At 42.1% G+C, this 1153433-nt stretch overlaps 4 protein-coding genes and 1 long non-coding RNA gene across 9 annotated transcripts; 2 read left to right on the top strand and 3 right to left on the bottom strand.

Annotated features, from left to right (window-relative positions):
• Window positions 1-75625: 75625 nt before the first annotated feature.
• On the top strand, window positions 75626-77154 carry LOC125426890 (G-protein coupled receptor 39-like). The gene is made up of 2 exons (XM_048485718.1): window positions 75626-75685; window positions 76223-77154. Exon 2 carries the CDS (start codon window positions 76242-76244, stop codon window positions 77127-77129), a length of 888 nt encoding a protein of 295 aa, XP_048341675.1. The 5' UTR covers window positions 75626-75685; window positions 76223-76241; the 3' UTR covers window positions 77130-77154.
• Window positions 77155-264866: 187712 nt separating this feature from the next.
• On the bottom strand, window positions 264867-299617 carry LYPD1 (LY6/PLAUR domain containing 1). Its single transcript, XM_048485719.1, has 3 exons — window positions 298999-299617; window positions 297227-297364; window positions 264867-267799 (listed from the first exon to the last, which is right to left on the bottom strand). The coding sequence occupies exons 1-3, from the start codon at window positions 299048-299050 to the stop codon at window positions 267561-267563; spliced, it is 429 nt and encodes a 142-aa protein (XP_048341676.1). The 5' UTR covers window positions 299051-299617; the 3' UTR covers window positions 264867-267560.
• On the top strand, window positions 266648-267178 carry LOC125426238 (G-protein coupled receptor 39-like; the record flags this gene model as incomplete). Its single annotated transcript, XM_048484499.1, has 1 exon — window positions 266648-267178. A coding segment is annotated over one exon (531 nt), but the record flags the coding sequence as incomplete, so codon positions are not given.
• A 4214-nt stretch (window positions 299618-303831) lies between the features above and the next one.
• NCKAP5 (NCK associated protein 5) lies at window positions 303832-1022756 on the bottom strand. 5 transcript variants are annotated; one of them, XM_048483947.1, is made up of 20 exons: window positions 1022580-1022749; window positions 943178-943308; window positions 805895-805968; window positions 713339-713402; window positions 669701-669834; window positions 574601-574691; window positions 554422-554571; window positions 497338-497406; window positions 483964-484002; window positions 471052-471171; window positions 429575-429679; window positions 424178-424369; window positions 416595-420358; window positions 413390-413567; window positions 406197-406275; window positions 382812-383129; window positions 376697-376839; window positions 373302-373434; window positions 365899-366086; window positions 303832-305216 (listed from the first exon to the last, which is right to left on the bottom strand). In XM_048483947.1, exons 2-20 carry the CDS (start codon window positions 943244-943246, stop codon window positions 304938-304940), a joined length of 6189 nt encoding a protein of 2062 aa, XP_048339904.1. In that variant the 5' UTR covers window positions 943247-943308; window positions 1022580-1022749; the 3' UTR covers window positions 303832-304937. The 5 variants fall into 5 exon arrangements, with proteins under 5 accessions (XP_048339904.1, XP_048339905.1, XP_048339908.1 ...); XM_048483949.1 differs by lacking the exon at window positions 365899-366086 and having other exon boundaries at window positions 305069-305216; XM_048483948.1 differs by lacking the exons at window positions 805895-805968; window positions 943178-943308; window positions 1022580-1022749 and adding an exon at window positions 781568-782067.
• A 40211-nt stretch (window positions 1022757-1062967) lies between these two features.
• LOC125427344 lies at window positions 1062968-1076370 on the bottom strand. The gene is made up of 3 exons (XR_007243673.1): window positions 1076288-1076370; window positions 1071492-1071493; window positions 1062968-1062984 (listed from the first exon to the last, which is right to left on the bottom strand). It is a non-coding gene; the product is annotated as an uncharacterized LOC125427344 (long non-coding RNA).
• Between the last annotated feature and the right edge of the window lie 77063 nt (window positions 1076371-1153433).

The following is a 1153433-nucleotide window of genomic DNA, read 5'->3' as shown; positions in this document are numbered from 1 at the left end:
TGAGATCATTGCTGTTTCTCTCTTCCTTAATTTTTACCCAGATGCTCTCAACGTGGCTTCCAAGATTTAAGTCATGGACCTGCTCACAGGTGTAATCATTCCTGACATATAATGCTATTTATCCTTGCCTAGTTTGTCTATTTCTCTGAAATATGTTATACCCCTCAATTATTTCATTTCAATCATGAGACTCATCCCACCAGATTTCAGTGATGCCTATTATATCATATTTGCTTTGTCATGTTAAAAGTTGGAGTTTGCCTTGTGCATTAGTGTAGAGCAGTGATGGGGAATCTTTTCAAGACTGAGTGCCCAAATTGCAACCCAAAACCCACTTATTTATCGTAAAGTGCAAACACAGCAATTTAATCTGAATACTGAGGTTTCAGTTTAGAAAAACGGTTGGCTGTTGAGGCATGCGTTACTTGGGAGTAAGCTTGGTGGTAGTTGGTGGCTTTGCTTTGAAGCAACCATGCAACTCTTCCAACGGGTGAATCATGACCCTAGGAGGGTTTACTCAGAAACAAACCCCATTGCCAGCAACCGAGCTTACTCCCAGGTAAAGGATCACACTTTAGTTCTTCGCATGAAAATCTGGGGTTCAACAGCGCTTAACAGGGTTACCTACACTGCTTCCACAAAACTAGGTCTTAGGTTTAATGCTAATAATCGAGCCCAGCGGCCCAGGCCAGCCTAGATGTGTGTGTGGGGGGGGGGTGACTCTGTTTGCGCGTGCCCACAGAGAGGGCTCTGAGTGCCACCTCTGGCACCCGTGCCATAGGTTCACCACCACTGGTGTAGAGATATTTAAGATGTAGAGACATTCCTCCTGGCTGTTCATTTAAGATTTTTCCCTCTCAGTGTTGGGTTCTTGAATTATTCCCTCAGTTCTCTCTATAACCTTCAGACTATTATCTCTAGCACATGATGAACTCTTGCCCACTTGAATACTGTCTCCCTCCCCCACATAACTTAGTGTAAAGCCCTTTTGATCAGGTTTGTGAGCCTCCTAGCAAAAACTTTCCTACCTACAGCCATGAAGTACAACCCATCTCTTGCCAGTAGTCTTATCTTCATGAAACCACAGACCATTGTCCAAGAAGCCAAAATGTTCCTGGCAGGACCACCTGCCAAGCCAGTTGTTCACCTCCACTACTTTGAAGGATGCCTTTGTTGTACAGCTGTACAGCAGCAGAAGTAATGTCTAATGTGTGTATAACTTTGAATTCCTTTTTCTTAGTGAAACTAGTTCTTTAATTATTACTCAGTGATGCAGAATACCACTGTTTATATAAATGCAAATGTATCAAAAGGTTGGCTTAACTATCTGCACAAGAAAAAAATACCCTATATTTCCTTCTGATTTCCATTAGGTAATGAAGACATGCATGCAGAGAGGAACATGCTCATCATTATGTCCTGCAAATCAAACAATTTTTTTTCAAAATAAGGAAACAGCAGGGTGGATTTAGTAATTCCAAAATAAATGTAATTGTCTCTTTGGGAAAAGTTCCACCTCCTTCCTCGTTGCCACCACCAACCCTTCTTTTGTGTCTCTGCTGTGTTCCTTTGATATATACTTGAAATAAGATTTAATCTTAAAATAGTATTGAATTTAAAATGAGACTGCTTGGTGTGACCTTTTATTAACTTTCATAGTGACTTGAGTTAAACAGGAAACATAGAACATATTTAGTCTGCAATAACAAAGATATAATGACTTTATTTTTACTGTGATCTATATATGCTATGTGTAATTGTCAAGTACCTTTTTTTGCTGTCAAGTCACATTTGTCTAGGTGTAGAGCTTTCAAGGCAAGAGATGATTTGCCATTGCCTGCTTCTGCATATTGATCCTCATATTCTTTGATAGTGTCTTGTCCAAATACTAACCAGAGTCTACCCTGCTTAGTTTCTGAGATCTTGCTAGTTTGGCAAAATACAATGCAGATGTGGTAAACAGCATACAAAGGAAGACTCACATTTGAATTAAAGTAATTTTAACTGGGAGGTATGATTTTGAACTATTAACTTTGGATGTCATGTAGGGGAGGCTCATCAGTATGTTAGCCTGAAGGATAAGTTAACCCAGTATAAGGCTCATTCCGCACATGCAGAATAATGCACTTTCAAACTGCTTTCAGTGCTCTTTGAAGCTGTGCGGAATAGCAAGATTCACTTGAAAACAGTTGTGAAAGTGGTTTGAAAACACATTATATTACGCATACTTGAGGAAGAGGGTCCTTAATTAATTCCCTCAAGAAGCAGGAGGAAGTTGTTAGGTGGAGTAAAAGTCGGTCAACCCCTATCTTCATTTCATTGGTTAAAATTGGCTATTCCCAAATTTCTTTTTTTCTCCTTGGTGTTGTAAGCAGCATGCAGGAGGGCAATTTTGACTGGAGAAGAGTGAACTCCCTCCATGCAAAATGCAAAACCTCTACCTATGTTTTTTTTAGTAGACTGAAATAAATAGATTCTCAACATAAGGCTCCCTGACAAAGTTTGACAAGTCCCTGATCATGATTCTTAAGAAACAAGTGAAGACCACTCTGTTTTCCTCAGCCTCTGGAAATTAATTTTTTTTCTTAAGAGAATCATGGTGGCAGATACTATGGTAATGTTCTTTGTGTTCTTTTCATGAGGTTTAATATTTTCTAAGCTTCCCAGCAGGCTTTTAAAAATTATGGGAAGGTTTTTTTTTACAAAACAAAAATAAGTAATGTATAACTCAATCTGAATCTGTTAGCTTTATACTTACTGTTAACATATGTTCGTGAACTGTTCTAGCTCTATGTTTACATGTACTCAGTTTTCTTTTTTACAATCCAGGGAAAGCTACCTGGTTAAATCAGATTTTAAACCTATTCCTTTTATTACCTATATTTTCTCACTTGGTTGTTTTGTCATCTATCTTTTCCTTCAGGAAGGTACAAAAATATTTCTAGCTAATTAGCTTGTGTCGAACTCCAAACCTTTCAGGCAGCGTTGAAAGTGTCAACAGTAAAAGCTAATGGGAAAGATATGGGCACAAGTGAGATACTCTATTCACACTATATGTGAAGCCTTCTTCCAATTAGGAAAGACTTTTAATCCCCTACGTCTTCCTTGTTGATAGTTTCCCTCGTAAAAACGTTACTCTCAATTGGACAGCAGAGGGAGCTGTGGTTGTATATATACATTTATTTGTGATTACCATTCACCCTTCTAAATCTTCACCCTTTCTGAATGGAACAGACATTAGCTATACAAAAATGGGTTCCTGACCTTACTTCTAGAGTTAATCAGCACAGAAGGCTGACCTTTTAAGCACAAGCCTGAATGTCCTGTGTGATTTTAAATAATTTGCCAAAAATCCTCTGCAGAATGCAGACTTGTACAGGACAGAACTGGAAACAGATACAACTGATTTTCAGAGGCATATACCGGCAGGCATATTAAGGTCCTATTAATTGTATTACTTCCCCAGGGAAATTTTCAAAAGCATCAATTTTTGCCATCAAAACAACTGACTTACAGCGACCCCTTGTGGGATATCCAAGGCAAGAAATATTCAGAGATGATTTGATATTGCCTGCCTTCATGTCATGATATTCCTTATAGGTTTTCCGTTCCAAATACTTCCTAGGGTTGACCCTGCTTAGTTTCTGATAGACAAAAATGAGCTGTTTCCAAGTAGTGTCTCATAGTGAAAAACTTAAAACTCATATAGGTGTCCTTCCAAGTAATACTAACTCTGCCTGGGTTTGTTTTCTATATAGTCTAAAACTAGCATATTGCAAGATGACCTTGTACAGCTTGAGAGGTATTGCACTTATAGGGTTGCCGAGTCTTGGCTGGGGAATTGCTGGAGGTTTGGGGATCAATCCTGGGGAAGATGGGATTTGGGGAGGTAGGATATAATGCTGTAGAGTCTACCTTCCAAAGTAGCCATTTCTTCCCAAGGAGCTGATCTCAGTTGTCTGGAGGTTAGCTGTAATTCTGGGAGGTCGCTAAGCCTCATCAAGAGGTGAGGCAACCCTACCCAGAGCAAGGTATGGGATTTGTTTCAACCTTTACTCCACTTATTCCCCCCTTTCTCTCCAACAGGGGATCTTAAGTGGCTTCCATCATACTCCTCTCTTCACTTTATCCTCACAATAATCTTGTAAGGTCAGGTAGGTTGAAGGGTGTGGCAGGGTCAAAGTTTCTCTATTAGAGTAGGTATTTGAACCTAGATCTCCTAGATCCTACTCCAGTACTTTAAGCACTGAACCGCATTAGCTCTCCTAAATGCTAAGGCAAATCTCCCCCACCCTGCTATTAAAGTCTAGTAGACCTCATTTAGACTTTTTATTTATTTTTCTTATGCTTGGAAAGCTGTGTGCCTCCATTCTGGTGCTGAGGAACACATCTTTAGGAACAGTGATTAGGAGTTCCACCTTGCAGCACCAGTGTTTGTATCCAGCATGTAGGAATGTCCAGTTTAATGAGGACCGAGTGTAACCTCTGCTTGTGGGTTCTGTGGGGCAGAACTTGGAAGGAGTTTGCAACAACTAATTTTAAAACAAAATGGTTCACCTTTCCTTAACACGTGGCGCTTATTAAATATTAACAGTTAATATAACACTTCAAGGTCCTGTTCAAGTTTCAATTCCAAGTCCTTATATTTACAGTCTATTGATAATGCCAAGTCCAATTCTTCCCGCTGGTGGTTGGCTTATGAAGACTTCAGAGGCTTGGTGAACAAGATGATGAAGGTCCCCAAAAGAAACTCCCATCAACTACATACACAGAAAGCCCTGAAACAATAAATTCTAACATTTACAATACAGCAAAAATAAACAATTCCCTTCCCACCATTGCAGTTACCTTAAACAAGGTGTTAAGAGCTTATAAAGAAATAAATCAAGGTTCCAGCCTGGTGGCCTTGCTTCCTCCAACTTTTAGAGTTTTTGCAGCCTCTTGCTGCTGCTCCACCCCTTTCTGGGTCAATCCATTCTGAACATAGGGGTTACATGAGAATACTGTGGCCTCTGGGAGATTTGGAATATCCAGCGCTAGTGAGACTCACTAAAGGAAAGAAACAGTCAAATGGGGAAATTAGTTCACAGAAATGGCTAAGAAGAACTTGTACCATCCTAGAGAGCCAGCATGGTGTAGTGGTTAAGATCAATGGACACTAATCTGGAGAACTGGGTTCAATTTTCCCACTCTTCCACGTGGAGCCTGCTGGTTGGGCCTCAGTCACAGTTCTCACAGAACTCTCTCAGCCTCACAAGTTGTCTGTTGTGAGGAGGAGGAGGGAAGGAGTTTGTAAGCCGCTTTGAGTCTCCTTGCAGTTAAGAAAAGCAGGGCATAAATCCAAACTTTTCTTCCTCTTCTGTTGTCTCCAAATGTCTATTATATAATTAGCAATTTAAATGGGAAGTTTTGTTTTTATTTTTCACCCCAGCTTGGAAAGAGAAAATCACACACATTATCCTGGTTAATTTTTGGTACAACTTGAACTACAGAAATATAGATCATCACATTTGAATTTATTTAATAATTGGGGTACCACAACTGAGAATTCTCAAGTTGTACAGTGAACTCAGTTATCAATATTTTTCCCTTGTAAGGAAAGAACGAACATTTAGATGCTTAATCAAGAGAATAATAACTGAAGGATGTTACTACAAAATTTCCTTCACCTTGCCAGTGTGCAACAATTTCCCAGTGACATGCAGATGACCCTTCTTCAGGCTGACCAGACGACCCGCTTTTGGCGGGACAGTCCCGCCTTCAAGCAATTTGTCCCGCGGGTTATCTCAATGCCCCCGATCTTTGGGAGGCTGCCGCACTGCCTTCTGGGGCGCAAGGCAGAGCAGCAGCCTCCTGCGCGCGCGGCCGCAGGAGCACAGTCTTCTGGGGCTTGCCGTTTCCCGCCCTGTCACAGGGCGGGAAACGGCAAGCCCCAGAAGGCAGTGAGCTCCTGCAGCCACACGCGCATGCGCGCGCGCGGCCACCTACCCCCTGTCTAGGTTCACCAAGGTGACCATCTGGTCACCTTACCCTTCTGTAAAGTATGATCAATTACTTCAATTGATGATAGAAGAGTTCTTTGTTGAAAGGCAATACTGTACTCGTCCTCTACTATTTGATATGGTAATGTAACCCATGCCATTTTAGTATTTTTGTTTTATTTTGTTTGGATCTTAGGGCCCAGGGGATAAAAGCTCACTGAGCATATGCAGTTGGTAAGCTTGCTTACTTATTACCAGCTGCAAGAGCCCCACCCTCCTCAGTTGATCTGGCCTGCAGTAGGAGAAGGAAGGTCTACAGCTCAATTGAGGGAATTACTTATTTTTTTACAGGTATGCGTTGGGCCAAATAAGAAAGAAAAATATATTAGAATTTCCCCAATGTAATGGAAATATTAGGTTGTTAACTATGTAACCCTCCCCAGTTGATCTGGCCTGCAGTAAGAGAAGGAAGGCCTACAGCTCAATTGAGGGAATTACTTATTTTTTTACAGGCCCAAATTGAGGGAAGACCTGCAGCAGCTACATCAGATGCAGAAGGCCAGATGAGAGCAAGAAGCCCTGCTTTATTAATAGTTTGGACTTTCTTGCTATTCTTTAATTATTGGGCACTGTTAGTGGTGGTAACTGTTCTGAGTGCTTTTTCTTAAAGCACTGAAGATTTTGTACAATTGAGTTGTGCTGTGTATATATATATACTCACTATATGTTCACTATTATTTATCCTTAAATGATAGAAAGTTGTGTTAAGATTAAAGGTTTGTTAATTTGTTCAAGCAATTTCATATTTGTTTGTTAGGCCCCAGGGTGCTGTCATATATTATTTCCGAGGTCTCCAATGGAGATTGATGTGGCCAAGGATAAGTAGGTTAGAGTTAGTTGGCTTAATTACTAGAATCAAAGTGAAGAGTGAAACCCCTTATTACACTATGCAAAGTATTTGTTTACATAATGAGAGGCAAGCATCAGTTATTTGATAAAATACAGTGAGTTCTCCCTTGGCATAAATACCACATTTTTTCAATGAAACTTTAGAAATACATTTTGAAAGCTAATATCAAATCTTTGTCAAATATTCCAGACACTGGAAAGGCAAGGCACAACTCATCCCAATGGGCACACAACATCATCCTTATAAGTCTGGAATAAATATCTATCCTTACAAGTGCTATTTTTCACTATGATTAATTTGTTTTAAAACTAGATTCCATAGTCACAACTCTGGATGCAAGAAGGATGAAAGCACATCATACATGAATGTGCATCTTTCCTGCTTTTCCCTCTCCAGCAGTCCACTTCCCTATCAAACAGCAGATGATGTAACATGCACAGATGCTACAGAATGCAGTGGGTCTTCATAAGAGAGAGAATGGAAAAAATTCCCTCTTTGGTCAATGATGCTTCCATTGGAATAGGAGCCTCTGGTGGGGAAAGGGTGAGGTGGAAGAGATTTCCTTGATTCTGCTTCACCACTCTTGGCTCCCTTGACAGTTCATCCATGAGACCCACCTACCCCCCCCCCCCAGTCAACTTCTTCATGTGCTACTGAGGGAAGAAAAGTCAGGAAATACTAGCATTTGTGTGTGCCTTCTGCTTGTGGTTCATAGGATACACCCTTCTGTTTCAAAAACAAATAAGATCAGGGGCAAGCAACCAATGCCATGATTGGTTCAGAATTTCTGAGCTGATCCTGATGGAGTATGCTAATGCTTTTTAAGAGCCAAGCCCAAGAATGGAAGAATTGATTTTCACAATAATATTTTGTACATTTGCATAATTATTATTTATTGTTCATATAGCACAGGATATATTAGATTCTGGTGATTCATGCTCATAAGAATGTCTGCTTCATATATCAACTGAGTTGGGGAACCAATAACTGAATATTTGTTAGAAAAAATGTGTAATAGAACAAAAATATGGGAAACATAAACATTTGAATATTTCATTTTGTTCATGCTTTTGTACAAAAGTATGAAGACCGAGTTTTCTCTTCAAAAAGATTAGCTCCCCATTGCTATAACTGGTGCTCTTTGATTTCTAAGAATGTTTCAAACTTCTCAATTACAAGTTTATTTATAAAATTTATACCCCATCTTTCTGTCCTCCCCAGCGCTTCCAAGATGACTAACAGATTAAAAAATGCATAATAAACACATCTTCAATAGCATTAAAACCAAGCAAAGCACAAGATTAAAAACCAAGCTAAACTACAGATATACAAATAACAATGAAAATAGGGCAGGAAGGAAGTAGCTCTGAGTTATCTTAATTTAGTATGTGGTGGAGCAGATTTGCTTTGCCTGGCAGGCCCTATTCCACTTTCTGCACTCTCCCAGGGGTTGCCAACTTTTCCTGGGGAGGGCTAGCATTCTCTCTGGGTAAATCGCTGCCAGTGCCACCACCTGATCATTTGAGGACTGCCCACTGGGGAAGATCAGGATTCCCCAGCTTCTTTTCCAACCATGAGGCCTATGCCTCAGTTTCCCCTTGGTTCCCCTCTCCTGGGTTCCACTGAGCAGATTGGGGGTCCTGGAGGAAAAGCTGCTCAGCCTTCCTCTCTCTCCTGTTTAGATAGCGCATCCAAGACAATGGGGCATTTGTGGCACAGAGAACTGTTCTCCACCTCTAAGGTTTAAAAGTATTTATTGAAAATGATAATAATTACCAGTATATTTTAGCATAGCACCAGATTGAGCAAGGGTTTCCAAAACAAAGGAGATGAAACTGCAAATCCCTGGCCCCTATCTCTTAACATACCCTAATGAGGAGTTGTTGAACATAGGGTAGGCATGTAAAGCTTAGAAGGTTGCAATTCGCAAAGCGTTCTCATTACCTGGCAGGCTAGGTGTGCTCCCTGGAAGAGCACATGGCTCAAAAATGGCTGCTCCCTTCGCGGCCCTGGCCAGAGGTCTTCTCTCCTGTGTTCCAGCAGGAAAAACCTGAGCAACAGAGGTCACCCCTCTCCCACCCAGAAATTTATCAGATCCCAGACTCCACCCTCCTTTGATCTGGTCAGGTTGGGTCAAGATCTCTTTTCCCCTTAGTTCAGGCAGCACTTCCAGATGTTTCTCTGGAATTTCTAAGTCCTCCAAGTCTATGATACCTAAGGGGAGGAGGGGGGGAGGGGGGGAAGAAAAGGCGGGGGGGAGAGCCATTTCACATAGGGCATTAATTCTCAGTGCAGAACCTTTGGGTGCCATGCCATGAAGCTTGCCAATATGTGTTCTGGATAATTGCCTGCTTCCAAACGTTCCTTTTTGGTATAGTTCAGTCAAAGCTCTCATATTCATTCCCGAGAATCAATAGGGCCCATGCTTTTAAATGAATGAAATAGTTACAAACTGAGTAGGATCACCAGATTAAGGACAGGATCTGTTATATTACCGCCCCTGTGCACTAGTACTGAAGGCTGTCTAGGAAGAAAGGAAAATCTTGGCAAGCATTCTTGCCATGAACGTGTTTGGGTGACAGAAGTTTCACCTGCAATATTTCTCCCTGTTAAGCAGTCAATGAAATGTTCAGAAGCCCTGTCCAATTACAAATATGACAACCATATGCTGCTGATAGATTTTTATCTAACCAACACACCTGAAGATCTTGTCATCTAAAGCAGAGTTTCCGAATGTATACAAACTAGCCAGGATGACAGCTGGGTTGGGTTTTTTTTTAAGGAAAGGGATCATTTTGAAGTCTATACATGACAAGGAGCAGCAGAAAGCTAATCTGTTGATTAATTGTTACTGGGAAGATATTAATGATGCTTGAAGATGGCTTTCTGGCCTCAACCAAGGCTGTTTCTGAGCCACCACCAAAATTGCTTCATATTCTGCTCTGCTGTTATTAATTCTTCTCTACTGCCCAGGCAAGTTGCCTGCCTTCCCAAAGTTTTTAATGAGTCCCTTTTGGTGATGCCAGGAGTAATGCATCTCTCTTGCTATGGCTGGGCCTTTTAATATTGATGTCTTTCTGGCGACAGCAATGGAGATGAACATCCATTTGTTAACCCTAAAAAAAGGGAAGTCTTTTAGCTATTTAGAACTGGGGCAGCTTTCAGCCAGTAATTCAAGATGCTCATGTGTGTGTGCATATGTGTGTGCACTAATACAACTAGGGTTGGTTCATTTTCATTGCTGTCATTACAGAGCCATGTTGGTATCAGAGGATATGGTCTGGCAGAAGCAGGAGCAAATGTATATTAGCGCAGCAGCCCCTGGCTGGGTCTCAAAACACATCAAAAAAACTGGCTGATTGCCTGAAACAAGCAGGTGGGAATGATCAAAATGAGGACTTGGAATTCATAAGCTGGACAGGCAACAGCAAAACAGAGTTAGAATGCTGTTTGGTGTGTGTGTGCCCATATATGTGTGAAATGCATAATTATTTAACGCAAGATATCTTCTCTTGATACATGAAAACCACATTTTCAGGTCAGAGACTCATACCAGTTAAACACCTTGTGCCTAATTTTCAATTTCCATACCTCATCATAATGCCAATTATTTGTAAGTTGAAGAATAACCTTTCTGAGATGAGCCATTCAGCTTTTATGCCATGTTGGTCCTCAAGTTTCATCCCTGTGTTAACTCCTGCCAGATGCTTGTTGACCCTAAAGATCATTTCAGTACCTGAATGTCTATCAGATTTAACAGTATAAAGTCCTCCTCTCTCTTCCTCCCACTAGCAGCCCCACTCCCAGTACCTTAAAGCAGCACAATGCCCACAAGACTACTCCTATGTGGGAAAATTCTGGAAGAGATGCCAACGTCTGCTGCTGCAGGGCAAGTCTAGAGCAGGGGAATCATTCAGAATTATATTAACCCTGTGAAGGTAGGGTTTGCAATACACTGACAGAATTGAGACCATTGTGAAAATGAAATAGTTGCCTTTTAAGGAAAAAAATGGGCTCAGTGCAGGTATCACATGCATCTGGGGAGGTTAATTAACTAAACAAGTATGCTTAGGGTGATGATCCAAAGGCAGGCCATTCTACTAATTGTGGTTGGCTACCATCCATTAAAACAGAAACAGAAGGTGGGATTTGAAGTTGGTCTGTTTATGAAAATGACTATTACCGGTAATTACACTTCTGTGTGATGTGATGTACAAATGTGGACATTCTTGTTTGCAGGAAGAGAGATTCCACATAAATATTAGGAAGAACTTACTGACTGTCAGGGCTGTTCGACAGTAGAATTCACTGCCTCGGAGAGTGGCGGAGTCTCCTTCTTTGGAGGTTTTGAAACAGAGGCTGGATGAACATATGTCAAGAGTGCTTTGATGGTGTGTTCCTGCATGGCAGGGGGGGTTGCACTTGATGGCCCTTGTGGTCTCTTCCAACTGCTATGATTCTATGATTCTTTTTGCACCCATGTATTCTGCCGTCTTAGGGTGCCCCTCAGCAGGCTGGCTGGGAGTGTGATGTGTTCACCTGCCAACAGGTCAGTGATCTGATGCTTGGATCCTCAGCCTTATGCTGTGCCCAAGGCTCATATAGTTGTAACCAATGGTGGCCATTTCATTCCAGAAATGTATTTGTGGCATACAGTCTATTCACCTTGCCCCTTCCTCCTCTTTTTGGCATCAGGTTTGCAACATTTACCCTGATCTGGATAGCCCAGGTTAGGCTGATCTTCTCAGAAGCTAAGCAGGGTCTGGAAAATGTCAAAATCAATGGATAATACTGGATTTCAAGGTTAATGTGAAGGCACAGTTTGAAGTATGAATTATATTGATTGCTCTTACATTGTTAGGAATCAGTTACCAATTGGCTCATACCAATGTCATTATTTGTATTGTTGCATGCTTTCGCAAGTAATGATGTAGCTACAGGGTTGAGTGTCACTAGAACACAGTATTATTAATTTGGTTGAGAACTTAAATGGAAACAAGTGAGCTCTCAGATATTAAGTTTCAGAGGCTGTTTTTGCACAGCACAATTATACTGAGTTACAATTGGTATCTGAGGCCCTTTCCCCACTTCAAAAGTGAAAGTGGAGGGGACCCCTGCTCCGCGTGGTTTCAAAAAGGTGTACTTCCGACCAGGATCTGAAATGACGCGCGCTGAGGGGTGGGAGGAGCAGCAGAATCGGGTTGACTGCATTGTCGCTGGGTTGTCACTGCTGGTGTAGTGGGGAGTGCTGCAGGACCCCAGGGTATTTGCCGTGAGGAGTGCGCAACTGATGGTGGGTGGGGAAGCGACCTTATTTATCTTACAATCCAGGTCTATTTTATCCTCATTTCTCCCTTCACATGGCTTGCCCATTTCTGTGAAGGAATCGAGTGACGACCAGGAGGAAATACTCCAGTTTGTTTCTCATAAGCCTGGGTCATTTGTATTTACACAGCAAGTGTATCCACGCATGTGCAAACATCCCCAATGTCCCACATTCTGATTGGTTGATGTTTTGGGGCAGCAGTAGGAGAAAACAAAGCCCTCCCTTTTCCAGTTCTGGCCTTGACATGGAAAGCAGCAGCAAATAACAATGGGGCACAGCATCATATCACATTCCCACTCATGTTCTCATATTTTTGTGGAAAACAAGAGACTCCCCCTCCCACGTGATATGCCCACTAACATTCAGCCCAAAGTGCACATCTCCCTAGATATGTGCTCCAAGCAACCAGTACATGTACAGAAGAGAAAATGGGGATATTTTGGGACTCCGTTCCTGATTAACTCAGGCAAAATGACACACGGTTGATACCATGAGCAGAGAAAGTGCTTGGGGGAATGTTTTGGGAAGGACGGGCTGCAATGGTTGGCGGCTCAGCAGAGTTGAAAACTGGTATACCATCAGGTGGAGAGATTGGGGCGGGCAGCAAGGCAGGGAGATCAGGTGGCTGGGCAGAACAAATAAACTGTTTTTGCTCCCATGGTGTTTGCACGGCAGCGAGTTCACTGTGGGATTTTTTTGAAAAGAATGCCAAATTGGCGATTTTTGAAAATCCTGGGATGAGGAAATATTGCGGGACAAACCTGCTTAAGGCCAGGAACCGGGCGAACTTCTTGGCCAAACCAGGATATTTTCCTTGCTCAACCAGGGGTGTTTGGGCTGTGCAGAAATGACCAGAATTCCAGAGAGAGTCCTGTACCCTAAACCGCTTTTCTTTCAGTCAATACACAATTCCAGATCTCTGTCTCATTTCTCATACATCCACATACCTTTTGGCTCCAAGTTCTTTCTCTGTCCCTTCTCGCTAGTCATAGAGTGTAACTTTTTAAAAGCAGGAGACAGGTTTCCAGCTATCAGGAAATTAGGTCCAATAGATGAAATATCAAACTATCAGTCCGGATAGTTAGTACGCCATTAGCCCAACAAAGGATGAATAGATACCATTTATGCAAGCATCAACACATGGCAATGGAAGGGACTGAGTTGCCCCCTTTCACGGTAGAGAAATTATGGCTTTTGAAATATAGATTGTTTGTTGTTGTTGCTGGTGAGTTGGAGGTAGATATGTTTTTCATCTGATGGAATCAAAACATAACAGTCTTCTAATCCATCAATTGCATTGTATACTGTTTCCACTTATTTTCTTGTAACATCTGATAATTGATCATATTGAATAACAGGAGCTTTTAATAATAGGGAAAGCTGCTGATGGAATGCGGTGTGTGTTGAAATTCCTAAGAAGCGTCAAGAGAAAACAGGAAAGGGAAGAGGATGATTTGCCTCAATGAGGCACAAAGTTTAGGCATGTTGCCTAAATAATTCTGCATGTGTAATTCCATTAACTGAAGTATTTTTTTGAGCTGACAGCTCTCTCTCTCTCGCTGTCTTGCTCTCTCTCTCCCAACCCCACATACGTGTGACCTGATGCAGCAAGCTGAAAAGGATATTTTATAGATTGCTATTTCCAGTACATCATGTACATTTTGCTCTAGGATCAATCTACCATGTACTGTGGTATATTTACTAAACTTCACATTTTCCTGTCTACTGCTGACAGGAAGTCAGTGGTTAAAAACCACAATTGTAGTAATTCAGCTTTTTTTTTTTAATGGAGCCCCTGGACAATAGGACCATGAGAATGTTTGAAGACCCTTTCAAGTATTGCAGTCAATATCAATATGCTGCAATTCATACTCATAAATATGCCTTGAAGATCAGAGGTGAAGAGGTATCCAAGAGTGGTATTTTGTTCCATATAGTATTGGAGTTTTAAAAAATTATATTGACATTTTGCAGAAATAAGCTTAACCACAAGAGAAAACATTTCATTGTTCACAAATGTTTTGCCCAACCTGTATCTTGTATCCCCCTGACAGGTTTTTTTTTAAGATCCAAATTAACTTTCACAAAGATCTCCAGAAAAAAGGGGGAGCATAAGGCTGTGTTCTGTATGTGGTTACTTGTCCTATTGAGTCACAAAGATTTCCCTGTCTTTACAGCCTAAACATTAATGCCATCAAAATCTTCTCTTCCAAGTTGCACACTCCTTTCTGGTCTACCCATATTCACTATACCCCAAAGCTTTCTTTATACCTTGTGTTCCTTGATAACTCCACAGTGAAGTTAAATTACATCCCAGCTCTGAGGATGGTTCAATAACTTCTGTGGAATATGATGTTGCAGCCTGAGCTGAATCAGCAATGTCATCATGCCTGATTACGCTCTCTAGTTTTATGTTGGACAGCTTTCCTGTGGCTAGTTACTGAAACCACCATCTATGGCTGCTACTCTATGATTGGTAAATAAGTCATGAATCTTCTAGATGTCTTCCATAGAAACCAGAGCAGGGTATTGCTACCATCAATAGAGCCTTTCTTAATAACTACTTGTGCAGTTGCAGGCCCACACAATGTTTTCTAACTGATTTATGCTCCTAAGGTGCACCTTGTTTTCTTCAAGAATGCTTTCCAGGCAGCTTCACTACATAGGGGAAGAAGATATTAGCTCATTGGTCAGTCAGTCACACTTGAAAATATGATCCAATACTTGATATTGAACAAATGGTCTTACGCTGCACTGGACTTTTTGCTGTAATAACTAGAAATGGTTATGGTGAACTCGGGCTCTGGTTCAGGTTAAGTTGAGCTCTGGGGCAAGTACTAGGACTAGGGCTATGGCCAGTTTCAGATTTCAGTTTAGCATTAGTGTCACAATTTATCATGGAATGATTTTCTAAAAAACAAAGTTAGGTTAGGGTTAAGTCTAGGGCAAGAGATCAGATTCAGATTAGGGTTACATTGCATTCTAGGACACGGACTGGAACTAGGGCTATGGTCCATGTCAGGTTTTGGATCAGAGTTAGGGTTTGGGTGACAATTTATGACTAAATAAATTCTTTTTAAAAACCAAGTTAAGAGTTCGAGATAAGGCTGGGGCAGGAGCTCAGATTTGGGTTAGGGCTACATTGAGTTTTAGAGCGCAGACTCGAACTAGGGCTACAGTCATTGTCAGGTTTGGGGTTAGCATTGGGTTTGGGTAACAATTTATGACTGAATATTTTTTTCCAAAAACATAAGTTAGGTGAGGGTTAAGGCTAGGGTAGGAACTCGGACTCTAGCTCAGGTTAGGTTGAGTTCTCGAGCGAGGACTAGGGTTGTGGTCAATTTGAGATTTCATTTTTGCATTATTGTCACAATTTATCATGGAAAGATTTTTTTAAAAAACAAAGTTAGGGTGAGGGTAGGGGATCGGATTCAGGTTAGGGTTTCATTGTGTTCTATGAGACTAGGACTAGAGCCACCGTCATTGAAATGTTTTGGGTCAGAGTTAGGATTTGGGTGAAAATTTATGACTGAATATTTTTTTCCAAAAACATATGTTAGGATTAAGTTTAAGGCTAGGACTGGAGCTCCGGCTCCGGCTCAGGTTACGTTGACCTGTGGGGCTAGGACTAGAGCTACGGTCAATTTCAGATTTCGGTTTAGGGTTAGTGTCACAATTTATCATGGAATGATTTCTTAAAAACTAAAGTTCGGGTTAGGGTTAAGTCTAGGGCAGGGGGTCATATTCAGGTTAGGGATAAGTTGCATTCTAGGGCATGGACTAGAGCTATGGTCAATTTCAGATTTCGGTTTAGGGTTAGTGTCACAATTTATCACGGAATGATTTCTTAAAAACTAAAGTTTGGGTTAGGGTTAAGGCTGGGGCAGAGACTCAGATTCGGGTTAGTGTTACATTGAGTTCTGCGGCACAGACTTGGACTAGGCTAGGGCCACTGTCATTGTCAGGTTTGGGGTTAGCGTTAGGGTTCGGGTAACAATTTATGACTGAATATTTTATTCCAAAAGCTTAAGTTAGGATTAGGGTTAAGTTTATGGCAGAGGGTCACATTCAGGTTAGGGTTAAGTTGCATTCTAGGGCATGGACTAGGACTAGGGCTATGGTCCGTGTCAGGTTTTGGGTCAGAGTTAGGGTTTGGGTGACAATTTATGACTGAATAAATTCTTTTTAAAAACTAAGTTAGAGTTAGGGTTAAGGCTGGGACAGGGGCTCAGATTCGGGTAAGAGTAACATTGCGTTCTAGGGTACGGAGTAGGACTAGGGCTATGGTCCGTGTCAGGTTTTGGGTCAGAGTTAGGATTCAGCTGACAATTTATGACTGAATAAATTCTTTTTAAAAACCAAGTTAGGGTTAGAATTAAGGCTGGGGCAGGGGCTCCTTTTCCCTCCTTCCCTCGTCTGGCACCTGCTGTCACTTGCTGCTACCTCCTGGAGAAGTAGCACCTCGTGCAGGGCGGCTTCTCGCTTTCCTGCCCTCCCACGCCCAGGTGGGCAGGCAGCCACTCTCTTCTTCCATGTCCCTTCTGTCACCCGTCCGGCTGGGGGCATCCTCCGTAAATGCGGCCACCCTTGCAACTTACTCTGTCCGTCAGCTTGCATGGCTGGCTTTCAGACTGAAGGTGGGGCTTGGGGAGGCTGGGGGTAGGGCTTGGGGAGGTGGGGCCAGGGGTGGGTGGGGGCATGGCCTCGCTCCCCAAATCCACCCCATAAAAAATCTATACCTACGTCCCTGTTTCACCTTCTGGAGAAAATGGATGTATATCCAACAGCTGCATTGTAGTTGCCTCAGGGCAAACAGGTAGCAATACTGGAAGATCTTTAATCAAATCATCTGCAGGTTTCTTTTTTTACTTCAAAGCAGGTATATGTATATATGTTGGTGGGTCCTATCACAAGGTTATTTTCTCTTCTCTTCTGGTCAGAATGGCTGTATTGGATCATGAGGAGGGCACCTATGAGTGCAATAGGTGAGAAATTATTTAGAAATAGTACTAGAACATTTGTTCCAGACATGAAGTTAAATAAAATAGTGCTGATTTGCGGAGGAGGGGGGAGCATCTGACTGGTACGCAGAAAGTCCAGCTTCAATCCTTGGCATCTCCAGTTAAAATAAGCAGGTAGCAGGTGATGTCTATGGTTGTTTTACTGCTTTATTGGTTTTACTATTGAAATTGGTTTTATTGCTGTATTGTTGTTTGCTGCCCTGAGCCCTGTTGGGGAATGTGGGATATAAATGGAAACATAAATGGAAACATAAATAGGAAAGGCCTGCACCTATGATCTTAGCAAGTCACTGGCAGTTGAAATGTACAATATTTATATATTTCAAAAAATTCTATGCCAACTTTCCAGAGAATCTGTTCAAGGAAGTTTACAAAGTGCAACCTAATAAAACATAAAGCTCCCAAGGACAAGAAACCTCAGAGACCTCAAAATCAAATCTGAAGATAGTCTCTGCAGCTGTCTTGATAAAAGAGGGGACAGAATGATGCAAACTGTTTTAGGTTCCCATTGAAGAAAAAGGCAGGGTATAAATGAAGTAAAAAGGTTCAATTATCTGATAGCAGCTTTAAGTGCAATATGAATGACTTTTTTTTTTTTACCAAGGGTTTACAAAAGTTTGTAATTTGTACTTCAAGGATATCTGTTTCAATAATTGTCATAACTCAATTGTTTTCATTTGATCCTTTATAGGAGAATTATAAATTATTGGAGGGGGGTGTTGATCAGATTAGGTCCTTCTTAATATATTTAACTAGACATATCTTTTTCATGTGCATGTTATTTTGGTATATACAATTTCAATCCTATCAGCACAGCAAATTACATCTTGCTCCTGTTAGTATCATATCTATTTTTTTGTAGCACCTCATTAAGTCATTAGTCAATTGGTCTGCATTTGCTATTTTTGACTTTGGAAGGAACACATTATGAAAGAAAGCTCTTGTTTTTAGAAGTTATTAGTCTTGGCAGTTTATTTAAAGGCATCATTAAACTACTTTTAAAAAATGCTGGTTTTGTAAACTTTCAGTTCTGATTGCTGTTTTAGCACAAAGCAACTCCATACCTTCATTTAAGGTTTGAAGATTTTTCTAGTCATATGGGATTTTCTGCTGCTAACAGGTTGGCCTAATAGTTAGAGTCTATCTTTATTCCATCAGCTCATTTGACTTAAATTCAGGAAAGATGATGGAGTAACCTTGTAAGATAGGGTGCAGCAAGAACAAGGATGCTGAAGCACTAGGAAATCAAATTACATTTCACCACAGTTCTTTGAAGATCCACAATTTAATGCTCCGATTTCATTTGAATGCTGTGCTGTCAAGCACACTTTCCTTCTGGCCTGATAACACTTTACAGGAAACTCATGCTATTCACAAATATTAACATGCTAATACAATGCCCTACAACAGCAAAGAAATGTGGAGTCTGCGGTTGATTTTGAAACCAGACTTCAGCGCTGCCATTCCTTCAGATAATAACACATGGGCAAAATGAGCCCCTGTATAGCCTTAGTGAGACTGATTTGGCATCATTTGTATTAGCAAATCAGCAAACCACAAATAACATGTATAATACTATGGAGGAATATAACCAATCGTAGCTACCTCTGGAGGGCAGCTGTCCACAAATACAGTCACCATTTTGCTTGATATGTGATGTGTGCTTACTGCATATAAGAAACACAATATATGAAACACAATATAGTATATTTTATGATATAGCTGGTCACAATCAACAACTTACCTGACATATAGATAAATGGAATGCCTGTGTAAGAAGCTTTGATTATAACCAGATTTTTGATATGTACTAAAGTAATGCAGATTTTATCAATTTGTTCACCTTATATTCAAAATATTCTATCCCTGCTGTTCTGTACTGATTAATCTCTCACTCCATTTCAAACCATTTTGCTCCTTACCTTTACTGAAGGACAAAAACAGGCTGTACAATACCCTCACAGGATCAACACCCTGTGGATTACATGACTAACAAAAATTAAACGTAAAAAAGAATAGCATGTACCTATTTGGAACTACGTTGAATAAACATATGTTTTGTCCTTTCTTAAAATTTCTCTCTACATTTTATATTAAAATCGATACGTTGTTGATTTTTTTAAAAAAAATCCTGGAGGAATATGACAGAATTGGATTCAGTGAGAAAATGTGCAAAAAGGGTTTGTGTAGCTAATCTGTACCTGGCTTTCCTATCTCCCAAGCAGCCAGCTGTTTATTTCAAAAATTCTCAAGGAGGGTTGGGAGAACCTTGCAAACCAAACACATCACACGGGGACCTCTGCAGTGCAAAGGAACGAGGTACAGTTGCCTTTTTCTCCCTCCTTTGTTGCTAGAAGTCACCACTGGAAGAGTGATAGAGATTGTTTTTGCTGGACCTTTGGGATGTGCTGTATGCAACATATATATATTTGTTTAGATTATTTTTGTCTAGCCGTGCATGAAGACTCATATGTCCTGCTCCCAAGTTGCAGGCAGGGTTGTTTGCTTGTCAAGCTGTTCAGATGTCTCTGAATGAATTTGGTTGTGTTCATTTTGTATGATTACACTGGTTTCTTGCACTATTAAAAGTGCTTTTTCTGTAGCAGCCACAACCTCTGCTGTTTGGCCACCTTCAATTCTAAAAGGTGCATAACCAAAAGAGGCCAAATCAGTTGAATCAAGAGGTACTATTTAGGTGTCACTATGTCTTCAGTGTCTGTACACTGACATCAAAGGAAGTATTCAAGAAGTGTGGAAGGTGACCTCTCTAGAACAAGGACCACCATTTTTAATTTTATTAAATTTGTGTCCCTTCCTTTTCCTACTGGAGTTGGGCTCAGGGTAGCTAACAACATAACAATATATAATACAAACTTATTATTATTTCATTTCATTGACATTATTATTTCATTTCATTGACATTACTCAGGATGACCAACCAAGGAGGGGAGGGACATAAATAATAGTAACAATAAGAAAGAACCAAAACCAAAACAGTTAAAGGAATTAAATAAAGGTAACTAAAAAGGGATAGTAGGGAGACCAGCAATGATGTAACTGCTGCTGCCTTAATCATAGGCCTGGCAGAATACCTCCATCTTACAGGCCCTGTGGAATTGAACCAGATCCCGAATTTCAGTTAACAGAGAGCGCCAACAAATCAGGGCCAGAGCCCAGAAAGCTCTAGCTCTGGGTGAGGACAGCCAGATGTTTCTAGGGCCTGGGACCTCCACATATTGTTTCCAGTACAATGTAATATTAGGCAAAGCAGCGTTGTGGGTATGATGATCCTAGAGACCATTAAGGGCTTTAAAAGTTGGCACAAGAATCTTTAATCTGATCTGGCGTGCAACTGAGAGTCAGTGGAGCTGGTGGAGTACAGGCTGAATGTGAGATCTTAATCCAAAGCAGCAGTGGCCTAGTTCTGTAGAATAAGTGGCTGCAGCAAAGCTTATCAACACAGAGTTCAACATTGGCCATCAAAATGACTAAATTCGGCTTTGTGTGTAACTAATGGAACTGAACAAAGCATCTTCACTTGGCAACTATGTTCATACAGGCATATAGAATAAACCTCACATGACAAAAAGGATTATTTGATATAGAGACTATAACATAATAATAATTAGTAGCTTGTTCAAAAAGAGGGAGGCAATGGCAAGCCACTTCTGCTTCTCATTTGCCTTAAAAGCCCCTTGCTGGGATCACCATACGTTGGCTGCTACTTGACAACCCTTTTTATCCATACCGCTAAAACACCAGCCATGTTTTGTATGTTCCATTTTGGCCACTTCACCCATAATATTTTTAATTGAACTGTCTTAGGCATTCTTCTAAACTTGGTAAAGAGAGCAGAGTGGATCCTATCAGTTGTAGCTTTTCTGGAAGTGAACTGGGGCCCTTCCTCCATCTCTTTCCAGGGGAAAAGCTAGTAGGATTCAACCCTCCAAGTATCAAAAGGGTATCATGCAGGTGTGTTTATCATGGAGCTGATATTGGCTGCATCTGCCTGTTGTGTGTAAAAACCAGAACTTATGTTTGCATAAGTTGTGAAATGGCCTCAGTAAAGGAATCTAACAGACCTCATACCCAATTTTATTTTGAAGAGGTGTCACGATTTTCAATAATCAGAAAATTGTAAAAAATAGGGAGCCAAAAGCCCCATGATAATGTCATTGCATCTTCTTCTAAGGTCCAGGAAACAGGCTACGCTAGAAAGCTACTGTTCAGCTGGTGACATTGCCTAGCCAATTTGTGTATTCAGGTAAGAACTTAACAGTATTAACATTGTTGGTCTGCACCCCATAATGTAAAATGATGGATGTTTTTATATTCACATTTCTTGTTCAAGAACCACATGACTGCATATGAGATTTTATAATACTCCTCTTCCACACATTGTGTAGCATGCGAAATGGGTCAGAAGTCTTCAGATTAACAAAAACTATTAATGTAGACATCCTTGCATGTGGAGCGAGAAAGAGAGTGTGTGTGTGTGTGCTGGGTAGAGACATTAGCCTCTGGTTTTGTTTATGCTAAGCAGCAGCAATTTAAAACAAGTTAGAAAACCTTCAAGCTCATGACAAAATCTCTTGCTGAACAAGCCAAGATTATCTTCAAATAATATGGGAAATGTAGATGTTTTATTTGCATGAGCACCGTGACATTGAACTAAAGGTAATTCAGCTGATGCCAACATTTTATTCTCAGTTCTGGAGGTTCACAAATTTTTCTGTTTTCTTTTCTTCATCTCTGTGTAGCAGTGTACACCTTTCAACTGGGATACTGTTGTGTGATGATGTAATCATGACCTCTACCTCAAAACCATCTTTGTTGTTTTGACCATAGCAAATAGATCTTCCCCAAAAGCCCATTCATTAAGACCTGGAAGTCATGATTTTGTTAATGCTGCATGATATTAACAGGAACTCACACTGAACTGTTTGTTATAGCATGCCTAGATTTTTTTTGCTTGCTTTCAACTTAACTCCAGGTGGAGTCTGTTCAATCAGGAATTCTCTTTAAAACCTGTGGAGAGTCTTGCCAATCAGTACTGGACAATATGCGTCACCAGATTATCAAGATGCACTTCAGCTGAATTTCATGGCCCCATCTGAAAGAAACTGAAAGAAGGAGGTGAGCAAAACTTGATGTCTTTGATATTGCTTGAATACCTCTATTAAGAGCATTACTTTATTATCTAATGCCCAATTACAATACCAGCAGAAATGCTCTCCCCAGGGAACATACCCTGGCGAAGGGCAAATTTGCTGGCAGATAGTCACAGCAACCCACTAAGATGCCTGGATGTGGTACAAAGTGCTGCATCAGCCCTCCCATGCCACTGCCAGTCCTGAAAGCATAGTGGGGGTGTTTCAGATCAGATGCCTGGCCAGGGGTGGAACTGACCATTGCTTTCATCCCAGTTTTGCTTCTGGATGTGAGGTGGCCCAAGCATGGGCTTACCCCACCTTTTGGATGTCATAAGCCCATTGAGCCCAATGGAAGACTTTTTTGTAGCAGGGAGTTGTGTGTGTGTGTGTATATTTTGCCTCCCCATGCCACCCAAAGGCTCAGATGATAGGGGCCTCTGAAAATGACTGTAATGGTCGAGTGGGTCCATGTGGGGAATGGTAGTCCTTTAGGAAGGTTGAGCCAAAACAGTATAGGGCTTTAAAGGTCAAAACCAGCATCTTGAATTAGGCCTGGAAGCAAACTGGAAGGCATTGTAAATGGAACAAGATGAGAGTGACAAGGTCCCTATGATAATGATTCCTCCCTGTCATGCCCCCACAGAAGCCTTTATTATTTTTATTGTTAAGTATAAGTTTCCCAGAGATAGCATGGGCTTAGTCCTCTGTATAGTCTCCAAAGGGAGGGAATTTTAGTTGGCCCCTGTCCCTTTAAGAAGTTTCTCAAGATGCAGTCTTTTTTAAAAATTACCCAGTAATCCCCCTGTTCAATCTGTTCAGTACAGGTGCCTAAGGAGTCAGGAGGCAGCAGTATTTTACCAGTCAAAGGTGTACAGAGAGCACAAAGTTGAGGTTTACAGAGAATAGTAGCCAGATAAAGACTCAAGGAACTTAAAGAAGTGGGCTTTCCTGGAAGCAGTCAAAGAAAGAACAAAAGCCTACAGCTTCTACTGTCCAGTCAAGCAAGTACTTTATTTTAAGCAGACCCTGGGAGGAGTTAGGGCCTCCATTCTTCTAAATATTAAATCTTTTATTTGAACTGTTAAACCTTGCTTGTGACTCTCCCACTCTGTTCTGGCCGGGCACAGGGCACCAGAAACAGTTTTGCTTGCGGAACAGAACACTCCTCCATAAGCATTCTTACTGTAGCATTCTATATCGGTTGTAGTTTCGGAACGCTATTAAATAGCAGCCCAATTTACAGCACACTGCCTTAAATCTAATCTAGATGGTACCACAATATTTACCACAATGCCAAGGTCCTTTTTTTCTTTTTCTTTTTTTTACTCAGGACAACTGTAGTTGTACTTGTTCCAGGTTTCTACAGCCTCCCTGTGATTCAGTGGAAGTACACAATAGGATGATAGTAGATTGCATATTGTTGTACTAGACTATGAAGGGCTTTGTAGGTCTAAGACAGCACCTTGAACTGAACTCAGAAACAAACTGGCCACCAATACCTACTTTATGATGGGCAAAGTATGTTCTTGTCTACTAGGTCCTGATAATAACCAGGCCACTGCATTCTGAACCAGCTGAAGTTTTCAGGCTGCCTTCAAGAGCTGCCCATAGCACATAGGTACATAAGCATTGAGTAGTGTGGCTAGATCAGTTGAGTCTGTGAAGGCTGGAGATTGGTGAAACAAATGAAGATGACAGAAGGTATTCCTCACCACTACCCAAACCTGTTTTTCAAACAGTGTGTTCAGGGCCATGAGTGCTCCCAAGCTCTTCACCTACTCTGCAATTGGCACTCAATCCCATCCACTACAAGGAGACCCAGCTGCTTTAAACTATCCTTCCTGACCAGCACTATCTTGATTGACTATAGATGACATGAGCCAGTACTATTGAGACACATTACGACAGTGCTTTTCCTTTGGTATGAACTTCACAAAAAGGGAATGCTGTGAGCCTTCTCTCTCATTTTAATCAGGCTTGTCAGATGCTAGCAAAAGCTTGATTTTTATTATTACCATTTCCATGGGGTCACACACACACACTGGTTGCTGAATTCATACTGTGGACAAAACTATACATGACAAGATATGCAATAGCTGTCATTTACTTTCTTTCCTCACTATTCCTGATAACATATATGTGATGCAGCATGTTCTGTGATGTCATCAAACTACCTATGATGCTGACAACCACTGCTTTGGAACTGAGCATGATGAAAACACATTGCATATTGTGTTTTACCAGACTTTACCAGGAAGAGAGTAGAGAGAGACTGGTGGTTACCAACTTCCACTACAGTTTGCGTGGTGAAAATGGTGACCTCAGAGAGTGGATTTCTCTGGCATCACATCCCCACTGAGCTTTTCTCCCCCTTTACACCTGTGCCCTCCCCAGGAACCTCCTCAAATATCCAGAAATTTCCCGAGCTAGAGTTAGAGCCACCATTTGGAGGTTAGCAACTGATTTCCAGGTGACAGAGATCAGTTCACCTGGAGAAAATGGCAGCTTTGGAAGGTGGACATTATAACCCATTGAAATCCCTTCCCTCAACCCTATTTTCCTCAGTTCTACCTCCAAAATATTCAGGTATTTTCCAACCTTGGCCCAGAAAACTCCTGGAATTATAACTGATCTCTAGATGACAGCTACCAGTTTCCCTGAAGAATATGGCTGCTTTGGAGGGTAGACTGTTGTATTATACCAAACAGTATAGAGCACTATAAGATTCCTTGCCTCCCCACATCCTCTCCTAGCCCCACAATCAAATCTTCAGACTTCCTCACCACTGAGCTGGCAATCCTAGCAACCCTAACAAATATGCAAGTTATTTTTTTCCTGATCATTGTGCCTGACAAAAAGTCCAAGCCAGACAAGTCATGTCATCAACTTCCAAAGATAACCCATTTGAGACAGCCTCTTCCCCTGCCCTCAAAAGGACAACTGAAAGCCCCATAAGCCACCGGGGACGCTAGAAGCCCAGCAAAGTGTATTCAGGCCAGCACCTCCTGAACTGTTAACCAAGGTTCTGAGATAAAAAGTCTCCCACTACTTTTAAATACCTCACCTGAATGCCCTGTGGGGAAGGCAAGAAAAGAAATTCCACGCCAAGAAGTTAATCCCATTAGCTCCATAAAAGATCGCCAATAACTTGATATGGTATCTGTTCACGTTTTCCATTTTCATATTTTAATTTGTAAACTGCCTTGACAGAAAAGCAATATAGGATTTCAGCAAACAAATAAATAATCTGGTCATTTGAAAGCTGGGATGAATGTATTGGGTTAGACGGGATGAGGCAATTGAAATCCTCACCAGAGAATACATAAACATATTTTCTCCTGGTTTCTTTTGAATCATGTCTCTACCCCTCAATGCATTGTTTCGTTTAAGACTGTGGAATGCAATCACCTAGTAAATTAAACTTGCCTTTTGGAAACTGTAAAGCATTTTTTAAGAAACACAAATTTAGCTGACCTTTAAAACCACATATTGTTCAGTATAAGTAAATCTTTTTTTACGCTGGTTAGCCAGGGCACAGAACAACAGATCTAACTGTGCCAACACGTCACGCAGGTTTCAGATAAAGTGACATTTATTGTCTTGCTGCATGAAAGTAGCATTGCTTGTTTGCAAGACCTTTGTTGAGAACAGCAATTATTTTCTTAATTGTTTAGTTCCACAGTATGAACTGTTTGGACAAAAGAACCTCCTAAGGAAGGGCTTGTAAGTACGATTTAAATACACTAAAGCTGTAAGACTCACACCAATTATTCCAGAGTAAAACTACTGACTGTTGTGACATTATGGCCATGTAAGAGGTTTGTAGATTTCAATCAAGATTTGAAAATGCCCTCTTATCTCGGTTCTTAGCTTTTTGACTGTAGTTATGGAAAAAAGAAATACCACCAAATCTGAAGTGTAAAGGAGCCCTATGGAAGAAGCTGGGAACTGATATTTCATTATGGTCACTGATTTTTGTAATGGACCTTTTAAATAGCTGTGGGAGAGGGGATCTTTTGTTTGCCCAAAATTGCACTCCAGGCTATAATGGTATTCAATTATTCACCAGGCTTCAAGGATTGATGTTTTCATCTGGACAAAATAGTTTGGGGTTTGAACTGGATGCCAAGATGGATCATACGTGGCATTATATGAAACAAACTTATTTGTCATTTTGCTATATTATTTTTTTCTGGATTGTTCTCATGATAACTCTGGTAAGTCACAGCTTCTGGGCAACACATAATTGTTGTTGCTTCTAATTCCAAAAGTTACCTGTAGAAATTGGCACTGGGGAGTGTTCAGTGGATGGGGCAGGGAGCAAAAAAACACTTCTGTTTTTAAGGGGCATTTAAAACCATCATGCACTGTTGTTGTTTTTTACCAATTTTGGATTTTTCTGCAAACTTTGAGATTCCCCCAAGTTTGAAGAAAAACCTGGGCTAATCTACAGATTTAGGTAGCCACAGATCAGCCTACACTCACAAAATAGCTATACAGATATTTCATTTTGTCTACTTGTTGCACCCCCTCACTCTTAGCCTCACAATTACCCTATGAAGCAGGTTAGACGAGACTGTGTGACTAGCCCAAGGTCACATAGAAAGCTTCATTGTGGGGTCTGGAACTCTAGTATTTGATCAGCACTCAAAATCAAATTGTTCCCATACTGGTTACTCAGTACGAATCTCCACATGAATCTCAGCATACATATTAAATACGGTCTCTCAGATATCCTGACCTAAAATCTGTATAATAGACAGTGACGTAGCTATAGATTTTTTATGGGGTGGGTTTGGGGATGTGGCCATGCCCCCACCCCCTGATGCATGGCCACACCTCCCCAAACTCCGCCCCTGCCTCAGTGCACCAAGGCTGGGGACAGCAGTCTCCTTTGCCCCTCCACCAGCTGGGAGCCCAGCCGGCAGTCCCTTCTTCCCTCCCTTCCTGGGAGAAGAGACTGCTGTCCCTGCCTCCCTAGCCCTGCCCCCGGCCTCAGTACTTATAAAAGCAGCTCTCCAAGGCTAGGGACAGCAGTCTCTCCTCCCCAGAGGGGAGGGAAGGGACTGCTGGCTGGGAGCACAGCCGGTGGGGGTGGGGTCAGAGCTTCAGACATGTAATGGGGGGGGGGTTGAACCCATGAACCCCCCTTACCTATGTCCTTGATGATAGAAATAGGGTCCAAGTAGAGATGCCAGTCTCCAGATGAAATCTGGTGATCCCCTGGAATTATAACTCATCTCCAGACTACAGAGATCAATTCGTCTAGAGCAGGGGTAGGGAACCTGCGGCTCTCCAGATGTTCAGGAACTACAATTCCCATCAGCCCCTACCAGCATGGCCAATTGGCCATGCTGACAGAGGCTGATGGGAATTGTAGTTCCTGAACATCTGGAGAGCTGCAGGTTCCCTACCCCTGATCTAGAGAAAATGGATGCTTTGGAAGGTGAACTCTTTGGCATTGTCCTCCACTGAAATCCCTATCCTCCCCAGATTCCACCCCCCTATTTCCAGGCATTTCCAACCTGGAGCAGGAAACCCTACCCCCATGCCCATCCCTTATCAGTGATGTGGAGGGACCTGGCAATCCTATGTCCAGGACACCAAAATCACCTCACTTTTCATATTGGGGAACCAGCTTTATCTTCCACCAGCACATATATACACATGCACACACACACAAATAGCTAAAGGTAGAAATATTTCCAATTATTTTTCTCTAAAGTTGCAAGTCCTGGGATACCAACATCAGCTTAATTTCTACTGCACTGGCCTCAGTTCTCTCTCACACAATTTCCAATATTGGGCAACAGTTTTTTGCATGTGTGCACACACAAACACATTATGCTAAATAGAAAATGGAAGTGGAAAGAGGGCCAAGGTAGTAGAATAATTTTGCCACTTTTGGAGAACCAGTTTCTCTCCTGTTACCTTATGTGTTTCATTTTATATATATATCCTTAGGCATGTGTGGACTCTGGGCCACACAGCATGGGTAACTGCAGTCAGGAGGGGAAGTGCATAAGAACATTCTCTCAGTCTCCACATTCTTAAAGAGAGTTATTGAAATGTATTTAGAATGTTCTTGGAAAAATGTGCACTCACTGTTTCCTCAGTTGTTGAAAACCAATTGTGCTGCAGGCAGGCAGGGCATGGAATGCTGTGAAGGTGTGGTCAGGTCCAGTCTTGCAGGACGGAATAGGCGGCAGACAAGAGCGTAGTCAGAAGACAGTCCAATGGGTCAAGGCAGGCAAAGGCGTAGTCACGGGTCAGTTCAACAGGTCACGCCACAGGCGATCAGATAAACAGTCTAGGAATCAGCAGTCGACCAAGCACACAGAGACAACAGAAAACATACTTGTTGCACCCAGGCAAAAGCAAGCTCACAGCAAGGCTTATATAGAGAGCCTTGTCCAAGGGGTTGGGATTCTGAAAGGAGTTAATCCTCATCAGATGCGGACACTTCTACCTTCCCATATCTTGCTGCAATATGAGCACTCCTTTGCTTCTGCAGCAGCTGCCTCTGCTTCTTTCTCCTGTACACAGCTGACTCATTACTTGGTTCCCCAGAGGATCTGCATGCTCCTCCACTTGCACATCATCAGGCAGGGAAGGGCTGAGAGTTGGCTCTGCTGCCTGGACTTCCTCAGGAGCAGCCAACTCTAGCTGCGCTGTGCTGTCAGGTTCTGCATCAGAGTCCTCTGTATCCTGGTAAGTACCCAGGGGCTGGCTCGTGACACCATTATACAAACAAGCCAAACTATACCCAGGCTACATAAATAACTAGTAAAGGCAAAGTGTAATGTCTTTTTAATGCAATCATTCATACTGTTTTACACGCTTTGACTCTTAGTCTGGTGTAGCCAGAGCATAGAAATTTGCTATTTATGAATTATATAAGGAAAGAGTTTCCTAAACGACACAGGCAAGATGGAAAATGCATCCTGAATGTCATGGACTGCATCTTAAAAGCTATTCTTCACTGACTGGGCAGAGTTCCACCCTTCCAAGTATGTTGAAGTTAATGGCCTTAAAAGGGTGGCATTGAGGGAACTGAGTCCAGCAGTAGCACCTTGGAGACCCTCAAGGTATAAGCCAGTGATGGGGAACCTATGACATGAGCCCACCGGGGATAGGGCGGGATATAAATATAACAAATAAATAAAATAAATAAATGTCAAAGGTGACATGCCAGAATGTTTTGGGTGACACAGCAACATTCTTAGGAGCACTGATTGCCATGGAGAAGAAGCTGATGCCAGGTTTTGTGGTGTTTTTTAAATTTTATTTGCCACTCACCTGCTCAGATTGTACTGCAGTAGGCAGCTGTCTATTTGAGGGGTGGGGGACAAGGGTAGCCCTGATCCCACCCATGGCTGTGGCCACATGGGTGTTTAGTTGTGAACTTCCTAAGTGGCTGTACTTCTCTCTTGTTTGGAGTTGTACATATGACATGCCAGTAAAGTCAACAGGCATTTTCTGAATTTTTGGCATTCTGAACCCAAAAAGTTCACCATCACTGGTATAAGCCATCAAGAGTCAAAGCTCCATTTGTCAAACAGGGTGTCACTGTTATGGATTATATTGTCACTTTTTGCCTGACATATAATCTTTTTCTGGGAATACTAAGATTCTTCCTAGACATTACTTGCAAAATACGGTACATATTTTTCAAAACGTTCAGTCTGAACATAACTATGAAAATGAGTGCAGTAGACACGTTTGGATAATTTCAAAAGTGTTGTGAGAAAAGATTCTATTTGCATATTAGCATTACTAAATGGAGTGGTAAATAGGATTGCCAGCACAGGGCTGGTAAATACCTAGAGATTTTGAGAGAGGAGCCTGAGAAGGGCAGGGTTCGGGAGGGGAGGGACTTTATTGGACCATAATGTCTACTTTCCAAAACAGCCATTTTTTTCCCAATGGAACTGATCTCTCTTGCTTGGAAATTGGTTGTAATCTGAGGAGATCTTCAGTCACCACTTGAAGGTTAGCAACCCTAAGAAACACCTTGAATTTTGTTAATGGAAAGATATGTGATTTATTTTCATAGGATAACTTAGTGTGCTCTAGTTTCCAGTCATGGAGGTTGGGGAGTGTTCCTTGTAATTCTCAGCAGCCCGGCATGGTGACTGAGCAGAATATAACTCAGCTTATTTTCTGGATACTAAACTCTGTGCATTTGTCCATGTTATAGGACAGCAAGGTGTTGCCATGAGGTGTCCCATGCCCTGGCACAAAATACCTCTTTTAAGAGCGTTCTCAATACTGGCTGAGAGGTACTGGAATGAGCTGCTGATAATGAAATTCTTCGTCATTATTGTCATTCAACAAATTTTGCAAGGCCCATCTGTTGACACAAGCTTTTGTCTGCCTCAGGAATAGTTTTAGAGCTTTCTTCCATGTGTGTGTGATTGGGGGGTGGAGGGAGGAAGGGTTGGATTTGTAATTGAGCTGCTATTTCCTTACTCGTGAATCATATTGAATCATATTGTTAGGGTTTTTGAACTATACTGTTGAATAGCCCCAGGTTTACAGCAAGATGGAATACAATTGTTTGAAATAAATAAGCTAAACAGGTATCTTGTACCATGGGATGTTTCAATCAGAGACCAGATCTGTACAAAAAAATACTGGCAGTTCATCTGGTACTGCTCATTAAAATTTTAGGTCTGAAAACAAGCAAACAAGGTCCCTGAGAGAAAGCAGACTAGTCAATCCAGATTTTTTTTTCCAGCTGAGACCACTATGGCATTATGGTAGCAATACAAAAAGTGATTTGTCTGTGCAGAACAGAAAAAAACAATAATACTGAAACAACAAAGAGCTTTGTGGCATCTTAATACATTTGTTGTGGCAAAAGACTGCTTCATTAGATAGGTTTTAGAAACCTGGTTCTGCTGTAGCATTTACCATTGCTGAGGCGAGCAGCAGTTGTTTCACTGAAGAAACAGCTTGCCTCTTTGGCAGAAGTTGGCAGGGGTTGATTCCATTTGGTGCTCGTGGATGCCACTGGTGGTGCCCACCAGTACATTTCCTGGAAACATTTCCATCCATCCCAAAGAGCCCATCCTGGCTTTCCTCTTTCTCATTGGAGTAAGAGGAGCTGCAGAAGAATTGAAATGAGAACTACAGAGAACACTCATTTTGACATTTGTGCCTCCTTCATAGGAAGGTATTTGGCTTGAAACATTCTAGTATTATGTGACTAGCCACCAATCCATGGTAACGGACCCTCTAAAAAGACCCAGGCTACCTCAAGTTTTAAAGTTCCTCATAATAAATTTTAAAAATGATAACACATGACATGCATAAAACACAAATTATGAGCCCTATCAAATGCTAGCAAAGTTAACAAGTATCTAAATGTAAGGTGCCCTGGATGACAGCCATTTTGTGGCTGGCTTTGCCCTCCAGTGGCATCCTTTTGCTCACTTGCTAATCTCAAAATACAAACTTGATCATAGGTACATAAGTTTGGAAATCCCTGCTTGACTTTTCGGATGTGCAAAGAATTGACTATCTTGCATTGTTATGTGGTGTAAATGAACTTTAATTTGAGCATAGTTCTCGTTTATAAAGGTCTGAAAGACAACATGATGCATTTCCAATGCACACTAATTTTTTCTATGGTGTAATACTTCTAGTACTAAAACAATAATGGGGCTAATAAAACAGATGCAAAAGGCTTGTTCAATTACTCACTTAAGAATAAGTTGCTAGACTATGATACATCTGCCTCTGTAATTTACATTGGAAATAATGATGAAGGCAAGAAGCGAGTGCCAGATATTTAGAGGAAGCATGGATTCTAGCAGCTGTTGCTGCTGCATTTGCAGTATATCACTACTTCCCTACTTTGCTTGGCAGGAACCATCCTTCAGAGAAAATGGCTGCAAAGCACGCCAAGAATTATTTTTTATCATTAGCACTGAAGTTACTGAAATGGTATAGAAGGATCAAAAATGCCAATATTTGTGTTCATGAGTGCATTCTATAAGTTGAAGAAAGAATCCTGGAGATACTGGTACTGGAATCCCATTCATAGTTTTAATCTTTTTCTCTTTCACCCACTTAAGTAAGTTAGCTTGGTTCACTCCAAGATTTTCCAGACAGAACTCACCTAAGCCTAGAATATATACAAGCTTAACAGCTAACTAGTTTTTATTTACTTGTTTATTTTGAATTATCCACTTAGTCTTACACTGAGTTAAAGTTTCAAAATGGCCATCAGCCAGTTTGCAATTGGCACTTAGATGTGACAAATCTGCCTAGTTTTTGCTAAAGGGACTGGAAGTAAGTATCTGGTAATAAAAGAAAGTATTAACAAATCATGCAACTGTCAGATACTTGGTTAGAAACTGATCCGTACAAGAGATTTCTTAGCTCTTACTGTCAGTTGTTCCATTGTATAACTACAATAACTGGTGGAGAGCAGACTTGAGGGTTTTCTGTATCCACTTAGCTTATTTACCCATGTGGAGCATAGAATGTGTGGAAAAACCTGCAGGCTTTCCACATTTTATGATGGAACTAGATGCTATTACAGCAAATCACTATTTCTCAAACATACTTTTGTTGAGAGAACAGGGATGTGAGGTCAGGACCAAGGAATGAAAAGGAAAGGTGCTCAGCTTCATGAACCCATCAGATCTCATGAAAAGCCCCTACAGACAAATTTCCCTATAGCTGAATTGTGTTTTTAAAGCCCAGTTGGGGGAAAAGTTAACTAGTTAACAAAAACATGTACAAACGGAGTCAGTGGGCAGGAGGGTCTGGTCCTGAAGTTCAAAGAAAACCTTATATTTAGATACTTGTCAATATTTTGACATTTGATCAATTTCACAACTTGAATTCCGCAAAAAAAATTCAGATTGGTAGCTAGAGCTTGTCTTTTGCAGTAGAATTATTACAGTAGAATTGTTACTCCGCTTAAGAACGAAATTGAAGCATTATTTCCCTCCCACCTTTTCAAGGTCAAAACAGCTATGTGGAAGATATTATGGCACTTGATAAGGCACATGGGGAGGGAAAAAGAGATCAGGATCACCCCCTCATTACATGACATTTTAAAATGAATTCAAGTCAGGGTTCCCAGGTGCCCGCTAATCACAGACAATCTTCCAGCATTTCCTGCCTCTGCCCACCAACACTTGGGGGGTGGGGGTGGAGGAGAGAGAGAGAACTGATCTGCACCCCTGTACAATGACATCACTTCTGGCATGATGTGGAAGCACTGGCATTGCTTAGGGAGACTATCGTGGAAACCATAGAGTTTTGGGGAGAATGATAGAGAGAACCATACAGTTTTGGGGCAAGTAATAGAGCACCCCACCATGTGAGCCAGAACTTCCACACCACGTTAAAAATGACATTGTGGTGTGGGGATGCAGATAGCTACCCCTGTATCTGCCTCCCCAAAGCTCCTGCCAGTTGATAGGATGGATCTGGCATGAGTAGGCGATCATGCCTAGTTTGGCTTCTGTTTTTCTAGCTCTATTAAAGGTAAAAATAGTTCCCCTGTGTAAACATTGGGTAATCATTGACCCATGGGGTGATATGACATCACAATGTTTACTAGGCAGACTATATTTACAAGGTGGTTTGCCATTGCCTTACCCAGTTATCTACACTTTACCCCCATTAAGCTGGATACTCATTTTACCAACCTCAGAAGGATGGAAGGCTATCACCTCTGAAATCTTGATAGCAGCTAGCACTGAGATACACTGCACTATTCCTTCCTTCTAATACAGTTTATGTCTGTTTTTGTTGTACTGCAATGAATTAACAGAGTAAATAATGGGGCATAGATGTGAGTGTATTTTGTAGAATTTTACTGGATAACAAATGAATTTATTCTAAATATAGAAACAACAAACTCTATGCAAACTCTATGCAAGTTTTCAGTCTGGGTATCTGTGCAGTCTACCTATTCCTGTCTGCCTCTCCTGTTTGTGCTGGAAGAAGAAAGGAGAGATCTTTCCAGAAGTGTATGTGATGCTAGTCACGTGACTTCAACAGTTAACTTTTGCTTGACAGAACAGAATAGCCATTGTAAAATCCTAACAGTTCTTCATGCCTTATTTTGTTTCATCTGATTTCATTTAAAAATTTTTTAATTGCTGCTAGGAGCCTTAAAAGCTGGAAATGTATTTTGCCTCTCTGGACTTCCAAGGGAGGTTGTTACATTCACCTTAACCCATTTTTACTTCTTTATATGTTTATTTCCCATGAATGTCATCACCATGTGTATCAAATCTACATGGGATGGCCATTCAAAACTAGGGTGAAAAATATATAAGCTTCAAAAAAAAATGGGGCTAACCTTTTTTAAAGTCCTAACAGTAAAGGACAATGTCTCTGTAGGAACAAGCATCATGAAAAAGGGGAACTGTTCAGGAGCATTTGGGGTGGATGTAGCAACTCAGAATTGTGTGTGTGCCATCAAGTTACAGTTTTGACTTACGGCAACCCAGTTGGGTTTTCAAGACAAGAGACATTTGGAAGTGTTTTACCATTGCCTGACTCTGTGTGGGCTAAAAGAGTTCTGAGAGAACTGTGACTGACCTAAAGTCAACCTGCAGGCTTCTTGTGGATAAGTGAGAAATCAAACCCGATTCTTCAGATGAGGGTCCACTGCTCTTAACCACTACAGCACACTGTTACCCAACATTAAAACAGGCATGCCACACAATAGCGCTGGGAGGGAAAAGGTAGATGTGGAACAGCAACAAGAGTAGCAAGTAAGAATTGGTTAATTAAGCAAATGGGAATAAAGGAAACAAACACAGGTATGACAAGGACAGGAGGGTAAGAGAGATAGGAGAGTTGCCAAGAGGTAAGCAGGAGATAGGCATGTAGACTATGGGAAAAGATGAAGAAAACTGAGACAGGAAGCTGAAAGGGATGAGGAAATGGAAACAGCAGAGAGAGTTGGCCCACTGGAGAAGCGAAATTAGTTCTAATGTAGAGAAAAAGGAAATCAAAAAGAGGTTTTCATACTTAAGGAATCATATACTTCCAGTATAGCACTGAAGGAAGGGGGAAATTCAGTGTATATAGACAAGTTGGTTGGAGAACACATTAAAGGAGCAAACAGAAAGACCCTTAGGGCATGATGCTCTTTAGGAAGGCGTTCCCATTGTATGATAGTGTTGGTGTAATTGTACCTTCATGTTTCAGGAATGAATAAACTTCTGCAGTCACCATAACTCTCCTCTTGAGATACAGCAAAGCATGGACAAACATTAATTACTACTGGCCAGTTAATCTACTTTCCCCAGAACTGTCAGCAAAGCATTTCAGCTTCTTTTAACATGCACTAAAATCCTATTTAGAGATAAAACATCATTGCTCTTTTTGTGACAGAAAGAATGTCTCCCTGGCAATTAGTAAGCCTCAACAGATTTGACCCAGACTGTGAGATTGTTTTCCAAAATGTTTTCATTTATAAATATTTTGCTGAATTCTTCACTTCAGAATAGCCTCCTGAGGGGAAGCAGGGAAAATCTTTTCCTAGTCCACATATTATTCAAGAAGTGGTCTTATTTACAATGGTGATAGAAACTGTGTACGAGATGTTCAATGGGCTCCCATCCTTTTGAGCTCCTTTTCTGAAAGAATTCATTCAGAGGTTGCCAGGTAACAAGAAGGCTATAAATAATTACTCCATATGAACACAAAAAAGCAAGGAACTTTTTAAATCCCTTGAGGACTTAAGGTGCTATCTGAAAAGATAAAGAGTTTTGTCAAATGCTGAAGAAGCTGACCATCAGGACAGTCAACATCTTTACTATAAATAAACAATTTGATGAATTATTCATTGTTTCTAGGAACTCAATTTAATATTTATTCAATAGGCATTTTCCTCTAATTTGAATCTGCATATTCAGGGTCACATGATAGCTCAGTGAATGAAATACCTTCATTTTTATTTGCTGTTTTTACCAAAGGATAGATCAAATCGACCTTCTTTCATTGTGCATAGCACCACAGAAGCCAGGGAAAATATTTTCCTGAAGGTACTTCAATAGGGGAAAATATTTTCCTGAAAGTACTGCTAAACTTTCCCCAATTAGTCCTCAGCTGCATGTGCTGTACTATCACTTTCAATTACCTTCAACAGTAGGCTCAACTCTACCTCCCCTGTTGCCCATCCCTGACTGCTCACTTGCTACCTATACTCCCAGTTGACCATGTCACCCAGTGTCTTGTTGAAGGGTGTGATGCAGAGCGGCAGCTGTCATGGTGGTTATGCCAGTGACATTCTCAGTCACAAGCACTGTCCAGTGCTGAAAATATAAGTGATTCTAAGTGTGGCTGGTGGGAGGGCTCATGATAAAGAGGAAGAGGGAGAGGAGTTTTCTGGATTTATACCCCACCTTTCTCAAGATGGCTTACAAATTCCTTTCCCTTACTCTCCGCACAATAGGAAGGTGGGACCGAGAGAGTTCAGAATGAACTGTGACTAGCCCAAGGTTACCCAAAACCTGATCCTGAGTAGTAGTTTTTTTATTTTTTATTGTATAAGTATATCTGTTGAATATGTTGGGCTGTTAACTGGGAAGTATAGGAAAATGGACATGGAAATGATCCAGGTACACCCAGGGATTCCCTTCATGATGCTGACAACAGGGATGGGTTTTATTTATTTATTTTAGTAATTTATGCCCTGAATGAAGTGATATCCAAAACTATATGCCACATAATAATAAAATAAAGTAATTAAAAGAATTATAAAACACCACAGTAAAATAATGAAGTTCTACAACAAATTCAGTCCCTCCAAATGCAACAGTACAACACATCACCACAGAAACAACTTTCAGCAGCATCACAGCACAAATAATGGTGAAACCTGTGGACCAAAAGCTCACTAAAACAAGGCTGTCCTAGGCAATTTCCAAGACTCAGCAAGAGAAGGCTTCCTACATACTACCTTTGATTAGTCATTCTAGAGGGAGGGTGCTGCTGCAGAGAAGGTTATTAACCTTAGAGTTGCCTGTTGTACCTCCAGGAAAGAAGCCACCTCTCCAAGGAGTTGCTGGGCAGATAAGGGCAAATAAGTCTATAGAAGGAGAGTGAGCTTCAAATATATGGGTCCCAGGCTTTCAAGTTCAAAATCAATATTTTGAATTGCATCCTGAAACAACCAGGCAGCAAGTGACACCCAGTCAGCCCTTCTACTCCACTGACATTCAGCACCTGGAGATGACACCATGGTGGTGCGTTGATCATTGTTTAGTTTTAGGACAGCCAAATGCCTCTCTCTATTCCTGTAATGGGCTTAAATCTTAGTTTTTACTTATAAAAGACTTTAAACACCCAATTACCTATGAAGGTAAGACACCAACAAAAAGATGAGGGAGCGGGGAATTACCCAATTGATTGTACTGCTTTACCCAATGCATTGTTATCTCCCTAGGGCTCAGAAGTGGTTGGTGGGTGGTTAATGCAATGGCTTCCCGCCTATGGCGGATTCCGCATGGGACAAAAACAGCAGTGAGAAAATGGTGTGAAAATGGTATAAACCCTTTTACACCATTTAAAACCATTTAGTACTGTTTTCACACCACTGTTTTTAGCCCATGCAGAATCCGCCAATGCACAAAATCTTTTCTGTAAAGTTGCTAACCCAGATAATTTTATTTTCATTGAGAGATTGATTTTTATTTATTTATCTATATTTTGCCTTTTTCACAGGGAAGGTGGATTACACAGAGGAAATCAGTATGATCAACAAAATGGGACATTCAATACCAATCCAATTGATCACGTCTGACTGATATGTCTGATTTATCTTTTTGTTTTCATCAGTATCTCCAGGATTAGCTGCACATTTAGAATTTAAATATTTGTTAAAACCAGTTATCAAAGGCATTAGAATTGTGTTAGAAAAAACTCAAGCAGGAAAGACTCTTGTTGTACTTCTGACACAATAATAGCATGGGTATTTTAAAGCAACCAAAGAATAACAGGTCCTTCTGGGCTTGATTAAAATTATTTAATAATTCAACAGACTCTAAATCCATGTAGTTTAATCCCAGGAGAGTTTTTAAATGTCGCTCGGCAGCTACTTCAGTATTCCAGGGTGGCATTTTACCTTTAAACCTGCATACAGTTTGGCAGACTTTGTGAGTTTGCAAAACAAGCTGATAGGGCTGTGCCAACACCCTTTTTGTTTTTAAAGCGGCAGCTTCTTGTTGTAAGCTAGTTGGAGAAAGCTCATTAGATTTAATCAAGCTGGGTCTCCTCACTGTTTTAGTAGAAACTAGTCCAATTATGAAATCCAATTTGGAGTACAATATTTTCAGCTCGTTACAAATAAAATCCACAGTGTTGGCTGTTAGTGAGAATAGGTCCAATGGTAGGTTGATTCCCTATCGTGGAAAATTAAGCTCTGAGCTATCAGCGCTAGTCTCCTCATTCTCCAGATCTGCTGCTCTCACATATTTTCCAGCACCAATACCCATATCCAAAGGGTAAATCTCCAGAAGTATCAGAAGAGTCTGCCAGGACAATAATTCGATTTTGGGTAGGAATTTGAGAGAAAAAATAGTATCCAATTTTTGATGGCTTCAAACCTGGTGGTGGAGAGCCCTCAGGTTCCCTTGCTCACTTGAAGAGCCCCATATCCATTGGCCAGGAAGATTAAGCTCCTTAATAACAGGGGATTCTACACACTCTTTCATGACACTGATTGCATTTGTCCTGTAAAAACATTTGTTCAAACTTAAATTGCAAACCTGAGGCAAAATTGAAGCACTCTCCCTTCAATTCATTTGCTGTTTGTCAAATAGGATGTTTCATGGGGAGGTGATGATATCTTTAGAGGTCAAAGACCTTTAAAACAAAGCAGTTACGTTTATGGCCACTTATAAAAATAAAATGAAAGATTAAAAGGTATTTTTTTAAAAAAAAAATCAACTTCCAGAGATGAAGTGGAGGAGCTACAGTAGTTGCTATCTCAGTGCCACCATGTTTTCTCCTCCTGACATTCAATAACCAATACATTAGGATTTAGAAGTCTGGAACCACCAATAAGAATTGAAGCATTGCATAAACATCAACATGACACATTAAGCAGCACAGAAATTACGTAATAGGATTCTACTTTACAACAAGCTATATGCTGCAGTATAGACCCCAGTCACAATAATTTATTCAAGTAAATTTGTGAATTCAGTTCATTCCTACTGTCTGTGCAGAAAAGCCCTCCTGAATAATTCACTTTTGCATAGTTTGTGGAAGGCAAGAACAGTGGGATAAGTTGAGAGAGATAAATTGGCCTTGTGGGAAACAGGATATTGCACTAGATGGAAGCAACAGGGCTCTTATGTTCTCACCCCATAAAACACCAAACTTTGTGTGTCCAAAAATATTCAGACATTGGTTGTGGTGGGTTTTCCGGGCTGTTTGGCCGTGGTCTGGTGGATCTTGTTCCTAACGTTTCACCTGCATCTGTGGCTGGCATCTTCAGAGGTGTATCACAGAGGGAAGTCTGTTACACACTGTGTCCAGTGAGAAGGGAAAGTTTTAGTGGGGTATATATTGTTATGTCCCCGGGAACCAATATTAGTGTTTGGGTGGAACTTTCTATGCAAAGGTGTGGCTGATAGTGTAGTATTGCAGGTGGGGTTTTTCAGTCCAGGGAGTGATTCACATTTGCATTCCCAGCAGCAGCAGCAGCATTGGTGAATGCAAATCCTGTGTTTGAATGGAGTCCATTGTCCATGAACTTAGCATGCCCTTGGCCTTTGCTTCTGGTGTTTTTAAGTACTGGTAGCCAAGCTTTGTTAATTCTCAGAGTCTCTTCTTGTTGAAGTTGTCTTGGTGTTTGTGAATTTCAATGGCCTCCCTGTGCAGTCTGACATGCTAAGCTTCTAAATTTTCGAGAATTTCAGTGTTTTCAAATAAAATGTTATGTCCAGTTTTGTTTAGGCCATGTTCTGCTATTGCAGATTTTCCAGGATGGTTAAGCCAACAGTGTCTTTCATTCTCCTTAATACGAGTCTGAATGCTGTGTTTTGTGGTTCCTGTGTAGACCTTTCCACAGCTGCAGGGTATGAGATAAACTCAGTCATCCCACAGCTGCAGGGTATGCGATAGACTTAGTCATTGTCTGAGAAAAGAATTCCATGTCACTGATATGATAGAAATGGCCAAAAACAGGGGAGGGTGGTGCTGGTCACTCCAAAAAACTTGGCTTTAGATGGCTGAACAATATATTATCATGGTCAGCCACATTAAATAGAGTGGACAAATCTAATAGAATTAATTAGGCCCTGCAGGACCTTGGGCAGTTATGCAAAACAGAGTTGTTCCACCTGGCCTTTGGGGGAGACAGCCGCTGATGTGCATGTTCCATCCCTTATACAGACCTAGGATGGGTCATCCAGGCAGTTGGGTTATGTCGCCATCTGGAGAAATTTGCTGTTGGGTTTTGTTTTATTTTAGTATGTTTTATGCTGCCCGAGTGGAGGGAGGTCGCAATGCCCTGATTACCCCTGCCGCACCGGCGGGGGTGAACCTGAGACCGGCCCTCTCCCAAACCAACGGGAGAGGGCCCAGGCCGCCTCGACTCCCGAGGCGGTCCACGGTTGTGGACAAACCCAGAGAGATTGGAGCGGACAAGCCCAGATAGACAGAGACCAGGACCTGACAGAGGCCAACACTGTGGACCTCGAGACTCGCCATCAGCATGTCCAGGAGCACTGCCGAGAATCCTGGAGGGACCAGCGGCCCCACCGTGACTGCCAGAGGGGAACCACCGGGCCCACAGGTGAGACCGCCTAAGTGCCGCCATCCGATGCTGCAGAGAGGCCTGCTCCCCCACCATGGACTGTGATCTTGCAGGCCTGAATCATATGTTCTCTCCTGCTATGAACTAGTTGCTTATGGCCCTTCAATGTGTGCCATCCCAATGTGGACTATCTGCCTATGGACCTTAAATGTAAACCCCAACGATCGCTGTCTATGGCCCTTCAATGTGTGCCATCCCAATGTGGACTATTTGCCTATGGACCTTAAATGTGCATCCCCGTGACCGGACTCCCAGTGTATGCTGATATATTATTGCTTTGTACTACCTACTCCTTGACCAATGGTTTGCATGCACCCACATTTCCGGGAACTGCCTGTATTTGCTCCGTATACATTTTCCTTACATATGTATCTTAAATATTCTCTGTTTTATGCTGTTTTATGTTTTTATTGATGTTTGTACATCGCCCAGAGCCCTTCGGGAGTGGGGCGGTATATTAAATGGGATTATAAATAAAATAAATAAAGATTCCTGTGGCACATAAACAGGCTGGAAGTTACACTGGGAAGGGTTGAGAGACCCTTCTCATTAAGGTGTGTCTGGAATAGTTCTACTACCAGTACTATTCCTCCCAACTTGCCTAAAAATGGCAGATTTGACATAGGACTATATTTTGCTAGATCATCATTACCACTTTTTCAATAAAAGCTGATCAATTGCCTCTTAATTAACCCACATGGCAGATAACCCTGGATAAAAGAGTTATTATTATCCTATTTATTCTAGTGCTGGATTCCTCCCCCCCCCCCCCCACCGTTCAATTACATCCTACCATTGTGTCAAGATATTCGACTGGTGAGAGCTTCACTTTATGTAGTCACAAGAAGTATGTATTAGGATCTCATTTCCCCCTGTCCCATACAATTCATGCAGAAAAATTGTATTTGATAGTAAGGACTTCTGGTAATGAACCACATTACTGAATCATCTATGAAAAGCTGACATTTGAAGAACTGCCTCCTTCCTGCACCTATGAGCTCCCAGATCCCTCCCCCACTATATGGTGCCATAAGTGGTGCAGGGAACAAGAACTGATATGAGAGCAAGACACTGCTGCACATAAAAATTGAATTTTCCCAGAGACTCTGGATATCCATCTTGTGTATCAAAAGGTGGAGGGTGGGGGAGGTTGGCAGATGTACTTTTTCAATGACTCAAGGTGTGCCTGGCTGAACAATGGAGTGCTACGTATACCACGTACAAAGAAAATGTGTCGCACCCCAGCTGAGGCACTAATAGTCAAAGACCTGTTAAATCAGGATGTAAACCCTCAAGGAATGTATTAAGAATGATAATAAATATTACTTAGATGAATTAAGAGACATATATATGATGTAAGTGGTTTGTTTCCTAATCACATTTTAAAAAAATATGTGAGGCTTTAAGAGCATAGTGGAAATTCTCTATTTAGAAATTATTGTCAGCCTTTAGGGATGGATTATCTCTACTAAGGAGTAAATGTAAATATTAATATTAGGATGATATACTTTCCCTTATGTATGAAATTTAGCTAAGATGTATTAATAGACACATATACACATGTGATATAAGTGGACTGTTTCCTATTTCTATCAAAAATAGTGTGAGGCTTCAAGTGTCTATTCATATTATATTCAATAGGTTTATGTATTAGTAAGTTTTGTCTGTATTAGTAAGTTTTGTCTGTATTAGGGAGAATACAGGACTAAGCATATAGACCATTTTCACTGTTGGTGCATTTCCTGTTTCTAATTTGTGCATTGTAGAAACCCGTTTATTGTAAGGCATAAGACAAATGCAAAAAAGATTCCATACTTCTGAGGAAGATTGTCGAAAACGTTGTTTACGTACGGAGCGTTCAATATATTATTATGCGACTGGAACAATACAGTGGATATCAGAGAATGGCTTACGTATAAGTCCCCTTCACTTTTGATTCTTTGGATTTGTTTGTAAGGAGGATAATTCCCACATTAATTTGGATTCATATGAAGAATGAGGTGTGAATCAACACGTCACCTAAAGGAAAGGAACCCATGAGACAACGGATATCAGAGCTATGTGTATATTGACTTTAATAGTTCATTGTTCATGTCAGCAGTTCTTTGTGCTTATTTAGTTGTTATATGGAATTATTATCATTAAATTTATTATCATTCTTAATACACGCTTGAGGGTTTACACCCTGATTTAACAGGTCTTTGACTATTATTGCCTCAGCTGGGGTGCGCCGTGTTTTCTTTGTACGGGTCTTTATAGATCTTCAGGAGGCTGGCCTGCTTGCCTGGGCTTTTGAAGGGGTTTGAGCAGCAGGCATCTTTTATGGGGGGAGAGGAGAGATTTGAGGTTTCTTATTTTATTTTTGGTTTTGCCTGAAAACATTTTATTGGACGTTGCCTTGAGCCATGAGGAAATGTTTCAATAAATAAGCAAAAAGGACCCATTTCAGGCATAGGTTATATTGTATACCTAATTGGTTTGTGTACCAGGGAAATCAGTTCAGAAGTTGCTACGAATAAAAGGTGCACCATGATGAATCTCAGTTTATCATAGTAGCGTGTTAGCCACAAGTAAAACTTGGTTTTGTTGACTATTCACAACAAATGACTATTAAATTAAACAGAACTGCTTTATTGGACAGCTATTACATACAAAGGCTAAATAATCTACATGCTTTCAAATAAGGGATTCATTGTCAGATACAAAACACCTTGAGTTCAATGAATTATTGAAAAGAAATTTTGGTTATTCACCTTAAGAAAAAGGGTCTACATCACCATATTTTTGTACCAAACCAACTCTAAATTTCAACATCACTTCCTATGCTATCTATACAACTAGGACTGCCACATGTTCAAGGCCTTGTAGAAAGAAATAGTCTTATTTACTACATTGAATGTTAATGTATTTAAAAATATGCCCATATATAAATTACCATTTCAGCTGTGTTTGAAAATGTGGATGGTTGGTATTAAATATACACATCCTTTAATATATAAAAGCAATCCTGTGAAACTCTCAAGTGCCTCAATAAGCCAGTGGTGAACTCCACCACTGAATGCAGAAATAATGCTAACAGAAAGGTCTACATAATAAAAAGATGGTTCCCAAATGACTACATTCACTTTTATAGGGTGGCTGTATTAGCCTAACACTCACATGGATTTTAAAACTCTTGTTCTGCCACAGAATGTTTAAAACCACTTGAAGCTAAGGTCTATTTCAGTTTTTCAAAACTGTCTTGTATTCCAACTGCAATTTGAAAGAAATGTAGAAAATGCCAAAGCAAGGAAAATGTCAACACAAGAATGGCAAGAGGAGATGCAGAACAAACTTGAAAAAAAGTTGCAGCACCAGTGAGAAATAAGCACACTAACAAAGTTGAAATGTTCAGCACAGCAGACCTGTCTCTCTGTGTGTAATTTGAGACAACTGAATAATAACATAATTGGAAGTTGCAACTTGTCCACTTCTGTGAGGCCAAAGGAATCTCTTTCTTTAAAAAAATCAATTTTAATTATAACTTTTAAAATTGACAAGTAATGGCTTGCTCCTGCAAGATCTGGCAGAAGAGCAGAGCTCTGCAGAGTGGGACTGCCCACCTGCTAATGCTGCTGCAACCCACTAAACCCTCTAAAATTTTGTTCCTGGAGTTCACAGCTCGCTTTGAACCCAACAGGGAAAACTCTAGAGTTCTGCAGTGGGCGAAGGAAACTGGCAGACATTACCACCCTTTCTAGTCACATCAATCTATTTCCATCCCTGGAAATAGCCTGTAAAATACAAACCAACATGCTAAACGTTTTATAATAAACATAATTATAGTTAGTCACTGAACTGCCAGTTGATAACCTGCTTTCAGTTGCTTACAACTGGAAAGGAGATGACCTTTTTGGCATCAAGTTTGACAACACAGAGTTTTTACCATTTTATTTATTTATTATTTGTTTTCTATCCCGCACTCCTGCCACCAAAGTGGGGTCCAGAGCAGTTTCCAACAAATTATGTTTGCAAAATACATGCAAAATAAAAACAATATATAATAGTTGAACACAGATTAATAATAAATTTAAAATCCCATTTCAGTCAAGGCACTGTAGTAGCAGCTGTACCAACAATCTGGTGATGCAGGCCAAAGTAGTCTTCAGACAGAGAACGTTCCTCTCCCAATTAGTTAAAAAACAAATATAGATAAAAGAGAAAAACCACAATAACCACAATAACCACTGTAGCATTGGTGGGCGTAGGGGGAAGCAAATGAAATATAAAATGCTAACAGCCCAATTTGGGGCGGGGGGCAAACCCCCCTCTAAAGCAGGTGCACCCCTGTGCCAGTGGAAATGCCCTTTCCTCCTGTGAAAGGGGAAGATTGCCAACAGGGAGGCAACTTACATGGGTGGCCGGAGAGGTGGAGTGGTGCTGGAGTGGAACTGTTCCTGCTCACCATCCCAGTTAGGATTGGGCTGCTCATACTAACAGGGAAAAGTCAATCAACCCAACAAGAGGAGAAATGTTCCCTCAGACATAAGCCTAGTGGAACATCTCTGTTTTACAGGTCCTGTTGAACTGGGAGAGCCCTGGTATCTTCAGGCAGAGAGTTCTGGCACTGGTCACAAATAGACCGATCTTGGGCCAAGGATCACCAAGAGATTTTGTGTACTAGAACATAATGCTCTTTGAAGGGCACATATTGGGTGAGGTGGTCTTGAAGATATGATGGTCCCAGGCTGTTTAGGTTTTTAAAGGTTAAAACCAGCACTCTGAGCTTGATCCAGAAGCCAATCTGGAGCCAGAACAGTCTTGGTTGAATATGTTCTCCAAGGAATTTTATTAGACATGCACAGCTACATTCTGCACCAACTTCAAGTCCAACCTTTATTAGGCATAGATATCAAAACAATTACCAGAACAATGTCACATTTGACAAAAGCATCTTAAAATTCTCTGGATGAGAGCACCTGCAATAAATAATGTGCTGTATTCCCTAAAATCTCAACATCATTACTATTTAGTAATTTTATTATACAATCTTTGGGAGAGAAGTTGCACATAAATTGTGATAACAGAGCTTCTCTCAAAAGGTTATAATTTGAACAAGAACATAAAATATGTTCCAATGTTTCAACCTGGGATGGACAATGTGGACATACCCTGTCTGAAAGGGACAAATTCCTGAATCGCCCTTAAATAAGCGCAGGGGAAAAGACATTACATCTGGCTCTTGTAAGAACCCAACGTTGCCTGGACTCATCAATCAGTAATAAATATGAGGCCATCTTTCTAAGATTGATGCCAAGGGATAAGGAATATACTGATCTTGCTTGACTAATTAAATGTTGTTGTTCTTGGTCAAGCAATCTGGTTTTAATTGTCCAAAATATTTCTTTTGGTGCCCTCATTACTAGGTCCTCTAGGGCCAAACCCAATGCAGCAATTTTTCCTATAATTATGTTCCACCATTCAGAACCGCATACATCCAGCAGAGCCCTAAACAACAAACTGTCATATTCTGCACCATCTGAACGTTCCAAAGCAGCTTCAAGGGCAACCCTGAGCAGAGCAAGTTACAATAATATTACCTGGATTACTTGCATGGATCACTGTGGTTATATCAGAGAGGGCCGGATAAGTGACTAACTGCCAAACTTGGTCCTGTTTGAATGGTATCTGTCAGAAGTTATTTGGTTTCATTTTTTTTAATCAACCTTATTTTTTACAGTGCTATGTGCATTTATGAATTACCCACTTCAGGCATATGCACTAGGTAAAAATAATGTTATTCTTATAGATACTTTAGCAGCCAGATTAAAATTATGGCTTTTGCACAAAATACTCTGGCAACTGACTTACCAACTAACAGCTGGATCATTTCTTTTCTCATTCATTAGCACTCCTACCTGTAAGAAGCAACTTTAGGGAAGAGGTGATAGTTCTTGATGACAGCCAGATCTTCCTCTAATTATACTTTTGCATGTATGCTTTGACAGGGTTTAAAAATTGTAAATCCGTCAAACCTGAACATAGTCATATCCTCTTGTTAAGCCAGGCTTGCACAAACCTGTCCCACCTCAGGTACTGGTGATCAATAATGTGCCATTAATCAGACAGGGTTTATCTTCAAATTATCTTCAATTATATTGGATGGGATTGTAAGGGAAAGTGAAAAATGTAAATAATATCATTGGCTGATATTTTGATATCATCTTTATGTGTTTAGACGCTATTGTTGGTTGGTTGAGTACGAGTCGGCTGAAGTTAAATCTTACAAAGACGGAGATCCTGTGGCTGGGTCGGGGAGAGTGTCCGGTGTCCTTTGGCCTGCCTATGCTTGCCTCATCTGTCAAAAGCCTAGGGGTGATTCTGGATCCAACTTTATCGCTGGAGGCCCAGGTCACCTGGATGGCCCAGATGGCTTTTTACCATCTGCGGCAGGCATGGCAACTGGCCCCGTACCTCTCTCATTCTGATCTAGCCACTGTGATCCACGCAATGTTCACCTCCAGGTTAGACTACTGTAACTCACTCTGTGCAGCCTTGCCTTTAGCCATGATACGGAAATTAAAACTCATCCAGAATGCGGCAGCCAGGCTGCTTACGGTAATTCGAGCAGGTAGCAGATTACGTCTATTCTACACTATCTGCACTGGCTGCCGATCAAGTTCCGGATTGTGTTTAAAGTGTTGGTTTTGACCTTTAAAGCTGTTCACAGCCTGGGACTTGCATACCTGAGGGACCACCTCTCCCCATATTGCCCTGTCAGGCCCCTCCACTCGGAGGAGGAGGACCTACTTGTGATCCCTGGCCCACAAAAGATCAGGCTGGCCTCTACGAGACCCAGGGCTTTTTCAGCTCTGGCCCCTTCTTGGTGGAACAGGCTCCCTAAGGAGATCAGGGCCCTGCGGGACTTGCAGTTTTTACAGGGTCTGTAAGTTGAGCCTATTCTGCCAGGCACTTGGCCAGCCTAGTTAAATACATCTACCTTTCCATCTGGCCTCCCATGGGCACGGGGGGTGGGAAGGGGACAGCAGTCAGGCACCATCTGCATTTTTAATGGGTTCTTATTATGCTGAATATTGATGTTTTAAATTATTTTTTTATGTATGTTTTAAAACTGTTGTTTACTGCCCTGAGCCCTTTGGGGGAGGGCAGTAAACAAAACTAATAAAATAAAAATAAATAAATAAAGACTGATGCTGACCAGTTTCATGGTTTCTTCAGAAACTTGAATGCAAGACAAAAATTAATCATTTTAAAGAGAATACACAAAGTCTAATTCACATAGCTAGAAGCATGTACTTTTTACAAGTTATTTTACAAGTTATTTCTTTTCACATATGAACACAGTGTGTGGAAATTACAATTGCTACGGGTATGTATTCAGATACTGTCAAGTGAAATAACTAACTAAAAAGCCAATTTGGTTCTTATTATTATAATTAATTCAGAGTAAAGAAAAATTAATTAATATTAGTTGACTTTTTATCTATGCATTCATGCTGTCAGGTTTAGAATTCTCTGAACTCAGAAAAAAGAGTTACAGGAGCCTGGCAGACAACAATCTCATGCATATGCTGAAGTCTCTGCTCACACAGAAGAAATGTGCATGCGGCTATTTCACATGGTCACAACTGCAGATGATTAGGTGATTCCACAGAGGCAGGGGAAAGAGCAAGTTCACTTGCATGTGCTCTTCCTCCCTGAATGTACGGTGAACATGTCGGGCTGTCACCTGTACAAGGTAAGAGAAGGAGAAATAAAGGCATAATTGATAAAGACTTTCCTTCTCACTTATTCTGTAAAATTAGCTGGTGTTGAGTTTGATGCCTGTGGACTTGCCAGCTGGGCGGCTAGTGTCAGCTAAGCCATGCTGTAAAAGCTGTTTGACAATGGAATATGCTGCCTTGGAGTGTGTTGGAGTCTCCTTCTTTGGAGGTTTTTTAACAGAGGCTAAATGGCCATCTGTATTCCTGCATGGCAGGGAGTTGGACTCAATGCCCTTGTGGTCTCTTCCAACTCTATGATTCTGTGATTCTAAGCCAAGAACTGGCAAGAATCTCTTTTCTCTTCCAGCAACTCAGGCACACCCTCAAAGATAAAGTCACATGGTGTAAGATCTTAATAAAGACAGTGTCTATAGAACTACATTTCTTTAGGTGCACCAGAAATCCCTCAGACCCATCAGAAAGAAGCTGGGTATGAGCAAGGGGAGATTCCTGGCTTTGGTTGAGCTTCATCTACCCATGCTTATCTGGGAAATGATGAGACTGACAGATGACAAGATAAAGTAATGAAAAATAGTTTTAATAATGAAAATATCAAAACAATTTAAAAAGTTTGTTCAACCTCTAACAATTATTGTAGGTAGGATAAAACAACAATTTAAGTTAAGCCCCTTACCAATTAACCATGTTCCAAAATGCATGGGAAAAATAGCAAAGGAAATTATGGAAACTTTCATTAACAGGGGGGAAAAATGTCCAGTCTCATATATTTTGATTCCTCGGCTTTATTAGAGGTTAGTCTCCATGTATCCACACTTTGTCTTTATATTTTTTCCCCCTGTATGTTGGGCTCAGAGGGTATGTCTAGGCTTCCCTTCCACGGTGGCATGGTGGGATCCAACTCAAATCTTAGCTGCACGGGGATGTTCCAGAAGTACTTCCACATGGGAGTACTTTTCATTATGGTATTCAGGGGGAAAAGAGAGCTTTAGACATCTTCCAACAGATGAGCCAAATTGGAAAGGGGAATTCAAGGAGAGTGTTTAGAATCCCCCCCTTTAGCTTTCCATTCCCTTTGAAAACTACTGAGGATGCTCAGTTGGAGCAGAGATGGGAAGGCCACTGGAATGAGTTCCTTGAGTAAAAGGATTGTATTCCATACAAAAAGCTATTTTGTGATGGCTTCACGCAATCAGAATACAAAGGAGTCTCCTTTTTAGAATTGTCCTTTATTGTACAAAACATTAATTGAATGGTGTCTTACAGTTTGGTGTGTTTTTTCTTTTCCTCTGACAGAGAGGTATATAACCAACAACATTCTTCTCATTCTGATCCTCCAGATTCAATGTTCAAAATTCACAGTATGCAGGAAGAGTTTTGCAGTAGCAGTGCAAAGATTGATCTTATTGTATTTTCGAAGGTTTTCCTGGCTGGAATTACACGGCTGGATCCTCTGAAGATGCCAGCCACAAATTCAGGCGAAACGTCAGGAGAAAATGCTACTAGAACATGGACATACAGCCCAGAAACCACACAACACCCTATTGGTCTTATTGTCACTTCAAAAAACAGCTACCCTGTTTTCTTTGGAAGGCTGGTGTTTTACCAGCTTTGCACTAGCAACTTCATTAGCATGAATATGAAAGCTATTCTTTGCTAGTCTTTGAATAATATCCAAGCCTAGTTTTAAGTGCTTGGAGACCAGATAGGAACAGAATATGCATTGTATATTGTAAACACTTAAAATAAAATTAGCATGTAATCCATTCTTTAAACAAAGATGATACCTTTCTTGTACAGAACAGCTTTTAAGCCTAATTTTTATATCAAAACCTCACTTGTTTGAAATATACGTAATTCCCAGCAATAAAAGGAAAGCAGAGAAAGCAGAGAAAGAGTCTGAGTACCAGCCCCTTTGCAAGATGTCACTACTGCGTTGCTGTCTACCTGTTATTCCTCAGATCTCAGTCACACATTATATGTATGTGCAGTTTGTTTTTTAAAAACAATGGTTACAGAAAAAAAACAGGACAGAGTTTATAGGAAAAGTACCTCATCAAGTACTTTAGTTAGCATGGTAGCCGCCATTTCTATAGAGATATACATTAATGGATATGTGCTACAGCATTTTAAAAAGTAGTGGCTATGACTGGAAAGAAAATAGAATGTACTATTATATTGAATGCAAATGTATTGTCCCAGAAAGTATTATGTTATGGTTTATCAGCACAATCCGAGGCGGAGCTACCAGGGGACCAGAGGGTGCGTGTTGCACTGGGTGCATGCCAGGGGGATGGAAAATCATCCCTGCTCGCCTCGCAGCACCCCACTCCCCCGCCCCCACACTTACCTTATTGAAACAGTGCAGGCTGGAGAAGTGGCCTGTTCTCTTCAGGCTGAAAATGGCCTGGTAGGAACTACATTTCCCAGGAGACCCTGTGAGCTCCAAGGTCTTATGAGAAGTGTAGTTCCCACCAGGCCATTTTCAGCCTGAAGGGAACAGTCCACTTTTCCAGACTGAAGTAAGATAAGTGTGGGGAGCAAGGTACTGTGGAGGGGGAAACACGAGTGTGCACTGGGCACACTCTGGCCCAGCTACGCCTCTGAGCACAATATCAGGGAAAGTATGTTGGACATGGACCAACATATAGCCAACTCTGAAGTGGGTTTTTGATGGGCAGGAATTATAAGAAGAAAAGTTGGATTTATATACCCCCTTTCTCTCCTATAGGAGACTCAAAGGGGTTTACAAACTCCTTTCCCTTCCACCCTCAAAACAAACACCCTGTGAGGTAGGTGGGGCTGAGAAAACTCAGAAGAACTGTGACTTTCCCAAGGCCACCCAGCTGGCATGTGTTGAAGTATACAGGCTAATCTGAATTCCCCAGATAAGCCTCCACAGCTCAAGCAGCAGAGCGGGGAATCAAACCCGGTTCCTCCAGATTAGAGTACACCTGCTCTTAACCACTAAGCCACTGCTGCTCTCAACAGGGGACTGTGATGGGGGAAAGCATACTTCCTGAATATGTAACAGACAGTGGTATATGTTTGTCTGAAATCTTACGGACACTTTGCTGGAAATAAGCTCTATTAAATCTAATAAGATTTATTTCTGAATAGATGTAAGCTTGGGGAGGGGCTGTAGGAAGATACTCTGCTTTCCATGAAGAAAGTCCCAGATTCTGCATCTCTAGTTAAAAGGGTCAGGCAGTAGTTGATGTGAAAAACCTCTATCTGAGACCCGAGAGCTACTCCCAGTCTGAGTAGACAGTACTAACATTGATGGACCAGTTGTCTGATTCAGTATAAGGCAGCTTCATGTGTCTCAATGTCTTAAAATATTAACGGTAAATGAAGACTTTAAAGTGTGTATGTGTGTAAATAATAGGCTATTTTGCTCATAGGGTTGATAGACCATCACCTGGCACAGATGAGAACTTTGGAGATGGGACATGAGCCAGAAATAACATTGTGCAATACATCAATATCACTTCCAGGTAAAACCCAAGAGATGATATCACCACATCAGATGACACTCTGGAATTTCCCAAAACTATGATATTACAATAGAGTTTGTGGGGCAGTGCAGAGTGTTGGCCTAGAGCTAATGTCACATTCAGGTTTCACCCAGAAGTGATGTCAACCCTTTGCATGACATCATTCTACTACTTTATTTCTCCTGCCTGCCTGGGAGATTTCCCTCCTGAAGTGGGCAGAGAAGAAGTATTTTTGCTCATCATTCTAATCAGATTAATTTTGTCATAATTGTCTCACAACCAAGTAATTGCTCTCTGCAAGAATCTAAAACAGTACATATGGTTACACGAAGATATGTGTACTGACTTTAATTTCTATGATAATGTATTTATTCGTGTTTAATTTGGTAAAAAAGAGGTTCACAAAAACCATTGGAATATATTCTAGTCAATTACATTCCTTTATTCAGGATTAAAGACCTGTTGATTAAAAAAAACCCTGTCTCTACGGTAGCCTGCAGGCACCTTTGGAATTGTGACACAGGGTGGTAGATTTTGCCACAAAATGACTGCCACATGACATGGAGCCAAACACAAATACAAGAAAGTGAGGTTATGCTTAACTCTAATGGTACCTTCAACATTTCATGCAGAAACTCTTTTTTTAACAGGATGCCTTTTAAAATGAGCATATTGTTTAAAATATTTTCTTACATATGAATAGCTTGCCTTCAGGACCAATTTAGATGTTCCCATCAACCCCATTTTAGGAAAGGATTTGGCCATATAGAAATGCTACAAGGATATTGTAGCAGGGCTGATCAGTCTTGTCCTATCTCTGGCGCCTTTTCAAATGCCAAAACAAGATCAGTATTAGGCCCGCACAGCATTTTTAAATGGTCAAATTCTAATCTAATGGCATCAGCAGCCACGGGCTGGACTTAGGGTTGCCGTAATTTGGCACTTAGTCACACAGTGATGAGGGTGCTACTGCTGAAGCAACATGTCTTAATGCTGCCCATCAGATCTCCAATGGCCAGTCAGAAGCTCTGCTGGCCAAAAGTTGCACCTGTCCCCACCCACTTTCTAAACACACTTGTTTGGCTCTAGGAAAGGTTTTGCTGAATGCCATGCTGCCCATAGATGCTACACTGGGAGCTCTGGTTCTATTGTACTCCTTGGTTACGATAGGGTTAATAGTGGATAGTACTTTGCTATGGTATCACAGAAGCTGTATTTACTTGGGAAGAGAAACAGGGCACATGTCACGGATGAACATGGCCTTAGATTCAATTAGCCAAGTTTCTTTAGAGTAGAAGATTGTAAAGTATCAGTCTGCTGAGCCAAGAAGTAGAATTGTTACACACTCTGTCCCAACCATATTATGGAGGAGAAGCATGCACTTTTAAAAATGTCCCTTGGGGAGTGACACAACTGAAACCTCCTGCTTTGAAGTAGGCCAAAGAGTGCTATCCTCCGCCACTCTGTTTCAAAGCAAATGTTATTAGCTGATTTTTGAAGTGAAGGTTGAATGGCTCTATAATAACTGAGACAGAAATGCAAGTTCAAGTACAGAAGATAGCAAAAGGCAAAATACAAGATACCCTTCAGCAATAATTTCTTTATTTCCTTTGGCTGATGTGCAGTGTGTCATTTAAGCAAACAATATTTGCACAAGACAGAACATTCAAAGAAATAGATCTTTTTCCAGAAGTTCTACACTTAATTTGCAAAAAAAATTTAATAAAACTTTACACCCTCCAACAGTAACAGTATGAAATTCAATTCTTTGCCATCAGTGATGAACAAATTTCACAGAGCCTTCTTCCGCAGAATTGAGAATGCCTAATCCTATAGGTTCATAATCAGAGTCTGCAGAGATCAAAGCACCTAAATTGATGGATTCTTTTAGAGCGAATCTATTATGTCCTGTGGAAATGATAATCTGGAACTGTTCAGCTTACATCCAAAGACATTAAAGACAAACTTTGTCCGGCCACTTATGAAATAGATAAAAGTTGGTTAATATGCTAACTGAGCAGCCAGGTTAAGATTATTAACATAGTGATTCTTGCAGAAAAAATACATGTTACAAATGTTTGGGAGCAATGAGTTTAATATATAGCAAGAGAAGAGATGTATCGTCTCAAGCAGGTGGACTATGAGGACCCTGCCACCACATCCAGCTGAGACACCTCTTTTTATTTTGGACTTAGTTGTTTAAATAGGCACCCTATTTAGAGCCTAAGCGCCAGAGTATCTGAAACTGGCATAAGTCCATCACGGCACATACAGGCTTCTCAGAGGTGGGGAGACTTTTGTGCTTTTTGAGCCTCCTCATACTGTCAGGATGCCTTTTTGGGTGTAGTGGGGCAGCGCTACATTGGTGCTGCTGCCCGTTGCCTCCAGTTTGGATGAAGATGACAGGCATCTGAAGAAGAAGAAGAAGAGTTGCATTTATATCCCCCCTTTCTCTCCTGTAAGGAGACTCAAAGGAGCTTACAATCTCCTTTCCTTTCCCATCCCCGACAATAAACATCCTGTGAGGCTGAGAGAGCTCCGAAGAACTGTGACTAGCCCAAGGTCATTCACCTGGCATGGGTCGGAGTGCACAAGCTAATCTGGTTCACCAGATAAGCCTCCACAGCTCAAGTGGCAGAGAGGGGAATCAAACCTGGTTCTCCAGATTAGAGTTCACCTGCTCTCATCTACTACACCAAACTGGCCTCTGGGTTCGGACATTAGTTTGGACAATCCCAGGAATACGAAAGGGTGTTGCTGGAATTAAAACTAATAAAATGCAAACTCACCCACCCCAGTTTCTCAGCATAAATTCCTCAAGAACAAAAGGCTTTTCAATGCTAAGCACATTATCCAATATCCACTCACACCCTGCAGGTGCCTGCCTAGCTCAAGGTCAATGACCTAATCAAGAAAGGCACTTTAAACATTATTGCATTTCACCCTAATGTTTTTATTGGAGTTGTTGTTGTTGTTGATGATGATAATATTCTCTTCCACTAAGGTAGGTTGGTATACAATATGAAGATAAAAAGTATATCATAACGACAATAGAAATAATAAAAACATTGTTCCAAAAATATACATTAAAACAATGGGACCTGAATCCACACAATTCCCCAGTACTAAAACAACATCTAGTTTAAACAGTCTAAGCTGTGTGGGGAGATAATCCAAGCATATGCAGCCTGGCTGAAACAAAAGGAAAGTGCTAGAAAAGGAGCTGGAGAAAAAGAAAGCAGGAGGGAGGTTCAGAAACCAGGCCAGTAGTTCAGAACCATCCCAGATGTTTGGGCTGTGGTGCGATGGTTAAAACAGAACCATCTGAAATTAAATCCATCAAAGTCAGAGGTCCTGTAGCTGGGCCAGGGTGGGATAGACCAGGCAAACCATCTACTGACCATTGATGGAGTGTACTTAGCACAATCAACTTCCATCAGGAGCCCGGAGGTAACCTTGGATGCCTCCCTGACCTGGCCACATTAATCCATGCAACTGTCACCTATTATTTTTCTACTCTCAATAGCTAGCACATATGTAACCTCTAACTGTGGGTTATGTGGGGCAGAACTTGGAAGGAGTTGAAACAACTAAATTTAAAGCAAAATGGTTTACTTTTCTTAACAAATAACACTTATTAAACATTAACATTTAACATTAACACTTCACAGTCCTGTTGAGTTGCATTTCAAGTCCTTCTATTTACAGTCTTGTAATGCCAAGTCCAATTCTTCCTGCTGGTGGTTGGCTTATGAAGACTTCAGAGGCTTGGTGAACTGGATTCAAGATGATGAAGGTCCTCAAAAGAACTCCCATCAACTATATACACAGAAAGCCCTGAAACAATGAATTCTAACATTTACAATACAGCAAAAATAAACAACTCCCTTCCCACTAGTTCCCAACAACTTGCAGTTACCTTAAACAAGGTGTTAAGAAATAAATAAAGAAATAAATCAAGGTCCCAGCCTGGTAGCCTAGCTTCCTCCAACTTCATGAGTTTTTGCAGTCTCCTGCTGCTTTGAGTCTCCACCCCTTTCTGGGTCAACCCATTCTGAACATAGGGGTTACACATACAATGGGATTTTTTTGATTCCTACAGGAGAACAGTTGATCCAAATATGTATATTAAGTGGAATTTCAATACGTATCAGACAGCACTAGATAGAATTGCCAAATATCAGAAGTCGACAAAATGTCCTGCTTCTTTAATAGAAGCTGAATGGGCTACTATTTACTAGGTGATGTTATTTAACTACATGTTTTAACATTTTTACTACATCTTCAATTTTACTGGAACTCCATACTCCAGGTCCACATCATGATCTTTTCTGGCGCCTCAAAATGGATTTATAAAATGGGTGGGTCTTTTGCCAGGCAGGGCTTCTGATTAGCCATTGGCTGTGCAGATTTTTAACAACATTGCTTTGGCAGTGCCTGCCACCACAATACAAGAATCTTGTGTGTCTGAAAATCAGCTGCATATACACAAGAAAGTATTCTTAAACAATCCATTCATTTTAAAAGATATCCTGTTAAAAAGATCTCCTGCCTGAAATGTTGAAGAGTTACTATTAGAGTTATGCATAACCTTACTTCCTGACATGGTGTGTGCCTCCTGGGACAGCCATTTTGTGGTTATACTCACCACTCTACAGCAAAATCCCAAAGATGCCTGCAGGCTCAAAAAGGTTACAGCCCTCTGCCCTACTGCATTTTAATACAATTCTCCATATTCCAGATATTTGGCAGAAATAACCATTACAGACAGCCCTGTCCAAAGGAGGGGGACAGTAGAGTGGTGACACCATGGTGAGGGCTCCAAAGAGGCAATTGGCGATGTGGGCACCAGGAGAGAAGGAGAAAAACCTCTTCTTTCCCAGGGAAGCACATTGCTGGGAATGGCTTATGCCATTCTTATTGGTGATATAGGTCTGCGCCACAAAAAGGGGGGTGTTCCCAGGCTGAACCTGCACTGGAAGCCAACAAAAGTCAGCTCTGCCCCCATGAATGTTCCCAAATTGCCCACACCCATGCCAGTGTGGGCTCCTGCAGTGGAAGGGTGTTCACATGTGGCAGCTTCCTGGCTCAGGCACCACATAGTTGCACAACCGATGGCATAATAGCTACTCCACCAGCATATTTGCCCCTTATGCCAGCAGAATGTGCACCCACATTGGTGCAATCCCACTCTGCTTCCAAGACTCCATTCACCCCCTTTGAATTGCACGCTAAGACCTGTCTGCATTTTAACAATTTTCTTCCATCTTCACAAAACAATACATTAACCATCCAGATAGATCTTCTAATACAGAGATAAAAGTAAAGAGTCAGTATGTCTTGACAACTGAAATATATTTTCTTCCCCCCATCTTCCCTTACTTTCAAGTCTTTCTTTAAAAAAAAAGCATAGCTTTATGCAAACTACAAAGGATATGTTTTAAAGAAATGAGAATTATGCTGAAATCTTAAGATGACCACTGCTTTTATCCTTGGTTTATGGAGCCAATGCTGAGGCATGTGCTGAGGTTTTTTTTTTTTTTTTTTGGTAACATGTAACACTATTGATGAAGGAGCCAGCAGAAGTTTACTGCTGGTCTATTGCAGTTTTTGAGAGTGACAGTATCTATCAAGGATCTTTGACAAGTAGGCCAGCTGCTTCAGAATCACCTGTGTATTCCCTAGAAGTTCAGGAGGAGATCATGAGAAAACCTGCTTTTAGCTCTTCCTTTCTTCAGCATGTATTTCTTATTAATTTGTCCATGCTGCACAGCTGATAGTTTCATATTGCATTCTCTTCCTAGTCTATGGTCTGTTTCTACAATGGAACAAAACTTGGTAACACACTGGAGGGAGGTCATTTTGGATATTATTCATTGCTCAGAAGCAGCATTCACTAAAGAAAAGATTAGTGACCCCTAATATAGATAAGCTAGACCCAAGTCTAGTAGTACCTTAGAGACCAACAAAATGTTCAGGTATTGCTTTCTAGACTCAAAGATTCTTTTGTGTCTGATAAAGAGAGCTTTGATTCAGGAAACTTATACCCTAAAACCCTTGTGGTCTTTAAGGTGCTAAAAGACTCAAATCTAGTTCTTCTGCTGCAGACTAGCACAGCTACCCTCCTGGAATTAGTACAGTTAATTCTTGAACCATTCAGTCTGAACTCTTCTTTGCAAAGAAGTATGGCATTTTAAAAAGGTCTTTCTATGTAATAACAGAAGGAAAGCAATGCTGAATCAGACCAAGTCCCATCAAGTTCAGTCATCTCATTACCGGTAATAGTGGCCAACAAGGTACTTCTAGGAAGCCCAGCAAGATGACTGCAGCAGCATTATCCTGCCTGTATTCCACAGCACCTATTATAATAAGAATGATGTTATGGTGTTTGAGATAAAAAGTATGTATCATGACTAGTATCCATTTTGCCTAGTAGTCATGGATAGCCCTATCCTCCATGAATATGTTCACTCCCACCTTAAAGCCTTCCAGGTTGGCAGCCATCACCACATCCTGAGGTACCAGGTTCCATAGTTCAACAGTGCACTGTGTGAAGAAAACTTCCTCTTGTCTGTTATATTCTTTAAAGACAAAGCTAACAACCTTCAAAGCTTGGTTTCTTCCTGTGCCTTTAGCAGCAGATAGATCTGCAAAAATCAGCAGGTGAACTCTGTAGTGCATGGTGATCAATGTTACCACCTTGTAATGTCTGCTGTTCAAAGTGCAGTTAAAGGTGTAGGAGCAGGAAGAAGTGAGCAATTTGTCAACTGTAGAACTGAAGTAATTCAGTACTTGCCAATTGGATCATGTGACTGGCCCAATACTGTGAGTGAGTGAATGTATCTCTGAGTGTTTGAGCAGAGTTTGTTTTTCTCAAGGGCAGAACCTTTTATACCTTCTCAGCTTCTGGAACTCTAAGGGAAGCTACCTTCCAGAAGGAGAGAAATAAGTAAGTGCCTGCTTTGGAAGAAACTGTCATCATCAAGGGCAGAGGGGGTTGTCACCTGCCTGCCTTATGAATTAATCTGTTAATGGCAAGTAATGTTTGTGAAATTTGATGGCTTTCTGAGTTTGGTTTTGCTTTGGACACTGTAAGTTGATTTGAGTCTGTATGCAACAGAGAAAGGTGGGCTAAAAATCACCTTTAATAATAACTATATCTGTAAATGCAGGCCATTACAGTAACTACGGTTACTTTGCCTCTCTCAGACCAGGATGTGAGTTGGTACATTATCCAGAATTAGATTCAAGTTTGATTTTGCTTGATGTCTGAATGCAGACATCCTGGTTTGTTTCCTGCTGTTATTTCACGCTCACCACAGCTACATGTGCCTGACAGGATTAGGGATACTATCATATTATGATATTCACTGCAAATATGTTCATCAGACAAACTTGCCGTATTTGACGGAGTGATTATGGTGAGCCAATCCTGGGATTAGTCTGCTGCTGTAGCAAATATTTAAAGTTACTTACAAACTGATTGGTGATTGTGCAGTAGTTTTTTGTTTGTTTTGTTAGTCCCATACTATTTGGTTGAACTGTGGGTATATAGTTGATATTAGACTGCTGTTAAAAGCACATGGGAAGGCCAGTAATAAAATTGCATCCATATTATGAGCTATCCCCATTTTCAGAAATACTGAATACATAACTCCTAAGACTGAGCCTAAGAATATCTGCTTAGAATTAATCTCAAGTATTGAGATGCCTCCCTGAATGGATGGAATCCAGGCTTTGTAATGGGGGAAAAAATTATGGCCCACAACTACTGTGGATGTTTCTTGTATGGAGAGTATTTGTTGGAAGGTGGACTGTTGAAGTAGTCAGATTTGTGGAGGTGATCTTGTAGCAGTGTATTTTTTCTCTCTACTCGATAATAACACAAGAATTGCAAAACATGCCAAAAAGTATAAAGTTGTTATCAGGTGTGCTCTGTCCCTTTAACTGAAGCTTAATGTATGGAAGTTGGTAATTGAAACTTTTCATAGCATGGAGATAAAAAAAATATCACCTGGTAAATAAAACTTTGTTAAAAGGACAGGATCCCCCTCCAGGCAGCTAGTAACCCTACTGAAAAGTCTGAAGTGCTCTCTTCACCAAAGGGAACTGACTGCAACATTTCTCTCTGCTCAGAAAAGTTGGAAGTGTGTTCTACTATTCTTAGAACTGAAATCCTGCACTCTGTCCTTAATTATCTAGATAGAAGTGTGGTGCACTGAAATTAATCTTATTTCCAAACTGTATATATCATGTAAGACAACAACAATCCATGTTGGACATAGTGCTGGATGTTTTGAATTAGAGATGACATTCTCTCAATTACATCTTTTTTACAGTCAACCTGTTTGTAAAATGCCACTTTTAGGATGGTAGAAACTTGTACAATTTAAGATGGTAGAAACTTGTACTATTTTAGCTAACTGGAACCTCTGTTGCACCATGGCAGCATATTTTTGCATGCTAGTTCCTAGGGAACAAACAATAGGACAGGGTTGCCACATTCATGCCCTACTTGTGAGTTTTCCGGAGGTACCTGGCTGCCACTGTTGGAAACAGGTGAGGGATCCAATTCACATCTCACGGCAACCCCTGGAGGGGTTTTCAACAGACATTCAGAAGTGGTTTACCATTGCCTGCCTTCATGTCACATCGCTGGTATTCTTTGGAGGTCTCCTATCCTAATATTTTCCAGGTGTCAATCCTACTTAGCTTCTGTGATCTGATAAGATCAGGCTAGTCTGGGCTATCCTGGTCAGGGGACGGGAGCTATAACTATCCCTTTAATTATCCTTAGGGCCCTTGTTACGTTCTTATACTTTTATCTTAGAGATGCAAAGGTTTAAGAGTTACCTCATCTGTTGGAGACAGCTCTGTGAGTTATGTAACTCGGTTTAGGAATGCACTGTCAAACTGATAAAGATAAACCACTGAGGTTATGATATTTTAACTCCATCCAGAAGAGAGGAATCAAATTGGATTTATTGCCATTGTCAATTAATTTAGGAACGTTAGACAAAAAAAAAGTCAGTCAGAACAAGGATATTCGAGAAGCCAATTAGGAACCATTTGCATATGCACAGTACAGCTATTGATAAATAAATATGAAGACAAAGGAAAATTAATAATCTCTGTGAACCATTCAGAGCCTAGAGAATCCCAAGTTGTATAGTAATTGAGAAACAAACATGCTGTTTTTATGCAGATTTATATATCAAGAACCAATCAACTAAGATGCAATAACACACCTGGGGAAAAATCTCCATATTAGAATTAGGCATGTCATTATATTCTAGAAAGGTGAGAGAACTAAATCGGTAAACAACATCCCTAAAATGGGGTAGCATCTGTCAAATTGTGTTGCGTCAGTCTAGTACCTACTGACAACTTTTAGAGGCTCTATCACATACTTTCTAAAGATGAACTATGGTGAGATAGATGGTTGGCTCAGGATATTAAGGAATCTCATGGGCAAACTACACATTATACATGTGTTTGTCGTAAAGCTCATAAAATTTCCTTTTAAAACTCTGAAAAGCAATCTTATGGGGATGAGTTCTTCACTGAAAAGTGGTGGAAGATACTTAACTTTTTGTCTTCTGGTTGTTTTTCCAATTACAGTTGCCCACTCACAAGATAACTCCTCATCACCTGCCCCCCCCCCTCGGGAATACACATATGTAATTAACCTGTAAACAAATATAAGTCTGAAGAAGGAGGAAATAGCTGGAGGAATTTGCAGCAGAAAATGGCCCAGTCACAGTCAAATACTTGTCTTTCTGTATAGATTATAGATTATGTAACACTTTGAATAGTGCTTCTAGTACTCTTTTGTCTATATATATACTATGGTAACGGTACCTTGAAACTGATGTACCTTGATCTTGTACTACTGGTCGCTGACTGTAAATAAAATGACTTGACCTGGCCTTCCTGTTTCCCCAATCAAAATTCAAATCTCCAAGGGATGTTTTTCATTAATAAACGACACAATATTGGAGTTTTATTATATGCATTTTGGTCCAGTATAAATTTGGAACTCAGGTGTTGTTTACATACATGTTCATGTCTTTGAATGATTATGTCATTGAATAGGTTGTAATAGCCATAGAATAAATTTTAATGCACAATTTCTGTTTATTAAAAAAATGGCTCAACTCTGGGCTAGATCCAAGGGAGAGCAACCACAAATGATAAAAGGTCTGGATTCCAATCCCTATAAGGATCAGCTTATTAGGTTCAGTCTGGAGAAGAGAAGATTAAGGAGTGACATAAAAACCATGTTTAAATATTTGAAGGGATGTCATGTTGAAGAGGGAGCAAGCTTGTTTTCTGCTGCTTCAGAGTCTAGGACAAGGCATAATGAGTTCAAGGTACAGGAAAAGTGGATAGCCATGTGTCAAAAGTGCTTTGATTGTGTATGTCCTGCATGGCAGGGGGGTTAAACCTGATGGCCCTTGTGGTCTCTTCCAATTCTATGATTCTAAATCACAAAAATCAGTGTGTAAATGAAGGTTTAGGTACTAGGAATATGCTGCAAGCTTGCTGTCTTCCTCCTCCTTGTTTCCTCCTATGTGCAGAGTTCCCCTTTCCTTTAATGGTTTTGCTATGGCATAGTTTGCCCTGTGTCAAACAAACTCCTTCGTCCAGGTGTCACCCTCAGTGCCCTTTGTCTGATGGTAGGAGGAGGCAGGTGCTACTCCTGGACACCCTGATATCTCTCGAAAAGGCCAAAAATTTTGCTCAAGCCCACAGCATGTTCCCGGTCTCTAAACTAGAGTTCTCTGATCTACACCTTCTCTTTTTATGTTGTGATAGTTACTGTGGAGGAATGCAGTGGTCAAAAGGACTCATAGGCCCATTACACATGGAAGGCTTACCTTGTGGCTGGCAGCTGCACAGTTGGCTCTCACATTTTTCCATTTACACACAAAGAGACAGCCTGTATCACACTTTGTCTGTTGGCTTCTCCTTCTCCTGGTTCTCTTGACTCTGCCCAATAACAGCCTTAAGCTAATCACCCTGGCAATTTCCTCCTCCCGTCTCTTCCCTGCCTCACACAAACACTCAAACACTCGGGGTTCATGTAGACAAGGGGAGGGCTGCACGGGGACCCTGTCTGTGGGGTGCCCTGTCAGGGCTTCTTGGCACAAACTCCTCCAGGTCATCGTCAATGGGCAGAAGTGCCACTCCAGCAGGCGAGCTGACAGTGTCTCCCACTGCCCACAGTATCCCCACGTGGCGGAGTTGGTTGTCCTGCTTTCCATTTTGGTTCCTCCAGGGGCTTCTGGTCTGTTGCCAAGCCCTTCTTGGAGGTGAAGGCTCTGGGGGGCCACGGGCAACAGATGGTGGGTGGCAGCAGTCAGGTGCTCCTGTCAGATCATTGAGCAGCAGACCAGCCATGGCCCATCGAGCCAGTTATTATATTATAATATAATACTGTTGATATATCAATAGCAGCATCTGGAGAAGCAAGAAGGAGCTGGCAACATGGAGGGGGCGCCAATGGGAGAAGGCACACAAGGGAAGGCAGAATGTGCAAAGCAGTGCAACCCAGGCCTCATCTTGATACACTCCCCCACCCAAACTCTCACTTTTCTGACCTCCTCACCCGAAGCCACTCCATTCCATGCTGCCCCAATCTGCCATCCTAAACCTCACCTTTCAACCTTCCTGCCACCACTCTTTTCCATCCTCCTCCACCCCGCTTTGCCATCCTCCCCCTATTCGCAACCACTCATCTCCACCCTCCCCTATCCTGACCTTCCCACCTATCCCAAGCCACACTTCTCCTACCTCTTCCTTCCCCAAGCCACAGACCCACAACCAAGTAAGTGAAAAGAGTTGTGCCAGGAGCAGTGGGCGGGGCCTGCTATAGCCTCAGTAAAGCCCATTACATTCCCACTCATGTTCTCATATTGTTGTGGAAAATGAGACACACACACACACACACACACACACATCCCATGGTCAATACCATGAGCAGAAAATGTGCATGGGAAAACATTTTAGGAAGGGCGGGCTGCAATGATCAGCAGCTCTGCAGACTTGAAAACTGACATGATGCCAGTTGGGGAGATCAAGGGGGCAAGTAGCAGGTGAGAATATCTGGTGGAAAATAAACTGTTCCTGTTCCTGTGGTGTTTGCACAGTAGTGGGTTCACCGTGGGATTTTTGTAAAGATTGGCAATTTTTGAAAATCCCGAGATGAGGGAAATAATGTGGGACAAACCCACTTTAGGACCAGGAACCAATTTCCAGATGGAATCTGGAGATCTCCGGAATTGCAACTGAACTCAATGTTGATTCAACCATCCAAGGTCAGGAAAATGAGCACCCAGATTGCTGGAGGTAAAGTGTAGATGACTAGGGAAGGCAATGGCAAACTGTCCGGTAAACAAAGTCTGCCTAGTAAAGGTTGGGATGTGATATCACCCATTGGCCATTAATGATCTGGTGCTTGCACTACCTTTACCTTTATCTTAGTTATAAACCTGGTTAATTCCAAATTCCATCAGCTTTGTATTCAAACTGATTCACTTATCTTGCAGTTATGTTTACATTATATTTGCAGAAGAAGAGTAACCAATCCCTTATATGTAACTGTGATAAGTAATGGATAGTTTGTGGGCTTGCCCTAAGATCACATTACTTAGTTTGTTCTGAAGGAACATTGAGAGACTGCTAAGGAGAAGCTTCAGTTGCTGAATATATTAAAGTACTTTTAGGCTATTAATCACTGAGTTAAGTCTTTCTCTGTGGACTGATATTACAGCATTCCATATCGGAGGCTGGCAGAGAGTAGACTGCTGTGACCACCTATGGCACGGAAGGGAAAAATATGAACTAGGTAGTTGCAGATTCATAGTTTCTTGGCAATTATACTTTTCACCTTGTCTGAGACATTCTGTGTGGTTGCTAGTTGCTCCAAGCAGTGGTACTCCATAAAATAAGGCATAAATTTTCTTATGCCAAAGCAGTCTATCCTTTTTTTGACTCCATAGGCAAACACATGGAACTTTCCTGTTCTATATTTTCAGATTTTGATTTAGAAATCCCACTGAAATCACTTAATGCTGATGCTAAAAAAAAGTTATAGGGCACAAAGAAAAGCCCACACATGCGTGACCACAAGCATGCTAAACCATTTTATTTCTTTGGAAAGTTTATGTGTACTTTGCAGCTCTAGTCTATTTTATAAGCCAAATGTATCATTAGAGGAGTTAATGTTGACTGGCCTGTATGCTGCAGGCAGAATGAGATGATGCAGCTAAATCTGCATTGTGTGCAAATAATCTCCATTTTTATGAGCTTTCTGCATTATCTTAATTCCCTGGTTTACATATCACTTTCCTTTGTGATTGATGGCAGCCGGCCAGAAAAGCCTGATGCTAAAGGGACAAAATCAATGTTTTGTATGCAGACCCTTCTAGATAACCAGTCCAGGTGCACAATTACATTCTGGACTGCCAAATCTTTTGCATGCATTTTCATATTCCTATAGTTTGCTGAGAGTGCAGTCTATTATACCTCCAGCCCTCTCTCTCCTCCCCAATAACAGAACAAGGAACGGTGCTGTGTTATTCAAGGTCTTCCTTGCTTTCCCAAAACATCAAAGAATGAGAACTCTCAGAGACTAATGGCCTATGAAACCAAACATTAAAATCACCTAGGTGTTTCTAAGTGCCACTTCCTATTATACTAATGCAATTGCTTATTACAGCATGCATTGAAATTTTTACTGAGAAAGCTATATGTAAAAAGCACAAAACCTAACCTATAGATCTCAGCTCCCTTAGATATTCATGCAACAAAGAGTTCAAAAGTATGCCAAGCTAAAACAAAATCCCCATAGGAATATGAATGGCTGTTAAATTAACAGGGCTTTAAAATCTACATACACACATTCATGTACCTTTGCCCTTTGTCCATTATTCTAAAGATACATCCTTGGGTTGCGCCTTTTAACAGCTATATGTGTGAGAAATTTACCAGATGTTCTATTTGTTATTATGGAGTTCCAATGAGAGGAGAAACAACACCTGTTCATTTTCTCCTAATTAGTGTTGAAAGATAAAGGAGCTTCTGTCTGAAATGGGAAACTGTGGCTCTTTTCTTCACAAGCCTCTGCAACTGTTTTGCAACTGTTGTGCAAAAATTTTAAAAACCCTCATCCTCACCCCCCTCGAAAATGCTTCCTGTCTGCAATTTTGTGGTCATTCCCCTTTTTTACAGCTATGTAGATCGTATGCCACATGATTATCTAGGAGTCATGTCTATGTAGCCACAGTTGTTATACAAGTTCTTTGAAGATGATAATTGCCTCACATTTCAGTTGCTTGGATCCTGTCTTAAATTTCAACAGCTGCAAAGAAGGGGAATAATTTTCACCAATTTTCTCCTTCTGTGGCAGTCCAAGGGCAAATCTCCACTGGGAAGATAAACTGGGTTCCCCCGGGTTCCATAAGACACAGCACCTTTTCATCCCAGTCTCTGCCTCCCCACTGCAGCGTGTGTCTGTGGAGGGGGCAAAGTTAATCTCAGGATGAAACACTGTAACTATTTCCATGAGCCCGCAATCTGCTCTGCAGCTCTTAAGTTCATCGTTCCGATTGGCTGTTGTGTTGGGGCGGGAACACGACCCTACAACCCCTCCCCTCTGCTTGAAGAAGTCTTTTTTAAAAAACTTTCCAGCTGCGTAGCTTTGTAGAAACATAGGATGTCTATTTTAAAACTTTTTGGCTGTGCACCTTCGTTGGTATACACACTCTGCACTAGCTCTCTTTCTCTTTGCAGGGTCATTCCTACGAAGCTGAAACCAGCACAAAACAAAACAAAAAACCCCCCTTGGTGTGCTCTGTGCCCAGCCCACTGTTCTCTGATTGGTGGGTGCCTCCTAGGGTGGGAAAAATAAACTAGATTGTTTTTCTGCTGCTTCCCCACCAATGCAGCCTCTGCCCAAGTTTTTCAAAAAGGTGTACCTTCCTGCCGGTTTTTGAAAAACCCAGGCTGAGAGGGAGAGCACACACCAGGGCCAGGACAGAGTCAAGTTAGCCACAGAAGCAGTGGGGAGTCCTTGCCCAAACCGGGATTTTTAGGATGAGTATCCTGGGATATTTTGACCATGGGGATTCGCCCCCAAACACCTCTTGAAATGCTGAACCTTTGGGATGGGCAGGAGCTTAGGAACAACTTGCAGAAGAAGTTGAGAGGCCTCCAGTGGGAGAGGAGAACTGGCAAAAGTTGCTCCTCCTCCTTGACATAATCAAATCACTGCATATTCATTAAGGTTCCGTGATTAATATTTTCCTCTTAAATCCATGCCTAACACTTTGATGAATGATGAAATTCTGCTCTTAAGCCAACTGCTTGAAGGACCACATCTCCCTCCATGTTCCCATGCGGCAGCTTCATGTTTTCCAAGAAGGTCTGGCTGTCAGTCAGCATCCCCCTCATCTAAGGCATTTCAGCAACAGTCCTGGCTTGATCCTTTTCAGTGGCTGCCCTATGCCTCTGTAACAGTTTTCGAGAAGACGACGGTGAGCTCCTGCCCTCTTAGCTTTCTGGTGAGACTGCAAAACACAGCTATTCTGGACAGTTTTTAATGCAGCCTGAATCTGGACAAAGGAGTAATATCCTGCTGGTGGAGGCATAAGGTGTTTTTAAACTGACTGTGGTGGGTTTTCCTAACTGAGTGGCTGTGGTCTGGTAGATTTTGCTGCTGTTTCACCTGTCTCTACACGCTGGCATCTTCAGAGGCATGTCATGTTAAGGTGTGTTCTCTCCATGACACAGAGTGGAATGATTGTGTGGTGGGGTTTATGTTTTGTCAGCGTCACAGGAGAGAGGGTGTTTGTGAGGCACATTTCCGTGTGTCCCAGTGGAATGAAATTGAGTTTGAATGTCTCTGATTTTTGGTTTTAGTGTTTTTAGTACAATTTTTTTTGTTTTTTAATTCTGATTTTCTGACTCTTCCTTTGTGTTGAAACTGTTCTGGTGTTTGTGGATTTCAGTGGCTTCCCAGTGTACTATGCCATAGTAGCTGTTGCAGTTGTCAATAATTTCTGTGTCTTCAGATAAGATCCTATGTCTGGCTTGGTGCACATGTGTGAGTTTTAACATTTTAGCTTTAAGTTATTGCTGAAGAAACCTGTGGGAGAACTCATTTGGGAATGTAATTTATTATGTTGAAGGTAACTAGATTTGGGGAGACAGTGAGCTGACATTTCAGAGGAGCTATAACTATTTATAGGATACTTCATACTGTGCTGTCACCATGCCTGTTCACCTGCACATTTGTAATTTAAAGATGGTTACTATCACATAGGTTTACTATAGCTCAGGGGTCAGCAACCTGCGGCTCTTTCAGCCTTATACTGTGGCTTCATGGCTTGGAGGTCGGAGGGTAGGTGGAACAGGTGGCTGCCTGCTCTGTCAGGCAGAGGGGGTTTCCCTGCTCCCGCAGTGCGAGACGTGGTGGCACCAGGCAGGCTGCTCCATAGGGCAGAGGAGCTGCCTGCTCCATAGGGCAGAGGAGGTTTCCTTGTTCAGCACCTCCGCCTCCCAGCGCTGGAAGGAAAGGTGAGTGGAGGGGCCAAACCAGAGGTGGCTCCATGTTGAGCTGCCTCTCCGGCTCAATAGATCTTCGGGGCTGTGGAAAATGGGTCCAAATGGCTCTTTGGGTGATAAAGGTTGCCTACCCCTGCTATAACGTATTGTTCAATCCCTTTTTTCTGTTGTACTTTTTATTAAGAATAAATCAATTACAATTATAAAATCTATAAATAAAATTAATTTTAGAAGCTTCAGTTCAATCCTAAGCAGAGCTACACTATTCTAAGCCCATTGCCTGTGTTGCACTGCTATTTACGTGTCCAAAATGCCCTTTAAATACTGCTTTGGGAGAGGGGTCATGAACAATTTAAGTGGAAATTGGAGGTCGAGAGAGAGTGGTGGGAGTTTGTGATAATGCTCCTCTTCAGTCAGTGGAAATCCCCTGTGGAATCCAGACCCAAATCTTTGGGAGGAAAGCCTACCTATTGTTTTAATAGGTAGGTATTCAAATAATACATATTATTTTAAATGTGTCAAGATGGGGGCGTTCTTCCATTAACCCCTTCACCATTCCCTGTTCTTCCCAGTGTTGCCCCATATCAAGCACAGAAGGGGGAAGTTACCGGAACAGTAATAAGCAAATCTACCTGATGTCTCTACAAGGTGGAAAACATGCTAATAATAAAAACTTATTGCGTACCTGACAGTGCTAACGTGGCAACACTCTGGCGCTTTTTAAATAATTGGTTTTGGAAAAGGAGAAGAAATCATCTTCTTGGCCCCCTATTTTCTCCCCTGTCTTCTTCCGCAGTCTCCACTAACCAGCATACTTTAATCTGCTTCATTTCCACAATCCACCCATGCATATGTAATCTTTGTTCACACTTTTATAAAGTAAAATTAAGTGAAAGAAATTGAGCAATAATAGAAAGCTTGTCAGAGCAGAACAAATTTGAATTATCAAACCCAACGGAGGATGATTGGGGCAGCAGGGCTTGAAGCTGGGGAAAGATTGGTGGGGATTTTTTTTTCCCCTGAAAAGGAACTGTGTAAATAATCAAGTGAAACAGGGTGCCGACAGTTTGGCTTCTTTTGTTTGTGACACATTTGGACTGCCTTTACAGGAAGATAAGCTGCAAGGAAATGCACGGCAACCATTTAATATCTTTCGTTGCTTCATTCTATAGACTGTAAAAAGCAAGCTGTGTTGACAACACGTTTTTACTTTTGTAAGCGGAACACTTGAGACTTTGTCGCAGACCAGTTCTACTCCATGTAAGTCCAAGCCTGGATAGAGCAGTGATTATTTTCTGGGATTTGCAAGAAGCAGTGTGCATTGACATTTGAAGGTATTTTAATCTATCGTAGTGCACTCCTCACTTTTCTGAACATCAAGAAGTTCCAGAGGCTGACGCTTACTGGCACATGAGGATTAACCGCCTTCAAATATATTTTTGATGTCATTCTGTAATATTTGGTTCACTTAAAAACATACCAGTAGAGTCCAGGTGGAGGCATCAACAAGGTGCTCCAACAAGGTTCCCCCACTGTTATCTCAGACTGTTATTCCACATCAGATTGCAGGGAGATTCTAAACCCTCCGTGGTGCTCAGCAACTCAAAGCAATGGCTCTCTGCTTTCCCTCAGTCTCTTTAAGTCTCTAAATTAAGCTTCCTTTTCAAACACATATACCGTATATACTCATGTATAAGTCGAATTTTTCAGCACATTTTTAATGCTGAAAAAGCTCCCCTCGACTTATATGTGGGTCATTAAAATTGTGTATGTGTTTTTACTTTGCCGGCCAGCAGGGGGCGCAGTTTTTATGCTAGCGGCACCAAAATTCCAGGGTACCCTCAGAAGACACTCCTGATGATACCAGCCAAGTTTGGTAAAGTTTGGTTCAGGGGGTCCAAAGTTATGGACCCCCAAATGAGGTGCCCCCATTCCCCATTGTTTTCAATGGGAGCTATTAGTAGATGGGGCTACCCTTTTGAGGGTCCATAACTTTGGGCCCTCTGAACCAAACTTTACCAAACCTGGCTGGTCTCATCAGGAGAGTCTCTTTATGATACCAGCCAGGTTAGGTGAAGTTTGGGTCAGGGGATCCAAAGTTATTGACCCCCAAAGGGGATTCCCCATCCCCCATTGTTTACAATGGAAGCTAATAGTAGATTTTCCATTTCTGATAATATCCCTCTTAAAATCTAAGTTGGGTTACATTTGGACATACAGATGATGATGAGGAATCCAGTTTTGAAGGATTTTAACTCTTGTGTTTTAGCTTGGTTGCTGGTTGAGCTAAGGTTTTTGTACTTTTAAAGTTATTGTTGATACCATATTGTTCTTGTTGACCCTCTTTTCCACTTACAGAGCCAGTTTACTGTTTTTCTTTGAAATAAATATTCAAAAACATTTAACCTACTGATGCCTCAATTGATGTAATTTTATTGGCATCTATTTCTATTTTTGAAATTTACCAGCAGCTGCTGCATTTCCCACCCTCGACTTATATGCGAGTCAATAAGTTTTCCCATTTTTTTGTGGTAAAATTAGGTGCCTCGACTTATATGCGGGTCGACTTATACGCGAGTATATACGGTATATCTGCCCTTCAGCCAGGCACTGATGGCTCCTTGAAGAACCCTGTTACATCCAACTGAAAGGAATCTCTGAAGCCCATAAGAAACTTTACTGTTTCTTTTGCTACAAAGGATAGGCTAAACTACAAGGATCAGAAGCCAATGCTGCCATGTAAAGCAGAGTTATGCCCTTCTAAGCATACTGAACTTCATAGGGTTGCCAGTTCTTGTGCTATGGCAAGCGGCCTCCTGCCAACTGCCACTGTTACCCACCACTGCTTGGACAAATACTGGGAGAAAAAAAAATGAAAATGGAATACTGTTCCTTTTTTGACGTCACTTCTGAGTACATCCAGAATATATTACCATTAATATATTGCTCTCCATGGATTTTAATTCCTTCTTAGAAAACTCAAATGAGAAATTCTCCTCTCTTCCCCTTCTGAGTTCGTAAAACAGCAGATGCTTCGTTGTAGTCTTGCTATTAGTGATTATTCACAAAAATAATATAGATATTAGTCCTAAAAATGTTTAAATACATTATCTGCTGGGAAAATGACAATCTAAAGAATACTATTCATTTGCTTGTGCACAGAGTCTCACAAACATTTGTTGTACTCTCCAAGCATGAAATATTTTTTTAATTATTAGCTGTGCGTATTTATTCATTCGTGTCAAATTTATTACTATCATGATCACCTTTAGAAAAAAAACAAAATAAAATAAAGTGTCAGACCTTTTCAGGCACTAGGTTTCTTATTGTGGATTTCAGCACTAATGCAATCCTGGACTAAAAATTGGAAGAAGAGGAAGAAACTTCCTGCTTCTACAGACATCAAAGAAGTCTGAAAAGTAGAGCCTCTGTCTGTACACTCAGAAGCTTCCCCAAACCCTGAGGAACTAGACAAATGTATAGATGTCTTAATTGTTGGAAAAAGCAATGAGGCATTTCCATGGATTTTACAAAATCAGTTCCCGCCCCTGAAGATTGTGCCGTTCAGTGACAGAGCTGGGAAAAAGGCAGCTCCTTTTCAGATTGCCAGAATGAGATAACCCCACCTGTAAAACGTCTGGCATTCTTAACATCTGTGTAATTAACATCTTTGTGATGGTCATGTTTTCTTCCGCCCCCTTTCTGCATAATAGAGTTATAATGGGGAAGTCTTTCAGACAGGAGAGTGTACCATTCAAAGATAAGGATTTTCCCCTTAAGACATCTTCAAAACAGGAAGAGCTGCACTGTAGATTTCAGCCTGCCATGCTGCTTGTCTGTTTAATGCAGACATGAGTCTCTGTCCATGAAAAGGTGACAACTCTCCCGCAGTGGCAGAATCAATAACACTTGCCCAACACTGTTTTCTTTTCTCCTCTAGGCCCTTGTTCCTATAGCAGTTTGAAGAACTAACTATATTTTCCCCCTCTCTGCTGCTGCAAAACTGCCTATCTCCCACCAATCTGATACTGTGAACTTCTCTGTAGGAGAGAAAAGAGGGCAGCTTGCCTAGGTGTTTCAGATTTAAAAGGTGTTGAGATAGAGGGAGTAAAGGCTTGTAAACAACTGTTGCTTCGTGGTCAACCACCACTAGATCCCATCTCTGTCTACCAGGGGAGAAATACTTCTGTTTCAGGAGCACAAGGTGAGAGGTTCCCACCAAGCAAGCAGTTTGTTAATTTAATACACTCATATTTTACCTTGCCAGTTGCTAGAGTTGCCTCACCTACGTGGTAGGGGGAGGATTGTGTTATCTTCTCTCTGTGGACACGGGGGCATAAGGCTGAAATGACATTTTTGTAACGCATAGTGAAGGGTGGTTCAGCACTACAGCTTTCCTGCATACTTTCTCTACAGTGCAACTGTTCATTAAAGAAGATTTTAGATAGCCTCATTGATTGACAGAAATGTTCAGTTGTGTAATACCTTTTTCTTAGGATCAACCAAGGTATCACAAAACTATGAAGATGCTTTTGAGTTCACTAATTCTTCCCTAAGCTGGAGATTTGGAACCATAAAAAAGGGGAGGGGGGTTAAGGAGAAAAGTCCCCAGTTCGTTTCCCATAGTTCAGACCATCTTACAGTTGCAGGTCTAATTAGATTTGATGGTATTGGATTCAAAGGAGATTTCAAGATGGACCAATGACTCGTACATAGGAAAGAAGGGGAGAAAGTCCAGCAGTAAGTTGCTGGCAAAAGGTTGACATTTCCCCCCCTGACCCTAGCCCTCTGCTTTAATAGCAGCCTAATGTGTGGAAATTAGGCAAGAACAGTTTTTCCTGACAAAGCGGAGGGAAATGCTTTTTTGTATATTGCACTAGTAAACAGGCAGCATCAGGGTAAGAAACAAAGCAAACAATGTCAGGGGGAGTGGCCTTCTTTTGTGTGGCTCTGTCCTGGAAATACATCCCACTGGGTTCAGCATGGGCCTTTCCCCACTTCAGAAATGGTAGCTCATGTAATCTGCGCCCTTTACACTCTGCTGCTTTCCAGCACGGAAAAATGCTCCCCACAGCACTGTTTGCATTGTAACGCTTACCTAAATACTGCGCGGCTCGGAAATGAAGCATTCCTCAAGACCGCGCGTTTGGTGGCGCGGGGGGGGGGGGTGTGTCTCTGTTGTGATTGGATGTTGTGCCGCTTTTGAGAATTTTCCCCCCTTCCTGAAATTGATGTGGATTCGTCGCCATGTAGACACGCCCTGCTGTTGCCTGATTGGTCAGGAGCACACACGTCACGGTGAGCGACGCAAAATTCAGTATTGCGCTAGCTGCCGAAGTTCCCCACAACCCCGCGCCCAGCGCGCAGTTTCCCAAAAGTTGCTGTTCAAAACAGCAGCAAAATTGATGGGCACTGAGGAGCAGGGAGAGCAGTAAATTTGGGGCGACTGCGCTGTTGCAGCTGGCGTGGTGGGGAGCGCTTGAAAACCCCGGGTCATTTGACTGGGTTACTGCACAACAAACAGTGAGTGGGGAAAGTCCGCATGTCTTTCTGCAGCAAGTATAGTTAGGGCTGCATATGAACCATATACAAATGTTAATTTCCAGCTGATGGGCACTTGCAGCCCAGCCCTATGCATTTCAGTTAGAAATTTTGTTTTTAAATAAACCCCTGGGCGTAGGGGCTATTAAGTATTGTTTTATGTGCTAGTGCCCCTGAATTGCAGGAGCCCACACCAGCATGGGTGGGGGAATTCCGTGGACATTCCTGGAGGTGGAGCCAACTTTAGTTGGTTACCAGTGCAGTTTCAGCATGGGAAGGACTCCCTTCACTGGCCCAGACAAAAAGGCGGGCATAAGTCATATTCTGCTATGGGCTTCCCCAGGAGAGGAATGTTGGTTTCCTTCTGCCCAGTGCCTGTGTTGCGAATTGCCTCTTTGGAGGCAGTGCTGTGCTGGTGTTCCTGGACATCACTCCACTGTCTCCACTTTGGATTGGCCTCTAAGATTTTTTATTTGGGGATGAGACACAGCCTGTTTCACAAAAGCTCATTCTGAGATGAAATCTGTTAGTATTCAAGATGCTAGTGGACTTGTTTATATTTATGTCACAGTAGCCACAGAAATTCTAATTACTTTTAGGAGGCTCATTCAGAATTACTTTACTGCAAGTGGTTTCTAAGGTGAATAACCCAGCAATAACTGAGAAGCTCTGTGCCCTACTCACCGGAAATGTTGTATATGGAGTCAGCTGAGCAAAGTAGGTAAACCAAATATGGTAGTAGACAAAAGTCGGCATATTTTAAAACACCGCCAACCCTTTGTTTGTTCGTGGTCAGGTTTCACTTCCTGCTCGTTGAAACTTAGGATCACAATTCGGGGTGGGAGGTTTGGGAGAAGCAGAAGTCAGGCTGCATAACATCTTGACCCAGGTTTGCTTCATTCCTGTTCCTCCTGCCTTATCTCTTCAATCAGTGATCACATCACTTATGCAGCTCAGCCTCAAGTTAATGTTTGACAGGCACTGTTGTCTGTCAGCCGCTCAGAAGCCTCCCCTGGCCAACACAGGAAAAGGAAAGCCTGGGAACGGAAGCTGAGGGTTTAAGTTTTCAGTCCAAGAGAGGTTTTATTTGAGGCAGAACTAAAATACAGAAAAGAAACAACACTGTGAAGAAATCATTGTATTAACTTCCTGATAAAAGTAGGTGAATCAGAGTTTATCTGCTCTTTTGATGACGCTGCTGTGATGGAGGTGGGGTAGGGAATCAGGAGTGGTAGAAAAGCAGCTGTACTTGCCTGTATATGAAATGGAAGTGTTTCTTTTACAGTTCATGCCGACTTTGCTTTAAGTCTTTTTGAATTCAGTAGTTTTCTTTTTGAGTAAGCTTATGTAATAGGATTAAACTATAAGAGTGAAATGCTATGCACTTTGGAGTAAGTTCCAGAACCATCAGGTAGTTCACTTGTGAGTAAGCCTGTATAGAACATAGCAAAACCCTTGTGAGGATTTCAGATATCAGCTTCTTGTAGCTTAGCCATGTCGAGCTATCGGAAGAAAAGCAAAAGAAGCAATCTGTGGTACCTTAAAGACTAATACATTTTATCAAAATATAACATTTTGTGGATTTAAATTAATTTGGTCAGACATTCTGCCACAGACCTCTTCCTTTGTTTTTAAAGATATCCCGGTGATGATATATGTCCTGATATTTTTTCTTCTCTAATTTCCCCTGTTCAGTTTGTAATTAGTTCTACTCATGGCCACACAAAATGGCCAGACAGATTGTTGGGATATCATTGATGACAGCCACGTCCCGGAGTTTGAGGTGGCCCTGTGGATCAAGATCACCCTTGCGCTGCTCTACGTCATCATCTTTGTGGCAGGCGTCTTGGGCAACAGCATCACCATCCATACTACCAGAGTGCTGCAGAAGAAAGGTTACCTGCAGAAAGAAGTTACAGACCACATGGTCAGTCTGGCCTGCTCAGATCTACTAGTCATCTTCCTGGGCATGCCTGTAGAGTTCTTCAGCATGATATGGAGCCCATTTTCTACTCCTAAAGGTGATCTCGCTTGTAAGCTGTACTGGTTCATTTTTGAGGCCTGCAGCTATGCTACAGTACTGCATGTGGCCACTCTAAGCTTTGAAAGATACATTGCCATTTGCCACCCTTTCAAGTTCAAAGCTACATCTGGACCCTGCAAAGTGAAGATACTTATTACCTTTGTCTGGATTACATCAGTCTTGGTGGCCCTACCTCTCCTCTTTTCCATGGGCACAGAATACCCCTTAGAAGCAATCCAGGGCCATCGTGGGTTGGTTGCCTGCAGTAAGCCCCAAGGGAGGCACCACATGCCTGACCTAAAGCTAAATGTGACTATCTGCACCAGTTTATCATCAAAATGGAAAGTCTTCCAGACTGGTATCTTCAGTGCCTTGATTGTGTATGTTGTGGTATTGGCATCTGTAGCCTTTATGTGTCGGAAAATGATGAAAACCCTGATGCTTCACAAACAAGGAACCTTAGCGGTAAAAGCAGAGAGGGACAAACAACACCAGTACCTAAGGAAAACTGAAAATCCAGACAGCAGAAGTTCCAGGAAACAGACCATCCTTTTTCTAGGTAAGATCCCATTAGGCTGAAGGAGGATTTTGTGGTAGAAAAGGCTGTGGGTAACTGCAAAATGAGAGGGAAATGGCATGGTTAGGATTGATGCAGGTGTGAATGATGAACAAGGTAGTAGGGCTCATACTCCTTTAGTGTTTCACCATTCTGTATTCATTATGGAAATAATTTCTGCTCAGCAGAAGGCAAGTGGCATGCATAAATTGTATGGAACCTGTGCATTGGTAATATTAAAGTAAGCATTAGTGCCTTCAGAATGTGCATTTGAGAGGAATGGTTTTCATTTCAGCTGCATTTTCCTTTTCTTTACGCACAGAGCCAAATGGCTGAGCTTTCTTTTGCCGGCTGCTGCACCCTCCCCATTTTCCTATCATCATATTAAAGAAAATGTTATTTTTATTTAAATGCTTCAATTTAAGTCTGAATTAGCTGTTTCTATAGCAGTGATGGCGAACCTTTTTGAGACCGAGTGCCCAAATTTCAACCCAAATCCCACTTATTTATCGCAAAGTGCCAACCCGGCAATTTAACCTGAATGCTGAGGTTTTAGTTAGAAAAAACCGATTGGCTCCCTCTTCCTCCGCCCCACCCGTTCAAGCAGGGGCCAATCTGCTCAAGCCTCCAGCAAGTCCCGCGTGCACCGCTTTATGCCTCCCTAGCATCTCTGCCTCCTCTGTGCCCCCCCTCAGGCAGCAGCCACCCGGAGCACAGGCACCAGGCCCACCAGCCAAGCCCTCCCTGCTCACCGTGGTGTGCGCACCTCGTGCTCAGTGGCTCAGGCCAGCCTAGGTGTGTGTGTGGGGGGGGTGTGGGTGTGTGTGTGATTTTCCACCCCCACATGATGAACTCTGTGTGCGCGTGCCCACAGAGAGGGCTCCGAGTGCCACCTCTGGCACGCGTGCCATAGGTTCGCCATCACTGTTCTATAGTGTTAGAGCTTTGTATCACTTAAATTAAGCATGGGATACTAAAATTCTCTTTTTTCTTCTTCTATGCTGCTTGGTAACATCTTATATAGTGTCTATTTTTGGACACATTAGACTTATTCAGGTGTTTTGTGGTCTACCCCATGATACGAAGGGGATGGATGGAATAGGGATCAGTGGGGATGGATTGACAAATATGTGAGACCTTTTATTTGACAAAGTCTAAAAGGAATCACTAGCTCTTTGATGATAGGTTCCTTAGTCAGATATTCCTGGAAGTAAGACCCACTGACGTCAATGGGCCTTATGTATGAGTAAGTGCATCAGTGATGAAAGTACCGTTTAAAAACCTCATTGACAAATAACCCTTTTTCAGAAAGGTATGTGCTTAACAGTAATGTCCTAAACAGAGTTACTTATTTAAGCTTGTTGACTTCAATTAATTTAGAAGGATGAAGCTCTAGTTAGGATGACACTATTCACATCCAAATTGTATCCTGAGTCAGGTTTGTCCTTTTGGAAAACCACTTCTGTGACTCCAGAGTTGCCAGCTTAGGGGATGGAGATGGCCATGATCCACACCAGTGCTTTGGAGCTTCTCCTGAGCTCCTGATGAGTGACCCATTCATCTGCTGGGGAAGCTGCCCATAAAACTGCCATGCAACCTTTCTGTGAGCCATCACAAGTAGGCAAGCAACTGCGTTTATCTTGGGCGGATAAGTGCTACCTGCTTATATAACTTCTAGTGGCATACCTGCAAAAAATGGTGCCTGGGGCAAATACTGACATTACACCCTCTTCCAAAAACTGTGCATCCAAAAAGCTATACCCCCCCCCCCATTGTACCCCTGGGAAAGGGTGGAAGGAAAGGATGCCCTCAACCTCTTGCCTACCTCTTGAAGGGCAGCAACTACAAACACGATAGGGTGGCAGAGCAGCTAGATGAAGCCAGCTGTAGCAGTGCTGGCTTGAGCAGAACCCACCCCATCAGCCAGGGAAGAAGTGGGGTGGCTGGGGAACAGAAGAAGCAAGTGGGTGGCAACAGCCAGAGGCTGTGGGTGGCAGGTGGGCAACAGACAGGCAGAGGCTGGTGGGTGGGGGTGAAGGAGGAGGCAGTAGTGGCAAACAATACAAAGCCAAATGCGCCCCCCAGATGACACTCACAAGTGATGTCTGGGGTGTAGGCTCCCTCTGCCCCACCCTAGGTAAGTCACTGATGCCTGGCAATGACGTTCCCACTATTAAATTAGCAGTTTGGGGCTGTGATCCTAAGCTTATTAACTAGAAAGTACCGTTGGACACAAAGTGACTTACTTCTGAGTATACATGTTTAGGATTGCACCGTTCATCTAATTACCATGCTGTTCAAGATATAGGAACAGGTCTCATAATAATAAAGCATGTCTCTTCTGCTTATATCAGGTGCAAACGTCTTCCAGATTCACTGTGCTTTGAGCTGGGCCTTGGAAAGTGAGAGGCACAGTTGATTTGATGTTATGGATGTGGTTGCTTTCCTTGGATTTTCCTCTTCTTAAAGTCTATTAAAAGACCAATAACTTTGAAATTATGTTTGATTCTGATCTCTCTTGCCACATTTTTCAAACTAAACCTAATCAAGTTGTCATCTCACCATCTTGAGAATCATTCCAAGCTGTGATCCATGTAGCCGCAGCATCTTGTGGAAGGCTTTTAGACGCGCTTTTCATCACGTTCTGCTTCAATTGCCACAATTCCTCGTTTTTGCTGGCTTGCTACATACAACTCTGGTGCTACAATAAATGAACTTGCTAGCATATGAATGTGCACTCGGCCAAGCCAGACTGGTTTTGATTTCTCTGAGCTATCCACATGGGAAGCTGGGGCTGGGGAAAGGATGTCAAGAGCATAGATTAACTACATTCCTGGACAGATTAATAATTGTGCTGTTCTGTCCCAGCAACATGCGCATTTGCTGTGATCTGTGGTCAATGAGATCCCAGTTAGTTGCTTGTCTGTAGAACACATTTCCCAGCCAGGAATTCCAGATAAAGTAAATAACAGTAGCAGCTGTATCAAATAGATGTTACTGGGGATGTCCAAATAATTTTTTTGTTCTGTAAGCAAGAGCCAATAATACACCATAATTTTGTACAGCTAATGCATGGTCACAGAAAAAATGAAAAGGGGGAAAGGGGGGGGGGTGGAAACCTTTTTGTGGTTTTTTGAAGTGTGCGAGAGAGGAAAAAACAAACTGGTCATATTCAGGATACTTTAAAATATTTTGTTGGGATCCAAAAAATGCTTTTCATTTTATAAGTCAACCTCTAGTAATTTCTATTTTTTGTTTTACAATAACAATTTTAAATGTTAACACTTTGAGATTTATATAACATATTTCAGTTATAAATGCAGTATTGCAGTAGTATACATGCAACAGCTCTTTAAGGTAGGCTGGTGGTATTGCCATATGTCTAATTATCAGAAAAAAACATTTTAAAAAGTTTGCCTAAAGCCATTGATAACAATTGACTTAGACTGGAGTAACTCTGAATAGGATCGCACTGTTAGTTCATGACAGGTATCATATTTGAAGAACAGATTTCCTGAAGCAGATTTTTATTTACCACAATACGCTATACTAGAACGACAGTTATGGATGCCAATTTCCAGGTGAGACCTGGGGATCACTCACAATTAAAGCTCACTCAAGACTATAGAGATCAATTCCACTGGAGAAAATGACTGTGTTGGAGGGCGGACTCTGTGGTATCACACCCCACAGAGGCTCCTGTCCTCAGTGACATAACACCAATGGGGCAGGAGGAGGCGCGATACCCTGGGTGTGCGCTGTGGCGAGGGCGTGGCAGGGGCGCCCCAGGGTGGGGGTGGGTGGTGCTGCAGCAGGGGCGCAGTGTCTGTGCGTCCCCCCAGGCACAGCTTTCTCTTGCTCTGCCCCTGCCTGTCCTTCTTAGGCTTCATCCCCAAATTTCCTGGAGTTTCCAAACTTGGATGTAGCAACCCTGCTCTCATCCCCACTGGAGGGCAGGGTGACCTGGTGATTCTTTGTACATGCACTGGGAAGCTAAAGTTGAAGTAGGAGGCTGAAGATTTGAATCAGGAATTGGAAAATCTACTTGCCCTCTATTCCCCAAAATGCACACTGGACCACCACACATCTTAAAGAACTGGAACAGTTGAGTGCCCTGGGTGTAAATAGCTGGACTCCTCTTCCTGCTAAGGAGTACCATAAGGCAAGAAGGCAAGACTGGTGTAAGAAAAAGACATTGGGCACCACTGTTTGGCTTCTTGGGCATCACTGTATGACAGTCTCAAGAGTATGGGGATGTGTAATATGAGGGATCCAAACATTTTTTAGGGTGCAGCTGGCTCCAAGTCATATGATCCATTTTAGCATTTGAGTGAGTCTTGGGTTCACCAGCTATGCTGTTTTCTCTCTTAAATCTGCTTTCAGTTCAGAGGAATTTAGCAACAGAATCTGTGTGATTTCATCCCAAAGCTATAAAGGTGGTCATGGGGCTTGTTATCCTCTAATGGGCTGGCCTTGCTCTCTTTCCTGCCTGTATTCATTCAGCTGTATGCAGTCAGAAAAATATGAACCCACATATTTTGTCAACTCAAATGAAGGTGCTGTTCTCTGTCTTGTCTCTCTCACCTTTATGATGTACAAAGCGTAGTCTTTATCTTCCTGCAAAGGCACAGTGTTCTAAACTCACACACTACTAGAAAATACGTCTTTCCCCCCCCCCTTTTAACAACGGAGCTGGAAAATGTCTGCTGTCTGCAAAGTGATGCTTCATGCTGGGGATTGCCCCTCTGTGGCAGGGACCTGTTCTTTAATGTAGTTTGCATAATGACTATATGAATCCTGGGCCATTCAGTATACCGGTAACTTTGTCCGTCACTGATTCAAAAACACTGGTCTGTGCTGGCGCAAGGATACGAAATGAAAGCCGTTCCCTGGAAGGAGCTTTGCTTTAATGCCTTTAAATAAGTGTGTGTGAGAGGGAGAGGGAGTAGGGATTACTTTTGTGTTTTTCTCAGTGACTTCTTTTCTGTATTTCAAATCACTGTTTAATATGAGTCTCGCTAATTAACTTGGGTTAGAAAAATAAATTAATGAACAGAAGAGAGAACTCATGGTCTGTGTCCACGAGAATAATACAATGCATTTGAAGCTGTGGCTTTCATAAAAATTACGCTTTAGGGTGCTGTTAACCCAGGCAGAATGAGCAGATACATTGTTTACAAATTGTTGAATTTAAATATAATAATGTAGCAGTTCCTTTTGTATTTCATTTAGCAGATGGGTCAAATTAAAACAAATATTTGCTCATTCCAAACGTATTTCACATTTAATGTGAAATGTAAATGACAAGATAGAGCAAGATGTCTTGAAGAGTCTAGCAGCAATAAAAACAATTTAGAGTCTCTCTCTTCTAGTTGTTAAAAGGGATAACTTCTATAAAGCAGAAATTAAATTCATAAATCTACTTCTCAAGAAGGGAGAATATAAGGAGAAAAACAAGTGGAAACATATGGGGGTTTTAGTGGAGTGTTTGGAAATAATGAAAACAAATTGGACACATTTTAGACCATAAGGGGGAAATACGATGCGGCTTTAAGAATCTGGTGTTGCATTTAAGGACAAGAACAGAAAAGTGGCAGAAAAGTGATATAATTCCAGTACGATAATTCAAAAGCGGGTATTGGCGGAGGGGCTAGTCAGGCTAAATTCTTCCATATTGGACAGTAGCACTTTCTCCTAATTTATATTCCCCTGTTTCATGAGTGTACAGTTTTTGCTATATCTTTTTTGTCACTTAAAGCACTTGCAGATCTCAGACTGCAAGACTTGAAGGGAAGGAGTAGGTTATGAAGTGCGGGGGTGGGGGGGTGGGGGGAAGTATCTTGCAGTGGAGATACTTTCCTCTAACAGCCAAAGTTTAACATGTCAGCACAATGTCTTTCCCCACTTGAATATAAACTGTATGACTGGAAAATAAAGAGTATTATTGCTCTTACCCCTGCCTCCACCTCCCTGACTATCCTTTGTTACCTTACCTGTGTTAAAATTTAGACTGCAGATTCCTTGGAGCAAATACATGTTATCACTTCAACAGAAGTTTAAAAGTATAATGTTTTCCTTTAAACTAATAACTTCTTGGTCACACAATTGGTACAGCTCTCCTGTCTCTGAAGTTCCTTAGATAGACCTAGCCACAAAGGTTTCTTTTACTCACTTGCCATTAAGGCTAATAACTTCCACACAAAGAGCAGAGATTTTTCCCACTTCCCACAGCACCTTACTGAATCTTATCCCCTAATCATTCCTCTTCTCTCTTCTCTCTTCTCTCTTACAAACTCTGTGAACAAACCCAGTCAACACCAAGTATACAGTTTCTTTCCAACCATAACATATTTTTCTTGTCAATCCACCTCCCCTTTCTTTACTGTGCAATCCTACACTTCCCCAGAAATAAATCCTATTGAATAGACCTGAGTAGGATTCTGAATAGATGCTGTCCAGATTGTGCTGTTAGAGGCCTGCATTTTAAATCACAGCAAAGAAACATACAAACCCCCACAATAAATCCCAGAAATGAAAGACATGGAAAATACTTATACAGCAAAACATTACAGTTTTCTTGCAGAGGCTCACAGATATCCAGGTTTTTTTTAAAAAAACAACATATATTAAGTTTCTTTCCACTGAGACAGTGCAGTTCAACAGTCTCTCCTAGAAGGGAAGTCAGATAGACATGAGATCCATATGTATGGAGGTTTGGCAAGCAGGTGATCAAAATAACCCAAGTGGAAGATGTCAAGGAAAGTGACCAAGGGAGAGGGAGAGAACCCCCTCAGAGTGATTGAAGGAGAAGGTGAGCTATAACAAGAGAAGGCAAAAGGAGTGGCTCAAAGGGGTGATAGCATGCAAGTCAATAGTGGCTTGGAGCACTCAGAACCTCAGCGGTGGCACTTTCAGTGCAGTGTGAGGTGTCCTCTGGGCACATGTAACCAGGTTGTGAAGACAGAAAGAGACTATCCCAGCTGCTACCACCCCTTTTCTGCCTGCTGCCTGGACAGCAGATCCCCGATCCAGCACTGTGTACTTCTGCAACAAGCTTGATGGTCCTGTACAAATAAGGGAGAGACTGGGGTGGGGGAGGAGTGTTTCCAGCCACAGTGACTTCTCCCTCTCCCACCACTGTCCCTGACAGCTAGTTTGGAAGAAAATCTGAGATGCCATGAGAGCCAGTGCTGCATAGTGGACTATAGTGTTGGACACTAAGAATCCTTCTAGTATGAAGCTCACACCAGTTACTCTCTTAGCCTAACCTACAAGTTTTTTGTTAGGATAAAATAGAGAAGGAATTAATTGCATGTCCTAGGACTGCTGGGCTGAGGCTGGGCTGAGTCTGGCCATCTGGTTGGCGGGTGGGTTGGGAGCAAGAACATGCTGCTTGTGTGAGCAACATCAGTAACACTACCAGTGTTGCTACAGCACTTCTGGGTAGGGTTTCCAGACTTGGCTTAGGAATTTTGTTGATGGAGCCTGGAAAGATAGGGTTTAGGGAGGAGAGCATAGCCCCCCACCCCTGCTGTGGGCTTGGGAACCAGTGGCAGAGCTGAAAAACAGAGTCCTCCTCCCCATCACAAAGCCAGCAATCAGCTTTGTGATCATGGGGCAGTGTGGTGAAGTTTGATTGCAAGGAGAATTGTTTGCAAAGAATGGCTTTTTCGGCACCAGGCTAATCCACCTCTGCTGAATAGAGGGAGGGGATAAAAAACCTTATTGGAGTTGTTGGGGTTGATTTGGATTTTTTGAATCACCACCAAGGATGTAGGTAAGGGTGGGTTCTCAGGTTCAACCTTCCCCCCATTACATGTCTGAAGCTCCACCACCACCCCGTTTGTGGGTTTTTTTAATTTTTCAGTTTTTTTTGTTTTTTGGCATGCAGGGGATGCAGTTTTTAAGCTAATAGCACCAAAATTTCAGGGATGTTTTGAGAGACTCTCCTGATGATTCTATCCAGGTTTGGTGAGGTTTGGTTAAGGTGGTCCCAAAGGGGGTGCCCCATGCCCCATTGCTTCCAATGGGAGCTAATAGGAGATGGGGGCTACACCTTTGAGGGTACATACCTTTGTACCCCCTGAACCAAACTTCACCAAACCTGGGTGGTATCATCAGGAGAGTCTCTTACTGATACCACCCAGGTTTTGTGAAGTTTGGTCCAGGGGGTCCAAATCTATGGACTCCCAAAGGAGGTGCCCCCATCCCCCATTGTTTCCAATGGGAGCTAATAGAAGATGGGGCTACACCCTTGAGGGTCCATAACTTTGGACCCCCTGCACCAAACTTCACCAAACCTGGGTGGTATCATTAGAAGAGTCTCCCAAAGATACCCGGAAAGTTTGGTGCTGCTAGCTTAACAATTGCACCCCTCACAGCAGGCACACCCCCAAATTTCCCCAGATTCTCCTTTTAAATCCCCCGGCATGGATTTGAAGGGAGAATCTGAGGTCCCCAGTTTAAACATTGAAAGTGATGCTGTTTCAGGGTGGGGGATAATCCACCCCAAAACAGCATCACTTTCAATGTTGTTTTAACTGGGGATCCCAGATTCTCCCTTTAAGGTGGATTTAAAAGGAGAATCTGGGCTCTCTAGTTTAAACACCATTGAAAGTTATGCTGTTTGGAGTGGATTCCAGCATCACAGCAGCTGCCCATGCCCCCTCCCGCAAAACTCAGATTTTGCACCAGGCTCCATTTTCCCTAGCTACACCTCTGCCCAGAGGGGAGGGCAGAAGGGGCTGCCAGCTGCCAGCTGGAAGCCCAGTGGGTGGGGGGGGGCAGGGGAGTCTGTCGTCCCTGGCCTCGGAGAGCTGCTTTTATAAGCACTGAGGCCAGGGGTGAGACTTGGGGAGGCGTGGCCATGCCCCCAGGGGTGGGTGGGAGTGTGGCCCCATTCCTGAACCCCCCCACAAAAATCTATACCTACATCCCTCATCACCACCATTAATTTCGAATATAGAAAATAGAGTCAACCTGGATGTCTGAAAAGTACTTGTTGCTATAAAATTCATCAAATAAGCATTCCAGCCAGAGACCTGAAGGCCAACATTTGGGCTAGACTATAGCATTCAAATGCCCAAGTTTGGTCTTTCTGCACTTTCTCAAAGCTAAGTGGACATGCATCAGTATGGACATGAAGAGAAGACCAAAAACCAGAACAGAATCCACATAATACTTTTGATTAGGACCAAGCTAATGATATTTGTGTGCAAGCTCTTGAGTGCTCTGGAACTCTTCTTCAGTTTTTTCTTCAAATTACCAAGTATGTAAGAAAACATGAAAGAACAACATTCCACTGAAAATAACATCTGATTGAGGAGAGAATGCTGCTAGAACACGGCCATACAGCCCGGAAACCACACAGCACCCAAACATCTGATTTCTTAAATGAATTTTGTTCCTGGTTGGAGGAAGAAAAGTAATCATTTTAGGGAATTTTTTTTGGTGTGTGGCAGACTGTTGTAGACAGATGTTTTAGCATAGTGGGATTCAAATCTGCATTTTTGTAGCACTTGCCATCTTATAATATTCTAACTAAATGAAAATTGCAAAGTATTTACATCTGAGATAGGCATGGCTGTTGGTTTGTTGCTGTTGTTCTTTAAAAGCACCAAATTAGAGAGAAATGAGCTTTTTAGGATTAATTTTTTTAAAAAAGTAGTACTATATTACTTTTAAATTGTTTGAATGCCAAGTAAATAGAGGTTCATTCTGTAATTCATTTTTATCTATACTGAACCCTCTCCCCCACTCTCACTGTCAGTTTCTCCACAGTTCACACCTGCCATTTTCTGCCCTCTTCATGCTGCCACCATTTACAGAATCCTCCCACAGAGTTATCTCTGCTTGCAGCTCATCTACATGTCCTTTCAGTGTAAAAAGTACATTAATAAAGTTAGTTTTTCCTGGCGGTCTCGTGCATGTGTTGTTTTCCCCTCTTCTCATATCATGACATCGTAGCCTTGAAAATATCTAATTTAATACAAAAAAGGGAAAATGTCATGTGTGTGGGATCACTAGGAAAAACTAACTTTATTAATGCTCTTCACACACTTAAAGGATGCACAGATGAACTTCAAGCAGAGGAAACTCCGTGGGAACATTCTGCAAATGGTGGCAATATGGAGCCTCCTGAAAAGGGCAGAAAATGGCAGGTCCAAGCTGTGGAGAAACCAAAAGTGAGACCTATTTAAATTCGGGTGGGAAAAATAAAATTCTTCTTCAGAAAACTTCTTGACCCTCTCTTGTCAAAAAAGAATAATCAATTTAGCATTTTCTGAAAAACCAGGGTTGAGTGGAAATAATACATCCTGAAGTCGTGTGGGGAAAAAAGCTGTGTAGAGTTATTCTGCCAAATGCCTTTCTCCCCATACTCAAAACATTTTATTTGTGTTGTGCAGACAGGACCGTTATTTGCTTAGGGTGTCAAAAACATTGGAGCACCCGTGAGCAAGCAGATTATTATGTGCTAAGTGGTGATTTCATACATGAGACTATATGCAAGGACTCTGTATATGTTTTTGGTTTATATGTTTTGTATATGTTCTGTATATGTTTTGTTCAATTAGGGAAGTTTGGAAAACATTGTAAACATAGCAAGTGGAAAACATAGAAAGTGGAAAAGTAAGTAAGTAAGGTCTACCTCCTTTTTTCCCTACACGGTATTGACTTGTATCATTGCTGAATTCTATTGACATCTAATAACCATGACAGACTGTTAGTAACTGATTGACATATTCCTGGTTGGGTTGCCAGCTCCTGATTGGGAAATACCTGGAGACTTTGGGGTTATAATGCCATACAATCCGTCTTCCAAAGCAGCCATTTTCTCTAGGTGGATTGATTTCTGTCACCTGGAGAGCAGCTGTAATTCTGGAAGATCTCCAGCCACCACCTAGAGGTTGACAACCCTATGCCAGACATATGTGCATAGCCTTGGACATAAATACACCAGTGATTTTGTATGGACTGTTCTAGAGAATGTCCAGAACTGCCCATGTTGTACGTCAAGATCTTCAGTTCAAAGCTCACTGCAGTGACTATTTGGATAAATTCTTGGTCAGCCCCTTTGTTTTTGCCCTTCCTTGCCTATCTTTATCAGGGCTTTTCTCTTGCTATGTTTAAAGCCTGGTCTTAATATCCATCCACATAGTCACAATCTTTAACGGCATTTTTTTTTTGCTCTTCCAGCCTTTTATGTACCTGCTTGCCTTGCAGACTCACAAGCTTTTTACGAATGACATCACCTTTTAAAAACACTGGCAACCCTGCAAAGTTGGTTGTTTCTTATCAAAGGGTTTCAGTGTACAAACATCTCAAAGCATGAACCCAAGGAGAAAACATTCTAGGAGAAAAAAAGATTGATACATTGGTGTGTTTTTCTTGATACAAATTTACATTGAAGTCCTTCCAATAAAGAGATTTGTAAGTACACCAATAAAGCTTTTTGTCCTCAGTGGCTCCTTTCAGAAAATCCTTAAATGTTTCATTTACTGGTGATGTGGCAAGGGTAGAACTGCTCAAACAAATAACTTTGAATGCAACAGTCTCTAGTTTATCATACTGGCATGTATAACTCTTCCAAACAATTCCTTGCTAAAGAGCCCACAGGGGGGAAATTAGCATAGTATGGTTCAAAATGGAAGTGAGGAATTATGGGTGAATGCAGGTATTCAACTGAGAGGCATGATGAAACAATATTGATACTTTCAATATTGAGAAAATAGTTCGGTGTGTTTTAATCTACAGTGTACAACAGACATTTTCGGCTACTACTATGCAGAAAATATTACGAGGTTTCATAGAATATAAATGGAAATGGTGTGTCTACTGTAGTACTCTGGACATAAAGATATTTGCATAAAGTATGGCCCACTGATGTTTTATAGAAATAGTTCATATTGAACAGTGGGAACAGATATACCAGAAACTTTCAGGAATCTCTAATGTTACATTTTGCACTTGCAATCCATTGTTAAGGAACGTTTCCATCCCTTCTCTAGACTACTTTTGCTCCACTGTTCCACATTATTTCAGGGCTGTTGTTTTTTCAGATTTGGGAAATCAAAGGTAAAGTTCCAATCTTTCCATAAAACTGTGGCTGTGGCAGCACAGGCATTAATTACATATTCATTTTCCCCTCTACAGTGGTTGCACAAAGCCTCCCACTCTGTTATGGATTTCTACCACAAGACCCTAGACAAAAAGGCAGCAATGTCACTTGATGTTGAAGTTTTCTGTCTAAATGTAGTTTGGGTAGAGCCAGTGTGGTGATTAGAATGTTGGACCAGGTTTGAATCTTCACCCTGCCATGGAACCTTGCTGAGTGACTCAACCCTTGCACATATTTCAGTTGGAGATCTCTGAGGAATACCAGGGGTGTGATACAGTGGCCATTTCTGCACGGCGGCAGAAGCGGCTGTCCACCAGCATAATTAATGCTGGTGGAGGCATGAGACGTTCGCATGGTCGAAGCTGCTGCCGAAGCTCTGTGCACCACAGAGTGCTCTGCATGGAGCTGCCTCTGGTCTGCGTGTGTTGTTTACCGTGTCTTCCTTCTGAGGCTCCAGAGGGAGGAAGTGGTATGCCCACAGGGTCGGAGGGCAGTGTGGGCATGTTCCTTTTCCCTACGGAGCTTTGGAGGGAAGACAAGGTAAACAACACACAAACAGGATCGCCTAAAAGCGGCGCTCTCATGCAGTGTCCTTTGCACCGCACTGGCGGAAAGACACCGCTTTTCAAAAAACATGCTCATACAGCGTGTTTTGAAAACAGCGTTTTGCGCCATTGGGGGTGTGTGAGCATGGCGCTGCTGTGCTACAGCAGCGGCAGTTGTACGAACAGCACCCCAGGGACATTGTTTCTACCATCCCTTGGGCGCTGTTTTGGGGCTGTGCAGAAGTGGCCAGTGACAGGCAATGGCAAATCACCTCTGAATGTCTCATGCCTTGATAACCCTATGAGGTGGTCATCAGTCAGCTGTGACTTGTCAGGCAAAAAAAGAACAATAATGTAGGTGAATTGGTAAGAATGTTGGATTAGCATGAATCCTGGGTTCACTATGTTGTGGTTCCCTGGTTGATCTAGGGCTATTCGCTATGTCTCCGCATAACTTATCTCGCAGTCTTGTTATGAAGTTAACAGATTGGCAGGAAGAAGGAAGAAAATAATATTTATTGCCTAGAGCTCCTTCAGGCTAAGACTACTGGCACTCTAAATGACAATTGTTTTTAAGATTGAAAAAGAAGGGGAAAGTGGAAGGCACTTAAGTTAGCCCAGTCAGAAAGGAGATGAAGTTGTCCTACTGCAATATTGTATTTTATTGATTTTTATTACTTTAATTTGTTTGCTTATTTATGTAGTAATTTGGACTTTAACTGGATGCTTATTGTATGTTGATTTCCTTTTACTGATTTTATGGCAATCTAGGCCCAGACTGGTATAATGACTAAGAGTGGATGAATTTAAATCTGGTGAAGCAGGTTCAATTTTGCTCTCCTTCACATGAAGTCTGCTGGGAGACCTTGCAGCAGTCACAGTTCTCTCAGAACTCTCTTAGTTTATGTAGAAGCAGGCAATGGCAAAAACCTTGGCAAATTCTTGCCTCGAAAACCCCACTGGGGTTGCCATAAATCAGCTGTGATTTGACAGCACGTATACAAGCACACATAGTCTCTTTTATAAAAATGCTTTGTGAATTTTTAGGCCCATTCTGCACAACTAAAACATCCTGAGGACAGAACAAAAGTGTTTTGGGGAGGAAGTCCACAGATCTTTTCCCCCAAGATGTCTTCAAGATGTTTTATTTCTGCACAACCCGGGTTTTTGTGAAAATGCTAGTTTAGCAATTATTATTTGCCAAGTTAGCTTAAAGTCATCTCCTGCTTGCTGTGCAGGGCTCAGACAACTTATTTATCCTGTCCAATCAAAAAAGCTCTCAGTTACATTTTCTCCCACTGGCCATTTTCTGCTGCTTGAATCCTTGACTTTCATATTGTCTGCATGTCTCTGAAGACAGCTCTTTGAATTTTTTTTAAACGGGAAAACTATATATTGCCAGAATTGTCAGGAAGAATTGAACCATGTGCTTTTTGAGCTAAAAAGAAGCATGGCCATGATGCATGCAGAAAAAACATCCTGGGCAAATTTAGAAAATAGCTGGCACAACAGAGGTTTCAAGCAGCAGAAAATGGCTGGTGGGAGAAAATTAAAGTGAAAGTTTTTTTGATTGGGTGGGAGAAATAAGCTGCTTTCTCCTCAGATGCTTTTTTGGGGCCTTGTTTGGACAAAAAAATGAGGAGACAGGTTTTTTTAAAAGACATCCCTAGGACATCTTATTTGGGTTGTGCGAAAAGAGCCTTACTTGAAAGGTGATACATAAATACGCTAACCCGCTAACCTCTCTGAGGTCTTACATGTTTTTTCTTGCATCTTCCCAAAATATGTGGGGTTGCCATAGGCTGTTTCCTTACAGCACAATTACACTGGGGTAGATCTGGGATCATACATACCAGGGCTATTTTATCTCAGTTTCTGCCTCCACATGGCTCCCCGCTTCTTTCCAGGAGCTGAGGCAGGACTGGAGTATTACAAACTGGAGTATTACCTACAGCAGTGGTGGTGAACCTTTGGCACTCCAGATGTTATGGACTACAATTCCCATCAGCCCCTGCCAGCATGGCCAATTAAGCCCTGGCAGGAGCTGATGGAAATTAGATCCATATCATCTGAAACCAGATTGGTGGTTCTTTTAAAAAGAGCCCATTGCTATGCAAACACCACAGGAGCAGACCCAGTATATTTTCCCATCTTGCCACTTTCCCGCTGGGTGGGGGGAAGCAGTTCCCTCTGTCTTTAGGGGGGAAATGGTGAGGGGAGAGCCATTCCCAACACATTGATTATGTAGGAAGGGGACAGCTGGGGGAGAGAACGGTTTCCTCTGTCTATAGAGCTGGCAAGGCATGGATCGTGTAGGAAGGGGAAAGCTGGGGAGGAGAGCTGTTCCCTCTGTCTTAGAACTTTAGAACTCTTTAGAACTCTGTCGTTAGAAAAGATTCTTTAAAAAAACCGGTAATACTCCAGTTTGTTCTGCACATTCCGGGTCTTTTATATATGTTGACAAAAGACAGAGGGAACAGCCCCCCCCCCAGCTTTCCCCTTCCTACACAATCCACACCTTGCCAGTTCTAAAGACAGAGGGAACAGCTCTCCTCCATAGCTTTCCCTTCTTACAGTAGATGCCCATGTTTCCTGAAGTAGGATCAAATCAAATTTTCTCAAATAGGAAATAAAACCAGGATTAATACTCCTCTTGCTCCAACCAGCAACATTCCAGGAGAAAAATTCAATACCTAGGGAATTTCTCAGGCTCATTCCGCACACGCAGAATAATGCACTTTCAAGCTGCTTTCAGGGCTCTTTGAAGCTGTGCGGAATGGCAAAAACAGTTGTGAAAGCAGCTTGAAAGTGCATTATTTTGCGTGTGCGGAATGAGCCTCAGTCAATTACCATCACTTAGGTCCGTGGTGGCGAATCTTTGGCACTCCAGATGTTATGGACTACAATTCCCATCAGCCCCTGCCAGCATGGCCAATTGGCCATGCTGGCGAGAGCTGATAAAGATTGTAATCCAACCTAGAGTGCTCGTCTCCCTGGAAATACCTAATATCAGTTACATTTTGTTGAATACAACCATTTTTAAAATTAACTAAATTAGCTGAAGATGGAGACAAAATTGTGTCAGACTTAGCATTACTCGTACAATGGACAACAGCCTTTGTTGGTAGCTTAAATACAGTATCTGGAGGGTAAACAGGAGGATTTGATGAGCTTGGAGACCAGTTCGTATTCAAACAAGACACTTCCTTGTATCTAAGTTCAGCCCATCAGGAGCCTTCATGATATTGATGAATTGTAGTCTAGTTCCTTCCAGTCTGTCAACCACATTTTTCTGTTCCTCTGATTATAGTAATCTGAAGTCAGCAAGGGCCTCTTGTTCTAAATTAGTTGGCATCAGTGAAGGAGACAAGGTCACCAGAGGGTCCTGAAGATCTTTATTGCAGTTATCCACTGAGGGGCAGTTGTTATCCATTGGAGTTGAAAGTTCAACCAGCTCCTGTGCCCAAGTTTTCTCTTTGGGCTTTGCGGTTGAGTCAGTTTCAAGCACTTTAGTAGATCTGAAATCAATTTCAAACTCAATTGGGTCCATCTTATCAGTCAGCCTTTTTTTTTCACTTTAATTATGGGCACATAACTTGCTTCATTGGGAGAGTTATCTGAAGAGCAGTAACTTTGAATTACAGGATTATAAGCAAGTAAGGTTGGGCAAGATGAGGAATTTCCAGAGCACAATACATTCCCCATGGATTCTGGAACAGAGTTGGGAGTAGAATTGAGGCACAAAACATCCCCCACCTCCTCAAGGATATGTTGGTGAGAAGAGTGGATTTCATTCAGAGACATCTCAAGTTCCTTCCACTCATCCACTAGCTCTTTGATTCCTTTAGTAAAAGCTTCTGAAAAGTGTCCAGTTTCGTTAGGGTTTCCAACAGCAGTCAATTTGTTTAACTCCTTTGAATTTGCATTCCTCTTATCAGGTATAGCATGAGTGTCCTCAATGAGACTGTGGATATTCAGCTCATTAATTACCTTTTTCCTCTATTCATCATGTATATATTTTAAATTATTGTTAACTATGATGCTTGAATTATATAGTATGTGAAGTAAAAGTAAAAACAAGATCCATTAACATTTCTTAAATATTTATTAATATTGCTTCAAAGGCCTGATTCCTTCAGTACTGCTATACAATATAATTAGTAGCCCATGGTGAATCCTTTCCCCTCTATAACACACACAAAAAGCAAATCCCAGCATTCTAAAGCCGAACATCTAATTTTTTCACAATCAATCTAGTGTTGGCAGATTAATGTGTAGCTCAAAATAAGGGTGTTGTGCGAAGAAAGAAATAGCCTTTCAAAAGATCACTGAAGAAATATATTTTCAGAGGTACCTGGCAAATGGATTTGCAGGAGAACAGATTACTTCAAGTACTCTGCTAAAAATATGTGCTTGACATCTACAGATGACTTGAGCATGGTAAAACTTGACAACAATAGGACTCCTGTTACAGGAAAATTAGATGTTTCTTTGTAGACTGGAAATTGTCTGTGTTTGAGTGGTGGTTGTGTTTTCTTCTCTTACAGAAAAAGATGCCACTTGGGGACAGAATAAAATTGAAACAACAGCCTGATTGATTGGTTTTCAGGGGAAAATACAGCTTCAGTTTATATTCTTGGCTGAGTCCCTGGGAGTTCCTTGTTGCCCTCAATTGCCTTTCTTCTTAAGTTTCACTGGCAATACTGAAGATGCAGATGCTAGCATTTTGGAATTATTTTCTTCTGAATGTCCCATGCAATAGAAATCATGTGAGGAATTCACAGATATGATGCTGGATAAGGGACACATGTTCCTCATGCGTAATGATTCAGTCTAGTTGGAATGCATTGCCACTGAGGGGGAAAATGGGAGATGTCACTACGAATAGTAGAAACCAGAATGGTGCACTGGGCTGACTTGATTAAAGAACAGCTGTGTGGGATCACACAATTGTACTGAAATTATTATTAGGTATAGGGTTTAATATTGTGGAAAGCACTGTTGTTGTTTTTTAAAAAATACTACTTACAAAGTTTTCTGTACTGCAAGGCAGTGGAGTACGTAGATTTAGAAAAGTATGTTAATTTCAAGTGCTTTTGTGGTAGCAAAGTGTGGGGAGGAAACATGTGAAAGACGTGTGCCTGAAATGACAGTGCTCCTGCATAGCACCCATATTCACAACTAGCGGAATTTAGTAAGTTTTGCAAAATATGCAAATATATGCAAATCTAGTTAATTTGAATAACATATAGCAATTGCAGAATTTGACTTTACTTGGTGCAGAATTCTTTTTTTTTAACACCGCTGGGATTATAAGGTTTCTTTTCAGAGTCAAAAGGAGAACACAAAGGCCATTTATGCACCTGTTGTCTGCTTCACATTGAGCACACATTCCCTATGGATTGGATTCTTGGTCACACACACTTTTTTCCCTCTTCAGAACTCACTGCATTTTCAGATTATAGAATCTCCACAGTGTCCAAAATCTAGTGAAGTGTGACCCCCACCCCACCCCAATTTTGCAGGGAAAGCAAAGGGAATCAGCATGTGTTTTACTTTCTTTGAGTGAGATTTATTTATTTATTTATTATATTTACGGTATATACCGCCCTCCCCAAAGGCTCTTGCTCCTCCCCTTTTACCCTGCCCACTCAACAGCAGTTTCTCCCACTCTCTAGGCCAGCATTTCAGAGCAACCCAAAAGGCTTCCTTTTTAAAAAATTATCTATCGCTTGAGCATAGATCCTTGAAATTGGTATGAGTGTTATAGTTTAGCAAAGTAATGTTAGTCCACAGATTCCCCCTACCACCACCCCCCCCCCCAAATGTGGCAGGTAACCTCCCAAGAAAGACCAAGGAAAGAGTGAGCGGGCAAAATGGCAGCTTGGCTGGAGGATCCCTGTTTAAACAAAAAAAAAAAAGTGGGAAAACCTCACTGCAAAGGAAACAGTCCTGTTATCTCTGAATTGTGTTCCATAATCTTCTGACTGAGCCAGTTTCTCATCAGCTTGTAAATTAATATTCTTAAATGCAAGGAAGCATCCTCAAGGTGACCTGACTTTGGGGGTATGCTAATTTTACATCTGATATAACAAAATTAGGGAAAAACAATGCTGACTTTTCTGTTGGCAACTATGGAGATCAAATTCAGATCTTGTAAATACTCTTACCCCAGGGAAGTTCTAGAAGAATGTGTTGCTGCTGCTTAGTTTTGCCCAGAACAAGCTTTATGCAAGTTGCATAAAAAGTAAAAGCTTGGCTTCTGTGGAAGATGATAGTGTCTTTAAAACCTTTATCCAGCCCAGGTCATGAAAGAGTAGTTACTACTGATTAAGACCTTCAGCTGCAAAATGCAGTGGGGGAAAGGTGGTAACAAAACAGTTTGTTCTGACTTTCTTTCATGCACTTTGCCTCTGGGTAACCAAGGCATTGGAGAGAAGCAGAGCTGAAGCTCCAAATTGCTAGCAATTCATAGGCGCTGTATCTTCTTTCTATTAAAACTTGGAGAGCAGCAATTATTGTTTTCTAGCTGGCATCAAAACCATTATCTTCACACAAAAGCTTTAATTTTGTGAGAAGTGGTATAATTGGAATTGGAAACAATGGAGTTATAGATAATGGATTTAATATTCATAGGTAAAAGCTTTAATACATCATTTGTGAAGCTGCCATAAATGGGTCCTATCTATTGGGAGTTTGGGAAAGATAAGCAAGAAATGATTTGGAGAACAATAGTATAAAGTATTTCAGCTTTTCAGGCTTACCTGTTGTATTATAAGAGAAAAAGAGTTTATAGTCAAAACAAAATCAGCAAAAAGGTTTATAGTCAAAATAGAATCTTCTAGAACCAAGACGATGGTATTGCTGCATCTATATGACTCAGCCACTGATGCAAAAACTGAAAACAACTTCATTGTTGTAGACCTCACATTAATAATACATAAAATGCAGCTGCTTGGGCCATTTGATCCACGTACCTGATTTTCACACTGGCATTAACAGCCTCAATAGTGAAATCAGTAACTGTCTGCATAATCTCATAGAATTGGGGGGCTTATGTTGTCTTAACACTCAGCCATGACCATACAGATGAAATTTTCCAACAGTGATCATACCACCTCTTAGGGTTGCCAATTCTGGGTTGGGAAATACCTGGAGATTTGGGGTTTTATCCTGGGGAAGACAGGAGGAAATGTAGCACAGTAACATGCCATACAGTTCACCCTCCGAAGCAGCCATTTTCTTCAGGGGATCTAATCTCTGTAGCTAGGACAGTGGTGGCGAACCTTTGGCACTCCAGATGTTATGGACTACAATTCCCATCAGCCCCTTCCAGCATGGCCAATTAGCCATGCTGGAAGGGAGGCTGATAAGGAAACCAACAATCCCTGCTGGAGTGCCAAAAGAACCACTCGAGATCAATTGCAATTTGGAGAGATCTCTGGGCCAAACCAGGAAAATGGCAAATCTACCACAGCTATGTGTAAACTGGGTCTTACTCTGTTCTGAACACTAGTTGGGATACTCTGGGTACTGAGTGATGCAGTTAATCTGTGTGTTCCTATTTTGTACCGTTGAATCTATTAGATGGCTAGAGAAAAATTACCTATTCTTTGTATGGTCTTATTACCTTTATTCTGTTTTAATATCTGCTGGTCTCCTGCTTATTTTTTTGTGAAGGTTAATTTATTGACTATTTATTTATTTATGGCATTTATAGCAGTCATTCAGTGTGATGATTCTGAAGATGGAGGTTAGCAATAAAAACATTATTGGTAAAATCAATAAGCAAGGAAACAATTCTAACCACCTGTTACTAAAATCTACTAAGAGCAAAAAACCAAGCACATCAACTTTCTGCTGGTAAAAAAGGAAGGGTCCCCTTTTATCACCCAGGAAGGTTATGTTTAGGATCATGGACAAAAGCCATCTGAGACATGATCTGTAGGTAAGGAAGGGAGTTGGGTGAGACTCAATGGAACTGATCTCAGCTTTCTGGGGATCAACTGTAATAGCAGGAAATCCCCAGGTGCCACCTAGAGATTGGTGATCCTATAAAGGATTGGTTGAGGAACAAACAATGTTCCAAGCCACTTTGTGGTATATTTATTGTTTACATGACAATGGAACAGTCTGTTCCCCCTCTAATACTTGTGTGTGTTGGTTTAACCTCATGGGATGGAGTAGAAAGGACAGAAAATAATTCTGCAGCAGTGGCGTAGTGGCTAAGAGCAGGTGCACTCTGATCTGGAAGAACAGGGCTTGATTCCCAGCTCTGCTTGAGTTGTGGAGACTTATCTGGGGAATTCAGATTAGCCTGGGCACTCCCACACACACCAGCTGGGTGACCTTGAGCTAGTCACAGCTTTTCGGAGCTCTCTCAGCCCCACCCACCTCACAGGGTGTTTGTTGTGAGGGGGAAGGGCATGAAGATTGTAAAAGCCCCTTTGAGTCTCCTATAGGAGAGAAAGGGGGGATATAAATCCAAACTCTTCTTCCTCTTCCTCTTCCTCTTCCTCTTCCTCTTCCTCGTCTTCTTCAAACTGAAATACATGTGTTTTAAAAAGATGAATGAACAGATTGCTAGTAAAAAAGTAACAGAGGAAGGATAGCTTGTGCTGTTTTTTTAACAGGATGACAGATTAGTCTTGCACAGGTGGCCGCAACATACACTGCTCTGGCTTAGTTGTGGACTTGATAGCTGTGTGAGTTATAAAATCAGACATAGGTGAAATGGGAAGGAAGGAGGGAGAGAGATAATATATGCTGTTTGTTCTTTTCGTATAAGTCTACAGTCTGTTGTTGCAGGAAATAGTGAAGAATTGTCATAGGTTCTTCACATGATGTAATCACTTTATTTGGATAGTATAAATAAGTGCAGAGTTGAACCTCCTTGCAACAGCACATATGCCTAATAACTGTGTTTTGCCTTGAAAGCTTTCTTGAGCATTTGTAATTTGTAATTATTTTCTGCATGTTTTAATGCAAAAGTAATAACCTCTTAAACACTTCAATGGTTTTGGGCCTCCTTTAGAGTTTAACCTGCTATTTTCCTACCCAAGATACCACTTTGCTATCCCCAACTGAGGCAGAACAGTCTAATTATACTGTGAAGAAAAAAAACTCTTCCATCCTCTAAGCGGCTAATTAAAGTGACACTATCTTCAACAGTTTATAAACATTTTGTTGTGTAGTAGTAGGAAAAATCACACTAGATAACTTTCCTCTTCAATTTCAAATCATTTTTGTAGTGCTATGGGGGTATCTGAAAGCCCTGAATCTTTGTAAGCGAACACCTTTAACGAGAACCAGGAGCCATCCAATCCACACATTGCTGTAGTAATGCGATATGGTGATTTGCATGTATCCAGTGTTGTCAGTTCCCATTTCTTGCAGCTTCTTTGAGGAGTGGAAGGACAAAAATAAAAACAAGGCCATTGATGTTATGATGTTACTTCTGGGGAAATATTACACTTTTAAGAATCAACAGAATACCACAGAGTTTCTGGTGACTGCTAGAGACAACTGGTGTCACTTCTGTGAGAAACCTGAAGTGATAACATGCCACCTCCAGTGATCTCCTGCCATACATCACGACACCCAGCCTTCTGCTGGTTGCCAGTCTCCTACTGATTGACTGGCATGTATTGTGAAGTTGCCAGGCACTGTTTTCCCTCCAGGAGCAAAATTTGAGAGCAGGAAGCAATGGCACATGATGTCAGTTTCGGTTGTACCCATAAGTGATGTCACAATGCTCTAGAAATTCCCAGATCTCTATGGCAAAAACCATAGTGATTTGAGTCTTGTGATGATGCTCGCCACTCTCCAGTAGAGCTTGGAACCCTGGGGCAAGAGTTTGCTACTACTCCTGGGAAGATTAAATGATCTGGAAGTAGGGGTGGGTAGCGTGGTGGTCAAGTTTGCAGATGATACCAAATTATGTAGGGTGGTGAGAACCACAAAGGATTGCGTAGAGCTCCAAGCGGACCTTGATAAATTAGGAGAGTGCGCTAAGAAATGGCAAATGCAGTTCAATGTAGCAAAATGCAAAGTGATGCATCCAGGGGCAAAAAATCCAAACTTCACATACAAGCTACAAGGGTCAGTGCTATCAGTCACAGACCAGGAAAGGGATTTGGGCGTCTTAGTTGATAGCTCCATGGGAATGTCAACTCAATGCATGGCAGCTGTGAAAAAGGCAAACTCTATGCTGGGGATCATTAGGAAAGGAATTGATAATAAAACTGCAAAGATTGTCATGCCCTTATATAAAGCAGTGGTCGCGACCCGCGCGGAGTACTGTGTCCAGTTCTGGTCACGCATCTCAAAAAGGATATTGAGGAGATAGAAAAGTGCAGAGAAGGGCAACAAGGATGATTGAGGGACTGGAGCACCTTCCCTATGAGGAGAGGCTGCAGCTTTGGGACTCTTTAGTTTGGAGAGGAGACGTCTGAGGGGAATATGATTGAAGTCTATAAAATTATGCATGGGGTAGAAAATGTTGACAGAGAGAATTTTTTTTCTCTTTCTCCCAATGCTTACTAGAACCAGGGGGCATTCATTGAAAATGCTGGGGGGAAGAATTAGGACTAATAAAAGGAAACACTTCTTCACGCAACATGTGATTAGTGTTTGGAATATGCTGCCACAGGAGGTGGTGATGGCCACTAACCTGGATAGCTTTAAAAGGGGCTTGGATAGATTTATGGAGGAGAAGTCGATTTATGGCTACCAATCTTGATCCTCTTTGATCTGAGATTGCAAATGCCTTGACAGACCAGGTGCTCGGGAGCAACGGCCGCAGAAGGCCATTGCTTTTACATCCTGCATGTGAGATCCCAAAGGCACCTGGTGGGCCACTGCGAATAGCAGAGAGCTGGACTAGATGGACTCCGGTCTGATCCAGCTGGCTTGTTCTTATGTTCTTATGTTCTTATCTTTTTGGCCCTCCCATGGTATATGATCAGAATGTGCTCCTTTACTACATAACTCCGCTATACTTACCGTTTTCCTCAGGGCAAAGTAGCTGGTGTTAAGTTAGGGGGTAGATATCCCTGTCTTTCTTGTTAACATGTTTTCCTGTTGTTATTCGTTTTCTTCTAGTTCTATGTTCTTACAGCTTTGTTAGTTCAAAATACTGACTCAAAATGGAGGGCGATGACCAGACAGGAAGTTCAAATTATTAGTTCCTGCCTCCCAGAGACTGGGGTGCAAAATCACCCAATCCCTTGCCCCCACATTGAATAGTTTCAACTTTCATTGCCCCTATCTGAACGGTGTGCCTCTGTCTATTCTCCTTTATGCCGATGATGCAGTTTTATTATCAAGAACAAGATCTGGTCTCAGAAACATGCTGACTAAGTGTGGTGAATACTGTTCAAACAACAGGTTGGTCATTAACCCAATCAAGTCTAAAATTGTGGTCTTTTCCAATGTTTTTAGACCTTCAAGATGGTCTCTCCAAGGTGCTGACATTGAGCAAGTTAAATTGTTCAAATACCTTGGGATAATATTCCATCATAAGTCAACCTGGACCACACACAGAGATAACACCCTTAAAGCCTGCAAAAATTTATCCGCTGCAGTACTGAAGTTTTTTAACATCAATGGTGGTAGATTCATACCAGCAGCGTTGAAGGTGTTTAACGCTAAGGTGGCCCAGCACCTTTTGTATGGTATCCCCATCTGGATCCAAGCATGGCACCAGAAATTGGAAAGCATCCAATCCAATTTCCTTTATAAGATCTTTGGCACCCCACATTGTGTCCCCTATGGTGTTCTTTGTTTGGAATCAGGGCAACATTTATTAGAAACAAGGGCATGGGTTGTAACTTTTAAGTTTTGGCGCAAAGTCTTTTTGTTTTGCACTGACCCTAACGGTTTGTCCCGGTTAGAAATGAGAGGGCTTCAGCTTTCGAAATGGTGGCTACATATTGAGAAAAAGATCTTTTCCTTGGGCTTCTTTTGAGGGGGCCTACAAATGCTCACCGCTCCGGAGATTTACCATCGCTTAAAGTCTAGATTATTTGATCAAGAGTACCAATTTCTCCTGAGCAAAGCACAAAGCTCTTGCTCTCCAATAGTCTTTGGGATTATCCCTCAGAAAACTAGCCCTGCTATATATCTGCAACAACTTATTAATTACAATAGCAGATGGGTCATGACCAGAGCAAGGTGTAACTCTTTTCCGTCAGCACATCTTCAAGGTCGATTCTCTGGTATTCCACAAGATGAGCGTTGCTGTCAATTCTGTCCTGATACAACTGTAACACTTTCTCATATTCTGCTCCATTGTTCAAAGTACAACAACATCAGAACCAATTTGAGAACTGTGTTACCAACAGGATTTATGCTCCTCTCTGATAAAACAAAAACGGCTAAGCTTCTAAATAGCTCTAGTGTGGAAATATCTGAAGCTGTTGCTATGTTTTTGCTCGGTGTACTGCAAGTTGAGCAATAATGATCTTTTTATTGTATTTGAAATTCTTGGCACTGGTTTTATGCCTAATAAAGGTTTTTGGATTTGAATCACCCAATCCAAGATGGCCCAGTATCCCCCAGGAGAAGGACCCTTCCCAGTAAGTGTCCAATGGTCTGTTTTTTAAAAAGGAGGGAGAAACCTTCGGCAGAAAAGCGGCGTGGCAGCCCTACCAAACAAGGGAATTCCCCCTCCCCTCATGTGCGAGGAATTTGCGGGGGGGGGGATGGCGATTCTCTTGCACACGCTAGGAGTTTGCAGGGGAGAAGCAAGGATTTTAGATGGGGGTAGCGAGGGAGTTGATTCTCAGCACCTGCTGACATTCTGTTTTAAAAATACAAAAAAGATACTGAAAGTGAGTGGGGGGTGGGGCGAGATTCAGCCAATCTGAATGCAGGAAACAAAGGCTGCCTAAGCATGCGTGCAAACAACTGCAGAAGAGCTCGCCGTGATTAAGCGTTGTTTATGGGAAAGCCCCAGGCTTGTGAGGAACCATATGGGGCTTCCCGCACTGGCCCTGACTTGAGCGGAGGAAAGAGCCGGGCAGCAGTAGAGAGCTACAAGCAGGGTGAGAATTCCTGCAGTAGGTGCATTCCCAGATATGCCTCGGGACATTTGTAAAGTGCAAAATCAGCCATAGAATATGTAGCCCAACTTAGAATTTAAGAGGGATATTATCATTGATGGAAAAGGAGTTCAAGTCTCTGACACTGTGATCCCACCTTGTGACCCTTGCCATTCACCAGACTTAAAACAAAAGAAACTTTTAAATCTGTTCTCTGTTTCATAAACAATAATGTGCAGCACAACAATGAAATATGGCAAACCAATGCAGAAACAATAATCAACATGTAATAGTTCTGGCCTGTTGTACAAAACAGGCTAGCAGGGTCTCAGTCCTTTGCAATTTTCTCTAGCTGTGTCCTGTGGCACTGTTGATGGACTTGCAGCTTTGCTGTTCTTTGCTGAGCCCTCTCTCCTGATTGTCAAGCCTTCAAGGGTAGCCTGAAATGTGCAAACAGAACTCTGTGAAGTAGGGTGGCTCCAGTTACAGGCCTCTAACAGGTCTGAGGGAATGGAGCTCTTTCTTCCTTATCTGGAAAAATCTGAGCTCTTTACCCCCCCCCTCCCATTGGACCCTGGGTTACAAATACATTGTAGCAGTTCAGCCTGAAGGGCACCAATCAAAGGCAGGATAAAAGTATAGTGGCCTTTATTACCTATTACATTAATAGTTTCAGATAATGTTGACCCATTTATGTTATGCTAATATGAATGACTTTCTTCATATTGATTCTTTATTATAACAATAATAAAGTTATTTTATATAGCTGTTCTTCTGAGTAAAAGTAAATTTTAAAAGTATGTATGTTGTGGATGTTGAAAGTATTCAGATCAGCCATATTGTCATTCATAATAAAAGCACCAAACCAGTATATTTCAATAATTCTAGACTGGAAGGGAAAATCAATTTAACCTTATCAAACTGCTGTGAAGTTTTAAAAGGAAGTATATTTGTTTACTGATGGGGAAATGATTATGCCTTCCAGATAGGTTGTCAAAGTTTCAGATTAAACTATTTTATTATGAAGACTTTAAAGAGAGAGAGAATGAAAACATAAAAAATACAAACAGCAACTATAAAATTAATTCTTAATTTGTATTACTAATACATTTCATACATTTCTGTATTATATCTATTTTCTTGTTCTTCAATCCCTCAAATCCACAAATCATCACTTCATTTTTTTTCTGATTTATACAAAAAGTCTATCGGGTTTCCAATTAACCAAAAATTATTTTCTCTAATCAAAGAAGTAAGTTTAGCTATCTTTGCCAATTCCAACAGCTTCACAAGCCATTCTTCTGTTGTTGGTATAAATGAAGTTTTCCATTTTTACACATATAACATTCTTGCTGCTGATGTCATGCATAAAAACAAAGTTCCATACGTCCCAAAAGAAAAGTGTCTGTTTTCATTTTTATATTAGTTTTTTTAAATCTTCTAAATTGTTGAACACATTTATAGTCAAATTTTTAAGCTATATTATTTTAAATGACAACATATTCCTTCATGATGGTCAAATTACATACATTCAAAACATTTTTGTACGTCTCTGCCTACAGGTACCAATTATACATTATTTTATAGGAATTTTCCTTAAAACTGGAACTTAATGTAAATTTCAGCCCCTTTACCCACATATTCTTCCATTGTTCAATTTGCATATTATGGCCAAGCTGATAGCCCATTTCATCATACACTCTTTTATTCATTCTTCTGTGTCCGATCTCAATGAGCTTATACATTTTAGCAATAACATGATTGTTATTCATACACATCAAATCCCATCTTAGTGCTTATTTTAAATCTCTCCAATAGTTGTTCAGAAAAACCTCAATTACAAGTACTTCTACTAATAATTAATTTCTTGATTTCATTTTACATTCTCCTTGAGAAAAGTCAAAAATGTCACAATATGTTATCCATTTGTTTTCAAATATCCTTCCATGTCTAAATGGTGCTTCTGGTAGTGAAAGCTATCTCGACTTTTTTTTTTTTTTACACAGTCTAGGTTTAAACTTTTTCCATGTTCTCAGAATGACACACCTAATATAATCATCAATAAAATATTTACCTTTATCAAATGATAAATGCAATCTATATTTAAAATAATTTTCTTTTAGATCAAGCAGCCTTCTCAACATAATCCATTCTCTAAGCAAACCAAACGAGAAGTCACACAATTTAATTTCAAATCATGTAAAGCTAGACCTCCTCTTCTTTTTGCATCTTGCAATATTTTATATTTAATCTGACATTTTTCCCTTGCCAGAGACAAAGTACGATCTATTCTTCTGCCATTCTTTAAATGGAATATAATTTGCCTACACTAGTACTGTTTAAAATAAAAATAATATTCTTGGCATTATATTAATCATAGAAATTATGCCCAGCAATGATAACTGGAGTTTATTCCACCTTGACACTCCTCTGCCTTCCCCCACACCTCACAGGTATTTCCAGGAGATCAGTGGGTGGTTTTTCCCAGAAAACAAAAATTGATGATAACGAGCCTGTGCAAAAGTGATATAAGGTACATTGATATGAAATTAAAGGTCCCAAGAGAAAAAAGCTGGCAATCTTGCAGTCTTATGAAGAATACCAATATAGCCTCGTTGGGACACTCCCACCCCTTCTTCCCTCCCCCTTTTCCCATCCTCCAGGCTCCCATTGCTTTCTCACAGAGGGAGGAGCAGGGGTTGCCCAGCCATGGCATCCTCTTCTATTGCCCATGATCTATTCCCTCTGGCCCAACTCCCTCATAAGCTTTCCAGCACTGCAGCAGAGGGAGGGAGCAAGGCTGCACAGTAACAGGATATCAATATAAAATTTAAAGGGCTTTTTTAAAAAAGCAGGGGCTCATCTTGGATTTTTTGGAATGCCTATTTATGGATGTGCTAATTAGATTATATACTCCATGGGAATGCTTCTTTGCACATGAATTTCAGATTTTCATTCCATGTAACTCAGGACTTATATATGTACATTAAACTTTTTGCAGGTGATTGCAATTTTTTTAATCTTCAGAAGTATGTCACAGTCAGGTGTTATTTTTGTTTTGGCTGTTGCGGGTTTTCTAGACCACTCTATACAGAGTGATTACTCAGCTCGTGATTTACACTCACCAGCCAGTATTCTAGCTGCGAAGTTCCCCTGAAGTTCACAGAGGTAGCAATTCGTCATCAATCCTCCCACTGGGAGCCTGATAGGTTGTCAGAGTTGCAGAACAGTAAAACTGAATCACTCTTGTTAGACTTCCATAAGACTATATGATGACTAAGCATGAGATGCCATCTCAGCAAGCTTATCTTCATGAATAGGATTCCTATTTTGAAACATGGTTCAATGGAAGACCTGTTTGGTGTCTACTTAACTCAAACAAACACATCTAATGATGTCACAGGTCTTTGTTTCATTACCTTTTGGGTATGGTTGTTTCCACTCATCCGCTATAGACAGCAAATTCATTTTTCTGTGTATTCTTATAGACTAAGTTGTTTCTTTAATCAAGCAAAAGCAAAAATCCTTCTCAAGGAATTCTGAAATTGATTTCTCTTTCTGATAAAGAAACGTTTCTTGGAGGGGAAGTCCTATCTCCACAGTTGTGAATTGGATGGTTCAAACTCATCTTACCGCTTACAGATTAACTGTATTGCTATATGCTGTAATAACTTGAAAATCTTCAAAGATGATCTACCTAGTCTGCTACTAAGATACTTAGTCCATAACTGAAGAACAATATAATCTGAATGTGATAGAACTGCTACTGTCATATCCCTGTGCTAGAATATATTAGATGTCTCAGTCTGACTGCTCCTCTACTGTGAATGCTAGTTAATAAAAACATAAGAAAAAGCCTGCTGGGTCAGACCAGAGTCCATCTAGTCCAGCACTCTGCTACTCGCAGTGGCCCACCAGATCCCTTTGGGAGCTCACGTGCAGGATGTGAAAGCAATGGCCTTCTGCTGCTGCTGCTCCCAAGCACCTGGTCTGCTAAGGCATTTACAATCTCAGATCAAGGAGGATCAAGATTAGCAGTCATACATCAACTTCTCTATAAATCTGTCCAAGCCCCTTTTAAAGCTATCCAGGTTAGTGGCCATCACCATCTCCTGTGGCAGCATATTCCAAACACCAATCACACGTTGTGTGAAGAAATATTTCCTTTTATTAGTCCTAATTCTTCCCCCCAGCATTTTCAATGTATGCCCCTGATTTTAGTATTGTGAGAAAGAACGAAAAATTTCTCTATCAATATTTTCTCCCTCATGCATAATTTTATAGACTTCAATATTCCCCCTCAGACGTCTCCTGTCCAAACTAAAGAGTCTCAAATGCTGCAGCCTTTCCTCATAGGTGCTCCAATCCCTCAATCATCCTCGTTGCCCTTCTCTGCACTTTTCCTATCTCTTCGATATCCTTTTTGAGATGTGGCGACCAGAATTGAACCCAGTACTCCAAGCGCGGTCGCACAGACTTGCACCACTGCTTTATATGAGGGCATGACAATCTGCAGTTTTATTATCAATTCCTTTCCTAATTATCCCTTTTAAGATGGTAAATTATATGCTGAGTTGGGTTTTCTAGCAAAACATGGATTAAGAGACTGGCTGATTGGTTTCTTAGGTGCTCCAGGTAGAAAGTGAGTTCACTAGGTGGGCCTTTGCAAAACAACAACAACCACCAACCAACCAACCCATCCCCAAATTTAAGAAACCGGGTAGTCCAGTGTCTACTTGAAATTCATTAAACAATTGAGTAAAACCTATGTTTCAGTTATTCTTAAAGGACCCTCTTACTCACAAAGAAGTAAGCATTTGCAAAGTAATGTTGTTAGACTCTTCTCATCTTAGAGCAGTGGTTAGAGTATTGAAATAGGATCTTTGAGACCCAGTTCAAATACTCACTGTGCCATGAAGCTTCCTGGGTGATCTTGAGTCTGTCACAGATTTTTAGTCTAACCTCCCTAATAGGGTTGTTACGATGATTAAAAAAGAAGAGAACACTATAAGCTGCTTTGTGTCTCCACTGGGATAAAGGTGTGTGTGTGTGTGTGTGTGTGTGTGCGTGCGTGCGTGCGTGCGTGCGTGCGTGCGTGCGTGCGTGTGTGTGTAAATGATTTTTTTAAGCCAGAGAAGAGTTGCCATTATAATAGCACTGTTGTGACTTGTCTAGTGTGAACTATGAATGGGTGTGTGGAGATGAATATTATGTGTGTCATTTAGCTATTAGTACTTGTCAAAAATGATACCCTCAATATGATTTTATGCAGTGCAGGGGATTTCAGTATTAAATGTGGCTTTCATCAGGATGTGTTAGAAACACCTTGTAATGCCTTCATGTTCTGTGCATTCATTGTTGACAGACCATATGTGGTTTAAACACAGGCTAGGGAAAAATAAAAAGAGAGAAGTATCTCTTTGAGGCATTTCTTTGGAGGCAAACTTAATTTTCCTGATTCCAAGGAAAAGTTCTGTGTCCTGCAAACTTTATGATGGAATTATTTTCCCTCAAAGCAGTTGTAAAGATTTTTTGTGCTCCCCCAACCTTTTTTTAAAAAAGCTTCTTTTCTCAAAACAGAAGCACTTCATGACTTGAAACTTAATACTGAGCTAACGTTGCTTGTTTTAGCCTGACAACCGCAAGATAACCTCTTGGTGCACAGGTGCATTTTATAATTCATTAGCATAAGGCATCTTTGATTTCTATGCTCTGTTAAGACTCTCGTTACCAGTTTAGTTTACTGAAAGACCATACAGAAGAAGATGTGGGCAGCACACTGGGGATATGAACAGAAATTGTATTTGAGTTGCTTTAAGTTTATTCTGTTCTTCAGCCATTTTTATTTTCTGTACTACAGTAATTTTACCACCTTGGTTTGTTTTTATTTTTCCATGCAACTGGGATTAAATGTTTAGGAACTATAATATGCATCAAGGCATACAGGTTATCAGATTACAGATATATAGGACAAAGCATTTCTATTAGGTAATTATTACATTTTTAAATACTGGGTCTAATTGACCCCCCCCCCCCCCCCCCACACACACACAGACACACACAGACACACACACACCGTTCTATACTTCTTCAGGCAGAGAAACCTAGCTTGTCAGATTTTCCCACTATAGTTTTTTTTTCAAGGACTGAGGTGCTTAAAAAATGGTAGCATTTTTCACCAGAAGGTGAAGGATGCCCATTGACTTAAACCTTTGCTAGGCAAACCATTTTATAAGGCACACAAAATAAATATTAAGGCATATTTTAAACTTAAAATAGAATTAAAGGTTTATTAGAGAGGAGATGGGAAAGGGAGATGAAATAACTTGGAGAGATGAAATGGATGAGGCAAATAAAACAGGAGAAGTAAATATATACAAAAGATCTTTGGCAGATAAATAGTATTTGTTTTCAGGTATGGGCTTTAATAAGTTTGTTCAGTTTCTGTAAGCTTAGATGGTAATATGTTGTTTCCTAAGATGGTACAGTTCCTTATACTTCAGATGATCTGGCTAATGGATTACACAAACTCACATACTGGGTTCTATTTGGCTTGGTACATTTATTTCAGTACTCTCACTCAGCCTTCACTGATGGAAACCCCCCCAAAATAAATGTAAAACACTCCCTTTAGAGGAAAATAAGGCAAAACTCCATACAGCAGACCAACTGGTCGTTGGGATTCTTCTTCCCCTTCCTGGAAAATATCCCTCCTTGTTCAGGTCATTCTTCTCCACACATCTCCTCTGTATTATTTAATTTGCTAGCTTTCTTGGTATGAGGATGAGAGGACCCTAAGTTATATATGCTCTACTTCTGCCTGCCTGCCTTCCAGACTGCACAAGTAAACTGTTTGCTTCTGTTCCCTGCTGACACACTTCTCTTAAAGAGATGTTATGTGGCTTAGCCTCTGTTTCTGCCCTTCCTCTATGTGTAGCCAGTGTGGTGCAGTGATTAGAATGGGGAAGTAGGATCTGGGAGACCCAGGTTCAAATCCTCACTCTGCCTTGAAAGCTGGCTGAAGGACCTTGGGCTTGTCATTCATTCTCAGACTGGCCTACTTCACTGTGTTGTTGTGAGGATAAGATGAAAGAGAGGAGGATGCCATAAAGGAAAAACTTTGTCTTTCTCCCTGCAGGCTTACTGTTTAATAGGAAAAGGAAATGAAGTATGATTAGCCTGCACCTCTAAGTATATGGTACCTGAACAGAGAATGGGATAGTCAGCAAATAGCACCCTGCTGTTATAATCAAAAAGCCCTTTCGCAAAGCTGTGGGTATAGTGCAAGGACTGATGGAAAGTAGAAACACTGTGCAACAAATGCCTGTGGAGATAATCCCCTTCAGCAGTAATGTGTATTTGTACTTTCTGATCCAGTCTCTCCTGTGCTGTTACTCTCACCTGCTTTCCCTCATCTTGGGAAGATGAGCCAAAACCAGCAGCCATTCCGAAGTCTGGACAGTGCTAAATATCATCTTTTTAGCATTCATACTAACTAACCAAAACCTTAGGTCACCCGTTGAGCTAAATGGCTGTTTGTGGACTGGAACTAGGACCTTTGATGAGCATATCACATCGGCTTTCAAAATATCTAAATCCATCTCTCTAAGGCAGACCCAAGCAGCCTTTCCAGACCTCAGGATCTTTCTACCAAATCCCACTGATGTTATCTTCATGGTCTCATATCAGTCAGTCAGATTCTATTGCTTATGGCTGTAGGCTATTGCAATTTCTTACAACAGAATAAAATTGGATATAAAGCTCTAGTATGATCTTTCTTTATCATACTAAACCATGGTGAAAATTTTGATTGGGAGATGATTGATCTGTATCTTGCAGCATCACGGTAGTATAAGCACTCAAGGATTGTAAATTCAGGTATAAGTGGATCTAAATAACTGCCCATTATGGTATACCATTTGAGAGTACTATTAAAGTGAACAGTCTAGGTCACATTATCTGATATCAACACTTTAAAACTTTGATTGGACAACAAGTTGGCAATAGTATTACTTTGTTTTTTCCAAATATTTCAACAGAGCAACATTGGTGTGATATCTTATAGAAGGCATTCCTAATTCAGCCTGCATCATTACCACTGGAGCCCCCTTCAGAAAAGTAGAATCCTTCAGAAAAGATAATTTTGGATAGATTCCAGATTTACCACTAGGTTATAATGTCATCCCTAGACTTCTACTTCAAATAGAGGTTTAGGAACTGCCTTACTCAGGTGTAATTTCAATGCTGACTCTATTAAAAGGCCTCCTCTGGTAAAACAGAGTTTTAGGATAGCTCTCATTAATTTTAATGTTGATTGTCATGATTGTTATGTGCAATTTCTAATTTAACATTTCATTGGAAGTTATCCCCAGGTATTTAAATTTATTCCACTGTTCAATGGGGTTTCCATACATACTCCAGGAGTACTTACAGGGACTTTTCTTGAAAACCACCACCTTTGTCTTATGTAGTTGATATAAAGAGCCACTTTGTTACAATATTGTCCCAATCTGAGTAATGATTTTTTTCAGACCAACATGCATAATGGAAACTTAGGACTGTGTTGTCCACATAAAGAAGAACCAGTATTTTCTGAGAAAATAGGGTGGGCACAACAAACTCAAGACCAGATAACTTCAATATTTTATTATTTAGATATAGACTGAAGAGCAATAGGGCCAATATACACCCCTGTTTTTCACCCCTATGTATGGGGATTTCATCTGTTAATGATCCAGATACTGCAGCCCTAATTCTAGCGTAAGTTTTCAGATGCAGTGTATGTAATAGAAGCAATAACCGTTTATCTATGTTTCTGCATGCAAATTTAACTCACATTTGGTTTCTATCAAAAGCATCAAAGGCACCTGCCAAGTCAACAAATGCTGCATATAGGGTCTTGATTGAACCTTTACATTTCTGGGCTGCAAGATGATTTAGAGTATGGCAATGGTGTATTGTGCTTTGACTTTTCCTGAAACTAGCCTGCTGCGCATGCATGATATTTTTTCAATATCCCAATTTTTTAGCTTGTGTACAATATATTTACTGTAAAGGTTCTCAGCAGTATCCAATAGACTGATTGGATGATAGTTATGTGGATCTTCTTATACCCTTCTGAATGTTTTTTTCAGCTGGAGAATCAAACAAGACTCCTCAACATCTAGCTGTGATTTGGGAGATGCTCTTGGTGACCCTTAATTTAACGGCTGTTCCTGACGGGGTGGTTGTGAATTGATTTTGCAACCGCAGAGAAGTCAAGCACTAGAGGAGTATTTTCATACCAGAGCAAAATGGGCACAGTTTGTATATTTCCACTGACTACAGAGTAAGCAGAATAGATCTAGGATGCTCTTCCACTTTATTTATCTTAAAAAAATTTCCTCTTTTTGTCAGAATGAGAGAAATAGGGTGCTTGCTGTCATGCATAGATTTGTCGGTTTCCTTATTCTAAAGTAAGCAGTTCAAAGATTTTCACTGTTTACAGCAAGGCAGGAGGGGGAGGGGAAAGAATAAAGGAACCTTATTTCTGCCTCATAAAATCCTGCTCAGTTCTCTGTGAAAAGCAGCCACCGTTTCTTTTCTCAGGCCAATTTTTCTTAGGGTGATATTAACTGCATGCCATAACCTTTTCAATAGGCTGGCTTGTGCAAATGGCAGCTGTTGCTGAGACATAACTTTTTGGGAATTAAGAGAGTGGCTATAAAATGGCAAGTGGAAGTTCATGAAAGTGCTGGGTGGTCACAATCTGAAGACTCTAGCAGCTGGAACCAGGTTTCTGCCATCACAACAGTGGCCTTTCAGAAGAGTCAGAGCAGGATTTATGAAAACTACAGTTAGAGGCCTCTAAATTAAAAAAAATTACCATTTGGGGGAATCAGAGGTGGAGCTTCCATGGGGAAATATGGGGACAAATGCCCCAGGCAGCGGCCATTTGGTCACATGGGGGGGTTGAAAAAATGCCCCCACACTTCTTGCCTGGGCTGCCTGGCTTGTGCTGGCAGCTGGGCCTGATGGGGCAGTGACACAAGCTGGCTGGGCAGACGTTCTGATCAGTGCCCCTGCTGCTGCTGCCAGAGGTAGAAGGGGCATGGCACAGCGTACTGCACAGGTGCCATCTGGAGGCCAGAAACTGAGCAGCCTACTCGGAGCAGGCAGCAGCCACAAGGGCGCTGATCAGAAAGTCTGCTCATCGAGCATGGCCATGAGCAGGTCAGTAGGTGTTGGGGGGCAGACCCCCCCTCCCGCACATGCACACACCATCCCAAAAGGCCTGCTTGGACTGCAGGGGTCCTGGCAGAGGCCTTCCCGCAACCCCCCACCACCCCAAAAGGCCAGCTGGGCCTGTGGGGGCCCAGCAGAAGCATTCTCGTCACCACCTGCTCCCAAATTTCCACTCTCCCCCACCACTAGCCCTCCCTTGGCACCCTCTCCCCACCTCTACCTACCCCTAGCCACCTTTGCCACCCTCCCCACTCCTAGCCATCCCTTCCCACCCGCCCCCACCCTAATACTCACCTTCCACCCCTCTCCAGTCCCTAGCAACACCTGCCAACCCTCCCATCACCTCAAATTTGACCTTGCCACCCTCCCTCACCCCAAGTCACACCTTGCCACCCTCCCTACCTTAATAATCACTTCCCAATCCTCCCCCGCCTCCAGCCACATCTTCTAACCCTTCGCCACTCCAAGCCTCACCTTGCCATCCTTTCTCCATTCCCAATACTCATCTTGCTACCCTTCCCCACTTGAATATTCACCTTCCAATCCTCCCCCACCCCTAGCCACACCTTCCAACACTCCCCCATCCCAATCCTTACCTTACAACCCTGCCCCCAAGCTTTAGCTTGCTACTGTGCCCCACCAGACCCCTCACCTTTCCATCCTCCCCTGCCCCCCGAGCCTCCCTTTCAACCATCCTGCCATCCCAAGTCACTCGATTCCATCCTCTTCCACCCCAAGCCATTTCTCTACAGCCTCCCTAATTAATAAAGATATTTTTTATTCGCAGCTATTGTCTAAAAGGCTGGGCTTGAACATATCTGAGTTGGCAATCTGCAGGTAAAGGACAGAAAAATAATCAGAGTGTGACTATTCACCCAATACAAATGAGGGGACTGAATCACAGTTCGGAAGAGGCATGGGCTCATGCCAACATCTTTGCCCCACCTGCCAGCATATGCGGCAACCCTGCTGATGGAGAGGGCAAGAACGCTGGCGTCCAGCTGCACCTCAGCTCCATAACTGTGAAACACAGAAATGGTCACCACCGTAGAGCTATGCTGGCATTCAATTGGATAGCACTGGAGGGGATGACTGGGGTGTTCTCAAAGGTGGAAACAGGCTTTAGGGCCAAAAACATGGGCTTTAGGGCTATTAACATGGAGTCTGGGGCCTTGGATGTACACCACCCAAATGAGTGGCATAACTGTATTTCTATAGAGGGCTTTCAGGAGGCCAGAGTCTGTTTGTTTGTTTTAGCTGCTTCCCTCTGCCTCCTGAAATCCCTCTGGAGGCAGCACCATGGCACCATCTGCAGCCACCTCAAACTTTGGCCTGGGATGTAAATCTTCTCACATGGAGAAATTGTTCCAATTAAGGAGAAAGGCCTCAATCTCAAGCTTAAATGACTACATAACTGTTCACTTCATTGAACCACCAGGTAACACTCTCTGGCTGATACATTTGTGGTATTAAGAGTTGACTACTGAAAATTAATTCCAGGTCTAGATAAAGACACACTGAAGTCCTACACTATGTCAAATTTAAGAGACCACATTTTTTTGTGCTGTCAAATCACAACTGACTTATGGCTACTCCGTAGGATTTTCAAGGCAAAAGACGTTCAGAGGTGGTTTGCCATTGCCTGCTTCTGCATCACACTCCTGGTATCCCTATCCAAATACTAGCCATGGCTGACCCAGCTTAGCTTCTGAGATCTGATGAGGCGAGGCTAGGCTAGTCTGGGCTGTCCAGGTCCAAGCAAGAATCCCTATAGAATTCCCCCCCCCCCCACAGAGGTGTAGCTAGGGAAAATGGAGCCTGGGCCAAAAGCTGAGTTTTGCACCCCCTCCCCAATGGGCAGCTCTGGAGCTGCCCTCTCCTGCTCCTTCCAGTTTTCATCTTGATGAAAATAAGGGCTGGGTGAACAGGAGCATGGGCCACCATGATCCAGTATTTGGTCCTATCTGACTGATCAGTATCAGAAGTCAGTGCTATCACAACCCCTCAACCTTTTCTCGCTCCCAGGATGCTCTGAGCAGCAGAGAGGCTGGAATGTCATTTATATATGTCAGAGCGCTTGAAAGCTCTTTTCTCTCCTTTTTTTTGGATCCCTTGGATAGTCATTGCTACAATCAGTCTGTATTGCTTCCTTCACCTTTCTGGTGGGTGGTCTGACTCCTAAAAAGTTGGGTTTGCATGTGTCTTATCTTATGGAATAATTGTGTTCTCTCCAGCAGCCCTAGCTAGTTCTTTATGGCTTGACCATGGATTTGCTATCCGTGTAGATGAACAGCCCGGTATGTAGGTAAGAGTTTAATAGAAGTCTCAGGTCTTTAAAGAGAAAATATCTTTATTAATTAGGAAGTAACCTATGCAGACTAAAACTGCAGAAGTCTAGAAATGTTAAAAAGAAGAGGGATGAAAGAATTTTAACCCAGAAAAACCTGGTAACCAAGAAGGTTGACAAAAAGCATAATACAGGCTGAATACTAATGGGCTGCAAAATGTTAAAGCACTGAAATTTGTTCCAGTAATGAAGTAGGATTTATCCAGTTTTATTTTATTAAATTTATACCCTGCCCAAGTCCCAGTCACGGTGTGGCTCAGGGTGGCTTACAACCAAGATTAAAATAACGGTATCAATATAATAAGACACATAAATTAATTATAAAATCAACTTCTCTACAAAATGTTAAATTTTGTGCAGTTAAACCTGTACAAAATGTTACATAGCAACCAGTTAGTAAATCTAGATGTAAGTACAGCTCAGCTTCTCTTGTGTATTTATTTATTGTTTATTTATCAGTTTTTCTGTTTATTTTATCAGCTCCTCTATTTACTGAAAAGTTAATGAACTGGTTCGGCTTCTCGTGTGTGTGTGTAATACAAATTAATTATTTTGGAAATCTTTCTTTTAAATTTTATAAATGACTCATACAATAATTAATCCAAATGATCCTTTTCTCTCTCCCCCCTTCCTTCCCCCCCCATTCCTTTTTCAGTTTTAAAGGTTAGGTCAGAAATGCTGTATTTTGTATTTTAAATAATTTTACATTGTGGTGTGTATTTTAATAATTTGTATTACTGAGGAAGAACTTGTGACCAAAATGCATTTATTATTATTTTACTATTTGAAATGCATTAAAATGGCACCAAGGGTAAGCTGCAGTCCTGCAGTCAAAACTCTGCTCACAACTTGAGTTAGTACCTGACAGAAGTTGGTTCCAGCAGCTGACTCAAGATTGACTCAACCTTTCATCCTTCTGAGGTCAGTAAAGAATACTCCACTTACTGGAGCTAAAGTGTACATGACTAGGGAAGGCGATGGCAAACCACACCATAAACCCAGTCTGCCTATCAGACATTGTGATGTGATGTCACCACATGGATCAGTAATGAGCTGGTACCTGCACAGGGAACTACTACTTTTACGTAAAGTTTTATTTATCATTTTGTATCTATTGGCATTTGTCCTTAGGCTTATTATTTATTATTAGCCTAATTATTAGCCTTATTATTAGGCTTTTTGTCAACCTTCTTTAATACCTAGAAATATATCATAACAAGTGTTACAGAAAACTAGAAACAGAATATAAAAGGATCACTGGCTAAGTTATGCTGGCCACTAGCTGACTTTGGCATGAGAAATGACCGCAAGACAGTAGGAACTTTAAACAATGGATAGTCTGTTGGCACAGATTTCAACTCCCTCCTCATTCCCCTGTTCATGGCATGTGTTTGCTGAGTGAGCTGACTATTTAACCCTTTCCTTCTCAGCTGGGAGGAATTCTGTGAGAGCAATCCTTTCAACCAATTACATCCTTCTGTACAGTAGTGATTTTTAGGACTGCAGGCCTGAATATTAAAAGTAATCTATCACCCCTTTGTGTCAAGGTAGTCAGATGGTCTCATTTCTTCTTCCCATTATTACCAAACATGTGTGTTTTTCCTTCACTGAACTTAACATGAAGGTTTATGGAAGGGTTCACAGATGGCTGTGAGTTTTCCCTGGAGCAAATGGCTATTGATTCAGTACAAGTGGAAGAGGTGATAACTGCTTGGTCCCAGGCATTCCTACTATGAGTTCCTGCAGGATTTCACTTTATCTGTCCTGCTGTTCAACATCTGCATGAAAATGCTGGCAGAAATTGGAGATTTGGAACAGGACGTTCTCAGTACACAAATACAAATCAGTACTTTTCAGCTGAGACAGTCAATGTCTTCAGTCAGTACCTGGAGCCAGTAATGATTTGCATGAGGGCAAATAAACTGAAGCTCTTTCTAGGCAAGCTCAATAATTCTGCTTCTAGTGATTGATGAGTCAGCTGGTGCTGTATGTTGCATTTTACCCTGACAGAATTTGGAGGTACTGTGAACTAAACAAGACCTGATGTAAAGGAACTATGGACAGGGCTTTCTTGTCTTGTTATTTGAAAAATCTGTTTGGCAGTCACAAGTGGCTGGTCTGAGGGCTTTGAAAGAATTGCTAGGAAAAAGTGAGTTTCACCTTTTCTTCCTGGGTCTCTTCCATGATTCAAAACACCTGTGTAAAGCTGCAATTGGCTTTTGTGGGAGAATAAACTAATTCAGCTACCGAAATTCATATTTTTGTCCATCCAAAATCAATTGCTAATTGGTAGTGAGGAATTATGAGGAATGGGAGGACACCATGTATCTTTGCCTTAGAGATTCACTTCCATATACAAGGTGAAATTGAAAAAGAGCACACAATCAGACTGGCTTATGTTATTTTGCCTTAATGTCAGTCAACTAATGCAAAGTGTGTGTGTGAGTATGTGTATGTGTGTGTGTGGGGGGGTATTTTTTAAAAATTGAGAGGGGGCAGCCGGGAATGGATGACAGTGAGGAGCCACAGCAGATTGGGGAGAAAAGGGAAGGGAAAGGGAAGTATAAATTTTAAAGCATATGCTGCAGAGTAAAATCCTGCAGATCAATTGAAGGCAAAACTCTCTGTGAGTTGTAAGTGTGTAAACAGCCTTACAATCATCTCCTGCTGTAGTGCAGGAAGGCAGAAAGGAAGAGGTACAAATCCCAGCACCCTTTTCAGGATGCCAGTGTATCTCTGAAGACTCTCCAGCTTCCCTCTATGCAGTAATGTTGACAAAGGTCTTTTGAAGTCCATTGAAATATGAATGTGTTATTGCTTTGTGGTTTTGCCAACTTCATCTGTCAGCAGTAAACAGGGCATTCCTAAGTGCAGGGTCGACCCAGGTCCTCATTATGATATTAAAATTCTCTTTGAGAGCAGTAGTGGCATAGTGGTTAAGAGCAGATGCCCTCTAATCCGGAGAATCAGGTTTGATTCCCCACTCCGCCACTTGAGCTGTGGAGACTTATCTGGGGAACTAGATTAGCATGTGCCCTCCAGCACATGCAGTGACATACCTAGGCAAACTGGAGCCCTGGGCAAAACCTGAATTTGATGCCCCCCCCCCGCATGGGCGGCCACCCTCCCCCACCGTGATCAAACAATGATTTTTTCCACCAGGTCATTTCAAAGTCACCATCACATTATAGAACATGCCCCAACTCACAAATCTGAACACAGCAATGGGCCATGCCCGCAGCAGAAATATTTTTTGAAAACATTTTCAAAATGCTTTCAAAATGTTTTATTACTGCTGTGAAAACATTTTATGGTGTTGTATCCAGTCCCTCCAGTTGGGGGAAACACCATCACTTTCAATGTTATTTAAACCCGGGACCCCAGTCCATAGTTTTGGACCCTCTTGACCAAACTTCACAAAACCTTGATGGTATCAGTAAGAGACTCTCATGATGATACCTCCCAGGTTTGGTGAAATTTTGTTCAGGGGGTCCAAAGTTATGGACCCTCAAATGTGTAGCCCCCATCTCCTATTAGCTCCTATTGGAAACAATGGGGATGGGGCACCCCCTTTGGGAGTCCATAACTTTGGACTCCCTGAACCAAACCTCACCAAACCTGGGTGATAGCATCAGGAGAGTCTCCAGAAACATCCCTGAAATTCTGGTGCTGCTAGCCTAAAAACTGCGCCCCCTGCAGGCCAAAAACAGGAAAAACACTGAAAATACAAAAAAATCCCACAAATGAACCTGCATTTTTGTCGCCCACCACAAGGTGGCGCCCTGGACAACTGCCCACTTTGCCCAATGGGAGGAAAGCCTCTGAGCACATGCCAGCTGGGTGACCTTGGGCTAGTCACAATTCTTCCGAGCTCTCTCAGCCCCACCTACCTCACAGGGTGTTTGTTGTGGAGGGGAAGTGAAAGGAGATTGTAAGCCCTCTGAGGCCCTTTCTGCACCGCAACGGTGCAGGGGTGCATCGGCATAAACAATGCCGACGCACCCCCCTGGGACCGTTCGCATGGACGATCCCAAGAGGGCGGCAGGCAGCGGCACAGCCTTCGCACAGGCTGCGCCTTCACCGAACGCCTATCTTGTCTCCCGGCTTCCAGCTCATCTCAGAAGCCAGGGGACACACCCCCACAGCCTGGAGTCGCAGTAGTAGTTTGGATTTATATCCCCATTTCTCTCCTGTAAGGAGACTCAGGCTGTTTCCGCACGGGCGGAATACAGCGACCCAGGGACGCTAAAAACAGTGTCCCTGGGGAGGGGTTCGCACGGCGTGTCCCCTGGCCTCTGTGACAAGCCGGTGTCCCCTGGCCTCTATGACAAGCCGGAAGCCAGGAGACAAGGTAGGCGTTCGGGAAAGGGGGGGGGGATGCCGCCTTCCAGCCGCTGCCATTCGCACGGAAGCGGTTGGAAGCTGCTGTTTCTGAAATACTGTTCGGAAACAGCGGCTTCACACCACTCGGGGGTTGCAAGGCTGCCACTGCCGCCGTGCGAACCCCTCCCCAGGGACACTGTTTTTAGCGTCCCTGGGTCACTGTATTCCGCCCATGCAGAAACAGCCAGAGTTTCCTTACAGGAGAGAAATGGGGATATAAATCCAAACTACTACTACTACTCCTACTACTACTACTCTTCTTCTTCTTCTTCTTCAAGTTCAACCCCTTTTAGTGCATGGGTTGCATGAAAGGGGCTTCACATTTTCAATATATAATGGGCAGATCAATTTCTGAGGTCATCAATGATGTCTTAAAGGAGTTTTAATTTCTAATTAGAAAACTATATAAGCTATAACCCTGTGGAATTAATTGCTTCGGCCTCTTGTAGTGTTTTCAGTGTTTTGGCTGCAGCTAAAATAAAATCCTTCTATTTCTTCACCTTTATGTTTAGCCTCTAAAGTTTTATTGGCATGGAACTTTGGGATTCGATAACTTTTACAAAAGTGGCATAACACTGCTAAATCCCTCCTTAAAATGTGCTATTATTTTAATAAGCAGTAAAATTTTGGTTCATCTCTGAGAGAGACAACATAGAAACATGGTTCTTTTGAGCTTGTGTGTTCTTGGAACTTGGAAGGATGTTTCCTTACAAGATTTCTTTTGATTCTTAGGTGCTGAAACCTGCTGTCTCAATTATTGAAACCCCAGGATTCCTTTTTAAAAGTTTTTGAGTACCACTGTAATGGAGAGTGTATCATCAGAAAAGGCAAATAAAAATGACTTGTACTTGTTATATGTCTTTAAAGGCTGACCCATGATTTTGAATATTTCGGCTTTGCAAAGCCAGGCTTTCTCAGTTCAAAGATACTACAGTATTGCAAACCCTGGGCTTCATGCTGGTTGTGATCTTTTCAGTGGTGAACCTGAGTGGTGATCTTAATTTCTACATGAAAAATCACAATCTAAGAATTGCTGCACATGGAATCTTGAAGAACATTGTTGAAGAGGAAGAGAACAACTTCCCTTCTTAATTCAGATTTTTATTTAACTATATACCTGACCTAGCTTTGGCTTTTGCTTACAATATAAAGGCCTTTTGTAGCAAGCAAACAGAAAAGGAGAAGTCTATGACTATGGAAGAAGAATGGAGCCATGTGAAGTACAGTAGATGGTTTGGTTCAATACATTAATGTTTGCTCATTACATTTAGGATGGCAAGATTCCAGCAATACTCTCACTGCTAGTTTAATTTCTTATAAAGCTGTGATTTCATGGGCAGAGGTTTTACATGAAGTGCCAGTACAGAGCAGTTGTACAGCTTGATTCTAACTCAGCTCACTCTGCAAGAGTAATAATCTGTCTGAATGGTGCAACTATCACCTTTAATTCTTCTATCAAAAACCAACAAGCAAACATTTAGGACACTTTTGATGCTGATAATAGGGTGCAATTTTGTCGTGCTTTCTCAGTCTCTCATATCAAGATGAATTTTTCATTGCTTGTGCTGGGAAATAGATTGTATGACTGAGAGAGTTTTAAAGTTGTACCACTTTTAAGAATAAATTGCATAAACCTTTCTGCCTGGGTGGGTAAACCAGCGTCCTTGAGTTTTGCTTTGGGAAGGGAGCATTTTTTAAAATGCAAGATCAATACAAACTTTTACATCAAGGAATGATTCATATTTTGTGACCACTACAGTTGAAATTTGAGGTCATTACTATTCCCCTACCACCTGGTTATAATATATGTCCTCTACTGTAATGATATAATACATCACTGTACTGTGGTGCCATATCTTTTAGTTTGGTTTTTGTGTGAAATGGGAATTAATTTTGAATACTTATTTGACATGAAGCGTCTTTGAGAAGTCACTGACCAGAAACTAAACGGCTGCATGGCAGTCTTTCATACACACAGTTGGGTTTCTTGGCTCATAAACTCAAGAGCCACACACACACAAAAATGGGAGACTATCTAGCATGGCACAATGTGGCACAAGCAACCGCATTTAGGGAAGAATGCTAAAGATGTGCTCAGTATTTATAAAGAAGTATTTGAACACACATAGGACTTTTTTGGATCCTGGACAGCACTAATGAATTTAATCTTCATTACAGGGGGGTTGTGAAGGGACACGAAATATAGAAAGTGAACTAATCTGGTTTATAAAATGATTATTAATAAACACAATTGTATAGATCTTTTTGGAACTTCTAGTAGAATTTGATGTCATTGAGGTTTATGTCACATTTGTAGACCTTTACAGGTGTCCAGTAGATATATTTCAGTTCATGCATCTTATTTAATGTTAGGAGGTAGTTTTATGTACACCTGAGACTTCTCTTCATAGCTGTATTGCATATATCTAGGAAAGATGCTAGCATTTACACAAACAAAATCTTGCTGTACTCCTCTGCACTGGACCTATATCTGCAGTAGAGGAGTGGCCAAATAATTTAGTGTCTTGATGGGTAATGTTTATTTCATACAAGATTGTCAGTCATGATGGCAAAGTATTTAATTGTGAGAAAAAAGATGGTTGCATTCATGTTACAAATATAGATGCTCACTGTATGTTTTGGTTTTCAATGCCCCTGGGTAAAAAATACATAATGGTAATTATATTAATGTTGTCCTGAGCAGGATGTCCCAGACTACCTGATCTCATCATGTCTGAGAAGCTAAGCCATGCCAGCCTTTGTTGGCAGTTGGATGGTACATCACAAAGGAATGCCAGAGTTGTTGTATAGAGGAAGACAATGGCAAACCATAGATGTTAATCTCTGCCTTAAAAATCCTGCAGCGTTGCCATAAGAAGAAAAGAAGAGTTTGGATTTATATAGGAGATTCAAAGGGGTTTACAATCTCCTTTCCCTCCCCCCCCCCCCACAACAAACAATTTGTAAGGTGGGTGGGACTGAGAGAGCTCAGAAGAGCTGTGACTAGCCCAAGGTCACCCAGCTGGCATGTGTGGGAGTGCACAGGCTAATCTGAATTCCCCAAGTAAGCCTCCACAGCTCAAGCAGCAGAGCAGGGAATCAAACTTGGTTCCTCCAGATTAGAATGCACCTGCTCTTAACCACTACGCCACTAGCTTGATGGTACTTTACTATAATAACATTATTGCTAGATGTTTATAAGATACTTTCCATGATGCCATTTTTTTATTATCATTGGAAGAATCAGCTGATCAGAACCTAGTATTCTATCTTTTTATACAGGTAGACAGAGGCATAGCTGGGCCATACTGCACCCAGTGCTCACTCTGAATCCCCCCCCCACACACACACACACACACTTACCTTAGTTCAGCCTGACAATGCAGGCTGGAAAAAGCAGCCTGTTCAATTGAGGCTGAAAAACGGCCTGGTGGGAACTACACTTCCCAGGAGACCTTGGGGCTCACACTTAACATGGAACACAGCAGCTCTGGGAACTATAAAAAATAGTGCAGGGGTGAAAGGTAACAGCCACCTTACACCAGTGCCTTGCTTCTAAATTGAGTCCCTGCAGCTGCTCTTAACTCTAAATAAAACATGTATTTAGTTACTAGAGCTGTTTCACACATTATGGAGCACTAGAACCAGTTTTATCACTGAATGTACACTTGATGGAGATGTAAAGCCACTATACATGTATTCCATTTGTGAATGCTACTACATTCATACTTATGTAGGTTTACATATAAAAGAATATACATGTAAAATTAAAAGTTATAATAGGTAAATCACCCCCCAACATGATTTTATGGAAACTAATACACATGAAACCAGTAACAAAAAAAAATCCCTTAGGTTGGTGTGTTCACTAATTGTTGTGGGTTGATCTGGTTATGAATTATGCATTGTGTTGGCCATTTGCCCATTTATTGATGTTGAAATAGCTTTCTTTGAACTCTTTCACTGGGAAGAATGGGGAACTTCAGAAGTTGGGGTTATAGTTCAGCTTTGCATCTTCTTTTAAACATCTGCCATCATTTGCAATTGTGAAAATACTCTGCTTGCTGTATTTTTAAGCCTTTCATATTCTGTTTCCTAGAGGAACTTCAGCTTGGAAGAAGGAAAAAAGCAGGGAGGGGGGAAAGCCTCCTCCTGAGGATGTCTGGCTTTTGGATTTCATATTAATAAAATCCAATTATCCCAGCCTAGGCTGTGCAGTCCTATTTTGTCCAAGGAATACATCAATCCAACATAAGTTGAAACCATCTCTAGCCTATTGCATAACATGATGAAGTTGCCAAGGGAAAGCTTCTACCTCAGTTCTGTTTTACTGTTTGAAGTGAGTAATTTGCTAAGAGTGAGAGATGAGTGACTTTGGGGAAGCAGGGACACAGAAGTATTCTCTTAAGGGAATAGGTTTTATAACAAGTATGCCATCTGGTACATTCAGTATATAAAAAGGTTTTTCTCTTCAGAAGTTTGTGCCAAGGATGATAATCCTTCCTTTACCAGGGTTTTCTTAGTGGTATCCAGAGAATAAGGTTGAATGTCACAGGCAGGGGGAAAAAATCTTTCTTCCCTTAACCTCCTATTCAAGCATCAAATACTGATCAAACTGCAGTTGGTAGCTGCTTATTTATAAAAATATCTGGCATAGTCAGCATTTTGCTGCAAACATTTTCATTTACCGTACTTTCCTTCTAGAAACCATCTTTCTGAACTAGCCAAAAAGTACGGGAAAGAGTATGTGTGTGTCTGCAGAAGTCCAACATAGTTTTGTAAAAAAATTACTCTCCACAAGGTCTCTGAACATACATTTTTTAGAAACTGCAGATACTATAAAGGGAAGAAACCATACAAATGCAAATGGGAAAAACTCAGCTTCTAGTGGGTTACACTTTCAAGGAGAAATAATATGTTCTAGAAGGCTGGAATAGAGTTTCTATCCTCTTCTTCTTCTTCCTCTTTCCTCTTCCCTTCTTTGATATACTACTGCTAAACCATGCAGAACTTGTGTATGGAAGCGTAGGGACTGAGAGATGCAAGGATAATATGCTGCATCCAGGTGGGCCAAATAGTTTGCAGTCATTTAAAACTAATTGGGGTTAGACATTCAGGCCCAATAGTAGGCTGAAATATGTGGAGAGAAGGTTTGGTGGTACAAAGTGTGGCTCTTCTTAATGGCAAATTGTTTGGAAAAGGGTAGGGTATTCGTATTTTTCAGTAGCACTCGATTGACCTATATGTGTCACCTGACATTGTTGGAAGATTATAGAATATGACCTGAATACAGTTTGTAATTGCCTCTTGGGAAGATAGTGTCAATATTTTGCCACAGGGCTCCAAATCTAATAGTGCATGACAAGTGGCGCATGCAAGCTGTAGAGGCTAGCCCAGTGGTGGGATTCAGCAAGTTCACAGAACCGGTTGTTAAAATGGTTCTTGTAAACAACCAGTTGTTACATTATTTGAATCCCACCACTGGGCTAGCCCATCTTTCCTAACTCAACAGCAAAAGGGAGATACTGAAGTACTTCCTTAGTGGAAAGAGTCCAAGGCTTCCGCGTAAGGTTAATTGAACTGTTTAACTGCGGTCATAGGAAAGAAGACGGATTTACTTATTTGTTTAGTTTATATTCAGTTTTTCTTCCAGATTCTCAGGGCAAAACAGGTATATGCATTGGGTTAGTTAGTGTACAAATAAACTGATGTAGAAAATGCTAAGATTGTACTTGTTTGTAGACATATTAATTGGAACTAAGGCATCAGGAATTGCACATAGGCTATGGACATGGATTTGTATTCTCCATTCTTCTATTGTTGTATTCAGAGGCTGGGTACATGGACAGTTCACTTTCACCATGATCATTTTTGCCCCAATTGACCATTTACACAGAACTAAGATGTCGGCCATATAGGAAATACTTGACTTCACACTCAAAAGGATGTTTAATGATGGCTTTGAAAGGTGAAAGAAACTATAATGTTATGGAATTCATTCCAAAATAACAAATCTTAAGTCATTTGTCTGAGAGAGATCCATCTTCTTGCCAGTGATGCATGTTGCATTTTAGCTCAGTTTTTTTATACGATTTTTAAAAAATGACTATATGTTATCTAAATCCCCTTCAGTCCTTTATCGGGCAAACCTCTCTGTATTTCTCTTTTTCAGTACGCCTATTTTCAGAAAACTCTTAATTAGTTCTTTGATGTTTAATTCTCTGCAATTTACACCTCTGCTTGACGCACTACAGTTCTGATGTTGATGGAGATATCCAGTAAAGACCTGGTTGGGGGGAGTCTGGGTTTGTGATGAGGGAAGAACACATATATCACTTTGTTAGAATAAAAAGTGGGTAGTGTAGAGTATTGGTTTTCTAGAGGATAGTTTTAAACTATATAAGAATTTGTTGTGGTGGGTTTTCCAGGCTGTGTGACCATGGTCTGGTAGATCTTGTTCCTAACGTTTCGCCTGTATCTGTGGCTGGCAGCTGCAGAGGTGTATCACAGAGAAAAGTCTGTTTCACACTGTGTCTAGTGAGAAGGGAAAGTTTAGTGGGGTATATTGTCCATGTCCCAGAGTGGGGAACCAATCAGTAAGTCTTCTTTCAACAAGAAAGAAGAGACACTGAAAATTAACAAAGCTTGGCTATCAGTACTTAAAAAATGAGCTGATAACCCTATCCGCAATACAATGCATTCAACCACACCTTTGCATAGCAAGTTCCATCCAACCACTTACTGATTGGATCCCCACCCTGGGACAATTCTAGGGTTTAAAAAGGGCCTTCTGATTGTTCTGAAAGTGTGGTCCAAAAAGAAGGCTGGGAGGACTGAGAAAACCTGAAGAAAGCCTAACACATATGGCTTTCCCTGTGAAGGAAGAGAAAAAGGCTAAAAACCCAAATCACTTAAAATATTTTTTTAAAACCATAAATGGGCGGGGGGGGGACTTTGGACATGTAATGGGGGTTGAACCTGAGAAACCCCCCCCCCTTACCTACGTCCTTGGGACTAAGGGATATCTCTGATCTGAGGACAAGGTGACTGTTGAAGAGGGCAACAAGTGTTCATAACTGAGAATCAAACTCAAAGGTAATATATGCTTAATGTGAAGGAGACCTCATATGTGTAAAAGCCATTATCACTTTTATTTCGTCTCACCATAGGGTTGCTAGCCAGCTGGCTTTGGGAGGGGGGGGTTGGAAATCAGTATCATGCAATGTTACATTACTTCCATGTTTGTACTAAAGGTAATGGTGTAACATGATGACCTAGGAGTTACCCAAATCTCTGTGGTAAAAATCATAGAGATTTGTGGAAATCATAGCATGTCACATGGTGCCAGAAGTGATGCAGCTATGTTGCATGATGTCAGTCTTTCCTTTTTCCCCCAGCATGGATAGACAGAGGCTGGGGTGGTGGTGGCAGAGGTGGTGGTGGCAGAGATTGTCCCCAAAGTTGGCAACCTAGGAAGCCTATCCCAACACAATTAAAAATTATCACAAATTTGTTTTCTTAGCTTCTAGATCCTACTGCTACTCAAACTAACCAAGTAAGTGTTGCATGATTAATGGAGTTTGAAGGTCTTAAATGTTGTTGTTTTTTAAAAATGATTCCATAGCTGTTCTTTCATTCAGAAAGTATATGTGGGCTATTGTTAACAATTCTATATAAAAGTCAGGTTTGGTATGCACCCTTCCTACAATTCTGTTATATGCTGACAACTTAAAATTGTTATACTGTGAAGAGTTGTGCAAAATTAATGAAAAAAATTCTAATAAATAATTTTTGTACGAGCCAGGATTGGTTCTGTAGAGAGATGCCCTGAAGCAGTTGCCTCAGACAGCTGGCTTTTTTGAGGCTGTATCTTCTTGTTCTGTCTACTTGTCCATGAGTGTCAATATATAGAAACAAGCTTCTATTATTCACAGAGACATAAGAACGTAAGAAAAGCCTTACTGGATCAGTCCAGTGGTCCATCTAGTAAGCATCCTGTCTCACATAGTGATCAACCAATTAGTATGGATGACTGACAACAGGGCATAGAGGCCAAGCCCCTTCAGCTGATGTTGCCTCCTAGCATTAGGATTCAGAGGTTGACTGCCTCCAAATATGAAGGTTCCCTTTAATCACCATGGCTAGTAGCCACTGATAGACCTCTCCTCCATGAATATATCTAGTCTCCTTTATATCATCTAATGGTGAATTCCACATTTTAATCATGTTATGTAAAGTATTTCTTTTTGTCTGACCTGACTCCACCGCCCATCAACTTAGTTGGATCCCTCAAGCTCTAGTATTTGGGGGGGGGGGGGTGAGAAAAAAATCTTTTCCTCCCCCATGCATAATGTTCTCTGTTCCATACATAATTTTATAAACAACCACACTTTTGTCTCTTTTCTAAACTGAAAAGTCCTCGGTTCTTCAGCCTTTCCTTTTAGGAAAGATGCTCCAACCCCTTAATCATCTCGGTTGCTCTCTTCTGTACTTTCCCCCACTCTGCAATGTCCTTTTTGAGATATGGCAACCAGAACTGCACACAGCATTGTGAATGAGGCTTCATCGTAGATCTGTACAGGAGCATTATAATAATGGTCATTTTGTTTTCAATTTCTTTTCTATTAATCCCCAGCACAGAGTTTGCCTTTTTCACTGCTGCAACACACTGGGCAAACACATTAAATGAGTTATGCCCTATGACCCCAGGGTCTTTTCCTCGGTCTCAGCAAGTTTATATCTCATTAATACATATTTGAAGTTGGAATCATTTGTTCCACTGTGCATCATTTAATACTTACCTACATTAATTTGTCACTTTGTTGTCCATTCATCCCGTTTCTGGAGATCCTGCTGGAGCGCTTCACAATCATCCTTGTTTTTCACTACCCTGAGTAATTTTACGTCAACTGCATACTTGCCCACTGCACTGTTCATCTCCAATTCAAGATCATTTATGAACACATTAAATTCCATAGGCCCTAATACTGATTGTTGTGGAATCCTACTGCTTACTTCCCTCCATAGTGACAACTATCCATTTATTCCTACTCTTTTCCAGTAACATACATTAAACTAACTGACCTATCATTTCCTGCTTCCCCATGGACTCATTTTTAAAAATAGATATAACATTTGTTACTCTCCAGCCGTCCAGAACAATAGGATCTCACTGCTGATTTTCTGCTGTTGTGACAAGGAGGCAGGCAAGTCACCATGCAGTCAAAACTCATGTCACAGATACCACCCTCTATATTCTTAATAATCTAATCACTTGCTACCAGCAGCTTACCTCCCACAATACCAGAGGAGTATCCTATATGTATAGGCAGCTGCTAAGAACAAGGACAAATTTGTGAGTGGAGCTATCCAGTATAATAAGCCACTGGGCTAAAGTTCAGTGTTTTTAGGCTATAGGGTATTGCTACCCACTCTAGGAAGCAACTGGCTATGCTGCCAAAGAGTGACTATAAAGACTTAGATCTTAAAGTGGTACTTTGCATGTCAACATAGTCTCCATTTTAGTTTCACAAGACAGCAAAAGAAAGAGGATGAAGTTTGACTGAACTGGAACTTGTTGCTCAACTTGAAGAGTTTTCGGTGGTCCCACCGATGATTGATATGCCTGTCTGCAGCATTTCCACTTTCCACTAATCACTGCACCATTTTAGGCTTTGGGAGCACTTTCTATATAAGCTCAGCTCTAAGTCATGCAGCCTTTATGTGTATTTGTCCCTTTCCTTAGGGCAATCCTCAGAGCCACATGCTGTATTGACACTCAGCAGGAGATTTTTGCAGGGAATTGAGAAAGGGAAGACAGATAGATCTCTTGATTAGTCCAGATCCAGCCACAGGTCCTAACTTATGAATGTTCTGAACCGTATAACATCTCCTATAATGTCCCAATAACCTTACATTTTGTTCAGTTCATATCATCCTGCTTCTGGTTATGCCTCACTCCTATGACTTGAGACTTGATTTGTTGCAGTTAGGAATTTACCTAGAAAAGCAAGTGTCTTCAGATACAGTAATTGTTCTATTGTGGCAGAGACGATTGCCAAAGTGACCATATGTACATATACAGACTGTCCTCTTAGTGCATTTAATTCTTTATTTAGTACCATTTATACACACGATATGTAAAAGGATGTTTTAAAAAGCCTTTACAACTTCAGAGTTGACTAACTTTGCACGATACTTCTAAAGTATGCACGGTAAATGTTGTTACAATCCAGAGGCGTAGCAAGGGGGAAAAGAGCCCGGTGCGCTGGTGTGTCCTGCCCCCGTCCCACCCCGGAATGCCCCTGTCCTGCCCCTGTCCTGCCCCTAGAATGCCCTTGCCATGCCCCCACAGGGGCCCCTGCCCAGTGCAGTGCACACACCCCGACCCCCTTGGAGCTATGCCTCTGTTACAATCTATCCACTAGTTTTTTTTCCTCTGGCTTTAGAATTTGTGTTACCTGTTGAAGAAAAAAGATGCAAGTCTATAGGAATGCAAGAATGTTGAAAATACATAGAACTGATATACTTGAGCAAGTGTTATGCACTCTGTTTCTCTTAAGTGTTTGTTGCCATAGCATGCATTAATTTCTGGTAGGGAGATTGGCCATTGGAATGTTTGCCACCAAACTGCAGATGTCTGAGGTAGAGATGACACCAACCTTTCCAGGAATGAGTTTGCCAAGTGAATTTACCATAATTGAAGGTAGCAAATCTGGTGAGCTGATCTCAGGATAAATGTGAAAATAAAAATGTGAAAAAAAATCATTAATATGGCAAATCTCATTTCCTAGTTCTTTATAAACTTGCCATTGGCCAGTACCACTTATTTTGTTTTCCCTGTCAAGTCACATTTGATTTATGGTGACCCCTGGGGGTTTTCAAGACAAGCAAGATTTAGAGGTGGTTTGCCATTGCCTGACTCCTTGATGGTCTCTCATCCAAATACTTGCTTGGTTTGACCCTGCTTAGCTTCTAAGATCTGAGAAGATTAGGTGAATCTGAGTGATCCACATCACAGCAAGAATCACTGGTAGTTGAAGACAGTTGACCTGCAACCTCCATTGCAAAATAAGCAGCAGATTACAAAACCAAAGGAATGGCTCAAACACAGCGCCTGGAAGTAGAATAAGATGCAGTCCTCTTTCTTAGGAGTAAGCCTCACTGGATAAAATTGGACTTATTTCTGAATAACCCAGTCACTTGCAGTTTGGAGGACTGCACTCTCAGTCTACTAGATCTAGAAAACAGACCTCCAAACTAGAATGGTGGTCTCTGGAAACAGAATTAGTAGTGGAGTTCAACTGACCCTTACTTACTCAGTTAAGAGCCTTGGGATTATACTGAACCCAACTTTATTACTGGAGAAGCAAGTTAATGCAGTTGCAAAAAAATGCCTTTCTTCCAATACAGCCTCTCACTTTGATATGGCTGATCTGCCCACTGGGATCTACACGACAGTAACATTTAGACTAGACTATTGCAATGCACTGTACAAAATCAATTCAAAAATTCCAGCTGATGCAGAATGAGACAGCTTGGCTATTATGAGGAGCTAAATGGAGCCTGCATATTATTCCCACCCTACAGGCACTTCACTGGCTGCCAATCAGGTACTGGGCTCAGTTTGTTTGTTTGTTTGTTTGTTTGTTTGTTTGTTTGTGTATGAAGGCATTAGCTATCATATGCAAAGCCCTTCATGGCCTCAGATCTTCATATCTATAAGACCACTTTTCCTTACATATTTCAGCACAACAGCTTTGCTCACCAGACCATAGTCTTCCACAGGTGCCATCCTGCCAATGGGCAAAATCAACCACTGACCCATACATGTGCCTTCTCCATTTTGGCTCCCCCCTTCTGGAATGAACTGCCTGAGGAGGTCAGGAAGACTTCCACTCTCCTGACTTTCTACAAACTATGCAGAACTGAATTATTCAAGGGGGCTTTTTTGCACAGGCAATAGAGTTGCACTATACTAAATGATTCACAAAGTTACTTTGAAAAATTATTAGGGACTATAGTCTATACCAGTGGTGGCAAACCTTTGGCATTCCAGATGTTATGGACTACAGTTCCCATCATCCCCTGCCATGCTGCCAATTGGCCATGCTGGCAGGGGCTGATGGGAATTGTAGTCCATAACATCTGGAGTGCCAAAGGTTTGCCACCACAGGTCTATACTGTAGCTTGCTGAAAATAGGATCCTACTATGGAATTTTGCATCATTTAATGGGGCGTGTTAATAGTTATGCTTTGCTTCAGTTCTGTTTTTAGACTTCTAGTTGGTTCTACCACCCTAATTTTATGCATTGTTTGTTGAATCTCCCATCCCTCTATTGCAGTGACTCACTCTGTAATCTGCCCTGAGACCCAGTGAGAAAGGCTGATTATAAATAACATTAAAAAAAATTTCCAGGGCTGTTTTGGCCTTCTGGAAACTGGATTATTGAGAATCAAGTCCCCTTTCAAGTGAGCACACATAGAATTACAGTCTGCAGCTTTTATTATCTAAATTATTAGTATGTGTAGAAAAGTATAAAAAATGTGGCTGCAGAGGTGGGCATTTTGGCTTCCCAGCCCTTCTTCAATCAGGTCTACTCAGATGAAGAACCCATCCCCATTTTATTTGCAAAGACCTCGTTCTAAACCTGTTCCTGGCTCTAGGAGTAGTTGTAATACTTATGCTAAATTCCTTCGCAAAACAACAAGTTGTAAACAATAAAACCATGCTGGCCAGCTATAGTCAGAATTTATTAATGACAACAGTTTAAGACAGTTTAAAACTAACTCACTTTGGAAGACAGATGTGAACATGGTTGCAGAGAGAATAATTACAGCTGTGTAGTAGTGACTTGGGGACAGAGGCATAGGGGGAAATGGTGCTCAGGGCAAAATGGTGGCCAGGCTCCGAGCCCCCCTGCAGTACCTACCCCCTGCGCAGTGCCTCGCCCCTGCCCACTTACCTTAGTTCAGCCGACTGCAAAGTGCAGCCAGCTGAAAAACCTCTGCTGGTCCTTGTGGGACGAGGGGCGAGGGGGTTGCCTGGGGCACGGTGCCCCCCTGCCCAATGGCACCTATGTGACTGCTTGGGGATACAGTAGACAACATCCATCTGTAATAGCTGAGCGTGTATAAGTGCTGTTGTGCAGCCACCTCTCCAACCAGTAAGTCCAGCAAATGGCTGGCTGATCAGTTAATGGATCACTCTGTCAGTCAGTGGCATACTCACACCTGGTGATTATGTGGCAAACAGAACGCACAGGAATTTGAGCATAGCTAGTCTGAAGATTTTCAAGGTTCATTCCTGTAATTGCAAACAGTGTTTTGCCATTACCTAAGAATTTTGTGTATTAAGGATCCCATCTAGTTTCTAGAAATTTCCAGTTTGGCTAGATCACATGCTTTATTTGAAGTAAATTGTTGAAAGTGCAATACCAGACAACTTTAGTATGCCCATTGGACCAACTCACCCAGTATTTTCTTTTTAAAGTTCTGGTACTCAATCTGCTCTGCCCAGTCTTATTCCAAGCCAAGTTAATATGAGCTCTTTTTCTTCTTGCATAGGCCTGTGGAATGTCTGCATGATTGTCCCTGGGTTGCTGGCACTCTAATGCTGCCTTTGTAGCAACTGATGAATGCACCATGAACTGTTCCCCTTTGGGGTATGATACAATTTGGGTAGTGGCAAAAAATAAATAAATTTTAAAATGACTTTGACATTCGTAATAATCCTAAGAAAGCTTGTCATTCAAGAGCAATGGTAAAGTTAAAAATGTCTTTGCTTTGCTTTTCAGCTGAACCAAAAAGCATATGCTGAGATAAAGTTGTTTTTCCGAAAGGAAACAACAAAGTGCCATTAAATTATGCAAACCCCTCATCAAAACACAACAATTTTTAAAGCATTTAGCTGTAAACTGCTGCAGCAAGAGTGAAAGTTTGGGGTATTTATCATCTATGCCAGAAATGCTGCAGTCTTTTTTTTTTTTAAACAGCTCTGTGGATAAACCGTTGTGAAGGTGAACTCTGTTGGGTTATGTTGGCTGTCAGCATGTGGGATCTTTTCGCTGAACTCCATGCTGCTCTCTTGCATGGCTAAAATTGTCTCCATCTATCAACCTTAATACAAGGCCAGATGGGCATGGTTTTGCGAGTTGTGCTTTCGCTAAGCATGTCATGACAGTAACGGACAGCAGTAGGCAGTGGCTCCAAAAGCATTTGGAACAGATGCCCAAGCCTCACTGCCATCTTGCCATGTGTTGACTGAGTGATTATGGGATATGCAAGGCATAAAGCCATCCCCAGGGCAGCTTATGCTGGGCCGATGCAGAGCAGATTTTGATGGAGTAAAAGTGCCTATGGTTTACCTGTTTATTGAAGGGTGCAAAAGATTTGTTCCACAGTAACTAGAATTCACACTGTCTAAATTTACTGGCATCCTGAGCATGGTATTAGGCTGTGTGCCATTAATGTTATAAGGGTCATTTCTCCCTTCTAGGCATACTAAGCATCCTGTTAGAAGCCATTGACCTGCTAGCAATGAGCGGGAAGTGACTGACACATAGAGCTTTAGTAGTGAATTCCAAGGCTCCGAGCCTGCTGAGTTTTTCTTTCTGTCTTGTAATGTTTGGAGACAGCTTGGATGCTTCAAGCGGGCTATAATTTGGAGGCATTAAGCTTTTACTTGGCTCTGTTGTGGAAAGTCTGCAGTCCAAGCATGATAGTTTGGCTGCAGTTATATATGGTTCAATTTTATGGCTCCACACACGTCAACTCTGGAGCTTATTCAGCCATGAGTAAATCCTAAAATGTACAGATCATTAGCAGAAGTATTGAACCATTTACTTGCAGAATGGGCATAGATTAAGGAGGAATGGATCAGTGCTTTTTTACCGCATGCCATCAATTAAAATGCTTATCTGTTTCTACCTTTTGGGTGGGGAAGTGCCTACTCAGGCCACTGAAATTATTTCTGTGTATTTCATATATGTTATGACTGTGCTATTAAATGCTAACATGACAGTATTTATGCGCAGCAGCAAACATGTTAGCATTTATCTGACATTTTAAATGTCCAAAGTGCTTCAGATGCCTTATATCAGTAATCTTTGCCATGGCCTGCAAGGTAGGGCAGGATTGTCATTTATTTTATTTATTTTATTAAACTTCTATACCGCCCTTCATCTTTGTGCTGCAGATGGAGAGCTGCGACTGAAATAATACTGGATGCTTAAGGACAATGACCAGAGTCATAGTGGAGACAAGTTATCATTTAGAGGCTCCCCCATTCTCAGCTCAGCTTTTTAACTCCCATGCTGAGATTGCTGTAGTATGACTGTGTTAAAATATGTACCACATAATTATTTAGAAAATGATTGTTGTGAGTTTTCTGGACTGTGTGGTCATGGTCCGGTACACAGGTGTCAAACTCGCAGCCCTCCAGATGTTATGGACTACAGTTGTGTTATGGACTACAGATGTTATGGACTACAGAAATGTAGTCCATAACTTCTGGAGGGCCATGAGTTTGACACTTATGGGTCAGGTAGATCTAGTTCCTAAGGTTTCGCCTGCATCTGTGGCTGGCTTGCATCTGTGGCTGGCATCTTCAGAGGTGTATCACCTCTGTGTCCAGTGAAAAGCCCAGGAAACCCACAACAACCAACCGAATCTGACCATGAAAGCCTTCGACAATACATTTAGATAATGCTTTACATTAATTTGTCTACTTTGTTTATGCCCACCTTTCTCATTAATGGGCCCCCCAAATAGCTTACATCCTTCTCTTCTTCTCTGCTTTATCCACACAACAATCCTGTGAAGTAAGTTGGACTGAGACTGTATGACTGGTCCAAAGTCACTCAGAAAATTTCCAAGACACAATTAGGATTCAAACATGCGTCTCCAAGATCCTAATCTGACATTACTACTACACTAATTTTAATTAGTATGGTTATATGGACAAGAACTTTTATTGCTGTAGGGGATTAATGTGATGTATGCTATGTACAGTTGATAGCTTGGATTCCCTGCAATTTCATGAATGGGATTCATGAACCACAGAGAGTCTACAAAATCCCCTGAGACCTTTTCCCCATTCTTGTGCACAAATGGACAACCATGACATCTCTTGAAGATGCAACATAAACCTTGAACTGAGGACTGGTATCACTTACTTGAAAACTTGTTAAATTTATTAATTTCATGCACAGGTGCATATAAATACACTTTTCAGACACTCGTTTTTAGTATTTGAGCCGCACATAACAGGAGTCACTAGAGGAACAAGCGTTTTCCAAGCACGTATAGCATACAAATGCACACTCAAAAATTCACTGTTTGCATGCACTGAAGCTAGAATACATGAATGTCGCTGGCCCTATTCTTACAAGATGGCAACTGTGTATATTGCGAGAGTTGGGGGTAGTGCATGTTCCTGTTACATGCAGGTAGAGTTCTAAGAATCAGTGGGTGAAAAGGTCTATAGTTGTGGACCATCCAAGGAGGTTGCCTTTTCAGCAGACATTTTATTGCCAAATACAACATTAACCCCTTCCCATTGATTTTTTTTGCCAGTTTTCATTGTGGCAGGAAAGAGAGGCTGAAGGGTTGATACTAGGAACTGTTTCAAGACCAGAATTAATTGGAAATTTATATTCCATGAGTGAGAAACAGTCCATTTTTCTAATAGTCTCAGACTTGGACATTATTACTGAAATACTGGCAAATTCACACATCAGTGTAAATTGTCTAGCTGCATCTGTCAACAGGCACCTAAAGCAATAATAAACGGAGAACAGCTCCTCATAAATATCCAATATCCTAATTATCAGAGCTTGACGTAACCAATGGCAAGGTAATAAAAAATGAAGTTTTCTTTGCCGTGAAAAATGCACACTTTACTCCTGGAAAACTGACTGCAGTGTCGCTCCTTTTATTTTTGTGTGTGTTGCAAGCAGAGCATGAAGCATATTGTCAAAAATATGGCTAGGGAATATGAAGCCACTAAATATTTTATCACACTGGCAATGCAGGCAGAGAGCGCACAAGTCTTAAATCTATCAGGTTCTCACATTCCACCTCCCAAACTCTTTTAATAATATAAAAATTCAAGTTGTAGTGAGGTGTACCATCCACTTCTCAGCTTACAATGATATAAGGCATACCATGAATTATGTAATGGGTTTTGAAGTAGTGTCTTAAAATGTTGCTGTTGTATATCTCTGGGAAATGTTGAGTAACTCAGGGTTCTAGACCTTGGGTTGGTTTAAGGCAGTTAAATCTGGTAACTGAGAGTACCGTCAGTCATTAACACAACAGACATATAAGTCTTAAGCATCCCTATAACTGCAATCCAGATGGGGGGGCAACGTGGGGGCAGCCTGGGATGGTACTGCAAAGGGGGCACAGCACTGCATCCATAGGGGTGTAGGGCAGTGCAGAAAGGAGGGGAAGTTTAAATCCCTCAAATTGCTTTATGAACAAGCAGGCTTACACTGTGCTTTTGTGCTGCGTATATCTGCAGGCCTAAGGGATGGTGTTCCCAGGCTGGAACACCAGTGGAACCTGACTAAAGTCGGCTTCATTGCTGGGAATTCCACACCCCACTTCCCCCAGTGCTAGCATCCACTCAGACACCAACATAGCTCCACAGTGGCCCAAACCAGCATTGTTGCTTTCTCCATCAGCATAGGTTCCCCTTACACCAATGGAGGAGGAAAACATGTTAGCATGCCCCACTGCACAGTCCCCCTCCATCTGGATTGGGCTGCCCATCTGCTTCTTGATAACATTTGAAGATCATCCTTCAGATGTGTAAACTGTTTCCAGTACATTGGCTTATGTATAAAAGATGCTGAGGGGCACCAAAAGGAGGCTATATATTCTCTGATATCTTGATTGTGTCTACATGTGAATGTGGTTTGTAACTTTTGTGATCTTGTGACACACAAACCTCAATAGTTTAGCATAATGTCATCCAAACTGAACCACTAAACAGGACCTACTTGTGACTCCTTGCATTAAATAACTTGTAATAAACACCCCATTTTATTTAACAGTGAGAACTGTATGGAACATGGCTGCAACAGAAAAACTGTGCACATATCATTAATATATCTCATTTTCAATATGGCCCATCTATGACTATTTAAATACCAAAGCCATGTAGAGAGAAAGGAGATCTTTCCATAAACCTGGGGTAACTTCAGGTTTGCAGGAAAATCCAAAGAAATCAAAGGGGGGGGCATTTAAATCCCCCCAAACAAAGGTGGGGGATCTGCTCTTGCACAAGCCACATATCTCCATTGGCCTAGCATCCCTGTGGGAGTAGTAGATGGAGAGTCATACCTGGTAGTTGCTATGGTTGGGGGAAGAAGCCAGGACCACTGCCAACTGTATGAGCAGCAGTGCTACAAGCATAGGGATAGCGGGTGAGGCAGGTGAAAAGCAGGAACTGTGATTGTACCTGCCATCATATAGGCTGCAGAGGGGCAGCAATGCAAGCAGTGGGGTGGTGGAAGAAATCACCACCACCATCCCTGCATGAACCATAAACAAGCTATAGGACTTCCACTTCTATGTATCTAATCAATGTACATATTAAAGAGCCACATCTGCAGGGCCTGTCCTCTGCCCAGTGTGTACAGTATGATATCGGCAAGATCCTATACAATCTGTAATGTATATCACAGTTGTTTGAAGTATGTGGGGCTGCAGTGCGAATGGGCTTTATGCTGCTGCTGTTTTACCAATGTGTGTTGACTGTGCAGTTATGGAATGTGTGCCACTCCTACCCTAAAGGTTTACAATCTGCCACAGCCTCGGGGGATGAGTAGCAGTGAAGATGATGGAAAGAATTGCACTGGGACAGTGCCAAAAAGACTGCAAAAATGGTACATATGCACATAAGCGTGATTCCCAGCAATCAATACCATGCTCCGAGCCTCATGCTTACATAAAATTTACTAGTCATCAGTTCGAACAAAGCACAGTTTGTGTTGTGTCTAGAAAACATACTCATGAGTGGCCAGCTACACCAACCAAAGGTATTATAACAAAGCTGACTATAATCCAAGGAAGTATTTTTCTTTTTGAATGCACCTGGCTGAGTTGTAAATAATCATCTGTTGCTTTCTTCTGTAAAGGATTCAATGGTGTTGATGTACGGGCCAGCCGCCCGACCTTGACTACATTCCACAGCGCGGGCGACGGGCCAGCTTCTTCGACGGAGACCTTATCTCTCCGAGGGAGATGAGTCCTCCGTTCCCATGGGAATCCTGGAGGGGGAATGGGATGCAGTGCGGAGTTATAACCTGTGTTTTTTGGCCGGAGGTCTCATTCCTGCCACTGCGTGTACGTGAGCTTTCTAAGATGTCTTAATAAACGGTCTTTTACACCCAAAAGCCTTTTATTTCTGCTTATCTGGAATTTCTTACATTGTGGCAGGACTCCTAGTTCATTTATATCCCTAGTGCAGTGGACCCCTGGTGTCTCGGCATGGAGAGGTTGAATATTCTCACAGTGGAAGGTAGCGGTAGCCCCAAAGAGGAGCTCCGAAGCTTTCCCTTCTGGATTTGGAGGAACCGGGCCGGAGAACGGTCTCGGCTGGTATCTTCTTTCCGCCCTCGTGACGACATGGAGTTTTCCCTTATCTCCCGGCCAGCCACGAGGGACGGCAGGAGGCGACTATAACCGGACTTTACATGAGCTCGCTTTGGGGCGCTGTCTATGGATCAGAGTGCCTGTGGATCGGATATCTGCCCGCTTCCAAGTGGATTACAAACCTCAGGTGCAGCCTGTCACGGAGGAGACGGGTCTGACTCACCTTTCATGCGCAACGCGGGAGTCCATTGAACGATTCACTGACTCAGATTTTGGTGATGTTCCCAAGAATCCACCGCGGGCCCCCCCCAGATCCCGGATTAGCAGCTGGGATCTGAGACGCCCTGTGGAGCCACCCGGTGGGCAGCGACGCCCTGCCCGGTCAGATAAGGAAGAGAGTCCGGAGGAGAGCCTTCAGCTGCACTCTTCGATCTATTCCTCTCCCATCGAAGAGAGCTGATGAGGAAGTGGGCCGACGTCAAAAGATGCCTAAGAAGCATGGGTCTTGAACGGCAGCTATGGGAAGAGGAACGAAGAACAGCTGCAGCAAGAGCTGAAAACTCGCAAAGAGACCGATGCATTGACTGCATAAGGAGAGAGAGAGCTGGCTGCCTTGAGAGGGAACTGAAGCAGCAGCAGAACAGGACAACCCAAGTTGGAAGATCTCCGCTGTCACTGAAGCTACAGTCGTAGCCAGGAGGCTTTAATGCTGGGTCCTGCCACCTTTCCAAGGACCGCTCCCGCCAGGCAACGCCAGCCGCACCGGGCGCTGGTGTAATTCTCCACCTCCACCGATTCCAGCCCCCCCCTATAAGTAACTACCGCCTTTGCGGCTCAAGGGAGCCGTCGGAGAGGGGATACTACAGGCCTCCAATACCTGCCCGCTTCGATGGGACCGCCTTCCAAACTTCCTACTCTATCTTGCACGGCTCGGATGCCCACATGGAGGACTATGATGATTTATACTTTCACGGCCTATTGAGCCAAAATACGGGACATCGGCTCAGTCCTGATAGGGCGGCAGCCGACCTGGTTTGTGACTCTTTGAACCTGCAAGATGAGGATACTCGGCGACGGGTGCCCGGGTGATTCCCTCTCCAAGCTTCCAAGGGCTCGCTTCTAAGATCCGGGTGCTGAAAACGAAGCCATCGCGCGACTATCAAATCCTATCCAGCAAGGTAACCGGCCCGCTTGCAGAATTTGATTCGGCGAATTTCCTTGCGGCAGCGCTGCTCGACTCCCTCCCTGAGTGGCCTGAATGTTTACGAAATCACGTAATACTTCCTCGGATGCTGTCGACGGCAGAGTTGGCGTTGAAACGGTGCTTTTAATCTCGGATCCCCTCGCGACTATTGCTGGATTGGATCGAATTGGGATCCCCAAGGGCGCCTACGCTTGGAATCACAGCTGTTGCGCGCCGGGCCGCTTCTACCAAAACTCCCGCCACTGACCACTGCACTGGCGGTAATTACCAGAAGCCAAGCCTCCAGCCGCTTCCTTACCGAGACTTCACCTCGGCGAGCCGTGCGCCGGGCTGGGATTGTGTCTCTTACTCTCGCGATGACCAGGTCATTCCAGTCACTAACTGTCCGAAAAAAAACAGAAGTAACTTCCAACCGCCCGTTGCGCCGCGACCCCATCTGCCGCTTCACCACGAAATCCGGGGACGCCCTAACGAAGCGCTGCCTGCTGCAGATTATTGAAAGGCTTACCCAGAGGTGGAAACAGCTGCGCCTTACTTCAGCCCCATGGACATGTGGGTTCGACTCCAGATGCGTGAGTGAAGGCAGCTCTATCCATAATCCAAGCGCTTCTGGCCAACTTCGCTTAAGCATACTGCGTGATATAGCCTCTTTAGCCCTTGTAGATTCTGGGTTGCCCTTACTGCTTTTTTCATCGCGCCCCATTGGAATGGCGGAGGAACTGTCTGGTGACTAAGTCCCCTGGCTAAAGCCTTACATACCATTCACCCAAAATGGACGGCCAGTTCTTCAGAGCGTAAGGACCGCCCAGTTCAAAACGCGAACCGTCCTCTCTCTCACATGCGCCCGACCAATTGGGAGAAAATTAGTTTTATTCTGGCGCCAGTGGCCAAACACTCCATAGTTCTGGGCATGCCATGGTTGTTGTTGCATGAACCAAAATTCATTTGGAAAGAAAGGATCTTAGAATTCACTGACCCTCGCGTGAACACATGAATTGGGGAAATCCCTCGATTTCTTCCTGGGACACCCACCCCTGGCTTCATCTGGCGATGCCTCGCTCTAACTGCTCCCCGATTCTACCAGACATTTCCACCGGGTTTACCAAGATTTGGCCAGAGTATTTCAGGAGTTAAGAATGCATCAGCTGCCACTCCCACAGGAGACACTGATCGCAAAATCGCGTAATACAGCTAGCATGAGCTGCGCTAAAGGTAGAATCTACCGCGAGATGAGTCCTAATGAGGAGAAGGAACTTCGTGCAGCTGCTTAGGATAAGAACTACCGCTGGTTCATACGGGCGGGCTACTAAACACACACACGCTGCTCCTGTATTGTTTTGTAAAGAAAGATGGTTTCACGGCTCTGCTACCGGATACCGAGGATCTCAATGCAGTCTCTCTGTCCCAATAAATACCCTTTGTCAGTTAATCAAGGACCTTCCTAGGACGATTAAGCAAGGGACGGGATCTTCACTAAGTTGGACTTGAGAGAAGCTTTACTATAGAGTCAGAATTGCTGAGGGGCTATGAACACCTGACTGCATTTAACACCTAAGTTTGGACAGTTTGAATACTTAATAATGCCATTGGGTTCGGTTATGGGGCCCTCGGATTTACGGCCCTTATCAACGAAGTTCTCACTTGATTTATTTGGTACAAGGGAGAAGGTGTATTTTAGGATGACGCTTAATCTAATTCTCCAAGATATGCCATGGAGGAACAGCATGAGCGCTGGTTCGAGAAGCATTGAAAGAATGTTTGCCTCAACAACTTCCTCTTTGCGCAAACTTCGAAATGCTGTTTCCACTAAACTCTATTGACTATTTGGGTTACCGGATCCTCGCCTCGGTGGGCCTCAAAGATGGATCACTGCTAAGATTGATGCAGTCCTCTCCAGCGGCCTGCCCCTACCAACCGAAGGAGCCCAATCTTTCTGGTTTTTGCTAATAATTCATCGCGGGACTTTATACCCCAATTCATGCTGAACTGACTTCTCCCACTCACAGACCTCTCCTTACGCATCTAAGGGTAAAGATCCATTGACCTGCCGCCAAACCCGGGGCCCCTTTCCTGGTCTTAAAGAATGTCAGACAGCCTTTCAGCTTTTAAAATCTGCTTTTACTACCGAATCCTATCCTGAAGCACCCTGATCCTCGATCTCCCATTTGTGGTTCAATACGCGGGATGCCCCGGATGTGCTTCTAGACAGCCCCTGTTGCAGAAAAAAAATAAAGATGGTAGGTGGCTGGTTCCGCGGTGCTTATTTATCCAAGAATTCTGCGATTACTGGGAGCTCAACTGGACTGGTAGGGATAAAGAGACTGCGGCCCATCAAGAGTAGCACTTCCACTCTGGCGCCACTGGCTGGAAGGCTAAAGCTAAACACCCCTCAAGTTTGAATTCGGATCACAAGAATCCTGGCCGCCCCTTCCACCTCAAGATGTCCTCGCTAAGCAACCCGTTGGGCAAATACTTTCTCGCTTCTCTTTCCACGGTCCACTTTTCCCGAAAAACTAATAAACTGGCTGCGATGCGCCTCGCTACCACCTCGAGGGTGGAGCTGCCTTTACGGGACATTCCACGACTGTTTCTCTTCCTCCCAACCAGGGCTGGCTGTCACCCGATCTCAGACATCCGCTTCCTCCTTCTCACGCCCCATTCTGAAGCCTGGTCTCTCTCTTTCCCTACGAGTTCAACCGAATTTGGCGTGGCTGGCGCCTGAAATTTCTCCGACGGAGGAAGGTGAAGCTCTCTAATCGCGCTTTGAGAATGGGCGCTTAAGCGTTTTGGCGGGGAAGTTGTTTGGTAATGCGTCTCCTCCGTAAGCAGGTTCCCCGAGGCTCGCTATGACGCTTCCGGCCGAAGTTGGACATTTTGGCTTTCTCTAAAAACTCTGCATTTGGCCGCGCCACAGTTCTCGTGGCGCTAGCGATCGCATAAAGCGACATTGGAGACGAGTATTAAAAGGTTTGCTCTGTTTGTGCTGAAGCCAAGAACGCTCCGGAGAAAACCCCATGGTCTGTTGAAACTCTCCCGTGGCACTCCCGCCTCTACGGGAAGTCATCTCCATGGATTTTATTACAGATTTTGCCAGAAAGTCATGGCGAACACGGTCTTAGGGTGGTGGTGGTGAGCTTATTTTCTAAACAAGCCCATTTTATTCCCTCTTCTGTGCTCTATCCTAAAACCGCCCTGTTACGGCACGCCTGTTCATTCCAGCATGTTTACCGGCCTACACTCCGTCAAGTATAGTGGTCTCCGATCGGCTCCCTGGAATCATTTCTCAAAGTTTCTGAAGCTTTCTACCGTGAGGGTTGTTGAGGGGCCGCTTCGGGCGTCAACCTTACCACGCTCAAAGTGACGGGTGAGTCGGAGAGAACGAATATGAACCTCTAGAGCAGTATTTACTTTTGTTACACCAACTATCACCAAGACAATTGAAGTACGAGCTGATTCCGCTTGCAAGAGTACCATAACAATGCGTCGGGTATAGCGCTTGGTACAAAAGACCCCTTTGAAATTGTGCTGTCCGTCGCCCTTCCCGCTCTTTGCTATTACAACCACCTATGGAAGCTTGTTGGACGGATCCTCCGGAGTTTTAACAATGGATTTCTTCCTGGCCGAGGGTGGAAATGCCGTCCAGTTGCCTTACAACAGGCTAAAGACTTCTAAAACTTCAAGCGGATAAGCACCACTGGATTTCCTCTACGTGTGCATACGCTTCGGGTGTATTTGTTCACCAAAAAACCTCAGAGATCGCATAGAAAAAAAGCTTTCAAAATTAGGCAAAAGATTCGCGGGACCTTTTCTAGATTACTAAAGTAATTAATGATGTCACTGCCCGATTGGACTTGCCTAAATTCTCTTAGTAACTTTATCCATCCTGTCTTCCATTCCAGTTTTACTCAAGGAGGCTCCTATTTCCGGATGCTCCGAGACGACCTCGGGCCAGAGAGACTCCCCACCGGCCTGCCAGCTGAGCGGCCATGTTATTACGTAACTGACGCCATCCCTGGACTCGCTTTAATATAGCGCAAGCCAATATTTGGTCTCCTTGGGTGGGGGGCCATTCCTCTGGGTATAATCAATGAAGGTCTACTCCTCGGCAATATTGATTTCGGCTTCCTCATTTTCCTGCTTTCCATCGGCGCTTTCCAAGCATCAAAACCTGGGAGAGGTCTTTTAAAGCGGAGGCAGAGTGTAAAGCATCTGTTGGTGTTGATGTCACGGGCCAGCCGCCTCGACCTTGACTTACATCTCCACAGAGCTGGCGAAGGCGGGGTTAGCTTCTCGACGGAGACCTTTATCTCTCCGGGAGGGATGAGGGCCTCCGGCTCCTATGGGAATCTGGAGGGGAATGGGATGCAGTGAGTTATAACCGCCTGTGCCTTGTTTTACGGAGGTCTCATTCCTGCTACTCTGCGATTATCATGTGAGCTTTCTAAGATGTCTTAATAAACGGTCTTTTACACCCAAAAAGCCTTTTATTTCTGCTTCTATGGAATTCCTTACAGTTGTCTTGGGAGGGGGGGACCTTACTCACTTAAGCTATTCTTTTTTCTCTTTGTCTAAGTGTAGCTTTACTTCGACCGTTTTGGCGCACTTAACTTGGAAGACTTATATTTTAGCTTTATATAGCTTTGAAGATAAAAGAACTTGAATTTAATACTGAGATCTAGCAGCAGACGGTTTCCAGCGCTACATTTATGGTAAGAGAAAGGAGATAATGTGAATTCTATGTATTATGATTTTGTATTCTTTAGGCAAGAATCCTTAAAATACCACTAAATTTTTTCATTAGTCACTTATCATGGCAATGGAACAACATGAGAACTGAGTGGATTGTTATCTTTGTTGGTTTGATGGTGCCATTTGGGCTCTTTAAAGAGTTGGAAGGGAAGGTGAGAAATAGTAAAATAGAATATATTGCGTGCTGTTTCCATTACATCAAAGGAAAAAAAAGAGATAGCATGAATCCACAGAAGCAAGCATTTGGAGAATTCCAGTTAGCTAACTAACTGAGATTTTTCTCTCATCCTGCAGACTGGATTCTAATTATTTTGCCATTGCAGAAACAAATTATTTCAGGGAAAGAAATCGATCCTTGCTTCTCTAGCAGGTATCTTCAGATTTAAAGGCCACATTTTTCTCTTCAATTTCCTTGAAAGTGCCAGATGAAATTTCAAAGACTTATTTATTTCTTAGTTATGGATAAATTAGCTGCATTTATCAAATAAAGCCCAAGCAGATGCAATTGATCAGTTGACCTAATTCTATAAAGGCACACATTTTTTTTCAGGTTACAGTATGAATGCAAAGCGTAGCACTTACTTCCTGCTTCAGAGTTGTATTTATACATCATTGAAGGACAGCTAACTGACAAAGATTATACCTGCCCCTCCCCATATGGCTCTGATACAAACCAACTATCATAACAAAACAAATCACTTTGATTGCTGTTATCATGAATCTATAGTAATAAAAGTATCGGACTATCTGTCCATCTGCCCAATTAGGGCAGGCATAACTAATCAGAGATTAAAGCTAGGGGACTCAAAGTTGGGCACAAGCTTTAGGGTGATTTTGGTTATTCCAGGGCCAAAATTGAAAGGTATGGGAATACCCTGGCCCTGGTGAGCCACGCTCTGGGCTTTTTGCAATGAAAACTAAAGGTCAGTTTTTGTGGCAAGCATAGCATCAGAAAATAATGCTTCATGTCTGAAAACTGGCCACCAACCCCAGAACGATGATGGAAGTTGCAGTACCAAAAATGAAGGAAATTGGAGCATTTTGAATGAGGTTATCTTCAGATTTGACGATGTGCTCAGTCCTGTCCTCTGTGCTGTTCAGCATCTACATGAAGCCACTGGGTGAGGCCATCAGGAGATTTGGAGTCAAGTGTCATCAATATGCAGATGACATCCAATGATATCTCTTAATTTCATCAGAGTTAGGAGAGGCACACCATGTGCTGGTGGATTTGCCCTCCAGAGGGCACTAACCTGGATGGAGGGCAACATGCCAGTGGGTGTCCTCAGCAGCCCTCCAGGTCGCTCAGTCACAGCGTTGGGCTGATCCCTGTTGGGCAGTCTCTAATCTGCCATAGAAGGTTGCTAGGTCTCAGCCAGACTTGCTTCACAAGACTGTTGGGAGAATAAATTAGAAAGCAGGAGAACAGTGGAACTTTGGATTTGTTATAACTCTAGGAGGTTGTGGGTTTTTTAGGTTGTATGGTGGTGTTCCAGAGCTCTGGAGATGCTAGCCGCAGATGCAGGCAAAATGTCATTTCATTTCATTTATTGGACTTGTACCCCGCTCTCCCCCAAAGGGCTCAGAGCAGCTAACAACCAACAAAACAGAATAACAGAATCAAATATTAACAATAAATAAATATGAACAGGAGAAAATACTACTGGAACTCAGCCATACAATCTGGAAAACCCACAACATCCTAATGATTCTGGATGTGACAATTTTCAACAATAAGCTATAACTCTAATTTTTAAAGGCATAAAAAACTTTACAACATTTGTCATATAGCAAAGTAACCTCTACAAAGGGTTATTACATCTTCCATCAATATAGAACTAATGATAACAACCCAGTGCCCGAACAGGGAACTCTAACTTCGCATTTCTGTTCCACTTGTATAACCACTAAAGTTGAAACCAAGATTTGAAAATAAATCTTGGGGTGGGGAGGGGTGGAGGACATGGAAAAAATAGGTGAGGGGAGAGAAAAATTGATAGGAAACGTGTGGGAAAATAGAGAGAGGAATTAAAAAAACAAGAGTGAAAGATTGTTTTATCTTGCTGCAACACACTTACTATCGCTTTCAAAGATCTGGCTGAACTGAGTGCAAGGAAAAGAGAGGGGAAAAATAGTCCTTGCTAGTAGACCAGCTATCAACGTAGCAGCCATCAGGTTGCTCTCTTGTTGCTCCAGTGCTGGATTGGTTGATGGAGTTAGCATGATCTGTTAGGCATGTTTAGTCAGTCTTGCAGAAAGGCAAATTGAGTTTTTTAGAGTGCCTTTTACTATGCTGAGACTTCTCTGCACCCCTAGTGGCTGCAGCCAGAACTGTGTCGGAAGGAAAATCATTGGCTGGAGGAGGAATGATTCTCCAACTGATTTGGGCCTCTGAATTTTGTCCCCACTCTCTCCTGGATCAGTTACTCTCAAAACTAGCATTCTTATAACTACCGGAACTATAAAGGCCAAAGTATTTTGGTTACTTAAGAGAAAGCATCTGAAAATATACATGGTGGATATTTTTTTCAACTAGGTGAAAATACTAGGAAGAACCCCCTCAGTTACACATTTTCAGTCTAATTTGTGCAGTAAGCACTATGCACCTGCATTGTTATATTACTGTCTGGTGTGCTCTAAAACATTACTTGCATTTTCCTATTTCTCTCAAGGTGGTAATAGGGCAGATAGCTGTTGCTAAAGATTGCCACATCATATCTAGTACAGTTCTTTCATGGGAATGCTTTTCAACAAAAGTATACTGTAATGCAATAGTTCTGTAATGTGATAATTCTTCTGAGCTTGTACAGCTTAAAATGTATCCTGCTATAGAACAAAACTAATGGATAAATTGGGATAAGAGACATTTTTATGAGTTACAGTAAGCTAGATGACCTAGGATTTTCTAGCAGTAGGTTATTTTAGCAATTTAATGTTTGCTGTCAATTTTAGTTCCTCTATTAAATAACTTTTGTGTATTACCAATACTTCAACCCCTCTCCCGTTACTTGGAGTTGCCTCTGATTGCCTGGATGAGAAATTTCTTGGTTATTAAGAGATGTAGAAAACTAGGTTGCTACACAGGTGGCCAAATAGTTGGCAATGATTATAGTGCAGTGTACTTAAAAAATCACCTGCCTCCTTTGTTTTACCTGGCTGTCTGCTTCTGTTTATGACGATGGTTGAAGGAACGGTAATTGAACTGGTCTGGAACATTTCAGTTCCATGTGGTATGTTTGAGATAGTCAATAAAGTATAAACAAACTAACAATCCCATATACCCTTAAAACTCACTTAGGGATATATTTTTCTCTGTTAGAGTAAGTTCTGCTATTTTGTTTCTGGAATCAGCACCAAAGGTAAATCAGCAAACATATTAGAGTCATATAGTGTGTGTTGGACTAGGATCTGGGAGACCTGGTTTCAAATCCCAGTTCTGCCATAGAAGTTCACTAGTGACCCTGAGCCAGTCACTCTCAAGCTAGCCTACTTCACAGAATTGTGTGATGATGACATGGAGGAGGGGAGAAAGACAGGTGTCTCCACTGAGGAGAAAGTTGGAGTATAAAGAGAATCAATAAATAACTCAATAAATATGGAAAACTTCTCCTGACTGTTTGGCTGTCCTCCAGAAATATCACACACCACAGCACCAGCTACAAGCATGTGAGGAGGGGATATAAAACACACAGGATTAGCAACTTTGCAGCTGAATTGGTTGGAAAAATTCACCTCCTCCAAATTCTCTCTTTTGTACTATCTTACATGACTTCCTAAATGTTTAAAGCAAAGGTCCCCTCCTTAACTGCTTTGGTAGCTGATTCCAGAAGACTGGACCCATAACTGAAAAAAGCCCACGATCTTGCTGTGGCTGTGCAGTAGGGTTGCCAACCTTTGAGAGGTACCTGGAGTCCTCCCAGAATTCCACCTGCTCTGCAGACATCGGTTCCCCTGAAAGCTTCTGAGGGTGGACTCTATGGCATCGCAACCCCTACTGACCTCCCTTCCTTCCCCAAATGCCATCCTTCCCAGTCACTGCCCCCAAACGTCCACAAACTTTTTGTCCCAGAACTGACATTCTGACTGTAAGGATAGCCCAAAGGATGGGCACCTTTAAAAAGACTGTATGAAGAATGTAACTGGCACAGGTTGTTAAAGCAGCGGTTACTCAGGAGTAGGCCACTTTGTAGAATGCAATGCACAAACAACTGACAGACACACAGTCATCGGTGCAGAAGTTCTATTTATTGCTACAACTATCAAAGTGCTTTACCAGACAACAGGTGTTTGCAGGCACACTCCTCTGAGTTCTCTGTGCCAACTATATACAAAACAGGTACCAATCAGGTGTACGGTTCTTATCAGTGATTCACACGTTACTAACATTGCACACGACACTGATTTTGCACTCGGCACTTGCCTAAGGGTGGACACATCTGTCATACAAGGGAGAATGTGATATAACTGTGAGAGCTTTAAGCAGCACTTTCTATCAAAGTGACATGCATACTTTGCTCGGCCTTAGCAAAGTATCCACATGTGAAGTTTTGGTTTAGAATGTCATAATGATCCTGGTTAGCAGTACAAAAATTCCCCAGAAGTATCTCTCTTTCTATAGTATCAAACAAAAGTTTCAGTCCATTAATGTCGCAACACTCTGATATTTTGGTACTATTGAATATGTTCATCCTTTAAACAAAATAAGGACACCTACTCTTGAATACCTTTCAGTAAACTTGCAGTTCTATTAATATAATCAAAGATTTTAGGGGGAGAAAATCACGGCTCACCATTCTAAGTAGAACTTGAGCACCTTTGTCCAGGAGGGCGTTTTTTCTCAATGCCTTGTTAATAGATTGGCATCCAATTAATTAGAATATTTCTGAAATCACCACTGGAGGTCATAAATCTCAACTGCATAATCAAATCTAATAAAATCTGGATTGGCATGAGTTCTATTAAAAATTGAAGAGAAATGTACTGTTCCTGTATAGCATTAGAAACATAGTCTCAAGCTGAAAGGAGGCACCTCATAACCTTTCTTAACTAATCTTCCAAAATTAAAACAATGTTTGATTTTTAATTTCTGTATGTAATTTTAAATATATTTTAATCACTGGAAAGTAAACTTTTTTTTAATCTGAGAGGTCCAATAGGACCTCTTCTTGAAACAAAGTGCTTTGACAATTTTTGTGCTTCATAAATCTAACAAAATTATTAACCTTTTATTATTTTTAAACTGTGGCTTGTTTTTGACCAAATGAGTGTGTTTAAAATCATAAACTGCAGTAATTAAAGTGAATCTTATCATTAATATGAATAAATGAAACCATATGACTAGAGGGCCATGGTTCAAATGGCAAAACGCCATTGCTTCATTGAAGCAAAGGTCAAAGGAAAGATATTGTCCAATGGAACTAGGCATGTTTCCTTTCCAGTGCAATCACATTGCGTCAATAAATTTAGAATTTAAGGAATTATGTGGCTCATTAGAATTATTGTGATAATCATATAAAGTTCTAAAGCATATCATAATTTGTTGGTGATTACCATAAGGTGAAACTGAGAATCAGTGAAATAATCAAAACAAATACATACCGCACAAGGTAAAATCTTGCCCCATTTACATTGGGTGGCTGACATCCATAGCATTAAGTTGCTGGAGATATGTGGATAGATCCAGACTAAATTTTTGCTGATGAGAAGATGAGGCAATTGTATCAATTCTTTCTTCTTTGGGAAGTAACATTAGGAAGAATTTCCTAGCAAAATAGTTCCTTGGTGGAACAGGCTTCCTCGGGATCTGCTGGGCTCTTCTTTGAACGCTTCTAAGCAGACGCTGGGTAACCATCTGACAGGAATGTTGATTCTGTGAACTCAGGTAGATAATGAGAAGGAGGGCAGGAAGTGCTTGGCTCTCATGCTCCTTTCTTTCATATTCAAGGTAATGCAAATTACTACTTTGGAGGCAAGGAAGCAATTTTCCTCCAGGCCAAATTTGCAGAAGATCCTGAATGGTTTTTTGCCATCTTCTGGGCATGGAGCAAGGGTCTCTGGATGTGTGTTTGGGGAATAGTTGTGAATTTCCTGCGTTGGCCAGGGGGGTCGGACTAGTTTACCAAGGAGATCCTTTCCAACTCTATGGCCTATTATGCATAAAACGCTTCCCTTGGGGCTCTTCACTATGCAGTAGGGTTGCAGTGGGGGGTCCTCACGTTTCTCTGTTTACACATCAGGAGGCACCTCACTGCCTGCTGTATGGCTTGCCTCTGAACTCTCTCAAGTTTGCTTTTCCTGGTTCTCTTAACTCAATTCATCAACTCACTCTTAAAGGCACACAGTTGCATGATTGTTGGCTTTGTTAAGGCCCTTGAAATTATTTATATATCAATATTGCTGTTACTGCAGTTATATTGATATTGTGGCCCCTTTGCAAAAATAACCCCCCCCCCCCCCCCATGAAAGAGCCAAAGCAATTCTCTGGACCAAACTCAGCTGAAAAAGGGGACCATGTCCTAGAACTAATATTCTCTACCCAGCTCCACTCTCACACACAAACACACACACACAAACACTCTGCTGCTGCTGTCATGGGAGGAAAAAGAGGCTTGTTATTTTGATATTCCTTGGTATTTCAATATTCGTGTATTAGATCTATCATTATTGCAATGGATCTAACATGGTACCCATGCTTGAATTTGAAATAAAGTTTTTTAAAGTCCTCCCGATCATTGTGAAGGGTCGAAGTAAAGTGGCGGAGGTGGGATGGAGCAAAAAACCCCAAAGCCAAGAATAACACAGGGCCACTTATTTCATCTTCCCATCTTGCCCACTCTCACAAACAGAGGAGATGATGAGATCTGCTGCGCAGTGCATGGGGTGGGGGGTGGGGGTGGGGTAAAAGGTGCATATAACAGAAGCTTTGCCTCAAAAAGAATTTCCCTTCAGTGTGGGGCAGAACACCAGCGTATAATCAGCCTATGATTCTTGCTACAGACCTTGATTTGCATCTCATGCTACTCATGGGGTCTCATGTTCCTCAGGAGCAGCATTTCAGGGAGATCAGTGGGTTGTGGTGGAGGAGGCAATAAAATTCTGTTCCCTGACAGAACTGCCTAGTGTGAGCATAAAGTTTAGTCTGAATCTAATCTAAGATGCTGGACACATTGCCAGTTCAAGAGAGGTAGCTGGGCTGAGACTGTTTCAAGAACAACGGTTTTGTGTGTTAAGTAATTACAATAGACTGTAATTAAGTATAGGCTTTGTGCAACAAACAATTTAAGTTTCTGTTTGAAAAGACCTAAACAAGAAGTGACTTCTTAACAGTTGTTTTAAATAAAAGCACAGCAGCTGAGTCCAGCCTGCAGCTCTTCTAGATGAAACACTAGCCTCGTACACAATCCGAATTTGCTGACCATGACATTCTTGGTAGGAATGAACAGGCGTTCCCATTGGGATTTGTTTTGCCTTTACTCATAAGACATTGTTCCAATGGTCTTCCATTAAATATTGTAAACATTCATGAAGTGAAATCCAAGAAATAAACTACAGAAACTGGGCTAAAAAAAGTTAACTGTTTTTAGCGCACGCAAGCCAATTTGAAACAGACTCACCCCAGCTGCCTTTCTTCAAAGGGTTTCTTATTCAACATTATGGGTTGGATCCAGACTAAATTTTCCACTCATGCAGGGTACTTTTGTCAGTGGAACAGAACATTCCCACCTCTCCTCCTCCCATTGATTCTCCCACTACTGTGGAACAACAGAAATATTTAAAGTTTTGCTCTTTTGCTATGATTCTTAAAATATATTCACAGTTCATATCCAAAAGCAGGAATAGTAGTTGGGAACAGAGGTGTAGGGGAGAAAATGGCGCCTGGGCACTGTCCCTCTCCCGTGGCCCCACCAGCTTTTTTTCTGCCAGCTGCTGGTAAACAGCCTGGCCAAGTGGTGGTGTAGGGCATAGTTGTCAAACTTGCAGCCCTCCAGATGTTATGGACTACAGTTCCCATCATCCCCTGTCAGCATGCTGTAGTCCATAACATCTGGAGGCTGTGAGTTCGGCACCTGTGGTGTAGGGCAGTGGTGGCGAACCTTTGGCACTCCAGATATTATTGACTACAATTACCATCAGCCCCTGCCAATCGGTCATGCTGGCAGGGGCTGATGGGAATTGTAGTCCATAACATCTGGAGTGCCAAAGGTTCGCCACCATGGGTGTAGGGGGTAGGGGGAGAGGTCACCCCAGCCCCCCACTGCCCCTCCTCCTCGCACTTACCAGCAGCTGGCTGAAAAACAGCTTTTTTCAGCCAGCTGCTGGTAAGCAGCCTGGCTGGGCTGCAGGAAAGGGGGAGGGACGGGCCATCGGCTCTAGCCTGTGCTGCGCCTGCATGGGTTCTGCTGATGGACAGCCCAGGTTCCAGCCCACGGCCCAGCCAGGGTGGGGTGGGCTGTGGTGGGTCACAAGTGTGTGTGGGGGGGCGATTTTCCATTCCCCATGTGACTCACCAGGGGTGCCCAGGGTGTTTGGCCCCGAAGGACCCCATTGCAGCTATGCCACTGGTTGGGAAGCAGCAGAGAGTTTGGGTTCAGCAATGCTATTCTGAACATTATGTGGTCCTCACAGTCATATTACAAAATCTGTTCAAACGAATGGCAAGTTGGATGCTAAAGTTGTTGATAATCTATATGATGTCATACTATAACTGGTAGGTCACATGGTTATGGAATTTATAGAGTTAGGACTGCATTTGTGTTTCTTGCTTTCCCAAATGTAAGATTTCCTGCACTTGCAGATAGATTAAACACACATCTAGTTCAGATGGTGCAGCCAAACTGACTTGGTCAAGTTCAACAGGCTGTGGGCCTCTTTTGATTTCATCCCTCACTTCCTGGTTCACAATAACTCCATTTTACTGTCATGTCTGAACTGGGCAAACTATGATTACTACAGATCATAGAAATGTCTCGAAACAAAAATTAGAAACCTATATCCTCTGAAGATGCCATCTTCAGATCCTCTGAAGATGCCAGCCACAGATGCAGGCGAAACGTCAGGAGAGAATGCTGCTAGAACACGGCCATACAGCCCGGAAACCACACAGCACCCAAACCTACATCTGACTGGGATTTTGACCCTGGCTTGGTAGATACTGTGTGATCCACAAGGAAACAGATTGGGAAATGAGGGAGAAAACTGGACCACTTAGAGAGTGTGGAAGGGGGGATCTAATAAACTTGAATCCTGTGCACGATGGACAGAGACATATCTAGGCAAACTGGAGCCTGGGGACAAAACCTGAGTTTGGCGCCCCCCCCCCCCCCGGTGGGTGGCCACTCTCCCCACCACGACCAAACAATGATTTTTTGTACCATCTCACAAAATACCTCCCACCCCAGCAAAACATACATGGCTCTCTCCTCATCAGTTCTCTTTCCTAATTTTGTCCTCACACCAACCCTATGAGGTAGGTTGTTAGCCTGAGAAACAGCTCCAAGCCAGTGCAAGTGGGTATTAATATGTAAATCTCTCACAAATCACTCCCAGCAAAAGATTTACCAAATGTCAGTATCATCTCTCACAAAACACCTCTAGTGGAATCCACCCCCAAACAGTATCACTTTCAACGGCGTTTAAACTAGGGAGCCCAGATTCTTCTTTTCAATCCACCTTAAAGGGAGAATCTGGAGTCCCCAGTTAAAACAACATTGAAAGTGATGCTGTTTTGGGGTGGATTATCCCCCACCCTGAAACACAGTGTCACTTTCAATGTTTAAACTGGGTACCTCAGATTCTCCCTTTAAATCCCTTTAAATCCATGGATTTAAAAGGAGAATCTGGGAAATGGGGGGGGGGGGTGCCTGCTGTCAGGGGTGCAATTGTTAAGCTAGCAGCACCAACATTTCAGTGTATCTTTAGGAGACTCTCCTGATGATACCACCCAGGTTTGGTGAAGTTTGGTTCAAGGGGTCCAAAGTTATGGACCCTCAAATGTGTAGCCCCCATCTTCTATTAGCTCCCATTGGAAACAATGGGGGATGGGGCATCCCCTTTGGGAGCCCATAACCTTGGACTCCCTGAACCAAACCCCACCAAACCTGGGTGGCATTATCAGGAGAGTCTCCCAAAAAATCCCTGAAATTGTGGTGCTGCTAGCCTAAAAACTGCATCCCCTGCAGGCCAAAAACCAAAAAAAACACTAAAAATACAAAAAAACACTAACGAACCCAAATTTTTGCACACACCCCACGTGGCCAAATGGGGGGCACCCGGGGACATTTGACTCCCCATGTCCCCATGGCAGATACACCCCTGACGATGGACAAGCCACAGTTGAGCGATTAGATCTGAATTTGATATTGATTTTACCTCGTATTCTTTGTTCCTAGAAACTGCTTTTTAACACTCCACTGCCAGCATTGCTGTTTTAACTGCACGGATTTTGTCTAAATGGACTTTCTACAAATGTATTAGCTAGTCTTTTGCTGACCACAGATCTGGTTAATTCACAACTAATGATTCATGATAAACTAAGGTATGGGATAGTGAAATTTGTTACTATGATCTTTGAAGTTTCATTGTAGACAGAAGGGGGCAGCAGTGTACAAACTTAGTAGCTCTTCTGACAGAAGGAACAAACTTTTTTGTTCTAATGAAAGGCAGTATCAAACTTTGCAGAGTTTCTACTTCACCTGTGACTTCTCAAAAGACATTTTGCCAAAGCTGTCACAACCAGCTACCCACACACATATCAGCATCCCTGCACTAAATGACAAAAACATCAAACACACTTAGTACTTGCATTTGTTGAGCAATTTAGGATAAATATTTATCTTCTGCTTTGTATAACTTGTAAAATGTACACCCCTGTTGAAAATGATTTGCAAAGTCTTTTATTAAGGATTTTTAAAAATTAGTAGCAAATTTAAGTTTATTGCAAATTATTGCTTCATGACACTTGAAACATGTTCCTTTCTGGAAATTGAACAGACACTTGTAAAACAAAAGTATATTCAAGGAAGTTTTGGTAGATGATCAGGCTGAGATTGGTCGGAGGAACTTCTCTTGCTATGTTTCTTCAGGCTGTTGTTAAAGATGTAGGAACTGTGGTGTTAAGGGCCATCAAGTCACTTCTGACAACTCATGGTGACCCTGTGAATTAAGGCCTCAAAATACGACAACAATATTTCAAACAAATGAAAGACTAATTCCTTCCTCCATCTCAAAAGTCCTGCTATATATAATCTAGCAGAGACCTGCTAGAGAGTTGGGGAGGAGGTATTCAAAATCAATAAAATAATAGCACCCTTGTGGCTTGATAAGCTAATGCGATATTGCTTCAAACAGGAATAACAATAATTTCGGTAACAAACATTTAATAGAAACACAACAACTTTGCAGCTAGAATTAAAACTAAATCGCAATGGCTATGAAAGCACATAACTGAAGTCGACAGGATCTTCAGTGCCCTTCAGAAACAATGGCAAATAACAAACAGTGCCCAGTAACTTAAAGTCCAAAATGTTAACTAGAAGTGCAGGGCTGCTTCTTCCCCATCTTCTCTTCTGTGGCTCCTGCTGCTGCTGCTGCTGCTGCTGCCTTTCTCTAGTTCCCTCAGTTAAGTTCTGGACCTTTCTTCTCCTGCAGCTGTGGTGGAGCTCTTGTTTTTAGTAACATATAAACAAACGTACCAACTACCCATGCCTAGAGAGCTCTTGCTCCCACGGCCCTAAAAGTCCAAACCTTCCAATGGATATGAAATCCAAACATGAAAATGGCATTTATTTATTTTATTTATTCATTTATTATCGTATTTATATACCGCCCCATCCCCTGAGGGCTCTGGGCGGTGGGTTACATGGGTTACATGTAGATATTCTAGTGTGATCCAAAGACCTTTCTTCCCAGTGCAGGTGTGGTACTGATCTGGGAAGGAGAGTGTTTTCTTCCTTTCAGAAAGTGTGTATGCACGCTTTAGCTAAGTGAAAAGACTGGTGGGGAGAGTAGTCCAAGTGTGAACTGCAAAATCCACGTTTGCTTTGTGAGCTGCCTCTTTCAACTTGTTTGCGTTATGTTTCCAGACAGCCTACCAGTGGGAACATACACCAGCATCTTCTCAAAATAAGATGGAACTGGCCTTGAGCTGAAAAGACACAAAGATTTTAGGTTCTGTTTATAAACCTTAGAGAGGTAGATTAGCTTCTTTTACCCAGTGCAATACAGTGAATAAGAATTCTCAGGACTTGTTGGGACAGTAGTTTTATCTAATCTGGATTTTATCCAATTGAATTAGAGTATTCAATTGCAGACTCAAATTTCAGTCACTACACTAATGTAAGCTGCAAATTTTGGACAGTGTTTTGAGTATGTTATAACGGACTAGTCAAGTGAGCGTCCAGGCTAGCATGATCTCAATAGACCTTGGAAGCTAAGTAAGGTCAGCTCTGGTCAGTATTTGGATGGGAGACTGCCAAGGAATGCCAGATGCAGAGTCAGGCAATAGCAAACCACTCACGATGCAGAGTCAGGCAATGGCAAACCACTTTTGAATATCTTTTACCTTGAAAACTCCACAGGGTTGCCATGAATCAGTTGGGACTTGATGTCCCCCGGCCCCAAAAGAGTCAAGTCTGCATTTTTTCATAAATACTCCCACTGACATCAATCTGAATAAAAATTTCAGAAAGTATGAATTGAGTTTTAGACAGGTAAAAGGTGACACTGCCTTGCTGTGTGTGAGGAGCCCCCAAACCTGTCAGCTTTAAGAATTTTAGCAAAGATAAGTTTATGATGCAGCAAAATTGATATCATGGGAGACATGACTCTATCCCAAAGTGATTACCATAAGAAGAAGAGTTTGGATTTATATCCACCCTTTCTCTCCTACAGGAGACTCAAAGGGGTTTACAATCTCCTTTCCCTTCTCCCCTCACAACAAACACCCTGCGAGGTGGGTGGGGCTGAGAGAGCTCCGAAGAGCTGTGACTAGCCCAAGGTCACCCAGCTGGCATGTGTGGGAGTGCACAGGCTAATCTGAATTCCCCAGATCAGCCTCCACAGCTCAGGCGGCAGAGCGGGAAATCAAACCCAGTTCCTCCAGATTAGAATGCACCTGCTCTTAACCACTATGCCACTGCTGCTCTTAACCACTACACCACTGGGAAGTTACAAACAGTTGGGAGGTCCCAAACCAAGCTTGTCCTATGCTGGGGGAGTGATCTTAATGAGTGCCAGCAGCAGACATTCTGAAAGACATTCTTTTGCGGTTTTTTGAAGCATCTCCTGCTCTAATGAGAAGCAGGAAATCCAGGATTGCTGCATTGCTTTGAGAAAAAGGCGCTTTCTGGAAGAAGCAAGTGGGCATTAGGAAGCAGGTACGTGGCACCCACCATGGCACCCACAAGCACCACAAGGGGATCACTGTTCTATTTTTTTTAATCTATGGGTCTTGTCTTGCTACTTATGGCTGCTGTTAAGTATACAGTGGGTTCAGTGCAGCCATCCCCATCAAACTAACCTGAAATGAAAAGTTCCATGAAGTCATCGCTGTTAAAAGAGATTTGGTAATAGCAAAAGGTAACGAAAATTAGAGAGTGAAAAAGAAAAAAAATGCATGTGCATTTCTAATATGGAGGGAAAAAATATAGAGGAAGCAGCAGGAAGTTAGAGGTTAAAAGGGGGTGCTGATCAAGAAAACATTGAACATTTTTGTCTTGAAACCTGATTGAACATTGCTGAAACAACGCATTGCCTTCTGAGAGTTTTCAATCAGCAAGGTTTGTTTCTGTTTAGACTGATTAGCAGTAACTAATTATTCACTGATAAGGGTGAAATATTGATTCTTCATGTTTTGTAGGTTGAAGCTTATAATTCTTTGTCGCACAAGTTTAATCGAAAGGATGTTATGAGAGAGGGGTTTTTTAATCTAACTTATTCAGCTCTTTTTGATTTATGTATGCGTAGGGAAAACATTCTTTCCCCACATCTTTAGAGTAAAAAATTTGCACACTCATAAGTCAGAGCTGGCAGAAGCAGGTAATGTCAAATTAGCTTATTTATAGGTCCCACTGGGGAGTTCCAAGATGGGAGAGAGAATCAGTTCACTGCTTTTTGTTTTTGTTTTTTAATTCTGTTTATAAAGTCAGCATTTTCATACACACTGGGGGCTTTTTTGTAAGTGCTTTTAATTGAGGTCCATTCTGCATAGCACAAATCAGATGTTCTGAAGACTCAAAAAAAGGCATCCGGGGACGGGGGGTGGGGGACGGGGACTCTTTTCCCCCAAGTACTCAGAATGCCCTATTTCTGCTCAAGCTGTCCTATTTTGAGAATGCATTAAAGTGCACCTTTTCCCCCTAATCCGCCTCCAGGACGTCCCCTTCCTGGCTGTGTGAGTGCAGAGCTCAGGAGGCATCTTATTTTTCCCACCTGACAGTTCAGCTCTCTGGACAGTTTCACCCTGAACTTGCTCCTGACATTTTGTGTGCTGCTGAGGGGATTCTCCCTGCCTCCATTTGCTGAAGGTTGCCCCAGGACATTTGCTTTGCAGCCTCCAATCCTAGGTTCCTTTGCAGCCCAAAAAGTAGATAGTTGTACTCAGCTCTTCTTGCCAATTCCAGCAGTCTATAGTTTTGTTTTTGGGGTGGGGAGGACCTGTATTTGGAGTTACGCAGACATGCGTATGAGAATCTTAGCTACACTTGCTTTTTAATGGGAGTCCTCCAAGCAGCTATGATTCCTATGTGTGTCTGCGTATCTTCAAATACAGCTCATCCCAAATAAAATACATGTGCACGCATGCACACACAAAATGTCCAGCACAATCCCCATGCAGCCCATTTATTTTCCCCACGCAAATTTAAAGTTTCCACTTTCATTTTCTCTGCAGCTCATGCAGGGGCATAACGAGGCAGCCCTGGGCAAACTGTAGCCCTGGGCAAAACCTGAGTTGGATGCCCCCCCCCCATGGGTGGCCACTCCACCACGACCAATTTTTTTTTGCACCAGGACATTTTTTTTGCACCAGGACATTTTTTTTGCACCAGGGGGGTGCATTTTTAGACATATCAGCACCAGAATTTCAGCATATCATCAGGAGACTGTTCTTATGCTACTCCCCTCGTTTGATGAGGTTTGGTTCAGGGGGTCCAAAGTTATGGACTCTCAAAGGGAGTGCCCCATCCCCCATTGTTTTCAATGGGAGCTAATAGGAGATGGGGGCTACAGTTTTGAGGGTCCATAACTTTGGGCCCCCCTGAACCAAACTGCACCAAACCTGGGGGGTATCATCAGGGCAGTGTCCTGATGAGACCCTGAACGAGACTGGTGCCTTCAGAAATGTGCCCTCGCTCTTCGTTACCGTAACCATGCAGAACAAAGACTTGCTAAAATTTCTCGATGTAACTCCTTCATTGAGCAAGTATAGGTCGCAGAACAAGACTTGGGCAATTTCTCAGGATGTCTCTGGTTGGGCGCATTTTTTTGATATCTGCATTCAACTAGGGTATCATCTGGAAACTATCCTATCGGGACTTCTCACTTAGTGCAGTTAGGTTCAGTGGACTGAAAGTTATGGACCTCAAATGGGGCACCCCTATCCTTACACATTCTTTGCTAAGGAGATGGGGTTGACCCCTTTGGGTGGTCCATAACTTCGGACCCCTGAACCAAACTGCACCAAACCTTGGGGTTGCCATCATGACAGTCTCCGCATGATACCCTGAAATTTTGGTGCTGATATCGGTCCAAGAATGCCCCTCCTGCAAGAACATCCCAAAATTCTGCCCGCTAAAAATCTTTGTTCCGCATTGAGTTTCCCGGTACTGCTGTCAATGGGGCGGCTGCAGGCTGGGGGGGGCACATTTTTGAAGGCACAGTCTCAAAGCTTTCAGGAATCTCATCAGGGAGATCAGTTCTATCGATACCCCCCCAGGTTTATGCAGCTTGGTTCAGGGGCCAAAGTTATGGACCTTCAAAAACCTGTAGCCCCCATCTTCCTATTAGCCCCCATTGGAAACAATGGGGATAGGGCATCCCTTTGGGGAGTCCATAACCTTGGACTCCCCTGGAACCAAAACCTCATCAAACTTGGGGGCTAGCATAAGCACAATCTCCCCTGATGATACACACTGAACATTTGAGCCATTAGCTCAGGGTCTGACCCGAGGCTCAGGAGAAACACGACTCATACATTGAAGTCTCGCCGGCATGGCCACTGGCCATGCTGGCAGGGCCACATGGGACTGGTAGTCCGTGAACATCTTGGAAAGCCGCGAGGTTACAATCCCCGCGCGAAGCCTATGAAACCCGCTCTGCAGGCCAAAAAAAAATGGAAAACCACTAAAATACCCAAAAACGAACCCAGCATTTTGATGCCCCCCCAGAAGGTGATGCCCTGGGCAGCTGCCCACCTTGCCCAATGGGCATTATGCCAGTGAGCTCATGACCAGCAGCCATATGACTAGGACCCACCAACCCTAGTGGAGGGAAAGGGAGGGGGGAATGCAAGGGAGGGGAGGGAGAAGGCCTGGCATCTGGACCTGGCCCACCCACCCTAGCAGAGGAAGGGGGAGGGGAGGGGTGGCATGCAAGGGAGAAAAGGGAGGGAGGGGTGGCATGCAAGGGAGGGGAGGGAATGGGAGGGGGCCCTGCATCTGGACATGGCCCACCCACCCTAACAGGGGGAGGGGGAGGGGGAGGGGAGGGAGGGGTAGCATGCAAGGGAGAGAAGGGAGTGATGGTGGCATGCAAGGGAGGGGAGGGAAAGGGAGGGGGTTTACCAGACAGTTTACCCGGCAGGTGGGAAAACACTTCTTCCTTCCTCTGATGTCTGTTCTATCTGGAAAAAAAATGAAGGGCAGGTTTTTTTCTTAAGACGTCCCCAGGACATCTTATTTTGGGTGCATGGAGGGCAATTAAGAAGTTGCCTCTTTTTTAAGATGTCCCCCAGACATCTTGTTTGTGCTGTGTAGAATGGACCCTAGTTCAGCTTAGAAGATTTAAGGAGGTCTTGGTTAAGAATTTAATTGGTTCAGACTTTGGGTTTTAAAACACATTCAAAACAGCACTGAACAAACTGTAATCGGTCAGGCGGTCAGCAGCATCGCCAGCCAGATTCGTTTGGTATTCAGAGGATCTGATGCTGGAAAAGCAAGCGGATAATTAAACCAGGCGTGGGGAGCGTCCAGGGTGGGTGGGAGTCTGTTCATGTAGGTGTCAGCACCAGGTGGTTATCTGAATAGAAAGGCGACTATAGTTCGGGAGTAACCTCAGATAAAGGCCGGCGGGAAAGACCAGCCGAGAGTTCACCAGCTCTTTGTTCATCTCTGTGTTTAGCTGGTTTGACGACAAATCTGACCCCAGTATTTATAGCCGTTTCACCATTGTTTCCGGGTTAAATTGTCCATATGGATAATCGCAGCCCGATCTAGTGGTTAGATATCTCGAATTGCCTTTTTCAGTCAATATCGTCCGAAGATAAGATGTGTTTCAAAGACAAACATTTTCTACTGAAATAGATTTCGCAGTGTTCGCAGCCTTTTTGATAGCGCTTGCGAAATTTCATAGATGAACTGGTTGTAGTTGCAGGCGGTGGCGCGATAGACTTCGCAGTTGGTGATCCTCTTTGCGCCGAACGGCATCGCCGAATTTTAGCAGTTCGTAGATTGCTTCATTGTGCTTCATCAGCAAGTTTACGCATCAGTGGTTCCTGATGTATGGTGTTAAACGAAGCCTTCCAGAGTGACTTTATCTTTAAATCATGTGGTTACCTTTCTCGATTTCGTATTATAACGGCGATCACCACTTCGTAGGGAGGTTCAGTGGTGCCGATGTACCGTTAGTTTATGGTGTCGTTCGATATTGTTCGTGAGTATCGTGCCTTCAATTGCCGGTGTTTGTTTGACAAAACATCTGGTGTAGTTTTCCTTCATTTCTCCATAATTGGATGTTTGCGATCTGGCTGATATGGTCCAGAACTAAGTTCTTCCGCGGTTCCAGTCGGTATCGCACCAATACAACGAAATCTATGGGTTTTGGCCAGGTTTTCGGCTTTCGTTAAAAATGTTCATTATATAAAAAATATTAATAGTAGTTGTTACCAGGTTCCCTTTATCTTTCTTACCATAGTAGTTGTTGTTCACTGGAAAGGCTGGTAGGTGAGATCAGTTGGTTAGGCGAATTTCGGTTATCGAGCAGTCACGCATTCGCTGGCGGGACCTGGCGAACAGTATCATCATTATCAAAACCGATCGTTAATGCTGTTGAGTTTGCTTTTGATTTTTCACGAAGTGAAGTTGAGCCTATCGTAATGTAGTTCAATAGGATTTCAGCGGTCAGAAACTTCTGCCAGTCATAGCGTAGAGTATCTAATTGTGCACTGGTCATTGGTTAGTAATTGAAAGTGCGGATTGTGGATTTTGGGAGTCCATAGATTGGGAGTCCATAGATCAGATTTTAAGACGCTATTCTCAAAATCTGAAGTCAATCTCTCCCAGACTCTATGGACTCCCCAAAATCCACAAGGAATCCACTCCACTCAGACCCATAGAGTGCAATTGACTTCCTATATATGACGGCAAAGTTTCTGGCCACACAACTGCAAAATCCATATTGACTTACTACACATTACATTAAGTGACTCAACTCACTTCATTGAAAAAAAATCAGCAAACTCAAACTCAACCCCAATGACAAACTGATCATGCTCTTTGATGTGGTGTCCCTATTCACCATGTCCCCGGCAGCAGACACCGCGAAGCTACCGACAAACCAGAAATTCCCAAAAAAGACATCACAGCTAAGTCCCCAGTTTCAACATTGTCTCACTACCAGCCACTTCCAGTGGAGCAACAATACTACGAACAGAAAGATGGGGTAGCCGCCAAGCCCCTGAAATCTGTAATAGCCATTCGCGTTCATCGCCCGTTCACCGCGGTCCCGCATTACACCACTCGGTTTCACTTTGAGCAAAGAAATTAAACAAGTTCCTGGACCATCGGGTCAAGATCCACCCAAACATCCAATTTACTATGGAGAGCGAAACAATGGAAAACCACCAATTTTTAGTCATCCGCAAACCAAACCGGCAATTGGGGACACACAGTATACAGAAAACCTACTCACACACACAGACAGATATCTTACTACCAAAAAAACTCCAATCACCATCCAGGGCAAAAAAGGAGCAATAATTCATAAAAACCTTTGGTACATCGTATGCTAAACAGAACCTGCTGTGAACCCCACCTCCGGCTAAGATGAATTGAATCACCTAAACAGGGCTCTACAGGCTAATGGTTACTCTAATACAGAAATCAGAAGGGCTGCAAGACCATGATTTTTCTGGCTGAACATAGTCTGACAGCGCCTTTCGTGTTCTTTGACACGGGTCTCAGCGCCATGCCTTTGCGGTTCCTATGTAGACTTGTCCACAGCTCGCATGGTATGCGAAAAACTTTGGATGAAGAAGCACAAATCACAAAACAACCTTTGCTGACCCACTCGCTAAGAAAATTCAACAGATGCTACGTTCAGCAAAAGGATAAGAGGGGATCCTCTAGCTACCGCAGGAGCTCCATCAGATACCATGCAGCTGTGGGACAAGTCTACATAGGTGGAACCACTCAAACGCATGCCATTGCAGACACGCATCAAAAGAACACTCTAAAGGCACTCGCAGACTATTTCAGCCAGAAAAACCGTCAGCAATAGCAGAACACATGATAAAACCCAAACCTGGACATAGAATATTATTTGAAAAACAGAAATTCTGGACCACTCTTGAAAAAAGCCACTTCACTGCCAGACTACACAGAGAAGCAATTGAAATACCATAAGCACATGGACAATTTTAACAGGAAGGAAGAAACTCTTGAAAAAATGAACAGAACTTTGGCTGCCAGTGTTGAAAAATACTAGGGTCAAGACTGTGTCAAACCAGCTCCACACACAAACACAGGGATGCAACCATAGACAAAAGAAACAGGCCAGGATACTCTCTTATTCAGATGCTCCCCACCAGTGACCTTACTATTCACAGGGTTACTCCCAGGCTATAGTCTTCATTGTTACTCATGCGCTTCTATTCAGATGCTCTCTCAACTATTGACCTTGGCTGTCACTTTTGTTACCTGGCTATAGACAGCAGGTTTCCCCACCCACCCTGGACACTCCCCACACACCCTGGACAGATATATACTCCACTTGCTTTTCCAACATCAGATCCTCTGAAGATGCCAGCCACAGATGCAGGCGAAACGTCAGGAGAGAATGCTGCTAGAACACGGCCATACAGCCCGGAAACCACACAGCACCCAAGTGATTCCGGCCGTGAAAGCCTTCGACAATACATTGTTCTAGAAATCTTTAATAAACTCAGTGTGCAGCTCCATGACTTAGGTTATTTTTCCATACAGTAACTAAGTAAAATGCTTATTGCTTTAAGAAGCACCTACGGAGGGAAGTGGACCCCAGGCTGCAGTTGTACAAATAAATAAAAGATGTTGTTTCCTAGAAAACTGTTTGTAAAATATTAGTACCTAGTTAACATGGGAAGAGGAATGGGGCCTGAGGAGACATCTGAAGACTAAAGAGAATGGCAAGTTGTGCTGTGACCCAGCACACAGAACAGCGGATTGAACAGTGCATTGAAAAATGTGTCATATACCAAATGATCAAAAAAGGAACACCTACTACCCCATGAACCCCTTCCGTGTCATAAAATAGTTGCTGACTTTTTCACCTGGGGCAGGAACCTGCTTTCACCGAAGAGCTTCTAAAATCTCCTGCTGGAGTCCTTGGAGTCCAACAAGATATTGGGTGTATAAGCTTTCAAGAATCAGCACTCCCTTTGTGAGATAAAATGTCCTGAAGTTTCACGCTTACTATGTAGCATCTAATCCCTAGCATCAAGAAGCAAGTCCAGTTTTCCCCTCATTTAGCTGGCTACTACAGACTGGGAAAGCTTTGTACAAAATCAAGAGCACTGAGAATGACACTGACAGCTAGCTGGGCCCTGATGTAGTCAAAATTGCGCTGAAAAGATTTGATGCAGGATTCTGAGATAAGCTGCTGTGTCACTAAACGTGGCCAGAAGCCTGTATTCAATCTTGCTCACAGGATTGTGACTGCATCAAGGCCAAGCTAACTTCCGCATCATCTCTATAGGATCCTGCCACTTCTCATTTGAACAAGGCATTATTTTGTTGTCAAAAAAGCACAGTGATGCTCTTGACCGCAGTGTACCTCGCTTTGTGCAGTATGGGAGGACATTGCCAAATGAAGTTCAGTCACTGGGTGGCATTTCTAGGTAGCAGCGTGTAATAAATTATATTCTGGATGAAATTGGGTGTTTAATAGTTTGCCATTTTATTGCTGTTTTCTTTAAGCTTCATGTTCAGCATATTGAATAATGTTCCTCGCTGTTATTATGGCCAGTGTGACGTAGTGATTAAGAACAGTGGACTCTAATTTGGAGAACTGGATTTGATTCCCCACCCCACATTCAAGATGAAATGTCTTACTACCTGCAGGCCATGGGTCAACTGTTATCTTTAGAAAGTAATATTCTGTTTATAGGCAGACTACTCATCCTTGTGTTAATTATATCTACAGAAGCCTCCAATAGAAAGTTACCATGTAAAACAGACATGGGGGGGGGAGTGCTGGGGCGGCCAGGGACAGTTTGCAACAGGTGGCACCAAATCATTTCCAAAGGGGTTCGGGTGGAGTAGGCAAAAGGGAAAGTCAAAATCCCTCCAACCTCCCAAAGAGCCCCATTGAAGACACACATCACTGTTTTTGTGGTGTTAGTGTGATGACTGCATTGGGGGCATTTCCAGTGCAAAAGTCCGGTGGAAGCTAAACTAATATCAGCTCCATCCCCTGGAACACTCCCCCCACCAGAACACACATGCCGACACAGCTCTAGGAGCCAGACTCTCTTCCAGGCCTGGTGACACAGATCTCCTTGGCTCCCAGGTACCTCCCTGGGAGGCAGTGCCACTTATGCCAACAAGATGGGCAAAGCCATGTATGCAGTGGTGGGATTCTAAAACTTCAACCACTGGTCGTCCCCCACAGCCACCCACTTACCTAGCTGCTTCATCCCCACTTTCCAATATTGGGCCGGGAGGGAGGTGAAGGAAGGTGGTGGCTACAGGCCGGGCATCTTTCACCTTAGGCCAGGAGGCTTAGGTGGGCTCCAGCTGGGCTGTGGCCACTGGAGGTCAGTGGGGCCAGCAGCTCAGCCTGCCAGGATGGCTTGCGGGTGCTCCAGCAGGCCTCCACCAAAAGCTGTGTCACTGGCCCAGAAGCACACGGCCCGATCGGCAGCTGGCTGGCCCCCTTCAGGGAGTTCTGGTCAGCTGCAGATCAGGCCATGCGCCAGCGGCCACAGATCAAGCCTCTGAGCCAGAGGCCACAGATTGGACCACACACTGGCAGCCACAGATCGGGCCTCTGAGCCAGCGGTCACAAATTGGGCTGCACATTGGCAGCCGCAGATTGGGCCTCTGAACCAGCAGCCACAGATCGGACCATGTGCCTCTGGGCCAGAGGTGTGGCCTTCAGGGGAGGCCTGCTGGAGCACCCGCAGACTACCCCGGCAGGCTGCACCACACAACCCAATCTTTGGCCATCCTGGGGTGGTGGGATTCTAGCTAGTTAGCTACCGGTTCTGCTGAACTGCTGCGAACCGGCTGAATCCCACCTCTGCACATATGGCTCTGCACCGGCTCCAAAAGCCAATCCCCACCCCCTGCTAGAGAATTTTTCCTACATCACTTTGATATTCCACTTTGACCATAAGACCACTTTGATAAATCTTACAGTCAAAGTGAGATAAATGTGAAATGCAAGTCAGCAGGTACTGGTAACTTAAACCCATACATAAAGTTTTCTAACATTTATCAACAAGATCCACCCAACATCCAATTTACTATGGAAAAAAAATGAAGGAAAACTGCCATTTTTAGATGTTTTAGTCATCTGCAAACCAAACCAGCAATTGGGACACACAGTATACAGAAAACCTACACACACGGACAGATATCTACACAAAAACTCCAATCACCATCCAGGGCAAAAAAGGAGCACCATAAAAACTTTGGTACACCGCGCAAACAGAATCTGTGAACCTCACCTCCTACAAGATGAATTGAATCACCTAAACAGGGCTCTACAGGCTAATGGTTACTCTAATACAGAAATCAGAAGGGCTGCAAGACCACGAACAAGCCACATGAACAAAGATAAAGAGCCATCTAGAGGGAAGTGTTCTTTACCATACATCAAGGGAACCACTGATCGTGATAGGGAAAACTGATGAAGAAGCACACAACCTACAAACAATCTACAGATCCACTAAGAAAATCTCAACAGATGCTACTGCTCAGCAAAGGATAAGAGGGATCCTTTAGCTACTGCAGGAGAGTCTATCGTGATACCATGCAGCTGTGGACAAGCTCTACACAGGGAACTTCACTAAAACGAAGCGCTACAGATCGCCAGATCAAAGAACACCTAAAGGGCAACTCTGCAGACTTATTTCAGCCAGAAAAAAATCAGCAATAGCAGAACACATGATAAACCAACCTTCACATAGAATATTATTTGAAACAACAGAAATTCTGGACCACTCTGAAAGCCACTATGTCAGACTGGCTACACAGAGAAGCAATTCAAATCCATAAGCACATGGACAATTTTAACAGGAAGGAAGAAACTATGAAAATGAACAGAACTTGGCTGCCAGTATTGAAAAATACTAGAGTCAAGGATGAGCAGTGTCTTAAACCAGCTCCACACATGCAAACACATTGTGGGATGACCACAGTATGGTACGTAAAAGAAAACAGCGGTCAGGATACTCCTATTCAGATGCTCCCACCAGTGAACTTGCTATCTCCAGTGTTACACCCATGCTCGAGTCTTCTTTGTTAATTATACTTCTATTCAGATGCCCCTCAACTATTGGACCTGGTTGCCTTCAGTTTGTTACTACCTTCACAGACTATGCTTCTCCACCCACCCTGGACACTCCAACAGATATATATACTCCACTTGCTTTCCCAACATCAGATCCTCTGAAGATGCCAGCCACAGATGCAGGCGAAACGTCAGGAGAGAATGCTGCTAGAACACGGCCATACAGCCCGGAAACCACACAGCACCCATTTTCTAACATGCTTTTCTGTAGACCACAATGACACAATTATCACAAATTTATGAAAGTCTGGAATAATGTTTCCACTGTGGAAAACAAAACTAGTTTGATTTTGGGAAGAAGCTATCATAAACAAGTCCCTTTTTGTTCACACTTTGAAATCCCAGCAATCTAAAAACTAAAACAGACCCTAGATTGGATTCTAGTATGACAGGTTAATGAGTACTTTCCATGAAATGGCAGAAGTACCCCTAAGGGCCACCTTGCACCTATTTTCCTTTTCAAGATAGTTCCTACCAACTTGACTAGATTAAATATCTTGCTTAATATAATATCATTTAGGAACAACCCAATCAAAATATAGTTTCCTTTCCTGTACAATTTGTTCTAATGGAGTATTTCCATAGCTAGTTCCCCCATTTCTGATCCCAAGTCTGCAAGTGCCATTAAACCATGCCCCCCCCCCAGTCTCGTCAGCAAAGAGTCCAAAGCAAATTTCCATCCTTTTGACCTGGGAGGGGGAGGGTTTCTTTCCTTACTGGAATGAGAAAGAACCAACGAGGAAAATACTGTTTGGTTTATTTTAAATTGAGATGTGTGTTAATTTTCTAGCCTAGTAACTTTCCATGCTTTAGCTCTGGGTCAGCAAACATATTGCAGTTCAGAGCCAGGGTAGCCAGGGAAAAGCATTCATTTCTTTCAGGTTTTCTTTCCAAACTTTGCTTTTCTTTTCCTAAGAAAGTATCTTCCTTGATTTAAATTTATAACTTGGGGCAGATCCCCACTGGCAATTAATCCTGGGATAGTCACCTGAAATATCCAGGTTCCCTCGAGATCACCTCACAGCCAAACCGCAGAACACTGATCAGTCCCATCTCTGGCACTCGTCCCTCACCCTTATCACGGGATTTTCCTAGACTTGCTTGTATAATCACCTTTTTGAAACACTCAATGGGAGCTAATAGGAGATGGGGGCTACACATTTGAGGGTCCATAACTTTGCCCCCCATGAACCAAACTTCACCAAACCTAGGTGGTATCCTAAAGGGTCTCCTAAAGATTCTCCGAAACTTTGGTGCTGCTAGCTTAACAATTGCACCCCTGAGAGCAGGCACAGCCCCAAGGGGCAGGCCTAGATGTCTTCACTAGAAGCATGCTGCAGTGAGGATGTTGGAACCAGGATGAAAAGGTGCTGATTCTTTTGAAACTTGGTTGTATCTAGATTAAATTTTCAGTGGAAAATTTTCAGTGTTACATGTTTAGTTTGGTACCCCACAAGTTTGAATAAAGTTACTGAACTGAAAAAGAGAAGGCAATGGGTTATGATTAGGGTTGCCAGAGTTCAACTAGTTTATTTAAACCAGATTTTGACATCAACTAACTATGATAATGTTTAACTGAGGGCAGGTTGTGCTGGGCAGCCTAGCTGTAGTTGCCTTTTGTTTTAGCAAGTCCACCCTGGCTCCAAACTCTTCCAATAGCTACAGCCAGCCTTGTTTGTCATTGTTTGTGCATAGTGTGTAACAAGGTGTCCAGCCCCATTCCTTGATGCTCCGTGAAGCCACTACCAGCTTAAGAAATATGTTGGGGATTACCAAAGGCACCCATCACATGCCCCATCCTGCCATCAAGCAAGTGATGGTCTGTTCAGAACATAGGCAACATGAAGTGATGGCTCAAAGGGGACACAATTTGGTGAGTCACATGGGGGATGCATCCCACCAGCAACCCCCCTCCCTCCCCAACTCAGGTTCTGGAATATGTTCCCTGCCTCCTCCTGTGTCCCCTCCCCAACCTCGACTGCCACTGCTACTCACCCGCCTTCTGCTTGGGCTTCTGCTGCCTGCAGCTGTCTCCCTGGGTTGGCATCCCCAGATTAAGATATATTTAAAAGATAAAGTAATATAACTAAAATATATACATTTAGATAGATAGTTCCTTACAAATTATATGAATATTTATGGTTATATTAAATGTCTGCTTGTTTTGTGTACTGAAATAAACCCTGTAAAAACAAAAAAAGGACCGAGTATTTAAACTTCAAATGGTTTGAAAACTTTAAAATGGCGCCCCCACATTAAACTGAATACAACCAACTGTGTCTGCAAAGTGACTGAAATCTGATCACAGCATGTATAAATGAAACATATCATGCTTCTTAAGAAGGGGGCTCTGGAGCATGAAAACATATGATACAATAGATGTATTAGTCTTTGAAAGTGTCACAAGATACTCTTTTGTTTTGACAGCATGAATGAGTTCACTCAATTTCCAAGCTGAAACTTAGTTTTCAAAAATAAAACCTACCCACAATGCATAGCCTACTTTTAGATCCCCCCCCCCCACATTTACAAGGAAGTAAAAGCGCTTCTGGAGATTGCCTGTTTCTATGCAAATGAATTTATGGCCCCAGTTTGTTCTTGCATTAATCATCGTTAACTAAATTACTTTCATTTAATCATCTTAACCTTGATGTTAGCCTAGACAACAAGACACAGGAGATCTTTGCAAAGAAAACAGATCATTTGAAGATAACATGGAAGGGAAAAAAATAGGTTAACGTCATGGCAGTTTACCAGCTTGTATCTATAATACCAGTTCTGTAGTTTGATAGAAATAATAATTTTATACCCTTCTTATCCAGTCTGCACTGAAACCCAGGGCATTTTTTAATGAACAAGATGAACAACGGCAACAGTCTACAGAATCCTATACTGGTGTATTAAATACAAAATGGTTCATTACTGGTGAATCGTAATAAAACAAGAACTTCAGTGGATATTTATAGCCATGTGACTATCTTGTCCCTTTTTCCTTTAAAAGTAATGTAAGAGCGTAATGCTCTGCACAGCCTCCCCGAGCCAGCTATCATTCACCTTGTGAAGGTGTTTAGCTGTGATTATTACATAATCAATTTGGGTAAATGAATTATATGGCGAGAGACTTTTTAGAATGCCAGATGTCTACTCACCTTACATCTCAAAAAGCCCTATTATTTTTTATGTACTGCTTTCTAAAGGATGAAGCATAAGCTCTTCTGCTCAGATGGAATATCTATTCAGTTTGTATAATCTTAGAATCAAGAAAAAGTGGAGATAAATGTTCTCAGCACCTTTTCCTGCTTTGTAAATCACTGTAGGGAGCTCAAAGAAGGGCAAACAGTTTATGTTCTGTGTACCACTTAAATGATATGTGTGAACTGTTGTTCACGACATGTTCACACACATTTGGCCACATGCATGCACTTACTGATAAAAGTGTCTGAATTAATAATTGTACGCGGGTGAGTGCACACTCTCCTTTTGAGGTGGAATATTTATTCAAATTAGACATGCAGACTGATGGTTGGATGCATTTTTGCTGCTGCCACCACATATCTGATATTGCATCTGTTATTTCCCCATGAAAACTGACTCTGTGACTCCTTAAAAAATGTGAATGCTTTTAACATTTAAACTACCTTGGGACCAGGGCAAATCATAGACTTGGGTCCTTTCTTCTATAATCTCCCATGTTTCTAGTAAATGACACACCATATTTAAGTACATAGAATGTACACATAATATACTGTGTGTGTATGTGCCATCAAGTCACAGCTGACTCATGTGTGCTATCAAGTCACAACTGACTCATGGTGACCCTGTAGACTTTTCATGACAAGAAACATTCAGAAGTAATTTGGCTCTGCATGCTTTACTTTCCAGTATTTAATAGTAATACATTCTTTAAAGCCATTAGTGCTTATTCACTAGACAGGAAATTAGCCTGTTTGCTGCTGTAAACCGCTGTCCTAAAGGTCAAGGAAAAAGGTTCGTAGAGAACAACTTGTCTCCCAGTGGTAGATGGCATGAAAACTCAAAACCATTTGCCAGACAAGGGTTCGTTCTGCACAGCACAAAAAAGATGTGCGCGGGGTCATCCCTTTGCAAGAGCTCCAGGGATGCCGCGCGCTGAGGGGGCGCAACAGCAGCAGCGTCAGGGCGGCTGCGCTGTCGCCACCCCTCTCGTGGGGAGTGCCGGGGGACCCCGCACTACTTGCGCAGTGCCTAAGGTAAGTGGGGAAAGGCCCCATGTTTGCTCTGCAGGCTCCAATCCTAGGTGCCTTTTCAGCCCAAAAAGTATGGCAGTAGTCCTGTCATCTGCAGTCCCAATGTTTTTCAATGGGAGTCCTCCAAGCTGCTAAGATTCTCATATGCGTGCCAATGCATCTTCAAATATAGCTCCTCCAACATTAAAAACAAAATTATATACTGCCAGAATCGGCAGGAAGAGCTGATTACAACTGTGTGCTTTTGAGGCTGAAAAGGCACCCAGGATTGCTACATGCAGAGCAAACATCCTGGGGCAACCTTGAGCACATGGAGGCAGGGAGAATCCCTTTTGCAGTGCACAAAATGTTGGGTGCAAGCAGAGGGTGAAACTGACCAGAGAGTGAAACGGTTGGGTGGGAAAAATAAGATGCCTCCTGAGTTCTGCAACCCACACAGCCAGGCAGGGGACATCTTGCAGGTGGCTTAGAGGGGAAAGGTGCACTTAGAAGCATTTTTTTAAAAAAAGGTGCCTTGAGCTGAAATAAGGCATCCTGAGGACATCTTGGGAAAAAAGCTGAGCAAAAAATTTTTAGGTCCTCAGAACATCTCATTCATGCTTTGTGGAGTGGACCATTGTAAGCAGCATTTTGGACCTTTTTCTTTTGTGATAACGAAAAACAGACATGCTGTAACCTACATGGTCATTCCCTTCCCCAAGATATTCAGGAGTTGTAGCTGTTCATTGGTTAGCAAGATACACACATGGTGTGTGTTGTCAGAAGAACTTGCTGCATTTTTTGTCTTCCAAGTGATCAGTGTCTTTCTGGAACAACCACCACACTCTTCACTTCTCCTGTCTTCCATGACCACAGATATCTTTTTAAATCTCTGTTTGGAAAATCTCCCCTTTTGGAATCATGTTTAGATAGTCAATAATGCTGGACTTCGGAATATCCTGGTTGTGGTACATTAAAAAAATAAAAGCATGGTAGATTTTTTTTCTTTTCAGACCTGTGGGTGATAACACAGTTCATAAGGTTAGTCTCTTACAATGAATTCAGCTTCATAGATTACATCTTGTTTTTCAGATATTGTGCTGCTTCTTATGAAGTAAACCTTCTTAAAACACAGATAGAAGGACTCTGTTGTTTCGAGCTGACTATATTTTTCTCCTTTCATCTACTGAAAATAATGAGTTTGTTTGCTTCTGTGTGGGGAGAGAACTTTTTCTCCTTCACTGAAGAGTAGAGGTGGGCAATTGGATAAACATAAAGCCTAATGCTTCCCTTCTAGGAAAAGAGATGATTGACAGAAACTTGCTAGTTGCCAGTAAGGTGCCAACTGACAGCAATTAATTCTCTTTGAATAAAAAGGCTAGTAAATGTACCGTACTTCAGAAGTAGTTTAAAGAATGTGAAATGGGCTAAGACTGAATTAGTGTTGCGGGAGAGGGCAACAACTCAAACCAGATCAAGAGCCAGTGGTACAATTGTCTGTATTTGTTTTTGCTTTGTTGTATCAGAGCCTCAGAGAAGTACACAGATTTAGATGTTCTTTTAATGAGTATGGTACTGGGAGCAAGGAGCTGACTGTTTTATTTGAAAGATAGGCATAGATTATCCTCATGATAATGTGATATGTGTTGCAATAATGGCTATACAGGTCCTGCACCTGTAGGACTACCCTTTCATGTTCTCGGGAGAAGCAGTGGCATATCTAGAGGGAAGTGGAGTCAGATGACCCAGGTGCAATTTGCCTGGGTCATGTGGCAGTCGCATTTTAGCCAACTGCCCCCTGCCTCTTCCCCCTCCCTCCCAGCCCCCAGCCAAACTCGCCCCCCTCACCCAGCCTGTCTCGCTCGCCCGGCCTGCTCACCGGCTGCTCATCTAGTCCGACCTGTGCCAAAGATGCCCGACCTGCCAGCCCTACCATGCCACTCACCCAGCTTTTGGCCACTTCGCCCCAGCCTGTAAATTTTGCCTGGCCCAGCCTGTGCTGCTTGGCCACTGCTTGGCCAGTCTGTGACACTTGCCCAGCCCTCACCACTTGCCTACTGCTTGCCTGGCCTGTGCTGCCTCCCCCACCACTCACCAGCTGCCTAGCCTGTTATGTATAAGGTGTTAGAGATTCATAGAACTCAGAGTAAGCACATTTCAACAGGATTGCAGGAAAAACAGTCCAGTTAGAGGTCACAGAGGGAACTCAGAAGAAGCGTAAATGGACCAGACTTTCTTAGAAGTCGCTAAGGAAGAATTGGTGCCTGCAAATTCTTCAAATAATCTCCAATTGTTTCCTGCATCACAAGTGTTTTTTATCAGAGGCGTTCCTCTCATTGGGCAAAGTGAGCAGTTGCCCAGGGTGCCCCCTTGTGGTGGGCGCCAAAAATGCAGGTTCGTTTGTGGGATTTTTTGTATTTTCAGTGTTTTTCTGTTTTTGGCCTGCAAGGGGCGCAGTTCTTAGTATAGCAGCACCAAAATTTCAGGGATTTTTCAGGAGACTCTCCTCATGGTATCACCCAGGTTTGGTGAGGTTTGGTGTAGGAAGTCCAAAGTTATGGACTCCCAAAGGGAGTACCCCATCCCCCATTGTTTCCAATGGGTGCTAATAGGAGATGGGGGCAACACCTTTGAGTGTCCATAACTTTGGACCCCCTGAACCAAACTTCACCAAACCTGGGTGGTATCATCAATAGGGGCTCTGAAATTTTGGTGCTGCTATCTTAATAATTGCACCCCTGACAGCAGGCACCCCCTAAATTTCCCCAGATTCTCCTTTTAAATCCATTCCCTTCCTGCCAATGCTTATTTTCTTTCTTTCTTTTATTCTCTCAATGCCTAATAAAGGTTGTTATTATTATTATTAAATCCACCCCCTTCGGCATGGATTTAAAGGGAGAATCTGAGGTCCCCAGTTTAAACATTGAAAGTGATGCTGTTTCAGGGTGTGGGAGAATCCACCCCAAAATAGCATCACTTTCAATGTTGTTTAAACTGGGGACCCCAGATTTTCCTTTTAAGGTGGATTTAAAATGAGAATCTGGGCTCCCTAGTTTAAACACCATTGAAAATGATGCTGTTTGGGGGTGGAGTCCATCATCACTTGTTTAAACTAGGGAGCCCAGATTCTCCTTTTAAATCCACCTTAAAGGGAGAATCTGGGGTCCCCAGTTTAAATAACATTGAAAGTGATGCTGTTTCCTCCAATTGGGGGGACTGGATACAACACCATAAAATGTTTTCATAGCAGTAATAAAACATTTTGAAAGCATTTTGAAAATGTTTTTTAAAAATTCTGCTGTGTGGCATGGCCCATTGCTGTGTTCAGATTTGTGAGTTGGGGGATGTTCTATAATGTGATGGTGACTTTGAAACGACCTGGTGGAAAAAATCATTGTTTGGTCATAGTGGGAGAGGGGGGGGGCATCAAACGTAGGTTTTGCCCAGGGCTCCAGTTTGCCTAGGTACGCTACTGTTCTTTTTTAGTTAGACTTCATGGGACGAGTCCTAAACTTTCAGTGCTATTAAGCCATTTTTGAACTGTTACTCATTCGACTGTGGGTCCTACATTCTGTTCTGGCCGAGTGCAAGGCACCTGATATTAATTTGCTTGGGGAACAGAATAGGAACTTTTTTGAAAATTAATGATGATGTCACAACAAATCTAGAAAGCTTTAGTTAATCACACACAATTCTTTATAATGTGGATCTTCTGAATGGCTGGTTTCATATGACACTTTACTGACCATTCTTTCTGATGCTCGTTGTACAGAGCAATGTGGATTCTTAATGTCCTTTTTTTTTTGCCAAGATGGAGATATGGGTTTGGATCCAATGGAGTATTTCTATGGGCAGAAAAATTTCTACTCATTGAGTGCAAATGTCTTGCATTGCCCAAATGCCCTGCTGTTGGGATGGAACAGCATTTGAGGGGCCTTGCAAGCTTGTCCCAGGAGGCGAGCAAGTTGTACTCCATCCATTGGATCCAAGCCATACACGGATAAATTATTTATCCCCCAGTGAGGATGTCATTCAGGAATCCTTCTGAATCTGAGTTTTCAGGCTGCTGCCTTGGAGGATGAACCCTAAGAAGATTTGGTTGGGAGTTTCTAGCTTTAACTGAAGGATGGCCAACATCCAATCTCTGATCATCTTTATCAGAATGATGCCTGATTATTGTTCCATCATCCATACTGCATATTCTCTTGCAACAAACATGATTAAAAACAAATGTAACACTAGCTTCTCTTCTTACAATTCACAGTAGTTCATGAAAGGGTATAAAAATAATATCAGCATTTACTAATAGCTATGGGTGATGAAGTTCATTATTATGTTCAACTTTCAGATGAAGCAAGGGGACAAATTTGTCTAAGGCACTGACCTGTGTGTTGGTGATAATTGAGTCCATTAGCCTTAATTTTATAATTTCTAAATTAACTTTGCTCACAACAAATAACTTTAATTGCTTGATGAGGGAGGGATGGAAAAAGGAAGAGGGCCATGTGCTGCATCCTATTTTTATCAATGTTGGTGGGTTCATTTGAGTATAATGTGCCTGAAGTTGGATCTGGAAGTATTTGCCATGAAATACTGATCCATGAACAAAGCTCCTCTTTCATCATGGATGTTAGATGTAATTAGGCTCATTAATATTTTTTTTTCTGTGTATGATAAAGACTTGTTAACTCCATACACACACCCCTCCGATTTTCCCTGATTTTAAACCTCTGTTCAAACCAGGGTAAGGAGAAGAACTTCCTGATTTGCGTTTTTCAGCCTTGAAGTTGAAGATCGGGTACTAAACTGTGGAGAGTGGGAGAACGGTAGATCTTTGTGTGACCACTGGCCTCCCTTCAGTGCTCTTTATGTTGCTTTGTAGCAATGGCTGTAAAGACCAGAAAACCCGAAGTGGCAAGGGTAGCACTCTACAAAGATGTTAATATGTTGAGAGTCAGGGTGGTTTAGAGTGGTGGATTCTAATCTTGAGAACCAGGTTTGATTCCCGACTCTTCCACATCATGGCGGACTGTTTTCTGGTGAACTGGATTTGTTTCCCTGCTCCTATTCATGAAGCTTGCTGGGTGACCTTGGGCTAGTCACAGTTCTCTAAGAACTCTCTTAGCCCCGCCTATCTAACAAAGTATATATTATGAGGAGAGGAAGGGAAGGAGTTTGTAAGCTACTTTGAGACTCCTTACAAATGGCTGAGTATAAATCCAAACTCTTCTTCTCTTCATAATTGTCTCATATTCAGCTATTATTATAATTCCTGACTCTGTCATGGGACATTGTTTCTTAAAAGAGGTTACAGTGGCAAAAGACACCAGGTTAGTAACACTATCAATAAATAACACTTGGTTATATTACCAATTTGAACCAGAAGGGCCAAGATCATTTCAAGCAGGGTATACCAACAATAAATCTAATTGAAATGCAGCATCTGCATCAAACTTTGCTAGAAAATTGAGAAGGTTCTCTTAGTCTAACATTTATGGAACGTTACAGTGGGTTTAACAAATTAATAAGGGTGCAGACCTGATCTTTGTGAGGCCAGTGGCAAAGCTTCATTTGATTAAATAAGCAGGACTGCAGCATGAATGTTTGCAAGGAAGTTACCTTGAAATTAATCTTATTGAAGCAGTCTTGAAGAACATCCAGTAACTGTGCAAGATGCCTTTAGAAGCTTTCTTGTTCAGTTGTCTTTGCATTCAGCAATTGCTTCTGCGTTCCCGCAGGCATTTCATTTATTTTGCATTCCACAATATTTTAGTTTGTTTAATTAGCTAGACATTCTTCTTATGAAGACACAAATGGCTATGGTTTTAATCCTTGAGGGTACATTGAAAGTTGAACATTAAAAAACCCTGTGTACACTTATATGGCAGCCCGTCCTATTAGACCTGATACTTTTGAGTATACATACATAGGGTCAGCCTATAAATTGAACTCTTTGACATATTGAGGAGGAAAGATTGCAAACATCAGACTGACCAAAAGAAGCAATAGATTTAATCCCTGTAACACTACTAAATTGTTTGTTTGTTTCTCCCCTTGTGGATTCGGAGCGGCTTCCAACAATAATAATCAATAAAAATTTAATCAATTTAAAATTAAAAAATGAAACAATCTAATCTCAGATGTTGTGGCATAAGAATCATTGAGTGAGACTTGGGTTAAGTCTCACTCCAGAATCCTGTCTCAAACAGTCTAGTCCAGAATCCTGTCTCAAACAGTTACCAAACACAGGGCGTAGAGGCTGAGGCCTTTCTCTGATACTGCCCCCTGAAACTGGTATTCAGATGTTTACTGCCTCTAAATGTAGATATACTCTTTAGTCACCATGGCTAATAGCCATGATAGACATTTACTCCATCAGTTTGTCTAATTCCCTTTTAAAGTTGTCTAGACCTGTGACCATCACTACATCCTCCAGCAGTGAAGGAAATCATGGAGTCATTTACACTAGAATATTCCATACCTTATCTAGGACAAGCCATCCGGGTACCTTTTTGTTGTCTTGGCACCTGGGAGCTGGGTAATGCTGTGAAAGTCAACCCAGATGCAGTTCAACTGGTACATCCCAGCATGCACAGCTGACTTCTTGAACTGTAAAATATCAGTTAGTGTGCAGTACTGCTGCTTTCATTGGAGTTTCTTGTGCTGAGAACCAGTGTTTGGATTTTTTCCCCACTGTAGTAGCTAAGCTGGTAGTTTCTGAAGGAGGACAAGACCAAAACTAAATAGCGTATTATCCTGTTCAGTATCTCTGCCTCAGACCTTGCTTGGCTGTTTCAAGAACATAAAGGCTGAAGGGTTAGAAAAAAGGTAAACGGACAAGTTGCCTGTGGGTTTCATTAAAGATCTTTGCTGTGCAGAAGGGCAAATGTCTTCCTGTTTTATCTCTGCTGTGAAGCAAATGGGCAATAAAGGGGGAAAGAACTCAGTTCCTCATAGTTGTGTTATTACCATCTTAAGCCAGTGGTATAAGGCTAACATTTGTACAAGAAGAAGGAAACCTTTTTCATAGTGTGACTTTTTCTTCCTTAAGAAGAGTCTTTTCATGAAGTGTGTTTCCCTCTGATCATTTGGTACATTAACTGTTTCAGGAAGCCTTTGTAGACTTCAGTCGCTCGGTTCTATTGCTGGTTAACTATTTCACTGAACCCTATATAGAAAATCACTGTTCCTTGATAATAGTTTTTATAAATCATGTGGTCACAATCACCATTGTGACTATTTTGTCACAATGTGTGTGTTTATAAAGCTGAATCGTTGACATCTACTTTGGATTCCTTTGTGGGTAGTAAAGCAGATAGTATCAAGGTAAGTTTGGTTGTAGGCTACTTCTCATTTAGAAATTGTTCTTCACTAGACCAAGTAAGTCAAAAGAAGATAGAGTTCTAATGTATTGTCGAAGGCTTTCACGGCTGGATTCAGCTGGTTCTGGTGGGTTTTCCAGGCTGCGTGGCCGTGTTCTGGTGGTTCTTGTTCCTAACATTTCGCTTGCATCTGTGGCTGGCATCTTCAGAGGTGTATCACAGAGGGAAGTCTGTTACACACTGTGTCCAGAGAGTAGGGAATGTTTGGGGGATATGTTGTCCATGTCCCAGGGTGGTGAACCAATCAGTGAGTGTTTGAATGGAACTTGTTATGCAAAGGTTGATAGTATTGTATTGCGGGTGGGGCTTATCAGTCCAGGGAGTGATTCACCGTTTCATGCCCGGCAGCGGCAGTAGTATTAGTGAATGCAAATCCTGTGTTCAGGTGGAGTCCATTGTTCATGAACTTAGCATGCCCTTTGGGTTTGCTTTTGGTCTTTTTAAGTACTGGTAGCCAAGCTTTGTTAATTCTCAGAGTCTCTTCTTTTCTGTTGAAGTTGTCTTGGTGTTTGTGAATTTCAATAGCCTCCCTGTGCAATCTGACAAAGTTATCTTCTAAATTGTCCAGAATTTCAGTGTTTTCAAATAAAATGTTATGTCCGGTTTTAAGACATGTTCTGCAATTGCAGATTTTTCAGGACAGTTAAGCTGACAGTGTCTTTAGTGTTTCGTTAATACGAGTCTGAATGCTGCGTTTTGTGGTTCCTATGTAGATCTTTCCACAGCTGCAGGGTATGCGATAGACTCCTGCAGAAGTGAGGAGGTCTCGCTTGTCCTTTGCTGAGCATAGTATCTGCTGTATGTTCCTGGTAGGTTTGAAGATGGTTTGTAGGTTATGTTTCTTCATCAGTTTACCTATTTGATCAGTGATTCCCTTGATGTATGGTAGAAATATTTTTCCTGTGGTGGGCTGTTTTTCCTCAGTCCTCTGGCTTTCTCTTGGTCGTAAAGCTCAGTCCTCTGGGTTTCTCTTGGTCTTTCAGAGCCTGCTTTGTGCCCACTAGGGTTTCACCCAGTGCTGTTGGTGGAGTTTGGGTGATTTGTGTATGAAATGTTCAAGGAGGCAATAGACTCAAAACTTGGGAGTCTCATCAAGTGAATGTGATGGATAATGCATGCCTACCTTCTAAGTGTCAAGGAGCTGATCAAGAGCACTTATCATTTCCCATAGTAGGAGACTCTCGAAGCAACTGAGAAAGCAATTTCTTTACCTATAAATTGTTTTCCTCTTTTTCTTTGAGCATGGAGCTATAAGAACCCTCCCTTCTACTGGGTGAATGACATTTTCAATGTACAAAGCAGCTGACTGCTTCAGAAATGCTCGGTTGTATCTATTTGGAGGCATAAGCTTTGTAAAAGGAATCCTGTGAGGCTAATTGAATAAGATTGGCATCCGCCACTGATGCAGTGAGTGAAGGAAAAGTGTGCATTTTGAACTGGTGAATGCAAGATGCTAAGTAAAGGAGAGGAAAAAATGGCAATCAGCTAACACTCTCTTTCATTCTTCATTTCTTGTTGTTCATGCTGATGGAAGGCAAAGGAGAATCAGAACTTACAGCTTGCTATCTGAAATTTTTAAAATGCGCAGAAATTACTTCCCAGGACAAGAGGTCCAAAAGCAACTGTTTGGCTCAATTTATATATCCTATAAACCTGCTATAGCCCAGAATTTTTTGCAGCCCTCATTTATAGAACTGTGAACCAATTTTATTGTTCATTTGCACTCGTTATTCAATTTTTAAATTGAATGAGATTTCTACTTGTATCGAAGGGACAGGTTTATGAGACCTATTTGGTAAAACTATAAATACAAAATCAGACTCTGCAGTATGTAGGGAAAGAAGGTTGAAATATCCTGGACAAGTCTCCAGCATAAATAAAGAATACTATGAGCAGCTCTGATCACAGACATATTCAAAACAGCACTTGTTTTTAAGATTACAGTAATGGTTAAGAGCAGCAGACTTTAAACTGGAGAATCAGATTTGATCCCCCACACTTCCACAAGAAACCTGCTGGGTGATCTTGGGTTAGTTCTCTCTGAACTCTCTCTGCATCACCTACCTCACAAGGTGTCTATTATGGGGAAGAGAAGGCAAGGTAGTTGTAAGCAGCTTTGAGACTCTTGAAGGTAGAGAACAGCAGGGTATAAAAACAGCTCATTATTATTATTATTTTGAAATATTATTCTGAAATATTGGGAACTCATGTTTAACTTTCAGATTGCATTATGGAAAGTGTGACAATATGGAACATGGTCATTTCTGGCTCTGCTCGTTTTCTGATGCTTTCTTCCAATTAACAATGACAATAGGGGGACCTGGTCCCATCCGTATGCCTCAACCCTAACTTGTGAGACCTCCAACTAAAAGTGGTGCTGTTTTTGTGTTTTTTCTTTGTCATTCATGGGTATGAGCATTATGGCCTGCCTGCCAAAAAGCAGTAACATGGGAAGAGGCTTGGGTTATATGTACTTGTGGATACTGATGCACAATGGTGAACAGTTTGTGCCGAGTAGCAGAGATGTTCCATGGTCTGGTCTTCCATCACCACCATCATGGGTGTGAACTGATTATTAGTTTGCAACAGCCAGAATGTCTACTGTCATCACAGCCATCTTGATGGATCCATCAAGTACAAATTTATAAAACGTTGAGTATGTTAAATTCAGCTTTGTCAGGTTGGATTAGCTGAACAAAATAAAGAAAAGGTGGGAACAGTACACTAAAGAACTGTATTGAAGAGATGAAAAGATGACAGATGCCTTTCAAGAAGAATCTTTTGAAGAAGAACCTACAGTTTTTGAAAATAAAATGGAAGCTTCATTGAGAGCAGCTATGAGAACCAAATCACCAAAAGTAGATGAGATATCAACAGCGCTATTCCAAACCAGAGAATCAGAGTCCATCAAAATCTTAACAAGAATATGCCACCAAATACAGAAAACAAAACAATGGCTTGGAAACAGTCAATTTACATTCCAGTTACCAAAAAAGCAATATCAAACTACCAGACTATCGCATTAATTTCTCATCCATGTAAAGTGATACTCAAAATTTTACAATAAAGTCTCTTAAATATTTGGAATAAGAAATGCCAAATGTTCAAGCTGGATTCAGAAAAGAAAGAGGCACTAGAGATCATATTGCAGATTCGCTGTGCTTACTGGAGCATATGAGAAAATGTAGAAGAAAATCAGCTTGTGTTTCATAGATTACAACAACACTTTTGACTGTGTGGACCATGGAAAGCTATGGTTGGGTTTAAAATAGGTGTTCCAGTGCCACAGCATCTGATTGTTTTGATGTGCAGTCTGGACTTTGGATGAGAGGCTACGGTTAAGACTGAATATGGAGACACAAAATGATTTCTAATTGGCAAAGGTATTAGACAGGGATGAATTTCTTCTCTCTGTTCAATCTGTATGCAGAACATGTCATAAGGAAAAATGGATTAGATTTAGATGAAGGTGAAATGAAAACTGGGGGGAGGAACATTAACTGTGAGATATACCAATGATACCACATTACTATCACAAAATAGTGAAGTCTTTAAATGACTGTTGCTGAAAGTTAAAAGCAGAAAGTGCCAAAGCAGTACTAAAGCTAACCATCAAGATTACAAAAGTAATGACTGCTGAGGAATTACTCAACTTTTAAGTTGGCGATGAGGAAAGTGAAATTGTTTGAGACATTCTATTCCTTCGCTCCATCATCAACCAAAAGGGAGACTGCAACCAAGAAGTCAGAAGCCAACTTAGACGGGAAAGGCAGTCATGAAGGAGCTAGAAAAAATTCTTAAGGATGTGTCACTGGCAACCAAGATCAACTTAATTCATGCCATAATATTCTTTATTACTATGTATTATGGGTATGAAAGTTGGACTATGAAGAAAGCTATTAGGAAGAAAGTAGATTTCTTTAAAATGTGGTGCTGGAGGACAGTTTGAACTGCCAAAACCTCCTCAAATATGATTAAGTCAATTCTACACTGTCCTAGAAGCAAAAATGACTGAAACGAGGCTATCGTACTTTGGTCACATTAGGAGAAGATAAGCATCACCAGAAAAGACAATAATGCTAGGAGAAGTTGAAGGCAGCATGAAAAGGAAGACCCAACATGAAATGGATTGGCTCTATAATATAAAGGAAGCCATGGTCTTCAGTTTTCAAGACCTGAACAAAACTATTAACAATAGGATGTTTGGGAGGTCATTGATTCATAGGGTCTCCATAGGTCAGAAGAGACACGACGGCACTTAACACACTCTAAGTTGGATGGTCAGAAATGAAGCAGAGGCTCATTCCGCACATTCCGCACATGCAGAATAATGCACTTTCAAACTGCTTTCAGTGCTCTTTGAAGCTGTGCGGAATAGCAAAATCCACTTGCAAACAGCTGTGAAAGTGGTTTGAAAATGCATTATTTTGTGCAGAAGGGGCCAAAGTGTTTTGTCAGATTTTACAGAAAGGAAGCAGAAGGGGAATTGAAATTGACTTTTCATATGTACTTGTGCTTCTTTCCCCCTTCTACAGTGAGACACTGTAACTTCTTCACTTCTCTGTTGGAAAGAAGGATGGGTTATCTTGTTTTAATGTTGCCCAAAAGCTTGAAAATCACTTGTGGGTCATGTGTGCTGCTTTAAGCATTTTTCAGTCCCTGTCTTCCTGCTATTGTTTTGCATATATGGGAAAACAAACAGTTCCAAAGGTTGTTTGGCTGGCTTCCTTTGTGTAAAAAACAGGCTGTGTTAAATATATGTACTCCAGGTCTCTGAATCATACTATTTGTTCAAAATTTCTAATTTGGACTTGAATTTTAACCTTTTTGCCTTTTACATTACATACATTACCTCTGTGAGGTATCGGGGACTAAATGGTGGCTTTACAGCCCCATGGGAAACTAAGGTGAACTTTTGTGTATTCCATTGTCTGGTGCTGATTTAGAAAGTGTGCCTGCCATCTGATTTGATGCTGCAGTGCCACAAACCTGCACTAATAAAATAGCACCTGATTGCCATTTGACAATCAAAGCCAAATATGAACATATTTTTCCCCCTTTACTTCTGGCTGTGTATTTGTAACTGACCCCCCAGTGCTTCCTGTGTTCTCTTTGAAGCTCAATTCTGTAATGATGGCAAATTGGACTGGTTGGAGAATCTAACATTAGAATTCCAGTGGTGTGCCTTCCTGAGAAATACTGAACTACTTCATCTTGGAGTTTGTGTTTCATTTCAGAAAATGGGTGGCGGTGTGCTGTAGGATTGGTGAAAGACAAAACAAAAGTAGCAGAATAGAATTTTATGAAATTACTTTGGACTGTAATGCAACTTGCGCAGTTCACTGAAGGAAGCTATGGGGCTTTTAGGAACAGCCATAGGTGAAAAAAGGTGTGTGGCAAACCCCTTCACCCTCCTATTTAGGTCAGTCTCAGCAGCCTCCTATACTGGGCAGTTTTTCCTGCCTTTTCTATGCCTGAGCTGTTTTGATGGTAGCATATGAGGGGCTTAAAGCTTATCTACTCAGCCTTGAGAACTCCAGGGAAGTTAAAGGGGCCTGTTTTTCCCTTATGACAAATCCTTCCTTTCATGGCACCAAAGAACTGAGGCAAGTTCAACAAACAGATTATTGAACAAACTAGATGGGGTCAGCAGATATTTCAAATGGGTGGAAATCAGGCAAGAGATAACTACATACAATATCAATTTTGACTCAGGCACAGTTCTTAATTCAAACTTTATAAGTTTCTTCAGTTGCTTAGATTTCATGAGAGGTTCTTCACTTTAGGATGGTGCAGTTAGATGATACTGGCTAATCGGTTCACGTTGACTTTGGGTTCTAACAGGCTGGTACCCATTCACACAGTACATTCACACAGTCTGGACACTGTTAGCTACCGAATTCAAATATATCTCCCTCCTGAGGTAACTTTAGCAAACACTGATACACCAGACTGGGAGTCCACTTGTATGTATAATCTCTGTACTAACTGGTTTAGGAATTCTTCACCCTAAAGATATATTCTCTTCCCTTTATTTATGGTCACCTGTGGAAAGTCTCACTACTATTCCACCTTCAGCTTTGACCATTAAATAAAACTCCCAGATCTCCTGTCTGTTTGTTTTCTGTTTTCAGATCACACTGAACTCAGCCTATTTCAAGTCAGACCCACTCCCTAACTGAAATCCCCTCAGAGTAGATGTTTAACACATGCAGTTAAGGGACAGTGTTAACTTTCAGGAATCCAGGTCCAAAAAGCTTACAGAACTTTTCCTTTCAGAGAGATACCTCCTCCCTCTCTTAATCAGCTGTTGTTCCATCAATCAGAGCACAGATCAGCTTATCCAATCAGGGCACTTTCCCATTCGTAAGACTTTTTTCCCCACTCTGTTCCACTGTTCCACTGATTGACTTGCACTTTTAAACCTTTATTTTTCTATGCAGTTCATCACAGTGTGTTTTTGTTCCTAACTGAGGTTTCTGTTTGGAGTACTATTTTCAGCTACTCTGATAAAGTTGCAGAATTCTGGCCTTGTGATAAGCCCCTTTTCTACTCCTATTTCCTGGAGTTTTGAGTAATTGATATGATAAAAAGGAGATTACTTTCATGCCCACAGGCTAAAATGACTAATTTTTAAATAGGTTAAAATTTAGTATTGGGTCTCACTGACACAGAAGCTGAATATGATTTAAATCTGCTTTAGTTAAAATGGGCCATACTGTTGCGTAAATTTTCACAAGGAAGCTGAATTATATAGGGCCATATGACTGCTTTAAGCCAGTGCTTGCTTTGAATTGACTATAAAATCAATGCAAGTTCCAGAGATTGGTAATGCAGCTGTTTTATTGTGTCATGAGGTTTGCAAACTAAATGATCTCACCTATAATAGAACTGGCATGAAAGCAGGTAAAGAAGCAATACTAGATAGTTAAGGCCAGACAAAAATTTAAAATAGTAAACAGAGTCTTGTATTGTGTGGGGCCAACTTTGAATAAAAACAGTATTGCACTTAGACCAGGGGTAGGAAACCTGCGGCTCTCCAGATGTTCAGGAACTACAATTCCCATCAGCCCCTACCAGCATGGCCAATTGGCCATGCTGACAGAGGCTGATGGGAATTGTAGTTCCTGAACATCTGGAGAGCCGCAGGTTTCCTACCCCTGACTTAGACAGTGGAGGGCGAAGGGATCATCATGCTGTTCTGTCTGGTTGCAGAACCATGACGATATTTTCACAAATTATATTTTGGGGGAAGGGGTGTGTTTAATTTTATTTACAACTATAAAATGGCTATCTTGACAAAAAAGTTAAAGTATCCCATCTTCCTCCATTCAGGGAGTTTAAACTTTCTCACTCAAGCATCATTTCACAAATAAGAACCATCACCACCCCCATTCTGTTACAGTTCTTTAAAACAAAAAAGATGAACCTATCTTGCTCCTCTTTTATGGTTTAAAGGGCTGCATCAGTGTGGTTTGTCTCAATCTATGGAACAGTTAAACCTCTTCTTGATCCCCACATGGCCTCATTCAGAATCTGGCTCCTGCACAGTGTTATTCCTCTTGAAGATATCAGGTCTGAGCATCCAGGACCAATTCATCAGCCAAGCAGTGGGAGTTGTCTCATGTCCCACTGGCTTTCATGTAGCGGGAATGGCTTCCATCCAGTCCCAGACTCATATCTTTGTCTGTGCTCAGGAAAAACTCTGGAGATACTGGCAGGACCTCTGGAGGTCATCTTTTTCCCAGCTCGTTGCAGTCAGGAAGGACATGACAGCTGTAGGTTATAAACAATGATGATACTCTCAGATCAGTATCTTCACTACCAGGTCCAAAAGTGAGTGCCAGAAACACAGCCAGTCCAGGAGAAACAATGGATATTACCCACCCCAGACCCATACAATTTCAGGGACCCAGCTGTGCCAGTCCTACAGGAACTCATCTGTAAGTCTGTAAAAGTTTTTTCAGTACACCTGGGAAACAGAAATGGTAATTGGTTCAATTATTATTTATTCAAATATTTTGTATCAAATCTTTCAAAAAATACGGCTTGCGACAATATTTAGAAGTAGAATATAAATGACATAGCACAGTTGAAAACAAAAATTGGCCGTGTGCTGATTACATCCGGGTGAGATGACGATAATGTGCTTTGGAGTTAAGGAAACTGAGCGTGGGTATCTTGGTAGCGTTGATGTGATTTGTGACTCTTTTTGGAAGAGTCCTTGAACATCTGCATCATTTTTCTCATTTCTTTTAGCTGTCGAGAGAACATTGAAAAAAGAAAGGCTGTCTGATTTATTAAGGGTTTTGTTTAATTAAAATGCAGAAACAGGATCTAGGCCACACTAATAACCAGGAGAAGATCCATTAATAAGGTAATAAAAGTGAGGAAGACAATTTGAGGGCAAAGGAAAGGAAAACAGGATTACGGGAGTTGTTGATGAAAAGAAAGCCAAAGTTTGGCAGGTTGATCCAGGCCAGACTGGAGTTGGCTGGGGTCCACTTGGAACAGGTTTCCTAATTAACTCTAATTCTCAGCTCACTTGTGCATTTTTTGGAATGGACATCGCTGCCTCTTTTCTCCTTCACCCTCAGTCACAGTCCTTTTGTTCACTGAGAATCTAACTCCAGAACTGGTAGAAAAACCAGGAAGCGAAGGCAGTAAATGAAGATCATTCTGAATTTTCAAGGATATTGGATATACTTTCAATATCCCTTTCCAAGCCACGCATTCCACTGCAGGAACTTCATTAACTCACTCATTAGCGTTATCTGATTCACTGCTGCAACCTCTCATCGGAACGTGGAGCGGCAGCTGGAGGAGGAAATCAGCTTCGGCTAATGTATATGTTAATAACACTAATGTTTGTAGCATTTGGTGTTGGTAAGAGAATAGCAGTAAAATTTCTACAGTATATCCTTCTGACACAGTGGGGAAAAATCCTGAAAAAGAGATCATTGGAACATAAAAGTTATCAGCTCGGAACATTTATAGTTGGTATTTATAGATTAGTGGAGTATGTTAGAGATTCCATTGGTAGAAAACCTAAATGAATACCCACACCATGAATTATTCAGCTAGATAGATTGTAAACCAGCCTGGCGACAAACCAAACCAAACCGATTTTTCAAAGTTGAAATGAGCCTGTCCCTATGACCCTGCCAGTCCCGTATAGTCAATAAACTTCTGCTAGCATAAAGTTAGTACTCCATCTGCTTTATGGTCCCGTGATCTGGTATTTCAGTAGCTACCAGAATCCTTTGCTGTTTACATTATATTTTTGGCATCTCAGAGGAAGCCTAGGTGGAATCTAATAAATTAGCAGCTCTGCTTTTTCATATTACAATAGTATATTGGTGTTAACTTAATAGAAGTGTTAACTGATATGAGTAGCATGTATATTAAAATGTAATTATTGTGATTGCTGTTAATTTATAACCATTTTGAGCCTTCCAAAAGAGTGGGATAGACAGATTTTAAATAAAGTAAAAATGTTTTTCAGATGCACATTTAATGTTGAACTATGTTTGAGCTCAGCTCCTGCCACAAGTTAGTTTTACTAAATTCCAAAGTGATGGGCAGCCCAATCAAGAGGGGGGTGGATTCCCCTTCTGGAGGCAGTGTGGGCCTACGCCAGTGGAATTGAGTGTCACGAGCCAGTCCCTGAAGCAGAGCCTGAAAACATGATGGAGCCGGACCTAGCTTCTTGCAGGGAGGTGCAAGCAGCAGAGCTGGCTCCCTTCCCTACAAGCCAAGGCAGGGCTTGTTGCCATGCAGCTGGGAGAGACATTGAGAATCTCAGAGGAGACCAGCAATGAGCCAGCTGTGCAGAGGCAGCAGAGGTTACAATTACAGGGTAAAAGGAAAAGTGCTCTCATTGCTGCTAGGTGTAGCAGAAGTCTCTGAAAAATGGAGGCATCTGCAGCTGAGGAGAACAGAGTCATGCAAGATCCCAACCACAGTAACCAGAACTTTCTATAAAATTCTGCCTTGGCCTTGGCTCTGCCCGGGTTCAATGTGTATACACCCTGGTAAGATCTATGTGCCTGGTGTCCATCTGACCTCCCGCTGTCAGCCTGCCTGGTCTCCTGCCTTGAGCACGCCTTTGCCTCCTGCCTGCCCTAACTCCGGACTGGTTGACCACACCTCACATGCTGTCCACATTGACTCTGGCTCACCTGTCCACATTCTAGCTCCTGTCTGCCTGCAGCAAAATGCCCTTCATAGGGCACTTACCCTGGTAGAGGGACAAATTCACTGACACTCAGCTGCTGCAGCATCCACCCTTGCATCAGTGCTCCTGTGCCACCCCCAGATGCATCACCGTGGTGGGGTTGTGGCAGGTTCATTCCCAGGGTAGAGCTGACCTTAAGTCAGCATCCACCCTGGGTTTGGCCCGCTTGCGCTGTGGCCCCTGCCCTAGACTTATACCACCCTTTTGAGTAGCATAAGCCCATAAGTCTCCATTGGGGAAGTCTCGGTAGCAGGGAGGGTATTCGAGTTTCTCCCCTCCCCGCACTGCCAAGGAAGCTCATTGGAGGCAGCATAGAGGTAGCCAGAAGTCAGGATTGCTCTTTTAGCCACCTAATCACTGAAGTTCTCACTAGGAACATCCTCCAGTGAAATCTGGCCCAGATATAAAAATGCCTTGGGGAAATAGAATAGCTTCTCATCACAAGACTTAAAAGTTAAGTTTGTCATGAAGCATAATATTCATGAGAGGATAGTGGGATTTAGCTCTTTCTAACAGAACTGCGATGTGTGCATGTGTGGGTGTCACACAAACACACGTCCATAGTTTCTGCTAAGAACCAGCATAATTTCAATTAAATTTTGTATCTGATAAAAAGCCTTCAGCTAATTTCATGTGAATTAATAAGCCATTCTTCTTTTCAAATTGTATTTCAGATGTCTTATCTGGAATTCTGATCTCTAGGATACACACTTTGTAGTCTGAACATCATACTGAGTTCTGTGCATTGAACTGTTGCAGAGCATTATTGTATAGCAAGTCCTATTAGGAGATGTACAAAAAATGCTATTCTGAGTCCTTTTTCTCCCTGAATTTCTGTAGGGTGGTTTCTTTAGCTTTTCAGATGCTATTGCCAAATGTACATATGTTTTCTCTCCCCTACTTCACCTCTGCCAAGTCAAATCTGGTACCTGCATTTTTTTAGTACAAGGAATAAACCTACTGAGACAACAAAAGCATGACCTTGTGCAAGCCATGGACTATGCATACTTTCCTTAACTGTCAAAGATTATATATATATAAAATCATAAAAGCATAGAACCAGGAAGTGAAGCATGAACAACATTTAGACAGATTTTGTTAGAATTGATTGGATATAGGATCCATGCAGAAAGAGCTTAGCCCATAAATAAAAATGTATGGGATTTCCTGGAGCGGCGGTCATCCTGTGCTCTGTTGTGAACAGGAAGAACTCATTAAAATATTTCTTGCAGGCGTCCTTAGTGCATCCTTGCTTCTTCTACTTTCTAAAAGCATTTCTTGGTATCTTGGCCTTATTAATTTTATAACTTTTCTCTGCATACTGAATAGTAAAAACCTGTTTTGAAATTCATTCCAATACTTCCACAAGCATCAAAACTTGGCTTTGAAACTAGGGTTGTCATGAGGTTTTTTTATTACTATCTCTACTTAAGTATTAGCTAATCAGCAAATGTAAATTTGCATACATTTGACTGATTTAATATAAATAGGGCAGCGTTCACTAATGTGATGCCTGGGGGCCATGGCACACACCAACACATTTTCTGGTGCTCACCAAGTGTTTTTAAAAAGTGTGGGACCAGGTAGGGCTTTTACTCAGAAAGGTTACTGATTGACTATTGCAACTATTATTGACTGCACAAAGGTTTTTTTAAAAATGTTGCTTTGGCAGCAGCTGCCACCACACTGGAAGGTTCTATACTATGTTATTGAAGTCAAGCTGTGGCAATAATTTTGTGGCTGCCTCTGCCTCCTGCAGTAGCCATTTTGCGGCAGTGATGTTTGTTGCTGTTTTCACTATGCTGTGTTATAATTTCAAATGTGCCTGCAGACTCAGAAAGGATAGGGACCCCTAACTTATGTCTTTATGAAAGGCTAAAATATATTAGATGTGTGCAAATGAGGACGTTTATCTCATTGTCTCATTGTCCAGTGGATTGTCTCTCCCTCCCCAGTCTCTTTTTTTGCCACCACTTTTCTCATTATGTTTACTGTAGCCTGGCAGTTTGTTTGCGATAGCTTAAATTCTGGAATTGTTGAGTCTCTGTGGCCCAAAGCTCCTGCCAACAAGTTTTTTAAATCATGAAGCAGCCTAGGCTTGCCCAGTTTCTGATTCAAACTACTACAAATGGCTCCTGCCTCACTCATGGTTCTCTCCTATCCTGTGCTGCTTGGACATGGGCACCCAAGCTTTATGATTAGTCAGTCTCCATGATTTTTGCATGCACAGCAGTGACATACCCATAGCACATTTGAAAAGGTTAATAATGGGAAATAAAGGGGAAAATGTAAAATTCATTCTCCATTGTCCCGCAGTAGTGGTATATATTGCAACACAATTGTTTAAAATATTATGCCCCCTCACTCCCACTGCCTCACAAAAATAGTGTTGAGGAGGGCTTAAAGCCAGTCGAAAGCGACCACATCTTCCCAAAAGGTAAAAACAGACCACAGATACATTAATAGAGAAAAACATCAGCCCAAAGGACGTATTACAGACTTTGAGGAAACCAAGTGAACAAAAAAAAAACTGATTTAGCAAGGAATAAGCAACAGAACTGTGAGGAAGCATTCCAGAGGGCACACTGGCAGAACTAGGGGGCAGATGGGGCAGAAGATCCAGGTGCCATTTGCCTGGGCCACACGGGGTGCATTTTTCTCCACCAACCCTCTCCCCCTGCGCCTTGCCCTCAATCAAACTTCTCCCGTTGAACTCCATTCACACACACATCCTGCTGCCCCTGCATAAAAACCCCAAAACATATCCCGCTGCCACCTACCCCTGCCCCCTGCATAAAACCCCCACAACAAACTTTTTCATCCACTGAGTGGTACCAGCCAACAACCCGCCAGAGGCGGATGATCGGCTTGCCCCAGGCTTCATTTTGTGGCAGTACGCCACTGAGGGAGCACTGCTGGCTGCAACAAGAGTGGGAAGTATGCTCCTTCTGGCCATGGAAAAGCTTCACTAGATTCAAGCCAGAGTCTCTATATACATTCCACTGAATGCATGTGGGTGGTAATTGCGACCATGATGCTAGTCCTGCATTTGTATGATAATTCTGCCATTTGGAATTAATTAGGAAGGCTTGTGAGACTATTATTTCCAGCTTGTCAGGCTAGCCCTTCCTAAAAGACATAGCTGACCCGTGATCTTGCAGAATGCTGCAGCCTGGTTTCTTCAGGGGAACCTCATTTAGGATGGGTTTAGGAAAACAGCAGGGATAGCTCATTGCTTTGTACAATGCAGGGAAATCAAAATAAAAGCATTATGGCCGTGTCTCTTTTCTCCGCTGTCTGACAGTGCCATTCAGTGAACTATTATCTTGCAGTCCATAATGAAAATAGCACAATTTCACGGGAAGAGTATAAAATAGACTCCTTGTTTATCCCTGCTGAACAATATAAGGGAGAAATGATTCTTTTGATACAAACTCTTTTAGCAGCTGAGATGGTTCAATCTGGTCACACTTTGCCAAACATTTATATCGTTGCTAATTTGATTGGAATGTGACTGGGTAAAATAAGCATGTAGAGCATAGGATCAAATGCAAGCACAAAATTGAATTGGATCAAGATATCTGGAGCTAAAGCTGTATTTTATGCTGACCGTGGTCCTTTCTGCACAACATCTTTAAGATGTCTGCTGATTTTTTGTCCAGACAGCAAAGACAAATAAAACTAGCAGGTTTTTTTCTCCCCTATTCCCTTTTCTGCCACTAAATCCTCCATGCCACCTACTATTTGCCGAAGGTTTCCCACGGAGGTTTCCTCTGCTTGCTTCGTGCTCGCTCACTTTTCCTGCAAGTAAAGTATATAAATAACTTTTGTTTTTCCTGGTGATCTCAGGAACGGGGTCATTTCCCCTTTTCCCCCCTAATGAGATATTTTTGAAACTATGCTGCCTCAAAATCTGTGCATATTGGCAGATATCGAGTCATATTGGCACATATCTGTGCATATCAAGTCTGCATAGCTTCAAAAGTATTCCATTGGGGGGGAAAAGACATGTCCCTGAGATCCCCAGGAAAAAATGAACTTTATTCATGTACTTTACACACAGGAAAAGCTAGTGGATGCAATCAGAGAAAACCTCCATGGAAACCCTTCAGCAAATGGGCAGCAGGAAGAATCCCTGAAGCAGCAGCAAATGATGGTCACAAACTGTGGAAAAAATGAAAGTGGAAGTTTTAAACTCAGATGGGAATAATAAAACAGGCTACTCTCTCCACAGCATGGGTGAAGCATCTTTAAGCCGTCTTGGGAGGAAAGACCACTATTTTAGCATTTTCAAAAAAAGACAGGTATGGCTGAAATAGTATGTCCTGAAGGCATGTTTTGGGGGGGAAATGTGTGAAGTTCCTTCCCAAGACACTTCTTTTGACCTCCTCAGGACGTTTTATTTGTGCTTTGCAGAAAGGGCTGATTCCCAGTAGACAATATTACATGAATTTTGCTAGTACTGAGAGCCAAAAATACTTTTATTGCACAAATGCTGAAATGTTCAAGCAAGTAGGTTTCCTAGCTTGAAAGTTGTTGCAAATGTTAATTTGGAAGCTTATGATTATTTAAATGATTGAGTGAACGCACATGCTGCTATTTTAATAGCAACTCACAGTTTGAAGAATAGAAAAGTGCTGTACTATAAGTTGTTGCTTGTTATGTTCCTTTGCTTTAATTGCCTTTCTGCCATTGCACGCTAAATAGGAATTATGGTGGCTGTTTAAAAACGCTGTTTGTGCAGATTCATTTTGCCTGTTTTAGAAAAGGCTACATAGTAAGACTCGTGAGATGGGCAGCTGGAACACTTCTACGGCTTTCCCTGCAAATGCTTCATGAGCTGCTGGAGGGCTACAGTTGGTTTGCATATTTCAATTGCATGCAATTAACATAGTTTACTTATCGTTCTCTCCAATGTGGCAGGTTTCTAACCGTGATCAGTAGAAGGGTTGCATTTTTTTTATTGTCCTAGTTAAAAGTCCATGAAATTTCATGGGAATAACAGCTCAAGAGTATGAAAAAAGCAGCAAATAGTGGCAACTTGTTATTTTATGCTAACTAAATACCATCAGGTTGGAGAGGATTAGAAAGTTCCCCATCTTTTTTTCATCTTCCCATTCATTGCCTTTCTTTTCTAAAAGTTTGTTGCTGAGGTCAAAGCAAAGGATGGGTTTGGATCTGCTTTTCCAAAGGCTCTTTTCATGCACATGGCACATATGAGCTTTAAAGGCAAAGAATACAGGAAAACAGCTTAGTTTGTGCTAGGTAAATGCCATCAGCTGAGGTGGATTGAGAAGCAATAGGAGGCAATATGGTCCAGGATTTGTTTTGGTGGCATTATAGGATAGGACAGAGAGAAATGCTGGAAAAGCTACTTGGGATCCAAATGAATGTACACATTCTCAAACTGTAGCCTTTGAGCCTCCATCTTGATGCCCAAGTCCTTTGCATCCACAAAAGCCACCCTGGAGGAGAAGTCAGTGTGGTACCTGAATAAAGTAGTGGTATCTGGAGCATTCAATGGGGTATTTGATGTAAGATTAAACAGCAACCTGTCCTTGTGCTCTCAAAGTGCATCAGGGATCTGCAATGTTCTCTTTCAGTATCAGCTATTGACACTTACCTTGCACCCTATCAGGTCTTCACTGGTTGTAGCTGAGCCAAGTAAGGAATGGTGGCCATTTTCTTGCACTGCAAAAATCCTGCTCACAACGGCACCATTTTCCCAACATCAACTCCTTCCATTGTGGTGATTTGTCATCTCTTTTGTTGTGTTCTTCAAACATGAATTATAGTATGATTGTGCTATATTAATAGTTCAGTTATTTTTGTTTTATTTACCTGTTATGTGTGGAAATCATTCTTCAGTGGAGTTTTAAAGGATTGATCACAGAGTGAGTTCCAATTCCATCACTTTTTCAGTACATGTAGGGATATTGAAAACCTTCACCTATGCTCTGTATGTGAATTTGTGCATGATGCTAGTTCTTACTCAAATGTGAAAACCATGTTTCACCCTTGGAAGAATATATGAATTTGAAGATTGACAGAGCTGAAAGACCGCAAATCTGGCTGCCTTTTGAATTTTATCCCCTGAAAATCATTTTTGCAACTTGCTCAGCTTTTCTCTTTGTAATTTTCAAACCTTAGAAACTTTTCTCCCTAGAATGTGCTTGTAAATAGCAAATTTCTTTTAATATTGCTATTTACAACCTCATTCTAGGATTCCAGGTATAATATACAAATTGCTCATCCATGGTGTAAACAGCCCACTCAAGACAAAATAATTACTACTGTTTTTCCCAAACAGCTATCTAGTAGTTATATAAAATTTAAAAATCTGTAGGTTTTTGTTTATTTTGTTTGGTATACATTTAGAAATATGAGCTGAAAATAGGGATACACACATTGACTGCTATTTCCTGATGGACATCTCTGGTAAGTGTAACATTCAGTATGACTGGGATGTGAGCCCTTGGCTTGCATCCCACCTACAGTTTCAGCAGATGGAAGGATTTCCATTTCTGCAGATGGATGAATTTCCATTTGCAGAAACAAGGCTCCCCTACCCCACTTCACCTGAATGTCTTTGGCCGTTTCTGCCAAAGCATGAAATGAAGCCGGTGGAGCGTCGGGACCGTTCGCACAGTCTCGTGCGGGCAGTCCCGACGCTGATGCTGCCCGCAGGGGCGGCTCTGCATGGAGCCACCCAGGGTGTGAGGAGGACACTTACCTTTTGTACAGTTGGGGTGAGTACATTCCAACCTTGAGAGGTTCTCTGCCTGGGAAGGGGAATTTTGCTGTTTTGGTTATCTTTCACTTGCTTTCTAGTCTGTGTGAAATTCTGCTTTGTTTACACTATCTTGGCGGGAGCCTGTTTGATACCCTGTAAAAGCCAGCTCAATAAAGAACTTAATATGGTTGCTTTTAACTGGATGTTACTGGTATGTTACACCTTTGCTTCCTGTGCAACTCTGGACGGCTGGAAAGACACACCCATGCTGCCCAGCAGTGTATAGTACACAATGTAGTAATGTGCTGTTACCTAACTACAAATGTATCTGTTGTAGTTACACAAATGAGGACATTTTGCACTCTGTTCTGGAGTGTCCTCTTTATGACGACATATTAAAGGACTTTTTCCAATTGCGGGGGATACCGATAACACTGGGAAATTGATTTGCCTATTATCTGATGGTGATCTATACATTACCAATTGAGTAGCACTTTTTGCTCCTGCTGCACGAAAAATCAGCTTAAGTATGATGTTGTGTTGTATTATTTGATAGGGATATTTATATTTAGTACTAATTTAGTCTATTTTAGCTATGTTGGTATACATGGGGTGTTTTTGTGTATGTTTTAATTTTTTGATGCTGTGTATGAGGAAATTGTGAAGGCCTATGGCCAAGACAATAAACTAATTACAACTACTACTGACACTAGCCAAAGCTTATGGACCTTGATCCTGAAATATCATCTGATAACCTAATTGAATCTTGATAGTGTGTACATGTCAATTTCTCCATTCAGACAATAACTCACTTGATGGGTTCAAGGATTTTATTGAAGACAGGAGAAAGACAGGAGAAGACAGTTCTGGCTAAAAGGCGCCAAAGCAGTTGATAATATGTTGCAGCAAGTCTCCACCCCCACATGTGGACCAGGAAAAGTCCAACCTGAAGTCCCGTCGCAGCCACCGAGCTCCAAGGCCAGGGAGACAGAGCAGCACCTGCAAATGCTAAAGCTCTCCCCAGCAATTCCCCCCTCCCAGCAATGGCATCCTGACAGTACAACCTTTATGTGCCTTTGTCTAAAGCCAATTCACACTTTTGGAGTTTAAACTTCAGAATAATGGACATAATTGACAGTGAATAAGTGGTGTACATATGGATTTACCTTACATTAAACATGTTAGCAGGCACAGCAGTTGGGAAAGCATCTTTGTTGCAGATAACCCCTGCTATTTTATTTGGTGTGTTCCATTCACAACTCATGGTGACATTTGTATATGTTGTGATATAATCCTAAAGCTTTCTTTAAAGCTTTAAGTGTTTCTTGTGGACTAGTCTGCTATGTTTAACCAAGCCATTTTTATCTTTTGGTATAACGTAGCATATATAAAACTCCATTGTGCAGAGTGGTAAGCTGCAGTACTGAGTCGCTCTGCTCATGACTTGTGTTCGATCCCGATATAAGTCAGTTTCAGGTAGATAGCTAAAGGGTGAGTCATCCTTCCATCCTTCCAAGGCTGGTAAAATCAGTAACCAGCTTGCTGAGGGTAAAGTGTGCACTAATGAAGAAGATAATGGCAAACGTCCACAAACAAAGCCTAGTAAATGTTGTGATGGGATATCAGCCCATAAGTCAGTTTTGACCTGGTGTTTGCACAGCAGACTACCTTTACCTTTATAAAATGGCAGGATTGTACTACACTTCCAGCAAATGCTGCTTAGTGCAAAAGGTTTAAAATCAAAGCTGGTTCTGACACCTACATACAGCACAAATGCTATTAGCACAAAAGGCTTTTTTAGCACAGTGTTAAGCCCCCTCAGAAACTAGCTCTATAATGGAACTGGTAATGAATGTTTAATTATGACTATTCTCTTGGCATGTGCATCCCATTAGACTGTTTCTGCCATGATAGTGCTGTCTTTCAACTTCATTGCCAGCATGCATTTGGTTTTACCTGTGACTAAAATTCACAGTTTATATAGATTGGGAGGGGGGAATAATTCTAAACAGGGAGTCATTTGTTTTTTAAAAATTGGAAGGCTGACATGTAATCTAGCTGGATAAATGGACCATTTATATGTGCAGAAAAGAAGCTAATACTTTAGAAATGCCAAGAGGACAGCAAACAACCATCTTCCTTAGCTTAAGAAATAGCTGTCTTTACATGAAGCTCACATTAAAGGCCAAGAAATAATCTTTTGTATCCTGAGTGTATAATAAAACAGCAATTTTCTTCAACTACAAATGATTTCTAAGAAAATAAGCAAAGTCCTGCTGTATCAAAGGTCTGCCAGATTTAGCATTATGTTTTCCCAGGTAACCAACCAGGTACCCAACCAAGGAAGTCCTAATCAGGATATGAAGGCATTAGCCTTTTTCCTCATCTCTTCCCCTTCAGCAGATATTTAAAGCAAACCTTAATCCATAATTATTTTAGCTTTGGGAGCAGTTTGTATTATCAAGTTCATTACACTGTTATAGGTACCTGTACAGTTCCACAACATGCCATAATCATAGCTGACTTGCTCCATCAAGCTTCTGTGTCCAAACACATCTCCTGTGTTTGATGTTTCTCAATGATGTTTTCATAATCTTCCATGCCCCCATTAAATAGAACCACTTGAAAAATTCCATTGGAATTACTGGAAGTCAACCAATTGTTACTCATATTGACATACATACAAGGCACTACATATAAGAAACTTGTCTGAACCGAAACCCTCTCCCCCCTGTCCCCCAGTAAAACCACATCGGTTCCAGTCCTTCAATGGAACATTGCTCCTGAAAGATTCTTAAACTACATTACTCAATGAAGTGAAGAAGATGCTAAGTTGATAGCCAGAAATAGCTTACTATAACAAAGTCTAGAAATAAGATTACTGCTTATTGGCAACTTCAGCTAAAACTACTCCAGTCTAATTATCTGCAACCCATTGCAGCCAATGGCATTTTTCTCTTATAACTTTGGTGGTAGGTCTTTCCTTGCCTCTGGACAGACTCCCAATTCAAAAGGAGCAGTAACATACCACACATATATGTCCATGGATCAAGCCTGCTAGACTTGCCATATAGCCATCTTCAGTGGGCATTTGCCAGTGGTCATGCTCACCTGCCTACTGTCACTTGTGGTTGTGGTTGGAGAAAAAGGGGCAGCAAATGGCATCCGTTATCTTTAGGCTATACTGTAGGAATTCCCTAACATCTTTCTACCATAGAGATTGGGGAGGGGGGTATTTCTAGAGCAGGGGTAGGGAACCTGCGGCTCTCCAGATGTTCAGGAACTACAATTCCCATCAGCCCCTCCCCACCCCCCCCCCCCCCCCCCCACAGGGGCCAAGGGGGCCCCCCCCCCCCGTCCCCCCCCCCCCCCCCAAACCCCCCCCCCCCCCCCACCCCCCCCCCCCCCCCCCCCCCCCCCCCCCCCCCCCCCCCCCCCCCGCCCCCCCCACCCCCGACGCCCCCCCCCCCCGACCCCCCACACCGCCCGAACCCCCCCCCCCCCCCACCCCCCCCCCCCCACCCCCCCCCCCCCCCACACCCCCCCCCCCCCACCCCCCCCTCCCCCCACCCCCCCCCCCCCCCACCCCCCCCCCCCCCCACCCCCCCCCCCCCCCACCCCCCCCCCCCCCCACCCCCCCCCCCCCCCACCCCCCCCCCCCCCCACCCCCCCCCCCCCCCACCCCCCCCCCCCCCCACCCCCCCCCCCCCCCACCCCCCCCCCCCCCCACCCCCCCCCCCCCCCACCCCCCCCCCCCCCCACCCCCCCCCCCCCCCACCCCCCCCCCCCCCCACCCCCCCCCCCCCCCACCCCCCCCCCCCCCCACCCCCCCCCCCCCCCACCCCCCCCCCCCCCCACCCCCCCCCCCCCCCACCCCCCCCCCCCCCCACCCCCCCCCCCCCCCACCCCCCCCCCCCCCCACCCCCCCCCCCCCCCACCCCCCCCCCCCCCCACCCCCCCCCCCCCCCACCCCCCCCCCCCCCCACCCCCCCCCCCCCCCACCCCCCCCCCCCCCCACCCCCCCCCCCCCCCACCCCCCCCCCCCCCCACCCCCCCCCCCCCCCACCCCCCCCCCCCCCCACCCCCCCCCCCCCCCACCCCCCCCCCCCCCCACCCCCCCCCCCCCCCACCCCCCCCCCCCCCCACCCCCCCCCCCCCCCACCCCCCCCCCCCCCCACCCCCCCCCCCCCCCACCCCCCCCCCCCCCCACCCCCCCCCCCCCCCACCCCCCCCCCCCCCCACCCCCCCCCCCCCCCACCCCCCCCCCCCCCCACCCCCCCCCCCCCCCACCCCCCCCCCCCCCCACCCCCCCCCCCCCCCACCCCCCCCCCCCCCCACCCCCCCCCCCCCCCACCCCCCCCCCCCCCCCCCCCCCCCCCCCCCCACCCCCCCCCCCCCCCACCCCCCACCCCCCCCACACCCCCCCCCCCCCCAAACCACACCCCCCCCCCACCCCCACCCCCCCCCCCCCCCCCCCCCCCACCTCCCCCCCCCCCCACTCCCCCCCACCTCCACCCCCCCCCTCCCCCACCCCCCCCACCCCCCCACCCCCCCCCCCCCCCCCCCCCCCCCCCCCCCCCCCCCCCCCCCCCCCCACCCCCCCCCCCCCCACCCCCCCCCCCCCCCACCCCCCCCCCCCCCCCCCCCCATCTCCCCACACCCCCCCCCCCCCCCACCCCCCCCCCCCCCCACCCCCCCCCCCCCCCACCCCCCCCCCCCCCCACCCCCCCCCCCCCCCACCCCCCCCCCCCCCCACCCCCCCCCCCCCCCACCCCCCCCCCCCCCCACCCCCCCCCCCCCCCACCCCCCCCCCCCCCCACCCCCCCCCCCCCCCACCCCCCCCCCCCCCCACCCCCCCCCCCCCCCACCCCCCCCCCCCCCCACCCCCCCCCCCCCCCACCCCCCCCCCCCCCCACCCCCCCCCCCCCCCACCCCCCCCCCCCCCCACCCCCCCCCCCCCCCACCCCCCCCCCCCCCCACCCCCCCCCCCCCCCACCCCCCCCCCCCCCCACCCCCCCCCCCCCCCACCCCCCCCCCCCCCCACCCCCCCCCCCCCCCACCCCCCCCCCCCCCCACCCCCCCCCCCCCCCACCCCCCCCCCCCCCCACCCCCCCCCCCCCCCACCCCCCCCCCCCCCCACCCCCCCCCCCCCCCACCCCCCCCCCCCCCCACCCCCCCCCCCCCCCACCCCCCCCCCCCCCCACCCCCCCCCCCCCCCACCCCCCCCCCCCCCCACCCCCCCCCCCCCCCACCCCCCCCCCCCCCCACCCCCCCCCCCCCCCACCCCCCCCCCCCCCCACCCCCCCCCCCCCCCACCCCCCCCCCCCCCCACCCCCCCCCCCCCCCACCCCCCCCCCCCCCCACCCCCCCCCCCCCCCACCCCCCCCCCCCCCCACCCCCCCCCCCCCCCACCCCCCCCCCCCCCCACCCCCCCCCCCCCCCACCCCCCCCCCCCCCCACCCCCCCCCCCCCCCACCCCCCCCCCCCCCCACCCCCCCCCCCCCCCACCCCCCCCCCCCCCCACCCCCCCCCCCCCCCACCCCCCCCCCCCCCCACCCCCCCCCCCCCCCACCCCCCCCCCCCCCCACCCCCCCCCCCCCCCACCCCCCCCCCCCCCCACCCCCCCCCCCCCCCACCCCCCCCCCCCCCCACCCCCCCCCCCCCCCACCCCCCCCCCCCCCCACCCCCCCCCCCCCCCACCCCCCCCCCCCCCCACCCCCCCCCCCCCCCACCCCCCCCCCCCCCCACCCCCCCCCCCCCCCACCCCCCCCCCCCCCCACCCCCCCCCCCCCCCACCCCCCCCCCCCCCCACCCCCCCCCCCCCCCACCCCCCCCCCCCCCCACCCCCCCCCCCCCCCACCCCCCCCCCCCCCCACCCCCCCCCCCCCCCACCCCCCCCCCCCCCCACCCCCCCCCCCCCCCACCCCCCCCCCCCCCCACCCCCCCCCCCCCCCACCCCCCCCCCCCCCCACCCCCCCCCCCCCCCACCCCCCCCCCCCCCCACCCCCCCCCCCCCCCACCCCCCCCCCCCCCCACCCCCCCCCCCCCCCACCCCCCCCCCCCCCCACCCCCCCCCCCCCCCACCCCCCCCCCCCCCCACCCCCCCCCCCCCCCACCCCCCCCCCCCCCCACCCCCCCCCCCCCCCACCCCCCCCCCCCCCCACCCCCCCCCCCCCCCACCCCCCCCCCCCCCCACCCCCCCCCCCCCCCACCCCCCCCCCCCCCCACCCCCCCCCCCCCCCACCCCCCCCCCCCCCCACCCCCCCCCCCCCCCACCCCCCCCCCCCCCCACCCCCCCCCCCCCCCACCCCCCCCCCCCCCCACCCCCCCCCCCCCCCACCCCCCCCCCCCCCCACCCCCCCCCCCCCCCACCCCCCCCCCCCCCCACCCCCCCCCCCCCCCACCCCCCCCCCCCCCCACCCCCCCCCCCCCCCACCCCCCCCCCCCCCCACCCCCCCCCCCCCCCACCCCCCCCCCCCCCCACCCCCCCCCCCCCCCACCCCCCCCCCCCCCCACCCCCCCCCCCCCCCACCCCCCCCCCCCCCCACCCCCCCCCCCCCCCACCCCCCCCCCCCCCCACCCCCCCCCCCCCCCACCCCCCCCCCCCCCCACCCCCCCCCCCCCCCACCCCCCCCCCCCCCCACCCCCCCCCCCCCCCACCCCCCCCCCCCCCCACCCCCCCCCCCCCCCACCCCCCCCCCCCCCCACCCCCCCCCCCCCCCACCCCCCCCCCCCCCCACCCCCCCCCCCCCCCACCCCCCCCCCCCCCCACCCCCCCCCCCCCCCACCCCCCCCCCCCCCCACCCCCCCCCCCCCCCACCCCCCCCCCCCCCCACCCCCCCCCCCCCCCACCCCCCCCCCCCCCCACCCCCCCCCCCCCCCACCCCCCCCCCCCCCCACCCCCCCCCCCCCCCACCCCCCCCCCCCCCCACCCCCCCCCCCCCCCACCCCCCCCCCCCCCCACCCCCCCCCCCCCCCACCCCCCCCCCCCCCCACCCCCCCCCCCCCCCACCCCCCCCCCCCCCCACCCCCCCCCCCCCCCACCCCCCCCCCCCCCCACCCCCCCCCCCCCCCACCCCCCCCCCCCCCCACCCCCCCCCCCCCCCACCCCCCCCCCCCCCCACCCCCCCCCCCCCCCACCCCCCCCCCCCCCCACCCCCCCCCCCCCCCACCCCCCCCCCCCCCCACCCCCCCCCCCCCCCACCCCCCCCCCCCCCCACCCCCCCCCCCCCCCACCCCCCCCCCCCCCCACCCCCCCCCCCCCCCACCCCCCCCCCCCCCCACCCCCCCCCCCCCCCACCCCCCCCCCCCCCCACCCCCCCCCCCCCCCACCCCCCCCCCCCCCCACCCCCCCCCCCCCCCACCCCCCCCCCCCCCCACCCCCCCCCCCCCCCACCCCCCCCCCCCCCCACCCCCCCCCCCCCCCACCCCCCCCCCCCCCCACCCCCCCCCCCCCCCACCCCCCCCCCCCCCCACCCCCCCCCCCCCCCACCCCCCCCCCCCCCCACCCCCCCCCCCCCCCACCCCCCCCCCCCCCCACCCCCCCCCCCCCCCACCCCCCCCCCCCCCCACCCCCCCCCCCCCCCACCCCCCCCCCCCCCCACCCCCCCCCCCCCCCACCCCCCCCCCCCCCCACCCCCCCCCCCCCCCACCCCCCCCCCCCCCCACCCCCCCCCCCCCCCACCCCCCCCCCCCCCCACCCCCCCCCCCCCCCACCCCCCCCCCCCCCCACCCCCCCCCCCCCCCACCCCCCCCCCCCCCCACCCCCCCCCCCCCCCACCCCCCCCCCCCCCCACCCCCCCCCCCCCCCACCCCCCCCCCCCCCCACCCCCCCCCCCCCCCACCCCCCCCCCCCCCCACCCCCCCCCCCCCCCACCCCCCCCCCCCCCCACCCCCCCCCCCCCCCACCCCCCCCCCCCCCCACCCCCCCCCCCCCCCACCCCCCCCCCCCCCCACCCCCCCCCCCCCCCACCCCCCCCCCCCCCCACCCCCCCCCCCCCCCACCCCCCCCCCCCCCCACCCCCCCCCCCCCCCACCCCCCCCCCCCCCCACCCCCCCCCCCCCCCACCCCCCCCCCCCCCCACCCCCCCCCCCCCCCACCCCCCCCCCCCCCCACCCCCCCCCCCCCCCACCCCCCCCCCCCCCCACCCCCCCCCCCCCCCACCCCCCCCCCCCCCCACCCCCCCCCCCCCCCACCCCCCCCCCCCCCCACCCCCCCCCCCCCCCACCCCCCCCCCCCCCCACCCCCCCCCCCCCCCACCCCCCCCCCCCCCCACCCCCCCCCCCCCCCACCCCCCCCCCCCCCCACCCCCCCCCCCCCCCACCCCCCCCCCCCCCCACCCCCCCCCCCCCCCACCCCCCCCCCCCCCCACCCCCCCCCCCCCCCACCCCCCCCCCCCCCCACCCCCCCCCCCCCCCACCCCCCCCCCCCCCCACCCCCCCCCCCCCCCACCCCCCCCCCCCCCCACCCCCCCCCCCCCCCACCCCCCCCCCCCCCCACCCCCCCCCCCCCCCACCCCCCCCCCCCCCCACCCCCCCCCCCCCCCACCCCCCCCCCCCCCCACCCCCCCCCCCCCCCACCCCCCCCCCCCCCCACCCCCCCCCCCCCCCACCCCCCCCCCCCCCCACCCCCCCCCCCCCCCACCCCCCCCCCCCCCCACCCCCCCCCCCCCCCACCCCCCCCCCCCCCCACCCCCCCCCCCCCCCACCCCCCCCCCCCCCCACCCCCCCCCCCCCCCACCCCCCCCCCCCCCCACCCCCCCCCCCCCCCACCCCCCCCCCCCCCCACCCCCCCCCCCCCCCACCCCCCCCCCCCCCCACCCCCCCCCCCCCCCACCCCCCCCCCCCCCCACCCCCCCCCCCCCCCACCCCCCCCCCCCCCCACCCCCCCCCCCCCCCACCCCCCCCCCCCCCCACCCCCCCCCCCCCCCACCCCCCCCCCCCCCCACCCCCCCCCCCCCCCACCCCCCCCCCCCCCCACCCCCCCCCCCCCCCACCCCCCCCCCCCCCCACCCCCCCCCCCCCCCACCCCCCCCCCCCCCCACCCCCCCCCCCCCCCACCCCCCCCCCCCCCCACCCCCCCCCCCCCCCACCCCCCCCCCCCCCCACCCCCCCCCCCCCCCACCCCCCCCCCCCCCCACCCCCCCCCCCCCCCACCCCCCCCCCCCCCCACCCCCCCCCCCCCCCACCCCCCCCCCCCCCCACCCCCCCCCCCCCCCACCCCCCCCCCCCCCCACCCCCCCCCCCCCCCACCCCCCCCCCCCCCCACCCCCCCCCCCCCCCACCCCCCCCCCCCCCCACCCCCCCCCCCCCCCACCCCCCCCCCCCCCCACCCCCCCCCCCCCCCACCCCCCCCCCCCCCCACCCCCCCCCCCCCCCACCCCCCCCCCCCCCCACCCCCCCCCCCCCCCACCCCCCCCCCCCCCCACCCCCCCCCCCCCCCACCCCCCCCCCCCCCCACCCCCCCCCCCCCCCACCCCCCCCCCCCCCCACCCCCCCCCCCCCCCACCCCCCCCCCCCCCCACCCCCCCCCCCCCCCACCCCCCCCCCCCCCCACCCCCCCCCCCCCCCACCCCCCCCCCCCCCCACCCCCCCCCCCCCCCACCCCCCCCCCCCCCCACCCCCCCCCCCCCCCACCCCCCCCCCCCCCCACCCCCCCCCCCCCCCACCCCCCCCCCCCCCCACCCCCCCCCCCCCCCACCCCCCCCCCCCCCCACCCCCCCCCCCCCCCACCCCCCCCCCCCCCCACCCCCCCCCCCCCCCACCCCCCCCCCCCCCCACCCCCCCCCCCCCCCACCCCCCCCCCCCCCCACCCCCCCCCCCCCCCACCCCCCCCCCCCCCCACCCCCCCCCCCCCCCACCCCCCCCCCCCCCCACCCCCCCCCCCCCCCACCCCCCCCCCCCCCCACCCCCCCCCCCCCCCACCCCCCCCCCCCCCCACCCCCCCCCCCCCCCACCCCCCCCCCCCCCCACCCCCCCCCCCCCCCACCCCCCCCCCCCCCCACCCCCCCCCCCCCCCACCCCCCCCCCCCCCCACCCCCCCCCCCCCCCACCCCCCCCCCCCCCCACCCCCCCCCCCCCCCACCCCCCCCCCCCCCCACCCCCCCCCCCCCCCACCCCCCCCCCCCCCCACCCCCCCCCCCCCCCACCCCCCCCCCCCCCCACCCCCCCCCCCCCCCACCCCCCCCCCCCCCCACCCCCCCCCCCCCCCACCCCCCCCCCCCCCCACCCCCCCCCCCCCCCACCCCCCCCCCCCCCCACCCCCCCCCCCCCCCACCCCCCCCCCCCCCCACCCCCCCCCCCCCCCACCCCCCCCCCCCCCCACCCCCCCCCCCCCCCACCCCCCCCCCCCCCCACCCCCCCCCCCCCCCACCCCCCCCCCCCCCCACCCCCCCCCCCCCCCACCCCCCCCCCCCCCCACCCCCCCCCCCCCCCACCCCCCCCCCCCCCCACCCCCCCCCCCCCCCACCCCCCCCCCCCCCCACCCCCCCCCCCCCCCACCCCCCCCCCCCCCCACCCCCCCCCCCCCCCACCCCCCCCCCCCCCCACCCCCCCCCCCCCCCACCCCCCCCCCCCCCCACCCCCCCCCCCCCCCACCCCCCCCCCCCCCCACCCCCCCCCCCCCCCACCCCCCCCCCCCCCCACCCCCCCCCCCCCCCACCCCCCCCCCCCCCCACCCCCCCCCCCCCCCACCCCCCCCCCCCCCCACCCCCCCCCCCCCCCACCCCCCCCCCCCCCCACCCCCCCCCCCCCCCACCCCCCCCCCCCCCCACCCCCCCCCCCCCCCACCCCCCCCCCCCCCCACCCCCCCCCCCCCCCACCCCCCCCCCCCCCCACCCCCCCCCCCCCCCACCCCCCCCCCCCCCCACCCCCCCCCCCCCCCACCCCCCCCCCCCCCCACCCCCCCCCCCCCCCACCCCCCCCCCCCCCCACCCCCCCCCCCCCCCACCCCCCCCCCCCCCCACCCCCCCCCCCCCCCACCCCCCCCCCCCCCCACCCCCCCCCCCCCCCACCCCCCCCCCCCCCCACCCCCCCCCCCCCCCACCCCCCCCCCCCCCCACCCCCCCCCCCCCCCACCCCCCCCCCCCCCCACCCCCCCCCCCCCCCACCCCCCCCCCCCCCCACCCCCCCCCCCCCCCACCCCCCCCCCCCCCCACCCCCCCCCCCCCCCACCCCCCCCCCCCCCCACCCCCCCCCCCCCCCACCCCCCCCCCCCCCCACCCCCCCCCCCCCCCACCCCCCCCCCCCCCCACCCCCCCCCCCCCCCACCCCCCCCCCCCCCCACCCCCCCCCCCCCCCACCCCCCCCCCCCCCCACCCCCCCCCCCCCCCACCCCCCCCCCCCCCCACCCCCCCCCCCCCCCACCCCCCCCCCCCCCCACCCCCCCCCCCCCCCACCCCCCCCCCCCCCCACCCCCCCCCCCCCCCACCCCCCCCCCCCCCCACCCCCCCCCCCCCCCACCCCCCCCCCCCCCCACCCCCCCCCCCCCCCACCCCCCCCCCCCCCCACCCCCCCCCCCCCCCACCCCCCCCCCCCCCCACCCCCCCCCCCCCCCACCCCCCCCCCCCCCCACCCCCCCCCCCCCCCACCCCCCCCCCCCCCCACCCCCCCCCCCCCCCACCCCCCCCCCCCCCCACCCCCCCCCCCCCCCACCCCCCCCCCCCCCCACCCCCCCCCCCCCCCACCCCCCCCCCCCCCCACCCCCCCCCCCCCCCACCCCCCCCCCCCCCCACCCCCCCCCCCCCCCACCCCCCCCCCCCCCCACCCCCCCCCCCCCCCACCCCCCCCCCCCCCCACCCCCCCCCCCCCCCACCCCCCCCCCCCCCCACCCCCCCCCCCCCCCACCCCCCCCCCCCCCCACCCCCCCCCCCCCCCACCCCCCCCCCCCCCCACCCCCCCCCCCCCCCACCCCCCCCCCCCCCCACCCCCCCCCCCCCCCACCCCCCCCCCCCCCCACCCCCCCCCCCCCCCACCCCCCCCCCCCCCCACCCCCCCCCCCCCCCACCCCCCCCCCCCCCCACCCCCCCCCCCCCCCACCCCCCCCCCCCCCCACCCCCCCCCCCCCCCACCCCCCCCCCCCCCCACCCCCCCCCCCCCCCACCCCCCCCCCCCCCCACCCCCCCCCCCCCCCACCCCCCCCCCCCCCCACCCCCCCCCCCCCCCACCCCCCCCCCCCCCCACCCCCCCCCCCCCCCACCCCCCCCCCCCCCCACCCCCCCCCCCCCCCACCCCCCCCCCCCCCCACCCCCCCCCCCCCCCACCCCCCCCCCCCCCCACCCCCCCCCCCCCCCACCCCCCCCCCCCCCCACCCCCCCCCCCCCCCACCCCCCCCCCCCCCCACCCCCCCCCCCCCCCACCCCCCCCCCCCCCCACCCCCCCCCCCCCCCACCCCCCCCCCCCCCCACCCCCCCCCCCCCCCACCCCCCCCCCCCCCCACCCCCCCCCCCCCCCACCCCCCCCCCCCCCCACCCCCCCCCCCCCCCACCCCCCCCCCCCCCCACCCCCCCCCCCCCCCACCCCCCCCCCCCCCCACCCCCCCCCCCCCCCACCCCCCCCCCCCCCCACCCCCCCCCCCCCCCACCCCCCCCCCCCCCCACCCCCCCCCCCCCCCACCCCCCCCCCCCCCCACCCCCCCCCCCCCCCACCCCCCCCCCCCCCCACCCCCCCCCCCCCCCACCCCCCCCCCCCCCCACCCCCCCCCCCCCCCACCCCCCCCCCCCCCCACCCCCCCCCCCCCCCACCCCCCCCCCCCCCCACCCCCCCCCCCCCCCACCCCCCCCCCCCCCCACCCCCCCCCCCCCCCACCCCCCCCCCCCCCCACCCCCCCCCCCCCCCACCCCCCCCCCCCCCCACCCCCCCCCCCCCCCACCCCCCCCCCCCCCCACCCCCCCCCCCCCCCACCCCCCCCCCCCCCCACCCCCCCCCCCCCCCACCCCCCCCCCCCCCCACCCCCCCCCCCCCCCACCCCCCCCCCCCCCCACCCCCCCCCCCCCCCACCCCCCCCCCCCCCCACCCCCCCCCCCCCCCACCCCCCCCCCCCCCCACCCCCCCCCCCCCCCACCCCCCCCCCCCCCCACCCCCCCCCCCCCCCACCCCCCCCCCCCCCCACCCCCCCCCCCCCCCACCCCCCCCCCCCCCCACCCCCCCCCCCCCCCACCCCCCCCCCCCCCCACCCCCCCCCCCCCCCACCCCCCCCCCCCCCCACCCCCCCCCCCCCCCACCCCCCCCCCCCCCCACCCCCCCCCCCCCCCACCCCCCCCCCCCCCCACCCCCCCCCCCCCCCACCCCCCCCCCCCCCCACCCCCCCCCCCCCCCACCCCCCCCCCCCCCCACCCCCCCCCCCCCCCACCCCCCCCCCCCCCCACCCCCCCCCCCCCCCACCCCCCCCCCCCCCCACCCCCCCCCCCCCCCACCCCCCCCCCCCCCCACCCCCCCCCCCCCCCACCCCCCCCCCCCCCCACCCCCCCCCCCCCCCACCCCCCCCCCCCCCCACCCCCCCCCCCCCCCACCCCCCCCCCCCCCCACCCCCCCCCCCCCCCACCCCCCCCCCCCCCCACCCCCCCCCCCCCCCACCCCCCCCCCCCCCCACCCCCCCCCCCCCCCACCCCCCCCCCCCCCCACCCCCCCCCCCCCCCACCCCCCCCCCCCCCCACCCCCCCCCCCCCCCACCCCCCCCCCCCCCCACCCCCCCCCCCCCCCACCCCCCCCCCCCCCCACCCCCCCCCCCCCCCACCCCCCCCCCCCCCCACCCCCCCCCCCCCCCACCCCCCCCCCCCCCCACCCCCCCCCCCCCCCACCCCCCCCCCCCCCCACCCCCCCCCCCCCCCACCCCCCCCCCCCCCCACCCCCCCCCCCCCCCACCCCCCCCCCCCCCCACCCCCCCCCCCCCCCACCCCCCCCCCCCCCCACCCCCCCCCCCCCCCACCCCCCCCCCCCCCCACCCCCCCCCCCCCCCACCCCCCCCCCCCCCCACCCCCCCCCCCCCCCACCCCCCCCCCCCCCCACCCCCCCCCCCCCCCACCCCCCCCCCCCCCCACCCCCCCCCCCCCCCACCCCCCCCCCCCCCCACCCCCCCCCCCCCCCACCCCCCCCCCCCCCCACCCCCCCCCCCCCCCACCCCCCCCCCCCCCCACCCCCCCCCCCCCCCACCCCCCCCCCCCCCCACCCCCCCCCCCCCCCACCCCCCCCCCCCCCCACCCCCCCCCCCCCCCACCCCCCCCCCCCCCCACCCCCCCCCCCCCCCACCCCCCCCCCCCCCCACCCCCCCCCCCCCCCACCCCCCCCCCCCCCCACCCCCCCCCCCCCCCACCCCCCCCCCCCCCCACCCCCCCCCCCCCCCACCCCCCCCCCCCCCCACCCCCCCCCCCCCCCACCCCCCCCCCCCCCCACCCCCCCCCCCCCCCACCCCCCCCCCCCCCCACCCCCCCCCCCCCCCACCCCCCCCCCCCCCCACCCCCCCCCCCCCCCACCCCCCCCCCCCCCCACCCCCCCCCCCCCCCACCCCCCCCCCCCCCCACCCCCCCCCCCCCCCACCCCCCCCCCCCCCCACCCCCCCCCCCCCCCACCCCCCCCCCCCCCCACCCCCCCCCCCCCCCACCCCCCCCCCCCCCCACCCCCCCCCCCCCCCACCCCCCCCCCCCCCCACCCCCCCCCCCCCCCACCCCCCCCCCCCCCCACCCCCCCCCCCCCCCACCCCCCCCCCCCCCCACCCCCCCCCCCCCCCACCCCCCCCCCCCCCCACCCCCCCCCCCCCCCACCCCCCCCCCCCCCCACCCCCCCCCCCCCCCACCCCCCCCCCCCCCCACCCCCCCCCCCCCCCACCCCCCCCCCCCCCCACCCCCCCCCCCCCCCACCCCCCCCCCCCCCCACCCCCCCCCCCCCCCACCCCCCCCCCCCCCCACCCCCCCCCCCCCCCACCCCCCCCCCCCCCCACCCCCCCCCCCCCCCACCCCCCCCCCCCCCCACCCCCCCCCCCCCCCACCCCCCCCCCCCCCCACCCCCCCCCCCCCCCACCCCCCCCCCCCCCCACCCCCCCCCCCCCCCACCCCCCCCCCCCCCCACCCCCCCCCCCCCCCACCCCCCCCCCCCCCCACCCCCCCCCCCCCCCACCCCCCCCCCCCCCCACCCCCCCCCCCCCCCACCCCCCCCCCCCCCCACCCCCCCCCCCCCCCACCCCCCCCCCCCCCCACCCCCCCCCCCCCCCACCCCCCCCCCCCCCCACCCCCCCCCCCCCCCACCCCCCCCCCCCCCCACCCCCCCCCCCCCCCACCCCCCCCCCCCCCCACCCCCCCCCCCCCCCACCCCCCCCCCCCCCCACCCCCCCCCCCCCCCACCCCCCCCCCCCCCCACCCCCCCCCCCCCCCACCCCCCCCCCCCCCCACCCCCCCCCCCCCCCACCCCCCCCCCCCCCCACCCCCCCCCCCCCCCACCCCCCCCCCCCCCCACCCCCCCCCCCCCCCACCCCCCCCCCCCCCCACCCCCCCCCCCCCCCACCCCCCCCCCCCCCCACCCCCCCCCCCCCCCACCCCCCCCCCCCCCCACCCCCCCCCCCCCCCACCCCCCCCCCCCCCCACCCCCCCCCCCCCCCACCCCCCCCCCCCCCCACCCCCCCCCCCCCCCACCCCCCCCCCCCCCCACCCCCCCCCCCCCCCACCCCCCCCCCCCCCCACCCCCCCCCCCCCCCACCCCCCCCCCCCCCCACCCCCCCCCCCCCCCACCCCCCCCCCCCCCCACCCCCCCCCCCCCCCACCCCCCCCCCCCCCCACCCCCCCCCCCCCCCACCCCCCCCCCCCCCCACCCCCCCCCCCCCCCACCCCCCCCCCCCCCCACCCCCCCCCCCCCCCACCCCCCCCCCCCCCCACCCCCCCCCCCCCCCACCCCCCCCCCCCCCCACCCCCCCCCCCCCCCACCCCCCCCCCCCCCCACCCCCCCCCCCCCCCACCCCCCCCCCCCCCCACCCCCCCCCCCCCCCACCCCCCCCCCCCCCCACCCCCCCCCCCCCCCACCCCCCCCCCCCCCCACCCCCCCCCCCCCCCACCCCCCCCCCCCCCCACCCCCCCCCCCCCCCACCCCCCCCCCCCCCCACCCCCCCCCCCCCCCACCCCCCCCCCCCCCCACCCCCCCCCCCCCCCACCCCCCCCCCCCCCCACCCCCCCCCCCCCCCACCCCCCCCCCCCCCCACCCCCCCCCCCCCCCACCCCCCCCCCCCCCCACCCCCCCCCCCCCCCACCCCCCCCCCCCCCCACCCCCCCCCCCCCCCACCCCCCCCCCCCCCCACCCCCCCCCCCCCCCACCCCCCCCCCCCCCCACCCCCCCCCCCCCCCACCCCCCCCCCCCCCCACCCCCCCCCCCCCCCACCCCCCCCCCCCCCCACCCCCCCCCCCCCCCACCCCCCCCCCCCCCCACCCCCCCCCCCCCCCACCCCCCCCCCCCCCCACCCCCCCCCCCCCCCACCCCCCCCCCCCCCCACCCCCCCCCCCCCCCACCCCCCCCCCCCCCCACCCCCCCCCCCCCCCACCCCCCCCCCCCCCCACCCCCCCCCCCCCCCACCCCCCCCCCCCCCCACCCCCCCCCCCCCCCACCCCCCCCCCCCCCCACCCCCCCCCCCCCCCACCCCCCCCCCCCCCCACCCCCCCCCCCCCCCACCCCCCCCCCCCCCCACCCCCCCCCCCCCCCACCCCCCCCCCCCCCCACCCCCCCCCCCCCCCACCCCCCCCCCCCCCCACCCCCCCCCCCCCCCACCCCCCCCCCCCCCCACCCCCCCCCCCCCCCACCCCCCCCCCCCCCCACCCCCCCCCCCCCCCACCCCCCCCCCCCCCCACCCCCCCCCCCCCCCACCCCCCCCCCCCCCCACCCCCCCCCCCCCCCACCCCCCCCCCCCCCCACCCCCCCCCCCCCCCACCCCCCCCCCCCCCCACCCCCCCCCCCCCCCACCCCCCCCCCCCCCCACCCCCCCCCCCCCCCACCCCCCCCCCCCCCCACCCCCCCCCCCCCCCACCCCCCCCCCCCCCCACCCCCCCCCCCCCCCACCCCCCCCCCCCCCCACCCCCCCCCCCCCCCACCCCCCCCCCCCCCCACCCCCCCCCCCCCCCACCCCCCCCCCCCCCCACCCCCCCCCCCCCCCACCCCCCCCCCCCCCCACCCCCCCCCCCCCCCACCCCCCCCCCCCCCCACCCCCCCCCCCCCCCACCCCCCCCCCCCCCCACCCCCCCCCCCCCCCACCCCCCCCCCCCCCCACCCCCCCCCCCCCCCACCCCCCCCCCCCCCCACCCCCCCCCCCCCCCACCCCCCCCCCCCCCCACCCCCCCCCCCCCCCACCCCCCCCCCCCCCCACCCCCCCCCCCCCCCACCCCCCCCCCCCCCCACCCCCCCCCCCCCCCACCCCCCCCCCCCCCCACCCCCCCCCCCCCCCACCCCCCCCCCCCCCCACCCCCCCCCCCCCCCACCCCCCCCCCCCCCCACCCCCCCCCCCCCCCACCCCCCCCCCCCCCCACCCCCCCCCCCCCCCACCCCCCCCCCCCCCCACCCCCCCCCCCCCCCACCCCCCCCCCCCCCCACCCCCCCCCCCCCCCACCCCCCCCCCCCCCCACCCCCCCCCCCCCCCACCCCCCCCCCCCCCCACCCCCCCCCCCCCCCACCCCCCCCCCCCCCCACCCCCCCCCCCCCCCACCCCCCCCCCCCCCCACCCCCCCCCCCCCCCACCCCCCCCCCCCCCCACCCCCCCCCCCCCCCACCCCCCCCCCCCCCCACCCCCCCCCCCCCCCACCCCCCCCCCCCCCCACCCCCCCCCCCCCCCACCCCCCCCCCCCCCCACCCCCCCCCCCCCCCACCCCCCCCCCCCCCCACCCCCCCCCCCCCCCACCCCCCCCCCCCCCCACCCCCCCCCCCCCCCACCCCCCCCCCCCCCCACCCCCCCCCCCCCCCACCCCCCCCCCCCCCCACCCCCCCCCCCCCCCACCCCCCCCCCCCCCCACCCCCCCCCCCCCCCACCCCCCCCCCCCCCCACCCCCCCCCCCCCCCACCCCCCCCCCCCCCCACCCCCCCCCCCCCCCACCCCCCCCCCCCCCCACCCCCCCCCCCCCCCACCCCCCCCCCCCCCCACCCCCCCCCCCCCCCACCCCCCCCCCCCCCCACCCCCCCCCCCCCCCACCCCCCCCCCCCCCCACCCCCCCCCCCCCCCACCCCCCCCCCCCCCCACCCCCCCCCCCCCCCACCCCCCCCCCCCCCCACCCCCCCCCCCCCCCACCCCCCCCCCCCCCCACCCCCCCCCCCCCCCACCCCCCCCCCCCCCCACCCCCCCCCCCCCCCACCCCCCCCCCCCCCCATAAAATATGTGGAATCCAGGCCCTATGAGGAGAGACTTTGGAAGTGGAGTATGTGTATTCTGGAGAAGATAAGGTCAAGGGGTGACAGGATAGCCATGTTTAAATATTTGAAGGGATGTCATGTTGAAGAGGGAGCAAGCTTGTTCTCTTCTGTTCCAAAGTCAGAGGCTGTTTCCGCATGGCCAGAGGCAGCAGCTTCCCACGGCTTTGATGAAGCCGGTGGAGCGTCGGGACTGTTCGCATGGTCCCATGCTGGCAGTCCTGCTGCTGCCGCTGCCTGCAGGGGTGGCTACGAGAGACTTACCTTGTGTTCCTCTGCAACTCCGGGCAGCTGGAAAGATATACCCATGCTGCCTTCCAACCCTCATGTGAATTTTGTTCCAGCCGCCCAGAGCTGCAGAGGTAGGTCCCTCGCAGACACTGGAGGGGTCAAAAGCGTCGCCTTCATGGCAGTGCGGTTCACATTGTGCTGGCGGGAAGAGGCCGCTTTTCAAAAACCTCGCTCAACGAGCAAGGTTTAAAAGTGGTGTCTTCACACCGCTTGGGGGACAAGAATGGCACTGCTGCGATGCAGCAGTGCCTCCTATGCAAACAGCACCCTAGGGGTGGTGTTTTTTCCACCCTAGGGCGCTGTTATTTGGCCGTGCGAAAATGGCCTAAGACACAGATTGATGGATTCCAACTATGGGAAAAGAGATCCCACCTAAACATTAGGAAGAACTTCCTGAAGCTAAGAATTGTTCAACAATTGAATACTTTGCTTTGGAGGGTGGTGGAGTCCCCTTTTTTGGAGGTTTTTAAACAGGCTGGATGGCCATCTGTTGGAGTGCTTTGAGTTCATGTTCTTGTATTGCAGGGTGTTTGACTGAATGGTCCTTGTGATCTTTTCCATTTCTATGGTTCTAAATTTCTATATACAATAATTGAAAAGATTGTGAAGACAAATAGACAAATGAAACCTGAGACCTATTTGCTGGGACTTACGGATAAATCTCTGGAAAGAGTATATGAACCTTTGTTCTTATATATGACAGCAGAAGCAAGAATGGTGGGTGAAGGCACCATTGGTGGGTGAAGGCACTTGGCCATCCTTGCCAACTCAGTTCAAAAGAAACTGGAAATACTTGTGGAGTAAGTGCTTTGTAATTTGGTGAATTTTGTTTCCCTTTGCATTTTAGGGTTGCATTTTAAGTTTTTGAAGTATTAATAAAATTTTTAATTTAAGAAAAGCCCGCTACTGCAGTGGCCAGACGTGGACCTTCTTTTGGCATCTGCCACCATGGCAGTTGGGCCCAGAACCGCTCCAGTCCTCTGCCCTGTGGGTAGTCAGGCCTGGAGCAGATATCTGTGGCTGCAGTCACCACCACTTCAAAAGAGAAGGATTTTTTAAAATTTGGGGTGGGGGATTTACTCTCCCCTATTTTTTAATATTGGATTTTTCTACAGACTTATGGTCTCCCCCAGATCTGCAGGAACATTTCTTTTGGGGAAGTGTGGCTCCAATCTACAGATTTAGGTATCCATAGATGGGGGATGGGACACACACTTGGGAACTGGATATATTGATACGGCAGTGGTGTCAGTGCATGGTACTAGTTTTAATAGTTAATTTTTTGTTGTTAAAGCTACCAAAAGTTTATATACATAAAATAAATAAAATATGAAATAAAATGTCCATGAAAAAACAGTGTAAAGAATAGGGGGATGCATTCCCCATTCCAATATACTTATGCCTTTGATATTATTCTTTCCTACTATTAGTGGTAAAAAAAATGATAAAGGAGGAAAGGACCTATCTGTCAAATGAATGATAAATTCAGCAATGATCGTTGACCCAAATGTTTTGTATACTTCTAAAATTGAGATCAAACTTTTCTGAAGAATTCCTATTAAAATCTTGGCCAGATATAATATGTCTTTAAATCCTCTATTATACATATAGAAGTTCAACATTTTTAATAGCTTACTTGATTATTTCTAATGGCAGAGGTATCCCCAGTTGCTTATAATATTATTTATGGAATCATCCACTTGGAGCTGGTAATTATTTTTTCACCTTTACAGATGGCAATTTGGCTGTGAAGGATAGTGACTATCATCCCTAGAGCGTGATTTAAATGTGGGTCTCTATGTCATCTGTGCCAAAAGCTTTCACCAGTGACCCACAACAGCAGGTCTTTTAAAGTATACCCTTGGCATCTGTAAAAACCATCTGTATCAAAATATTTAAATTACATGTTGGTGGAAAATAAAAATCTTTGACTTTCATTTTTAGATGACTAGAACTGACAGTGATGCTCAGGTCAGCTGACCATGCAGAATAAATCAGTGATTCGTAATTGGATCATATGATAATCCTTAAAGTGACTGAAAAATCTTCGGGAGCTTTCTGAACTTTGGGGCAGTCCCCACACTACCCCTTGCGATGCCTTCCAGGAGCCAGCAGAGGAGAGGGTCTTTTGGTACTCAGCTCCACCCAAATGATAACATCCCCACATTTTTTGGTGAATAAACATAGTGTTTAATGCTGAAAACAGTAACAAACAATAACACTAGGACCAGCTTCAGAGCCAGTTGAGCAATGTCGCACCAGAAAGCTGTCCAAAGAGGTCTGTTTCTGATGCCTCTTTAAGATTTGTCTGAAATGGGGCAAGGCATTGTCATTAAACAAGTTGCAACAGCTTTGTCCGGGTGATTTTTCTTCACAAACCCCTGCACCTTACTGCAAATTGATGAAAACCGAGGCAAATCGATGAAAACCAAGACAAATTTTTCACTGAAAAAATCAATGAAAACCGAAATCGATGAAAACCGAAGGCAATGAAAACGGAGGTTCCGCTGTACTTAGCTACTTATTGATATTGAATCCTTAGAGTTCTATGATGAGTGTGTCAGTCTGTTTTCCATCTTTCATTGTTCATTGGGAGGTCTTTTCTTTTGAAGGCTCACATAGTGTATGCTAATTTGCACATGCATCCCTAATATGTATGTTATCTTGTACATGCCTTAATATGCTCATCTATTATTCTTTGTGACTAGCAACTATGCTGCCCTTCAATATTGTGAAAGTATTTTGACAGATCATACACATACTTCACACAGGAGCATCCATGGCCATGACAAGGGTGTACAACCTCTTTTAACGCCCCGGGTGGAATGTGAAAATATATTTCAGTCAATATTTTGTGCCACCTGGAATATACCATGCATCAAAGGTCAGGGTATCATCAAGTTTTATGTTATTGCTCCCTTGCCAGTGTCCATTTAGAAAAGACAGCAAATGGCAAACAAATGGAATGTACATTTAAAACATTGTTTTTAGGGGAAAATCACAAGAAAAATCATAGGCTGCTGAGCCACAACAAAAATAGTGATTACAGCTGTAATAGTAACTGGGATTTAGAGGAAGTGGAAGAACATGAAATGAACTGAGGGGGAACCTATGGAGAAAAGAAATGCTTCTGGGTAGCATGGAAGAGTAGGCGGATGAATTATAGCTTGGAGGCAACCCCTGAGTGGACAATGTCTATTATGACTCACTTTCAGATGAAACTATTTTCTGTGAACTGTTACCCTAAGTCTCCTGTTGATGATATGGTACATCTATATGAATCCTTTGAAAACTACCATAGTTTCTCTTTGAGTCCCAGAGACAAGACTAGGAATAATACAAAACTCAACTGTAAAACTGGCTTCAGGTGGTAAATATGTCTATGAGTCTCAGAAGCGCTGTGTGGTCTGATGCATAAGTCTTTGTGAATCAGAATTTCACAGTGTTTTCTGTGTTGCATTATGCTTGTGGCAGCAAAATTTTGCCATGTTGTGTGTGTGGGGGGGGGGGGGACTGGGACTGGATAGACCTGGCACCTTTTCTTACATGAGTGGGTAAGTGTGTTTGAGAGTCTTACCACTTCTAAATCTTCCTCACCTTATACATCAGAAGCTGTCGCCATTGGCATTCTTCACTCAGGCAAGTAAAGTTACTAAAAAGTCAGTCCTCATTTTTATCAGATGACTTTATTAGTTCTGAAATCAATAATGCTGGTGATGGGAATGGTGGAGAACTTGGGGTGAAGTTTTTCATACGAAAAAATCACTGTCTGCTTTAGTTTGACTCTGTCTTGAAAACAGATCCCTGAGTTAAATCCTGCTTATGGGCAAAGACAGTAGAACTTTCTTGGTGCAAATGAGGAATTGCATTGACAAAAAAAGCAGTTATGTGATGGGTTACCACAACATTGATGGGGCGGAGTACAAAGGAAGGGGGGGCAGTACTGACGTTCTCAAAAAAGAGTTCCTGAATCTCATGGTTTGACAACCATGCGTGCTATGAATCTAGATCTTTCCTTCTAAGTGTGGGGGGATAGGTAGATAAGTTCTAGTTGTCCAGTAGTGAGGAGAAGGTGATTTGTAAATGATCATCAGAGTCACTTTTCCCAGATATTTCAGAACTAAACCATAGTATTGAAAAGAAATGGTAGGGTTATCTCTGTTAGTCCTTCTGCCACAAATGAAGTCCTACATTGGACACCATTTTTTCCCTGGGACAGGCTTACAAAATTTCTTACCCACAACGAGATGTTAGTCAGTGCACACTGCATCAATTTTCTGAGCAGCAGGAGTTAAGACAAGACAAGCACTTGAAGAGAGAAGGTTAGGCCATGTTATATGTGTCAGAAGGGTTGTTCAACCCCTGTAGTTTTAATGAGTGGCTGAAGTGAGTGGAGTTGCTGAATTTTTGGTGTTAGCTGGTTGGTTATATTCTGAAACAATAAAGCAGTTAAAGCCTTCTAGCCTCATTCTTACCACTACCAGACATAGTGCTTGCTATGGTGATGAGAATGGGATTGATTGCTGAGTACTTTGTAGGATGAACAGTAAGTGTGGTTCAGTTCTGAAACTGTACTGCTAGCAGGCTAAACAAGGTGACAGCAAAAACCAAACTATATTTTGTGCTCAAAATCAGAGGCGAAGCTACCAGGGGACGGGAAAGTGCATGTTGCACCAGACGCCCCCTTGTGGGGGGCACAAAAATTGCAGATTCGTTTGTGGTTTTTTGGTATTTTTTAGTGTTTTCCAGTTTTTGGCCTGCAGGGGGCGCAGTGTTTAGGCTAGCAGCACCAAAATTTCAGAGATTTTTCAGGAGACTCTCCTGATGATACCACCCAAGTTAGGTGAGGTTTGGTTCAGGGAGTCCAAAGTTATGGACACTCAAAGGGGGTGCCCCATCTCCCATTGTTTCCAATGGGAGCTAATAGGAGATAGGGGCTACATCTTTGAGGGTCCATAACTTTCAACCACTGAACCAAACTTCACCAAACCTGGATGGTATCATCAGGATAGTCTCCTAAAGATACCCTGAACTTTTGGTGCTACTAGCTTAACAATTGCATGCCTGACAGCAGGCACCCTCCAAATTTCCCCAGATTCTCCTTGGTAATTTAAATGGTAATTTAAAAATATCTTATAAAATTTTGGTTAAAAATGTCATGCATGATTTCCACTAGTTGTCCTAATATTATGCACTGCTCATCCAAATTTAGCAACATTAAAGTAAGCTCACAATTCTTGTTGGCAAAGAGAGATGAAACAAGAGACATCTCACTGTAACATGCCTCTGAAGATGCCAGCCACAGATGTGGGTGAAACATGGCATGGAGAGAAACACATTTTAAAGTGACTTGCCTCTAAAGATTCCAGTCATAGATGGGGGTGAAACATTAGGTGCAAGAATCATCAGGCCATAGCCTGGAAAACCCACAGCAGTCTCCTGTCTGTGCCAAAATGGACTTTTGCCGTGACCCCCAAAAAAGGCATTGGCAAGTCATTGCTTCATTTATTGTCACAGAAATTAAGGGCAGAGTCTCTAATGTACAGTGTCACCTGTAGCAGGTACAAGCTTCTTGATAACAGTAACAGCAGAGGTCAGGAAATACCTTCCTTAATATCTACAAAAAATCAAGCAAACCAGTCTTTTCTCAGAGTGCAGAGGACTGCATCATCAACCCATTTCCAGATTTAAAAATGCAAAATGTAGCTTCTGCAAGGAGAAGGGCTATCTACAAGTGAGTATTAGCCCCATCTAGAGGGGGGGGAGGCCAAAGCCACTGGTGGGGGCAGTGCACAATCATACTGGGTAAATTTGTCCTCCCCAGGGCACTTTTCTTGGCAGAGGGGCGAATCCACTGATGTGCAGCCATCGTGGTCCTTCCTGGTGGTAGGATACAGTGCCAGATGCAGCGCCAGCATCCCTGCGCTCCTGCAGGTGCCATTGGCATAGCAAGGCAAGTCCGGGGACATGGCCAGGGGAGGAGCCAACATTAGTCAGCTCCCATCTAGCCATTGCTACCATTGCACTGGCAGCCCAGACTTAGGACATATACCACTAAAAAGGTGGTGTAATGCATGAAGTATACCTTCATTAAGCCCAATGGGGGCTTCCCAGTGGGGGGGGGAGGCTTTTTCACATTTCAAGCCTCCCGCTGCTACCAGGAAGCCTCCATGGGAGTGGCAGCCCAGTGCAGTTGTGGCCCGGCACCCAGCCCCTTGGATGGGGCTGCTCACGATTCAAAATCTGTCTTTTTGAAGCCAAGGAGGCATTAAAAAAATAATTGCATCCCTTAACATCACACAATATCTCCAACGAACCTCTGGAATTATATCACATTTAGAAGGCAATTGGCAAGTAACCTGCAGAAACTGCAACATTTGATACTCATCTATGGTCATGAATATGAGATGGAGATCATTTCAGGCTCAGGCTTTTCCACAGGAAATTATTCCAAAGTTGTTAAGTCCACCATGAATTCTCCCTGATTGCACTAAACAGATAGTTGACCTGCTGGGGAACTACAGTGTGAATGTACACTGCCTTTCCTTCCAAGGGAAGCTTCCACTCATTGAACAAAAACCCTGCAAAAGCCTGTTAGGAACAAATGGGTTCTTACCACTAGGAATCGATATCTACTTTGTGCCCTCAGCACAAGACATTTTAAGCTGTCAATAAATCCCCTGAGGTGAGTTCTGAAGTTTTGGTGCTTTTGATGGGAAGTCTCTGTCATCTCATCTGGATTTAGCAGTCACTGTCTCCAACTGTCATAAAAGCTAGAAATGTATGTGCCTTTAGCACTCCATTAAAAAAACTGAGCAACTTAACAGACAAGGAGTCCTTGAACCAGTTCCACAGACCCAGTGGGCTGCACCGGTTGTAAGGCTCCTGAATCCTAATGACAAGTTGAAAAGTTGTGGTGGTTACAAGTCTGCTGTAAATAAAGCACCATATTATCTATATCCATATCTAGTGCCTGCAGTTACTCAGAAGCATCCATATCTAGCGCCTGCATTTAATCGGATGCTTGATGTCCTGGCTGGTGGAAAAACCTTTGTGAAACTTTATCTTGCCCAAGAGTATCAGCAGTTGATTGCTGATGATGCAGCTGATACACAAACAATCATTACACCTCAAATTGGAGGCATTTTGGGTGAAGCACCACTAATTTGGAATTTATGTTGCTCCTGGAATTTTTCAACAATATATAGAAACAATATATTCTGGCTGGAATTTCACGGGTTATTTCATACTCTGATGATGTTCTGATTATTGGATCACCACAGAATGAAATGTGAAATTGGAACTTCTTTTGCTACATTCTTGGGCTACTGCATTGACGCTTTGAGTATCTGAACCACTGAAAGATAAATGCAATCCAGGATGTTCCACCTTCAAAAGCAAAACAGATGCTTCAAGCCTTCCTTGGGCTCTTCAGTTTTTACCTTGTCTCTTCCTTCTACAAGAAGCAGCCATTGCTGAGCCCCTGCTTTGCCTTTTGAAAAAAAGATATTTCTTCAATTGGGACAAGCCAGCACAAAAATGCATTTCAGAATGTGAAGTCATTTACTTCTGATACTGTGTTTATACATTATGATGAGCAGGAACTACTGATCCTCACCATTGATCCTTCCCTTTAAGGTGTTGGAGTTGTGCTTACCTGCAAATTGGCAGATGATACAGAAGCACCAATTGCTTACTATTCAAGAACTCTGTCATCTTCTAAAAGGAATTATGTTCGAATTGACTGGAAATCCCTTGCTGTTATCACAGGAGTCAAGACATTCCAAAACTACCTCCGTGGCTGTGCTTTTAAAATTCATACAGATCACAACCCTTTGTTAGAATTCTTCTCAGCTACCAACCCTACACTGTTAGTTCTTTCACCACATATGAAATGCCAGAGCAATTTGCTTAGCACTTAAAATTATACATGAAGAACAACTCCTAACGCTGATGCTGTCCATCGGTTACCTCTTCCTGTTCCTGAAGTAGAGGCGCCTCCTCCACTGCAAGCCTTGATGTCAGAAAATTTTCCAGACATACCTCTTTGGCCTGATAAAGTTGCAAAATTAATTGTTTTGGATCACATAATGGCTGGTGTTTAAAACTAGGTGTGGAATGGTGGCCCATTGATGGACTGCCTGAGAAATTTTAATCATTCAAAAACCACTAGTGTTATCTGCCCATAAATGAGTCTGGCTGTGTGAAAACTATGTTGTCACTCCAGAAAAGAATAATCAAACCATTTTGTCCACACTGAATTTTGCATACTTAGTAATTGTTCATTAGAAAGCACTAACTGATATTTCTGGTGGCCTGGAATTGAGTTAGACATTGACTGTTAATGAATAGAGTACAAATCACACTACTAGATATAACCCATCAAGAGCATCTTCTTTTCCCTGGGAAGCAATCAAAAATCCATGGTCAAGAATCTGTATTGATTTTTCGGGTTCTAGCAGGTGAAACATCTAATTTCTCTTTGGAAATGATAGTTTGCTACTGCAGACAGCAAGCTTCATGTGATATGATGAATGACATAATCTTTTCAGAAAACATGTCAGCAAAATCAATCCCAGCGATCCCCATACTTCTCATCCAGCACCACTATATAATCAATTCACCCCTGTTTTTGTGCTAGATAAAGTACAGGTACAAGGGCAAACTGAAATAGATTTCTTATTGATTTACCTGTGAAAGATTTATTGCGGCATGAAATTTTTGTGAACTGGAGCCCACTTCATCAGATGTAAGAAGTGTATCCTATATTGGTGCACATGTGTACAAATATAAAATTGCAAAGGTAGACATTTGGTTTGGATCAGGGTTATATGGGGAGGAGGTAGACTCTTTGTCCATGGTGACTTTCAGCAGCCCCGAGAATCAGAAATATATATCAGTTGTGTAAAGCTGCTTCTGCTCTGAGAAACTTTCTCGTCCTATAGTTATTTTGACAGCACTGTTTAACTGTTTAAAAATCGAGGATACAGACACATTGTTTAAAATTCTAGGATTCAGACATAAAAAGTGAAGACTCTTATAGAAGAGGTTGCATCACATCTTACCCTCTGAAATACATACAGAACAATACAGACTTTGGAACCTGGATTCTTCTTTCTGTACTGTTAGGCCAGCTGGAAAAAAAAATCAGCTGATAATGTACACAGTACAAAAAGTCACAATATGCAAACAAGGGGAAGAAATACCATGTAGGAACACAATCAATTTTATAAACCTGTATCAATTTTACTCATAAGTAGTGCCATACCATACCATTATCCACTATGCCAAATTTATTTATAAGTAGTACCATAACATACAATTATCCTTTTTTCCAAACCAGTATCAATTTTACTCATAAGTAGTACCATAACTGTATGCTATGGCACCACTTATGCATGAAATTGATACAGATTTGGACAATATGTACCCCACTAAACATTCTCTTCTCACTAGACACAGTGTGTAACAGACTCCTCTCTGTGATACACCTCTGAAGATGCAGATGAAACATTAGGAACAAGATCTACCAGACCACGGCCACACAGCCTGGAAAACCCACCACACCCAGTTGATACAGGCTTGTTTCTTCCCCTGGTTGGCAAGTGGAAAAACAAGCAATTGTCACTTTAGTTATTAGTTAGCATATCTCATTTTACAGGTTGGGGGAGGTGCTGATCTAAATTCAGATGTCAATCATCTGAAACTGCCTTAGCTGTTGCCAGTGTCTGTGGTTGCTGAGAGAAAAAAACATCTGCTGGTGACAGAATTAAACATAACTGAAGCATTGGATGTGATGCTTTTTTACAAGTGAATTCCTTCTAAGCTCTGCCACATGTTGGTAACAAAAACCTTCAACCTCCAAAGCTGTCTCATTGATTGCATTGCAGAGACCCTTCCAGAATAACTGTCAAAGATCGTTCTTTGGAATCATCAGTAAGTACTTGCATTGTAGACCTCATAACTACTATTAGAGGAATTGTGAAATTGTGTGTGACTGTCTCTGAACTTACAATGGGCAATTTCTCATTAAATACTAGAAAGAGGATTGATATCATTACAAGTACGTTGAAAGAACTATCAAGGTATCTGAAAGGCACAAGTATGGCTGATGTGAACATTATTAGAGATTGTAGGAGAAAATTCCCAGTGAAGTTTTCTAAATTGTGTAACAATTGTGTCAACAATGACAGTATGATTTTTGTCAGAATCAGCATCTGGCTACATGAAGGTTCAACTATTATTGAAATAATGAAACTCTGTTTTCAACTGATGATGTAATGACCTTGTTTGAACCCTTTTGTGCAAATGAAGATGATGATTCAAAGATGGTTTTGCATACCTTGGGGGCATTGACACTTGATATTCATCACTACAGCTGCTTGTGTTAGCTTTAGTGACTTTTTTTTAACAAAGACAAATCTTATCATTGGCCCTCCTAATTATACTGGAAAAAAATGAGGATGTACAATCAGTTTGAAAAATCCAAGGAGGAGGATGCTGGAAATGCAGAAGAGTGAAAGAGCACTGCCTAGTTCCCTGTCAATTTATCTGTATTAGGCTGATGTGGTTGGTAGATTTAGGGCTGGAGCTATTCCTTAAACAAAACAATGGAACAAATGAATAATGTCTAAGGGCAGTTGAATAAGTCCATATAGAAAAGGAAAGGGGGAGTCTGAGGTCTCCTATTTCTGACATTGCCTATTTCCATATTTCAGGGCATCTGGGAAATTTTTTTCAAATTGTTTCTAGTGGGCAAGTTGTAATTTGTTCAGAGCAAGACAATAAAAGAGGTAAAAGAGAATGAAAAGGCAATCATACCAACCAATATTCTGCTTGACCAGACCTGTTCTATGCCTGCTTCCTTTTCCTTCCCCTAGAGGAGTCTAAACTGAGGAGGCATCCATGTTGGCAGTTCTGTTTTCACACGCTGCTTCTTTGTATGGTCTGAGTGCAAGGGTCAGCCAAACTGTCACCTGCCCTGCAGAAATCAAAGACAGAAGCTGGGAAAGGATAGAGGACTCATGCAGTATTTCTGACTTACGTGGAGTGTAAATCAGAGTGTTGAACAAAACTCTGCTCCTGTCTGGCTCTGATTTCAAAGGAAAACATTTTAAAACACTGGGGGGAGATTGTGCTGTTAATCTGGTGCGGCAATTACAAGGCTGTAAGCTGGAGCAACGTTTTTCAAAGTGGCACATATTAAACCTTTCAGAGGTAGTGCTTTGATTTTTAATTTTACGCTCTTGCCAGGCAGGCAGGGTCATTAACAGTGTGAAGGCCAGAGGGGGAAGTGTTTCAAAACAGTGAGGATCTTATCATAGTGTGCAATTAATGAATAATTATTAAACTCCAGAAGTAACCGGAAAAGCAACCAGGAGTTGGTAGTGGAATGCTCTGGTTTTCAGCTTATAATGAAACCTCCAGAGAAGAGAATTACAATATGCTCTTTTAGTCAATTAATTTTTCTTTCTTACTGCAGTTGAAAGATCAGTGATCTTAGTAAAATATACATCTGTCACTGCAGTTTGGTTTTCTTTTCTTTTACTGTCATGTGGGAGATATTTTATATATTTGAATAACTAAGAGACAGTCTACCACATTTCTTTATTTTTTTTTTAATTCTGTGGAAGCGGAAGAGAGGAGTCTAAACTGAGAAGACATCCATGTTGGCAGATCTAATTTTGCAAGATTTAAACTTTTGATCAGATTCCTAAGTGTAACAAATTATACCAATTAACATATATCCTTATCCTTGAAACAGTTCTTTCCCCAGTACTTGAACTGTGTCTCATGACGTGTGTAGCATAGAGCTATTGCTGAACAAATGGCTAGAGATTTGGATTTTCCATAATGCCTAGTCCTGGTATCTGAGGATGGTTCTAGAAAATGCAGTGGCTATCTTGTATCATGTCTTGTAGGCCTATTTAAAATATGTGACATCACAATCTGTATTTTGTAAGTAGCCATTAGGAATGGGGCAGTTCTGGCCATCATGACATGCCGCAGAATTTATATTGTTAGGTGTTACCAAGGAGCAAAGAGTGGATACTGCCCCTAACTCTTGTAATATTTAAGTTTGCCTGAAAGACCTAGATAAGTCCGACCTCATGCATGGTCTCCCCACGTGGCCATGGGCAAGTTGTTATCTGTCATGGCCAGTACTCTATCTGAAAAAAAGTCTATTTTTTGTAATAGAATCAGGTAATTTTCACCCAGGTCTGTTTAGAAGCAAGTCCCACTGAATGCACTGGGATTGTGGGGCAGCTCCACACTTTGTGGCAAATGTAATTATTCCATGTACATGGATACTTCAGTTATAACTCACTCCCCAAAGATATTTGTTAGTCCCTGTCCATCACTGTGTTCTGCCAGCAAGTGAAGACCTTTTTTTGTTTCATCTAGCATTTTTTGGTGGTTTCTTCCTGGCATAAATTTTAATTGCTCGTTTTCACACATGTTTTATTTTTGCTTTTAAGTGATTTTATTATGTGTTTATAATGTTTTGCTTTTAGGTGTTAGCTGCCTTTGTGGCCCTGTTTGAGTTGAAAGACAGGATATAACTTTTGTAAATAAATAGACAAAATTGGGAGGACCTAAACCCACAAAATATATTTGGGAACACCAACAGAGCCAGGCATGTCTAGGGATAAATAATATTCAAAGGTCGATTCCCCACTGGTAGAATCATTCTGGGATAACCCCTGCAGTTGTCCTGGAACTCCCCACAGCTCCTGTCTGAAACTTGTGTCTGTTCCAGCTCTGCCCCTTCTTCCCAGTATTTTTTAAAAATCACCAGGGAGGTACACCTTTTTCTGTTGTCCTCTGGCGAACACAGGATGAACCCGGTACTGTGGGGAATCCTAACCCACCGTAAGTCTCCCATTCGTGCCATCAGCCAATCACAGCTAAGTGTCTTGGGCATGCACAGAACGGGAGACTCATGGTGGGCAGAAACACGCATTTTTTATTTTTTTCTTCTTGCATACGAAGCCACGACCATGCAACTAATAGGTGCACGTTTATGCACTTTTTCTAGCTACGTAGAACACTGCTTTGTGATGACATAGCTACGTAGCTGTTACGTTAAAAAAACAAAACAAAAAGGAACGCCCATTCAAATTCCTGCCATACAACAAGAGCCAATCGGAGCGAGGAGCAGAAGAGGCACCGAGGTGATCCTGCCCTCTGATCACAGTTCCAACACGAGACCTCGGCTGCCACGGAAAGTTACTCTGGGATCAACTAGATACTGTATTTTATGGTCCCAGTTCAATCCCAGAATGATTCCGTCTGTGGGGAATCAACCAAAGTGTTAATGAAAACATTGGCATTACACTGTTGCACATGCAGCATTCATGTTAAGTTCAGTGCTGTTCTTATTCAAAATCAACACGTGCATGATTTCAGCTTTCAGCTAGTGGCACCTATATACAGGCCCAAGACCGCTTAAAGCCTTAAAGGTTAAAACCAGCACCTTGAACATGACCCAGAACTCAATGGACAGCCAATGGACGTAGTACAGGACCGGAGTAATTCGGTCCCAACTGGACATCCCCGTAAGGAATCTGGCTTAAAAGAGGACTTGCAGGCATCTGTCCTTTTCCTGTCACCCTTCATTGCCAACATTTTTATCCAAAACTACCTTTTGATGCATAGATTTTATGCATCTATCATAACAAATAGACATATTTTCTCTGTTTTTAAAGCCATCTAGACTAGTAGCCTAATTACCATACCTTGTAGTGGTATATGACATCAATTTAGGTTTTGTGTATTTTGTTCTGTTTGTTGTGAACTTGGATGACATGAGTCCCACTGTACAGGAGAAAATGCTCTCTGTCCAATTTCTCTACTGTTCATAATTTTAGATTCTGTCATATTTCTTCCCTGTCCGGCTCATGGCACCAAAACACTGGACCTCTCTCTCACCAGGTAAATTCATCTGTTTCCCTTCTGTTTCCATGTTTCACCAGCAGGTGAAGTTTCTTCTCACATTCTTCCAGTGATCTCTTCTCCCTCCCTAATGTTTTAACGATAACTTTTATGTCTTTGTATATACCTTAGTTCTGGTTTTTAATTGTTTTTTTTTGGGGGGGGGGATAGTTTTAAATAATTTTAAGATATGGTTTTATTATATATGTCTTAATTTGTTAACTACATTGATGGCCCCTGTGGGCTGAGAAATGCAGGGTATGTAAATAAGAGTAAATAACTAAGCATCAGAATATATATATTTTTCCCCGCTTTGGGTGCATGTTCTTGTGCATTTATTAAAAAAAACCCACCCATTTATATGACTCACTATATAATGGGGGAGGGAAGACACCTCTTTAAACAGGAAAGGGTATGTGTTTATACATCCTTCCTTCTCTTAGACACTGGAATTGCTATAAAGCACAGCAGTTCTGAAAACCATTGTAAGCTGAAAAGCCGTTACAGAAACAATTAGCATTTAGCATTTCCACATTCATTGCCTTGGGAAGTGAGGAAGAAACACAATGCCACAGTCAAAACACTTGGAAAGATTGACTGTTGGTAGATAGCTGGCAGAATCAAATTACACTATATGTGGCATTTTCCCAGAATTGTTACTAGGAGACAGTGTTCAATTTTCTCTGTTTTTGCGGTCACTTTCTCTTTTGGTTGTGTTTTCATGGCCTAGCTGGTTTTCCAATATGTTCTTTTATTTAAAGTTGAAACAAGAGTAGGATATAAGCTATAACAGCGTATAGAAAATATTTTCCTTTTCAACAATTTTTTCCTCCATCAACAATAATGTTTAAGACATGATAAAGAAAGAGGTACTAATGAGAACTTGGCCTTTTCTGGTGCATTTTTTCCCGAGATGGATTGTTGAGAAAGAACAAATACAGAAATATAGTTTCCTGGATCCTACAATATAATGAGAAGATATCAATATGAAATTATCACTACATGAACAGACAGATTGCTTAGGAATTTTGTAGAGAACAAAAGAAGTGCTTCAGCTAATTGGGAGACTTCTCAGGTATATAAAAATATGGATTTTGTAAACTAATTGAAAAGTGAAGAAAATCTCAAACATAGTTTGATAAGGATAATGCTCAAGAAGGGATACCATTGGTATGACAGCAACTGAAAGTAATTTAAACAAGAAAATTGGCCGGAAATACCCTGGTCAGACTCCTGAGAAAGAATCTTAGGCCGTTTTTGCACGTTGGCAGAAACAGCTCTCTGGTGGAGGCTCAGGGACTATTCGCACAGTATTGTGTGGGCAGCCCTGAAGTTGCAATGAACCGCAGAGCCGGCTCCAATCAGAGCCACCTGTGGGTTCGTTTTGTTTACCCACCTCTCTTCCCTGCACAACTCTGGACTGCTGGAGGGACATGCCCACGCTGCCCTCCGACCTTCAAGGGTTGGAGAGCAGCATGGGTGTGTCCCTCCAGCCGTCTGGAACTGCACAAGGAAGAGAGGTGAGCAAGGACACCTAGGGTGTATTCCGCGCTACCTAAAAGGGAATTAGAAGGTCATTTCGGTTCCACCTTCAATGGGGGAGGCCGATTCCTGGCTGTCCGCTTTGTAGCTTCCTTGGCCCCCTGCGATTACCCGGAGCTAGGTGGGGGGCGGGTACCCTGTTTCCTCGATGCGTGATTTGAAGCGCTTATTTGGTTAACGTTCTGTGTGTTTTACAGTTTCTGTACGTTACGCGGCTTCGCTTAACGCATTGACCGCGCTGAAGACTACTTCTGGCGCATGATCCCGGTGCCTCACGAGAGCTTCATAGCGCCAAGTAAAATTTCCAGCGTCAGTGATTTCTCCTCGTCACTTTGAAACGATCTCGATATCGTGGCTTGCCCGAAGCGTGAAACTGTATAAAAAAAAAGCCAGCGCTCTCTGCCCGTCACGGACTCTCCCATTCTGCGCATGCAAATGGCCCGGCTCTGATTGGTTGAATGGATGCGGTTATGCGTTTGATCGTCCGCATTTTGAAGCACCAGCGATATCGAGCCCTTGTTCCCACCAGCCTGAGGTCGCAGTTCATAACTTCGACAGGATCTAGCCAGCAGTTCGGAGTGGAGGGAACAGAGACAAGAGACAAAGCGTCCGAGGCTTTCGGTTGTAGTGCGGATACACTGAGTTGAACCTGAGTAGAAACCGGTACAACACAGTAAGTGCGGAAGCACCCACAGAGGGGCCAAAAGCGGTGCCCTCATGCCAGTGCGGTTTGCACTGCGACGGTGCTTTGAAAAACCTCACTCTTTGAGTGAGATTCAAAAGCGGCATCTTCATGCTGCTTGGCAGGCACGAGCATGGTACTGCTGCATCGCTGTTTTTACCATCCCTAGGGCGCTGTTGTTGGGCTGTGCGGAAACAGCATTAGATAGGGAGAAAAGAAGGTATCTTCCACATGAGGGAAGGATTTTGTGATTTCTCTGTTATTGGAGTTGCCACAATAGTTTTGCTAGGCTGCAAGCAATCCCCCAGAGGAAATGCGGGGTGAATCACTTTTGATGAAAACGCTATACCATGGAGTTTTTGCATAATGCTTCAGTGTCTGCTTTGCCAGTTCCCATTTTTATTTGAAGTGATGTAACCACACTGGTGCATGTTCTTTCCCTGCTTTTCTCCCACTGGAACCCTTTTTTTAAAAAAAAATGACATCTGGGAATTCAGAGAGCCTTAGGCTGCAATAAAGCACAGCAGCAATGGGGATTCCAGATGGCAGTTTCCTCAAGTTAACCTGCCCCGGTCCCCCAGAAATGGCCACCCCTCTCCCCTCAGCCAGAAGAGCTTTCACATTTTTTTAAAAAAAGAATGTAATTATATTGATATTCTGTTATAACTATAGGTGTAGCAGGTTTTCTGCATTCCAGCTTTCATTTTTAAAAAGTCTCTAACCTCTTTGGTTGCAGTTTACAAATATATGCCTTTTCCCTTCTCTCTCTACAAGGGAAGGGGCTAGAAACTTACTTTAAAAAATTAAAGCTGAGAATTAAGAGAACCTGCAACACCTATTGTTTCAACAGAATATTGATACAACAATATTCCAGCGCTGATTTTTTTTCTTTAAAAAAAACTCCTTGGTGGTGGAGGAGAAAATGGCTATTGCAGGGACAAGTTCAGGGAAAATGGCTTACATGTGGGCTGGAAAAGCCAAATTTCCCCACCCACATAGCAGCTATCCAGACTACTGCAATCTTTCCCAAAACGTCAGAGCAAAGCAAGTTTGAGAAAGAGTTAGGAAACCTGCCCACCTGCCAAAGTGCACAAATGTATCATGATGCTGTCAGTAAGCAGGGAAAAAAATGCTTCCCAAAAGATTGAACTCAGGGCAGATGACCATGCTTAAACCATGAGAGAGGGGCTGTCCAAATTTTCCTCCTTCTTGCTTACACAATTCCTTGCTCCCCCACCCCCCGCCTACAAAATATCTGGGCAGTGTGATACAAGCAAGAAAGATGATTCTGCATACCTGAAAAATAGCAAAACAGAAATAATCATCCTAAAATATAATTTAGCAAACTTCGAATGTGTGGCAATAACTCACTCACATCCAATCCCCGATGAGGCTCCAGCACACCAGTGTGGGAAGGCTTCAACATCTCAGCCTGCTTGCACAGGCTGGCTGCCTTCCCCACTAACAAGGGGGGTGATTACAAAGACAAGCCAGTGTCAACCTCATCCAGAGGCATAGGGAAGGGCTGTGGAAGCTTATCTGGGGAATTCAGATTAGCCTGTGCACTCCAACACATGCCTGCTGGGTGACCTTGGGCTAGTCACAGTTCTTTGGAGCTCTCTCAGCCCCACCTGCCTCACAGGGTGTTTGTTGTGAGAGGGGAAGGGAAAGGAGTTTGTAAGCCCTTTGGAGTCTCCTACAGGACAGAAAGGGGGGATATAAATCCAACTCTTCTTCTTCTTCTTCTTCTTCTTCTTCTTCTTCTTCTTCTTCTTCTTCTTCTTCTTCTTCTTCTTCTTCTTCTTCTTCTTCTTCTTCTTCTTCAATAGTAGCATATTCATTCAACTTCTCTGATTCTATTTTTGAACCCCAATATTCCATTTTTTGATAATTCAGCAACATACTATAAGTACTGTTTCCACTTCTTGTCAAACTCACATGATGTCTGTCTATTTACAAGGTTTTCTTTGATTGTGTACTCCTCCATGGCAAAGAGTTGGACTTGATGGCCCTTGTGGCCTCTTCCAACTAGCTGCATGGCCGTGAGTTCGCGCACGGCCCATAAGCAGGCGGCCTGGGGCGGTACCAAGCTGAACAGCCCGTCCTCAGGCCGCCCGTTCGCCTTCCAGCGAGCTGCAACGGCGGCGACCTGACAATCCGCTTCCCTCCCCCCAGAGTGGCGTCCAGGCTGCCCTAAACAACAACCCTTTAAAGGAGTTGTTGTTGGGAGAAAAGCGATCTTCCAATGGCGACGCGGTGAAACCGCGCCGCCGGGAAGGCGTAATCTCTCCTCCGTCCGACTCCACGATGCTCCTCGCGCGTAGCCTGCCTGGCCATCGCAGCCCCGCCCACACTGTCCTCCGACCTCCAGGGGTCGTAGGGCGATAAGATGGGAAGCCCGCTTCAAACGACCAGCCAAAGCGATAACGAAGTTATCGTCGAAAATCCAGTGAAGCGCCGAAAGAGGCTGACTCCGTCGCGGGCCGCCTCTCCTGATGAAACCCTCTAGCCCTTAGCGCTGCACGGCTGGCGTCGCGAGCGAACTTGGCCAGGCTTACTTGCAGCCATGGAACTCTTGCGGTAGAGGCGCTGGCCCGTCGCGGAAGCTTGGTAATGATTCTTTGATTCTAATTTAGCCATTGTGGCATACTCTCTTCATTTTCCTCCCAGATTTGTATAGTTGGGCATCTTTCAGCTTTCCAACTAAGTACCAATGATACTCTAGCTGCTGCTAGCAAATACAAACAGAATTCTTAAGTTTCTGTGAGAAATTTACCAGAAGGATACCTAATAACATTGCCTTGCATTTATTTCAAAATTGACCTTCACTTTTTTTTGTATTTTTGCTTGTACATCTAACCAGAACTTTTAAACTTTTTTTACAAAGCCACCACATATGATTAAATGACCAACTTCTTGGCATTTCCAACAAATATCATTACGGTTTTTACTCATCTTCATGATATATTTCGGGGTCACATGCCATCTGTAAAGCTTTTTCTAACAGTTTTCTCAATGTTATCTGTCAGTTTCTTTTCCTTTTTCTGCCCTTTTTCAGATCCTTTTTCAAATCACATTCGCAGATTCTCCCTCTGTGTTTGATTCTTAGATACATTTAAAAGAAGAAAAAGAAAAAAGACAAATCAACCAAAAAATAAAAGGGAGGGCTGCCTTTATGGGGGTTTTTTCCACCCGTCTGCATTCACTGCTCTTGAAGTTCTGCCTGTCTGCATTCACTGATCTTCAGGGACCCTGCCAAGAGTTCCAAAACTCCACCTACCAAATTGTGGGGCCCCAATGCTGGGGAAATGAGGTAGAATAAGTAAAGCTCACCCTCAGCTAGCAACGATTGCTCCCTAAGTGAAATGTTGCTGAGAGCTCCATTAGGAACACCCATAACCCAGAAGGTGTCCAATCTTGACCAGAAAGAAATATGTTTTTAATAAGAAAAGAAAGAAGAAAAATAAAACAGGGGCAGTAAGCTGAGAGGGGGGGGGATCCAAAAGCCACACATTATGTAGGAATGAGCCACATGCGGCTCCTGAGCCGCGGTTTGACCAACCTGGTTTAGTATGAGGAAAGTGACAGCCCGGGAACCCAAATCAGTGCTGAAAAATGGAAAAATATGGTCATTGTGCTGAAGACTGAGCATGAGGAATTTAACCTGTTTCATATTTGCTAGTGTTCAGTCCTAGAACAGTTGAAATGAAAATACACTGAAAGGCTTTCTACATTTCTCTTTCCACTGAGTAACTTCAAAGAGACCTATACATCAGTAATCACATAAAGGGAATCATATAAAGCAGATTTTTCTGGAGAGTTAAGACTGGGTCTCTTTTTTCTTGACTTTCTAGAACTTAAGCACAAAGTTCTCTTGGTAACATCACCGTTAATACAAATCTGGAGTTAGAACAGTATGTCAAGAAAGAAGTCTAATGGGGGATATTTGTATTGCAGATACTGATTTTGATGGTTCCACCTGCTCTGATCCTGCTAACTCTTGTCTACCATTTAGACAAGTGGCAATTAGTCTGGACTTTGGTGTGCTGATTCAGCATTCCTGACAGTTGCTTTGGCATACAGAAGTGCCCTAATAGCACATTTCTTAGAAGCTTATGCTTATTCATGAAACCAAGAATGCATCATTCAAACAGCCATGTCCCTAGGTACTATCATTAAATAAAAACAGAGGTTTTCCATACTGCCTGACATTCCTAACCCCAAAAGTGGTCTCGGAACTAAAAATGGAAAGACATTCCATTGTCCATTCTTTATTCTCTTGTATTCAAAACAGTGCTATCCGCTGTCATCCTTTCACTGCAAAATGACTTATGGCAAATTATATCCTTACAAAGCATAATAACTTTATTTGGTAATTGATGTAACACATTCAAAACCAATAGTTGGTGTGTGTCCCTTCTCAAAAGTGTAAGAGCCAATTGCTGCTGAGCTTTGCATAGTTGTGTTGCCTTGCCTTTCTTCTACTGTCATTAATTCATAATCTTGCCAGATATGTTTTAATGTAGTGCTAACTCAGCAAGCAGCTCACGGGTAAAAGTGCTTTACACGTCAAACCCACTGGTGGCAGTTCATCACTTGATTTACCTCTTATTTCTATGTGGAGCTAAATGCAAACTGCCACCATAAATCATTTATGTGAGTGGTGTGCTATCTGCATATTTCAGGTGTGTGGGATTTTTTTAAAAAAATGTGAATGTTTTCCTGCTCTTTTCCTGTTTTAGCTATTTTAGAGTTAGCTTTCATTGGCATATCATTTTCATTTTACTTCAAAATCTAGAAATTGAGAATTAATTTTGATTTTGCACTACTTGTTACTCAAAAAGTTGCCTTTTTAATTTAGGCAGCTGCTTTCAGAGGGAAGCAGAAGCATACATTGTTTTCAGTTCCTGTTTAACACTTTGGCTGTAGCTAAATATGCTACAGTTGGTCCAGACGTTTCTTGTATCTATTCCTTGTAAATTAGCGTGAATAGCTGTTTTGTTCTTTCTAGAGATTTGGGGGATGATCCAGTGGTGGGATTCAAACATTTTAGTAACAGGTTTCGATGGTGGTGGGATTCAAACAGTGGAGTAGTGCCAATGGGGCTGGACAGGGCATGACGGGGGCATGGCCAGGCATTCTGGGGTGGGGCATTCCTGGGCGTGGCTGTGGCAAGAACACAGGGTGTGTGCATCCCAGGTGCAGCTCCCTTTCGCCCCGCCTCTAGATTCAAATAATGACTGTTTAAAGTATTAAAAAAGCAATATACCGAAAGGTAGTGTAATATTTCTTTTTTATATAATTATATTGATTGATTTTAAATAATAACATAAGTAAGGAGAGAAACCAAAGGAAACTGTTTCACCAATTGTTAACATGTACAGAACGTATCCCTAATTGTCATGTCTCTCTCAAGCCCCTCCAGCTAAAACTTGTCCTATATTTCCTCCACTCCTTGCATATATTCCCCTCCCTCTCTACTTTTTCCTACTTCCCCTTCAGATTCCTATAATTACTTTATTCCACTTGAAAGAAAACTGACAGAGGGAGAGATCCAAAATCCTTAATCTAAAAGAGTAGTTTAAACTCCTCTCTTTCCAATATAAATTTCACGGGAAAAAAAGAAAATGAAAAATCTTTACCTATAATACTTTCCCAACCTTTATACCAATGAAAAAAAACCAGAATTACTATATCATTTGCCATTATTTCCAGTGGCCAGTACCTAGAATGGAGAGCTGGAGGCCCTAGGCTAAACCCAGTGAGGTTTTGATGCCCGCCCCCCCATGGGCGGCCACCCTCTCCCACCGTGACCAATGATTTTTTCCACCAGGTCAGTTCAAAGGCACCATCACATTATAGAACATGCCCCAACTCACAAATCTGAACATATCAATGGGCTATGCCACACAGCACAAATATATATATTGAAAACATTTTCAAAATGTTTTCAAAATGTTTTATTACTACTATGAAAACATTTTATGGTGTTGTATCCAGTCACCCCAATTGGGGAAAACAGTATCACTTTCAATGTTATTTAAACTGGGGACCCCAGATTCTCTCTTTAAGGTGGATTTAAAAGGAGAATCTGGGCTCCCTAGTTTAAACAAGTGATGCTGGAATCCAGCCCCCAAACAGCATCATTTTCAATGGTGTTTAAACTAGGGAGCCCAGATTCTCCTTTTAAATCCGCCTTAAAGGAAGAATCTGCGGTCCCCAGTTTAAACAACATTGAAAGTGATGCTGTTTTGGAGATGGATTATCCCCCACCCTAGAAACAACAACATTTTTCAGTATGTTTAAACTGGGGACCTCAAGATTCTCCCCTTTAAATCCATACCACCCGAAGGGTGGATTTAATAATAATAATGTCAATAGCCTTTATTAGGCATTGGAGAGAATCACAAAGAAAAAGAAAGGAAACAAGGCTTGTTGTAGCAGGAAGGGAGTAGATTTAAAAGAGGAAAATCTGGGGAAATTTAGAGGGTGCCTGCTGTCAGAGGGTGCAGTTATTAATATAGCAGCACCAAAGGAATTTCCAGAGTATCTTCATGAGACCTACTGATGGTACCACCCTTTAGGTTTTGGCATTGAAGTTTGGTTCAGGGGATCCAAAGTTATGGACCATCAAAGGTGTAGCCCCATCTCCTATTAGTTCCAATTGGAAACAATGGGGGATGGGGGCACTCCCTTTTGGAGTCCATAACTTTGGACTCCCTAAACCAAACCTCCACCAAAACCTGGATTTGATATCATCCAGGAGAGTCTCCGAAAAAATCCCTGAGAGTATGTTGGTGCTCAAGCCCTCTACCCAGGCCAAAGCTTGGAAAAATACTAGAAAATGCAAAATCCCTGGCAGAGCGAACCTGCAGTTTTTTGCTTTGCCCCCCACCAAGAGGCGCGCCCTGGGCATGACTTCCTACCAGCACACTTGCCCGGGAGGAATGCCTCTGATTATTTCATACAGTTCATACACATGTGGGGGGTGCCATGGGGGGCAGGGAGGCCGCAGGGGGCTTTGGGGGGTGACTTTGCATCCCCCACTTGACGAGATTTGTTGTACCCAGGAACAGAGATTACCCCCTTGTCCCTAGTGGAGTTAATCATTAATAACCGGTTCTCTGAACTGAGAAAATTTTAGTAACCAGTTCTACCGAATAGGTGCGAATAGGCTGCATCCCACCTCTGGGATGATCTTTAAAAATGGTTACAGCATGCATGTGCATGTGCACACATGCACAAATACGTACAAATCCCTAGAATTCTTCAGGCTTCAGATTAGGGTTACCATCCCTGGATCATAAAAAAAGAAGTGCACACAAGTACACACTTTGAAAGAAGACGATGATCCGGGGCAGAGAGTGGGAGAATATTTTTTTATTTGTGTAAAATGTAGTAGGTGTTCATTAACATTTTTTTAAATCTGGAAGATGACTTTATTGACATAAATGAAAATATTTATTGAATGACTGGAACCTACAATTAGTATAATCACAAAAATCAAATTAAATCACAACTGAAAGTAGGTAACCATGTACATTGCAAGTGCTTTTGCAACATATGTGAAAGAAATCAATAATTAGAGCTTTATAATTACCTTTCATAGAAATAGAAATATTACATATTAATTGGATTAATATTTTGTCTTCCTTCAAATTTCAGTTAGCAAAGAAATTAACCGTTTCTCCACTCAAGCTCTGGGCCTTCTCTCTTCTGCTGCATGTCAGACTGATTCCTAGGTAGATTCCAGCTCCACGTTGGGAAATACCCGGAGAGTTTGTGGGTGGATCCTGAGGAGGGTGAAGTTTGGGGAGGGGAGGGATTTCAGCAGGATATAATGTCATACAGTCCACCTTCCAAAACAGCCATTTTCTCCAGGTGAACTGATTTCTGTTGCCTGGAGATCTGTTGTAATAGTGGGAGATCTCTGGCCACCACCTGGAGGTTGGCAACTCGACTTCTGTGAGAAGGTCTTTTAAACTGTGTCTTTAACCACAGTTCTGCTAACAGCTAAACAAACTATTTATTTATAACATGTAACAGTAATAATGACATGGATCACAAACTCATCAACTGCAGTTTGTGAGGGCATGTCAAACTTGGTACGCAGATAGTATTGTATTGCAAATAGTATTGTATTCCGCAATACAATACTATCAACCACATCTTTGCATAACAAGCAAGGCTTGCTTGTTCCACCCAAACACTTACTGATTGGTTCCCCACCCAGGGACATGGACAATATATACCCCAAACATTTCCTTCTTTCTGGACACAGTGTGTACAGACTTCCCTTTGTGATTCACCTCTGAAGATGCCAGCCACAGATGCAGGCGAAACGTTAGGAACAAGATCCACCAGACCATGGCCACACAGCCCGGAAAACCCACCAGAACCAGTTGAATCCGGCCGTGAAAGTCTTCGACAATATATTTTGGGGTATGTTCCCTCCCCTGCTTTTAATTGTATGCTACATTGTTTATTTCTTAGACAGCTAAAATAGTGATTGTTGGACTAGAACCCCAGAGACCACAGTTCTCTGCCCTCACTTAGCATGAAGCTCACTCATTGGGTGAATTCCTTTCCCTCATCCTAACTGAACTCTTGGTGTTGTGAGAATAAATGGTGATGATGCGGCTGCTGATTTCCAGACTACAGATATCAGTTCCCCTGAAGCTTTTAGAGAGTGGACTCTAGGGCAGTGGGGGAGAACCTATGGCACGGGTGCCAGAGGTGGCACTCAGAGCCCTTTCTGTGGGCACGTGTGTATAGAGTTTGTCATGGGGGGGCGGAAAATCACCCCCCCACACACACACATCTAGGCTGGCCTGGGCACGATCCTTTACCTGGGAGTAAGCTCAGTTGCTGGCAATGGGGCTTGCTTCTGAGTAAACCCTCCTTAGGAGTAGCGTGATTGGCGAGGAGTGTTGCATGGATTTGCCACTTCATAAGCTTACTTCCAAAGTAATGTGACAGACCCAGGAATACAGCAAGCTTTTTCTAAACTAAAACCTCAGTATTCAAGTTAAATTGCTGTGTTGGCACTTTGCGATAAATAAGTGGGTTTTGGGTTGCAATTTAGGCACTCGGTCTTGAAAAGGTTCACCATCACTGCTCTAGGGCATTATAGCTCACAGAGGTTCCTCCTCTATCCAAACCTCACCCTCCTCAAGCTGTGGGATTAAAATATAATATATGAATTGTGGATATTTGCATATAACACTTTCAGAATGGTGGTCTAGTATTTATGATTTTCACACTTGCAACCTAAGACTGCAATACAAACAATAGTGTTCATCCCATGAAACCCTTGATCCAAAATCTGCTTTTCTATCAGATGAGGAAAGGACTATGTATTGTTTTAAACTCACTCTGTCTTTATATAAAAAGAAAAAAAAGAAACAACAATTATGTTTGCTTAGTGTGTTATTAAACACCAGAAGCAAATCCCATCTCCATATAGTGCTTTTACATCCTGGATTCTGATGTCAGCTTTTGAGTTGTTTCCCTGCTTCGGGATGATTTTACAGAGAGAAACCCTAAAACTCTAGGACAGAAAAACGGTAAGCGAACACTGTTCTAAAAGTAATATTAAGCAGTGTGTCAGTTTCTTCACCAGTTAAACATGGGTCCATTCTGCATAGCACAAACAAGACTTCCTGTGGACATCTTAAAAAGGACTATCTTGGTTTTTTCTTGCTTCACAGCACAAATAAGATGTCCTTGGGATATTTTAAAAAGAACCCCTTGGGCTTTGTTGCTTGCACAGCGGACGTCTTTTATTTTTTCCCACCTTCCACCCACCCTTCCCTTAAAGCACTTCCTTTCATTTTCACAGCAGCCTGCACCCGCCATTTTCTGCAGCTTGAGATTCCCTGCTGCCGCCATTTGCTGCATTTGTTTCTCACAGAGGTTTCCTCTGCTTGCTGATCATCTGATTGCTATTTCCTTGTAAAATGTTCATAAATAAAGTTTATCTTCTCTGATGATCCTGCACATGTGTATTTTGTTGGCCTTTTTTTCAGAGGAAATTGTATTTGTAGCCATGATGACATGGAAAAGAGGATCACAGCCACTCAGAGGACTGATCTACCTTCCATTAAGAAGCATTGGGTAGATTTGGCCTCCCTGGACCATCTTAGTAAGAAAAAACTAAGACTATTCACAGAGGCCAGGTCTACCCAATGCTTCTCAGTAGGCGGTAGATCAGCCATCCAAGTGACTGTGATTGTCTTATCTATTTCATCGTAGCTATGAATCCAGGTCCCTCATAAAAAAAGGAAAAAAGACACATGCACAGGATTGCCAGGGAAAACAAACTTTATTCATGAATGTTTTGCAAGGAAATAGCAATCAAGTTCTAGCAGAGGATACCTCCATGGGAAACACAGGCAGCAAATGTTGGCAGCGGGGACTCTCAAGCTTTAGAAAATGGCAGGCACAGGCTGCTGTGAAAACGAAAGGAAGGGTTCTAATGGGGGAAGGGGGATGGAAAGCGGGGAAAATAAGATGTCTCCTGCCTGTTTGTGTTCACACAGCCAAGCAGAAGACATCTTCAGGGTTACTTGTGGAAAAAAATTCCACATTTTAGTGATTTTTAAATAAGACACCCTGAACACAAATAAAACTTCCAGATGATCCTTTGGAGAAAAAGCTGTGCAAACTTCCTCCCCAAAATGCTTCTTTTAACATCCTCAAGATGTTTTATTTATGCTGTGCAAAATAGACCAAAGGTAATTCTGAATGTATGGCCTTTAGGATATTCTTGAGCTGGGCTTGTCAATCAACATCTTAAAAATAAGGCATGCTTTGATGCCATGGAATCTGAACTATAGGATATGCATTATTTTGTATGGTAATGAGAAGTGTTCTGGTGCTTTGTAGGGCCGATACCACTCAAAATAAAAACTTCTTTGTGAGTCCTTCTTGAACCCCACCAGAGTAAATAATACATACTGCAGAGCAATAGGCTGGCAGGCTTATATTGCTGCTTCTGTGTGTTTTTTTTCCTGTTGCTTCCTGAACCAAATGCTTGAAAATTGTCTATAAATGCTGATAAATCTGTATGAAATCTGCCTTTTAGCAATCCCTTTTGTCAGTGCCAGTCCAAGGTGTGGGTTGGCATTTATTTTTATAGTTCTGAGCAAAAACAATAAAAGTATTGCAATATATGAGAAGAATGTGTATATTGTGATACTTGATTTGTTACCAGTAATGCTTCACTGGCTAGCTACATGTAATAACTTTTCCCTTTATAGCCAGTACATTGTATTGCTGTCCCTAAAATTTTAATGTTTGGACCAATTTACTAGACTTTCATTTCATTCTGTGGTGGTTCAATCTATGTCTGAAGGCCTATTTTTTTCAGTCTCATAACTCAAAGAAGTATCCTGTAGCTAAAAGAGATTGCTTTTGAAATTGTTATGTTGTTTAATCATAAACGGTTGTTCTGGTGTATCTGAGTAAGTATGGGCATTTTGCTGATGATAAAACATGAGTTTTAAGTGGCGTATAACTACTACCTTGACCAAATATAAAAGAGAGGAGGGATTAAGTGTATAGCCTCCATAATCTAATCTGATGTTTCTGCATTGCCAAATGTGTGGAAGAATGCACTTTTGGAGACAGAGCCTCCCATAGTTCTTAGTAATAGGATTTGCTGTGGATAGAATGATGCAGCGTGCTTGGATTGACATAAACAAAAAAGAAGTTTGTACTGCTTGCTTCTGTACATGACAATGCTGATCGTTGACCATCCCCATTGAATTATTACCTGTTCTTTCTTTAAATAAACATAGGATTTGGCCCTAATATTCTGGTCTTAATGTATATAGTTAGCTTTATTAATGATAGGAATGATATAAGAATTTGAATACAGCACAAAGTATATTTTTATACTACAGAAATCAGCAGTATATTACATTAAACTTCCAATTTGCTACCATTACTGATCACTGTGGAAAATACTTTCCTGTGCTACTGTTTACCCCTGTTCTACTTTTCAAGTATTCTGTAATATGAATTACATTTATCCAAGTTAAACGGCTTTCTGTAAATGTGCCCTAATGCTTTTTTTTTTGTCTGTGAAATTGGGGGATTTACTACAGCTGAATGAAACCAAGTAGAAGCCAAGTAAGATTTTTGACATGTCAGAGTTGAATAAATGGAACCTATGTTTCTGTTTAACAGAACATAAAGGTGAATATGTAGCATTCCCCGGAAGCTATTTATTTGTTGTTGGTATCCATTTAGCACTACAGAAGTAACAGTGTGTTGCCCGCTGGACATTGCTCAGTAGTTATCGCAATATGCCTTTACGAAGCCTTCTGAAAGCCTTTGATGAGAAAGGCCTTTGTGTCAATACCTTTAATTGCTGTATTCTGTTTTAGTCAAGTCTAAATTCAAATGTCATATCAAATCACAGTAAATAAAAGCAGGGTATAAAAACCAATTCTACTACTGCTTCTTCTGGAAGTGTGCTTTTATGTTGCCAGAGATATGGAGACATTCTGGAATTTGAGCAAAAACTCCATGGTAAAAATGGCTTCTATGACAGTAGTAGTAGAAGAGTTTGGATTTATATTCCGCCTTTCTCTCCAGTAAGGAGTCTCAAAGCAGCTTATATACTCTTTCCCTTCCTCTCTGGCCATAGCTTAGACACATTTGTATCAAGGTAGGAATGGGTCTGTAGAGGATTTCTGAGAGGAAATTGCTTACTAGCAAGGTCATCCAGCAGGCTTTATGTGTAGGAGTGGAGAAACAAATCCAGTTCACCAGATAAGAGTACGCCCTCAATGTGGAGGAGTGGGGAAACAAACCCAGTTTTCCATATTAGAGTTCACCATTATTAACCTTGCTGGCTCAAATACCACTACACCTTGCTGGCTCAAATACCAGTGCCCCTGCATCACTGGTGATGCATATGTGTTACCTTTTGCAGACATTCTTCACTTAATTGGGGAAATTAGCTGGAGATAGAGCAAGAGGGGTTAACTAGGACCAATAACCTGTGTATACCAGGATTGTCCCAAGTGAGAACTTTTAAATGAACAAGCAATTATTGAAGTGAAACAGGTTTTATTAATATAAAATGAGGTAAAATAAATGGGCTGCAAGCATAAAATACATAAAAGCGCTACCTAGAGAAAAGGGAGGAGTTTGGATAGCATTTAGGGAAAGGTGATAACTACCAGTCTTGAAGGAGACATCCATGAAAGCAGCACTGAGAAGGAAAATGGCTTTTCTGTTACTTCTAGCAGGGAATGTCCAGGAGAGGTTTTTATTTGGAGTTTTCAGTTACACAAAAAAAAAGTTGGGCAGAAACTATCTTAGGACCTTTGTGTGTATGTCAAATGTAATCTAGGATGGATGATATAATTGAGCTCCTTCTGACTCTGAACCTGTAAAGGAACTTTATGGAAAGGATGCCTGATCTCATTTAGATAGCAGTTCAGTGCTATACAGCCATGCTAATGCCAGGTTCTGCCATTTCAATTTGAAAACTGTAATGGGTTTATATAATTATGGTAGCTTTGCTGTTGTAATGGAATCTCTCTCTGGCTCTTAAATTGTGCCACTATAATTTGCCCAGAGTACTTTTTTCTTGTACAGTTCTGTGCCAGGAATTGTATGGTATCTCTGCAAAGGCAGAGAGTAATGAAGTCCATGCTCTAATTACTTTTATCAAGTCTTCATTAATGTCCCCTGCATACAATATTCATCACGGAAGTGTGACCAAAGCAAAGGAGCTCTGCAGGGAACTGGTTAACTTGCATGCCGTAGCCTTCCCAAAGGTACAACTGAGTAGAGCTAGACATTTTCACAGAGATGTCTAACAAGACTAATCATGAGGGCTATTGTAATGCTATATATGTGACCGTCTTACACTGTCATTCCAGTGTGTGAGAGGGCAAGAAAACATAATTATCACTTAAAGTTCGCAGCACATATTTCGTCTATAGCAACCTTTGTGTTAGATCCAGGAAACGTCTATAAGTTGTCTGAAGCTATTACGTTTTGATGGATGCAACTATTACCAGAGAACTGAATAACCTCTAAGACAAAGGTAGTTTCTTAGATTTGATTTTATGCATTTATTTACCCATGATGTGCTGTGGCTAGCTGAAAAAATGTAACAGTATTACCTCCCCTGAAAATCTATTAAAAAGATAGTGTTTCTCCTCCCCCCCTCCCCCCCCCACCCAGTAGCACTTTCTGGATTATGTCTCCTGGCACTCTGGTGGTAACAGCTGACAGTGCGGACAGATGGTTCCCAAGCCAGCCAATAAATAGATCAGAAGAGAATTTCTCCTCCATTGCCCTGAACACAGCATCAGAGGCACTATACTTCAGTACAATTTAGGATGTATAATCCTTAAGGTGTCTTACATGAATGAACTAGATCTCCTGAGGCACTTTGAGGCCTTTTGGTCCTACTTCTGAATAAAGCAACTCTAATGGTAGCTTATGAAAGATGGGGTGGAAAATCTGAATAGTTTCTGCTTACTCAGTTGTAGCTTCCTACAACTGAATGCATATTTGGCATAATAAAAAATAACTGTAGTGATCAATTTTCTTTCATCTCTAAAGCATTTAAGAATAAGTTCCAGTTACCTGTTTTCATGTGATAGTCCATGCACTGTAAAATATTAAATTCATTGTCTGTACTTGTACTAACTTCAAATGGTTTGCTCCTAAACTGTATCTTCTTCTTTTGCTTCCATTGCTTCACATAAGAATGACAACCATTTCCTTGAGTAAACTTATCCAGGCAAATTGGCACAGTGTGAACAGAAAAGGTTTTGATATTCCAAAAGGATTGGTAAAGAAACTGTTCTGCAAACCTAAGAAAAAGCCATGAAAAAATATCTGTTCCAGCTTAGGTTTGTAGATTCCTACTGACTCGATTGAGCACAGCATCTTTGTAAAAGATGCAATTGAGTAGTTTGCTGGGAAGGTAAATAACAGTCTGTTCAATATCCGAAGGTTAAATATATGACTCTGAAAGGATGTGTTTTAATCAAGAGTAGCCTTAAGCATAAAATAATGGTGATATACAAAATAGTGTCACAACTGCAGGAATCAATGTGGATGCCTGCTGAGAAGACATTCTGGAGAACCTGTGCAGAGAATTGAAACCTGAAGCAAGACTATCTGTAAAAGTTTTACAGCGTTGAGTACAGTTGGTCCATTTCACATTTCCTCTTTCTTTCTTTCTTTCTTTCTTTCTTTCTTTCTTTCTTTCTTTCTTTCTTTCTTTCTTTCTTTCTTTCTTTCTTTCTTTCTTTCTTTCTTTCTTTCTTTCTTTCTTTCTTTCTTTCTTTCTTTCTTTCTTTCTTTCTTTCTTTCTTTCTTTCTTTCTTTCTTTCTTTCTTTCTTTCTTTCTTTTGTCTGTCTGTCTGTCTGTCTGTCTGTCTTTTCCTTCCTTCCTTCCCTCCTTTGCAAGTTTGTAATAACAAAAATTACACTTACTGTCAAATTACTACAATGTGAATTTTTTCTTCCTTCTTTTTAATCTGAGAGGATGGGGTATAAACATCTTGTTAGTGTTCAGTACATTTGTATCTTTGCAGCTGTTGATTTGTCTGCTGTCTTGGGTCTGTAGCGACAAAGTGGGATATAAATATTTAAATAAATAAACAGGGATATAAGCACAGTCATTCAAAGCAGAATGGTCACAAGCTGAGACCCCAACCCAGGCCAAAGAGTGGAGTCCACCCCTTCAAGAATCCCAGTAGCCCATGTCAACAGAGAAACAGACAGTTCTGTAGTGCTTAGATAGCACAGGGGGGTGGAGCTACTGGGCAGTACCTGGAGTAGAAGGTGACACTGGTGGAGGACCTTTCATAGATAGTGGCAGTGCCACTTCAACTAACTCCAGTTAGTACTATGCAGAGGGAAGCTATGGTAAACCACTTCTGATCTTCTCTAACTTTGAAAACACTATGATGAGACAATCTAAAGCAGAAAAAAGAGATAGTGTTGGAAGACAGGAGTCCTGAGTTGAGTTCAAGTACTGTGAGTGGTGCTATTCTTAATGACATGACTGGACCAAAGCCTAAAGGACATTTACTTGTTGACATGAAAGAAAGCAAAAGGAAAGTCCAAAACACATTTTTTTAACACATATAACAGAAACGTGTGTGAAGTATGAATCAAGGTAAAATGAGAAATGGCACAGTTAAATGTTGCAGTTCTGGGAATGAGTGAAAGAAATAGTGGACTGGATTAGGAAATTTTCAGTTAGGAAATTACCAAGTGTTTTACTCTGGAAATAATAAACAAAAAAAATGGAGTTGCTCTGATAGTGAGGTGAGATGTAGCATAAGCAATTACAGGCTCTAATTCAAAATCTTGACTGAATAATATCAATCAGACTTCAAGGAAAGCCCATCAGCATAACCATAATTCAAGTTTACATCCCAACTACTGGGGCTGAATAGGAAGAAACTGAAGCTTTTATGTAAGTGTCCAGGGAAAAATTGATCTCACACTTAAACAAGATGTGCTGATCAAATCATAAGTGACTAGAATGCAAAAGTAGGAATCAAAGTAGGATCAAATATTGTTGGAAGATTTGAATTAGGAACATGTAACAATGTGGGAAAGCAAGTTATACAGTTCTATGAAGACAACAATTGCTTATTGCAAACATGTTTTAGGCAACTGATTAGACATTCATGTACATTGACACCACCAGATGATCTACATAGAAGTCAAACCAATTATGTAACTAGAAACAAAAGATAAAGAAGCTGTATTCTCTCAACTAAAGCAAGACCAGAAGCTGATTCTTGCACTGACCATGAATTGTTAATGTCAAAAACTGGAATAAAACTAAACACCAGAATACTCACAAAGCCGAAATACATTCTAAATAACATTCCTGAGCAGTTAATGTAAATAACAAATTTGCATTAGTCCAAGTCCAAGTGAATGTGTCCAAGTGAATGTGATCCAGAAGAAGTATGGGTTGAGACCAAAGATATTATGTAAGAATAATGCACAAAAACTATTTCTGTAGCCAAAGGAAATGAAAAGCCTTCATGGATGACTGATGAAACTCTTAAAATTGCTAAAAATGATCAGAAGCAAAAGTAAAAGGTGACAGAAGTAAAATCAGAAGCTCTTCAGTGAATTGCAGCGTTCCAGCCACTTGCATGTAGAGACAAAGAAAACTATTATAATAACCAGTGTAAAGAAATAGAAGAGAGCAACAAAGAAGGAAGAACAAGAGATGTATTCCACAAGGCCCAAGAAATTGGAGAAATTTAAAAGCATGCTTAGGCATGCTGACACAACAACACAGAAAATCATTAATTGGACAAAATAAAGAAATATGGGAACAATACACTGAAGAACTACACAGAAAAGATGAAGTGATCACAAATTCTTTCCAACAAGATACTTTTGAAGAAAAACCTGCAGTTTTAGAAAGAGACGTGAAAGTTTACTGAAAGCATTTGGGAGAAACAAATCACCAGGAACAGATGGGACATCAATAGAACTATTCCAATCTACAGAAATGGAGTCCATCAAAATCTTAACAATAATATGCCAAAAACATGAAAAGCAAAACTATGCCCCTCAGACTGGAAATGCTCTATTACATTCCAATTCTGAAGGAAGGAGATACAAAGATTACAGCATCTATTGAGCCATAATCTTACTTACATTAATTTCTCATGTAAGTAAAGTTATGCTCAAATTCTTACATCAAATATATTGTTGGCATATATGGAATAAGAAATGCCTGGTGTACAAGCTGGATTCAAAAAAGGAATAGACACTAAGAATCATATTGCAAATTTATGTTGGTTACAGGAACATACAAGAGAATCTCAGCAGAAAATCAGCTTGTGTTTCATAGATATAGGAAAGCTTTCAATTATGTGGATCATGAAAATCTATGGCTGGTTTTTAAGGAAATGGATATGCCACAAAATCTGATGGTTTTGATGCCCAAACTGTACTCTGTTAGAACAGAACGTAGAGGAAACATAATGTTTTCCAATTGGCAAAAATGTTGAACAAGAATGTATTTTGTCTCCCTATTTGTTCAATCTATATGCAAAACATATCATAATGAAAACTGGATTAGATTTAGATGAAAGTGGTCTGAATCTCAGAGGCAGCAGATGGGGGAAGGTGCACTGTGACCAAGTGCAACATCACTTCCAGTAAATAATGGAAGTGATGTCATGCCATGTCATGACATTGGTACTCAAGGATTTGGTAAACCATGACAGTAGTTGTTCTGATGCAAACTGCACATATATACCAGGAAAATCAGATTTCTCTACATCTTGTTTACCGAGCAAGTAATCTGAGAATGAATTCAACCAAGTTTGAGACATCGCACTTACACAGTTCTTCAATCACACAAGTGTTCATGTAGTTCTTTCAGAAAAGGATACACATCAACAAAGCTACCAATATCTTTTTCTCTTCCCACCACCCCCACAATGACTGATCATTGTGTCAACTTTTTTCTCTTCCCTCCCTTCATAATTTAGTTTTTAGATCCCTCTGAATAGCTGTATTTAAAATTTATAAGATTGTGATGAATTAAAAATTATGTAAAACAATTTGCATAAAATTATGTAAAACAATTTGTTAGCTCAGTAACGAAAGAGACTTTTATTTGGACTAAAGACTTTGGACAGACTGAATGTAGCTTAGTACTGTGCGATAACGTGTGCTAGAAACCATTGGCTAGTCAAGACTCCATGTAAAACACTGTTGCTTTATAGCCTATTTTGACTCTCTTGTAAACATTGGTGTTAAATGGGCAATTTCTTTGTGAAAACATCTGTGCTTTATATACATTAAGTTAATTTACTGTTAAGGAATTAACGCTGTATCTTTGCTGCTTATGCCCATAGGGTATCTAACCCCAGAGAGCAGTAGCTTCATCTTGTTGTCAGTGCTTATCATCTACAGAGCAGTTAGTGATTGCGCAATAGCAGTTCTCTTCAGATGCATCTGTTCGGGCCTGGCAACAGAATTTTTCTAATGTGAAGGCAGTTGAGCTGCAGAGGTAAGAAGAAGAGGAAGAGGAAGAGGAGTTTGGATTTACATCCCCCCTTTCTCTCCTGCAGGAGACTCAAAGGGGCTTACAATCTCCTTGCCCTTCCCCCCTCACAACAAACACCCTGTGAGGTGGGTGGGGCTGAGAGAGCTCCGAAGAACTGTGACTAGCCCAAGGTCACCCAGCTGGCGCGTGTGGGAGTGTACAGGCTAATCTGAATTCCCCAGATAAGCCTCCACAGCTCAGGCGGCAGAGCGGGGAATCAAACCCGGTTCCTCCAGATTAGATACACGAGCTCTTAACCTCCTACGCCACTACGCATAATTTGCCCACAATGGGAGCGAAAAAAGAGGAAGGACATTCCCAGCTTGCTTCTCAGAATCTTTGGTGAGTCTAAAGAATTGGAAGGCTCAAATAAAATGAATTTAATGTAGAAAGAGCTAGGGTTAATAAAGTCACCAACAGTGTGCCAGTTTGAACCTGGGTCTCCCAGTTTTGAAACACTACACCGTACTGGCTTTTGCAGGTGGCTGCTGTTCAACAGTAGCAATCAGTTCTGGGTTCCCCATGCAAATTGCATAGTGGTTGCCAGAAAGCCCAAAGCATCCTCAGAAGTGGCAAAGCTATAAGGGGGCGAGGGAATGCGCCGTGCACCAGGAACACACCTGGGGGCGGAAAATTGTCCCCTGACACCTCCCCCTTCCCCCCGTGGCACCCCTCCCTATTGCCCCCCCCCCCTTACCTTAGTTCAGCCTGAAAAAGTTCAGGCTGAGAAACCGGCCCATTCAGTTCAGGCTGCAAAAAGTGCCATGGTGGGAACTACACTACCCAAGGTCCCCCAGGAAGTGCAGTTCCCACCAGGGCGCTTTTTGCAGCCTGAACTGAATAAGCTGGTTTCTCAGCCTGAACTTTTTCAGTGTGGAAAAGGGGTTGCCACAGGGGGGCACCACAGGGGGGCAGGGGGAGGGGGCAGAAAACACAGAGTCCTCCCTGGGCCAAGCTATGCTCTGATCCTCTGCAAAAGCTAAAAAAGCCCTGCCCCCTGCCTTTTATTGGCAGAAACCAATAGTCCCTAAGGATAGTCATTTCTTAAAGCTACAGAGTTTCTACCACTTTGGAGCTTTTAAATTCAATATGTGTGTGTGTGTGTGTGTGTGTGTGTGTGTGTGTGTGTGTGTGTGTGTGTGTATTAAAAATAGATTTTACTGTGAACCTGGGGCTTTTCTCAGGTTTGTGAAAAGATCTGTCTTGTCTCTCCAGAGCCCCAGTCTCTCGATTTAAGTATCCACACTTGGGGCCATCTTGAGAATTAAATGTTGTTGAATGTGCTGCAGCAAAAACTTCTGTTTAAACACCATCAATGCTGAGCTCAGATTTCCCTTGCAATGCACCGGTCATACATTTTATATGTCACTGCAATTTGCAGAGCTAACTTACCAGTGCATTGCAAGGGAAATCTGTTTGAGCTCATATGATAGCATGTGGAACATCTATCTGCTCCTTTCTTGCTGCCACACTTCCTATGAGTTTTGGAGAAAATGGGAGAACTAGAAATGGAATAATGATCCACTAACAGCTCCATCGCAGAGGTGAACCAAAAGGGCTTGAGGGAACAGTGCAGCCTTGTGCCGGCATGTTTGCCCTCCTTGGGGCACTTATCCTGGTGTCGGAGGCAGATGTGCTGGTGGCTACTTGCCCCTCAGTTCCACTGTCACAAAATCTCGAACTGCTGGCTGCAGTGAGGCTATGCTGGCATCCCAATTGAATGCCAGATTGTTGGGTGGGGGGTCAGAGTGGGACATTCCAAGGGGTGGAGCCAACATTAGTCATCTCCCACCTGGGATTTAGGCTGGGATTGTACAGACTTATCTTGTAAGCCCTATGGAGGGCTTGCCAGTGGCAGGAGGGGGCTCACTTTTTTTACTCCCTGCACCACTGGAAAGCCCTCCGGGAGGTGGCAGGGAAGTACTGCAGCAGCGTCATGTTCCGCTGCTGAGAGCTTTGGATGGGGCTGCCCAGCAGATAACTAGTATTTAGGGCTACAGATACAGAACTGTAGATCTTGATGGTCTCTTTCCCTTAATGGCCTAATTTATTTTATTTGGAAATATTGACAAAAGCAAAGCAGAGTCAATAATTATCTTTTTGATTAATAAATTATGGATTTTACTTCCACTGTTTGCTTCCAATTAGGTATTAGAAATATGTGTTCTTTAGCAAACAAAACATAATCTATGGAATGAAAAAGAAATGAAAATAAACAACTCTATTACATTATTTTGCCACTGAAAGATGCATAATATAAATACGAGATGGGGCTCTAGTCAGCAAAAAAGGACAATAATGTTTTTGATCTTTATATTAACTTTAAAGTGTCTTGAACTGTTTGAGACGGAATGAAAATTGAACACACTGGAGTACACACACTAGAGTGGTGGTTCTCAAACTTCTTGAATCGTTACCACTTGTAAATCTAATATACCTTTACAAGGTACTTCTAAGCTTACAGTATTTTGTGGGTCCATTTGCAAAGTAACTCCAAACTACCTTTCTCCTTCGCAATGTAAAATGTAGAAATCTTGCATCAGTGAACGCTGATTAAGTGTACTTTTTTTCATACTTATCATTATACATAAATAGCATTGCTAACTAACAGACTGAATTTCAAGGTCATTTTGCACTTGGTTTATTTGGGTCCTTTTAACTTCTTTTGTGTGAACTCAAAGCTGTTTGTGTGTAAAATGCTGCCAAGTCACAGCCAACTTATAGAAACTACTGGTGGGACTTTGAAGGCATGGGATTAAGCAAAGGTGCCAATGCCTTTTTCTGCAGCCTTCCTTGGAGGTCTCCTGCTTCGTTTCTGAGATCTGACAACATTGGGCTATACCATGCACCCTTCTCTCACTCAAAGCTGCTTATAGTGTCAAAAATAACAACAGAACATAATAAGATATTAATATTACAAATATTTGAACTCAGATTGCTTAACAACAGCAACTATATGCCATTAATAGGCTAATCGATAGGAAGCTGATGAGGCAGAGCAGGTGATAACAGCTTGTGGTGTTGTTCTACCTGCTCTTCTCTTGATAAAAGTAGGCACATCCTTCCTTTCAAAAGACAACTTCCTTTTAAGTGTCATGTTATTCAGAGGGGTCAATCCTTCTAGAGCCGTGGTGGCAAACATATGGCACTCCAGATGTTCATCGACTACAATTCCCATCAGCCGCTGCCAGCATGGCCTATTGGCCATGCTGGCAGGGGCTGATGGGAATTGTAGTCGATTAACATCTGGAGTGCCATAGGTTCACCACCACGGCTCTAGAGCATTCCTTCCTAGCTTACCTTGTTAATTCTGTCCCCATGACTTACCTGGGAGAATTACAACCAATTTCTGGGACTCGGCCAGCAGTTTGACAGCCACTCCATTGGAGAATAACTCTTGTAAGGCAGTCAGTCAGTCAGTCAGTCAACCTTTATTAGCATAAGCACAGAACTTTGAAGACAGCAATGTGAAAAAATAATAAAAATGTTCTGCTTTTGTAAGGCAGTCCCGTACAGGTAGTATATCTGAAGAGAACATAACATTTATCTGACCATATGAAGCGACCCTTGTCAGTTCGGAAAGATTGCTCTGGAAGGCCTGATGACAAACTTAGGACCTTCTGTGCATTGCTGGTTGGAATGCAGCTATTTGCTTCAGTGCGGTTTTCCCATGGTTTTCTGTTTGCAGAAGACTTTCTGTGAAGCGTCCCCAGCTGCACCATCTGATCCATCATTGGGTCACTATCCACTCGCCATAAGCCGCGGGGTCACCTCTGTAAAAGCCACGGGGGTCCTGGACGCTCCCCACATCTCCGGCGCTCACTGCGCGGCTGCCAGGGATTTACCTCTCTCCCGCCTCCTGGCCACGCGGCAAATTAGCTCCGCTAAAAACAGCAACTTTTTTTTTTAAAACCCCGCGGGTGCCGCGGGGTTGTGGGGAACCTCGGCTGTTTATGCAGCGGCTGAGTTCGCTGTGACCAGCAGCTCACGCGCCAATCGAAGGGGAACAGGGAGCCGCCATCTTGTTAAGTGGGGGTGTCCCCGTCTAAAAGTCGCGGCTGTAGTGATGGCGTAGACACATGCTACCGAAGCACACCATTGCACTTTCGCCCGGGGGGGTAGAATTGAGGCGATGTACACAACAAGGACGATCTCAACATTGCTTTTTTCTTGCTCGAGCTCCGCGGTTGTCGCGGAGTTTTTGGTGCAAGCCACCCATTCAAGACACAGCCAGTTCCTAATAGGTCTCAGGCGTTTTTCTTTCGCTGATTTACTGTCCGAAATATTTGCTTTCATTTTCGATCTGGCGAGGGGAAAGGTGTGCAGCGCCTTTCTGATAGACGCGTTAAAACACACTTTGTACGCATGCGTACGAACCAATCACAACCAAAAGCGTTCCAGCCAATTGAGACGGAGACCCGCCCTCGGATGGCCGTGACGCACAAATTCTCCAGCCAATCGGAACGCTCTATTCCCCCTATTTCCATGGAACTTCTGCTCTTTGCTGCCCGCGCAATTTTCCTGTTGGGAACGAATGTCTCCGTGGTCAGAAGCCGCGAGAGGGAGTTTTTCACTCGAAAAGGGGTATCAGCTATGCGGCGCTAGCGATTTGAAGAGGTAAGTGGATAGTGGCCCATTGTGTCTGCCCTCCACTTTCTTTTCACATCCATGCAACATCCCTCTTTTTCTACTCTGGGAAAGTGGGGAGGAACTGGAAAATCCAAAGAAAATATAATACGTCCAAATTCCCTTCTCTTTTCCTGCGAAGAAAAGGAAAAGTTACACTTTGCTCACTCCTGGAAACCATGGAACTTCTCTGAACTGAAAGTGTGGTGGTTTCGGAAGAAGCCAAAATGAGTGCATAACCAAGAATCCAATATGAAGGGAATGTGCACTTAATGCAAGGCAGAACACAAATGAGTAAAAGGCCTACACGTGCTACCTGAGATTCTGTTCACTAAAGATGTTAGGGACTGAACCTGGGACATACTATTCATGTGAATTGCATTCTTAACACTAAGCTGTACTTGCTGATACTGGAAAATTGTACAATATTACCTCCTAGAATGCTGTGTTTCTTTGTTCTGTTTTATTATATTGTACCTTCTGGGTCAGCTGGAAGTGAGATTGATGGAGTCTAGAACCTCAACAAAACACTTACCTGCACAGAGAAAAAGAGATGTGGCTGCTGTTGCTGTATTCCTTGGCTGCATATTTCCCAACTGCCCCCAAAGCACAGGGCTCTGCTCTTTTCAGGCAGGATGTCTGGCTGGCAATCATATGAGTAGCAGCAGCAGCAAAGTCACAGGCTTTTCAGGCAGTTGCAGAGAGCACTTGGTGAAATTGGAATAAACACATCCATGTTAGAACCAATGTTATCAAAAGGTATTTAATCGTTTCACTTAGCACTCTGTTTTCAGATATGTAATCACAATTGAAAGGGGTTTTTTATAGTACAATATGCTTCTCAGCAGGGAGCAGCAGTGGCGTAGTGGTTAAGAGCAGGTGTACTCTAATCTGGACGGGCCAGGTTTGATTCCCCGCTCTGCCGCCTGATCTGTGGAGGCTTATCTGGGGAATTCAGATTAGCCTGTACACTTCAACACATACCAGCTGGATAACCTTGGGCTAGTCACAGTTCTTCTGAGCTCCCTCAGCCCTACCTACTTCACAGGGTGTTTGTTGTGAGAGGGGAAGGGGAAGGAGTTTGTAAGCCCCTTTGAGTCTCCTATAGGAGAGGAAGGGGGGATATAAATCCAACTCTTCTTCTTCTTCTTCTCAAGCAACTTAATGGAAAGATATGTAATTGTACTCAAGTAATCTTTTTTATACCATCTCTGGTGTCAAACAAATTTGGCCCTTTGAATGTTGTTGGTGTCTTCCATTCAAATGTTCTTTTCTTTCCAGTTCTGTCCTCCCCCTTTTTTCTTCAACTTCCTTCCTATCTGACCCTGCCTTCTTCTCCTAAGAAGAATTAATAGCTGCAAATTTAAGGTGGCCACAAGGTTGGGAGTTATATAGTCTTTTATAAACAGTTTAATTATTTCAGGTTTTATGGAACTAGTTTTATAAGAGACTAAAGGGTGCTGTGGAACAGGTAATATCACATGATATTTTCCAATATAAATCCAGATCAAAGGGGGGAAAATGGAGAGCTAAATTTTCCCGACTAAACCACATATATTTTTGGCATGTGATTCTGTCTTTGATTCGGAACTCAACTAGCCATATGCTTAAGTTGTACTGGCAATTACTGTTTAAATGTCAGTGTACAAGCAGATGTTGAAAACTCTCTTTGTGCCATTAATTTAATGGCAAAAAAATCCCTCTTTGATATTTAACACTGTTTGTGCCAGAAGTGTTTCTGTAAAGAAACAAAATTCTATACCAATAAATCCTTCTGAATTGTAGACACAGTTGATATGTCTGTCAACATGTCTGTCTGGAAACTAAGAAATCAGTATCTTTTGATAAAAGCCACAATGAAAATGGTTAACATGGTACAGTGTTAGAATTTTTTTTAATGGATTTTCTGGAGTACCCTAGCAACAATAGCTTAGCTACAAACAGCCCTGGCACACATAAAAAAACACTTCCACATGCAAGATAGGAGTAATGTCTACCAATTTCGCCTTCCACATGCAGCTTTTTATCTATGTTGTTCATTAAGATCCCCTGATATTTAGCTTTTGAAGAGAGGGCTCAGATGCTGAAGCAGAAAATGGCAGATGGGTGACACAGCTGCTTTCAGGTGGGATGTTATGTGTGTGTTTGTGTGGTTCATATGATTCATCTAGTAATCACAGTTTCTGTGGGATAGTCAATCAGCAGTAAGTTTGTAATAAGTAAATGGTTGCTTAGACCTCAAAACCTAGAGACAAAATTAAATCTGCTTATAAGATGCAGGCAATGATGTTCAATTTTGGAATAAGCAAGAATCAGAGAGATTCCTGAGCTCTCCATTGTATTTTGGATGATGCTAGGAAGAATATGTGTGAAACAACTCAATAAAGATGCAGATACCAATTAATTGAGTTTGGTACCCTGTTGCCTGGAGGAGTGCTTTTGAGTCATAAACAGGAAGAATTATTAAGGGAGAAGTGACTGCCAAATTTCCTCTCTTTGGTGATTATGCAGCAGAGTTATGTTTCTGGCTTTTAATACTCTGGTTTATTTTCCTGTGAAGCCCAGCCACTCTTAGGACAATGCAATGATACCTCAACAGATAATAAATTGTGGGTTTTAATCACTATAAGAACACACCTATGGACTTGTACTTAAGCTTATGCAGGCGTCTGTGTGTACTTTGAGGAGTGTAAATGTATGTTGTTGTGTTGTGTTGCATTCAAGTAATCAGTTTTGGGAATAAATGGATATCTCCTAATATTGCATTGAGGCAGACTTTTAAATGTTCATTCAGTTTGGATAGATTATGTGACTCTTCCTTACTTGTTTGTAGTAATTGTATAATTTTAGAAAACAGCGAAGCTTCCTTGAGTATGTACAATCTCTTTTATTTGTTCCTACCAAAGGTGTGTCAGTTGTGAGTCGTGATTTTGTAGCTCAAAGCTTTCTGTGAACTGTTATATTTGCAGGAGGGGCTGAAGCAACGACTTAACTCTTCGACTGAAACTGCTGATCTTCAGGAGTTCTGACCTTGAGCTGCCTCATATCTGTTCTTTTAGACTTTAGGAGAGGGAGCAGCACATGATCAAGTAGGAAAAAAAAAAGCTGCCCAAACTTCCAACTGTACAACTTCAATGTGAATGAAAGCTCGTTTGCTTTCAGTTGTGTTAAAAGTTCAAGCTAGAGATAGATGGACACTGACTCAGCTTTAGTTCTGCAAAACGCTTATGCTCCTCTGCAGAAAATAAATTGGTGTCATCTAAATGTTCCTGTCGTCCTCGTGTACCAACTGAGAGGGAAAATGAAACAACTGCTCTCCTTTCTTCCAGATTAAATTTGTAGGTTTATAAAACACAGTAAGTACCTGACCACTGAGCATGTTCTAGGGACTGGACAGGTGCCCAATCACATGTAAAATATTGTTCCCTGTGTTATAAGAACATTTGCTTTACTGGTCTACATAAAAGTTCACATTGCATTACTTAAATGCATTATTTTCATTTTATAAAGCAGCCTATCTGTGCCTTCCCAGTTTTTCATACTCAGGTTTATATTGGTTGTAACATGGTGTAAAAAGGGTGGAAGTATTTTATACTATCCTGTTATGGTTTGAGTGAGAATACAAGGCCTTTCTCATGGAGGCCTCTGGCACTTCCTGTTGCACCTGAAACAAAACGTACTTGTGTGATTCTTTTTGCCGCCAGGTTTATTCACAGGTCACATCTTTACAAAACAAAGAATGTTTTTCCTCCAATAGAGAGATGAGCAATTACTTGTCCTTATAAAAATGACACAGTTTACCCGCATAATCTTTTGTCTGCCCTGCAAAAGACTAACCTCTGTGATGCTGTGCAAGGTCACTAACTGCTCATTTTTCACATGCTGTATGTAAACTAAGCAGACAGCTCCTTCTGTATGCTCCTGCAAAGAATTTTACATGTATAGCAGTTTGGCTTCTATATCAATGTCAAGAGTATAGATCAGGAAAAAAAATAAGAATCTAAGCTTCGTGTAGAATTTTTTAAAGTGTTTTACACACCTGCCATTTTGTTCTACTGAACCCGAATATTCCTCCAGTGCAGAGATCCACCCACTGCTACAAGATGGTCTCATGTCTGTGTCAAAACCTTCCACTAGAAGAATACTTGAGCACCAGTGGCAGAAAGCATCATATTGGAGGAATGTATGGGTGCCTATGGGACAAAATGACAAGATCCAAAATGTTGATGTTAATTCTGGTTTGGTGTTTCCCACACTATTTTCTTTTAACATGGAAAATGGTATATCCAGATGCTTATTTATAGGTATTTACAAAGAAATGACACTGCATTTTTTAATTTAATGAATTCTATAGCTCCACTAAGGCACAAACTGAGTTATAATTGGTGGAAATTCTATTTTTAATGTTGAATGCATATTAAAACTCAATAAAAACTGATTAGAACACATCAAATTCTCAAAATGTTTCTTCCTACTTAACTTAATCAACAAAACATGCTTAAAAACATCAGGTTTTTAAAAATAAAAATCAAGACAGTGGTAACAAGAACAGCCACTGAAAACATATCTCAGTACTTCTATGTTTTATGAACCTAGAATAAAAATTGTATTGCCAAGAGACTTTTCTTGGTGACTTTTCAAGACTATTACTATGCCATATATGATAATTTAAGACTTTCCAAAAGGTCTTATAAAGCCTGTAATATAAATTCCCCTGTGCAATCCATAGCAGTACAGTCTAGATGCAGGTTTATCTCCTCAGTAAAATCTAGGCCTAAATCTGATCAGATGCCACTGAACAAAATCAGAGATTGCATGGAGATAAGATAGTAAATGCACACCAACTTTGACACACAATATACAACATTATTTCTTGTGGCCAAAATGTGATTTTGCTTATTAGAATAACAAGGGTGTTTTTAAAAGGCTCCATGTTCAGATGATTAGTTTAACTTTTAAAGGGGGTGGCTTTTTTAACATGCCTTCGGTGTGTTTTTTATGCCATGCCTCATTAATGTTTAGTTCATGTGAATGATCGTGATGGTAGAAAGAAAGACAAGAGGGTCATTATATTCTTAAGCTTGCACATGATGAACAACTACACAGCAACTAGTCAGAGGATGTCTATATTTAAAAAGCAGTAGTCTGCAGAGTACTGAACTGAATCACAAGAAAAACCTACTACACCCAATTTACTGGCTCAAGGAAAGCTAACCACAATGGAAGTGACAAGTACTCCATTTAATGTAGCTAGTATGAGCGTCACAGTGCAACCACTAATCAAAAAAGCAGAGAATAAACACAAGACAACAAAATGTACAAATGCAGCTGGCAAACACCACCATTATCTCCTTGGGGAAACCATTGCTAAAGGTCCTGATACAATAATATTGAGCGACACATAAAAGAAGTGTATACGTATGTTGGACTCGGACAAGTATTTCCCAGGCAAGTGCCAGATAAGTTGTGTAGTCACAATACTCAGTGTGGATGAGGTTTTCCAGATGACCCCCATTTCACTGTGGGCAGCTTCTTCAGCATTTTCTTTTTGTTTTTACTATGTGGAGTATTTAAACATGTTGGTGTATGGCTAGTCCAATGATATATTCTTCTAAGAGAAGCAATAAAACGGGAGATTATGCTTTCAGTCTCCTTTTGCATAAGTGAACAAAATATAACATGACTGATCAGACCAAATGTCATCTCCTCCAGCATCTTGCTTCCTCACAGTGGATAACTTGCAAGTGGATAACTTGCAAGTAGCCAAATTCCACCCCTATTGTACACAGCATTGGGAGAAAAACAACCTCTGAACACAGAAGTTACATTTATCCATGGTGGCAAATAGCCATGGATGGATCTAACCTCTCTGAAATTGGCTGATCCCATTTTAAATCCGTCTAAACTAGTGAACATCACTATGCCCTCTGGAAGCAAGTTCTATACTCGTTTTGAGAACTTCATACTTTTGTGTGAACTTAATCTACTGCACCTAAGCTTCGTTGGGTGCTTCACAGTTCTAACATTTGGGAAGGCAAAAATTGCTATAATCCACTTTTACTACATCATGCACAATTTTATAAACGGTTGACATGCCTTGCCTTAAATTATCTCTTCTCTAAAATGAAAATCCCTCCCTAATTCAACTTTTGTTCATAAGAAAGGTGCTTCAGAACTTGGATCATTTTAGTTGTTCTTTTCCAATTTTCCAATATCCTTTCTTGGATGACTAGGCTGAACACAGCACTCAAAATACAGACCTACCATCAGATTCTTTAAGGACGTTGTGCATTGTCCAATAACCCGCAGCACAGAATTTGCCTTTTTCCCTGCATTGTGTCATACTGAGTTGAAATGTTCATTTAGCTATGTACCATGACCTCAAGATCTTTCTTAGTCAGTCAACCGCCAGTTCAAAATTTACTGGTATAAGTGTAGTTTTTTAATAAAATGACTGTTGTGCATAATATTGCATTTACTTCTAGCGACCGTCATTTGCTACTCTGTTGCTCACTCACCAGAGTGGCTCCCTAGGCAAACTGGAGCCCTGGGCAAAACCTGAGTTTGATGCCCCCCCCATGGGCGGCCACCCTCCCCCACCGTGACCAAACAATGATTTTTTTCCACTTCAGAGTTACAGTTTCAGAAGTCACCACTGTCACATTATGAGGAACATCCCCCAACTCACAAATCTGAACACAGCAATAGGGCCATGCCACACAGCAGAAATAATTTTTTGAAAAAACATTTTTAAAAATGCTTTCAATATGTTTTACATTACTGCTATGAAAACATGTTTATGGTGTGAGTATCCAGTCCCCCAATTGGAGGAAACAGCATCACTTTCAATGTTATTTAAACTGGGGACCCCAGATTCTCCCTCTAAGGTGGATTTAAAAGGAGAATCTGGGGAAATTTAGGGGGTGCCTGTTGTCAGGGGTGCAATTATTAAGATAGCAGCACCATTATAATTTCAGAGTATCTTCTGTGATTGACCTTACATTGATGATACAACCCAAGTTTGAGTGGAGAGTTTGGATCTCAGGGTTCAAAGTTATGGACCCTCAAAGGTGTAGCCCCCCATCTCCTATTAGCTCCCATTTGGCCCCAAGAACAATGGGGGATAGAGGTGACTCCCTTTGGAGTCCATAACTTTAGAACTCCCTAAAACCAAACCTCACTCCCAAACCTAGATGATATCATCAGGAGAGTTCTCTCCAAAAAAAAACCCTGTTTGAGCATTTTGGTGCTACTAGCCTAACATTGGCGCCCCTGGAAGGCCAAAAACGGAAAAAACACTGAAAATACAAAATCCCCCACAAAAAGGCAGATACTCTGCAAATTTTTTTTTGCTTCGCCCACCACATAGGTAGGCGGCACTCTGAAGCAGATGCCCCACTTCTTGCCCAATGGGAGAGAACTTACTCCTCTGTCACTCACTCAGTACTGAGTGATCCTTTGAGCTTTTTTCTTCTTTTTTTCTCTTAATCTATTTTTTTGGTTCCTCTACCTGTCCATGGAATATTTTCCTTTGCGTAGTTGCCTGCTCACTGCTCCTCACCTTTGTCCATGCACTTGTTATAAAACACTCAGAGAATTGAAAAAGTTTAATGCTTAAGCCATAGCAGCTTCTCATTAGTAGAGCTTGTTTCTCTGTATGGTTCTCTACAGGGTCAATTCTTTATCAATGAATTCCAATAATTTACTTAAAACAAATATTAACTAGTCTTTAATTTCCTGAATGCCTTTTTTCAAAGAATCCCTTTGATTTATTTGTTACTTTCAGTCCTCTGGTAGGGGTGCTGGTTTTAGGGGTGCTGGTTTCTTTTATTACTAAACGAACAATTTCACATGAGTTCTTGATGACTCATTAATTTCTCTTCATCTTTTGCCACCTCTGTCTACCTTGCTATCCGCTGTGAAAGACTAATGTTCAAAATGAATCCAGCAGTCTCTCCATCTTCCTTTAGCAATTCTTTAAACCTCTTTGTCATCCCTAGTCCAACCATCTCCTTGTTCTCTTCTCTCAGGCAAGACTTTAGCTTTTTGCATTTTATGAAAGCTGACTTGACCTGTATGACAAATTCAAAGTTTTCAGTCATCTCTTTGTGTCTTGTACCATCAGTACTCTAATGAGATGTTTGAAGTGAGGCAGTGTTCTTAAGATACCTTTTGTTTGTGGCACTGATACTGTGAGGATTACAGAAAATTCTTGCTACAAAATGGGCAAGAATATCTTTTGATGTCCTAAGAGCTCTTAGGCAGTGAGAAAAAAAGGACTGTAAGGGCTTCACACAGTAGGAAAATGTCTGGCACTTACCTTATTCACACCAGTTGTTTTTGTTACTGTGAAAGCAGAGGTGCTAAGATGTTTTATTACAAAACCATTTCCTAGGCATAAAAGTTATGTGTATTAAGGTGTTTATATATTGTTTATATAGTTTAATGAGAACAGTGATTCCAGAAATAGTGACATAAGAAACGTCTTATTGTTATGAAAATTAATATCTTTTATTAACCAAAATTAAACATTCAAATCAAAAGTTCACAAAACTACTATCACACACAGTTGATGCGCAGGCCCGGCTCTTCCAAGGAGCTACTGCATAGTTTCCTGTCTTCCCGCCCCATCTTTTCCCAACGAATCAAACTCCCTAATATTCTTCCTAAGACAGATATTTTCTTTCATTTTGCACTTCTGAATTTCTTATTTTAATTTTGCTTTGCTCATTTTATATTTTAGTGTTTGTATGTATTTGTATTCAGAAACAATTCGAGATTTAATTTTAGCATGAGTAGAAATAAGCATAATGTTTGCTCTTTTGAAAGGAAGCAGGCTGGAGATAGAAGGAGCTTTAAAGCCAGTAAGAATGTTACTAAACAGCATGATGTAAAATGTACAAACCAAGAAAACTGTTTTAATGGTTGGGTAATACCTCTAGCAGAAAGTGTGAGTTTGAGACATAAGGCACATTTGCTGCACAACAAGGAACGCTACTGTAGGGTGAATTAGTTGAAAACTTTTGGAATTGTGTTACACATTTAATTATTAAATGGATAATTTTAACCCTTTCCCCATACTATTAAACACTGCCTTAAAAAATGAGCTTGCAACCTCCAAATATATTCTTTGTTTACAGCTTGAGGGCACAGATTCCTGCTAAACCTGATCAGAGAAACATTGCAGTAGCCCTTAGCTTTGGTCCAAAGCATTATGTATACATCCCATTGTAGTGATCCTGTGTTACAAACCATGAAGTCCCTGGTTTGAACCTCACCGCTTTCATGAACAGATTAGGTGACCTTTGGCAAATCATTTGTCTTTCTGTCTTCTCCCCCATCTGCAGTATGGTTAATATTGATCTACGTTGCAAGGTTGTTGCAAAGAATACAAGACAGTGTGCTACAAAATGCTATGATCATTACTGTTGTCAACAGTGGCAGACAGAGTTCTGCAAGAACATGAGACTCTTTTTGCCCTACCAGATCCAGCAGTAATGAAGCCGCAGTTATGTGCATGTCTTTGCATGGCTGTATATTGGATCAAGGAGGACTCTTCTGATAACTTTAACCCCAATGAGGTATAGAAGGTCACATTTAGAAGTATACACAAAATGCTTGGGTATCAAATATTTGAACAAATGTCATGTTAACTGAAACCATTCACGTTTCCATGGCAGGCTTAGATCCTGTTTCTGTGCCTTTTTACTTTGTATTTTAATTCAACCAGAATATCTTTCCTGAAAGCCCATTATATACTCTTTATCATAGAAAGAGTCATTCATACGGTACCTAAAAATATCTTCTGTAAGAGAAAATTTACCAAAAATAATGCCAAATATACAGTTGTATATGCATATTTGTTTTGTAAAATATAAACATAATTTGATCTTCTTTTGGGTATTGCCCGCTTTAATATGGCTGTCTTTTTAACAATGAAAAGGGGCAAAATAAGAATAACGTATCATTGCTTTGAAGAATGCAACTATGACTAAAAGGATATCTTCAAATTTAACTAGTCCCAACACATTTTAAAAATACTACCTTACATGTTATGCAATGCTTATCAAAGCACAGATTGTAGTGACCTTGAGACTGTGGCTTGCTTTTATTTTTTTCCCTCTTAGAACAAATTTTGCTACTGGCTGAAGAAGCTGTCAAGCAAAACACTGAAAAATTAAGTAGCATTTCCTACCAGTAAGCGCAGAACTGATACTAAATATTTTATGGTTTGTTTTCACATGCTTTCTCTCGCCCTCTCTCTTTGTTTGCAGGGTTGATTGTTGCAACTCTAGCAATATGCTGGCTGCCAAATCAAGTTCGAAGAATCATGGCTGCTGCTAGACCTAAGCAGGACTGGACTGTCTCCTACTTCAGAGCATATATCACCCTCCTCCCTATAGCCGACGTCTTCTTCTACCTCAGCTCAGTAGTGAACCCGCTTCTGTACAATATCTCCTCCCAGCAGTTCCGGAATGTCTTTCTGCAGGTCCTCCGTTGTCGTCTGACATTAGAGCATGCCAACAAACAGAAGCTTTTAAGAGCCAATTTGAATTCTGTAGCTGGCAGTAGCCGCTCCCACCGCCCGCTGATCTTCATGTCATCCAGGCGCAAGTCTTCCACCAAGAGTGCTAACAAGGTTTTCTTGAGTACTTTTCTGAGCGAGACCAAGCCTGACTGCAGTGTGCAAAAACGGAAGCTTGAACCGTTGGAGCTAAATGTGAAAACAACATCACTGGAGAACAGCAGAGACCTTAATCCTGCCAGCCAGAATGGCCTCTGTGAACTTGAACTGTGAATCCACATAAAGCCAAGTCTGCTGATGCACAATATGCTGGGCACATGAGAAGTAAAAACAACAGCAGGTTTACAGCCTGCAGGCTGAATCATCGCCTTCCACATTTAAGTGCTTGTTTCAGTAGGCTAGTTTCCAATGACACAAATGGATATGGGTTCTGTAGGGTTGGTAGTTGATTTGTTTTTGTTTTCAACATACACATGTGAAAGTCAATCAGGTAATGAGAGCTAGTTTGCTGTTAACGAAGCAAGGATAACATTTAAACTAAACTCTTCTTCTAGCAGTTGGATGCAAAAAGTAATGCTGCAGTGGAAATTGACTTGTGTGTCTAGAAAAAATCATACAGGACAAGGAAAACCAGCAAAGAAGTCCACCTCAGAGTTTAGCAGTATCCTGGAGATAAAAAGGCCAAGCTAGAGAGCAGTATCGTCGTCAATATACCAGCCCTGGGCATCGTGCCAGAGTTCCCCCTCTTCTTTGGCCTTGGCCCATTGCAGAGTGGAGTATTGCAGCAACTTATACAAACTGAGTTTATTTTCCCTGGAGTACAGAAAGTCTGGTATCCAGCAGAAGTCAGGAGGCAAGCTCCGGAGGATGCACAAGACTTGCGATACAGGATCCCTGTGACACAGAACAAAAGAATGTTTAGCCTTACATGAACAAACCAATTTTGTTTTGTTTTGTTAGCTCTTTGTATTTTAAGACACTGTCAATTCTTCTAGCGATATCAATTCTGATTCTTGGGACATCTTGAGATTTAGCCCTTCATCACCATTTGTGAAGCTAATAGGAAATTTGGGGCTTCAATAAATGGAAGCTCTGAGAATAGTTACTTTTCTGCTTAAAATTAGCTTTGATTTACATAAAACCTAGAAATTGCAAAATCAATACAGCTTGGCCATAAGCACTTGAAGTTTTAAAAATTCTTTGAAAACAAGTTAGTATCTATTTAACATAAGATCACTTGAAATTTGATCATGCTCAAAAGGTGCTGCATGGGATTCACAAGAACACGTGTCTGTTTCATGCTTTAGGGTTGCAGCATTTTAGGGAAATTTTCTTTGCAGTATACCTTTGAATAACCCAAACAATGAAAAGCTCACAGGGGAATTCATCATGTCCAGAGCACTCTTCCATGCACACAGCGAAAAAGATTACAAATTCTGTCTTTCCATTCTAGTAATCTTAGGTTTTTGTAATAAATTGGGTAAACAGAAAAACAACATGCCTCATTAGAATTGCTTGAAAGGCCTGACTGTATCTTTTAAATTTTTCACATTGAATACAACTCAGTACATACTGTCAAGAAATTACAAACATTTTAACATATTTTATAAAGATTATAAAATAAAAAGTTATACTTTTTTAAAAACAGAATGGACGGTGATTTTGTGGTTCTACAGCCAGTTGTCAATAATATGAGTCTCTTCTTTCAACCATTCTAAGAGAAATTTGGCTGTAAAGTTGATATATAAAAATGTACTTATCAAGCACTAACATTTTCCATTTTTTATGCTTTGGGCTTACCTGGGAGTAAGGGAATATATTTCATGGTTAATTTAAAACAAACTCCTTTTCTGTTCATAGAGTTTTTTGTTTTGGTCTTTCTATATACTAGGAACTTGAATTAAAGCTGTGCAGAATGACTTTAAAAAATCTACCTAATCTTGTACATTAATATTTTCAGTGACAGCAGTATGCATAAAACAAAATATTTGTCTAATACTTAGGAGCTGATCTCACCTTTTTTCTGAAATAACATTCTTACTGTGATTCAAAAATAATTTCATGATACCTGGACTCATCCATGGAATACTTTGGTATCGGTAGAAACAATATTTTAAGGACTGCCCAATGAAAACATTAAAAAGCAAAAGAATTTTTATTAACACTGGCATTGCCTGTGATTAGAATGTGCTAAATTAAATAAAATTGTGAGTATTATTCAGCATCTTTCAGTATAATCTTAAGCAGAGTTTACGCCCTTCTCAGATCTCTGATAGAGAAATGGGCTTTAAAAAGTGTAACAACTCTTAGGCCCTTTCTGCACGGGCCAGAATCACCGATTCCGGCCCGGTAAAACATAGTTTTTGGGGGGACGCTTCGCACAGGTGGCGCTGCGAATACGATGCAGCGCTGCTCTTTCCCTCCCCAAACAATGTATTCAAACCTTGCTCGGGAAGCGAGGTTTTCAGAATACGCCGGGTTCCACCCATTGCCCAGCGAACGGCAGCGGGTGGAACCCGGAATATGCCCTGCGCCGGCCCCAAACACCTTCCTACCTTGTCCGGGCATCTGTCGCTCTGAGGAGGCCAGGGAACATGCCTCCTGGCCTCTGTCGCCGCAGCCATCACGCTGGCCATGGGGGCATGTCCCCTGGCCTCCTCAGAGCGACGGACACCTGAACAAGGTAGGAAAGCATTTGGGGGGCTGCACTGTTCATGTGAACGGCCCCAGGGCTGGAATCATCATTAATCATGTCAATGCTGCCTCGCAAATCTGGCCATGCAGAAACGGTCTTAGTATTGCACTGTAAATCACTCTCTAGGTCCTAGGATATCTTAGTAGGACCATAAGAACATGAGAACAAGCCAGCTGGATCAGACCAAAGTCCATCTAGTCCAGCTCTCTGCTACTCGCAGTGGCCCACCAGGTGCCTTTGGGAGCTCACATGTAGGATGTGAAAGCAATGGCCTTCTGCGGCTGTTGCTCCCGATCACCTGGTCTGTTAAGGCATTTGCAATCTCAGATCAAAGAGGATCAAGATTGGTAGCCATAAATCGACTTCTCCTCCATAAATCTGTCCCAAGCCCGCTTTTTAAAGCTATCCAGGTTAGTGGCCATCACACCACCTCCTGCTTTGGCAGCATATTCCAAACTTACCAGTCCTGCGTTAGTGAAGAAGTGTTTCCTTTTATTAGTCCTAATTCTTCCCCAGCATTTTCAATGAGATGCCCCTGGTTCTAGTATTATTGTGAGAAGGGGAAAAAAATTTCTCTCTGTCAAAGCATTTTCTACCCCATGGATAATTTTGTAGACTTCAATCCATATCCCCCCTCAGCCGCCTCCTCTCCCAAACTAAAGGGGTGCCCAAGCGCTGCCAGCCTCTCCTCATAGGGAAGAGTGCTCCAGTCCCTCAAATCATCGCTTGTTGCCCTTCTCTGCACTTTTTCTATCTCCCTCAATATCCTTTTTTTTGGAGATCACGGCGACCAGAAATGGACGTACCAAGGTACTCCAAGTCGCGGTCGCACCACTGCTTTATGATAAGGGCATGACAATCTTTTTACCGCAGTTTTATTATCAATTCCCTTTTCTAATGATCCCCAGCATAGAGTTTGCCTTTTTTTCACAGCTGCCATGCATTGAGTTGACATTCCCATGGAACTATCAACTAAGGCGCCCAAATCCCTTTCCTGGTCTGTGACTGAGTAAGCTGACCCCTGCCAAAGCGATGTATGTGAAGTTTGGATTTTTTTGCCCTATGTGCATCACTTTACATTTTGCTACATTGAACTGCATTTTGCCGTTTTTCTTAGCCCGCTCACCTAATTTATCAAGGTCCGGCAGAGCTCTTAGCAATCCTTTGTGGTTTCTCACCCACCCTACATAATTTGGTATCATCTGCAGAACTTGGCCACCACACACTACCCACCCCTACTTCCAGGTCATTTATGAATAGGTTAAAGAGGCACTGGTCCCAAAGCCGGATCCTTGGGGACACCACTCCCGACATCTCTCCATTGTGAGAACTTCCCATTTTACACCCGCTCTTTGTTTCCTGCATTTCCTCGAAGCCAGTTTTTTAATCCATAGGAGGACTTCCCCTCTTATTCCCTTCATTTGCTGAGGTTTTTCTCCAACAGTCTCTGGTGAGGAACTTTGTCAAAAAGCCTTTTGGAAATCCAAGTGAACTTAATGTCCACACGGTTCACCTGTCCACATGCCTGTTTACACCCTCAAAGGAACTCTAGTAAGTTTGTAGAGACCAGGATTTGCCTCTGCAAAAGCCATGCTGACTCTCTCCAGCAGGTCTTGCTTTTCTACATGTTTTATAATTTTATCTTTAATGATAGATTCTACTAATTTACCAGGAACAGATGCTCATTGGCTTTGGCATATGTAATTTCCCGGGTCCCCTAGATCGCTTTCTTAAAGATTGGTGTGACATTGGCCATCTTCCAGTCTTCAGGGATGGAAGCCTGATTTCAGGGGATAAGTTGCATATTAAGAGTGAGAAGATCAAGCAAGTTTCAATGCTTGAAGGAGTGAAGAAGATCAGCAATTTCATGCTCTTTAAGAACTCTTGGGTGAATGAAATCTGGGCCAGAAGGGGATTTGGTAACATTTAGTTTATCAGTATGGCTGCCAAGAACTTCTTCCTTGTCTACCACTATCTTAAAAGCTAGTTCCTCCAGATTTAAGCCTCCTAAGAAGCTTGGTTCAGGTGCAGAGAGTGTTCCCTCCACCTCCTCTTGGGTGAAGACAGATGCAAAGAATTCATTCAGCTTCTCTGAAATCTCCCTGCCATCTTTTAGCACACCCTTTACGTTCCTTTAATGTGCATCCTAGCACTTGGGCCTACGGCTTCACCTTGCCTTGGCTTCCTGCTTTTTTTTTGAAATTGTACTTGAAGAATTGACTTTGTTGCTGTAGTCTTGATGTTTTACGCAGCCATGCGTTCCTCATAATCCTTTTTGCCTCCTTACAGCTAACTTGCTTCTCTTTTGCCACCACATTTGTGTTCCCTCTCATATTCTTCATCAGCCAAACTGGACTTCCATTTTTCTAAAAGACGATTTTCTCTTTTCTGATAATTTCCTCAACCTCTCTTGGTTAACTTCATGGTGGCTTTTCTTTTTTTGGACTGGGTGGGTGCAACTTTTCTAACCTGTGGAACACATTCCAGCTGAGCTTTTTTATTACTGTGTTTTTAAATAACCTCAAGCATCCTGGACAGTTTGACTCCTCTTGATTTTTCCCTTTTCCAGCTTCCTGCGCACTATCCCCCTCATCTTTGAAATTTCCCTTTCTGAAGGCCAGGATGTAACTACATTAGTAGTTGCCCACTTGTTCGCATGCTGAGATACTGAATCTGACAGCCATTGTGGTCGCTGTATCCCTATCGACTCAACAACATACTGACTTCCTGCACCCAGAGTCCTGCGATCCCCACATAGAATTAGATCTAGGATCACCTCTCCCTGGTTGGTTCCACAACCATCTGCTCCTAAACCACAGTCATTTAGCATATCCCAGGAATGCTCTCTCCTTACTATGACCTGAACATGCATTTTTCCAGTTTATAATAAGGATAGTTAAAATCACCCATTACCACTACATTTTTGTTTTTGTTGGCCTCTCTAGATTTCTTTTCCATCCTCAGAGATCTTCTTGTGCACTTTGGATTCAGGGGGGGCGATAATAGCCTATTTGAGTCAGGGGGGGGGCGATAATATATTCTAATGCTAAACTGTCCCTTCACACCTGGTATTGATAATATCCACAGTGATTCCTGTAGGGGAACCAGCTCCCCTTGCATTGTCTATTTTACCCCTTATGTGATACTATGCTCTCTTTGATGTAAAGGGCAACGCTCCACCCCAATGCGCCCTGTCCCTATCCAGCTTCCTATAAGAGCCGCTGTAGCCTGAGGTATAACAGCATCCCACTGGTTCTCCCTCGATCCCACCATGTCTCTGTAATGCCCACTATATCAAGTCCCTCACTTCAAAGACTCTGTACTCTAGCTCCCCCATTTTTTAGGTGAATGCTTCTAGCTATTAGCATAGAGACACCTGTCCCTTAACCACTGGGATTTATGTGCTTTACCCTCAAAGTCTTTTGTAGACACTATCCCACTTGTCCACATGCACATTGCTATGTTTCACTAAACTTGTATGTGGTTGATTTAGAAAAACCTCCCTCTCTGTCTGCATCCCCATAGATACTGTATTCGAACCCGAAGTCCACCTCAGCTCCATAATGTCAGCTTTCCCCCAGTGATCAGTTTAAAAGCTGTTCTGCCACCTATTTAATGTTGAGCGCCAGCAGCCTGGTTCCTCTTTGGTTAAGATGAAGCCCGTCCCGTTTGTACAGGCCTACCTTGTCCCAAAAGGTTCCCCAGTTCCTGACAAATCTGAAACCCTCTGCCTTACACCACCTTCTCATCCACGCATTGAAACCCTGTATCTCCGCTTGCCTAGCTCGCCCTGCGCGTGGAACGGGTAGCATTTCTGAGAATGCCACCTTGGAGGTCCTGGACTTCAACCTGTTTCCTAGCAGCCTAAATTTAGCTTCCAGAACCTCCCGGCTACATTTCCCAATGTCGTTGGTGCCAATGTGGACCACAACTGCTGACCACCCCAGCACTGTCTAAAAGCCTATCTAGACGAAGCGTGACATCCGCAACCTTCGCACCAGGCAGGCAAGTCACCATGCAGTCATCATGCCTCTCACAAACCCAACTCTCTACATTTCTAATGATTGAATCACCCACTACATATGAGCCCTCTACCTCCTGGAAGGGTATCCTCAGTGCGAGAGGATAGCTGATCACCAGTTAAGGAAGGGATCCCATCTAAGGGAGCATCTTCCCCCACCTCAGACTGGCACCCTCCATCCCCAAGGCCTTCATTCTCCATGACATCTGAAGAGATGTCACCTTGGGAGTGGGACCCGGCTGTTCGGTCCCTGAAAGCCTCGTCTGTCACCCTCTCTGCCTCTTTCAGCTTCTCCAGGTCTGCCACCTTGGCTTCAAGAGAACGCACACGTTCCTTGAGTGCCAGGAGCTCATTGCAGCGACGCAAGTAATACCTAATGACTTCTGTCCTAGTGGCAGATAGTCATACATGTGACCATAATCAACATTCATTACTGATATAGCATATGAGGGATGAAGAGTCTAATGGGAGCTTTTTCATATATTGTGGTGGTTAAAGTAGACCATTAGATATTTATACTTATGATTAACCTTTTGGGAGGGTATGAAATGGGATTGTGGATAGCTTCTTGTTATAACTGCATTTTTAACATATACATTAGCTTACATTCCAGATGGTGTATGTGTGTATAGACAGATACAGACATCATCACAGCTCAAGGTCATGCCTGAAGGTTTTTGAGGCAAAAGAAATTCAGAAGTGGTTTGCCATTGCCTGCCCTTGCTTAGCAAGCCTGGTACTCCTTGGTAGTCTCCCATCCAAATCCTGACCAGGGGCAACTCTGCTTAGCTTCCAAGAGCTGGCAAGTTTGTGTTAGCCTGGACTATCCAGGTCAGGGTAAAATCAATAGATACATATACCATAATTTCTTGATTTCTTTAATTTGTTCTGTGCTCCCTTTTTCCTTTTCCCCACTGAATAGGTTATGACTGAGATACCATAAGAAAACCTCCTATTGAAAAGGTCCCAGTAACTCCTGTAATTACTCCCCTGCTGGTGAAAGTTGACTGCAGATATTTGCCCACCTGGTTTTCTGTTATAACAAATAGTTTTTGAGAAGTTTTGGCTTCTTGACGGTGATAGCAGTGGTGGTAATGACGATGACATCATGTTTTAAATGAGATCTGGATGAATCTGAAATGGTTGACTCTCTTTGTTTTGTTTGTCTTGCGATTTAACTGGCAGATTTATTTTATGTTGTTGTGTTCTGTATTGTTAACATTTTAAAGCAGTGTAGCAGAATATATATCTAATGGATTAAATACATACTCTCTCCCGACATACATGTAAAGCAAATACAGTAAGGAGCCAGTGAAGTTTCTGACAGATGTCTCCCTCCACAGCTACATTAAGAACTCCTCTTAATGTTGAATAAAGTCACCTACAAATAACAGTGTAAAAATGATGCCGCATAATGTGGCTGAGTGCAACAAAAGCAAAATGTGTCTTGCATACACATTTTACAGCTCCAACAATTAAGGGAGATGAAAGAATGCTCCTCAGTTCTTGAAAGCTAAATTTAAACTGGGGGGAGGCAGGAACCAGGTAAAGGCTCTCTCAATATGTTTCAATTATTCCAAAGACAACAATCCTGCAGTTACTTAGAAACCCAGTCACAATAATGAAGAAGCAAGATAAAATGCTCATTAAAAGTAGGTCAATGCCACCATTTTATTTGTTTAAAATATTTCTTCACTATCTCTCCACCAAAAATGCTAAAAGTGACTTGCAGAATTAAAACCAAAGTATCTAAAGTTAAAATATAGCATGTAAACAATATTAAATGCGGATGAACAAAAGCAACATTTAACTTTAAAACAACAGTAAACAATAAAAGCAACAAAGTAAACACAGTAATAAAAAGATATATTAAACAAACATCTAGACCTATAATGAGACTACACAATCTATGTTGGCTTTGTGTCACAACAATAGTGTACATGCTTGTCCAACTCATTTCCACAACTGTGTAGTGGCAGCTTTGCAGCAATTGTAACAGTCAACAAACTAAGGCAGATCAGAAGACAGATATGGGTTCTGTTATATGTCATTCAAAAGTCAAATTATTTAATATTTGAAATAAAATTAGGCATATTGAGAAGTAAATCCAATAGTCATTTCTAATTATTTCAGTGGGAAACATAAATAAGACCATGATCTGCCTCTTTGGCTTCCTTCAGTCTTGGATGACTAAAAAGGGACTAAACACTTGAGTATGAGTCATTGCTGGGCGCCATACTTTACCAGCCAGCTTCCCAGAAATTAGACTCTGAAAGAACTCTGTCTCAGGAAACAAAGAATTCCATAACCTACCTCACTGGCAACTAAACCCTCTTTGAAGAGAAAATGAGATTTCTGATGGTTTCAGATACTGGAAATAATTTTGTTTAAACTGGAGCACCTCCAGTATATATGAATTAACATTGTTTAGTGTATTGCACATTCTTAACAGACTGCTTAGATTTTCTATCAATTTGCTCCAGTTATTTAAATGGATTCTAGAATAGGCTAAACCCCAAGCCAGTGTGTTTTCATTATACATTTTTCCGTATCTTGTAAATACAGTGCAGTTTAAGCACAGAAGAATCTATTGTTGTTTTGTACCCATAATACAGAATCCACATCCCAGTACATTATAGGAATTAATCTTTTAAATGGCAAAGTATGAAATTATCAGCATGGAATCATTAACAATAAAGTTAAGAATGAAAACCTTCTTATATTTTGGGGTTCATGTACTGTAGACATTAAATAGTAATTTTATTTCTTAGAAAAGTATTAGTTCCACACATTTTTTTAATCTAAAAAGCCTCTCGCCATGTGCCATCCTTGTCTTCTTCAGTCTTTCCTGATTTGCAGTTTGTTGTACTGCAACTCAATCCAAGCTGTATCTGTTGCATTTATTTTTTCAGAATGTCATATGGAAAGTCTAGTAATTAATAATTATCTTCTACTTAATGATATACTTTTGTGATTTATGAGCATTTTCCCCCTTCAGTGTTATTTCCATCTGTTTGTTTATAAAGAGAAGATTGAATACTTTGTGCATAAACTGATAAAGGCTTCTCAGCTCAGTCCTGATAAGAGTCTTGCAAATGGACCCATTTATCTCTTCCTTCTCCAACTTTCTCTATTTTTTTTCATTTTTACAAAAGTCTGCAAGTTCATTCTTTTGAAGCACTCGGCTTTGATGAGGTTGTCTGAACTTCCAAATTACCTACTCTGTCTGCTGTAGATGGCAATCCTTTAAATTACTTTTTATTTGGCTACTGAATTATTGAACAATCCAAAATTTTGCTCTCAAGGACTGCAGAATTTAATGATGATTATAGTGGGAGCCCACACGAGTTAGGGAAGCCCATAATAATCATGGTTCTTTATGAAATAGAAGTCTTATATATGGCACGTTTGGATAGACAGATCTCTTTTATCCCAGCGGCACACTATGAAAATGACATCTGTATTGGATCAGCTTCAATACAGTTTTTTAAATTTGATAAATCTGTCTAAGGGCCTTATTTTCCATCACTTCCTTTTTAACATCTGCTAATCATACTGAATCACTCGAGAGAATACATAACAGCAAACAAAAGAGTAAGACAGGCCTGTAGTATGGATTATATGACCAACAAGGATATTTTAAATATACCTGAATGGCTCCGATATGCAGCCTTCCCATCTACCTCTCCCCAGTTGAATAGCAGGCATGCTTTCCTCATCTTTCTCTGTAATATTTGATGCAGTAAGGATCAAGCTGCCTTCCATTCACAACAGGTTGAAGGACACAGTGTTTGCAAATACATTAACTAATGGAAATCAAAGCAAAGTTTCCCAGCCAAAAGGCAGATGAAGGTTTGCTTCTAATTTGAACACTATGGCACTAAAACTATACAATTATTCCCCTTACTGGTGAAATGTTTCGAGTCACTTTTATCATTTCTTGCTGGCTTTATGTACACAAATAAGTTGGCTAACATTATGTCCAGGCAAAATAATTGGTTTAAATGTAATCAGGCAAGCAAGCGCTCTATATGTACACTGATTTTTACAGAACTGAACACTCCAAAGAGTGTATGAGGGACATCTACAAACTCTCAAAGATAAGCATTAACAAACCACCAGGAAGCTGTGAGTCAATGACAATTTCCCTCATATCCTGGAGAACTTGGAGAAATGTATCATCCTTTCAATATGAAGTGTTTTAGTAGTGTAAACAATTGCATCAAAATATAGTAAAAGTACTTGCGACAGCAGTGAAGATTATAATTTGTAGCCTGTGTTCTTCTGTCTATTATTCAACTAATTCTAATTTTTATGCCCAACTATGCCTCCCACTTCTTCAGACTTCATAACAAATGCATGCATAGTAAGGATCTTTCCTTCAAGCATATGGTGGGGACAAACAAGTAAGAGACTGCAGGTGTACATGTAACAATCTCAGTATATGATTTGTACAGGACCAAGGACCTTAAGTGGCCTCAGGAAAGTATTTTCTCTAGTTCACCCAGAACTTTTTTAGGTTTTGATTCTGTTTTGATCTCTAGTAGGAACGGTTGTGGATGAGAGCAGGAAAAGCCATTTCATCTTAGGAACAGCTAATATTTTGGGAGATTAATCAGTAGGATAGAGACAGATAGGCTGATAAAAGCTCATTACCCTGCTCCCCAATCAATACCTACTCATAATCCGAGTGGGGGGGGATAACTAATCACTCTGATGTGAGTAGTATCAGCTGACCGACTGTTATGTTCTGATGGGTTCTTGTACCATGGATTCCAGAAGCCAGATTGGCCCAGCATCTTCGCCCTACCTGGGGAGGGGAAATTGAAAAGGAGGGGTTCTCTGTATCTCTGTGTGTGGATGTGTGTGACAGTTGGATATCTTTCTCAATGCTTGCACACATTTGATGAAAGAAAGCCAATGGCAGGTAGCTGTATTTTTTAAAGTTACTTAGAAATTCTTCCCTGTTTTACTTTATTTCCTAGACCTGCAAACTAATCATACAGGTTGTACATCTTCAAGAGACATTGATGGTGGAATAAAGCTTTCTGTTGTTTAAGGAATAAAAAAGACTGCATTAGGTCCGACTCGCAGCCCTTGTCAGGCTCATGTTACCAAACAGCTCTGTATGTTGTTTCTCATGACAGTTAACCAATGAAAGGACTGTGACTGAGGAAACGTTGCTGGCTGCATGAGAAAAATGCCCTCCAAAACTCTTAAGCTTTTCAAATAGTTGTGGTTTTCTGTGGATTCATCGAAGCACAGTTAGGAATGCATTCAGCTAACAGTTTGAACACTTGTACAGAAAAATAAAGTTAAAGATGCATTTTATGTATGCAGTTCATTATGTTTATTACAAAGCATACCTACATATGAGAATGACCAAAAGTAGGAAGTGAAATGAATACAAATGATGCATGCGGAAAATGGGGAAGATGATAAGGACTCCATGAGAAGTAGTTGGCTACTGCTGTATTCATTTATTTTACATAACTGCCAGTGGGGTAACAATAATATAAAAGGCAATAAAACTGTATACAAGCAGTTGAAAACAAAAAAACATTAAAACAGCATATATAAATACTAACACCACCAATCGAAAAGCACCTTATGTACAGCTAAAAAGATATTCCTTCTCAAATTACTGGAGCATATTTGTTTCAGTTGCAATGAGTAAGAAGAGCAAATACAGTGAGACAATGGGCCTTATGGTTGGTTCTGTTGAATGTGATTACCGTGTACAGAGTTGGAACCATGTTGGAACAGTAGTGATATCTTAAATCAGTTTTGCACTTGGAATCAGAAACAGCATGACAACGGAACTGCAGAAGGAGGGGAAGAAGAAGAGTTGGATTTAAATCTCCCCTTTCTCTCCTGTAAGGAGACTCTAAGGGGCTTACAAACTTCTTTCCCTTCCCTTCTCACAACAAACACCCTGTGAGGTATGTGGGGCTGAGACAGGTCCAAAAAACTGTGACTAGCCCAAGGTCACCCAGATGGCATGTGTTGAAGTGCACAAGCTAATCTAGTTCACCAGATAAGCCTCCGCAGCTCAAGTGGCAGAGCGGGGAATCAAACCCGGTTCTCCAGATTAGAGTGCACCTGCTCTTAACCACTATCCCACGCTGGGAGAAGCATGAAAGTCTCACTTCTTCTGCCTGTGGAAGTATTCCACTGGATCCATGTCTTGGATTTGTATTCAATAGTTTAAAAATAAGTTGGCATTTTCTCAGCATTAGCTTCAGTGACCTTCTGCAGATGTTTAACAGTCAGGCAGTCCCATTTAAGGAGTCAGGTGCCTGACCATGGTGCTGTGGCAGCCCCGTCCTGCTGCTCTTATAGAGGCTTCCTGATGGCACTGGAAGGCTTGAAAAGCGAAAAAGTATCCATGCCATTGAGAGGCCCCCTTTGGGCTTAACAGACTTAGCCATCTTTTCAGTCTTGTAAGTCTAAAACCTCGACTGCTGGCAAAATGGGGCTAATGGCCAGGAGGATACAACTACACTGGCAGCAGCAGCAGCAGCAGCGGCATTGGGATGGTGGCCCAGTATCTGGTTCAGTGTAACAGCATCAGGGAGGGAGACAGAAGCCACACACTGGTGAAATCGCTCTTCTGCTGGGCCAGGTGCCCTGGGAAGGGCAAATCTGCTGGCACTGTACCACTCCCACAGGTGGATTCCCCTCCTTTGGATGGTGCTGTTGGGCTTTTATCCAGTGGTGGGATTCAGCAGGTTCGCACCACTTTGGCAGAACCGGTTGTTAAAATGGTGCTTGTAAACAATCAGTTGTTAAATTATTTGAATCCCACCACCGCTTTTATCCAAATTCTCCCCCGTGCAAAATGAAGCCATTTCCATGTGCTAAGGAACAGTCATTTTTATAGATGCAGCCCCTTGCACTTCTGAGAAAATTCTCCAGAGAATATGGACATATTTCAGAGTGCAAGCTATAATTCGGTGAAACCTGGCCACTCTTCCCCAATGAACACGTGGAGTTCTGCTCAAACAAGCAGGAGTTTTGCATATTCTGGTTTCTTTTTTGAGCTTATGAGCATGCTATAGGCACACCTGTTCTATCTCACCTCCATTCCAAACAAGTGTTCCTCCCTATTTCTATGATTATCTTTAAACATGGCATAGTATTATTCAGAGGAGCTCTGGGGCACAGAATTGTAAGCTGCAGTATTGCAGTCAAAGCTCTGCACATGACCTGGGTTCAGAACTGACAGATGTTGGTTTCAGGTAGCTGACTCATGGTTGATTCAGTCTTTCATCCTTCTGAGGTCACTAAAGTGGGTGCCAAGCTTGCTAGGGATAAGGTGTAACTGACTGGGGAAGGCAATGGCAAATGGTCGTGTGAACCTGGTCTGCCTAGAAAGCATTATGATGTGATGTCACCCTATGGGTCAGTAATGACCTGGTTAAGAGTGGCAGACTCTAATCTGGTGAACTGGATTTGTTTCCCTGCTCCTACACATGATGCCTGCTGGGTGATCTTAGCCTTGTCCTATTTCTCACAAAAATTTCTCAGCCTCACAAAGTGTCTGTTGTGGGGAGGGGAAGAGAAGGGATTGTAAGCTGCTTTGAGACTCTTTGTGGTAGAGAAAAGCAGGATAGAAATCCAACTTTTCTAATTTACATTTAGCATTACATGGTGATTTTGCCATTTTAAAAAGGTGCTAGTACTCATATATAAGGTTATGCCAATTTCTACCAACGCCCCCCCCCCTTCTACCATGCTCCCCACTAGGCTATTGTGGATGGTGAACAGATTGAAAGATGAGTATCGGGACTCAGGACAGCGCTGCAGAAAAATCTAGAAATCAGTACCAGTGAATACATCATCGTCGTCAACAACAAAGCCAGGGTATTATCTATGCATCACCACTAACAATGGTAAAAAGCAGATAGGAGCTCAAGTGTATGATGGGACTAGGATTGTTCTTGCTGAAACCCAACAGAATCCCAGTGAGCATTAATCTGATTAACTCTGTTGTAATTGTTATGCTACTCTGGTTAAAGCAAACCATATATGAGCCTGGGAAAATTCATGCAGGAGAAAAGGGGAAGGAGTACACGAGGCCATGGCAACCTCGTGATCTCCAGTTAGTAGATCAGTAATTTTGTCTCTTTAAAAGGTCAATTATATTAATGGCATGGCTTCCTGACCTCGCTATGGTCACAGCAAATAGCACCCGGCTACTAACTTTATAAAATACTTTCAGGGTTTTTTTTTAAACAGCATCATTAGCAGTAATGGAACTATAGAATTTCCAGTCCTCTGGTGTTTTCAGCTTTTGCAATAGATGACCATACTCAGATGTTTGCCCACAGAGAACCATGCAATAAAATGGAAAGGATTGCTGTCATTAAATCTACTTGTTTATGATAATAAACTCTGGTGGGTGAGGGCAGGCCAGTGTGTGAAAGAGAGCTGGCCAGGTCATAGGAAATTGTTCTGCAGTGTATCCATTTATATGCTAAATTTGAATCACACTGCAATAGCCCGGAGAGTTCAAGTTGTGAACTGTAAGATAGCAGCCCGTGGGCAACATATCCCATCATTCTATATACCTTTTAAACAAGTCTAAGAAATAGAAAAACATAAAAAGCTATTGTCCATATCCTTGTGAAAAATTAAAGTAACTGGACCAGAAATCACAATTTCTTCTAAAATAATACTTTTTTTGCATTTTTGTTCTTTACAATTTTAAATGTCATAAACTACTACCAGACAACTCCTAGGCCCATCAATGCTTTACTGTATTTAAGGGCACTAAAAAGCAATTTATTATAAGATTTCCATGGTTTCACCTTATCTAATGCACTTAATTTAGTACATCTCTGCCTCCTTTGTAGAGTTACAGGCAACTGTAAGATTGGAAGCAATTTATTAATAAGAGAACATGCCCTACAGCTTTAGCATTTGAAAACATTTTCTGAACAGTAATATATCAAGAGCTCTGAATTTATAGCATACAATGAAAGTTAATAACATATACCGTAATTCTTTTATTCACATTTATTTGTTTAGTGCCAACAGAAAAGAGCTGTGTGCTTCAGATATGGGAAACTATAAAGTTATCCCAGACAATCTTTGGAATGGTACCCTCTAGGTTTTTTGATGCTGGATGAAGAAGGAACATCTCCACTACAACCTATAAAAGAAACTGTTTATCCTCTCTCTCTCTCTCTCTGAGCCTGTCCAATCTTAATTTCCTATTCAAGTTTTTTTTAAATTACAGCATTTTCAAAGAAACCTAAATTGGCTCACAGAAATTTGCAAGATACAGAGCAACCAAAAATAAACAAGACGATTTAAATATACAAAACAATTGTGTCTGAGGCAAAGGAGGGTGATGATTCACTAAGCTAGTTAACAGAGGCAAACCACAGGCTAAGAGCCAAAGGCCAAGGTGATCCCTTTGACCTTTGTCTTTAGGACAAAGAAGTACAGGCACCTCTGACTACACCCAGCCTAAGTAACTAGAAGCAGAAGCAAACTCAGCCCAGCTGGTAGTCGCTTTTAGCAAGATTTTCCCAACTTTTCCTTCCAGGCAAATTTATTTTAAAATATTTATAAGCAAAATGGTATGAGTACGATTTTTAAAATACCATAGATGACATGGGAACTTGACTCCAATATAAGAAACTGCAGTTACAGCAGCAACTCCTTCAACTACTGATTAGGAAAGAATCCTTGGATCCATTAGGTAAACATTTCTCTATAAGATTTTCTGCTTCTAAGGGAAACACTAATAGAAAACAGAATGTGACCGCAAAAACAATTCAAAATCTTAAGGTGAACTTCTGAGATTAGACTCGGTCTGACAGCTATCTTTTTTGATAATGACACTGCAAAATAAATCCTCGTAGTCCTAGATAGTGCTGAGTGGGATGCAGGGACAGAGGGAGAGGAAACTGCGCCCAGGGCAGGGCATGACCTGCCCCCATGGGTGCCCCGCCCATGCCCTGATCCGTCCATGCCCTGCCCCTTGGAGGGGTGATCTGGGAGTGATTTTCTGTTCCCATGTGATGCCAATGGCAGGCACCCGGAGTGCAGCGCCCCCACCTGCATCCTGTTGCAGCTTCGCCACAGCTGGGATGGCCCAGACTAGCTTGATATCATCAGATCTCAGAAGCTAAGCAGGGTTAGTCCTGGTTAATATTTGGATGGGAGACTACCAGGAAACCCCAGAGTTCCTATGCACAGGCAGGCAAACCATTTCTAAACTTCTCTTGCCTTGAAAATCCTACATGGTCTGCAAGTCAGCTGTGACTTGATGGTACTTTACACACACATAGTCTTAGAAAGGACCTTTATTATTCTGCACCCTATTTTATAATGTTTTCACAGTTACAATGATTACTTTAATAGCACTGCACATTCAACACAACTTTGACTGCATGGGAAAAGTTGCTGAAAACTAAACAGATTACTGTATTAATTCAAATGCAAGACTGCTTTTTTTTTAAGTGTGTGTGCCTTTTGCCATCAAGTCACAGCTGACTTATGACAACCCTGGAGGGTTTTTTCAAGACAAGAGACATTTAGTGTTGGTTTGCATCATGCCCCTGGTATTCCTCGGAGGTCTCCCATCCAAATGTTTGTCAGAGTTGAGGCTGGGAGCATTTGACTGGCCCAAGGTCACCCAGCAAGTTTCCATGGCAGAATTGGAATTCGAACCTGGGTTTGCCTGATCTTAGTCCAACCTTAAACAGTGAAGAGGGATAATGTTAAATTTGCAAACAGTCAGCACTATCTAGGACTACGAGGATTTATTTTTCAGTGTCATTATCAAAAAAGATAGCTGTCAGCTAATTAAAAAAATAATAGGATGGATGAATTTGGTCACACTGATGGAAGGATCTTTTGCCATAGTATGGTATACATATTTTCCCTTTCTGTAAGATCTTTTAAAGTTCCTATTGCTGAAATGTAGTCATTTTTAGTTCTTTCCAAATAATATTTTAAAGACGATATTAGAAATTAGAACAGAAACCTTGGAAAGCATACATTTTAATAGAAGTAGAATAATTAGTTTGTAATTACTGGAAAACATATGGTGAAATTCTGAAAGGAAGATAGTTTCAGCATGGCCAGAGATGGCACAGCCACCACCGCCTTCAAAGAGGCTTGCTGTGCCATGGCCAGCAATTCGACAGGAATGCTCCCTCCAAACCCCTTTGGAACAGCTCTATGCAGCTCCACAGGCTGTGTCTACCTTTTTGCCAGCATAAGTCTGTGCAAGCAAATGGAGCTGTTTCCAGGCTAAAAAGGCTCAGGAAACTTGGCCCCACTCCTGGGAATACCATTTTTGATGCTGACCTACATCGGAGGAGTGCTGGTGTCATGGGAACACTGGTGCCTGAGTATCACACTGTTGTATGGCCCTGAAGTGCTAGCATAAGTGCCTGTGGACTAGAATAAATGCCCCTTACACAGGTGCAAGAGGCATTTCTGCCAGGGGCATGCTGCTTCCTGAAGGGTTTCCCCCCTCCCAAGGATTGCACTGTTAGTTTAAGAAACAATCACTATATTAGTTTAAGAAACAAACTCCATGTTCACTTAAAATGACCACTGGTACTTACCCGTGAAGGGTCCTTTGTGTTGAAGAGGACATCTGGGTGTTTTCCACTGACCAATCAGAGGAGGCTTAAAAATAAATTACTTATTTGCACACTCCTCCTTCTCCTCCAGTTCTGGAAACGCCGACAAGCAGTCTCATACCTTGCATTAGGAAACAAAAACACCACTCTCTCCCTGAATTAACAATTATAAGAAACCACAGAGGAAAAGACCATACAAGGGAGCATAACTTGGAAAAGGAACCCAAATAAGCTTGGGCTCATAAGAAACTAGGAAGTTCAACATGAACAAGCATTATATGATGCAGTTGCCTGATAGACCTGAAAGGAAAATGATTACTTGAGACGGCAGATGTCCTCTTCCGCTCAAAGGAGAAGGACCCCTCATGGGTAAGTGCCAATGGTCATTCTCCCTTTGAGCTCGAGGATATCTGCGTGATCTCCCCTAGCAGTGTCACAATAACTATTGGGGGGGGGGGGTCATTTTCCTCATTCAGAAGCACCTTATGGCCAAACCTTGCATCTGCAGCGCTGGACACATTTAGCTTGGAGTGCCTGACAAGCATAGAAACTGATGATCAGGTGGCTGCTTTGCAGATCTCTTCTCTCAAAGCATTGTTATTAAAGGTGGCATTGGTGGAGGCATTTCAAACCGTGATCCCTGCACAAACTGACAGATCCTGAACCTTATAGGCTTCTTCAAGGCACTCTTGAAGACACTTGCTAATTGTTTGAAAAGATAGTTTGGATTCTTAATTAAGCTTAGCTACCAAGATGAACAATGCTTCCAATTTTCTGAAATCCTTAGTCCAGAGATCAGAAGCATTTTCAAGGACTGCTGCACATCAACTTGTGCAAGTATATCTCCTTGGGATGCTTATCCCTATGGAACATACACAGGGAAAGTTTAACTGACACGGCATTCAATTCAGAGACTCGCCAAGCTGATGTGATTGCAATTAGAAAGATTGTCTTCATCCAAAGATGTTTTAGAGCAGTGGTTCTCAACCTGGGGGTCGAACGACCCTTTCACAGGGGTCGCCTAAGACTCTCTGCATCAGTGTTCTCCATCTGTAAAATGAATAAATGTTAGGGTTGGGGGTCACCACAACATGAGGAACTGTATTAAAGGGTCATGGCATTAGGAAGGTTGAGAACCACTGTTTTAGAGGGATGTTCGAAATTAGCTCAAAGGGATGTCTGGTTAAGGCATGTAAACAATTTCCAGGTGGGGAAATGGTGCTTAGTGGGTTTGTCTTTGAGAGGTGCTCCTTTGAGGAATCTTGTGATTTGAGGAAGTGGAGTAGGACACCACCCAGCTAGGTCCTGGACCACTGAGGCTATGGCTGCCACCTGCTTACAAAGCATAGAACATTGTAGACCAGACCATCCTGCAGAAAGTCAAATACATGCTTAACTTCAGAAGCAGTGGAATCTACCTTCTTTCTCCAGCATCACCCCTTCCAGGTGGGGTTATATATCCTTCTATCTAGTGGATGCTCTTTTGGAATAGAGGGTTGTATCAGGGGCATAAAGCCCATTGGGCAAAGTGGGCAGTTGCCCAGGGTGCCCCCTTGTGGCGGGCACCAAAAATGCAGGGTTCGTTTGTGGATTTTTTGGTATTTTAGTGGGTTTTCGGTTTTTGGCCTGCAGGGGGTGCAGGTTTTAGGTTAGCAGCACCAAAATTTCAGGGATGTTTTGGGAAACTCTCCTGATGCTATCATCCAGGTTTGGTGATGTTTGATTCAGGAATTCCAAAGTTATGGACTCCCAAAGGGGGTGCCCCATCCCACATTGCTTCCAATGGGAGCGAATAGGAGATGGGGACTACACCTTTGAGGGTCCATAACTTTGGACTTCCTGAACCAAACTTCACCAAGCCCGGGAGATATCATTAGGAGAGTCTCCTAAAGATATCCTGAAAGTTTGGTACTGCTAACTTAACAATTGCACCCCTGACAGTAGGCACCCCCCAAATATCCCCAGATTTTCTTTTTAACCCCCCCCCCTTTTTGGCATGGATTTAAAGGGAGAATCTGAGCTCCCCAGTTTTAACATTGAAAGGGATGCTGTTTCAGGGTGGGGGAGAATCAACCCCGAAATAGCATCTCTTTCAATGTTGTTTAAACTGGGAATCCCATATTCTCCCTTTAAGGTGGATTTAAAAGGAGAATCTGGGCTCCCTAGTTTAAACACCATTGAAAATAATGCTGTTTGGGGGTGGATTCCAGCATCACTTGTTTAAACTAGGGAGCCCAGATTCTCTTTTTAAATCCACTCTACTCTGGGGTTCTCAGTTTAAATAACATTGAAAGTGATGCCGTTTCCCCCAATTGGGGGCACTGGATACAACACCATAAAATGTTTTCATAGCAGTAATAAAACATTTTGAAAGCATTTTGAAAATGTTTTTTTAAAAAATCATTTCTGCTATGTGGCATGGCCTTTTGCTGTGTTAAGATTTGTGAGTTGGGGCATGTTCTATAATGCGATGGTGACTTTGAAACGACCTGCTGTAAAAATCATTGCTTGGTCACGGTGGGGGAGGGCGGCTGCCCATGGGCCCCCCCGCCAAACTCCAGTTTGCCTAGATACGCCACTGGGCGTAGCTACAAGGGGGACGGGGGGCGTTGCACCGGGCACGCGCCTGGGGTGCATCAAACTCAGATTTTGCCCAGGGCTCCAGTTTGCCTAGTTACGCCACTGGGTTGTATTAATAACCTCACTGTAGCCTCTGGCAATCAGGTTCCCCCTTTCAATCTCCATGCAGTCAATTTCCACCATTCTGGTTCTGGGTGTAGCACAGGACCATGATATTCCAGATCTCTTGTCTGAGTCAGTATGAATGGTTGCATGCAGATGTTTGGAGAATGTTGGAGTACCAAGATCATTTCAGCCACCAAGAAGCTACAAAGATCACCTCCACCTTCTCTCGAATTTTCTGTAAAGATCTTGGAATAGGCGGAAGAGGAGGAAATGTGTAAAGAAGACCTGGAGGCCATCTGATAGACAGTGCATTAGATGCTTCCACCTGGATGCTGAAACCGTGAAAAGAATCTGGATGCTTGGAAATTCAGATTGGAGGCAAAAAGATCTACTACTAGCATTCCCATCTGTTGAAAATTCAAAAGGAAGACCTCCCTCTTTTAGCATCATTCACCAGGATGAATCTGTTGTCAACTCAACCAATCTGCTTCAACATTTTGTTTTCCCTAGATATGCTCCATGCGAAGGGACAATAAGTGCAGTTCTGCCCAAGAGAAGATATTTACCGCTACCATCTGAAGTATAATTTGGGTCCCCCTTGACTGTTTAGGTACGTATTAGCCACCACATTGTCCATCCTGAAGAGAACATTAAACCCTTTCTGCAGAGACTGAAAGTGGCAAGGAGCTAAGTAGACGACCCTCATTTCCAAGAGATTGATCAGATACCCTGGACTGGGCAATCCTCCACTGTTGCCCCCAACCTGACAGCATGGTATAGTGGTTAAGAGCAGGTGGATTCTAATCTGGAGAGTCTTAGTGGTGGAGGCTTATGTGGTGAACATTCCTGCTGGGTGACCTTGGGCTAGTCACAGTTCTTCAGAACTCTCTCAGCCTCACCTACCTCACAAGGTTCTGTTGTGGGGAGAGGAAGGTAAAGGCACTTGTAAGCCACCTTGAGTCTCCTTACAGGAGAGAAAGGTGGGGTATAAATCCAAACTCTTCTTCTTCTATCTGGCAGGCTTCTTCTTCTATCTGGGGCAGGGCTGGCATCATGCCCTGGAGGATCTGATGTCTTGTATGGAATGGTCAGCCCCCTGGGACTTGCCAAAAGAGAAACCTTTCTTGTTCTCCCTTGCACTTTGGAATCTATCCTGAAATTAGCCTCACAGCTAAATATCTATCCCAACTGTCAGAGTCCAGGCAGAGATGGATCATTACTCGAGCTAGATGTAATGCATTCCCCTCTGCTGTTCTTAAGGGCCGACAGCTGAATATTCCACTTCTAGACAGAACATGTGCACATTGTCAGGATATTATTGAGACACTCAAGCATATTCTGTTTTCTTGCCCGAAGTACGCATTACCTAGACTCTCCTAACTTCTCCCGGCTCTAGGGAATAAAAAAAAGTTGTTCGGAGCATACAAAGACTATTCACCTGCTGAATAATAGCAATGGCAGGATAACTGGAAAAACCACTGAATTTTTATTAGAAGTGCTCAAGTCAAAGACTTAATGGAAGCTTGATCACCTCTTCCTTACTAACCTTATATGATTTGTCCAGTTTTATGTCTTGTTTTAACACCCGCTCTGTCCTGTATTTTGTTTTATTTTTACTGATATGCCTAATAAAGGTCTGTTGAAGTTGAAACCTTTCTTAAACTGTTGGCATTCCTGGTTCCAGGAGGAACATTTGAATTCTCACTTGACTTTGGGTAAGGAATGGTGGACGAAGGGAGTGGCTGGAAGCAGGCCTCTTATCAAATCGCTTCAGCATCTTGGGCATGGTTTTTGATTTATCCATAGTCTGCACTAAGATGGCATACAGCTCATCTCCAAACAACTAGTTGCCCTGAAAAGAGAATTCAGTTATGATGGAGTTAGATTTGCAGTTTGCTAGTCAAGTCCTGAGCCACTGTAGTGTCCTTAGCGTTACTGCTGAAGTCATCACTCTGATTTCTTCCTGTGTTTTCAGAATGCTTATAGGTCAATGCATTTTAATCCACTAGTGTCAGCAGCTAAGTTCCCACATATCTTTAGTAAAGTTTCCACTCCACACTGCATTGAAGCAAAATAATGTATTTCAATATGGAGCTGGGTTTGGTTGCTAATTGGAGACTTCTAAAAATTTTTGTGTGGTTTTGCTTTCTACCTCTTCCCTGAATTTTTCCTGCCTTGACTGAATTTTATCAGGCTTCTTTATTTCCTTGTTAACATGTGTAGCACATAAAATGTTGCCATTTCTTTACTTTAATGGCAATTGTTGGTGTCCTCTTCTTAAAACTATTTTGAAATACAACTTTAAATACAGTGTTTAAATTTGGAGTAAGTTTTCATGGTAAATATTCAAAATTTTCAAGTATCACTGAATGTGTACACACTAATTTGAACACTAGCTGCATGGCTTGCCCTTCTATTCTGATGTTGTATTTTTTTTGCCCAGCTATTCATTCATTCATTCATTCATTCATTCATTCATTCATTCATTCATTCATTCATTCATTCATTCATTCATTCATTCATTCAATTTATATACCGCCCGATCCCTGAAGGGCTCCGGGCGGTAAACAACATTATCTAAATATCAGACAGGAGTGGTCATACAAAATATAAATACATAGGCTCCATCCCATAAAATAACTTAAAACTCATAAAACAGCGAATGACAGTAATACATAAATGAGCAAGAGGCGTCCAACCCCAATTTAAAACCTACCCCCATGAGGGGAGAGACGGTGGGGCCCCTCAATATGAGGGGACCCTGATATAACTGGCCCAAGGCACAGAGCTTAGATGCTTGTTCTTGGAAATGTCTAACAGCCCAATCCAGAAGGGGGGGCAAATCTCCCTCTGGAGCGGGGGGCAAGGGGCAAATGCACCGGTAGGGCGGGGGTACTGGCAGTGGGGTGTGGTATGGCTCTGCAGCACCTGGCCTGGAAGCTGCCACCATCTGGTGGTGCAAAAATCTGGCTGGGTGTGTTGGGGTGGGGCCAACCTTAGTTGACCTCCACTGCCCAGCTGGGCTCCATGCGTTGGCAGAGCTGCCAGTGGAGATAGATCACATTTTTCATGGCTCATCTCTACTCCCCACTGGGGGAATCTCAGCCCTTTTTATTTTATTTTACTTTTTTGTGTTTTCTGCTCTGCAGAAAAGCCCTTCGGAGGGGGCAGGATGGTGCCAAAGTGGTGCTGTCCTTGCCCACAGGCCCCTCTGTTAGTCTTATAACAAATACTGTTAGTCTTATAACAAATACTTATAACAAATACTTGTGAGTGCAGTTGCTCTGTAGTCCCCATAGCACTTGCCCTCTCCTGATGGTCTGACCACAGCATCTGATTTTTTAAAAATTGACTTACAAAAGAAGTGTTTAATTTAGTTGGCTTGATCCTTGTATTGTAGAGAGAAGGTCAAACTGCATGGCTGGTCTCTCATGTATTTCAGTCTTCCCATTTTGCCTCTCCTCCAAAATAACATAGCAGAGAATGCTTATTTATTCTGATTATCTTGAATGCATTCTTGCACTGCTAAGAGTTGTACTTTGATTTGTTGGCTTCTGAGCATACATGCAACATGGTGTATGCCACCAACTATCCAGCTGCACAGCTGATTTTCAATTATGCACATGGCCTGATCAGTTATGACTCCACATCATACACAATACAATATCTTGCCATATTAAATGTCACTATTGTCCCCAAAACTACTTAACAGCTCCTTACTTTGAATTGTGAACAAATCATCATAATGCTTAGAGATGATGTTCAGCTTCAGTGCAAGAAGGAACTGCAAACAGTATACATTTCTCGAAAGCTTTCATGTCTGGATTTAACTGGTTGTTGTGGGTTTTCCAGGCTGTGTGGCCGTGGTCTGGTAGATCTTGTTCCTAACGTTTCACCTGCATCTGTGGCTGGCATCTTCAGAGGTGTATCACAGAAGGAAATCTGTTACTGGACACAGTAAGTGTGTAAGTCTGTTACACACTGGTTCAGTGTGTAACAGACTTTCCTCTGTGATTTACCTCTGAAGATGCCAGCCAATATCAACTCTGAAATTCCAAATGAAGAACTGAGGTTGGATGTTTGTAAAAAGTATAACTTGTCAAAAAATTATACCCAAAGCTAATACTAATGTTGGGTAATTCTACTATTAGACTTTCACACACATGATTTCTACAAGTAAATAATTTCGACAAGTGAAAAGACAAACTCAGCACTGGGACCAGAAAAGATGTATCTAATTATCTTATGGATTTTTATTCCACCCTTCTTTCAAGAAGCTCAGAATGGCATCCATAGTTCTAGAGGAGTAGCTGTGTCAGTCCATTGTAGCAAAACAAAACAGAAGTCTAGTGGCATCTTAAAGACTAACAATATTAATTTCATTGTGAACTTTTGGGCATCATAGCCCACTTCCTCAGATACAGTGGAAATAAAATCATTTATTTCATTTTTTAAAAGTAGCAGAACAGAAGGAGGAAACAGAGGGGAGCAGAGCAATGAGAAGCCTAGCAACATCAATCAGCTGTGATTCTGTAGTTATATATGATGATGAGTGATCAGTGGTTCTAGCTGTTCCGTCATGCAGTGAAAACAGACAAAATGCAATAAAATAGGGTAAATACAGTTATCCCATCCACACTGCAACTTTTCCCATCATGGTTCTGACATATCACCGGATGGCATAAGAAATTAAATGGAAATTTGGGGGGAAGCTGCAGACGACACACAAAGACCAGCAGTTGACACAGAAAAAGTTTAGAAACTCAAAAACGCATAAAATACATGTATCGTATCGTATAACATCAACATATTTTATCTTATAATATCATACATATACACAATTTTTTTTAAAGTTAAAATTTAAAAAGAAAAAAATTCAGACAAGATTCTCTGGGATGAAGGGAGGGCCATTTTTATGTGGATTTCCAGATTGTGGGGGGGACCCCCCCTAAACCCAGTGATGTGGAAGAGATAACTGTAAACTTAAGTAACATGCAATTTGGAGGATGAAAAAAATTGACCTTATTATAACCTCACAATAGCCCTATATTAGATTAGGTTAGGTTGGGAGTGTGAGTTGCTGAAGGTCAGCTAGTTAAGCTTTGTAGTGCAGCAAATCTGGCTCCAGATCTCCCACAACCATTTCACCCTTATGGCACACGGACATAATACTTTGATTTGAAACAACACAGATACTTCTATCATTAAGAAGTTTGTTATAGAACCCCCAATGTATTCAAGGAGGGCACTTTCCTTAAGAAAAAGGGTTAAAGTTGTGGGGGGAGGAAATCTGGCTGAGAGAAGGGGATAAAAATGAGATTTCATGAATGGGTACATGAGTACATGAAGACTGTCAACATGAGTTCTGTCAATACCACAACTTAGAATCACTCTTGATTTGTAGTAGGTTTACAAAAGACAAAATAATATATTAAGTTTATTCCACAAGTTAATTATTCATTTGATAATTATCACATGATGGGATGGTGTTAACTTGATTTGACAGGTATTTTTTAAAACGTCTACTCACTTTCATAGAAAATATGTATGCTCATGAACCATGCTAGCTATGCAATTAGTAATATCAGACCATGGGAGGGCGGGGGGTGCCACCACCTCCATTCCATACTGTTGATCATCTAGAAGCATTTGTCTGGCCACTGATGGAAACCGAAGCTTGGACAAAGGATTTAACTCAGTAATGTTTGCACATTCAAGGACCAGGTACTCATGATCACCACTGAGCTGCAGCACTCATATAGTCAGCAGATGACTAAATTCAGGGATGCGCTGAATTCAAACAAGAGAATTCTGCAATTTGGGTAAGCAGGCTGTGTTTTAAAGAATGAATTAAAAAGGGAGCTTACAACTCTAGCTATTTTTTACCTATGGAAATATTTAAGTGCAGAGGGCTACGAAGCAATCATAATTCAATGTAATGAATACAAACATATGTAATGGTGCAGACATTACATAACGGCATTGGAATGTAAATACCATACCACAACAAATAGGTAAATCTAATTTATTTCAAAAACAGGCAGATTACCAAGCACCACCTGCAATGTCAATCACCATAAACTTGGTCTCAATATGCTGCTTGAAACTTTTAAATAAGATTTAAGACAACCTTGAACACATAGATGTGCACCAGAATGACACATTTTATTATGTACACAAATGTAGTCTAAAAGTTTAGGTTTTGTCATTATTTTTAAATTACAATATTGTGCTATCAAATGCATATTCATATTATTTTACACACTGTCTTAAATTCTATTACAACAAAAATCAATATTTGAGGTCTTTAGAGTTAAAGGAAATCTAAATTATAGAATGATCTAGTAAACTACTGTTGAACTGTTTAAAAAATGAAAACGTGATTTCTTTTGTGCCTTTAAGTATCAATTAGCAAAACGAAAAAAAAAATGATTGAAACACAGTAATCCATATTGCTTTCCAGTAGGATTACTCTAGAATAAGTGCCTTTCTTCCTGCATTGTTTCACTTTACCCTGTGATTTAATTAAATCCAAATTACTGGATTTATGGAATCATAAACCCATCCTAAACATATTATGTTAAACTACTATTGATGCCAGTAAACTCTTCTTCCATAAAGACGACTTACATCCTTCAACTGTTCATTACAACAAGACTAAAGAGATGTAAATCAAAATAGTATGACTTGACTTCTACATAAATGCAGACGGGCAGCCCAAAGCTGAGCCCCTGGTGGGTGGGGGAGGTACTGCTACTGCACTGCCCTGCCACCTCCAGAGAGCTTTTCAGTGGTGTGGGGAGGCAAAAAATAAAACAAAACCTCCCCACCACCAAAAAGCCCTCCATTGGGCTACATAGACTTACACCATCCTGGCCCACAGTGTAACTGGAGGCAATGCTGGGGTGGAAACAGACTAATGTCAGCTCCACCCCCCAGCCACGACTCCAGATTGCCCCTGCAACACTGGTAGTGGCATAGGAGTGATGACCCAGCACTCAATGGCTGCCCAGTGGTATATTTTCCCCAGTGGTATATTTACCCCACTGGGGTAAGTGCTACGGAAAGGGCAGATCTGTGGGCGTGGCCCCACATCTCCTCCAAGAGTTGGTTCAGCCCTGCCCCCATCTGGATTGGGCTGTTAAGTTGCCTTCAGTATGGTTAAAGATATATACTTCCAATGGAAAAGTCAGCAACCATGGAATGGCCATTATTAAATGGAAGAATTTGCCCTACAAGTTGACAGCTTCTAATTTAAAATAACAACTGCTTACACTAGGCATGAAGAAAGTTCTGATATTAGCTTAGATAATGTTGTGATAACTATGCAGACTTCACAGGTCAAGAAATAAAAAAAATCATTAACTATTTCTCGTTTACTAAAGCCACTGCAAATCAATTTCTCAAGACAAGGGAAGACACATTTATGTCCCTCTAAAAGCTTTAAAGATCCAATTAGAATGGTTCTTACTTTGAGCTTAACATGGCCATGGTAGCTGAATCAATCATTTTTAAAATCCAGCCATAAATTTGATTTTTAAATAAAAAACTCTGAAGAACTAATTATTTGACAATCTCAGTTTCATAGATAAAAGAGTTCTGCAGCATACATTTTTCTACCTCACTAACCTTCAGCTGAAAAGATTACTGATATGTGTACTAGATGGCTGTTAGAGTTTCAAATCATAAATTCAAATAAAAATGTTGTGGACAGAGAAAGAAATGCTTGAGAATGTACAACTAGGAAGATATTTTAATATTTCCATTGGGAGCTATTTTCAAGGAATTTTAATAGCCTTTCAGATTTCTGTGTTTTATTCACTAAAGCCTATAGTTTTTTTTAAAAAAATTGCAAAATAATCTGTTTTGTATGTCTGAGTGAACTTTAAAATTGTATTTCAAACACCTGCCTAGAAGGGCTTATAGATTTGTAAACGCAATAGAAGATGTAATTATCTTAAACTCAACATCCAGCAGCAGGCAGATTTATAGATAGTGTATAGATTGAGAAAATATTTATGCTCTAAAACATTGTATATTTAACAGAAGGTTTATTTTACTTGCATATTTCTGATCTCCTCCCTCAGAACTGTGCATACAGAAATTTAGCCTGCTCCTACAATTCCTGCAAGAAACAGCGCATACACCACCTAGCTGGTTGGACAGTTTTCTTTCATTTTCATGGATTTTTAAAGAGGAAACACATTATAATGCAACAATTACACGGATTGGTAACTTGTTATTGTCACGCATCATACGAAGACGTCACAGGTCCTATAGCCAGTGACATTTGCCACACTAGATGCTCTGAAACTTATGAATTGAATAATCCTATCTTCCATGATGACACACGCACTGGTGCTGTTGCATATGCATACTGAAACATTGCCACAGCAACAGCCATGAGAACTTGTTGATTTCCTTGGCAAATATATCCTGCCCTTCCACAAAAGGTATTTTTCTCTAAGGTCAATAATCAAAGTATTCTCAAAGTGTAGTATTGGTTTTGTTTACTATCCTTTGACCTCTGAGAGTTTAAAGGCCAGATATAATTTCAGGAATACTGCAGTGCCAGGTATTTACAAGTGATTGGCATCATTTGCTGATCATGAATGTTATATTTAAAAGAAATACCTGGGAGCCAAGGACATTATATACATATTCCATCTGCTATGGATCCTGGTTGTATGTTTTTTTAACTTTTAAATTAACTTAAATGTGTAGCAATAATTCTACTCATTCAGGAGTAGTACATCAGACCTACTTCTGAATGAGTTTTTACATGCTGTTGGGCATTTATGTTTCAAGTCTGTAAGGTTCAGCTATAGCAAGAATGTTTTATTTTACTGTCAGTTGCTTTTGGGAATTAATGGCTAATTTGTAGTGCACCATTTAAAATAAATAAATAAATAAATAAATGAGTATACCTGTTCTACAATGTCTTACCAACTCATACACAAGTTTTAAGACAGACCTTTTAACTTTCAGTATAGTTAAGGTGATTATACCACATTTGTCTAGCTGCTTTTAATGACTCAAGGTAAGCCTTTGTGTTTATTTTCCCTTAAAATCAATGACTTTCATTAACATTTCCTTGAAAACTGATACTTTTATAGTTGTAACTTCTGTGTAAACTTCAGGATCTTCAATTTAAGAATGAAGCTACCATTTCTATATGTAGTATAGATGAAATGTACTTAAATACAATTAATAAAATTATAAAGATATACTTGAATTATCCAGCAGGCTAGATGAGAAGAAAAGCATGCAAGCAAGTATAATGAGGCAGAATTACTAAAAATTTCCCATACCTGAACTTTGTTCCATTACTTCCTTCTGACACACGTCTTGGACATTCACAGTGCAATTTACTATGAATTCTGGAGCTGAGCAATCATTATTTAGCTGAAATTCCTCGCACTGGTAACACTGTATTTGCAGAGCAAATCCTAGAACAGAGAAAACGCTATTCAGTGTATGTGTTATGCAATCTTAAAGGACTGAAATCCTGGATACAGGATTTGTGGTTATAAACCTCCTTCAGTTTAATGGGACTTGTGTGTTTACTCAGACATAAGAGTAAAATCTTAACCACCTTGGGAAATGAATTCCATATACTCAAGAGGACCTACTTCTGAGGAAACATATTTATGGTGAACAGTGTGCTTTTTTTTCAGATTTCTGTTTTCTATTTGTAAACTCTTCTATTTGCCACAGCCTCTTTCGAGAAGGATCATAATTATAATCAGCAGCAGGATTAGAACTAAAAAAAAAAAAAAAGGAAAACCATTTGTTGTTCCTGTTCTGAAGTTTTCCAACCCTTCTGCCCGAATAAGCTAAAACTGCATCCGGCAGGGGGCAGGATGCTCAACAGCGGACAGTAACAAAATTGATCTGTTTTGTCACTGCCTCGTCCTCGCAGCTCTCTGTCTCTGGAGTTCGTTAAAAGCTGCAGGCTTTTAAAAAGCAAACAAAACGATGTCTGGGAGGGAAAGAGCCCTCCTAATAGATGCGCTTCAGAGCCTCTCTGCGCCGAAGGGTTTACTTAACTCCTAATTAATTGCAAATGATTTAATTACTATTTTGCCACGCGCAATTACAGCGCCGGAGCATTCCCTTTTTTATCATGTAAACGAGGTCCTTCTGAAAGCCAAAGGCGAAGCCCGACGAGGTCGCCCCAGATGGAGTCCGCAGGAGCGGCGCTGAGTCGCAAATCCTCGCCCAGTCTTTGCCGGGCTGCGGGGGAACAGCGACTATTTCTCAGCCAGCCACCCCCCCCCCCCCAAAAAAAGGGGGTGGGGTGGAATCCAAGGTTTTAAAGTTTCTCCCAAAACAGCTCGGTTCCCGTCAGGCTGTTGGAAGAAGACAGTTTAGCGGCTTTTTTTTTTTTTTTGCTGAAGAGAAGCGTCAGGTTGTGCTTTAGCTGGCTCGCTCCTCTCGGAGGAGTTTCCTCCAGGTAGCTGAGTTGCTCCTCCATTCTGCTCAGGGCGGGAAGGGTTGCATAGGCGAGTTTAGTCAACGGGCTGCAAGCAGGAGAGTGAAACCCAGGCGAAGAAACTCACGGGAGCTGCGAACTCTGTCCCATCGCTCGCTATGGGGCGGGGTGCGGGGTGGGGGGTGGGAGGCCGTGGCATTTGAAGGGTCTTGTGCGCTAGGAGAACCGGCCCCCTCCTCGAAATATCTGGCAAGGGGAGGGGGTCTTTTGCTCCGGCGTGGCTGCTGAAGGAACCGCATTCAGGGTAGCTTGCAAGGGAAAACGGGGGCTCTCTGCTGGGGGCGGGGGCGGCCGGTTAGGTGGCTATTAGCCAGTGAGAACTACCAGAGCGCCCCAGCAGAGGAAAGCGAGGCGGCTTTCAGTTTCTTTGCGCGCGGAGGGACGGATGCAACACGTCCCGGCCCCTGTCAAACTCAGACTCGGGAGAGGCGGCACTGGCCGCTGACCTGCAGCTTTCTCAACATGCCCCCGCGCTTCCTCCCGGGATCGGAACTCGGGGCTGCAGAGATGGCGCCCCCAGCAGCCGCTGCAGGTTCCTGCCCGGGGAAGGGGGAGGGGGGCTGAGGGGACTTCGCGCCCGCCGCTTACCTGGCGCCACCAACAATCCCCAGAAAGTTGTCGCCACGGCGAAGCGCCACATCCTCTTGGAGCCGTCGGAAGTAGCGGGCGCGGAGGCTGCTCAGAGAGGGCGGCGGGGGCAGCAGCAGCAGCCGGGCGACGCGGAGCTCTGCCTCGTCAGACTGGCGCTGCGGCCGCTGCGGAGAGGAGCTCCGAGGGCAGCAGCAGCAGGCGACGCCCGAGCCCGCATCGCCGCCCCGGTCCGGCTGCCTCGCTCTCTGATCCAGCTCCCGCCAGCCTCGCCGGAGTGGACTGAAACTACAGCAGAGGACGCCGAACCAAGAAAAAGAGAGCCAAGGAAAGGAGGGGGGGAGAGGACCCTACCTAACAGCCCCCTCCCCTTCCCTGGCGCCACGTGACCCCCCTCCTGCTTCCTTGTAGTGGGGAGGGAGAAAGTTTATCCATCCTTGCTGCGAGGCGAAGGCAAGAGGGAGCCCCTCCCGGGCCAGTCGTGCTTCTGCCAGGGGACGCTGCTGCTGCTCCTGCTCAGTTGGCTTTTTGACACCTTGCCTCGTGGATTCCACGGGAGGGACACCCAATAAAACCAAGGATCTGGTGGATTCCTGAGGACTATCGTCTTGGTTGCGGCAGGAGCTAATCGCGCCCGGGCAATCTTAACAGCCCGCTACTCTTTTGCACGGAATGAGAAGGAGTGTCGCCTCCTGGACGGGGACAGCAAAGAGTTGTGTCTTCTTCCCCCCCACGCCCCCCCCACGCCCCCCAGCCCCCCCCCCCGGCTGCTGAAAAACGACCCGCTGTGTCGCGGAGAAGCTTCCCTGAGCCAGATGCTTCTGACAGCGAGGCCGCTGGCCGGGTTAGGAAAGCTTCCGTCGAGACTTCATGTTTAAGACTGGCGGTGGTTGTGGGTAGGAGGCGGGAAACGCTTGCCTCTGTGTTAGGGGCAGGGCTGCTCTCAATTTATTGCGCCCAGCATATTTGTAACGAGTTGTAAAGGAACTCATTTTCCCTTTGGGAACTCCCTTTGCAACTGGCTATAAATATGGTGTGTGGAATCCACAGCCTCCTATCCCGCCAGTAAAATGAAGTGTGGGGCTTTAAGAAGAAAGCTTCCCTCTAGGACTTGTTTTCCCAGTCCCACCTGGAACTGTAGGCAAACAGTCAGTGTCACTTTGGATTACAGTAGTCAAGCATCACCAGATACTTTGCAACTGAGGGGGCTTGCTAGTGAATCCCCTGCATGTTCCTGCACAATGCACAGTGGAATGAGGGTGGAAGTTATCTATTCTGAGCAAAAGGGGAGTATTAATTAGTCGAAAGTTGCCAGGTGCCCCTGGCAACCAGTGGGGGTAGGGGTGCCACACCAAGGTTGGGGAAACGCCTGGAGAGTAGGGTTTGGAACCCTGGCAGGACAGGGACCTAAGGGGGAAACACTGCTGCAGAATCCACCCTCCAAAGCATCCATTTTCTTCAGGAGAATTGATCTCTGGAGCCTGGAGATGAGCTGTAATTCGGGGAGATCCCCAGGTCCCACCTGGAGGCTGGCATTCCTATCTGCTGGTTGTTGAGCCTGTCCCTACCATCCTTTGGGGCAAGCAGTTCTGGAGTACAGTTCCAGGGTAGCTGCATTCCCTCTCTTTTTCTTCTCCCCTCTCCCTGGCGTGGTGTCCTTGCCCCTTAGAAAAGGTAGGCTGTTGTCCTCCGTATAGCTCTCTCCTCTGTTGCAGGTGTCTGTGAGGCCCAGACCCTCTTGGCGTCTTGCTCTCAATCTAGCCCTGGAATCGGTTGGAAAGAACTGGGAACACTTAGCTTTGCAAGTAGTTTAAAGGTCTCATCACAGCACCGGCACCGTTTCCTCATCTGTTCTCAATGTGATAATAGCCCTTAGCATCATGTTGCGAACGGTAGGAGCATTACAAAAGAGACTCTCTATTGGGAGCGAAGCACCAGCCGCAGCTGCCGCCCCCCCCTCCCTCCCCAGGAGATGCAATCTCAAGGGATTATGATAGAGACACCATAGGAAACCTTATTTTTCAGTATTCTAACAGTTCAGCATGCTAACAGGGTTCTGGTAGCCTGGTTTTTGAATGCCTTGTTGCTTCACATACATTTGAGTTGATGGGGCGATGGTTTCTGTTCCTAATGGTCAGATCCCAAAAAAAGGTGTGGTCATCCCTGGTCCTTAAATAGACACAACATATTTAATCATGATATTTTTTTAAAAAAATAAATATTTAATAATGACATATTTTTAAAAAACTGCACAAAACAGTAAAGTCTAAGGTAGGGAACTGTACTATTTGGGGAATAATTTCTAAAGGGTGTGTTCAAACTACTGCATGGTCTACCATTGCTACTGTGTATTACAGAGGTTCAGCCTAGACAGGAGAGAGAATTCAGTCTCCAGGGGTGGGGTTTTACTGATGTCTGCCCTGGAGGCAGCTTTGGGCAGTATTTGGAGGAACAGCTTTGCTGAACTAGAGCCCAGCACAAGTGGAAATTTGACTTGTGGCAGAGGGATGGGAGCGGCTGTTAGCCAAACAGGTTAAAACTGCAGGCGATATATAGGACAACCCTGAACCTTTCCAACCATGGACTTGGAAAGCTGTGAGTCTGTTGAGAACATCACTCTTATTTACTTTATTTACATCCCACCTTTCTCCCAACGGGGATCCACAGTGTCTTGCATTGCTCCCCTCTCCTCCATTTTATCCTCACAACATCTCTGTGAGGTATGCTAGACTGAGAGTGTGACTGGTCTAAGGTCACCCAGCGAGCTTCCATGGAAGAGTGGGAATTCACACCATCCTAGGTCCTAGTCTGACATTTTAACCCCTACGCTATGCTATACTTTAGAGGTGGGATCCAACCAGTTCTCACCACTTCTCTAGAAGTGGTTACTATTTTTTTCTGAGTGCCGAGAAGGGGTTACTAAAGCAACCTCCCTGCCCAATAGCCCCATTGGTGCTATGCCACTGTTTGAATCCCACCACCACTGGAACCTGTTATTAAGATTTTTGGATCCCACCACTGCTATACTTCCCCTGCATCTGAACAGCTGAAGCTGGCACACAGTTTGTTTTGGACTCCTGTTTTCTTTCTGTGCTGAAAAGCCCCCACTCTTCTAGCTGTTCTTCCCAAAGATGGCAAGCGATAGAGATACCCACTGGCTAGTCTGCCAGTCTTGGTCTTGCTTGGTGAAGGGACACAGGGACAGGCTCAGCCCTAAAGGAGGGGAGGGGGCCCGCAGGATCTGGCTTGTTCCTCAGCCTTGGTGACTCTGAACCCCATTTGCCTGCCTTGGTAGAGAAAGTCGGAGCAGACGTGGCTTTCTGGGTTGTATTCCCTCCGGTTTTTGTATATTGGAGAGCGGTGGGCGTTAGCTTTTTTTAAAGTCTGCTTTAAAACAGGTGCCGGTCTGTGTATTGTCAAAATCCCATAACAACCAGGTGTCCGTCTATTAATCGAGCATTGTCCTCGTGCACATGGCCAAACGGGCCGGTAACCGCTCGCCGCCCAGTGAGCTCCACTGGCTCAGCAGCAAAGACGGGAAGGGATGACTGCGGCCCTCCCTCGGGATGTAGAAAGACTGGCAGCCTCCGTCCTCGCATGCGCCCCGTGCGCTCTTTCCCTGCGCTCTCTTGGCGGGAGGCAGGCGCGCGAGGGAAAAGAAGTCACAACGGGGAGAGGCTCTGAGTGCGCAGTCGGGTTGTGACTGCAGAGTTTGCGTTGCGTGGGAGAGAGCCGCTTTCCTTCTGCCCTGGCTAGTTCGTGACGCGGGGAGTGGGGAAGTAGAAAGAGTCTCGTGGTTTTCCCCAGCCCCAGATCACCATCCCCCCCGCCGCGTTTTTTTAAAAAAGAGTAACTTCGTCTACGTAGCCCGTTAAAACCCTTGTTGCAGCCAGCACAGCTTGAGAAAATGAGCCAAGCAAAGCGAACCGGCTAACAGAGGCTGGAATTGGAAATGCACCCTGAAGAAAGAGGTGGGGACCCCTCGAGATATAATCCGTCCGAGGAGGCGATGGTGGCTTGGCTTCTGCCAGGTGGCCCGCTCCTTCTGCAGAGAAGGACCCCGGCGCAGAGAGCTGAGCGTCGAGATAGGGAGCCCCTTCTCTTTGTAGGCTTCTCAAAAAGGGGCACAGCTAGTAACGGCTGTTCTTCCTCAGATTTTATGATTTAGTGACAAAAAAAGTCCAGTCTTAAGAAGAAGAGGATATGGAAAGATAAGATAATACACACAATGAAGATAATACAGGGCCTGTAGCAATGTGATTTGACAGGGATTCTGGGCTCCAGTCTTTTCTTGAGGATTTCAGATGATTGCAGAAGGCCTGCCTTTCCCTCAATAACCTGCTCTGGGTCTCTCAGGCTGTTCCATTACAGCTCTGCCCCACCCCCTTGATGAGTTTCTTCAGCCTCCTCTCTCAAGAAGCTGCACTCTTGGCTTTTCATCACTTTTCATCTTGTCTCACAGAGCCAGCAAGAGCTTTGAATTAAGATGAAATTACTTTTTAGTTGCCATGTAGCACATTCATTTGACAGATTTGTATCCTATCTGTCCACATATAATTCATGATGTATACAAGGCTACTCCATTGGAGAAGGGAACCAGCTTGAGAATTATCTCACATATATACATTTTCCATATTTCTGCTTTCCTTTCTACAGAAATACTGCAAGATTTATTTCCAGCTAGTGCTTTGTATTTTATACAGATCCATGCATATTTCCTTGTATTTCACATGAACTAAGCCCTTCACAATAATGTTACCAGGTTTAACCCAAATGAACCTCTTCCCTCTTTACTGAATATTTATTGACGTGTATATATTTCAGTTTTCGATAGCCAGATGTGATATGACTTTTATTCAGAAACAAATTCCAAAAGGAAGTACATAAAATTCAGGGACAATGAAATTCCACCTCAACAGCATTATTTAAAACATGAAATGTAACATTGCACAAAAGTAATAACAAAGTAACACTGATAATACAATATCAGACAAACAAAAAAAATGTACTGCATATATTGCAAAGGGGGCTGGAAGTTTCCCAAATATAGCTAGTTTACAGATTGCTGTACAAAAGTTGATATAAATACTCCACATCTAGAAAAAATACACTCCGTCTTTGAAATAGACTTTTCCCTTACATATAAACAGTCTTTGTAGAAAAAAAGTCCACAAATTTGTTTGCTAGCACCAACCTTTTTTAATTTTTAAAGTGTGAATTACAAATCTAAATTGCATTATATTCTATGTTTCCCAGACTAACAGAGTTCAAATGGAATCAGATCAAAAGAAAATTAACATAACACATATTCATGGTAGATAAATGGGAAACGATTTAGCTTGGAAGTTTTGTCCAAGTTATATTAACAGAAATACATGGGTCCATAAAGAAACTTGCTTTCAAAATTGCACTTACATATATATATAAACTGTATGTTGTACAATATAGTTCCAGAAGATTCATTATAGACAATTTGGCAAGCTCAAGTTTGTGTTAAAGCAGTTTTTCTGCATACAGTTGTAAGACTAGAAGGTTTATAAATGATTATTTTACAAAAAGAAATCACTAACTTTGTTAATATTAACATCGATAAAGTTAGTAACTTGTCATTTCAATAGCATGGCACCAATGTTGTATTTATTGCTGTCATGTTTTTCTACAAATATAATTTTTCCATCACTGTACTTTTTACAACTTCTGTACAAGTATTCATAAAAGTGCAAAGTTAAGACTTTGTTTAATAAAAAGGTAACCACTGCATTGTCCATGTTGAACTTTCAGTCTTTCAGTTAGGGCTCTCTTTTCGTTATTGCTCTATAAGAATACATCCTATTGTGAGTCTTAGCAATTAATGTTCGAATATTGTCACAGATGCTTGCTTATCCAATAGGTTCTTCCATTCCTTAAGTGCTAAACTCAAAGCTCATAGTGGAGAGTCTTTATACATCATTCGAGCCTTGGCTGGCACAGGATGAGAAGCTGTCGTATAAAGAATCACTCAAAGATTCCAAGTGGTCTATACCATGCCGGTCAGAACTATTTAGAGAACCTTCTTTTATCTCATTTTCTTCTTTTTGTCCTTCAACCTTGTTCAGACTGTTCTTCTCTTTTTCCAATAAAATGCTGCTGCTGCGGTTAAATTTATTGAGAGACTCCAGGGAAATTTTAGATAGCCTCTTCTCTGGATCCTCCTTTGTTTCTTCAGGTTGCTTCAATTTCTGCAACAATTTAAGAGGGAGCGGGAGGAGAATTAGAGACACACTACTCACAGAAACAAAAAAGTAGCTATCTAAATTGCAACTACTCAGTTACTGCCTGTCTAAGGTTTAAAGTAGTGAAATGGTATAATCTTAAATGCCTTTCAGCTTAATCCTCTATTATTGTTGAATGCAATAACAAGTCCAGCTTTAATGATTCTGCGCAGACAAAGAGGACTCAATTTGCAAAACAGTTAAGTGCCATTTATATTTTAAGCAGCTGGTTTTGAAATTTGTATGTGAAATATCTTCAGGCTTTGCAGAGTAATTTTTATTATTCAGTAAGTATTATTTAAGGAAAACTGCTACTGGTCAAGAGGCTGACTATTATTGACTTGGTCTGCACCTCATATTATCTTCAAGGCTTAGGGTGGTAATAATTACAGCAATGGTATTTGATGAAATAAGAATTAAGTGAACTATGTTTCAGTATTAATGGAATTAGTAGGATTTAAAACAGACAAGTCTCAAAGATTTCAGAAACTATGCCTAACTTTCTCTGTATCATAGCCATCTCATTTTGGTAGGATCAGTTTTTCACTAGTGAATTGTGAAATACCTTCCCTTTCCTATACTTCCTTGTTGCTGTGGTTACACATAAGCTGAAGCTATAGCAATGAGAAGAAAAGTCAAATTTACTACTGGTAGTAGTGCAATCTTTGCCAGAGTTACACCCTTCTAAGCTAACTGGCTTGAGTGTAACAAGAAAGATGTAATTCTGTTTAGAACTGTTTATACAGAAGGAATAATATATTATTATTATTATTATTATTATTATTATTATTATTATTATTATTATTATTATTACATTTAATCGACCGCCCACCCCTGAAGGGCTCTGGGCAATGTACAGTAAAACCAATCAACACAAAGCAAACATAAAATAATTCAGTCCAATAAATACATTATTAACAGTATATCTATGGAAGTAATTTCTATCCAGTTAAATGTTGTAGAAGAAGAGTTTGGATTTGAACCCTGCCTTTCTCTCCTATATGAGTCTCAAGGTGGCTTACAAGCTTCTTCCCTTCCTCTCCCCACAAAAAACACCTTGTGAGATAGGTGGTGCTGAGAGAGTTCTGAAGAACTGAGACTAGCCTGAGCAGGCTTCATGTGTAGGAGTAGGGAAACAAATCCTATTCACTAGGTAAGAGTCTGCTACTTATGTGGGGGAACGGGGAATCAAACATGGTTCTCTAGAGACCAATGCTCTTAACCATGACACCACGCTATATGAATTAATAAAACATCAGTATGTTTTATTAATTACTTTATTAATTAATTAATATACCATTGCTAATTAATTAATTGATTGATTAATATACCATCGCTATTTACAGGCTATGCATTTACAGTCTTAGTAGGACCTGGCATAAGAAAGGACCGCAAACCATAGTGCATGGATTTAATGCAATCATCATTTTTTCTATGCAAGGCCAACAATTTTAAAAGAATCCACCATCCTCCTCATTTTCTATGTGCAAGTTTACTGATTTTCAAGAACTAAAGCCCCTCAAATAGAAATGAAAGCAACAAGAGAGGAAATTACAGTGAGCTAGTCCAATCCCTACAGAATAAATCAGATATTGGCTAGGTCTACTCTTAGAAGTGTTATAAACTGTGGAATTTACACAAAATAAAGCACTGGAACAATGCATTGGCATCTTATATCAAAAATGCATCACTGAATTTACAAGACCAATTTAATCTCTTTGTTTGCACAATACTTTTCATTAGCTGTTTTTAGGGAGGTGTTCAACAAAAATGACTTCGTTCTCACAGAGATCTTTTCTATTCTTTTATATCTTACGATTTCATCTCATGTTCCAGATATATGATAATATTCACCATGTCAAGAGCCTGAGAGATATCCCAAAGTTTTCGAAACGTCCATTGGTAAACGAGGTTTGCTATTCACATGGTAAAAGCACACTCATTCCTCATTTTCAGTATTAGTGCCAGGAATAAATGAATGGATCAATAAACTATTGGCAGTCCAAGAACAAACATTGTTACTTTGTGTTTAGATGGCAAGTGAAATGGCTGATTTAAGATCATCCAGAGTATAGAACTGAGCGTGTAATACATAGCATATCAAAGAAGAAAATATATTGCAACAAAGGAATGCTTTGAAGATTAGGATGTTCAGGTATAGAAGCTTTACATTTCTGTTTGGATCTATTAGCAAGTTCAGACTTAACATACTTTTCATGGTTTGTGCTATGTGCTACTTTGAAATGAGTCACAAAATTGCAATTGTTAGACATCATGCAGTACTCTGGGAAAAAAAGACACTGCCCTTCTGTTCACAACTCAATACAACCAACTTAGATATAAAAGATTTAAAGGACTTTTACCCCAGCGAAGTCAAACATTGTCTAGCTCATGCCTTCATTTAAAAGCAGAAAAGGCTACATATCTGTTATTATGACTCATATTTTCTGTGATTACACATTTAGACTTCATCACTTATCTGTTCCATCATGAGATTTCATTATCAGAGCAGGAGAAACCAGTGCTGCAGTTATTGATTGTAATCATTTCACTCTAAATCCTTCACTGGAAATAAACTCTATGGAAATCAATTGGCTTCCAACTAGCAGCCTTGATCCAACAAAACCACTTAGGCTTATGAATGAATGAAAGTCCATTCCTATTCCTTCTGAATGAACCCCTGGAACTTGGGAAGAACCTTGTGTCCACCCCGAGTCACCACTTCGAGATACTGCCTTTCCCCTTGCTCCCCAAAGATGCCAGTGATGAGCTGGGTAGCCACCAACTACTACCCATGACTCTTACAGTGGAATCCAAAAGGTGGGGCAGTAGAACAGTGGCTGGGGACAGTGCTGCAGCACCACCTCTAAAGAGGCAATTGGCGGTATGGGCGCTGGGGGAGAAGGAGAAAATCCTTTTCTCTTCCAGGAAATTCCATCATCTGCAATGAATTAGACCATACTTTTAGTGGCGTTGCAGAAGGTGATGTTCCCAGGCTGAAACATCTCGGGGAATACCCCCCCCCCCCCGAACTCATCTCTTCATGTCAGTATGGCTACCTCTGGTAGAGGAACCATGGGTGAACCTCTTGCGTTGGACACCACACAGCCACATGGCACCCCAAAGCCAAGGTAAATGCCGCTGTATTGCCATTTGTGCCTATTTGCATGACACTGGTGACGATGGCCCTAATGGAGGGGGGTCACACATCTCCCAATGCAGGTTCACCATCCTTTTGGGTTGCACAGTAAGGAGTACTTTCTCACAGATGGAGTCGTATTTCTAACACTCAGTACCTGCATTGCCGTTTAGAGGCCCGGACTAGTTTCTGTAGTGGTAGCTATGATACCACTACTCTTTTCTTGCTGTGCTTGCAAGTTGACTGAGAGTTCATACACTTTTCAACTGTCAGTGAACTCTGTTGGTTAGAGCTACCTTCATCTTGGACAATTAGTTGAAAGAGTTACAGAAAAAAGTAAGATTGATTGATTTTTAATAAAGGCTACGAGTTGAGATTGGCCTTCTTATCTTGCTATATCAGATGCATCTGATATGCACATGCTGATTGGCTTATTTGCACTTATGTTGATTATTTCATATTTGGTTATAACCAATCAGATATCTAGATACAATCACATAATTATAATAGATCAGATTTAGAGAAATATAAGATTTACATTGTTCTATTAAAATGCACTCCTTTGATAAGCAAATCAGAGGCTGGAAGTCTCAGATGAAGAATAGGTGAGATTTCTAGGTAAGATATTTGGGTAACTTGGGCTTTTGATAATCCCTAATAGTACTGAGGCAAAAGCTTATTTGCTTTTTGCAACCTTATTTGCTTTCTAAAACTATTACTTGCTATAATATCTTTAAGCAATGCTAGGGACTGTGCCACAGAAAGACTTTTTCCATGAAGTGCCTCTGCAGATGTGGGTGAAATGTTAGTAGCCAAAACTACTAGACCACAGCCACACAGTCCAGAAAACCCATAACAGCCAATGCTAGGGACTTCGATAATTTCAGAATTTCTCTTCATAGAATTGTAGACTTAACTTTTTTTGTGATTATATATTTTTTTTCTATCTTGTTCAGGAAAAAGATTTTTTTTTCAGTAAAAGATAATAAAAATTTCTACAGGTTGTCCTCTCTGGTTTGCTGGTTGATAGTTCAGAGAATTGAACTCTGTCTCCTACTCTTTGTATTATCAGAGTTAAAAGTTGTAAATCAGCTCTAATAAGATCAGTCCTGGAGAACTCTGTTACTAATCAGTTTTGCACAGGCAAAGACCTAAAAATGATTTAATACAGATCCTCTAATAGAATGTGGGATGGAATCTCTTATTACACTTCCACCATGCTTCTACAAGCAAGTGCAAGAGAACCGTGTTGCAATTTTACAATTCAAAGCTATTGTATTCCTTTGTGACTCTACACCTTACCACCCTTTAGACAGAAAGACTGAATAGTGGGCTTCTACATATCAGACTTTCACTCAGAACCTGCCAACTTTCGCCCCATCAGCCTCCTTTCAGTGATAGGGAAGATTTATGCCAAATTGCTACTGAAGAAACTTCAGCTGTGGCTTTCCCACTCTGGTGCAGTGGGGGCTGAACAAATAGGCTTTCGCAAGGGGAAATCACCTCTGGACCACGCCTTGGTGCTATTACACCTAGCCAGTAAATATTCAATCAATGCAGATAACAAACTCTACGCTGCCTTTATTGATTTAAAGGCTGCATTTGACTCTGTGCCAAGAGAACTTCTCTGGACAAAACTGGCTGCCCTCAACATTGATGCCAGACTCTTGTTCTTAATTAGGCAATTGCACACAAATACCAGTTGCCGGATCAAGTGTTCCCACGAAGGCCTTTTGACAGACAGTATTCCAATTACCAAAGGGGTCAAACAGGGCTGCGTCCTGGCCCCCACTCTCTTCAATCTTTTCTTAAGCGACCTCCCCTCTGCCCTCTCAGCAGTGAACAGCCATGCCCCAAAACTGGGTACATCCCATGTATCAATTCTGCTCTATGCAGATGACGCTGTCCTTCTCTCTCGATCCAGAGTTAGCCTCAGACGCTTAATGAAGCGCTGTGTGGATTACTGTGAATCCAACAGACTGACAATTAATTATGAAAAAAACCAAGGTATTGGTCTTCTCTAGGCGCTTTAAGAAGCTCACATGGGCATTGAAAAGCACCCAAATTGAACAGATTAAGTGCTATAAATACCTTGGCCTCTTATTCTCCTTTAACCTTTCATGGGCAACCCAGAGGAAGGCCGCTCTCCTAGCTACATCTAATAGTATGTCAGCACTACTACGTTTCTTTTACAGCAGTGGCCACTCCTTTATCCCTCCTGCCCTCAAATTTTTCAATGCCAAAGTCGCCTCGAGATTGCTTTATGGAGTTCTAATTTGGATTCAAGGTATTAACCACTCCTTGAATTCTCTTCAATCCAATTTTTTTCACAAGATAACTGGACTCCCAAATTGTGTGCCCTATGCAGCCCTTTGTCTGGAGTTAGGTCAAAACTCCTTGGAATCAGCCGCTTGGCTGAGAACTTTTAGATTCTGGCTGCGAATTCATTTTCTCTCGGACTGTAATTCCCTGGTCCACCGTCTGCTCTCTGACACCCATTCCAACCCCTGGTTTTCCATAATTGAAGAAAAAATTGCCTCTATCAGACTGTCAGTGGATTCACTTTGCCCTTTGTCCTATTCAGAAGCTTATAGGAAATTAAAAGGTCAACTATTGGATAGAGAGTTCTCTACCCTAATCACCGCAGCCAAGAAAACGTGCTCCCCCCTGTATTTTTCTCTCCCATTTGAACGGGGCCACTTGGCACACTACCTGCATTGCTTAATAAACCCTGTTCAAAGGAGAGCCATAATGCTCGCCAGGTTTAATGTTATGCCTTCTGCCTTGTTACATGGCAGATTTAATAAGCAAGAAAAGGCTAAAAGATTGTGCCCATGTAACGATGGCTCAGTTGAATCTCTGGCCCACCAATTACTTCACTGTCTCAGATTCAAGGAAATCAGATCCAAGTATGTGAATCTCACTCCTTCACATTTACCCGATCTCCCCGATTTATTTAGATTACACTACTTGTTGGACAACCCTGATCCTTCTCTCTGTATGATAGTGGCAGACTTTCTCCTGGAAATTACTAAATGCCAGTAGATTTCCTTCGTCCTAACATGTATATCCTGTATTGTATATGCTTTTAATCTGTTTTTATTATTGTTGTACTGCTGTCTATGCCAATAAAGGCTTGCTAAAAAAAAAATCAGACTTTTTTTTTGTCAAGTCACAGCTGACTGGTGACAACCCCACAGTGTTTTCAACATAAGAGATGTTTGGAAAGAGTTTGCTATTGCCTGACTCCATATTCCAGGGATTCCCTGGAGGTCTCCCATCCAAACACCAGCCAGGGTCAAGGAGATCAAAAGAAGTTCAAAATACAAGAAATAATATATATGCTCTTTTCAAAGTTTTCAGGTTGAGCAAATAAATAAAAGATAAAAAAAAACACTCAGTCATCTCTAGGAACTTCCTACAGGGCATTTGATTTAGGCCAACTTGTAGTTGCAGCAAGTTAGAGATCATTATTACATTAGATCTCCAGGCTAGACTCCTCTCTGTTGTCCCCTGTCTTGTGGCCGAGTTACAATTGCTAGGCCAAAGTTTAGTCCAACTGGAAGAGATATTCTTTCCTTGTGCCCTGTGAATTTTAAAATACTTGGGGGAGTCCATCTCACCTGGTGGTAAATTGGATCTTACTTTAATTTCCAGCCACTTGGCTGTTAGAAGTCTCCATCCCCTTTTGATATAACCTGGTAACAGTGTATGAATTAGTAGCTATTGTCCTGTTTTGGTCAGTTCCCTTAGCATAGCTAAGAGCTAGTGTGCTCCATGCTGGGAGCTTAAGGACTCTTTTCCCCATCTTTCATGTCAGCTGAGATTGCAGCTGGGTTCCTAAACCTGAACAAAATGTAGTCACAACAAATGCAACATTCTGTGAATGCCTGAGTAGAACACGTTTTTCCACAATGGAATTAATAGAGGGGGCAAAATGCTTGAGTGAGCGGAAGGAAGGGAGAAGAGAACCTTGTAAGACACTGAAACATCCTCAAAGCGTATTGAATCAAAGTGTTATTGGTGTAATCATATAAAAATACAGTTGATCATCTCGTTTCCTTGGAAAAGGTCTTGGTAATCTGTTTTATTGATATGTTGAAACTGGGCTATTCTGAGAATAAATGATTTGAGAACTGCAGCCTTTTCTAAACTTTCACAGAAAAAGTACTCCCTCAATATCATCAGAACAAGAAGGGTTTTTTTTAACTCCATAAAAAGTTTCAGATTATTATTTTTATCATTCAAAGCCTGGATCTAAGGAGCCCAGTGAACAACTGGAAACTGCTTTTGATTGTACACACTTTGGTCTGCTGAGTGCCTTTCCCCTCCACAGTGTTGGTTTAAACTGGCCAGTGAGGCTACAGAGTTGTTTGACAGAGCAGCAAAAGCAGTACCCAGAAAACATCTTGTGCGCTTATAACTCTCTCAAACTTGGCATTTTTTAAAAAAATCAGACTCTGAATATGTCACTTGAAACCCAATCATTCAAATCTGACTATCTGTCATCTGAAACTATGGCCTATAAAGCTTTGGTTCTGTTAGCACTTTCGCCATGTTAGTACTTTTGTACGGCAAATTACTGCATTTTTCTTTCCATGGAGAATCATTGTCACAGTTGCTCCTGTGCCCTTCAGGGCTGGGCGGTATAAGAAATAGAATAAATAAATAAGATAAAACTGTTGCTGCAATGGCAATAATGCTGGGTCTCAGCTAAGATGCAAGGCCATCACATCAGTTTTGAGTTTTAATCCTTATCCTATGGACTGGTATCAGAATGCTAACTTATTTGAGTAAGACCTAATTATTGTCAGCAGTACAGCAGTGTCTTGAATACGTGGCATAGACATGAAAGGGTATTTTATGAAAGTAATATAGGTGTAATTTTTAATATTTTCTGAAAGCTTCTGAACAGTTTTTTACATTATGTATGGTTGGCTGTTGATTTTTATAACCCACCTTGACTATGAGAAAAGTGGATTGCAAATGAGGTAAATAAATGAATAGAAAGAAATAATTAAAATGATTACGATGATTAATCGTTCATATAAGGTGGCTTACCACTGCTCTTCAGTTTTTCTCATAAGTGGTATGCCACTATTAATCCTATGTTATACACTAAGTGAAAGGGATTTATTTCAAGGCCATCAGATTAATCCATACCAGATTTATTATTTCAGCCAAGGTCTCCCAGTCTGAAATCTGGTAACCTGACCTAATGTTTTAAGAAGTTTATAGTGTGTTTTTTGAAAAAAGGAAAATAAAAATCTATCTTTGGATATGATGTTTGCAGATATTCCACTCTGGCATGAAAACTTTCTGGGAGACCCTGGGCCAGTTGCACACTTCAAGCTTATCTTATTTTACTGGATTATTGTGAGAATAAAAAGGAAGAGAGGGAGACTGATTGTTGGGTCCCCAGTGGAAAGAAAGGCAGGGTGTAAATGAGGTAAACAAAATATTCTAAAGTTAAAAAAAGAGAGCAAAGGTACAAGCACCAGGTCCTTACTAACCTATTGGGTGAAGTCACATGATAGCGTTTATTAGGCAGACTGTGTTTATCGGGTGGTTTACTCTGAAAGGATTTAGTAAATCAGCTTATATATATTAGGGTTGCAATCTTGTTCCTGCCCTGCTCTTGATGGCCCAGGCTAGTCTGATCACATCGTCTGTTTGCATCAGATCTCTGAAGGGTCATTCCTGGCTAGTATTCAGATAGGAGATGGTTGCCAAGATATCCCAGGGTTGCTATGCAGTGGAAGGCAATGCAAACGCCTCTGTTTATCTCTTGCCTTGAAAACCCTGCTGGATTTCCACAAATCGGTTGCAAGTTGATAGCATTTTACACACAATATTATACCTGCTTTTTAAATGCTGTCTCCCCCAGAGGTCAGTGGACTTCCATACAGATGCCCTAGGACTACAGTGTTTACATATACATCAGTGGAAGATATTTCCAAATGGAGAGTCAAAGGAACTATTTCTGTGGGATCCTAGAAACCGGATGATAGATCTGTGGGAAACAGCTGCAAAAAAGGCAGCCATGGAACTTCCACATTTTAGCCTGAACTGAGCAGCAGTCTCAAATGCAAAGAAAAAAGTCTTTTGATTGACTGAAATGCTTGGGAATCCCTTGTATATATTTCTGTAGTAACAGTACAACATTTCAATTAGCAATTAAATGTTAGCTAATAAAATATAAATACGAAAATTATAAATGAGGTGAAACATACAGGTCAAATTCTATGATGTTAAATCAATGAACCAAATTAAGCCAAAATGTCCAGTAGTGAAAACAATTAGCAAAGGATTAAATGTTTAATCCAAAGTCAATGGGAGTTTACTTGTTGCCTGTAATGGGTTTTGGATTAAGTCATACTCCCATCAACACAGTTCTTTAACATTGTTAAAAACAATACTCTTCCTGGTTGTTACTAGAATAAAGGTACTAAAGAAAAAGATGCTGAAAGGCACAGACTCTCTATCTCATTTCCAGCTGACTGTAGGGAGATAAGTGGAAATTCTGAACCATTGTCTGGAATAAGTGGCGGACTGGATGGGAACAGAGAAGGATTTTTGGAGGATGCTTGAAATATAATCCCTACTCCAAAAATAAGCCCTAGTTACAGATTCCAAGGTGCAGCTGATCCGATCATGTGGGGGGTGCAAAATCATGGAAAAAAATAAGACATCCCCTGAAAATAAGCCATAACCCATGTTTTGGAGCAAAAATTAATATAAGACACTGTCTTATTTTCGGGGAAACACGATAGGCCAGGGTTGCACCATTCAGAGAATCTGAGTTTTCTCACTGCTGCAATACAAATATAAAGGTTAATGTTAGAATGGGAAATATAAATATTTTGCTGTTCCTATATGAAATGTTGTGCATGTATGATTTTTATGTTAGATAATATCTAATTTTATCAGTTCATGAATTCTTTGACCTTGGAAAAACTGAAATGATCATATACACTGGGAGGATTAAGAACAGGACCATGAAATATTGCTGCTGCCATAATCACTAGACGATATATGAAGACCTCCCTTTGGTTTAATCTTCAAGACAACTTTATTTGTGGAACAGTTTAGCACATGAATCTCACTATCATTAGGTTAAGATGTTATACAATTTTTAATATACATGTGTAAAATGTAACAGATGGTTATTAAAAGGACATTAATTATAAGTCTAAATATAAACTCGATTTCATCTTTGCTTCTTGCTAAAGACATGTTCTGAATAAATGCTAGTGAAAGTGAAGTGTACAAGTCTGGCATTAATGGAATAAAGCAATGATTGTGTTTTTTACTGACCTCACAAACACATACTTGCACAAGAACCCATTATATGGTTGATTTCAACCGTTGCTTTTCACTTTTTTCTTCTGCTAACCCCAGTTTCTGTCAATTTTTCTTTTCCATAATTCTTTTCTTTTCTAAATTCTTCAAAAGGTATTTTTTAAAATCTTGCAGTATTTTTGTTTCTTTAACTGAACAGAAATTACTAACACAAAGATTAGACGTATATAAAATAAATTTGCCCAATACCATTGTAAAAGCTATGACGACTTCTTCCAACTTTGGTATCAATGGAAAGATTTCTATTGTTTGTAAAAGAGTAGCCAGCTACACGTATAGGACTACTCTGAATACAAGATATAGAAATGTTTTCATAGATGGGCAACAGTGAGGTCCCTATATGAAAATAAACTAAAATAACTGACATCAGAAGGATTCCGTTATAAATTAGGTACATAAGTGTTTTCCGTTGTCATAATGCATCCATATTCACCACTGAAATCAGCTCCAAGGAAGCAGAGTTTGGCTCAGAACTTGTGCTCATGTTTAAATAATTTTACTAAGGCTCTTTTAGTGTGGATCAGTATCTTTTTTTTGCTGATAAGGGCCATTCTGCAGGATATCAGATATATATCGTATCCTGGGGAATTGGATGGATCAGGGATTTGGTAATGGTATATGGAGCCTTTAACCTCTAGGTCATTGGTTCAGATCAAATCTGGTCTACACAAGTGACTGAAAATCATTACTGTCAAGTTTTGCCTGATACACCCTGACTAACTCTGGTTGCTTAGTTTATTCACCCAGTATTCACATCACCACTGCAAAGAAAAACCAAGGAGTGTATGTATGGAAAGACCTGCTATTGCTATAATGTATCTTCCTTTTAGGAGTTTTGGGGAGGATTTATTGCTGTGTCACAGCATAAGGTTACTCTCTTTTCCTTATTTTGGCTGTATCCTTAAGAATTTAATTAAAACTTCAACAAAGCAGTACTATTACATACACCTCTATGTATTATGTAAAAGGCTTCTGTTGAGGTGTTTTTTTTTAAAAAAACTGCAATGCTCTCTTTACTTGCATGGTCCAATGAAAGAGCTCTTGTTGTGGTGGTTATTAATGATAATTTCTTTTGAAACTACAAATGCTTGGAGAGATAGTTAAATCATCATATATACTGGTATATACTGGTTTCCCATTCCTGACATGCTTCAATCCATGCATGAGAATTTGAGAGTTATCCAGGAAGGGGAAAAAAGAGGGCTGAGTCCTGTGGTGATTCTCCTGCATGAATACAGCAGCACCCGCAAAAAGATGCATCATTCTCAATATTAAAAAGTTAAATAAGAATAAATATACATGATTATACATGTATACATGTGAGTTACAACTCAACTTAATGGTGACCCCAGCAAGGGGCCTTCAAGACAAGTGAGAAGCAAGGCAATTTGCCATTGCCTTCCTCTGCAGAGCATTCCTTGATGGTCTCCAAGTACCGGCCCTGCTTAGCTGCCAGGGTCTCACCAGATCAGCCTCTACGGTGCCATATCCTTCTAAGAATAAATATACCATGTGCTAAAATATCACACCCAACCAAGAGTTTAACAATGCCATCCTAGGCAGAGTTAATGTACATTAAAGTCAGTGTAAGGGTGTAACACTGCTTAGAATGACACTGTGGTTTTTTGGTTTCCCAGTGAAGCCAGCCCAAATGGAAAATTCCTGTAATTTCTCCAAAACCTCTCTGACTTGGATGAATGTTCAAGAGGAGGAAATTCTGTATTGCCTCAAACACTTTGATATCTGAATCTGATGCAGTGAAATAGTTTGAGTGTTCTTTTAAATCTGTGACAATTGATTGGAAAAGTAGTCTATGTGATCACCGAAAGTCTGATAGTAACCATAGTGGATTGTGACAAGGAGAATAATGGCAGCAAAATATTATGGGAGATCTTTCTGATTATATAAACAATACAGGATCTTAATTTTATTTCTCTTGAAGATATTGTTTTATATCCCTGCATAGCTGCTCTATACAGAGGATCCATCTCAGTTCAAAATATGCAAAAACTAATAGTTCAGTTTTAGGGTTAAAATACATGTTAATGTTCACTATAGTTAAACAACACTTTAGGATGAAAAAAAATCACACTTGCCCACAAGAAATTAAGCCTTATTTTGTCTCATATGCCCAGAGCAATTGTTTCTTAGATTAAAACAGAAAAATGAAATGAGCTCTGTTATTAGCAAAATATATCTGCAAAATGATACTTTGTAAAAAGAAGGGAAAAAAACAACCAAATTGCTGTGGGAATTAAATATAGATCAACAAAATCAATACTTAATTGTATAAGTCAAGGTCTTTCATTTCAAACCTAATCCCTAATCAGAAATAGCAGTATTCTTTGCTTCTGATTAAAAAAATTAAAATGTCACTAAGAAATAGAACAATTTTAAAGTTTTTTACATGATTCAAGCAGCAATTTACCGTACCTTTGCTTATTCAAGGTCATATTGATTTCATAATCTAAACCATTTATCATCTTAAATTTAATATTTCATCAGTGTTAGATGTCTCCTAGTCATTACTGAAGCTACTTAGCATTTATGACTTAAAGTAACTAATGGGGCATTGTGCAAATTACTAAAATGCCTTACAGTATGTGTTACTGTGTGCAGAACTGAATATCCTTCTATATATTTTCATAATAAATGCACATTTCATATTATTTTTTAAAGTGCCTTGAGGACACTGGAGCGCAATCAAACAACAGCACAAATAAAAAAAAGTTCAAATAATGTAACTGGTGCTAAAATATGGAGTCAATTCTCTATGGATGATCTCAGACAGTTTGTGTGTGGCACAGTGATCTGTTGTAAAAAGGTTCATTTGGGCTTTGAGCTGGGATCAGCAGTTTTCTAACTGCTGAAAGCTAAAAGATGCAACCAACCCAGCACTTTTTCGTGAAACGTGTTACCAAAAATAATCACACATTTGTACTGCACCCTATGACCCTTTGCTACTTTTTAGCATTATATTTCCAGGTTATTTTTGTACTTTCATGTGATAGGCTTTACTTTACTTTTTACTAAATAAAGGAAAATTTTTCACAATTGGTCTGTCCAGAAGCTCTGTGCTGCTATTCTTCCCGGAGACTGTTCTGCTCCCCCCCCCCCCGCTTCATTATTAGTAGACATCTTTCTAATTTTGTCTGTTGACTTCTTTCAGGAATTGGCTAATTCTCAATTCCAAATTCAAGTCATTTCCCAGCTCTTCCTCATCCTTTGAAGATAACACCGGATTCTTCCTCCGCTGCATGGAGTGTTACTCTTATAGAATATACCTACATCTTCCATCAAAGCAAGGCTCCCTGTAAAGTTGTGGCATAGGTAGACTTGATCCATAGGATTAATTCCAGAGTCCCTTCCCCCATCCCTTTTTCTAGTACTTCGTCTAATACACAGGAAGGCATATAATTGCATGTATGTAATTGCACAAATTAAAAGTTATTTTTAGAGAGAAGAAAATGTGAAACTCCAGCCTGTGATTTCTAGTGAGGAAAGTGCATACAAACAGGAGACACATGACAATAAATACTGGAACGTGTTTTGAATCCACATCAGACATTTGATTAGAATGAACATTATTGGTTCACTCAGTTTTTACAGAGAATCCACTGTTGCCAATTTATTGAATTCTGGTGTTTTCCATTTTGTTTTCCTAACTTTTTCAGAAATAATTTGTGGTGATTAACCCCACCTCCCCAATATAATTGCAGTGTGACCTTGCCTAATCTGAGGAACAAGAACTAATGAAGTTTCCTAAGGACTGTATACCTTTAAATTCTACTCTTTTGTTTTATAGCTGCTTCTGTTTTTCGGCTTAATTAGTTACTTCCTACTAATGTGCAGTTGTCATGGCAATCCTTAAACAAGAACTGATAATTAACTAGTAGTTTACAGGCAAAGGGATGCATTCCATACAGCTTTTTTTTCTTTGTAGTCAAAGCAATTGTTCTTTTAAAAATTGTAAAGGTGTAAATTAGAATAAAGAAAAAAGAAAAGAAAATGATCCCTTTGTCTGCAATGACAAAAAGCACTAATTAACCCCCCCCCAAAAAACCCTAGAACATGGTGATAATTATGTAATGATTAAAGGATGGTATGACAACTACATGTGAGTAGGAAGAAACTAAGGAGAGAAGCAGTTGCTTTAAACAAGGACAATTTTTAAAAAGAGACCTGTCGAGACAGAAGCCAGCTTAAAATAATTGCTTGCACAGTTGGTTCCAGCTAAGTTCACTGTTGTCAGACTCTGCAAGTGCTAGTGGTGGCTAATGTCAAGGACATCTTCTCAGGCCTGTTAATTTAGTTCACGGTTGATCTGGTAAGGCCAGGGGGACCTCACTCTCACCCTGGAAAGTTCCACGGATACTGCCTAATGATTGGTTGAGAAGGTCAGGAGATGATGGTGAACATTTTTCTGTTGCAGCCTCTTGTTGCAGGAAGGCAGTGAAAAAGAAAATCCCCTGGTTGCCTGAAAAGCCCTTCATAGCCCTCTGAGACCCAAGCTGTAGCATTCCCAGGTCCAAAGTCCAGCTTCACCCCTGGGAATGTCCCAGTCACCCCCTCCCTGTGTCAGCATCTGCTTGGATGCCAGTGTAGCTCCATGGTACACACTTTTGGGTTTAGCTGCCATGGGGCTGTGGGTCGCCAGGACACTGGCATCTTTGCCAACTATGCTGGCAGGGGTGCCCTTATGCTGCTGGAGGGGACAAAGATGCCAGCACAGGCCTCCACTGCTCCTGGAAACTGTATGCATTCTTTTGATTTATGGTGTGAATTGTTCAGGGAGTTACTGAGACAAAGGACGTAGGTGGTTTCCTGGGTTCAAACATCCAATTACATGTCCAAAGCTCTGCCCCTGTTTGTGTTTTTTCAGTTTTTGGCCTTTAGGGGGCACAGTTTTTAGGCTAGCAGCATCAAAATTTCAGGGTATTTTGGGAGATTCTCCTGATGATAACACCCAAGTTTGGTGAGGTTTGGTTCAGGGGGTCCAAAGTTATGGACTCCCAAAGGGGTGTCCCATCCCCCATTGTTTCCAATGGGAGCTAATAGGAGATGGGTACATAACTTTGGATCCCCTGAACCAAACTTCACCAAACCTGGGTAGTATCATCAGGAATGTTTCCTAAAGATACCCTGAAAGTTTGGTGTTGCTAGCTTACTAATTGCACCCCTGACAGCAGGCACCCCCCAAATTTCCCCAGATTCTCCTTTTAAATTCACCCCCTTCAGCATGGATTTAAAAGGAGAATCTGAGGTCCCCAGTTTAAACATTGAAAGTGATGCTGTTTCACGGTGGGGATAATCTACCCCAAAACAGCATCACTTTTAACTGGAGACCCCAGATTCTCCCTTTAAGGTGGATTTAAAAGGAGAATATGGGCTCCCTAGTTTAAACACCATTGAAAGTGATGCTGTCTGGGGGTGGATTCCAGCATCACAGCGGCCGCCCATGGGTGGGGAGAAGCACGCAAAACTCAGATTTTCCCTAGCTACACCTCTGTCTGGAGGGGAGGGCAGAAGGGACTGCCGGCTGGGAGCCCAGCTGGTGGGGGAGGCGGGGCAGGGGAGTCTGATGTCCCTGGCCTTGGAGAGCTGCTTTTATAAGCACTGAGCACTTATAAGCACGGGGATAAGCACTTATAAGCACGGGGATTGGGGAGGCATGGCCACCCCGTAAAAAAATCTATACCTATGACACTGACTGAGACCAAACCTTGATAAATTTTGTTATGATACTGGTCTGAGGCAGGGTGAGCCTTGACAGTACCATTGTGGGAATGGAAAAATAATAGTGGGAAGGAACTGAGACTTTGCTGGATGTTCTTTGCTTCGAGAAAAACATAGGACCTTACCTGTGAGGATAGAACTGCTAGATTTTGTGGACTGTGCATAATCATGGTTTCAATTCTTACAGATAGTGAAGAAATAACCATGATGCATGAGGACAGTTTGTCAGAACACTACCTGTCTGACTCTTGTAGGATGTGCAGACCCCCTTCCCCTAGAAAAGTTTTGATTGTCTTCCTAAAATTCTTTTTTACTTTCCTTAGAATTCAGGTGTTTTGCTTAGGCAAGAATGTCTAAATCCCTCAAAATCGCACTTTAGTCAAAATCCTGTGATAGCTCTAAGTGATAGTTTTTCAATAGTATAGATTCCAGATCTCATTTAACCAAATGAAAGAAAATGTACAGTGGATAAGTAAAGCTCCACAGTGAAAATAGTTGTAAAATCACCTCCTGGAAACTACAAAGGTGAACACGATAACTGCATGACCCCTGTTATATTACAGCAGAGCTAAAAATGTAATGTTTGAACTTCTTCCCCCTTTCAAGCATAACCTTAAATAATAAGTAAAGCCTTTCTCCCCCTTATATATTGTTAGAAGCCTTCATCTATTTTCTGGACTGACAGTAAAATAATTTTTGAAATAATGAATCATTTTTCTCTTTCCTGCTTGAACAGAAATCCCATGATTATTTTGCTGAAGCAGACAATGACCTTCTCAAAGGAACCCCATCACATTCTCAAGATAAATAATGAGAGACCCTCTCTTCCATGCCTGAAGGGGAAAAAATGCATTGATATCAAGTGCTTGTGAAATTATTGATCAGTTCATCATTTTTATAAGAAAACAATATACACTTAGCAGAAAATAATCTACATAGGCTGTCACACTTTACAAAAGTCTGACAAGGGAACAACTCTACTTAATTGCAATTCTAGCTGTAGAGGGGTTTTTTGTTTAAAAAACACATTTGGAAAGGGTGAAGGTGCACTCACAGAGAACATTTTTTTTGTAAGTAAATTGATGAGAAAAAAAGAGAGCAGTTCATTAGTATGATTTGCAGTTGAATCCTACCTGCAGACCTGGACAAATGGTTATTGATGAATACCTTGCTGTGAAGTCGAGAATGACAATAGTATTTTTGAATAATGTGAAACTGAGAAAGTACTGAACAAATGAGTCTTATACTTTTACCAACAAAATTGCCATAATAAGGTCAGATGGCTGAGGACCTTTACAGAGAGAATAAGTTCACCTAAGGTAATGAGCATAAACATAAAACGACTAGAAATCTTTTAAACCTCTATTGAATGTTCACCATAAAATTCCAGTAGGTATGGATCAGCTAATGTCCTTTATTCTGGATGCAACTTTGCACCATTGTTTCTAATCAATAAAGGTATCCCTGTCTTGCTTTTTCACTTATTGGGACTCTTAAGGAAGCTAACAAGACAACATTAAAATAACAAACAATAACAGAAAATTAAAAACAAAACAATGGTAAATAATTTCCTGGGCAGCCTTAAAAGTATCAAAGACAAGCAAAACAATAATCTGGTGATGGAAAGTGATGGAAAATAGAAGCCAAACTATGGCAATCCTGAAGGGTTTTCAAGGCAAGAGACTAATAGAAGTGGATTGCTATTGCCTGCCTCTGCATAATGACCCTGGTGGTTTCCCATCCAAGGCACTGTTTAACTTCTGAGAGGTAGAAAAAGAAGAAGAGGAGTTTGAATTTATACCCTGCCGTGTTCTCCTGTAAGGAGACTCAAGGGAACTTACAAACTCCTTTTCCTTCCTTGCCCACAACAGACACCTTGTGAGGTAAGTGGAGCTGAGAGAGTTCTGAATGAACTGTGACTGGCCTAAGGTCACCAAACAGGTTTCATGTGGAGGAATGAGGAAACAAATCCGGTTCTCCAGATTAGAGTCCACCACTCTTAACCACAATGTCATGCTGTAGATAATTATATGATGTCAGTCTGGGCCACCTATGTCAAGGCAAAAAATAACAAAGTAATAGTCTATTAAAGTAAATAAAAATAAACACTGCAGCAAAATCAACTAATGGCACTAACTCAGGTCTACAGTGTGCTGAAATTTATATGGCTTGCCTAAAGCTGGGCCTCCAGTCAAAGAATTCTAGAACCAGAGCACTGCAGCTAGAAAGACACTCCACCCCATGCCCACCTACCATTATTCCAATGGCAATGGGGCACATAATATGGCTTCCACTAAGGAACTGAGCATATGGGTAAGTTAATGAATAGTTAGTCTCTTTGGCTGATTCTGCACGGGCCAAAAACAGTGGTGTGAAAATGGTGTGAAAACAGTATAAACCCTTTTACACCGTTTTAAACCCTTTTAAACCATTTTCACACCGTTGTTTTTGGCCCATGCAGAACCAGCCTAAGTTCCCCAAAGTGTTACAGCTTTAAACAAAATTAGGTCTTTGGATTGGCACACAGGACCAAACTAGACCTGAATGTGTCTGTGTGTCTGCCATGGCACCATTTGAAAGCCTAAAATTGGTGATTTTAAAAAGAGGAGGAGCAGTTTGGATTTATACCCCACTTTTCTCAACTGTAAGGAGTCTCAAAGCAGCTGAAAAACTACTTCCCTTCCTCTCCCCACAACGGACACCTTGTGAGATAGGTGGGGCTGAGAGAGTTCTGAATGAATTGTGACTAGCCCAAGGTTATCCAGCAATCTTCATGTGTAGGAGTGGGGAAATAACCCTAGTTCACCAAATTAGAGCTCACCACTTTTAACCACTACACCACACTGACTCTCCAGGGAAAAAATGCTACGAAGCCCCAGTCCTGACTGGGCTTGCATCACAGTGGGACCCCCTCCGCATTTTCAAAGGCCAAAAACAGCCATGAACGCCAACAAACAGAATGTCTAGCGCCTCCTGTGCTGACATTCAGTTCCACTTCAAACATTTTTGGTTACTAGTACTGGATTGATGCTTCCCTCATCTTTTAGTTAATTTCTTCTTGTAGATATCATGACCCATAATCTGCCTTATTTTATGATTATTTGGACTGTCTTTTATGTTGCTTTTGTCTTGTTTTGCAGATAGGCTGAATAGTTGCCTATTTAGTTCTGGTTTTGTTCTAAGTTTATTTGTTTTTATTCTGAGGCCTCCTTGAACAGATTTCTAGGGAGGCATCATATAAATACTTGAAGTAAGTAAATAGCAAAAAGACATGTGCAGCTGTAACCACCTTTCCCAGGAAGGAGTACCTTTCCTCAGCAAGACTATTGATTTAATCCCGCATAAGGGCCTTTCATCCCCTTCCTAATATATTTCTCTTTATATGTTTATCTCACTATTGGTAACCTGCTGCACTAGTAGAAAATCGGATCTCCTCAAGTTTCTGGAGTCTAGAATTCCTGGTAGCGGGCAATCACTTTCTGTGCTGATAACCCTCTCTTCTGGGAACTGAACTAGATTTTGTTAGCCTGCGAACACCAAGAGTACATTATTTGACCCAAATTTGGGAGAAGTGAGGTGGGGGTGGAGTAGAGACAGAGGTAGCAGATGTGGAAACAACAAGAGCTCCAAATAGCCATTATCGGAAGCAATCAGCAGCCTGAGCAATCTGTGCAGAAACTGTTGTTTTGCTATGAAAAGCAAGTTAGTTTTTTTACTGCGTGAAGGGAAATACCCTTTCTTAATGCTTAGTTCAAGTAGCAGGCTTGTCTTCTGGGAGACGTGCATAAGGAAGGAGAAAAGAAACCTCTTTAACAAGGCTGCAGAGCTTACCCTCAAGAGATGCTCTATCTAAATGGCTTGAAAGCATTTGCACACACTTTCCATCTCAATATCTGAAAAGGTTTTGCACATTGCTTCAAAACTGTATGATGAAAAGAAGCAAGATCTGTCTAAATCTACTAAATCACCTCCCAGGTCAGAAACTAGACAAGAATATAAGCCATATATATTCTAACAGCCAGAGTTGTACATAATGATCCATATATATTCTGTTGGGCAGTGTGTGTGTATGCGTGTGCGTGTGGAGGGTGTCTTCTCATCAGCTATTTCCAGTTTGCATCAGGAAGTCCCCTGACTAGCAAAGCAATTTGAAGACTTTGCACAAAAATTATGCTTGGGGAAAACCAGTGAATATATACTAGTGAAGTAGTGATAACTTCAGCAGATGCAGCCATATGCAGCAGATGCAGCCATGTGGCTCCTGTTCATTACAGTCTTGCACACTAATTCATAACATGTCACAAACACCATACACAATGAATTTACAATGTCCTTTCACTGGAATGCTTTGTGACTTCTGAAAGAGCGGGGAACTTAGAAAAAATGAGAACATGGATCAGTTTGCTGTGGGAGGTCTCAAGGTAGGGAGAAAGCATGTGGATAACCCAGTGAATTCTGACAGCTACCTCTCAAACCCTAAAATAACAGCACACTGCTGTGAATGGGGTGAGGACAATGACATGTGGATGTTGTACAGTGTGCTCCAATCAGTGCAATCACCCTGGATAAAAACAAAGAGCAAGGGACTGAGACCCAACTGGTGACATTTTTGAGAAGACTGAAAATGCTGAGTCGCTCTTAAAATCCCCACCTGCTTCAGTTACATCAGCTGTCAAATCCTGGCTAGTCAGCACACAGTACCAAATCATCTGACAACTAGTTAGGAAATCCACCACTGTCTTTGCCTTTGTATATTTGCTTTGCAGATAACTAATGCTAATCTAGCAAAGTTTTGCAGGATACCTACTTAACCATTTTTATTTGATTGTAAAATTACCAAATAATATCCTACCAATGAGCATGTTCTAATCTGACGTGAACCATTTCTGGACCACATTTAGTATCTCATTACATAAAACTGACAGCCAAACCACATTCCTGCTTCCTGCAGTTGAGCAGAACATGAGCTAAACTGGAGGATGTTCCAGCATCCCTATAAACAGAACATGAGCTAAACTGGAGGACATTCAAGCATCCCTATAGGACTTTCAGTAGTTTGTATTGATAATGTGCATTCTATGCCTACCCGCACATTGATCTTCACAAACAACATGTATATACAAGTTTATTATATTTTCATAAGATAGTTTTCCAGCCCTTGTAGTGCTGCTTCCTCTATCCACTTTTATATTTTGGGAACACTGATTGACAGTAGGAACGTTTAAAGAGCTCCTTAACAGACAGTGGTCTGTGATGCCAACAATGCAAAGAATAACCACCCCAAGAGGATAATGTATATCTATAAACAACATATTTATGTCAGAAAACGAAATACTGCCTGCTAGGTTAGTACTGTTCTAACAGTTACCTCTCAAACCCTAAAATAACAGCAAACTGCTGTGAATGGGGTGAGGAATGCAACAGAGATGAACTCATGTAGACAAAGTATAATAATGTTATTGGCTTAACACATTAGACTCAGAGAGCAGATCTTTCCCACTCTGCCTTTCCTATGGAAGCCTCCTTCCCCCTTCCAAGCAAGTCAGCTGGGAAACCCATGTGAGCAGTGTAAGACATGAGCATGAGGTGATAATCTGTAATTACTGTTTTAATCAGAAATCATTTTAAAATGTAGACTACAATCAATTCAGATAAGCCATAGACAATATCTGGACTCAACAAAACCTTAAAAAAAACTTTCTCAACCTTTTGGAAAATATTTTATTTTAGAAGATAAATACATTAGCTGCACCAAACAGACCACAGAATTAGTAAAAAAAAAACACAACACTTGGAGACCCATCCCACCTTCTGTGATAAGATGTATCCATTGAATTAGAAGAACTATATGTAGAGATTGGTTGCATCTGCTAAAATTAATGGCTACTGCTGAATGTCTTTAAAAACTGCAACAAACACATGGATATCTGGCAGTACCAGCCAAAACTGATTTATATCCAAGTCGAGTGAAGTCACTGAACTCTGTTTAGGACTGCACTGTAAATGGGTCAAAGGCGGCTGCAAAACTAGTATATGGAGGGAACTGCTTGCGTGCCACATTTTTTAAAAGTTTATTTCAGCCCATCTAGTTGTGTCAATGAAGAACTCATAGTAAAAGCAAACTAGAGAATAAATGCCATGAAGGATGTTCTATTTTATGGAGTTTGAATTTGATTAGTTATTAGTCTTGGCAGTTGAAACCACATGGGAACAGTAATCAACGTTTCTTCACTGCAGTTCTGTAACAATTGGAAAACACTCTCTTGGCTCTTGCCCATACTATGATAGGATATTAACCTGAAATCTAATTAATCTATGAATGAATTATGGCTCCAGAAATATAGTGCATTATAATCAATTTTAAGTGAGTTCCTAACAGAAGATAAGATGAAGAAAAAGCTGTAAAATTACCAGAGGTTGATACATTCTGTTTACTGTGACTGACGATTTTTAGGGGGATAATTTTACAATCCATCAAATATTTGTCAGCTCAAACATCACGCTGCCAAACATATGCAGTAAATTAATTTTTAAATTTACATATTTATTAAAAACTTTATTGAAAACAGCAAGAAGTAAGCTGTGTTTGAATAATAAAAGAACTTGTTATTCTACTGGAAACAAAAAACCTCCAACCCTTCTACTATTAAAAAAGATTTCGTAGTCAGGCAATAATCATATAAATTGCTATCTGAATTAACTAAGTAAACTATTTATTAAGCTGCCCACTAAAAATTACATTAATAATTAAGAGACTGATGGAAAAACAGTCAAGCCAAGAAAATTGGTAAATAAGGATGAAATTTACAACATGCTTGCAGTTTTTCAATAAATCTGTTTTTCGAAGGTACAAATTAGTGGCAAAGAACCATTAACATGCTCAAAAACATAAATATGATAAGAAGTATGCAAGCAACAGCTAAAGGAACCACTCTCAAACATCTGATAGTGGGAAGATCCATTGACTTTTAATAGGACTACTCCAGAATAAGTGGGTCGTAGGAGTGTTTCATGTAGTTGTAATTAAGCAATTAAGTGCAAAGAACAGGCCCATTAAGTTCGTTGGAATTCCCCATAGATGAAGAGTCTTAAGGATCTAACTATTCTAACAGTAGAATGACGAACTGAATCCTAAATAATATAGCTTAATAATGGGTACTACAATGTGCACACATTGCAAAACATGGAGTAATACTTTTGTATGCAGGGCTCTACAATGTATAATTCGTGGCTGAAACGATTACCCCCTGACATTCAGGAACATCTTTACAAGTAACATTATGTTGCAAGCCATGATGTCTGCAGTGTAAAAATATATTTAGCTTCTGGTATGATTGATTCTAAATAGGAAATCAAAAATGCTGAGAAGAGGATCTGCTTCTTTGGATGCTGATCCTTTGCTGTAGGCAAACTGGTATTCCTGATTTATGTTTCTTCTTTATCTATTCAACTTTGTCCAGTCACCGCTGACTTATGGCAACCCGGTAGGGTTTTCAAGGAAAGAGATTATTACAGAGATGGCTTGCTACTGCCTGCCTCTGCATAGCAACTTTGAAATTACATAGTTGTCTCTCACCCAAGTACTAGCCAGGATTGACCCTGCTTAGCTTCTGAGTTCTGAAGAGATCAGGCTAGACTGGTCCATCCAGGTCAGGGCCTCTTTAACATTAGAAAAGTCCTTTTGGACAACCTAAGCTTCTAAGCGATTTCTCATTCAGTACTGCTACTGGTTCTTCTACTTGTATTCTACAAGGGGAATTGCAAGATACTGCTTGGTTTATACGGTGATCTGAAATGGAGTTGAGTATACTTTTAACTTTACAGTTTCATTGTGCCCATCCCTCTACCACACTATCACTAAGAAAAGTGACATATCTTTCTACACTTGACCTTGTTTTACACTGACATCATTTATTTTTACAGGTCAAAGATTCTTTCTATTTATACTTGGTAGCTCGAAGAACCTAACGTAATGCATATTCAGTACTCAAATATGTAAATGATAGGATGGATGTTTTTAACTGGACATGTGTTATGCAGATATACCTCATGGCATTATTTAGTATTAGTGAAACAAAGTGAGGTAGTAAGCTTATGTAAGTCCTCTCCCCCAATAAATGTAATATAGCCAGCTTCTATTTCTCTAGCCTCCACTGCATGGTAGAACTAGTTTAGCCTTGCTTGCAGTGCTTCTTCCTTCTGGTCAGTCTCTTACTTAATTTGTTCTGTATCTTGTGGACACTGGAACACACATGAAGTTAGTGGTTTCCCTCTGCTTAGGGCTGCTCACTGAATGTGCTAGTTTAAGAATGCCTGAGCACCGCACCTGAATGACTGTTTCCGTCTCTGATGACACTGTCAGGACACTTCTTTCTCCACTGTCTGACTTTCTGTCAGTTCCCCTGCTCACAAGTTTACCAGCTTTCTCTACTGTCTTTGTCAACAGCTTTTTCCTTTGTCCCCATCAGCAGTTGAATCTCTACTCTTCTGGTGCCATTTGGAATCATCTTCCAGGGCTCTATTCAGTGGCTCAACACTTTTTCAGAGGTAGGCAACTGGATTGTCAAGCACCAAAAACATTCCATAAAAATTCTCTATGTGGCAAGCAAGCTCAGGGCTGTTTTCTTGTGGGGCATTCCAGAAAAGAAATCAAGGATGGCTTACTTATGCCATGGCTGCCATGAGCCCATACAAATGTTCTCAGGGCAGTATACCTCTGGTTCTGAAGATCAGGGAATGCTGTTGTGTCTCTTTACATCCTGCTTGTGAGCTTCCTACAGTCACAGTGCAATCCTAAGCAGTTAAACCCTTTAAACCAACTGGCTTCAATGGACATAAAGGCTGTAACTTTGCTTAGGACTGCGCTATCATTTAAGCTAAGGAGCCATTGCTGGAGGACTGAACTAAAGGGAATTATGATCTGATTCAGCAGGGCAATTCTTGCATGCTTGAGTTCTTGCATTCATTGATGCTACTGACAACTGCTGAAGGGCATTGTATAATAGTGAGAACTACCTGTTGGAAGAAGGGAGGGATATAATAAAGAGACGTATTGTCGAAGGCTTTCACGGCCAGATTCAACTGGTTCTGGTGGGTTTTCCGGGCTGTGTGGCTGTGGTCTGGTGGATTTTGTTCCTAACGTTTCGCCTGCTTCTGTGGCTGACATCTTCAGAGGTGTATCACAGAGAAAAGTCTGTGATACACCTCTGAAGATGCCAGCCACAGATGCAGGCCAGCAAAATCCACTCAGACCACAGCCGCACAGCCCGGAAAACCCACCAGAACCAATAATAAAGAGAGTTTGTAACATTGTGGTATTTTCTGCACAAGTCACTTACAATGTTTTCAGGATGATTATAAAACATTACCTTTTTGGAGTTCTGCATGTTTTCTCCCCCATTTGGTTCCAACAATGTTTCTTTTTGCCTCATTATTATTGAAAATCCTTTTACTATGTTGTTTTTCTTGGAAATATTTCCAAGCTGGCTTCCCTCACAGTGTGATCATAGTTTTCCCAGAAAAAAGCCTCGCCATTTTCCACGCCTCTGTACTATCACCAACATTCCCCTCAGTGCCTGGCCTGCCATTTTTTCACACTTCTCACAGTACCCCTTTCCCTCTTACCTCTTTATTTTGGGTGTAAGTTGCTTTTTTGTCGTTTTTGGGTGTGGGTTGCTTTTTTTGTTTGCTGTTTGGGTTGAACCAACAAAACATCAATTAAATGGATCTACAGAGCATAGGATCAATGGATCATTGTTTGAATGATAAGCAATTACCACCACCCCTTATAGCAGTCATTAAACGTTTGAAGGAGGTGAGTGCAGACAAACATTGTGGAAAAGGGAGGATTGAAATGTTCTGGAAATGTTCTCAGTGACTTGTGAAGAAAAAGCCTGTGTTAGGAAGAAACTGAATAGTGGTGGAGATGGGCAGTCACTGGGGACAGCAAAACTGAATGAAGCAGAGTTTGTTTGAGACTTTAAAATGATTGTAATTCTGTCTCTAATATATAAATATGAAAGCGGATGGGGGCAGGAATTTGCATATATGGGGTCTATGGACTACTAAATATGTACTACAATCCCAAGCAGAGTTATATCTTCTAAGGCCACTAAACATAGTTGTCTTATAAATATTGAACTATGTCTTGGATGGCATTAGAAGGCCAACTTCATGAGATAGATTAGGATATATAGTGAAATACACACTTTAATGAACAAGTCCATTATACAAGCTAATCTGAAGTAGTTGATTTGGAATGGAGATTTGGATTTTGTACAGGGATTTTGTATTTGTAAATAGAATTCACTTGAAATAATCTTGGCATATCTTAATCCATGTTGGACAATTCATGAATCACCATAATTGACAAGTATGGTTGCACAAAAGGGCTTTAATAAACCTCCAGTTTAGTAAGCCATGGGGTCAACCTAACCACAGAAAGGAAAGAGAAGTTAGATCTCAGTGGAGTTGTGCTTCTGAAGCCAACTGTAGATCAGTGTTCAGGCATGAAATATGTATAATATTAAAGGAGTCATTGTTCTGAGTACAAACATCCTTCTCAACAGTGAAAAAAAAAGCACCTCTGCATACACATACCTGGTATAAAATAGCAGGGCTTCTAGTTTCTAAGTTTAGCCCCCAGCCCTTTTCATAGTAGAAATTAACCAGTGGCACAAGATATTTTTCTTGCATACAACTGCAATGATAAAAAGGTAAGAAGTGTTTCTTGCTTATTTGTAATGCCCCCACAGCATCGCAGAATAAGATTCAACTGATTAAATGTAGTCTGTAGTCTAAAATATATCTGGGTGGTCACCAATACAGATCAAAAACTAATTTAATATTTGCCAGACAAGTCAAGGATACAGTCTTGGGACGTGATCCACCCAGCTTAATCTAGAAGGAAATGAGAGACACATGACAAGGTATGCAGGGAAGAGATACGTCATAGCACACAGAAAATCACACTGCAAGAGACACCCACTACCTTCCAGAGCACTGCAAAGAAAGCAGCAAGAGCAAGGTATGGAATATGATGGATGATGAGAAAGAAAACAGCAAAAACACAGTTGTGACTCGGAAAGTTGCCAAGGCATTTGTTAGGAATAGTCGTTCAAGCATTTAAATTGGATGCAATTCCTTATCACTGAACATATTTCACCTGCTTCAATGGTCCCTTCCACACATGCAGAATAATGCACTTTCAATGAACTTTGCAGCTGGATTTTACTGTGCGGATTAGCAAAATCTGCTTGCAAATAATTGTGAAAGTGGATTGAAAGTGCATTATTCTGCATGTGCGGAAGGAGCCAATGTTTCACATTCATATTTAAACTCAACTGACAATTAAACGTATGGATCTGGGGGAAAAGCTCTTTTTTGCACCTGCTTACTCTTGTGCTAGACCTATAAAACTCCACTGAAAGGCTACATAATATATAGATCCTGTTCATTCATGCAATGAAATCAAGGGATCATGTTTTTGCTAGTGTGTGAGTAATAAGGGGAGGGGGAGGAAGTAATGGCAAACACCTGGAAGTGAAGGGAGATTTCCTAAACCAACCTGCCCAAAATAACTGGAAAGAAAACTCCATTGGGACAGGGCAGCATCACAGAGCTTTAAGGGAGATGGCATGCTACCAATTTCCTCTCAGCATATTCCTTGACGTGCAGGGTGAAGAAGGTGGGACATTAGCAGAGGATGTGCTAGGATATGACGCAGGGTAAGATTGCCTGGCGTCTAAAACCAGGGGAGAATAGTCTTCAGAAGGATTCAGCATTGATAACTGAGAAAGACATTTTCTCCAACAGATCAGTTCTTAATAAGGGGAGACCGCAACTTAACCCGACTTGATGTCTCAAATCTGTGGATTCAGGCTTTTGGGGTTGGTTTTTTTTTTTTTTTGCAACAGCTTACTTTTGTCTGACCACTACTGACACATTTTGAAAGGCTGCATAGTCTTCTGAAAGTATACAGCTAATACTTTCAAGAAAATCAAGAAAATCCAAATGTACTCCCAGGAGAGTGCTTTGCTCCATGGATAACTTATTGGGGCTCCCTGGTCCAAAAGATATCTGGATGTCCTCGACCAGGGCAAGAATTTCAGCACTGGTCCTGGACTGTCGCAGTTCTGCAGGGACTGTATTTTATTTTATTAGATTTTCTATACTACCCCTTCCCTTTCGGGCTATTCCACCAGGCCTTTAGTTGAGGACAGCAACCTCATGCTCCACTGTATCTGGCTTCCCGGTCCCCATTCCTATTTCCTTCCCTTCTCATGGGCTTCTCATTTCCCTTAGTTTAAAATATTTATTTATTTATTTATTTGTTCGATTTGATAAACTGCCCTACCCCCGAAGGGTTCAGGATTGACAAATGGAGATGCGCTTCAAACTGGTTTTCTATAAGCCTTGGGGAAGGGTGGCATACAAATGAAAAAATAAATTAAAAATATTACAGTATAATAAAGCTTTCCTTGGTAGAAGGAATGTTAACAATCTGAGATATGCACATGATGTCATATTACAAATGGTGAAGACTTGAAATGGCAACTGATAAAGGCTGAAGCAGAATGGGCCCAAGTCGGATTACAGCTGAATATCAAATAAACAAAGGTAATGACTGCTGGGGAATTACACAGCTCTGAGGATGACAATGAAGAAGCTCAAATGGTTCGAGATGTTCGCTTCCATCTTTTCTGCAAAGCACAATTATAAAGTCTTGAGGATGTTATCAGAGTGTTTTGGGGAGAAACTTTGCACATTTCTCCCCAAGATGTCTTCAGGTTAAGGGTTCTTTCCCCCCTCAACCTGGGTTTATCAAAAAACACTAACCAAGTGATATTTTCCCCCAGGACTGTTTAAAGATGCTTTCCCCAAAGCTGTGTGGAGAGCAGACCGGTTTATTTTTCTTGCTGAATAATTTTTAAACCTCATATGAAATGAGAATTGCAGCTGCTTGGTGGGCTGGTCTACCTCCCATTATGACACGACAAAGGATGCCACTGCACTCTGCAAGACCTGAGCAAGACTGTTAATGATAGGACATTTTGGAGGATATTAATACATAGGGTCACCAAAAGTTAAAAGCAACTTGACAACACTTAAAACACACACCCCACACATGCAGACTATGGTGTTGTGTAATCCTGCACGTTAGGATGAAAGCTACAGTGAAACTTGACACAATAATTTTGTAAGTGCAAAATTATTTTTGTTTAGATTGGAGGTTATGCAACCTAAAGTAGTGCCGAACCTACTGAATATATTTTGGACAGTACATACCAGCCTACTCCACTGGCACATTCCTCTAATGAGGGTATGTTTTACTGACACAACCTCCACTGGTAGTTGTCAAGCTTCTTGACATGATGGAAGGCTATTTACATTATTGGAATGTGCCAACTCTGACAAATGTAACTTGTGGGACCCAACCCTTTGATTCTGTGTTTTGACATGCTTTTCGTCAGAGTGCTAACTGTTACTGCCTGAGAGATGTCGAGTACCAAATTTTAAGCAACATCTCTCACACTTCCATCATTTTTCTTTCCTAGAGTACTTGTTAACCACAGTTTAGTTTTCTATCTTTTATGGATTTATTTTAAGGGTTCTGATAGTCAGTAGGGAAAGTAAGGCCCAAGCGTCTTTATATGTATGTAATATTTATCTGTGAACTAGGGTATACACTACATTGTCAAAGGTCACTTGGAGGACTAAAATATACTTGACATACATGTGTAGCTAATGGAAAAGAAATGCTATATGCACATAATGTATTAAAATTTTTAGAGCTAAGATGATGAACCCCTACGTAAATAATGAATTAGCCACATGGCTGGCATTCAGACAATCACACTAATCACAATTAGTTTAATTAAACCACCATTTCATGCTATGTTTGAACTGAGCCAGTGTCTCATAACATCAAGAGACTTCATCACAAATAATGCCTAAGAATCTTCTAATTTTAACTGAAGATAAGTTGTACAGCGATTTTGCCACAATTAATTTATTAATTTAAAATTTAAACCAAATAAAACATAAACGCATATAAACATACCAATAGAGAGGAGAGTTAATAAGAGTTAGAGAGGAAATGCCAAACAAACCAGAAAAGTCTTCACCCACTGGGGAAGACAGCGATAGAGGGAAACAGATAAATCTTCCTGGGAAAGAAGTTCCGAAGTTTTGGTACCATGACCAAGAAGGCCCTTTCTTGGGCTGCTGTTTATCTTGCTTTAGATGGCAGGAGCAGGGATTTTGTGGATGACTAGAGTAGTTGGGTAGATTCATACAAGTTTAAGTAGTTACTGCTCACAAGACTTACAGCTCTAAATACCAACATCTTGAATTGGGCCTGGAAGCAAATTGGGAGACACAGTAGATGAAATTAGACTGAACTGATAATGGTCCTTACAATCTACTCCAATCAGTGTTTTGGCCACAGAATTCTGTACAAAATGTATTATTAAAGGCTATCCCCGCCCCCAGCACATTGCAGTAATATAATGTACATGTTACAAGGGTATGCACTGCAATGACCACATCTTTCATGTTTGTTTTATTTTGCAAGACAGATTTTTCTTATTTCACCTTTTGTATCACATTTAGTTCCAGTATTTCATGACTGTGGGCATTACAATGCAAAGAAAAGAGTGTCACAACCAGCTGATGAATGTGTGTCTACCCTTTGGATCCACAGAACTTAAAATGTCACCAGCACAATGCTGATTATGTATTAAGCAACTCATGAAAAAATGTTTTGTCACAGTTGAAAACCTTTTTTATTAATACCATTAACATTCCTTGTAATAGTCCTTGATCTAGCAATGCATAATTGGAACCCATTTGGTTACATGATAAGCCCACAATTGTCCCACAGAATACCACTAGGCCAACAGAAATGGTCTCTTCTCCCCTCCCCCCAGGTGCTAAAGATTCTGGGCCATGCAGATAGCACTCTGTTTTAGCCAATACATTTTCCTGACATGATTAATATTTTAAGATTAGTTTCTGCTAGACTATTTTCTACAACAGCACATATGAGGACTGGCTTGATAGTCATCAAAGTCAGAGAAATCTTTTCTTCAGTGAAGAAAAAAACTTCAGTGAATTCTGAACAGGGAGTTTATGGGTTACACAAATAGCTATGTAACCCACCCCTTTTCCCCTTGAAACAAAATACCAAGCTGCAAACAAGCTAGCAAACACCAAATGGGATGCCATCTGGTGTAATGAACAGAATAAAACCAGTTCTACATATCTGAGATCCTTCCAAAATAAAATCTGAAATGGACTTCTATTAGAGTCCTGAATGCCTCACAAATTTGGCTCAACACAAGCCAGTACTTACTTTTTCCTTTAGTTACCTTACAAAAAGTTTAGCTATATTATTTAGAAGTGGCCAAAGCTTTGATTCCCTTTGTAAAAATTTTGAACATTTACACAAAGAGTATAGCATGGTTACTATCCAGGGCCCCAAAGGTAGAAGTTAAAATGTTAATAGAATTCATGTATTGATCTATATATTTGCTTGCTGAGCAGGGACTGAACCTTAGTCTATGGAGGCCCCTGGGCTTACCGAGCACATGAGGAAACAGTAACAGAAAGGACAGATGCCAGCTGAGACAGGCCTGTGTTGGAATGTAGCTATTTAAAACAAATACTATGCTGCACCTGTTATATGAGTGATTTTACTTTGCTACTGCCATTACAGGCATCTAAGCCACCATGGTATAGTGCCATGATGGCAAACCTATGACACTCCAGATGTTCATGGACTACAAATTCCATCAGCCCCTGCCAGCATGGCCAATTGGCCATGCTGGCAGGGGCTGATGGGAATTGTAGTCCATGAACATCTGGAGTGCCATAGGTTCGCCAACACTGGTATAGTGATTAAGAGAAGTGGGTTTGATTCCCCATTTCTCCACATGAGCGAACTGGATTTGATTCCCCATTTCTCCACATGAGCAAACTGGATTTATCTGGTGAACTGGATTTACTGGATTTGTTTCCTTGCAACTAAATATGAAGCCTGCTGTGTGACCATAGGCTAGTCACAGTTCTCTCAGAACTCTCTCAGTCTTACCTCAAAAGGTCCTCAGTTCTACCTCAAAAGGTGTCTTCTGTCGGATGAGCAAAGAAAGGAGTTTGTGAACCACTTTAAGACTCCTTATAGGAGAGAAAGTTGGGGCATAAATCCAAACTCTTCTTCTTGGCAAAATGATGCTAACTGTAATAAATGTACAACATACTTTACCAATACTACTACCGGTACTTTATTCAGCTAATGGTGAGTTTACTTGTTGCAGCTGAAACCAAGTCCAAAAGTTTATGGCATATTTCTAGTTTTGATCTGTAACAGATGAAGTATACCATATAAAAGTTCAGGAACTAGCTGTGTTGGTACACATTTCCAAACTGGACTGGTAGAAATTGTACCTGGGCCAAAAGTGTGGTTCTTTTGAGATACTGGCAGCATATCAGGCAATTTTCACTGATCCCTGGGACATTCAACATGCTGGTTTTGACCTCTAAAGCTCAAATGGCATAAGACTAACATATTTGAAATACATAGCAATGCCAGAGTCTGAGCCTCCTTCATTATAAGAGCCTTCTAGTTGGATTGCACTTCTAAGTAAGGGATAGAGAACTAAAGGGGTTTTTGTGTGTAACCCCCCAGTACTGGAAACAGTTTTTCACTTCCCTGCTTAGCTGCTTAATACGTCCTGACTCTGGCAAATCCACCAACATGATTTTGTTTGTTGCTTAAGCAAGGATAATGCCTTGGAATTGTTTATCGTCCTCCAATGTACAAAAGCTGCAGTAGTTTGCATTCCCTGAAAAACTACTAGTTTATAATATTTTTATTGGATTTGTTTGCCTAAGCTTAAAAACATCTTGTACCTCACCTCTACTTCTCTTTTGGTCAGAGTTTATGAATAACTGTACATTAATTCTTGCAACTGGGACCACATTCCATTTACTTCCTGCTTCTCCAGTGTTCTACCAACCTCTCTCCAGAAATTCTAATAAACATAACTCTTGTGTTGCTAATTCTATTTCGCAGCTTGGTGGATGCTTGATCCCCAACATGGGAGATATATCATCTCAGCAAAGTTTAAAGCCCCTGAGCCATAAAAAATGTCATGTACTATTAATGCAGGGCAACCATTTTAATTTTAAACTTCCCTCTCATATAATTTATTCCTCGTTAATTTCCTCATTCCCACCCACTTGTGCTTCATTTGACATTTACTGAAATCCATTCGAGGTCTTGTTTTACTGTATGCTGAACATTGCTGTTCATTCTCACAAGCAGAATGAGTTCATATTTTAAAAGCACATATGTCAGAGAAATCACTTTTAAACATTTGAATGGCAATTGTTCAAATAATTCTTTAAGTAACCACTTGGGCCTTTTATTTAAGGAGAATAATCCCAGTGCTGTTAGAAGAAACCCTTAAGTCTGCAGACATCTGATGGACGTTTCAGAAATCTGCTGGTGATTAAGCAAAGAATGGAGTAATCCAAGGAACCTACTTACTGGAAATACAGCGGTTAGGCAATGTCTTAAATGATTAATGGGGAGCAGTTCCAGCTGGGCAGACTCTGATATATGCCACCAAAGCTTACATCATTCTCATGAACCTTTGTAAAATGTTATTAAAAGATGACTGAATTATATAGCTGCAACTTACATCTCAAATAATATTTGTCATTCTTTGCTCAATGCTATTAGATCTACAGCATCCCCAGTTGGTTTATCACAGCAGATACAGATATTGCTTTTCAATCAAAACAGTATATGAGTACAGCACAGGGCACTAAGAGCCAAGTTTCAAGGGACGGTGGAAATGTCTGATGCAGGGAAGGAAGGAAAACTCGTGACAAGTGTTATAGCATGGTTCTCATTCAACTCCTTATTTTGGGTACTTCATCAGAAATAACATGAAGCCTGCTGGGTAACCTAGGACTAGTCACAGTTCTCTTCTAACTTTCTCAGCTCCACCGACCCTGCAAGGTGTTTGTTATGGGGAGGGGAGGGTGATTGTAAATAGCTTTGAGAATCATTGAAGGTAGAGAAAAGCAGAGTATTAAAAACAACTCCTCCTCCTCTTCTGCTGCTGCTGCTTCAAGACTAATTTTTCATGGCTTTCCCCCCTAACCTGAATCAGTTTGTTATTAACAGATAACTTTGTATTGTCATAGAAGCTAAGTGCTTTGAAGAAATAAAAGGCAGATGTCTGGAAAAGAATAGAAAACAATCTTCTAAAAAAGAATGAAAAAGTTTGAAAAAATTATTTATCATTCCAGTTAAGCAACTCTTGTAAGATACCTGTCCATCCCACAAGAACTCAGGGTGGGTAATATACATCTTACCATTATAATTAGATCGAGAAGGTGCCAGAGCAAGATGCTGAAAGGTGAGCTCTGGGAGGATTCTCTTATTTAACATCTTAACCAATACTAGTTGGCTTTTTTGCACTAACCATTAGAGAAAATATGCACAGATTGCATTCAAGATATTTTACGCCATTTGAGGGCCAGAACCAAACTGAATTTAAGTTGGAACTGTACTGAACGTGGAGAGATTTACAACCTGCACAGAACTTGAACAGTCACCACCAGTATTGGAGCTAAGAAAGACCAAGGTAGAGGTTAAAATATACTGCAAACTGAAGGCCACAGTTTAGCGAAGTCCACAGATGGTCTGGGACCATGAGAGCTTGTTAGCCATGAGCTGAACCAGCAAACTACCATTGAGGGAGCAGCACAGGTCTCAGGGAATCACTTGTGGGAGTCCCAAATCATCTACAATGTTGTTTACATCGGTGTTGAAAAGCTCCTAGCTGCTGCTCTGGTGCAGTTGCTGGTGGAAGATCCAAAGCAAGATGGACTGGAGTGTCTGAGAGATCCATCACCCAGCCCAGGACACATTTGGAGAGAAACAATCCCTGAGTTTGTTGATTCTACCCACATGTTCCTAGCTCCCTTCTGTCTGTTTATTATCATCATTGAGTAGCTGCTGCAACTTGCCTCTATGAGATTGGAGTAGGCAAGACTATACGAAAAATAATACAGAGCCTTGAGAAACTCCAGAGGAGGTCAGAGCAGTCTGGCCCTCTCATGATAGTCATCAGAGAAACTTCCAGCTGGCTAGAGACCAGCAATAAGAGCTTCATTTGGAAGATCTCAGAAGTTGACATCAAGACTCTGTTAAAAGATGAACTAAGGCTCTAATTTTATCCACTAAGGTTGTAATGTGTTGTATGAGGCCTTTTGACTATATCAGTTGTTAGGAAGGTTAACTCCATCCTAGTATTAATTTTTGGTGGATGAACTGGTTGTGATTGCTGGATGTAGGGTTGCTGGCAGAACTCCCTGGGAATCATGTGGGGAGGATGTTGGGGTTAGTATTTTTCTAGGTTGGGTACATTAGTTAGGTAGTGGGCAATGGTGGGCATTCACCCTGGAGGGATTCAAAATTGTTCAGTTAGGGGTGTGTTGAGCTGTTGTGGTTAGTAAATTGTTAGTATTTTTAGGAGGGGTGTGGAACTATTATTCCATTTGGAGGGGGTGTCCAATATGGGGTTTGGAATCTCACTGGTAATTGGACAAGGGCGATACAGCAGTGGGAACAGGCTGTATAATAGGAGGGAGTTGAGATCCAGCCAGGCTTGACCTCCTTCTGACCTTCTGACCAAAGATGGAATGGGTCTAGGGCCGTAGTGGTGAACCTTTGGCACTCCAGATGTTATGGACTACAATTCCTATCAGCCCCTGCCAGCATGGCTAATTGGCCATGCTGGCAGGGGCTGATGGGAATTGTAGTCCATAACATCTGGAGTGCCAAAGGTTCGCCACCACTGGTCTAGGGAAATGCACCCTAGTGTTGTGTAATGCCACGTCCATCAGTTACAAGACCATGATGCTACAGAGTAACTTTATAATGCAGAATGTGGACATGATGTGCATGGCTGCCAGGATTAGGGGAGGGCAAGACTGTCACTCTGAAAGAACTTGCCCTACCAGGATTCTCGGTCCTTCACCAGTTCTGGACAAAGGGCAGGGGGAAGGGTGTGTGAATGGCAATGCTTATTTCAGGATCTTTAGCACTGATTGTGTGGGCCTGGTATGGTATATAGTGGAGAGTTTGGTTATCTTGCTACTATAACAGCTGCTAAGCATACCAGCAGATAGCTGACTGAAACTGCTCGAAGTAATGTCAGATTGGGCCTTGAGGTTCCTCAATCTTATTGCTGTGGGGGATTTTAACAGCCATGTAGATTTGGCCTCATCTTTACAAGAAGCCAAACTGATGTCATCCATATCAGTGCTGGATCTCTCCTTGGTTAATACAGATCCTACACACCAAGCAGGACACACGCTGGATCTGATCTTTGGCACGGAGGTGAATGTGGATCTGCCCTCTTCTGAAAGAGTGCCAAGGTCAAACCACCCTGAGGGCCAGAGTGGAATCAATACTCACTTTGCTTAGGTGACGGGGTAATTTATGCCCCCCAGCAGAGACTTATGGATCCACCTAGTTTCTGGAATGTTCCACGAGATCTTAGATCTGTAGCATGCTCTCTCAATGAGCTGATGGAGGACTAGAATGCCCAGCTCTTGCAAGCCACTAACGTGGTAGCTCCCCAATGTCCTCTTCACTCCCATGTCAATTCAGCTCCCTAGTATACTGGGAAGCTGCAACTGATGAAGCGGGAACTGAGATGACTAGACAGGTTTGGCAAAGAATTGGCAAAAAAGCTACAAGATCATCTTATAGGGCATTTATAAGATCCTATGAGATGGCAGTGAAGGCTACATGACCTCCATTGCATCTGCAAGCTCTCACCTGGCACTATTGCTTAAGGTAATTCGGTCTCTGAGATTCCTTTTTGTGGAATTTAAAAGTGTTAGTGATTCAGTTATCGACTGTGAAGCTTTTGTCAGCTTTTTCACAGATAAAGTCTAGTCGCGCCGGTGATTGATACAGTAAGTGAACTGGAGAATCCTTAGCCATATTCAGGTCCACTATTGGACTATTTCAGTCTGCTCTCTCAGGCTGATGTCGACAGAGTGCTTGCAGCTGTAAAAGCTACCACCTGTCCTCTTGACCTGTGCCCACCATGGTTGGTGAAGGCCAGTGATGATGAGGTGTGGAGTCCCCTGCTGGAAATTATCAATCTCTTGCTTCAACAGGGAGTCTTACCAGGGGGATTAAAAGAGGCTGTGGTATGAGTGCTCTTAAAGAAACCATTGTTGGATTCTTTGTATCCATCCAACTACCACCTGGTCTCAAATTTTTTGTTTTTGCGTAAGGCAGTTGAGAGGACAGTGGCGGAGCAACTACAGGTATTTTTGGATGTCACATTGGCCTTGGATCCACTCCAGTCAGGCTTCTGCCCTGATCACCATCATAGGCGAACTTCAACTCCAGTTGGATTGAGGTGGGTCAGCACTGCTGGTGCTTTTTAGACCACAGTTTTGACACAATCACTATGGCTGATTCCGCATGGGCCAAAAACAGCGGTGTGAAAACAGTATAAACCCTTTTACACCATTTAAAACCCTTTTACACCATTTTCACTTTGTTTTCACACTACTGTTTTTGGCCTATGCAGAATCAGCCTATGACTTTCTGGCCCACCATCTTGCTATTGCTGGAGTGTTGGGTATGGCCTTGTAATGGTTGACCTCATTTCTCCAAGACTGGGGCAGCAGGTGATGCTTGGAGAGAGGATGTCTCAGTGGTGCCCTCTAGTTTGTGTGGTGCCACAGGGGGCTATCCTCTCTCAAATGTTATTTAACATCTATATGTGCTCCCGGCACAGCTGGTTTAGAATTTTGGGCTGGGCTGTCATCAATATGCTGATGACACCTAGCTTTTTCTGTTGATGGAAGGCCAGCTGGGCAGCATCCCTGATGTTTTTGGCTCAATGTTGGCAGGTTTTTCAGGATGACTTAGAAAGAGTAGACTAAAGTTAAATCAAGTGCAGATGGAGGTCCTGCGGCTGGGGTGACGGATGCCGGAGTGGGGTTCCAATGGCCAAAATTAGATGGAGTGGCTTTAACACCTGCTTCTTAAGCCAATAGCTTGAGCATGACTCTGGAGTCCTCTTTGTCTAGGGAGGCCCACATCACACATATGGCCAAATGGGCCTTTTCCTATTTTTGTCAGGTTAGATGGTGGGCGCCCTATCTGTATGTATATGGGGCAGGGGGAAAGGTGAAGAAGTAAGGGAACTAAAGAGACTGAAAAAAGGGGTTAGAGAAAAGGCACCAAAATAGTAGATGAATGCTGATGCTAATCCAACATAGTTGTCTTAACTTCTTTGCCCAGTGAGTCAAATACTACATTTCTATATACCCCATTCTCATCCCTCCTAGACAAACAAGCTCCCTCCCCAAAGCTACACCCTGTTGCAGAGCTATGTATCTTGCAGTAAGAATGTTTCAATTTTGTGGAAACTCAACAATGCACTATTACATTGAAAAAGAGACTTGTGGTAGATTAAACAAGGCAAAAATGCAGTCAGGGATTGGGGGGAAGGGGGACAGCAGCCGCATAAGAAAATTGCAATTCTGATATATGATATGTTCAGCTCTTGAAAAACAATTGCACATCTGTTCTGCAAATGTATAGCCCTATGAGAAAATAAGGTATGAGGAATTCAAGGATTGTATAGGCTGAATATTTTAAATGTTTTAAAGATGAAGCCAACAGATAATCTGAGTAGTGAAAGGGAATGATACGATAGAAAGAGAAATACAAAAGGTGCAGTAGTTCATTTTTGATGCAGTACACAATTCTCATTAACGCAAGCTATGTATCTTATTCCCCACTCAACATGCTGAGAACATAACTCTCATATTAGTAGATCAGTAATTTCCTATTCCTTTCTTCATAATATTTAATTGCGTAATGTGGAGCATATCAAAGTTATAAATGAAGAAGGTGTATTTCAGCTATAAAGAAAAAAAAGCCAATTCCCTAAGACATGTTAGCATTATTCATGTAATTTAACTCGACTGATCAGATTCTCCTTTTGCAATCAAAATATTTCTTCTAGTTCTGCATTTAAAAAGAGGGGAATATGAAAGATTTTAGGCCCACACTCTTTCCTGGTTTCTTATCTTGATTGAGTCAATGCTCTGTTTATTGTATTCAATTTACTCTTTTATTGCTTTCTTTTATTAGTAATAACATTTGTGCTGTTATAACAATTACACTATCTTGCAAGCTTCCTAAGTAATATTTGTCATTTCTTGCTTTCAATGACTATTCAATCCCATGTTGAGTTTATTGTATTAGATTATTATAATTCACTTCTTGGCACCAATATCAATACAATGAAATGAAACCTCCCCCCTCCCCCACCCCCCGGCCGCTTTTATTTTTGCAGTTTCAAGATTGAAGAGGTCATGATGACAAATGGTAGAAACTTTGTTGCATTCTAGGTCATGCAATGACTACATGTGTCTTTTTTCCGGTTTTTCATACATGGTTACAGTTAGTACCTAATTAAACAAGGAATTCAAATTTACTTTTAAATGATATGTATTGCTAAATTTGAGCCACATACTCAAACTAGATACAAGGCAACAGTTACAGAACACCTACTAAATTATTTGATATTTATGTTACAAGTTGAGTGTTTAAAACCACTTGCTTTCATTATTCAAAAATACAGAAATCAAGATGTTTTTGAGTTAGCTGGACCATGAGCCGGTAAAAGACTAATGCCTTCATAAAGTGCATGTGTTTGGCCTTTGGGTACTTCCTTTATCCTCCCATTCAGAAATTTCAAAAAACACAGTAGCCAAAGAGAAGCATATACTGCTGCATAAGTCCATGGTGATCACTGATTGTTTTCAGTGTGCAAGTATGTTTTAGAGACAGTATGTTTTAGAGACAGTATGTTTTAGAGAAGCAAAAAAAGATTCCAGTGGGAAAAGGCAAGTTTCAACAAAATGCAAAGGATCTTGGGTGGGGGGGGGGAGGCGGGGGGAGTTTAAATAGTTTGAGACATAATTAGAATGAAATAGAAAAAACTGGCAGCAATTAAAACTATTTATTATAATGTATAAAAATATGCCTTACGATAATTCTATCCTGTATAATAATTCTAGCTCATGGAAAAAGATATTGGGTGCATGTAAAGTACAATCAAGCTGCAGATGACTTATGGCAACACAGGGCGTTTTCCCACTTACCTTCTGCCCCACGCTACTGTAGCCAAGTAGTGCGGGGTCCCCTGGCACTCCCCACTACACAGGCGGCGACAACGCAGCCGCCCCGACGCTGCTGCTGTTGCACCCGCTCAGCGCGTGTCATTCCTGGCGCTCTTCAAAACGGCGCCTTTTGAAGCCCGGGCGCGCGCCAGAAATTACGCACGCTGAGAGTAGCGCGTGGCATAGGGGGCTATGAGTAAGTGGGGAAATGCTCACAGTAGAGTTTTCAAGGCAAGAGTCTAACAGAGGCGGTTTGCCATTATCTTCCTCTGCACCGTGATCCTAGTATTCATTGGTGGTGTCCCATCCAAACACTAACCAGGGTCAATCCTGGTTAGCTTCTGAGATCTGACTAGCCTGGGCTACCCAAGTTATGGCAAAAAGAGTTTTTAAAGTTTTTTTTAATGGGGGGGTGGGGTCTTGGACATATGACATAGGAAATGAGTGTTCTCAATTGTTTTCAGTAACATTTGCACTGCATTTAGTAACAATAAGTAGAACATTGTGTTGGGCTTATCTCCAAAAAAATGTGTATGATACTCAGTCCTGTCATATCCTCCCCAAAGCCACTCCTGACTGTGGAGGGCATGACCCTCTAAATAGGGTACAATATGACTTGGGGGACTGCAGTTAAGGAAGAAAGCAGCAGAAACTGGTGACCCTCTTCGTGGGTAAGCCAGGGTGCTTTTTGCTTGATCATGCAACACTCTGGATCCAAGCCAATGCTGCTATTAAGAAATAAAGACATGTGACTTAAAGTAAAGATGTGAACAGTTTCTCATTTTAGCGTTCAGTTTGTTTTCAGTTTTAAAGAGTGTTATTAGTTTTCATTACATATGTTATTAAAGCTATTTGTTTCCATTATTCTGATGAATTTTCCTTTCCGTGCGAAAACATAATACTGGCTGTAACTTTTGAAGTTTTCTACCTAATCAGAATGAGATATTCAGGGAATGTACCGTCCCCCATGAATGCAATCCTCCTGGCCAAATCTGAGGCATGCAGAATACAGCACACCAGCTATGTTTATATTAAAGGGAAAAAATATTTTCAAAATGGGCAGAAGCCCAACAGTACGGCTATCTGATATAAAATTATTCTGTACTTTCTCTGTGGAAATAATTCTGTGTTAGCCATCTGTGGTTTCTGGGCCCTTTCTCTTTGGACCACTGAGCAATCCAACCCTTTCTGCACAAATTGTTTGCAACATATCTTGCTACCTATTTTTCTTTTCTCCTTTTAATTATGGTCCATTACCATGGGTCATTTACCTGTTGTCTGTTCTTTAAGCACTGGGCTTGTAGAGGGTTCTCCCCGCATTTCTCTGTTTACATGTGAGGAGGCAGCCCACAGCCTGCAGTGCAGCTGCTTGATTGAGCCTTTGGTTCTTCAGTTCTCTTAACTCTGCCCATCAACAACCTTAGAGGGACAGAAATCTCAGCTGATATTGTCTCCTGCTCCCTTCTAAACACACACACACACACACACACACACACACACACACACACACACACACACACACACACACAGAGAGAGAGAGAGAGAGAGAAATTTTTAAAGCCCTCCTGATCATCAAGGAGGGCGGAAGCAGAAGAGGTGGTATGAAGTCAAACAGCTCATGCTGTCCTTTACAAAAGCCCTCTCTGTTGCTCTGCATGCCTTCTGCTCACCCCTCCCCCGGCCCCCACTATGCTGCTGGCTCATTCTTGCTTCTCTAAGTGCACAGATCAAGGAACATCACAAAGCAGGACATCTGTTTGGCTCCATCCCACCTTCCCTGCTCTGCTTCCACACTCCCTGAAGAATGAGTTTTTACAAAAATTTCAGACAGCAATGTGAGGGAGGAGAAGGGCCTGGTGGTAGGCGGAGGATAGATGTCTGGGGCAAAGCTGGTAATCTCCCTGCTCTGACAGCGAAGCAAAAACGAAAATCACGCTAGAAATGGTCCCACTTGTGGAGAGAATGGAAAATGAAAGTGAGGCTCCAGGAAACAGGTCTGTACAAGAAATCTTGCTGCAATGGACATTCTCCCTCATTGCACCACAAGTACATTGTGCATACTTGACCTATGTATGTTCTTTCCTTCATTTGATTTTGAAAATGTTTTCCCTTCATTCTGCCTCCATTGTTTTCCTGGGCACTTTTAAGGAGATTTTTCCCCCCAGCCATTTCCAAGCCAGCTTCCCTTGAGCATGCAATCATGTTGAAACAGCCCTTATTTCTCTGCTCCATCAAATGCCTGTCTCTTATCCATTCCTCTCTGTACTTGCCCAACCTCCCCTTCAGTCATTTTCTCCTTCCCCCTGCCCTCCGTTTTCAAAAGGAATTTTCCCCATCTTTGTTATATTGTATTAGCAGTGTAATGCTAGGGAACAGACACAAGCCAGGTAGTTTATATCAGCTTTGTCAATTTCATTTTGAATCAGAAAATTGAATTGAAAAGATATACTGTGTCTGCAGTCAGGAGCAAGTGAAACTGACAAGGAAAGTTGTTTTTGCTGGAGAAACTGGTCTGAACCAGTAACAATTGTACATTACTTCAGCTTTAATGTGGCCAATAATTCTGGGCTTTTTTGGGGGGGGGGAGGGTAGAGGTAGGTTGGGCTATGTGTTTCTGTTCCTTCAGGTAATTGTGCCTTTTCCAGTAGTTTTTGTTGGTTCCATTTTGTTTGGGTAATTCCCAATGGTAGAAAAAGAGGCTGAGACATTGTTTGAATTGCCACTTCAATGAACAATAATGCTAGAGGGCAAAAGAACATAAGAACTAGCCTGCTGGATCAGACCAGAGTCCATCTAGTCCAGCACTCTGCAACTCGCAGTGGCCCACCAGGTGCCTTTGGGAGCTCACGTGCAGGATGTGAAAGCAATGGCCTTCTGCTGCTGCTGCTCCTGAGCACCTGGTCTGCTAAGGCATTTGCAATCTGAGATCAAGGAGGATCAAGATTGGTAGCCATAGATCGACTCCTCCTCCATAAATCTGTCCAAGCCCTTTTTAAAGCTATTTAAAGAAAAAAGGGGGGGAGGGTTGTTCTGCATTGTGGATTACATCCCACCACCATTAGGAATAATTCATTTTAATCAGCAGGATGTGGAATAAATATAACTGAAGGGATCAAGGAGGGGGGAATGGAGGTGTGAGAAATGATTTCGCAGAGGAAAATTCCAAGACACAAGGTATAACCACTGGGAAAATCTGTGGTAAGCTGTACATGCAGCAAAGATACTAGTCTGAAAGCTGTTACTGCAGCAAACCACAAAGATTTACCTTTGGCTTTTCCCATCCTTCAGGAGCAACAGATACATAGCCCAAGTTAGCTCAGTTAGAGATTGGAAGTTAAACAGGGTCAACCCTTATTAGCATTCAGAAGGGAGGCCAAGGAAGTCTAGGGTTGCTTCGCACAGGCAATAGAGCAAATCACCTCCGATTGTCTTTTGCTTTAATGGGAATGCCATAAGTTAGCTGTCACTAGACAGTATTTTTTTAAAAAGGAGCAAACCCCTTCCAGTTAGGAGAAAGATCCCTTTCCAGTTAAGTATAGCAACTGGTGACTGGACACAAAGCTCCCATTTGCATCAAGACTAGTGGTAGGATTCAGCAGGTTCGCACCACTTTGGTAGAACTGGTTGTTAAAATGGTGCTTGTAAACAACCAGTTGTTAACTTATTTGAATCCCACTACTGATCAAGACACACATCCAGACAATCAATGGTTCGGTAATTATCACTATTAGTTATATTCACCCCAATGAAGCTGACCACCAGAAATGTGACTCTCTCACCTTGGACTGATTGCTGACTAGATTGTAAGAGTGGTCAGAAATGGAAACTGAGCCTTCAGATCTGCATTATCTCCCTCCCTAGTTTTTTCAACCTTACAATTCTGTGACAAAGCTTTTGATCCCCTCTGCGCATGCAGACAAAAACAGAGCAGGGCTGCTGTAGAATCTTGTTATCACTCTTGGGGAAAAGAAAGTGAATGTATCTTATCTCCTTTTTACACTTGTTATGATTGATTATTCTTATTCATCAGAACTAGTGCCTTATGGATCCAAGAAGATGCTCAACAGGTAATTAATAGTGATTCAAGGTAATCTCTTTCAACAATGTGTTTACAGTGGGGTGAGAGACCTCAACAGACCTTTCTCGACTTGCTTAGATTTTTGCTACATTCTTACAAATTGTACGAAATCTGATTCTGGACAGGCAGAAGCCAATCTGTGTTATTTCTAACTTAATTTTTTTTGGGGGGGGGGGGGGTCTTTTAGCCATTTACATATTCTATTGGTCTTTCTTATCAAGAAATACTTTCTCTAAGCACTGTATTTATATTGGACATACTCAGGATACCACACAACCTCTTTTATTTTACATTCCAGTTTTATTCTGATTTTCTCCTTTTTTACAGATAGCGTTAATCATGAACATGTGATTATTTGATTTTTGTTATTAAAATGACCCTAACACCGTGGTGGCGAACCTATGGCACTCCAGATGTTAATGGACTACAATTCCCATCATCCCCTGCTAGCATGGCCAATTGGGGACTCCTTTACAGCCTCTTATAACATTTCAAAACAGCAATACACCTGCCAACCAGGTTTAAGACTGCATATTATATTGGTGGCTCATTATTGATGGTTTGTTGTTCCTCTGTCATTTTCAATAGATGAGTCAGTTCCCAACATAAAATGTTTGTTACAGAACTACAAATTCAGATTTCAATTCGCCTTCTTTCATGAGGGCGTATGGTTTGTTTACTCTAATTTTTCAATGTTTCTCTGTGTCATCACTGCTACCAAATGTGTATAATATGTACATTACATTAAAATTCTTCTATAGATTCCACATCCGATACTTGAGGCACCGAATTAGAAACTGGTGTTGCATGGCTGCTAAAGCTGTTGAAATTTCCATTTCAACATGGCCACAAATGCATTTAGTAGGCAACCTGAGGTAATAGCTTCTTCATTCTGTCCTGTCTTCTTTTGCAAACAACAACAATAATACTGGCTTACTGTAGAAAAATGTTGTAGGAATTACTGAGGTAATGTAAAGCTTTGTGAGTTCAAAGTTTGAGGTAAGATCTGAACCAGGGAATTTGTGGCTTGCACAAATTGAACCCTCTACCAACTCTTGAAGAACTGATGTTTCATTACAAAGTATGCCAAAGAGAATAGTTTATTGATCTACAGATCAGCTATGAAACATCTTTGGTTCATTAAACCAACATGTTCTTTTTACAATTAACTTTTTATTGAATATTTTACTCATTTTAATGAGGGCAGTTGGGGGGGGGTCTATATGGAATCTAGGTGGGTAGAGGCGAAAGAAATGAGTAGTTGGGTAATGAGTATCATTCATCCTCTCAATGTTCGGAGGACTTGTGGGCATGTTTCCCCACTCCCTCCCCAATATCACCACTCAACACAATCCTAAATGGAGCCACGTTCTTCTAAATCACTGGGCTTAGAACATTTAGGCCAAGAACAGACTAACTGGAAGAAAAAGTTCTGGGAGGTTTGATAACAGCTTTGAGTTTGCCTTTTCATAATAAGCAAAATGGCCATGTAATACAGCCTGCCATTCAGAAGGTTGATACAGCTATAAATATGATTGGTATTAACTTATGTGAGATTACTGTATTTTACATTAAGGTGGGGGAAAGCAGCATGGAGTTACATAGCAGGTAGTTCCCAAAAATGATAGTAAATAAAGAAGTTGGTCTACATTCAAATTTTTTTGAGCACCACTGCTTTAAATTGTTATCCCAAAGGATGCTACGTGAGCCCAAACTGATATTTCTACACAAACATTGTGAGCAGCCCCACCCAAATCCGGAGGTGGCAGGATGCTGTGCTGCCCTGCCACCTCCCATAGGGCTTTCCAGGAGTACAAAGAGCTCAGGAAAGCCCTGAAACTCCCCCACTGCCAGAAAGCCCTATAGGATTTAAAGGACATATGTGGCCAAAAGAGAAGCATATGCCCTGGGACTGGTGCACCACGTAACTGGCCCTAAACCCCTGGAGGGAGCTTATTATTATTGGCTCCATCCCTGGGAATGCCCTGGTCCACCCCCCCCATGCAGGTCATCAGCGCAGCCCTGCAGCGGCCCAAACATATTTTGTAGCAAGGCTGCAGGACATTTTGTGGCAGGGCTGCAGGACGTGTGGCCACCAGCACAATGGCCCCCTCTGCCGGCATAAGAGCATTGGGGAGGGCAAATGCAGCGGTGCAAGGCAGCACAGCTCCTTCAAACCCTTTCAGCCTTCCCCCTTTAGATGGGGTTGTTAATTCCTAATTCTAAAATAAATGATCACATAAGCAGCTTATATTGTGGCAAGGCATCAAGGCATCACCACAGCAGGCTAACTGGCAATTATCCTCTTACACACTTTTGTTCACACCAGTGGTGGGATCCAAAAATTTTAGTAACAGGTTCCCATGGTGGTGGGATTCAAACTGTGACGTAGCGCCAATGGGGCTGGGCAGGGCATGGTGGGGGCGTGGCCAGGCATTCCGGGGGTGGGGAATTCCTGGGCAGGGCTGTGGCAAGGACGCAGCCACTGTGCCAGTCCTTGGGCAGGAAACGAATGCACGCAGGTGCAGGCTGTCACGCATGCCAGTGCACCTCCTGCTAGACTGCTTCAAGTTCTGCGCACTACTGCTGAAAGGAGGGGCGTAACTAAGGCAAAAATCACGTGGCAAAATCACCCATTAGTAACCCCCTCTCGGCACACACAAATAATTAGTAACCTACTCTCGGGAACCTGTGAGAACCTGCTGGATCCCACCTCCAAATAACCAACAGTTATTTGGAATGTTAAAAATCCAATCTGCCTCAGGCTATCACATCTTATGCAGTCACTTAAGCTATAAGTGCAAGTTATGATCTGTACTGTTAGGAAATTCTCACACCCATGGTTCCTATAGAAATGACAAAGAATCCCAGAATGTCTTACAAGTGGGAAGACTCCACCTCAGTACTGCAGTTTCGCTTGTATAACAGCATTGTTTTAATATAGCCAAACTATTATCTTGTCAAGTCAGCAAGATGCTGTTCTCAGCAGGGAAAAGTAAATATAATAGGGCCTTAAGTGGGGCCACTGACAGGAGGGCTGGGGGGACTAAATTCCAGTGGCAAAAGTCAGCTGGAGGGCTCCTGAAGCCAGAGCCTATTTACTAGTGACACAGAAAACTGCAGCGGCTCACTTTTTGCTGTCTGTGCCTTCCTGCAAAGTTTACTACCAGGAGAAAAGCACTTGCATATCCTGCTAAACCCATCAATTGAGCCAGCACTCAAGCAAGGCAAGACTAGCCAGTACAGCTCATGGCTGCCATGGTATTTGTCAGAGTGCACCCTCCTAACAAGGTTGCTGCTTTCAGCAGTCTATTTCCTTTCTCTCCACCCAGCTCCATTTTTGTCTGCTCATCCAGATCTTTCCTGTTAGCGTGTTGTGGAAAATAAAGCATTTCCTTTCTTCTCAATTTCTCTTCCTGTTTTCCACATTTTTCTCTTTCTTTCATTTGGCTCTCTTCCTTTCATGATATGCCTTTATTTCTTTCTCTCTCCCCTGCTTTTACACCCCCCTTTTATTTTTCAGCCTTGGTCTGAATGCTGCCTCATCCCTGGTTGGCAACTTAGAGGGTATTTAATAATAGCATAGCAACAAATCATTAATATTATGAACACAAGTGTGCCTGGGTGTGGCGGTGTGGTAGTTAATATTTACTCATACTCTCATAACATTTACTCATATTTACTCAGAGTAGGAAAAGAATGCTCCCCCTTCTTCATTAGATTATATTACAGTGTAAACACTATTCAAGCTGTATTGGTGGCCCATCTAATAACCAGCAAAATCAATCCCAATGATCCCAGCACCATGAAGCACTGCTACATAATCAATTTGCTCCTGCTTTTGGGCTAGGTAAATGTGCAAAGGTAAACTTGTATAGATTCCTGACTTACTAAAGATTTATGAAGTTTTAATGAACTGCGGCCCATTTCATCAGATGTAAGAAGTGTGTCATATCTTGATACACATATGTATGTGCGTGGAAATATGCAATTAAAAAATTAGACACAAGATTTGGACAAGAGTCATGCAGTGGGGGCAGGCAAAATCTTTATCTGGGGGCTCATGGTGGCTCTTGGCAACCCTGGCCTCAAATCCCATTTGCTTGGGAAGCACAATTGTAGCTTCTGTCTTTCAAAATTTTCTGTGAATAATTGAAAGAGTCAACATGAGCAAAGCAACCTAACCCATGAACAGCAGCAAGGCTAAAGTGAATGGAAGGTTACTTCACCAAGCAGCAACTGTGTGTGTACTCCTGAGCAAGATAAAGAGTCCAATTGCAACAAGACTCTTAGAAAAGATCTCAAAAATGCTATTAGTTTAGAATTATTATCAGTTCTAAACATGCCTAGTCAGACATAAGCCGTATTAAATGTGTCCAGGTGTGGTACTCCCCAGTTAAAACAAGACCTCTTCAAGGGAGCAGCAGTGGCATAGTGGTTAAGAGCAGCTGCATTCTCATCTGGAGGAACCGGGTTTGATTCCCCGCTCTGCTGCTTGAGTTGTGGAGGCTTATCTGGGGAATTCAGATTAGCCTGTGCACTCCAACACACACCAGCTTGGGCTAGTCACAGCTTTTCCGAGCTCTCTCAGCCACACCAACCTCACAGGGTGTTTGTTGTGAGGGGGAAGGGAAAGGACATTGTAAGCCCCTTTGAGTCTCCTACAGGAGAGAAAGGGGGATATAAATCCAAACTCTTCTTCTTTAAGATTTATGATCATGTTTGAAAGCTTTTGATAAATATGAGTGGGAGAAGAATCCTTACTAGCCCTGTTCCATAACACCCACATGTTGACTTCGATCTAAATGTTCCCATAACTAAGTGGTTGCCAATCTGGGGTACACACCAGTGTTTGGGGGTATGCAAAAATATGTAATGGGTTTGTTAATATGGGGGTACAATTTTAGGAAAATGGGTTGCCAAGGGATACACAGGTGGAAAAAAAGGTTGGGAACCACTGCCATAACTTATAGGGGTGAAGAAGAAGAAGAAGAAGAAGAAGAAGAAGAAGAAGAAGAAGAAGAAGAAGAAGAAGAAGAAGAAGAAGAAGAAGAAGAAGAAGAAGAAGAAGAAGAAGAAGAAGAAGAGAAGAGAAGAGAAGAGAAGAAGAGAGAAGAGAGGGAGGAGGAGGAGGAGGAGGAGGAGGAGGAGGAGGAGGAGGAGGAGGAGGAGGAGGAGGAGGAGGAGAAGGAGAAGGAGAAGAAGGAGAAGGAGAAGGAGAAGAGGAGGAGGAAGAGGAGGAGGAGGAAGAGGAGGAGGAGGAGAAGAGTTTGGATTTATAACCCCTTATTTCTGCTGTAAGGAGTCTCAAAGGGGCTTACAATCTCCTTTCTCTCCCCCCCTCAACAAACACCCTGTGAGGTGGGTGGGGCTGAGAGAGCTTCGGAGTGCTGTGACTAGCCCAAGGCCACATAGCTGGTATCTGTCAAAGTGCACAGGCTAATCTAGTTCCTCAGAGAAGCCTCCACAGCTCAAGTGGCAGAGCGGGGAATCAAACCTGGTTCTCCAAATTAGAGTGCACCTGCTCTTAACCACTATTCCACTGCTGTAAGGGACATTAATATTCCCCTAGGTCTTTGTGCCTCTGAAAACTCTTTTTGTTTTCAGAGTATCAGGGACCCTCAGAGCAGTCGATGCAGAAATCAGTCCTTGTTTGTTTGTAAAGTGCTTGGAATTTTTCAAGGTGGCAAACAGTATAAGTCGTACCAGACATAATCATCCTTTTGATAGGCCTAATTTGGATAACACTCCAAGCTAATATGATACATCTGAAGGATCACAAGCCCAATGAGCCCTGTTTATACCATTAATTCCAAATCAATTCACTCACTTGAAAAAAAAACACCACCCTGTTTATCTGGGAATGAAGCCATTTTCATTCCATTCAAAAACACAGCCAAATCAGCAGCATTTCCTATGTAAATATAGTAATTTTTTTTAAGGAAAAAAAAACCTTGTTCATCTTTGCCAGCTAGCTTTAAAACCCACTTGAATTGCAAGGCATGGTAATAGGAACATCAAATTTGTTTATTGAATCATCTGTACAATTTACAAAGCTATTCTGCTAAACAAGGGGAAAACACACATACACACAAAAAGGGAAGATGCATTCATGTAAGTCACTTTAGCTAATTGGGCCTTGCATTGGATTTACTGGTATAATAAGTTCTGTATTGTTAGTTGAGAAGTTACTAGGCACTTGTGCGTAGGGCTTAAAAAGGCAAAGTATTCAGGTAAGTGGCAATACCTGAGAGGCAACTCCTCACTGGCACAGATAGACCACTGGAACATTGCATCTATTGTTTTTTGTACAAGTGAAAAAAATGCTTTGTTTTGCTGATTGCTGTGAATGGCTCTGTCACTGTGGTTCGGCCTGAAGCAATTCATTTGATGGAGACCACATTTGACAAAATAAGGTTAATGCTCATTAATGGCTGTAGATTTTGCTTCAATGGGAGTGGGAAGGAGAGCATCTCTTAACAACAGCCTTGTATGAAAGCCCACTTGGAAAGAAATGTCACTCCTCCAGTTGAGGGAACAGGGTGATGTTTTGTATAATCGTGTAGAAACTGAACAATTTTAGTTTGGAAGAGAGTGAGAGAAGAGGGGGAATGCTTAGGGTGCAGGGGTCTCCCTCTGTTTGCCTTCACTGGTGCTCTACTTGCAAACAGGGATAGAAATTCAGAGACTAGATCATTATCATCTGAGCCAAGCATATCCTCGTCATCCTCATCATGATAATAAAACCAAATAAAATTTCCTTAGACTCTGGATCAAAATGGAGTAAGCTTGATATGGCCATTTTTCTCATGGCACTGTAATGTCTGTTATTGCTTTCAAGCCACATTTCCAGAGGTGACAATTGATAAAGGAGCAGCAGAAAAAGGTGCAAGTGACTCAGAAGTCCAACCAGTCAGAACACTAAGCTTCTATTTGTCCTGCACAGAATTGTTTCTTGGATTCTGTGAACACTGTCTTCTCCAGTCATCCATGTTGGCTCACTGGCTTTCATTCCATCTATTTACTTAATTTGGACTTTCTCCAAAGAACTCAGACTGTCCTTTACAGTTCTGCGTTCCTTTATTTTATCTCACAGTAAGCTTGCGAGACAGTTAAGCAAAGAGAGTGTTAACTGGCTAAAGTTCACCAGTGGGTTCCGTGACATTTGAGCTTTGATCGCTGCTGGTTCTTTTATACTGTATGTAAGTTCATTTCCAGAGCCTTTCTAGCTACTATGTAAAAACTGATGGTCAGAATGAGAAAGACCTTGCTTAACAGCAAAAAGGAGTGAGGCGGCAGGCAGAATGGTGATGATGGGAAAAGAGGCCACTACTTTAAGGCTTAAGCCTTATCTCAAGAATCCCACTGCTTTGTGAAAAAAGATGCAAATGCTACATTTGTCTCACCTGTAAGGTAGAAAAGGCTGTTGTGCCCTGGTGTGGGCATTTGCACAAACCAGAGGGTTGTCTTAATGCTCTTCATTCTCTCTCATCATGACAGGTCACTATCGGTTTTGCAGGGCAAAAGTTTTTAGGTTTCCACCCTCTAACAGGGAGAAAGAGACAGAGAAGGAACTCAAGGGTCAAGTCTCGTATTACAAAGGTATGCCAAATGTTACAAAACTGTGAGAATGTTTGGGCCTTTCTAAACATGTAAATATTCTTCTACCTGTTCAAAATTTGATAGGGAGGGTCTTTTGGGAGAGGAGAACAAATTGCTGATGATTTGGGAAAGGGGACTTTACAGGTAGGAATCTGTTCCCCACTGAAACTATCGGAAAGGACTAACAAATCGATTTATGATCCTCCAGATGTAACAAAATTAATGTGATTGAAGAAGGAATGCTGCTTTTAAAGAGATCTGGTTAGCCTCAACTAGAGCCAAGACATTTCCAGCCCTGGCTCCAGCCTGGTGGACTCTCTATCAGCTGACACCAGGACCCTGTAGGACCTCAATCAGATCTGCAGGGCCTATAAAACAGAAATGTTCTACCAGGCTTTTGGTTGAGGCTGCAATGGCTTGTTCCATGTGACCTCTCAACCTACCCCTCCTCTCCTCCCCAGTCAGTTTATTGTTTATGGATGGTAGGAGAGAGAACAAAATTTTAGGCTAATTTGTGATCAGAAATGGTCCCTGATGTGATAAATTGTTATCGCCATCTTTAGAAGTTTTAGAGATTGAAATTTTGTTTTAGTTGCTTGCTATGTTTTATGGAATTTTGTATTGTGTTTTATTATGTATGAGATTTGCATGGAACCCGGGTCCTGCTGGGAAACGGCGGGATAGTAAGCTCAAAAGATAAATAAATAGAGTGAGCTGAAGCTAAACCCAAACTAAGGTACTTGTGCATACTGCTACTTGTCTATTTGTAAATCAAGCAAATATTATAAAGCCACTTCAAGTCTCCAATGCTTTGTCATCTAAAGGAAATCCAATCTGGTAGTGCTATCCACAGCAAACTTCAGACAGAACAGCGATTGCAAATACAAATTTTACTTCGGGTTGCTTAATGTTTGTCATCACTATCAATGAATGGTAAAAGGCTTCATCAATATCTCTGAGTTTTATGCATTTCAAGTTTATTAAAACTAACACAAGTCTTTTGGGGTTGAAGGTGTTTCTGGTCAAGCCCCGTAAAAGCTGTTTAGTCCATAAAATAATGCTGACTCTCCACTACCCCAATGGAACATATTGATAGTAGATCAGAATTGCTTATTACAGCATTTCCATATCATGAGTGTCCATGAATGCAATAAAGTAACAATTGTTGCTGGAAATTCAGAAGTTTTCTTTCAAGGGAATGATTTTGCTGAACAGAAAAAAACCCACCTGTATTTCGCCAACTATGACAATGCAACATGTTGCTTTTGAATAAAAATGGTTTACAAAGTTTGGATAGGGCAGGAGTCTGCAACCTGCGGCTCTCCAGATGTTCATGGACTACAGTTCCCATCAGCCCCTGCCAGCATGGCCAATTGGCCATGCTGGCAGGGGGTTATGGGATTTGTAGTCCATGAGCATCTGGAGAGCCGCAGGTTGCAGACCCCTGGGATAGGGCAACTGTATATGCACTGTTGCCCATTCACACTTTACAAAGTCCTTACAATCCCCACATGTTCCATTGCCAGACGTGCTCTCAGATTTCCATAATCGGAACTTAATTCCCAAGAAGCCATGGGCCTCATTCATAGTGGGATTGCAGTGCAAAGAACAAGGGGGCTTAAATCCCTTCTCCACTTGTATTTACTAATCGGCACAAAGTCAAATGACTTCTTTCTCCAAAAAAGGATATGAAAGGAGTTACCACAACAAAGAGATGACACATACCCTTAAATTAACATCAACAGTCTTTTGTTTGAATTCTTAAATCAATCACGGTATTTTAAACATTCTTGGAATATTTTAATTACTTCTCAACATACACAATGCCTCTGAAATATTAATATTCTGTCTTTGAAAGACACCAAATAAAACTTCCCTCTTCTGAGAAAAGACTGCACTAAAAATGATAGTATTTCTTCTTAATGGTACAGCTTTCAGGAATAATAAGTAAATTTGCAACTACCTTGATAATTAATGTCAGTCTGTTGATACCTTTAAATTTTAGAGCACTTTAATGCAAAAACTAACTACTGATGATATATCCCCGATCCCAACTTGCCTGCAGGAGAAGATATGTAATAGAAATATGACAGATTAATACAAGAAATGGAAAAAGGCATACTCAGGGTGGAACAATTCAAGCCATTATAGATAATTCCATAAAGTAAGCAATGCCACAAACTATATAAGTCAAATCTCTGAGTTTCAGGAAGAACAGACTGGCAAATTCAAATGACACAGGATCATCCCTATGCAGTAGCTGCTTCTCCATCAGAGAACTACCTGGACATGCACAGGGACAGGAAGAGAGCTTAGCAGAAACCCTCATTGTTGGAGTCCACTGAAAACTGTTTAGTGTCTGACCAGTCTGCTATGATCCATGTTCTGCCTGCCCTTTCAATAAATAATACATTATGGATAATCTTGGCTCCAGTACATTAGTGTTATATCTTGCATAAAATGCATTCTATATTCTAATATATTTTGTCACAGTACATTATTTGACAATCTTTCTTTTGTGGCAGGGATCCGATGTCTTTAATAGCTGCATGGCAGGCAGCGCTTCATCAGTCGTAGAGTTCCTTGACGTAGATATGCATTGACAGGCCAAGCGACATCTGCTTGGCAGCAGTGCAGGAGCCCAGCCCAAAGCAAAAAAAAAAATGGCTACCCTGACATAAGGGACCTGTAAAAAATCTCATTAGAGTGCCTGTTCAATAATGGCCATATTATCTGACTTAAAGTCCAATTTAATTGAGCTGCCCAGTGCCACGGCATGCTGCTCTTTCGACAACTAGGATAAACTCATTCTGTCTATCACAACACTTGGGGTTTTCCTAAACCTTCCCATGCTAGTTAGTGGTGACACTCTAGCCACACTTTTCAAACAGACTTCCCTATGGACCTTTTTTTTTTTGGCCAACAAATGTAATCTTGACAGTTTTCTAAGTTTTGCTTTGTTAAGCTTTATTACTTTAGGGCCACTGAAAAAAAAACAGGATACAATGGATTTTAATTCTGCAGTGGACAAATTGCAGCAGAGAACAAATTTCCTTCTGATGCTCTAAACAAGAAATCCAGGGGTAACCTGCTTTTCATGGCCATTGCTGCTCGTTTGTCATTCTGAAAAGTTTAACACTAATAGCCAAATCCTGTGTGTGCTATTGAACTCTCACTGTGTAGCAAGAGGCAGCAGCGCTTCCTGAGCACAGATTAAAGCTTAGAAGTGGTAAATCTTATAGGCCCCCAATCACCTATGCAAATGTATAACAAAAATGCTGGTGTGGAAACAAAAGTCACCACAACCCAGTGAAGGAAGTATTACTTGCTTGCTTTCCCAGTGAGGCTAATGGTAATGCCCAGATAGTTAGTGAATTCATGGCAGATAGTTCAAATACACACATTTTCTGCCTGCCCTTTTTGTTCACTAAATGGCATGATGTAGACGTTCATTTCAATGAAGCTGGTTTTGCATATTCCAGAGATTTACCACATTTAACTAGCGCACCATAAAAACAATTTTGCTGCTCTGATCCAGTGAAACCCAATCAGATTAATCTATCTGTTTCTTCTGACCTTAGATTTAAGAATGCAGCGCTGCCTATATTTGACACAAATTATCATGGTTGGATCATTATTTTATGGATCGCTAAACATTTATACTGTGGAGTTTGGTGGAAAGTCTTGCAGTTCCTTTCCTCATTTATCCTTATTTAATTCAACTGTAGTGACATTGTTTTCTCTGTCTTTTGTATAATTGGGAATATTTTCTTAAAAGGTGCTTTTCTTGCTTTTTTTTCTGTCTCAGCAAAACGGCCTTTAAAACTGTAAGACTTCTGACCGGTCTGATGACATGTTAGGTGAGTGATAAGTTGCGGTTTTACTTTCGAGATTTGTAAGGCAGACTTCCCCTGACCCTACACTCATTAAAGCATTGATGCACTTTTGTGACTTTGTACTTCAGCACCTGCTTCTTTTATATCAGAACAGCAAACCCTCTGTTTCACCTAGAAGAGTTCTTTGTCCAGCTTGTCCTCTCTCTCTACATATTACCATGACTACAAAACTAAATTTGCCAGATGTCAGTGCAGCCAAGGTCTGACAGACACTTCCAAATCAAAATGATCGAAGTTGTAAGAAAGGAGCCGAACGGAACCATCCAGATTATATCTTGATGTCTCACGATCTGGTATGTACAGCCAGCAAGCATACAATTAAAAAAACACAGCAGTAAAAAAAACCAGACAGAAAGTATGCAAACTGCCTACTATTTATGATCATCAGATTTTAATTCAGTTTCATTAAAAAGGTAATTTATGACAAAAATACTTAGTTTTGATCAATCATCTTCACATGGATTATGAATTGAAGTAAGAAAGAGAAAGAACGAAAGGAAAAATAGCAGCTAAGGGTCCTTGTTCAAACTTTGGGTGCTTTTACACAAGCCAAATAATGCACTTTCAATCCACTTTAATGATAATTTGCAAATGGATTTTGCCATTTCATGCAGTAAATTCCATCTGAAAAGTGTATTGAAAGTGGACAGAAAGCACATTATTCAGGATGTGTGAAAGTGTCCAGACTGTATTAGGCAGATTTATGGGATACTCTGTCCCATTAGGTAACATGGATGTTCAGAGTATGTAGTTTATTTTCAGGTATTGTTATAATGGAAAGATTGTGCTTCTTGGAGTATCTGCAGTGAATTCTCAATGGGAGCGGTGCTAATTAATTGTATGTTGGACAGTTCTCCAAACTAAGGCAAGAACTTCTATAATGAACTTAATAGAACATTAGCAAATTAGCTAATCTAGATTACAGATTATGTGTAATGACCACAGTTGATAACAGCTTTCTTAGACAAAGCTAGAGATGCTGAGTGATCTGTGATACTTTTGTTTCTTGCTGTTTTTCAAACAAGAACCTGCTATTTAGATTCATGGCTTACTGCATAAATGGCTCAGAGCAGCTATAAGCAAAGTTAATTATTTTCCCCTGTAAGAGGACTCTAGTCTGTTGCTCAAATGTATCACCAAACTACTGTTTTGTGTTATGTGAATGAGCCTTGTGCTCCTTTGTTTCCCTGTTCCTCCTCCTTCCTCCACTCCTTGCGTGCTCAAAGTACATTAACAACTTCTGTTTTAGGCAGACCGTGGCTGGTCATTATAGACAAATCAACAAACAATATTTATTTATTTCCCATTCAGTCCAGGATTGGAAACCCTGTTTGGAGGAGAAGTATAAACCATAGATGGCTGGTTTAAATGTGAAGGCAAACTATGACACGCAGCAAATCAGAAGTTACAGTGGTCTTTTGTGCATGTTTGGTCTCTTTGGGTTGAGTGCACATTACTTTCAGATCAGATCCTCAACTATGTACGTGTTTCACCCTCTTCAGAACTCACTGCACCACAGATCAGAGAAGTCTTGCAATTTCCAAGAATGGGCAAATGCAATTTTCCCCCCTGTCTGCACAGGGAAAGTGAAGCACACCAGTGTGCAATTGGCTCGGATGGCTTTTCTGCTCCTCCCCTCTTCCCTTGCCCAAGCAGGAGCAGTTTTGCTGGCATTTTCGGGGGTCAAGCAGCAGCACCTTGCCGGGGACATTAGAACTATGGCTGGGCATGTTTGTGTCAGAGTTGAGGCTTCCAGGCAGCAACGGCAACAATAATTCACTGGCAAGAGAAAAGTCATGGCTGTACGTGCCTGTCTGAGAGCAGAGACTTTACAATCCTCAAGACAGCAACAGAGGCCGGTGGCAGCGACCCCTAAGCAAAGCTCGACAGGACTCCCTCGAGCAGCTGAGATTGGGGTAGGCCCTACAACAACATGGAGACGGTAGCAACAACAGCAGTGGTCTCCTACTAGTAGTTAGTATTAGTAGTCATTACTGTATATATTAGGTTAGCCAAGTTATGTTAGTTAGCTTAGCAAGTGGATATGTAGTTTAACTTAGATTAATGTTAGTGGCTAGGTTAGAGAAATTATTAATATTAGCCACAGTGGTTATGAATTAAGTGGACCTATTTGTGTAGTAAAATGGAGATTGTGTTTAATTTAGTTGCTGGGCTAGAGAAGTTTATACTGTTACCATTGAGTATATATGTAATGAATTGTATTGTTGGTAGCGTAGGTAGGATTCTTCTTTACTCTTATGGTGCTCTGGATTACAGAATTTTAATAGGAAGCCGCCATCTGAATATGTTATTATCAGGTTAATTGTGATTATTTTGTTCTATTATTATGGTTTTATGATTGGTATTATGTTGTGATGTGGTTATGTTATTATTTTGTGACTATGTACAATGTTTCAATGTTACTACATCGATATGTTATGGAATGATGTTACTATTATGGATGTTGTGATGCTGTGATGTTTTTGATGTTATGATATTGCCATATTATGAAATGTTATTATGTTTGCTGATTATATGTTTTGGAATGTTATGTTAATTATGTTTTAATTTTGTTAAATGGGAATATTGAATACTTTTTAATCTGATATTGGAATATTGTCAAGGCTTTGAAAGACTGTTTATTGTTGATGTTATGATCAGCTTTATTGAATAAGAGGGGAAGTCCTCCTATGGATTAAAAACTGGTTGAGAAACAGGAAGCAAAGAGTGGGTGTAAATGGGAAGTTCTCACAATGGAGAGATGTCGGGAGTGGTGTCCCCCAAGGATCCGTTTTGGGACCAGTGCTCTTTAACCTATTCATAAATGACCTGGAAGTAGGGGTGGGTAGCGTGGTGGCCAAGTTTGCAGATGATACCAAATTATGTAGGGTGGTGAGAACCACAAAGGATTGCGAAGAGCTCCAAGCAGACCTTGATAAATTAGGTGAGTGGGCTAAGAAATGGCAAATGCAGTTCAATGTAGCAAAATGTAAAGTGATGCACATAGGGGCAAAAAATCCAAACTTCACATATTACAACAGCTACAGAGGGTCCAGCTAGCTATCCAGTCCTGACAGACCAGGAAAGGGATTTGGGTGTCTTAGTTGATAGTTCCGTGGGAATGTCAACTCAATGCATGGCAGCTGTGAAAAAGGCAAACTCTATGCTGGGGATAATTAGGAAAGGAATTGAGAATAAAACTGCAAAGATTGTCATGCCCTTATATAAAGCAGTGAGATGCGAGCCGCACTTGGAGTACTGTGTTTCAGTTCACTGGTTGCCACATGTCAAAAAGGATATTGAAGAGATTGCAGAGAAGAGATTGCAGAGAAGAGATTGCAGAGAAGGGCAACGAGGATGATTGCAGGGACTGGAGCACCTTCCTTATGAGGAGAGGCTGCAGCGTTTGGGACTCTTTAGTTTGGAGAGGAGACGTCTGAGGGGGGATATGATTGAAGTTATAAAATTATGCATGGGGTAGAAAATGTTGACAGAAATTTTTCTCTCTTTCTCACAATACTAGAACCAGGGGGCATTCATTGAAAATGAATTAGGAGTAATAAAAGGAATATGCTGCCACAGGAGGTGGTGAAGCTTTAAAAGGGGCTTGGACAGATTTAGGGAGGAGAAGTCGATTTATGGCTACCAATCTTGATCCTCTTTGATCTGAGATTGCAAATGCCTCAACAGTCCAGGTGCTCGGGAGCAACAGCCGCAGAAGGCCATTGCTTTCACATCCTGCATGTGAGCTCCAAAAGGCACCTGGTGGGCCACTGTGAGTAGCAGAGAGCTGGACTAGATGGACTCTGGTCTGATCCAGCTGGCTTGTTCTTATGTTCTTATTGTATTGCTATGTTTTATTTTTCTATCTTATGATGTTGTTGACCACCCTGAGCCCTTCAAATTAACAATCCAATCCAAGGGGGGGAATTTTTCTTTTTGTTTAATTTAGACGTTTTCAATCTATCCCAGGAATGATGGAAGCAGGAGAAGCGAGGGGCAGGCAAAGTGGTGGCTGGGCCTGGGAGAAACAGTAGAGCATTGTAAATGATGAAATGCAGGAGACTCCACTGTGAAGCACACGTCCATGCTGAAAACTGTAAGTGCACAAATGGCCATTGAGACCAGACTTCATCTAAGGACAACCAGATGATTGTCATGTTCCCTTCCTGCACCATTGCCTGAAACACAGCTCCTGGGAATCAGGAACACTGAGAATGGCATGTGTGACACAGAATTAAGTCACGGGAAGAGGCAAATAAGCAAACACTTCCCACTTTTCTGTAAGGGAAACAAGATTTTGGTTCCATCCTTCTGAGAATGCAGGGGATGAATGAATTCCAGCCCTCCTTCAATGTTTGACATACATGACTACGAAAGTCAGTGCATGTGTACTGCTTGCCTAGAGGCAAAACAAAGCTCCTTAAATGTTTCCTTTGTTCTTCCCTGCAGTCCATGTGACATTTTCACGCTGGACATCAATAAACAGTAACGATGCGTGCAGAAAAAAAAGAAGGCAAACAAGAAATATCCCTAAAGTTAACAAAAGAGGTAATAGCATCCCCCTTTCCCCAAAAAAGCGAGAGAACTCACACTACAGATCTTTTTGCTTTTGCCATCTTTAGTGGAAGCTCCATTCAGTTGCTCAATAAAACTGTAATGTGCTAATTGTTCAGGTTCATCCTCTCCGTAATGGCCACAGAGGCTGTGCTGGTATAAATCCAAGATTGACATAGGCCTTCCCATAAAGGACTTCCTCACACTATTTTCTTCTTGCTCAGCTAAGGACACATTTAAAAGAAAAGAAAAGCACACACACGTTGTATACTTATTCCAGAGAAAGCCTGTACACAGTTTAAGCATGCTGTGTAACCAGAACACATTATTCCAGACACTAGAAAGCATCAAAGGGTGGGACTGTAACATCTACAAAAAGGCATCCTCCTATGATTTGAAAGTTATTTTGACACAGGTTTCATGCTAAGCACTAACACCTTTCTAAGCACACTGACTTCAATGTATACAAAAAGGTGTAACTCTGCTCAGGATTATGCTGTTATACTCACACAGCAAGAAGATTCTGAGTTAGAATGCACGTGAATATTTCATGCTTTTAAAGAGAGGGAAAAAAGGAAATTATATGAGATAAGCGTCCCCATTTTTAGAAGCAGTAATTTCCTTGCTTGAAATGAAATTGCTAATTTTACTTTAATACAGAATTTTGAACATTAGTTTAGCTTAAACGTACATCTTAATCACAGTAGCTCATCTGCCCTACATACCTTAAGCACATGTCTGGCTTCTAGTTTTAAACACTCTTTCTTTCTGCTAATTACGTTTTGAGCTTGTCATCTTGCTAACCTTAAAGTCTTAGGCGAGAGGCAGACAAATTGCTAAGGCTGTGCTTTTCATGGTCATCTTGGATTTCATGATGCCTTTCTTATTCATTAGTTGGCTACAAAAAATACTTATTTGCTGAAAATAATTAAATCAGCCCTATTTAGTGTTTAGCTCTTAGGAATCTAATGATAACTGGTGATACTATTTATATTTATTTAAGCTGTGGTTACTTATCTGAATTTGAGTTTTCCTTACTGTGAAAGTTGCATTCTTATAGTAATAGGTTGGCTTAATTTTGAAATTCTGCTTTTGTCAACGGTAAATCTAAGCATATTTTCCGATTAATTCTAACAATGCTTTATTTAGAAGCAGGTCCCGTAAAAATCAATGGAACATACAGTACAATCCTAAACACAGATACAAGCTTCTAAGCCTATGGCCAGAGTGTGACTTTGATGAGGACTGCACAGTTAGGAAGCAATCCTAGGCAGATCTACTCAGAAATAAGTCCCATTTTATTAAATGGGCCTTACTCCCAGGAAAGTGTTCTTAGAACTGCAGCATCTGGCAAGTGTGCGCCTTCTGCCACTTTATCACGCATTGCATCTCTCCTTTAAAAAAAAAGATACTGAGATACCTTCTTGGGTATACTATCATTGTTAATGGCACATAATCTGGAAACTGGTTTAAAGTGTATAGATTTGTATATTATTTTATAGTTAAATAACTGTGTATTGAATGATGTGAACAGTCCTGAGCCTGTCCCAATAGGAAAAGGAGGACTAAAAATCTATAATCAATCAATAAATAAATATCTTGGTAGTTAAAATGATGCTGTAGACTTGGATCTGTCAGGCTCTATAATCTAATCCATACAGACTGAAGCATCCATGCATCTGTTGCAGATATCAGGTCATGAAAGATGCTCCAGGAACTTGGGAGCCAAAAGGCTCCCTTCTTGCCTTCTCTCCTTGCCTCATGTTCCCTACAAGCAGAAACCTGTGTCCACCTCTGCTCCCTCATCCTCTCAGTGGCTCATCACATTAACTTCAGCAGCTGCTGAGGGAAACAGAAAGTGAGGCGACCAGGTTGTTCTCCTTTCATTTCCTCTCTGCCATGGCTTCTTTTTTGTTGCTGTTAATTGCAGAGACAGGCTCCTTGGCTACAGGGGGAAAAAAGGAAGCAGAACAGCACAGCAGCTTGATTTCCTTCTTCTGCTCTGGCTGATAGAATAGAAGTGAGGGGATGCCAGGAGGCTAAGTGAGGGCTGGAATCAGCAGCTCTGTCCATAAAGGCAGACTGCTGCAAAGAACTATTATATTTGACTGGGAGCAAGCAGGGCTACTACTGAAAGACTAAAAGGTAGTTGGCATGAGAGATGCCTACAAATATCCTCCCAGACTCCGGGTTTCTGAACTGCACAATCTTGTTTGCACATCAGTATAAAGGAGCTAGCTGTTCATCACTGGCCTGATTAAAAAAAAAATCCTGGACTATGCTCCAACTTTTGAACATGCTCAAGTTTGCTGCCAATTTCAGTTCATACTGGATTTTTTCTCCTTATTTTCTCATTACAGGTTACAAATTCACAAGCAACCCATGAGCATTGATTAAAACATAGTACAAAAAGCAATCCTTTTTGTATAGTATTTCAATCAATTCCTGTAAGATAAGACCTGTATAGAGAACAAGAGAGAGAGAAGATTGTGAATGGTAGCCATTTACACATTTCCGGTATACATTTCAGAAAATTTCTAGGTAAAACTTGAAGACAGGCAGAGTAGAAAATGGGGGTAAAGATCCAGCCCCATAAATAATAATGACATGGAATGAGAGATATTGCTCATCCTTAACTTGTGCCTGCCTTCACTTTACAACATCTGATCTGATGTACACATCCAGACACACCCAGAGTTATGTAGGCTATGACGATTTGTGGAATAACCAAAATATTTGACCAGTTAGGTAAAAGAAGTTTCTTAATTGGTTTGAGAGATGATGACTTAGCTAGACTCCAAAAAGGGAACCTGTGTACAATAGGTGAACCAATCTGGGTCACTCCCTTGAGAACCTTTTTAAATATGTTTTCAATAGTTGGCTTTCATTAGCTCTTTCTTCCAGTGCAGTTGTCAAAGCTGCAACTTGTCCTTTTGTTTTTTTAAAAGTATTTTGTTTTAAACTAACTTCCAACCTCCAAACCAAGGTCACCTTAGACATTCTGCATACAACACAAAAACTCTGACACTAAACTACAGCTCCATTCCTAAGCTCCATGTGCACAGCATGCATTTTTCTGAACCAAATACATAGCAAACAGGACTTTATAGAAGATACTGAATGCTGGGGAAGGGGACGCATATATCCCCAATGAACAGTGTTTGCCTAGTTAAAATATTATCTTTGAGAGGTGGACAGGATTGAGACAGGAACCGACCTATTCCCACAGCCAACGAGCAACTGCATACCATGCATGAGAATATCTGGGCTGGCCCTCTGCACATGAGTTTTGCTGTGCTCCAAATAATACACCTTTCCCATATAAGAACATTGATTTTGGAAACATTCCAGGAGTCATCACTGCAGAATCTTAAAAAGAGGGTTTTTTATTTGATTGGTTGCTGATTTTTGTCTTGTCTTCAAAAACAATATTCTGAAGTTCAAACCCATTTACTGCAGGCTAGTCAGCAATTTGTATACCGATAAATTTCAAGCTGTGTCCTTGGACTTGCCAAAGGCCTTCTTAATCCAGGTACCTACACATGTTAGAAAAGACTTCTCTTCTGCCCAGTCAAGGAGATTTGGGGACTGACTGTAGAACTTCTAAAAACACTAAATATAATGCAAGATGGTGACTTGAAGAAAACACCCTGTGCTATCTGCTATCAATAAACTGGTGTCCAGCTGAATCTCAAAAGCCTACTGTGATGCTACCTCCCTGAAAAGTGACAGAGCACCACTTTTTATAAGGGGACATTTCACAATGTTTGCTGTCACAGCCTCAAATGATTTTAATCCTTTGTTCCCTCCAGTGGCTTCCAAAATTAAGGTTAATTTTTCACAGCTCTTGAAGCAACCTGTACTTATCACTGATTTTTAGCAGCCACGTGTGCATCAAAAAGAGAACTGGTCTACAGCTGTTCCAAGTGGGACTAGTCAAGAGCTTTAGAAGTGTGGTATGTTAATGTGCATATGATTCTTGCTGCACTGTGGACTTGTACAAAACCACCTCTGTACAACCTTTCAAGTTCACTGGAACCAATAGACCTAGCAGGGTCTAATTCTCCTTAGGATGGCACTGTAAGACATGTAAACTATCACATAAAAATATAAAAAATGACATTACTAGGGTTGTGTCCAAACGTTTTTTTTTCTTTATTATGGTTATGTTTGCCTATTTTTATTATTCTGTCAGGCATTCACTTCCACTGGCATGAATGGGTAACACATGTCCAGCTGTAGCTTTTATCCTTCATCCTCAGAGATGAAATTCTCAAAAACTGCACTACCGCATTTAAGGGATCCTCCTCTCTGCCAAATTTTTAGCAAACAGAAGACAACAGGAGCAATCCTAGGCAGTTCTGATCAGAAGTAAGTCCCATGTAGTGCAGTACACCTTATTCCCAGAAGAGTGTCTTTAGAACTATAGCCAAGCAAATAAAATCTTGATTGAGAGGTGCTGGAAAGTACAACAGCATTGATATGCAATTTTTGGGGAGACTCTCCCAGGATCTTTAAGTTATGGTTTCCTAGAAAGGTAGTGTGGCATAGGGGCTGGACATACCTGGGTTCAGGTCAATGAGTACCTACTGAGTTTTTGTTCTCTTAGCCTGGTCTATCTCACAGGATTCTTGTGAGAATACAGTGAAGGAAGAGGGAAACTATATAGTATCTCACCCTTAGCACTTCAGAGAAAAGCGGGACTAAAATATAATAGGTTGTGATATATTATGGAGGTTTATTTTTAAAGCAGAATACAAAGAGAAGGGAGCAAAACTTTTCTGCCTCCTCTGCCTTATTTTGTTATGCCCAATCAACATCATCTTTTTGGGGGGCCCAGGCTGAATTTGGGTATCGGAGCTGGGCTGGAAGAAAAATGCTGAAGCCAGTTAAGCAAACTCAGTCAGGTAACGCAAATCAGGAGACATAAAAGAGCGGCCGCAACTTACCACGGCCGCCATTGCTGTTGGGGAAGGGACAGCCTCCTTGATGGCAGCCACCTTCCCCCGTGGCCTCGCAAGCTCACAATTGCTCGCAAAGTTTTTTCAGGCTCGCTGTGCCATGCAGTGACACTGGGCGCCCTGACATCACTGGGGAGGTGGGCCCAGGCAGCCTATATAAGGCTGGGCCCGGCCAGCAACCTCCCCATTTGCTGGAGCACTTGGGATCAGCAGGCAAAATATCCACTTTATTGGAACCTCCTTATGAGGTTTGGGGTGGAGCAGGCCAAGGGGTAACCTGCCCAGACATGGGCTTCTATGGCTTGTGCCCCTGGCAGCAAAGAGTCTTCAGGAACTGGCAACCGCCCATCTGGAATCTCACAGCTGCTCCAGCGTGTGATAATTTTTCATCAGCAGGTGTGCTGTAGAAAAATTTAGGTGTCTGGGGGAGAGCACTCGGGCTGCCCAGTACACAGATCAGTCCCCCATGCTGTGCCTTATGCTTTGTTTACCTTGAACCAATTTTTTGTTAATAAAATGGCTATGGCCAACTTTTACCACACAAAAAGCATGTTGTACTCACATTTATTCATGAAGGGCTAGGAGGGGTGTAGTTACTTCCCTCGAGCAGCAATGTATTTTCCCTGTCTTTATCTAAAAATGGATCCTTTTCCCTTGCTTTCTTTAAACATGAATGGATGGACTTTTGTAAATATGAAAATAACTTTATTTGGCACTGCAATAAAAAGCTTACTTGTGCTCATCCCCCCCAAACACAGTATAGGGCACTGGTTCTCAACCTTCCAAATGCCGCGACCCTTTAATACAGTTCCTCATGTTGTGGTGACCCCCATTTTACAGATGGAGACCACTGATGCAGAGAGTCTTAGGCGACCCCTGTGAAAGGGCCATTCAACCCCCAAAGGGGTCCCGACCCCCAGGTTGAGAACCACTGGTATAGGGGCAATGACAGAAAGAGGGCTGCCCATGAAATTAAAAATGCTGAGAAGTGTCTTAAATTTCATTCTCCTCTCTGGTACTTCACCTAGAAAGGCTTCTAGAGCTTCTTCACATAGAGAGGGTTCTAGTGCTTCATCACTATCTCTATGGTTTCATTTGATTGAATCTTGTCATTTATAGAGGCAGCGATTTTGCCTCTGTATCCCACAAATTGCAGAAGCCTTCCTGTTCTCCAGAGGAGACAAACAGCATGTCTGTCCACCCCCCCACCCCCCACCCGCAGGAGAAAAATGGTGCCTCTGTGAACAGCAGCACTTGACCCCTCCTGTGGTTTGCACCACTTGAAATCCAGAGGTTACATACAAAATGTTTGCTTCTTTTGTCCTACTGTGGTGGGTGGGATATAATTTCTCCTGCACTTATTCCCCATCTGTAATGACTGAATTCACATGGTACAAGAAAATCGTTTGCTCTAAACAAGCAAGTAGATTTAACACACATCAAATTAATACATAAACAAATTCTAAAAATGGAAAAGCAAGAAATGAGTACCACTTCTGATTAAATAGAATCCAGAAAGCTTTCTGCAACCCAGTGGGGCAGCGCAATGGTCAGCAGTAAGTGGAAACCAAGTGCACAGAAACATGTACTGGAGAAATTATTTTGAGCAGGAGGATCTCCCAACTTTTCCAGCTGGAAGACACTCATGTCAGCTCGTCTATCTGCTGGTTCATCTTCTGCCATGGCGATTGTTATCTTGTGCACTTATGAAAAGCAGACTGCAATGTGCCACGATACAGGTATTTTCTGAAGATTTCTGCTATTTGTAATGATCACATTCTGTACATTAAATACATTAAAGAACACTGACTATTCAGTTTGGATTTTGATCAACTATCTTCCAAATGCCCATTCCTAATGAAAAGCACTGAACTGGAACTGGATCAAAAATTTGGTAGAGAGTTCACGGGTTTAAAATCGATTTTATAGAACAGTGATACTGTTTACAATGGATTGACTGTTTGTACCAAAAGAAACGTCCTGTAAATCTCTGAGAACGTTGCTTCCGAATTCATTTAGCACAATTTTAGGGTCAGGAATGCAAGCAGCAGGTGTGAGCATCCTACAGACAGGGAAGTGGATGCAAAGACCTAACAAAACTTAACTGTAGCAGTTCCATCATAATATGGAGTTTAGGAAACTGTATTCATGGCTCATTGGGTTATTTTGAATTACCAAAGCATGCAATTATATATAAAAAGACATATACATACACTTCTCCACTTTACTGAAGTAATAATCCAATGGAAGAGTTCTTTAAGGATTTATGAGTAAAAGAAATGTTACAGGTACGGTTCTAGTGATGAGCTTGACGTGAGATTCAAAAACTGATGTACATATACAATAACAAGCTCATAACAGAAAATGAGATTTGAAAACTAATGAGAAAACAAGACAGACATAGGCACACAGGCACAAAAGCAGCTGCCACAAACAGAGGCATGAGTTATAAATTCCTGTACACAAATTCTGAATTACCTTGTTTGTTGTTCTTCATTAACTCAACCAACCTTTCTCCCCCATTTGTGAAACTGTTTGTTTCATACTCCAGCTCCGTTTCCGTATCGCTGCTGCTGCTAGCAGAGTAAGTGCAGACTCTCAGTGCTCTGTCCTGTGAAAAACAAGCATGGCCACAAACCCAAAGCCATCACTCACAATAAGAAAACACTTCACTGAACACAAAGGAGTTGAATACAGATGGTGAGCCATTTTGTTTCTCCCTCTTTCTCCCCCAGACAGCATCCAGACATCACAACAAGCTGTAATTAAAGTGAAATTTGCCACAATGACAACAAATGCTGTTTGTTTGTTGTGTGTCCATGTGTTCATCCCCCCCCCCCCCCCCAAAAAAAAAAAAAACAGATTGAGGATTCCATGTTTTAAATCCATTCAGTTCCAGTCCTCTGTTATAAATACAAGCACAGGGAAAATTTAAGTCTGCCCCACAAAAACTGGGGTTGTTAAACTGCAGGTTAATTCTAGTTCAGAATTACATTTTGAGGTAGATAAGAAGAAGAGTTTAGATTTATACCCTGCTTTTCTTAACCATAAGGAGTATCAAAGCAGCTTACAAGCTCCTTCCCTTCTTCTCCCCACAACAGACACCTTGTCAGGTAGGGGCTGAGAGCGTTCAGAGAAAACTGTGACTAGCTCAAGGTCATCCAGCAGGCTTCATATGTAGGAGCGGGGAAACAAATCCAGTTCACCAGATAAGAGTCTACTGCTCATGTGGAGAAGTGGGGAATCAAACTTGTTTTTCCATATTAGAGTCTACCATTCTTAAACACTACGAGGTCCAGCCTGAGCACATATAAATTTGAGACAAAACCATAATTACAACAATATTTGAGTAGCTTTGTAAAATCCAGACTATCCCTACTGGCATGCCTGATAGTGGGGTTTTGTGAAAGGTGTAATGCTTCAAACAGTGTTTGTCCTGAATCTATAAGAAGTTTTCAAATTAGAAACTGTGCAGTGCAGATGTGCATACTTTCCATTAAATGCTGTTCAATAATCAATGCAAACATGGCCCTATTTACCATGTGCAACTTTTGCATTTCTACCCCCCCCCCCCCCACCAACAACAACCACATGAATCAGGGTTTAGATTCTAGGAAAGAAAGTTACACTTGTTCATGCGTTTCATATGTGACTATGTTGCCTGGCACAGCAGAACTTTTAACCCAGAGAACTCCTGGAATTACAACTGAACTCCAAAGAATAGAGATCTGTCCACCTGGAGAAAATGGATGCTTTGGAGAGTAAATGCTGTGGTTGCCTAGCAACACCCACTGAGGCAATCTGTTGCTTAAAGTTACAGGTTCTCTTTTTATCACTTTTGAGTTTTAACCTCTCCTCAATGTATTTTTTTAACATTTCACATTTTTCTGCAAGCATTGGGACCTTTTCAGATATGTAGAAAGTTCTGTCTTGCTTGGTCAAAACTTCAATAACTGAATGTAAATATCCAAATTTGGACAATTTCCCTACCAGAGTATAAGAAGATAATCATGCCTGAGCAGGAGCTACAGTTTTATTCTGATCCATTACAGTTATAGAATAATTGATTTTAACCAGTTTATTTCACCTCAGTTTGTAAGAATATGATCACTTTAAGATAAATGCATCAAGCAGGTTCCCTAAAGAGGCACTACAGAAATTTTACAAATGAATGATAAATGAAATAGAAGATATATGAAGTGTCTCTCAGATTGCAATCCTAAAAGCACTTTCATGGAAGTAAGCCCTACTGAATAAAATGGGACAATTAGAGTAGACCTCCTTAAGAATGCTTCTTTAACATTAAAAAAATCACTTTTAGGAAACTTATTTTATGACTGGAAATAATTTCTGATGAGCCCATGATAAAACAAGGATCACTTTTGTAATCTTACCATTTCGCTGTCTCCTTAAAAATCTATAATCTACAAACTTTCGGTGCCTTTTCACTTATAATATTCCATTGTTGAGCACTCAAAAACTTTGATTGGAAAAAAGCTCCCATACTACAACTTCATTCAAATAAAATGAGATATTCCCCAAGAAAAGAAAATTGAAGAGGAGAGGAAGAAATTCACATCTTAAAGAGACAGATCACATCACAGTGTCCCTGCAAACTAAGTGTGAAACTAATAATCTTTGGCCCATTATTAATGGAATGCTTACTTTGGCTTTTATCTATGCAGTAGGGCTGAAATGTGGTCTCCTCACATTTCTCTGCTTACATGCATAAAGGAAGTCCAGCCCTCCCCCACAGCTAGTCTCAATGGGCTTTTGTTTCTTGGTGATCTTAACTCTGCCCCTTTTAAAGGTACAGATCTCATAACACTCAGTAAATACTATGGAGCTCATATTCTCCCCACTCCTTGCTTCCTCACCCCAGACACACGCTCTCTCTCTCTCCCCCAGTCTCTGTCTTACTGCTGCCGCAGGAGACTGGCTTGTTTTAAAAAAGAGGCTTGTCTGAAAAAAAGTTTTTAAAAGCCCTTCTGATCATCGGGGAGGGCAGAAGCAGAGTGGGGGAGGTGGGGAGGAGCCAGAAACAGACCCTGTTTGTGCTGTTTCTTGCAAAAGCCAACTTTGCTATATTGATACATTGATATATCGAAACGAGTACTAGAAAAGCAGGAAGAGGCCGGCAACATGGAATGGGGCAAGGGGGAAAGAATGCTATGGCAGTGCAAGGAATGGAAAGGGTGGAACCAGGCAGGCTGGTTGTGGGTGGAGGGAAGAGATCCAGGTCAAAGCGGTGCTCACTGGGAAATCTCCCCACTCTGGTGGCTAAGCAAAATTAAATGCATGCTAGAAGTGGTCTCGCTTGTGGCAGGGAGATGAGAAAGTGAAAGCGGGGCTTGAGGTAATACGTCCGTACAAGAAATCTTGCTGCAACAGACATTTGCCCGCATCTCACAGCAGATGCTTGTGCGTAATCAGTCATAATAATACATCAGTTATTTGTAAAGCCCGAAAATTAAAGGGCAAAGTACATACAATTTTTTATTTCTAATGAACAGACATGACACATTTACTTGATGGAAAATGTTAACTGACTGCAAGGATTACAATTAAGCAATTAATTTGTCTCGTGCAGTCTGTTTACTTTGTCACTCCCCAGAAGAACATGCAGTTCACTAATTGATACAGTGTAGTACAATGAAGAATTGGGCTCTAATTCTTACATACTATGAAGCCCACTTGATGACCTTGGGATAATCACACTTGCTCAGTCTAACCTACTTCACAGAGTTATATTGAGGATAAACAGGAAAATGGGGGGGGGATACATGTATCCCAACATGACCTCCTTGATGGAAGGGAGAGGACAACTGGGAATTAAACAAATGCTACTGCCTGAAACACCTTTTCATGTATACCTTGGTTTTAATAGCTTTTTTGCTGGTCCAGTCTGGAAATATCTTCTTGTTGTTGCCAGCTTTTTCTTTTTCTGGATGCATTAATGGTGAAGAAGCCAGAGTGATCTCCTCTCGCCTACATTGTTTCATAGGATTCATTATTCCTGGAGTTAAAAAAAGGAAACTCTTTAGACTGAAGAATACAGTGTTTCATTCCATTTCCGTGTAGCAGTCTACATGCTGAATATACTGACTTGGACTCCATGGGGGTTCTGCTTGGGAAGAAGATGGCACAATTTTCACTGACCCCCCTTTTCCCTGCACACACTCCTGCCACCTGGAGCCGCATTTGGAGCAGATCCTATCCAGCATCTCCCTATAGGAGTTAGCTTCACTCAGGTAGGTTCTGCACAGCAGATTGATAATGAGTTGCAATTTGTTTTCCATTTATTAAAAGGGAAAATGTGTTCATTTATAACAATTGCAACTCATTACAAATATGCTGTGCGGAATGCACTTCACTTATAATACAGAATTTAGAATGTCGAATGTTAACTTGGGGGCACAGGAGATCAGCTGAGAAGAGAAAAGGCAGGAGAGGAAGAGGAAGAGTCAAAACTGACCTGAAAAGATCAGAGAGGAACACTCTGGATTGTATCACTTGATATACTAAAAAGGGCCAAACTGTGTCTCATGTAGAAGACCCATTACTTCTTCAACATGAAAAAGAAGCTGCCAGGAGAGAAGCTTTGGATCAAGAACATTCTTCTCTGCATTATGCTATGTGGAAATTGCCCTTCCTTGGAGCTGCTACTAGCTGCGTTAGAGAAGCAAAGGGAAGTACAATTTTAACTGCAGCAAACAACTTCTCCTGGATTAAGAGAAAGATTTCTGTCAGGGAAACTTCACAATGAGAAGACTAAATCACTTCCTCCGTCAGCAGTTCCAGTCTTGTTCAACCCCTTCCACCTCTCCCTGCACACTTGGTTTTTAGTGTTAAAACAAAGTTGGGAAAGCCAGTTACAAAGCTCACACATAATGGTTCAGAGCCCATGGTTCTATGGACAGAAGGGATTCTCGTATGATGACTCTGCCTTCCTTGTTTTCCCTCATTCACTGTATCCCGAGTGTTCCCAGAGACACTGCTTATGTGGAACAACACAAACAAGGGATTAAACATCTGCTGCGGGGATGGGGGTGAAAATCACCCTCTTCCATCCATGAAAATTCTCCAAGGGATACAACTCAACATGTTGTTTGGGCCCTGAGCCTCCACCCAACAACATTTAAAGCCACAGAGGCCAAGTGGTGAACTACTTCACACTGCATGGCAACACATGCAGTTTTAATGCACTGATTTTGTACAGCTTAACAGAAACTGATGTAAAGCGGTGTTGTCGATGTGATCCTTCATGCCTGCAGGCAAAACATCAGCCCTGGGCTATGCCACTTTTTTTTTTTAAGGTAGGAAGCCTTATGGAAACCTCTGTCTTGCTTCCAACTCTTCTTGTTAGTTCCTGATGTGTTGGATTGGCAGGAACAGGAGCTGTAGCTCAGCCTACGTCGGACACTTTAAAATGGCAAATGAGAAGAACAATATCCACCATACGTGTTCTTGACCGAATAATTTCTCTGAATTAGCAGCCTGTTCAACAGAAGACAAGGAGGCACAGTGCTTTGCAGCGTTCAGTGATAACTGCAGGTGCATATGTAAGTGTGAAAAAGAGACGGGCCAGATGATAACATTTGAGAATGAGGAAGTTGACCTCCCAGTCTGCTGTATACTACTGTATACTACTTTTTTACATCCCTTCAAGACAATTTAATTAAGAAACAAACCCTTGAAGGCTGGTGCAGTGAATATTAGCATTAAGGCCGGGGCAATCTTACTGCTCCCGACTTCTTATGAAGCAATTCAGTGCTTGCAGTTTCTATTCAATTTGTTATAATGACAGTGTTTAATCATGGAGTCTACTCTATAGCACAGCGCTGAATTGAGGTCACACATGTGGTTATCCAAGCATGTAGCACATAATCTATAACTAAGATTTCTCTTCTGAATCTCCCTTTAGTTGTGCCATTAATTAACAATATACTTATTTCAAAAATAATGTGAATTTAAAAAATCTTTTCTTTAGCTTTGATTTGAAACGAGCAAGGGAGTTTCCAACGAAGCGTTCAATGTGTGTTTGCATTCCATTATAACAACTGCAAAATTGCACTGGGAATATTGCTAGATCAACTAAATTCCAACATGTTTAATTAGAAGACTTCTCATAAACTCTCAAGAATCTTTAATGCAGCCTATTTATTCCTCAACTCAATTTAAATATTGACACATTAGCTAAACATTATTTGTTAGCCTTGCAGTCGGCTTTAACAGAATATCTCACATAAATGTGGAAGGCAGAACAGGATAGCGGTTTTGCCATACAATTAGGCAGCCAAGACACATTGGTACCGTGCGACTACATTTTTTTTCCTGCAGAGTTTAAGAGGCTGGATTCAGAACTTAGTTCCATTGAAGAAGCTGCACACATGCAAATTAATGTTATCTTCATGAGGTCGATCTAATTTTAGGAGTAACTAGATTTGTAGGCTAGAGAAACAATTGACTGACTTCCTAACTGGTGGATCAAATGATCTGCCGATCGAGTACCGGGTCATGTTTAAAGTATTGGTCTTAACCTTTAAAGCCATCCACGGCTTTGGACCTGCATACCTGAGGGACCGCCTCTCCCCATATCACCCCGTTAGGCCCCTCTGTTCTTCGGAGGAGGACCTGTTGGTGATCCCTGGCCCTAAAGCAATCAGGCTGGCCTCTACAAGGGCCAGGGCTTTCACAGCCCTGGCCCCCACCTGTTGGAACAGGCTCCCAAGGGAGATCAGGGCCCTGCAGGACTTGCAGAGTTTCCGCAGGGCCTGTAAGACGGACCTGTTCCGCCAGGCATTTGGCCAGCCTGGTTAGGATCATCGCTGCTGTTACATCTGGCCTCACGTGGGTGCAAGGGTGGGGTGGGGGTGGGATGATGCCATCTGCTTTTATATGGTTCCTGTTTTATTTTATTCTGTGCTGTTTTTATTTGATGGTTGTTGTTTATATATGGCTGTACACCGCCCTGAGCCCTCTGGGGGAGGGTGGTCTATAAGACAAACAAACAAATAAATGATCGATAGATCGATAGATCAAAAAATAAAATCTCAGTTATTGATGTGGCCAGTGGGAATGAGCTGATTAAACAAAATCTTCAAATGATTTTCAGACTGTACTCTGGACAAAAGGAGTTCAGGGTTCAGCTACTTCATTGTAGGGGGAATGTCAACCATAAGAGTAAGCCTCCATCATAGAGCAAAGAGCACAATTGTTACATTTAGGGACTAGTGGTTTGATTTTGCTTGACTTATTACAATATCCTACTCTTAATAACGTTGTGGTCTCAAACACTGCATTAGCATTTTCCATTCAGACTGCCATCGACATATTTTATTCATTTAATTGGAAGCCTTCCACCTTTAGGAATGGATAAAAAGAATGCTGATCTTTTCTCATTCATTTCTAAAGACAACTATTTCCATTCAATTGATAGGAAAATAAGGCATAAAAATATGATTTGCTGGCCCAAGCCAGTTGTTATTGGAAAATGAAATTTTTACACACAGCTCTCTATGCAAAGTTCAATCCTCTATCAAAAAATCAAATGGGCTCCTAGGAGAAAGGTTAACAGATCAACAAACACATTTTGTAGAATAAAGCTGAGTGTTAATAATCTTAGTTAATTTTTGGATGACTGAAGAGGAACATAATTAAGAGAGTTTGGAATTATTCTCTGTGCCTTTTCTCCAACCAAATTCAGAGGAAACAGTTTCTGCTTTTTTTGGTAGAGATTATTATTTTAAAGTTCCTGTTTGCCTACCCCTGTCCAGCTGTTTCTTTCTGACCTGTTTCAGTTGTGAGTGCTTTATGGATCTGTGTAAACTTCAGCTTTTATTAGTTGTTCTGAACCCTCAGGATAAGGATAGAATCATTCTTTATCTCTTTATCTGTCTGTGTGTCCATCCATTTGTCAAAAAATGAATATGGTATTATTGTCTCTTGGGTATGCTGAATATCTGGCATAGCTATATCTTGACTGGTTAGAGATGGGAGGATTCATAGCACCGACGGCCATCTAGCAGTGCTACTGCTTTGAAGAAGATAACACAGGGTGTAGGAATGCTGGACTGTGACATGGAGATCCAGGTTAATTCCTCACTCCTCTACATGAAACCTGCTGGATGATCTGGAGCCAGTCACAGTTATCTCAGAATTCTATCAGCGCACTCAGAGGCAGGAAATGGTAATCCACCTCTGAACCCCACTTGCCTTGGAAATCCTACAGGGTTACCATAAGTCAGCTGTGATTACCAATACTTTCTACCTCCAAACAAGACAGCCTTGATTTTACCTTTAAGCCCTACAACCCAAAAGCAGCAGCTCCAGACACTGGCTGCTTAGGGTTGGCTTTCTACAATATAAAACACTGCTGGAAGATATTAGATCAGCAGTATGAAAAGAAAAATTCAGAGAATGGTCTGGACTCCAGACTCTGGAGGCATACCATGCAGTTCTTCATTGTCTGCTCCTAAGCAAAAGCCTTGGATAAACCCTATGAACCAGGGGGCAAAATAAACAAGCTGGCAAGTGACTGACTAAATGCATCTCTCCAGCTCCCTAGCCCTTAGGTTTTAGCTAAATTTTGCCATACTTTTTTCTGCCAGTGACCTGGGTGAAGGAATTGATGCCTAGGGAAATGGTAAGATCATTTCCCCCATCTTTCAGCCAACTCACTGCTATTCCTGAGGAAAGTGATGAATGACAAAGTGGGAGGGAGCTGCCAGGTAAAGATGCACCCAAGTTGTTTAGCATTCCCTCCATAGAAATTAACATAGATTAAACAGGCAACAAGGCAACGAAGCCACCTCCGTTACAATAATGTTCATTTTTGATCCTGAACGCTATAATAATTCCTCATATGAATAACTTAGTATATTAGGATTTCTGCAGAATTCACATGCATATAAACAAAAGTATGCCAAAGAAGAACAGACGGATGAACTGGAGCCTCGGTGCACTACTCTTATTTCTGAGTAACTTTTTGATTTATATGTTTTATACATACTCTTCAATTACTTGTAGCATTTTATGCTGTTGGGAACAACGATGCTTTTCTTTGAAGTGCTCATATTTATTAAAGTCTTACATTTACTGTTTAGTATCTTTCAAGCTTTATGTTTTATTCCATAGTGTCAGCTATTACTTAAAGTGGGAAATATTGTTTGAATAGAGTAAGAACCATTCTGCTGTCACTGTACTTCACAGACGTGCACTTTGGGTAAATGTCTAAAGATTATACCTCTTCTCAGCCCCAGCAGCAACTCCTACTGGTGTCAATCTGTGCATCTATGATTTGCACAATCTTTGTCATGCTGTTGGATTCTAGCCTCAATAAAATAAGTAGACCCATGGCTGTAAAGCATCCTAGTATTGCCATAACTTGAAATGCTATCTCTTAATCACACTGAACAAATGGTTCATATTTTTGTCCCAGGTATGACCTATATCTACTGCAGCATTACTCTGAAAACAATGTAGTGTCTTCCATGCTGCATTAATGGCTTGGTCCCAATGAACTTGCAGTTTTAGTGACTATTCATGAGATTGTCGGGAAACACTATTCATTCTCCTTGAAAGTATATTTATCACAGGAATCTTCATGGGTCACTTTTTTTCTCTCTGGTCAGAAAATGACATTGTAATCTTGGCAAGTTTCACTATTAAGGCAATTAATACAGCCTTTAAAAATACATTTAAAACCCAATCATGACCCCCAGTTCTTGTATATCTGGACCCTCTTGTTTTCTACTGCAGAGTAGGCCTGCCCTATTCTTTGAGGGCTTTGGTACATGTTGTATAGATCAGTATTTTATGTAACAAGATTTCAGTGCCAGCGTGATCACAGGCTTGTTAACCTTCTTCAGTGACATGAGAAGTCTTTTCAGCTTACATTTCACATGTCTTCTATCCAGTGACATTAGCTAATCGGAATAGACATCAGGGCACCCAAAAATCTAATTTCCAACATAATTGTCATTTTACCTGCAGAAGATGGTTTTGGAAGGCGACTCTGAAAAGGTCGAACACTTTTTGCAGTGATGGTAGGATCTGATGTTGAATGACTAATAATGCTTTCTGCAGATCCTTGGTTCTTATTAGCAGTTGAAGGCACTTCACGTTCAAGGGTTTTGGCTTTCTCGGAAGGAGCCTGAGGAAAAACTTGCTCAGGTGTTATAAAAACTTCAGATTCTAAGTCCAGTTCTTGTTTTGAGACATGCCGTCCAGTTGAGCGGTTTCCTGAGTCTGGGAGAGGAAAGGTTCCTATTCCGCTGTCGAGTGTTCTCATTTGGCAGCAGGATTCTAAGATAACAGAAACACAGTGCAATTCAGTGAATTAAAGAAGTTCTAATACCAACCAATCAGTGGAAATCAAACAGGGCATCTTAAAGAAAGGGTTCAAAGAAAGAAAATGTTCATAGCTCAGTGAACGAGCACACAAAGAAATTCTCATGATCAATTTACTTTTGCATTCAACAGATCCCTGGCATCTCTATGATCTCAGGAAAATACATTTTTTTATCTATCTAACTTAATAATACTCTCCTGTTTTCTCCAATGGGGTTCAAAAGTGATATAAATAATTCTCCCTCTCCACTTTAACTCTTGCCTAAAATCACCTAACGAAGCTTCCTTTCCAGAGTGGCATTTGCAACTGGGTTTCTCAGATCCTGTTCTGACACTCTACACTAGGGGTCTGCACGCTGCAGCTCTTCAGATGTTCATGGACTATAAATCCCATCAGCCCCTGCCAGTATAAACATAGGGAGATTCTATAACTAAGATCATTGGTCCAGCTGGTTCAATAGTTTCATTATGTCTACCAGAAGCTTTCCAGGGTCTCAGGCAGAGAAAGGTCTTTCAAAAACATGTTACCAGAGGTCAATGGAAATAATTCAGAGAGATGCTAAAAGTCATGATCTTAGATCTCACAATAAATTTCCACTGATGCGGATTTCACATTTCCCCACATACTACAGACACTCAGTTTGTCTTTCCTGCTGTTCCTGAGGGTCCCATGACCCTCATTTTGGGCTATAGTGGGTTTCAGTGGGATGGGGAGGAAAGGAAATCTTTTTCTGACCATGGAAATGCCTTCAAGTAATAGCAACTAACTGAAGGATCCAACTTATCATAGCCTAGATTGACACAAGACTGTTGTATGTTCTTAAAAACAATTTGTATTTAGGAGCTGTTGTAGGTTAGCTTCATTTCCCTTGATTTATTCATGAAATAGTTTTTTAATTCATAAGAAAAAACACTTGTTCAGCTGGAATTAATAATCACCCCAGAATCAGAATAATTAAAAGAAGTAGACTTAAATTTAGTCTGTATGATTAAGAGCCCAATCTAGATGGGGTGTGTGTGTGTGTATGCGCGTGTGTGTGAATGTCCTTAGGGAGTGTTTGCCCCTCTGCCAGTGGAGGGGGGGAAGTGCCGATGGTTGGTCAGTCCTCGACCATGAAAGCCAGAAGTCCAGGGGACATTTGGGGAGGGAGGTGTGTGCTCCCAGCCTGGATTTGTGGCTGGTTGCACTGCAGCCCAGGTCCTAGGGAAGGATTTCCAGTGGCAGGATTTTTTCTTTCTTTTCCTTCCCTCACTGCCAGAAATCTCTCTGAAGGTGGTGGGGCAACACCACAGCGATGCCATCCCCAGCCACCTGGGGATCTAGATTGGACTGTTAAGACCATTACATTATAAAATTACCGCATCATAACATATTTAAGTGTTGGTAGAGTTCAGTCTAATCTGAAATAGTGTTATTGCAGAAGATCACAGAATGACACAGTTGCAAAAATAATATCGTTTTAGTTGTTGCCCTTTTATTTTTTTAGGGGGATATCATAATAGCATTGTGTTGCTATAGTTGAGACTGCCCTAGGGTGACTTTATCCACACCAGAATGGGATTAGGCTAATTGTTTTTATATAAGACATCTTTATCCCAAAGCTGCCACCAGTTATGGTTTTGTTGTGCCCAGGCGGATAACTACCTGGAAATGTACCAATCGGGGGTGTTTGGGTCTTTAGAAGGAAAACTAGCCCTTTTTAAAAGGCTCAGTGCTGGGCATTCTAATTCACTTCATCCCCACTAGCTATAACACAGAAACATATCTCAGGCTTAGGAGACTCTGTGGGGTGACAGGTTATAGAGAATAAATGCTACAACAGAATGTGCATTGTTTAAGTCATACTAGTAGTTTATTTTGGAAGTCCAGTGAAAGATATAGGGAAATAAAAAGGTGCAAGTGTATTATAGCTACGACACATACTTAAATTGAATTGGAATTTTCTTACGAAGGCACAGATTCTCAGGTTGTGAAACATAAAATTAACAATGTATAGTGTGTCCGGGAATAACAACTGCTCCTAGGCAGAGAGTGAAAATGAATTTCAGCACCTTGGACAGTTCACCTCTCTTCCTACTCCTGCCTTGAGAACAGAGGATATGAGAGTTGCTTTATCAGTTCACTTCTGCCCACTGTGTTAAGCCTGCCAGAATGTTCATGTTGTTTTACTGTACACTGCTTTATTGAAAACTGTCTCAAATAAATTTGAAGAGGTGGTATAGCAATATTTTTTTTTAAAAAAATGAGAAGTCATTCTCACCTGCAATGAAGACAGTTCTCCCCAAATGTTAAATATAGGAAAATCTAACTGATTTGCAAGTTTGGACTACTACTATAGCTGATGTTCACTGAGAAAAAAATTTTTTGGAGGGGGGAGGGGATGAGAAAGAGTCAAGCTTCACTTTTCATTCTTACTTTTTCATTCACTCACTTATTCATTAGATTTCTATATTGCCTTTCTAAGGCTCAGGATGGTTGCAATACAATAAATATCACAACAATATCACATGTTTATTGTGACTTACTTATTATGTGTATGGGTGTAGTAGTAAGGTTCTTTTAAAAATATTTTCTAAGATCTACAATATATAACCTTGTATCCTTGCAGCTTACTTGTTTCAAGATCTCAGATGCAGTGTTAGTAATATTCATTATGATGTAGTTGACTTCCTCTTCTCAAATACCCTTAATTTTGGCTGGTGAATCTGAGTATGTACCTCTTTGAAAAGCCTTTGGGCAGTCGAGTAAAAACTATGTGATGGCTACCTTTCTGCTTCTAAAAGAGTCGTCAGAAGATAAAGCCTTTATCTCGGGCAACCCATCAGTGCAAAAAAACAAACAAACTCTGTATTCTGAACTAAGTCTCCTCTGGTATTAAATGTACATGGAACACCATAAAGCTAGTTCTAACATAATGCAGAATGTTTTTTCACTGGAATCCAATGAAACAGAAATATGCTTGAAAGCGCTGACAATAGAGAAGGTTTTGCAGAAGTGAATTGAAATGTTTAGCGGTAAAAGGGACTGATGTTCACAAAGGAATTGATGCTCTTGTAAACAGTAACAAAGAAAAAGCTCACTCCCCCACAAACAACACTTGCAGTTCTTGAGAGATTATTCCAGAGTACAAGGAACACATCACAATGGCCTTTGCTGGATTGTTCTCTCTGCGCAAAGGAGATGGTGCCAAAGAATGCACACAATCACCCTGTTTGTGTCCAGCTTCTCTTCCACGTCTCATTGCGAATAATCCCTACTCATGGCAAAGGGCCATCTGGATGGTTTTCTGTGACCAGAGCTTCAATTTTGCACTGGATCAATGAAGCTATATTTAGGTGTTTGTCGTGGTATGGAAAATGGTGGCTTCTTGTGGCAAATGATTCAGACAAACAATATGTCTGCAGTGAGCTAGAAACCAATATGTGTAGAGGGAAGCCAAATTATAATGAATCACTAGCTGCTGACCTTTCCAGCAACTTGGTTTGGAAAGAGTAACCACCAGCAATATGAAGAGAGGCATCCAAATCTGTCAGTCTCCAACAACAAGCAGCAGTTATTTCATAATGAATTTAATGTTTGAGGTTGACTGAAACTATTTATTCCAAACACATCCTTTTAAAAACTAAATATATTTATTTATCTAATTTTGCCCTTTTCTCATAAAGGGGTCAGGGTGGACAACAACATAGGCCGTATCTGCACGGCCCGTTTAAAAAGGCGCCCCCAGGCTGCCGTTTGCACAGGTGCCGCTGCTGCAACGCAGCAGCGGCGACCTGACGCCTCTTCCCTCCCCCTAGGGCGGCGTCAAGCCGGCCTAAACAACAACCCTTTAAAGGGTTGTTGTTGGGGAGGGATCGTCTTCCCTGCGGCGCGGTGCGAACCGCGCCGCCGGGAAGACGCTTTCTCCCTCCCCCGCCCCACTTACTGTGTCTTCCTCGTCGCCTGCGGGGCGTCGCAGCCCCGCCCACACTGTCCTCCGACCTCCAGGGATCGGAGCCGCCCTGCCTTCTGCCGGCCTCCCCGTTGCCTGCTCGCACGCTTGCGTGCGAGCAGGCTCCCGCCCCCACGCCGACGGAACTCCTGCCGGCGTGGGGGCGCGAGGGGGCCGTGCAGAAACGGCCATAGCAATACGATAACAAACTAAAACCACAGTTTCAATAAAATTCAATTAAAAACTCAACGCAAAGCAAGGCAACATAGAATAGAAGTCAGCTACTGTACTATGATGACAGAGTCCACCAAAATTACATTAGTGGAATGGTGGGTGGAATAATCCTATCTTATGTGCCCTGAGGAATATAGACAAGTCCAACAGGGAATGAGTGTCCTCAAACAAAGCGTTCCACCCGGTTGCAGCCATGATGAAAAAGGCCCTTGCCACACTCAAATGTGTGTATAATGGGGCAAACACCACCAAATCCCTATGCAGCAGAACAAAGACACCTTGGGGGAACATAACTAGGTATGATGATCTCAGACCACTTAGGGCTTTAGAGGTCAACACCAGCACTTTGAATTTGACCAAGAAACCAACTGGAAGCCAGTGTAGATGCTACAAAATCACCTGGATGTGTGCATTTTGCACAGAGGTGCATCTATTCACCTCTGAATAGATGCAAAGGAGAGAATGAAGCAAGGAAAAGGAAGAGGATATGAGGGCTGGGGGTGTTGTGGGGTTTCTAGGCTATATGGTCAAGTTCCAGTAGCATTTTCTCCTGATGTTTCACCTGCATCTGTGGATCCTCTGAAGATGCCAGCCACAGATGCAGGTGAGACACCAGGGGAAAATGCTACTGGAACACAGCCATACAGCCCGAAAACCCCACAACACCCCTGTGATTCCAGCCATGAAAGCCTTTGACAGTATGAGGGTTGTCAAAGAATGGGAAAAGGAAAAAGCGTGGGAAGGCTGACACAGGAAAAAGTGAGGTGCACCCCCACAAGTCCTTGAGTGTTCCCTACCATGCAAGGGGCCTGGCCCAGTATCTGGCATCAAATAACTGGGCCATAGTGTTTTTTTTTTTTTTAGGTCAAGGGTGCTGTGGTGAGGGGGAAAAGAAACTTAATACAGAGATGCACCTCTGAAAATGCCAGCCATAGATACGCCTCTGAAGATGCCAGCCAGAAATGCAGGCGAAATGTTAGCAACAAGATCTACCAGACCATGACCACACAGCCCAGAAAACCCACCACAACCAGTCCATACAGAGAGGCAAATAAATGTAGATTGGTGGGAATGAGAGAAGGAAGCAGAAAAGGGGGAGAGGCTATAGGGGAAGAAAAGAGGAAATAAGAGTGGGAAATGAGATGCCTCTGACAAGTCCTTATGGATTCAGATCTCTCCTACTAATTTTATTCATGACTGTCTTATAGTAGAAAATGTTATTGTTGGTATTTTATTCATCATGCTAATTGTTCTGAATTAATTCTGTCAGTTTACTGTTTCACTTTTGGGCAAGATTTCTCAGAGAGATAAGGGAAAAAACATTTAAAATAAACAAACACTAGTCTCACACTTCCACTACAGTTTATAGGTTAGCAAACTTATGACATGGCTTTAAGTATTTTGAATTATAAACTTCAAAGCACTAGCAGCATGGATGGTCACAAATCACATTAAATAATGTCACAAATGATTCATAAATGCAATTCTTATGCCCCAACACTAAAATGAAATGGCTTGTACAAATCTCTGTTTTTATGAAGCTCCCCATGGTGTGCTCAGAATCCAAGAGCATTCAGTTTTTCCTGAAAGCATTCAACAAACCTTTCCCATGGCATTTTATTTAGATACTGGAGATCTTCTGAGAGCACTCCCATAATATAACAGCACAGGAAGTTATTATAATGAACCATGTTGTTTCCTTCAGATGTCTGGTTTGTCCTCATTCCAAATAAAGAAATTTAAGTGACAACGTGGTATTTGAAGTGGCTAGTTGTAAAATCTGATTTGGAAATGCTAAAGCAGTTAAATGGAAAAAGAGAATACCTCACTCTATAATGGATTGGTATAAGAAAACTTGAGAAACATGCTGATAGACAAAATAAAGAGAAATCAGGAAGTATTGTCTCCCCTACCTCTGTTCTTTTAATTTATGCTAATGATGCCAGAATAGGGACTTTTCTAGCCTTTTTCAAGATGTGTTTCTTCAACAGGAGATAGAAACATCTTAGAAATGACAACAAGACATCAGAGCAGAAGAGACTTCTTGGGTATCACTGCAAAGCTTAAGTAAATATCATTTTCTATGTGGGGGAGGGAGGGAGACTGAGAACAAAATATATATGTACACAAAGCATAAATGCCGTCGAAGCAAAACACATGCTTCAGAATAATATAGGCTTGATGAACATGATTCTCTGAGTGGAGGGATAGAGGCAAAACACCTGATGGAACAGCGAATGCTATTTTCTTTTGTTTCCATGAACACAGCCTCTGTCAGATATATATTTCTCCTTGTGACCTGGAGCTAGTCTCTCCATACGGTGGTTAAAGGATTGTAATGGGAATTTGCATGTAGCTTTAAAAGTAAATACCCAAGAGACAGATTTAGGAGTGCTAGCTGAAATCTGAGCAAAATTTAGGTTAAATGTCTGATAACATCTCCTGACAGAAAGCTCTTTAAAGCTCAGGCAGATTCCCCTGAGGGAAAAAAAGTAAGAAGTTCCACTGCTTGGGCAATTTCCAATTAGACTAAATAAAGGACTTCAGAATATACTGCAGTGTGCTATCTTATATTGGCTGATAATGCTCAATATGATCTACAAATCTTTTACTTTTCTCTTTTACGTTTCTGTGTATTGACTTTTTTTATAATAGTCCCCATTTATTATTTAATGCTGGCATAGCAAATAAGGATCTTCCAAGGTTCTCATCCCACATTCATTTTAGAGACTTATTACTATTTTTGCCACAAATCATTCATTTATTTGCCTCTGAAATAATGTTGCTAACCTTGGAACATTATGAGTGCTGACACACAACTGACTGGACCCTATAGACCTTTTCAGTCATTATAACAATATGTGCTGGGAGACCACCAATCATGTGCACTACCCAAAATTCTGTCAATATACATCACTGCCATATGTTGTAAACAAGGGTAAAATGCTTTTTTATTACGGACATGCTTAGGACACACAAACTGGTCACTCAGTTTTTCTGGAGTAATGTTTATGTGTACTGAAGCTGTCTGTGCATAATAATATGTGGGAACCCCTTTAACACAGAACACCCTTATCACAAGCATTGAGGGTGCAGTATGCTCCTGATATGCTTGGTTGGCGAGTCCCTGGTAGAAGAGACTGGATGTCTGAGAAACCAGACCTTGTTCTAATATTCAGACTTCACTGAAGTTCCATGTGGTCTCTCACAGAGAAGCAAATCCCACGATATAAAGCCCAAAGTGAATTAAAGCATTGCAAAAGATGGGGTTGGGACACTGGAATGATAGCTGTTCATGATTTAAAAAAAAATCCTAACTACTAAATACCAGGGAGGTTTTTTTTACACCATTTCCAATGTGAATAGGTCATTTCCCTGCAGGATTTTTTTTTTTTGCCTATAATAAACATATTTATGCTACATGAGTTGCTGGCAAGCAGATCTCAAACTACAGATGGTAGAGCAGATCTCTTTATTTGCCTGTCCTTTCTTTTCTCAGAAATGCTAAAACAACTGAGCACACACAAAAATTAATATATTTCTGCCAAATCAAAGTCACTTTTATAGTGGATGATATATGTTGGATGCACAATCATTTGATTTAATTAGTCAATGTTGGTTGCACCACTTTCTTTTAATTTTTTTTGAAAGCCATACCAGGAAGACAGGAGAAACTACTTTCAGTGAAAACCAAAAGAACAAAAATCAGAATACCTAATTGTGAAGTGGGTTGACTCATATTGATAACGAAAGCTGCAAGACCAGGCCATCCACACACAAGGTAGATGGCATACTCCCCAGGCACCCAGAACATGACCTCATAGATTTAGCCAAAGGGGGAAAAAAAGGATTTTCCCACATTAAAAAACCACAACCCAAACCAGCACGGAACATGGATCAGTGTGCACAGAATGGTGATGGCAGTTGAGAGTCCAAGTAAAACAACAATGAAATGAGATCATGAGGACAGGTACAAGCCCTGAAGAAGAAGAAGGAGAAGAAGAAGAAGAAGAAGAAGAAGAAGAAGAAGAAGAAGAAGAAGAAGAAGAAGAAGAAGAAGAAGAAGAAGAAGAAGAAGAAGAAGAAGAAGAAGAAGAGTAGGAGTTATATACCTCCTTTCTCTCCTGTAAGGAGACTCAAAGGGGCTTACAATCTCCTTGCCCTTCCCCCCTCACAAAAACACCCTGTGAGGTGGGTGGGGCTGAGAGAGCTCCGAAGTACTGTGACTAGCCCAAGGTCACCCAGCTGGCGTGTGCTGGAGTGCACAAGCAAATCTGGTTTACCAGATAAGCCTCCACAGCTCAAGCAGCAGAGCAGGGAATCAAACCTAGTTCCTCCAGATTAGAGTCCACCTGCTCTTAACCACTCACTGCTGCTCTCAAGTCAAAGATGTGGAATCTCATCTCTGAAAAGTTTTGCCTCATGCCAGCTTTAAAATGTGCTGCCTCATTTTGATCCTCTTATAGTCAAATTAGCTGCTTTTTAGAAGATGATGTTTATTTTGTGCTATTGTTCAGAGGCGTAACTGGGCCAAACTACGCTCGGTGCACAGTGTGTTTTTTCCAGCCCCCATAGCCCCCCTGCGGCGCCCCCCGCGGCACACACCCCTGCAGCACACACACACACCGTTCCCCCCTTCCAACACTCACATACGTTCCTTTTTCTATTTCTAGTACTTTTTGAGGCTGAAAAAAGCGGCCTCTTCACAGTTCAGGGAAAAAACTGCCTGACAAACTATACTTCCCAGGAGACCTTGTGAGCCCCAAGGTCTCCTGGGAACTGTAGTTCCTCAGGCAGTTTTTAGCCTGAACTGTAAATAGGCCGCTTTTTTCAGCCTCAAAAAGTACTAAAAAAGGAAAAGGAGCGTAGGTAAGTGTGGAAAGGGGGGCGGTGTGTGTGTGTGTGCCGCGGGGGAGGGGGGTGCCGTGGGGGGTGCGGGGAAAAGGGGGAGGGGCCGGAGGCAATTTTCCGCCCCCAGGCATGTGCCCAGTGCACGACGCACCCCCCCCCTTCCCCTTGGCGCTCCGCCGCTGCTGTTGTTAAATGACATTTTCGTAAGTTTCTAAGAAGATGCTATTTATTGCTTCTATTTTTTATTGGGGGGGGATTACCGCCCATTTTGGATAGATTATTGTTTCGTGGTTGCCTCACTTTGTAAGATGCCTTGATGATATTTACACGGAGGGCTGGGGTATAAATGACTCAGATAAACAAATACAATAATACCCCATTGCCTTTATCAAAAGTATGAATCTATGTAGGTCTAGACTTTCAATCAGTTTGCACTGCGTGGTCCTCCACTGCAGGCAGCAATCTTCTGGTGATAATCACTTCCTGCTCATGTCAAATATAGACAATGGCATGTATAGGGAGGCAAGAGGGGGCACATGACCCAGGCGCCATTTGCCTGGGTCACGTGGGAGTGTATTTTGGCCACCCCTGCCCCCCACCATATCCCCCCAAGGAAAGTAAGGAGAATTTTAAAGGTTAAAATTAACCTCACTTTCCTCCAAACACACCAAGGCCAGCAATACACTGGAAGCGGAGACAAGGCCAGGAAAGGAGCACTTCTCTGGCCTTGTCCCCACCCTCAGTGTGTTGCTGGCCTCAGTGCGCTTGAACAAAGGAAAGTAAATTACCTTTTTTGTGGTGGGGGGGCCACAGGGAGTTCAGCTGGGTGCGTGGCACTCGGGGCAAGCTCCAGGCATCATTTTTTTGAAGGTATGCCACAGAATGCAAGATCTTACATGAACTGAAAGCATATTGGAGGATCACATTCCATAGTACAGGACCACAGCATTCAGCAGAGAACCATATTAAGTATATCCCATAGCCCACCCTTCTTCTAAGGAGCCTAGACTTGTGTGTAGTCTAAAGAGCCCATAGTTATCCATTAAGCATCATGGCCCCAAATAAGGATTCCCACCCACTGGGTCTTACTTCTCACATCTGTAAACCCTTTCTAATTCAGTCTTTTATTATACTACCCATTATTGAGAGAGTACAGGCTCTTTGAATACCTCATTTATAACATATGTTGCTTAGCATCATAAAATTTGGATACTACACAGTTTCACTTATTGTTATGCATTTCTTCTATTTTAAATTCTCTTACAGTAATTATTTAATCTAGGAACATGGAACTGAGTATCAAATAGGTCACACTTTAGCAAAGGCCAGCAACCTTTTCTAATTAAAGAGATACAATGTCAAAATTCAGAGCAAGAGATCAATAAAGAGGTAGTACAAGAAAACTCGTTTGCATAACAGAAAGTATCCAACATAACATTGTTGATAATCGACATGTTGATGAATAATAGCATAACTTTATGCCATAATAACCTTGAAATACTTTTTTAATGGAACTTCAGCTGCTAGATCATTTTACTAATTTCTTGGAAGTTCACCATAAGAATTGGTCAAATTCATCACCTCTTCATCACCGACTAGCTCATCCAAGGGCAGCAAGAACCTCCCTCTTCAGCCCTCATCTTCCCTCCTGTAAAGTTCCCCATCCCTACCTTGTCAGAACTCTGCCTCTGCTTTTTTCTTCCTTTCCCAGCTTGTGGAGCAGCTCTTCAGATCACTTCTAAATGGCTGCCATTTTAGGAGGGTCCAGGCAGTGTGAAGGCACAGTGAAAGTAAGTTTCATGCAGCTAGTGGCTTCCATTACCTCTGGTTGCTGCCATTTGTTGATTGACACTCTAAGAGCCAAGACTGCCCTCTGCTTTGTTGCCAGTGTGTGCTGGTTGTGGCAGTGGAGAAGCACATACACTGTGAAGGTGAGTGCCCCTGCATGATCTTGGGGCCATATCTGGATCCAGAGCAAGCCATGGCTTGCTCCTGAGCCATAGGTTGCCACAGTCCTGATTTAATGAGAATACTGAGCCTCTTAGATTGATGTACAGTGTAAATTGCAGCTCAGGGGTAAGCCCAGATTAATTTTTAACAAAGTGGAAGTGCTGTTACTTAGCATGTGAATTATGAGATTATGCTATCTCTTGTGGATGTCATCTTCATTATTGCCCATCAGTCTTTTTTCAAAAGGTTTTTTCCCTGTATCACTCATTTCTCCTAAACACCAAGATGTTACATCAACTATATATGATAAATGTAAGAGAACAAGCAGAAAAAAAAGCATCCAGCAATTGAGACAATCAATCTATTTACCTAGTACATTTTACTCCTGCTTTTCATCCAGGGAATCTGAGGCTATGACCGTTACAATCTCTTCCTAATTCTATTGTTCGAACAACCCTTCCTACTTCTATTGTTCAAACAACTTCCTAATTCTATTGTTCAAGCAGCGCCTCCTTTGCGAACAGCACCCCAGGGGCTGTTTTTTTCCCGTCCTCGGGGCGCTGTTTTTTGGCCGTGCAGAAATGGCCTTAGATTAGGTTGAGAGCATGACTGGCCCAAAAACAGCCAATGAGTCCAACTACTTCAAATGGTGGGAGTTCCATTTATATAACTTGTATGGAGTTCTGTATATGGGGCTTCCAATGATTTTTTTAACACTTGCTTATCAGGTGGTGTGGGTGTCTGATTTGAATTGGGACTATGGTGCAAGAGTGCCTCACCTCAATTTCCCCCCTCACCTCTTGGTTTTCATCATTTTGTGCATGGGGGGGGGAACTCCTCTCCGCATTTTCTCTTATATGTGGGTAAATTTACTCATAAGTAAACCCACAATTACATGAAGCAATGATTCAACAAATTGACAAGACATCGACTGAATGAATCAGCAAAAAAGAAAGAAACATTTGGAGGAAGTGAGTGCAGGCAAACATAATGATAAAGGGGGGGATAAAAAATGTTCTGCAGATGTTCTAAACGATTTGTGTGGAAAAGGTCATAGAAATCTGTGATGTGATAAGAGACATGGTCGGCTATTTGCAGAAACTCTCAGGTTGTGAATTAGTGCTTAGAGATACCGTATATTCTGAAAAGAATGTTCTTCAGTGCAGAAATATCCTGAGATTGCATGAGCACCTTGGGAACACAGAGCAATTTCATCTGCTCATAATTGTTTAATAAGCCACAAGGTATTGGGTATGGAGTGGATTCCATGGAATGATACTCTCTGTAAATATATGTACTTCATGACCTTCTTAATGCCAATTTTAATTACCAGTTAATATTTTGAGGAGAAAATTAACAGACTCCTCAGTTCCTTTTTCTAAAGTTTAAATTTCAGCTAATAAAGAAGTTTGTTTGGTTTTTTGCATTTCAGGACACAAGTTCACCTCCTCCAAAGCAGCTGATACAGTAATCTCTGCAACGGAAGCTAAGCATATCTAGGCAGGAGAAGCAGCTGGTAACAAGTGGTAATGATTTAAAGCCAAAACACGAATAGTTGTTTCCTTCAGGAAGTATGCCTTCCTTATAACAAATGTTTGAAGTATTGAAGCTACTTTTAGCTTTGGAAACAGAATTCTGCAACTATATGCTGGCTAGAGACTGAAGTTGGCATGTAATGAATATTAATGCACTCGGTATATCTTGCACTTGGCAGGGTTTTAAATTTTCTACCTCTTTTGAACATGTTATGGGTGATTAAAGGATATATTTCCATTACTGTTATTCATTTCTATGAACCTGTCTTGCAAAGTGTATCAAATTTCTGCACTCTCTCTCTTTCGATAAATGCTTATTTTCTTAGGTTTATCAAAACTAAAACTGAGCTTCTGTTTTTTCTTCCTTCTTCTCAGATGTTTTCCCAGAACTACATTTTCTTCTTGATAATATTGCTGTTTGTTCTTCTTTTAAAATTCAGAATCTTGGAATACTTTTAAATCATTATTTGATCTCTTGTTCCTTATGTCCACGATCTTGCCAAGCCTGGTTATTTTCAGTTGATCGATATGTCCAAGATTTGCTCTTTGTTGACAGTACCAAAATGCTGATTCATTTTCTTATTTTTGTAATATTCTTCTTGTGGGCCACTGTGTTTATAATCTTAAACCTCTATTTTAAATGTGCCACTTACTCGATATTTTCTGTTCATTGTTCAGATCATGTTACTCTTTGTATTTTTCATTGACTTATTCCCATCTCCACTTTAAACTTTTTGTCATTTCAACGTCTCCATACTTGCTTCCTTCTCTATAAGTTCCTCCTTATGCTCTTTGCTCCTTATAGAATTTTGCATCTATTTTAAGTGGATATTATTACAAAAGCAATGGTTATGAAATTATTATATGAAGAATTACATTGAGGAATAATAGTTTTCTTACTGTAAATTTGGATCCTATAAATAATCTTGGATAAAAGTGTGGATGATGGAAGCAATGTTGATTTATCAAAACATTTATACCTTTTATTTCTCCACTGAATTTACATTGAACTTACTTCCACATAACCATAGTGCACTGAATAAAGCAGTGGGTCACATCAGGGAGATGATGTGGAGGCAGGCAATGGCAAACCACCTCTAAACATTTCTTCCCTTGAAAATCCCATCAGGTGTGCCATAAGTCAACTGGGACTTGACAGCAAAAAAGAACTGCAGGATCCTTGGAAATGTTGTGGAATGCATGGGGGTTGCAATCAGAAGAGATCTGACAAAAATCCCCCCCCCCTTTTATGTGAGCTCACTCTGTTCATGGATGAGCTTGCTCAAAAGAAGAGGATAAAAATTCCCGCCAATTTCCCCTTCTTATTACAGCTCCCACTCAAGGGTGTGCAGAAATCATTCAGGGAGTGTTACCAGCCAAACCTGAGGTGAGATGTGTGTGTGTGGGGGGGGGGGGGAGGGTATTTTTAGGAAGCATCTGTCCTCTATCTGTCCTCCTACTCTAAAGAATGACTTAGTAGTACAGGCCAAAGATGAAAGCCATCTCAATGGTACCAACATGGGAAAAACCTGTCTGGGCATATCTCCCTGTTGGTCATTTAAATGCACAACTGTCAGCTACAGCTTTCCTAAAGCAATCAGGAAAGACAAAGCCTAAGCCTGGGAAAACCAGTCCCCATCTCAGGCCTTTGAAACATCTCTTCAGTTTACAAAGAATGTGCTAACCAATGCAATCAAGGTTCCAGCTAGCTATTCTTCAACTCTCTAATCCTATCTTGTGTTTCCTGCTTTACATCTGGGAAAGACCACTTCCATTTGAACTGGAAATTTAAACATTTCTGGAAGCTCCCTGGGCTTGAGCCATCAAACCATCCATCGCTTATAGGACAAGAACTACCTTTGCCTAGGAAAATGAGTTCTCTTAGCATAGCTAGAAAGCCAGATTTTTCCTTCAATTAGACTGCTCACCTTGCAGTTCAGTATTGCTTGGACTACCCTTTGGTCTAGTCATGCTATTCTGTTCAGTATTTCCTGGACTATGTTCTAGTTTGGTTATACTGCTCCCAGAGCTGCTTTCACCTCATCTCTTTGGAGTTCAAAGCAGGCATTAAACTCTGCTTCTCAGACCATTCCTCTTCTGACAGGTAATTAGTCCCCATGTTGCCCTCCAATCTATTCCAAACCCCATTCTCCCTTTTCTAAATTCTAGGACTTCTCAAACATTCTTGTATGCATGTTTAACCTACCTGCATGCTTGTGAGTTCATTATTTTTTGTTCCTGAATGAAATTGTTAAACTTTACTCTTGGTCTCCTGTGGATTTCTAGCAGCGAGAAACCCTGGTATAAACAGGCAGACCAACCCAGTTAAGCAAAGGCTGTCTCTCACTAATTCTCCCAACCAAAAAGGGAGCATATCCTACCATTTCAGGTAACAGGAGGGAAAACACAAGGTATTTTAATTGCAACTGCAGATCACCTGATGCTGATCTGTAGGATTCTAGGAGGAGAAGCAAGCAGTCCATGGATACCCATCACCCTATGCCATTCCCAATGGTTTTGTAGCCCCCAGAAGCAGCACAAGGCACTGAAGCAGGAAGGGAAATGTGACAAAAATCTTTTCTGTAAGCCTGCTAAGGATGCAAGCCACTAGGAATATACAGCATACCTCGTACTTACATACACTCATCACAACTGCAGGGAGAAACTCTTGGATACTGCTTATTATCATTCAGTTTGTGAATGGTACACAACAATAATGATTAAAAGTAATAAATAAAGTATTTTGTCTAACAAGGAAGCTGACCTCTAAGCTTTTGTATCCCACAAAGAGAAGGGATTGCTAACTCCCCGCCTTACTAATGCTGCATGAGAATTGGCAATTAGACAAGCGCTGTGTGCATTATCTTTAAGAAACAGAAAGTAATTATTTGTCTTTGCCAGACTGTGACGACAGGTAACATGACATTATTTAGAAGATACTAACGCATGCTAGATGCTTACTATTCAAGGAAGGTAGAATTTTCTTTAATCCTCAAGTTACATAAATATTTATTACTATGTGCGTACCCCTCAAGTGCAGTAACTCCTATGCATTATCACTTTTAGAACCCCTGTTAACTCAAAGGTTATTCGAGAATATGTAATCTCCCCAAACCAAGATAATGACCAGGCTGGACAACAATTTGCCATCACCAAGGTTAATATGGCTTTCCGATTAGTAGCATTGAAGCTGTGTTCTGGTATCACTGGCACAGCCTGACCCTCTACAAATGACCAACTGCATACAGAGAATACAAACAAGTCAGATTATAACAAAATGGCAATACAGTGGTAGGCAAATAATGATCTGGTTGTAGTTGTGAAATTGTTAAAACAATAAATAGTTTCAAAATAGAGAAAAGGAGGTATATATTTCAATCAGCACTGGAGACAGATTTAAATTACTGCTAGAGTCCTTCATCCTGGAAGCTTTTGCTAATATTTTTTGAACCCAGCACAATCTAATCTACTTATGTTTGTGCAACATCTACTCCACACTATGCTTAAGACTAAAGAAAGCTGTGGATTTTGCATTGTGTTCAAGAACACACCCTCTGTTTTCTGTTTAACATTCTGTTTGACATTTAGGTGAACTTGAAAGCTTGCTCTTAACTTTTGGCTTTGTTATTTTGGTTGCAACAATCTGACTTGGCCGTTCTTCTGGAATTTAACAAAAAGGTTTCCAGTTGAAGGACTGACTGCTTTCATTAGCAATTTTGAGACTGTCAAACCCAGGCTCCAATGTACACAGACTGTTTTGCTATAGAGAAAAAACAACCAATTCAAGTATGTGTTGCTTGCTATTGGAAGTTCACCACCAGGGGTGCTTAGCTGGGAGTCAACCACGCCCACTGACTCCATCTTGAACTCTGCACAGTAGTTGGCACAGCAAATGTGTCCGTTTGGCTATCTGGCCTACTTTTTCTCTCTTATACATCTGACATCACTATGTTGTGTTCCTCAGTGCTCTATGTAATTATGAACTATTCTTGCATTGCCTATAAAAGGACCATAAAGAGGGCTGATTCCTTAAAAGAACTGACATGCAGTAACGTTTGATCGAGTGTTCATCTGCTTCCCTTAAAAAAGCAACTTATTCCCACCCGTCTCATGTCAACGTGCCTGTTATATTTCAGTTTGTCAGCTCTTCAAAAATCATAAAACTGCAACTACAAAGAAGGATGTCTGTGTATACACATCCTCTTGTTATGTCTAAGACATTTTTCCCTACTTGCTTGTCCCCGGGGTGCCTTAGAAAACAAACCACACTCTGGAAGTGCCAGAAAATGTGTGATTATACAGGTGGCATTGTGCTCACATAAACGATAGCTGAAAAACTTGATCCACTGCCATTCTTCTTATCAAACTGTAACACCTCGGAGTACAGATTAAAAAACACACACACCAGAAATAAGTGGAAATTGATTCAATGCTACTGATTTTGTTCGAATGTGTTTTCACAGCTGGCAACTTATGGCATTTGCCTCCAAAGGCATTCAAGAATTCTTTAAATTTTCTTGGTTGGCCAAGTTGGGAAGAGATAAGGAATACATAATTCCTTTATCTGATCAAGTGTAAAATGAATAGCTCAAAAAACTATAGCTGGCGATAAGATGATTGCGAAATGATTCTCTTTAATTTCTATCAAAGGGCTGATTGAAGAAATTAAGAGTGACGTTGATAAACTGCATTCCAAGACCTGTAAGGCTGCATAATGAGAAAAGGTGTTTATTTTAAAAAACCAACAACATCTATTTGTTGCAGTCAAAACTTGCTCCCAAAGAAGAAGAATTTTGGGGATTATTCCCTTCTTCCTCTTCTTCATCATTCTGACACCTTGCTATTCTAAAAGCAAAGCCTGTAAATGTGTTCTATTTGTATTTCATCATTCCATCCATCATTTATTTTGTTGCATGATTCTGCTCTATCTTAATAATTCATCACAGCACTCACCTAGTCTGACTCCAGTTTTGCAGTTTTCTAATGTAAATGTATTTACTCAAATATGTCAGAGCTTAATAGAGGCATTACAGTGTGACACATGCCAAATTTAATGCACAGGCCTCATTAATCAACTCCCTCTGCTCTTCCCAAGCAAGACATCTGACTATGTTTTTGAAGAAGATACTATGGAGGGTACTGTGTATAGAAGGAACACACTATATGATTATGGACTAAGTATGTTATTCAGTAACAAATAACAAATATTATATTGAAGTAAGTGAATATTCTCAAAATAAAGGCAAATTAATGCATTTTTAATACTGGGAAAAATTGGTACCATTTTTAGGCAGAAGTAGAGGTGGGATCCAGCAGGTTCTCACAGGTTCCCGAGAGTAGGTTACTAATTATTTGTGTGTTCAAAGAGGGGGTTACTAATTGGTGATTTTGCCATGTGATTTTTGCCGTAGCTACGCCCCTCCTCTCAGCAGTAGCGCGCAGAACTTGAAGCAGTCTAGCAGGAGGTGCACCGGCGTGAGGGGCAGCCTGCGCCTACATGCATTCGTTTCTCGCCCAAGGACCGGCACAGCGGCTGCATGCTTGCCACAGCCCCATCCAGGAATGCCCCGCCCCCGGAATGCCCGGCCACGCCCCCGTCGTGCTCCGCCCAGCCCCATTGGTGCTATGCCACAGTTTGAATCCCACCACCATGGGAACCCGTTACTAAAATTTTTGGATCCCACCACTGGGCAGAAGAATCTCCAACTGTCTACATTAGGTTCCATGGTTGCAATGTCAGGACAGATCTGGTATAGAATAGTTAACAGGAGTGTGAGCTGTGAAGTCCTGACCTTGCCCTGGCCATAGCAAGAGCAACTATGAAACAACTATCTCTCAAAGTTGAATGGAAATAACATTAATCTCCTTCACAATGTTCTCGTAAGATTTAAGAGCTCTAAATATTCCAAAAGGGATTATAAATATTAACTTTGATGTTGATTAAAAGAAAGTTAGTTGCACTAAACAGTACTGGAATCAGCAGAACCAAAATGTATTGCAACTGATTTGTCCCAATCAGTTGGATCCAGTGAAAATGCTTGTGAAAGGACCTGGGGAGCAGACCTTCCTCTGACTTTGTTTCAAAAATCATCTCTGAAGGTTAGGGGTGCCTCACAAAGAATTGTATGATAGTATCAGAAGTTCTACTGACAAGTGACAACATTTCAACAGCATTCTTAACTTCTGGAAAGGGTAACTGAATAAACAAGAAACTTTCCAGGAAAACATGAACCCCATCAGAAGCACAGCCTCATCAGAAATAAACATCCTCTCATATACACTTAGAGCAGGATTATATCATAAAACATTTAAGCACACCAAGGTCTTTATTACTTAATAAACACCTGGATGGGTAGATAAGGGTTGGAAAAGATTGCTACATTAATTTACAATAATTCTTTCACCTTTAATGTTGCTGTTTAAATGAGAAAGCCATAGAGGACTGAGAGTAATGCGGTATGAATCAACTGTCCTAAATGAAATCTCTTTGAACAAGATTTTGATGCTATAACTTCCTTCTGAACTTTTTGCTCGCAGCTAACAACATTTTTTCTATATTACACATTTCATCAAATTGTATCTGAAACACTCTGGCTGAAAAAAAATCCAGTCCCTACAAAAAATATATGTTCCCATCACCTTGCCTTGCTTTCTTTGAGAGAACCGAAATCTGTGGCTGGAAAAATGCCATCACAAGTATGCAACACCAACAACCCTCAATTTCAAGAACACTGAAGATTCACTATCCTCAGCTGAACTTTTTTACTAAGTAAGGATGACTACAATAAAAAGTACATGAAAGGCAGACCCTTCTTTTCTGATCAGATTGCTTTTAAATTAGACTGTAGAACTGCAGAACCTTTTGAAGAGTTGTTCTTGGAAAGTGAAAAAAAAACACTGTAAGAAAATGGTTGCTGTAAGGTGGATGATTATCACAAACTTTAATAGACTCGTGTGCCCAGAGACACAAAATCTAGAAAAAAGAAAACCCTTCAGCCAGTGGTGGGATTCAAATAATTTAACAACTAGTTGATTACAAGCACCATTTTAACAACTGGTTCTGCCAAAGTGGTGCGAACCTGCTGAATCCCACCACTGCCTTCACCTGAGTGTACACCTTTTATTACAGCACAAACAATCATGCCTCTGGCTATATTTTGGATGTTGATTTGGCTTGTTTGAAATTTCTCTTGATTCAGTTTAGTTTTCTTTTATTTTTAGAGGAATATTAAAGTTCCAAAAGTCAATTAGCACTACACAATCTGTCCTGAAAAAAATCCCTATAATTTTATTAAAGATTCCAAAAGATTAGCTCTCCTAAAAGTGTATAATCATAAGTAGTACAAAACAGAGAACTGAATCCTATCTTCCCTATGGTTGGAAATTACATAGTAAGATCTTCAGTCAAAAATTCCTTTATTTTTTCTGATATTTTCAAGCACATTGAGGATAACTAAGACATTATTCTATAAACACTAGAATGGATCCCACCAGCATGTTCTGCTGGTGCTAGCATGGTGATGTGTCATTGCATTTTTATTCCAGTCTTCTACAGAGCCACACGGCAGCAAACACGATTCTCCCTTTCTCCAACCTGCCTCACAGCAACCCTGTGAAGCAGACCAAGTTCAAATTGTGTTTGGTCTGAGGTTTCCCAGTGAACTTCATGGCTCAGTAGAAATCTGAACCTGGAGTCTTGCTGGTTGTATTCTGAGACTCTAATCACAACATCATGCTGAACCTAGTGCTGTGTGAAGCTACTAGGGCCGGGGGGGGGGGGGGGGCGCCACGCACCAGGCACACGGATTTGGGTCACATGGGGGGCGTAAAATGTCCCTAGCCCCTCTCCCTTCCCCTGCACTCCACCCATGGTGCCCCCCACACTTACTTTAGGAAACTGAGCAGGTTGGAGAACAGGCCTGCCTGTTCTGGTGGGAACTACATTTCCCAGGAGACCCTGGGAAATGTAGTTCCCACCAGAACCGGCCTCCAGCCTGCTCGGTTTCTTAAAGTAAGTGAGGGTGGGGGTGGGGGGCGCCGCGGGGAGGGGGGAGCCAGAGTGCACACCGGGCGCACTCTGGCCCAGCTACGCCTCTAACCTAGTGCAACACTCCAAGAGGCTATTGCACTGCTGTAGCAGACTTTTGCATTGGCAGACTGTTGTATAGAAGGAACACACTACACCAATGGAACAGACTAGTAAACTTCAACTTTATACAACTGGATGCTTACCTACACAGGTTTTCACATTGTAACCTACCATACAGTTTGGAAGATTGTCATTTCTTGGATTCGGCAAAGGGTGTCCTTGATATTCTTCCACTGGCAATAAAGTATATAACAAAACTGAAACCTGGGTGGTTCCTTATGCTTTCAATCTATATAAGCAGCCTTGAAATGTACATGTTTGCACAGAAGTATCAATACTGGCATCATGCACTTTGAGACAGAAAGAAAGAGGAGAGAGACCTTATGAATGGGAAGTTTATGGGAACCAGTTCATTCGGTTTTAAATATTTAATTATATTTAATTATATTCAATATTTTATTATATTTAATATTTCATTATATTTAAGATAACCCCGAGTCCCTAACTTTGAAATGACAAAACTACATTGTTTTAGAAATCTGTGCCAAAGTGTAGAGTTTGGCTTGCAAGTTAGCTTACTGTTTAGAACAGTGGTTCTCAACCTTCCTAATGCCACAACCCTTTAATACAGTTCCTCATGTTGTATTGACCCCCAACCCTAACATTTATCCCTTTTACAGATGAAGAACACTGATGCAGAGAGTCTTAGGCGACCCCTGTGAAAGGGTCGTTCGACCCTCAAAGGGGTCCCGACCCCCAGGTTGAGAACCGCTGGTTTAGAAGAATGATCCACATAAGGAGTTTAAAACAACAGTGTTAATAAGGACAGTTATCCTTTTATGGATAACTGTATCTCCCCCCATCTCTATATATACAACTTCTGCTTTGCTCTGTTGAATCTTTAGTTTTTCCAGCTAAAAAATGTTATAATGAGACAGTGTTTCATTAAAATGCGGCCACCTGACAATTCATCATCATAATCTTTAAATTACAGTTTTGAATCAGCTGCTGTGATTGGAAAGAAGTTGGAAACAAAAAAGCACATAAAAAGCAGATTGTCTGATTGTGGCACCCTGGGAACCTAAAGCTGTGAGCTGGCAACAAAGACATATTCAGTGGATGGAAACAGGATGAAGATGAATAATAGCCAGAAAGCCCATCCCTGAATATTACAGCTTTATTTAAACCAGGGCACAGCCCTAGACTATGTTCGTAATACTCAGCCTCAGAATACATAACTATACACATTAATAAATATTTGAAATGACTTTCCTTGATAACAGGGAATTCTACTAGAGTTCTTTTCAGAATATGCTACTAGAGTAAGTACTATATACTATAAAATGATACACAGTTATTGAAAAGTCATCCCCAAAATTGAAACATAGCATATGATCCAGTTATACTAACATGACCGGGCTTTATTTATAGACCTTAAAAAATTAGACCAAAGCTTCATCAAGCCCAACGTGATTTTCTGCAGAGGTCAGACAGGAGCCCCTAGGAAACCTATATGCAGGGCACAAAAGCCAAAGCTTCCCCCTATTATTACTGTTCTGGCAATAGTGCCCTTTACTCATGACTATTTAATTTAGCCATCATGGTTAATATACACTGAAGGGCCAATCTTTCATAACTCAGAATAATCCTCTTTCAAATTTATGCCAATGGCCAATCATTACACCGTAGGGCAGTGAATTCCATAATCCATCAACTGTATATCTTGCATGCCACACCTGCCAGTTTCACTGGTGTCCCTGAGTTGCAGAAAACATAACTTGTAGCTCATCAGTACATGTACAGCCCCAAAAGATAGAAAGTAGCACTCCATCAGAGCCATTTCAAGCCAGGAAGGCAATGCAGAGAGAAGGTCTAAGTTCCTTCTCTCTGTGTGTCACAGTCCCTATTCGTATTGGACCTGTGCACCTGGGAACTATACCATTTTGGAATATACCTCTCCAACCAAATCATATCTTTGGGGAAAACATGACATGTTGCTGGGCCCAGTAAAGTCACTGAAGAGTAGGCTTCTCATGAAAGAGTAGGCTTTCCCTGTTACTCTCTTGACTTGTTTTTCTTGTCCACAGAGTAAGAAATACAAAAGGAACAAAGCCTGATGAATCAAGCTATCATTTGCACAACCTCTATATAGTGCTCTGTAATTCAGATCAGTTTGCCTTTTTTGATATTATTTATTTTATAAACACCACTGAAAACTGGATATGGTTGTACCGGATAGAGGATTCTCTGTCCGCACCAGGGGAGGGGAATGGCATTCTTAAAAATAAAACCAATTGAATAATCCAACAAGGAATTAAGCCCTCTTTGTCCACTGGGTGTAAGTATAATTAATCCTCTGTTGGATTGTTGCCTCTATAAATAAAGGAAGAAAATGATCTGCATATTAAGATCCAGTTTACTGCTGTTTTACCTATTACGTGGCTTTGACACGTTGAATCAGTGATGGTGTGTTCATCATCCTCGTGGAAGGTTTCAGTTACTACTGTAGCCTGTATTTAGTTAAAAAAAAAGTAATTATAAACTTCCTCAAATATCTGTTCCAACAATATCACCAGGTGTCCTGTGATTTTGTGGTACCTCTCATCTACATGTATAATAACGTCAGGCTCATACCTTAACAAAACTTCCAAACTGTATACAACGTGTATTTTCTATGAATGACATTTTAATAAAATCAAGAATATACAAGTGTCCAAAAAAAAGTAATGTTTTGGAAAAGTATGATTGCTCAACAGGAAACATCTTATGCCATGATTTACTTTAATAAGAATTTTTTAAAAAAACAACAACATACAGGTCTGATGACCCTGTGGTTATCTCTCTGCCGGTATATCACATCTCATTCAATTCGCAGGAGACCATCTTAATGTATAACACTGATCATTTCATTCAGTTGCAGTAATTAATGACGGCGTCTTCTTCAACTATCTTAAAAAGCATTTCATTACCAAGTTGGAAACCACATCATATTTAAAAATTCATGAAAGAACAAAGGGCCAAAGTATACTTTACATACCAGCTGCATTTACTTTTATCTCTGCTTTATGTTAACCCTACAAGGTAGGATGTGAGTCTGAGTGGCTTTGACACTCAGGGGAAGCGTTCTTAAAGTTTTCTCTTCCAGCTGTTTCCCCATTCATAACATTCCTCCAAGTTGCTTTTTTGCCCTGTATCTTCAGGTGGAACTCAGCTAGGTTACTGATTTTTAGTAGAAGATATGGGAAGAGCCAAGCATTCCCTTTCCAAGACCCACAACTGACGGAGGCAGTTTGGTGTCAAAAAAGGCAGACAGTAACACACCATTAACATAAAATATCTAAATCAGGTAAAATTGAGTTTGGACGCAGACAATATCATTCCTATGTTTTGCTGCTATGGATACATGAAGAGTTCAGTTACTGTTCCAATATCCCGAATGCTGCTTTGCCAACCTGTGGGCAATAGTTTCCTGAAAAACAAAGGTATGTCTGGGAGGAAATAATACAGTCCAATGTGACTTTTCCATGGAATATGTGCCTGAGAATGGCAATGGTCAGACTGACCCAGCAGAGTTCCAAATCAAGCCAATATGCCTTCATTCTAATTGATAAAGGCCTCTTTCATACATGCATGAATAATCATGTATTCCAATTCCTGTTCTACTATACCATATTGGTGCATTATGTGTGTGAAAACCATAAACATGTTGGGATGAACCAATTGTAGGTGTCCTCCCCACTGTGCTGTTCATAAAATGCTTCATCTGCAGATGTAAAATGAGGATTTCCTTGACTTTTCCAGAATTTTACTCTGCCCTACATGCTGTTCCTCCAATAACTAGTAACATAGTGATCCAGCTATGCACATAGCTACATCAAGATTTCTTTTTTGCTGCATTCTGCCAGTGCATAGGTACACAGTGGTGACACTGTGGAAAAGGTGGGAAAGGTGCATATAAATAGAAGGAACTAAAATCCATAGTAAATTGCAGGTGCGCAAAGCTTGTAATATGTAATATGAAAATAAATAATAAGAGATAATCTACTTGCCTCTGGCTTGGCCATATAATAATATGAGAATTCCTAATGCATCACTGCCTCTTTTAAAACAAGACGAAGAAGTACACAATTGTAAGGCCCCAAGGTTCTCAAGCCTGGGAGCCAGAGCCCTCAACTGAGTTCCTATGTCACTGCAGCTACAGGCAAGCTGATCCATCTGAACTTAAGTGCCATTGTACAGTACTGTTTCACATGTGATCTCTCTGGGAACTACAGCTTGGGTCAGCCCAGTAAGGTCAAGTGAATGGGGGTGCTTTTTCAGAAATCCCGATATCTCAGGACTGCTAGAGGGCCAGGCAATTTCAGGCTCTGTTTTGTATTGGAACTATCCAAACACACATCCCTCTCTACTTGCCTCTGGCTTGGCCATTTCTAGCTCCTGCCCAGGCAAGCCCGCTTAATTGAACTGGTTCCGGATGTCCCTGATGTTAACATTCCGAAACGAACTGTGATGAGGATAATTCAGAACCATACCTCGGCTATTTCTGTCAGAAAATGAGCTTCGCATCCTGTGTAAATCCTTTGTGGTGAATGTACACTATTCTCAATGTAGATGTATTCCTTTTTTTAAAAAATGTGCAGGTACTAAGTAATGGCACTCTTTCTTGTATAGACTGCACACTACCAAGAGATAAGTGTCGTCTAAGTGATGCCATAATAGGTTCCTAAGCCTTTAATTAGTGCACCAAGAAAGAAAAGATTTAATTCTACAGCATATGAAAGAGTCACTTTTGAAAATCCACTCTGAGGTGCATTAAAGTTAAAAGGCACGTTTGATTTTGCTATTGAGTTGAAATGAAATAGGTGCATTCCATACCAGGTTTTGAAGTGCAGGTGTTAGTTACTGGTTTGACCCTCATCTCGAAATGTACTTTAAATTGTTACAGAGGGAGAAAAAAAAAGATATCACCCCAGCACTGGGCTTTTGAAAAAGTTTATGCTGTTTTTCTCAAAAGACATTTTATTTCTCTTTTTTAAGGAAAAAGAATGCACAATGGGAAACACTACCACATGCTAGTGTTTTCAATCACAGCTATCTCTCTTTGCTGAATTCTCTGCAATCTGATTCAAAGCAAGCAGCCCACAAATGGAACAGCACAAAAAAGACATTAACAGTGCACTCCTAAATAGTGTAACACTTACCAAATTCCATCTGAAGTCAATGGGCTTAGAAATGTATAGTTCTGCTTAGGACTGCACGGTACGGCAGCAAAATGAGATGCAGGGACTATGCATCCAAAAAGATTAAACTGTGTGAATTTGGAGGACAGAGCTAAAATTCCCCACAATTTTCTGGTCTTAAAAGAAAAGATTTAGGAACAAATTACAGGCATTCATCTTCTTTCATTCCAAATGGCCTCAATGTGTTAATGCTAGTTATTTCATTTCGACAATAAAAGTCAAGAAAATCCATATTTCAAAAACCCACAAAGCTGAAGAATATAATGTAATCCAATCTTCCAAAACAATGTCTTCATAACACTTTGATTTTCAGCTTAAGAAAGTACAGTTCTGAGAAGTAAAAGGTAATGCCTTTCCAGCATGACTAATTTGCCCTTAGAAGTTACAGGGGAAATTAGCATTTCTTCATTATTTATGTATATTCAGAATCATCTTTATACTTTCTTCCGATAAAATGAAGTGTGTTACTTCAAGATATACTTAAAGCCCTAAATGGCTATTATTGTTACATTTGCAAAGCCTTCACAAAACAAGACCAAAAAAAAATCTGTGAAGGACTGCACCATTAGACAATAATACGAAAGTTAAAAAGAAATTGTAAAAGCAGCATGTTTTTTATACTTCTGTACAGTGAAGATATACCCTAAGCTGTCAGCACCATATTAAATGGGGCATAGTTAAATTGAGTGGCTGTGATAAGGGGCTTCGCTTTGCTATCAAAGTTCTAGATCAGTTGGATTGAATTTCCTGCATATTGCACATTTCCAGACTTTCATTCTCTCTCATTCCTTTCAGTGACATTACAAGGGCAGACTTAGATATGCTTATAATTTGTGGTTTTATAATGCAGGGGACATCTACATTTTCAAATAAAAGATACTATAGGAGCTACAGGCCCCCAAAAGGGGACTTTAAAAAATGTAAAAGTTTTCTAATGCACATAAATTCAGAATTCAGTTTTAAGTCATGTTTAAATAAATGACCTTGCATATCCTTTAGTAAAGACTTTATTTACCTATTAAACCCCACACACCTTTGCCTGAATTTGAAAGTAAGCCTGTAATACTTTAACCTTAAGCACTCAGACGTCAATACTAAGCTAATAGGTTTTTCAATTCCCATTATGTAGGCTTTTGAAAACTCATTTTAGTTTTAGAATATGTCCCTGAGAAATATTTAATTGCTTCATATTTCAAATCTTCTCACACAAAACAGTAGCAGGTATAGATGTTGTTGGCTCATTTTTTCTCAGAACTACAAGAACAGAAATGTAGAAGAAACTTGTTCAGGGGTGGCATCTTTAGAGATTAATTGGTAGAACTTTAGAGGTCTTTCTGAAAATTTTGAAGTGTGTGTTTTGCAAGTTTCCCACAAAATCATTATTAAATTGCGTATTCTAAACAAGAGTCATTGGCAACTAAATTCTAAAGACAGTTAGTAAAAGGTTTCCTAGTCAAGAGTTCATCATAACCCACTTGTGCGACTATTTCTTGGATAAACATTTCAACCATTTGTATTTGTTGCTGCTTCCACTTCCTGCTCATTTTCAGGGGGTTATATTCAATTATTTGCCTTATGGCTTTATGTTTAGAATTGTTTTTAGATATTGCCTGGAATTCTGTATACTGTCCTCAATATAATTCCAATAGAAAGGTGGGATTTCTAAAAAAATTAAAAAGTTTCAAATCCTGATATGGCTCAGATTACCCTATTAAAGTAGCTGTGCAGTTATACTTATTTTCAGGAAACTGTGTCACTAATACAACCCACAAAAATGCTGCTTTAATGCAGATAGTTGGCTGAAATGGACATGAGTGAAACTGATATTAATGGGAGACCAATGGATTGATCATTTAACCCATAAATCTATTGACCTATTTAATCCATAAACACATCAACATATTCCTAAAATATTCCTAAAATATGTTGATGCATCTTGCAACCCCAGCCATTATTGTTATTTTGAATAATGTAATAAAACTGCATTCATGTTAAAGCTACAGCAGCTCCTTATAGCACTGGCCTAACATCCCCCACCCCCCAAGTAAAAATCGCTGCTTACCATGATTTTTGAACTGTTGACGTGACCTGTTTAGGTTCATTATAAAAACTCACAAAAAGATCCAATTTTACCCTTCTCTGTAAATGCATACACCAAATGTAATGGAATTCTTAATTTACTTAGGTATTAACAAGCTGCCTTTTTATAAAGCAAGGTACTTTACAAAGCATTAAAGTTACTATCAGGAAGAAGAGGTAGTCTTTGACTCTGCTCCCCCCCACCCCCACCCCCACCCCCACCCCGCTCCCCCACTCCAGTAAGAGTGAGGAAAATCCATCATCTGGTCTTCTGTATCTCAGCTGAGGCCAAAGGACAATGCCCAGCCTTACCAGCAGGAGTGCTCGCTTTCTGCGTCTCATGGAAAAGCCTTTTGAGAACCAGTAGGCCCTGACACAGCTTGTGCCAATATCAGAGCTGCCTTTGAAGGGGAGAAGGCAGGAGGCCATGGAGGATTTGCCAATGCTCAGTGAGCGTGACAAAGGCCAGAAAGAAGAGGAGGACTTGGGACAGTCAGAACTGCCTCCCCTCTCTTTCTGATGCCACAGGAGACAAACAATTCAAGGAGCCAATGAGGCTCCGAGGCCAGAACTGCAGCACAGTCTTTGAGAGCCAGTAAATAAAAAAGTTAAAAACAGCTAACCACAACAACAGCAACAGGATCCAGTTTATCTTGTAAACATGATCGGATATAAAGAACAGTAAGCAGTGCACCATTTTTAGAACATACCCTACCAGTTTAATCTATCTTCTGCAGATCCCTGGATTACTTGAGAGTAATCTTGAATATCAGGAAAATAGCTCTGGATGCAGCATGGAAAGCTGCAGAACAAGCAGGAAATCCCTTTGGGGGAAGCAAAAGTGACTGCATCTCGTGCAAGAGAATCTTTGGCAGGGGCATAGCTATAGGAAATGGTATCCTAGGCAAGCTCTCAAATTTTGACCCCTTCAGCTGCCTTATTTGCCAAACCCACCCCAGCTGTCCTTGGCCAAATTACCCTCCCATCCCCACCTTTACAATTTGCAGAGTTGCTGATTTGTGGTGGTACCTGGCTGCTTCCCTGCCCCCACTGGGCTGCAGGAGAGCAGGTGAGTCAGGCAAAGCAGCAAGTGAGTGAGGCAAGTTTGGGTACAGGCAATCCCTGGCTGCCTACTCAGTCAGGCTATCCCTGACAGGGCAGCAGGTGCTGCTCTGTCAGCAAAATGGTTGCATGGAACTCCAACACCAACAGAGCAGTGACGACTGCCTCACCAGGGAGGCCTGGCCGAGTGGCCTGCCAGGGATTGCCAGCATCTGAACTCACCTCACTAACTTGCTGCTTTGCCTAGCTCACCTACTCTCCTGTGGCCCTAAGGGGGCAGGGAAGCAGCCAGCACCACAACCCAGTAACTCTGAAAATTTTAAAGGTTTTTTGGCAGGGACCGGACCAATAGCACCCCCAACATGGTGTCTTAAAGTGGTGCCTGGGTCATATGAACCCCTCTGCCCTTCCCCACCAATCAGCTACTCACCTTTGGATCTTCTAAGCCATGGGAATACAAGAAGAAGAAGAGTTTGGATTTATATCCCCCCTTTCTCTCCTGCAGGAGACTCAAAGGGGCTTACAATCTCCTTGCCCTTCCCCCCTCATAACAAACACCCTGTGAGGTAGGTGTGGCTGAGAGAGCTCCAAGAAGCTGTGACTAGCCCAAGGTCACCCAGCTGGCGTGTGTGGGAGTGTACAGGCTAATCTGAATTCCCCAGATAAGCCTCCACAGCTCAGGCGGCAGAGCTGGGTATCAAACCCAGTTCCTCCAGATTAGATACACGAGCTCTTAACCTCCTATGCCACTGCTGCTCCAGAAAGAAAGAATGAAACTCTTGCTGCTTTTCTTAAAGATATAAAGCAAAGACACCCACACAGTTTTAAAAGGAGATAATTATATTAATTTTAAATTGGTATCCTCCTTTCAGTCATGAAAGACCTGCCCTCAGGAGGAGGAGAACTATGAAGCAGGGCTTGGATTCCAGAACACAACAGAAGTGTGGCTTAATATAAGAGCAAGTGGTGATCTAGAGATAGGCAAGTAGGGCAGTTCATTAAAGAACAGCCGAAAGTTTCCATGTGCCATGATTACAGGGATGATGATGATGATTACGTTACTTCTGAGCATAACCTACCTTAACGTAACTGGGCAGCCAAACAAGACCACCATCTCTTAACATTTATGCATCATTCTACAACAATAACAAATATGTTTCTACTATATGCAGTCATGTGCCTTGTCGTTTACGAGAACAGTATGGAATAAAGTCAATGCCAAAGGCAGTAATGCAGAACTTACCAGCGCCTGATTTGGTATTTCCATATCAGCCTTTGTTTTACTGTTTTTCTTCTGGTTCGCTTGAGTGCTGATAGAGTTGCTGGGAAGAGCAGAACCCTGAGAACTGCCCTTCGACACCCTCCTGTAGGAAACATTATTCGATCCACTTTCTGTCTGCTGGGCGGCTTTCTTATCAACTCTGCAGGTAGAAAGTGATTCCTCTGATGAATTACGTTGCCCTCCTTCAATCACTCTACTTTCCTCAATTCTACAATGTTAGGCATAACCTCTTGGTATCTTTCTCTCTGTAGACCTCTGGGAGATACATATTTCTAACTAGCAGTAATCAAATCTGTCACTTGAAATTTCAGGCACTGTATAGATTTAATTCTTCACATATAATGATTTATTTTAAATTTTGAATGACTATGGAGCAAAGTGGAAAACACTGTCAGACTGTCGCCTAGTATCTTCAAGGCCTAAGGTTAAAGCAGCTAAAAATGTAATTAATTTACAGCCCAATCCAGAACTTACAGATGGGGAAATGGCACTGCTTTGATGCCCCTCAGCCCACCCCAAAGGGTTTTCCCACAGCACAGGAAGCCCAAAAATGTAAAAAGAAAACCCAACCCTCGACTCAAAGCTGCCATAGGGGCAAATAGAGAATATCTCTGCCAGTGACGCCATAGGCACATGGTGGTTGATCCGGCTTTGGAGGCTGACTAACATTGGCCCTGCGCCCTGAAATCAACCCCACAAGTGAGGCTGGGTGTCGTGGCTGGCTTTCCCAGGGCACCACAGCAGCTAGGCACCAGTGGATTTGCCCCTCCAGTAGGGAGAGCATGTCCACCAGTTAACCCCTGCCGACTCTACAAAAAGAGACTTAATCTAAACATCAGGAAAACCTTCCTCGGTAAGGGCTGTTTGACAGTGGAATGCAGAAGTTATTTGAGTGGGGTGGAGTCTCCTTCTTTGGAGGTTTTTAAACAGAGACTGGATGCCACCTGTCAGGAGTGCTTTGATTGTATGTTCCTGTATTACAGAGGATTGGACATGATGGCCTTTAGGCTCTCTTCCAACTCTATGACTCCCCCCACCCCCGAACCCAGATTGGGCTGCCCCATCAGTTATTCAATGCAAATTTATTAACAGTGTCAATGGCACTGGGGTACATAAAAACTAAACACTGCATATTCTCTGTTGCATTCTATTTGCCTACTACCTTTTAAAAATACGCTATGGTTTAAAGTATATTATAAAATTTACTTATCTTTAATATCAGGTATTTGGAGGAGGGAATTTTGACTCTTGAAAAGCTTATACCCTGAAAATCCTATTGGTCTGTATGGTACTCCTGGAGTTAAATCTAAGGCTTTTCCCACATGCACAGCTTATCATAGAGGTTTTCTGTGAAATCATTCTGCACAACTCCCCCCCCCCCATTTTGGGTCCCCCCTTTTCTCTTCAGTTGCATTTATTCTTCACACTACAGCTGTAAAGACGTATTATTTCTGATGGTGGTGGGCTGCCATCCCTGACGTAAAAGAAGAACCTCCCCCCCTTTTTTGTGCAGGCATTCTACTGTTGCTGCGCAGTTACATTTTGAAGAAGCAATTCAAAAATGTCTCAGCCTCCATTTCTACAAATACCAACCCAAAACTGAAGTTAAAACCACTCCTGGACCAGGTGCAATTACATGAAGGAACGGAAGCCAAGTATCCCCCCACACACAAAGTATCAATTTTTTTAGCCAAAATTACATCAGTAGTTCAATATCAGTCATGCTAGTTTGTTTCTCAGCCTCAATATTAAGGTTACAAATTCTATGTGACATTGACAAAGCTGATTCAATCAATTCTGCTTCTTTGTATCTCTGTCTCCACATTATATCGCTAGCTTGGTATGACAAAGAGAGAAAAATCCTTTTGAAAATAGAGGAGAAGGAGGAAAAATAGCTGAAGGGGAGATTGGGCAACAACATGGAGGAATGGATAAGGAACAGAACAGGAACAGAAACATGTATCTCCCCTCCCCCCACAACTATATTTTCTAGCCAAATTAGAGCAGCAGTAACACACCATCTTTATTGCAGCAGTTCCTTTCAATTTTCTCCTGCATAAATAACTTCCCTTATCAATTTCACTTGCACCCAATTGTGGACACAAAATGTCTCTTCGCCTTCATGTTACATCACTAATTCGGGATGACACTGACAAAGCTGATATAAACAACCTGGTTTGTTTCTTTACCTTAATATTACATTGCCAAAAGGACAAAAATGCGAAGAAAATGGCTAATGGGGAGGTTGGGTGGCCGAACAGGGGGTGTTTAGTGGGGTGGAAAAATAAAGAGTGATTCAAGATAATTACACACTTAAGGGAAGCTGGCTCAGAAATTGATTGGAAAAAACATTGCAGTAAAGTGCATGGGAAAACAACAGAGAAAAAATGAACAGAAAATGTTTCTGGAACAAAACAGCGAAAAAAACCTGTGGAATTCAAAGAAAAAAGTAGCATTTGGTGGCAGGGTACATTGTAAACAACTTGTGCAGGAAAAAAAAGCCTAAATGTCAGGAGCAGGAACAGATGATCAGAACAGTCATATGAAATCGTTCTTTTTGTGATTGTGGGTGGTGCATTTCCTAATGCACTCCCATAGTTAAAAACAAAATAAGTACTTCCTATCCATTCAAAATTAACAGCTAGAAAAAAGACCCAGGAAAGCATTAAAATATGACCCCCTTTTTACATTCAAAAATCGTACAGCCCAAGAAAAGCTGCACAGTATGATTGCTCTGTTTGCTTCTGCTCAAAGTTTTATAAATCATATTACGGCTACTGTTTCCCCAGTTATCTTGATAATGAATAATGCTGCCAAGACTTTCTACTCTGGGGCCATAATCCAAAGAAGCACACGTGAGTTGTTGGTGGAGAAGGCTATGGTGTGAAGGAAAGTGTGTCCATTTTTCCTGACACAACTAGCTTTCTTTTGCTCACTTGTTACAAATGGATTTTTTAACAGAGGGAATACACAGAGTATGACAAAAGGTGTATGAAGAGATGCTATCTGGAAAGGAAAAAAAATCCCTGATCCTATCGTTAACATGCAAGGAAACTGCTTGATCAAATCATATGGTGTTATACTGAAGCAAATAAAATGGGAGTCTGAAGGGAATGAAATCTTAATATTATTAATAGTCTGAATCTATGCACCCAGAAGACCTCACCTGTGTAAAAGCTCTTTCATAAAGTTTTCTTTTCCTGAGGTAGTGGAGCCATTCTTCTGTTCATAGCTAGGCTGGCTGAGACTATTTTGTGAGGGTTTGCCCATTTTCTTCCCTTTTGGAATACTATCTAAAATACTGGTATTCAGGCTTTTCTTATTGAGCTCATTTTCTGTTTCACAGTGCAATTCAGTTTTCTTTTTATCTTTCCTTTTTTCTGATTTGGTTTGCTTACTTCCAAACCCAGAACTTTTTGCTTCTTTCTTCTCTATCTTTACTTTGGAAATATCTGTTTTCCTACCACTAAGAGCTGGGAGCTTACTTTTACGAAATCCAAACCAGTTAGCGATAGAAGGTCCTCCACTTTTTTGTTTTGTCTCTGCGTTAGGAGATTTGCTCTGTCCTTGCCCCTTTTGCATATTCTCTTGGATGCACAGCATAACTTTCTCTTCTATTGTGGGTTGTGAAACAGATGATGTCAAAACCTTCTCAGAGGCCTCAGGTTCCTTTAAGCAGGCCTCTTGCAAAACCATCTTGCTTCTTTCATGTTTACGAAGACATGGGAGGCTGTCAAGATTTTTCTGAAGTGGCAGTATTTGTTCAGATGAAATACTGGTTGATGACTCCAACCCCATTTCTGCTTGTGTGACACATTTTTTGCTTACTGGTTGATGTTTAGAAATCTCACCACCCTTTTCATCATCAGCACATCTATTCTGGGCATTCCTCTGAGATGTTGATTTGTTGCCCTCGTTTGTTGAAATGCTGAAAAATAAATCCCCCTTTGGAGATGTCTGCAATGGCTGTTTGCTTGGGCTACCCACCAGACTGCTGCAACTACTCATGCTTCCATAAGAACTCTGTCTGGAGTAAGTAACCTGAGGAACTTTTGATGTGTTTGAAACCATATCTGATGCCACTGCTGATCCAGAAACAGCCTTCACTTGAAACCCCTCTACACTTGAGTTCTGCCTGGTTAAAGAATTTCCCCGTTCAGATGTATTGGTGATAATTTGTGTCCGAACTTTCCCTAGCCCTTCTGCTGAAGGCATAGGTGATTTTTCTCCAGTGTGATAACTGAAACTTTGACTACGGGCCTTTGCTCCGTTCATTCCAAGAGCCGGCTTCAGGTATGTTTTATTACTAGAAGAAAGAGATTTTTTCGCTGACTTGTTCTCTAAACCATCTACTCTGTCCGTTAAGTTGAAGGTCTCAGGTGAAACACAAGAAACTGTATCAAGTTCCTTGGCAGAATTTTCTTTTGTTTCACTCTCTATACAAGGATTTCTTAAGTCAGTATCTGATACATCTAAGGTGACTTGTGACACAGATTTTCCCTGCCTGCGTATACCAGGACTTGCACAGCTTTTGGAGGCTGCGTTCATACTATCTTTTTCCTGCTTCCCTGGTATGGTACAGCTCTTTCGGAGGAGATGAGGAGATTTTATGAGCAATTTAAGTCCAATAGTCAGATGAGGTTTCAGTTCTTTATCTGGCATGGTTCCAGCATCACTGCCCTGAGACGACAATGATAATGGGGAGTGACTAATCTGAGGAAGAGAAGGCTCACCAATCATTACTGTGTGACAATCCGATGATATGGGGAAACTACTTGCAATCTTATGTTTCAGAGGTGTTCCAATGTCCTTTAACAACGACCCATTTTTCAGTGGATTTATATCTTGTGACGTGCATGCTGAGAGGACATCCTTGGAATGATAAAGTTCTTGATTACTGCAGGAGACAGCCTGGTTTGATGTTTTTGGAGAAATTTTCTGTGAGAAAACGTTTGGAGTGCCTTGGCATATTGCAGGGGAGTCTTCAGCCAGGCCTTTGCTTTGTGTAATTATTTCTCCCCTCTCATAAAACTGGTTCAATTCGGCTTTGGCTAATGCAGGAGGTTTGCTAGTTTGCATTTCACGCGTATGAAAAACATACTTTGACATTCCTTTCAGTGGTGACAACTTAACTACATTTTTTGTTGTTCCAGTAGGTGAATTTAGCCCTGTCTGTTTAGGTACAGAGGGGGAATGTTCACAGTTTAGTCTTATCAGCAGTGATGCTGACCTGCCAGGACGGGGAGGGGGAGATGTAGTTTCTCCAGGAGGCAAATCACAATTCACATCTCTAGTTGGAGGTTCTCCACAATCAATGGCTTCTATAAAATGCTGAGGTAATGAAGGTTCTGGGAGCTGACTCATGGGACAGTGTGTTCTGCTAAGGATTTTAGAATTTTCTGAAGAGAGGTTTAAGAGCTTTGGGATGTCCAAATCTCCTTGTGAATCAGGAGTCCAAATTGGGCTTGGTGTCTTTTTAAATGTCAACGATTTTATAGGGGACAGTGGAGATTTCTCTAGGGTTACAGGGCACTGTGAAGAAGTTCCAGAAAAGTCTTCACTCACTGTTCCTTTTGTTTTATGTGGTGAAAACTTACTTCTGCTGGGTATTTTAGTCAATTTTTGTTTTTGATTAATACCTGCCTGTACACAAGAAGGAGATCTGGCCTTGGAAGAAATACTGCTAACTGGAATCACCAGCTTTTGCCGTGGAATATTCTGAAACATGGGTTTCTCAAAATTTACAAGAGATTCATTGCTGCAGGTGGTAGGAACAACTGCATGTTGATTTTTTATGTTACACTGGTGAATCTCTATCTCAGTTTTATTGTCAGGTATTTGCAAAATGCTGCAGTTCTGAGCATCAGTTCTTTTCTGCAAATTTGCTGTTCCCTGAGGTAAACATTCAGTGTGTTCTCTGTTAGGCCCAGTGTATGGGTGGTTTACTGACAGTTCATTTCTAGTTACAGTGACAACTCCAGTTTGATGTGAGCTGAATTCAATTGGTTTTCCATCTTCAGCATCAAAAATTACAGTAATGCATTCTTCTGAGGAAGTCTTCTTTATAACTTTTTGTTGCTTAATAAAACCGCACGCCTTGGGCCTAATGACTGAGGGTGAGGGTACCTGTTTTTCTTCCTTTTCAAAAGATACTAGTTGAGAATGTTGTGTCTTTCCCGGCCCGTCAGTGTTCTCGGCATGCTTAACAACAAAGGGAATTAATGACAAATCTGATGGGCTTTTCTCATCACTACTTTCTATATGTAATTCATCCAGGATTTCATTGTCATCAGCATCTGAAAGGTGTAAATTAAGGTTCCTCCAGCCCACATTAGCACGACTTTTCTCTAACACAGGCAGCTCTACATTTGTGCATGTTTTTGCCTCTGACTGAAACTCATTGACAAAACTAGTCAGTTTTTCAGGCCTTTCCCTTGAATTAAAACAAGAGCCTCTTTCTGGTAAACGTCTTCTATCAGGTTCCCAATCAAATAAGCTGTCAGAAACACTGTGAGTTAATTTATTACAGTAGTGCCTACAGTCTTTGCTTGGCACTTCATGCAGCTGTACTAAAGAAGAAGACTCATCATCAGCATCCTCATGCGAATCTGAATCATACGTGAAGGTTTTCTGGTGCTCCATGCAAATGGCCTCCATTTCATCTGGTGTGCAATTTGCCTCTTCTTTATGACTGCTGCACTTAATTCCAGGGGAATAGATTCCTTCATTAGAATCCATGCAGTCTTTATATCCCCATTTGGATATGATGGAAGGTGGCTCAAGAAGTATTTTTCGCTTTTGTAGCTTCTTCAGCCCTTCCAAAATGTGGTTTTCCTTGATTCGGGTTGGAGGTAGATCTTCAGTGGGACTGGAAAGGTTGCTGGGGAGCGAGGAACCAATGTTTATTGTTTTATCCCAATTGAAAGACGACTAATTTTAAGAAAAGAAACAGAAACTTTGATTATTACCGCATAATTAACAAACATGTTTTAGTTGATACAAATAACATCTTAGTATGTACAAAAATGCCCTGACCTGGATGGCCTAGACTAGCCTGATCACATCAAATTTCAGAACTTAAGGAGGGTCAGCCCTGGTTAATACTTAGATGGGAGACCATCAGGGAATACCAGAGTCACTATGGAGAGGAAGGCAATGGCAAACCTCGTTTAATCTCTTGTATTGAAAACCTACTGGATTTCTATTAGTCAGTTGTGGCTTGACAGCACTTTATACACACCGTACAAAAATATGCATGTTTCTATCTCTCCCACCCACCATCAAACAATTCACTGACCACCAACTGCCGCCTACCCAATGCTTGCTCCTCTGATGGCTGCAATGCCACATTAGAACTCTACATATAATGTTTCATTGCTGAGCCCAAACTGACATGATTAAGAAACATCATATCTCACAGCACAACCTAACCTGCACTGAAAGAAATATGATGAACAACCTCAGAAATAATCCAGACACCATTATTAAGGAAGCTGACAAAGGAACAGAGGAACAGTTGTTATCATGGACCAATCAGAATATATCAAGGAAGCTGAAAGACAACTCTCCAATATCATTTTCTACAAACAACTATCCTTAGATCCTGCTAAGAATACCAAAAAGAATTAAATAGGATTACGGAGGAATTACAGACTTATAGGGACACACCACAAGAACCTCAACTAGGCATTCTTTATCTTCTCCCCAGAAACCCAGGATGCCCTACTGTTTCAGACATAGGCACCATCACTGTACCTGAGATTTACTGATGACATTTTCATAATTTGAACACATGAGAAAGAAACACTTAAAAAATTTCACCAAGCCATCATCAGCTTCCACTCTAACAACAATCTGACATGAACCAACCCACACAAGAAATATACTTTCTAGATACCACTGTACAAATACATAATAGAAATATAAAAACCATCTTACATTGGAAACCTAGTAATTGCCAAACATAACTACATGCCTCTGGTCACCATCCTAAATACACCAAAATAATCAGCTGGTTACAGTCAAGCTCTATTCTACAACTGCCTCTGTTTTGATCCTTCAGGGGGAGATTCTCACCTACTGCTTCTACAACAAACATTCTTGAATTTAAAATATTCGTCAGATAAAGTAAGGAAACAGATCAACAAAGCCAGAATGATACCAAGGAATAGCCTGCTATAATAACGGCCCAAACAAAACAAGAACAGGACACCACTGGTGATCATATACAGCTGGCAGCTCAAATTACTTCAATGTACAATTAATGACCTACAAGCGATGCTGGACAATGATACTCCTCTTTTGCAGCTGTTGAGAGGCAAACCTTTCCTTCCTCACAGAAAGCCTTTCAACTTCAAATAACTACTCATCCCTTCCAAATATGGACATGGACTTTGGGACCAGGACCTGAACCTGAACCAAACAATATGTCAACTCTGTCCCCTTATACACTTTGACAACATAATAATTGGATCTAATGACACATCTGATGCCATCTCAGGTTCATTTACTACTTCATCTTTCAGTGTTATATATGCCATTAAATGTCAGCAATTCTCTTCCACTCTCCACATCATACAAACAAGTCTGTCCCATGCATAAAAATAAATGTACATAAATCTTTCATTGAAAACAACAGCATTCAAACACCAGTGGAGAACATTTTAATATGCCAGGTCATTCCATTGCTGACCTAAGAGTGGCAGTCCTCAAACAAAGAAATGTAAAAACAGAATTAGAACGTGAGATTGCTGAATTTAAGTTAATTCACAGGTTCAGAACAAGGGACTACCTAGGGCTGAATAGGCACATAGGTTTTTATCTCACTAAAGATGCTAATTTTCTGCCTCCAAACATTTCCCCTCTACCTTAATCATGGTGATTACACTATGCATGGCATCTCTGAATCTATTATAAGCAATCTTTAGAACAGGGCCACCCAAACTTTTTAGACCATTGACTCCTTTGTGGAATCCTTGATCCCTCATCAACCCCCAGACATGTAAGGTAGGTAGGAAGGTGGGTGGGTGGGTAAGTAAGTAAGTAAATAAGTAAATAAATAAATAAATAAATATTATCAATAATACATTTCATTATTTGTATTATAATGATAAGTAATGTCTGACTGGGGCTATGTCCAGCCATGTATCAGTAAGTAGTAACATACATTTATTATATCATTTTATGTATTTTTATTTCTTATACAAATGTCAGCTTTTGACCCCAAAAGTTCATAATTGACCCCAGTATTTATCGACCCCCTTTTGACCTCTAGACATGTGTTGACCCCTTGGATAGTCCCATCGACCCCCATGGGTCAATATCAAACACTTTGGAGATCTCTGCTTCAGAACATCCCTCCCACCTTCTGCTTAGATTAAAAGGACTCAGAGATCTCAATTTCTACTTGGTCGGAGGAAGGGAGCTTTGATTTGTGAAAGCTTATACCCCAAAACTCTTGTTGGTTTCACCCCAATATTAAAGAAAGGTCATTTGTATCCTTTTTTCCCATGTCTGTCAAATGGCCTGTGGTGGAGGAAAGTGTCATCAAGTCACAGCTGACTTATGGTGACACCATAGGATTTTCAAGGCAAGAGACATTCAGAGTTGATTTGCCAATGCCTGCCGCTGTGTAGATGAGAGAGTTCTGACAGAACTGTGACTTGCCCAAGGCCACCGAGCAGGCTTTATGTGGAAGAGTGGGGAATCAAACCTGGTTCTTCAGATTAGAGTCTGATGCTCTAACTACACCATGTTGACTCCGTACCTGTACTAGCTTTATATCCCCTTCACAAAAATATTTTTTGTTGTTTTTTTCATACCAATGAAGAATTATGACCCATCCTAAACAGACAGTTTGATATTTTAGAAGCCTAATACTTCCCCTGAGGAGCACAACTGCACTGCTATTACAGAATTCTGATACTGGTAGAGAAGGAGTCAGTGACAGAAAGGTAGAAATAGCTAATTATTTTTTCCCCATGCTGAGCTTGTGTGATGTCTGCTGGTGTAAAGGAGGTAATGCATTTGTGAATAAAACCATCTGACACATGTTTTTCTTGCTGGAGGTATCCCGCTTATAGGGAACATAGTTGGCACAAGTACTTATCACGTCTTTCCCTCTACTTCATCTCAGTCGGACATGTTGGTATGAATAACAAGTTTCACTGTATTATCGTTATGATGGTATTAAGATATATAGCATGTTTTTCTTGTATGAGATGCTTTGATGCAAATCTAAGGTGTGATCAGTATAGCCATCAACACTGGAGCTTATGGGTGGGACCCAAAGTACTAAGAGCTCTGTTCCCTCATGGGGATCCATTTACAGGAATGAGCCTTTCCACCACCCCTCTCTTGCCACTTTAAAAGCTGCTCCTGAGATTGGGGAATCTTCAGAAACAACCCCAGAAACAGTACAGTGAGAGGGGCTGCAGCTTGAGTCCATATACATTCTAGAACTGCCCATGCAGTTTTTGAAATTCCCTGCCTGCACAAGGGGATCTTGAAACCCTGAGTTGGGAAACAGCTTTGTTCTCACTTTGAGAGCTGTCAAGTGAAAAGCACTGAGTTGCTTTAATGTCATCCAGAACATAGAAGCTCTCAGTACTAAATGTTTCAGACGTTACCTTCCTTTCTTCCCCTACAGGTTCTGTGGTCAGCTTATTAAGCAATACATACTGAAGAGAAATAGTTCAGAAACTGCAACCTACTCAACTAATTATCTTCCCAGCAAAAGACTGACCATACCCTTTTACTGCATGTCCTTCCATCGTTCCAAGTGCAGGAGGAGCCGCTGGAATATTCACTGCAGGCACTTGACAGAGAGAGTTCACTGCTGCTGCAGCTGCTTCGAGGATAAACCCGGTTGGGCCCTGTCAAATTTAATTGACTCTGGCATTTCAAGGCAGGTACTCCAGGTTTCATATTCTGTTGGCCTTCCTAAAACATGAGAAGAGAGGAAACTATTTTAAGCGGTTAAAAAATAAAAGTACTGAAACACATCTTCAAATTCAGCCAAACAAACAGAGCCCACCTTGTCATTCATGTGGATACAAATCCAGTGTAATTGATGAATTAATATTAAAACCACAACGCTCATATTTCTCACTCATTATAAGATTAAAACATGCAGTTATTATCTTCTCTCTCTATTTTCTAAATTATGCACACCAAGCTGGCCTTTCAGTGACAGCCTGTGTGAAATATGTTGTGTTTATTAGCAATGTGCTCCAGAAAGATACTGAAAACAAAGTTAAACCAGTACAAGAACATCTTGACAACTGCATTATATCCCCACAATGTAACAGATGAGGCCCTACAAAGTGGACAAGGTAAATTAATTTAGTGTCCCAACCAGAATGTCTGTAGAGAATGGAATCTCTCCATTACAGTCTAATTTTGGTTTCCTATCTAGTACAAAGCTTTGTCTAAGAAACTCTCTGATGCAGAGCCATCCATCTTGGTGTCACCATCCGACAGCTGAAGCCTCCCGCTTATGCTATTTATTGACACTTTATGGCTGCCTTCAGTACTTGTGTAGTTATCGGGCTTCTCCAAATGCAATCTCAGCTCCTGTGACTAAATGCCAGCTTTGAGGGAAAGAATACTGGAGAGCAGAGTGATACTTTAGTTAAAATATTAAACCTTTGCAGGAGGTACAAGAGGGTTTAATTTCTTTCCAGATTAACACTTTATTTTAGCTAGACTAGACATTCCTGAAACGTTCAGAGTCAGCATGAATATGTTTCTGTGAAACGCTTTTGTCTAATGAAAAGAAACCAACACGAATTGACAATAAGGTTAAATTTTGCTTTCATTGTTCCACTGCATTTCATTTATCTCAAAACTAGTGTTCATGGGCAGTAAACAAGCATTGCGGAGTTCTGATACAGTTTAATGTAGGTGGGTGTTTATACTTTTCTATCCCATTATTCAGAGCCTTGAACACAATCAAATGAACATATGCAGCTCTTCTAAAAAGCAAGTTTGCCCTAGTCGCTATGATAGAAAAGCTCCCTAGGCAGAATGTTCTCTTCCCCATAAAAGGAATGAGAAAGTCCTTATAAGAAGCAACACTGCAGAAAGCCACCAAACAGCCCTCAGCCAGACACTTCCTGTACGTACCCCCATATTACCCAGATACTGTCTAGTTATTGTCTGAAAATAAATTGCATGACTTGTATAACTCTGTGGGTTCCCAGGATGACTGGGCCCCATGGAATGTTATCTTGCCAGACGTACCTTCTGGTAACAGAGGACGTTTTCTTGCATATTGTCTGTGCCGCAAACATAGGGGGTAACGTAGATGAGATGAGCCCTGATCTGGATGGCTCAGGCTAGCCAGATCTCATCAGATCGTAGAAGCTAAGCAAAGTTGATCCTGGCTAGAACTTGGATGTGAGACCACTGAGGAAATATCAGGGTTGCTAAGCAGAGGAAGGTAATGGCAAACTACTTCTTATTAATTTGGTTCAATTTATATGCCGCCCTCCCCAAAAGGGTTCAGGGAGGCTTACAGTAATAAAACATAGCGTAATAAAACTCCTTTTAATAAACAACTAAAACTACTGTTAGTAATTAAAATCAAGTCCAAGACTAGTTAAATACAACTGAAATTAGAATCTATGGGCCTTTCCCCACTCTTTTCCATCCCCCCTATGCCGCGCACTGCTCTCAGCGCGTGGCATCCCAGGCGCGCGCCTGGGCGTCCCCACGACCCCGCACTCTGCGCGGGGTCATCAAAAGACGCCCTTAAGAAGAGCACCTGGGATGCCATGCGCTGAGGGGGTGCGACAGCGGCAGTGTCAGGGCAGCTGCGCTGTTGGCGCCCCTGTTGTGGGGAGTGCCGGGGGACCCCGTGCTACTCTCCTCAAGTAGCGTGGGGCTTAAGGTAAGTGGGGAAAGGCCCTATGTAAAACTTAAAACCAGGATTGGGGCCGGCAACAGATGTAATTGTATAGGCCTCAACCAAAAGCCCCCGCGGAATTGCATCAAATCTCACAGGACCCTGATGTTAGGTGGAAGAGTGTTCCACAAGGTAGGTGCCAGGACTGAAAAATCCCTGGTTGAAGCTAATCTAACACTAGGCGGCTCAGTCCCAAAATACTCCACCTAGCCCTGCCCATTTTATAAAACCACTTGGTGGGCTCCAAAAAAGCTGTTGATGGGTGTCATGGTGACCATGGGCACTAGATTAAATACCCCTGCCCTACTGGGTTGCCATGTCAGCTGTGACTTGACACACAGTCACAGTCATCCCTTTACACACAGAGATGGGATGAGCAAATGCCCACAGCCTCAAAAAACAGGTTTTTGATTGTTGCACACAAAAAGGGAACAATGTATTGTCGAAGGCTTTCACTGGTTCTGGTGGGTTTTCCGGGCTGTGCGGCTGTGGTCCGGTGGATTTTGTTCCTAACGTTTCGCCTGCATCTGTGGCTGGCATCTTCAGAGGTGTATCACAGAGAAAGGTCTGTTTCACACTGTGTCTAAGTGAGAAGGGAAAGTTTAGTGGGGTATATTGTCCATGTCCCAGGGTGAGGAACCAATCATTAAGTGTTTGGGTTCACAACTTTGTTTTGCATGATCTGTTAGAGTTTTGATTATGCCCCTTTTCTGTTGTGGATGATGATTGGAGTTTTTATGTAAATACCGGTCTATGTGTGTTGGTTTTCTGTATGTGGCCTAATTGGTGGTTGGGTCTGCGAAAGACCAAGCGGCTAAAAAAGGCAGTTTCCCTTCTTTTTCAGTTTCCATGGTAAATTGTATGTGGATGCTGTTAAGGTGGTTCAGAAAATTCAGCAGTTCCTCCTCACCATGGCTCCAGATTTTAAAGGTGTCATCCACAAATCGGAACCAAGTTGAAGGTTTCCTGGGTGCTGTTTTGAGGGCTTCTTTCTCAAAATGTTCCATGTAGAAATTGGCTATTCCTGGGCTGAGGGGGCTTCCCATGGCTACTCCATCGGTCTGCTCATAATAATCATTGTCCCATTGGAAGTAGCTGGTTGTTAGGCAGTGTTGAAATAAAGCTGTGATGTCCTCTGGAAACATCTGGCCGATTAGTGCAAGTGTGTCTTTCACTGGAACTTTGGTGAACAGTGAGACAATATCAAAGCTGATAAGTCTGTCACTAGGGTTTAGATGGAGATTGCTAATTTTCTTGATGAAGTGGGCTGAGTCTTTAATATAATGCGCTGTGTGTCCAATGTGGCTTTGTAACTGTGAAGTCAAAAATTTTGCCAGTTCATATGTGGGGGAACCAATCGCACTCACAATAGGTCTGAGTGGGATGGATTCCTTGTGGATTTTGAATTTCCACTCTCAAAGGCAACTGTAAAATTGTGCAGATATGGGCCTCGATATTGTAGGTATCAGACTAGTATGCATAAATACTCATCCAATCAAAGTAAGAGAAATGGCTGACAAATTGAAACAGGGCTACAATGATTGCCGTTGGAACTTGTTTCAAGTCAGTGAGATGACAATAAACTTAAGGGATTAATAGATAATAGTCAAAGAAACCTGAGCCCAGGTTGCTTGTTCATATACAAACCACAGTTTGCTGGTTCAGATTTTTAAAAGCCATGAAAAGAAGGGGGGGGGGTCAAAGCATGCAATGAGAGGAAGAAGTAGCCAAGGTTGTCTAAATAATGTCATATCATGGTTTGGTGTTACATCTGAAGTACCCTCACCCTGTCACTGAAAGCCTATTGTTTCACTTTTACTAAAGTCAGGCTGCTTTCCTATGCATACACACACTTTGAACTGAGTGAGATTTGCTCCTAAGCAAGTATGTCTAGGATGGATACTTCTTTAAAATGATGTTTCGATTCTCAAGAAGGCATACATAGGACACCCCAAGTTCAAGCCTTTGTGTGACATATCATAAACTTGCCTACAATGTGCACGACCCTGAATAGAATGCCAGTTTTTGCAAATCCCATTGCAAGCATTTGGTCAGTAAAGGATATTGCTGTCCTTTTTAGTATAAAAACAGAGCCTTCATATGAATATCTAAGCAGGAGAAGGTAATATGCAAATATTTTGACCTGATGAGGAACACTGTTTCTATGTTCCATGCATCAGTGGACTTTTTTTTTCTGAATTGAGTATTTTAAATGGCCCTGGTACTTCTTCCATTGTGGTTGATTTTCCCCCCAAACAGTGTTTTCTTCAAGTTTCCTTTAAAAGATATCCAAGATTACCTTTTGTGGTGCATTAATTACATACATTTAACTTGCTCACTGGCTTATTAATTTGCATTTCATGACTGGATTCCCACCCCCACCCCCCAATCATGGGTTTTAAACCATCAGCTTTAATAAAATCAGAGTACAAAAGCCGGCTAGAAGATTATAATTTAAACACATAATTGTTAGTAGGAAGGAAAGACAATTGTTTGAATCAAACCACTGCCATGCTAAAAAGTGCACAGTTAGAATAATCTAACCTGAAGGCTAAATTACAGATTTCATGGTAGGTCATTAACATCATTCTGAACCTCTGAAACAATGGCTGTTTTTTACTTCGATATGTATTATCACACCATAGCAAATTACATTTTTTGTTGACTCTCTTACAGCTTAACATAAAAGGTACAGAAGAGCTTCTAGATTTTTTTTTTGGTTCCAATTTGCTTTATTTCTATCTTTATATAACTTTTTGTTTTTCAGAGCCACGTTTTGCTTCCTCAATGAAACATGAAAGCCACACTAGTTAAGGTTCTGCCAAATAAGCACAAAGCGAAGCCCATCTGAAAAGAAAAAAAAATTGCAGAGCCCATGAATTTTTAAAAGTTCATACATAATATATCATAAAACTAGGATGAATAATACGGTGCACCGGCTTTAATAAAAAGCTCCTTGACCATTTCTTATAAAGTTTGAGATGTAATCAATATCCAAAAAAGGTATCTTGGGGACACTGCCAAGATTTATGCCTTTCTGCAAAGAGTGGCACTTTTTAACTTCCTATATCAGCCAGGGACATGATACTGAACTTCATGAAAGGAAAGGAAATGTTGTTATCTCTCCTTCCACTGCCTTTCAGTTCAAGGGTGAGCTTTGTTGGTCCTCTCATTAAATCATACTTCATGAAGAGATAAGACTGTACTAAATGAAGAAATCAAATACAAGGAAAACTCACATGAACCTGAACATCAGCACTTCGCGATGGTATCAAACTTCTGTTCATTTCTACCTCGGAAAGGAAATCCCCAGATGACAGATCTAAGATGCGCGAATGAAGTTTCTGGGGGGAAAATAATGGAATGACCAAAGCATAAACATTTGACAAGTATGCAGAAAATCAGCAAGTTTGAAAAACCCAACCACTGCAGAGATAAATCACAAGGGAGGAAAAAGACCCCTAAGGTAACAGGTTTTTTGTCCTAATTTCTCTGTTCATTGAGTCCAGGGCTTACAGAACAAAGGGGAGCTGATCATGAAAGAGCAAGGGCAGTTCTCCGAGTTTATGATAGTGTTATCACTGATCACTGCACTAGATACAATGATGACAAATTAATACAAGTACGAACGCATTTGTCTACAGAGATTGGCATTTATGCTTAGCACAAGGGGAAAAAAACATATTAATGCTTAGTAAACTATCAACAGGTTAACTTGATTTTTATTTAGCACTTATTACAGCCATCGTAAATGATGATAAAAAACAAGTCTGAACAGCATTGATCTTGCAAAGTCCTCCCCTGCACACATTTTAACTCAAAGTCATTAATGTCATCTGTTAGGAACAATTAATGTGAATAGAAAATAATTGCATCGGGGAGGTAGGGACTCAAGAGGATTTTGTGCATTAATATTCACATGCTGTTCGATTACATACTCAATTCTTTCAGTTTTGCTTGGAAGGAGTGCTAAACTGGTGCTGTTTCTCCCCCATATTAATCTGTATACTAATTATCAAGACTTTATGTGAGCATTAAGCCTGGTCTATTTTAATTGTAAATACGATACCTTTCACAATTTATGTAAACATAGCTCTTTGACAGATAACTTCAAAAGATCCTAAACCACAAAATATACGCTGTCTACTGGGTCATTTAACTAGGGCTGTGTATAATCTATCCTTAGTAACTGAGTAAACATTCTGTGTGAAGAAAATCTCAATTGTGCAGTCTGAATAAATCATGCAAACTAAGTACATTTGCATACCTGGTTCATTCTGTATAATTTATTCTGCTTAGCCTGGTCATGAGACATAGGGAAGGAGATAAGTGAGGCAATGAAGCACCACTCCAGTAACAGGGTGTCTTTCGCAAGGCATACGCCACAAGCCTTGAAGCCTAAGGACTAAACATTTGCTTTTTAAAACAAGAGAGTCTCAGGGAACTGGTGACACATTCTGTGGCTTTCCCACACACAAGTGTAATTAGAAAAAAACTTCAGTTCTCCATATAATTTACTTACACCCGCCCCTGATATACCCAATGACTTCAAAACACAACCAGTTGAAAACCCAACAAGACAGAACTACCTGGGACAGTTAGAAATTATCCATTGAGAACATTTCCTTGTGCAATCACTAGCTGACAGTGAATCACAATGCCAGACACAATGGCAACAAGACAGCCTCATCGCCAAACCACCTATCACTTAAAGACAGTGTGCCAGGAGCCTTAGTGAACATAGCCTTAATGAATCATAGACAAGGTTTTCATTGCAACAGAAAGAAAGACAAGCACTGTCCATCATCGAGCTGTAATGCAAATCTGGACTCCTCATGCCCAGCACTATCTAAGGATGCTTGAGTAGGGCAGAACAATAGCCCACAACAAAGGCAAAGTGGTTTATACAAGGTAGCCATCAAATCTATTTTTCAGCCACACTCTCACACAATTATAGAATTAGTTGTTTTGCATACAGTTCTTTGGTATTCATCTCCCAAGTTGCTAATTGCTAACTGGCTTCAGTTCAAGACCAATTAAAGATTGAATTACCATCAGTTATTAATATGTCAGATTATTTCACAGGAGTTCATATTAATCCAGTTTCTATTAGGTGCTCTTTCAACTGCCACCCCTCTGCTTCAGCTAAACTTCAAAAAGTTCTAATCATATTTTCCCTAACACACTGCTGAGTAACTATGAATGCTGAGAAAATTTTTCATTCAATGTACATTTCACTGCAATATACATAGACTTAAGAATATCTATTTTCTAATTATTTGGTAGACATTAAATGAACATACACAACTTTTCTGGCACATATTCAACAAGCCATCATATTTCATACAGACTTTTGATGGAATAGTTAAACCCCTTTTGCTTAATTTGATACCAGGATATTTTAATATATGTACTTCAGGGTACCCTGTCTGGTCACTATTCCTAATCTGTTCTACCAGTCAAAAGGCATCTAGGTGTTTCATGACTCTTTAATACTGCTAAATGCATGTGATACTTGTACTGAAGAGTACCTCCTTTTTTTTTTACAGAATACAAGCTTCAGAGAACTGATTTCTTCCAAAAACAGGAGTTCTTGTTGTTCATAAATTATCTGCCATCTCTGTGTACACAAATACTTATTTTTCACATAATACATAACTACGTATGCACTCTCTTGCCACCTTGCTTTTCTCCAAGCCCTTTATCTTGCATTTACAGGTGTGATTAGATCTGTGCCTCCAAGAGGAGTTGATGGACGGAGTTAAGAAAACCAGGAAGCTCTGCAGAGGCCCATTGAGGCCAGCAAGTTAGCTTTGAAGCAGCTAGTCCACTGCACACTGAAGAGCCCCTGAAGAGCCCTGAGATAAGAGTTCTGTGTGGTAATGGGCCAGTGAGAAATAGGTTTGGATCTTTTCTTTTACGAAATACACACACCTGCATTTATACTAAATCCATACAGAAAATGCATTTAGGAATCAAAGACAGACTATTATTTTCCTTCTGTTGAATTAGGGTCCACTTGTGCCTCAGAGTTTATCCTGGCCTTCTGGAGGATCTTCTTGAGAAAATAAATAACTTGCAAACTTCAGATAACAATAGTCCTGATATTCCTTACCTTCTTACCTAAGGTCTAAATAAGGTGGGCAGGACAAAATGTCAATGGACTTGACTTATGGTAACACGAATGAATAAGCGGCACCAATGAGAACAGAGGACGTGAAATGTGCTTTGAGAAGAGGAGGTTTGGAAACAGGAGATGATGTTGAGCTATTCTAGTCTCAGGAGCAGCCAGACAAAAAGTCAGAATGTTAAAACAGGAGAAAAGATTATGAGGTTCAAGAGCAGGTATAGAGAGAGAGGTTGTATTTTTAGAAGGAAACAGATCAAGTTGCATGCACCAAGTATATAATTTGTTTTGCTAATACAGCACATCTTCTGGTATACTTTCCAGCAGTTTGGCCAAGATTTTTAGAATGGATCCTGTGATCACATAAATGTGCAAATTACAGCCCAGTCTGGTGGGGAGTAGGGAGTGGGGAGAATGGAGTTATAGACACAAACACACCTGCAGATAAGACACTCAATGCAATGGTCTGGTACCATGCACCCCTGTGATGCCCAAACCCAGAAGACCATATTTCATTGCAGCCCTGGTGATGCATGAGGCCCCACTGCAACAGTGGGGGCTGGGGGTGGGGACATTTCTGGGGGTAGAGCCAACTTTAGCCAGCCTCCACTTGGCTTTCAGCCTGAGAATGCCCCTCTCCCCAGTGGCAGACTTGACCATCCAAAAGTGTGGCATATTGACTGAGCAATTTTCAGGCAGTCGGGGGGCGGGGAGCATTCTGGTTTTTTGTGTCCTTCCTGCACCACCTGAAAGCTCTTTGAGGTGGCACTGCTGCAGCACCATCCCTGACCACTGTGTGCTCTGTATTGGGTTACCCATGCTGAAATTGGTCACCCACAAACTTTTGCTAGGAAGAATTTATGTGCTGGGCCCAATATTGTGCTAGCTAGGTCACTTCAAAAGTTGTTTGTTGAATGCTGCATCAGCAGCACAATCCAAACAGAGTTAAATCATTCTAAGGCATTTGCTGCAACTCTGATTATGTTTGCTCTGCAGACAGTCATCAAAGTTCAGGAAGGTCTCCAATACTTACCCACCCCATCTACCAAAAAACTCATGATAGCATATGTGGCCCACACCCCATCTTAAGTACACAACACAAGCTAAGGTAGATAAGTGCTGATAGCTCTCTCCCCAAGATTATCCCAAAACTTTATGAATTGGTCGGGATTTGAAAATGTGTTTTCTTGGTTTAAGTCTAACACTCACTCACTTATTATACCATAAACTAGTGTTTTAATATAATGCTATTTTCAAAATGTCTCCTATGTGTCTGGACTATCCTTTTGAATTGAAATTCTTCCTTTTTCTACATAATATGATCAACAATCATAAGTGATATATGCCAGACTAAGTGTAGTTTTAAGAAAACATAACTGGGAGTAATCCCAACTGACTAAAATGAGACTTACTGTATTTCTGATTCAACAAGCACACCCTTCTAAATCAGTGGTTTTGGAAGGGTATGACTTTACTTCGGATTGCACTGTAACAGTTTTTTTTAGTATGGATTGTGAGAATGTGTTAACTACAGTCCTGTGATTCTCAAGTATAGAATTATAGATAAAAAGGAAATGTAAACAATTAGTAATGGAAAAAATGACATATCACACATGCTAATATATGTGTGTGACTTCTTTGGACTAGAAACAAGGCACTTTTGTTCAGGAACAATAAAAGGAAAAAACTATTCATTTTTTACTTTGAGCGATAACAGCAAGACATTTGCCTAGTTATTGTGAGATATCTTGTCTATGGGAAATCACTCCATCACAAACTTCTTTTCAAATAACTAACAAGCTGGACACAGTTTCTAACTATTTAAATATGCCAACTGCACAAAACTTTCTAATACTGATCGCATTAAGTGCAATTACATTGATTGATCAGTCACTTCTTTTTAAAAAACTGGCATCACCAGCTTAATTTAACATACCAAGAAGGGAAAGGTTTCACACGACTTATTCAGAAATAAAACATTAATATTATTTATGCGAGCAACACCTCCTTTGGTATATGAATTACCCTACCATATAACTCAGACAAAAGGTGTTATAACTAATCTAAACAATAGATGAACAAAACATAAGGTACTAACATGTGTCTTTCCTATACTCTTTGTCTCTGATCTTTTGAACAGTTTCCTTATCTACCTGTTATATTTTTTTATTAACAACTCCAAAGATAACTACCCAATGGGAAAAATAGGAAGATGTCTTCCCTTTGTTCTGCAGCCAAATCCAAGGGAAAGGCCAAGAGACAATAAGGGAAGGGAGACATGTATTTGTAGATAGACTACAAGTCTCAAAGGGACCCACTGGTGTTCTTTTACAAAACTGACTAATTTTAAGATAGCAATAACTACTATCCCATATGATTTACTAAGCAAACACTGTATGATCAGGAATCTGTCTTTAAAAAAATACAGAATAGTATGTACATATAACACAGGGGTCCCCAAACTTTTTAAACAGGGGGCCAGTTCACTGTCCCTCAGACTGTTGGAGGGCCGGACTAAAAAAAACTATGAACAAATTCCTATGCACAAATGATTGTAAAATGTTTGATTTCACCTTTCAGCCTTTCTGTCATGGTCTATTTTTAGAACAGTGACCAAAGTATGTCAAGTACAGGGTGGGCTCCAAATATTGTTGGGGAGGCTGTGGAATACCTTCCCCTGTTAAAAAAAAAGCAGTGGATTCAGTGCCCTGTTCGCTCAAGCAGTCGTGGGTGACTGTGTGTTTTGGGGAGCGCGGCATCCGTTGCCCCAGCCTCGAGATAGAAAGCCTGCCCCGACTGAGGCTCAACAGTCACCTGTCCTCTCAAAAGCACGTTTGTTCTCATTCCCCCACCCGGAGCCTCAGGGCTGTCCTGGGCATCCAGGGACAGGAAATCCACACCCGCTTTGCTTCCCTCCCCGCCGACTGAAGAGGAGTCGCCCTCTTCGCTCCCCCGATCCTTCATGCTGGTGGTGGGGCGGGCGAGCCCCTTGCACCAGAGAGGCCGATTCCTCCTCTCCCTTGAGCCCCCACTGCACGTGAATGGAGCCATCGCCACCATGCCTGGCGGGCCGGATAAATGTCTTCAAGGGGCCACATTTGGCCCCCGGGCCGTAGTTTGGGGACCCCTGATATAACACATACCTTGAAATCCATGGTTAGTGTGCAATATAACTGTAAGATAATGTAGACAGTCTAGAGGATGGTTCTCTACACCACTGATACCTTTGAGCTTTAACCTGTAAGCATGATTAGAGATTGCTCCCAGAGTTTGATTCACCTCCAAATGTTTTCAACTTTGTATCACATGAAGCTGTTTGTAGTTTACAATTTTAGTGTCATGAAGACCTCAACATGTACAGGCGGAAGTGCTGGGCAGCATGTGATGTGCCATATCAACTCAGACGAGGAGGAAACAAACCTCAGCAGGATTGTGATGTTTAGATTTCATAGCACAGGAGTGCCTGGTTTAACTCACAGTTTGATCTGACAATCCCAGTTGCTTCCTGCCTGCATTCTTGCTCTTGTGCACATGCATTGTTTACTGATAGGGGGGGAAATGCATGTTTCCATAGGAAAAAAGTAAAAAAAAAGATTTAGGATTTTAGAATGCTTTGAGAATCACTCCAAAAGGAACTAGCTTCTCATCTGCTGCTCACATCAAACTTTCTTTGCAGAAATCCTTTGCACCTTGTCGTGATGGTCCGTGCTTGATGGATGCAAAGAGTCTTCTTTTGCTCTTTGCAAATTAGTCAAACTAAGGCATATTCTCTCTATTTTAGTGCCTTGTATCTTTCTTGTTCTTTGAGGGGGACACAGTTCCAGGAGAGTTTCCATTAATATCAAACTGGCTGTTGGCTATACGCTGGAGACTGGACCCTGTGGTTCTGCTCCCCAGCCACCAAGGGTTTTATCTGCTGATAGCTTTGCTGCCAAACATGGCTGCATCACCACAGCTCCTTCTATACATAAACTGAGGGCACAGCCAGCAATCCTGCCTGGACCAAAACAGTGGGAGTCTCTTCTAGGGGAGTTTCTATTTACATTAGACTGGTGTTAAATGGCAATTTTGCAAACCCTGAACATCTCATAAAAACCACAGTACTTCACATAAAATGGAAGATTCCATTTATTTACTGTCAGGTCCAAGGGTCCCCGCTTCCACCTTGACTCACTCACCCAGGCTGGTGGGGTTGATCCTGTGGCCTCAGAAAAGGTCCAATGCTACCTGGCTGCTCAGAGTGGCCATGCAGGGGAACTAGCAAACCAGTCTTGCTTTTTTCCCCTTCCTGGTCATCAGAACACCTGGGTTTACATTCTCTCCCTCTAGCCCGCTCCACCCCTGTGTAAGTGGCCTCTACTTCCACCCCCACATTCTGGCCCTTACACCAGGAGGGCTCTTAAGTGCCAGCTCTTGGTCCAGCCACCCTTTGCTTTGTGTAACATCAGACAGCTTTAGTACCTGGGAGACTCCATGCTCTTCTCCTGCCCTGTCCTCCCCTTTGACACCCGTGGTTTTCCTCCAACACCTTGCTGGCTCTGGAGGCCTTTGGAGAGCCTGGGCTGAAGAGTCTTTTCACCAGGTTTCTCTAGGCACCATCCTCCAGGATGCTGTGCCACTTGGAACTCACAGGTAAAGCCCTGGGGCCTGTCGGGTTGGGTGTTGTGCTGGCTGGCAAGGCTGGCAGATAGGAATCTGGTGTCAAAGTCTCCAGACACCTACTATCAGCAGGGTCAACCCTACATAGTTTTCTTGACATTTTTGTTCTCTGTTTTGAGCTACATATCGTGAGGCAACCAACTTTAACCTTAACTACAATCAGAAAACCATTATTATTATTATTATTCATTGTTGTTGTTTAGTTTTATATGCCACTCTTCCCCTTGAAGGATGGCTCACAACAATTTAAGACTACAATAAAGCAATGAGAACAGATAAAAACAATCTAAATCAGATGGTGGCTAAGTCATACTAACTGAAATGCAAGAGGGAAGTAAAGCTGGTTGGGAAAGATTAGCCACATATTTATTCTTGACCTACTTTTCTATGTAGGGTTGATTTCGAGAAAGGATCTCACAAAATTAGTAGCAAAGTTATCCTACAAAAGATATGGGGGAATGCATCAGTAATAAAATTCATAAGAAACATCACAGAAAATGTTCAACTAAGATTAGTGTGGTAAAAAAATTGCATTGCATTGGAGCCCAGTCAAAGCATTCAAATGTAGAATCTCTGGCTCATTCCGCATATGCAGAATAAAGCACTTTCAAACTGCTTTCAATGCTCTTTGAAGCTGTGCGGAATGGCAAAATCTACTTGCAAACAGTTGTGAAAGTGGTTTGAAAATGCATTATTTTGCGTGTGCGGAAGGGGCCTCTGACAAGTATTTATCTGGGTTGTGCATTCTCTCCAGTCTTCTTCTTTTTAATTGTTAATTGGGTAGTGGGTCATGGTTGGCTTGGGATGGAGTGGATGATAGATGGAAATGATAAGATAGATGGGATCTGAGTAGTTAAGAGTTTACAACTGTGTTTTTTCTAATTCCCATTCTGAAAAACAACACAAGCAGAAAAATAAAACAACACACAAAAGGCTCAAACTAGCAGGGTCAAACTTTGATGACTGCAAAGTCTACAGATGCGCTTAGTCAATAGCCTGCACTGAACATTAATCACTCAAATAACCTTGCTCTGAAAGAAACAACATAGGAAATAAAAATTGTATTTGCAATAAAGATTTCAATCACTGAGAGTTACTCACAGACAGACCATTACAGATATTGGACTTCTGCTGTCACAAATACATTTGGCATAGGAAGCAGTTTTCCTTTTTGATTTTTTTTACAATGTACTCGAACACACTGGTTAAGACTGTATGAAGATGTTTTAAAAGTATTCACTTGAACTCTCCTTTCAGAGAAGTTTTTTTAGTGATACTAGGGCAAAATCCATAGGCCTACCTGTATCAAGAATCTGGCCTTGTCTAGCAGTTTTTTGGTCTTTCAAATATAGGTTTAGACTCTTAGGCCTTGTTAAGTGACAGAAGTCTCCTCTCAGGGAAATAAACATCAAAATTACTTTCCGTTTCATGTGAGATAAGGGATAAGAAGGAGTCAGGTCATATGTGGTCTCCTTCGCTGTGAGTATACATTCCCTTGAGGTTTGGTTCTTTGATGTACATGTTTCCCCTCTTTGATAGTCACACCACCCTCAGCTCAGAGAATCTCTGTGGTTTCTGAAACCTCTTTAAGTGCAACTTTTTCTCTCTTTTCACGAAGAAAGCGAAGGAGATTCATATGTGTTACACTTTCCTTGGGTTTTCTTGCTTCTCCCCGCCTTCCCCCATTTACGCCACAGCAGTTCCTCCCACTCTTTGGGCCACAATTTCAGGAGGATCAGAAGGAGTTTCTTTTTTAAAAAACTTAATGTTGAAGGTCTGTTGCTGGATCTTGTGAAGTGAAATTGACCTAGTGAAGTGAAATTGGTCTAGTGAAGTAACACTAGACCAAAGACGGCTGCCCCCCTTAAAAAAAAAAGCAGCTGGCAACCCCACCAAATGGAGGCTGCATGAAACCAACAAGGAGGAAATAGCAGAAGGGCAAAATGGCAGCTGGACTTGGCTAGGGACCGTTCACATAGGGAAGAATCTGTCTAAACAAAAACAATTGTGGGAAAACCCCACTGTGAAGCAAACAGTTGCTGGACAAGTAGTATGAGCATACGTGGCCACAGACACAGGTGCAAGTGAGATCATGGGCCTGGGGATATCAAGGTCAGAGACCCAGAGGGAGTTTCGCACTCATATTCCCCCTCATTAGTGCAAGGAACTCTGTGGCTGTTTCTGCATGGGCCATTTAGATTGTTGTGGAGCTGGTAAAAACACCGTGGGGGGGGGGGAGATTGCATAGCTACCTCTGTGGGTGTTTCACCCCCCCCCCCAATGGCATTTTTTAAATGGCACCAGGTTTTTCCCGCTCCGGCTCAGATCCCTCTTGCCTTGCCCCCAGCTGCTGTCACTCTGGAGAGGCCAGGGGACATGCCTCCGGGCCTCTCCAGTGTCCCCTGGCCTCTCCAGTGCGATGACGGCCAGGAGACAAGGTAAGAGGGATCTGTGCTGGCGTGCCCGTGGGCAGCTGGGGTACTGGGGCTGTTTACAGGGCACCGTGCGAATGGCCCTGGGGGTGCACCAGCGTCAACTATGCCAGTGCACCTCCGCTTGTGAGACTGCGCAGAAACAGCCTGTGTGTGGGTAAGGTGCTTCACTGTGAGTAAGTGCTAGCTGCAGAAATACATGATCATGTATCTTAAGCAACACATCTGATGGCCAAATAGAATCAGGTCATTTGAGGGCAGACTTGGACAAAGCAAGATAATTCATCCCAGTTTCATCTTTCATTTGGGCTGGGGATGGTTCCACTGTGCTGCCTCCAAAGAGACAATCAGCAGTGCCAGGGAAGAAGGAAAACCTCCTTTCTCCCCCAGAAAGCCCATAGTAGAAAATTACTCACACCACCTTTTTGGGTGGTCTAAGTCTGTGCTGCTGAAGGGGGACGTTTCCAGGCTGAAAGTTCTTTGGGAATACCCCCTCCGTGCCAGTGCAGGCATTTGCACCAGCCACTACAGGGGCCAGCTTTTGGATTTTGGCACTGGGGTTGCTGGCCACTGAAGTAAGACCTTCGCGCTGGCATCCATGGCAGCTTGCATGGTGGTGGTGGCACAGATGCCAGCGTAATCGACCACTTCCAATGAACCCCCCCCCCCTCCCGCTTTGGACTGCACAGCAATGAATATTTCAGGAAAGTTCTTGAAATTGCAGGTTATTGACCATGCCTAAGCTTAACTAATGGAAAGAACAGCAAAACAAATAATGTACAAGTTAAATTTGTGCTTTTCTACTATTTTTCACATACGTGCTAGAATCTTCATTTTAATGTAGTTTTAGTACGTCTACTGCAGTTTCCCATATCCATTGCTGTATGTAACTAAGTCAGACACTTGCCTCAGACACATTCCTTTAACTAGTGGACTTCCATGTTTTACTTCTCTTTTTATCCTTTTTGCAAATATTTTGAACTAAGATTATGTTCTTACAGACTCAAACATACACAAATATACTTTGCAAAATTCCCCAACTAGCTCTGTCAGTATAGTTCTTAAAAGGCAAAACAAAAGATATGAACCTTATTGCACCACTAACTCCTCCTTCTATGGAATAATGTAGTCTTGGCTGCTCAAAAAAGGCCCAAATGAGCCTGTGCATTCTGCTGGATATTTTACAAGATTTAGTTAAAGACACTATCAAGAAGGTAGCAGTGAGGGTGGGGACTAAATGCTGGCAAGGTTTCAAAAAAGCAAGAAGAAAAGTCTGAATTAAACTATAATTAAATGCATGGAAAATCTGTGTTAAAAATATTACAGTTTTATAGTAAATATTAAAAAAACACACATTCTGGTGCCTTCAGATCAAATTGACAACATACAGAAAAAAACCCTCTAGAGTCACATAGTCTAACACTTCAGGAAACACCTTACATTCAAACAGGCAAGAGTGGGCTCATGCGCGAAATTTGAAACTGTGTATCAGGCCCACACTGACGGTACAAAAAATTTTCTCCAATCATGGGAGACAACCCAGATTTGAAAAAAACACACACCAAACCCTTAAATCTGCAATAACAGTATGTGTGGGGGTGTTTTTTTTTTAAAAAAACCATATACACAGCTGCTGCAGTGGTGAAGGGGAAGACAACAGGAAACACCAGCACTGTAAATTGCCCGCTAGGTGGGAAGAATCCTCCTTCCCCTCTCCCACACACCTCCAGTGCTGTTTTCCAATCTCGCCAACTGGAAGGTTTAGAGAGTGTCGCATAGGCAGCAGTGGGTGAGAGGCAGCCCCCTTGCCTACCTCCATAGCTCCTGCATGGACCATCCTCCCTAAAATTCTGTGTTGGCTTCTTACCAATGACACTGGAGCTGGAGGTATGAGGGGGCAATGGGGTTCTTGTTCACCTCACTTCTCCAGCACTGTTGCCTTGGTCTCACTGGTCAGAAATTTATGGAGGGAACGTTTAGGGAGGGCAGCTCCAGTGTCATCTCGACATCAATTGTATTGGCTACTGATCATAAGAACATAAGAAAAGCCAAGCTGGACCGAGGCCCATCAGGTTGAGCAATCTGCTCACACAGAGGCCAACCATGTGTTTCTAGGAAGCCCCCAAGCAAGACAACTGCCGCAGCATTATCCTGCCTGTGTTCCACAGCAGTAAATATGATTATGATAGCAGATGCCCTTGGTATGGCAACACCAGCTGATATTGCTAGGCCACAGCATGATGATGACTTGCATGAGGTCAAAACATGGGGGGGTGGGGGGGTATCATGGTATTTTGCAGCTTCAGCAACAATTACATTTCACACCAAATACTTGTTTACTGCACAATGGATCACTGTAATAGGGCTGTTAGCCTTCCTGCCTGATAGTTTTGATGCAATTAATTTACCTGATACATGGTCACAGCATTCTTCCATATCACTTTTCATGCCCATAAGGTGCTTTTAAAAATATCTATTGCAAAAGAGTTTAAGAATATGAAATGCCTCTTGGAAATTAAAAAAAAACACGCAGCAGGAAACCTATTTATTAGTGCTTCCTGAAGCAGTTTAAACTTTTGGAAAAGAAATTGAAAACGTACAGTGTTTCTGAGTGTTAACAGCAGGAACATATATAAGACAAATGTTTAAGGATTAACTATACAAACATATTTACGTAGGCTTCATCATTCCGCAATGAAAAGACAAGTTTGCAACTTTTATGCAATATCTTAAGTCAACTTGATTTCTCCCCCTCCCCTCTTTATTCCTACAGCAAAAATCCATTCCAAGACAACCTTCACTTTGACTAGTTTCAAGATTTCTTTTTTCTTCCTGTTTTGCCAGGGTAAACAGTTTGTTTCAACGGTCCAAACTTGTGATTTCCCGCCTAAGAAAAAAACACAAAATCCCAACCCGACCAACATTCCAGGATTCAAATGCAAAGCCCTGCATTAAGAGAGGCTTGCCAGTTTTCCAGTCAAATCCTCCAGGCGGGTTTACTGAGACTAAGTAGACAACATTCGAGACAAAGAGCAAGGAGATGATATTACAAACATTTATATAGAAGATTAGGGAGTTACACATACATCAGAAAATCCTGTTAACAAGGCAAATCCACCATCAAATATTAAACAATGACTTCGAGAGACTGCTTCCACTTCCACAGACTTGTTATATTTGGTATAATCAAGGCACTTCAACATATGAACAAGCTGCGAATGAGAAAAGTACTTGGAAGGTTGCAATACACAAATTCATAAATATCCTAGGGTGCAAATTGTGCAGTTTTAAGCAGATATTCAATGCATACCCATAAAGACATAATCTCCCTCCATTCTTCAGATATTTTCCTGTGCACATTATAAGTCTAAAATTATTCCTTTCCCCATCTCTATTCTCCCTCCAAAGTTTTATTAATGTTTATAAACTGCTTTAAATAAAAGATACACTGAAAGAGCAAAGTAATCCTCTCCGATCCTTGGATTTCATTTTATAACTCTATCAGTGGTTTTTAAGAAATGCAAAATGTTGGTTCTTATTTTAACAGCAGTAAATTGGGGACTGCTGTAAACCTGCCATACAGATAAAACTTGCTATTATGAATAAAATTTCCAAATAGTGCTTACAAAATTATAAAGTTAAGAAGTTGTTATGATCAAGCAGGGACTGTGGGTAGTCATACCAGAGATCTGTGCTCTTGGTAGGAGGCCCCAGGGTCAGAGCTCTGACCTAGAATGTAAAAGTATGTGAGTGAACATACTGCTCCGTTGAGCAGGCAAAGGCAGAAGACCAGATTCACAGATCAGACCTAACCGCTACAGAAGCTTGCTACCACTAGTTAACTGCTGGGGCATTTCCTTAATCATTTCTGCAGTCTGCATTTCATGAACAGTGTGATAACTGAGCACATACAAGAAACATGGCTGCTTTCGCAACTGTCCTATTTAAGGTTGTCAGATGTCTCACTATCGCAGGAAACCTTCAGCTGGCGATCTGCCCTTTGTGCCACCATTCCTTTGATTGACAGCAGAATTTTTTAAAAAAATCACCACCATCACATGTGACATGACATCACACGTGACATGACATCTACTATGCTCTGCCTCAGCAATTTCAGTCTTCCAAACAGAAACTTTTGAAGGTCCTCCATGCAAAATAGTAAAATCAGCTTGCTCATGTATATCCACTATGGTGGCTGCCACCATACGGAATGGCTTCCCTGCAGAGGTCCAGAAGTCTTCCAGAATAGCTCTGCACTATATGAAAAACAGACATGTCATCTCTTCAGTTGGACAAATGGACCAGAAGTAGAGATCAGATACTGCATGGCACCTTCTAATCCCATATTCTGCACAGCTTGCACTATGCCAACCTAAGCAGTTTGCTGTCTACACTCTCATTTCATTTCGTTGTATTACACAGTTCATTGTATATCTTATACTATATGTTCCCACTGTTGGTCACATTCAGTGTTGTACTCCTGGTCCTGTTGCACAGTTCATTTGATATCTGACATCATATGTTGAATTTTTTTCTCCTTTTGTACTCTCATTTGCCTTGAGAACCTGTGAGAAAGGTGAACTAAATAAGCTAAATCAATCAGTCATGAAAGGGAGGTTGCACAGCTGAGTTACAGCACACCTGCTTTGCATGAAGTTAAAAAGACCAGGCATCTTTGATAAAAAAGACTAGGTAGTTGATTGAATGAAATACTTGACTGCCAGTCAGAACGTACAATACTGACCTTGCTAGGCCAATGGTCTGACTTTCTTTAAGGAAGTCCTATGAGTTCCTGATTGTTCAACAATTCTTCCCAGGTAGACCATCACTTAGCAGCCCTTTACCACAGGCAGTTCTGTCAATTTGGGGTGGAAAGAATTTTCTGCTTTTCATTACAGAAATGTTCTTAATTTGTTTACAGCATCCTTTCTCACAAGAGTATTTTGATTCAAAACCAAAGTTCTTATTAAATGCAAGTATTTACCATAAATGCTTGCTTCCCAGTTTTATTGATCGAACGATGGATGAAATAAAACCCCGCTCTGAATTTCTGCGCAGGACAGCCAGAACCATCTTAACTGAAGTGAACAGAATAGAGTCAGAAAGAAAAACTCAGATTCTACACATTATGGCACCTTATCCTTTCAGGCTACTCACATGGTTTCACAGCCCTCACCTTTATATTTCAGGGTGGTCAGAATCATTTCAAAACACTATTTTATACTTCCAACTGTTGTGACAAGGAAGAGCTACATCATTAATCTTTTATGACCTGTCTCACACAAAATATTTGGACTTTAACACCACAAGGCATGGCTATCTTTTCTAATTCTGCTGTGCCAACAGATGTAACCTCCAGGCTTCTGAAAAAAATGGCACACTTACGGTTTGAGTGCCACCAGCAAAATCTGCTGCCCATTAATTCTTTGACTATATACAATTTATGGTAGACTTGTAGATGTGTATTTAGTGCTGATACCAAGAAATGTATTAGTATGTATCCCAACTTTGGCTTTCTTTGCGTGTATTATAATTTCAAACTTTTCACATCCGCTTTTTGAGGCTGTCACCAGAACCCAGAATCAACTAAAGGCATTTGGTAGACCCCAGTATGATCCCGTTATTGACATTTACGTTGATCAATGGTGGCTCTTACAGAATTGGAATCTGCAGATCAATTCCCTTATTAGATTCTTTCTCACTGCTGCCAGGATCATTTTATCACCCAAGCTGTTGCTATCAAATGCTGCGTTATCACTTTACAGCGGAAGAAGCGAAAGGTTTCCTCTAGCATCAAGACAGAAATGAAAATGGGCACACTTCAAAGAGAATTTCTTCAAATCCTGAAAAATAAACTAGTAATTATACATGATAATTGAAAAAACACCCAATACTGCATTTACTTTACACCTTTAAGGTGTATTCTCTTAAATAAAACAATCACTTTTTCCACCTGTATTAGCCACAGTTCTTTTGCGAGGGGTAAAATTTTATTCACTTCTTTAACAAGATAATCTAGGTCTCCATAGCACAGTAAGTAGTTTTGGTTCAATTGTAGTTGTGCAAATGTTCACATATAGAATGGCAGCACTTGGATAATATGCACATATTTTGTGTAGGAGAGCAAGTTTCAACCTACAGAACTGCCCATTGCGTGTTCACTATATTATCACGCCCAGATAAAATGGAATATGAGGCTATCCTATTTTAGCCTTCCAACAATCCTATAAAATGAGTTTGGTTGAAAGATTATAATCCATGGTGGAAGATTGCAGGTCAAAACTTGCAAGCAGAGTGTGGGAATCTTCCCTCCCCACCATCCTTGCCAGGTAGGCTGGCACCCTGGTAGGCCACTCACAAACTAAAGTAGTCACAAACTGACATTGTCACAAACTCACAAACTGAAGCAGTCTCCAGAAGGCAGGCTTTAATGGCAAGCAGTTTACAACATGCTCACACACTTTTCATCCCTCTTCTCAATACTCTCCCCCTGGCCTGCTCTCCATTGTCCCTTTTATCACTCCCAAAAGGGTGCCCCCCCCCTTAGGCATCCTTGTTCCAGACTATTACTGGTCAGCAGGCTGTCTATTGAGCCCTGCCAGCTCAAGATTGGCACTTCAGGGCTCTTGTCCCTCTTCACAGTTTGCAGCCTGGTCTTGGTTGTGCTGACCCTGACCTACTCTGTGATTCCCCCAAAATGCTGCTGATTGCAGCTGGGTCGAGGCTGCATTGGTTCCACCCTTCTCACTGAAATCGTTGAGGCCTGCTGCTGCAGTTCAGGCACACCATCCAGCTCCCTGCAGCTTCTCCTGGCTTCCAAGAAGTTCTTGTGTCTGTTGGTAGTCTGGGGGCAGGGTTGCCAGTTGCAGGGCATCCTACAGGGCTTGAACCACTGTCCGAGAAAGGGAAGAGGTGGGGAAGACTGCTGGATGCTGGGAGGTAGTCCTGTCTCTGGACACAGGGTTATGACTTATTTGAATCCAAATGCTCTAACCTTTCAGTATCCCTCTGAGGCTTTTGTGCATTCTGATCTACCTTCTTCTGGGGCTTTTTCTCCCTCCTGCAAGATAGGGCAATGAACAACTTTTTATCCACCCTGGGGGTAATTTCACAGTGCTTTGAGAGCAGGTGAAAAGATCAACCACATCAAGTCAAAAGGACAACAGAAGGCTTGCAACTGTTGAGAAGTCATGAAATGCTCCTCTCATGCCGCTTTCATGAAAACTTGGTATCCTTCTAGGCACAGAAATGAATAATAGATTCTACAGCATGTCCACCTTAAAAGCAATTTGCTTACTGATAAAGAGAAAACATTTCATAGGAGTTTTTTTTTCAGCATTCCCCCAAGATTCCAATTTTTCAATGAAAAAGTTATTGGAAAAAACCTCAGGTCTTTAAAAAAGATTTTCCAGGGTTTTTTTTTTAGAACTTCACATCTCTATGCCCACTACCCTAAATCTAATTAGAATTTGCTTGAAATACTTCTAGTTTTTAGGGTCATATCTAATTATATCTTTCTGCTCCTCCCTCTCCCTAGCTGTAACCTTTTCTTAAAGGGCTATCGTCTGATTATTAACCATAGTTTTGAGCTTTACTATGTTAACACATATTTTATTTACACATTTTTATCTATTCTAATATTGTTACCTTTCAGAAAGAGAAGGTGTTAGGATTCTTGCAATTACACTTTAACACAAACTCACTATGTACACACATACACACAATATGAGCTGTTTTGCAGTGTTTATGTCTTATATGATATTGCATACACTTATGGAATTAACTTTTGTAGAATAGTTTACAGGTCCCTGTTGAGAGAGAAGTTCATCACATTAATTTAAGCCTCCAATAAAATAAATTAGTTTTTTATTGCCAGGATGAACTATGTGGCTATGATTGTAATGTATTGCTACAATCCAAGTCTTAACGGCATTTTAGCCCTGTGGTGGTCAAACAGAAACCATTTCAAGCCTTCTAAAGGCTATTAAAACATGTGCAGATGTCTGGAAAATTAATACTATTATCTGACTTTAACCTCTTGCCTGTAGGAGAGTCAAGGCTAGAAGAAGATGGATCAATATGTTACAATAGAAGAAAGTAACAAAGCACTCCCAGCAAGTTCGGTAGCAATAAACTAGTGTCCCAAGAACATGCTACACTCTGTACTCTAAAGAGATTGCTTCTGCTTTTCTTCACGAAATCATTCATTTACCTCTATTAAAAATCAAGGTAGATAAGCTCCCTTTTCTACAGTCTTTGCTTATTGCTGTTTCTCAAGGTCCAGAATGCCAGACACCAGAAAGCTTCATTCATTTACATGACAAGAACATGAATTTGTCAAGGTTAATGTTGAACAAGCCATAATTCCTTTTTTTTCTCCTCTGATCTTCTGCATTTTGAAACCAGTTTCTGTGTATCACTGAAATATCAGTCATGGAAAAAGGAGAGGCACGGTAAGAGCAGGATTAGGACAAAATGGCCTCATTACTAATTTCAAAGCCAGTGAAATTTCACTGCCAGTTTCTCTCTCTCTCTCTCTCTCTCTCTATCTCTTCTCAAAAATGTAATTATTTTTGCACTAGATAAATTATTTTTACAACATTTAGTTTTTACAAAAAATTCTACAGCAAATTTGAATAGCAAATTAATTTGCTTATTGAAAACATTTAAAACAAAGTATTTAGGAGAACACAAAATATTCCAAACTTAATAAATTTTGAAGATGAAACAGATGTTACAATTTTCATAGGCAACAGAAACAATACAAATGCCAGTAATGAGACTGCACCATGTAAATATACCATATATATATATAAACCTTTAATGGCATAATTAAAACAGCAGCAATATACCAGAAAAATGGCGACCTCAGTGTAATGATACAATCTCCAGTACAGTTATAACCGTTTGCTGATGACAGAGCACAAAAAGTTAGCCAGCGCTTCCAATACACTTGCAGAACCACACTCCAACCCCCTTACCACAATTGATAGATTAATATTATCAATGGGGGGTTTTAACCACGGGTTTAGATATTTATTCCTGGCTAAACTGTGTAACGGGCAGTGTAATATCACGTGTTGGATTGATTCTTCGTAAGCTGAACTGCAGGGACAAAATCTTTCATTAAAAGGCACTTTCTGTATTCTGCCCTGAGTGGTAGCTGAAGGGAGAATATTGCACCTGGCAAGGGTCAGGGCTCGTCGCAGTTTGGGTTCTAAGACCAAATGGAAATACTTGGCCATGGTATAGGGTTTTAATGGTATACCCAAGTGCAAGGGAGAGCAGCGTTTATTAGCCTGCTGCATCAGGTGACTATACTCGAGATCATACAATCTCTTTTTGATAGTCAGCTTTAGCTCATTGGCATTCATTAAAACCAATGCATCCAAGGATAGACCCATTTCATGGATTTTCGCCTCAACAAAGGACCACCACTCGGTTTTGGCTATGAAAGAAAGAGCCTGGTAGGTAAAGCTTTTGTGACAGTTGTTAAAGCACAATCGTATCCAGAATTGGAAGGTCATGCACCATGCTCTTGTATGGAGTAGATGTTGGCCCACCTCCAAACAGACCGCAGCATATGGGACTGAGTGAGGTAAGCCGAGTATACTATAGAGAAAGCATGACTGAACTCTTTCCATATCGCAGCTCCATGCTTGTATCCACAGTGGGATTCCGTGATAGTAATTGCATGGTGATTTTAGCATTAAATGCCTTAATGGCTGCAGGTACAAATTCATGACCTTTGAGTGCGAAAATAGCGGCTAATGGCCTTGCAACTAAGTTTGCTTGATTCAATGGCCAATTTCCTTTGGGTAACCCAAGAGGAGTTATAATTAAAGTGGAGACCCAGGTATTTAAAATGTTTGACCTGTTCAAGCTGTTCATTATTTATTGGCCAACTAAATGGTCTCCAAGAACAAGCAAAAGGCATGATTTTTCACTTTCCAAAATTAGGCGTCAAGGTTATTATGACTACAATATTCAACACAGCGTGCCAGTAAGCGCTTCAAAATGCCAGCATTTCTTTTGTACCGGGGAGAGTAATATAGCCATCAGCATACAAAAGTAAAGGTATGGTCATATGATTCAAAGCAGGGCAGTGCGAGGAATCCTCCATCAAAAAGGAAGCCAGATCACTTAAAAAAAGATTAAATAGGGTTGGGGCCAAAACACACCCCTGTTTGACACCCCTGTTAATTGGTATATAAGGACTAAGTATACCATCAGGAGAGCATTTGACTTGACAGGTAGTGTCATGATGTAAGGCCATTACTAGTGTAAGTAGCCTTCTGTCAATTCCTAGATTAACAAGTTTTCTCCACAGTAGATTTCTGGAGACAGAGTCAAATGCCCCCTTTAAGTCCAAAAAGGCCACAAACAGGGATGATTTGCTTCCGCTGGTGTATTTTGTGACGAGAGTCCTAAGGATCAAACAATGATCTAAAGTAGATTTCCCATGTTGAAATCCTATTTGTTCTGGGCCAATGATTTTGTTTTCTGTAATCCATGAAGAGAGTTTATTGTGCAAATATTTTGCATATACCTTGCCAGTGATGGACAATAAACTAATCGGACGGTAATTGGAAGGGAGCAAAAAATCTCCCTTTTTGAAGACAGGAATTATAATCGCATGGGTCCAATCTGATGGTACAAGAGCTGTTTGATTAACGGATGTAAAAAGAGCTGCTAGTACCGGGGACCACCAGTCAACAAAGTTCTTAAATAACTCTGGGGGGAACCCGTCGGGTCCTGGAGCCTTGTGGTCCTTTAAGTAAATATACCATAAGAACATAAGAACATAAGAACAAGCCAGCTGGATCAGACCAAAGTCCATCTAGTCCAGCTCTCTGCTACTCGCAGTGGCCCACCAGGTGCCTTTGGGAGCTCACATGCAGGATGTGAACGCAATGGCCTTCTGCGGCTGTTGCTCCCGATCACCTGGTCTGTTAAGGCATTTGCAATCTCAGATCAAAGAGGATCAAGATTGGTAGCCATAAATCGACTTCTCCTCCATAAATCTGTCCAAGCCCCTTTTAAAGCTATCCAGGTGAGTGGCCATCACCACCTCCTGTGGCAGCATATTCCAAACACCAATCACACGTTGCGTGAAGAAGTGTTTCCTTTTATTAGTCCTAATTCTTCCCCCCAGCATTTTCAATGAATGCCCCCGGTGCTAGTATTGTGAGAAAGAGAGAAAAATTTCTCTCTGTCAACATTTTCTACCCCATGCATAATTTTGTAGACTTCAATCATACCCCCCCTCAGCCGCCTCCTCTCCAAACTAAAGAGTCCCAAACGCTGCAGCCTCTCCTCATAGGGAAGGTGCTCCAGTCCCTCAATCATCCTTGTTGCCCTTCTCTGCACTTTTTCTACCTCCTCAATATCCTTTTTGAGATGCGGCGACCAGAAATGGACACAGTACTCCAAGTGCGGTCGCACCACTGCTTTATATAAGGGCATGACAATCTTTGCAGTTTTATTATCAATTCCTTTTCTAATGATCCCCAGCATAGAGTTTGCCTTTTTCACAGCTGCCATGCATTGAGTTGACATTCCCATGGAACTATCAACTAAGACGCCTAAATCCCTTTCCTGGTCTGTGACTGATAGCACTGACCCCTGTAGCGTGTATGTGAAGGGATTTTTTGCCCCTATGTGCATCACTTTACATTTTGCTACATTGAACTGCATTTGCCATGTCTGAGCCCACTCACCTAATTTATCAAGGTCCGCTTGGAGCTCTTCGCAATCCTTTGCGGTTCTCACTAATTTACAGAATTTGGTAACATCTGCAAACTTGGCCACCACACTACCCACCTTCCAGGTCATTTATGAATAGGTTAAAGAGCACTGGTCCCAAAACGGATCCTTGGGGAACACCACTCCCGACATCTCTCCATTGTGAGAACTTCCCATTTACACCCACTCTTTGTTTCCTGTTTCTCAACCAGTTTTTAATCCATAGGAGGACTTCCCCTCTTATTCCTTCATTGCTGAGTTTTCTCAACAGTCTCTGGTGAGGAACTTTGTCAAAAGCCTTTTGGAAATCCAAGTAGACAATGTCCACCGGTTCACCCCTGTCCACATGCCTGTTTACACCCTCAAAGATCTCTAGTAAGTTTGTAAGACAGGATTTGCCTCTGCAAAAGCCATGCTGACTCTTTCTCAGCAGGTCTTGCTTTTCTACATGTTTTATAATTTTATCTTTAATGATAGATTCTACTAATTTACCAGGAACAGATGTCAGACTGACTGGCCTGTAATTTCCCGGGTCCCCCCTAGATCCTTTCTTAAAGATTGGTGTGACATTGGCCATCTTCCAGTCTTCAGGGATGGAGCCTGATTTCAGGGATAAGTTGCATATTAAAGTGAGAAGATCAGCAATTTCATGCTTGAGCTCTTTAAGAACTCTTGGGTGAATGCAATCTGGGCCAGGGGATTTGGTACCATTTAGCTTATCAATGGCTGCCAGAACTTCTTCCTTGTCTACCACTATCTTCGCTAGTTCCTCGGATTCGCCTCCTAAGAAGCTTGGTTCAGGTGCAGGAATGTTTCTCACCTCCTCTTGGGTGAAGACAGATGCAAAGAATTCATTCAGCTTCTCTGCAATCTCCCTGCCATCTTTTAGCACACCCTTTGTTCCTTTGTCATCTAACGGGCCTACCGCTTCCCTTGCTGGCTTCCTGCTTTTGATGTACTTGAAGAACTGTTTGTTGCTGGTCTTGATGTTCGCGAAAGCCATGCTCATAATCCTTTTGCCTCCCTTACAGCTAACTTGCTTCTCTTTTGCCACCATTTGTGTTCCCTCTCATATTCTTCATCAGCCAAACTGGACTTCCATTTTCTAAAAGACATTTTCTTTTTTCTGATAATTTCCTCAACCTCTCTTGTTAACCATGGTGGCTTTCTTTTGGACTGGGTGGTGCCTTTTCTAACCTGTGGAACACATTCCAGCTGAGCTTTTATTACTGTGTTTTTAAATAACCTCCAAGCATCCTGGACAGTTTTGACTCTCTTGATTTTCCCTTTCAGCTTCCTGCGCACTATCCCCCTCATCTTTGAGAAATTTCCCTTTCTGAAGGCGAATGTAACTACATTAGTAGTTGCCACTTGTTCGCATGCTGAGATACTGAATCTGACAGCATTGTGGTCGCTGTTCCCTATCGGCTCAACAACACTGACTTCCTGCACCAGGTCCTGGGTCCCACATAGAATTAGATCTAGGATCACCTCTCCCCTGGTTGGTTCCACAACCATCTGCTCTAAGCCACAGTCATTTAGCATATCCAGGAATTCTCTCTCCTTACTATGACCTGAACATGCATTTTTCCAGTTTTTTTTTTACCAACCTTTCTTTAATTTGGATTATTAGTTATACAGTATCATAGATATATATGGTATTTTGCAGGGAAAGGAAAGGAAAAGGAAACTTTAGTATCAACTAAAAGAAAAACATAGGAAGAGGGAAGGGGAAGAGAGAGAAAAAAACCCCAGGAAAGGGCAATAGCCGAACAATATGTGTGAAAGCACTTCCATGCTACTTAAGCTTAGTTTTTATAGAGGGTACAGTCTAAAGGATAAAACCAAATATTTGGTGGAAAACCTATTTACACATATTGTATTCTGGGATATAGCCATACTCCAAGCTGAATTCCAATTCATCTGGAGTTACAAAAGTTCCAACAAAAATGTTTGTGATGCCAGAAGCATTTCACAGTATCTAAACACCCAGAACCTGAAAACACATTTACAAATGACACAGGATGTTCTCATTAGATTTATTCTACAGGGCCTGCAAGACAAATGTGTTCTGCCAGGTGCATGGTTGAGGACAGCAATATCAGTGCCTGGCCTCTCCCTCATCGTCCGTCATCAGTGCCTTCTTCCTTTCCCCTACCTTCTTCCCTTCCCTCATTGTTCATGGCAGCATATCCTCTCCAGGTATATGGCAGATACTGGTATGAACCATCTTCTTGAGAGATCACCTTCATGACTGTGCCAATTTAGAGTGTTATTGGAAAAGAGGAGGGGTGGTACAAAGACGTATTTTAATGTTACTGTGATTTTACATTGAAAATTAAAATTGCATTGTATTTTTTAAAGTTTTGTAAGCTGCCCTTAATTTTGTTTAAAATCACAGCTGCCAGTTCTTTTGCCGGTTGTTGACCTTTCATTACAATTCAAACCTCACACAGAGGTCTAGGATGTTGTAATGTATCAGCATAGTATTCTTATTCTTCTCCTCTTCTTCCTTCTGATTATCATCACCAACCTCCTCTGTTTGTATACCATATAACTCACACCAGTACTTTTCCAAATTTGAAATAAGATAAAAATTAACATAAATTGTCATACATTTCAAAGGAATATACAAAAAATTAATAACTTCTAACATTGTTTGTACCTATTCCTCCAGGTATTGCCAGACTGTCAGGGGGTAGGTGTCAGAACCTCCTTTAACCTGACAATTGAAACACTTGTTGATGAACAAAGATTTCTTACAGGGGAAACCCAGAGGAGAGATTAGTTCTCCCTAGGAATCAACAGAAACTCTGGCAGTTTCTTTACAGATGTGACATTACTTCCAGATTTCCCCTGAAAGTGACATCATATCATCACCAACAGTGCTCCCCCCATGTCCCTGCTCCTGACTCTCCCTGGTTGTCTGCCAACTGTACTGCTTTAGCAAACACAAAAATGCACCTTAAAAATAACAGAAGCACATTGTGGTAAAATAAATTCTCACTGGTGCCATGGTAAATGGCTTCTTCTAGCATCAAGAAACTAGCTGTAATAGTTATGGTTAACATAGAGCCATAAACCCATCTCCCTCCACCACAGATATTAGATAATGTCATCGCTCCAGTGGAATCCAATTTTGATGGTGAAACAACAAACTTTCTCATCAAAGACAATACACATTTTTATCTGCTAATCAAGAAAACTTTTCTCTCAGGGGCTTGATTAGCAGAGAAAAATTAAATGCTTTAGAAACTCAGTTCTTCGAATCTGGAAGCAAAGTAAGTTAGGCAAACTGAAACCACATAAACTGGAGGGGAGGGCTCCTAGGATACAGAGCACAGCCCCCCCCCCTTCAAGCAACTGACAATACAGTCACATCCAACATTATTCTGATGTTGGTACACAGTGACTAAAAATTAAATGGCGAAATGTTAAGTTTACTTCAAGGGATACATTTCTACATTAGTACGTTATTCACAACGTACTAATGGAAACAAGCAACTTGAACTGAACAAGTTTACCAGAAAGTAAGCCCCAGCGTGTTCAAAGCATCATATTCCCAAGTCAAGCTGGGTTTCTGTGTATGCACAGTGGGCACTCAGTTGTACTGAAATTAGTGGAACTTCTCAATAAACCTTCTGTGAATCAGGGTGAACTTGTGCACAGAACTTCAGACTAACTGCATTTTTTTGTTTTAAATTTAATTAAATTTTATGTGCTAAAAGATTAGAATGGAAGTATCCTTATGATAAAAGAAGGGCAAATGAATGTGAAAATGTTTGTGAGTCATTAAGCTCAGTTGCTATTAATTTCAGACATTATTGTCCGGGCCCTCTGGTTTCCATACTTCAGAATCTAGGGATGCGTAGTTTAATTCATAATGTTCACAGTGCCCTTGCACTACCATGCAAGACACAGACAAATCACCAGTTCTCCTGATGTCCTGACATAGGTGAGTAACTAATGAAACACGGCTCGCTCAAGTTCAGAGACAGAAATGAAAATGAATACCTAAACACTGCCTGCTAAAAATACTCTCAGTTAAGCCTGTCAATATCATGTTGCCAAGGTTTGACAATGAAGGTTAATGTTGCTTTCCAGCTTGCTCTTATCAAGGTCCAATAGAACTTGGGGAGTTAAGACTTTGATGGACTCTGGTTACACAGTGCATTTATGTGTTGATTTTATCTGGCGGTACAGTATTTCACATCCTCAGCAAACTCAGCAGAGATTTCAGTCTACAGTATCAGAGCTTTTGGCTTAGGACCCAAACTCTACTCATTAACAAAACATAATCACAGATAAGTTCACATGGGAGTAAAGAAGCCCATTTGTAGAATTCAATACAAAAAGACCCATTTGGGTAGAACGTTTTAACAGTTCGCTGTGGATCTCAGCGCTTTTGTACTGCTGGACACCTCCTATGGTTCAATACAGGTAACAATAACAATCATCATCTTAATGATACACGTGTGGTACACATGCCAGGAAAGTGATGGCCTCATACCAGATGCCAAAATCATCCCCCAAAACCCTAAATAGTAAAGCACTTAATGCAATTCATCTGCCAAAGGTGTACAAGAAGTTTAATTGATAACCCCAAGCAAATTACAGAGTTGATAAAAATCTAAATGCCTTAAAATGCCATCCGCTACACTTTCTATAGGCATATTTAGCTAATAGAGCCATCCGCTACACTTTCTATAGGCATATTTAGCTAATAGAGTCATACTTAAAATCTGCTTTATGTTCCAAAATTCTTTCAGTTATATAAAAAGGTGCCCACAAGAAGCTATGCTTAATTGTAATCAAACTTTTCAGTGATTACCTTGTCTAATTTTCTGTAGTAATGCACCAAGCAATTTAAACTGCTACCACTAAATACATTACACATATACAACAAAGATGCAAGATGGGCCAGGTAGTGTTCGGTTTAATAAACCCAACAAGTAGTCATAGATGAGACAGGACTGAAGAAAAGGTTGAAAACTTGTCTCATCTACCAACAGGTGCTGGGCTCCATAAAACACATTACCTGACCCACATTGTCTCTCTCTCTCTTGTACCTTTGAACCAAGAAAGCTGCAACACCGTACAAATTCAGCAGTCTCTGATGATATGAGCTGTCATTCAATATTTACATTTTAAGCTCTATCCAGATAGTCAGGAAAAAATGCTTACGTATCAGGCTATTTTAATAAATACTGTGGCACTTTCTAGCCTTTCTCAGATTTCAGCTTTATAATAATGAGCAAAAAACTTCTAAATCTCTGAATCATTTAATTTTATGCATTCTTTTTGGTATTTCATTTGGGAGATATGGACTGTGAAATATTCACCATGATGAGAAAACAATTATCTCACACACCTGTTGTTTATGTGCATTGTATTAAAGAGAAGTCCTGCTGTGACTATTACTTTACCTGCTGCATAATTTCAACTAAATGGTTCTAAAAAGTCAATCCAAAGAGACAAAATCACATATTTTTACATGTTACTCACAGCTGGCATTTCACCTATCATTATTATGGCAAAATGATATCTGTTTCCCAAACCAAATTCATTTATTCAGTCTGTACCTGACAAAATAAGATTGTTCAATTTTATACATGGAATAAATTCATACCCAAATATAGAATGCAGATGTTGCATAATAGAAAAAAATGAATAATTTTGCTCAGATCAAGAAAAAAGCATCAACTACAATATCTTTACTACTTGTTATGTTCTTTGATGCTGTACTTGCCACAAAACTGGTGACGCTAAATCAAAGCACTTTCTAGCTTGCATTTATGAAAAAGGTTTCAGGAGAAATATTTCTTTAGACTTTACATAAACTTGAACAAGCAAAAAGAGAGAGAGAGTCTGCAGGTAAACCCATTTTCATTGCATTAAAAGCCTTTCTACTATGCTATGAAGAGCAAAGTCAGCAATCTATTTCCAAGAGTTAAGAAGAGTTTGAAGAAGAAGAGTTTGGATTTATATCCCCCCTTTCTTTCCTGCAGGAGACTCAAAGGAGCTTACAATCTCCTTGCCCTTCCCCCCTCACAACAAACACCCTGTGAGGTAGGTGGGGCTGAGAGAGCTCCGAGAAGCTGTGACTAGCCCAAGGTCACCTAGCTGGCGTGTGTGGGAGTGTACAGGCTAATCTGAATTCCCCAGATAAGCCTCCACAGCTCAGGTGGCAGAGCTGGGAATCAAACCCGGTTCCTCCAGATTAGATACATGAGCTCTTAACCTCCTACGCCACTGCTGCTCTTTAAAGGAATGGTTTGGAGATGGCTTAGAAAGAAAACAGAGCTCAAAGAATGTTTATGAAATTTAGAGTAGTAAATACAGACACCCTTTAACAAATTTTAGCATCTTCTTTGATTATTGATATTTTACTCATGTGTTCTACAAATACAATAGGATGAAATGCTAGCATACCCCCCCATATCAAATGATAATTTTCTTTAAATAAAAAATGAGAGAAGTCAATCACAGCATTCAAAAATAGCTTGCATTTATCTCTTTTCAACCTTAAGGGTAGAGAGAGTCTGCCCATGTAAGTCTGGGGAAACAGAAATCCTTGAGTATGGCCCCTTCTGCACAGCACAGGGAGAGTGGGTTGCAGCCAAGCTTCATGAGAGTTCGAGAAGCATGTGTCAACTGTAGCTGTGGTGATTCCCAAGCCCACTTCCCGTTCCATATGGAAATGTCAGGAGAGGCAGGATCACAGTTTTCTTTAAATATCAGGAATGTTGTGCTAATATACCCAGAAATGAAATTCACAGCAAAATTATGCTATGGGAAGATTTGCCCTGCCTCCAGCTTACTTCAAGTGAAGAATGACGCTCCATTGGCTGTGGAGAGAACAGAGCAGCCAATCAGATGGAAGGTACAGAGGAAGAGATACAGAGGGTTGGTGGCCCATGATGTGTATATCTGAAAGACCCTTTCCTGGACCAGGTATATCCCCCTCAAATTATGTTGGCGGAACAGGGAGGTCTCAGCACAGAGCTGGTGAATGCAATCATAAAGGCTCTTGTGCCTAATGATTCTCAGTCAGCTGTGCCAAGTCTCTTAATGGATCTCCTTTCAAAATTAGGTCAACAGCAGGTACTGTCCAAACATTAACCATATGCTGAGTGGTTGTTTACACTCAGAGATCACCTGTTGCTAGCCACTAAGCTAAAGATATGACAGGAATACATAGATGTGTTCTTATTACTTTTCTGGGATCCTGAGGTGATGGAGGGAAGTAAGGATGGGGTAAAGAGAGAGGGTGTATTACAAAGCCTCTGGCTGAGATAACATGGGACAATTGGTTAAGTGGCTAGAATATCTATTGCCATCCAAATTCAGACCGGCATTAAATACTTAGATATTAACCATAGGGTATATATGCTGAATATGAGGGCCAGCTTTGTTGAAGCATTATGAGAATTTTAGGAGATGAGCTGCACTGGACCCAGAGCTGGCTTGGGGAAAGGAGAACTAGCAGCTTTGGTCACAGGGTATGGGCCATCTGAGAAATAATCTGACAGTGGGCATCTGGTTTTTAAAACGTAAAGTCATACAGCACAGGCAGTCAATTCAACCCCAGTTGTAGTCAGTTCAACCTCACCTGCTGTGCTAGGACTTTTACAGTCCAGGCAAATGAATTAAAAAACCACACCATACATGCAAATGGTGTGGTAGGGGCCCCAGTGGTGCATCCTGCCCATAGCACAGAGCAGGTTGTGGCTTTGGTGCCCAGAAAGGTAGTTGAGGGAGGTTCTAGGGAGGCCCTACTAAAGGCTCTCAGTCCAAATCAGCATAGTGCCCTTGGATTCTGTGTAGAGTGCTATCCAATAGGTGAGATACCTTTTATTTGTTGGCAGGCTTTACTTGCTGTTTTAGGATTCCTTATGAAGGCCCTCGACAGGCCTATTGGGTATAAAATGTGAGGTTATTTTTGGGTTTAGAATACATAGCGAGAAATAAGTTAAGGAAAGAACAGCAGAAAAAGTAGGACAGAAGGAACTTCCCAAACCCTAGTTTTGAAAAAAAATTGAGGATTTCTCTGTTAAGAATGCTATCAAAAGAGGCCCCTGGGCAATTCAGAATAATCTATCACTTGTCATTTCCACTGGTGAATCAGTAAATTATGGGATACCTGAGGAGCTGTGCAGCTGTGCTTCTTCAGTTGCCATGGTGTGGTCTTGTGGGAAGGCAGCATGGTTGGAGGAGTGCAACAATAAGCCTGCTTTTCCGTTTCTCTTTGTGCATCCCCAGGACTTTGATCTGCTGTGTTCAATTCAAAGGGCAATTCTGTTTTGATAAGGGATGTCCATCGGACTTTCCATTTCATGCTTGGCTTTTGAGTGCTTTAGTACAATGTTAAAAGTAGAAATTATGGAAAAGGCGGACTCATGCATTTGATACACTATTTGGAAGATTTTCTGTTTGCTGGCCCAAGTGATTTGAAGGAATATGCTTGTCTTATGGTACGCTTCGCAGAATTGGTGCAGGAACTGGTAGTTCCTTTCACAGCTGTTTAGATGTTTATCAAATTTTGAGCACAGAACTGATTTGGTGACACTGGGCAATGACCTTGGGTGCTTGTTTCAGAATGGCACTGGACATCCACTGATGCAATTTCAGTTTTGGCAGTTACCCACAGAATACTGGTGGAAGCGGGATTGCAAGCTCTCATTCGAGACTGGGGCAGCACTGACAGCAGCCAACTTGAGCATGTCTGGCCAAGACATATTGTAGACTGGCCATCAGCAGTCCAGTGCTTTTAAGGGCTTCACTACATGCCACAGTGCTTTGTTTCTTACAGAGGCAGGCATATCAGGTAGCCTGGTCAGGATTCTCATCCTGGGGCACTTCACTGTTTTCTGGGTGAAGAGAAGGACAGAAATCAATGCTAGAGGGACTCAGATGGCATTCCCTCCTCCGCCAAATTGCCGTATATATGCCGAGGCACCTAATTTTACCACAAAAAAAGGGAAAACTTATTGACTTGAGTATAAGCCTTCTAACTTGACTCAGTAACAGCTAAAAACAGAAGAGTTGGGAGCAAGATGACATAGAGTTGCTTAAGAAGAAGAAGAAGAAGAAGAAGAAGAAGAAGAAGAAGAAGAAGAAGAAGAAGAAGAAGAAGAAGAAGAAGAAGAGGAGGAGGAGGAGGAGGAGGAGTTTGGATTTATATCCCCCCTTTCTCTCCTGCAGGAGACTCAAAGGGGCTTACAATCTCCTTGCCCTTCCCCCCTCACAACAAACACCCTGTGAGGTAGGTGGGGCTGAGAGAGCTCCGAGAAGCTGTGACTAGCCCAAGGTCACCCAGCTGGCGTGTGTGGGAGTGTACAGGCATTAGGGACGAGCAGCTTTCCAGCACTCTAGGAACACAAACGTACCACTGTTTTCCTCCAAATGTAGAATAATTCTGGGATTCATAGCCATGAATCATAGTTATCTAGAATACAACGCACCAATAACCCTTAGGAGAGAAATGCCTCTGTTTCTTTTAACATCCCCACCCCACACACACACACCCTAGTTGTAATCCTATGCAGGCTGTCCATACAGCTTGTTTTTACAGCTTTCTGGTGAATTAGAAAAAAAGCAGTAACATGCTTACCGGATCCCCCAGCAGCCCCAGCTCCGGTCGTCATCTTGGAATGACCGTATATACTCGAGTATAAGCTGAGGGGGGCTTTTTCAGCATAAAAATGTGCTGAAAAAGTCAGCTTATACTCAAGTATATATGTTATTAATGATGTGGCAAGAAGGGGACATGGGGTCAGCTCCTGCCATCTCTCCACTGGGGTGCATTGAGAAAGGGTGCATGCCCCAAAATTCTAGTATTACCCTTACATGCAAATGATCTAGTACAGACCAAGGGTACTGTGCTAATAATAAAAGCAATTAGGGACCTGAAAAGAATTCAGGCAGAAATTCCCAGAGTGTTGCTGGATTGGTTGGTGCTCTTCCAGGGGCAGATCTAGAGAGGCTCCTTTAAACCACTGGCCATTGAAAGACTTCATCAAGGCATGCCAGTTGGCAGGTAGGACCCGGAGTGTTAAGCTAGGCTAATCCCCTTATGTAGCAGGAATAGGATAGATTGCTTTTAGATAGGATAAGGTTAATTGGCAATCATCCTGAGACATTTAATTGATGGAGGGTATGGGCCATGTGGCTGGGTGTTTTGTGAAGAATTGCCAGTACTCAGCAGATTTTTTTTATTCTGGTACTAGCCTTGTGACACATCAGGGAAGAGGTAAGAAGGTGGGCACCGCTCTGAACATAAGGATGTACAGATAGTGATAAGAAAGGCAGGCAGAAATGCTGGTTGACTTTGGAGCTGATGTGGATCTGAGCAGAAGGAAAACCATGAGGATACCCAGCACAGTCCACCCTGAAAATCATCAGGTTATTAAAATAAGCAGAGATGCAGATCAGCAATTTACGTGTTGAATACAGTTAAATAAATAAACCAGATGAATTTTGTGTATTGTGCCTTCATTGGGGGGGGGGGGGGGGGGGGGAGAAAAACTATCCTGAACAATGACTATGCTCTTGATATTTAATAGAAATTATAACAATGGCTTTCCTATAGAATAAAAATTGTAATTTTGCCAGTGCACACACCTACTTGCAAATTCCCACTCTCCATGCTGAAAGATTACACAGTCTTCACGCCTGGGAATTACCACCCTCTTGACTACAGAAGTATATATGATACTACAAGGAGGAGCTAACAAGTTCCCCTGGTTAGGCTGCAATCCTGAAGCACCATTTTACAGATTTTTAGGATACTATATTTAATAAGCTTATTAACTGGGACATGTTTATAAGACCATCTCACTTTATGGTTACATTTCTGTGTGAATAACTAGATTTCCAAGAACTCTGCCCAACAGCACAGCATACAAATACGAACATGCATTAAAGAGTTCCAACAAAATTCCAGGCACCTGTATTGCAGCTCCAATCAATTATAATTCTACAGTGCACAGCTCAGGAATGATTTTTGAAATCTATAAGCCCACTTCTGTCAGACGGGATGTAAATATGTGGTTCTGATGATTCAAAAAACACACCAATGGATTTTACAGTGTCCTTCAGTTTTAAGAATATAAATTGTCTCTGTAAAAAGCAATACAATCACGCTTCTGTCACTAAGGGCCTGGGACACATACAGCTGTTCAGCTTCCCAGAACTCACACTGAGCTACATCAATCTTCACTGTTACGACAAAACTCATGCGTCCAGCTGTCACAATAGATGGCTGTTCCTATTTCAAAATTATTCATAAATGTTCCACTAAAGACTTTTTACAGTTTGCCTCAAGACAATTTCTTTCTCTGATTTATTGCTATTGGCTTTTCTCCCCCTGCCCCGAACATCATTGTCATATGGGTATCAGACTAGAGGCACGTGGAAAAGTGACACCCATGAAATATCACAAAGACACATACTAGTCTTGGGGAACCACTCTACTACCTGATTCAATTTAAGAACTCCTCTTTCTTTTGCACTGGGAATCAGCCCAACTGTACTATGGCAGAACAGAAGCAACCAGTAGTCACGAATGGCCCCAAATTCAAAATTATTCTGAAAATTCATAGATAAATCCTTGATATCTCAGTGTCAGTGCTGACTGTTAACTGCTGGAATTTTTAGAAAGGATGAAGATTCATTTTCTGGATTCAATTTTTTCTAAAAATTATGGTGAGCCTATCTCCTCAACTGGTAATATGGCGAAAGGAGAATCCATGGGTCAGGGGCAGAGTTCTTGCATGCAGAAGATTCCAGGGTCAATTCCCAGTATCTCCCTTTCAAAGGACCTGGTGACAGGTGGCTGGATAAACACTGATTAGGGATGCTTTTGACTGTTCCTGCATTGAGCAGGGAGGTCAGACTAGATGATGCAGAATAGCTCCCCCCCCCCCCCAGAATTGACTCAGAAAATCTGTGAGGCAGCAATATTGAACTCTGCAGAGGTGCTGCTTTTTATTTGACTGCTTCTGTGTAAAGTTTAGAGTGTGTGCCTGCGTGTGGTTGGGACAGTCAAGGCAATAAAACTGATTAGTGAGCTGATAGATATAAAGTCTTTTCAAGACAAGCAAACATGGACAAATATAACAGATAAAAATCAAACAGTACAAGATTAAAGGCTTATCATTCAAGGAAATAAAACAGTCGTCATCTTCCTAAGGCTGCTTTAAAAAAATCCATACAGGAACTTCAAGACTGATCAGTCTATAAAAGCTGATTCCTAGACTTTATGAGGTCAAAGTTACTGAAAATGACTGATGCTTCTCTATTACAAAATATCATCATTTAATCTGATTGTAATAATTAAAAATCCCTAAAATTGCACTTTGTCTAGATAGAATGTGAAAGACCAGTGAAGTCCTGTGTTGGTTGAATGGGCCCATCCCAGAATTAATTTTAAGCCTACCACTCTTTTCAGTTCTCTAGATTTTTGAAGTGTGAGAACAGCAAAATATTTGTGGATTTTTCCAGTGACATAATGTGTGAGGATTAAATGGCAACCAAACCAGGAAAAGCGACTGTGTTCTGAGGAAAAGTTAGTGCGCAGGCTTGTATCTATAACTTTTCTTAAGACAATGAACTTTCTGCTACTGCAAAGAATTATCAATTTGTTTTGCAGGTTAGCACATGGTTTAATGCTTGTGTTTTCCCCTTCTCCTTAGGGCAGGCTACCGGTGTTGGGAGACAGTTTTCATCAGAATCAGTAACTGTTTTCTAATGGCTGCAATAATTGAAATTGTTTTTAAATACATTCATAGCACATGCTATGTTGTGTGGTGAAGGATGGCACTACATGGACTAGTTAAAATGTATTGTAAAAAGTTTGTCCCAGTTTATAGACTGTGATACAAGGACACTCTTAGTCTGTTGAATATTTCATATTTAATATTTCTCTGCCAAAACAACGTTTTTTGATTTTGATATATTTAAGCTGATGGAAGCCAGCATAATTCTTTATCTTCCAACCTTTTCTAATGTTTAATGACATCTAAAACTGAGGTCAGACTCTAGGGCCTCTTACTCCATCTTATTTTGTCATGTGTTGAACAATTAATTGCCCAATCTGTGTTGCCATATATAATAATGTCATACAAGTAATTTACCCCTTCCTGCTACGTTTGTTAATTACTTCCATCCAAACACAGTTCTTTGAAAAAAATTAGCATGCCTCAGAATACTACGAATGATAATATAGAAGTACAGACATCCATACTTGTGCTGAAATCTTTTTTTGAAGCAATATGGCAGTGAAGTTATACCATTTCACATTCAAAAGTAAATGATGTAAGAGTATAATTAGAGATTCATTCAGTACATTCCCAAGAAAGTCTATTCAAAATCCTACTAGACAAAGGTGAAGCTCCCATGGGGACATCCAGGGACAAATAACCAGGGTGCTCCCCATGGGAGTCACATGGGGGGCGCAAAATCACACAATCGTGCCCCGCCCCCTCTTCTGCCTGATCGCACCCCCATTGTCATCCTCCTCCTTGCCTGCTCTGCTCATCTTCCTTCCTCGTCATCTTGTCCTCCTCCTCCTCCTTGTGTGCTCTCTTTCTCTCTGTTTCTCTCTATATAAAAAAAAACTCACACAGCTTGGTATTAATATCTCCACTATCAGCGAACCTTTCAAGTTATGGTGAGTCCCAATTTCATTTTACACAGTTTCCCAGCATCCTCAGGGAATCTGAAAATAACTATTTTGTAATTTACCCTCATCACTTTCTGCCCCTCCAAAAGGATATTTTCTCCAAACTGTCCCCCAGCACCCTCAGAGCCTGCATGCAAATGAGCCTTCTTCTCATTGGCTACTACTTTCAGTTTTGCCTCATGAAGGGGTGCGGAGAGAAACCTGGCGAAAGGGCTGGGATGCAGACAGCAGGGACAGTAGAGAAGTGATCATGCATGCCCTTCTGATACTTGCACTGGTAAGTTTTAAAAGAAAAGAAAATATGACTTTCCACTTTCAGTTTCAGTATGATATATGTGAATTGCATTTGCACGATATCTTTAATGCACTGTATATAAAAATAATCTCATTATAAGTAATAGTTTAGCACTATAAAACTGCATTATGCAAACAGCACACAGGCAGCATGAATTTTGGAGATTCAGAATCTGAAGAGTTTACAAAATAATCTCATAAATGCTAGAATGCATCCAGCCATGAAACGTGAACAACTGAACCTGCAAAGTTTTAATTAGTAGTTTTTTAATCTTATGCATAAACCATATAGTTAAAAAAATTATGCATATACATGTACGTGATTTAAGTGTTGCATACTTGTTTCCACTTGAAAAAGATCTATCTTTAAACCTTCCAGTCTTCCCCCTTGCTATTTTAGTTGCCTGTGGCTGTTTTGTTTTTGGTATAGCTTTTGGCATATAATTTTATAATACCTTGTCTCTCAAAGTAAGTGTACAATGTAGTTTTTCACTATAGATAGTGGAATGAATTTCAGATACATAACAGTTAGCTAAGGAGTGCAAATCATATTGTTCCAACCTCCGATGGTGACTGGAGATCTCCTGGAATTACAAATTATTTCCAGGTACAGAGACCAGTTCACCAGGAGAACATGGCAATTTTGTATGGTAGATTCTGCACTGCACTCCTCTCTCTGACCCCCCCCCCCCTTACTCAGGTTTCACCTTGAAAATCTCCAGGTATTTCCCAGTCTGAAGCAGGCAACCCTAGTTCTGCACAATGTAGGATGTTTTAATAATAGCTATATTTTCAATGTTTGTGATGTCTAAATTGTTAACAGAGGAGCTTAGAAGAAAGAGACACAAGCACAAAGCTGTTCATAATTTCTCTGCATCTGGGATTGTAGAGAGTGATGTGTTGGAAAGCTTGGAGTAAACTCCACAGTAAACTCCCTGAGGTTCAACAAAAAGGCATAGAGGCCAAATTCTGATGTTGCCTCTTGGCACTTGTATCCAGAGGTTTACTGCCCCTGACTGTGTAAGTTCTGCACAGTTTCAGCACTCAAGACAGATTTTTCAAGAGCAAGTCAAGAAAGTAGATTCTGAGTTTGTGCCCAAGCAGCCCATAGCAGCTTCTGGTCTTGGCTACCCAGGCTGATGAATGCTCACCACATACATTCAAAAGAATACATAAAAGCAACCCCCCCTCTGGGAATAACCTTTGGGTCATCCAGGGGTTACTTTGGGCTGCACCCTTAGCAATTAAAGGATGAATCTGCAGTGCTTGAAGTTCTTGTAGATACAAGTGTGAAATAGGCATTTAGAGGAAGAGATGGAAATTCAGGCTTGCTTGTACTGTGGCTTATTTGGGCAGGTTTAATATTAATCCAAATTGGCTATTATTTCTGGCAATGCTTGGGAGAAATGCAAAGGAATGAGTGGAAGGTAATAAAACATTATTCACAGCAGTAAAAAAACATTTTGAAAGCATTTTAAGTCATATGCCACTTTTAAATGTTATAACAGTTAAACATTTTGAAAGCATTTTGAAAATGTTGTCAATTTTTTAAAATCTCTGTTGAGACATATTCTATAATGTGATGGTGGCTTTGAGATGACCTGGTGCAAAAAAAAATCATTCTTTTGGTTGTAGTGAGGGAGGGTGGCCTTTGGTCATGGTGGGGGAGGGTGGATGCCCATGCGGGGCAGGTGTGTGTACAAAACTCAGATTTTGCTCCAGGCTCCATTTTCCCTAGGTACGCCTCTGCTACTAGAGTCTCCTCAATCCACCTTACTGCCAAGAACTGCCTGGATGTATATTGCTGGAATAGGGCCTAGTGGGAATAGTGCCTTAAAAATGTTGTTAGATTTTATTGTGGAATCAAGTTATACGTTTCTACAGCAGAAGTAAAAAAAGAAGATAATATTCACTAGGGCTGATTCCGCAAGGCCAAAAATAGTGGTTTGAAAATGGTGTGAAAACAGTATAAACCCTTTTACACCATTTTAAACCCTTTTACACCATTTTCACACTGTTTTCACACTGCTGTTTTTGGCCCGTGCGGAATCAGCCCAGGATTCAAAGGGCTGCTTTGGCTGATATAAGGAGTTCTGCTGGCTCAGAAGACGTACTAGGAATAGCTTGAATTTAAGCCACATCATAAACTAGTTTTGCAACTCATCTTTGTTTCAAAAGAAGCTCAGTATGTGGAGTATATGATGCTGCTTAGAAAAACAAACAAACAAACCAGTTCTAACTGGCTCACAGAACAAGCTGGATCCAGACTACTGTGTACCATATGTCCCATATGTCCCAGATGAGCCTCTGTGTTTAGTAGTAGGCAAAATTTGTAGTGCAGTGATACTCTAGAGACACAATGAACCCTGAAGCTTCCCTGCAACTTCTCATGTTTAAATACTGCAAAATGTCTTTCAAATGTCAGTGTGTGAGAAATGTATGCACATGACTATTTGCATGCACAATCATTCTGCACTGAGGTACTTTTTCTTGATCCCCAGTCTGAAACTCTTCATGGAAGTCTGCAGAATGCACTGCTGATGGCTGAGAAAGCAAAATGTTTCCAGGGTACAGGTGAACAACTGTGACTCTTACAAAGAGGAAGACAAACATCATGACTGATGAGAAGAGTTCTGATTGGAAGATGAGGTTTTCCTCTCTCCTGGCTGCCAAAGGAAACAATGACTGAGGGAAAAATTAATCCCACACCTCTGTCTCCACCCCTAAGGAGTGGGTGCCATCATCATACTAAGAACATAAGAACAAGCCAGCTGGATCAGACCAAAGTCCATCTAGTCCAGCTCTCTGCTACTCGCAGTGGCCCACCAGGTGCCTTTGGGAGCTCACATGTAGGATGTGAACGCAATGGCCTTCTGCGGCTGTTGCTCCCGATCACCTGGTCTGCTAAGACATTTGCAATCTCAGATCAACTACTGCACCTGCCTAAGGAACATAAGGAACAATTCAGAAGGAAACTCTGATTGGTAGCAGCTTTTTTTGTTTAGGGTCCAACTACTTTGAGAATGCTGTGACTTGGAGCCTCTTAAAGCCTTCTCACGATCCCTTCCTGCCCTCCTAATCCTCATGTCTGAAGGCTTGAGGTCCACAGACCTGTGAGTGTCCTTGTCTCTTCAGCCTTTCTGGATGAAAATGCCTCAGCTTGTTTGCTAGGGATGGGCAAGAAGACAGTCAAGAGCATGCAGGAAGAGAGGGATCCTACTTCATGGAATCTAATTTTCAAATGCAGTCTCAGTGGGTTATCTCTTGAGTGCTAACAGGAACTCTCATGCCCTTGACATATAACTACTATGGACATACATATCCGGATGTTGGCTTTTCCTAGTGTAAAGTACTCTCTACTTTCATAAAGTCTGGATTTTGGGGGTCAGGGTTTAGTTTACTTAATCTTCTCACGATGGGAATGAGATTTCCCTTGTGTGACATCTGTGCCAGGAATGGATGCGTCAGATTTTCTAGTGCCAAGGAATTAATGTACCAATCTGCATAATCAAATCCCCAAAACAAACGTGAGCATTTATTTTTTCAATAACAGCAAGCTCTAGGATATTGCAACCATATACACAGTTTGTCCAAAATTCATGAAACTGTATCTTTTAATAATGGTTTTATCATAAAACCTTTTGCATGTAGTTACAGAAAACTTCCCTGGCATAAAGCTGAATAAATCTAGTATAATCACTTTTCCTTTTGATCTGTTTGGGTAGCATGGGGGACACAAAGTGTCTCTTTATAATACAAAAAGTAGGCTCTGCATTCAAATTGTTTGTGCCATGCTTAAAAAAACCCCCAACAATGGAAATTATATTCGTGACTGTTTTAAAGTAGGACAACTAAGTGGTGAGGAAGTTCTGCTTTGAAGCTGAATGTGCCGAAAAATGACATGCATGAATGAATAATTTTGAAAGACTGCTTCTGTTCATGGACAAGAGATTTTCTTTTTCTATACTTCTGAAAACCAGAGTAAATCCAAGCTTCACTTCAAATATGTCGTCATGCCAAACGTTCTGTTAATTTTAAAAGCAGGGATGGAGCAAAGTGCCCAACACCTTATAATCCACAACTGTAACTCTTTTCCAGGGGGGAAGGGGGCAGAGAGAAATAGAAAGACAGGGAGGTGAGCAAAGAAATACTGGACCCAAACCCATATATTAATTTCAAGAATTTGCAAGGATGTAACATGCAATTCCTTCTTTCTAGGACATTTTATCAATACTTTTACATAAGGAAGGGTTGAATATGAGAGTATGAGGAAGCCTGCTCACAGTGGTAAGAACATTTTTTTTTTCAAGCAAATAAAACTTAAGCCAGCAGATGGTTACTGGCCACATGCAGCCTGAAAAATGACTTCATTTGGCCCACAAGCCAAAAAGCTTAACAGTTTTTCCAGCAAAGCAAAATGCACAGCAAATAACAGTGAACGGAACAGGCAATAAAGATTGGAGATACCAGTAACAGAGCCTCAAGATGGCCTTCCCTGATACTTTCCCCCACCATTTACATCACCAGTTAAAAATCTGAGTCTAGGTCATCAGTTAAAGACCTGAATCTACCAATTATCTGGGTTTCAATCAATGAATCAATTCAATCTGCACACAGATTAATCATATGCACAAATAATGAAGAAAACAATAATTCCGAAAGGGAAAAAAATGTTTTAGATAACTGCAGATGACATCTTCCAAGAACAGGTCTTTTGCTTGAGAGAAGAAATGCTTATTTTGCGATCACACAACACTTCTTGTAAGTAGCTGTATTTAAAATTATTTCATTTTTAAATAAAACCTTTTGAATAAATTCACATTTACTCAGTCAGCTTTATTGAGTAATCTGCTAAACCTGTAATCCTAAAAACATTTTCCTGGGAGCAAATACCATTGTATAAAATGGGTCTAAGGGGACTTGACAGCTCCGAGTGGTACAGCTGACAACTCTTAGTTGGGAAATTCCTGGAAATTTGAATCCTAGGACTGACAAGAAACCCCCCCTCCCATGTGGGATGGAGGCTTAAGAAGGAGGAGACTAGGGGAACTTGTGCAAACGAAGTGTCAGGATTCAGTACACTATCCAGCAACATGTGCTTGGAATCAAGTGCACACAACTGATCACTTTCCTGCTCCAAATGTGCTGACTTTTGTCATCAAGTTACATAAATTTAGTTATTTTGGTGTTCCCTTCAAAATGGCTACTGATACAACTGTAATACTAACAGTCAGTGGCGTAGCACTAACGGGACGGGGAGGCAACGCCCCAGGCGCATAACGCGGCGGGGGCGTGGCCAGGGCGTGACGTGGTGTGGCCATTCCAGGGTGTGGTGGGGCAAGCAGTGCTGCGGCAGAGGCACACTGTGTGCACGTGCCCCAGCCGCAGTTCCCCCTCGCTCCGCCCCAGCTAACAGCTGAACTTTTAAGTTAACAAAATGGCTGATGAGTCTTGCTATTTGCTTTGTTTATCTGTTACACAAAGCAGACATATTTTACAGGGAGGGAATTGCACATTTCACGCAGAATCTTCTCTGTCTTTCCACCTCCATCTCTCTCTTCCATTCTAAGTTGGCTTACATCTCCAGAGTTTGTATATTTTTCAATTTCAGTTATATCAGATCTGAGATAACTGATGTCCTTTCAACTCAGAGGATATCAAATGTCATTATTTTGCTTGTCATTGCTGTAAGCCATATAATGTTATATCATTCTTAGTGCATAAAATTTAACAGATTTTAATGTAAAGAATGTAATCTTGTATGTGCAAATCTACCTGAAGCAGTAAGCCAGATGTTGGTTTCACCCTTTGTTGGAAAAGCACACTGAGTGTTCGGTTCTGTTGTTCCAGGTCCAAGACTCTTGTTTTCAACTTTAAGCATTCCTCCCTCAGATCCTGGAGCAAGAAGAAGAAATGGAAAATTAACAAAAACAAACGTGAACTGAAAAGAAAGGCACATGAATATTACAATATGTTTGACAGGACATCTATCTTTTAAAGTGAAGCAAGAATTTTTTTAAACTTTCAGCTTCACTAATCTTTTGAATATTTTTTTTTAAGATAGCATTTTATATATGACACACGTTTGTTTAGGCTGATAGATCATTTTTAAGAGTGTTTTATTAACTTAAGAAATATTTCTAACGACTTTCATTATACTTATGTACACAACGCATGAAAATTATTACATATTCAGAAAACTGAATCATGATTTCCACAGATCTGAAGGCATAACCAACATCATCTAGAGGTGCTCTTATATTTTACTGCGAGCAGGAGAGAGAGGAGTTACACTACTAACAAACAAATGTGGTGAAAAAGCAAACTAAACCAATGGTCGGTGGGAAAAAAACAGACAGAAGCCATACATACAGACAGCTATATTTGAGTAAAAATCATACACCTATATACACTATCATACATCCTCCCAAGCTCTGAATTATAAATGAACTGGCACTGACAGCAGATCTATTCCCATCCACTGATGGGCTCCCTTGAAACTTCAAGGCTGTTGATATTCCAATGAAAGGTGAGGGGAAATGATTATAGCACACAAAATTGTATCTAATGCACCATCTGCATACACAAATTTACGCAAATACTAATCAGCTCACAAATATTTATGAGATATACAAGTAAGATATTGAACCTGTTTTTTTATAGTCGCCCCCCCCCCCTCTCTCTCGTATGCAGGACTGATTTTGTGCACATTGCCACAGGATTGTTAGTCTGTTATATTTAGGTAGTACAACAAGTATGGCTGACCTACATTCTCAGGAACAAGTATGGCTGACCTGCATTCTTAGGCAGTACAAGAAGTATGGCAAGACCTACATTCTTATCCTCCAAACACTTGGACCAAGGGTGGGAACAATTTAATTCACTTATGAATAGTAAAATACCATAAAATGTTGGCATCTAATAGCAAGAGCTTCACTGATGCAAAGAACGAGAATTCAGGTGGTGTATTGGAATTGGGGAGGGGAAGAGATTAGAGGAAAAAATAAATTTCTTGTAAGATCCCCTAGGGCCATGGAGGCGAACCTTTGGCACTCCAGATGTTATGGACTACAATTCCCATCAGCCCCTTCTAGCATGGCCATTTGGGCCATGCTGGCAGGGGCTGATGGGAATCGTAGTCCATAACATCTGGAGTGCCAAAGGTTCGCCACCACTGCCTTAGGACAAGGGTAGCCGATCTATGGCGCTCCAGATGTTCATGGACTACAATTCTAATCAGCACCTGCCAGCATGGGGGCTGATAAGAACTGTAGTCCATGAACATCTGGAGCGCCATAGGTTGGCCACCCCTGCCCTAGTATGTAAATTAGCAGTAGCTCTTTGCCTTTCCCCTTATAAATGCAAAATATTTTTTATGCTACAAAAGGTCACATAGGCACCCATACACACAAAGACATTTAATTTAGACTACTGTCCAAACCAGGATAATGAATGAGCTGTAGGCTAACACACTCCAACCCTTCTCATGCACAGTTTATCTCTGGATCTCTTGAGGATCGCTGTAAGTTGACTGAGACTTGATGGCAAAAAAAGTATTGTCTATTGTTGTGTGCATTTTCTCATTTTCAATACAAGCAAAATTTGTACTTATGTAATACCATCTATTGTTTGCTTAACATCTCATGCTTAATACTTACACTCTGTTCAGTTTTTTTTATTTGTTTCAGAGTTTAGCAATTCTAATCCTATTACATTGCTTGTTAGATGTCTCATTCTATTGATTACATCTGCCTTGAGTTTCAGCAAGAAAGGTAGACAAACAATAATGCAAATAAATAAACAGGAATGTGCCTCAGTTTTGTTAGTTCATGTAATGTTCGTGCATTGTAAGTGCAATGTGTGGATTTACCCACAGTCACTATTGTACTGGGAAACAACTTCTTCCTGAAGCTTTGTTTGAAATAATAAACTACTCATATTTATTGTGTAGAAAGAATATTTGTTTGGGCAGATAATACTGTGTTGCTGGACAAAGAACTCTAAATATAAGCATACAAATTCCCTGTGATTACTTTTTAAAACATCAGAAATATTGTGCATAACGTAGTCAGAAGATGAAAGAGAATAAAATTATAAACACTTAGGAATAAAGTAGATCAGGACGAAACTTACAGAATTCTTGCAAAATGTTCCTGATCTGTGCAAAATCACTGTGCCTTGTAGGAAATGGAAGCTATGTACTATAACTGGGATGACCCAGAAAAATGAGCAAGGGTGGCAAATACAACAAAATTTCTATAGAGAAATAAACTTATGGTGCATTTATTCCTATTAAATTCCAGTGGTAGAAATATTCTATTTGTTTCTCTGAAAACTATTATGGGGGCTATGGTTTCCCTATATTTAAAAATGTTCAAAGCAGAAAAATACTTTCATCTAGCTTCCTGTGTGTTTGTTCATTACCAGCACTGATAATATATTGAGTCTAATATATTGGGTCTAAAGAAGCAGCAGGTCAGAATATGAAATTATGGTCTCAAATAACCCAAATGCTATTGTCTGCTTACAGTGTTGCTGTGAAACCAGCATGGAGAATTCAGATGTAGTAGTAACACTTTTGTCATGAGATAGCTGAAAACATCATGGATAAACTTTAATTCAAAGGTAACACTGGATTAATTAAGAAGTCACTTTGTCTGAGCACATTGTAAGGAAGTGCTTATTTAAAGTACCCCTCAGGCTCACCAACGTATATATTCTTTTCCTCCCAAAGTGACAAGGAGGTAATGCTATCCTTTATTTGAAGTGCAGCAAAAATCCTAAAGCTTCAGTTCTGCAAACAGAAGTCCCCGTTAATAACCATTTCATCTTAGACCTCTGATGGGGATCTATTGTGCCATTTTCTATTTCAGGAAGTGGAAGCACTAAGGCAGGTCTGTGGGAGATTCTAGCAAAATAATCAAGTTATTTGAAAGGCTAGCTGCTGCAATTAAGATTCAAAACTGTGGCCACAAGAGAAAATGCTTCATGAGAACTGGTAACTGAAATTAACTATGGACCAAGCAAGGCCTCCTCCTGCACAGTTCCTTTAAAAAGCCAAACCCTGAATATTTCCTAACCCTTTTAAAGAGTAACTGAGGAAAATACAAGTTGCTCTATTCTCTATCATTTAACAAAGTGTTTCAATTCTAGGGCAGTTTACAGAAAGGTCAAGAAAAGCACACCTGCGTTGTATTAACATCTAGCAATTTGCTAAAAACTAGATATAAAATGATGTTGTAAAATGGTTACCCTGTTGTGTTCTTGTTAAAAATAGAAGGAGATTCACCGGGGGAATCAACAAGAAATGTTATCGATTGGCAAACAACATCAAAAGAATAATGGAAACTTTGCATGATATACAGTACTGAACAACTGGGGACTGCCATTCCTAAATTCTTTGACAATTCCTGACTCTTACCAGAAATACACGACCTTATCACAGCTGATTATGAAACTAAGGCAGGGTAGCTTCATCAGTTGTTGGTCCAAAGCATTGGAATGTAAAGCTGCCTCCATTAGACTATCCTCTTCATTTCTTTTGCACACTGCACTAAGGTCAATCAAGCAGACTGAGGAATATTGCCTGTTCAGAACTTTGGTATCATGCACCTGCTTTTTGTTCCTTCCTTTCAATTGGAATCAAATTTACAGGCTCCTTCCAGATTGCTGAATATTCCAAGAACCTTAAGGTTCCTAAGTTTCGCATCCTCAATGCTAAGGCCAGTTCAAATGTATTGCCCTCTGAAATGCTCCAGGGCAGAATCTTAGACATCCCTTACACCTCTAGACTGTGCAAAAAGGATGCTGCTACAGTAGAGCATATTCTTCTATGTCATGATTCCTTCAGGTTGTTAACAATAAAAGCTTATTTATCCCTTGCTGAAGTATGCTTCCAGTCAGTCATCTCAATTTTACGTGATGTTTTTATTAGAGGATATGAATCCAAGGATATCGCTAATGGTTGCTAAGTTCTTATCTGAGGTCCTGCGAACCCCTGAACAAAGTAACAAAGATATATGAGAATACTGAATATTTTGTCTGCTGTGTATGCGTATGGTATGGGCTGGACTATTTCTGTATTTTGCATACTGTATTTTCTTTTTGTTTGGGTCTGTAAAATATATTGTATGAATTTATTTACTATTTTAGACTACCTTTCAAGATCACATGATTGCTGGTTGTAGATGTCACCATTAGAGTATTGATACTAAACATGCATAAATGGTAACCATGTAGCAATAAATGACATATGAATAGAGACTCTGGTTCCATTTGATTGAAATCAGGGAAAGTTTGGGGACTGAACTCTATTGTCATGCATTAGTCAAAGTCCAATTCAAGAGCAGAACAGATAGCCCTAACTCACAATTGTTAAATCCAAAGAGGTTTAACATGACCGACATGAATTCAGGAGTCCTGGCCTACGTCAGAATTAAGAATATAATGTATTTACATATAGTCATAGCTGGGGCAGCAGGTAAGCAGATTCATTGCTTCTATGCTTCCTGTTTTCCAGCCTCATTTAACAGGATTTTACCCAAGCAGCTGGAGCTTGCCTGCACGTGGGCATCACTTCACATCAGAAACCATTATTAGGCATCAAAATAGAAAATCAACAGAGTAGAAACAAACAAAATGAAGTAGCTGAAATACACACACACACACACACACACACACACACACAGAGCATTCATGGAGGTAATATAGACAGGAAAAGAAAGGGGGGGGAACCCCAAGGGATTAATTCAGAGTGTTAATCAGAAACTTGGCCACCATTTCCAATATCTCAGGATCCTGGTTATTCAACAGGTAGTTCAGTTTAGAATTAAGAGAACAGGGGCCTGCCAAAGTGGGGGCCAAAAGAAAAAAGTTGGGTCTAAATCCCATAAATTTCGAGCAAGCAAACAGGGTGTGCTCAAGCAACTCTTCAAGAGTTTGGCAGTAAGTGCAAGCATGTTTCTGATGTGCAGATTTCAGAAACCTCTCTAGAGGTAATGTGAGAGGGAATGTGTTGGTTCTTGACCTGGTGCTCACCCATCTTAGTTTAGGCCAACTCCTACTGCAGTTCCACTGCTGCCAGCTGTGCGTGGGATATTTGTCTCCTCATCTATTTGTCTCCTAATCTAAAGAGTCCTCTGAATCCCTTTGGTCCATAGTGTGGTATAGTGGTTACGGTTGTCAGAATAGGATCTGGGACAATCCAGTTCGAAGCTCCAGCATGGTATAATGGTTAAGAGCGGATAAACTATCTTGTGAACTAGATTTGTTTCCCCACTCCTACACATGAAGACTGCTGGATGACCTTGGGCTAGTCACACTTTCGTCAGAACTTTCTCAGCCCCACTGACCTCACAAGGTGTCTGTTGTGGGGGAGAGAAAGGGCAAGAGTTTGTAATCTGCTTTGATACTCTTTACAGGAGAGAAAAGCAGGGTATAAATCCAAACTCTTTTTCTTCTTCTTCCACTCTACCATGGGTGACTAGAGTGACCTTGGACCAATCACATTTTCTCAACCTAACCTGCTTCACAGATTTTTAGTTGAGATTAAAAAAATAAAAGTGTGAAGAAATAATGCGATAAGCTACTGGCATGAAAAAAACAATGTGTGTGTGAAGAAATCCAGGGGCAATTATGGGGTTAAAACTAGGGAATGGGTTAAAATAGGCAGATATGAGGCTGGAACTATCAATTAATTGGCGTTTCTATTCTCCGAGAAGTCCCACCCTGCTGTGTCACAGTAAACTGAGAAAGGGCTTGCATCTTTTTTCAGGCTGGCCTTTAAAACCGAGAGGCTGATGCGGACAGATTGCTCTGGACTCCAAGCAGTGAAAGTCAGCCAGGGAAAAGAACAGTACTGAACCTTGACCCTTCTTCCTCTTTCAAAGGAGTGAGAAAGAAGCTTGTTAGAAAAAGAGCCAGACTCGGGAAGTGGAGCCAGTGTACGGTACGTGACACAATAGTGTATGAACTTGCCACAGGATTCAACAGACACATCTGGCTGCCAACTGTAGCACTGTTGCCAAGGCACAAAATGCTAACCATATTCCATGAGAACAACACACCTGAATCAAGCAGAGGTCACCGGCTAGAATTGGATTTTGTTTAGAAGAAAGGTCATTATTATTAAGCTTTCATCTTGACAAATGAAATTTCTGAATAAACTACCAAGCCTGTGTGTGAGGAAACTGCAGTAAACAAATAGTAAAAATTCCTCTCACTTTTACAAACACACTGAAATTTCAACAGCAAGGAGGCTGAAGCCATGGCGTTATGGTAGGAATGATCTATCAGGTTAGCCTGAATTAAAATCTACCTACCAACACACAAGATATTTTTTAGATATGCTTATAGTTGTTTGCCAGTTATTCCTTGTCAGTTTTAGGTGCCTCGTAAGTAAAACCTGTAACTTGTGGAAATGAAGAAAACAAAACCAACAAAAAATGTTGTGCTCTGAGGTAGAACTCCCAATTTAATATATTTCCTTGTACAATTACACTTAAAAGATGGGCTCACTGGAGGAATTCCATATGTATTATACAGAATGATATACTCCAAAAGAGCCCATTTCAAACTATAAATGTGATCTCAAGGATGCAGTGACATTGATAAATCACTCAAGGTTTGCTCTGTTGGTTGATGTTGCCACAATCTGTTGGTACTGCTGAAGCCATGTTCTAGGCGTGTGGGAAGTGCAGTACTTCATTCCTTACATTATTATATGATGTACTTAATCTAAGCAAAAAAAGTACTCCTTGCGGGGCAATTCTGAGTTTGCAGTATACTACACACAACTGAAGTTACAGCCCAGCATTATTCTTCAGCAGTCTTTTCAGAGCTCTTCAAATTCTCTCTGTATCTCATTATGCCCTTGAGGTGTGTTATCTCTTGGTAGCATTACTTGTTCTGTCTTAATGCAATGTGGTGGAAGACTTATCTGTTCACCAGTTATTACTTGGATCTGTAAAGCAGTCATTGGTGATTGACCCAAAGAGCCTAATTTCCCATTTACTGTACAGTATTGTCTTCCTGTCCTCTCTTATGAATGGTCTTGGTCTAAACAGCATTAGGAGGTTTGTAACAGTTAACATTCATTAACATTTAGAGTGATGCTTCATGTCTCCTCTTCAAGATATTAAAGTAACTGAAGGTACTCAGCATTTGTAAATTCCAACAATACTATGGAAATCAAATAGTTAAATAGATTTTAATGTATATCATTGTGTTCATAGTACCTTACTTTCAGTCTCTGTGGGTTTCTGACATAGACAAAAAGTGTTATCATAGAAAAATATTAGTCCCAAAGAATTTAGAAACCCACAAAAAGTCTCTCTTCTCAGTCTTAAAAAAAACACACCAAACACATTTTTTCCTAAATAAGGTAATACTATACTGAAACCAATGCACCAGAAAATATGCTGTCACATATGGGCTTCTAAATTGCAGAATGTTAATCTGGTTTATGTAGGCACTTGTATCCTTTTGCCAGTTAAGATGCATAACAACAGAAACTGGTTGCACTTATGCTTTGATCCTGATGTTGGCTAGTTTGTTTTAATGCTCAACCAAGAATTCAGCAAAGAGAAGTCATATATTTAAATAAAAATTTCCTTCTGTATATTGCATGGACTTCCTGTTGAGCTAAATGCAGTTGTTCTAGGGATGTTCAGAATTGGTCATCATAGCTTTGCCTTTATATTTAAGAAAAATGTATGAATATGGAATGAATCAGCAACTATGTATTGTCAAAGGCTTTCATGGCTGGAATCAATTGGCTGTTATGGGTTTTCCAGGCTGCGTGGACACTCTCTAGTAGTTTTTGCCCCTACTGTTTTGCCTACACCTATGCGATTGCAAATGCAGGTGTGAATGTGGTTGCAAATACAACAGCAAATGCAACTGTAAATGAACTGTACATGGAAGTGTGTGTCACCCCTCTGTGTGTATGACAGGGTGTATGGCAAAACATACACCCTGCCACAAAATAATTCCACATTATGCCATAAAGAGACACATCATGACATGCCTCTGAAGACGCCAGCCTTAGATGCGGGCAAAACATTAGGACCAAAACCTACCAGGCCATGACCACATAACAGCCAATCAGCAACAAAGTTGTCACTGTCTGGGCCCTTCTGATGACTGCATACAGTGAAATATCCCAGCAAAATTATGCATGGCATTCTATCCAAGTCTCTGACGGGGCTCAAATGTTGCATGATAGCACAGCAAGTGATGGGCAACTTTTTCATAATTATGGCTTAGAAACATACAGTGGATGGAATTACTCATGATCCAAATAACTAAGTATCAGCCGAAGGTCATGCATTTGCTCATGTACTCTGTGAATTTATGAGATTGTGCTGGTGACATTACTAAGGTAAGTCACAACCTACTCATAAAGTTGCACCTTGGGGGTGGTTTGAGCAGAAGATGACAGTATGGCTTTTTTCTTCTTGGTTTCCACCAAAATGTTGACTAAGGCGGAGTTCCCGAAGTATAAACTGCCAGTAAACTTTTCCTGCTTTCATGGAAATACAACTTTCCAAACAAAGATTTCTATATGCCACCACTGTAGCTGCTTGGAACCTGGCACAAAACTGAATGCCACCCAGGAAGCATTGGCTATGAACTGTAAAGCTTGCTAAAGTTTATCAGAGACCTTCTGAACACTGTTGGGTCTTGTACCAGTTTGTCTGCCCATACTATAGATGCCCTAGGAAACAATAGGCAGGGCCCCCAGAGCTCTGATGTCCAAAGACCAAACCTCACAGATGTTCATCATGGCTACCTCATTCTTTCTATCTAAGGAATCTTTTAAAACATTTTCATTGTCCTTACAGAGAATCACCCGAGTGAAAGGCAACTACTGGTACATCCACCAAAGGCACTTTTAAGTCCTCCACTGCATCTTCAAATAGTGAATAGAACTTTTTGGCCATCATGCTCAATCTGCTACTGTTGCAAGGTGAAGCCTATTCACCTTTATGGCCTTATCAAAATATTCTGGGAAGGGACATCCTGATATGGGTTTAAGAAGCTCACATGGGCAATGAATAGCACCCAAATTGAACAGGTTAAGTGCTATAAGTACCTTGGCCTTTCATTCTCCTATAACCTTTCATGGGCAACCCATAGGAAGGCCGCTCTCCTAGATACATCTAACAGTATGTCAGCATTACTACGTTTCTTTTACAGCTGTGGCCATTCCTTTATCCGTCCTGCCCTCAAAGTTTTCAATGCCAAAGTCGCCTCGAGAATGCTTTACGGAGTCCCAATTTGGATTCAAGCTATTAACCACTCCTTGAATTCTCTTCAATCCAATTTTTTTCATAAGATAACTGGACTCCCAAATTGCGTGCCCTATGCAGCCCTTTGTCTGGAGTTAGGTCAAAACTCCTTGGAATCAGCCACTTGGCTGAGGAATTTTAGATTCTGGCTGCGAATTCATTTTCTCTTGGACTGTAATTCCCTGGTCCACCATCTGCTCTCTGACACCCATTCCAACCCTTGGTTTTCCATAATCGAAGAAAAAATGGCTTCTATTGGACTGTCAGTGGATTCACTTTGCCCTTTGTCCTATTCAGAAGCTTATAGAAAATTAAAAGGTCAACTATTGAATAGAGAGTTCTCTACCCTAATCACCGCAGCCAAGAAAACGTGCTCCCCCCTGTATTTTTCTCTCCCATTTGAACAGGGCCACTTGGCACACTACTCTGCTCAAAGGAGAGCCATAATGCACACCAGGTTTAATGTTATGTCTTCTGCCTTGTTACATGGCAGATTTAACAAGAAAGAAAAGGCTAAAAGATTGTGCCCATGTAATGATGGCTCAGTTGAATCTCTGGCCCACCAATTACTACACTGTTTCAGATTCAAGGAAATCAGATCCAAGTATGTGAATCTTACTCCTTTACATTTACCCGATCTCCCCGATTTATTTAGATTACATTACTTGCTGGACAATCCTGATCCTTCTCTCTGTATGATAGTGGCAGACTTTCTTCTGGAAATTACTAAATGCCAGTAGATTTCCTTCCACTTATCATTTATTTCCTGTACTGTATATGTTTTTTAAAACGGCTTTTTACTATTGTTGTACTGTTGTCTATGCCAGTAAAGGCTTGCTGCAGATTGTTGAAAGCCCTATTGTCCAGCTGTGCAGAAAGTGTATTTTTATTAGAAGCACTGGACTCCTTAAGTTGATATTTAATGGATGCAATGAGAAAACAATCTGGAGGACTGATGCTGTGGTTTCTCCTCATCCCAGGATCAATCTCCCTCCTCTTTATCACAGGAAATCATCTCCGAGTGAATGAAGAAGGTGTCATCTGCCTCCATATCTAGCCCTGTAATTTCAAGGTGTTTGGTCTTCCTAAATACTTTTGTGGCATTTCTGGGGGTGTGGGGAGAGGCTGAGTGTACCAATTCTGAGTTCTCCCTGTCACATGGAGTACGGGAAGCTGATTGCCAGGCCATTTTGGTGGCAAAATCTCCAAGTTGGCTTGACTGCCTGTCACCCCAGTGTTTCTGTCCCGCTGGGGCCGGGGGGCGGGGGGGGACAGCATTTGCTGCTTGCAACAGACCAGGGAGTAAGTTTGCCATCCACCTTCCTTGCAGGGACCACATAAAAGCTGTGGCAGAACCTAGGATATAGCCCAGGGAGGCAGCATCCTTTAGCTAGACTGGCCAGGAAATGTTTGTGGACAAGATGGTGGTAGGGAAAGCTGTCAAAGTGTATGCCTTAACTGAAGTGACAGATGCCTAGTCTGGAGTAATTCTTCCCTTCAAAGCACCTGGGAAACTCAGTTGTAGCTATCTCAGGATTAAGGCAGCTAGCTAGATGTGAATAAACAGACGTAACAGAAAACTTAAGAAAGCAACTGTGGCTACAGATAATTCATTTACCAAATAAGCAAGAAGTTTATTTAGATGGGTTTGAATAGAAATATAGAGATTTTTAAATGAGTTTGAACTCGTACAGAAAGTATAGAAATCCTTCACAAATGGGATTGGACTAGCCCCTCTCTTAGGACACCATACCTATAGAGTTCATATGATGTTAAAATGAGGCCACTGAGGACTTTGGAATGACAAATTCATTTTATATATACCGGTACATACGCACACATATGCACACGTACACACACACACAAATAAGCACACATGCTTAAAACAGATTATGGGCAATGAAACGACCCTGAGTTGAGAGCTACAATTTTTGTAACTCAGTTTAAGCCCACTAAAATAATCTTCATGATCCCCTCCATAATGTCCAGGCCCACCATACAAGTTGTGTGGCTCAGTGAGATGGAATCTTGGCAGAAAGATGTCGGCAGATGAATAAGTGCACACAATAGGTGGACAATAAGACAGTCACAAAAGTCAGGGGACAAATAGAGAATCGCTGACTAGACAATGAATCTGAGAAATCTCTTTCATCAATAATGAGAACTTGTGTGCTACACAACTCACTTAAGCATCCAAAGCATTAGACAGAAACAGAGGGACAGGCCTACGCAGGGAATGTAACTGACTGTAAAACCACATAAATAGCCTGAAGCATTGGGTCAAAGTTAAAGTACTTAGGATAAGGTCTTCTGGGGACATTTCACATGTTCCAATTGTACTGAATAAACTCTCATATAATTCATACGACTGTTGTGGAAATTAACAATAACAAGTGAAAATTTGAAGGCCTAAAGGAGTTAATGTCCGCTATAAAATGCTTCATGTTATCCCATGAGGGAGATGTTTCCTATTACAAAGATATAAGAATGTTAAGAAAGGAAAAAGATAGTAGCAAAACAAATTCTTAGTCTAAAGCTGGCTCAGGGCTCAACTACACTGCATCCAGGAGATCTGCAACTGGTCTTCCAACTTATTTTTATTATTGCATGTCTATTCAGAAGGAACTACTAAGCATTCTCTCTGTGCTATTTTCCTGATTAACACTGTTGAACACTCACCCCTCATACAAGAGGGACAATAAGTAAATGTATTTTTTTTCTGTCATGGGTCACAGATGCGGGGGGACAACTCAAAATAGGAAACTGTGTTGTAGGAAACGCTGAGCACACCTCTTTCACTTCAACTGGCAGCTGCATTTCAGTAAAAGCAGAGTTGGAAAGCTATCATGGATCTCTTATGTAGTGTTTAGTTTGGCCATCGTTGGCCTCAAAATCAGAGATGAAAATCTGTCTTGACTCTAGACTCTAGAGCATGTTAGTTATTTGAGAACTGTAATTACTGAGTCTGCATAAAGTGACAAAATAAGAATGATTGATCTGTGGATTCAGCAATTACAAATAAAAGTGGAATTTCATATCCCAGTTCTAAGCATCTTCATAGAGAAGCAAGGCCTTCTAAAATATTCAGTATGTGCTACAGGAAATACTATGTTTTAGGTTGTTCAGCATTGTGGCGTTCACCAAATTTTAAATCAGAGCAGCCTGTTGCTGAGTGTGTCAATTGCTGATAATACTGTGCTTAGCAATGCATTTAACTTGATTTTATCAAAAAGAAGCTACATCATGCCTTAACTAAAATCACATTGATAATCATTATTAGATGTCCTCAAAAGTGTCTTTCCTATTATTTTTTGCACAGATATATGTACAGTTCCATATCTTTGATAAGCACATTTTAAACCTTTTTAAAGATTGTTCCACAAAAGAACTGGCTTACCTTCTGAGTAAGCAGTGCTTGCACAACCTGGTTAGCCACCTGTAAGAAGAAATAAAGAATATTTGAGCAGTGTATTGTATTGATTTTGTTTCTGTGTGTTGTAGATAATTTCTTCTCTGAAAGCATTTTTTAAACTTCTCTTGCCATCCATAGAAACTCAGCTGCTACTATATTATAAGTTTCCCTGGCAATGCCATTCTCCATTTTGTATCTTATATATGATAAAGCATAACCAATTTCAATCCAGGAACCAAACCCTGTGTGGGTGTAAATCACAGCACTGAAAATCAGTACCATTCAACTGATTTTGAAGACAATATTGTCAATTTTGTACAAGCAGAAGAGATAGCTCTGAATGTTTTCAAGAGGCTTAATTGTTTCTTGATTCACTATTGACAAAATCGAATATCTATCGTGACAGCTAGATACCATAAAGTATAAATTAAAATACCCACAGGCATCAAAATGTGGTTGGAAGGCATTAATCCCCCTTTGTAATTCAATTACATCAGATTACAAAGCACTGATTACTAGAATTGTATATAGAACTAGTTTTTTTAAAAAAAAATGTTCAGCCACTTATTCCGATATTTGCATTTGACACCAAGATAAAGGAATTATCTCTATTTTTAAAACTACATCATACTTTGAGATATTTTTACAAACTACATGGCTGAGTGGTGGAGGTTAGTGGTGGAGGCGAATGTTCACTGCGGCAAGTTTTCTTGTACGCACATATTTTCTCTAGCTCCAATTTCATTTCCACTCCCTCCATGGCAAGTAATCCACTGATAGCACTATTTTAATCTTGCTTTGCTGCCAAAGGCAGATTTGCCATTGGGTATAGCTTTGCCCCAGACCTCTTCCCTCCACCCTCAGCCAGCCTGCCTAATATTACCTTCCCACTCCCTCATGCTGCTTTGAATTCTTCCCCCTCACCCTCCATTCTGTTGCCAACTACTTCCTACTTCTTGTCCTGCCATATCATTTATATTGCCCATAGACTCCCTGCTCCTGCATATCTTTAGAACTTTAGATTTAAAAAAATTAAATAACCATATCAATAGATTGATAAATGGAGACTAGCTCTAAAAAAATGTAAAAACAATAAGACTAACTATCAGTCCAAAAACCCCATTTGTCCCTGCATTTGATCAACAAACTGGTAGTTTTATACACAAGCAGTCAGTGATTCCAGACCACACTGCAAAAAGCTGTTGGTCTTGACGATTGTATCTAAAGCACATCAGGAGACAGAAGATCGTGAAACTGGGAAATTCAGCAAATGGCAGTTCATGATGCCATAGTCAAAACTTTTCTTTAATAGTTTGCCTTTTTGTGTCAATATATTGATCTAGTGATAGATCAACAGACTGATATATAAATCTATTCATAAGATTAAAGATAAAAATTAAAGATTATATTAAAAATTAAAGCATTCAGGAGCAATAGAGAATGTGTGAAACATTGTTCCTTCCGCGCAGACACAAGCAAAAAGACAACTGATGGGTAATACCTGTCCCATTGCACACAGGGTGATAATGCTGGACATGCCTCGAAACAAAAACTCCCTGGCCAATTTTCTTTGAAGTCACGGGAACCTTGGAGTGCATAATCAACCCATATTATCAACTGGAATTTTTGCTACGATACATAATATATATCGATGAATCAATGGGCCTTATTTCCTAAAGTGTATCCCATGTATAAATGCAATGTTTATTAATACTATTATTAATACCAAATATAGAAAGCTGTTATTTCAAAATTCAGATTTTAAGTATTTCTCTGTTACTCAATGTTTATTCAAAAGTAGCCAGTCATGCAAGCTATGACATGAGTGAATAAAGCTCAACCAGTTAATATTTCCATTCTTGTATGATCTAAGAGTTTTGATTTGATTCATATTCTCATAAAATAGCACAATATTATTTTATACCTTTCCAGAATTGGTATCTGACCCAAGGCAGCTAGGGAAGCGACAGTCACATAAAATAGCTCTGTACATGATTTAACAGAAGACACAGAGACTAATAGCACAGCCATAATAACCCACAGGAGTAAATACGCTATATCTCTGAAATCCACATGTGTTGGCCTGCAGGCTTTTAGAATGGACATCCAACGGTGTTTCTTCAGGCATGTACTTTTAGTTTTAATGTCAGTTTGCTCTACCTGAAAATTGAAAACCTCTATCTAATATATTATTTCTTTACTCACTGACATAAGGTTACTTACTACAAATAAAAAAAGTTAAGAGCCAAAATGCTACAGGGTTATCTAGACAATATCCTAGTCACTAGCAACAAATGCATAATCACAATCCATAATCACTATGTGAATGCCTATATTAACTATTCAAAAAACAAACCCAACATATTCTTTTTATTATCACAAAACATTTTTTGAAAAATTAATGACTATAGCAGATATAACTAATATTCATAATTCTGTAATTAAACATTACAGCAAAACTCATGGCAGCTTTGAGTTCTCCATCATGTTCCATTTGGCCCTTCAAGGATATCAGAGAAGGGGCAGAGGAGATAATTTAATTGCATGCAGGTTTCTTGCTTTGCCCACTATGGGGGGCGTTGCTCTGACCCAACATGCTGCTGTCAGGCAGCAGGAAGTAGATAATTTCTTTCCTCTACCTCCCTGATACTTTGAAGGTTCTTTCTAGCACAACCAAGATGATGAACATGGTAACATTGGAAAGAGATGCCTGATATCAATAATATAATAATATTGTGAGGTATCTTGGAATTACTCAGGAGGTAGAGGGACAAAGTTCCTTAAATATACAAGAAAGAGTGTCCAGGTGAGTGAGACAGGTGGAGAAGTCTTGGCTACCAGGGGCCTTTGCCGGGCTTGACCAGGCTTAGCTGAGTCAACAGTAATAGCAGGTCTATTTTAAAATGATTTTTAAAGTGTATACTCCCAGGGCCACTGAAAGGCATTAACAGATGGGAAAAAAATCACAAAGACAATCTGTCAAGACCAGTTGAGGTTAAGACAAGCTAATATTATATTCTAATAGGTAATTCTTTGGATACTTAAATCTGGTGACTGGAGCTGTGCATGGGCAAGGAGGATTTTTCTACAAGGTCCAAGGTATGCAGAAAAATGTGAAATCTTCAAAACGAAGTACAAAAGAAAAATTGTGGGGGGGGGGGGTTTTTAAAAACCTAAAAATGGTAACAGGAGCAGCTGTAGCTTTTAGCAAAAGATTCCCTCAGGGACTGTTGCTAGGCCACACAGATCCCAGATTTCAGTTTCTATATGTAAAAGGCAGGGGTAGGACCCTTTCCAGGCCTATTTTGGCCTTTGAGGGAGGACTCACTGAACCCAGGAGTAGGCTTGTCAGTTTCAGGTTGGAAAATTAAAGGAGATTTTATAGTAGAGTGTGAGGATATCAGGATTTGGGGTGGGAAGAGGCCTCAGCAGGATGTAATGCTTTACAGTCTACTCTCCAAAAGAGCCATTTTCTGCAGGGAGGATGACCTCTGTTGTTTGAAATTCAGTTGTAATTCCAGGGGATCTCCAGGTCCCACTTAGGGATTAGTAACCCTAGGCCTGGCAACAATCTCTGAGTGACAAGATACCACCTGACTTGAATGACTCAAGTAGGACTAACTTCTTGTTTCTGCTCAACAGCAGGCAGTCTATGGAAGCAAGGGTGGTATAGCAGTTAGAGCTTCAGGCAGAGGCTGCAGCGGGGATGAAGAGAAAACTTAAAGCTGAAGAGAGTGGATAAAAATACGTTGATTGTTGGGTGGGAAGGAGATAGTGCTGGCAACTCCAGATTGGGAAATTCCTGGAGATTTGAGGAGTGGACACTTGGCACAGTGGGGTTTAAGGAGAGGAGGAACCTCAGAAGGGAATAATTCCATAGATTTCACCATCCAAAGCAGCCAATTCCTCCAGGGGAACTAGGGTTGCTAAACCCCAGGTGATGGCTGGAGATCATCCACAATTGCAACTGATCTCATATAACAGAGATCAGTTCCTATAGAGAAAATGGCTGCTTTGGAGGGTGCATTATACTCTGCTGAAGTCACCCCCCCCCCCAACCTCATTCTCCCAAGGCTCCCTCCTCCAGATTTCCAGGAATTTCCTAACCTGGAGCTTACAACCCTAAGGGTAGCTGATCTGTATACCTGGGAGATCCATTGTGATTCCAGGAGAGCTGCTGTGGGAGGGAGGGAGGGAGGGAGGGAGGGAGGGAGGGAGGGCGTGGAGGAAGCAGGTGGGAAGCTGGGATGGTGATGGTGGCAATGAGAGAGAGTATGGGGTTAATGGGTTAAGGGTAGAAAGAGAGAAAAAGTGACAGGAAAGGACAGTAAGAAAAAGGGTGGCAGGAGGAAGGAGGAGGGAGAATCTGAGAGAAATAAGGGGAGAGGGGGGGAAGCAAATGTGGGGGGATGGGATAGCTGCTCCCACATGTTTCTTGCAAGTACCCCCTTGTCATATACATATTTATAAAACTGTTAAACCTTCTCATCCTGTTTCTAGAGAACAAGACACATGGATCAACACTACAGTACAATTGCTAGACTGGGATCAGATATATTAGTGCAATTCCACAAAACTTTACCGAATGGAGTAGACTGGCACATTAAAGCCATTGGTTAAGATGAGGGTATTAAGAAGGGTCTTGTCAGATATAACTACTGCTCTGTTGTGCCACTCTGTGGCTCCTTGCTGTCTTTCATTTTCCGTTGTGTGTGAGTGTGAATGTGTGTGTGTTTAATGTTCAAGATCTCTGCTCGATGAAGCCATTTACTCTTCAACATTTAGCATATCAGAACCGTTCAACATAGTGGGAATCAGAAGACAGTTCAGTTAGCTATATACCTATATCCAGTTCAACATTCCTTCTTTTAATTATGTCAGCAGCACCAAAGTGGTCAGGTAGAAGGGCAATGTTTACTCACCAATTTACAAAATTTAATTCATGGGCTGCCCAATTATGTTCACGGGTCAAAAACATAAGACATATTCATTTTACTATATTTATATCACACCCATTCCAGGCCAGAGCCGGGCTCAGAGTGGCTTACATACAAAATTAAAACAACCACAATTCAATAACATAATAAACGTTTAAAATCTAGTTCCTATACAGATGGCGGACTATTTACTACAAATTCCAGCCTAAAATTTTATTTCACCCCCTCCCCCACTTAACATAATTCATTCTCCAATTATTGAGGAGGGGAAGGGGTGCACCAAGTGGAAGTGCGGAGGATGCTATTTGGCATGCTTGCTTTTTCATCTGGAATAAATCAGACTCACGAAATAAATCAGACTCAGAAAAAAGCCCGCTGGAACATCTCTGTCTTGAAGAAGAAGAAGAAGAAGAAGAAGAAGAAGAAGAAGAAGAAGAAGAAGAAGAAGAAGAAGAAGAAGAAGAAGAAGAAGAAGAAGAAGAAGAAGAAGAAGAAGAAGAAGAAGAAGAAGAGGAGGAGGAGGAGCAGGAGCAGGAGGAGGAGGAGCAGGAGGAGCAGGAGCAGGAGGAGCAGGAGAAGGAGGAGTTTGGATTTATATCCCCCCTTTCTCTCCTGTAGGAGACTCAAAGGGGCTTACAATCTCCTTGCCCTTCCCCCCTCACAACAAACACCCTGTGAGGTAGGTGGGGCTGAGAGAGCTCCGAGAAGCTGTGACTAGCCCAAGGTTACCCAGCTGAGAGTTCCACCGAGAAGGCCCTGGCTCTGGTTGAGGCCAACTGGATGTCTTGGGCCAGGGACCACCAGAAGGTTACTACTGAAAGAACAGAGCATTCTCCATGGGCAATATGGAGAGATGCGGTTTTTATACAAGGCTCCAAGACCACTCAAGGTCTTAAAGGCCAGGACCACATGATCTGGAATTTGACTGGCAACCAGTGTCGCTGGCATAACATAGGCGGAATATGCTCTCTCACAATTGTCCCAGTGAGGAGTTTTGCCGCTGCATTCTGGACCAATTTTAATTTCTGGATCGATCTTAAGGGTAAACCCACACAGAGCAAGTTACAGTAATCCAACCTGGATCCATTGAATGGATCACTGTGGCAAGGTCTGAGCAGGACAGATAGTGGGTGAACCGCCTGGCCTCCCAAAGATGAAAAAAAGGCCATCCTGGCCGTATGTGCAATGTGGATCTCCATAGACAAGGAGGGCTCCAAGGTTACACCCAAACTCTTGATGGTGTTAAAGCCACTCTGTCTAAACATGACAGTTGGATACCGTCAACTGGCACCCCTCGGCCCAGCCACAGAACCTCCATCTTCAGCCTGCTCTTTCTCAACTATCCAGCGACAGCCTTCAGACTCTGTGCCAAAACATGTGCCAGCAAGCTCTCAATCAAAGGAAAAAGCTCAGTGTCATCAGCAAATTGGTGACAACCTAGCCCACAGCTCTAGACAAGCTGTGCAAGGGGCCGCATGTAGATATTAAACAACACTGAAGAGGAGTAAGCCACCAATGGCACTCCACAAACTAATGGATGCTGCTGGAATCCTCCTCCCCAAGTCTTACCTGCTGCCTCCAGTCCTGAAGAAACAAGGTCAGCCATTTCAAGACCATACCCTGAATTCCAGCAGTTGGTTAAAAGGTTGTGGTTGACCATGTCAAAAACTGTGGTGAGATCTAATAACACCAGTAGTGCTGACCTGCCTCAGTCCATATGTAAATGGATCTTGTCTGTGATGGTGACCAGCATGGTCCCCCTTCCATGGCCAGGGCAGAAGTTAGACTGGAATGGATCCAGAATATAAACTAGCATGGACGTAGGTAAGGGGGGGGGTTCTCGGGTTTGAACCCACCCCCCCATTCATGTCCGAAGCTCCGCCCCTCCGTTTGTGGGTTTTAAAAACATTTTAGTGCTTTTTCGGTTTTATGGAAAGCCTGCAGGGGGCGCATTGTTTGGGCTAGCAGTGAACACCAAACTTTCAGGGGATTGTTTGGGGACTTCCTCCTGATGATACTACCCAGGTTTGGTGAGGTTTGGTTCAGGGGGCCCAAAGTTATGGACTCCCAAAGGGAGTGTGGCCCATCCTCCATTGTTTCCAATGGGAGCTAATAGAAGATGGGGGCTACACCTTTGAGTGTCCATAACTTTGGACACTGTGAACCAAAGTTCACCAAACCTTGGATTTATTATTAGGAGAGTCTCTTATTGATACTCACCCAGGCTCTTTGTGAAGTTTGGTCCAGGGGGGGGTTCAAAGCTATGGGACTCCCCAAAGGGAGTGGCCCATCCTCCATCGCTTTCTCAAATGGGAGCCAATAAAAGATGAAGGTTACACCTTTGAGGGTCCATAACTTTGGGACCCCCTGAACCAAACTCTCACTAAACCTGGGTGGTAATTTCATTAGAGAGTCTCCTAAAGATACCCTGAAAGTTTGGTGCTTCTAGCTTAACCACTGCACCCCTTGACAGCAGGCACCCCCCTGTTTAAACTCAGATTCTCCTTTTAAATCCACCCTTCTGCATGGGATTTAAAGGGGAGAATCTGAGGTCCTCAGTTAAGAAGAAGAAGAGCTTGATTTATATCCTCCCTTTCTCTCCCATAGGAGACTCAAAAGGGCTTACAAATCTCCCCTTTGCCCTTGCTCCTCACAACAAACAACACCTTGTGAGGTGGGTGGGGCTGAGACAGTCCCGAAAAGCTGCTGTGACTAGCCTCCAAGGTCACCCAGCTGGGCGCAGTGTGGGAGTGCACAGGCTAATCTTGAATTCCCCCCAGATAAGCTCTCCACAGTCGCTGGCAAGTGGCAGCAGAGCAGGGAATCAAACCCGTTCCTCCAGATTAGAATGCACCTGTTCTTAACCACTAGGCCACATTGAAAGTGATGATGTTTCAGGGTGGGGGATAATCCACCCCCAAACAGCATCACTTTCAATGTTGTTTAACTAGGGACCCCAGATTCTCCCTTTAAGGTTGATCTAGTTTAAACACCATTGAAAGCGATGCTGTTTGGGGGTGGATTCCTTCACCACAGCGGCTGCCCGGGGGGGGGGGGGGCGCAAAACTCAGATTTTGCACCAGGCTCCATTTCCCCTCTATGCCTCAGCCCAGAGGGGAGGGGCAGGGAGGGCAGGGCAGGGGAGTCTGCCATCCCCGACCTCGGAGAGCTGCTTTTACAAGCGCTAGGCCAGGGGCGGGGCTTGGGGAGGCGTGGCCATGCCCTAGGGGCAGGTGGGGGTGTGGCCCCACCCCGAACCCCCCATAAAATATCTATACCTACGTCCCTGTAAACTAGTCAGTCTTTTGCTCTCTGCTCCCCTCCTGTCCCCTGCTAATTTCCTGACCCAGAGGTTTCTTTTCTGCCCGTTGAATCTATGCTCTTTCAAGGGTCAGGATTCTTTCTAGTTGGACTACACTCTAAACATAAATTTCAAATGTCAAAGATTTGCAAAATTAAGATGTACAAAGACTTTAATCTGACTTCATGTAAAAGCTTCAAATGAAATGTATTCAGCCCTTCTCTCAGATTAGGAGCTGCTGCTGTTCCCATCATGACTGGAATCAAAAGCATTTTGCATGCTGTAAAGATTGAACCTAGGACTCCCCGGTCATGTCTGTGGGGAAGAAAGTCAAAAAGGGAAGGCATGGGGAATGGACTTAATTGAGAAGGAAGGACAAGCAACATTAAAGTTTAGTCCAGGAATAGCAAGCATATGAGGATGACTGAGTACCAAAAACAGTACCAAACACTTTAGGTTTCAATCTTCCATTATTCTACATGTAATAGCAGATAAATATATAGATGCTCAGCATACAGTTAGCAATCTGATCTTATAAGGAGTGACATACTCATAATGTCATACAAAATTATATGCAGTTTTCTTCCCAGTTTAAAAATGTAATAGGTTTTCTCTTGATTTCCCAGTTCACCAGCAGTTATCACAGAATGGATACTGATGGGTAGCAAGATGGCTTATCAAAAACATCCAAGCATTCATCATTACATATACATTCACTGCATATGGTAAACCGCACTGCTAATGGTATTTGAGCTGGCAAATATTTACTATCTTGCTCACTAATCCCCACATCCAGTCTGAATGTAGTAAATCATTTGAACTACTGTGCCTGCAATAAAAGAGAGTCCATAGTACAAACGGGGTGGAACTCCAGGCAGAATATGTTACTCCTGGTAGCTGCTCAGCAGAAACTGAATGCTTTGCTTCCAAATCCAGAAGTGGTTCACTTTGGAAGGCCAAAGCATAGTTCTCCCTCCCTTACCACCAGAGTAACAAAATTTAAAAGTATATTATGACACAATGAGGAATTGTGGCCTATCCAATAACAGCATTTCCACAGAAAGGTGATTAGAGAACGAAGGAAATACTTCTGGCAAGCTGATCACGTTTTAGAAAACTGAGAATGGCAACAATGCTTCTAATCTCTGATTTGCCTGAAATGTTAATAAGATATTTTTGTTACTTTTGAAGACAAGCTGAACAGGCGTCGTTATATTTTGTGTGGATAATTGCAAAAGTCGACATGGTAATTACTAAAATGCTGTAGTGTAATGTATCACATTGCCCTGAAAGAGTAAGGCTAAAACTTGACATAAATCCTTGCTGGCATAATAACATGAATAAATGTTATACCACCTCTTGACAATAAACTGACAGTCAAATTCCAGAACAGGAAACTAGGCTTAAGAATTTAAACCTCCAGCTCCTAAGGTACAAGAATGTAATCTTGTTTTTTGCATTAGTTTGCTAGAGACAAGGAGCTGGATTCAGATTTTTTGAAAATGTAAATAAATGAAGCTCTTTTGTATATAATCAAGTCTAGACCATTTCAGTGTTATTTACTTGCAAGTTTAATCTACTTCAAAGAAAACAGCAAAAATGGACAAAATGGACAACTAATTTCAAAACAATCTGTTTGGATTCCTATTAGAATTCCTAAACACATTTTCTTACATTTTCTTACATTTCATGTCCTTTTCTGTACACATTTTTACAATGTCTCAATTTCACTCGTAGAAATGCTCACAGATTTTATGATACAGGGTAAACATGTCATGTTAAAATATATGTTCAGAATAAGTGGAAAGGAGAATGCAGGTACATAAAGGAATAAGGAATCCTTTAGGAATACATAGGAGCTGTATTCAATGTTCTGTGTTACAGCTCAGTTCATGAAATGAACTGAAGAGGTTCTGTGTCTGTAGGTAGAGTCTGTCAACTGTACAAGATGGATTATTATCTTTACGGTTTGTAATCCTGTGTCCTCACAATCAGTGAGAGCTTTATAATTGAGTTCACTGAGATGAGGTCTGGACTTTTAGTGATTAACTGAAATTGGTCAACTCCCCAATTGTCATTCGCATTTTCTACACAGCAAGTAGAATTCATACTATAAATCTGTTCTGACACCTCAGTAAGCCCTGAGGATTTTACTAGTGCAAGGTGTGTGTATGCATGTTGTAGTTTAAGTTTTCATCTATATTTGATAGATCCTGGATCCTGCAACATTCCTGAAGAGTTTAAAGGCCATGTAAATAAAGATCTGCATTATGTAAAATATCCCCTGCTGGCCATCTTTGCAGGGTAGGCCGCCTTGGCCTCGTAAAAACTCCACCACCCTTGTGAAAAAAACAGGACACGACTCCAGCTTTAGTTCATAAGCTCTTTACCTGCAGCAGGTAGTTAACATCACTCCTGCAAGCTTGAACCCCTGCACCACACCACCTCCTCCCTCTTGGCCTGCCTCCCTTTTATCCCTCTCAGGAGGCTCCCTCTCCCTGGGAGCTCCCTGCTCTAGCCTCCTAGTGGCTGATGAGATGTCTGTCTTGCCCTGCTAGTCTGAAACTGGCTGTTCAGCTTTCATGGCCCTCCTTCTTGATTGCAGCCTGGCTGAGGCTGTGCCAGCCCTGCCCCACTCTCCAAGGTGGCTGAGAACTGCTGATTCCAGCTTGGCCAGAGCTGTGCTGTCTCCACCCTGTTCACTGGAACTGCAGAGGCTTCCTGCCCAGAATCTCCTGCCATTTCTCTGCGGTTATTTCTTGCTGCTGGCTTCCCTGCTGATTGTGGTAAGTCCAGGGCTATCAGTTGTGGGATGGGCCTTTATGACAAAGAGGGGGGTGGAACAGGCTACCAGATGCTGGGAGGCAACCCCATCCATGGACATACTACTAAATTCAAGTGATTGTAAACCAGAAGAACTATGGTTGAAACTAGGGATATTATCAGAGAAGGATGCATGAAAACTATTCCTGTAGCCAAAAGACATAAAACCCAAAATGAATGACTGATTAATCTCTCAAAAATTGCTAAAGATATTATAACAAACAAAAGTAAAAAGTGATAGAAATAGAATTAGGAATGTAAATGCAGTGTTCCAGTGACTTACACATAGGGACAATATGTTCCAGCGACTTACACATAGGGACAATAATTAGAAGAGAACAATAAAAAGAAAAACAAGAGATCTATCCCACAAGATCCCAGAAATCAAAGGGAAATTTAAAGCATGGCTAAGCATGCTGAAAGATAAACATGGAAATACATTAATTAAACTGAACAAAATACAGAGAAGGTTCAGTACTCTGAATAACTATATAAAAGAGATGAAAGAATGTCACATTCATTCCAAGAAGAATCTTTTGAAGACAAACCTATAGTTTTAGAAAGTGAAGTGAAAGCTGCACTGAGCGCAATTGGGAAAAACAAATCATCGGGAGCAGATATCAGTCGAGCTATTTCAAGCCATATAAATGGAGTCCATCAAAATCTTGACAAGAATATGCCAAAAAATAAAGAAAAAAATTAACTGCCACAGACTGGAAACCTAAAGACTGTTACCACATGTGGAACTAGAATACCTGATATTCAAGCTGAATTCAGAAAAGGTAGAGGCACTAGAGATCATATTACAAATTTATGTTGATTATTGAAGCATGCAAGAGAATTTCAGAAGAAAATAAGGTTGTGCTTCATATATTACAGGAAAGCTTTTGAGTTTGTGGATCATGAAAAGCTACAGCTGGTTTTAAAAGGAAATGGGTGTGCCAGATTGTTTTGATGCACAACCTGTTCTCTGGAAAAAAGGCTACTGCTGGAACAGAACATGGAGAAACAGAATGGTTTCCAATTGGCAAAGGTGTCAGACAAGAACATATATTATCACCTATCTATTCAATCTGTATGCAGACCATATCATAAGGAAACTGAGATTAGATTTAGAAGATGGAGTGAAGAACCATTAATAATCTGAGATATTCAGATGAAACCACATTACTAGCAGAAAATAATAAAGAGGTGAAATGACTCCTGATGAAGGTTAAAGCAGAAAGTGCCAAAGCAGGATTACAGCAGAACATCGAGAAAACAAAGGTAACGATTACTGGAGAATTACTCAGGTTTAGGGTGGCCAATGAGGAAACTGAAATGGTTGAAGAGAAGAAGAAGAGTTTGGATTTATATCCCCCCTTTCTCTCCTGCAAGAGACTCAAAGGGGCTTACAATCTCCTTGCCCTTCCCCCCTCACAACAAACACCCTGTGAGGTAGGTGGGGCTGAGAGAGCTCCGAGAAGCTGTGACTAGCCCAAGGTCACCCAGCTGGGGTGTGTGGGAGTGTACAGGCTAATCTGAATTCCCCAGATAAGCCTCCACAGCTCATGCGGCAGAGCTGGGAATCAAACCCGGTTCCTCCAGATTAGATGCACGAGCTCTTAACCGCCTACGCCACTGCTGCTCTTGAATGAGGAAACTGAAATGGTTGACGACTGTCTATTCCTTGTATCCATCATCAACAAAAGGGAGACTGTAACCAAAAAATCAGAAGGAGATTGAGACTAGGAAGGGCAGCCAAGAAGGAGTGAGAAAAGATTCTTAAGGGGTTGTCAATGGTAATCAAGAGCAAGTTAACTCATGCTATAGTATTCCCTATTACTATCTGTGAGTGTGAAAGCTGAGCAATGAAGAAAGCTGACAGGAAGAAAGTAGATTCCTTAGAAATGTGGTGTTGGAAGAAGAAGGGGTGTTTGGATTTATACAAGACACCGTGTGAGATAAGTATGGTTGAGAAAGTTCAGAGAAAACAGTGACTTGCCCAAGGTCACCCAGCAGGCTTCATGTGCAGGAGTGGGGAAACAAACTAGATGTGGACATTTTCTTTCTTACATCATAATAAAGAGACTATTTCCCCATGAACAATACATGTCTGAAATTAACTTTGTTGTGAAGAAAATGTCCAATGGAATCTTTAGAACTTTATGTTAAACAACTTGAATTAGTTCATGACTGGCAAAAGTGGGAACGAGATAAGATATGAAGGCAAATAAAGGAAAATGTAATTGCCTCAGGCTCTGAATGTGGGTTTATTTTCAAAGTACACTGACATAAACACTGTTGCATTTTCCTTACCTCATCAAGGCATCTTTCATACTGCTCTCTTTGATTTTCGTTTTCCATAGCCAGTGCAGAATTCTCTGCCTGTGAAACACCAAAATAAATACAAATTAATCATTTGGTATAGGGTGAGACATGACAATACAATCAAAGTATTTACCCCATCTACCTGTTCAGATTCTGAAATAATTTGATAGAAAATAAAACAAAATAAACCAAACTTATGTGCTCTCATTTGATGTTGTAAATAACACAGAGATTCCATTAGCATTATAAAATTACCCACAAAATGAATTACAATTTAGAGAAGGACTAGTGTTGCTATTCTATACACCTTTGCAATCTATTCTTGACAGATACAGAAAACAGCCTTTAGTAAAAACACTGCAGTGGATATTTTGCACATCAATTTTCTTTTACTCAAGCCTGTCAAACTTGAATGCTTGGAAATCATGAGTCAGGGACATTCTCCTCTCTAAAAAAGTCAGAAAGCTTAGTTTAATATTAAGAGATTTACAGATACAATAATAAAATGTTATTCATTTTTGTCATTTGAAGTTTGCTGCCCTGATGGATAGCACAACTCTGTTTTCAAGACTTTTTCGATACTGTAAAATCTAGAAATACATACATTTGGCCTACATGAGACGCAATGGTACAAATGTGTTTTGTTCCATATACACAATAACAGTCTTAGGGTATAGATCAAAACAGCCACACAATGGGGGCATTTTCTCTTCTTTTTTTCAGACAGAAGAAAAATCTGTTATGTTAAAAGCATAATCACAACTTGCTGGGCAGGGGGAGGAGACAGCATATCATAATGCTACATAGTGAGACCTTTGCTGCAGCTCCATTTGGGACTGCTAGACTGGATGTGGTGATGTCTGAAAGAACACAACTAATGGGGAAGGAGGCAGCTGTTGCACGTAAAAGAAGCACACAGAGAAATTGGTAGTAGGCAAGGAAGGAGGAGGCAGTGGACGGACGGACGGACGGACGGACGGACGGACGGACGGACGGACGGACGGAAGGAAGGACGGAAGGAAGGAAGGAAGGAAGGAAGGAAGGAAGGAAGGAAGGAAGGAAGGAAGGAAGGAAGGAAGGAAGGAAGGAAGGAAGGAAGGAAGGAAGGAAGGAAGGATTCTGCCGCAGACTGGGTTAGAAAACTGAAGGTAGGGCCAGTGGAAGAATGGGATTTACCTTCCTTGCAATTTCTTGTGGGTCCCATATTTATAACAATGCATTTGAGAGTGTATTGGTGAGGGGGGGGGGACTGTGCTTAGGGAGCTGACTAACCTTTATGCTGGCATAGGGTGAGTTATACCAGTGCAGGCTCCCAGTGCTGCTGCACAGCTCTTGGACACCAGCACAACCCTGCAGTGGCAACCCATCAACACAAATTAGGAGTAAATCTTTGTGTCGACATAGCTGGGGCAGTTCTAGGGAGTTGGCCGGAATTAGTCTAAGCCTGGAAAAACCTGGTTTTCAGCCTTTCAAAAGGTGCAAAGTTATGTCAACAAAAAACAGTGCAGTCCACAAACAGCAGTTGGACTCAAAAATCAAATGTTCCCCAACTGCCACAAAGCGTTTCCCCACTCAGCATGATCCTCCCTATGCCGCACGCTGCTCTCAGCATGCGGCATCCCTGGCGCGCGCCCGGGAGTCCCCTGCGCGGGGTCATCAAAAGGCGCCCTTTGCAAGAGCGCCAGGGATGCTGTGCGCTGAGGGGGCGTGACAGCGGCAGCGTCGGGGCGGCTGTGCTGTCGCTGCCCCTCTCGTGGGGAGTTCCGGGGCTTAAGGTAAGTGGGGAAAGGCCCACAGTCATGTCCATAAGGTCTGAAGCATGATGCTGACTATGGGTGCGACCAATCATATCCTCAACACCCAACTGCATCCCCAGCCCTTCAAAAGCCACAGCTAGGATCCCATACAATTTTCAAGATAGGATGCACGACGCAGAACTCTGTCTGACAATTCCCTGCCATGCTGACTTAGAGCAAGTAGCAAGGCACAAAAAGGACACTTAATATTAATAGGCGAGCACTTTGTGCCAACACCCACAGGCAAGAGCAAAGTCCATACACTGTGGCTGTCCTCTTCTATTCCAGAACCCAAACAGGTACCTCATCTCAGGAAGCAAGTTTCCCAAAGTTGCTTGCCCAATCTTGTTTGTCACTGGGAGCTGCCCCAGCAAGGCCACCTAACTTACCCAAGCCCAGCAGCATTGTACTTGAGTGAGGGAAGCATGACACATGGACTCCTGGCATCTTGACCCATGACTCACAAGGGGGATTGATGTGTGAGGAGTGCTCCCAGGGAAGAGGCCGAAGTTTTTGGCTCTGGGCAAGGCTGTAAGCTTATTCATTTGCTGGAGGCCTTCATGAATAGAATGCTTTGGTGGGGGGGAGCTCTCTATTATAGGTGGAATAGTTTGACACACAAACCTTGAACTCCTTATCTTACAGAGAATGAACAGAGCCGTGTGCTGCAGCTATTGTGGTGGCTACATTATTTACACTCCCTGAGCAATTCAGTGCATGATGTGTGAGCATGGCTTGGATAGACTGTTCTTGGAGTATGGATGAATCCTGTCCCATGGGCCACTGACTCGAATTCCTGGCAAGCAGTGACAAATATGGCTGCACCCAGCAAGGCATTCCTGGCCACTTGTCTTTCCTCATATCTGCACGTGAAGGTCCACCAAGGCAAAATCGAACCCAGGCCATTACTTCCTCTGCCTCTGTTTGACTGGTGTTCTGAGCCTGCTGCTCCATCTGCAGCTCAGCCCTGAATGGACAGTTACTGTCCAAGTAAAGGAACAGTCTGTCTCCCTGTGGCTCATCAGAGTTGGTCTTTAGAGCCCCCAGCCCATCCTCCTATTTGCTGGCCCGGAAAATAGACTGAGCTTCTAAAGATGTCCTTTGCCACCCAAAACAAATCAACATGATGATGCAGAATATTTGCTCCTCAGAATATCTACTGTTCACAAGGAAACCAAACTATGTAACACAAAGTTCTATCACTGATGGCAAGCAGGAGCTCTCTGATTGGCTCAGCCAACTATTAATAGAAGATGCCCGAACATACACTTTGACCTGGTGAGTAACAGAATAGGATCTCCTTCCTGTTGTAAATTAAGGCTTTGAATAAGACCTAGTTTCAGTTAGAGAGGAGTTATAAACCAGTGGCAAAACTACCATTCAGTATTATCAAAACAATATCAGCCTGTACGTCAGCAGTGCTGGAGGCATAAATGTGCCTTCAACTTTTGCTTCTTCTTTAATTTAGTCATCTGTACACACAGACGGGATAGTTTAATACCACAGATGGTGGCTGTACCCTGATGTAGGGAATGTCATTATTTCCTATTATAAATTGATTTTTCCTATTACTATTATTTTAATCTGCAACACTGAAACAAATGTCACAGCTTACTAACTCCACAGCACAGAGGATACTAGATGTGCTGTTTAAATGAAATTTTGAAGCCAAGTAATATGTTTACAGTTATGTTTTTTTTTCTGCAAGAGTATTCTTACATATAGATGGTTCAAATGAAACCCTAACACCTTCAAAAAAGAGAGCAAATCTAAATATCCTTACTTCTTGAGGTGGAAACAAAACTAAACAAATGTTCACACACAAAAATTAAGTTCATCTTGGAAATTCAGATGGGAAACTCTCTCTCCGCTTATAACCTGCCTATTACATAAGCACGACATAACAATCCACCTTTTCAGATAATGGCAGTGTGATTACACAGTTTACATTGTTTGCCACTCTTTTAATACTCTGACGGACTATGAATATATAATGAATCAAATTAATTCTTTATCACCAAGGGTTTTTATTCACAGTACATGAAAGTTACAATAGGATTGCAGTTAGAAATGAGAGATGTAATACAAAGAGTTAATCTATTTGCAGTTAAGGGAACTCGGTTGGCTTTCAGGTTTCTTCTGGACCACCCCAGGATGTAAATTGATGTTTGTTACGTTACATCTTTTTTGGATCATGCAACTGTTGACAAATAAAGGGTTAAGAGATACAGGGTATGCTTTTTCAGAAGCAAAATGTGATTGATGCAATGTGCAGAATTTCCAAGGACCGATTCTCATGACCAAAAAAATCAATCCTGGATGCCCAACAAGTTAAATCCACATCAGCTGGCTATTTGATGAAGCAGTCATTTGACCCCTTTGCTGAAAAGCCAGATAGATTTCAGCATGAGATAAGATGAGCCTGGTGAAGGGAGGAAGAAAAGATCTTTATCACATACTGAAAGTCACTCTAGGAAAAAGCAGATGATGCTTTCAACAGAGTCAATGTGCACTGAAGTTAATCAGAGCAGGAGCTGAAACAAAGAGGCAAATAACGTAATTGGATGCCAAAAACAAACTTGGGGTACAGACATAGCTTGTAAAGTAGAGGAAGTAAAGAAGAGACAGACCTTTGTAAATGAACACTGAATTTGGCTTGCTCCCTGAACTGGTTTTTTGCACAGAGATGGGCTTTAGATGAGCAAGCCGGTTAGGAAATAGTAAGCGAGGGTGGAGTTTTGCTCCCCCCCGCCCCGCCATCAGGGCCCTGGATTTCCTATCCCAATACTAACCAGGGCCAACCCTACTAAGCTTCTGATTTCCGATGAAATCGGTCTATGCAGGGCCACATTGCAGAAAAATGTGTCATGAATGGGAATATGTATGTATGTGTGCTGTGCAGTTCTCGTGCTGTTCTCATACTGTGTGTAGCTGACTCATCCCATTCCATCAATTTAATCCAACGGTCATCTTACGTATTTTCATTTCAGAGTTGGACACACAATCAGATTCACAATATTCAAGGGTCAAACAGGATTCAAATCTACATCAGACTTGGGGCCTTTCCCCACTTACCTGAAGCCCCGCGCTACTTGAGGAGAGTAGCGCGGGGTCCCCCGGGACTCCCCACGAGAGGGGCGACGACAGTGCAGCCGCCCCAACGCTGCCGCTGTCGCACCCCCTCAGCACGCGGCATCCCTGGTGCTCTTGCAAAAGGCGCCTTTTGATGACTCCGCACAGAGCGTGGGGTCGTGGGGATGCCGGGGCACGCGCCAGGGATGCCGCGCGCTGAGAGCAGCGCGCGGCATAGGGGGGATAGGGGAGAGTGGGGAAATGCCCTTGGTTCCAAGAAATATAGTTTTGGTCAAGCACAATAGTGTGATAATTCAATTATTCAAATCAAATATGAGAAAAAGAAATTAGTATCCAGTTAACTTCTTATAGTGCAATCCTAAACACAGTTATACCTTTTTAAGCCCATGACTTCAGCTGACATAAAAGGGTATAACTCTGTTTAGAATTACTCTGCTTAGGATTGCTCCACCCAGGGACTTTGGTGGGATATAAATTTACAGAAATTATAAACAACAACAACAACAACAACAACAACAACAACAACAACAACAACAATAATAATATGCTTCTCAGTATTTAATTAAGTTTTAAACTGGTTTATGATTGACTTATAATGTTCTGCTTTCAATTGTTAGCCAGGCAGAAAGGTGGAATGCAAATCCTGAAAATAAATAAATAATGAGATACTAGTGGAGGGAAGGCAAAGAGTACAATCAATAGCAGCCTATCTCTTTTGAGTAAAACAACAAAACAAAAACAACTCAAACTCAGAATCTAAACTAGAATAATGGAAGTCGATCACACCAACTTGCATTATCTAATGCTTTGATAGGAGGGTGCAAGTGGAAATGACAATATACAGACAATATACAGATCAATAATGGACACTAGACACTAGAATACTGCATAAGCTATCACACAGCCATCACCTTCATGTCATGGTTTCACCAATTGGCTACGTTGAAGCCACTAAATGAGGCCATAGAATCACGAACAGTGAGGCAGTAAAGAATCTTTAACAGCAATGACTTGACTGACTATGCAGATTCAGACTGAGTGGGCTCATGGTACTAGTTCTTAAATCAAGTGTGAACTTCATATTTTAAAAACATTCTGAATGTGACAGAAGTTCTAACTGGTGCCCAAGCTCCATCTTGTTGCTTGAAAGGAATGCCAGTTTCTGTATGAAAACAAATTGCATTTTGCTGCTACAAATCCCAGATTTCTTTATTCAGAATTTTAACAGACATTGCTTCCTACATTAACATTTGTTCCCAAAGGAAAGTGAGATTCCGTGTATGTCGCCAGCATTTGCTCTACACGATGACATTACATGCTTCATGGTACAGCGCAATGAACATGAATGTCTAGATTCCTACTTTCACGATGCAAAATGTAAAAGAGCAAAGCTGATCTATCTGAATTTGAGGCTTTTAAGTCTGAAAATGGATTCTAAATTACACAGCTGGGGAACTCTTCTCCATTGTACTACTGCAGTAATTTAGATCTTTACACGTTTCAGCTGATTTGAACTCCCCGATTAGAGAGGCAATGCAAGCAGGGCTTCCTTGCATATTTTTGTGAAATTGATATGCTCCCAAAATACAAAATTAGGAAATAAGCAAATGAGAGTATGACAACTAATAGTACAGTTATTTGCCTCTGCTAGTTATAGCAGAAACATAAATTGGCATTCTTCTCCTTAAGGCTTTAAAATATCTCCTAAATGGATATCATCCCATGTATGCTAGTTTGGCTCCTATGCTCCTCTTGATTGCTGAGCAAATCATACCAATTTATTTGACATTTTGTAATAGGGATTGAAATAGGAAGGTAATGCTCTAGTGACTTCATTTAAGACCCTTCTGCTAGCCCCCTAAGGATGAAAAAGCAATGTTAAATACATTTAGTTAGCCTATAATGCAATGGAACATTGCAGAGAACCCAAAAAAAGGTAAAAGGCAAAAAAAGATATATTTTCTGTTTGCAAATTGATGTAAATAATAGGATTGTCCGCCATTCTTTGCATTTGTGCTTTATGATGATTTTCTCCACCTCTTCTGGACAGCTCTGTTTCTATTATGTGGAGAAGATTGATGAGGGCCCACTAAGAGCCAATATGTACACATTGCTAATAAACAAAATCAGACACTTTTCCTATATCTTCTCATGTATGATTCCATGTGCTGATGAGTCTTAGAAAGGTGCGGGGGGGGGGGGGGGGGGGGATCTATAGAGAATGTGTAGTAAGATTGTCCAAAGGACAAAATTTTAGATGGAACATAACTCTCACTGTCCATGCTTTTTCCTAAATTAGGCTGTATTCATGCACAGTCATGTGCCATCCACTATGAACATGTCATAAAGGAAGATGAGCACATTGATCCTCACTATGAGGAAACAGGTCCCGAAGATTACATTGAAAAGCAAATATTTCAGATCTTCATGAGCTAGTAGCTACACATTGTGCAGTGGTTGACTAGGTTGATAATGAAAATGGAAGAATCTTTTTGTGAAAGGGATACACACAGAGAAACATACATACTAGAATTATTTTGTGTTTCACCTACATGTTCAACATTAAGAGTTTTCTGGACTCAGTGATTGTGCTAGGGCTACAAAAAGCAGAAACAGTATTGTGAAAGTTATACAGTTTAGAGCTGAAAAGTGTAATGAAGCACAGTTAAATACATTTCTTATTTCACATTAAAACTGAACTTTTCATTAATTTCATTTTTGATTGCTGAAATTTAGAATGTGTACCATATTAATAAATATTCAGAAACAATGTCTAATACTATATTGGGAATGGTTATGAATAATTCTGAATCCATATTTTATCATTCCAGATATTTGGAATAATTCCTAATACTTGGAGTCCCATTGTCTCCTACAGAAGGCAGGATAAGCAGCTTGCAAGAAGAAAGTTCCCCAGCTGTGTAATTTAGAATCTATTTTCAGACTTAAAAGCCTCAACTTTGATAGATCACTGGGGTGCTGTGTGGTTTCTGGGCTATATGGCCGTGTTCTAGCAGCATTCTCTCCTGACGTTTTGTCTGCATCTGTGGCTGGCATCTCCATCAGATCCTCTGAAGATGCCAGCCACAGATGCAGGCGAAACGTCAGGAGAGAATGCTGCTAGAACACGGCCATACAGCCCGGAAACCACACAGCACCCCAGTGATTCCGGCCGTGAAAGCCTTTGACAATACTTTGATAGATCAGCTTTGCTCTTTTACATTTTGCATTGTGAAAGTAGGAATCCAGACATTTATGTTTATTGCAGCTGTACCATGAAGCATGGAATGTCATCGTGTAGAGCAAAAAACTATTCTTCAAATTTCTTGGCCTAGCTTCTTGAGAAAAGAAATGGGAGTATTTCCCAGACTCTGGCATCAAGAGAGAGGGAAAACTATGGTTGCTGTTGCCATAGTTTTGCCAAGGAAGGGGGAAGGAGTGAAAGCAAACATTGTGAGTGATGTCTGACTTCTCTTATGAAATCCTGTGGCAGGCGCAGACATCAGAAGGTATTTCCAGACTGGTCATTTCCAACTGCTTATGTAATTCCTCCATTTTCATCTGTTTACTGTTAATTAGTACTCTGCAAATCGAAACAGTCCCTCTGGGTTCCTTTCTAAGGATCTCAACCTACATTTGATTGCCTCTCTACCCCTTAGTCTATATTAGGAATAAAACAGATTAACTAGACTGCAGGTTAATTGGCAAATTTTATTTTATGTTTAGGCCCCTTTTGGAGTACCATTAGGCATAAGAGTTAGGTTTGTCGGATAGGCAGAGACAGATGGATTTAAATTAGATTCTGTGCTTTGCTGAAGAATCAGATACTGTTTTTTTTTTTGGAAGAGGCTACCAGCAATATGAAATGTGGACATGGTAAAAGGTGGCCTATGGGGAAGGCTGCAGAAACATTCATGGGCTTCTCTCAGGTGCCTGTTGAATAAGAGAGACTGGTACTGTTGTTCACAGTACAGGGTATGTGCCATGCTTCATTCTGCTTCCTCCTGCTGCTACTCTGGCCTTCTTCCAACTGCTACTCCAGAACTGTGCTCACTCATTCAATGTACACCCAATGCTGGTGGGGTAGTTCCTATTTCACACCACTGTTTGCTGCTCCAGTCTGCCTGTCAGTGCTGCCCCAAGGTGCTGCCCACTCTCCAGCACCAGTTGTTCTCTGCTCCATTGTGCAATGTCCATTGCTAGCCTGACAGCATTAGCATTATTTGGGCTCCATGCCCCCATTGCAGCCACTTCCTTATACCTGGTATTGCTACCTGGCAACAAGGGCTAATGCTGTGTGCACTTGTTACATCTTCTCAACTCTTTGGGGTGGGCACAGGCTCTGAGAAAAAGTCAAAGGGCTGAGGGAAAGCTTATGTAAAGTGGTATGACTTTTCAAAGTCAAAGAGGACTTTTCTTTTTTATTTTAATGGAACTCCGGATATTTAAACCAATATTTAAAATTAAACCCCCCACAATTGCATAATAGAAATTCTTGATCATCAAAAGCTTGCACTTTCAGTAAAAAAAATCAAAAATAAAAACCGCTGTTGGGCCCTCTTTGGATGACTTTTGCCAGATGACTTTCCCCCCACATTCTTTCTGATAACAGAACATATTTATAAGCTGCATTTTGGTTCTCAGTCAACAGGAATATTGTCATGGTGAGAGAAGAATCATATACCAGATTCAGGGGGCACAACAGATATGGCATTAGGAAAGATGATTCACAAATGTTAAATGTTCTGAAACCTTCCAATGGAAGGCTCCAATATTTTTTATAAATTTGCAGAGAACAAAAACCTTGGATTGTTCCCTGGAGGATAGAGAAGGGAGACATGCAGAGCAAAACTCTGCTTTGCACACTAATAATTGCAGGAGGAAATGTAACAAGAAGGTGGAAGTGGGAGAAAAGGTAGGGGCATTGCAGTAGAAAGTGCTTTGGTGTCAAGGGAAAAGGAAATGAGGGTTTAAAGGTCTTGTGTCAAGTTTAAACCTCAACTGGCAACTCAAAAATCTTTGAAGGTATCATTGATAAAGGTCAAGAGGAACAGAGTTATGACAGTGAACTTTAAAAACACTGACAGAATTCTAGAACACTGGTTACCATGTACATTTCTTTGTTATTCATACTAAACCATTAGCCTCTTTATAGAGAGCATTATTGATTTATACTGACACTCATTTATCATGCCCCATCCAATACATTAAAAGACGTCCCCATTGAACATTTCTCCCCATCTTTTCCATTTGCAATTTCATATGTTCTGTGTTCAGAGATACAGATTCTCCTCTGTTTTAATCCTTTCCTTAACAAAGACACAGGTTTCATTAAGCTGAAGGGATCTAATTTCTCTGCAACTTGTTGAATCTCTTAGGAGCTTCAATGCCTCCTTTATACAAATTTTGTATACAGAGACCTAAGCCTTATCCTCTTGCTCACTTTAACTCTGGGCAAACACTTGGCCTTCATTTTCCTCTGCCTGGATTGATGCATCAGTGACAAGGTGTCACCTTTTACTGCTTCTGATTTCAGCACACAGAACTCAACCACCCATCCACATCCAATTGAGCTGCCCTCCTATCTTTATCTCAGGACAGCTGTTTATAGATGCTACAAATCAGCCCAGATCACTCCAGGCTGGAATCTTAATATCAGCAAAGTACCCAGTTCTTCAGCTGGTACATGCAGCAAGTGGGCACACATAAGTTAAAACTTGACATCTATTAGCAACTGCACAGAAAAAAACAGAACTTTCATTGAACAACATTTACCCTGCCATTACTGAAGGGCTTCCTGGATATTGTGAATAAGATTTTCTTTTTCTTTTTGGAAAGGGCGATTAGTCTGTCCCCTGGCATCACAGACCTCCACCAACAGATGACGACTTATCTGTTTTGTCTGGAGTTCCCTCAGTGACCCTGTTTTTGTGTTTCATTGTCCCATTATGCATGGAACACTTACCTTGAGCCTGTTCACTGTGCAGTTCTATGTTTACATGCATGGAGGCAGCCCACAACCTGAAGCACAGTTTGTCCGCTAAATGCTGATGGGCCTCTGTTCCTCCTGGTTTCCTTAACTCCTCCCATAAACAGCCTTAAAGGCACAGAGCTGATATTCCCTCCTGCCTCCCTTCCACTCCATACACACTCTCTATGTACCTCTGCCACTGTGGCAAGAGAAGAGAGAGGCTTGTTTTAAAACAGAGTCTTGCCTGCAATAAAGTTTTAAAAACCTCTCAGTCATCGGGTAGGGCAGAAGCAGAGAGGGGGGTGGGGTGGGGTGAAGCCAAAAAGATGCATGCTTGTACTGTTCCTTGCAAAAGCCCTCTATGTCGTTACTTTGAATCAAAAGATCGATTTCTCAATCACTCAATATGTGCCCTTTAGAGAAGCAAGAAGGAGCCGGCAGCATGAGGGGCACTGAAGCTGTGCTGGTGGACGAGAGACTGAATGTAGACAGAGATAAAAGGGGGTTCTCCCCTACCACCACTATACGTATAAGAGATCGATCTATTGATCTTTTGATCAATGCACTTAGGAAGCAGGAAGAAGCTGACAGCATGAAGGGGAAGCGCGGAGGGAGACATGCAAAGCACGACAAGGGAGTTGGTAGGCTGGCAACAGATGGAGGGAAGAGGTCCCGGGCAAAGCTGTGCCCACTGGCAAATCTGTCCAGCTCTGGTAGCAAAGTAAGATTCAAATCATGCCATAAGTGGTTTTGCTTGCTGCAAAGAGAGTAGAAAGCAAAAGTGGGGCACCAGAAAATATGTCTGTTCAAAAAATCTTGCTGCAGCAAACACTGGCCTCCTCTACACAGCAAAGATTTTGTGCACAATTGGCCACTGTTTTGATCCAATCGTTGCTTTTAATTATTTTTATCTATATATGTATATGTGTGTGTGCATCTGTTTTAATTTGAAATTGTTTTTAATATATTTGATTGTTTGTTATCTTGGGGGCCCTAAGGCTCATTCCGCACATGCAGAAAATGGACTTTCAAACTGCTTCCAGTGCTCTTTGAAGCTGTGCGGAATAGCAAAATCCACTTGCAAACAGTTGTGAAAGTGGTTTGAAAATGCATTATTTTGCTTGTGCGGAAGGGGCCTATGTCAGGAAGAAAGGCAGCATAAAAATGTTCTAAATTACAAAAAATGCAAAGCTGACAATAGCTTCACCGTTTTTTTGTGACTAATGTAAGGATTGGATACCATGAGCAGTAAATGCAGCCGTAAATGCCTTGTAACAGTAAATGCCCTGTTCTCACAGCAGCCTCTGCATCTGGCCCCCACCTCAAATGGCACTGGCAGAAATCAGTCTCTTCTGGACAAAACCCCATATGGCCTGATGGGGTAAATAGGAGAGACAGAATTGACAGGAGAGAGAGAATTGGGCAAAATCTCTTTTCTTCCTCTTCCCTCTTCAGATAGTGAGCTTATGCAAATTGGAGGATCAACTACGCAGCTAGAAGCAGGCAAAGCACACACGCCAGCTGGGTGACCTTGGGCTAGTCACAGCTTTTCGGAGTTCTCTCAGCCCCACCTACCTCACAGGGTGTTTGTTGTGAGGGGGGAAGGGCAAGGAGATTGTAAGCCCCTTTGAGTCTCCTACAGGAGAGAAAGGGGGGATATAAATCCAAACTACTCCTCCTCCTCCTCCTCCTCCTCCTCTTCTTCTTCTTGTGCTACTAGAAACACCAATGGCAGAAGAGGAAGGAGGAGTGACTTTACCTATAAACCTTAAATGGATTTTATTAGGAGATCTTCAACCCTCGTGTTTCTGTTTGGTGGTTACAGCATATTACTGAGATAATGGGAAGGCACAGAAAATTTGTTTCCACAAAGGACGAAACCCAGCTTTAAGATCAGATGAACCGCATTCTCAAGCACATTACATGATCAGTGCTTCTCTGAAATAAATTGATGTGAAAAACAAAACACCCTGAACTTTCAGGAGTCATTTAGGGTTCCAAAATGAAGACAGAGCATGTTGACAGACAGATTCATGGAATTGTTTGGGTCCAGTGCTCGCAAAGCAGTTTAGACATAAACATTCTTTTCATTATCCTAATAGCCTGTGAGTAGGTTAGATTGAAAGCATGTGGCTGGTAAGATGGAACCACATGATTTTCATAGCTGTGCAAAGATATTTTTTTCCCACTGGGCTATATCCAGCACACTAGCCACTGTGCTGCGCTGACTTTGCAAGGAATACTACAGTTTGATTGTATTTTGCAAGGACAAAAAATAGCAACAACTTAGGGGCAAACAATATGTGACTGGATATTTCTGGTATTTTTGCAAAAGTAGCTGAGGTTTCAGGAAATCAGCACAGAAGAATAAGAGGTTTAACCTTTCTCACACCACTTGAATCCAATTTGTCCTCCCAGGCTCTTAGCCCTGGAAAGGGGAAAAAAAGAGGGTGATTTTTAAAAATGTTTTCAGGTTCATGTCTCGTTTGACCTAAATGATAGAAACAGCCATGCCCCCAAAGGCTTGTGCTTGCCAAATAGTAACCTCACAACAACACTGAAACATATTCCTATCGAATACCAAATATTAATTATGTCATATAAGATTAGAGATGCCAGCCTCCGGGTGGGACCTGGGAATCCCCCAGAATTAGAGTTCATCTACAGCAGTGATGGTGAACCTTTTTGAGACCGAGTGCCCAAACTGCAACCCAAAACCCACTTATTTATCACAAAGTGCCAACACAGCAATTTAACCTGAATACTGAAGTTTTAGTTAAGAAAAGATGGTTGGGTCTGAGGCGTGCATTACTCGGGAGTAAGCTTGGTGGCAGTCGGTGGTTTTGCTTTGAAGCCAGCAACCGAGCTTACTCCCAGGTAAAGGATCGTGCCTTGGTTCTTTGCATGAAAATCAGTGGGGTTTAACAGCACTTAACAGGGTTACCTATACTGCTTCCCCAAAACTAGGTCTTAGGTTTAATGCTAATAATCGAGCCCAGTGGCCCAGGCCAGCCTAGGGGGCGGGCAATTTCCCCCCCCCCCCACATGATGAACTCTGTGCGTGCCCACAGAGAGGGCTCTGAGTGCCACCTTTGGCACCCGTGCCATAGGTTCGCCATCACTGATCTACAGACTATAGAGATCAATTCCTCAGAACTAGAAGAAAATGGATGCTTTGGAGGGTGGGCCCTATATAGAGGGTGGAGTAGCAGTGGTGTCGTGTTTAAGACCAGGTGCACTCTAATCTGGAGAACTGGGTTTGATTCCCCACTCTGCTACTTGAGCTGTGGAGGTTTATCTGGGGAACTAGATTAGCCTGTGCACTCCAACACACGCCAGCTGGGTGGCCTAGGGCTATTCACAGCTCTACAGAGCTCTCTCAGCCCACCCACCTCACAGGGTGTTTGTTGTGAGGAGGGAAAGGAAAGGAGATTGTAAGCCCCTTTGAGTCTCCTACAGGAGAGAAAAAGGGGGTGAGGATAAATCCAAACTCCTCCTCTTCTTCTACTGAGATCCCTGTCCTCCTCAGAATCAATTCCAAATCTCCAGGAGTTTCCCAAACTGGAGCTGGCAATCTTACTCCCCACCCCTTCCAGGACCAGAGAAGACCTGCCACCCCTACACAGAATTATATCAAGAAACTCTTTCTAACCATCAGATAAACCATCAGATAATTTGTAAGTGCAATTTACAATTAACTCAATAAATACAGCCAAAAGTGAGGGTAATAAATATGGTGGCAAACAAAATGAATAAAATGACTCGCATGGATTATGTCCACTTGCGTTACTACAGAGTGCAGTTTTTGAATGATTTTAAGGAAGGATGAATAAATGCAGGATCGAACGTCAAAAGTGACCCTGGATATGTGAAGAATTATTTCTATAAATTCCATTGTAAACTTTCAAAGGAATAAACCACAGCTTATGGTGACACCGGGTAGGGTTTTCAAGGCAAGAAATATTTTGAGGTGGTTTGCCATTGCCCACCTCTGCATCATGACTGGCATTTTTTAGAGGTTGCCCATTCATATACTAACCAGGATCAGCATTGCTTAGCTTTTTGGCACATGATTCTTTTTGTATATTACTTTGTTCCTGTACTTGAAAATACAATGTAATATTATGGAAGATATGATTTTAAAGGGGATTAAAAATTCATACCTTTCCATTTTGCTTCGCAGATCCTGCTACAAAAAGTTCCACATCATAGTAAATCACATTTGATTGAAATGAAGAAGCTGGAATAATCCACTGGTCACCAATTGTGAATAAGAAATTATAAATAAATTACAACTGAAATGAAGAATGATTTGTGCTGTCTATAATCAGAACTCTTAAAATGCTCTGAGAAAAGATGGAAACAATTTGCGTGCTTTTGTTTTTTAGTATGTTTTCATGATTTTGCTCCTTGGTGGTGCGCAAATATGATGACTCCTACAAATTTTTAAATACATATGCAATTACCATATACAAAGAAGACTGAAGAAGATTGATATGATTACAGTGAATGCAGATACAGTGTCTGGAAGAACCCACATAGCTGGTAAAATGGGAAATCTGAATCTCAATTTGCTAAAACACTGGGAAACATTTGTGCTTTGCTTTTACAAGTGAAAATCTGGCATGATTTTTTTAAATGGTTCAAGAATTATAACTTATTTTGTTGTCCTTCTGTTGACTGTCAGGTGGTTAAGACTGAGAAGCCTTTAAAACCTTCAACATTTTCCTACTTGGAATCGCTGAAATGTCTGGAACTGACATTTTGAGAGAAGGTTATGAACAATCTCTAGCAAAATAGAATGCACCACACAATTAGATTCTCCTGCCAGAAAATAAGAGATCTTGGCTTCAATTTTGAAGCTGTTTTACCAATGGTCCGTTCATTTCAATGATGCCACTTGGTAGAATTTAACTGCTAGAGTAGCAAGCATGTGCAATTTGAGAGCCCTTAGTTTAATTTTTTTCCAAAGCTTCTAAGAAGTTTGCAAATGGAAAATGTCAGCATTCATTTAATTTCTATAAGCTAAATCACATAATGAACCTGCAATAGCAGGGAACTTCATGTACATAACCAATTAATGACAAACAAGCAGTGTGCTTGGAGGAAGAAAACAGGAAAGACTAAGGTAGTACACAGTGATAGAATTGGACCCAGAATTGGACTGAAAATATGAAGCAATGAGTCAGACCATTGGTCTATCCAGATCAGTATTATCCACTCTGACAGCACCTTGCAAGTTTAATAGGTGGAGGTCTTCATCATCTACCAGTCCTTCTGACTGGTGATGTTGGCAACTGAACCTGGGACCTTTGGCATGCAAAGCAGATGCTCTTCCATCAAGTCACAGCCTACAATCTTGTCTTCAATTTGACTGCCAGTGCAGTTGTTCCAGTGCAGACATAGTACACGGTTGTTAAATATGGCAACAGCATTTTATGTTGCAGAGTTCCTTGGTAACCCCAGAGGCGTAGCTAGGCAAAGCTGCACCTGGGGCAGCCTCTGAGTCCTCCCCCCCCCCCCGCACGCCACCACTTATCTTGTCCAGCAGTTATGACGGTGCTTTCAGGTGGCCATGGCGAAGGGATCCATGGGGGGGGGGAGAAAACGTGGAGGCTGCCATCCCCCCTCTGCCCCATGGAGCGGGGCAGAAGGAGTTTTCCCTGCTGGGGCAGCAGCTCCCACAGCACGAGAGCAGGAAGCCCAGAGCGCCGAGCTTAGAGGCTTCAGTGCCCCTCTTACTCTCGGAGGGAACTTCTGAGAGTGAGAGGGGCGCTGTCTGCAGCCTCTAAACTCGATGCTATGGGCTTCCTCTTCTTTTTAAGCTTTTGGCTTTAAAAAAGAGGTAGCCCAGAGCGCCACGCTTAGAGGCTTCAGCGCCCCTCTCACTCTCGGAGGGAACTTCTGAGAGTGAGAGGGGTGCTGCGTGCAGCCTCTAAACTCGGCACTATGGGCTTCCTCCTCTTTTTAAGCAGAGAAAGGAATCTTTCTCGGGTTAAAAAAAAGAGGAAGCTCAGAGCGCCACGCTTAGAGGCTTCAGCGCCCCTCTCACTCTCAGAGGGAAGTTCTGAGAGTGTGAGGGGTGCTGCAGCCTGCATTCTGGGCATTTGGGGGGGTTTTTTAAGCCAAGAAAGGGACCTTTCTCGGCTTAAAAAAAGCGCCGGGCAAGGAGGAGGGGGTGTGGTCTGGCTATTTTGAGGCCCCCCACGTGACTTGTTTTGGTGGCATCTGGGACAAATCGCCCTGGATGTCCCTGTGGGAGCTTCGCCACTGGGTAACCCAACATAGAATATACTACAGCAGTCCCATTTCTTATGTACTATAGTGCAAGATTCAATAACCCTCTTCTATGAACCAGTTATTCTGTACATGCAGATAGACATCTTTGGATTTAACCCACTGCTTATTGAATGTGGAATGTCATTTGTTGAATTCCAGAGACTTACACTTAAGACCTTCATTCACATCAATAGAAGAACATGTCCCATGTACACAAATGCACATGTATTTGATTAACATTACAAAACTGTCAAGAAGGAGGCTCCATGAACAAGATTTCCACATGTGCATCTGGACACATATTGATCCCTGGACTGAAGAAACTAATTTCCTATCCAAAGGTTTATTTTCATCTAATGTTGTCACTGTATTTTTTAAAACAGATATGATATTGTATTCCTTTTCTTTCCTTTTTATAGAAATATATAGTAGCTATCTTATTATATTTGTATTGTCGAAGGCTTTCACAGCTGGAATCAACTAGCTGTTGTGGGTTTTCTGGGCTCTGTGGCCACGGACCTTATTCAGTTCACTTATTTAAAATATTTCTTCTTTCTGGCCAACAGAATCCACTAAGAGCTTAATTACAATTTAAAACTTTTCATGAAAACACACAGTTTAAAACATAAGCAGAAATATATAACCCCAACAGCAGAAGAAGTAAAAATAATGAGTTAGATCCAAAGAGTTGGAAGAAGCAGGAAAACAGGTTCTAATGCTTTACAGTAAATACTTGCACAAGAGTCCATGCAATACTAAAGCAGGTTATGCAGTGATTGTCATCCTTCCTCTTGCTAGGATATTGCACAAATTATTGTGGAAGCAGAAGACCAGCTTTGAATTTAGCTTCAGTTTTTTTTACATAATAATTTATGTGTAACAAGACATCAATCAGGAATGGAAAACCCCTTTGTATGAAGAAGAGCACCTTTGGAATCAGCCCAATAGAATTATCTGCGATGAATTACTATTTACCACAAAAGCTCTGTAAAGTGCAACTGTGAAGAGCACTATCCAAAGGGAGGGGGGAAAAGGTGCTCCAGGGAGTGGCACAACCTTGGCCAGAATATCTATCTTCCCCAAGGCACTTACAGAAGTAGAGGGGGCAGGTACGCCAGCAGCCACCCGTCCCATAGCCTCACTGCTGCAGAACCCAGAAATCCAGGCTGTGGCAGGGCTACGATGGCATCCCACTCATTTGCCAGCATGAAGGGGGGGGGGGGCAGAGCCAGGGCATTCTTGGTGGTGGAACTGACATTAGTCAGCTCCCATCCAGGATTGAGGACCAAGAACATGGTGCCCCAACCCGCAAACTTATGCTATGCTTTTGGTGGCATAAGCCATGTTAGCCCTATGGGGCCTTCCATTGGCATTTCCAGGCCTTTTCCAAGGTCACCACACTGATGGAAACACTGGTGTCACATCCTGCCACCTCTGGGTTTGAATGGGGCTGCAACTCTAGTGGAGGAGCTGAATAATCTAATTGCCACTACTGCGAAACCCTCAAGCTTCACAGCACCTAAAATGCATAAAATGGCAGGGGCACATGGAGCATGGCCTAAAAAAATGACCTGAACAACCAGGCTTATCTTTATTAAACTGTGCATCATACTAGTATATGGCTTATTTCTCCCAGTTGCGTGTACATGCTATGTACATGAAGACAGGAAGATGGCCAATATCACACCAATATTTAAGAAAGGGTCTAGGGGGGATCCAGGAAATTACAGGCGAATCAGTTTGACGTCTGTTCCTGGTAAATTAGTAGAATCTATCATTAAAGATAAAATTATTAAACATGTAGAAAAGCAAGACCTGCTGAGAAAGAGTCAGCATGGCTTTTGCAGAGGCAAATCCTGTCTTATAAACTTACTAGAGTTCTTTGAGGGTGTAAACAGGCATGTGGATAAGGGGGAACCAGTGGACATTGTCAACTTGGATTTCCAAAAGGCTTTTGACAAAGTTCCTCACCAGAGACTATTGAGAAAACTCAGCAATGAAGGAATAAGAGGGAAAGTCCTCCTATGGATTACAAACTGGTTGAGAAACAGTAAGCAAAGAGTGGGTGTAAATGTGAAATTCTCACAATGGAGAGATGTAGAGAGTGGTGTCCCCCAAGGATCCGTTTTGGGACCAGTGCTCTTTAACCTATTCATAAATGACCTGGAAGTAGGGGTGGGTAGCATGGTGGCCAAGTTTGCAGATGATACCAAATTATGTAGGGTGGTGAGAACCACAAAGGATTGCAAAGAGCTCCAAGCAGACCTTGATAAATTAGGTGAGTGGGCTAAGAAATGGCAAATGCAGTTCAATGTAGCAAAATGTAAAGTGATGCACATGGGGCAAAAATCCAAACTTCACATACATGCTACAAGGGTCAGTGCTATCAGTCACAGACCAGGAAAGGGATTTGGGCGTCTTGGTTGATAGTTCCATGGGAATGTCAAATCAATGAATGGCACATGTGAAAAAGGCAAACTCTATGCTGTGGATAATTAGGGAAGGAATTGATAAAAAAACTGCAAAGATTGTCATGCCCTTATATAAAGCCGTTGCTGCGACTAGCACTTTGGAGTACTGCGTGTTCCAGTTCTAGTGCAGCCACTATCTCAAAAAAGCGATATGAAGAAGAGATAGAAAAAAAGTGCAGAGAAGGGCAACAAGAGATGATTGAGGGACTAGAGCACCTTCGCTTATGAGGAGAGGCTGCAGCGTTTGGGACTCTTTAGTTTGGAGAGGAGATGTCTGAGGGGGGATATGATTGAAGTCTATAAAATTATGCATGGGATAAAAAATTTTGACAGAGAGAAATTTTTCTCTCTTTCTCACAATACTAGAACCAGGGGGCATACATTGAAAATGCTGGGGGGGCGGGGAAGAATTGAGAAGGAAACACTTTGGAATATGCTGCCACAGGAGGTGGTGATGGCCACTAACCTGAATAGCTTTAAAAGAGGCTTGAACAGATTTATGGAGGAGAAGTCAATCTCTGGCTACCAATCTTGATCCTCCTTGATCTCAGATTGCAAATGCCTTAGCAGACCAGGTGCTCGGGAACTGCAGCAGCAGCAGGCCATTGCTTTCACTTCCTGCATGTGAGCTCCCAAAGGCACCTGGTGGGCCACTGTGAGTAGCAGAGTGCTGGACTAGATGGACTCTGGTCTGATCCAGCAGGCTCTTTCTTATGTTCTTATGTTGCATGCACACATCTATTTTCCACAGATTCATGGGAGAATTACATACTACACAGAGTCTGATGATTTTTACGCAGCCCATATATTCACCATTTAGTAGCAAAGGCAATAATTTGAAGTATTAGACTACCGGTAGTGCTGAGGTAGGGGGGCTTCTTTCCCTTTGTTACCATATCACCCTGGCACTGGTGGGGGGGATTCTCAGGTCTCTTTGCCCATGTGCTAGACTAGTAAGGTGATATTGGCTCTGCAGAGAGGCCTTCTCTGGCATAGCCATGTTACCTAAGATATGGTTTTCTGGATCTCATGTCATGTCAGTTTAAAAGAATGGCTTTCCAGATCTCACAGCCTTCCTGCCATGTCAGCATATTTGCAGTTTCGCAGCTTCACAGAAGAAAGTGTTCCCAAAAAAATACAGTATCCTAGAAGAATACAATACCCATTTCAGCCAAAAGACAATTGCTGATGCCATTCCCTTCCTGATTGTCTTAACCCAAAAATTCTCCCTCTCGTAACTAACATCTTGTCACCACCTCACAGAACATCCACCCAGAACCTTATCAAAGGTCGACCCACCAGCCCCTAGAGCCTTACCTTACTAGAGCCCTGCCACTCCCAAAGGTGAAGTTTTACCATAAAAGCCAACACCCCCCCCCCCCGAAACCTTTGTTTCAGCCTCATTGACATCTTTCCCTCTCTGCTGCTGAGCCCAAAGAGTTGCACCACCACTGGAACCAGACGCTAGTCGTTTGCCTCTGGATCCTGGATCTTCTTCAATTCACTATTAGGGTGTATCACCCTTGTGCCCCATATCTTATTTCTATTCCAAAATCTGTTTTTCCAACCTATCTATATCTTAAGAACTCTTTGTGTGTGTTTGCTGAATTGAATCAGATGCTTGTGTAACCCCTCTCTCCCTACAATAAAGGGCCCTTCCCCACTTTATAGAATAACGTGCAGGCGCACCGAATCCGAAAAACGCTGGAGTTTTTGAGCGCGCAGTCGTGTCCCCCACTTCAGAGGCTCCGTCGGCTCACTTTTCTGAAAGGCTTACCTGGAGTGCGACGTCGGGATGTTTACATTTCCCCACCGACTGTGCGCCCAATGCGTCGCATGGTCAGAGGCGGGTCAGGGCGAGTCTCCAATTTTGATTAGTCCGCGTGCGAAGCTGATGGAGCAGGACAAGGTCTGATCTCCGATTGGTCTATTGTTAGTTTTGGGGGTTACAGACAGCTCGCTTCTTCAACGCGGAAGGGGAAAAGCGTGCATAGATGTCACAATGCACATTTGTGAACTATTTGTAACTACTAATAAAGCCTTCTACTTGGCTTTTGCCAAGAAAAAAGCGGGCGGCCGGGCGGGTGTCCGTACCTGTCGTTAGGGGAGAAAGGGAGGGGGGTGGCCTGGGCTGCCGGTCTCCCTGCCCTGTCCCCAGCTGCTCTGAGGGCGATTTAGCTAGCGCTGCTCAGCAGCGGGCGGCGGCTTCTGCAGCCCGCCATTCCCCTCCATGCCATGGTGGGAAAGAGGCTGCAGAAGCCGCCGCCGCCCATCGAAAGCAGACCAAACGCCCTTTAGAGCAGCCAGGGCAGGAGTAGGAATTTCAAAGCAGCCTTCATGGCTGCGATCATCGTTAAATTAGAGGCTGACCTGGGCGGGAGGGAGGGGTGACCTGGGCGCTGAGTCTCCCTGCGCCCCCCCCTCCATCCCGGCTGCTCTGGTACGTTTGGCCCGCCCGAGGGGCCGCTGAGCTGCTTCTGCAGCCTCTTTCCTGCCATGGCAGAGGCTGGGGAACTCTCGAGCTCTGCCTGATGGAGGGAAGGCTGGCTGCAGAGAAGCACGCCGCTTACGCTGTCGAAGCAGGCCAAACGCCACTCCAGAGCAGCCGAGGGCAGGGCCAAGTAACAGCCCTTCTTGGCTGGATACGCAAGGGCTGGGGGGGTCCATCTGTTTCTGGTAGGGGAGGGGGTGGCCTGCAGGCGCTGGTCGTCCACGAATAAAATGAAGACACGTGATAAGAAAAGCTATCCGCGAAATGGCCGCTGTCGCACTCAAGCCCGTGAACAAAAGGAAGAAAAGCGAAGTAACGATGCAAATGGCAGCGTGCACTTTCGAGCCCGTGAATAAGCGCGGTAAGAAACGAAAGTTACGCCGATGCCCGTGGAGATAAAGCCCACAGTGAATAAAGCGAAGGAAACGAAAGTAACGATGCAGAAACAGATGCAAATGGCAAGCGTGCACTCGAACCATGAAGCAAGCGCCAGCTCACCCGGTAGTTGAAAATGGGAAAGAAATGGGGAAGAAACCGATGCGCCGCGCTGCACGCACGCCATACTCGCCGCCTGATTGGACCATAAAGGTTCACGCCACTCAGTAATGGCGGGAAGTCCGCAACCCCGGAGTGACCACCCAGGCTTCCCCACAACCCCGCGCTCTGCGCGGGGTTCTTTGAAAAACTCAGTTCCGAAGAGGGGCAGAAATGCCGCGCGCCAAAGGGCCGAGAGAGCGGCTGCGTCGGGGCGGCTGCGTAGTCGTCGCCCAAGTAGTGGGGAGCGCCGCGGGACCCCGCGGTACTTCAGTGGATAAACGCGCGGTATAAGGTGAGTGGGGAAGGGCCCAAAGATTGTCAAATTTGTTTCACATTCCTATCGGCAGTGGGGATTCCACCTCTGTGGATTTCCTTCTAAGAGTTTATCCCTGTATACATAGGTATTAAAGATCTCCTACCCAAGCCTCTTGCAACATTTTAAAAGCAGTCTGCTCTAAGCTAATTTCCCCACTGTACTTGAGAGACTGTGTCACCATTTTGGGTCACACCTTCCTGTCCTTTTCAACTAAAAAAAAATCTCTTCACAGCTTTTTCCACCATTGGAAAATAAATTAATTCCTATGTCATTTCCTAAGAGGGAACTTATCTTGGGTAAGGTCATTATCCATCACAATAACAATATGAAGGAAAGAGTTAAGGAGCCTATCTCCCCATTTCTTTGGCCAGCCTTCCACTCCAAACTAGATTCAGCAACTGAATTATGGAAAATATATATTTTTACATGTATTACATGTACCAAATACTTCCATCCTCCAGCACAGAAAAAATGTGGAAGAGTCAAACCTTTGCTGTTGCTTTAGAACACATTTATTTTAAATCTAGAATACTTTTTTGCCATCAAGTCACAGTTGACTTATAGTGAACCCGGCGGGGTTTTCAAGGCAAGAGAGGTTTGGAGGTTATCTGCAATTGCCTATATCTGTGTCATACCCCAGGTTTTCCTTGGAAGTATCCCAACCAAATATTTGTCAGGCTCTAGGCTAAGGCAGATTCTGCATGGGCCAAAAACAGCGGTGTGAAAACGGTGTGAAAACCGCGTAAAATGGTTTAAAGTGGTATAAAAGGGTTTACACTGTTTTCACACCATTTTCACACCACTGTTTTTGGCCCATGCGGAATCCGCCTAAGAGTGTGTATCTGGCACAAAGTCATTCAGCAAGTTTCCATGGCAGACCAAGGATTCAAATCTGGGCTCCACAGATTCTTATCTTACACTTCAACCTTTACATTACATTCTCACCAGAATATTTAATGAAAGCTTAATTTTAATTATTTCACTGGGCCAAACTGTCATTAGGACTGGTGATTTGGAGATAGAGACAAACAACCCCATCCACAGCCCCAGGAGGCTGAGGGCAGTGCCGTGACACCCCACCACCTTCAGAGGGCTTTATGACAGCACGGGCAGGCAGGAAAAAAACCACCTGGAAAACCCTCCACAGGGCTACATGGATTTATGCCACCCAAAGGGCAGCAGAAGAATTCTCTGCTAAGCTGGTATGAAAGCCGAATTAAGTTCATTCCACCCCCAGGAATGCCTTCCAGAATGCCCTCTATGCCCGTGGTGGCGAACCTTTGGCACTCTATATGTTATGGACTACAATTCCCATCAGCCCCTGCCAGCATGGCCAATTGGCCAGGCTGGTAGGGGCTGATGGGAATTGTAGTCCATAACATCTGGAGTGCCAAAGGTTCACCACCACTGCTCTATGCCAACAAGGCTGGAGAAACATGGAAACACTGACACAGCACCCAGGTGTTCCAGAGGGCCACTGCCACCATACACTAACATCTTTGATCTTCTGCCAGGGTAAGTAACCTGGAGAGGGCAAATCTGCTGGCACAGCCCCACACTGCTCCCCCAAGATGCTTTCTGCCCCTCCCACCGGACGGGGCTGTAAAGTAGCCAATGTGGTACAGTGGTTAAGAGTGGTAAACTCTAATCTGGAAAATTGGGTTTGATTCCTAACTTCTCCACATGAGTGGCAGACTCTTATTTGGTTAACTGGATTTTTCCCTACACAAAGCCTACTAGGCGACCTTGGGCTAGTCACAGTTATTTCAGAACAGACTCAGCCCCACCTGCCTCACAAGGTATCTGTTGTGGGGAGAGGAAAGGAAGGAATTTGTAAGCCGTTTTGAGACTCTTTACGGCTCAGAAAAACAGGGTATAAATCCAAACTCTTCTCTTCTGAAAATGAGTACTGTGCTGAGAACTTGAGACACGGAGTCATATATCACGTAATTATCATATTGTTTTATTCAAATCCCGATTTCCTTATCTATCCATTCCCTATTAGCATACTCATCTTCTTTTTAAATCTGCTGTTAAGTTTGAAGAGGATAAAGCTATTCTGATTTATTTATGGAAATTAATCTGTCACTAGTTTCACTCAGATAGGATCTTTTTTTGATATTTCACAGCTGGTCTTTTTGAGATTTTCAGAGTAAACATGCAGTTAATAATCTCTCCCATTTTATGGTACCCAGGAAGAATAAGGATGAGGAATATAATACCAATTTTTGAGGCACACATCAATTTCTGTAAATAGAACTAAAGTACTGTATAACAGCAGTAAGCCTAATTGCTTCTAAATAACATAGTTGAATGAAATATATCCGTCCTATCAAGGCAATTTAAGTCAGTCTCTGAAAGTATGGGAAGCTGACTCAAACTTCAGACAATATACTTCTTCATTTGGAAACAAGAAATATCTCATACTGAAATGACGGTTTTTTTAATTTCAGAAAATTATGTTATTAATGGGTTGTGTTATGATCCACATTATAAAACAGAAAGCAAAAATGTCTGGCATATATTTAAACAAGATATGGGTCATATCCTCAGTCTTAAAAAATATAATGTAACCCTTTTTTTGACAAAGTTGTCTCCAGGTAGGTGAAAAAGAAAACAACCTGCTCAGCAAGTTAAATTCTACCATTTCGCCAGAAAAAAAATATTGTCCCTTAGATTAAAATATATATATTTGGAACCTGAAAGGTTTTGAGTTAGTTTCAAGAACTGACAACAACCTTATGGAGTACATTGAGCCAATCACCTGTGCCAATGAGGTGTGGAAATGATAATAGAGACAGTCTGTCATTTTGAAATGATAGCTAACTCCCAACTGTGTCATGTAAAAGGGGAAAAATGCAGCCCCAAAATACTGCCTTTCAGTTTAGAACAGAAGACAACAAAATTATACTCAAGAAATAACTTTTGGCTTAATGAGGAAATAGCAAGCAATGCCCAGAAAACACTATTCCCGATTTCATGGCAAGTTGTGGACGTTATAAGGCAATAAGTAGGAACCCATAAACACTTGTAGAAAACATCTCATTTCCCCCTCCCTGACTATATCCTCTTTCCCTTTCCTGAAAGCCCCCATAGCCTCTCCCCTTTTCCTTCTTCCATCTTTGCTTATAAAGTTGCCAATCTCCAGGTGGAGAAAGATCTTCTGGAATCACAACAGATCACCAAACTACATAAATAATTTTCCCTTAGGGTTGCCAGCTCCATGGACATTTGGAAGTGAAGCCTTGGGAGGGTGAGTTTGGGGGAGGGAAATTACTTCAGCAGCATATAATGCTATAGAATCTACCTGGGTCTCCCAGACCCTATTCAGTAGCTCTAACTCAGGGGTAGGGAACCTGCGGCTCTCCAGATGTTCAGGAACTACATTTCCCATCAGCCCCTACCAGCATGGCCAATTGGCCATGCTGACAGAGGCTGATGGGAATTGTAGTTCCTGAACATCTGGAGAGCCGCAGGTTCCCTACCCCTGCTCTAACTACTACGTCACACTGGCTTTCTCGTGGTGACTGCTGTTGAACAGTAGCAAGGACTCAGGACTAGTGGAGTCATGCAAGTATCAAGTCACCAAAATGGTATCGTCACCAAAAGGTTGCATTGAGGGTTGCCAACCTCCAGGTAGGACCTGGAGATCTTGCAACTGAACTCCAGACAACAGAGATCCACCCCCACTGCAGAAAATGACTGCTTTGGTGAGGGGACTCTTTGGCGTTATATCCATCAGACTCTACCACAAAATCTCCAGGAATTTCCCAATCTGGAGCTGGCAATCCTAGCTCAGGCCTAGTCTGAATAAATGCTCCCTCAAAGGCTAAAATAGGCCTGGAAAGAACTTGTCTTCAGAGACCCATGTGTTCCATGTATTGGATACCTTTGATTCACTACTAGCTTTTATATTTGACATTGGTGATAACTATTATTTTCACCTTCTTCCCAGAAGGCCAAGGGTGCAACCTGGTACTAGCTCATTCAAGTTTTCAGAGCACTCTACACTAGATGCAGATCAGGGGCCTTAATATTTGTTTTGTTTTTTAATCTCCAGGGGTCGGCAACCTACGGCTCCCGAGCCGCATGCGGCTCCCCCGCCCCTTCACTGTGGCTCTGCCCGGGCATGTCCTGGGGCGGATGAGTTGCCCTCCTCCGGACTTAGCCCGGCAGCGGCTGGAAGAGGGGCGCCGAGTCATCGCCCAGGCGGGGGCCAGCGACTGAAGAACAAGGATGTGACCGGGAGGGGAAACAGCTGAGCGGGGTGGAGAAGGAATGCCCCAGAAGGCAGCGGGGGAGACTTTAAAAGGGATAGGGATGGGGTGTGCGAGGTTCTGGGTGGAGGGGAGGAGGTGGGCACGAGCCGAGAAAGCGGAGGGGACAGAGACAGGGGGAAAAGAAACGGGGAAGAGGGAGCAAAAGGGAGTGCGGGAAGAAGGAGGGAGAGAACTGACAAGAAGGGAGAGTAGAGGAAACAAGGAACAGAGGCAGGGAAAGGAACAGCGTCCTCCACGGGACTTTGAGCAGGGGGAAGTCAGCCTGCCGCCAAGGGAGGAGGGAGGAAGGGAAGGAAGGACGCAGGACTGGAAAGGGGCCAGGCGTGGCTCCATCCTGTGGCTGAGGGCTTTGATTAATACCAGGCCCCCTACCAGGCCTCAGGCTCAGAGAACACCACCCCAGAAAGGGAAGGAGGGAAGGTGCAAGCCCCCACACCGCACCCCGGGGAGGCGGAACGCCACAGGGCACAACACAGCTGTCCGGGAGTGGGGACTTCTCTGCCCCCGCTCAGCTGTTTCCCTGCCCTGTCATGTCCTTGTTCTTCGTTCGCTGGCCCCCACCCAGGCGATGACTCGGTACCCCTCTCCTAGCTGGTTCTGGGAAGAAGGTGAGCCACAGGTTGCCGACCCCTGGTACAGCTAGATCTTGTCACATCTTGGAAGTTAAGTAAAGTCAGTACTTGGACCGTAATGGAAAACTGTGCCTGGTTCTTACCTGCCTCGAAAGTTCCATCTTTGAGTTCCCATAACTCATTTGTGAATTGATGGTGTTTAGTATATAGTGTATAGGGATACACTAACATAATTTTAAAATGGCATCTATAACATTTCTTCTGAATGCAAAACTAAAAAAAAAACTAGAACAGATTTATATGGTAGAAGGAAATAGGAATGGTCTCTGCTAAATAGGGATAGGTGGACTGTAGGTATCTAGTAGAATTTAACCTAGTGGGAATTGGAACAGATTAAGTCTTAAAAAACCCCAAAACAGAGCCCCAAACTCTATAAGTATGAACACTGGTGTTAACCACAAGGAAATTATGCAAATACATTATTCTCCACAGCTTCTCACAGGTGATATCAGTGAGTAATTTATTGGCCAGAGGGAGAATGTACACATGGGATGAAGGATAAATCAATGTGCAGAATGCAACGCAATGTAATATATACCTGGGATCGATCATATTACAGTTCATAGAGATAAGCTGGCAATTGGGAAATAACCCTGTTTACAAGAGGTCAGCACCAGGGCAAATAGGCTGCTTAATAACATACATTTCCACAGCTTTATTTATTCCCTGAACGTCATGGGAAAGAACACTATGTACTATGGCTAACAATTTCAAAAGGGACATAAATTGGTGTGTTTGCTTTTCTCCTTCTAATTGGAATATATTCAGTCTTGAATAACTGTTCCCTAAGGAACACACAGGGACAGAATCAACAACACCGAGAGAGGACTCCTTGCCTCAAAATACTGATGCCAGATGAAAGCTCGCACTAACAGAGGACTATCATTTTGTCACAATGCCTTTCAAGTATTGTTTTACAAAGACTAAAACATACCCAACAGAAAACAATTCTCCAGGAGATGGCTTAGATGAATAGTAAGATATCAAGGAAAAGCAATAAAAAGTAATATAAATACAACATGAAAAAATAAAAATGAGAAATTCATGAAACTTGTAAACCATAACTGGGGTAGGCACTAAGAATCTGGCTAAATTGCTTTAGCACAGTAACTTCTTCCGCTGGGAAACAAGTGCAATCCCATTACTAGAAAACAGTCATGGCGTAGTAACGTAACCAAGCTCACCTTCATCAGAGAAACTCAGAGTGTGTGAATGTGGCAAGCTGTACCACCATGTTCATGATGACTGGGACGCTTCAGGTTCTGTTCCAGCTACGCTCAGTTCAAATCCCTCTGAATCTTGCTTGTGCGTGGGTGAAGGGAGGGACATAATTCTAGATGGGGTGGGAGAAAATATGAGTGTGTGTGTGCGTGTGTGTTGGAAATGAGACGGATCCCTACCCCTGCTGCAGACCTTCAGGGTATGTCCTTATTTCGTGCAAAGAAATGGACAGTTTTGCATTACCCATTTGTATGTTGTAAGGAAATTGGGGCTGTGGGAGTAAGCTCCCCAAATATCAAGCCATTCTATCCAAGGCCCGGGGGGTGGGGAGACAGGATATTGCTCCCATTTTAGGACATACCTAGTGGGCACAAATTCTTAACATTTGGCCACTTCAGGCAGATGTTTTGGCTGTCTTCTGGGTTGGACCAACCTGACTAGCTGGGGTTGCCACCTGTATGTTGGGAAATACCTGGAGAAGGTGAATCCTGGAGACTATGGGGTTTGGGGAGGGGAGGGACCTTCAATAGGATATAATGCCACAGAATCCATCTTCCAAAGGAGACATTTTCTCCAGGGGAACTGATCTTGACTGTCTGTAGATCAACTGTAATAACAGAAGATCTCCAGGCCCCACCTGGAGATTGATGACCTTATGGCTAGGTGTTTGATACGTTTTTTCTCAAAGAAGCTCATAGCATCATTCTTGCTTATCCCCTCCTCTATTTTTACCTCACAACAGCCCTGTGCAGTAGGTTCAGTGACTGGCACAGGTTACCAATGAGTTTTTTGGCTGAAAATAACTTTGAATCTTAGTCTACCCAGTCCCTGTTGGGCATTCTACCCACTAAACCAGCCATAAGTTTAAGAATGGTGGCGGTAGCCTGAGAGCCCTACTGTTGCATCCAGAGGAATGCACTTTTTTATCTTGCAGAGAGAGAGAGAGAGTTCTGTAGTGTTTCAGGCTGTGATAAGTACCAACTGGCAAGCATGTATCACTTTAACAGAAACCCTATAACAAGAGAGAAACGCTGAGAAAATATATTCATTAATGTGGTGCCACTTTTTAAAAGCTAGATAAGCTATATGCTGTATTACAGAAGGAAATGCTCGCAAACACAGAATTTGGCTTACTGTTGGGGACACCTTTGCTACATATTGTCAAGCCACATTTAGAACATAAGAACATAAGAAAGAGCCTGCTGGATCAGACCAGAGTCCATCTAGTCCAGCACTCTGCTACTCGCAGTGGCCCACCAGATGCCTTTGGGAGCTCACATGCAGGATGTGAAAGCAATGGCCTTCTGCTGCTGCTGCTCCTGAGAACCTGGTCTGCTAAGGCATTTGCAATCTGAGATCAAGGAGGATCAAGATTGGTAGCCAGAGATTGACTTCTCCTCCATAAATCTGTCCAAGCCCCTTTTAAAGCTATCCATCACCACCTCCTGCGGCAGCATATTCCAAACACCAATCGCACGTTGCGTGAAGTAGTGTTTCCTTTTATTAGTCCTAATTCTTCCCCCCAGCATTTTCAATGAATGCCCCCTGGTTCTAGTATTGTGAGAAAGAGAGAAAAATTTCTCTCTGTCAACATTTTCTATCCCATGCATAATTTTATAGACTTCAATCATATCCCCCCTCAGATGTCTCCTCTCCAAACTAAAGAGTTTCAAATTCTGCAGCCTCTCCTCATAAGGAAGGTGCTCCAATCCTTCAATCATCCTCGTTGCCCTTCTCTGCACTTTTTCTATCTCTTCGATATCCTTTTTGAGATGTGGCAACCAGAACTGAACACAGTACTCCAAGTGCGGTTGCACCACGGCTTTATATAAGGGCATGACAATCTTTGCAGTTTTTTAATCAATTCCTTTCCTAATTATCCCCAGCATAGAGTTTGCCTTTTTCACAGCCGCCATGCATTGAGTTGACATTCCCCATGGAACTATCAACTAAGACGCCCTTTACTCAGTGATAGGGCTGCAACTGTTTGGATCTCTCTTTACAGATGGGCCTTTCACTCAGTTTGATCTGCAACACTGAGGAAGTAGCAAGTTTGTATCACGCCAAGCTTCTTCTGTTCATCTCTACATCTCAGGTCTTTGTTAAAAGCAGGCTGGGATGTATTTTTCTAGTCATCTGGCAGTCCTGCAATGCAGATAAAGACTATGACTGTTCCAAAAATGTCTTTATCCAGAGATGAACTGCTTGACTTTGAGGTTAGCAGATTAAATAGCGGTCAGAGGTGGAATACTGGCAGAGAAAGCTCGAGTCCAGGTGTATCGACATAAACAGGATATATACACTCGAATTTTGAAAGGAGGCAGTAACTTCCCTGGAAGAAAAGGGTTTTTAGGACTCACCCTCTGATCTGTAAGTTACATAACAGGAAAATGTGGGACAGGGACGGAGCTTCCAAGGGGACATATGGGGTCATATGTCTTGGGATGCATGCCAATCATGCACATGGGGGGGGGGGAATCGCCCCACACTCTTCTAGCCTGGGCCTACCAAGCCTAGCTTTCCTTTCAGAGTCAAGGCAGCGGGCTAGCTGCACACGCCGCATGGGGCCCGGGCCGGGTGTCGGTGGCTGTGCCCACCTTGCTGACTTCTTCGTGCTGTGCCAGAGCTGCAACCAGAGCCGGACTCAATGGTGCGGCAATGGCCTGGTGGGTGCTGGTTGGCCTGGGGGAGCTTGTGCATTGCCTCATCATCAAGCCTGACCACAAATACATCCCTGGCACACCACAAAGAGGTCAGAGGGGCGAACACGGCCACTGACACCCAGCCTGGGCCCCACACAGTAAGCCCACCACTTTGACGCTGAAAGGAAAGCCAGGCCAGCTGGATTTTACTGTGCAGAATGGCAAAATCAACCTTCAAACAATTGTGAAAGTGGACTGAAAGTGCATGTGTGGAAGGGGCCTACGTTGTGTCCACTATTTTTCAGCTTTACAGCTTGAAAGCATGAAGAGTATTTTTTTGCTCTTATGAACTTGGTCTAAAATCTCAACAACCTGATTTTCTTGCCTCACTAAAATTAGTGGATAACATGATGGGAACTATATGGACAAGAGAAAGAACCCAAGGTTGTAATCCTGAGGACATTTTCCTGGGAGTAAACCTCTTTAAATAACACGGGACTGCTCTTCAATCTGTTTCTTGAATCTTAACAGCACGTATCATTTGAGTAACATACATTTCAAGGAAATAATCTTTGAACTTTCTCAGAATGCTTTTCCACTCTCCTAAGTCTTCCCCCCCCCCTTTGTTTTCAGGTTATTAATTGAATTGATATAAAATGGTTATTTCACATCTGTACTTGCATGTGTATTTTTCTTGAAGATTTCAATAAAACCAATAAAGATGGGGAGGAAAATGCTAGTGAGTATTTTAAATAAACATTTTCTATATTAACTGTCATACTGCATTACAGTTCTAGCAAGACAAGGGACTCCATTTTGGTAGAGAATAATTTTGAGCAGCAACCTTCCAGTTTGATGCTTAGTAAAAGCCCAACATAGAACATTAACAGTGTTGAGGTCTGACAGGAAAAGTCCTGTCTTCTTCTTTCCGAACTGGTTTCCTGTACGTACAGGGTCAGTTTTGTAACTGTCTCTTCCAAAGGTCACGATTTTGAGTTTCTTCTGGGGTAAGGCTCTTTGCCAGCAGGTCTTCATTGATTGTGTCCATCCACCATTTTTGGGGTCTTGAAGGGCTTGTTCACGTTTTCTTGTTGCTGGCCAGCGCTTGGCTCCGTACAGCATTCATCTCCATTACTGAGTGATCAACTGTTTTGTATATTTTGGCCTTGAGGTGTTCAGGCATTTTCTTGTCACACAAGATGCCAGTGGTTTGTTGCCATTTAAGCCATGCATATTGACTCATGATTGGGCTTCTGTCAATGTGTTTCCATTAGCTGAAACCAGTAATCCAAGGTATTTGAATTCAATTTAATTTCTGGATGCAGATTTTGATTGTTCCATCTGTTTGGGGCCACATTCAAGGTATTCAGTTTTTGGAATGTTCAGACGTAATCCATATTCTGTGAGATGATTGTTCCATGACTGCAACTGTTGCTGTAGCGCCTGGTCTTTGTTGGCAAGTATGACGTCATCATCAGCATACAGAAGTGTCCATGGGCATGCCGTCTGCAAGTCAGCCTTGATGTATGCCGACACTGATGTTAAAAGGTGGGGAGATTCCTGCTGGACACGACACCTTGCTTGTCACTTTGCTATATAGCATTTGCGTCCATTACACATATTCTTCTAGGATTCCATGTGTTCGAAGTGCATGCCATATGAGAGCATGAAGGACCCCATCGAAGGCTTTTTAAACCAGGTCCAGGAAAGCCAGGTGCAGTGGTATTTTCTTTTCTCTGTGTTTTTCCATTAACAGTCGGGTGACAGGAAAAGTCCTGTGTCTAACAGATATCTCAGTAATTAAATCACTGGTAGGTCACAGACATTTAGCCAGCATTCTCTAACAGTAAAATAAGAATAAGTGGTTGAATCCAGCGCTGGCGCAAACAGAATAAGTTCATGGAAATTATTTTTATCTGCCTCTCCTTTTCTCAGCAGTTCCAGGTACCACCCTTGGGGTCCATGGGCACACTCCAGAAGAGGATACTGAAAAGAAGAAATTGTCAGGAATTCTTTTCCCTCTTGTGCAAGATAACTGGACAGCAATCTTTACTCATTTTTCTTTCTTATCACAGCCCTCATATTGACTATTCTGCAATCCTACCTTCAAGCAGCAGCTTTTCAGGAGTGCAGGAGGTACCTTTAGGAAGAAAAGGCACTAAAATTGTTTCCACGAATTGTCACCATTCAAGGAAGTAATAAAGCCAATGCTATGTTTTTATTATACATTTCAAATACATATTTTTCCAGCCATGTCTGCAAAAAGTATATACAGATTGATCTTCATTTTTTTCCTCAGAACAATCCTTTGAAACACATTATACCTAGAGACAGCAAAAGGTGTCACATCACCCATTAAATCACTCGTCTGAGGTGGCATTTGAATCTGGGTCTCTCTACATTTCTATTCCTTTATATTTCTATTCCTAATATTTCAGCTACAATACCATACAGTGACCTTCCTCGCTAGACTGTTGTTGGGCATAGAACCGCAAAGTTTTGTAACACAAGTTACTTTTAGAAAAAGTATATTTTGAAGACTGGCTCTTTTAATTCTGATGTATAGGTAAGAATAATTAGGACTTACATGGAGCATCTTGAGAAATTTAAATTATACTTGAAGATGGCTCTGCTGGCATAAGGATTAAGTTTATTTTGACAGTATGCTAGATATCAAAGCAGATGGTGCCTGAGAGAAGCCGTGGTGCTCCTGTCAGTGAAAAGTAGGCCATGACAAAACTCAGAATATATGCCAAAATGCTCCACTTCAATTTTTGATTCAGATCTAATAAACCCATGTTCCAGTTAACTCCATGATGTTATTTCAATTATTCCTTATCTGAAAACTCTGACAAAAAAGAATGCCTTCACCAAATTGGCGCTAGCTTTTTCAAGGAAATAGAGCTTAGAAGAAATGGAAGAAACAAAAGTAAGAGTTAAGCAAGTTTTAGATCATATCAAGTTTAAGGGCAACGTTTCTGTATGGTAACCTTATATAAACACATTTTCAGAAATATATTTTTTCCTGTTATCTTTACCCTCTTTCACATATGTTCAAAATAATGTGAATTTAGTAAAAAAACAGGAATATTTTTTAGTCACTGTAATGTACATATTTGGTGAAGGTCTATATGGGGTTTTATATTTTGTAAAGAAAAGACATTGCAAAATAGTTGAAATATTTCAGACTGCAAGATTAAAATGCAAACACAGACACGATAGTTTTAGATTAATGGGAGATTTGATCATTAATAGATATACCAGCCATTACGTTGATTAAAAAATCATGTTCATATTTGAGCTTAGCCAGTATCTTTTCATCTAATAAGTTATCTAATGTGCGTTTATGCGACTAGAAATGCAGATCTCTGATCAGTACAAATATGTAAACACTATCTTGCTCCACAGGGGACTGTTAACATTATCAGATGGCAACAGTTTGGGGAGTGCGTATTCCATCATAAATCCCTCTAGGTGGCATGATACACTTGTGCATGTCAGATGTTCATAAGGCCTAACAGCCAAGAAAATATAGGGAATGCATGCACCTAAGTCACAACGATCAGATGGAAATTATTAGCCTCTAAGGGGGTAACAGGTGCCTAGTTCCAACATGCAAAATGAGTACTGCATATTGACAGATACTCCTCTGAGAGTATCTGACCATTATTCATTTTTTATACTCCAGGTGCAGTGGTAGGAAAACCAGAATGCAACACACAGCAGCTATTGTGAAGGATTCCAAAAAAGCTCTGTGTTTCAAATGCTTAAAGCCAATCTCAGCTGAGGAATTTGCATGAAAATTCACAATTTCATACATTTGTAAGGGACAAAAAAAGTCCACCAGCAAACTCCTGTCAAAATCAAATCTTATACAGAGTACCATGTCACTAATGCCTAACATTAAAATATATTAAACAGGTGTAGGGGGGGATCCGTTTACTTGAAATGTATGCTGCATTCTCGGGCAGGCATTCTTAAAAGTAAGTTCATTTTATATTACATGGCTTACTCCCCAGAAAATGTTGCTAGAATTGCAGCCCCTTTATTGCCAGATTCAAAGCTGCTTTTTGAAAAGTTGAAATCAGGCGCAATCATTAGAAATTATGATTTCTAATACTTTCTAATGTCATAATGATTTGTAAAGACTCAGCTACTATACGTTTGAGCAAGTTCTGCCCTTTTTGGTTTCATATGAAAAGTTATATTGCAAGTAATTTAAAAACTGTTCATATTGAATTATACTTAAAACTACTGAATACTACTGCTTGCTAAATCATTTGGAATCAACTAGCATTCTGCATACAGATAAGCTGGAATCTACAAGCAAAATGAGTTTGGTCACTGATTTTTTTTACCAATTTCATGCATAGGTCATGAAGCTTCCATGAATCTATTATCTATGTCAAAATAATGCTATATTTGTAGAATGCATATTCTCTTATTCACATTCTAAAATGGACTAGAAAGAGAATTTGCATCAAAAGAACATTAATGCGTCACCATCTTCCAAAACCCATATGTAAGAGATGCAAGGTATATGATTCTAAGTACTCAAGTAAATTAAATGAGACTCCCTGGGCAGCTAGCAAAGCATTTAGAGTCATAAAGCTCAATTTGAATTCTAACTACAGTATCTATTAGAGTCTCTGAACTATTTGTTATTTCTTCATTGTGTTGTAAAGCTTACTTTTAATACAGAACATGAGTTGTATCCTGCAAAGGCTTTCACTGCGGAGTTTACTCTGAAGTAATACAACTGCTCATTTTTGCCTACAATTTGAGTCTCAAATATAGACTAAATAAAAGTAACTCTTAATATTTTTCCCTATTTTAAAAGCAGAACGGTGTGATTAAAATGCATCTTTCATTATGGTAACATGTTAACTGGGTCGTGCAACCAAAAATTGTCTATAATAATAAAAGGATGTGGGTACAGGCATAGCTCATCAGAAAATAAAGCTAGAAGCTTCAAAGTTGTCTACCTCCTTCAGGATCTGTATGATGTGGTACCAAAAATGAAGAGAATCTGAATATCTTGGCCTAGATTATCTCCAAGACATTCCTGAGCTATCAGGAATGGAAGAGTTTACTTGCGAGAATCCAGGAGGGTGGAAAAAATCTTTTCCTTTACAAACAAAGGGGGTTAAATAAATTCTCTGAGCTATGCTTCAAAAACCATTCCTTTCTCTGTGACTATGTATTTCCTTAATCAATAGTTGTTGTAGCAACCACTGAAACTCTTCAAGGTCTTTGCTTTAGAGACATAAGCCAGACTCAAAATCTTCCTTCAAGCTGAAGTAAAGCTCAGCCACATCTATACAGATGGTGAAGGCAAGATGTTTGAAAGGATCATAAAGGAAACAAAAGAGGTATCAGACAGCTCCATCCATAGCCATTAGCTGGGGATGGTGCCACTGTTGCACTACCATGCCATTTCCTGAAGACTTCCAGGCAATGTGGGAAGGTATCAAACACACACACACACACACACACACACACACACACACACACACACACACACACACACACACACACACACACACACACACACTCACTCACTCACTCACTCACTCACTCACTCACTCACTCACTCACTCACTCACTCACTCACTCACTCACACTGGCTGCCTAGAAAGCTCTCCACAGGCGTTATGCCACCCTTTTGGAGTTTTGCCACATTTATGCCTTTTGGGTGGCATAAATCTAAAGCCCTGGCTGCGGTGTTCTCAGCACCAAAGCCCAAGTGGAGGCCTACTAAGGTTAGCTCCACCCCCAGGAACATCCCATTCCCCCCGCCAGAGGCATAACTGGGCCAGAGTGCGCCCGGTGCGCACCCTGGCTCCCCCCCCCTCCCGCGGTGGTGCCCCCCACTCCCACTCACTTTAGGAAACCGAGCAGGCTGGAGAACAGGCCTTCCTGTTTTGGTGGGAACTACATTTCCCAGGGTCTCCTGGGAAATGTAGTTCCCACCAAAACAGAGGAAGGTCTGTTCTCCAGCCTGCTTGGATATTCTAAAGAGTAAGTGAGTAGCCATTGAGGGGGGCACTGTGGGGGGGAGAATTATGAACCAAACTTCTCCAAACCTGGGTGATATCATCAGGAGAGTCTCCTACTGATACCACCCAGGTTTGTGAAGTTTGGTCTAGAGGGTCCAAAGCTATGGACTCCCAAAGGGGGTGCCCCCATCCATTGTTTCCAAAGGGAGCTATTAGGAGATGGGGGCTACACCTTTGAAGGTCCATAACTTTGGACCCCCTGAACCAAACTTCACCAAACCTGGCTGGTATCATCAGGAGGGTCTCCTAAAAATGCCCTGAAAGTTTGGTGCTGCTAGCTTAACAATTGCATCCCTGATAACAGGCACCCCCCAAATTTCCCCAAATTTTCCTTTTAAATCCACCCTTATCTAGATGTGTCTTGCCTACATAGTGCTTTCCAGAGCAGGATTTACTTCTATATCTTTCCTCTTTTTTCCTCTTTTTTCTGTTTAAAATCCCACAATTCTCATAAGCTTTTGTGCTTAGTATCTGACTGTGAATTTCTTCAGGTAATACAAACTAGCAACCCATGTGTGTCTTTAGTGTGATTGTTTTGTTTTACCAGGGACTCAGTACAGATTCTTTTAATCTGACTATCCTGTCCCTCATTCAGAGTAACCTTTAAACCACCAGAGAATGGAGCTCATTTCATACATCCATTCACTAGTTCACTTTGAACAGAACGCTCAAAATCTCTTCCTGCTGACAAGAACTCTCCTTCTAGCAGCCAGCCAATCATGAGCAGTCCTCAATTCCTTGTGTGCTGCATTCCAACTACAGGACATATGGCTAAGTGTTGGAATTCATCACAGCAGCCATGAAGGAGCTAGAAAAAATTCTTAAGGGTAAGGATGTATCACTGGCAACCAAGTTCAAGTTAATTCATACTATAGTATTCTATATTACTATGTGTGGGTATGCAAGGCTGTTAAATAAAATGTTTTGGAAGACACCGATTCAGATGGTTGCCAGGAGTCAAAAGCTACTCAATCTCTCTCTCTCTCTCTCTCTCTCTCTCTCTCTCTCTCTCTCACACACACACACACACACACACACACACACACACACACACACACACACACACACACACACACACAGAGAGAGAGAGACTCAACAATGAGTTGTGTATATTTTAAAATACTTTGTACCCATCTCATACCTGTTAAAAGCTATTCTTTAACTGTTAAACTCAGTATGCCTCTATGGGTGGGGAATATTATTTCATATTTGAACATGCCCAGTAATAATGTCTTTCCAGTTAGAACTGAAGAGCAGTGTCCCAATTGGCAGTATACAAAAATCTTCTAATTGCATACAAATATTTAGAAACTAAAATGTATCTACTTTTCAATGTATCTACTTTTAACTCAAAAAGAACTCACTGGAGAATATGCCGAGTTTCTGATGTGCAGACAGCTCAAATATCTGAAAAGGTAAAGGTAATTTCCTGTGGCTCCCTGTGGTCTGACCTTATCTTGTGTCCACTGACTAGACTATTAGCAAAGAACCCCTGACACCAAGCCATTATGCTTGAAGCTTCTATCCCCTGTACAAACTTAGTAAAGTAGAATTCAAAAGCTTTGGTTACCTGAGTCAAGAAAAAAGCAACAAAAAGAAGTCCTAAGAGCTGGTATATTGTTTTGCTTGCAAGGATATGAAAATTCTGCTGAAGAAGGTCAAGAGTTCTCAGGCAAAAAAAAAAAAGGACAGTCTTTACACAGTTATGTTAAATGTTTCAGAGAAACTGTCCATTTCAGTTCTTTGTGCTTCCAATTGACTGGCTTCGCTACTGTTGAGAATATATTCAGATTCAAATAATAGTTGCTGTTTGTATTTTTGATGTCTTTTAAGCACAATAATAGCACTGAAAAATCAGTTTCTACAACAAATAACTGGATACAAATTGGTATCATACACCAATGTGCACTGACTACAAACAAGAGACACTAACTTTGTACAAAAAAATCTTTTGTTAATAAAGGTCTTCAGATTTTTTGATCAACATGAAAGAAGAAAGATTTAACTTACATTGTGTGAGAAATATGTAATGACAAGCAAGAAATACACAAGGAGCTGTGAAGGGCCTTTCCTTTTTCCCTCCTTTTCCTCTTCTCTGAAAGCCCCCACTGCCTGCCCCATTTTCCTACCTCTTTCTCACCTTCCCACCCACCAGACAACCTAACTTTATCTTCCCTGCTGATTTCAGTTTTGCCTCTTGCTGGCAGCTTCCTAGGAAAACTCAGGCCCAGTGGCATGGCACTAGTTACACTGCTTGCGTAATTTTGGAAGGTGTTTAATCCGCGCCCCCTTGCTGCCATTTTAATTTTTTATTCAAGAATTCAGATTGTACTAGGATGTTTTTCAGGTTTGTAGAAACATTTGCCATGCCTGTCCATGGCTCCAGTCTCTAGATGTAAGTATACATAGATTTTGCTTTGTTGAGAATTGGATATATGTATTGGTATATGAAAAAGACAGAAAGTAAAAAATGTAGATTTTAAATACTTTTGGACAAGAGACAGGTTTGTTTTCTATTTTGCTCTCAAATACTATGTAGAAGAATGTCATATATTTAAATGATAATTTAAAAAGCAACAAAATGACTAGCAAATATGTTCAGATACAATCAAAAACAGAATTAGATTCTTTTAAAGTCCATGAGTTCAGTGGAATGAAGAGATGGATTGTGTATGGCAGTGGTTCTCAACCTTCCTAATGCCGCAACCCCTTAATGCAGTTCCTCATGTTGTAGTGACCCTCAACCCTAACATTTATCCATTTTACGGATGGAGATCACTGATGCAGAGAGTCTTAGGCGACCCCTGTGAAAGGTTGAGACCCACAGGTTGAGAACTACTGGTGTATGGGATTGTGATCTTTATTATCTTTTTCTGGAGCTGATTAAGTCCTCAATATTTATTTCATAACCCAACAATGGATCAACTAATATAAAATTGACCTTAAGGAATTTATTCTCCTGTCTAGTATAAGCTGGTACAAAGTGATGTTTTAGAAATCAAACATCTAATCACAATATTAAGCTTTATTTATTAATTTCCTTCCAAATGGATTTTCATAGATGTGAAAAACTTGTTCATTTCCCCAGAATTTTCTGAGGTTGTACCCCAGAGTATATGATATTCATGAAAGAGCCACAATAAAAGAAGATGAGTTTGGATTTATGCTCCGCCTTTCTCACCTGTGAGGAGCCTCAAAGGTAGCTAACTCCTTTTCCTTTCCCCTCCCCACAACAGATACCTTGTGAGGTAGAGGCTGAGAGAGTTCCAAAGAACTGTGACTAGCCCAAGGTCACCCAGCAGACTTCACGGGCAGGAGTGGGGAAACTAATCCAGTTCACCACTCAAGTTGAGGAGTGGGAAATGAAACCTGATCCCACAGATTAGAGTCCACTTACTCTTAACCACTCCACCATGCTGGATCCACATGTTATTTGATATTGTAGTATTTAATAATTTACTTTCTGAATCAGCACAATGTCCATCACTGCGTATGGATCTAGCCAGTATCGCAGATACCTGACAAATTTCAAAACAACTACTGCAAATGCAAATATTTTACCCTGGAAAAAGCTGTTCTTTCCCCACTTCCTGCTTGTTTGTGTAAAACACTTTCATATCCATCCAATAGTTCCAGAAATAGCAATGTTAATCAAAATATCTGTATTTACCCAAAGGGAAGAAGAATCTAGATGTAAGAGGATCTCCCTTAAAAAGCCACACACGGGGGTTTTTAAATGCAAATTTGCAATGACCCCAACTTTCTCTTAATGACACTTGCAGAAAAAAAAGTACCTTGTTTTTTTTTGAGCAATTTTTTGTCATCTAGTCCTTACACAAAGGATGCAAAGATCAATGGTGTAAAAGCGCTTTCTGCTTAAAACCAGTCAGGAAAAGTCTTTTCATTGTAGAGGTTAAATGGACAAAGGGTGTGAAATGAGATTTTATCTTGTAAAGAGAAGCAGTGAAACTGGTAACCTTGAGTTGGGATAAGACAACCTTCTTGACAATTTCACCCCTACAGTCAAGGGACTTCTGTCCTCTTTTTAGGAGAAATGATTATTAATTTCATTTCAGCCATTATAAAGGATTCTTAGCAGCACATGACACCATTTCTGCATTTGAGCAGCCTGCAGAGGAATTTACAGATAAACTTGCTGATATTTTTCATGATGGAAATTAAACTGGATACAAGAATTTCTTTCTTAACTATAGGCCACCAATCTGTAAATAAGATTTTACTCAAATCATACAGATATATGAGGCTGCATTCCAGTTATTCCAGGGCATGACCTGGAATCTTCTGGCTATCTTCTGGCAGATGCTTCTGGAAATGTTTACGAGCATCTAGAAAACTGTGTTCCTGGAGGTGCTTCAGAGCAATTTTAAAAAACCAACAGTCAGTGTTTTAAAATGGTGTTCTGTTTCTGTGCAGTCAAAACCAATTTCCCTTTTTTTTTTAGATCATGCACATGGATGTGAGGGCGATCTGGCTGCGACATCTGTCACCCCATTGATCGCCAGGATTGATTCGGCTGATCTGGCTGGCTAGGCAGGTGTCCCCTCACTGCTCCATGTGCATCCCTCCCGAAGCTGCGCGCTTGGTGGAAGAGGACGACCATCCCAGATAGGAGTGTACCGTTCTTTGATCAAGGGTAAACGATAGCTGCGCTCCCCTGCGAGAACCTCCAAACAAGCGCAAGATCATGCACACAAACGGTTATTGATCCCTACAAAATTATGTTTAATCTGTTCCAAGGAAAGAGCATTTAAGGATTTTTTTTCAGAAAAATAATGCTCTCTCTTTTTTTGGGCAGAGGCTGAAAATTATTATCTGTTATGCAATGGACTGCTAATTATTGAGATTTGGACAGCAGTGGAATCTGAAACTATGCTCTCATTATTGCAAGGAGAATTCCTCCAAACGAGTCAGAATCCCACAGGTAAAATCTCCCTGGGAGCAGAAGAATTAAGAGCAAAGGGTTCAGATAATTAGGATTAACTATGTTGACCTAGGGCAGCTCAGCAGTATAATAAATCCAATCATGTGAATAGTCGATAGACTAGGGTGAAATGGGGTTTCTAGATGAATCAGATTAATTGGAATGCATAGACAAGTGCTGTAGGTTCATGTGAGAAAATATAATAGTTCTACTGAAACTCTGCATAATTTTAGTCCAATCTTCTACTGGACGCAGCCCTTATTTCAAGTACTTCTGTCTGCGTGCCTGAAACCATTCTTGGTGACTTCAGTACCCCACATTGCAAGGAATTATATTTTCTTGACAAAAGGGAAAAAAAGTTACCTTACTGCAAATACTGAGAGAGACAAATAACTATCTGCTTCAATTTGCATAGTAATACACTGGAGAAAATCTTCTAAAAAATAAAACCCGTATTCCATAAAATGACAATTTAAAGGATTAAAATGAAAGCAATCTCTCTATAACATTTCGGTTCATCCTTTGAAAGTAATCATCATTATGAATAGTTTTCTTCAAACCAGTGCAGGTCAACGAATACATTCTTTCCAAAAGTGAAGCAACAGGATAATTTTACTTAGGTTTGCTGAAACCTATAGGAGATTTCAGAAACATGCTTCCTTAAAGAGCTGACATAGCATAGTAGATCAGAGAATGAACTGCAACTTGGGAGATTCTCAGTTCAAACTGTTAAACATAGATCTGTATAGGTATCCCCACAAAAGCAAATTCAGACTTAGAATTTGGGTCATTCAGTCTTTGTATACTCAGATATCTGCCTTTTCCACACATGTGATCAGGCAGAGTGTAACAACTATTCCTAGATACTTTATAAACAATTTTTAGTACATGAAATCTTAACTTTTATTAAGAATAAATGACAAGACAAAAGAAGATTCATACTAGTATCATTTAGCTATGTAATACTATAGACAAGTAGCTGCCTTATGAAGAACACCTATACGAAAACCTTGTTACTGATTTACCATAGATTTTACTGCTTCTTTACCTCAAGCATGGCCAAGGTTCAAAAGTAAAGTGTATTATGCACACAGAGGGAAGGACTTTGAGAAAATGTACAAAACCTTTCCAAGGCCAACAAAGTGTTACTAAAAAGACAAAAATTTCTTCTGTCCCTCACCTCTCATATAAAAAATCCAACCTAAACATCATATGAAGGCAAATCACAGACCTTGGCTAGATTCATAAAATACCAAGGATGATCAGGGCCACTGGAATTTTGTCCCCCTTGTCTCAGAAACTGTGGTCCAAGTTCAGTGAGGGAATTACTCACAAAAGCATTTTAAAATCATGTTAGAGAGAAAACTCAATCATGGAAGAAGTTACAAAGATCATAAGCAGTATTTAGTAAGTTATTTTTAAAAGTACACATTTTCTTTTAGTCAGTGTACCACAGTGTAACATTTTATCTGTTTTGCCAACTGTTGCCAGAAACACTGTAAGATAACAATGAGAATAAGGTCCCTTAAGAAAAGGGGGTTAAGCATATAGAAGGCAGAATGACTGAAAGGAAGGGAACAGTGCATGAGAAAAGAAATCTGAAGGAAACATGAGTGGAGAAGGATGATGGTGAGCTAAGGTCAACACATATTTTATCTTGCAGGGCTGTGAGGGAAATTCCAGCAATTCTTATGAAGGTGATATACTACTGGAGGGCGAAGAAGATGAACATGTACAGAGCAATACAGAGTTGAGGCAGATAGGGATGGTGCAGCTTGATCTCTGCGCACTCTACAGGGCCCTCCTGCAGTGTGGGAAGCCCAAAAAACTTTTTTTTGTAAAAGAAAACCCATAGGGGAGAAAGGAGATATGCCACGAGAATCACGGCATATCTCCGTTGGCAGCTCCATCAACATATGGGGCCAAGAGGGGTCTGGAGGCCAAGGTTGGTCCCACCCTCTGGAATGCCCCTAGAACACTAGCGTGGCTGAGGGCAGCATAAGGACATTTACGTCAACAGAAGCCTGTCAGCCTGCAGAGGGGGATTTGCCTGCCCCTCTGGATTGAGCTGCCCGACAGTGGAAGTGTCAACAGATCTTCACTGTTTCAGAGATTCATATCTTTGCCGGTAATTTAGTTTGTTCAGTATTTTTATGGTATATGTTTGCTATCACAGAATTTGTTCTAGTGATTCTGACATATATGCCTAGCTCAAGTATGAATGAGAACAACCAGCACTGACAACCCAGCAGAAACCAGGGGTAGAAACATTTCTCTGTGTCTTCTTGTTTATACTTAGTAAACAAATACTGCATCATCACTGGTCAAGATGCATATAAGATGTAGGGCATAAGGGCCGACAAGAACAGCTGCCAGAACAGGACATTTTTCTATATTTCCCCCAACTGTCCTCCAAGAGTCCAATATTTTTTTTTGTTAACAGACAGACAGACAGGCAGGCAGGCAGGCAGGCAAGCAGGCAGGCAGGCAGGCAGGCAGCTACCAATGGACTGCTTCGTAGAAGTTTTATCATCTTCTAAAGGCCATATACTCAGAGGAATTATTTTGAAAGAATTATAAGGTTTGATCATAACTAGAATGAAGTAAATTAAATTGGATTTCTTAAGCAATGGCATGAGGGAATTGTTTTATCCACATGATCATAATTTGACAATTCCAGCAACTGATGGACAAGTGAATACGAACATTTGTTAATTATCATCTGTTACTTTTGATTACAATTATACAATATTTATCAGTCACTACACTGGAAACAGAATTGGGAAGGGAAAGATAAAGACCAGAGAAAAAGATGATTGGCAAAACTGCTAAGAAGGGCAAATGAGCATACTCTGACTTTTGTGATATTTCATTTTTATGGATAGCCACAGAAACCTGAGGGGAAAATAATAGCCATCTTTGAGCTGATTATTAGAAGACATAAATGCTCACCTTTGAATGTTTAAAATGCTCATTTCTAGGCATCACCCTTCCTTTGAATAACAAATATAACTTCTTTAGGGAGATATAAAAAGTGTTTTGGGGAAGAACTTTCCACAGCTCTCTCCCCCAAAATGAGTTCAGCCCATTATATTCCTCTCACCCTGGTTTTTTTCAAAAATCACTGAGCTAGCAATATATTCCCCAACTCGGGCTGAAGATGTGTCCAGTCTGCTGAGCAAATGCAAAGCAGGCAGGAAATGCTTTATTTATCCCACCCAAGCCTCTTACTTTCATTTCTGCCACTCGTGCCCACCATTCTGTGTGCTACAGCAGATTCTCCGTGAACACTCCCCATGGAGGTTTCCTCTGCTTGTAACTCATCCATTTGCTATTTTACTGCAAAAAGTGGGTGGATGAATAAAGTTTATTTTGCCTTGTGATCCCGTGCATGTGTCATTTTTCCTCTTTTGTTTTGTTTTGAGGGGAGTGTCTGCGAAGCTGCAGCGACATGATTACAGAAGTTGCAATATGTGCATATTTGTGTCACTGCAGCTTCATAGACATCCCTGTCAAAACAAAACAAAAAAAGGAAAAACACATGCACAGAATCGCTAGGCTACACAAACTTTATTCCTCTACTTTTTACAGAGAAATAACAAGCAGATGATGTGCAAGCAGAAGAAACCTCCATGAGGAGTCTTCACAGAGAATCTGCTGCAGCAAACAACAGGGGCCCTAAAGTAGAATAATGTAAAAGCAACAATTTTCTCCATGTTCAGAAAAACCCTCAGCAGTTAACAAGGGGGAATCTGAGAAAATACAGAAAGAGCTAGGCATGCACATTGCCCTCAGACTGTCATGCTGTAGAATCCTGATACTATGAGGGCAAGCAACAATCTTCTGCTTGCCTGTCACTCAGAGCCAAATAAACCTCCCATTGTGGATCCAGGACTATAACTAGATATTATGTTTTTTTCACAGAGTCAAGTCCAGGTTCTCTATCAGTTTCATGCACACAAATACTGCCCATGGAGCTGCCAAAAAAGGGGAGATAACTTTGTCAGTGCTCTTTCAGGAAAAGGCCCAGAAGGGAATGCAAGAGCCTTATTTCTCCTACATCACAGCTCCCAGTTCAATCTGGCTCTCCTTTATTTTTAAACAGAAGACAATCCATGCAGCTGCGTGGCTGTGGGGAGAGACTCAACTCTTTAAAAAAATGCAACCTCTGGTCCAATTCTTAGGCTAAAGGAAAACAAGGGCCACATTCCCTCACCTCAGTTTTATCCCTATCACACTTTGATCTTTAAGCTTTTGGTAACTGTTCTATGTGCAGATTCAAATGGCCCATTGGAATGGTTAATTAGGACCAAAAGATACTTTCCTGCAGTCTTTTCTTTAATACCCTCCAAACAGATATTTAAGCTCTGAAAAAGGGATATATTTATAACACCCTAGTTGTAGCTCACTGGCTGAAAATGTATTTTCCCTCCCTGGTATACTATTCCACATTGTTCTTATATGTTTAAATGGTATCCTCTCCTTCCTTTTATGTGCACAAAGACCTTGTGAGATAAGATTGACTCAGCATATATGATGGCAGAAAATAGTGAAGACTTGAAATGACAGCTGAACATCCAGAAGACCAAAAAAAAAAAAAAGATTATTGGCGAATTACAAAACTTTCAGGTTGACAATGAGGAAATGAAATTGTTCAAGATTTTGTTCTGTGGCTCCATCATCAACAACAAGGGAGGCTGCAACGAGAAATCAGAAGGAGCCTGAGACTGGGAAGGGCAGCTGGGAAGGAGCTAGAAAAGATTCTTAAGTGTAACGATGTGTCCCTAGCAACCAAGAACAAGGTAATTCTATACTGCAGTACCCCCTTCACTATGTGTGGGTATGAAAGTTGGACATTGAAGAAAGCCTACAGGAAGAAAGTAGATTCCTTTGAAATGCGGTGTTGGAGGAGAGTTTTATGGATACCATGGCTGGTCAAAAAGACAAAGAGGGTTATAGATCAAATCAAACCTGAACTTTCCTAGAAGCGAACAGTGTAATCCTGGGGGAGAGGCAGTTACTCCACCTCCTAAGAGGTTTGCTATGCCGTGGCCAGCAAGCAAAAAGTGGTACAGCCCCTTTCCACATCCAAATGGCCTATTCAGACAATGGGCTGTGCCATTGAGTTTGCTGGCATAAATGGGTTTTTTTCCAGCTCAAAAGGGCAAAGGAAGCCAACTAAGGTTGGCTCTACCCCCCCCGAACATCCTCTTTGGCACCAGCATGGGTTCCTGTGACAGAAGAGGGCTGGTGCCATGGTGGTAATGGTGCCCAGGCGTTGAAGTGCCATGTGGCTCCCCAAAACTGCTGTAAATGCCCCTGCACCAGCATAGATTACTCTTGTGCTGGCATAAGTGGTATTTATGCCTGTGTAGGGTCCTATTGCCTCCTTAGCAATTTGTTCCCCACCCTCCAGATTTCATTGTAAAATGACAAAACTGAGGCTATCATACTTTGGTTACATTTTAAGAAGAGAAGAGCCACTGGAAAAAACAATAATGCTAGGAAAAGTTGAAGGCAGCAGGAAAAGTGGAATACCCAACATGCGATAGATTGACTACAAAGGAAGCCATGGCCCTCAGTCTGTAATGACCAAGGCTGTTAATCATAGGACATTTTGATGGACATTCATTCATAGAGTTGTCATAAGGAGAAAGTGATTTGATGACACTTATAGTACGCAACACATGTGACCAGCTCAGGGTTACTCTGAGGAGCAACAGTGGCATAATGGTTAATAGCAGGTGCATTCTAATCTGGAGGAACTGGGTTTGATTCCCTGCTCTGCCACTTGAGCTGTGGAGGCTTATCTGGGGAATTCAGATTAGTCTGTACACTCCCACACACGCCAGCTGGGTGACCTTGGGCTAGTCACAGCTTTTCTGAGCTCTCTCAGCCCCACCCACCTCACAGGGAGTTTGTTGTGAAGGGCAAGGAGATTGTAAGCCCCTTTGAGTCTCCTACAGGAGAGAAAGGGGGATATAAATCCGAACTCTCCTTCTTCTTCACACAGTAAGTTTCCATGGCACAGTAGGGGTCCCCAACCTTTTTCAACCTGAGAGCACCATGAAATTCCAGCACATTATGGGAGGTACAACTACAAAACTGATGCCACAAAACAGTTGCTGCAGGAGGTGGAACCAATCACAAAAAGGCTGCTGCCATAGCTTACCTTCAGTCACACAGTGAACATCCTTATGTAGTGGTGGTTGATGTTGCCAAAAAACCACTTTAAAAATCCAGAACAGCTAATCATATCTCCAATGGCCAATCAGAAGCCTTCCTGGACAAAAGTCCCATGCATTTTCAAAAAAAACAACAACTTGGCAGGCACCATGAAAGATGCTAGTGGGTACCAAGTCACACACAGGCACCACGTTGGGGATCCGTGGATTAGAGGCTCCCAAATCCTAGGCCAAAACTCTAACCACTATACTGGCTTTAGTTTGCTGAAACGTGTGGTATGTCTTCTGTGTAAATTTTATCTGAAAGCAAATCTTTCATCAGTTTTGAAACTAGGACAATATTTGTTCTTTTATCTAAAGATCTACTAGAAAAGCATAATTAGCCTACCATATGTTACCAATAGCCCCTAATATCCTTCAACAGCTGCAGCATGTGAAAGGGCAGGCTGTTTGTGAGTTAGTGCTCATGTGTATTCAATGACTCTGGAGAGGGTACATCTGCTTCTCACTCAGAGTTTTAATTTCTAGAGACCCTTGGAAGAAAGTTGGACCCTGAAAATGACAATTCTAATATACACTAACATTAAAAAACCCCAAGGCATTTCCAGAAGGTAAAAGAGGGACAAAACAGAGAAAGTGGTGTCCAATATTACTCCAATTTAGAAATAAAACCTCAATATACATGGCAACACACATCTCAACACTCTGCTGCACAGGTTAAAATCTTCTTCAATCAAAAGAGTCTTTCTCCGATATAACTGGGTCTAAGAGTGATATAATGCAAGCCGATAGAAGTTTATGATTCCTTTAATAAAGTAACATATGCACAGCCAAAAACAGGAATTTAGCCTGTATGAAAATCTGCTCCTGCTGGTTATAGACAATCCTTGTACAAATAAGACCTGTTCTACACAAGTAACATGATGAAGTGATGCAAGTGGGAGAATTAAAATGTCTGGGAGACACCTAGAATGGCATTGGTGGAAAACTCATACAGAATCTCACAGAATATGCTCCAACGTTCAATGAAAAAGTTTTGAGGCAATGGTGATGGTGGCAAAGCAATCCTTCTTTGCTGCTGCCACAGCATGAGCGACTTCAAGCTCAGATAGGTTGCTTAAAGTGTTTTGGCATTTATTGGCTCCAAAATCTCAGCCTTTAACTTCCAAGGAATGGCTATTTAGTTGCGATGTCTTTACAGATATTTTAACTGAGAAAATCTCTAAAATACGTTCTGATCTAGATGCGGCACTAATATGCTGAGACACTAGTAATCCCCAGTGCACTGTCTAGCCTGCTTGCGGATCATTTTGGTCAAGTCACTGTAATGGATGCTGACAGGATTCTGGTTTTTGGGAAGGACACTCCTTCTTCATTGGATGGATCCTTGTCTGTCCTAGCTACCGAGCACGTGGAAGAATCACATTAATGAGTTTCTGATGTGTACTATAAATCAGTCATTGACTCAGAGCAGATTTCTCTAGGTCCAAAAACAGGCTGTTATCTTCCTGATACTTAAAAAAAATTTGTACAGGAAAACAATAAGGAAAATTATAACCCTGTGTCGAAGGGACAAGGAAGGAGAAGAGACAGGGAAGAGAGGAGGGAATGGATAGGGGAAGGGGAAGGGAAGAAGGGGGAAAACGGGGAAGGGGATGCCAGACAAGATGACAAACCTCAGCTATGGGCCTAGTGCAGGGGTCTGCAACCTGTGGCTCTCCAGATGTTCATGGACTACAATTCCCAACAGCCCCTGCCAGCATGGCCAATTGGCCATGCTGGCAGGGGCTGATGGGAATTGTAGTCCATGAACATCTGGAGAGCCACAGGTTGCAGACCTCTGGCCTAGTGGAACATATGTTTTCAAGTCCCTGTGGAACTGTACCACATACTGCAGGGCCCTAATCTCAGGTAGTAGGAAGTTCCACCAGGCCAGGTCCAAAAAAAGCCCTTGCTCTGGTGAAGGCCAGATGTCCTTCAGGCTGGAGATTTCCAAGAGTCTTCTGATACTGGAAGATGCAGCCCCGTAGATACCAGGGCCTAGGATAGCTCAGGGTTTTAAAGATCATTATCTGGAATAATCACTTCTGAATGTATCTACTTTAGTTTATTAGAATTTTATTATAGCATTGTAATATCATTATTAGGTTCATCAGCTATTGCATGACATTTTTTATTTTTTAAATTTTAATTTTTGTTATATTTTATAAGAATTATTTCACATTCATTATTATATAATTATATATTATTTCACGTTCATTATTATATAATTCAATATGCATGTAAGCACAAGTAGACCCTTGGTGGGTTTATGACATACTCTTTACACAGGTCATTCAATCATCTCAGTCGGGCACATCTTCCTCTCCACTTTTATCATCTCCAGGATACATTTCATAATAGTGTCTCCACAAGTAAAATTTGCAAACCTCCAACAATGAGCCAGATCCAAGAATTTGGCCTAATGGTAGCACAAATCCTAGTACTGCACCAATCACAAGAATCTCATAAGAAATTCCAATCTAAACATGCACAAAAAGCATCTTTCAAGCCCCATCATTTTGTCATTGGTTCAGTTCCCAAACATTTTCTCACAGGATCACAAGATTCCATCTTCCAAACAAGCAGAGAATTATCTCATCATTCCTTTATACTTGCCCTCTTGAAACTTACCCTCCACATTCTTCTTCCCATCCCTGCTCAAGTTTGTCTTCCCCCAGCTTCCAGCCAGCCAGACTTATACTTTTTCAACTGCCATAGCTTCCCTACCTTGTTAAGGAATCATTCCTTCTGATCCTAAAATTCCCTTCGCCACTCATCCCTTCATTTTAATTGGTCCCTTTTTAGGCAGTCCTAAATCTATTTCTGCTACCTGGGTTGCCTATTCTCTGGATTTTCTTACCATGTGGATGACATCATAGTATTCAATTAAGAAATACTGTAGCAATTTGTGCTTGGGCAAGCCAATAAACTATTTACACTGCAAACACTAGAATCTGCAATGTAAATAGTCTACTGGCTTACCCAGTGCAAACTGCTATTGTATTTATTTGTGGAATAGTATAATTTTACTATCTCCTTTCCCCCTCATCTTCCCTTGGAGGCTTATTTTCAGAGAAAAAACTTAGAGCTTTCCTTCATTCTCACCTTCCTTATGTCTAATTTCTTGCTTTTTCAAGGGGAAGGAGGTTCAGTTATGCATGTTTTGCTCCCTCTAATTGTCGATCACATAGCTTTAAATACAGAATAAAAACCTTCCATTTAAATCTGACAGGAAATGCACTTCATTTACAGCTGTTTGATGTCAAATTGTCTACTAGAGGGACCTCCCCCTCCCCTAGGAAACCGGAAGTTAGATGCAAGGAACATGAGAATGTGGAAAGGCTCTTAATTAAAGAAAGGAAATTGCCTTAAACTCTATAGCCACTAGGGAAGAACAAGGTGGAAGAAAGCACAGACCTTCTACACAGAAGTCCCAGATTTGGAGAATTAAATGTATCTGTTATCAAATTATATAAGCTGGCCTCCTTCTTTTATGGCAATACTTTACTAATCATTTGATGAAAGACTCTTCAGAGCTGTGCAGATGTTGAACAACCCATTCATGCATTTGGCATTTGTGCTAGAATATAAATACATATCCAGAGAATCAAGTGACTGCCCTGTTTTTCTATACTTCTTTTTAAAAATGTTATAGTAATGTTTATTAATTCTCACAGTATAACTGACAGACATAGAAAAAAGATATGAAACAAAAAGAATTCGAAAGAGATAGAAATAGTAAAAAGGAACACAGTACATCTACCCAAAACTGCATTAATATAATCATAACTTAATGGATCCCAATGTGACATTCTAATATTATCAGAGAAACCATCCCGGTTCTTCTATACTTCTTGACAGGCTTATGCTGAAAACAAGCCTCCTCTGCCCTGTGGGTTGGGTATATGTGTATACCCATGACTTGGGTATATGTGACCTCAAATACAGCACACACTGAGTAGAGCAGTGATGGCGAACCTTTTTGAGACCGAGTGCCCAAACTGCAACTCAAAACCTATTTATGTATCGCAAAGTGCCAATACGGCAATTTAACCTGAATACTGAAGTTTTTGTTTAGAAAAAACAACTCATACGTTACCATCTTTTGTCTTAAAAGATAAACACAATGACAGAGCTTTCAATGATATAAACAACTTTATATCAACAACTTTTATGATCCGCTCCCTAATTTCTACCTTTATGGAAACTTCAAGGAAATTTTTCAGAAATCAGCCCCGCCATTCTGAACAGGTTCCAGGCATGTTTGTGAATGTTGTCAATGCCCAGACAGTTAATTGTTGCATATAAATGCAGATGTTATTATCAAATTGCAGACGTGGGGAATGGAAATAATTATGCACATGTGACCTGCTCTAGTGATTTTGTGGCCCCTCTGAAAGATGATCAAATCCCCTTTGCCATCACAGCAGAGTAAGGGAATTTCTGCAAAGGGCAACCTAGCCAAAGAAAAGTGTCCCTACATTTTTCCAGGGGAAGGGATGCAATTAAGAACAGCTACTGTTGCACAATATGTGCAGTTACCAACCTCCAGGAAGTGGCTAGAGATCTCCTGGGATTACAACTGATCTCCAGGTGACAGAGATCAGTTCACTTGGAGAAAATGGCTGCTTTGGAAAGTGGCCTCTTTGCCAGCATACTCCACTGAAGTCCCCACCTGCTCCAAACCCTGCCCCTGAGGCTCCATTCTCCAAATCTCCAGGTATTTTCCAACCTGGGGCTGGCAACCGTAAACACAGGGCAAATGCAACACTAAACTAGTTCCTTTCTCACACACATGCTTTATTTGTGGTGTTTTATGTTTTGGAAAAGCCACACCAACAGGTGTGGAAGTCTGTCTCAAGTGGAGTTGAGGGCACTTTCTTGCTCAACAAGGTAGATATGAACTAGACTTGCAGTTTCCACTGCAGACCTTGGAAAATCACCCACCTCCAGCAATCTTAATTAAACCCCAACAACTGCTATCTAGCAGAAAGTTTCAAAAGTACTTTCTCTGCAAAGCCTATTTCCTGTTATTGTCTTATTTTCTCTCACTTGTACCTTCTACTTACAATAAAGCTGGTTTTGTCTAGCAAGCACACAAAGCATTTGTAATGAGCCCAGCTTTTTCTGCCCATGAGTGCTTCAACAAATATCTATAATGCAGCACTTTTAACTGCCTTAAAACTTGGCTAACTTTGTGGAAACATCCGAGGGATAAGTTTCTTACATGGGTTACTTGTGCAAAGTTGTACTCAACAGATCAATGTATACACAAGAAGACATTGGAAGGACAGTCAAACACACTGATCAGTCTCCTCCCACACTGCTGCTTAAGGTATCCAAATGTACATACTTAGCTTTACAAAAATGCTTTTTCAAAGACTGAACAGTTTACAGCAAGGGCAGAGGGAGAGAAGAGAATAAAGCATGCAGCAAGTGACACTTGTGAACTTCCTACTATTTTCAACAGAAAGCAAAGTGGCTGGGGCTAGTTGTCCAATTAACACACATAAGGATTAAAATCTCAAAATAAAGTCAGTTTTCAAAAGACTGTTTTCTCTACACTCTTACTAGTGGCCAAATTATTTTCATATCTACTAAATTTGACTTCTGCCTCTCATAACACCCCCCCACTGCTTCAGCTTCTTCCCACCACCCAGGGCTTTCCTCCCTGCCCCCATGGCTACCTCATACTCCCTGGAGCGGCAGATCTCTTTACCCGATCACTTGCAGAGATGTAGCAAAGGCACCTGCAAAGGGGAGAAGGCGTGCAAAAAGCCCTCCAAGAGCCCGGGTGGAAAGCCTGGGTGGAAGAAGCAAGCCCAGGCACCGACAAGAGAAGCCACGAAAAAAAAAGCAGCATGACAGCCGGGGAGAGGAGCCCAATGAGGAAGGAGAGCTCCGGATGAAGCTGACAAATGGCAGCCCCCTCAGGAGTCACTAAAAGAACCACGCGAAAGAACTTGCCTCCAGAGAGAGAAGCTACCAGCGACGGAGAGCAGGCAGGCAGAGAGAAGCCTGCTTGAAACAGCCGCCCGGAAACAGCAGCGGCGGAAGAGGGAGGCGTTCCTGAGGCAAGCCGCCTGGGGGAGCGCCCCAGAAGGCACTGTGGCGGTAAGCCGCCCATAAGACACTGCGTAGGAGAGGAGCACCCTTTCTCAGAGGCCCTTTCTGGCGCCTCTAAGACACCCGTGCCAGCGCGAGGGGGGAAGGGGAAGGGGGAGATTAGGGCACTTTCAGCGATGCCAGTGAGGCCTCCGCGTGCCACCTGTGGCACGTGTGCCATAGGTTCGCCATCACGGGAGTAGAGTGTACAGGGAGTTAAAAAAAATAACGAGCCAGTAGCATACAACTCAATGGCCTTAGCACTCCATACCTGTAAACTTTTAAAAAATGATACCAAGAGTAAATATGATCAAAGACTCTGGCATCTATAGCAGAAGAATTAATGAATAACTATTTTTGTTCATTCTGTTCATACATTATCGAAAAACAAAGATTAATTATCCTCCAAATTCAAAGGGATTAAAACAACTAATTGCATAACTAAGAAAGTGCATGTCTTGTGATTAATAAACCTTGAAGCTTTCAGCACTTGACATAAAAATTTATATCTCCTGAGCACAAATACACAAGGGTATGGATATATAACATTAAACCAACATACAATTAGCAACACTTTATTTTAATTATCTTTGGGCACTATTAATGTTGGCCCTGCAGTTCATTTTTCTTCTTGGATTGCTCCTTAGACTGCCTGTGTAGGTTAATTATAGAAGTATTGGCATACTTGTTTTTTTTTTTATAAGGAAAAAAAAGTTATAGCACAAAACTGGAATCAACAGAGAAATCCTATTTGATGACCTTCCTCAGCCAAGTCCATCCACCCATTATGCTGTGTGGGGCTTCCCTACTTTCTCCTTGAGGCAATTTACCATAATTGATTAAAAAAAGGTTTTGACTTCAATAAACAACTTTCTATCATCGAAAGGAAATGAACAAGTAAGTAAAAGAACTATGCAGACCCAATACTGAAAACGAAGCTAATAGAGCTCACTGGAAAATATGTTTGAAAGTATATTGGAAACAATTATCTGCATGGAACATTAACCCACACAAGAACAATTGATTAAAAAAGAAAAGAGAAAGAGAAAATTTATCCACATTTGGTGAACCTAGGTTAACTATTGATGCTAGGAAATGATACATATATACAACCCTGAAAATGCCTGCATAATATAAACATCTGTAGACCACCAAAGAAAGAGAAATCTTTAAAAGTTAAAAGAGTACATTTATCTGAGACCCACTTTGTCCAAGGTTGTCATTCTAAACCCCAGAACTACTGGGACTCAATCCAGTATCTTGCCTGACAAACCATCTTCTGCTATTGTATAATTGGCCATGTTGGGTCTGTAAAGCACCACATACATTGAGGACAAACTTCATACCACGGTCAGTAGCTCTGTTGGGCTTGGGAGGCACTGCTCTGGTACATCTTCTGGCTTCTTCAGCTTCAGGACACTCCAAATATAACACTGCTATAACTAACAGAAGATGCTGCACCAGTTCCCAGTGAGAAGCTGCAAGCGCACGGAAGTTTCATTTCTGCCTAGAAACGGTTGTTACTGCTCAGACCAATTACAACAGGACTACCAATCTGTTGCATGGTGCCTGGGCAGTGTGGTCTCCTGACACAGGTTTGTCAGGAGTTTTCTGGGACTTGGCTCCCAGAACTCGCACGCAAGAGTACTGGCGAAGCCAGCACAGTGAAGCACCTTAGTGGGTGCTGTATTAAATGAATGTGTGGAATTAAATAAAAAGTTTTGTGTATTAAAATCTTGGTGGGCATGAGCTATCCTTGAGCTTGCAGTGAGTTAAATTTATTTATGAAGTTTCTTTTAAAGGATATATGATCCTTGACATTAGAGAAAGATTGTCTCAGTGGTTCTAAGACAGAGAATTTCACTTATTCCGGTTAAATGAATCATGATAAAAAATACTTTGTAACAGGAGCCTAGGTGAACTGAGGAAGATATGATTTATATACTGAACCGCCATTCAACACCAATAAAAGTGGAGACCCCTTATGTGCAAAGTTCCTTTTCATCTTACCTCGAGAGCCTTGAGCCGTTCCAGCAGTAATTTTGTCTTTTCTTTCTGTTCTTCAGTACTGCTATTCTTGCTCCCTGAATCTTTATCTCCTGCCATGCAAGTGTTTTCCATACCTTTCTTGCATCTTTTGCCCTCCTGTGTCAATGTGTCCTGAAAAGATTAATATATTTCCCATCAACCAGCAATAACAACAGTCAATAAAAAACATGTAGAAAATCTATTCACATACCCATACATATTCTTACAGCACGTGAAAGTCTAACTTTTAGTTACTGCTTGCATTTATCCCATTCTTCTTTCCAGGAGCTCTGCAGCATATTCTCCTCCCTCCTTTTATCCTCATAACCGTTCTGTTAAGTAGATTAAGCAGACAGTGACTGGTCCTATAACCTTTGTGGCAGAATAGGGATCTGAATCCAGGCCTAGTCCAATATCAAAATGCCATACTACATAGGCACTCTCAGGAATGAAGACTGTGTACCTACAATGGGGAGGGGGTGAGTGTCATCAAGTCACAGTGACTTATGGTGACCATGGGTTTTCAAGACAAGAAAAGCTCAGATATGGTTTGCCATTGCCTACCTCTGCATAGTGATCCTAGTATTCCTTTGTGGTTTCCCATCCAAGTAATAACCAAGACCAACCCTTTTTAGCTTTCTAGGGTGGATTCCACATGGGCGATAAACAGCACCCCTGGAACGGTAAAAACATCGTTCCAGGGGTGTTGTTTGCATGGCTGCTGCCTCTGAATAGAGGCAGTGCCATGCTTTTCCTGGGGAAACGCTGTTTTGGAAAACAGCGTTTCCCTACCAGTGCCGTGCAATGGCACTGGTTTGGAGGCGCCACTTTTCAGCGCCTCCATATCCCCCCACTCACCTTCTCTCCTTGCCAAGCTCCAAGAGATGGGGAGGCACGCCCATGCTGCCCTGTCACCTCTGGGGGTCGGAGGGCAGTATGGGCATGGCTCCCCATCCATCAGAGCTCGGCAAGAAGAAAAGGTGAGTGGGGGGAAAGGAAATGGAGGAGCGGAGGCACCTCTGTGGGCAGCGGCTGCTCTGGGGCCACTCGCAACTCAGTGTGCAAGCGGCCCCAGGGCTCCATCGGAATCAGTTATGCCAGTGGAATGTCGCTGCCCCCACCCATGCGGAATCCACCTAAGTCTGACAAGATTGTCTAGCCCAGGAAAAATAAGGTGGACCTTGCATATTTCTAAATTCTCACTAGGAATGACTGGACTTCCAGTGTTGGCTGTTTGTTCTTTGCTAGGTGTAAGTAGAACATTTTTTTGCTTTTAGCGAAAGGACTGAGGGTTATACCAGACGCATGGGTCTGATGCCAAAAGAAGCATCTCCACCTTTGTAGCAGTGCTATATAAATAATAAATAACTCTAAAATGAAAAAAACTTCTTGGGTGTTATATGGTTTCCAAAGTCCACCTTTGCTCCAATTTCTTCTTTAAAAAAATCAACAACTTGTTATGCAGTGAAAAGTCCCTCCGGGCATGCAGTATTAGCCAGACAAAGTGAACAAACCCAGGTTTTAACTGAATGCAAATTCATTATCTTAGCTAGCTATAAAATCCAGAGTGACAAACAGCAATTCATCACGGCCCATCCAAACATGGCCTGTAGGTTTTAGCTCCAAAATAAGAGTCAAACAAACAAGTCTTAATGGTGAGCATCAGCTCTCTTCTCCTATACAAAACAACTTTAAAACCATATTCATATAGTTTTCAAATGACAACATGTGACATGACTCTTCAAATTTTTCTATGGGGTTGGCATAAAAGAAGCCTATTTTCAAAGTGCCTTGTATAGCTTGTGTGTGTGTGTGTGTGTAAAGATAGACAGACAGAAAGACACACACACAAGCTATACAAGGCACTTTGACAATAGATAGACAGACAGAAAGACACACACACACAGTATTGTCGAAGGTTTTCACGACCAGAATCACTGGGGTGCTGTGTGGTTTCCGGGCTGTATGGCCGTGTTCTAGCAGCATTCTCTCCTGACGTTTCACCTGGCAAGTGGAGTGCTTTACTACCATCAGATCCTCTGAAGATGCCAGCCACAGATGCAGGCGAAACGTCAGGAGAGAATGCTGCTAGAACACGGCCATACAGCCCGGAAACCACACAGCACCCAACATACATAGTAGTTTTATATATAGCCTTGTATGTCAACTAAACAAGAAACAAGGGCACTGATAGCAGCAAAGTAATGCAACAGCAAGTTGATGCCCAACAATGTCACTTGGTAACATCATGTGCAAGCTGAATATCAAATCGCATTCTCAAAAGGTCGGCTTAAATTCAAACATCAGTTTCTCTTGGCAGCAGTGAACTACCAATGATGGAGGAGTAGGGAGTTTTTTCCTGACTCCCCAGTTACACAGTGAAAAGCCAGTGCCCCTCCTGAAGTTCTCAAGAGTGTCCTGACCCCTGTGAGCAGATTTGGGGATGTGCAATGAGCTTAAGCAGGCGCTGGAGACAGGAAAGTGTTGTTCAGGAGCACAGCTTCACTTCTGCTGCTTGGGATCCAAGCCACAGCTGGGCTTTCACAGCCAATCCCTTCCTCTGGTAAACTCAGAGCCATGCCACTTGGGCCACTGGGTTCAACATGCAGCTAGATTCAGGTTCAGTAGCACCTTAGACCCACCAAAAGAAATGGGGGAAGGGGTCTGAGTTTTCGAGAGCCATAGCTTCTTTTTTTAACTATCTGATGAAGGGAGCTTTGACTCCTGAAAGCTCATATCCTGAAAATCCTATTCAACACTACTGCAGTTGAATCTAGCAGTTCAGCTGTAAAACAACACGGCAACCCTCAATTCAAGCTGTGTGTAGGATAGGAGGGAACTGAGTGTGATGTGTCTCACAGCCAGGCACATCGTTGCGATAAACATCTTCAGTAATACCAAAAAGTACATTAACTGAATTTGGTAAGACTTATGTCAAAGGAATACACACAGAGGTGGTCTTTTATGAAATTATGAACTTTACCACTCATGTCTGCCAAGAGGTCTGTTTGCCATGGGGCCCATAAATCTAGACAAGTAATCTACTTATCTAACAGCAATGTGTGTCCCAATCTGCAGATCGGGCCACACCGACACTATACAAATGTCAGTCTAGGTAGCATCTGTGGGACCATAGTCCAGAAACATGCAATCAGCAGTCGTGTAGGTACTCGTTACCAACTTTTACTACATTCTTTTATCAAAATATCTTGCAAGACCAATCTAGCCCTGCATTTTGCGTGGCTGAAACAATATTACGAAATATGTAGACACAAACACTTTATCATTATTCTGAGTAAACTTCCATCTGGAACAATATTTGCTGTAATGCATGCAAGAGGTGGCATGCAAGGGAAGGGGAGGGAGGGGGCCTGACATCGGAACATGGCCCACCCACCCTAGCGGAGGAAGGGGAGGGGAGGGAGGGGGAGGGGTGGCATGCAAGGGAAGGGGAGGGAGGGGGCCCGGCATTGGAACATGGCCCACCCACCCTAGCGGAGGAAGGCAGAGGGGAGGGAGGGGGAGGGGTGGCATGCAAGGGAAGGGGAGGAAGGGAGGGGAGGGACTGAGGGGTGGCATGCAAGGGAGGGGGCCTGGCATCTGGACATGGCCCACCCACCCTAGCGGAGGAAGGGGGAGGGGAGGCATGCAAGGGAAGGGGAAGGAGGGGGCCTGGCATCTGGACATGGTTCACCTACCTTAGCGGAGAAAGGGGAGGGGAGGGAGGAAGGGGAAGGAGGGGTGCCATGTAAGGGAGGGGAGGGAGGGGTCCCGGCACATGGACATGGCCCACCCACCCTAGCGGAGGGAGGGGGAGGGAGGGGGAGGGGTAGCATTCAAGAGAAGGGGAGGAAGGGAGGGGAGGGGAGGGAGGAGGAAGGGTAGTATGCAAAGGAAGGGGAGGGAGGGGTGGCATGTAAGGGAGGGGAGGGAGTTTACTAATTCAGCCAGCAGAAAGCTTGTAACATTCCTAGATAATGGCAGAACATGCCATGGACTTGTTTCATTTATATCCCATCCTGTCTTTCTTCCACCAGGAAAATCAACAGGATGGAACATAGTGCTCCAGAGATACTTGGGCCTTCCAAATGGAGATTGGCTAACCCCAGACCTGTTAAGCTTCATTACAGTAGCTGTACCATATCTTGTGCCATAAGGTCTGATGTCTTGAGGTTTTTTACACACTATATTTCTGCCTGCTCCCTGGATCTGTAATCTAAAAGAAAAAAAATCATACCATGGCATGAAGGGATACATGATCTACTGTAATGCTTTGCAGTAGAATGTTTCTTACTTGAGAGTAAACTTATGGTACACTCAGTCCATGTCTAAACTATTCCAATTGTTAGCCTTTAGGTATCATCAAACAAAAGACACTAATCTTAGCCCTACATCTTAAGCACAATCAGCATTTTAGGCAGCTAACATTGTCCTGTTCAAGATAATATACTTGACAAGGCCACTAAATCATGCTCACTTAAAATATTTTCTCTTCAAAATGCTTGGCAAGACAGTTATTTCTAGTTCAAACTCTATCATACTTATGTTCCTAATAACTCACATTGTTTTGGAACTCCATGCCACTCTTAAATCAGGCTGAGCAATCTACCAGTCTGGCATAAACACATCTTACAATGTGTGGAACTACAAATTATCGTAAATCAAGCCATAAATCACAAATAATCTCTGAAGTGCCACCATGTTAGGCCTTGACTGAAATCTGTCAGAGAGCTGGGCTGACAGTGAAACAAGTCCTGAATGCCATAAATATTCATCTTCCTACTTAGTAAAAATGCCATCATGATTTTTATTATTTTTAATTACCGTCAATTGTTCTGGTAGTCAGAATGATAGGTCCTTTTAATGCATATCATCATTCTCATCTTCCAGTTCTCTGAACAAAAGGAAAGACTTACACTTAAGGAACAATAAGCCCAAGTAAGGGGATGCATATGTTAGTTTCACTGCAGCAACTGCACGAATATTTTCACTGATGTTCATTTCTGTGATTTACGAAGCATCCTTCACTTATTATTGAACAAAGCTGGAGAAAGAGATTAGAACTTTAGAAAGAAGCCAGATTCAGACTGGGAGTTTATCATCTATCAGTGTAGCTTTTCAGCACCTGTAAAGGGCAACCCATTTCAGACAGACAACTGTGCTGTACAAACTCAGCAATCCTATTTTTTACTCTGCGCAGATCTGCATATTTTAGAAGCTTGCCCTTCTTTATTAACTTGTAGCACTTCATTATTCAGTACCAGATGGCTATAATCTGAATCTTCCCTTTAGATGAGGGACAAACAGTTGCTATGTACAGTCAAAAAGGAAGGGGGGGGGGAGGGAAGCAAAAGAATAACCATATCTGCTTTTAATGGAATATCTCAAAACTATGTTCGAAAACTAAGGTGTTTGAAAGGTCTGGTCACATCCTCCACTTACCACTGTAGAAAGTCCTTTCTTTCCTAGTCACATTAGCTCTTTAGCTACACTACACTTCCATAAGGCAACAGCTTAGATTTGGGACATATCTTGGTTTCACAAATTAATTTTAGGCCCTTTCCACAGGGGCGTAATACAGCGGCCCAGAGACAGCAAAAACACCGTCCTTGGGCTGCTGTTTGCACAGGAGGGCAGCGTGGGCAGGTCCCTGCAGCCCTCCAGAGTGAAGCTGGATGGGACGGTGAGTGGAGGGGGGCGACCGGAGGCGGCTCCATATGAAGCCGCTGAGGGGAAAGATGGGGCCGCTCGCACGCTAGTGTGCGAATGGTCCCCGAGCCTCCACCAGTATGATTCATGCCGGCATAATTCATGCCGGTGGAGGTGCGATTCCGCCCGTGTGCGGAAAGGGCCATAGATTCATTGAAACATTAATTGAACTAAGCCTTACTAAGATTACTAAATCAGATACAATCTCTGGATTCTGGTTTGACATTTACTTACTAGGGGTTCACACTTCAAAAGATTCTGTATCAATTTCAGATGCAGATTTTTGGAAGGGTATGTTTTTCCTTATCCCAAATTTCCAGAACTCTCCTTCACATTGCAGGATTTTGGAGGGGTTGTGGGGTTCCTATTCCCTCCCAGAAGCAATAGGAGCAGACACTGAGGGAGGGAGAGAGAAGAAGCTGGCATCACCATGCAGATGTTTGGATACATCTCCTACACTTTAAATTTCACTGTTATTTTCTGTGGGAAAACCTGGACTCTGAAAACTGAAGGATAGATGTACTCCTGCAGAAAATAATGGTTCTTTATATCTAAAAGGACTACAGATGCTGACTAACAACTAACCTTGTAGACCTATTCTACATGCTATGTCTACTGTCCATAGGAAATAATAGCGCCATTATTCTTTATGGATAGATTTGAACTCCCTACCACCAGCTCCTTCCCTAAACCTAAAACACTCCCAAAAATTCAGGATTTGGTTTTTTGTTACTCCTGGAATTTTAGGAGTGTTTGGGATGTTTTAGATGTCCCTTAGGCCCCCTTCCCCAACTAAAATTGGGTTTACTTATAGCTAGACTACATTCAAATGCACCCACAATTTTTACTAACCAAACAACTAATTATCAATCAATTACTAATTAAACGAACCATAGTTAGCTTAATTAAACCTTAGTCTTGCATGATGTCTTAACTGAGCTAATAACTAAGAAGATTCAGGAGCGCCTTTGCTCTAATTTATGGTTAGATTGGACGCCATTTTGAATGGGCTAAAATTGGAGAGAGAATACGGATTGGAAAAAGAGTTACAGAAGGAGAAAGATGAGGTTTGGGCTTATAAAGATGGAGAGAAGAAAAGGGGGAGAGAAGAAGACAAGGAGAAAAGGGATGCCAAGACTTGAAGTGTTGGCACAACAGCTGCATGAGATAAAAGGGGAAGATGAGAAATGTGTGATGCAAAGCAAGCATAATGGATGGGGCAGAGAAAAATAACAAAAGAAGAGGAGAGAACTACAGGGAAGGGTTGAATAGATTGTCTCTGTCAGCCTTAGGGGATAGGTTGGCTGGCAATTTTAACCCCCTCAAAATTGCTTTTGAAATTCTCATTATTATCTTGTTTAAAAAAATCACATATTCACTAAGCACAAATCCTGGCAAATTATACAAAATTGCCCTATGGCAACCAAACCTTCAGTATTGTGCCAAGTATGGTATCTCTGTGAATTGAAAGTATACTATTTGGCTCTCAGTGAATAATATTTAGCTTTATTCTGCACAAGGCACAAACCATGATTTATTCAGTGGACAGATGAAGATAAAGAACATGTGAGGTGAGGAGCCAGTATATATAAAGAAAGGAATCAGCTTATGTATGGTAACTTACAATTTTATCGTGAGGGATCTTCATGCTGCTAGCTTAAAGGGGGGAAGGGAAGGAGAACTATGCTATGCACAAATGGCTTTAGCAATTTGCAGCTAATTCTTAAGTCTTCCTATATTCTCAGAGTCATCTATTTTGTTCCCAAGGTCTTATTGTCCTTAGACATTGTTTAGATTAGTCTGTTATGGCCCAATTCAGAATTTCCAAGCACAGCCACTCTTAAACGTGCCCCTGAATTTTAGCATAGACCTTTTAATCTCCTTTCTTACCTTTTCCAGCTCAGGGATACTTGAAGTACAAAAAGGCATTTTATATACTCCAATTCCAAGGTACATGTCGGAATCTCTGGTGAATTTCAAGCTTGTCTTTAGTTCTATGTGGAGGGTATGATGATGAGGCTTCTAAAATCTCAGTGTTTCTGAGTTGATTTTTAAATATACATCTTTCCCCCTTAACTAATGGAAATCGTCTCAGCCTATTAAGGCTATGACTAAACTGCTTGCTGTTACTGAAATCCTAAGCAAGCCACCTTCTAAGAATGAAGACCGTATAAAATTACTTTTCTGATTTGAACCTTACATATGGAGGCTTCAGGGTTTTTTTTTTATTGCCTTTGCATTCTGATGGCAACAGAGCAGAACAGAAAATGCCTTTACTTTAGACCTGCCATCAGCAAGTGCAAGAATATTTTTTATATAGCTAACCGTTTTTGATCAATGCAATCTGGCCAAATGTGAAGCAAAATAAAAGAATTCAAATACACTGGCAGGTTTCAGAGAAAGCCCTCCCACTAAATTGTTCAGCTTAATATTATGACTGTCAGGCAAAAACACACACTTGACTCGGCATTTGACTTACAAAATGCACGCAGAGTACACAGCAAAATTCCCTAGATTAAATATCTGTGGTGGATAAGAGAACAAAGTGTTTTCTTATATTTGTAATACAAACCTATGACCACTGGCATATCAGTCTAAATCCACTTCACATTAGTCTTCACTCAAAACACTTCTAAATATTGCAGGCTATCATCTCTATTGAACAGCTCTGTTAAGCCACATTAATAAATTTTCTGATGATGTTTTTATTGCCTCTTCTATCTTTCAGCAACATTTACTTCTGCGAAAAAAAACATTCAATTCTAAGAGGTGTTTTGAGCAAAATGAAGCTGCAGAGTAAAATGAAGAATCAAGAAAAGTTCAATACGAACGTTAATTAAATGTGTTAAACAGGGAGATACTATTATTAAAGCTGATAGTGAAAAATACTCTTTTTATCTCTCGACTACGCTCTTCAAATGTAGTCTAATGAGAGTTTGGATGGCTACAAGGGTTTGATAGAAACCTTTGTGAGGGTAGGAGACAATTATCCACATCTGACTAAGTGCTGTTGCCATAATTTATGCATTTGAAACTAGACAAGAAATATCAGGACAACCAGAAAAGTTAAAAGGAGCAAATACTTTGGTCTCCGAACACGGGTTCAGGCAGTGTGGCAGGATTTGTGAACCAAAAATGGTATGGCCTGGTGTACATAAGGTGGGCTCCTTCCAATGGAGTCAACATCCTAATTAGCAGTAAAGAACTTCAAAATTAAGAAATACATCCCCTGATAAACTCTGCTGACATTCAACCTTTACTCACTCATAAGAGCCCAGTGGGATCGACACTTTCTCTGTACTTAATAAGCCTCCTGTTCTTTCATCCAGGCAGCACTCATGCAATGTACAAGACTTACTTCTACCAGCTACTTCTTCCTCACTTCTGCCTGATATCAGGAGCCACTTTCATTTCTGCCTACATCCAAGTCACACCTGAAATGTCATTCTCATTCTAAATCACAGCTCAGTTTGAGCACTATGAAGTACCTAACAAAAGAGGTGAATGGTTTATGCCTTCTTTGTTACCCAGTTTTAACTCCTAGCCTATTCTCACCTAGTAGGAGCAGCAGTGGTGTAGGAGGTTAAGAGCTCATGTATCTAATCTGGAGAAACCGGGTTTGATTCCCAGCTCTGCCACCTGAGCTGTGGAGGCTTATCTGGGGAATTCAGATTAGGCTGCACACTCCCACACACGCCAGCTGGGTGACCTTGGGCTAGTCACAGCTTCTTGGAGCTCTCTCAGCCCCACCTACCTCACAGGGTGTTTGTTGTGAGGGGGGAAGGGCAAGGAGATTGTAAGCCCCTTTGAGTCTCCTGCAGGAGAGAAAGGGGGGATATAAATCCAAACTTTTCTTCTTCTTCTAGTATGCAGCTCAAGTTCCAGTTTTATTCCAGTGGCATTATTTCTTGCTTGTGTACTTGGAACAGGCTTTCATTTATACAAATACTCTCTCACACACACACACACACACACACACACAGAGAGAGAGAGAGAGAGAGAGAGAGAGAGAGAGAGAGAGAGAGAGAGAGAGAGAGAGAGAGAGAGAGAGAGAGACTGGCCATAAATCCTGTTGGATGATGATTACAATACATGGTATCACATAGCACCAATCAGAGACTGACAAGTTCTGCCCTGATGCCAATGAACAAGTTGAAATTCAGCTTTTTATTTACCATCTTGAAAACCAACCTCCTTACTGCAAACTAAGAAGAAAAAATTACATTACATTATATTATAAAATTTAAATTTCGTTATTGAAATCTCAATTAAATTCTCAAACTTATACCTACTGAGGGCAGTACTGAAAACAAGTTTCTCTTTAAACATGTGACATCTATACTGATATCACTGATTAGCTTATAACATAGTTTCCTTGAGACAATACAGTTACTGTCAGTTAGTATCAGCTGAATTATTGTAGCCAGAATTACTTAGGAATAGTGTTGCTCCTCAATTCCTCTTTATCCAGTTTCCCCCGAAATCTGCCAATCCCTCTCTTTAGGAATTTAGACTCAATTTTGAATTCTGTTTTAATCAAAGGAGGAAGTTTCTGCAAAATTACATAATCTCACTCTGTGTATGCTCCGTGGCAGGCAGTGTTGCCCCAAACTGCCCCATCCTTCTACAAGAGCACCACTCTGTGGTGTGCAATAAAAAACAGCAGGGGCTGAACTGTGTTGAAAAATTAAAGCGAAATCAATGGCCATATTTTAAAAATAGATTTTCACAAGGAAAAAAATCCCCTCCTCATAATGTTACTTGGGAAGCAATGTTTTTAATATCACAGATCAAACAATACTTTAAAATATGTACATGCATGTAAGTGGAAGTACACTGTAATAAACTAGCAACACAACTCTCTCTACAGACTTATATATTTGCTTGTGTATAATTTGTATTCATTTCTGAGCCGCTATATATCAGGATTCCAAAGGTTTTTTAAAAATATATAATTTCCTGCAGAGAAATCTACATTGGAGATGAAATGCATCACAAGCTGTGTGTCTTCTGTGGGGATTTGGGAGCATTAACATTTCTACATTTCAGTGAAGCTTTAGAACCCAAACTGTACTCACAATTACACTGAGAGAAATTCAGAATAATTCCAGTGAAATCAACAGAATTATGCCATATTTATCTTGATTTAACTAACCAAAACTGGTTCCATGTTAACACTATCCACACATACCTGAATAATTTGGGCTCCATTCACTCCCCTGTGGGTGGAGTCATCATGCATGACACCATCCCAGTCACAAAGTTCTCTTCCTCTTGTTGGAGGATGAACACAGACACATGCACAGGAAACACCACTTGAAGAACTGCCTAATTATTTCAAACTATTATGGGAAAGTGTATTTATTTGTTTAACTGTTCTATCCCATCGTTCCCAAAGGGCCTCGGGCAATTTACAGACTGTGAATATTCAATATCTCTGCATAATTTTTTAAAAAAACTATAAAGCAAAATATAATATAAGCCACCAAAAAACAGGAACCAGAAAAAGAATCTTTAAAAAAACCCACTCCCTTCAACTGCTAACTGCAAACATCTCAACCTTCTGTTAGTGGCCACTAAATATGGGCACTGGAGACAAAACTGACCAAAATACCACATCTAGGCAGGCAGTCACCAAGACAACCGCCAGATGTTAGAAACTGTCCCCTTCCCAGAGGCTGCTAATGCTCTGATTGTTCTAAACATGCTGGAAATATAGCTGTACCTACCCTCAAGTCCCTCATCTACTCTATTTTCAGCCCACAGGCCAGAATGACCATGGTATTTAAAACTCAGTCTTAAAAATATGGTTGGATCATACAACACATGAGCAGGAGGTTCTCTGGTCTCTTTCTGACCCTTAGCTTCCCAAATTGGTTTCCTAAGATGCTCGGAGTCATGGGAGACTTTTGAACAAAATGCCATGGGACACAGAAAGTTGCTGGGAACAAGGGGAACAAAGCAATTTCTCTCTTGGTTGAAAAGAGCTCTCACTTCAGCCAAAACTGCTCACAAAGAACATGGAGAGATTATGTCTCACTCATCATTCCCCAAACCCAATAATCTTTGCAAGGGGTATTTTCTTCTTCACCAAATTAGGAGGGGTAGCTAATACCCCAGAGGATAGAGTCAGAATTCAAAATGACCTGGACAGATTAGAGAGCAGGGAGCTTTTTGGAACTCTCTCAGCCCCACCCACCTCACAGGGTGTTTGTTGTGAGGGGGGAAGGGCAAGGAGACTGTAAGCCCCTTTGAGTCTCCTGCAGGAGAGAAAGGGGGGATACAAATCCAAACTCCTCCTCCTCCTCCTCCTCCTCCTCCTCCTCTTCTTCTTCTTCTTCTTCTTCTTCTTCTTCTTCTTCTTCTTCTTCTTCTTCTTCTTCTTCTTCTTCTATTATTTTATCTTTAAAACAAACCTATTATTTTATCTTTCCACACATACCCCGTGTCCCTGCAAGTGCTGCTGATGCACAGTATAAGCTTCAAATATGAAGCAAGGAGGTGCCAAATGAACAGCTTTTGTTTCTCTGTGTTTTGCCTACCAAATGTTCATATTGATTTAATTCAGAAATGAAAGCAAGTCTGTTTATCTTTCTCATTTTCACTTGAAACTAGTTCATTTTTAATAAAAAAAAGTTTTGCATGCCACATCAAACCTTCAAAAAACAAGCCTCCTTTCAAGTTTATAATGGAACATCAAAGTCCTTGCTCTGAACATATATTTTGCAGACACCAACAAAAGTACCTTGTTCTGCTTCTCTGGAGAGGTGTAAAATAGTATTTCATTCATTTTTCAGGTAGGAAAATGTGTTACACAGGAAGAGATTGTATGGCTTACTCAAGATCACAGGGGATACACATTGGAATCAAAATCCATTTCCAGGAAGAGCTTCCAAACTGAAGTCTCATGATATAGCTATCAAATTATGCACAGAGGGGAGCTGTATGCTTGGGAAGACTAAAATTCAGCTGCTGCCTCCCCTGCAGCTTTCGCTGTCCTTGAGAAGAACACTTGGGCACAAAATCTAATAATGGACAATCTTGCATTCTTGTTTTTGCAAACTGGATCCATTCACTTATCAGAAATGGAAGCTACAATCACAGACTATACAGGATACTACTAGGACAATCCAAGTACCCTATTAGGATAATCCAAGTACAAAAATCCAAGTACAAATGCACTGCGACGCCCTTGCAAATGGCATCATTGGTTTTGTACAAATGCTGATCACTGAGGCAAAGTAAGTCCACCTCATCTCCTCTTTATTTGCTTGGTGGTGTTGCACTGAAAGATGTTACTTGATCCCTTCCTACAACATAGGCTTAATAAATAAGATACACCCTTCATAACTAAAGAAATGGTACAACGTTTGCTCATTGTTAGATTTATTAACCTATGTAGAAAACAATAAAAAATATTAACGGGGAAAAAAAACTAATCAAGCCATTATGAAAGGCATGACCCATACTTAAGGGATCATACATGAAGGCAGTGACATAGGTATAGATTTTTATAGGGGGGGTCGGGGGCGGGACCACTCCTGGGGCCGTGGTCACACCTCCCCAAGCCCTGCCCCCGGCCTCAGTGCTTATAAAAGCAGCACTCCGAGGCAACGGAGGGCAGACTCCCCTGCCGCCACCCCCACCGGCTGGGCTCCCAGCCGGCAGTCCTTTCTGCCCTTCCCTCTGGGCAGAGGTATAGCTAGGGAAAATGGAGCCCGGTACAAAATCTGAGTTTTGTGCCCCCCCCCCCATGGGCAGCCGCTGTGATGCTGGAATCCACCCCAAACAGCATCACTTTCAATAGGGAGCTCAGATTCTCCTTTTAAATCCACCTTAAAGGGAGAATCTGGGGTCCCCAATTAAAACAGCTTTGAAAGTGATGCTGTTGGGGGGTGGATTATCCCCCACCCTGAAACAGCATCACTGTCAATGTTTAAACTGGGGACCTCAGATTCTCCCTTTAAATCCATGCCGAAGGGGGTGGATTTAAAAGGAGAATCTGGGGAAATTTGGGGGTGCCTGCTGTCAGGGATGCAATTGTTAAGCTAACAGCACCAAACTTCCAGAGTATTTTTAGGAGACTCCCCTGATGGTGCCACCCAGGTTTGGTGACGTTTGGTTCAGAGGGTCCAAAGTTATGGACCCTCAAAGGTGTAGCCCCCGTCTCCTATTAGCTCCCATTGGAAACAATGGGGGATGGGGCACCCCCTTTGGGAGTCCATAATTTTGGACCTTCTGAACCAAAGCTCACCAAACCTGGGTGGTATCATCAAGAAAGTCTCCCGAAAAATTCCTGAAATTTTGGTGCTGCTAGCCACGCCCCTTGCAGGCTAAAAACCGAAAAACACTGAAAAAATTTATAAAATCACAAACAGGGGCAGAGCTTCGGAAATGTCATGGGGGGTTGAAAACGAGAACCCCCTCCTTACCTACAACCTTGCAAGAAGGTCTCAAAAGATGTTACATTTAACCTTGTTCTTTATGTTTATTGTTCCCTGTTGTCTCAGAGCGATATTAAATCAATTCAAAAGGAACCAAGCATAGTTCTATTTGTTATCCCCTATCACAACAAAATAATTTATATAACAGAAATTGTGCCATCCCTTCTCAAAATTCAGTTTCCAATGTACCTTAGATATTTACTACAACTAAAATGCCACAGAACTTCTCATTTTAAGAAGAAAACCCAGTGAAACCTAATAGAATTTAATGAAAACAATGCATGCATGCTCTGGTGTTCATCTGATTACTATTCCAGAGACATGACTACAGTGCAACATTTAAAGTTCATTAGCAGCAATATTTATTATAGTGTAAAGCATATTGATATTGTAATAACAACTCAGTTTTATAAATCCCCAAACAATAATTAGGTTTCGGGGGGAGGGGGAAACAAATGTGCAGCTAGTGGTCAATAGATCAAAAGTGTTTATTGCAAAGAAGTACCTTTTATGAATACTCAAATATTAATTTGAACAGGCAGCAAAAATAACTTATCATGGTTCCAAATAATATAGGGCTTGCTAAGAGACATACTGGAGATAATCACACTTTTTAATTCCTATAGTATTTGACCAAACTTCTGTTTTGTTTTTGAATGTCATCATTTAACTTGCTGGCAAGTTATATTTTAAGATGCCCTCACAGTTATAAGGCTTGGAAAACAACAAACAAAAGGCCTGTTACCCAATTAAAGAAATTTTTCAGCTGATTTATACTGCAATGCTGCACAGAGTTCCTCCAGTCTATGTCCGCTGAAATCAGTAGACTTAAATTGGAGTAGGTCTGCATACATCTGCACCATAAATAATATTAATTGAATAATCCCTTAATAAAATCTGAATATATTTGTATATGATATAAACTATAGTTCAGGAAGAAATGAAAAAGGAAACACATAGTTGATTGGATTCAAAGTATCATGAATGGAATGGAGCTTGCGGAGTGGGACTTTCCTGACTTCACACCTTGCTGCTTTCCCACTGAATCTTCTAATATTCTGTTCCTGGTGCCCATGGGACTCTCAGGCCACTAGAGGAGTTACTTGTGTGGTGTGCCATAGAACAGGGAAAGGGCAAAAATACTCTCTCCACCTCCAACATTCTGCCGGTGGAACAGCAAATTTGAACCCAACACGATTTGTGGTTACAAAATCTGTAACATGTCATTTAGCCTATAGGCATCCAGTTCACAGACCTATTATAAACATAGTTTCATCCTTCTAAATCCAATAGTGTGACTCTGCTTAGAATTAAATGGCATACCATTCTGACACCCCACCTCCCACTATCAGCAGTCACTTTCCAATTGATGTAAGATGCTGTGGAGAACAGTAAAGGCAATAAAGCCTACTTCTGCATGCTGACATTTTGTGGGGTAGTTTGCCATTGTTTTCCCCAGCTATTCTTTACTCCCTGGCCTAGGAACTCACTTACTAACCATGAAATGGGTGGATGGCTGAGTTGACCATGAGCCAGCTGCCAGGACATCTGACCCATAGGGGGCTCGGACTCTTGACCATATGAGTGGCAGTGCAAGCACTTAACCACTATGCCATGCGGCATAGTAATATGACACTATTAAAAATGCCTCTGTTTTTCAATAGGGAAAGTCACTCCAGTTTCATCAAATTGCTACTACAGACCACTCAAAAACACTTCATTATGAAGAAAACAAGCATGTCTTATTTGCATGAAGTAAATTCCAATGCTTTCAAAAGGCAATATCCAAATAGTCTTCACTAGAGTCCTCAAATACTTCTCCTTGCAACACTACAAGGTTCAAGGACACAAGCTGTCTATAGCCATCCATCAGTCCTAGTCCACGGTAATTCTCCTAGGTTTCATTTCTTCTTCAGTGAATGGCAAAAAAACCCTTGTTTAGGACTTAACCATCCATGAGACTTAACCCTATACATGTAACAATTGAGTTCGTAACAGCATTAATAACAATGCCTTCTTTCTTTTACATATAATATTATACTTAATCCATGGGACTTAACCCTGCACAGTTAAATAGTTTCGTCTGTTGAATGTAATACAATTACTGATAGCTGCGCTAGTTTTATACATGAATTAAGAATTTTAAAGAAACCATGCTTAAACCACACTTACACAACATAAACTAGCTTATTTAAACAAAGCATGAAAAATCTATATCCACATTAAAGTCTATCCTTGTGTATGTTTTTAAACGTCAAATCCATTTCAATTCTTGTTGTAATAAATGGTTTTTAATATCAACCACTCTGTGTGTCTTGTCATATTTATAAAACACAAGAAATTTGATGTCATTGTAGGGAAGGTGATGTTCCTGAAAATGCTCTAATAAAGGAGAACTTAAATGGCCATTCTTCAGGTCTGAAATATGCTCTAAAACGCATAATTTCAAAGGCCTCTGGGTCATACCTACATAAGCAAAATTGCATTCACACAATAGGACATATAGGCAGGCTTGAGTATCGCAATTGGAAAAATGTCTAATATCCAATTTAAAGCCTGTGACTGGATGTGTAAAGCATCTAGTAGTGATGGTATATTGGCATGCAATGCAATTTCAACATTTATAATGGCCTACAATCTGGTTTGCAGAAGGTTCAGTGGGTCTCATGGAGAGACGTATGGGGGGGGGATGGTGCCCGGGGACAACTGCTCCACCAGGCACACACCTCCTGTGCTCGGGGGCGAGGCTCAGAGGTGGGGACGGCTCAGATGTGCACTGCAGTAGCAGGGTGACTCCTGGGCCATCGAGCCACCCCCTGCCTCCCTGCAGGCCACCTCCTGCCCTCCACAAGCCCTGCAACTGGCACCGACTGGCACTTCATAAGAACATAAGAACATAAGAACAAGCCAGCTGGATCAGACCAAAGTCCATCTAGTCCAGCTCTCTGCTACTCGCAGTGGCCCACCAGGTGCCTTTGGGAGCTCACATGTAGGATGTGAACGCAATGGCCTTCTGCGGCTGTTGCTCCCGATCACCTGGCACTTCACTTTTCGACTTGCTCTAGTCCACTTTTCTGCCATTACTTGTGAGTAGACCCATATGACTCTTGCCAGGATCCCGTTTCCACGCGCCCCCCACCCCTCTCCAAAGAATTCAAACCAGCTGGCATTCAAGGGGAAGCTCCCACCATGCCTTTGCATCGCAGCCTCTGTGGACGTCTCCTCGGGAGTAAAGTCCCGCTCACCCACCCACCCTAAAAACTTTGAAACTCTGCAAAAATTTCCCTACCTCCTGGGGGAGCAATGGTCATCGGCACCAGGGAGACCTCTGTGTGCTTGGTGGGGGGGCAGGGAGCCATGGCAGGCGGCCCAGGATGGATGGGGGATCCCCTCTGGGAAAATGCATGCATCAGCCCAGGCTGACTCAAGAGTAAGCTCGGCACCCACAGTGTCCCCAATCACCCTCCCACAGAGTGACAGCTGTCAAAAGCCCCATCCCCATACATTTAGAGAAATTGCAGGTTGCTTCCCCATGGCACAGCCTCTTGGGAAATAGAATGGGGAATGGTTGAGGGGGTCTTCCATGCCTCAAAGGAGGTGGGGATCCCTTCATCTCTTTACAGTAGGTGTGAAGGACAGAAGATGTGCTTGTATCCTTGAGGTACAGTAAAATATAGCAACTTTGCTCCTCCAAGGAACTTTGCTCCTCCTCCAAGAGGTGAGATGGCACCACTGCCATACAAGAACTATTACCCTTGCTGGTAATCTTTCCTTGCCCAGCCCTGCAGGGATGATGTGGAACTCCTTCAGTATATTACAGTGATGGCGAACCTATGGCACAGGTGCCAGAGGTGACACTTGGAGCCCTCTCTGTGGGCACGTGCACACAGAGTTCATTATGTGGGTGCGGAAAATCACACACACACACACACCCCACACACACATATATCTAGGCTGGCCTGGGGCACTGAGCACGACATGCACGCACTGCGGTAAGAAGGGAGGACTTGGCTGGCGGGCCTGGTGCCTGAGAGGGACGGGTGGTGCAGAGGAGGCAGAGATGCTAGAGAGGCACAGAGCGGTGCACGTGGGACTCATTGGAAACTATAGCAGGCTGGCCCCTGCTCGAGCAGGTGGGGTGGAGGAAGAGGGAGCCAAACAGTCTTTTCAAAACTAACACCTCAGCATTCAGGTTAAGTTGTCGGGTTGGCACTTTGCGATAAATAAGTGGGGGTTGGGTTGCAATTTGGGCACTTGGTCTCAATAAGGTTTGCCATCACTGGTATATTAATTGTACAGACTGGATTTCTATCCATGCATCATGCAGTTACCCAGCTTAAAAGCCAACAGTATCTCCAGGAGACCCTGTGCATAACAAATGTCTGTCTGTCTTATACAGCTTCATTTTCTTGTCTTCCCCCAAAGAATCCTGAGAATTGTAATTTGGCAATGGAGATAATGACTTCTCTGTTAGAGATCCCCAGTGCCTTCACACAGCTACAATTCCCAGGATGGAGTAAGCAATCCCAGCGCCCCCGCCCCCCCACCTCCAACTGGCGCCGGCTGCAGCTTTAGTTCTCAACTTGCATGAGTCCCATCCTGCTTTTCTGCCTGTACTTGAAAGTAGCCCTGCACGCCTCTTGCCACAATCCCAGGAAGTGGCCCAGGAAGCGGCCTGCCACCATCTGAGCCGCCCCCACGCCTGGCCCCCACGCCTCCACGAGCTGGGGTGGAGGAGGAGGTGGGGGGCATTTTGTGCCTCTGCTGTTGCACCCGGGGACATTTGTTCCCACCATGTCCCCACGGGTGGTATGCCCCTGGTCTCATGTCTGAACTGCTCTATTCATGCAATCCTGCATTCCTATCCAAGGGCTTTTGAAAGGGTTTGAATGGCAACTGATTAGAGTTATTTTTATAAACTGTTGTGTCCAAAAAATCAGTATATTGTTCATGTGCAGATCTAGTGAACCTGATAGTACAGGGGTCTGCAACCTGTGGCTCTCCAGATGTTCATCGACTACAATACCCATCAGCCCCTGCCAGCATTGCCAATTGGCCATGCTTGCACGGCCTGATGGGAATTGTAGTCCATGAACATCTGGAGAGCTGCAGGTTGCAGACCCCTGTGATGGTATGATGGGTTTGATTTAACCAATCAGTGAATGGATTCAAAAAATCTTTCTGTAAGAAAATGATGAAAGTGTCATCAATGAAGCGCTTATAACCAAAATGTATGACCTAAAGGGGTTCTGGTCTATATTTTGAATGAAGTCTACCTCCAATTTATTCATGAATAAATTAGCCAGGGCTGGAGCTATAGCACACTCCATAGAGACAGACACCCCATCCATTAACTCTGGCACTCAGATTAGAACTTCCCTCAAAATCTGCTCACACCGCCTAAAGACTTCTGCCTTTCTCAGTCAGCCAATCACAAACTGTCCTGACTTAACTCCTCGTGGGCAGCAGCCTTTCTTGCAGGAAATAAGGTTAAGTGTTGATAATCATTACACCTGCCTCCTGCTTCCATGCCTGCTTGACAGAGGAAGGCAGGGAAGGAGCAGGCCCTTCACAGGCTGCTAACTAGGACCAGGGATACTACATGGGGCTGCCACTTGCTGTGGTAGATGACCCTGGTTCAGTGGACAGTTACAGATCCTATTTGTATGCCTCCACTGCTAGGGTCCTACATGTGCCAGCTAACAAAGTCCTAACAATGCCCATCCTAAATAGAGTAATGCTCTTCCAAGTCAGTTGAAGTCAGTGGACTTAGTAGGGTGTATCTTTGCTTAGAATGGCACTGATAGTCACCAGTTAGTCAGCTCTCTTTATGTCTCCCACTTTGGTGGCTCTTTCTGTCTGCTGTCAGGAGCTTTTTTCTGCCTCAAATGTACTTTCTCTGGCAAGTCTCTGGCACTGAGATTTCGTATTAAACCCTGAACCATCTGCCATCAGCAAGAAATATATAATTCAATTACACCACCATTCCCTGGCAGGTATTCTATTACCTGATATGCCTTTATTATGTTAACAGGTTCCTCTTCATTTGGCTCTGGTGATCCTTGATTTTGCAATAAATTCCTCACTGTCTCTTCCATTCTGAAAAACAACAAGGAAGGGAGTATTAAAAATAAAGATCTTTTTTAACATGCTAGCTCCAATATATCATTATACTAAGATCATTTAAAACACAAAGAATAATGGTGCTGCTTTAGATCAGCCCAAAAAACAAAAAAAAACCAAAAAATTAATGTATTTATTCCCCACCTTTTTTTTTGCAGAAAGTATAATGCTGTGCTCATTAACATTCAATGTCCATTAATCGTACAAGAGTTGTTAGATTGCTGCATTGCATTTTTATTCAAAATGATTTTTTTAAAAAAGAAGAATTCAAACAAGAAATAGATTCCTTTGGCATCTTGTCCTTTCTTCAAGGAGCTTAAGACACTGTACATGGATTCCACACACCCCCACCCCCCGCCATTTTTACCACTACAGTAAATCCATGAAGAAAGGTGAACTATGATTAGCTAAAGGTCATCCAATGAGCTTCAGTAATCTGAGCAGGGATTTGCCTTTCATGGTCTAAATCTGACCCACAGTTCATTATGCAGCACTGGATATACAGATGCAAAAAGAAACAGGAAGGATTTAAAGAGGTAGGAATGCAAGAATAGTATTGACGGATCAGTCCATCTACTCTATCATTCTGTTTCATACCAGATGCTCAGGAAATTCACAATCAAGGCATAAGAATGAAGACTTTCCCCTGCACCTGAAATTTTACTAACCATTTTAGTCGATCAAACCATTACACTTATCTGATGACAACTTTCCTGTCTGTTAGTCTTTTATATAAAAGTCATCACGTATTCTGTTTCCCAAGGAAAAGTAATCTGAAAGATACGCATTCTAGTCTACTAAGATGTCCAGTGACAGTTCAGTTATTTTTAGTATAATTATTATTTATATGCATGAATTTGCTTTGCCAGAACACATCTAGTACATTATACCATCTGTTAGCCAAATGTGAACAAAAAACAAACAAACCAAAAAAACAAATGTAATCTTAAATTCAGACAGGGGCATGTTTATTAGAAACAGATGGGAACCATTTGTACATGCATCCTGACCTAAATGAGTACCCTTTCCCATTCCTAATGCTATCTTTCTAGTATAACTCCACAAATGGAAAATATCACATAAGATACAAGTGACCCCACATACTTGTTTTAAAATGTAGCTTCTGACTTTTGTCAGGTGATTAGATGCTGCTTTTCCCAAAAACACAGTGAAACCACTATATGTATCTCTGTGTGTGAATGTATGTGTGTATATGTATACACACACACACACACACACACACACACACACCACCCATATAATGATCCCAGACCACAATCATATGAGGGCCAAATCATATGGGAATGGCTCTACAAAAAAGTTGGATCTAATTCTCCCATATATTTCTTTATTCCAATGCAAAACTGACAGTATCTAAGTGAGTCAAAAGCTTAGATTCATGGACAAAGGACATATATACTTTGGAATGAACTCTCTAGATTGAAGCACTTATGCCATTAGCTCTCAGAATAATATCTCTGCTCCCGGTTTTTCTGACCACAGAAAATGGTAAGGACTGTAAGCATCAAAAAAACCCCAGAAAGCTATTTTCTCTAGTACATTTGTAGAAATTGATTATATCCTCCGACTAGACAGTTCCTTGTTGAATGCGTAGGTCACCTCATAGCAAAACAACAATTTCAAGTGACAGACCAAAAAACACAGTGTCACAAACTAATTCAGATAACAGCGTTGTCTGAATAGAAAACTAAATGTAGTCTTTGCTGCTATCATTTTTATTAAAGAAATTTTTAAAGTTTGGGTTATATTAAATAAAATAAAACAGTATTTGTTTATTAATTTGTTTTTGTTGACATGTTAGGGTGGAAATAAGCCACTGGTGTTCATCCACTAGGCATACTCATTGCAACAACAGGACTGCTATGTATGACTTACTGTTCCTTTGAAAAATTTAGATATGTTTAACATTCTGTCAGATTGTTCTCCAATCATTTTTGTTTAGAGATGCCCCAGATTATGAAGAGCTCAGGGTTGGGGGCAGGGCAATGGGACAGGAATCTGCTCCCACCAGGAGATTTTTCCAAACAGCACTAAGGAAACCAGAGTATCCTGATGAAACACAGATGATCATCAATGTCATCAAAGAAAATGTACCACCACTGGAAAAAATTATCAAAGAAAATGTATGAAATGACTAAACTTTGGCCTGCAGAGAGTGCAGTTTTTAGGCTAGCAGCACCAAAATTTCAGGGATTTGTCGGGAGACTCTGATGATGATACCACCTAGGTTTGGTGATATTTGGTTCAAGGGTTCCAAAGTTATGGACTCCCAAAGGGGGTGCCCCCATCCCCCATTGTTTCCAATGGGTGCTAATAGAAGATGGGGGCTACACTTTTGAGGGTCCATAACTTTGGACCCCCTGAACCAAACTTCACTAAACCAAGGTAGTATTATCAGAATAGTCTCCTCCTGATACCACCCAGGTAGGTGAAGTTTGGTTCAGGGGGTCCAAAGTTATGGACTTTCAAAGGGGGCGCCCGCATCCCACATTGTTTCAAATGGGAGCTAATAGGTGGGGGTTACACCTTTGAGAGTCCATAACTTTGGACCTCCTGAACCAAACTTCACCAAACCTGGGTGGTATCATCAGGAGAAACTCCTAAAGACCCCCTGAAAGTTTGGTGCTGCTAGCTTAACAATTGCACCCCTGACAGCAGGCACCCCCACATTTCCCCAGATTCTAATTTTAAATCCACCCCCTTCGGCATGGATTTAAAGGGAGAATCTGAGGTCCCCAGTTTAAACATTGAAAGTGATGCTGTTTCGGGGGGGGGGGGATAATCCACCCCCAAACAGCATCACTTTCAATGCTGTTTTAACTGAGGACCCCAAATTCTCCCTTTAAGGTGGATTTAAAAGGAGAATCTGGGCTCCTCAGTTTAAACACCATTGAAAGTGATGCTGTTTGGGGGTGGATTCTAGCATCACAGTGGCTGCCCGGGGGGGGGGGGTCGCAAAGCCCCTAGGGGATGGGGCGGTTTATAAATCGAAAGAATAAATAAAAAAATATATAAAATAAAACTCAGAATTTGCACCAGGATCCATTTCCCCTAGCTACGCCTCTGCCCAGCTGCCGGCTGCCAGGGAGTCTGCCATCCCTGACAGAGAACTAATAAATACCACCTATGAATCCCGTATTTGCTATGTATCCAAGGAGATGCCTCATGTTACATGACAGTATTAAAGCGTATCCACAACTAACAATTTTTGTCATGAATATGCCTGTATAATACAGCCATCCATACAACCATTCAGTTACCTAAAAGGAAAACCATTTCCTTGTCTTTTCTATATACGTGTATGAGTTTCTCCATGGTGAGAAATCTGGAGACACAATTCTCTCACATGGTGCATGTCCTCCATGTATTCTGTGACTGCCAGAATGGCTGACTACAGGCACAGATGAACTCATGGTATAACGGGTGTTAGCACTGAAAGAGTGTTAATATTATGTGACCAGCAGGAATCACATGCTTCAGGACTGTGGCTGCATTCTCATACCAACCATAATTTCTTATCCAGTTCAGATGCTTCTTCCCTTTCCGTGTTAGCACACAGGCTTATGGACTGCTGGCAGCTTGCAACCCTTCCAGAATACATTTTAGGTTTGCCAACCTCTAAGTGGGGCCTGGAGATCTCCCAGAGTTACAGCTGAATTTCAGATGATAGAGATCAGTTCCTCTGGCGAAAAATGGCTGCTTTTGAGGGTATATTACACACCACTGAGGTCCCGCCCCAAACCCCACCTTACATCTTCACAAATTTCCCAGCTCACAGCTGGCAACATTAAATTTATAGGCATAAGCTATATAAACAGGAGTGCCTCTTTGTGTGGAATTGATATGTAGTTGCTGTGTTTCTGCAAACCACAGTACAACTGCATGCTCAGTCAACATTGATTCATCCAAGGCCTCAACACAATTCCAGCTGGGTTGCAAGCCTACTGTATAATTCTGTGGAGAACATCAGGACCTAGAAGAAACTGCACCAGAAGTAAACACAATTTAGTATAAAAATGACAAAGGTGAAATTATTTAAATTACCATTTTTCCCTGAAGATCATTAAAAATCAAGCTAATCACAACTGGGATCTTGTGTAATGGGCATTTAATGGGTCCAACCTCACTATTTGCTAGGGAATGCCATGATGTGCTGCCTGCTTACGTCAAAGTCTTCTGCATTTTACCAGAAGTCAATCTGCATTAGTCCAGGTTTCCAATTAATTCCAATTATGTCCTGCCTCAGAAATTTACAGTTTAGGCATGGAAACACCTTAAAAAGGCTGGCAGCATACAGTGGTTGTCAGCCACCACTCCTTGATGCAGGTATGCTGACGGATAAATAATAATCAAAACTGTGCCTTCCTCAGGGATAATCACATAGCAATCTTTGCCACACAGAATGCCACATACCCTGTTTCCCTGAATATAAGACATCCCCGGAAAATAAGACGTAGTAGAGGTTTTGCTGAAGTGCGAAATATAAGGCATCCCCCCAAAGTAAGACGTAGCAAAGTTTTTGTTTGGAAGCATGTCCGATGAACAGAACACAGAAAAATAAGACATCCCCTGAAAATAAGACATAGCACATCTTTGGGAGCAAAAATTAATATAAGACACTGTCTTATATTCGGGGAAACACGGTAGTAACAAACCAGAGCTAGGCTCTTCCTTCCATGTCTGCACTAGCAGAACACAATGATCACCAGTCACCAGTTTTCCAGTACCATTAGCAGGCTGAAGGCTGAAGATTTACTATCTTATAATATTGAGGAAAAAACAATGCAGTCAGAACCTTAAAACGAACTCAGACAGGTTACAGTGTTGCAAAAGAAAACATAACAAAGGCAAACAGCCAGTACAGAAGCAACTAAGCAAACTAAATTGAGGGGGGGGGGGAGCAATAGCAGAATGCAATTAGCAGTTCTTAAAATGTGACATAAATATAATTGACAAGATAGTTCAAAGAACGCATATAAATCATGGGGGGGGGGGGGGGGGGACATGGAATTTTCTTAGATCAAGCTCCGACCCACACACAGTTCTATATATTAGAGAGAAAGACTATAAGAGTAATTCACATAAATCCATTCCACATTGCAACAGATTAACCAAAAATATTGTGATCTTGTTCATATGTACTTTTTCTTTGCTTGTTTGATGCCATACTCATATAAAAGGCTGCACTGATTTCCATCAATTCCCCCATCAGGAATTCAGAGAGCACCTTCTCATCCCCCCACCACCACCACTCCAAAGGTGCTAGTATAGTGAATACCACCATAAAAAGAGCCCTGAACATTCAAACAGGTGAACCTTACTTTTAAGCTTATGCAAGGTCGTGTTTAAGATAAATAGATGGTGAGATCTTCTGTTCAGTTGCTGCCACAACCTAAAGCCTGTTTCTCTGGTATTGTGCCTTTTCATCTAGAAAATATCAAAGAGTTTTAGAATTAAGGGAAGATTCTCCTTTGGCGACATTTAGACAACCAAATCCAATAGGTCTGGAATGTATAGCTGTCCTATGCTGGTACTAGTCCTTTACTGATATGTATATGACAGATTTGCCCTCAATTAATCTCCTTGACATCCCAATGAATATTAGCACGGCAGAACCTCTTTAATTCACACAAATGACAGAGAAGCCTATTGTGAATTACTGAGTTTTGCAAATTGGTAAAGTGAGCAAACACAATAAAAGAGGCAACGATGATCCATCACAAATTGTGCTTTGTTCATTTATTTGACAAATATAATTTGGCTGCAGTTAATTGCCATTATGTTTAGGATGTTTAGGAAATGGAATGCAGAATAGTCTGGAGAAACAATGGAATAATACAAGACCTCAAAGACTACAAGATCAGTTATTAAGTCTTGGTAGAGAAATGGTCAATTGTACATTTTACAACTAGTGAATGCAACTATTATATATCTGTCAAATGAAGAAAACACCGCTCTAATAAACGTAAAGTAACTTCCCACAGTTTAGCTGAGAAAGACCACTATTATGCTGCATGGTTACCCAAATGCAGAAAAATGTTCCAATCTTATGAGTGAAATAAGTGTCCATGAAACAAAATATGTCCCTGGGCCACCATCATAAGGACTTGTTAGCATGTGAATTCCTATCTGCAACAACTTTCCATTCTTTTTCTGCAATGGAGACTTGTGAAGATTAACAGAGATAGCCTAACCAGAGTGACATCCTTATGAGCCCACTGACTAGAAAATTGTAACTCTACTTAGGATCGCTCTGCAAATTTTGAGGCAACCTTAATAATGACTAGAATTAAACATGGCACACAAATAATAATAGAAATTGGACTCAAATCTTCCCCATAGGACTAGAACAGCACTATAGAAAATACTATTTATTTAATATTATGCATGCCAAGGAGAGGAAATGTTCAATTTAGTTATGTTGAGCAAAAAGCTGAATTGTGGACCATCAAAAGTTCCACAAATAAAGCTTTACTGTTTACCAGTGAGAGAAATGGGGCTCATGCCCACTAGGATGTTCTCTGTGGAACTCTGCCAAAAACAAGTCTTGTATAAAAAAGGTAAAGTTTCCCCTTCAGTCGTGTCCAACCCTGGGGTACCACTGCGAGAAGTGATTTTATAGGCAAGCTGTTTTTGTGGGGTAGTTTGCCATTGCTTTCCCCGGCTATTCTTTACCCACTAGTTCTGAGCTAAGTACTCATTTACTGACCAAGAAATGGATGGATGGATGGCTGAGTTGACTATGAGCAAGCTGCCAGGATATCTGACCCACAGGGGGCTCGAACTCCTGACCGTGTGAGTGGCAGTGCAAGTCTTGTATACACTGAAACAAACAAGAATCAAGCTATTCCAAATAAGGTTACATATTGCCATATCCTAAATTCATTAGTGCATACACATTCCAGTTGCACTGGACATGTCCGGTTTTTCCTTGCAAGTTTTGCAGTCTTCTATTACACACGTCTGCAGATGCCACTGTCCCGCTTAGCACTTATGGGTTCCTTATAAAGTAAAGGTGACAGAAGTTAAAGTCTTAATATATTTATTAAATATGATCCACAATTATGCTAACCTAAGTTTTAACCACAAGATCAGGGGTCCCAAACATGGTATCCATGGATGCCACGGTACTTGCTGACACTTTCTCTGGTGCCCACCAAGTGTTTTTAGGTTGTGGGTACAGCCAGGTAGGCTTCTGATTGAGTATTGGAGATTTGATTGACTGTGCAGATTTTGAAAAATGTTGCTTTTGCAGCGGCTGCCAACACAACTCAAGAATCTACACTGTGTTTCTGAAGTTAAGCTGTGGCGATTATTGTGTGACTGGCTGCACCTCCTGCAGCAGCCATTCTGTGACAGCCATTTTATTGCTGTGCCCAGTATGCCATGTCAGAATTCCAAATGTGCCCGCAGCCTCAAAAAGGTCAGGGACCCCTAAATTAGATTTTGCTGAAGATACTCACAGAGAATGCAACAAAGAAAGGCCTGGCACTAAAGTTGCTGTAAATATCTAAGGAGGTCTTGTCTTCTTGGACATCAGCAATAATCACCTATGCTTTAAGGTCATGGCCCCTTCATGCCTTTATGGATAAATTGTGCAGCGATTTGCAGCTGTTTTTGTGCTTACAGATCCTCAAACAAAATCTTCTCAAGTACCAGAGAGGAATACATAAATCCGCCCAGGGTCATGGTTGGATCATCAAAGCATCGTACAGAAAAAGTATAGGATCACTTGCAGTTCATCTCCTGGTGCCTGGAATAGTTAGATGTATCCTTTCCATTACCTGGATACTTTGCTTGTTTTTGGGTTTTTTAACATCTGCAGCAACATCTATTATGTTATACTATGTACTGAACTCCTGCAAGGTTTGTAAGTCATGTAAATCACAATTCACTTGTAGTTTGGGATGAGGGATGTAGCTCTCCTCCTGCCCAGATGCCACTCTGCCATTGTGACACATTCCACTTATCTTCCTTAAAGCTAAGAATTAGAAGCAAAGGTAGTATCTTCACATTGTTCCTCCCTTCCTTAGGAAGCAGCTCTCCCCACCTTGAACTGAGACTGCTTCTCTTCGCAACCAGACAGGATAGTCAGTGGAAAGGCTACTAAGTTATGGGCTCTTCCTACTTCGCAGCGAGTCGATTCTTCCATTGCTTCCAGCAAGCTCAGCCTCCAGGCCCACTGGAGCCTGACTATGGGGTGTCATTCTGGCCAGGAGAAGGGCAAGATATGCTCAGCTATGTTCTCTTTCACCCAGAGTCTACAAAAAGGTAGAACCTGCCCTGATGGCCTCCATAGCAGAGGAAAATTTGCTAATGGTGGACAAAATGCTTTAAAGAAAAACCTGCTTGCCCTTTCCTTATCTTTTTCTGATGAATACCTCAGATAAACTTCCAATGACCCTAGGATTCCTAGCAATGCATTTTGAAAGCTACTGCCACAGTGTGAAATACAGATGAATTCACTGTGATAAAATAAACATAAAATATTAATAAGATAGAAGGAAGGTGAGATATAGGGACAAGGCATGACAACAGGGTAGAGAGAAAATAAAATGTTTTTCAAAAATATGATGGGGTAAAAGAAGGGCACAACTTCGTAGTGGGGCCGAATGAAATAAGACATTCATTGCTTATGCACCAAAACATTGTATTTATTCACAGCAAGTTTCAGCGCATTTCCTCTTTAGAAAAGGTGAGAACAAAGGGCAGAGAATCCAACAGAGAGTGATTTGGGAGGTCAGTCAGGATGAGGGAGGGGGCTAGTCTTAATGACAGTCCCATAGATGGAGCTGCACTATCCTTTATTTACCCATGCCTCAAGCACTTGAACTCCTTGCCTATCTTCAGCACAGTCAGGAGTCCATTTTCAAACCGCTGTGTGGGTTTTTAGCGATGAAGCTCCCACTGAGGTTAATGGGAGTCCTGTAGCTAAAATCCCATGTAAACTTTGGAAAATGTACTCCAAAGAGTCTAAATAATGTGCTATTTGAGCATTATCCTGTTAACTTGCTATATGATGTGGCTGAAGGAAAAGGTGGATTTTTAAACCACATTGTTCTAATATGTTATAACTAGCCAGAGTCTTTTAAAAGTTTTATGAATTATGACTTTCTTTCTGTACGCGAATATTTTTGCATCCTGACAACAACAACAAAATGATTGATTGTTGGCTGGCACAAATTTTTTAATTTTAAAATTAATTTTAAAATTAATTTTAAAATTAATTTTAAAAAATAACCTGTGCCACAAGGTTGATATAAAAATACACATTTGATCCTATCCTTCCAGGCAGTACTGTGACCAAGGAAAAGAATGGCTACACGTGTACGGTCTTTGTATGTACCCCACCTGTCCCCAAGGCAAGGGATCCCAGTCTGTGGGTACACAGCTGCAATTCTTGGGGACAGCAGTTCAGATGGAATTGTGGATGGACAGTGAGAAGAAAACAAAGGTCGTGAGTTGATTTAGACTGGATCTTTGTAGAATGACCACAAGCAACATGAAAAAGGATATGCCTTTATGGGACAGAGTCATGGGGGATCAGAGGGACCTTATCCAGGGTCATTTTTCCATTCCAGTCTGCCCCTGTACACATATACACACTTTGTATGTACTGGACTCTTAGAACTGATCTGGATAACCCAGGCTAGCCCAATCTCATCAGATCTCAGCATTCGAGTAGAGTCAGTACTGATTAGAATTTAACGGGGCGGGGAGCAAACAAAAAAAAATACTAGGGTTGCAATACAGAATCAGGCAATGTTAAGCCATCTCTGAATGTGTGTTGCCTGGAAAACCCTATGGGGTCACTATAATTCAGCGGTGACTTGATCAAATACCAAAAGCATTGCCGGGGGCGGGGGGGTGGGGTGACTGGAACAGTAAACAATGTTCTATCTTGCAATGTCCCTGATTTATTTGAAGCCAGTGACAATACTGGAAACTGACTTGCTTGTGGATTTTTTTATATTATATTACAGACACCAAGTTACAGTCAGCCGAACAATTCAGACTATAAGAATCTATTAACGGAATTTTTGAGTTTTGGAATGTGAATGAGGCTCATATGTTGAGCTCTATTGTACATTTTGTAAATATTAGTAGTTTAGTAATAGTGTAAAAGTACTCAATCAATTTGACTGCTAGCTGCATTTGTGCAATCGTATTTACTGTTCCAGGCTATGACTTGATGGCAAACAACAACAACAAACAGTCACGGATAATTGTCATGTTGGAAAGGTGGCTTACGCAGTTTGAAGTTTACTTTCACACAGTACATTTAGCTCCAGTGCAACAGGAAAATTACTATTATAAATTGAAATTTGAATAAAATAAAATACAGAATCTGTACATTGGTTATGGTTGGATGACTGTTTCTTCAAGAATGTTTGTTTTGAATTTTGGCATGTTTAAATGGCAGCTCATAAAAACGATTTACACCAGGGAAAAATCATTTGTAACAATGCTGACTTCTCCCTCTCCCTTGCATGTGTGTTGCAAACTCTGACATAAACCTCTTTGTTCGTGATGATACATCCAAATACACCAGTAACACAAAATAGCAGAGCCATTAAAACAGATGAATGAAAATGAACCTATGGGTTTTGTTCTTGTATGGGAGAAGGAGACATGAACAGATTGGGAATTTAAAAATTACCCTGGGAAAAGCCTCAACTGTGGCTCAAGATCAAGGAGCAAAGCCTAGCAGTTCACAAGTCAATGAACTCAATGGGCTCACTGGTGGCAGGAAATGGAAAGAGTTGCATGTCCCTCTGTGTAGGATCCATGGTGGGATTTTTATCTCACATTGTCCAAGGTATATCCAGTTCCATGTTGATTCTATCTGCAATCAAGAAATAATGACTTGGATAAAACCGGCCTAATCTTAGAAATGTTTCTGACAGAAGTCAGTGTCATTTTATGTTGTGTTGCAGAGGGATGTTTTATAAAGGGCACTTGTGAAGTTAACTATCTTGTTGACCACCCAGAGGCTATACAAAGGCTAATTATTCTGTAGCTAAATGTATTTGAGCAGGAGATTCTATTTTGGAGGTTAATTAATTCCTGCTCAAGCACATAAGAACACCACACACATCATCATGTTATCACTCAACATATGTTAATTAATCTCCAGGTAGGGATGTTTTCATAATAAGACAGAGATAGGGTTAAAAACTGTGAACATGATCCCCTGAATGCTAAGCATCTCATTTCAATGGGAGATAATTAAGAATCTATTAATACAAAAACTTCAAATGTTGGTCTGGTTTGCAGGAGTATGTTTTTCTTAATTGGTCAGTGGCATACAGCATACGGTCAATCCACAAAGTACTTGATACTGTCAGTCTAAGAAAAGTCTAATGAAGAAATGTAACAATCTGTACAAAGTGCATTAGCTACAGGTTAGATCTCCTCCGGTAATAGGGACAATGTTCTCAGCTCCGGTGCAAGAGCCTTACTTTGATGTAAGATGTATGTTTTCAAGTAAAAGGTTCCTTGTACCAATGTTAATTGAGCAGAACTTTTGGACTTGGCAGCTAGGTGAAAAGTTTTGTGATTCTGTAAACGTGAGACTCAATGTTTTTTCACACATATGGGCTACTCATAATTTTTGCATGTATGCGGCTGTCATAACTACATGCTGTACACATTGCTTACACATTTTGTACTTGGAAATCTAAATCTGATATTTCCAAGAATATTTTGTGTGTGTACAACAATGCTATCCTAACTCAGTCTTACGGCAAAATCACAGCATGCATGTGGATAAATTCACAAAAATGAGATGGAGATCCAAAATTCATAGATAGTACTTAAAAGTGTTCTCTACGGAAATAATTTAATTTGGAAAGAACCTCACATTTGACTTGATTTTAAGCAAAAAAGAGAAGTATTTTGGATTTATACCCCTTTTTTCTTAACTGTAAGGAGTCTCAAAGTGGCTTAGAAACTTATTCCCTTCCTCTTCCCACAACAGACTCCTTGTGAGGTAGGTGGGGTTGAGAAAGTTCTGCCAGAACTGTGACTAGCTCAAAGTCACCCAGCAGGCTTCATGTGTAGGAGAGGGGAAACTAGTTCACCAGTTCACTAGTTCACCAGATTAGAGTTCACCACTCTTAACCACTTTACCACACTGGCTCTCAAAGCCATATTGAGCCACTAATATCCCAAGCATTGGGAACAGATAAACAAAATACTTATCCTGATGAATGATTTCATAACATCAAACTACCTCTTTTGGACCTGCACATACAAGATAATCCATTTTGTTTCATGTTTCTTTTATTTATTCTTATCAATTGTAAACTTCAACTAGACTGGTGACAGCGTTGATTATTTATTAACATAATATTTCAAGATCATTTCCCCAACGTTTTCTGCTTTTATTCCATTATTGCCTCAGAGCCCACACAGATGTTTTCTATCTGCTCATAAAAGGCACATCATAATACATGACAGATCATGCATACGTCTTCCTGAAATGATAACATTATTTGACTACACTTCACATAAAAATGATTGCAGGTAAGAAAAATGGCCACTTCTTGTTTTATTCCGACTTCTTCTTGGAGTAGGTTTCAGATTCTATATTACCATTATGATAAATTCTTTCAAAAGGCATTCTTTGCAGATAAGACATAAAATGGTTTACAATATTACTTGATATTGTTGTCCCTATGCGACCTTTGATAAAGAAAAGTATGTTCTGTTGGAGTGTCAGGGGGACTCTGTATTTGTTATCCTGTGTCTCATCCCCATTTTATACTTGGAAAAGCATACATACCCTGTTTCCCCGAATATAAGACATCCCCAGAAAATAAGACATAGTAGAGGTTTTGCTGAAGTGCGAAATACAAGGCATCCCCCGAAAGTAAGACGTAGCAAAGTTTTTGTTTGAAAGCATGCCCGACGAACAGAACACAGAAAAATGAGACATCCCCTGAAAATAAGACATAGTGCATCTTTGGGAGCAAAAATTAATATAAGACACTGTCTTATTTTCGGGGAAACACGGTATTTTAGCTGTAATTTGTTAAGAACAGTTAAATAAATCATGTCTCAATTTAGAGGCAACAGATAGTGTGCCATATGTATAAGCAATGTGATTAGTTAATTTTTTTTAAAGTCGCTCAACATCAATAAAGAGTACGAGACAAGTTGGCCTGCAGAACCCCAAAGCTGGCTCCTCTGGACTTAAGGAAATCCACTTAAGGAAGCTGCAAAATACCACCAGGAGCAGGCCAGTAGATTGGAAGAAGTAAACTACCAGTGGCTCTTAGGATCTCACAAAATAAACCTATAGGGCAAATAATTTTCCATTAGGAAAGTCTGAGTTGGTCCAGCCTTGTTGCTCATTGAAAGCACCACCCCGCCCCTCCAGTCTTGTCAGATTAGCTACCAGGCTACTGTTGTACTCTTGTTGATTTTCTAGCTTTGTACCAGCCTTTGACATTGATATTCCTGGGCTTAAATCCAACTCCAAGTCACATGACTGTCTTACTCTCTACCACTGATGCGAAAAGTTAATCTCAGCGATCTCAGTCTGCTTCCAGCCTCAAAACCAAGACCAGTTACTTTAACAGTCAGAAGATAATAGGCTTCTGTGGGTGCTTCCGCATTGTCGTGCTCGACCTGAGATCGACTAGAGTCCGACCCGAGTCCTCCGCACTCAGGCGTAAGCGTCGTCGGACTGCGTGTTGTTCACCCGACTCACCCTCCCTCTCGCCATTGAATTTCGACTCTACTGGGGATTTCAGTCGACTGGCGGACTTCGGGGTTCTGCACTTCGGGCGAAGCCGGGTTTAATGGAGTCGCTTGGAATCTCCGTCACTTTCGACTCTGCCATGTAGCCAATCACAACTAAGTATTTCAGCCCATGCGCGAGAAGGGGAGACTCGGTACGGCGCTGGAGCTTCGGGCATCGCAGAAGCGGGGACCCACAGCAACCAATGTCGAGACGCAGCACCTTTTGAGGGGAGGTGGTCCACGCCCTCTGAAGGCTTGGCTCAGGAGAACCGAAATGGGCTGCTGTCGCTGGAGGAACGGGAGGACTACGAGTCAAGAGTAAGACTCACCCGACACGAAATGAAACCTGGAAGCTCCACCTTCGTGTGTCCGGAAGGGCTCTGTATGTCTCTACTGAAAAAGCAGAGTGTTCCTTGCCTTTCTGGAGCTGCAGCAGCTTGATTCCTCCATACTATTCACTTGTTATTCACCAGCACAGGAGCTCACCTTGCACCCTCAGTGGTAGTACCACATCTGATTGTTCACAGTAAAGTTGTTAGAAAACATAGTGCTTTTCTGGGCAGATATGTTACGGGATTTCTGACCCATTTTAGATATGGCTGGAAAAAAGGCTGCAACCCACCAGGTATGACAAAAGAACACATTGCTGATGACCTGTGACATTACCCAGAGGCCACTGTCTGCCAAGCATGGATTCTACAGTCTACTTCCAAAGAAAACTCCAATAGTGAAGTCTTAGTCTCTATTGAAAAAGTCTTTAAGTTCTGGTGGCTAGGAAAACAGATCCTTATAGTGCAATATTAAGCAGAGTTACATGCTTCCAAATCTATTAGAATCAACCATTTTAAAAAGGTGTAACTCTGTTTAGGAGTACATTGTTAGTCTGAGATATTATTGGTAAATACATATGTGCTCATTAGCAGAACTTAGAAGAGCTGCAAGAATAAACGAGTCAGAGTCTTAGTTGCTATTAAAATGAGAAAAACTTTACTGGCGATTAAAGTGCAAAAAGAGGGTTATACATGTGGTCTATAGTTATCTCTCTCTTTGTCTGTTGTCTGCTGCAAGAGGATTTCTGAACAAGGAGAACAAGTTAACTTTTACAAACTTGGTCATACATGCTATTTGGCTCCCTAGCAATGTCAGGCTAAAACTAACCAATAGCTAATCAGTTGACTCTGTAATTATGCAGTGACCTCAGCAACTATTTAACATACTAACAGTTAACTCTTTCCTGGCTTAGTTGTGTGACAAACACTTGCCAAATCGCAACAAACCCCTTCTCAAGTGATTGTTGTGGGTTTTCTGGGCTGTGTGGTTGTGATCTGGTAGATCTTGTTCCTAACATTTCGCCCTGCATCTGTGGCTGGCATCTTCAGAGTGTTCTGAGGTGTATCACAGAGAGAAGTCTGCTACACACTGTGTCCAGTGAAAAGGGAATGTTTTTAGTGGGGTATATATTGTCCATGTCCCAGGGTGGGGAACCAATCAGTAAGTGTTTGGGTGGAACTTGCTATGCAAAGGTGTGGTTGACTGTGTTGTATTGCGGGTGGGGATTTTCAGTCCAAAGAGTGATTCACATTTGCATTCCCTGCAGAAGCAACAGTCTTAGTGAATGCAAACCTGGGTGGAATCCATTGTCCATGAACCTAGCATTTCCTTGGCCTTTAATTCAGGTGATGCTAAGGGATAGAACACTCTCAGAGATATCCCTTGCAAGCTTAGATGGGGGTGATTTTATATTCTTCCTTCTCCAGTGCTCCGTATGTCGTATGATATTTTATCTCAAGTCTTAACACCTGGTTTTTAAGGATTAATGGAGAACTAGAGTAAAGGAACTATGGGAGATCCACTTCAGCAAATGTCTAGTGCTAGGTGTTTTACAGGATGTACACTTCAGACTCAATCACAAAATTCAGGACCAATTCACATGAAGCTGCCTCATACTGAGTCAAACCACTGTCAAATTCTGTACTGTTTTGATTAGCAGCAGCTATCCTAAGTATCAAGCAGTGATGAAGATGCAACAGGGTGGGGGAAGGGCGCCGCACCCCAGGCGCGTGCCATTGGCATCATGTGGGGGGTGAAAAAATCACCCCCAGACCCCCCGTCCCAGGGACAGGGCATGGGGTGGGTGGGGCGTGGGCAGGTCTAATCTAGATGTAATGAGGGCATACACTACAACAGGACACAGATGGCTAACTAACCAACACTCGTAAAAGGCACCCCTGGTTACAGCTGCCACCTGCTTATCCAGTGTAGGTGGGGCTAGGGCATGGGCACGCGGGGGTAGGTTGTGCCCCAGGTGTAGTTTCCTCTCCCTCCATCCCTGGTATCAAGAGATATCACTGACATCACCGACAACTGGCTTTTAAAATAGAAGATGCAAGTGATTGAACAAGTAAACTTCTATATGCAAAGTGGATGACTGTACCGCTAGGCCACAGCCCCTTTCTAAAAATTGTTATAAAACTAATCATATTTTAATAAAAATAAACATTAGTTCTAAACACTACAAAAGAACAAAAAAAAATCCCTGCATCAATACTTCATGCTTCAGTCAGTGAAAGATTCCAAACTATGGCATTCAGAACCACAATCCAAACTGCCTAAAGGGCTTTCCATGTGTCAAATAACTACCTAAAGAAATTGTCAAACTAGTAATTGTATGAAACTTCTGCTCAATGACCCATCAGATGAGAAAATAAAAGATCAAGAATAAATGCTTTCTAGAGCTATAAGGATTACCTGCAGCAAAAAGGTACAACTTGTTGCTAGTGATTTATGAGCTTAAAGATGATTTTGAGCAGGTGTCTTTTTTTAAAGACCATGTTACTCTTCCAAAGATACACAGCAGCTATCCTGCTCAAAATGGATTCACCTATTAAGATAAAACAGGCAAATCGAATGAATGCCAGATTGTAGCAACATATTAGGATAAATCTGCACAAAGGTCAAAATATTTAAGGCATATTTCATTCATTACATAATTATTTCAATGTGACTTGGAAATATGCATTTCCTGTAAACACAATTCAATGTGAAATACACTTATCCTTCTAATTAAAAGGATGCAATAATGGTGCCATGGGAGAGGATTAAATGGATTACAGAGCTTTATGTTACAGAGGTTTGTAAATTACAGAAAGTTGGTTAAACAGCGGGGTTACCAATTTAATGCCTGAAAATTCCATTCCTCAGAAAGTGTTGACCCACCAGGCTGAAATATGGTACAGAAACTCTATCTGGTAACAGATGTGACATGTTCAGTTATGAGGGAGTGGAGTAAAATGTCAGAGGTAGAGAAGTTTTAAAAACTGCCTTTATCTTCAAAGAGCCACTTTCCACAACACAAATTCCCCTGTGGTGGACACATGGGCACCACAGGGACTTTGAGTCAGGGATGTACTTTGAGTTCCATGTTGGGGCCCAGTCCCCAGGTGGGCCGGTGCCAGATTCAGTTCATGCAAGGGGAAGTCTCTATTCTAGTGCCACTTAACTGACATACCATGGCCCAGGGATCCACTGAAGTTGAGTACTTACTGCATCATATACTTGGTATCCTTCGCATCTACACCATTCGTGGATCTCTTTGAAAGTGATACCTTGATTACAGAGACTTGATATCCAGTATTGTCTTTGGGATCCCTTGTGTGTGTATTGTTTATTGTTGTGTGTGTGTGTGTGTGTGTGTGTGTGTTATCCATAATATGTATACTTTGTAGTTGATTAAGAGTTGTGGGTTTTTTATATGAATGTTTTAATTATTTTCATTGAAAATAGAGTTTTAAACGATGCACTATATCCACAGTGTGCCCCACCGAGGGTTTCCACAAAAGGCCAATGGCAGTTTCTTAGGGCCATTTTAGATCAGGAAAGTTCAGGGAGGATCAGGCAAGGTCAAAGTCATTATCTTGCATGACATAGTCCTGATGTGAATTGAGCCCATGCCCAATTGGACATTAATTTCCTAATTTAAAGCACCCAGAATATGTCTGCCAGAAGTCTACATGCGGGATGTGGACTTTGTATAATGTGATAGACTCTGAGAAAGTATGCTACAGGATTTTAAAATGCAGACAAAACTTTTGATAGACAGAAGATACAGAAAAACATGCCCAAATCACTTCCCCTATTTCTTATCTGAGAAAAATGATTGAACCTCCCCCACCCGGCCAAAAAAAAAAAAAAACCCTTCAAATTCCTCTTGACAAAGGTTTATAAAACCATTTGTTGTAGTAGACTGGGGGCTTTTCATTCTCGTTTCCTTCACTTGTAAGTTCCTGTCTCTTGGGAGAGGGTACTGTTCTGCACATCTTTTGCTCCCTCTAAGAGTTGATTTGATGTCATATAGGTTTATGTCCAGCATAAAAACCTGCAGTTTAAATCTGCAGAAAGATATGCCCAACATAAATCTGTGTGATATCGGATCAAGAACTAAAAGGTGTAAAATGTACGAAATTCTTCTCTGATAATGGGTGATTGCTAAAACAGCTTCCTAGTTGAACAGATTATGTTTGTGTCAGTTGGAGCACTGTCTTTTTGAATGTATGTTTCACTCTAATGTAAGAGAATTATAGATTTTGCCAATTCTTCAAGGGAGGACAAATATACCTACTGGAGAGAAATTGAGAGAGCTCCTAATGGGTATGGAATGGGAGACATTTTCACTGTTGCAAGATTGTTTCCCAAGTTAAAGTATGATATAATCTGAATAAATAAATAAGAGTCCAGAGATGGACTATTACAATTGTTTTAACTTTAACAATGTGATACTGCTCAAAACCATTGGTGGAATTAGTAGCTTCATTTAAGCAACATGCATGGAACTGAAACACACTCACGGTTCAGAAGAAACAGGAACTTTCAAGCGAGGAAAATGAGACTGTAGAAAAGCCCAGTTTTGGACAAAGCAAGCCAGACCTAGCACAAATCCAAGCTAAATGAAAAAAAACCCCTAATAAGTAGTTCAAACAAGTCACTATCTGGCAGCCTAGGCTACCATACAAGGTTGTTGTATGACTCTTTAAGCTCCTTGGAAGAAGCAAAGGTTAAACATCTGATAAGTCAATAAAACAAAAGCTCCTCTCAACTCTCGAGCAGTAAAGTGTTTTTTTCCTCACTCCTAATGTAGAGACCAATTCATCATGCCACACTATTCTGCATACCAAGTAGGAATTTCTCCTCCATAAAGTCTTGGTAAAGTAAACCTTTTGATAAATAGCAAGCATGTATATAATTGCTTTTATATCTCTAGAATGCTATCACACCTAGCCTTCATGAGCAGCACCTCTCTGACCTAGGCTGCTGTGTACAAGAACACTGGGAGAGGAGCTGGTCTGTAAAAAGAAATCCTTTTCCAGTACCCAATGCATTTGTATTAGCCCTGAGGCTAATTATTTTAGAATCTAATACAATAGAGCCCCAAACTGTAATTGGTTTGATAGATTATTTAACTAAAGGTTTAGCTGATTAATTGTCAGAAGCCAGATTTTGATCGATAAGGCTGCAATGACATTGAGAGTCAAGGTCACACTGATTTTTAAGCCTGTTTTCTTACCTGGGGTGTACAATGACAGGAAAACAAAAAGGAAGTGCTGTTTCCTTTAGCTTTTGCTAATACGTCTCTACATACTTCTCAGAATTGCCAAAGCATTTTGGTAATATGCGAACGTATTCAAATGTAATCAATTAATGAAGTGTTTGCTCAGTTAAAAAACGGAATTGATGCATCAACTTATATGTCAAGAAATAGCATTCTGTGAAAAGTGGCATGCCTGGGTTGCAAGGATTTCAAGGACTCTGAAGGAAGAACAGTGAAAAGACCATGCATACTGGCCTGAGTTTCTTATAGGAAGGACAGGAGGGAAATCCAGATTAAATACTTTCATTGTGTTGTCACCTGGCCTGTACATGGTAAGAACATAAGAACATAAGAACAAGCCAGCTGGATCAGACCAGAGTCCATCTAGTCCAGCTCTCTGCTACTCGCAGTGGCCCACCAGGTGCCTTTGGGAGTTCACATGTAGGATGTGAAAGCAATGGCCTTCTGTGGCTGTTGCTCCCGAGCACCTGGACTGTTAAGGCATTTGCAATCTCAGATCAAAGAGGATCAAGATTGGTAGCCATAAATCGACTTCTCCTCCATAAATCTGTCCAAGCCCTTTTTAAAGCTATCCAGGTTAGTGGCCATCACCACCTCCTGTGGCAGCATATTCCAAACACCAATCACACGTTGCGTAAGTGTCAAGTATCATGGTCCTAACAAGGATTGCACATTAAACGACTGTGATATACTTCCACAGCACACACTAAACTGTTTTCCAAGAAAGTGGCAGTGCAAGACATAAAGGAACGAACAAGCTCACAGACCTTCAAGGTCACAAGAGCTGGGAGGATCTATCAACCCTGAAACTGATTACATATATTAAAAGCAACCCTGAAGATTACAGGGCAAACTTTTTTCTTGCAAACCTCAAGGCTTTCATGATTAACTGAGCCATATTTTTTAATTGCCAGACTCCTCTTTTAAATTACAAATAAAATATTAGCAAACAAGTTGACAGAGGATTTTTTAAATAACATTAAAACCCAAATAAATCTATAACATGGTCATAATGTGGGCTTGACCAGTGTAAAGACAAAACTCATGATAGTTCCAGTGGTAAAGTTGCTTACTAGGCAAACCGCTGAATTTTTATTAGAAGTGCTCAAGTCAAAGACATAATGGAAGCTTGATCACTTCTTCTGTACCAACCTTACGTGCTTTGTCCAGTTTTATGTCCTGTTTTAACACCCACTCTGTCCTGTATTTTGTTTTATTTTTACTGATGTGCCTAATAAAGGTCAGTTGAAGTTGACGTTGCTTGCTAGGCAATCTAAACAGGAAACAGTGTTTAATAAGTCTATTATACCCTAAAGAATTCCCCACTAGTCTACTGTTCTGCAATAGAGAGTAGGGCTATGCATTTGGATAAGCTTAAATGAAAATAGAGCAAAAAAAGGCCATCAGGAAATGTGGCTCAGTTTTTTTTTCTCCCCTCCATTTGATACTCACAGGATGCATGCAGAGGATTTGCCTTTCTTGAAAGTCAGGGTATGAGATTCTTACATATGGGTTCTGTATCATTGATTCTCTAATGAGAAATGATTAACTCACGTCTTTTGTTATATAATGAGTCACTTCTTACGCAGTATGAAGGATACCCATCTGCTCTGTGAGAAGTAGAGACTGATAGGTGTGTCAGAGCGCTGACTGTTTGGCTACACCAGCTCTTGCTGAAACTCTACTGAAATCCATGCTTGAGCATTTGGTGGAGCAGAAGAGAGCCCTCACTGTCTTTTTATGTGAGACCAAGGTTGTTTGGAAAGCGAACCAGCTCAACCCAAATGAGTGGTTGGCTACCTACCTGACTGTGTAAGACCTTAAGCCCTTTAAGAACTTTATGCAATTGCTCTCATCTGACACATCAACACTGTATCTGGTCATTCCCATGATCCAAATAGTGCAGGAGAATTTGGACATGATTCCAGAGCTAGGTTAAGGACGTGCAGTGTTGCTTCCAGCAGTGTGTGCACTGGTCCAGAGGCTGAATCCTGCCTTAAGCCTCTCATCCAGGAGAGGGTGTACATATTGGTGACAATGTGAGACCCGCACAACAAGGGCAGTATCGCCAAGCAGGCCAGGAACTTGTGCACTGAAGAGATGAATCCAGGGATGTGGCTGGGGGGAGGAGACAACTTTAGCTAGCTCTCTCCCAGCCTTTCCCCCCATTGCACCAGCAGGTGAGACTTATACTACATTGGATGGGCTGCCCTGTAGGCCAATTTGGGCACCTTTCCCAAAATCATTAGGCATTTCGACCAAAAATATTTTTTACAAGAATAACATCTGAATATCTGAAGGTCTGTCTCTTTCTACACAAAACCATATCCATCTCAAGCTGAAAGGCCATGTTATTGGCCATGACCTAATGGAACATACATTTAGGTATATCTTGGTGGAAGGGGGGTTAATGGGGGGTGGGGGTTAGTCTGCTCCAGAGGCGGAGCTACCAGGGGATAGGGGGTGAACATTGTGCCGGGCGCACGCCTGGGGGCGGAAAATTGCCCCCTGTGGCTCCCCCCACCTGCCCCCCCTTACCTTAGTTCAGCCTAAAAGTGGGGGCTGGAAAAGCGGCCTGTTCACTTGAGGCTGAAAATGGCCTGGTGGGAACTACACTTCCCAGGAGACCTTGGGGCTCACAAGGTCTTCTGGGAAGTGTAGTTCCCACCAGGCCATTTTTTCAGCTTCAAGTGAACAGGCCGCTTTTCCCAGACTTCACTTTCAGACTGAACAAAGGTAGGTGTGTGTGTTGGGAGGGGCTCGGGGGGGGGCGTAAAACACAGAGTTTGTCCCGGGCGCAGTACAGCCCAGCTACGCCTCTGCTCTGCTCCTTTTACATTGTAATGCCTTAAATTATGATGTGTAAGCCACCTTGAGCCACAGGGAAAGATGGGATATAAACAGATGGGAGAAACAATCCTGTCTGAGTTTTTGCCTTGTCTTCTATTTCTTGGCCTTGTTACAGGACAATGAATTTCTACTTTGTGCAGGATGTATTTTAACTGCTGGCTGGAGAAAACTGAATTCAAAATCTAAATTCTGTGGGAACTCCACGTCATTGTTTCAAATTGTTTGGGAACTCCACGTCATTGTTTCAAATGTTGGGCTGGATCCCAGACACTCTTATGCAACCATAAGCAACTACTTGTGCGAATTAAATCCCCTTTAGCTATATCCTATACCATTCTGAAGGGTGACTCAGGAACAGCTTTTCAATTTGCACAGGAGGTTGGATATAAGGTATGAGGCAGGAAAGATTCATTTTGCAAGCAAAGTTACATTTACGGCTCTTTGGATGAAATATACTGTTGGGCACAAGGCTGCCATTCTCCAGTTGGAGCCTGGAGATCTCTCAAAATTCTAATTTATCTCCAGATTACAGAGATCAGCTTCTTCTGAAGAAATGGCAGCTTTGGAAGGTGAATGCAAAGGTCAGGTAGCTTCATTACAGAATAGCAGTCCTTCACGTATGCTAGTCCCAAGCCACAAAGGGCTTCAAATGTCAACAACAGCATTTTGAATTGTGCCCTGAAACAAATTAGAAGCCACTGTAGATGGGCAAAAACTGGAGTGATATAATCCTTATGACCCATCCTGGCAACAGCAGTCTACACAAACCGAAGTTTGCAATCACTTTTAAAGGACAGCCCATGTAGAATTTATTGCAGTAATCTAATATAGACATAATGAGGGCATGCACTACAACAGCCAGATCTTTTTGCTCAGGAAAGGACACAGATGGCTAACTAGTCAACACTGGTAAAAGGCACTCCTGGTTACAGCTGCCACCTGCTTATCCAGAAGTAGCTCTGAATCAAAGGGCACTCACAAATTTCAGACCAGTTCTTTCAAGGAGGGTACAAACCCATTTAGAATGGGTGACACATTAAGTCCTAGGTCAGACTTTCTGTTCTCCAATTAGCACTTCCATCCTGCTGGGATTAAGCTTCAGTTTATTAGCCCACATCCATTCCAACACTGTCACCAAGCACTGTTCAGGATTTCTACAGCCATCCTGGCATTGGTGTAGCTGCCACAGGGACATCCGGGGACAAATGCCCCGGGCACCCCTGTGGGGGGAGGGCACACAAAAATCGCTCACCACACTTCCTGGGAGGAGGGCGTGGCTGAGCTTTGGCAGGATGTGCACTTGTCACGCAAAGGCCCAGCCACAACCCTCCTCCTTTCCGGAATTCACTGGGCCTCGGCACGACAGGAGGCCCAACCCCTCCCTCCCCCTTCCCACACACCAGCCAGGCTGCTTCTTCTTTTTTTCAGCCGGCTGCTTTGCTGGAATATAAAGGTAAGGAGGAGAGATTGTGGGGAGGATAGGGGGCTGCCCCCTCCCCACATCCCAGTTAGGCTGCTTCTTCAGCCGGCAAAGCAGCAAGCTGAAAAAGTTTTTTTCAGCTGGTTGCTTTGCCAGCAGAAAAAGGTACAGGGGAGGGGGCCATGAGGGACAGGGGCTGCATGGGGGCAGGCCTGTGAGAGGGTGCCCGGGCACCATTTTGTCCCAGGCACCATTTTCTCACCCTACACCTACGCTCCCTGGGATCAGCAGGAAGTGTGAGATAGAGCTAAGTGTCATCAACAGCATAGCTCATGGATTACATCTGGAAATTACCAGTTTGGATCTGACTGTAACCACCCAAACTCATGAGGTTGCCTTAGACAAAGTAGTGTTTCACACATCCTGAGGCACCACCTGCAATATAGGAAAAATATTTTTTGTTCTACTCTCAGGGTTGTTGTGAGGATTATTTTGATTATATATCTGATGTCCTGAAAGAGATGTTAAACTTTCTTATTAATTACAGAACCACATATAACAGTTTACCCAATATAGTGAAAGGCACATGCAAAGCTATAATTAGTCTTTTGCTTAATATAGAATTACTATTAAAGGGTCTCATGGGCAAAATTATTTGGTATTTCTCCAGGTTTGTCTGAAACAGTTTTTGGCCTGTTTACATAAGTATGCTCAACAAATATTCAAATATTTATACTGAAGGCCACACAAACCAACCAGGCAAATGTTAATCAAACCTAAAAGACAAGACAAAATAATGGCACAAAAGATAATATGAAACAAGCAGGAAAAACAGATCATGTAAGTTCAACACACTACAATGGGTAAAAGGAAATTAAAATCTGCTCAGAGATACTTCTGATCAAGAATTGAATGGAAAAGAGCACCCTTGAGAATGGCTGTGAACATATTTACAATTGGAACAGTCATCAGAGAAATAACATACTGAAGATACATTATGAGAAAATACCAATACCTATTTTAAATACACACACACACACGCGCGCGCGCGCGCACACACACACACATCATTCTGTTACACGGTATCATAATAAAAAAAAATAAACTCAGGCACATGGTAGTATAGGTAGGTGTTTGCATGACTGTGTTTTCTTTTTGCAACATCAACCTAGCATATTCCAAACAGCCGAAATCAGTACAATCACTTGGTTACACATGCACACATAATTATTTGAAATTTAGTACTTGTGGTCTGAAATGTATCTAAAATAAGTGCAACTAATTTTCAAAAGTGTGATTTGAAAGCTCTTTCAAATACTAAATATTCTATTTTGCTAAAAATGTAGAATTTCTCTTGACCCTGTTATTAAAGAATACGTAGGCCTGCATTCAAAGAAACTGTATCAAATATTTCCAAAGTAAATACTGTTAACAAGTCTGATTCCTCTTACTACTATTTTGCTCCCAAGCTCATACACCTAGCAATGGAATAACCCTGAGATGCACAGCTAGATGCCAAATGCATGAGTGGTGTCAGCAGTTTTAATGGGGGCTAGTCACATCTGCTAAGAAACACTGAAAAAATCCACATACACACACCTTTCTCTACTGCAAATCCCTACTTCAAACAGGTGATCAGCATAGTTAAAAGTGACAGTACCAGTTATCTGCAAATATTCCCATGGTTCCTGTTGTCAGATTCCATGAACAGACCCAAATGCTGGACGCCAACAGCACAGCAATCTGTTTCAAATATAGTTCCTAATCCAAGAGAGATGTGTGTTCATAAAACCTTTTCTGCAAACAGACTTCTAACACTAGCTCGCAGGGTTGTGACGAACAAATTGAATTATTAAATGTGATAGGATCACTTTAGCACACTCCTTCTTTAGATATTGAAGAAGAAGTCATGGTGTAACAAAACAGTAAAATGTTATCCACCACATATTAAGTCCCATTAATTTCAAGTGTTTATTTTTCTATTATTTTCACTGGCTGAAGTTGAGCAAAAAGTGAATCTTGCTTCTACTGAAATCTATGAAACAAGTACTTAAGTATGCACTTTGTTTCCATTGTTTCAGTGTAACTTAGGCATACTTGGGTTCATACTTTTTCCTAAATCAAGACTCTATTCCCATAATATCAAGAGGCACAGTATAACCACAGTGATTTCAACAGCGCTTTAAGTGCACTTAAGTGAGTGTGGTTTCTGTCCTATTAAGAAATCCAATTAAGAATGGCTACTGCTAAATGTGGAAAGCAAAGGGATCCCTTAAACAGACTTCCTCTGGTAGCCTGAAGGCACACTGCTTTCCCAAAGCCTGCTCTCTCCGCCCTCCACTCCCCATGTTGTCCTCAAAGTCTATCTACCACTGAAGTATTTTTTTTTAAAGCCTGGACTAGACTTTTGTTGACTGTGTTTTCACTTACAGTTTCTTAATTTCTGTACCTAAATAGGTTGACCACTAAACCAGTGTATGAAATAATACAACTGTTGAAAATCATGTTTTGCTTCTTGTGTATAAATGTATATGGTCAAATTCAATATAAAAATAGAAACATATTTCAGCAGAGTTGGGAATGAATAATGTTTAAAATTTTGAAACATGAAAAAATCTATGTACCTGCATATTTTTCATATTCAAAAATTTAAATATAAAGATCACTGTGAACATTCACTTTCTTGCTAACCATATAAATTGTTGAAAATTAAGGCCTCTAGACTTTTTGGAAGAAAACTGTTACCATTACCTTAGAAAAATGAATAAAAACCTTAAAGAGATTGGCCCTAATTCTAATTTCATTGAAATCTCAAATACTAGCTATGAATCCAAATTCAGAAGCGTCATGTCTTTATTACACATGCTATGATCCATAAAAATGACTTACAACCAAAATTATGAGTGGCAGCTGGGTGTCCTTCTAATTAAACATTAACATTCATCAACATTTATTGGCATTCTGCCAAGTACTGGCCACTGGGCACATGCCATTCATTGGAATGCAATTGAGTAATTGTCAACAGGAATTAGTGGATTTCTGCCATTTCATTTATTCACTGGTTCAAATGTTCACTGTGCACTCAGTTCCACGCCTCCTAAATTCTATTTCAGTTTGGAGACCTGCCAAAATTAACTTCAGGAATGCGTCTTGTATAATTGTCCACAGCTTTCAGTATTGATGAAACCCTGCAACACAGCAATTGTGATGTCATTATATATATTTTGTGGGGCACCCAGCAGGCCCGCAGAAGGCTTTGGTCTGTGGGGATCTATTTTGCGCCCCATGTGACCAGATAGGTGGTGCCCAGGGACATGGCAGGTACACCGCTGCTCCAAGGAAGCGTAGTGCCAGACTAGGAGGTCATTTCTGTTTGCTGAAGATGAAATATTTACATTGGTCATTGGGCTTCAAAGCTTAGGATCCTGCTTCTCAATTCCGGGTTCTTTTCTCCAAATACTCCAAACCGCTGAGTTCTCAACGATTTTTATTATAAAACAGAAAAAAACAAAAAACAAATTTCTCTTACAAAGATCTCTCAGCCAAGCATGTTCCAATTATGTTTCTGTCCAGACTGCAAGCTAAGAGATGCTTCCTCTAGCTCAGTCCATCGTGGAATACCTTCCTTTGTTTCCCTTTGCTTCCCAGGTAACTTCCGTTTCCTGACACGTGCTTCTAAAATAATCCTTTGATCAAAACCATTTGGTTTGCCAGTTTGGTTTCTCTGAGGATCAAAGGTCTTAACTGGCTGGTGTGACTTCCTTGTTCCTGTAACCTGAACAATTTCATCACAGTACTGGGGGGGAAGTTCTTTGAAAACCTAATACACTGCATTCAGTTTCAGAATGGAAGACAGCCAACAAATGAGTAAATGTTTGTTAATGTATATACCGTTAGAGAACAGTCTGAAATATGATTCAACTGAAGTATCAAAAGCAGTCACATATATCTAACAACATCAAAGACATTATGTCTTCAACAGATATATATTTCAAATCCTTCTATCATTTCAGTATCAGTTTACTGAGTTGTCAAACATATACTCTTATCTATCTACTGCACTATCCCATTCATCCAAATGGTGTGTGGAGATTCATAAATTTGTATGCATGTAAATATTCAGTATATTTTACTTTTAAGCAGAATTTTTAGGATGGGCAGGGAGTGGGGGCAAAAGAAAGTATGCTGTAAATAGGTTTTCTGCAAAACTTGACTTTATATGCTAAGCACAAACCCTCAACATTTTAATCTCATTTAATGCTCAAGGTATTGTAAATGTAATTCAGAAAACAGTGTTTGGTCTATTGCAATAAAATGGGATCAAAAACCACACTATGCCCTACAGCTAAGGTATTACTTGATAATACATTAAAGAAATCCTTGAACTGCATTTTTAAATGCATCTGGCCAATAAAAGATCCAGTGGTCAAACTACTCTAATCATTTCTCTGTTGCCCAAATAATCATCATTATTCTTCACATAATTATTTAGCCTCAGGTTTCAAAAATTAGTTTTCCACAGAGAAATATTGCAACCTCGAAGACAGTTGATATAAGCCTGATAAAAGGTTAATTGGGAACTCTCATGGGATCACTGGCATCATTTGTGAATGCTATATGACTGGCAAAAATCATCTCAGTTTTCTTTTCCATTTCAATCCTTCTTAGATGAACTGTTTCATTGTCATTTTCAGTGTGTATAATGCCTAAAGGATAAGATTTCAAAGCAAACTTCCTATTTCAGGTTATGCTTTGGTTTCAATTACTAAGAAAGCTGACTTGCTCAACATAATCATTTAATTCTACATTTTCCTAACTCTAAATAAACCATAGTTCTATTTATACCACAAAAGCAAATAATGAAATGTTCTCTAAGCACCCAGAATGAATGAAAAACCAATCAAGTAGAAACTTAACTTTAGTCTCATTAAAAAAAATTCATAAAACTTAAGAAACAAAGGTCTCATGATTTCTTTACTATGAAACGATAAATCTTGTAAAATATTTATGCTACATACAACTTTTGACAGACATCACTTCATCACTCAAAAAGCTCTACTGACTTCAGAAGAACTGAACCATCACCATTTCGAACGACACAAAGACACCACACAGAAATGTGACGTAAGACACAACAATGTCTTGCGTGTTGGAATTGTTGCTCGAGCTCTGCACGGAGGTAGAAGTCATTGGATCCAACCTATTCTTACTATCATGAAGCTGACATTTGTCCTGTCCCAGTTTTCATGCCATTAATGCTTGAAGATTCAAAACTCAATTTAAGTTTCCTAAGTGAAGTAAGAGAAAAATAGGAGCAAGGAACTTGGCAAATGATTCTGAAGTAGAACTGCTAGAACAGAACTGAGAAAAGAATTATATTCTCTGAAAAGGTATGTCACTTGGTAACACTCTTTTCAGATACAGCATATATCTTTCTCAACCAGTACAGAGAATATAAAAACCTGTTTTTCTCATACCGAGGGCAAAACAAAGCTGAACAGAATTTGAGTCTGTTTGTGTGCAATACCAAATCATGGTATAGTGTTTGGTATGGTGTTACATGAATGAAAGGGAACCTGAGGCTAGGGAGGCCAGCCTTTGGGTGGGACCTGGGAATCATACCTCATCTCCATTTCCCTAGATAAAATGGCTGTTTGGGAGGGTGAACTCTCTCGCATTGGACTCCACTGACGTTCCTGTGTTCCATAGAACCTGTGTTCCATAGAACCCCCACTGAAATCCATCAGAAACTATCTTCACCTCTTACAGGGACTCAGCCTCCTAATAATACCTTGGAGGACTTGCATATCTTGGAAGATCTGTTGCATATGCAGGGAAGCTGTGCTGTATCCCACTGTGGAGCCTGCTCCTTTCCCCCCTCTGTTGTAACAAATTGAATAATTGATTATTTGAATGAACTGGTAATTATAATTGTAATTAATTTACTTGTAATTGATCAATTCGTAGTTAATTGGATTGGTTGTAATTGATTCAATTGTAATTGATTGCACTGTAATTCATTGAATTGATTAGATTGTGAATGAATTCAATAGTGGGGTATTTAGTAGTAGGGTTAGTTTAGATTAATTAATGGGTGGCCGGTGAATTTACTGTGTAGTAGCTTGCTTACTGTTTAGTGTCAGTTGGTTAAGCATAGTTAGGTTAGTTAGTGGCGAGCCGAGTCCACCTAAAGTGGAGAGTTTTGCCGGGGTTGAGTTAGAGGGGACAGTGGGACATGGGGGCACCCCCTTTGGGGCTGGGGATACCAGTACTGATGGGACGGGGCATGTATGACGGTAGGCGGAGGCCATATGAGAGAAGGTGGGTGAGATACGGCTATGCTCGTTCACCTTCTGACCTCCGTCCTATCCCGAGGGACGATGGTGGTTGGGTTCAGAGACACTCTGCTTCGTCCTTGGTGTTGATAAATGCCAGGTCCATAAATAATAAGACCACAGTCCTCCGAGATTTTCTCGGAGTTCAGCAGATGGACCTGGCATGTGTCACCGAAACCTGGGTGCGAGAAGGTGAGACCGTCGCCTTGGGCGAGGTCGCGCCACCGGGTTTCGGGTGTCTCCACCGATCACGACACAGGGCCGAGGGGGAGGCGTGGCGATGTTCATCCGTGATTCCATCCCTTTTAGGGCTATCCCGGTCCCGGAGATCACTGGTATGGAGTGTGTCGGCCTGGAGTGGTTGGCATTGGAGAGGTTGGCTGTCCTTCTGGTGTACCGGTCGCCTAGCGCCCCAGTGAACGGCCTGCCACGGCTGCTGGAGGTGGTGGCAGACTGGGCGCTGCGGTTCCCCAGACTTATTGTCTTGGGGGACTTCAACGTCCATGTCGACGCCGCCTCATGTGCGGTAGCTACGGACCTGGTGTCATCCATGGCGATGCTGGGTCTCTCCTTGGTAAATTCTGGCCTCACTCATGAGGCCGGTCACACTCTGGATTTGGTCTTTGGGTCGGGTGTAAATGTGGTCATATCCTCTTGTGATAGAGTGCCATGGTCTGATCACTATGCCCTGAAGGTTCGGTTGAACATGCCACAACACCCCCGTCTAGGCGACGAGCGGATTTTTGATCGCCCGCGGAGACTTATGGATCCTGTTGGATTCCTGAATGCTCTACGGGATCCTGAACCCACCAGCACCCTCGATGGACTAGTGGCGGATTGGAATACCTGCCTCTTTAATGCCATCGAGGTTGTTGCTCCCCGGCGCCCTCTACGACCCCGGTCTCGGCTGGCTCCTTGGTATACCGAGGAGCTACGCTGTTTGAAACGGGAGCTTAGACAGCTAGAGCGAGTGTGGAGGAAGTCTCGTGACGAGGCTGCGCGAAAATCTTATAGGACGTTTATGAAGGCCTATGAGATGGCGATGAAGGAGGCGAAGAGAGTATTCTTCTCTCCTCTCTCGCATCTGCTAGCTCTCGCCCAGCACAACTGTTTCGAACTATTCGGTCGCTTACCTCATTATCGGAGGGTTCAAAAAATGATCAATTGGCTATTAGCTGTGAGGCATTTATGAGCTATTTTGCAGATAAAGTCGCGTCGCTCCGCCAGGACCTTCCTGCCACTTTGGAGACAATTTGCGAGAGGAGTTACGACCCCACCTGTTGAATATTATCAATAGCTCCCTTGAGCAAGGAGTCTTTCCTGGTGGGTTGAAGGAGGCAGTGGTCCGCCCACTCTTAAAAAGACCATCATTAGATCCTAGTGATCCGGCCAATTATCGCCCAGTTTCGAATCTTTCGTTTCTGGGGAAGGTAATTGAGAGAGTGGTGTTGGAGCAGCTTCAAGGTTTTCTGGAGGACACATCGGCCTTCGATCCCTTCCAGTCCGGCTTCCGTGCTGGGCATGGGACGGAGACTGTTCTCGTCGCCGTCACAGACACGCTCCGTATGCAGCTTGACCGAGGCGGATCGGCGCTGCTGGTATTATTGGATCTTACCGCAGCGTTTGATGTGGTCGATCACGATCTTTTGACCCACCGCCTGGCCGCTTCCGGGGTGCGGGGCACTGTCCTTCAATGGATTGCCTCGTTTCTCTGGGACCGGAGTCAGCAAGTGTGGTGCGGGGACAAGGCCTCCCGAGGGTGCCCGCTTTATTGCGGTGTACCTCAGGGAGCGCTGTTGTCCCCACTGTTATTTAACATCTATATGCGACCCCTTGCTCAGCTGGTACGGAGCTTTGGGCTGGTCTGTCACCAGTATGCTGATGACACCCAGCTCATTCTGTCGATGGATGGGGGAGCCGTCACCGCCCCTGCAGCTCTGCAGCACTGCTTGGAGGCGGTTGCTGGTTGGTTGAAGCAGAGCAGGCTAAAGCTGAATCCAACAAAGACGGAGATCCTTTGGCTAGGCCGAGGGGGGGGCGGGGGACTTTCAGCCACTGGTGTGGGAGGGGGTCTCATTGGCACCGACCCCCTCAGTTCGCAGCCTGGGGGTCCACCTGGATTCGTCTCTTTCAATGGAGACCCAGATGGCCCATACAACCCGGGTTGCGTTTTTCCATCTTTGCCAGGCCCGGCGACTGGCCCCCTTCCTCTCCCAGGCGGATCTGGCCACAGTGGTCCATGCAACGGTCACCTCCAGATTAGACTATTGCAACTCGCTCTACGCGGGCCTCCCCTTGCGGCTGATCCGGAAATTAAAATTGGTCCAGCATGCGGCCGCACGTCTGCTCACGGGCGGTGCCTTTAGAGACCATATCATGCCCGTGCTGCGTCGCCTGCACTGGCTCCCAGTTGAGTTCCGGATCGTCTTCAAGGTATTGGTTTTAACCTTTAAGGCCTTGCACAACTTGGGACCCTCGTACCTACGAGACCGTCTGGCCCCTCTATGATGCGGCTGGCCTCCACCAGGGCCAGGGCTTTCACGGCCCTGGCCCCTGCCTGGTGGAATGCTCTCCCTCCAACTGTCCGGGCCCTGCGGGACCTCAATGAGTTCCGCAGGGCCTGTAAGACTGAGCTTTTCCACTGGGCCTTTGGGGAGACTGCCACTGATGTGGGTGCCCGAAACAAACAAACATGCTGAGAAACATTCTAGACCCACTGTCCCTCTCTTAAGAGGAGGTTTTAATAGTCGGATGCCATCTATTTTAAACTTAAATAGGGCTTGATATTTGAATGCTTATTTTTTTATTGCCCGTTGTTAATGTTGTACACCGCCCTGAGCCCTCAGGGGGAGGGCGGTATAAAAATGCAATAAATAAATAAATAAATAAATAAATCTTCCAATGACCAGGGGGTTCCCAACCTGGATCTGGCAACCTTCCCGTCCCCTGCTGGTGGCTAGGGAGAGATGGCAATCTGTTTTTCCTCTATGTTGGGTTCCTTCCTGAGTAAATGTAATAGCTGAAATGATGAAGTACATTTTGTGCTTGCCCTCCAAAATCAGGACTCTTTCATAGTTTGTAATTCTGATTTCAGGCAGATGCACAATCCATATCGGTTATGACACAAGAGCAAATATAGTTTATTTCCATAGCAGTGGGGAATGATATTATGTGAGATGAGGAAACATGAACAAAGGTTCTCTCACGTACCTCTGAACCTCCAGCTCAATTAAGCTGAGGTGTTTCAAGCTTGAATGTGCCCTCGAATTCTTTTATACAATGGGAGACACCGCAGTTGTGGTTCTTCCTCCGATTCCTTTCCTGTTCCCATTATTTGTACATATCTCCACCTGCTGTCCATCACAGGAGATGCAGGGACAGGGACACAGAATAGGACTAAGGAGAGAATGGGCAGAGGAAGGAAGCTACAGTTGCCTCGTCTCACCATATATCAGGGAATGTGTCAGTGTTGCTTAGCTTGTAACTCTGTCAACAACTACTTCCCAGTTAAGGCTGATAACAGAATTAAACCCTTGCAGGCTGAAAAAGCATAGGGAAACATGGGCAGTTCAAACAGCATTTAGAGACATGATAAATTGCTATTGTGAATTATCACTACAAGTGATTAGTGAATGGCACAGAGGGGAGAAACAGGCTACTCTCAAACAGCTGTATCACAGTACCAACTCTGTGAACTTTAATAAAATCTATAACATCTATAGAAGTCTATAACATGGTACTGGATGGATGTCAGTGAATTATTAACAAGAAATACTGAACTTGGTGAGACTGAGCAAAACTAAAGTGCGGTGACAACTGAAAGAGCAACATTTATTCCAGAAGAGCTTTCACGAGTCAGAGCTCCCTTCCTTGGATACAATGAGAAAAAAGAAAATTATTTTCCTTATTTTTGAAAAGTTGCAGCAGGCTTTCAGAAAGAGGAAGTCAGAGAGCAAAGGAAAAGCCTACTAGAGCATTACACTTGATTCGGTCCATTCCTACCACACTCGCTATCCTCTTCTGCAACTATCTTAAAATGAAGTAATTTTTTTCCTTTCCATTGTATCTGGAGAAGTGACCTTTGACTCATAAAAGTACATACTGGAACAAATGTTGTTACTCTTTAAGGGGCCACTGGACCTCTGTTCTATATTGCTACAATTGGTTAAGATGGCTATCCCTCTGGAATTATCTTGATTAAATCTGGATGCAGTGGCGTACTGGCAGAAAATGGTGCCCAGGGCAAGACCAGAGTTTTCTGCCCTCCCCCCGAGCCCAGGGCAAGACCTGATTGTTCTGCCCCCTGCCCCCACTTGGCCCCACTTATAGCCTCCCTGTCAGCTGTGGGTGCTGTCCTAGGGCCTGCTGGCTCACCCGGGACCACTTAGGAAGTGGGGCACTTGGCTCAGCCCTTCTAGTTTGCCTCTGCCAGTCGTGCCCTCCAAGCTGCGCATCTTCTCCTGTGCTGCCTTTCACAGTCACAGTCAGTATGGACCCGGGGTGGGAGGAAGGAGAAGGGGTGTACCCATATGACCCTCTGGAATGGATGTGCGTTTTCTACTTCTCGTGCTTTCATAGTCCAATTTATCCTGGAGTCAAATTTTCTACAGCAAAATGAGAGAGACCAACTGGCAAACAGATTGCTGCTCATTCACATCCGAAGCTCCGCCCCTCCGTTTGTGGGTTTTTAAAACATTTTAGGGGTTTTTCGGTTTTTGGCCTGCAGGGGGCGCATTGTTTGGGCTAGCAGCACCAAACTTTCAGGGACTGTTTGGGGGACTCCCCTGATGATACTACCCGGGTTTGGTGAGGTTTGGTTCAGGGGGTCCAAAGTTATGGGCTTCCAAAAGGGGTGCCCCATCCTCCACTGTTTCCAATGGGAGCTAATAGAAGATGGGGGACCCCCTGAACCAAACTTCACTAAACCTGGGAGGTATCATCAGGAGAGTCTCTTATTGATATCACCCAGGTTTTGTGAAGTTTGGTCCAGGGGGTCCAAAGCTATGGACTCCTAAAGGGAGTGCCCCCATCCCCCATTGTTTCCAATGGGAGCTAATAGGAGATGGGGGCTACACCTTTGAGGGTCCATAACTTTGGACCCCTGAACCAAACTTCACCAAACCTGAGTGGTATCATTAGGAGAGTCTCCTAAAGATACCCTGAAACTTTGGTGCTTCTAGCTTAACAATTGCACCCCTGACAGCAGGCACCCCCCAATATTTCCCCAGATTCTCCTTTTAAATCCACCCCGTTCGGCATGGATTTAAAGGGAGAATCTGAGGTCCTCAGTTTAGAAGAAGAAGAAGAGTTTGGATTTATATCCCCCCTCCTCTCCTGTAGGAGACTCAAATGAGTTTACAATCTCCTTGCCCTTCCTCCCTCACAACAAACACCCTGAGAGATGGGTGGGGCTGAGAGAGCTCCGAAAAGCTGTGACTAGCCCAAGGTCACCCAGCTGGCATGTGTGGGAGTGCACAGGCTAATCTGAATTCCCCAGATAAACCTCCACAACTCAAGCAGCAGAGCAGGGAATCAAACCCGGTTCCTCCAGATTAGAATGCACCTGCTCTTAACCACTACGCCACATTGAAAGTGATGCTGTTTCAGGGTGGGGGATAATCCACCCCAAAACAGCATCACTTTCAATGTTGTTTAACTAGGGACCCCAGATTCTCCTTTTAAGGTGGATTTATAAGGAGAATTTGGGCTCTCTAGTTTAAACACTATTGAAAGTGATGCTGTTTGGGGGTGGATTCCAGCATCACAGCAGCTGCCCGGGGGGGTGGGGTGGGTCGCAAAATTCAGATTTTGCACAGGGCTCCATTTTCCCTCTATGCTTCTGCCCAGAGGGGAAGGCAGAAGGAACTGCCGGCTGCCAGCTGGGAGCCCAGCTGGTGGGGGGAAGGGCAGGGCAGGGCAGGGGAGTCTGCCATCCCCGGCCTCGGAGAGCTGCTTTTATAAGCGCTAGGCCAGGGGTGGGGCTTGGGGAGGTGTGGCCGTGCCCTAGGGGCGGGTGGGGGTGTGGCCCCACCCCTGAACCCCCCCATAAAAATCTATACCTATGTCCCTGGCTGACACTGAGGAACAAAGGAAACAAGCAACCCAGAAAGGGGGTAAAGATGAAGGAACAATGATACAGAAAAGGGCATTTAAGGCTGACCTCAGTCAAACAGCTTACTGACTCAGAACCTACGGCATCGCTTGCTTTTTACATTCCATTCAATTTAAAGGAAACGTGTCAAGGAGAGCAGGGGCTTCATCCAGCAATGCACAAGAAACACTGACAGACTTAGCATAGCTTTGCATCTGCAACATCTTGCACAATATTTGGTGCTTTCCTCCCGATATATTCCTGTTTGCACAAAAGCTTGTTTAAGTGGAAATGCAAGTAGGGGTGCAGGAAATCTCACTTATTACAAGGAGAGGTTTTGGTTTTTTGTTTTGTTTTTGCATTTCTACTTGTGCAAGAAATCCAGCACCCGTGGAAATTTTGCACTGGATCCACACAGAGCATAATAAGCTATTTGCCAATAATTGCCATCTCTTAGCAAATGGATTGTGAGGACTTTTGCTAACAGAAAAAAAGAAATGAATGGCACGAATCCTCAGCCTGGTAAGTTTGGTAGCAGGCACCTGTTTGGGATTTAAAGATTCTGTAGTGGTCCATGCCAAAGAGGCTTAGAGAACAATTACGAGCAGGTCAACTTGATGGAGTTTACTCCCAGGAGAGTATTCTCAAGACTGCACTGCTAGAACGTGGGGCTACAGCAGATACCAAACCAGGATGTAGAATTAATAACTGTGGGCACTGCAGACACTCAAGAAAGTGGTTTCATCACACAATATGCAGAAAAGTGGGTTGCCAACTTCTACAGATGACCCCACCCCCTGTTAAGCCTGCTGGGGTAGTTTGACCCCCACTCCCTAATTATGGATTTGATCTCTGGGCACTGGTATAGTGGAAAAGATTAGACCGCAAGTTTATTTCAGTTTGTCATTCCTGGTCTCAGTATAAAACCAAAATACTTTCCAAATATTGTTCAAAACGAACAGCTGAACATATTCATACCGTACTTAATGTTATCCTGTTTATTCTGCAACAACCTGTCAAGAATAATAGCACTCTGAAATGCCTTCTTTTAATAGATGGTAATTATTCGATCAGTTCTGATAAGCCTGAAAATGCATTAAATTCCCTGTTAACACTGTTGTTGGGTTTTTTTTTTTGAGGTGGAAGTATCAGTGGGGAAAGGAACAAACAAGCTACAGGATTTCTGCAGCACAGCAACAGCATATCAAGGCAGACAACCCTTCATTTCCTACACAAAGTTGATATGGAGCACATAATAAGTCACCATTCGTTAAATGTGTGAGGCATTTCTAATAAGCTTTTGGAAAGCGTGCAGCTCAATGAACCATTTCAAGTCTCATCACAACACATTAGGAATGCCAATTACTGTATTACACATATTAATGCAAGTACTTGTTACTCATCTTGAGGAAGCACTTTATAAACGTAAAGAGAAAGCTTGCACTGGATTTCAATTTTTTATTTTAAACACTGGGAAGAATTAACCTCATGCTTTGTATAACAACGGCATCGGTCAAGGGGACTACTAAAAGCAAGTGAAAAATCTACAAGAGCATGCACACAGAGATGAACACACTCTACTCAAGTGAGCTTCCCCTGATATCACTGATACCACCTCATTTGCCCATTGTCTTACCTACCCCATGTATCATAAGGACCCTTTGATAGCAGTAGCAGAGTGCTGAGCTATCAAAAACTCAAGACAGCAACTGCAATGGGAGAAATTATTTGTCTGGCCCAGATCAAGCGACGGGTACAACTTAAGAGACGACGTTAAGAAACTTTGTGCCGGCCATGTGCAATCGGCCAGCCGGCAACTTGCCCACCCACCTCTCCCTTCAAACTTTGGTGATGTGTTAATGCATGTTTCTTTGTCACAGCCATTCAGAGGTTTTGCTCATGGGAACTGATCTGCTGGGGCTGGGGGGAGAGCTACGGAGATACCCTGTTTTTGTAAGAATGCTACAGCAAGAGGCCGGCTGCTCAGCTGAGCATCACAGCAGCTGTGGGGTGAGCTCCAGTAAGAGGCCGACCACCCAGTGGAGCTCCACAGCAGTGGCACAGGGCGTCCACTCAGCCACCAGGGTGGCAGGTGGAGTGGCTTGCCCGGGAGTCACCCCTGGGGAGAGGCTGCCCAGCTTCCAAATCAGATCAAAATCCCATGCTGCACTTCATGTTTCCTTCGGCACAATGAACGGTTGGCTATGGCCAAAATATTTTGGTCATGAGTGCAGTGTGGTTACTTGGGCAATGGCTCTGAGCAGGGGTGGTCCTGTCCTTGGGTGGCAAAAAAGACAACCTTGAGGTAAAATCATTTTAACCCAGTTTTTCCTTGCATATATCCTCTGTGTGATTGCTAGGATCCATTTTGAACATTCCAAAAAGGGAATCACTATGCTAGTCCAAAATCCGGCTCAATTCCTTGGATGTCCTCTTCTCTATTCCCCTGACCTAATCCAGACCATGCTTCCAGCCCCAGTTTGCTCCACCCCAGCTTTTCTCATGGGCCAATTTTTGTGCAATATCCCATGGCATATTAAAAGATTTGTGAACTATTCCATGGAATATTTAAAGCAAGACTATCTGCCAAGCACATTCCACGCAGCCTGATGTGTACATTCCTATCTCTTTAGTTTAGAACAAAGTGAATGGCAGTTAATGTAGTAAAAGCTAGAACATTAAACTGTTGCTGAGCTGCTTAAATTGATCAATGATTTCAGGCTTACGTCAAACTTTTTTCAGTTGAAGTAATTATATGTCTGCAAATGTGAAGCTGGGAACTATGTTGTTCATGAATTATGTTCATGAATTCAAACCATTTTTATAGAAAAGTTAAAAGGCCATAATCTTAGCCAGTAGACTAACAAAAAGAAAATTTAGCAAAATCACATTTATATTCCTAATTAATTTTATCTATTTTTATCAGCCTTTGTGATGTCTGTGGGAAGAAAAATAAAAAATAGCGTTACCTAGACTTTTGATGTCTGGCACACAGGATGCTTTTTGGATTAAAAGAGGAAACAGTACTACATTCTTAAGTAAAAAGACACAAACAAAATCCATACCCTGCTGTTGTGCCTTTACAAGGGCTGCAAAGGCAGCTAACAATTTAAAACATACACAATATTAACAATTTAAAACATACACAATATATAATTCATGAACATTATAAAACTCTGAAAATAAATCCCTTTCCAAAATGCCTTAATTAAAAAATTAATTTTAAAAAAAGTTCAAAAATAAAGTTAAAATACATATAAAGCATTTAATACGAAACATACAACATTGGTCAGGAAGGCAGGATCATTGTGTGTATGTTTTTATACTGGCAATAAACTGACTGATTGGGGGATCATTGTGGGAATGGCGTTAACAAACAAAAAAGTTTTTTGCTGCTGGTAGAAGATGGCAACAGAAGAGGACAAAGCAGCCTCCCTCAGGGAGAGTTCCAGAGCTTAGAGAAGACCTTCTCTTGGCTTGTTGCCTGCCTAATGTCAGATGGAAGGGGTACACAAAGCAGGGCTTCTGAAGATGACTCTAACACTTTGGCAAGTAGATGGGGCTGCATTTTGAGAGTCCATAACTTTGGACCCCTTGAACCAAACTTCACTAAACCTGGGTGATATCATCAGGATAATCTCTTGCTGATACCAGCCAGGTTTGGTGATGTTTGGTTCAGGGGATCTAAAGTCATGGATCCCCAAAGTGTGTGCTCCCATCCCCCATTGCTCCCATCCCCCATTTAAAAAGCAGGGTAGTTTTGAGTCACAGTGAACAGGCATGTTCATTCCAGTTTTTATTGTAAGATCCATTGTTTAAAACCCTTCTTTACAAAAAAAGCTAAGGTTTTTGTACTTTTAAAGTTATTGTTGAGACCATATTGTTCTTGTTGACCCTCTTTTCCACTTACAGAGCTAGTTTACTGTTTCTCTTTGAAATAAATATTCAAAAACATTTAACCTACTGATGCCTCAATTAATGTAATTTTATTGGTATCTATTTTTATTTTTGAAATTTACCAGTAGCTGCTGAATTTCCCACCCTCGACTTATACGTGAGTCAATAAGTTTTCCCAGGTTTTTTTGGTAACATTAGGTGCCTTGACTTATATGCGGGTCGACTTATACACGAGTATATACAGTATATCTTTCCCTGGAACTCCAGGAGGCAGCACAGAAACATTCATAGATGAATTTCATGAACAATCATGTCAACTTCTATTTTAATTGTACATGATAGTATTCAAAGAAATAATATCTTTCATTAGGATCAACACATAAACTGGTGAGGGCTCTTGTTCTGGGGGATATGCTAGCAGCATATTGGTCCCAGTTTTTAATAGGTTTGAAAATGTGAAATGAGGAAGGTGTGATGCACAGTGCATGATGTAAAACATATTGCAAATCCCACCGAGACCTCCTGACTTATAACAATAATCCTGTGATGTATGTTAGGTTGAAGAAGTCAGGGTAGGGATTCAAACCTGTCTCTCTCAGAGCCTTGTCTAGTACTCAAGTTACAAGCACACTAGCTGGAAGAACAGTCATTACCAGCTTTTTTATCCCAGTAGCTCTTGGTGCAATACGAAATAGGTTTCATGTGGTCTAATCCAACTGAAGCTGCATAGTGCCTCCTATATCACTTGTTAAACTTCATAGTTGGCTTTTCCCATCATGCCCTGAGACATCTCCCCCTCCTTTTAAAAATTAACAGAGGAAGAACAGCAGGGAAATTAGGTAAGGTTGCTCACTACTTAGACAGTTTAGCTGGTTGTAATAAAAGGTATTACGTTGCCATTTGCCCTGAATTCATATTCCAATTCACCAGCACAACTACCAGAAACACTGTAGATTTTAAGTATGCTGAAGTTCCTATTTCCATTGAGGAGACCTCATGGTTGGCACCACAGTTCCTAACGTCAGGCTGTATAATTATTTTCCCCTCTCTTCCCCCAAATTACATTTCTGAGAGTAAATTTCTTCAAATAGGAACTGTGTGCACACTGTTGAAAAGTTTGAAAATCTGTATTTTGTCTGTTAAATGTCAACATATATTATAAATGTAAATACTATATTTCTAATAAACCTGAAACACTTAATTATTCAAAAAAACAAGCATAACAATTCTGTACAGACATGTAATGGGATGCCCTTTCACTACGCTTATTTACCCCCATAAAAAAATTCTGGCTACAGGCCCACGAACACACAAATTTCCACAACAATGGAAAAGCACCCTCTTTACCACTGCTAGAAAACACAGCTAATATATTTTCTCATGACATCCCTCTTCTTCTGAGCTATACTGGTGCTTCAGAAATTTCATATCTACACCTGTAGTTCAGGCAACCACAGGGATTTCCAGTTTGTCTTTATCCCATGGTTGGGAATGTTGTCCCTACTAATATATTGACATAAGAAGGGTTTTTTCAGTACTTCATGGGACTGCTGGAATGGCCATGGAGTGATGGATGAATCCAACAAGGCGGATTACCGTTTAAAGGGAAACTGTTTAAAAGTAAACCGGTATGATTCAACATACTGTCTAGGTATAATTTATGTAGACAATTTGGAAATGGATCAACGCACCAACAACCACAGCATATAAAAATAGCTGGACAGCACTAGCAAAACCAGACACTAGCACAGGTCACAGGACTTCTAGAAAATAATTTGCAGCGACATTAGTTGATGGGGGTTACATGAAGCAAGATGAAAGTGTGACTTACTGTTTTGCTGCTACACTGTTTGGTTTGCAAAAAACTCTCACTCATCTTTCCAGTTTGACACTCTCCAGTATGGTTATGGTTCTAAACTACAAACACTGATGTATGACATCATTGAAAGGGGGAGGGGGGTGGAATTTGTTTACATATAGAAACGCCTCAGAAATCCTCAGTGTTTCATTAGATCAATGAGGTGTTGAAAAATGTTTATACCAACAATAAAATAAAGGCCGTTTAGACAAAATATGGCTAAGCGAGTCCAGCTGTGGTATTATAAATGGCACTTGTAAAACAGGTAAGCAAAACCTAGAGCAATAACTTCTTGTTAAAGCCAATAGAAAATGTTTCTAAAGAGAACAACAATTCATGATGATTTAAGAAAGGAATGTAATGTCCAGAACATAGCTTGCCATTTGCTTCTCCTGAAGTGAAGGCAGAAAATTTGACTCACCCTGAGAAAGAAGGAAAAGAATATTTAGGCAACATCTAATCCACAGGTCCTCCATTTTCTGAGTGTCTGAGTGTCCTTTGTATTTCCATAGGGTGAAAATAGCCAATGTTGATGGTGAAAGGTGTGAAAATGTCCAGTGGTACATTTGACTAGAATAGAAGTTTGGTTTTAACTGCCTATTGGCCCCATTTATTTAAACTGACAACTTTCCACACAATTTCAAATATCTGGTCACAAAGAGCCCTTCTGTCAGGGCCAGGCAGACCAAGAATCTGAAAGGACCAAGAGCACTTATCCTATGTTTTATTCTAATAGAATAATATAGCACCTATCCTATTTATTTAATTCTAATAGAAAATAAAAGTTCAGTACTTAAATCAGGTGACTGGAGCTATGAATGGACAAAACAGATCCTTCGACAATTTTGAAAAGAGCCCCAGAAAAATGTGAAATCTGAAAAAATACATTGGTTTTTTTAGAAACCTCAAACTGAAAAATACCTCCTGTAGCTTTAAGCAACAGATCCCAAAGAATTCCAGGCTTTAGTTTCTGTGAGGGGATGGGGAGAGACAGAGAGTTCTTTCCAGGCCTACTTTGACCTTTGTAGGACGACTCATTGGGCCCAGGCTAGGACTGTCAGCTCCAAGTTGGGAAATTCCTGAAAATCTTGTGGAAAAGTCTGAGGAGGGCAGGATTTGGGGAGTGAAGCGAACTCAGCAGGGTATAATGTCACAGACTCCATGCTCTAAAACAGCAGTTTTCTCCAGGGGGACTGATCTCTGGAATTCAGTTATAATTCTAGGGGACTTCTAGTTCCCACCTGGAAGGTGGCAATCTCTGGGTGACATTATACAACCCAAATTGCATGACTTAAGTAGGTCTGGTTGCTTGCTACAGTTCAACATCAGCCATCCTATGAAAGTCACTAGCGCTTCAGAGAAGATCTGCAAGACCCAGGTTTAAATTCCCACCTTGCTGTAAAATTTTACTGGGTAATTTTGGTCCAGTCACATAGTTTTAACCTAACCTACCTTACAGGGTTGTTGTGGTTATAAAGGAGGACAGGAGACTAATGTAAGCTGCTTTGGTGCCCCCCCTCCCTCCATGGAGAAAATCTAGCTATAAATGAAGTACATAAATAATCAACATAGCTGAAGATAGGAGGCAGTTAAAAGATAGGTTGGTGAATGTCTAAGGAGGCGAGAATGAGGAAGGAAAAGCCAAGAGGATATGGGGGTTGCCAGGGGAGAGAAAGGTGAAATAGTGTTGTGAGAAGGATACAGGGGGAATGGAGGTGCCACTCCACAAGTCCTTAAGGTTTGCCTACCAAGATAGTGGGCCAGAACCAGCACCACACAACTGAGCCACAGTTTTCCAACATACTGGCTACTGGGGGACTTAAGACAGAGAAGCATATAAAGTTAGGGTGAATGTTGGATAGGGTTGCCAACTCCACGTTAGGAAATTCCTAGAACTTTGGGGGATGGAGTCTGGGGATGGTGTAGTTTGAAGTGGAGATGGACCACAGAGGGGTATAATGCCATAGGCTCCACCTGCCAAAGTAGCCATTTCCTCCAGGGGAATTGTGGTTGCCAGCCTCCAGGTAGGGGCTGGAAATCCCCCAGAATTATAACTGCTGTCCAGATGACACAGATCAATTCTTCTGGGGAAAAATGGCTGCTTTGGAGGGTGGACTCTGTGGCATTATAACCTGCTGAGGCCGTTTTGCTCCCCAACTCTCACCTTCCCAAAGCTCCACCCCCAAATCTACAGGGATTTTCCAATCTGGAGCTGGCCACCCTAATGGAGAGCTGATCTCTATAGCTGACAGACCTCTTGTGACTCCAGGAGATCGCCAGGTCCCTCCTGGACACTGGCAATACTAGAGAGAGAGTAGGACAAAGCAAAAAGAGGCTAAAGGTGCTTTCAGAAAAGGAGAAGAGGAAATAGTGGTGGGGGGGAGGTAAACAAGATAGTCCTTCCAGGATCCCACTTGTTTATTACTATTTACAGATAATGGCTATCTCTCTCCACCCCCACCCCCACCCCAGTGTAGTGCAACACTGCTAGCAAAACTACTGGTCCTAATTATGTTTTTTAAAGGCTATATTGTTATGCCTTTCTTTCCTAGAAGTTACAAAATTAACTTACTTGGTTTTCCAATCACAAATGCTGCCTAGGCAGATTTCCCTGGTTTTCATTAATTCAATACGTCACTTCCTTTTTTTTTAGTAAAAGGCTGTCTACAAATGATTCCCTTCAAATGCCACTATCATCTTCATACGTTGCTTCATATTTGCAATGGATTCTGTTCAGGTGTTTTTGTTAAATAGAGCAAGTTTTAAAAGGTTTAACTTACAAATTTTCCACATTGTGATTTAGAACCAAACAATGTCAAATTGCAACATATTTTGTTGAACAGGAGTTTTAATTTGATACTTACATCGTGATTCTGTAAACAACCTAAAGGCAAGAATGAAAATGTATATACAGCACCTTCAAGAGGCAATATGAGAGAAGGGGGTTATGAGCTATTTTATATAGACCCCTCTTACATAAATCTGAGTACAGACGAGTTCATATTTTAGGAATGAAAAAGACTACATAGAAAATGCCAGGTGGCATTACATTAACACACAAACAGCACGATCCTATTGAGAAACACAGGTACCCAGTGGCAGAATATGACCTTAAGCAGGCCACTATAATCAGTAAACTCTAAGCAAGCCACCCTAATATTTGAAACACCACGAAATATTAGATTTGCTTCTAAATTAATTACACTCAGCATGATGACTTAATTTATCCAGATTAGTTGCAAAGATTCCTAGGGGGGAGAATCTAATCATGCCATTTTCCTCAGGAATGGAATGAAGATATAATTCCAAATGTCATGTCTTGGGCTTGCATGATCTACATTTTTATTATTAGATCAACCTAAAAAGTATAAATGGGATCCAAATATTTTATATGGGTTATTTTAATGTGGGAAGACATTATAAATAATGTGATATATATCACACAGGATTTCAATATATTTGTATAGAATCTGGCCTTTTCCAGTGCTGCACATAAAAAACCCTCAGGGCTGCACAAAAAGGCTTATTGGATCCCAGAATGGCTTTATAGCTGTGCTTTTCTTCTCAAAGATGTCAGAACCTCAAATGAACATTATGAAACGGAAAAATCCATTCATCCCCCACCCCACATACACACTGCCATCAACTACGTTCTCTTGAATTCTCATTGTAAATATTTTTAGGATTATTGGTACATAATGGTGCCCCTCCACTCATAGAGGAAGGCTTTCGTTTATGGAAGGGCTCTTCCTAGTTTTGGAAGAACTTCATCTGTAAATGATAAACCTCATCTGTGAACAGAATATCAGTTCTGGATCAAACCCCACATCAAGTGCTCTTCAATACCACCGAAGTTCTGAAAAGAACTTACTGGTCCTGGGGAGTGGGGGTATAGTCCTATGGGGACATGATAAATTTCCAGAATATGAGAAAGAGTGTCTTATCTTATGCATCTAACCAGGGAGACACAAGCCATGTAGGATTTTTAAAAATCACATGGCAAGGGAAAATGGGGAGACATCTCAACTTTGAGAACTCAGGTAATGATGGATGTTAACTACTGCAACTTGCTACTGAATGTAGCAAAACTGGATAGCATGTTTTCAGATTTCCTTTATATCTTTGCTCAGTCATATGCTTCAACACACCAGCCATACTTTTTGTTCACTAAACTTTTTATATTTTGAATGCTTGGAGCCTAATCTCTGTCAACAAACCACACCTTTCCATTTTGGCTATTTAAAGTATGTTAGCAGAAGGGACAGTAAGTAAGCTTGCTATTATTATTAAGCTTTCTTGAACAACGAGGAAAGGTGGGATATATGTTTTAATAACTAAATAAATTGCTATTACTTGAGCATAATAGCTTAAAATTGTGAAAGTGAAACAAACTCGCCCTATGCTACCTTGTAGGAGTGAAGCAGGAAATGCTGTAACTAGGTAGAGCCTCTAAATGGCAATGCAGATGTAGAGTATTAGATGTGCAAATTCATCCAGTGAGAGATGCTCTCTGATTTGCTGATGGCAGCAATTAAATTTGGTTTTGGCACTTCCCAGGGATCAGGGAAAGGGTATCACTAAGAACCTGGGGTGGCCAGGGGGTTTTTCACCTCCAGGGACCTAAAATAAATTCAAGTCTAGCTGTGGGTTTTCTGGGCTGTGTGGCCATGGTCTGGTAGTTTTGCCAGGAGTTTTTTTTTAAACTTAACACGTTAATTTTTCCACACTATTTAATATTTGTTTCAGTTTATAATAGATTACTCATAAGTAGAAAGTGAAATAATCTGCAAGATTTGCTGCCTCTGATTTCTAACATCCCATTTACAGTCTTGCAGTTTTCTTGTTTATAAAGGATGTATGCTATGCTAAAAAATGCTGCAGAAAAACCTTGTGAAAACAAACAAACTTATACAAAGACTACTGTTAGGAATCAAAGTCCTCTGTAGAAATCAAAGCTAAATTCTACACCAACGACAGAAAATGATTAATCCTCATTTTTTCTGTACAGTTTTGACAAAACAAATAACTGATTCACTTAAAAGTATGTACAGTATGCCTGCTATATCTTAACTGATAATTCCTCTTCCACCACAGGCAGTGGTGGATGGCACCCACTGGGATTGGTGGAATGGAAGGCAAGGCGATGAATGGTGGGTAGAGCCAGAATCAATAGTATGTAAATTATTCATCTTCTTCCCTTGCCAATAGTGCAGAAGGCAATGGCATTCAGTTGATATTCTAGAAACATTTTCCAGCTGTATAAAAGAGAGCATTGATCCCTATGTATGTGCTTGGCTAATGCAGCCTCTCTTTTTGGCATTGTGTTTAGAACAGTAGGCATACCCAAAGCAGGCATACTCTACCACACATCTGCCCCTCAAACCTAGCACTCACCACACTAGTTGGAAGTCACAATTTTATGCAACAAAAAAAGGTACATGAGCACTACAGGTTTCAATTTGTTCCACTCTCCAAGCTTACCTTGAAAACTCATTTTCTAGACATAGAAATTAAAGGCATTACTCATCACTGTATAATTAATTGCATACAACCAGCCCAAGACAGATTAAAGGTTGCTGTTTTTAGAGAGACAATTTTAAGAGTCCCAACACCTTTCCTTTTAGGGTGCAGTATTTTTCAGAAGTTCTGGTAAAAAAGGGATTGACTGGATCCACAGAATGCCTTTAATCTCCTTCTAAAGATGCAACCCTGTGCATGACCAATCTGAATTAATCATTACATATGTAGTGAAATTCGTTTTCAAAAAGTGTGTATAGAATTACAAACTGGAAAAGGTTTTGATTTCTTTGAGCAAGGAAGTTTTTGTTGGAAAGAGTCTCTTCCCTTAAGAACATCTTATATTCAACAACTAGAGAAGTTACCTGCCATCATCTTTCTTCAACTTGTCAGAGGCCTGAAAAATACTGAAGGACATTTCGTTCTCTTACATGAAGAGTGAAAATTATCTTTTAATTTTGCCTCAGGAAGTTTTCATTTTGAGAAACATCCCTGTATTAATCCTCCCTCCAGGGTTTCACTTTTACAAAGTGAAACCTTCTGTATTTTTTTTTTGGGGGGGGGGGGGGGCACACACACACACAAAGTCTGAAGTGAAATGGGCATGCATAAAAAACAAAACTGGACTCATTCTATTGGGTAGATCTGATTCAGATGATGGGTGGGGGATCTTGGTGATCATTAGGGCTTTGGTAATCATAAAATGTCTCCATCTAAGAATCCCCAATAGCTTTATGTTTCTTGCCCGTCTTCCTCCCAGGGGAAGATCAATACCAAGATCTCACAGGGAGCCATAAGGATGGCTGGCTACCTGCTCAATCATCTATTGTAGTGATGTGGATGGGCCTGACTTGAAAGAAGTAAAGCCCTAGAGAGAGACTTGCTTACTTATAATGCTGTGGTAAACAAAGACAAGACAAACACTGACTTAGCTGTCAGCTTGCTACTCTCTGGAATGTCTGCTGTGGATAGTGAGAGTGCTGGGGCCAGCCCAAGTCGGTTCAGCCGAATATGCAGGCTCCACCAACCACAGATTTAGCACACAAAAAACGTGATCAGTAAGGAACAATAAGAGCACTGTGACACAGAAGGGTAAGATGTAGTACTGCAGTCAAAACATTGTTCACTACCTGAGTTCAATCCCATTGGAAGTCGGTTTGAAGCAGTTGGCTCAAAGTTAACTCAACTTTCCATCCTTGAAAATTTGGTAAAATGAGTACACAGCTTCCTGCAGGTAAAGTGTAGATGACTAGGGAAAGCAATGGCAAACACAATCTGCCTAGTAAACATTGTGATGTGATGTAACCCATGGGTCATTAATGTTCCAATAATGACCCCATGGGTCAGTAATGCTTGCACAAGGGATTATCTTTACCTTAAAGGAATAATGCAGATTGTAAACAGGTAAACTCGGAAACACAATGCTGGCGCTTTATAAATTCATTGCCATTGCAATGAAAATATTCCTAGTTTGTTCAATACTTAGAGAAATTATAAAGAGTCACATTCAAAGGGAATTTTTGACATACAAAACAAAGTTGCACTCACCTGTAACTGTTATTTATTACGTGACTCCTGTGCAGACACACATTGTAGGCCCAATGTGCACATTTGCAGGCCCAATGTGAGACTACACAAAGACCAAAGATGAACATGTATTCCAGTTGCTCACTTGCAGGAATAGTTACAAAGAACAGGAAATGCTGTTAAAGAATTATGACATAACAACTAAAATGACAAAGATTCTATGGAGGATCAAAGAACCCTTTTTCAATGGCATTTTTGCATAGTTGTGGAACTGGAAAAGTAGATTTTAAAAGGCTGCAAAGTGTTTTTCTTACAGCAGAGCCAGCAGAAACACCTGATAAAAGCATAAAACTATTATAATAAAAGCCTCTAAAACTGTGAAGTAATGATACTTAAACTGTTCCCTACATAAACTGCACAGGGTATTTGTGAATGAGGATTACACTGAAAAGAAAATTTGGATTCGACATAAAAGATGACATATGATTATGTACATTGAATATCATTGTAAATTGTACTGCACCTCATAGTTGCCTTCAAACTAATTGTTTGCTAGGTATCCATTTAAAATCTATAATCAATGTTATCGTTTTCTTCAATTTTTTATCTTTAATTTTTTCCAGTTCAGTCTGGATAGGGCAAACCTTTTCTTTAAACAGCATTCTTTAAAATAGCATCCTCCCGTTAACAGCTTTTTAAAGCATAAATTCTGCTAAACAGAATTTCAGAATGGTGCTCTTTTTTTCAGTATTTTGGGATGTATTCGTTACAATTCCTCTTTCTGACTGGGATAAATGACTTCTCACAAAAGGATGCTCAAGAGCAGAGCTGCTTTTTTTTTAAATAAAAAAAGCATTAGCTTGGCCCCATACTGTGCATCTAGAGCCTCTTTTGCATGAAATCTTCATTACTTATCTGTTTCTGTTGCACAGCACATAATGCATCAAATTTAAACATTTCCCCTAGCCATATATCTATAACTTTCTCACTTACTAGCAGAAAGAAAACACTCTCGCTAACCACTAGTTCATGTCTGATTAAGAATGTGCCGCACCACCCTACTGCCTCCAGAAGGTTTTTTTTTGGCAGCACAGGGAGGCAAAGAAAATGGAGATAAAAAAACCCACCACCAGAAAGCCCTCCCAGAAAGGAAGTGTAACTCCAAATCCCGGGCCACAACATACCTGACCGCAATGCCAAGGTGGAAACTGACTAACATTGGCAGCATCCCCAGGTACACCTTGGTCCACCCACCCCTGCACTGGCGTCTGAATATACCAGCGTAGCTGCACAGCAGCGACCATTTCTGGCTTTCACTACCACGACACTGGGAGATGGCTGGATGCCAGAGTCCTTACCCTCTCCACCAGCAGGGGTGCTTTTTGGATGGGGCCATTAGCCCTTAAAACTCCACAAAAGTATCATGTGATTATTGGAGTTTTCTGATTTGTAGCTGGTAAGTCTGCAGTTAATATTTTTACACATTTAGCAAGTTTTTCCCCTAAAGGAAGGAAATATAAAAAGAATACGATCTGAAAACTTAAAACACCTTTAGTTTCAGAGCAATGAAAGAGGTAGGCAATACTTATCTCTCTAATTAATATAAGGTATTTTATATTTAAAAATTTAAAAGCCACTTTGAAATTTTTATTAACAAGAAAAGGAGAGGGGAGAAGGGGGGGAGCACTGATTACAAAGTTTCAACACACACACATACACACAAAGAAAAAAGCCAGAATTCAATGACATAAACAAAGCTCATCGTTCCATAAAATCTGTCCTTATATCTTCTTGATTTGTAATCAGTTCTGTAATCAGATATTTCAGTTTTGACATGAAACCAGTTTTCCATACACTCATCATCCAGCGATTCATATTGGGGTCTAATAAGTTTTCCAACACAACTTTACACATTGTCTTGCAGCCATTAAGAGGCACATTATAAGCATTCCATCAGAGGCGAGCACACAACATTTAAGTGCCTATTTAATAATGCCTTATCTAATTATGACACTATGAATATTTTGGAGATGCTGCTACATTATAGCAGTTTTTACCACATGTCAAAAAATATACAAACGCCCGATTCAACTGCAGATATTTTCCCTTTTGATTTCTAAACTATCAGCTTTTTTAACAAAAAACCTGCCAAATCAGAAGCAACATGAACACATGTATTATGTATTGTTATACATAACTGCACAAAAAACACTTTCAGAATTTTTGTCTCTTTGAAATAAAACATCTTTTACCAATACTGGTCGTTTCCCCACTCACTGTTTGATGCAGGCTACTCGCGGCAATTAACACAGGGTCCAGCAGCACTCCCCACCACACCAGTGGCGACAACGCAGCCACCCCGATTCTGCCACTCTCCTACCCCATCAGCGTGCATCATTTCTGCTCCTGGATGGAAAAGCACCTTTTTGAAAAGGTGCAGTGGGGAAGACCGGGGGTGACTCCGGGGTTGAGTTTCCTGCCCCTGGTAGTGACGTGGAGCCTTTTGCCCAATAAGGAAGCAGTGGGTTGTGTGTGAGGCGCGCACAGTCATTTTTTAAAAAATTGTGGAGCTGAGATCGACGTCTATTTGTGGCAATGTGGGGTCAGTTAACAATCCAAGGGAGCACTCACTTAAAGGCTATTATTTATCCCCTTTTGCAAGTTGAGCTTCTAGTCCCATCAGGGATGAGTAATTTTTTTTAATCACTCCTATCCAAAGGCAGCAGGAAAATTATTCTTCAACTTTCGGTCTTGGCCCTTTCCGTGCTGCAAAAGCGGATCACAATATGTTTTTCAGCAGGGATGATCTCCTGCTTTGGCTGGCAGTCATTCCTCCCCCGCCTTCTTCTGCGACCTATGTATGAGAAAGGGAGCAAGTAGCACAGCACAGAGATAGGAAGAGGGCAAGGCGACCCCCTTGGCACAGCTTTGCGGGAAGACGCTGGAGCCACCCGATGGGCACCCTCGCCCACTCCACTTGCAGGGCTCTGTCTCTGGGGGCGGGGAGCCACTCCGGGAATCTGGCTGAGGGAAGGAGGGGGGCGGAGGCAGCGGGAACGGCCATTGAGAACGGGGCATGCGCATGAGGCCCGGTTTCCTGGGAATGCACGTGCACATGGCCAGGGGGGAGGAAAGCGGGCGCTCCTCCTCCTCCAATGCTAAGTGTGTGTGGGGGGGGAAACCACATGGCAGCTGAGCCTGACCAATACCCTGCATGATCCCCTCCCCTTCCAGGCTTTGCTGCAGGAGGGGAGGGCCGTTCGGGCCAGACTGGGAGGGAGAGAGGGAGGGAGAGAGGGGACGGATCATGCTTTCCCATGCACACACAATCCCCCCTCTTCTGCACGGGAGCCCCTGGATACAGCAGCCCCCTCCTCGCTCTTTTGCGTGGGGCCATTGGCGACGCTGGGATTGTGGGACAGACTCACTCCACTAGCTGCCTGTTCACCCTTCCCGCCCCTCCAAAGCTGCCTGGGCTTCGCACAAGGCTTTTGCAAACCAGGACCTTGGCAAGAATGCCCCCCGCCCACCCCCAGTGTGTTCTACTGAGCACTTGTTTGCTTTGGGACTGCAGATTAAATGCCAGAGCTGTCAAAAGTATATAGGCAATGCAAAGTTTTTCTCAGCCATTTCCTCGACTCTTCGTTTCTTCATTGTGTCGCACAGGTGTGGATCCAACAGGGAAAAGTAAAAAAGTCCCACCCATCAGCAGCAGCAGCCAGTCAGGAAGCCCCTAAGCAGATTGAACAGCAGATTTGCGAGCAGTGGGGAATTCAGCCTGGCTGCTGCGTCGCCTGGAGAAGGGGTCGTTTATCTGCAGTTGGGACCATGAAACCGCGCTGAAAAGGTCCTGGTTGTTCCCCAAATGGTTTGACTTTACTACCATTTTTGAAGTGGGGAATCGACCACTATCAGAACCTTATTTGCCTTCCATAGTTCACAAAAAACCTTCTTTTCTTCTTTATCCATTTTGTGTGCACATACTATAGTCTATTTTTTTTCATTTTAAATGTAATGTTATATAATTTTTAAAATATTGGTTTGGATCCTGCCAACCATTTCCATGGATAGAGGGATTTCAAGAGGAACCCCTGCTGTCTCTCTCCCTAGACAGCCACTGGCCTCACCCATCTTGATCTTCCTTCCAGCACAGAATCAATGAACTGATTGCACTCCTCTCTGTCTCAGATAAGTGTCTGCCAGTCTGATCCTTGGGAAATCCCGAAGGATCTTCAAGCAATTGCTGGCAGGAGTCTGGGTAAGTCTGGATGGGCATCAACTCTGGACACTCCTCACTGGACAGCAAAAAACAAAATCTGCATGCAGAGTACTCCAGATTGTATCCATAGAAGCAGCGGCTTTGGTGCCTGGATCTTTTGATAAGGGTAGGAAGTTGAATTCCCATCCTACTAGTATAACCCAAGCAAACCATCATCCAAAACTGGCCTGGTTCCACAAGTTATTAGATTAGCCAGGGCTCCTATAAGCTACCTCCCAGCTCTCAGCAGCCCTGCCAACACCAAGAATCCATGCTATTTAACCCTATGATGTAAACTGGGCCATCTACTAAGGCTATCTCACTAAACTATCAAGCAATCCTATCTGCAACCCCAACTTCAGAGAACAGGTACTCCTTGTATTGTTACTCCAACTTCAGCGAACAGGTACTCCTTGCATTGCTCCAGATGACACTATATATATCCATATATATATCCATATCCATATCCATATCCATATCCCTATCCATATATATCTATCTATCTATCTATATATACATATACACATATACACACACACACACACACACACACACACACATATATATATACATATACACATATACACACACACACACACACACACACATATATATATATATATATACATATACACATATATACATAATATATCCATATATCCATATATATATATCTCCATATATATATATATTCCCAGCAGTGTAAATAGGAACTGTCAAGTGTTTTACCAGGGTGTGTGTGGGTGTGTGTGTGTGTGTGTGTGTGTGTGTGTGTGTGGGTGTGTGTGTGTGTGTGTGTGTGTGTGTGTGTGTGTGTGTGTGTGTGTGAGTGAGATCTGTATTATAAAATCCAATAAAACAATGGCCTTGGATGGCTTTGTAAATGTATGGCTTTGGATGGCTTTGTTAATGTATTCATACGTGTGTGGATGTGAGTGAGAGAGAGTGGCAGGGGGGAACCCAGTACAGTCTGGCCCTGTGCCATTTTCATTTTGCTAATTGTTGCCCTCCATCTCGTAACTGGCAGTCATCTATTGGCATTAACATCAACTCAATATAATATTTTGTGGGACACAAAGCAGATCCAAGTATAATCACTATAGCTTAAAGAAAATGGAATTCACATCACTACTAATCAGAACACCGATTCATTCCGAATGTCTTTGAAGGCTCATATAGTACCCTTGCCAGGAGGGATGTATCAGTTTAAAAGAAACAGCATTTTAAAGCTAATTAAGAAGCAATCTTGTCACTATCATTTGCCAGAAGACACTTTAAAGATACCAAAGAAGTGATCTTGAAGACAATTACCTACCATTTTGCCTTCCTTTCATATGAATGTAGCCATTGTGTGTGATTTATTTATTTATTTTTAAAGTTCACTATGGACTTCAAAACTAAAGAATGCAATCAGACATCAAGTGTAACCGCCATTAAAAAAAACGTTGACAAGTTTGAAAGAACACCTTGGTCTTTTCTGCCAATTTCATTCTCATGTCAAGAAATGTGGCTTAAACATTTACTCTGTATGAATGCAGGCATGCAGGTTAACTAGATGGACAGCCCTATCCCAAGCCCTCAGTGGTGGGATAAGGCACTGCTGAAGTGCCAATAGGGTTTTATGGTGGTGCAGGGAGCAAAAAATGCAAAGAACCCACCTCTCTGCTGCCGGAAAGCCCTCCATAGGATTTATAGGACTCATGCCACCCTGAAGGCCAGGATGCCATACTTCTGGGCACAAACCCCAGATGGGAGCCAACTAATGTCAGCTCTGTCCCTGAGAACACCCCAGCTTACCCCCCACCCTCATGCTGGGGTCTGACTGGAATGTTAGCATAGCCCTGCTGTGGCTCAGACTTCCATGTTTTGCAGAAGCAAAGCTGAGGAGCAGCTGGCTGCTGGAAGGTCAATCTCCTTCACCAGAGTAAGTGTCCCAGGGAGGGCAGACACTTTGGAGCAAGGCCACACTGCTTCCCTAAGCCATTCCTCACCTCCTGCCTAGTGGGCCTGTTAGCTTTCCAGGGTTTACTCTAGGTTTTAAATTACAGTTATTGGAGAGAAAACTAAGTTAGGTTATTTATCCAGTGCTTTAGCATGTCACAGGAACTAGAGGCTCTCCAGGTGTTCATGAACTACAAATCCCATCAGCCCCTGCCAGCATGGCCCAGAGTCAGTATTGAACTGTGATTCTTGATTACAGAAGGCAGGCATAAGAACATGTGCAAGTTTGGCAACAAGTCAGGTTCATACTTTTTTTTTGCTTAACTATGGCTACATTATTGTTGCTATTAATTAAATTTTTATTATTTATTACATTTCTAGATCGCCCTTCCACTTCCTGGCTTGGGGTGGGAAACAACATAATTATCACATAACATAGAACCAATAATAATATCTAAAATAGTCCAATCCTATAGTTTACACTAACAAAAGTAAAAAAAGGTGACCATACAATTTACAGTTCGCCTAAAAATTCCCAAACGAACAAGCTTGGCTCAGGTGGGATTCAGTCCATCTGCCTCAACACCTCCATCTCTCCAAAATAAATTATTAAAAAGTGGAGCGCAGAGAACTGGTAAATATAATTTCATATATATGTGAAAAATTGTATGACATTCCATACTACTATGGAAAAATATGAAAAATGAAATGTCTACACAACTACATTATGTTAAAAGAAGATTGGCAAACACACTAATAACGTCTAATAATTTTTGTGACTTAATCTGTCTCTTATGGCTCTATGAATATGTGTTTGTGGGAGGGGAGCAAGGGGCGTACTTTCATACATGAATGTGTGTCCTTTTCAATACATATAAATTGGGTGGTATGAAAATGTAAAATCATCTATGAAACACTCAATAGTCTATGAAAACACTTTATATCCTACCTTTCACTGTAATGGGACTCAATGCAGTTTACATCATTAAATATTCAAATGAAGTTCACACAGGCCAACTCGAATCCCAAATTAAAATTTAAAAAGGGGTTAATAGATAATGTAAATATTTACCTGACTTTAACATGGTGCTATGTTGATCTACTGCTAACTCGAAATTTATTAAGAGATCTGAATCAACATTCTGCTAAAGGGTCTATTTCTTAGCTTTATGTGGCTTAGCATGATCTATCACAGAGAGCTGCAAGGTCTGCCACTCTTATCAACAGAAATCACTTTGTAAAAATATTTATTATTACAACTCTTCAACTGTCAGGTTAACATGATTAGCTCATGTGTGTTCTGCAATTATCAGGAAACAGAATACTAAACAGTCTGTAAATTAGGTCTTACATTCTAAACAGACTAACTCGATTGAAATCAACAGGCAATGAACTTAAAGCCAAGAAGGCAGAAACACATAGCAAAACATATCACCAAAATCAGTCCATTCACAAAACAAGATAAAACCAATTAATGAAGGAATAAAATTAACTCTTTTAAAGTATAAGATCAGGAAACTGGACCTACTATAGTAATTTGGTTAATCGCTTCACTGTATGCAAAGTAATGTCCACAAAACGCACAAAATTTTAATAATCTAATTTGTATTCCTACTAAAGCTAGACAAAACAACACATTTTTCTTGTATTGTCAACACAGTTACACTGCAGTGCTTCAACTTAAGTACTGATGGGAAAATAAACATATATGCACTCAAATGCACCATTTATTTATTTAAGCAGTTCCATAGATAGTGATTTACAGAAAGTATATAATCTAAAAATACAAAGTGGGGATAGAATGGAGAGTGGCAAGGGTTCCAAGAGATAAATTTCATCTAACACACTCAAGTAATTTCTTTCCATCCTTTTACTCCCTTTCCATAGTTAAATGCTACAATGTACATTCACTGTATTTATATTCCCGTAAAACTATGAAGATGTTTCCATGATGACAGTGCAGGATTGCCAACAGAAAAGTTTTTTTTTAAAAAAAGGCAGTTGAACTGATGGAAATCCCTGAAATTATATCAGTCCTCGCTAGGAACAATAGGAAACTCTGTGGTTTTACCATAGAATTTCTGCCAGTTCTTTGAGAAGTGTGATGATACTTCTGGGTTTCCTCAGGACTTATGTCACACATCACCTTCATCCCCCTTGTCCACTCCCCCACCCCCCAGTATACTGTTGTTTCCAAGTTATGCCTGGCAACCCTTTGTCAGTATGGGGCCCTGATTACAATATTATATCAGAACAGTGACTGTCGGACTAGGACTGGAAAAGCCAGCATCCCACAAGTAACCCTTGCCCTTCTTAGATTATAAAATCTTGCTGGAAGAAAAAAGAGGCTTCACTTAAAGTGAAGCTGTCCTTTACATAAGGGGTTTTTTCCTTGGTGCATTAGAATGCTTTTATTAAACTTCTGGAAAAAGTCTACCTTGCCTAACAGTTACAAGAAATATTAATTTATTGTGATCAGGTGGCTACATGGGTGGCAGTAGAATAATTCAAGGGTTTTTGTTTTTTTGCATGACACATCTTTCCTTTAAAACCTAGATGGTTTAAAAGGGGGATTAGATAGGTTCACAGCTCCATCAATGACTACTAGCTATCTACATGGCCATCCCCATGTCCAGAGAAAAAGAAGGTCATATATATATAAAAAGAGTAAAGATTCACAAAAAGGTCATCTTCTAAGTTAGCAGAAGTTTGCCACGCCAAAGGCTGGAGACAGTTAATCTAGGGTGAAGTGGCAGTTAACCTTTACATGATTGGTGAGTTCAACTGTAACTCTAGACCAATCAGAGGTAAGGAAAAGTATCCTGTTGGATGTATGCATTGTATATGCTACGCCAAGTTAAGATAGTTGAGATAGAGAGTTGAGTCTGAGGCCCTTTCCGCACAGGCGATTTACAGCGGCCCAGGAACAGCAAAAACGCCATCCCTGGGCGGTTGTTCGCACAGGCAGAGCTGTCCTGGCCACCCGGGAGCGGCGTGAAGCCACTCCTATTAACCTTGCAAAACTAGTGAGGTTTTTCTAAAGCACCGTCTTCCAGTCGGCGTGGTGTGAACAGCACCGGTGGGAAGACGCTGCTTTCCCCCTCCCCTCCACTCACTGTCCTGTTCTTTGTCGCTATGGAGGGCTGCAGAGCCCTGCCCACGCTGCCCTCCAACTCCTGGAGGTCGGAGGGCAGCATGGACGGGTCCCTGCAGACCTCCAGAGCAATGAAGAATGGGACAGTGAGTGGAGGGGGGCAACTGGAGGTAGCTCTGTACGGAGCCGCCTCTCTGGCTGAGGGGAAAGTGCTGGCCGCTCGCACGCTAGCATGCGAATGGCCCCTGAGCTTCCGCCGGCATAAATTATGCTGGCGGAGGCTCGGATCCGCGCGTGTGCGGAAAGGGCCTGAGTTCTGTGTGTGTTCAACTTTGTTATTGCTGAAGAGTTCAGTATAGCTTTACAGTCTTGTATAGCATAGACTTGTGTAACCTTGCAACTGCTAAAGTAAAAGCCTTCCTATGGAAAGAACATCTTGCATGGAGAGTATTCTTTTCCAAGTATGGTAGGAGGTTGCAGTGAGTGCAAGAAGACTATAGACCTTCTCATCTTGCCAGAGTAGCTCCGCTTTAAACTCTGCTGATAAAGAATTCCACAGTTAATAACTTATTGCATAAAAGAATATTTCCTTTAATCTCTCTTGGATCTATCAAAAGTACTATCTACTTTTTCTACCTCATGCATAATTTCATAAACCTCTGTCAAGTCCCCTGTCACATATCCAGCATGCTGGGGCCTAAAAATTGAGATGTGAAGGAAACTGTAATACACAAGGCAATAGATGATCAGTCCATGAAGTGAATTTTAGGCAAAGGGGAAAGGGATAGGGATGGATATTAGCAGCACAGTACATGGAGAACTGACCTGACTTAGTGACAGATTGAATATAAAGAAGACATTACAGTAAAGAACGTGGAAGAAAAAGGTTCATTGTCTAAGAACTGAGCCCTTTATTGATTAGCTAAACAATTACCTAACAGAAATAAGTTTATATACTGAAAAACATATACTGAACAAAAAAATGGAAGGTAACTTTTTCTTAAGGGTAAGAATTTAAAATTCAATAAACAAATGGGGCTACATTGTTACAATGGAAAGCAATCTTTTCATCAAGCTTGGAAATATTGAATCCACTACTAAATTACAGGTCTTCAAAAATACAGGAGCCTAGACATTAATACACTGAAGCCATACAGCAATATTGATTCCAACTGAGCAATTCTAGCTTCAGCTACTTGTAATCTTCTCAATTATAAGGAAATCCGCAGAGGTTACACTGAATTCATTCACATACTTACATATGGAAACCAATCCCTTTTAAAACACATTATTTTCTCTTCTGAAACAACGCCTGTATGGGTGTTAGGTGCACACCTTTAGTTTCCAAAGAACAGTATTTGGCAGAATAAAGCGCATCTGAGCTCTATCTATTTTACTGAAAGAGATTTAAGCACATGCTTCACATAGTTCACTATGGAACTTAATGTATAAAGTTTATATGCTAAAGGGATATGAGGACATCAGTCTGATTCAGAGATAACAACCTTGAAACTTAGGGTTGTATTCAGGCATTATTTATTTGTTTGTTTTACAAAATTTGTACTCCACCTTTCTGACTACATAAGGGCCACCAAAGCAACAAAACATATATAATAAAATCACACCTTAAAAACCATTTAAATCTGCCAAAGCATAATTAAAATAATGAAAACTAAAGCTAAAGTACATATAAAACATACAAACAACAATTAAATAATGGGCAGGAAGGAGGGATCATTGAGGGAATATCAAATTGCCCTTGGGGGAGGGCGGTATATAAATTGAACAAACTAATAAATAAATGAAACGAAACGCTGGTGGAAAATGGCGAGATGCAGTAGCGTAGCGCCAAGAATGGAGTGTGCGTGATGCACCGGGCGCATGCTGGTGAGGGGGCGTGGCATTCGCGTGCCCCGGGCACAGTTTCCCCTCACTCCAGCCCTGCTATTAAGAAGACTCACTCCCTGGTTGCTAGCATCCTAATATCAAAGGGTGGAGGCACCTGAAGCAGGCCTCCGATAACGACCTCTGTGGTCAGATATGTTCATAAGTTAATATATGTTGGTCCAAATCACATATGGCTTTAAAAATCAATGCCTTGAATTGTGTTCAGAAGAAACTGGGAGCCAGTGTAAACTAGTCAAGACTAGTTTGATATGGCCTCGACGAGTCACTTTAGTCAACATCCTGGCTGCAGCCCTCTGCACCAACTGAAGTTTTCAAACATCCAGAGTATTGCAGTAATCTAATCTAGTTGTAACTAGGTTGTGTTCCACAATGGTCAGATCTTTTTTATTAGGAAAAACTGTAGTTGAGCAAAGTGGTCACAGTGGGCCACTGAATAGTCCACCTCGTCCAACAGGTTAGATCCCAAATGACTACCTAGAACAGCTCTGCTATTCAGATGCAATGGTGGCACAAAAGTATTGTTGTTTCTTGGTTGCCATCATCAGTACAGAGTACACATTAAAATGAGCTTTCAAGTATGTTTTAAAGGCTTCATCCCAAGTCTCCCTTCACTGTTGTTCTAGCTAACTCCCTTGACTTTTGACCCACACCCCCAGCCCTCATATATTCATTCTAGAAGCCAACCATGGCATTGACAAGAGCACTAACTATATCAACAGGAAATTCCTGTGGGACCATAAGAAAATAATTTGGATCAATGCGGCTCTGGCGAACAGATCATTTTAATATAGCCCTGCAGATTCTTGGTATCCTTGAAAAGTTAAACCTGAACAAACATAGTATATATCTTGCTACATTCCCTTTGAAGAATTCAGCAATTCAGCAAAACAAAATTTAGGATCCCTGATAGATGGACAACTGTAGCATTATTTATGTTTTTAAAATTAGAACAAATGGATTAGAAGACGAACATTCCAATATTTAGTGTTATACACAGACTGATCTCCAGTTTTAACAATAACACACTAAGTTCCAATCAAGGATGATGTTTATCATATAAACTGCACGCAAGAAACTGCTGGAGAATATTTGCTCTGGAGTATAAAGATGATCTAATAGATTTTGTTTTCCCAGGCAACCTGAATACTCTGTGCTATTCATGAGTCATGCTGAAAGAAACAGGCAGTTTCTATTTGTATCCTAACAATAGGTCCTTGACTCCTACAGGGAAAAAAACCCCACCATTGCTTTGGGCAATGTTACATACTGCTGGCATCCTTCAGGCAGTCTTTCCAGCATAGCCTATCAACAATTATTATTATGCAGCATGATTGGTGGTGTACATCAGTTTCTCTACATAATTATATGTTTAATTAATGACATTGTTACTGGCAGGACTGCAGCACCGTATAAACTTTGGGATTATACAGGGGGGAAACAGAGAGAAAACCAGAAATGGTACAAATTGAAATTATTTCCATTATAATATGGTTTTAATCACAAGCATCTATCTGCATTTTTGCAGCATCTGTAAATGGAAGTAACATTGTGCACTATGACCAAAAATAATAACATTAGAGGGGCTTTTTCTGGCTACACATTATAATAAGTAGACACTAATTGTTGCTAAATTGCAACAAAATCTCCATGGAATTAGATATTACATTTACATTAGGATCAAGTGGCTTCAGCTTGATTAATAACTCAGCAAAACCCTGCCAGGAGAATGTAAATGATTAGCTACTTAAGGACAGATTTGTATGTCTTGCTATAGCTCCAACTTTATGAAAAAGCTTGTCAACTCCCGATCCAAGAGTATGCCTGGTTCAGTAATTGGTTTTAATTGCCAAGAAAAAGTTTTCTAGGTGTACCTTCTAGGATCAAAGAAACAAGAAAAGCCACAGCTATACACCACTCCCATGCTTTAAAGTTGTTAGTCACAGCAGTACTTTCAGAACATGGGCACTCCTATCACTTATACAATAATCTGATATCTGAGGGGTTCTCTAGTGCTGGCTACATGTTACGCTCACCTTGTAAGAGCAGCTCCACTAAGTTAGAGTTCTGTCTAAGAAAGCTGAAGGTGACCGATTAACAGCTCAGCTGTATGGAAATGAAAATCATGACCCATGTGCTTCTGAGTTCAGTTTAAGGTGCCAGTTATGATCTGAGCAGCCCAACCCGGGGGGGGGGGTGTCGAATCCCCCTCTGAATGAAGTGTGGGCTTAGGTCAATGGAAGTGCCTTTCACCAGCATCCAGCCACTGCAGGGCCCTGGGACACCTGGTCCCAGCACCCAGCTCTCCACCAGAGCTTCCCCATGCCCCAAGCTATATCAATGAGCAGGGGTATGGTGGAGGTATTCCCAGGGGTGAAGTTGACCTTAGTTGGCTTCCACCACCACTCTATCCCACTTGCTGCAGTGAGGCAGGGCTCAGTCACATATTGTGATTTTCATGGCATGTTTACACTTCCCCTGTCAGGCAGATAAAGGTAAGTTTTTTTCCTTTACTTTTTGGGGTTTCTGTGCTGTGGGAAAGCAAATGGGCGGGGCAGAACAGGAGCAGTATCATCCCCATCCACATGTCAGTTCTGGATTGGGCTGTTAAGAACTTCATAGCCTAGGATCTACCTATCTAAAGGACCATTTCCTCCCGTATGTACCCATAAGCCAGCTGCAATTAGGTTACTCTTTTCTATTTGTCCCCCTGATTAAGATAGCCTGCCTGGCATCAGCTACAGCCTTCGCCCTTTCTTCTGTAGCTCCCATTCGGTATAACAGACTGCCTGAGGAGGTGAAAAAGGTCTGTCTGTAAGAATTTGTAGGAAATACTGCAAGGCCATTTAATTTGTCAAGGCTTCAAATAGGGAATAGACTGCAAGCTGTGCTTTTATTTCATACTGTATGTTTTAAAATGTGGTTTGTAAGTCGACTTTAGCTATGAGGAAAGAGGATATAAATATTTTAATTAATGCAGAAATAACATACAATACAGAAAGAGAAAGCTTTTGAAGGATAAGAAATCAGTTACTTTTCTCCATTTGTTCTTAAAGGCTAATTTTTTTCCCAGAAGTTAAGAAAGGGAGAAAATGCTAAGGAGATAACATATAGAGAACACTCAAACATCACTCAAAATTCCCAAAATGTGAAAACATAGTTCTTCTGGAAGACAAAAAACATTCAGGACTTCATAGCAGCTGACCAATAAGCATAAGAAAGAACTGTATCTTCAGAGATATGACCACCTCTCCACTGTAAACAATTTACTGCATTAAACTGTGAGTTCTTGAAGGACTCAGTCTCATTCCACACCATTTTGGACATTCTGCAAGGGAAAGGGGGAACAGGCAAAAATCATCCTTTACACAAGCTCTTGCACAAGCAACCATTTGCAGGAAGGTTTCATTGTTCCTGCTTCCCACTGCAGCACCCCACATCCTATGCCATTGCTCAGAGTCCTCCGTCCCTCAAGAGCGTCTCTGCAACGAGCTGCAGCAAGGGAAGGGGAAGTATATACGAAATCTGTCATATGCATGGTTTTTCATATGTATAGTTCCATCCCAATGAAAACAGTAATGAAAGATGCTTCTTGCCATGAATGCCACTAAGATATCATCTGTAAGGCCAAATCTCTTAATAGTATAGCAGAATGTGAATCTAATTTTTAGAGGGAGTGCAACCCTATCCAGCCCAGGCTGAATACAAACTCCCACATCAACCTTTTTACCTACAAATGAGATTTTTTCTTAAATGAGCAATCTCACAGTTGTCTTCTTTCAGGGGGCCAACATTACATTCTTTAAATTGTTGAAGGCTTTCATGGCTGAAATCAACTGGCTGTTGTCGGTTTTCTGGGCTGTGTGGCTGTGGTCTGGTAGTTTTTGCCCTTACTCCACATCCAGGGCTGTCATCTTCAGAGGCATATCATGGTAAGATGTGTTAGAAACATATCTCATCATGACATACCTCTGAAAATGCCAGCCATAGATGTTAGCGTAATGTTAGGAGCAAAAATTACTAGACCACAGCCACAGTATCCAGAAAACCCACAACAGCCAGTTATACCTTTTCTCAAGGACACATTAACAACTTGCTAATTAATGGAAACCCTCTAGAACAAGTCACGTAAATATTTGGGTGTTAACTTTCACTTTAGAGCTGACTGGGTTGGCTGCTGCGTTGTGCTGCGGCGGGAATTTTAAAAAAAAATTCAACTGGACGAATCAATGTCCCGACGAATCCACGACTATTTGTGGATACGTCTATGCTTATGTGCACTAAAAACGGCATGCAGACGTGGATCCCTTGTGTTAAAAATAAAAAATTAAACCAGCTGCGTGCACATCGCACACACCCCGCCATGCCCTGATTGGACGGGAGGGTCCATGTCACCAAGCAGCGGGAAAATGGAAACCCGGGGTAACCACCCGAGCTTCCCCACTGCCCTGCAAAAGGCGCTGTTCCGAACAGCACCAGAAATGACGTGCACTGAGGGGGCGCGAGAGCGGCAGAGTTGGGGCAGCTGCGTTGTCGCCGCCCCTGTAGTGGGGAGTGCCGCAGGACCCCACATTACTCGGCGAGAGTAGCGCACAACAAACGGTGAGAGGGGAAACGGCCTATAATTATCTGATCTCCAGTCTTCCAATTGTGAGCCCTCATAGAAGCAAAAATACTTTTTTTAGGTTTGTCCTGGGACACCTGGACATTCTTCAAGGGAGACACCTAAAAATTCCATATGAAGAAAGAGTCTGTGCATGCAGCATGAATAATGTAGAGCAGGGGGTCTGCAACCCGCAGCTCCAGAGCCGCATGCAGCTCTTTTGTCCTTGCACTGCGGCTCCGTGTGGCTTGGGTCCTCTCAGCCTCTTTCAGAGAGTCGCCCTAAGGGTTAATGGGAAAGAGTCCCTGTTCCTAGAGAGGCACAGCCTGTGACGGATATCCCAAGCCACTTCCAGCTTCCCTGTCCCAGCTGCCTGGTTAGCTGATGCCGGTGATGACAGCATGAAGCGGGGCCAGAGCATTGCTGGTGGATCTTCTTGAACAGGTGAGTAGTGAAGGGTGGGGAAACGGGGGGGAGTTGCAGGAGCGCAGATTTTCAGTGCAATCGTAACCTCAGTCCGCCTCATCTCTCCCTCCCCCGGGTCCTTCTTTGGGGGTGGGACCACATGGGGAACCCCAGCAGTGCCACCTTGGATTGCAGATCCCCCAGCAGCCCCACTGAGCTCCAGGGGCTTTCCTGGTGGATGGCAGCCTGGCTAGTCCGTGAGAAATACGATGTCAGGTTTTAAAGGAGTTATTACCTGTAGCCCTGCAAGGTTGCACTCGTCGGGGCTGTTTGATGGGGAGGCAGGGGTGGGTGGGAATTGTTTGCTTCTGCATTGCCAAGGAGGGCAGGAGTGCATGGGGAAAGCCTTGCACGTGGATCTTGGAAGGTTTACTTCAGGTAGAGCTTGTAGATTGTGGAAGGGAGGAAGGCCGGGATTATCCTCAGCCATGGTTGTCACGAGTTGCCAACTCCCGGTGAGCAAATCCCAGGACATTTGGGGGTAGATCCTCAGAAGCTGTGGTTTTTGGGATCGGGTGGGCATATTCAATGAGGAATACGGCTGTTGAGTCCACCCTCCATGGCAGACATTTTCTCCAGGGGGGGAGTTCAGCCCCCCTGGAAGTTGATGACCCCATTGAAGGCACCAATTTTGATCCACCATCCAAGTGGAATTTGAGGGGATTCTTTGGGGGGGGGCATAATCAGTGTCTTTCAACACCAGAAAAGAGAAATGTGTGAAACGGGGGTTCTATTGCTGGTCATTTGAATCATGTACAAAACAACAGGCTTTTTACCCCCCCCCCCTTTTTTTTTTTGCTTTGAAGGGTAAAAATGAGCCCCAAAGAAGGGAACTTCTCCCTGCATGAGAATATATACAGCGTTATCTTCATTTTACATGTCAAAAAGTATTTCACATACAAGCTACAAGGGTCAGTGCTATCAGTCACAGACCAGGAAAGGGATTTGGGCGTCTTAGTTGATAGTTCCATGGGAATGTCAACTCAATGCATGGCAGCTGTGAAAAAGGCAAACTCTATGCTGGGAATAATTAGGAAAGGAATTGATAATAAAACTGCAAAGATTGTCATGCCTTTATATAAAGCAGTGGTGCGACCGCACTTGGAATACTGTGTTCAGTTCTGGTCGCCGCATCTCAAAAAGGATATTGAGGAGATAGAAAAAGTGCAGAGAAGGGCAACAAGAATGATTGAGGGACTGGAGCACCTTCCCTATGAGGAGAGGCTGCAGCGTTTGGGACTCTTTAGTTTGGAGAGGAGACGGCTGAGGGGGGATATGATTGAAGTCTACAAAATTATGCATGGGGTAGAAAATGTTGACAGAGAGACATTTTTCTCTCTTTCTCACAATACTAGAACCAGGGGGCATTCATTGAAAATGCTGGGGGGAAGAATTAGGACTAATAAAAGGAAACACTTCTTCACGCAACGTGTGATTGGTGTTTGGAATATGCTGCCACAGGAGGTGATGATGGCCACTAACCTGGATAGCTTTAAAAAAGGCTTGGACAGATTTATGGAGGAGAAGTCGATTTATGGCTACCAATCTTGATCCTCTTTGATCTGAGATTGCAAATGCCTAAACAGACCAGGTGCTCGGGAGCAACAGCCGCAGAAGGCCATTGCGTTCACATCCTGCATGTGAGCTCCCAAAGGCACCTGGTGGGCCACTGCGAGTAGCAGAGAGCTGGACTAGATGGACTCTGGTCTGATCCAGCTGGCTTGTTCTTATGTTCTTATTTGCGGCTCCAAGTGTTTTCTTTTCCGTGGAAAACGGGTCCAAATGGCTCTTTGTGTGTTAAAGGTTGCTGACCCCTGGTGTAGTCTCACTTGACCATATCCTGTTGCATTGTCCCAGTTACATGACTTTTAGAACTAAGTTATTATCTCCTATATTAAACTGCAAAAAAAGCTATTAGGACCAACAAAAGATTGTACATTTGCTGAATAACGATAACTGCAATGTAACTGAGATAAAGGCTAAATTCTTATCATATGTCATCAAGATGTGGGTGTAAATGGCGGTTGAGTACAGGCTGTTCTTGAGTATGTTTTATGAATATTTCTTTTTCTTTTCTTGCTTTGTATAATATGCCAATAAAGGTGGATTGATTTGGACTACTTCACATATTCAAGCAGATAAACCTATTCAGCTAGTTGTATCAACCATCTGAGCAAAACCTTCGTGAGGCAGCACCTCATAAATGGGTGACATCCACTGCTACTCATACCTGAGCAATCTCTGTTGTGGTTCTCATAGTAGCCTGGCTGAAGAGGAAATAGGGCTATACTATAATGGAGGGACACTTCTTTAACAAAGGAACAGGATTGCTCCAATGTTTATTGTATTAATAAATGATATATCAACAATCATGTCAGATACCTTTGTCTTCTACACTGCTTTTCTACTTTTTAATCTATTTTTATTTATTCAATTACTTCATTTATACTTGACCTTTCTCCCTTTCTCCCCAATGGAGATCGAAAGTGGGACTCAAAGAGGTTTACATCATTCTCCTCTCCTCCATTTTATCCTTACACTCCTGTGAATTAAATTAAGCTGAGTGTGTGTGACGATCATAAATTTCTGTGGCAGAGTAGATATCTGACTGTAGGTGCTCTAAATCCTAGTCTGGTACTGTAACAACTACACCACACCGGCTCAAGGAAACCAAGTACCTAAGCATACCTGTAAATCATGGTCTGCGACAGCTTTCTCTCTGAAATACTTAAATGAAGTAAACTGTGCTTCAGATGCACAACAGTCAATGAAACTGAGGTGGGCAATAGCCTGTGACAGTTTATGCCTCAATTAATGTTGATGTTTAAGATGCCCAAAGACCTCTCTGATTTCACTGAAGTATACTCAACTAGATTGTGCTTTAAGTAACATTTGTTAAATGTGTGTGCATTAAAATTAAGTATGTTTCAATTTATTTGAATGCCTAGACTAATGCTCTATACATATTCTGTGAGTGAATTAAGAGTTCTGGTTTCCATTCTATTAGATAGCTTTCACAAAAAAGCAAAATGTAAATGTTTTCATACTGTAGTTTTGCCACCTACTGCAAGTATTTAATTAAAATCTTTTAAATTATTTCTGACTTTATAAAAATATTATATGAATAAAAGAGGAAAGGTTAACTACATTTTGTAAGTAGTACTGCCCAGTTCTAAGGACCAAGAAAGGAACTACCGCAAAGTCTAGTACTATCTAGTATTAAAGCAATACTATAAACTAATTACATGTTTATCAGCAAAAAAATTAAATTACCATCATCATTCTTGTATTAAACAATACAAAATATGCGACCAGGAGAAACTGCTATTAGTTTCAACAAAATGCATACAGAATGTGTTCTCAAGGCAAGCATTATAAATTATGCCATCTTTTATTTACTTATTGTAGCTTCTTAAAAGATTGCACAAAGCAAAATGATAAAGTGATCATTTTTTGTTGTTGAAATTATGAATTGATTATATTTAGCGAGAAGGGGGGAAACTCAGGAAGAAATATGATTCTAAGGGATTATATTATAATGGTTACTAGCAAGTGGCTCACAACTTACAGGAATCAAAGGCATTCTTAAACATATGGAAACTCCTGTGAGCACAACAATTTAGTTACATTCATTAGCTACCACAAAAAATAAACACTACTCAATATAATGGACAAACAGATCCTATTACATTTTAACTGTGGGGTTGGCATGTGAGAAGCGTTTGGTAGTAGCGGGGATGGGGGGGTCATCCAAGCTCTGGTGGCAGGTTGCACATGGGAACTGATCTGTTGGGGAGAAGAACCAGGGAGCTACCCTCCTGGGGGAACCTCCATAAGAGGCTTAAGGGGTGGAGCAAGCCGTGTGTTGGGTCGCCCAGGTGGGGGTTACTGAGGCTTGCTTCCCTTTAGCAGTAAGCAGAGCTTCAGCATGTGGCCTTCCGCCCAGCTGAGTTCTACTACTGCAGCGAAAAGTTTACATTTTCCTCCAATAGGCAGCTTGGAGGAAAGGCTTGCTGGGGCACAGCATTTGGGCTGCCCAGTGTACAGATCAGTTTCCATGCTGTGCCTCACGCTTCTTTGCACATTTGTCAATAAACAGTTTGGCTATGGCCAAAAGATTTTCCCACTGTGTTTTCCTTTCTTCAGTCTGGCAATACAGACTTTTCCCATACAGACGCCTCCAGATTAACTCAGGTTCTCTCCTTATCATCCTGAACAGTAACATAAACCCCAATATATGAAAACTATATCAGTTCCAACTGCACAGGGAGTGAGGGGAATGGCTAGCTTTGTACATGGCTGAAAGGGATAGGAAAAGGGCCTTAGTTCAGTGGACTCTACCTGGTCTTTTAGGCTATTTCCCCACTTGCCTTTTGTTGCGCGCTACTCGCCGGGCAAGTAACATCATCGGGTCCAGCAGCACTTCAACTCACTGGAGCTGGCTAATGCAGCCTCGGATTCTGCCGCCCTCGCAGAACCCCCCATGCGCTGGCCATTTGCTGCCCCTGTTTAGAATTCTGACACCTTTTGCGTAAAACCCCCTACCAGATGTCGCAGGCAATGAGGAGCATGACTGCTTTCCAGAAAGTAACTCCATGGTTAATCTAAGCCCGCAGTTTCAAGCCTTGCTTTTCTTTTTCAAAGTGGGGAAACGGCCTTAGTTAAACTGATTAGTAATTTAGTTGAATACTTTTAGTTAAACTGATAAGTACTTTTGGGGCGGGGGGAGTTTACAAACATCTCATTGTGGAAGCTATTTAAATCTCACCCATTCCTCCTTCCACATCTTTTCCTCTACTCTTTATCACAATTCTGAGTTTTTAATAACTTTAGCATGACATAATTTTAACATAAAAGGCTTTGTAATAAAAATTGTATTACTGGATTCAAAGATGTAAATGACTTGCAGTCTCAAAGGTGACTGCCTGGAATATGTTTCATTGGGGAAAATCTCAAGATCTTTATCACCAAATTACCTTTATCTCTTAGGTATTCCTTCCAGATTATTTATAGCTCATTGTCACATGAATATAACATGAATGTTATAAAACAAATGATAACGTTTTAAAAGTCCAAGGTGCTTGTTCCATTCTAAATTAGTGACTTGTTGCAGGAAAAAAGTTATACTGCATCGATAGATTGAGGGCTTAAATGTATTAAAATGGATATTCACATCCATGTGAACTGAAGGCATGGGGAAGTCCTTTTCGATTTTTTTTTTAAACTGGAAAGTTCATAGTCTAGTAATGTGATTATCATTCAAGTTCATTTCAGTTAAGAGTTGTTAGTTATCTTTATTAATAATTTTAACCAATACCAGAATTATTCAAAGTGGTGAAAAATCTATACCACTGCTATATATTACATAGCATTTTAAAATTATTAACAAATAGCCTAGGTCATCTGATATGACTTTAGCTCTATTATGCATGATCACATATGTTCAGTCAGATCACCGTGACACACAGACTTAAATAATGCCTGCAGTAAACAATGAGGTTCATAAAAGACTAGGCTGTTCTTCAAATACCCTAGTCCCAGTCCATGTAGGAATTGATCAGCCTGATCTGATGCATGTTTACTCAGAATTAAGTCCCACTGTGTTCAGTGAGGCTTACTCCAAGGACTGCAAGAACTATATCCTCCTAAGTTGACTAATATTTTTCCCTTAGGATCACTGTGGTAATTTAACAACCAGCACAACTGAATTGTATCTGCAAGCAAATTAGTACTGATATAAATCCTTTAGTACAGGTAGGACTACCAACCTCCAGGTGGGGCCTGGAGGGTTCCCATAATTACAACTGGTCTCCAGACTACAGAGATCAGTTCCCCTGAAGAAAATTACAGCTTCGGGGGATAGATTCAATAGCATGTGAGGTCCCGTCTTCTCCCCAAGCCCCATGCTCCCAAGGCTCTAACCCCACATTTCTAAGAATTTCCCAACCAAGTTAGCACTCCTAACTACTGATGAAATTTGTGCTTTTTAGTGAATAACAGAAAGGGTCAAAGCCAGAGAATAAACCAAAGGGGCTAAATGTCAACGACATCTCTTGAAGAAGACATATTCTCTCCATCAATGATACGCTTGTATGATCGACTTTAGAGTCACGTCAGCTATTTCTTCAGTTAAACAGAAACCAGAGAATTGTTAATAAGAATGGGAAAACAGCGCTATAGTAATTTAGCAAACTTAAGCAGCCTTTCAGTTCAGTTGCTTTAATCATGTCCCCCACACAATACAATCTATCTTGCTTACATGTTAATTTTGGTCCAAAAAACCCTGCACTTTTTAACATAGAAACCTGCTATATAACAGTTCAAATAACTGTCCCAGCTGTTGAAATTAAATTGTTAATAGGTAGCCAATGGAGTGACTGCAGAGTGGTTGCAATATGCATAATCCACTTTGTTCCCTATAGTACCCAAACTGTGGCACTCTGCACCTACTAGACATTCTGCGGTGTCTTTAAGGACATATAGTGTGCATTACAATAGTCTAGTCTTGAGACTACAAGGCAGGCAATCCCATCCAAACTCAACAGCAGCTCCTATGAAGGCTTCCCAGCGGCATGGGGAATCTTGAACAGTAAAGAACTTCCCTGCTGCTGCAAAGCCCTATTGGGCTGAACGGACTTTTGCCACCTTTTGGGGGCATATGTTTTAGACTCAGGCTGCCAGTGTAAGGCTGGCAAAGGCTGGGAGGCTGCCACATAATGTTGGCTCCTCCCCTGGTAACATCCCCCAGCCCACCACTGCTATGTTGGCAGTGGTCAGGGTCCTGGGATGCTGGCGCAACATCCAATGTGGTGTCCCAGCACTGGAAAGGGCTGGGCCGCTGCACGCTGACGGAATTGCTCTTCTGCAGGGGTAAGTGCCTTGGGGAAGGCAAATCCACAATTGGGGAAGGCAAATCCACAATTCCACGCACCACTCCCATGAATGGTAATGAACAAGCCATAAAAACTGGATGGCACAAAAATATCCAGCACCCTAAAAAAACAGTTCTCAAGCTAGAAACAGACTCCCTTAAAAAGAAACTAGCTATATGTACCATTTAATTTTACTGATTTTCACTGAAGATGCCTCTCCATTTTTTCCACCAAGCCTCATAGTATCCTTAGCTGATAAGAGACAGCTTATATCCTGTGCCAATTCAAAGGTTATATTCTTAATGTTCACAATGCAATGTTCCAATACAATACAAACAGGCTCACTTTGGGATTTTTGTTTTATTCATGCTGCAGATTGTAAAAGGCCAAGTTATTATCTATGCTTTTAGAATTAACTTCCTCTGACACACAAGTTCTATGCACGTTAAACTGCTTTGTATAAAGGCACCCTTTTCTTCAACTCTACATATTCTTTTAATGTGAACTGTCACACCACAATTGTGGTATTTTTTATTCTTAAAACTGCAGTTCTTTTGGGGGTGTGCCTTCTTCCACAACTGCAGCAAACTCCCTAATATATAGCCGTTGCTTTTTAGACACTTCAATAAATTTAAATACATTTCATGTCACCTTTGTACAATTTTTCTACTCCCCATTACCTAGGAGCAGTGCTTGTAAATCTGATATAAAGTACCAGCTTTAAAAGTGATGTCAAAGGTTAACTGTTATTCAGAAAGCAGTCTTCTGTTGGGGTGGAAAGGGGGGGGGTCATCCTTAATGTTACATACTAGCCTGTCCCTTAACATATGTGTCAATCTGAGATTTCCTCAGTTCTATCACAATCCCTCCTTACTGTCTCTCCAGTCTGTCTTGCTCATGAGATAAATTTAAATTGCTCAACTATTTTGTGAAGCACTGGGTTGAAATTATTCTTCAAAATTATTCTTCAAAATTATTCTAGCTCCTCAAAAAATTCTCCTCGCTTTTCAGGGGTCAATTGATTTCTCATTGCACTATAGCGCTGGGGCGATCGTAGGCACAATAGAATGAAACACATCTTATAAATACCTGTTTATCATTAATACTGAAAAATGACAGCCACTTTCACTCAGCAACTATATGTAATAACAAAACTATCACATTCCAAACTCTCACAACAGAGCAAGTGTCTGAAATCCTAAAATCTCCCAGAGCATTCTATTATCCAGTAGGACCCAAAAGCCTCCTTGGGTGAACCATTTTAACTCTCCTGAAAGATATCAGACCTTATTCACTCCTGCTTTGAGTAGACAGTGGTCATAATTCAGGCCAAATGTCCAAATTCAAAATGAGACCTTCCTTCTAAGGCTAAGTGCAAAAGATTAAGTCCAAGATGTGGCCTCTTATATGTTTAACCAATCACACCTTAAGAGAGGCCTGAGGCAGCCAAAGAAACTATAAAAACTGTGTTAGTCCTGGCAAAGTATACAGACAAAGTGGATTCTGGGGAATTTGATGGGATCCAGTGTGAGATTGATGACAGACTGTCTAACTAAGTGGAGTTAAGTCATTTTCTTTCAACCAGGTTCCAGTTGCACAAGCCAGGACAATCTTCTCTTCTGCCACCAGTCCAGACTGGAGGTTCAGTTTTGCCCTTTACCAATCTAAACAGAGATGGAAGGAATAGGGGTCCTTGCATCACCATCTCTTGGGATGCTCTGGAGATGGATAAGCAGTGAACACTCTTGTGTAGTGAGGACCATCTATGAACATTTCCCATTTCTGTCTCTGCCAATTCCCATATGCACTGAAATCGAACATTCATTAACAAACTGCCACCAGAACCACTAAGACTTCCGCCCCCGCCAAAATATTTGGCTTGGCATGAACCTATATGTTCAACTACTCCGAGTTCAAAAATAACACCAGTTTACCTGGAACAGAAATGAAATTTCATTACATTAGGCAAATCTTTGTAGATTTCCTTTTATAGAGATAACTCCTTCTCCAAGAGGCTACTTTGCAAAATCAACAGGTTGTGTCATTGGTAACCGAACTGTGGTAAGTTCATTAAGGTTACAACTTGGCATCCCATTAGCAACCACTAAATGATATTTAAGCAGCCTAAATGTGCATGGGTTTGGTGCTATCTTCAAATTACTGCTTGAAAATGTCATTCTTTTTTCCAAAATAGGTTATATTGGGGCCTTGTTAATGCTGCATTGGACTCATTTTACCTAATCTTTTGTGGTACTTTGATTGGCTCCCAAGTGAATGGGAACATATTTTATTATAATTCTTCCATCAATAGCTACAACATTCCCATTATATTTTCTTTCAGTTGCTAATTTTCTTATAAAACTCTGTTTTATATTTAGACCTAAATTATCCCTGATGCCCTTTTATGTACATGACTTATTCTTAATTAACAATTATAAAGTCTTAGATTAATCTCACCAGCTTGGTTAATGATTCTTGCTTTTTCGCCTTGTAAGTAGAGAAAATCTCTTGTTTCCTTTGAATATTCTTTACGGTACTCACTGGACTCTAATTATGATTCTGTTCAGTCAACTTGAATACAGACTAAATGTACTCACATGGCTTATAATTGCTAAACTATACTTTATTGTTTCTCAGATCTATAATCTGAAAGAGAAGTACTTCAGCTTACTCCATACTATTCTCTCTGAACATTACAAAATACCCAGAGGTTAAGGCAAACAGGGGCTGCACTCTAGAAAGCAAACTGGCTTCCGGGGACAAAAATCCTGAGTTTCATGAATTCGCCCGGCGTATGGGCTGCCACCCTCCCCCACCATGACCAAACAATGATTTTTTGTACCAGCTCACAAAACACCTCCCCCTCCCGTCCAAAAAAACATTACATGGCTATTCCTCTCCTCCACCAACTCTTTCTTTCCTAATTTCCTAATCACAACAACCCTATGAGGTAGGTTGTTAACCTGAGAAACAACTCCAAGCCAGTGCAAGTGGGTATTAAGCATGTAAATCTCTCACAAATCACCCCCCAGCAAAACATTTACCAAACAAATGTCAGCATCATCTCTCACAAAACACTTCCAGTTGAATCCACCCACAAACAAGCCATCACTTTCAATGGTAAGTTTAAACTAGGAGCTCAGATTCTTCCTTTCAACCTACCTTAAAGGGAGAATCAGGGGTCCCCGGTTAAAACAACAATCTGAGTGATGCTGTTTTGGGGTTGGATTCTCCCCCACCCTGAAACAGCATCACTTCCTTTGAGGATGTTGGAGATTCAGATGAAACAAATAGCAGATTCAGCTGGAATCTGGGCAATATTTAGCACTTTCGGACAAAAATTGTCCGATTATGTCCTGCCCTAAATATGAACAAAATGCGAATGCAAGGTATTTGGGTTTTTGGGGGGTATTTTTGGTGTTTTTTTGGCCTCGCAGGGAGCACATTTTTAAAGCTAATGGCACCATGATTTCAGGGCATCATCCAGAGACTGCTCTGATGATACCACCTTGAGTTTTGATAGCTTCAGGGGCAGCAAAGTTATGGACACCTAAAATGGAATGCCCCCATCCCGCATTGTTTTCAATGGGAGCTAACCTGAGATGGGGCTGATGATCATTTGATTGACCATAACTTTGGTCCCTCTGAACATGACTTCACCAAACTTGGGTAGTATCATCATAATAGTTAATAGATGATACCCTGAAGAAATTTTGGTGTCACTAGCTTTAAAAAATACACCCCTTCCAGGGCACCTCAAGAAATTTGCCCAAGATTCTTTGTTTTGCAGTGACTTTATATCCAGTAGATAGCTAATCGAGGAATTTCTGAGGCAGGCTGCACATTTTTGAAGATAGAGGCTCAAAGTGGCTCCAGGAGGGTCTCCTGGTAATAGCATCCAAGCTTGGTGAGCTTTGCTTCTGGAGGGGCTTAGCTGAGATAGTTCTGAGAGAACTCAGGCCACAGGCTTTCATCGCAGGAGCGGGGAAACAAAATAAGCCTTTTGGGGGCCTATATAAAATTGAACCCCCAGAAGCAAAGGTCTCCAAACCTGGATGCATTATTACCAGGAGGCCTCCTCCCTGGGAGCCATCCTGAAAGTCTGGTGCCTCTATCTTCAAAAAAAAAATGCGCCCAGCAGCTCGCCCACACACTCCAGAAATTCCCCATTGGCTACAATGGAGCAAAAGTCACTGCAAAAAAACAAAGCTAATCTTGGGCACATTTCTTGGGGTGCCTGGAAGAAGTGTATTTTTAGAAAGCTACTGACAATAAAATTTCAGGGTATCATCTGTTAACTATTCTTATGATGCCACCCAAGTTTGGTGAAGTTATGTTCAGGGGGACCAATGTTATGAGCCCCCAAATGGGTAGCCCCCATCTCAGGTTAGCTCCCATTGAAAACAATGGGGTTGGGGTCACCCCCTTTAGGGGTCCATAACTTTGCTGCCCCTAAACCAAACATCACCAAATTCGGATAGTATCATCAGGACAGTCTCTGGATGGTACCCTGAAATTTTGGTGTTGCTAGTCCTAGAAATGCGCCCCCTGCAGGCCGGAACGTGAAAAAACACTTAAAAAACTTAAAAAACCCACAAACGACCCTGAAATGCTGGCGCCCCTCCATGTGACCAAATGAGGGGCGCCCGGGGACAGAGGGTACCCCCTGTCCCTAGGCAGGAACGCCACTGGGTTACAACAACTATTTTGTGCAAGTTATTTCAGTTTGTATCTAAAGGCCTTCTCGAGTCAGATCAGACCTGCACATGGGGTTGCCAAATGCCAAGTTGGGGCTGGAGAAGTTGTGGAATTGCAGCTGCTCTCCAGATGATAGAGATCAGTTCACTTGGAGAAAATGGCTGCTTTGGGAGGTAGACTCTATGGCATTATTTATACCCCATTGAAGTCCCTCCCCTCCTCAAACCTCATGAGGCTCCACCCCAAAATCTCCAGGTATTTCCCAACCCAGAGTTGGCAACCCTACTTGCACACCAAGGATGCCATCCTAAAAAAAACTGTTCTGGGAGTAAGCTAGGCATGGGAATAGCATCCTAGTATGCTTAGGATTGCTCCTTCTGATTACCTACTCTTCTGAATGCAAGACACCTCCAGTGCTTTTCCACTGGCAGGATAAAATTTGCTAATAAATAGCCAGCCATACACAGCAACCTACCAAGAGCCAAATACACTACCTGGTCCTTCGGCTGCCTTCAACTTAAAACACAAGGGGGTCGTCAAGCACCTGTTGAGCTATCTTGTATGATGTGTATGTCTTTGTGGTTTCATAGGCTGCCTCAGTCTTTATTAAAATCATCTGGAATGGGAAGTATGCTTCACTGCTACACAGGGTTTGATATTTGAAACAAAAGATTTTACCATGTATGTTGTGGTGTAGTGATTACAGCCTTGGACTATGATCTTGGAGACCCAGGTTTAAAGCCCCACTCTGCCATGCAACTCACTGGATGACCCAAGGCCACTCTTTCTCTCAGTGTCACAGGGTTGGTCTGAAAATAAAGTGCGGAAAAAAGAATCAAGTGTTCCATGCAGAGTTCTTTGAAGGAACTGGTGGCGGCTATGTACTAGAGAGATGATAGGTGGGTCCAATTGGGTTTTTAAGAAATTTCTAGGGAAAGAATATTCCACATGTTAAGGCCTCCATTAGAATGTTAATTCATTTTATTTTATTCATTTATACCCAGCATTTCCGCCCAACAGGGACCCAAAGCTACTTACAGCATTCTTCTTTCCTCCTTTTTATCCTCTTAACAACCATGTTTGGTAAGTTAGGCTGCGAGAGTGTGACCGCCCCAAGGTCACCCAGGGAGTTTCCATGGTACAAGTGAGGATTTGAACCAGGATCTTTCGGATACTAATCTGACATTCAACATGACACTGGTGTGAAGAGAATTTGAATTCAAGTGGGTTCTCTGTGTTGATGTTAAGCATCATTACAATATGAAAAACAGGGACATTGACTTCAAGCCACCTAAATGCTTGGTAGGTGCACCACAGAATTATGGACTGAGCACATATCTCAGGAAAGCAATGCAGAAAACAGGGCAAATCACTTTTCCAATAATAGAACAAAACGTAACAGTATTTATTCAAGTTTTTCCAAACTGATAGTGATCTATTTGCCTTCTCATGACTGCAGCTTCTTATGTGCTGAAAGTAAAGAATCTTATGCCAGAACTGTGAAACCAGTGAATAGAACAAGCCATCTACCTTTCATTCTGCCTTCATTAATTGCAACTTCCTTGCTTTTAGGGATTCAAATCAAATCACAATCCAAACTAATGCCAGCTATACTAGTGGATTCTGACAAGAACAACAGCCTCACAGCGTTACGCCTGAGGGCACTTGATGCGTACCTATTTTTGTAGTAGATGAGAAAGTGGAGAAATGAGAAACTGCCCCGTGAGGACACAGCATGCAATCATATCAGATTCCCACAAAAAGTCAAGTTGCACTAAGAATATTACATTTCCTTTATTCAGTAAACTCATTATAAAGTCAAAGAACTAGATTAAGTTGGCTTGGCATGACTTGTTGCAGATCCAGCTGTCATTCACCTTAATTTTCCTCTAGGAAATTGTAACAACCACAGCTTTCACAATTTTGGCAACAACTTCCCAACTTGGATCCACATTCCTATTCTTGGCAACTTCCCCAACACCCGGAAGAGCTCCTGTTCTTCTGTTCTGAAATCTCTTTGGATGTCATTCATCTTTTACGATGTTTTCGATTAGGAGTGCCACAGTTTGCTACCAAGTTTGATTCTGGTTAGAAATAGTGTTATTCCGTTGGTGCAGACAATAATTCTGAATTCTCCTTATTAAATTTCTATCCATTTTACATTCCATTATGGCAGAAAAAAACCTTGTGAACAGATGGGCAAATCCTTGCGCTGACAAGAAGAGGAGGAAAACTGAGGCTTGAGCATGCACAGAATACAAACAGCTGTCAGCTCTTCATTGTTGTTGTTTTATTAGAAATTAAACAATTTTACAATTCAAAAAAATAAAGAAAAATCACACACACACACACCCCACCCAAGAAAAGTACAGTTTCCACAATGACTCCCAATTTCATCTGCACTCTTAGTACTTTAAAAAAAACCCTCTTGCTCTTTAACTGGATCTTAAAAGTTGCTACTAATAAACACCACACTTTTCTCTATTAGATCTTATTTTAAAAATCCTTAGCTTTTAAAGCCACTAATTTTTCTGTTTTATCTGAACAGTCTATCAAGGGTCTCCAATTGTCCAAGAATTTAACTAAATTCTTTTCTTTAAATAACAAAATGAATTTGACCATCTCTGCCAGCTGTAATACTTCCACCCACCATATTTCAATTGTAGGTACAGCTATAATTTTCCATTTTAAATAGCTGTCAGTTCTTAATTGCCACTAATGGTGGTTGCATTTCATTCTGTTGAACATCTCTATCTACAACTAGCATGGCTAGTCAACACAAATGTCCCTGTCCTCTGCTATGATGTGCTTCAATTTGCACAGCTGCTTTTAGGAGAAAGAATATCCAAAATACTCTGAGAGCTTCATGAACATCTGAGATCACAGAGAACCAAAGCACAAAGCTACATGGAAGTTAAAGGACATGATATGGGCACAAGCCAATACTTGCAGCATATGAGTCTGCTTCCTTAGTTACTTTCCAGCTGTAGAGGTAAATGGCTTACTGGATTTGAATCCAGCAAAGTTGCAAACCCTGCATATGGCATTCCTTCCAGAAGGATTAACCAAAGTTGAGCATATGCTTAACTCTCTCATTAAAGTCAAGGTATTTAACCTTGGCTGAATTATTTCCTCTTGTGACTTATTTCAATAATACATATTATCCTATATTTTTTTTAGGAAATAATGAAGCAAAATAGAAATTAAGTGGTTTCAGCATCCTTATCTAGGTTCTTTGATTCCGTTAACAGCAATTATGCATTGACCTTTGTTCATCCTCTCCCGTTGTTTCATGTACTGAAGTCTTTCTACACTAAAGTTTTGGACATTAAACCATGTCCTACATAGTACTGTTAGAATACCGTTATATTCTCCCAGGGCTTTTTTTCTTCTTCAGTGATTTAACATCACAAAAATATCACCAAACATTATATTTAGTTTATCACTAAACATGATATAGACTAACAGTGCAATCATGTGTGTGTGTGTGTGTGTGCGTACGCGTGCGTGCGTGCTTTACAACCTGGGAGCTGCACAACCACTGCACAGCCATTCTGCCTTTTAAGAGGCTTGCTGTTCTGCGGCCAGAAGGCCAGCAGCGACGCTGCCCCTTCCTTCAAGAAAGTAGCCCATGCAGAACAATGGGCTGTGCCACCATATATTTCCAGCATATGTTTACACATGCAAGTGGGGGTGTTCACAGGCCAAAAGGGATCAGAAAGTTGACTAATGCCTGCCCTGCCCCTAGGAAAGCTCACTCTGGCACCAGCCTGAGCTTCTGCGCTGGAGAGGTGCTTCTGCTACGGCTGTGCTGCGATAGTATTGCGTGGCTGCATGGCTCCTCCTGCCTTAAGTGACCTGATGCTGGCATAAGTGCCCCTTACAAGAGAGTGACCATCATGAAAGAATCTTCCAGTTTTGGCTAGTTGTGACCTCTGTTAGATGCAGAGTGTTTTCAGTTACCGTTTATCTTCAAGGACAAGTTCTCAGGCTAGTGCTCATTAGGTCATTCGATGCTGCTGAGAACTTCCAGTTGGGAACTGAAAACTTGAGCAACTCCTGGAAGATTCCATGAGGGCCGTCCCAGAATTGAAAGAAAGGGGTCACCAGATAAAAGCCAGCATTTCCACAAGAGTATTCAATGCAACATTTAGTTATTCCCTCATTTTTCTTTTCTCCTTCTTCCCATCTTACTGCTGGAGAGAATTTTGCTTATTAGGAAGCAACTATGCTATACAGGACTTCAGTAGGTGTTTAGAGGGCTTGTTTTGTTATTTTCTGGTTATCCTGAATATACTAAACAGAATTCCCTTTGATTTTTAAATATCCTTTTAATTTTTGCAATACATTTTTATTTGCTTTTTAAAACAGTGTGAGCTTGTTGACCAAAATGCTTAGTTACGTTGCTAATATAACCAAGCAATTTGGTCAGTAAGATCACACTGTAGCAGTTGGCCTTGCACAAGTGGTAATTACTCTGGTGCTGAGGTCATGCCATCTCCTGAGTCCTTTCATGCCTCCTCCCTCCCCCGAAGTTCTGTATAATATCATAAATCTAAATGCCACACTGGAAATTTCTGATGTATCACTACAGTTTAGAGGGGGAAAATAATCCAGCTAGCAAATATTATTGTTATTATTAATTAAATTTAATAAACCGCCCACCCCCGGAGGGCTCTGAACAGCATACAACAAATCAGTGCATAAAATTACAATAAATAACAAATAAAACAAAAAAAATATACCTATGATATTAAAACCCTTAAGACACAGCATCATTAACATAACCTACATTGACAGTGCCTGACCCCAAGGCCGGGAGGGGGCCAGCAGTGTCATATAGAATATTACATCGGCAGTGCCGGAGGTGGCATAACAAATAGCACGGGGACATCAGCGGGGGCAGGCAATCCGCAGCCGGCCTCCCCAAAGGCCCAGCAGAACAATTCGGTTTTGCAGGCCCTGCGGAACTCACCAAGGTGTTAAGAGCTACCAATCTGCTTCTGACCTACTAAAGCTAAAAAATGCACATAAGGGTATGTTTTTAAATATATCTGTGACATTGACCACTTTTAACTTATAATTAATATTGAGTTTACAACTATGTTGTCCCAGTCCCCATGAAGACTGCTACCAATTTGCTTTCAGGTTAGCCCAATTGTCATATCTCAAATGCTAAGCAGGATTGGCCTTAGTTTGTATTTGGATGGGAGACCACCAAGGAAGTCCATGGTTGCTACATAAAGTCAGGCAATGGCAAACCACCTCTGAACATCTTTTGCCTTGAAAAACCTATGGGGCTGCCATAACTTATCTGTGCCTTGATGACATTTTCCAGCAATAATAATTTGCTTTCAATTTAATCCACAAAGGGATTGCCCAGGTGTCAGAACCCATTACACAACGTAAAGTGAACAATGTAAGAGCTACACAACTTACCATTATGATCCCCAGTTGTCCCATCTCCCTACCATTGTAGTTTTCTAAAAAATGGAAATAGGGAAGTGGGGACACTTCAAGTGTTTGTGTTCATAAAAGTGGAGAGAAGGGAACTACATATGCAGTAGCAAACCTCCTGAACTCATACATAAATTCTGGGCTACCCACAGCCATAAATTCTACATTAAATTTAATATCAAAATACCATAAATTCTACACTACCCACAGCCATAAGGCTGATTCTGACATTCAACTGCCTATTAACATATTTATGGCTCAATCCGGGGGAAGGGGGCCGAAGGGAGTTATGGAAATGGCAGGGTCCTATGCTAGTGGATTTGCCCTTCCTGGAGCATCTATCCTGGCAGAGGGGCAGATTTGCTGGTGGGCAGCCTTCAAAGACTCTCCAAGACAGTCAGACACAGTGCTGTCAACACACTTGCACCCTCGCCAGCTCTGTATGTTTAGTGGGGGCATTCCTTTTGGGTGGTTTAAGTCCCTTGCACTTAAAGGAGAGCTTTTCAGCAGTGGGAAAGGGGTTTTGGTTTTTATCTCCACACACTTCTGAAAAGTCCTGTGGAGGTGGAAGGATGGTACTGCAGTGGCACTATCCCCGTTCGCCCCAGGGCTTTGGATTGGGCTGTATTTGAGGAGGGCATGAGATTTAGCCTGATGATTGTACATGCATGTAGCTGCTGGAAGAAGTCAAATGTGACATAGCAATGCATAGCAATATGCACTTTTGACAGGTGGGAGGCTTGCCAGAATAGGATAAATCCCAGGTCACGCACAACTTCCTGTTTGTAATGTGAGCCCATATAATCCAAGCAAGCCAGTTACTGGTTCTGTATCTATGTACAGAGGCACAAAGATGTTACCTACTCATTTCCATTTACAATTACCAGTTTCTGAACAGTTCAAAGTTCACAGCTTAAAAAGAAAAAAAAAAGAACTTTCTTTTTCAATGGAAATACTGACAAGATGCAAAAGCTTTGCCTACAGTTCTGAGGGTGACTCTGGAATCTAAAGCGACAGGGAAAAGACTAGAAGATTTCCATGCCCCCAAAGGAAATCAATGCTAGACAGTACTTAATGAATACAAAGGAAATCTGGATTTGAAAAGCTATGGGAAACATGTCATTCTATGTTTGTCTTGTGACTAAAGTACCCATCAGTCTGGCAAAAGGATCGGTTTTAAAGAGTCATGTGACAACTTTGGAAACAAGCTGTACCATAATGCTGCAGGAACAAATGACAGAGGAACACGTTTTACACAAGATTCCCCTATTTTTACACTGAAGCAATTTTACAATTGTACAGAATGTTAAAATACATTTTAGAACTAAGCCCACTACTTATCATGGAAACCCTCTGGTTAAAGTAATTGTAAAAGTACTAGAGGACGTTTCAGAAATCAAGAATACAATGTTTGCCAAAGCTGTATATCCAAAAAATTCTGTTACTTTCTGAACACTTTAAGCATATGTATAAAACCCAAGCCTGTAGTTTTATAAAAGCAACACATGTTTTACAATAAAATTACCATATAACAGTGGTGGCGAACCTATGGCACTCCAGATGTTCATGATCTACAACTCCCATCAGCCCCTGCCAGAATGGCCAATTGACCATGCTGGCAGGGGCTGATGGGAATTGTAGTCCATGAACATAGGTTCGCCACCACGGCTATATAACATCCTCTTTGGGGATCGGGCGGTTTAAAAATTGAAGAAATAAATAAAAATAAAATTAAAATATAACGCTATCAATATATATATTAAAGTACAAATTAGCAAATTAGTTGATGAAGTAGTAAGAGCTAATTACATTTAAATTGTCCTTAGGAAAGTTAAGAATAATTCAGGAAACACCCCCCCCCCTTTTGATTTACACACACACATATTTGCCACTCATATTGGATTTGAACTGATTAGCTTTCTGATCAAATTACAGTAGAAAGACTACAGCTGTCTCTGAGATGAGCCCCCAACTTGGTGCGAGGAAGGTTTAGGGATTGAATGGCCCATCATTTTGGTCCCCCCACCCCCCAAGACAGAGGAATATGCTTTCAGTTTTGCTACAGAAGAAGTTGGGTCATTCTGATTCTGAGTTCTCTAAAATCACAGGGGATTTGTTTGGCACAGGGGATTTCTTAAGGCAAATTAGTTCTACCTCTTTATGCCACAAACGTGCTGCCAAATGACACACTAGATAGAATTTCACCTCCAGACTCATCACACAATCTTAGGCCTACCATTTTCATAGAAGGGTATACGCACAAAATATATTGTACCCTATTTCAGCTGTCAGCTGAACTAGCTTACATGGGTGATGCTAAAGGAAGTTAACTGACGATATATGGCTGATTGGACCAATACTGAATTTCATGGACACTTGTAGAGACTGAACTTGAAAGAAAACAAGGAGATGAAGAAGCCAAGCAAGTAAATTATTATCTGTTTGCCTATGGCAGGCAAAAGTTTCTTGTTTTTCATCATCTCTTCAAAGCAGCTTTGGCATAAAAAAGGAATTTCAACAGACTAGGAATGCATATTATTTTCTATGTGTGAAAACTATTATGGCAACTGTATTTGCCTAAACAGCCTAAGGAGAGTATTCATGGTATCCATGCCCTATTGCAGTGGTGGCGAACCTATGGCCAATTGACCATGGCCAATTGACCATGCTGGCAGGGGCTGATGGGAATTGTAGTCCATGAACATCTGGAGTGCCATAGGGTTGCCACCATGGTCCTATTATGTGACTCCTAAAGAATGCTTGGTGAATGAAGACTATTCAGTGCTTCCTGGAAGCCATACATAAATCACAAATTGTCTATTTAATTGATCGTCTGACTTCTCATATATTAGTGTGCATAATGTTACTATGGTCACTTCAGAACAGAATGAAGAAATGAGTGATGAAGCTGGTTTGTGAAGAAAAATAGATACATATGTACAAGTCTGAAGAGACTGGTACAACAGAGGTAAAATACAAAGAAATTAGTACCGTATATACTCGTGTATAAGTCGACCCGCATATAAGTAGAGGCACTTAATTTTACCACAAAAAGCTGGGAAAACTTATTGACTCGCGTATAAGTCGAGGGTGGGAAATGCAGCAGCTACTGGTAAATTTCAAAAATAAAAATAGATACCAGTAAAATTACATTAATTGAGGCATCAGTAGGTTAAATGTTTTTGAATATTTCTTTCAAAGAAAGACAGTAAACTAGCTCTGTAAGTGGAAAAGAGGGTCAACAAGAACAATATGGTATCAACAATAACTTTAAAAGTACAAAAACCTTAGTTCAATCAGCAACCAAGCTAAAACACAAGAGTTAAAATCCTTCAAAACTGGATTCCTTATCATCATCTGTATGTCCAAATGTAACCCAACTTAGATTTTAAGAGGGATATTATCAGAAATGGAAAATCTACTATTAGCTTCCATTGTAAACAATGGGGGATGGGGCACCCAAACTTCACCAAACCTGGCTGGTATCATAAAGAGACTCTCCTGATGAGACCAGCCAGGTTTGGTGAAGTTTGGTTCAGAGGGTCCAAAGTTATGGACCCTTAAAAGGGTAGCCCTTCGGGGATCGGGTGGTATATAAATTTAAGAAATAATAATAATAATAATAATAATAATAATAATAATAATAATAATAATAATAATAATAATAATAATAGCCCCATCTCCTAATAGCTGCCATTGAAAACAATGGGGAATGGGGGCACCTCCTTTGGGGGTCCATAACTTTGGACCCCCCTGAACCAAACTTTACCAAACTTGGCTGGTATCAGCAGGAGTGTCTTCTGAGGGTATCCTGAAATTTTGGTGTCGCTAGCATAAAAACTGAGCCCCCTGCTGCCCGGCAAAGTAGAAACACACACAAAAAATCAATGACCCGCGTATAAGTCAAGGGGAGCTTTTTCAGCATTAAAAATGTGCTGAAAAATTCGACTTATACATGAGTATATACGGTAATTCTTCAAAGCTCAGACACAAGCGTAGAGCAAAATATTTCTAGATAAACTAGTGGTTTCTATCTACTATCTTCTGTATGGAACCACCCATCTCTGGGTGTCTTTGCTTTCAGAGATGAGGATGGCAAACAGAAACCCTCTACACATGACTCCTACATATGGAACAAAGCCTATGCACATGTACTTCCTCTGTGCATTGATGCAGTGCTCACGATCCAGTGATCACACATACCTGAGTGGTAGGCCAGCATACATTTGCCTGCTCCTCTTCAACACACATATCGGTCATACAATTAGAAATACAATCTTTTCATTTGTTGTATCCCAAAAAGATCTGGGAATCACCATCTTTGTCTTTATGAAATCCCTAGTCTCCAAGGCTGATAGTGGATGATCACAGTCTGTTTTGTACCTACTTGTAACCTGTATTTAGCAGTGTATTGTTTCTTTTAGTAGTCATTTTATTGTAATTTTATTTTGTCGTATTTTGGACCTTTTGTTTATGTATGCATTAAATCTAAGGCTTTGGGCATCTCAAAAGTGTGATCTTGAACTTTAATACTCTATATGGTTTGAATCTACAAATCCAAAAAACCAACTACTCCCTTACAAACCTACATGACAACTATAGTAGTCTTTGGAGGCTCTGATTCAGGTGCCCCTGCCTTTTCTGATTAGGCAGTCCACAGGCCGGGAGAGGCCTTTCTCAGTCATGGTACCAAAGAAATTTGTCTGTCCCCTTCTGTTGCTGTTTTCCATCAGCGGGTGAAGCCTTTTTTTGTTTCGGTGAATGTTCCATCAGTGTTCCCTCCTTCCAACCCATATTTTAATTGCTACTTCTATGTATTGTCGAAGGCTTTCATGGCTGAACTCACTGGGGTGTTGTGTGGTTTCCAGGCTGTATAACTATGTTCTAGTAGCATTTTCTCCTGATGTTTCACCTGCATCTGTGGCTGGCATCTTCAGAGGATCTGATGGTAGTAAAGCACTTCACTTGCCAGTACTATATACTTCACTTGCTTTACTTTAGTATATACTCCATTTGCTTTACTACCATTAGAGTCTCTGAAGATGCCAGCTACAGAGGCAGGTGAAACGTCAGGAGAAAATGCTACTAGAAACTACACAACAACCCACTGCTACTTTTATGTTTTGTATTTTTTTACTCTTGTTTTGAATTGTTTTTATGTGTTGGATGTTAATATTAAAATATGATTTTATCATGTATTTTACCTTAATTTTTTAGTCACCTCAGCAGCCCTTGCAAAGGCAGAAATGCAGACAAACACAGATCATGTCACATGCTGCTAGCAAAACTGGAACTCTAACCTTAAGGATGTTTCTTAAAGAACACTGAATCTTAAGTTCAGTAAATATCCTAATTTAGTCCAGTTTATAAGGCCTGGCAAGCAACTATTTCAAAATGGAAGGTGAAGCAAAAACGTTGCCATGTGTATGTGTAAAAGTGAATTACTGTAATTTACATCCTGGCTATTGTCAGATGGATTCTGGCATGTACTGATATACAACTTGTCAGGGAATATCTTCAAGTTAGGAAGGCTATCATGGACAAATAACTTTTAAGAGAAAAAAATGAAGAAAAAAGAATGGAAGAATTAACTGTACTTCTTAGTTATGGCCAAGTCATCTATGCTGGACCCATAGTCTACAACCGATATCACTCTCTAGATTTCATATAATGTGTCAGGTGCTCCTGCCATAAGTATATGAACTGTACAATTACACAAAGCGCTGCTCATGGCTTGTCAAAATCAGATTTCAGCACTTCTCTGGCCAGCAACAGTCTGAATAGGTGAAGTGAGTAAAACAATTCCTCAAAGTACATGTAGCCCAATAGCCCTCTAGCCAAAAACAGATTTAAGTAAACCTCTAGCTCCACATGATTATGGTAGTGAAAATGACCTTTTTTTACAACGTTTTTACAAGACACATACTAGACAATCTTATCACTCATGCTGACTTCCATATTTAGAGCTTCTACAGTACTTAAATGGAAAGAGAGTTGAAGGACCTCTATAGCAATCCAAAACGTTATCAATTCCGGCAATTAGTGTTCAATTCTGCATTGTTAAACTGACTGGATGACAGTGCAATCACCAAACCACACTCAACAGGGTGGGTCAAAATTACAAAGAAGACAATTTGAAGAGGTCATGCTGGCAACCAGGAAGTGACACAAGCTGTCATATTACATTAAATAAAAATCCTGAATTTGCAATGGTTAAGTTCATACCTGTTGGAACAAAAACAATGCAGTTGGATTTACAATATATCACATCTGTCGGATTCATGCAGTCTCAACATAAGATTTCACTCAATGTACATTATTTTTTTTAAGAAGCACAACTCTTTGAATATTTATTCAGAAGCAACTTTGTAATTGTTTTCAGTGAAGGTTACTCCCAGGCAGTCTTAGGGCCAAACTAGATGGCATGGTGTCCATAGGTCCAACTTGTGAATGCTGCTACCATTTTAGAGCTGAACTCAGCCCAAGGGCCTGATTCTGATTGGACCTGCACTAGGAGTTCTTATATCCTCCCTGCTATTTCAATCACCAAAACAATGTAAAAGGTATGAAGGGCAATTTAAAAGGCATGGGGGGAAACAAAACTGCCCAGTCCTGCAGCACTGAGGGTCTGATCGGGCCCTCACAGCATTTCTGAATGGGCTGATTTCAGCACTAAAATGGAGGCACTAGTCCATGCCATAGTCCCATGGACGCCATAACATCTAGCTTAGCCTCCAGGCTACAATCCTCAAAATATTTATTTGGGAGTGAAGTTTTATTTTTCATAGGAACAGCTGCAGATATTTATAAGCAAGACTGATCACTGAAGTGCTTCTTGAAGTTTGAACAAAAAGAAAAGAAAAGTTTAAAGTGCCATTAAAAAAATCTTCAATAACTGTTTGCAGATGGACTATTAACCGATAATGTGTTTTACTGCTTCCCATGGCCTAAAATGGTAAATGAAATAATAAAAGCCAAAGTTAATGCCGTAACATCTGATCATCAGCCTGGATCATATTCAGTGTCTGTTCATTCAACAAGCACATGGTGCAATATGGCTGTACAGAAAATGGAGAGACAAAATAAATTTGTATCCTCTGTACAACTTCATGTTCTCACTGGAATGACACTATAAATCATCCAGACGGTTTCTGAAACAACACACAAAACAAAACCCCAGCCCAGAATGGCTATACAAGACCCTATTGCCGAGTCTAAGAGTCGGTTTTCAGTGTTCCATTCTGGCTCCTGGAAAAAAAGCACAAACATAGGGAAGGAAGTCCTTGACCCAGCCTAGTGAAGGTGAGATTAAGAATTTAAATGATGGACAATTTCATACAAAACAGAAAGAAATGGCAAAGGTGGGGAAAAAACTAGAAAGTACACCTGGCATATTTGAAACAAAATGTGCAAATATTTCTTGAATGTATAAAGTTATCTTATATCATCTCATAAGATCAGTGTATCTAACTCACTACCATCTACTCTGATTGGTGGAGGTACTCCAGTATCTTTGGCACAGCTTTCAACTAGAAATGTCAAAAACTGAACCTGGGACCTTCTGAACAGAAAGCACATATTCTACACATCTCAACTTCTCAGCCTGCTTATGACAGATTTTGCAGGCATTTAAACTATAGTCTTAAAATGCTTTTCCTTATGCTTCATGCTTTATATTATAGAATCTATAAGTGTAATATGTGTTTGGTAATCAGTGTGTTTTAGCCCTTTAAAAGGAAATATTGAGGATGCAACACGTGTAAAATGCACAATAACAGAACAGTGTAAGCATATGTGTGATGTGCCATCAAGCCACTTCCAATGTATAGTGACCCTATAAATGAATGACCTCCAAAATGTCTTATCAACAACAGCTTTGCTCAGTTCTTGCAAAGTGAATGTTGCGTCAATACATTTAATGTTGGGTTTTCCACTTTCCAGGCTGCCTTCAACTTATAGCATTGCTGCATTTTCCAGTGACCAGTTACAAAAATGACATTTATTTGTCTTTTGGAGGGTGGAATTATAACCCCCTTGAGCTCCTTCCCTTCCCCAAATTGTGCCTTCCCAAAGCTTCACCCCCAAATCTTCAGGAATTTTCCAAGCCAGGGCTGGCAACCCTACTCCAATACTGCATGTAATGATCTGACATCTACTCACCTGGAGTTCTCATTACTGTGTAGGGACTTTAATGCTAGATTAGAGACAAGGGATGAGGATTTGCTGGACTCTAAACTTTAGATGGGAAAGGTGATTTCCCCTTTCTCTACAGTTGATCAGGCTAACCTGACCTTCTCAGTTCTCAGAAGCTAAGCAGAGTTGATCCTGGCTAGTATTTGGTTGGGATACCACCAAGGAATACCAGGATTGAGACATGGAGGAAGGCAATGGCAAATCATCTCTGAATGTCTCTTGCCCTGAAAACCCTATGGGATCAGCTGTGACTTGAGGGCAAAAAACCCAAAAGAAAACAAAACCAGGAGTTTGGGTAGACCAGCTTTCTTGGAGATAGCGGTTGATTATTCTTCACAGCTATGAGGATTTGGATGAACAGTGAAACTATAATGGTTTTATTGGTTTTCTGGGCTGTGTAGCTGTGGTCTGGTAGATCAAGGAACAAGATCTTCCAAACCCACAACAATCAGTTGAATCCAGCCGTGAAAGCATTCGACAATACAGTGAAGTTATACTTTCCTTTCTGTTCGCAGGAGAAGTGTTTTGATTATGAATTTCACAATGTATTTTGAGCTGGATGAAGAGTGCCAATCACCTTTCCCTCCAGTTAGTGTAGGATCTCTCCCAGGTTGTCCACCCTGTCAGGTCTACCTGACCACCAGTGGAGCTGCACAGAAACATGATTAAACCAATTAAATGAGGGATTCTCTCACCTCAGTAAAGCTCCCATTTATTGCTAGTTTTGCTGCTCGCTCAAAGAAAACACTATTACAGAACATATAGTGAAACTTTGTGGTTCTTTGGATGTTTTGCAACTCCTTTATGTAAGGGACTAAAGGCTCCTTCTTTTCTTTCTCATTAGTTTGGACAGGGGCCCATTTGACAGTGAGTGCCGGCCACCAAAAAGAGAGGTACAGATTGCCCACTGCTATTTTTAGCAGGCTAATTCAGTTACAAGCAGTCGCATAGACTGCTTTTGGAGAAAAGGGTCTATTATAAGCCCTTATTTTGTTTAAGAAATCCCAGCACCATACTAACTAGTGGTATCTATTTATCTTAGCAATTTGGAACAATGATGCTAGGAGTTTCTGGACCTTGGTTTCCAATTCTTTTGCCTGTTAGAGGGTCCATATTCTTGTACTCTAGAAGAGGTCTTGGGAGGTCCACTTTTTTGCTCTTTTCAACTCTCCAGGAGCCAGCAACACCTTCGGTAACTGAGAAGGAGGTAAGGGGATTAATTCATCTTCTCAGGGCCATACTCTGCCTTACCAAAGGAAAACAAAAACAAAATTGTAACTTCATTCACCACATGCTAAACCATCATTGTCTTAGAATGCTTAATTTGGGTCCTGCTGCCACTAGAACCCGAACAGAGCATTCTAAAACAAAGAAAGGTCCAGACGGGTCTTACTATTCTACCTGGCTGCAAGACACTTCCTGCAAACTCAGTTTGACTCCTTTTCAATGTCCAGCAAAAAGTACATTTTCCATGCAATTAAAACTAATTGGAAGATATCAAAAGAAAGGCCTTTTGCCAGCTAAACCTAGGTTTGCTTGCTACAATCATTCGGCATTCACACAACTTACAAACAAGCATCTTCTTATCTTTATATGCTAGACCCCCCCCCCCCCATCACTCAGAAGAGTATTCATGCTAGCAATACTGAATGCCTTCCCTCTAACATCTTAGGAAGATTCGCAGGCATCCCTGCACATGAGCAACTCTGCCCTTGCAGACCTAATACTCCCGACACAATTCGCCATATTATTTTGGAATGCTCTCTGCCGAATCATTTTCATAAACCACTTTTCTACTTAATGAATACAAAAGAGAAGAACAACCTAAGTAATGCCATGCTGACTCAATTCCTGTTGAGTGACCATAACCCCCACTTCACCACTTCTGTAGCAAGTTTTCTGGCTAAAAATTTAAAACAGAGAATTAACTGAAACCTGTATATGCTGAATTTTAACCATTTTCCTATTTTATTTCATGTCCTGTTATTTAACTTTATGTATAATCAAACAAATGCCATTAAAGGTAATATGAATTTGAATACTGAATTTGATAGGCACACAGACAGACAGATATGCAGAAATACAAGGGAAGGCAGCATTGTATGCCTGATCTTGTCAGATCTCGGAAGCTAAGCAGGGTGAGTACTTGGAAACGGGACTTCCAAGGAAAACTCTGCAGAGGAAGACAATGGTAAATCACCTCTGCTTCTCTCTGCCTTAAAAGTCCCTTACTGGGGTCACTAAAAGTTGACTGCAACTTGATGGCACTTGACATACACACACTTGATGACAACATCAGTTTTGAACTGATGGATAAAAGTTCGACAGCATCAAGAATAATGACATAACACATTTTATAATAGGATAAGAAAACTTAATTGCCAAGAACACCATCAATCCAGACAGTATGAGATGGTTGCTCTTTTTATACCTAAATTGTCAGGACTAAGCCTGTAATCACTAAGCCATTTTAAGTAACTGGTATATTTACATTTTTAAAGGGCTATTTCAATTGATTTGACATCTCAATCAAAGATTAGCTAAATTAAAACAAGCTAGAACAATCCATCAAAAAAGGAAAGGATAAAAGTCACCTTTGACCCAGGACCTATACATTCAAAGTGACAAATTGTGTGATAGGTTAACATTTTCTCAAAATAGGCAAAGAAAACAGATAGCTTTCTGCTGTCAGTAACTAAACAACAAAGGTCAATTGACAGATTTTCATATGCTGTCATATTTCATTGTTATACACATGGAATGAATGGATTCTGGTGGTGGAGGGAGGGCAGCATGATATGCCCCAGGCTTTTATATATAACTTACTAGACTATGTGTAATGACTTTGTAAGAATAAACACATCTCCAAAATGAAAATATGCAAGGACTGTAAAAACACAGAAGTTCACATCTTTCTCTTCTCTATTTGCACTGGGTGCAGGGAACAGAAGAAGGCTTCAGCTCCAGAAGCAGGTAGGAGGAGTTCCAAATGTTGATTTATTTCAGCTGCCTGAATACCTCCACCTAAAATAGACTCACCTCTTGTTATCCTTTTCATCTATATTAATTATTCTTTGTATCAAAATAGCTTTAAAAATTATCTGGCTAGAAGAATGCATGTTGGAAACCAAACAGTCATTCTTTATTAAACTAAACTTAGAAAACATATTGTCCAGACTACCCAGCAAGATAAGATGTTCATAAGATAACTGCAGCAAATATAACTTAAAAAAACACAATATCTGACATTTATGAAGGGAATGATTACATTCCTGATTTCAAAAGCGTTGTATATATTGTTGACAAATAAAGATGCATTAAAATAATCACTCAAAGATTGAAATGCTAATAATGATTATCTACTAGATTAACTAGACTGTAGTAAATTTATTCTGGGGTTGGAATTGCCAGACCTTTCCCTTTCTCAACTTTGGAGCACTAAAAAAACCTGCACTTGTATCCCGATTGAAGATAAGGCACTGTTTTTGTCATCCCAAGTTTTCAGGAGTGTTATTACCAGTTCAGAACTTTTAAGGCTTTGGAAGGGGGATGGTATTTTTGTAGTTCCTCTGCATGTCCCTCCTTCCAGGGGTAGCAGAAACAGAAAATTAAGGAGAGAAATAGAGGAGGTCAGCCGCAAACTCACCATTCTGGTGGAAGTTTCTCCCCCAACACCAGCACTGCAGAATTGCCTATCCTACAATTGGAAAATGGTAGGTGGGCACAAGGACTACCACAAGGCTTAGCTGCTGCAACAGCTATTTGCCACTCCTGCTACCAAATGGCTTATTCACTTTTATTTTAATCAGCCATCAAATAGCAATCAAATAGCGATATGTATATTAGCTTATCTTATTTTTGGCTCAAATGGATACCTCTGCTTGAGCATGAACTTTATAGTTGTTCATAGAAAATTCCAGGAAAATCCAGGAAAATTCCAGGATTTTAGCATATCATCAACTGGGGAAAAGCATGTTTTCCAGCAGGGAAAAGCTACCTATGGAGACTTGTTCAGTGCGTACTTTCCCATCCGAAGCTTGCGCTTTCAGCCTGAGACTACAAATTCAAAAGAGAAACAGGTAGGCTGCAATATATGACTATTTCACAGCATTCATGTGGTAACTGAAGGGTGCGTTTCATGTTACACACGCATACATGGTTCTGTTGTATGACAAAGGCCATACTAGAATATTTGCTAATTCATTTACCTCATAGACCTATCCAAGAGAGAAAGCAGATGTCAGTTATCAGATGCTAAGAGAAAAAGACAGTGGAAAGCCTGTTGTAAAAACTAAGATATGACATCACCATAAAGAAGGGTAAAACTACATTTATGGAATTTGCAATATTGGAAAGTTGTCTGAGTACCACAATATCAACAAGCACAAAAATGTAAACATGTTAATTTATGGTGGTTGAATTTATTTATCAATCAAGAGCACATGTGGATTCTTAGATACTAAATTTCCCTTGCTATTGTTCTTCCTTGATGATGCTAAAACTGTTATTTTAGGCTGCAGTTCTAATCCAGTTAGACTGTTTCCAGTCCATTGAGTTCCACTGCAGCCCTAGAGTTCTTGTTTGTAAATATACTTTCTTGGGTATTATGAAGAAAGAATCACATCTTACCTTGAAAACTGCTGTTGCAATGCACGCATCTGAGTTCTGTTGCGCTCAGATTCCCGTGTCACCTCTCGTAATCTTTTTTCACTTTCAAGTCTCAAATGCCGCTCTTCCTCCAACTCATGTATCAGCTTCTCACGCTTGAACAAATAAAATAAAACATCACTGCATTTGAAATATTATATGCTTAAAACTTTTAAGGCAATATGGATTTTTAAAAAAAGATAAAGTTCTTATTTTATTACCGTATATACTCGCGTATAAGCCGAGTTTTTCAGCCCTGTTTAAAGGCTGAGAAAAGCCCCCTCGGCTTATACGGGAGTCACCATTTTCTATCAATCACAAGGAGGCTGGGGGCGGGGGCAGGACAACTTCCCTGCCGCTGGGAAGCTGCTTGTTGCTACCCTCCTTGGAGGGTGAAGGGGGAACCCCGAGGCACTCTGGCTGGCTTGGCTTCATCAAACCCCGGGAGGCAAGGGGAGCTCCTTATTAGAACAGTGACATCAGGGGGAGTCACTGCCCAAATAAGGAGCTTTGTCAAACCCAGCTGGCAGGCAGAGGGAGCTCCTTATTTGGGCAGTGACTCCTCCTGATGTCACTGCCCAAATAAGGAGTTCCCTCTGCCTCCCGGCTTCCCACCCTTGGCTTATACCAGAGTCAATAAGTTTTCCCAGGTTTGGGCAGGAAAATTAGATGCCTCGGTTTATACACGGGTTAGCTTATACACGAGTATATATGGTAATCAAAATCCAAATGCAAAGAATAAAGCAAAAAAAGATCAACCAACCATTTGAGTAACGTATTCTGTAAAATAGAACTCTTTAGATATTATTAGCATAAGTTAATCACATGATTAATATAAGAGATGTGATTTAATGAAAAGAAAAATCCTAGACCTTCTTATTGTCAATTAATTAGAATCATTAGACATCATTAAGTAAAGAAGTTCCAAAGCAATAAGTGATATAACCATGACAAGAGGTCTAATGATAAATGTTTCCAATATATGTGCATATTATTTAAACAATGATCCCACCAATGATGCCCCTTGAATCTTCCTCCTAAAATCTTTTCTTCAAACAAAGAGCAGTCCTGGTTATCCTCTACAGGAGGTGCTTCAGAAGAACTCATGAGACATCACCTTTGGGTCAGCAGAGTGTCCATTCAGGTAGCTGCCACCATCATAGGATGCCAGGCTTGGTAATTTCAAACATTTTATAATTACCCCCAGTGGCAGACATTTCCTGTGGCACAATGGTGGTGCGATTCAGAAGGTTCGCACCACTTTGGCAGAACCGGTTATTAAAACAGTGCTTGTAAACAACCAGTTGTTAAATTATTTGAATCCCTCCACTGTGGCACATACTAATTTCCTATAAACCCCAAAAGTGCCCACAGGCTCAACAAAGTTGGGAACCTCTGTCCTATAATGTCATTTTCACAAGAATACCCCGTTGTGGGATTCAGAGATCATTTTCAGCTAATGGAAGGCACTTTCATAGCGGAAAAGAACTTTCCTGACAACCTACATATACTCCATCCAGGGGCGTAGCTCCCACAGAGACATCCAGGGCATTTTGTCCTGGGCGCCACCAAAAGAAGTGGGGGGCGCAAAATAGCCACACACACCCCCTCCTCCTTGCCTAGCATGCCCTCATTATCTCTCTCCTAGGGCTTTTTTTTAAGCCGAGAAAGGTCCCTTTCTCGGCTTAAAAAAACACCAAACGCCCAGAATGGAGGCTGCAGCAGAATGGAGGCTGCAGCAGAAAGTCCCCCTGAGAGGGAGAGGGGCGCTGAAGCCTCTAACCCGGAGGTGGGATCCAGCTGGTTCTCACCAGTTCCCAAGAGTTGGTTACTAATTATTTGTGTGTGCCGAGAGGGGGTTACTAATTGGGTCTGCTTTTCCATTAGAAATTCCATTAGGTTCAAAAATCATAAAGTCCTGTTGTTTCCTACGTAGCTGGTTAGCGAAGGTAGAAAACGGAACAATTCTCCCTGTTGGGCTGTTTTAAAAACATGTTTTAAAAATATGGTGAAGTTCCCTGTTTAAGGAAAGTATCCTTCTTTTGATTTCTAGAAACAAAATTAAGTATTTGAAAGTATTAAGTATTTGACAGGCAATCAATTAGAGGAGAAGTAGTTGTTTCTATTAGCAGTAGACGATAGGACTTGCTATAATGAGTTTAAATTATGGGCAGAAAGATACCAGCTGAAAATTAGGAACTTTTTTTTTACAGTAAGAGTTTTTTACAGTAACAGAGAAATTATTAATGCCCCGCCCCCAAATGCCTGGCCATGCCCCTGTCGTGCCCTGCCCAACCCCATTGGTGCTACGCCACTGTTTGAATCCCACCACCATGGGAACCTGTTACTAAAATTTTTGGATCCCACCACTGCTCTAACCTTGGCACTATGGGCTTCCTCTTCTAGCTAGCCCTGCTCTGCTAGCCCTGAGTGCAGTCACCGAAACATCTGCTCCAGCGGGGGAGAGGAGGTCGAGGAACTGCATGCCCCTGGTGCTGAAGAGCTGGGTCAGGATCTCCTCTGGCCAAGTGAGTCAGTCCCGGGACATGATATTCTCTTCAGCACCATCTGACTCTTCTGGGGTTCACTGGTAGTGCAGGCCTAGATTGCCAATCCTCCATTGGTGGAGCCACAGAGTTTGCCTTGTTCTTGCTGTCAGCCAGTTCCTCTTCATCACTGGTCTTGTATATGTGCTCTTCATCACTGCTGTTGATGTCAGCCTCGGCATGGTCAAGAGGCAAACCATGACACAGAGCAGGCAATCCTACTAGGATGTATTGTATATATGTTTGCATAGAAATTCCACCTGATTAAGGCTCACAGAAGTGATCAATTCTGACACTACCTTTTGGTGGACTTCATAAATATTATAAAGAGGCTCATATCCCATCAAATCCTTGAGATGAGCAAAATTTACACAGTGGGACCTTTGTGCCACCTCTCCTGGCACAAACAACTGAATTTCTCAATTGTTTGTTCCTCAAAGACCATTATAGATTTCATGATCATTATCGACTGTAGAACATGGAATGTAAGTCAACATTATTATGTTCAGTCAGTGTTTTTATACTGACTGTGGTTCTCTGATCTCATATTTCTGATTATTTTAAGAATATCAATCTTCCATTTTTGTCAGTCTATACATGAATATAGCCAGTACAGACATGGGATTCTTCCATATCTTATTAATATATTAGTATAGTAACTATAAAATAATCTTATCAGTGCAATAATTATTATTCTATCATTTCTAATAAAGTAGTAGTGATAGGATGTCCTTGAGCATACAAACTCTGGGCAGCTATGCCCTTAGTTTCTATTTATCAAGGAACTCAGATGTAAAGCGATGAGGAAAATATTATGGCTTCAGAAAAATCACAGTAGACATACCATTTATATGTTTTAAAAATATATTGTAAACATAGAATTGTGAAATTTGTAGCCTGTCAACTGTTTTGATGTATGTGCAGCTCTGACCTAAACTTTATGACATACCTGCAAAAATGTATCAGGAAATTATGCATATGGTTTCATTACTGAATAACAAAGCCTTCTTGATATTAAGCCGTTATTTGTACAACTCTCAGAGCTGTAAATCTTATTGGATAATAAATTTATAATAGTGGTAACCAAGAGACCAAAATATGAGTATTACCAAGCCAAAAAGGAATCTTAAAGACAGTGATAAATAAGCAGATGACACACATGGAAGTTGTAAGGGGAAATATCTACACACTTGTAATAAAATATGGGGAATTATGCAGAGAATACAGAACTTTGGTCTAGCTAGCTATACATAGAAGCTTGGAAGTAGGTATTTCCAAAATGGGAAATAAATTTCCATAAAAGAAATTTAGTGTTCTAATTAAATTATCCAATTAATTCTTACTGCTGCATAACACAATTCTGCAAGATGCTGAAAACATTACTTACAGAGCGCTTTGAATAAGAACTGAGAATGTTCACCATCTTAACACTAATTTAGTCCTGCAACCCTTGTGCATAGAAAGAGAATTCTTCTCCTAGATATTACAGCATGCCAACCATAGCTCCATCTGAACTACACTGTTAAACTAGTAAACACATGTGTCCTAAATACGTGTTTCGGATATGCAGATTAACACAAATGCAGAACAGATAGGGGAAATTTTAAAGCACAGATTAAATATGGGGACACTTAAACTCTGTCATACCCCCTGTTCATTCCCTAAAAATCCCACACCATGATTTTTTCCCCTGCATTCGGGTTCTGTTTTTAACTCTGAGTTTGTTTCAGAAATCAATAGTAATTTACAAAGTCAGCAGCAGTTGAAGTTAACAGTAAGCTGGTAAGGAGTTGGCTTCCCAATCTTTTACAGAAATCCTTACTTGCCTCATCCTGCCTTACAAGAAGAAGAAAGAAAGGAGGAAGAGTTGGTTGTTATACCTTGCTTTTATCTACTTTTACAGAGTCTCAAAGCAACTTACAATGATCTTTCCTTCCCTTCCCTCAACAGACACCTTGTGAAATAGGTGAGACTGGGAAAGTTCAGAAAGAATAGTGACTGGGCCAAGGTCACCGAGCATGCTTCTTGTGAGGAAAAGCTAGTTCACCAAAACGAGTGGGGGAAAGCCGGTTCACCAAATTAGAGTCCGTTGCTCTTAATCACTACACCACAAGGAATACACAGGAATGGGAAATCATTCAGACCACAACTAAAACAACCAAATCTTATGACTGTGGGTGTTATGATGCCATAATAAATAAACAGAAGTACAACCTGGATAACACTACTTTCCTCCTACAAAGACGGAGCAGGCGAGGCTAACAGCTGTACAGTGCTGAGATTTGTTTCTGGTAATTAGCTTCTCAGTAAGCCTACTGTTCTCATGAGCCATATTTAATGATATTTGTGCATATCTCATTTTATTTAGAGCTCGCTTTTTGGTTCAGGTTTTACGGCTGCACAGCAGCCACATTTGCAAGTGCAGTTCTACCAATGTTATGCCCCAAGTAAAGTACAGGAAAGAAAAACACAAAATGGGTGGAAGGAGGCCAGCTTCACAAAAATACAAAGGGGGGGGGGGCTTGCATCTTCAGCATATTTGATTATATGCAATATGAAGAAACGACTCACCTCTATGCACTGTAGCCTTTCCCCTTCCATTGGACTTTCACCATGTGGTCAGATCCCTGTTAGAAACCCACTACCAATGACCCTTACTGCTTTGGTGTAAGGCAGGCAGACAGTCTATTTTTAATCTATATGTAGCTTTGGGGCTGCACTATGAAAATATAGCTATAGACTGTACGATTTCATTTTAAAGACATTCGAGTTATGCAAGATCATTCACTGAGGAGTAGCCTTGGATTATTATATCACACAGTAGAAACATCACGCATCGACTGAAGCGTTGCACATGGGCAGGAAGACAAATGCTTTTTTCTACATAAAGACTATGTAAAAATATATACCCACATAATAACGTGTCTTTGCCCAACATGAGTACAAGATATTTGGGGGCTGTGCCTTTTAGCATACATTCTGAACAACTTCAAACTTCAGACAACCCTTTGTCTGCTCCTCATCGACTGCTGTTAAACTAAATGTTTCTCATCCTGCAATCGATACTTCTTTACGAAAATAAACTCAGGCATTGACAAACAACTCTGCAGCATATTGCAGCTTTCCATGTAGGAGGTTTCAACAGTATGAAAAACCAAAATATGAGGAGAAGGAAGGGGAAAATGTGCATGGAGTTTTGTGCTTATGATGATTTTTATGAGCTGCTTAAGTGTGAATTGTTCTGCCAGAGTAGGATTCTATTACACTAGGCAACTATAGACTTCTCAACATTCCCAGATTAGTTAGTTAATTCAGTTCTGTCCCTCATTAACACTGAAGTAAACTGCTAATGCTGATGGTTATCTTTGTAGTTTTTGCTACTGGTGATTGCTACAGATTAAATTAATCTGCAAAGCAATTGAATATAAATAGTAATAATTTAGCTTGGCGCGAAAATGAACTTAGCAGCCAGAGGTTAGGTGCATGTCTTAGTACATATAGACAATGAGAACTTAAAAATTAAATCTTTGTACACATGCTTCATTTAATACTGATGTGTGAAAAGAAACAGGACTTATTTCTCCTGTCTAGCTAGTCTTAGCTTTTTTCATTCTAAACTTTCTCTCAAAGAGCTTTTTTTTTTAAAAAAAGAAGTCAACTTTATACGCAGCTCAAGCTGCACTGTCATGGTTTGCCAACAGAATTTCTAAAGAGGGATTTTTCAGTGTATGCTAAATCCCTTCTTTCAGATGATCTGACATAACTGGAAGCGCGTAGCCAAAAAAGGGAGGAGGGCTCTTAGCTCAATTTAATTATTCATTTACTCTGACCACCACTTCTTCTTGGCCACTGTAACCCTTTTAGGACCTTGTTGCCACTGTGCTGCCATAGCAGTAGAAGGCAAATAGGCTAAATTCTCTTATCATGGATTAAACTTTTCACCCAGCCCTTCTTTCTTATCCCTTCCATGATTGTTCTCTTCCTTCTAGGGATGTTCACTCACACATCGTGGACACCTTCATGCCCTGTTCCTTGGTCACAATGAGGAAGCTGACTTTTCAAAATTGGAAACTGACCTATTTGTGTGTTTGGTTGGTTGCTTCAACCTATTCCTTCCTAACACTACAGTATAGCACAATTTTTATTTTGTTGATTTATTAATTTATTTTGTTCACATGCATTCTCACATAGCCTAATAGAGGCTTCCTTCCTCCTTGCAACTGATATGCTCTACTGGCAATTTTTTATATAGACAGTTAAACTGGTTACAAATCAGCTGTAAATATATACTGTGCTTTTTTAAAAAAAATGCACCTTAGTGACATAAATGGCTGCCAATTGGTTTGGATCAGCAATATTTTGACATGTGCAATTTTACAAAAACCCAATACAATGCTATTCACTTGCTGTTCAAGTTGTTCATTGATTAGGACATGTCTGATGGCCACAGTTGAACACAATATGCTTGACAGTCAATCATACCTGCTATAAAATTTGCAGCATTCCTACTTCCATCATGCCAGCTATGCATGACCTATATTGACCTATGTGACAGTTAGACTAATCCCACTTTTCTTTAGTTTTTTATTCATTACTCTATATCCATAATTTCTCATATGCTTTTTCTTCAGGACACTGAATACTTCTACCTCCTTTATTTATTATTTATGTATTTATTATTGAGTTTTATATACTGCCCTACCCCCGAAGGGCTGTGGGCGGTGAACAATATAAATATATAACATATACAATTAAAAACCCATTAAAATAAACACCGTTTTCAATATATTAAAACAGCTTCAGCAATAAAACCCTTATTTAAAAACCCTCCCAAAGAGGGGGGGAAGGTCCCGTAGATGGTAAGGGACCCCAAACACAGGAGAGTAAAATGGGGGCACTTAGCAGCTGGGTACTCCAAAAGCCCGGTGGATCAGCTCCGTCTTACAGGCCCTGCGGAACTCGCCAAGATCCCATAGGGCCCGGACAGCTGGAGGAAGAGTGTTCCACCAGGCAGGGGCCAGGGCCATGAAGGCCCTGGCCCGAGTGGGAGGCCAGCCGCATCATTGAGGGGCCAGGAACCACAAGGGACATATGGGGTAATGCGGTATAGCTATATTGACGAGCCTTTTCATCTTCTAACATACCCACACAGCAATCGAATCTTAAGTGAGTTAAAGTTTTCACCCCAGCACTTTTCTCATACAATTGCCTCAAAATTTGCTTTACCTCTACCTAGGGTTGCCAACCACTAAGTGGTAGATGGAAATCTCCAGCTATTACAACTGATCTCCAGGTTGCTGCCATCAGTTTCACCTGAAGAAAATGGCTGCTTTAGAAGATGGACTCTATGGCATTATACCACATGGAAGTTCCTCCCCAAACCCTGCTGTCCTCAGGCTCCACCCACAAAATATCCAGGTATTTCCCAACCAAGAGCTCGTCCACCTACCAGGACCTCTTTTCAGGGCTACTCCATTCCCTAAGGTTCCAGTCCTAGTTAAACAAACAGTATCAACTTTCCCACAGAATCTTCTAATTGTTCTATTTCCTGAAGGACTGAACATTACAGAGTGATTGTACCAGCTCATCCAGTAAGCGCCTTAAATATTACTGATGAAACAGTTAATGTATTTTCTTTTAATCCTTGCTTACACTAAAAACATAAGAAAAAGCCTGCTGGCTCAGACCAGAGTCCATCTAGTCCAGCACTCTGCTACTCGCAGTGTCCCACCAGATACCTTTGGGAGCTCACATGCAGGAGGTGAAAGCAATGGCCTTCTTCTGCTGCTGCTGCTCCCAAGCACCTGGTCTGCTAAGGCATTTGCAATCTCAGATCAAGGAGGATCAAGATTGGTAGCTATAGATCGACTTCTCCTCCATAAATCTGTCCAAGCCCCTTTTAAAGCTATTCGGGTTAGTGGCCATCACCACCTCCTGTGGCAGCATATTCCAAACACCAATCACACGTTATGTGAAGAAATGTTTCCTTTTATTAGTCCTAATTCTTCCCCCCAGCATTTTCAATGTATGCCCCCTGGTTCTAGTATTGTGAAAAAGAGAGAAAAATTTCTCTCTGTCAACATTTTCTACCCCATGGCTAATTTTAAAGATTTCAATCATATCCCCCCTCAGACGTCTCCTCTCCAAACTAAAGAGTTCCAAACACTGCAGCCTCTCCTCATAAGGAAGGTGCTCCAGTCCCTCAATCGTCCTCTGTCTTCTCTGCACTTTTTTCTATCTCTTCGATATTCTTTTTGAGCTTTTCTTGAGCTCTGATAGCTACACACAACATAACCCATCTGGCAGTGGGAGTACCCATTTCAAGCCATTTGCTAGTTGTATTATCAAAGAAACTTATGTTAATTCCTCAATTTCAATTCAAAACAATTCCTACATTGTCCGACTGTTCTTGTCAAATTGCTACAGCTGGCATTCACAAATGCAGTATGTAATTTACATATGTCTTATGATGCAGGGAAAAAAGAAAACATTACAAGTTTCAGTGATCTTAGTCACGGCTTTTGGGACAGAGAACGGTCAGCATTATTGTTTATCTTTTTAGTTAAGAGGGGCTTTTTTCATTGTAATGGTTCCACCCAACTTATCTAAATGAAAAAGGCTCTCTTGGTACCATTACTCACTTTGTCAGAAAAGAGGAGGTCTGCTGTGCAATAGCTCAAAATTGCCACCAAGTGGCAGAACAACAATTTAATTCAACAATATAATTATCCAGTTCTAATTGCATCTAAACAACAGTTCCTCAAAAGTTCCTCTGCTATTGCAAGTGCATGATTAATCTCTCTCTCTCTCTCTCTCTCTCTCTCTCTCTCTCTCTCTCTCTGTGTGTGTGTGTGTGTGTGTGTGTATAAGCTTATTATATGCCAAGTTAACTGGAAATGCATTTGTGTTTCCAGTGCCATTTATTCCAAGGCAAAAAAAGTATTTCAAATAACAGGGATGTGGTAGACATTTAGCTTGCTCTTGTTCTCTTCAGTTCCACTACACTGCCAGACCTTGAAAAAGAAAAGATATCATTGCCAAATAGCTGTTTAATTATGTGAAACAAGCAACCCAGGCCAATAAAACTGGAATCACTACTAAAAGCTCTCGTCATCTTCTAGAGACTAATAAGCTTAAGGCTACTAGGTGGATGGACTTTTACAGTCATACTTGGAGACTCAGGGTCTCTAGACATAAAAAGAACTAATAGGTATATAATCCACTACAGTGCTATAAACCACTCTGAGCTATGCCATAATGAAGAAATGCCACCTGCGTCAGTAGTACTCACATTCTCATTTCCACATGCTGAACTTTCTGATCAACCTATTTATGGTACTTTCAACAGCAAATGAAGGGATGCAATAAATATATTTGACAGCCTTTCTCCTATAATGAAACATTTACTGTTTATTCACTTTTGAAGCTCAGAGACCAGCTTTAAGGCTTGGAATTGATCTGTAGTTTCTATCCTAATTAATTTTGTACTCAAAGCAGTATTTCTTTTCATTGATGCACGTGCACCAAGCAAAAAGTAAGAAAGAAGTACATCATTCTAAAGAACAAGGAAGCTTACATACTCAAATCATGGAATTTTTATCTTAAAACCATAAAGCTGCTCAAAAATGAATTTGCAAATGTAATTGAGCTTTTAATAGCTTCTGGAGGCAGTAATTAAAGAAATCTCATTTCCCTAAATTAAACATAATGAAATGTTTTTCAAGATCAAATAAAACCTGGAAATGATATTAGGCAAGAGATAATTTATATGAAAATCTAATACTCACAAGTGTGCATGATAAACTTAAATCAATAGCAAAATAAATAACAGTTACAGTATGTATTACCTTCCATGATTCAGGCTGCACTGGATGCCAGTGAGTCTTGTCATATCATCTAACAAAACAAGTTTACTCCATGACTGATCTGATATTGATTTATTCAGACTCAAGGCCAAGAGTCCTTTGTAACAAATAAAATGTCAGTGTAAACAAATATGCCAACAAAATGAAATGGGTTGTCGAAGGGTCTCACGGCTGAATTCAACTGGTTGTTGTGGGTTTTCTGGGCTGAGTGGCCATGGTCTGGTAGATCTTGTTCATAATGTTTCGCCTGCATCAGTGTGTTACAGACTTCCCTTTGTGATACACATCTGAAGATGCGCGCCACAGATGCAAGCAAAACGTTAGGAACAAAATCTACCAGACCACGGCCACACAGTCCGGAAAATCTACAACAACCAAACTCTTATGTTAAAAACAGCTTCTACCATAGAGTTTTTGCCCAAATGCCAGAGCATTTCCCATTGTTGTTGATGTGGCAATGCCATTTCTGACATTAATGTCACAATGCAGGATACATTGAAACCTAGGACTCATTTTAAGCCTGGTAATATCCCCCTATCCCATCCCCGTAAATGGCCAGGAAGGACCTGGCAATGCTAGTGGGGACCAATGTAGCTTACAGTAGCTCTCCTCCTTTCATCTGCACAACAGCCCTGTGAGATACACTAGGTTGAAAGTATAGGACTTGCCCAAAATCAAAGAGTGAGCTTCCACAACCAGATGCTAATTTGAACCTGGGCCTGAAGCTTTAACCTGTACACCAGCTTTCATAAGGCAGCAAGCAGACAGGCCTAGCTGAGACATAAAATTCAGATGCTATCAAGTTACTCAAAGGATACTTGCAGGCCTAAGGTTGCCAACCTGGTTCTTATAAGGCCCTAAATGCTTTGGACTAGGGTAAGTAAAGAACCTTCCCTACTATCCAGCCCCCAGTTAAGACCTGTTCTTAAAGCCCTGCTCTCTGTTCTCCCCACTTCAGAAGTGAGGTGGGTGACAACTAAAGTCAGGGTATTTTCTGTGGTGGTACCTCATATTTTGACCGCCCTTCCTCTTGAGGCTCACCTGGTACAGACTTTACTTGGTTTTAGACACCCAGGCCAAGAGCCCCATTGAAAGGAAGGGACTAATCCACCCATGGGAATGGCGAGACAACTGTGCCAGTGGATTTGCCCTCTCTGGGGAACTTACTCCAGTGGAGGGGCAGAACCCACTGCTGTGCGGCTGCCACCACCCTCCCTTGGCAGTGGGACACAGTGCAGGATGCTGTGGCAGCATCCCTGTGCCTCCCCCACAGTTGGTGTAGCAGAAGCAGGGCAAGGGGAGGAGGAGCTGACATTAGTCATATCCTTTCCAGCCTTTGTTGTTGTTCTGCCAGCGGGCTGCAATCCACACTTAAGCCAGCCTTTGGGCTGACGTAAATCCATTGCAGCCTATTGAGGCTTGGCAGTGGGGAAGCTGTCAAACTTTGCAAGTCCCTTTGGGAACGGTGGGGCAGTGTCATCATAGCCTGCTGCCTCCACTGTGGATAGAGCTGCCCACCACATTTTTATGTTTATGTTTTTAGTTAGGTGTTTATCTTTAATGGGGTTTTCTCTGTTTCCTGGAAGCTTTTGTGCCATTATGTCTAATAACTTGTTCTTAATTGTTTGTTTTGTATATTGTATTTTCTATATTTTATATGGTACCTCATGAATAATTCTGGAGAGGCAACATAGAAATATCATAAGTAAATAAATAGTACTGGAAGCCATCAAGAAAGGGATCTTCCAAATTAACCCTATTTTTGCATCATATATTATAGATTGTATCCCTAAAGTGACTTTGTTTTTTGGGGAGTTTTTTGCTGCCAGGACAAACTTCAGAGAGTTCTTTCTGCTAACGTTCTAATACTCCTCAAAGTATCTGAAAAATGACTAAAACAGTATTAATTTACAGCTACTAAAATTGGCAGCCCCAATGGCAGCCCAAATGTCCAAGACAAAGCATGTCTTGGACAACCCCTTTAGAATTCATCTCTGGACTTTGGAGGTGAGGCATTTCATTTCAAGATGTCTTTAAAGTATTTTAATTCCCTCTTTTCTGGTTCTTAGAATTTCATAATTTCTTATTTAAATTAAAATAACATCTAATACTAATTACAAGAAGAGCATTAAATGCAGCACACACGGTCTAAATGTGAGTTATTGATTGTTCTCTTTGAACCTTCCATGCCATTTTTGCTACACACAAGAAAGCTTTACTATTAGTAGTTTTGATTAAGTTAGATGAGTACTTGCATGTTTTGCCAAGAACAAAAAGTGTACCTAACGTTAACTGGCAAGCCCTTTTATTTAATACACAATGAGTAAGCATTAAATCCACTCTTGTTTATGTTCATGCTGCTTGGGTAAACTAAGCTTGTAAGAATCAGCTCAGCAAGCCCATCTGGTGTTGCAACATTACTGGAAGATATATATGTATGTGAAATACTTCCATAAGCTACATGTGGATGACTTGTTACCATAACTCAAATTCTCTTGCAATGCACGGCAAAGTTTCACATTTGACAATTAGTTTTCAGAACTGCTTGTACAATTTTGATTTGACAGTTTCCAGAACTAACTATATAATTTCAGAATGGCTAATAGTCCAACGTAGATCATGTAATGACAGGACAGATTTAACATAAAAGCAAGGCTCACAGTGTGTTTATAATGCTCCAAACAGAATTGTCAGTTAAGCAAGAGTCCATCTATTTTGCCCATCTGCAGAGGCCCACATTTTCACATGCAGCTGCTGCTGTTGCTCTGTTTTCTTCCAAGTGGGGAAGGCTGGCAAAGTGGTCAGAGTCAGGCACCTGAGACATGAAGAGACTGCATCATTTTCATTTTAGGCAGCTGGCCATGGGAAATTGATTAATTATCCTCAATGGATTGTAGACGCGGAAGCAGCAACAGATTGAGAAGACACTTGGATGAGGCATGACTGCCCACTGAAATCCATGTCTGATTGGCTGAAAAGCTTGTCAGTTCAATGGTGCCCTCAGAGCAAATGAAGAATGTGCAGATTCTTGAGAATGAAGACAGATATGAACTGGGGGGCCACTGTGTGAGACAGGGTGCTGGACAAGATGGACCACTAGTTTGATCCAACAATATACTCTTACAATATACAAGGAAGTTTTTAAAATATTACATCAGTCTTCAATCTCAACACAGAGAGAATAGTGAACTATGGAAGTCATGCAGTCCCCATTTTATGTCTCTAGCTACGTGCCCTTGACTAGCTATATGCTAAGTAACTCACTTTGATCCAGGGAGTGAAATTGATTTGGATATGTCAAAATACTAATTTTGACAAAATGGAATAATTCAGGGCAATAATTATTTAATGAGGAAAATGCCAGTGAACCTTTCCAGAATGACCCTTGAAAGAGGAAGCATTTTCTAGGTTTCTGTTTGTCATGTGTCACTGAGACATTTAGCAGTCAAAGCACTATCAATCAAGGCCAATTAAACCAGCCATGAATAGTAATGCCTTGTCAGCCAAACATCTCAGTATACAAAAATACAACAACATCTACCCATTACCCAGTGATGTTTTCCATCACCCCAAACATTCTGTGCAGTTGTACCAAAGCGTACAAAAGTAAAGTATGAATTTGGAATTTTTTCCAACTGTTTCAAGGTTCTCACAGGGTAGGTATGGTTTAATAATACATAATCAAAACAGAATGTATAAGGATAAGTTTTAAATCTGTTGCATCATAGATCACAATGTACTGTAGTTAACTGATTTTTAAAAAATCTCTGGAGATCCAATCACTCCATTCTTAACAAAATCATCAATTTGAGTATTGCTTCACAGATAACACATGGCAAGATTCCATAAAGCTCATAAAGATACTTGAATGCGTCATGTCTAAAGAGAAAATTACAAGATTGCTTATGTGTCTTTCAAAGTAGAGAAATGTGGGCCTAACTATTTACCATGGTTTTAGCAATCACATTTCCATTCTCACTTTTTGATGTACTTATTATGACTGTGTGCATCACTCCAGCATCTTGGTTTCTGAAACTGTCAGGACTCATGCATTTTGCTGCTATTTTTCTTATACTTATCCAAATTACCCATTTATGGGCAAAAGTAGTATTTGGGGGGGGGGGATGGCAATTTTATCCACTTTCTATCCTTTTTTGGCTGACAGTCCTATCTGTCCAATTCTCCTGCAAAACTCTTTTTCCCTTCCTCTTCTGGTAACAGCTGGCATCCTTTATGAGAAAGCAAGGTGAATCATATTCTAACTCATGAATTTTCAACAGAATTTTTGAACATATTTCTATTGTTAAAAGTTTCACTGCTCAGTGATAAGGGGATTGGCTTTTATTTTCAAAGTTCAGTTTTCAAGCATAGTAGTGGAGGAGAAAATGGTCTCTTTCACACAGAAAATTTTATATGGAATAACTGACATGTAATAAGTGTGGAATAAGATAGTGTTATTTACCAAGTCATTTATAAGAGAAGTGTATCCAACCTGAAACAAGGCCCTACCCCCTGCCTAAGCAAAGTGATGTTAGTTGCATTTCTGCCTTTCATTAGTCCACAAGGCCTATTTCTCTCCAGCAATATCTATGCTACCCCCTGCTTTCCGGAGAGATGAAATAACAGTGGTGGCAAAACAATGAAATGATTTTTTGTTCAACCATCATTTTTTCCCCATCCAAACAGTCAACCTGAATACATCTAAATGTAAAGAATTGTTCCTGCCACTTAAGGGGAGGAGTTAATTGGTATGGAGTACCAGGATAGAAGAACTACAGTTAAATATTGCATGGCTAGCACAAAGATGTCTAATAGCCTTGGGTCCACAATAGGGATTCATGCATCTAAACACAAGTTGGGAGAAGAGCCTCACAAGAGATCAGTTATGGGCAGAAGCCAATGCATATCATCCTATCTTGAGCTATTTCACCTCAGCATATTCTCCAGCAGCCAGACTGGACCCTAGCCCACTTGTGTAGCTGCCATACACTTGACATTCTGCCTATGTCCATCCCAGATCTTTGGTTCCCACTACCTAAAGTGGGAGGACAGCAAAGATCAAGTCTGTCTCTTCAAATCTTGACCTCAGTGAGTGTTCGACTGATGAATTCCTGTGACTGTACAGAGTCACTGGATTAAACTCATACCTTTTAACATACAGCTCAGGTAAATTCAAATGCAGTAGTGAAGCCAAAATTAATTATTAAAATAAAACCATGATATACATATTTACAAACCATTCCTTAAAATAGTGAACTGGAACATCAGGGAGAAATATTTTTGCTTCTAGCCTTTTGATTTAGCTGGAATGCAACAAAGACCTCCCAGCCAGCTTATCATATGTCAGTTCAGCCTCTTCCTCACTTCAGTCTCTGACAGTATAGACTAACATAAATATCTTTAGTATAATAAAAGTTACACCACAGCTTTTCAGTTCCATTATTAACAAACTCTCCCACAAACAGTTTGGTGTCCCCTTTAGTAAACTCAGACAGAAATTTTAATCTATTTGGATAATTTAAGTACTTTACTAATGTGTGAAGTTTGCTTTTATGAAACTATTTTCGGTGAATAGAGCAGATATCAGATATTGGTCTTGGTGACCAGTGGAGTCAAGGTATTTTACTGAACTTAGAAATTCCCATGATGTAACTGTTTGCGGTAGAAAAAGAAGAGTTGGTTTTTATACCCTGTTTTTCTCAAAGAGGCTTGCAATCGACTTTCCTTCTGCCACCCTACAACAGACACCTTGTTAGGTAGGTGGGGGCTAAGAAAGTTCTATGACTAGCCCAAGGTCACCTATCAGGCTTCCTGTATAGAAGTGGGAATCAAATATGGTTTCCCAGATTAGCGTTTACCACTCAAGGGGAGGAGTGGGGAATCAAACCCAATTCTCTAAATTACAGCCCATTGTTCTAAACCTGTTTCCCCGAATACTACCCTGTTTCCCCGAATATAAGACATCCCCTGAAAATAAGACGTAGTAGAGGTTTTGGTGAAGTGCGAAATATAAGGCATCCCCCGAAAGTAAGACATAGCAAAGTTTTTATTTGGAAGCATGCCCGACGAACAGAACATAGAAAAATAAGACATCCCCTGAAAATAAGACATAGCGCATCTTTGGGAGCAAAAATTAATATAAGACACTGTCTTATTTTCGGGGAAACACGGTACACGGGCAGGTATACTGCTAAACATTGTTAAATGATCACACCTGTTTCCCTTCTTAATTCTTTGGTTCAAGGTCTCCTTTACCAGCTTTGTAATATACCTTATGCATTTGTAATATACTTTATGCATTTGCTTTTTTGTGAACAATCCTAGCAAACCTAACAGGATTGACTATACAATGCATTCTAGTACGAATTGTTATCCTAAGCTGGAAATATCCACTTAAATTGGGGGAATTAAATGGATACAAAGCAAGAGGGAGGTAACTAGAATCAATTATCTATGTATACCAGGATCATTCCTTGTGAAAACACTTAAATGAGCAGGCAGTTGTATAACTAAAATGGGTTTTAATGTATTGTCAAAGCTTTCATGGCTGGAATAACTAGGATGTTGTGGGTTTTCCTGGTTGTATGGCCATATTACAATAGTATTTTCTCCTGCTGTTTCACCTGAATTTGTGGGTGGCATCTTCAGAGAATCTGACATAAAGCAGATCCTCTGATGATGCAAGCCACAAATGCAGGGGAAACATCAAAAGAAAATACTACTGGGACACACAGCCATACAACCTGGAAAACCCACAACATCCAAACTGGGTTTTATTTAAAGAATAATGATAATAAAAACAAGAAATATATTTTAAGCAACAATCATATGCACAGAAAGCATACAAGTACTGGCTAAGAGAAAAAGGGAAGAAGTTGGATAGCGTTTCAGGGATGGGTAATAATAACCAGTCTTGAAGGGTTGTCCAGGGAAAGCTTTGCTGAAGAGGAAAACGAGCAGCATTTCCAGAAGCAAAATGAAGGGCCCACAAGCACGTCGGGGCGCATACACGATCCGGAACACACCCACTCACACACACTGGGAATGGCCACAGGACCGATATTTATTCCCCAAAATGGGTCCTGGGGTGGTATGAGGTAAGAAGGCAGGAAAGCCAGAGACAAAGAATGGACCTGCTTTTCTGGGGTTACAACAATAAGATAGGAGAGGCTTGATGAGTTGAAAGGACCCAAGAAAATGCCTCAGCTATTCTCCTGAATACTTACTGATTGTTGGGAAGGGTGCAGATAGGGTAAATAATGGTTTGCTCAGAGCACTAATTAAATTATCATTGCTTGACACAACAGGCATTAGCTATCCCCATAGTCCAGCCAGGCACACCATAGAGCCAGAGGAAAAGTTCAGCTACCAAACTCCTCCCTGCCTGAGCTTGATGCACATTATAGAACCCAAAACATTTCTGGGGATCAGTGTCTTGCTCTTGCGCCACTTTGCCCCTCACCCCCACCCTGGTGATTTGTGGCATCCCTTAGCAGGAGAAGGGGTCTGATCGCTTTCAGGATCTGCACTGAGATACTAACTACTAGTCAAAACACAAAGAGTAAGTATCCTTTTCTTCAATTTCATTGTAACTGATATATCTTCAAAAAGAATGATCTTCAGAAGTAATCTGAACAGTTGTTACTTCTCAGTACTCTAGCACCTTGCTTCTCAGTACTCTAGCACACTTTCACAGTACAGTATCAGATAAACAGGAGAAAATCAGTGATCAGATAATAAATGACAGGAATACTGCCCAACCAGCAAGTGTATCGAGGTTACCACCAAAGAGAATTGTGTTGTTACCTTTAAGTGCACACAATTTCCTCAAATCACTATTATAGTCCAAGTAGCTTGAGATTGGGGGGGCGGTGCTGGTGGAGGGGTGGAGGGAAATTCTGTGAAAAAGGAGCAGCTTTCCTCTGTTTGTGCCATGGACTGCGTTTATCTGGCGTTCCTTTGCTGCTGCTTCCACATGACTGAGATAAATGCACGAAACAGTATGATCTGCTACAGTAAGAAGACGTTGCTGTTTAGATAGGCTGTGAGGTTTCCCGTTATTCTTTTACTAACATGCACTTTCCTTATGACAGAGTAATGCTGAAAAAATGCTCTGACCCAGACAGTGTCTCTGCATGTTGCTGTAATACTATTTTCAGTCCACACAAGCCAAACAGTAGTCATACAGTTACTGACTGGAGGAGCAATTTGGGGAAGGGATTAATTTACACACTCCAACTGCTGCTTTTGCAGTCTAAATTGTAATCTCTTGGAGCTGCTGTATCTTTTTAAAATAACACTGAGGCTTTCAGCTAAGTGCTTTAAATAGACATTAATGACAGAATGAAAGACCCTAATGATAGAATTAAACACCCGGGGCACACAGGGAGTCTGGTTGTGGACCAACCAACCTGAGGGAAGTTGAAATAAGTGGAGAGGGAGAAGGGGCCCATCATCTGATCATGGCACACCCACCCTTGGAGGAAGGGGAAGGAGAGGAAGGAGGCCCATCATCTGAACAAGGCCTACCCACCCTGGGAATAAGGGTGGGGGGGCCAACATCTGGTTGCAACTCACCCACCCTTGGGGGAAGGGAAGGGAGAGGGAAAGGGGGAGAGAAGTAATACATACACTCCAACAGGATGTAGAATTGGCAGGTGCTGAATTGGCAGTGTTGTGTAGTGGTTAAGAGCAGGTGGATTCTAATCTGGAGAACTGGGTTTGATTCCCCACTTCTCCACCTGAGTGGCAGAGGCTTATCTGGTGAACAAAATGTGTTTTCACACTCCTACATTCCTGCTGGGTGACCTTAGGCTAGTCACAGTTCTTCAGAACTCTCTCAGCCCCACCTACCTCACAAAGTGTCTCTTATGGGGAGAGAAAGGGAAAGGAGCTTGTAAGCCACCTTGAGTCTCCTTACAGGAGAGAAAGGTGGGGTATAAATCCAAACTCCTCCTCCTCTTTGCCATTAGTTCTCCTACAAAACTGTATCTTCCTGGTTATGTTAAACAATCCTACACAAAATGGACTCTGAGATTAGAAAATGAACCAACAAAAGGAAAGGCAGGGAGAGGATTAAATATCCTCCCATGTCCCCCAGTTTTCTCTTACAAATGCCCCTTTCTACAAATGCTCCTTCTCCTACATCCTAATGTCTTTGGAAACATGTTTTGGTCAGAGAAAGGTCTGAATATGCTCAGGTTCCCTTAAAAGGAATTCTGTTTTAGCTACTTGCAACCTGCTTGTTCCACCAGTTTCCCCACTTCTCCACCTGAGTGGCAGAGGCTTATCTGGTGAACAAAATGTGTTTCCACACTCCTTGTGTGTTTCCTGAAATTTCCATGAAATGTGTTTCCATGGAGGAATGAGGTCTGAATTTCTCTCCAAACTGTTTTTGCAAATGTGAGGAGGACTTTCAAATGCAGTCTGAAATCTGGCTGGGGTGGAGTCTGTTGTTCAAGGACGAAAGAATTACAAATCCCAGTGGGTGCACTTTGGATCCTTGTCATAGACGAAAAAAAGTTTTTGTTTTACTTCAGAAGCAAGCAAATTTAAATCTTTTGTCTGAACTGTTATGATTTCATAGTAATTACTGAGGCCTTTCCCCACAATGATACTCCCTGGATGTGCAAAGGTATACCACAAAAATCTAAGCAGAGTATACTAGTGAAATGGCATGGTAGATTTCTAAAGTGACCAGAGAACTGTTTTCAGTACCATTCTGTTCCTGTAGTTATAAGCAAAGCAGTATTCTTGAAGGCATGTTTAACTGATTCTTTCTTTGTCCTTGAAGGCAAGCAAAAAATTATAGGAAGAACCAAGCAACCATGCTATGGAGTGGTTAGGGGGCAGACAAAGATGTGGGGGACCCAGGATTCAATTCCCACTCCCTGTCTGGCCTTCGTCCAGTCACTCGCTGTCTAACCACTCTTGCAGGGCTCTTGTGAGATTGAAACACAGAAGGAGAAAACCACCCTAAGAGGTTTGTGAGGATGAAAATGGAGAAGGGGAGAGAAACTCTGTAAAGCTGTCCTTAGCCTTTTGGAGGAAAGGATGGGGACAGTGTATAGGTATATGCCTCCCCCCCCCCCTTCTTCTCTGATCCCCCTGCTAAAGTCCCATCTGATTTAAATATTAAATGTTACAGTGGAAAGAGGGACCTATGAATAGATTGATTAACTGCTTGCAAAAATCCTATACCATCTAAATTGAACTTTTAAACTTGTATTTAACTTATCAGTTTTAAATTATTTATTGTGTCTTTATATTGTTTTAATGGAGGTTGGAAACCACCCTGAACTTGAGAAAGGAAGGGTGGTCGAATTAATTAATTAATATTGTTCAGTTTTACATATCTGTAATAAGATCACCTTTACTATAATCATCATAACCTTGTCCCAAAAGTTTTTTTGGATATAATATAACAATGTTGCTCCTAATTACACATTTTTCTACTAACTCCCTTTCATTGACATATCTCTTTCTATTGCAGTAGATGTTCACACACAAAAAGTATTTCATTTCAGCCCCGCCCTACACAAATATTAACCTAGTAATATAGATGTACCCTACCTCCCACATACAGCGCTGGCCTTGGGCAATGGGGAGAGCTTTGGATTGCTGAGCTTAACCTTTTAAAATTAAAGTAGTCACGATCCAGTATTATTAGCGCCTATGTGCTTCATATCTATTAGCTACCGTAGTATTGCCTCAGGCCGTATAATCTGTTCCTAGCCATAAAATGGGATTTGTTCCACACTAGAGGGAACTGCAACTCTGATATTAAATATACCCAGTGGATAGCGTGGAACTCCCTTCAACTTTCCCTTGATCATCTTCTGCATGGGTTATCTAAAGTATAAATGTCAAGTTCTACCTCAGGGCTATTTTTACCTTCTGTGCTGTAATTCTTGAAAGTTATTCCTGGTGGTTGGTAATACATTGAGACCCTGATAAAATCTCGGCCACATGTGATGGATTCCTTTGGTAACATACTCTGATTTGAAGCCAATGGTGAGCTGCATAGCATTTCAGCTTCAGTTGTGCTGACTCAGTATTTCCAAGACAGTACTGAAAAAGGCAAGCTCCTAGTGAATTTAAGCACCTAAATCAAAATTGAATTCCTTTCCACAAACTTTTCCAAATACTGTTTGCTTCTAGCAAAAAAAAAAGACTATGTGTGGAGATAATTCCTTTACAGCTCTCTTTTATCTCCTAACCACTTCAATTTATCCTTGAAAGATTGCAGTTAACTCTCTCAAGAAAATTTATGGATTTGGTTTGAAGTTTATTGCTTATGGAAGCCAACTTCTCTTTTCAACAACTCCTAATCTCTCTTAATGTTCTTTGAAACCAAACCCTTTGGAATCCAAACTAGGCTGAAATTTCTTTCAGGGGATTTAAGCATGACTGTCACCAAAACAGTTAGAAAGAAATACATCCTACTGTATCAAACCGTAAGAATAGTTTTTGTATGGTGAAATGAACACTTGTTAATGTTGCTATACTGCTATAGTAAGTGAAAGCGGCCCTTCCTTTTTTAAAATCAATATACATTCTGCTTATTTGCTGCAAAAGAAAATAAACTTCAAAAAGTATTCTACATAACACTTGGAATGAAAATGCAAATAATGCACTCCACAGGATTCTGGAACTGAACTTCTAGTTATAAGAGCTGTTTTAAATGTATACAGCTCCCTCTTCTGGAAGAAAAGGAGTATCAGTTCATTAAGAGCCAGCTGACTTCTTACTACATGCTAAAGGGAGAGGCTTGGTAATTATGTTACAAATAATACAACAACATATATGAATAGTAGGGTAATTGTCACATCTTTCATGAAGGCATCTAAAATTCATTATTTCAGAACAAATACTGGGGAACAGCCAGAGGCAACTGCAGATTGATGTGATTTCCTAGAAGATGCAAAGGATTTCTTCTCCCTTAAAATAATTTAATTTTGGGCAATGCTAAGAGAACTGACCAAAACTGCTGAGGGAGTTTTAATACTAACAGAATTATAGTGACAAACTCAAACTGAAATTATGGTAGAGTCAAACAATAGACATTTGTACTTAGAAAGCAATACCAAGCTTTCTACCCAGAATTCTGGTCAACAGGGCTTACTCCTCGGAAAGTGTTCTTAAGATGACATTTTTTCATATACAACATGTTAAAACAGTAAATCACTTCTAAGGAGTACGTTCTAGGACTAAAATATATAATTCCAACATCAAAGACAGTTATTTACTTACAATTATACCATGAGTTCATTTCAATAGCGTGCAAGGGGCATGCCTGAAAGACTAATGGAAGGATCTCTTCTTCTTCCCTAGTGCAGCTCCAGGCCCCACCACTCACCTTAGAGCCCAGCAGCAGTGTCTCAAGTGTCTGAGAGGTGCACCAAATCTGGAACAGTTCCCGTTGTCTACCGTTGCCATGGCCAGGCCCAGAGCAGTTCCCTGCATCTGCTGCCAGCTCAGTTGTCTGCATGTGCATAGGGAACACTTTTGCAGGGGATTTAAACAATATACATGTGTACATACATATACATGCATATTGCAAACCTGGGGAGTCCCTCAAGTTTACAGGAAAATCTGTCTAGTGTCCATGTGGTCCTGCTCCACCAATTTAGATATCAACAGATGGGAGCCACAAGTTGCTATTACATATATAGGCTTACACTCTTTCCTCTCTCAAGAGATGCATGGTATGTAACTCTGTGGCCAGATTCAAAACCATCTCAAGAAAACTTCGGGGTGGGGATGGGGGTGTTGATTCCTTGGGGGTACATGGAAATTGCTAAGTTGCCTGCCTGCAAGTCATTTTCTACACTCTAGAAATTATCCTCTGTTAGATATATGTGTGAGGATAAGAGAAAAGCACTCTGCACATATGCAGGGTGTCTGCAGTCACATGAGTAAGAAGTCTGATTATTCTTGGCAGATATTTATTTAGATTCCTCCAAGGACCATAATTTTCTGAAGCAAGAGGTGAATGGACCTAAACCCACGGACTTTCTGTGACAAGGTACTTCTTTTTCTGTTGCGAAAGTAACTGGAGTTTAAATCTGCAAAGCATCATCCTCTTCAGCCTTTTAGTCCTACTTCCAAAGTTAGTGTGGTGACTACAAGAGCTTGGCAATGGTTATTCCTTGATAAATAAAAGCCATTTCCCCCTGCTCGGACATATGTGTTCCTTTACACAAGCAAGTTCACAATTTATTATTAAAATCAGGTATCAGGATGAGTGAACATATTCATTTTTTCTTCTCTGCACCCCCTTCCATGACTCCATCTTCTCCTGAGGCAAATTTCCTACTGTGAACAGCAGAGGCAAATCCCAAACAATATGCATCTGACGTCTAAGTTATTGTTTCTTTTCGAGGAGGTTTGTTAAGCACACATTTTCCTCCCTCTAGTGGTCAATTTGATATTACACTGGTTTGCGTCCAGCATATCTTCCTGAAAATTTCAACTGCAGGTTTTTATGCTGCACATCAACCAATGTAATATTGAATCAACCACTAAAGGGAAAAAAACACACGTGGAATGGGGGGATCCAAAGAAATAGGAACTTACAAGTGAGAAAAATGAGAATGTGGGAAAGCTCATAGCCTCAGAAGCCTGACATCAAGTCCAACTATGGTGCTGACAGTGTACTGAATCAGATGAGGACCATTAAGATCTGCCTCATAAGCCCTGCTTTCTGAACCCTCATTTTCAGAGTTAAGACAGATGGCAATGAGAGACAGGAGGTTGGTTGTTCAAACATTATTTAGACTGGAAATTGTTATTTGAATCTGCCTGTGGTCTGTTCTTGTTATCTATGGTTTTATGTTTGGCTGAGTACTTGTAAATATATTTTAATGTTATGTTGTTCTTTTGTAAGCCATCTCAGGCAGATCATGGAAAGGTGGTATAAAATGTTCTAAATAAATAAATAATAAACTGCTTCTGCTCTTTTCTAGGCAGGAGGGGGTTTGCTATAGTAAGCTCTAAACGTACCTTTTTTTTCAAACAAAAAATGGTGCATCTACCTGATATTTCAAACAGAAAAAAAATCATATGAGAAGATTCATCTGTTTCTCAGGCACTGCTCTCTGCACGACACCCACAGAGGCCAGGCGGCAATTCGAGACAGGGAGTTTTCAGTGGTGGCACATCCACTTCCACTTGAACCTCGCCTGGCATCTACCTTCACTGCTTTTTAGGCATCAGGCCAAAGCATTAGTTTTTTTACAGAGGCTTTTAAGGTTCTTATGGGCTTTAATCTTAGCTGCTTCCTCACCTGCTTGTAGCCCTTGGGCAAGACTTATTTCCTCCTTGAAATTGTTTCTGGTAGTCTGGTTCCAGTGGCTTGCTTGGCCTGCTTTGTGGACGCGGCCAGTCTTAGCTGGATTCTCTTCTTTTAATTGCCTGTTTTTGATATTAATAATTTGTACTGCTTTTATTGGTTTGTGGTATTTTTCTTCTTGTGAGTCACCTTAGGTCTCTGAAAAGGATGCATGTAAATTCCTGAAATAAGTAAATTGATTGAGCGACCTGCCTATTCCATGTATATTGTCGAAGGCTTACACAGTGTGTAACAGACTTTTCTCTGTGATACACCTCTCAAGATGCCAGCCACAGATGCAGGTGAAACGTTAGGAACAAGATCCACCAGACCACGGCCACACAGCCCGGAAAACCCACCAGAACCTGCCTATTCCATGTTTGAAGGAGTGCCATACTCATGATGTCTGCAGAAAACTGAAGTGTGGAAGTGGTATAATGTATTGCTTTTTAAAAATGTATATCCTGCTTTTCTCAATAGGAGACTCAAAGTAGCATCATTCCCCCTTCTCAATTGAACTCTCAGAGCAACAACACTGTGAGTAGCTTAAACTGAGAGATTATGAAAGGCCCAAGGTCACACAACAGGTTTTCACAGTCGAGAGAGGGATTCAGAACCAATCATCCAAGTTTGAGAGTTTAACCTCACCAGCCCAATTGCTGTTGCTAGTCTGTCCGATATCCTGCTATAATCAGGAGTTCAAATATGGGGACCTGGGCTTTCCCGAGATAAAAAGTGATTCATAAACAGAATGGTATAATGGTTAGAGTGTCAGATAAGGAACTAAGATCTAGGTTCAAATCCCTACTCAATGAAAGAAGCTTGCTGGGTGACGTTGGGCTAATGCCACCACCACCACCATCATCACCATGACCACAACATCTTATTCTTATTCTTATTCTTATTAATTAAACTTGATAAACCGCCCACCCCCAAAGGGCTCTGGGCAGTGTACAACAGAACAACAACTAAAACAATAGTGCACAATAAATAATTAATAAACAATTAAAATTCACAACTCAACTCAGTAGAAAATAGCAGCATTCTAAACCCAATAGACAAAACTGATGAAACTGATGATGGCGCCCGATCCCAAGGCCGGGAGGGGACAGACAATACCAAAGAGATGTCACCTAGAGGTAATGTCCTGATGATGAGTGCGGCTTTTACACAGTTAACGGGGTATCCACGATGCAAAGCTGGCCTCCCCAAAGGCGCCTTGCAGTGGGAACAACTCAGCCTTTGCAGGGCCCTCTGATGGGATGCAGGAGTTGTGACGATAAAATGAAGAAGAATAAAAAACTAAGGTCCTTACTGAGGAGGAAGATGGGGCATAAATGAATAAAATAACATCACATCATATAAAATGAATAAAATAAAATGGCAGCTGGCAGGTTAAAAACAATGTTCTAGTCAAGGCTATAGTTCCAAGGAATAATTCCCAACAAAATGAAAAGCAGCATGTTTCCTCAAACACAGTTCCCTCCTTTTGTGTTTTGTTTCGTTAAAGACAAATTATATGCTAATTTTAATTAAAAATAGCAATTAGTGGTAGATAGATATTTATTATTACGGCCTTTTGGCCAGCCAATAGTTTAAAATCAGAGTACATGTGAATACATAGCACTCCACTTATACAAAAATATAATATAAATTAAAATCCATTATAAAAAAAAATCTATGAAAGCCCAATGTAAATAACATTAGCTTCAGAGCATTATTACAGTCCTCTCAGCTATCACACAGGTCTTTGACCTCTTTTCTGTTTTAATAAGGAACCTACGCTTATTGTGTACCAGTATGCAAAAATTAGCTACCTTCTGTGAGATGGCAGAAACAACACGATCTTTCTAATAATATTCTTTACAGAATTCGTATCCGAGTTAATCGCAATGAATGGATATACATGACTCGAGTTAACAATGGATTTGAATCAACAGCTTTCCTTTTCCACCTTCATAGTAACTTTGCAATGCAGTAAGATATGTGACATTGAGTCTACTTCCCCGGACGCACATCACAAGGTTCTCCTGTGCCTTTGAATGTTTTGGAATCGTCCCCATCAGATTAGCTGATGGGAAGTAAAGCCGGCATCGAAGCGGTGCCCTTCTGAAAAAGCCCATCTGACTTCTTGCTGATGTTTTATTTTCACGGATAGATAAGGTGCAGCTGAAATACCTATCCATGATTTTGAGAATTTGGCTTTATACTATAGGACAGGTAGCCGGGGGAAATCTGTTTGGCAACTTTCCAATGTCGGTAAGACGTTGGTGGACCATACCCATTTTGCTCTGCTACTTACCAATCTCCAAAAGTTGTATTGGATCAAGACCACACTAATACGAGTTTGATGTAATCTCTTTTTTCCACAGCCATCCAGGAGTAGGGTTGTTACCGCCAATAATGAAGCAGCATTAATCCCTGGGGACAGGAAGAGGTACTTTCTAAGCCAGTATTTGATGGTTAATTTCCAAAAGATGGTCTCGATTCTTGGCCATCCCATAGCTTCTTTGGCCTTAATACCCACATTGGCTGTACATTTCGGTGTATTAAACAAGTATCTCTAGAAAAAAATCCCGGATAGGACTCTCTCCAAAACTGTAATCTAGAAATCATTTGGGCCAACGGAGCACCATAGGTCCAATTGGGCTATAGGCTTTGGCCTCAAACAGTCCTAACACGCACTTTGGGATGAATCCGTTCCCCTGTGGAGCGAAAAAACCTTGGCAAGATTGCCTCTGTATGAACTGCTTTGAGCCGATTGAATAACTGATTGTACATGGGCTGTGGGCTTCCCATTGTATTGGTACACCACTCCTAGATATTTGAAACATTTTGTTTGCTCTATCTGTTGCCCTTTCAGCTGCCATTTAGATCTCTTGAGTTTAGTGTTGAAGTGCACTATCTTAGTCTTGGTATAACTGATGTTTAACAGTTCTTCTGTGCACTTTTGGTCAAAAATCCTCAGTGCTCTCTTCAGTCCCACCCTTGTAAGAGATAATACCACTGCATCATCTGCATACATAAGAGCAATTAGTGGTATCAATGCCCCTGGAAAGAGGAAACAATTAATCAGAGGGTGTCTGAGAGCAAACAGGACATGACAAATGAAGATTTCACTAGTACTGGCAGTCAGGACAAGCAGAACCCATTTTATTCCACACCAAACCGGAGGACATTTGCTGATTTGGAACTAATTGGATTTACTTCTGAGTAAACAATTCATAGGTCCTTGCCAGTGGAGCAGACATTGCAGGGCTCATATGGGGAACACAGTGCTGCTATAGCTATAACCATATCCAGCCAACAGCAGAATAGCAGTGCCTCAGCAGTGGGCAAAAGTCCTACCTGGAGACTACCCAAGTATGCACAGGCCTGTCTGATACAGCCTCCTCCTCCTCCCTCCAGAAAAATTATCTCAAACTACAAAAAGAAATCTATATCACTGGAATGCAGATCTAAATCTCCCTTTTGCAAATAATAGTCCAATTTTCCATAGGTAAAATATCAGCTGAAGCTGTGCAGTACAAATGAATGCCAAAGTAGTGTAAAATTAAGAAAGAAAGAATGCATTGGAAAGAAAGAAAAATGAAAAGGATTGGTCACTGAGCATGCTAATATAGCAAAGTATACCCTGCTTCAAAAAGAACTGAGATGTCCAGCAGGAGGCAGAAACGGAGTATTAAACAGAAAAGGGCAAAGCAATAGTGTAAGCAGGACATCAGAGGCAGGAGTATTTTTTAAACTCTATAACGGATTACATTCCAGATGCTCAATGAGCTGTAGTTATTTCTTGTGTCTTTTCAAACTGGATTTTATGGACCTGAAAATGTACATCTTCAAAAGCAGGCTAAAATAGTGTTGCTGTTTGTATGTTCCCCTTTTTAAATGAAGATATTGCTGGCCAGGGAGATTGACTGTACAGCCCAGCAATTCCAGCACACCCACAGTGAAAGTTACACTTTCTAAGCAATAGCAGCTAGGCATAAAACACAATGATTTCTGCTTTGCTTGATGATAGCCCCACAGATCATATCTACTAGTTCATCCAGAACTTCCTTGTTTTTTATGAGCTTGGATTTTGAAAGTAATCTGTATAGTAACCTAAATAAAACAAGGTTACGTGTGTATAGCCCCTTGAATCCCCAAGGTCCAGGTTCAAAGTCTGAAGTTATACTAATAAACTCAAAATATAAATCCAATTTATTAAACTCCAACAGAAAGCATTTGTAAAAACATTTCCGAAGACAGCAACACTGGTTCACTGACCACTATTGTACAGCAGAGTCCTCTTCACAGTCCCTTGCAGTCAGAACAATGTGTTCTTCCTGAGACCAAGCCTGGGGCAGAATCCCCCAAAATGCTTCTTACCATAGCAGGAACTCTTCCTGGAAAGACAGCAGATGAATCTTCCAGCTTGGCAGGAGTAGTTCCCCTTTTCTCCTGGCAAGACAAGGTGCAAGGTAGGGCAGCTCTGGACTAGGGTGCCTCAGTGCAGTTCTTCAGGAGTTCAGCTATGGCAAGTCCCATCACTTCCTCTTTCCATTACTTGCTGCTCTGAAGAAGGATTGTTCAGCTCTTCCCAGGTACTATAATTCTCATGGAAGATGACGCAGTACCTCCAACTAACAAGTTCAGCTCTTTCTGCTTTGTCCTTTTTCACCTCCAACGTTTGCAAAAGAAGCTTTGTCCTTCAGAAAAGACTCTTCAGTGCTTCTCAATCAACAACCTCTTGTTCTTTTAGCTAGCCCAGTCCTGCTTTTGACCACCACCTTCTAGTGTTATGGTGATCATCTCAACAGCACAACCATGAGCCTTTGCTAAATATGCAAATTACCACAAGCCTATACACATATCGGCTCTCTGCTAGTCTGTTCTGGCCTATAGTCTATCAAAATATCAGTAATCTTCTAAACAGCTCTAGGCCTAAAACTCTGTTTTTCAGCACAGACTACATATACTTGTGCACCTATGCTCACACAAAGACACAGAGACAAGGGTGATTGTTGTGGTTCTTGTTAAGTTCACAGAAATACAAAATCTTTGTGAACAGCTTCTTTTAAAAAAAAACAATAATAAAAGCCCAGAATCTTAAAAGATAATTGAAATACATTAAATATTGAATTCTCTTTAAAAAAAAGATAATGTAGCCTTTTCTGTTTCATCTTTTAACACTTCATTTACTGCTAAACAACATGTATTTCCGAATGACCCCAATGCTTCTGCATCAACAGACTTTCCAGATGCCCGAGGCAATTGCACAGATTTATCACTTCTGTGATAGAAAAGCACTTCCAATCTGGAGGAGGTACATTGCGCTTCCATGTGTAAGGCAGCTATTTCAGAAAGAAGCATGCAACTCCCTCTCCTGCAGTAAAGACCCAGCATGCCACAGATAGAATATGCTGTGTCTCTCATGGAGCCAACTGCACAGAGTTCAGAGGCACTCCCTGCCAGCCAATTAATGGAGCAGTATTAATGTTTGAAGAGCTGGAAGTCACACGGGCTAGATGGAAAGAAAGTGCCACAATGGCAATGTGAAATCGAAAGATATACATGCATTATGGGCGGGAGAGGGGGAGGAATTAACAAACAATGAGCCTCCGTTACAATGAAGAGTGCTTTGCCCATGCTGCACCTCACCAGAATAGGGAAACGCTAAATTTGCACGATCTTCTTCAAATACAACTGAACCCAAGCCCCCTTCTGCAAAGGAACTTTTGATACATAACCCAGAGGCTTCTTTCAATGGCTCATTAGAATTCACAAAATCATAAAGTTGGAAGAGCCCACAAAGGCCATCCAGTTCAATCCCCTGCCATGCAGGAACACACCACCAAAGCACTCCCAACAGATGGCCATCCAGCTTCTGTTTAAAAACCTCCAAAAAAGGAGACTCCACAACCCTCTGAGGCAGCATATTGCACAGCTGAAGAGCCCTTACTGTCAGAAAGTCCTTCCTAATGTTTAGCTAGAATCCATTTTCTTGTAGTTTGAATCCATTACTCCATGTTTTAGTCTCTGGAACAGCAGAAAACAAGCTTGCTCCATCTTCAACAAGACAACCCTTCAAATATTTAAACATGGCCATCGTGACACCCCTTAACCTTCTCTTCTCCAGACTAAACATACCCAGCTCCCTAGGTCTCTCCTCACGGGACATGGTTTCCAGACCTTTTACCATTTTGGATGCCCTTTGGACAAGCTCCAACTTGTCAATATCCTTCCTGAATTTTGGTGTCCAGACCTGGGCACAGTATTCCAGGTGAGGTCTGACAAACATAGAACGGTACTATTACTTCCCCTGATCTATACTTCTGTTGATGCAGCCCACAATCACATTGATTTTCTTAGCTGCCACATAACTCTGTTGATTCACGTTCAGCTTATGGTCTACTAAGACTGACAGAACCCTTTACACACACGGTTGTCAAGCCAGGTGTAGCCCACCTTCTATTTGTGCATTTCATTTTTTTTCTGTCCAAGTGCAGTGCCTGACATTTCTCCCTGCTGAAATTCATTTTGCTAGTTTTGGCCCAACTCTCTCATCTTCCACAGTCATTTTGAATTCTGATCTTGTCCTCTGGGGTATTAGCTATCGCTCCTTATTTGATGTCATCTGCAAATTGGATTCGCATGCCCTTAATTCAATCATTCATTTATAAAAATATTGAATAGCACTGGGCCCAGAACCTCGGGACACCCTACTAGTCACTTCTCTCCAGGATGAAGACAAACCCTTTGGGTTCAGTCAGTCAACTGATTACAAATCTACCTTACAGTATAATTGTCAAGCCCATTTTTTTTTTGCAAGAGTATAACGGGCATCTTGTCCTTACTGAAATCATAGTATGCTACATCCACAGCATTCCCTTCATCTACCAATTAGGGTCGCCAACTTCCAGGCAGTGGCTGTAGCTCTCTTGGAATTACAACTGATCTCCACCCAAAATAGATCAGTTTCTCTGGAGAAAATGGCAGTTGTGGAAGGTGTTTAGCAGGGAAGGGTGGCATTATATGCCATTGAAATCCCTCTTCTTCCCAAACCATGCCCTTCTCAGGCTCTATCTCCAAAATCTCCAGGTATTTTCCAACCCAAAGGTGACAACCTTTGCTAGAATCAGTATGATCAACCAGATATCTCAAAAAAGTTATAATATGTGCAAAGCAGCTGGTCCCAGGTAGTGAGCTAGATGCTGCATGTTGCACCAGCTGAAGTTTCGAAGATGTCTTGTAGGACAGCCTAGATAACAAGTAAACTCAACTGTGGCTCGTACAACTCTGTTGTATACCATCACCTGGTGATAAGGTTGCCACCTCTGGGCTGAAAAATTCCTGGAGATTCCTGGATAGGCAGAATTTGGGAAGGAGAGAAACCTCCACAGGGTATATAGTGACATAGAATCCGACCTCCAAAACAGCTATTTTCTCAAGGGAAACTGATTCCTGTCATCTGGGGGAACAATTGCAATTCCTGGAGATCTCTAGGTCCCTTCCAGAAGTTGGCAACCCTGCTTGGTAGAATGTTCTTTGTGACAACCCCAGAAGGCTACTATCGTTTTTGAAAATGCACAAAATAGTTCAAGGAGCATTTTTGTACAGAGAATACTGTTGTAGTTTTAATGTCTGTGAAAAGTTAATAGTTTAGTTTTACCATTTTGATTGTATTACATTTTAATTTTCTTCTGTAACTCGCCATATCTGCAGGACTGCCTCTCCAAATATCTGCAGGACTGCCCCCACTCCCCAGCTAGAGCACTTTTCTCACTGCATAATAACTTACTGGTGATCCCTGGCCTGAAAAATATCTGGTGGTCCTCGACCCAGACCAGACCTTTTCAGCTCTGGCTGTGACCTGGTACAACATTCTGTCAAATGAGACCCAGGCCCTCTGAGATTTAGGACAGGACCTGTAAGATGTAGCTGTTCTATCAGGTCTACAGTTGAGGGCAGCAACAGCTTCAAACATGTCTGGTTTCCTTTCCCCCCGCCCCCTTTCCTTTCCCAACTTTCCATCCCCTTTCCACCCTCCTTGTTTCTGTCCTTCTCTTTGTCCTTGTGTTTTGTTGATCTAAACTTATGAATGTGCTAAATTATTAATTTACTTTCCCTGTTGGTTAGTTGTATCTAGCAAACTGAGGCATGTTGCTGTATAATGAACTGCTGTTTTTAATTATAAAATTTATGCTGAAAGCTGTCCTGAGCCTGTTAGCAGGGAAGGGTGACATATAAACTGAATTAATAGCTAATTAATTAATTAAGTCTTCATGAAAATAGAAAGAAAGAAAGAAAGAAAGAAAGAAAGAAAGAAAGAAAGAAAGAAAGAAAGAAAGAAAGAAAGAAAGAAAGAAAGAAAGAAAGAAAGAAAGAAAGAAAGAAATGATTGCACCTCAAGGTGACTTTTACATGAGTTAGCATGACCACACAAATGAAATAAACAAGTGCAAAAAAGAAATAAATCCAACTCCTTGTACATCACTGTACAGCATGAAGCTCATCTTTATTCTTTGACCCATTAGAATTGTTTTGCTAAACTATTTTCTTACACTTGAAGCATTTCTGATTAGTGCATGTTATTCCCATTAGCTGTAGGTTGGATGATATGGCTGAATCCGATAAGGAAGAGTCCTCCCATGATTCAAAAAGCTGAACTATAAAAAACAGTCTATGAGGTTCTCCTTGAACTAAAAATGTATCATTTTTCCAACTCCATGATTCACCATTATTTCTATACTGTAAATTTAAGCTTTTGTTCCACAGGATACTTGAACTGGAGTTTTGATTCTTTTGGAACTTGCATTCAAAATACATGTCACAACTTGATTCACAGTTTTTTCAACACTTCCTGGAATCGTGTGAACTGTTAGAGGATTGCAACTCCAGCAGTGAAGGGGCAAAGAGATGGTGAAGCAGCCTCCACCATAGCAAAACATACGTAATGACACAATAACCTTCAGAATTTGGAAATGGCCACAACTTCATCAGTACAGAAGCTGACACAGCCTCACCACAGCATGGAGTGATAAATCCCTCCACTGGCTGACCCATTTGCCAGCCAGTGTATTCCATTCTGATGGGTAGTGAAGATACTGTGGAATGCTAGGTTGCAAGATCCCACATGGACATTTGCCACTGTGTGGTTTCCCCTGCGACTTGAAATGAGAGCACCTTGACAGTACCGCTAACTGGGTATGTCCCCCATAAGCCCTCCCCCCCAATCCCTTTAGGGAATCCCCAAAGATGGGGTAAATACCCCATCTACCCCACCCCAAAATTTTGACCCATCCCCATGCTGATACCACCCTACACAGTTGTGACAAGATACAAAATAAATCAAAAGCCATAAAATGCATAGAACATCCAATACAACAACCCCCAAAAAATGTTCTGTTAAAAGGGGCAAGAGTGGGTGGAGAAAGCCACAAGGCTGACTGAGGCCAAGGTGTGGCAAAAGTTAATATCCTGGACATGTGGTTTGGAAGGACAGCCCACTCTGGTGAGGTCCACCAGCAAGAATCCCGCCCCCAGCCACACCAGGATGAGCCTAACTGGCTGAGGGGCCTGGAAGGAGGTCAAGGAAGGCTGGGAAGACAGAGAAATCCGTGCGTGTGCGGAGGCCTTCCAAATACACAGAGGCCTCCTGAATGTTGTCCAGTCATGCCACCAGAGCAATCTACATCACTTCCCTCAACAGCTCCACAAGGCCACAAAATAGATCCCAGGTAAGTCTGGAGCCCACTGGCTTTGTTATTGAAACAAATCAAATGTGTACAACATTTAGCCAGGACTCTTGTGTGAGTTAAGTAAGATATTCAGATGTGCTTCTCTACCAAGATGCTATAGAGCCCTCAAATATGAAGGGATGATTGGCATAATTCTGTTGGGGTAATCTCAGATATAATCCTAAATACACTTTCCTGAGATTAAGTCCCATTGAATAAACCTGAATAGAGTGACTAAAAGTTGTTCTAAAAGGAGCCGCATGGCGTAGTGGTTAAGTGCTTGAACTGCCACTCACACGGTCAGGAGTTCGAGCCCCCTGTGGGTCAGATATCCTGGCAGCTGGTTCATGATCAACTCAGCCATCCATCCATTCCTTGGTTGGTAAATGAGTACCTAGCACATAGCTAGGGGGTAAAAAATAGCTGGGGAAAGCAATGGCAAACTACCCCACAAAAATGGCTTGCCTATGAAATCACTGCTTGCAGTGGTACCCCAGGGTCGGATACGACTGAAGGGGAAACTTTACCTTTACTTTAAAAGTTGTTCTTTTGGAAAGTCATGCTGCATCTGTACAACACTGCACATTTTCTTCCCATATATAGTGTGTTTTAGATTGTACATCAATGCATAGTATTCCTGAATGTTTCCATCCAACAGAACAGGCTTTGCCTGAAATCCCATAGTGTTTTCTCAATTGAATTATTTACAATTGTTTAATACTTCTTTGAATTGATATGCTTATTAGTTACATTTCTTATGTAGAGTGTAAATTAATAAACAGCAAACTGCATCTTGCTCCAGTCTTTCCACACTGGACTTTTCCTTTGCCTATCTCATCTGAAATCTGACATCAAGTGTAGTAACTCATTAAAGCAGATACATTCATGCACATTTCTTGGTCCTCCCAAATCCGAGTCAACTTTGAATCCAAATTTCCCATTAAAATGTTGCTTAGGGGTCTTTATGAAGTATAATGATAATTAAATATCTGCAAGCATATTCTTCTTTCAGTTCAAGCATCTTTGTAATACAATCAGTAAGACTAATAAGAGGCTCCAAAATTAGCACACACTTCTTTGAGAGCTAATATAAGACTTAACATCTACTAGTACAGGAACTATGACATTTTCCATAGATGAGGAAAGGTATACATAATCATAGTATCTCACAGAAACAGAACTGTAAAATTAAAATAGAAAGGGAGAATCATTAATTTTTTACCATCTATTCTATTTTGATAGCTAAATTATTTGTTTTTCTTTCAATGTATAATAGTCTATGTATTGTTGAAGGCTTTCACCGCCGAAATCACTGGGGTGTTGTGGGGTTTCCAGGCTGTATGGCCATGTTCCAGTAGGAGAAAACTCCACAACACCTCAATGTATATTCTAGTTAATTCATTATGTCTCTTAAAAGGAAATAGCATCCAAAATGGCACAGCACAATATATTTTAGAGTCCCCCCCCTTTGTTCAATTATTTTCTTTCTTTTTTTATGAATCTCCATATACAAGCCTTCTTCTCAAAAATTATAGTACAGCAGTGATAGGGATGATCACATTGAAACTCTTAAATATAACTGGTTTTCCTATTATTAGCACCATCTGAGCCTGTTGAAAATCTTAACCAGGGCTTTAAATTTTCCCATGAGAGATTTAAATTAATTAGTGGTTTACATGCTAACAAAGAATCTGATATATTCATAAATCAATCTAACACCAGAGGATTACAAAACGGGAGGAGATATATTCATCTGGGACCTCATATTCAGTTAACGTGGTGTGTTCCTACAAAAGGGGGCAGGTGTGAAATAGATGGACACTGAGTAGAAGGCATGATAATCACTTTGTATCACTTAAACCACAGCAGGGAACACAGAAAATAAGGGCCTCTGGCCCACCCTGAATGAAATCTATGCCAACATGAAAGACAATATTACACAACTGATTCCACTTTAAACATCATAAATAAATAGCTTGAACAGCATGAATTACGCTACAGGCCAAGGAATACAAAAAACACAAGCGTTAATATAGTTAGGACTCAGCCAGGATTTTTATAGTGTAGTATATCACTCTAAAGCCTTCAAATTAGTAATGTAACAAGAACACTGGAAATCTATTTTGTGATTGAATGTGAATCATTACAAGTTCATGTTGCTGATTCTATCTCCTAAGTACATTCAAGGTTTTCAGCCCCATCCAAACTCAGAGGTGGCGGGCCACAATGCCGATGCAGCACCACCCCACTGCCTCCAAAGAGGCTTTTTGGTGACAAAGGGAGCAGGGGAAAACCCTGAAACCTTCCTGTCACCAAAAAACCCCCATAAAACTGACAGGACATATGCTGCCGAAAGGTAGATGTAAGTCCGAGGGCTGGTGTGCCACGCTACTGGTTCTCAGTCCTGGGAGGCAGTCGATTAAAGTCAGCTCCACCCCCAGGAATGCCCTGGCCTGCCCTCTCCCATGCTGGCATCTGAGCAGGATACCAACACAACCCCACCACAGCCAGGACTTCCGGGTTCTGCGGCAGTGCAGCTGTGTGACAGGAATCTACTAGCACATCTTCCCATCCACCATGGTAAGCACTCCAGGTAGGGCAAACACGCTGGCACAAGTGCATGCCACTCCCTCAAGCCCTTTTGACCTTTCCCCCCCTGGATAGAACTCTTTGTTTGTTTTAGTGAAACTTACTCTAATGTGGTCAGCAATCCAGCGATACCTTATAATGTTTTTAAAAACTATCAAGACCCCCAACAGATCTTAAATGAATTAAATTCCTTTCAACAGAAATCATTTACATGTTACTATCTGCTAAATTGTGGCTACTGAACTGGGCAAATCTAAGAATATATATCACACGGCAGAAAAGTGATCTAAGAGTTACTCCCTCTGCCAGAGGAAGAAACTTTGAAACTATAGTATGTGAAAGCACCAGCTACTAAACTCTAATTTTGAGCACCCAGCCTAATTAAAATTTCCAAGATTATTTGGGAGATGGAAACTAATACAGTTAAAGACAGGCAACATTAGTTCCAAAGCAGTTGGGGGGTTAACTCCTGATTGTGGACCAAGCAGCTTTAGGAGCTAGCATAGGGCACTTATACCAGCAGGGGAGGGCAAAGTGAGTGGCAAGCAGGTCCATGGAATGCTGTCAGACTTACACCATGAAAAACAGTGGCATAAATCCATTTCCTGTATGGGGCTCTTTAGGCAGCAGGAGGGATTTTGAATTTCCCTCCTGCCTGTGCCACCTGGAGCCTCTTTGGAGACAGCGTGGCAGTGCCTTCACCACACCATCTCTGGCCATAGCACAGCTCCCCCTGCCCCCAACAATCTGGATTGTGCTATAAGTCTCACACCAGAAGTCCTTAAAATTAGAGTTGCTTCTGTGGTCATCTCTGGAAAATTACAACATTTCTCTCTGTGTGTGTTTGTATGTTTTTCTCTCTCTCTCCGGCCAAGTTTAAATTATTTTAAATTTTTTTAGCATACTTTAATGTAGAAAACTGATTTCAAAGTCCCTTGTGAAAGGGACTTGTGTGTTGCATTTCAGTATACCATGTAGGCAAATATTTAAGTTTCTGATGAACTATATAATGATGCTTCTACTGAACCAGTAGTTAGTTTCATTATAAAGATGACTCTGAGGAGGTCACTCCTGAGAAAACTTTCACTTAAGCCATCTGATCTGGGCATTGATTTTGCCTAGGTTACTACAGTGGACTCTACATGACTCAAGTCACACAAACCATGTTCTGGCATTCACTATTGGCAATTTTCAGGCTTGTGTAATCTTATACATTCCTTTCCAGCCTAAAAATCAATCACTTTGGCTTTTGCAGTTCACTCTTATATGTCACAATGCCCAAGCCTCAAATTATAGTCTACTCTACACTCTTCAAACTAGAATTCTCAACCACTGTATAATCCTGGTTATGAGGTTAAAAACAAAATTTGTGGGTTTGATGTAAAACAACCCATAATTTATCATGAAAGCAAAAGTGACTGATCTTCAAGCTGCAGAGTGAAGTTCCCCACAAAGGAAGGAGACTGTATGTTTTGAAAGATTTCCAAGAAATAATTTCATAACTGCAACCATGGTTTGCTTCATGCGAATTGCACCTATGGGTTTACCTTTGAATATTGTTCAGAAACTCTAGCAGGTCCAGAATACAGATGTGGAGGACCATGGAAAAAAAAGATTTTAAAAATATATGATGAAATAGGCTTAGAATTTTAATTTTAAGTGTTTCTGTATTACGTGGTTTTGTTTTGTTTTAAGTAATCAGTCTTCAGCCTCAGTGAAAAATGTGTTTTAAGGTATAGTTGTTCTTCAAAATGTATAGCATCAAGATTATGCAACAATAAAAAGTGGGAGTCCCCAACTTATCCAGCCTGTGGGCATCTTTAAATTCTGCCACAAGGTGATGGGTCCAAGCACCAAATGGCTGCCACAGGAGGCAGAGCCAACCTCAAAATGGCCGTTGCAGGATGAGCCAACCACAATATAGTCAGGGGCCAAATCCCCACCAGGAAATTCAATCTAGATCAAACCAACTTCGAAAATAAACTGCACCTTTTCATTGAGGTTTCAACCTCCCCACTGCAGCATGTTTCCAGAGATGACATCTAGGCCTATCTTGGATTCAAGAAATGTAACAATCCCCACTACCACGCGGTCGGCTTGGCGGGTCTCTCCTGATTGGCTGTCGTGCCATGTTGGGGCGGAACCTTTTTTTTCTCCTGCAAAAACATGCTCATGTTATGACATCAGCACATCTCCCCCGCCGATCGTTCTCTTGTGCTCTCACTAGAATAGCACAGTGTGCACTGATTGGTTGTAAGGAATTTGTGTCACGCTCCATGGTGGGAAATTTGAACCAGGATTAGACCCCCGATCCTCCCCTCTAAACTGGATCAAAGACATGTTTTTTGAAAAAGTAGTATTTTCAAGCAGGTTCGGCAAAGACGCAGGATAAGGGGGAGAATGAATGCCAGAACCGGGATGAACCCTTGTTCGTCGATCAGGTAGTGGGGAGTTCTTCCTGAATCCTTGATATTTCGTGTGAGTATCATGCGATTAATTGACCGTGGGGAATTGGCCAGGGAGGGAGGAATATTACATATAACTCTAACAATAAGTTCCATTTAACAGGTTGGCTTTTTAAATGAACATATTGTTCTAAAATATTTTCTTGCATATACACAGCTTATCTTCAGTCACACAGTGAAGATCCTCATGCTGTGGTGAAAACTATTGTGAAAGCAATATGTTTTAAGATAAACTGCAAAGCCAATTAGATCTTCACATCTTTTAAGTATGTATATAGTTTCAATGTGTGGTGTACCGCTTAAAGTGTTGAACTAGAATCTGCAAAATCCAGGTTCAAATACCTGCTTGTGCCATGAAAGCTTGCTGGATGACCTCGGGCTAGTCACACACCCTCAGCCTAGTTTACCTCACAAGGTTGTTGTGAGGATAAAATAGAGGAGAGGAGAATAATATAAGTTGCTTTGAGTTCCCACTACAGTGCAAGGCTGGGAATAAATAAAGTAACTAAAATGTACATGGTAACACATTTTAAGAGTTCATTGTTTTCAGTATTTTTTTTACTCAGCATCATGATGTGATGCTGGTTCTACTGCAACAACCAAATGTACACTGTTTACTACAAAAGTTGTTTTCTATTTTAAATTTTTTTAATAGTGCTGCTTTGCCAGTAATCAGGGCAGTTCATCTGGCCATTTCTTAAGGAAGGGTTTCTCCCTTGCACGAAAAAACAGGGAACAGGAAATTATGCACTATCAATCATTACGATTTTGTTTTGATACAATGTTTTCAGATTGGGGTTTTTTAATTTACTTTTTTTACTTCTTAATTTAAATTATGTATTTTGTTATTGCATTTTATGATTAGTAGTGTCTGATCAGAGGTTTTACAAGTATGCAATACCAAATATTCAAGTATTTCTGTCTTCAGTTAAAGCACAAGCGTCTACTTTTCAGTCTTTATAATTCTCTCTTTGTTGTTACCATTGGCTGACTGGTTTCTGCTGCAGTGACTCCTGTACTACCTGGAATGGACAAGAGATTCTTCCACCCTCCTATCTTTCTTGCACGTTCTATCATTGTGGACAAAATACAACAGCTGGGTGCAGTGACAGCAGAGATTAGCAAGGAACCTTTTGTACAAGGAAACAAATCCAAAACAGCTTATTCTTAACACAACTCATGCTGAGAAGGCAGCCCTGTAAACTAGCTCTTATTTTTGCAAAGGGAAGCCAAATGACAGGCAATGGGAAAGTGGGAAAAGCAGAGGTCAAAAAGTTCTCCTACCATATGCTCTTGCCACAGGGCCCATATATGATAACAACATTGCTGGTGGCAAACATTACCATTAAACGTTGCTGGCACTGCTCTCAACTTCAAATGTTCCCCTGCTACTTCTTCAATTTGGCTTAATGAGAAATACTAACCAGGAAATGATGTTCCTGGGAAAGTTTCCACTTCCCATGTAAACTATAGCTTAAATTCCTGCTACAGAATGGAAATATACAGCACATGGTGGTAAAGAACTATCAGGAGTAGACTTCATTACAGCACAAATATTATAATTGGATCCAATTAGTTCTGAACAAGCCAATGGAATTATCTATGGCATTCAAGAACTCTTCTGAGACTAGCAGTACAAATCCAGAGCTGAGTTGCACCATTCTAAACCCACTGATTGACTTAGAAGGGAGTGACTGTGTTCAGAATTGCACCATAACATCTTCCACCACTGCTAGTATTCGCACAATAGTGACCCAAAACAGAGAAGACAAATCTACAATAATGTACCTGTGCATATTTGCTAGTATTGAATGAAAGCATGAAGCAGGCTTTGGAATTCAACTCAAACGTTTATTCACTGGTTGCACCATCAGTGGGCTAGGACTTATCACTGAGTTCTATGAAACAACAGGGTAAAGGAACAGGCAACAGGGTTCTAAGGTCTAGCTCTGATGCTGCTGAGGCAGGCCACACAAGAGGTGACACTGTGAAAGATGCTGGTTGCAATTAGCATCCTGCTGCTGTAGCAGCTGCTGCTTACACAGCCTCTGCTAAAATCCTGCAAATTGCCTACAGCACTGCAGCTATATCTGCACTGGCCAATCTGCATGTAAGTACAGTTAACAGAAACATCTTCCCCAGAAAGTGGTAAATCCTTAAAGCTGCACCTAGCAGGTACTCTAGCAGGTACATATTGTACTTAGGGGTTTTTCTTGTAAACCTATTTCATACATACTAAAAAAAGCAGGCAGGAGAGAAGAAGCATTCACACATCCCCAGAGTGAAAAGCAACGTCCTCTCTGAGCCAACTGGCAAGAAGGATATAATAACTTGCGCAGCCTTACCATTTTCTTTAACATTGCTGAAACAATCCTAATATGAGCTACAAACTGCTCATTATGAATCCCCCTTCAGGGAAGGGTGACTAATGAATGAATGAATGAATGAATGAATGAATGAATGAATGAATGAATGAATGAATGAATGAATGAATGAATGAATGAATGAATTTTTAAAAAATGATCTTTAAGCATGGGTCATTTGTTGCTGACTCCAGCGTATTACACAATGAACCCTGATTTCACCCATATTCAATATTTGCCTAGCACACCAAAGTACCAAATATTGTGGTTTTTCATTAGATGGTAGGACAAGTATGCCTCTTCATAAATCTATGGATACATTTTCACAACATAAATCTTCTTTTGATTGCTTCTTTCCAGAATTAAGGAGTAATTTTCCAGAATTCATTTTAAAACCAGGGAATTAGAGAGTGAGTCGCTCGCATCTGAAAATTGCATTAATAAAACAACATATGAACTAAAGCTAATGTTTGGCCACCATATGTGTGTCATTCAGGCTCTGTTTGTGTGAGGATGAAAAAGAAGTCTGAGACCTAAAAAGGAGATCTCTTATTTGCTCAAACCACAAGCGACAACTAACCTAGAAGGTTGCGTAAATGTTAAGCATCACCTGACCTGCTCTGGTATATTGTTATATGGTGAGGTGGCACCATCTCCAGAGGCTTTTAGCAGGCATCACAATCTATCTTATTTGCTAGGATTTTAAATGTGGCATAGGAAAACCACGTCTGCTTCTCACTTGCTTTGCAAATGACCCCTTGCTGAGGTCACTATATATCGATTGCAACTTGACAGCACTTTACACACACACACACACACACACACACACACACACACACAAGCAGGCTGCAGGCATGTTGTGGTTACTGATAAGCTTTCTTATGCTTAGTATATTTTAAATTTGAATTTGTAGGCCGCCTTGAGCCACAAATATTTTAATTAATAATATATTCAGCTGTCTTTGGTTGGTAAAGCGTGGTTCCTTCATTTGTTCAGAACTGGATTGCATAGGACTAGTCCTTCACATCACCAGCTCAAGACACACCTATTTGTTTGATTCCTACACTGTCTATTTGCTTGCTGGTATACAAAGGAAAAAGAAGTAGAGCTTTCTTCATTTCTGGGTTCTGCTAAACATCTCAGATGACAGAAGAACCATCTAGATAGCTTATCATCACACTGAAAGATCTCATAAGACACTAAGTTGGTGTACAAAAAATAGCTGGGCAAGTGCAATAGCATTACTTAAAACCACCGTTACATGATAGCAGCAAATGCTAACTTTGCATTGTAGTAGTAAAGCACAAATGTCAAAAATAAGTGAAAACACTGATTAGAGAAAACAGTTAAGAATCTCCACAATCAATCTTTCAAACGTTTCCATGGTTTTCTTTGTCCAGTTCCCATAGACAGAAATGGGTGATTAATTACTAATCAAGTGTATCTAATCCCAATCTCAGATTGCCTATTTATGAGCCTAATTAGCATGATTTCTCACATAGTCAACTGCTGTCCACAGGACCCAGTATTAGGACTGATAACATTTTCCCAGGGTTCTCTCATATCCCTCAGAAGAAGATATGCTGTTCTTTCTATCTAATATCAGAATGGCCTCATTGGTGAAGTCATCCTATTTATTACTTTGTGTATAATCTTTTATTAACAGAACATTCAGATCTGAAGCCTGAATGGAGTCATGGCATTTGGAAATACAAAAGAGATTATTGCCAAAACTTACCATTGTTCCGTCACTCTTACTTTCCGCAACTTCCTGCTGTAGCCGAGCCACAGACAGCTTCTCCCTATGGAAAGAAAAGAACATGAATAGCAGCTCATTTTTCACTAGCAGGGGAAATGTAACGCTTATGAGCCTCTGTGCCATTCTTGCCCATCACTGTAGTAACCTCCTTGACAGATTTCAATTTTTCAGGCATATTTTCTAATATATATTTTAAAGGCCTCGTATGGTATTATTGGACTTCCTGACAGGGAATCTGTTTAATCAAAGCACCATTTATTTCTGTAAAATACAAAGAAAAGCGGCCTATGATGATGGCTGTGTGTGAATAGCTTGCTCCTGTTCCATTATTGCATATACTGTCTAGTTCATTGTCTATAATCTTGCGTATCAGTTTCATTGTACTCTGAAACAACTAGTTTCTCTCCTTTCACTGAATAAGTGAGTGAACCAGCGAACTGGAACTTTTGTAAAGAGAAGTCAGCCCCAATCAAATAACTATTTCAATGCTGATAATACAAATTTTTAAAGTCAAATATTTTGTACTGGTTCCAAAAGAGAACCTAAATAATTAGTTCTCATTCATTATTCCTTAACAGAAAAGAAGCTATATCTAAATATATCATGAGCACTCAAATAAAATAAGTTTCTCCCCCCTGCAAAAAAAGAGATAACATCTCGGTTTCTTCTCAGTTTAATAAGTCCCAGCATCCACAAGGCTGCTATCACAGGAGGCTGAAGTCAGACATTTGTGAAGGCCCTGAAGCTGCTTCCGTAGCCACTTCCCGACTGCACCACTATTCTCACTTTTCATAGAACGCTACAGAAGAACGACCATTGGTATGTTCTGCCCCTTGCCATGGAGCATGTCTCGTCTAAGAGTCCTCAAAATCCAGGCATCAGGACACATGACTTTGTCTTTCTGAGAATGTCCTTTCTCATGGGTGTATCTGTGGCGAGCCCACAGATACACCCATGAGAAAGGACATTCTCAGAAAGATTCAGCAGCATGGACAATATGATTTCCCTAGATGCAATATTCTTTGCCAACAAGCCCCACTGAGAAAGGCTAGATCAAGTACAAGGAAGGGACTGTGCCAGCACAGTTCTTTTGTGAATCAGTCTGTCAGGAGGGGTGGTAGGCAAAAGCCTGTAGAGAGAGGCATAGAAAAGCCTGCTGTAAAGAGATTTATGAAGATCCGCAGGATGCCTTAAGATTGATAGCCATTGTGCTCATAAAGTTGTGTTTTCAGACAGCAAACTAGCCTCCTTTTCTTTCCCATAATAGGTAGAAACTGGATGTATAAATTTGCTCCCATTTCCTTGCGTCGCCACAGTGTGATTGCAACTTTCATTGAATACAAAAGGAAATTACCAATAAATGATGAAAACAGTAAGCACTGCGTTGCAATTATTTTCTATATAGCACCAAAGATCTTACTGTGATATTTGTGTCTTCTGATTTTTTCTGTCTTACTTCTTGCTTTGGGTATACAGTTCTCTCATGTTTGATTACTCTTAACCTCAACACTTCATAAAGGTAAAGGCTGTGTACAAACAAGTGAACTGTTGAGGTTGTCTGGAAAACTTGCATTTTTTTCTTATGTACACTATTTGAAAATAAATTCATGTATATGAAGTTTTCAAAATTCTACAGAATTCTACAGAAGTTTTCAAAATTCTACACAGAAAGATCTGCGATGAGGCAAGTATTTTATTTCCTTTGCAAGTTCACTTGCTTGTTAATATCTCACTGTATTTTACTTTCTGAAATAAAAACATCGATTGTTTCACCATTTTTAATTCCTCACACTTATCAGTTATCAGTTCACCATTCCTAATGAAGTATTAAGATCTCAAATGTCATTCATTTTCTGTTCTGCCTGTTAAAGGGTTAAAAACCCATATTTCTTCACTCGAGTCCAATCATCGATTCTTAAAAAAAAATAGTGCTCTACATTTTGTCAGTTCATAGAATTCTATGTATATGGCAAATTGAAAATTGCATTTTTACCACTTCTGCTCTGCTTTTTTAATGGCACTTTGTTTAAAATGCTAGCAGATGGCAAAACTACATAATCCCATTTTACAGATTTATGGCCCAATCCAAAGAAGGGGGGGGGGCTGCTTGTTCAATGTGGCATGAACTTGCACCAGAGTCTTGACCCCTCTGCCAGCATAAGAGGCACCCCCACCAGCCAACAGGACAATACACTGGCACCCGGCTGCCTCTGAGCTCCACAGAAGTGAAACCCAGAAATGGTTGTACAGCAGAGGCGTAGCAGGGCCAAACTGCGCCCGGTGCACAGTGTGTTTTTTCCGCCCCCCATGGCCCCCCCACCCCCTTACCTTAGTTCCTTTTCTTTTTCTAGTACTTTTTCAGGCTGAAAAAAGCGGCCTCTTCATAGTTTAGACTAAAAACTGCCAGAGGAACTATACTTCCCAGGAGACCTTGCGAGCCCCAAGGTCTCCTGGGAACTGTAGTTCCTCATACTGTTTTTGAGCCTGAACTGTAAATAGGCCGCTTTTTTCAGCCTGAAAAAGTACTAGAAAAAGAAAAGAAAACTAAGGTAAATGTGGGAAGGGGGCGGGGCAGGGGTGCCGCGGGGGGCTGCAGGGGGGCCGCAGGGGTTGCAAGGAAAGGGGGAGGGGCCGGGGGTGATTTTCCGGGGGGGCCAGGCATGTGCCCTGTGCTGTACAGCTATGCTGGCATCCAATTGGACACCAGCATGGGGAGAATGGGATGGAGCATTCCCATGGGTGAAGCTGATGGTAGTTGGTTTCCACCTGGATTATAGAGCTGGGAACTCAGCAGCCGGGACCTTGTTGTGTGGCATGTGTCCATTTAGCCCTATGGAGAGCTTTCAGGCAGCTGTGGGGAGTTGTTTGTTTTTTCTGCCTCTCCATGCTGTCTAAAAGCCCTCTGGAGGTAACAGGGTAGTTCAGCAGTGGCACTGCCCCTGGCCCCTTGGCCTTTGGATTGGACTGCTTATCCTATCAAATGGCCAAGTTGTGCTCAGAAACAGCTAGCACAAAAACACAAAGCACATTGACCATTTAATATTTCCAGAGTCTTTAAGAATCCTAAATTCAGTTTGAGTTTTGTTAATAACATTTCACTTTCTGATATGATATGAGTTTTATTCTCACTTTCTTATCTAGTACTTTCATAGGGCACTCAACAGCTTTATCAATGCTGAAGAGAGAAAAAGGTTTAAAAACTGACATGGACTTTTCAATTTGATTAATAGTGCAAAGCTTTGAGCTGGCAAGCAGAATAAACATCAGGTTACCATGAGCGTGCTTTTGGGCAAAATTAACAATGCAATCCAAGCAAGAGTTACACCCTTTTAAACCCAACTCTGAATAGTTACATGCTAGTGCAGGCAGCAAATCATGGGAAGTAACAGGAACACTACAAAGCATATTAAAATATGCCTTAACTATTCTTTTACATTGAAAAGCATATTTGGAAGTTTGACCAAACAAGTGGCAAGAAAGTCTGGCACATATGGAGGAGCAAGATTTGAGTCCAGTTCGACCTTGTTAAAAGGAGTTTTGACTCTCAAAAACCGATACCTTGGAAATGTTGTTGGTCTCTAAGATGTCACTGGACTCAAATATTGCTTTTCTACGGCAGACTGACATGGCACTTATGAAAGTGGGTCTTTTCTTTATTCCCCTTCTCCTCAGTTGATTCCTGGGGCTGTGGAGTCCAAGTGAACTGATATTTATATGAGCTGGGGGAAGTGCACTGAAGATGAGGTAGAGGTACTATCACCCTTGTTACTTCATCCGTCAGCAATTTCACCCACTTTTCTGTACTCAGAGAACGACCCATTGGATACTCACCGTGAAGGGGTCTTCTCCTGGGTGGTTGTAGGCCATCTTGTTTGGGTTGTTCTCTACCGTCAATCAAGGAGGCAGGAAATCTGCTTTGGTCACTTCCTGTAGGCGGGTCGTAGCTGTCTTGCCCCAGTATCTGACTAGCCAAGGATCAGACTCACCAAAATGAGACAAGAACAATGGAACCACAACCAAACACACAATAACATGCTGAAAAAAAACAAACCTAACCTAACAACTCTGGAAGGGACCAAAGCTCAAAGGAATTCTCACAGGCTCTGAAACTCTATCTTGGAATGTTAACCTTGCAATTTTATGTATGAAACACATTACCGGAGAAGAACGAGAACAGGGAGGGCCAAGATGGCCTACAACCACCCAGGAGAAGACCCCTTCACGGTGAGTATCCAATGGGTCGTTCTCCTGGATGGTGTAGGCCATCTTGTTTGGGTACTCCCCAAGCAGTGACCTGTAGGGTGGGTTCTGTTAATCTCCGATAATGTACTCCAGGATTCTCCTTCCAAAGGAGGCCTGAACAGCATCCAGAGAGGTCAACCTATAGTGCCTCACAAAAGAAGAGGGGGTGGCCGCAGTGGCCACCCTACATATCTGTTCTAGGGATACGCGCTTGACCAAGGCTGCATTAGTGGCCGCACTCCGGCCGCACTCCACTGCGTTAGTGGCCGTAATGCCACTGGATACCAGTAGACAGCTGGTCTTGTGTGCCTCAATGACACATGCCCTAATGCTGGAATTAACGGCCACAGAGGACATGACCTCACCTACCCTAAGGGGAACCATGTTAATACACAGGGACTCACATTCTCTGATATTTTCCTTGCATACGAGAGAGGCCCTCAGGGACCAACACACATCCAGGTGGTGCCATAAATGTTCCCTGGGATGGGTAGGGTTGGAGCAAAAGTTAGGCAGAACCACCTCCTTGTTGTTGGGTGGTTTGAACTTAAAAATATTTATTTTTGTTAATAAGGATAGTGGATTTAGGCTTGTTGTTCGTATCCCACTGAGGTAAGATGGGATACGATGTCACCACTGGGATATGATGACGACTTGTCACCACTGGGATACGATGACGACAGAGAGCAAGGGTCATCTTGATGGCGCCCTACTGGCCTTCCCCATGGTTTTAGTGGTTCGAGGATTATCAGAAACACCGCTCTTAATCCTTTCGACAGTTCCAGATTGGTTATCCCAGGGTCACCTGTGACATCTGTGGCATCTGGTTCAGTTTGACCGCATGGTTCTTGAACAGAACAAGGAACAGAACAAGGAGAAAGAAGAGTTATTCAAACAACGTGACTGAGACGTTGCTAGCCTCATGTTGTCCGTCCACCACCAGGATTCACAGATCTTCCTGGAAAGCATTTGTTCGCTGGTGCAGGGGGAAGCTAATCACACCAGAGACTCTGTCACTAGATGTCATCTTAGATTACTCACAAGTTGGTCTTAAGCCCAGCCTTTATAGAACCACCCTACAACGCCAGGTGGAGTTAGACTGAAACTTGCCTCATGCTGTAATGCTAGTTAGTTAACTAACTGACTCAAGGAGAACTAACATTCCTTTTGGAATTGAGAATTAATGATTATTACTTCTAAATCAGTTCTTTATTCTATAAATGAATGGCTGCCAAAGGTAACCCATTCTCTCTTGCCCCCCTTTGTGAAAGATTCCAGACAAAGTCTGAATGTATTTTTAAGAGTGTGGCATATAAATATTTGAAATAAACAACTTGTCAAACTCCGGTTAAAATGTTTAGTGTACCAGAATTGTGATTTCACTGGGGACATCCCCGTTTTTCTTAAGGGCTGTGAAGAAGTGGGAGTACACCCCCTTCCCACTTGGTCCAACAGCATGTACTCTATGGCCCTGATTAAGGTGAGAAGAGGCATTGCCCACTTAAGCCTGTCCTGTTTTTCTGGGGTGAAGCTGCTCGGTGAAGGGAGGAACCTGTCTTCTGGCAACAAACGGAACTCTAAGGAGTAACTGGAAGAAACTATGTTCGGGACCCACTGGGCGGCATGGGTTTCCGTCCACTTTGCATCTGCCAGCCCGCTGTCCTTCCCTCCCGGTGGGGGGGGGGGAGGATGAGGGAGAGGCCCTAATGTTTGACTTGGGTGTAAACCTGGGTTTGTCTGACCTGACAGATCCGGGCATGGCTCTCTTGTTATCTTTGTTTTCAACCAGGATCCTATCAAACTCCGAACCAAAGAGGGCACTCCCCCGCCCCGAGAACCAAAACTGGAACCACTGTCTTAGAATGGGTTCCGCCTGCCATGGCTTAAACCAAAGTAGGTGGCGCGCCCTCAAGGACCCTGCCATTATATGTGAAGTGGTCAAAAGGCATTAGGGTGGCATTCACTAAGAAGGCGACAGCCATGAGTACCTTTTTGGTACCCTTTCTGAGGCTCTGGTCCTCAGGAGGAATGATGTTAGAAGGCGCTTTTGCCAGATGATAGTAGATCTAACCGCTGTCGCAGAGGGGGCAAGGATCCTAGAAGCTATAGCGGCGCCCTCATGGATCCTGTTAAGGCTGTAGTCTGCCTTTCTATCCAGGGGATCCCTTAGTTTCCCCCCTCTGTCCCTCCAGACCAGACCACCCGAGTGAAACGCAGCCACTGGCCCTTGGGTCTTGATAAGTGGGTCTTGATAAGACTGTTAAGGTGGTCAGGAGCCAGGTAGAGCTTCTGAGGGGAGAAAAAAAAATACTGGGGGGAAACTTTTGTTTGCCGCGATTCCATCCCATTGTCTGTCTAACTTGCCTCAGGCAAAGGAAAAATAGGAGATCTCCTCCTCCACTAGGAAAACTGAGGAAGGGCCCCTAGGGCAACCCTCAATGGCTTTCTCTGCACCAGAGGAATTTGGGTCCTCAGCCACCTCAGAATCCTGGTCTTCCGGCTCTGAAAAGTTATCGGAGGCCAGATCAATCTCCCCCTCACTGAAGTGCTTCAAATGGAACCCCATAGGATATTACAAATGCTCCTAGTAGATGTCCCGTGGAAGCCCTCCAACTGGGGGGACCGGTCTCAAGGGACAGTGAAGAGAACATCAAGGACACCCCAGATAAGCATTCAAAGGTGTCCCTCAGAAGGGCCCATGAATGGCTGGCCTCAGCTATGAGAGCTCTTGTCCCGTCCTACTCAGTAGCCAGGGCAGTTATAGGCTGGATCCGCAGGGTCCTGGAAATGCCTCCACCTGCAGAATGCAAAGGAGTTATGCCTTTATACTTTGGCTTGCCCACCTGCTGTCACGTAGGACAGGATTGCAGAATTCACGGATGTCCTTCCCCATTGCTAGGCCAATAAATTAGCTTGCTGCCTGACTCAGGTTTTCCTAATGCCTAAGTGGGCTGACAATGTGGTTTTGTGCGTTAACTCTGATAGCTGCATTTAATACTTTCTAGCTTCCCAAACAGCAGCGCACCTTCTCCTCATAGACACTCACTGCTCTGGAAGCTATGGCTGCCTTCAGCCTAACACACTGGCAGATTGATACTCAGTTAACTTCTGCACTCTCCTCTAGGGGTCCCTGTTCAGTCTCCACACAGCACTGTCGGAGATTTGGGCCTAGTGTAAAGTGAAGCCCTCCTAATTTCCAGAGATTTCGTTCATAGATTTAGCTTGTGAAGCTATAGCATTCCCACTAGAATTGGGATCTAAATACTCTCCATAGACTCCCTCGTCCAATTTCCATGGAAGTCCTTGTATGTTATTGGGGCTTCAGCCAATTTCACCTCAGGGCTGGGCTACTGCTCCCTCTGACCGTTATTGTTCGGCCTAGTCACACTCTGATCTTCTGTACAAGCTGGGGGTTTATCAGAGTCACCTCAGCCCCTGTCACAGGCTCCATAAATCTTACAGATTCCTTCCTGAGCCGTTGAGACCTGTAATACATTAGCTGCACCGACAGTTTGGGCCTCCTGCATTTTAGCAACTGGCTTTGGGTCAGAATCAGCCCATTTGACAGTTTGGACCTTTTTGGTTGGGGACCGAGCGTGAGGTTTCTGAAACCTGCAACACTGATAGCTGAAATGTCCTCCTGAACAGGAGAAACAGATTGCAAATCCCTTCATGTGTTGTGAGGGGGGATTTCACTGCCCTCTGAGTTATACACAGGAGCCAGCCAGTCTCTATCCCTCCTACGGGGAATGGGGTATCTGGATCTAGAGCGAGGCCTTTGCCTGTAAGGAGGGAGGGCAGGGGACGACTGCAGCTGCTTAGAGACCTCCTCCCTGACGGAGGAACGCATTAAGGCTTTCAGCCGGTGAGGGGAAAAAAAGTTCAACTCCGAGGGAATGGCGTCTGCCATGTTGCTTTCCCTCCCCCTCCTCTCTCCCTCTTGCCTGGAGGAGGTCCAGCTGGGATTGGGAGGCCACCTCTCTGCCACCCGAGGCTGGTCCATGTCTGGCTCTTCATGGCTGCACCCGCAGCTCTTATGCCCAGACGCTCCCTGGCACCCTGTGCAGGGGCTGTTTGAAGCCCGTCTTGGCGCCGCACCTCTGCGTGCCGAGAGGGCGCATGGCCAAGGCAGGCCCACTGGCCCTACAGCTCCCACGGCTGCTCTGGGACCGCGGCTCCCACGCCCAGATCAGCTCCCTGGCACCCTGTACAGGGGCTGGTCAAAGCGATCGCAGGCGCCGACCTGCATCACCGAGAGGCCGGCTGATGGCCGAAAAGGCCCACTGGCTAGCCCACGGCTGCTCTGGGACCGCCGCTTTCATGCCCAGACGCTCCCTGGCACCCCCTCTGTACAGGGGGGCTGTTTGAAGCGTGCTGCTTCCTGACCCTCTTGGCCCAGCGCCGAGAGGGCGATGTTGGAAGAGGCCCGCTGGCTAGCCCCATCGGCTGCGTCCTGGCACCCGGCCGTTTTGCACACTTTCCTCTCAGCCACCACGGCTGCTTGCTTGAGGGAGAAAGTGGGAGGCTCGACTGAGCAGACCTGGTCACTGCCACCCTCTGTGTTCTCCTGGGGCTGTCGAGAGTGGCAGGAATCCCTCCTTGTGAGGGAAGGGAGAAATGGTAATCGCCAATGCCATAGCCAGCTGGAAGGGAAGGAAGGCTTTTTTTGGTGGGAAGAGGGGAAACACAAGGAGGAGGGGCAGGGACCACAGACACACAGAAGTTACAAAGGGAAAAAAAAGACTACAAACCTCTCAGGAGACACAGAAAGGAGTTTTTGGGAACCAAAGGACACGAAGCCTATCAATAAGCAAAGAGCCTGCTGAATTTGCTGCACTCCCTGACGAGGCAGGAAGATACTGGGGCAAGACAGCTACGACCCGCCTACAGGAAGTGACCAAAGCAGATTTCCTGCCTCCTTGATTGACGGTAGAGAACAACCCAAACAAGATGGCCTACACCATCCAGGAGAACAACCCATTTGTCTACATGGGTCCCAGGAATCAACTTTCCCAGGATCAGAAAGGACAATTGGAAAGGACGGAACAACAGAAAGATAAGTGAACCTTGCATTTATGAATTGATAAATTCAACTCATGTGTAAATATGTTTTAAATAAACAAAATTCTGTTGAACTAGCTCTTCTTACTAGCTGTGTGTGTGAGCACACCCCCAACACACAGCACACAAAAAGGAGGAAGAATGAGAGAGCAAAGCTCTTTTGAACCCTATCAGAATCCATCAACACTTGGATTGACCCAGATTCTAAATGATTCTTAGGACAATTTAGTAGAGGGCTAAAAGGTTTCAATGATTTATTTTTTCATTTTTAATTTACCTGCAGATTAGGTTTTTGCAGCTGTGAACACTAGGTTATTTTTTAAAAAATTATCAAACATATTTTCTTGTCAGATGTGAGCAATTAACCATGACCATACATGATACTGGGAAAAACAAAACATTTTCTCTGACGCTGAATTTCTAAATGAGCTCAGTGTAGAAATACTAACTACCCAGGAATCCTTTCATACCTCATCAAATAAAAAGCTGTTGCAAGTCAACATTTAAAAACTTCGATCCAGTGACCTGTCAGCAAAAGGAGAATGTATTTCCCTTCATTCTCCTCTTCCCAGCAGCCCCTTTTAAGTCCCCTGAAAGATGAGTCCTACAGTTGCAAGGTGCAAGCAGAAAAACAGCCCCACGTGAGCACGAGGCTGCAGTGAGTAGTGAGAAAGCGACAAAAATCACCACATCTTCTCTCTTCTGAGAACCCAGATCAGCCTGTTAAAGGGAGAATGGACAACTTGCTCCCTTTCAATGCGTTCCCTCCAACTCATATGGCTGTTTGTCAATGCACATCCCACAATCTCTGGAATTGGAGTTCTACTTCCTTGCTGGGGGTGGGGGATCCCCTGCCCCGCCTGGGACAGTTGGGAGAAAAATTACAAACTGCAGCATTGAATGCAGCACTATATCACTACTCATAAAACAAACACACACACATACACAAGATGTCTGCATTACCTATGTTCCCTTTTTTTTAAACTGGAAATGCAGTCCACCCACAACCTGGCAGCCCTACCCTGGGATCATATTTCCAAAACATTTCAGGCAATATTTCACTGCCAGGTACTGCCAGGCAACCTACATCAGCTTGGGTTTTTTACTGATAGTGGTATGCCACCATCCCTGCCCAGAACCGTCCTGCCAGTTGCCAAGCATTGCCAGCAATCCTACATGGAATCATATTTTGAAAGGAACCATAGTAGCATTTGCAAAATGATGAACAATTATATTTACTGGATATCTCTCACCATCATAACTCTTGCAGGTATACCAAAATACTTTAAAAACAGAAGTAGTCTCCCATTTGTTTTCTAATGGTTCTTCTCATAACTTTGAAATCACCTAATCAGAAAACAGAAAATTATACCTTCTAGATACTACACAGTTCAGAAATATCTCAGATTGAAGGTGCTAAGTTTCAGTGAACAAAAGTCCCTCAAAAAAATAAATGGAGACTTTACAGAAGTCAATTTCACTTAAGAGATAAATAGGAATCCAAGAAGATAAATGGGATACAATAAAGCAAGAATAAATCAGGAAGAATAAATCAAGAATTCTTCAGTACTCACTGTGATCTATTCCCTACACTGCCAATGTATATCACAGGTCCACATTTAATTAGTAAATTGCTTTCACATTAAGAACTAGGTTCTGCTTCTCCAGGATCTGGTTCAATCACTGAGCTCATACTTTATAACAAAACTGTCAAATATAAGGCTTACAGGACTTAGCTTCTAGAAGTCACCTTTGTTCAGATAAATTGCTAAACAGGGCACTGAACACTCAAAAAGCGTTTTCCCAAAAACATTCAAAACTAAATAGAAAATGCTGTTATGTGACTATCTCACACTAGTTCTCCCATCATCCATCTTTCATGTTTGTTCTAAAAACAATGATAAAATAAAGAAGTAAAATAGATGTTTAAATCCTACCCCAAAGGAGGCAAAACTGTGCAGACTGTCTCTGTTCTAGCATTACTTATTTTTCCTGTTCACTGAGTCCATAATGAAATATGGCCTGCTCATCAGATCCATATTCCAGGTACTTTACCATACATGTTTCCGCTCCAATCCATTCACCCAACAGACAAAAAGAAAAAATAGCAGATCATTGAAGGACTTTATTGTTTTAAAGTGGAGCAGGTGGAGAATGGGTAGGGCAGAAACTGCACAATGTTCTAATTGCTCCTCTTGTCTCCCTTCCTTACTAATTGAATATGTTCATCATCTCTCTTAATTACAAATATATGATCTCAAACTACCATTTGAGAACTAACATTTAGTTTAATCCACTCAATGAATGTTGATTACTAGTGAATTTCACCAACTACACAGGTGCAAAAGCAGCATGTACTCATGGTAGTGGAAAGTGCATCAAGTCGCAGCCAACTTATGAAGTCCCTTGAAGACAAGCAATGTTCAGAGATGGTTTACCATTGCCTGCCATTGTGTAGCAACTCTGGATTTCCTTGGTATTCCATTCAAGTACTAACCAGGGCCGACCCTACTTAGCTTCCGAGATCTCCCAAGATCAGGCTAGCATGGCCTATCTAGGTAAGGGCATGCAACTACCCATAAATGTAGCTAATTTTCAATCACACACATCATGCTATGGTAACAATCTTGAGGCAGACATAATTCAAACAAGCCGGTAATTGTGAGTGTTCATCAATAATGGCTACCAGATCAGATGCTGAACTGAATACTGTTACTTCACAGATGCAAAATAACTTGAAATACTCTTTGTTTTAAACTGCACACAAATCATCAGGGTCAAATGATCAAATGAAGTGTTTAACTCAACACAAATTCAGCAATGTAAGTAAGATATGTAAAATTTTTATTACAGTCTTACAAAAATCACATGCTCCCTCTTCCACATCAGGGGTTCAGGGCCTAAAATGTGTGGCAAACATTAGGGAATGGGGTACAATGCTGTGTGTTTTATAGTGCGGAATTTACAATTTGTAGCCAAAACTGACCAGAGTTGAATGGATTTACATGGTCTCATACTATTACCTGGTGTTATGCTCCCCTTCTACCCCACATATTAAAACATGCATCCAAGCTGGGATATTTATGGATAGAATATATATGTGAGATATATTTCTGAGTTATATTAATGCTAACAGAGATATATGGTGTGGCGCAGGATAAAATAGGCTAACAGCAAGCCTAAGAAATAGCAAACAGTCAGTAGAAAATAAATCTACTCATTTGCTCCTTGACGTCCACACCCAACCCAGAGCTACAGTTGATAGAGTTGTAAATGTGAACTATCCCTTGAATTGAGATGCTGCAACCTTCCTCTCCTTCAGCTGTTCCTAAAAACTCCTAAGTGCTCCCATCCCTGATGTAATCTCGCTGCCTCAGCTAAATTACAATAGCCAGATACTCACTTTGCCGGCCAACTATTCAAGGTGTTTCTAATGTAATCAAAAGAACAATTGGCTGCCAATCCCCTGGGTTAGGACAATAGATAGAGCTGCTAATTAGCTCAGCCCCGCAACCCAGCACAGCTGCAAGAAACGAAACCTAATGCAAAGGTTTCCCTCTTTTCCCAAACTAGTGATCCACCCTATAAAAGTCCTGCTCACCTTAGGCTCATTGCTCATTTCTAACCTGAACCTCCCTTGGTCAAGTTGGTGTGAGACACGATAGTGTCCTTCTACGGGATCTCTGTGGTGGCATAGAGTCCCTGCCTTCTACTTCATCTGCTGCATTGGAACCATTAGGTAACGTATCACCCTGCTGCCTCCCAATTCCCTTTCTATCATCCAAACCTATTTTTCTCACCTTTTTATATCTCTAGGAATTTGTGTGTATGTGCCTCCATATCTTACTGTATGTGTGCTTGAAACCAAATTTATATAAACATTTTAAACTTAATTTGGACTCCTTGTGTTACTCTGCGGAACACTCCTTGCCAATTTTCCCATGTACATAGTCTCAAAGATCCCCTCCTCCTCTCGACCCCCTTTGGGGGTCGAACAACCCTTTCACAGGGGTTGCCTAAGACTCTCTGAATCAGTGTTCTTCATCTGTAAAATGGATAAATGTTAGGGTTGGGGGTCACCACAACATGAGGAACTGTATTAACGGGTCGCGGCATTAGGAAGGTTGAGAACCACTGCCTTACAGCTTGGTTCAACCCCTGAGTTCCCCCCACCCTCGCATTCCCATGACATCAGCAGACAGTGGGAAGAGTTGTATTGTTTGGGTATTCAAGTCACTCCTTCAGGAAGGCAGATAAGGGAGTGAGAGGCTAAGCACTCTTAACTAGTTACTTTGCAAGCAGGGGGAGGCCCCCATAGCTTTGAGCGATGATAACGACTGAACCATCTACAACTAGGAGGAATGTACATGCCAAGATTCCAAACTTGTCCGACCATTTGCAGGAAAACAACAAGGCCTGTTGAATTTAAAAATTTTCCCTGTTGGACTTTACTTTAGATAAAGGAGATAAAGGAGTACTTTAGATAAGAAGAAAATAACCCTTTTAAAATAGTGTAGAAAGAAGGGGCTCATTTATTTTTCATGTATGTATAGAAGACTCTGCTCCTTCCTCATTGTTTGTATGATTTAGTTTGGTCCTACTGGGTAAAGCTCTTGGTTTCAGTTTCTAGTTCTTTTGGCTTAATGGTTGTGCCTTCCTTGCAAATAAATGTTGTTGTTTTGGACCAGCTTTTTTCTGCTGAATGGACCTGAAACTGAGTGAGTACTCCAGCCTAATAAGAACATAAGAACATAAGAACATAAGAACAAGCCAGCTGGATCAGACCAGAGTCCATCTAGTCCAGCTCTCTGCTACTCGCAGTGGCCCACCAGGTGCCTTTGGGAGTTCACATGTAGGAGATGTGAGCAATGGTCTTCTGTGGCTGCTGTCTCTGAAAGCACCTGGACTGTTAAGGCATTTAAAACTTGTGATCAGTAGAGATCACATTGGTAGCCATAAATCAATTCTCCTCCATAAAATCTGGTCCAAGCCCCTTTAAAGCTAATATCCAGGTTAGTGGCCATCACCACCTCTGTGGTAGCATATTCCAAACAATCTCAATCACACGCTATGCTGAAGAAGTGTTTCCTTTATTAGTTCTAATTCTTCCCGGCATTTTCAATGAATGCCCCTGGTTCTGTATTGTAGAAAGAGAGAAAAATTTCTCCTGTCAACATTTTCTACCCTATGCATAATTTTTTATAGACTTCAATCATATCCCCTCAGACGCCTCCTCTCCAAACTAAAGAGTCCCAAACGCTGCAGCCTCTTTCATAAGGAAGGTGCTGCAGTCCCTCAATCATCCTCGTCAGCCTTCTCTGCACTTTCTTTTCTATCTCCTCAATAATATCCTTTTGAGATGTATACCGAACTGAACATAGTAATTTGGTGCGTCAAGACCACAGTTTTATATAAGGGCAAGGACAATCTTGGTAGTTTTATTCTCAATTCCTTCCTAATTATCCCAGCATAGAGTTTGCCTTTTCACAGTTGCTATACATTGAGTTGACATTCCCATGGAACTATCAACCAAGACGCCTAGTCCCTTCCTGGTCTAGACTGGCGTGCACTGACCCCTGTAGCATGTATGTGAAGTTGGATTTTTTGCCCCTATGTGCATCACTTTGTATTTTGCTACATTGGAACTGCATTTGCCATTTCTAGCCTAATTTCACCTAATTTATCAAGGTCCGCTTTGGAGCTCCTCAGAATCCCTTTGTGGTTCTCTACCCACCCTACATAATTTGTATCATCTGCAAACTTGGGCCACCACGCTTACCCACCCCCCCTACCTGGTGGGTCATTGGCTTATGAATAGGTTAAAGAGCACTGGTCCCAATAATGGATCCTTCCTGGGGACACCCACTCCCCTACATCTCCATTGTGAGAATTTCCCATTTACACCCACTTTGCTTCCCCTGTTTCTCAACCAGTTTTTAATCCATAGGAGGACTTCCCCTCTTATTCCTTCATTGCTGAGTTTCTTTTCAATAGTCTCTGGTGAGGAACTTGCCAAAAGCCTTTTGGAAATCCAAGTAGACAATGTCCACTGGTTCCCCCTTATCCACATGCCTGTTTACATCCCTCAAAGAACCTAGTAAGTTTGTAAGACAGGGACTATTCTTGCAAAAGCCATGCTGACTCTTTCAGTAGGTCTTGTTTTCTACATGTTTTGCAATTTTATCTTTAATGACAGATTCTACTAATTTACCAGGAACAGATGTCAAACTGACTGGCCTGTAATTTCCCGGGTCCCCCCTAGATCCTTTCTTAAAGATTGGTGTGACATTGGCCATCTTCCAGTCTTCAGGGATGGAGCCTAATCTCTTGGGTAAACAGAAAACTGCATGAAAACCCCACTGCGAGGCAAACAGTCTTGAGGCAAGCAGTAAGTGCACAAAAGCCCACTAGTAGAATGTCTTTTTGTTGCTGCATCAGCTTGTTTATACAGCAATAAAGCTGGATCAAGTACCTTTTTACTAAATTCCTGAAACAAAACTTGTTATAGTCCTCCCCGTGTTTCTCTCTTGCACTTATCCCTTAAACTGCACTTAAAACAAAATGTATCTTTTACAGTCCTTTAAGCCTTTTCTCTTTTGCCATTTCACTGCCTTGTAAATTTCCCTTCTGAAGAGATTGGCATTTCTGAGGCATATTCTTGCCTATTGAGTAGTTGCTAGCTGGGAGGGAGTATGAAAAGAGATCAGAGGAGGAGAAGGCCAGGTGCATCCTTTGAAAACACTATCAACAGATGAATGGAGATAGAACAGAAAGATCTATACTGGCCTATGCTTCCCTTTCTGTATGATGGAAGCTAAGAGAAATGCCTCTAACAAACAAACACCTTTCAGCATTCAGATATCAAAACAAATCACAGTAATAAGCCATGGGTAAACTATGGTTTAGAAGTCTTGGCTAAAGCAACTGTTATAGTGAATTGGAGTTTAACCAAACCATGATTTACAAACTCTGGTTTATTGTGATGTTCGATATAACTCAAAGATATCCCCTCCCTAATCCTTCTAAAAATAGATTACAAAAGTAATGGACTTCTGTAGTCCACTATAGACCAATTTACAGTAAACTAAGAAAAAGGGAAAGAAAATGGAACAGGAATGGACACAAAAATGGAAACGAAGTAGGAAACAATAAAGACCAAAAGAAAAGAAAGAAAGGGATGAACTGTGGTTTTTTAAAATACAAGTTTGATTTATAATAATTTCTAAACTGACATATATATCATAAGTTTTTAAAATACCTTTCAGATCCTTAAAATCCTATTCATACCAATGCTAGTTTTAACTATAATATGAAAGGATGCTACTGACATCTTTAATCTACAAATGGTAGTGGTGGAACTCTTGTTTGTTTGTTTGTTTATCTCCTGTCTTTATTCCCAATGGGTACCCAAAGTAGCTTACACCATTCTCCTCTTCTGCAAGGTAGGTTAGGCTAAGAGTGTGTGACTGGTTCAAATGTCTCCTAGTGGATCACATACAACTTTTAAAACTTTTATTTTCTACTTGAGAATAATTTCTCTAGACCTGGGGTCAGCAACCCACAGCTCCAGAGCCGCATGCGGCTCTTTCATCCTCGTACTGCAGCTCCACAGTGGCGACGCCAACAACAGCAAGTTGCACTTGGGACGTGGCGAGCGCGCCTCCTTCCCCGTCCCCTCCTCCCTCCGGCGTCCTTTCCCCTCCTTCCCTCGTCTGGCGCTTGGAAAGGAAAGAAAAGGATGCTGAAGGGAGGGAGGGAGGGGCATCGCTACCACTGTCTATCTCACCTGAGCTGAAGGCAGGGCTTGGGGAGGCCGAGGGTGGGGGGGCTTGGGGAGGTGGGGCCAAATGGCTCTTTGGATGCTAAAGGTTGCTGACCCCTGCTCTAGACAGTCACTTGTTTGTTTCTTAAACTTAAATTCTTTTAAACAGTGGTTCTTCAGTTGTAGGAATTAGGAACATTGACACATTTTCCCAGTTTCTTCTTTAAACTGGCCAGGGAACACTCTTTTCTTCAGAGTTATTCCCTGTTAAACTCTTAGGATCAAGCTATCAATCTTGGAGCTATTTCCCCTAGATCAATGGTTATGGATCCTTCCTGATCCAAAATGCAAATGTGTTCCTTTTCACTCCAAAGGAGAACCCTCCACCAGAGAGCATGCAGCTCACTCGGTTGTTTCCAAACTCTGCCTGTAAACTTCTCTCCCAGACAACTGTCAGAACTCTACAACAGTCATTCTTAGAATTCTATTTGAACCCTTTGAGTATCATAGTATTCTGTAACCAGGACAACTCCTTATAATGCAGCTATCCATCACAGACCTCATCAATCTATTGCCAAATAATATGTGATATTTTAGTGTGATATTATAGGCTCCCTGGCCCAAGAACAATATTTAAATTGTTTGGTTATAGTTACCAAAATCAGTGTTGTAAAAACCATGTGGGTGGGTAGTACAAGTAAGTCAAGAAGCCACTACTGTTTTGTGCACCATTCAGTGAATTATTTAACCAAGTTGATGCTGCAGAGCCAACCCTTGGCTAGAAAAAAAAATTATAACTGTTGTTTATAAAAACAGGCTTCCTGATTTTGATTTGTTTTTCAAATATAGTATTGATTTAAAGTTTCATCAGTAACAACAAGCTTCAAAGATACAATAAAGAAAAAGCTATACTCATTGGAAGAAAATGATAGTAAACGAAAGTGTCCTACAAAACACAATCTTACAGTCCAGAAAACAAAATTGCCCTCAAGTTGTAGCTGACTTATGGTGATGATGTAGCAACTAATGAAGTTATATGCTATTGCCTTCCTCTGCAAAGTGACCCTGCAAATCCTTGGTGGTCTCCCATTCAAACCAGGCCAGGGCAGAAAAAACCCCTACCCAAACTGAAGGAAAATCTATAATCATGCTTGTAAAATTTTATTCTACCGTTTCCACAAATGGGCAGAAATTTCACAAAGATTCCAAGGCTCCACCAGCAGAAGATGGAGATTTCACCAGGTTTTTCCTCCCCCTATTTGGACCACCTAACCTGCATGGTATTTGTCCACATAGGAACAAAAGAAAATGCCAGCATTAGTTTTTGCAAGAAGGGGAAATGAAGAGAAGGTCTGCATACAGTACTGAGTGCAACCCATAAACAGTCAATGGACGACTTACGAAAACATATCCTCCCGATCCATCATCTCGTTTCATTTTGAGAGGGGAAGCCCTGCAATCAGGTCCAGTATTGGAAGGTCTCAGAAGAAGGTTTCTGAATGTGCCTCTTTACAATTTTCTTTACATCAAAATGCTCATATTAGTTCTATTGAACTGTTGAGATAGTTGCACTTTACAAAATTTACCTAAACCTGCAATTTTATACTGTAACTGAACACCACAGACCCAATGCACAGAACTGGCATAAACGAAATGTAAAGCCAGCACAGAAACTGACAGATAATGTTGCAGCTATATACGCCCATCAATACTGCACACAACTGCGTGTCCTTGTTATGTTAATATATCTGTGTCGGTAAGTTAATGTGTAAAGTGAAATCTAAAAAAAAGCAATTTTGCAGGCTTCAAACTTTTCACAAGAACCTTTAGAGTTTTCTTGATTTATCAAATAAAAGATTGATCTATCAATCCTAAAGAAGCTTTTATATTAGCATTTGCATTCAAAAGTGTGCTGTACATGCCAATAAAACACTGCCCAAAAGGCATATGGAGGGAATATGTACAATTAGGCAAGCTGCCAAGTGCTTAGAGGTCTACTTTATGATCATCAACAGCATAGGACCCCTTGGCTTTTAAATTGGCTTGAATAGAAGGACTAATAGAAGTCATTCTGAAAATGTCATGTGAGTACAGGAATTTTCTAATTCCCACAATTAGTTAAGAGATAACTTTGTTATTCTAAAACCACAGATGCCAAGGAAGACAAAAATACTACCACATTACTCATTTGTGGAATCCTATTTTGTCTTCCCTTTGCGCCTCTGATCATCGGTGATTTTAGTGGGAACTTAGTATATTCTTTTAAATATGGGTAAAGTTGCTATTGAATTTAATGTAACAAAATTCACTAAAAAGAATTTGGAAAGTCCTGATCTAGCTAAGCAGTGACATGAATTTTGATGTTAATGATGACAGCAAAACTTCCTTTGGAGGTTTTAACTTTGTTAAGTACGGATATTAACTCCCTGAAGGCAGCAGAGACCATCCTCCCCTAAATATTAATTCAGCTGAGTTGATAAATACAGCAATGCCTAACTTGGTACACACCGATTACTTATTTGGTATAGTGTTACTCTGCTGTTCCTCCAAGAAGCCCAACATACCTCATTTCTCCTTCCTTTATTTCTATAATCATCAATGAAATAGGCTAGGCTGAGAGCTAGGGACTCACTCAAGACCACTAAGCAAGTTATATGGCAGCGCAAGAATTTGAACCTAGGCTTCCTAGGTCTAAACTGACCATTATACAACACTGTATTGCAGATACGTCCCTCCCACTGAATGTGTACTTATACCACATGCACAAAGTGTGCACTGGACTTTGGCATAGATCAATTGTTATTTTTATTAGGATTGGCACTAAGAAACAAGGTCACACACCCAACTGCAACTTCAGTGCATTTTAACTGCTGTTTAACTAATACCTAGACCTTGCTATAAAAATATAATCCTGGAAGCACACATACTCATTTATTTCTATGATTGAGTTAGTTCCCAGCAACACAAGAAACAAAACATTTTTTAACAACTAGTATAATACTGTGTGGAATGGTACCATCTGTGGAATACTATTTAATCTTCCGTTAAGTACCATTCACTATCTGTGATTTCAACATAGATATTGTACATTCTCCTAGAGTTGGTGCTGAATATCTCATTAACAAAATTCAAGATGCAGCAAGCAGAGAATAGTGGGATAAGACCCTTCCTTATTGAGAATATAATTAACATTTTTGGGACTTCCAGTATGAAATTAGCCTTGGGCAGATGTGGGTAGCAACTCCAGACAACAAAGCTTAAATGAGCAGTCCTAAGGGCTGCTTAAGCCTCTCCAGATGAAGGAGAAAGAAGGAGACAACAGTATGAGCTCTAGAGGTGATCTCCTCTATGTGCAATCATGCAGAGAACACTCCCTGAAGTGATCCCATGGAGTTCAGAACCCAGCACAAAGCGACATTGCTATCTTGTCCAGTTTGAGCTACCAATATTCCTATGGGAGAAAACATCCAAGCTGAGTACCTCTGAAGAAATGGATGTAGATTGAAAAAGACTGAAAAGAGATATCCAAACACTGCTGCTGATAGCCTAATGGAAACCACAAGATTTTCCTAAAAGGTATGCAACTGACGGAACAAATAAATTTAATGATCCAAACTGTTATGAAGCTAAAATAAAAAGGACTCCCAGTAGAAAAGATGCTAGAAGTTTTTAAAAATCAGAAAGACTATTGACCATATCACCCTCCCAGCTAGCAGGCTGCCAAAAGAAAGATCAGAAAATAAGAACCAACCAGAAGGGGGAGGAGAGAAATAGTCGATGGCCCGGAAAGGGCGCCCCTGCACCGGCAGGAATCCTGCCAGTGGAGGGGGGCCGTTCGCACGGGAGCGTGCGAGCGGCCCCTGCAGAGGCTGGCACGGGAGAGGTGGCTCCGTGCGGGAGGCGGAAGGCTGTTTTTCCCCGTCCCCCCCCCCACACTCACCTCGTCATCCTGCGTCGCCCTGCTGGACTACTAAGACCCGCCCACGCTGCCCTACGACCTCCAGGGGTCGGAGGACAGCAAGGGAGGGTCTCAGCAGTCTGGTAGAGCGACGCAGGATGACGAGGTGAGGGGGGGACGGGGAAAACAGCGTGTTCCCGGCGGTGCCGTTCACACTGCGCCGATGGGAACACACTGTTTTAAAAAAACCTCCCTCCAGGAGGGAGGTTTTTTGGGGCAGCCTGACGCTGCTCTGGGGAAGGTGGAGGGAAGCCAGGTCGGCGCTGCTGCGTTTCAGCAGCACCGCCTGTGCAAACGGCGCCTTAGGGACGGCAAAAATGCGTCGTATTTGGGCCGTGCGGAAACGGCCGATGTCTGTGTAAAGATTGGTAAACTATAGTAAGCCATGAAAGACTTGTAAACTATAGTAAGCCATGAAAGCAGTGACATCTATTAGGTCAAAAAACTACATGAAAGGGATCAATGATGGAGATTAACAGAAATGTCAAACAATCTGAAAATATCCACCAATTTGCAGAATCTTAAAAAAGAATTGGACTTCTTGAAGGACAGTGTTTATAAGAATTTACCAACAATGATGTCAAACTACTTGAAAGATATTGAGGAAATAAAAACTGATTGTCAAAAGATTGTACAATTAGAGGAAAAAACAGAAAAAAACTGAGGAAGTGAAAAACTTGAAGAAAATATTGGACCAATCTGAACCCAAATTGCAAGATGAAGACATTCTTCATTTAGAATACTTCATTAAAGAGTGAGGAAGGTTCCTCTAAGACTGAGGAAGGTTTCAGAGGACAAAGATCCACCAAAAGAAAACTCGACAAAGAAGATCTTCTAAGCCTTAGCCAACTGTATAAAAATGCGAAAGACTGAAAAAAAATTGCAGAGTCTCATTCAAAAATCCATAGACAAATGGATTGTGTAGAGACATTGTTATCTATTTCTTCCTCCAAGGAAATGATAGTGCAAAGTTTGGAACAACACAGGAAATCAACAATCAAGATAGAAGATACACATATTATCATAATGAGAGAGATAATGAGAGAGATACCTTTAAAAGTTCTACAGAAAAACTAGATAAGATTCTCTTGGCTCAAGTGGGAAGGAGTGTTCTTTACTTATAACAACAGAGAATAACTTCTGTAACAGCTGCTGAAAAGATCTTCAAGAAGATGAAAAAAGAGTTTTCTAAAAATGGACAGTCAGCCTAAATAAAGGTTGTCTTTGAATAAGATGCCATGTTATGTCCTTTAAATTTTAATTAGATTTTTGAAAAGGATAATTAAAGGAGGGAAGAAATGTAAAATATAGGGGATGTGAAGAGAGATTATGTGGAGGATGTAATTAAAGGGGTTAAGAAACAATGTTAAATGTAGAATGCTGTGGGTTTTCCGGGTTGTATAGCCATGTTCCAGTAGCATTTTCTCCTGATGTTTCGCCTGCATCTGTGGCTGGTATCTTCAAAGCATCCCATATAACCCGGAAAATCACAGCCATGAAAGCCTTCAACAATACAATATTAAATGTAATTTTAAATGTTGGGATAATAAGTTATGAAGATATATTTTGCTTTTTATATAATATGGGTATTGCTTAATTTCAAGAACGGCTAAGATATAGAAGATTTGACGTCGGGCTTGAAGTTTTCATTTCTGTTAACAAGATAAAAAGGCTGTGGATAATTTTGATAGCAATGTTTGGATGGGAAGTCATAGTTGTATATAAGTAGAAGTTTTCTATGTTTGTTATTTTTGTCTTTATTCCTATCTATTTTCTGGATGTAGATTAAGGTGGCAGGACCACTACTTCTTCCTCTTCTTTTCTTTCTTTTGTATTAGTTTGCATAGCTGTCAGATGTAAAAATTCAATTAAAACTATTATAAAGTAAGAGAATATAATTTTGAGAATTTCTAAGACTGCACAGTGCTATAAACACACACTTCTAACCCCCCTCAGCCTTCCATTATATGCTAAAAGCACTTTATGGGCCATTGGTTCTTGGTTTCTTAAAATTACATCATAAGCAAATTACAATTTCACAGCACAACCATTACTTCTTTTTTCCTTTTACACCTCCACCCCATTTAATGTCAATATAAATAACATTTCATAAGTTTCTAATGGTATGGCACAGGATTCTCCACACAGTTCCTTCATCCATGTCTATGTTAATGCTATTGGTGTTTTTATGTCTCCTATTATTGTTTTCCCTCAATCAAGAAAATGCATAGGATAGGTCTAAGTTTCAGAGCCACTAGATGTAGCGAATATGTCTATCAATTACTACAATTATAGATTCTGATCTAATGTGCACTTATGTTTTATAGATTTCACGTGCCCTTCAACAAGTTTTCCTATCTGCAAGACTTTGTACTCTCTTTCCTAGAAGAAGTGCTCTGAAGTGAATTTCCTTTGGAGTTAGGCTTCTCTCTATAATCATCTTACACAACAAGCTAAGAAATAGCTCAGGTAATGGAATCACCATCATACTGGTCCAGATTTAGACCACCATACTGTTCCAGGGAGCAGGATGAAGACTTGGATCGTTTATAAAAGACTGAGACAACACAGTATAAGAGAAACAATGAACTGAATCCCAGTGACTGATGAACCACTAAGGCTGTCTTAAGTTCATATGGGCACCACAGTATCAGATAAGAGATTTCACTCACCCATACAAGCATACTGGTTCTGACTATAGAGGTTAGAGTCCTCTAAAATCCCAAGAAAGTGTTATTTGTTGTACGGCCCTTTTGGTGAACAAGAGCAAATGCCCTAACCCCTTCCTGCACTGCAATTAAATGAAGGTGAAAATGGGATTGTCGTTGCTAGCCATTCATTTAACAAACATCAAAACCACACTTTTCTCATTAGCCCTTCCTCCGCAAAAAAAAATTGGATTCTGAAGTGATTTTATGCTACTGTCTGTATTTGCAATGCAATTGCTTATCAAAACTGAAAAGCAATTAATAATGTATTAGTTCTGGACACAGCCAGGGCTGAAAATTATATTTTTCCCACTAACATATCAAACAAATGAAGCTTGAAAACCGAATATTGTCACTAGCAAGGGCACTTGTAGGTATTTTGCTTCATCTAGTAATGAGATTGGTTTTTCAGAATCTTTTACCTTTTGAATAGAACATCTGGCCCAGTTTTACTTGTGTCTGTGTGTGTTTGCTTCTAAATTTCATTCACAACTGTTTTTAGGAGCCCTCTTTTTAATGATCCTGTGACAATGTCACTTAAATGGGGAGGGGTGCAAAAGTTAATGGCACTGAGGTTTACTGAAGGGGCTTTGAGTGGTTCATTGTTGCTGTTGAGCAGCTATCCCAGTTTGAGAAAAAGGACACTGAGAAGTAAGGACCAGTTCAGGAAGTAAGGACCAGTTCAGTTAAGGAAGGGTCATCTCCCAGGAGTGTTTGAAGATCCTTGATGAAGATCCTTGATCCTTGTGAAGTTTTACTTAGAAATTGTAAGTATTCTGGTGTTCTACTATTTTCACTGCTGAGAACCAGTCTAATCTTATTAATCTCTCCCACTATTAATTTATATGATTACTTCACTTTTAAAGACAGTTGGTACAAATCCTGCAGCAACCTGTCATTGGCAAAATAACTGATCCAGTTCAATGCTTGCCTACAGATCCTCAATCATGAGGTATGTTCTGGATTCCAGCAAAAAGTGTGTGGGCAAATAAGCAGACTTCCAGTACTAAATGGTGTTTAAATGTCCACCATTTGGTTATACAGTAGGGTCCAGATAGTAGGCCTGCTGGTCCAGGCTTATAATTATGGTAGAATTGATAGTACAGTCTGATGGAATTTCTAGACAGCCTCCTTTCCACACAATAAAAATTTAATAAAGCAAACTCAAGAAAAGGTGAGGTACAGGTGCTAAGGATGGAAATGTTCTAAATCTGCAGCAGAAGACTAATGTGGCTATCCCTGTAAAATATGTCTTAATGGAAAGCACTGAATTTAGCACTGAACTCTGAAGTGCCCAAGAACATAGAATGAAAATTCCTGCACAACAGCCCTGGGGGAAAAAAGAATTATATCACATGTACTTACCAGAAAGATAGCAATGAACTATGGATAAGTACTTCTTGCAAAGGAACTGCTATAGACTTGTATTTACTGGAAGTTTTTGTTTCTTTGTTCCAACTTGAAATCTTCTTCGCATGATTTTCAGGCAGAATTAGCTAAAAACCAAACGAATGTTTCATCATATACACTTGCAAGCCATGCTTGAATTGTTTTTAAAGGCAGTGAACCTTTCTGAAGCATGGCAAGAGGTGCAAGACAGAGGAGTCAATCAGCATTTAATTAGCTGATAAGTATATCTTTGAAGATCATGATGAAGGTTGGAGCAAGAAACCTATCTGTACATAAGCTGAATTTAAATTTGAATCAGTAAACTCATAGCTATTTTTTTAATCACTCCCTTCCACATGTATTATCATAATGGTAAAAACTACAGTTGTTAAGAAAATGGGTGACGTGTGAGCTGCACTTAAGCTAATGGAATTTTTTTCTCATTTTCTTTATGGAAAATAGAACACTTCATATAAAAATATGTTACAATTTGGTTCTACTATACTTTGTTCTCTAAAAGGAGAGAAAGCTGGTGGTTCCTTCTGAACAGGGTTCTTTGAGAAATTAGACGACGGAGTACAATCATGAAGCACAAAATTTCTATGTCTGTAAGAAGATACAAAAAGACAGAAATGAAAGGACTGGTTTTTTGTTGTTTAAATGGGCCTACATATCCATAGGGTACTTGTCCACAACCTATCAAGATAGGCTTCCTTCTAAAGAATAACTTTGATTCTGAATTAAGCAGTGGCAGATATGCAAAAAGCCCTATTTTCATACATAAAACATTGCTGTCACTCTAATAAATGGCAAATTGAAATACCATGTAAGAAAAGGAGGGAAATACTTTTGACCATATCTAGTTAAAACCAGGCAACACACTAAGGAATTCAGTAGAAGCTTAGTTCACACAACCGCCTTCGGGGGAGGGCGGTTTATTAATATTAATATTAATATTAATAATAATAATAATAATAATAATAATAATAATAATAATAATAATAATAATAAAAAACAACTTGTATCTCAGAGATCAGATTGAAAGGATGGTGTTGCATACTGAATGTCCTATCATGTACACTCACTTGAAATAAGCGTGTTGAACAAACCAATGCAATAGGCTCTGGAAATGGTGGGGGGGGGGGCGGTTAATGGTGCCCACCAAAGCAGGCAGCCACTCCTGTCTATACCACGGAGGCTCAGTACATTTTTAGTATACTATCTCTAAAAATGGAGGATCCACTTATTGACTATTATGCATTTTCCAAAGACCAATGGTATGACATGGACATTAACTCAGGTCCTTTCCGCACAGGCCAATAAAAGCAGGGGAAAGGTGGGTTACATGAACCTGCCCTCGCCCCAGCCCCTTCACACAGCTGGCTGTCCCATGCGTTGGCCAGCGCACGTGCCTCCACATGAAGACGCATCATTTTTGTTCTTCCATGCCATCTTTCTTTTCCCCTGCCTGCCTGCAAAGTTCAGCTTTGAGGCAGGAAGGACCGACCCCTGGGCAATGATATAGCCTGTTTCCCCTGTGTGGCTCCGCATGGGAGCCAGGGAAGGGGTTTACGAGAATCGTGTTATGTGCAATTCTCTTGTTTTAACATGGCTCACAGCCACGGTTGTTCGCCCAGCCACAACTATAAGCCATGTTAAAACAAAAGAACTGCACATAATGCAATCCTCGAAAAAGCTGGGTTGGGGAGGGAATGCGGAGCAGATCCGCGTTAGGATCGGGATCCATGCGAAGTCCCCCCCCCCACCTGTGTTTTTTACCAGTGTTATCCCGGTTTGCTTGGCCCATGAGAAAAGGGCCTCAGTGAAAAACCAAGCATTACATAGAGCTTGCCCAAGAGACACGTAGATTTAAAATAGATCCAAGTGACCTATTCTCACATGTTTTTCCATATCCATTTTATTAGGGCCAGTAAAATACGTACATTTCAAGGCAAGTGGGCATTTGCTGTTTGATTCAAGAAGTACACACTCACTCCAGCACCGACTGGAATGTATAGACATCCATGAATTATTAACCCCACAGTCTATTAAACCAATATATAATAATTTCTCAAAAGGACACAAAATAATTTACTCTGCATGTAAAATTCATTACCAAGAAAGGCCACATCATTTGGTAGCACACTATATTATAGGAATATAGGAGGAGACAACTATTAATTTCTAAAATGTATTCTTATACTCTTTGTGTAACATATATTAGTACTGACTTTAAATGTCATGAGATTATACAGTATCCTGGAACTTTTCTGAATTCAAATAGAAAAACACCTAAGGATTTTTCTCGCTGAAGGCATTTTATTTAGCTTGTTTTCTACACCCCAATTCTAACTGAATTGAAGTAATATGTGTTTTTTGAATATACAGAAGATGTATATTAATATCACAATATTCTCAGTATATCTTTCATCTGTGTATTGTCAAAGGCTTTCATGGCCGAATTCAACTGGTTGTTGTGGGTTTTCCAGTCTATGTGCCTCTTCCCCTCCCTTCCCTTGCATGCTACCCTCTGCTAGGGTAGGTGGGCCATGTCCAGATGTCGGGCCCCCTCCCCTCCCTTGCTTGCCACCCTCCCTCACTCCCTCCCTTACTCCTTCCTTTGCATGGCACCCCCCTCCCCGCTTGGGTTGGAGTGTAAGCAAAGAGGTGGGGGAAGAGGGAAATCTTTTGTGCTATTTAAAATGAGCTGCAATAATGATAAATTAACCTGTTTTCCCTTTTTATGTTCACAGTGTGAAACAGACTTCTCTCTGTGATGCACCTCTGAAGATGCCAGCCACAGATGCAGGCGAAATGTTAGGAATAAGATCTTCCTGACCATAGTCACACAACCCAGAAAACCCACAACAACCAGTTTTCATCTAAGATTTATCACTTTGCAACAGTATACAATAAAGGATCAAAACATGACACTGAGACAGTGTCAACAAAGGATCAAAACATGACACAGTATACAACAAAGGATCAAAACATGACACAAACAACAGTTTTGAGATTCATACTGCTTCTTCTACTGCACCCCCTAAGCCCCCTAAACTTTCCAAAATCATGTTGAAAGCTATTATTATACAATCTTGAAATGATGGCTTTGTATTCAACTTCAGGCGCAACTACTCAGAAATGCCACCTACCTCTTTCATGTATATTATAGGTGCATACAAGACTGGAATGTAAAAATATTTCATTTATTTTCTAGGACGAAAACTTGGGAATGCTTCCTCCACCCTCTACCACCTGCATCCCTTACTGTGAAAAATGCATTAACTTAGCTAGTATAAACTGAAGAACATGTGGCTTGTTTTGTATTTAGTACTTTCATCCACTAAAAAGCACTGCAACAGTCCTACTTTCTGATACTTGTCCCTAGTAAAAGTGGCTCAGTTCTAGGGATATGCATTCAAATACCTCTGAGCTGAAAATATATTTTTTAAAAATCTGCTATCTGTTTTTTAGCATATTCAGCATCCCAAATATATCTAGGAATATTTCAGGATATGGAAAATATTCCAGATTTACCAGAAAGAGTGTTTTTCTCTCTCTCTCAATTTCAAGTTTGTCAGTTTCAAGAGGTTTTCTTCTCTGCTGGAGATGCCTTGTGTCCCTTTCACGGTTTTTACAGTGTTGTGCATCGCGTGCAAACCCTCCCTCCTCCCAGCTTGGATTTATTCTGCTATAGTTTCACTTTGGTTCAGCTGAGCTTGCACTTTGACAGTGATACTGGGTTCTGTTGGGTTTGAACATCCCCCCCTCCCCGAGTTTCATTTGTCCTACTGTGATCTTCCAATTTGCAGTAGCATTGGGTACTGTTGGAGTTCTGCACATTGCATTTGGTTCTGCTGGGCTTACAAAAATACCCACCACGCACACATACAACTCCCATTTGTTTTTGGTTCTGTTTGTTGGAAGAAAGGGACTATACGCTGTTTCCTGCCTCATCCTACAGAGGGGTTTTTTTACTAGCGAGCTAGTGGCTAGATAGGGACTTAGGAATTTGTCACCTTTACTCTATCATGCTGTGTCTATCCCTTTGATGTAGACTGATACTCTTAGGGACTTCCTCCCTTGCTTCCGCCTTCTTCTCGGACCTCTCCATTACTCTACTTTCACCATGCCTAGGGAGAGGATGTGTCTCCTACGCATCCGCCTCCATCCAGCTAGATTAGACTAGATAGTGAACCTATCTCTACACCTTTCTATCCAGAATGGAGTTCACTAATAAATACTCTTTTTATTAGATAAGAAACTACAAATGACTCTGATTTTCTTTTGTGTCTGAAGTTCTCTCTAGCAAGCTCAACCACGTGTTTGTACCCAGGTAAGCTTCCCTGTGTTAAGCCTCTGTGCCACTCTGCTAATTTTCAAGGGATACACACGCACCAGGTGTGGATCTTCCAACACTGTTCAGCTTGACATATTGGTCTGCAGTTCCACTTGGATTCCAAGGTTCTTTGACAGTTCTGTTGGGCTTATTGTTGCTTCTTTCAGAGGGCACATTTAACCAGTGATTTGTGCTTGCAGGCAGTGTTTTTGCCCTTTAAGAATATCTAGGTCTTTTCTAATTTGGCAAAATCCAGAAATCCGGTTGAAAGAAAGAACGAATCCCCAACCCCCAACAATGGAGATCTATAGTACTATGAAATGATATTATGCTAATACAGGCAGCCATTACATGAGGGAAGAGGTACAGCAGCAGTCAGGAATGGTGCTACAGCACTGCTTCCAAAGAGGCAATTGGAACCGCAGGTGCCAGGGGAGAAGGAGAAAATACTTTTATCTCCCAGGAAAGCTCATTGTTGGGAATGACTGATGCCACACTTTTTGGTGGCACATCTGAGCCACAAAAAGTGGATGTTGCCAGGTCAAAACTCCTCTGGAAGCTGACTAAAGTTGGCTCCACCCCCTCCACACTAGTGCAACCTCTTATGGCGCAAAAGCACTGGCCATAGATCAAGTTCCGGATTTGGGCACCACAGGGCTATCCATTTTTATAGCTAACACAATGCAACTTCAATGTCTAGCTGCTGTTGTTGTGCCTGAATGTCACAATTAGACTTACTCTGTAATAATCTTTGCTGGTTTAATCCAAACATAAAACATTCAGAAATTAGGTCCAGGAATCCACATGCAAATCACTTGTGCATGCCATCAATTCGTGGGAATATTAGCATATGGGATTATCTCTTTAAAATTTTCAGGAACAACAGACTGATCTTTTCCTAGCCTCTGCAGAAGAGTTTTGTAAAAGTGACACACACCTAATTTTACATATGCATTCTCTGCACTCTTAATCACATCCTTACTTATTAAATTACAGGTGTAATGCAAACAAAAATATGTACCACAAAGCTCACCAAAATTGTGTGGAAAAGGTTTTAACTATTCTAACTTAACTCTACCAATGGGGGGGGGGCATTTCCACAAGGAGATAAGTCCTACAACTGATGGTACTCAATTGTCATGACAGTGGGATTAAAAAAACTAATAAAAATACTGTAAAGTGTAGGGGAAAATGCTGTGGCAGCATTTTCTTCCTGAGCAGGACAGTAGCTATGGAAACTATCTTTAGAAGCCAACTGGCTTCCATCCCAGCACAACATATAAATTTTTAAAAATACGCTACAAATGCTTACCAAGTCAACAGCTCTGATTTTAATTTTAAACTCACCCAACTTTCTTGCTTTTAACTGGAGCTGAAACTCACTTGATAAAATGAAATCTTATATAAGGAAGAAGTAAACATTTGATTTGTATTAATTTGCAGAGCCATTCGAAGAAGCCTTTTCTAGGAGGAGTAATACTGAGTGGGATTCTGAATAGACCCATCTTAGCATGGTACTGTTAATTTATGCACTGGTATTAGACCTCATTGGCCAAGGGCAGAGCACAGACAGCAACCAGTGGTACTTAGAAATGATGCTGAACTAGTCATTTTGTCTGACCAAATGAGACTTAGCTGACCTTCTTGTTCTTGCTCCCTCAGCCTCTTATCACAAGACATGCACAGTACAGTGCTAATGCACGTGTTAAAACGGTTAACAATTATTTAATTAGATCAGAAATAGGAGACTGGGCAATATGCAAATAATAAGCAACAAACCATTTCCAAATATATGACTTGTGAATTAAACTGCACAGAGAGCATCTATAAAATATTTTTTCCACATATAAAATTTAGGAGACACGATCTTCATTACTTTTATTGCAGTGGCCTAGGTGTGTTCTTACATTAATAAATGGAGTTAGATATTTTTTTTCATAATGATGACAAACAAATCCTTCTACTCCATTGCCACTGCATCTGTGGAATCATGTCCAGATGAGCTGGTTTGTGCCCAAGGGAAAATTCAGTGAGGCATGTGCTGTCTCCTGTTTCAATTTTATTCATCTTTTAAGTTGATAAAGTCACTCATATCTGCCGGATTCGTCCTCTGTAAAGCTGAGGATTTCAGAAGTAACTACCTCTTGGAATAGCTTGGATCTTCCAGTCTTATTCCACAGAAGGCTATTGACAAAAGGCCTGTGAAAGCTACCGCGTTGCTTCCATCTATGACTGTCTTTCGTGGTCAAGCCTAGCTAGTTGGCTAGATAGTACTCTTGCTAGCTGAAATAAAATAATATGTCAAGAAGTATTCAAAAAGCATTTCTAAAAGGGGGAATCCTATCAAGAAGTGGGTCTGGAATCACTGCTTTTAAACATTTCCATGAAGGTTTTTGGGTAAAAGGTAGAAGAAGAAGAGTTTGGATTTATATCCCCCCTTTCTCTCCTGTAGGAGACTCAAAGGGGCTTACAATCTCCTTGCCCTTCCCCCCTCACAACAAACACTCTTTGAAGTGGGTGGGGCTGAGAGAGCTCCAAAGAGCTGTGACTTGGCCAAGGTTACCCAGCTGGTGTGTGTGGAAGTGCACAGGCTAATCTGAATTCCCCAGATAACCCTCCACAGCTCAAGCGGCAGAGCGGGGAATCATACCCGGTTTCTCCAGTTTTGAATGCACCTGCTCTTAACCACTACGCCACTGCTGGGAGTAAAATTCTGCTGGAGGATTTTATTTGTTTGTTCATGTTGTCTATAGTCTTCCTTTCTCAAAGGGGCTCAGGGCAGATTACACATAGTGAGTCATTACAACTAACAATCTAAAATGGGGTCAGCAACCCGCAGCTCTTTCAGCCTTATACTGCGGCTCCGCATGACCTAGAGGTCGGAGGGTAGCGTGGGTGTGTCCTTCCAGAGCAGCCGCCAACCCCCTCTGCCCCACAGAGAAGGTGGCTGCCTGCTCCATCGGGCAGAGAGGGTTTCTCTGCCTGGCACCGCTGCCTCCCGCAGCGTGAGAGGCAGCGGCACTGGGCAGGCTCTACAGAGCAGGACTGAAGAAGAAGAAGAAGAGTTTGGATTTATATCAAGTAGTATTCAAAAAGTATTCAAGAAGCACTTCTAAAAGGGGCAATCCTATCAAGAAGTGGATCTGGAATCACTGCTCTTATATATTTCCATGAAGGTTTTTGGGTTAAAGGTAGAAGAAGAAGAGTTTGGATTTATATCCCCCTTTCTCTCTTGTAGGAGACTCAAAGGGGCTTACAATCTCCTTGCCCTTCTCCCCTCACAACAATCACCCTGTGAGGCAGGTGGTGCTGAGAGAGCTCTGAAAAGCTGTGACTAGCCCAAGGTCACACAGCTGACGTGTGTGGGAGTGCACAGACTAATCTGAATTCCCCAGAAAAGCCTCCACAGCTCAAGTGGCAGAGTGGGGAATCAAACTCGGTTCCTCCAGATTAGAATGCACTTGCTCTTAACCACTAACCACTACGCCACTGCTGCTCCTGAAAGGAAAGGTGAGTGGAGGGGCCGAACCGGCTTGATAGATCTTCGGGGTCGTGGAAAACGGGTCCAAATGGCTCTTTGAGTGGTAAAGGTTGCCGACCCCTTATCTAAAAGAGGGCACAATTTCACTGTTTGTCCTGGGCGCCATTTTCTGTAGATGCCCTATTTTTCAAACTAACCAGAACTTCAAACTAAACAAAAATACTCAAGGTGAGGAACAGTTGCCAACTCTAGGTTGGGAAATTTCTGGAGATCTGATCATAGAGCCTGTTGAGAGATTGCAGAGGGGAATACTGCCATACAGTTCACTGTTCAAAGCATTTATTTCCCTCAGGGGAACTGATTTCTACTGTCTGACAATCAGTTGTAATTCCAGATGATCACTAAGCCTCACCTGAAGCTGGCCGACCCTACAGTGAGGTAGTTTTGCTATAAAAATTAGTAAGAATTTGCTCTTCCTCAATCCCCATGTCTACCTAGAAATGTGACGTGCCATCTCCTGCCAACCCTCTGTGCCACAAATAGTCCATTTGTGACTTGCTAGTACTAATAACAGAATGCCTGTAAACGTACAAATATTCTTTTTGTAAAATATGGACTCCTGTTTCCGTCATGATGGGACCCAGATTCTTTGACAGAGCACTTGGTGAGACATTATATACAAAAGGTTGAGAACAACTCGGCTAGAGTATGCTTCATCATGTTCATGAAGAGAAATCTTTCATTAGAACTTAAATTTCTGAACTCCATGCTTCTGAAAAGATTTGTTAGATTTCTAATCAGCTATACAACATGGTTCCTATGAGAAAATAATTGCAAATAGTTAATGACCCACTTAACATTTTGGAGAAAGTTGTTTTCCTTGCAAAATGATTTTCTGAAAGCAGTGAAAGATTTCATTCATTAAGTATCCCAGAAACCTGGAAACTGGTAGGAAAGGAATATTTCCAATGCACACACATTTCTTTCATTGCATAGGTTAGTATTTCACCATCCTATAATGCAGTCTTGTGACACTGTGGCATTTAAATACTATTTTCCACTACAATCCCTCTGCAAACACTTGCTAAATGTTTATTTTTAATATTTTTATGTAACCTTGAAAATCTCACTCAGGTGACATCACTGGCACAGTTTATGTAAGGATTAATCCTGTAAGAAAGCATGGTTTAATACATACTAATTACTAATCCAGCCTTGAGAGCCACTAATTGTTCTCCACTAACTCACTAACTGTGGAGCCACAAACATCCTCCTGTCTCAAATCATTTGTCAACTGAGGAACAGACAAACTTGGGCCTTAAATCAATAATGCTTTTACTGAAATACTGTCTCAAGAGAAAGCTGATAAAGTTGCTATGTGCCAAAGAGGCGACTTGCCAACTGACTAATCATGCAACTGCAGAGGCATGCAAGAAGAGCTTCAGGTTTTAGATCCAAGGAAAACACATGGCTATTTGGCAGATTCTAATGGAAAAGCAAAATGTATACATGTGTGGAGACTGCTACCTTGGCTAACCGATGCAATTTAAAATTAAGGACATTCAGACAGAAGGTAATTCTCTAAAGATCAGCTTTAAAAAAATGTATGCTTCTCCAATCTACCATGTTTCATTAAATGCTACTGTCATCATATTCCCAGAGTTTATTGGTTTAAATAGGTGAAAAAGAACACACATTTAGAAACAGCTTCTACAGATGCTTTGCTATACATGTGCAGGTTTGCTATTACAATAGTTGAAGGGACAAAAAAATCACACTGACCACACATAGCTTCAAAGAAAGATATAAAAAACCATAATGGTTCTGATCTCAAATGTTCTTCCTTTACATAATGGCTGCTAGTCTGAGCTCCAACACCTAACTAGAAAAGAATCTTGACAGCTTTGCATATCTTGAACAAAATCATCTGTACCTGATTTACTTACATGCTGAACAGACACAGGCAACTGACTCACCCATACCTTGTGGGGATATCAGGCCAAATGCAGATTTACTTACTGCAGTTGAAGGTTGAAATAAGGCAATTGCCATGCCCTTAAAACATCAGTACAGACTCAACAGAATAATCAGAATTCTGGCCAACAATATTTGATTCTGCTTTGTTCTCTATATTTCTGTTCTAGTCACATATGATTATCAGCAGAGAGAGAGAGAGAGGGAGAGAGAGAGGGAGATCAATTTATTTCTTGCATAAAAGCTTTCAGTCTCTTCCTCATCAGCATCTGTAGTGGGGCATGAAGTTGAATGATGGTTATGTTGATAGGCTTTCCCTGAAGTCTAATTGATATTATTCAGCCATATTTTTGCATTATAGCTTCTGACTGCCTGTGCTATATCTCGCCTCACTGGGGAAAGGAGGTAAAGTCAACTTTGACTTTATTAGCCCCCCCCCCCCCATTTGCCCCGCAAGGTGTAAATATCTGTGCTAAAAGTTGCTTCTGAGGAATTTCTGCCTGTCATACAGCTGTTTAAGGCATAAAATCCAGAGTTGTTTCGGGGGGGGGGGGGCAGTACTCACTAGTACTGAGTACTGGCACCTTTGTAGAGGACTATCCCAAGCTCTAAAGGAGGAATTGGTGGAAATTTCTGCAACCTTTTTGGGAGAAAAAGTCCCTGAAAAGAGTAAAACCAGACAAAAAGCTGCAAGCTTAATTTTAGGTGGTCTTGTAATAAAATTAAGTAATCACAGATGTATAGCAATAAGTCCCATTGAAACAATATTTGAGCTGTCTGGAATTTAATGCCATTGGATATACAGAAGGTAAAGGTAAGGTTTCCCCTTCAGTTGTATCTGACCCTGGGGTACCACTGCAAGCAGTGATTTCATAGGCAAGCCGTTTTTGTGGGATAGTTTGCCATTGCTTTCCCCGACTATTCTTTACCTCCTAGCAATGTGCTAGGTACTCATTTACCGACCAAGGAATGGATGGATGGCTGAGTTGACCATGAGCCAGCTGCCAGGATATCTGACCCCCAGGGGGCTTGAACCATGTGAGTGGCAGTGCAAGCACTTAACCACTACGCCACACGGCTCCTGGGATATACAGAAACTGTGTCCCTAAATTGCAACACTATTTTTCAACTATATTTAAACTGAATTATATTTCAAATTATCCTTAAATACTGGATATAACATTGCATTGCTTTTAGTAGTACTACATTTTCCTTTTGTTTGGAAACCATTTTTTTCATAATGATGACAAACTACCAGGTGGGACCTGGAGTTCTCTCAGAATTTAAACTGATTTCCAGACCACAGCAATCAGTCCAGCTGGAGAAAATGGCATCTTCAGAGGATGACTCTATGGCAACATGTTGCTGCTGAGCTTCCTCCCTTCCCCAAACTCCACTCTTCATGAGCTCTACCCCAAATCTGCAGGAATCTTCCAGAGTTGGCAACCCTACAGACTCCTAGGGTAGTCACTTACCCAGTAATGACACGGGACTTCCTAGTGATGTTCCCCATTTCTAATCCTTGCTTAACGGAGTGGGTGATGCTAATGTGGAGAAAAAAGACATATGTGCTGTCCCATGGAGGTTAATTAGCATTAAAGGAGCCAGCATCTGTGTAACAATAATGAGTAAAGAAGAAGAGGCTTTGTCTTTAAGTTGAAGAATTGTGGGAAATGTTGTTTAGAGGCACAGGAGTAGTATTTAGACAAGATTGGCTAGTTATGGAAGCCTGTCAGTTTAGAACCCGCCTTTTTTCAGTTGTTACAGTTACAGTATTGAGCTTGGTCTGATGAAGAACACTGACGTGGGTTCATGTTTGTTTGTTTTTTTCAAATAGATAAGACAAGATGACATTTGATTAGAAAAGCAAATGTACCTACATATTCATTCAAAATAAGGCAAATAAGGTTTGAAAGCAACAGACTACATAAGTCAGTGTGAAGCTGCACACTTGTAGTTGTTCCATTTAATAAACTTGAATGAACATAAAGGACTGTAATGAAATGTGCCTTGCTAAGCTGTGACACTTATACCAGAAAAGGAAGACGCGAGAGTGGTCTTCTTTGGATGGCTGTATAACATATAAATAACTTCCTGTTTCAAAACAGTGACATCATATGTTTTAGGAATTTCAAAAATCTCTGATTTGACCTAAGATTCCCACAATGTCACTTCCTGTTTCAAAAGAGGAATTTACATGCAAGAAAACATCCCTCTACAATGCTCATAGGAATTGGCAGCCAAAGGCTAGCATCTCTGGAGATCACCTAGATACAACTGAGTCAGAGGACATTGTTCTACTATAAACTGTATTGTTTAAATTGAAAGAAGCTGAGCAGACTACGGGGTTCTGGCGTCACCCAGTTCTAGACATTTGGGGTCGGAGGTTGGTTACTCAGTATCTGCTCAAAGGCTTTTTGTTATTCTATTTTGAGGCTAAATACAGAAACCAATGATGAGAACTTAATGCAATGAAAATTACTTTTAAAAAATTATTTGCCCTTTACAAAAACCTAAAATGGTGTGGGCTTTTTGCTCTAAAGTCTGACATGTCTGAAGGCTAGCATGCTAATGTGACATACAAAGATGGAAAAACCCAGATTGCATGAGTAGCTGTTAATGTCACTGATATAGCCACAGGGTAATGTTAATATAGACATCTCAGTCTCTCACCCTTTGCAAAAGAGCTGTTAATAGCAAATGAAGTAAAAATCGACTTCACATTAGAGAAAGCTGCCTAGAAGAGCATGTAATAAGCTGAGGTTTGACGTTCTGGATCCAACAGTCATTGACTCCTCAAACTATGGGGTCTGATGACTGACACCTGACTTGGTCATTCATTAGGAAACACATTTCCTCACCTTTCTGGCTCCCAGAAAACATTGCTGCCGCCTAAGTTTTGTGTGTGTGCGCACACACACGCACGTATCTCTACAAGTAGAAATCTTAAGTAAAATGTTTGGTCAAGAAATTATGTCTATTTTCAAACAGAGTACTGTGAACTCAGTGGTGGGATCCAAAAATTTTAGTAACAGGTTCCCATGGTGGTGGGATTCAAACCGTGGCGTAGCGCCAATGGGGCTGGGCGGGGCACGACGGGGCGTGGCCGGGCATTCCGGGGTGGGGCATTCCTGGGCAGGGCTGTGGCAAAAACCTTGGGCGGGAAACGAATGCACGCAGGCGCAGGCTGCCACGCACGCCGGTGCACCTCCTGCTGGACTGCTTCAAGTTCTGTGCGCTACTGCTGAGAGGGGCGTAACTAAGGCAAAAATCACGTGGCAAAATCACCAATTAGTAACCCCCTCTCGGCACACACAAATAATTAGTAACCTACTCTCGGGATCCTGTGAGAACCTGCTGGATCCCACCTCTGTGTGAACTACTATAAACCACTAATGGACCTTTTTATTTTGTTAAGCTTCAGCTACTTATTTCCCATTCTAAACCTTTTCAAGGGCAGAGAGGTTTCTGAAAGAGAAGGGAAAATATCAGCCCTCCCCAGGGGTTTCTTCTACACCACAGGAGAATCAGGCATTACTGCAGGGAATAAATTAGTAGCAAAAATCTCATTAGCCTAGTTTTAGATCAGATGTGGAGAAAGATTAAATAAATTCTGAGACCTATTTCTTGAATTATTTTAAATAGATTCAAGCACATCCCTAATATTGTTCAGGTAAAGGCATGACAGCCAACGGGTCAGTACATCGGGGATTCAAATCCCTGCTCACTGGATGATCGTGGATCAGCTACTGTCTGAGTCCCAAGTGCATTATCAAGATAAAACATTCCATGAGCTCCTTGTAATAAGTTGAAAATAAAATACACAAAAATTATACTCATCAAATTCAAGGGAGAGGCCACAAACAGGGCAATATTCAAGAAGCAACTTAAAAGGTCAGATGCCATCTTGCAGAAACTACTGTGCATGTTATTGTTCAGACAGTAATTTTCACATATATTTTACGCTTGTAAAAGGATTGGGTCTTAAAAATAATGAATTTATCACAGTGATTTCAGAGAGTGAAGCAACAGTCCACAGCAACAAGCACAAAGTCACCTGCACCTCTTTTCACTTTCACATAGCATGTGGATTTTTCTGAATTAATCAACTTTGCAAATTAAAATAGTAAGATACTTAGAAGAATATTGATTGGTGCCAATCTGCAAAACTGACTGACCAACCTATGTGGCAATCACAAATTATCTCCTCCTTTTACAAAGTTATCTCCCCCCCTTCCAAGAGTTAGCCAATCACAATGCAAACACATTACCTGAGCTGAAATCTTAAGAGAACATTAGGCTTCTGTACAAAGGATGTACATGTGTTTGGGTGCTGTGTGGTTTCCGGGCTGTATGGCCGTGTTCTAGCAGCATTCTCTCCTGACGTTTCACCTGCATCTGTGGCTGGCATCTTCAGAGGATCTGAATTCTCTGAAGATGCCAGCCACAGATGCAGGCGAAACGTCAGGAGAGAATGCTGCTAGAACACGGCCATACAGCCCGGAAACCACACAGCACCCAAGTGATTCCGGCCGTGAAAGCCTTCGACAATACGATGTACATGTGTCTTTGCAGGAGCAACATTGGGGAGAAGAACTTTTGGCAAGGACTGGCACCTGTTCCTGTTTACAAGAACAACTTCAGTGTGAATCTGTACTGCACTTTTTCATTTTAGCTTCATGAGTTGGAATTGTATTGAACTGTAATCCTATGAACTCTGGTCACATGACGTGATCCTCTAAAAGCAACTTGTTCTCACACCCTTGGAAATTGAGTCAGTGGAATCAAGGTGTGCTGTAAAGTCCTTGGCCTGTGAAGGAACTATGCTCCAGCACTTCTCATGCTGTGATGGTGCCCATGCGAGATTTCCTTATAAAATATCTACTGAGATCAGGCCTGAGTTTTCTCTCATATTAAGGTAGTCTTCACACTAGATTTAGAGCCAGTTCAGACAGCAACAGAGAACAATATATTTATTTATTTATTTATTTATTTATTTATTTATTTATTTATTTATTTATTTATTTATAATTGGTTTTATATAATCACTCCCCTCGAAGAATCTACGATGAACAACATGATAAAACAATAATTACAATAAAACCCTGTTAAAACAGCAATTAATAATGTTACATTGGCATCCAACGTAAAACATACACTTCATAGATCTTCATATAATCTTCATATAGCTCATGTTCATCTGAAGAACCAATGTAAATAATTGGTAGCTGTCACTTTAGGTATTGTCAGTGTTAATAAAACATAAACATAAAGTAGTTGTGACTTGCTCTCCTGAATAACCTCAGTTAAAACAACTGAGAAGCATTTTCAAAAGTTACTTTTAAAAGTACCGAGACTACATCGCGACCCATCAGACCTTTGTCAAGATTTGAACTTGTGAGTGGCTTTGTAAACAATGCATGTTTTGTTACATGCCGCTCCATCACCAGTCTCCCAGGCTCAGTACCAACAAAGCTCAGCCTTTCACTACTTCCAAGAGTTACTGGCCCTCAACACCAGTGTTAGCCATTCAATACATGCATCTGCCTGAGAAAGGGAACTAAGCTATATTACCCATACCAAAACAAAATGAAAAGAACTTTTTTTCTAGGCATGCAAAGTAAGATCACTGCATTAATTTGGTGGAGCTGAGATAACAAAGGTGATCAGTCATCATAACATGTTATGATGAATGAGAGGCAATGGTGGATTCTGTCTAGAATTTATATGTGGTTTCTTAACAACCTGTGAATCAAGTTGAGATAAGAAGGCTTGCAAAGGTGGCTTCCTTCTCTGCCTCATTATGGAATTCCCTGTAAAGGATTCAATGGTGTTGATGAACGGGTCAGTCAGCCTGGCCTTGACTACATTCCACAGCCCGGCCGATGGGCCAGCTCTAATCGGCGCGAGACCTTTATCTTCCGCGTAGGGAGATGAGAGACTGGCTCCCATGGGGGAAACTGAGGGAGGGGGGGATGGAATAATGCAGAGTTTATAACCTGTGTTTCTGGCGGAAGATCTCTATTCCTGCCACTGCGCATGTACGATGCTTTCTAAGATGTCTGGAATAAACGGGTCTTACAAGAGCCTTTATTTCTGCTTCTATGGAATTCCCTTGATATTGTGGCAGGAATCTTAATTACATCTATATTCCTAGTACAGTGGACCTCTGGCGTCTCTCGGCATGGAGAGGTTGGATGTTTCCTGTGGAAGGCAGCGAAGCTCCCAAAGAGGGTCTTCACCTTCCTTCTGGATCTCCGGGAGGAACCGGGCTGGAGAACGGGTTCCGCTCGCTGGTGATCTCCTTTTCCGCCCCTCGTGACAGCACGAAGTCTTCCTTTACTCCGCTGGAATCGAGGGACGGAAGACCACCTTATGGGGACTTACATGAGTCGCTTGGGGCGCGCAAGGTCTATGGATCGAAATACTTCGTGGATCGGATATCTCACCCGCTGTGCATGGATTACAAACCTCAGATGCAACTCTGTCACAGAGGAGGACGGGCTTACTGACCCACCTTCATGCGGCAACCCAGGGAGTCCATTGAACGCATTCCTGACTCCGTGATTTTGGTGGTGCTCCCCGGAAGACCCACCGCGGCATAGCACTGGGGCCCGGGTCCAAGACCACCAGTAACACTGGGACTATACCTTTTCAGGGATTGGGAGGGGTATCCGCATCGCCTTCCTCGATCGACCCCCTGGATCCCCGACCAGCGGCGGCACCCTGAGATGCCCCGTGGAGTCACCGGTAAGTATCGATCGATGTCTCGGCCCAGACGCATTTAGAGTCCTGGAGGAAGCCTGCACTCCTGAAAGCCGATTCCAGTTCCTCTCCCATCTTAAAGAGCTGGGCTGAGTGAAGTGGGCCGGGTCGACTCGCGTAGATGCCCAGGAAGGCATGGGCCCGCGGAACGCCAAAGCTATGCGGAAGAGGAACTGGAACAGCCGCAGCAAGAGCGCGAAAAACCTGCAGAGAGACTGTGAACAGCAGCGCAAAGAAGTCCAACTCAATTGGACCGGGTAACCAAAGATGCGCCCGGAACGGCAATATGCGCAGAATCTAATGAAGTCCATGATAAAGTCCTGGAACACTCTAAACTAAACTTTACAGCCAACGCGAGCAGTTGCCCAGGCCTCTACGCAAAGTGCAAAACTTACTGCAGCTAAATTCAACGGGATCTAATCCGGCTAAATTAAACCAGCAGAAGCAGTTTTGCATGCCATCTTCAGGATGCATTTATTCCTCGCGAAGGAGAGAGAGCTGGCTGCCTTGGAGAGGAACTGAATCGAAGCAGCAGACCAGTGACAACCCAAGTTGGAGCCTACACGGGCCAGCCATTGGTACAGCCGGGCGCTCCAGAGGGGCTTATCGCCTGCTGGGTCCAGCCACCTTCCGGGCTGACCGGCTCCCCACCAAAACGCCAGCCGCACCGGGCGCTGATACCTCCACCGATTCCGCCCCTGGGCGCAAATCACGGGCCGCCTCAACTCTGCTCAACTCCGCGCTAACCGCCGCCTCTTGCGATTAAGGGCCGTGGAGAGGGTTACTACAGCATCTTCCATTATCTGTTCGCTTGATGGGGATCGCTTCCAAACTTCCCTCCCTATTTTCATCTTTAGTAAATCCCGACGTTCATTATTGAGACTTTACTACTTAATGCATTTATATCGAAGTCTTGAGCTGCTAAAAAAAAAAATACGGGATGGGTTCGCTCAGTCCTCCGATGGGCGGCAGTCGACTGGAGTTTGTGACCTTTCCAACCTTCCGCAAAGATGAAGATACCGCATCGTGCCCGTGATGGGTCCTCCATTCAGTTTTAGGGTTCGCTCTGCAAGATCCGGGTGTTGAAAATGAAAGTTAGGTCCGGCATCAAAACTATTCAGCAAACTTCTGCAGAATTCAGTAGCAGGAAATCGCTGTTGTATTTTGTTCGCGGATTGGTATGGCGGCGCGTGCTGCCGATTCTCTCCTGAGTGGAAGCCTGATGCATGAAATGCGAATACTTCGATAGCTGTCGAGGGCAAGCGTCGACGGAAAGCGGCAGTTTTGATTCGGTGTTTTCCTCAACTCCGCGACTGTTGCTGATTGGATTTTCGGAATTAGATCCCAGGCGGCGCCTCACGCAGAGTAATGCGCCAGTTGTGCGCCAGACCGGCCTGCCATCAACGCCCACGAAGCCGTTTCCATCAGTGCTCATACTGTTAACACCACCTTTGTGCCGCCTTGCCGGTTAATCATCGGGGAAGTCGTCGCCGGTCGGGATTGTAGCCTATTGGTGAGACCAGGTCATCTAGCCGCCGCCAACCGCCCAAAACAGAAGTCAACCGCCGTCGCTGCTCGCCGCTAAGCTAATTCAGGCTTCCGTCTGCCGCCACCACGCGAAATCAGGGTCAGGTCGCTTCAACGGCTTCGCCAATTGGCAGTAAAGTCATCGAAGTATACACTCCAGAGGAGGGGAAGCAGTTGTTTGCTCTTTCTTCAGTCTCCCATGGACATGGGTTCGACTTGATGCGCCGTGAGTGAAGGCAGCCTTCCATTACAACTAAGCGCTTAGCCACACCCTCGCTTAAGCATTACTCGTATTATACCGGTTCGCCCCAGGGATTCTCGGCTGCCCCCCATTGTTCCTCATCGCGTTTAACGCGCCTTCCAGTGGCGCGAGGATAGGTCTCAGACCAAGTTCCCCGCTGCTTCCGGTCAATTGCTTCAAATGGATCTGCAGTCCTCGGAAAGAGCTTAAGGATCGCCTGAAGTTCAAAAACGCGCAACCGCTCCTCCTCGCTGCGCCGTAACCATTGGGAGAAAATTAGTTTTATTCTGGTTATTCCTGGCGGCCAAACACTCCAGTGGTTAAACACTATAGCCTGGGCATGCCATGGTTGCTGTTGCATGAACCGAAATTCCTTTGAGAAAGAAAGGGGATCTTAGAATTTCACGACTTCGCGTGAACGAATAGCGAACCTCCCGCGTGAACACATTAATTGGGGAAAACCCAACTTCTTCCCTGACATTAATAACCCCCCCGGCTTCGGTCAGCGATTGCCTCCTCGATCTCTGGCCGCATTCTCTCAATCGGGCGCATTAAGATCTCAGCCAGTAGTAGCCAGGAGTAAGCAATGCTTATCAGCCGTTGCTTACCCATAGAGACACTGGATCGCAAAATCGCAATGGCTAGTTAGAAAGACCGCCAGTAATCTGTCGCAAAAGATGAGTTCAATCCAATGAGGTCTCAACCGCAATTCTTGCATCTTAGACAAAGAACCTTGCTACCGCTGTTATCATACGGAAAGTTACCAAAACACACGAAGGAAGGTCCCGCTTTGTTTGTAAAGAGAAAGATGGTCTTTACAGCTCTGACAGATGTTAGCCGATGTAGTGTCAGAATTTCCCGTCCACAAGCACTTCTTTGCTCTTTGATCGGCGACCTTTTAGGACGATATTGGCAAGGATCTGATCTTTATTAAAGCTTGATTCTGGAGAGAGTTAGCATTGTTAGGGTCAGAATCTGTTGAAGCGTGAACGACTTTGATCTGTGTATGCAATCGATTGCGTTTGGGACAGTTTGAATATTTCTTATTGCCGTTGCCATTCGGAAGTTGGTAGCTCCCCCGAAGTTTATGGTTCTCTCTATCAATCTGGCGCTCTTCCATGATTTATTGTATAAGGGAGTAGTGGTGCTTAGATGACGCTTTAATTCTTATTCACAGTTCAGTGGAGTGAGATGAGCATTGGGTTTCGGGAAGCATTGAAACGCTTGCTCGACAACTCCTTTTGCTAAATCTTTCAGTGTTGTTTCACCAGTCCAGTAAATTCGATTATTTTAAGTTGATCTCGACTCGGTAAGCTTGCCATAGTCTGGGATCCTGCTAAGATTGATGCGGAACCTCCAATGTTGATGCGTTCAATGGTTCTGCCAATCTAAAAAAGAATCTCCAACTCCTTCTAGGCCTTTGCCAATTTCTATCGCGTGGATTCTTTATAATTCTATTCGCTGAACTGACTCTCCTCTGTAAGTGATGGCCGCAGTCTCTTTTATCCCCTAAGCAGTCCAGTTGAGTTCAGCACTCAGTAGAGATTTCCTAGGACAAATAAAGCACACGGAACCAGCCTCTACCATCTTTATTTTTCATGCAACAGGGCTGCCCCAAGTGCTTTTGGTCCGAGGCATCCAATGCGGAACCACAAACGGGAGATTCGGGTCAGGGTGCTTTAGGATAGGCTTCGGTGGTAAACGCAGACTTTAAGAGTTGAAAGGCTGTTTCTGACACTCCTCAGACCAGAAGCAAAGGGGCCCCGGCTTGGCGGACAGTGGATCTTTTTGACCCTTAGTGCTGCAGAGAGGTCTGTGAGAGGGAGAGTCACGTTCAGCTAATTGGGGTATAAAGTCAACGATAGGAAATTAGGCAAAACCAAGAAAAAAGATTGGAGCTCCTTATGTTGGTGGGGGCAGGCCATTGAGGACTGGCAAGGCCAATCTTAGCAGGATCCATTTTCAAGCCCTCGGCGCAGATCCGTAACCCAAATAGTCAATGAGTAGTCCGGTGAAACAGCATTTGGAGAGCTTTGGCAAAGAGAGAGATTCATTAAGCTGAGCAAGCCGCTTCAATACCCTCCCTAACCAATGTTTCATGCTCTTCTATGGTTTGTAGAGTAAATCAAAACGCCATCTAAGTATACCACAACTCCCTTGTACAATAAATCATGGAGAACTTCTCGCTGGATAAGGGCTATAAAGCCTCTGGGCCCCACTTAACCCAATGGCATTATCAAGCATTCAAACTGTCCAAGCAAACTTTGTGTTAAACGCAGTCAAGTGTTCATAGCCTCTGCAGTACCTCTGACTCCTTGTAGTAAGCTTCTTCTCCTCAAGTCCAATTTAGTAAAAAATGCTCTTTGCCGAAAGTGCATCTAAAAAGGTCCTTGATCAAAGGCAAAGGATATTTATTGGACAGGGAGACCGCATTGAGACTCCTCGGATAATCTGTGCAAAGTCAGAAGACTCCATCTTTCTTTTTACAAACAAAACGGAGCAGCGCTGTGTGTTTCATAGCTCCGCCATATGAACCCGCCGAAATGCAGGTTCTTGTCCAAGAAGGCACGGTTCCTTCTCCTCATTGGGACTCATGCGGTAGATTCTACCTTGGGCAGTTGCTCCTGGTTGTATAAATCCATTTTGCAGTCAGTGTCTCTGTGGGTGGCAACTGATCGTGACATTCTTGCTCCTCGAAAACTCTGGCTAGATCATGATACGCAGGTGGGATGCCAATAGAATCGAGCAATCAGCTGAATAGCCAGGGAGGGGGGGTGTCAGGAGAAGCTGGGTTTTCCAATTCATGTGTTCAACACCGCGAGGGGAGGGTCAGTGAATTCTAAGATCCGTTCTTTCCAAATGAACTTTGGTTCATGTAATACAATAACCATGGCATGCCCAAAATCTATGGAGGTTTAGTCACTGGCTTCAAAATAAAATCCATTTTCTCCTTAATGGTCGGGCGAACGGAGGAGAACCGCTGTGTTTTTGAACTGGGCCGGTCCTTCGCTTCCCGAGGCCGCCCATTTGGGTGAAATGGTATGGGCTTAGCCAGGAATTTGGTCCAGACCTAGCTCCTCCGCCACCCAAATGGGGCCGCATTAAGCAGTGGGAGCAGCCAGAATCCACAAGGGTCGGTGGCTGGTAATGCGAAAGGTGTTTAGCTGGGTAATGGCCAGAAACGCTTTGGACAGTAATGGGAGCTGCCTTCACCTTCACCGCCAATAGAGTCGGGCCCATGTCCATGGGGGGCTGAAGAAAGGCAAACAGCTGCTTCCCTCCCTCTGGGTCAGCTTCTCGATGACCGCTTTAGACTGTTTCTCGCTGGGGCGCCCCGATTCATGGGCGCGGGTGGTTTGGCAGATGGAGGCGCTGTAGTTGAGCCGTTGGTTTTGCTTTTGGGACAGTTGGCGGCTAGATGACCTGGCCCTCCGCAGTAAAGCGCCACACAATCCCAGTCGGGCGACGGCGCTCAGGAGGTGGTTTCGAAGGGCGGCTTGGCTTGGCTTATGGAAGTACAGTGGTGGGTTTTGGCGCGGGCGGCATTCCGCATCGAGCCAGATTCCAAACGACGCTTCACCTGGCACCCCAACTGGATCCAACCTGCAATAGTAACGAGGGAACCCGTAATTCTCCAAAACACCGCTTCACGCAGCTTGCCGCCCATGCATCCGGGAGAAGTATTCGGTGATTGGCATGCTTCAGGCCACCTTACAGAGGAAGTCGCAGCAGCCGCCGCAGACGAAATCTTCACGGGCAAATTCCTGCAAACGGGCGGTTACTGCTGGATAGTTTTGATGGTGCGGATAGCTTCCACTCGGCGCTTCGGATCTTTGGAAGCGCCTTAAGGTTTGGAGGAATGCGGCATCAGTATGCAGAAAGCCTTCATCTTGCAAATCCAAAAGAGTTCAATAACCAGTCGGGTTGTCCGCCTCTATCCAGGACTGAGCCGATGTCCCGCATTTTTCAAGGCCAGACCGGGTATAAATCATCATAGTCTTCCAAGTGGGCATTGAGTTGCAAAATGAAGTAGGGAAGTTGAAGCGTCCCATCGAAACGGGCTGGTATCGGGGCCGATATAGTAGCCCCCCGCTCCACGGCTCTTTGGCGCCTGCTGGGGCGTGGCTGCGCCGGGTTGAGCCATGGTGGGCAGTTGCAGCTGTTGTACGGGGGCCGGAACCGGGCGCTTGCCATGCTTAAGTGGCAGGGACTCCAGGTATCGCGGCCCCTCTGGCGCCAGCGCTGCGATCGGTAACAGCATAGACTCCAACTTGGGGCTTCCTGGTCTGCTGCCTCCTTAGCTCCTCTCCAACGCAGCCAGCCCCTCTCCTTGGCGGTCAATGTATCCTGGTGGCGCATGCAGAGCAGCTTTTCTCGCTCCACTTTGAGCCAGTTCGTCCTTCCGCTTAAGAGCTTCCAGTGAGCTCACTTTATGCGGCGCAGGGCCTGAACGCTTTCGCTGTCGTTGTAAATCCAGTCTGGAGTGTTCCAGGACTTTACCATGGACTGACAGGATCTCTGCGCATACACGCTGGATGCGCATCTTTGGCACGGTCCAACCTCGAAGCTGGACTTCTTTGGCGCTGCCGCTCCTGGGTCCTTCTCTGCAGGTTTCCGCCTTGCTGCAACTGTGCCCTCGCCGCTCTCCTCCTGACATAGCTGACGCTCCTCGGTCCATGCTTTCTGAGCATCTCGCAGTTTCCACTTCCTCATCCCAGGTCTCCCTTCGGGATGGGAGAGAGGGAACAGATCCCGCTGGGAGTGGTGGCTTTCTTCGAACCTTCGCCGCCTGGAAGCGTAGACATCGGAGACATCTGTGAGGCCACCGGGTGGCTCCTCGAGGCACCTCGGCGCGTCGCTGGGTCTGGATCAGGGGGGGTCCGGGATTGAAGACGCGTACGGATAACCCTCCCAATCCCAGGTTTAGTCCCAGTATCCTCGGACGGGCCCCCCCGCTGTGCCACGGTGGTTCTTGGGAGCATCACTGTAATACGCAGTCCAGGAATCGCTCAATGGATTCCTGGGTTGCCGCATGAAAGGTGGTCAGGCCCTCTGCCTCCATGACAGGTTGCATCTGAGGTTCGTGTAATCCGCCACGTAAAACGGTAGAGATCCGATCCACAGGCGCCGATCCATAGACAGCGCCCAAACGGGTTCATGGAAGTTCTCATGTCGCTGCCACGCCCCTCGCTCCAACGGAGTAAAGGAAGACTCGCGGTTGACACGAGGGACGGAAAGAGCCACCAGCGCAGGCCCGCTTCTCCTGCCGGTTCCTCCAGATTCAGCGGGAAAGGTCGGAGCCCTCTTTGGGGCTACCGGCACCTTTCTCGCTGTAACATTCAACCTCTCCATGTCAAGCACACCAGAGGTCCACTGCACTAGGAATATAGATGAATTAAGATTCCTGCCACAATGTAAGGGAATTCCATAGAAGCAGAAATAAAAGGCTTTTTGGATGTAAAAAGTCCGCTTTATTAAGACATCTTTAGAAAGCTCACGTGACACGAGTGCGGCAGGAATGACACTTCCCGGCCAGAAGCACAGGTTATTATAACACCATTCACCCCATCCCCTTCCTGCTTCCCCATGGGAACGGAGTCTTCATCTCCTCAAGCAGATAAAGTGTCCTCACGATGCAGCTGGCTCCATCGCCCGGGCTGTGGAATGCACTCAAGGTTACTTCACCATCAACACCATTGAATCCTTTACACCCTCTCACAGACCTCTTACGCACTAAGGGTAAAGATCCACTGTCCGCCAAGCCCGGGGCCCCCCTTTCCTGGTCCGAGAATGTCAGACAGCCTTTCAGCTTTTAAAATCTGCTTTTAACACCGAATCGGTCCCATCCTAAAGCACCCTGACCCAGATCTCCCGCTTTGTGGTTCACGCGGGATGCCTCGGACAAAGCCGCTTGGGGCAGCCCTGTTGCAGAGAAATAAAGATGATAGGCTGGTTCCGTGGTGCTTATTTATCAAAAGAAATTCTCCTCGCGCTGGAACTCAACTGGGACTGTAGGGGGATAAAGAGACCGCGGCCATCAAAGTAGCACTCTCCACTCTGGCGCCACTGGCTGGAGGGGGCTAAACACTCTTTCAAGTTTGGTCGATCACAAGAACTTGGTCACTCTTTCCACTTCTTCAAGATGTCCGCCTAAACAACTTCAAGCTAAATGACATTTCTTTCGCTTTCTTCACGGTCCATATTTTTTCCGAAAACCAATAAACTGGCTGATGCGCCTCGCTGCAATTACCCGGAGGGGGGGTGGAGCCACGCTAATGGACATTCCGCCGCGACTGTTCTCTCCTCTCCCACTAGGGCTGGTTGTCACCCGATCTCAGACATCCACTCTTCCTTTCTCCGCCCATTCCTGGCCTAGCCTGGTCTCTCCTTTCCTAATGGAACTTGAGGAGGCGGCTGCTGAAACCAAAGCGGAGGAAGCTGCTTTAACTCCCCACCGCGCTTTGAGAATGGGCTTTTGGCGGCGTGGGGATTGCTGGTACGCGGCCTCCCCTCCCAAGCAGCAGGTTCTCGAGGCTCGCCATATGATGCCCTCGCCGGGCTGGACATTTTGGCTTTCTAAAACTCTGCATTTGGTTCATTAAGTCTTTGTATACAGCGATGGCGCGAAAGACACATTGAGACGATATTAAAGGTTGCTCTGTTTGTGCAGAAGCCAAGAACGCTCCAGGAAAGCCCCATGATCTGTTGAAACCTCTCCCCGTGGCCTCCCGCCTCTGGAAGTCATCTCCATGGATTTTTTATTTACAGATTTGCCAGAAAGTCATGGCAACACGGTCTTGTGGGTAGGTGGACTTATTTTCTAAACAAGCTCATATTTTATTCCATGTGCTTCCCATCCCTCCGCTCCTAAGTTAGCTGCCTGTTCATTCAGCATGTTTACCGCCTACACTCGCAGGTATATATGGTCTCTCGACCGCTGCCTCCAATTCATTTCAAAGTTCTGAAAGCTTTTCTAGGTTGTTAGTCAGCTTCAAGCGTTGCCGCCTCCCTACCACGCCGCTCAAAGTGACGTGTGAGTCGGAGAGAACCGAACAGAACCCTAGAGCAGTATTTACGCTTGTTATACCAATCTACTCACCAAGCACAATTGGTGCGCGAAGCACCTCATTGCAGAGTACGCCTATAACAATGCGGTTCTATAGCAGCAATAAAAGACCCTTCGAAATTGTGTCCGGGTCGCTTCCTTCCCCGCCAGCTGTTTCTAAATCCACTGGCGTGAAAGCATTGGCTGATCCTCCAGAGTTTCAACAATGGGATTTCTATCTCTGGCCGAGGGTGGAAAACGGTCCAGGACTGCCTTTACAACAGGCCAAAGACTCCCAAAAAAGCTGCGTAAGCTTGATAAGCAACCGCCGATTTCCTCTCATGCAGGGCTACTCGGGCGTATTTGTTCACCAAAAAATCTCAGAGACGCGGCATAACCTTTCAAAACTAGGCAAAAGCCTCGCCGCGGGGACCTTTCAGATCACTAAAGCGATTAATGATGTCACCGTCCTCGCATTGATTTTGCCTAACTCTCTTAGTAAATATTCATCCTGTCTTCCATTCCCAGTTTACTTCCAAGTGAGGCTCCTGCTTTCCGATGTTTCCGCTGTTCGGACTCGGACTGAGAGACTCCCACCCCACTATTATTGATGGCCACAAGTATTACTTAAATTTGACTTTCATCCTGGACTTCCTCGCTTTACACCCAAACGCTTACAATACGGAAGCCTCTTGGGTGGGGTATGCCTTCTGGGTATAACTAATGGGTTTATTCCGGGAAATATTGACGCCCAGCCCTTATTATTTCTGCTTCTTTCCACCGCTTCTTCCAAGACAAACCTGGGGAGGGGTCTTTTTTAAGGAGGCAGGAGTGTAAAGGATTCAATGGTGTTGATGAACGGGCTGGCCACGCTCTGGCCTTGACTACATCTCCACAGCCCGGCGATGGGCCAGCTTCTTCGGCAAGGAGACCTTTATCTCATGGTAGGGAGATGAGACCTTCGCTCCCATGGGAACTGAGGGGGGATGGGATGGACAGAGTTATAACCTGTGTTTCTGGCGGGAGATCTTATTCCTGCCACTGCGTGTACATGAGCTTTCTAAGATGTCTGAATAAACGGTCTTTTACACCAAAGAGCCTTTTATTTCTGCTTCTATGGAATTCCTTACACCTCTCATTAGAAACTTGCAGAAGTCCAAAACTAGTACTTTCTTTTTTTAAAAAAACCAGTTTTTTAAACTACTTCGTTTTGACTGATTTGTTTGGGCTCAGGTTCAGGAATCAAAGTTATTCAAAGTGCTGGGTTTTAATGCAACATAATTCTTTTGTTGTTGTTGCACGGATTGTTTGTCTTTAATTCTCAGCTCCACATCTTTATGATAGGGTGAATTATAAACTTACTCTAATGAAGGTCTGCAATATTATCGAAAAATTGCTAATATTGTTGGAAGACTTTGCAGACTGCCATTGACTTGCACTACTTCATTTTGCTGATGTTGCTGTGTGCCCAGAAAGCAGCAGTAATCAGAGGTTTTGTGTCCAAACTGCTCAATAGCACTTCCGAGCAATTATAACTGTATTCCCTCTAAGTCCATTGAAGTCAGTTATATCTTTCGAAGTCCATTGAAGTCAGTGAACTTAGAAGTATGCAATTCTGTTTAGCATTTTTACCTCAAGGGACTCTGAGTATAACTGATACTGGAAACAAGCAGTCCGATGTGACCCATAAGTAGAATATTATATGTCCATTAATTCAAAACACTTTGTTTATTGTATTTGCTTATTAATGTTTTATTTAATCAAGGTGTGTGCCACGTTCTTGACAACGGTTGTGAGAAATGTAATTCATTGGCATAATTAAAATCTTTGGGGGAAAAACTAAAAGGAAAAGTAATAAGACCCTTTTATATATTAATACAATCATGCTTTCGTCCATATCTTAGAGCAAGGGGCCCCAATATGGTGCCCATGAGTGCCATGGCCCCCAATAACACCTTTCCTAGTGCCCACCAAGCATTTTTAGGAAGTGGGTGGGGCCAGGCGGAATTTTTGCTATGCAGTTTTGAGTGGTCACTGGAGATTTTTTGGTTGTACAGACTTTTTAAAGATGTTGCTTTGGCAGAAGCTGCCACCACAACACAAGGGTCTGTACCAGGGGTAGGGAACCTGCAGCTCTCCAGATGTTCAGGAACTACAATTCCCATCAGCCCCTATCAGCATGGCCAATTGGCCATGCTGGCAGGGGCTGATGGGAATTGTAGTTCCTGAACATCTGGAGAGCCGCAGGTTCCCTACCCCTGGTCTGTACTGTTTGACTTACGGTAAGCTGCAGCAGCCATTTTCTGAATGGCTTCTCCTCCTGAGACATCTATTTTGTGACTGCACCCACCACACTATGTCAGAATTCCATTGGCGTCTGTATAATTAAAATGGCTGAGGATCACTGTCTTTGATTTTTGATTTGAAATTTAATTTACGTGTATAACGCCCTCCCCTGGAGGGCTCAGGGCAGTGTACAACATAATAAGTAACAACAACATCAATACAATAGGACCAAGCATAATGATAACACCATTTACAATAAACCCTAACAATAATCCAGCATCAGCTTAATATACTGTCCATCCGTCCATCTGTTTGGATTTCGCAGACCGCCTCATCCCTGAAGGGCTCTAGGCGGGCTCTAGTAATATTCCTATCTCAGGTTAACCACTAACAACATAATCAGCATTGCACATAACAATTTGCAATAGCCTAACAACATAATACATAGCATACAAAATAATAGCAAAGCATCAATTATCACACACCTTAACACCTGCAATAAGAACCTGCAATAATAATTTGCAATAGCATAATAACATAATACATAGCATACAAAATAAAAGCAAAGCATCAAATATCACACACCTTAGCACCTGCAATAAGCACCAATCCCTATATATAACTTGTTGACCATTACAACTAACAACCTCATAGATTCAATTAACCTGATAACAACCATAAGATTAGAATTATGGCGAATTAGATGGTGACTTCCCACAGCTCTGTAACTAGGACGACCTAACTACAATCTATCTACTCTCTCAGAACCAGTTTAGTGTATACATTTTAACACAATTTATAGCAATCTAATTCTCATTTCATCCATGAGCATGTGACTGTATGACAAAGCATGGAATGTTGACAGTGCATCCTTAGACTGAAGCATATTCTACCTATACATAATTTCTATCCCATCTTTCCTTCACAAAACATTAGGGCAGCAGAAATGGGACTTGCACCCTTTTATTCACCTAAACAATTATACTAGACCAAACCCAGAGACTGGTCTAATAAGGACTTGAAACGAAGTCTTTTTTTGGTCCAAACTCAATACCCTACCTAGAAGGCAATTTTCTGGAAAACAATAAGGCCCTACCTCACAGAAATATTGTTAGGACAAACAAAATCTGGACGAACAATTTTCACAGATGTTGCCCTAACAATTATGAATAAATGAAACCAATAAGTAAAATCTCATATGGTAAACTTCTGTACATTTGACCAGTCAAATTCTTCTCAAAGGACTGTTATCAGTTACATGACATCATCACCACCATTACTACCAAACCATTTAAACAACAACACCTGTACCTCTCATTTGAAGTGGCCAGTACTTACTTTCTCTTTTTCAGACAAGACTGCCTTGAACATTTAAAGGTAAAATGATATTTGGAAAATCACCTGAAACATCTCTCCGTACGGTCCTGCAACAACATCACAGAGGAAGAGACGATAGTGTAGCTTGTAAGCTATAAACATGTTCAAGGTTGTTTTAGACGGAAAGCATAGACTCATTCCTCCAGGGCAGGGATTCTCAAACATGATCACAGCACACTTTCAACAATCAAGGAAATTATCAAGGAGCCTTCAACCCCAAGCATCACTAAAAGATTATAAAGGCAAGTGATTCATCCAGACTAAAGTTATCCTCATTTTCATCCAAAAACAAGCAGGTCAAAGGATGCAGAATTATGTGGAAGCACAGCATGCCTTAAGGTTCTGTCAAGAAAGCAATAATCTTATGGAATAAAAGACTGTTTTATCTACTGATGACCACCTCTAGGATAAACACTGAGGAAAAGGTTCTTATCTTGTACTAGATGTGTGTATTTATCACAACAGGTATTTTGTACAGACTGATGACCAACAACAACATACTGATGACAACAATTATAACTTGCATGGTAATAACCAACTATCTCCATCATTTTTCTGGGTGAAGAGAAGAATGCAACCATTCCAAAATAGAAAGCACAGAAATAGAGAAAATTTACACCCAGATTGTGATAATCTGCCCTTTGGAACAGGATTTCCATTATTTACTCTTGGTTTGTTATTGTGAATAGGAGGCTAGCTTTCAAATATTCTTAGACTTCATTCATGCATGAAGTAGCAGAAACCTCAGAGGAGTAGGATGGACCACATCACATCAAAGTGTAGGTGGAGGATAACATTTTGGAGTGTTCTCCTGTTAAAACTTTCTTCAAATAGAAAGTTCACCTAACAAGCTAGGGGAAAAGGTAAACCTTTCTCCCAGTTCTGCTAATTTTCTGTATATTAGGAAATTTTTGCAACAATATTTAGAATGCATCATCTTATGACATATTCAAAGCTATATTCTCTCATATTCTCTTCATTCCTGTGTTTAAAATTAAGCTGAAGCCAATGAGAAATTGCTAGCCATTGGAAGTCACAGGAAATCTCATAACCATACACTCTTGTCTGGACACAATCTAGCACCACCAGTTCTGCTAACATGATCACATCTCGCTCAACAATTGTTGAACCGTTTGGCTTGCATGTGAAAAAGATGACATATCCACCACGGAACTGCCATGTCCACTGCCATCTCCACAGGAGCCCACAAATGAATTATTTTCCACTCCATCCAACTTTTTAGGCATAACTCCAACTGTTTCAATAAAGAACTGGAAAAATTATAACAAAAACATTTTCACAGGTGGGAATAATGGCTTGCACTCTTATAGTGTGGCTAGGTATTTGTGTATCCTCCTTTTATACTTTGAATGTTAATGATGGCTTATTTGTCCAGGTCCTATGCAGTTCATACAGATGTATACTCAGATAGTTCCACAGGAGTTACAGTTTGTTTCTACTCACCCCATTATTTTTTTAAAAAAAGGCTTTAAACTGTCAAAATAATAAAATTTTGCCTTGTACATGGAACTGTACTGTAATCCACCTTGAGTTCCACCAGGGAGAAAGGTGACTAAAAGTGTTTTAAACAAACAATAATGGAGTAAATTGAAATAAAAGCACCCTAACAGTTTCAATTGGGCATAAATTATTCTGCAACTATTACATTCTTGGAGTACTTTGCCCCAGCGTCCCCTGATCAAGTAATTTTACAAAGCAAACTCTATGACTCATTCACAATCTTAACCTTCAGTCTGTTCTTATACTCAGGAAAGACACCAACAACTGCACTGGTGGAAAAAGTAGCCAGTGTACCCATTTCAGACCATTAAAATGTCAATGCATCCAACTGTATGACAACTAGGCAAACTGAATGATTTGTACTTACAAAACTGCTTTAATAAACAATGTTGAACAATGATCTTCCTCATACAATGTTGGACAATGATCTTCCTCATACCCATAGTTGAGCAATGATCTTCCCAACTAAGCAGACTAAGCAGACACGTAAGTGGCCACTTGTTCTAAAACATAACCAATGAAAGAAAGGCACTGAACAGCCACAAAGCTTACCCAACTCAGTGTTCAAGCTCACTGCGTCATTTTGGGAATGAAGAGGGGCCAAAGAGTGTAGTTGTTAACAGTACTGAACTCAGGTTCCAAATCACCACTCAGTCATAAATCTCACTGGGCCACTGACTTTGGGCCACACATTCTTATTTAGCCTAGCTTACCCAATAGGATGTTATGAAAATAAGGAGGGAGAACCATGTACACCATCATAGGACTCCATGAGGGTAGGTGGGAAGAAAATATAATAGACAAAGATGCCAAGTTCTTCACTTACTAAGTAGCCCAAGTCTGCACACTCATTTTTTTCCAAACCCGCCCCCCCATCAAAATCACTTTAACTACATCTTCTTTAATAAATTATTATGATTGATGGTGCTGCAAACTGAGCATAAGTTTTCACATCTTTGCATTTTAAAATAAAGCTACAACTTTATAAGGTAGTAATTGTGGCTTCCTATATGGGAAGAATAACACTCTGTACTATGTGTTCTTTCTGTACTAAGGGCAAAACTATGAAAATTATTGGTTACTTTAGCAAATTAATTATGGAGAAACAATAGTTACAAAAGCATTCTAAAGAACATGGAGATAGCATCATGTAGTTTACTGAAAACACAGAGAAAGGCCATTTTTCATGAAGCAAAAACATGCAATAAAAGCTTCAGTAAGGAGCCCTCTGCTTGCAAAGACATTTCAATTCGATTGACTTTAACACTTATGCATTTCATTTTACAAAAAATGTAAAAGGCCAGCCTAATGCAGGGTATATGGGGACAGCCAGCTGTAAGAGTCAAATCAAGCATGATGGTTAGATCCACCTATATTTCTCCCTAGACATAAAATGGAATGAGCATAGAGGGTCTCATTGACAAAACTGACTGTGCAAGCAAGGAGAAGTAAATCTGGCCTTTACTCTCTGTGAGGCAGATCCAGCACCTGTCCCAAACCCCTGCCCTCCACTATGATTCCAAATCCTGCAGAAGGCTCATTCCAGCACTCAGGGTTGTGCTGGATCTTTCAGTGTTCTGCTGTGTGCTGGGCATATGCTGGTTCTCTCCCGCTCCTGCCCCATGCCTTGCTTCTCTGGTACTGTTAGGAAGTCCAGAGAGCATCCTGGACATGGTATCCTTATGAGACTCTTCTGATGATATCTCCCAAGTTTGGTGAAGTTTGGTTCATAGGGTCCTAAGTTATTGACCCTCAAAGGTGTAGTCCCCATTTTATATTAGATCCCATTGGAAACAATGGGGGATGGGGGTTCATAACTTTGAGAGTCCATAACTTTGGACCCCCTGAACCAAACCTCACTAAACCTGGGTAGTATCATCAGGAGAGTCCCCCAAACAATCCCTGAAAATTTGGTGCTGCTAGTCTAAAAACTACACCCCCAGCAGGCCAAGAACTGAAAAACACTAAAAATACCAAAAAAACACAGAGGGCGGAGCTTCAGATATGCAATGAGGGGGTCTGAACCCAAGAACCCCCCCTCCCCTTACCTACGTCCTTGCCACATTGGGATGTTGTTGTCCCAGTCAGTGTTGAATAGAGAAACTAAAAAACAAAGGAGATAGGTACCATCGTAAAAACCCAACCATTGTGAACCTTCGGGTGCACTATCCACTATTGGAGAGCATGGTATGTAATCAGCATGAAAAAATTACTATCAAGGTAATATTGAGGGGTGCATACATCCCACATTACTGTTTGTGCTCCTTTTCCAATGCAGCATATTTTTTTCAGCTTGTTGCAGTTTACGACTAAATGAAAAGTATCAGATGTTCTTCACCTCCGGACTTCTGGGAAAGCACAGCTCCAAGTCTTGTGTCCAAAGTATGTCTGGATTATAAAAGGCCTACTGAAATCTGGATTCCATAGGATCAGTCTTCAGGTCACCGAAGGTGAATGGAAAAATGAGGAACTAATTAATGAAATGCTAGAAAATGGTGCAATTTTTCTTTGTTTGTTAGGGGGAGCATTGTTCCAAGATATTTTTTACCACGGTGCCATGTCCATGAGTGATTATGGCTGAAAATCAGAACTTTCCCCCCATACTGCCATGTTACCAGCAACTGCCTCAAATCTGAACCATTCCCTAGGACCAGCCTGTAACAAACAACCCTTTCTCATCCTGGCTGCATGCCTCGCATTCTGAATGACTCCATCACTCACCATTACTATCTTCCTCATGTCACTAGCATATTGTTCTGTGAATTCAGGGCCTCTATATCACTCTCTCAGCAGAGTCAGGGCAGGCCTTTCAGGGATCTTCTTTGTCTGGGCCTGCACAGTTTGTCAAACTGGATCCTTCCCTTGAGAATGTGTCAATTGCCACATTTCTGACTGGGTAGGAGACAGAGCAGGACAACTGCTAAAAACTGAAGGTGTCTCATTCCAACAACATGAGGTACGGCAGAGCCGTACCCTGTACTGTCACTTCAACATGAGCCACTGGATATTCCTCCACATGGTGCTAGAACTGCGCTGCCGCCACAGTCCTCACCACTGGCATATCATGAGGCAAAAATGAGTCCTAATCATAGACATAGAGCTTTTGATGTTAAATGTAGCTGTTAATTTCCATCCCAGCATCCATACTGGAAGCAACAGCAGTAGATAGGATAGAGTTTGTTCTATTAGTTGCATAGTCTCCTTTACACCTTAAGTACCCCTTTTGCCTCAGGAATCACATGGATTGGGGCCAAGTGGATCCTTCTTTTTTGCAGAATCCTGCTCTCGAGGCACTTTGGAGCTGGACCACAGGTCTCTTGTCTACCTGTTTCCAGCAGGACCTTCCAGCACCGCATCTGGGCTCCAAAAGGAGGCATCTGGGGTGGAACCAAGTCTGTCCACTAATTTGCACCACACTCCACCTCAACTCTTCTTCTTCGCCTTCACTGTTTCCCTGTTGCCCTTTTGAGACTCTGCCTCCATTACATTCTCCAGCAAATTAGTGATTCCTTCAAATTGGTTGGCTTGCTACATAGAATCCAAGATTGAAGGCTTGAAGAAGCTGCTAGAGAACTACTTCTTTACTATCTGCATTTCCTCATCTGCTCTACTATTTTCTTTTCACCCATCTTCAGCCAGTGGAAAGAAGCATCCCTTAACGATGTCACAAAAGAACAAGGACAATCTGTCTTCTTAAGGGAAAGTGCTCAGAATCACTGCCAGGAAATCTCAGGGAATAGTCTCTTTATGAACATGATGCTGGATTTAATTCTTTATCCAAGGAGCACACATCACTGACATTAACCTTTGTTTTGTTTTCATGTCCTTGCAAACCAAGGAATAGCCTGAACATCACAGATGGGGTCAAAAGAAGAACTAATTCTGTTAATATCACCCATGCCATAAAGCCAGCTCAAACTGTTGTCATATATGGGCTTTATAAATAAATCCAGTCTAGCACATCTGAAGTCACACAGTAGTTTCTGGTGACCTCCTAACCTATAACTCTGGGAAGCCTAGATCTAAAAATGCAATAATGATTGGCAAATATCAGTCCCCAAACAAAGTGCAATAACTTTAAGTAAACTACTGTCAAGCAAATGTCTTACAGATCAAACAGTTCCCAGGATGTTTTGTGCTATTAGCTAGTGAAATGAATCCCTTGACAGTTATATACCCATTCACTGCTCTTCTGTTTACTTTCAAAGGTTATCTTTAGTCCAGTGATATGTACAGCCAAATCCTTTGGATGTAAATCATTTGTGTATGCAATACAATATTGGTAGTTATAATTTAGCAAATTGTAAAATATAAAACCAGGCAATTATCTCCTGATTCAAATTTTTACCATATAATTTCAACCAATTTCAACAATTAGCTTGTGAGCAATATATGTGTATATGAGTGTATGTGTGTGTATAAATCCAGTTTCTAATATTTCTTTATGCAAGAACAACAAGTCCAAAGACCTATCTTATTCAGATACATGATATAAATGTGACATTGGAATGATGCTTTTTTCTATTTTTCACATATACAATTGCATTTAATTTGTTATATAAACATACAACATATTAAAACATTTCCTTAGTCTTATTTTACACATGTAAATATACTAAATCCATCTTTCCAAATTCTGAAGTTCCTGGTAGCTGAACATGTGCATCCATTTCTTCTCACATATCAGTTGACTTTCAGCTTTTGATTCAATGCTAAAAATAGCTTGCTTTGAATCAGCAAACAATTATTAGCACTTTCACTCTTTGAATCAGCAAACAATTATTAGCATTTTCACTCTTATTTAGTCTGCCCTGCAGCCATTTTTGAAATTCTAATATAGAGAGGTGGGTACAGTGGTGGGATTCAGTAGGTTCGCACCACTTCGGCAGAACCAGTTTTTAAACGGTGCTGATAAACAACCAGTTGTTAAATTATTTGAATCCCACCACTGGATGGGTACAATCAGAAAATGGCTGCCATGGAAGGTGGATTCAACCAGAAAATGTCTGGGACTGAGATGTTCAATGTGTCAGGCTGAAGCTCTGTTTAACAAGATGCCTTTTAAAATTAAGATATAGTTTTAAATATTCTTGCATAAACCTGAGATGAGTATACTTACTGAGCCAGACAAGAAACCATCATCTGCCAGTATCCCATCTTGATTTTGCATGCATCTAATGCAGAAGAGCCAGTGTGGTATAGTGTTTAAGAGCAGGTGCATTCTATACTGGAGAAAGGAGTTTCATTCCCCGCTCTGCCACTTGAGTTGTGGAGGCATATCTGGTCAACTAGATTAGCTTGTGCACTACAACCTATCCCAGCTGGGTGACCTTGGGTTAGTCACAGTTCTTTGGAGCTCTCTCAGCCCCACCTACCTCACAGGGTTTTTGTTGTGAGGGGGGGGGAGGGAAAGAAGTTTGTAAGCCCTTTTGAGTCTCCTTACAGGAGAGAAAGGGGGGATATAAATCCAACTCTTCTTCTTCTTGTACAAAAATAAAAGCAAAAAATAATTATCTATGTACAATACCTTATTTAAGGCCACTTTCTCTGTAATACCACAAACATCAAAACATCCCACTTGGTTCACTTTCTAAAAATACTTGCTGGACACTAGACAAGCTGCTAGTAGATGCCATGTAGACCATGGGCACTACATTGGGAAACCTTTCTCTAAGGGAAGAATACCAATCAAGTCTACTCATAAACCTATTCAGGTCTATTCACTGGGGCTTACGAACAGGGAAGTCTTCTTTGCCTTACACCATAAAGGTCCTATTCTTGTCTGAGAATAAAAGTGCTCCTATAATACATACCCTGTTTCCCCGAATATAAGACATCTCCGGAAAATAAGACGTAGTAGAGGTTTTGCTGAAGTGCGAAATATAAGGCACCCCCCAAAAGTAAGACGTAGCAAAGTTTTTGTTTGGAAGCATGCCTGACGAACAGAATACAGAAATATAAGACATCCCCTGAAAATAAGACATAACGCATCTTTGGGAGCAAAAATTAATATAAGACACTGTCTTATATTCGGGGCAACACGGTAGTCCTATAATACAACAACAATAATACTCCTATAATACAACACAGAAAACTTTACAAAAACTGAAATTGGAATAAGAGATGGGCAACATTAGGCCATGCTGCCCATTTCTAATAATTTAAAACCATGTTATGGAGGAGTATCTGGAAGAGAAGATATATTTTCCAATATTTACAATACAATTCCATGCAGAATTACACCCTTCTAAGCCCACTGAAGTCAATGAGCATAGAAGGGTATAATTCTGCTTAGGATTTCATTGATCAGTCACATTTTGGGGGAGTGAACAGAATATTTTATTCACATAATCAACAATTTTCAGCATATTCTTCTTAGAAATTGCAGCTTTTTAAGCTGCAGAAAAAGAACAAATTGCTAATATAGTTCCTAAAACTAACTCTTATAAATGGAAAAAATACTGAAAACTTTGCCCGTAAAGTTCAAACCCAAAATGAGATACCATTGTACATATCCTACCCGTGAACAAAGTCAGCTACCTGAAAACTCACAGGGATGTCAGCCTCCAGGTTGGAATCCCACCTCATCTCCAGAGGACAGAGATCCATAGCACTGGAGAAAATGGATGCTTTAGGAGGGTGGACTGTATGGAATTATACCCCACTAAGGTCCCTGGCCTCCCCAAGCTCCAAATCCAAATTCCCAAGATTGTCCTAAACTGGATCTGGCAACCTATCACCCAATCCCCCACTAGTGGCCAGGGGGGACCTGGCGACTCTTTAACCTTAACAAAGCTGAGAGACCAAGAGATCTTGACTTTTTAAAAAACAGTATTTATAATGATGCGGTATGCCCTATGAAGAATTTTATTAATCAACTAGTTATCCCTTCCACACAGTGAGGTTAGGGGCACAGTGCCCCCCTGCAATCTTGAAATCCACGTTAAAAAAAATTTGGCCCTCCCTTCATGCTAGCGAAGATCTGATTTTTTCCTTTTTCTTTCATTTTAACATTTAAAAAGAAATTGCATGTATTTATGGTATTAAAAGACAAAATATGTTGATATTATACAATAGTATACGTATATTTTATGCATTTCTGAGTTTCTAAACTTTTTCTGTGTTGTCTGGTGCTCTGCACATGTCACCTGAAGCTTCTGCAAAACTCTCCCCTAAATTCCATTTCATTTCTTATGCCGACTTGCAACACATCAAAACTTGCAACACATCAAAACACATCATAACTGTATCCAACATTACAGGTTGCAAAATCATTACAGGTTGCAAAATCAATGCAGTACCAAGTTCTACAATTAGGTGTTCCTCAAAAAAATCTTAGGTGATGTTGAAATAGTCAGGACCAAACAATAAACAAAATTAATAAATGGGGAACTGCATATATTGCCACATTTCTTATGGAGGATGTAGAATCATGCACATATTGAACTGGAAAGAGCAGAGCTGGGTCTTGTAGTAAAAGTAAAAAGTGGCTGATACCCTGTGTTTCTCAACCTTCTTTTCAAATAATCTCATTCTATTCACATGTGGTATGATGTTACTACCCTGCAAATCTTCCCAATTCTGCCTGGGGCAGCCATACAATCAAAACATTCAGTTGTTTGGATTTTGTGATTAATTTATTCCTTATTCTCTCTTCTTCAATACAGTTATAACAATGATGACCTGATGCTTTGCCATAATCACACTTTATAAAATAAGAATCTTAGTAGTACAGAGATTTTTAACCTAGAAAATGCACAAAGCAAGGAACACGTCATGGTGCTTAATACATTTCATACCCCCAAACAAGAACTATACTGTTTCAAAAACATACTTTAAATCTTGTGTGAAGACATCACTGTTTATGACTGCAGTAATGAATCGGAACTGAACCGGCAAAACTTTTTTAATTTAAATCAGACAGTCAAGGTTTACAATTCAAAGGACCACATGATAGTGGACTGAAGGAAATGAGATCTCTAGATGTTCCCAACTCTTTCACATGCTGCTTAATACATAAGATGTACATGTCCATACAAGAGCTGAATATGCACATTACTGTACAAAAGAGCACAGTGGGGAAAAATCTACCCTTATGGGGTGAAACCAGGTGTGATTCTGGAACTTGGTTCTTTTTTCTGTCCTTTTTTCCCTTTTACAAATCAGCCTTGATTCAGATTTGGACCACAGCACAAGGTGAGTGCTGGATTAACTCTTCCCCTCCAATCCAATTTTCTGATAAGAAATAGCCCCACAAAGCTGATATTTGTTCCAGTGGATCAGTGTCCTCCCATGATGCTTCTAGTCTAGGGAGGATGGGAAATGACACTCACAATATGCCAATATTTTCCCCAACTGGGACTAAAACTGACTCAAGGATGCCATTTGCAATCAAGAAAATAACAGGAGGAGGATATGATCCTCTAAAGATGCCAGCCACAGATGCAGGTGGCTGGCATCTTTAGAGGATGCCAGCATTCTCAGGAGAGAATGCTGCTAGAACACGGCCATACAGCCTGGAAACCACACAGCACCCAAGTGATTCCGGCCGTGAAAGCCTTCGACAATACAGGAGGAGGATACTTTGAGCCTCCCCTTAGTGTCACATATGGACCTCCTAGATACTTCCAAACAATACTTTAGAAGATCCTGTCACAGAAGCACAATACTTGAGCCCCCCGGGGATAAGGCGGCCTATAAGTTCAATAAAATAAATAAATAAATAAATAAATAAATAAATAAATAAATAAATAAATGTATGTTGGCTGTGAGAAATTGCTGAAAAATCTGAAAGATGTATATGATCTGAAGAGAAATGAGACTAAGTTTAAAATGTAAGCATAACTTCACACCCATACACCTTCTGTCCACTTGTCATTTACTTGCCAGGGACCTCTGACCAACTACAGATCTCTGTTGAGCTCAATAGGACTGTATGTGGTAGATTTCATGAAAGGATCTAAAGTTGGCATCTGTGAAATACTGGAACGCTCACCTCAAGGCTCTTCACTGCACAGTAGGCTTGTAGTAGGGTCTCCTTGCATTCCTCTGTTTACATATGAGGAGGCAGCCCACAGCCTACAGCACAGTTTGTTTCCAAGGATTTAAAATTTTCCATTGAAAAAAGCAGAATAAAAGTTGGTTTTTATATCCCAACTTTCTCTACCAAAAGGCATCTCAGAGCCGTTCACAATCACCTTCCCGTTCCCTCCCCCACAACTGGCACCTTGTGAAGTAGGTGGGGCTGAGAGATTTCTGGCAAAACTGTGACTAGCCCAAGGTCACCCAGAAAACTGTATGTAAAGGAATGGGGAATCAAACTGGGTTCTTCAGATTAGAGTCTGCTGCTCATGTAGAAGAGTAGGGAAACAAGCCCAGTTAGTCGGCCACTTAACCACGGCTCCACATCAGCTCTCTATTGCTTATTTATCAGAACTATTTACAAAGGTCGATGAAACTGAATTTGCAGTTGCAAACTGTTAAAAAGCTTCTAGTTGCATTTCCAACATCATATTGGGGGGAATGGAATTTTACTTTGGTCATCTAACTTCTCTCCAAACAAAGAAATTGACTCCAGATCACTAAACAGGATGATTAAAGACTCTTGCTAAGTTACTTTAAACCAGACACTGGGAAACTGCAATCACTTCATCAAGCCCATCCACTGCATTAAAAATTTACTGAACATTGAAGTAGTAGCTAAATGTGGTATCTCAGATTCTAGCTAAATCATTATGAGACTTAGAAATCTGGATCAAGTTGCTGGATCAAGTTAATTTTGTTAAATAAATCAAACTAAAAAGTTTTAATTGGATTTTTAATAAATGCACAATTAATTGTTACTGATTTGAGTTTCATTGTTATTATCTTCCTTAATGAGTTGTGCAAACCACTATCCTGACTAATTCTTTTTAAATGGTAGGGGGCACTGAAGATAAGTTTATGGAACCAAGGGTGCAGTAGACCAAGAAACTTTGGAAACCACTGAAATGCACTAAAAACCCAAAAGCACACCATCTCCATAGACAGTGCTAACAAATGGATAAAGCAAGGATGGAAATACACATAGTAGGAATGCCAGTACCTCCACAACCAAAACGTTTTCTACTTGCTGATAGACAGGGAAGAAATTATTTCAAGGTAGCCACTCTGAACAACTTTTCATTCATGAAATACTTATGTCTTAAACTTCACAGCTTGCAAATATCCATAAAAAGTCAAGGGTAGCTTATGAAAGCATACTTTTAAAGTCAAAATCCTGCACGATTAATATAGATTACACAATATACAACATTCTATTGATTAGAATCATGGAAGACCCTAGCCACCCAACTCAAAACTTTCTATTTCTAGCATGAAGGCTATCAGTAAAATGCAGCTTCTACTGTGAAACAATGTTCTTTTGTCTTTTCTCATTTACATCAATGTTTCTTCCATAGGAAATATATAGTAGCTCCAAAGTATAGAACAGTACCGTGTCACTGAAATGTTAAGCTGCTGTGCCACTAACAAAAGTTGCCTGTCAGAAAGCTTAAGTATGTAGCTTTGCAATGCAACATCATGTGAAGTTACAGCTGCATCTTCTGCTCTCCAGCCAATAGAAACATTTATATAACAAGTGATGTGTGGAAGGCAAGATGATTATTGTGCTAACAAAGAGAATTTACTTGTTTGGTTTTGACTTGCCTTCCCTCCAACCTGTTGTGAATTTGCTTTTTGAAAATTAATCTGTACAGCAACAGGACACTGAAGTCTTTGTTATTCCTAAAATAGGAAGAATCACTGTTCATGGACAGAAATAACTGTTAAGTCAAAGTTAAAAATCGAGAGATGCAACAGATAGTTCTTTGTCCCAACAATCATAACAATTTGTGTGTGTGTGGGGGTGGGGGGAGATTCTTCTTTTCAAGTTTTATTCATATAATTTCCTTGTAAGGGAAGAACTTGAAAGTCACCACTTTTAAAAGTGGTGGTGGGGGGGGACAGGAATTCAGAGAAAGGAAATTAATATTTCTATTATTGGCGGAGAACAGGTTTCTTTACAAATTGCTTCCGGAGAGCTTGCAAGAATCCTTCTGGGTCAGTAGGACAGGTCAGTTTCAATGCTCAAGCGCAGAAGTAAATTTACTTGAATGCCTTTATTTATCTGAACCAAAAGAAGCATAGATAATGATGGGTAGAAAGAAAGGTTTGCTGCAACCAAAAGCTTAAATAAACCAGCCAGATCACAAGGAGGAAGATTAACCCTCCCCCCAGATTAAAAACCTAAATCACTGGAAACTGTACACAAATGCACACGGAGAATGGGCTGCAGACAGCCTTTCTTTGCACTCTCTCTGTGTCTCTGGTCATCGTAAAAAGATCATATTTCTCTGCCATCAATCAGAATTAAGCTGCTTATGGATGCGTAGCAATTCAGTGCATGCAGTTGCCAGTAGCAACAGGGCATACAATTGTACAGCCTTCTCTCCCCTGCCACCCTCCCCACCAGCAACAGCAGGGAAAGGAGGAGTGACCAAAGAGGGGCAGCAGCAGATGGGACAGCAGAGCAGGGACAGCAGAAGGAAGAGGAAAGTGAGCGCAAAAGCAAGGGAAAAGGGCACAGGGAGCAGCAGGAAGTGAGGGAAACAGTAACAGGCACAGAAGGGGCAGGAAGGATAGGCCAGGAGGAGCAAGAATCCTACTGCCAGGCAGGGCAGGAAAGGAAAGGGCAAAAGCCTAACAGAAGCTACACAAAGCCAGAGAGCCGTGACAGCAGCAGGAAGTTCAAGCAACAGGATCAACAGAAGCCAGGCTAACAGGAAAAAAAGTATTTGCAAATTTTGGCTGCAGTTCCAAAGAGCACTTTCCTGGGAATAAGCCCCATTCATCAGACCTGACTTAGGCTCCAAAGCAGACCTTTGGAAAAGCCTCAGAAACCAACAAGGCCCCACAGCTGAAGCCCGAGTCCCAAAAGTGCAACGCAGCAGCTGTCTGCTGGCCCTTCCCCTTCCCTGCACGCCGCTCTCGCTAATGTTAAATGACAAGCAAGGCCGGCGCGGGCTGTCGAGAACTTGGCAGCCGCTGCCCAGACCCGGGTGCCCCAGCAGAAGCGGCGAGCTGAGCATTCAGCGGCGGCTGCAGGGATAAGCGACATCCAACAAGTTTATAGCCACATGGACGCGCACCTGCGCCCCCACAGAGGTGCACTCCACCCACCCCACCTTGCTAACGGGACGGGCACAGGTGCAGGGGTGTCAACAAGTTTGCCCACAACTCTCCCTGCAGTCCCGCACTTGCGCGCCGGTGACCCCGAGCGCACGTCAGCCACTTCGCCACACGTGCGCCACGTCCCACCACCACCCTCGCCTCGCGCTTGCCCTTAACCCAAATGGGAAGGGGAGGAGACGGCGGCGGGGACGGAGAGAGCCGGAGGGCGGGGTCCAGCTTGGGCGAGGCCGGCGGCAGGTGAGGGAAAGAGCAGGACGCAAAGCCACCACACCACCCACCCTCCCGCACCCCGCCCGACCCAGCAACAGACTGAGCGCCTCACCTGGTCCGCGGAGTGGCATGCTGCTGCAGCAGGAGTGCGGCCAGGGCGGGGCCTCTCTAATCCGGCCCCCGAGTTGCTAAACTTCCCATTGCCGGTGCGCCGCCCGGAGCATCAGCGGGCCCCGCTCCAGCCGCAGCCTCGGCCGCCTCTCCCCGGCCCCGCCGCAGCCGCTGCCTCCCCGGCTTTGTTGTGCTGGAGCCACCGCCGCGCTGGCTCGGGCTGGCGCTCCCTGTCGGGCTCCGGCAGGGAGGCCGCTTCGCATGTGTTCGGGGAGGGCCAGCCGGGAGGCAGCAGCAACAGCAGCGGGCCTGGGAAGCCGGAGGCTCGTTCTCCGCCGCCGCTGCTCCGCGTCCGCTTCGGGTGCGCGGCCGCGGCCTCTTAATCCCGCGCCGGCCCCTGAGCAACTGCTTAGGATCGGGGCTGTCAAATCCAGCCCATCTGCTGCAATCATAATCAGTCTCGACTGAATGGCTCTGACAAATCTGTGCCTGCAGCAGGGGTTAGGGAGAGCCCGGGCGAGGGAGGGAGGGAGGGAGATGCGGGGAGGGAGCAAAGGGGGGGGGGTGGAAAGAGGAGCGAAAGGCGGCTATTGTGTGCCTGGACCGCGGGTGCCTCGAAAGCAGGATCCTGGAGAGACAAGAGACACCAGTGAAAGGGTATGGGAGGGGAGCCTTATTTCTCACTCTCCCCCACCCACCCCCTTCACTTTCATCGGGAAACTTCTTTCTGCCACCAGGTCCCTTTTGGCCCTGCTAATGAACTAAGCCAACAATTGCGGTACCTTAATCTGATTCTCAATTTGTCCCGAGCGACCCAGCTGTTATGTTTACCCCCCTCTTCTCCCCCCCACCCCCAAGAAAGATAAAGAATGAAGAGAGGAGAAACCCCAGGCCACAAAGTATCCTGGAAGCTAGTGTGTGTTATAAGCTAATGTTGCCAACTTAGCTCGGAAATAGCCTGGCAACTTTGCTGAGAGTCCAGTTTGAAAAAGCAAAGTTTTGGGTTGGAGTAAGAATTGGTTTTCATTGGGAAGGGGAAATAGAACTTCTGTACATTTAACAAAGTTTGAAAATGTTAAGGCAGTTAAAACAAGTTGGGGGGGGGGGGAAGGAATCAGATAGACTGCATGCCAGTTATCTTGTGCAAAAACAAGTTCCGCTGAAATAAATATCCCTTTCATCCATCAATGTGACAGTATATGTTGATGACGTTTTAAGCAATTGATGCTGTGTTCCCCATCCCATTTTCCATGTAGCAATCGCAGGTGAGTTGCAGGTTACCCTGGTATCTGCTTTGGATAATGAATGTGACATGCAGGGGAAAGGAGCTGCAGTCTACTCTCTACATCACTGCCCTGACTTGAAATGGCCCAAGGAGGTGCTGCTTCTTCCACTGATAAGTGAACATCTGCGTTTCCCCAATAGGCCACTTAGCACACTCACAGGGCCTTCACTGGGGTGGGGGGTGATTGTTGCTGTTACATGTGACTGTTACACAGCATGGGGACCCCCAGGCCAAGTCTTTGTTTTCCATAATGTAAGAATGTCAGTTTAGATGGGATGCACATATTTTAGTTGGCGTGTGAAGGCAACCCCAGATCATTCCCCATGACAAGTCATCTGTGCAGAGAGGATAAGATCATGTTCACTACGCCACACACCCTTTTCTTTGGATGGGTTTTTTTTGGGGGGGGGGGTGTTTCCATGTATAAACCTGGCCGGTCTGCATAGCGATCACCCTTGCCCTTATAATCCTTTGGATGTTGGAAAATCTTGATGAAAAGTGAATTCCAATGTTGTGGGGAAATCTAAAGACTGTCACATTCCAAGGCTTTGCTTTTCAAATTATGGTGCAGAGGTATTCTTAAAGGGGTATCCCAATAATTGAAGTTTTATAACTAAAAACTAGAATCCTGTGGGTTGCCTTGGAGGCTCAGAAGAAAATAAGGAGTTTAGGTTTACTATATGCACAGCCACACATCCCAAACTGGCCACAACATCCAAACTAACTAGTTTTGGAGTAATGCCTGTCCCAAACAGAATAGATTTTATTAGCCAGAACTCAAGATTACAAAGCCATAAAGTGTGTGTTCCAAGACCATGTAAGATAGCAGTGTTTGTGAAGCGGGGCCGAGCTCAAGGATGTATATGTGGTATCTGAACAACATATTAGACCTGGATCAAAAATATGAGTAAACTGTATTTCCCACTTCAGCATGATCTGATTTTATTTCCTGAGGTACCCACTTTTAGGAGGAGAACAAAAAGGGAACTCGGGATAGAGAAAGTGGGAGGAAGATAAGTTGCTGATCATTATCATTTTTATGGCGAAATTCCTCCTGATCCAAATGTGAATGGATAGATGTATATGAATTCCGTGCACAACTTTGTACAAGCTTTGTATGCATGTATAAAAAGTGTTTATGAATATTCTGGCAGCAGAGAAATGGGGAAGAACCTGCTAATTGGCAGAAGCTAAACAGTACCTCACTGACTTTGTTCTCTGCACACAGATATACATACGGCCTGGGTACATGCAGAGGTGTGAGGCAGAGGGCTCTTGTCCTTTGCCTCCTAGCCTCAGAGTTGAGCCCAGAGCTGGGCAGAAAATCAGCCAAGGGAGAAAGAAGACCTGCTTGATCATTAGAAAACTCTCCTCCCATTTTTCTTTAGTCTGCCCCCCCCCCCCCGGTGTTAGCCATTTTGGGTCTCTCCAGGGATAAAAGTGGTGTATAAATCTGCTAAATAAATAAATAAAATATTAATATACCAGTGTTTTACTGTTAAGAAATTCTGAGTGCCAATGGGCTTGTAAACATACAGCATGTTATATTTTCTTATACAGCATGCACAGAAGGTGCCATCTAGAATTCCACAAGGCCTACACCACAAATATGTATGTGTGCACAGGAACAACAGTCTATTGTTCATGTTAAGAGTACTGAAGTTCATTTTCCAGAAGGTCTGAGTAACTTTAAAGACCTTTATTCTTTAAAGGGGAGGAAAGGCAGCAAGGTACAGTCTGATCTCGCCATATCTCACAAACTAAGCTTTGTCTGTGTTTGGAAGGGAGACCACCAAGGAACACTCTGCAGAAGAAGGCAATGACAAACCACCTTTGCTTCTCACTTGTCTTGAAAGCTCCTTGCTGGGCTCACCATAAGCAATTTGATGACACTATACATACACACACACACTTTGAAAGCAATTCAGCAGACAAATGTTTTCCCAAAAATGAATGAAGCACTTAGCTCTCCAACAGAAAGAAAGGTAGTTCCAGGTGATGTAACAAGTGGTTTGGTGCGCACAGAATTTCTATTACTCTGAAAGATTTGTTGTGGGAACTGAATGCATGCCCATGTACCAGTGCAAAAGAGGAAAGGGCAAAAGAGCATCTATGGAAGTTCTGCGGAAAACACTCATGAGTAGACACTGTGCCTGTACAGGGGTAGTTCACAATCCTATTATTTTATACTCTGTACCAATAGTTTCTCTGCTGACATATGGATAGCTGCAAGCTATAAGGAATTAATTCCCGGTTACTGCATAATTTTTGGAAAATAACTATGGCCAATTACAATGTTGGTACAATGTAATATGTGCAAAAAAAAATCCTAAGAAAACTGGAAAATATTTTGCGGCTATTGAAAGCTGCATGAAAATAAGGAGTTCTCTCCAGGTCATACACACACAAGAAGAAGAAGCTCGGCAGTTACACTATTTTGGTAAGATACTTTTTATTCTTGCCAATTAAGATTATCCTTCCTGCTGGAGATATATGTGATACAAGTAAGAATAATGAGCTGCGAGTGGCAAAAAAATATAAGAAAACTAATCCAAATTAGCTTGCAGAAGAAGGTTTTCTGAACCCCCAGAAAGTAGCATAATCCAGGCCCCAGTTCAACAAAGCAGTTAAGCCTGCATCTACATTTCATCATGTCCCTCCCTGTGAAGATTCTGCATATCCACAGGGAAATCATGCATATTCACCAGTGATCTGGCTCATGACTACAATGTACAGTTCCCATAAATGCTGATGTTTGCAATTGAGTTCTCAGTTCATTAAACTTCAACATAAAAAAAAATGATACCAACACCATTACCATAAAGTCTTATAACAACTACAGTCCTTGCTTCAAAAGTGACCCTGCTAATTAGCAGCTAGCTACTCTAACACTGGGGTGCAATAAGGGAAAACCTGGTGTTGGACTCAATACCAGTTTATGTTCAAAAGAGGAAAATACAGTCACATCCCAGGCAGAGTGTTTTATGAAAATAGATTTTGCCTTGTTTGCCCTTCCAAATGCCAATTCTTTTATCCAGCTGGCAAAGAAAATGCAAGGCATTCTCATAGCAATTGTAAAAGAGGATACACTTGAAGTGCCATCCTAAACAGAGGCTCATTCCGCACATGCAGAATAATGCACTTTCAAACTGCTTTCTCTTTGAAGCTGTGCGGAATGGCAAAATCCACTTGCAAACAGTTGTGAAAGTGGTTTGAAAACGCATTATTTTGCCTGTGCAGAAGGGGCCAGAGATTCATCCTTAAAAATCCTCTGAGGTCCAGGCAATTAGATACAGGGCATTTTCCACAGTGCCACCTGATTTTTTGAATGCCCTCCCCTTGAAGAAGAGGTGGTGACTTTACTGACTATTAGGCACCAAGCAAAAGCATATCTTTTTACCTGGGATTTTAATTGTTTTTTTTTAATCTAGGTTTTTTTAATGGTCTCTTTCTGGTCTGAGATCCATCGTATGGATAGTTTTGTGTTGTTTATGTCTCTGGGCTTATTTTGATGGCTTGTTGTTTTACCCTGATGACTTATCACTGTTGCTGTAATCTATGTCAAACTGAACGCTGATGACATGCCACAAATTTCTTAAATAAATAATTCTGCTTAGGATGGCTCTGAGTTCTTTCTCAGCCAGTATTACTATTCAATACAATACAATAAACCTTTAATGGCATATTATTAGTATATAAAAAGAAATATAAATAAGTTAAAAAAGTAAATTATATATTAAATAAATAAGTCAAGATTGCTTATTGACAACCAATTTGAGAAACCTTGCAGTCTGTTCCAGCATTACTCTGGAATTGTTGTTTAGTAAGTACACAGTCTTTTGCTGGTCAGTCCAGTTGTCTATGCCAATTAGGTAGGGCAGTAGTAATGACATTCTTGCCTCAGTATAAAGGGGGCAGTGATGCAAAACATGGTCCACAGATTCTTCACAGTGCATCTCACAGATGCACAATCTTTTGTGATGTGGTATGTGTGATGTGCTTCTTCCCTGTCTTAAAGAGGAGGGAAGGATGTTACATCTGGCTAAAGAAAAGGCCTGGCGGAGTTTGGGATCAGAAAGGACAAGCTGAAGCAGATATTCAACCATGCTTGAGGAGCCATATGGAATAGCAAGGAAAAGAGGGGAGCAAAATTTACTGGCCTGGGGAAGGCGGGATTGACGTTCGAACTCATTCAATATGGCCCTGATATTTTTAAGAATTGCAGTTGGTGATAGCATGGCCAACATGTCTAACGATAGATCAAGAACATGAAGCTTTGCTTCAATGTAGGCCCACCAATCCTAAAAATGTAAATTGGTTAGTTAGGGCCAGAGAAGAAAGACTCTGGTCTCCATATCTAAAACAGAGATGCAACCAGTATTTGAATGTCATGCACCATGCCCTGGTCTCGAGTAGATGTTGGCCAGTATTATTATTCCTCAGGAAAAGGAAAGGTGAAGCTGGTGTAAAAAAAAGAACGAGGTTGTAGGGGTGGCAGGCAGGCCTTGAACCAGCAGGGCAGAGACCGTGAGAAGGAGGCGCCAGGCATGCCGGTGCCGGCTACAGCCTTCTGGGCACACACGCTCCCCCAACCCCCGCTCCCCCCATGAGTCACGGGTCATGAACTGCCTGACTCGCGGTCACCAGGTGTCCCACACAAAGGGACACAAAGGCTCCTGCCCTCAGGTGAAGATTAAGGAGACCAGACATGGATGCTTCCTTCCCTTGACGTAGCAGCCCGATGAGATCATGCATCACATGATGATCTCCCGATCTCCCGACCTCCCGTTCTCCCGCCTGCCCGACCCCTCTTACACGCCCCCATTGAAACCCTAATAAAAGGTGTGAGGGGCGAGCGCACGGCAGAGTTGCCAGGATCACGGGATCCCGCACTTCCTGCTTGCTGGCTCTCTCCACCAGATGAAATCTCTGCGTGTCGTCTCTTCCCTGGGACCTCGTGGGTACGACTACAGAGGTAATTGCCCATTCCATGCAATTCTTTATAACTGATGTTGTCCATTGATAAAGAATCCATCCAGTAGGAAGCATCCCTGTTCTTCAACACATGTATAAGTCTCAATTAGAATAGTTTCAGGTTTTTTAATTTATTTTAATGGCTAGCTGCTAATCTAATGTAAAATTATAGCATGATAAATTTGTCACCGTTGGTTTTCTTCATGCATGCTAGATGTAGAACAGGGAATATCCCGGTCTCCTTAAATTCATCACAATAGTAGCTGTATGCTGCAATCCTAAAGACATTTCCTAAGAATCATTTCCTTTGTACATTAGTGGAGCTTGCTACTAAGCAAATCATTTAAAATTATTGTAGCCAAGCAGTGATTCCATAATAAGCCATTGACATCCATCTGATAAGGTTTTCTGAAATCTTTACAGAATAAATGTCTCTTTCAGCATTTGAACATGTTGCACTTACTAAAATTTGAGTGATTAGTCTTGTCCAACCTTTGAAACTGTTAGCTTGAGATTATAGAAAGGATTGAAATTTTGGGTGCATCTGTAAAATCTAGATACAATACGATCAGTATGGAGGACTTGACAAGCTGAATGCCGTAAGACTAAAATGCTTTAAAACTAAGACCCTAATGCCTTCTAAACAGATTTACACAGTCTCATTAGTGAGACAATCACAAATTGTTTCAGATAAGCCCTGAAACCTATTAAATCTATAGACCCAAGGACAGGAGTACGAACTGATTATGTTTAGCCAGGGCCATGGTTTCTCACCAAAAGAGGCAATCAGTTCCTAGGTTTGATGTTCTACAACACTTTCTCTTATGCACCTACTTTAGTCCGTGTATGTTTAACTTATCATAGTACTGACCTGTTCCAAGTCAGTGTAGTGGATCCAATCTTATGTCCGATCACAGCAATAGTGTAAGCCATTTACACAGTGCAAAAAACTAATCTTCCATTAATAATGGTTCATAAAATAAAGTGGTTTTATGGCCCAATCTGGAGGGGGTGAGATGAAGAGAATTGTGGAGGCAGCAGGGCCCTCTACCAGGAGATTTGGAGGGGCAAATCCACTGGTGGGTTGCCAGTACCATGGCCCTCCTTGGCTGTTTCTGCACAGCTGAAAAACAGTGCCCTAGGGATGGTAAAAACACTGTCCCTGGAGTGCTGTTCGCACAGCTGGCGCTGTGTGCTCGCTCCCCGCAACAGGCATGAAAACGCCACTTTTGAAACTCACTCCCTGAACAATTTTTTTCAAAAGTGACGTCTTCCTGCTGGCGTGTTGTGAAGCACACCGGCATGAGGGCACTGCTTTTGGCCCCTCCAGTGTTCCCATTCACCTACCTCTCCTCCCTGCATAGCTCTGAATAGCTGGAGTGACATGCCCACGCTGCCCTCCGACCCCCAAAGGTCGGAGGGTAGCATGGTCGTGTCCTTCCAGCCATCCAGAGCTGTACAGGGAGGAGAGGTAGGTGAACGGGATGACCCGCAGAGAGCCTGCAGGTCATCCTGCTCACCTACCTCTCCTCCCTGTACAGTTCTGGATGGCTGGAAGGACACGACCACGGAGCAGCATCTGCGGGTCGCAGCAGCCTTGGCGCTGCCTGCATGAGACCGTGCGAATGGTCTCATGCCAGTGGACAGCCGTTTCTGCCGCCATGCAGAAATGACCCTTGACAGATCAAAGAGTAAAGTTCTATTGGTTCCCCAGCCATCCCCCCCCCCCTTGTCTCAATAGTTTCCTATGGGGAAAAATCCCATGCTTCTCCAGGGCCAAGAAGCCAATAGGCAAACACACAAGAACCACCACTGACCAAAAGCCTTGCCATGCAAAGAGAACCAACAAGCCTAACAGAACCAATGTCAGAACCAAGCCAGAGAATCCCAGCAGAAACTGAGCCATCCAGCAAGTCTAACATAAGTAATGTCAAACCAGAGAACCCAACAGTTATGCTTGGGTAGACAGTTCCAGAGCTTGCTCTAACATCTGATCCCCTTGGGAGAGCTACCTCCTCTCTCCCCACCCCCTGGCCCCCAATTACTTGGTTATCCTGTAAAATTGGCAGAACAAGACTGGGACCCCTAAAATGTCAGCTTTGAGTATTACAGAATATTTTTGGAATGTTTTGTATCCAATTACCAGTATTCCAGAAACCCTAAGTATCACTACAGATATCCAAATATATCCTAGAATACCAAGGTTGTTGTTTTTTTTCAAATATCTGTTCAGGGTTGGAATGTTTGAATGCACACTCCTAGGATTTTGCAAATAAGCTGTGGAGGTCTCATGCTACACAGAGAGAGAGAGTCCATATGAAACATTCTCCTTAGTAAGGAAAATATGAAATCAAAAAAATATAAATATATTTTCTCAGCAGAGATCTTCCTTGGATAAGTAACTACATATATATTGATGGTTTTGAAAAGTAACACAGCTTAATTTTTTAAGTTAGCCAAGGAAATATACAGAATTACTGAATGCAAACCAGAATGAACATTAGCCTTCTATGCCCCAACACAAATGATATTTTAAGCAGAGTTACACCCTTCTCAGTCCACTTAAGTCAATGGATTTGGAAGAGTACACCTCTGCTCAGCATGGCACTGTGAATTACACACAAATATAGTGGATTCTGGAATTTGTTGGGTTGGATCCCATCAAAAAGATCCATGCACACAAGGGTGTGTTTCCCAAATGCCCCTTCACTTGGCAGATTTCCAGCTTTCCTCTCAAGCGCTCCCTCTGTATCCTGCATTCCCCCAGAGAAGCATTTCAGAGATTATTTCAGGCTACAGCAAGAGGAGGAAAAGGGACATTATATTTCCCACACAAAGCCCTTCTGTACATGTAGATTTTTGATGGAATTCAACCCTATTATGCCAAACAAATAATATTAGGCTGAGTGAACTACTGTGCATTGGTAATGAGTTGCAGTATGGTACTGGTACTGCGAAGGGAGAAAATATAATTCAGTCATGATACGATATTGTACTTTTACAAAAAAGCATAGCAAATTTCCCTGAATAACTCATTCTGAAAAAAACACACACCTTATTTTTAGAATGACAGAGCACTATGATGCCATTTCTCTTCTCTCTCACACTTTAAATCTTGGCTCAGTCCTCAAATGCTTACACTTTACAGAAACTATTGGTAACAGTGAAATTGTAATCAAGGTTACATCCACCTGGTGGAATAAATGAACTACAGCCCAATTCAGAGCTGTCAGGTGAGCAGGGACGGTGCTGCTTCAGCACTACTTCACCCACTCCAAAGAGCTTTCCTGCAGCATGGGAAGCTTGAAGAAGAAGAAAAAAGACTCTCCTGAAACTCCGCCATGGGGAGAATAGAGATAAGTCACGAAAATTGTGGCATATCTCTGTCAGCAATTCTGCTTGAACAGGGGGGCTGAACAGGCTCTGGAGCCCAACGAAGGCTGGCCCTTAGTTGGAATGTCCCCAGCCATGCTGGAGCAGCATTTTGCTCTGGCTGGTCTGGGTGACATAGGAAAGATCTGTGTGGGACACTGAGCAATTGTGCAGCATCTGGCCACCCAGAAAGATACCTCTCTGCCAGTGCATTTGCCCCTGCAGTGCAGGGGTGTGTCACTCCATATGATGATTCACCCCCCAGGTTTGGTCTGCCAAAAGGATATAACTCTAGGATTACCCTGAAGGATATATATATATTATCTACATATATTTTTAATTGTTATTCCTGCCTCTATCCTTTCCCCCTCCCTTTTGTTTTGCTACTTTGTGAATATTTGAATTTTGAATTCAGTATTCAAATTTTGATCAGGGAACTCTGTATTTGCTTATTACTTAAAGTGCCACGTATGTTGTTGATACATATACATTGACAATATTAATTCACTTTATACTTATGGGTGTGTTTCTGAATGTGTGGCATGTAGCAGTTCATTAATTTACCTTAACCTAGTGCCAGGTTACTGTCTGTTTTTTAAATATGAACTGGCTCTATCCATGTCAGAAAGCAGACCACACGCTTAACCATTATACAACCGCAACGAGCCAAACTATAATGAAATTAGAAAGAGCTGTCAAAACCCGCTAGCTTCCAAAGTGAAAACAAGTAATAACATAACCAATGTATTTAAATGCACTCTAGCTCAGTTAAATTCAGTTGCAACTTAGAACTACTGAAAAAATAAGTCTTATGTTAGTTGCTGCTGTTTTCCCACTAGTTTCAATCAGGCTTAATCACACTTAACTTTAGCTGGATCAGGTCAATATCTTAATTGATGCAATGATTCTGGGAAAGAGGTCCATTTGCACATCTGGATTAAAAAATAATCAACAGTAAATTTCAAACAATTCATCTTTAGCATGGTGAAAAAGTGTCGATTTTGCTTGAGTGCCATGTTAAAATGTTGCTTTCAAACGTAATGAAGTTCTTTCTGCCAAATGAATCAGCTGGCAAGAAAGCCCTTATTCATCTTGAAAATCCTTGATGAAACAATTTACATAACTGAAGAGACTGCAGGAAAATTGTCAAATGGAACATTATAGACAAAACAAAAATCCAGTTTTTAAAACTGGAGTTAGGCACAGTATTTTCTAAAGCAGAATCGTCTCTAAAGAAATCCCTTTCAATAATATGTTTACTTAGCCCTCCAGTGTAAATGCAAATGTATTCCTGATTTCATTTTCAAATCTTCAAGGACTAAATCATCCCCAAAGATTGCAACACAAATATTTATACTCTGCTAATATCAACATGCAATTTTAATTAGAGCATCATGAATCATGAAATCATGAAGGCAAAACAAAACACACTATATCCAACACAATTGTCTGAAAGTTTTCTCTCCTACTTATCAATTTATGAACGTTCCACTGAAGTTTCTATATTATAATGTCCATCTCTCTTCTACATGGTTTGCAGTATAATATTTGTTGTGTAGAGTTCCAAGTGGCAATGTTTTCAGGGACGTGTGCAAGATCAGTCTGGTCATCTTTAGAAGCCCAGTTTTGGGTGCCCCTCACCACCTGAAACTACATGAGTGGCAACCTGAGAAAGAGTCTTCTCAATCATTGCACTAATACTTTGGAATTTCATCCCCAGAGAGATTAACCTGTCTCCCTCTATCATTCACCAACGAGCGGATTAAGATTTTTTGGGAGGGCACCCTCTCCCTAATTCTTATAAGTCCTCCTCCCTACTTGTATGTGTGTACATGTTGATAAGTTGTATAGAATCATATGTATACACACACACACATATATATATACATACATACACATACACACACACTTTGCATATAATGTATGTATGCATTTTAAATGCTATTTTAATGGTGTTGTGGGTTTTCTGGCTTGTATGGCTATGTTCCAGTAGCATTTTCTCCTGACATTTTGCCTGCATCTGTGGCTGGCATCTTCAGAGGATCTATTTTAATATCTACCTCTTTGGGTACCCTAAATTGGGTCTAAAGGCAGTGTAGAAGTGTTTTACATAAAATAAACAAATAAAATTTAAGCCAATGAAATAAAAAAGTTGTATTCAAAGAAAGAACTGGTATCTTTAAATGACCCTTAGCTAATGCTACCAACTATAGCCTTGGACCCAGCAACTCCCTTCCATTAAACTCCCTTCCCTTCTTTCTAGCAGAGCAACTTCCTCATAGGCAGTGCAATCCTATGTATGTTTACGCAGAGGCAGAGCTCCAATGGGGACATCTGGGGTGGCGTGTCGGGGCTGGAGGGGGCGTGCGGGCAGTTCATGTCCCAGAAGCAGTTTCCCCTCCCTTTGCCACTGCTCAGAGGTAAGTCTCACTAAGTTAAATGAGATTTACTCTGGAGTAAGAAAGTTTAGAATTATAGCTTTGGTGGAAGAGAATCAGTATATCCAAGCATGGTTACTGTATTCAAAGGGTTAATTAGGATTTGCTCACAGGCAAGTGTGCTTAGAATTGTACCACTGGATTGCATCCAAAGGTGTCACTCCACTAGTGTAACAGCAGTTATTTCCACATAATGACATAATTGTTGGCAGAGAAGAGGAGACAAGTTATGTTGGTACTAACTTCCTACTACAAACTCCACGTTATCTCTCATGCTGTTCCTAAGAAATCCCTGGTCCCCAGGAGTAATATTTTGGGGAACTTCAGCGGGCTACAGCAAGGGGCAGAGGGAAGCCCAATTCTACCATTTCTACTGTGTTGTGGAAGGATTGGATCCAACCCATTATGTTATTTTATGATGCATAATGCAGAGTTCATGAGCTCACTCTAAACTCATTTTTGCTGTCTTTGGCAGAAAGCCTTAGGATCAGACCATTTTTTTACAATAGTTCAGAAGCATCTTCACTAAATTTCGTAAGAAGGAACATCTTAAGGTGGTGTGGCAACAAAACAAATTCTGAAGAAGGGGGAAATATTTTTCCTGTGAGATTTTCAAGTTTTGACATTTTATGTTTGAAAATATAATTCATTCTTTTTATACTTAATTGCAGCTAATGTTTTCTAGGTCCAGCAAAGCAAGCTTGCATTATATATACATTAGCATATTTGTTTGATGTTTTGATTAGTAACAAATCCTAAAACTGGATCCTGTTTTTAAATTAGCACATAATCCAATATTCCCCTGACCCCAACCAATGTTCTTTTCTGTGGAGCTGTGTTTCACTCATGCAGTGAAGCAGTCATGTATACATGTGGTGCCTACTGCCCTCCAACTGAACCATAGTTCAAGAGATACAGACAATAACCATCTGCCTTACACAGATGGGATCAGGTAAAATCAAATCCTGACATTTGTCTAACCCCTAATACTTTTCAAGTTAGAATCACTTCTCAGAACAAAACAATTTATTTTTAAGAATTAGTACACTGAAAACAAAGAAGAAAAGCTTTCTAAGACCACTTTTTTCCAAACAATAGAAATGGGGTACTAATTTACTCCAATGCATTTTAGTTTGAACAAATATCCATATGCCTAGTTAGGTTATAAGCTCTCTTCCCTGCTGAAGTTTGTACCTTTCAACTTAGTAGGAGACATTTATGAAACAAATCTAAAGAATACACTTTGCACAAGGGCCCTAATTTAAAAAAAATCAGAGAAATAAATCAATTTGTATTTCAGTGCTTTTGTTATTATGTCTGCCATGCATCTGCTCAGTAAGGCCTCTAATTTATTATACCATTGTAATGAAACATTTGTAGATTAAACATTTTAAGAACTAAATTTTCCAGATTTACAAGCATGAAGATAATAGATTTTTTTTCCTTGGGATCTTCTTTATAAAAAGAAGGTTTTAAAGACGATTTAAAATGTGACATATATTTTACTATCATCTGTTGCTGGAAATAAATTTATGAATTGTCAAAAATAGCTCATGTTAAGACTTCAGATTCTGAGGTGTCTTTCCCATGATCCTAGCAGTCTTATATTAGTAACACTAGTAGGAATAGTGCACAGTAAAGTCCTTGTATTTAACAAGCTCCTAGTTGTTTCCCATATTGTCAGAAATCTGAAATAAAATCAAGCTGAGCTTTATGAAAATAGTTGCCAGATATGGGTAATTATTAGTGACTAGCCCCAGTACTTTGAATTCTTATATTTGACCATTTATGCAAAGGAACATGTTACATATGGAAAGCACTGTAAGATCCACTTTATCTGATTAAGGGTTGTATTTTTTTAACAGAGGCCTTAAGTGTGGCTTGACCTTCAGAGCTGACCAGAAGCCTTTCAAGTTGCTCTTGCAAAGTTCTACCAGCTTTCAAGGGTGAGTTTTTAGTGATGAAATTGGCTGCTAATATAGGTAAAAGTAGACCAAATCTGTTCTGAATATGACCATTTGGATCAAACTTTGTCAAAGTCCTTGAGCCTCCATGTCCTTTCCCACTGTGGTTTCACTGACATCAAGATTGTTAACCTTCATGTGCCAGATAAAATCCTGCTGTTGTTCCAGGCATTTGGTTGCTTTGTTTCATCCCTCCTCATGCCAAGTTTTAAAATGCAATTTGCTGTATTAGATCTGTATGCATATAGGGTGCCATCTGTGTCCTGCTCTGATATCCATGTTAGATACTTGATATTTGTGTCCTGCTCTGATTAGATCTGTATGAATATAGGGTGCCATATACCAATTTGTGTCCTGCTCTGATATCCATGTTAGATATTTGATACTCTGGATATCTGTATCTTTCCAAACTGTGGTAAGTGGTACTGTTACCACCCACTACACCCGGGCCCCTTCCGCACAGGCACAATATTGCACTTTCAGTTGTTTCACAATTGTTAGCAAGTGGATTTTGCTATTTCGCGCAGTAAAATCCAGCTGCAAAGTGGATTGAAAGTGTATTATTCAGTGGAAGAGGCCCCAGGGAAACAAGGAGAAGCAAAGTCTATCATTTGGTATAACAACACAAATGACTACCTGATCAAACAGTTACATGACCACCACAGGTAACTACCATTTGATAAATCGTGCTTCCTTATTCAGTTTATGATGGCTTTATTTTGGTTACATATTCCTTCACAGGGAAATAAATGATTTATTTTTCAATCTATGTAGTGCACACACTTACAGTTATGTTCAGAATAGCTTCCCCACACCCCCAGAGGACACATCACTCTAGTGGCAAAAAATATGTACGTTTTGCCATTTGTTTGCTAGGCTTCGTACTCCCAGAAGATTAGTCCTTTACTCAGCAAGCAGTTTAAAACTAATCACAGTTGTTGTTTTAATCTCTTTCTACCATGAAGAATTTTTACAAAGTAATTTTGCTTGTGACCAATTAAGTTCTCCCAGTGGAAGTTTACAATTACAGGACAAAGCAACCTGTTCAAAGCTTAACAATCCTTTCTTTGCAAGCTGCAAACTCTGGGGGATAGAGACGTGCCAATAATTTTAACAGATACATATCTCATTTTATTTCAGGTACTCTGGCCGACAGAGCTGCATTTTTAAAAGCCTTCGTTTATTCCCCTTCCACATTGATTTACTGAGATATTTATCCACTATCTCCCTTCTCAATGGGGTCACAAAGTGGCTTACTACATCATTCTCCCCCCTCCTTCCATTTTTAACACCACCACAAACTTGTGAAGAAATGGTGAGTTTGTGTGACTGGCTCATTTTCACTCAGTGAGCTCCCAAGGCAGAGTGGGGATTTGAAACTGAGTCATCCACTACATCATGCTGACTCTTACTGGGCATTGCCATGTGCAGGGTTACCAAATTCCCCCACAGCTACTGGCAGGGGAGGGGGGGCATGAGTATGGCATGTCTTGTTCTATATATTAAATGTTCATATTGTATTATGAAGTTCAGAATAGACTTGAAAGTAGCTTGTAGAGAGGCCTCTAGAATCTAAATCTTTATTATGAAAACTTGCTGAATGTGTAAATTATTCTGGCCCCCACCTATGATATTCCCAAGTTTCCTTTTTGGCCTTCCTATTTCTCCTTCAGATTTTGCTTTTTTGCGAAGTTTTCAGAGTTGGCAAGTGAATGCCATGCTCAATACTCTACAGTAGGTAAAACATCCAGTATCAACACATACACTGCCTTGAGAAGATCAGTCACAGTCCCTGTTACTTTATAAAGCAACTGTTTTAGTCTAAAATATTTTCCAGCCTTTCCACTACATCTTTATCTACATCTTTATCAAGAATTCATGTCTTGCTGCACTTGTGAACATTGTTCTCTCTTCAGTGACTTGCAGACATCCCCTTAATCACTAGGAAGTTTTCTTCCTATGCCCAGGTTAAACTTTGCTTTTGATCCTTCTTAGGACTGGGCACACACACACACACACACACACACACACACACACACACACACACACACCGTGATTTCCTGATTTGACTTCCTATACTGGCTTTAGATGCAGCCTTCAGGTGTTTGCATGGAAACAACTTCTCTTGTTCAAAGATATCCAGATTTCTTACTGGATGTAGCTGTCAGAATGAACAATAACTGAAATGAGTTAAAAACATTTATTGTTGTCAGGAGAAAGATCAGGGTAACTATAGGGATTGGTGCTATGCTTGCAAAAAACCATAAGTTTACAATTAAAGTGAAGGTAAAATAATAGTTTGACCATAGGCATACAAGAATACCTGAGTTATTTTTCCCTTAAGAAACAACTAAATTAGACAAAAAAACTCATTCAGATTAAAAATAATATTTTATATCCAATATTTGTTGTAGCTGCAATTAAATCTCAAGCCTATTATATGGATTGATAGTTACTGGGCATGAATTGAAACTCACAGTGACCAATTCAAGATGTGAGGAGCATAGCCAGTATACTTTGGGGTATAATCCAGCTCCAATTTAACCCCCAGGAGTATCACCATGGATTTCAGAGGGTTATAGATACAATTCATACAGTCCATTTCTATGGTCTAGCAGTGTTCAAAACAGTTCACAATCTCTTTGCACCTGTGCTCTACCATTTCAGATTACAGATGAGAGTTTACTTGAGTGAATGTTTCTTCATACAAATAATTCCCAGCTCACATTAAAAATTTGATGTTGGTTGTAAGGCTCTGATGATGCTCTTCTCCCTGACATCTGGTTTGCTATGTTCAGCTAGTACTACTATATGGGAAATCATTTGTGTTTTGAATGAAACTGTCAAGTTACAAGTTTTACTTAAAATATTTATACCCTGCCTGATCTCTTGTGAGTTTAGCTAACAAAACTGCAAAGACACAAAAACAATAGACGGATACAGTAGCAATTTAAAACAATACAGAATTATATCATTAGTTAAAACCCAATACACAGTTAAAAATACACCAAACCTGTGAAAACAGTTCACCCTTAACCAAAGATGTTCCAGAACAGAAGAAGCTTACAGCCTTCCTGAATGGGGCAAGTGAAGACACCTACTCTGGTATGTCATTGTCCCGGAGAGAGCTGATGACCTCACTGTTGCCATATGAGCAGTTCAAAGAAAGGGTACTCACAGATGTATAATTTGAAGTTCCAAGGGGTGAAAAAAAAACCTGTTTCCTTTTCCTTTTGGGGGGAGAGGGGGAAGAGGAATGGAAATTTCAAGGGGAAAAGAATATATTCAAATCTCACTTTCATATCAAGCCAGAATTAATTTTAATGTTTTAACATAATGAAATGAATAGTTTATAACTTACTTAGCACATAAAATGGCACTATTTGGCATATTTGTAGAATTTTAAAGTATAAACATCTTTGTTTTTATAAGAAAAATTGCAAATATATCCAATCTATAATAGAATATTGGAAACTGCATTGCGCTTCACTACCTTAGCTCGTATATCTTCATTTTTGCCATCAGAGAAGTAGGAAAAATAAAAGTTGAATGTATAAAACAATTTCTGTAGTAAACAAAATACATTTTTATTTGAACAGAAACACTCTCTTACAGTCACAATAGGTAGAACTAGAAGTATATCTGGATATCAAGTTACATTTTTAAAAACTAATAATGTATAATCATTAACCACATTCTACCATTGTTAAGGATGCCCCGCCTTGGTATGAAAGATTTGTTCCCTCAACTCCAAGACAATATAATCCCTTGACTCTATGATAATATAATCAAGCTTCCCTCGACAAGTTCCCTCAACTCTATGATAATATAATCAAGCTTAACCTGGGTTTGGTCAGGCAAATGCACAGCAACACACCATAAAGCAAAATTAAAATTTATTGGCAAAATGAAAGGAAAAGATTTTAAAAACAATATAGTTCAGTGGTAAATTCAAGTACACAGAAAAATGACAAAGCTATTTCTCTAGATGCACTTACAGAGGCTAAGGTCTGTCACATCATCAACTACCTGATCTGACTAGTGTAGCACCAAGGAGGCAAGGGGGCGTGGTGGGGGCGCAGGGCAGACACGTGCACCGGGCACAGTTCCCCCTCACTCTGTCCCTGCCTGATCTTAGAAAGAACAAAACCTGGAGATGCTAGGGACTGAACGTGGGACCTTCAGCATGGCAAGCAAATGTTCTACCACTAAGTCACTATCCTTCTTTATTATTAATATGATAAATCTTTATTGAAAAGTATCATATAGAAATATCACAATGTAGCATACCCCCCAAAATTTGAAGTCTTTACTTCCAATCTTGAAAAGTTGATGATAAATAGAGAGTGGAGTTAATGGACCATAAGAATTAAAAAAAAATCCATAATCCGGGAGAAATGTTAGCAGTTACCTCAAACATTAACTCCCTATGCACATTCCTAACATTAATTTAAACAGTGAGGTACAAGGTTTGCTTTCAAATTGCAAGAATGATCCCAACCTGGATCAAACTTCATGCAGAAAGGGCAGAATTATTTATGATAGTTGGTTTACTTGAAGTAGAAGAACGAGCCACTCAGGATGGAAATGAATGTCCCCAAACCTAGAATTGTCAAGTTTTCACTAAGTGTAGGCCTCCATTGGCTGCTGGTAAGTCCCAGATGGAACACACAGTTGGTCAGTGCTGGAGGGAGGAGCCCCCAGACTGGTGGGTTTTTTGGATCCTATGCAAAGCAGCAGGTCCACAGCTAGAGGTGCTTCTAGATCTGTCTTTGCTGCACAAGTCACAGACTGTGTATAGAAATGCCTTTCCCTGCCTCCACTTAATCAGGAGTAGGCACAGCTGCTGCACCAAAAAACTTTGCATTCATTATCTCTCCCTGGGTAATCTCTCCAGATTAAACTGCTGCAATATGGTGTGCATTTACAGCCTGAGTGAAAGGACATAGATTCCTTCAGATTACCTGGCAAACATTACAATAGCATCTATATTGAGTCATATGGTAAAGAATCAAGCAAAATCATCACAACTTATATCCAGATCAGAGTCGGGAGGGTTAGGTCCACGTTACATTAGGCCCTGAAACACCTGAACAATTTTTCTGGTCAAGATACAAGTGGTGCAATGGTAGTGGAAAAGCATACCTGCTTTAGCACCATCAGTAGTGGATCTAAAGGGGACCAGAGGGGTCAGATAACCCAGGCACCACATTAAGGTGTCATGTGGGGGCCACCATTGGACTGCCCCCCCAGCCACTGCTGCAAAAAAACCCTCTTTTGGTAGGGTATAGAGGGGAAAGGGAAGAAAAGCTGGCGAGTAAGTTGGGCAAAGAAGCGGCCACACAGAAGGGCAGCCTGGAGTCTGCCACCCCACCAGGAATGTCCAGGAAGGTCTGTCAGGAATTATCCAGCATCTGAACTTGCCTGCCTGTTCACTCTTTGCTTCACCCATCACTACTGCCTCTCCTGCAAGCTGCGACTGCAACCCAGTAATGTTGGGATTTTAAAAGTACCCTACCAAAAGGACCTTTTTGGCAGGGTGGGGCGAGGAGGGGAGTTTGGCAGGGGGCAACTGGGAGGGCGGCACCCGGGGCATCTGGAGAGCTGCCATTTGAGAGCTTGCCCCAGGCACCATTTTTTCTAGATATGCCCCTGCGGACCATCACCATCATCTTGTAGGCTTTAAAATTGATTTTATAGCATGTTCTAATTCAGCATGAACTTTCTACCAGTGGTCCACTATATGTCTCCCTAAAGTCTTCATAGATGCCAGTTCCCTGGTAAGTCAAGGGCCCAGATCCCTCCTAAAGGAGGAAAAGAAGATGCCAAGAAACAGCTGTGTCAATAACACCCTGTAAACCAGCATCCATGCTACCACTATCTATACTGTTTGGGAGAACACATCTAAAAGAATATGTACATTGTCTTTTCCACCATCACCATCCCAAATTGAATACTGTCATTCTGAAATCGTTTGTTCTTACAACCAGTCCTTTGGAACTTCTGAAATGAATCAATCTCAAATAAGGGTCTTTTAGAACTGTAGATGGAGGGAATGGATCCAACACAAAAATGATAGGATTTTCCAATACATGATATTTACTATTCAAGGAAACTGAGTTTGCAGAAATTCCTGTGCTGATAAAGCTCAAGTTTTTCCACAACAGAAAATAGATGCTGAGGATGTGGTAAAGACAATGAACATCAGTGTAACCTCTGGAATCCAGTTTGTCTGACTTTGCAGGGACATTAGTCAGTTGCCATAGGTAAATATGATGTCAAAATATGTAAGCCTTTGCACTTTTTTTGTCTAGACTTTGCCTGGTATTACATCTACCAACTACTCATACCACATGTACAGAAAGGAAGGAAGGAAGGAAGGAAGGAAGGAAGGAAGGAAGGAAGGAAGGAAGGAAGGAAGGAAGGAAGGAAGGAAGGAAGGAAGGAAGGAAGGAAGGAATCCTGTCTCAATTACTGTCATTATGGAGAGACAGAAAGATGGAGATGCCTGTTCCTGTAATATCAATTATGTATAGTGGAGCTAAGCCAGGATTAACTTGAAGTCTGTCTGCATGTAAGAATGTTTTCCAAGTTGCCCAGCAGACAGCATCAAAATACCCAAAGCATGATGTATTAAAAACAAAAGTCAACAAATCAAGAATAGATCTTGTATCAAAATCATCTAGACTTGAGGATTACAACCTCCTATTTTAACACAAGCCTCATACATTCCATAGCACATATCCTGATAGTATAAGAGAAAATAGAAGAATTGACAGTAGTTAGATTTGTACAGATTGCTGAGAGATGGCTCTGCCTTTATGAAAAATGGGGGGTGGGGGTGGAGTACAGTCTCGTGACTTTTTTTGTTGTTGCAAAAATGTTATGAAACATGAGCTAACCATAACCAGTCCTCCAGGGAGTGTGATGGTAGCAATAAATTTTCATGTTCCAGAACAGATGGCTGTGCCACATGAAGAAAACAAAATCTATCAAGCTCTGTAAAACGAGAAGGGGGGAGAGAAATTTCCTTCTCCCCCATCCAATTAAGCCCCATCTAGCATGCTGTTCTACATGTGGTAACATAGACATTCTGCATGAGCACCATGACATCGCTTTTAGTCTCCTCAGTCTCAGCCTGATTCAAATAAATCAGTCCAGGCTGTGAGTAATGCTGAAAGAGCTAAATGTTCAGAATTTGTGTCTGTCTGTTTTATTAGCTAGCCTAGAGTAAACCAGGGGGCTATCGTTCAATGTCAGGTTCAATACCCAATGACCCAATAGGTTAACATTGTGGCAGCCACAAATCATGGGCATAATGAAGTCTGAGAAGTGGTCCACGCTGATTTATTAGGACATCTGTCTGAATGTAGACGATCTAGTGTTGCCCTTGGATAACACCAGCTATTCCTATGATCCTCCATAGATATAAGACCCCTCTAAAATCTCAGAGCCAAAGGATTTTTAAAAATAGATTCACAACATTTTCTCAAAACTCTGAGCAGAAATATTTTAAACGAATGTTATGAGTCAATATGGAAGTTACGTACTGAGATTAAAAAAATAAGCAAGAAAATGGTGTGAACAAAATCCTCTAAAACTGAAGGGATAACTAAGACACATGGCAAAACTGGCTGAATGGATGTGTTTAAAAGATGAAAAACGATCAACAGATAAATTGGAAATATATGTCCCTGTACTGATCAATGAACAGAAGGTATAATCAAGATCTTACACACATATTTTTTGTTACCCGTTTTGTACTTTTTTTCACTTTCTTTCTGTAAATTTCAGAACTACAAATGATAAAAACTGAAATTCAAAAATTTTATATAGTCACAAGAAAATAAAAGAAATGGGAGAAATTGCCCATTGGCTGCTGGCTCATCAAAAGTTATTAGATTTTAATTTTTTTTTACTGAATTTTAATTGTAAGCTCAAAAGACACATAAACACAGACAAATATAAAATGGAGAAAAGCTGCTAAGAAATAAATACATAATCCTGAAAGCATGTGCATTCAGCCAAATATTATCATGGAAGTTAATGAAATATATCAGTTTTCACTATTCCATCATTCACACTGAATTAAGTGTATTTCAAGTATATTAAAAATCAACGTAGGCAGAGGTGGGATCCAGCAGGTTCTCACAGGTTCCCGAGAGTAGGTTACTAATTATTTGTGTGTGCCGAGAAGGGGTTACTAATTGGTGATTTTGCCACGTGATTTTTGCCTTAGTTACGCCCCTCCTCTCAGCAGTAGCGTGCAGAACTTGAAGCAGTCTAGCAGGAGGTGCACCGGCATGCGTGGCAGCCTGTGCCTGCGTGCATTCGTTTCCCGCCCAAGGACTGGCGCAGCGACTGCGTCCTTACCACAGCCCCCCCCCCAGGAATGCCTGGCCATGCCCCCATCGTGCCCGGCCCAGCCCCATTGGTGCTACTCCACAGTTTGAATCCCGCCACCATGAGAACCTGTTACTAAAATTTTTGGATCCCACCACTGAACACAGGCCATTTATGCCCTTGCATTATGCCTCTCAGCAAGCTTGTCTCTCCTTCACCATTGACTTTCTTTTATGCATTGTTTTTGTCTTTTGCAAAGCCACCACAGGGAAAATCAAAGAAGCTGAGTGGTTTCAAAATGCTGGCAAAATGAAACCTTTCCTGTTGCTCCACTTTTCCCCATGACAAAAACCAGCTAAACAGGAAGCATATTTCTTTATCCAGGTTTTCCTGCTCCTTCTCACCTTCCCCAGCCCACCCAACAGCAGTTTTTCCCAATCTTCTGGCCACCATTTCCAAACAATCAGAAGAACTTTGGTTTTTTGTGGTTTTCTTTTTAACTCTGCAGGTCTAACATTGGAGCAAAGGACAGGTCTATTTATCTATCAAACACCAGAGAAAAGTGGGAAGGGGGGAGTCAATTTTCCCAAATGGGCTGTTCTGGTCACCATTTTTGAATGATCAAAAGGGCTTTTTTTGTTTGCAGAAAACAACAAGGCATGCAGAATTAAAACTTTTTAAAAGGGATGTACAGGTACACCAGCACAGGGGTTCTACATCTCTTGCCCTGGGAGGATTATCATTCTGCAAATGGTTCTACATGTTGAATTTTAATGTTTCATGAACAATGACAGAAATGACCAGCAATATATTTTAGAGCCCGTTGTATTTTTTCTTTTTTTGCACAACGGACTTTACTGCTGGTACGTATACAACAGCACATTCTGTGATGTAGTTTGGTCCTGATGGGTGGAGATCTTGGTTGTAAGAGATGCCTTCCTTGCAAATAAAAGCTGTTGTTTAGGACCAACTTATCCCTGCTCAATGGATCTGAGAATGAGTGCCCAAGTGAGTACTCCAATGAGTACTTCAGCCCAATCTAACTTGTGAACAGAAAACTGCTGGAAAGCCGCATTGCAAACCAAATAGCCTGTGCAGTCCATCACAGGCCACTTGGGAGAAAACAACCACTTTGGAAGGTGTACTCTATGAAAGCCAGAGTTGTACAGTAGTTGAGAGTAGTGGTTTCTAATCTGGAGAACTGGGTTTGATCACCCACTCCTCCACATGAGTAGCAGACTCTTATCTGGTGAACTGGATTTGTTTCCCCACTCCAACACATGAAGCCTGTTGGGTGACCTTGGGTTAGTCATAGTTCTTCAGAACTCTCTCAGTCCCACCTACCCACACCCCATTGAAGTCCTTCCCCTCTCCAAACCCTTCCCTCCTCAGGTTCCACCCCAAAAATCTCCAGGTATTTCCCAACCCAGAGCTGGCAACCCTACACACTATGCACACGTGGAAAGTTTTTTTTCATCCTTGCGTAAGAAGCACTCACATCTGCCTTCTTGGCACATTTGAGGGAGCTTTTCTAGGTCAGAGAGAGTTTTTTTGCAGGCAGGTGTAATTCAGAAATCTTCCCTCTTAAGATTCAAAGCACTAATTAATTCCTGTCTCCTGCAGCTCAGCCTCTCCTGACACAGACCCTGCAATCCTGTGCTCCACAACATATCTTGAAAGAAGACTGTAGGGGCATTAATTAAATCAACAAAGGATTCATCATATTATTATGAGCAAATTGCTTTTCCTTAGATAGTATGGCATATTAATTTTGTACTCTGAGTTCATAGTTTTACAATTTCATAGGTTTTTATCTGAGACTTAAGTGTTAAAATATATAAATATATGTAAGGTCTACACAGTTGTACCTAGGTAGCATTTCAATACTTGCCATATATCTGAGCTAAGAAGAAATTATATTAGTTTGCAGGTACAGTATACATGAAACTTACTTCCATACATTCCAGCGTTGTTCTTCCAGCTGAATCAGCAAATGGTCAACATATTTATTTAAGTCCATATATTCCTGTGAACAAAAAGAATGGATCCATTAACACTTGTAACTGTTAACTGATATAATAAGCTTATAATAATTTTAAACATAGTGTATCACATACACACACAATATATCATTTCTTATATATTCAGTTGATAAATCAGTTGAAAATCTGTAGGCCTAGAAAATGGTCTGAAAGAAATTTTGTGCTGAAGCTAAGCAAATTAAACTGCCATGAAAGAAAACCTGGGAACCATTTCCAAGTCACTCTCAGCATCTTAGAAAAGAAATGGGATACAAATGAAAATGATTAATAAATGGGAGACATGAAATTCCTGAGTGATAATCCAAAAGTTATCATAGAAGAAAAGCAATTACAATGGCAACCATACCAGAATGGCCAACAAGGAATTTTGCTTACCAGATATAACAGCTAAAGGTGGATAACCTTACTTAGAGATATAAAATGCTCCACAAATATTGGAGAAATTTTGGAGGAATGGAGGAAGTCTCCCTTTCTGGCAAGAAAGTCTCCCTTTCTGGAAGGAAAATTAAAATTTATGGAAAAAACTGAAATCTGCACATACATACTTCAGCTATGAAAAGCATAACTGAAATCAAAAGCATTATATAACTGCCTATAAAGAGAACAGGAGCTTACTATGGTCTGTCTGACCGAATAAAGACTTCTATTAATAACAAAAACACTTCTTGCATGTTATTTTTGAAATTACATCTAAACACATATAAAATGCCAGTCATAAATAAATAACAATTTCATTATTCTGCTTTAAAAGTACCTGAGAGTGACATGATAATGTTCCTAGTTATATGAGTGTTGTCAATGGTTCTCTGATGTTTCATGTGTTCACCAAAAGACAAAAGACTCACCCCTTTGACAGCAATATCTTCTTGCACACATTGGGCTTTTGTCAGGGTTTTATTTTTGGTTCAAAGGGTGTGTGAGTGTAGAATTGCATATAGTATAATGACAGGCCTTTGTTCAGCAATGTCTTCTCATAATTGAAGAATACAAGGTGGAAGTTATGAATAATGCAGTATCACCACATTCTTTTTAATGGGAAGATATATGTTACAAGAGCACAGCTATCATATTTCATCAACTGTGGGGGCCTTTTATTTTCCCAGCAGCAATTTTTAAGGGTTCTTTGCTGAAGTCCCAATTTAAAGCAGATTCTGAAACAAGAGCTACAAAAGTAGAGACACAAATCAAAAGTGAATACAGAGAAGTCTATGAATACCCATGCACTGATGTTTAGACCATACTTTCCTGAAAATTTACTTCATTGAATAGACCTGAATAGAATTTAAAGGAAACCTACTTAGGGCTGATCTCTGAATATTGCAATAATAATTGATTTACAGTCATGATCAGCCCCTGTTTGATTCTGCCATGTTTCACCTCCTGCCTGAAACCTGGAAGTCTGCTTCTGTTCAGACCGCTCCCGCCCCACCCCCGCTCAATTAAACTGCTTTCTCAGACCTGTTATCAGTTTGTTAGTCACCTGTTATTGCAGCTCTCTCAGTAGTGTGGAATATAGGTTGTTTTGATCCTAGTGGGGGAAGGTGGTTTCCCCTTACCATAGACTGTAGGACTGGAAAGGTGCCATCTCCACCTTGGGAACTGGTCAGTGGGGCGGGGTGACAGGACGTAGGGGTGATGTGCAGTATAATGGTGCTTGAAGTATTGGTTATGCTTAATTCTGGCAACAGAAACCTAAATGTTCATTTCCTGACGCTGTTTCATAATAAAGAAATCAACTGGAACCACAGTCTTGTTATTGAACAACTTGGGGTGTGACAACTAGCTTTACATTCTATCATTGTTCACGGTTTGAACCAGAAATTCAATAGTATGATTATGGTTTCTATTATTTGAAAAATAATGAATTGGAGCACATGCTTAATGCCCCAGTAATTATTTCCTTATGAAAACCATATAGCGGTGTGGTACAGCGGAGAAGGTGTCAAACGAGAATCTGGGAAATCCAGGTTTAAATCCCCCCTTGAGCCATGGATTTTTGCTGTGTGTCCTTAGGCTAGTCACACACTTTCAGCTTAATCTATCTCACAGGGTTTTATGAGGATAAAATGGAGAGGAGAATCATGTCGAGAGCAGCAGGGGCGTAGGAGGTTAAGAGGTCGTGTATCTAATCTGGAGGAACCAGGTTTGATTCCCAGCTCTGCTGCCTGAGCTGTGGAGGCTTATCTGGGGAATTCAGATTAGCCTGTACACTCCCACACATGCCAGCTGGGTGACCTTGGGCTAGTCACAGCTTCTTGGAGCTCTCTCAGCCCCACCTACCTCACAGGGTGTTTGTTGTGAGGAGGGGAAGGGCATGGAGATTGTAAGCCCCTTTGAGTCTCCTGCAGGAGAGAAAGGGGGAATATAAATCCAAACTCTTCTTCTTATTCTTTGGGTCCCCAGTGGTGTGAAAGATGGGATATAAATAAAATAAATAAATTTTGCTGTCCTAATGAAATTGGCACACTGAGTACTATCAGTTATGAATATAGCAATTAAAGTTTTTTTTCCTATCAATTTAATTCTATCATTATGTTTATGGAGAAAACATTATTATGTATGCCGGGCTTATAAAACTCTTTGAAAATGATAATCATTTTAATATGATCCTGCTTCCATTAGGAAATAGTTACAGAAATATTTGTTGAAAGAATGGCTAGATGCCAAACAGAGCTAACTCCAAGTTTATAGACACTGTGGTTTGGTTAATCCAAACACTGATCCACGAAGGAAACGCCGGTATTCAAACTCATTAAGCTCCACAGTGAGATACAACTATAACTAATAATATAACTTCTTTTAAAAAGTGAGATGAGATGAGGGGAAAAAAGAATAACCAATGGCTGAGTTTAGTGTTATCGAAAAGGTATCAGAATTTATATTTTACATGCTATTACTTATTTCTCTTGCTAAGGGTATCTCATAAATAGAATGCCCATTTTAAAAAAACTTTAAAAGCATTAACAATCACACAAACCCAGGGATCAGGTCATTCAACAACAAAAAATGCCCATTTTGTCCCCACATATGTTCAGGCAATACTATTACAGGACCTAATAGCTAACATTAGTTTGTTCACTTGCTTAATAGACCAACAAGTATCAACAATGATATTCAGTTCTTTATACAGGACAAAAAGGTCAAACTCTATATCAAAGTTTAAATGGACACAAATCTGACACTGAAAATTACAATATTCAGAAAACAGTTGGAAACATCTCAATTTACCATGACAGAAAATAGAATGCCATAGCCCCAGTGTGAATCAGAGGGCACAGCTTCTATTTATCAATAAAAACTGCTTGGAAGATTTTATTTAGTTAGTTCATTTATACCCCATCTTTCTTCCCAATGGTAAACCAAACCAGCCTACATCTCTCTTCCATTTTTCCTCACAACAGCTCAGTGAGTGAGATGAGGCTGAGAATGTATGACTGGTCCAAAGTCACCCATAGGTTTGCCAGGTCCTTCCAACAACAGCAGCAGGTGGGGGAACTTACTAGTAGTAAACATAGGCCTAGTTCTTTGTTATCACCATTTGGCAACAGTGTCCCTGGGAAGTGATGTCATCATGGTTTTATTGGTTGTACACAGCCCAGAGCCCTTTGGGGATGGGGCGGTATATTAAAGCTGATATATAAATAAAATCTGATATATAAATGTCTGATTTTAGAAAATCTGATATATAAATCCTGACAGCCACAAGATACTTAGGTATTTGGGCAAAACTCTATGGTAGAAGCAATTTTTACCATAGAGTTTTGCCCAAATACCAAAGTGTCCCTGAAGTCTTCTGCAGTGTGATGACATTACTCATGGTGCATGCTGGAAGACACATTGCCACATTGTTGACGGCAGAGAAACAGGCCTAAGTGGTCTCCCACTCGTGGCAGGGAATTGGGAACCCTAGTCACCCAGCAAGCTTCCATGGCAGAGTGGGGGTTCAAATGAAGGTATCCCTGATCTTAGTCCTAGTCTAACTTCCATACCAATTGATCCATTAATAAGTCTTCTACTAACTCATCTAGTTTAGCTACATGTTCCAGGTAGCGCTGTGCTGGTGGTTGTTTACATTCACTCTGACATTTTTACAACGGTCGATCACTGCTTCTTAGTCAGAATCCTTCCAAGCTTCCTATTAAGAAGTATTTATTGCTATTACTATTTATTACTATTACAAATAAGACCCAGTGATAGGCAGTGAATGTAAAGTTTGAGAGCAGAACACTTTGTAAGAGACATATGACTCCTGTATGCCTCTCCTTTTTGTGTCAAAGCTTTGACTTCATTCTGGCTTATTTTCTAAGAAAAGGGTGCAGGATCAAATACTGCCTTGGAAACCTGTAGTTGAACAGCACAGCATACACTTTTTTTAAAGAAAGAAAACAAGTAAATACATGTGCACCATTATTGTGCTCTAATAAGAATGATCCTGTGATCCAATCAATATAGCTCCATATTTTCATGAAGTTATAGACAATGATTTGTGATTGAAACAAGAGACACCATCAGTGAGAAACAAAGTATGATCTCATCTGTGGAATGAGTTATACGTTTGTGAAGGCCTTGGAGAGTCTGACCTGAAGTAAAGTTTTAGATTAAGAAAACTCCCCCCCCCCCCCAATCCTTTTAAAATACTGTCGTTTATTTCATCATCGTTCTGTTGGATAACCTCTCAAGGCTTTTCAACAACCTCAAAGAGTATCGTTTTAATATATATACCTCTGACTGGAATGCATATTTTTCATGTCTTAAGGAAAAGGGAGCATTAGGGACTTGAGTGAACTGTCAAATACACAACATTGCTCAGCCATGAACTATAAATAAATCACAAGGAAGGTGATGCATACATACTCACATTCAAAATTTCTGCTCTGCCTTCACTGCTGCACTTACAGCCTCACATTTTGTAGACAAAAGTTACAGATAACCATGAACAACAAATTGTCATAAGAAAGCTATGCGTCCCACTTAAATTAGAGGCTCATCATATAGCTGTCTATGACAGTCACAGCAAAAAGCCAGAATGAGCTCTTGACTTGTTTATTATTATTCTCCTTCTTTTCTGTTTTGGAGTTTTGTCAGACATTATATTAACTGTCAAAAGCAAACCACATATTCTGACACTTTATCAATGAAAAACTGGGAAGAGTCTATATGCAATGATCTGGAAATTAAAAAACAAAGCACAGCACAACAAACCAACAATAGTCACTTTAACAAAACATTTTCAGAAGATTTATTAATTGTTCAAAATCATTTAAGCCTCAGCACACATTTGCTATGAAAGCTCACTTGAAGTGACTAAAACTGGTTTACCAACTCATTTTCTTAAAGCTAGCTGTTTTCATAAAAGTTAACTGTCTTAAACTTCAGCTGCTGAAAACTTTTAGCTGGACATCCTTCTGTAAGATTATTCTCCTAAAACAATGTGTTACTACTCTACAGAACAATCCTAAGGTCTATTTTGAAGTAAGTGTGCTTAACCCAGGAAACTATTGTTTGGATTGCAGGCTGTGAGTACTTTAAGTTACCTTAGCACCTAATTCTGCAGATTTAACTGGGCAATCCAAAGGGGGGGGGGGGGGGCTGAAGCCGCATTAGAAGTGCGGAGCAAAGAGTCACAGATGCCGATGCAGACAGACTTACCTCAGCAGCCAGCCACTGTGGCACCTGAACTCAAAAGCTGGTCCCGGCAGTAACCTGCCTTTGTTGCAAATGCCTATGCTGGCGTGGAGAGGGGAATTCCATGGCATAGCCAGAGGCTCCCAAGTACACCACAAAAAAGTGTGGCCTAAATCACTTTTATGCTATGGGCTTTCCTGGGGCCGTAAGAGTTTTTCCCTTCTTCCCTGGCACCTGTACCATTTGATTGCCTCTTTGGAGGCAGCACAGCAGCACCGTATCCAGCTCTACTGCTCTCCACCCCCAGATTGGACTGTTATTCAGACTGAGTAACTTTCATATGAGCCAGTGGCTACAACGTAAGTGTAATATTCTAAACTAATGTCAAAACTGCAAAAGTCTGTGAGGTTTATACATGAGATTGGATCCTGTGGAAAATTTCCACTAATAAAAGGGGAGATTTTTCAGGTCCCCGGGACTCTCTCATACTGCTTCTGAGAGACCCCTATTCCCCAAGGGCAACATTTAAGCCACAGCCCACACCACCGTATAATTCACCCCATGTGACCCATGGATTTGATGGATCAAATGTAACAGGAAGTATTTATATTCTTGGCTTTTGGGTATTAGGAGCTGAGTCAGCGTGGTGTAGTGATTAACAGTAGTAGTGTGTAGTGATTAACAGTAGTAGACTCTAATCTGAGAACTAGTTTGATGCCCTACTGCTCCACATGAACAGTGGACTCTGATAAACAAGATTTGTTTCCCCACTCCTACACATGAGGTCTCCTGGGTGACCTTGGGCTAATCACAGTTTTTTCAGAACTCTCTCAGCCTCACCTATCTCACAAGGTGTTTGTTGTGGACAGAGGAAGGGAAGGAGTTTGTAAGCCACCTTGAGATTCCTTATGGTGGAGAAAAGTGGGGTAGAAATCCAAACTCTTCTTCTTAGCTGCAGCCCACAATGTACAACCCCACATACCATTGTGCATATTCATCTTATTAAAGTGTTATGGACTTAACAATATTTAATTGATGTTAGAACCACACTTCATAGCTGCTTTTATAATGATCGCTTCCCATCTTTATACAAGTGTGCCTGGTTAATTAACTTAATCCGGTGATCATACTATAGAGCATGGTTTTCCCTGAAGTTCTGGCAGTTCAAACCACAGGTTTCACCATTTCAGCTAACACAATGGCCACTTCTGAAGAAAACACACATACACTTTTCCTACGGTAAAACACACATTTTCCAAATACTAAATGTAAATAGCACATCTCAGCACTGCAGAAACAGACATGTTCCCATACTGTACCTTATATCTGATAGGTAAATAGAAAATGATTCTTGCATATTTCCTCTTTTTACACATAATCTATAATACTGCCCAAAGACTTAGATAATGGGCGATAAAAACAGTATCTTTTTAGAATTTTTTTGTATTTAGCATAGGCGTAATTCCCATTGGGCAAGGTGGGCAGCTGCCCAGGGCATCACCTTGTGGGGGGCATCAAAATGCAGAGTTCGTTCTTGGGTATTTTAGTGGTTTTCCATTTTTGGCCTGCAGGGGGCGCAGTTTTTAGGCTAGTGGCACCAAAATTTCAGCGTATCATCAGGAGACTGTCCTTATGATACCCCCCAAGTTTGGTGAGGTTTGGTTCAGGGAGTCCAAAGTTATGGACTCCCAAAGGGGGTGCCCCCATCCCCCATTGTTTCCAATGGGAGCTAATAGGAGATGGGAACTACAGTTTTGAGGGTCCATAACTTTGACCCCCCTGAACTAAACTGCACCAAACCTGGGGGGTATCATTAGGGCAGTCTCCTGATGAGATCATGAAAGTTTTGAGACTGTGCCTTCAGAAATGTGCCCCCCCAGCCTGCAACCCCCATTGACAGCAATGAAGAAAACTCAATGCAGAACAAAGATTCTTGGGCAAATTTCTGGGATGTTCCTGCAGGGGGTGCATTTTTGGACGTATCAGCACCAAAATTTCAGGGTATCATCTGGAGACTGTCATAATGGCACCCCCCAAGTTTGGTGCAGTTTGGTTCAGGGGGTCTTATGAGAATGTTGATATGTTCTTATGAGAATGTTCTTATGAGAATGTTGATTCTCTGGCTCCAAACTTCAGCTTAACCACTAGCTAAGCAAGAAGTTCTTAACACAAGCAGGTAAAAATAATATTGTTGCTGGACGCCTGTTACAAGAATACAAGTCAAACAAAATACATTGAATCTAAGTGATGGTTGGAAGTAAGTATCATCTGCAGCATATGGTACTTGCATGTGACTCATGAATCTGATTGATCAAATAAGACAGGAGAAGTTAAGGGGAATTATATGAAGAGCTAGATAAAGTTAGTGTATGGCTTTTTCCGATGCTTTTCATAGTTGGCATGTAGACAACAAAGGACAATTTACCCCAGTTTTTATAAAGCACTCTTTATCTCTACAATTCGTGCCCCCTCCATACTGGGGAAAGGGGCCTGCAAAAGTTTAGTGGAAATTAAACTGTTTCAGATGGATGAGAAAGACTTCTTCAGTCTGAAGTAAGCTCTCTTTTTCCTGAAAGATCATGCCAGAACAGGGTTCTGCAGCCTAAAGCTCCAGAACCACATGGGTGGAATTTTGAAACCAAATATGGTTCTCCAAAAACAAAATCAAATGTTTAAGTTAAAATACATGGGAGAGATAGGTGGAATACTAGAATAACCAGCATGTGAAGGGAATAACCAAGCAAATAATTTTATGGGACTGAGATGCTTTTCAGAAAGGGAAATGACAGAGGTGATAAGCTGCCAGTAATTCAAGTGTGAACCATGCATGGATTTATGCCAGTGAACTAAAACAATCAGGCAGGGTGCTACTGTGTATATTCATTACTAACTTCAGACAGCATATGTACTACATTCCTAACAAACCACTGTGGAACCATTATGTATTGCATCAACATGTAAATTAACATAACATTAAATTGTGTAGTTTCAGGTATGCCAGTGGGCTGTTGGTTGATCTCTTGTTGTAAATTCTGACATACCTTGACCCTTTAATTGTAAAAGGCTGCAGATCACTGTTGCAGTAAACAAGATTGCTGTTTGAAATCTCTTTTCCATATTTTTCCCAGGATAGATTCTTGGTTTATAATCAGCCGTTATTGCACAGTCATACACTGGGTTAAAGGACAAACGAAATAAAGACCTTGGAGATTTTAGACTACCCTCATTCTCCTCTACATCTCCACCATCGTTCTTAGGCAGATGGGGGTACTTTTTAGTATAGAAAAAGTAATGTGGGGAGCTATCAGACGCCAGCAAGTCAGTAGTGCAGAGGCACTTCATTAAATCATCATGAAGATGGTGGCCATCAGTGCAGATCTCCATTTCAATAACAAGTTGTTTACACTTCTTATAAATATTAGGTAGAACATTCCGACTCTAAGCACCATCCAATGACTGGGTTAGAGGGGAGGAAAAACCCATAAAAATTCCTCACTCCCAAGTCGCCTGTTCAGTTGCTTAGACTCTCTTTATAAAAACAATGCTGACTTAGAAAATCATTCCCCAGAGCTATACACAGTAGCTCCTGTACCTTGTGACCTGTCATAAAGACACAGACATGAAAGATTAGCTAAGAGAGGCCAACAGGAGAGTCTGGCTGGGGTGTCCTTGTCTGCAGACATGCCAACACATTCTTCACCCCTTGAGTGAGACAGCTGAAAGGCATCTTGCTTTCATTGTTTCCTGCCATCACTTCCCTTGCCTTACAGTGCACCCTGATCAAGCCACAAACATTTTCTGCGGGAGAATGGGACTTGTTAAGGCAAGTTTTAAAGTAACATCTGTTTTGCAGTAGCTAGCACCGCTTGTTAATGCACATTTATCTTCTATGCGCCATTGCCATACAATTTTGGTAAGACTGGGAGAGTATACACGTGTTTAGAAATACAACAGCACACACATGGACAAACAAAAATAACTCTAAATTAAATGTTTTATCTGCAGTGTATGTTAGCACTAAATGCTCTTTATACTAAATGCTGTAGGATGGCCAACTTGCAATAAATCTGGGAGAATAATGTGACCAGAATTATGATAGCAACTGCAAATCTGTTTCAAGAAATGAGTGCTAATCGCAAGGCTACATCTGCAACCCAGCAACTTTCCTCCTGTCCCGCCTTCGGCAGCATCCTTAAGCATAGGCCCGCAAATTCAGTCCCAGGCAATTCCTGACTCCCATAATATAACCGCATGCTTGTCTATCTGTTGTGCTCTCTCTTTCCCCCTCATACAGACTCACATCTTGGAAGCTCCTTTCTCTTGATTCCTGGTAGGAGCCAGCATAACCACAACCTGCGCCCCTCAGCTGTGTTCCTCTAAGAAACAGAATCAGACTGCTTTCAAATACGGGAATATCATACAAGGATTGAGATTATTTATGAACTGCCACTGATTAAGTGTTGTCTTTCCGTATTTGACCTGTCCACTTTTTAGTTAACAATGTTGGTTTTGCTTAATAGAGGTTTCTCTTTCCACCTCCTCTGGGCAAGACGTGTGTCAGAGACAGCCAATGCATACAGAAGCCTAAAGCAATCACTAGGAGGGAAGGCAGCATGGTATAGCCCAATCTTATCAAATCTTGGAAGCTGTGCAGGGTCACTACTTGGATGGGAGATCACCAAGGATGACTCTGCAGAGGAAGGCAATGGCAAGCCACCTTTGCTTCTCACTTGCCTTACAAACATGTTGCTGTGGTTGCCACAGGTTGGTTGCAACTTGATAGTACTTATGTATATAAAAGGATCCCATTGGTGCTGGGCTGCTATGTGTGTCAACCTTAGGTTTTGGGTAACTTAACAGTGTTGCCATTTAACTGCCATTGAGAATTACTGAAATGCAGGAATAAAAAGTGAAAACAAGCTCAATTTTCACCAATGTGAGACCCAGCACCCCTGCACTAGGCTTGATTAAAGGCCAAAGTGCTTTTGTCATTCCCTTCCTTTATCAATACAGTAACAGATGCATTGCATGTTAAAGCCATCTGTGTGTCTGACATTTCATTTCCCAGCATTCTGTGATCAAAGAGTCTTATGTGGCCAAGGTGCTGAGTGCATGCAAATCTCATTGAGCTCTCAGACTTATACTTGTGGGGAAGGGAATTAAGAACAAAACATTAGCGGAACTATTTAATCATTTCTTTTTAAAAGCATTTGCTTAACAGTATCAGCTTAACAGTAGTTAAATGAAGGGATTCTAAAAAATCAACAATTATTCTCGGATACAGGAAATCACTTTCCAAGGGTACCATTTAACACTGCATGTGGGAAAATGTATAGTAATCATATCCTGGTGACAATGCTAAGGAGGATTTCTCTCTAACCAATGTGATCTAATTTATTTCTCCTATAATAATATCCAGGGGTTATTGTGAGCATTTCATTATCATAGAAATTAAAGACAACACAAAGGAATGAATGTTTTAAGAGAACCTACCATGGTCCATTAAACTCTCCCTTTTATTGTTTGTATAATGTAATAAGATACTGTTCTTCCTTTGTATGTATATGCCTGAATAATAGGAATAATGCTTTTCATAAATTATATACACAAGCATTGAGGGCAATCCACTAGCTCAGTTAAACCTTCTTCATATTTCCACATAAACCCGCACTGTGTATTTTTCTTCCTATTGTAACGTACCCCATAAAACACTACAAATTATACCAGTGGCTCTTAACTCTTGCTAAAATATAATGATCACAAATCATAGCTAGGTTGAATTAAGTGGAAATTTCTCCCACTAACTTCAGAATGGGACAGTAAGATTCAGGTGTTAAAAACCTGTGAATGCCCTTCAGGATAGGGCGGGATATCAATCCAAAAAAATAAAAATTAAATTAAATTTAAAAAGTGACAGCTGTCAAGCATGAAAAATTATCAACTTTATTATTACTGACAGGTTTATCCTACGCTCTCTTTGAGAAGCATACTCGAGATGTAGTTTAACAGACCACCATCATGGAGATTCTGCTCTTTGAAGAAAAAGCTTGAAATGCTATCTTTTTATCCATCAAATCTGTGAGTTTTCACTTCCCTGCCATTTTCTGTTTTCTTGCACCAGCCATTCCATGTATACATTTTTCAATGTTATATGCACTAACTATATATAAATGGTATGTATCATTTAAGTAGTGTACAATAAAATAACCAAACACACTAGGTATATGAACAATGAAAGTGGTGGGAATGAAAAAAGTTCACACAACACAAAATTCATGCAACATATGTCTAACTGTCCTGGTGAGTTTACTGCTGATGTTGTCATCTGTTTTAGAGTTAAGGTTGGAATTGTTGTTACCTGATGTTTTAATTGGAATTTTATTGTGAATGTGTTTTATTGATTTGTACACTGCCCAGAGCCCTTCCGGGATGGGGCAGTATATTAAATATGAACAATAAATAAACAGACAGACAGATATGAAAAGAAGAAGGGCTTCTTGCATTTCCTTAGTGGGAAAAAAACCAAATTCATCTTTGTTGCATTTCCTTAGTGGGGGAAAATTCAAATTCATCTTTTGTTGTCAAAATCATATACACATTTCTTCATACAAGATCAGGACAGTTCCAAGTTGATGTGACCAGACTAAATCCAGGTGACTACTTCTTGATATCAAAACTTAGTGGACAAAGTGCCCAAGAGAAGCTGCAAGGCAATAATTCATGGGAATTGTGGTGGCCAGATTATCATACATCAACTATGACCCAGTTTTAATGTTAAAACCAGATTCTACCGCCTTTCTTTCTACATCACCGAGAAAGTTCTATGTTCGTTCCCACTAGAACTGCTGTCGAATTTAGCCTTAAATATTAGAACTGTTGATAGTGTAACATTCTTGAGGATCTGTATAGGTATACAGTTCACATTGTACTATGCTGCATGACTGAAGCACACGAAAAGCAAGAAGTGAAAAGGAAAAACAAGTCAGATAAGAGCATTCTTATCCATTTCTGTTTTCAACACACTGGGTATTTGGATAATGTAAGAAAGAAATATAATGTTAAGGGTACCACAACACAAGAAAGGGGGATCCTAGCAACCTCTGCACCTTGAATCCTATGCTGAGTTACCTCAAGGTAAACTTAACTGAATATACCGGTAGTTTGTCTTATTTCAAAGTAAACCCTCAAAGGACTGAACTGCTGCACATGTGTTTTTGCTATCTTCAAGTGACTTGGTGAAGTTAGTAACTACTGTCATTATTGTTTTATTGCTGCAACTTCTTAAGCTGTTGCAGGAAAATTTTCCAAGGTTACCTCAAGGGTGCATGGCATGTCTAAATTTGACCCCTGGAATGCCAAAGTCCAACATTCACAGGTTAATTCTGTAGCAAAAAGTTATGCTTTAAAGGGTATTGTAAGTTCAACAATGAGCAGCAACGGAGCAACAACAGAGAATACAACAGGGAAGAATACATTTCTTATTACCAATAACTGCTCAAACATTGGGAAGCTGAACAAATTTAATGACTCAGCGAGCAGCTCCCAGACAACAAATTGTAACTCAACATGTCAATTAAGAGTTCTTTCCTCTATACTGATATGTCTAAATAATGTCCATTGGTAAATGGAATTTCCAGTACACTGCGTTGTGACATTTCCCATTTTCTCACATATTTTGCTCCTGTTGTTCTTGATATGACAGAAAGCAGCAAGATGATATTCTCCTCAGTGGGAAGCGAAACACCTACTGTGGAGAATCATGATTGCATCAACGAAATCCTGGATGTACTCATTCTCATTTGACCACTGAGATACATTAACAGTGAACTCCATGCCAGGTTAAGTAGTTAAATACTCAACTGGGATACTGGTAGATGTCACTCCATCAGTGCCTTTAGGGGGGGGGGGGAAAGGTGGAACTACCAGACTGCCCTTTCTAGTCCCTATGACAAACCATGTTCAAAATAAAATTATGCCCTTTCAGTCACTGTGTTTTATGCTCTACTGAATTATGAAAAGGAAATAGAGTATAATCTTTAATGAAGCAGTGCTTATTTCTATAGGCTGCAAAAAGAACTTTCTCATAACTTTTTATTTAATTTGATGAGATCACTTTTAGAGCAACCCTCCCATATTTATCCAACCATTATTAATAATTTCCTCAGTCATAATTCTTTAGAATTGGCTCTCTTAAATCGTAGAACTCTCTTAGAACTGGCTCTCTTAACATTAGAGCTAATGGTACTGGTCCTTTACTTACTGTATAGATAACATTAGAGCTGTGACCAACCAAACTGAGAAATTTGTTAGTAATAGTTTGTATAGACTTTTTGTTCATACCTACATGTTTGACAACTTGCACCTTTTAAAATAAGTAACCCCCAATGCATTTTCAACACATAACATTGCTTCCCTTCATTTCAGATGATTATTTTAAAAATCTGTCATAAGATCTGCAGTTTTTCCAGCTGAAAACCTTTCGACAAAAGGACAGGTATTCCATTTATTGCTGTCAGAAGACATTAACTCTTAATTTAGCCTATTGTTGCCGAAGAGATCAATTCTTATAATCAGCAGGCAAATGAAAGGAACACGAACAGCTGGTTGTGACAAGTTCCTTCAAGATGAAGCAATAAACCAGCTGTGTGTGTGCGTAGTAATACGCCATAAGCATGATAACATACACACCTATGTGCTATACGCAAGTATGAAACATGCTTGAGTCCTTCAAGTGCCTTAATTTCAATAATCTGATTTTGCTAATTGCCTACTTTCACTGTATAGGCATGTCAACGTATCCTTAAGTAAATGGCAGCCATGTGTAGCCAAGCTTTCATCTATTAGAGGATTTAACTTGACCCTTGCAATGTGGATCATGATGCTTAACTGTATATGAATGATCCTCTGAAGATCCCAGCCACAGATGCAGGCGAAACGTCAGGAAAAAATACTACTGGAACACGGCCATACAACCCGGAAAACCCACAACATCCTAGTGATTCTAGCCACGAAAGCCTTCAGCAATACATTGTATATAAATACATTTTTCTGGTGTTAGTCTGAGCCACACACATTGAGATAATTTGCAATGCCCATAACACCCCAGTTTCTCATCCTCTGTTGAGTTCTTAGCATTTTTGGTGCAGCACTCCCTTGTTAGTATAAGGACAGAGAAGATTGTGAAGCAATGACACACCACTAGATGCTCTGACCAGCTTTTGAAGCTCAAACCTTTTTTGTTCCTACATTCAATTTTTTTTCTCAAGTTGCCTTTTAATCCTGTGTTGTGTTGTGTTTTCAACTACCATGACCTGATAGTGAACTGTTGGAATAGATACTAAGTCTTGAGGCCCACAGTGGCTCTGGCCCTGTCCCTATATATGATTTTCAGGTCCTCCCATGGCCACTGACAGGAAATTGGGGGGGGGGGGGTTACAATTGCCAGAACCAAATTGGGAAAATCTTGGAGATCTGGAATGGAGCCTGGGAAGGACAGGGGAATTAATAGGGTACAATGCCACAGAGCCCACCCTCCAAAGCATCCATTTTGTCCAGGGGAAGTAATATCTGTAATCTGGAGATAAACTGTAACTCTGGAGTATCCCCAGATCCCACCTGGCGGCTGGCATCCATAGCCCCATAACTAAACATTTATTCACCTGAGCATGCTTTGGTCAAAGTAGTGGAAAACTCCATACAGAATTAGGTGGAATATCAACAGCGCAATCTGATGTCAATGGACTTAAGAACAATGTAGCTGTGTGTAGGACTGCAATGCAATACAGCCACCTAAAATATTTTTATTGTTATAAATTTGGGCATGAATGTTTGTCTTTAAAGGCAGAGTGCATATATTTACAACAAAGTCCTGATTACAATAGAAAGAGTGGAAGTTGGTGCCCTGCAAAAGTGAGAGCACATGGACATCTGGAGGGACACGAGTTTGACACTCCTGCACTAGAATCTTAGTCCTAACAAGGTTATAGAAAATACAGGTAATGCACATTGAGTGGGCATTTACAAAAGTAAAAGCTATGAAATGAGTTTTCCAAGGACATAAAGTGGGTCAGTGTCAACACAGAGAGAGAGACAGAAAGATGTTACCAAGTCAGGTAGAATAAAGGACTTTTGCGTATTTTTATTGTTTAATAAATTCAAGTCCATGGATTTTGACATAAAATCACAGTTCAGCAGCTTACTGCACAAAACGTTTATTAACCATGACTTGAAAAATAAATAGAGCATATGGTGTTTGTGGAAACATACCCAGAGCTTTATCAGCAACATAAGCATGATTATTCTGGACATGTCTACCTTTTTTAACATAACAAAAGTTGACTAGGGCTAGAATTCTGTGCATACTTACTGGGAAGTAAGCCCTAATGATCTCACAAGGACAAAAAATATGAATTAGTGCTGTTCAGTGCTTCAGTTATGCTATTCCTCTTTTCATGGAAGAAAGAATATTCTGTCTCTCACTTTGTATTACTATTTCACTTCCCTTGGAATTGGTACTGTAAGCACTGTGACAAAATGGAATGCTAGCTTAATGAGTTCCCTGCTAATAAAAGGCATTCAGAGCCACTGAATTTAAATCTATTTTTATTACAGTATCTGTGCCATGTTTACTTGGATGATTGCTATGTGGAAATGTCAACATGGTGCTAGGAAGGCCCAAGCAGGCCTGTGGTCTAAGGCACTTCTTGATGCCTGTTGCAAATTTTAGTTGATTTATGCATGTCTGGTTTATTATTCGTATTTTTATTTTGCTGGTTGTTCCACAAAGTATTACCGTATATACTCGCCTATAAGTTGGCCCCGAATATAAGTCGAGGCACCAAATTTTACCACAAAAAAATGGGAAAACTTATTGACTCGAGTATAAGACTAGGGTGGGAAATGCAGCAGCTACTGGTAAATTTCAACAATAAAAATAGATACCAATAAAAATGTTTTTGAATATTTATTTCAAAGAAAAACAGTATAATATAAACAATCACTTTAAAAGTTCAGACGTTCAGACGTTCAAAAGTTCAGACGTTCAAAAGTTCAGATTTTTAACTTTAAAAGTTAAAAATCACTTTAAAAGTTCATGAATTATGCTGGTGGAGGCTCGGGGACCATTCGCATACTATCGTGTGAGCGGCCCCAACTTTCCCCTCAGCCAGAGAGGCGGCTCCATCTGGTCGCCCACCTCCACTCACTGTCCCGTCCAGCATTGCTCTGGAGGGCTGCAGGAACCTGCCCACGCTGCCCTCCGACCTCCAGGGGCAGCCCTCTAGAGCGACACTGGAAGGGATGGTGAGTGGAGGGGGAAAGCAGCATCTTCCCAGCGGTGTGTTTCGCACTGCGCCGATGGGAAGATGCTGCTTTGCAAAAACCTCGCTTGTTTAGCGAGGTTAAAAGCAGCGGCTTCACGCCACTCCTGGAGTGAATGCTGCGACGCAGCAGCACCTCCTGTGCAAACAGGAGCCCAGGGTCGGGGTTTGTGCCGTCCCTGGGCCGCTGTATATCGCCCATGTGGAAAGGGCCTTTATTATGGTGACTAGACGTCCTGCTTTTGGTGGGACAGTCCTGCCTTAAAACAATTTGTCCCGTGTCCCATGGGTTTTTTGAACCGTCCCGGTTTTTGGAAGGCAGTGTGGCAGCCTCCTGCACGCGCGGCTGCAGGAACGCACTGCCTTCTGGGGCGCTCCCGTTTCCTGCCCTGTCACAGGGCGGGAAACGGGTGCGCCCCAGAAGGCAGTGCGCTCCTGCGGCTGCGCACACATGCGCACCCGCCCACCCGCCCGGGTCCCGGTTTACAAAGGTGACAATCTGGTCACCTTAGCCTTTATCTCTTCAGAGTTTCATAGGGAAGATGCTCAACAAGATTCCCCTTTTAAAAAGTCCCTACAGGTTCTCTTTCAACACAGATAGCTTATCATTACACAGTGAAGATGCTTGCGTGGTGATGGCAGTCGCTGCCCCAAAGCAAGTCTTTTTTGCAGGTCTGCAAGCTCAGCTGGACAGAAGTCCCACATGCTTTACAAAAACACTGGGTGGGGGCCAAGAAAGGTGCTGGCAGTGGCTGCACCCCAGGGCACCCTGTGTGTGTGGGGGATTCCTGCCACCATGGGCTCCAATGGTGCGGATTTCCCAATGAGTATGGCTCCCTAGCATTCATGGAGCTTCCTGGTCTAAACAAAAATTCTGTAACATATAAATTTAATATTCACACCTACTCACTGAATATTCACTGTGAATGAAGCTACTGGCCACCTGTAAATATGTAAGAATATTGCTAAAAACAGGATATATTTTTCAAAAAAAATAAATAAAAGCAATCTGGAGCCAAATTGGGTTCCTCCCCACCCCTGCTGTTTTAACACTTGGAGCTGTGTTATCCCTGGCTTTGCCCAAGGCCATGAGTAGACCTGCCCCCTCAGCTGATAGGCTTGGTCTTCTCCAAAGAGCCTGATTTTACACCTTGGGAAAGGGGGAGGGCAAGAATGGAGGGTCTGTCCACGTGCATTGCGTGTCATCAAGTCACTTCTGACTTACGCATTAATCACCCCCAGAACGTCCTCTCATTAACAGCCTTGCTCAGGTCATACAAACTGAAAGCTGTGGCTTCCTTTACTGAGTACATCCATCTCATGGTGTGACTTCCTGTTTTCCTATTGTTTTTAATATTTCTTAGCATTATTTTCTTTTTCAATGACTAAAGTACAGTAGGTTCAGTTTAGTCATTTTAGCTTCTAGCAGCATAATTACCAGATAAACCTTTTCTCGGTCTGTACCTTATCAGGCTGCGAAGGAGCATACTGTGTGTTTGGTGTTTCTCGTGTCAAAATTATGTGTGTTGTGTTTTTTTTAAAAAAAAATTCCAGTAAAAGGCTAGGCTGAAGAATGTTTTCCTTGAGTTGGGTTTTTATGCGTACAGATGGGCTGGGGGAATATTCAAACATTATAGATAGAACAAGTAATGTAAAAGTATAATTATTCATTAACAGTTCATAGAGGTCTACATAATTTAAAAGTTGTTGATTATACATGTATATTTAAAGAAAAAAATATGTATATACTATACGGAGGGTATCATTTTGTACTTCTGCCCCACTTCAAAAAAATGTAAATCTGGCCCTGCCCCCACCCTAAATTCTGAAGCTTGTACAGACTATGACTATGATTTATCACTTAGCCTATTTTGCATAACTGTTTTCTGGTTTTGCCACTCACAAGAAGAGGTTAATAACACTGAATCCCCATGCACTGAAAATTCTTTTTAATCTCCCTGGAGTTTCAGAGATCAGGCTATCTTCCAATCACAAGAGACATATGGAAACCTCTAATTATAGGAAGACCACTCCTTCTCCTTCTGTTACATTTCAGTGCTCTGGGAATGCAGCACAACCCTACGGATGAAAGAACAGGCATGATAGCAAAAGTCAAATTATATATTTGCACTATCAATAGTAATGCACACACAGATACCAGCTCTTCATCAGATGTTTTAAAAGTAACCTAATATCAGCCTGATCGAACTTGCATTAGATTATTACTGACAGAAGGAAGGATAAAAGTCATTAAACAGATTTACCTTAATATCATTAAGATCTAACAACCACAGTGCAACATATTAACTAACATTGACTTTTTCTGCTTAATAGTCAAATCGTTCATTGATGCTTTGCCATTACAGCAGGACATGATCGAGAGTTTAAAAATCCTGCATCTGTTCCATAAAGTTATGTTTCAGAACTGCTCCCATGAGCCTCATGTTAATAAAAATTAAAATGCTGGTCTACTCGTGAATTATAAATAATTCTGAACCATAATTGTAGGGACACTGGGAATTGGAATTCTGAGGCCAATGTGAAAACTATCCCTAATATTTGACATTTGTGAATGTCTGTGTGTGACTGTGTGGTAAACAGTTGAACGAACCTCATTGTGAGCTTTCAAACCACACAAGAAGATAATAAACAAGTGATACAGAGCTAGAGGCAAAATAATTTAAATTTCTGGGACAGCCTTTAATTATTTAAAGGAGCAAGGAAATGGAAGCAGTTTTCTCCCTACCTTTTCTCTCGTGAGTCCATTGAACCTGTTGCTAAATTTTCATATTTATATTTTGTAGTTTCTTAACAGGAAACCTGCTCCACTTTCCAGCTCCACAGGAATCTTCCTTGGTTCTCCTTTTTGATTTGAGAGAGGAGAAATTGAGGATTGCTGCAGGTCTCCAGCCACCATGAACTAGTACAATGTCAAATGGAAGTAAGGAATACCAAAAGGACAGTCTGAGGAACATGAATTTGTAGGTTGCAGCAAAATTAGACACATCAAACCTATTTCAAGAGACAAGCAAAAGCTAACCTGTGTTGACATTTGATTTCAAGCGAAATGGGTTTGAACTCAGTGCAGGATGCTCACAGAACTATTTATAAATAAAAAACAGCAATACACGTGGTATAATTTTATTTATTTATTTGCTTCATTTACACCCCACCTTTCTTCCCAATGGGCTCCCAAGGAAATAACTTTCTTCAACTTTTCAATGAAAAATAAAAAAAATGGCCAGTTTGGGCAGGATGATTGTCGTAGACTGGCCTTCAGAAACCAAAGATAGTGTGGACACCGTTCTTAGTGGGTTCAGTTGGTACACAAAGCCTGGAACCAAGACAAGACTAGAAACAGAAACAGTGACCAGCAAACTGAACCACAACATTGCTGCCACAAGCTAGCTCAGCTGGAACCTCTCTGTTATAACTAGCCTCCCATTCACCAGTGCAATAACCTCTTGCAGCTGGGTTACTTTAGTCTGGCTCCTGCAAAGACTTTGCATCCAATTCAGCTCACTCCATAGCTGCTAACCTGCTGCTGTGTCTCCTTTGTTATAAACTAGCATGCATTCTCCTCCTGCGTTGCTCCTGGGGCTCTGGAGACGGGGCGGGGGGGAGGCAATGACGAAGCTGGCAGGGTCCCCTCTGGCTTAGTATCAGGAGACTGAAGAGTCCCACAGCTAGATCCTGGCTGGGGAATCTCAGAGCTTAGATCTGGCTGTGGACCCCAGCCTGAATGCTCTGTCTGAGCCTCTGGACCTGGTCCTGCAGGAACTACTGACTGCCCAGGTTCTGCGTTTACAGGCAGTGTCTGGGAATCTGGAACCAGAACTGTCCCCTCCTCTCCATCTGAGTTTTCCTCCCAGAGGTCCCCAGCCAGACCAGGCTGAGCCATAATAATGGTGAAAGGGACGGACTTTTTAACCCTTCAATAAGTTTTTAACGCTCCATATTAGACCTCCAAACTAGTTTTTCTATTCATGGGAGCAAAAGTAATTGGTACAGGCTTTTCCAATCTAGCCCCACCACAGACTATTTTTCAGAATGCTTCCAATTGTTTTCCTTACTCTGATATTTTGTATTAAATTGTTAAATCCAAACCATGAAAATATCAAAAGGTATTCAAGAGTGCAACTGACTGAGATGGGTAATAGATTTCCAGGCCTCCTGCTTTGGTGGGAGACTTCCCACCTGCAACCCTTGTGATCTGTTGCTACTCAGAGTGGTGGAGGGTATGTATGTGATACAGCATCGTATCTATGGATTGATAGAAACCATATGGATTTGCCATAGAGTTTACATGATTCCTAGAGCTATGTGGTGTCACTTCTGGTTTCCCCCAGTAGGCACATCGTGGTGCATGTAATGCTCCATGTCCCCTCCCCTTGCAACTTCCCACCAGTTGCCAGGCATGGACTGGCCTGACCTGGCAACCCTAGGAATAACTCGTAGAAAGTGCCAAGTAAGTTTCTTAGTATGCCTTAAGACAATTTCAACATGTTGAATTGCTTGGAGAAGTCCAAGGAGAAATAGGCATTTTCAATCTCTTTAAAAGGGTCAGGCACATATATTGCTATGTGTTCCTAGACACTTTAACAACTTGTGACTTGCTAGCTAGAAGTCATTTTATCTTTCAAAAATCCTACCACAAAAATTAATTTTCTGAAGATTTTGATTCTTTAAAAAGTATTTGCTAAATGCTTTGAGAAGAAATAATGTGCAGCTGTAGTAACAAACTTCATTATTACCCCTATAATGCAATCCTGGGAGAGAGTTTTCTGAGGCGTGAATGCAACTGCTTTTATTATCTGACTGGGATATCGATGCATTTGCACTTAACAAAAGCACCTTGCTGATCACAATAGCCAAGACATTGATTTTTCCTGACTATTCCTGCATTACTTTTGCTGCCTTTCCTTGATAAATAGAAAGCCCTGCAGTGAAAGAGCATTAGAGGAGCCGGAACGATAGATGCCATTGTTGCAGAAACTCTCCATTTGAAAGTTTCCACTGGGATGGATATGACACTTACACATTGCTCTGTACACTTCCAATAATCTTACCCATTGAATACCATCTATTTCCCTGCACAGACAGATCCAGGACTTGATCTGAACAAAGGTAAAATGCTATTCCAACCAACTTGGGACACAAAAGAGACTGTAATTGCAAGAGCTTTAACATTCAGGCTCCAAGACTTCATCCACAGTATTGTGGCTGTTTCAATTGTTCAGCAATACACAATGAATATTTATTGCTCAGGGATTTTACCAGGAAGTTTGAAAGAAATCAAAGTAATAAGAGCATCCTGGAAAATTCAACCTCAAAAGTTATGTTTCAGTCTGAGCTCTTCTTACCAACACATGCAAATTAAATATATATTATCAAGCACCTTACATAGTTAATATAACGTTTTTAAAGTCAAAGTATAAAATGATAACAGAAAACTTTCCCTTTATAATTTTAAGAAATATAATGTCATTACATTCTGTGTATTGTCTAAGGCTTTCACGGCCGGAATCACTGGGGTGTTGTGTGGTTTCCGGGCTGTATGGCCGTGTTCTAATAGCATTTTCTCCTGACGTTTTGCCTGCATCTGTGGCTGGCATCTTCAAAGGATCTGTTTAAGATGCCAGCCACAGATGTAGGCAAAACATCAGGAGAAAATAGTACTAGAACACGGCCATACGTCCCGGAAACCACACAACACCTCATTACATTCTTTTGCATAGTCCAGAGATTTACTCAGTCAAGATTCAGTTAAGTTATTTAAGCATTGTTACTCTAAGCTTATTAATTCCAGTCTTACAGAAGACTGCAAGATAAGTGACAATCAGCATGTGACATGGCAATCCTATACAGTTTTCAAGGCAAAAGACATTCAGAGGTGCAGCAACCCTGGTGGTCCTTTCATCCAAATATTAACCAGGGCTGACCCTGCTTATCTTCTGAGATGTCAAGAACTGTCAAATCTGAGCATAACGGACTTAGACTGGAGTCACTCTGCATAGGATTGCACTGTTCTTCTGGCTTGTCACATGACATATCAGATCATCTTTAAAGACTGTAGTTTCATCATACACACAACACACTTTTCAGAAGTACTAATTAGCTCTTCCTCTCTTCTTTTCAGAAACTCAAGCTTCAACTTAACCCAGCTTCCTGAAAGCCAAGTATGTAGATATTAGTAGCATGACAAATTGATCTTCTTCTGCACTCTGTTGGCTTCCCTACACACAGCCATTTCAATTTGCTGGGGGAGTGAGATTAAAAGGAATCCACAAGTGTTAAATATCAAAGTTTGCATCTTTGCAACTTGTTGCAACTGAAAGCTTGAGAATAATTCCCATTTTTCATGGGAAGAAACACACAGCTCTAAAATACACTTCATTTCATTCAAGTACTCATTTTTAAAAACACTGTAAACATGTTCTTCTAAAAATACATTGCAGTTCTGGATTCTATAGACAACACATGGAAAAGTCACTGCCAAGAGATTCATATTAGACCACTATGTGGAGAAAATCCAAGGGCCCCAACAGTTCTCTTGAAAGCACTGAAGCAACATTGTGCAGAACTATGTCCAAATCCCTTCACTGCTAGCTTAGCTGTATCTGTATCACAGGGTCTTTGGAAGGGTAAAGCAAGAGTACCATTTGCATGGAAAAGTTCCACTTTTTTCTGTGGAACTTGCAACCAAGGACTAGGAGCACAATGAATAAGATAAAAACTCTAAAGCATTAGACCCAATGAAAAATTCTGCAGAAAATATTAGTAATGATGCTGCTTAAATGATTTACTGCATGCTTATATTTCAATGATGATGGAAGTAGATTACGTATTTCTATAGACCTTGCACTCCCATAATGCTTTGTTAGTGCTCAGAGAAAAAAAATGCAGGAGCTCCAGATGTTTTCATTCCAACCCACACAGTCACGATTTCATCTAACTGTGCTTATCTTGTGATTGCGCTGTTAGGTCATGTCTCCAAACACTCTGTCATCTTTTTGACAGAGACTGTTGATAAGTTTAAAAGTTTATGTGTGCTAGAAAAGTGCACACAAGAGATCAAATGCATTGATGCTGAAATCCTAGAAAGTCTTTCCTTGGAGTAAGCCCCGCCGAATATAACCAGACTCAACTTAGATTCGTTGCGGATTGCTCCCTAAATCTATTTAGAAACATTGTTACAAATAAAAGTATAGCGGTGGCTAAATTTTTAAATGGTGTTATTTTAACTCGACAGAAATTGTAAAGTTGTAAAGGCTGTTATTATCTTGCTAAGCTAATCTTAAACAATCTATATGCCATTAAAGGTATTCGAAATCGAATCGAGAATCGAGAAATAAAAGTATAAGATCAAGTATAAACACAGATTAAATATTTATCTTCCACAAGTCTCATAAGTATATGATGCACATAGGATATAACTCAGTGAAACACCTGAGAGGGACTTAATATGCAGTCAACTGATTTAGAATGGAATATTTCTGTGCAGCCCTGGCCTGGATAGCCCAGGTTAGTTTGATCTTGTCAGTTCTTAAAAGCTAAGCAAGGTCAGCTCTGGTTACTACATGGATGGGAGCCCACCAAGGGTCAGTATGCAGAGGAAGTTGATGGTAAATCACTTCTGTTAATATCCTGCCTTGAAAACCTTACTGGATTGGCGTTAGTTGGTTGTGACTTGATTGCACTTAACACCTACCCACAACTCAGTATAAGATTACACTGGAGGTCTCATGACTCTCCCTTACAACATGACTCTCCCTAAGGCAGATTCCACATAGGCAAAAAACAGCGCCCCAGGAATGGTAAAAACACAGTTCTAGGGTGCACTGTTTGCATGGCTGCCACCTCTGAATTGAGGCAGCGCCATTCTTTCCCCAGGAAAACAATGTTTCCCTGCTGGTAACGTGCAAACCGGCTTGGAGGCGCTACTTTTGAGGGTGGGTGGAAGGGGGGGGGGCAGCCGCTGCCGGGCCCTACGTGACCTGGCACACTTGGGAGGTGAGAGGAGGTGGGACGGCTGATTCCGCGGCCTGGCAATGGCCAATGGTAGTGAAGAGTGAAGGATGCACAGGGCTTTGGTCCCTGTGTGTCCTGCACAATAACTGGCTAAGCATTCATTGTTGGACATTTGAACCCTTTGCCAATTATCTATAAAGAAAAATCAATACATAAATATTAACATTCAAAAACATATATACTGGCAATTTTACAGCAGTAATTTTGGGCATGAAAAAGGATCTTTCAAGGAGTTTCAACTGTTCCTGGAAACTACCTAGAAGTGCATGCTTTCACATCTGTTCAGTGTCGCACTCTCTGTATCATATCATTGTGTTTTTAAGATACTTTCTTTTTTTGGCAGTATATGACCCCAACCAGACTCTCACATGGCCTTCTGTTTGAATGGAAAGAGTGAAAAGGAATATATCCACGTTGCTCAGATATACTCCTTAAAAATATTAAAACAAAACAAATAAAAACAATGGTCTAAAACACAAATTACTGAATATATCAACATTTACATTTACAAGCTGGAACTATCAAGTGCTCATTCTGGGCAGAAAAACATTTTTCAAACTTTTTGGACTTTTGGCTGTGTAATAGACAAATTAGTTTACAGAGGGGAATACACCCTGTCAGCTTCTCAAACCATTTCTCCTTCTCTGGGATTATATTCCTCTTCTAATGTTGAGCAAATATTAATCTTGCCAATTATTAATCTTGCCAATGCTACAGCACCCAGCACAAATTCATAGATTTTAGGAAAGAAATCCATATCATTCAAATAGAAAACCTTAGGGCAGCGGTGGCGAACCTTTGGCATTCCAGATGTTATGGACTACAATTCCCATCAGCCCCTGCCAGCATGGCCAATAGTAGTCCATAACATCTGGAGTGCCAAAGGTTCGCCACCACGGCCTTAGGGGATAATGGTAAAGATCACTATAGAATTCATGTTTCAGTATTCTACCCCTCTGCTTCATTCCCATCGTAAACGTATAAAATTTGCATTATCTGCTCCACATATCCAACAATCCCTTTAGCCCCTTGATAATATTTGTCAATTTAGAAGGTGATGCTGCTCATGTAAATTCTTATTACACGGGCATCTCCATTACTCCCAGCACAATATGACAACAAAGGAAGCACTGATCTCATTGCCTGGACAACATAGGTCGATTCTGCACAGCAAATGCATATTGGATTGCAGTCATTATAAAGGAACCCATTTTCTTTCTTCCCGTTTACACGCATGCCATGCAGGCAGCAACTGGAGCCCACGGAAACAATCCAGGTTGCTTTCGCGACATCGCACAGAGATGTTTCTCTTTCTAAAAGTCTAAAAGTCTAAAATACACGGGTAGCTGTGCAGGCATACAGAAATGAACCCCTCCAGCCATGCCGATCGTCCCAAAATATGATCAGCTGCATCTGCGTAGCTGCACAAGTACAACACGCAAAAGCAAAACTTAAAAAAAGAAAAAGAGGCCTCACTGCAATGGCAGGGCAATGGTAGGCAGATTCTCCTTGACCGTGAGCAGCACAGTGGAAGGGAGGGAAATAAATTGCCTCCAGACTGGCCGTTTGCATGGGAGCGGCTCCAATCCAGTATTTTGCAAAAGAATAGCTGGTTTAGTGATTTTCAAAAATCCCAGGTTGAGGGAAATAAAATGTGACAGACTCATTTTGGAGACAGGTCCTGTGCAAAATTCCACCCCCACCCCCAATGGTTAGTATTGTGTCCTACACCCGTTACATTTGTGTGGAATCCATCACAGAAACCCATTTCTTCTTTCTTTCTACCTCCACTCAGAGTAGTGGCAACACAAAAACTTTGTTGTCATGGGCATCACCTCCTATCCCTAGTGCCAGATCTGTTCTCTCTTCTGTGAACATTTTGTGTCCTTTTGCAATCACCCCTCCCCCACAAAGTGGTGTTTACTAAGCAAATGTTTACTAAGGTATCCATTTCTACTTCATACCTCAATTTAATTCAAGTGACAAAAGTACAATATTCTTCCACAGTGTACTAAAATCAATTCAACTCAGCAAGTATATGAAACTGGTGCTGCCCATGTGAAAAGGAGATTGCCATCAAACCCCATATTAATTGGTTGTTCTCTTTCTACTTTATCTTAGGTAGAAGGCCAGCAGTCACAAGGGGCTCAAAAATATAGGTTAGGACCATATACACAAGCCCTTGAATATATTTTATTCTTCTCAAAAATGCTTTCAAGATATTTAGTGTTATTTTCAAACCTATCAAGAAGCCTTGTTGCTTTGCCAAACAATCCCTTAGTTATTTGTGTAGGTATACCATTGCCTCAAGCCAGGCACTAGAATAGTGGTGAGAGGTAAAAGAAGAAAAGGTACTTCTTTATGCTTAGGCTTTTCTAGAGTTCATTTGATCCTTGTTCCCCAAGACACATGTATTAGTATATACATGCCTTCTGGCTTCTGGCATCTGGTTTAGCAATACCTTAGCTATACCTGAGATGTCCAAGTATATGGTGGGATGAACAAACAAATAATGTCTATAACCAAGGAAAAGAAAATATTGTTAGATAGTTGTCAGAGCTCTTATATTTTCCAAATTGTGGCAGCAAAACTCTGGATTCCAATGTGATTCACTCTAGTGCTTCTACTAAGGTTGTAAGCTATTTTTTTCCTCCCATCACCTCTAGGGTCAGTGGTGGGAAGCAAGAGGCAAGGCCAAGGGATCCCCTACTGGGGACTAGCAATCCTATCTTCTACCTCTCTCACCTCCTGCTATTCAGTTCAGTTCATTTGGTGCCATTACCAGGCAATAGATTCTGGGCAAATATCACCATAATAAACATTTGACATAAAATCATGTCACAATGTCATAACAAAGTAATTAACTGCCACAGAAGCATGCTAGTATATTCAGGCAGTTTTGCAAAGACCTTTAGAAAACATTAGAAGCATGATTAGCTTCCTTACAAGCTATTTTTAATGTAGCACAATCATAATGTTTATTTTAAAACAGCAATTCCTGCTGGGTACATATATTATCGCTACCTCAGATATAATATATGTGAGTGGCAAAGTCATCTCACACACTGGAAGCTTAAAGGATTGTAAGACACTTAAGGTAGAGAGCTTGTTGACCTTTATGAGTATAGCTGCTAAGGCGGTTGATAAGAAAAAGATAAATGTTTCATTAAAACTGAATTGTGGCAATTTTTTTGTCTTAAATCTTTACGAGTTCCATTTTGTAATAGTCAAGTCATTTACATGAATGATTATGTCTTGTCCTTAAACGGTTGCCCATTGCCCTAAAGAAAATGTTTATGACCTGAGCTGAATAATTATGTTCTCCTGTTAAATATCACTCCTTCAGGCCTAGTTATTACTGAGTATAAATGTGCCACTTTATATGCAAATAAAATGCACTGAAATTCAAATAAAAAGTTCGGCATACATCTACTGACAGATCATCTTATTACATTTTACATTAACTGACAGAACATCTTGCGGGATGAAATGTTAATAGAGTTCAACAGGATATTCCATATTGCTTTGCAAACACAAAACTATGGTGTCTGCTTTTATTGTAGTGCTGGATGAGAAAAAAAATGCAGCTCTCTGGGGCCTCAAAATCACTAGCTTCTATTGCCCCTAACCTGTAAGCTTATTGATTTTTTTAATTTAAAACATTTATTTATTTAATTTATTTTTATTTATTCAGTAGATTTCATAGACCGCCTCATCCCTGGAGGGCTCTAGGCGGTTCACAACACAAAGATCAAAGAACAATCAATAAATAACTTAAATTGCCTCTAAAAACATTAAAATCAGTATGCAGCATAATAACCCATATTAGCGGCACCCGGTCTTAAAGCTGGGAGGGACTGGCAGCGCCCCAGATGGAACTGATATAGGGCACTACCAGAGATGACACTAAGGCAGGGCCTCACAAGGGGGCAGCCAATCCGCGGCCGCCCTCACCAAAAGCCCGGTGGAACAGCTCGGTCTTGCACTCAGTCGGTCTTGCACTCACTCTGTCCATAGATCATGCTCAAGGCAGCCTACAAAAAAATGCACTACAATGCCAAACATCCTATAGCAAAAATGAACAGGACAAATGATTCTTTAAAAAATAGTAGAATTAGATAAAAGCAGCAGGAAGATATAACTATAAAGGAAACTTGCAGATATAAAAGTCTGAGCGTCTTGCTGATTTTTTATAGAGCAATAGCAATAAAATATAATAATAAAATAATAATAATATAAATAATATACTATTCCCTCATGGGTGTTGGGGAAGTCACACATTTGTTGCATCTAGAAAGAGTCAAGTCCAAGACAAGGTTTATGTAAGATGCCCTTGCCAAAGAGATGAGAATCCTGGAGAGACTTCATGCTGTACTCAGTGCTCCTCTGATGCTGATGTTTCCAGTTCACAGAGCTTTCTGCCATATCAAGCTACAATGTGGCTGCTTCTCCTTTTATTGCTTAGCTCCTGTCTACCTCTGCACTACCTCTACCTCTGAACTAATGATTCATTAGCTCCTGTTGACCATTCTTCCTTTGACTCTGCTTGCATGGCAGTTCATCTGGCTGTGGTTGGTTTACCTTCTCAGCTGTTTCCAGAGCCTCTGGCATTTGATTTATTTCTTCTGCTTCTTGCTCTTTTTGCCCAGAAAGCTGTCTGAAGACACTGCCCTTCCTCACAAGGGGGTTGTTGTGAGAATGGAAGAGGGGTGAATGATGCCACAATTGGCCTTGGACCTCCATTGGTGAGGAAATAAATAAATAAGTAGTCTTAAGAAAAGAAGCAAAAATACCATTATTATTTTTCTCCACAACTGCTCAAAAAGGGTCAGATTTTCACCAACTTTTGGAACATCCCATGAAAATTTCTATACCTTTACAATAATGTGAACGTTGGCTGCAGAGCATGAGCGATGCTGATGTGCCCCTTTTTAGTGCCGTGCTTGCAAGAGTGCTATTTTTCATTCTCCGATTTCCTGATAATGTGTAGACGTAATCACCATTTTCCAAAACACAAAGCTTGCCGTGGAGTGTCCCTCCTCTTTTGTTCGTTTTTTCCTCATTTTAGAAGAGTTGCTTTTCTTTCAATCTATCTGCACACCATCTTCCGCCCACATCTGTCTTGCTCTAGATGGCTATTCTTCTCCATTCTTTCCAAGCTTAGTTTTGCTACTGCACTGAAACCTTATGCATAATGATGGAAGGTTGCTATGGAGATTATGTGTGATTTATCAAGAGGAAAATCCATTGTGTTTGAAATCATTCTCCATATTAATGACCTGAGAATCTCCCCACCCTTTGGCATTCTTCCTTAACGGATTAGAAGAAAAATACCTGGCTAAATATATATATACACAAACAACACCAATTTTAAAAACAGCAAAGCAAATTTTGATTCAATTTTCACACAGTAGCAATTCTGTTTATGTATATAGGAAATAAACATAAATAAGATCAGTAAGGGCAGCCAAAGTTCTCATGGATGCAGTATGAGAAAATTTTAGAAGTGCCTGCACAGTTAATTCCCCCATTATTAGAATGTTGTGGAACACTGCTGGTAATGCAGCTATTTAAGAATTATAAACCAAAGCTTAACTCAGTTTACATATATTATAGAACCACAAAGCAGAAAAATTGGAAAGCTCTCTGATTTGTAGCATCCCAAACTAATCATGTACTTCTTTTTTGTGCTGTTGAATTCACACTTCCCCCTCCTTTTAAAAAAGAACTGACCAAGCTTAAAGTTGATTGATTACCACATGCCACTCAATAGCCATTCAGGCCATCCACTTTGGGTCAAACAATAGCCAAGGGCTTAGCTTCAGATCCCAACAAGGTCATGGCTTCATCCCTCCCTCATCCCACCTGGCAACCTCTGCCAGGACTGAGGAAAGTCAGAGAAAAGGCACATTAGGTGTCTAGCAACACAACAGACTAGGGAGCAGCCTCTAATATTTTGGACTGGAGCAAATAAGATGAGGGATTTGCAGTTCCCAACAAAAAAAGTAGCAGGGATTCTGGACATGCAAAATAAAATCATAAGAGAAGCTTACAGACACATTCCACAAGTTAGAAAGAACTCTAGAATCTAGGGTCCATGTTATGTTTAGCAACACAATGAATGAATCTAACCATGCAAAAGCAACACACAAGTCATAACATAAAATTTCCCAGTTGTTGTGGCATCTTAAAGCTAAATAAGTGCATTGTCACATAAATTTCATAATCTTCTTGGTCAGACAAACAAATACACTGAGTTTGTATGTGTATTTATTTGTAAGGGGTCTCCTATCTCCATTCCATAATACAATAAAAACACCAAAAGTATAGCCATTTCAGTCTTTTGCAGTTTAGTTGCTTTTAATTTTTTGTTCAACTGTCGTCTTTATTTTTTAAACTACATTGCATTTAGCAATTAAATAATTTGCATAGTCCAGATTGGTATTATGGGAACTCAGCCCTCACATCAGTGTATCATATATTGCAGATTCTACTGACAAAAATTTCTGCAAAATGCCTAAGGGATCTTTACTTGTACAATAAAATAACCTTCTTTATTTGCTCCACTGGCTCTTTTGTCTATTTGTTTTTCTCAGTATCAGGTGCATGCCAAGGGAGGCAACCAGGCACTGGCAAACAATGGGAGACTGTGGAATACAGGCCAATGAAATTAGCATTGTGACAACATCACAATGTCACTTTTGGTGCTGACCCATGCTGGGATTCACCATGGAGTTTCAGGTGAATCCTAAAATACTGCCCCAGCATGATGGCATCTCTTCCAGAAGTGACATTGCAACTTATTGAAATGCTGATTTCCCCTGCCCCATTCTGCTCTCACTGCTCCATGGAGCAGCAGTAGGAACCTTAGAGAATTGACTAAAACTCTGGCCGTTTCCGCACGGCCTTTTTATGGCGCCCTGGGGACGGGAAAAACGCCGTCCCCAGGGAGCCATTCGCATAGGTGGCGCTGCTGCAATGCTTTAAAGGGTTGTTTTTGCCGCAACAGAGTGTTCCCGGCGGCGCGGTGCGAACAGCACCGCCGGGAACACGCTGTTTCCCTTCCCCGTCCCACTCACCTTGTCCCCGTCGTCGGCCTGCTGGCCTCTGCAGCCCCTCCCTCACTGTCCTCTGACCCCTGGAGGTCGGAGGGCAGCGGCAAGGCTTCAGAGGCCGGGGCCAGGCCTACGCACGGGGACAAGGTGAGTGGGACGGGAGAGCAGAGGCTGCTCCATGCGGAGCTGTCCCTCCGCTGGCCTCCCCTTGAGGCCGCGCACGCATCGCTATGCGGCGGAAGCGGTCCGCTTCCCCACGCCGGCAGAATTCTTGCCGGCGTGGGGGCGCCTCGGGGGCCGTGCGGAAACGGCCTCTGTTGGCTTCCTAAGCTCTTATGCAGCTCCATATAACTGGCATTGAGATAGGACTGCTGGGGGAATCCTAGTGCTCTGTGGCATATGTTCAGTTGGGTGAGGGGTTAGCCTTTGCTGAAACCTTGCTTTTGCATCCTATTTTGTTGCTGCTCCACTACTGAAAGGCAAAAAAGTGAGCTTTGCTTTCTGACCAGCTGCCCCTTTCTTGGAATTGGTCCCCTTACTTCTTTCTCTCCTCTGCAACATCTTCAGTGACAACTTTGAGCATAGTAGATTTATACTATATGGGATTCATCTCTTCCATTTCTCTCTTCAGCTCAGTGAGAAATTTTCTTCAGGAGAAGGTGTGAATATGGAATTGGGAAAACATTGGGCAGAAAATAATGGTCCATTTCACTTATGTGTATTCTGATTTTTAATCAGCAATTGAAAGCTACTTTCCTCTAGAAAAAAAAGAATGCATCTATGTGGTAAATGCCTTTTACTATGGTGGATTCTGAACAGCATATGTATGACAGGTTCCAGTTGTTATAAAGGAACTCATTTTCCTTTTTCCCATGCATAGCTGTGCAGACATACAGAAATGAACCCCCACAGCCATGACAATTGTCCCACAATCCGATCAGCTGCACCTGCATAGCTGTGCATGTGCAACACACAAAAGGAAAAAAAAGGAACAGGGGACTTCCCTGCAATGGCAGGTCAATAAGGAATGTGTTTCTGCAGATCTATATGGTGGTCACACTCTCTGCCATGGGGGGGAAACATGCCTGGGGGACTTTGTCGGGTAGTCAGAGAATCTGCCCATAACATGCTGGCTGACCTGCACAGAATGATGGTCGGATGGATTCTCCCTGACAGTGGACAGCACAAAACCTAAAGTGAACGGGTGGAAGGGAGGGAAATAAAGAGGCTCCTGCCTAAAGCATTCCTGCCTCATGCAGGAGTGCCTCCAACCCGGGACTGTGCAAAAAGATTGATGTTTTAGTGGTTTTAGAAAATCCTGGGTTGAGCGGAATAAAATGTGCCAAACTTGTTTTGGGAACAGGACCTGTGCAAAGCCAGCCCCCCCCCCCCCCCCGGTTTATATAACATCCTACCCCTGTTTTATTTGGCCTGTGCAGAATCTACCAATGTGAAACAACTGTCAAACTCCTGTTATCTCCTCCCTGGGATAAGGACTGAAAAGACAGAATGTCCAGTCAGATTTAAACTCCAAAATGTTTAATGGTCAAAAGAGAAGTACTTTGGCTAAAGGTAAGAGTTGATGAGGCGCAATAGCTGGGCAGGTTAAGGACCTTCACCTCTCACAACGTCCAAAAGTATTGGAAAACATCTAAATAAATTTGAGTCAAGGGTTGCCAACTTTGAATCTCAAGGCACACCTACTTAACCCTCAACATAATCATGCCTACTCACCAAAAGATTTCTGGCTAGAGGCCCCAGTCAATTGGAAGCCAGCTGCCTGCTATCAATGCCCTAACACTGTAGCTATTATTTCACACAGGATCCCACAAAAGTCTCTAAAAAATACAGAAATATTAGATATTTAGTAAGCAAGTAAAAATGTGCGTTCCATTTGTAATGCTATATTAAGCTGCACATTCCTATTAAGCATCTTGTTAATTAGAGTTGCCAGGCAATTAGCAGGAGATAGAGGAGTTGCAGAGACCTACAGTTGCAAAAACAGATTGGTATCCCCAGGGCACTGAGGCCGCTTCCGCATGGCCACGCTGGGGGTTGGGTCGGCATACATGACGCCAACTCAACCCACCCGGGACCGTTCGCACGAACGGTCCCGGGAACGACAGGGAAGACGGCACCGCAGAGCGCCATCGCCCGATCGACGTATCTTCCCTGCGACCGTCCAGCGCGTCGCCGAGGCCAGGGGACACGCCCCCTGCCCTGCGCGACTGCTCCAGAGTCGCAGGGCAGGGGGTGCGTGTCCCCAGGCCTTGGCAATGCGCCGGACGGTCACAGGGAAGGTAAGTTGATCGGGAAAGGGAGGGACGGATGGCGCCTTCCAGCTGCTGCCATTCGCATGGCAGTGGCTGGAAGCGGCCATTTTCCAAAAACCTCACTCAGGGAGCGAGGTGGGGAAATGGTGGCTTCGCGCTGCTGGAGAGGAGCGAGGGCAGGCGGCTGCAAAGCAGCTGCGCCCCCCATGTGAACAGCTCCCTAGGGACGGCATTTTTGCCACATTACTTCTGGTGAGAACTGGCAGTCATTATACTTCTGGTGAGAACTGGCAGTCATTATACTTCTGGTGAGAACTGGCAGTCATTATACTGGAGGTGACATTATAGCATTCACCAAAATACAGTGGTTGAACCATAGGGTTTGGGGCAGATCTAGAGCATCACCCTCTGTAATGATGTTACTTATGGGTCCTACTGGAAGTGGCATCACTTTTCTAGGGGCATCTGTTGGCCACCCAATTTTGCCATGAAATTGCCTCCTACTGCTCTTCTGTGTAACAGCAAGCAACTGCAGTGGGTGGGCCAGTGGAAGTTCTACCAGGAGAACTTATCAAAGAACTTATCAAAGATGCATTCCTAACAGTTGATAATTCTGAATATAAGATAAAAATTAAGGGCCAGTAAACTGAAGTTAAAATAAGCAACCTCATCTCCAGAATTCTGGACTAATACAAACTCACTCAAGTGCAAGTGAGTGCCATGGGCACAACACTTGTGTCCATAATTAAGGCCATAAGCCAGAAAGACTCCAGTATAATTCTTGTCTCCATCTAATCATCTGTCTTGGTCCTTAAAAGCATGCCTCATTATTTTAGAGCACTTCTTAATTTTACCCTTTATAGATTTTTTTTTTGCCAGTGTTGCTGCTTGTTTGAATATCCTTCAAAGCACCATGAATTGTGAAAGATTCATTAAAATATACAGTGGAACAGATGGACAAGTGTAGCTGGGGGTGAATAATGAATTTCAGATTCAGAGCAGACATCATAACAGCGTTCACAAACATATGTTCATCTACAGTATAATGCTTATCTTTTGGACCTGTAACCTTTAAATAGCACATTTAAGGGTAGTAAATTTTAGAGAATGCTTCTACAGTAACTGAAAAGCTTACTTGCCTCTTTCACCACCATATCCCAGTGGATATAACTTACCTACTTCATTCTCAATATGTGATGTCACAAAGAATTGCTCACACCCACATATCTACAGAAGCTCTGTGTGTGTCATGAGCAGTTATCCTGACAAAGTTGGCTTCATACCGCCAAAGTTCATTTAAGAAAACATGAAGTAGAACCTTCCTTGTTCTGCACACACATGTAACACAGATTCCTTCTTTACATCAATTACAGCACAATCATATAAGAGGTTAGTCAAAAACCAATAGCCTTGGACTGGTGCAACTCCACAAAGAATAACACTGGTTCCACCAAGCACAACTGCAGATCACCAATTGTGTTGTACTTGTCATCTCTTTTGTTCCATTCACCTAGAGGGCCACAGCAAGGGCAGGAGAACCTGGTAAGCAACCGTAACTGGCCAGTGGGATGCATTCAACTGAGTAGGTCACTGGTTGTGCCGATTTGTTGTCAACACACTCTTATGGCCAGGACCACAACCTGCTCATTCTTTCATTGCACCACTTTATCATCACCGAAAACACAAAAGACAAGAACATTGGAAGAGTTGGCCATCAGATCACTGGCCAAAAATTATCCCTAATTCTTTTTTTAGTAGCTTAAAGCTCAATCCAGAGCTGAGGCGGACAAGGACGATGCTGCTTGAGCACCACTCCACCTGCTCCACAGAGCTTTCCTGTGGCATGGGAAATCCAAAAAAGTTTTTTTAAAACCCTTCAACTCTCCCATACAGAACAAGAGAGATTCATTGCAAAAATCGCAGCATATCTCCACCAGCAGTTCTGCCAGCATACAGGGGCCAAGAGGGGTATGGAGCCCGACTAAGGTCACCCCTGAAACCCAGAATGCCTTTGGAATACCAGCAAAGCTGGGGTTAGCATGCAAGCTGGGAGGAGCATAGTTGGAGGTAGCTGCAAAGCCAGGTGTCATAGCCGAGTGTCATCGGGTGCTGCAGCAGCTGGGTGCCAGCAGATTTGCTTGTCTGCCAGTGTAAATGCCCCAGAGAGGGCATCCAGAGAAGGATTCACCCCTACCCCCACCCCCCGATTTGTGCTTTTAGTCCCAAAAAGAACAAAAGAAAACAATATGTATAAATATATATTATCAAAAATGGATACAAAGTGTGTCTGTATACATAGAGTACTAAAACAAATAAAAATAGATACAAGGTGTATCTGTATACACAGAGTACCAAAAGTACCAACTACTGAGTATTGTAATTAGGAACCTTTCCCTTTCTTTGCTTTGCTTCCTCGATCCTCAGACAAATAGGAGTTCGACTGAGACAGCAAAATGTACACCATGGGGTATTGAAGACATTGTAATTTTAGTCACCATCAACAGTTTTATGTTTAGGTTTTACTAAGATTCATTATTTATTTATTTTATTGTATTATTATGTTTTAATCGTTGTAAGCCCCCCAAAGCCCAGCCCTGGTTGGGAGTGGGTGGGATAAATAAAAAGAACAACCAAACAAAATGGATACAAATTATCTCTGTAGAAGATAAACCAGATACATACATGACCAGACAAGTTTTGACAATGCCTTCAAATATAAATGATAAACCCCATTAAAACACTGATTTTTGTTGTAATTGTTCTTTTTTGTGTTCAGTTGGAGGGACTGAATTGCCCACCTACAGTTCTGTGCTATAAGGTAACCTTTGGAATTACAAGACACGAGCCTTACTTATTCATAGGTGTACAGGTGTCCCACTATAGCAAGAGATCTCATAGCCTGGGTCCTTTGTTCCCCACTTGACAGGCTGGCAGGGGGGACATGGAGGAGGTTCTCTGGTGTCCTGCCAACTGCTGCAGCAAAATTGCAGCTTTTTGAGTGAATTCTAGAGCATCATCATTTTAGCATTCAACGCTTCCCACACACCAAATTCTAGGAATCCAACTTATGCAGGAATCTGGAGAGACTCCTGAATTAGTGGAAATAATCTCGCTGTGTGCCTGTCATTGTTTTTGCTTTGTGACCAATAAAATACATTTGTTGACTCTTGTTTTTCTATGAAATAACACCCAAAGAGACCTCCACCACTCATGGTATATTCCTTCCACCATCACTGGAGATGTAATGAGATCATGTTCAAGGTGACTAGAAGTGACATCATCAAGCATCTGACATACTATAGCACTCTATGGTTGCCATACAATTTTTGCTGAATGCTAGAGTGTCCCTGATGTCAACCTTCAGTTGCTCCAGAAGTGACAGAAGAACATAAAAACATAAGAACTAGCCTGCTGGATCAGACCAGAGTCCATCTAGTCCAGCTCTCTGCTACTTGCAGTGGCCCACCAGGTGCCTTTGGGAGCTCACACGCAGGATGTGAAAGCAATGGCCTGCTGCTGCTGCTGCTGCTCCTGAGCACCTTGTCTGATAAGGCATTTGCAATCTGAGATCAAGGAGGATCAAGATTGGTAGCCATAGATAGACTTCTCCTCCATAAATCTGTCCAAGCCCCTTTTTAAAGCTATCCAGGTTAGTGTGGCAGCATATTCCAAACACCAATCACACATTGTGTGAAGAAGTGTTTCCTTTTATTAGTCCTAATTCTTCCCCCCAGCATTTTCAATGATTGCCCCCTGGTTCTAGTATTGTGAGAAAGAGAGAAAATTTTCTCTCTGTCAACATTTTCTACCCCATGGGTACTTTTATAGACATATCAAGACATCATCATGCTGCTGGTGAGACCACCGTGTCACTTGTAAGATCCCACCCCCCAACCAGGTGAGTCTTCCACTGGTTGCCAACCTTGTGCTCACAATTCTTCCTCCACATGCTGTTCTGGAAAGACAATGTCATAGTCTCCACCCGGGATGCTATTTTTTGCCTTTAATTTTGTTTGCCTTCAGACTCAAGACAATTAAAACACTTACCATTTTTTATAGCTAAGGGAATTCAACATTCTTTGCACAGCTAATATTAAATTTGCAGTGACAGAAGTACATTCAGAGTTCATAAAGTGTCTGTCTAGCACTTGTGCATATGGCTGATTAAAAAAAAGTATCAGTAAAGCCAGTTAGTACCCTCATCAGTGCTATTATCTTACATTACACCTTTTATAAATATCTTTTTACGGTACGAATTAAGTCCCCTCAGAGGTCTTACAAATCTCACTTCAGCAGAAATGAATAAATTATTATTAAATAGCTAAGCCGTGTGAGGGCAGCTGAATAAGTTCTGCATGGTGCTTTCAGTACTTTCTCAAAGGATTCAAGTATTATGTGTCACTTTCAAATTGCCCAATACACAATTGCCTCTATCCCAAACATAAAATCTCCTTAATCATCAATTAAAAAAAAAACCCTCTCTCTCGTGACATAAATACAATCTACTTTTCAGCTCACAACCCCCTCCTATTTCCCCTAGCCCTGGAAAAGTATTTGGTATTTTTAAAAAAGTATAGAAAAGCATTTTCTCTCAAGCCATGCCTGGGCCCTACCTGTTCACACTACGCTTTATACTCAGGTACCAAAGTAACACTTGTCACAACAATTATAATATACAATTAGTATATTATTATGAAGAGCACATTGATATATAAATCGGCACTTTGAACATACCATAAAGATTTCTTCTCTTCAGTGGGCATAAAAATCTGTATCAGAGAGCATTTTTCCTTCATGTCCGTAGGATATGAGAAGAAGAGATCTTTATGGTAATCTCGTCCTCTTCCACAACTATTTCTCCTTCTATGCCAGCATGTAGATAAGGGAGCTACAGAAGAAGCCCTGCCTGCACTACTAGGGGCATGACCTAACCAGCCTGGATGACTGGAGCCCCACTGAAGGAGAACAGTACTTAAAAAAAAACATAGAAATGGATACCAAATCATTTCTCAGTGATTTACACAAATGTGCAAACCCTCTACCTTGACACGCTCATTCTGTATTTTTTCGTGTGACATTAGAAACTTTGCATGAGCTTTGTTAACAAGTTACAGCGAGTGTCCATACATCCTGAATCCTCTTTGTAAGAAAGAACAAATACATATTCACTTTACAAATGAAACTCAGGGCCAGTACCTAGATAAGTGTAGGATTTAAGACTCATGATCAGATGTATATGCTTGAATATAACCAGAGAATTATCCAGAACATGTATAAATAAAAATCAAGTGTACCCTGTACAAAGGCTGTAGATGCATTCACTGTAATTGTGAATGAGGCTGTGAGATTTACAGTGCAATCCTCAGCAGAGTTGGTGGTAGCAAGTCATAGCTTATTTCTGAAGGCCTCGTTGAGTTTTTAAGGCAAGCAACATTCAGAGGTGATTTGCTCTTACCCACCTCTGTGTAATGACCCCAGACTTCCTTGGTGGTCCCCCCTCCCAATTTTAACCAATAGTAACCTGATGACATTGGGTAAGTCTGGGCCACCCAGATCAAGGCTAAACAAAGTTGCAGCCTTCTAAATTCACTGAAGTCAAGGGGCTCAAAAGAGTGTCACTCTGTTTAGGAATATACTGTTAGCCACCTTGAGCTATGGTTTTGTAGAGAATGCATTGAATCACACTCCTGCCCTTGATTTATTTCAACAATGTTCTCAAAACATAAATAGGGTAAGAAAAAGGGTGTTTTTAATCTGTGAAAAGTGCTTTTAATCTGTGTGATAAATTGCCAGACTCCATTAGGTTTAATGAGACTCATCAATGCATTCCTAGAACAGTTTCTAAAGTCCTATGAAATACTAATATAAACAAATTAAGAAAATTAATAATGGCTGCTATCCTTTACATAATGTAAGGAATAGTACAGTAAACCTTTATTAGGCATAAAAATGTAAGGAATATAATATAATAACAGTCACTGTGGAAATTATTTAATACACATTGGAGGATTCCTTTAAAATCTTTTCATATATTCCAAATGGATATTTTTAATATTCACGGTACATATGTAAAGAATCAACCCTTTACAGCATAGCAATGTCAAGATCGTCATTTAATAGTTATGTTTTCCTCATCCATAGCTTTCATCTTTAAATCACTCTAAGTATCCTGTAAGTTGTGATGGGCAGGTGTCCTTCAGTATGCATTCCAAATGGCCATAGAGACATGTATTTTTCTTTGGTGAACAGGGATTTTCAAACTTATCCTTTCCCCTGCCTGCCACTTTTCAATACCACCACTTTGAAATAGCTTCCAAAATTAAAATATGGGTACTGTCATGTAAGGAAGTTCTTGTCTATGACATGGGCCATCCTTTTCCTTGCAGATTGTTCCAAAAGGGCAGCATTGTTTAAAAAAGAAAAGCAGAACTTTCCAATATTTGCAAACTTTCCTCAGAGGGAGTGTCAGTGATGAATGAAAAACTCAGCATGCTGTTTGCAAGCCGCCAAGCTCAAGGAGATGATTAAGCTGGATATACATGACATTTAAAGACTACTAGTGAAGTTTGTTTACTTCACCAGTTACAGTGCAATTGAGAAAGATATCAACAGCTGACATCAGTCGCAAATCTCAGCCAAGATGCCAAGGATCTCCAGAACTTCTCTAGAGAGTGGAAAGTGCTACAAATGTGAACCCAGCAACCTTTAAGTAGAGGTATTAACTTCTATTAGAAACAGTTACCTTCAATTTCAATAGATTATCACACTTTCATTTCTATCTGGGGTTGAGAACAATGGTTCAGAATACGCTGGATAAAGCTTCCCAACTTCAAAGATTCAGCATTTAAAAACCATAACCCTTTCTTTACTGATACACAAATAGCCAAAATACACAGCTTTCAGGCTAGTAAATGCATTTATATCATGTATACCAAAAGAACAGGAGTCTTGCATACCAAAATTGTGTGTACAACACAATGCATAGAACAACACAATATACTCCCACACCATTATAAACATGCATGCCCAGTTCCAGAGGTCCTTATTTCTCAATTTTAACTGGTTTTTATTGGTTGATCAGAACAATTATTTTTCAAAAATAGTAATAGGTACATTTGGTGGAAGATGCAGTCTAATCACATGTGGCGGTAGGATCTGTTGATTTATTTTCTATTAGCTGAATGTCTTGGGAGTTCTCACAGCAAGATAGCAAAAATGCTGTGGATGTAGGATATGGATTGAGAAGACTGAATTGTATCCGAAGTAGAGCTTCCTTCCTGAAACAGATCCTTTCCCTTGTTTCCTACAATGTCCTATACTACTAGAAAATTCAATATTGAGTATCAGAAACCTTTTGGGAATCACAAGGGGTTGCAGTGTAGTCAGTGGCACCTTGACAGGAAAATCTGCAGAAATGGCAGGAGCCCCGTCCATAATGTGCGAGGGCATCAATAGGAGGTGTGAAGGATATGACATCATAATTTGATATGCAGATATCGTCAGAATGTTCATTAGGAATGGTGTATGGGGCCAGACTGGCTGTGGTTGGAAACTTATTCTGTAAAGATATTTCGCATATAATGATAGAGATGGAAAAGAACCTTATACACTAAAAGATCTCTTCTTTTGGAAGGATACACCCAACATCTGTTCATCATTTTCCTAAGAAACTGTGAAGAAAGAACTCAAAAGTTCCTCCAGCAGCTTTTATAAATAGAAAGCCCCCTCTCATGAGACAATGTAATGTTATATACTAACAAAGGTAAAAGTGCACCAGGTCATTACTGACCCATGGGGTGACATCACATCATAACATTTACTAGGTAGAACATTTACAAGGTGGTTTGCAATTGCCTTCCATAGTCTACCCCTTACTCCCAACAAGCTGTGTACCCATTTTACCAACTTCATAAAGATGGAAGGCTGAGTCAACCTTGAGCCAGCTATCTGAAAACTGTCTTCTGTCGGGATTAAATTCAGGTCTTGAGCAGAACTTTGACTGCAGTACAGATGTTTACCACTCTGCCCCATGTTTATTAGGGAAAAGCTGTTTGGAGAAGGGGTGATCTGGGGCAACATAAAGTCTTCCCTGGTGGAATCCCCACAGTCATTTAATTGCATGATTCTCATGTGAAATATCCAGGTTTCAGCAAGAACTCCCCACTTCCTGATCACCAAACACAGATTCGTCCCAGTTCTGGTGTTCCCTTTTCTCCTTATCGCATGTTTTTTAACAACCTGCATGGAAGTGCACCTTTTTAAAAGACACACACCGAATCCAGATCAGTGAGGAGGTCTGGGGTTTGAATCTAGATTTGTTTTTCCCACCATAGGGAGTGACATGGAGCCTTCCAGCCAATCAGAGCGTGGCGGGCTGTGCGCAATGCGCGTGCAGCCTTTTTTTTATTCGTGCCAGTGGAGGCTATGTGGAAACGTGGCTGCATGGAACGTGATTTCTGGGCCAACTGTAAACTAAAATTAAACTTTTGTGTGTGGTTAAAAAGTGCCGAAAAACTTGAAGCTGCGCATAAATGTAGCTTAGCATAGGGAGAAATTCTATCTACACATGCGCATAGTGACATAGCTGCGCAAAAAAAGTTTAAAAGGTTCCTGCGCCAACACAACACAACAGCCAATCACAACAGACCTGCTGAGCAGAACGCGTGGGAAGTGTAACATTGTTTCATTCCGTTATAGACATGAAGGTCTTCACAAGACACACAGTGCAGTGGGGAGGGAAAAACCTCGATTATAAGGTTCTGTTTCTTTTGAAACCTGGTTGTATCTGTCTTTAATTCTCAGTGGGGATTTGGTGACTGCCTTTCGCTTATCTGCCACAAATTTCCCCACAACTTTTTCTAAATCCATGATTACCACTGCAAGTGCATTTCTGCAATTCCAGGAAGGAGAGTTTCTACAGTTGGGTGACTGAAGGGGTTGAAGGACAGCAAAGGAAAATGGGGAGGTGATTAAGTTTCCCCTGCCATTTCTTTGTTATAATTACCCCCTCTTCTTTATCAGATGGGGGTGTTTATGTTTTGTTGCAAATATTTTCTTGTACCATTTTGTTCTGGAAAAACAAGGAGGAGGAGATGAAACAGAAGAACAAGGAAGAGGAAGAGTTGTTTTTAGTACCCAGCTTTTTTTTTTCACCTTTAAGGAATCTCAAAGCAGCTTACAATCTCCTTCCCCACAAGAGGCACCTTGTGAGGTAGGTGGGACTGAGACAGTTCTAAAAGGACTTTGACTAGCACAGGAAACTACATATGGAAAAGTGGGGAAAGAAACCTGGTGGTCAAGACTATAGAGTCCAACACTCTTAACCACTACACCATGCTGGTTAATGTTGAGCCCTATGATACCTTGCTGCAGCTCAAACCAATTACTTCTTATTCCTGTCAGTTTATAGCATGAACAATGGTCACAGCTCTTCTTTCTGATGGTGCAACCTTATTGTTACTATTTAGTCTAACAATTTGAATAAATGCCCATTGTTCACATGCATGTCATTCTAGTAGCATGGTGCATTATTCTCAAAAGCACAAGAAGTCGGAACACAGGCTAAACTGGGTTTGCCCAGGCTAAATAGTTTTTGCTCACATATAAATTGATTAAATGGCATAAATTTTCCACTCCTGACAAATTTCAGAAATATGAAAATGCCATCATTCAGGCACCTACCAAAGCCTTAATCTCAGCCTTCCCCCGTTAGCAGCATCTGGAAGGTGCAGTAGTTAAGCTTATTATACACTGTCCAATCGGAAGATTATCGTGTATTAAATTTAAAAAGCCCTTATATTGCATTTCTTCTTCCTGACAAAGTTTTTTAGAGCCCGAATGATTGTGGAGTGGCAATTTGTAAAGGAGATTATTCTGGCAAAGTGAATCTGAGCAAATTGCCTCTAATTATTTCAGTAAATGAGCTTTACGGGAAACTTAGCAATCAAGAAATGTCTGCCAAAGGATAACTAGTGCTTTCAAGATACATGATTGGTAATCAAGCTATTAGGACCTATGATACTTTGAGAATAAGGCCTATTTTACATCATAAACTATCTGGATGACTTGATTTGGTTGTAAAGCATCTGACTCATATAAACACAAATACACTACCATATGGTGACATTGTTCTGTTCCATTCCAAATGCAATGAGTTGCACCCAACCAGCTTTTCTGGTTGTGAAAAGAAAAAAGGAGACCCTTTTGACAAGCAAAAAAAAAGAGGCTCTGTCAGGGATCATGGGACCTGCATGGATAGAAGGCATATATCCAAGATAGAATGAAAAAGTTGTCTGAATCCAACCCTTTGTGTTACATTAAGTGGAACTCTTTTTTACACTTATTTTTAAATGCTTCTTATATGTCATCTTAAGCCATCAAATGATAATATGCACATTTAAAATTATTCAAAATGTTAGAGCAAAGAAGGAAAATAGTTTTAAAGGGGAAATAGGTTCTTGCTTCAGTGTATATTCTTAAGGCAATACCTTGGGCCTGTTCAGACGCTATTTGGCTAGAAGAAATCTTAATCTGGTAACAGTCTCACTGAATGTGTCTGCTGTTTCCACACTACAGAGTTACATAGCACTTTGGAGAGTAAGGGGGACAGAACAAAAGAAATCAAGGAAGAGTGGGGAAGGGTCAGCAGTGGCGTAGGAGCAGCAGTGGCGTAGGAGCAGCAGTGGCGTAGGAGGTTAAGAGCTCGTGTATCTAATCTGGAGGAACCGAGAAGCTGTGACTAGCCCAAGGTCACCCAGCTGGCGTGTGTGGGAGTGTACAGGCTAATCTGAATTCCCCAGATAAGCCTCCACAACTCAAGCTGCAGAGCTGGGAATAAAACCCGGTTCCTCCAGATCAGAGTGCACCTGCTCTTAGGCACTACGCCACCCTGCCTCTGCTGCCTGACTGGGATAGCCTCCTTGCCCCAGTTCTGCCTTACCCAAGCCAGGACTGTGTGTGTCAACCAGCCTCATGGACAGCGGGATTCGTACTCTGGACAGTTCCGTTGTGTAATGGAAAGGGTTACCTTATACTAAAAACCAAGACAGCACCATATAATAATGTGAATTGAAAAGGGAAAGAGGGATTCCACTTGACCACCCCAAAAGAAGAAGAAGAAGAAGAAGAAGAAGAAGAAGAAGAAGAAGAAGAAGAAGAAGAAGAAGAAGAAGAAGAAGAAGAAGAAGAAGAAGAAGAAGAAGAAGAAGAAGAAGAAGAGGAGGAGGAGGAGGAGGAGGAGGAGGAGGAGGAGGAGGAGGAGGAGGAGGAGAGGAGGAGGAGGAGTTTGGATTTATATCCCCCCTTTCTCTCCTGTAGGAGACTCAAAGGGGCTTACAACCTCCTTGCCCTTCACCCCTCACAACAAACACCCTGTGAGGTGGGTGGGGCTGAGAGAGCTCCGAAAAGCTGTGACTAGCCCAAGGTCACACAGCTGGTGTGTGTGGGAGTGCAGAGGCTAATCTGAATTCCCCAGATAAGCCTCCGCAACTCCAGCTGCAGAGCTGGGAATCAAACCCGGTTCCTCCAGATCAGAGTGCACCTGCTCTTAGGCACTACGCCACTGCTGCTCCCAAAAGGCTATGCTGGGGATCACTGGACCTACATGGACATCTTTGTGGGTTGCGGACTGTGATGAGAAGGACGATTGCCCCGCTAGTTTACTTTAAAAAGTAACTCTGTAACCCTTCTGCTGCACAGAGGTAAGAGAAAAGGCATATCTCCACAATGGATGGGGCAAAAGAATGTCAATTTTACCATGTTAAATATAGCATGTCTCTGAGGTGAGCCTTGATCAATGCTCAAGCATGGACTCAAACCATCATGTTTAAATTTTATGCAACAACTTTCAATAGTGACATCATGGACCAGATCCGCCTAACATGTAACCGTGCAGAATTGGCTATCCTGGCATCATGTTGTATAGCATAGACTGAAAAAGTCAAGTTCTTGCTACTGGAAGTAAGAAAAGATCAACATTTCCATAAAGCTCCATACATTTTCCCTAAAATATTTTATGTTTTATAATGCTATATTATTCATATAGTTCCCAGAATACAGTGGCTAAATCAGCTCCTGGCACATAAAAACTAGAGGCATCATTTTTTACCTAAGCATCTCCAGAAGATGTGCTGTTCGTTAAGCACTGTAAGCTTAATGCCATCAGTAAGGAAAATATTGCCACCTTTAGTGAAAGCAATAACACCACAGGGTTATTTCCATTACAGAAAGCTTTCATTTTTCATATTAAGTATTTCTCTGTATCATGCATTACAAGACCGGTAAACAATAAAAAAAAAGAATGAACTGTATTATTAAACATTATCCAAATATCCATAACTTAACTTTTCCTCCACAAGTGAAAGGTATGTCAGGGGTTTTTTTTTCAAGTTAATACTATTCAGCCCCATCACCAACAATTTCCTTTGCCTCTTTGCTCTATTAGTTTTCCGTCCATTGACTTCTAAGAACCTTGTCTCCCCATCTCTCAACAACCTAACAGAGCCTGACATATTCCAAGGATTGTAAAAGCTCACAATTTTTTCCTTAGTGCTTATCAATCCAACAGGCATCGCTCAATATTCATACACAAACTTTGCTGAACAAAGAGTAGAGTACCTGAGTGGTCAGAGGGGCAGGATAACTGGTTGCTATTCTTTTGAAAGACAAAGATGTGCCATGGAATTCTAAAGGGATTAAGGGCATCGTTTTTATAGAATTAAAAATGTCTCCAAATACCCTTAAGGATAATTAAAATAGCAAACCATCGCTTTATTGGGGGGGGGGGGGTACCGCAGTCATAAAGCCCAGAAAACTCACAACAGTCTATTTGCTATTGCTTGGCACTTGCCTTTTCTTAAATACCATCTTAAGTCCACAGATATTGTGCTTGGAGAAGTTGTGTCAGACAACTCAAGAAACGACATTAACTCACATGTACTTTTATCAAAATAATAACTGTCCACTGAATTACTCATGTATAACTGTTATTTTTATTAGAAAATATCATGAATAAAAGAATTCCTGAATATGCATTAGCAAGGCATTTTACATGTTTAAGTGCAACTTGTTGTTTCTTAATAGATGCATCAAGTATCACATATGGAATGGCCCAGTGCAAGTCCTCATGTTTTAATGTGGGCTACAAATGTTGGCCATTCCTTTTTTTTTATGCTGTCAAGTCACAGCTGACTTATGACAACCCTATAGGATTTTCAAGGCAAGAGACATTCAGAGATGCCATTGCCTGACTTCACATCATGACCCTAGTATTCCTAGGAGGTATTCCATTCAAATACCAGCCAGGGTCAAAGCTGAAAGTGTTCGACTGGCCCAAAGTTACCCAGAAAGCTCCCAGGATACAAGTGGGGATTCAGTCTGGTCCAAATCTGACACCTTAACAACTACACTGACTCTCTGCCTACTGCTAGCAGACTCTATACCTCAAGTTGTGTGTGTTATGTGATGGTGAGTCACTTCCAACTCATGGTGACCCTATGAAGCAATGCACTCCAAGCATATTATCATTAACAGCCTTGCTCGGATCTTGCATACCAAAGGTTGTAGTGTTCTTTATACAGTCAATGCATCTCATACTGAGTCTTCCTCTTCACTTGCAGTCTTCAACTTCTCCTATTATTGTTGTTCTTTCCAGTGAGTCTCATCTTCTCATGGTGTGACTAAAGTACAATAGCCTCAGTTTGGTAATTTTAGTTTCTGCAGACAGTTCAAGCTTGATTTGATCTAGAATCTACTCCTTTGTCTTTTTGACAGTCCAAGCTATCCATAAAATCCTCCTCTAACACCATGTTTCAAAGAAATCTACTTTATTCCTACCAGCTTCCTGTATTTTTTAAGAAGGGATGTCAACCCCTCTTTGAATCTAGCCTATTCTTTCTCAGACTCTGACTTCAAATGACCGACTGTCATTTGAGATTGCCAGATATCAGTGGGGAAAGGAAGAACACTGCCTGTTTAACCAGATTTCTAGACGATCTCTGTTCTTGCTAAAACAATGCCATAAGCCAAGAAATGAAATTCATTTTATTGAATATACATATGTGCGTGTGTGTGTGTGTGTGTCTCAACTACAGTGCAAAAAGTTATAATGCAGATGGCTAAGGACTTACAGAGCTATTCATATCTCAATTGATTTAGACTACACAAGGGTAGCTTCACTTCAGCAATTAATTTACAGAACAGACTAATCTAATTTGTTGGCTCCAGAGATAATCTGCACTGACTGACCCAATAACCCAAAACTACAAGCTATTCAGGAATGTTTTGAGAATGGTACATAAAGGAAAATAGAAGGCCAGAATGTTGTTGTCTCCAGCTGTTAATTACAGCAAATCTTTTTTGCTGAAAATTGGCAAATGGCCCGGTTTTTAAAAGCATGAAAAATTACTCTTCACTACTTTGATCAGGCTGTCAGTTTCTTTTCCTTATTTTTAAGGATGACGGCTGAGCCTATAATGCATTGTAAAGTGTAGGATAGTTGGAATGGGGTTAACACATCCAATTCCTTGCATGGACATCAAATGCTTCTAAAATGCAAGTGCATTTAAAACTTGTGTGTGCTTTTCCTATAGGTCCACCATCTTGGGTTGAAAAGCACTTTACATGGCACATTTGAATTCAGGCTACAATCCATACATGTTTACAAGGAAGTAAACTACATTAAATTCAAAGCAATTTGGTTTCAAGCAGAATTTCGATCCAAATATAGGATTGGACGGCAATTCTACTCACGCATAAGTGGGACCCGTGACTGAGTAAGCCTATTTGAGCTAATGATGAAAATATCTACAAACGTCATTCCTTTTGCAGCAGCATCTCTTTGTTATGATGTTGAATAACTGAAAAAGACATACTGGTGGGGGGAAGGGATGTATGGTTGCCATTCCATGTTGGAAAACTCCTGGAGACCATGGGATGGAGCCTGGGAAGGACAGGGGCATTAGTCCATCCTCCAAAACATCCATTTTCTCCAGGGGATCTGTAGTCCTGAGATCAACTGTAATTCCAGGAGATTTCCAGGCTCCACCTTGAGGCTGGGATCCCTAACACTGGAAAATTCTATTTAGTTCAATAGGCTATTTATTAAACTGAGCTTTTAAACTATAATATTGGTTAGGCTAGTTTTCATAGGGATTTGTTCAGTTTCATTTTCAGATTCTGAAGTTACACCAGTAACAAGTGAGTTGGCCAGTGATATGAATATTGTTGAAAAATAAAAAAGTTTCAAAAGGAAAGCCAAGCAAGAACAGCCCCCACCTGCTTTGCTAATTACTACCAGGCACACCCACTAGTTTCTCACCAATGTGAAGCTAGTGTATTGCTGCCAGCAGCACTTCAACTAGCAGAGGAAATACCATTGGACAAAATTTGCTCCAGGGAAGCATGCTGGAGGACTGTCACATATGCAATGGTGGGATTCAAATAATTTAACAACCGGTTCTGGTGGTGGGATTCAAATAATTTAACAACTGGTTGTTTACAAGCACCATTTTAGCAACTGGTTCTGCCGAAGTGGTGCGAACCTGCTGAATCCCACCATTGCACATATGCCAACTAAAAAGCTGGCCTCTTCCAGAATCTAATCATTATGTCCTCTTCAGTGGATGTCCTCTGCAGCTTGAAACATCAATTGCTGTCCATATGTTATTGATTCTCTCTTTAAATATTACTTAAGTTTTTTTGCCGTGGCATTCCTTTCTTCTTCTTTCTTCTTCTTTAAGCTCCCATATTATTGCCACCAATTGCAGGCTTTATTGAGATAGTTTTCCTGTCAGATTTTATGAGGTTATAATGTTGGTTTTACATTTTGTGTTTTATCTTACTTTCTGTATAGTAGAAAATTTTACTATAATTGCAAAGCATACAAATGAATTAATAAAATAACACTAGACACATTCAGTTTCAATAGTTTGCCCCATACACATGAAAGAATGGTGGGCTGCTATTTACATGTGAGACAAGCATTCATAGTTGCTATCTTCATGATAAAAAAATTTCCAATATGCCTTCCTGTCAAGCATATTTACCTGTTCCATTGAATTTAAAATGTTGCTGCATTCACATGTCACAATAAATTGTCGTTTATAAACCATGATTAGATCAGACCCCAGTTAGTTAGAATGCAGAGAACCCAATGCTGCTGGCATTTTTATATCATGAAAAACAGACTGGGGCAATGATTCAGCATACTTAATGCAACACAGTATTAACAACACATGTTTAAAAGGTGAGAAAATCCTAAATACAATAGACATCATTTGTCCTTTTAAATAATTATTTTATCTCCAATTATCTTGAAAAGTACAGACCCATAAAAATTACAGAGTTAATGAATAATGAGCATTATCTTTATACTGTTCTCCATGAAGAACCCACCCTTTGCTTTTACTCAACTTCTGTTATTATTAGATCTTTCTATTGTTTAAAGCAATTGGGTAACATCTCTTTTATCTCTTTATGTGTGCGTGTGTGTGAAGTGCTGTCAAACTGCAGTTGACTTAAGGCAACCCTAAAGGCAGCGATTCCCAACCAGGGTTCTGTAGTACCCTGGGGTGTAGTGAGCATGTCCCAGGGGTACTGCAATAATGCTACCGGCCCCCCTCACTTTTGTGGTGTCTCCCGCCAGCCCCAGCAAGGACATGGAGCTGGCCCAGGAGGCAGGGTCTACTGCAAGGTCAGCAGCCAATTCCCGCACCCCACACCCCCAGAGCTTCCCTTCACCCTGGGAGGATAAGGTGGGGGGGGCAAGCAGGGGCACTGGCAGGGGAAGGTGGGGGGAATGGCCGGGGTACCATGAGATATGAAGAGTGAGGTCAAGGGTACCGTGATGTCGAAAAGATTGGGAAACACTGCCTAAAGGGTTTTCAAGGCAAGTGATCAAGCAGGGATGATTTTCTATTGTCTTCCTCTGCAAATTCTTCCTTGGGGGTCTCCCATTCAAGCACCGACTCTGTTTAGCTTCTGAGATCTGATGAGATCGAACTATAGTATACCATTCCACATCCTGGGTAAGATCTACCAAGCTACAAATCTGACAAAAGGAAAGTTTTTTCCACCTATAATCCACAGTTATATCTGTCCCATAAAAGCAAGAACACATAATAAATGGTTCAATATTAGCTGACCTCAATGCACCCAATAGAGGTTCCCCTGCTCTTCTCTACCTCTGCTAACCCAATTCCATTTTTCTCTTTCTTAAAGTAATCTGTTTTTATTAGAAGGGTTTTCATACCAGAGTCATTACTCATATGTCTCTTCCGCAGAACAGAATTCGACAATTCACTAGTGCAATAAAGTATAAGGATAAACCCAGCAGACATTCAAAGAGCTTTGTATCAGAAGTGTCCCCAACACAAAAATAACAGATATTTCCCCCATTCATAGAAACTATGTGGAAACATCAAGTGTATTGAAAGTTAATTTATGCTAAAATGAGAGTGGTTTTGTTCAATTTTATTTTACCATGAACCTAAATTATTCTTGTTGAAAAAGAATACAAATAAACAAGGTCACAGAAAGAAGAAAAGAAGAAAAACAAAACTCCAAAACTATTCAGCACATTATAGGTTACTTTTAAAAAAGTATTTTTGTAAGATAGAACAGTGTAATGGTTCAAGAGTCAGACTAAAATCTGTGAGTCCCCGGTTTAATCTTCCCTCTGCCACAGAAATTTGTTTGACAACCTGAGGTCACTCAGATAATCTCAGACTAATCTACATCACAGGGTTGTTGTGTGGATAAAATGGAGGCAAGTAGAATGATGTAAGCAGCTTTGGACTTCCCACTGGGGAGAAAGGTGGGTTATATACAAAATAAACAAAAATAAACCAAACTGTTCCAAAAAATTTGGCAAATCTGAAAGCTCACATAAAGGGGAAAGGTTTTTTAAAAAGTTTCAATGACTTCCATGTGCAAGCTCCTTTTTCAATGAACATCTTCCACTTTTTTTTTTCTAGACCTAATCCCATAAAATGAATTTTATTTTCTTTGTGGGAAAGTCAGCCTCCCTCCAAGTGGAAAATGATGGAAAGAGGGATTGCATGAAGCAGACCACAATAATCAGTAGTGTGTGTGCACCATAAAATATTCACTGCTCAGAATGGCTGAGTTTGACAAGGATTAGAGTTATGAGTTCTGTTATTAAGGCAATATCAAAACAGTCAGGGGAAAGAGTCTTCAGTATCACAGGAAAATTTTGTGGTCAAAAAAGCCATAATGTGCTGTTATACCACTGGAAACATCACGAACCACCTCTATTACAAGTATGTTTTCAAGGAATTGGTGTCCTTTTGCAATGTGGTCAGTGTAGTAACTTTTGAGTGTCATTGCTACTACAAGGTGACTGAACCTCTAAGAATGATAGTTTTACCAAAGTTCCCTCAGTTCTTTGGCCTTATCTGTTTAAATTACAGTGTGGCCATAATATTGTAATTGATCATCCCAGGAACAGTCAGAACTAGCTTGTTCTCTGTCACTGTACAAAACCCATGAAAGAGTAGAATGACTTGTGAGCAGATGTGTGATTAACAAATGTTATTCCCACATAGAAGTCTATGGGATAGAAGTATTGTATAAATGCTGGAAGACATTATCACTCAAGGGGCATATCTGAATAAATATGCAAATTGGGTTTTGGAGAACTAAGCAAAGTGCAATTACTGAGCCTGAACAGGAAAGACAAAAAATGCTGATAAAAAATTCCTAATCAAGTTGAGTTTAACTACATCTGAGCACCAAGGTATTTTACACTGGCACATGGAAACTCAGGGATTTAGTTCCATTACTGCTTTAGGAACATGCTGAGATGAACTCTAAACTGCATTCTCTTCGGAGCAGGGGTTTGATACAGGAAGTTGCTGTAGAGATGTGGAATATTAAAGCATGAGAATACATGGGATCTTGTAGACTGTAGTAGTGGTAACAGTATCCTATCCAGTCTTGAATCGTGAAGGCATCAGGGAATATAAGCAGCCAGGCTTACCTCCTGCACCACTGGTATTTTCATGTCCACTATAAGCATGGAAGATTGAGGATCAATATATACAACATGAAATCCATGTGTCTAGACATGGATTCAAGAGCTGACTCATGATTATATATTCAAGTGAAGACTCACCTTTAAAAAGATCTCCATTTGTATATTTGGCTGCTAGCGGGGTAGGGGGGCAGAGGCATAACAAGGGTGAGGCAAGCTAGGACACGTGCCTTGGTACAGCTTGACTGGGGGTGCACTCTGTCACCCCACTGATTGCACCCAGTCAGCACCTGATTTGCTCCAGTCCAGCAAGCCACTGGAGTTCAGCCCGGCAGAGCCAACCTGCATCCTGTGCATTGCTTCACTTGGACAGCAGAAGGGCACTCAGCAGGTCTCAGCACATGGCTCTGGGGCAACAGCTCAGTGCCCCATGAAGTAGTCCAGGCCCGGGGCACTGGGACAGCCAGCAGCCATGGCCAGAGATGAAAGCCAAAAGAGATAGGCCCCTTTGCAAGTCATCACCCAGCAGCTGCCATGACTACTCTTCTGGACTGCCTTTGCCTGTCCCATGCCTGGATGGTCTATATGCAAGGGAGTTTGACACTGCTGCCCCACTTCTTTAAGGCGATTTTTTTAAGGTGAGCTTTTTAAAGGTGATTCTCTGGTGGAATATATAATGTTTGAGAGCTGTGTCAGGAAGCCATGTCTTGAAACATGGATTTTGTATCATGTAGTTTGGCTTTGAGATACAAGCTTGAAGGGCATTTTCTATAAAGGTGAATTTTGGCACTTCTGAAGCTGTTGAAAACAAAAAAGGTTTCCCGCCCCCACCCCAAAAGCACGTAAGAATTCTGGGGAAAACTGAACTATATCCAGAACTGGCTGACTTATCAAGTCTAAATGTCTTTAACTACACTGAAGAGCATAAGATTCATAAACCTGTAAACATATAACATTGTGCTGTTTGTCTTACTTATATTTAAAATAATGTTCCTTGAAATACCCATACAGTTTCTCGCTCATTCTTTACATTGATATAAAAGGATTACCTCAAATCTCTGCACACCAATTATTTCATGGTTAATCTGGAATTTGAATTTAGGCCCAAATACACCATTCCCAATCAACATAATCTAGGACCACCCTAAAGAGATTCTTATCTAGGTAAGTTGTCCTTTCCAACATTGTGTATATGAAGTAAACCCTGCCAACATTAGATTTCATCTACAGACTCTATTGTGTGAATGTATGTGTATAATAATTCTGGCAACATCTGGCAAAGACACCATAAGTGAAGCTTGCCCTAAGGTAAAAACTTGCCCTAAGATGAAAAAAAATCAAATAGTGGCCATAAATTTTTCATGGATTCCTTGCTACAACTAAATCATCATGAAATGTAATAAATTATTAGGCATGAATGGGGGGGGGGGGAAGCATAACCCATTCCTCCAAGTTTGGTTTCTTTTTTGATTTTGGGGACTACTCTAGCTTTGGCTGCTGCTCATTTATTTCACTCTGGACAGTAACATTTGTTTGTACCTTAGGAGGACCCCCCCCACTTACAGTAATCATTTTGTTAAAAAGAGGAAGTTCAATCCATATGCATTTACCACACAAGGAGAAAGGCATCACAATTTCAATTCTACTGAACACATTTCTACTTTCACAGTGGTGAGGTGATATTTGCCAAATCCCTCTTACCCCCATGCCATATCCCATGTTGTTTTCCAGGGTTGCCAACCATTCAGGAGTGACCTTTTGGGGGTGCACAGAAGGAGATCAGTAAGAAAAAAACGTGGCAACAGCAGTTTCCTGTGTCAGAGGCAATTGTCTCCATTAAAATTTAAATTTTTAATTAGATTCCTTTTCAGTTTGTCATAGCCTGTACATCCTTTCTTTAAAAAAAAAATCCAGATCATGGAAATGTGAGATAGATTCAAGAATACTTGGATGCATCTAAACTAAACACACACACAAGAATGAGTGATGTTTTTTCTGACCTACCACATCCGAGCACAAAACAAAGAAAAGTGAATCAGCTTTCTGCCCTTGCGAACCCAACTGGACACAACTGCTAATGCATCTGGTGACTCTAGTGAGGCTGCCATTGTGAGCTTGCTTCCACGTCAGTCTCTTCCATATGTCTGGCAGCCAGCTGGTAGTCCAGATGGAGTCACAGCTAAGGATGGTAGCCAGATGACCATTACTACCTTGGATGATACATTGAAAAGGTCAAAAGGGCTTTGGCTGCCATTTATAACAAGAGAAGTTTATCTACAGGGGGCCCATTGGTTGCTTGCAATAAAACATGCAAATAATTTACAAACCTATTGTCTACCTTTTTGTGCAACATCAAGAGCAGAACCTCAAAAGCATACATTTGATTTATTTACTGCCAAAATCATTTGTTCAAATCTTCTATTCATTGTATTGTTGGATGGTAAATTACCAGAGGTAGTCCTGATGTCACAACCTAAAGCCTAATTTTTGTTCTTTCAAAGGAATTATTATGGGATTTCCACCCCTACCCCCCTCCACGTAATCTTTTTCTCTCTTAAGCCTTTCAGAGACTCTGGGTTCACCAATGCATACATAGAAAGTCCTTTTTTCTCAGTATCAGAGTTTGAATTGTAACTTTTTATTGATTTTGAAATATTTGATACTGCTTTTTCTAGCAGCAAATGAATGTTAATGAAAATATTGATGGAATAAAACCATATTTTAAAGGGGGTTAGCCCTCATTTTGAAATTAAAATAATCATCCTGGATGCTTGGTTCGAAAAGTGGAATTATAATTTCATTTTGTTCCACAAAAGAGCTAAGGTACAAGTACTGATTTATTATGTTATTTTTGTATGGTTTTGATTGTTTCTAATTAAAAGAGGGAGAATAAAATTTAGCAATCCTTAATGGACCAATGTTGTTAGGTGCGCAAGTTTGATTAAGCATATATCACATTGCATATACTTTTTGATTTTTATGTTAATGTGACTGAACTATCATATTAATGTTATAAAATAACTATCACTGATGGCAACAAAAATTTAAGTGGATCAAAACTAATGCAGGGATAAAATTCTGATTTTAAAAAACATGGCAACAATTGTGTTGGTTCATATCAAATGAAAAAAAGGAAAGAGATTAAGATTTCTATCAGTTCCCCATATTCACTATTTTCCTCTCTTTAAAGCTCTGGAAGTTCTTAGTGCAATAGCACTAAGAAAGGAGACAGATGAAGCTGATGGAGACAGAAAGGAGACAGATGAAGCTGATGCCCTCCCAGCTTGGAGGGCAGAATCATCCTGTGCCTCTTTGCCGCTCCGTTCTGATTGGCTACTGTTCATGGCCATGTTCCGTCTATCCCCACACATGTTATAAAAAAAACTGCCACAGGAATGGAGGAACGAAGGTGGCATTTTTTGATTGGCCAGCTGTACGCATGCCCGAAACACTCAGCTGTGATTGGCTGAATGGGGGACTCCTGGCACCAGAGATTCCGCACTTTACTGGAATCGAGCTGAGTTCCCTGAAAAAGTAGTAGTTCCCAACTGGAGTCACTCAGTTCAGAGATTTAAAATCGTTCATGACTTAGTAACACGCAAAACCAACCCTGTCAATGGTATTAATTTGGCCCAGCTGTTATGTTTTAGTGAGGTTCTTTTCTGATAAAAATTTTGCTCCATCAGGTCATCTGGAGCCTACATTGAGAGGAGATCGTGTACCTGCTTCTCTCCATTGCTATGGATAACTTGCCTACAGTTGCTGACTGTGCCCTTGGATGTGTGAGAACTACTACTTGTGCTCTTGATCCATGTTTTCTAAAGCATGCCAGAGAAAAGTACTGAAGCAACTGGTGAAAATCATTAACATCCCATTGACTGAAGGGACTTTCCCTATGGCCCTTTCTGCATGGGCACTGAGGGGGGGTGCGTCGGCATAGTTTATGCCGGCGCACCCCCACGGGACCGTTCGCATGGACGGTCCTGCTGGAAGCGGCGGCGGCGCAGAGCGATGACGCTGAAGAATGCCAGAGCGACGACGCTGGAGAATGAGGCCAGGGGGCGTGTCTCCTGGCCTGCGCAACGCGACAGAAGGCGACTGGAGGTAAGGAGCGTTTGGGAGGGCTGGGAGAGAAACGCCGGCTTCCACCCAGTGCCGTTCGCATGGCACCGAATGGAAGCCGGTGTTTCCAAAATACCCCGCTCCCTGAGCGAGATTCAAAAACACCGTTTTGGCGGGAGCCGGGCACCGCTGCAGCATTTTGGCAGTGGTACCTGTGCGAGTAGTCCCTGCCAAAACACTGTTTTACCGGCCTGCCGCCGCCAATTTTGGCCCGTGAGGAAAGGGCCTTTCTCTTTAAAAGAGGCATGTATCTTATATTTACTGTAAAACATGTTGGCAAGAGATGAAGTGGCCAATTACAGGACCATTTACAATTTACCTTTTCTGAGAAAGGTGACAAACAGTCCCATCCAACGAGCCAGGTGCCTGGCCATGGCATTGCTGCACCAACCCACCACTCCCATGGAAACTTCCCAGTGGCATGGGGAGGCTTGAAATACAAAAAAGCCTCCCTGCTGCCATTGAACTTAATGAACTTACACCACCTTTTTGGTGGCATAAGTCCTAAGCTCAGGCTACCAGCGCAACAGGGGCAATAGTTGGGAAGGAATTGGCTAGACTCAGCACCTCCCTAACCACACACCTGGACCCCCCGCTACACCAATTATTGCAATGGGAGCACAGGGGCAGGGGCATATCTGCCAGAAGGACATGTGGAGGGCGGTCAATTGACCCCAAGCACCATCCATTTGATCACAGGGTGCAAAATTGGCCCCACTGCCCTCCCTTGCTAGCTATCTGGGACTGCTGCTGCCCCTCTCTGTTGGATGAAGGAGCAGCCTGGTGGGGCTGGGCCTGGCAGGGCTAGGCTGGGCTGGGCTGGGCTGAGGGGTGCCTGGTGGGCCCAAGGCAAGCTCCCAGCCTGGCCGGGCTGCTCCTTCAGCCGGTGGAGGAGGGCTGTGGTGGCCGTGGGCAGCCTGGCATTTATGGGCCTGGCAGGGTCGGGCTGAGGGGCGCCCAGCGGGCCCGTGGCAGACTCCCAGCTTGCCAGAGCTGGCTGCCATAAGGGGGGCACGGAAAGGGGTGCTTGAGGAGGTGTTGCCCCAGGCACCATTTTCTCCCGGTACGCCTCTGCACAGAGATGCCAGCATTGCAGGGATGCTGGTTGCAGCATTCCACCACTGGGGAAGGCCATGGCAGCCACATGCTGGTGGATTTGCCCCTCCACTGGGGCAAGTACCTTTAAAAAGCTAGCATGCCCCTGCTACCACCAGTGGATTCGCCCTCCCCTTTAGATGGGGCTCAAAGTATGTGGTGGCAGAGCAGGACCAGAGGTTCCTGAATTGCACATTTTCCCCTGAGCCATTTCAATCTGTCTTCAAGCCTGGATTTGGAACCAAAATGGCCTCATCTGCATTGGAAGAGGAACTTAGTTTAAATTTGGACAGAGGACAGTAATCCCTATCAAATCTTTTAGCATCCTTTGATACAATTGTCTGCACTGTTCTTATCCACCAGTTGGAACGTGGAGTTGGAATTTAGAGAACTTCTCCTCAGTGTGTTTTTTTTGTCTGATTAGACACAGAGTTTCTACTAGAAGTGTAGAATCAACACGATAGGATTTGCCCTTTGAAGTGCCAGTGCCACATGATTTTATTTTTTCACCCATGCTCTTTTGTATAAGACATTGAAGGTGCTCAGAGACCCAACCTTGCTGTTTGAAAAGCAGGTTGGGACAGTGACCAAGATCAAGGTGGTTGCAGTGGGGAACAACAATGGCTTTGACCTAGGTTAGTACCCTTCTCAGGGGAACTGGGTCGAACCTATTTTACTCGTGTGCGGAATCGCCCTCTGATGCTGGCCGTTTCCCCACTCACCTTTTGTTGCGCACTACTCGCTCCAAGTAACGCGGGATCCAGCGGCACTCCCCACTGCCGGAGTGGCAACAACACAGCCGCCCCGATTCTGCCGCCCCCGCGACCCCTCAGCGTGTGTCATTTCTGTTCCTGTTCGGAACAGTGCCTTTTGGGAAACCCGGCGCAACTACCTGCAGTGTGGAGCGTGACTGCGCGCTCAAAAACACCCAAAGTTTACAAAACCGTTTTGTCTCTGCTTTTTTTAAAGTGCGGAAACAGCCGCTGTTTACTGAAAATTAACTATTTGCTTACTGTTCATGGAGCTCCAGATCATGTGTACAAATATGTAAAGTTTGTACACATACATATATACAAAGTGCATGCAAACATATAAGCATTATATATGACATGTATATACTTCAAGGAGTCAAGAGTGACAGAAGCTGCTCACTGTGTTTTCACCCATTTGTAAACACATTTGCCATCACATTTAAGCCCTTTTCAGACTATGACTTGGGTCTAGACAAGCACTTCCATGAGTGGCAGCCTGAAAACCCCCCCCCCCATCTTGCTATGGGACAGCAAAGTGCAAAGGCAAAATGCGAAAACCATAGCCTGCGGGAAGAAATTCTTATGCCCCTGAAGATGCTAGTCTGGATCCACATCTGAATGTACATACATGAGGTGAAAACAAAATTATGCCAACTTTATGTATTCTGTCTGCTGAGAGAAGTGACAAGGTGTGTACAAACACACAAAAATTCCAAAATTTAAATCTATTCTAGTCTATTCGAATTCTTACCTCCTTGTCGTAGAATTTGGCCTATTTGAATAAGGAGAGAAACCTGTCATTTTCACACTAATTTGGTGTGTGATACCAACAGTGCACGACTGTGGAAAGCAAGAGTTAAAGAAAAATTAGCATTTCCTTTTCACAAGTCATCTGGAATTAAATTAAATAAACCCTTTATGTCCTGTATGACCTCGAACTAGCTACTGTAGAAAAGAATTGGAAAGATTTTTATTGAATCTGGCTTCTACAGTATAAAACAAAACAAATCAAATTTAATTGATTTGATCCTTCTGTTTGCTCCTCTCTAGTCACATCAAATATTTACTTGTGCAGCTGTATTAAATAATCTGAGTAAGTGAAGGGTTGTATCAAATGTAGCTCTTTCAAGCACGCACATGTTAATGACTCAGAGTGGAAAATAACTTTTGAAATATATATATATATATATACACACACACACACCTTTCTGTCACTTGTCATCAGATATATCGTTCCTTTTTCTTAACCTAGGCAGTTTGTGAGTTAATTTCTGTAGCAAATATAAGCAGCTCTTGTAGAGAACAATAGGCTTCTCAAAGTTGAAAAGATAGTCATGTCAAAGTAAGGCTTCGTTTATTTTTGGTAGCAAAGTCCTCAGTGGTAGAGCTCATTTTCATGACTAGAAATATCAATAATGAAGCCTTTCCAGAATTGGTGACTTTCACTCTGTAATCTAAAGAAGATAGTTCTTAACTTTTTTGTAAACATTTGTTATAATTATAATGAAGCTATTATAAATACGTGCTAAATAAATGAAATGTAACCTAAATATGAGAACCTGCCCAAATAATACTTTGACCACCAAAAACCTATGTTGGTAAACCTATGATAGTGGCCTGCTAACATGGCAATTGTCATAGTTTGAAATGTGAAGGGTGTAAAGTCTTCTCTAAATCTGAAGGGTGTAAAGTCTTCTCTAAATTTGTGGAAGATTATACTAGACAAATAAGCTTTGGTATCAACTCATTTTAGCCATTTAAACCATGGGAAAAATAAAAAGTCTACTTGAGTTGCAAATCAGCATTACCTTCACAAGGAGTTTTCAGAGTTGCTTTATGTATATGGATTTTAACCTGGCCATTATCAGCATATACCAGTTGATCAATGAACATCTATCTGTGGAGTCCTGAAGTTGGAGAACCCTCTTCATTATATCCTGTCTTGTGACCTTTATCCAATTTCCAGGGCCAACTTTCTTGCAGCCATTTTAGCTAGGCTAGTCCTGTTTTCTGATGAGGATCATTATATTACCCATATGATGTCACTGTATGTACTGGTAGCCAAGAAAATTCATGCCAAACTCTGATGTTTAATATACCACAATTTATTTTATGCCCTAGCCTAGTCCCAATGATTTTAAAAATGTTTTTAACCTAGCTTTGTTTTTTTTTATTTTTTATTATTCCTTGGCCAGTTACTTTTGTGGCTTTACAAAATAAATGTTACCTACCTATCTAAAATATTGGAAGCTATAACAATGATTATATTGAGTATCCTTTGTCATGATATTCCACATGAAACTGTAAGAAGGGAAAACAACAGTTAGAAAGTTTCTCTGTAAAGTTAAAAAGGCTAATGCTATAGTTGAATTTCCAAAAGGGATTCTGTTACTCTTTCAGTTTCTGCCACTGATTTATGGTAAGGAGAAGCAAATAGGCCATTATAGCCATGGTCTCCCTCAATAGGGCAGATGTGATCCAGTGCTGGATATTTGCCCAAAGGGATAAGACTAAATCTAATACATTTGCCATTCAATTAGCATAACACTGTCATCAGCTCCCCCTAGACAAATAGTAGTTAAGACTTCAGGCTGTTTCATGATGAAGCATATCCTATAATCTGAATAGTATTTTCATAGAGGAAATGCATGTTAATCATATGTATGTGTGAGTGTATATGCACACACACAGACACAGGAAGTGGATGTTAATTGTATATACACACTGGGAGAGACACATAATGAAGAAAAGACATGCAAAATTGTGCTAACCAATGCTCAGCTTTTTCTATATGGAATTCTCTCCCAATAGGAAATGGTTCACATTTAAAGTGGTCCAGAGACACACTCCTGTCAGCAAAAAAAATCTACTTGTATTCTCAAAGTAAAAATGCAAAGTTTTTTCCCTAATTCCTTTGTTTTTAGAATGAAAACAGGGTTACCAAACTTCCTGTCCATATATATCTTAACTTTTTCTATAATGATAGCAGATGTAGAGTATGGTAGACATAAAACTGTGTCAGAATTAGTGAATAAGCTGTGAAACCTTAAAAAGTTTAGTGTTTTGCTCTATGTATACATTAAAAAGTTTTTCTGACTGTTCTTGCTTATTCTGTCCAACTAAAGCTGAATCTCTATTAATAAATCTGAGACAATATGCACAGCTATGTTTGCTAACAAAAATCCACAGTTTATCTAGTACAGTCCTAAGCACGCTGGCTCAGAAGTAAGTCCTACTGAGTTCACTAGAATTTACACTCCTGTAAACTTGTTTCAGCCACCATTTCCTTTTCCAGCATGGTGCAGAAGTTAGACAAGAATCTGGGACACCCAGATTCAAATCTCCACACAGAGTTTCAGCCTAAGTTCCCACACAGGACTGTTGTGGGGATAAAATGAAGGAAAGGAGAACAAGGTAAACTGCTTTCTCCACTATGAAGAAAGATGTAATATAAACGAAATAAAATTTATAATATGTTGAACTTGAAAGGCCAGTGTGGGAGCGAAATACTAATGTTACAATGCCACTACATTCCCTGTTAAAGGGAAAAAATAGTTCTACCTGAAGAAAGAACTCATGAGTGGGCCCAATAAATAATTAGCAATGTTTTCCTATTAGTCACTAACTAATACTGGCTTCAGAAAAAATGCCAAACACCAACACATACCTCTACAGTGCCTCTTTGGGCATTCCCAGGACACAAGAACCAATCAAAAAGGCAAAATTATAAGATAAGCCTACAGCAAAAGAAATGACAATTGAGCACATAACTTGCTTCGTGCTAATGACAAATAAGAATGTTAAGTCAGAACTCAAAAGAGTCAAGAAGCTTAACAAAGGTCTGATTTGTTCTGTGAGCTGGCCCCTTTGCTCCCTTATGACTGCTATACAATGAAGACTGTATATTTACCACAAACAATGGCACATTGGATATTCATTATCCACATCAGATGAATGCACAGTATACATCTATTACAAGTAGAGGTCTCTCTGTATATGTTTCACTGGTTCAGACATATACAGGACTTATGACAGAGACACTCAAGCTTGAAGAAGCATCAATTCCTGAGATTTTTGATACCCACATCTGGGTATTATTAATATGTCAATGACTAGTCTATGGTAGTCTCAATCCAGACAATCAAATCAATTGAACGCATGATGGACTGTGGAGACATATATTTTACATCCTTACTGCAGATTTGCACATACACCAAAGCCCAAGAGATAGCTTTGCGGTAGCTATCCACATGAGCCCAGCGGGATGGGAATTGTCCCTTATTTGAGCCAAACATCACAGGTCTGTCCATCATGTGCTTAATAGAATACATAGATGTTTCTGATGTGGATAACAAATCCCCAAGGGAAGTCCACACAGGTATGGAATAAATCTTTCTAAGGTAACCTCCAGGTTTGCTAAAAATGTGAGATGTTAAAAAAGTCATTGAGGCTAACTTCCCTCCTACAAGCAAGGGGAAAGAAAAAGACAGATGTCAGTCAACAGATGAAACAAATTGAAGTGGGTGGAATCCAACCACTGGGTAAGTTCTAAAGGGGGATGAAATCTGATGACAAGAAAGACTGGCCAGAGGGAAACCAGTAAATTTGTCAGGTGGGCAACAGAGGAGGCCAGAAGAAGTGAAAGGCACAGTAAGTAGGAGCCACTGATAAGAAAACGGTTCTTCCTTGTGAATTTTTGTGAATCCTGTTATTCTTGTACGGATTAAATTTGTTTTTTTATATGCCAAGTTTTTTTAAAAATCCATTCTTATACAATACTGCAGTGGTGCCATTTCAGTAGATCTTAGGTGGCCAGGTTGCTGTCTATGGCAGGCAATCCTCCTTCTAGCCCTCGGTTCCCGTTGTTGCTCAATGGAGCAGCGGGAGCAAAAATAGGGTAGGGAACTGCCATCATGCAATGCTGATTTCTACAATAAACGTTTCAGCGGAATGTTTCCAAGCAATTATTATTTGTATAAGTTGCAAATATGTTTAAGCACACACTGCAAAATGTAATGATTCCCCCCTCCTGCCCCCCTCTCCCTCGCCCCCAGGTTTTCAGAGTAGGGCTCACAATTCCTTAAAATAAGCATAATGAAAACAAAAGTAGAAGACTGGCCTATTTTACTGTAATTCTCTGATGTTTCACTCCAAGAGACAGCACACGAGTTCCTAACACTCCTTCGTCTTTTGAGGCATGCCATGATGCTCTTCTGTCTGTTCCTAGGACTTAAACCCTGTAACCAGTTAATTGGATAAGTCTCCATTGATTCTACATATTACAGGATTATTATTGTTAAATGGCTGTGACCAAGAGATGTACATACAAGAGATGATCTACACAGCCAGACCCGCCCCACCCGCGCAACAGTCCATCAACAAGCAGTGCTTTAAATATCAGTATGCAGGCAGGCACAAAAGACTGCGAGTTACTTTAAAAGCTTTTGCAGCATTTTGTACTTTGTTGTCATAAACATCTAGTTGTGCAGAGGTGAGAAAGGCTCAACTAGACCAAATTCTCTCTTCAACACCACTATTAAAAAGACAGAAGTTTGACTTTCCTTTGCCAGAGGTCATTCTCGTGTGTAGAATCTAAGCCTTGGCCTCATAGCATTTCAGCTATGTATTCTTCCGTCATTTTCCCTCCCAATCTCTGTGGCAAAGAGGATGATACAATAAACATTAAAAAATATCAAAAGTATAAGCATGATGGTAACCTCTGACTAGCTCTGCACATTATTTGAAATGGAGCAATAATCTCATAATGCTCTCGATGTTGTGGGCTTTCCATTAGCAAATAGCCCATTCCAACAGCAATTCTGCTGGCTAAATAAATCTTTTTAAATGAACACAAACAGATAATCATCGCTCCCAAAGGTCAGCTTGTGGGATATAAAATGCACAATAAAAAGGTTTGTGGTTGTTTTACTAAAGGACCTGGCATGTTTTCATTCATTAAAATTTTAACAGTATAAAACTGGGTGCATTTATGCACTTAACAATAGAAAAGTCAGCTTCAGTGCAACAATATCATTCACACCTAATGTATTGTACTAACAAGAAGAATCTCTGTGGTGAGGGCCAACCAACCATTAGCAACTAGAGAAAAGGCAAAGTCCATAATGGACTGTACCCTGGTGCATCATTGGAACAACAGAACATTGATTTTGGTTTGGAAATACACTGAACATAAACATCAAGTTTACTTTTCTTCTCCAGGCTGAATGCCACTGCTGCTTTTCTATTTCCTAGTAGTATTTAACTGATTTACTAAATTGCATTATATCATGTGTTCAAAATATTTTGTTTGCCAAATATTACTTATATTGATACACACAATATGTATGTGTAGGGGCAATGGGTGTAGGGGGGGGGGGGAATCAGGATTTGATACACTGTGACCATCCTCCACCCACCCAAGTTTTGTTGTACAATGCTAGCTGGTGTCTTGGCTCAAAGGGCATCCTTACAGATAACTTTAGAGTTCTCACCTATATCCACCAATGGAAAGTGAATGCATGTTAAGTACTCTATCAATTGTTACAGTACTTAACATGCCTGGAAGTGGTGATGGATTAGATGAGGACCAATGCACTGAAGCTGAATCCAGATAGATGAAAGTGATGTGGGTAACGGGACCCCAAGTCCAGATCATGAAGCATCCAGTGCTGGATGAGGAAATGTTGTCCCAAAGGATCAGGTGCAAGATCTGGGGGTGCTCTTGGACTCAGCCCTGTCCCTGGATCACAGGTGGCAATGGTGGCCAGAAGCACCTACCAGCAGCTCCACCTGGTTAGCTGACTTTGCCCATATTTGGACAGATGAGACCTCGCCACAGTGCTTCACGTTCTGGTACCCTCCTGCCTTGACCACTGCAAATTCCCTCTATATGGAGCTCTCCTTGAAGACTGTACAGAAGCTGGAACTGGTGCAGAATGAAGCAGCCAGACTGCTGACAGGACAATCAGTCTGAATTCACACAGCTCACATAACACTGGTCTTGAAAGATCTGTACTGGCTTCCTATTAGCCATTGGGCCCAATTCAAGGTCGACACTGATGTTCTTCTTCTTCTTGGGCTGTATTCTCCTTGGAGGGGTTAGCACTGACATTTTCTTCACCAAATAGCTCGATTTTGGGCATTATCAGGGGTAAGGTTGACAGCACACACGTCTTCAGCAATGCTGTCCATCCACTGTTTCTTTGGTCTTCCATGTGGGTGGTAGCCTCCCGTTTAGGGCCGTTTTTGCAACAAAAATCTCCTCTAGGCACATAATGTGTCCATATCACCAGAGCCGTGTCTCCCTCATTTTCTTTGTAATTGGTGTAATTCCAAGTCTTTGTCGTGTGACTTTGTAACATGATCGGAAAGAGTCAGGCCATGCATCCACCAGAGCCCTGGTGGCGAACCTATGGCACTCCAGATGTTCATGGACTACAATTCCCATCAGCCCCTGCCAGCATGCTGGCAGGGCATATGGGAATTGTAGTCCATGAACATCTGGAGTGCCATAGGTTCGCCACCACTGCACCAGAGCCTCTTCATTTCCATCACACGAAGAGTCTGTTCATGTTTCCAAGTTGTTGGCCAACATTCTGTTCCATATAGGGCCAGAGGGTGGATAACTGTGGTGTACACTTTTGCCTTCAGATGTTCAGGTATTCTTTTGTCACATAGGACTCCTGTGGTTTGCTGCCACTTCATCCATGCTGCATTAACTCCAGATTGAGCATCTGGTAGGGTATCCCCATCTGCTGAGACCAGGGATATGAGATATTTAAATTGAGTGGTCTTCTTCAAGTCCTGGCTGTTAATGTGGATTGTTCCATCTGTTTGAGGGTTCAAAAGCCCTGAATGACTTGAGTCCCACCTATCTGAAGGAGCACCCATGCCCATATGAACCTGCCCAAGCACTGAAGTCAAGAAGTGGAGCTTTCCTGGTGGACCCTTCCCCCACCAAGGTGCAAGAGGAGAGAGTACATAGGAGGGCTTTCTCCATGGTTGGTCCCAGACGATGGGACATCCTCTCTTTGGAAATTCACCAGGTACTAACATCCAACACTTTATGAGTTTCAGCGTCTGGTGAAGACCTTCCTGTTCATCCAGGCCTTTGATTTTTCTTCCCCCTGATGCCCCCTCTGGAGGCTGCCAGTTCGGGGTGGGAGAGGGTATTACTATGATTTTATTATTATTATTTCATATGTTGATGTTTTGACTGTTGCTTTTATAGATAATTTTAATCATGTAAGCCACCCTGAGACCTACGTATAGGGCAGGGTATAAATCCCAGAGACAGGGAGAGGGAGAGGGAGGGAGAGAGAGAGAGAGAGAGAGAGAGTTTATTGCTCACCATTTTATTTTAATCTAAAGGACTCTCTCCCTACATCCTCATGAATCAGATGCAGTGCCCAAACTGCCACTTGCTATATCCTGTTCAGTATAAAGATGAGAATGCAGTCTAGCATTGTGCACAGGAAGTGACAGGAGACTGCTTTCTCTGGAGAAAACAGTGCCAAATCTAAATAAGCATCAAAGAACCATTTCTAAGCACAGCTTTCCTTTAAAATATCCTTTGGCACTATTAACTCGAATTTTGTTTTAAGAGCATTTTTATTGCCATAAACAAGCTCAGGTGAAAACTTGCCTCTTTTCACTCAGTGACACTCCGCTATATGTAGAAAATGGCTGACAGAGCAGCAGCAAGAGAAATGACAATGAAAATAGTCTGTTTTGAGTGTGAAAGTTCTCTTTATTAACCACAGCTCTACTGTCAGTGAATTCCACAATTTAACCACTAGTTGAGTAAAGAAGAACTTTGTCCAGGCTGAATCTATTGCCCATCAATTACATTGGGTGCCTCAGAGTTCTAGTATTATGGATGTATCATTCCATCATGTAATCCTTTAGATGTCTTTTTTTATATTGTAACAATTTCCAGTAATCATCCATATTTAGTATGGGACAGCCAATTATATTTTAAAATACACTTTATTTAAAAGAGTAGGTTTCTTAAATGTGTCAATTTAATAACACATTTCTCAGAGTAGGTCATAGCTAATAGTGTATATGCTGACTTTTATTAATCACATCATGGAAAAAGCTTTGTATGTTTGTTGTGGGGGGAGGTCAGATTTATGCTCTATGATGGATTCTTTGTTCCTGATACCATCTATCCATTAGGATTACAGGACACCACATGTCACTTCGTCAGGCAGTCATGTTTTAGTGAATTTCATTTCATATTTTCAAATGGCATTAATGAATATAAAACACCAGTCATAAAAACCCATGTTTTAATTCCTGTAAAATCCTCACATAAGAACTTTAAACAATATTTTGCAATCAATTACAAAAGGGGATACTGCCAAATAATAACATTAATATAAAGATGTACACTTGACAAAAAATTAAAAATGCTATATTCTGCTCCACCCATATCGAGGAAAAAAAGACCTGAAAACCAGAATGTTTTTTTCTGATTGGCATTTCACACAGTCCACAGATTATTTCATAAGGAACAAATTACCTACCTTGCATTTATAAATATGATTTTTAAAATAGAAAAAAATGATATACATTTTTGCGATTTACATAAAAATGCTTTTCCAGGTTGTTTTTTTCTGTATATGTTCTTCCTCAGTAAGCTTGAAGAAGGCTGCCGCAAACAGCTAGAAGATTCATTTCATTATTTATGATTATGAACACTGCTGTAAACACTCACAGGGAAAGTGTTTTTAGAAATACAAGTACCAGAAGTGTGCAATTGGAAAAAAAAACTGGCTTAGGACCAATTACAGTATATGCAAAATGATCAAATCTTCCAGTATACAATTTATTTGCAAAAATCTGATATAGAAAGGGGGAGGAAATATGGATTCAAGCATGGTGCAGACCCTTCCTCCCATGAGTTCCCCGATTGATCATATCCCCTCTCCATGTTACTTTAAGGCCACGTAGGTGAAACAAACAGGTGCCTCTATTGTGCTTATTTTTAAAAAAAAAAAGATGCTCGGGGAGGAAGGTCTACTGGGAAGAGTAAAAACTTCCCTTCTCTGAGTAACATGCCCTTTGGATTCCCGTGGTTGATCTTCGCAGTTAAATTACACATGGGGGGAGAGGGCTCTGATCATGTGGCATGTAGTTTTGACTTCTTGTTGAATAGGATGGCCTAAGCAGAGAAAAATGAAAGATCACTGAGGGGGGGGGGATGTGGGGGGGGATTCAGGGAAATTGCTGTGGTACAACTCAAAGGCCTTTGGATCTAGAGACCTTTGGATCTAGAAAAGATCCCATATATTATCTGCCTGATGCTGTGGCTGAGTGATCTGGGAGTTGGTCTTTCAAATGAGAGTCATCACTACTATTCCACATTCTTTATTCATTTATTTCCAGATACACGGTTATATTTCTGGTGCAGCATCTTCTGAGTTGACTATTTTCCCCCCTGCTTCTCTCCTTTTTTGTATTTTAAATCAGTATCTCTGGAAGACAAGAATGGTTTAATCAATTTGATTAAAATGAAATCCACACTGTTCTAAAACAAAGTAATCTCTGGCTTGGACCCCTATAATAGCTGCAGTTATCATTAGCGCAAGCCGTCCTTTGTGATACAAGAAGTTCCTATACTTTTCGGCTGATTCAGGGAGAGAAAAACTGTGCCTGACACAGACAGTCTTTCCACAACAGGAAACCCACAAGGCGAATTACAAACATAAAATTAGCAAAATATAATGCTTTGGTATATTATTGGTACAAATGCCATGATTTGCATATCATTCATGTGGATGTGGTAGATTCAATACAGCTGGCACATGTGTTAAACCTTGTTCTCTTTCATTAAATTAAATGTGCAGTTCATCAATTATGCAAAAATTATTAGCTTAGAAATCATGAAACTTGAAGTGTGCAATGAATTTGGACTTCTTTTTCTGTTATCCTTTATTCTATGAAGCATTAAAGCATCATTTAAAAAAATCAAGGTTATTTTTAGAATAATGATAGAATTTTTCTTTCTCTGAGCTGAAAATATCAAGGCTTATGCTAGAATCAACCATAGTTTATACGACTATTTATACTCTTGAGGGACATCTTTCAAACTCATTGAGTTTTAGACCAATTTCTTCCACTATTATGATTATGAGAATAGCTGAATTTCAAAATCCTTCAATTTAGATACAGTTTCATGTTTTCACAATTAGTGCTTTTCATTCTTGATGTATGATGTTAAAAGGTCTTCCACAAATTTGATCATTTCATAATATTGTCCAGGCATTTGTGAAGGAGAAGCTAAATGTACTCAGGGGCTTTCTATTTTATTATTAATAAAGTATGGGTTTAAAAAAACCTCAAATCCTCAGCATATTGTCCTTCATTCTAAAGCGAGTTTATTAAACTTTGAAAACTGCACATCACATAATGTACTCTATAATTGCTATACTAACCCTTTCTATGTATTCAGTCTCATGCAACAAACTGAACCTCATGTTTTTTTCACAAGAGACCAGAAATTCTGATTAAATATTAAACCCACATTTTGCAGCATAGACTCCAGAAATACAAAAATTAAAGGAAATACCATTTCTGTCTTGCACCTCACTCATACATGCTAAATAATTCATTGTTTAACAACAGACAAAGCAAAGCCACATAACCCTCAGATAGGTACTGCAGTTGTACCATTCAAATGTGCCTCACTAAGGAAAAACAACCAGCCAGCCACCAGCTGTACTGTACATTCCTACTATCAAGGTTAAAAAACTACTGTGCACACTTTGCTGAAATCATTTGGATCTGGGCTGTATAGGGGCAGACCAAATCAAAGGACTATTTAGTCAGCTTTGTTCAGTTCTGTAGAATTTAAAATACATTATGCAAAAGGATTTAGGAATGCAACAAGAATAAAAAGGGCAACATCATGCACATTATCAAAATATCAAGATCTTTAATCAGCAACTAGCTCAACAGAAGAAGGAAATAAAGACCAAAAGCTCTCCCTTTCACACAAATTAACTACCGACAAATCTTACTGCATTAGCTACCACTCCCTTCATAGAGTCCTCTTGATTATGGATTGATGACTGGAATTGTCCAAAGGAATATATGTAGTATTTCTCAAAATTCCAGATTTCTATGGTTGCCAACTCCAGATTGGAAAAAAACAGAAATTTGGGGTGGAGTCCAGAGATGACAGAATTTGGGATGGGGAGGGACCTCAGCAAGGTATAATGTCATAAAGTCCAGCCACCAAAGCAGTCATTTTCTCCAGGGAAACAAATCTCTGAAGACTGGAGATCAGCTGTGATTCCCAGAGAACTCCAGGCCCCGCCTGAAAGTAGAGAATCCTAGATTGGCTCTTTGAATCTAATACAATGTGTATATAAAGAGTTTATTGGATGTACTGTTGAAAGCTTTCATGGCTGGAGTCAACTGACTATTGTGGTTTTTCTGGGCTGTGTGGCTGTGGTCTTGTAGTTTTGCTCCTAACTTTTCACCCACATCTATGGCTAGCATCTGCGAGGCATGTGCCAGCCATGTGGCAGTCACAGTTGTGGACCAAAGGTTAGGAGGGAAAATTATGGCCACATAGCCTGGAAAATCCACAACAGTCAGTTTATTGGATGTGGATGTCTTTTGGAACCGTCAAGCTAGAGATGCCATTCAATATTTTAGTGGTAAGAAACGACATAGTGAAGATTGTTGCCCTTCCCCCTAAATTAAACAGCACCCTAGCTTCAGGCATGGAACATAAAGCAAACCATATGTGTATTGTATTTACAACACAATGTTCAGTCTTCTGGAATGGCTTTCAAAAGCAATGAGATGGTGCTCCAATCAGGTGGGGACTGCATAAAGGCTACTCTGGTAATACAATAACCCTGGACTTTCAACATGCCCTCTAGGCTTGAAGTCAGTTGACCAGATATCAGTGGTTAGCATCTATAAGGCTGAAAACTAAGCAAAGAAATGCCTAGCTTAGGGAATAAATATGCATCCAGGGGAAAAAATCTGTTAAATCATGAATTCTCCTTGATGTTATCAACGAGAATCATTGTATTACTATTATATACCATTCTACTCTTTTCAGAATTTTGAATCACAATGACCTCCCATCTGGTTCCTTCAGCCTGGTCATAAATTAATTAGGACCCCTGTGTATACCAGATGTACTATTCCCTAGTGTCCTATTCTAAAGCCTGGACCAATAGCAGAAATTGGTCAGAGACCGCAATATTTTTAATGTTTCTATTATCCCAATGCCCCATAGCCATTTGCAGTATCCTTCATCATTGTGACCCAACTGTGTATAACTTAACTTGAATGTAGGTTTCAACCTTTTCTGAATGGTAGTTTGTACATCTAAGTATTTTTCCGTCTCCCTCTCTTCCTGAGTGTGTGTGCTTGTCAAAGAGAGAAAGAAAGAGAGAGGGGGCAGGTTTGGGTGTGAAGTCAAAACTCAGCTAATCACCATCAACCCAAAATATGTCCATTGGTAAATACTCCAAACCTGACCAGAATTATTTTAGGTATTTGTGGGCACTTGGAAACTTTCTGATCTCACAACTATTCTGGCAAGCTATATTTGCTATCATTCCCCTGTACAGGTGGGTGTGGTAGGGAAGACAAAGGGTGAGAATCCTTCACACCTGGTTGGACTACCTTGAACCAGAACACTGAGCAAATTTTTGTGCAGAACAGGATCATGCTGAGTAGGCAATATGTGCACAGCATTTTCCTCGTTCTACTTTTCTATTCATATTCTAATGTTTAATTAAAAAAAATAGACACCCAATACAGCCTCTCCCACAAGAGGAACCCAGGAAAGAAAGAGAATTGACTCCTGCCTGTGCATACGGTGCAAAAATTCCATTCAGAAATGTATACATTATTTAATTCAAATGGAATATCAATTCAACTTATATTATGAATTTCAGTTCTAATATTAAGGAACCTGAATCCATTTTTTTGAAATTACAAAATAGTCTAAAATATTGTTTCTTTTATATACACCCATAGAGGCTTAATCTCACAAGCAGGTTGTCAAAGGGGTCAGGAGAAGCTTTATGTTTCCTGGACCATCTGTCCAGCACAGTGGTTCTCAACCTTCCTAATGCCACAACCTTTTAATACAGTTCCACGTGTTGTGGTGACCCCCAATCCTAACATTTATCCATTTTACAGATGGAGAGCACTGATGCAGAGAGTCTTAGGTGACCCCTGTGAAAGGGTTGTTCAACCCCCAAAGGGATCGTGACCCACAGGTTGAGAACCACTGGTCTTGAAGATAAATAATTTTCTGTGAGCTTGATCATCAACTGCTATCAAGTTATGCTGAGTAACTGGCTTCAGTTGCATCCTTGCTGTGCAATTTTCCCATGCTATTAGTTCTTCCACAATAATGTCACATCTGGAACTAGTATTGACAGCTCTGTGTTGGGAAATTCCTGGAGATTTAGGGGTGGAGCTTGGGGAAAGCAAAGTTTGGGGAGGGGAGGAACCTCAGTGGTATCTAATGCTATGGAGTTTACCCTCCAAAGCAGCCATTTTCTTTGAGAGAACTGATCTCTGGAGTCTAGTGATTAATTGTATTTCTGAAATGTCTTGAGGCCCCACCAGGAGGCTGGCAACCTGAAACACAGCTTTTACATGCCTCTCAGTAAGCAAGTTTCTACCATAGACACAGAATGCTCATCTCTTGTGTGGGAGAAAAGTGCAAGCTGTACATGGAATTTGGTGTTGTTCTCAGGAAATATCAGATAGTATGGGAAACTTAAACATTCTTCACCTACATTGCAAGGTAATATCTGAGTCTGCTCTAACTGAGCTGTTGCCCATTTCCTCATAGAAGATAATTTCACTGCCTTCTGAGCCAAGTTACACCCTTCTAAATTTGTTGATTTCATCAGACTTAGAAAGGCATGTGTGCAGCATACTATAGTTTTGGGTTTAATTCATGTTTTCAAATATGGCATAAAAATCTGTTAAAATATTTCTGGGCACCTCATTCACAACAGCTAGTCCAAAATAAGGAACACAGAAAAGGCTCTGGATGGAGAATCAGTATAGGGCTGGGTAAGAGAGACACAAGATATTGCATCTCAACTACATGGGCTTCACTTGCAGATTTCTACACTAAACCACAGACAAGGGCCAAGCCCTGTGTATTAAAATAAAAATGATTGTAGCCCAATGATTATAGCTACAAAGCAAAATAAGTGTAAATATCTGTAGAAATGCGAAGTTACACCTATAACATTCAAACAACACTATAGGTACAGTGAAAGATCAACCACTAGAATCTCTTATTGGATTCATTATATTAAAAATATTCAGGGGTCTGCTAGAATAATGTAATTAAGAGAATATGAAAAGCAAAATAAACTCGGTGTTTTTATTGTATTGCTGTATTTGGGGATTTCTATTGGATCTGTGCCCAAAATGAGCTTTTGTCTGCCCAAGACTATTTCTGTCTTATGAGCCACGGAGTACCCATAAGACATGCACTAATTCTGCATGTACTAATCATATCTCTCTTTTTCTTTAGATTATATTTTGTTATCCAAATGCTCTGACCATTGCCTTGGAAATGTATTTTTACCTGAATTACACAGATTAGTAGCTATGGCCACCTTTACTATTTCTTTACATCTATCACGCCGTGCCCCCCCCCCCCCCCCCCCCCGTGTGTATGCTTGAAAAGTCTAGTTTTGTTTAGTGGGTTTTCTAATGTTTGGAATTGTATCTAATGCTTGGTATTATTGTGACTGCTTGAGCTTGCTAATTCTCCTGCCCAGGTATTTGTATTATGCCTATCAATAATACTGTATCTATATTCTCACCTGTTTTATCAGGCTTGGACAGATGCCTTGCCCTTTTGTTAAGAGATTTTTCATAGCTATTATTAAATCTCTGTCGAGACTGGGGGTGTTCTTAGAATCTGGATGTAGATTAAACCAGCAATTCCTTTCGCCTAGGAGCAAGAAATAGCTGGGGAGGTTTTTCTTCTATACATTCAGGCTAGTTTATGGATTTGGGGTTCAAATTGTAAAGTGGGCTATATTCACACTGACAGGTATGTAAAAGGTTAGATGATTTAGATAACACACATCAATAAAAACAGTAGCTATTCATAAATGCTTTGGAAAAGAGTTTTATCCAACTTCAAGTTAATTTTGGTGGAAAACTGTAGAAAAATACTCCAAACACATTGAAGAGGATGAAGCATTCAGCTATGACCATGGTTCCATATCCTCTTAAAAAAAACAGTTTGAATATATTTACTGTGGCATGTGTACACTATTATATCAGATTATTACTGCAAATGTTTGCTTTTCCAAATATTCAAATGTGGCTGTTTCAACTTTTTGAAAGCGCAGCACAGACTTCATTAGGACTGCAAGCTGAAAGTAAATCCTCATTAGGACCACAAGCTAAAAGTAAGTCCTATTGAGTCAAGTTAGGCTTAATTCTGAGTCAACACCTGCAGGATTGGGCTTTAATGGATTTTAACATTACCCCTATCATTCATCAATGTGTTGTGAATTCCAAAAGTCATTCCTTGTTTCTAGTCTCCAGAAAAGTGATCTCTGCTGAGCAGCAACCTATGTTATCTAGGATTATAAATCCTCAAGGTTAAATATCTTATCTTACTTTTCCCTCTTTTTTATATATATACTGTGTGGTATAAAGCCAGGGAAGAATCATGATACTCATCTTGACCCACATTTCACAAGAAGGCAGATAAGCAGAGATTTATAAGACTATAAGGGAACCTGCAAGGACTGGTGGGGTAAATTCCCTCCACTACACACTACATTTTCTGTAGTTTCCTAAATTTTAGTTTTTGGATGATTAACAGAGCTCTACCAGTATTTGCTCTAACCTAATTTTCCAAACAGTAACAGAAGCTCTATATATAATGATGACTCATGAATATTTGATAAAGAAAACTACTAAGTTCCTTTGCTTGTTAGTTCAAGAAGATCAGGCTGTTCCATCTCATTAGTACTACCTATCCTTTTCTGTCAATAGAGCAAATTTCACTCATTTTACTGTACCCACAAAAAACAACAAGTAAGTAGAGTGGGTTTATCTTCAATGAGAAAAAGTACTTCTCTTAAGGATCACAATGTAAAAAAACCACCCCAAACCCACATACGGGATGCCAATCAAACATCCTTAAATTGGACCAGGACAAAAGGTGACAGTCAAATAGTCTGCCACCTCCAGAACCCTTCAATGGTCCCAGTCAGAAGAGACTTTCTTCCTTGCTCCCAAGAGCTTTATCAGTTATCAGTTCCCACTCTTTTGAGCTGGTCAGTCTGGGTCAAGAAAGCTTTTCCTGCTAGCTCCAGGTATCTTCTTCCTGAGGCACTCCTGTCCTTTTTAAGAGCTCCACATCTGTGATACCCATCCCCCACTGTCTCTCACTATTAGCATATCTAAAAGATTGCTGGCCAAGACTAAAAGCCTTTTACACAGAGGGAATTAAATGCTGAAATGTTCTCATCAGTGGCGTACCGCCCACAAGGACAGGTGGGGTCAAATGACCCCGGGTGCAATGGTGGGAGGGTGCAAAATTGCCACTACCCCCTTCTCCCCCGCGCTGACCCAGCTCAGAAGAGCTGGGTTTGCATGGGGGAGGTGCCTAAAGACAGAGCCATTGAAATCAATAGAACTAAAGATACAGTAAGCTTTAGCCAAATGGATTTTAGTTGCAATTAAGGATGTCTAAGATGCCATCACAGAGTTAAGCCCTCTAAGTTATTGAAGTCAATGGGCCTAGAAGGAAGTAACACTTGCTCAAAGTGTCATTGTAAATCTGTTAGATTTGAACTGTTAATGCAATCTAACATGCAGCAGGATTTGCCTATGGAGTTCCACAATGAACAAAGTAAATGCCATCATATGCCAAGATAATAATAGCATCAATATTTTGCAGTCACTCAAAGCTTTCATGAGCTTAGTTCCCTGGCTGATATTCAGAGCTGTACTGATTATTTGTTTGATTCTAAGACTGCGGCAGATTTCATTCAACTTCCACCCTCCAGGAGCTTCAGCCATTTCAAATGATGCACTGGAATACTGGGGGGGGGGGGGAAGGAGGAGTTGGGGAGCTGTCAGATTTAAGAGCTGTTGAATTTTGGTGGGAGAAGAGTTGGGAGGTCTGCAGATTAGGAAGGTAGTCATTTAGGGACCTTAGGTATTTTGAATATAGGTTGGGTTTTGGTCCTGTTCTCAACCAGGACCAGACCTTTTTTGGCCCTGCTCCTGGCATGGTGGAATGCCCTGTCAAATGAGAACCTGTAAGACAGAGCTGTTCCACCAGGTCCATGTTTGAGGACAACAATGGTTTGCCATTCTGCTGGCCTCCCTTTCCCCTTCCTCTAGTTTTCCCCTCCCCCAACATGACTGATAAAGAGAGTGAGTGAAGGGTATTGGGTTTTTTTGGGGGGGGAGATATTATAATTTCTAAGAGAACAAAAGAAAAAAGGCACATAAAACAACAAAAAAGACAAGATACAAACAAAAAACATAAATGGCGCAAAACACATCTCACCGTGATGACAGCCATAGTTGTGGACAAAACATTAGGAACAAAAGCTACCAGATCATGGCCAGATAGCCCAGAAAACCCATAACAGCCAGTAAATTTAAAGATTAAAAAAAATCTAAACCTAATCACAAACTTCACAAAGGGCCTATAATTTTTATTAAATCGTCCAAGTCCTTATAAGAACTGCAGAAAAGCTGAAAAAAAGTAAAAAAAAAATCTGTTTTTGGCTTTGGCTTTTTGGCTTCATCCAGATAGCTGGTGGGGTTTTTTTTCCAGTTCAGCATATCCGAATGCACACTCCTAATTACTGAGCACAAATGAAGATTTGGGAGGCCAATGCTTCCTGGATTGGTCGTATAGGTAATCCAAGCTAACCAAGAGGAGAAGCAGGGCCAATTCAGAAGTATGATTCCTAGATTATGAACATCTTTGGGTCTTTTGCAGTGATCCCTAACAAACTATGGAAAGCAAGGGCTTTCTGATGATAACAATCATCCTCCACACTGTCACATACACACAGTGTTGATTCAGCCTTACCGAGATCTGCTGGGCCACAACATATGCTAGATGAGGTAAGAGGCTTTTTCATTTTTCATTCTAATGAATATTCACAGTAAAGTTTTCAAATGGGCCAGACTGGCACAGGTCCACTAAAGTCATCTGTTCCACTATTTAAAAATTAGCCGGTTTCCCTTGAATAGTACCTTCTGTCTTCAAGATGCAGTCTTGCATCTTGAGTACCATCTGAGCACAATGATCCAGGGTGCTTCGCCCCATTATTTAGTAAGCTTTCAAAGGCCTGAAGTTTTCATTACAAATAATATAGCTCTTGAAGAATGTAACTGAGAAGCAGGGCAGGCAAGTTGTGTGCTGTGGCAATACTCTTTTACAAGAACACTTTAAGCACCACTTAGATAATTTACCGCCTAATGAGAGACAAAATAGTTCCTTTGTACTACTGATAATTTTTTTTTAAATCCTTAGGGGATATTTATGTTAAACGCTGTATCTTCTGTTATAGTGAAAGTTTTCAAGGTTAATAATCTTCCTACCCTTAAAAAAAAGCTTTCCAGCACATTTGTTAAATTTCCCTTCTTGCTAAACAAAACACAGGCTTGTTCTCTGCTATTTAAAGGATCTCCAGTTCCAAGCAATGGCAAATTACGATTACTTCAAATTATTCCAAGTTCAAGACTGCTCTCTTACAAGTCTCCTTTTGAAGGGTGATAAATACTTATCTGTAATGAAAGAGACCAAATAAAGCTCCACAGTGCTCTAAATTCTTTGTACGAATGAAATGTTATCTCTTGTTATTTACTTTTACAGCAGTTGTAAATCTGGGTCCCAGTCCCAATAATCTCCTTACTAAGGACTCAATTGAGAATTCTTTGCACGGTAGCTGAAGTGGAAGTTTTGGGTGCAAATGAACTAAAGAATGGGATGACTAAAGGTCAAGCGTTGTAATGCTGCCGTGAGCTACAGTACTCATGTGATTACGTGCCCTTCTCAGATGCCATTTTTATCAGTTCTTGAGTAATATATAAACTGCTTTTCTGTGACAGGAGCTTGCTCTCGAAAAATGCTATCTCACTTCTCGGCTGACAGCCCTTGGTGCTGAAGTGCATCCCCTTCAGAATATATCCTAGCCTATATCTTAATGCCAGATGTTCTTTCTGATGACCAAGGCCTTTACAGCAGGGGATTGTACTGGAGAGAAAGTGAGTGTGAGGATTTGTTCATTGCCCTGAAGGGCAGCTGAGGAGAAGAAACTGAAGCTGACACATTAGCCAGTAAATAATACAATTGTAAGGTTCAAGGAGTACATTCCCCCATCAAAAAAATCCTTGGGGCTATCAAAGCCACAGATGCAGACAGACTGAGCATTTTGAGGGCTCAGAAGAGGGAGTAAAGTCTTTTCATCTCTGTCCCTTTGTTGCTGTTTTTACTGTCTGGCCTGACACAAATGGCTCTTATGAACCCAGTTTGGCTTCTTCATCCTCTTTGTGACATTTCCTTCATGACAAAAGACAGAAAGCTGCATTGTCCTTTATATTTTTCAGAAACCAGCCAACTGCATTAAGAATTTTCCAGAATTTTCTTTTTCTTTTTGCTCTTTGCATTGCCCCATTGCTGGGTAACTGGCAACCATTAACTTCTCTCCAGCAATGTGTGTGTTAAGTGCAGAGAAAAATGTATTTATTTAGTACATATACTGCCTTTCCTCCAAACAGCTCAGGATGGCAAGTGCAGCTTTCCCTTCCTCTATTTCATCAAACAAGAAGGAGCACAAATGGTGGCAAAAGAGAAGCAAGTTAGCTGTAAAGGAGGCCCAAAAAAAGGATTATGAGGAATGCATGGCTGTGAACATCAAGACCAGCAACAAACAGTTCTTCAAGTACGTCAAAAGTAGGAAGCCAGCTAGGGAAGTGGTAGGCCCACTAGATGACGAAGGAACAAAAAGTGTGCTAAAGGTTGACAGGGAGATTGCAGAAGCTGAATAAATTCTTTGCATCTGTCTTCATCCAAGAGGAGGTGAGGAAGATTCCTGCACCTGAACCAAGTTTCTTAGGAGGCGAATCCAAGGAACTAGCGAAGACAAAGAAGAAGTTCTGGCAGCCATTGATAAGCTAAGTGCTACCAGATCCCCTGGCCCAGATTGCATTCACCCAAGAGTTCTTAAAGAGCTCAAGCATGAAATTGCTGATCTTCTCACTTTAATATGCAACTTATCCCTGAAATCAGCCTCCATCCCTGAAGACTAGAAAATGGCCAATGTCACACCAAACTTTAAGAAAGGATCTAGGGGGGACCCGGGAAAGTACAGGCCAGTCAGTTTGACATCTGTTCCTGGTAAATTAGCAGAATCTATCATTAAAGATAAAATTATAAAACATGTAGAAAAGAAAGGCCTGCTGAGAAAGAGTCAGCATGGCTTTTGCAGAAGCAAGTCCTAGAGTTCTTTGAGAGTGTAAACAGGCATGTGGATAAGGGGGAACCAGTGGACATTGTCTACTTGGATTTCCAAAAGGCTTTTGACAAAGTTCCTCACCAGAGACTATTGAGAAAGCTCAGCAATCAAGGAATAAGAGGGGAAGTCCTCCTATGGATTAAAAACTGGTTGAGAAACAGGAAGTTCTCACAATGTAAATGGGAAGTTCTCACAATGGAGAGATGCAGGGAGTGGTGACCACCAAGGGTCCGTTTTGGGACCAGTGCTCTTTAACCTATTCATAAATTGACCTGGAAGTACGGGTAGCATGGTGGCCAAGTTTGCGAATGATACCAAATTATGTAGGGTAGTAAGAACCACAAAGGATTGCGAAGAGCTCCGAGCAGACCTTGATAAATTAGGTGAGTAGGCTAAGAAATGGCAAATACAGTTCAATGTAGCAAAATGCAAAGTGATGCACATAGGGGCAAAAAATCCAAACTTCACATACACGCTGCAGGGGTCAGTTCTATCAGTCACAGACCGGGAAAGGGATTTGGGCATCTTAGTTGATAGTTCCATGGGAATGTCAACTCAATGCACGGCAGCTGTGAAAAAGGCAAACTCTATGCTGGGGATAATTAGGAAAGGAATTGATAATAAAACTGCAAAGATTGTCATGCCCTTATATAAAGCAGTGGTGCGACCGCACTTGGAGTACTGTGTTCAGTTCTGTTCGCCACATCTCAAAAAGGATATTGAAGAGATAGAAAAAGTGCAGAGAAGGGCAATGAGGATGATTGAGGGAATAGAGCACCTTCCTTATGAGGAGAGGCTGCAGTGTTTGGGAATCTTTAGTTTGGAGATGAGACGTCTGAGGGGGGATGTGATTGAAGTCTGTAAAATTATGCCTGGGGTAGAAAATGTTGACAAAGAGAAATTTTTCTCTCTTTCTCACAATACTAAAACCAGGGGGCAAACATTGAAAATGCTGGGGGGAAGAATTAGGACTAATAAAAGGAAGCATTTCTTCATGCAACACATGATTGGTGTTTGGAATATGCTGCCACAGGAGGTGGTGATGGCCAATAACCTGGATAGCTTTAAAAGGGGCTTGGACAGATTTATGGAGAAGTCGATGTATGGCTACCAATCTTGATCCTCCTTGATCTGAGATTGCAAAAGCCTTAGCAGACCAGGTGCTCAGGAACAGCAGCAGCTCAGGAACATGCTTTCACATCCTACATGTGAGCTCTCAAAGGCATCTGGTGGACCACTGTGAGTAGCAGAGTGCTGGACTAGATGGACTCTGGTCTGATCCAGCAGGCTCTTTCTTATGTCCTTATGTTCGTAAACAATTCCATTTTCTCAAGGGAACTGATCTATGTAGTATGGAGATCATCACCAGACCCAGCAGGAGGTTAGACCGATAGACCAAAGCGATGGAAAACCAAAAAACAATGCAAAATGCTGATGTTGGGGACATGGAACTTCCTGGAATATTTCCAGGGCAACTACAGACCTCCTGTTAAAGAAGTGAGCAAATCAAAATCACCACCACTCCACATATATTCTAAGCAGGGTACACAGCTAGGGTTGCAACCAGTGAAAAATGTGGTGGAGGTGGGGGGTTGAGATATGTGAGGGAGTTGGATGATGAAGTGAATTCATTTCCAGGAAAACCTAGAAATGACATCTCACTCTTCTAGGAAGTGGCTAAAATTCTATGGCAAAACCACAGAATTTTCAGTGAGTTCTAGAGAGGACTGAAATATCTTCCAGCTTTCTCCCATAAATGACATCAGTTCTCTAGGGGGCTTTCCACACTGACAGAGTTGTACTGGTTTCTATCTAGGTTCACCTCAGTGTATCCGCACTGCAACTGAGCTCAACGTTGTTTTGTCTCAGTCCCCCCCCCCCCACAGAACTGCGACATCCCTGTCGCAGTTATGAACCGCACCTTTCTGCTGGAACAAGGTCGATACCGCTTCGAAGCTTCAAAGTGCGGACGCATCGAAACGACACCCCATCCGTTCAACCAATCAGGAGCCGCTTTTGTGGCATGCGCAGAATGGGAGAGTCGTGGCAGGCATGTAACTGTAAACTGTAAAAACTGTAAAAAAAAAAAAAGAACGCTCCCGTTTCCCATGGTAACACAAGCTCCAATCACAATCGAAACAGGCACCAAGATGATCCCGCCCACTTAGCTCGGTTCCAGGGGGCCAAGTAAGTTGCTGTGCGGACAGCCTGGAATCGCCCCCCACTGAATGGAACCAAGTCGACCTTAGCTCCCTTCTGTAGTGCGGAAAGCCCCTAAGAGTCATAGATTTTGAATCAATTCCTATACAGGCTGTCAGTCAACAGCCATTTTATTAATTTTATTTTTCTCCTGCCATTGCTCAGAGTGACAGGGAAGTTAGGGCTGTGAGAAGGGTTATTCCCTTGAAACCTAGTAACCCTATGCTAACTTATTCCATCAGAATGTAAGATGCCCTTTCTGAGCACTTATATAAACTATCTTCTTTTCTTACTTACTTAGCCCTGAGTTTGGTTCACTTGTTTCAAAAGCATTTGTCTTTCATCCAAAATGTAGAGTGCAAACAAAAGGATTAGTTTGAACAATAATGAAAATGTGAATAAATAAAAAGGGCAGATTTAAAACCAGGAGGTATGCAGCTGTTTGGGGAAGAGAAACTAGTATTTTTAATGGAAGCTTTTTCATTGTATTTTTAAAATGAATTTAAAAAATTGGTTTAGCACCCGTGAAAGCATTTTGATTATCTTGGTGGTTTCAATAACTTGTGTTTTTTTAAGTGTTTGCAGAGAAATCTTTTCACTCCAGTGAAGCAAGCACATTCAAGAACAAGCTTTAAAAATCTCAGGAGATGGGGAAATATTGACTTTCATTCACTTTCAGTTCATTCCTTTGTCAGCTTTGCATGAAGACGGTATACTAATTCCCAAGATGCTGCAAATCGTTTATCTTATATGACAGGCATCATATTGGATGGTAACATACATCATTGCATGTCAAGATAGTTAGTTGGCTAAAGACATGTATTTAGTAAGTCTAAATATTATGGTATACAATTTATCAATAATTTAATATAGAATTTAAAAAATCTATTTTGGATATATTAACTGGAATATCTGGGGTATTTATAATTGCACTCAAAGACTTTGAAGAGCTTTCATTACATGTCCAAGAAGGAAAAAGTTGTACACACTAAAATGATTGTAATTAGAACGTCCTCTCCAATGATACGCTGGACTTTCAATGCAGTTCAACAGTGGACCTGGCCAAGCTGAAAGTAAATGAGGAAGGGAAGGTTTTTTCCCTAAGGTGGTGGGCCAAATGGCCCCGAAAAATGCCAACAAAATCTGCATTTTTCTGGATCCAATTTTTCAGCTCTTTTTTATTGAAGTCTTTAAAACCCTAAAAAATACTGATGAGGGGTTTTTTCCAGTTTTTTTCTGGTTCGGTTTTACTGAACAGCCACCCCCAAGGAAGACTAATTGTTGCTTCTTGACACTCCCATGCTGCCTCACTGCAGTGACTGCCTTTTCCAGGATAAGCCCATTTTTTTTAGATAGAGGTTGCTGACTCCAAATACAATCCTGTCTCAGGACATTTCTACATGTAGGTACCAATTTTATAATACTTAGCTAAGAAGCATCATGAAGTCATGAAATCATTCCCAGGCTCACTTTATTTTTGTACGCCTGAATTAAACTTTGCCAGTTCATACATCACATTGTACCTCACAATAAAATGTTTTTCAAAGATTTCCATCATTTTATCATATTTCTTTAAATTCTCCTCACTCAGCCTGAATAACAGCATAATGTCATCTATCTGATTCCCAGATAAATCAGTGTGTTGACTGCTCTTCTTCAGGCTTGCTTGTCAGCCTTGAAACAATCTGAAATCTTTCAGGTCTATGCCTCTGTGTGGGCATCTCATTGGGAGTAGGAAAAAAATGGTTCTGGGGACTGAACATTGATTGAAAGAAGCTGTTGCTATCCATGCCAGGGACACAGGCCTTCTTTCACCTTCACACATTTTTGGTAGGCCTTGATTTTTCCAGCACTTCTCCCCTCCTTTTGTTTCCTTCAAGCATGTAGGATCTGTGAATTGGCACCATGTACTGTTGGTTGGGAAATTAGACAGGATCAAAAAACTGCAACACTTGCCAGTAACAGAAAGTAGAACACAACTTTATTTGATAGACAAGCTTAACAATGCAATCCTGAGGAGAGTTATTCCAGTCTAAGTCTATTCATTTCAATGGACTTAGACTGGAGTCATTCTCCTCAGAATTGGACTGTAGCGTAACTAACCATATATTGTAGGTTTTCCCTGGGCCAGTTATATATGGGCCTCTTGCCTATGGGTTTACCACTGCACAGTGGATTTGTAGTGAGGTCTCTGTTTACACGCAAGGAGGCACTCACTCGTGCCATGCAGTTTTTCTGCAGACAACTCTCCCAGGCCTGCTGTTCCTGGTTCTTTTAACTCTGCCCATCAAGAAATTCCTAAAGGCAAAGATCTCATCACACACAGTATTCCCAAGATGGCTGGCTTTATAAAAATCCTTTTAATTACAGTTATGTCAATACATTGATATTGTAGCCCTTTCCAAAAATAATCATCCCTTAAATAAAAGAGACAAAGCAATTCCTTAAACCACACACTGCTGAAGAAGGGGACCATGTGTAGAGCTGATATACTCTCTCCCTCCCCTCCCCTCCCCTCTACCCTAAACATACACAGAGACACAGAGAGAGTTTCTGCCACTGCTGCTGCCACAGAAGAATAGAGCAAGGCTTCTTTTAAAATAGATATGTTTGAAATAAAGTTTTAAATAGCCCTCTCAGTCATCAGGGAGATCAGAGGTAGAGTGCGGAAGGTGGGGTGGAGCAAAAAAGAGTACCTGCTTGTACTGTTCCTTGGAAAAGCCCTTTCTATAGCCCTTCTTGTGCACAAACTATTTGCAGACTTGTCCAACTGATTTGAAGCTCTACAGGTATACTTTTGCATGCATATAGAGACAATTGCAACAGTCTTATAAATGAACAAGTGGAGGTTGGGATGGGGATGTACCTGAAAACCCTCCACCCTCTCATGCATAGTCACTGTACCCACAGAAATCATCTGAACAGAGAGTTGTAGCCAACTCCAAATCAGGAAATTCTTGGAGATTTTGGGGAACTGCCAGGGGAGATTAGGGTTTGAGGAGGGAGGGAGGATATGTCGTAGGATTCATCCTCCCAAGCATCATTTTTCTCTAGAGGAACTGATCTCTGTTATCTAGAGATCAGTTGTAATTCCTGGAGATCTCTAGGCCTCAGGAAGCTGGCAGCCCTAGGCAGCAACTCTGAATAAGTCTCCTCAGAATTGTCCTCATTTATTTAATGTGCCTTACTCCAGGGAAAGTGCTCTTAAGATTGCAGCTTCAATCTAAACTCAGTGAAACCATATGCTAATTTAGAAGGTGGAAAGATTCTGACTCCAATATAATCATTTTATTTAGCAGGTAGGAAGAAATGGTATTTTGAGAACAGAAAAGCTATGTTTTTAAGAGCTCTCCTATAATCACTTAGAAGTAGATGGTTCCCAGCTGCAAGAAAAACACCTTTTAGTCCTTTGGTGAAAGACAATTTGGCCCTTGGAGTTTCTGCTGTGTTGATAACCCCTGCTTATCAGTTCTGCAACAACATTCATTTGAAAAGGAAATATACTCCTCAAAACCAGCAAACTTTTTGACACAAATTCTATATACAGTATGTACAAAGGTGTGAAATGCAGCCTAATTAAAAAAACAATAAGAACTCAAAGGGTTAAAAAGTCAGTCTTTTGACAGTACCTAACAGATGAAAGGGAAGGCTATACTTACGAGAAAGAAAATAGTAATTTTCCAAACACTGAAAAGTATTCAGGGACTTACAAGAAAGGAAATCTCAAAATGCCACAGGTTGCTTGTTAGATTAGTATTCTTTTTGTCACATAAATCATATTTTGCAATCTGAACAGGTGGGCTAAGTCCTTCTGGGAAAGATTCCCATACACCATTGGACATGTTTATGTATTTTTCTAGCTACTTCTGAGCTTCTTAAAATGCTGTGTTTATTTTGATATTAAATGCATCTTTGCATGTGCCATACAGTGATATATGGATTTTTAATTATTGTGTAAGCCACTGAATTTTTAGAAAAGGCAGGTGACAACATTTTAATTAAATAACTACTGCCTGTCTGCTGCAAAAAGAAAAACTGTCCTGTAATTTAATGGTATTACAGAGATTTATTGGGCGGAAGCAGTAATACTAAAAAGGGATGTATTCAGACAATAAGGAAACATTTTGAATTCTCAATGGAGTATTTTGCTAGGTTAGTGATAATGTTTTTTTTAAATCGGCATGTTGTAAGTATCACATTCCAGGAAATATATTCCAAGCTGCTTACTAGTACAGCGCCCACCTCTTCACATCTATCCTTTTGCATCATATAATTGCTAACTTGCTTAGTTAACCAAGTGCTCATTAGAAAACTGCTGGAGAAGCAAAATATGGTAATTACACTTTATAAACCTAAACGGGAAACAAAAAAGTTCACATAGATGAAAAATGGTCCTCTGTGTTAAAGGTGGAATGCAACTGATGCCACTTTTTCATGAGAATTCCTCCAAGCAGCTCAGAGTGGAAATGTTAGCCTAATAATAACCCTGTGAGTTTAAAAGTGATTTGCCTAAGGCCACTCAGTAAACTTCAGGGCTAAACAGAAATGTGAACCAGAGTTTCCCATGTTGAAGTCCAGCACTCTAGTCATAGTCTCAGGAGGATAGCTAATAGAACAGCGGTTCCCAACCTGTGGGTCGCGACCCCTTTGGAGGTCAAACGACCCTTTCACAGGGGTCACCTAAGACTCTGCATCAGCGTTCTCCATCTGTAAAATGGATAAACGTTAGGGTTGGGGGTCACCACAACATGAGGAACTGTATTAAAGGGTTGCGACATTAGGAAGGTTGAGAACCACTGTAATAGAAGGACATACAAAGCTACATGGTTGTTGCAGAATTACATTCCCACATTTCCTCTTGAGACTTTCTAAAATAAAATTTTAAAAATGGAAAATCAGTGATTTTCTCATAACCAATACCAGCTTCTATTATTTCGTTGCCAAGCTCAAAGATCCTTATCTTATGTTCTGGAGCTTTATTTTACTTAGTAGCAAGAGAACTCTGTGTCTGTTTGGATAGCAAGTGGATTGCACCATTTATGAATGACACCTGCAAATGCCATGAAAGAGAGTTCTAAATTGGTACAGAATATTATTTTCTGCTTGTGCATTCCTGCAGCACTACTTGGGATTTGTACGTTAGGGGACCGCTAGAAATTTAAAAAAAAAATGATTTCTCTTACAAAGTTGGTTGCCGCCTTGGGTAGCATGACAGATTCTAAAACTGATTGCATTATTTGGTTCTTTTTTTTTTCAGGAGGAAAAAGAGTCCGCCCTGCCTTCAGGATTGTCATGAATATTTTGTTAAAGCAGCACAAGATTATTAATATGGATTTTTTTTTTATCAACTGCCAAGGTTGTCCACAGGCAGAAAAACCACAGCCTTAAAAACAGGCAACAAATGGCTAATTAAAGTAGTCAAGTTTGCTGAGCTGATAAACTTTCAGGTAAAATCCCTTTTCAACAAAGAATTTGTCTCTTTGACTTTGTCTTTAAAAATGGGTTCCTTTGATTTTACTGGAATTCTAACCTCATCAGTTAAAACAAACATTTTAATGTAACTGTATGAATTTTGCTCATTGTTAATTTCTGTCACACAATTTTATTTATAAAGTAACGAATACTCAAAGCCCCCGTCAGAAAAACACCATTCGTACATATTTGCTGTTGTAAGGGTCACATTTGCACAACAATACATGTCCTGCCACTGCCTATCAGGCGTTTTTGATTTCTTTGCCCAAATAATGATGGTTTGGCATCATCTCTGGTCTCTAGGAAGAGTCAGCGTATTGAAGTATTGTTCTGCAATTGATATTCCCAGCTGTCAAAAGCTGAAATCATTTAATTTCAACAATCAGAATGATTTCATTGAGAAGGCAATGCCTGCTCAGGACATGCCAACAGCAACTTCCATTATCAAATGCCAGAACTGAAGAATGTTGAGCTTGCAGGCACACATTCAAAATACAGCTCATTGTAACTGCCAACAAAGAAATGATTTCATGACAAGTAGGATTAACTTGTAATAAAGATAATTCAATTTAATGAAAGGAAAAAATGTTATTACAAGTCTATTATTTTCTAAACGTTGCAAAATCTCTACTTAAAATGAACTCTTTCCTCACATAAATGATAAACTTCCTTGAATTATTCCTTAATCCAGTTAAATATGCTGACTTGCCCACAATCATAACAGCTAAGGGGGAACATTTTCATTTATTTTTTATTTTATTTTTGAACAATCAACCATATAAAATACAGTTAAAGAGTAATCATTTGGTAACAAAAATATTATTGCTTATTCGATTTTCTGTTCCATACAAAATATGGAACCATCAAGCCATTTTTGGGTAATAGTTTGAAAGTCCTCTTCTTTTAGAAATGCAGTAAATTGAACAAGAATATAAAACTCTTTAATTGCATTATTAAAGAAAAGGTCTCGTAGTTGGAGCCTTCTTCAACTTCCACATTCTTACCATGGTCAGTCTAGCAGCTGTAACAACTTACTAAGACACTACTCTAACCTTTTTAGACAACAAAACTACATAATTTAGTAAAAAGAACTTTGGAGTGATTTAAATATTATATTTCACCCCCACCCCCTGAAAGCATGATTGCCAAATTTCATCACCCTACTCCACTTTTATCATCTATGTGTAAAGTTGGCACATGGTTCATTACAATACCAACAATAATTGTTGAGACCAAAATATATTCTTGCAATTCTAGCAGGTGAAAGGTGTCAGACATATAACATTTTAATGGTGTTTTCTCTTATGCATACACTTACAGACAATAGGAGTTCCATAGACATAAAACTGTCCATTCTCTCCTATCAACTTCATACTTTAATGCCTGTTACTATTTCTTTTCAAATTCTAGTCTTGAACCCTGTAAAAGTCGCACCTTAACGCCGGGTCAGCTGTGAAGAATCCAGACGAGACGCGGATCCCCCCCCCACCCAACGTTCTACCATGCACTGCTGGGTCGGCAGTGCACTACTACAGAACCCCACACAGAAGTAAATGGCAAGTGATATGCTACTGAAAAAGAACCCTTACAGATAGAAGTCGTAACTGTCTCAAAAAGGGTCAGTTTCCTTCATTTTTCTCCCGTACAAAGTCTTGCCACAAGTAAGCTTTTCACCTGTAAATACATAAACACTGAGATTCCACTGTTACTGTTCTCACAACATATCTACAATCTTTTCATCTTTTACTAGATCACGATATCAATCAACTTCAGCAGTTTCCCATCTCAGGCAATCTCTAATGTTTCAACCAGCTCTGGGTGCCAGCTATCTTACTACAAATGTCAATCCTGAAATCCTGGAGGATAATTTCCTACTGTATTTCATCCAAGTTGTCATTACAGATCTTATACTACAGCTATCATGCTAATAATAGAAATCTCTTTCTGAATTTTTAAAGTTGAACCAACTTCTTAGTGCCTTAGACACATACATGTGTCTATTGCAGTGATAAGCTGGTTCAGCATGTTTGTGCAAGCACATTTGACTCTGGTTTTGTATTATCAAACCAACATAACTGTCAACATAAGGTTAATCTGGCTGTATGATGATAAAATGTTATACCCAGCCTGCCCAGACCTCCCCACCACATACACACACATATTTTTGGAGGGTTTTTTTGGTTTTGTTTATTTTGCCAAATAAAATTGTTGTATATGCTTTGCCACTCTTTTAACCTTTCTTCTGACAAGAGATACCAGAAAATAGACTGGAGATCAGCTGTAATTCTGAAAGATTTCCAGGCACCACCTAGGGGCTAGCAACCCTACCTGAACCAGAGTAACGCAAGAGTGCCCAGGTCTTAATGGGTGGAGTTTGGAAAAATTTGCAGAGATACCAGCTGTTCTCTTTTCACCAGCGATTTTTGTAGTCTGAGGAAGATATTTTGTAAATCAGAGCTGCAGTGTCACTTGTTTACCATTCTATGGGTTTAGGCACAACAACAACTTCATAAATAGGGGTGACTCATTGCTTCAGATGGGACAGTGCACTCACTGGCCCTGCTATGACTACAACCCTCAGCTGTTTCCAGTATGCACATCCTCACTTAGAACTGCAATAATTAAGAGATATAAATGTTGTTTGTATGAGCAGACCCCCACACAATTCACTTTGGAATAATCAAAATCAAGGTCTGCACCAATAAATCTTCACTTAGCTTGGGTTATCTTACAGATAAGTAAGGGGGGGTGCCACCCAACGGCACTTCTGCCACTGCCCAATCCAATCCAATCCAATCCAATCCAAAAATCTTTGTTAGTCATAAAACTGGAAGTACCGAACATTCCAGGTACAATAACAAGATCATTGTTACACATCATGTAGGACACGGATTAAACATGTAGCAACTGCTTCCGAAATTTCTACATTAGAGCAGTTCAATAGCTTAGACATTTTTAGGTTGTCTGAGAAAAACATAAATTCTGAAGGTAATAAAGCTCCCAGATCGGTTCTAATATCATTATACCTCGAACAGTAAAGAAGGATATGAGGAATTGAGTCCATAGTATAGGGACAGTACTCTCACTTCGTGGGATGTTAAGGAAACGACCTTGAAGACAGACTGAAGGGAATGAGTTGCACCTTGCTCTGGTCATGACCCATCTACACTTATAGTTGACAAGTTGTTCTAAATATACAGCAGGGCTAGATTTCTGGGGTGTGATCCCAAAGTACAGGGGGGAACAAGAGCTTTGCACAGTACTCAGGAGAAACTGGTATTCCTGATCATACAGTCTGGTCTTTAGACGAAGGTAAATCTATAGGAAGCCAGACTGTTCCCTTTCCCTGTTCCAAGACACTGGAGTTGTTCCCTTTCCCTCCTTCCCAATTGGATGCCAGGCCTGTCCATCAGCCCTCTTCCTTGCCTTCATCCCTCCCCTCCCCTCCCCCTGCCCCACCTCCTGGACACTTCAGCACACCAAGGCCTTTGTGGCCTTGCTGCCTTTGCCCTCAGCTCCAGTTGCCAGCGTCCACCTCTCTAAGCTGCCAGCCTTTCTGCCTGCTGCTGACAGGCTGGCATTATGTTGAGACATCGCCTGGTGCTTGCCTCGCTACCTGGGCCCATTGGCCTGCCCCACCTGCTCTACCCCGGGAGGGAGGTGTCGGCTTCATCTTGGGCAGCCATGGCAGTGGCCATTACAGGGCAGTTCCAAAAGAAATCTACTCTGGACCAAGGAGATTTGAATAACTATCATTCAGTATCAAACGTAAAAAATATTTCCAATACATAAATAAAAGGAAAATGCAATAATATTCGCAATAATTTAACGTTAGTAGGCAATAAGAAGAATTTTTTAAACCTTGCAAAACATTTTGCAAGCTGTCCGTTTTTCCAAATTAACAAACAGCCATGATTTTTTTTCAGTAGCTGCTTAATGAAACAGGCTGCATCTTCACTTGGCCAAATAAATTATTCCACAAGTTGTGGTGCCTCTCTTCCATGTACCCGTGACAAAACAGCAAGTGTCCATTTTTTGATAAACATATTGAATATGGTAATGCCTTTTTGACTGCTATTAAACATTACATTCTTCTGTAAGTCACAGTGAGTGAGTTTAATTATGGTTCATTAACCCCAAGCTCCACTTCTCATCCGCAGGCCCTGATGGTGCTCTATTAAGTCATGTGTCATAAGCCTCCCAGGAATTTCCTATTATCAGTGCAGATGTTTTGTGCACATGCAGGAGTGCATATTCCATGGCATTCGTAAATGGAAACAAATCACAATTAATCATCTCGAAACCTTTTCTTTTGAAGGGGGAGGGGGGGAAGGACACAAACAAAATGGAGAGCATCCAGTCTTTCTCCCTCAGGATAAATAGATTGTGACTAAAACCTCAGCACAATTCCTTCCTTGATGTCTTATGCAGAAACTACCCCATGCCGTGTTTGCCCTCTGGTTATTGGTTTCACCTGTAAACAGTTCACTGCCACTGCTGACTCCACTACACATCTTTGTACTTCAAGTTGCATTTTATGTGACCTCTGACGGTATTAGCCACTAAGATCAACAGTGTTACACTGCCTAGGATCATTTATGGCTCCCCTGCTTAGTTTAATGTTGCTGCCTTAGTACCATAATATTATTAATAGTCACAAAGTACAATAAAAGAAAATTAAGTGTTTATTTGGCTAAGGTTTTAGCCACTATACCTGCAGCCTTTTTCCATTACATTTGCACATAAATGAATGCATACTACAGGTTTTGGATGCAACTGAGTTTTTAAACCTCTTCAATCAATTTTTTTCTGAGTAATATTCAAGCCTTTTTTTATAATTGCAAACTTTTGGATAGTACAATAAATTGGGGAAAAAGACAAATATTCACACTTATGATATGCCTTGAGCTCCATAATACGCAGTGCCTAGCAAATAAAATAAAATAAAAATCTCTTGTCTAACAGCCATCTATGTACTTCTTAAATGGTTATGTATTTTGTAACAGACAATTCTCATTCCAAAAAATACAAATTAATGTCTCTTTGTGTTAAGGTGGGAAGGAATTCCTCTTTCAAGGCCATTGGAAATGAACCTGGAAAATATATTTGCATCTGAATACATGTAGTTAATTTGAAAGAGTATTTACAAAAAGGAGGAAATCCCCACCATGGACTTTGTTTTGTTAATGAACAGTCAAAATGCACCTTCCAAAACATGCAGGCTAATATACTGCAAATGAACACTGCTGAAAACCCACATCCTCAACAAAAGGTCAATAGCCTTTATGCCATGGTGCAGGAAAGCAAACAGAACTCTCTCACTTGGTCTTCTTGTGTGACTGAATTGCTACAATTCTGAAAATGTTTGCTTTGTAAGTATTGGATTGTAGCTGGCTGAATGTCTTCCCTTTCCTTTGTAATGAAAGCACAGGAGCTCTATCTAACAGGGCTACTAAAGACTGGCTCTGGCCCATACACATGTAATATTTCTTCCTCGTGCCAGTCAATCAGCCATCTGTGCAATCTATTTAGATCTCTTAACAGTCCCACAATGAGCAATTTTGTTTTTCCTGTGGGAATGGTGAAAACTCAGTAAAGATTTTGTTTTGAAGAAGCAAATCCAGTTGTCCATCTGGCCTCTCAAAATGCAGACATTATTTTAAGTAATCATGTTTTGCATGCACTTTCATGGGACCTTCTGTTTGCATGTTCAAGTCAGAAAAACTGCCTGACTTGCATACAGAACTTGAGTTCCTATTTCCCTACATTTTATTTTCCCCAGCACAATGTAAAAAACCCCAAAGCAATGTATTATTCAAGAAACAGAACTCCCAGGATTGGTCCTGCTCCAGTGATTCCTTTTGGCTTAGCAGCCCTGAGGAATATACTGAACTCTTGTTTCAGTGGAAGAAAGCTCCATAGATTCTTTATCATACTGCATCACAATCCCTCTTTGCAAGGTTCTGTCCAGATTTACTGCTATGTTCACTGTCATTAGATGTGCAGTGGATTTCAACACTCAGCTACTTTGGTACTGTATGTCGGGCACAGTTGCACATCTTTCAAAAGGCAAAACACACATGCTCTGTTTCCATTTTAAACTCATTCATTTTTCTTCAACTTCAGATATATACAAAAAGACAGTATAATTCTTCCTTTTACATACCCCTTTCCCTGCACTACTTTCTGTGACATCACTTGTGTCTTCACTTGTGTCTCAATGGCCACTTCCATACATGCAGAATAATGCACTTTCAATCCACTTTCACAATTGTTTGCAAGTCAATTTTGCTATTCTGCACAGTAAAATCTAGCGGCAAAGTGCATGGAAAGTGCATTATTCTGCATGTGTGGAAAGGACCTATGATTCATTCTAGCCTTCCACATAAAATAAAATAATAAATAATAAAAAAGCAACCACTTGTAAGATCAGTCTGTAAGTACACGCTAGGATATATATATTGGCTGCTGGGCTAAGGCTGGAAACTCTAGGACCTCAGGGGTAGGGAACCTGCGGCTCTCCAGATGTTCAGGAACTACAATTCCCATCAGCCCCTACCAGCATGGCCAATTGGCCATGCTGACAGAGGCTGATGGGAATTGTAGTTCCTGAACATCTGGAGAGCCGCAGGTTCCCTACCCCTGCTCTAGGTTGAGAAATTCCTGGAGAACTGGACATAGAGTCTGGGGAGCACAGGCTTTGGGGAAAGGATGGACTTCAGCAGGATATAACCCTATACAGTCCACCCTATGAAGCATCCATTTTTTCCAAAAGAAACAATCTCTGCCATCTGGTGATCTGGTGTAATTCCAAGAGATCTCCAGGTCCCACCTGGAGCCAGGCAACCCTATTCACAATTTTAAGTACACAACTGGGAACAATCCAAAATGTGGGTTCTTACCTTTATAGCCTTAAAAAAACTTGAGGCCAGGGCCTGAAGGACAGTCTCCTCCAATACTGTCCAGTGAAGAACTACCTCACAGCCCTGGAGACTGAGCCTGTTTTCAGAGATGAGGCAAATGGCAACCAGGTATGGGATTTTTTCAGTAGTAACACCTTGCCTATGGAATACTCTTCTCCCTTTGAAGTTCACCTGTGCTACTCTTTAGCGTGCCAGGTCAAAACATTTCTGTTTGCCCAGGATTTTAATTAAGGGGGTACTCTTTTAATGCTATTTTTATTGTGTACTTTTGGGTTAAAAACTGTTAAATTCACTTTAAACTGCTTGTTGTTTATGCTCTGGCTCAGTTGGCAATGCTTGGTTTTAATTAGCAACTTGTAATGTTTTATGACTATGCTACTAAAGGTTTCTTGTCTTGTCTAATGTTTTATGTTGTTATTACATTATATTTTGTAAACCGTCTAGGGCAGTTTCCCTGGACAGGCCATATAACAAATTTCCAAATGAAATAAAACGAATATGCTCCCTTATAGCCTGCTTGATCAGCTCTTGGATTCTATCTCTTTGTTGTGCAATGCTTTTATCTTGTTTTTTTCTAATGACTAATGTTCATAATCTTTAAGCATCGTGGAAAGGCAGAGAATGCAGAATGAATGATCAGAAGACAGAGCATGCATTCTCTTATCTTATATTAAACCAAATCTCTCATTCATCAAAGACCCTTTAATTGATTAACATGTTTAATATCCACAGATAACAATGTCCTCCCTTTGTCTGAGAGAGAGATACAGGTAGGTTTTGAAAGCCACTTACGTGTAAGCCCTTTTAACTATTGTGATTACTACAGAGTGAATTTTTAAAAATAATTCTTATTGTTACAAAACATAATAACATAGCAACAAAGAATGGGGGGAAAGCACAAGAAAGAATAATAATATACAGGACTGGATCCTGCCTTGGGGGGGAGGGGGCACCAGGATGCCTGTGAAGATGAGAACTCTCTGCTTTTCACTCTCCATCGTGTTACCCTTCTCCTGATCTTCTCTATTTTGCCCCGTTGCCCCAACTCTCTTTGTGCCCCCCCACCACAGGTCTGCCCCTCTACCCCAGGTTTGCTTTTAACTTACTGCCTTGCTATCCCAGCTCTCTCTCTGTGTCTGTCTTTCTGCCCCACTACCCCAACTCTCCTTCTGCCTCCACCCATTTCTCTCTGTCTGCCAACTTACTGAGCGCTCTTTTTCTCTCTTCCTACCCCAACTCTGCATTCTATGTCTTTCTGCTCCCCTACCCCAACTTTCATTCTCTCTTTCTGGCCACTTCAACAGCTCTCTCTTTCTGCCTTTCTCCAGCACTCATTACTTTTCTGCCCCTGCTTCAACTCTCTCATTCTCTCTTCCCCCTCCCCCAGCCCAATTTTTGGTAACTTGCCTGGAGTGGGTGTGGTAAGGCCTCTGCCACCACACCTCCACTCTCATCTCTTCAGCCTAAATCATTCCAAGTGCAGCGAGGCTTTTTCCCCCCCCCCCCCCCCCGCCTGAGACAGGAATGGCCTGTTGAGTCCTTGCCGCTGGAGCCAGGCTCACTGCTGACTTACTCAAAAGTTGGCTCAGGCAAGGAATAGGACACCCCTGCAAGGACCCCAGAGCTTTAAGAAATGCTACCAGCTGAGTAAGAGGGAGTCTGGGGGTTGTAGTCCTGTCAGCCCCTCTATAAATGAAAAATGGCACTGTCTGGACTATGTCTCCCAGAGCCTTTCATTTTTTGTGGTTCGTGGTCAGGAACACACTACTCAATTAAATAATAAGATGTCTCTTTAGCAATATCTCATCATTGTATCTGGGTAAATTCCTGGCCTGTATCCTCTATGTCTCTTGAAGCCCCAAAATTTGAACATTTTATAACCTCTTGTAGGAGGGGCCATGTTTTCCTGGAGAAGCAGTGTAAAGATTTCCCAAGGAATAATTACCGGTAATAACTATTTAACTGATGATGTGCTATCTGCAGCAAGTTTATATTTTTCTTACAATTGTCTCTATGTCTGACCTTATCACCTAAAGTTAGTTCGGATAATATGCTGACAGCCAAACTGAGCAAAAATACTGCTTTTGTGAATAGTTTTCTTTTTGGGAAATGAAAATTCACAATTTGAACACACAGGGTTAGTATATAGTAGATTTTGTCTCTGGAGTAGAAGTTTTGTTGTTTCATACTCCTATCCAAATTTCGAAGAGGCTCAATAGGGCACATTTGTTGCAAAGTACAAACAGAATCGGTAAAAATCTATTTTGTATCCTCCTCAGTGCACTGCTGATATCTAAATAAGCTTTCCAACAGAATACATTAGAAAGTAAGACAAGCTTTCACTTTTATCTTTAGCTACTCATGCATTTTACTCTACACCCACTTACCTCTTAAATACCCATATAAAAACTTATGAGATAATTAAGATTCTCTTTAATTCTGCAATACAACTTTCTAACCTCCAAGTCTTTTTAATTAATCAAGGTTTGTCAGTTCTAATCAGGATGCACTCATAAGCTCACAATGGGCGTGCCAAAGTAATTAAAGCTGCCAATTTTGCTGACAGGGTTCTTAAGTTACAACAGCAGTTATCAAAGTTACATAAGTTATCTGAGTACCACATTGATTCTTCAGATCCAAGACAGTTGCATTAATAGGCTAATTGGCTTTAGCAGGAGAATTAATCTTCCAACGTTCATTCATTCTTTAAAGTTTTAGAATGGAATTAAGCAGCAGCAGTCAGTTCAAACCTCTTTATGTCTACCATCTGAGCAAAAATTATGGGCTGCAGTCCTTAAACCACATATCTTGGTGTAGTCCCACAAGGCTAATGGAACTACTTAGGAATAAGTAAAATGAAAATTTGAACAGCTATAATATAAAAGACTTACAAGACTTTAACTACTTTAATTAAACTTGGTAGTAATTACAGTTTAAATATTCCAAGGGTAATTTGTTTGACCTCCCCCGCCCCCCAATCATATTCTTATGTGCCTTAGTTCATGGTATACTTTGCTGTGAATGTAGGGAAGCTTCACATAGAATAAGTTTAATTGATTCAGCACATTCTTTTGACCCTATAAATTACCCTATATGTGTCATGAAGCCAAAGCAATGCATGATCTTGATTTGATTTCATTGTATAAGAAAGACCAGAATATTATTTTAAAATATTTTCCATGTTTTATTCACAAATAACTGATTGTAAGGCACCCAGAGAGCTTTGGCAAGGGGCAATATAGAAATAAAATAAATAATAATAAATAAAAATCTATTTTGTACTGGCATAAAATCCACTTAGATCATTTAGTTCTCACTTTGAACCAGATTGCAAAGGATAATCTGATCTATCACTAAAGAACTAAAACATGCATATTCATTTGCATGCTTCTGATATAATCTACAAAAATATTGAATATTTCATACCACTGATGATAGGAAAGTACTATCCTGGTCACTGAATATTCCAGAACTGTTGTATCATTAGCATCAAATGGAAAAGAAGTAGAAATGCACATGCTGTTCCTCCCTGCTCTCCATGTTTTCAACTGTAGACCAGAAAAGAGAGTATAATCATGTTTGTCATTCACAATTAAGTGCAGACAGCATTATGCACATACTCAGTTGTATGCATAAAGGCACTGATTTGTTGAATGCTTTCACAGCCGGAATCACTGGGGTGTTGTGTGGTTTCAGGGCTGTATGGCCCTGTTCTAGTAGCATTTTCTTCTGACATTTCACCTGCATCTGTGGCTGGCATCTTCAGGATAATAAAGGCACTGTTCTGATCCTCAACATACGGCAGTCAGAACAGCTGACAGTCACACAATCCTGCTGCCCGTTGGCATGCAAGGAACATATGAAATAGACTAATTATTAATTCTCCCAAAATTCCAGTGATGGGCTTAGAAATCATGAGATCTGAAGCCATTATTTGTGTAGGAGTAATTAAGGGTGACTACTTTGTGCTCCAGAATTAAGTGTACTGTTGCTGTGGGGGCAGGCTGTAATTATTTAAATCCAGTTTGTGAGACATACATTTTTTTCGCTACTACTATCTAAGATCTTGTGCTTAGATCTTGCATTCCTACTCCAATGAGATTTTGCCAGTTTCCCCACCCTCACCCCCCAATACCAATAATCTGTGATCATATGCTTGAGTGTACACTAGTCCCCTGGAGCAGCCTGCAGTGGGCCACAGGACACAAGAAATTTCTGTTCCCACAAACATTTCACTTAATGAATGTAAATATTACACTCTGAAAGAAATGGATAAGAAGAATCACAGTTCTGCCTGATAGACAGTGAAAGATTGACACATTAACAGATTAGCTTTATAGGATGGGTGCTAGTTACTGAGGTTACTAAAAGGGTTAATAGAGATGATAAAACACATGGTGTTGTCACATTATATATCTAACGTTTTCCCCTTATCATGAGAGCATTAAGATAATTTTATGCATCCCAACATTGAATTCCACATATTTTCACAAAAACAAACCTATGACGAATTAATTCTGGTAAAGTACTGATTAGATGGGTGAATTAAAACATGGGCCGGTTCATTATGTGTGTGTGTGGGGGGGGGGGGGTTATTTTCCTGTGAAAGCAGAAGCAACTGGGATAGAGCATGCAAGGAAAGCACCAGCAGGCCATATCTTGCCACCCCTCCTCATGGCTCCCTCCTTGTTGTGTCAGAACAGAAGTGCTGACCTGACAAGAATCTTGTCCAATCCCCACACCCACAGCCAAGAAATGTCCCTGTTTTAGGGCTAAAATGGGCAGGGCAATGCCAGAGCATTCGCTCAAGCTTAAAGTGACATCCTTGTGTCAAAGCTCCCCAGAACAGAAGGGTCATGCTGTGTTCTACCCAGAGAAAAAATCCCCATGGTGAAGTAACCATGCATATATGATAATGATCGACTTTTAAAGGCTGCAACTTCAAGAATTACTAGCCTATCCTAGCAACAACATTGTTGGGATAAAAATAGAAGGCTGATGTTTTTCACTGTTTCTTTTTATCCTTGCTCAGCCTGATGCTTTGCAGACTATCTGCACTCCTATTGTTCATTCAACTTTTGAATGCTCAGGTCTGTAAACACAACATACATATTTGGCCCCATTTTTCAAAGAGCAGTAAGCAGAAGTGGTAGTGGGTGAGCATTCCATCCCTAAAGTTTGAAAGATCATCCCTGCTCTAGCTAATAAAAGCAAAGTGGGAGATGCAATAGCTAGGCGGAGCCTTTAAATGATTATTATACCACACAATTACTAATAGTGCTAAACTGCTTATTTATAAAGATGCTTTCCAACATGTTAGAGGACAAGTTGAGCTTTACTGGTGATCATGAATATTGCTTGACTATCCCAGAGAGATTAAAATGGTGGTCTGGGTTAGGACTCACCAAACCTGTCTTAAGTTTTGGTCTACTGGAGCTGATGGGAATTTGTTGTACTGTAAGATTAAGACTGTCAAGGTCTGGCCCACAGTCAGCTGGAAACTGGCCACATGCTGAATGCATTTCAGTTGCTCTGGCGGCACTTTTAAGTTCCTTTAATGTAAACACAAAATTTAGGTTTTAATTAGCCTTGTTCAACTTGATTTATACTAATTGCCAAAATCTATGATTTGGAATATTTCAACATGATCACAGGGAGTTAGATACTTTTTTTAATGACTAGAGGGAGAGAGAAGCTGTAGTGATTCCAAGAAATATATTATGCACCTTGATTACATTTGGTTTTCTTGAAGACAAACTTCTGATCAGGAATTGACTCGGGGCTACTACACAATACAAAATACATATGCATCCTGTAAACATGAGAGATGTGTTTGTGCAGAAATTTGTTACAATATAGATATTGGATATCACAAAAAGACCTCCAATTCAACAGAAAACCAGAGTTGGACACGTCTGGGACCTTAGCGAAAAAGTTGGAACTATACCAAGCTGGGGCAGAACAAGCCAGTTTGGATCTAGAAAATCTACTCTATTTCAGCCTCTGTGCATATAACTCTAGTAGCTGGACATACAACATTTGTCTAGATGCATGCTTTTCCACTCAAGAGAGGATGCTACGTGGAGGACTCCATCTATCCCCTCATAGCCCTCAGCCAGAGAACTACCCAAAATGTACATATTCAGGTTTAACCGTATAATATAAATAGCCAGAAACAACATACTACAAATGAATCCAGATTTTCATAATATCTCTCCTAATATCCATCTCTTTATCCTGTTGACGTTGCACCTATATTACTACCCAGTATTAAAAAGTCAAAGCAATCTGCCTCAGGCCTTTCTTTTTGCATGTTATTTTTAAACCCTGTTACAGTGACCACCCAGTCTATTCCCAACTGCTGCTTCCAAGTTTATGAAACAGAAATGTGTATGTAATTTTACACATGTTTGCTTTTCATATTTGATGGAGCACATTCAAATTTCTTACTCTGGTGAAAGCCTTGAGCTCCATGCCAACTGGCCCTAGTATGTGAAGAGTATGTGGACCTGTACACTTAAAGCCTTTTAAAACACAGAACATCCCATCAATCAGCTGTTTGATTTAGTTTCTCTTTGCCTCATCATGTCTTTAAACATGCACAATAAAACCATATTGACTACTAAACTTACAGATATGATTCATGGTATTTTAGAAATTTGGAAAGGGAATACATGAATGAGGACCCTTCTGGTACTTTCAGGATATGCTTACGTTTCAGAAGGCCACATTCTTTGCACTGTTAAGTTTTTAAACATGCATTCGTTATGATCTTTTAAAATATGTCACTTCAAACTACTAGTTTTAGCATTTATTGTACATGGTGGCATCAATGTTCCATTGTTAATTGAAAAATGCATGCATGTAAACCCCTCCATTCTCAGAAGAGAGGTACATCAGTGCAAACAATCACATTACTCCAAGATGTCAATAACATCACATTAACGTCCACAGAGAAAACATCTGGCAGCCATTCTGATAAGAATTGTCATTTAAAATTAGACCAAGGGCTACCAACTCCGCCTCTAAGGTTTCCAACTGTGGCTGGCCAGATATCTTAGCCTTGATACTTTCAAAACATGACAGGAGTTATACACTTATAAGAAATATTCATGGAAGTAACTAGATGAAACCTTTAACCAGCATAAAGAGGCTGTTCTGTCAAAGCCCAACATTCAGCTGAGAAACTAGACTCCAAAGCCAATCCTGCCATATAATTTCCAAACAAAGTCATATTGCATCAGCACCCACTGTAACTAACCTTACATCATCTGAAATGATGGCACCCCACTGTGCATATTTACAAAAAGAACACTGCATATAATTGCACTTGGGCTTTAAATTACAGAGAAGCTGAGCGCATTCAGATCTGAAAAACTGACTGAAAGGAAATTGTGCGGAAAATAGAATAATAGAATCATAGAGTTGGAAGAGACCACAAAGGCCATCAAGTCTAACCCCCTGCAATGCAGAAACACACAATCAGAGCACTCCTGACATATGATCATCCAGCCTCTGTTTAAAAACTTCCAAAGAATGGGACTCCATCACTCTGAGACAGTGAATTCCACTGTCGAACAGCTCTGATGGTCAGAAAGGTCTTCCTAATGTTTAGGTGAAATCTCTTTTCCTGAACCTTGATTCCATTACTCTGTGTCCTAGTCTCTGGAGCAGCAGAAAACAAGCTTGCTCCTTCTTCAACCTGATATCCCTTCAAATATTTAAGCATAGCTATCATGTCTCCCCTTCTCCAGATTAAACATCCCCAGCTCCCCAAGTCTCTCTTCGTAGGGTTTGGATTCCAGATCTTTTACCATTTTGGTTGCCCTCCTCTGGATCCGTTCCAGCTTATCAATATCCTTCTTAAATTGTGGTGCCCAGAACTGAACACAGTACTCTAGGTAAGATCTGAACAATGCAGAGTACAGTGGTACAATTACATCCCTCGATCTAGACACTATACTCTTATTGATGCATCCTAGAATTGCATTGGCTTTCTTGGCTGCCGTATCATGCTGTTGACTCATGTACAGTTTGTGGTGTACTAAGACTCCCAGGTCCCTTTCACATGTACTGTTGTCAAGCCAGGTGTCACCCATCCTATATCTGTGCATTTCATTTTTTCTGCCTAAGTGAAGAATCTTACATTTCTCTCTGTTGAAATTCATTTTGTTAGTTTTGGCCCAGCAATCTAATCCGTCCAGATCATTTTGAATTCTGCTCCTGTCCTCCAAGGTATTAGCTACTCCTCCTAATTTGGTATTATCTTCAAATTTGATTAGCATGTCCTCTATTTTATTATCCAAATCATTGATAAAAATATTGAATAGGACTGGGCCCAAGACAGAACCCTGTGGCACACACTACTTACTTCTCTCCAGGATGAAAATGAGCCATTGATGAGCATTCTTTGTGTTCAGCCAGTCAACCAATTACAAATCCATCTAAGAGTTGCATTGGCTAGTCTACATCTTTTCAAGTTTATTTGCAAGAATATAATTTGTCACTCTATCAAAAAAAGAGATAAGTCTAGCATGACTTATTTTTGAGAAACCCATGTTGATTTTCAGTCATCACATTATTCCCTTCCAAGTGCTTACAGACTGTCTCCTTAACGATCTGCTCTAGATTTTAATGACCTAGAAACTGATGCCCTTAATGATCTGAATGATGAAATTAAACCCTTAATGATCTGCTCTAGAGTAAGGAAACCCTTAATGATCTGCTCTAGAAACTGATGCCGCAAGTCATTCAAGAGAGTAAAATTATAAAAATACTTTATTCGGACTTTAGATTTAGATTTATATCCTGCCTTTCTTTCCTGTAAGGTGACTCAAGGCAGCTTACAAACTCCTTTCCTGAGAGAATTATACAACAACAACAACCTTTATTTGGCATTTAAAAATAGGTTCTAGAGCGTTGCCAGACATTTTTGAAATACAAATCAAGAGTACATTCAAAGTGCAGACAGGAAGACTGTATATAGCAGTAAGACTGTATATAGCAGTCTGAGAGAATTATGAAGAACTGTGATTAGCCCAAGGTCACCCAGCAGACATCAAATATAGGAGCAAGGAAACAAATCCAGTTCATCAGATAAAATTCTGTCAGCCATTTGGAGTTATCCAGATCAGAGTCCACCACTCTGCCATTACACCATGCTGTTCTAGTATCACATTTTTAAATAGTTTATAAATAGTATTTAAATAGTTTTTAAATAATATTACATTATAGTTTTAAATAGTATTACATTTTAAAATAGTTCAGTCCAGATTCCCCAGACATGACCTATTTCTCCACAGCCAAGCAGTAACTGTGAAGACTCTTGAAAAATAAAGGAAGAAATGATGGAATTGGAAGGTTTGAGTTTTGAACAACACAGAACCACATTTTTAACTTTTGGTGGGTCATAATGTGATATCATTAACAACCCAGTGCTTGTGCAGGAAGTCACCTTTACCTTTAGTGGAGAATAACTATTGGCGATCTGCAAGCAGCTTGAAGGGAGAAGAAAAGGCATCCCATCCCCCTAACTTTACTTCCTCCTTCTCCCCTTTCTCAAATAAGCTTCCATCTCTTCTTTCTGCTCCTCTTCTTCCCTGACAATCTCCTCTTTTTCTCCTTAATTTCACTTGTCTGTCAATTTCTCCCCCTCCCCTTCTTTGACAATCAACCTTTCTTCACCCTCCACTTCTCTGTCAATAGTCCCTCATTGGTCTAGTGTTCATTTGCTAAACCATGTAAGTGTTACGTCAATTTCAAGGGTCTATTGCTTAAGTGATAGACCCTTGGTGTGAAAAAAAACAAAACAGCCCCTTTGATTCTTCTGAAGTGGTGCCTGGAAGAGCAAGAGAAACTGCTGCTGTGTGAGTAGGAAAAGCCAGGAGGAGTGAAAAAAAAAACAAAGAAAGCGAAACACATGTTGATTCCCTTTGCTCTCTTGGTGATGGGAGAGGAAAAGTCACACATTCAGAGATTTCAGAAACTGTGGAAATTCTCTGAGTTCAGGAGAGGGGGAAACATAGTGAATATTCAATGTCCAACCTGAAGGGAATGAACGTTCAATGTGAAGGAGACGACAAGTGCATAAATGCCCTTCATCTGGATTAGTATTTATTCAGAAGCCATACAGCACTCCATGATACTTGGATTTAGTCCACATATATAGTCCTTCAATCTCTTTCTCTTATGGTCTTGTGGGAGTTGGATGGCCTTGTGGGAGTTGGACTAGGTGAATAATTTCCTCTCAGTAGAGTTTGTCTGGGCTGCCAGCAGATGTTAGCTAAGGCATGGGCAGACAGTCCAGAGTCAAGGCAGGCAGCAACCAAAGGCATAGTCAGGTTGTCCAGAGTCAAGGCACAGGCAGGAGGTAAGATAGGCAGGCTGAAAGCTGGGTTGAGAGAAAGACCAGGTATGTGAAGCTTACCAAGAAGTACACTCATTCCACAAGCCAAGACAAGCCCAAGGCAGGGTATAAGCAGAAGACCCTTGGTAATGGGGCCAGGCTTCTGTGGAGACTTAGTCTTCTTTGGATGCAGAGCCTTTTGCCATATCAAGCAGCAATACGGCACTTCTCCTTTTAGACTGTAGCTGCCGCCTCTGTCTTAGTTTTCTTCATGAAGCTACTCTGTTCATCTGATCCCTGATTGCTCTCCCAGCTGCATTCTCCCAGGTGCATGGCATCAGGCTCTGCCTTAGCTGGTAGGGAAGGACTTGGAGATGGCTCTCTTGCCTGCATCTCCTTGCAGGGAGTCAGTTCTGAATCCATGGTGTCATCAATATTTACATCAGAGTCCTCATTGCTTAGGGACTGGCTCATGATTGTACAAATAGTTGTACAAATAGTTTAAACTATTTATATGTCCATCTTCTGAGCATCTCAGGACCCAATATGTAAACATTTGTGAAAGTGCTGGTTCATCCAATCATTACATGGATGATCCATTACATGGAAGCTTCAGAACATGCAAATGAAGGTATGGCATTGTATCTTTGACAGAAGGTACAGCTTAAATTTCTTTCTGGAATCTTTTCCAACAGCAAAATACAAGGCACTGTCTGTACAGTATAAGCAAATATCAATAATGACCACCCAAAGGTGCAGTAGGGCCGCTATTCCTAATAAGAACAGCAAAATGCACAGTGAAATTTTCATAAGTGGCAGTTTGAAGAAAAACAAATAAATAAGTGTGAAACTGAGTGAAACAGAGTCAGTGAATAAGCAGTATTCTTGTGTACAGGTGACTTTACTGTAAGTTTTTTCCCCAACTGATATATGATTTCTGAGGGGGTTAACAATCAATATTTAGATATTTTCTGCCAAAAAGAAATCTTGTGCTTTATACTTCAGGAGTCACCTAGAGTAAAGGAATTAATTTTTGTATGGATTGAATTCAAGAAAGAATCCACTTGGGGTTTTTCAATAAATATCTTCATACTAACTTTCATCAGTAAATCTTTCATCCAAAAGATAAATATCAGTTCTGAAAATAAAATCTTCTCCCTTCATGGCTCTGCTTATCAATGCGTGTTTGAAGAATCCATATATAGACTTATTCTAAACAAGTTTTTCCCCAATGAAGTCTAACTACACATACAGCAAGAGCTTCAGTATTCAGGCCCTCAGTCTAAAAGTCCATAAACTAGGCCAAGTGTCTTACAGTGAGATTCTGAACAAACCAGATGGCTTTTTTTTTCATTCTGTTCATTAAATTAGCAAAATGTGCTTTCCCCATGTGTTGACAAAGTAGTTAATTTTCTGTACCTCACTTATGTAATAGCAATAGCATGAAAAATGTTACTCCATATGGAGTACAGCCTTATTTATGTAAATAGCCTGAAGGACATCTAAAACATTCCTAACAGACGTTCTTCTGTATGAACACAGAGGCACCAGTATTTACTTAAGATTCCCAGTATAGTCACATTGAATATAGATAATTGGGGCCAATATGTTATATATTCATAATGAAATACCTATGGATATATTTCTTATGAAAACATGTAGGTGGTATTTTCAAATTTGTCAACTGTGTTACACAGAAGTAGTATATTTTCTGAGGTAACTAAATGCAAATGAAGCCTTTATTAGGAGAGTAGAAATGAGAATCTTCATGGTTTATGATGGATGTGAATCGCTTCCACGGCACAATAACTGTTCTGTGGCATTATTAGCAGCCCTCTCCCAGTGTTTCAATAATTCCTTTGAGAGAGGACCTTTCAATAGTGTACAATTATTGGGGTGGGGAGAATGGTAATTCTGTAGTGTCCTTTGTTCTTACCCATATATATTCGGTTGTAGGTCACAAAAAGCTTACACATTCTTGCAATCAGAATCTCTAGAAAACCAGAGGTTTTAATTGCAGGAATTGAACCTCAATGCATAGACTCAATTCCAGATCTCAGGTTAGCATAGGTAGATTGGAAGTGGACAATATGCACACCCCTGCCTTTCTCTGCTATACATTGTATGCAGGAATGAAGGTCAGAAAAAGTCTGTAATGGTACAAACAGCAAAATGGGGTCTTCCAAAGATTCCGCTTGTTCCCACAGAATTCTCTAACAATTCAATCTGAATTAAAAGCACCAGCCTTGCAATTCTATGCACATTTAGGGCATGCATAAACTGGTGGACTTAAAAGCACTATGTAGAACCTGACTGAGCCAATTTTTCTAGGCCTCATGATCTGGAGAAAAATCTTGGCTAACAGGAAAATGATTCCAAAGACAATCTAAATTGGGACTCCTTTGGTTAGGAGAGAATTAAACATAGTCATATGTGTCTTCTCCTCTTTTACTCATACAATATTTTCCCCACTTACTCAAAACCAAGTATTTCATTCAGTGGGGCTTGCTCTCATTTAACTGCATAGGATCATAACCTTACAGTCCCATTCAAGAGGCCAGGCAGCTGGCTGCAGTGCTGTGCCACTCCCATAGTGACTTCCCAGTGGTGTGGGGAGGCTTGAAAAGTGAAAAAAAAACCTCCCTGCCACAGAGAAGCTCCCTTTGGACTTCATAGACTTAGACCTCCTGTTTAGGTGCTGAATATCTGAATTCCCAGGTGCTGACGTAAGGTGGCTAATAGCTGGAGGGAAGCCAGCTAACTTCGGCCCCTCCCCCCAACCACAGCTTCTGCTACACTGGCAGTGACAGCAGGGTTGTTGGAATGGCAGCACCACATCCAGTGCTACACCCCAGTTCTAGGGAGGGCCATGGGGGCACACACTGGTACAGCTGCCCCTTTGTCAGTGCAGTCACCCTTCTGCCAGGGCAGGTATCCCAGGGAGGGCACATCTGCCAGTGTGCTTGCATACTGCTCCCACAGTTGGATTTGCCCCTCCCCCTTTGGATAGGGCACTTAGTTTAATTTTGGCTGAATTGGCTCAACATTTTAACAATTCACTTCAGCCACTAAGTTTTTCCTGAACTTTGTGGGTTTCTTGTTATTTCTTATTGCAAGGAACCATATGGTTTGGGGAAACTCAATTCTAGGGTTCCTGGGGTTTCTTTGAGGTGTTAATTTTTCATTTTATTCCAGTTTTAAAAAGTGAATTTTTTACAATCTTATGCAACTGTTGATTGAGCACTGTGATCTTAATAAATATTAAATATGTCAACTGTGCAATAGTTTCATTTTTAAAAGGTCAGGGGCACAGCATGTAAATAAAATAAAATATCAAGTCTCAAATTAACCAAAGTTTTGCTATTAAATGTGTAACAACCTGTGGAAACACCCTGTCAGAAACCCTGTCCTAGCGCCACAGGTTCTGACCCAGATTTTGAGCATCCGTCATCTGTCTGTCATTTTTTTTATTTGTTAGCCATAGGCCTTACAAACAGTGTCAGCTATTACACATATGAATTACACAAGAAATTAAAACCAAAAATTATATAGCATTACACAAAATTAAAATTAGAACGTTCTTTACTGAAGAAAGCCATATATAAAAATCAAGCTCAGTATCCTTTATACTGCAGTTAATAATCTGCTAATTCCTAATTGTATTATAATTAGTCCATCTATTGTAATTTAACTTGTTATTTCTAATGAAAATGGCCAATTGTGTTCTCTGAAGCGATTGAGCTGTAATATCTTGAGAACTGCTGTAGAACGCATTTTTAGAACATATGCATCTTTTGTAGTATCATGAGTTATCAGTTGTTGATGATACAGTTTAGAAAAAGCATCTAGTTTACTAGACCAAGTAGCAGTATTCCATTATAACAATTCAAAGGTCTTGGCAATTAGCACAGCCTGTTGATAAAAAAGATCATGGAACATGGGTAAGTTTGTAGTAGGGCTGTCCCAAGGAATGGCTTGATCTGGCTGTTGAGTCAGTAGTTCACTAGCTGAAAGCTTGCCAGCACTCACAGAGGAGGTGTTAGAATCAAGCAGTGTTAATGGTGTTTCAGGAGTCAAATTTAAAGGGGCCGAAGGTTCAGAATCCAAAAACTGAACATTTATTAGCATGAGCAAAACAGTCCCACTGATCCATCTTTGTTTGTTTGCATGTTTACTGTGAATTACAAGTCTGGGAGTTTGCTGAACAGTGGCGTTTCCTTGACCCCATCTCTATTGGGAGTGCCGTTTAGATAATGCAATCCAGATAGTAAGATCAACAATATAATTAGTGTTCGACAGGATTGAACTTCTTATCAGAAGAAAAATATCCATGCCATGTAAGTAAAAAGCATATAATAATGCACGTGGCACGTTAAATCTATATATATAAAAAGCTAACCATTCATTTGTTGGTCTTGCCCTAACGCCGAAACGGCTGGATGGATCGCCCCCAAATTTTCACATGACGTCCCTCCCTGTTGCGGGCAGGTAATCGGACCTTCAAATCGCCAAAAGTCCATACCTGAGCCAGGTAAAACGTCTTTTTCCTGGTGCACCAGGCCATGAAGCTGCCTCTGTTTAACTCTCACCCTTAGAATGTTCGTGCAGCCTGTCTGTCTGTGGCCTGAGCTGGGAATCAAACCCGGTTCCTCCAGAACAGGGTGCACCTTCTCTTAGCCACTACGCCACTGCTACTCCCAAAAGGCTATGGTGGGGATCATTGAACCTGCATGGACATCTGTGTGGTTGCAGACTGTGATGAGAAGGACAATTTCCACAGCAACGCGTAGCTGGGCCCTGCTAGTATAGTATAAAATCAGAGAGCTAAAAAAGCTGAAGGTCACTATTTAACATTAAATAACTGTTAATTTGGCAGTTACAGGGGAAACAAATAATATGCTTCTGGCTAAAAATGTGCTAGTATCACGAAGGAACTGTCTCTTAATAAAATGTTAAAAGTTAAAAGGTTAAAAGATTGGAGCAATCTTGCAAAACGGCTGCACCAATGCCATATTTTCTCCTATTCCAGATTTAGGCTCCTAGGAAGCGTGCAGTATGTAGAAGGCAGTTGACATCTCAGCAGCCCCAGGAGTGTGTTGTGAGTTCTGGTGCTTCTTTCAAGAGCTCTCAGAAACCTTTTATTTTTCATGTCTTTAGTGCCAATTCCCTAAGCAGTTGAAGGATCAGCCTATTTCTGCCCTCATTTGCCCCACATGGATTAACAGTAGAAACTTCTCCACAAGTTGTGTGGGCTAAAAACGGATGCAACTGCAACAAAATTCGCTCTGCTGCTGTGATTTCAAGTTTACAGCAAACGAATGCAGTTCTGCCATTTCACCTATGCCAAGATAACTTATAGATCTTTGTAACTACAATGGCATACAGAAATAAAGAGGCAAAAGACAACAACGTAGCCAGGCACCTAATCTTTCCCCCAGTCCCCACCACACTCTCCAGGACTGGATCCTGGTATAAAATTTAGGGGCCCCATTCCACCCTTTAACTGTCAGCTGCTCTTAACATTGTCCCTTTTGGGCCCTATTTAGTTAATTGCTCTTTGGTGGCAGTATTCTTTGAGCCAAAAAGAAAGGGAGGGTATAAATATTTTAATAATTTTCTTTTTGTTAATTTACAATTTTATTAATTTGCTTGCTTGCTTGCTGCCTGAGTAGGCAGAGAATTCCATCTTGTTGATGGCTGGTCTGGTTTTGTTGCTGTCATTACAGCAAAGGGGCCAGCCTGTCTACTATCAGATATGGGCACGATGCTAAGAAGGGACTGACAAAAAGTGAAGCATTAGCTCACTAAAACTGTAGAGTGTGACTGTATCCTTCTTCTGTAACCTCCCAATTCCACTCACTATTTTGAATCTTGTTAGCATCTGAACTCCAATTACATTTTGTCTAGTTCAGTCAGAGGATTCGTTTTACATACATAAATGTCAACAGCCTCTGAGATAAAATCTAAACTCAAGATCTGCTGAACAGAAAATAGATTGAGGCAGTGAGTATCTGGAGGGTTTCTTCCTTATGGAAGGTCTGAATATAAAACATGAAAAATAATAAACTAAGATATTTGTAAATCTTCTACAGATGTGATATACAGCCATTGAATTCATTTGTTCTTGTAATGACATTACAAGAATTTGATTATTATGGAAGTTAGAGAGAGAGAGTATGCATGGCTCTCATGTTGAAACCAGTACTTTGGAGCAACCATAAAAAGTAATAAAATGCATTTGGAACTGATTTTAATTAATTAAAATCTGAATTAGGCATGTCTTATTTGGAAGAATATCTACTTTGAAATGAATTTCCTTTAGCTTGTAGACCAAATCCCAATCTGTAGCAGCACAGAATGGGTAAGAATGTAAAGAGGGCTCATAGCATGCCCTTCATAACTGAACTGACAAATGAAGGTGGCAACAGTCAAATAAGGTATGTGGTCCAGCCATTCCACTGTCCCTCGCTGCTACAGCTGCAACAACTTCTGAGGAACTATAACAACAATCCATTCACAAGAGAACTTCAGACTCCTGTTTTGTAATACTTTTCCAATATGGAGCAAACCTTAATTCAGTTTCAAAGATGGACCACTTCAGTTTTAGTCAATTCAGTTTCAAAGATGGACCACTTAGAAGACCAGAATGAGAAACGATTTTATGACTGATTATGCACAAGGTGTCTGGTGCACAGTGGGGGCAAATGTCTACAACTTCTGGAGCAACTTTTAATTTGCTTTGCCATCAGAGTGGGCAGATTTGCCAGTAAGCACAAATTTGCCCTAGACATGTTTCCTATGCCCACTGCCTAGGTCCACTCTTTCCACTCCCTCACACTACTGTTCATGTCTTCCTCCTCACCCCTTGTTCCACGTTGCCAACTCCTTCTCTAAATGCTCATAATGCTTGTCATGAGCCACCTTGAGTTTTTGTAGATATAACAGGATACAAATGTAAACAATGAATGAATGAATGAATGAATGAATGAATGAATGAATGAATGAATGAATGAATGAATGAGAGAGACAGAGAGAGAGAGAGAGAGAGAGTTGGCTTTTTCATAGAACAATACAAACAAGCTTCCTTTTTGTCTCCACCCCACCTCTCTCACTTTACTTCCACCCTCCCCAATGATTGAGAGGGCATTTTACAACTTTATTTCAAATAAGCCCATTTTTAAAACAATTTTCCTAGCTGCAGAAGCAGAGAGAGAGAGAAGGGGGGGGGAAGGAAGGAGATCCAGCACATGGTCCCTGTGTGGTCTAGGGAATTGCTTTGCCTCTTTCTTTTGTGCAGGGGGTGGGGGGGCGGTTATGTTGGGAAAGGGCCTACAAATTTGACATACCTGCTATCACAGGTATATCGATATAAATGCAATTTAAAGGGCTTTAGCCAAGTCCTTTATTTTACAACTACAGGTGTGATGAGCTCTGTGCCTTTAAGAGGAGTTGATGGGTGGAGTTAAGAAAACCAAGAAAAGCTACAGAGGCCCATTGAGACCAGCAAACTAGCTGCAGGGCAGGCAGAGAATGGCTCCTCACGTGTAAACAGAGAAACGTGAGGAGACCATACTACAGCTTCACTGCACAGCTAAGAGCCACAAGGTAAGTATTCCATTCATAATGGGCCAATGAAAGCAACTGGTTACCATTGGGTCCCAGAAGATAAGACAAAACATGATAAGGTTGCACAGATAAAGCCATAAAGTACATAGAGCAATGCAACTTGCGATCACAATGGGGAAAATGTTCTGCTGATGGTGGAGTTCCTGGATAGGAAACACTATGATGTGAAAGTGATGGAGAGAATTCAGCTATAAGTAAAATTAAGATAAGTATGTTTGCTTTTAAATGTTCCACTAGATTAAATAGGACTTTCCAGTAAGTCTGTTTAGATGTTGCATGTTGTACACTTCAGAAGCTTCAGGAATCACAAGCAATTTTTCTTCCATTTTACATTATGCTCCCCAAAACCTGGACATCTTTATGCAGGCAGAACTTACCCTGAGGCTATTTGCTCTGAAGTGGGGTTTTCCCACTTAGTTCATTTACACAATGCCTGCCAAGCCATTTTGCCCACCCACCCCCTTTCCACACTGTTATTTTTTCAACCTCCATTGTGGGAGGTTGCCCAACACCTTTTGAATGGGCATTTCAATGATCTATTGCTCCTGTGACAGACCTACATCATTTATTTTTTGAAAAAAAGTGCTCCTGCTGAAATGCTAGCCAGAGGAGTGGACTGCTTTGTGGGAGAAGGAAGGCCAGGAGGAATGGGAAAACCCAAAGGAAGCTGCACGAATGTTGATTCCCTTCACTCTCCCTGCAAAGGGACAGAAAGTCACACTTCAATTAGTTTCAGATATTGAGCAAAGAGTCTGATCTGAAACACAGTGAGTTCTGAAGAGGGAAAACACAGGCATAACTGAGAATCCAGTCTGAAGGGAATGTACAGTGAATGCTAAGGAGACTACAAGTGCATAAATGGTCATAGATTCTTCTACTGGCTCGGTTCAATGAGCTATAGACATGAGAAATGTGTATCATTCCATTTCTGAATACTAATCAGAAAGAAACATTACAAATATACTTATAACAAATATTTAAAATACTTATCACATCAATTTGTTATGAACACACACACACACCCCACACATACCCCAGTTAATATACAGTTCTAATGCTACAATGTAAGCACAGGAAAATTCATAGCATTTTACATTATTTAACTAAAGCTGAAACTTCTAGCACAGACAGAAACAAAACATGATTTGTCAACCGAGGAGGAATTGAAACAGACATTGTCAAATGCAAAGTGGTCCAGCTAGGATTAATGAAGCAGATTTTACTTTTCTTTCTGCTAGGATACAAGACTAACTAAGTGCTATTTTTACTTCCCTGGATAGCCCTTGGTTTTAAATTAGTTTCAAAAGTTGAGCTTTTTTTCTCCTTCAAGCCATTAGGTCAGAGATTCTATATATGGCATTTTTCTATTTAAAGCTGTTGTGTGTGCTCACTCTCACCCTCCCTCTTTTCCCTTTCTCAGATGTTGCTTCCAGAATGTCAGTGGCAGAACAAAAGCTCAGGGCAATTGGTCTACTGCAAATTCTGAGCATTAGGAAGAAGGTTTTTTTAAAGAAGGTCCTAGGCCACAGCTGCTACCATAACTCTCCTGTGGCTTGATCTGCAGTCCCCACGGTGAAGGTGGTGGGAGGCTGTCTGTATTTTAACTCCCTGGATGTTAATTTTTTTCAGAAGTAGAATTGAGATAACAATAATGCTATGCATAGAAATGTCCAAGCTTAAAGCTAGTGAATTAGCATTATCTTCATACAGGAAGTGGCACAATGATGAAATGGCACATCTAAATAAAAATAAATTCATGTCAAAATGCACACACACCCCATACACAAACACACACACACCCAACACACACACCAAATATCACTAGGGGCTAACATGCACATTACGTTTCCCCAGCTGAAAAAGCCATATGTATGGAATCCTGGAACCATTTCCGTATCTAGGGATTCCCCAGATTACAGCTGCTGCTTCACAGAGAAAGCTGACATTGATCTATTTGTTTGTATCCCGCCTACTCCAAAAGGCTCAAGGCAAGTTTCATTAAAGGTTTCCACACAAAACAGCAACTTAGAAATTTCAAGTTGACTCCTGTAATGTCTCGGTGGAATGTGATGATGGTCTCAGATCTTCCTAGGTTTCCCCCTCCCTGCAGAACTCCTTACTAATCTGGGAAGAGTTATTCCTGGATTCATAGGACTCATGTGCAGTAACAGTCATGTGAGTCAGGAATCTGAAAGGTAAGAGAGGGGATAGACCTTTACTAACAGAAGAGGAAGAAGCAATATATTTGGCCCTTTCACAGCATTTTCCCAATCCATTTTGCCATTACTTCTTGTGGGTCTTCACACCCCGGGAATAAACTTGCATGATGTTTAAAAGGAATACTGGGGAGAGGAAAAGGTTGGGAAGACTGGTGGCCTTTACGTTGGATCTAGCCCATCCTATTTAGAATGTAAGCTCTTTGGGACAAAAAACCCATCTCTTGCTTATGCTGCTCAGAAATATTATGTACAGTGTTGCATAAATAATCAATACCAACAAAAATATAATGATGCACATGTAACATATAAGTAACAACAGTCATACAGAATTAATTTCTAAAACAGCTAATGCCAACCAACCATAATAGTCCATGAAATTCCTGTTGAAAATGTTCAGTCAGGCACTATGTGTAAAATACCATTCCAGATGTTTTACAAAACTACCTCTGTATGTTGTACATTCCAAAATGGAAAAAACTATACTGAAGTTCCACTCGATGCTGCATTAGTTCTGATTTAATACTATGATTGGTTTAGCCCAATTGACCAGGGAAGAGAGGGCTGCCTGCAGTATTGGGATTTGGTAGCATTTAGTTTATCAATGGCTGCCAGAACTTCTTCCTTGTCTACCACTATCTTCTCTAATTCCTCGGATTCACCTCCTAAGAAGCTTGCTTCAGATGCAGGAATTTTCCTCACCTCTTCTTGGGTGAAGACAGATGCAAAGAATTCATTCAGCTTCTCTGCAATCTCCCTGTCATCCTTTAGCACACTTTTTGTTCCTTCGTCATCTAATGGGCCTTTCTCTCCACACACTTAGCTCCCTGTGCAGATATATTCCACTCAAAACAAGTATATTCCACTCAAAACATCTCCTATTCATTGAACTTCCTGAAATTTAGCACTTAAGAGGTAAGGGCAGAGGTGGGATCCAACTAGTTCTCACCATTTCTCTAGAAGTGGTTACTAATTTTTTCTGAGCGCTGAGAAGGGGTTACTAAAGCAACCTCCCTGCCCAATAGGGACTGGAGGTGTGTGTGTGCGGTGGCACCACTGTTTGAATCCCACCACCATCAAAACCTGTTATTAAAATTTTTGGATCCCACCACTGGGTAAGGGGGCAATTCTGTGTACATAGATTTTCAAATGAACAATGGGATTAAAGTCTTTTTCTCAACTCTATGTGTATTTTATAACATTTTGTTGTGAAGAAGAGGCACAAATCCATAGTTTTGAGAACCGCAAAACCAAGCATCTGCAAAAGAGATCTTCTAGATAGAAAAACTGCACAAAATAATTTTACAGAAATCCTTGAAAGAGTATGACATTGTGAATGGATTAATAAAATTCATTTACCCTAAACTCTGCATGAATATTCAGCTTCATGCTACATAATTAAAAATAATCCTTATTTCATGACGAATAATCTTTGGAGTAATGTATCTTAAATATAAAACAATTTTTAAAAGAATTTTCTTCAAAAAGTGTTTTATTATAAAATCTGATTTAAATAAAAAAAACCATTTAATGTTTTTAAAAATCTGGGTTTTAAAAAAATATTGATTTTTATCCACTCTGATGTCAATGCTCTCTTTAAAAAATGCTAGTAAATACACGGTTGACTGTTCTGGTAGTACTACTGTTGATTAATGAACGAACTGAGTTTTCTTGACGTTGTCTTTTTATCCAGAACACACTGTGCTGAATAATGCTTGTCACTTTGATATTCCATATGTTTATTTGAGAGTTTATGGAAGCAAAGACAGTGCTGTAAATCTGACAATACGAGAGAGTATTAGAAATGTATTCCACAAAGCATGCTCTTGAAGATAAGGGAACAAGGTGAAACTGTTGACATTATTTGTAGGCAAGTCACTCTGATTACAGAGAAATACAGAATCAAAACTACTATTCAGGTATGAGGGAAGCAGATGGTGAAAAAATAAGAGTGGTCCCAGAAGGAGAAATGAATGAAATGTAAAATTATGAGCAGTGAATGGGCAAGATTACAGCCTGAAGACATCTGCACATGGATGACTGCTGCTCTTTTGCCTGACTACAGAACAAAAATAGCTGCTCTAAGAAGTCTCTATTTATTGGTAATAAGCACCAGAGAATGCCCCCAAATGCCCATGGGAAAATCCACCAGTCTTATCAAAACATCTTGGATACTTCACAAAGGCTGCTTCCATACAGGTGGAAAACAGCGCCCTAGGGACATGCTGCCCCCCCCCCTCAAGGGGCGTGAAGATGCCACTTTTGAAACACGCTCCCTGAGTGAGGTTTTTCAAAAGAGGCATCTTCCTGCCGGCACGGTCCAAAGCGTACCGGCGTGAGGGTGCTGCTTTTGGCCCCTCTGGTTTCCTGTTCACCTACCTTTCCTTCCTGCACAGCTCTGGACAACTGGAGGGACACACCCACGCTGCCCTATGACCCCGCTGTCCAAAGCTGCACAGGAAGGAGAGGTAGGTGAACAGGATGACCCACAGGTGGCTCCATGCAGAGCCGCCTCTGCGGGTTGCAGCAGCCTCAGCACTGCCCACACAAGACGTGCGAACAATCTCATGCATCCATTGGCATGAATTATTCCGGTGAAGAGCCGTTTCCTGCCACTGTGCAGAAACAGCCTAGGTAGGAACCTCCAACCTTGCCTTTAAGTCAACATTAGGTGAACTGGCTACCAGTTAGAAGAATGATGATACATAGTTTTCATGACTCCTGGGGTTTGGAGACCAGGACTGTCATACCCCCTTGCCAGGCCATTTTAAGGCAGGTTGCAGGAACTGCATCAGTCACTGGGAGGAGGGAAATTGTCACTCACCATGCCCTTTTTTTCCTCACCACCATCCTCTCCCTCAGTGGTTTGAGAGAGGCCTAGCCTTTCCTCCCCAGATACCTTGGATTGTGCCTCTTAAAGAAGCACTTAGGGGTGGGTCTGTTATGGTCTCCACAAATGCTCTGTAAAAGGGCACAGGGGCAGAGGGGATACCTGGACTCTGCACAGGGGCAGAGGGGATACCTGCCCTCTGCCTCCTCAGAGGGACTCTTTGCTGGTCAATGCAAGCCTAAGAGAAATGGGGACTTTGTTGGCTTCAAGCACCAGAGTGCAGGCAGGTGCAGTATGGCTGCCGCATTCCATCACTTTGTTGGTGAGTCAGTTTGGAGAAAGGCTCAGCTACATCCATTCCTCTTCTGCAGCTTGCCAGGCTCAACTCTTAGCTGCTTGCCTGGGACTCAGTCCACACCTGTGCCAGGGCATAATCAGACAGGGACCCTGCTCCAGTGGCTCCCCCAGCTGTGGTAAGTTCAGGGCTGGGGTCTTCCACCTCTGACAACAGTTAAATAAATACAATTTATTTAAAGCCATCATGGTGCAATCATTAGTGTGTCAGAACAGGATCTGGAAGACCCAGGTTTAAACCCCACTTTGCTATGGAAGCTTGATAGGTGACATTGGGCCCTCATACACTCTTAGCCTAACCTACCTCATAGATTTGTTGTGAGGATAAAATGGAGAAGAGGAGAATGCTATAAGCTGTTTTAGGTGAGTGAAACAAATAAATAAATATTACAGCAGCAGTGATTTCAGAAACTGAATTTAATTCATTCAACAAAAGTTCTTCTGCATGAATTCCCTGTTTAATAATTGATTAAAACCCTTCAAAAATGTCATTCAGCAGGTTTCCAATAGCATTTATTGTTATAGGTTTACTTTTCAAACAAATCACGCTTAGAAGTTTCTTTTATGTCAGTGAACCTACCTGGTTTATATTTGACTTGATACATAATTGAAAATGCAAAGTTTGCTCCAAGGGATTCTAGTATCCAGGTAGGACCTGGGGATTCCTTGGAATTACAGTTCATTTCCAGACCATAGTAATCAGTTCCCCTGGAGAAAGTGGATGCTTTGTAGGGAAGGGTCTATGTACCCCACTAAGGTCCCTGTCCATCCCAAGCTCCACCCCCATTTAATCATTTTATCATCAAGGACAATTAATATTAATGGACCCATGTTCTTCCCTACTAAAAGCCTACTGAACTGGTAGTCACCACTGTACCTCCACAAATTAATTAATCTTTGCATAAATAAGTGGGGGGGGGGTTTTTGCCTATCCTGAATCTACAGTGGACCAACTTCATTGAGCAAGTTCTAATATCTTGGGAGAGGAGAAAATATTCTCTGTAGCAGCTTCCTCTGCTGCTGCATAACTTTATCAATCTCTAGCACATCACAACTATAGTAATCATTTCTTTAAACTAAGGAGACCCAAATTCTTTAGTCTTTCCTCATGTGGCCAAGTTTCATGCACTGACTACACTGGTATCTTTTCACTTTTGGGTATCTTTTTCGGTAAGACAATATCCCTTTTGAGATATGGAGACCAAAACTGTATGCAAGTACAGCCACAACATATAGGCTTATACAGGGACATTCCAGTACTGGTTGCTTGGTTTCCTAGCAACCGTCATCACAGACTCTGCCTGATACATAACTGCTACACCTTGAGGAATCATTTTCTCCTAGCTATTCTTCCGAATAGCATGGCTGTTATCACCCTGTGTGTGTTTGATAGGGAATGAGTTGTTTGGTATTTGGAAACCTTTAAAAAAAACAGTGGGTAAGACCTGTTCACAGATCTCCCAGTACTAAGCCTGTTTGGCCTTTAGCTTAGTCTGCTATAAGACATGTTTGTACTTCCTACAGCCATGCTTATAACCAATCCTGGATTCCAACAACACTGCTTAGAAATATTCCTATTGTGAAGCACTTCAGAGATGGAAGCTTCATTGGTTGCCAACATGAAACAGTTACAGCACTGCATTCAACACCCAGCTATAGAGTGTGGCTCCACATGAAGACAGGCAGTACACAGATCTATGGATTAAAAGGCTCACAAGGGGACCAATGTATCAGTTTGCTTCTAAGTCACATAAAATAAAAACTGTAGTAGTATCTGCTTGTCAGAAGCATTTGGGGAAAGACTGCGGCTCAGTAGGACAGGATCTGCTTGGCAGATAGAAGGACCCTGATCCAATCCATGGCACTTTCAATTGAAAGACCAGGTAGTAGGTGGAGTGGAAATGCAAGGATCTCTGCCTTAAACCCTGGAGAGCCACTGCCAATTTGAGTAAACCACCATTCCCTGTAAGCTATGCGTGTGTGTGGCCAACAGGTGCTGCGTAGAAAAGAGGTTGCCCTGCAGGGGGACCTCTCCCTGGCAGCTCAGTTCCACACAATGTTTTCAGATTGCTGCGCAGCATCGCACAACACTTGGACCAACTACTGGAGTTGACAAAACTGACCATGGTGAACCAAGGGTTTGCATTCAGTATAAAACAACCTCATATATTCATGTGTGTGTGTTTGATGGGGAATGCATTGTTTGGTATCTGGAAACTTGCATCAGCCTGCATTTTGAAAAGCAACAACGCATACGGCACAAAAGAAACTTGTGAGTAACACTAAGTTGGTGAAACAAGCCAATTTCAACTGGGAACTTCAGTTTAGCCTTTATCATGCTTATGAATCCAGTCTGGGTGTGTTTTTTGGCACCAACAGTAGAACCTAAAGCTAGAGGCACTAGTTCTTTCCTCAGTCAAAATATTTCTGCCACCCACATCTTTTCTGATTCTTCAGGCAAGTCTCAAGTTCCCACCTTTTCCACAAAACAGTCAGGTTTCAATTTCCACCAATAATTTGCTTTCTGTCTCCTGTTCTTTTTCAGTATTTTTGTTGTCGATTTACATTGCTGCATATTTTTCTTAATAGTTTTGATCCTAGTGAAGCACAAATTTCATATTATATAGTACATTGTCCAAGTATAGGCACTGCCCATAAGGCTATGTTCGTGATGGGGGAGGGGATTGGAACCAGAAACATTTATCCAATGTTTATAGACTGCAGCATTTAATTACACTATAGAAGAACACGTCAGAAGAGAAGAAATACTCCACACATACAAGTTTTAATTCATTCTGGAAAAGTGAAACCATGACATTGTGGGAACCTGGGGCTGTTATGAAAGATGAATAATGAGACAAAAATGAGACTAACTGGGCTGAAATCTCTTCCTCCTGGCAAAGGATATTTGGAAGAGCTTTGAAAAGTGAAGCTAGCTTCATTGGAACTTTTCTTTAGCTTCCCTCAAAATTCTATTTTTGTCCCCAAGCATGAATCTCAAATCTCACAACAAACTTCTCTTATGCGTCTGATGAATCTTCTCCTATAATAAATTTTGTTAAGCTCAAATGTGAGACTCGACTTCTGGTTTAGTTTGTAAAACCAACAAACATGGCTACCCTCAACAAATCCTTTTGGGTGATATCTTTCTTCTTAAATAATGGCAAACAAATAAGATATCTACCACTTAAACTTTACAGGTAAGAGACTGTACAGGAACTGGATAGGGAATAATCTCTGAGCCTGTTTGAAACTCTCCACTAAAACTTGAGCTTGAAATACTACTAGTGATATCTGCCCACTATGATCTATGCAGGGTGCAGAATGATATCAGTACAGTGCCTGCCTTTGTTCTTCCTTTGGCTTAGATTCTAAGTAGAGGAAGGGGAGTAATGCTAGATGAAAACTATTTCCTTGCCTCTCCTGAGTTACGTGCTTGCAGATCAAGTATTTATTTTATTTATTAAGCAAAACTCACCTTGTTTCATGTTAAATACAAGATGGCAGCACATGCTGAGAATACTTCAGGTGCAGCTCCTGAGTTGTGAAAATAGTTCCTTGCCAGAATTGCTTTGGCTCAGGAAAACAGCATGGAGGAAAAGGCAAGAGCTCCTTCTCCCCCCATGATGCGGTGATGGGCAGAATCAGGTTCCTTAAGACTTTGAAAATGCCTTCCCCGACAGCTGCTATGTGACTGTAAGGAAAGCAAGCCAGGGCAGGGGAACTCAAACCCAATTTTTTTAAAATCATAACATTTGTCTGTTTATTTATTACTTACATTATTTATAATCCACCTTTCTCACTGCGATTCAAGGCTGGTTATATAACATATAAGCTCTCTGAGCCTTCGGGGAGGGCGGTATATAAATATAAATATAAATATAAATAAATAAATAAATAAATAAATAAATAAATAAATAAATAAATAAATAAATTAGTGCAACCAATAGGATAAGATCGCTAATAAGAAATGTAATGAAACTGGGCTTACAGAAATTTGAAACAAAGCAGAAATCTGAACAATATGTAATGGGGGGGGGGGTGACTCATTGGAACAGCCTCAGCTTTGCAAGCAAGAAAGTCCACAACTCAATCCTCCTCATTCCAAGTTAAGGGACCAGCGTCACCAGCTAAGGACCAGGCGATGTGAAAGGCCTCTGCCTGAGATCCTGGAGGGATGCTGCCAGTCTGAGTAGGTGATACTGACAATGATGGCCCAAAGGGCCTGATACAGTCTAAGGAAGCTTCATGTGTGTGTTTATGTATATTAAACATGATATGTTAAACCATGAATAAATGGTGCCATGCACTGCCCACAAGAAAGACAGCAAATATCATATAAAGGTAGCATACATCATACAGCAACAGATAGCACATATCATACTAAAGTCCACAGACCTGCTTCCTTCATTGAAGCATCTTCTAAACCAGGTGTCCTCAAAGGTGTCCTTTTGACCCTGTAAGTACCTTTGGAATTCTGGTGCAGAGTCGTGGAGAGCCAGAATAGTATAGTGGTTCACAGCAGGTGGACTCTAATCTGGAGAACTGGGTTTGATTTCCTACTCCTCCACATGAACAGCAGAGTCTTATCTGGCGAACCAGATTTGTTTCCCAACTCCTACAGATTCCTGATGGGTAACCTTGGACTAGTCACAGTTTTTCAGAACTCTCTCAGCCCCACCTATCTCACAAAGTGTCTGTTGCGGGGAGAGGAAGGGAAAGGAGTTTGAGTTTTCCTTATGGGAGAGAAAGGGTGTATAAAGTCAATCACAGTTCTTTAAAGAGTAAACAACAAAATTGGTGCCATAGGATGTAGAGCCAATCACAGAAAGAGAATGAGGTTATCCAATGATAGCTCTTACACAGAGCTTCTGATTGAAATTCTGAATGAGATACCTTTAAAATTAACATATTGTTTAAAATATCTTCTTACAAAGCACAAAATAAGTGTATGTATTAAATTATCTGTCTTCATTTTTCAGGCATATAAAATACTTATGCAAAAATAAAAGACGGGAAAATGGTTATTCTCTTGGCTGTTGACTTTAAATGAACCCAGCCATTCCTAATTTGTACTACTACTTACAACAATGACAGTTGGTGCAAAAGGGCTGCTGAGAGCTCCTTGCTATCCTGGTGCCATCCAAAAACACTTGATGGGCACCAGAAAAGATATCAGCAGATGCCATAGCCCCTGTCTTAAACCATTATGTTATAATCTAGTCATATCACTTTTATAAAAATGTCCAGCTGAAAAATTCTATTTTACATATGTTGCAGAATCTAGAGGTGTAGGAACCTTTCTGTTCTCCTCAAGCCAACCATTCCACAAGGTAGAGGCTACTACAGAGACCCCTACTACAGGATGCTGTTGATCCAGCAAAAGGCCCTGCACAGATGACTGAAGTCATTGTGTGGTACACAGGGACGTAGGTATAGATTTTTATGGGGGGGGGGGTTCGGGGACAGGGCCATGCCCCTACCCGCCCCTGGGGCATGGCCATGCCTCCCCAAGCCCCGCCACCAGCCCCAGTGCTTATAAAAGCAGCTCTCTGAGGCCGGGGACAGCAGACTCCCCTGTCCTGCCTTCCCCCGCCCCCCCTACCAGCTGGGCTCCCAGCCAGCAGCTGGCAGCCCCTTCTGCCCTCCCCTCTGCACAGAGGCGTAGCTAGGGAAAATGGCACCCAGTGCAAAATCTGAGTTTTACACCCACCCCCACCCCCAGGCGGCTGCTGTGATGCTGGAATCCACCCCCAAACAGCATCACCTTCAATGGTGTTTAAACTAGAGAGCCCAAATTCTCCTTTTAAATCCACCTTAAAGGGAGAATGTGAGGTCCCCAGTTCAAACAACATTGAAAGTGATGCTGTTTGGGGGTGGATTATCCCCCACCCTGAAACAGCATCACTTTCAATGTTTAAACTGGGGACCTCACATTCTCCCTTTAAATCCATGCTGAAGGGGGTGGATTTAAAAGGAGAATCTGGGGAAATTTGGGTGGTGCCTGCTGTCAGGGGTGCATTTATTAAGCTAGCAGCACCAAATTTTCAGGGTATCTTTAGGAGACTCTCCTGATGATATCTCCCAGGTTTGGTGAAGTTTGGTTCAGGGTGTCCAAAGTTATGGACCCTCAAAGGTGTGGCCCCATCTTTTATTGGCTCCCATTTGAAACAATGGGGGATGGGGGCACCCCCTTTGGGAGCCTATAGCTTTGGATCTCCTGTACTAAACTTCACCAAACCTGGGTGGTATCAGTAAGAGACTCTCCTGATGAAACCACCCAGGTTTGGTGACGTTTGGTTCAAGAGGGCCAAAGTTATGGACCCTCAAAGGTGTAGCCCCATCTTCTATTAGCTCCCATTGGAAACACTGGGGGACGGGGGCACCCCCTTTGGGAGTGCATAACTTTGGACCCCCTGAACCAAACCTCATGAACTCTGGGTAGTATCATCAGGAGAGTCTCCCAAACAATCCATGAAAGTTTAGTGCTGCTAGCTTAAAAACTGTGCCCCCTGCAGGCCAAAAACCAAAAAACACTAAATAAATACAAAAAAACACCCCCACAAATGGAGGGTGGAGCTTCGGACATGCAATGGGGAGGGTTTGAACTTGAGGGGGAAAAAACCTTACCTATGTCCTTGGTGGTACAGATACAGAGAGGTTACCCTGCAGTTGAGGGTCCAAGATCAGAAAGCGTGATATGTAATAACCAGTACCTCGAATCAAACCCAGCAGCTCATAGGCAAAAGGCGCATGTGAATTACCATGAGGCGGAGTTGCTGATCGGGGTGGCAATAACTAATCTGCAGATTAGTTACCTGACAGTAACTAATCTGCAGCATTCTGCACCAATCCATGGGTTTGCCAGACCAAATTGGGAATGGGGAGGGAATTGTCAGCTGGTTCACAGACCTGATAAGCTCTCTCAAGCCAAGGTAGACACACATACATATTCTGTGTCAATCAAGACTGGCAAACTTTAGTGGGAGCTTGCTAGCAGAGGCTGCCACTCCCCTCCCTAGGCCTGGCCTGGCCAAGTCACATTTATGTCCTATCCAACCCTCATAACAAATGATTTCAGCAGCCCTGAATTAGAGTTTCTGAGTGGGCTTTGCAGGGATATCTATATAGAGTACATTACAATAATCTAGTCTACTGGCATGGATCTAGATGGAAAGATCAGCTGTATCAAGGTAATGGGCCATCTTCCAAGTGACACTAAGTTGGAAGAAAGCATTTTTGGTAGGTGTATTAACTTGCTTTTTCAGCAGTAATGCTGGGTCTACTAAAAGTTCTGAAGAGAGTTAGCCACTTCCACAGTATTGGGTTGTGGCCTGATTCTTGGATCTCCTCCTGCTGCTAAGAAGCTGCAGGATGGAAACCATGAGAAGATGAACCCTTTTGCTCTGGCTTTATAATATAGAAAGGACCCATGACTCTGCCAGCTTGGATTGTGCAGACTTCATGTAGCAAGTGAACTGCTCTGCAGTTAGCATCCCTTGAACAGCCTCTCCTTGGTTCACTGTCAAGGCTTCCATGATCTATGCAGAGCTGGGACAGCACCAGACACATTATGGGCAAGTTCATAAATGAGATCCCCAGTTGCTGCTCAGTTTCTGTTTGCCTGATCAAATATATCATAGAAAACAAGCACCTTAAACAAACAAAAACTAGTTCAGACAGTATTGTTTCTCCTACAAATGCTTCTGGGTATTCAAAATCACATATTATAGGGATTTAAAGTTTGCTGTTCACAGTCTTGCCTCTGGGCCCCTGTACTTTGTGAAGATAGTCTTTATTTTTTTTTTACTTTATTGTGTATAAATTAAAATCAGAAGTAGGAGTTCAAAGCTACATTAGCTGTTCTCACATGGCTGTAGGATTTGAAATATAAAATAACATGTCAGGCAACTTATCAGCTTGGAAACCTGGCTGAAGAAAGAAACTGAAATTAAAAACCAAAGTACCTCTCATGGTACAGATTCAATTTAATTTTTTTCCTCCTCACTTTCAACTTAAGTTCCACTTCCTATGCCACATTCATATTTATAGTATGAAACACATTACTTATATGCCCCACAGATTAAACTTGAGACGTCTAACAATTATGAAAGGATATTTTTAGCCTTATAGCTCTATAAATTGGAACAAAAGAACAATTTTTGCTGTCAGCTCATTATTATTTCTTCAAATGGTTCACACAGCATGTAGGCTCTGTACATGGAGGGGGTGGGGTTAGAAGAGAAATCCTCAGGCTCCCTTGGCACTAGGGTTGCTAGTTCTGGGTTGGGAAATTCCTGGAGATATGATGGTGGAGCCTGTGGAGGGCAGGGTGTGATGTTACAGAGACCAAAGAAACCATTTCTTCTCTGGGAGATCTCCAGGGCACACCTGGAGCATAGCATCCCTACATGGCACCCTTTCCCAAACAGTGCAATATAATGCTGTTGAATGAATGAGGGTCACCAGCTGCAAAGGTAACTGCTGGATCAAACCAGTGGTCCATGTAGTCCAGCATCCCATTTCACACAGTATGAAATACAACCTGTATTTACCCTTGTGCAAGTATATAATGACCAAGCAAACTGTTGGCTACAAAAGAAAAACAGTAGACAGCTCATGTGGGTGGAGCTTCTTCAGGGCAAATAAGCACATACTATGTCCTATGTATTGTCGAAGGCTTTCATGGCCGGATTCAGCTGGTTGTGGTAGGTTTTCCGGGCTGTGTGTCCGTGGTCTGGTGGATCTTGTTCCTAGTGTTTCGCCTGCATCTGTGGCTGGCATCTTCAGAGGTGTATCACAGAGGGAAGTCTGTTACACAGGTCACAGTGTGTAACAGACTTCCCTCTGTGATACACCTCTGAAGATGCCAGCCGCAGATGCAGGCGAAACGTTAGGAACAAGATCACCAGACCACGGACACACAGCCCGGAAAACCCACCACAACCAGTATGCCCCATGAGTCTGGTGCAAATATGTAAAATTGTCAGCTACCAGCCACTGCCAGCCAGCCAAGATGGCTGCCTACTGCTGGCAAGCTGCCATCTGCAACTCTGATAGGGTTGCCAATTCTGGGTTCAGAAGTATCTGGAGATTACAGAGTGGAGCCTGGGAGGGTGGGTTTAGAGAGAGGAGGGATCTCACTAGGTTATAATGCCATACAGTCCACCTTCCAAAGCAGCCATTTTATCCAGGAGAAGAGGAATATTTTAAATAAACACATATATAAATAATAAGCAATAGATGTAGTCTGGAAATCAGCTGCAGCTCCAGGAGCTCTCCAGTCCCCAAGTGGAAGATGGCAACTCTGACGAGATCTCTCTTCTTACTGTCTTACCCCCTCATGTCTCTTTAAATTTAACACAGCAAAAGCACACTCCAATTCTTGGAAGTTTTTGTGAGGATTGACCAGTGCTTTTGGCTCCTGTTGCTTGGGAAACCAAAAGGATGGCCAAAGGGCTGCAATAGAAATCACCTTGCAAGAGTGCAGGAAGTCTTATTGCTATGTGCTACTTGATACACTATTTTTAAAGGGGGCTGAGGCAGTGAAAAGATAAAGAAGATGTCATCATCCAAAATTAGCAACAGCAGTGGTACGGTAGGACAGACCAGGGTTACCAGCCTCCAAGTGGGGCCTGGAGACTGCCCAGAATTACAATTGATCTCCAGATGACAGAGGCCAGTTCCACTGGCAAAATGGCTGATTTGGAGGGTGGACTTTGTGGCATCATATTCTTCTGGCCTCCCTTCAATCCCCAAACCGTGCTCTTCCCAAAATCTCCAGGAATTTCCCAACCTAGTTGCAACCCTATGACAGACCCATTGGCTACTGCAGCAAAGGTCAACACCCCTGAAATGGCCAGTTAATGACAGTAGCTACTGACACTTCTACTTCAGGTGATAAAAGCTCTTTATCTTCCTCTAGCAACTGTTGGAAAAGGGCATATTCTTTCCCATCTTTATGATGGAGAACAGAACCTATCAGATTTCATCATTACCCCAGCTTGCAGAGCTACAGGCATGGTTTGTAAAACAGAGTCATAAAATGCCTTTGAAAAATTCAAGCAATGTAATAAAAATCTAAAGGATTTTTCACAATCCTAAATACCAAGACTGTCTTTTACGATACCTCTTACCACTCAAAAGAAATTTACAGGCACTGGAAGCAATGTTTGCTTTCTCTCATCATCAGGTTCAGGCCCTGATCCAGGAGCCTCTTTGTATATGTACGCCAGGATTTGCATGCCTATGACAGGGTTTTTAATATACTTTTCTCAACAGCAGTTTTCCCCATGCTACGTGAGAAGCTTCTCAGATATGCAGGCTCATAGTAGAGTGGCTTTTTGTAAAATGTTCTGTAGCTCAAGACTCTTCCAGCAGGTCCCCCTAATTCTCTGCAGACAGAATTATGCACCTTGAAATCAACGTGTGCAGAGAGTGGGCACAAGTTCACTAGCCCTGTTCCTATCTATGGAATCAACCACCCCAAGATCAGGAGTGCTGCTTTTTCAAACGTTTGCAATCATGGGTAGGGACCCTAAATGTCTACAACCAATAATCAAGAGCCAGCTATTATAAGTAGGGATAGGGTGCCTTCCATGTATATCTATTTCAGTGCACATAATGTTATGTGGACAGGCTTGTAAGGCAGTATCCAAACAGACTCCTGGGCACAAGCCTAGACAAACATATTCATGGGAAGATTCTTAACAACAAACTCAAAAGATGAAAAATAGTAAGAAGATGGCTGCCACCCATTTAAGATACATGCATCCTTTCTGTTGCAGATACTTAAGTCAGCATGGTGTAGTGGTTTAGAGAGGTGAAATCTGATCTGGAGAACTGGGTTTGATTCCACACTCCTCTACACAAGCATCAGATTCTAATCTGGTGAACCAGGTTTGTTTCCCCACCCCTCCCCAGGAAGCCTGCTGGGTGACCCTGGGCTAGTCACAGTTCTCTCTGATCCTCTCAACCCCATCTGCTTCACAGGGGCCGTTTCCGCAAAAATGCCGTCCCTAAGGTGCCGTTCGCACAGGCGGCGCTGCTGAAACGCAGCAGCCCCAGCTTCCCTCCACCTCCCCCAGAGCGGTGTCAGGCCGCCCCAAAAACCCTCCCTCCTGGAGGGAGGTTTTTTTAAAACAGCGTGTTCCCGCCGGCGCGCGGGAACATGCTGTTTTCCCCGTTCCCCCCCCCCCACACACACCTCGTCATCCTGCGTCGCTCTACTGGACTGCTGAGATCCTCCCTCGCTGTCCTCCGACCCCTGGAGGTCGGAGGGCAGCATGGGCGGGTCTTAGTAGTCCAGCAGGGTGACGCAGGACGACAAGGTGAGTGTGGGGGGGGGGACGGGGAAGAGGCGGCTCCGTGCGGAGCCAACTCCCCTGCGCCAGCCTCTGCAGGGGCCTCTCGCACACTCCTGTGCGAACGGCCCCCACACGGTGCAAGGGCGCCCTTTCCAGGGTGTCTGTTGTGGGAAGGCAAAGTGAAGGCAATTGTAAGCCTCCCTGAGATTCCTGAAAGGTTGAGAAAACTGGGGTATAAAAGCCAACTCTTCTTCTTAAAGTTGGGGCATAATCAGAGGTGTGAGTTGAAGGGCAAGAGGCAAAGAGCTTTTGGCTCACAGTCTGTGACCTTGATGAACCATCCCAGGATCTTCAGTGCTTCTTTTGTTGTCTTTCCCATTTGTTCAAATATGCATTGGTATTTCTGCTAGCCACTTCAGACTTTCATTGGAAAGAAAAGTAGGATAAGAAATGTTCCAATAAATGAACCTCAGACTTAGAAGTTAACCTGCAAATCAATGGGTTATCAATGGGATAAAATACTGTTGACTTAACAGTGACTTTGAGATCCTTCCCTAAGAGGTATTATGACAACAATACCACCAGGTTGGATACCTTTGTCTTTACTGGGTAAAAACTGGAAACAATTTCTACCCCTCTTTTCAGATTCTAATTCAGTTGACTACTTTGAAAATGTTTTATCTTTAAGCAGTCTCATTCAAGAAATTATAAAAACAGAATAGAGACATTTTATAAGCTTATTTGTCAGGATAGGTGCATGATGTTTTTCTTTCCCTCTTTCCTTTTAGCATTGCTAACATTCAGGTGGGAGCTGAAGATCTCCCGGAATGTCACTTGATCCTCAGGCTACGCCGAGTGCTTATTCATTTATGATTTATTTATCTAAAACATTTATTACACTTCTTCTGGAGAAAATGGCTGCTTTGGAAAGTGGAGCGCATGGCATGATATCCTGTCAAGGTCCCTTGCCCTTTCCGAAGCCTACCCTCTCAAGTTCCACCCGTAAATCTCCAGGTAATTCCCAACTTAGAGTTGGCAAGCCTGCTTCTGACATAACATTATGCTGTGACTTGAAGGGACAAATGAAAAAAATCCTTCTGAGCATGCCCGTACTTTGTATTTGAAAAAGAGTATGTTAGTGATGTGTATTTTCTGCTTTCATTCCAGGTGTAACATAAAAAGGAAAACTTTCCAAAGCTTTGTAATGCTCAGATATTACATGGGGGCCAGGGAGGGAAGGAATGCCTGACTTCTCTCCCAAAGCAGCTGCAGCTATTTATTATTATTAGTTTATTTTAAGCAACATGCAAATAAGTACATGTTTCACTCTGAATTTTAAAAAAGATATGCCCTGGCACTCATAAAGAATACATGAGGCATACAAAGAAGTGCAAGTAGAGGACATGTGAATAACTGATGAAACTTCTTGTGACACATGTGAAGATGCAAACAAATGAAATCCACTGAATCAAGTTATAAAGCTTTGCTTTATACCTGAAAAGAGATTTTCTTGCAGGCGAGTCAGAAATACACAAACACGGATTCCTCTTCCAACATGCAATCTAAAGTGTTTGGGACCAGGGAAAATAGCATAATTCCCAACAAGAGAAGCTGCTATCACAGAAGCCACACTCAGGACCACTTTAAAATGTCCTGAGTTTAAAAGGCAGTGGGGAAATTTGGCATAAAAGCTGTGCAAAGAGAAGTTAATGCCTAAACTCCGGCACTAGTTTGACCTTAAATAAATCTTGCACCATGTGACAAGCCCCTAATGTAACTTGGGACTCATTTACTAAAAGTGGTAACTCAAGCTTGCATCTGATAATACATAGCAAGGCACGTGTCTGTATGGTCCTCAACACATTACCCAGATGCAGGGTTCAGGATTGTGGGAAGAAATGTAAGAACTTTATGTACACTACAGGGGGCCACCACTTGATTAATGGTAATCTGCATTTACTATCAGAAAAGAGAAGCTATGGGGTCAAGGCAGACTAAATAAGGGCAATGGCAGACAGTGGCTGAGGAAACCCTTTTGCTAGGCCTCGGACTGTGACTACAAAATTTCACAGGTACATGGCATGTTCAGACTAATCCAATTGCAAATCACAGTGGTATAGGACTCATCTTTCCGAAGGCGAGAACAGAGGCAATCAGCCTCCTAAGAAATAATTCTCTGAACTCTGCTTTTGAAAATTGAAAACATTCCCTTTAAAAAAAAAACTGTGAAAAAAACCTTTAACTTCACAGAGGTTAGCTACTTGTAAAGTTGTAATGTTCTCAAAAAGGCTGTTCCACTAAATGCCACCACAGCTCCAAGTGTCAATCCAGCACAATTCCCAAGCCAGCCTGGGAATTATTCCTGTAAATATAGAGCACAGCTTGAAGAGCTGACTTTTTCTGATCAAAAAGAGCCCTGGAGTCAGCTGAATAGGTTTGTCAGGCGAAGACTTTAGTTTCTGGTGGACCTTTTATTTTCATTGAGAGCCAAGTACTTAAGGGTGTGCACAAACCAACGTTCCCTCATGGTGGTCACAATCTTTCCTAATGGCTTTTCTTCTTTGTCCCTGGTTACGGAAGGAGTTAAAGAATGCGGGAAACACTTTTAGGTTGCAGTTTTAATAACCACAATGGTAGCCCATTTTCCCTTCATGAACAAATTAAATAAAGAAACTGTAATCACTGCTTAAGTACCTTTAAAAATAAAAAGAAAGTGCCAAATTCTGTACATTTTTCCAAATTATCCCAGAGAAGTATATAAAAAAAGAAACATGTTACAATTAATGTTTATGACACTGTACATTATTGTTAAACTTTATAACAGAATAGAACTTAGCTAAGACTAATTCAAGGCATAAGGAGATATACATTAACTTTCATACAAACAAGATTAATTTTCAAGTTCTAATTCACAATGTTACAAAGTTTTATGGGAGACACAGACAATAAAAAAGAAACCCCATACAAGTAAGAAAGCTATTTTTACCAAACTGCATTCTGGTTTGGGGTCTAGACTCCTATTCTAAAATAATATATGGAGCCAGACTTCCAAGCTGTGGCAAAAGAGATAACATCATAGGGCCAGAAATACATCCCTGTACATTCTGCATACCCATTCTGCTGTCCCTATTTTAAAGTGCAATGTATGCCTTATAATGCAGACAGCCTAGCAAAAGCTTTATGTTCAGTATGAAGATCGATGATATAAAAAGTAGATGGGCCAAGAACTGCATAAGAATTTCAGGGCAATTAATGCTGAAAATGTAATGGCAGTGGGCAAAAAGCCAGAAAAGGAATGGCAGCAGGTTGAGGAGCAATAGGCAGTTTCTTGCTAGCAGAAACCCTTCCTCTGAACCTTGGTCTTGAGTGACTTAGATGAAAAAAAAAGATATTTGATTCTATACACAGACTTAGTAGGCCCCCAAGTTGTCCCCCAACTTGTTCCCTTCTTTCTGTCCCAGGGATTATTCTCCAGACCGGCACAATTAAACCTAAACAGAATGTGCAAACAACATAGACATAAGTATGCATTTATCCTCCACATCAGTGGCCCCCAACAAGCTGCCTGTGGGTGCCATGTCGTCACCTTTTCTGGTGCCTGCCAAGTGTTTTTTGAAAGTGGGTGGGGCCAAGTAGGGGTTTGGCTGTGCAGATTTTTTAAACTGATGTTTTGGTGGCAGCTGCCACCCAGCACAAGAATCTGTGCTGTGCTACAGCAGTTAAGCAATGGCAATCATTTGTGACAGTCACAATCATTTTGTGACTGTGGCAGCCATTTTATGCCAGCCATTTTATTGTTGTGTCCCCACCTTTTCCTTAGAAACATTTCTATAATTTTACTTCAAATTTCCCCATATTACAGAAATGCAAAAGATGTGATTTTGTTGCTGAAATGGTTTCTGTTCATATTTCCAAAAGTTTTACAGAAAATGCTGCTTGCAGGGCTTGCTGCAGCTTTCTTTCAGTTTAGTGCTGGTGAATATATGTTCACTGATTAGAGACCGTGGTTAACAAACCCACCCAGTGTAATTGTACATGTGATTATGTCAAGATGTTTTTAGTGCAATGCGTTACTGTTTCAAATATACACTGATAAAACGCTACAAAAACCATCTCAATGTGACTGTACGTACAGTTGCATCAGGTTACTTTAGTGTAGTGTTTTACCAGTGAACAATAAAACACCACAAAAAAAGAACCTCACATATGATAATGTAGGAGTACGTGATGCTTGCAGAGTTTACATATGATACCAGTAACAATGGGGAAAGCAAAATCTCAGGAATAAAAACTTTAGCAAACTGCATTATCTGGTTCTGGAATTAATTTCATAACATTTTCTATGTAAACTCAGGAATGAGAGCAAAATTCCAGTACTGCAGTGGAAATGCCTACTAGTCACAACTTTGCCTATCTTGAGTCTTTCAAATTTCTGTATGACAGATAAGGCTTCCAACTTCCAGGTGGAGTCCGGAGATCTCCCAGAGTTACAGACTACACAAATCAGTTCCTCTGGAGGCAATGGTTGCTTTGGAGGACAGCTTCTAAGGAATAATAACCCCCTGAGATCCCTCCCCTCTGTAAACCTGTCTTCCTCAAGCTCTAGGAATTTACCAGTCCAGCGTTGCCAACCTTGATTGATAAGACAAAATTCAGAGTGTTTTATTTTTGGCATGGAAAGGCATGATTGGATTTCACTCATGAATTTCTACCTGTCATGCACCTAGTCTGCTTTAACAAAAGATGGCAGCAGCCCAATGCATCTCCTACATCTTCTATGATTTTGAGACTCTAGTAAATGGCTAGGCTGATGCCAATAAATTCTTTAGTTGGAGCCAAGAGGAAGCTGCTGGACAGGGAAAGGAAGATGGGAGTGCTTCTTGATTTATTTTACAAAGCAGAAGGTTTTGCTTTCATCTCTCTTACAAACTCCTCTATTATTGACCCAGAAAGGGGAGGTGACTGATTTCCATGCCTACTTTCCATTCTTTCCTAGGTCAGTTGATTTGGTAGAAATCACATATCAACCTTCCTACATTTGTCTCTGAAAGGTAATCACGAAGCATGTCAGCAACCTCCTGTATCCTCAAGCCTGGGAACCTCATTTATTTGGGGGAAAAAAAGAGTTGCTCTTCTGTCACTGCTTGGAAGAAAACACATTCCTTATGCTGCAAGCAAAGCCAGACAGCAGCAACTCAGATGTGAATTTGACCTGACTGAGGTTACTTGGTCTTTAAACTTCTCCCCCCACCCACCCATACATACACCATTAACTTCCTTGCCAGTGACTTCAGTGGAAGCTCCCTCCACTGAGTAAATGTTGTTTAAAGTCATGCATAGACACATATTCTGACCATTAGATATATCAGCAAGGAGAGTTTTAGAGCATGCTGTAATTCTCAGGAGCATTGATGTGATTATTCAGCCCCACCTCCCCTGTCTATGAAACCTCTTCCACAGAACACTGCCATGACATGACTGAAAAAGAATTTCATAGTTCTTTCAACCATTTGTTTTAAGAGATGTCATAAATTTAAACGATGTACTGCAAGGAACTAGGTAGGTCTTGGCTTTCCCCCACCCATCCCAAAAAGATGAACAGTATATGGAAACCTTCTAAAAACCAGATGCAGCTCTTGCCCCCCTTCACTTCAGTGTTTGTCAGGGTGGGGTAACATTAGTGGACGATTATGTGCAAGGTGATGCTTTTGAGGAGAGATTACAGGAGTGTGCATACACTCGTTCAAACATGCTTTCAAAACTGTCTCAGATAATGACACAAGTGCTTCATAATCATTGTCATAGTTATGGAACCAGCTTGTCATGCAATCCTTAGTGAAGTTACACCCTTCTAAGCCCACTGAAGTCATTGGGCTTAAAAGGGTGTAACACTGTTTAGTACTTCACTGTAGGAAGTCAGAGAGAGAAGGAAATGAATTTAACATTGCAATGAATTTCTAGACACAATATGAAGCTATGACTTATTTCACCAGTGATTTAGTTAGTCAAAGTGGAATTGGGTCCACAGATCCTAGTGAATCTTTCTCCAATCCTACCATTCTACTGTGTGAAGTTTGAAGCTTTTCTCCACTAGAGTAAGAGACATTGGGAGGAATGCTTGAAACTATAATCTTCTCCTACCACTTGTCACTTGTCATACTTACTAGCACATTTTTTTAACTTCCAACCAAATTATTTGCCAACCTCATATTGGCAGAGACCAACACTCTAACAAAGCCCTTGAAAATCTTATGTACTCCACACCATGGAAGATTAGGATCCAAACTCCCAGACCATAGCCCAATACTCTAACCACTATACCAAACTTACAGTTGTTCCTGCCACATCGTTGAGGTAAGAAGTGTGGCGTCCATCCCCCCCCCCAAAAATGTGGAAAACCACATAAAATTGTGAGTGACAGGGCTGCAGGTTTTTCAGGTGGCCCAGCAGCTATTTAACTTCTCTGGGCAGCTTGCATTCATCTGCTTCAGAGGTGGCAGATGGCAGCACTGGCAGTGGCAGCCCCTTGATAGCAGCAGGCGTGAGGAGATTTTATTTGGCAGCAGCCCTTTTAGTACCGGGGCCCACTTTTTGGGGTAGTGGAAATTATTTGGGGGTGCTCATGCTGGAGGGTGGGGGCCGGTAACAGTCCATGATCAATAAAAATCGTAGTGTGGAAAGTTGCTATGTGGGAAATACTACTTACATTTTCTATGATGTCACTTTTGATTTCATGAAACTAGCCATAGTTAAAATAGTCTGTGAAGTGGCCAGAAAAGCAGAGCAATAGATTTATCATATGTTTATGATTTAAAGCAACAGTCAATAAAATAATGCTTTAGAGAAACACAACACACCTTCCCTATAGACATTTCACATTTCAAAGTATCTCCGGTCTGTTAAACTGCCTTGGACGAGCCATTATGCTGACACTCTGACCCAAAGGTGTCATGTAGCTGCTGTAACATTCTGTTCAGTATTTGTTTACATTTAGACATTCACAAATGCTCTTGCAGTTGTCAATGAGATGTCTTCAACATATTCTTAAATATTTACACAATGTAGTACATAACAATAAACACCAAGTGCACCAACCAAAAGCAAGTAAGCAAAAGGGATAGAAACACTTTTGTACTCACCACGAGTCTACTATCCAAAGAGAACCTTTTTCCAACCTGTTTTTTCACCAGTCTCTTTTTTCTATCCATCGCTGCAAGGGTCCTTGTTTATGATGTGTTCTTGTTGGAAATGTCCAGCATTTGTTATTTCACTGGGAAAAAATTAAATGCACATTTTCAAAACATACTTCCTAATAGATTCAATAAAAAACTGCAGAGCCAGGCCAACTGAACTAATGATGTTACTAATATATTTGTCTCCCACCCAACTTGAGTTTCTTGTGTTTTGCTTTCTTGAAAATATGATAGCATATATCCAGATTGTAGGATGGCCTAATCAAGGAAGGAGATCCTCCTCCCCAAGAAATAGAAGATTTGCAGGGAGAAACAGCTGTTGACTCCCAAGTTATTTCAATCATCTTCCAAAACAGAAGATGCAGTGGGTGTCCATATTTGTCCCCTTGTTTACTGAGTTGTAGCAGTTGTTCAGACAGCTACAATGTCTCATACTTCTTTTACAATTGATTCATACATGACCTGCACCAACTACTATGTGTACCTGAACACTTGTATGGCCTACCTACTTGATTCTTAGGGTTGCAAAATCCAGGACGAAAACTTCTGGAGTGGTGGCATACCTGCAGGATATGGTGCCTGACGCACCACTGAAATTGCACCACTGCAGGTGGTTAGTGAGCAGCAGGCTGGGCAGGCCTCAGACTACAGCGGTGTGAAAAGAGCCCCCACACACCTCTGAGTTGCCCCTGCAGTTTTGCTTCATCCACCCCAAATGTGCACTAGCAAAGCTGTCCTGAGAAGTGTGGAGGGCAAACACTCGTCTGCCCCCTGCCTCGCCTTTTGCAATGGGGCAGTCAAAGCAGCCAGGTGGTTTCATCGCCCGAGTACTGGGCTGAGCTCCAAGGAATGCCTTCTTGTTGCCACCGGGAGGGGCGAGAGAAATCCCTTGAAGTGAGTATTTCCTCTTCCTTGGAAACCGCCTGGGAACTGCTGTAGGAATTGCTGCAGGTCAAAAACCTGGCCTAGAGTTACTTTCAAGGATCTCAGCCAGGGACCTCCGTGGCCCTGATCAGGGAGGGGTGTCCCTGGATTCTAGCTTTTCTCAGTGAGATCACTAGCATGGAGTCCATCCTCCCACACCAACCCTCTGACCTCTGGGAAGGTCAGAGTTCTCCTGCATGGATCAGCCATAGAGCCATTCCCCAACTCCAGCCTCATTAATAAAGTAAGACCAAGGGACAACCTCATCTGCTCTCTGTTCCATCTCTTAGCACAATCCTATGCCCTTCCAAAATTGGTTGGGTGCCCTGAATGTGCTTGCAATTACCGAAAATCTCCCTAAAAAAACACACAAACACACACTTGGGAGGCTTTTCCTGTGCACATGCGAATTCTTTCGCCTTTTAGCCATGTCCCTTCATTCATCAACTTGCCTGGATGCTTGGGGGTGGGGGCTGTGGAACAGGTGAATGGCGGGCTGGGAGCATGAATGGGGAGGATTTCCAGCAATAATGGTACCCAGTATGAAAGCAAATGGTCTTTATTTTAATGAGACAAGAATGCCTGGTAGGGTGTAGAGGGGCAGCCTGGTCACCAACAGGGAGCAGCTTCTTGCACTGTGCCAGGAAGCTGCCAGGCTGGGCCTTGGCAGCCATGTGCTCCAAGGAGAACCAGGCACAGCAAGCTCAGGAGGAAGCTCAGGAGAGTGACCAGAGGGTCAGCGCAGGTCAGCTCAGGTGGGCAGGTGCCAGGCAGGTGGTGCTGGGATGGAGCCTGGCCTATGGGGGGGGGGAATAAAAGGGGTGGTACAGGTGGGTATTATGTGCCCCAACACAACTCAGGTAGATGGTGCATGGACCAAATGACAACCCCCCCCCCAAGATATCCCATTGTCCTGGAGATTTGCGGGTCAAGCCTGAGGAGGACAGGGTGAGAAGAGAGTGAAAGCTCAAAAGATATGTGACACCACAGAGACTGAAGCTGCCAGTTTCTTCAGGGAAACTGATTTCTATAGTCTGCAATCATTTTAATTCTGGAAGGAGGCTGGGAATCCTATAACCTGAGAATTACGACACTGAATCACCCCCACACCTCTCCCCTCGGGCTCGCCCTGCCAGGCTGCTCCTTCAGTTGGCCGAAGCAGCAGCCTGGAGGAGCAGGGCCGAGGGGCACCCAGTGGTGGAGCAGCCAGGCTGCTCCTTTGGCTAGTGGTGGCTCCACCGGCTGAAAGAGCAGCCTGGCAGGTCTGGGCTGAAGGGCAGTACGTGGCAGGCTCCCACCAGCTAAGGTAAATGGGGCGTGGGGGTGCAGGGGGGTGGTCAGAACAGGTGTTGTCCCGGGCACCATTTCCCCCCCCCCATGCCTCTGACCACTACTGACAAGGCACAGCAAAAACTGTGAAGTTGCCCTCTAGCCTGACCATCAGGTGAAGGGGAAGAGAGTAATTTGGTTTGTTCTAGGGCATACCTGTGGAAACTCACCCCCACTTAGACTAAACATTTTATTTAAAAGATTTAATAGACCATCGTTTAGGTCTTCAATTTGGCTTGCATATATATTTGAACAAAATACACTGCTGGTAAATGAAGTAAAACACAACACATTAACCATGTACATAAATGGAACGTCTGTGCTCAGAGGAAACATCAGATGCTGGGTATCCAAGTGTGGAGATGCTGTGCTTACAAGCATCCACAAATATAATTCTGCATGACGGGCCTCACAAGACAAATCTTATTTTCCAAAAACGGGTTCCAATATAGGTTTCACTATGCTCATTATGGCATATGATGCTAATTCTGCCAGACTACCAGTGAAGACATTATTATTTTTCTCATTCAGTAACACAAACACGGTTAAACCATCCAGTGTAGTTCGCCACTCTTTAGTTGATGAGTTAGCTCAATTGAGTTGAGCACTAAACGATGGCAGATAATAGTAATTTATCCCTTAAGGTTTTGTGTTTTTTCAAGGAAAGAAAAAAAATAAAATACCAATTTGTATGGTAAAGCTATTTAAAATCAGGTCCCATGTTGCTGGTTGGAGTTGAAGTTTTGCTTTGTGTCTCTGGAGTCTGCAATTAGTAATTTTACTTTATCTTAATTACATTGGGGATATTAGGCTTGGATCCCATCTAGAATTCCCACAAGCACGGGGGGGGGGGGGGGGGACAATTTTCACTGATTTCAGATTCTGAATCTGAAACTATTGCTGGGTGTCCCCTGTTCCCAAGAAAAGCATTTGGGGGCATTTTGAGAGGCTGAGGAAGGAGACATCAACAAAAAAAATGGCCTCCTTTCTTGCACCTGTGAAATTCTTTGTGGTGTCCAAGCTTTAACTTTGACAAGAGATATCTATACATGGTCAATCATTTCAGGGTGCAATAAAGTAAGCGCTTACCTGCTGAGATTGGGAGTTATGAGAAAATGATTCAATTTCTGTAAAAAAAAATTCTTTGCAACTGATGCAAGAATGGTATTTTTGTGTGCTTCTGTTTCAGTGGTGCAGCACTCTGCTGTCAAAATTTCTTTCTGGTTGTACAATATATTGTGCAGTAAACTACTTTATTACACAACAAAATATTATTGTCTAGCATCACAGTATATACAGGACCACAGAGGAAAGCTCAATGTAAACCTACAGTGCTGAATGATCTCCCCAACTTTTCATAAGGTAAAACAAATTTCTATCCATACACTATTTCTTAGCCTTCCAAAAAGTGAGATGTTCAAAATATTATTAGAATATGGAGGAACTGTACCACCACAAATACATGCGAACACTCTACGAGAGGACTAAAATCAGGTCATTAGAAATGTTATATTAGATACCCTCTATTTACCCTTTACTGGTACTCAGCAAGCTAATGTTGATTACTGAGTTTTAAACAAGAAATTTTTTTAAATTCTCCTGAAGAGAGAAAAACTCTCTTATGCACATCCAAAATTAAGGATAAATTGTTTTCTTTTATTCAGTACGTTCCCAAAGCAGCATTGTTTCAATGCAGTTCTACAGTAGATATGATACTTTCTTATCCTGAATCATAAAACTTATCCCTTTAGCTCTCTGTACAGTACTTTCGAAAACTTTCTCCGCTGTTCTACCCAAGACCATATCAGTTGAAGATGCCAAGGTATGGAAACTTAGAGATTACAGATACAAAGCATGTACTTTGTGATCTAAAGCCCTTCCCCAAACTAAAGCTTATTCTACAGTCTGTCACATTTTTGGTATGTCTGGTCAGCAATATTCTAAACTTACGTTCAGGGAATTCTATTGGATGAATGCTGAAATAATCAAGAATGTTCTCTTGCAAAAAACCCATACACTCACCAATTTGAGATTTTTGTATAGAACACATTTTAATGATGGAATCTATATCTACCCTATTTCAATAAGTAAAATGCTGAAAAAAATGACACCAATACAGGATAAAAGTTCTAGCATTCAGCCACATGATTTTGGAATGCAAGTCAAAATCTGAACATTATTTATTAATTAATAGTTTCTTCTAAAAACTAAGGCTCATATCCTGCACATGGCCAGGGGTCTTAATTTTGGACCTGACAGGACTTTAAACAATCATGCTAAATGTATTGTCGAAGGCTTTCACGGCCGGATTCAACTGGTTGTGGTGGGTTTTCCAGGCTGTGCGGTCATGATCTGGTAGATCTTGTTCCTAACATTTCGCCTGCAACTGTGGCTGGCATCTTCAGAGGTGTATCACAGAGAAAAGTCTGTTTCACACTGTGTCTAGTGAGAAGGGGAAAGTTTCGTGGGGTATATATTGTCCATGTCCCAGGGTAGGGAATCAATCAGTAAGTGTTGGGGTGGAACTTACTATGCAAAGACACTCTGAAAATTAGCAAAGCTTGGCTACCAGTACTTTTAAAAAGGGACTGATAACCCCACCCGCAATACAATGCACTCAACCACACCTTTGCATAGCAAGTTCCACCCAAACACTTACTAATAGGTTCCCCACCCAGGTTCATGGATAATATACCCCACTAAACTTTCCCCTTTCTTTGACATATGACATGGTTTTAATTCATGCACAACTAAAAAAGGTATTCAACTTCTACCTAAGCCCTTCTTCAGATTACAGAAAAATAATTAAGCTTTATGTATAGTTTCTATGTTGGATAGTGATTTTCTGTGTGAAAATTAATTTAAAATATTTTTAAAAGCTTTTAAAACTTTTGTTTAGATAGTTATTCCACACATATGAATGGCTGATTTCTGCCGCTGTGAGAAGAAAAAACAGCTCAGGGGCAGCAACTATTTCTCTGTACTTTTCATTAACAGTATAAGTAGGATCTGTGGCCAGCATTTTTGTCATCCTCTGGTGACCATGACATAGAAGTCAAGGCATATGACACTTGGCATTCAAAGATGACATCTAGAGGACCTTATACAGAAGCTTAAATCTCAATATGCTTTCCTAATAAAATGAGTGTATTGGTTTGTTTACTTATTTATTTACTTATCTCATTGGATTACCACTGTGCAACTGATAGTTAAACTGCATGTATTCAGTCCTGGTCATCCAATAACTGGTAGGCCAAGACTGTGATATATCTGAAGGAATGCAGGTTTATGGCTGAACAGGAAACTTGAACAGAGGTCCCTGACTACCAGATTAGCTCAAGATCTGTTCCAAACCCCTAAGACCCAGCACAATACCAGAGATTTTTGATTTCTAAATGAGAACCATGTTTGTTTGTTTGTTTGTTTTCCAGGACTTCCTTAGAATACTTGAATCTCCTTGGTTGCTTAAAGCCTGGGATTTTAACCTGGGAAGGAGGTAACAAATTGACATGATTCAGATTAGATATTATTCATTGTAGGTACTCTTATCATAATCAGTAAACATTTTTATTTGGGTTTTCCCCACTTTTAATAAACCTGTTGGGCAACCAGGCCTCTCCCTGCTGATCTGCTATGTGACAGTTTTGCTTGGGCTTTAGTGCTTTCCATTGTAGTGCTTTTCCATTGTATTCAAAATCTAGCAGGCAAATGAAATGTAGGAGTTAGTAGAATGTATTAAGCAGAAAACACTTCTTTTTTGCAATGCATCTAAGGATCAGCACAGCTGCTTCTATAGCACACTTGTTAATAGTCAGTTTTTGTTGTTGTTAATGATCACTTTTTCTCCAACTCTGAATTTAACTTGGGCAGGTGTACGAAGGATACTGGTAATCTTAAACTGGGGGTAGGGGTATTGGGAATTGGACAGGAGAAAAGTGCCATTACTACAGGCAACCAGACATAGCAGTAATAGCTTCAGGAAAGAAACTGGAATGCAATGAAATGTTTTTACAATAGGGCCCCAGAAGCATTGTTGGCTAGTTAATTTGAAAGCCTCAGTGTGTTATTGACAATGAACTCCTTAATACAGAAAGCATTAAACTCTGCAAACTACAGGACTACTTCAAGTGAAGTCACAAAGCATTTGCAGGAAAATACTGAACTCTGAAAAAAGAAGGACCACATTCTGAAGACTTTCCACGTTGAGTTCGACTGGATGCTTTGCTCAGACAAATGAAGCTGCCTTTTGATCCTCCTAATTCTTTCCATGTTGAAAAGGATCTTGGCAAACCTTATCTAGTGGAAGCAATATAGCTTGTCCTTGAGTAGCAACAAGAAAGAATGATTAACCTAATCCCACTTTTGAACAACACCACTGAGAATCAAAATCCTTGAGATGAACAGAGGCATTTTGGATCAAGTAGTTGCATAAATGAAAACAAGTTTCTACTTTGCACTCTAGTGGGATAAATCAATAGAAACTGCCTTTTGATGATAACTGTGTATGCTCAGTACCTGAAAAGCAAAGAAAATTCTTTGAACTGTTGGCCATACTGACCCATGGAGAAGACAGTAGAGAACTGCATTAGCTACAAGAAGATGGAGTGTGTGAAGTTAGTGGCACTTGGAGATCTTCCACTATTACAATTGATCTCCAGACAGCCAAGATTAGTTTCTCTGGAGAAAATGGCTAATTTGGAGGGTGGCATTATACCCTGCTGAGGTTTCTCACTGCCCGAAATGCCACCTTTCCCAGCCTTCACCCCCCAAATTTCTAGGTATGTCCCAACCAGAGCTGGCAGCTCTAGGCATAGTTGAAGGGCAATTGTTCTGAGTTCCGAGTATGATGCAGGTAGAGTACCATGCCATGCTCAAATACTGTATGCTCTGGCCAGTCACTTCTCCCAGTTTTGAGAACATCTGCTCTAAAGTTGTTAAAAGTTTTGGTCATACAGTACAACAAACGTTGCAATTTCCAAGAGTGTGTGATTTGCACCAAATTCAGTGTACCTCTGTACTGGTTATTGGGATAAGGGTGAGCCTAAAACCATTCTGAACATTCATTGTAAAGCTGGTCAGTCTCAATCAGCTGAAGATCTCATGGCAAAGAAATGTCTCATAACTCAAGACTAAACTGTTGTATTCCTGTGTAATTCCACCTTTGGTGACAGAGATTAAGCTGATGATGGCTCCTCCACCTAAGACAATCTGAGAGTGGTTATTTGCGACAATAGCACTCAGAGTTTACTTTCCATGAGATAGTCCATCAATGCATACTCCCCTGATAGTCCATCAATGGATACTCCCCCGATAGTCCATCAGTGGATACTCCCCTGATCTGGAAAACTGTGAGGCTGATTTAAATGGACTGTGAAGCCTTTTTCAGCTGTCCAAGAAGACATCAAAGATGAGGATGCCAAGTCAAAACTAAAGTTCCTTGGTTTGCAAGAATCTAAGGCCGTTTCCACACGGCCGTTGAGGCGCCTCCACGCTGGCAAGAATTCTGCCGGCGTGGAGGCGGAGGCCGTTTGCATGCAAGCATGCGGACGGCCTCTGGAGAGGCCGGCAGACGGCAGGCGGCTCCGCATGGAGCCGCCTCTGCCCCCTTCCCCGTCCCACTCACCGTGTCCCCGTCGTCGGCCTGCTGGCCGTCGAAGCCCCGCCCACACTGCCCTCCGACCTCCAGGGGTCGGAGGACAGCATGGGCGGGGCTTCGACGGCCAGCAGGCCGACGACGGGGACAAGGTGAGTCGGACGGGGAAGGGAAACAGCGTGTTCCCGGCGGTGCTGTTCGCACCGCGCCACCGGGAACACGCTGTTGAGGGAAAAACAACCCTTTAAAGGGTTGTTTTTCAGGGCGGCTTGATGCCGCCCTGGGGGAGGGGGAGCGATGCCAGGTCGGCGCTGCTGCTTAGCATTTGAATGGCTCCCTGGGGACGGCGTTTATCCCGTCCCCAGGGCGCCATTTAAGGGCCGTGCGGAAATGGCCTAACATAATAAAAGCAGACTTTTGGGAGTCTGATCTTCTGTTTCCAAATTCAAGCTCTCAATTAAGGGTTGTTGGGGGTTTTTTGCATACATTTTAGTTTGGAATTCCTAGAGTTCCTAGATTGAGAAAAATTCTGGCCTAGTGCCTAAAAAAAGCAATGGAGGTAGCTTCAAGGTGAAGGCCATTCTACTAGTGCCACTACTGAAAAAGCCATCTCTAGTTGCCACCTGCCTTACCTCTGGAAACAGAGGCACAGCGATCAGAGTTTGTGAATTCTCAAAGTCCCTCACAATTTGAGTTTGAAGAGGAGAAGAAGAGTTTGGATTTATATCCCCCCTTTCTCTCCTGCAGGAGACTCAAAGGTGCTTACAATCTCCTTGCCCTTCCCCCCTCACAACAAACACCCTGTGAGGTAGGTGGGGCTGAGAGAGCTCCGAGAAGCTGTGACTAGCCCAAGGTCACCCAGCTGGCGTGTGTGGGAGTGTACAGGCTAATCTGAATTCCCCAGATAAGCCTCCACAGCTCAGGTGGCAGAGCGGGGAATCAAACCCGGTTCCTCCAGATTAGATACACGAGCTCTTAACCTCCTACGCCACTGCTGCTCCTTTTGCCATTAAGTACCACTGTGAGTCTGGCTCTTCTATGATACTCTTCATTTAAAACAAGACAAGGAATAGATGGAATCTTACTTGTGGTCTGCAAGATGTGCTCGTTATGCCAAAGCCTCAGAGCTCATAGCTGATCAAGAAGAATTTCATCCATCACACTGATAGCTTCTTCTTTTTTAAATATTTTAAAAGTATTGTTCAACAGCCAATACTGCACACAATCCGCTACCCATAAGCAACATCAAAGTTCCATCCCAGACCTATTTTAATCTTGATTTCATACCTTCTCAGGTACCCACTTTTCAAGTTACCAACTCCACCTTGGTCCACAGCACTGATTTTAAAATTAACCGTTTATTAATTACTAAGGATGTAATTGTCAGGGGCAACATCTAGACTTACTGGAATTAGCCCATTATTTTGTTATCTCCACCCAATAGGACAATATATGCAGAAAGCACAATTTTTAAAAATGCTTGTTATCCTGGGGTGTAATCATGAGACCACTGTAGCTGGCATGGCAAACATACAAGATAATGTATGGAATGAACAGAAGAGTTATCTGTCCTTCTTTAGAAGAAGAAAGAGAAGATACCCAATTCAATCAACTCAAAACAAAATGTCAATTAAAAGAAACTATTTTTAAAGCTATGCAGTGTCCAATTAATTTGCACAGCTCTATCAGAGCCATTGTAAGAGCACTTTCCTGGGAGCAAGCTCCATTGAATAGATATGAGTAGGATTCTTTGTAGCCCAGCATAAAATTGCCTTCTCTGCCAGCAGAAACTGTGGTGCCAAGTGGTTTAATGGAGTTCCAGAAAAATAATGAGTATATTAATACCACTACATCTCACACAGGGATTGGTTGGGCACTAGCAAGACACTGTCACATCAAATTGGAAATACCAAACTGTATACAAGCATCAGACTACAAGCAAGTAAATGTAAACATTACAATATATGAAACATGTTCACTATTTAAAAATCATGTTGAGAAATGTAAAATATTATAAATATCTAGCAAATAACAGTTGGCAAACTAAAATACATGAGAAGAACTGAGATTTGTAGCTCATGACCTTAATGAGTAGTCTGAAAGGCCCATAATATTCACTTTAAAAAAAATAGGCTGGAACAACACAAAATAATAGGATGCATTGTTCTGAATTGGCAGTGAAAATCGCTTACATTGATATCATTTCTGAATTTTGCAAGAAAGGGGATTAGTCTAATGGTTTTTTCTGCTCTTGTTATAACATTTCTCAGTAACAAGGCCCTGAACATTGAACAGACACAGAAAACTGAAGGTGGTAACCTTTACAACATTCCATATTTTCATTGGCTGTCCCTTTTTATCATGAAGTTTTTTGAGGGAGAGGCATGCTCTTGGGGAAGGACAGATAGCCTGTAAATTATACCAGGGAAGACTGAAAAGGTCAATGGAGTATTTCTCTGTTCATTTGTATGAAGGAGATGAGGCATTCAGGTTGTGAAACTAAACTCTTGGGACAGAGATCGTAACTGATATGATCTGAGAAAGAGGATTCGTATCAAGGCAATGTCAGGTGAAGTCAGAAACCGAGATGCATTATCTTTGAGCTGCTGCTGATGTGTCAGTGCAGGAACAGTGCCCGCAGCTCCCCAGAGCAAGGTCACTGGAGTTTGATTCAGGGGCTACAAGCCAGGAAACTGTGGAGATTCTGCACTAGGATAGAACGTGCCATTATGAAGTTGTACAGTACTTTTGTAGCCATATTACCAGTATATTCACATTCTGAACCGGCAAATGCTTTGGGTGCCAAGTAACCTTTAGCAGTCTGAGCATTAATAAGAATTGTGTAGACTCCATCATAGCATCTGATTAGCTTAACCTCACTTGGAAGTGTTAAAAGGTTTCCCGATATAGTTTTTATAATGACGACCATGTCAGATTTACCAAGTATTCTCAGTATCCATGACAGATGTTATATAGGAAATTTATTTTCCGTTGCAAATATAGGGACAAAGTTGTCAGATATTGTTTTAAGGTTAAACTATGTCAGTTGATAAAGATGCTTCCAAATCTCATGAAATGAACCTCAGAATAGCCCAGTGCAGGCAAGCATGGTGGGAGCTTTTTGCAAATGAAAAAAATGTGAGTGCAAAAGGTTACCAGGTGATAATTCTTCATGGATTTGATCACAGCTACCCATGGGACTTTCAGTGCAATCCTATCCACAGTTACTCCAATCTACTGATTTTAATGAGTTTAAACTGGAGCAATTTTGCATACGTTTGCTCTATCTCTCTTAAATATTTTAAGACTATCAGTCGGGCTCTCTGTACTTTTTCCCCTCAGAACTAACATAACCATCTGTGTGCCAAATCTTTTAAATCTGGTTGCTGCCACTGAATTCTTTCCATGTTATAAGTTTAAGCCACAAATCTAAATTAATTTTATTCACCTAAATCTCAAAACACATTCCAGAGAGCAAGGTCTTGACTTAGCTGGGTACAGGCCAAAGAAATTAATAGGAAAGTTTCAATAGTTCACACATTTACTTTTTGTCTAATAATTCACATTTTCATTTTCAACAGGCACCAGGATACTCCCTTCCCAGTATATAGTTAAAATAAAATAAAATTAGTTACTTGCACTTATTTCAGGTATCATGTCCAAAGGTCAAGACAAGCTTGACAAAGTCCATTTACCCTGTGGTTGTTTGCTTTGCAATGGAAAATAAATTTCATTCTCTCCCTATGAAGTGTCCTCAGCTGAGGCGGTCTGCTATTTTGCCCACCACCACTTCCTTGTTCTTTCAACCTCCATTTGGAAAGGTTGCTTACCACTTTTGAGTGTGTGTGCCATCTTTGACCTAGCTTTACTTTGCTAGACCATGTCAATTTCATGTCTATTTCATGCATTTAAAAGAAAGGGAAGAAAGCCCTTCTGATTGTTTTGAAATGATAGCCTGAAGAATGGGAGAAACTGCTTTTGTGTGGGCAGAAGGCAGGGAAGAGTGAGATAGTTCAAAGAAAGCTTGATGCACAGTGATCTCCTTCATTTACCCCATGAAGGAAGATTCTCAATTACACTGTGTCCAGTGTATAACAGACACAGTGTATAAGACAGTGTATAACACTGTAGGACACAGTGAAGAAGAAGAAGGAGGAGGAGGAGGAGGAGGAGGAGGAGGAGTTTGGATTTATATCCCCTTTTCTCTCCTGTAGGAGACTCAAATGGGTTTACAATCTCCTTTCCCTTCTCCCCTCACAACAAACACCCTGTGAGGTGGGTGAGGCTGAGAGAGCTCCAAAAAGCTGTGACTAGCCCAAGGTTACCCAGCTGGCATGTGAGTGCACAGGCTAATCTGAACTCCCCAGAAAAGCCTCTACAGCTCAAGCGGCAGAGCGGGGAATCAAACCCAGTTCCTCCAGATTAGAATGCACCTGCTCTTAACCACTACGCCAGATTAGAATGCACCTGCTCCTTCAGACTTCTCTCTGTGACACACCTCTGAAGATGCCAGCCACAGATGCAGGTGAAACATTAGGAACAAGATCTACCAGACCACGGCCACACAGCCCAGAAAACCCACAACAACCAGTAAAAGAACAGTTTTAAAATACTTTTTTTTTCTTTTAGCAACACAGGAATCGTACTTTCAATCAGCAAAACAGAGTGAGGGCTGAGAGTTAATCCTCCTCTGTTGTCTCTGTGTGATTCCAGTCCACAATGAGGCTACACACACATACACATTTTATGGGCACCTCCCCCTGGTCTGTGCTACAATGAGGGGTGCTCTCCACTGTCTTGCCAGCCTGCCTCAGAAGCTGAGCTGGAGGTAACCTTGTCACTTCTGGTGGTTTGATTCCCCAGTGCTATGGGAATCTAGTCATCCACTCCTTGCAGCTGCCTGAATTTGCTAGACCTCCTCCACATTGTTTTTCCTGTTGCCTTCAAGCTGGAGTGTTTGTAGGTTATCCCAGTACACAGCAGGAGGGTTCGTGAAGCCTGAATGGGGAAAGCTGTTGAGCCCTAGTAGGCTGGCAGGGCATCCACTGCTGTGCAGGGACAACTTTACCTATAACTGAGATAGAGATTCATGATTCGCATCATGTCTGTTTGGTCCATAACATATATCACCTACATTCCAAACACTTTCTGCAGATTGATTCCTGCATGGGTTTTACGGTTATGCATACAACAAAACACATGTCTCAGAGCTGAATCTGTTGGCTAGACATGGTTACATTCAATGGACATATTTGAAGAACATCTCCGGTCATCTCAAAGACTCTGTAGAAATAACAACTATTTCCGAGTTCTGGAAGGTACTTAGACAGCAGCAATAACCCTAGCCTTGTGAGCAAACTCTGACAAAGTTTTATGTAATCATTTTAAACAATGAAGAGTTCCCCTTGAGAGAAGAGGATAATCAATTTATACATTTTTGAAGAATGTAAACCGTCACCAAAAAGCTTTAGGAGTTTATTGCAATGACATGAGGGGAGACTGATTAGGAGAAGCTCTCTGCAATGAAATTTAATATAAAGTATGGTACCATTTTCCCAGGTGAAAGTGTTGTGATATTAAAGACTACAGTGGCTAAAGCACTGTAAAATATACCACAGGGAACAATGTTTCAAAGGCACAGGTGGAATAATACGTTTCCTTTATCTTTACTCTCTTTGAGGGTTTTTTCCTCCCTTACACTGAAGTGCTTGGCCCAAATTATACAGATATGAGTTGAGAGTTTTGCTTTATAAAAATATAAACAACAATGGCTGTTTCTCCCAAGATACAGTTGCTTGCTAATAGAAAGGTATTTACTATCTCTGATGAAATAGTGGTATTTGCAGATGGATTTTTACCATTTGCCCAAATGTGAATAAAAATGTAAATGTTAAAAAGTGTTCATAAACTACCACTTACAGCCCATAACTCTTCTGAATTTGTGTCACTGAACTCATTTATCTCATTTGCATTGGGTTATTACAACTGAAACCTAATAGAAATAGATATATGTAAGAAGAACATTAAAGATAAAATTAGAATTATGGGTGGTAAATACTATGAGAGAAGAGGGAGTCGTAGAAGAAGAGTTGGTTTTTATACCCTGCTTTTCTCTCCTAGAAAGTTGGGTAAAGAAAAGACAGCTGGAATAAGTAGGTAAACAGAGAGAGCTGGGGTAGAGAGGCAGATATTGAGGTAATAGGAGAGAAAGACAGGAAGAAGAGCTGGAGCAGCATGGCAGAAAATTAAAAACAGAGCTGCAGTAGTGGGGCAGAAAGAGAGTTGGGGGCAAAAATAGAGAAGGGTGGCAGAATGGACAGTGAGGCAGAGAAGAAGGGTGAGAACAGAAGAAAAAAGATGGGGGTAATGTCTTCTTGAATCCTCACTTGCGGGTTCTTACTTGCTACCACCCATTGTATTTTTTCACACAAAAGGCTCCCTATCTTCACCCTGCTGCCCCACCTTTGCAAAGCCAGGATCCAGCTTTGCAAATGAGGACTGTGCCTATGAAGATGGGGAGAACTCTCCTCATCTTCACAAACACCTTGCTGGCTTCCCCCCATTTGCAAAGACAGGATCCATATTTGTAAATGGGGGGGGGGGATATGGAGAACGCTACCCACCACCACAGTCACCCTGCTGCCCCCCAGTTTTGCAAATGGGAGGAGGTACCCATGAGGTCCAGCTTTGCAAATAGGAGGAGGTGCCTATGAGGATGGGGAGAACTCTCCCCATCTTCACAGGCACCCTGCTGCCCCACAAAGCTGGGTTGTCTGGGGGGAGCACAATTTCAGTCTTTGCACTGGGTGCCATTTCCTGTAGATATAGCCCTTCCACGTTCTTGTCCTGGGATGATTAGTTTTCTAGAGCCCACTGTGTTATTTTGCACGATGAATTTTATTGCTAGTGTTATTTAATATTTCTTCTAGAAAGATTCTTATTTTATTTTGCATGTAGCTTGGTTGATTACAAAATCAGCAGATGACAAAGTCAGCAGAACAGTCACTATCTGGATACTATTGTTTGAAAAATTGCAGAAGTCACTTGCTAACTAAAGCTTGCCTACTTTTTCCATTTTGCAAGAGGGCTGCACTGCATTCAAGAAGAATTGTGTTCTTTGTTACAGAGGTCAATTCGGAATAATAGCAAGAGAGCACTTAGCGCAAAGGTAGGTTCCTGAAGTAAGTACTGAAATCCAAGAACAATATTTTTACAGTTGGGAAAAATTGCATCTGTGTAAAATTTATGTTCTCATATACCTTAGATGAACCCTGTCTCATTTGCACCAGAATGTTCAGTTCATCTATGTAAGGGGATGGTCAAGAAGCCTAAACATGCAATGAAGTGGTAGCTTATCATCTGTGGAAGGAGGAACCAGAGAGCACAGACAGATGTTAAACACATCCTCTTCATTTAGTTGGTAGTAGAAGCACCTTGTCCAGAGAAGGCAAGTGATGATGTCCCTCACCATGTCAAGTATGAAAATAACTGGATATATTGACCAGATGAACAAAATGGTATTTTGACCACTTCTAATACTGATTGTTCCCTCCATCTTCCTCAAACACCAGCATAAGCATCCATTACTAAATGGCATGTGATTGCCAAATTCTAGGGAGTGGCATTTATATAGGGTGCAAGTCAACCAAAACAGACAAGACCATGACAAGCCAGAGCCTAGGTCAGCACCTCCATATCTTTGGCTTAGAAGCCATTCACCTGCAACATTTTGGTGGGACATAGCTGAGCTTTTCCACCCAGTAGAGGGGGTCGCAGAGATGTAGCCCCTTCCTGCAGTTGTGAAATCTTCAACAGAAGAACTTCTAGTCCATGAAGTCTTGAAAAAAATATGGCTGGTCTTCTGAGTATATTTTTGCTGCAACAGACTAACTAGTCCTCTGAAATAGAACCACTTTTGGTTGAAAGCAACTAAAGATGTTCTGGAGTACAGATGTGCCACTTGTAGGCTTTTCTTCTTGGTTTTCACCTCTGCAGTATCAGAATTTGTGGATGATCTGCTTTCTTTTTTTATTGCTTTTTTTTCTCTTTATGCACCGCTAGTTACGTGCTATGCGTTCTTCCACATACACTGAAGCTTCAAAAAGGATGGCTTCTGCTGCCCACGCACTCAGAATTAGCTCTGCCTTTATTTGCTCAGGGGGGTTGTAAAATGTAGTTAAGCAATTAGTTAATCCTTTATTGCTCTTTTGTAACTTCTTTCTTTCCCTACCTCAACTACACTTATACATGCATGCACGCCCAATACTATCTTCTCTCCCAATCCACTTCAAGTAAACTCACACTGTTTCACATAACCTGTTCCTGTATACTCAACAAGAGAATAAGAAACATAGACTTTCATAGATGTAAACACCCATCACTGAGCCATATGAACAGCTGACTAAAAATCTCACTGAAATGAAATGTAGTGTCTAGAAATAACCAAGTTTCCTACATAAATCCCATAGCCCAAGCAACTGCTATTACTGTAAAACAATGTCTCGGGTTTTGGGAGAAGCTGGATTTATTATTTTTATAAAATACTAGCGGGCCCGGCCATGCGTTGCTGTGGCAATTGTCCTTCTCATCACAGTCTGCAACCCACACAGATGCCCATGCAGATCCAATGATCCCCAGCATAGCCTTTTGGGAGCAGCAGTGGCATAGTGGCTAAGAGCAGGTGCACTCTGATCTGGAGGAACCGGGTTTGATTCCCAGCTCTGCAGCTGGAGTTGTGGAGGCTTATCTGGGGAATTCAGATTAGCCTGTGCACTCCCACACACACCAGCTGTGTGACCTTGGGATAGTCACAGATTTTCGGAGCTCTCTCAGCCCCACCCACCTCACAGGGTGTTTGTTGTGAGGGGTGAAGGGCAAGGAGGCTGTAAGCCCCTTTGAGTCTCCTACAGGAGAGAAAGGGGGATTTAAATCCAAACTCCTCCTCCTCCTCCTCCTCTTCTTCTTCTTCTTTTGGGGTGGTCAAATGGAATCCCTCTTTCCCTTTTCAATTGGGTTCACATTATTATATAGGTGCTGTCTTTGGTTTTTAGTATAAGGTAAATCCCTTTCCATTCCAAGTAAACGGAACTGTCCAGAAAGTGTGTGAACTCCCGCTCGTCCTGTGAGGGAGCTGGCTTGACACGCGACAGTCCTGGCTTCTCTGGGTAAAGGCAGAAATGGGGGGCAAGGACGGGCTATCCCAGTCAGGCAGCAGAGGCAGGGTGAAGGGTGAGGTGCTCAGGATCGAGGCCAGCTCCCTGGGTTTTTAAAGGGAAGCCACGTGCAAAAAGAAGTGGAGCCAGTAGTGTTGGTTCGCCCCCACCCCGTGGATTTTCTTAGAAGAAAAAGGCGAACTCCAGCTTGCTTTTAGTAAAAAAGAGCTGTGGCGAATATGGGTGAGGAAGTGGGTAAGTGGTGGTTGGATGTGAGGGAGGGCAGAGTGAGGTGTGTGAGGATGAGCTGGATGTGGATGAGAGTATGTGTGTTGTGTGGTAGCAGTGGGTGAGGCACAGAGAGTGAAAGTTACCTGCATGCGTGTGTGGGGGGAACCCCACCTGACATCTCACACGTGAATGTGTTTCACTTCCACTCGTATTACTTACCAGTATTACCTATTTACTGTTTTCACTGCTCATCTGCACGGACATTCTAAGCCCTCATACCAAGCCCTCAGGCCACAGACAGACAGGCTGCATGAACATTCTAAGGGTGACAGTTAAACAGAGGCAGCTTCATGGCCTGGTGCGCCAGGAAAAAGACGTTTTACCTGGCTCAGGTATGGACTTTTGGCGATTTGAAGGTCCGATTACCTGCCCGCAACAGGGAGGGATGTCATGTGAAAATTTGGGGGCGATCCATCCAGCCGTTTCGGCGTTAGAGCAAGACCGACAAACGAATGGTTAGCTTTTTATACGTATAGGTTAAACACAGAATGATTATTAGTCTCATTCACAGACATTTTGTGAATGGCTTCCTGTGTTCTGTTGCGCTACTGTTTTTTCACTTCATCTTCACCTGCACAATGATAGTAAGGTGCTTTCTCAGATTTTTCCAAGCATCAGCACTGCAACCTGAACAAGGAACACATCAGAACACATCAGAACACATGTGCTGTGTCAGACTTTCTGGCACTGAATAAGTGGTACTAAAGAACTTAACTAATATTTTAATAAGTCATAATTTAGACATGATCCTGTGTACCTGAAAACATAGAGGGTGCTCGAGCTTGCTTTAGTAGTGTGGCAGTGGAAGAAACTGGATAGCTCATGCTTCTGGTAATTGGAATTTTAGCCTTTCACCCTGAGAATGGCATTTCAAATTCAGACCAGGTTGCCACTGGGTGAAAGCCATTACTATGAGAGGGCTGCACAGTGACCTACATGAAATACTATAAGTTGGTGGGGAACAGGTGTCTCCATAATTAAAATGCCCTGCATATCACGGTCACTATGCCAGAATTTCATTCTTAGCTGCTCCTAGCCTTCTAGTTCATATTTTGAAAACATTCATAACATCACAATTTCACACAACACACAAAAGAAGCTACATAACATTTTAGATGCTGTCAATCTAAAAGAAAGCCACCGCTGAATGGCACATTTTTGAGGTCTGTTGATATATGTGATACAAACAAAACAGTGGTCTACCAAAACCACAGATCGCTATCAGTAAAAAGCGAACAGGGTTGAATGCAGTGGCTGCTTAAAAATAAGGCCATATGGATTGCTCAGTACTGAAACTGTTTCCAGAATCTTTTACTAAATTTTTATTCATTGTTATATAATATCAGGCAACAACATATATCTTCAGAGCAGTAGCATATCTTTACAAAACAGTGCCCTCTGCCACAGATCCCCACCCCCAAAAGGTCAGGGTCAGCAAGCAGTGTGGGTGGGCTGTGTGATCAGTTCAAGCCAGGCCGGGCAAGCACGGGATAAATGGAATGGGCCGGATCGAGTGAGCGGTGCGGGCTGGGCTGGGCAAGCAGGGCAAACAACACAGACCAATGTGAGTGAGTGACGTAGGCTAGCTGGGCAAGTGGTGGGAAAGTAGTGTAGGCTGGGCATGGCAGGTTGGGCAAGTGGGCCAAGTTTGGCTGAGGGCTGGCCATGGGGTGGGAGAGAGAGGTGCAGGGACAGGTGATCAAAATGTGCCCCCATATGATCCAGGTGAATGACGCCTGGGTCGTCTGCCCCTAGATATGCCACTGCCTCAATGAACTCTTTCTTTTTCTTTTTTTATCATTAAGTCACATCTGACATGTGGTGATCCCTTAGGAATTTCAAGGGAAGAGACATTTAGTACATGCATGATCATTGCCTGCCTCTGTGTGGCAACAGAAGGCTTAATTTCGAGGACTTGTGCTTTAGGAATAGGCTTTGATTTATTTATTTATTTAATAACTTCATTTTATAGAGTACCTTTCTCTTTAAGACTCAGGGCAAATTACACAATGTATATCAAATACAAGCAACAGGATGCAGCATCTAATCAACAAAGCCATAAGTCATGCAGAAATCTGAAAATGGAACTAAAACAAAATTTAAACATCAAAATGAAATTTTAAACTATGAAGAAATTACACAGCAGGGTCATACGTACAGCAACAGGCAGTATATACTATACACAGTAGTACAGTCCACAGTATCTCTGTACCAAAGCACCCTTCTGAAACATTTTTTACAGTATAGTCCTGTGTTGCAGAGTGGCAAGCTACAGTACTGCAGTCTAAGCTCTGCTCATGACCTTCGTTTGATCCCACCAGAAGTTGGTGTCAGGTGGCCAATTCAGACTTTCATCCTTTCCATGTCGGTAAAATTACCCAGATTGCGGGGGATAAAATATAGATGACTGGGGAAGCCAATGGCAAACCACCCTGTAAACATAGTCTGCCTAGAAAATGTTGTGATGTGATATCACCCCATAGGTCAGTATTGGCCCAGTGCTTACACAGACCTTTACAGCCTTTATTATCTGTGTAGAAAAGCCCCCTAGAATGATTCAGTTTTGTATAGCTTGCAGAAAGCCAGGAGGGTGGGAGTCTTCCTGACTTCTTCAGGCAGTCCATTCCATGCGGTGCCCAAAACAGGGAATGGGAAAGTATCAGCAGGTATTGATTTTCCCCATTTGCAGAGCGGCATCTGCAGAAGGCCTCACTCAGATTAGTATAACTGTCGTGGCAGAGCATGAGGGAGAGCAGAAATACAGCGTTGCCCTTACCTCTAATTGTAGTTCATCTTTGAGGATATTCTGTGTAGACACATATTGGGCCTGGGCCTGTGCAGGCCTGCCATGGAAAGATTTACAAGCTTTCTGTCTGCTCTGCAGCTCTGAAGAGCACTCTCTCCCCTTTCCCCTCCCTTTGAGAGAGAAGATTCCCGCCCAAATGGTCACGTGATAGGAGGGAGAGGTAAGGGAGAGCAAAACCTGCAGAAATGAGAACTAAGACTTTGAAGCGCTTAGCGTGTAATAGTCAATACCTTGAATTAAGCCACGAGTACACAGAACACCACTCACAGTCACACCTTTGCTTTTTGTTAAATACTCATAGATTCATTTATTTTAAGAAATCCAGATGGCTTCTTTCCTAAAAAGAAGCTGGTTTTTTTAACATCAATGGGGCGATCTACTGCAAGAGACATCAGCAGGGTTGCATGCATGATCATCTTCATGTCGTTAAGCAATCCCAGGCAATAATCTCATCTGTACCTTCTGTCCTCACTACGTAAGACATGAATCTAGATCTCAGGGAGAGTTTTCCTGCCAGCGATGAATACTTCATGAAATATCACAGGGAGGGTCGATGTGGCATGCCAAATCAGTTATTATAGTCATGCAAGATTTCAGCAGGTAGAAATGGCTTGCTATGCAATAAGGTAATGTGTAAACTGGCTCTAAATTGCTGAAACATGCAACAAAGCTTCACTGCAAAATGAGAAATGAAAGAGAAGATAGAATTATTATGCTTCGAAGCTCAAAAAAATTCTTAGTTTCTGTTGCTGTTTTTGAATAGTGGTGGTAAAAGAAAAAAGTGGTACTATACAAGTTAATTAGGTGTGCAGCATGATCTGCTGCATTATTTACTCAGAAGTCAGCCCACTGAGTACAGTGCAAGCCTACACCCAACAAAGTAATGACTGGGTTGCATTCTAACAATGTAATCCTAAACAGAATTAAAACCATCTAAATTGATGGATTTTGAAGTGTGTAATTCTGTTTAGGATTACAGTGTTAATATTCACATGCAGATTCCACATGATCAAGACATACCAGCTGGTTTCATAAATGCAACAATTCTAGAAGGTTTTTTTATCTAGACACCCTTGGGAATTGGAACACATTTCAATACTCGTTTGGCCCTGGAAATTTCTGGAGAACCAGGTCTGATTCCCAGCTCCTACAACTGAAATCTGTTGGGTAAATCTGAGTTAGTGACAGTTCCCTCAGAACTCTTTCAGCAGGCAACGGCAAACCACCTCAGAATGTCTCTTGCCTTGAAAACCCTACAGGGTTGCTATAAGTCAGCGGTGACTTGACAGTGCACATGCACGCACACATACACTCAATAATGTGTCCTAGAAGTTATCAACTCTTTTAAGTGCAGGATTTACTCCTATAAATTCATAAAAACCATCAAACATATGCTTTCTAATTGTGATGTGGTTGGTATTTTGCAAATGCAAGCCACACAAATCCAGTCAGGAAAGAGTTAATACTATGCATGCTAATTAGCTAGTGAAGTCAGAAGTGAGTGACCAGTCAATTGACCAGCTATTGGTCAGTCAAGCCCACCATGGATTACATGGCAGGGAGCAAGTAAAGCAGAAGTTACATAGGTAACGTTGTCTCTTTTGGGTGCTGTGTGGTTTCCGGGCTGTATGGCCGTGTTCTAGCAGCATTCTCTCCTGACGTTTCGCCTGCATCTGTGGCTGGCATCTTCAGAGGATCATGCCAGCCACAGATGCAGGTGAAACGTCAGGAGAGCATACTGCTATGGCTCTGATCATACAGCCTTTCGGAAGCTTCCCCACAACACCCAAGTGATTCCGGCCGTGAAAGCCTTCGACAATACGTTGTCTCTTTTATTTAGTGAGTTCTGAGTTCTAAGAGATGTACACCATGTGATAGCTAGGAGTAGCTAGCTTATTTGGCTAGCCAGCTAGTAAGCAATTTATTGTTTTATTTCCAAGCTACCCTTCCCTCAATAGTTTAGTAAAGCTTTGTTATTAATCAGAAACTGTCTCTGCTCCTTATTTTCATTACCAAGTTTTTTCCTGTAGAATTCCCTACAGATGTGTTCTCTGCCTGACCAGGACCACCAAGGTGTGTGGGGGGGGGGGGGGGCACAAAGGAGAAAATGTGGGACTCCAAGTCAGCTGTAGGACCCTTGAAGCTAGAGTCATGTTTTTCCCTAATGCGGTTCTGACTGCAGACATTAGATACAGTGCACAGCAAAAAACAGCATTTGATTGCCATCTCAGCCTTTCTGCAAAGTTTAATAGGGGGCTGAAGGAAAGTTGGCTAATCAGATCCTGCTAAACCCATCAATGAAGTCATCGTTGGAACAAGGCAAGATCAGTCAGGGCAATCTACAATCACTGTCAGCAAGATCATCTTTGGTTACCCTTTTTCCTGCACAGCCAGATCTTGCCCTGTTAGCGTATGATAACAAAATAAAACAGTACCTTTCTCCCTCTTCCCTTTTACATGCATGATAATAAATGTTAATCTGTCTTGGTGGTAACAAATGAGGAACCGAAGTTAGAACATTTATTTATTTACTTACTTTTTATACATTCTGCCTTTCTTCCCAAGGGGGACTCAAAGCGGTTTACATCATTCTCCTCTCCTCTGTTTTATCCTCACATTGATCCGGTGAGGCAGGGTAAACTGACAGTATGGAATGGGCTCCAGTCACCAGCAAGCATGGCAGGGTGGGGATTCAAGCTTTAGTTTCCCATGTCCAAGTCTGACACTTTAATCATGACACAAGCCTAGCTTCCGTTGCAAATATCAGCGTCTGGAAATAACCTGAACCAGAATATTCCGATTCCTTCCATTTTTGGCCCTGGAACTCCCACGTTCATCTTGAAGCTAGTGGCCAATTTTAAGATTCCTACTTTTATTTTCTGATGAGTTATGCCTGCCACAAATGGATAGAGATATGGATCTGAAGATCCTTTGCTGACTATAGATGTGTAGTAGCAGTTAGTGCAGTAATTTGTTTTATTATATTTGGTTTGAATCAGGTCATATGGGAATCAGGTCATATGGAATTTTTGCCCGGGAGCCCACAGGTGGCCGTTGGCTGTCTTGTACCTGACTCAAGACAAATGAACCCTGCTACCATTTATCAAATAAAATACCAAGACTACATTCAGAAGCCTCTGAACTCGTATATATCTCCTCTACTGCAGATCAACATGGCTGTCCTCTGAAACTATCATTAGTCATAGGAATGCTTGAACAGACATTGCTTTGGTTTGCTAGCTGTTTGAGGCTGGAAACAGGGAGCCAGTAGTCTAATCATCAGTTGGCACCTATTACTAGTATTGCGGTGCAGTGCAATCAGCAGTGTTTCATGTATGTGCATTTTCACAGCACCTGATGGCAGTTCTCCTGCCTTCCGCCCATACTTGCTGCTGCATGCTGCTCAACACCCCATGATATAAACACACAGGGAGCAAATCAGTCAATCAGCCAGCAATGATAAACACTCATTTTTAAGTGCCGTATCATTTGAAGCTTATTTCAACCAAGTTATCATTGTCATTCACTAGTTGTTGGAATTCTTATTGTGCACTGAGAAATTTACAGCATCTAAAGTTACAAGATCTCTGAATTGAGATGTGCTCAAACCTGGCCTGTCACTGAATTTCCACATATCTCTCAATACTCCCCTCCCTTCTCACACAGAGAATCACTATGAAAAATTATCTATGAATGCAGCAAAGTGGGTTAACTGGGTGTAGTCCCCCATGCCCAGGAATTCTAAACCTGGATTAAGTTCTGGTTAGGGCCCCTGCTTGTGGGGTGGAAAAACTAAAACCAGTTAATGCATGCATTTGAATTCATATGTCATGGATTGCTGGAGTTAATTTCTGAGTTTCTCTGTGACAGGAAGCAGAATGTGCATACACATGTTGTTTTAATGTAGTGTTTAATGTAACTGCTGCTTGCAGCCAAAGTAAATTGCAAGTCTATAAAATCTTCAGTATAAACAAACTGAAGGCAAGTTGTCCATGCAAGCTTAAAACCCAGTAATAGTATTATGAGATGAGAAAAAGTGAAGTTCATGAAGAAAAAAACAATATCAAAATGTAAAGATATAGCATCTGCTAACCCTTTCTGCCAGTTATAATTAGATGCTAAGAAGGAATAATTTTTTAAAGGTCACTTCAAAAACAGGCAAAGGAAATGACCCTTCAAACACAACAATAAAATGTGAGAAGTACAATGTTTGCACCTATCTTGTTCATCTTATAGCGTTTTGGTACATCAAGTTTTTACAAAGCATTAATTTTCACCTAGAAACACTGGAATTTGGCTTCAACAATTTGGCTATCTATTATGTCCTCTGATCAACCTTCAGGAAAGTATTCCCTCTCTTTTTGCTTTTACAGTCTGACCATTTTACCATATGCTATCATTATCTGTTATCACTTTTATCATGTCTTAATGGAGGATTAAAGCTGTTATTTATGTATGGATTATGTATGAATCTGAAAAATTCATTTGTTACATACTTGTTTAAAAATTACAAATTCCAGTCTAATTAATTCAGTCCACTAAAAATCTACACATCTATGCACTGTACCTTCAATAGCATTAATGTGTTGTTTTTTAAAAAAATACATTCAAAAGCACCAGGTTATAAATCTTCTATTTTAAAGTATCCATAATGAATACTTTCATTAAAAAGTCCATTCTGGAAGATAGTTTATTCAGTTTAACATGGCCCTCTACTGGCAAAACTCACCCCTAAATCTCATCAGCAAAAGTCATCTGTTTATAAATTTTACAACTGTGCTTATAGACAGAATTACGTCTCACATCAAAATCTGTACATCAAGTATCGCTTACAACCTCCAGAATTTTAGCAAAAGCGGTAAACATACAAAAAACATTGAAAAGTTTTTCAAGAACACTCACTTCAATGTAATTTTGTAGTTGCACCTTTGAAGTCATGTTTGATGCGCTTGTACTGTTGCATGATGCCCAAACCACAATGCCTTTCGCAGTATATAGTAATATTTAGAAGAATACCATTGATTTCACAACTGCTTTACATTCTGCACAAAAATCATGTTTGCTTCTCCTGTACCAGTACTACCCCACAGGAAATAACATGTTGAATTATTTGGGGACTTAGCTCTCTGATATATGACCCCGTTGGTTGTTTAAGAATGCTCACCTGCCCTTTATACCTGAGGTTAGGAAATTCACTGATTTTAACACACTTCGGCCCCTTCCGCACACACAAAATAATGTGTTTTCAAACCACTTTCACAACTGTTTGCAAGTGGATTTTGCCATTCCGCATAGCTTCAAAGAGCACTGAAAGCAGTTTGAAAGTGCATTATTCTGCATGTGCGGAATGAGCCTAAGCAACTCTTGTTATAAATTATTTGGTCTTTATACGTAATGTACATAAATGCATAAAAAGTAACCATTTATCTTGTTTTTGCCATTCATCTTTTAATATATCCAACAGTAATCACTAAACAATTATGTGAATCACTGTGTCTTACACACAAACATATATGTGGGTGCACGTACTGAAAAGGCATCCCTACTTTACACCTGATGGGTTGGAGCCAGTAAAGGAAAGATGGAATTTGTTTAAACCTTCCCTCTCTTCCTACAGACCCCTGACACCTCATCCTGTTTCCCAAGGGCAGCATTTCAGGGGGGCCTTTTAGGCTGCAGTAGGAGTAGCGAAGTGGAAAGTTATGCCTAGGAGATGGAAATACCTTCTGTCTGCAAAAGGTGCCACTGGATCCAAGCCAACATGCTTGCTGTGGAATAACAAATGAAGCCACAGTGAACAGAACTGCTGTTCAATGCATAAAGCAAATTGATGAATGACAAACATGTATGTCTCTTTTGGTATCATAAAGTGGTTTTGGGGGGATACCAATACCAGATATGCTATTGCCCATCCTTAAAAGACAGAACACACTATTCATTTCCCAGAAAAAAGAAATCAGTTATTCAGAATTTTCTGGCTTCCCATCTCTGTCCTCATTGCCAATGCTAACATTGCCACAGCTTCAATTTACAGCCCTACATATAATTTCTTCTCAAGCCAGACAATGAAACTTGCCTCTGTTGCTTCATGTAGTAATTAACACTTATTTTTTACTTTGTCCGTGTGACAAAAAAGCATGGAAACTGTTGAATTTAGCAATTTAGATAAGGATGAAACCTTGTAATCAATTAGCAGTGTCAAAAGAAAATAATTTGTGATGCAGATTTCCAGCTGCACAGTCCTATTATGTCTGCATGCTATCCAGGCCTTGTTTGATTCTGGGGAAAACAAACAGTATCCTTCTGAGGAGAGCTTATCAAATGTGGGATTCTACAGAAGCATTTGTTCTGCAAATGTCTCACTAAAACGCCCATCTTTTAGCAACGTTATGTTTATCCACTGTTTTATTGCCCAAGCTGCTTTGTCACAGAATTTACACCTTTCACAGCTCATAGACAGTTCCATGACAACTTTCAGCAACTTCTGCCATAATACACACTATATTGGATCCGTACATCTGACTGGCAATCAAAGGAATGCATCCCAGCAAGGTATTTTAAATAACCATCTACAAATGTCACACTACTGAAATCATGTTGACAAATTTATGTTACTGCCAGAAAGCAGTAAACATAATTTAGATTTCTGAAGGCTATACAAAACACCATTGTGAAGCAACGAGAAGCCAACATTCTCCCATATTATGCTCGTCCATCACACGGACTAAGTTTAGGATTACTAATTTCTAGGTGGGGACTGAAGATCTCCCAGGATTACAACTGATCTTACACAAAATTATAGCCTCCCAGGATTACAACTCAGACTACAGAGATAATCTCCCCTGAAGAAAGTAGCTTTAATCTATGGATGAATCTATGGTATCATATCCTTCCAGCAGTCCTGCCGCTCCCTAAAAGACACCAGCTCCAGGCTCCTCCCCTAAATCTCCAGGAATATTTTAACCTGGAGTTAACAACCTTATAGGAGCCACGTGGCGTAGTGGTTAAGTGCTTGCACTGCCACTCACATGGTCAGGAGTTCGAGCTCCCTGTGGGTCAGATATCCTGGCAGCTGGCTCATGGTCAACTCATCCATCCATTTCTTGGTTGGTAAATGAGTACCTAGTTCACAGCTAGGGAGTAAAGAATAGTCGGGGAAAGCAATGGTAAACTACCCCACAAAAACAGCTTGCCTATAAAATCACTGCTTGCAGTTGTACCCCAGAGTCGAACACGACTGAAGGGAAAACTTTGCCTTTTTTAACAACCTTAACTAAGATATTACGTTTTATATGAGGCTTTGCATTTCAAATTAGTATTTTCCAAAGATTCTGCATTTCATTTTTAAAAACGAAAATTCATTCAGTTTACAGGCTTGAAATAAAAGGCTGGCATTTGTCCAGCATCAACATCTAACTATTTTGGAATCTGAAATTAGTTTCTACCAAGTCCAATCAATGTAGTTCCCATGGGTGGTATTCTTGTTCTCCTGCAGCAGTGACTGTCAACCTTCCTATCTTCAGAGAAAGGTTGACTTGCTCAGAGCAGAACTCCTGAACCCTGCAGAGGATTTTGAGGCATGTTCTAGAGCACCCATCATGTCATTCAATGGGGCTCCTTCACAGGTAATTTGTGTTTCACCTGTATTTAATTTACAGTGTACTTTAGTATTCCGATTAGGTTCCTTGCTAGTAGTTAACACTTAGGTTCCTTGGCTGGGGAGTCTTTGGCCCTTTCTGCACAAATCTCCAAAACGTCTGTAAAATGTTCATAAAACATTTTCAGTCTCCCCATTTTGATAGAACACACCCTCTTGAAATGATTCCTGACCACCATTTTCAGTTCTTCCCTGTTTTTTTCCACAGTGTATGGACAAATCAGTGTGTTATCCTTCACAGTCGTATGCTGCAGTTCCCTGAGTCTTCTGTTGTCGATGCTGTGAAGATTAAGCCCGGCCCCCAAATCTCAAAAATGCTCTGAAATGCTCCAAAAACAGGACAAGGGGCTTCTTCAGGCAAGGAGTGAACTCATAATATGGCATCTTCAAGGAGAAGCACACAAATGAAGCCTTTTAAAAATGTTACAGCCAAAAGAATTGCTTTTAAATGCCTTGACTCTGCAAATAAAACATTTTGGAGGAAAAACAATGCAGAACTCCTTGGAGGAAACATTTTATTTCCTGCCCCAAAACATTTTAAATTGTCTGTGCAGAAAGGGCCTTTTTGTTTCTGTATGGTCATTTGGTTTGGTTTGCACCACATCCTAGTATAATCTGCACAGTGCAAATCATAAGATAAGAGACTTCAGAGGCACTTTGCCATTGCCTCCTATCTAAATACTTGCCAAGGTCAACCCTGTTTGTTTTCGCATAAGGTCAGGTTAGGCTGGACTATCTAAGCCAGGGCAATATTTCAACTTACCTGAAACAAAAAAAATGTAAGCTCAAAACAATGTAAAGTCAGCTGTATCCTCTATGGGCCTATTAGCAGAGTCCACTGGATTTTACCTGAAATCTTCCCCACAGCGACCATTTCCTCCTGCCTACCACCACAGGAGCCTTTCATTTTGTTTTTAATTGGTACTAGAATACATATTATATCAGCATAATAATATAATATATTTATATACCAGCTTCCTGACATTCATTTGAAAAGCAAGTCTCTGCCTCCTGCAGTTGTCGAAAAATAAACGGGAAAGCATATTTACAAAGCAGAAAGGGCTAGAAACATTTATTTAATGGGAATTTAGAGAACCTGATACATACAGGCACCTGAAATTTTGCAGGCCCTTTCTTGGTAGCCCTGGCTGTGGAACATTCCCAGCGAGTGATAGCAAACATCTCCTGTACTGATGGTAGGTGGCAGTCAGCAAAGTTCTGGTGGTTCATCAGACCTATTGTTATTGTGCCCCTCCCCAGCAGTTTCTTGGGAACTGGCGTTGTCCAGTATTCAATAGGGACAGAAATGTAAGACCTTTTCAGAAGAGGGAGGCGAACAGCTAAAGCAAAATTCAAATTTTTGACAGGGTGAGATATCCTTTTTCTATGGTTTAATTTGAGGTTACTTCTTGAATATCTGATAATGATCAGAAGTATATCTGCCCTTAAGGATATAGTGGTCTGAAGGTAGGGAGGCATAGTTTGAAACGTGTCCAAAACAGCAGTTCCTTTACCTTGACCTCCATTCATACCCTTGTAGCTAATATTCTTAGTGATTAGAGATTTGCAGAATAGGAAATATGTCATATCAGTATTCTGAAAATAAAAGTAATAGAGAGAAAAATGGAAAAATTCAAGCCTTTATTAAACTTACGAATTTTATATCAATTTAATTATTTCTGATAGGAGGACAAGAAACCTCAAGGAACAGCTTTTGGTTTGAATAATATACTAGTCATCAAGCCTCAGCACAACCACTAAATAGTCAATCGCTGGAAGGAATGTACAGAATTCATCTTCCAAGTGTATCCTACGAACACATTTATCAAAGAAGATACAACTGGTTGTGAAGGAGCAATTTATTCATTATCATATTCCAGGTTTTGATCATAAGGTCCTTTGAAAATCTACCACAGGACATTCATGAGAAAGGATGATGAGAATCTGTCATTCATTGTTTTAAAGGACACTTCTGGTATGTAAAGTAAGAAGTCATCAGCCTCATAAAAGTGTATTACAAATGAAAGAATAAATAATGTACACCCCCCCCCCCCTTCATTCTTTCTCACTTTACAGAGTTTGTAGCTCTGATACAACTTCAGGTATTGGTATCAGAAGAGACAAGATTTCCAGCAGAGGTTTACACAATGAAATAAAGATATCTAAATTTTTATATTGCTAACTTTTCCAAAATGTGTGTGTTATCAGGATTGATTCATGCAATCATTGTCATTTATAAGCAACATTATAAATTATAATATCATCTCAGCTTCAACACAGAAATCACAAGGACAGGAATGTTAATGTTCTTCACTTGGTTGATGTCAAAAAACTCAGAATGATATTAAAAACTGTACACAGCTCAAACTATTAAACTGAAAAAGGAAAGTGCTTAACATCATCATAAAAACCCCAGCAGAAAAGCCAGAATCCCCAACGTTCCTATTTTATGAGAAAAGGAATAAAGCATATTTGAATGACTTGCTGTAATTCTGCCTAGTGGCAGCACACTTGCTGATGTAATTAAAAGCAAAACCTAAATGGTGATGCTAAAACAGAAATACAGAAATGTTAAAAGAAAGCAAGCTCTGCAAATCTGATTATAGTGTTAGTAGAGGGGGGAAAACAAGCAGAATAGCCCCTTACTTGTTGTTGCTCTGGTTTTTTCTAAAATGCTCCAATACTAGGCAAATCCAAACCATAAGAAAGTTTACTGCAGTCCAGAAGTCTCTTGAGTGTATGCTGTGTTTATTTACCAAGCCTTAAAAAAGCTGTGCCGAGGAATACAGAGTTAGCTTTTAAAGTTCATCAAGAGCACTGCTGAAAGTCCTACTGTAACTGCAGACATGAAGTTTGCTGCCAGTTCGTTTTCTCCTGCTCTCTACTTGTAAATACAAGCTCTGTGGACAGAGTCCCAAATGACATCACAAGCAGCTGCTTATTGTTGAGTCTTTATTAACTGGCTGTCAAAAGGGGGGGGAGGAACTACAGAGGGGTGGGGAGGCACAACTGTCTCCCCCGAAGCACAATCAGCAAGCTAAGTAGGAATTTCACTTATACATATGTAAATACTTGTGATTATCTAAACTATGCTTTCCTTTGGACCAATATGCCAAGTTTCCATGAGAAGCAGAATCCTTGCCAGTTTACAAAACGAAAGAAATAAAGGATCCTAGCAAAAGATATTATATATTTTCAAAGAATTTTAAATGCAGCATTTACCACTGCATGCTTCAAGTATGACTATGTGTATATAAATATTATATAGATGCTTATGTGAACTTAGAGCAGATGTCAGTATTGGCCTGAAATTTAATATAGCCCTCTCGATCCTGCTGTGGAAGGAGAGAAAAAAACCTGTCAGGGTTTTGTAGGTATCATGTACACAGCAGAACTTTTTAAGTGGCTCAAACAAACACTTGCAGGCTAAATGTCTCATAGCCAGAGTTAATAAAATAATTTGATACCTCCTTAAGAAGATGGCTATAAAGAAAAACAGATCTATATAGCAAGACTAAACACACTGACATGGAAGGAAGACCTGTTGAAAACCAGGGACAATAACTCAGCAAAAAGGATCAGGATCCAGCAGCAAGTGATAAAGATGGACATTCAGCTTGTGGTAGCCCATAGAATAAGGGAAGTACTGACCTTTCTCTCTCAGGACTGTGATGGGAGAATAGATAGCTACATAAATGTGAAACAAGTAAAACAATTTCAACTGAGGCTTTAGGGAAACTGAAGTGTGTGCTGGGGGAAAATGAACAGTGTCCAAGTGCACCCTCTGTTTCCTTGTCCCTGGGACCTTCTCCTGATGCACAAGTCGCTTACTCTTGCCCCTCAAATGCTACTTTCCCCCCTCTGAATTCTGCACGGTTTTTTCCCTATGTTTGGTTCTGTAAAGGTTTTCTCTTCATTTTTCCTCCACTGTTTTCTCAAGCACGTTAACCAGGATTTTTTCTTCCAATTCATATCCAAGCCAATTTCCTTGAGCGTACAATCATATTGAAATTGTCTTTATTTCTCTGACCCACTAATAATGTGGCCCTTATCCATGCCCCCTGTAGTTGTCCAAATTCCCCTTCAGTGATGTTTTCCTTCCCTTTCCTCTTCCATTTTCAAAAGGATTTTTCTCTCTGACATATTGAACTAGTGGTATAATGCTGAGGCAGAGATACAAAGAAGCAGAGGCAATTGGATCAGCATTGTCAATTTCACATAGAACTTGCAATGTTAAAGTTCTGGCAGAGATACAGAGAAGCTGAGGTGACTAGATCTGCTTTGTCAACATCACATAGAATTTGCAATGATAACATTCAGGCAAAGATAGAAAGGAGCAGGAGAGACTGAATTGGCAACAGGAAACTGAGATGCTGGGGCAACTGTAAAAAGTACTAGTTGTAATCACTGCATGTAACTGAGAACTGCTACAATAATGATCTGACCTTACTACAGACCACATTTGGTGGGAAAATGTAGTTATTTGCGAGGGGGTGGACTATGTGTTTCTGTTCCTTCAGGTAATGAAACTTGCTCAAGTTGTTTTGGTTTCCATTTTAAGTTGCTAGCAGAAACAGAGGATGAGACATTTTTAATTGCGGCTCCAAAATTAACTGCACAGTAACACTAGAGCACCTGGGCAAAAGAAAAAAAGGGGGAGAGTTGTTCTTCTGCATCATGAACAACAGCCCATCACCATTAGGAATAATATGTTTTCAGCAGCAACATGTAGAATAAATGTAACTGAAGAGATAAGTGGAAGGAATTCAAAATAATGGGAACAAAGGAGGTGTGTGGAATGATTTCATAGAAAAACACTAAGTTTGACCACTGGAAAAATCTATGGTAAGCTGTCCATGCAGAAAAGCTTGAGGTCTTGGAATGATGTCACATAAAATCTGCAGTTACCAGAAGATGATCTTTTCAAGTAAAAGTTTCTCAGGTTACTGCAAGGGGAACATATAGAAAACAGTGCTGTGTATACTAATATCATTACTGTTGATATCATAACACGGAGGAACTCCAGTTCTGATAAACTCCAACCAGACAGTTTCCAAACCAAACATTCATGCTCGGCCAGGATAGAAAAACAAGAGGATGACATGTCAAATTCAACTTCAGAAATTAATTTAGTAGTTGTCATTTCTGTGGTACTGCTTGAAGGAGTGGAAAGCTTTTCATTGAGCCAATGAACCTATACCAAGGATATACTATGTATATCTACAAAACATGTGCTGCTTTCCTGCTACTCATAGTAGTAAAAGCTATTTCATAGCCTGTTAATAACGTGAAAAGCAATAGCCATATATTCCTGTCACATTTTGTGGTGTATTTACAGTGGGTAGGGACCATTTCTGATCAAAATAAATACTTCATCTGTGAAAAAAGTTATAAGCTCACATTTTTCTTGACCACACATAACAATGTCTGTCAGTTATTGAGGATTTGAAACTTAGATCGAAAAGAACCAGCTACTTTCTAACTTAAAACATTCAGCACTTTGAAAGGGATTTTTACTTGCCATAGGCAAGTAGAAATTCACACGATTAATGTATGTCATGATCTAACTATGGAACAGCATTTTTATGGATACCATGGACCACCAAAAAGACAATCAAGTAGGTTCATCATCTAATCAAGCCTGAACTCCTCCTAGAACCTAAAATGACTAACCTGAGGACATTGCAATTTGGTCACATTATGAGAGGACTCTCTGGAAAATACAATAAGGCAAGGAAAAGTTGAAGGCAGCAGGAAAAGGAGATAACTCAACATGAGATGAATTGATGCAATAAAGGAAAACACATCCTCAGTCTGAAAAACCTGATCAAGGCTATTAACAGTAGGCCATTTGGGATGTCTTTAATCCATAGAGTCACCAGGAAGTGACTTAATGGGACTTAGCCCACACCCACAGGGTCACTTCTACACCAATCTCTGCAATTATTTGAACTGTGGGATTTTGTGATGGGTTGAAGGTCCCTCTGTACTTGGATGAAAATTAGTGCTGCAACTTCCTCCCCCAAAAACTGCTTGAAGCTCAGTTGTGACAGTAGCCACTCTTAGGAGACAGTTGTATTTTCTACTTGCAACACTAAGGCCTTTTCCGCACAACTCACACCTTTTCAAGTTGTGCATAAAACGTCTCCTCTGTGGAGTTTTGCATTTTTTCCCACCTTTGGTTTTTGAAATGTTTCCAAAACCGTTTTTTTCTGTTGTTTTTGAAAACCCCTGGACAGTGTATTTTTCTGCAGCAATGTTTCCCAACTGGCTTTCCTCCTAGTGAAGTCATATTGAAAATATTTTATCTTTCCCACTGGCTGTTTTCCATGCCGCTGTGTCATTCCCCAACTTTTTCCTTGCACCATTTTTTCACATCCCTCATCCTCCTCCCCTCTATTTTCACTCGTTCTTGTGTATTTTTCGACTGTTTTGGTGGAATCACTGAAGCATCTATTAAACAGAGGTACAGAGAACCAAAACAATGAATCCATGAAGCACTATTTTAACAAATAAGCACAAAAACCTAACTCATTTGTGGTAGCCATGAAACATTTTGGAGAAAGCGAGTATCAACAAACGTCATAGTAAATTCGGGGACTGAAAGCATTCTGGAAACTTATGCAGCAAAGGCCTACGTTAGTCAAAAAGTTTTCAAACTGATCTTCTCCACTTTATTTTTTGCTTTGCATGGCATACCATATGATTGGACTGATGATTTTCTTTTTTTAATCTAGCCAATATTTAAAATGTTGAAGCATCTCAAACTATCTACAAACTACTCTGGCTTGTGGGAAAGAGAAGACATGTTTCAGTAAGTCGATACTGCGTTCCTTATTTCCAAGAATTATCATTGTATACCTATAACTGTGCTACTGTTGTATATCTGTTCTTGTGTGACTGAAGTTCACTCAGTCTGTGATGAAGAAGCCTAGTGTTGGTTCTTAATAATGTTCAGGGAACACTTTCAAGATGAAGTGTGCTATAAAGGTGATAAGTTATCTTACAGGTATAAATGGATTTCCTATTATACTACTACTTTAGTTCCCAATCCAGCCATCAGAACTGTGAGCTTCACTGAACTGAAACATTATTGCTCTGCCTGGTCTCAGATTTCTTTGCTTGAAAAGTAAGATGTTACCTGGTACTAACAAGAACTCATCTATATTCACAGTCAGTTGTTGTCAGGAAGTTTGGGAAGAGTGGCAGTCATCTAAATGCAACTCAGTTGTAGTAAACCTGAAGCTGATCTGGTACTGAACTTTGCTTTTTCTGAGATCTACTGAAAACATAATTCCATGCAAGGCTGATCCCAAAGGAAAGATGTCTCTAGTCATCTGTCATTAAATTGGAAACAGGGGGAAAGATACCTCTGGGAAGAGGTACTCAATTAGTAGCAAATTGCTGATTTACAGTGAAATCCTATGAAAAGTTAAATTCATTGTCTTCAATGGGCTTAAACAGGAGTAATTCACCATAGAATTGCACTGTTAGACTGGTCCAGCTGTAATAATGCTGCTAACATATTTCATTCTCCAGCAGGCAGTTCAATACAATCCATATGTCTGGCACACAGTTGACATAGGGCCACTCCCCACTTACCTTGTCTGAGTGCAACCCCGCAGCGACCCCTTGTAGAAAAGCCTCCGTGGCTTTTGACAACGGAGACATTTGTTCCCCACTCATTTTCCATTCAGGAAATAGCGCGGGGTTCCACATCACGAGTCAAAGAGGCAATCGAGCGTTCTGATTGGCTGGCACGTGTGTGCATCATTTACATGTGGGAGTTGCAGCCAGCCGAAGGCGGGGCTCCATTTTGATTGGCTGACCCGAAAAGTTTGTTTGGATAAGCTGAACGCATTGTTTTAAGACGTCTGCACATGCTGACGTCACTACCTGTTGCAAATTGCTTGGGCAGAAAAATGAAAGTAAATAGCAGTTTCGGTTTACACCGCCGACAACCCTGTGCTCAGCAGCACTTTGCCAAGCTGCAAAACAGTGGAACCCGAGCAAAAAAAGAGCAAAAAAAGAGCAATGTTGGCACGTCTTGTTGTGCACACGTCTCAATTTCCGAGCACTTTCTGACGGGAATACCCTCCCTAAACAAAATGGCGGTTCCTGTTTCCTGATTGGCCGGAAGCTGCGCGTCAGAGCGAATCAGCCGCGCGTAAACAGCCGAGGTTCCCCATCCCCCTGCGGCACCTGCGGGGGTTTTGAAAATGTTGCTCTTTTCAGAGAACCTAATTTGCCGCGCGACAAGGAGGTGGGAGAGCAGCAAATTAAGGGCAGCTGCGCAGTGGGCACTGGTGATGTGGGGAACGTCCATCCTCCTCGTGTCTTTTAAAGAGGTGACCCCGCGGCTTATGGGGAGTGGGGAGTGGCCCATAGAGTCTGGATTTAACCTTCCTACTTCTAGCCTTCTTTTGTACCACTGCCTACTATGCCAACTGGAAGCAGCAGTGGCGCAGTGGTTAAGAGCAGGTGCACTCTAATCTGGAGGGACCAGGTTTGATTCCCTGCTCTGCCACTTGAGCTGTGGAGGCTTATCTGGGGAATTCAGATTAGCCTGTATGCTCCAACAAACACCAGCTGGTGACCTTGGGCAAGTCACAGCTCTTCGGAGATCTCTCAGCCCCACCTACCTCACATATTGTTTGTTGTGAGGGGGGAAGGGAAAGGAGATTGTCAGCTCCTTTGAGTCTCCTACAGGAGAGAAAGGGGGGATATAAATCCAACTCCTCTTCTTCTTGTAGCAAACACAACAGTCCTCTTTCTAAGGAGCAGCAGTGGCGTAGGAGGTTAAGAGCTCATGTATCTAATCTGGAGGAACTGGGTTTGATTCCCCACTCTGCCGCCTGAGCTGTGGAGGCTTATCTGGGGAATTCAGATTAACCCGTACACTCCCACACACACCAGCTGGGTGACCTTGGGCTAGTCACAGCTTCTTGGAGCTCTCTCAGCCCCACCTACCTCACAGGGTGTTTGTTGTGATGGGGGAAGGGCAAGGAGATTGTAAACCCCTTTGAGTCTCCTGCAGGAGAGAAAGGGGGGATATAAATCCAAACTCTTCTTCTTCTCTTCTAAGGCAGAAAGAATCAACACGAATACAATTAACAAAAATATTTTCCCCATACTGAATAGTGTAACATCCTGTGAAAGTGAGCATCACGGATTATTCTGCCCTGTTTAACTACTATTACTTTCCATCTTGTAGATCTCAAAATGTTATATAGTCTCTCAGGAATGCTGATGATAGTTTTTCACTATCTGGAAATCTCTTCATGTGGAGGGGAGGGGCCTGATCTTCCATCAATGACATCTTCAGTGTTTTATTATTTGTAAGCTATATTGCCAAGCATGTTGACAAGGAGGTGGGAGACTCCCCTGCCTCTATGAGGTGTGCTCATGTAACCAAGCAGAACCCTTGCCTCATAAATTCCTTTCTGAAATTCTTCCAAGCAGAGAATTGGGGAAGGTTCAAGTCAAGGAACAACAGTGTCCCTTATGGCTTGCCAGGTAATAATAAAGTTGCGTCAAGGAAAGAAAAATATCCAAGAGAGTATTTTTTCCAAAGTTAATGTGGTTTGTAATAAATTTGATATAATTAACAACTGCATGCATATTTGAGATACCCAGTATACTTTGCAACCTTTGCAAGTACAACTCTTCAGCACCCTTCAGAAAGGCTAAAGGCAAACCTTAACAGGTTCTGCCTCATAAAGCAAAGAAAACAAAGTGTTCACTTAAAGACATGCAAGAACTGTTCTTACCATTTATGCTACTCAGGGATGCCTCCTTCTGCTCACTGAGCATTCAATGGTTTCTCTTTGATTTGGGCAACAGAGGCATTAGCAGCTCCCTCAAATCACACTCAAGGCTCTCTTCTCCAATGCTGACTAATGGATTATGCACTCCTTTAAAACATACCTTAACTGAAATTCAGCCAACAATTTGAAAGCCACTTTTCTATATCATACATACTGAAAGGGAAAATTCTAGTTTGCAACATCTTCCTATTTTGAACCCTCCACATACCTGTGAGGGGTTCCCTCAAATCAAGCTCCCTCAAATTGATGCCTTCCCTTTCTGCTGCAGTTGGCCAGAATAATTGAGGGTTGTGCACATATAGTTATTGAAACATCTTTATTAATTGGTTCTGGTGGGTTTTCTGGGCTGTGTGGCTGTGGTCTGGTAACCAGACCATAGCCACACAGCCTGGAAAACCCACCAGAACCAGTTGAATCTGGCTGTGAAAGCCTTCTTTATTAATTGCTTGTTTTCCCTGACCTTTTGTTCCCTGGGTGGAGACTGAATGAAGAGATTTCCTCATTTCCGTTTCTTAAAACAGAAGAACAGTTGGTCTTTCGCCCAAATCTTTTACCAAGACACAGTCAGCTCCAGGCTAGCCTGATCTCATCAGATCTCAGAAGCAAAGCAAGGGTGACCCTGGTTAGTACTTGGGTGGGACAACTCCAAGGAATACCAGGGTTATGAGGTGGAGGCAGGCAATGGCAAACCGCTTCTGAAGTTTTTCGTATGGAAAACTATCTGAATGAATGATCTTGACTTTATTGATAACTGGTCCTGATACTGTAATGGACAGCTCAGTGAGTTTCGGTCAGAAAAGATCAGGTCCAAAATTTTTTCCAAAGTTAAATTTAGAAAGACAGAGGGTTTAAGTGAATCTGGTGGATTTTCTTGAATGTGGGGACAGGTATTGCATTGTCTGACTAACTGGTGGACCTGTTCGTTCATACTTGGCCATCACAGAATATTTTGCATGCTCTGTCTCTCTCCCCTTGTATTTTATTATGTCCTTCGTTTAATTTTTCAAGTATGTCATGCTGCAGTGAAGTAGGGATAACCAGTCCAGGTCTGTTCAGTGGCAAACTATTGGACTATTTCTTTTAAGTGTTGAACTGAAATCCCCAGATAGAGTTCCTTATGGGAAGGATGATGTGTCTGATTTTAACTGCAGTGTCCAACTTTGTTCACATTGAAGCATAGTAACCTTTCGACTGCCTCTTGCATCAATTTTAGCCCCAGCAGGCTTTTGTTATAGTTAGGATTACATCTAAAAATAAAAAAACCCATCCTGCACACATATTGATGGTAGGGTGTCTGGGATTGTGGCCATGGAAAGTGTATCCATTATAGCAAGACTATCCCCTGCTACACAAGGCCAATCAGAGGGAGGGCCAGAGGGAATGCAATTTGGACCTGGGCCTCAAGCTTCGAGATAGACTCAAACTTAAACACTTGTTGATTTTTTTGGCTTTTGATGAGTTGCTTTTAAGTGATCCCACTGGCTTCTTTCTGATTATAAGTGAATTTCCCCTATTCACTATGGTATCATTTAATATTATAAAATTGACCTAAATCTGACACACCCTCTCAGAGCTGTAAAACCAAGCAAAGAGAACTGATGTGATAAAACTTTTCAAAAAACTGATATAGATTTGGTCTCTCTTTCTCTTTAGTGCCTTATTTTGTTTTCATGTGCCATCATTTTTTAAGTTCTCATTATGGCTAGCTAGGGACCTGCTGGTAAATTTGAAACTGTGAAGTCAAACCTCATTAGTTTAATCCAGCATTGCATTCTTCAAGGTAGTTCGTCCAGATTTTCGCAGTACAGTCAAGCAAGTAAGGATTGGTGGTCAGCTTTTACATGGAATGTCTTTCATGAAAAAAAAAAATCACTGAAAATGCTTACAAGTCACCAGGAATTTTTTTTTCTATTTTGTCATACAGCAGTTCAGGAGGAATCAATGTCTACAAGACACAAGCCATAGGGTGCCAGCATGATGGAGATTATACCTGGATAATGATTGTCCGTATTCCATATGATGAAAAATTTGCTGGAACTTTGATAGCTTTATTTAGGTTATACAGAGTTAAAAGTGGAGCTGTACTTCAGTCCCTTTTTATGTGACTGAAAGCTATTTTTTGTTCGCCTCCTGTGGATTTAAAGAACTCTTAGTGGTTTTGACTCCTCTGTCTAATAGGGTAGGAAATTTCCTAAGTGTGTTATCATGCCCATGAGCCTAAGTACATTGCTGACAGTGTGAACCATTTGAGAGATGGCTTCCACTTTCCCTGGATATGATCTGACCCCTGTGCCATCAATAATTTGGTCAAGAACATTTCTTTCCTTTTTAGAAAACTAACATTTATCACTGTGTGTGATGCTTGGCTCTCATTCTTACAGGTGCTGTCCTGGTTGGTTCCTGAGTGAGTTTGTAGTATCTTTGTCATTCTTACTCCAGAGTAAGTAATGAAGGGAGGATGAAGTGGGTTGTGGAGGTGATGCAGCTCTACACCAGCAGAAATGCTCTTCCTGGCACACTGACCCTGGGGGAGCAGCAAATCCACTAGTGGGCAACCGCCGTAACTTCCCAAAATGCCCCAATGTAGCACTGAGCACTGCCCCAGCATCCTAGCACCACCCGTGCCCCCACTGGCATAGCAGGAACATTCCAAAGGTGTGGCCAGTGGAGAAACTGATGGTAGTCGGCTTCCACCCTGACTTTCGCTCTGAATGCACCTTGGTCCTGGACTCCAACAGGGTTGCAGAGGTCCATGCAGCCTTATAGAGGGTTTTCTGGCAGTGGGAAGGTTCTACTGTCTTTTTCCCCTCCCCATACTGCCAAAAAGCCTTCTGGAGGCAGCAAGGCAGTGCAGCAGCAGCATTGTCCCTCTCCAACATTCAATAGCTTCAAATGAAAAGAATGAGAATTTGGCATTGTAGTGGATAGCTTGATCAAAATGTCAAGTAGGTGTGCAGAGGTATTGAAAAAGGATATAGCCAAGTTAGGAATTGTTAGGGACCTATATAATTGAATGAATAGCACACCAAGTCCAGTTTATACACAAAGTCCTTATATCCAAGCACAGGACTGGAGTGTATAATTATACCTTATACATTCTAATTAATTATAATTACTTAATTAATTCCACCAAGATAGACCTCTTCTGCACAACAAATTACTTTAACAAATATTGCCTTACACAAAATCAATCTTGCACAAATAGCAATAATTTTTAAAGGGTTTCTGCAGCACATGAAATAAATATGCCAAAGAAATGAGATCGGCAACTAATGGAAGAAAAAATTAATCTTGTCACTGTCCATCTGATCATATTAAAGAACGGTTTCCTAAATAATGACAATTGTGCAATTTGATCCTATGCAAATTATTCATAAATAAGTTTCACAAAATTCAAAGGTTATTCCTCCAAAGTAGCTATGAATAGGATAGCAACACAACTTTAGGATTTTCCCCCTTGGTTGTGTGGGTGAAAGTTCTGCTGCTACACTAAGGGAATAAATCCACAGCAAAAAAAAGTTCTAACTTAAATGGGCCACCAACGAGGCAGTAATGTCATAATATTTAAAGTACGTTTCAACTAAGGGTAGATAAACTGAAGCATCCAACAGAGGCCAAAATTAAACAAACATAGATGGACTGAAAGAGATGAGAGCTTATGAAACATTCATATACTTCCTGTATAAGGAGGTCCATTCAGGTTTCCTAGGAGCCTCTCCTTCCCAACTAAAAGCATCAAAGTAATGTGGGTTTATGTTTTAATAGCATTGTTTAAGTGAATGTGTTGCAGGAACTAGAATGTGGGCAGAGATCAGAGGGAGACCAGGCACATGGAGCTTACCAGGAAATATACTTGTTGCACCCAGGCAGAGCCAAGCCCATGGTTTACATAGAAAGTCTTGGCTAATGAGGCTGTGATCCTGCAAGAGTTCAATCCTCCTCAGATACAGATGCCCCCATCTGACAGAGCCTTCTGCCATACCTTGCAGCAATGAGAGCATTTGTACCATTTCTGTAGTTGTAGCCTCTGTCTTTGCCACCCTTGAGCAGCTGGCTTGCTACTTGGCACTTCTGAGATTCCTGAAGGCTCTTTCAGCTGCACGGCATCAGGCTCTGTCTGAGCTTGCAAGGAAGGGCTTGGAACTGGCTCTGCTGCCTGCATTTCCTCGTGAGGAGTAAGCTCTGAATACAGACAGTCCTCAGTGCCCTGGTCAGTGCCCAATACAGACAGTCCTCAGTGCGCTGGTCAGTGCCCAATACAGAGAGTCCTCAGTGCTCAGGTCAGTGCCCAGGGGCTGGCTCATGACAGGTGAATCCAACTAAAGAGAAAATGCAAGAGTCTGAAGTATATCTCATTAATATTTACAAAAGCAAAGCAATTCTGTCTAGAAGCAGTTATCCTTGTTTTAGAACTTGAACAACAAAAAGAAAAAGCCCAAGGACATTAAAAGCCTATGAAGGCAGTTCCAGATATTGCTGCCACATATAACACAGTTCTGAACTCCTATGAATATATCTATTTCCTTCCACAGAGTTTCTTAAACTGATTTGTAATGGTATTCTCCTGCTGCAATAACAACACTGTATTGGAATATTGTTGCCAAGTGATAATGGAATCTAATTAGTTAATGGCAAACCAAGATCAAGAAAATTCTCTGCTATACCACCTGGGCATCCATACTGTCACATGATCCCTTATTCCAAGGCTCATTCCGCACATGCAGAATAATGCACTTTCAAACTGCTTTCAGTGCTCTTTGAAGCTGTGCGGAATGGCAAAATCCACTTGCAAACAATTGTGAAAGTGGCTTGAAAACGCATTATTTTGCGTGTGCGGAAGGGGCCCATGAACAGAGAGGAGTTCCAGGGACAGCACATACCAGGATTGGTTCCCTGTGGAGCAATATATGCTAGATTATTTATTTACAACTAGGCAGAGAAAACCAACTATCCCACATCATTTCTCCCAAAAGAGGGAGAGGGAAAGGGAGAGATCTTATGCCCACCCTCTCAAAAGTCTTACTCTTCCCCTCCCTTTTTCCAGGATCTAAAATTGCTATTTTTATGTACAGAAAAGAGAAAAACCAAGCCCTTATGGCTGCTTGAACAGAGCTATTTCTTAACAGTGAAAGGCCTTTGAAGTAATATCTACATTACACTTTGTCTGTTTTGGGGGGGAAGGAGCTGTCATAGGCTCTGGCTCTTTTATATCCATCACATAGGCCAGAAAGATACAAGTCAAAGTTTCCTTTGTCAGATCAGATAAAATCCTGGAGCCTTTAAATCAATACAATAGACTCCCTAGGGCTGAACAGGGACACAGGATTCATATCTCACTACAGACACTAACTTTCTGCCCCCAAGCATCTCTTCCCTGCTCCACACTTTGCCCTGCATCTTTGCACTGCCCCTCCTACTTTCTGACTGGGATAAAAGGGCTCAGGATCTTCATCCCTACCTGTATCTGATGAAGGGAGCTTTGATTCTTGAAAGCTTATATCCTGGACATCTTGTTGGTTTTTAAGGTGCTAATGGACTCGATCTTGCTCGTCTACGGCAGACCACCACAGCTACCCACCTGAAACTATTTTTACGGTAGTACAATTCAATGTTACCGGAATTCATAATGCAAAACTATGATAAGAGTTCTTGGCAGTTGTCCCACAATTATATATACGCAGAAAAAGGAATGGACTGAAGTAATGTATAACACAAATGTTATTGCCCAAACTAATCAGATCTGGTGACACCACCTGAAGATCATATGCAAGCTGTTCAAGTTCTTTAAAAAGGGGAAATACATATTTGCAGGCCCCTAGTCTATACCTGTTCTCTTTACTTAAGTTTAAGACAACAGGTACAGGGGTGCTGTGTGGTTTCCGGACTGTAGGGCCATGTTCTAGCAGCATTCTCTCCTGACGTTTCTTCTGCATCTGTGGCTGGCATCTTCAGGCGAAACGTTAGGAGAGAATGCTGCTAGAACACGGCCATACAGCCTGGAAACCACACAGCACCCCAGTGATTCCAGCCGTGAAAGCCTTCGACAATACATAGAACAGATACAAATCAGAAGCCTGCAACCTTCTACAGTTATGGAATTAAATTGCAGCCAAATTCAGAACAAGAAAGCAAAAGGCCCAAATCAGAAAGCCTATTTGTATAACTGAAACCATACAATTTAGCATTACTGATAAATAACATGATGATTTATCATGCGTTTATCATGCATACTGTTTCAGCAGCCCAACTACCAATCACTGTGATTTCTTTATTAGGCAGAATGTGTGAGATCTCAAGTACAAAAATATACAAAGGAGTACAATGAATATGTGTTTTAGTATACTGGTATAAACCTGTGCATTATTCACACTTGGATTACTAGCAACTAACCACTGGCCCTCCTGGAACAGATCTCTAAGAAGCTCACAGGAAATTCATTGCCTGGCACTTCCTTAACATGCTAGTTATTCTACCATTCCACCTCATTTTCTGAGCTTTCCTCTAAAGGTGAAAAATAGTTTTGGATAGCAACTACTGCTAGGAAGGGCTCCAAACCTTGCAGGGCTACTGAAAAAGTTAATTTACATTGTTCGAATTTTGGTTGGTCTGGATTATTTGGTGGATAAGTTCTCTTTTTCACCCCTGATTCTTATTTTTGTTAGACATTTGGTTTTCAGAAGCTTATAAACTGAGCAGAATGTATAAATTACAGCCTCATCAGTAGATAATATACATACAGTCCCCAGAAGTGGGAAAGCTGTTTCTCTGAGAGAATGAGGTATAATGAGATAACAAGGCCAGCACAAAAAGACATGAAAAAGAAAGTTAATTTTAAAAAAGACTGACTGCAGTGTTAAAACGTATGCCCATCCTGACGACTGGAAGTGCCTACTCTCCCCCAGTTAAGGAGAACCTGTTGTGAAGAAAGATGGACCTTGTTATGCAAAAATATGTGAGCTTGTTAGTCTTTTCTGGATTTTCTGTTCCAGCAGCCTCTTCTGATGGGACTTGCCCTTTCTCATGGCTGTTCTCTGCATACTGGGCTTACCTATTACCTGTATATCAAACCTCAAATATACAAAGGGACCAGTGGTATTCAAAGTCAATAAACTGTCCACTGATTGCATATTCTGAAATCTAATAGAAAAAATTGTTTTTACTTGTATAATTGCCCCAGATGAACTCAAATATTTAGAGATCAATATCTCTGCAGTCCTCCCAATAGCTGATAGTTTTATGTAATAGCTGATGTTCTCCAACTCCTCCATTCTCTAGTGTGTCTTCAACTTGGTTTCATTTGTGGGTGTGTTTAACATACCATAGTACTGATTTCCAGCACTAAACTAGTATTTACTATGGAAGGTACTATGGAAAGTACTGTTGGGTATATCTGGTTAATATAGCATAGTTTGCCCAGGAATGGAATTGCAATATTGAGTGCAGTAAAATCAATCCTCCCAAGAAGCAAATTGCCAAAAAGGTAAAACCTACATTTATTCCAGTAAATTCTGCTCACATTCTTGTTGCAGTTGAAAGAAAGATAAAAAGTGTGACTCTTTGGTCCTTGAGCTGCTTTTGTATTGACTAGCATGTCCTTAGTGTTGTCTGGAATAAGCACATGGACCCTCATCCATCTCATTACTTTCTCCCAACACCTGTTTAGGATATCCACATGTCCACCTGGCTCGGGTCTTACCGAAAAATAGAGCTGGGTGTCATCTGCATATTAGCAGCACACACCTTATTCCAAATCCCGCGATGATCTCTTCAAGAGGTTTTATGTAGATGTTAGCCAACAAGGAGACAACAGGAGCCCATAACATAAATGCCACAGGGGTAAGTAGCAGGCTGTATCACCACTTTCTGGAACTGGTTGTTCAAGTACAGCTGAAACTACTGAAACATGTTGTCCCAGAGGCGTTCCTCCCCTTGGGCAAAGTGGGCAGTTGCCCTGGGCGCAGCCCTGTGGGGGGGCGCAAAAACTGCAGGTTCGTTTGTGGGATTTTTTGTATTTTCAGTGTTTTTCCGGTTTTGGCCTGCAGAGGGCGCAGTTTTTAGCCTAGCAGCTCCAAAATGTCAGGGATGTTTCAGGAGAATCTCCTGAGGCTATCACCCAGGTTTGGTGAGGTTTGGTTCTGGGAGTCCAAAGTTATGGACTCCCAAAGGGGGTGCCCCATCCCCCATTGTTTCCAATGGGAGCTAATAGAAGATGGGGGCTACACCTTTGAGGGTCGATAACTTTGGACCCCCTGAACCAAACTTCACCAAACCTGGGAGGTATCATCAGGAGAATCTTTTACTGATACCACCCAGGTTTTGTGAAGTTTGGTCCAGGGGGTCCAAAGCTATGGACTCCCAAAGGGGGTGCCCCATCACCCATTGTTTCCAATGGGAGCTAACAGAAGATGGAGGCTACACATTAGAGGGTCCATAACTTTGGACCCCTGAACCAAACTTCACCAAACCTGGGTGGTATCATTGGGGGAGTCTCCTAAAGGTACCCTGAAAGTTTGGTGCTGTTAGCTTAATAATTGCACCCCTGCCAGCAGGCACCTCCCAAATTTCCCCAGATTTTTCTTTTAAATCCCCCCCCCCCGCCTTTGACATGGATTTAAAGGGATAATCTCAGGTCCCCAGTTTAAACATTGCAAGTGATGCTATTTCAGGGTGGGGGAGAATCAACCCCAAAATAGCATCACTTTCAATGTTGTTTAAACTGGGAACCCCAGATTCTCCCTTTAAGGTGGATTTAAAAGGAGAATCTGGGCTCCCTCGTTTAAATACCATTGAAAATGACGCTGTTTGGGGGTGGATTCCAGCATCACTTGTTTAAACTAGGGAGCCCAGATTCTCCTTTGAAACATTGAAAGTGATGCTGTTTCCCCCAATTGGGGGGGACTGGATACAACACCATAAAATGTTTTCATAGCAGTAATAAAACATTTTGAAAGCATTTTGAAAATGTTTTCAAAAAATTATTTCTGCTGTGTGGCATGGCTTAATGCTGTGTTCAGATTTGTGAGTTGGGGCATGTTCTATAATGTGATGGTGACTTTGAAACAACCTGGTGTAAAAAATCATTGCTTGGTCACAGTGGGGGAGGGTGGCTGCCCATGGGGGGCGCCAAACTCCAGTTTGCCTAGATACTCCACTGGGCGTAGCTACAAGGGGGGGGGGTGCACATTGCATTGGGCATTGGGGGGGCATCAAACTCAGGTTTTGCCCAGGGCTCCAGTTTGCCTAGTTACCCCACTGTGCTGTCCCCTACTTCTAACCCAGCCAGCCTTTCCAGAAGGTTACCATGGTCCATGGTATCAAAAGCTGCTGAGAAGTCTAGGGAAATCACAGGGGTCCATTCCACAAAGATATCTACAAAGATCACCAGTCTGGTGACCAAAGCCACTCCGTTATAAGCCCAGGCCTGAATAGAAAAAGCAATCTCTTGACTGTATCAAGGCTGATCTACTGAAGACGTACTTGTAAAGACAAATCAATCAGAGGTGACGCAGTAAGCACTGGGTATGATTGTTGTACCCAACCATGTACATGAAAAACAATCCAGCAAAAATATCACGGGGGGGGGGGGGCATGTGTTATTATTTTAAAAGCACTTCCCCCAAACAAGACATTATTTTAGCATCTTTTGCCCATCATAAATACATTTTTGTCATTGTAACTGTCAGAGTCTGACAGTAGCTTTACTATAGTATTCTATTTTTGGACATATGGACCATATGAAAGCATTCTGGTAATCTGCAGAGCAGAGCGTAACTATTACTGCTCTGTGACATTTAGCTCATGAGTACTCATACAGGGAGAACAAAACTGGGTCCATGTTAAATAGGTACATTTATTGTGGCTTGCACAAAAGTTAGCATAGAAAAAGGGAAAACATGTTCCATTATCTTTTCTTAAAGATAGCTTTCCTTTTTTATCCACGGATGCCAAAAAGAAATAGATTCTTTTTTTTTTCTGTTCTTTTGTCCAGATTGTTTTCTCTGTTGCAAACCTTGAACATTTTTCCATGAGCTTTAAGAGGGAGGAATTCTTTGTGGTCTGATATAAATAAAATGCATTGCAGAGACTAGAGACTGGTTATCTGTCAAATTCTATTGCAACTTTCCTTGATAATCGGAGCCCAGAGGTACAGTTTCGTAATAAAGTGATAAAGTCTTTAGTGAGATGAGAAGTTTCAAAAGAAAGCTTCAATTCAAAACAACAGACTTTTTGTAACAGTCACAATAAATTTTCTAAACTGGCAGATTTCTTAGTCAGGTTATTGTCAAGCTACTTTCTTCTCTGCTGCAGGTGAAGTGAGCAAAAAGAATGGAGGGGGTTGTTTGCCAACCTTAAATAAGATAGACTGAAAACAAAACAATCCCAAAAAGATGAACAACAGGACCCATTTAGAGTTTCAGAACGTGGAGAGCAAGAAAACCCATTTAAGTTGTGGGGGATATTACATTCTCAGCAGCAATTAAAATCCTACTAATGATGCATTAATTATATTAGTTAAAACACTCGTAATAATTCACAATAACTATAGCAAGTTAATCATGTCAAAAGTGCCATATTTTATTAAGGTAAATAGCTACTTTGGAGAAATAATGATCTGAAACACTGGAGGAGGAAGGAGAGATCTTGCTCTACCAAAATGGCCCTAAAGGATAAACAATTCTGTTGCTACAATGTTAAAGGCTTTTAATTCAGTTATTTTATACAATATACTTGAAAACCTATTTAAACTTATTTAAATTTTCAGATACACTTAAAATCACAGTCACTTTTAGCAAAATGGAGCTTCCAAATTAAGAAGCATTATACCTCTATATAGAGATGTGGAATGGTTTGGTACAGACTGATCTCATCATATCTCAGAAGCTAATTAGGGTCAGTGCTTAGATGAGAGACCACCGAGCAAGACTTTTCAGAGGAAGGCAATGGCAGCCCACTTCTGATTATTCACTTGCCCTGACAACCCTCTGGGGTCTCCAGAAGTTGGCTGCAACTTGATGGCACTTTACACACACACACCTCTATACACCAGATACCAGGGAAAGGAAGAATTGTCGTTTTCATGCTATATTTTGGGGATTGCTAGTCTAAAACGGCACTTGTAGTGCAATCTTAAACAGAATTCAGTGACTTCACTGGGCATGCATCCAGGGTTTTTTACCAGCCCAATGCCTTGCCCAGAATACTTGGGCCATAGCAGTTCAAAGACTTGCTTTGGGAATCACCAAAATCTATGTCCTACCTACAGGCTTTTTGATTTGGAACGATGCACCCACAATTCCATACCACACATTGATTTTAAACTTCCTTGCTAGCCAAGGCTACAGTCCTCATAATATTTTCTGGGAGTAAGCCCCATAGAGCAACATTGTTCCCCAAATGTGATTTGTCATGAGGGTTCAATTAAACAAAAAAAAAAGTGCCATGGTGGGCATACGCCATTCTTATTGTATTGTTGGTTTGCATTATGCTGAAATCACTTATTGAAGCAAGATAATCTTGTGGCACAAAATGCAAACAAATTTTTCCATCCAGAAAACTTGAAGTAAAATAAACATGAACAGATCTGGATAGATGCCCATGCCTCCATTGTTAAAGGCCCATGCCAGTGAAGAGACAATTGTCTTCAATAACAAGGACACATCATTCCCAAAGCCAAAAGACCATATCTAACCCTAATGCCAGACCTGTATGCCCAAACACCACACAGGAAGGCAGAAAAGATTTAGAGGATTTAAACCCTGCCTTTCTATTACATGCACTAAGAGCACAATGGGTGATGACTGACAAGCAGTATTCAATCCTGTGAAAACAGATATGAGACAAGAACAGTCTTGGCAAGTGCTAGTAACTTCAGCCCTTTTCAATCTGAGCCCTGTCTATGAAACTTCTAAACATTATTCTGCTGCTTCATTAGATTTTTGTCCGTGATACATTCAGCAATAATAGCAGAGCTGTGCCAGGAAACAAAAGGTGCTTCTCTGTGAAATATTCTAGACTTCCTGTATGAATTATTAATTTCTAGTATATGTCTGAATTGCTATAGGTGAATTAGATATAGGTTCAAGGGGCCCACAGCTACCAGTCCTGTGAAGATGTGGTTTTACATAACCGATACATACCTATGCAAATAAACTTTGCCAAGTCCATTTCTTGGACTTAGGAGATTCATAGGAATATTTCTCCCTTCTTGGAAAGAGATAAATACTGCCACTCTTCGGATTTCAGAAAAACAGGACTAAAACCAAAAACTGCAATGGTAATTAGTTCCTTGAATAACCTAATCTGAATATAAGTGTCATGTACAAGCATAACACACACTAAGCAAAATATGGAGCAGGTGAGTTGTTCCTATGTCTCAAACAGGTGTTTCTATTTTGGGTAGCATAATCTCAATTTGCCCTCTGGGTGAATAGCACCTACATCCTTATGCACTGCTAAAGTGAAGTATTTCTACCAATTTCACTGCTAGAAATGCTTGGAGTTGTTATAAAAAGTAAGCTTAAAAACTAATTTTGGAATGTGTGCTTTACCATTGATTCTTTGTTCTTGCTTAGATACACCTTAGATACACTTAGATTTTCTGACCCTCCCCCCTGCTGAATGTCTCTCTGGCCTGGTCATTTCCTCTGCTGCTCAGGGTCACCTCTTAGTCTTTCCCATTCTGCACTTCCCCAAGTCTGAGCTTAGTCGTGCCTTCTGATCATACCCCTTCCTACCTATGCCTGGCCTGCAATGACTCTTAGTCACAGCAAACACAGCAATCCACAGACATGCTCATAGGACAGCAGCAGAGTTTAATAGAAAGAGAAGCTTGGACACACAAAGTCTCTGAACATAGACAGAGAACAAGAACTACTAGAGAGCAACAACCGGCTCATAACAAAACACCAGGCTTTATGAACATCATGTGTGCCAGGGGAACAATCCTATTTAAAGAAACATACATCACATGGGCCCCTGCCTTGTTTTCCACTGTGTCAGAACCATCTATCTGGGTCTCAAGGTCACCCAGTGAGCATCCATAGCATATGTGGCAATCAAGACCTGGATCTTCCAGATATTAGTCTAAGACTGTTAACCATGACACCACACTGGCTCCTACAGAGAAGGGTTTCCCTAGAAGTGACATTATGCCACTGGCCCAATGATGTTGTAACATCACTTCTGGCTTGTGTACCCTAGAACAAACCTATGAGGAATTCTGAGAGTGTTTTGATGCCATTACTGGAAATTATGTCATGGCTTCACAAGCTAGTGCTACCTAATCTTATTCCTTATCAAGTGCTGATTATAGTAGTGCAAAATTAGAGGAACTGGTATGCAAAGCAATTGGAGAATCAGTCTACAAATGATGATGATATAGGGTTGCTACATCCAGGTCCCTGGAGATTTGGGTTAGTACCTGAGTAAGGCAAACCTGATGAATGACTCAGCAGGAATGAAATTCCATAAAAACTACCCTACAAAACTGCCACTTCCTCTAGGGAAACTCCTTTGTAGATCAGTTATAATTCTAGGAGAATTACAGGTCCCATCTGGGGTTCGCCAATCCTAATGTGTAATGAGGTGGCAGTCCAAATTGAAGGAACACTGTATTCCCCCATGATAGTGGCATTGTCTTTTGTTAATGTTCCCACATTACAAAAAGTCTGGTTTTAGGATTAAGCTAGTCTAGCCTCTTGGAAACCATCACTGATTTTATACCTATAAATTCTTTAACTGTGTTCCTAATCCTGCTTCACTCCACACTTCCAGATAGTGCTTTGATCAACTGCCCAGACAACAACAACGGATTCTGAAGAAGAATATTATGTCAGTAGCTACTAAAGTATAGTAAAGACAGTACTGCCTAAGTGCATAGAGGTGAGGCACTTACCATTTCTTTGAGAAGACTTGTGAATCACAGTAGATTGCAAGATGAACAATAAATACAACTGTAATTTGAACTGTAATTATTAAGTGCTCTTTATCATGCCAGAAACTGGGTTATGTTTAAGAGGCACTTTTAAGACAGAGAACTTAATATAATTTAATGAAAGGCCATTGGATTTCTTTTGAACAATGGATGACTGGAAAGACATATTTGGTTACTAGGAACTGTTTGCATTAAGTTGTTTCCTTCCATCTCAGCACGTATCACACGTCATAAAAGAGTCTTGTAGCAATACATTAAGGAGGAGAATATGGATGCCGTAGACAGGGAATGCTAAATCAAACCCTGATGTAATCATATGGCAGGTACATGCATGTGCCATAAGCAGCCTGTATCTTTTCCCTGCCAAAATCGAGATGGGGGGAAAGGAGGACTCTAGTCTAAAATTAGCAACAATGTTCTCATACCTCCATTATTTTCCCCAAGGCAATGAACCTGATTTTAGGTGTAGACATCCCTCTTCCTCTTTTATCTGTCAAGAAGGATAAACGAATTTGGACAGGAAAGTTGGGAGGGGGGTCTTCTCTTTTTTAACTTAGACCTCATAAATTTGTGCAAGGGTGAAGTAACAGAACCTGACTGAACTGGTAATATGAACTCTTTATCAGATGAACCAGGCTTTGGAGGGCTGATACTGTCACTCCCGTTGTCTAACCTGCCCAACTGTCAAGCCCTGGAAAAAGGTGAAAATTATTTGGAGCATGAGTCTTAAGTAACATTTTTTTAAAAAAAAATTCATTTGAGAAAATATAAAATTAAGCTCTAGATATGGGCTGATTTGAGGTGATGGTAAAACAGAAATTCTAAAATCTTAGAAAGCTGAGGACCTCCATTTCGATTTGTTTATTTGCAGCAAGCCCCGTGCAGATTTCAACTACAGGTTGGGAATTTCCTGGGGGTGAGGGCTAGGGGGTTGGGGGGAGTATGGTTTGGTGAGGGAAAGAACTTCAGCGATAATGCCATAGTCCACTTTTCAAAGCAGTAGTTTTCACCAGAGAAACTGTTTCTACAGTTTGGAGATCAGTTGTAATTCTGGGACATTTCCAGGCACCACCTGGATGTTGGCCACCCTACCCCACATTCTTTATTACCACAGCCTATAATTGGAGGCCTCCATCCTCATGTGACTTCAATGCAATACAGTGACAACTGAATCAGCTTCACTTTAAAAGCAAATTTAAGTTTAAGAAATATTGTCTGTGCTATGGCTTACAAAGCCAAGTTTGACAGGGCAGCAGATAAGTTCACAACTCAGAAAGCCCCGATCCCATCTTAATCTTGACTAAAGGGGCATTGTGCTCTAGACAACCAGTAACCTCCTTGTTGGTTACAGGAACAGGGATAGGAAGGGTTAAAGGAAGTTTCAGAGTTGCTAATAGAAAAATACAAGAATCGCACAAAACCTGAACCTGACTAGTATTTTCTACACAGGTTAGGGATGCCAGGCTCCAGATGGGATCTCCTGGAATTACAGTTCATCTCCAGCTAGAGATCAGTTCTCCTGGAGAAAATGGATGCTTGGGAGGGTGGAATCCAGTGAGGTCTGTCCTACCCGGACTCCATCGCCAAACCTCCAGGAGTTTCCCAACCTGGATTTGATAACCCTGCCCGCAGGTGGCCAAGGGAACATGGCAGCCCTAACAGAAGTGGCAACTTCCTGTCTTTATTGGTTGTATCACATGATTCATCAGTGGAAGTGCTGATCTCTGCTGGTCTTTCCGGCTCTCTCCTGCTCCTAGTAGTCATTCTCTAATCTCCAGTAAGCATATTCCTGGAGTCACAGAACCCATGTGGAGTGATAGCCAGGGAATCTGAGAAAGGGAATCTGAGAAATCTCTCTCTCCTGCCTCTTGCATTAATAGAGCTCTGATGTAAGAAGAGAAAGGCAACAATTTCACCCCTTGCCCCTCCTCACTGCAGTCTTCTGACTATGGTTGCCAGGTGCCTGCTGTGTGTGTTCTATTGAGTATCAGGGGGGAAAATAGGGGGAACAACATCCTTGATTCTTTGACATCACTGCCTGCCCGCCCCGTCCCCCAGTTTTATGAACTGTATAATATTTACATAGAGGCAATTCCTCAAATGTCACCAGGATACAATGGTGTCACAGCATCAGGGATACTTTCCCCTCCCAGATTCTGCCCCCAAAGAGTACCCAGGAAACATGAGAGTGTGCTGCAAAACTTGGGTGGGCAGAAGGGGCAGACAACCCAGTCACCATTTTCCTGGGTCACATGGAGACACATTTTAACTTCCTGCCCCCTCTCTCTCAGATGCCCAGGCCTCAGCCAAACTCCCCCCTCTGCGCTGGCCTGCTGAAAGAGAAAATTCAAAGTCCAGAGAGCTAGGTGCATCACTGAACACCTAAAGGATTCCAAGAACAGCTCCCTCCAAACTCCAGGCATGAAAGGGAGGGGGGGGGTGGCAAAGTGGAAAGGCAAACCAGACACACTGGGACACATGCAGGGAACCACGTGTTACAGCACATGAGAAAGATTCTGTATCACAAGACATTTCAGTTATCTGTAAAAACCGCTCCTGTAAAAGTATAGCATTATTTTTCTGCCTTTACAGGGAAAATGTATATAGCTAGCTAAGTACTCTGTTCTGCAACAATGATCAATAATGTAGAGCCCTTAAAAGACAAACATAATACTAAATTTTAAAAATGATTTGTCTGGAAATAATAAATTGTGATATGTGCACAATGATATGTGCACATAATGGATAAAGGAAATCTTTCTTCTCTTCCTGATTTTATATAACTTTGATGAATAGAAAAAAAGGATATGGTGAAATCACTAGTCCCTAGGATTCACACCTACAATTCTTCCCTGTCCTCTTGAAAACTAGGAAATAACATACCTCATTTGTGATTATGTAATCAGATCCTCACATTTTTTGAACTCCCATCCCATCCCCTTGCACAGCCTGGAAGAATGCTGCATTTGCAGAAAAATATGGCTAAATGTTTCCTTTGAACCACCAACTATGGTTTGTCCTCTTCCTTCCAACCCAAATTAAAAAATATCAACTCTAAACTGCAAAAGAAAAACTGGAAATTTTACCTGTTGCACTGACATTTCCATTGGGACCAACTGTACATCTTAGTACCAACATACCTTAAGTACTACCTTCTCCCATACTAACCTACCATTCACTCTGGTCATCTTCAGAAGCCCTGTTTCAGGTCCCAACTGAGGCTAGATGGGTGATAATCTGAAAAAAAGGCTTTCTCAGTTGTGGAACAAATACCTTGGAACTCCCTCTCCAGGGACATTCACCCATTTCCCTCTATCTGTGTCTTCTGCCAGTGAGTGAAGACTTTTTGTTTCATTTGGCATAGCCCTCCCCTGTGGTTCTCATTGGCCCTCCCCTCATTGGCCCTCCCCTGCGGTTCTACTGTTGTTTATGTATTTTTATTAAATTGCTTCATATTTTAAATGTTTTTATTATTCAAATATTGTTATGTTTGACTCCTTAGGACCTTAATTGGGTACAATTAATGTTTTAAATAATTTTTAAAAATAAATTCATACTGAATTCATTCATGCTGTTTTCACAACTATTTACACAGCTAGAAAACATTGACCTCAAACAATACAATTTTAACTTCTGAAAATATTCACAAACCTGCGAGATGCACATGTTTAATGGAGATTTTATGGGGGATTTAAATTGTTTTCTCAGCAGAATGCAAATCCTCAATAAAATACAAGTTCTGCATAAGAAATTAATACCCTCAACTTTGAAAAGTTTCCCCTGCCATTTCTTCAGCACCAAATAAATTGTACACTATACTTGGTCCCATATAAGCAAAGTAAATATGCTTTCCTTGCATCCAATATTTAGGTGCTTTCCTATATTAGGCTATTTCCGCACGGCCGTCGAGGCGCCTCCACGCCGGCAAGAATTCTGCCGGCGTGGAGGCGGAGGCCGTTCGCATGCAAGCATGCGGGCAGCCTCCGGAGGAGAGAGCCGGGCAGGCGTGCAGAAGCTGGCTCCGCCAAGATGGAGCCGCCTCTTCCCCCTTCCCTGTCCATTCACTCACCTTGTCCGATGCGTCGTCGGCCTGCTGGAGCCGTGAAGCCCGCCCACGCTGCCCTCCGACCTCCAGGGCCTGTCGGAGGACAGCGTGGGCGGCTTCGACTTCCAGCAGGCCGACGGCAGGACAAGAGTGAAGATGGGACGAAGGGAAACCTAGCGTCGTTCTGCCAAAGGCTGTGCTGTTCGCACCACGCCGCCGGGAACATGCTGTCGGGGGAAAAACAACCCTTTAAAGGGTTGTTTTTCAGGGCGGTCTGACGCCGCCCTGGGGGAGGGGGAGCGATGCCAGGTCGGCGCTGTTGCTAAGCAAATGGCTCCCTGGGGACTCTGCTGCTAAGCAAATGGCTCCCTGTGTGAATGGCTCCCTGGGGACAACGTTTATCCTGTCCCCAGGGCGCCATTAAAGGGCCGTGCGGAAACAGCCTTAGATAATTAAATCTGGAACAGGTTGAGCCATTTCCCCCATAAAATCTCCCAATCTGAATGATAGTCACTGAATTTACTAGTCCAATTGTCCGTTATTTCTCCCAGTGCTCAGTTAATTCATGGTCACAACTGTATAATATGAAACTATTCTGTTCTAAGGCAACATGTGGACAAAGAAATTTGTGAAATAAAGTATTTCAACAGAAAAAGGTTTGTGTCATGGTCATGATACTGATGTACTTCAGTGGATAAGAACTAAGAATCAAGCAGACTGAGCCTGGGTCTTTCTGGCTAGAAACAAGACTTTACTACAAGTATGCGATAGTCACCCAAAGCAGCAGTTCTCTGTACCCATAGTATAATGTCCTGTGACAGAGTATGATTACCTTGTTAAACAGAGGAAGGAGAAATATTGAGCTGCTTTTGGTGAAAGCGCATTCAGCACCAGTAGTTCTGCTTGTCAGATATCCCAAATTTAAAAAATCTGTATTAATTACCTGTATTAATTACAGGTAATAAATCTAAATAAATTAATTACAGGTAATAAATAAATTAATTACAAGTAATAAATAAATTACGGGTAATAAATTAATTACAGGTAATAAATCTGTATTAATTACCTGTAAAAAATCTGTATTAATGATTATTTGCAAACCACACACATGCTCTGTGACATATATGTCATTTGTTGTAGATTTCACATTGATTTACATCTCTCCTTCATGTATCCAACTGCAATACAGACCAACTTCAAGTGCTGTAGCACAAGGCTAGCTCTTATGCAAATATGCCTTATCAGATACCAAGTCCAAAAAACCAAAGAATGGTACTTCTTATGCAGTTCAGCAGCCTAACATGGCCTGCAATTTCCTTTGGCAGCACTACATGACCATTGATTGATATTGTTAGACTGCACCAAGTTGCAAGGAGATGATATCTACAAGAATGACTGTAGACTACAGGAGTTACAATGGAAGGAACTAGGAACTTACTTTTTAATTGAAAGCTGGGGATTCATATCACCTGGTAAATACTCTTCTTTTATAATCAGTAGCAGATTTAAAAAAGAATAGTGTCTCTCAGCAGGGTAGAAAATGGCTGCAGTAATGCAGGAGTCCAGGACTCCATCAGCCCGACCACCATTTTCCACTGCCAGGAGTAGGGAGAAGCCTAGTAGAGAGAATGCTGGCAAGGTAAGTCTGGCCTCGTTTGGTCCTTTTGCTTTTAATATTTGAAAGGTCATGCATGAGTGGAGACCAAGGGAAGACAGATGCTGACTAATAACTGTTTCCTGTACTTCCATGAAACACTCTTGAAACTCTGGGAGATAATTTTTTATTATTCCTGGAATTTCAGGCATGTTTTGTGTCATTCTGGATATCCCCAAAGCAACCCAAAACAGAAGAAGGAGGAGAGCTTAGATTTATATTTTTGTTTTCTCAACTGTAAGGTGTCTCAACGTAGCTTATAAACTTTTTCCTTTTCTGGGGTGCTGTGTGGTTTCTAGGCTGTATGGCCGTGTTCTAGCAGCATTCTCTCCTGACGTTTCACCTGCATGTGTGGCTGGCATCTTCAGAGAATCTGATCCTCTGAAGAATCCAGCCACAGATGCAGGCGAAACGTCAGGAGAGAATGCTGCTAGAACACGGCCATACAGCCCAGAAACCACACAGCACCCCAGTGATCCTGGCCACAAAAGTCTTCGACAATACATTTTTCCTTTTCTCTCCCTACAATGATGGAAGTAGGGTTGAGAGAGTTCTGAAATAACTAATTAGCCCAAGGTCACCTAGCAGGCTTCATGTGGAAAAGTGGGGAATCAAACCCGTTTTCCCAAATTTGAGTCCACCTCTCTTAACCATTCCGCTACATTGGGGATAATTTCAGCTTGGGCATATTCAAAGGCACACCCAGGAACAGACGACACATCAGCTGTCCTTGTCCCCAGCATTTACATGATTCCTCTACCTCCCCGCATATTCATAGTACATAGTTGGAAGATGGGGTGGGGGAAAAAAAAAGCTCAAGTCTGCAACAGACAAGACACAAAACAACCACTTTGTAAAAAGAAAGATGTATGTACATTAGTGGGCAACAGCAGAGGTTCCATGACAGGCTGGTCTAAAATTATTTTTTGCTCAGGAGCAAAACAATCAGACTTAATAGGAAATAAATAATGTTCAAAGAATCATAAAAGTATCTGTTTCCATGATGTACACTAGTGAATGCAAAATGCCTTAAGGGACTGAAGAGTTTAATAAGGATATAGAAAATGCACTATTCTATAAAACAAAGCTGTCGATTAAGTATTGGTAATGGTATTGGAAGTAGCCAGTCTAAGTGCAGGTACTTTTATTCTGAGACCACGGAGAGTACTTAGAAAAGACAGACATGATTTATACAATACTGGTCTCACTGCAAATCCTCATTTCAGAGGTTCAAAAGCTGGAGTGGACTGCCACTTAACCAAATTCCTGATTATTTGTTATTCTGGAGATCAGTAAATCACATAAATGCTCATATTACTGCTATGTGCTCTGGTGGTGTGCATCAACAGATCATCTCAAAAGAACTCAGGTGATGAATTATTGATACTGCTGTTCACAGCCAGCAAACATTAATTTTTTAAAAAAACCAGACTCTCTTGTGATATAGCACGTGTTTCTTTCCAACCATCAGATTGAATCTAATGTAATCTACAGTACGATAAAGATTATATATACACCCACATTAGAGTCACTGAATTGCGATTTAAGTTTTTATTACTTTATTATTGCCATGCATTATTCGTTATGTATGTTGACACTGAAATACGCAGAAGATGTACATGTACATCTTTTAAAATAAGACAGCTTGCCTCCATTGGCTTTTTAAAATTCAGTATACAAAACAGTATTCTGTGACAGCAATTTCAGAAAAGGGGTTGCCTGTCTTGTTTCGACAGATGTTGTGAGAAAGTTATAAAATCTTGAATACCTAAATTCTGATAGTGGAAAAGATGGCAAAAGAGATTTGTAAAGGGGGAAATGTAACAAAGGTGATGAACCACAGTTATTAGAAGTGGACATACATGAGTGTGCATATGACATGCACTTGGGGAACAGAAGTAGCTTCCTTAAATCATTAAACTAATTAGTAAAAATCTTGCTTATTGTAATTAAAGTAGCTCGTGGAAAATCAAATTCTCAGTTCGCTTAGGCTTAAGTCCTACAGGACAGTTTTAAAAAACCAAACATTTGGAGTCCAGCACTGAAACCAAGATCCTCAGACACAAGTCTCCCAAAGATAAGACCACATTATTCAACTGATAATCAGGAAAGGCCTGAGAGCACAGGCCACTGCTAGAGATGCCTATGTATGAAGCCAGCTGAGAAAAATGCCATCACTTGATTGTAAAGTACACGTAGGGATGAGCACAGGGCACTGCTAGAGATACCTATGTTGAAGCAAGCTAAAAAAATGCCATCACTTGATTGTAAAGTACACGTAGGGATGCTAACTGGATTTGGAAATTCCTGGAAATTAGAGCATGGTGGAATCTGGGAAGGGCGGAGTTTGGGAAGGGAGAAGGATTTTAGGAGGGTATAATGCCATAGAGTCCACTCTTCAAAGCAACTGTTTTCTACAAGGGTATGGATTTCTGCCACCTAAAGATCCATTATAATTCAAGATCTCCACCCCCCACTTGGACGATGGTAACCTTAAATGTATGCTTGACATGTTTGAGACACCAGATGCAATCCTCAGATTGTTGTTCATGACAAACAGAAAAAGCACTCTCAGTGAAACTAGCTCATTTTTGGTAACGTTTACAATGAATAATATTGAACTAAGCAGGCTTTTGGTTTCAGTCGAAGATATTAACATGAATATCCCAGGGGATCACTGGTATGTGTGACCTACACAGAGATTGCTTTTCAAACCTCCTCTCAAAGCAGTTGATTTGACCTTGGCATGTAAGTCAAGTAGATCTACTAAGTTGCCCAACAGAAAAATGTGGTTTTTAGCCTAATTCCAACCAGCAAGATAGATACATCTTGTTTTGAGCTATGTTCACAACCGCTGAGTCAGAAGAAACTGAGGGATTCCAGCTTATAAAAAAAATAAATAAAATTCTTGTCAATCCCTGATGGCTAGCGTTAAAACAAGTATTTAAACTCATTCTGTAATAACATTAATTCTGCTACTTTCTGCATTTAACATTTTTGTTATGGCTCTAGAAATATGAGTGATCAGACTAAAACACACATTGCATAGACTTGCTGACAAACTGCAGTTGCCATTTCGCCAAAATAGTCACAAGCACACAAGGAAGGGCAGAAACAGGTAACCCTGAGTGAGTTCTCATTTGTAAATTTATGCTGACAGCTGACTTGCTACGATGTCACAAAAACCTGAAGGCAGAGTTATTAAGTGAGGAACGAAAAGTGAGGACGGGGATGAGAAGAGTCTGAAACTGGCTAATGGAAAATGAGGGTGGTGTCATTTAGAATAAACTACACTTTTAAAAATGTTTACCTGTACGTGCAAGGCTATCTTGTTCACTATTCAAATTGTGCATTTATGCACATTATTTTCTGATAGATTTGGGAATCAGCAAAAAATAAGATATTTATCAGCCAAGAGACACATCAATTACTATGCCAAGATGAGATGGTTATGGTAGGAACATATCCAAGTGGCATTCACTTTATCTTTGAATACAATACTGAATCAGAAATATCAATGCTGTCAGTTCTGAAAATACACAAAGCCATTTCGAGAGGCCAATTTCTAATTATTAAAAGTCTCAAAGCAAATAGTTATACAAGTAGTACATAATGCTGTCTGAAATGCATCTTTTTAGAAGGGATATTAAAATTCTTAAAGAGATTCATGGATGGAACCGTTTAAACTTTGATTGGAGCATGTGACAAGTTGCCATGGCTCAAGCAGGTACTAATAAAAGTCCCCAAACAAGGCCACTGCTCTCTTGATGGTAGCTTATCAGATTGTTAGGAATACTTGAGATCATTAACCATGACACACTTCCCCTAAACATATATCAAGCACTGCATACAGAGAGGCCAGAGAAATATTGATGTATTAGCAGGAAAGTCCATTGAGGGGGAGATGCAATCGGATCTAGCAAAGGAAGAATTTTCCCCTGCAATGGGGTTTACTTGGACAGTAGCAACCCGCCCCCCTCTTAGCATGATGCTTCCCACCTACCTGTTTCTGAGTCCTGAGTCTGTGGCTTGGGGGTAGGAGAGGTGGGAAAGGTGTAACTTGGGGTAAGTGGGAAGGTGAAGATTGGGGGAGGGTGGAAAAGAGTGGCTTAGGGTGAAGGGAGGTTGAAAAGGTGAAGCTTGAGGTGGGGTGGGTGGAAAGGTGAGGGTTGTTGGGGTTCGAAGGTTTGGCTAGGGGTGGGGGAGGGTTGGAAGATGAGGCATAGGGTGGGGAGTTGGAAGATCTGGCTAGTGTTGGAAGAGGGTTGGAAAGAGTGGCTTGAGGTGGGGGAGGGTTGGACAGTGTGGCTTGGGAGGGGGAGGGTTGGAAGGTGTGGCTTGAGGTGGAGAGAGGGTGGAATTGGGATACTTGAGGTGGGGGAAGGTGGGAGGGCTTTGGCAGGTTTGTGTGTGGGGCAGGGGTTGGGTGACTGGAGGAATGGGGAGGTGGGTGGGAAGGAGGGTGGCCTGGTGTCGCTTCTCCACCAGGTTGAGGTTTGTGCAAGGGGCAAGGGGAGAGAGGCTGGGGGAATGGAGAGGCAGGCAGGAGGCTCAGCAGGAGGATGGCCTGGTGCCACTTCTCTATTGGGCCCTTCTGAGCGTGATCACACACTCTCAGCAAATGGGTGCGCAGGAGAGTCTACTGCGTGCTCATTGGCTGAGGGTTCATTGTCATGTTAACCAATACAGGGTAATATTAGTCTGCCAGTGCTTGGAGATCTTTACCCTTGACAATCTCTGAAGTAAAATGTGATTGAGCTTCTGAGATGCTCCCTCTTCATTTTCCTAGTTAACTTCTCCACCCTAAATCTAATAAGAAGGAAAACAAAATTTTACAAAGCAACAATAAACAGGATTCTTTTATTGGAAGGGAAAGTAAATGATGGATAGTTAAGATCTTTAAGATCTACTTTATACAACTGTAATGTTATAAGAAAATGAGATATGGAGAAACGGATTATGTATACTGTTTGAGAATGGAAAGAATGCCAGTAACTGGCAGACAACTTTTCTCTGTTAATTTTTTTCACAAGTTTCCTAATCCTTTAGAATCACACTACAGTCTTTTAAGCGTAGACTTCAGTCTGCCCCAAAGTATTCAAATATACCAGAATGACTACACAGAAGAATCTTAATTCAGTGTGGGCCTCTCCAGGGTACTGCACCAAACACACATTTTCCCTTTGAAGAAACTGGAGATAAAAGCTAGATCCCTCTAAATCCAACTGAGTTAAGCAGCAAAAGTTAGATCCCCCTAAATCCAACTGAGTTAGGCAGCAATTTCCCCCTCTAGTCCCTCTCTGGTCTCCTTCTGAATGTTTTTAATGCTCCCACTGGTCCTTGCTGGTTTTCTTTACCAGACAAGAGCACAAAGGGGATGGCCTTGACATTATCCATCACAAAGTACTTAAAAAGTAACAAGATGCATTGTATTCCATGCCAGAAGAAAGTCTTGGGTGTGGTAGCGTTGTCCTGCTTCACCCAGAAGCCACTTGTGGGTCTCAAGAAGTTGATACCAAAGATGTGGGCTCCATGAATTAAAAGCCACACAACATGGGCAGATATGTTCGGTGGTACCAAAACTTTGGAGCTCCCACCCCAGGGACATTCATCTGTCTCCCTCTATCATGGTCCTTTGCCAGAAAGTGAAGATTTGTTTTGTTTGGCATTCCCTTTTCATCATGATTGTTTCATTATTATTATTCCTCTCTATGTGTATTTTATGTCTTTGTTTTAGACAGATACTTTTTTTATGTTGTATGTTTTTAATATTTGCTGTTTTTGTGTCCCCAACTTGGATCAAAGAAACAGAATCTCTTTACATTAAATTCATTTTGAATGAGTAAATGGAACCTGTAATATGCTACTAACTGCTCAATGCAGAATCCAGAAGGGGGCAGGAACTTTGTGGCAGCTGGGCTGGTACAGCAAACCTCCAAAGGAGGTTTGGTGACACCAAAAAACAACAACACCGGGCTGCCTGGAAAAATCCCATGGCTAAAAAATGACTTATGCTATTATTTCCAATGAGCAAGTCTATGCCCAGGAAGGAAGGCGTTCCTAGGCTGGAACCCCAGTGGAAGCTGATTATTAAAGTTGGTTCTACCACTGGAAACACCCCCAGCTCCCTTTCACTGGAGTAGCTTCCGGGTGGTGGGCACTTCCTGGTTTGAGTGCCACGGAGCTGTGCCTTTTTGCCCTCTCTGCTGGGGCAAGTGCCCTTTATGCCAGCAGGGTAGGCAAGCCCACTGGTGCAGGTTCACAATGTTTCCACAACCAGGTTTGCCCCTCACCCCAAGACTGGGTTGTAAATGTATTAAATATACAACCTGTAAAGGATTTTTTTTTTCAAAACTGGTTCAATTGAAACATTTCTGCTTCAACTGAGTTTCTTTGTGAAAAACAAACCTGCAGGTATGGAAAGAAAGAATTTTAGTGCTTGATAATAAGCAAAAATTTCACTGTTATTTTTGTGTCGATTGGATACAATTGGTGTATACCACGAATGTATAAAATTGCATACAAATAGTGTGTATGTGTCAATGGAGTAAAAGAAATACAGGAATAACCCGCAACAGAGGTAAGGCAAGTTGAAACTACATCTGCTCATCATTATTTTATACTAAACAGCTGCCATTTTTATTTCTAATGTTCTTAAGTGATCAAATTTATTTCATTTATATTCCACATTTCTTCCTGCATGGAGCTTGAAGAAACTCTCACCCCTAGCACTGACCAGATCTAGACTTGATTAACTTCAGCAAGATCACTGATCAATATGCCCTATTCTGGGAACTTTACATTGATGATCTGCTGTTATGAACTGAATCCATATACTTCCATGACAACAATAGTAGTAATACTGCTGATGGATGGGAAAGTGAATAAAGTTTTATATTGTTTTGGAATGACACCAGCCTAAAGCAAGTTATTGTGAAATTGCAGAAAACTAATTTCAAAATATTGTTATCATAATGGGTTGGATCCAGCCAGTTTTTTTCCATTCCAGTTCACTTAATTTCTCTCTTTACTGTGTGTTTATGAAGGGCTGTCATGTTGCAGTAGACTTACAGCAACTCTTTCAAATCCCATGATACTTAGTACAGCTTTTCTGGAGGTCAAGCAGGATCCCTCCTCTCTTTTCTAACAGTCGAAACGCTGGTTGGATCCACCTCAATGAATTCAGATTTTTCTCCACAACAAATATTGAAACATGGTCTCTGAGGAAAAAATTACATTGAGAAGAAAATGTTATGTACTCTAGCACTTCATACGCTACTGGCGGAAATGTAATGATTTATGATGTTAGCAGGAGCCTTAATCACCTGAGACATCATAATTCAAATGAGAAAGGTTTGTAGATGTATACAGTTACTAACAATCTGGAAAGGGAAAATCTCCCATCCCTTCAACAGAGGTTTAATGTCTGCAAGTCGGCAGCTTAAACTTTTGATGGCAAGGAGGTACATAGAGTTGTCAGCTCTGGGTTGGGAAATACCTGGAGATTTTTTTTTGGGGGGGGGAGCCTCAGAAGGGCAGTGTTTGGTGAGGAGTGGGAGATGTAGCCTGGAGATGAGCTGCAAGTCTGTGGGACCCTAAGTCCCACCTGAAGGCTGGCATTCTTAGAGAGCCAGTAAGTTTCCCCTTGTTAGCATCCCTAGTTTGCTTCATTTCCTCAGTGTTTGCCAATGAATTCTGTAAACTTGCTTACTACCATTATTGTCCACGTAACGTTTGCCCAGTTCAATAACATAATGAAAAACTAACTGCAGAAGGATTCCAAAAGCACTTGGTCTAATCATTATAGGGCAGTAAAAATGTTATGAAAGTTCAGGGAGAAACTATTATCTAAATTACTGCATTAGGGGGAGAAAGCTGCTGTTAGGTTCCAGGAATGCATTTCTGGCACGGAAAGAAAAAACTTGTACACAATGTCTTTTTATAGACTGGACTGGGCAATAAATGGCTGCATTGATGCACTGCAAACTGTAACCATCCCCCTCCCCCACAAGAGAATTAGAAGTGACATCAGCTTTCATATTCTTTGAGAACAGAATTTATTTTGTTGAAAGAATTTGTTCCTCCTAGTGAGTTTTTTGTTACTGAAACAAACTTTTCTTTTGAGTATTGTTCAATAGGTCACGTGACTCATAGTTTTATCTACTCTTTAGAAAAACGATAGCTTATTTTTGGAATGACATGGAACTGCCCTCTTTTTTTAGAAAAGAAAACACAAACTTGGTCCTGTTTTCTTTCTATTGCACTTAAGCTCAAGAACACAAACTCCTCTTAAAGAACCTGGCTTCTTAAGTAATGGCTAAATATTATTTGTTTGAACAAGCCTTGGGCATGGATGTGTCTCTTCCCCCATCCTGTGTGGCTATCTTTATTTTTATTTATTTATTTATCAGTCTTATAGACCGCCCAACCCCCGAAGGGCTCTGGGTGGTGAACAACATAAAATAACAATTACATAATGGGCTGTAAATAATTTAAGTTAAAATGCAGCAATTAAGAAACGACTAACAACAGTGCCCGCAACAATTCCTGTTAGACTCTCCCAGAAGGGGAGAAAAAAAGTGGGCCCATAGATGGTAATGGGCCCAAAACATAGGAGGGGGTGGGGGCACTCATATCAGCGGCTGGACACTCCAAAGGCCCGGTGGAACAACTCCGTCTTGCAGGCCCTGCAGAACTCACCAAGATCCCGCAGGGCCCGGACAGCTGGAGGAATTTTGTGGCAGAACATAGGCTGCAGTCACAACCCAACCAGCAAGTTACAGTGTGCATTTGTCCTGCAACTAGGATCCCAAACCTGGTTAGGGACTTTCGGTTTGCAGGGGAACCAAACCTGGTTAGGGACTTTCGGTTTGAAGGGAAACTTATACCACTTTGCCAGTTAGGCGATAATGGCTAACACTTAATGATCTGGCTGTGATTGAATGGAGGAGAGAGAAAGAAGGCAGAGGCAAGCCAACTCAAGGATTGCTCCTGGGGGCGGACTTATTGGGAAAGCTCCTGAAGGGCAGTTGTCCTGGAAGACCACTGATGACCAGGAGCAAGGACAACTAAGCAGCTCCACCAGCACTACAGTGGAGAACCTGCTTGGACCTTTCAGCTGCAATGACAATAGTGTCAGTTCATCTGTTGGCTCCTCCTGAGCAGAGTCTGAACTGAGAGGACCTTTTAGTACAGGTCTGGCTTTGCTCTTGAGCTATTTTAACTTCCCAGTCCAACCCCCTCTTTGGTTCATTCTTGTAGCCTCCAGCTTGGGTATGCCTTCAAGTCTATATCAAGCCATTGCCGCCTGAGGGCAGGACTGGTACTGCTCAGAATCCCCAAACCACAATAACAACACAACACTCTTGTCTGTGGGGTAAAATGTTTGGCCACAGCCAAAATCATTTTATTGACCAAGGAGGAAAAGAAGCATGAGGCGCAGCATGGGGCCTGATCTGTACACTGGGCAGCCCGAGTGAAACCTTCCTCCAATCCGCCTGTTGGAGGAGACCGTTAACCCTGCACAGCCATCGTGGAACTTAGCTGGGCTGAAGGCCACATGCTGGAGAGATCCGTTTTGCACAGTGCAGCAATGGTGGAACTCAGCTGGGTGGAAGGCCAAATGCTGAAGAACTGTTATACCGCTGGGGGCGCAAGCCTTAGTAGCCCCCGCCTGGGTGTCCTGACTCATGGCTTGTTCCGCCCCAAACCTCTTATGGAGGTACTTACCAAAGAGGGTAGCATTCCAGCTCCCCTCACCATCAGATCAGTTCCCATGCACAACCCAAAGGCCACAACCTTGCCGTGCTGCTGTGGGCAGAGGCTGTTCCCTCTCTGGGTGGCCCCCTTTCGCCCAGCCATGTGGTTGGAGACTGGGGCTCTCCCCCAAGCCCCCTGAAGTCACCAAACATGTTGCCCTTTGCGCACGACAAGCAGGGCCCCCAGGCTGGTCGAAGTCTTATAAGACTCCAGGCCAGCCCCTCTTGATGATGTCACGCCAGCAGCGGCATCACAACATCTCTGCCCATACTCAGCAACATCTACCATCCATATAGACAATTATTTGCATTTAAGCACTGCCCAGGCATTTTTATTAAGTCAACCAAGAAAGAATCAGTATAGCTATCTCATACAGTTCAAAAGCAAAGAGAATGCCCGTTAAAATGAACTGCACCAGTTGCATAGTGGGAAAATTTGTCATTTCACTCTAAAATTTAAATTTCACAAGACAGGACTGGGGAGACACTGAAACCCTAAAGAACAAAAATTGCAGAGCCCACATCCCAACAAAATCTGTAAAAGGAAAAAAATGAGGACTATCAGCAACGATAGGAACAAGAAAAGTAAAGCCTATAACTTCTATACAGCAGTCGTTGGACCATATGGAGTACTTAGATTTACATAAATCCATAGAGTAGAACCAGCCTTTAAAAAGGTAGAGCCAAGCTATAGTGAAGTCACCTTGAGCAAACTACGCTGGGTTCCATCTGGCATGGTAGTGACATTTTGCTTTGAATTATTTTTTTCAAACAACCCTGGACAGTTTGGCCCGGTAGCTCTTTTGGGTGGAATTCTTATTATGGCAGAGTCAATACAAATGGATTTTGAGCCAATATAAAGTTACCCTAGTGAATCCTTTTCCATGACTGAATTTGTAACCACTGTCTTGAGATGGAAGGTATAGGTCAAGTGCCAAGTTCAAGGGAAGCAGTTGCATAATGGACTATAATAAACACATGTATGTGCATTGTTCTTCAGAATAGGTATCTCACTCTTCAAAGGGAATATGAATAAATTATGATGAACCCCATGCTATGCAATCATCACACAATTTAAGAGATTTGCTCAGAAGCTAACAGACAATTCTCCATATTCTGGCAACAGCTATACCCATTTTACTTCAAGAACAGTTTATGAAAAGTTTTTTTTTGGGGGGGGGGGGCGTTGCTATAGACTAGAAATGACCAACATTCCCTTTCAATGTGCCCCCACTTCTGATATATAAGCACATGCTGGATAAGTTCCCATGAAATCAGTATCTGTTCTCATTCCTAACAGTGTGACCAACCAAGGCAAAAAGTAATTTTTCCACAAATCCAATGTATATTGTATGAAGCAAAGAGGTAATTCTAATTCCATGCCTTTATTAATAATATACACATGGCAGTTAGTCCACTGTTGCAGTCCAAAATCAAAGAGGTGGAGTTGAAAGATTGTCTATTTCTCTTCAAAAGCTACAGTTACCAAGGTCAGTACTAATGCCCTGATAGACCTTCCTATGGCTTGCAAAACCTTGGAGGTTATTATAAAAGCACCATAGAAAAAGAAAGCCAGCCCACTTCTACATCCAATAGGTTAGTGTGGCTCCCTAATTGTCATTCCATAACGATTCAAGCATCAAAACCCAAATATATAGAATACTAGCCACACCATTGAGATCCCTTATTTACGACCACAATGTTTGTTCTTTAGCTCAGGAAGATATTCCAATGAAGGAGGAAGGAGTCAGTGCTTTGCCATAGACAGCACAAGTCTTATGACAAAACAGTGAAGTTCTTTAGATCTTACACACAATTTAATTTCTCACACATCCAGAGAACAAAGGACTTGGGCTCCTTCCAGCTTGGATACTCTCCTCTTCTGCTGATCTTTCTACCAAGGTTAAAGTACATCTTTATAACTAGAGTATCCTGGTTGGACATCAAGTATCTCTTGTCATGTCACATCTTACTTAGGCGACCCTATGAATTAATGATCTCCAAAATGTCCTGTCATTGACAGCCTTTTCTCACGTCTTGAAAACTGAAGGCCATGACTTCTTTTATTGAGTCAATCCATCTCAAGTTAGGTCTCTTATCCCTGCAGACTGACCTCTATTTAAAGAGGGTTAATCTTCCAGGGTAAGGAGATTCAGGCGTGTATTTCCCATCAGGGAAATATAGGGGAATGTGCATGGCTAAACCTCACTCTTGATCTCTTCCCAGAATGGGGAATAACAATGTAATTGACCCAGGGTTTCCCACATCTACCACACAGTACAGGGACATTTACCTGAATATGAGCCTGTACCAACCATTTGGTTTATCACTCTGGAGTAGAGAGAAGGTTTCTATGGATCACTTTTGAACCACTCACCACTACTGATTCTTGTCAGTGAAACAGGAACTCCAAATAGCAGATCAGTTCTAAATAAAGATCTCAAGCCAGTTATGTGGTATGGAGGCAAGATCTAATGAGATGGAGAGACAAAATATAGTATTCACGTGGCTTACCACAGCAGTAGTAATTCTAAAAGTGATCCTTTATCCTAGTGGTTTGTACCACACAGAAAGGAGGGGAAAGCTCTTTGGCTTTGGAAGATGACTGTGGTCATTTGGCAAAGCAATCATATTTTAGAAAGCAATAATTCCATCAAGGCAGCAGGAGTAGCATTTAGCAAACCACAGCTATGTGCCTCGCTTGCCAAGCCCTTTCAAAGATATGCCCTCTCGTTTATCAACATTAATTACTGTGTGTGCATGTGTGTGAAAAGGAGTTAAATTCTGGTTTGTCAGACTGTACTGCTCAACATTGTAGTTCGGGTGGAAAAGTTCTCAGGATAAACAGCATTTTAAAACAAAGTAAACTATACTCTAGGTCAGGGGTGGCCAACCTATGGCTCTCCAGATGTTCATGGACTGCAATTCTCATCAGCCCCTGCCAGCATGGAGTGCCATAGGTTGGACACCTCTGCTCTAGGTGAACTGGCTTTAGCTATGGCAGGGGATGATGGGAACTGGCTTTAGATATGGCAATTATGTGTTTAAGAACCATTACTGAAAGATAGGATGGTGGGGAAGTATCCTGTAGAGGTGGACTGTATGTTGGCTAAAATTGCAATCCTAAATCTTCACATTCTTTCAAGTCTATTGAAATCACTGGGCTCAGAATAGAACACTTCTTCCTGTTCATTTAAAGCATAGGTGTCAAACTCACGGCCTTCCAGATGTTATGGACTACAGTTCCCATCATCCCCTGCCAGCATGATGCTGGCAGGGGATGATGGGAGCTGTAGTCCATAACATCTGGAAGGCCACGAGTTTGACACCTGTGATTTAAAGCATGCTTCCTTGGCACCCAATTCATCGTCCCCAAGGCAGTGAACATTAAAGCATTCATGACATGAAAAAGCATTGTGTGTGTATGAGTATGTGTGTGTAGTATGTGTATGTCTGTACAGAAATAAAATATCTAAAATATATATTTAACATAACAGTTACATAAAACATACTATAAATGTATAACAATATAAATATATAACACACAAACAGGAGAAAAGGCTAGTAAGAGTTAGTGAGGGAATGTCAAACGAAACAAAAAAGATCTTTACCCTTTTGAGGAAGACTAGAATAGAGGGAGAGATGTGGAGCAAATTCCAGAGTTTCAGCACCATGAGCAAGAAGGCCCTTTCTTGTGTTGCTACCTATGTAGCCTCAGAAGGAAGGGACACTTGAAACAGGACCTCTGAAGACAACCACAGCCATTGGAAAAGCTGATATCAGAGTAGGCTGTCCTTCAGCAATGCTGGCCCAAGCTATATAGGGGCTTTAAAAGTCAAAACTAACACCATGAATTGGGTAAAAAAAATTAGGAGCCAGTATATATAGCCTCAAATTGGAGTGCTACAATCCCTAAAATCTATTCCAGTCAGCATTCTAGCCACAAAATTCTGTACCAATTGTAGCTTCCAGACAGTATTCAAGGGCAGCCCCACATTCAGCACACCATGGTATTCTAACAGATGTTTACCAGGGCATGCATCACAGTGGCAAGATCTTTCCTACCAAGGAAGGGTTGTAGCTGGCTCACTGAGATCTGCTCAGTACTGCACTGCTAGATACTTTAATACTGGATGCAAAACTAGGTGTATTTGGCAGTCAATTCAAAAGTCATTTTCATAGGTGTCTATTCAAAACCCACTTAATGATGCAAGTGTCCCTCCACTATTTTGTGTAAGGTGCTATGAAGCTGCAGCCAACTTATGGCAATCCTAGCAAGGGCCTTTCGAGGCAAGTCAGAAGAAGAGCAGGTTTGTCAATGCCTTCCTCTGCAGAGTCTTCTTTGGGTCTCTCTTCCAGGCAACAACCCTGCTTAGGAGCAGCAGTGGCGTAGGAGGTTAAGAGCTCGTGTATCTAATCTGGAGGAACTGGGTTTGATTCCCAGCTCTGCCGCCTGAGCTGTGGAGGCTTATCTGGGGAATTCAGATTAGCCTGTGCACTCCCACACATGCCAGCTGGGTGACCTTGGGCTAGTCACAGCTTCTCGGAGCTCTCTTAGCCCCACCTACCTCACAGGGTGTTTGTTGTGAGGGGGGAAGGGCAAGGAGATTGTAAGCCCCTTTAAGTCCCCTACAGGAGAGAAAAGGGGGATATAAATCCAAACTCTTCTTCTTCTTAGTTTCCAAGATCTTATGAAAGCAGGCTATATCATGGCTCCTTCCTTCCCTATGTCCCTTCACTCACTTGTGATAAAATACTCAGGAATTTTGTAGTTTAGTCAAGGAATACTACACAACTACAGGATAGATTGGCTTCTTTTTGGTGTGTTTCAGCCCTACTTTATTTGGCGATCCCTCCAATGCAGCTCTGAAGTAGCAATTTATTTTGACAAATGATTTGTTGTATAACAAAGACACTCTTCCATGCATTCTTCAGTGGTTTTGTCCTTGACATTTTTCTGTGATTAACTTCTTCCTTGATAAGGTACAATTCAGATCTCACAGTTGAAGCAGGGAGGTCACACATTCAAAAGAGAATTTTCATCATTCTGATGACAATGTTAAGTCAAAAACTAAGGTGAGAACCTGTATTTAGTCTCCTGGCTGAATCCAATTCCACACTCGTTAGGTATTGTGATGTAGCAATCGTTCAGAACAGGATTCTCACAGGCAGACAACCCCATCCAGTTGGCAAATGAGAGCTGCAGTACAAAATCCAGTGATGTTAGGGTGCAGCCTTCCTCTTCAAGGAGCCCTTCAGACCCTTCCTTCTGCTGCTTCTCTCTTCTCAGCCCTTTGCACTTCAGGGCATGCAAAGAAGAAACACTTGATTTGTTTTATCGTCATTTATTATTTATATGAGCACCTTAAAAGTCCAGTAAAAAATGAACTAGTCTCACCTGTTCATAAAGACAGAAGCAGCAGTGGCATAGTGGTTAAGAGCAGGTGTACTCTAATCTGGAGGAACTGGGTTTAATTCCCCGCTCTGCCGCTTGAGTTGTGGAGGCTTATCTGGGGAATTCAGATTAACCTGTGCACTCCCACATACGCCAGCTGGGTGACCTTGGGCTAATCACAGTTCTTCCAAGCTCTCTCAGCTCCACCTACCTCACAGGTTGTTTGTTGTGAGGGGGGAAGGGAAAGGAGTTTGTCAGCCCCTTTGAGTCTCCTTGCAGGAGAGAAAGGGGGGATATAAATCCAAACTCTTCTTCTTCAGAAGACAGAAGAAAAGACACTGAGATGGAAAATGCATAAAATTTTGCATTAGCTGGTAGACTTTTAAAAGGGAACATTAAAAAGTTAAAGTGAAACCCATGCAATTGTTAAACTACAAAAAGGAACATAATCAAAGTGATCAAACAGAACACAAGAAGGAAACACAAGAGAGAAAATACTCATTTAATAATAACATAGAAGAAGCCATATGAATAAAGAGGGCCACAGCTAAGGGGCTAAGAGAGAGCAAACATAGCTATGAGAAATAGCACACAGGAATGAAGGCATAATGAGAAGATCAGCATTTGATGAACAGAGCGACTGAGGAGGAGGAAAAAGAGGAAGCAATTAAGATACGAGGGGGCAAATTCATGCAGAGACTAAAAGGTTAAAATAAATTTAAGCGTAATTGAAATCAACAGAGGAAACTAGTGAAGAGAAACATGTAGAAGATATAAAAGTGCAAATCAAGATAAATTATGGAAGCAGAAGGACTGAGAACAGAGATAATAGTTTCAAGAAGAAAGCTAGGATGTCTGAGACATGAATCCCTTCAGCACAGGGAACATTGCTTTTACAGAAGACAGCTTCAATTTTCTCTTCCACTCTTTTATATACACACATACCACAGACGGCTTGTACAATTATTTGGACAATATCAAGCTGGGATGCCAACGCCAACCCCAGTCAGAGGTTGCTGCTCATTCTCCTACCACAGGGGTCATGAGAAGACAATGTCCATACTTCTGTTCTCCACAGCAGGCGAAGGTGGGATGCAGCATCTTCCTACCTCCCCACCCCCGCCAAGCCACAGGGAGGCAGGAAAATGGTACCCACCCTTCTTGTCTCTCAACATCTGTGGATGACATCTTACCACCCTCCTCACCCTACCAAGCCTCCAGGTGGCAGAAAGATGGCACACATTATCCCTGTCCATCAGCAGCTGAAATCAAATCCAGTTTTTCAGATTAGAGTCAAATTCTCTTAATCACTACACCATACAGGAGAGCAGGCTACCTGTCAACTGTGCCAAACCTGACCACCAAGGGAAAAACTCAGAAATGATGCCATGCCTCTCTAGGAATCACCAGAACTTCTACAATAAGCCCACTCCCACCAGGAGACTGGCAATCCTACTTGGTGCTGCAGGCAGCTCGGGGGAGGGATACAGGGTCAACTGGAACTCCTTCATCACTGGTGTCCATGGCAATCACTTACAGCCACTTAGGACCACTCTTGACACAATATGCCAGCCTTATTCATCAAACACATCTACAATACTTTATACTGTTTAAAGTGCTTTGCCATGACTCAGATGACCCAGACTAGCCCAAACTTGCCCGATCTCAACCGCTAAGCAGGGGTTCCCTGGTTAATACCACCATGGAAGTCGGACTGCTATGCAGAGGAAGACAATGGCAAACCACTTCTGTTCATCTCTTGCCTTGAAAATCCTGTTTGGGTCACCCGAAGTCAGCTTTGAACTGACAGCACATTCCACTACCAAAGTGCTTTAGGCTTCTCATTCCATATTTCTCAGCAGTTCGGGGAGGGAGGTTATGCAGAGACACAGGTTCAATTGAAAATCATTTTCTGCAAATAGAAGGGGTGACTGAAATAAGTTTCCCTTTCCACGTCATTCTACAGACTGTCTCTCAGGTACACCATTTTGGGGATCTCAGTTGACTGCACTTGAAAGAAGAGATGAGCACTCCTCATTCTGCCGGGATTCCATTTGTGAAAAACCACATGTAGATGCAACCTATAAGCTTGGATCCAGTGCATCATTTCTATTGGTAGACAGATTCCGGCCTACACAGGATGACTTCCTCACCTGCCCATTCCACTGCAGCTCCAAATGTCCTCCAAAATTCTGTTCTTGGAGCCCCCCCCCTTTCCTTCAGAAGCAGCATTTTGAGGAAATGTCAGGGTGCAGCACCAAAAGTAAGGTGAGAAATTTATGCTCCACACTTGTGCTAAATCCCAACCCATAGGTTTGAGACAGTCTAAATTTTGTAGCGGAGATTAATTTCTATCAATTTCCCCTTCCAGCTGCAAAGCCTCAATTTGTTCCCCATGCCATTCCAGAGGGTCCCTTGTCCCCAAGAGCAGCCTTTCAAGGAGATCAGTGGGCTGCTGTTCTACCGACAGAAGGGTTTTTTGTTAGCATAAAACATAGTCTGGATCTAACCTTGTGGTGTCTTCCCAAACATCACTTAGTTCAGTGAAAGAACTAACAATTTAGAGACATGCCATTACACTTTACAGTGTGAAGAAACTATTCATTTTTTACCTTTCCCTAAAAATTACTTTACATTTGCTGGTCATGAAATGAAGTTTAGAAACTATAGCACAAGATATTTTAGTTGCTGTTCACATTAAGACTGTTTTACACCATTCCTCACTCTGATAGTCTTTATCAGTAACTCCAGAAATGTCACATCTAATGATGTTACAAGCTAAGAATGAGGGTTTAACGTGAAACGTCCACATCCAGAGTCATATTTTGTTCACTGGGTCTTTGGAACATTTGTTCTTTGAACTGGAGGATTCCCTAGCTTTTGTCAAATGCATGGTTCATTGTTCACCTTTGGTTTTCTGAAGAATTTACATATGCTCAGAACTGCCTGGTCATAAACAGGTGTACTAGTTCAACAAGCTTTTCTGTTGATTCCAGGAAAGGCAAAACAAAGTCTCAGAGAAGCCTTCTCCAGTCCAAATTTTCATTTTTGTTAAAAGTCAGAGGTATAATTTCACTCAAAGAAAGGTAAAGTACAGATGTACACATTTATATCATCCCTCAATTCAAGTGTTACATAGATTCTGATAATTCATGCAATCACCTCATCTGACAAATGTTTTAAAAATTGAGGTGAATAAATTCAAGCTCAAACTGATATTCAGAGACACTATGCAACATGTTATGGTTTCTCCATTCTGTTTAAAAGTACATTTTTTTCTTTGAGGGATATAATTCAAGAAGCTCCTCCCACAAATTTTGAAATATTTTATAAGGTAGGTAAAAAGTGTACCTCGTCAGCAGTTGGTTCACAGAATTCTAAAGGCCTTCCCAGGAACATTTTTGAAACAAACATAATTGTACTTTAAAAGTTAATTTTGAAATACTTTATGCTTTCTGTCTATCTTTTGATTAGGAGCGTCTTTTTCTCAACTATCAAGCAACACAAGGCAGATATTGCATATCTTCCAATGGTTATAAACTATTGGAGAGAGAGACCTCAGTTCACCCTCACACAGTTATTATTTTCTTAAACTATTAATTACACATGTACAGCCTCCATTCAGCTGTGAAAACAACATTGCTATGAAAATGCATGACTGTGTTACGCTATGGCTAAAGACAATTTCCGTGCTTACACAACACTGAAAATAGTGTTATTACTTGACCAGCACTGTATTTTCACACTAGAACCTGCTGACAGAAAAAACAGTATGCCTTCACAATGCACCATAAAATCTCCCATTTTTCAAAGGCAGCTCACAGCCAATTCTGCTGATATCATGTGCCACTTTTAACAGAGCATCCCATTCCTTCACTACAGCATCTAGCAAATTAGAACATAATAAATGTGATATTGTCCCAGGTCCATTGAGACAATTACTTTACCCTCATTCTGAAACCCTGATTAAGTTCTAGTCATGCCAGAATGCACATTTGTATTTGCACTAGAATGAGCATTCAAGCACACATTCCAGAGGGAAAGGCTGTGTGTTGATAAACCACATCTGCGGCACATCCAAGCCCACTCCTTGGCCAGCTTTTCTCATTCTGCCAGGCTGTACTGCAGAGGTTTCATTTTCGACAGTGCTGCAGAATAGCCAAACCCAGTTACCAAGCCAATTCAGACACAGGTGCCCTCTGTCTCCCAAGACACTGCTGTACCATTCAGTTGCTAAAAATTGGAAAGAGGCACTTTGAGGGGAAAAATGTTTGCTAAACTTGGCCTCTTCAATCAGCGCAGCACTAGCTTACTATACAGCAGTTTAAAACAAAATAAAAATAGGATACTACTGCCAGCGTGGAACTGTTTGTAAAAGAATGTTTTACAAAAGCTTAACAAGACCACTTGGAAACCTAGCTGTTATGCTTTTTGTCTGCCAAAGTCTTGAAGGGATAGCGGCTGTACTGAGGAGCCCAAATAAATAATACAGTATGGAAAGAGAGGAGGAAAAAATTAAGAAAGGCAGGGAATGGGCTCCAAATTTGCAAAATGAGCAGCTGTTTGTTGTTACAAATAGTGGACCCTGTAGTCCCACCTCAGGTGAAATTCCCATGAAAGGCTACCCTGGATTTGACAGCAAAGTCAAAAATGCCAAATACTACAGTTAAGGTTGTATTCCTTTTTTTCACCCAGAATAATGTGTTGTTGGTAGTTTTCTTCTTAATACTGAGAATCATTAAGAATATTTGACATCTGACACCAAACCCACTGGGGTGTTTTGGTGAAACTGTCATGGAAAGTTTCCAACTGTCATATCACATTCTTTAATTTAAATAATTTACAGGTAATATTAAACAAATGATAATATAGCAGAAGAAAAAGTTGGGCAGAATAGGCTGTGGAAATGAAGGGACAGTAATAATGTACCCGTACCATATTAGTTCCCTGACCAGATTATTGAAAATCTGGTCTAAGCAAACTTCGTTACTACGGTATATACTTAGCAGACAGTTTCCGCACGTTATGCACTACAAGTGGCTCACACTACAAGTACCAGAAATTGGATCTTTTATAAAGATATGTTTTAGTGTCTGTGACTCAGAGAGGCACTTGGGCCCAACTCAGAGAGGCACTTGGATCCCAGTTTGATTCTCCCCTTTTGTACCACTTTCCTGACCTGAAATAGTCCCAGAAAGTTCCTATTGACCTCACTGGCAAAATTTACTTTTAGTTATGGCTACACATAAGTTTTCCCTATGGTGTGAACTTCTCTGTTTGTCCATTCATTGTTATTTGCCCTTCAGACTGACAAAGAATGGTGAAGGTGATACCAACATCAGTGAGACCTCTCATGCTGCTATGTAGAAAAGAGGACTTTTCTTATTGGACAGCCTTATCAATATTAGAGATTGCTCCTTCAGGTTTAGAAAGGACCATACAGCCATGATAGATAAACTGAGAAAGCCATTACTTGAGAGGGTTTTGCTAATCTCCCTAATGTCAGGACTAAAAAGAGGCCTGCCCTTTTCTTTCATTTGAGAGCTACTCACATTGGCTAGGCCCAAACAGATTAGCTGTCCATCAGATTGGTATTAACTGTCCACCAAAAACCTACTGTGAGACCAGACACTACCACCGCTATCTCAACAAGTTATTTGCAAGGATAGAATGGGGATGATCTACAGTTTTGTGACCTTAGTATTCACTCATTCTCCCTGGAGTAGGTTTCATGTTGCGTTTTCTTTGTGGCACTAAACAATATAGTCTTCCATGGTTAACAGAGAGAGTGACTTGCACACAGCAATATGTTAATAATCAAACATATACACATCATGTGCCCATAAACATACACTATGGACCTAATTTTATTTAAACTCTAATGATCCGTGGTACTGATTCAAACAAGCTGTTCTATTGAGCTCTGCTGAATAAGAGCCATTCAATGGGAGGGGAGGCTTGCAAAATTCCAGCCCCCAACTGTAGGATTTTAATAGGTATTTCCTAGTATTTGCATGTTTTTCATGATGCATCAAAGGATCGTGGAATGTTTGAACTCACATGTTGAAGTTTGTTGCAAAATTCTTTTAATAACATTATTTTGAAGGCTGCCAGCATTTATTTTGGCAATGGATACATCGGGCGTTTCTTAAAATGTTTCCATTTTGGCACATGCTCAGTGCTACTTACACATTAACAATTAACAAGGCTTATTTAATCAAATCCCTCCTACTGCAACACGATCTCCCACAGTATGATCCTTTGCTTGCTTACCCAGTAACAAAGGTAAAGCCCCAAGACTGATAAGTGTTTTGACTTGAAATATAATCATCACTTTTCTGCAGATCCTGACTGCCAAGAAGGCCAGGCTTCTGTGGATAATCAGATCTGAAGTCTATCCTTAGTTTGGGGAGGGGAGGGGAGGGGAGGGGAGGGGGGGTGCGCATAAAAGGCCAATTATGGGAACATAGTTTACAGCAAGTTCTACAGTCACTCAGACTGAAATGAAGCCATAGGTAACACATGGTTTTTCAGGACCCCTTAGTTTTCACTAGAAAACAAGCACGGCAGTAATTAACCTAACTGCCTGGAAAAGACAGAGGCATTTTGCAAGTACAATCCATGAAGGAAACTTTGAACTCTCACATGAGCTCCAGTAGGTGGAATTCTGAAGTGAATCTCACAAGTTCCCCCATATTCCGCAGCAAGTGTGTCTTTAAGGTGTCTAAGAAGATCCATGCGCCTATCAGCTCCTGTAATGGCACTGCGAGAAAGGTAGCATCAACATTGATGGGGCATAGTTCCTGGCTAACACCGTCTGTCTATTGACTCCGATTGTCTCATAACTTCTACCCAAAATCAAAAAGCATTAACCCTGCCTTTTGAGCTGCCGCACATGTAACGAGCCCTGAGCAAAGAGATTAAAAACGTGCAATGGAGGCGGGGGGGGGGGAGGGGGAGGAAGAGACGGCAGACGGTTCTTACCTAGCGGGCACTGCAGAGGGAAAGCAGGTCAGCCTCGGCACTCTCATTTAGCCAAGCTCAGCATTTTCACTTTCACTCTGGGAAGGCTGCGAACATGACTGAGGAGCGGGAGGAGGGAGCGGCGGGTAGATGAGAGAAGAAGACGCTGAACTTCTCAGCTGTTCCTGCAGAGTTTGACTGATTCCCTTCCCACTATGCAGCTCCACAGGGACCGCCGGGGGTCTGTCAATATTTGCATGCAGCCAAGCGCGCCTGGGGCCAAGAGGCAGAAAAACGACACCTCAACAAACCCTCCCGGCTTTGTCTCTGTTAAGGTGGTGTCCAACCTGTCATCTTCGCAGGTCCCGCCATTTCGCCCAGTTTCACCACAGCCGGGCCTGAAGGGAGGGAGGTCGTTTGACACACTTGGGAGACTTCCGCCCTCGTGCTTTCAGAAAAAGTTTTGCACGGTGTTGGGTGCTTAGAGTTTGCTCTTTTTTTCCCCCAGCAGCTGCCCTTTAAATGTGATTTAATTGGCAGGAATTTCGAAAGAATCTCATTTGGCAGTCGTTTGCATTTGAAGCACGCCCCCAGCAGCTGAAACGGGCCCCAGAAGCGTCCCTATTCCTTCCTCCAGAGAGGTTGCTGCACGGTGGGCACTCAAATATCCAGACCAAATGATGCCATTAATGATTTTTTGCAAGCAATTATTAAGTGCTATAAAAGAACTATGAAGACAATTGTTTGCACTTTAGCTAGGTGCAGTACGGCCTTACAACTAACTTTTTTCAACCCCCCCCCCCCCAAATAATCTATTTTTCCTTGGGTCCAGAAATTAATCTTCCCCATTTCTTTTCTGAAAATACTGATGCGTGGTAGACTTTAAAAATGTATAAAATTTCCTTTGAAGCATGAGATTTAATAGTACAAGAATTGGTTTGTATTTATAGTAATTACAGCTCCTATGCGTTTTTCATATTTGCGACTATCATTTTCTGTTTTTGACCCTTTACAAAGGCTACAATCCTAGCATGTTTGTCTGGGGCCCCTTCCACACATGTAGAATAATGCACATTCAATCCACTTTCACAATTGTTTGCAAGTTGATTTTGCTATTCCGCACAGTAAAATCCAGCTTCAAAATGCATCGAAAGTGGATGAAAGTGCATTATTCTGTATGTGCGGAAGGGGCCTAGGAGTAAATCCCACTGAAAATAGTAGGATTCACTTCTGAGTAGATGTACACAAACTGCAGGGCACTTTTGTGAAGTAAGTAGGTTATCACCAGTAATAAATATTGAAGATGCATACTAACTGCAAAAAGTGGAGAAAACATATACCAGATTACATTTGGGAGAGTATAATGCAATATAATCCTAAAGTAATGTCCACTTGATTTCAATAGGAAAATTAACTATGTGCTTTTTACTTTTCCCTACTGGATTTTGTGCAATTTAATACAGTCCTAAATAGAGTTATTACTTTTGAAAGGGTAATTTAGAAGGGTGTAACGCTCCTTAGGTGGAAACTGTCAATCGTAAAAACACTTTCCCAAAAGTAAATCCTATTGAATAAAGTAGGACTTACTTCTAAGTAGACCTGACTAGTTTTGCATTCTTAGATGTGCTGGAATTTAAAACAATTCATTATAAAAGTTTCACTGATTAAAAGCATAAAATCCTGAATGCAACAAACAGCCGATGGAACTGCAATGGCTTAGAAGTTCACTTATTATCAGTTTACTAAAAAGAATGAAGGGACTTTTAAGAAGGGAGACTGTTCCCAGGCTGGAGTACAATGACCACTGTTTTCTGCAAACATATGTTGACAGTCCTCATACAGAAATTCTAACAACACTTGCCAAATACAGAAGAATATACCTCTTAAGAGTTATTTTGTAGAAAGGGAAACATTAACATGATATAGGCCCAACTCCTTGCATTATTGAAGAGTTGCATGATTTAACAAGTTTGCTATATAAACTGTATAAAACGCAGGCTCTAGTCTAGAGCTTTAAAATTCTCATCATTGTGCTGACCACCTGGAAAAAAGGTCCCCAACCTTCTTCAGCATGCAAACACTTTTAGAATTCTGACGGAAGGTGGTGAGTGCGAACACAAATGGCGGCAGCAGAAACTGAAGCCAACCACAAAATGTCAGAGTGAGATGATGTCAAATTATTAATATGATCCTTCAACATTTCAGACCAAAGCCCTAAGTCACACAATTTTTTTTAAATGAGCACAGTTTTAATATATTCTTGCATACACACAGTAAAGATGCTCACATTGCAGCAGAAGCAATTTTTTTCATCTATACAGCCAATCAGATTTTCAGTGGCAGAAGCTCTGCTGTGCAAAATCCCATCCTGGCCGCTCCCACTTTATAAAAATACTTGACAATCATCAGGAAAGGTGTTGGTTCGAGTCAATGAAGAAATATGGGAGAAGAGGCTACAGAGAATGAACTTACTGCTGTTTGTGTGACAAAACTATGAGGAAGATGGAATGGGGGGAGGGAGAAAAGGGGGGGAAATGTATTGTTTGAAAATGCATGAAGAAGGAAATTATTATAAACTGTAAAATTCAAACGATACAATAAAAAAAAGGAAAGGTGTTGGTGGGCACTGTGGTGGACACCATTATATGAACCCCTGGTCTAGAAACATGGGTGCTTTCTTTATGACCCAAGGATCTTGCCAAGGCACAAACAGTTAGCATGGGGTAATGTGTTGGCTTATTGGTGAAGTTAATCTCAGTTCTATTTTTAAACTTAGGTTTTTAGCTCTCCTGGTATTACAGAAGTTTGAAAATACTTGAGCAATTTCTGCTAACTAATCAGAAACCAGACTGGACTCTAGGACAACTGACAGCCTGGAGGCAACAGGGATTCTCCTTACTCCAGTCCCTCTTCTCTCCTCAAGCTACACAGAATTTCTCTCTCTACTTCTCCATGTATACACTCATTTTAAGAACATAAGAACATAAGAACTAGCCTGCTGGATCAGACCAGAGTCCATCTAGTCCAGCACTCTGCTACTCGCAGTGGCCCACCAGGTGCCTTTGGGAGCTCACATGCAGGATGTGAAAGCAATGGCCTTCTGCTGCTGCTGCTCCTGAGCACCTGGTCTGCTAAGGCATTTGCAATCTGAGATCAAGGAGGATCAAGATTGGTAGCCATAGATTGACTTCTCCTCCATAAATCTGTCCAAGCCCTTTTTAAAGCTATCCAGGTTAGTGGCCATCACCACCTCCTGTGGCAGCATATTCCAAACACCAATCACACGTTGCGTGAAGAAGTGTTTCCTTTTATTAGTCCTAATTCTTCCCCCCAGCATTTTCAATGAATGCCCCTGGTTCTAGTATTGTGAGAAAGAGAGAAAAATTTCTCTCTGTCAACATTTTCTACCCCATGCATAATTTTATAGACTTCAATCATACGTCTCCTCTCCAAACTAAAGAGTCCCAAACGCTGCAGCCTCTCCTCATAAGGAAGGTGCTCCAATCCTTCAATCATCCTCGTTGCCCTTCTCTGCACTTTTTCTATCTCTTCAATATCCTTTTTGAGATGTGGCGACCAGAACTGAACACAGTACTCCAAGTGCTGTCGCACCACTGCTTTATATAAGGGCATGACAATCCTTGCAGTTTTATTATCAACTCCTTTCCTAATGATCCCCAGCATAGAGTTTGCCTTTTTCACAGCTGCCATGCATTGAGTTGACATTCCCATGGAACTATCAACTAAGACACCCAAATCCCTTTCCTGGTCTGTGACTGATAGCACTGACCCCTGTAGCGTGTATGTGAAGTTTGGATTTTTTGCCCCTATGTGCATCACTTTGCATTTTGCTACATTTGCCATTTCTTAGCCCACTCACCTAATTTATCAAGGTCCGCTTGGAGCTCTTCGCAATCCTTTGTGGTTCTCACCACCCTACATAATTTGGTATCATCTGCAAACTTGGCCACCACACTACCCACCCCTACTTCCAGGTCATTTATGAATAAGTTAAAGAGCACAGGTCCCAATACGGATCCTTGGGGGACGCCACTCCTTACATCTCTCCATTGTGAGAACTTCCCATTTATACCCACCCTTTGTTTCCTGTTCCTCAACCAGTTTTTAATCCATAGGAGGACTTCCCCTCTTATTCCTTCATTGCTGAGTTTTCTCAACAGTCTCTGATGAGGAACTTTGTCAAAAACCTTTTGGAAATCCAAGTAGACAGTGTCCACTGGTTCCCCCTTATCCACATGTCTGTTTACACCCTCAAAGAACTCTAGTAAGTTTGTAAGACAGGACTTGCCTCTACAAAAGCCATGCTCCAGTAGTTGCCAGCGTTTTGTTAACTGTGCCTTGAATACCTGAAGAGCCTGCACGTATTCAGCCATTAAGCTTCCACATACACACACATTGCATTTCCAAGCTAGGAAGCAAAGGAGCTGGTCAGAAGAAAAGGGCAGCCCGAGTTGTCCCACAGTACCCAGATAGTCTTTTCCCTTCTCCTGCTCCCTTCTAGTGGCAAAAGCTCTCTGTTCTGCAATGCAATTAATATATGTTAATTATTTAAAAAGATGTGGGCCTGCCACTTTAGTAATACAATTTCTGTGTATACTCTGTTGCACTGAAAGATTAAAGTGTGGTCAGTTGTGGTGCAGTGGAAGAGAAAATAGTATGCTTCCACATTAGAAAATAGTCCTGAATAAATATGAGAATTAACATTCATTTTTAAGTAGTGCCTGTCAAAACCATTATTCTATGCATTATTAAACACAGTACTTTGATACAAATGAATTTTTTGTGAGTATGTGAGCTTGCACAGGGCTCAGCCCTGATGCTCTTGCTTTGCTCTGGCAAGAAGAGAGACCAGGTCCAATTACAGTTCCTGTCAGTTGAGCAGCTCAATGAACCTGCCTTTCAGCCCAGCAAAAATGGAATAACCCCTTTTTGTGGCATTTGTGGGGGGCGGGGGGCTCCAAGTTAGTGTGTCCAAGTCTCCGTAGTGATCCAGGCATCGTCAAATTTTTACCAAACCTTCGATCCTGATTTTGCCTTGATCTGCTTGCCTCTTTGCTGTGCTTTGATTAGGCATTGACCTGGATCGCCTGTGCAGAAGGGCAGCAATTGGGAGCAAAACCTTCTGTTTTTTATATGATTGGGAAGTTGGGGGTCACATGAAGAGCAGGGTGGGATTTGGGGATATTTTGGGGGAGGCTGAGGCATAAGTTTTGGGTTGTGTATTGGTAGGGAGAGATCACTTTTACCTGCCAGGGCCTAATGCAATCAATTCAAGCCAACAAATTTTGAGACAATTTTGAGTTCAATCAATTCAGAACATTGAGAGTTTAGTTCAGATATTTGGTTCTTTTCTCTCATCCACCTCTGCATCCCAGAATCTCTACTCTGCTATGGAAGCACTCTGGGTGACCTTGGATGAGTCACACAATCTTAGCCTAATGTACCTCACAAGGTTGTCATGAAAGTAGAATAGATCACAAGAGAATGATGCAAGCTATTTTGGATCCCCACTGGCTATAAATAAAGTTAATTAATGAATTAATCTTACAATAATAATATTTGCAGCACCTCTTTTAGTGCTCAAGCATAGTGGGGAGGCACACTTTACCAAGAGTCAGAAGTCTAAGGAGCCCAGCCAGCCCAAGCTGTAACCATTACCATGATGGAAAATAACTGAAGATACACTGTTTACCATTCTTGATTATATTTATGCAAACTTATGTTCCTGGAAATGTGATATGCACCTATGTGCAATATTCAGTTCTTGAGAGATTTGCTGGAACGAATGGTAAACAGAATTAGAGTAGAACAAACAACATTCTGACCAGTGAGCGATTGACCCAGTCCAAAACCTGTGCTAAAACTGAGAGAATGTGTTTGAACAGTTGTGAGAAAGATTAGAAGCTCTATGTGTGATGTGAACTCTGAAGAACTACCAGTCTCTTCCTTGTTAATATTCAAGAATATGAGACCAAACGTCATAAAAACCAATTACATTGATCCCAAAGACAGTGGGAGCCAGTAGGAGCTTCGGGTTGCAGTTACAGGGTAAAAATTATATTTCCAACTGTACTACCATGCCTTTGTAAAAATATCCAGGCAGCCTGAGTGGTGTAATGGTTAGAGTGCTCAGAACAATCTCACTTCTGCCATGGAAGCTTGCTGGTGACCTTGGACCAATCACATACTCCCAGCCTAACCCATCTCACAAAGCTGTTAGGATACAAGGAAAGTGATATAAGCCACTTTGGGTCCCTATTGGGTATAAATATAGGATAGATAGATATATGAAGCAAAAAATACAAATCTACCAGTAAGATGTTTTAACAGAGGTGATTCCAGGAGCCTAAAGGACACTAGTCAACTCAGTTTTTCAGAATGGGTTGCATCCAGAGGTGGGATCCAACCAGTTCTCACCACTTCTCTAGAAGTGGTTACTAATTTTTTCTGAGTGCCAAGAAGGGGTTACTAAAGCAACCTCTCTGCCCAATAGGGACTGGAGGAGTGTGTGTGCGGCGGCCCCACTGTTTGAATCCCACCACCATCGGAACCTGTTATTAAAATTTTTGGATCCCACCACTGGTTGGATCCAGTGAAAAGTTAATGGAAGGAGTTGATGATGTGGATTGATTCCTGCTTTCCCTAGTTCAAGAAGCTTGCTTGAAGAAGGCTAGCAAAGATCTGTTCTACCAACAACTTCTGTGCATTTTTCAGCCCTAGGGACTTTTGTAGTCTGGCTCATGCAGTACACTCAATAGGAAATTAGATGAACAAACAAAGATGATTTTTTAAAAATAGAGATGGGGTCTGTGGTAATTAATGGTAAGAAAATCTGCCAAATTCATGTGGGTTCCTGCCAAATTCATCTAATGGTTTTAAAAGATAACCTGGTTGATTGGAGCTTCAAGTATCCCACAGATCTTCCTGATATTTTTTTGCTGTTAAATGTTACATCTAAAAAAAATCTCACAAGCTTTTTGGAAAAGAGTTTGCACTTCCTTCCACTTAATTATTTAAAAAGATTTACAAATAACAACTGCAACTATTTTTCAGTGAAGTGTTCATAGCCATATGGACTTTTGCACACTACTAGCAGAAGTTTCAGCAAGCTTGTACTAATCAAAAACTGAAGGGATTTTATTGTTAAGCAAGAACAGTTATGCCACCTAGCTGTTTTGTCTATCAAGTGTAAACTTTGGGGAGATAATTCAAGGTTTTGCAGTGAAAGGGGGCAGAAAAATCAGGCTGATGTGTGCATTGTTCCTATCCTTTCAAATTAAAAAAGGGGTCAAAAACAGCAACATTGAGAGCAATCAAAAAATTATAAAATTGCCAGCAAGCGTTGTGGGCCTCTTTTTCAGCCTGGATGTTATGCTAAATAAGAATAGCAAAAGGAGAGGGTGTAGTAGAGAAGCCCCAGCATTGGCTATAAAGTTATTTCAGAAATGCAGAAGTCATAATTGCAGTTAGGGGTACTCTCTATCTGGGGGTGACACCTTCTTGTAAGCTGTTCCAGCACAGGAAGGGTACCAGCCAAATACAAATACACACTGCTTGTCACACGCTCATACAAGGCTTGAAATTGTTCCAGTCAAGCAGCATTTCTTTTACAGAAAGTACAATTGTCAGCATACCTATCTATATAATGAATCTTTTGAATGTCCCACTGGACCACTCAGATAAATAAGTTTGTATGTACATGATCACAACTGTAGCTCTCCAATGACTGTCTCATAAGAATAAAAGTTACAGACATATGTCTAAATGCTTGCCAAACCAGGGCTTTAATCTAATGATAGTAAAGCCATGTTTTTTCCATATACAATTTAACTTATTTTCCACTATTTTATAGATGCTATGGCCTTTTGAGAGTTATGTATTATATTGGGCAATAGCATGAACTGCAACATCTGAAAGTGATTCCAGATATGAAGGATTCGATTTAAAGTTGGGTGTATGGGTAACAATAGATAAATCCTGTATGTCATCCATATGTTCAGTCTGACACTTCAAAGTTTAACCCATAAATGAATCCTGGAACCGAGGACTGCAACATACTTATGAATCATCCAGTTCAACTACTTTTAGAACCGTCTCCTGGCTAATTTAGTTAACATCCCATTATAGTTTGCCCATCACACTGGGGCACACTTTGCAGATGACAAGGAGTTCCTCTCAGGCCCTGACCTAGACTCTTCTGGGTGCTGTTTAGATAGACCCTTAAGAACCAGTTGGGGACCCTACCCCACCCCCAGTGAGGGAACAGACTGGTTGCCCTGTACTCCATTGGCACCTTATGATGACATGGATCTCCTGGAGGAGTCCTGCCAAGGTCCTGAACCCCTAAAGGTTCCATCAGAATGTTGGATTCAGAGCAAAGGAGGACTAAGAAGACAGGGGCACAACAAATGCATAGCCCAGAGTCTGCCTCACCCACTGTGATGTGGACAAAATATATACCCCACCATACCATTATTCCACTCTTGCTTTTGATTTGCTCTACAAAAAATCACGGTAATCCAGGTTTACCTCTATTACTCCCATAACCCCCCGACCAAATGAACTAATGCCACCCTGGAACAGTACATTTAGCAGAGTTTGTTTCCTTTAGCAGAGTTTGTTTCCTTTAGCAGAGTTTGTGTACAATAACACTCTCCACACTTTGATACAACAGATTCCATTACAAGCCAGTTATGTCTATCACCCATGGTAGTGTTTCCTCATTGTTCCTCACAGCGTAGGAAATATTCCAAGAACTATAAGTCAAACACTCACAGAGCAGCTAGACCTAGCAGAAGCAATTGGTCAGAAGAAGCAATCAAGTGGGATATCAGGTACAGTTGTCTACAAGGTACACATGGAAGCCATTTCAGAAGCTAGATATAGGCCCTTATATTCTGGAACCAGTGAAAACTGTAGCCTGTGAATTATAGTTACCCCCTATGTTAGCAATGCATCCTCTGTATCACTGGTCACTTTTGGTCCATGGATCACAGCCATCTGTGTTGCAGGCTCCCTGATTGCCACCCTTATCCCCCAAAATTGGTTGAAGAAGGTGAAGAACATGAGGTAATTAAGATCCTGGATTCTTGTCCCCATCATGGACAGTTACAGTACCATGTAAACTGGAAGGGTTACATATGGGACTGAGGAACAGTCATGAGGAGCTGTCACATATATCCATACTTCCTCTGCTGGTTTTACCAATGGTAACTGCAGAAACTGGGCCTGGGGAGGAGGATTGTGTCATGGTTTGCCCAGTTGCTCTGGGGCAGACTCTTCAAGACCATGGCATTCCAAACCCAAATGGCATCTCCCTCATTTTTCAACAGACATTTTCTTCATCTGCAGTGTGCTTCTGGGAAATAGAGTTGGATCTGGGAATCCAGATCCAAGTCTTTAAAAAAGAGAGAGAGCACATCTAGTATTGCCCAGAAAGGTAGAATTTCCAAGTTATTTCCAAGCTGAAGGATACATGTTCAGTGTTGTAACTTTTTAAAGGCTCTTCTCTTTTGAAATATCCTAAATACTTGCTATTCTTTTGCTGCCTAATTCCCAAAGCTTGTTGTAATTTCTCCATCACTAAAATATCAACCATGTTTACTTAAAAAAAGAAGTTAAAACAAACATTTCTGTAATCAGTGTGAACTATTCAAATGTAGTCATAATCACTTATCATGATTACACAGTTTGTAGGGTATGCGAAAGAAAAAATAAGAAAAGGCAGGGAAATTGAAGGAAGAAGACAGCAGAAAGAAGAAAAACCCACCAAGAGTCCCATAATTTATTCTCTACTTAGAGAAGATCACTAGAAGCTTGTTACCAAAAAATCTGCATATTTGTTACAGTAAAATGCCACTCTGCAATAGCAACCAATGTTAACTTACTATTTATTTGCTATTGAAGTCATTAAAATTTCTGATGTAGAGCAGTGATTCACATGGCGGAGTAGGCTTGGGATCAATAGTCCCTCTATTCATTCCTCAGTGCTGTGCAGAACCAAGCTGACTGGGAGAATTCTCTCTGCTGGGCAGCCCCTTATTTGAGTGACACCAATACGGTGGGTGCAGTACGTTACATATACCCATGTAACATATTGGGAAGGACAAACAAATTCCTACTTAGCCTGTGGGCATTCTTGACCCAGTCACCTCTCTGTACCTAACCTGCTAAGAATTGTGGTAAGGAGAAAATGGGGGATGAGAGAACCATTTACATCAGCATGAGCCCCTTGGAGGAATGACAGAATAAACAGATTAAAGGTAGACTACAGAAGTGAGAGTCAGCATGATGTAGTGGTTAAGAGTACCACACTGTAATCTGGGTTCAATTCCCCTCTCCTCCATATGAAGCCTGCTAGATGACCTTGGACCAGTCAGGTTCTGTCTGAACTCTCTCAGTCCACTTAAGAAAGCCTCTTGAAAAACCACTAGGGACACCATAGATGTGACTTGACTGCACTTTGCACACACTCAATTGATCCATGATTGGTTAGTTGTTCAGCTTTATGGATCTGTGATTCTGGTATTCAACAACAAAACCAAGCAGGGGTTGAGGCAAGGATATCCTCTTGTTTTGCCCATGCAGCCTGATCCAAATAGGTAGAGTTTGCCTTCTATAGACAGACACCCATGATCTTTTTCACTTCTTTTGGTGAAGTTTGAAATACAAATATAGGAAACTGCCTTACAATAGGTCACATTAATGTTCTATCAAGGTTAATATTGTCTGAATGGCAGCAGCTTCTGTGGGGTCTTGGGTAGAGTAGTTGTGTATCACCTACTGCCTGATGCTTTTAATTGGTGATTTTAGTGATTGTACCTGGGATTTTCTACACATGAAGTGGATGCTCTGTCACTGAGCCACACCTCCATCCTAACAGCATCTCGAAATAGCACACTGAGGATTGATCTTGATGGTAAAATGGCTGTCAGCAAGGTGAGGCCAACAATGTGCAAGATGTAATGAGTTTTTAAGGAGCGAGTCACAGCTTGCAAGTTTCTGACCTTTCAGCCTAGCTACATTTGACATCCACCTTTAAAACTGGGTTCATACATGGATGGTCCCATTCAGTAGTTTCTCAAAGACAACAACAAGAAGCAAAAATGTATACAAGGAAAATGTTGTTGTACTGAATGAAATTTATTTCTGAGCATCTTGCAAGATTGACACCTTCAGAAAGTTCTGCAAAGCTGTAAACTAACAGTGTTTCTGGTGGCTGTTACACAAAACCCCCCAAACCTTTTGCAACTGAAAAAACATTAACCATAAGAAATACTTGTTATTGAGCCATTTAATAGCCCCCAGGAGAATGAAAGGGTGAAAGTGCTGCTTTGAAATTTTAAACATTCTCTTTCTTTATATGTTTAAAAGTGCAGCTATCACAGGAAAGATAATCAGTTCTTAAAAGCAAAGACATAAACAAGTACGGATAGTTTTCACCGTTTCAAATGGCAATTCTCCACTGTCTTCTTTTCCTTCCTGAGGCTGTCTATGTGCTGTTAGTTAAGGGAAGGAAAAGAGTTATATGGTATTTGGGAAAGAGGCAGAAGAACTTATATAGCAAAGGAGGAACCCCACAGAGAATAGGAAGCTAATTTATGGCAAGCAGTAACCTCACAAGGAATGGAAAGTTAATTTTCTGCTACACAAATTCTATGCATTTATGAATCATAGTCATAGGCCTCTCACTTTGTTATAGAAGGCTGTGAGAAAAATTGAGTGCTTGATACAAGTTCTCCTAAGGTAGTGATCCTACTACTAAACTCTTTGCCAAGTTGAGGTATGATGTCTCTGCTCTTTAATGAAGAGAGGCAGTTTTGAATAGCGATGCCACACTGTCTACCATCTGTTTCAGGACTTGCAGGAATGATGTTTCCAAGTTCACATCAGCACCACAGGAGTATTTAGGGAATTTGTTCTGCCTCATCTCTAGTAGGACCAGTTCAGTGATTTCCTGTGTTCTTGTGAGGTACATCTAACTTGCAGTATTATGTGAGAGGTCAACAGTATACAAGATCACAAGAACATAAGAAGAGCTCTGCTGGGTCAAACAAATAGTCCAACAAGTCAGAATGCCATTTCATTCAGGCAGTTGTGTCCAGGCATGCCCCAGAGGGTCAACAAACAAAACATAAAGACCAAGGCCTTCCTTTGATGCTGCCTCCTGGCACTGGTATTCAGAGATTTTCCACCTCTGTATTTGAAGTTTTCCTTTATTCATTGTGGCTAGTGAACATTGATGGACCTATCCTCCATAAAACCTTCTAACTCCTTTTTAAAACCATCTGTGCTCAAGGTCATCACCCTTGTAGCCATCAAGGGAGCACATGCACTGATACACAACATGGGACTCTCAGTCCTCTTATGCTTGCTTGAAGTGGCAATTGCATAATGTCATATGCAGGTTGGTTCAGGCCACCTTGTCTCATTGCAATAATAAGCATAATTATGACCCCAACACTGATCCTTTAGCCAGAACCATCCTCTTTCTATCTGTCCTTTTCTGGGAAAGACTGTTGAACATACTATTCTTCTAAGGGTTAATTATACACTTAACACCATATATTTTCTGTACTTTTACCAACCTCACTTTCCAATGACTGAATTTATTTCCCTTTTAATTACCTTTGGTTATAGATTGATAGGTGAAATTGTAAATCTTTTTAACCTTATTGATCTTTAAGCTTTAGTGGCACAAATGCAGAATTTACAAAGCATTTTCAACACTGCTCAGAACGAGTGGGTTTGTTTGCTTGCCATGAGGATGTTGATGGGGAGACAACTCATCACATTTCCAACATATCTTGAGAGATTTCTCAGGGTTCAGTTCAATATGCCTTCCTGACACTACTGGGCAAGATCACACAAAGACTGGTGGCATAGCTGGTGCAAATCTAATTAAAAATAAAGCTTCAGAGTTACACACCCTAATAGTTCATTGTTGTCAATAAAATAATTATCAATATTTTACTTTAATGGTATGTGGTATATTTATTCCCTACCTAAAAAGTCTAATACCTCTTGAAGACACCACATTACTTTCATCTTCACACACACTTAGAGCTCCATTTCCCCCTCATCTTGTCCAAGATAATACTAAGGACATGTCTGCTATCACTCACCCTCAGCAAGATCAGCCAAGAACAAACAAAACTGAAGTGGAAAAGCACTAGCTGTTTCTGTCATGGGTGAGTGAGGAATGGTGGTTCTCTCCTTGCTGAGGTGTCAGAGAAACTGAAGTGAGAGTGGCAAGTGAGTGCTTAAGAGAGCTCTCCATCTGGTTCTGTCAGTAATTTCTGCTGGAAAACAGGTGACTGCAGTCAGAGGAAAGCTGGATTAGAGAAAATATGGGGTTTGATTTCTTTTGTTACCTCACCCAGAAAATAATTCGTGAATCAGCTCTAACTGATCCCCATAATGGAAGTGAATTAATGGGAGGACATTTCCTCATATCAGATCTGCTAAAGAATTTATACCTTCCCTTCTAGTTTATAACTTATGGCTCCACCTCTGTGCTATTGGCTAATGATAGTTCCTCCTGCTGGCGATTTCTGGCACTATAACATAGAATGAGCCTAATTTTCATTCAGTAAATTTTAATATTTGTATTTTTATCAGTCATTTCATCATGCCCCACGGATATTTCATATTAATGCAAAAATGAGTATGTGATTGCTTATTTTAATGAGTGTTGTATCATTTTCACACTATTCTCAGTTATTACCTGCTGTGAAAATATTGATAAGTGTAGAGTTGTGCTTTTCAGTGATTGCTAAAAAGGGTATGAATCTATATAAACAATGGGAGTACTTTCCAAAGCAGATAATGAAGGCTGCTAATGGTGCAATGAAAGCCAAACTGTCTAAGGTACAGGTTCAGACAACCAAAGAGCTGGAGTGCAATAAGAAAAGAATGGTGAACTAAATTTATCCAAATTATCCTCCCACACAAAAAAACTCCCCATGAATCCTGAGGTAACTTAGGTTTTCCTGCCCTAAGGTGATTGTGTCAGCTTCAAATAAATAATGGTTATTTTGCTGCACTTTGTCAAAAATGTAATTTTTGGTTTGTAGAATACCTTCTTTCATGAAATACAAGAAAGACCATCAGAACTTGATAGAACATGATTCACATGTAAATAGCTCTGAAGTAATTTTTCTTGTAAAGACTTTGGCAGAAATCTGCTAGTAGACCTAAGGCCTGTCATCTAATGAAAGAAGTAGTCAAACATTTCATAATATCCTTGTACTACTCATACAATCATTTCTGCAAAGGAAAAACAGAAGTGAATAGCTAGAATTTTAATGAAAATTGAGGTTGCACTCATTCAGCAAATTATAAAATCTGTATTTTCCCACCACCAACTGTGAATAGAGGGAAATGAAAAAGTGATAAGAAATCATCCCACAAAGCACAATAAATGTTCACAAACAAAAAGTAGCCACGGAATACATTATGTATATTTTGTAAACTTTTTCTGTTGTAATTGACTCAACATCTTAATTCAGCATTCTAATATGGTCACATCCTCAAGGATATCAGTGAATATGGATAACTAGTAACAGGTTTAGCATTTAAGAAAGCCATCTAGAAAAATGCCAAGTGCAAATACACTGAGTTTTTAAAAAAAAATACCAATATGATACTGACTCCAGAGCCACTGGTACAATTAATCTAAAACACAGGTGTCAAACTCGTGGCCTGTAGTCCATAACATCTGGAGGGCTCAAGTTTGACACCTGTGCTCTAGAATAACAGAGAAGTTGTGGTTAATTGTACATCCTAAGAATGTACAGAGTTCAAATCTGTTACCCTGATATCTGCAGTTAAAAGGGTTTCGGGTACCGAATGTTGGGAAAGATGTTTCACAGTCTGATAAACAGGGTCAAAGCAAACAATGCTGAACTGGATGGAGCAATGGCCGGACTTGGATATAAATCAGTTACTAAGTTCATGTTTCCTGTGCCTGAGTTGTATAATGGATTCTGTTACACTGATCTCTTCAGTTACATCATTTTCAGATCTCACTACCAGTAACTCTGTGGCAGGAAACACCAGCATTGCCATGCCCAACTGCCATCGTATCCATGGCAGGGAGTGACAGGCACCCAAGAGGGTGCCTTGCAAGCTGAGCAGGCCTTTTAAGGACAGAAAAGGCAGTTGTCTGCTGGAAGCCCAGGTAGGGTCAGGCCCTGGGCAAGACTACAAGAGAAAGATGTGAGGTCAGTCCTGTGTGAGGCCAGTCTCAAGGTCTCTTAGGAAGCAAGTGAAGGATGGGCCTGCACTGAGTGCCAGGTTAGGTTTAAACGGTTTGGGAGAGGAGGCCAGTGAAGAGCTATTGGTCTTGGTCTCCTGAATACAATGAACACGACTGAGTAGGGAAGATAAATGTCTGAATGCTGCGTAACCTACTTCCTTCCACAGAGGATGGACAAGGGACACCAACTTATAGGAGGAGATGGAACTGCCCCCACACTCCCGCACGCATTTCTTGTCATAGCTATAACCTCCTTCCAGGTCCCAGTCATAACTGGAAACCAAGCAACCGTTTACTTTTAGAGAACTCTATGTCATTGTTTCTCAGGCAGAGTTCCCATCCCTGTCCCTTAAAAGACACAGGTTAGCAACAAAGGTAAATGTTACAGCAAGTGATCGTGATTCCACAGAGCATACGAAAATGGAGTGAAGAAATCATTTTGGCTATTGAATGAGGAACTGGAATGACGGGGAAAGAGTGTAGGATAGTGTAAGAGCTCTACCAAGGGTGAAGTAGCACAGAAGGGAGAAGAAGGGAGTACTGAGCTGACAACTATGTCCTATCATGTTTCTAGCTGGGCAGAGAAATGGGTGGTTTCACATATTTGGGGGGAAGGGGGGGCTGCCATGGAAGCCCAGTGCTTTTTTTTTGCTATTTCTTCACTGGAATTATTGCATGGAAAATATGCATAATGTTGTCTATATATTCTTTTAATACCAATTTTCAAAATCTTCTACAGACATCAGCATATTTAGCCTCTAAGCACTCCAGTGAAGCTGCAATATGGTAATTAGGAAATGGCATCATGTCATCAATATACATTTTTAGGTAGAGCATGTGTAAGACATAATTAACTGGAAATGTAATTAAGGCTTCCCTCCCTGCTAAGAAGACAGGTAAATATAATCACAATTTGGGCATAAATTAATAAACAACTGTCTTTTGCTGAAGATTACTCAGCTGTGGACATGCGCCCAAAGCACAACAGAGGAAAAAATCAGGGGGAAGGATCTAATTGAGTCTTCCGAAAAAATGGCTTGTGTGAATCTACACTTATTGTATATTTATATTAATTCAAAGGCTAAAGACTACTGAATCCATGTTAATTGACAATTTTTAACTCATTTCAATACATCAGTAAATCAGACGGTCCAGTCTGTCGTGTGTGCGCATGATATGGAAACATGAGGAACTAAAGCCTGGAACAATGGTAGATTTCACACAGCAAATGTGTAATGAGTTGCAGTTGTTATAAAGGAACCCATTTTCCTTTTTCCCATTGACATGTGTGCCATGCAGGCAGCAATTGGAGCCCATGGAAACAATCTGGGTTGCTCCCGCACCTTCACACAGAGATGCTTCTCTCTTTTTTTAATTTCCTGAAACACATGCATAGTGCGCAGGCATACAGAAATGAACCCCTGTAGCCATGCTGATCGTCCCACAATGTGATTGGCTGCACCTGCATAACTGCACATGTGCAATGTGTAAAATTTTAAAAAAGAAAAAGGAACCTCCCTGCAATGATAGGGCAATAAAGAACGTATTGCTGTAGCAGGAGGATTCTCCCTGACTGGTGAAAGGGAGGGAATGGTGAAAGGGATGGTATGGTGAAAGGGAGGGAAATAAAGCACCTCCTGCCTGGCTGTTTGTGTGGGAGCAGCTCCATCCTGGAGTGTTGCAAAAGAATCGCTGGTTGAGTAATTTTCAAAAATCCTGGGTTGAGGGAAATAAAATGAGGCAAACTCATTTTGGGGATGGGACCAGTGCAAAGTCCTCCACAAAAAATGGTTTGTATTGCACTCTATACTCATTATATTTGCCCTGTGCGAGTTTGCACTGGCACAGTTGCCAAATGCACCCGCTGGGTTGGGAAACTGGGCAGCAAACTGGGTTGGGAAACTGGGCAGCAGCCGGGTGGCATGGGCCTTAGCAGCACCTGAACCAGAAGGGAGGCTGGCATTCGAAGCTGTGTTGGCATCCAGGAGGACACCAGTGCATCTCGGGGCATTCCAGGGATGTGCCTGGGGGTAGAACCAATGTTAGTCAGCTTCCACCCCAGCTTTGCCACCAGGAACTCAGTGCCCAGGGCCTTGGAGTTATGTCACCCGAAAGGGTAGTGTAACTTCATTTATCCCAGTGAAAGGCTTTCTGATGGCAGGGGTTTTGTTTCATTTTCCCTTCCTCTCCATGCTGCCAGAAAGTCCTCTGGAGGTGGCAGGGCAGCACAGCAGTGGTGTCATCCCTGGCTGCCTCGTTCTTTGGGCAGGACCACCCGATATAACATGAATAAGGTATAAGATTGCAAATAAGGATTCATGGCCATTGTCTCTATTCCACTATTTGGTGTGCAGCAGAGTGCTTTAAGATAATCTTAGTTCTGTTAACCTTGCAATACTCCTCAGACTCGGATTAAACTCAGAGGTAATTATTTCCCCAAGGCCATTTTATTAGCAATGGAGTAGAGATTTGTAGCCTGCTTCACCCTATAAACTACCAAAAACCACTTCCCTATCCAACACTCCGCAGTTCCTGATGGTTCTGTGGAGTTGCTCATTGAAATTGCTTTGCATACTTTTAAAGAACCTTCATTGTATCTTGCTTTTTAAAGAATCATCGTTGTATCTTGCTTTTGCTTTTTAATTCCTCTGAACACATTTGAACCCTTCAGTGTCAAAACAATGCTTTGCTGTATAGAACATTTTTATTTGGTTGTTTGGAACAGTTCCATCACTGAAAAATCATCATATATGCTGTATCAGCTGGGTCAGTGTTCGGGTCTATTTGCATCTGTAACCCCCATGCTCAGAATGGGTTGACCCAGTAAGGGGTGGAGACTCAAAGCAACAAGAGGCTGCAGCAGACCTCATGTAGTTGGAGGAGACAAGACTACCAGACTCGGACCTTGGTTGTATAAGCCCTTAACACCTTGTTAAGGTAACTGCAATATTGTTGGGAACTACTGGGAAGGTAGTTGTTTATTTTTGCTATGTTGTAAATGTTGGAGTTTATTGTTTCAGGGTTTCTTTTTGTGGTTGTAATGGGTGAGAGTTCTCCTGGAAACCTTCACCATGTTGAATCCTGTTCACCAAGCCCTTGGAGTCTTCAGGAGCCAACCCACTTGCAAGAAGAAATGGACGGCATTACAAGACTGTAACTAGAAGGACGAAAATGCAAACCTGAACAGGACCTTGAAATGTGATGTTAAATGTTGATGTTATATGTTAAGAAAGTAAACCATTTTGTTTTTAAAATTTGTTGTTGCAAACTCATTCCAAGTTCTGCCCCACAGAACCCACAGGTAGAAGTTACACATCCACCAGAACAGATGAGAGGAAACTTGCAAAACTTGTGTTCAAGTGTACGGATGCAAAGTTTACCCTGTTTCTTAGATATATCTAATATTTTAAGATCAACGTCTTACTGACATTGGGAATACCATAACAAACAGAAAAGAGAAATAAGAATGCATCCATACAAAACATACTGGACTTTATAATAGGTAGGATGTTCCTCACAATGTTGAAGTCCAGTTAAGTAAGTTCGGATATTTTTAGGGAGGTATGACTGTAAATTCCCTTGAGCATTTATATCTTGGCTGCCAGTCTTCAACCATTATGGAAGTTATAAACAGCCAAATAGTAAACAGAAACAAAATCCATGTAATATCTTTACTGAGAGTAACAAATCTGACAAAAAATTGTAGAAAGTAATGCATACAAAAGCAAAATAATATGAAGAATCGTGGCAAATTTGCATTTGTTGAAATTAAATTCCGCATTTCTGAGAAAAGTGATAACTAATGCAAAAATAACCATCGGCTGATGTTTTTTTTTTTTTAATTGCATACAATATTTTACCAGAATTTTATTTTTTGTAATATACCTGCAGGAATACCTGGCAAAGGCCACTTTCCAACTGTTTAAAGTAAGTTGCTTTAAGCTAATGAAGCAAATTAGGGCACAGTTAGACATGTGCAGAAGGTGTGGAAACTGGCAAATTTCAAGCAGGCTGAAAAGAGGTGCCCGGTCAATTAGAATTTAATTCAATGCATGAACCATTTGTGCGTCTGCATGTTTAAACAAGCTGCCAATGTAGTCTGGATACAGTGGGAAGACCAGAAAAAAAAACCACAGCACAGGTATCAACTGATTTAATAGTTGCTCCCTTGTCCCAAGTGATTCATAATGAGTTCATGTTTATCTGTCCTCACAGTCGAGAAAAGTAGAGCGGAACATCCAAAATTAAAGAACTGGGCCATTTGGGTCAGCACAGGGAACAAGCCAGTGCCAAAATTACCATCTTTCCAGCATTCTTGCAAACTGTAGAGCAACAACCAGTTCCCTTATTTCCAATGTTATAGAAAGAAGAACTCAATTTGAAGACCTCCTGGTGGCCACAGTGCTGTATTAATTTTTATACATATTTTTTAAAAACTTATTTGCTGTGTCCAAAATCCACCCTTTCTCACTGAAGATTCAAGGTGGATTACAGAATGTCAAACAATGCAATCAAATACCATAAAACAAACAATGCAACAAATCTAGGATTACAGAAACAATGTGAATAACAAATATGTAAGGCAAGGTGTACTATAAACGATGCAGAAAATGGAATTACAAAAACAATGCTATAAAAGCAAGATGATACCTAGCATGTTTCCCCAAAAATAAGACAGTGTCTTATATTAATTTTTGCTCCCCAAGATGTGCTATGTCTTGTTTTCAGGGGATGTCTTATTTTTCCGCTCCACAGCTACATGCTCTGGTGTTCTGTTCGACAGGCATGCTTCCAAAAAAAAAACTTTGCTATGTCTTACTTTCAGTGGATGCTTTATATTTAGCACTTCAGCAAAACCTCTACTACGTCTTATTCTCAGGAGATGTCTTATTTTCGGGGAAACGGTATAATATGAGATTACAAACCATTTAAAAGCATCCTTCTGACCTTTTTCTATTGAACTACATCATGTCTAATTTATTTATATAAGTGCTCCTTAAACATTAATTCTGCACATTCATTGGAATGATAGAAGAATGCACATGAATTGACAGCTACTAATCTTACCTGTTTGCACGGTGGCACCTTCAGAAAGTTTTGCTTGGTTGAGCAAACATGTCACAGTGGAGCAGAGCACATGAGGCTTTGTAGGCAATAACCAATAACAACCTCAATAACAATTTGGACAATTAAAGAGTGAAAAAGGAAGATCTGTTGTTATTATGAATATTACACACAGCAAACTGGAAGACAGCTTTGCAACACCACTGTTTACAGGCTGTGATCTTCAGATTTCACTTAGGAATACTCAGAAACAAATTTACATAGGCTCATTCCGCACATGCAGAATAATGCACTTTCAAACTGCTTTCAGTGCTCTTTGAAGCTGTGCGGAATGGCAAAATCCACTTGTAAACAGTTGTGAAAGTGGTTTGAAAACGCGTTATTTTGCGTGTGCGGAAGAGGCCATAGACACACCCAGAAGTTTCAACTAAGGCCCCTTCCGCACATGCAAAATAATGCACTTTCAATCCACTTTCACAACTGTTTACAAGTGGATTTTGCTACAAAGTGCATTGAAAGTGGATTGAGAGTGCATTATTCTGCATGTGCGGAAGGGGCCTAAGACTACCAGCAATACACAATCATAAAAATCTCAAGTCCAGTAGAAGAAGAAGAAGAGTTTGGATTTATATCCCCCCCTTTCTCTCCTGTAGGAGACTCAAAGGGGCTTACAATCTTCTTGCCCTTCCCCCCTCACAACAAACACCCTGTGAGGTAGGTGGGGCTGAGAGAGCTTCGAAAAGCTGTGACTAGCCCAAGGTCACCCGGCTGGTGTGTGTGGGAGTGTACAGGCTAATCTGAATTCCCCAGATAAGCCTCCACAGCTCAGGCGGCAGAGCTGGGAATCAAACCCGGTTCCTCCAGATTAGATACACGAGCTCTTAACCTCCTACGCCACTGTAGCAACATAAGGACCCACAAGATGTCCAGGGTGTAAGTTTTCAAGAGACAAAGCCCCTTCATCAGATGCTGACGAAAAGCTTTGACTCTCAAAAGCTATTCCCTGAGTATCTTGTTGGTCTTAAAGTGTTACTGGACTTGAACCTTGTTCTTCTACTGCAACTATAAAACCCTGGGGCACTCCATTGTTACAGCCATTGGCACAATTACAGTGGGAGTTTCTGCATACATGTGCCCATGTTTTTGGACCCCAACACCCATAGCAACTTGGAAAACACTTCAGATTTCCTGAGGCAAATACAATCTGTCAACCAGCTTCCAGAGAGTATCGCCCTGGCCACAATAGAGATTGATGAACTGTATATCAACATCCCTCACAAAGATAGATTACAAGCCATCAAAATAACTTTCCCTGGTAAAACTATAATATTCATTGACCTTTTGTCTGCACACATAATTATTTCATGGTTGGACACAGCTTGCCCACCCAGATGTAATATTCATGGGTCCCTTGGAACAGAACTTCTTCAACTCCTGCCTTTAAGCACCTTTACTGTATTTGAGATTCATCATAAGAAGAAGTCAGTGGCAACCTTTAAAGAATGATCAAAAGAAAATAAAAACATGATGAAAACTAAGGACAGTTCTAAAATGGCAAGACATTAGACTACCTTTCATGTTGTGCTAAATCCAGGTTCCACTAATGCTAGCCAGCAAGAATACCGGAAGTTTTTTCTGTGGTAATTTCATGGTAATTTCACAGCAAGCATATCAACACTGTGTGTGGTTAATAAATATTCTAGACTTACTACTGCAGGCTGTACATTTATCCTGTCTCTCAGGCCAAGTTGAGTCATCTTTTTTGTTGCAACAAATCCACCCATGCCACAAGCAACAAAGAAAATACATACACAGTCAAGAATGAACTTGCATCATTGAATGGGAAGGAAATGCACTGTGTTTTTAGAGACTGGCTTACAAATGATTTCATTAAAAAATAGTCACCACCTGGAAAAATTCACACATTCACATAACTACCACCTTTGCTCTCAGCCTCTACAGATGGAATATGCAAGCACACATGAGGAATAGTTTAGTCTTGCTTAACAATCATCTTTTTATTACAATAGTTTTTTTATTAATATAAGATGTTTTGCTTTTTAAAAAATATCCTATCTTATTTCCTTCAACTCAAGGCAGCTAACAAAGCAACAAAAAGTTGCAAGGACATAAAGATATCATAATCATAAAATACATTAAACACACAGAGATGAAAAAAACGAAAATCTGTCCTAACAGTTTACCTTCCCCGCCTCCCACCACGTGCTTGAAACAGAACTGCCTTGCAAGTCAGGGTGGTGTAGTGGTTAAAAGCAGATGGATTCTAATATGGAGAACTGGGTTTGATTCCTCACTCCTCCACCTGAGTGGCAGAGGCTTATCTGGTGCACCAGATCTGTTTCCGCACTCCCACATTGCTGCTGGGTGACCTTGGGCTAGCCACAGTTCTTCGGAACTCTCTCAGCACCCATCCACCCCACACTTCACAAAGCGTCTATTGTAGGGAGAGGAAGGGAAAGGAGCTTTTAAGCCACCTTGAGTCTCCTTGCGGGAGAGAAAGGTGGGGTATAAATCCAAACTCTTCTTCTTCTCTTCTTCTACATAAATGAAACCAGTAAAAGCATCTCCTGCCTTCACTGCCTTCCAGATGCCTAAACCTACCACAGAGAAAGCTAGCTGTTAACTAAGGTTGCCAGTTGATAACCTGTAGGGAGATGCTGGGGGGCAAGGACAGTTGCACTCCCATGATATGTGATGTCACCTCTAATGCAAAAACTGTAGCAATGTCATTGTTATGTATTGATACTGCAAGATTCACCCAAAACTCTATGGCTCGTTCCGCACATGCAGAATAATGCACTTTCAAATTGCTTTCAGTGCTCTTTGAAGCTGTGCAGAATAGCAAAATCCATTTGCAAACAGTTGTGAAATTGGTTTGAAATTGCATTATTTTGTGTGTGCAGAAGGGGCCTATGATAAAACCATCACATTTTGGACATTTCTTAGAATGTTTGCCAGACACAATTACATCCAGTTTTGTGTCAGAAGTGACATTATGTGTCATGCCAATGCTGGAGTGTCCCCAGTTTTCCCCTTCCCTGCCTGTTAAGCAGTGGGGAACAGGATGATGGTAATGCTGGTAGGTATCCTGCTACAGCAAGTCAATCGTAAGAGACAGTACTACAAGGAGAAGTCTGTCCGAGAAACATAACTACTACACGGGAGTATTCTAAGACATGCAGTTTTATAAACTCCCCAAGTTTTCATTGGCACATTTTGAAATATTCTTCAGAAACTATATAAATGGTCTGTATTTTAGTACAACTGCTTAGGACCACAGCAGTTTCACAATTTAGGAATCTTTTGTGACATCCTATATACTCTTTTGTTTATTTGTTGGTTTATTTAAAACATTTATATGCCTTTGTGAAAACCCAGGGACTGGGGCCCCATCCTGCTGGCCATGGGCCATGTTATTCTCTCAGTGATGACTCAACACACCAGAAACGGGACTGTTGCGGTTTAATTATTTGGCTCCTTTCCACTGCCAGTGGTTAACCACCATTCTAGGGCCAAACCAGTTCCCCTCTCATCATCTCCACCTGTTCACACCTAGGTGTTAGGGCTGTTTTCCCAGGCTGAGTCCTTCTGGCTCCTTCCAACTTCCCAGTGCGCCAGCAATGTTGCCTTCCAAGTCTCCAAGGTTCCAAGTTGCCTTCCAAGTCTCCAAGGTTCTCTAGCTTACAAAGGCTCCAAACCTGACTGCTTCAGCTCCTTCCCAGTTTCCAGCCAGCTGTTCTCCAACCTCCTTCATCAGGTGCCTTTTGTCCTTCGTTCCAGCTTCCCTTCTACTTCTGAACAGATGCTTTCTCTAGAAAAAGGCCTTTACTGTGTAGTTGTTGGCTTCCTCCAATTTGCTCCTCTTTGGCTCTTGGTTGCTCTTCCCCTGCCTTTACAATGTGGCTGCTATTCTCTTGTGAGCTGTGATCCAAGCTTACTTCTCCCCCAAGTCCCAGTGTCCAGAAATATGACAACCTGCCCTTTCTCCTGAACAACTGTACAGAAACATTAGCAGCTCTTCTTTCCTACCTCCCTGCCTCCCTACCTCCCTGATCAGCTTCCTCACTTCAAAGCCTCTTCATTTTTTTCAATAAACACAAACATTTTCATGAAATCATTCTCTGAAATCTATATTACTCTGTGTACCAAACTGAGACTTGTTATGTTTTCAGGAGTATTTCCTGGCCTGCACAGAGAGAAAAGGTGCACTTGAGGATGCTAAGAGTAGAATTATTTATAACAACTTATAGCCAATCCAGGCAGGTAGTATACACTCTTCTGGGCTACACACATGAGACTAATTAATCCTGGTCCTATTAGACAAAATGCCAGCTTTACGTCCCTCACATTTGGATTAAGCATATTTATAATTTAGAGAACTGCGAACTGCCATTCATATGCACTGACATGTGTTAACTTGTAGGGAACCTAAAAATGTATTAGACTCATTTCCACATGTACACATAGTTGAACAAAATGGTGTTGCATGTTCTATTTTGAAATTAAATACACAGCACTGCCCTGAAGGGAATCAAGAATCCACTATTAATCCATGCTCAGAGATTTGCAGCACATGTACAGCTTCATATGGCTGAAAAAAATCATTTTATATTACATGAGTGTAGCAGTCAAACTCTGCTGCAGACCAGCTCCATCTTTTGCCAGATCTCATGCAGCATTCCAGTGACTTGTCATACCTTGTAGTCTCTCTCCTATTGGCAAAAGGGTGTAACCACAAAGAGCAAAGTTTTAGGCTGCTTCTGATCACGCCTTGTTTATTTTTCAAGCTGTTATCTCAACTACAGCATTCCAGTCTATTAGTAATCAGCCTAATTAGTGCATTTTTCAACTGCACTCTTATTTAGATTTGAAGGGCCAAAAACATTCAAGTGTCTTCTGTTAAATTCACCACAAGCAAATGAAATGAAATTCCATTTTTTAAAAGTTTAATCCATTTTTTAAAAATTACTGCCTTGGGTTTTCAGACAAGAATAAAAGTAGAACAAAGTGAATGGAGAGCCAGACTAGGACTGAATTCAAAGAGATGCAATTATACAAATGGGCCCTTTTTCAAATGCTTAGAAGTCCCTGACGTGGATCAAAGTATACGCCATGTTCTCTTTTCCAAGGTGAGAGGCAGTTTTGGAACTAAATTTGTGATTGGAACCATTCAAGGCTGCAGCTCAAGATGCTCCCTGGGGTATTTATTAATTAAAATATTTATATCCTGTCTTTCCCTTTGGTTCTTGTGGATTACAATTCCAAAATTGTAAAGGTAGTCACCTGTGCAAGCACCAGGTCATTACTGACCCATGAGGTGACATCACATCACAAAGATAATCCTATTAATTCCTATTCCCCCCTCCCTCCAAAAAGCCTGCAGTGTAAACAGCATACTTATGAGGTACCAGACCAGCCCATCCAGGCAACACATTGTTTTTCCTTGCCTAGGTTGAAATATAGAAGATTTCAGGACAGACATGTAACTTTTGCCTGGCTGATATGCCTATTAATTATATGAATATTTGCACCATTTCCGGCCTGCCCACCTTCCCCCATGTCGGACTCTTCTCATGTCCCAGTCCTTTAGATTTCATTGGAGAGGTCTGATGGCATTTGAGTACCATGACCAGTGTATACAATTGGAAAAGATGGCACATTTTTAATTAAAAGTAAATAACTCTCTGGATATATTCCCTGAAATTGAAATAGATTCCTATATTTAGTAAAAAAAGCTGCTGGCATTTTTAAAAGTTCTGTGTATTTTAACAGGGGTTATCTCTTTTCTCCTTACTAGAGGCATACTGCTGAATCTGGGAAGGTGAGGAGTTTAACAGGGGTTGGCCAGGAGTTCATCTCTTTGTTCCCTCTTTGTCCTGAGCTTCTAAGGCTTTTTTTTGTCCTTAAAGGTGGGGCTTTAGTTCAGTCTCTGGAACCAGCAGAGAGGCAGCAGCAGAAGAGACTTGGCCAGGAGAGAGCAGAGTGAATCCTGCTGGGTGTTCATTTGGAGGAGCTTTTTTCAAAGCCACAGCTTTTAAAAAACAGTGTATTTTGGGAATAGGGCTAATCTCTCTTTTTTCCTCCTTGCAAGGCCGCTGAATCCTGGAAGGTGGGGCTTTCAACAGAGGGGGTTACCAGAGTTCATCTCTTGTTCCCTCTTTGTCCACAAGGAGAGGTGGGCCTTTTTGGTCCCCAAAGGTGCAGTTTTAGCTGTCTCAGTCTCTGGAACCAATAGCAGAGAGGAGTAGCAGCAGAAGAGACTTGGCCAACAAAGAGACTCTACAAGAATTTTAATTTATTTTTTGTTGTTTTAAATTAACAAGCACAGATTTGACAGATGAGTACGTTACAGATGGCATAGTCTGGGGGCAGTGACTAAAGCTTAACTTATGTTACATATCTAAACAAATCCGATATGAAGGCAGAAAAGCCAACCTTGGGGGGGATGGGGGCTTTTCCAGTGTTTTACACTGACCATGTCCCATGTACTTGACTATCTGCCACCAGGACAGCAGTCATGGGCGCGCCCTCGCTGCAATGAGCTCCCTGGTGAATCAAGAACGTGTGCATGCTCTCCTTGAAGCCAAGGTGGCTTGAGACCTGGAGAAACTGCCAGAGGCAGAGAGGGGTGACAGACAGAGGGCTTCAGGGACCTTAACAGCCGGTCCCCTCCCAAGGTGGACATCTCTTCAGATGTCAGCTGGAGAACGGAAGGCCTTGGGGATGGAGGGTGCCAGTCCGAGAATTGGTGGAAGATAAGCGCCTTAGATGGAATCCCTCTCCTTAATCTGGTGATCAGCTATCCTCTACACTCGAGATGTTCCTCCGGGGGGAGGTGGGGGGAAATCTCTCGTAGTGGGTGATCTGACCACAGAAATATAGAGAGTTGGGTTTGTAGAGGCGTGATGAACGCTTGATGGTGACTGCCTGCCGTTCGGTGCGAAGGTCATGGATGTCACGCCTGCCTTTGTATAGGCTTTAGACAGTGCTAGAGGGTGGGAGTCAGCAAAGTTCAGGTCCACATTGGCACTGAACGAACATTGGGAAATGTAGCCGGTATTCTGGAAGTTAAATTCAGGCTGTTAGAAAACAGGTTGAAGTCCAGGACCTCAAAGTTGTGGCATTTCTCAAATGCCACCGGCTCCACTTGCCAAGCAGGGCTTGAAGAAAAGCTGGAGATACAGGGTCTCAATGCTGGGATGAGAAGGTGGTGTAAGGTGGAAGGTATATAATGGGATTTGTCAGAACTGGGGAACCCTTTGGGACAAAGCGTAGGCCTGTAAACAAAACCGGACGGGCTTGCATCTGTAATCCTCAAAGAGGAACTAGGTTGCTGGCGCTCCAACATTAAAAAAGGCGGTAGAACAGCTTTTAAACTGGATCACTGGGGGAAGTCGACCTGGGAGCAGAGGTGACTTGCCCGTTGAATACAGTATCTATGGGGATGCAGACAGAGGGGAGGTTTTCTAAATCCGTCCACATGTTTGGTGAGGACATAGCAATGTGCATGAATGATAGTGGAAGAAGAAGTGTCTACAAAGAGACTTGAGGGTAAAGCACATCAACTCGGTAGGTTGCGACAGAGGGCACAGGGTATAGGCAGGCAGTCTCTATACTGCTATTAGTGTTATTCGAATCTAAAATGGGGAACTAGGAGTACAGAGTTTTGAAGAGGGAGGACTTTGATATAGTGGGCATTACAGAGACATGGTGGAATCGAGGAGAACCAGTGGGATGCTGCTTATACAGGCGGTGCCGTATTCTACAGGCCCTAGGAAGGATATAGGATAGAGCTTATTTGGGGGTGGAGCGCCGTTCTTTACATCAAAGAGAGCATAGTATCACATAAAAAATAGACAATGGTATAAGGAGTTGGTTCCCCTCCCCCACTGTAGAATCAATTTCCGGATATCAAATACTCAGGTGTAAAAGGCGACAATAAGCTTCATATTAGTGAATATATTATCGTCCCCTGACCAAAGTGCACAAGAGAGGATTCTACAGAGATGGAAAAGAAATTAGAGGAGGCCAAATGTCAGTGTCGTAAAAAATGTGGTAATGGGTGATTTTAATCCATCCTCATATAAACTGGAAAAATGCATGTTCAGGTCTGTATTATGTAAGGAGAGAGAGCATCTCCTAGATATAAAGTTAAATGACTGTGGCGCTTAGAGCAGATGGTTGTGGGAACCAAACCAGGGTAGAGAGGTGATCCCAGATCTAATTCTATGTGGGAATCCCATGGACCTGGGTGCAGGGAAGTCCAGTGTTGTTGGAGTCGATAGGGAGCACAGCTTACCAATAATGCTGTCAGATTCAGTATCCTAGCATGCCGATGACGGGCGGGTAAATCCACTAATGAATGTAGTTACATTAAGCCGCCAGAAAGGGAAATTTCTCAAAGCATAGAGGGGGATGAGCGCAAGTCAGGAGCTGAAAGGGAAAATCGGCCAAAGAGAGTCAAACTATCCAGGATGCTTGGAGGTTATTTGAAAACACAGTAATAAAGCTTAGCTGGAATGTAGTTCCACAGTTAGTTAGAAAAAGGCAGCAACCCAGTCCGAAAAGAAAAGCCACCATGGTTAACAAGAGAGGTTGAGGAAATTATCGAAAAAAAAGAAAAATGTCTTTTAGAAAATGGAAGTCCAGTTTGGTCGACTAGACAGCAATCATGAGTGAGGGAACACAAATGGTGGCAAAAGAGAAGCCAAAGATTAGCCGCTGTAAGGGAGGCCAAAAATGGATTGATGAGGGAACGCATGGCTGCAGACAGCATCAAGACCAGCAAACAAACAAGGTTCTTCAAGCCACATCCAAAGCAGGGAAGCCAGCAAGGCAGGCGGTAGGTCCGTTAGATGACAAAGGTTCAAAGGCGTGCTAAAAGATGTGCAGGAGATTTCTGATGTCGAATCGACTCTTTGCATCTGTCTTCACCCCAAGAGGAGGTGAGGAACATTCCTGCACCCTGGAACCAAGCTCTTAGGAGGCTTAATCCGAGGAACTAAGCTTAAGATAGTGGTAGACAAGGAAGAACAAGTTCTGGCAGCCATTGATAAATCCAAATGTTACAAATACCAAATCCCTGGCCCAGATTGTATTTCACCCAAGAGTTCTGTGAAAGAGCTCAAGCCATGAAATTGCTGATCTTCTCACCTTTTAATATGCAACTTATCCCTGAAATCAGGCTCCATCCCTGAAGACTTTGGAAAGATGCTGAATGCCACGTCTCACACCAATTCTTTAAGAAAGGATCTAGGGGGACCGGGGGAAATTACAGGCCAGTCAGTTTGACATCTGTTCCTGGTAAAATTAGTAGAATCTATCATTAAAGATAACATTATAAAACATGTAGAAAAGTAACACCCAGTTGGAGAAAGGAGTCAGCATGGCTTTGCAGAGAGCAAATCTCCGTCTCATAAACCTACCAGAGTTCTTTGAAAGGTGTGTTATGAAACAAGGAATGTGGACAGGGGTGAACCGGTGGACACATTGGTCTACTTGGATTTGCAGTATTTTTTGGATTTTGACAAGTTCCTCACCAGAGACCTCGTTGAGAAAAAAACTGGAGCAAATGAAGGGAATAAGAGGGGAAGTCCTCCCTATGGATTTCGTAAAAAAACTATTGAGAAAACAGGAAACAAAGAGTGGGTGTAAAATTGTGGGAAGTTCTCACAATGGAGAGATGTCGGGAGTGAAGTCCCCAATGATCCGCTTTGGGGACCAAGTGCCTCTTTAATCTATTCCATAAAATGACCTGGAAGTAGGGTGGGTAGCGTATAGCTGCGCCAAGTTTCAGATGATACCAAATTAAGGGTGGTGGAGAACCATGATTGCAAAGAGCTCCAAGCCGGACCTTTGGATAAATAGGGTCAGTGGGCTCAGAAATGGTAAAATGCGAAGTTCAATTGTAGCATAAAACAAAGTGATTTGGCCACAGGGGCAAAAAATCCAAACTTCACATACATCGCTACAGGGGTCAAAGCTATCAGTCACAGACCAGGAAGGGATTTAGGCGCCTTAGTTGATAGTTCCATGGGAATGTCAACTCAATGCAATATAGCTGTGAAAGGCAAACTCTATGCTGGGGATCATTAGGAAAGGAATTGAGAATAAAACTGCAAAGATTGTCATGCCTCATATAAAGCAGTGGTGCCGTAATCGCGACTTGGAGTACTGTGTCCAGTTCTGGTCGCCGCGATTCTCAAAAAAAGGATATTGAGGAGATAGAAAAGCGCAGAAGGGCAACAAGGATGATTGAGGGACTGGTCCTTCCCTATGAGGAGAGGCTGCAGCGTTTGGGACTCTTTAGTTTGGAGAGGAGGCGGCTGAGGGGGGATATGATTGAAGTCTATACAATTATGAATGGGGTAGAAAATGTTGACAGAGAGAAATTTTTCTCTCTTTCTCACAATACTAGAACCAGGGGCATTCATTGAAAATGCTGGGGGGAAGAATTAGGACTAATAAAGGAAACACCTTCTTCATCGAACGCAGGATTGGTGTTTGGAATATGCCGCCACAGGAGGTGGTGATGGCCACTAACCCGGATAGCTTTAAAAGGGGTTTACAGATTTATGGAGGAGAAGTCGATTTATGGCTACCAATCTTGGATCCCTCTTTGATCTGAGATTGTAAATGCCTTAACAGACCATGCGATCGAGCGAGAACAGCCGCAAGAGAAGGCCATTAAGGGCTTCACATCCCATAATGAAAGCCCTCCCAAAGGCACCTTGGTAGCCATTATGCTAGGCAAGTATGAGAGCTGCTGGACTAGATGGACTTTGGTCTGATCCAGCTGGCTTGTTCTTATGTTCTTATGTTCTTATATCTAGCATTTATGGTAAGCAAATCATTTGCTTGGTTACATGTTAAAATATTTATGTTTTCTCTGCTGATTGCAAATAAAAACGACCCTTGAAACTTAAAGGAAATAAAGACAAGTCTGCTTTAGCGATAATAATCACTGTAATGCAACAGGAACAAGAAGAAGCAGAGCATTGTTTTTGAAGAGCAAGTGTGTATGTGGGTATGTACCTATTTGCATATACGTCCGTATGATTACCAAGAGTGCATGTGAAAAGAAATTGAATTGACTTTCTTTCCTTCTAGGAATGGGATGTGTTAATGAGCTTCTCTGGCTGTACATGCATTAGTAAAGCCCATTCTGATAAATGCATCAAGATTCGTGAGAGCTTTAGAAGGTACAGTTGTTTGTCTTTTGCAGCTGCGTATAGCCTAGTGCAGTGGTGGCGAACCTTTGGCACTCCAGATGTTATGGACTACAATTCCCATCAGCCCCCTGCCAGCATGGCCAATTGGCCTAAATGCCCTATACAATGCTGTTGTTGTGGTACCAGTGGATCCAGGACAATGAGTTAGTGCGGCTGTAGCTATTTCTTTTATCCATGATGTACTAAAAGTTATTGGAAAGTGAGACAGTCAACACTGAAAGTTGAAAAATTGCATGCCATACATAGTTGGCTTCTGTTTTTAGAGCAGAGTAGGTATTTGTGTGTTTGGGGGTGGGGAAGATGTAACAAATGTTTGCTTGGGGAATCCCAGTTCAGCAGGGCTGTAGCTGAAATATTTTACGTGGTTTATGTATCATCTCCAGATGACATTTAAACTGGAGGATCATTCTAGAACAACATTTACTGCTTCTGTTCAGTTTTAAGTCTGTAAAGATTTTGAACGACTCTTAAAAATGACAGCCAGGAGGCTAATGAAATCAGTATATGTTTCCTTTGGACATTGCAGTAACAGTAATCTTTAAGAACAAACCATTAAGGATGCTGCATTTCACACCTTCATATCTATTGCCTTTAAAGCACAACAATCCTGTCCCAGCCATTTTCTAAAAGCCCAGTGATCTCTTGTCCTTCAGAATGAAAAGACAACCTGTGAGCTTTACGTGCCGAACTCTCCTAGTCGCTAATTGTGTAGCCTGGCATGTGGCATTGTACCTTCATCCACTGAGCGAGGTCATTGCAATTAATTGCCTTAGTAAAGTCGTTTTCAGAATGCTCTTATAAATAATGAATGTATAAAACTGAAGTAGGTTAGCAAACTCTGTGGTTGCTGGTGTTGTTACCTTCCAACAGCTGTGCTAAATCTTCCAGAGTGAATAGCAGAAATGAGGCCACTTCTGTACAGGATCTACCTAATACTCTGTTGGCAACAGATTTGCTAAGTAGTAGTCACAGGGGTGGTCATACTAATTGATATTAGCTGAATCCTATTAAAAGCATACACAGTGGCTCACTTGGTTCTGCCTATATGCAGTAGTTTTATGGCTTGCCAAAATCTGTAGGTTACATCTCAGATGTCTTCTGCACCATATTTCTAGAACTGTTGTTAAGCATTAACTATTAAACAACCCATGATCTTCACATCAGAAAACAGAAACAGCTGTGGCATCCTCCATGGAGTTATAACTTTCTAAACCCTTTGACTTCAATGGATTTAAAGGCTTTCATTTTGCTTAGGATGGCTCTGTTCACCAGTCCCCTTAACAAAAACCTGGCCACAATAGTTATTTTGTGTATTTTTCTAATCCACCATTTCTTTCAGTTCAGAGCTAGGCAATGTTTTCAAAATATGTAAGACACACTTTAAAAAAATCGTTATCTAAAAGCAAAATGTATGCAAGAATTTCAGCTTAAAACATTTCCATACTTATCTCTGACCATGAAATGGCTGCTTACATTTTTGGAAAACAGCCTGACACCCCATCCAGAAAATGCTTAGATTCTGAGAATATCTTTCCAGATACTTAAGCTCCAGAGCTGGAGAATGCCTATTTATGTTTCTCCACAGGTCTTATCTGAAGTATATAATGTTCTATATATTCTCAGCTAACTGCAATGAGTACACATATATATGACAAGCTAATTACAGCTTCATACTTCAAATGGCACAAGAAGAAGAAGAAGAAGAAGAAGAAGAAGAAGAAGAAGAAGAAGAAGAAGAGTTTGGATTTATATCCCCCCTTTCTCTCCTGCAGGAGACTCAAAGGGGCTTACAATCTCCTTGCCCTTCCCCCCTCGCAACAAACACCCTGTGAGGTGGGTGGGGCTGAGAGAGCTCCGAGAAGCTGTGACTAGCCCAAGGTCACCCAGCTGGCATGTGTGGGAGTGTACAGGCAAATCTGAATTCTCCAGATAAGCCTCCACAGTTCCGGCGGCAGAGCTGGGAATCAAACCCGGTTCCTCCAGATTAGATACACGAGCTCTTAAACTCCTACGCCACTGCTGCTCCTAAGGGTAAGAGGCACACCCTCCATACAAAGGACCAATTTTATAGACACCGAATTTAGAAAGTTACAGAAGGTTTAACCCTCCCGGGTGGCTCTCGAGAGAGACACACCCAATATACGAAAGACCCCAGTCTTTATAGATACAGGAATACAGACGTCATACAATCATCATCATAAGATTTACGTACATGATCCATACCTCTTTCACGTGCTACAAGCATGTACCTTAAAAATCTCATTGGATAGAACTGTCTCCTGGTCACAGTAAGATAGCCTCTTATTCTACATGTTCACATTCCTTCTGTTCATGCTGTTAGCGCGTGCACCTCTCTCTGCGCATATGCAAAGGGCAGCCATAAAACTAACTTCTGCCTCCAAGAAAAACCCGTTTTCTTAGTTTTGCTCCCAGAGAGATATTTCCCCTTCAGGCAATGCAGGCTTGACATACTTTTAGATCATAAAACTTTCCTTCGATTCCAATACAATGATTTTACCTGTTAACAAATATTGATTCTGACAACAATTATACCTTCGATTCTAAGACAATAGAATTATGATCAAATACAAGTAAATGTGAATCACTCATTATCATTTCTGTGTTCATTTAACTATATAGAAAAACACTTATTCTTTTTAACTAATCACATTCCATAGCTAGTTCTAACAAAACAAAGTCATAAAATGCATATGTCTGATGTCACGTTGGCCCTTTGTGACAAGATCTCAAAGATGTTATCTTAGCTTGCCTGCATACTCACTAGCAAGCTGGTAACATTCCTTTTGACCTGTTGCTTACAAGCAGGCTTCTGGTCACTTATACAGAGAACCATTTTGATTCTTAGGATCTTTGGTTCATTTGGATTTTCCATATTTCTTGATTAAATACAAATTTATAGACATTCTGGCCCGTCCCCACATTACTATGAAGAAGCGAATATTGTTTTTTCATATATAGTTGCCAAAGAAATGAAGCCAGTGCCCATGGACACTATGATCTGGCTTGTATAGGGACATCAGTCAGTGCACGTGTTCATGCACACACAAACAAGCAGTGTTACAAATTTCATTGAGGCACCTATATGCAAATAATCAAGTTTCAGGAGTCTTCAAAGAACAAATAATGACCTATCAATATCACAAAGGTAAAGTGTTGGTGGGTCCCTGGATTTCCTCAGAGAGACATGGTATGTTTAGATTGGGGTAGTGAAGTACTTCATAATGTTTAGGAAAAACCTTAGGTCACAGAACAAAAGTGTGAATTTAAAACTCAATAGTAAGTTTTCTCAAACAAAGCTAAAACTCTCACACCAAGGCAGAAATGTTTGAGCATCTGTTGTGATAACAAAGCAGCTCAGATATCTCCCAAATACCTCAAGCCTGTTCACTCTGTAATTTCTTGCATGTCTGTATTCATGGTCAGTGGCTTCTATCTGTGAAAAACTTAATTTGTTGTTTATTTGGGTCTATCAAAAACCATAATGTAATTGGCTGCTGATCTCTGCAGTGGTTCACACACATGCACCCATGCACAGCCTCATGGAAGTTGCAGTTTAATCCCCCAATAAATCCCACTGTTGCAGCTGTTGATAAGGTTACCAACTCTAGCTTGGCAAATTCCTGGAGATTTGGGGCAGTGCCTGGGGAAGAGGCCATAGAGACTGCCCTCCAAAAGCTGCCTTTTCCTTTATGGGAACTGATCTCTGTCATTTAGAGATCAGCTACGATTCTAGGAGAATTCCAGGCCCCCACATGGAAGATGGTAACCCTACAGCAGAAGCATGTAAACAAATCATTTTTAAAAAATGCTTCCCACTTGGGAAAATGCAAAGTGGAGCCGAACTGAGTGATCTGTACACAGCAATGCCCGGCCCATTTATGACTAAGGTGAACACAGGCATGAAGATAGTAAATCTACCAATCACAGATACAGTGGAGCTGCAAAATAGCCCAGCTCAGTGATAGAATTGGGCAACAAACAGTAGCAGTAAGGCTCAGAGATACAAAGCAGCCAAAGAAGGCAAGTTCACATAGTGAACATGTTCAAGGCAAAGTTTTCAGCACGCCTACCCCCCCCCCCAAATATTTTATATCCCTGGCATTATGAATTACTAAATACTGAATACTGTCTAAATTTAGACTGTAAATTTACAATTGTGTATGTTAGCATGGGGAATTGTAGGCTTCCACGTACAGCTCGCACCTGGGCATTGCACGTGTCTCTGGAGTAAACAGATATCATGCAGATGCACCTCTCCAACGGGCTACATCTCCAGGTAGCAAGAGGCCTTTGGAGAGGCCAGCACCTGCATGGCTCTCAAGTTACTTGCCAGTCCACAGGTTTTCCCTTCAGCAGGCAGACTGGGGAGGGGGATCATCAAACAGCAGGCAGGTCATCCAATGCCAGCATCTGTCCCCATGCTGCACCTATGCTCCTCCTTTGACTATAGTACTGCAGTTTACCACTCTGTGCCATGGGTTTACGCATTATACAAAAAACTACAGCATACTGTCAGTGCAACTAATCTTAAGGACCCTGGATTGGTGCTAAATGTAACTTAAGCAGTGTTATTCTAGAATTATAGGACATGTGATTCAGACCTAGAAATATTTTATTATAGATTTTAAAAGATTTTTGTCATGTTCATGTATACTGAAGTTCAGGATCCTAAATGTCTGCAATGTGCATAAAAACAATATACAAAGAGGGTAGATTCCACTAGTGCCCTGCAATTTTTCATGCTAGTTTACCCCCAATTGCTCCTTGGATCTGGCCTCATTTATCACATTTATTGGGCAGTTGAAATGCTAGTCCATATAGAATTTCTGCACCTCTGTCCATGGACATCTATAAATTAGATTCTATTTTTGTCTTGAGTATGCTCATTTTAAAGCACTCAGAAATTGTTTTTAATATACCAGTCCGAGTAAGGTTAACAAAACACATTCTGGCTGCATTTTGTTTATTATACCATAAAACATTGTAAACGGAAAATCAATTCTCATTCCACTGTATGCACTCTGAAGTCATGATACAACTATCATCTTTTTAAAGAGTGTTTATGCTAATGCCTTACTTTACATTATATTCCTGGCAGGTTTACTAGCATTTCATGTTCACTTTACATTCCATGATCGTTCTCTTTAAATGCCAAAGCATTTGGAATCCTAGGGTGAGAAAGACTATCAGAAAGGAATTACTAGATGAATTAATTTAGGTCTTTGTAAATAGCCTCCACATTATGTTGGCAGAGATTACTACTATTACATTGGTTTTCTTCTGTCTAACATAGTATCTCTGAGTTTGCCTTTCTGGAAAAACAATGTAAAGTGCTATATCTCTTCTAGTTCCATGTTTTCTTTTAGACTTTTGTTTGGCGACACTTGAAGATCAAAACAAAGATATTAAAACAATTGCATAATGGAAGTTGAAGGACAATTGCAAAAAAAACCCCTTGGTTTTCAATGTACATATAGTTGCTTATGCATAAATATTATGAGTATGATCCAAATTAATGTTAGGAAGGCTTTAATGTTAGATATATCCACAAAGTAATGTTCTTTTAAATTAAATCTAGCATTTCATCGTTCAGAACTGTTTATCACTGTACATCACCTCATAATGGGAAGACAAGGTCTGCTACTTCCCAGTAGCAACACTACCAAATTTCCTGCAATGTTTTAAAAATTACTTAAATCATTACAAAAAAACAAGAAACACCACAAATTAACTCCTTGTTTCCTGCAAAATTTAACAGTGTAATGATGACGATGATGACACCATGAGATTCAAAACAGGCTGGAGACTACATCAACCATGAAACTGCAAGTCAGAGATCCACAAATGGTAAAAGGTCTACTGTACTTTGTTCACTTTTAAGTAGTGTTTGTATAATTGGGTTTGCATGATCACCTGAGAAAAAGTATTTCATTTGTCACAGCAGAAAATGCTTCTTCTAAGGTGTCCAAGGTGTTCTAAGGTGCATTGCTTGTTGGAATGTTTTGATTGTTTTGATAGCCTTTAAATATAAATTTGGTATCAAATAATAAATATAATTATATGTTACATATTGCATATTGCTACAAACTATGCATAATTACAGGTCAGTTTTTCAGTACTTCAACTATGAAAATGTAAACATGAAATGTCATTGAATATGAAACAAAGAAGGCAAAGGTTCCATTCTGAATATATTCAGGTATCCTGAAAATATTGGGTAAATATTTTACATTAAAACTCACAAAAATGGATTTTGAAGAAAATTGCATGGAATAAATTGATTTGTACTCTAGAAGATCCTGGCCCAGAAAACACGTGGACTCTTAAATACTGACGAGGTAAAAAGTATCAGTCAATAATGGATATATGTGTATAGAATATAAATTATTTTACAAAGGCCTGAATATTGGTTTATAGTAGCTCTACTATACTCTTCAGAGACTGTATCTAGGTAGCCTGAAGCAATCCCCGTATTTTTTCCTAGTAAGTTCAAAAGGGTGCGACATGCATACTTTTGGATGCCTTGTGCAGCAAAGATGGAAATTATTTATGTTGTTAAAAATAATATATATATATATTATAGCCAGTAACATGAAAGAAGGAATATTCACACCTGCTCTTCAGGCAAAAAAATGTCTTAAAGTAAATGTATTTATCATCTGTCATCCTGCAAGTCTTTTGCTGCCAGTATACACTATTACACATAATTATTTGCACACTTTTGGTATTGTATAACCCAGCCACGTAAACAGTCGGGTGGATCTAAATTTGTGCAATTGATGTGTAGCAAAAGTAGATCTTTTGTGCCTTCCCCTCATTCCAGAAATTTCAAACACTCCCCTCATAAAAGTGTTGCTGAGGACTGAGGGGCCTTCCAGAACAATATGGCTTTGGGAAGGTACCTAGAGATGGAAGAATTTGTGGGAAGGGAAAATTGCTCAGCAAGGCTGTGATATCATAAGGCTGTGAGTTTGCTCCTCCAAATCTGCCATTTCCTCCAGGGATCTCTGTAGAATGGAGCTGGAATTCTGGAAGAACTCCCTGCTCCACCTTGAGATGTGAATCTTATTTTTGTGGCACGGGGGTTGCAGCATGAAGGACCAGCATTGGTGGATTCTACACAAGCCAAATATAATGGGTGTAGGGCATTATATAAACTGTTTGTAGGGTGGGGGGGGAGGGGGGACTTTGCACTGGTCCTGTTCCCAAAATGAGTTTGGCCCATTTTATTCCCCTCAACCTGGGATTTTCAAAAATCGCTAAACCAGTGATCCTTTTGCACAAGCCCAAGGTGGAGGTGCTCCCATATGAACACAACAGTCAGGAGACACTTTATTTCCCTCCCTTCCGCCTGTTCACTTTAATTTCCACACCATCCACTGTCACAGAGAATCCACCCACCTGCCATTCCATGTAAGTCGCCCAGCAGGTTGTGGGCAGATTCTCTGAGTGCCCAACAGGGTACAAAGTCTCCCGAGGATGTTTTCTTCCCTGGCAGTGGGTATGATCAATCTACAGCAACAAGTTAATTATTGCCCGACTGTTGCAGTGAAGTCCCCAGTGAAGCAGGTGCAGCTGATTGTATTGTATGACAATTGGTATGGCTGTGGGGATTCATTTCTGTATGCCTGCGCAGCTACACATATGTTGCAGGAAATTTAAAAAGAGAGAAGCATCTCATTGTGGAGGTGAACCCAGGTTGTTTCCATGAGCTCCAATTGCTGCCTGAACAGGTGAAAGGCACACATATGAATGGGAAAAAGAGAAACAGGTTCCTTCATAATGATTGCAACCTGTTCTACATACGCTGTGCAAAATCCACCATTGTGAAACAAGAGGGACCAACATTGAAATAATAGGTGGAAACACTATAAAACATTCCATGGTGTAATGCCTAATGAAGGTATCAGAATCTGAATTGGGTGAAGTGGCAGCATACTTGGAAGCCTTCAGCTGTGGCTGGAGTAATCTTACTATATAATTCAACAGCACAATCCCTACGACCAACCAGAAAAACTGAAGGCTGCCGGGAAGTGTAGTTTTGGGCTCTCTGAGAGGGCCAGATTTCAGCTCCTCCTGGAGGAACAAGGACCACACTTCCCAGAAGCACTTACAAAGGCTGCCACTGTAGGGAACACTGCTGCCTTCACCCAGGCACTTTCAAAGAGGAGGGAGTGCCATTGTGAAAGCAGTTGCATGGCTATAGGCACACTGCTGCTCTGCTTTGCAAAGCCAGGCTCCAACTTTGCAAATTGGGTTGTGTGCCTATGGAAATGGGGAAAACTGTCCCTATCTTCACAGACATACTGTTGGCTCCCTCTCCCCTTTGCAAAGCCAGGATCCAGTTTTGCAAATGGGGGGTGGTGCCCATAAAGATGGGGAGAACCCTTCCCATCTTCACAGGCACTCCATTAGTTTCTCAGCAGGGATCCAGCTGAACAGAAGGGTGTGCCTTTGAAGATGGGGAGAACTCTCCCAATTTTCACCAGCACCCAGCTTTGCAAATGAAGGGGGGGGGTTCCTATGGAGATATGGAAAACTCTCCCCATCTTCACAGGCTCCCTGCTGCCTCCACTCTTGCAAAACTGGTATCCAGTTCTGCAAATGAGGGGAGCATCCCTTTGTGGATGGGAGAACTCTCCCTATCTTCACAGACACATTGCTGCCCCTCCCCTTGCAAAGCTGAGATCCTTCCTTACAAATTATGTGTGTGTGCCTATGCAGATGGGAACAGCTCTTCCCATCTTCATAGGCACCCTGCTTCCTCCACTTCATAAAGCCTGGATCCAGCTTTGCAAACAACAGTTTTCTAGAGCCAGTTGTATTTTTTTCACTCAGTGAGCTTATTGCTAGAAGTGAATAAAAGCCTCAGATGACTATTGGTATCAACCACACATAGGAGTCATGCAAATAAAAATTGGCATTTATGCTTTCTATCTCCAACTTAAAGGATCCTTGTTGGGTGCAGCAAGTTTTCATAGACTGCTGAAAATTGTCTCTGTGGCATGTGAGTAGGGTTGCAACTGGCAGGAGAACTGTGGAGTGGGGGGGGGGAAGGGTTTGATGCCAGCTGTGGTGTCACATCACTTTTGGCAGCTCTAGAAGTTGCTGGATATTCTATTGTTTTTCCAGAGAGTTTCTAATGGTTCACTTCTGGACTGTTGTTTTATTTACTGGAAGCCAATGGGATGCCACAGTTGGCACTGCTGTGAGTGGCAAGGAGCAGAGGATCCCCCACTCTGATCAGGGGTTTGGAGAGCCTACATGAGAACCATTGTGTACATCAACTCACCAAACAGATTGGACCTCTCCACATGTCTGCACACAGTCACAACATTTTTATGGAGGTAGCTGGCAGTGGCATAGAAATAGGGGAATGGGGACAATCAGCCTAGTGACCTGTTAATCATAAAATAGCTTATTATGTGAGATAACCACCTCTTGGAAAGGAAACACTTCCAAGCAATGTTCAGTTACTGACTTTGCCTTGACATGGAATCTTAAAATGAGGGGTGGGGGTGGAAGGGGGGATAAAAGAAGTACAATCACCTGGGAAATTTCATTTCCACTATATCCAAAGCTTGCTATCTTCACTCCATTTCTAATTGAATATTTTTATTTCTATGGGTCCCTTAGGAAGTTATTATCAGATAACTTACAAAGTCCCTTAGGAACTTATCATCAGACTGGGCTATTTTATTTCACTGAGGCCAGTCATAATACAGTAGCCAACTCAAAATATTGCATATTAATAAGAAAATAATATTTTACTGCAAGTATTTGAATGATTATATTTCATCATTATTTTTCTCCAATCTGTTCTCAAATCTTATACACAAGGATCAAATAGTTTTCTAAAATATCAATAGTTAGGTCGACTGCTTTGTTAATTTCCTCTTTCCTTTCTGTATTACCTCTTTTACAAAATACTACTTGGATTTGTCAGACAGAATTTACTCTTTGTAAAACCATGATGACTAGGATTCTGTCAGCTCATATTTCTCCAGATGTTTTGTGATCTCATGCCTTATTAATGTCTCAGGGAACTTGCCTACCACTAAGGCCAAGGCTAACTGGTCTATAATTTGTTGTCTCTTGCCACTCTAAATGGCTCCCTGGCTGACAAGCTGGCCCCAGCAGCAAGTTCAGCCAGAGTGAACTATTCATGTATAAGTAAATATTCCAATAGCTGCTCACAAGTTGGGTTCAGAGGGATCTTGTGTTTCCTTCCAACAGCCGTGATGCCTGAAATGGTGTCTGTAATCTAATGATCCTGTGCAAATTGTACCCAAGAACCAGCGTAAACACTCAAAACCTGGTGCAAAGAAATCTCCTTGGTCAGCCCCTGCATCTCTACAGCTGGCATAAAAGCTGACCCTGAGAGAGCTAAATGGAACATTTACTTCGGTTAGTACACCAGTGAGGGCAATGGTGGACAGCCTTGATACCAGGGGAGTAAACATGCTTTGGAAACTTCAGAATGTGCTTGGGAACTTCACAAGATGGCGAAGAGACAGAAAATCCATTTAACATGGTAGACAGGAGGAGAATCAAAACTAGAAGGGGAGAAGGGGGGAGATGAAATTGGGTAGGAAAAATAAGATATCTCCTGGGCTGCATTCCACAAAGTCAAGTAAAAGATGTCGTCAAGACAATGTGTGGGGAAAAGTCTTTTAAACAAGATGCCCTGAGCAAAAATAAAACATCCTGAGGACGTTTTGGGGAAAAATCTGCACAAACTTCCCTTTAACATCCTCAAGATGTTTTATTTGTGCTATGCAGAATGGACCAATCTCTGTTGTACCATGACAATAGGGACCAAGAATCCTGTGGGTTTGCCCAGCATATGTCCATAATAAAGGCTGGCCATAACAGATCTACTCTAGTGAGTACAGGATCACAATACAGATGCAGTGGCACATGCTTGCTGGCATTTCTTCCTTTTATATTGCCACATGGAATCTGTTGCTAATGTTAGAGTATTTGGCATCTATGTATGTTTAAGTTTTGTAGGAGCAATACCACTGGCATCCTTGGGTTAATGCTGAGCAGCTGCCTAATTGGAGTGACCTTTACCAGCTGCTTAATTGGGGCTTGGCTTCTACATTCTTTCTACCTGCTACTCCTGCTACCTCTCTCTCTATTCATGCACATAACTGTGTATGATTCTTCTTCGTAATATTGCTGAGTATGTTTTATGCTAGTGCTTGTGCACTCAAGTTTTTTTACTGCTTTCTTTTGTATATATGTTTTCTAGCCTGCTTTATCTTTTTAAACTCTATATAAAAAGAATTAACTTCCTTAACAACTCTGCTGCGTGTATTATTCAACTCTGCTAAGGATAGGTTATGTGAGCAGACCTTCTATCAGGTTTTTCACCCAGGTTCTATCAGCTAAGCACACTGCCCTGAAGTAGGTTCCACTGAAACAAATGGAGCTTATTTGAACAATAATCTGTTTAGTCAGACAGGACAGCACTGCATTCATTACAAAGCCAACTTCAGCAGAATAAACAATAACTGTCCCGCAGCAATAATAATTTTTATCCTAAATTTTAATTATATTGAAAAAAATTCTCTTCTTAAGCTACTTAACATTTCCAAATGGGTATTTAATATTTCTACTAATGTTTGCTTATATAAAGAAAGTTCAACAAGTCTTGCTACAACTTGGCTGCAGGCTAATTAAGCCTGCAGTTTGTAGATGCAGAAGCAGAGATGTATGTACCCAGCTTTAAATCTCATATTCAGCTTTAAACCATTAAGTATGAAGTGGGTTAATATGTTTGCTTTTAACTTTCATTTATTAATATTTGCACAATGAATGAAATAATCAAAACAACAGAAGTAATTGTATTAGGCTTTTAATGCATAAGCTAAATTCACTAGGAAGATATGTGCTCAAATCTCTGGCAAGTTCTCCTGAATATCCTTACTGCCATGAACGGAAGTCATGCAAAGGTACTTTCTTGCACAATTTCTATTCTCTTTGTTAGGCCTATGCACAAGAAATTAACAAAAAAAATCCCACCAAGAAAACGTATTTAATGTATTTCCAATATTTATTTTTTCCATTTATTTAAATGCTCTGACCTGGACAACATCTGTTCTTCTCTTGCCTTGAAAATCCTACAGGGGAGCCATAAGTTGGCTGCAACTTGTCAGAACTTTCCAGATGAAAAATATACCATAACAATAAATAATAAACGTAAAAATGAAAATGTTACACTAGGCATAAATCATATATATTACTAAGTCTTTAAATTAGAAATAATATTCCAAATGCTCACAAGTTCGGTTATTTACATCTCACCTTATTTCCTTGGACTCAAGTCAACTAACATTGTAACAACATGTTGCAAGGATTACAACAGAGAAATCCTGCAACCTAACTGGTTTAATCATTTTTGTTCTAGCCAGATGCCTCTGAAGGTGAAGGAGAGACCTTGGCAAGGTCTGATTTTTCCAGGAATGACTACATCTGATATAGCAGTCTATGATGGTGGAAAGCATTACTACTTATATACATCACCTGTTAGCTAGGGACAAAAATGAAGCAAAGTACCCTCAAGCATGTAACACTACAGAGGTAGTTCTAAGATGTTATATAAACATTACTCCTAATCCATGGCGTTTCCATTTTGCCTTGGTTGAGTTTCAGTTTGCTCATAGTCATCCATTATCTTTCTTTTCTTTTCTTTTTTGCCAGGTTTAGCAGTTCCATTGTTTGGTTTAGCAGTTCCATTGTTTTTTGGAATTAGATGGCAGCTCACCTGAAATCTCTAGATTATAACTGCAAGAAGTTTTATGGATAAATAATAGCCCATTATGCACAAGGTGTCTGCTGCACAGCAGGCAAATGCCTCTCACAGCAAGATTTCTTGTATGGATGTATTTCCCTGAGCCCCGCATTTAGTTTCCATTCTCCCTGTGCCAAGTGACACCACTTTAAGCACAACTAATTTGCTTTGCTGCCAAAATGGGGAGATTTTTCATTGATTAAAGCCTTGCCCCAGACATCTTTCCTCCACCCACCATTAGCCCCTCACACTCCCATGCACACGTCTCCTCTTCTCCCTTTTCCGATTTGTTATTACTTCAATTTTTGTTATTTATTATATCAAATATCAATAGAGAATCACTGCATAATCACTGTAAACCTCCAAATGGTGGATCAGTCATTTTCCTCATGTTCCAAATGGTGGATCAGTCATTTTCCTCATGCTCTTGCTTTCAGACCTGTTGCAGATAGCAGCAGGCTGGTGGAGGGGAGGGGTTGTCTGTAGGATGAAATAGGAATGTTCGGCTAACCATTTAATAACAAGACTCTATCTTCTCCCATGGCATCAGCAGCAGGCAGAGAGAGAGAGAGAGAGAGAGAGAGAGAGAGAGAGGTCCCTTCTTCAGCAGAGTGTAATCCAAAGAATTGCTTTGTCTCTTTCTTTTTTTTGGGGGGGAGTTATTTTTGGAAAGGGGCTACCATATTGATATAACTACAATCACAGGTATATTGATACAACTGCAATTTAAAGGGCTTGAACAAGGTTTTTTATCTTGCCACTACTAGGTGTGATGAGATCTGTGCCTTTAAGGGGAAGTTGATGGGTGGAGTTAGGAAAACCAGAAAAGGCAGAGGCCCGTTAAGACATCAGCAAGCAAGCTGCAGAGTAGGCAGTGAATGCCTCCTCGCATGTAAACAGAGAAACACAAGGAGATCCCCACAACCCCACCGCGGTGCTAAGAGACCTGAGGTACGTATTCCATGCATAATGTGCCAAAGAGTTTATTACTTACAGTAGAATGAACAAAAACTTTTCTGTCCCATTATATATGGGGCAATTTTTGGATGGTTGCTGCATGTGTAAAAGAGTACAGTAGACTTTTAGACTGGTTCTACACATACTTGTTCCAGTAAGTTCCACTAAATTCAATGAGATGTATTTCCAAGTTAGCCTGAGAGCTGCAATCCAGCCATATCAATCCCCCAGGCTTATAGACAACTCTCTTGCATGACTTCAGTGGGATCTGGATTGCATCCACTGATTAATACAAGATTGGAAGAAAAGATATGGCTTAATTTTCTAGCAGTGTTGCCAGCTCTGAGCTTTCAATAATGGTACATCTGGTTTCACTGATCATTGTTACAAGAAGGATTGGTTTCCCACTTAGTTTTTGAATACCTGTGATATTATATTCATTTTGTTGTGTGCAAATTGCAGCTCATTCCAAAGAATATAGTCCAGAGTTGGTCAGAAAACAGATTCCACATTCCACAAGATATTCTGAACTAGTGGTAACCTTTCTTCTTAAAGTCCAGAGTTCAGAATTACAGCTTTTTAAAATGTAGGTCCTAAGTTAATATTTCTTTTGGGTGACACAGATATCTATTTTCAAATCACCAGTGGTTCATCCAAGTGAAATATTTGACAGTGCATTTTTCCAGACAGCATATTTGTTAGCAGATAAAGGCCAGATTTGATATGATTTTTTTAGTGTGCAGCAGAGATTGGCATTATTATGTACATCTGAAGGGGTAAGGTCTGAGATTTAAAGGATGATATCCCACAAAATTATTAACAGGTATAGTTGGTTTCTGTGGTCTGGAAGCAAAGTCTTATATATTTGATTATAGATTTCCAAATGCTATGTAAATGTTAAATGTTGTTTTTCCAGAGACTCCAACATGGTGACTTACTTTAGACATAATACAAAACCACAGTTTAATTAAACTGATTGTGTCATCCTGTGCTCTGAAAGTCTCTTTTGAAACAGTGTACTCAGTTTAGAGAACGAGGCTTGAGAGCATCAATAGATCCCAGCAGTCAGGAGCTGTAACTGGACCCAAGAAATTGGAGTTGGCACACTGTCTTGTGTCTAGGGGACCAGTTGATTCAGCAAGGCAAGCACTTCCAAGCCTCAAGCTAAAGAGTTGGGGAGGTAATCAGGCTCAGCTGCACTTCTGGCAGTGGTTGAGCTCTGTGGCCGTGCTGTGGCCAAGCTCCTGCGAAGAATGATAATTCTTATTCTCTGTGCAGCCAATCAAGAACTTTGCTTCATTTGCGCTACATAGGCCCAAGCCTTCTGACATTGATGTTGATGCAGAGTGGAAGTGATCCTGGGGTGGGGGGGGCAGGCTTATGCCCTGTCCAGTGCTGCCCTGGTGACTATTTCAGGGGGTTGTGGTACAGTCCTTCCTCTTAGGACTCCAAGCCTGAGTCACTGAGCTGGTCAGTGAGAAGTCATGTCATATGCTTAGTGTGATTGTCTAAACACAGCTCCTTCCACTAACTATGGTTAGATACAGTCCACCAAACCAGAATATGAAGCTATGGTTAAATAAGTATAATGATGTTAGATCTACAAATGCAGATATCTTAGCTGAATCCTGGTTTATTCTCGATATAGTTCAGTGGTGGTGAACTATGGCACGGGTGAGAGAGGTGGCACTCAGAGCCCTCTCTGTAGGCACGCGCGCACAGAGTTCGTCATGTAGGGGGAGAGGAAAATCACCTCCCCACAAACACACATATCTAGGCTGGCCTTGCTTCTGAGTAAACCCTCCTTGGGTCATAATTCACCCATTCGAAGCATTGCATGGTTGCTTCACCAAGCTTACTCCTGAGTAACGCACGCCTGGGAGCAAACCATTTTTCCTAAACTAAAACCTCAGTATTCAGGTTAAATTGCCATGTTGGCACTTTGCGATAAATAAGTGGGTTTTGGGTTGCAATTTGGGCACACGGTCTCGAAAAGGTTCGCCATCACTGATATAGTTGGTAACGTTCAGACTGGACTACAGTGATGCTCTCTTTGTGGGAAAAACTTTTAAGACTTGAGAAACTTCAGTTTGTTCAAAATTCAGCAGTGATGATGCTAATTGGGGCTCACCATCATGAACATGTCAAGCCAGTATTTCATGGACTTTCATTCAGGCTTTATGTTTTAAGAATAATTGCCTCAGTCCAAAGTACTTGAAGGATCGCCTTCACCCGTTGCTGCTGATACTATTAATATCATTTAGAAGAACTTTGCTATAAGAACCTATAATATCACAAATACTTTTAGGGGGACATGCAGTGGTGGGATCCAAAAATTTTAGTAACAGGTTCGCATGGTGGTGGGATTCAAACAGTGGCGTAGCGCCAATGGGGCTGGGCAGGGCACGACGGGGGCATGGCTGGGCATTCCGGGGGTGGGGCATTAATAATTTCTCTGTTACTGTAAAAAACTCTTCCTGTAAAAAAAAAAGTTCCTAATTTCCAGCTGGTATCTTTCTGTCCATCATTTAAACTCATTCTAGCAAGTCCTATCGTCTACTGCCAACGGAAACAACTACTTCTCCTCTAATCGACTGCCTGTCAAATACTTAACACTTTCAAATACTTAGTTTTGTTTCTAGAAATCCAAAGAAGGACACTTTCCTTAAACAAAGAACTTTACCGTATTTCTAAAACATGTTTTTAAAACAGCCCAACAGGGAGAATTATCCCGTTTTCTACCTTCGCTAACCAGCCACATAGGAAACAACAGGACTTTATGATTTTTGGACCTAATGGAATTTCTAACGGAAAAGCAGACCCAATTAGTAACCTCCTCTCGGCACACACAAATAATTAGTAACCCACTCTCGGGAACTGGTGAGAACCTGCTGGATCCCACCTCTGGGGACATGCCTCCAAACTGTGAAATTCCCTAGTAGGAATGCCAGTCTCCAAGTGGGATCTGGGATTCCCCAGAATTACAGTTCATCTCCAGACTACAGACATCAGTTCCTCTGGGGAAAATAATGCTTTGGGTGACAAACAATATGGCATTGTATGCCACTGAGGTTTCTGTCCTTCCCAGGCTCCACCCCAAATCTCCACAAATTTCCCAACCTCGATCTGACAGTCCTATTTACCCCCTCTGCCATTGGCCAGCAAGGACCCAAGAATCCTATTTCCCAGACAAGCTTAACAGAATTGATTGAAGACTTATCTATTCCAAAGGGCATTTGAGGCATTTATCACTGACTTTTAGAATTGTTTTACTTATTGTTCTCATGATTTTTATGGTTGTATTTTTAATCTGTTTTGTGGTCTATTTTGGGCATGAAGCATATACATTTGGTATACATTCATTAATAATAGTTTTAAGGTGGACTGGACAGAGATTTAGGGTGTATGATAAGCTAGTAAATTACCATTAGTAAGTTAGGGTTAAGGATAATAGAGAATGATTTGAAAAACTCCACTGTAAAAGAAACTGGTGAAGCATTCAACAGTGTGTGAATAAATAGCACTTTGGGCCCAGTTACTGATTACAGTCCTCTTATGACTACTGTGCTACATATGAGAAAAGGAATAACAAGCAGACTACATATGTAGTAATGTATTTTCCCCTTTCCCCCACTATGTGTAAAAAAATCCAACAATATTAATATAAACTCAGACACCAAGAATGAATAGAAGTTGGTGTGCAGTTCCTGTATTAGATCAGTTTTCTGTACATAAATACAATGTTCTGTTATGTTATACTGTTGGAGGACAAATATTATGAACATATTTTCTAAGTATTGAAATTTAGTAACTCCTCCTGAATGTATTGTTTTCCCTGCACATATTGTAATGTTTTGTAGCTTATAGAGATATTTACCTGCCTCCAGTTTATACAAATTTCAGAAGAGCCAGTATAAAAAAGTGCTGCTTTTTTTTGTATGCACCTTCATGTGCTGGTGGCATTTTTAATTTAACACAATTCACAGCTCTCCTTTTGATAATCCATTTCCACCATGTTATCTATTCCTCACACAGAGTAAGAATTTAATAGATTTGTTTTTGTTATTCTGAATATACTTTGAATTTTTATTAGTAACAAACACTGCATAAAATGTGTTGTAGAAAGCAGTCTGAGACAATGGATGTCCTTAATACAAAGCATATTAGTACTCACAACTCTAAAAATGTTTCATATCCACAAGGACAGATAAACCGAAAGTGAGTGGATGTGATAACTTAATTTAAATTATTTACTTCTTATCCCCTTTAACCATACCATTACACTCAAAACCAACTATCAACTACATGCTTAAAGTCAGGATTCTATGCTACTTTAATACAGAGCCAAAAATAGTAACTTTTTCAAAACCTTTTTCATTAATATTCTATATAAAGCAAATTTAAATAACTGTAGTTAATAATAATAACAGAATTAATTCCATGACTTTTGCCTATCCATGACTTTGCCTATAAGAACCCCTTTGTGAAGGTGACAATCAATACTCATTGGGTTGAATGAGTAATGGAGTAAGACGAAAAATATATTGCTTTCCTCTATTGTTGAAGCCCTTTATGCTACCTGAAAGTCAAGAGAGAGTTGTCAGACACTCAAAAGTTGACATACATTCTAGGATACAATATGGAGGGTTCTAGCTGGAAAGGGAAATCATTAAATGCTTATTTATTTGTTTTCTAACCTGCCTTTCTTCCCAATGGGAATCCAAACCAGCTTTACATTGTATCCTACGCTGGGAAATAGGTTAGGCTGAGAGAGTGCAACTGATCCAACATCCCCCTTCAAGCTTGATATGTTTTGCCACGGACACATATATCATTTGTACATGGTTTTTGAGAATAACTGCTCTTTGTTATAAACAGAAAATAAAGTTATAAGATTTGGTTATGAGTAAACCCTGATGAAATCAATTGATACGTCATAGCAGCAGAAAACTTCACAATGGGTATGCTGTATATCTTTTTTTTAAAAAATCTGCATTTTAAATGTTAAGAAGTAGTTTTTGAATTAACCTAATACTATTGTTGGGAAGGAAGGTAGCATGGCCCAATCACGAGATCATATCTCAGAAACAGTATCACATCCAGTATCACATCAGTACTTCGTTGGGAGACCAAGTTCCAACTTGGAAGGTTGTGCCAAGAAAGACAATGGGAAATTCTCTGTGCTTCTCACTTGTCTTGAAAGCCACTTGCTGAGGTCACCATAAGTCAGTTGTTATTTGACAGCACTTACATAATATTATTATTATTAGTTACCTCCTTACTACCGAAATATATATTTCAATTTATATTGTATGTGATGCTTACTAAAAGGTATTTTAACATAATCACAGTCAAGGACAGACCACAGTGATATATCCTGAGTCAAATAAATCGCAAAGACAGAGAAGAAGATTTTGCTCAAAATGTAGAATGCAATGATAGGCAAATATGAGGAACAATATTCTTACATACTGCCTTTAAATAATCAGAGGATCCTTGCAGTAAACCATCCACTAGCTGTACAGTCATCTGTGTTCAAGTGGTTGGTGGACTGTGGAAAGGAATAACCATATGTCAGAGGAATGGCCTGTCCATTACTTGTAAAGTCAGAACTTTTTGCACATTAAACATTTCACCAGTAAATTCTAACATTCTTCACCTTGATTTATAACTGACAGACTCAGCCGGTAATCTTGGCTAATTCAAACCATTCTGCAATCAGAAGCTCAGTGTAAATAATGGCTTTACAATTGTTTAAACTAATAATTTCAAAGCACAAAAAATAGTTTCTGGTCTTGCTTCATCAATATAACTTTTTAAACAGAGCAGAGCAGGGTCAACCACCACAAGTATGTTTGCTTTAAAGGAGGAAATTCCAGATTAGAAATACATAACTCACAGAACCATATTTCATGTGATAGGATCTGACAATTAGCACATTCCCATATGTGCAAATGCATTAGCTGGCTAATATAATGGTATTCCCATTTTATAAAATATGATCAGAATTTCAAATGTGTGGTATCATAGCTGTTGCTTCGTGGAAATAAGGGTAAGCATGTTGACTAATAAGCAAAGCTGCTGACAGTATTTTGTTTGCATCTAGAAAGTGGTAGCTATTGCAAAGCCCTGGTTCTTACATAATATAGAGCCTTCTTATGATCATGGAGAAGTGGACGCTGGTGGATTCTGAACAGGCCAAATGTAACGGATGTAGGACATTATATAAACTGTTTTGGGAGCGGACTTCACACATGTACCGTTTCCTCTTTTTTTTTTTACACATGTACCGTTTCCAAAATGAGTTTGGCCCATATTCCCTTCAACCTGGGGTTTTTGAAAATCACTAACCTAGTGATCCTTTTGCACAATCCCAGCTTGGAGGTGCTCCCGCATCAACACAACAGGAGGAGACGCTTTATTTCTCTCCCTTCCACCTGCTCACTGTTTTCCACCTTCCACCTGTTTGCACAATCCACTGTCAGGGAGAATCCACCTGTCACTCTATGCAGGTTACCCAGCAGGTTGGGGGCAGATTCTCTGAGTGCTGAACAGTTTACAAAGCATGTTTTCTCTCCCTGGCACTGAGTGACCAATCTACAGCAACTGTTTGTTATTACCAGGCCATTGCAGGGAGGTCCCTTTCCCTTTGTGTGTGTTGCACATGCACAGCTATACCGGTGCAGCCAATCAGATTATGGGACAATCAGCATGGCTGTGGGGGTTCATTTTTCTGTATGCCTGTGCAGCTACGCATGTGTTGCAGGAAATTTTTAAAAAGAGAAGTATCGCCATGCGAAGGCATGAAAGCAACCCTTATTGTTTCCATGGGTTCCAATTGCTGCCTGAACAGGTAAAGGGCACACATGTGAACGGGAAAAAATAAAATGGGTTCCTTTATAATGACTGCAACCCATTATATATGCTGCGTAGAGTCCACCCCTCTCTCCTCTGTTGTAAACAGCACAGTATAATCCAGTAGTTCTTGAGATCCAGGGCCTATGCACAAATTCTTGATTACTGAGGGGGCTGGAAAATGCATAAGCAGGGCATTAGGTAATTGCGTATTAATATGGAGGCTCCAATTAGATGTTATATCTTCATGGGTAAGGTAAGGGTCATACCATTTCTCTACCTGTGAGTGCCTCAGGCAAAGTATAAACCAGGTTAAAATAGTAATTTAGAAATGGGCTGGATTCATATAAGAATCACATTTCCATGAAAAATACTGTGATTTCAAATCTTCCCAACCAGGGCTAAATTAAAGGACAAGGTGGTCTTATGCTGGACGAAATTCCTACAGTCTTCTAACCCATGAATTATGCTTTTCCTTTGCAGTATTTATACATAAAGGCACATATAAATCTTCTGTTAAACATATTCTCCTAATCCTCTTCTGTCTCTTAAATCATCTTCTCAATAGCATTCTTCTCTCCATGGTAGTTGAGCTACAGTTATTCCTGTTTTCTCACCAGTTCTCTTTCCTGCAACATAAGAATTGATTCTTGCCATACTCTCAAGTGGCAATGACTTAATAAAGGCCCAAATGTAAGATGATTAAAATCTTCATTCTGTGAGGATACTTACAACATAGCAATCATCCTTTTTTCTGTGTATGCAATACTCTGACCCTTTCCGCACAGACCCTTTAAAAAGTTTTGAGGAAATAAAACATTTTTTCTGTAGAGTTCCGCAACATTTTTACCCCAAAACATTTTATTTCCAGCCAGAAAATGTTTTAAATGCATCCTGTTTCCAGCAATTATTTTGGTGAAATGTTTTCAAGACATTTTGACTTGCTGCGCAATCTCTTTAAGATGTTTCCCATGCCTCTCTGCAGAGACAGCTTGCCCTGGCTGTCTCTCCTGTTTATTGTCATCAGTTCTGTTTGTTTGTTTTTTAATTTTGGGGTGACAACTACATAGCATCGAGCTGTGGAGCTGTGGAGAATCACAACACAAAGCAATGAAGCATCGAAGCATCAAATGCTTGAAGAAGTTTTAAAAACCTCCGGAAAATGACAAAATAGCAGCCAGAGTCATTTTGAGCAGTTAGTGAGGACAAACAGGGGAGACTGCAAATGTTTTGCAAGTGTTTCGGGGGACTTGTCTGGCTAGATCTGAAACGTGTTCTGTAGGATTTACCTGGAATCCCAAAGATTTGTCTTTAATGACATGAGACATTGCCAGACCCAAACAAGAAGGCCTTGGCCGCTACCAGCTACCATGATCTTTGTTACAAGCCCTATGAATATGCACAGCCATTTTCCTATGGGTCTCTGTGTGCATATGTAACCTCCTTCTGTGGGTTCTGTGGGGCAGAACCTGGAATGAGTTGCAAAGAACCAAATTTAAACAACAAAATGGTTTACTTTTCTTTACAATTAACACTTTTAAAACATCAACATTTAACGTTACAATTCAAGGTCCTGTTCAGGTTGCCTTTTCAAGTCTCTTATTTATAGTCATAGCCTGATATTGCTAAGTCCAAATCTTCTTTTGCAGTTGGCTGGGCCCCTGAAGACTCCTTAAGGGCTCTTGATGTAGCCCAGGTTGCACATGATGAAATCTCCAGGAGAACTCTCAACCATTACAAACCACAAAAGAAAACCCTTAAAACAATAAACTCCAACATTTAAGCAACACAGCAAAACAAACAACCACCTTCCCAGTAGTCTCTAAATAATATTGCAAATTACCTCCTAATAAGGTGTTAAGGGCTTTATAGGAAATCATAGGTCCCAGTTCAATTCCTCATGGTTCTCCTGTAAAGAGCTCTGAGTTCTGCAGCATCTCTGTTTCCTTCAGATTCCACTCTCTTTCTAATCAACCCATTCTGGGCTAACCCATTCTAAGTAATGGGGGTTTTACATTCTCCCACCTAAAAAAATTTGCTCGCCCCGACAGTAATTATACTGCAAACTCTTTGGAACCATCATTGCACAGTGATTTCCCTGAGATTCCTCTGTACTTGGAGGAACCACATTTGGTGCATCTGGAATGCAGAACATTGTCTCTTCCTTCTTGCAAGGATTTAAACTGTTCCAAACTTAGCTGCACTGGAAGTTTGCAAACTTTCCAGCAAATGTTGCATTCAAACCAATTAGTTTGGTAGTTGGGATGGGATTGCAACTGAATCCCTTCCTTCATGGTAACTTCCAAAGACCAGTAAGTTTCAAATTAACACAGCAACATCTCTTTGAACTTCTACATCACATAAACAAAAACAATTGTATGGGGGATCAAACCTCACAACTTGTGTGTACACTTCCCATTGCAAGCAATTTATATTTGCAATCTCACTTCCAAGCCCCTGAACGCTGGTTGGGCATTTCATTTGTAACCCTCCCTTCAGGGTTCTGTGGGGTAGAACCTGGAACAGCTTGCAAAGAACCAACCCTAAAACAACAAAAATGGCTTTACTCTTCTTTACAATTAACAATTTCTGAAAACATCAACATTTAACTGCTACAATTCAAGGTCCTGTTCAGTAGTTGCCTTTTTCAAGTCCTTCTATTTTACAGTCTACTGATATTACGCCAAGTCCCAAAATCTTCTTCGTAAGTTGGCTGGCTCCCAGCACTCCTAAGGCTTGATGAACAGGTTGCAACATGACATAGTCTCCCAGGAGAACTCTCAACGACATTACAACCACAAAAGAAAACCCTGAAACAATAAACTCCAACATTTACAACACAGCAAAAACAACAACTACCTTCCCAGTAGTTCCCAACAACAGTGTGCAAAATTACCTTTAACACAGGCGTGCTGGCGGTTTATAGTCTCAAGGTCCCAGTCTGGTACCCCTTGTCTTCCAAAGAGCCTCGAGTCTCTGCAGCATTCTGCTTCCCTTCAGACTCCACCCCTTTCTGGGTCAACCCATTCTGGGCCAACCCATTCTGGGCATGGGGGTTACACATACATTGGGTTGGTTCCAGCCAGTTTTTCTACTCAGTCTCACACAGTTCCCCTCCTAACTGCAGCCCCTGCACCTCATGGCTTTTTCCCTATGCAGATCCCGTGATCCATGGCATAGTCTCTGTCTCTCTCTGTCTCTCTCTGCTGGTCAGAGAATACTTTTTTTATCTATTTAACCAGCAGAAAAGCTCCTTGGATTCAACCCATTATGAAATAAGCTGCCAATAAATTCAGTTGTGAGTGGATAAGGAAACCATTATTAACTCTGATACCAGTATTTTTAGGAGGGTGAATCCCACAAAAATTAAAGCAGAATACAAATGTTTGGAAGTCTTCACACGTAAAAGGTCCTTTGTAAATATCTACTTGTTTGATCACCTATGATGTGTATGTTTTACCTCCAGTCAACCAGGCAGCATAACATTCTAGATGTAGGCCACAAATAATTGTTAAAGCATGTGTGGCATGCAAGCTGGAGACAACATTGGTGTCTTAATGACTATTGTGAACTTGAGCCTTGTAGCGAAATGGACAAGAGCTTTGATTCTGTGACCCTGATAATACAGTCCTGTGCCTAGCAGCATTGCCTCGAAGTGATGTAACCCATTCTGTTACTAAATGTGAATCCAAAGCTGATTGTTGCACCTATATTAATCTGTGGCTTTAAGAGGAAAATTAGCTACCATCACATATTCTGCAATTCCATTTAGATGATTTATGTGGCTAATGTCCTGGCATCCACCCCAAGCATAAATCAGCCAATGTATAAAAATCCTTGGCAAGAGGAAAGGTAAGATTTATGTACAGCTCTGCTCACTAGTCACACAGCCTTTTAACAGTAGAAGATGTTCTCTAATCCATTTTAGAGACATCAACTTTCTCCTTTCAGGGTTTAAAAAATATAGCTCCATTTATTAAAACTCTATTCTCATTAATCTTCTAAGTGTGCCTCAGAAATGCTTCACAATGCATGCATTGCCAAACAACATTAAAACAACAGCCCCATTCAAATACAGCCAAACATAAATATAGCTTTCAAAGCACAAAAATTAGTTAATACATATTTTTGATATCTGCTTCAGGGCAGTAACAAATTCTGAAAAGAGAATATGAATCTACTGCACACAGATAACTTGCTAATTAGATGTCTGTAGACTCTGGGGCTTTTTGTGAATGGTGAGACCACTACAGTCATGAGGACTCTTACTTGAGACGAACACTGATGGAAGCTTCAAGCTTGGGAACAAACATGCACAGGATCAAGTTATAAGAAACTTTATGAAGTTATATGATGTGGGGATTGAACTACTTGGTCGGTGGTGTTTCCTTCTTTTGAACAGAGTTTACTGTTTGATTTTATACGTTGTTATCTTCTTTTTGAAAGCACAGAATTCCTGTCTAGTGACGGAAAGGGCATGTTTCATGAATGCAGATTATGCATTGGATTTCTGCACACAGGGGAAGTGGAAGGAACTGGAGTTATTTGAGTCCTGAAAATTGGGTACTGTAGTATGAAATGGCCACCCCCCCCCCCCCCCCCCCCCGGGCACAGGATAATGTGCCCCTTGCTCTTTTGTTCAAGAGTTGCAGGATTAATTTCAGCCCACTTGTATACTTGTCTTAATGTAGACCAAAAAACTTCACAGAGTTAAACATAATTTTTCTTAGGTGGATTCTGCTAGCCTCTCTCTGTGTAAATGTCATTGTGTTTTTTATAATAACAGACTTGTGTTTCATGGCTCTAGCTGGTGCTTTTATTTTTCACAAGGGAAATTACACAAGAATGATGATAAATTGTCTAATAATTGTTCTTATAGAAATCCAAAGCTGAGCAGAATGGACATTTTTAAATTGGAAGATGGGAGTTGGGGATTAATGGGCAAAGGGGCTGCATTTTCAAAAAAGACTGTCTGGAATGTTAGCATTGGTGTTACTCTAAGCAGGGAGTCTCCACTTTGGTTGGGGGAATTAGATGAATACAGAGGGGTGGGGTGGGGGGTAACTTGGATCAATAATCTATGTATGCCAGGATAGTCCTGGGTGAAAACTGCCAAATGAGCAGGCAGCTACATAATTAAAATGAGTTTTGATTGAAGAATTAAGTAATAAAAACAAGAAATATATCTCAAGCAATGAGCATGTACACACACACAAAGCACACAAGAGCTGAATAAGAAAAAAAATTAAGTAGGGTTTCAGGAATGGGCAACAGATATTAGTCTTGAAGGGATGTTCAGGGAAAGCAGTACTGAAGAGGGAAATGACCAGCATTTCCAGGAACAAAATGAAGAGCCCACACACAAGTGGGAGTGCATGCATGAATCAAGACTAAAGGACCGAAATTTTATACCCCAAAAGGAGTCCTGAGGCAGTAGAAGGAGGAGGAGGAGGAAGGAGGAGGAAGAAGATGAGTTTGGATTTATATCCCCCCTTTCTCTCCTGTAAGGAGACTCAAAGGGGCTTACAATCTCCTTGCCCTCCCCCCCTCACAACAAACACCCTGTGAGGTAGGTGGGGCTGAGAAAGCTCCAAAAAGCTGTGACTAGCCCAAGGTCACCCAGCTGGCTTGTGTGGGAGTGCACAGGATAATCTGAATTCCCCAGATAAGCCTCCACAGCTCAGGCAGCAGAGCGGGGAATCAAACCTGGTTCCTCCAGATTAGAATGCACCTGCTTTTAACCACTGAGGTAAGCTGCCAGGAAATTCAGAGGCAAATAATTGATGGTTTTTCCAAGGTTCCAACAATAAGATAGGAGAGGCTTGATTGAGTCGTCAGGACCCAAGAGAATGCTCAGGCTATTCTCAAGAATATTAATTGATGGCTGGGGTGGATGTAGATGGAGTACATGATGGTCTTGGAGCACTGATTGGATCACCTTAGGTGACACAGTAGAGATTAGCTAGCCCCATTGTCCAGCCAGGCACACCTCAGGACCAGGGGGAAAGTTCAGCAGTCAACCACCTTTCTGTCCAAGCTTGACACACTGAACTGAACTGAAACCTTTAATGCAGTGGTGGGATTCAGCAGGTTTGCACCACTTTGGTGCTTGTAAACAACTAGTTCAATTATTTGAATTCACCACTCCTTTAATGGCATTCAGATAGCAACAATAATGCATGCTTTCAAAAAAGTTAAGAAGCATCCATTTAGTGGGAAACAAGGTCTTGCTCTCCCCCATGCCTTCGTGGCTCCTCTTAGCAAGAGGAGAGGTCTGACTGCTCACACTGGCTTCCTCCTTTCAAGCAAGTTACCAAATGGTGAGACTATTTATAGTGTAACCATATTGCACTGTGAAGACTTGTGCTGCAGCTAAGATCCACAATTACTTTTGTTATAATAAAAGGTAATGCTAAGCTCTCTGTCAATGCTATGCTTATGCAGAGTGGGAGTTTGCCAGCATAGCATATTACGAATGCACAGTCCTCATGATGCACCTGATAAATGTAATTGGTATATTGTAAGGGCAATGAGTGGATTTTTCATTCAGGTACTGCCTGCATTCACACAAACCAAGACCCTAGAAAATAATCAAAAGTTGATTATCCTCAAAAGTTGAACCAGCAATCTAAGCCCACTGAAATCAGTATTAAAACGTTAACCATTTAAAAATGTTCTTTCCATGTCAGTCTTTCCTTGCTACTGGATACAGCTGCTAGGAATGAGAAACTGTATGCTGAGCAGAAAAAGGAGCTACTGCCATGAACCAGAATACAAACTTGTTCTTATTGGGCTGAGAACTTGACACCACCACAGAAGGAGACAGTAGAGACATTTCCTGGAACCCCTTTTGATGTGCAAGTGGGGCTCCAAGATGCCAAAACTAACTCATCAAGGGATACAGCCTTGCCTTTTGACTCAGGCTAGGACCTATATCCCAGAGCTGACTCCAGCATCTGAACTGCCCCCCAACAGACCCTTCAGGCCTCACAAAGCCAAGAACCACCCTGTCCCTGCCGGAGTACTGATTGCAGTAACCAGAATTGCATCACTTATGGTAGTTGCCTATTCCTTGCATCTCTACCTTCTTTTAGGATTACTTAAGGCCCAAGTTCACCATCAGTCTTTGCTGGAGGAACATTTAAGTGATAATACTCTCAGTGTTAGTGCCTTGACCAGGACAGACATGTGAAAAGGAGAAGTTTTTTTCTGAAAATGGAAGAACAAGAAGACTTTCATGAAAAGTCATTATCTTAAAACAATAGAGCTGCTTACAGTAATCAGAAGATCAAGGGAACATGCAGAAACCCAAAATGGAACCTGCACAGTGTTTCAGACCTGTAGTCAGCAAAAACATGGGTAGTCCGACCTGTAGTCAGCAAACACATGTGATTTGAAAGGATTGAAAAAGTGTGAAGAAATATGGTGTTCCCTAGCTAGAAAATTATGCCGGAATCTTTATTTTCTAGTTAAAATATTTTATTAACTTTATTAACTAGAGGACTACTTTGCAGAAAGCCTTTTGCTTGCTTTCCTGAAACTCCTCTGCTTGATAACCATAAATGCTCCATTTTTCTCTGTTAGGTTATCCAGTGGTGGTGAACCTTTGACACTCCAGATGTTATGGACTACAATTCCCATCAGCCCCTACCAGCATGGCCAATTGGCCATACTGGCAGGGGCTGATGGGAATTGTAGTCCATAACATCTGGAGTGCCAAAGGTTTGCCACCATGGGTCTTCTCACCTATCTCTTAAAAGGAACCTTATCCTCACATCTTCCCCATTTCCCACCATACCCAACAATAACAAATAATGGGAAGAAAATGATATACAATTAAGCATGATTTTTTTTAAAAAGATATTTTGACCATGTTCTGTCATGTTGATCTTCTTTGGACTTGTTCACTCTGTGACTGACTTTTAAGCTTTTGCTTTACAGGAGCATCTCATTCCACTTGTAGATCCCTTGCATTTTGAACAGGTTGGTGTGGTATTGTGTCACATTCTTCCTTGTTTCTTGGGAAGAGTTGCAGATCCTATCTATTCCTCTCTTCCAGTGTTGCTACGAGGTATAATTTGGAGCATCTTCCTTAACAACTGTTGCTGTGCTATGACATCCTGAATGAGTACTCAAGTCATCTGGCTGCAAATCTTTTGAACGCTTTTCATAAGAGTGTATTTGCTTCCTTTTCATCTGTTCTTTCCATTCATGCACTTCTGAGCATCCAGCATCTTCTGTTTCTAGTATGCAGAGCAATCTTGTTCCAAAATGCCCTTCCAAATAACGTTTCAGCTGGAGCTTTTCCATGCACCAATGGAGATGCCCTATAATTTAACAAAGTCAAATATGGATCAATACCAGTCTCCTGTGTTTTACTGAGTAATGACTTAACAATTTATACTCCACTTTCAATGAGGTCAATAGATTGTAGATATCTGAGGCTTGAAGTAATGTGTTATATACTCTGGTAAAGTTCTTGAATTCATGGCATGCAAATTGGGAGGGAGGCATTATTAGTATTAACCTCTGTTAAATAAGGTGAACATAGACTTCACTTTTCCCAGTGACATGGTATCTGTACATAAAGCAGTCTTTAGATCCAGGGGTCCCCACATTTTTGAGCCTGTGTGCATCTTTGGAACTTGGACATAGGGTGGTGAACACAACCACAAAATGGCCCTTTTAGTATTGAATAGAGTACATTCTTTTATTTATTTATTTATTTTAGATTTTTATACTGTTCCTCCCCTACTGGGCTCAGGGTGATTTCTAACAAACAAGTACAAACCATTATTCTGTCCAATAAATACAATAAAGTAAAATTCAGAGCTAAAGACCACATATTACCATAACCATGTATCTAAAGTTCGTTGATGGTGATAAAATCTAATTTCCAACAAAATTAACCAACAGATCAAGAAAAAAAGGGGGGAAGGGGGAGGCAACTGTTGTTGCCTCAACCATATGCCTGGTGGAACAACTCCATCTTCTGGACCTGCAGAACTGCATCAGGTCCCACAGGGTCCTAGTCTCACTAGACAGAGCATTACACCGGGCTGGTGCCGGGGCCAAGAAAGCCCTGGCCCTGGTTGAGGCAAGCCATACTTCCCTTGGGCCAGGGACCACAAGTAAGTTTTTGCTCGATGAACAGAGCATACTTCGGGAACATAATGTGAGAGACAATCCTGAAGGTACATTGGGACCAAACTATTTAGGACTTTGTACATCAGTACTAAAAACTTGTACCTGATCTGGTACTCTACCTGGAGCTAATGCAGCTGGAAGAGCACAGATTGATGCCTTGCTTTCTTGTATAAATATATATATATATATACCTCAAAAGCCTCATTGTTAGTTGGTATACAATGCTCTTCAAGCTTGTTTATCACAGTATCATATTTAGACTTCTCATGTGCAGTTAGTGAAAAGGTATTAAACAAATCAACAACTTGGGGCTCAGCAGCTTTCAGAGACAGGTCTTCCTTCATCTCAACTGGCTTCTCTGTAGAGCTGTTGGTTCCTATGAATAAGTCAAACAGCTGCTTGAATCTTCTACCACTGTGTGCACCCTTATTTAGAGATCCAACATATCTGGAACTCAGCTGTACTCTGCTTTCAGTTCATTTTTTCCATATTCACAACTATTTTGTAAATATGCACCCCACTCCTGGCACCATGTGGTGTTTTCCAGTTGGTAAATTATGCAATAATCTTTATTCTATGATGAACAATACTTTATTTACATTATTGAGAGGACTCCATTTGTGAAAAGCCTGTTTGCTTGCTTCTCTGCTCAGCTCTTAAAGGAACCTTAACTTCACAAGTGTCAGTATGGTTTCTTGAAATATTAACCCGAAGGAGGAGGAGGAGGAGGAGGAGGAGGAGGAGGAGGAGGAGGAGGAGGAGGATGAGTTTGGATTTATATTCCCACCTTTTTGTAAGGGGACTCAAGGTGGCTTACAAACTCCTTTCCCTTCCTCTCCCCACAGACACCTTGTGAGGTAGGTGGGGCTGAGAGAGTTCCAGTGACTAGCCCAGGGGTAGGGAACCTGCGGCTCTCCAGATGTTCAGGAACTACAATTCCCGCTCCAGCCTCTCTGTCAGCATGGGCCAATTGGCCATGCTGGTAAGCTGATGGGAATTGTAGTTCCTGGGCTATCTGAGAGCCGCAGGATTCCCTACCCCTGGACAAGCCTCCAAGATCACCCAGTAGGAATGTAGGAGTATGGAAACACATCTGGTGCACCAGATAAGCCTCTGCCACTCAGGTGGAGGAGTGGGGAATCAAACCCAGTTCTCCAGATTAGAATTCACCTGCTCTTAACAAGTACACCACACTGCTCTTAACCTGCTCTTAACCACTACACCATGCTGGATCACAAAGCCTAGATAACTCAAATTATCACAGATGACTAAAATGATCATTACTCTAGAAGTCAATCAATAAAGACAAATTAGAATAAATCGTGAAGAATCAAAGAATCCATTTGCAGTTGGTAAGAAGGTTCCTAAATGCAGTTGGTAAGGAGGCTCCAAGATGCATTTCCAGAGTTAAAGGTTGTTTCTTTCCTCTTTCATACTTTGCCCCTTTAACCAGCCTTTGTCATCTTGCTAATTATAAGATTGACTTAATTTTTCTTTAAAGCTGAAATATCTCCATATGTAATCAGGTTGGAATGCCAGGTGTTCCGAATGACTAGATTTACTACGGAAAGGGGAGAAGAATGGGCAGCCGTGATTTAGTTTACTTTAACACCCTTGTGCTGCACAGGCATATATTTCCTCTCATGTACTTTTATTAGTAGAACAGAAACACCTAACATCTCCCCAATTGTTTCCTTACCACTCTCATCTTCCATTCCCTAAAAATCAGAGGCAAAGTAATTGTTCACACAGGTGGCAAGATTGTATTTCAAGATTTAAAAAAAAAAATAAGGAGAGAATAGGCATCACCACACAGAATTCTGTTTGAGGTACAGCAGACTTCATTTATCACTAAATGTCTGTCTGGCTCTGCTGCCCTTCCTAAAAGTGTACTGTACAATAACCATTAGTGCATTTGCATTTAGAAAGATTTTTTACTGCATTTCCATTTTTTATTTTCCATGAAAATGCTGTATTTGCCACAGTGTACACGTGTGGGGGATTGTGCCTCTCCCTATCAACATGGTTTTGGTTAAGCCCAACGTTTCTGCAAAAATAAGTCTGGCATCATGCCATAGAGTGTTCTGCCCCATTTCCCTCACTCTTGCTTCAATTTACTTCTATTCATAGTAGGGATGCCAGCCTCCAGGTGGGACCTGGAAATCCCCTAGAGTTTCAGCTCGTCTGCAAACTACAGAAATCCATTCCACTGGAGAAAATGGCTGCTTCGAAGAGTGGACTCTATGGCATTGTACCCCATCGAGGTACCTGTCCTCTCTAGGCTCTATTCCCAAATACCCAGGAGTTTTCCAATATATATCTGGCAACTATATCTCACACAATTCCCTTTGTGTCTGGGGGGGGGGGGGGGGGACCTGGCAATAGGAACAGTCCCTTGATTTCTGTGGATTTCTTCACTTCCTCACTATCCACGCCCTGTACCACATGGATTTGAGCCCTCTAGTACAAAACCAAAGGTCGCTGTGTGAACCAACAGCAACTTCAATCAACAGCAACAAATAATGGGGCAATCTCAGGCTGTTTAGGGAGCTCCAGACAGCGAGCCATGATGCTTTGCAGCGATGGAAGACACTTGTATCTTAAAAACAAACAAAAAACAAAGTTAGGCTTTTTAATGAGAAAGGTTGCTGGCTCATACGCTGAATGGCTCAAGAAGGAACTTAAGGAACTGCCTGATCCCCTATGCCAGATTTTGACAACTGAGATAATCTATAGGTTCCTGTTCAAAATGCTGCTGCTATTGTTAGTTAAATAGGTGTTTACAAAAGGTAGTGTCTTTGCTGTTGTGTCTTCTGTCACTTGCAGCTTTGCAGCCATCTGCCTGGGGATGAAGCTGATATGTTGTAGGCACCTGGCAAATAGAAACACTTCTTTCACTCAGGCCTTTCCTTCCATGTTGGGTCTCTTGCTTGGTCCCATTGTATGGCACTGACATTTTATTAATTAATATAATTAATATATATTAATTAAGATGGCGTCCGTGTCGGAGCTCGGCAGCGGAGCTCCGCTACTTACAGGTTTCTAAAATATCACTTGGAATTTAACTTGAGAGCACTTGTTCTATCCACCTATCGACCTATATGGTGAAAAGCGCCCAGCATTAGAAACAATATTAGAAGCCAAAAGCCTTAAAGCGTCCACAGGACTATAATATGAGCCTGTCTCCTACCGTGCTTTTTTGTTTTTTCTATCTATTGGTTTCAGCGCGTCTGCTAAGTGGCGGTTGGGCACCCATTGCTGAGGCGGCTGCCTCGAGGGCCACATTAACAACAGGGGTGTTGGTGATAAAGATTCCCCAACCCCAAATGGGCCTCCGGAGCCCCTGAGGAGGTGCGGCAGGCGAAGAGCCGGGAACAGCGGGCCGGCGGGCAGGACCCAGCGGCGGGCTGGAGCGCCGAGGGCGACCCGCGACTGCGGCAGGGGTGGCCGAGGTGTTGTTGGGAGGCGTCGGTGTTGAGATGGGTGGCAGGGGCCCCCCCCCTGAGCCAGCTCAGCCCCTAGAGTCCCCTGGAAGAGTGCAGTGAGCGGCTAAAATTTTAGGCCGGGAGCCCACGTCTTGCTTGGCCGGAGGCGATAGCACTAGTGGGCCGGAGGCGGCCGGCTCTGGAGCAGAGATTTGAAGAAAATCGACCCGGTGCGAGAGACCTGACGATGGCTCAGTTGAGCCTGATTGTGGTGGGACCTCCTGGTCACGGAGACATGTGACTAGCAGTTTCTCTGCAGTCCAACACTATTGCTGCCTTTTTTAGTTTTAACATCCAGTTGACTGTAGGCCCGGTGATGATCGGGCAGGAATGCGGCACCTTTGAGATCTGGGAGGAGTGGCCAGTGGCAGTGGTTCTCGACTGTTGTGCACCTGCCCTACTGCTTGCTTCGCTATTATTACATACTCTAACTCCTGCGGCCCTATAATCCTTGGATTCCAGGAGACTAATACGGAGGCTCCACCTAGGTGGTGTGGAGCCCCTAGGTTGGATCCTCCTGTTGTGACTGTAATCCTGTACCTGCAGTGACCACCAGAGGCACAAATTACAGAGAAGTGGTCGATACTCCAGCTCTGTGGTGTTTTAGTGGCAGCTTTGGCTTATGTTGTTTCCCCTATGGAGCCTGGCTATTAGCAGCTGCTGTGGATATATACATGTCGTTGGTGTGAGCATCGGGAAGTCATTTAGTGATATCAATCGGTGTGATCTTAATGCTGATTGATACTTATTGACATCTCTGGCTCTGGTTATGTTCTGTAGTTGGTGAAATTGTAAAGTAGCTAATTGGGGGGTGGATTAGGAAATAATTATTTAATTAATTAGGAATTATTAAGTGTTGACTGTATTGTTGTTCAATTAATTTATTGTGATAGGCTGCTAGATAGATGAGTTAAGTAAGAGGGTGAGCCGAGCCCACTAAAGTGGGAGCTCTCACCAGGAGTTAAGATAAGTCAAGAGACAGTATTAGGGGAAATGGGGGGGAGCCACCCATGGGTCTAGGGATCCCAGTGATGATGGGGCAGAACCAAATATGATGGTAGGCGGTGGCCATATGAGGCCAGGGAGAGATGCAGACATGCTGTACATAAATCCAGTTCTATCGAGGCATGAGTGGTAGGGTTCAGAGGCTACTCTGCTTCGTCACTGGGTGTTGATAAATGCAGGTCCATAAATAATAAGACAGCTGTTCTCCGAAGGGAATATCTGGAGACCAACGAATGGACCTGGCATTACCGAGACCTGGAGTGCGAGGAAGGGAGACCCGTGCAGCCTTGGGGTCTCCCCCGCCAGAACTTCAGCGTGCCTCACGGTCACGAACACAGGGCGGGGGGGGTGAGGGTGTGGCATGTTCATCCGTGTCATGCCTTCAGGGCTGTCCCTGTCCAGAGATCCACTGGTCTTGAATGGCTGGCCTGGAGTGGATGGCCTGGGAGGTTGGCAGTCCCTCCTGGTGTACCCGGTCGCCCTAAGCACCAGGGGACTGCCTGCTGCGGCTGCTGGAGGTGAGGTGGCGGACTGAAGTGCGGTTCCCCAGACTTATTGTCCTGGGGACTTCAGCACGATCCATGTCGTACTACCTAGATGATAATGGCGGCTTCACCAGACCTATGAGTGTCATCCATGGCGGCGCTGGGCCTCTCCTTGGTAAATTCTGGCCCCTCATGAGATACAGGCATACACTTGACTTGGTCTTTGGGTCAGGGATTGATATGGTCATATCCTCTACAGATAGAGTGCCATGGTCTGACCATTATGCCCTGAGGTCGGGTGGGCCGTGCGACATCCTAATGTCACAAGCGACGAGGCGGTTGCCGCCAGCGAGGACTTATGGATCCCTATGGGTTTCCTGAATGCTCGGGACCCTGAACCTTCCGGCACCCTTGATGGCCAGGTGGAAGACTGGAATTCCCGCCTTTCGATGCCATCGAGGTTATTTATACAGCCCTCTAAGCCCCGATCAAACTAGCTCCTTGGTACACTGAGAACTCACAGCGGTATAAACGAGACTCAGACTGACTAGAAGCGAATGTGGAGAAGTCATTGGCCGGAGCAGCCTTGAGAACATCCTTATAGGACGTTATGAAGGCCTATGAGATATGTAGCGAAGGCGAGGACATTCTTCTCCTCCTCTCTTGCATCTGCTAGCTCTCATGGCCGCAATTATTTAGCATCATTAGGTCCTCACCTCATTGACTGAGGCTCTACAAATCAACAATTGGCTATCAGCTGTGGGCATTTTATGAGCTTTTAGCAGACAAAGTTGCGTCGCTCGCCAGGACCTTCCCTCCACCTTAGAGACAATAAGTGAACTGGGGGGGCTCCTTGCGTCTTCTGGCCCATTGTTTGGCCCAGTTTTTCCCTGCTCTCGAGCCGCTGTGACAGAATCCTGGCTTGCTGTTAGACCTACTACCTGTCCTCTGGATCCGTGCCCCTCCTGGCTTATTAAAGCATGCGGTAGACCCTACTGACCCCACCTGTTGAATATCATCAATAGCTCCCTTGAGCAAAGGGAGTTTTTTCGGGTGGGTTGAAGGAGGCAGTGGTCCGCCCACTCTTAAAAAAAAGACCATCGTTAGATCCTGGAGATCTGGCCAATTACGCCCGTTTGAATCTTTCGTTTCTGGGAAGGTAATTGAGAAGAATGATGTTGGAGCAGCTTCAGGGCTTCCTGGAGGACGCTCGACCTTCGATCCCTTCAGTCCGGCTTCCGTGCTGGGCATGGGGCCGAGACTGTTCGTTATTAGCCCGTCACAGGCAATACTCCCGTATGCAACTTGACCCGGCGGATGGCTGCTGGTGTTGTTAGATCTTACATGGCGTTTGATAGCAGTCGATCGATCTTTGACCCACCTAGCGTTTTCTGGGAGTCGCGAGGCACTGTCCTTCAAGTGGATTACCTCGTTTCTCGGGACCGGACCCAGCAGAGTGTGATGCGAGGACTCAGCCTCCGAAAGTGCCACTTCAGTGTGGTGTACCTCAGGGGAAGCTGCTGTCCCAACTGTTATTAACATCTATATCACGACCCCTTGCTCAGTTAGTGCAGACTTTGGGCTGACCTGTCATCAATATGCTGATGACACTCAAGCTCATTCTGTTGATGGAGGGCGGTAGTAAGCCCCCTGTAGCTCTCCAGCATTGTTTGGGCGGTCGCTGGATTGGTAGAAGCAGAGCAGGTTAAACTGAATCCATCGAGAGCGGAGATCCTCTGTAGCTGGGCGGGGGGGGGAGGGTTGGGATTTCCAGCCGCCCGGTGTGGGGAGGGAGCTACATTGGCACCGGCCTCCTCCGTCCGCAGCCTGGTGAGTCCACCTGGATGCGATCTCTTTCAATGGAGACCCAGGTGGCCCATGCCAACCGGGTTGCGTTTTCATCTTCGGCAGGCCCGGCTGGCTGGCCCCTTCCTCTCCCAAAGCGGATCTGGCTACTGTGATCCATGCAGTCACCTCCAGACTAGACTATTACCTTTCGCTCTCATGAGAGCCTTCCCTTGCGATTGATTACAGGAGGCTAAAGGCGAGTCAGAATAAAGTGACCCGCCCTGCTCACAGGAGGTGCATGAGATCACATTCACCTGTGTTGCGCCCGCCTGCACTGGTTACGGTTGAATTCGAATCATCTTCAAAGGTGCTGGTATTGACCTTTAAAGGACCTTGCGGCGGCCTGGGACCTCCCACATTGTGCTAGCGGGGACCGTCTTGCCCCATATGTCCCAAATGCGACCACTGCGTTCCAGCGGGGAGGCCAACCTACTGGTGATCCCTGGCCCCTCAATGGTCATTTAGCCTCTGCCGGGCCAGAGCCTTTACAGCCTCTGGCCTGCCTGAGGACTGCTCTACTTCCAGCTACAGCGGGCCCTCTTGGGATCTTGTAGTTTCATGGGGCCTGCAAGACTAGAGATTGTTCCACCCGAGACGCTGGTGAGCTGGCCGTTGATGGCCCCAACAACATCTGTGGACCCTGCTGTCCCTCTTCTCTTCTTCCCCTCCCCCCTTTTTTAGGGGATCTATTAGTAGGACGCCATTGCTTACCTGATGTTGGAACGCTGCATTTTAAACGGGGTTGATTTTAAAATGCATAGAGCCGTTATTTAATGATTACTGATTTTATTGTGCTCTAGCTATTTGTCTGTTCACGCCCTGGGCGAGGCCCGGTTTATAAATATAATTGGGTCTCTTGCTTGGTCCCATTGTATGGCACTGACATTTTATTAATGTTTTAGGTGGTTTACTCATTTTAATTACTTTGCTGCAAAGTCGTTGTTTTACTGATTTATGCTTCTCTGGGGGCTTTAAAAATTGGTTTTAGGTAAATATTGCTAACTGGCTTTTGAGATCAGCTGGCTTGCTTTGCTTTTCTCTCTTTATTTAAGTACTGATGAAGTAGGGTAGAACCTGCAGATCTCCTGGAATTACTACTAATCTCTAGAGATCAGTTCCCTGGAGAAAATGACCACTTTGGAGATTGGACTCTATGGCATTATACCCCACGGAATCTCCTTCCCTTTCCAGATCTCACCCTCTCTAGGCTCTACCCAGATCTCTAGGAATTTTCCAACTCTATGTTTAATGAATTCTGGCAAATCTATGTTTAATGAATTCTGTTAGCCACCTACAAGTGGGTAAGACTGAAAGTATGGAGGAAAAAATGTTTTAAGCAAAGAAAGCTGTAGCAAAATGTAAAGTGATGCACACAGGGGCAAAAAATCCAAACTTCCCATACACGCTACAGGGGTCAGTGCTATCAGTCACAGACCAGGAAAGGGATTTGGGCGTCTTAGTTGATAGTTCCATGGGAATGTCAACTCAATGCATGGCAGCTGTGAAAAAGGCAAACTCTATGCTGGGGATAATTAGGAAAGGAGTTGGTAATAAAACTGCAAGGATTGTCATGCCCTTATATAAAGCCGTGGTGCAACCGCACTTGGAGTACTGTGTTCAGTTCTGGTCGCCACATCTCAAAAAGGATATCGAAGAGATAGAAAAAGTGCAGAGAAGGGCAACGAGGATGATTGAAGGATTGGAGCACCTTCCTTATGAGGAGAGGCTGCAGCGTTTGGGACTCTTTAGTTTGGAGAGGAGACGTCTGAGGGGGGATATGATTGGAAGATCTATAAGAATTATGCATGGGGTAGAAAATGTTGACAGAGAGAAATTTTTCTCTCTTTTCTCACAATCACTAGAACCAGGGGGCATTCATTAGAAAATGCTGGGGGAAAAAGAATTAGGACTAATAGAAAGGAAACACTTCTTCATAGCTGACGTGTGATTGGTGTTTGGAATATGCTGCCACAGGAGGTGGTGATGGCCACTAACCTGGATAGCTTTAAAAAGGGCTTGGACAGATTTATGGAGGAAAAGTCGATTTATGGCTACCAATCTTGATCCTCCTTGATCTCAGATTGCAAAATGGCCTTAGCAGACGGACAGATTGCTCAGGGCAGCAGCAGCAGCAGAATGGCCATTGCTTTCACATCCTGCCAATGTAGCCAGGCTCCAAAGAAGCCTGGTGGAGCCACCTCTTGAAGTAGTAGGAGATGCTGGACTAGATGGACTCTGGTCTGATCCAGCAGGCTAGTTCTTATGTTCTTATGTTCTTATGTTCTAAAGCTGAGTCCAGGAATGTAGACAAGGGGGGGGGGTATTCACCAAGACAGGAAACAGGAATTTGTAGCATGTCACAATTTTAGGAATAGAATCAAAGCGGACAAATTAAAACAAAAACAAAGTCCCAAGAACAAGGTCAGGTGCAGAGGGAGACTGGATTCTGTGTATTTTTTGAGGCTAGGTTGCCCCAAAGCCTACCAGCAATCTGTTGAAGCTACCTTTTGTAAGGAGGATATGTGTCCAGTCCACTAGGAGGAAAAAGTAACTTTAGTGGCTTCCACCTTTACTTTGCTGGAAGATCAGCACTATAGAGCTACAATCCAAAGCACACTTACTAGAGACAACTGAACTCACTAAGATTTACTTCTGAATATACACATCTTATCTTCAAGCACATTGCTTTATTTGTACAATTAGCGTTGTAAATTTCTATGGAATAGATACCAGGTGTCTTTAAATGCTGCACAGCAATCAGAAATGAAGTGTTTCCTTGCACCGAAATAAACATGGATTTATGCCGTAATAAGGGTATTAAAGAAACAAAACATTTGTCCATCCTAGAGATTGTACTGCCTTATCCAGTCTATAATTCTTTCCCTTGTATTTGTAAAATTCCCTTGTATTTGTAAAATCAGCCATATTGTTGGAAAGTAGTGATATAATTTATTCACAACTGACAGTGGTGAAAATCTGTGCTTCATGCAGCTGATAAGTGATAACTGTTGAAAATATCATGCTATACATAGATGTTAGATGTTGCAGCTCCATGGGATGTGCTAATAGCCATTTGCAATGGAAAAGTTTTATATTGAGATTCTGAAACAAAGCAGAAGTTTCAAATGTTGTTTCAACTCTGGGAAACATGAGAGCAAGTTCGTTGTGAACAAGTGGGTATTGTTGTGGTAATACCCATTTCATTGCAGTGTCTTTAGAAAGTGGTCTTTAAAGTTTATTGTGAATTGAGATTTCCAATCATCATTTCTTATCTTACCTTTTGGAAACATTTAACACCTCTTCCTCCTTGTCATGCCCCCACAGAGGCTTTTGTTATTTCCCATTCAGCTTCAGTTTCCTCATAGTTAGCATGGGTTTAGTTCATTGTTAAGTCTTTTAAGGGAGGGAATTTTAGTTAGCCCCTGCCCCTTTAAGACATTTTCCCAAGAAGTAGTCTTCCTTCTTTACCCAGCAATCCCCTGTTTTAGCTTTAGCCAGTCAGTCAGAGCGAGGTGCCAAGGGTAGCTGGAGACTGTAATATTCAAGACGTATATGGTGGTCCATTGTAGTCTATGGTGACATATAGAGCACAAGTTAAGGTTAATAGCAATTAGAATCAGACAGACTGAAAGAACTAAAAGGAAGCAAGACACAGTGGACTTTCTTGAAAGCAATCAAGAGAACACACAGTCGACAGATTTAAATCTGCTCAAGACAAGCAAGTACTTTGATTTAGACAGACCCAAGGGAGGAGTTAAGGTCTTAATTCTCCTAAGTAATAAACCAATTGTATGAACTGTTGAACCTGGCTTGTCTCTCCCCCATTCTGTCCTAGCCAAGTACAGGACACCAAAAACAGATTCACTTGGAGAGCAGAACACTCCTAATACATAAACTCACAATATAATGCAGCTTTGCAGATGTCTACAGAAGATACTGTGACACTCTTGAATGGACTTCTCTCTAGCCTATTATGCACTAGTGGTCTGCCCCACAGTGAGCTTAGATTCCCTCCAGTTCATATTTTCCATTGCACACAAATTCCTTCCCTCCCCGCCCCCCCCCCCAACTTACTGCACCACAGATGCAATAATCCCTGTGGTATCCAAAAGCGGGCAAAGTGCCCATACAGGGGAAGTGATGCAGACCAGCCTCTGTTTCCTTTGCTTTGGGATTTCATCTCCTCTCCACCTTCCCCCACCCACGTAAGTTCTGCCTGCTTCTTTGCAGGCAGTTCGAGGAGCTCAATAGGTCTTCTTAAAAAAATTAACACTAACAGTCTATCGCAGCAGCAATAGAACATTAAAACAGACCCCCCCCCATCCCGCAAAAGAAAAAGGTGGCAAAAAGCAGCATTCTGCATCCTGACCTGCAAATGACCTAGAAGCAGAGGCAAGCGAAATGGTGGCTGGATTAAAACTCATTTTATTTTAGAGCATTGTTTGAAGATTATGGTTAAAGTGCAACAATTGCACTTTAAGGCTGCTCAATACAACTAATGCTATCTGGTCAGTAAATATGAAGGATATTTATATTCTGTGTGAGATTAAAATATATATTTATGGCAGCTATTCCATGTCTGTTTGACTTTACTACACTGGTTTCTGTCAAATCCCCATCCCAGCCGTAGACATTTTTCTAGCACACATATAATTCCAATATTTTCATTGAGTTTCTGTTCCCTTCAGACATCAATGAATGTTTTCTTGCAAGATAAAGGATCAAATGAACTTAACCTTGGGTACCTCTTTCATTTTCTTTCCAGCCTGCTTCCTCAATGAAATCTGAGGTATAATGATAGAATCCCACTTTCCTCCTCTCTAAGAAGTTCTGTATAGTATTGCTTTGATGTCTTCAAATTACAAAACCCTGCTTCTTAGTTTCTTTCCACACTCTGACTACTGATCTTCAAACTACTGTGATACGAAAGAGTGAACATGTGCATGCAGGTAACATAATTACTGTAGAAAGTAATAATACCTACAATTGGTCCTTTGTTTTTTAAAAGTCTTCTGAGATTAACATAATTAAATTCATAATCTGGAAGCAATAATAATAAGAATTATACATCTAAAACGGAACCTTTCATATCTGATACTTAACAGGATGCAAGTAGTCTTCTGGATCTTTCCCCCATGATTCCAAGATGTGTAACTTTCAAACCTGAAAAAAATTCAATAATTTTAAAGAGACAAAAACTCCAATATTCTGGGATGCATACTCTCTGATAGACTTCCAGTAGTGTCTCTAGTTTAGCAGTGGGCCCTTTCTAGCCTTTTAATTGAGAACTAGCCTTTTAATTGAGAACTTGACAAAAGTGTAAAGAGATACATAATGTCTCTAAGGAGCTATGGCAGAAGGACAATGTAAAACTGTTTCCATGGGAATGGTTCATATAGCAGTATTAGTCTAACTAGCCTGGGGCAGAGGTGAATGAAACTAACGTGTGTGTGCGTGCATGTGTGTTTGTGTGTGAAATAAATGCCTTTAAAGACTTTTTTAAAGCTGAAGTATGCACATGTAAATTTAGGTGCTGCCTGAATATCGCACATATTTTAAATAATAAGGATCAATTGGGAATACCATTCAAAAACAGAGGGAATTAGAAGCAGGGTAACAACAGATCAAGAACAGAACAGAACAAGCCTAGGAAATGGTTTGTTGTGGGGGGGGGGTCACACTTTTTAGGCATGAAAACTTCAACTGTTCATGTAAACTCAACTATGAAAGTAGTCATTCAGAGCAAATACATGGTTGTACTGTATTCAAAACCCCATAAATAAAAATTATATTCTATAAAGATTAAGCATCTGAAAACCTGCTGGAATAAGCCACTTTTCTTTAAAAATTTGTTAATACCAAATCTCCCCTGTGATGATGAGGATGAGGCTTTAAAAGTATAGAAATGTTACCTTGATGTGCTACAATGGCTTGTCAACTCCAGCTTGAAATGTTCCTGAAGATTAGGGGTTGGTGTCAGGAATAAAAAATCACCACAGCACTAACTAAAGCCAACACATGATAATACATAATTTTCTGTCTCATGAGAGGTATTTATCCAATCATCCTCTGGGTTTATAGAATAGGACTTTTTCACTCCCCACTCTGGCTGCCACTCATTGACAATTCCAAAATATTATTCTGACGGGTCAATGGACTCTGAGGAATAGCATGGGATAAAGAAGAAGAGTTTGGATTTATACCCCGCCCACACACCCTTTTTCTCCTTTAAGGAGACTCAAAGGGACTTACAATCTCCTTTCCCTTCCTCCCCCACAATAAACACCCTGTGAGGTGGGTGGGACTGAAAGAGCTCCGAAGAGCTAGGACTAGCCCAAGGTCACCCAGCTGGCGTGTGTTGGAGTGTGCAGGCTAATCTAGTTCCCCACATAAGCCTCCACAACTCAAATGGCAGAGTGGGGAATCAAACCTGGTTCTCCAGATTAGAGTGCACCTGCTCTTAACCACTACGCCACTCCTGTAAGGCCATTAAGTTCAGAGTCTAAAATTACCTGACTGCACCACTGCACCAACAAAAGCACAAAAACCACCTCTCTTGTATAAGATGGAACAGGTATAGTATAAGGTGACCAGATTGTCACCTTTTAAAACTCCTAGGAGACGGGGGGGGGTCTTGGCGATGCTGGCCTTGGTGAGCAGAGAGTGCACACTGCACCTTCTAAGAGAGCTCGGTTCATGCCCTGTCACAGAAGGCGCCCAAGCAGTGCTGTGAGGAGGCTGCCACACTGCCTTCTGGTAGCTACCCTGTTTCCGCCCTGTGACAGGAGGCGGGAACGGGAAGCCCAGAAGGCTAAGAAATTAGGGACAGGTACACAAAACCCGTGGAGACGTGGGACAGGACAGATTGGTGTAAGGCGGGACTGTCCCACCAAAAGCGGGACGTCTGGTCACCTTAGTATAGTAAGGCCTAATCAGCTTTGCCAGTTTTTATGATAGCTGCCTTAGATTCCACCCCCCCCTTCTTTCCCCTTTGAAATATCAACCAGATCCTGCAGCAGGAAAGCTTTAGGTTCCTGTTCTCTTGTGAAAACCACAAGGGTTTTAAAAAGCATTACCTACAACCTGCTCATTTTAGTTCATGCCAGGAGGAAACAGAGCCACATAAGTATCATGTGAAGACATTACTGATGCTGCCTAACAACTGCAAAGCGAATCTGGCAACAAGGGTCTTGCGCTCTGCCTTGCAACTGAAGTTATACCCATGCTCAGAGGAACAAAGTCTTTTCTCTGTGTGTATGTCATTTCCTTTGTCTGGCCACAACTGACGTTACAACTCAAAAAAGCAGATTTTTTTTTCAAATAAATTCAGAAATCTTTGGTGTCCTACTTCACTGGAAGTTTTATTCACTTTAATGACATAAGTATATATTCATCCATTGGTTTCTTTTCCAAATTAATTTCTTTATAGTCATGACTTCATATGCAAGCTTCAATGTCCTCAGGGTGAGGAATGTCTGTCATTTTCCCCTGTTCCTTGAACTGTGCTGAACATATTGTTCTGCCCTTGCTTTACAGCAATTACTATATTGCTAATAAAGGAATGTTCTATAACAGAAATATAACATTACATTAAAGCTCGCTGCTATCTATCATTCCCAGTAGCTTACTGAAATGAGCAAAGAAAGACATAATGTTAAATATATGTCAGAAAACAGCATCTACCTGTTAACAATTCTAATAGCCCAGAGAGTTCTTTTAATGGGCAAGGTGTGCCAGCTAACCATTTAAGCAACAATCCTGCCGAGAGTTATGTTGCTTCAATCACACTGAAGTCAACGGGAGCCTGTGCACAGCAGCGACCATAATAACTTTCTTGCCATGTTTTCAGGTGCGGGTTTTGTTAAGGGACTAATTAAAGAGATTTTTGCTGCTTTAGTCTAAATTCATCTTAGAGTTGCCAACTTGTTGCCACCAAAATTTAAGTCAAAGTATAAAGATTTGAAATATACAAGTGATGGAATGGTTATTCACTTCAGTAATCCAGAAATGACATTGAGGAAAGAACTGCAGTAGAATGGGAGACAGGCAAATAATTATTTCTTCCTTTGGCATTCCTTCTTCCCTGATCGATTCTCACTTTCATCTGCCCTTTTTTATTGTAAGACACATCCCCTGTCATTGTGGGAAAGATCCTTGAGAGGACTAGCACCATAGTACAAATGTCTTTGGATCTGTCAAGGATTTCCAGACTCCCCATTTCACCTGCCCTCAGAGGTGTTACTCAAAGGGTTTTTTTAAAAAATAGCTTTATCTTGTAATCTTGTTTGAACTGAGCACATGGTGTTGACCAAGGATGAGCCAAATATAGAGGCTAATAAAAATGAAAATTATACAACTGGATAGTTCACTGATAAATTATTTTTTTAAAAAACAGTCCAGGAACAGTAATTGCAAGTGTGGTGTAGCATTTAAGGGCAGTGGACTCTAATCTGGAGGACCAGGTTTGGTTCCCCAGTTTTCCACATGAAGTGTTCTGGATGGCCTTGGGTGGTCATAGTTCTCTCAGAACTCTCTCAGCCCTACCTACCTGTCAAGGTGCCTGTTGTTGGGACAATGAGGGATTGTGATTATAAGAGAAAAGCAGGGTATGAAAACCTACTGTTCTTCATTTTAAGTTGAGAGAGAGAGAGAGAGAGAGAGAGAGAGAGAGAGAGAGAGAGAGAGAGAGTTTAATTTACCCTTTTTGGCAATTTGAATTGTTTTCCGAATCGAATCTTCCCCCCTTTTCATTTTGTTCTGATTTCATGATCTGGCTTCCCCGTTCTCTTACTTTGAGCAGAACTAATGATGCCATAATATACTTCCAATGTGTTTGCTGCATACATTTCAGTACAGTGGTGAACTCATTATACATAGAAGACTGTTCATGGAAATTCTCTCTGTCTCTCTTCTCATCACATCCCACGATATAGAGCCATGCATTAAAAAGTGAATGGCTCCTATGGAGGAGGAATGGGTACCCCTCAACTCATCCATATAATTAAATCATAAATGGGATTAAATGAAATTCCATGGGAAACTCAAACACTCTCTGTGGGAGCATTTTGCTTTCTTGCAGTCAGCACTGTATGCATGTCGCTCTTTATTAGTAAACGCTGCTGTGTTTCAGACACCATGCATACATATCCCTTGTCACTGTTTCTATGTGTCAGTTTTCTAATCTGGTACCATGCTTTTATACATTCAGACTTCATAGTGCATCTGTTTTGGAAAATTGTTGCCAGATGCCTATGCAAATGGAAACTGCAAAGTATAACATTTGTGTGTGTTTGAAATGGGTTTTAAAAAAACAATTGGTAGGCATTATAATTAATGTCACTTTTTATGAACAGGATGACACTTAAGACTCAGAGCACCATGGCCTCCTGCAGTTATCAGACTGGATGTTTTGAAGTTCTGCTTGCAACCAACTAGAATTGTGATCTGTGCCAATTTAGTATATATAGTAGTGCTCTCTCTTGTTACACAAGGAATGCAGCAATAGGATGTGTGTGTTTTTTTGTCTGTGGGTCAGAGATCATAGCACCATACGTATATGCGTTTTATAAAGTTGCACAGGATAAGGAATTAAATCCCCCTCTCCTCCATGTCACAACCTTGATAAAAACTGGGGCAACCCATAGCTGCTGGTAAATAACAAGGACCTTGTGTGACATGTCATTTGAACTTTGGAAGAATCATTACTTCTATTTATACAGTGTTTTAAATATGTATGGTACTTTACTTTGCCATAGATAGCAACCATAGATAAAATATGCAATAAATATGGTCTAGTTCTACAATTCCATGCAGATTGGAAGGCTTCAATGCGTACATTAAGGTCCCCCTTTGAAAGGGTTTCCCCTTCCACTATAGCAGAGGTAACATCTCCTCATGCAAATGATTAGAACTGCGATAATGTCCTTACTGAGTCAGAAGTGGTCACGGAAGCCTGTTGATGCAGAAACGCCATAAGACCATCATAGCACACAAGGAACTCTTGAATGGAAGGGAGATATTTTGTTTGTCCCTGGACTGAATCCTGATACCAGAAAATCTTCCTAAATGTTGTAAAGGTGAATAACTCAACATGGGGCTTCCATTCAGTTTCTTGCAGAATATGTACTTCCACCATCATAAGCAATGAAACTGGATGTATCTATATTATAACATACCTCTTTGGCCCTGATTAGAAGAAGAAGAAGAGTTTGGATTTATATCCCCCCCTTTCTCTCCTATAAGGAGACTCAAAGGGGCTTATAATCTCCTTTCCTTTCCCCCCTCACAACAAACACCTTGTGAGGTAGGTGGGGCTGAGAGAGCTTCAAAGAACTGTGACTAGCCCAAGGTCACTCAGCTGGCATGTGTTTAAGTGCATAAGGTAATCTGGTTCACCAGATAAGCCTCCACAGCTCAAGTGGCAGAGCGGGGAATCAAACCTGGTTCTCCAGATTAGAGTGTACCTGCTCTTAATCGCTATACCACGCTGACTCTCATGTATGTATAGGATGTATGTTTGTTGTTGTAAAGAAGAGACTTGTGGCTAGTTGAAGTAACTGCTGGGAAAGGCAGTAGCACTATCATCCAAAAGTCTCTCAGCTTTCCATATTTAGGACAGTTGTGCACTCTGCTTTAACATACATGAACAGGGACAGAAAAAGCATTTAAACTTCAATGAAATGTAGAGATGTATAATTTTCTTAGATTTTGGTCTGAAGCCTATGATCTAGAACAATTAATAAATTCTTTTTTTAAATTTCAGTAGGTTTTGACTACATTCACATTTGGACCTTTAAATTTCATCTTAATCCTCAGCACGCACACACACACACACACACGCCTGTGTGTCAACTGTATGTGTTAGCCAAGGCACAAATAAAATACCATAGCAAGTGCTAGAATTTGGAGTAGTTGTTTCTGAATGCGTACTTTGAATGTACATTCTTTAACCCAGGGTTCTAGAGGTCAGTTGTTAGACTTGGCATTTGATTAAGTATTAAAGCTTGGGAGTTTGTTCAGAAACAAGCAAACTGTGAACTTACTTGTACAAACTAATGTGCCATTAGCCAGAGAAGGTCTACTATAGAGAAGTCACATAGACGCATTACACATGGAACACTTACCTCGAGCCTGTTCTTTGCCCAGTAGCTTGTAGTGGGATCTCCTCACATTTCTCTGTTTACCCACAAGGAGACAGCTGCTTGTAAGTCTCAAACAGACCTCTGGTTCTCTCCCAGTTCTATTAACTACACCCATCCAAAGCCTAAAGGCACAGAGCTGATATTCTCTCCCCCTCCCTCCCCCCCCTCTCTCTGCCCCCATTGCAAGAGAAAAGAAGAAAAGAGAGAGGCTTGTTTTAAAACAGAGTCTTGCCAGAAATGAAGTTTTTAAAGCCCTCTCAGTCATCAGGAAGGACGAAAGTAGAGCAGGTTACATCGGGTGGAGCCCAAAAGACCTTTGCTTGTACTGTTCCTACAGAAAGCCCCCTCTGTTGTTATTTTATATTGAAAGATTGATCTCTCAATCTCTCCATATGGGCATTTTAGAGAAGCAGGAAGGGGCAGCATGGAGGAGGCTCCAGGGCACTTGGCAACTGAGGCTGTGCTGGTGGCAGACAGACTGAACACAGATAAATTGTCCTCTTTCTCTTGCCCAGGGTCACATATCTTGGTGTCTGAGTATCCTATTTGGGGTGGGGGTGGGCAGATGACTACAAAAAAGTATCCTGGAGCCATTCTGTTTCGTCTGTGTCTTCCCCCTGCCCATGAACCAAAAAGCTGTTGTTGATTGTTGTGTCTCAGCCTTTTAATAACTGTTGTAGTTCTCGATCCCTCCCTTTGTCCCCACTATACATATGAGAAATCGATATCTCAATCAGTGAATTAAGGAAACAGGAAGAAGTTGGCATCATGGTGGGGTGAAGGAGAAGGTGTACAAAACAGTGCAAGGGAGTGGGAAGGTTGGCCATGGGTGGAGAGAAGATGTCCAGTTCAAAACTGTGCCCACTGGCAAATCTTCCCACTCTGGCTGCAAAGCAAAAATTAAAGTTGTGCTAGAAGTGGTCTCGCTTGCTGCGGACAGAATGAAAAGTAAAAGTGGGGCTTGAAAGAATAAATTTGTACAAGAAATCTTACTGCTACAGATGTTCACCCTCACCGTATACCAAACACATTGCATGTAATTGGCCATAATGACTGCCACTTCTGTTCCCCTCAGTGCCTAGACTGTAGCATACATTAAGTAGCCCTCAGGCCATCAGAATCCAATAGTTCCTTTCAAAGTTTTTCCCTCTCCATACCTACTTTATCTCCCATTTCTGCTTGATATCTAGAATGGACCACTATTGTTAATATAGTAATATAACTGACAGAGCTGATATTCTGGCAAATGTTCAGTGCCAGGACATCACTATATGGTACCAAAAGAATTCCTTCTTAAGGGAGAAGCTGAATTATCCAGTTAGTGTAAACTAAGGCACTGGATGTAAAGAATACTCGGGGATTTATTTTTCTGGATGATGTTGAAGAACTGATGTATGGGGGGGGGAGGGTTTGCAGAGGCAACAGAGAATAGGAACCAAAAGATACCCAAGTTTGTCAGTCTGAGAGTCAGGTAAAATAGAAGCTTATCTTCTGAGAAGATGGTTGTAACTTTGGACTCTCTCTTCTAATAAGTATGTCTATTTAATTCCTCTTTAGTTTCTACATGTAGACAGTGAAGCTGCAAAGCCAGAGGTCTCAATGTACCTACAGAGGAAAATTGGAATAACATCTCACTGTCACACAATTCCCTTATACCATGAGAGAAGACAGTGCACAGTCATTATACTCTCAGACTATCAAGGCAGAGACTTAGACTCTGGCAAAGCAATCCTATTACTGCACTTGGTTTAAAACATATTGGTTCTCCCTCTGCCTTTCCTCATCTTAAGGATAGAGGGAGCAGAGCAAGATAAGCCTTCCTCTGCCACCAAGACAATAGTGGATGGAGAAAGTTTTGTTAGGTTAAAATACAGACTTTTTACAAGTCAAATTATTTCCCTCCTCTCAACAAGAATTTTTTGGAGGCTCAGTGGAATTAGCCTCCCTCCACTATCAAAGCATTCGCAGAAGGATGGTCCTTCTTTCTTCTGCTTAAAAATTTTGAGTAGATTTCACTTGTTACTTTAAATTGGAAACAGTGTAGGTGTAAGCCAGCTGCTATTCATCATCCTTTGTGACCCACATTCAGGTGAATTGGCTCACAGTGCAATAGATAGTGCCTATCAACCCATCATCCTCTTTAACTTTGATAGGCTCTAAATAGCTTAATCTGTTTCCAGGTCAGCTGAGTGTAGTGCTGTTCTCTGACATGACCTATGTGATTTCTGGATGGGAAAAGTTATAAACCATTCTGGTATCACTATCTGTGGCCTTGAGAAAGCACACTAGGAGACAATCCACATTCCATTACAAGTTGACATAAGATGTATACATTGCTTGAGATGCAGTCACAGTAGTTTAAAATGTTAGCTGCATGCACAGAAAGCTCTTCTTCAAATCTTACCTCAGTCATGAACTTGGTCAGTGGTCTTAGGCAAGTCACTGACTTGTCCACCTGAATTCTGCTGATCTACAGTACAGAAAAAATTTGGGCAGCCTTACAGAGCAGTTGTAAATATCCCTGTAATACTGAGATTACTGTTGGCTGGAAACATAACTGACTGACAATTTTGTGATCTGCCTATATTGGTCAGTATTACAGTGTCCCTCAAGATGCAGGTTCAAAGTTTGTGAGTGATTTTGGATTTGGAAGCGTATTCAGATATTCAACAGAAGTTAGTAGGAGTACTATTAACTAGCTGTGAAGTGTATACCAGCTACACCTTTTTCTTAACAAGGTTGATCTAGCCACAGTTATTCATGCTGTGGTGACATTGTTTGGACAGCTGCTTGAAATTTATGTAAGGTTGCCTTTTTAAAATTGTTTGAAAATGATAGGTGGTTCAAATATAGCTGCCAAGTTGGCAACAAACTTAGTGCAATCCACTGGGAGGGGAAGCTGAAATTATTATGGGGGGCAGTACAGAGGCATTTCCAGGGGTGGAGCCAACTTTAGTCAGCTTCCACAGAGCTTTCAGCCTGAGAACCCTATGCTGCCTGGCAACTTATACCACATTTTAGTGTGACATAGTCCACCAGGCAGCAATACAGGTTTTCAGATTTGCCAGGCAGCTTTTAATATTTTTCTATGCTTCCTGCACTGCCTGAAACCCCTTAGGAGACGGTGTGTCAGGATGGGCCCCTGCGGTCTCACACGGTGGTGCTGTCCCTGGGCACTACAGAACTGCTCCTTGCCATGGATTGTGTTGTTAGTCTCATGCTATGCCAGTTCCTAAACATCTATGTTAGCTCCAAGTTGCTTTCCTGGCCTAAGTGATAATGTTGACCTGTAATCCTACATTTCCTGGGCACAGTCAAGGTCTCTCTCTCTTCCCCTATGAGGATTCCTGTTCTTTGATCATCTTCAGATCCTTTGCTACATGCAGTTCCACTACATGAAACACAGTGAATGGCAATACATAACAAGGTCTTTCAGTGGTGGCTCCAAGACTATTAGTAAGCCTAAAATGTTGCCTCCTTGATTGTTATTGAGAAGATAGTTTATTGTGCTTTTGATTTGTGCGCCATAAACCTGTACAGGGATGTACAGGGGTGTCCCTATCCCCCATTCTTTCCAATGGGAACTAAGGAGATGAGGCTACCCTTTTGAGGGTCCATAACTTTGGCCCCCCTGAACCAAACTGCACCAAACTTGGAGGGCATCATCAGGAAAGTCTCCTGATGATACACTGAAATATTGGTACCAATACATCTACAAATGCACCCCCTGCAGGCACCCCCAGAAATTTGCACAAGATTCTTTGTTCTGCAGTGACTTAGCTGCATTGCTGTCAATAGGGAATTTCTGATAGAGGGCTGTGGAGTGCACATTTTTCATGGTAAACCCTACAAAACTTTCAGGGTATCTTCAGGAGAGTCTCTGGATGACACCATCTAGGTTTGGGGAACTTTACTTCAGGGGGCAGTGGGAGATGGGCCCTACCCTTTTGGGTCCCATAGAATTAAACCCCCTGAAGCAAAATTCCCCAAACCTGGATGGTGTCATCCAGAGACTCTCCTGAAGATACCCTGAAAGTTTTGTGACCATACCTTCAGAAATGTGCACCTCACAGCCCTCTACCAGAAATTCCCCATTGACAGCAATACAGCTAAGTCACTGCAGAACAAAGAATCTTGGGCAAATTTCTGGGGTTGCCTGCAGGGGACGCATTTTGAGATGTATCGGCACCAAATTATCAGGGTATCATCAGGTGACTGTCCTGATGTTGCCCACCAAGTTTGGAGCAGTTTGGTTCAGGTATGGACCCTCAAAAGGGGTGCAACTATCCCCATTGTTTCCAATGGGAGCTGATAGGGGATGGGGGCTACACATTTGAGAGTCCATAACTTTGGCTCCTCTGAACCAAACTGCACCAAACTTTGGGGGTATCATCAGGACAGTCTCCTGATGATACCCTGAAAGTTTGGTGTCACTAGCTTTAAAAATGCTGGTTTGCGTGTTTCACCGCTCACTCACTCCAGCAGGCTTCATGTGCAGGAGCGGTGAAACATGAAAACCGGAATTTTTAAAGCTAGTGGCACCGAATTTCAGGGTATCATCAGGAGACTGTCCTGATGACACCCCCCAGGTTTGGTGCAGTTTGGTTCAGGGGGGCCAAAGTTATGGACCCTCAAAGAGGGTCCCTATCCCCCATTGTTTCCAATGGGAGCTAAGAAGATGGTGGCTACCATTTTGAGGGTCCATAATTTTGCCCCCCTAAACCAAACTGCACCAAGCTTGGGGGGTGTCAACAGGACAGTCTCCTGATGATACCCTGATATTTTGGTGCTGATATGTCTAAAAATGCGCCCCTGCAGGCACCCCCAAAAATTTGCCCAAGATTCTGTGTTCTGCAGTGACTTCTGCATTGCTGTCAATGGGGAATTTCTGGTGGAGGGCTGTGGTGTGCACATTTATCAAGGTACAGTCACAAAACGTTCAGGGTATCTTCAGGAGAGTCTCTGAATGACACCATCCAGGTTTGAGGAACTTTGCTTATGGGGGCAGTGGGAGATGGACCCTACCCATAACATTGAACCCCTTGAAGCAACCAAACCTGGATGGTGTCATGAAGAGACTCTCCTGAAGACACCCTGAAAGTTTTGTGGGTTTACCATGAGAAATGTGCACTCCACAGCCCTCCCACAGAAATTTCCCATTGGCTGCAATGGAGCCAGCCAGCCACTACAGAGCACAGAATCTGGGGAAATTTCTTTGGGTGACTGTGAGGGGTGCAGTTTTAGAGCTACTGTCACCAAAATTTCAGGGTATCATACAAGTACTGTCCCTATGATACTCCCCAAGTTTGGTGAAGTTTGGTTCAGGGGGTCCAAAGTTATGGACCTTCAAAAGTGTAGCCCCCATCTCCTGTTAGCTTCCATTGGAAACAATGGGGGATGGGGCACCCCTTTTGAGGGTCAATAACTTTGCCCCCTCTGACCCAAACTGCACCAAACTTGGGGAGAATCATCAGGACAGTCCCTAGATGATATCTTGAAATTTTGGTGCCGCTAGCTTTAAAATTGCGTCCCCTGCAGGCCAAAACGTGTAAAAACACTAAAAATTCAAAAAAATAATAAAACGGACCCGAATTTTTCGGATTTACCCGAATTTTCGGGCATATCCGAATTGGCTATGATTCGGATTCGGGCATACAAATCATTTTATGCCCCAAAATACCCAAATCCGAATTTTACCGAATTTTTTTAGTATTGACCAACCCTAATCTGTTCAAAAAAGATGTCTGTGGAACATCTTAAAAAGAGCCAACTGCCCCTTTTCACTCTGCAAACCCAAAATAAGAGGTCTAGGGGACATCTTAAAAAGAAGCAGCTTCTGGCGTGCTTTCCAGATAGCAAAGGCATCAGAGAGGAAAAGAGGCTGCTTCCTGCCCAACCATTTTGCCCTCTACTTGCCCCAACATTTTGTTTGCTGGTGAAGGGATTCTCTTTGCCTCCATTTGCTGAAGGTTGTCCCAGGATATTTGCTCTGCAGGCTGCGATCCTGGGCACCTTTTCAGCCCAAAAAGTGCACAGTTGTACTTAGCTGGTTCTGCCGATTCTGACAATATATAGTTCCCTCTTTATTTTTGATGAGCTATCTTCAAAGATACTCAGGCCGTTTCCGCACGGAGGCGGAAGGTGTTCGCATGGACGGTCCCAGAATCGGCCGAGACAACGGCGCAGAGCTGCGCTGTCGTCAGAGCGACTCACCTGTCCTGCGGCCCTCTGGCACATCGCCGAGGCCAGGGGACACACCCCCCTGCCCTGCACAACCGCTTCAGGGTTGCAGGGCAAAGGGGGCATGTCCCCAGGCCTTGGCGACGCGCTGGAGGGCCGCAGGACAGGTGAGTCGCCCGGTCGGGGGGGAGGGAAGGCACCTGGAAGCCGCTGCCGTTCGCACGGCAGCAGCTCCAAGCCGCCGTTTCCCAACAACCTCACTTGCCAAGCGAGGTTGGGAAACGGCAGCTTTGCGCCAGTCGTGCGGCGCAGCTGCAAAGCAGCTGTGCCCCCTGTGCGAATGGCTCCCTGGGGACGGTGTTTTTGGCGTCCCCAGGCCGCCATAAACCGCCCGTGCGGAAAGGGCCTCAGACATGCATAAGAGAATCAGCCACTCAGGGGACTCCCATTGAAAAGCACTGGGACCACGCAGGACAGTGTTAATGAGCAAGTATCCTGAGTGAGTGTGTCAGTGGTTCTGGTCAAATAGACACTCTTCAAGATTCACTGTTCAGTTGTGGTCTTCTTAATATGATAAGAGATGCATGGATAAAACCTTTTATTTGGATCTCTAGGTGTGAATTGGATAATTAGAGGTTTCTTTTAGCTGGGATAAATTCTTGTATTACCCCAATTAATTAAGAGTAAAAATTATTAATTTTAGATTGTCTGTACAGATACACACACACACCCTTTTTCGTTTAATCTTAGGTGAGACACTGTTTCGAGCCAAATTGACTGTGTGAGTAGCATCATTCAAATAAGATTGTTAATGACCTTAAAGTATCATTAAGTGTGTGCACGCATGTGTGTGTGTGATGGATATTTTAATAAATAATGTATGAGAAGTGCTTAACAATGCTGTTATGATTATATTGAATGCTAATATTCCAATTTAATAACCATTTCTATAGACATCAGTGGTAGTTTGGTTTTTTTTTATAAAATGGCTTGAAAACTGTGCTGAGCTGTTGATTCATGTGTCAAAAAGAAACAGAATACTCCTGGAGGATACGGTGTCAGTAACTTCCATGTACATGTCAATACTTGGGATGTGAAAATCCCCAATAACAAATGTTTTTGCTACTGCTTACATGACTACTCTGCTACCATGTTATACTGCTCATACTAACACAAGCAGATGGCAGAACAATGTTCTAAGCTTTATTCAAACAAATCTGGATAATTTCATATAGTTGGAATGTGCCATATTTTCACTAACTACACAGGCTTCTGAAAGCACTTAATCATGTTTCAAAGTTGTTTGTATCTTTCGAGATGAATATCAACTCTTCCATCAGCAGAAGAGTCTGGAAGGAAAAAACTGATATCTCTAGCTGATTTAGCCAACATTCTCAATCATTCAAAATTACGAGCACATTAAAAGTAGTATGGGAAGAATGCCAGATGCAAACTTAGTGATTTCCTCAGATCCTATCAGCAAGTACCCTCAGGCCTTTGCAGATGGCTTAGCTCTTTGCATACTTGCCTGCATCTAAATATTACAACATTTTTTTTGCTAAGCTGCAGTTCAAAGGCAAAACAATTTTTAACTTCATCAGTTAAAGATATTCATTAGAGACCCGTTCCCATCCTTTTCTGAAGTAATGTTTAGTTACTCTGCAGGTTCCATATAGCACAACATATAAAGACGACCCATGTGTTGTTCTTTTCTGTGTCGCTGTGGGAACAGCTAAGGCCTGCCCAAGTCCATCAGAAGTGGAGAATGAGAGGATGCCTATATCTGCTTTGATTCTCCTTCATGAAGAGGTCCATGGTAGAAATGGACTTTTCTGCCAACCAGGAATGCCAGCCTTTTCTGCCAACCATCACACCTTTGACTGAGAGTCCTTTACCAGTATAAATTGCTGGAATAATGAAAGATTGGGTGTGGTTGCCACCAAATTCCTTGAGAAACAGTAGGGGCAGGGGAAGGCAGTTGAAGTGAATAATGTGAAACTGCAGACTGCAGACAGGAATAAAAAAGGAGAACTGGGGAATGGAGGTAGCAGAAATATGGAGATAAAGAGAAAAGATTAAATGAAGAGAGAAAAGAGGGATGCAGAGACCTGGGCTAAGCAAACAGAAAATAAGGACATAATTCAAAGAAGGTGGCATAGAGAAGAAAGAGAATAGAGTGGATTAACTGAGATACAAAAAATGCAGAAAGACCTGTGAAGGTTCTGAGAATGCACTTGCTGGGTTTCAGAGACCAGCTCAAATAAAGCTGTGTGCTCGGCAGCACCTGACTAAGTAGTAGGAGGGTAGACCAGAACAGAGACCTGTATTCCCCAATCACTTGGGCCTCTGCTTCCCATAAGCCCTCACTGAAGGCAAGTACTGGCTGCGCCCTCGTTTGCTGCCCTCCTTCACCATCCAGACCACACTGCTGGTTTCCATCTGGGACAGTTTCTTCCTACTCACCCCCAGCCCTGAACTGCAGTCGTGGTTCTGAGTAATGCTGGGGGCTCCAAGCGGGCTTTTTCATGGTGTGGGAAGGCAATTTAAAAAAAAACCTTCCCACCACCACCGAAAAGCCCTTCATAGGGCTTAATGGACTTACCTCTGGCTCCCCCGCCCCAACCAACCTCTGGTATGCCTCCACTGCACCAGTGGAGCCAGCTGGGGTACAGGAGTGCTAAAGTGGCACTCTGCACTGCATCTGGCTACGTGAAGGGCTGCAGTAGTGGCCTGCTGGCAGATTTACCTCTCCACCAGGGTAAGTGCCCCAGAAAGGACGAACCTGCCGGCACAGCCCTGTGCCACCTCCAAGTGTCACTTCACCACCACCACACCCAGATTGGGCCATCAGTTTCTTAGTTGATATAACAGAGGTTCTTTTCCTATGATGGTATAAACTTGTATTCAATTACTGGGGTGTTTCACAAAGGTTTTGAGTTCTTGCAGACTAGTACTGCTCTTTCAGTACACACAGCCTATCCTCTGTTAGATACCCACTTTACAGAAATCTCCCTCATGAGTTAAACAGAATACTAATAGACCAGACAGGGAATCCTCTTTGAGAATAATTCCCTTTCCAATTAGCTTAGGAATTCTTTTGTCTCCCAAAATATGCATTCCCCTCACACTTTATTTATGGTCACTGTGGAAAGTCTCTCTCTACTATTCAACCTCAATCCATACCAAAATAAAGTTCCAGTTTTATTGTCTGTGTATCTCCACTTGCAGCACACTCTGCCACCCAATATATTTCAGGTGAGATTCACTCTTTGACTGAAATTCCTTCAGACTAGATTTTGAACACACAGTTAAGGGACTTGATGTTCATTCACAGGTATACAAATCAAATCCCCCTCATGTTCTTTCCTCTCAAGAGAGAGAGCTTCTTTCCTTGTTTGTTGGTTTTTCCACCAATCAGAATGCATGCATGCAGGTCACTTACCCACTCTGAGTGCTGTCGAATTCCTATGAAGATTTTTTCTGTTCTTTTTGTTTTGGGGCTGCACTTTGTTCTTAGCTGCACTTTTAAAACGTATTTACTTGTGCAGTCTGTCATAGTTCCCCAAAATGGGTTTCACTCAATTTCCAAGACAAGGTCATGTAGCCTTGTTGAGGGAGCATCTACAACATAGGACCTCCACATAATTAGAAGTCTTAAAATCATATGAGAAGAACCCATATTGCTGTGACTTCAACTCATTACCCCACCTGGCATCCGAAACAATGAAGGCAAGAAAAGAAGTCATAATGCAGTTTCCTACTCCTAGGCTCATTCTGCACATGCAGAATAATGCACTTTCAAACTGCTTTCAGTGGTCTTTGAAGCTGTGCAGAATAGCAAAATCCACTTGCAAACAGTTGTGAAAGTAGTTTGAAAACGCATTATTTTGCATGTGCGGAAGGGGCCCTAGAGTGGGGCTTCTGGTGTTATCTTCATGGCACCAGGGCTTCATTTGTACCAAAGTTTATCCAGGTTCACAGGGCTTCTTCCTACAGCATATGAATCCAGAAAAGATTAAAGTAAATGCTAAGCAGAGCCAGTGTGCATTTCCTTCACCTGCTAAGTGCATATACAGAAGACTTTAAAGGAAATTGCCTCCTGACCACATATTGTTTTCAGTCAGTCTTCAAGCTTGGTATATCTTTTCCTACTAAGTGAGCCAGCAGTGGCATCACTGATGCTTCTAAGTTACAAAAGTAACATGAGAAGGAACAGTTTAGTTTCACCCACAGTGCTCTGCTATATATTCAGGCCTGAAATTTTACTACCTCTTACAGCTGTACAGAGACATCTAACTGATGCTTTTCTGGAGCCTATTTTGCCTGTAATACACTTCTATCCATTTTAATGCATTAGTGACTCGCTGCTGAAGTTAGAGAGCTCTGCAGTAAGTGGTAAAGAGTATAGAATAAAATATTCCTAGACAAATCCCCTGCAATTTCCCACAAAAGCCATCAGTATTTGGCACCAATGTAGCAATTTTACAGGAATTTCTTCCTCACTCACACCCCTCTATGCCTCTGTGAAATTGGGATAATGATACTTATCTTTCTTATCAGAAATCAGGAGTATTTTTGTGAACATTATTGGAAAGTTTCACACTGCAGGGGGAGGAGAAACTCATTAAAACTTTTCAGTATGTAACAAGAGCAGAAAGAGGCACAAGTCTAAACCTTGCACTAGATTTATGCTCTTAACTCCTGATAAAGAATATGATGTTCCTACCTCATATATGATAGTCCTACATCTCTCCAATGTCAGATAATATAATGAACCCAACTCTTACCTTGTTTTTTCTAAATATTTTTCAAAACTATAGGATTTTAGGGTGCAACCATCCAGTATTCTTGGCACATTTCAGATATACAGTTTATTTATTCAGTTATATTTTATATCTCAGTTTTCTAATTATTAAAAAATGTACCAATAGTAACAGTGCAATCCTAAGTATACTTCCCTGACAGTATGCCCCATTGAGTAGTTTTCAGTAGGATTCTGAACAGATCTGTTTAAGATGGCTCTGGAAATCTCCTTGATTCAGTTGGAGAGTTAAGTGCATGTTTAACAATGGGATTTGGCTGGATCATATCCATAGTTCAAAGTGCTTACATTGGCAAGACAGTATGGTCAGTTGCTGATAGTCATGTCAAGTGTTACCATTAGTGTAACCACAATGTTAAAAATTGTTTAAAATTGCATCAAAGCAAACAACCATTTCAGTTTAGTGTGCTTACAGCTGTATAAAAATCGGAGGGAAATGTGGAACAAAAAGAATGGGATAAAATCGAGGTCCCACTGTTTCTGTATTCCTATTCCTTATGGTCATGACCAAACTACTCATTACATTTTACATGAATTGTCAATGGAGATTGGCAACTGTGAACTCCTGGTGGTGATTCCTGTATAAAAGCACAGCAGGGGTGTGATTCACGTTGGGACAATGGCATGGGGAGAAGAGGGGGTCCTGCTCCCCCCCCCCATACTATTCTTGAAAGCAAAACAATCTGGGAAGGGTGCAGGAGCACATACATCAGAAGCACATACAACCTTCTGATAGGGCAAATAATATTCCCCCTCCCTCTGTACAGTGGTCTCTATCCAGAAAGGGCCCTTGCTGAGCTTTTACACAGGAATTGTCCCCAGGGGCTTGTAGCTGCAATATGGCTGCAAGCCCTTGTGGTGAACTCATACAAATTATAATGTGTAGTTTAGCATCAGCATCCCAAAAAGAGAAAATTCCAAAGCTCAATAAGTAAAAGAGTCTTTCAGATCTACTCTAAGCTGCCAGATTATTAACTTTATAATTTTACCCATTTGGATCTGCAAACTAAAAGACTTATTTGATTCAACAGTTAAGGTACCATTATTTTAGAGTTGTTATCTTTATTTATGCTTTATGTTTTGTCATTTTGTTCGTCATTGAAGACTTGTTTTTATTTTTTGTTGCAAATAGCTCTGAGCCCTGCTTTGGCATGGCCAAAATGTAAGTAAATAAATTGTTTATTTATTTTTATCATAACTTCCTGATTATGAGGAACTTATTCTGGAATTTGTTGTGGTGGGTTTTCTGGGCTGTGTGGCCGTGGTCTGGTAGATCTTGTTCCTAACGTTTTGCTGCATCTGTGGCTGGCATCTTCAGAGGTGTATCACAGAGAGAAGCCTGTTACACACTGTGTCTAGTGAGAAGGCAATGTTTAGTGGGGTATATATTGTCCATGTCCCAGGATGGGGAACCAATCAGTAAGTGTTTGGGTGGAACTTGCTATGCAAAGGTGTGATTGTATTGCGGGTGGGGTTATCAGTCCATTTACATTTGTAGTAGCATTTGCATTCCCTGCAGCAGCAGCAGCATTGGTGAATGCAAGTCCTGTGTCTGGGTGGAGTCCATTGTCCATGAACTTAGCATGCCCTTTGATTCTGGTGTTTTTAAGGAACCATAAAACGCAGCATTCAGACTCGTATTAAGGAGTACGAAAGACAGTCAGCTTAACCATCCTAAAAAAATCTGCAGTAGCAGAACATGTCCTAAACAAAACTGGACATAACATTTTATTTGAAAACACTGAAATTCTGGACAGTTTGGAAGGTTACTATGTCAGACTGCACAGGGAGGCCATTGAAGTTCACAAACACCAAGACAACTTCAACAAGAAAGAAAGACTCTGAGAATTAACAAAGCTTGGCTACCAGTACTTAAAAACACCAGAATCAAAGGCCAAGGGCATGCTAAGTTCATGGACAATGGACTCCACCCAGACACAGGACTTGCATTCACCAATGCTGCTGCTGCAGGGAATGCAAACGCGACTACAAATGTAAATGGACTGATAACCCCACCCGCAATACAATGCACTCAATCACACCTTTGCATAGCAAGTTCCTCCCAAACACTTATTGATTGGTTGTAGTGGGTTTTCTGGGCTGTGTGTTTTCTGGGCTGTGGTGGATTACGGTTAGGGTTAGAGACCACAAGACCACCAGACCATGGCCACACAGCCCGGGAAACCCACCACAACCAGTTGAATCCAGCCGTGAAAGCCTTTGACTTACTGATTGGTTCCCCACCCTGGGACATGGACAATATATACCCCACTAGAACATTCCCTTTTTACTGGACACAGTGTGTAACAGACTTCCCTCTTTGATATACTTCTGAAGATGCCAGCCACAGATGCAGGCAAAACATTAGGAACAAGATCTACCAGACCACAGTCACTCAACCCAGAAAACCCACCACAACCAGTTGAATCCGGCCATGAAAGCCTTCGACAATACATTATTCTGAAATGTTATACCTTTAAAACACTTGATTTCATACACATACATGTGAGGTAATTCATGAATACAGACACCTAAAATATACATTAAATGAAGACCAACAGTCCAAGCAAGCATTCAGCCAAAAAAAAAAAATCCAATATACAATGGAAAAGAATCTCCAGTGAGTGTGGACTGTAGAAATAAGCTTTAATGTTCACTACTGATTCTCAAAAGCATACAGCTGACAAAACAAAGTAGACTAGGTAGTCACACAAAGGCCTGGGTATTGTAATCCCTGTAATTCATTACAAGTTGTATCACTGATACTCACAAAGCTATTGGCACTTTAGATAGATATGGGTCAAATAAGCACAATACTAATCAGAGTTGTACCCTTCAGAGTCCACGGAAGTAAATGGATTTAGAAAAATATAACTCTGTTAAGGATTGCCTATGAATTCAGTATACATTGACAGATTTATTTATTTATTTATTACTTAAACTTTTATACCGCCCCCATCCCCGAAGGGCTCAGATGCACAAGAGATCATGTTGATTATGTAATAGCACATATAGTTTGTATAACACATCCATGAATGACTTGAAACTTCCTCGTCAAATGGAGTGAATAATATATATTTTTTAATTTGTGCCTATTGACATATTCAAGGCCAATAAAAATAGAATACCAATTTGCGAAGGCAACATTCTGTAAAAGAAGCATATACCAAAATATTTATTAACACAGATTCATTGTCTGTACTGAGCTGGAACATATTTGCAGGGGATGAAAGTAGAAACAATTTCAGGAGGGCTCCTCCAGGGAATGGAATCAGACTTTGAAACAGATACAGATTCTCCTATAAGCCAAAATGATAGTTATCTTTTTAAAAGACAAGTTCAATCTGCTTTTATGTGCATAGAACTGCCTGGGAACAATTGGAAATAAGCAAGACTGTTTTAGTGGGTAAATTATAAACAATTTATAATTCTCCATGAAAGGATTTCCTCTTCAAGGTAGAAAGTAAATATATAAGCCAACCCATATGTAAACTTTGCACCATTAAAGTTTGGCTGTAGTCTGACAATTGTCAAGAAATCCATAGTGATAATAAACACATGCTGCAGTGCCCCTTGCCTTTTGAATTGTATTTTTTAACAACTGAATGAGAATTTGGGAAGTCATCTGCTTGTTGCTCTTTAACTTTATGTAATGAAAGCACCAGCATGGTGTAGTGGTCATGAAAGCTTGTTGGATGACCTTGAGCTAGGGTTGCATTTATAGCTGCATTGTTCTACTCTCAAGTTGTGAAGTAAATCTGGATCCAGAACACTGACACGGGGTCTGAAAAGAGGCAAATGGATAAATACACTCTTCCATCCCATACTTATACGCAGGAGCATATAGAAAGTGGGCTTTGAGGACTTCTTTATACATGTTGTTTACTAATCTGTTGGGTTGAAGACCAGGGGTGTACGGCCCAGGAGGATAATATGGGGTCAAATGTCCCCAGGCTGTGGCCATTTAGTCACATGGGGGTGGAAAATCGCTCCCCACACCCCTCCTCACGTGGGGGGAGGGGGAGGAAAACTTAGATTTTGCACCAGGCTACATTTGTCCTAGAGATGTCTGTGCTAAAGACCTTTCAATCTCCTGCACTAATTAATGTTCTTCTGTGATAATCTTATATTTAAATATTGCAATGGAAAAAGGAACGACAAACTTGACAATCAATGAATTTCCATCCTGGCTGAAATAAGTCATTGGACCCCCATCTGTGTTAGCTCCCCAGTGCTGAAGTCCTCTGCAGGGAGCAAGAGCATCAGTGAGCTTTAGATCTGAGAGTGAGCTCTAGATCTTGTGACTCGTAGAACTCTTCTTTTTTTTAATTTTCAGCTTAGACATATGCAAAAACATAAGTATCTTTCACGCTCCTGCACAGCAGGTGTGTTTTCCAGGCATTGTTACACAACCATAGGTGTCAAACTTGCGGCCCTCCAGATGTTATGGACTACAGTTCCCATAAACCCCTACCAGCATCATGCTAGCAGGGGGTGATGGGAACTGTAGTCCATAACATCTGGAGGGCCGCAGGTTTGACACCTGTGCACTAGACCATAATGAATCTGTCACCATTTTTTCTAAAGTAGTCATTATGTATATAAGAGTGTGCAGACTATATAGGATAAGGAAAGGTGTCTGTATATACTGTGCCATGCCACCCAAAACATATCATGAAAATCTACTCTTGATTTGCACTTACAGAACTTGCTAAAGAGGACTGCTTGGTCACTTGAAACTATACACAATGGTAATCATAAGGGAACTACTGCAAATACTCTTTAGCTAATCAAGGGTTATAATAATTGAGAGGGTTGAGATGAAATGATACATTCATCACTGAAAACTCTTAAGAGTCAAGAGAGGATACTATCAAGAGATGGTTATCATATCTGACCAGTTTTACGCAGTTCCTAGAAGATTCAGTTAGTTGTAAATCAGTATTTTGGTGAAGCTCCCTTTGGCAAATTGATGGAGTAACCAAGCTTCAACACTTAACAATGCATATAGTACTCATACTTGCTTACTGCTTCCTCACTTCATCCAGGTAACAAAGCATATTACATATCTGAAGGCTGAAATATACTGTTATAAGTACACAGAGAAAGAAGGTAAACGTATGCCATAGGAACCACAGTTGACTAATTCCCTTTACATTGCCTGCTTACAGGTACTTGTACTCTTAAAACATGATACTACATGGTGTTGCTACATAGTATGTGCACTGTCCATAGTATGTCAGGCATCAGGTAAAGTGTGAGGCCAAAACCAGATTAGACGCTCTGTAAAAATTAATGACATATTCTCTGTATCTACAACTCTGCTATGTATGTTTGAGAGTTATAATTTTTCTTTCCTACTTACTTTCCAAAACACAGGAAGATGGGGCTGCATTTTATTAAGGATGATAGCCAAAAGGGGAAATGTTAAACAGTCACCCTGTGACCTTTTAAGAGCTTCCCATATCTGATACAGGATTAGGAAAATACTTGGCAGGTTTTAGAGATCACTGTATTCTTCTCTTTTTATGACTGGGACAAGGGAGTAATGAAGTCATGGTGAAGTCATTCGGCAGGTTTAACTCAGCACAGCTGCATCTGTAGGATATTAAATGGACTTCACTCCATTCCATTTTCTCAGCATACCATTTGGTGAGTCTTCCTTGAGCACAAAGAGCCAGGTTTAGATTAGTTTGGAATGCTTCCTGTTTAGACTATAGCATATTAAAAAAACACGAGAGTCCTATTTCATAGATCCTTTTCTTTTGATGGACACCAGCTTTGTTCCTAGGATTCATCTCCTGTTACCTCATCATGGCAGATTCCAAACGTTATATATAGATTATTGAGAAGAAAGGGAAGACTGTCATTTACTGCATACAGAATTTGGTGGATTTGTATTTTCATTTTGAAAATCAGCTCCATAGACTCTGTAGATTAAGGTTGATAGGTATTTGTTTGTTTTGATTTTTTTTAAATCTGAAACTTTGAGCCTCAGAACAAACCACATATTATCCATACAATATAAGATACTGATAAATTGTTTTTGGTGTCGACTAACCTCAAAGATAACAGTATTCTAAAAGGATATATGCTCTGATCGGGATGATCCAGGCTAGCCTGATCTCATCAGATCTCAGAAGCTAGGCATGCCTGGTCCAGGCTAGTACTTGGATGAGAAACCACCAAGGAGTACCAGAGTCATTATGCAGGGGAGGGCAATGGCAAACAACCCTGTTAGTCTCTTGTCTTGAAAACCCTATTGGGTTGCCCTAAATCAGCTGTGACTTGACACACACAAAGGGACATACATATACCAACATTTACCATATGTATGTTATATTTGTTGTATCCAGTACCCCGGAGTGACTTCCCAAGTATAGACTGTATTGTGTGAAGCTGCATTTAGAACTGTGACTAGCCCAAGGTCACCCAGCAGGAACAAGAAGAGGATCTGATTGTGAGGTTAGCTTGAACTAGAAAAGACACTGATACATCATCTTCTATTGCATTTGAAAGGCATTTGAAAGATATAATTCTTTGTTGCCAGGTTGTTTCCAGGTGCCTATTTTTAAGCTCTTGGTAATCTGGAACCAGGGATCTTAAGGATCACTTGCTTCCAATCCATATGAGCCTACTGGGGTTTTAAAATCATCTGCTGTGAGTTATCACTGAGTATGCCCATATTCTGAAATGATGTGGATCACTATCAGGGACAAAGCCTTCTAAAGTTGTGGTGTTTAGACTGTGAAATACCATTCCCAGAATATCTGTTTTCCACTTACTTTATTGGCCTTTTGGCCTCAAGTAAAGTCTTTTTTATTTATTCAAGCTTTGGTGGTTTGTAACTTCGGTTCTCTGTTGGCTATAGTTGGATTTTTCCTCTGTTTCCTTTTTTTTAAAAGTTGATTTTTTCTTGTTTTTTAATTATTGTTGCTTTAAATGTGGTTGTAATTTACCTTTAGGGCTTGGCTTGAAATGATAAAAGGAGGGTTAAATATGTTCTATGGTAATAGCATTGCAGTCCAATACAGAATTATTTCAGTGACCATCACAACTGGGAAATATCTTCCATTGGAAAATCATCTGTGTATAATGTGGAGCAAGAAGAAGAAGAAGAGTTTGCATTTATATCTCACCTTTCTCTCAGCAGCAGTGGCGTAGGAGGTTAAGAGCTCGTGTATCTAATCTGGAGGAACCGGGTTTGATTCCCAGCTCTGCTGCCTGAGCTGTGGAGGCTTATCTGGGGAATTCAGATTAGCCTGTACACTCCCACACACACCAGCTGGGTGACCTTGGGCTAGTCACAGCTTCTCAGAGCTCTCTCAGCCCCACCTACCTCACAGGGTGTTTGTTGTGAGGGGGGAAGGGCAAGGAGATTGTAAGCCCCTTTGAGTCTCCTGCAGGAGAGAAAGGGGGGATAAAAATCCAAACTCTTCTTCTCCTCCTCCTCCTCCTCCTCCTCCTGCTGCTGCTGCTGCTGTAAGGAGACTCAAGGTGGCTTACAAGCTTCTTTCCCTTCCTCTCCCCACAACAGACATCTTGTGAGGTAGGTGGGGCTGAGAGAGTTCCGAAGAACTGTGACTAGCCCAAGGTCACCCAGCAGGAACGTAGGAGCGTGGAAACACATCTGGTTCACCACCAGATAAGCCTCCGCCACTCCGGTGGAGGAGTGGGGAATCAAACCCGGTTCTCCAGATTAAAATACACCTGCTCTTAACCACTACGCCACACTGGTTCTCAAGATGACAGAGTGGTGGAAAGACAGCTCAATGTGGCGAGGTGAAACATAATGAAAGCTGTTCCATCTGCTTCATGCCAGTATACCAAGTATAGTTCATTCATATCACTTGAATCATGCCACTTGAATCTAACCCACTGGTTGGCTCAGTTTGAGACAAATATTGTGACATTACAGTTCAGTCAACACTTGCAACAAGTGCCAGGAAGGTGACAGCTCCCTCGACTGCAGGCATGTATTGATGTCAGCGGAATCCATTTTTTCTCATCAAAAGTATAGAGTTGCACCTAGCATGCACAGAGCATATCTGGGACACTACTCCCACAGGAATTTCAACAAGAGTTCAACAACTTTAAAAAAGGGGGGAGAGCTTTCTAATAGTTGGCTATCATCTACTTTTCCCGGGTTGTGTTATAGTCAGGGCTTAAATGCAGTATCTGCTTGAGTGAAATTGGCTCTATGGGAATAGCAGCAGATGCTGTTCAAACTGGAAATTTACTGCCATCTGGTGGCACTTCATAATCAGCATGTCTGACCTGATTTTCCTTCCTCTCTGTAAAATTTCAAAAGTTTTGTTCTCTCCGAAAGTATTCATGTCTCAGTATTTTACAGGATTAAATTAATTCTGTTGAATTTGCAAAACAATGAAGCTATAATTCACTACTTGGAATAACCCACTAATAGGGTACAACTCTGCAGTAAATTTTCAACAAGGCTTTAAAAGTTACCATACTTGCAAAATATTGGATAGCAAGGTTAGCGTTTAATTTTTAACAGAGCTGCAATATTTGAAAAAAAAATCTTGTATTTCACAAGACAAATAACTAGCACACAGACATGCTCACATTATGTGGTCTAAGTCTTTTCTCAATCATTGAATCCCCAATTTTGTTACTCTGGGAGCTACTTGGGTAAATGGTTCAAAGGACACAGTCCTTGTTCCATTGTATTTAGTTCATGACCCAGATGTTGATAAAATTGTCATCAGTGGAACACAAAATGGGAAAGAAATAGATTAGAGAAACTTGTACATTTGTAAAGGCACATCCCATGTATTTCTATATACTAAATGCCATCTCCCTGAAGTTAGTAATGTGTAATGTTTAGCATATAAACAAAGAAAATGCAGATAAAAGTTTGCACTAAGATGGCAGCTTCAAGGGGAAAAAATGGCCTGTGAAACCAGGAATGATTGGGGCTTATTCGTCAAGAGGCCGAATGCAGTCCCAAAAGTGCCACCTGGAGCACACACTTAATAACCTCTTTTAAGTTATCACCTGTTTGAGGTAACTGCTGCACATGTAAACTGGAGATGGAGGCAATAATCTTCTAACAGCATGACTACATAGTTTATGGTTTCCAGAGTATTTTATTATTTTTGAACATGGTGAATGTTGTCTTGTGGGCAGCTGTGAATTAGTAGACATTCTCTTATTGTTTGGCAGTTATTTTAACAGAACCCTTTAAAAACTGCAATGGACATTCCTGTGGACACAAAAATGGCTGCGTAGCAAATTAAGAGTTACAGAGGAGTGGGAAACTGGAAGCATGTAAATCTGGTCTGGCATCCAAACTGCAGCCTTATGTCATCCTCAAAAGCAAGCAGCAAGAGTTTTCTGTCCTGAGTAAGACAGAATGTGGTTTTCATTGTGGTACCCTTCTTGATTCTGCCTGTTATCACTTTTGAGACACTGGAGAGAGACACAGGAGAGAGAAATGCCAACTTAGTGACTTAGGAAATGAGATTGTAAAGATGTATTAGGGCGTATCTCCAAGACACGAGTAAAATAGGGTTCAAATCTAAAATTCACCTGGAGAAGGGTACTCTTCAACCTAGGGTCGAAGGCATTGTTGTTCCCCACTCGCAGCTCAGAGGATGGAACTTCATCCTGTGCCTCTTCGCCGTCTCCGCTTTCAATTGGCTACCGTTCCCACGGCCATGTCTCCGGCTCTATCCCTCACATCGACATTATAAAAAAAACTGCCACAGGAATGGAGGGACGAAGGTGGCATTTTTTGATTGGCTGCTTACATTGGTACGCGGAAATTGTGCGCTGTTTGTGCGACCACCTTTCATCGCTTCGAACGCAAGAAAGGGGGGGGGGGATTAGGCGCGATTTTCGCCGCGGCGGTTCTCCAGCTGTACGCATGCCCAAAACACTCAGCTGTGATTGGCTGGATGTGGGACTCCTGGCACCAGAGATTCCGCACTTTACTGGAATCGAGCTGAGTTCAAACGTGGTTCCCTGAAAAAGTAGTAGTTCCCAACTGGAGTCGGAAATTTGACCATTACACGGGGTGAAGCTGGTACCAAACCACGTCGATCCCAGTGGTTGTGCGGAGCACTTAGGTCGAACGCAGCTCGAACTTAGGTCGATAACGCAAGTGCGGAATCAACCTTAGAGTGTTTGTTGTATATACCTTGGGTGATCACTGTCTACCACCAGTCTGAGTCCAAGTAACCATGATAGGTCACACCTGGGATATGGAAGTGGACACTGGAGCAACATTTTCCATAACAATATTTGTGCAGATTATAAAGTCACTATCAATGAGTTGTGAAGCTGGTTCCCTACCCTCAGCCTAGAACTGAGGATTTATTTGCATTCTTAGAGGGATAGACTGTGTAATCCAAAGTTGAGCTTAGTCATGCTTATCAACAGGTACTTCTTGATGAGGAGCCTAAGGATTTGCTGAGAATTAACACTCATTGAGCATTATTATGGTATACATACCTCCCATTTGGGGTGTCTTCTGCTCCTGTAATGTTATAAGGGATGCCCAGTGTTTGCTGTAGTTTAGCTTTTCACTTGTTTTGTGGTTGCTGGCTGTGGCTGGTTGTAGCCTGGCAGAGCCCAGACCAGGTTTTGCTTATGTTGTAATAAGGTTTGCTCTGTTTTGGTACTGGGTGCTGTAGAGTTATTGCAATAAATAATAGTTATTCCAATGCCACTTGATTGTGTTTCTGCACTGTCCAGGGATGGGGATTCCTCCTAGCACCTGACAGACCACTCCACCCTCCTCCCTGTCACAGGTGCCCACCTTCAGACTTACCAGCAAGAGCAGGGACCTCCAGGAAGTCAGAATTCAAGAAAAACTTTAGAGAAGTGGCAGTAGGACCTGAGCAGCAAGAGCAGTTCCATGGAGGAGGATGAAACTGGCACAGCCTTGACCAAGCTGCAATCAGCAGTCTTCAGCAGTCTCACAGAGTAAAACAGAGCCAGCACAGCACTGGCCAACCTGTAATGAAGAGGGAGACCCAGGAAAGCTCATGGGCCAATCCCAGGCCAGCAGGGATTGATAGACAGCCCACTGGCTACTAGTAGACTGGAACAGGGAATTTCCAAGGGGAAGAGGCCCTGCTGATCAGGATAAAGAGGAGGCAGGGGAGAATGCCAGGATGGTTAGTGTGCAGGCAGAAAAAGGATGAGAAAAGTATCATATGTAGAGCATGGACTTGATATAGCAGGAATTATGTTAACTGCCTGATGAGAAGTAAAGAGCTTGTAAATGGAAGCCAGAGTTGTGTCTTCTTTGATCCTGAAGGTAGCCAAGCACCTACAAGTTCAGGATGCCCTTGCTTGTAGGGGTGGTGGACAAAGGGGCGCTCATGAAGTGATGAATGTGGCCATGTTGACAGGCATTAGGCAGCCTCTCTGTTGCTTTCCACTTGGCTAAACTCAGAGTCTGAGGGCAGTACCCAGGCACAAGACACCACCAACAGAGGAAGGACCCAATGGGGCTTCCAAGGGTGAAATGGATTTAGAAGGCTTCAGCCAGTAGATGCGAGACTACTAAGACCAGGCATTGTGGGAGGTGGTCTAGCTGTAGCAGAGCTAGCAGATCACTAGTCAGAGAGCTATGTCAGCAGCAAGGCACTCAGATGCTGCCCTGAGAGGTGTCTTCCACTGCCTTGTCAAAGGAGGAGCTGGCATCTTGATGTGCAGCACATGTAGAGGTATGGGGGGCTCTGGGTAACCCTGCCTTCCATGGGTCCCTCTTACAAAGTTGTGCCCCACTATACTCCTGGCCCAGGCCCAATGGTGGCTAAATCCCACAACAGATGAGGGAAGGCAAACCATAGAACAGGTTCCCTTGGAGCAGTTTCTACAGGTGTTTCTCCAATCAAGGCTTGGGTGTAGGTGCTTATGGACAACCAAAGGAGTTAAAGATAGCTGCAGGGCTGCTAGAAGGCATGCACCCTAGAGCCTGCCATCTCTGACAGTCATTACCCCATATGGACAAGGCCCTCTGTCTTCTCCATGACCCCCAGATCCATTCTCTAGCATGTAATAGTGACTTCACCAAGACATATGAGCACCCTGGTGTCCCCATTCCCCAACATCGGTGGGATGCAATCAGAGGCCCGGTGCGCACTCTGGCTTTTTCGGGGGGGCCCCGCGCCCTCCCCCCATGCCCCCCTACACACTTACTTTAGCAAAACCGAGCAGGCTGGAGAACAGGCCTGCCTGTTCTGGTGGGAACTACATTTCCCATGGTCTCCTGGGAAATGCAGTTCCCACCAGGTCCTTTGCAGCATCGAAGGTGACAGGCAGGCCTGCTCTCCAGCCTGCTCGATTTGCTAAAGTAAGGCGCCACGGGGGGGACGCCGCAGGGGAAGATCACACACACACACACACACACCCCACGACCCTGGGAAATGTAGTTTCCACCAGAACAGGCAGGCCTGTTCTCCAGCCTGCTTGGGTTGTAAAAGTAAGTGTGTGGGGGAAGCGCCGCGGGGGGGAGCGTCGCGGGGGAAGGGGAGGTGTCAGGGGAATTTTCCGCCCCCCATGTGACCCAAAGCTGTGCCCCCAGTGCGTGGCGCGCCCGCCCGCCCCCTGGTAGTTTCGCGACTGGATGCAATCCAAGAGTAAGTGCAGAAAATGCTGGCATGGGATGTGATCGAACCCTCCTCAAGTAACTGGCATTGCTCCATTGTCCTCATTGTTCCCATTGTCCTTGAATCCATGCTGGATGGCAGTATCCAGTTCTGTGTTGACTACCAAGAGGTGAATGCCCTGGTAAAATTTGACACTTACCTGATGAAACGAGCAGACCACCTGGTCCACCAGCTGGGCACAGTAAAGTTCATATCAACCCTGTACCTCATAAAGGAACATTGACAAGTGCCAATTAGGTCCTGCAGGGCTCACCCCCCGCCCCCACCCCACCCCCGGCCCTCGCCTGGTCTGGCCCAGCCTGGCCCTATTTCAATGCCTTTCAGACTTCATAGAACCATGGCCACCTTTCAATGACAGGTGGATACTGTCCTATCTCAATGCCAGAGCTTTACAGCAGTTGATATTGATAATTTTCTCAAATTTAGTGCTGATTGGATCTCACATTTGCATCACCTGAGTATGGTCCTTTAAGGCTTGGCCAAAGCAGATCTCAAAGCCAGCTAATAGAAAGGTTACTTGGGTTTCCAAGAACTCAAGTACCTATGGTGTGGAAGGGCTGACTCTGGCCGTTGCCCAACAAAGTGATGTCCATGGAACAGTGCCCTATCTCTACAACCAAATGGAATTGTGCCAATTTCTGGATCTTGTTGGTTATTATAGCAGGTTCATTTCCCAACTTCACCTCCTGGGCTAGCTCCCTTTCTGACTGTCTGCTGCAGGGGCTACCCAGCACACTTAAATGGACTGTCGCTTGTGTCAGCACCTTCAAGGACCTGCAAATTGTCCTCATTCACAGTCCAGTGTTATACAACCCAAATTTTAGCAGACCCTTCATAGTGCAGGTGATATGTTTGATATGGGGCTTGGCGCCGTTCTCACCCAACTTTGGGACAAATAGGAGCATTCTTTGATGTTCCCGAGTCAAAAGTTACAGCTTCCAGAGAGGGGATGCTCCACAGTGGAGAAAGAGGCTTTGGCTATGAAATGGCCTTTGGGGCCCTTTAATACTACCTGGAAAGACAACCCTTAGTCTTGGTGACAGTCCACAGTTGTTACAGTGGATAATCTGCATGAAGTACTATAATGGGCAGGTCCTCCACTGGTACCTTTCACTGCTACCATTCCTCCTGGTGGTCGAGTATCACCCAGAGAAAACCCATGGTAATGCCAGTTTCACTTTCTGCATGTGTTTGGAAGACTTTGGCGGTGAGGGCATAATAAGGTGGGTATTGGGGCTGCCTTCCAAAATCTGAAACTCGTTTCACCCTCCTCCCCATTGCAGGTGTTTGCCCAGGGATCATGATACATTCCACAACAGGCAGCCCCACCCTTGGACTTACAAACAACAGCAGGGACCTCCAAGAAGCCGGAAGAAACTGCAGAGAACTGGCAGGCCTGCTATTGCTGCTCAAGCCCTCCTGCCAGTTAGAGCTTTGCAGTATGGCCTAGGAGACTCAGGTGCAAATCCCCACCTTGCTGAGGAAGCTCACTGGATGATTTTGGACCAATCATATGCTTTCATTGTAAATTATCCCAGAGTGTTGTTGTGTGGATAAATAGGTGGAGAGAATACTAATGTAAGCTGCTTGGGTCCCCACTGTGGAGAAAGACTGAGGTTTTCTTAAGTAGAAGCTACAGTCAGGGAGGAGACAAAAAACTTAAGGCAGAGGAGCAGATAAAAGTATGTTGGCTGTTGTGTCGGAAGGATATACAGTCAAGTCCCAGGTTGGGAAATTCTTGGACAATTTAGGGGTGGAGCCTGGGAGGGGTGAGGTTTGATGTGGGAAGCATAGATTCCACCCTCCAAAACAGCCATTTCCTCCAGGGAAACTAGAGTTGCCAACTATGATAGATACACACACACACATACACACACGGCAGTTTACATTCAGGAAGATGGGTAGCTCAGTGTGAACACTCAATAATCTATTCCTGTCACTCACAGAAACATTAAATTGGCACCACAGGCATGTAAAGTTCAAACAAAGGTTTAGATGTTTATTTATTTACAAGGAAACTGAAGTAAATTAGGAAGGGTTTTAAGCCAAGAATCACATTAAAAAGTATACAAAAGAAGCTGATTCAGAGAAGATACTAGTTTACAAGATGTTTGAATATCTTTGAATTACTATTACAAGGGTAGCACTGGTCACTGCCCAAGTTTGTCACAGTCACTTAAAAAAACTATCCTAATTCTCAGCAGGTGTTTCTTTTATAGTTTAGAAATCTCTAATTCCAGTGCTGACAAGACTTAATTCCTTACTTCAGTTAAGTGTAACCAACACAGGCCCTAAACCTCTAACTCCTGGACTATCTCCCTTACCTGAGACATCTGTTTCATGTGGTGCATACCAGAGAAGGACTTGTGATTTTCCTCCAGAAAACCTAATCCTTTCTCTATTTACACTGCCACCACCCTCAGGAGCTTCACTGCCCCCTATCTGTGTGAGTTCTCCTCAAACTACTAAACCAAGTCACCAGTGTGGTTAATGTGTGTGATTACCTACAGGACCCTGGGGCAGATTCCTTCACAGAAATCTAGGCTTTTGGGGCCTTATTCTGATTTGCTCAAGTCTCACTCTGGCATTCCCAACAGTTCTCCCCTCAATACCAACTGCCTTTGGGTTAAGAATGCCCAGCAGTTCTCTCTAGCCAATCAGGCTGTAGTCTCCATTCACCCTTTAGGCTCCCAACATTCTAAGGTCAGAATGTTAAGTGGCAGTATACGTTACACCAATCTCCAAGTGAGGGCTGGAGATCACCCAGAATTACAACTGATTTCCAGATGACAGTGATCAGTTCCTGAGTAGAAATTGCTGCTTTTGAGGGTGCCATCTACAGCAATATGCCATGCTGAAGTCACTATATTCCTAAGGCTCCAACCCTAAAGCTTCAGGAATTTCCCACCCTGGAGCTGGCAACCTTAAAGTAAATGAGAGATCCATTGTGATTGTGGGAGAGCCACTGCCACCACTGCTAGCGGTGAACAGGAAGCAGGTGGGAGACCAGGAGGGACATTAGGGGCAGAAAGACAGAGTGATGGTAGGCTGAAAGAAAAAAGAGTGATGAGTGAGTGGAGGCAGAAAGAGAGATAGGGTGGGAGCAGACCAGTGGTGGGATTCAAATAATTTAACAAGTGGTTGTTTACAAGAACCATTTTAACAACTGGTTCTGCTGAAGTGGTGCGAACCTGCTGAATCCCACCATTGGAGCAGACGTGTATGCCTTCTCTGGGCAACCTCTCACACTCAGGGGGTGTGACACTGCCTGAGCCCCACCCCCAAGCCCTACCCCCAAGCCACATCCAAGCCCCACCCACCCCTGGCCTCCCTGCTTTTAAAAGCACATCCCTGGAGGCCGGCTCCTACTCTCCCCAGGCTCTAGGGAGGGCAGAAGCTGGGCTGCAGGGAGCCGGAAAGGGGGTGGGGCACAGCAGTGGGTGGCTCAGGCACATACCATTTGGTCACATGGGGTGGTGTTCGGCGCCCCACCACATGACTGAAAGGCATGCACCCGGGAACTTGGGTGTCCCAATGTCCCTAGGCCGGTACGCCCATGGGTGGGAGCAGAAAGACAGAAAATGACAGGCATGGAGGAAAGAGAGAGTGAGAAAAGCATATTGATAAGCCAATGCACTTAAAATCAATTACAATAAATCTAAAATTGTAGTTTTCTTCAGAGGCTGGCAATCATCTATCTGGTCTCTCAAACATTCTTCATTGAGCAAATAAAACACATTCAAATACCTCTGTATTATGTTTAGGCACAACCTTATGTGGTTTACCCAAAGATCTGAAGGGACAGCAGCAGCTAAATGCTTAGGGCAACCAAACTGTTTCACCAGTAGCCCATATTTTAAAAGCCAAAATAACCCCACCAATTTTATGTGGGATCCCAGTCTAGGTTCAAGCATTTAACACCAAAGTGGAACAAATTCACGCATCATTTCTCTGTAAAATACTTGGAGTTCCAAATTGCATTACTTACACAACATTATGTCCACTAATCATGGATTATGTCCACTAATCATGGATATTCCTTCTAGAAATGAAAGCCTGGATTCAAGCCTGGATCCAATACTGGCTAAATTTGCACCACAGATCTGATCCTGATAGCATGCAAGAAGATACTCTCAGAATGGTCTAAATCAATATGATCCAAGATCAGCAAAATTGGCATAGACTTGGAGTCCTTGGTGTCCTGCGAGAATTTCATTCTGCAATACATCAAAAAAAGATTAGGAGATCATGAATGCCAAGCTCTGCTGCCTACAAACGTCAGCGTGTGCTCCCCAAGAGCTCTGGGGATACATACCCCTTACTAATCAGGGGCCAAGTATTTCACCATACCACTAACACAGCCACTATGGAGAGGTTTCATGTTGGCTCATCTGAACATCTTTCCTTCCACAGCTACTGATGGAAGATATAGGAAAATCCCTGTCCAAAAATCATTTGTATCTGTGGAAGCAACATATCAAGATTCTCTTTCACATTTCCTTTAACTGTCCACTCTACGCAGACCTATGAGCTGTATCCCATGATTTCTGCATGATCATCTCAAGATTATAACCAAATAACTTGTTTCTTACAGAAAGCCTGAAACAATGGTTACCATAGCTACCTTCCTAGCCCTGAGCCTCATAATGAGACATGTCATCAACTTCAGTTTAGCCAACTTGCCCAGTAATCATGCTAGCATTGTTTTGCTCTGATTCAATCTTCCAAAGAACTCTCACAGTCTTGGATGCTGCGAGTTTTTATATATTCAGTTTTTGAATTATTTTATGTTAATAAGAGGAGGATGTGTGTGTGAGAGAGAAGGGGTGGCAGGAGGGAGAACAAGGGGGAGAAGAGAAGCAGGGGAGAGGGGTCAAAGCAAAGATGGGAGAAAGGGTCCCCACTTGTTTTATCCTATTGGAATTTGAATAATTTATCACAGGTTTTCAAAATAACTGTACCACTTTTACTTCAGTTGGTTTAATGATTCTAGAGCTGAATCTGTATCATGTCGCATACTGAATGTGCTTTTCACCGAAGGCCCTGAAACAACCCTAGTATTTTATTTGTTTTATTTCCCTTCTGATAATTTGGTGTCTTGCTTTGGTGGCTTTAATGGGAGGGATAGACAGAAATGTGATGGGAGGGATATACAGCTGTCCATTATCTGGGGTACTTGCCACCTGTGAACAAGATTGCACAGGCTCAAGTTAATTACTACTACAGAGGAAGCCTAGCAAAAGGTTTATGTTAGGGTAGCATCCAGCTGTATCCCACAGTTACTCACCATTACTTGGTGGCATTATAGATTTGGGGAAATTGTTCAGCTCACTTGAAAGCTAGCGTCGTGACATCTTACATGACAAGCATGACTGGTTATAAACAAAATGCTATAACTAGGATTCATCTGCCATTTCCAGACCAAAAGACTGAGCAGCTGTCTTAATGTCTATTGTGGTATTAAACTTGAAAAGGACATGTGAGCGGATGGAAAGAGAGACTCTGGTGACAAAACTGGAATTGGTTTTCACTCATTTCACAAAAGGAGCCAAAGCCTGTTGAGTCCTAGCTGATTTACCCTTCTCCCTTTTTTCTTTAACACAACCATAGGATGAATTTGTCATATAATAGCAATAGATTATAGTACATTTTGTAATAGTCTTTTGAATTTTGGAAACATAAGTGTCCTAAACATAAATAAATAAGGAAATAAAACTATTAGAAGACAAGGCAAACTGGGGTTTTGAGAATCATATGGCAGAGAATAATTGGGAAATCCTACTCCCAAGTATTGCTCTCCAGATTCCATCAACTCTCTAAGGTTTGATAAGGCTGATATTCCCTTCTCTTTTTTTATTTAACCAACTCTCAATAGCTCATGTTTCCTAAAGCATATTCATTTCCATTAGGTCCCATGGGGTTTTTCTCCTTTTCTTTGATTAATTTATAATTGCTCCCCAGAACTTGGGAGTTCCTCAAACATGTAGAAAATTCTACCTTCTTCATGGGGGCCTTCGTTTTCCTGCTTTCATGATGGTCATGGCAGTCATCTACTGTTTTATTAGATTCAATGCTTGTCATAGGTTTCCATTTTTCTGAAGACTTTGATGGCTGACATCAGTTTTCGCGCATTTTGACCAGCTTTATTTCAATATTAAAAACAAACTGTCCAATACTTGTGTGTGTTTTTCATTGTGAAGTTCTGTAGCTTTAAACAAAATAAATGAAAGATCTTCCCAATCTGAAATTAAGGGGAATGTGAATTTGGGTGTTCCTATTTCCAGCCCAACATTCTTCTTTCTTTGGTATTTTCAGTTCTATGGGCTTGGATGATGGTTGATGGTCTTGATCTGGCTTTCCATCATGACAAACCAAATGGATGTGTCTTGGGTCAATTCCACACATGGTGATTTTCCATGGTGGTAAGTTACTGGTTCATTTGTTGGTCACAGGGTAATCTACTTTACCCTTTACCCTTTATTAACCATGGTTTCCTTTTCACACCAGGTGTGAATTGCATCTCCCAGTGCTGCTGTCATCTCTCTGGAAATACTTGGGGCAGGGGATGGACCTGTACGTAGTGTTCTGTAAAAATAACACAATACTTTAATCCCTTGGTAATGCTAATTGCTGGAAGAGACTGGTGTTCCATTTCAGTCGACCATACTGAAAAGACTGATTCACCCCCTACTGCTTGGGGGAACAGGAGAAAGCACTTAAAACCATAATTGCTTGTTCAAATACTAATTGAGAGAGCAGACAAAAATACTTATTCCTTCATTTCTGGGACCTGAGGACTTTCCACCAACCATCCCTCTAATGAAAATCTCTTATTTTCCTGAAAAGTGCTATTCCCATTACCTAAGTTTTGCCCCACTGCTACAAGGCAGCAAGAAAGGAATCACAAATTGGTGGGAAGAAGGAAGAAACTGCTGGTGTTATTAGATTTCACCACTGCCTTTGACATGGTAGATGACAATCTTGTGACCTACTTCCTCACTGATACTGGGATTTGGGGTGCAGCCTTGAAATGGCTGACCTTGTTTCTCCAAGCCTGAGGAAAGCAGGGGAAATTGGGGGGGGGGGGAATGTCCGGCCTATGGCTACTAGTTTGTGGAGTACCACAAGGGACTATCCTTTCCCCAATGTTATTTAATATCTACATGTGGCCCTTAGCACAGCTGGTTCAGAGCTTTGGGCTGGGCTGTCACCAATATGTAGATGACACCCAGCTCTTTCTGTGGATGGAGAGTGGCTGACTGGCTTCTGCCCCAAATGTTCTGTCACAGTGTCTGGAGGCTGTGACTAAATGAATGCAAAAGAGCAGGCTGAAACTTAATCTATCAAAGATGGAGGTCCTGTGGCTGGGCCGAGGGAGAGTAATGGAGGATTTTCAACTGCTGTGTTTAGACAGAGTGGCTATAACACCTGCCACATCCGTTAAGAGCCTGAGTGTGACCTTGGAGACCTCCTTGTCTATGGAGGTCCAAGTCACACAGACAGCCAAGACTGCCTTTTTTCATATTCGGCAGGCCAGGCAGTTGGCCCTCACCTATCTCAAGTGGACCTGGCCACAGTGATCCACGCAACAGTCACCTCCAGGTTAGATTACTATAACTATGCAGGCCTCCCTTAGAGATTGACCAAGAAGTTAAAACTGGTCCAGAATGTAGCAGCGAGGCTTCTCACTAGAACTCCAGGGAGAGAGCACATTACACCTATGTTACACTAGCTGCACTGGTTGCCAATTGAATTCTGGATCATATTAAAAGTTTTGGTTTTGACCCTTAAGGCCTTGAGTGATCTGGAGCCCTCATATCTCCACATATTGCCCACAGAGGGCGCTTCAATTCTCCAACAGTAATCTTCTGGTGATCCCACTCCCTCAGGATATCCAGCTGGTTTCAACTAGAGCCAGGCTTCTTCAGCCCTGGCTTTTTCAGCCCTGGCTCCAACCTGGTGGAACTATCTGCCAGCTGACACCAGGACCCTATGGGACCTTTATCAGTGCTGCAGGGCCTGTAAGTCAGATGTTTTAGCGGGCCTGTGGTTGAGGCCATTCTGTGAACCTGTGATGTTCCAACTAAATTGCTGGCTTCCCAAATCATGAAACCAAGAATTATAAATGATATCTTACCCTTCCATCTAGTAAACTGCCCTCCCTTTCAATAAATATGACACAGAGATGGGAGGGGGGTGAATTAATCTTTGGCTTAGGTTTTAATGATGATTCACCATGTATACAGAAAATGTAGTTTAGAACTGGGATAGATATTGATTTTAGACTTAATTTATGCTTATATTTTTTGATATTGTTGGTTTTAACCATCTGTGTAAGCCTCCCTAAGCCCAGCTTCAGCTGGGAACTGGGCATGGTATAAATTTAATAAAATAAATAAATTATTGAAATAGCCTTATTAGAACCCATGTGAGCCACATCAACTGAGAACTTATATGATCTAGGAGACAATTTCAGCTCTGTTGTACAGTGTGACACTGCTACTGTCATTCACCATATGGTGAATCACCATGACTAACTGACTGTCTCTTTATGGGCTCCAGTCAGGCTTCCATTTGGTGACATATTTCTGAAAAGAGATAAGAGGCAACAACCTATAGTTACTAAAGTTGTGGGTAATTTTAGCTGAAGCAACTGGTGTTGTCTCACATTGATGTTGTCAATTGTCAACTGCAGTGACCATAAAACCATCATGCCTTGTGAATTCAGCCTGAGAAGCCCATAACTATCCTTGTGCTTTTTCCATTTCAAGAACTTTGCCTTTAGCCACCTCATAAGCATGTACTTACATAGGGAGCAAATAACAAAGTAGTCCCATGTGGAAAATGCATTTCAAAAAGTCATCTAGTAGAGCTGGCAGGTGACTGAGTGATTGTGTCCTCTGCCACATCCTAATGCACAAACACCTCACTGGACTTCGACACAGGAGAAGACAGGTAATTAAATAGACTGATAGTTTCTCAGAGAACAAAGGTATCCGCAAAGACATTAACTCAGAGAAATTGGATTCCATTCCCACATCCCAGCAATAAGAACACTGAGGCGAAGGCCTTTTGTTGAAATTTTATTTGTGAAGCTTTGGCATGAAAAGCAACTCCTTTTAAACGAGTTGTCAGAACGCTGAAATCAATGGGTATCTAGATAAAAAGTACCATCTGGATCAACTGCTTAGTGAAGTAATTTCAGGTTCTTTATCCCAGCAATTTTGGATGCTCCCAAGGAAAATGGGCAAAAACTAAACTCAGCAAGTCACTAAGGCTGTTTCCGCACAGCCAAAAAACAGTGCTCTAGGGACGGAAAAAAACACCATCCCTGGGGTGCTGTTCGCACAGGAGGCGCTGCTGCATTGCAGCAGCACCGTCCTCCCCCCCCCAAGTGGCACGAAGATGCCACTTTCAAACCTCGCTCGGGGAGCGAGGTTTTTGGAATACGACGGCTTCCACCCATTGCCGAGTGAACAGAAATGGGTGGAAGCCGGCGTATTCCCTGTGCCGCTCCCAAATGGGTTCTTACCTTGTCCAGGCTGCCGTCGCTCTGAGTAGGCCAGAGGACATGTCTCCTGGCCTCTGTCACTGCAGCTGTTGCTCTGGCCATGGGAGCGTGTCCCCTGGCCTCCTCAGAGCAACGGCAGCCTGGACAAGGTAAGAACCCATTTGGGGGGGCTGTGCAGCTGAGCAGAGCCTGCTCCGCCAGCTGCGCAGCCCGTGGGGCTGTTCATGCGAATGGCCCCAGGGCTTGCATTGGTATGAATCATGCCGATGCAGCCCCGCAAATCTAGCTGTACAGAAACAGCCTAAGAGTTTTACTTGGAGCAAAGATAGTGGAAATGAAAAAAGCTGCAGTCTGTGCACTGAACATAGAATTGTCCTGCATTCCTCTCTCTCCCTGAAGCCTCTTTCAACATCTAGAATGATCATTCTTAGAGTCTCAGGACCCACACTGAGGATCAACCACATGGGTTGCAAGTGCTGGAATGGGGAAGGATGAAACTGCTCCTTCTTTCTCTTCCACAAATGTAGCTCAGTAAGGGAAGGAGTCACTTCCATCCCCTTTTTCCTTCTCATTCCCACAAACTGACCTGTATGACTGTTCTTGCACATTGAATTTATGAAAATGTCTTATTGGTCTTTCTAGGTAAATAGTGTCTGCCCCAGGATTCCCCACTGTGGCACCATGGGGCCCACCACTACTTTCCTTGGTGCCCATCAAGCTTTTCAGAAAGTGATGAGGTCACTGTAAGGTAGGGCTTATTATTGGCTGTTTTCCAATAATGCAACATACATTAAGGTATGTTGGCTCTAAGACATATAAGACTTTGAAGGTCAATAGCAGCACTGTGAATTGGGCCTAAAGGTGAATGGAGAGCTCCCTTTGGGGAGGTCGGCCGGAGATTCTCCCCCACCCCTCGGATGCCCCCGTGTTGTGTGCCTGACCATCATTGGCATTGCCGATATAACATCTATTCAGTACCACCTGTTCCCTTGGGACCGGGCGCTGTCATCATCATCACCATCACTGTTTACTGGTTATGTAATTCTGCTATGTTCTACAGAGTTTTAAGTTAGGAATTTTTATCATTTATTGTGTATTATTGGTTTGGTGGTTTGATGTACACCGCCCAGAGCCCTTTAGTGGATTGTCTCATTCCTCCGGGACCGGAGTCAGCAAGTGTGGTGTGGGGACCAAGCCTCCCAGAGGTGCCCGCTTCATTGCGGTGTACTTCAGGGGGCATTGCTCTCCCCACTATTGTTTAACATCTATATGTGACCATTTGCTCAGTTGGTGCGGAGCTTTGGGCTGATCTGTCACCAGTATGCTGATGACACTCAGCTCATTCTGTTGATGGAGGGGGGGACAGTCGCTGCCCCTGCAGCTCTGCAGCATTGTTTGGAGGCGGTCGCTGGATGGTTACAACAGAACAGGTTAAAGCTGAATCCATCGAAGACGGAGATCCTTTGGCTGGGCCGCCGGGGGGAGGTGGGGGATTTTCAGCTGCCGGAGTGGGAGGGGGCTACATTGGCACCAGCCCCCTCCGTCCGCAGCCTGGGGGTCCACCTGGATTCGTCTCTTTCAATGGAGACCCAGGTGGCCCATATAACCCGGGTTGCGTTTTTTCATCTTCGACAGGCCCGGCGGTTGGCCCCCTTCCTCTCCCAGGCGGACCTCGCCACTGTGATTCATGCAACGGTCACCTCTAGGTTAGACTATTGTAACTCGCTCTACGTGGGCCTTCCCTTACGTCTGATCCGGAAGTTGAAACTGGTGCAACATGCAGCGGCGCGTGTGCTCACAGGTGGTGCCTTTAGAGAACACATTCAACCTGTGTTACGTCGCTTGCATTGGCTTCCGGTTGAGTTCCGAATCATTCATAAGGTGTGGGTACTTACCTTTAAGGCCTTACGCGGTCTGGGACCTTCGTACCTTCGGGACCGTCTCACCCCATATGTCCCTCTGCCAAACGCAGAGGCCAACTTGCTGGTTGTCCCTAGCCCCTCGATGATGCGGTTGGCCTCTACCCGGGCCAGGGCCTTTACAGCCCTGGCCCTTGCCTGGTGGAACACTTTACAACCAGCTATTCGGGCCCTGCGGGACCTTGGAGAGTTCCGCAGGGCCTGTAAGACCGAATTGTTCCGCCAGGCGTTTGGGGGGGCCGACCGCTGATGTGCGCCCTCCCCCTCCTCCCCTCCTTTTTACGCTCTGGGCCCTTAATTCTTATGGGGCCCTCAGCTTTTTGGGTTTGTTTTCCAGGGTGGGTGAGGTTTTATGAAGTTGTCGGATGCCGCTGTAATTTTATTTAATCTGCTGTTTTAATCGGGGTTTTAATATTATTGCTGTTATTATTCTGTTGTTCACCGCCCAGAGCCCTTCGGGGGAGGGGCGGTATATAAAATTGATTATAAATAAATAAAAAATAAATAGTAATAGTGTAGATAGAACAAGATTGGGGTGATATGGAACCACTCAATCAGCCCAGTCTGGCATGATACTATAGCCATGAGGATCAAAGGATATTATGGTCTACACACTTTGAAACACCTTGTTCACTTCATTAGACCTCATCAAGTGCCAGTCATCCATTCAGCTAGCACCAAGTTGTATCCCCACTAGAAAATTAAATACAGATACAACCAGGTTTCAAAAGAATCGACATCTTTTCATTGAGGTTTCACCTACTGCAGCATGTTTCTAGTGAAGACATCGATGCCTATTACAGATTCAAACAATGTTACGCTCCCCATGAACAAGTGAGCGGCTCGGCTGGTCTATCCTGATAGGCTGTTTTGCGGTGTTGGGGCGGGAACTTTTTTTTAAAAAAAATTGGCGTGAGAATATGTGCTTACATAAGCATGTAGGTGCATACACACAATCTCCCCGCTTTGCTGCTTTATTTTGATTTGCTACTTGTGCCCACGTTTCAACAATTTCTGCTATTCATGTCCACGGTTCAACAATTTCTGTTCCTTGTGCCCATGTTTAAACAGCTTCTGCTCATCATCATGCCCATGTTTAAACAATGCCATGTTGCTTCTGCTGGCACGAAACAAACAAAAGATATATGATTTCACTTGTGTTTGATCACATTTGTTTTGAGTTTTTCTCCACTTGTATTCTAACTGTTCGCACAACAGTTTCATCATCCTGGAGCCCACGTATCTTAAAGCCTCTCTTCACCCATATCAACCTACCAGACCATTTCAGTGTTGTTGGAGAGTGTGTTTTGGATGTCTCTGCCATCTGAGGCTAGATGGCTGGCAACCCAAAAAAAGGGCCTTGAAATGGAACTGAAACTTTGGAACTCACTTTCCAGGTCTTCTGCCTTCAGGGGGAAACTTTTTTGTTTTGCTTGCTGTTCCCTCACTAACTCATATTATTGCACTGTTTTAATGTTTGACATTTTCCAATTGTTGTAATGTTCACTGCCTTGGGACACAGAAATGTTTAAATAATAAATAAAGTTGTAAGATGAGGCATAATGGAACAAAAAACCCTCAAAAACTTCAAGTATACGCTAACAAGGTATGATTAGAGGGAACCTCCACATTCAAAGGCAGTAAACCTCTAAATAGCAGTGCCAGGAGGAATATCAGAGAAGGCCTCAGCCTCTAACAGCCCAATCTAAAATGGGGAGGGGACTGTGTTGTGTTCGGGGACGGCTTGGGGGAGGCAGGTGGCACAGCAACCAGCAGGGAAGAAAAACCCCACTACTGCCTGGAAAAGCTCCATTGCACAAAATTACTTACACCACATGTTTCCATGGCATAAGTCACAATGCTGTGCTGGGGTGTTCCCAGGCTAAAAACCCAGAGGAAGCTAACTAATGTTGGCTCCACCCCCAAGAATATCTCCAGCTCGCCGTTGCCTGCACCAGTTTCTGCTCAGATGCCGGTGTAGCTCCCCAGCAGAGCCCACTTTAGGGTTTGGCCCCCACGGAGCTGAGTGGTGTCCACATGCCATTATCTTTGCTGGCTCCATGGTGTGGGCAGTGGCATAGCGCCCATGGGGTGGGGGGCGTGATGCCCCAGGTGCAAACTGCAGCGAGGGCATGGCGGGATGGCCACCGCTGTGCAGGGGCCCAGGCCGCATGTGTGCCCTGGGCGCAGTTCCCCCTCACTCCTCACCTGGGTGTGGGTGCCCCTTATACAGGCAGGGGACAAATGCTCTGACATCGGTATCCACCACATATATGAGAAAACTGTTTTGTCTGGGGGAGTCGATTTGGCCCCCTCATCTGGATTGGGCCATTAGCAATTGTTAGTGCTCCAGGGTAACTGGTTGACCACTGTGTGTGACTATATGCTGGACTAGATGGGCCACTGGTCTGATCCAGCAGGGATCTTCTTATGTTGTTATACTATTTTTAATTCCTCACAGGGCTGCACAGCATGTGTGTTTGTATGTGTATGTGGGGAAATTTCCCCCTGTAGTGTAACTTTATCCTATGTTCAAATAGATGTATCATTTATCTGTCACAACAAAAATCTAATTTGTCTACCTTGCTGGTTTTTGCCTTAGAAGCGTAAAGCCATTTGATAAAGCAACCAGCAGGAGGAAACACGTCCCAGCTAGATTATTCCAAAGATTCCAGCTAATACATTATACATGGTATATACAGAGTGAGAGTACAGGCCACAGGAAGGGGGAGAGAGAGCATGGTACTTGGCACTGAATTAATATTGGTCAAAAAGCTGAAATATCTATAGAAGGTGACTGCACTACATAAACATAGGTGATCAAGCAAACATTATAGAATGTATCAGAAGTGCACGTATCAGTAAATTTAAGAGTAAATTTAATAATTAACTTAATGTTATCATGACAATTTCAAAGGATTGCTCATGATGACTGCCATTCAATTATTGCATAAGCAATAGCAGTTTTAGCATTCTTTATGACAGTTTTTCTATGCAACGTGTTTTTGATGAGTTACTGAAAGCAGCCATCACAACATTTATTTTTACTATTGATATGAAATGTTTTACAAAAAAGGATGGCTCAGAAGTGTTTGAAGAACACACATATACTGGAATCCACCCAGACTGCAAATCATTTATAGTATATGAAAACTAAACCGACTTTTAAGTGTACAAATAATTATTTGGGCAAGGTATGCTCTCACCATGTCTTAGAGTTTCAGTAATGGACAAAGAAAGCTGATGAAAAGCAAGAAATACTAAGCATGATGGTAGACCAGGTGCATGATGGTAGACCACATACATGAGAAAACTGTTTTGTCTGGGGGAGTTAAACAATAGGAGGAAAAGGAGGAGAAGGACCCAGGATGTCAGGTCCCAGGCGTAAGTCAGGTGAGGGTCAAGTAAGAAGTCAAAGATGAGATAAAAGCAGGTAGCTGTCTGGTTTTCTGATGAATAAGTCTACATGTAAGAGACAAGTACGATCATGGGCAGGCAAGATCCAATATGTAAGGGAGAAATAGATAGGTCAGGCAGAGGCAAGGTTAAGCTCAGCTTGACAAATTGTTCAGACTGAAGAGACAGTGTGCAACCTAGGACTTTATCAACCCAGAAGTATTCCAGTTAGTCCCATATGTTATGAGCCACATGTGTTATGAGCCAAAGCCCACTTAAGAAATGCTGAAGGTGGAGTGGGGACTCAGGTGGTGATTCTGGGCTGCACTGACCCCAGATCCTCCCTGCTTTCTATGCGCAGCTGGTTTGGTTGAACAAGTTGTAAGGCAATGAGACTTGGCTGGAAGAAGGCTTGGTTTGAGTACCACCCGAGCCCCTGCTCAGGAAAAGATGGAGCACTAGAACAACTTTCTGCAATTTGCAACCCGGTTGTTTACAGGCACAATTTTAACAACTGGTTCTGTTGAGGTGGTGTGAACCTGCTGAATCCCACCATTGGGTTGAATGAAGATATACGGGGCAGGAAGGTATATCTGACCTGGAAAGCCCCAGGCTAGCCTGATCTCATCAGATTTCAGAAGCTACGCAGGATCAGTCCTGGGTAGTATTTGCATGGGCAACCTCTAAGGAATACCAGGGTCATGACATAGATGCAGGAAATTAAAAAGACAAATAAGGCTTTGTCAACTCACAGGAAGCTCTGACTATAGAGTTCTGAATACTTTCAGGTAGCTCTAGGTATCACCAAGGGTTGTAGGGTCAGAACTTCCTATGAGTAGATGCTTCATTTTTAACTTGTATTTAAGATGCAAATATATGTGTGTTTTTCCTCTTCAAATTTGGCAGCCAGGACTGTAAAATCCATTGATATATTCATTTTCCATTGCTTATGAATGAGCAAATTGTCCAAACGCAGGTTTACAATATTTTATATTACATAACTAGCCACTAGAGGTCAGCACGTGCATGCCTCTAGATCAATGAAGTATTTCAAAGGAAACAAACATGTGCTTCCGTGATTTTATTAGCTAATTGGCCTAATGAAATAAAAATGTGTGTCACAGGACTTCCAAGTTAATTTGGATGATCAGACAGAACTTATTTCATCCATATCCTACATTTCAATCACTCCTAGTTCAAAAGCTAATACAATAATGATAATTCCTTGAGGACTCTGATCAGGTGGAAAGCAACACAAAAATATTTTTATTAAATAAAAATAATGTATTTGTTTATTTTAAAAATATTTAAATAAATATAAATAAATAAAGTGATAAATAAATAAATAGAATGAATTTGTTTATTTATTTAAAATAATTATTTAAAAAAATTAAACAGATTCCATAGTTAATTCCTGACTGTGAAACATTACTTTAAGGGATAGTCTTACAGTAAATAAGTATTTACTGCTTTTCTTGTGTATTTATTAATGTAAGATTTAATCATACTTATTGAAGGGAGCTATACTGACCCTTCAAATGGAGCGATAGTCTATCTTCCTCACTAGATGGCGCTGGTACATTTGCAGGCTGGCCTTCACACAGGCCAATGGGAAATCAATGACTTCATCATAAGGAACATAAACTTTTAAAGATTTAGTTGCTTTATGTTATGAATATGAGCATCTATAAATACATCAGAAGCATTAAAGCTGAATAAGGATGAGGAGGTTAGTTCAGAAGCTTTACCCTATTTGTGAAGAACAACTTCCTTAAATACATTAATACTTAATTAAAAACGATACATTTATCAGTGAGATTATGCTGGTTATATGCAAGCCAAGAATCATGAAAGAATAGTATTAATGCCTTATACTAATGAAACTAAATGATTGATTTTGTTTCACAAACATTAAAGATTTTAAGAGTATTTGGTAATTTACTGTCACCCTTGAGTGAGCTTGAAAAATAATGTGCTTTTTTACCCAGTTATTTTTTCTGAGTTTGGCAGGGTTATTTAAAGGGGAATGGCTTAAAATGTTCTGGAAAAATACCTGCCTTTCAACAGTGATAATAACTGGCAGCCTAAGGGCTACACCTGGCCCCTACTTTTCAATCCCCAGTACCCCACGGTTTGGGAAGGATGCCAGTTTGTCTTACCATCTGTGGTCTTCAAATAAGATGCCACAGACCTTGGGATTTTCACTGTAATGGCAGTTTTAACAATACACTCCTAGCAATATATCTGATTCTTGGATGAGGCCTGGTTTTCAAACAAGGCTGTGGTTAGAGTAGGGCTTTCAAACAGGAATATTGAATTCATTGTTATCACTATAAATTATCAGTTTCCCTCCAAAAACTATAGATGGCTTTTGCAATCCAGCCCATAAGGGCTCAAGATGGCATCTCTGATGGTTGTTGTTGTATTACGCTCACCAAAAAAAGGGTGACACTAATGGAAAACTTTCAAACAGAATGCTTGAAATAACATAAAAGAAAAGCAGGATCAAAAGCTGCTCAGAGATCTCACAAGATAGGCAAGGGGGCACTGTCCCTGTCAATCTCCTGATGAAGGTCATTCATTAGGGCAACCAAGGCTGTCATGCCCCAACAGAGGCTTTTGTTATTTCCCCATTAAGCTTCAGTTTCCCCATAGTTAGCATGCATTTAGTTTATTGTAAAGTCCTCTAAGGGAGGGAATTTTAGTCAGCCCCTGTCCCTTTAAGATACTTCCCAATAGTCAGTCTTCTCTCTTTACCCAGCAATCCCCTGTTTTAGCTCTAGCCAGGCAGTCAGAGCGAGGTGCCAAGGGTAGCTGGAGACTGAAATATTTGTGACGTATGTAGTGGTCCATAGAGCACAAGTTAAGGTTAACAGCAATTAGAACCAGACAAAGACTGAAATAACTAAAAGGAAGCAAGACACAGTGGACTTTCTTGAAAGCAGCCAAGAGAAGACACAGTCTACAGCTTTAAATCTGCTCAAGACAAGCAAGTACTCTGATTTAGATAGACTCAAGGGAGGAGTTGGGGTCTTGATTCTCCTAAGTAATAAACCTAGGCCCCTTCTGCACACGCAGAATAATGCGTTTTCAAACCACTTTCACAATTGTTTGCAAGTGGATTTTGGTATTCCGCGCAGCTTCAAAGAGCATTGAAAGCAGTTTGAAAGTGCATTATTTTGCATGTGTGGAATGAGCCATATTGTTGAACTGTTGAACCTGACTTGTGTCTCCCCCACTCTGTCCTAGCCAAGTACAGGGTGCCAAAAATAGATTCACTTGGGGGGCAGAACAAAGGCTATTTCCATACTATGTTCAGGCCAGACCAGAAGATCCAGGAATGTCAAGACTTCTGCTGCCTCCCCCCAGAAAAGAAATTTGAATACATGTCTAAAACTAGCCATATCTTCTTTATATAAAAATTACTTACTAACAAGAGGATGCATCACTGTCTCCTTGACAGAGCATCAAATGATCCACATCTTCTAGGGAATACTATTTTGTCCAGAAACCCTCCAAGTTGGTGGTGACCTGAGGGGCAAGGATTAAAACCATGCAGTGATCTTCGAGCAGTCTGTCAACATCCTCATGGCAGACAAAAATAAGATGAAGCAGTTATGCAAATTGGTATGTGACTTGCTTTTTTAGTATAATCATTTGAACTGGAACTTCCAAGTCGGAGCAGAGTGAATGATTTTAATGAGCAAAGAAGTGAGCAAAAGTGACATAGTGCTACAGAGGGATCTCTTTCTGGGAGCACAGATTTACATCCTTCACTACTCAGAGGCAGTCACAATTTGGCTGATCAGTGATGATGAAGAAGGAAAATTTTCCTCTCCCTATAGGCTTGCAAATTGGTTCAATCAGATGTGACTTTCCACCACCATTCAAGCCATTCCTTAAACCTTTTAATGAACCTGGTATGTAGGATTTTCATCCTGGTATTTAATGTACTTGTAATGTGCCTGGTATACAGGATTTTAAACACTGAGAATTCTAGATGATCCAGCGCATAGTCCTGTCCTCAGATTCCACTGCACGTTAAATAAAAAAAGGTTTCTTTGTTCCATGTGTGATGGAAGTACACTAGTCAAGCCATGGCTGTCATCGTTGTTACTATGTTAAAGTACATCTTCTAAACAGCGAAGAAATGGTACAAATTATGTTCTAAATAATATTCTTTAAAGATCATCCCTGATGATAATAATACAGCTTTTTGGGATTCATCTGCCTCACCCTGCTGCAATGTAGCTCAAAACAACCCAATACTTTCGAGGGTGGGCAGAGATATCCGGTTAGCTCAAATACAGTGGACTTCTCACTTCAAAGGAGAGCATCTATTACATGCTCAGATTAGTAACAAGTACATTAATCCCAAAGCATAGCCCACAGATGGATTCTGGTTTGACCTATTTTGCTGCTATAGATATTTTAAAAGCATGAAGACCTCATTTTAGCATTAGAGACTGACAGCAAACATGAAGGCTATTTTAAAGAGCATTTCTAAACCATTAAAATGTTTTTGGCTGCAAGCTCAACTGGGCAAACATACCAATCCTCTACATTTTCATTTCCTTCTAATGTTTCTGTCAGTAGTTGTTCAAGATATTGATCAGAAATACCCTGCCAAAAACATAGCACACTTTCTTTCCTTCAGTATATGTTATCTAATGCTAGACATCATAAAAACCTTTTCATTATAACTGATAATTCTTAAATAATTTATTTGTATCCTACTAAGAACATGTATTTATTTAAAACATTTTTAACCTATGTATCATGAAAGCAAGCCTGGGAGAGCCAATGCTTGTTTCAGTAAAGACCTGGGTCCTTTTCTCCAATAACTCCAACCAGCTGAGGTCTCAATGATTTTTATTGAAAAACAGAAATAAAAGAAATAAAACATAAATAAAGTTAAGAGATTGCTCAGCTGATTACATTCCTTTTGGTTCTTTGTCCCCATTCCGGGAACCCATGGCCCAGAAATGCTTCTCTGACCACGTCTCAAGATGGAATCCAAAAACCTTTGTTTTCCCCTTCTCAGGAAAACTCTGTTCAGGCCACAAGGTAACTTAGGTCTTTGAAGTTGCATCCTTGCACCTCTGCATAGTTTCCTGTCCCTTCTCCAGGAGATCAAAAGGCAAAGATGCTTTTCACAGTCATATGTGACTTCCCTTTGCTGAATCGATAGCATCATTCCATGACACTATGGCTCATTCCGCACATGCAGAATAATGCACTTTCAAACTGCTTTCAGTGCTCTTGGAAGCTGTGCGGAATGGCAAAATCCACTTGCAAACAGTTGTGAAAGTGGTTTGAAAACGCTTTATTTTGCGTGTGCTGAAGGGGCCTATGTTATCTGCTTAATCTCAAGGGGAATAACAATGCAGGTTGCAAGGACACAAATTACAAATAGATCAGTTTGCATGATTAAAACACTGACTGAAAAACACAAATTGCAAATAAAAAGCACTAACAAATTAAAACACACAGAATTAAAAACACAGAGAAAATAACAGAGGAGATTGGAACTAGCACAGCCAGGACTTCCGGTTGTGAGCGGAGTGAGCAGTGTGTGAGTGTGAGCTCAGGAATCACCCATGTTTTGTTTTGTTTCTTACTCTCTGAAATTCCCTTAATGTAAGGGATATTTAAGGAGTAGATTTTACTCCCTTCCCAACACTGAGGGAAGATGGCAGAGTATCAAGCACCCAGCCACAGAGGCTGAAAGAAACCTCCGAGAAAAGCCCATACCAGAGGCAGTTGAAAGCCAGTGGCAACGGGCATTATACACTTGCCAAGCATGGGCGAGCATTTAAACTTGCTGTGTTTTGCCACACCTTTGAACTGGTTGGAGCTAAGGAAGAGACTTGTTAAAAGCAACATAAAGAGCTAGCAAAAAAGGGTGGGGAACAAAATAAAAGTTTGAATTGCAATAAAGTCTCTCTAAGCTGCAGTGATGGAGAATAAAAGCAGCTGAGGTCAAACAGAGCAGCAGAGCAGGGTAACATCTTGACTGCAATTTAAAGCAGAGGGATTTTTTTTGGAGTTTATGTGCTTTAATCTTTGTCTGAGGAAATATTGAAAAGGGGTCTGGAAAAAGAGGCCTGAGGGCTCGGAGAAACGCATAACAAAGGAAAGGAACAGAGGCCCTTTCTGCACAGGCTGGGGAGGTGGGCTCACACCGGGATACCTGATACTAGTGGAGCCCTGAGACTGTTTGCACATTCTCGTGTGAGTGGCCTCGCGGCTGCTAGGGCTCACGGACATGCCTTTGCATGGAAGTGTGCCCGTGGGTCCCTTCCCCACCACCTACCCTACCGCCTCATCCCTGCTTGCCTGAGAAGCACAGCTTCACAGGCAGGCAGAGCCAACCCCCTGGGCCATGGGATGGCCCCTTTCCCCCTGGTGGCTCTGCGAATGGGAGCCAGTGAGGGGGTCATTTGAGAATCGCTCAACGAGCGATTCGTCTGTTTCAAGTAGCTGACAGCGTGGCCGTTTGCTCGGCCGCAGCTGTGCTCTGCCATAAAACAAAAGAATCACTCATTGAGCGATTCTCGTATAAACCCCTCTGAGGCTGATGGAGCAGGTTGGGGGCGGTGTAGAGTCACGTTCTGGGCTGGAACCGTGCGAAGTTCCCACCCAAAATGGGGTTTATACTGCCCCCAACCTGGCTTTATTGGCCAGTGCAGATCGTGTGTTTACTATCTTACTTAAGGAGATCAATGTATTGTTCTGTTAAAAATGAGTAGTGAAAAGTAAAATGTTTAAGTTTAGAAAAAGCAGCATAGAAAATGACACTAAAGCAGACCAAATACTAGAAATTATGTCAGTTATGCAAAAGGAATCTATGGAGTGTTTGCTAATTCTGAAGGGAAATTGGCAAAGTTTAATTATTGCTTTAGTAAACTGGAAGAAGAGATGGCAAAGATTAAGAAAGAAATTGCACACATAAAGAGAATTGAAAATAAAGTGGAGAATATGAGTCAAGACTTCCAAAACATTAAGGACAATCAAAATAAGACAGAGAGAACGTTATCTACTACTGATATAGAAATGGTAAGGATGGCAAAATCACATAGCTTTACTAGAATTGTACCAGAAATAAAATATATTACGTTTTTGTGATGTTCCAGAAAAGGAAGGTGAAAATATAGGGCAGAAGATGCTAAAACGTATTGCAAGATATTTATATGTAGAGGAAGATGTGATTGAAGAAGACATAACTAAGATAATAAGAATTAACTTAGAGGAAATGATGACAAGAAAAAGGAAAGGGATATACTGTTTTTTTCCCTCCAGAATGAAGACAAGAGATGAAATATTATAGAAAAGTTCTAAAAAAATGCAAGTGGAGGCCAAGGAAATACTTATTTTGAAAGCAATCCCAATGTGTAGCAACAACTTACACATTTTTAGAGATACTTCTTCTTTATATATAGTATTCCGTAACTGAGATTCTTTATCTTCAAAACCTATTTTTATCTTGCTTGTATTTCTCCTTTATTTGACAATAAAGAAACCACTGACAGTGCTCCTTATTAATCCTTATTAATATTAATTTCCTAACTTTCTTTTAACATGTAAACTTCCTGTTTTTTTGAACAGTATGTCTTTATACCTTAAATATCCACTTTTTAAACTCCCTCTGTTAGTTGTTGCTTCATGTGGTGTTTTTAAAATATTTTGTTCTTATATCTCCCAGATTTTATAAATTGATTTTCTTATATAATGATTGAAAAAGTCTTTTAACATTGTCTCTATTCTATACCATATATACAAATGCCATCCATACAGTAAATTACAGCCCTCCAAGTTTAATAAATCTTAATTGGTTAATAACATCCATTCTTAAGTTAGTGTTTTAAATACTGAGTCAAGTGTTATGGATAAGATCAGTTTTAAGATTTATATTAGAGATAAGATTGGAAATACTTACACAAGTTGTGTAATGACATAAGATATTATGAATATTTTCAAATTATATTATGTTGTTTGGATATCAGTGTTTTAGTTAAAGCAGAATTGGGAACTATACTTAAGTTTTTTCCCCCTAGCAGGAAGCTGTAGATTTTAATGTAATCCATCATGGAACAAATTACTGGTTATATGATTATTTGAGTGAATAAACTGAGTCTATTATGTATTTCTGAGAGCTTTGTAATTTATGTTGGATTTTTTGTTTGTAAATTATATTGTTCTTGATTATTGATCATTTTTGTATAATATTGCTGATTGTTGGGGGGGGGAAGGAACAAGCACAGCCAAATCTGCTGAAATAGTTTACCTTCTGCCAATTGCTCTATGAAATCAAGCTATAACTAGTGAAGGCACCATCTATCCTCACTGTGGGAACAATTCCAAAGGATTGTGCCCCGAAAAGGCTCTAACCATATGGACAATCCTAAGGGATGGTACTTCAAGGAAGAACTACATTGCTTTAGGGCAGTATACTGGGAGATGTGGTTTGGTAGGAATAAGGCCCTTAGACCATGAGGGCTTTAAAGGTAATAATTAATATTTTTAATTGGAAGTCAGTACAGTTGTCAACTCAGTGATGTCACTTATGGGTCTCTCTCTGGAACTGACATCGCCATTTTGCATGATGTTCCTGTTCTCCAACACTGGCATAGTTTGGGCAGCAGAGGTCAAATAGAGGGCCAGCTTACAAGCTAGATGCAAGGTAAGGAAGATTTTACACTTAACAATGAAAAAAAAATAAACAAACAGTTATAACATACATAGAAGTCAACAGTTTAGGACTTCTGGCTGAGTCATCGTCATGGCAGCACCTCTCCTGAGAGGAAATACTGGTTCACTGTTTTTTTTTCACTGAGAATTTAATTCTGGGGTAGAATTCAGTTCTATTGATAGCATGGAGCTGAAGAGAAATGTCTCTGCTTCATTAAGGTGGGCAGGAGGGCCAAGGCAGAGCTGGAATCATGCCCGTTTCCAAGGCCTTTCCATGCATTTCCATGCACTCTGATGATGATGATGAAGAAGAGGAGGAGGAGGAGGAGGAGGAGGAGGAAGAGTTTGGATTTATATCCCCCCTTTCTCTCCTGTAGGAGACTCAAAGGGGCTGACAATCTCCTTGCCCTTCCCCCCTCACAACAAATACCCTGTGAGTTGGGTGGGGCTGAGAGAGCTCCAAAAAGCTGTGACTAGCCCAAGGTCACCCAGCTGGCATGGGTGGGAGTGTACAGGCTAATCTGAATTCCCCAGAGAAACCTCCACAACTCAAGCGGCAGAGCTGGGAATCAAACCCAGTTCCTCCAGATCAGAGTGCACCTGCTCTTAGCCACTGCTCTTAGCCACTACGCCACTGCTGCTCCCTAACATCATCATCTCAACAGCAAGATGAGAAAAGAGAGGCAGCAGGGGAACTGTCAAAGTTTTGATGATGCTATACTTCCAGTAATTTGGGAAGAACAAAAATTAATAAGGGGATCTCGTTCGTCACCTTGAGTTACAGTCAGTGGGAACTTTGTTTCTATTAAAAGATAAGTATTTCCAGTTTCTATGCCTCCTAAATAAACCGTGTCATTTGATGTGGATCACCATGTTGAAATGATAAACTCTGAAGTGGACCTGAAAGTTTGCTTTAAAGAGTAAATGGAAAAATTGTAAATGTTAGAATGGCTGTATATGAAACAAAACTTATCTTGTAAAAAAAGTTTTCATTAGTGATTGGTGACTGTGAAATTCACTGAAAGACAAAGAGGGGGAGATAAAGAAGGTCAACAGAAAGACTTGACTAAATAAAATCTGAGCAACCTATGAAGGACAAGAAGGACACCTAGTGGCAAAACTATAAAACTATATCAGTTATTTAGAAATTATTTATTTTATCAACAAGGTCCTTCTTACAGAAATTATAGAAGTACATCAAAGTAGACAATGGCAGATTAAAAACGAGGTAGAATGGCTTTGGAAATTCAAGACCTGGATCCATCGCAGAGTTGAACTCAGAGGTGGGATTCAGCCGGTTCACCAGTTAAATATTAGCTTGGTTCGCTGAACCGGCTGCATGCCACCACCCCAAGGAAGGCAAAGCAAGTGGACTGTTAGAGCCCCGGAGAAGCCTGGAGAAAGTTAGAGCCCCGGAGAAGCCCCGGAGAAGCCTGGTGCCAAGGCACCAGGCTTCTGCGGGGCTTTGAAAGGCCCCTTGCTTCCCGCCATGGCAGTTCCAGCGAGGGGGCTGTTAGAGCTTTCAGACCTCCAGGGAATCAATCCCTCCCACAGCAGCCAGGTAAGTGTGAGGCGGCGGCTGGGTGAGGTGGGGTGGGGAATCTGCCAAACCAGTAGATAGATTAATAGAATCCCACCACTGGTTGAACTGATGTTAATTTCCATGTGGAAAGATATAACAGAAATGAAAGGATGGAACACATAGGCAGAGTGGTGGAAGAGATAACTGAAATTAAAAAGGAGATTAAAGGGCTAACTACTGATCTGAGAAAAGTAATAGAAGATACCAAGGCCCTAGAAACCGGAACTGAAGTTCATCAGAAAGAAATACAACACCACCAAGATGAGAAATTACTCTGGTTGCAGTTGAAACAGAGGGAATGTGATTGAGAAGTCATGCCATGCCAGAGAAAGATGAAGACCTTAACAAATATTTCATTCTTCAGTTAGTAAGATTTATGTCTCTAGCTATTGGAGAAACTGTGACAATGGTGGACAAAATGTATTGTTTAAGGTCAATTGCACCTATGTGATGTATTTGACCGAAAGATCATTTAAAGAAGAAATTCCATCCAAACATGACAATAAAAAGATGCATTATGAATGTCAGGATTTGATCATAAAGAGGGAACTCCCAAGAGAAATATTAATGAAACAAAAGGATTATAAATTCCTTACAGACATTTTGGAAAAGAAGAAGATACAATTTTGGTGTAAACAACAGAGGGCCTTTGCCTCACTTTTAATGGAGCCCACCAGAAGATCATAGATGTCCAGGAGACAAGACAATTCTTCTACAAGATCAAAAAAGAGTGGCAGACAACTTGAAAATGTTATCTATTTATCCTTCTCACTGGTTTTGTTTCAGAGTAGAGAGCAACAAACACCAGGAGACCAATTTAAGGAGGTTGGATAGAAAAATTAGTTGCATGGACTGGAGGGCCTCTACCTATGATCTTAATTCCCAGGCAGGAATACATGGGCGACAACAGTCCTTCAGATATCTCAGTCTCGAGCTATATAGGACAAAACCAACATCTTGAATAAGGCATGGGAGCAGATCAGTAGCCAGTGTAATTGTTGTAGTAACAGGTTCACCAATAGTTAATCCCAATGAGCAGTTTAGCCCCAGCATTCTGCATTAGCTTCAGCTTCCGAACACACTTCAAGGGCAGCTTCCGAACACACTTCTGTAAGGATCTCAGTCGTTCTTGTTTCCCTTACAGCCTAACCTGGCCTTGACGGAGATTCTTTTGGCCGGGCGTCCGGCCATTGGGACTACCAAATTCAACCTTTTGTGAGAATAGCTTATCTACAGCTTCTGCATGAAGTAGAATTCCGTTCTCCAAGGAGAACGGCAGTCGGAAGATAAGATGGGTTAGTCAGCATTATAACCTGTTGTTTGAGCGGGGTTGTTCATTCCTGCCATGTCGTGTGTGTGTGCTTTCCAGGATGTCTGAATAAACGGACTTATAATCAAAAGCCTTTTTATTTCTGCTCTTTGGAATTCCTTACACTTCAAGGGTAGCCCCAAGTAGAGCACATTCCAATTGTCCTGTCTACTGTATGGATTTCTGTGGCTAGAAATGACTGACCCAGGAACAGATGCAGCTGGCACATCCGTCACCAGATTTTCTAAGGTGACTACTGTGTTAAGCAGGAATCTCAACCAGAAAAACTGGCTTTTCAAAAAGTATAACCTCATCCAAGACAGGAGAAATCTTAAATCCCTGGTCTGCCTTTCTACTAACCCAGAGAACATCTGTCTTGTTTCAGTTTTTTTCACCCCTATCCAACCCATTATTGACTCCAAGCACTGGTTCAGAACATCCATAGTACCCCCAGAATTAGGTGGAAAAGGAAGGTAATGCTAAATATTACCCACATGTTGGTGACACCACAGCCAATACCTCCTGACGACCTCTCTCAGTGGGTTCATATTAAATAGCATGCGGGATAAATAAAAACCCATGGAATTCTGCAGGCCAATGATCAGGCTGATCAGGAATCTCACAACACTTCTGTTGTGTATTGAGCTATTGGGGATTCCATAGTTGAGAGGGTGATTTCAGATGAGAGTGTTATATTTAAGTGAGTGCATGTGTAGTTACCGCACCCAGCTTGACATATTACTGCGGAAGTTGTCTGTGTAAATGAACCTTCTTTTTTTGCCTTACTGTTCGCCTGATGATTGAGACATAACAACTTCCTTCTGAGACAAACCCAGTGCCCTTTAGTCCCTGTGCTGAGAGGGGGCTCAGTAGGATACCCTGATCAATAGCATCAAAACCTACTGAGAAATCCAGCATAACTACCAAGGCCAAATTTCCCCTTTCTAGTTCTTGATCAATGTCACCAGCTTGACTAAAGGTGACTAAAACAGCCTCTGTTCTAAATCCCTGCCACAAGCCAGTTTCTTTACCCTCAGCCTCCAGACATTGTCGCAGCTAGATGCTGTCTAGCTGCCTCCAGGGGCTTGGATAATATGTAAGGCTAGTTGTCTAATTTTGTTGGGGTTTGACCATAATAAATTATCCTGTTCTGTTCTGATATAAATTATCCTGTTCTGTTCTGCTCTGGAGGCAACCCATTCCAAAGACTTTGATCTCAGCTAAAGGTTTTTAATAGAGTTTAAAGGGTATTGGGATTAAATTTACCCATGGGGTACCCCGCAGATCAAATACCAACTAGCTGATTCTTCACCATCTGTAGTATATGATGTGTAATTAATGCTATATGCATTACAGATATAATTCCTTGACGTAAAAATATTTTTATTTTGTTTGAATTGAATTTATTATACAAGAATTTTTTCATGATGGATTGCAGAGACAGGCCTATTTGTCTAGAAAGAGAGGCATATAAGACTGGTA

Source organism: Sphaerodactylus townsendi, linkage group LG02, assembly GCF_021028975.2.
Source record: "Sphaerodactylus townsendi isolate TG3544 linkage group LG02, MPM_Stown_v2.3, whole genome shotgun sequence".
NCBI classification, from domain to species: Eukaryota; Metazoa; Chordata; class Lepidosauria; order Squamata; family Sphaerodactylidae; genus Sphaerodactylus; species Sphaerodactylus townsendi.
Note: the sequence above shows the minus strand (reverse complement) of the source record. Positions and strands in the feature narration are given on the sequence as shown.

What these genes read in the sequence shown, in the direction of transcription:
- LOC125426890 (XM_048485718.1), top strand. Translation starts at nt 76,242, where the DNA reads ATGGCCACACAAAATGGCCAGACAGATTGTTGGGATATCATTGATGAC.
- LYPD1 (XM_048485719.1), bottom strand. Translation starts at nt 299,050, where the DNA reads ATGTGGCGCTTCGCCGTGGCGACAACTTTCTGGGGATTGTTGGTGGCG. An exon ending in GGGATTGTTGGTGGCGCCAG is followed by an intron (nt 297,365 to 298,998) that starts GTAAGCGGCGGG and finishes TCTCTGTTCTAG; the next exon opens with GATTTGCTCTGCAAATACAG. An exon ending in AGTAATGGAACAAAGTTCAG is followed by an intron (nt 267,800 to 297,226) that starts GTATGGGAAATT and finishes TCTGTGTCACAG; the next exon opens with GGATCCTGTATCGCAAGTCT.
- NCKAP5 (XM_048483947.1), bottom strand. Translation starts at nt 943,246, where the DNA reads ATGGATAGAAAAAAGAGACTGGTGAAAAAACAGGTTGGAAAAAGGTTC. An exon ending in TCCAAAACCATCTTCTGCAG is followed by an intron (nt 376,840 to 382,811) that starts GTAAAATGACAA and finishes TTTTAACTCCAG; the next exon opens with GAATAATGAATCCTATGAAA. An exon ending in AAAAAGCTATTAAAACCAAG is followed by an intron (nt 373,435 to 376,696) that starts GTATACATGAAA and finishes TGTTTTTCACAG; the next exon opens with GACAGAGCACTGAGAGTCTG.